The sequence below is a fragment of the Cydia amplana genome, chromosome 7 (genome assembly GCF_948474715.1).
Source record: "Cydia amplana chromosome 7, ilCydAmpl1.1, whole genome shotgun sequence".
Classification (NCBI taxonomy): Eukaryota; Metazoa; Arthropoda; class Insecta; order Lepidoptera; family Tortricidae; genus Cydia; species Cydia amplana.
Genome location: NC_086075.1, coordinates 4,246,971 through 5,257,785, shown reverse-complemented (window position 1 = coordinate 5,257,785; position 1,010,815 = coordinate 4,246,971). Strand labels below are relative to the sequence as shown.

At 39.0% G+C, this 1,010,815-nt stretch overlaps 27 protein-coding genes and 3 long non-coding RNA genes across 33 annotated transcripts; 17 read left to right on the top strand and 13 right to left on the bottom strand.

Moving 5' to 3' along the window:
* Positions 1 to 80,717: 80,717 nt before the first annotated feature.
* LOC134649367 (uncharacterized) lies at positions 80,718 to 113,608 on the top strand. Of its 2 annotated transcripts, none has more exons than XM_063504086.1 (8): positions 80,718 to 80,795; positions 80,908 to 81,192; positions 100,868 to 100,944; positions 105,507 to 111,129; positions 111,377 to 111,543; positions 111,874 to 112,085; positions 112,733 to 112,923; positions 113,224 to 113,608. In XM_063504086.1, the coding sequence occupies exons 4-8, from the start codon at positions 105,526 to 105,528 to the stop codon at positions 113,446 to 113,448; spliced, it is 6,399 nt and encodes a 2,132-aa protein (XP_063360156.1). In that variant the 5' UTR covers positions 80,718 to 80,795; positions 80,908 to 81,192; positions 100,868 to 100,944; positions 105,507 to 105,525; the 3' UTR covers positions 113,449 to 113,608. The 2 variants fall into 2 exon arrangements, with proteins under 2 accessions (XP_063360156.1, XP_063360155.1); XM_063504085.1 differs by having other exon boundaries at positions 80,720 to 80,799.
* Positions 113,609 to 116,880: 3,272 nt separating this feature from the next.
* Positions 116,881 to 122,560, top strand: LOC134649359 (contactin). Its single transcript, XM_063504074.1, has 3 exons — positions 116,881 to 120,340; positions 120,783 to 120,968; positions 122,047 to 122,560. The coding sequence occupies exons 1-3, from the start codon at positions 116,903 to 116,905 to the stop codon at positions 122,356 to 122,358; spliced, it is 3,936 nt and encodes a 1,311-aa protein (XP_063360144.1). The 5' UTR covers positions 116,881 to 116,902; the 3' UTR covers positions 122,359 to 122,560.
* Positions 122,561 to 125,472: 2,912 nt separating this feature from the next.
* LOC134649358 (uncharacterized) lies at positions 125,473 to 131,003 on the bottom strand. Its single transcript, XM_063504073.1, has 7 exons — positions 130,763 to 131,003; positions 130,364 to 130,568; positions 129,937 to 130,010; positions 129,405 to 129,479; positions 129,032 to 129,148; positions 128,084 to 128,209; positions 125,473 to 127,153 (listed from the first exon to the last, which is right to left on the bottom strand). The coding sequence occupies exons 1-7, from the start codon at positions 130,931 to 130,933 to the stop codon at positions 125,501 to 125,503; spliced, it is 2,421 nt and encodes an 806-aa protein (XP_063360143.1). The 5' UTR covers positions 130,934 to 131,003; the 3' UTR covers positions 125,473 to 125,500.
* A 4,182-nt stretch (positions 131,004 to 135,185) lies between these two features.
* LOC134649371 (uncharacterized) lies at positions 135,186 to 520,533 on the bottom strand. Its single transcript, XM_063504092.1, has 15 exons — positions 520,047 to 520,533; positions 178,530 to 178,665; positions 151,398 to 151,516; positions 143,152 to 143,943; positions 142,932 to 143,072; positions 142,431 to 142,555; positions 142,076 to 142,204; positions 141,747 to 141,915; positions 140,912 to 141,075; positions 140,431 to 140,598; positions 139,759 to 139,961; positions 139,146 to 139,311; positions 137,411 to 137,550; positions 136,854 to 136,971; positions 135,186 to 136,741 (listed from the first exon to the last, which is right to left on the bottom strand). The coding sequence occupies exons 1-15, from the start codon at positions 520,150 to 520,152 to the stop codon at positions 135,281 to 135,283; spliced, it is 4,137 nt and encodes a 1,378-aa protein (XP_063360162.1). The 5' UTR covers positions 520,153 to 520,533; the 3' UTR covers positions 135,186 to 135,280.
* LOC134649820 (uncharacterized) lies at positions 190,180 to 195,491 on the top strand. Its single transcript, XM_063504649.1, has 2 exons — positions 190,180 to 190,623; positions 195,070 to 195,491. Exons 1-2 carry the CDS (start codon positions 190,261 to 190,263, stop codon positions 195,397 to 195,399), a joined length of 693 nt encoding a protein of 230 aa, XP_063360719.1. The 5' UTR covers positions 190,180 to 190,260; the 3' UTR covers positions 195,400 to 195,491.
* On the top strand, positions 402,536 to 403,897 carry LOC134649819 (uncharacterized). Its single transcript, XR_010096992.1, has 3 exons — positions 402,536 to 402,688; positions 402,935 to 403,022; positions 403,824 to 403,897. It is a non-coding gene; the product is annotated as an uncharacterized LOC134649819 (long non-coding RNA).
* On the top strand, positions 406,775 to 409,272 carry LOC134649420 (uncharacterized). The gene is made up of 3 exons (XR_010096964.1): positions 406,775 to 406,911; positions 408,217 to 408,276; positions 408,625 to 409,272. It is a non-coding gene; the product is annotated as an uncharacterized LOC134649420 (long non-coding RNA).
* LOC134649417 (uncharacterized) lies at positions 409,281 to 412,029 on the top strand. The gene is made up of 3 exons (XR_010096961.1): positions 409,281 to 409,347; positions 409,943 to 410,065; positions 411,625 to 412,029. It is a non-coding gene; the product is annotated as an uncharacterized LOC134649417 (long non-coding RNA).
* LOC134649818 (uncharacterized) lies at positions 413,139 to 414,252 on the bottom strand. Of its 2 annotated transcripts, XM_063504648.1 has the most exons (3): positions 414,140 to 414,252; positions 413,832 to 413,885; positions 413,139 to 413,543 (listed from the first exon to the last, which is right to left on the bottom strand). In XM_063504648.1, the coding sequence occupies exons 2-3, from the start codon at positions 413,846 to 413,848 to the stop codon at positions 413,291 to 413,293; spliced, it is 270 nt and encodes an 89-aa protein (XP_063360718.1). In that variant the 5' UTR covers positions 413,849 to 413,885; positions 414,140 to 414,252; the 3' UTR covers positions 413,139 to 413,290. The 2 variants fall into 2 exon arrangements, with proteins under 2 accessions (XP_063360718.1, XP_063360717.1); XM_063504647.1 differs by having other exon boundaries at positions 413,832 to 414,246.
* A 116-nt stretch (positions 520,534 to 520,649) lies between the features above and the next one.
* Positions 520,650 to 523,085, bottom strand: LOC134649817 (putative malate dehydrogenase 1B). Its single transcript, XM_063504646.1, has 5 exons — positions 522,862 to 523,085; positions 522,222 to 522,781; positions 521,482 to 521,950; positions 521,255 to 521,375; positions 520,650 to 520,929 (listed from the first exon to the last, which is right to left on the bottom strand). The coding sequence occupies exons 1-5, from the start codon at positions 522,997 to 522,999 to the stop codon at positions 520,676 to 520,678; spliced, it is 1,542 nt and encodes a 513-aa protein (XP_063360716.1). The 5' UTR covers positions 523,000 to 523,085; the 3' UTR covers positions 520,650 to 520,675.
* A 773-nt stretch (positions 523,086 to 523,858) lies between these two features.
* On the top strand, positions 523,859 to 524,831 carry LOC134649394 (ribonuclease P protein subunit p30). The gene has a single exon (XM_063504142.1). It carries the CDS (start codon positions 523,904 to 523,906, stop codon positions 524,714 to 524,716), a length of 813 nt encoding a protein of 270 aa, XP_063360212.1. The 5' UTR covers positions 523,859 to 523,903; the 3' UTR covers positions 524,717 to 524,831.
* Positions 524,734 to 565,508, bottom strand: LOC134649407 (protein Lilipod). The gene is made up of 10 exons (XM_063504157.1): positions 565,145 to 565,508; positions 564,793 to 565,057; positions 563,069 to 563,296; positions 559,174 to 559,239; positions 541,814 to 541,966; positions 535,424 to 535,596; positions 532,168 to 532,329; positions 530,174 to 530,411; positions 529,422 to 529,578; positions 524,734 to 525,011 (listed from the first exon to the last, which is right to left on the bottom strand). Exons 1-10 carry the CDS (start codon positions 565,205 to 565,207, stop codon positions 524,882 to 524,884), a joined length of 1,635 nt encoding a protein of 544 aa, XP_063360227.1. The 5' UTR covers positions 565,208 to 565,508; the 3' UTR covers positions 524,734 to 524,881.
* On the top strand, positions 549,431 to 555,737 carry LOC134649816 (tetratricopeptide repeat protein 12-like). Its single transcript, XM_063504644.1, has 3 exons — positions 549,431 to 549,739; positions 553,139 to 553,384; positions 555,486 to 555,737. Exons 1-3 carry the CDS (start codon positions 549,464 to 549,466, stop codon positions 555,699 to 555,701), a joined length of 738 nt encoding a protein of 245 aa, XP_063360714.1. The 5' UTR covers positions 549,431 to 549,463; the 3' UTR covers positions 555,702 to 555,737.
* Positions 565,509 to 569,514: 4,006 nt separating the features above from the next.
* Positions 569,515 to 591,616, top strand: LOC134649403 (DNA polymerase zeta catalytic subunit). The gene is made up of 21 exons (XM_063504153.1): positions 569,515 to 569,583; positions 569,671 to 569,792; positions 569,960 to 570,088; positions 570,336 to 570,430; positions 570,720 to 571,498; positions 572,125 to 572,305; positions 572,376 to 572,470; positions 572,559 to 574,018; positions 574,092 to 574,211; positions 574,542 to 575,226; positions 576,291 to 576,482; positions 577,639 to 577,759; positions 579,208 to 579,452; positions 583,010 to 583,170; positions 583,827 to 583,964; positions 584,781 to 584,918; positions 586,081 to 586,271; positions 587,588 to 587,705; positions 589,506 to 589,612; positions 590,327 to 590,546; positions 591,447 to 591,616. Exons 1-21 carry the CDS (start codon positions 569,568 to 569,570, stop codon positions 591,606 to 591,608), a joined length of 5,475 nt encoding a protein of 1,824 aa, XP_063360223.1. The 5' UTR covers positions 569,515 to 569,567; the 3' UTR covers positions 591,609 to 591,616.
* Positions 591,617 to 593,513: 1,897 nt separating this feature from the next.
* LOC134649384 (uncharacterized) lies at positions 593,514 to 596,921 on the bottom strand. The gene is made up of 5 exons (XM_063504123.1): positions 596,383 to 596,921; positions 596,167 to 596,289; positions 595,665 to 595,811; positions 594,755 to 594,979; positions 593,514 to 593,853 (listed from the first exon to the last, which is right to left on the bottom strand). Exons 1-5 carry the CDS (start codon positions 596,851 to 596,853, stop codon positions 593,563 to 593,565), a joined length of 1,257 nt encoding a protein of 418 aa, XP_063360193.1. The 5' UTR covers positions 596,854 to 596,921; the 3' UTR covers positions 593,514 to 593,562.
* Positions 596,922 to 598,695: 1,774 nt separating this feature from the next.
* Positions 598,696 to 599,662, top strand: LOC134649815 (MICOS complex subunit MIC13 homolog QIL1). The gene is made up of 3 exons (XM_063504643.1): positions 598,696 to 598,854; positions 598,944 to 599,100; positions 599,404 to 599,662. The coding sequence occupies exons 1-3, from the start codon at positions 598,847 to 598,849 to the stop codon at positions 599,602 to 599,604; spliced, it is 366 nt and encodes a 121-aa protein (XP_063360713.1). The 5' UTR covers positions 598,696 to 598,846; the 3' UTR covers positions 599,605 to 599,662.
* A 10,002-nt stretch (positions 599,663 to 609,664) lies between these two features.
* LOC134649389 (proliferation-associated protein 2G4) lies at positions 609,665 to 618,265 on the bottom strand. The gene is made up of 8 exons (XM_063504129.1): positions 618,098 to 618,265; positions 617,661 to 617,895; positions 616,184 to 616,337; positions 614,998 to 615,219; positions 614,030 to 614,122; positions 613,293 to 613,406; positions 611,573 to 611,719; positions 609,665 to 610,334 (listed from the first exon to the last, which is right to left on the bottom strand). The coding sequence occupies exons 1-8, from the start codon at positions 618,180 to 618,182 to the stop codon at positions 610,248 to 610,250; spliced, it is 1,137 nt and encodes a 378-aa protein (XP_063360199.1). The 5' UTR covers positions 618,183 to 618,265; the 3' UTR covers positions 609,665 to 610,247.
* Positions 618,266 to 618,901: 636 nt separating this feature from the next.
* LOC134649357 (cytoplasmic dynein 1 intermediate chain) lies at positions 618,902 to 641,179 on the top strand. Its single transcript, XM_063504071.1, has 16 exons — positions 618,902 to 619,175; positions 619,975 to 620,105; positions 620,533 to 620,711; positions 621,194 to 621,321; positions 624,783 to 624,815; positions 626,529 to 626,549; positions 627,375 to 627,422; positions 629,741 to 629,908; positions 630,929 to 631,085; positions 631,675 to 631,929; positions 632,553 to 632,670; positions 633,026 to 633,257; positions 634,387 to 634,547; positions 637,523 to 637,660; positions 639,842 to 639,964; positions 641,024 to 641,179. Exons 2-16 carry the CDS (start codon positions 619,983 to 619,985, stop codon positions 641,174 to 641,176), a joined length of 2,037 nt encoding a protein of 678 aa, XP_063360141.1. The 5' UTR covers positions 618,902 to 619,175; positions 619,975 to 619,982; the 3' UTR covers positions 641,177 to 641,179.
* A 1,952-nt stretch (positions 641,180 to 643,131) lies between these two features.
* LOC134649814 (RWD domain-containing protein 1) lies at positions 643,132 to 647,306 on the top strand. The gene is made up of 5 exons (XM_063504642.1): positions 643,132 to 643,291; positions 643,372 to 643,574; positions 644,424 to 644,567; positions 645,190 to 645,376; positions 647,148 to 647,306. Exons 1-5 carry the CDS (start codon positions 643,222 to 643,224, stop codon positions 647,255 to 647,257), a joined length of 714 nt encoding a protein of 237 aa, XP_063360712.1. The 5' UTR covers positions 643,132 to 643,221; the 3' UTR covers positions 647,258 to 647,306.
* A 7,141-nt stretch (positions 647,307 to 654,447) lies between these two features.
* Positions 654,448 to 723,858, bottom strand: LOC134649356 (tubby-related protein 4). The gene is made up of 16 exons (XM_063504070.1): positions 723,365 to 723,858; positions 703,461 to 703,625; positions 697,335 to 697,517; positions 679,800 to 679,973; positions 677,517 to 677,637; positions 676,944 to 677,084; positions 674,100 to 674,200; positions 671,869 to 672,093; positions 668,937 to 669,203; positions 667,956 to 668,067; positions 666,456 to 666,571; positions 660,581 to 662,069; positions 659,388 to 659,553; positions 658,287 to 658,431; positions 656,601 to 656,792; positions 654,448 to 654,567 (listed from the first exon to the last, which is right to left on the bottom strand). Exons 1-16 carry the CDS (start codon positions 723,458 to 723,460, stop codon positions 654,451 to 654,453), a joined length of 3,810 nt encoding a protein of 1,269 aa, XP_063360140.1. The 5' UTR covers positions 723,461 to 723,858; the 3' UTR covers positions 654,448 to 654,450.
* Positions 723,859 to 725,559: 1,701 nt separating this feature from the next.
* LOC134649368 (DNA polymerase theta) lies at positions 725,560 to 743,716 on the bottom strand. Its single transcript, XM_063504087.1, has 10 exons — positions 741,454 to 743,716; positions 740,513 to 740,637; positions 737,641 to 739,652; positions 737,260 to 737,443; positions 736,472 to 736,653; positions 735,473 to 735,642; positions 734,979 to 735,105; positions 734,349 to 734,543; positions 726,436 to 726,700; positions 725,560 to 725,849 (listed from the first exon to the last, which is right to left on the bottom strand). The coding sequence occupies exons 1-10, from the start codon at positions 743,574 to 743,576 to the stop codon at positions 725,560 to 725,562; spliced, it is 5,673 nt and encodes a 1,890-aa protein (XP_063360157.1). The 5' UTR covers positions 743,577 to 743,716.
* A 2,559-nt stretch (positions 743,717 to 746,275) lies between these two features.
* Positions 746,276 to 748,240, top strand: LOC134649743 (zinc finger protein 726-like). Its single transcript, XM_063504573.1, has 3 exons — positions 746,276 to 746,291; positions 746,346 to 746,525; positions 747,181 to 748,240. Exons 1-3 carry the CDS (start codon positions 746,276 to 746,278, stop codon positions 748,182 to 748,184), a joined length of 1,200 nt encoding a protein of 399 aa, XP_063360643.1. The 3' UTR covers positions 748,185 to 748,240.
* Positions 748,241 to 749,234: 994 nt separating this feature from the next.
* On the bottom strand, positions 749,235 to 763,292 carry LOC134649355 (UPF0415 protein C7orf25 homolog). The gene is made up of 9 exons (XM_063504069.1): positions 762,998 to 763,292; positions 758,719 to 758,902; positions 758,280 to 758,416; positions 755,372 to 755,541; positions 754,819 to 754,957; positions 754,339 to 754,411; positions 752,926 to 753,060; positions 751,221 to 751,363; positions 749,235 to 749,345 (listed from the first exon to the last, which is right to left on the bottom strand). Exons 1-9 carry the CDS (start codon positions 763,154 to 763,156, stop codon positions 749,262 to 749,264), a joined length of 1,224 nt encoding a protein of 407 aa, XP_063360139.1. The 5' UTR covers positions 763,157 to 763,292; the 3' UTR covers positions 749,235 to 749,261.
* Positions 763,293 to 763,656: 364 nt separating this feature from the next.
* LOC134649353 (BRISC and BRCA1-A complex member 1-like) lies at positions 763,657 to 764,685 on the top strand. Its single transcript, XM_063504068.1, has 2 exons — positions 763,657 to 763,801; positions 763,883 to 764,685. The coding sequence occupies exons 1-2, from the start codon at positions 763,737 to 763,739 to the stop codon at positions 764,667 to 764,669; spliced, it is 852 nt and encodes a 283-aa protein (XP_063360138.1). The 5' UTR covers positions 763,657 to 763,736; the 3' UTR covers positions 764,670 to 764,685.
* A 15,882-nt stretch (positions 764,686 to 780,567) lies between these two features.
* LOC134649742 (PH and SEC7 domain-containing protein) lies at positions 780,568 to 847,827 on the bottom strand. The gene is made up of 20 exons (XM_063504572.1): positions 847,405 to 847,827; positions 830,453 to 830,519; positions 828,559 to 828,612; positions 826,857 to 826,938; positions 811,630 to 811,890; positions 811,035 to 811,145; positions 809,162 to 809,267; positions 801,748 to 801,881; positions 798,561 to 798,671; positions 797,994 to 798,118; positions 796,724 to 797,073; positions 795,778 to 795,953; positions 793,186 to 793,379; positions 789,985 to 790,186; positions 789,284 to 789,447; positions 787,910 to 788,036; positions 787,633 to 787,734; positions 787,081 to 787,225; positions 782,002 to 782,121; positions 780,568 to 780,690 (listed from the first exon to the last, which is right to left on the bottom strand). Exons 1-20 carry the CDS (start codon positions 847,537 to 847,539, stop codon positions 780,568 to 780,570), a joined length of 2,889 nt encoding a protein of 962 aa, XP_063360642.1. The 5' UTR covers positions 847,540 to 847,827.
* Positions 847,828 to 848,668: 841 nt separating this feature from the next.
* On the top strand, positions 848,669 to 857,272 carry LOC134649402 (CDGSH iron-sulfur domain-containing protein 2 homolog). Its single transcript, XM_063504151.1, has 3 exons — positions 848,669 to 848,840; positions 849,282 to 849,484; positions 857,021 to 857,272. The coding sequence occupies exons 1-3, from the start codon at positions 848,744 to 848,746 to the stop codon at positions 857,120 to 857,122; spliced, it is 402 nt and encodes a 133-aa protein (XP_063360221.1). The 5' UTR covers positions 848,669 to 848,743; the 3' UTR covers positions 857,123 to 857,272.
* Positions 857,273 to 858,240: 968 nt separating this feature from the next.
* LOC134649813 (CDGSH iron-sulfur domain-containing protein 2 homolog) lies at positions 858,241 to 863,706 on the top strand. Its single transcript, XM_063504641.1, has 3 exons — positions 858,241 to 858,421; positions 859,403 to 859,611; positions 863,552 to 863,706. The coding sequence occupies exons 1-3, from the start codon at positions 858,325 to 858,327 to the stop codon at positions 863,642 to 863,644; spliced, it is 399 nt and encodes a 132-aa protein (XP_063360711.1). The 5' UTR covers positions 858,241 to 858,324; the 3' UTR covers positions 863,645 to 863,706.
* A 2,850-nt stretch (positions 863,707 to 866,556) lies between these two features.
* LOC134649397 (uncharacterized) lies at positions 866,557 to 898,247 on the bottom strand. 2 transcript variants are annotated; one of them, XM_063504146.1, is made up of 7 exons: positions 898,169 to 898,247; positions 895,929 to 895,986; positions 879,720 to 879,867; positions 878,206 to 878,336; positions 870,133 to 870,283; positions 867,434 to 867,500; positions 866,557 to 866,671 (listed from the first exon to the last, which is right to left on the bottom strand). In XM_063504146.1, exons 2-7 carry the CDS (start codon positions 895,972 to 895,974, stop codon positions 866,666 to 866,668), a joined length of 549 nt encoding a protein of 182 aa, XP_063360216.1. In that variant the 5' UTR covers positions 895,975 to 895,986; positions 898,169 to 898,247; the 3' UTR covers positions 866,557 to 866,665. The 2 variants fall into 2 exon arrangements, with proteins under 2 accessions (XP_063360216.1, XP_063360215.1); XM_063504145.1 differs by having other exon boundaries at positions 898,119 to 898,242.
* A 21,066-nt stretch (positions 898,248 to 919,313) lies between these two features.
* On the top strand, positions 919,314 to 932,071 carry LOC134649385 (STAM-binding protein-like A). Its single transcript, XM_063504124.1, has 9 exons — positions 919,314 to 919,472; positions 920,143 to 920,410; positions 921,200 to 921,316; positions 925,691 to 925,824; positions 927,521 to 927,668; positions 929,236 to 929,373; positions 930,331 to 930,443; positions 931,100 to 931,202; positions 931,938 to 932,071. The coding sequence occupies exons 1-9, from the start codon at positions 919,348 to 919,350 to the stop codon at positions 931,998 to 932,000; spliced, it is 1,209 nt and encodes a 402-aa protein (XP_063360194.1). The 5' UTR covers positions 919,314 to 919,347; the 3' UTR covers positions 932,001 to 932,071.
* Positions 932,072 to 941,482: 9,411 nt separating this feature from the next.
* LOC134649740 (xaa-Pro aminopeptidase 1) lies at positions 941,483 to 999,741 on the bottom strand. The gene is made up of 12 exons (XM_063504571.1): positions 999,495 to 999,741; positions 956,285 to 956,514; positions 955,874 to 956,080; positions 946,598 to 946,814; positions 946,110 to 946,278; positions 945,733 to 945,831; positions 944,352 to 944,613; positions 943,823 to 944,027; positions 943,303 to 943,536; positions 942,842 to 942,913; positions 942,156 to 942,310; positions 941,483 to 941,707 (listed from the first exon to the last, which is right to left on the bottom strand). The coding sequence occupies exons 1-12, from the start codon at positions 999,538 to 999,540 to the stop codon at positions 941,483 to 941,485; spliced, it is 2,121 nt and encodes a 706-aa protein (XP_063360641.1). The 5' UTR covers positions 999,541 to 999,741.
* Positions 999,742 to 1,010,815: the final 11,074 nt, after the last annotated feature.

The window sequence follows — 1,010,815 nt, the reverse complement described above, 5'->3', positions numbered from 1 at the left end:
TTGTCCATTGTGGGTAAAGGGTGGTTCTCCCTTAGTATAGCGGCATTTGCTCGCCTCATGTCAACACAAAGGCGTAATTCACCGTTCTCCTTGAGGATTGGTACCATGGGAGAAACCCATCTAGATGGTTGCTTTACCTCTTCTATTATGTCGGAATCCAGCAACTCTTGTATTTTTTCGTTAACTTTCTTCTCCAGAGGTATGGGTATCCGTCGGTATGGTTGGGCGACTGGTTTTATTTTTTCGTCGATTGGAATCTCTACTACGACATCCTTGAACTTGGGAAATTCTTTGGTGTCGACTTGATTGATTCCCACTCCGACTTTTAGAACTCCTAACTCTGTTGCTGAATCTCTTCCTAATAAATCTCTCGTCCCTCCATTGATGACGTAAAATGTAGCGTGTATTTCCCTTACTCCTGCTGTAACCGCTGCCTCAAATGAACCTTCAACCTTTAGAGGTGTATCAGTTCCGTATGGAATTAGTCTTTTAGTCGGTCTCTGTACTTGCTTGTAAACCTTTGCGTTATCTTTTTTCAATTTTTCCCAAGTCTCGACAGTAATCAGGTTTGGTTTACAACCAGAGTCCACTAAAAGATCCGTATATACTCCCCCAATTTTGCACTTTATGGAAGGATCATTATCGTTATTTACGTTAAAAACGTACTCGACGTCCTCATCATCTACACAATTTATCTTCACGTCTCTCTTCGTCCTTTTATTCCCTTTGCTTTTACCTTCCTCTTTCGTTTTATCTAACGTAGCATCAATTTTCCTTTTCTGGCCTTGTTTAGTTCTGCACGATCGTACAATTGTCCTATTTTTCCACAGGAATGGCATTTTTGAGTCTTTGCTGGACAAGAACTGTCATTCGAATCATGTTTTGGGCTTCCACATCTTCCACAATAACTATTTTCTCTCTTTTTGTCTCGTACATTCTCCTTGCTCCTAATCTGATTCACCTCATTTTTTTTTGTCTTATCATCAAAACCTTCTAGTTGTTGTTTTACTATTTCCAAAGTATTCCCTTCTGTTACGATCCTTTCAAGAGTAATGTCATCTCCGATGGTCAAAATCTTTTTTCTTAGTTCCACAGAAGCACATTTCTCTGCAATCTGGTCAATAAGATGATCCTCCGTTTTGTCAAACCCACATTTGGTTGCTTGCTTCCTCAGTCTAACTAGAAACGTTTCAAATCTTTCTGTTTCCTCCTGTTTTATGAGCCGAAAAAGATGTCTTTCATAAACGCGACTTTGTTTTGGCCGGAAATAAGCATCCAATTTTTCGATTGCTATTTTAAACACATCGACACCTTCACCTGATTCTACTGATGCTCCGGGCAGATTGTAATAAATTTCTTGCAACGCGGTACCTCCTAAAAGTAATAGCGTTGCCCGTTTCTTTAGTGACGTTTGAATTTCTGCCGCTTCCATATAAATCTCCAAGGATCTCTTCCATTTTTCCCACCTTTGGCCCATTGACCCATCGCTACCTTCTAAATCTAATTTTTCTGGGGTTGGCAAGTTGTTCATGGTGGCGTACTTCGGGAGGTCAGGTGAAGCGACCTGAAAAATATACCTACATTGTAGACCTACAATTTATATTATTGAAAACTTTTTTTTTTCCGACTAACTAGCGTTTACCGACATGTACTTCAAATTCGTCTCTTTTTATGCTTCACTCCCAATTTACTGGTAGCCTAAAAAATTGCAATATATAATCCAATTTAATGGAAATTTTAAAACCTCAACAATTCCAATTTAATGGAGTTTTAAAATCACAGACACCAATTTAATGGTCGTTTTGAGACCTCGGTTATCCCAATTTAATGGGAGTCTCAAAACCACAGCTATTATATTCCAATTGAATGGATATTTCAAAACCACAACAATTCCAATTTAATGGAGGTTTGAAATCACAGACAGGCAGATACCAATTTAATGGTTGTTTTGAGACCTCAGGTATCCCAATTTAATGGGAGTCTCAAAACCACAGCTATTATATTTTAATTAAACAGGTGATTAAAACTATTATTTCATCACCACAATACTATTTCTATCAAATTAATCACCGTACCTACTTTTGTCGCAATAAGGACAAACAAAACAAACCAGCTTACGTTGCTATTCCTTCTAATTTGCATTGTCGTAACTAAACACCAGTTTTATTGAAATCACTTACATCTTTACACGTAAATTTTAGTTCCAATCGAATATCACGACATATTATGAAAAATAGTTTTTGTTTTTAGTTAATATGTAGGTACCTACTAAAATAAAACTATACGGAAGTGCAGGAAATTAAAGAAATAATGAAACAACCTATTGTTTTAGTGTAAATTTATAGCAAAGGATACAAATATCACCTATTGATTATTGAATAAAGCATAGCATAGTATATTTATGCATAGTTGTTTTTTATTCATGCATTATTTACACTCAAAAAACAGTGCCGTAGGTATCGGATTAATCAAATTAAATATTACAAATAAGCTTAAATACGTAAAAACAATCGTCCGTTATATCAAACTCTTTTGTATTTTTACTAAGTAAACTAGTACCTACCTACCCAGTATCCGATATTTTGTTTCGAAAATCAAATCTATGATTCTTTCTTAATAAAAATAAATAATTGAGCAAAATACTCGTTGCAGTCGGGTATGCAACAGTTATTATTGCCATTACAGCAATATACGAGTATGATAGGTATTTCGTTCGTCTTTTTTCCTTGTTTGTTTTATTTTTCCCTTAATTGCAACAAAGTAAACGGTGAATAAATTTACCTTTTCGCTCGTCGCCATATGTAGGACCTGCCCCGATTAGTAAACACCTGCTCGTTCACACAAACACGCACAGCAATGTCACACGTCCACCCTCGCCCTCGGCTCTCGTGTAACTGACGCGGCATCCTATGCGGTCTGCGCCCGAGACGGTGTGTATCTATTTATGTATAGATACTACCTAAACACTACAGGCGCGAAATTCAAATTTTCTCATCATCTTCCTCGCGTTGTCCCGGCATTTTGCCACGGCTCATAATCCCAGTAATTGGCGTGGGCACTAGTTTTTACGAAAGCGACTGCCATCTGACCTTCCAACCCAGAGGGTAAACTAGGCCCGTATTGGGATTAGTCCGGTTTCCTCACGATGTTTTCCTTCACCGAAAAGCGACTGGTAAATATCAAATGATATTTCGTACATAAGTTCCGAAAAACTCATTGGTACGAGCCGGGGTTCGAACCCGCGACCTCCGGATTGCAAGTCGCACGCTCTTACCGCTAGGCCACCAGCGCTTCGAAATTAAAATTTTCTATGGGACGATATCCCTTCGCGCCTACATTTTTCAAATTTGCCGCCTTTTTCTACTGACAAGATCTGCTTGACCATCTACTTATAGGTATCGAACCTGCTCACAAAATTTCTTATCTACATAAGTAGGTACAACTCTGTTCACTCTACCATCATCTAGCTCTAGAAATATCTGACACCCCTAAACTATCTGTTCATATTAATTCCCCGCGAGCGTCTCAGATTGTAAACCGCATTCGTATGAAGCTGCAGTGCTCCGTTGAACGGCCGGCCTCGGGCCACGGTACTCAGCCATCAAACCGGTCGCGCGCGATTTTTTGCCGGCGCGCGCGCACGCAATCATGTAATCGTGGGTGATCGCGGAGCCTACTTTCGTTCGTGTTACCGTTTCCACGGTAAGCTGGTAAGTGTTGAGCTTCAGAAGATGGAAGTATTACTGCAGATTATGTCTTACTTGTCTTGTTTTCGCTCCTAACTCTTATAATAATAATAAAAAAATCGCAAAATTCAATCAAAATAGCTGTGTTTAATATAAATCAATTGTGTAAAAATATGTATATGATGTAAATTTCCAGAGAGTAATATGGGGTCAACGTTTGTATGGAGAAGCGGCCGCGCGTGGTCGTCCACTTTCCTCTCAATAATAATTAGTAGAATGTTTTTGCAAAGTGTGTAGTCTCTGTCCACGTTGCTCTCATTTATATTCGTGTAATAAAGCTCAATTATTATTGTTTATAAGTTGGATGGACGAGCTAAGCCAGTTCTGTTCGAATTGTTCGAAATAGGATAGGTATAAGTACTTACCCGTCCGAAGTTAAAATTCCCCAGTAAGGTATTACTTTTATAGTCTGGCTCTGGCAATATTAGCGGGAGGAAAAGTAAAACTGTTTAAAGATTATAAAAAAGGTGTAGAATTCGCGGAATTCAAGATGAAACATGGTCGGAAATGCCGAGCTTTATTAAGTTCGAGTCTCATGTGCCGTGAGTCATTCTCACCGTTGAAGCCCTTGCAAGTCTTTCGTGACTTATTTATACCAAACTTCCTTAAATTCTCCGTGATGCTCGTGTTAACCTTCTACGAGTTTAACCTTTACCTTGAAATACGATTATACCAGTATTTTATTTGCCTCAAAACATTATAGTTTTACGAGCGTTGCTCATATTAAACTTAACAACGTGGTAGCGCTACCTAACTACGTAACTTACCTTCTATCGTGTTGTGTCCTTAATGCTTACAGTTTATCTCTTTGGTAATTACAAGCTTGAAATGAAGAAATAAAAAATACGGATAAGTTTCTCCGCAATTTCTGTAATTATTTTGACCTGTTGTGTAGAGGTACAATAACATGATTACTAATTACAAGGGTAAATGAGGATTTGTAAAGGACGCCTGAGGTACTTAATCTATTAAGATAATGCACATTACTGTTTTGTTAAAGTACACGGTAGAGACCGATCGAAGACCTTACTAAGTTACAATAGAAATCGTGTTAAAATTGCACCTACTCTTCCCTAAACTAGTTATCCATCAATCCGTTTCACAAGTCCATAAACAAGCAACGTATGGTAACGACAGGAGCAACTTTCACTGCCGGAGCTGGCTGCTCGCGTCAGTTCCTTGGCAGTACACTTGTGACAGACTTTCAATGCTGTATAATTATGTATCTCGTTATTGATGCTTCCGTGGTCGGAAAACTTGTCTCAGTCGGTTTTGATGTATGTCATCATCAGATATATCGGAGCAGCCAAGGTGCTCGCAAATCTGAACACGCCTTTATTGTCAAGGTGTTGGAGTAGGTACGTGTTCAGATATTTTTGAGCACCTCGGCCGCTCCAATGTCTCATGGCGACTGTACTTATTTTAGTTTGTTTGTACTCGTGTGTAAGCATTGGGGGTCATGAGAAATTTTTCTATTTATTCGGACCAAAATTTTCCGTCTGACCGACAGAGGTTAGGCGGTTTCTGTATTTGCCGACACTGATGCCCTACTTACATGGATGGAAATTGGTATTCTAACGGTAAAAATAAACAAATTTAACAGGAAACAGAAATTCTTTGAAGCCTATCCTTAAACATAAATAATCTTGACCTATTTTAATTAATAAGATAACGAATCCTTCAACATTCTAATACTGCTTGAGCCACTTTACTTATTTTTCTCGGTATTGAGAAAATAATGAGGATAAAATTAGCAACTTTAGAGGATCAGAAATCTTTTTAGTATGTTTACGGAATAAAAGCAAAATTCGTGCGCCATTATTCTGAGAATAAGATCAGAATAATTAAAACATTTTTTGAAAAAGGTCTCTTTTGTGAACAATATTGCACCAAACTGTTTGTCTTCGTTAAAGAGTTCGCTAAATTTTATTGTATGGAGAGTGTCATAGTAAACAGCCGCGGCGCGCCGGCTGTCTTTGATCATGATCAGTCTGTCAAGTATGGTACGGATGGTGCAATGCAACTGGCACTAAATAAAAGTTAACGACCCGGGTACATACATATCACACTTTTCTTAAGTATGTTAGTCTCAAGTACTGAAACTACCGAAAGATACCTAAGGTTGCAGCGTATACATTAACTTTTAATTCTCTTGCGATGTCTACAGGAAAGATGCGAACGAACGAGTTAACCATACAATAAAATGTATATGACCCATTATTGCCTATTTTATTTATTATTTATTGTTCTGCTGAATAAGTAGTAACAATGTAAGTTTAAGCACTAAAGTGACCTTGCCTTTTGTTTAGTGTTAGCTGGATGCATTACATAACACTGCACGTCCACGTGGAGGCATAATCGATTCCTCTTGACCCAAATCCGGCGGGTCAAAGCCGTGTCGCGGCTTCGGCAGGCATCATAATAGACCTAGCACATGTGCGAACTGCGGCGGTAGCACGGTCGCATTTTTATCGCTTGTCAGCATGCCTGTCACGTTCTAACCGGGCATAGTGACAGGCGATAAAAATGGAACCATGCTGCGCCCGCTGATGTTACGGTGGGCCGGGGCTGTTATGGGCGGCGGTGGTGTTTGATTCGGTATTGAGAACCTAGGTACTTACCTATTACACCTACCTAGGACCTGTATAACTTTTGCTTGTATAAGGATTGTATGTAATGAGAACTTGTATTTATGTTATAGTTATATTACTTACTTGTATTACAACTACGCAGCGAATATTCGTATTTACTGCGCTGCGAAAGTATACTCAAGAGACTTGTTTATATCCTAATATAAGACGATATTACGTGGGCCACGCGGGCGTGATTTTAATGTTATTTTTTACATCTCAAAATATCGCTAGTAAAAACACTGTCTACAACATTTCGTAGGTAGTTACATTAAAATGTAAAAAGAAAATGTTAATTAGGTATAAAAGTTTTCTCCTTTTAAACATTGGGCAACAAGCGCGCCAGACGCACATAATTAAAGTAATTAAGGAAGTAAGAACATCGTGGGTAATTAATGTACCTAGGTAGGTAAACTAGGTATTGTAGTAAGTAAATACTTATAAATCGTCAGGTGACAAGCAAAAGTCACTAAGTACCACCACATAAGTTCATACTGTGCATAGAGTGAACCATATTAGTACGAAAAGAAGGTTGATTTTTGTTTAAATATTTTATAGTAATTAGTGACTTTTGCTTGTGACCTGACGAAATATGTAGATTGTCGAAACTTATCGTACTACTATCGTAGAAACTTGTTCGTAGAGGGAGGGGTCAGTTATCTCTGCTGAAGAAGTTGATGCCATGTTTAGAGATTCCGTTCTTCTTGATCAGACAACAGACACCGCCATTAAAATTGACTGCCACTTCAACAGAAAGCACGAAAATGTTTCCGGTAAAATCACAAATGCTTAAATAAATTTTCATTATACGAGTAGTTAAACCCCAATTTCAGCGTAATATAGGTAGTTTAGGTCATAATTTGTCCAAGATTGCTTTTTGGATATTTAGTTATTCTTGCCCTGATATTTATAAAGGTCGTCCGACAAAATTAAGTTCATTATATGTTAGGTACATTGCCTGTTTATGAGAAATTTAAATGCGTGGGGTGTACCTACTATTCAATATACTCTATGGGTGTACCTATATATACCAGACTTCCCAATTAATATTTGTTTAGAAAATTACTATAATCTATATTTATATTTTTAATTCTAATTCTTTCTAATGACAATTATCTTGTTAATTTAATTAAAAATACCCAAACTCTTATTGATTATACGCGTTATGTTAAACATACCTACTATGTATGTCACAATCCTGAGCAGAAAACCTTCACACGTTTAGTAGGTCAAGAGCAATGTCGCGGGGAGCACGAAAGCGAATTAGTTATCGAGCATTTTGTGAAATGTTACCTGCTTTTTGAACACACGTGGATTATCGGTTTCCTTTTTGTATAAAATTGCTTGGGTTTTTTATTGACTTGCAATATTTTGTTTTGAAAAAAACGCTTAATTAAGGTGTATATCTGGAGCATTGCTTTATATGCGTGTGTGACGTGGACACTGACACAACGGGACAGAGGGCGATTGGAGGCCTTTGAAATGTGGTGTTGGCCGAGGATGCTAAGGATTAGCTGGACAAAAAGGAAGACGAACGAAGAGGTATTGAGCATGGCAGGAGAGAAGAGATGCCTGTTAGACACAATAGCTAACAGAAGGGGCAAGATGGTTGGCCACCTGATACGGCACAACATCCACCCGGTCATTGAACTCTCTCATAAATTTTCGGTATTACTTGACGACCGGTAGACGCCAACTGCAGTTCATTTTACAAATGGATATGTTTTTATTTAAATTTTATGGAGAGATGTGCTAAATTGTTAACACACCTGTTTCGGTCCAAACAAACTCACCGCACAGCCGTCGCCCGCGCCCGCGCCAAATACAAAACATATAGGTAACACGAAAAACAAAATAAGCTAGTCACTTTTATCACATTCACACAACACAACCACGGTGTTTTGCTTATTGATCTGATTTAAAAATATACAGGTTTTTGTTTTTGACTAACATTGCTACGAAAGTTCAAGGTCGTCCATAATTTAACTCGAGTCGATTTTGTAAACTTTTTCACATTCTCACGTTAAATTCATTCATTTTTAAACACCTCACAACAAACAAATTATGTGCTTTAACTGTTTAAACTCTTGTTTAATTATTTAGAATGAAAAAAAAGCCAAAATTGCATTCCCGCACATACTTTAAAATTGACTAAGGTCTGTTTAGAAACAAGTGACAACAATATCAACATGGCGCGCGGGATGCGCGCGCAGATCAACCGGGCTCGGAGCGCCGCACCGATTTTGCCTCTTCCCTCATAGAAAATATTTTGTTTCACGTGCGGAGCTATGGTGAAACTTCTCTTTCGCTCTTATTGAATTTCCTATTGATCGAATGTACTAAATCTTTTTCCATAGGAGCGCAATCCAAAGCGCTCCGCTTCGCGCGTTATCTTTGATTTCTATGAAATTATAGGAGTACGCCGTGTAGGTAGTGGTGAGCTGTCTATAAACTTATAATGAATAAAGGTTATTATTTAATTGGTATTGAGTTTTTTACGATCGATCTTAAATAGTAATATATTAAATATAGTCCGTCAACCAAATCTTGTCAGTAGCAATGTAAAGCAAACTAAAGTAGGGCAACACTCAAAGAGCAGTATTGCGCTAAGAAAAGCAGCAATGTACATCGAACCAAAAGATTTTTTTTTCCGCTGAGCGCGCCCTGCGTATTACGTAATACGTCAATTCAAATTGTCACTCGCGGTTTATTGAAAAAATTTGAAACATGGACGGACAATTTAAAAGCGATGTTAAAACAATGTTAATCAAAATGATGAACAAATTTGAAGATATCAAAAACAACTCCCTATCGTAGTGTTTATATTCTCTTTGTTCCCTATCTATGTCTTCTAAGTTTACTAAAATAAAATCATATCAAAATGCAGATAATTAGATAGTGCATATATTTGTTATTTACAATATAATATGCCACTTGTTAATGTAAATTAGTGTTCTCTTCTGGATGAATATGACATACTTACCTGTGTAATTTTTTTGATTGGTATATATTGTACAATAGGATTACATATTAAAAATAAAACAACTGATATTTGGGTGTTTATTTAATTTAAAGGTAAATAAGATAAGGGTCACTTTAGCTTACACTATAATTCAGGTCATTAATTGAAAAAATATAATGAAGTTACCAATGTTACCGGGTCACTTCAACCAAGCATAATACTCTGTAGTATTCTATTGCATCTTTGTAAATAGTCACAGCTGATTGCTGAAAATATTAGACATGTGGGCCTATGGACGGTTTCCAGGACACAATTTATGGTCTTGTTGGATAGATTTAGGCATACGTTTTAATTTTATTTATGCCTTTTAACCCTAAAACAAAAAAACTGAACATAATCTTAAAAGTTCGAAAGAGTTCTTCCAGTATGTACTTGTCATAACCTCAATTTTTAGTAATGTTTACCATCAACGAGCATGATTGTACATTGTAGGCCCCTTAGCTTTGCTTATTCTTATTTAATGTATTGGTATTTAATGGTGACAGCAGAAATATCTCTTGAAACAGAAACGATTCAGAATGAAAACCAAATGAAAACAAATAAGGTGACGGCTGTCATTCACGATCCCATCACGATCCGCATTCCACAGATAAAACACAGATGACACGCATTTTGGAATTATTCGAACACAGTGTTGCTAACCCGCGATTTTTCAAATTTGCCGCCTTTTACTACTGACAAGATTTGGTTGACGGACTTTAGGTACCATAATTTCATTTTCATTATATATGGGAGTGCACCGCACAAGCGCTCCTTAAGGCGGGCCGCGCCTGATTTTGACTAAGGTGTAGAGTTTGTGAAGTTAGGGCTTGTAGAGTTAGAAGTTTGGCTCTACAAGAGATCTGATAACTTTTTGTCAGTGCGAGCCTTATGGTTTCGTCTTGGCAACATTTTACATGAAAATGTTTTTGGTGGATTTATTTTATTACTTACCTTTATTTACCGATATTTCGACACAGGTTTCACTGGTCGTGGTCGCGGCTAATGTCCCAGCTATTGTGTAGTATGTGGTTTGAAAATGTGATATCTACCCCAAACTTTTTCTTACACTGCCGCATGTGGCTCGCGAGCCGCGGTTTGCCGACCCCTGACCTACACAATTATCTCGCTGAGTTTGGCTAAGGGTTGAAAATACACCATATAACACACAGGTAGCATCTACGCAGAACCTTAACCCTGCAGGCGCAGCTCGCAGCGTAGTCGCACGAGCAGCGTAACCCGATTGTCAACTTTCACAACGTTGCGTCACTAGGTCCCTTCCATATCACAATGCTATATGGCAATGTCGGAAGGTGATCCGAAAGTTATCATGCGGATTCATCGAAATGTTCAGGGGGTTTTAAGTTTATTACGTACAAGCATGTAGTCTTTTCATAAATATCAACAAAGTTGTAATCGTCGTCATGTTGCCATCGCAACAGGTGAACCGGTTTGAATTAAACTGTTTTTCTTTGCCGTTTAGGCTGCAGAACATGCCAAAGGAGAAATATCAAAACACGCTGGCACTCTTAAAACATTACTCTCTCTTCTCCGTCAGTCGGCGAAAGAGAGTAAAAACTTACTTGTGTGAACTTGTTTATATCCGGCTTCGATGACATCGCGGTTCTGCACGAAAGTAGGCCGCTCGCGACCAGTTTTTTTAACGAGTCATAATGTGATACTTACAGAACGAGTACTGTAAACAGGCAGCGTACCAGTCCTAATAGGTATCTAAAGTAATTCAGGAGAGAATTTTATGCCAGCCGACAGTGGATTCAGCTAAGGCAGTAAACAAACCTAGGTCGCCGTAATATTTCCCAAATTATGATTATTTTTATGATCGGACACGCATTATTAATATGTAGTCGCATTTACACATATATTAATCGTATTTCGTAATATTTATTGATCTTTTTGGCTCTTAGTAATTAAAACCTTCTTTACTATTTGTTATTATTTCTCAGTAGCTACGTCTCTCTGCCCGATTCGAACTTTAAGATACTTACGTCAATTACCTAGGTATCAGATCTAGAAACGATATGATGTGTCAGTGTCAAAAGTGACGTTCTTGTTTGAAGAAACGTCAATTTGATACTAACATATCAAATTCATATCGTTTCTAGATCTAATAATTGACGTATCTTAAAGTCTGAATCAGGCCGTTTTATTATTATTATGCGAAATATCTGCACAACAAAGCGTTAAAATATTTGCAGAAATTAGCTGACTCTGACTGAAAATTGTAAAAATTATGCTGCTAACTTGGCTTGGGTATAACTTGCAAAAGTACTGTTCTCAGCAACCTCGATTATTGCACTTCCTAGTACGGTAGTATCGACATAATAGGTTTATCGGATTAATCACATTGTCGATATGTTGCGCGAGCTGATCTATTCACAACCACGTCTACCTATATAAATATAATATAGATAACATAAACTTTAAACTATGGCGACGTAAGATATATGACGGTCACGCGCTGTTTGTCTGTTACTTAGTTTTCGAGTTGGAGTTTCTAGGGCGCAAATCCAAAACTGGAAGTTAAGAATTTATTGTGTAATAAAGTCGTTTAGGTTTAAAGTCGGATAGGTTTATAGAGCAGATTCCAGAAATGATAAGCAGTTCTGAAATTCAAGAAGGCAACTATAAAATTTTTCGTAAAGGCATCACGGGAGTAAAGGTTACTCTGAAGGTCTCAGGCGCCCCGACTGCACTCCCTAGTAAAGTTATACGCGGAAATCGATTTATTAGATTCTCATTATAGCATGCCTGCTACACTTCTTATAGGTAAGACTTAAGTATAGCCAATAAGTTGCGCGAACTGTGTAAACAATGTTGCACCGGTTTATATAATTACTATCCACCGCTCTGTCCGCGTAAAAGTTAATTATAGGACAATCTTACACAGTTTACACAAATCGACCTAAGTAGTCCCACAGTAACCTAAATAAGCCTCGTGTTGTGGGTACTAAACGATGATATATATTACCTACTATATAACTATCTATTGATAGATACTTAAATACATGGAAAAACATCAAACACATCAGTTTATTAAAGAAAAGTAAAGCAAACGTAGTTTTTCCTGGGGCGAGAACGTTAATGTATTTGTTTAGTTGTTCGAACTCGTCCGATAACCCAGTTCGCGGTTGACTCACACGACTGAATAATGCCGGGTCATTAGGAGAAATGGTAAATAAGTCACAACAACTCCAATACAATAAGGTTATTTTATTTAGTGTTAAGTATTTTTCATCACAATATGGAATCGAATCTTACTGCCATTGCCATCAATTTTTTACTTTGTCGTAGAGTCTTATTCATATCTGCGGCGATGTTTCGACGTATGAAATGTGCCGTTATCAGGATTCAGGAGTTTTTCCCAGGCTGATAATTTTCCGGTACTATGTGCTCGGTTTATTCTATAGGTATGTAAAATTGTAACAAGCTTTTTTTATTAGGTCGACCTGTAGGTATGTAACTATGTAATGGAATCTAAGGTAACTCATTTAACCATCTTCCAAGGATCGTAGCGTCATGAAAATTGGCAGCTGTATGTAGTTCTGATGACAATACAATAATATGGAACCGTCGAACTGATCTGATGATGGAGACAGGAGGTGGCCATAGGAACTCTGTGATGAAACAACGCAACTTAATTGTGTTAGGGGTTTTTAGAATTGTCTAGATGAGTATTAGTTGTCTGTCGTAAGAAAAGTACAGTCAGCGATAAAAGCTTGTACCAAAATGAAATTTTTGCTTTTATATTGGTTTTCCATGAGTTAATGTGGTATAAAATAAAAACATTAACTCAAATGTTACCCTTACAAACCGATCTCAAGGCAAGCACTCAGTATGAATGCAATGTCCTTGGGAAATATTTTCGGAAACGGGCGATTTATCCATCCGGCTAAATGGATCCTTGCCTGAGGGCCTACCGAAAACGTCGAAAATCGAATATTCATCACTCGAATATTCAAGAGCGATCTACGAGCAGATGAAGGAACGAAGTGGTTCGAGTTATAGCTGCTGTATTAAAAGGGGGTAAAGGCAAAATTGTACTTATTATGAATAGGTATTTATAGATTTTTAGAAAGGCAAATGCCATAAGACTACAACCATACACCTTACCTTACTATGTACACAGGTAAAAGTTTGCTCTATAGAAAAGTCACTTACCACAACAGTATAATATTAATATTAAAATAGCTTGTGATAGCCGAGGGACAAGACTAACAAAATTTTAAACAGGTATATTTTCAGTGTTGTCTATAACATTTATTATTAAATCATTTACATTAACTGTATCAACTGACACAATTATACCCCGTGCGCAAAGACGAATGTAAATATACTGTAACTAACCTTGTAAGTTGTATCTTGGCCTTGCCCATCAACATTATACAAATATCTACGGCAAACCAGTGATAATAGATTATAAGTACCGGTAGTATAAGTAACATCGCCTCGATTTATTTCACGGTCAATAAGCAACGATTCATGTAAACTATGTGGATAATGAGGACCAAATCATGACTACAGCTTCTGTTCACGATCTCATCTTCTGGACTTCGGAATTGCGGTCAAAAAACGGTAAGAATTCTATATGTATGGGTTATGGGTATAGGTATGGGTTATAATCTATACTCTGGCAAACTCACTTTGTCAGTAGAAAAAGGCGGCAAATATAAAAAATGTAGGTGTTCTTCACACCTTGACTGACTTCCCATTTTGATTTCGCGACTTTTTCTACTGACGCAGTGGCGGGCGTGTCTGAGTATATATTATATATGTGTGTTAAATTTATTTCGATCCATTCTGTATGTCGTTTCCTCTTTATGAAATATCAGACACTTCCTTTTTATAAAATATCACACCTTTCAGCGATAACCGCAAGGTTCTAGAGGAAAAAACTTGCTACTTAGGCGGGTAAAGCCGTGGGAATATGCTAATCTAATAAAGTAGGTATCAACGTGTTTCAGGGTCAGTCCTTGTCTACTGATCATAAAATACGATTTAACTCATGCTTTAAATTCGTTACGTAATTAAAATAAATGTTGATGAATTATACTGTATCTATGTACGAGGGGTGTTCAAAATATTCTCGGTATGAGAATGAAAACAAACAAGTACGAAAAGTTTGATATTTTTATTTTTCAATATACTCCCCCCCTATGTTCATACACTTAAAAGATCGATCAATTATTTTTTTTAATCCCTCGTAAAAATATTTTTTATCTTTCGTGTAAAAATGCTCCTCCACTGCCGCCTTCAATGCTTCATCGTCAGAAAATTTATTTCCACGCAGATCCTTTTTAAGAGCGCTCCAACAAGAAAAGTCAAAATAATGCAAAATTGATGATATTCCTCGATGACATTCAGTACTTTAGGGTCATTATTAGAAACAATGAGTACTTGTTACGGTAAAAGCGTCTTCTTATCTTTAGGAATTACTTTTTAAATATTGGAAAAAGGGCTTATTAAATTAGTAATGATTTTTTTTCTGATGGTTGTTTCCGAAAAACCACGTGAAGCACTAAATTGTGAGCTCGTATTTGTAAATGTTGAGAAGTTTACTCTGGTAAAGCTGGCTATTTTGTATTACTAATACCCTGTACATTAGGAATTACTTTTGACATTTTTCCTAAATACCTTTGAGAAAGAGAAAATCGAAGAAAAACAAACTCAATTTTCTCTCCGAAACAAGTGTCAATTCCTACGAAATTCTACTTAATATCGAAGTCATTTTCATACTCAAGCAATCTACAGCGTTTGCTTATACTGATGGTATACATTAGTGTTTGTGAAATTCTACTATAATTTTTTGGCAATTTTTTGAAAACGACTCTAATATTACCGATGACGCGCGGTCGTGAGCTCAGTGCCGCGGCAGAGCTTGTAGAGGTAGGACGTGTGTCGGTCGGCTCCGCACGTTTTCAACGGCGACGACGAGGTTTTTTATCATTGTGTGCGGCAGGCGCCGTGTAAAATGCTATACTGTGTGCGTGACAGTGCGTGTATACGGCGACTGAGAAACTTTGATCCTAGTACTGTGTATTTGGTTTTATAGTATAGTATGTAACTACCGGACAGCATTAAAGACATTTGAAATGATCTGATATTTTATAGGTACTAAATTAAAAAATGGCTGAATACAAATGCTTTTGATGACATGTCAGAATCAGAATATATAGGTCTGATGATGGAGCTGGGAGGTGGTCACCGGTACCAATCAACCATGCAACTAAACCACTTCGTGTTTCGGCTCGTTTGATTCGTCTCAACAAGATCTTTGACACAAGATAGGACTCAGGGTCTGATGATGGAGCTGGAAGGTGGTCACCAGTACCAGTCAACCATGCAACTAAACCACTTCGTGTTTGGGCTCGTTTGATTCGTCTCAACAAGATCTTTGACACAAGATAGGACTCAGGGTCTGATGATGGAGCTGGAAGGTGGTCACCGGTACCAGTCAACCACGCAACTAAACCACTTCGTGTTTGGGCTCGTTTGATTCCTCTCAACGAGATCTTTGACACAAGATAGAACTCAGGGTCTGATGATGAAGCTGGAAGGTGGTCAACGGTACCAGTCAACCATGCCACTAAACCACTTCGTGTTTCGGCTCGTTTGATTCGTCTCAACAAGATCTTTGACACAAGATAGTACTGAGGGTCTGATGATGGAGCTGGAAGGTTGGCACCGGTACCAGTCAACCACGCAACTAAACCACTTCGTGTTTGGGCTCGTTTGATTCGTCTCAACAAGATCTTTGACACAAGATAGTACTGAGGGTCTGATGATGGAGCTGGAAGGTGGTCACCAGTACCAGTCAACCATGCAACTAAACCACTTCGTGTTTGGGTTCGTTTGATTTGTCTCAACAAGATATTTGACACAAGATAGTACTGAGGGTCTGATGATGGAGCTGGAAGGTGGTCACCGGTACCAGTCAACCACGCAACTAAACCACTTCGTGTTTGGGCTCGTTTGATTCCTCTCAACGAGATCTTTGACACAAGATAGAACTCAGGGTCTGATGGTGGAGCTGGATGGTGGTCAACGGTACCAGTCAACCATGCAACTAAACCATTTCGTGTTTCGGCTCGTTTGATTCGTCTCAACAAGATCTTTGACACAAGATAGGACTCAGGGTCTGATGATGGAGCTGGAAGGTGGTCACCGGTACCAGTCAACCACGCAACTAAACCACTTCGTGTTTGGGCTCGTTTGATTCCTCTCAACGAGATCTTTGACACAAGATAGAACTCAGGGTCTGATGATGGAGCTGGAAGGTGGTCAACGGTACCAGTCAACCATGCAACTAAACCACTTCGTGTTTCGGCTCGTTTCATTCGTCTCAACAAGGTCTTTGACACAAGATAGTACTGAGGGTCTGATGATGGAGCTGGAAGGTTGGCACCGGTACCAGTCAACCACGCAACTAAACCACTTCGTGTTTGGGCTCGTTTTATTCCTCTCAACGAGATCTTTGACACAAGATAGAACTCAGGGTCTTACGATGAAGCTGGAACGTGGTCAACGGTACCAGTCAACCATGCACCTAAACCACTTCGTGTTTGGGCTCGTTTGATTCGTCTCAACAAGATCTTTGACACAAGATAGTACTGAGGGTCTGCTGATGGAGCTGGACGGTGGTCACCAGTAGCAGTCAACCATGCAACTAAACCACTTCGTGTTTGGGCTCGTTTGATTCCTCTCAACGAGATCTTTGACACAAGATAGTACTGAGGGTCTGATGATGGAGCTGGAAGGTGGTCACTGGTACCAGTCAATCATGCAACTAAACCACTTCGTGTTTGGGCTCGTTTGATTTGTCTCAACAAGATCTTTGACACAACATAGTACTCACAGGGTCTGATGTGCAGCTGGAAGGTTGTCATCCCAGACACGAAGTGGTTTAGTTGCATGGTTGACTGGTACCGGTGACCACCATTCAGCTCCATCATCAGACCCTGAGTATCACCTAGTGTCCAAGATCTTGTTGAGACGAATCAAACGAGCATAAACACGAAGTGGTTTAGTTGCATGGTTGACTGGTACCGGTGACCACCTTCCAGCTCCATCATCAGACCCTGAGTATCACCTAGTGTCAAAGATCTTGTTGAGACGAATCAAACGAGCTCAAACACGAAGTGGTTTAGTTGCACGGTTGACTGGTACCGGTGACCACCTTCCAGCTTCATCATCAGACCCTGAGTCCTATCTTGTGTCAAAGATCTTGTTGAAATGAATAAAACGAGCCCAAACACGAAGTGGTTTAGTTTCATAGTTTACTGGTACCGGTGACCACCTTCCAGCTCCATCATCAGACCCTGAATATCACCTAGTGTCCAAGATCTTGTTGAAACGAATCAAACGAGCTCAAACACGAAGTGGTTTAGTTGCATGGTTGACTGGTACCGGTGACCACCTTCCAGCTCCATCATCAGACCCTGAGTCATATCTTGTGTCAAAAATCTTGTTGAAATGAATCAAACGAGCCCAAACACGAAGTGGTTTAGTTGCATGGTTGAATGGTACCGGTGACCACCTTCCAGCTCCATCATCAGACCCTGAGTATCACCTAGTGCCAAAGATCTTGTTGAGACGAATCAAACGAGCTCAAACACGAAGTGGTTTAATTGCATAGTTGACTGGTACCAGTGGCCACCTTCCAGCTCCATTATCAGACCCTGAGTGTCACCTAGTGCCAAAGATCTTGTTGAGACGAATCATACGAGCCTAATCATGTTACTACATGGTTGATTGATTGGTATCCGTGACCACCTTCATCATCATCATGAGGCTTCATCATCAGATGCTTAGTATCAGCTCGTTTCTAAACTTAAGATACAAATTAAAGGTTTTATTATATAGCTAAAATAGTTTCACTATACAACCTATACCATATGCAATGACGAAAAATGAAAATAAGCGAGTACCTAAGTAAGTACCTAAGTTAGTCAGCGATAAAAGCTTGTACCAAAATGAAATTTTTGCTTTTATATTGGTTTTCCATGAGTTAATGTGGTATAAAATAAAAACATTAACTCAAATGTTACCCTTACAAACCGATCTCAAGGCAAGCACTCAGTATGAATGCAATGTCCTTGGGAAATATTTTCGGAAACGGGCGATTTATCCATCCGGCTAAATGGATCCTTGCCTGAGGGCCTACCGAAAACGTCGAAAATCGAATATTCATCACTCGAATATTCAAGAGCGATCTACGAGCAGATGAAGGAACGAAGTGGTTCGAGTTATAGCTGCTGTATTAAAAGGGGGTAAAGGCAAAATTGTACTTATTATGAATAGGTATTTATAGATTTTTAGAAAGGCAAATGCCATAAGACTACAACCATACACCTTACCTTACTATGTACACAGGTAAAAGTTTGCTCTATAGAAAAGTCACTTACCACAACAGTATAATATTAATATTAAAATAGCTTGTGATAGCCGAGGGACAAGACTAACAAAATTTTAAACAGGTATATTTTCAGTGTTGTCTATAACATTTATTATTAAATCATTTACATTAACTGTATCAACTGACACAATTATACCCCGTGCGCAAAGACGAATGTAAATATACTGTAACTAACCTTGTAAGTTGTATCTTGGCCTTGCCCATCAACATTATACAAATATCTACGGCAAACCAGTGATAATAGATTATAAGTACCGGTAGTATAAGTAACATCGCCTCGATTTATTTCACGGTCAATAAGCAACGATTCATGTAAACTATGTGGATAATGAGGACCAAATCATGACTACAGCTTCTGTTCACGATCTCATCTTCTGGACTTCGGAATTGCGGTCAAAAAACGGTAAGAATTCTATATGTATGGGTTATGGGTATAGGTATGGGTTATAATCTATACTCTGGCAAACTCACTTTGTCAGTAGAAAAAGGCGGCAAATATAAAAAATGTAGGTGTTCTTCACACCTTGACTGACTTCCCATTTTGATTTCGCGACTTTTTCTACTGACGCAGTGGCGGGCGTGTCTGAGTATATATTATATATGTGTGTTAAATTTATTTCGATCCATTCTGTATGTCGTTTCCTCTTTATGAAATATCAGACACTTCCTTTTTATAAAATATCACACCTTTCAGCGATAACCGCAAGGTTCTAGAGGAAAAAACTTGCTACTTAGGCGGGTAAAGCCGTGGGAATATGCTAATCTAATAAAGTAGGTATCAACGTGTTTCAGGGTCAGTCCTTGTCTACTGATCATAAAATACGATTTAACTCATGCTTTAAATTCGTTACGTAATTAAAATAAATGTTGATGAATTATACTGTATCTATGTACGAGGGGTGTTCAAAATATTCTCGGTATGAGAATGAAAACAAACAAGTACGAAAAGTTTGATATTTTTATTTTTCAATATACTCCCCCCCTATGTTCATACACTTAAAAGATCGATCAATTATTTTTTTTAATCCCTCGTAAAAATATTTTTTATCTTTCGTGTAAAAATGCTCCTCCACTGCCGCCTTCAATGCTTCATCGTCAGAAAATTTATTTCCACGCAGATCCTTTTTAAGAGCGCTCCAACAAGAAAAGTCAAAATAATGCAAAATTGATGATATTCCTCGATGACATTCAGTACTTTAGGGTCATTATTAGAAACAATGAGTACTTGTTACGGTAAAAGCGTCTTCTTATCTTTAGGAATTACTTTTTAAATATTGGAAAAAGGGCTTATTAAATTAGTAATGATTTTTTTTCTGATGGTTGTTTCCGAAAAACCACGTGAAGCACTAAATTGTGAGCTCGTATTTGTAAATGTTGAGAAGTTTACTCTGGTAAAGCTGGCTATTTTGTATTACTAATACCCTGTACATTAGGAATTACTTTTGACATTTTTCCTAAATACCTTTGAGAAAGAGAAAATCGAAGAAAAACAAACTCAATTTTCTCTCCGAAACAAGTGTCAATTCCTACGAAATTCTACTTAATATCGAAGTCATTTTCATACTCAAGCAATCTACAGCGTTTGCTTATACTGATGGTATACATTAGTGTTTGTGAAATTCTACTATAATTTTTTGGCAATTTTTTGAAAACGACTCTAATATTACCGATGACGCGCGGTCGTGAGCTCAGTGCCGCGGCAGAGCTTGTAGAGGTAGGACGTGTGTCGGTCGGCTCCGCACGTTTTCAACGGCGACGACGAGGTTTTTTATCATTGTGTGCGGCAGGCGCCGTGTAAAATGCTATACTGTGTGCGTGACAGTGCGTGTATACGGCGACTGAGAAACTTTGATCCTAGTACTGTGTATTTGGTTTTATAGTATAGTATGTAACTACCGGACAGCATTAAAGACATTTGAAATGATCTGATATTTTATAGGTACTAAATTAAAAAATGGCTGAATACAAATGCTTTTGATGACATGTCAGAATCAGAATATATAGGTCTGATGATGGAGCTGGGAGGTGGTCACCGGTACCAATCAACCATGCAACTAAACCACTTCGTGTTTCGGCTCGTTTGATTCGTCTCAACAAGATCTTTGACACAAGATAGGACTCAGGGTCTGATGATGGAGCTGGAAGGTGGTCACCAGTACCAGTCAACCATGCAACTAAACCACTTCGTGTTTGGGCTCGTTTGATTCGTCTCAACAAGATCTTTGACACAAGATAGGACTCAGGGTCTGATGATGGAGCTGGAAGGTGGTCACCGGTACCAGTCAACCACGCAACTAAACCACTTCGTGTTTGGGCTCGTTTGATTCCTCTCAACGAGATCTTTGACACAAGATAGAACTCAGGGTCTGATGATGAAGCTGGAAGGTGGTCAACGGTACCAGTCAACCATGCCACTAAACCACTTCGTGTTTCGGCTCGTTTGATTCGTCTCAACAAGATCTTTGACACAAGATAGTACTGAGGGTCTGATGATGGAGCTGGAAGGTTGGCACCGGTACCAGTCAACCACGCAACTAAACCACTTCGTGTTTGGGCTCGTTTGATTCGTCTCAACAAGATCTTTGACACAAGATAGTACTGAGGGTCTGATGATGGAGCTGGAAGGTGGTCACCAGTACCAGTCAACCATGCAACTAAACCACTTCGTGTTTGGGTTCGTTTGATTTGTCTCAACAAGATATTTGACACAAGATAGTACTGAGGGTCTGATGATGGAGCTGGAAGGTGGTCACCGGTACCAGTCAACCACGCAACTAAACCACTTCGTGTTTGGGCTCGTTTGATTCCTCTCAACGAGATCTTTGACACAAGATAGAACTCAGGGTCTGATGGTGGAGCTGGATGGTGGTCAACGGTACCAGTCAACCATGCAACTAAACCATTTCGTGTTTCGGCTCGTTTGATTCGTCTCAACAAGATCTTTGACACAAGATAGGACTCAGGGTCTGATGATGGAGCTGGAAGGTGGTCACCGGTACCAGTCAACCACGCAACTAAACCACTTCGTGTTTGGGCTCGTTTGATTCCTCTCAACGAGATCTTTGACACAAGATAGAACTCAGGGTCTGATGATGGAGCTGGAAGGTGGTCAACGGTACCAGTCAACCATGCAACTAAACCACTTCGTGTTTCGGCTCGTTTCATTCGTCTCAACAAGGTCTTTGACACAAGATAGTACTGAGGGTCTGATGATGGAGCTGGAAGGTTGGCACCGGTACCAGTCAACCACGCAACTAAACCACTTCGTGTTTGGGCTCGTTTTATTCCTCTCAACGAGATCTTTGACACAAGATAGAACTCAGGGTCTTACGATGAAGCTGGAACGTGGTCAACGGTACCAGTCAACCATGCACCTAAACCACTTCGTGTTTGGGCTCGTTTGATTCGTCTCAACAAGATCTTTGACACAAGATAGTACTGAGGGTCTGCTGATGGAGCTGGACGGTGGTCACCAGTAGCAGTCAACCATGCAACTAAACCACTTCGTGTTTGGGCTCGTTTGATTCCTCTCAACGAGATCTTTGACACAAGATAGTACTGAGGGTCTGATGATGGAGCTGGAAGGTGGTCACTGGTACCAGTCAATCATGCAACTAAACCACTTCGTGTTTGGGCTCGTTTGATTTGTCTCAACAAGATCTTTGACACAACATAGTACTCACAGGGTCTGATGTGCAGCTGGAAGGTTGTCATCCCAGACACGAAGTGGTTTAGTTGCATGGTTGACTGGTACCGGTGACCACCATTCAGCTCCATCATCAGACCCTGAGTATCACCTAGTGTCCAAGATCTTGTTGAGACGAATCAAACGAGCATAAACACGAAGTGGTTTAGTTGCATGGTTGACTGGTACCGGTGACCACCTTCCAGCTCCATCATCAGACCCTGAGTCATATCTTGTGTCAAAAATCTTGTTGAAATGAATCAAACGAGCCCAAACACGAAGTGGTTTAGTTGCATGGTTGAATGGTACCGGTGACCACCTTCCAGCTCCATCATCAGACCCTGAGTATCACCTAGTGCCAAAGATCTTGTTGAGACGAATCAAACGAGCTCAAACACGAAGTGGTTTAATTGCATAGTTGACTGGTACCAGTGGCCACCTTCCAGCTCCATTATCAGACCCTGAGTGTCACCTAGTGCCAAAGATCTTGTTGAGACGAATCATACGAGCCTAATCATGTTACTACATGGTTGATTGATTGGTATCCGTGACCACCTTCATCATCATCATGAGGCTTCATCATCAGATGCTTAGTATCAGCTCGTTTCTAAACTTAAGATACAAATTAAAGGTTTTATTATATAGCTAAAATAGTTTCACTATACAACCTATACCATATGCAATGACGAAAAATGAAAATAAGCGAGTACCTAAGTAAGTACGTATAATTTCTTTCTAGTAATAATGACCTACATAAGTATGTATATTTGCACTGGATTTAGTATTTTCGTACCAAATAACATTTTTAGGACTTTGTTATTAAAGTACAGTTAGTGTTGTTATGATTGATTTCAATATGCTTCACGATCGGATCAAGAATGTTTAATCCATCATTGTAGTGCGACCGAGGGAAAATGCGGTGGAAGGGTTCGGCGACCTGAGATCGCGGGGCCTGCCGCAGCGCGTAAAATACCTAAACTCGCTCATCCCCGAAATGTAATAGCACTCTTAAGATTGGGGAGCAAAAATAAGTCGCTGGGGGCTAAGTCCGGACTATACGGTGGGTGAGTAACAGTTTTAAACCCACATTCAACAATAGCTGCCTTGGCAATATGAGCAGTATGGACGGGGGCGTTGTCATGCAGAAGCAGAATACCTTTGGTTAACTATCCTCGCCTCTTTTCTTTAATTACATCCTTTAATTGACGTAGAATGTTAGCGTAGTACTGTCCTGTGACATTTACACCTTTTTCTTTATAATCGATTAGTAATACTCCTTCACAATCCCAAAATATCGTGGCCATGACCTTGCCAGCTGAAGGGATGACCTTGAACTTCTTGGGATGAGCTGAACCCTTAATGTGCCACTGCATGGACTCTTGTTTACTCTCTGGGTCATAATGATGAACCCAGGTTTCATCTCCAGTAACTATTCTTTGCAGCACCTCATCAGGATTTTCACCGCACAGGTCAATAAAATCGGAACAACAAGCTACACGCATGTCTTTTTGAAGCCGAGTCAGCATTCGCGGAACCCATCTTGCACTTACTTTTGACATATTAAGATGGTCATGTATAATATCATGTACGGTACCAATAGAGAGATTGGTTACTTGTGCTATAGATTTTACCTTCACTCGACCATCTTCCAATATAAGTTTTTCCACTTTATCAATATTTTCTTGTGAAGTAGCTACTACAGGCCGGCCAGGTCTAGGGTCATCTTCAATACTCTCCCTTCCGCGTTTAAACTCGCTTGACCACTTTTGAATGGTAGATAAAGAAGGAGCAGACTCACGGTAAACACAATCCATTTCCTCTTTTATGGTTTTTTGATTTTTACCCTGTTTTGTCAAGAATTTTATCACGCATCGATGTTCTAATTTAGTTAACATTGTCAATTCGCACATGATGTTCATGTTTGTTCAGCAATTGCAGAAAAACAAAAGACTATCTCGGTTCGAATTATACTTTTTTTTAATGTCAATGAATAAACCTTAGCGGCCAATAACGAAAGAAATTTTAGAAGAGGTCGTAAGATATCAATACCGAGAATATTTTGAACGCCCCTCGTACAGTCAAACTAAGTGTAAAAAAAATATGGGTGCATAATAACTTACTCAAAAATATGATATCCCTTAGTTCTTAATTCGCTGGCAAAGAGCTATGGGACATATTTTTGAGTAGGTACCTATGATGTGTGCGCCCTTATGTTTACACTTGACTGTACCTACATTTACTTCCTGCGCCAAATTCCGACAAACAATAAGATAAGTGTTAAATGAGCCATAACATAGTATATTCTCAAGTATGTATTACAATAAAATTATGGGATGATTTGGAACCGGGATATTACCAGAACAAGGAAAATATTTGTAAGTAAGGTACCTACCGTAGGGTAATAATGAATATTTCCTTTTATATTTGATGGTACGTTAACCTCGGCTATTAAGCTCTTGAAAATAATCAGTATACAAGTCCTAAAAGTTAACAAATACAAACTGTAGGTAGAGCGTTAATAATTACCCCTGTTTTATCTGTTCATCTTAATTTAGAATAGGTACTTACTCGTTTCAACCTAGACTTGCAAACATTGATGTTTATTGAAGCCAACTTTTCGTAATTGCAAAAGGTGGACTGGTGAACTTATTGCTATGGAATCTTACGTGAATCTTACCTATATAACAAGTACCAAAGTTCAGGGCAAAGTTGGTACGGAGTAAGAAATGGACGTACGAGTGTTTAACAGTAAAAGGTAAAAATGCTCTAGATAAATATTTGGATTAGTACCGATATTCCGTTACCTGTTCTAACTCGATTATTTTGTATCATAATCAGAACAGGTGGGCGGATAACGTCAGTAGCGATGTACGTCAAAATAAAGTAGGTAAAGTACATAAGGTAGGTATATAAGGAACACGCAGTCTAAATAAACTCGTTCGTCAAACGTAAACGAGCGGGGTGTACGACCGATTACGCTTGTTTAGGTGCAAACGTATTTATAGATCCGCGAACCGCCGGTCGAAACCGAGCGAGCACTTTGTAAATGAACACTGCCAAGAGTGCATCACGGACAAGAATGGAAGGATCGGCCTCGTCGGAGCTGGAAACGTTGACGCGACTTTTACGCAGCAGCATGTATATAAATATGACACGTTAGTTCATTCTTCATTGAAGAAAAATGAAACATTCACTTGTTTAACGAGTTCCGCGTTCCGCCACATGTAGGCATGTAGCATGATCGTGATTTTATAAATTACAAATATTTGAATCGTAAAATTGGTCGTACGCGTACGTAAGTCGTAACAACGACTTGTAGTATGTTTTTTCGAGTATTGTCATAATTTATTCATCCGTGGATAGTATTACTTACAGTGCGAGCTCTAGTGACCTAAATTGGTTGTTGTTGTTCTATTGTACTATTTGTAGTTGACGTTTAGTGGCATTGTGTAGGGAATGTTTGGAAAACAACCTCCACGTTTTGACAACATAGCAATCACTTGTCATAGTATCGAGCCATAAATGATACCGTGGTATGTTATAACGTTTTATGTCTCAAAAGCCTGGACGTGTCAAATGCTGGACAAAAGCCTTCATTAAAATCCATACAGTGACCAGTCCAGCCAGCGCTCGATGCTCACAGTCAAGGGTTCTATGTGATCAATTCTTTATCGAATTGTCGGTTCGTGTTATTAGCAGGCATCGGAGTTTTTTTCGCATGGTAAGACTAATAGCAAGCTATGGAGTCGACATTTGCCATAAATGTAAACTCTTATTCATACTCATACTCATGATTAATTTTATTTAATATGAGAACAAATTACTAATAAATAGTTACTACGTATATGAGTTTAATTTATTAAACCTCATTTGTTGCAATAGAGCCGAAAGTGAATGGAACTGTCACCTAAGAAAATAACCTTCCGCAATTAAAAAAGTTATGAATTAATTCTATCACTACTGTCATTGATTAGTTGTTTACTTGAAAGATATTTAACGTTTCAACATGTGTCCGTCTATACTTTCATACTTATTTAAACGAGAAATTGGAAAGATTAATCAGATGTGCGATTTGGTACAAGAACGAGAGGAACATAACAAATACTAATCAATTTTATCAGCGGTCAGTACCTACATGACATTAGGTCTTTCGCAGCGATGTAGTTTATATAGTTGTATGTTAAAATAGTTGAAGTTATGAATTCATAATATAATAGAAAAATATTTTTTTATATAATTCGACTAAGACACGACCGATCGCTCTAAAGGCATTTTAAGATAAATTAAATAAATGAGTATGAGTATGAATAAGAGTTTACATTTATGGCAAATGTCGACTCCATAGCTTGCTATTAGTCTTACCATGCGACAAAAACTCCGATGCCTGGTTATTAGGGTTATTTCCAAGCTCCGGTACTACTTATTGTATATGTATAATATATTATGCCTAAGTATGGGAATTGGGAGTCTACTACTTAGCTATTTACCTACAAAGACTGATAAGAACTCAGGACCCAGCTAACATGGCAATCGTTGATAGAAAACGTTAATCGAAATTTAAATAATATTCGGAAAAAGTGATGTGACTTTTCAAAACGTCTGTCATCCCTCCCTATACATTTCTTCTTTTCGTTTGGCGTGTGTCGATGTACTATTGTAATCTTGGCTAGGCCCTCTTGAATCAAGATTGATGATCCCAAGAAGGAATGAGAAACTATACAAAAACACAAGGTTAGAGTCTGTGCGGAAATAGAAGAGTCGTGGGATGTATGGGGCCCAATATATTTCACGACTCTTCTCTTTCCGAACAGACTATCTTGAAGGACCCACATTATTACCAGTTTATTTCCCCTCCTAGTCGTAAACTCGTAACAAGGTACATCGGATGCCAAATGCACAGGAATGTGTAAGCATATTGTTTGTTTATTTTCGTACGTGCGACCACGTGCCGCGCAAATTGTTAGCTAGTTAGGGCTTGTGCACAAATCACGCGAGGTTCGATAGGGGAAAAATCACGACAGATCACGTTGGGGGAGGGGGGGTATAAGGAGACCTCACGTGTATTTTTCTATAGTGAACGAAACTAAGAACAAATACCTACCACATCATGAGTAGATACTTTTTCTCGGTTTCGTTAAACATAAATCTCACTCCGCACTTCAAAATAGCTCGCTATTATCTTATTTTACGAAATTATGGAGCGCGTAACTTAAAATTAAGACGAATGTAAAAATCCAAAAAAATACACGTGAGGTTATGGGGGACGGGAGGGGTTTTTCCAAAAACCTCACCAAATATCACCAAGGGGGAGGGAGGGGTCAAAAAGTAGCCGAAAACACCTCGCGTGATTTGTGCACAACCCCTTTTAGCTACGACTACATGCGTATCGCTCTCGAATTAATTGTCACGTTTATGAGAAATACTGTTGTTGAGATCGGTTTATTGCAAGGTTATAAGTGTTATAACATAAACTATTCCTTAAATTACCTTATTTATTTTTGTACGACCTAAACAGGATTTTTTGCAGAAACCCAAACCAAAGGTTCGGTTTTGCTCTCGTTTCAGCCGAAACCAATCAATAGCCTTCGGCCGAAACATATTTTTATGCCGTAATTATGTAAGATCAGATAGGTAGGTCAGATATGTTATCAGAGGGCCTACCGCGAACCACGTTCGACGTGTTACCTCCCTGTCACACTTACGTACGAATTTACAAGTGCGACAGAGAGGCAATACGTCGAACGTGGTTCGCGGTAGGCGCTCTGTATTTTAGTATCTGTAGCAACGCCACACATACTGACAAATCTACTCTCTCTCTCTATGATTTCGCTTGAATCATGGCTGTGTTGTTATTCCTTGATACCTAATTAAGCGTTTAATATCCAATATAAAATATAAATCAACCAAAGCCAAGTAATTAACAATCCCACAAATAACATAACTCTTATAAAAGTTATTAATAATTAATAAAAAAAAAAACTTAACAAATGAAAACTCTTTTTATATCAAAATATTTTCTACAAAACAATATTTGTATTATATCCAGAGAGGAAAATGGGGATTACGCATTTTTCACGTTGACTTCGTCCCCTTTCATCGTATATATATATATATAGCCGTATAGCGAAAAGGCAGTCTTGATCAATACTTACGATTTTTGTTGATAGTAAATTTAGACCGGTAAGGTGAGTTCGGGTAAGTTTCGGACGTTTTTAGGTGGGTTGAGATGATGTTGGATTTTTTTTTCTCAGCTTGTGGATAGGGTACGGACATGATTCAAGTACAGAATTGATAATAATGAAATTCTCTATATGATTGAATTTTATTATCTTTATAGACGTCATAGTAAGCGTTTAATGACTGTTTAAATATAGGAAACAAAATAAATTGACAGCATTATTTTTTTGCCTGGTGGTGTAAGAACGGACGGGCATATAACTTCGGCCCTATTGCCCGTACCATAGAGTTTACTATTGCAAAATAACCGGTTTTATCCGCTGACTAATACATAGAAGAATTGGCCTAGCAGTAGCTCGGGCTATCATATCCGACCCGATTTTTATTTTTTTTGCATTTTTTCCGTCCGATCTTACACCATGCGCTCAATATTCAAGAAATTATGGTTGTCAAACTTTTAGATGTGGGGTCAATGAACCCATGTGGGGTCAATGAACCACGTGGGTTCATTGACACCATAAGCGCGGTAGGTTGAAAGAAGGTGATGAAAGAGGACATATGGATAAAATAATATGAAAATGGAGGAATTAATACGACCAAATCTTAATCAACCAAATTTTAATCAGTCTGCTATTATTAAGATAGATTAAGAAATTTTAAAATAAAGAAACTCTCATACATACATGCAACCCTGAACGTTGAAATCAATACACTCATATTTTAGGCAGTTGTATAATTAATTATGTTTCAAATTCGTTTCATAGCACTTAAACCTACTACTCATTTAAATTTGCGGTTATGTAAAAAAAACACCATTATATATACGTCTGTTAGAGAAATTTAATCAAGCATCGTGGTGACACGTATTAAAGTTTGAGTATCCCTGAGAAAATAAGATCGGATGAATTGCATCCGATCTTTGACCACTTCGAGTAAGACCGGATCTCGGCCTACAGGCATCGTATCAAAATTCCAAATATACAGATTTCTCACAAATTTAATAAAAATAACATACAATTTATAAAAGAAACAAATAATGCTCAAACTTACCAGTTATTACAAAAAAACTAGCGGAGGGTATATGCGAAATAAAAACACATTTTTTGTACTTTTTTACTTAACGGCACAATGCACGCGTCTGGTCTGTCACAGCAACAAGTGCGGACTGAAGAGGGGTGCGGAACAAAATGGCGTATCGCATCACCTTGCCAGTATTAATAAATATCCCCACAATAGGCGGAAATTTGAATCATACGATCTTACCCGATGTCCGATCTTAGTCGAACTCACTTACTTTATACATTTTACAGTGTTATATGTGTACGGTGTTGGCCACGGTACGGTGCTAAACCTACTAATAATACTTACGGAAATTATGTGTAATAAAATATGGTAATAAAGTAAGCACGTCAATAATACAGATAATACCATGGGGGCGACAATTAACCCCACACTAAAGAACTCATTACTGAAGCAAAAACTCCGGGAAACATCCCAAGGCAAAACGTCGCAATCATAAACAAGTTAGGCTCGCATGGAACACGGAACAAAAACACTTCAACTTCTTAAATAAAGGTATTAAGCACCTATAGGTTTCATATACGTATACGTCGGTCTGAGGAAACCCGTCGGAGTTTCCCAGCGGTACAATGCATCGGAAAGTTTGCGAAAATTACTCGCGCGAAGTATCTGTGAAGAAAGTAGCTCGAAATGCGAGCGGTGCACGCGTGACTGCATCGGAGCTAATAACAAAGACGTAATATAATAGTCAAATAGTGATTTAATAATAAAACTTTTGTGATTTTTCTTGCATGGTTGAAGATGTATACTTATTCACTTTTATGTTTAAAAGGTGTGAGTGTAATCAACCTTTAAGATTTGACTTATATATATGTAAGTATGTATTATAAGATAAGTACACGAGCGCCGAGCAAACTAGGACTTGAAGTGGTCGCCATGGCCGTAATCGGCCGGAAGGATCATCATCATCAGTCATCACATACCATTTTATTTATATAATAAACTTTTAATTTCTTTGTTTTGTTAGCTTACCCAGCTGTACCCAGGGCGAAAACGATAATTATGGCAGGAAACAATAGAGCGAATTTTGTATATAGTCAAATCTATATAAGTAATTAAGGAGGTAATTAATTTACGATATATAGATTGTACGATAGTTGTCTTTAATAGTAAGATAATCAATTTCATACATCGATGTAATTAATATACCTACAGAACGGAGTCATACAACCATGTGACAATAAGATAGAGCTAAGTATGTACTTTATTGCGATTACGTGTGCGCCTATCCTTTGCTTTGCGTGGCTTTGCATTAATTCATTTTGGTACGTAGAGACAGAGACATTGGTGACACATGTATAGGTTAGACTCTAACCATGATTAGATTATTTACCTGTCTGTCGAAAACAGTTAACTTTTTATTTGAATAAACTGTCCAGCTCCAGTTATCTGAACACGCTCATAGCAGCATCATGTACATTTTGTTTACATCTTCAAGAGCGCCGTACTCAATCAATATAGCTGGGTGATTGTGATATCACGCATGGCAGCGAGCTATCTGCGGCGGTGTATGCGTTGCACCGCAACTTGTAGGAGGCCAATGCCGGAGGACCGCGGCGTCGTGTCCGCGCCCGCACGTGCACGCGTCCTCCCCGCGGCTCCCGATACCGTACCGACATAGCGGGTGCTTCTCGGCCGGCTTCGGAGCCCCTCGGCCTTCTTCGCGCCCCTACTCGGACGTGATTGCGAGAGCGGAGCGCACAAACCAGACCGCCCCCCTTCACCACCCGCCCGGGCCAGTCTACTTACGACAAGAGCCGTAAGCGGACGCCCTGTCGGTTCTCCGTGCGTTCTGATCCGTCTTCAATTTCGTGGATTCTTTGCGGAAAAGCATAAGCTCTTGGAACTTTCGTGCTGATATTTGACATTTGGCCCGCCCAGGACTGTTGTGAAGTGACTAGAGAGTGATTGTGAGAAATTGGTGACAGTGAAGCAAGGCTGCTCGCGCTACGTCGCCGTGCCTGAGTTGGCGTCCTCCCTCCGATTCTCGCGAGGTAAATGAGACTCCTACGACACCAATAGCATACGTGGACGGAACCGGATTACGTTGTGCTTTATATACAATCCGCTCATTGAACTATCAGAACTTAATAGGAATAGTTTTTGTTCGTTTGCGCTCTAGTGGATCCCAAATGAATATGGTTCAAGTCAAGACTGTACCGTTAGCCAGTTAGCGGCGTCGCGGTCGGCGCTCGCTTTAAAATGTGCTCAAATCTTGTTAAGAATTTATTCTAACACTGACTAACATCTCAATAAGAATACGATTTCCTGGTCAATAACTACCTAATAAAATACGGAGTTGTTGGGACATCACTCATCAGTGCTAATAGCAGACGGCTAAGTCGATAAAGAAGTTACGTATACGGAAACGTTCAGGTCTTATTGTTTCTCAATAATGCGGCTGGTACAACTGGCTTTTGTTCTTAGTGTAAACAAAACATTGTATCACTTAGAAGAGTTGTGAGTGGGGCAATTGATTGCTTGGATTACAGCGACTACTGAACTTTAATTGCTTATCGGTAATGAGGTCCTTATATTTAATAGAGCATACATACGATCAAGTATTATGGGCGTGGCAAGCACCAAATGCTTCAAGGCTGCTACGACTGGTTTTTAAACCACGCGAGACCACTTGAGAAATTTCGACATCACCAGCGCTCGGAACTCGCAAGAACCTCTTTAATATCGACAACGATTGCCAGATGGCAAACTTGCCTTCTATATGAACTTAGAGCATGAAAATCTCACCAATCTCCGATTAGAAAGCGATTGAGGAGAATTTGACTAGGTGCCTTCAGAATTTTTGTAGCTTTCTAAACCGCCTCTTTTAGTTTCATCGCTGGGAGTTACGGTTGGCTTTCTTTGTCACAAAGAGGTCACTTCATGTGATTTTTATCTGCAGCTGCAGGTGTTTGTTGGCCTAACCTTTTCTTTGTTTCTTCCGAGTTGTCGTCAAAAAACAAACTTGATTTAGGTAGCCAATTAGCGTGCTAGCACTCCTCAACTGATGGATAATCAGTAAAATAAATATAAAACCTACACGCTTGAGTTTTTATGTCGAAGACGATTGTGTCATTATCTCACGGCACCGGTTCCGTTAGACGAAGATTTACTAATGCGCTTTGGTAAAGAATACCTTTTTTCTGCTGGTTGATTATTAACGATCTGTCAAGAATGATTTACTTAGTAATAATGGGCACCCAGTGCGAATGTGTAGGCAGTAGTTGACTTTGGGCAGAAATTACAGTGATCTTTCGATTCAAAAGCAATGATTGTTCATTCTCGGTCAAATTTCAAATGAAACGGAATGGTTTGTCTCTTTTATGGTCTTCTATTTGTCAGTTTGAAACACGAGCATTGTCTGACTTCCTAGAGGAGTACGAAAGCGACGAAACTATGGGCGATGCTGTCTGCCTAGTGCTTTCTCAACCCGGCTATTTTTAGAGCGCTATGCTCGATGCGCGCGGCGGGCGCATGTAAGTAGGTCGCGATATTTGCTCTACCTGACTACACGCCACTCAATGCCACTAAACAAATACGAAGGACAACATATTGAACATTATTTGCTCCAATTATACTGAGATAAGAGTGATTGCACTAAAAGATTTTGAAACTCGAAGTTAGTGAGTTGAAGACGTAGGACCGACATGTATTGCTACATTTTGTATTCCTATCAGATGCAACGAATTTTGTGGTTCCAATTCCAATGGAAGAACGAGCTATGCAGCGCTGTTTCATTTCAGCCTCCGAAAGGACCGCGGGTGGCATGCAAGTTAATGATCAATGTTAAAATAAGGTCCCTTTGTTTACTTAACGCGATTAGGAAATAAAAGCTAAACCAAGAAATATAAATTCAAAAACCAATAAAAAGGCATTTATAAATTAAATATTAGGCAACGCAATTATCAAGTCTCTAGTATTGTTCTGGAAGTATCTACGTAAGAAACCTTGGTAACTAAGTAAAAAAAGTCCCGGCGAAGTTTGCGTGAGTCAAGTTCTTAATGTTTCCAATCTGGGTTATCTTTCCCTTCCGCTACATTTATTGGATTGTTCTTCTTTCTGTTTGCCATTTATTATTTGCTATTACGTTGTTAAAATAGGAATTATTAATGTTTCTTTTTCTTTCAGCTGTTTCGAACATAACTGTTGTTATTATGAATTTTGATTGTTTATATTATATAGTATCATAGTATCCGACGGAAACCGACTTTTTTTGCCGAAATACGTTTATAGACGTGTTAATATCGTTGAAAGAAATGACTGTGGCCTATCTTTTTAGACCTATTAACAATGAATCATACCTATAATTCGTGCAAGTGGTATAAATAATTGGCCAAGTGCGTGTAGGACCACGCCTATTATAATTAAGAAAGAATAATGAAATTCACTTATAAAACTAGCCGATCTCGATCCGAAAGTACAATGTTGTAATTTTCGGTGAGGCCGAAAGGTTCAGCAGTTTTTTTGCCAAAACCGAAACTTCGGCTAAAACGTGATTTTTATGCCGAAACCTGCTGAAAACAAATTAAACCGAAGGCGAACTTTCGGCTCGGCACTAATTTTTATCTTCGTTAAAACGAATCTGCTTCCGTCAAGAGCCGTATTATTATCGAATAGACGATTCAATAAAGAACTAAATCATTTGAAGATGATTGATGACTGCACAGTAAACATTGAATGTTTTACAACCGGAGGCTTATGCTCCTTTGATTAATCGGCGGAGATTCGGAGAACCAAATAAAAACGGGTCAAAGCACCAGAATAACGAAGCGCCGGATGCTACTGATTCACGTTGATCGTTGCATTTCGTTTTATTGGCTTTGGTAAATATTTGAACAGCATTGCCAAAAATACGTCCGGCATTCTGATAGTGTTAGCATCGACGAGGCATTAAAAACGTGACGTAGGAACTTGAAGCGAAAATGTGTGTTCCGAAATCTCTAAGTTTGCGCGATGTTATTCGTTGTAGTGATTACTTAGTTGAAAATACGTAGGTTTTATTAGTATTAGAACAATATTATTTTATGATAGGTCAAGGTTATTCAGGAGAAGAGGGCATCCTCTTCTCCTGAATGTTTGGAAAATGTTCGAGATTATTATTGATTGGCTACAACTACTACTTCTCTTGTCGCGTTACACGCCATTTCTCTTGCCTGAAGATAAATATGTAGAGCACTTATATATTGGCAGATGTCTTGCAGTAGTTTTTACCCGGGTCATGTAGAGTTCGTTATTTCAGCAATTTAAAAAGTTATATAACAACCGCGTAGATATTTAAAATAAAATGAGATCTCTGATAATCTGATTATCAAGACTAAGGGATAGAAGCATTGTTTTGTGTATAACAGGAGACAAAACAATAAAGACGTTTCAAAACGCCTAACCGCACGAAAAATGAAATAGTTCCGAGCAATGCTCCCCATTAATATGATCGTTTCTTGAAATGCCAGTGAACGCCATGGAAAATAATGTCCCCACGGCTGGGCCGGTGTCGTCAGCTGATAGCCGGGCCGGGGCCAACGGCCTCGACTTTGTCTCGTCCGCACTTATCGTACGCCGAGGTCGATGGGTTATCGGACTATTTTTTCGGCTTGATTTGCGATTAAAAACGTCAATAAATGCTTTGTATTGTTAATATGAGTAATTGAGCAAGCTCCTTTGTATACGCGTGGGTAAATATCAACAGAGAATGTACAGTAAAATTATTCGATATACTAATCAGGGCATTGCACTGATCACACTAATAAAGATAAAAGATAGTTTATTCAAGTAGGCATAATGACAATGCGCTTATGAACGTCAAATAAAGCTGCACCGGCTCCAACCCTACACCTCTGCCCCGAGAAGATTTAAATCCCCCCTCAATAATTATTGTATTTATAAAATTGGAATCATATTCTGAACTCAGCTGTATATTTTATTATAAAATACAGGTACATACAGGCACCAATTTACTAACTTACACTTAGGTACCTTAACAAACAAATGTTATGATTGTGGACTTGTGGAGTGCATAAGTATGTAGGTAACATCATAACAGGCAGTTGGAAAATTAGGTTTATATAACAATATTACCGCAAAAAAGATTAAGGCAGTCACCTTTGATGTCGTGTGCCCTTTATCAACGGTAACTAACAAAGTTAAAGGCTACATCAAGGTCTGTGCAAAGTAATAAGATATCGAAGGCGACCTACGCAGACCTATTAATAACACATCTTATTGGGACGTAATCCCATCGCTCTGGAAAATGGAGACAATCAAAGCCAATAAATTGATAAATTCAATAAATTGCTATTTACGGAGGTCTTTCATCTATGCTTTTCGGCTTTCAGGGTATTATTCCGGGACAAATTCTGTTGTGGCATTATACTGCAAGAGACGACACATGCTATTCTAGAACATACTTAAATTTTCGTTCTAGCTAGAGTCACACTCTACCTAGAGGATTATAAGATTTATAAGTAAATATAGTTGTCATGTTAATGTAGATTAGTAACTAGAAAGGCAACGACGTTGGGTGCACAGTGAAATCCATTTTCCAAAACCTCATTGATGAGGAGCGATAGAGATGAAATGGTCATTTAATTGTTATAGATCTGTTTCACAATGTAACTATTACACTCTTTGCCTTACTTATCGCTGCCTCAGCTCTCAGGCGATTCGGCGATAGCTTTCTTCTTTCGATTCGTCCTCCTCATACATCTGCCACATGGTCCGGTGTCACTATGGAGTTTACGGTGTGATATTTATACAGTTCCGATACTTTTTGAAAATTAGCAAATGCCAAATGCAAGAGTTGGGCCAATTTCAGCTTCTAATCTTAAAGTAAATTAAAAAATCTGAATATTATAATATAAACTGATAGTTAATAAGTATATAAGTAAATATGTAGCTACACCCACTGGGTAAAATTGTATTGATTCTCACTGTATTGCATGTATACATACAATGTATGGCTTATGAATAAAAAAAAGGATAATAAGCGTCGTAAACGTAAATCCTTCAACAGACAGACGCCGATGACATCACAATAGTACGAATTCGCAAGGTTAGTTTGTAATTGGCTAAGATTGCCCACACTCGGCCGTGACGTGACTCATGGTTTTGAGCTAAGTCGGTACTTTAGACGATTTATATCTTCGAATAATAAGCGAATAAGTTGAGGTGAGTAAGTGCGAAAGATTTGCCTTTCACATCCTTCCCACACAATTCATAGCGAAGCACATCAAACCAAAAGCAACTTTTAAAAGATATTTCAACAGCCCAAGTGATTCTTTAGAAGGAGGGGATTGTCAGAAAGTGAGGTTAACTTATCTTGTCGCAATCGCCGCGATAAGCACCATAACTACCATAAGTCTGTAGGACACAAGTACGTGCTAAGTAGCTACACCACTACATAGTACACGAGTACTAATCACCTTGTGCAACGGGCTATAAAAGGTAGATGTCCCCATTTCAAAAGTGCGAATGGGATTTATTGATCCCAGGAAGAGATACGGTCAGATAAGGTTGATAAGAAAAACGTATATCTGATACTAGAAGGAAAACATCCGAGACTATCTGCTTTTAATCAGAACGCGTTTAAAGAATCTGCTACACCCATGCTAAAATTGGCTAATACACTAATTATTTCCCCCGATTGGTAACAACAAAGAAAACAACTAAACTTAAAAGCTTTTAAAATGTGTAAGTATGCATGATAGGTAGAGGTACGTATGTGCCTACATTTAAGCAAGCGGAAATTAATCTACTTATGTACACGGGTGGTTAATTCTCGAATGAAATGTGACGTATTACATTAGATACGAATCAAATCACTTGGTGGGAGGTGGGAGCCGCAGCCGACTCCGCGCGATACCTGTGCGAGTGCGAGCAGAACGCCCAGATAATCAGATTGAATTGACACTAAAATAAGATAATGTCAGAATCAGGCCCCTGGCTGCTCCCAACTTATAATTGTGTTGTCGGCATAGCAACGACGTGCCGTAGTAATTCCATTTAGGTCCCCTTTGATATCGAGACCAGTCTGCGGGGACTGAAATTGATTTTCTTTACCTACCGTTGTTACCTACACATAATTAAACTTCGTCTATGCTGTTATTAGAAAACATTAATATGCTGCCTTAAATTGCACCTTTGAAAACTTAAATTCATCCCCGATGTCATCAAATATTTGTTTCCATTCTTGATATAAAAACCGAAAGTAGCAAGAATACCAAGAGTACCAGTTCGGTGTTATGTTGTGTTTACAGTTACGGAGTTATGAACCATAACTTTTATATTCGTCTTTTTCCCTCACTAAGCCCGAAAACAATATATTTTGTGACGACTTATAAAAATTGCCTAAATATTAATAGTAAAGTATGTAGGTAATGTAAGAACATCACGAATTTCCCATTCATTCCATTTTGTGATGTTACCTTCTCAAATTCAATATAGGTAATATTAATATTGTTTGGATATAAGCAAGTTTGACATGCAGTGACATATTAACTTGACCGTGAAATATGTTAAGTATACTTACTGATGATGACCGTTCAGAACTAGCTGACCTTTGTACCGCCATAAGTTAATTGCTTTACGGAATAGGAAATAATTACACTATAACGACAATAAGGCAAGCTCACCTGAAACATATTATGTAACTTGAAATAAAACATTCCGATTGTGAAAGCTTTGCTGTTTAGCATTGCAGTCACTGCAGCAGCAGGTAAAACTACCTATATCTCTGCTTATCACGATGAAAATGACTGACCAAGATGAAGACTTTATGGTGCCCTTGCCTAGGGCACTATTTATATACCAAATAATACGCGGAGATAGAGATGATGAATATTTACATATAATGAGAGAATATTTACAGCGAATATATTACAATAGGATTAAATAAGATTTAGGCTTCCGTATCGCAGAAGGAAAATTTAGTTGTGTCGAAGTGACATGACTGACACGTTGACGTACACTTGTAGACGGGTTGTGGGCAGCCAGTATTGTGGTGCGCCACAGGACCCCCCTGGGAGAATCAGAGTCCTGCCTGAAAATGAGAAGGAAAGGTTACTTTCCGGCCAGACCGAGTGGTTCTCACCGGGACAACAGCTTGAGTAGGCTTAGCACTTGTGCCTGTAGGTGAAGCTGTATCGTTCAACATGTAGGCTGGTTTAACACGATCAATGGAGACTGTCACTGGTCCTCGTAACAAATCCAATGTGACGGTCTTGTCCGTTCTGTTTAGCACGCGATATGGGCCAGTGTATGGCGGTTCTAGTGATCCACGCAGTGCATCCTGTCTAAGGAAAACATGGCTGCATGAACTTAGGTCCTTATGAACAAATACTGATTTGTTTCCGTGCCTTGATGCGGGGACAGGTCTGAGGTGTGACATTTGGCGTTTCAAGTGAGTGACGAAATCATCAGGCTGCAGGGTGTTTGAGGTATGAGAATGAAAGAACTCACCCGGGATGCGTAAAGGCTCACCATACACCATCTCTGCAGCTGAGCATTTGATGTCTTCCTTCCACGCACTTCTTATGCCGAGTAGAACGATCGGCAGCACCTCAGTCCATCTCGTGCTGTTGTGGGCCATGATGGCTGCCTTCAGGGAGCGGTGAAGACGCTCCACCATCGAGTTGGCTTGCGGATGATAAGCCGTCGTGTGACGCAGCTGTGCACCACAAAGCTCTGCCAAGACCTTAAACATACGTGAGGTAAATTGACGTCCTTGGTCAGTAGTTACGGTTTGAGGACAACCAAAACGCGATATCCAAGTGTCGTAGAATGCATGGGCTACCGTTTCAGCCGTGATATCAGACAGTGGCTTTGCCTCGGGCCACCGTGTGTACCTGTCAATGGCTGTGAAAAGGTAACGGAATCCTGATGAAGGTGGCAATGGGCCGACCAGATCAATGTGTACATGACTAAACCTTTCTTCTGGTAATTTGAAATTTCCGAGAGGAGAGGAGGTATGACGTTGTACTTTAGCACGTTGACACGATTCGCACGCACGTACCCAGGTACCGCAATCTTTGCGTACAGATGGCCACACGAATCTCTGAGTTACAAGTTTGATTGTGGATCTCGTACCTGGATGACTCATGCCATGGATGGTGTTGAATATCTTCTGTCGATGCTGCTTGACGATAAACGGACGTGGCCTTGCTTGAGACGTGTCACAATATAAATAAACATTGGTACCTGGTACGGGTACTTTCTCAAGCTTCAATGACGAAGATTGCTTGGCAAGAAGTTCTTGTAATTCTGGGTCTTCCTGCTGAGCTTGCGCGATGGCTTCGAAGTCTGGTGGCACGGCAATGGCTTCGATACGGGAAAGCGTGTCAGCGGTGATGTTGTCTTTCCCGGAGATATGCCTGATGTCGCTTGTGAACTGCGAAATGAAATCAAGGTAATTGAATTGTCTCGGGGAACATTTCCTGTCTTTTTGCTGAAAGGCGAAGGTGATGGGTTTATGATCTGTATAAATGACAAAATGTCTGCCTTCGACCATGTAGCGGAAATGTTTGACACTTTCGTAAATAGCGAGCAACTCCCGATCGTACGCGCTGTATTGCGTCTGTTGCCGTGTCATCTTCTTTGAGAAGAAAGCAAGTGGTTGCCACTGTCCTTGTACAAATTGTTGTAAAACGCCGGCCAAGGCCGTGCTTGAAGCATCAGTAACAAGAGCAAGTTCTGCTTCCATAATGGGATGAGCCAGTAATGTAGAGTTTGCAAGACTAGACTTACAGTTCTGAAATGCCTCTAACTGTTGATCTGTCCAAGTTAGTGGAGACGAACTTTTCAGTTTAGGTCCAGTTAGCATGTCGTGAAGAGGGGCTTGGTGTTCGGCAGCGTGAGGAACGAATCTTCTATAAAAGTTCAGCATGCCGAGAAACCTGCGTAAGCCACCGACGGTCTTTGGAGGAGGATATTCCTGCATAATCTTTACCTTCTCGTCGATGGGACGCGTGCCTTCTTCAGAGACAGTAAATCCGAGAAATGTGACTTCTTTCTGACCAAAAGAACATTTGGATTCATTGATGAGCATACCGTACTCATGGAACCTATCGAAAACTTGCCGTAAATGATCTAAGTGCTGCTCGGCATCTTTAGAATAGATGAGCACGTCATCGATGTAGGAGTACACGAAGTCCAGATCTCTGAGCACCTCATCCAGGAACCGTTGAAAGGTTTGGGCAGCATTTCGGAGTCCAAATGGCATGAATGGGAAGGAGAACATTCCAAATGGGGTTGTAATTGAAGTTTTGCAAATGTCATCTTTGTATACGGGAATTTGGTTGTAAGCTTTAACTAAATCTATTTTTGAAAATATCTTACTACCAGCGAGTCGATGTGCGTAGTCCTCTATGTGGCGGACAGGGTATCTGTCGGGAATAGTGCGTGCGTTCAGCGCGCGGTAATCCCCGCACGGCCGCCAACCGTTGCCTTTCTTTGGCACCATGTGTAGCGCCGACGCCCATGGTGATTCAGCGCGTTCCGCTACACCATCGCGAAGCATCTCTTCAAACTGCTCCTTAGCAATCTTCAGGCGGTCTGGAGCTAAGCGGCGTGGTCTACAGAAGGTAGGAGGACCTGGAGTAGTTCGGATGTAGTGAACAGTGGAATGCTTTACCTTTCGTGGCAGTCCAGATGGTTTCGTTAAGCTGGGATACTCTGCTAGCAAGCGGTGGTACTCACTGTCACCCGAAATTGCCTTAACGCTGGGTTGGTTGCAGTGCTTAAGCTGTCCCGTAGTCGACAAAGTTGTTAAGCTGTCAATAAGTAGTCTTCTATTTCTGCAATCGATAATAATACCATAATGTGCAAGAAAATCTGCGCCGATTATAGGTTTGTTTACATTTGCTACGACAAAGTTCCAAATAAAATCTCTGCGTAATCCTATGTCTAATTTTTGCTTGATTATGCCGTACGTTTGTATAAGCGAACCATTAGCGGCAGTAAGTGAGTAGTTGTCAGGCGACTTGCATTTAGGCATAAAATTGCGTGGCAGGACGCAGAGGTCAGATCCGGTATCAATGAGGTATTGAATTTTAGTTACTCTATCCGTGATGAATAGGCGGCTGGTTGTAGTATGACAGTCGGCAGCCGCCACGGTAGACTGTCTTGCTAGTTTTCCGAATTAAAGTTGCACGGCGGAACGCAATTCCGTGCGTTGGTATTAAAGTTACTATGATACCAGCACATACCTGATTTGACAGCTCGATACCGACCGTGTGACTTCGATCTGCTGCGACTGCGCGACCTGTTCCTGTTAAAACGCGAACGTCGCTGACCGCTGCCGTTACCGGTGCTTAGCTGAGCAATCTGTTGCGTCATTTCGCTCTGGATGCGCGCCGTTATGGATTGCTCCATCTTCTTGAACATGTCTTCGAACGAAGTCATGCTTGCAACCTGCTTAAAAGAAGAACAAGGTGTCACGTCGATGATTTGGTCTGCAAGGATCGCGATGTCGTCTAAAGAAGCCGTCTTCTGAGACGCGATGATCGCTTGCACTTGAGTAGGTAGACGAGTCGACCACAAACTTCGGAGAAAATCGTCAGTGACACTATCGCCAGCTAATCCTCGAAGATGACGAAGGAATTGGCTTGGTTTCCTGTCTCCAAGTTCTTCAAATTGCAGCAACTGACGTCTTTTGTTTTCTTGCGACGTTGACAGTCGGTCGATCAATTGTTTTTTTCAACTTTTCGTATTTATCTGTTTCTGGGGGCTTCGTTATGATATCCCGTACTTCTCGAGCCGTTTTGGGATCTAGCTCTCTGATCACTTGAAAATATTTCGTAGAATCTGCTTTCACGCCCCAAACGGCGAACTGCGCCTCGACCTGGGCGAACCAAACTTCCGCATCTTCTGCCCAAAAAGGTGGTAATCTCATGGTGAGACGATCAACCGCAGCACTTGATCGTTCGGGCTCTATATTGCCGGTAACAGAATCTTCGACGTCGGTAATTTTTTTTAAATTTGAAAATTTTGAAAGTCGCGGGTCACCAATATGGTGCCCTTGCCTAGGGCACTATTTATATACCAAATAATACGCGGAGATAGAGATGATGAATATTTACATATAATGAGAGAATATTTACAGCGAATATATTACAATAGGATTAAATAAGATTTAGGCTTCCGTATCCCAGAAGGAAAATTTAGTTGTGTCGAAGTGACATGACTGACACGTTGACGTAGACTTGTAGACGGGTTGTGGGCAGCCAGTATTGTGGTGCGCCACAACTTCAATGGAGACTGCAATGACTCTTATTAAATTTATCAAGGATATTTCGTTATTGCAGACCCGCCTGATCGATGTGTTGTTGGTGAACACTTGTACAGTCAACAAAACTATTAGCTTAGCACTCCCACACACATGTACCCGTCGCGTTTCAATAGTTCCATCTTGTCAAACTTCGCAAGCGTATCCAAATCCAAACTTCCTAGATATCGATGAATAGTTTTCTCTCCCACTTGTCTAAATTGCCTCCGCTCGAGGAAGCGGACGTTACGTCACGAAGTTCAATCCTCGTTTACGACTTCCGGCGCAGCTAGTCACGGAAGAGTGGCCTCGATACTCGGGGCAGGGTCACCAAATTGAAGCTCACGTGTAGGTACCTACTGCGATTCTGAATTCAGCGGAAACCTACTGATACCGGATCGCCTCCTGTACTCTGATATAAACGATTTTTATTGGGATTAATCAAGATGAAGGACGATTACATACTTCTAGGGCCTACTAGGCCATGCGGAAATGTAAAGAATAACCGAAGAGGTGTAAATAAAGGTTTTAGTTTAACTCGAAAGGATGGTACCTATGACCTATGACATTTAGACCTTAGGTTTTTATGGTAGACACATGTATGTATTATTAAGTATTTTCTAGTTAAGGCAAATCTTATTTGTCTCAAACAACGAGTAAGTGGTTGCGTATGTACTGAATTGTATAAATACCTTTTTAATTATGTTACCTTTCTGGAATCTTAATTACCTAATTAAACAGTTTGGCCTCATTAATTTCAAGACACTCAAGTATGTATCGTCTACGTCTGCTTGCTTTAGTTTTCTATCTTCAATATTAATTACTTAATTCAACTTCAATTTAAACTAATTTGTGAACGAAATACCAATAATTACAAGTTACGTCAAGGGACTTATTTTGTAGCTACAGCTACTAATTGTTTATTATACATTTGGAATTGATAATAATGAAAGTCCTTAAATAAAAATCCAAAACAAATTGTCATTCCGCGCTGCGACCATGACCATGGTCTTGAATGTAGATCTAAGTTTCCGGACTCAAGAATAATTTTCCTTAAACACAAGTTTATTACACAGTAATAATACTAATAATTGCTATAACATTGTAGATGAGATAACCTACTTTCTTAATCAGTTTGTCGCACATTAAATAGGTATGTACATTGTACATGTACCTAATAAGGTTTACTCCCGGTACTGAGTTTGTATGGCTAGAACCGGGAATTCCCGGTTCTCGCCATACAATTTCAGTAGCGGGAGCAAACTCTAGTACCTAATGCATGTTCATCTCGTCTCTACAATCAAACTTGTTTTGAACCGTCGCCAAAACCCATTTGTCTCTTTTCATAAGCATGCAAATCCTTAATTACAAACTCATTAAGTAATTAGTCTTTATTAATTAAGGACGTACGGTGCTCGTTATCGCTAAAATGTCCGTTAGCCGGAGAGTGGCCACCGGCTGCGGCAGCACTGGTCACTTTCACCGCCCGCCATCTTGTGAGCGGCGGCCATGTCGTGCGTCTGCCGGCCACCGATCACTGAGTAATTGGCACGTCTATTGTTATGCCTTGCCTCGTGATATGACGTCATGTACTGGTAAATACAGGTATATTTGTTATATTCGTTCAAGATGTTTGTCGTCAAATAGAGCAATGTCGCGTTAAACCTTGCCCTTGATCGCAGTTAGATATGTTGTTACATCATCAATCAACGCAATCGTTTGTTTATTGAAGACGGGATAAATAGTGAATAATCGATCTGGCCTTTAGCCTATAGTCCACATACATGAGAATAATGTGTCCAATAAAGTGGTTTTATTTATGTTCCCTCGGGAAGAATTATAAATCCCTTTCAGAGAGTTATAAATCGTCACTAAACAGCTTCCAATAGAAGCAGTGAAGAGGAACAAAGGCAGATACCTACTCCTACTCGCCATTTAACATTACAAATTTTGGCTAGACGAATTTGTTATATCACTTCACTACATAGTATAAAACAAAGTCGCTTCCCTGTCTGTCTGTATGCTTAGATCTTTAAAACTACGAAATTGATGAGGTTTTTTTTAATAGATAGAGTGATTCATGGGGAAGATTTATGTATAATTTGTTAACCCGTGCGAAGCCGGGGCGGGTCGCTAGTGTAATATAAAACAAGTATGTAGATAGATATTACGTGAATGCATTTCGTTGGTGTATTTTCAACATGAATACGTGCGGTTTGCTTTATTTAAGGTTGTCTTCGTGTAGGTACCTTCGTATTCCTATATGTACATAATATACGAGTACCTATAGCTTCCGGTTTAGTTTAGGCCGTGTGTGTGTGTTGTGAGGAGATAGATAGAAAGCTAATAATTTTATATCGGTATAAATACTTATTTAAGTAATAAACGACACGATCATGATTAAATGAACGCCGTGCTTTCCGGCTTTCACAAGTTTGTGGCGAGCAATCTTCGCTACTACTTCCTTGACTTTGCTTTTAACTTTCCATCACTTTGCCTACATTATAAAAACTTTATAATTGTTTTGGAATCCTTTGTATTATTAGTTATTACGTTCCGAAACTGGTCCTCACTGGTACTGGGAGTGGTTTAACAAGGGATGATAGTTACAGTGTTTGTTATTTTATCTTCGTAAATTAAATCTGCCACAATATTCTTAGCTTAGATTTCTCGCCATCCCTAATGCCACACCTGGGGCCCATTTCTCGAACGGCATTAGTCTAATATTATTAGTGTGTTGCCATGGTAACCCAAACGACTTGACAGTTCGTGGACTAATAATATTATTCTAATATAGTACCTACTGTTCGAGAAATGGGCTCCAGCATAGCTGATTGGCTAGCACACCTTAACGCGACTTGCGCGACTTCCTTCCTTCCTCTTCTAATAAAATCCAACCGACGTTCACACTTGCCACATTCAACCTTGATAAAAGTTCGTTCTCATATTTATGTTCTTTTATTTCAGAAAACTGTTTGACATTTTACGACGTCCTTCAAGACATAAATACTGTAAGTATCTAAAGTATGAATCTGTGTTTTGGTTTTTACTCGTGTCAGTCAACTCGAACAATAGCCGGTCTTTTGGCCTGCTTACGAATAAGCAGCTCTGTGTCGCATTTCCGCATCGTATATCAAAAAACAACAACAAATTATGATTTTTGATTTTACTTTGTTAATATGCAAGTCTCCAATCATCATTCTTTTGCAAATTATAGGTACTGATTTAGTAGGGAGAAATGTTTGAACTTCATTAACGATGTATCAAACATAGCTTAGATCTAGGGTTGCCAGATGGTCGGGATTCGGCGGGATTCTCCCGACTTTTAGCATGTGTTCCCGATTCCCGACAAAGTGAAAATTGTGCCGAAAAACAGCATCAAGTTATAAAACAATAATTTCAAGTTCCGAACTGTCGTCGAGCGAGCGAGCGACCTGCGTCGAGCCCGTCAGCGCGCGCGCGGGGCGCGCGTGGCGAGATTGGGCAGAGCAGCTGACGTAGTGCCAATAATGTAAAATATCGTTGTTTTTAATACAATTAATTTAATTTGACTGGTTTTTTTCCCGACTTAAGGCCCAAAATCCCAAAATTTTGATATTTTTTCCCGATAATAGCGCCTTTCGATCTGGCAACCCTACTTAGATCTGGCTTAGATAAACACAGAGATAGAGAGAGAGATCTTTATTTGCATACGGTGGCAGGTGTATTTTAGATACATAGACCCTGGAAAGGATGCAAAATTGGATGTTATCACAAAGTTAACGCGTGCATTCAACTTTATAAAATTCAATGTAGGTAGGTACTGATCTACCTATTTAGATGTTAAGAACTTAAATATACGCCTTATGCTTTTTTTAGTATCTGTCTATTTGTTATTTTCGATTCACTGTGACCCGAGGAGGTCGCCGTCCAGAAATAGGCTGACATTTAGAGGCCAAAGCGTTATCAGACACCTAAATAGAATTGGTTATTGCAGCCTTGAATTTTGAAACATTTAATTACATACATACTTGCAAATTATTTGGTATTAACATTTTAAAGCCTTCCGGTAGCAGTCCAAGCTCATATTTTTTTTCTTTTCTTTGTATCCCGAGGTTCTGCCGCGAACATCGAAAATATAAAGGAGAATGGGCAGATTTGTATGGACACTGGCCTATGAACCAATAAGAATAAGCGACATACCATTGGAAAGGTTTTTTTATATACTCATTTTTTGTATGACGAGACTTGTCAAATCTCTGTTTAACCCTTAAATGTATAGTGTAGGATGCAGCGTACACAAAAAACATCTAATTTTATACATAATTAGAAAAACCTATATATGTCTATTTATATATTATTTAAATAGTAAAACTAATCCGTTTTCCGATTTTTTAGATAAACTTACGCAATATTTTAATTTAGAAAAAAAATTAATTCGTTTTTAGGCGATATGTCAGAAAATTTGAAAAAATCCAGAATTTGATGATTTTTAGTATGTGATTTTGAATGTTTTTTTTGGGGTTTTATTATTTTATATTTAAAAACTCTATCATAGGTGTATCACAATAGTGTACCTTTCTGATTATAGTAGGATTTATCATATATCTCTTACTGAAAATTATATATTTACATAAATATGATTTAGCCTATGCAACTTCTAACACTGACTTCGCAGTGAAAAATCGATGTTATAATGTTTTTACCATTTTTCCCATAATCAGTAAACAATTGCGTAACACATATATTAATTTCGGACAAAAAGAAAAAAATCATGCATTTAAGGTTAAAAAAAAAATATGACACAAAAAAACATAAGAAAACGAATAAAAAACTAAAATATCGTGACACCAAATCATCAACAATAACAAAACCTTAATGATCTGCGACACAGGAATTATCGAAAGAAACTATACAGTCACGTTTAAACTCACACTACTTTTTGCGGTTAAAACTTATTTCACACAAAGATTTGGGACTATCTGCCATAGTAAAAGTATTAGAACTTAGAATAAGCTATCCAGTGACATATTGCTTGTCCTTATTGGTCATTAGGCCAATTTGCCCACCCTCCTTTCGTCTGTGCATTCGAGCGGTAAAGAGCCAATAGACGAACGACCCAATTAAGTGGTTCCACAGTTCGCGGTAGGCCCTCTCATTTTCCAAGGTGAAAAGTAAGTAAGAAAAAACTAAAACACTTGGGAAATACCGCAGCCTTAACCAGGCCACACCAGCACGGCTAGCACATGATGGGCGCGACAGTCGACAGGCGAGAAAATGCCGCGACATAGAGCTCTCTCGCGAATCGGTAGCATAAGAGCCGCGCGACAACCCGCTGTCTCGCGGACAAATGTCAAAGCGACATAATTTTGTCTTTGACAGTTCCACGCGGGATACTCTCGAAAATCGTAGCACGAGTGTACTATGGGAGACAAAATGTCCCGCGTTTGAACGTCAAAATGAGAGAAATTGTCTTCGAGGCTAGAGGGTCGCGACAAGCGCATTTGGTCGAAGTTTTGTTGACTTTTGTTCTAAAAGAAAGATAATTTTCCATATTTTATATTTATTTCATACTACAACACTTTTTTGTTTAAGTATAATTTGAATCTTGAGTTTCATGATCATGCCATTAATATCAAAATGATTATATTTTTTCACAATGACTTGTTTGTTCTCTTAAGTTAAACGAAAATCCGATAGAAAAAAATCTAAGCCTAAGATTGTACGATCACGACCTCATCAACAAAGCAAACCGTTGGTGGCGAATTGACCGGGGGATAATTAATAGAAACATAAATAATTGATACAAAAATATTACATTGCTAATCCGCGAAACAATTACGTGCTATCAATCAGTGCTAACTCGTTATATTTACTTACACGCGTATTTTTACATGCAATTATTGTTGACAACCTATATTATGTCGCTCCTTAGGTGTTTCCATTCATTGTGGGATATAAACAACACAATCCCGACCTGAATATTGCATCAACCTTACTTATAATAAGTAAATGAAAAAGTGAATCTGTACCTATGTACAGTCAGCAGCAATAGTTGCTAAGCGGGCGAGGTGTTCAAAATGATCTTGACGCGACTTTATTGTTAAGAGAATAAGAGCGCGTCAAGGTAATTTTGAACACCTCGCCCGCTTAGCAACTATTGCTGCTGACTATATGTTACCTCTTGACGCTTAATCCGCCGAACCGATTTAGACGAAATTTTGTGAAACATCATTCCACAAAGAATGCAAATAATGAATCTGGCAGCTCAACTCAACCTCCACCTCACAGAAGACCACAGCCGTAATACTTACTTTGTAGTGTACGAGTTGGTACTAGCCTAATCCTTAAGTTACGATTCCCACCGACCGGCTGGAGTTGGGCCGCGCCGGAGTGCTTTTTCAGTGTACCTATTTACATAATGTGTGGCAGAAGCGATAGAATCCGTCCGGAGCCATCCGATCCGCAAGCAGCCGACCGGCTTTGGGCATACAAATGTGAAATGCGCTCCGACTCCGACGAATCGTACTTAAATCTGAGTACCTATCTCAAAAAGGTCAAAGTAAATAAAATCATTTAAAGTTTTTGGTAGTATTTATTTAAAAGTCACATTATTTGAGAAGTGTTATCAACACTCGACTGTCCTTGCACGGAGTAGGTTCCCAACTTGAGCCCTTCTATGTCCTCCGTGATGGCAGGAGGGCTGCGGTTAGCAGCAGCATGCTTAGGTGTAGAGAATACCTCCGTGTTTGATGACAGGCTTGTGCATGATTGTCATTCAATCTATCTTCGAAGCCAGCAATGCAGTGGCTAGCCAGCCATAACGGAGATATGTCGGGGATTAGCATAAGATATTTAGTCTGTAAATAAGATTTAAAAGGAATGTATTTTTTTTGCAAAAGACAACGGAAAAGAGCTTTATGAAGATTGAATTGTGTACTACTTACAACTTGACTTCTTCGTAAAGATGGTATTTTGTTAGCCAAAACTTTTAACAAAACGCCAATTATTCGTAAGGAGTTGTATTTTAATGAATAGGTAGGTAATCTTTAGATAATTATAATAATATATTCCAACTTGTAACGACAAAGCGAATCAATTTTTGATTGACATTATTGACACTGACATTTTCGACTTAAAAATAATATTTGCTATTTCTTACTCTTCATACTGCGAGAAAGAGACAAAGTTATCGTGACTAGGGACGCTCCGTTTCTAAGGCTGACTATTAATTACTTATCCGATTATTATTTTACCGATTCAGTGTTGCCACGAATGAAAAGTTTGTTCCATGTATAAATGGCCACATTGGCTAAGTCGCGCGCGGGATGGCTCTCTCTCGTGGAACTCTTTTCTCGATGTGCGAACTCATGCTGCCAAAATCGAGGAATTGACAGATAGAGATAGAAATTTGTGACGGGCGACTGCCGTCTCTCGCGGCGCGAGCTATCCCGCGGATAATCATGTGCTAGCCGTGCAGCTGCGTGTGCTGCGCTAACATATGTTGGAGCCGCAAGCAAGCGGTGTGTCGTCTTTCATAAGGAAATGTATATTACAACGCGCACGTGCACGTCTCCGCACACGCACCCGGTGTGCACAGGCCTTTAGAACCATTGACCGGGCTCGCGATATGCCATGTGTAACGCGATACAAACGCGTCGTGACGAGGACAACGTCCGGCCTTCGGGCAACTTAAATATTAATGACGCGTACCGCAGGAGGCTTCAGTCATTCAGTGTACAATTAGCGAGGACGGACCAAATGCGAGAAAATGCTGATTTTAAAAGATACCTACTTGTGTTAAATCTTAGGAACAGCATCTAGTAGCGATCATTAAAAATCGTAGTAGCAGATGCATTTGAGCTTGATGTCATGGCTATAACCGGGAAGTCCGGGAACCACTTCGTTCATTCGTCTATTTGCATCTCTACTCGTATTTCTCTAGAGCGATAGAGGCAGAAATTGAAATTGATATTTTTGATGTTTGCGGTAGGCCCTCAGTACATTAGGTATTAATTATAACATTTATAACTTAAAATGTTTCGCTCACATCACAGTTATAGCCATAGATCGGACAGATTGGCGTCATTGCTCGCAATAATGTGGACATGACTCCAAATTAGATTAAATAATTAAGCAGTTAATTATTTTAATTATTTTTTTACCTGAGATTTAATTTTGTTCCCTAGTCAATAAATTTTTTTTTTAAATTTACATTATAAGAAATCTTTGTGTTATTTATTGATTAGGAATCAAAGTTAAACCTTAGGTAAGAAATTAATTAAATGATTAATTATTTAATCAATTTTGGAGTCATGTCCACATTATTGCGAGAAGTGACGCAAATTTGTCCGATCTCTGGATTACCAGATTAAGCTATAAAGCTTAATTAGTTTGAAGTTGTGTTCAAAACAGTTTCTTAGCTCACAATTATTTCCGTATTTCACGTCGCAATTCGAACTTGACCTCTTTTACTCTGTTAGTAGTTAGTATTTTACTAGCAACATCTATTATAGATCTATCAAAAACACCCAACATTATCGCAGTTAAAAATATGTTGACCTACGAAGTTTGTAACTAATTCTGACAGATTTTTTTATGTGAGTTAAAATTGCTTATGAGTTTTGACAGTGACATAAATAAACAATATAATCGTCCAAACCATAGATGTATTATTTTTAAAGATGGAGCGTAAGCCACCTGTCACCGTAGCCTCACACACACAGACACATTTTATGTACGATTTACAATGAGGAACCAGAGGCATGTGGCCACGACGATAAAGTCATATCGATAAACTATACGGCCTTTTTACAATTTAAATTTTACTTGAAAGGATCTAAACTATCTAAAATGAACAGATAACTATTATAACATTAATTTAGAAGTTCTTTACTTATAAGTTGCTCTTAATTATGACCCCGTTATAATTATTTGAATTATTGTCTAAAGGAGGCATGGAACGCCACATATATGTATAAATGTTACATTAAAACCAAATAAAATATGTTTTTCGCAATAATAGAGTTTATTATTATATTATAAAATTTATAAAGTATTCATTATCCATTAGCATTTCCGGTTGTTTATTTTTAGTGAAGATATCGAAGCTTCAATTAATCGCTATTACGTTCCGCTGTGTAGAGAGTATCGATATATAACATGATTAAAATCGACAAATCTACATCCCTAGAAACGTGCAATAAACTCACACATACACATTTTAACGCACACATACACAGCTTGCCCACCACCAAAATGGCTACGGCTTGACAGATAAATTTTGTACTGAGAACCGAGAACGTTGGGGCCTTGGTCCAAACTGTCGATGACGACTGCTCACCGCCCACATATACAGTAAGGCAGTGACACGTCGTCACCTTGTGGTTATTTCTGTACCTATTATTCCTACCTGCTTCTATACGTTTTACATTGCGATTCAATATGTTACTCTAATAGGTAGTAAATTTTCAGTCAGCTCGTGACTTTAATTAACAAACGATGTCTTAGAAAAAATTAGTAGGTACACTAGTACACCTAGCACACATATACAGTGTGTAAGTCTAATACGGGCAATAAATTAAACCAGATATAGAATTTACCCGTCTTATCATTAATTAAAATGTTTTTTTAAGTTACACTTAATTATGACCCCGTGATTAATTTTTTCCACATGTACCGAGCAGCAATGTACTGCAAACATTAAGAAACAGAAGATGACATGACATTACTAGATACGAGCTTTTTATAGTAACTGCCAACAAGCGTTGACAGTTACTTTAAAAAGCTCGTATCCCGTAACTTGTGTGGTGTATTACATTGCGGGCCGAATTATTTTGTATGGTTAAAATTTTCAATGCATTTCTAAGTAAAATCTATCTCAATATACTTTTTAGGTCCTATGCTAACCACCGTTTAAATATTCGCCCGTATTGGATTTACACACTGTATAATATATACACAGTACTTTCATAATTTAAGAGCTGTTTGAAATTTTTTACATTATATACTTGGTCAACCAGATCTTGACAGTAGGCGCGAAGGAATATCGTCCCATAGAAAATTTGAATTTCGCGCCTTTTTTTACTGACAAGATTTGGTTGACCATTTAGGTACTTACTTCAAGTTGGATTTTTGACTAGTGACATTAGTCACTAGTCAAAAATAAAATGGCCGGCTCATGTTTATCAATCATTTTGTAATTAATATACATCTCGGCTCAAAAAATAACTTGAAAACGTAACACAAAAATTGGAAGCTGAACTGAAGTCGTGAAATTCAAGATTTAAATGGTTCTGCATCCGGTTGCTAGTGTTGCTAATACCATATACCTACCATAGGCATTATTTTTTGTTATCTTTAGATTTTTTCCTAAGAGATATCGTAATCGTATCGTAATGTTTATTATAATATAGAACTATGAGGGGAAGAACGTAACCATTTAGATACATATTATTATTAGTCATAAATTGTTAACGAGACTTCCTCATCCATACTTAGAAATGTATAAATATTGTTATTCATAAATTCGTAAATATTATGGGGAATATGATTCAATCGTAATGTTCGAAATGGACTTGTTTACACAGCTTGGAAAACCAGACCATTCAACCTATGACATACTCGAAACTTGAAGCTTATTCATGTAATGTGTGGTTTAATCATGCAGATTTTAGCTGTAGGTATGTACAAGATTAAGCGTTAATTCATAATTCCCGATGACATAACCGAACGTTAAATTATAAGCGGAGTCCAGACGGGATGATCAAACCGACTGATTAAATCAGAAAAAGAATTGGCGTCCATCTCCAATTTAATCACCAATTTTAGTTTTATGGTGATATTTGAGCGTTATAAATTTAAAAAAGTGCCCCCAAACGCGAATACTGGAGTCACAAATTGGTATTCTTGCATCCGCACCTCCAATTTATCGGTATTGGTCATAATCGGCGATCGAAATCAGCGAGCCAAAAAATATAAACTGGTTCGTAAACCATGCTTTTGTAGAAAAAAATGTTTTTACAGGTTCTTATTTAACCTAAAAAATATATGAGTAAAATACCATCTAACTTTCCCTGTCCCATATCTATTGCAATACCTAGTTTGATTACCTAGCGGAGTATAGGAAGATAAATCTAACCCGTATCTGAGCTAAAATGGAAATTTCTTGTAAAATCGCCTCCCTTGCTGGTAACAGGGCGCGTAAGGCAGCCTCCACGTTTTACGATTATTCCACTTTATATTTTCCCGCAATACAGCGAGGTAAAGCCTTCTCGAGTTCACTAGAAAGTCTTCGTGGTAAATCTAGAAAGTTCAAGCACTTAGGAACTCAGTTTTCAGTTATGCATCCTTATTAAAGAAATTAATATATTTATATCGACAATTACTTAGTTTATGGGTTTATAATTTACATGAAATGTTTTTGATACAGGCCAACTTACAGCAGCTAGAATAGAAGTCTATGAAAGTATTAGGGAATAATTTTAAAGTTTAGTGCTTCTAGCGGGATTTAAACCCACCACCAAAAACCAATTAACAACAATTATGATACCAGTTTCCATTAACTAAAACTAAATATGCCAAAAGTTTTGTTAAAATTTATCTCTTTCGAACAAATTTAATAGGAATATCAAAGAGACGGACAAACGATTATCAACTGTTTGTTAGATTTGACAAATGTTAACGAATAACGCCGTAATTTATGTATTAGCTTCAAACATCATCCCTATTTCACTTTAAAACGTCTTAGCTCTATATAAATTAACCACATCCCGTCGAACAGGGGAGGCTGGGGTAAAAACGCCCGACTAGTCTTCTTTAAATAATGAACTTGACCCAGTTGGGCCGAGTAGGGATAGGGCTGCTAGTCTCCGACCTTCGCTGAACTCCAGACATGTCCAATTTCAGCTTGGAGAACAAGTGTTGACATTAAAGGAGTTCTCATTAATTTTACGCGTATTAATACATATTGTACAATTCAATTTGGAAAAAAACACGTTACCTATTCGAAAAAGTGACTTTGAATTAGAAGGTGCACGATCGTTTCCGAGTGAAAAAAATGTTCAAAAATGTCCGTTCGTGCAACTTCTAAAATGATTGCATATTATTATGTATGAATAATATTACGCTAAAAATATAAAAAAAAGCATGCATGGTTGGCCTAGAAACGTTTAACCTACCAGTATACCCCATTAATCGTTCTAAAGTGTTAGCCAGGGATGATGACCTGGTTGATTTTAGGTTAATGATTGCGCCGTTTGTTGATCGAGTTAAACGTCATGAGGTTATTGGAATGTTCAGGTGTATTTAACTTCATTTCATACATATTCAGCAGTTTTCATGTGCCTATTGTTATCGTAACTTTTATGTTCGCACTTACACATCGCGCGGACACTGCGGATTTTGTAGACGTTATACTAGGTGTACCAAAAATAATGGGGATTAAAGCCCATATTTGAAGAAAAGAAAAAACATTTTGACGCGAAATTTTTGTGTGAAGAGTTGGCCAACTTGGACGACCTGCCTCATAGAAGAAAAAAAAATCTTTATTTTTAAGTGAAAACTTCTTTAGCGGCGCTGTGCACTTTTTGAGATGGGGAAAAAAATGTTAAACTCGCGACAGATTACGTGACCTGATCGAAAAACTGTTACAATGTCATTGAGTTTTTCTTTATTGATTTAAATGCCATCTAGTGCGTTTCCCTCTAACTGGTATTAATATAACTCGAGTACAAACAGTGATGTGCTTAGGGGTTTCAAGTAATGCGACGAAATAACGCTAGATGGCGTTAACCTCAATTATACATAGTGCTACAGACATTTTGCACTAGTCATTGTGATAGCTACTGGGGTGGACTGTATTATGGAGATGATGGAAACTCGTAGATTGATATGATTATGTATTTAAATAAATAAAACCAAGCACAAAGGATGATATTAGTAACGCTACGGCTTACGTAGGCGGACAACGCGCGAACGCGGCGCGGCGCGGCGCGGCGCGGCGCGGTGGCGGCGCGGCGCGGCGAGGATGAAACAAACCGTTGATACGTATAGGTAATGTCCTACTCGTACGTGAGCGATTTAGACGCGAAGCGGCGCGGCGGCCGCGCGGCGTTCGCGCGTTGTTCGCCTACGTAAGACGTAGCGTAACACGGTGACAGGCAGACTGACATCGACAAGGATTCGAATTAGAAAATACAAATTAAAAAGGTATAAAAGAGGTCGCACGCCAGCCAGTCGCCAACACATTGAGTTTTCAATTCTGCCGGCACTCCCAGAGTGCAACCCGTTTTTTTTCTTCTACTATTTCTTAAGCAATCAGAACACGATACCGAATATGCCCTTAAACGGATCCCCACTATTTTTGTTACACCATGTAATAAACGTGTAGCTCAGCGACTAAAGTTACTCTCATAAAACGCTATGTTACGTCCTGCATACGTGCAGCCTCGCTTATAGCTCTTTAAAGTTATAACTTAGTTTTCCTTCAACGAGTTCCTGTCAAACTTTCGCAAAAACATCTAACAACAAATTTGATTCGCAGTGCGATACAATGAAGTTACGGTTCGCGCGGGTGTCGCGAGTGGGGGTAGAGGGGGGCCGACAGGTCAATGACGTCCCTCCGTCTGGTCTCCCCGCTCGCCCCTTGTGAACCAGTTCCCGGCTCACCTAGGGTTACCATTTATCAGGATTTAGATTTGACAGCGAGAGACAATAACTCTTGAAGGGTACAGCGTTAATACGATCGAAAATGGATCGAAATTTACTCACTTGTGATATAGATTAGGGCACATTGATATTTGATTTTTAACTACATGATATAATAAATAAAGAACAAAACGTGAAAATGGCAATGATATGACCTTGATATGGTTCGTTTGTTATAAATAAACCATCAGAGCAAGTACAAAGCTGCATGATTCGTACCATAGCTTGAGACGAAACAGGAGATTAACATCAATATGAATACTAATTTGCATCATTCAAAGGCAACATTCGATACTTGCAAATTCCTAATGCTTCTCAACTCAAATACAACACACTAATTAAACCTTTAATAGCATGGAACATTTTTGTGGTTTCAATTTAATTAGTTAACGTTTATATTAACTTTACACCAATGTAAAAGTTGCAGAACTTGCTAACCCTAACGCAGCCAGTCTATCTAGTTTAGACTCGGGTACAGTACTCTTACCCGCTTACCTGCTGAACATTCCTGTTAGGTCACATTCTGCTTGGATGCGTATCAATAAAAAAAAAGAAATCTATTTTCAACAAACCTAAGAATAAAACTTATGATAAAACTCTTTTATACCTATAACAATTTGATGTAGTGGTTAAATGTTAGATTATAATGTAAGTAAATGTGAAGAAATTGGTATCTACAATTTATAAATAGTAGGCACAAAATGACAGCATTCATAGGAAATTAAACACAAACAACTTCGGAAAATGCTTACGAATAAGGTGTAGCTGAGAAAATGAAAAATAAACATTAGGTTAAAGCAACTCCGCCAACCGAAGCCGTAGGAATACATCGATCGAATTGGCATCTAAAACACAATATGTTTTTCGATTTCAGAAAGGGGAGAGTGGGGTAACGTCTCCCCTGCTAGGTGCGACGAATTCGCACAGATAATGCGATGTTATCGCACGAGCTGTCAGTGTCAGCAGCGCGATCATGGCGCAATGCAACGCTTTCGCAAGAGTGGCGCAACTGACTACTACCGAAAATAGTCGAAAGTTTCTTCGTAATATTTTTTGTGGCGGCTTTGCACGCTTTAGAAAGCGCGTAGGAACTATAGAGGAGGAAATTTTTATTATGTTTTATAAGTAAGACTCAGTTTTTGCTCAACAAGTACAAATATGTAAAATTGTGTCTTTAAAAGGAATTTTAACAATTCCAGGTTCTTCAAAACACTAAATTAATCTTCGATGTCTGTCCGATGTCCTGTACAGGTTAGCTGGTGGTCTAGCCTGGCAAGGCAAAACACACAACAAAGTCTCAACAAGTCACGTTTGTTACGAAAGTAACCTAGCTCCCGTCCTGTCTCCGGCGACCTTCGCTTCGCTAAAACCGTGAGATTAGCTATTTATGTAACTCCTCATAAATTCCACTTGATCGCGACGAAGGCAAAGAAAAGCTCGTAAAACGATTTAGGTCGGCCTTATGTAACCGCATTTTACGTTTTGACAGGTAACGAAGAAGAAATATATTTATTAAGGACAGAGGATTAGATATAATGACATTTTACACGAATAATTGTGTACTCCTTATATCTCCTCCGCAATCAATAACATAACAAGGAACTAATTAATTCCACAATAACTAGCACTGTTATCAACAATCCTGATTTCACGTAACGTTTCCTTCTCAAGTAAACGTACACCGTGTATTATGTCATTTTATAGCGGGAACCACAACGGTATCCTGTTTCTGATGGCTGCTCCTCTTAATGACGTACTTAGGTATAATGTTTATATCTACCGTTGTGTCGGTTTAATAACACATATATTCACCAACTTGCTCGAGACAGTAATAGATAACCACCACAGCACACCTAGTCGAGTATTTGATTTTTTGAAGTGAAAATTTCTTTAGCGGCGCTGTGCACTTTTTGAGGTGGGGAAAAAATGTTAAACTCGAGACAGGTCACGTGACCGTAAGACGGACACGTGACCTGATCGAAAAACTGTTACAATGTCATTGAGTTTTCACTTCTGCCGGCACTCCCGGAGCACTGTAGTTTTAAGTTTATCACGAATAAAATACTTGATTCTGATTCTGATTCTTATTAATGTGTGAAATAACTAGTTCTGTATTACACAGTCAACTCGCAACAATGCTCAATCAAATACATATATAGGTATATTGTAGGTATACATAGTAGGTACTATTGTGATGCAGAACGTACTACCAACATCAAAACATTGACTTGGTATCACGTGCAAGAGAATAAACGAACTTGTGCCATGAATAATCAAATTAACCGATAATACGGTTCTGAGGCATTCAACTTAAAAAATTAGCAAACTGATATTAAGTCTGACTCAATGCCAGTAACAAATCTTAAAATAAATCATAAATCTTAATGTCACAGGCTAAAGAATCTACAATTTTTTATTATCACAATCATATTCTGGAATATCTAGGTCACCTGCTAAATAAGTCAATTGGCGTCATAAATAATAAAAACGATAAAAGCATTGACCCGGGTGACTTCATTTATTAATAACACCAGATTTATTATCAATTTATTATTAACGAACGCGAAGCGAACTGCCGATGATTTGCGGATGTGATTTTTACAAGCACCTCCCACATACCAACCTCCCAAAAAGGTGACGTACATCATAGCAAGCAAAAAACTATGTTAGCACAAGATCTCCGACCCTAGAGCGCCTCTGCGTGGTGATGGAGGGTCAACGATTCGCTATGCTGGGGTGTTCACCTCTGTTTACACTTTACATACGACCATATCATGGAGAGATTTAATGACAATAAATATGAAATTAACAAGGAACCCCATGTCACATTGTGAACAATAGATTTCGCTCTCAAGGTCATTCGGGCGCCCATTTTCTAAAGTGACAAGTTTGTGTGACAAGTTGACAACGAAGAATTCTTGCGCCAATATAAAACACGAAGATGGAAACGGATCTCACAAGTTTCTCCTGAAAAATATTGTTGACATTTTGTCATGTTTATGACAAAACTTGATAGGTACGGTTTCTCCTTAAACCGCGTTAGTATAAAGACAGTATTACTAATAATATCAAATAACATGCTGCTACTCCGTGGTACGTACAACTTTTTACGCCCCGTGAATCCACGTAATTCACCCAGATAAATTACCCGGTTTGTCATGGTATTGTTTTTGCTCCTAATTACATCTCTAAACACACAGATCAATTCAACAATACAATCATTACTTGTCTTAATTTCTCAAAACTTCTAAAAATAAACTCATTATTATAATCAATAACCTCTCGACATTTTCGACGCCAATTTAATGCGCAGAATCAAGTTTTTTGCAAATTACGTTGATCACCTTGCCGCGAGTGCCTATTCTACCAATAAAGGTTATTGTAAGTCACAAAAAAGTTGAAGTGTCTCGACAATAATAAAACACACGGCAACGTACTTTCAGGGGCAAATGGACGATAAGATTTCAGAGTTCGATTCGTAGGTAATTGACAGCGTTAAATAAAATATGTGTTTAACAAGGAGTGTGTGTCTATTTTATTTAATTTTGATAGATACTTCTACTTATACATTTCAATTAATTGTGGGAGGAATTTTAAAGTCGGTCGCGTTGGCAAGGCAACCTTGCGGCGGGTGCGGCGCGGGCGCACGCAGGTCAGATTTTTCGAAGGTCGATGACTCGCCGCCTGTTATTGCTACGACTTATTATTATTAGCGCATCCCGACTAGTACGGACGAACAAAGCTTGAGCGATTCAGAATCACGCACGATTGGGTACGATCTTTTTTTTTTCTTTTTGACAGTTTCTTGCGTCCCCTTTTATCACCAAGTTACCTGCCGAAGTTACCTTGTAAATCACCTACGGGTTGAATTTAAATGGTTAACTTACTTTTACTGCGAGCAATAGGTACTTTTTTATTTCCTGTTGTATGTATACTAAAAAGTAATAAACTTTGCACCTTTGTAATATCGTTAAAACAAATAATTGTACGGTGGACGGCTGACGATTTTGTTTTTAACTTTTTTTGGACGCAGGAACCAATTGGAAACCAATAAGCTACAGCTGTACTTACATATGTTAATTCCACCGCACATCAATATCCTTTTTAAAGTGAAACATGTTACGAACGATAACAAGCTCATAAAATTAGGTTGAAAGTATTAAGTTTGATATTTATTGGTGGAATGTATCGGTTATTTTTTGCACATTGTAAAGGGAGCGAATAATGAAGCCATTGTTGCATGGCACTGCGTCGCCCCATCCTCCCCGCACATGTTGCGCAAGAGACAAGTGTCAAATAATTTACGTCCGCACAATGCAATTGTCCATCATTGTTGTGTCGCTAGGGTTGCTCATGATGCTCATTGCAGTGTTGGCCGAACGTTAATCCCAATTACCATTAAAAATTAACCATTGAAAAGGTTAATTCGAATTAACCATTAACCATTGAAGGAAAATTAATTGTCAATTCGCATTAACATCAATTTGCATTAATATTAATTTATTTCGAACCATTAAAAATTAAAAAGAATTAATGGTTAATGCTTCACAAACCATTAAAAATTAAATCAATTTTTAATGACAATTAAAAATATTATTGATAATTATCAATTAACAAAAATATATCGTAATTTTATAAAGGCGCCCGTAATTTTTATCTAGCTAGTGGACCTCAGGTTTGGTGCAACATAGACAAACGCCGTTTTGGTCATCCGACTCGTCTTGATGAGCACTTGGAGAGCAGTACCCAAGGTAGAGCTGATGCTGAACCCTGGCAGTACCTAATGGAACTCAGGTTTGGTGCAACATAGACAAACGCCGTTTTGGTCATCCGACTCGTCTTGGTGAGCACTTAGGAGAGCAGTACCCAAGATAGAGCTGATGCTGAACCCTGGCTGTACCTAGTGGAACTCAGGTTTGGTGCAACATAGACGCACGCCGTTTAGGCTATTCGACTCGTCACAATGAGCACTTGGGAGAGCAGTACCGAAGATGGAGCTGATGCTGAACCTTGGCTGTACTTAGTGGAACTCAGGTTTGGTGCAACATAGACAAACGCCGTTTTGGTCATCCGACTCGTCTTGGTGAGCACTTGGGAGAGCAGTACCCAAGATAGAGCTGATGCTGAACCCTGGCAGTACCTAATGGAACTCAGGTTTGGTGCAACATAGACACACGCCGTTTTGGTCATCCGACTCGTCTTGATGAGCACTTGGGAGAGCAGTACCCAAGATAGAGCTGATGCTGAACCCTGGCAGTACCTAATGGAACTCAGGTTTGGTGCAACATAGACAAACGCCGTTTTGGTCATCTGACTCGTCTTGATGAGCACTTGGGAGAGCAGTACCCATGTTAGAGCTGATGCTGAACCCTGGCTGTACTTAGTGGAACTCAGGCTTGGTGCAACATAGACACACGCCGTTTTGGTCATCCGACTCGTCTTGATGAGCACTTGGGAGAGCAGTACCCAAGATAGAGCTGATGCTGAACCCTGGCTGTACCTAGTGGAACTCAGGTTTGGTGCAACATAGACACCCGCCGTTTTGGTCATCCGACTTGTCTTGATGAGCACTTGGGAGACAAGTACCCAAGATAGAGCTGATGCTGAACCCTGGGTGTACCTAGTGGAATTCAGGTTTGGTGCAACATACACACACGCCGTTTTGGTCATCCGACTCGTCTTGATGAGCACTTGGGAGAGCAGTACCCAAGATAGAGCTGATGCTCGACCCTGGCAGTACCTAGTGGAACTCAGGTTTGGTGCAACATAGACAAACGCCGTTTTGATCATCCGACTCGACTTGATGAGCACTTGGGAGAGCAGTACCCAAGATAGAGCTGATGCTGAACCCTGGCAGTACCTAATGGAACACAGGTTCGGTGCAACATAGACAAACGCCGTTTTGGTCATCCGACTCGTCTTGATGAGCACTTGGGAGACCAGTACCCAAGATAGAGCTGATGCTGAATCCTGGCTGTACATAGTGGAACTCAGGTTTGGTGCAACATATACACATGCCGTTTTGGTCATCCGACTCGTCTTGATGAGCACTTGGGAGAGCAGTACCCAAGATAGAGCTGATGCTGAACCCTGGCTGTACTTAGTGGAACTCAGGTTTGGTGCAACAAAGACAAACGCCGTTTTGGTCATCCGACTCGTCTTAATGAGGACTTGGGAGAGCAGTACCCAAGATAGAGCTAATGCTGAACCCTGGCTGTACCTAGTGGAACTCAGGTTTGGTGCAACATAGACACACGCCGTTTTGGTCATCCGACTTGTCTTGATGAGCACTTGGGAGAGCAGTATCCAAGATAGAGCTGATGCTGAACAGCTGGCTGTACCTAGTGGAACTCAGGTTTGGTGCAACATAGAAACACGCCGTTTTGGTCATCTGACTCGTCTTGATGAGCACTTGGGAGACCGTACCCAAGATAGAGCTGATGCTGAACCCTGGCTATACCTAGTGGAACTCAGGTTTGGTGCAACATAGACACATGCCGTTTTAGTCATCCGACTCGTCTTGATGAGCACTTGGGAGAGCAGTACCCAAGATAGAGCTGATGCTGAACCCTGGCTGTACTTAGTGGAACTCGGGTTTGGTACAACATAGACAAACGCCGTTTTGGTCATCCGACTCGTCTTGATGAGCACTTGGGAGAGCAGTACCCAAGATAGAGCTAATGCTGAACCCTGGCTGTACCTAGTGGAACTCAGGTTTGGTGCAACATAGACACACGCCGTTTTGGTCATCCGACTCGTCTTGATGAGCACTTGGGAGACCGTACCCAAGATAGAGCTGATGCTGAACCCTGGCTATACCTAGTGGAACTCAGGTTTGGTGCAACATAGACACATGCCGTTTTAGTCATCCGACTCGGCTTGATGAGCACTTGGGAGAGCAGTACCCAAGATAGAGCTGATGCTGAACCCTAGCTGTACCTAGTGGAACTCAGGTTTGGTGCAACATAGACACACGTCGTTTTGGTCATCCGACTTGTCTTGATGAGCACTTGGGAGAGCAGTACCCAAGATAGAGCTGATGCTGAACCCTGGCAGTACCTAATGGACCTCAGGTTTGGTGCAACATAGAGAAACGCCGTTTTCGTCATCCGACTCGTCTTGATGAGCACTTGGGAGAGCAGTACCCAAGATAGAGCTGATGCTGAACCCTGGCTATACCTAGTGGAACTCAGGTTTGGTGCAACATAGGCCCACGCTATTTAGGTCATCCGTCACATCTTGAACCTGCGAGTACTGCCAGGGTTCAGCATCAGCTCTATCTTGGGTACTGCTCTCCCAAGTGCTCGTCAAGATGTGACGGATGACCAAAACGGCGTTTGTCTATGTTGCACCAAACCTGAGTTCCATTAGGTACTGCCAGGGTTCAGCATCAGCTCTATCTTGGGTACTGCTCTCCCAAGTGCTCATCAAGACGAGTTGGTTGACCAAAACGGCGTGTGTCTATGTTGCATCAAACCTGAGTTCCGTGAGGTACTGCCAGGGTTCAGCATCAGCTCTATCTTGGGTACTGCTCTCCCAAGTGCTCATCAAGACGAGTCGGATGACCAAAACGGCGTTTATTTATGTTGCACCAGACCTGAGTTCCATTAGGTACTGCCAGGGTTTAGCATCAGCTCTATCTTGGGCACTGCTCTCCCAAGTGCTCATCAAGACGAGTCGGATGACCAAAACGGCGTTTGTCTATGTTGCACCAAACCTGAGTTCCATTAGGTACTGCCAGGGTTCAGCATCAGCTCAATCTTGGGTACTGCTCTCCCAAGTGCTCATCAAGACGAGTCGGATGACCAAAACGGCGTGTGTCTATGTTGCACCAAACCTGAGTTCCACTAGGTACTGCCAGGGTTCAGCATCAGCTCTAACTTGGGTACTGCTCTCCCAAGTGCTCATCAAGACGAGTCGGATGACCAAAACGGCGTTTGTCTATGTTGCACCAAACCTGAGTTCCATTAGGTACTGCCAGGGTTCAGCATCAGCTCTATCTTGGGTACTGCTCTCCCAAGTGCTCATCAAGACGAGTCGGATGACTAAAACGGCGTTTGTCTATGTTGCACCAAACCTGAGTTCCATTAGGTACTGCCAGGGTTCAGCATCAGCTCTATCTTGGGTGCTGCTCTCCCAAGTGCTCATTAAGACGAGTTGGATGACCAAAACGGCGTGTGTCTATGTTGCACCAAACCTGAGTTCCACTAGGTACAGCCAAGGTTCAGCATCAGCTCCATCTTGGGTACTGCTCTCCCAAGTGCTCATTGTGACGAGTCGAATAGCCTAAACGGCGTGTGTCTATGTTGCACCAAACCTGAGTTCCAGTAGGTATGTCATCCGACTCGTCTTGATGAGCACTTGGGAGAGCAGTACCCAAGATAGAGCTGATGCTCGACCCTGGCAGTACCTAGTGGAACTCAGGTTTGGTGCAACATAGACAAACGCCGTTTTGATCATCCGACTCGACTTGATGAGCACTTGGGAGAGCAGTACCCAAGATAGAGCTGATGCTGAACCCTGGCAGTACCTAATGGAACACAGGTTCGGTGCAACATAGACAAACGCCGTTTTGGTCATCCGACTCGTCTTGATGAGCACTTGGGAGACCAGTACCCAAGATAGAGCTGATGCTGAATCCTGGCTGTACATAGTGGAACTCAGGTTTGGTGCAACATATACACATGCCGTTTTGGTCATCCGACTCGTCTTGATGAGCACTTGGGAGAGCAGTACCCAAGATAGAGCTGATGCTGAACCCTGGCTGTACTTAGTGGAACTCAGGTTTGGTGCAACAAAGACAAACGCCGTTTTGGTCATCCGACTCGTCTTAATGAGGACTTGGGAGAGCAGTACCCAAGATAGAGCTAATGCTGAACCCTGGCTGTACCTAGTGGAACTCAGGTTTGGTGCAACATAGACACACGCCGTTTTGGTCATCCGACTTGTCTTGATGAGCACTTGGGAGAGCAGTATCCAAGATAGAGCTGATGCTGAACAGCTGGCTGTACCTAGTGGAACTCAGGTTTGGTGCAACATAGAAACACGCCGTTTTGGTCATCTGACTCGTCTTGATGAGCACTTGGGAGACCGTACCCAAGATAGAGCTGATGCTGAACCCTGGCTATACCTAGTGGAACTCAGGTTTGGTGCAACATAGACACATGCCGTTTTAGTCATCCGACTCGTCTTGATGAGCACTTGGGAGAGCAGTACCCAAGATAGAGCTGATGCTGAACCCTGGCTGTACTTAGTGGAACTCGGGTTTGGTACAACATAGACAAACGCCGTTTTGGTCATCCGACTCGTCTTGATGAGCACTTGGGAGAGCAGTACCCAAGATAGAGCTAATGCTGAACCCTGGCTGTACCTAGTGGAACTCAGGTTTGGTGCAACATAGACACACGCCGTTTTGGTCATCCGACTCGTCTTGATGAGCACTTGGGAGACCGTACCCAAGATAGAGCTGATGCTGAACCCTGGCTATACCTAGTGGAACTCAGGTTTGGTGCAACATAGACACATGCCGTTTTAGTCATCCGACTCGGCTTGATGAGCACTTGGGAGAGCAGTACCCAAGATAGAGCTGATGCTGAACCCTAGCTGTACCTAGTGGAACTCAGGTTTGGTGCAACATAGACACACGTCGTTTTGGTCATCCGACTTGTCTTGATGAGCACTTGGGAGAGCAGTACCCAAGATAGAGCTGATGCTGAACCCTGGCAGTACCTAATGGACCTCAGGTTTGGTGCAACATAGAGAAACGCCGTTTTCGTCATCCGACTCGTCTTGATGAGCACTTGGGAGTAGTGATGGGTAGGACATCAATTTAAAATGAGTTTGTATGAGTACCTCATTTTCTAAAATGAGGTGTTACAATGTCTTACTTCAAATGAGGTGAGGTACTAGCATATTTTCACCGTCAACTATTCCATTAATTCCAACAGCGACAACTTTTTAAGTTGTATGAAAGCTTGCAGCGCTTACGCTTGTTGTCTTTCGTGTTTAATTGTTAACGTATTTTCGGTGGTGACGCGAAGCGATATTGAAGTACGTCGCGTGTCGGTCTCACTCCCTCTTTGGGTATTTCTAATTCATTGTTTCATTTTGAAAGGATGTTTGAGGGGTTCATGTCACAGAGAGGCGGTGAGTGGTACAAACTCAACGCATTTCTCGGTCGACCTTTTGTCGTTGCAATAAGGTTTGTAGTTCGGCAGTTGACAGTGTGGATTACTCGTTTTACATTACTCGTTTCTTCATTTGAGACATTTGAGTTTTGAGTGTCGGCGAGCAGGCGAGCACCTAGCGCCTCGCGCGATCCAGGGACTCTGTTGCGAGTTGTGAGGAGTGTATGAGTTTTGAGGGTCACGAGACTCGCGAGTGAATTTGAACGGATAAGAGTTTTTTTGAAATTTGAAGTGTGTAAATGATTTGTGTGGCAAGAGGTGTTTGTGATGCGCGCGAGTAAATGAGTAAAATGAATAGAGGAGTGAAGTAAGACATTTTTGCGGTACGAAGTACTGCGACAAATTAACAAAATGAGTGGTACAAATGAGGTGCCTCACGAGTGAGCGACTCAACACTACTTGGGAGAGCAGTACCCAAGATAGAGCTGATGCTGAACCCTGGCTATACCTAGTGGAACTCAGGTTTGGTGCAACATAGGCCCACGCTATTTAGGTCATCCGTCACATCTTGAACCTGCGAGTACTGCCAGGGTTCAGCATCAGCTCTATCTTGGGTACTGCTCTCCCAAGTGCTCGTCAAGATGTGACGGATGACCAAAACGGCGTTTGTCTATGTTGCACCAAACCTGAGTTCCATTAGGTACTGCCAGGGTTCAGCATCAGCTCTATCTTGGGTACTGCTCTCCCAAGTGCTCATCAAGACGAGTTGGTTGACCAAAACGGCGTGTGTCTATGTTGCATCAAACCTGAGTTCCACTAGGTACTGCCAGGGTTCAGCATCAGCTCTATCTTGGGTACTGCTCTCCCAAGTGCTCATCAAGACGAGTCGGATGACCAAAACGGCGTTTATTTATGTTGCACCAGACCTGAGTTCCATTAGGTACTGCCAGGGTTTAGCATCAGCTCTATCTTGGGCACTGCTCTCCCAAGTGCTCATCAAGACGAGTCGGATGACCAAAACGGCGTTTGTCTATGTTGCACCAAACCTGAGTTCCATTAGGTACTGCCAGGGTTCAGCATCAGCTCAATCTTGGGTACTGCTCTCCCAAGTGCTCATCAAGACGAGTCGGATGACCAAAACGGCGTGTGTCTATGTTGCACCAAACCTGAGTTCCACTAGGTACTGCCAGGGTTCAGCATCAGCTCTAACTTGGGTACTGCTCTCCCAAGTGCTCATCAAGACGAGTCGGATGACCAAAACGGCGTTTGTCTATGTTGCACCAAACCTGAGTTCCATTAGGTACTGCCAGGGTTCAGCATCAGCTCTATCTTGGGTACTGCTCTCCCAAGTGCTCATCAAGACGAGTCGGATGACTAAAACGGCGTTTGTCTATGTTGCACCAAACCTGAGTTCCATTAGGTACTGCCAGGGTTCAGCATCAGCTCTATCTTGGGTGCTGCTCTCCCAAGTGCTCATTAAGACGAGTTGGATGACCAAAACGGCGTGTGTCTATGTTGCACCAAACCTGAGTTCCACTAGGTACAGCCAAGGTTCAGCATCAGCTCCATCTTGGGTACTGCTCTCCCAAGTGCTCATTGTGACGAGTCGAATAGCCTAAACGGCGTGTGTCTATGTTGCACCAAACCTGAGTTCCAGTAGGTATCTACTGCCAGGTTTCAGGGTCATTTTGTTGTCTCATTTTAAAATATCACGACCTGATAATTCACTGAAGCTTGTATTCATATGCTTATTTTTAATTTTAATACCTAGCTCCAAGTTTCTAAGCAATAGTAACATTAATTATTAGTTTATGAAAAAATTGATTTAATTGCATTAAACGTTAATTTAGATTGACAATCAATGTAATTAAACGTCTCAAAATTCAATTCTAATTAACTTAATTTAAATTGATGCGTAATGCAATTGACTAATTGCGGATTTAATGGTTAATGGAAATGATTAATTGTTAATTAGAATTACACATTACGGCCAACACTGGCTCATTGGCATAAAAATTAAAAATACTGCAAACTTTTGAAGTAGTTTACAGTGACACTATTATTAGGCGGCCTCATTCGTACGGGTATTAAAATGCACGACAGCACGACGCAGTACACTGGGCAAAAGGGATGTTATTTTCGCGGCCCAAAAAAGGTGTAAGTAGTGAAGATACGTTTAACATTTTCCGATATAACGCCATTTATAGTAAACATGTACATATAAAATATCAACATACATATATCGAATACAGACAATGTAGGTACCTACGAGTAAATGTGTGGCTGGGACATATTATATGTGTATATGTTACTTTTTATAGGATAGATAACGGAAAGCAAAGAGGTATAGGGGTCGGATCCGATTATCGTATAATGCGAAGCCGCATTTATGATATCCTATTGCATAGCCAACCTAGATTCGCATTAAACATACGGTCACGTCGGTCACGATATTTTCCTACTGTCACACATTAAACGTGATGACCTCGAAGAACGTGTTTGTGCTAGCTTAGCTATCAGACACTTTCATTTGGGTGGTAGCCCTAGATCGGGCACGTATGTCACTAATGCACCTGAATACGTTTTTATTACCTTAAATTAGAGCCTAATTTCGAGTAATCCTTGTGCAGTGTCATATTGTTTGGGAGCCGTCTCAACATCTGGCTATCCGGTCCAGACGTACAAAAAATTAAGATAAATGGCCCACTGACGTTTACAATTGGTATTCGGAATATTGTGGACGTAGCCTATTTAGAACGTCCCCATAACGATTTTATGTGGTTTTACTAAAACATTTGGAATGTCTGAAAAGGATGTTTACGTTTTGCGAAAAAACTCATTTTCGCATTTTCTGAGGGAGTATTTAAAGGAAAATATTTACCTCATTCTTGTATTATATATAGCAGAAGGTTATTCGCGACGATAACGTTAATCATTAGTATGTACTATTTAAGTAATGTACCCAGTTTCCATTAAGAAACGTAGTAGGTATATTTTCTCATTATAAATAAACCAAATAACAGAGACGTACCAGTGTCAGGATTTAAGATGAGATGGCTCGAGCACGATATATCAAATCTTATAGGTACTTAAGCATTTTTTAAGTCTATTTACATGTATTGTGTATGTTATAATGTCACTAATCCGGAAATTAAAACATTGCTATCAGTATGATGGGTTTCACGATTAGGCACATAAAGTTAGGTCCAAAAATTTGTTTTAAATATTCAAACATTGTTCTATTATCGTACCAACATCGGATAAAGAAAATTACAACAAAATATTGTAAAATAAAGTAGGTAAGTATACCAGACAAATCTTCTTACTTCTGTACCCACAATGAATTTATAAGTACTCGTCTAAGTTTCTATGTATTAAGCTGTCTACTGCTACAAAGGACAATACACTTAAATTGTGAACAACGAGAAACATAATAATACGAAATTGAAAATGTTCTCCGATTCGATTCTTATTCTAAAAACCTAATACTTATAAGTTAAAGTTATTCGGGTGCATAAAAACCACCCCCTCAAATAAAGAGTCATCTACCTGCGAGAATTGATAATAGAACGCTCAAGGGTAGGGGACCGAATTTATGCTTCCCTTGTAAAAAAAGGGGCATGGGTCCCAGATAATCGTATGTAACGAAAAGATTGAAAAGCGAAACCAATAGATAATTTGTACGTTTAGGAATTTAAACACTGTAAACTTGGAAAGTTTGCTGAAACCGGATTTATATAGACACGGATAATCACAAGATAACCACTCATTTGTATTCTATTGAATGTTTTATTGAAAATGGCAAAAAGTTTTAGCTCATGTATGCTTGACGAAACGTTAATACTTACTACCTAGTTTTGCAGCTCATAGCGTATTTCTGCTACTGTCTAAAATTTTAATTAAGAAATAACCTCTCATCGGAACAGCAATCTTATCTTCTTAAATCCAGTTTTTTCATTTCCAGATACCTTCAATCGTTTCCTTTCATAATCGATGGAATAAAGGTCATGTTTTTAGGGTTCCGTAGCCAAATGGCAAAAAACGGAACCCTTATAGATTCGTCATGTCTGTCTGTCCGTCTGTCTGTCCGTCCGTATGTCACAGCCACTTTTCTCGGAAACTATAAGAACTATACTGTTGAAACTTGGTAAGTAGATGTATTCTGTGAACCGCATTAAGATTTTCACACAAAAATAGAAAAAAAAACAATAAATTTTTGGGGTTCCCCATACTTCGAACTGAAACTCAAAAATTTATTTTCATCAAACCCATACGTGTGGGGTATCTATGGATAGGTCTTCAAAAATGATATTGAGGTTTCTAATATCATTTTTTTCTAAACTGAATAGTTTGCGCGAGAGACACTTCCAAAGTGGTAAAATGCGTGTCCCCCCCCCCCCCCCCCTAACTTCTAAAATAAGAGAATGATAAAACTAAAAAAAATATATGATGTACATTACCATGTAAACTTCCACCGAAAATTGGTTTGAACGAGATCTAGCAAGTAGTTTTTTTTTAATACGTCATAAATCGCCTAAATACGGAACCCTTCATGGGCGAGTCCGACTCGCACTTGGCCGCTTTTTTTATAGTTTATATTATTAGAGTATTGTTTTTCCTTTTTTTATAATTACAAATTTTTCGCAAATTTCTTCAGTCTAAATTTTTCGCCATAACTTAATCTTTGTCTTTGATGCCATCTATATTTTTTCTATAAAAAATGCCAAATTCATAAAAAACCGCAAGGTTTGGCAACGAAGTACAATGTTGAGGTAAAACTGCAATGGCACCTGAACGCGCAAAAAGCGCGAAATGCCTGCCCCACTGACCCAAATGCGCCGTCCGTCCGTGGTAACGGCAAGGTCGTGCTAACTCCGTCAACGTATATCAAAATGCTATTAGATTGGGTAAAAATGGTCTTAGGAAATAATGACATGTACTTGCGCACAAGTCTCACAACTATCATATAGATAGGATAAATGGATAGGTAACATTAACATGATTTCTCTATTCGTTAGTCATTCGAAGATTCGTCCTTGAAAAAATTACGATTAATTCATTTCCTTACAAATTAGACGTAACAGTAGACCACCCTACTAAGTACTAAACACAGCTTTATGCCAAAACGTAATACAGAACGCTGCTGCTTGATGCTTTAAGATACTAACTCCTGAAAATATTGAATCTCATTTTGTCCCTGTGATTTTATAATATATTCAAGCTAGAATATGCATTTGACGTATCAATATTATATCGAAAACATGTTGGTTGCGTGCCTAGGTAGATACATTTTAAAGACAACGTGCGCTCTCAAATCGAATTACCTTCATTGGTGTTGGTTGAGCTTACATTTATAAATATGCCTTGTTACCTTTTGGCTATCTAATACATATATAAGTGCGGCAATCGAACCGACCTTCGATGTTTTATTACACTTTTATATCCGGTTTGAAGGACCATTCATGAATAGATGAACATTGTAATGTTGCATTGCACAACTATTCATCATTGCATTGCACAACTAAAGTTGTAATTCTGCGATATTAGATGACTGCAGTACATACAGCATACGTTTTGATCGTACTAATTTATGGTTAGCTATTCAAATATAATTTGCCGAACTTACTTATTGGATTGTGAATCTCACTGTTTTACAAAGTACGTTAAGGTTCAAACCTAAATTGGTAATACATATTCCCGAATGTAACAGAGCTGTCAGGGGATAGTATCTTATTACAGTGTCTGCAAAGTTTTCTCGGTTTTATGCAAGATATAAGGACCTAGGATATTTACTAGGTAAATAAAGATAGGTAGGTACCATTCTTGTAGAAATTATCTATCTTTGACGTAGCATAGACGTGTCTGGCTTTATGCCTCATTCTTAAAAAATAGCCATCCTAGATACAAGCTCGTATCAAAAAAAAAGTTAACTTCAAGTAATCCAAGTGAAAGGTACTTACCTAAACTATAGTTACGTCGTGGCATTGTCATTGAGAATGGTGATCATATTATAACTTCGCAAATAAGATTTATATTGTTATTGACGCTGAAATGTCCATGAGCATGACTCATATCTGACTAATGTCCAAGCTGCAAAACATAGGCAATTAATTAAGCTCCATTAGATTCAGTACGTAGGCGAAATTCTCGGGTTACGCTTTACGCTGCCCCAGACAGTCTGGCTCGAACAATTAGAAGTTGACTAGCTGTGTCATATGATATAACACGGGCACACTTGAATAAATAATATTGTAATGATATATGAGATGCGAACTAACGAAAGTGGAAAGTCTTGACAGCGTCGCGCGTTCACGGTGCATCGTTAGACAGAAAATACCTACGTATAATATGCTTATGCAAAAAGAAGCAGCATAAAGAGCGAATAAATGAGGCATAAACATTTACAATGTAGATACATCGTAAGTAATTAGAATACGAGGATTGGTCCTAAATTCGCTGTTCTAAAAATGATTTTACACCACCTTAATAAGTAGGTACTTACCTAATAACTGAAAGATCCCTCACAATAGTCATAATGGTAGAAATAATATTGAAATCGCATGCGTAGAACCGGAGCTGCTAACAATTTTCGGACCAACCCTCGTATGTGACGAAGACATCTTTATATTGCTATAGGTAGGTACTTCAATTCGTCAATTACCGGCTCCCTTAATTACCAACGGCATTTTGGTGGATTGCTCTCGGTATGTAACGAATGGAATTTATTCCGAGACAGTTTCATGGTCATATCCTTTAGATTGTTTCTCCTCTTCAGCCCGGACCTTCATTCTTAAGGATCGTTACTCCGTCGACGTAGCCTTGTCAATATATTCATCTCCATGCAGCTTTAATTGAGACTTCAGTCACTGCACAGAATTTACAGATTGTCAGACTCTGATCTTGGTAATCAACGATGTATCTGTTCTCAAGAATAATGCTATTTACTTTTTCGTTACTTTCCTCAAAACTATTACTTCACGCTTGGCAAATGAAATCAGAGTTTACAAATTGCCCTCGCTTTATGAAGACACATGTGACAGTAATGCAATGTTTAAATCGGAGCGGACGTAGCACTCCTTACGTACCCTGTTTCTGTACGAGTAACACACTCATATTTAGCGCGTCGGCAGCGCGTTTAGATACGCACAATACAATGTTCTAGAGATAAGGAAGTCGCTGGACGCTGGTTATTTACTTGACAGATAACTCTATTTACCGTTTGCGATATTGTTATGATAGTTAATGACGTAAACAGATAAGCTGAGTTAAATAATTGTGTTTATGGAAACACAGTCTTTATAAGTGACGGCTTAAATGAGTCTTTACGAGCACTATGTGGTACTTAACCTAAGTAAATTAATCTTAAAGAGCGTTATACTTATACCACTTTTTTAGTTTGTGATCGATCGACAGATCGTTTATTGATATTAATTTGATTTTCTACTTTGTCATAAATTCCATTATTACACATTACAAAACGTATGTACTAGTTGTAACTATAATGATACAATACTACTTAGTATTACACACACACTTACACATACACTTGTATCTAATGCCTCTTTTCAGTTTATGTTGCTGTTAAAGGTAGAACACATGTAGATAGAAAACTTGGAAAACATCTGGCAATCATAAACTAGGCACTCATTAGAAAATATTTACCTAGGTACCTATATCTTCCTCTCAAGTCTCTATGTCTCCGAAGACTAATAAAATACTCGAGTATTTCCAAAGCAATTCTTGAAGATAGATCCAAAATAATCACGATCTTCAGACATCAAAGATCTGCTTGATACTACTGTTGAAGTTATATCGCAAATTTAGCAAAAATCACGTATTCTATACTGATAGTTTAAAATTATAATTCGTGTGTTGTGGCACGTTAGTATGCGCGGGAGCGAGTAGCGGCGCCGACGTTGACCGTTCAGGTAACGGCAAACGCTCTTATTATTCTTTTATTACATTCCAGTTCCACTAATTCGGCAGCCCTGGCTTAGAGTGCTTCCTAAAGTTATTTGACCCGCAACGGTTTTGCAAACTTTTGTACAGCAATCCTCACGATTAATAACTCTAGTTCTGAATTAGCTATCTGTACTTAAATGCCTACAAAATATGATACTTAGAAATTGTAGAAAAAATAAGCATAATAGAAAGGCCGGGTTAATGTTCACTGGCATCCGATATAAATCTCTGAAACACCCACCCAGATATTTTATTCCACAATAAATAGAATAGGAAAGGTTATCATTGACTATTTATTAGGTACCGCAAAGATAACTCTTATCAGCAAATACCAAAACTGTAACCGGAACTCGCCGGTTCTAAACCAATATGCAACAATCTATTCAGTGCGCATTCCAAACATTCGTATACGCATTCTAGGGAACCTCCACAAGACGAACTTTAAATTTGAATCTTGGAAGGTGGTACTAAGGTTGGATTTGGAATTATAGAGTTGGGAGAGATATGAGGTTTTGAGCTTTGAGGGTCAAGCTCGGCGCGCGGCCGTTGCCGTGACTAGTGAACCCCTGCAGGACATTGACTCGCCCCCTGAGCCCCTGACCGGTTACCCCCCACGCCCTCTATAACAAACCGACTAACTGCGGCAAACTTGTGTCTTGCTAATTAAATACCCAATCTAGACGCAAAACAAAATAAAATTCAACGGGTTTTTATCGTTCCTCGAAGTCTAATTACCTACAGCGAAATTTTAAAATCAATTCATTCATTTTAAGAGCCAACAGGAGTGGTCATTTCTCCATACAAACGTACTCGACTGTTTCCTCCGTGGGTTTTGAAGCTAGAGGAATGATTTTTTCAACACAGATTAATATTGTCAATATCTGTGTCGGACTGTTTTGCTTTTTTTGATATTTTAGTTTTTTAAGGCGCTAGAGCCCTTCAAAAATGGCCAAAATGGCCTAATTGACTTTGCCGCAATGAGAGGCGTGCTATTCAAAACTGATATCAATTAGTCAGAAAAGCAAAACGGTCCGACACAGATAATGTCATTATCATTTAGATTTCCAAATTTGGTTACGATTGGTTAAGTTTTGGAGGAGGAAACAGTCGAGTACGAAACCTCGATTTTTGAGATTTTTACGCAGGATTTTTCGCCTTGTCCTTATCGCACTAGTTTTAGGAGCCGCTTCCGTTAGCGAGACGGGTATATTTACCTAAAATATTTAAATCTTAGCTCCTGTTGGCTCTTAAGACTTTGTATGTACGATGTTACGCTACTAATTCATTAATGGTATATTTAGAAAATATTTTTGCACGTGATCTCATTATTTTTACACGATATCTAATGTAAGTATGTACCTACATATAATTATGACTTCCTTCGTCTTCATTTCGATATCCGCCCGTCCGTTACAAAATCCCATCCGACCCTTATTATCTACTTTTATTACTAGTTATTACCGATGTCAATATAGCACTACCAATTAGTAATATCCGAGTGTTTACGACCCGATTACATAACGAGACCGTTTCCCGCCTCGGCACTAAATACAGCTTATTATTTTGTTACGTCATTCTTATTACAAATCGCTGCGTTAACATCGTTCTGCACTGTTGATTATATCCGATTACTCGGTTGACATTAATACTGTGGCTCAAAACGTGGGTGTACGGAATGCACTTTATAATGCACGAACTTATGGTCGACCTGGTTGCGCAAAGCGCACGTAACGGTAGTCCCGCGAACGCGCAGACGGAGACCCCTTGGAAAGTAATCGCAGCGGTCACTTTCTCTAGAACAGGTCCCAGTATCCAATCGACGGCGGTGTGCTGTCAGTCGCGCGCTTGAGAGTCCTACGTTATAAAATTAAGTATATGCACCTATTACAATTCACGGAGAGAAACAATCGTAGTCCAAACGAAACTTGAAGTTTTGAAATACCTCCGGTTAGGGAAGCAACGGACTAAAATCACAAAATACTCGGCGAACGTGATAAACGCTGAATGTCCAACGTGCAACCATGCCAGCGTGTTAATGTATGCGCCTGCCTTACGTGCGGTGCAGATAACCTTGCGACTGCCGATGTTGCAACAATATTGCTGACGATTTCGCTCGCGTAATGAAAAGAACTTCCATTTGCGAACTTAAAATCTAGCAAACGTTTTTCTTTTATTAAATTGAGAAATGGAACCTTGACAATCAAGTTAACTTTGCAAATAGTTACTGTGTCAGCATTTCGCAACTGGCGAATTTGATGAATTACGAGGGGTGTTCAAAATATTCTCGGTATGAGAATGAAAACAAACAAGTACGAAAAGTTTGATATTTTTATTTTTCAATATACTCCCCCCCTATGTTCATACACTTAAAAGATCGATCAATTATTTTTTTTAATCCTGCATAAAAATATTTTTTATCTTTGGTGTAAAAATGCTCCTCCACTGCCGCCTTCAATGCTTCATCATCGGAAAATTTATTTCCACGCAGATCCTTTTTAAGATTGGGGAACAAAAAGAAGTCGCTGGGGGCTAAGTCCGGACTGTGGTGGGTGAGTAACAGTTTCAAACCCACATTCAACAATAGCTGCCTTGGCAATATGAGCAGTATGGACGGGGGCGTTGTCATGCAGAAGCATAACACCTTTGGTTAACTTTCCTCGCCTCTTTTCTTTGATTGCATCCTTTAATTGACGTAGAATGTTAGCGTAGTACTGTCCTGTGATATTTACACCTTTTTCTTTATAATCGATCAGTAATACTCCTTCACAATCCCAAAATATCGTGGCCATGACCTTGCCAGCTGAAGGGATGACCTTGAACCTCTTGGGATGAGCTGAACCCTTAATGTGCCACTGCATGGACTCTTGTTTACTCTCTGGGTCATAATGATGAACCCAGGTTTCATCTCCAGTAACTATTCTTTGCAGCACCTCATCAGGATTTTCACCGCACAGGTCAATAAAATCGGAACAACAAGCTACACGCATGTCTTTTTGAAGCCGAGTCAGCATTCGCGGAACCCATCTTGCACTTACTTTTGACATATTAAGATGGTCATGGATAATATCATGTACGGTACCAATAGAGAGATTGGTTACTTGTGCTATAGATTTTACCTTCACTCGACCATCTTCCAATATAAGTTTTTCCACTTTATCAATATTTTCTTGTGAAGTAGCTACTACAGGCCGGCCAGGTCTAGGGTCGTCTTCAACACTCTCCCTTCCACGTTTAAACTCGCTTGACCACTTTTGAATGGTAGATAAAGAAGGAGCAGACTCACGGTAAACACAATCCATTTCCTCTTTTATGGTTTTTGATTTTTACCCTGTTTTGTCAAGAATTTTATCACGCATCGATGTTCTAATTTAGTTAACATTGTCAATTCCCACATGATGTTCATGTTTGTTCAGCAATTGCAGAAAAACAAAAGAACATCTCGCTTCGAATTATACTTTTTTTTAATGTCAATGAATAAACCTTAGCGGCCAGTAACGAAAGAAATTTTAGAAGAGGTTGTAAGATATCAATACCGAGAATATTTTGAACGCCCCTCGTAGAATCTAATTATTAGATGGCGGTCGTTTCTTAATGAAAGAGAAATTTAAAGATTACTCCAGAATGGTGAAAGAAACCCCAGGTTTAATCCCAACTAGGGAAATTTTAAATCATTCTTTGTTATTTGTATATGTATTAGGTATGTATTTATAATACGTTAATAATACCTAGGTACTAAGAACTTTGTAAAAGGTTTGCTAGCGGCGACACGAGACTCGACTGCGTAAAAAAAGGAATGGCAGGCAAGCCGATGACTCGGCGTAGGGAACAAAAAACCAACAAGTGCGTTACCCCCTCGAAGTTATCGTAAGTAGGTATACATAGTTATCTCGCCAACTTACACGCTCGAATAGTGAACGGGCAACGATGTTTATAACAACGACTGGGATTTCTGTTGATGATTTTCCTTAGCGAGTTCAGTTTATTTTAGGTATCGTAATTTTTGTTTACTTAGTTAACTTTGTTTCTAGTGTCTTTACACTTGTAAATTGTCTAATTTCCAGGTTAAGAGTTCATTAAACTAAATATTGTTAATAACACGTCCCGTCGGATTGTTAACACGTAAGTTTAAATTACTGCAGGCACGAAGTAATTAGTATTTTCGAATACTTTGTTAATTAGTATTTTCGAATACTTTGTTACGATAGGTAATTAGGTACCAATACCACGGTAGTTATTGAAATTACTTGTCATTATCAGTCTGTTGTATCTAAATTAAAAAACCGGCTTGTGCCTTTTCTCAAAGATATTTTGTGAACTACCTAAACCGTGTACACTATGAGTACCTATCCTTCTGACTGACGATCCTTACAAATAATGATAATAATTATTTACCTTTATGATATCAAAAAGCATAAAGAAGACCTAAGCTATATACATAGTTGACATAGATATGGACACTAACGTAATACGTCAAGGTTAACATACTTATAATACATGACATAGTAGCTATATTTAAGTAGGAAGTTGGACTAAGCATTAACTGACGAATAAAGTGTGAGATGACAATAACGATTAAGTATAAAGAATGGGAATTAAACCACAAATTTTAAAACTATTTTGAAGACGGGTTTGTGAGAGTAGTTTATTTATTAGATAAAAAAAGCGGCCAAGTGCGAGTCGGACTCGCCCATGAAGGGTTCCGTATTTAGGGGATTTATGACGTATTAAAAAACAACTACTTACTAGATCTCGTTCAAACCAATTTTCGGTGGAAGTTTGCATGGTACTGTCATCATATAATTTTTTAAGTTTTATCATTCTCTTATTATAGAAGTTACAGGGGGGACACACACACACACACATTTTACCACTTTGGGAGTGTCTCTCGCGCAAACTATTCAGTTTAGAAAAAAATTATATTAGAAACCTCAATATCATTTTTGAAGACCTATCCATAGATAGGTACCCCACACGTATGGGTTTGATGAAAAATTTTTTTTGAGTTTCAGTTTAAGTATGGCGAACCCCCAAAATTTATTGTTTTTTTTTTCTATTTTTGTGTGAAAATCTTAATGCGGTTCACAGAATACATCTTACCAAGTTTCAACAGTATAGTTCTTATAGTTTCGGAAAAAAGTGGCTGTGACATACGGACGGACAGACGGACAGACATGAAGAATCCATAAGGGTTCCGTTTTTTGCCATTTGGCTACGGAACCCTAATAACAGCATTATAAACAGAACATCTAGCTGTGCCCGTGACTCCACCTGAGAAGGGATTCGGCCTTTGTCATTTCCCAACTTTCCTCCAGTCTAGTGTATGGATTTAAAAACTACAGGTAGCTTAGATCCAGATAAAATACAACTAAGGATTCACCTTTAAAATAAATTAACAAGAAAAACGCGACCTGTCATGTTTAAAAATACATTTTATCGCATTATCGCACTTTCTCAAGTTGTTGTAGATCAGTTTTTTACTAGAATTTGTTGATTGCCTATGCCTAGCCCGGCAACAGCGAGATGACCTTTACGGACGAGCGCGTGGCAATGAGAATCTCCTGAAGGTTGCGTGTTTCTCGGATGACCGTCTAACACTGAAGCCGATATCTAACGTCCTGAATGTGCTAATAGCGTTCCTTTAAGGTCTTACTTCCTTCAAGTTATCTATGCATACGAATAATTTGTCTGGGTCTCAGGAAGACGTCTTGCTTTTGCGGCATTGTCACGCAATTATTTCGTGCTGTAAACGCGGCTTTACCGTGTTGGTGGATGCCAATAGGTCGACCAACCAGTCGGTCAGAGGCCCTCCCTCCCTCTATCTGTCCTCCCCCGTCCGTCTGCCTCTCAGCCTGCTCTCTCCCTCCCCCCGAGCCTCCCCACTGCGCTAACGACAGCCGTCCAATCCAGTCAGTCAGTGTTTGGCCGCCCGGCCGTTTGTACGTCTCCAAAATTCTACCACGGACTTTTTACGTCACAGTTTATTTTGTCCTCAATTTAAACTAACCTTAGCCAAGTACGTACGTTTATCATTCCGTTAACAGCATTCATGTATATTTACATAATCGTGAATTTAAAGATGTAGATGAAAAATCATATAACTCAACTACCGCTTTGTCTTGTTACAGGTACCTGCCTACTTGGAACTGGGCTGGGTGTGAACTCAGATACGGTGTGTGAAGTTTATGTAATCGTTTTCTTCTAATATAGAAGAAACCTAAGTGGAATTTGTGTGTGGAACATCAAACAACATTTTGGCTTTGCAGTGGATTTGTGTTTAGTATATAAAGTGAAGTGTGCGGAGCAATTAATGCCCGATTGTTATGCTCTTTAAACAAGTGATTAGTGTTATTACTCGTACATTATTGGATTGTTATCTGTTTGCTTGGACTTCTAGCAGCTCAATGGCCGCTGTAAGTATTTTAATATTTTTTTATCAGCTTCGTTACCATTTGTGACTTATTATGAGTTTAAAATTTGGGACATATCTAGTCGAATAAGTATATTTAATATAATTGTGAAGATTTAACGGCGTTTCGTCTTTCACGACAATCGCGACCTATTTAAAGCATAATCTTCAGAATATACCACTTCCGACGGCTCTATGTTAAGTTAACCTCGTTTTTCGTCTTTTTTACTACGATAACTGCAACAAAATATTTAAAATTTCCTTTATATGTAAGAAAAAAGAAGATTACCATATTCTTGAATAGGTTTGGTTGGGCTAACACTTCCGAAAAAAATGTACCCTAATGAAGTTTCAAGCAACAAAAACTTGTGAATCCAAAATCACAATCACATGTGCAGTTGCGTGAATATTCCGCGAATTCCCACGCGCTCGGGCAAAAATGCTTTGTTATTTGAGGCTATTTACTAAACCAAATCACTCATTGTGAACTAGTAAGGTTGTAAAGCTAACTAGAGTAATGAAACAATTGCAAAGGTGCTGTTGGTAATGTTGGTATACGGGCGCCATCTTCTCGCGATCGGCTGACGCGCGCGACGACCTCGTGTACAAGTTCACTAAATTTAGATCGCCAGTGACAATGTTGATAACTTGCGTGCGTTTTAAATATCGGAACATCGATTTTCGGACAATCTAAAGTAGATCGTAGTGAAAAATAAAAAATAAAACGCCTTTTCGCTGAAAGTTATAGACAACTTAATAAAACAGTAATATACAGAACGCTCAAGCTGATGAGATCTTTTGGTATTTGAAGCTCCGACATCCATTAGGAAAAGCACAGACAAATAAAAAAAGGAATATAAGTTTCAAAACAGACTATAGCCGCGAAGAGACTTCTACAGGTGATTACTTTACGCGGTAGTAAAGCCACTTTGCAAAAATGAAGATAATTACATTATGAGCAAATTATATGATGAAGAAGATATAAAAATAAAATATCGCTAATATTAAATAAAACCATTCGGGAGTGTTTCGTGTTTTTCCGATCATCAAATATCTCAAGCAATACTTTACACCGATTTCGCTAGTAGATAGATACGTGATGATCGCAGTCTAGCTTTTCGAGAGCTCGAATAAGTAAGTATGCTTGTAAGTATAGAATAGACGAAGTGGGTCAAGGCGCGAGCGGCTGCGTTTCCTACTAGCTCAGTCCGCCGCGGTGCTATGAGGAAGACACTCGTTATGCGCCTCTATCTGACTTAATGAAATAACTTAAATTTGTTGAAATAGACTGCCTGTTCCAATTAGTTGCCAGGAGAAGCGGAGATCGAGATTTCTGAATGCGTTTGTAAATATCTCAATGATGTGAAAGAAAAATTAAGGCCGTGCATCGAAAAATAACAGGATCTTAGAAACGTGGCAGTGGCTAGCCCCGGAAACAAACAGTAGTGATTTTCGGATATATGTTTCTTGACTATATGATAAGTGATTTCGTAGTAGTCGAAACACGAATGCTTAAAATTTTCTCGATAGAAAATAAATCCAAACTTACGTGTTCATTTTTCGGTTTTAGCTTCGTGCAACTAGAAAACACATCCATATCCAGCACAATCCACCTTACAGCAAAGGTTTTCATCTCGTCTTAACTTTCAAAGAACTAAATATTAACTTATTATCCTTTACCGATGGATTTATTATCGATTTTTGATTTTATGAATTCAACTGCAAACGCCCATTTTACGCAGTACGGTTTCTCTTTCTGTCATGCGTCAAAGTCATAAATGCATCCTTTATGCCAGTAATGTTAGATGGCCGTCGTGCCTCAAAGAGGTAAGACCTATGTCACTTCGCGCAGCGCTCCGAATTACGTAAAATTTTAATATCCAATAAACGTTGAGTCGTAACTCCATTGAGTAGTAACGGAATCGGAGGTAAACCTATGATGGTGCCTTCTTACAGGCCTATACGTTACGCATGTGTGCGTGTTTGCTTAGCTACGTCATGCTACTCGTACGTCGAAATCTATACTCTTTGTCAGTTACAACGGGTTAGGAAATTTCGACAGATATTGAAATGTATCGGTAGCTGTTTGGTATTTAGCCATCAGAATCTAACCGTAACTTTTTGCTTTATTTTTGTTTGAAAATAAAATATCTATAAGAATATATTTTTTGCTTTTTTCTATTGTGATGATAAAAATAAATCTAGTATGTTTCATGCTCAAATAATTTAAAATAATTGAATAAATATTAAAAACTAATTGATATTATTCGTTTTAATTATTATATTATTAAGTTTGTTTGAATAAAATATTTTATTTCAATAATACGAAAAGTTATTATATTTAAGTACCACTAAAAAAGGTCCCTACTTACAAAAACTCACTTGTACGGGCCGGGGTTCGAACCCGTGACCTCCGGTTTGAAAGTCGCACGCCACTACAATTTCACATAAGTAATTTACAATGACATGATACCGTGGAAAAAGTGAATATTACAATGTACTGTGTTACTATCATTTTATAGTTTATTTTGGCTTGACAAGGAGAAATGAGAAAAACGTGCAGAGCGAGAGGATTAAATCTCTCTGTCCCTTTCTTAAAGTAGCCAATCCTAATTATGACATCTGTTTTGATATTAATTCTTTGAACATAATTTGTCGATGTTCTTTTTTATATCATCGAGAAAGATTTTTATTAAAAAAATGTGTTGAATTTATATGTTTTATTTATGTTTTTTTGGCATAAATTTCATTACTTTTGACAAATTTTGATTGTGATGACAAACGATTTGATGTGATGTGTGAAACGAACCATGTGATCAACGATTTATCTAATAAAACTTCATTTAGTCGAAAAAAATAGTTGTCTACTACCGGGTGGAAAAAAATTATGGGCCCTGGAGGGAAAGTGCCTTAAACCTTAAGTTTGCTCATTTTACTTAAATTAAACATTATTGTTTTTTAAAGAAACAACTGCATTCAAAGATTTTTGAAGTGAAAACTTCTTTAGCGGCGCTAGGCACTTTTTGAGGTGGGGAAAAAATGATAAACTCGAGACAGCGTAAGGCGATCATATGACCGTAAGGTTTAGATGGCATTTAAATCAATAAAGAAAAACTCAATGACATTACATGAAAAAGGTTATAATCTTGTACGGGCTGAAATACGAGGATCTCACAGTATTATAACTTTATATCACTCAAATATAATTCAATAAAGCTACATCTTGATGAAATCGCTAATAAAAGTGAACTCTAGTACTGGTGAATAAAACTCAAAATATCATGACCAAATATATTTAGATGCGAGGTCTGCAAGGTAACTTTACAATTTCTATTCGAATTTTAAACAATTAACGCTATAAATTTGAATTTCGAATTTTAAACAAGCTCACTGACCAGCAATTTCGGAACCAAAAGTTTTCAATAGAAAGGAGGATGGGTCAATTATACATAGTACTGCAGACTTTTGGACTAGTCATTGAGTTTTCACTTCTGTCGGCACTCCCGGAATGCAACACGTTGTTTTTTTTTTAAATTCGCTTAGTCGCGCCCGGGAATCGAACCTACTTTTTCCACACTGTATAAAAGAACACAAATGCTTTTCTTCTGGTAACTTAAATGTTCTATCTATCTTGGTGATATGTCAATGCAATCAAATAATCTGAAAAAATAATAATAACCCAATTTATGAATTCCGTTCCTTTAGAAAAAGGCGAAATATACGTACAATTTTTAGGGATATCGTACTTTTCCCAGAGACAAATTTAGTTGGCTAAGACACATTTTCACTGATTTGGGGTCTGTACTAAAAATCTAACATAATATGATAAGGACTTAATCGTTTTAAGCTCAAGAGTGAGTTTTCCTAAAGCTTTCTCTAAAAATTATGTCTTTATTAACGTTAGGAGTGCACTGCAGCATGTCAAATGTATGCCAAAATGTCAAGGGAGAGAACAATAAATTAAGTTTAAATTCCACTTCCACTCATCAGCAAAGTGATATAAGTATATCAGCAGTTTAAAGTTATTTTATATTACAAAATTAGCGCATCAAAAAAATCAAAGTGCATAGAAAAAAAGTCTCCTGAGTCATAATAAAATTGATGTCTCTTGGGTCACCAGAAAAGTCACCAGGGAGAACGATGACCCAAATCACATTTAAAAGAAAATGTAAATTTTGTGTACTACCTACGAACATTTTTCAAAAAACTATGTTTTTATAACATATTAGACCCAGGATAGATCTAATACCTCTTTTCGTACCCCGGATAAAATGGTCGGCGACTAAAAAAGTAACTGAAACGTTACGTTATTAGGTTCACGATGCCGCGTTGTACCCTTGCCTTCGTTGCGATATGTTTGGTAAGTCAGGAGACTTAAAAAATGAGCCATGATTTTGGGACATATTAACAAAAATTTTTTTGAATATATATTAATTTTAGCGGACTTTAATAATTTACCAGTTAAATTAGATGTAAATACCTTTTTAGTTAATCGTTAATATGATATATTAGTAGCAGTAAAATACTTTATTGTACAAAAAGACACATAAAACATGAAAAAACACACATCCTTCGTATATGGTAGAATATATTTTTCACACTTATAAGTAAAAACCAAAACCGATACGCGATTGGGATACGCTCTTTTTGTATGGGATAAAAAAAAATTCTCCTGGGTCACCAAGAAAAATCGACATATTAAAATAATTCAGTTCGTTTTTAAGTTCTAGTCAGATTGACTTTTTGGTTATTTGAGATAAATTACAATAACGCTTACATTTGAAAAACATGATTTTCTATTTTGTTGCGATCGACCCTGGTAATAAAAATACGGCGAATTTGAACTTTTGTTTTTTTGTCGTTGTAAAATGTATTAAAAAATAATATAGGCACCCCTGACAATTGAAATTCAAAATTATCCTGAAAAAGCGGCCAAGTGCGAGTCGGACTCGCCCATGAAGGGTTCCGTATTTAGGGGATTTATGACGTATTAAAAAAAAACTACTTACTAGATCTTGTTCAAACCAATTTTCGGTGGAAGTTTGCATGGTAATGTACATCATATATATTTTTTTAGTTTTATCATTCTCTTATTTTAGAAGTTACAGGGGGGGGGGGGGACACACATTTTACCAATTTGGAAGTGTCTCTCGCGCAAACTATTCAGTTTAGAAAAAAATGATGTTAGAAACCTCAATATCATTTTTGAAGACCTATCCATAGATACCCCACACGTATGGGTTTGATGAAAAAAAATTTTTTGAGTTTCATTTGTTCTAAGTATGGGGAACCCCCAAAAAAAAATTTTTTTTTTCTATTGTTGTGTGAAAATATAATGCGGTTCACAGAATACATCTACTTACCAAGTTTCAACAGTACAGTTCTTATAGTTTCGGAAAAAAGTGGCTGTGACATACGGATGGACAGACGGACAGACAGACAGACAGACAGACATGACGAATCTATAAGGGTTCCGTTTTTTGCCATTTGGCTACGGAACCCTAAAAATGAGTGTTTCAAAAAGGCACCCTGTATTCCTTACATACCTAAATAATCTCTTATTCAATAAAACATATAATTACTAAACACTGTGATTTATTTCAAATAAATGCAAATCGATCGGATAAAAGATATTAATACCTACCTATACAACAATGAATACGAGTACAGTCAGCTGCAATAATATGTTACACACCGAAGGCCGTTTTGCGGTAGATCATGTTAGATCTTATTTGTAGAGCCATAAGAGCGTGTCACATATTTTTGCGGCCGTCGAAGAGTAACATATTATTGCAGGTGACTGTACCTATGAAAAATTCGAGGGTTAAAAAGCATTACAACCAAAGCATTTATAATAATAACGACTATGGACGCCTGCAACCCCAGGGGTATTGTAACCCCATAACAATAAGGTTGAAATTTACATTTAGTGACCGCAAAGTCAGGTGAGCGTAATCAAGTAAATCTGTTTTCATCATATTTTATCAAAAATAATCTCTTTTCTGTTCTTGTGCAATAGCACACATGATAAGAAAATATTCTTATTATCAATACTCTTAACTTATATGCTATATACGCTGCTGCTTCTATGCTGTTAACATCTTCCAAAACAACAATAAATATGCAGGTTTATGAATTAATTATTTTATTGTTTGCTATTATGAACAAGTAACAACGCCATCTGTTTCAATTTTTTCCGAATTTAAGTTTCTGGCCGACCGCAGCGACCGCGTATAATGGTAGTTAACTTCTGTAACGTTAGATGGTGCTAAAAGGTAACACAAACTTCACGTGCGGCGCGAAGCGTTTCCATGTGTGCGTGTTAGCGGGGAGGGAAGAACTAGCGGGCGTGGTTTACGAAGCGCCAGACGCGGCTGCAGTAGGCCCTTAATAAAACAGAGCGGCACGCGGCATATCATATAATACCTAAACGCTTCGTATAACCATATAAATATAACCTAACAGAATAAACATGCAAAGAACACTTCAGAGTAACGGAGAATGCAATGAGCTGGTTATTCAAGTTTCGAAGAATTCATCGTTTTCTTACGAGAACGTGCAAATAAATTTTACGCTTACAATCTGTACTTTTTATCAACTTTATTGTTAAAGACAATAATATGTAAAAGGTTTCTGTACTGTGCGAATACACCTCATTAAAAAATAGCAAACCTGTGTTAAGTTGTCTCTTTCTAACTAACATACAATAATCAAGGGCTTGAGATTTTTATGAATATCGCCATGGAGTTGGTTGTATGTAATACCGAAATAATAGCATTACCTATTTATAGATATTAAACAAAGACTTTTTATATGCAGGAGTATTGAAATTAATTGTGGCACCTACAGATTTCTAGTTTACAATTGCTGATACAAGTTCTTCTGAATGTGGGTCGTACGATTATCTATTTCTATTTAGGTCAAGGATTTTGTTGATAAACGTAATCATGATTGTCATTCGAATACAATTTGGACCGTGCTTCAATAACGTAATTGACGAGCTTCTTGATTTATTTACTCTTGCTAGAAGTTCTGAAATTGAGTCAATAGAGTGTGTGTTGTAAACAAAGAAAGCAAACGCACAAGATAGCAGTTCGCGCTAGATGTTGCCGGTTATGTGCCTGCACCGACCCACTAAGATACTGGGTGGTATCTCTATAACAGTTACGATAAAGACGAACCACTTTCTCTAGCACGCTCTAATTTCACAATTACAAGTACTTGCAAATCATGTGAATTGATAGATTTGACGCCGATAAATGTTACGAATGTTCTGTGACTTTTGCAACTTTCTAACTCTAGTCAAGTTATTTATAAACAACCGCTTTGCTCTGACCTTTTAGTGGGCTACATTAACGTATTTGTTATTGGCAACAGATTCAGTGGCGGCAGTACCGGCCCACCGTCTTCCTACATTTTATCGTGTGTCCACTAACATGAAACTTCGCAGTTCGCGAAATGTAAAGTCGGTCATGATGATCAGAAGTGGGATCATCGAATGTAACATTGACTTTCACATTAGTGTGGTGGGTCTGATGTAACGCCGTGGCCGCGCGCGCGCCGGGGAACGATTAGGTAAACGTTGCGCGCGCCGCTTTCACCCCACTTTCACCTCTATTTCCGCATTACTCTGCACATTGGTGCACATTTATCTATCTATAATTGCCATTAAATCGACTCATTACTAGAAATAAAAGTACAGTACGCAGCGTGTCTTTTATTACATGTATGACTTTATGTGCGTACAGTTATTGAAGTGAGATATTGCCGAGCTAGTGAATATTACGAATTACGAAGTATATTATGAGATCTTTGAAGTCACATAAACTGAGTAATGTTACGACAGTTTGAGATTCACAAACGATCAATTCTTAGAATCAGGAATCAGGTCCGTTTTGTTGACGAAGCCACATGAATCACATATTTTTTGTCGTCAGATCAGAACTGAGACGATGTAGAAAGACACGTTGATTCCGATAAGATTAAATTCCAGGTAAGATTTTTTTAGTTAGCATGTCGTATGGTCTAATATTTGAAATAGGTAGGTACATAATCGAATTGGAATTTCTAAGAAGAATTGATACGGTCTGTTTGTTGATTGATTAGTTTAATATGAGTTATCGTACTTATCGCATCGATTCGTAAATATCCGTCGAGAGAGCGGCCGGGCTGTGACAATGGCCTGGTGACCCACAAAATGAGTGTTTTGCCGGTTCACCCACTTCGCATGCACAAATTCGTCTGTATCTTGTGTTACGCGTTGCATGTGATCATCAACCTAGTTACACTTGCAGTTACGTCTTCAATGTAAGTAATAAAAGCGCTCTATTAGCGAGTTGTGTCTGTGATGTTACATCATCACTTAAGAGTTTTGAAATTGTGTATTATACGATTTTACTGACGCTTATAATGTTTGTAACATGATCACTTAGTAGGTTACTGTTTATAGAATTTTGTTTCGTATTTATTTTCCGTAATTAGTAGGACTAACCTAATCTAATGATTTGACGATGAAGTTTTTAAGTCCTAGACGGATTTTACGGTTTCAGAAAAAAAAACACGTACCGAGTTATTTAACGGAACGATATCGCTCTTTAACAATTTACAAAACTTGTTTCTCCTATAACCGTTAACTTCTGTTAAACAAACCTAACGGCTTCTAAACAATAACCTCAAAAACCTATAAAGTTTCACGGGCGAAAAAGTTTTTCCGTAACAAAAACATTTACGAAGGTTTTTCCTTCACCGTTTTCCTTCCTGCATCCGTAATGGTTGTTATGATGGGAAATATGTTAGATGTATACAAAACACGGCCAGCACCGGCGCCGCGCGATTTGCACAACGCCTGCAGCTATTGACCCACTGACACAGAAACTGCTGGCGAAGGATAACGGGTCGGTTGCATGCGACATCGACACGAGTTTCAACTCTTCGTGCAACACTACTATGGTTTTGGAAAAACGCTCTAGTAATAACAAAGATTTTAGTGTTGGTAAATACAGCTAAATTGCGTGGGAAATTAAGTATAGCTCAATCCCTCTCGTGCACCATACATACCTGGTGACCAGGTGTTTAGATTGAACTTTGATCTACAATATTTAATAGATTAGGTATGAACCACCCAGTTCTTTATGTATTTTATAGAAGGTACAAATCCATCCCCATACCGGTCCCGAAATCAAACTTTTTGTTATAATTAATGGCATTTCATCTTTAAGGAGGAAGAGGTTGTCTTGTTATCCTAGCTTCCTGTTCAACAAAAGAGCAGCTATTTTCATTCCTTGGTTATAAACTTTACACCCTAGATTAGACTATTAAATCGTAACTATAACGATACTACGTTTGAAATGCGCATTTAGATCTATGGTACGAATTCTCAGATATTTAAATTGCATCTACTCGTATTTATAATAAAACAAAAGGGTATTTAAATTCTCAAGTAAACGTTGGAATGATTCCAAATGGATATACTCTAGTTGTCACAAGTCTTTAAATAGATCGAGAAGGTATTTCATCGCATTTTATTTGCATACTAACAGCTGCTGTAACCTGCATTGGTGCATCGGGATGTCATTAGTAAAATGGGAAAAACGATAGTGACAGACGACAGAGGGGATTCCATTAGTGTAGATTAATACAATGGAATAACTAAGTACAAAATGTCGATGAAGAACTAACGAGGCTACGACATAGAGAGGACCAAAGTTTGGCTCTAGTCTCGTATCTGTATTTTGAATCGTATGACGCCGTAGGCCCGATGTGAGCTTCTCAAGACACTTAGAAACCACCAAAGAAAAACATACCATATTTGGATCGCAGAATTGAAGTCAGATCAAACCATTAGCCTATTGGAGCAAATTATGTGAACACAAAGGCAGGCTCAACGTGGAATCGGATCGAGATGATTGCGAAAGTTATTTACTATGGAAGATGGTAACGGGGGTCATACCAAGAAACTGTTCTGATAAATAACAACTTGTATTTGATTTGATCAAGTGCCCTAAACAAACATCAAAGTAAATAGGCCAATGCCCATGATTGAACTAACAGCAATAATTCAATCTATCAACGTCCTTCCATCACTGAAAGTCGGTTTAGTCCGATTGCGACATTCAGCATTCCAAATACATACAGACAAAATATACAGACAGAGGGCGCTGCTGTCAACAACATTCAAATTGAAACAGCTGTGTTATTTTTAATTTATTTTAAATATAGATAGTTATTATTTTCCAATATATAGTAGATTTCTATATTAAGTGTAAATAAACGCAACTAGTTTATCAAGACCACAAGAAAATATGGCACCTACGAAGGGAAAAACTGTATCAAATGCGGTGGCGGCGGTTGACAGGTTGGTGGAGACAGTTTCGAATTTGAAAACCGAAATCAGTGAGATGAAAGGGGAAATAAAAAGTTGTCATGAGATTATACGCGAACAACAGAAACTACTTACAAGTCAAACAAGTGTTATCCAGATGGTTTTTCGAGCGATCACCAGTAACAACGGACATGCACCACTTCACAATCACTCACTGCTAAATTTCTCACTAAATGAGTCTGGTCCAGAGGGTATAGTTCACATAGAATCTCCCACTGATGATACACCTGTTACCACTGCACCACCCTCACCCCCTGTACACTCTGCGCCAGCCCCAGCACTGCCTGCTCAACTAGAGCCCGTGACTGAGCAGCGGCGTCGCCGTAAGCGAGGGAACCCTGCTGGCACTGACAAATGTCTTCAACCTGCGGTTGCAGCTGATACACCCTCCGTCCCACCTCCCCAACAAAAAGTGAATTCAGTTCCATCTTCATCGCCAGAAGTGGCTGACACGAACACTCCGATAACCCAGTCGTCACGTTCATCGGGTCTCCGTGCTGCTGCTCCTCGTATCGTCAGTCTACACGTGTTCAATCTAAGCGACGACACCACTGCAGATGACGTCATCCACCATGTCCAGACTGAAATGAATATTTCATCCCCTGTATGTGAACAGCTTGTTGTAACTCGAGGTTCTTACACTTCATTTCGCTTGGACGTGCCTGCTAACAAGTTGAGAATTGCGAAAAACCCTCAAAATTGGCCAGCCGGAGCAGAAGTTCGATTATTTAACACTGCACTGTCGCGATCAAAAAACTCCAAAGAACGAGTCACCGGGACGGCACCGAAATAATAAATAAGTTTATAATTATACATCAAAATGTACGATCTATTTGTGGCAAAACATCATTACTAGACTTATTATGTAACACTGAAAAACCACACGTTCTAGGATTAACCGAAACATGGTGTAAAAAATCGGAAATAGAAAGAGTAAGGTTATGTGACTACTCGCTAGCTAATTATTACTGTCGTTCGCGCATTGCCCACGGCGGCTGCGCCTTATATGTATATGAGGGTATACAATATAAACAACGTAATGATTTGATTCGTTTTGCTGTTGAATATCACTTCGAGTTCACAGCTATAGAAATTGTAACTTATAATTTGATTATTATTGTATTGTATAGAACCGGAAATGGCGATTTTGACATTTATTTAACGAATTTGGAATTATTATTAGATAAGATAACTGACGAAAACAAAAAAATTCTTATAATAGGCGATCAGAATGTTGACTACCTATCGGATAATAGTTTGAAACGACGTGTTGATGACGTCATAAATAGTTTCGAATGTTTTAACACAGTCCACTTCCCAACTCGCGTGAGCGCTGAATCAGCGTCGTCCATTGACTGCGGTATAGCCAACCGAGTTCGAGATAGCCTTACCGTGGCGCCAGTGGACACGGTTATCAGTGATCACAACGCGCAACGTTTTGAGATCTCAATATTAAAGGAGCAAAGTAAACCTGACCTCCCCGAAAGACGTTTGTTTAATAATGACCGCATTCATTCATTTTATTATGACATTTTAAATTGTAATTTTAATTTTATTTATAACAATGAAATTGACATAGAAATTAAATTCATAAAATTATTTACAATATTATCACACTATATGGATATCCATTTTCCTATCAAAAAATTAAGATTAAGAAAAAAGTCTAAAATATCATGGATGACTGATGAATTGTCTCAATACTTACAAAAATACAATGACTTTCAAGAAATGAGGTTACAATACCCTAATAATACAGTGATAACAGATTGTATTTCTCACTACGCAAATCTTGTGAAAATTTCAACATTGCAAGCTCGAAGAACACATATAGAAAAACGGTTAGCAGAGAGTAGAAATCCATCCAAAGAGATTTGGAAGGTCATTAATGAGGAGGCCGGCACAAAAAGTAGGTCACATATAATCTGTGTAAAAAATCCGTTAACTAACACTAACGTCTCAAAAAAAGAAGCAGCTAATACGCTCAATGAACACTTTTTAACTGTTGCGTCAAAGTATATGGTTCAAAGTGACGAGATGTCATCTACCCGCTTCTTGAGCAATCACCTTAGTAACACCAAAATACCAAATTTCGCCCTCCCCGTCGTAACGCGCGAGCTCTTAGACAAGGTGGTACAGTCATTGTTAAAAACGCGTGCAACTGTTGATACATATGATATATCATTAAACATACTTTTATGTATCTGGCCAGTAATAGCTGATATATTATTAGCCCTTATTAACAATATGTTTGAGGTAGGTGCATATCCTCAGGTGTTGAAGAACACAAGAATATGTCCCGTATTTAAGGGGAAGGGTGATACCGATGATGTCAACAACTATAGACCGATCGCAATTGTACCAACCATCTCTAAATTGGTGGAGTCAATAATTTCATCTAGTCTAATGGACTACTTAGAATCGAATGGACTATTAACGAAGAACCAGTATGCCTACAGAAAGAAAATGTCCACCACCTCGGCAGCCATTAATATATTTGACCAAATTGTCACTGGCTTAGATGAAAAACAAAAGATGGCTGGTATATTTTGCGATCTGTCTAAGGCGTTCGACGTTATTAATCATAAACTACTTTTAACCAAATTATACCGTTATGGAATCACTAATAACACCTACAATTTAATAAAATCTTTTTTAACCAACAGAATACAAGCTGTCAAGTTAAATGCAAGTGGTAAACGATACGATTCTGACGTTGGAACTGCTGATATTGGTATCCCTCAAGGCTCATCACTCGGCAACACCTTATTTCTGCTTTTCGTTAATGACCTTCCAACTGCCATTACGACAGGCCTACCGGTGCTGTTTGCAGATGATACCACAGTTATTGCTAGTGCTCAGACATACGAAGAACTCATTGTAAGGGTGAATGAGACGTGTGTGCAGCTGCAGCAGTGGTTCTCTGCAAATGGGTTACTCTTGAACATAACTAAGTCTAACATTATGCTTTTCTCGGGACGTCATGTTGAAGTACCTCCTTGTTTTGCAAATACACCAATGACAATGTGTGACGAAAACCGGTTTCTGGGGTTCATGATAGATTCCAACTTGAACTGGAAATGTCACGTGGATAAACTCTGCGCCAGATTGAGTGGTGCCGTTTTTGCACTGCGAAAACTAAAACCCCTTATATCCCAGGACGCCTTAAGATCTGTATACTATGCACATTTCCACTCATTAATATCGTACGGTACAATAATATGGGGAAACTCGACAGATGCAAAACGAGTTTTAATTATCCAAAAACGCGCGCTACGCATTTTGGCGGGAGTGAATACTAGATACTCGTGTAGGGATCTGTTCGTAGAATATCGCATTATGACGCACTTTTCCTTATATCTTTTTGAAATCATAATGTACGTAAGAAATAATATATCCGAATTCAAACGAGTTCATGTTGAGGGTATAAACGTCCGTTCCACGGGACGGCTAAGAACGGTTCCTCGCCGTATGGCCCTGGCTCAGAAAAACCCACGTGTCATAGGACCTACCTATTATGAACGACTTCCGGCCGTTATAAGAAGTGAACTGTGTGATCAAGCATTTAAACGCCGATTAAGAGATTTTTTGTTGGATAAACCGTTGTACTCTGTTAGCGAATTTATGAATGATGTATAGATTTTGACGATCCGCCACAGGAGATACTATCTTGACATTATTTTAAAATCTTATCATTCTGTAATTATTTTATTTTTAATTTAATATTTTATTGATTATATTCTGGTGACATCCTTGTTTTGACGATCATAATATGAATTCTTGTAGATTGACATGCCTGCAATTTATAATGTAATCTGTATTATGAAATAAATAAATCTATCTATCTATCTATCAAATTTCAAAGTTCAAATCAAACTCAGCGCTATAAACATCGAAGAAAACCTTATATGATTTCAAACGAAATTACGGATATAGGACAAGTTTAGTGACATTGATATTGTCAGTGTCACTGCCAGTTTGTCGGTTGAGTTAGGTTAGGTCTGGGTCAGAAGCAGACTACAAGCTGCACTGGGTAAGCATAGGAATGCAGGCCTAGTCTTGTTAGTCAGGCCTCAGATGAGTCTTAAACTCTTAAAGCGCGCTGTTGTTTTATGCGATAAACGCAGCGTTAATGAAAAATTACAATGCGATTACCGCTACGTTTACAGCGTAAAACAATATAGTGTCATTAGATTATCTAATGTATAAAATGTCATTTTTTCGTCCATTCCGTTGATCGCATAATGTGTTCAACGCTGTGTTTGTCGCATAAAACAACCGCGCGCTTTAGTGTTAATAACCTGTTGTGGCTTCAAGACGGAAAGCCTGCAGTTGAACAAGGCTGAGTACGGAACCACAGAATTTGGCAACAAAACAGTTCCGGTCGTGAGTAGGATTTAACATAATCTTTTAAACTTTCGGGAATTATGCGGATTTTGTGAGGAAACTTGTAATTCGCTTTGTAAATACGTGAGAAAGTATGTTTTTGTACCTAGAGTTTGTACGTAATCTGTTATATAATTTATTCAAAAAACACGTATTTCATGATTACATTCGTATAAATCAGACTTAAGAATAGCGATGGTTTACATGTGCCTAAACTAGGATTTCCTGTGTTTCAAGCGAGACAGTTTCTGAAATAAACAGGCAAAAGAAAAGGTTTCTGAAGCTTCCTTCTACATATTCAACCCTTTGGTTGCGTAAGTGGATGGAATATTTACTTAATATTTAATCGTAGGCATCTTTTAAAACCTTTATCCTTTATTAAACTTCTTACTCTTCCTTTTTTTGAGTCGGATAGAAACAGCACTACATTAATGATGCCCTTGATACAATTGTGAATAGTATTCCAAGAACGCACAGTGCGAAATGTAATGTACCGATTATATTAGCGATAAACGGGAAGTAAACGTTAACTGAAACAACAGTTTGCCGATAAGTCGGTCGCGAACAACAAACAAAACTAATAATAGATGGCGTTGGCAATATGGAACGCGAAATGTGGGCCACAGCCGCTCTGGCGCATCATACCTACGAGCTTTTAAAACATCGTAACTTCTCAGCAATTCGCAGAAATTGTCTTTTATTTACTCATTCATGACAGTCAAAAAATGCTTATTTGTATATTTTTCTTGATTTATCTCGACTGTCTTGTCTGTCAATGATAGGAATAAAGATATCACGACCCATTTACTGAATTATTTATGGCCGAATCTACGAATAGAATTACATAGCGGGAGTCCGTTCACCAACTACCTACGTCTCATATAGGCTCAGAGGGGCTACCGCGAACCACGTTCGACGTGTTGCCTCTCTGTCGCACTTCTAAATTCGTACGTAAGTGTGACAGAAAGGCAACACGTCGAACGTGGTTCACGGTAGGCCTTCAGGACACACTATCTTCACTAGAGCGGTCGGAGAAATATAATTTTATTGCTGAAATAGGACACCAACCTTATCCATTCCCTAAATGAATTATTTGTGTTGATCCATTGCTTGGAAGATCTGCCTAATAGGTTTGTTTGACTTATTATTGTAACTTTCCCTCATTTTAGCGCCAATTTAGAAGGAAAACAATTAATGTACCCTCTTTTATGGTAATGGTTGTCTGAACGAGGGTATTGTTATTCGTGTTCCCCCAAACTCAGGACGAGTTGCATCTAGATGCAACGATGGTTGGCAGACAGATCGTTGGTAAACGCCTCGGTTCTTACCAAGGCCTGTTCACTTCCTAAGAAAGTTATGTCCCCTTATAATTACGCATGTGCGCCTGAAGCTTCTATGTGCTTTGACCTCAGAGAAAAAGTGCCAGTAATAAAAATAAAAACATTTTGCTGCAGCAACATTGCTCCCAACTCTGATTTAAATTTTCACGAATTTTATACATTATTAATCATAAAATGGGACTTAAAACACTAAAAACTTAATTACACGCGATTAAGTCCTGTTTTATAATGAATATTTGCTTCCAACTGTCTTTATCAAAGTTCATAAAATATATGGAGGGTAGAAGTACGTCTACCCACCATAATAAAAATATATATTTGTCAATGACTGTCCAACTGCTGTGGTTAAACTTAATAACGAAAATTTTATTTAATATATCGTTAAATAATAAATACAACGTAGCGATACTACCACTTAGACTCTAAATCTGTACCTACATGGATTACAGCAATGCACATAGAAAATGTGCTAAATGCGGAGCAACGGCTGTTGAAGATACATACATATTTGAGTGAAATTCACAGCTTTAGTAGATTCAGAAGGAACCGCGTCATAACGCACCTGGAAAGCGTATTAACCGTGAAGAAATTTATGAATACAAGTTGGAAATCTGTGTAAAACGCCGTGTGTAAAGTTTAGTGTATCTGTGTGTGTGTAAAGTGGGTTTACATTGCAAATATACGACAAATAGTGTAATAGGTAGGCATGCCTAAAGTTATTTGTATTATACTGAAAACTTTGTGAATGTGCTATATTAACGTCTATATTTTTATTAAGTTGTCAGGGTTTAGTTTTCCGTGTATATTTCTATATGTAAAACGTGTTTTAATAAATAATACAATGTTATAAACATAAATATTCCTTTTATTTAAATAAATTGATAATACCACAAACAAGGGGTAATAAATAGCAGCCTGTCCTTGAGGTACTTATTTGCATCTTTCATATATGAAACATCAACAGAATTACTACCTAGCTACCAATTACCCGCCAGGCTAAACCGGTTGTTAACTTTAGTTACATTGGTACACAACAAGGGCGCCACTAGTATAAACGGAAGGGGACATTTTTTTGTATGGAGTTACCGTTCTTCTCCTAGTGAGTATTATATTCTTTGGTTCTTACGTTATTTCTAGACTCTGGGTAAAATGTAAATCTTTACACGATATGCTTTTTAATTTTTTTTATACAAATATACATACCAAATCGAATCTGTACAACAATCGGTTGTGTATATTCAGCCCATGTTGTTGGAGGCCTTCTTCTGTTACGTGGACGTCATCGTTACCTAAAACATTTCTACCCCATCCTTTTAAGGTGTAAAAGATGCTCATCTCTATAATATACAACATGTTAAATCGTCCATATTTCGTTTCTTTTTTAGACATTAAGGTCCACCGTTAACACTTTATTGAAATGAATTACATTGATTGACAACCCTGGTTGCATTGCACTAGGTATAATTATACATATTTTGTATTAGTGCGATCCAATGCCTTTTACGAGTTTTACGTGAATGGTCTTCGATGTTGTAGTTACATTATTTTATTTGTATTTACTCACAGAATATTGACTTTGTAATGACTGACTTTGGATAAACTAAGCTAAGTTATAGCTTTGTTAGGTACTAAAGTTTCAGCCAGGTTGCACTAGCTGTGCTGTGGTGTGGTCACGGAAGACTGATGAGTGATGTCCCAGCAAAATGTAAATGGACATATTTTTAAACAACACTAAACTACCCGATATTAATTCATATGTTATGTATGGTAACCTGTTTACACCTTAATATTATGCATAAGCACAATATATTTATTACTTAAGTAACACAGTCACGAAAGCACCTCTAGACTAGAGTAAACATCACAGAGGTCTGGTGTGTAAACAAAAATAATAATAAATTCGAATTAGTTCGTTAACACGTACGTAAGCTAATGTCAATAACGTAAAATCGTAAAAACGAATATCGCTCGAACAAGGATTAAAACATTTACCAAAGTAATGAAGTAAAATATTCAAAAAGCAAGCTACCACGTATCGAACATTTATGATAATTACGATAAATTCGCGAACACAGTCGTAAAAGACGATCAATCGAAGGAAGAATAAAAACCAGACGCGCGAGTCACCTTGTTTCGCGGCTCGGGGCAATGACCTCGCACAGCTGTGGGCACGGCAACACACACTAACGCAATTAGGAATTATGTGTGCGTGGAAAAATATTTACGTGAATAGTGTAAGATCGATATACACTTTTAACAAGTGTATTGGCACTTTTTTGGAAATTAGGTAGTTGATTTATCTTATCATTGTTATCGTTCCCTCTCTATCTAACTACAATAATACACCAATCGATGGTTGAGAAATGAATACTTAGAAACAAACTACCTACCTTTTATGTATACCTACCATACCAACACATAATATGTAACAATATTTACCATTGTTAACATCGTTATTAATGTTACAACATGGAAATCTGTCTCTGTATTATTTTCTGTCTCTAAATTATGAGTAAGGTATTACAGCATATTATTTTTATTATATTAAACTAATATTTATGTAAGTAAATATAGAAAACAACTGTTTCATTGCGGCCACTTTTTTTGTTTGTCGATGTTTGACACTTTATCCGAGTCGAATTTTATACAGGTGACATCATCACTATCACTCAAGTTATCAAATTACATCGAAGTTATCGAACTAGGGTGCGATTCGACGTGTTTTTAGCAGCACGTGACATCGCAAATCAGGTAAACGGAACGGCCCTCATGTGATCACTTCAAATTTAAACCGTAATTAATTTCGAATTGCGTTTTTGACGGTTTGCAATTGACAATTCCACAAAACATGACGTGGTCGACCCGTCTTAAAGTGCAAAATGCAAACCATATCCCAAATGCACTTTGATGACCATCATCCTAAGACATGCAATTATCGGAGATAAATCAGATAAACAATGTTATTATTAGAATGATTCAAATAATGTCGTCATATAGCCTACCTACCTACAGTCGCGCCTCCATATTGGAATTATTCAGCCGTCCGTTGTCTGCTTTCTTATTCAAATACATTTCCATTTGAACGAGCGCTTTGTTTGCATGGACTCACTTTGAATTGGGTCAATGTCTGCTTAAATCATATATAAATCTAAAATTTGCATAACAGATAGATGTTAGGTTAGGTCTAGAATACAGTTTTCCGAGTCTATTTTTATGTACATAGGTATTAAGTCTGATCTCAACATTTACACCTAATCACCTAAACATGAATTACAAACACGAGACTACATCTAATTTGATTGTGTCGATTTACAAGTCGTTGCAGATAGTAGGCTGCTAATTGTGTTAGAAAGGTTGTCGAAATCTTTTAGGGTGCAACCGAGAAACCCGCATTCAATTTTAAGTACCACCTTATGAGACTAAAGGGGCCCACAGATTAAAACTTTTTATAAATAGGAGATAGGTTAGGTTACTCTGTACCTATAGTAATTAATTATACTATGGTTAAGCCTAGAATTGATCACAGTAGTATAGTTTTAGCAAATATTCACCATCCTTCTACCTTGTTTCAGATCGCATGGGAAGCAAATACATAGTCATGAACGCGATAAAGGAGCACTCACATCAAGCAGGGTAGCTGTTGACAAAGGTATTCACACAAATAATACTTACTTATTAATAGTCTAATTTACAGTAGGAATACAAAAAATATTCTAACGGAGAATAGGAATGTAGGAATGGCCTATTACTAATTTTACCATATCGTTTCGAGAACTGAATGCGAAGAGGCGGCGAAATTTTAACCTCTAGGTTCTAATTCACTGCATGTATAGGTATATGTATGATGTTAATCACAAGTAATGACACACTTATTTTGTCCTTGAGTCTTGGATGTTCTACGCATTTATCTGAAATACGTACGCACGTAAAACTTGCATAGTTTTGTGCGAGAAGATCCTTTAATAAAAACTGCCAAATGTAATGTTTTATTCAGACTGAAAGTGTTTAGAAAATGTTGCCCTGCTGAAAGTACAGAAGTAAACAAACGGAACAATGTTATCTGCCGCGGTGCGTGTATATTGTATACATCAGATCTCCATAAGTAAATATTTATAAAACTGACGTATAACTGAATCCGAAGTGACTGGACATCTAAATTTAAACCTGTTCCCTTCTCGCTTCCCGCTTGACCGACTTTACCGATAGGTACACGTATTAATGAAAGCTTATTTAGTGTTTTATACTGCCCTAATGTTCCGTAAGCAAAATTGAATTAATTATTCATATATTTTTTGCAATCCATGGCACATATTCAGCCGATATACACATACCTTATGGTATCACATTGGTCTTGAATAGGGTATAGCAAATACAAATAGAAGTGTTACGTAGATACGTAACGGAACACTGAGATTACATGTGTCACTTACAGAAGTTTTTCTCCGAAGTCAGGTTCAACTAACTGACAGGTTTTTGAACTTTAAGCCTCTTTTGGATCTATCTCTCTCAAATGATGTGACAGTAAATTATTCTGTTCACCTTATACGATCTGTCTAGACTTCTAAGTCGATTGCCAAACGACAAAGACTTTGCGGACGGGTTCACCTGTCTAGGCAAACAAACCAGACGTTATTAAGACGAAACAGGAGCTGACATTTAAATATTTTAGGTAAATATACCCGTCTCGCTAACGGAAGCGGCTCCTATAACTAGTGCGATAAGGACAAGGCGTAAAGTCCTGCGTAAAAATCTCAAAAATCGAGGTTTCGTACTCGACTGTTTCCTCCTCCAAAACTTAACCAATCGTAACCAAATTTGGAAATCTAAATGATTATAAAATTATCTGCGTCGGACCGTTTTGCTTTTTTGGCTAATTGATATCAGTTTTAAATACCACGCCTCTCATTGCGACATAGTCAATTAGGCCATTTTGGCCATTTTTGAAGGGCTCTAGCGCCTTAAAAAAGAAAAATATCAAAAAAAGCAAGAGTCCGACACAGATATTGACAATATTAATCTGTGTTGAAAAAATCATTGCTCTAGCTTCAAAACTCACGGAGGAAACAGTCGAGTACGTTTGTATGGAGAAATGACCACTCCTGTTGGCTCTTAATAATGTCTTTATGCTGACAACTCAAAGTGAGTTTGTTACCCAAGCTACGGTGGAACCAGAGATGTGAAAAATACTTTATAAAAAGTATTTAAATACAAAATACAAATACTTCCTTGATATACTATTTCAAATGCAAAATACAAAATAGTTTTTGAATTTGTATTTAAAATACAAAATACGAAATAGGTATTTTCAAAATACTTTTTAAAAATACAAATACTTTGCGATAAAAGGTACTCTGAATAGTGAATACCTAGTCTGAATTAAAAAGTATTACTCAAAATATCTTCATTCTTTGAAAACAGTGTGTCAATCAGTCCTCTAAGTGCAAATTTCTAGTTGTTCGCTCATATTAACCGGAAGGATGGATGGATGATGGTTTATAACGGACAATTTTTAAAAGCATTAATTTAGATTTGTAATGTTTTACAGCTAGTATAATGCCTCTCGTTAGTGTGATGAAAACGTCTCGTTTGTGCAGAAAAGTTTCATCAGGGCAGAAAAGTTTGTTCTCCTCACGTACCTTGAAACCCTCGCAACACTCAAGATTCCACTTTTTTAACCACTCGCTACGCTTGTGGTCATGTGCGACGTTACTAAACAGATTCAACAGTATGAGAGAGTTGCCAGGATTGTAACATCAGAAGAGATTGTAACTCCTACCTACATTACCTACTATAAAGTATTTTGTATTTTGAAAATAGAAAATAGGTCCCAAAAACTATTTCAAATAAAATACAAAATAGTTTTCTTCAAAAGGTATTTAAATACAAAATACAAAATAGGTATTTTGCATTTAGTATTTGCATTTTAAATACAAGTATTTCAAATAAGTCACATCTCTGGGTGGAACGCATATAAATACACAGACTGCTATATTAATCATTAAACTTTTGGCTTTCCTGTAGTTTTACGATAGCAATTCATATTTATACATATCTCGTAGCAGTTTTAATAACAGTGTTTCCTCTAAGAGCGGGGTGCTTAAGTGCTTGGTAAAAGTATGTTTTCCAATGGTTAAGCCTCATAACGGAAGCCGTGCAAGTGCATGCATAATTGCATCTTGCATACACGCAACCGTCTGGTATATAGCTCGCGTGCGAGACGTGTGGTTATCGATCAATCGATGCTAAATCAAACAACAATGATGAGAATGTAAAAGCTTTCTTTTTAATTAATGATTCGAGCAACCAAGAGTTAATAGCAACATAATAAGGTTAAAACTGAAAATTACAAACATTATTTTAACCTTTCATACTTCAACAAGTATTAGCAGCAGGAAAATAAACAAGTTGAAAACTGGTAGGTAACCTAATTAACATATCAAATACATATCAAATTAAACAAATTAATAGGATGGTTAAGAAACAAATGTTGTATGAGCGACTTCTAAGTTTTAACGCAATTGACTTACAAAGTCATTCAATCCAAGTTTTAACAAAGAAAAATCAAAGTTTACTTTCGTTCGGAATAGGGACTTGGACAGACAAGTCGTTTTATTTTTTACTAATAGGTAAAAAATGTTTTAGAGTAAACGAAGAAGTAATTTACTTTTACTACAGCCCGATTTATCTATCAGTTATCTGAAACATGCAAATCGTAGGTATAAGCCTTTGTTGTCCCGGGCGGGAGTCGTTCCGGTGCCCTATCGATTCGTTCAGCACAAGCGCGCCTCCATGACAACGCGAGCAAATTTTACGGCGAACCGATGTAAGTGCATTCATGAAAGGAATAAACGTTGTATGCATATGGACAAGCTAAATGTACAAGTAGCGGCGCGTCAAACATATCCATAGGCAAGCCGGGGTTTATTTGGCTTACATATTTCCTTTACAACTCTGCTCAAACGTCCAAAAACAGGCAAGCCGGTGGGAATCGGGTTTTATGGACACGCCCCACTGATGTACATCGTACTTACCTACCAATATAAAAATATTATGGCCTCACTTAACTGAAACTAACTTTAAGTTACCTACATAGGTGTCATGTTGCTGGGGGCTATGTGTAGGGTTGCCAGATCGAAGTGTGCTATTATCGGGAAAAAATATAATTTTTTCGGGATTTTGGGCCTTAAGTCGGGATAAAAACCATTCAAATTAAATTAATTGTATTAAAAACAACGATATTTTACATTATTGGCACTACGTTAGCTGCTCTACCCAATCTCGTCACGCGCGCCCCGCGCGCGCGCTGATGGGCTCGACGCGGGTCGCTCGCTCGCTCGACGACAGTTCGGTACTTGAAATTATTGTTTTATAACGTGAAGCTGTTTTTCGGGACAATTTTCACTTTGTCGGGAATCGGGAACACATGCTAAAAATCGGGAGAATCCCGCCGAATCCCGACCATCTGGCAACCCTAGCTATGTGTCTTATTTTGCTAAAATACACACACTATCTCGTAAAGAAACTAAGATTGTAGCAAACAATAAGGAATAGCCCAAATGTTAAGTAATTCGTTAATTTAATAGAGCTATGCAAGCGGCATTAAACATGTAGGTACGTGTATAAGAAATAAAGAAGAGTAGGTCGGTATAGGTATATTGCATTCAACCTATATCTATTTATTAGGTAATTAATAACTAATTAGGTCGCAGTAACAAGGCCATGGATCGTTCCTCAGAGAAACCGCAAACATTTTTGCTGTGAAAAGTTGACACGATTTAACTTTTTTCCTGTTCCGTGAAATACTAAACGTTAACAACTCCGCGATTACAAGAATAAAGTACAGTCACGTATCAAAAAGGATTTGGTTATTTATTAACACTACTTACCTACCGTTTGGAGGTCAGTAAACTTTTTCACAACTAAGTAGGTATATCGAGTCATACGGAAGTTTCTGTGCGATACAAGTGTGCGTATAAACATATATACGCGATAATTATATACGCTTGAGGGCGAAGTACGCTCAAGGGCAGCCCGCGGGTAACGACCCCATCGCACCTTCGGCAACTTGTCTTCGACATTCACGACTCGTAACGATTAATGATTTCCCTGCCATTTACAATTACTCCCCTTTTATGGATGTTTTCAATAAACTTTTTACTTTTAAGTAGATATGAGTGAGTATCGTGTATTAAAGTAGCTCTTTCGTTTCAGGTGGTGATCTAGCCGGAGTATGGACATCAATAATGTACTGGAAGGGACTCGCCAGTACTTCATGGGTTTACCCAAGCAAGCGCAGGCGGAAGGCAGCGGACAGCCAATGTGGCCCGCGGGTGCGCCGCCTCACGAAGAGGGCGCTCCAGGCCAGTCCGGCGCCCCCGCGCCTTCCTCGCGCCCGCCGTCCGCCGCGGCCGCCCCGCCTTCGACACCTGCGCCTGCCGCGACCGCTGCACCACCGCGGCCGCCTTCCGAGCCCCTGGAGCCGGAGCCCCACATAATACATAAGGCCACAGTGATGCGCGAGGCGGCCGAGAAGCGGCGCGAGCTGCCCGAGCCCGAGGACGAGGAGGAGCCGATGGACGCGCTCTCACCTCCGACACATATTATTCGCAAGCCGCCGCAGCGCACCCTGCCGTCCCCCGCCCCCGCGCCGGCGGTGCCGTGTCCGTCCCCCGCGCGGCCCCCGTCGGCCGCCCCGCTGCAGCCGCAGCCGACGCCCGAGCCGCATCCCGAGCCCAGCACGGCACAGTACCGCGCACCTTTGCATCGCGTGCAGACACCTACGGCACGACCCGTCGAGCATTCAGCTTCCGGCCGCCCTCCGGATCATTATACCGCGTCACGTCCACCTGAAGGTTACCCGCGGTACCACTATGATTCAAACATGACAGACCCTAGTAGAGGTTCCCACGGGCCATTGGTAGCGTCGCCTCAACCGTCTGCGCCGCCGCGACATAGCAGTCCTCAGCAAACCTATGCGAGGCTGTCCAGTGCGGTGCCGCAGCATGCGACGACCCGGCTGCGGGAGACGGCCACGCATAGTCCACCGGCAACACGCTACGCGCTGCCAGCCGCTCAGCCTCCCGCACCGCATCCGCATAATGACCGTGTACCGCCCATACACCACCCGCAAACACTCACAACGGGTGATAGACGGTCGCCACAAGTTTATGCAACGCTGCCGCGTCACGAATCTTCGCATTTTGCTCGGACGCCAATGCATTACGAGCGGCAGCATGCTATTCCTCCAAGAAAATACGATCCCCAACAATCATATCCTGGGTATCGACAAACACAAACTGCAGCACAAACCGTGCCGAGTCAGCGAACAGAAGTGTTTAAAGAGCATTATCAAATCCAATATAAGCATCCCTCAATGGATGCTATGAGTGCGCACTACGCAGCGAGGCCACCAGATCGCGCACCTGCACCGCACCCTCATGACTCGGCGCGTTTACCGACGCAACGGCCTGTAGATTATCCCAGCAGCAACCGAGCGGTAGACGCAAGGAGTTACCTGTACCAGAGTCCATCGACTTCTTCCGTGCGCTATCAACCGACGGTGCCGGTGCCCGTAGCTCAAAATCATCAGCAGACAAGGACTGGTCACCGACATTCAGCGGCACCTAAACCTTCGTATGAATATCCCACGTCAAATCATGTTCAATCTAGTGCTCGACCAGCAACAAAGCCTGGCTTCCCGAGCCAACAGCAACGTATGACTGTGTCAGTGACGTCGTTAGTCAATCAAATGAATCAAACAAAACAGAAAAAAGAGTCTCCTTTAGATTTATCTGTAAAAACTGTAAAAAATTCAGCAGATTCTTCTACAACCGTAGACGATGCTGTCGACTCAGCGTCGCTTGAAAATAAGAACTTGCCGTTGCAACCGCGGCAATTGCCTAACAGTCGACACGTTCCTCCTCAACACGTGCCCCCATTTGGTGCGTCTCACAAAGTCGACTTTGCGCCTGACTTTACTCAATACAGAGAAACTAACAATAACAATAGCTCCGCCGTAGCTCCTGGCCATCCACCGGTACGGTATAATGGTACACATGAAGCACCTCGGCCCATCGTAGAAGCCTATCCGCCCGATCCCCGTCACCAAAGGTATCATGATCGCACTAAATATAGTATTCCGATTGCTACTCGACCTGAATACGCAATACCTCGCATAGATCTCACCACAACGATTCCTGAAGAACGTCATCTTGAGAGTAGAATCCGCGACGACCGGCACTTTGTAATTGAGGAAAGGAAGCGGCCCGCGGGACCTATTGTTAGCAACATTCCGGAGAAAATTGTCAGGTATGAGACCTGGACAGCCGACAGTCGGATATCAGACCGGTCTAGTCGCACGGCGCGGGAACAACATGAGCTAGCTAGCCAACCTGTCTACAGTTACAGTGCTCATAAACGTTACGAGGCTTATCCGGGTGATCACAAGCGACCGGTCACGTCCAGTGTCTATCATGAACACCGTCATGTAAACCATAGGTATCCCTATCCACCCGAGGTTCTCAGCAGAGATGTCAGAGACTATCACCCACAGTATGCTCCAGACAGAAATTCGTCTAGTAATAGCCGCCAGGTTATACAAAAAATTCCGAACCATAGAGATATGCACACCCATCCATTAGATCCTCATAGTGGAGTACCAGCGGACAAACGAGTTTTAAGCATACTAAGAAATAGTTTGGAAACGAAGCATCCGGAAGTCACTAGACCGAGGACAATACCAGAACTTATAGTCATAGATGATGTAGATGACTCTGAGGTTGAAATAACAGATTTGACAAAGGAAAACGATATCGACTTGGCAGGTAAAAATGGCAATTTAGGCAAATCTAACACTAATAAAATAAATGCACCCATGGGACATCAAGTACACATGCCTAAAGCTATAGACTCAGTGTTAAAAGAATCAGATTATCAAAAAGTGGATCCAACTACTTTAGATCCGATGAGTAAATCTCCAGAAAATGATGTAGCTTCGAGGATACGAACGAAGGCAGAATTAAAAGTTATGCCTCCATCTCAAGATGGTCATTTGAAACCTGAAACAAAACTTGGTGTACCAATAGGAAATCACGAAAATCTAAAGCCTACTCCAAAATCACAAAAACAACATCTTTTCAATCAAATACGAGAAGATCTTAGGTTGGAATCTGTTATAAAGACTGAAAAGCCAATCGCGTCGTTATTATCAGATATAAAATCTGAGCCGATGAATATAGAGGAGATAGAAAAAGATGCCGTGATATCGATTAAAACTGAAAACTTTTTAGACACCGAGTGCATTTCTAATGCCCCGGAAGACTTAGATTGGGCAAGCGCCTGTGATAACTTTATGGAACAATTGAAAATAGGATGTCATAAAAAGAAGCCGCGTAGGAAACGCACTGAAACGATAGAACAAGAAATTTCAGCTAGTGGTGAGAAATCTACGACTACGATTGCAACGTCTGAAATAACTCCTAGTGAACCTACTCCCAATATTGTAATTAAACAAGAGCCCATAGATACTGATGAAATGGAAAATCAAATAGTGGCTAAAACTATAAATGATCTAAAACACCCTATCGACAATTCCTCTATACCTAAACCTCTGACCCAAAATAAACCAGACTCGAACAAAGTACCAGCTATTAGAGAACCTATTGTAAATAAAACGGAAATTAAAGAAAGTATCAGAATACAAAAACAAACTAATTTAAAAGAACCAATTGTAAATCAAAATTCAAGAAAAGATATTTTATCAAAATCATCGGTTACAAAAGATATTGCTAAGAGTGATAAATCTAAGAACAACAAAAAACATAAGGATGGCGAGAAATTCACAAGATCGCCCTTAAAGCGTAAGTCAATGTCAGATAAAAGTGAATCAACCACATCTACAAGCACTACACCTATGAAGCACGTTACAAAACAAAAAGAACCAATAAAAACCGTCATAAAAGAAGAATCAGAGTCTACTGACGATGACGAACCATTAATTAAAAGCAAGATAATAAAAGAAAAAGAACGTAATGAGCGCCTCAAATATGCTATGTTTAAAGATATGTCAGTTTATGTTAAACTAGAATGCTGTGATGTAGATGTTAGTAAATTTACAAAAAAGAACAATGATAAAACCGGAAACGATAAAGAAGAAAAACCTACTAAAGGCAAATTAATTAGAAAAAATTCAAGATTGAAAGGGAAATCGTTATCTACAGATAACACTAAAAATGATAAACGTAAGGATGATACAAGCTCTGAGAGTGAAGATGAAGACCTAACCGTAGCTAGCAGGCTGAGAGTACGTAAAACTATTAAGACAGAAGATTCCAAAACAACGCCTATTAACAATAAAACTCCCGTAAAATCGTCTCCCACGAAGAAACAAGATAATAATGTTAGCAGTAGCGCCAGTTCTACTCCAGCTCGAAAAGCAGGTTTTGGAGATGGTTCCGATTTTCATCCAGGATGGGAAGAAGAGCTGTATAGATACAAGCGCTCACTTCGCATGCCAAGCAGACTTATTGCTATTCCTCGAGGACGCTCCGGTGGACCTTTTGTTAAAGGCGCGAACACGTTATTTTCAAGGGGTTCTACTTCTTTGCCGGACTTAGACCCAGCTCCACTTTCCCCAGCGCCGTCTTCAGCCCCCTCTGCAGCAACTGATGATTTGTATGCCAGACGTCCTGATAAGTCAGCCCTAGACAGTGATCTCGATTCTAATTCTAGTTGCTCAGTTGTTCATAACAATAGACTCCATTCTGATTCTGAAGCTTCCACCTCTACAGGGTTCTCGACGAAAATCAAAAAGAAGGGAAGTTCTATAGTAGATGTCCTCATGGAAAAGTATGGCAAGAAAGATGAGAAGAAAAAATCGAAAGATAAAGAAGACAAACTCAATAATACACCTAAGATCATTCCGAAAAGTATCAACCCGACTGAATTACTACCGACACCCAGCTTAGGTCTCATGAAAAGCGGTACGAGAGGAATTTTGAGTGCAAAGAAAGAGAAATTGATGGAAGACATTTATTATTTGGGTGCATTTAGGAAAGAAACTGTGTCACAATTTAGAAATGCCTTTATCAATAACACAGATGGCCTTATGGGTGCTACAGAAGAATTTTCCCCGGTTGTATTAAAGTCTAGGACAAGAACAGAAAGTAGAGTTATAAAGCAGCGAGCAACAATTAAAGAAGTTTTTGGAGACGAAAGGCCAGCATCAGCACCACCGACCTCCTGTAGAGACGAGGAAGAAGATGACGTTAAAGTAGACAAACCAGTAGAAATTAAGAAAGAACTGGAAACTAAGGCGAAGAACAAGCCTAAGAAAATAATGAAGGACAAAATGAAACGCAGATCTAGTTCTATACGAGATGGACTTAGGAGTACAAAGTCACTAAAAAGAAACGATGCTAAAGGGCGTCTGATGCGCTTGAAGAAAAGAAACAATTTATTGAAATCTTTAGCAAACAAGAAAGTTAAAGATGTTTCCACTCCAAAGATCAAAAAAGAAAAAAGTCCATCTCCAGACGACAAGAATGATAAGGATACCTCAAAAGAAGAGGGTAGTTCTCCGGGCACAACAGAAGCAAGTAGTAAAAGGCGGTTGAAACGTTTGTTTGGGAGAAGAAAGTTCAGTTCTGGTTTTGATTACATCCGCAAGAAGAAAAAAATCATCCGAAGAGACGATTCGATCAAACAAGCGCGCCGGCCAGCGTCGAAGCCTAGTCCTGAGTCAGTCCACGACATCCAGAAAGAAATCAAAGGCTGGTTTATTAACAAGAGCATCGGAGAATCACATCTTCACCGCGCAGCGAGATTGGGTTATACGGTAAGTTTCTGTTATAAAAATAAATTAAAATGTTGTCAAATTAATATATATTACTTATTTGAAAAGAGTAGAAAGTAAAAAAGGACTGCAGTATCATAATATATTTTCTTAAGCATAAAAAGAAGAAAAATTAAATTCAAGAGAACAATATTCAACTGAAATGATGCTTCAAAATTATTCAATCCAACCGCATTAAAAGTTTTGAAAGATAATGTTCCATATTTGAATGTTTATCTTTTCATTTCAGGATTGCGTGGCGTACTGTCTGGAGAAGCTAGGGGCGGAGCCGACCGCAAAAGACAACGCGGGTTTCACGCCCTTACACGTGGCAGCGGCGAAGGGTCATGTTCGGATCGCGAGGCTGCTGTTACAATACGGGGCCAACGTCTCCGCTGCTGCGCAGGGAGGTATTAGGTAAGTAAGGCACATGATTATTTTTCTTGATGACGCCAGTAGTCGTTTTACTAATAGTTAAATCTTGACTCTTTGGCCTTAACCTTGAGCCTCTTAAGCCTCAAGCCCAAATTCAAGCCCCTTCCAAAACAAAATCCAGAATCCACCACTGGATGACGCAGTTATCTTTGAAGTTATTAAATATAGCTTTCTTGTTTAAGTTTCCGCTTAAAAGCCAACAAGTTTTTTTGGGATAAATTGTCAATTTTTGTATCGAAGCCGACTAGCTGACCACCTAATCATTATAGGTATATCAGTATTTATCTTTAAAGTTGTAATTTCTATTTGCAGACCTTTACACGAGGCATGCGAGAACAGCCGCATAGAAGTAATCCGCCTGCTGCTTTCTTACGGAGCGGACCCCCTGCTCGGAACGTATGCGGGGCAAACACCTGAAGAGCTCGCGGAGGGATCGGCGGCCAAACTTCTGCGATTGCATATCGCGGACGTGCAGGGAACGGCCGCGGAGCCGTGGGTGTTCCCGCCGCCGACGGCTATCATCGGTTAGTTACCATCATTACACATTAGTCCCTCATTTGCTCTCTTATGGAGCGGACCACCTGCTCGGAACGTATGCGGGGCGGGGTTATAATCATTAATCATCTCAGGAGCTCGCGGAGAGACCGGCGGCCAAACTAATGGGACTACTGGTGTACATGACCATCACCGGTTAGTTATTACTGAATCGCGATTAGAAAGGGATTGAGATAGCTGTCAATCCATATTGATTTTGACGTAAGTGTATGGAAATCTGTTATTTCTAATCCCTTTCTGATCGCGGCATGATAATACATCACTTCTTTTACTAGAACATGGTCATGTCAGATTCGTAAAGAGTGGGAGGTTATTTAAGGGGTAGGGTATTTAGTTTTGCCATATCCAGATTCGTAATTGGAAATGTTGAGATAACACAACATAATAAACTAGCACATCGAGCTGTAGGACTAACGCCCTTCTTCATGAAACTTAGCAACGTCTTACAAACATCTGTTAAATTTTGTCTCATTCTAACAAACACAAATGACAAATGCAGATAGGGACGAACGATTATCAACAGCTTATTAGATTTGCCAAACGTTTATGAATAGCGCCATAAGATGATAACGATTTGTGCAAGATTGTCCCATTAAATTTTAATTTATTATTGCAGACAAGGAAGAGTACGGGTGCGACGCGCTAGCGTCCCCTCCACCCGCAACGCCACCACCGCCCCCGGACGCCACAATCGAGATCCAATGCACGGAGGCGCCGTTGCCACCGTTCTACAGTCTACGGCCCGCGCCTGGCCAGCAGTCGGACGGGCTGTGGTGCTTACTACAGGACATCACCAACTTATTACAGGTGTGTATCAATGGTTATAAAATGTCATAATAAGCTAATGGGCTTGTCAGATTTACCAAAATTACCAATCCGTGACAATGCGTCAAATGTAAAAGCAAGTGCAGGTATTGGTGTAAAACGTTCTTGTGTAAAAATAAATATCTACATGTAGTTCAAAATATAACATATATTCAAAATTCAAAATTAAGGTAACTACTGGTAGTTACTTACTCCCTATATTTAGAAGTTCCTTCTCTACAGTTTTTATGCAAGTCATTGCTTCTATTCCAAAGTTGCTTATTTGCATCATATTATTTACAGATAAAATCAAAAGACAGCCTGCTGAAGCAGATCCACTGCGGCTCGGGATCGCCGAAGGAACTGCTTCGCGAGATCAGAACCCAGGAGTTTCTTGAACGGGCACAGTGCCACCAGCTATTGTGCGCGGGCGAGAAGGTGAACGTGCGAGCGAGCAAGGTGGCCCTCGTCAGGGTCACCGACAAGCTACGGCAGCTGCTCAAGGTCGAGACTGTCCTTGTTAGCTGACACCATCAGTGTTCGCAGAAGTGCAAGTGTGTAACATGAGCACAGATCTAAGATATGTAGAAAAGACAAAAGTTCAAAAGGCATGCTGGTAGTAATACGCGTAGCGGAAGCGTCGTCGTAAGGAGAGAAAACGAGGCGCATGTATGCTGCCCTCAGTATTTCACGTTAATACGTAATGGCGGGAAAACCAGCAACAAGATAAATAAGCAGGAGCAGGAAGCAAACTTCGCTATTCGCGGTCACTCACATGGCGGCCGCGCTAGCAAGGCAGGAGGTGCACGACATCTGCGTGGTTTCGTCTAAAGCACTTAAGCCATTCACGTCCTTTTACAGGCTCGAGTGGCTCAACGAGATCTTAATACTTCGACTGATTATTTTAATCTTAACAAAGCTGTATCTCATTTAAGAACAAATAATTTCATTAAATTAATGTGTAGGCAGCCATTAACTTATAGTTTGTGTTGATGTTCTAATGAACAATGTGTATATAGTGTATATAGTTTGTAGAAATTTGTAAAAAATTGGTGCTACCTACTCATAAAAACATATGTGGTGAATGGTGTATATTGGACTAGATAGATAGCAAATGAAGTGATTGAAGTGGAAGTTTGATAATAGTTAGAATAATATAATTTTAAAATAATATAATAATTGAAATAACGAAATAAAGTTACCACAGTCTAGGATCAGACTTTAGCATATATGTACCTATCTTAAATGTGTGTGCAATAATAATGCTTGATATATTATTAATATCTGTAGGCTCGAGTGAGGAGTTGGTGCAGAGGTATCAGTCACAGGGTTGGAAAAAGCCTTAGCACATGATTGCTGTACTTAAATTACAAAGGACATTAGCAAGTGCAATTCATAGGTATTGTATGCGACTAGATAGGTTGTGAGCAGCTCCTGCCCTGCAGTGTCCACTGTTCAGGGCTTCCATCACTTTACCCTTGATATTATTTAACTAATACATCACTGACACTGTTATATTTTTAAAATGTTAAAATTATAAATTAAATTCATCATTTATTATTATGAGATTATTCTATTAATTTCTTTTCAATAGTGAATACATTGTTATGTTTGCTATTATTATAATAATATTCCCAATATGTTAATTATTGTACAATTAATTTACAATTATTTGTAACAGTTATGTTTTTATTATTTATACAGTTCTGTAAGATATTAGGAAAATTTATTAAATCATATCGCAAAATATTAAGTCTGTAAATAAGATGGATTGTAAACAGAATACCTATTTTTAACTTATTTTGGAGCTCTATCTTGTCTGAATAGAACCAATGAGAGACTATTTGGTATTTATTTAGCCTGGAAATAGTATTTTGGAACATTGTATGGATGGTAGCAGTTTTTACTCTGTATTTTAAGACCGTATTCCGCCCTATCTACTTATTCCTTTGAAATAGTTGAAACGAAGAAGTACATGAATAATCTGTGATGAAACTTAGAAGGACTAGTAAACGCGGGATTTGGTATGAAAACTAAATGTAATTATTGTAACTGATTTCTACAGTGTGTATACTTTTCTGAATGGATACAATTAATACCTGTCTGTACCTACATTTAAGTATTATTGTAATTATTGACACCGTCTGGTTGATAACATAAAAAATAAATGTGAACAATTCAGAATAAAAGGTTTTTTATTTTCATAGGTCTGTTGTTTCATACTGCCGACTTAAAACAACAGAGAGATTGAAATACAAACGGAGGCTTGACATGTGGAAACCGAATTTTAATAAATTTCCCTACAAAAGTTTTAAAAAGTCCAAAAGTAAGTATATAATGATTTTCTCAAAGGTAAAGTATGGCGATGGTAAAATATTTGGGATATCGGTTTGGATTTAAACCTGAAAATTTCCTTGGCTCCCAAATATTGAAAGTCCCATGTATGCGCATCTAATAATGAAAGGAAAATTCTACTTACTGTTTACAAACATGCGAGTTTTGTCATAGAAGTTGCATTGCTTTGCGTGCCTTGACGTTATCTCGTTATCCTCGCCATGGTGGACTTAAATTCTTAATACACTTCGCGGCGATATAAAACAAATGAGTAAAAAATTAAATTAAGCAGGTCTCACATTCTAGAATATAATCATTTCATTTGCAAATTAACGATAAAACACAATTCAAACGTGTCATAGATAAATAGTGTAGTGTAGCGAAAATTGAAATTCGTAAATTTCGAGTAACAATCTCGGTCCATTTTGGGTCACTCAAAATTTCGTTATCTGCCTCGCTGTCACTCTTGCATACGCGAGCATGGCTATAACCATGCTATAACAATCAAAATATATGAAAATGAATACGCAGATTAGACTCTCGCGCGAGCCACGAGACGAGCCGCGGCTCGCGGCTCGTCTTGTGGCTCGCGCGAGAGTCTAATTTGCCTAGAAAACGTATTCTAGCTGACTCGTCTGACCCACGGTTTAAACTCTCGCGCGAGCCACGAGACGAGCCACGAGACGCGAGTCCACCGTTTACACTCGCGTTCGGTTTGTCATTCGGTTATAAACCTTATGCCGTGCCGTTAGTGTTTAAATTATATTAGCTCGACGAGCTTGCGAGCCACGAGACGAGCCGCGAGCCCACCGCTTACACTCTCGTCTCGTGGCGCGGCTCGCGGCTCGTCTCGTGGCTCGCGCGAGAGTTTAAACCGTCTATCAAATTCTCGATTACTATTCGATTCGAATCGATAACACCACGTGAATTAAATGAACGAATTCTATAAAAAAATCGGTCGCATCACTAGCGTTTCTGTCAATGTGGAATCTGTGTCAATTGAGAGATTTCTGGTTGCGAACGTCTGTAAACGATTGTAAAACTTCTTTTAAAAATATTAGTAAAAAAAAATAAACAACCTAAACTATTTACTTGTTAGGGAAACCTTCTACCAAATGAAAACTACCGATTACTCTTTAAAGAGTATATTACGGACCGGATGTCAACCAATTAACAATTTACCCTTATGGTAAAGATAATGCTGCCAGTGAAAGGACACATGGTCAGGAAGGAGGTAAAAAAAAACCTGAATATTTTGATAGACAAGACGGACTTTGCATAGAATACGTTTTTCAGAAATCATTTCTTATAAAAACCTGATAGTAAAGACGTTAATTTACGTATAACTTTACTTACTTATTTCATTGAATTGACAAATCATGTGGAGCTGAATACAGATTTTTGGCAACACTGTTCGTTACCGTTGATGACGGAATGGGCGAGGCTTGCGTTTACCTTGTTATGTTATTGTAAATTCTTTTAATTTTAACAGTTTTTCTATAAAAACATGTATAAATAAGAGTATAATATTGTTTAGAGGTTTTGAGGATTTTATTAAAAGTTAGTTCTGGTGAGAAAAGCTCGTTATTTGTGATGGGTTTATGTTGTTTCTTGTTTATTAAACCGTTGTTTTTGTTCCAGCAGGAAAATGAAGAATATATTGTTATTGTTAGCAGTAACGGGTTGCGGTTACGGGCAACTAGATCCTTATAACCAGAACTTCCCGCCGCAACAATTTCCCTCTGACAATACGCAGAACAGCACATATCGTTCTAATCCTCAAATACCGTACGGCAGTTTCCCAGTCAATCAAGATTACCAGCAGTCACAATTGTCACAAAGTACGTTTTATAACGAAGGTTTCGACTCGGACCCCTATCGCGATGGTGACAATGAAGTGGACCCGCAGAACACCGCTAGTTACTACGCAGGTTTAGACTACGAGGAAAGGTACAAATGTCCTCCCAATTGGATTCGATTTAGAGAATCTTGTTACCGCTTTACGAAGTCGCCTAATCGTCCGCGGAACGACGCCCGGAAGATCTGCCAAGCATACGAATCAGACTTGGTGGCAGTGAATACTCCAGAGGAACATGGATTTATCATTACTACTCTAATGAAAATAGATCCTCAAAAGGGTTCCTGGTACATTGGAGCGCATCAACAGTCACCTGGATACTGGTCTAACGATTTAGATGGTTCTCAGCTGTCAGGTCTTGAAAATGCGTTTTTTGAAGATGTCACATCCATTTACAACAGCTACAATTTGCTGCCCCGGGATTACTTAGTATACAAGTTCTCACAACATGATGGTCGCTGGGGCCTATCTGCTGTAGAAGGTACTCAATATTATCATTTTATTTGTGAAGGTCAGCCTCAAAGGTTAAAGTTTCTAATGGAGGATACTAGATCCTTCACCTATGGCTTAGATGTTTATGATCCAGAGAGAATTCCGAGGGGACCTTATTTTACAAAAGAGCCAGTAGACACAATATATGACCCTCTCCGCAGCCATTTTGTGCAGCTAACTTGTGTTGCGGGAGGGTATCCCACACCTGTTTATAAGTGGTTCAGAGAAGACTACCAAGTTGACAGCCCTGTATTCACTGAAATCAACCCATTGGATGATACTAGATTTATTGTAAGTGGTGGAACTTTGATGATTTATTATCCAGATGCGGATAAAGATAATGCTAAATATCATTGCACTGCTTCAAACAAATATGGTGTCATCCGCTCTGAATCAGTCCGACTCTCATTTGGATTTATTAGAGAATTTAATCAGAAAAGACCTATGGAGAGTGGGAAACAATACTGGGGCAAAGTCATGTACTGTGATCCTCCGTCTTACTATCCATCTGTGAATTTCTTATGGGCTCGTAATTATTTCCCAAACCTTGTAGAAGAGGATAAGCGAGTGTTCGTGTCTTCAGATGGCGGAGTATACTTTTCTGCCCTCGAATCGATTGATAATGGCAATTATAGTTGTAATGTGATGAGCAAAGTTTCAGACATGGGTCGCAATGGCCCATTTTTCTCACTGTCTGTTTTTCCCCATTCTGATTATCAGCAGCTTAAATTCCCCAACAATTTTCCCAAGCTGTTTCCGGATGCTCCAATTGTCGGTCAAGAAGTTAGGTTAGAATGTGTTTCATTTGGATATCCAGTGCCTTCGTACAATTGGACCAGGAAGAATAGTCCTATGCCAAGACGAGCAAGACTAAGTAATTACGATCGTGTTTTGACTATTTCCAACGTTGGCGTTGAGGATGAGGGAGAGTACATTTGTGACGTCAGCAACGATCGGGCGCGCATATCTAACAGCGTGTTCTTAAAAGTACAGGCAGAACCAAACTTTACTATACCATTGGCTGACAAGCATGTTGACAACAAGGGTGAGCTGCATTGGAATTGTGAAGCCTTTGGTATCCCAGACGTCAATTACACTTGGTGGAAAAATGGCAATAAACTTTCTATGGAAAGTTTAGAATTAGAAGACAGGGACCGATATATAATTCAGGATAATGTGTTAACTATAAAGCACTTAGATCCTGCAAGGGACCCCGGAATGTACCAGTGTGAAGCCAAGAATCAGTTGAAAGCAAGATATTCCACAGGGCAGCTGAGAGTATTATCATTGAAACCATCATTTAAGAAAAGACCCCTTGAATTAGAAACATATGGCTCAGAAGGAGGAAATGTAACTTTGAGATGTAATCCAGAAGCGGCACCCAGACCATCATTTACATGGAAGAAAGATGGAAATGTAATAGGTGCTGGTGGAAAACGATTTATCACTGAGAATGGGAATCTGATCATCAGACAAATTTCCAGAGATGATGAAGGAATATACACTTGTGTTGCCAAGAACCAGTACGGGTCTGATGAGAGTAGAGGACGACTGATCGTTTTACGCGCTCCCCGATTCCTCGTGCGTCTCCCTCCGCGCGTAACAACGCAAGTTGGCCAAGTAATCTTTTTACATTGTAGCGCTGAAGTTGACACACTCTTAGACACCGCTTACCTCTGGAATCACAACGGCATACGCATGAAGGAAGCAGCCGATCTTTATGCTGACAAAAGAATTAAAATTGATGGTGGAGAACTTACCATCTATAATGTTAGTCTTTCCGATGTCGGCGATTACGAGTGCATTGTTAAAGCAGCTATCGGTCGCATATCCAGCCACACACAACTGCGAATCGAGGGTCCGCCAGGTCCTCCGGGCGGGCTGCAAATTTTGAACGTTTTGAAAAACACTGTGACCCTCGAATGGACCGACAGTAATTCTAACGGGCGACCGATCACTGGCTACGCGATCACCGGTCGAACCAATTGGAACTCTACATGGACTACCATTGCGGAAAATATCGCCAACGTGATGGAGGTAGATCGTTACAACGGGCGCAAGCGAGCGGTCGTCCCCGTCACCCTGCATCCGTGGTCGGTTTACGAATTCAGAGTTCAAGCTATAAACTTCCTCGGAATCGGCAAACCTTCAGCACCCAGCCCACAATTTTCGACGTTAGCTGACAAACCTTATCAAGCACCCGCGAACGTCGGTGGAGGTGGTGGCAAAATTGGTGATCTTACAATCGCCTGGACTCCTCTGCCGAAGCATTTGCAGAATGGACCGGGAATACATTATAAAATATTCTGGCGTAGAAATGGATCTGAAGTCGAATTCCAGTCCCTCTTGCTAAAGGAATATGGGAATGTTGGTAGTCATGTTGTGCGTATAGTGCATGAGTATTTCTATACGCCGTACGATGTTAAAGTACAAGCTTTTAATGACTTGGGCGCGGGTCCTGAGAGCGAAATAGTAACAATATACTCTGCTGAAGATATGCCTCAGGTCGCTCCGCAGTTGGTGTCAGCACTTTCCTACAACTCTACGTCCCTCAACGTGACTTGGAGCCCGATAGACCAGTCCCGTGAGAGGCTCCGTGGCAAGCTCATCGGCCACCGCCTGAAGTATTGGAAGCAGGCCAACAAGGAGGAAGAGTGTATCTACTTCTTGTCCAGAACTACCCGCGCTTGGGCCCTCATTGTCGGGTTGCAGCCTGATACATATTACTTCGTGAAGGTATGTATATAATAAGTTAAATTCATAATTGAATTATTGGGCATTGTTTTTTTTGGAATAAAATAGAATAGAATATTATTTATTCCAGTATAAGTACACAGTTATACAATACATATACAGGAAGAATACATACTCAGTATTTGTATGTTCAATTCCCAATCCAATCCAGTTCAACAGCCCATATGTAGTTTTTATACAATATATATTTTTTAAGCGCCTTCAAAAGCGTTGGAGGCCATTAAGGCACGTGACGTGTCGTGTCGGGCCCGGGCTTCTGTAGAATTCAACGGAAAAATGATAGAATTTAGAGCAGTGTTTTGCACCCGACCCGACCCGACCCGCGCGAATAATTTTATTTTGAGCTTTCGTTACGGGTGCACCATTACACTTCTAACTTGAGAACATGGTAGTTAAGAAAGACTAATGTCTGATATTGTTTTAGGTAATGGCATTCAACTCGGCGGGCGAGGGTCCCGAGAGCGAGCGCTACCTGGAGCGCACGTACCGCAAGGCGCCGCAGAAGCCCCCGGCCTCCGTCAACGTGTGGGCCGTCAACCCGAGCACGGTGCGCGTCGTGTGGCGCTACGTGCAACCCACGGATGAGGAGGAACCGCTTATTGGCTACAAGGTCTGCTTTACATTTAATTCAAATAATCTGCCGTTCTCACAAAAGGCTCGAACTCACTCGAACTCGACTCGAAGTTCTGAGACTCGAAGAGTCGTACGATGACTTTCGAGGTGGAACCGTTGAGCTTTTGTAGCCAACAGACGTTGTGGTACGCGGTTTATTATTACATTGGTGCGGATCCTCACGCTGCAAGTAGCCGTTTTGTTTTCCATCAGGCAAGCCGTAGGTGTGCTTGTGTGCTACCATTGTAGTCAAAAAAGCTCAAGATGTTGAGAGACCGGTTATTACAAGAGAATCTTCACATTTTTGTGTTTCAATACCGCTTCGTAATATTACCGTTATTATCATCGTTACAACACCCGAAAGACGTTAACATAGGTCCCACAAGGACCGTGCGCTGCCCTCATTCCACCGTTCGCGTTCCCTGCGATATTGATATGATTATCGTATCAAGAAATGGACTGAGCTAAATTAATTGGAAGCCAAGCCCAGACGACTTATATAACCTACTTGTGGTTTTGTCAACCTCAGCTTGCGCGTCTAATGTCACTGTATCCTCATTGGCTGCAAGGTCAGTGTGATTTATTAGGCGATTAGTTACCATTGTACTCGGTAAACTGATCATTTGTAAAGTAAACTTTATGACAATGGAAAAAGGTCTAATATTGACCACTTATGGCCAGTATAGTTAAATTGAGTGAGAAGTTAGATTTCTCTTGCAAGGTGTGCGCTTAACACAGAGTGATTCTAAGTGATTCGTGCTCTCATTTAGTACGACGTGGATACAATTGCCTCTCTTCCCACTGACTGGACGTCTGTATTGGGTTTTGACTAACTGACCAAACTTATATCGACCGGGATATGAACCGTTACCCGTGAACAAGATGCATGTAACTGCGTCGAAATATCGGGAGCTCGAAAACAATACAAAAGCTAATCACGGTTCATATGCCGGTCGATATAAGTCTAGTGAAACTAAACGTGAATCATTCAAAGCTGTAATTTACTAAAGTCCACACATGAAGTATCTAAATGAATATCTGCATCCGTGTCTGATTGGTTCCTTATCATTTTACAGGTGCGAGTATGGGAGACCGACCAAGACATGAGCACGGCGAACGACACCATCATACCCGTGGAGCACAAACTCGAAGCATACGTCAACAACCTCATACCAGGCAAGACCTACAACCTCCGAGTCCTGGCCTATTCCAACGGAGGCGACGGCCGTATGTCCTCTCCCCCAATAACCTTCCAAATGGGTGACTACCACAGCGATTCTCTAGGGTACTACGTAAGGGGCAACTCAGCCCACAAAGCAAGCTTAGCTTTAGGATCTCTTTTCTCACTATTTCTAGGTCTCTCGGCCTTTAGATGGCTGCTATCGTGATGTTTATTCTGTCCTTATTTTGCGTAGCTTTAGTAACTAAGGTCTGATTATGATATTGCAATAGCTTATACCTATATTTTTACATTGAAGTTTGAAGCTATATTTTTGTACTAAAAGACGTAAATTGATAAATATTTCTTTATTTGCACAACTTGCGAGGTTGTGAATTATCCCGCCCATTTTACTCTACATTTTATATATTTTTTCAATTTCTATAATTTACTCTTTTACTGTTTTCTTAGCTTTAAATAATTTAGACTCTCATGCACTATATTTTCTATAAGTTAAGTTAGAATAACTTACTATTTTAACTAACATTCCAAGTCGATTTACTATTGACAATAAGCCAGGATAAAATCTCATCACCTAATGATCTAAGACTAATGATATATGGAAGTCCATATCACAATTTTGATTTAGATGTAAGAGATGTATGTAAATATTTTCCAATGTGTTGTTTATACATTTGTTTAAAATGAAAATTTTCGCTGCGTCAACACTGAGACTTATCGTTTTAAAATTATTATTTTTTACTTCTACAATCCGAGCCATTTTCTTCGTTTAGGATAAGCTATTTTCAGTTACACGCATAATGACAATATTTTCGCGTAACGTCACATAAAGTAGATGGCTGAGTGCTCGACACTGACCCAGAACATGCCATCCTTAACCTTTTGGACGCCAATGACCGATGTATCCGCACCGTAGGTTCAACCCCAAAAACCGACTACAGACCACAGAGCAACATCGACCTACGCGCATATACATAAAGTTCAACATCAGTTTTGACACTTCAATGATGTGGCGTCTGAGTGACAGCTTTTGTGTTTGACACGGTGTGGAAAAGGTTAAATTTTCATGTCATTAACAATAGAGGTGACCATAATTTTGCGTGTATCGTGCCGCGTGGTCAAAATATATCATTATGCGTCTAATTGCCTATTTTTTTATAATTATGGTCATATGTATAGTACAAACTACAAAGTGATTAAGTGAAGCAGTGGGGTTGTGTAGGTACAGTCGGCATCAAATGAGTGGTGATCAAATATAATGCAACACATCGTTACAATCCTTAAGGGTCTCCCCAAACTTATCGACGCGGAATCGGCAATGCCAATAGAAATGAAACTTTATGTCCACGCAATAAGAGCGAAAAAGACGCCGACGCGTCGGCCGTCGACGGCCGAACGGAGCCGAACCAAACCGCAGCCGTTTATGCTGTTTACTATCGGCTTTCGCCGAATCCGCGTCGATAAGTATGGGTCCACTAAACTCGCCGAGGCGAATCGAATCGAATAGCAATAATTCGCCTCCTATATTTTCTATGCAACTGCGTCCATTGACTAATAGCCGCGGCGCGCCGATTCGAATCTCCGCGCGTAGGTATTGCTCGTCAGGCGAATTTCTGCCGCTACGCGTTTCGAATCGACTCGGCGAGTCTAGTGGACGCCAGCCTTTATTCAGCTTATTCCTTTGGTGATAATTGTGTGTTACAACATTTTTGGCTACTTATACTTTCCATTTGACGCCTGATGTATCAGGAATTTGTTATCAAAGGTTTTTGTTATCAAGAAAAAACATCAATTTTTCATATTGCTAAAACAAAACTAAATATTCGCAACTCTAGCTGGAAAACTCCACCAAGCCCATTACAATAAAAAATGTAATTTAAAATTGCCTTAAACATGTTGAAATCTTTGTACGTAATGTTTAATATTAAAAGTTTCGTGAAATAAATGTTTTTATACTTGAAACTTACTTTGTCTTTGAAGATAAATAATATGACACCTAAATATTTAGTGCTGTTTCATATCTACTTAACGCAATTTATTAACTCCTTAACCTTTTCGCCGCTACGTCAATAAGTAATAAAGCAGTGGTTCCTAACCTGGGGGTAATTACCCCCGTGGGGGTAAAACTGGTATTTTACGGGGGTAATAAGCTAACCTAATATAACAATACAGCAAACGTACACGTTTTATTTTTTATTACCATTAGGAGGAGGGGTAAAATCAGGTTCCCTAGTTAGTCATAGGGGTGACCGAACTGAAAAGGTTATGAACCACTGTAATAAAGTGTCATTAACGCCAAGACACAAATTGCACGTAAACAACCCGTATTATACAGGGTGTTGCCTGTAACAGGAGCAATAAATTAAACTGTAGGCTGTACTCCTCAAACTGACCAACATTCGTTCAGCAACTTTTAAAAACCTGTATGTACAACCCGGATACTCCCTATGACGTGTGGTACAATTTTAACCTTTTCGCCGCTATTGCCTCGATATAAAGTCAGTACAACATGTCGTGACCCACCATTGACCCACACGCCACGACTTGATGTTTTACGGGATTTCTACGTGCAATTTTTGACATGGTGTTATTACTGCATTGACGTGGCGGCGAAAAGGTTAAAATAACTTGAATGGAAGTTTAAAACTTGGAGGATATAACCAGTTATATCCTCTAAGGCTTAAAAGTAAGCTTGGCTGAATTCGACCACTCTGCGGCACAAGCATGTTTGTACGGAATGTGCTTGTGCCGCACCCTGGTGGAATACCGCCTTCAGAATGTTTGTTCTGCTCGGAAAAGGCATGGTAACGGCACCACTATTCATTACTATCGGTTCATAAGCTGTGCACATATCACTCATATCAGCTTACATTAGAAGCGAGGTAATTAGTGATTTTGTATTTAAAATCACTAATCAGCAGTATTTGCTTGTATTTTATTATGCAATAGGCCCCTGTAATGAACTTTTAACCCTTTGGACGCCAATGACCGATATATCCGCACCGTAGAAACAACGCCAAAGACCGATTAATCGGTCACAAACCACAGAGCAACATCGACCTACGTGCATATACATAAAGTTCAACTTCAGTTTTGACACTTCAATGATGTGGCGTTTGAGTAACAGCTTTTGTGTTTGACACGGCGTGGAAAAGGTTAATTTTCCGAGATCTTACCGTAATGAATTGTTGTAAAATTTACCTATTTTAGCTTTCTTAACAGTAAGCTAATTACTGAGCAGTGGGTCCTTGTTCACTAATGCCGATACCCTATTCTATTATGTTAAATAATAAATATAAGAAAAACCTTTAATTTCAACAAATATGTATTCATCTAAAAACTAAATATAATTATTGTAGTTTCTTATATTTTACTTTACGTTTTAAACAGCTGGCATCCACATTAAGGGACAAATTTCCATCCAAAGATTTTCGTTTTAACGTGCTGTCTTCTATAGGCTGCACATGCTTCAAAGGCAGGAGACCCACAGCGTACGGAATGTCATCATCTAACGTGGAATCTATTGTAGACTCATTGCTGGGTTCATTTTCTTTATTCATGTCGATTTTATTCTTATCATCCCATTCAGATGTCGACGGTGCGGTGAGATCAATAACTGCATCATTATATCCGGATTCTGGTTCATGATTATCATTGGTTTTTGAATCGCTGTTTTTCACATCATTATTTTCAGTTTCTTGGGCATTCATATCCATATTATCGTCCCATTGTAAGCCACTTGAAGTTATACTGGCAGTAATATCATCTGGAGGCCGGCTATTTTCAACAGCCACCTCATTGTCTCTAGTTTCGTCGCCGTCAAAATCGGCTTTGTGATCTATTTCATCCCTTTCAGCTTCGTTCACGGGACCGTCATTCTTTGATGTCATGCCCATATTCTTTTCAATATTCATTAAATCGTTCATAATTTCGTCTCTCCCTGGACAAGGTTTTTCTAATTGACCGTTAATGTCGAAAGAACTATTATCCAGACTCTGTTTAGGAATAGACATTAGGCAATCTAAACCGTCATCTTTAAAGTCGTTGGCTTGAGGTAGCTGAAGACTGAAGTCGTAGCAATCTTCGTTTCTTCTTAAGTCCTCTTGCAGATTAAATTGCTGACTCATATTTTCATCCAAGTGGGAGTTTTTCGTGTCAAGCAGGGACATGCTAAAACTAGTGTCCAGAGCGGTGCTCGTAGGACACAGCTGCTCCATTGCTCTCGCTTCGTTGAGGTGTTGTTCTTGGTAATATTTCTTGACATCATCACTCATAGATTTCGTGAAGAATTGCATGTCTCCCTCGATCCCCGAAAAATCGTGTGATGGATCATGATCCATAGAATTATTATTCTGCATACGATCTAAAACTACATAATTCTGTTGGTCACCAAACGAGTCTAAATTATCGGGCAGAATTGCGTTCAGACTGTTTATAGAATCTTCGTGGTTGCTGAATTGTACGGCATCTTTGTCAAACTCGGCTCCCGAATAACTCTTATTTCCGGACATCAACTCTCCTCTTTCTATTGACTTGGACAAATCGTCAATGCTTTTGATTTCGCTCGGATCCGCAACCTTTTCAATGATGTTAGGCTGTTCGATAACTTCATATTGTATCTCGCTGCTCTGCACCATGTCAAGAAGAACTTGTTCGTTGACGTTGATATAGGACCCGTCCCCGGATTCGAAGAGTATGGGCAGATCCGTGGGAAGCCCAGCGCTTTTTAAGGCATCAACGTATTGGGACATGGCATTACTGATGTTGCTGTTGGAATCATTGGCAGCGCTTGTGGTCGTAGTGTTGACGTAGGAAGAGATTCCCTCTGACCGCATGGGGTGTTCTTCAGGGTACGAGATGGCAGGATCTAGAACGTTGGAGGAGACAGTTTGGTCCATGTACATGAGGTCGTTGTCGACGCCCATGTAGTTGTGAGCGCTGGTGGACTCAGGGCCGCAGATGCTGTTAACCGCCTGGGAAAGCGTCACCCTGTCCATGTAGTCCTGGAAATTAAACATATTAAATTATTGTTGAGGCCTAGGCTCCTTTCTAGTGGTGCAGGGATGCCTAAGTGGATCTTCAATGAAGACTTATTATTTTAACGTGTGTACAAAGATTTATTTTAAAAATTAAATTAATACAGTACAACTACAAGTACAGTTCGTCGTTCAATAGATTTTGGAAGATTGCCGTTGGCTGCTGGCGGCGGACGTTATATACGCATCCGATCGTTGACGATCTTCGAATTTCGGAGGCAATCGGCCGTCCGTGACGTCACGTAGGATGCGTTCTGAACAATTATTGTCGAAATATTTGCCGATGGAACGTAATGTAGAAACTAGTGATGAAGGAAGAAAAGCAGAGGAAGGCCATGGTGGCAGGTTAACGTTGCCGTATCCAGATACTGGCAAAAGGTGCACAATGGCAGAGAAACGATATGAACAACAGTTACTCTGCCGGATAAAAAAATATCTTGGATTTGGGTAAAAGTCGAATGTAAGCACAATCTGAAGCAGGGATGTAACGGATGTGGTTTTATCGGAACCGAAAGCGGAACCAGATGTTTTAAATTTAGTTTATCGGAACCAGAAACGGAATCGGAACCGAAAACGGAACCGGAACCAGAACCGGAGCCTGAGTCAGTACTATCAGTAGGTATACATTACACAACACAACACATACGAATAGGTACTTTAAATGTATAAACCTGTTTGTTTTTGATGTACACCGCCCATGTCCCGCTGCCGCGCTAAGCGTTGACATCCGATATAACTTCCGTTTCAAAAGTAACGGAACCAGAACAGAAACGGATGTGTAATACCAAACGGAAGTTCCGACTTAACGGAAACGGAAATGGAGCTCTGTAACATCCCTGATCTGAAGTAGCCTCAAGCAAGATGAAGTTATATAAAAGACAAGAAGAACGGTCTCACCTGCATGTGTCTCGTCTGCAAATGCTTGAGCTGGTGGATGGCTTTGCGCGAGTCCTGCTCGCGGCGCAGCAGGGCGCGCTCGGCGGCGCGGCCCAGCGGCCCGGAACTCTCCCAGCCCCCAGTGCGCTAAAATAGACAACAAAGTGTCCAAAGGCCACAACAAAACTTTCAAAACCCTACTGACGAAGTCACGTTTTTAAGGTAGGGTAATTGAAAAATATGAAAGAAAACAAATTTTCAACATGTTCCACAGTAATGTTACGTCACAGCGCACCCACCATGTTATTAAAAAGCGGCCAAGTGCAAATCGGACTCGCCCATGAAGGGTTCCGTATTTAGGGGATTTTGACGTATTAAAAATAAACTACTTACTACATTTCGTTCAAACCAATTTTCGGTGGAAGTTTGCATGGTAATGTACATCATATATTTTTTTAGTTTTATCATTCTCTTATTTTAGAAGTTACAGGGGGGGGGGGGGGACACATTTTACCACTATGGAAGTGTCTCTCGCGCAAACTATTCACTTTAGAAAAAAATGATATTAGAAACCTCAATATCATTTTTGAAGACCTATCCCTATGATACCCCACACGTATGGGTTTGATGAAAAATTTTTTTTGAGTTTCAGTTGTAAGTATGGGGTACCCCCAAAATTTATTGTTTTTTTTTTCTATTTTTGTATGAGAATCTTAATGCGGTTCACAGAATACATCTACTTACCAAGTTTCAAGTTTCTAAGTTCTTATAGTTTCGGAAAAAAGTGGCTGTGACATACGGACGGACAGACAGACGGACAGACAGACAGACAGACAGACATGACGAATCCATAAGGGTTCCGTTTTTTGCCATTTGGCTAGGGAATTATTTAGCTGTCACAGAGCAACCTGCTCCCAGCTCCTAGCCGCCTGAGAGGATATATCGTCTCCATCTGGTAAAAAAACTTACTCTCACACTGGGCCGACCTCGGCGCGGCTTGATCGAGCGCGGGGTGTCGCCATAGTCCATGCCGCCCGGGGCATTGCTGCCGTTCTCGATGTCAAACGGTATGCGAACCACCATGTCCTGATAAAATTATTTATATACTTGGTCAACCAGATCTTGACAGCAGAAAAAGGCGGCAAATTTGAAAAATGTAGGCGCGAAGGGATATCGTCCCATAGAAAATTTGAATGTCGCGCCTTTTTTTACTGACAAGATTTGGTTGACCAGCTATATCATTTATTTGATTGTAAACTGGTGTTAAAATGAACTTCAAGTGTCAAAATTAAACATTACAAAAAACAACATTATTAGGTATATACCTAATTAAAAAGCTAACCTTGTTCGGGCGTCCCATATTGTCCACTGGCTGACCGGTGTTAGGCGTAGAAAGGTGCTTGGGGTCACTGCTATCCTAAAAATATAATCAATAAAAGATCATTACAAATGTACGTCTTGCCCGCACACAACATGTACGAATGAGTACGAGCGAAATGTACAATGACTGGATGATATCAGTTAGATGTTATTTGATTGGCCTGTGTGTTCGAAACAGTGTGAATGATTCCATTTTCGTTATGTAGCGACAATGCTACGGACTACGGCGTAGCACTCGTACTCGTAGCACGTAAGCGCGCTACGCGGGATCAACATAATAATTATATGGGTTTATCGAAGAAGCTATATGTTAGTATGATGATTACATTTGTAATTGTGACAAAATGGCGAAAGGAGGAAAGGTGAAAGTTTTTATTATAATTTTCATCATCTTTACATTCAATTCAATTCAATCATCTTTACATGAAAATAGCGTAATCGCTAGGTCCCACAAAACAAACGAATTACTTTTTGAAATGAAAATTGTGAAATACCTGTGTATGCATATCTATTAGAGACTGTGGCGGGCGATTGATGACAACAGGAGGCGTGAATACCGGGAGCTCGCCTGTAAGAATAAAACTTATTTAGGTATTTATTGGAATCTGGCATTGGGACTTGTTTAGTTACCTATATTAGGCGATTGAGATCTTGTTTGCGCTATTTTTGCAATAAAAAATGTTGTGACATACATGTGGCTAATGGAAAATTGTAGTTTTTACGAGACGCACGATAACTAAAATAACATGACTCAAATATAATTCTAATATCAATACGTTCGAATTGGCCTATTAGCCTCTATGCTAAGTTTGTAACGATGTATATAGTCGTGCCATAATACCTACTTGACGTAGCTTTTGGGGTGTAGTCCTAACGTACTCTAGGTATTTAGATAATTATAACATAAAGAAAATTACTTACTATGATTATTTATGCCCAGTCCTTCTTTCGTTACCTTCGAAAGACCCTTAATTTTTAGAAATTGTGCTGCCGAAACTAGTTCATCTAAGTTTTCTTCCAAGCATTGAGTTTTTCCACAATACATAAACTCTACAAGCGATTTGAGAACGCTAAATCTCATTTTCAATATGATCAACGGCTCACCACTCTGTTTCTGCAGAACTTCCTAAAAACAACACGGTTTAAATACTGACTTAGCGTTTACGTTTATTATACTTACCTAGAATATTATATAGTCTGTGCGGAAAAAGAAGAGTCGCGGAATGTATGGGGCCCAATACATTCCACGACTCTTCTCTTTCCGAACAGACTATCTGCCTGTGCATAGGTATATCGAGAAATCGTAATAAATATAAATACCTGAAAATAAGCACTACTGGCCGCAAGAACCGCTTTGTGAACACGCAAAGTGTGTGAACTACACATTAGTGTCATGTCCACTAAGGATTGCAATTGTAGCAATTTACCAAATCTGGACATTAAGTGTTCCGAATAATCTTCATAATGAAGACTGTAACGTATTGGAGCCATTATAATTAATTTCGCTCCACTGTAAAACCGTCTCCATTGAATTCAATTTACTGTATGACAGTCTTTCGACGATCAGTTCAGAATTTGATAAGATCTTAACAAACGATAAACGAATAAAAAATAATTTGACATTATTTTAATTTAAAACGACAGCCATTTTGTAGCTGCCAGTCAGTCGGCTATACCATTGGTAAAGAGGTTAAAAGGCAAAATCTATATGGCCGAGGCCGCCACGGCGTCGACCTACCTAAGTAATTGTTGTCTATGGTAGGATTTTTATTCGATAAAAAAACAATATCTGGGTGACCGAGCTTCGCTCGGAGAACATATAAAAACTCGAAAATGCGCGTTTTCCCAGAGATAAGACCTAGCTAGATCGATTTCTCGCCCCCGAAAACCCCCATATAGTAAATTTCATCGAAATCGTTAGAGCCGTTTCCGAAATCCCCGAAATATATATATATATATACAGGGTGGATTTTCTTTTTTGGTCAGTGAGGGCAGCTACCAGATCCCGTGCTGCTACGAGAAAACGGTCTAAGAAGACCTTCCCTCGATTTCAAATTAATGAAGATTGGCTTTTACAGATTTTGGAAAAAACATACAGGGTGCGAGAAAAAGGTCATTTTTGACAAACTTTTTTTTTGATGCCAATCGATCCCATTCCTATTAAGTATCAAAAGCTTGTATGGAACCAAAAAAAAATTTCCGGCTAGAAAAGCCACTAATCGAGGAAAACTTTTCCCATACAATTTGTATGAAAATGAAAACTTTTATTTTTCACATGCTGTTTTTGTATGCCAATCGATTCCATTCCTATCCAGTATCAATAGTTTCCTAGGGGTCAACTTACGGTAATGTACTAAAAAGCCACAAATTAACAAAAACTTTTTCCATACATTTACTATGGGGAAAATGTGAAATGTTATTCTCAATTTTCTATCTCGCCCATCAGTCCTACAGCAATGTCTTCATACAGTATTATGGTCCTTAAATGTAACAGGACTGATTGGCCAGATAGAAAAATGTGAATTATATTTCACATTTTCTCCATAGTAAATGTATGGAAAAAGTTTTCTTTAATTTGTGGCTTTTTAGTACATTACCGTAAGTTGACCCCAAAGAAACTATTGATACTGGATAGGAATGGAATCGATTGGCATACAAAAATAGCATGTGAAAAATAAAAGTTTTCATTTTCATATAAATTGTATGGGAAAAGTTTTCCTCGATTTGTGGCTTTTCTAGCCGGAAATTTTTTTTTGGTTCCATACAAGCTTTTGATACTTAATAGGAATGGGATGTTTTTTCCAAAATCTGTAAAAGCCAATCTTCATTAATTTGAAATCGAGGGAAGGTCTTCTTAGACCGATTTCTCGTAGCAGCACGGGATCTGGTAGCTGCCCTCACTGACCCAAAAAGAAAATCCACCCTGTATATATATATATATATGTATATAAATAAATAATTATATAAATAAACAAGAATTGCTCGTTTAAAGGTATTAGATAGATAGATAGATAGATGGATTATCAATTTATCAGTATTATCACATGCAAACAAATCCACAGGACTTAGTCATTCAGCCATTGTATTCTTCATAGAGTAACTTATATGTATAAGGTATTCTTGGCTGAATGACCGAGTCACCTGGTTTTGTTTGTTTCCGTTTTGTTAAATGGGTCAGTGTATTTAAAATTACCTACTTCACATTATTACGTGAATTATTTATTCTCTTTTTTGACACGACTAAGGGTGGTATTCCATCTGTCCAATATGTTTGTCCAAGCTCATGGTGTCTCACTCTTTCTCAAGCAAAATGTGAGAAAAAACACACATTGGACAAAGAAATTGGACAGGTGGAATACCACTCTAAGCCACAACGGCAACAAACAAGTTTGCATTATTAAACTAAAATAAAAAAGATCATTTTGTTGTATTTTTTTAATATTTAAAAAATGCAGAAAGAAATAGTAAATACGTTAGAAAATGAATTTATTACAAATTTGTATTCATATTTCTTAATTAGAACAACAGCGAAAAGTATTAGTATCGTATTCGGCAGAAAAATAAGTGAAACTGAATATCTATCACAGACTAACGTTATTTAAGTACTGTTGGCTACAGAATATATTTAATGCTAAATATTATATTTAATTAGCATCAGACCATAGTTCCAGTTCATAAATACATTATAAATAAAATTGGAGGATAGAAGTCAAGGCAGTAAAAAAAAACTAGTTGTTTGCTCTCAGGTTGGAAATGTTGGAATGTATAGTAGGACTGCAACGATTTGTTCATAAGGCACTTGGAACAAATACAGCGAGACCGTGGTCAGATGTGTCCAATAAATCTATGATCATAACATTTAGACGTATTCTATACTTACAGTAAAATAAAAATTGTAATGAATCTTTTCGATACACATCTGAAACTACTAATAGTAATTTATATTGTATAAACAAGAAAACCATTACATAGTTCCATATAATCTAATCACATTTATCTTTTATAAAATGCACAATTAACACATATGATTATAAGGAAGAACATCAATAGAGCTACGAGTTGAAACAGAAATATAGCGACAGGCGTCGAACAAACTCTTAACACAACCTATGTGGATCATGCGGCTACAGATAACGCAACTTCCACACTGCTTCCACATCATCCACACAAGAAACATTAAAAAATACAAATTTGTAACATCTCCAATACTTTTAGTATCGTCTTAGAAATCCATTTCTACACAATAGTTTTACGTTTTACCCTTACCTTACCTCCCTACGACGAAGCTCATACACGACGGGCCGCGGCCACAAAGCTTTTGCGCCGCACCGCACGTTTCGCATATATACCGGAACACATTCTGATAAATATCTGAGATAGAAAAATGTACTTAATTGTGTACTTCTATTCGTTATTCGTGGTATTTATGTACCTACTAATAATTCCGTTTGCAAAATATATCGATTTCCATTTCATACTTTTTGGATCCTACTTTTGAGACCATAGACAAAACTTCTTATGAGAAAATGGTCTGTACATTTTAGGCGGGACCAAATTAAAAACAAAAAAAATATTGTTGTACCTAACATCTATAATAGGATAATTATCAACACTTTTTAATGTAATATACACTACAATATTGTCGTACTAATACGTTGAATTATTAAAGTGAGATTCCATCCCAGATACTGCAGAACACAATAAGTAGATAACCAACTGAAATAACAGCCATGAGTTCGCTTAATATCTAGGTATGACAATACATTTCTTTATTTGTCTGTTAGTTCGTGTTAAATCCAATATTAATAAAAAAATAATATACTTATTAATAAAACCTTTTCATTATGTGTATAATATTAGCATTTGGACGTTGATTTTGTGTAGGATTCAATAAATATCCACAAATAAATTAGGTACCTGAACTTTGTTGCGTAAGCGATTATGGTCGGTATTATTCCTAATGCGAAATAAAGCAGCAAATTTGTAGAAATTGTGAGTCTAACTTTTATCCAAAGTTATTTAATGCCTACGGCAGATCTACTTGTATTAAAAGTGGCATCATAAGAACAGCATAGTATCTATCCGAATGGACGATAAAGAATCCTACATAAATTTACGTTAAGTAAATCTTTTAGACATAAACATTTTTTATGGGAGTTGAATATCTTAATAATCTATTTTAATGTCGATTGATAGATTGACTCGTTAATTGACGGCTATATAAATTAACTGCATTGTCGCTAGAAAAACCTATAGCTGCAAGAAAAACCTATCATTGTACTAAGAATCATTTAAACTTCACAATTTTGTCGGAGATTTCTTTAAATTAATACTGCAAGTAAAATTACGCAAGGAAATTATGTAAAGTATTATAAAATATCCTTCAAATCATCGTATATGAACACTTTACATAAGTATGTGTAATTTTTTACAATACATAGCATGTAGAAAAAATAGAGATTCATTTTTAGAGATCGTCCAGTGAAACGAGACCATCGCTAGTCTACAATAATTTCAACGATGCTACGACCACGAAGTCGTCTGTTAGTATACATTCCAAGTTGTCTTCGAGTAGACTGAGTGATAATTCGTTTCAGTGGTAGGTTACATTAAATCTAATATTAAAAGCAAATTACAATATTTACACCTGCCGGCGATTATACCTAGCTAGCGGCTAACGAAACTTGAATTCACTAGATACAAGTACTTCAACACTTAATAAGTCGCATCACTTGTTAACCCGGTGAATACAACTTTCTTAGCCGGACTGCACGTCGATAGTTCGTCCGTACGTACATTTAAAAATAGCTGCACCGCGCCACAAATATTTCACTTCACTTAATTGTCAATGATTTTCAAGAAGTCCTCGTCGGAGACGTCCCCCCTGGGCTTGGCGTCGGGCACCGTGTGCTTGAGGTCGCCGAACGTGTAGCGCTTGTGCCTCGCGCGCGCGCCCGCCGCCTCGCCGTCCAGGCTGGCGCGCTTGTTCCAGCAGAACTGCGGCCGCGGCTCCGCGCCCGCCGACATGGGCATGGCGAGCTGCACGCGCGACCCGCACAGCTCGTTGGCGCTCGACTGCCGCTTCAGCTTGTCCTTGCCGACGACGAGCCGGAAGCCGCGGAGGTCGGGCCGCCCGAGCTCGTTCTCGCTCATCTGCCGCTTGAGCTTCGTCGCCTCGGGGCTCCGCTTGTCGCCTAGGCTGTTCTGGCGCTCGGTCCGGCGCCGGCTGCCGGCGGAGCTGGCGGTGTCGGTGTCGGGGCTGCGGCGGAGCGTGTCGATGGTGTTGTACAAGTGGTCGAGCTCGCCGGTGCTGTTGTGGCGGGAGGAGCTGTGCCGCTGCGGGCGGGCCAGCGGGGGCTGCACGCGCGGCAGATGGCCGTGGCTGGCCTGGCGCATGATGGCGGCGGGCTGGCGGCGCGGCATGCTGCAGCTGCGCGGCGCGAGCGCGTCGTGCGCCACGTTCTCGTACACGTGCGCGCCGTCGTCCTCGTGCGTGATGAGGTTCTGCCGGCTCTCGGTCGTCTCCTTCCGCTGCCCGACCGAGTTGCTCTTTTTGTGCCCCGGATTTTTCGCTTCGGGGCCGTTCTTCATTAGTTTGCAGTCGCTCGCGCTTCGGGGCAGTAGATTCGCGTATCCGTGACTCTCCTGTTTTTGTGGCCTATCCGCCGGTTTCGGACATGTCGGGGCGGCAGTGTCTACCTCATTTTTAGTGGAATTGGAATGTTTTAGAAGTTTACCTTGGGAAGGATTCGATTTGGCGTGGTCCGCGCCGGAAGTCGTATGTGGGGTCGCCTCCTGGCGTTTTCTGTCGAGGTCGGGTTTGGAAGATTTGTCGAGGACGACTTTGGTTTTATCGCTCTTGCAGATTTTCACGCTGAATCTGAACGGCGGTTTGAAGACGACCTGCAGGCGAGCTTTCTCGCCGGACAGCAGATTGGTGGCGCTCTTGGACGGTCTCGTTTTTCGTGTGCCCTTTTGTACTTGTCGATGCGTTCGCTCGGTGAGTCCTAGGGGTATAGACTTAGATTTAGGAATGGCAGTAGGTTGTGGCGAGCTCAGAAGCCACTTCTGAACTTTCGTTAAAGCTTCCGTATCTTTAGTGGGGGTGGATGGATGTTTCTGCATTGAACTGTAGTCGATGGTTTCTTTCTTGATTTTGGATTTTCGTTTCTTTATTTTTGCTTTATGTTTTGACAGGAGGACATGTTTCGGAGACTTCCCCTCCGCATTCGTCACCACTACGGCACTTTCCTTCTGTACTTTGGCGGGGTCGTCCGGTTTCGCTGGATGACTTGGATTCTAAAATAAAAACGAAAACGTTGTAAAGTTTTTTGTCACCTTGGAAATAAGATTCACAATGTTATTTTAATAATTTTTTGCACATTAATTGGTTGTAAAAGTGGCAACTTACCCTCTTTTTGGCGGCGTGTGCCGGAGATGCCTTATCTCCTTGCTTATTTTTATGTTCCTTTTTATTGCGGTAAGCTTTTGTGCGGAGGGCAACTTTTTTCTTTAGAGGAAGTTTTGATCTGAAAAATGAACACGTAAATTTCTGTCATTTGATGTAGATAAAGGGGATAAAGGAAAAGGAATATTTTTAATGCACAACAGTGACTTTAAATATATAAATAATTTGCGTAATTATAATGTGTTTCAATTTCAAAATAATTAGGTTCGCCTCAAAATTTCTGAATATCGGACGGATGCGATATTGTACGATTTCATACAAATGTATACATACAAAAACCTTTGGGACTTAGAGGCTTTTGCCATTTCAATTGGCTCTCTCAGGCCCACTTGCACCATTCCACAAACCCGGGGTTAACCGGTTAAACCTGGAGTTACCATGGTTACCAGTACAATTTGACAGTAGGTTAAAGGTTTAACCGCTTAACCCAGGGTTAAAGGGATCGTGCAAGTGGGCCTCAGGGGTTAAATTGAATGTGGTGAAGTAGCCATGATATTCACCTGACAGCCGTGTGGACGATCAGCCCCCCGTTAGGGTCGGCAGCATCCGGCAGACGGACGGTTTCGGTGGTGGACGAGTGGATGATGGTCACCGACTTCAGCTTCTTGCCGTGGCGGCCTAGGAAGCGCGTGCTGGCCACCTGGAATGTTGAGGTTAGCGTTAATTAATATACATATATACTTTATCTACTTATCAGAAGTAAGTTAATCTTGAAACAAATTTATTTTACTAAACTCCGAGTCGTAATTAGATTCCAAAAAAAGTAAGACAATGTTGCCACTTTTTACTAGTGCGTCTTGTATTTATGTAAAAATAAGTAAATAAAAGTACTTTTTTAAATTGTCGGAGTAAAATTACCAATAAATAAATTATCTTAGCGTGTTTATTTATACAAAGGAATTTACTATTTTACAATCAAATTATTGCAGTGGCAACATTCTCTTACTTTTTTTGGAGTCTAATTACGACTCGGAGTTTAGCGATACGAAAACAATATTAGAAAAGCTTATACGTAATACGTTGTTTTGATATGACTCGTGTATTTTGATAAATTTGTAAAAGTATTATAAATAATTTAACTTGCTTATAAGAAACTAGCCTATTCCTCTGAAAACTTGGCTGACATAAATCACAAGTAGATAACCTACTATTGGGGACGTAGCCAAAATGAAAATCGATTTCGACAAAAGCTAATCGAGAAGTAATAATGTTTGGGGATGACAGGTGCGACGAAAAGTCGCGTCTTCATTTTTTGTGTTTAGATTAGCTTTTTCGATAAAAGATTGGCTTACCTTGCAACTTAGTCTAGAGTATACAATACAGTAAAGGTAGTATCCTATTTAAATCTAGCTTTTACATTATTTTACTTAAAGTTGAAAATTATCTAGCATACAAAGTTCCTCACTCGTCTAGCGTTACAGCGTACACATAGTAGTAAGATACAACACGATACCTCGGTTGTAAGACGCTAATACTTGTTAGCGTCTATCTCGAGTTCTATTGCGGAATCTAAGATGCGGCAACATCGCTAAGGAACAATCAAATTAATATAAAAACGATAAAAATAAAATTGATTTCATTAGAATAGGTATACTGGTTTACATAAATATTATAAATAGTCGTCAACTTCAGATGCTGTGTAATTTAACGAAATCTTTTATAGATTTGTTTCGTTTCACAAGACCGCTATCCTGTCTCACTGATTAATTAATGACAACTCAGAACTAGTCGTGGAAAGCATAAGGCATGTAACATATTCGCTTGTCATAAGACCGATTCTTGCACGTATCATCTCCGTTTCTCTCTCTTCCTCACTACAGAGGCCCAATAATCTCAAAGAAGTCTTCATTAGGTTATATTCAGGCTCTAAAATTATTTTTTAAGTTGGAACATGGAGAGGATCATTCTAGGGGGGCTCGGGGACTCCACAAGGCGCTCAGCAAACGCCTAAGGGAGGCCACAGGTGACCCTCGCGCAGGTAGCTTTCTCGCGCAAAGATTGGCCATAGCAATCCAGCGCGGGAACGCTGCCTGCGTGATGGGCACCCTACTAAGGCCGCAAAATCTTTGGATAGGTATTTTAATTTTTTTTAGCACTAGTTATCTTAATAATAGTTAATTTTAGTTTTATATTCATTTTATAACACTTATTATACAATAAATGAGTTCAAGGAGTTAAGAAGTATCGAGAGGTATCTGTTCGTGACGAATAGTTCAGTTGATAATGATAACTCACCAACAAAGCGACGACTGCCAGCAGGATGAGCAGCACGGCGTACCAGTGGCGGAGCACCCAGCGCTTGAAGCCGGCGATGCTCTCATCTGACAGCAGGAGCTTCCGCAGAGTGGCCAACGGACCCGACGGGTCTACTTCGCGACAGCGTTGGAACACGTCGCAGTACCTGTATCAGCAATATATTAGTCGTAAATAAGTCATGAAGACACTTAAAAAAATACGAATGCTTTTTAACCCTGCTGGAAGGTAGATGGAAAAAAGCTTTGGCGATGGAACATTTAACTTATCGATGTTGCCACCAAAATGCTACAAGAATTACCGATGGAATACTATAAGTAGGTAGTCATAAATAATTTGGCCGGAACACACTTGAAAAGTACTCCCTAAGAAACTTATAAGGAATAGGGGAAAATATAGATATTTGTCTATGTCTTTGTCACTTAGTTTTTTTAGCATTGATAATCAAGTTAAAATTATCTTATCGCGGACCTATCTGACCTTACTTGATAGGGCATGGCTGTTACCCAGGCGGGAACCCACGAATATGTTTTAGCAAGTAGTGGTAGGTATGGTAACTGAACTATTTGTTAGTAATTACACCCAGTCGACTTACCCGTTATAGTCATTGCACGGCGTGCCCGGTTTAGCGTACATGTCGGGCACGTCGAACGGCGCCGCGTTCCAATGGAAGGACGAGATGCACGGGCCGCCGGGCTTGCGGCAGCACAGCTCGCACGCCGAGCGCGGGTCGTCTTTGCGCGGCGCGCATTGGCACGACTCCAGGCCGTAGGCCAGGCAGATAGAGCCTGTACACTCCTGGAATATACATTACAGAATGAATAAGTGGGGCAACGTATAGGTCCCCTCGTACGTCTACCCTCGATGTATGAGAGTGTAAAACATACGCATGACAAAAATTTAAGAGAAATAGATTGTTTATGCTGAAGAACCGTTGATATTAAGGATGATTATTGGGGATTGATGATTAGGGATAATGTTAAGGATGAATGTTGATGGACATAGAGCGGGCGGAAAACCTAAAAAACGATGGATGGATTGTGTGAAAGAGGATATGAGAAAGAAAGGAGTGAGTGCTGAGGTGACGCAAGATAGAGGAGAATGGAAGAGAAAATCTTGTGCCGACCCCACATAACGTGGCAAGAGGAAGAAGAAGCTGATGAACCGTTGATCGATGGACTTGTCGGTGTAAATTTTGCAGCCCAATAATAGACTGCAACAGTGGTTGATAATATAAAATGACACACAAAGGCTATGTATAAATTACCCCCATGAAGCAGACCAGCTCCTTGTCGCAGCGCGTCTTGTTCGCCTTGTGTCTGCTCGCCGGGCAGGCGGCGCGTTTCCCGTCGCAATGTGCCGCGTCGCGACACCCGTTGTCGGAGCGACATTTGTCGCCGAACTTCAGTGTGCATGAGGCCGTGCAGCATGGACCCTGAAAAAACACAAAAGATTGCAATGTTGGTCTTGCTTTACTCATTTCCTCGCTCTTTTCGGTAGCGGATAGCTAGAGTCAGAAAAAACGAGTTATAAAGACATAGAGTTTCTTTTGATTTATTCTCTTAAACACTAAATAGCTGAGGCGAATTGTAAAAGAGTCTAGTTTGTTTTGTTCCCTAAACGCGTTCGGTGCACGGCACAGCGCACATACTCTGTTTTCACTGCTCGAAAATGCGCGGGACTAGTATATATGTTTCTGTGAGTGTGTGCCCTTAGGCATGATTAAGTGGAAAGTTAATGAAGCTCACCTGACTAGGACTGCACACGCTATGCTCTGTAAGTGTGCAGGGTTTGTAATGAGGCCTGGCCGCTTGAGGCCGGCAGCACACGTCAGTACACTCCGAGGCCCAGCCGCAGTCGCACTCCTCGCCCTCTTCCACGACGCCGTTGCCGCAGATCGCTGGTTGAGGTTCTGACGAGATTTTTTTTTAACAACACATTTATCAATTAACAATCCGCCCCACTGCCAGCAGGCAGGCGTCGAGCAGAGACCAAGGTCTAAAAGAAGCTATTGCAAGATTTGTTTTGATTCGAATTATTTATTTTTGCAGCTGGAACAGCAGTGTGAAAATATATATGGCATAAATGGATACCTAGGTCTGTTCGGACATTCGGATAAATAAGATAGTAGTAGTAGTAGTAGTAGTAATCACTTTATTGTACACAACACAGGTTTACATAATGTTTACAGAAATAAAGGTACAAAGGCGAACTTATCCCTGTAAGGGATCTCTTCCAGCTAACCTTCGAGTAGATGAGGGGAGAATTCAAATTAGATAGACAAACTTACGGAATATAAAAGTAAACTAACCTAAATGTCCAAAAGTAAATAAAATACATAAATATTATTATAAAATAAAATACATGCTACATACATAAATACTAAACATATATTACATATAAAAAAAATATATATATATATATATATGTGTGTGTATATATATATACAAGTGTCAACAAAAAAAATAGACATCAGTACTTAACCAAATCACGCTTGGTTGGAAAGCATAAGTTTCTTCAAATTAGATAATAATCAAAATAGAAATAAGATATGTCCTTGTAGTAAAAATTTGATAAACTAACCTGTGAAACATCCTTTAGGCGACCGTGCCTTGTTGTTCAGCACGGGATCTATCGCCCTGAGCGAGCACGGCGAGAACTTATTGTTGTTCTTGCGGTCGCCGCTGGTCGCTCGAGCGAACATTATGTAGTTCCCGTCTTCCCCGAATGGGGTACACACCTCTGGGTCGTGCTGGAATGAAATACGTCATCTTAGTTCTACTGCCAAATCCAAACATAACCCCTGGAGGCCCTGAAGCTCCAGAGTTCATAATTTGCTAGCCAAAAATTATTTTTTGGCTTCAGTATTGAGTGTATATTTGGGTAAAATTTTAACATCTAATAGTACTCACCGGCGAACCGAAGTTGTGTCCAATCTCGTGCGCGAGCGTGACGTGCGAGACGGCCGGCGGCACGTGCTTGCCGTAGTTCAGCAATGTCACTATGCCTGTGTTTAGGGACTTCATGCTGCCCCGGTAATGCTGTAAACACATTGGTTATTAGGGAAAAACAAGTGGCGAAAGACGCTAACTATCTCTATACCATATGCTGTATAATACATGTACAGCTTAAGAAACAAATTCCGGTCTATAAATTGACGATAGTAGGTAAGACACGCATGTTTTATTACGCTAGACAAACGTACGTGTAATTCTCATCTCTTTCACACAACTATCTGCTGAATAACGAAAGAAGAAATTATCTTACCCCATTCTTTTCACAGACTCCGCCTGCGTTTTTAAGGTCACCAGTCCACGCTAGACCCAATGTACCCATTTCAAAGTCTCGGTACGTGAACATGTACGCTAAACAAAATGCGTCGTAGTCTTCCTCTGAAAATAATAGTCATAATCAACGTAATTTTTCTCCCATGGCAAGTTCTTGTGTAATTGTTTAGGAAGGTAAACAGGCATACGACTTTTTTTTTATCATTTTAGTCGATATGGATTCGAAAACGTAGAAAAATGTAGTCCAATAAATTTGCGTGGCGTGAAAGTAAAATTTGGTCCTCGTTTTTCGCCCGACTATTTAAGAAAGTATTTTCGTATTATAGACATTAGTATAGTAGTATTTTAGACATTAGTAAAATACTCCATAATAAAATCTAAACATTTTATTTAATAAAATTGAAATCCTTCAAAATATTTTATCAATATCATGTTAGAAATTTCACCGTAGACGAAGAAAAATGCAAATTGTAAAACGTACCTGAGAAAAGCTCCAAGTATTTCTCAACACCATAGTTGTTGGGAAACCTGTAGGCGGGGTCCTTCATAGCGTCTAGCGTGTGTACCTTTATCCGTTTGATCATGAACGTGATGTTGTCTGGCTTGCCATCTTGGTTGAAGTCTGTAAAAGGCAATCACATTATGTTTGTATGCTCAAGGATGTTAGTGAAAGTAACACAAAGTAAATTTCATTTTCTAACCTGTAACTTTATAAATAGCGTTGACTTTCTGTACATGGCGAGTCATGACTTCTATACAAGCTTCTTCAGATCCATATCTTTGATAGAACATGTGATCGGCTTGCAAGTAGACTAGACAGGTGGTCTTCCTCGGGTCGACGGTTGCTCTTTTGTTGACATGTCTACCGTCGTCACTTCCGTTTCCACTCAAGACTGTATATCCTACGGGCTCCTTCTTAACAATATCCTTACTAACGGTTACGACCCCGGCTTTCGTCTTTATCACTTCGACGTGCGTCTTTGGCTTCGACGGTCTCGTTTCCTCAGAATCGAGCCGGACTTTAGTAATGAGGTTACTTTTATCGATTTTAATTTTCGGCTTTCTCGTACTTAATTTTTCGAAATCGCTGTTACTAGTATAAGGAAAGTCTAAGTCTAATGGTAATTCGGGATTTTTCTTAGGTTCGTCGTCCTGCATCTCGTCTTCTGGAAGCCATCGTTTTTTGCGTCTATGTATTTCTTTGTTTAAGTCTTCTGTGTTGTTGAGTGGGTCATCTAGCGTTAGGTTGAATAGTTCCGCTTGGCTTCCGTGTAGTCTTTTGAGGTGTAGTTGGTGCGAGGCGCAGGGCGCGGGCTGGCCGTCGTTGGGGTGGTCGACGTCGGAGCGGCGGTACACCACGCTGTGCATGGAGGGGTGCGAGGCGTCGTAGCGGGAGAGAGGCTCCACATAGTACTCCTCGGTGGCCGTCCAGATGGTGCCGTCGAACAGCCCGTCCGCCGTGATCACGCCGTACACCTCCGACGTGTCATCATCTGGAATAAAACATTAAGAAATATCAGTGGATGATTTCCCACAAATTGATCTATAACATACAAGATAATCATGCAAATCCTTATCCTTACTGTAATTCAAACACGGATAGATTAGCAGGCAATTCGCTTTCACACAACACTAACTCTATCTTCCCATGATAGCTTATTGAATTATCCTCCCACACATGAGAATATACTTCAAAGATACATACAAGCTCACATAGGCGTGTAGATGTGACTGCTGTGGGTAGGCGTACTAACTCAATAGGTAACTCCAAATTATATTTAAGGGTGGTATTCCACCTGTCCAATTTCTTTGTCCAATGTCATTGCGTCTCATATTAAGCAAAATGTGATACGCAATACACATTGGACATAGAAATACCACCCTAACGTAGTTCCCAACAGTGGCGTAGCGTGAACTAATCTAGCCGTGGGCGAAATCGCATCTGCGAGGCCCTTTTCTTTCACTGTGCCCGAAGGGGCCTCGCACGAGGCCCCTCTTGGAGCGTGAGGCCGTGGGCGACGGCCCACTTCGCCCACGCCTAGCTACGCCACTGGTTCCCAAAAGGAATAGCTAAACATTATTTGTCCATGATTAATTAAATTGGTGGGAGACCGTTCACTATTCCGAAACAACCTTTGAAACACAAACGGGCCTGGGACACTTAAACAAATGGCAGGCGATATTTTATGAAAACTAATTCGAGGTGCAAAGAGCCTCGGGCATCCGAATGAATAAAATCACAGCCTGCAGTCGCAGCCGAGGGATGGAAACCGCTCATAAATAACGGTAATTACTACCGCACCTTCCTATTTCCCCTTCATTCATTCCCTGATAAAAGGAAAAAAATCAACTAAATGTTAAACAAGCTCTCTCGAAAGCCCTCGTAAGAGGCAGGATTTCTAAGAAACGGTTTTAATGAGGTTTAATGTCTTCGTGGATTTTCGGCTCTGAGCGGGCACTTCAAAGCTTCGCGGAACGCCTCGCTGAAACCAGATTAAAATAAACGGGGTCTGTAAAAGGTCATACGCAGTTTGCACAGGACAGCCTACGAGGCTCCTCAAAGAGTGAACACGTACAAAAATACGTAAATTGCGCATATTTTTATAAGTCGTTCACCGAATAAAAACAGGTCAAGTGTCTGAACAGGGTGCACATTTAAAGGCTTCGTCACACAGTCGCGTTTTCCTGGCGCAGCGTGAGCGGGGCGCGAGTATTTTATATGTAAAAGCGGCGCGCCCCGATTACGCGCCGCCCGGAAAACGTGCCTGTGTGACGAAGCCTTAAAAGGGGAACGGAAACCGAAAAGTGTTTATACGGATACGGAAAATAACCAATAAGGAACTTCAAGGAGCATTAACTCAATTAAACTTTTGAATTAATTTCATCAAATTAACTTTGTCTCCGGAAGCCAGATGGGTCTCGGCATATAATTCTGTTTTATTAAGTTAGTCACAGACTGTTGAAGTTTACTGGGATCGTGTTTAATTGGTAATTTCGGCAATTTGGGGAATTTATATAACTGACTTAAGATCGCTTATAATCCATCAATTATTTAATAAAACAGCCAAAAGTCTTCGCCTCGCAGTAGAAATTATTTATTTATTAGGCCATTAGAGTTAACAAGATGACTCATTATGAATCAATCGATTCTGTATTACCTACTGTGTTTTATTGTGCTGTTCTGTTTTGGGTAGCACAATGCGTTTTAAGGTGTAATTATAATTAACACAAGATCTTTCACAACGAATACATTTTATCAAAAATAGAGGACCAAAAGTATCTAAAAAGTATAGTGTGTAGGTAGATAATGTCGATAGAGTCTGTGGGGAAAGAGAAGAGTCGTGGAATGTATGGGGCCCAATACATTCCACGACTCTTCTCTTTCCGAACAGACTCTATTATACGTGCTCTTCAAACACTGACTGAGCAACTGTTAAAATATTTGTCTTTTATCCTATTAAATGCTATCCCTACAAATATAGCACACCTAAACAGTTTTTCTAATTTAGCAGTAGGTAGCTGAACTTTTAATTTTAATTAAAAGAAAACCCAGTTCGCGGCTATAGACCGGTTTGAGGAAACAATTTAATTTCCGAGTCCAGTCGTTCAATTTATGAAAGGCTGAAATAAAAAGCTTAATTGGAAAGTGCCATAACGGGAGTTTATGACTGATGCTCCAGATATTTTGAACGGGGTAAATTCTAGAAAGACTTAGGTACATCACGCCCCGTTAAATAAACGGTAAATTGTAAAATAAAATGAATGGCTATTAATAACAGATTTTTTTTACTGACTCGCAATCGATTCGTAAACTGACGCCAAAATAAACATAGTAAAGAAATAGAAATATTTGTAATACCATTTATGGAAATTTTTACTTGGAAGTAGTTCTCTTTCATATTTAGTACAAAATATATCTAAATTGCAGTACATACATATCTCAATATTTTATCATTATCCTTTGTGAATTTTATGCGACTGCCAAAGAAAGGTTATGTTTTTACTTTATGTCATTCTGAATAGGCACCAATTTAACTTCACTTGATGGGAAATGACGATAAAACCAAAGATTACTGGTTCGATAATATTTCAATTAATTCTTGCCTTGAAACCTACAAAGACAATGGGCGCAAATCCCATTCCTTAGCATTAGAAAATCTGAAGTAAATTGTTTAAAGCGAATAATTTTTATAATATATCATCTAAACAATGACAAATATTTTTGATTTTATTTATAAGTTTTTATTTTAAGTGTTATTTATTATGTTTTAAAAATCAAGAATTTATTTATATTAAAAAAAAAAAACAAATGACAACGTACACTAAGAACAAGTTGCTGCTAATAACGCCTTAACGTCTGATTTTACAACGGCAATTAATTCAAGCATCATTATAGGCACTTACTATATGTGAGTTTTGCAAAAAAAATAATTAAAACCATGGCTCTAGAAAAACCTTGTGATATTTAAATAACGCTGCATTGAACGTTGCCCGAGCATTATCTATGCAACATGTGTGCCTAATTGCCACCGCATTCTAGTTCTAAAAGAAAAAGTGCAAATTAATTCAAACTAGCAATTTACCCCCTTAACTAGCTTCCTCGGTATAACTTCCCCGTTTAAACCCGGCATTACAGAACAATGGATCTAATAAATAGGAGTAAGTACGGTCAACATTAAAATAACAAAGGAAAACAGTAATATTATTATTATAAATTAATGGGTACGCGGGGTATTTCCTAATAAGGAACATGATAATATCATGTTCCTTATTAGGAAATACCCCCATGATGATATGTTTTTAGTTAAATTCATCCACGATTGCGCGTAATTAGGTAGGTATCAAAACTAATCTTCTTCTTTGTGTTGCCTGGGTGTTTTCATTCTTCTATGAAGATAATTTGCCTCAGACCTGTGATATTTAAATAATTGGTCCATAGTTGGGAGGCTTTTAATAGGACTATCATTTTCTTCTATTAAAAACAATTTATGTACCAATTTATTTACTGACACCGTTTTTGGTGCCTGAATAAATAGACCGATGCGAGATTTTTGTACTACAGTTGGGACCCAGATTTGCGGTATTTTTTGTACAATAGTGTTTTACTAGTTTTACTACAACTAATACAGAGACATAGACGTAGATTTACTACCTAGTAATTGTTCTTTAGAAATAAATACTAGGTGAATATTGTAATCAATTCCTCGTGCTCGCTCTTACAGATTTCTTTAAGTACAATTGTGTACACAACACACTAAGCAAATACGTTTTGTTTTGACTACAATTCTAATATTACGGATCCATTGGATTGGACCCATCCCCAATCCCAATCAACCTGCCATCGGATCGGACGTCCCTTTCAATGTTTGAAATACCATCGACTTGGGCTTTTGCGGCTGATATTACAGTAAGTTATACACAGTTTATAATTGAAGGTCTACATTTCAATCGTGTGAAGTCGCGTCGACTCTCCATGTAAAAAAGGGCTTAAATGGCTGTGCTTTCCTATTAGGATCTTCTCTTTTAAATAAAGACTAGTGGTAGAAGGGCGCATGAATTGGCGCAAACGAGCCGCGGCGCGGGATACGTGACTGGCTTTTGTTAATAGTTCCTAACTAGGGTTGCCACAAAGAGCTTTCAGTAATGAGAAAATACTACGTAACAACGTTGGCCATTGTAAAAGCCAAGTTTAATTGGCAATCTATTAACACAATAGCCTTTTCGAAGCTGTTCTCGACGTTTGGTGGTGCTTTCTGAAGACCAAAAGGGTTAACCCGTTAACCAATTTGACGTATTTGGAATAAGAATTAATTTTAATCGAAAATGACTAGTCCAGGATTAAATGTTAATCTTAGTTGCTTGTATTGTACCTTCGTAATAACAATGTATAGGTTCGTCGTAGTGGCATGATGATGATGTTTGATAATAACTATCCCTTTGTCTTTCCTGGGGTCTGAAACTTTTCAAGATGGTGGAGCATTGGGGTTCCACTTGGTCTATAGCTCAAAGAGACCCTAGTTTATTTACAGCGACAACCCTACTCGGAGTCAGCCAAGTTGCATAACTAATGTTTATCAGATGCGGTGAAGTGATTATGTGAATTCTTTTCATTGTGTTGCTATCTTCGTGTCCGTGTATCGCTTTAATTGTGCACTTAGTGATGAGCTGCGGGAACGTTCCCGTAATGTTCCCATATAAGAGGACACTGAAGTATAACAACATAGAAACAAATTCAAATCTGTGTTTGTTTGTTATTTGTTGTTCTAATTAACAGTACGCCCAAGAGCAATGAGAACTAAACTCTGTTTACAAATTTCCATAGAAAATATATACGTATATTCCTTCTCGATATTTTTCGCTACAACAATGAATTTTTTGTGTTGTCAATGCGTCTACATCCCTGGCCTTAATTTTTTTTTAATGTTGCTTTGAAAAGTTAAATGGCGAAATTGCTATAGATTTGGCTTTTTAGAAAAACATTAGAAGAATCTTACATTAATGCACATCCCTAATTGTACTCCCTGTCCACATAATCCGACCATAATTAACGAAAGGTTACGGACGGCGGTAAACAAACCTGAAACAATAGAACCATCTTTGATTAGCATCGATGGTGTATTATTTTCAAGTAAACTGACGTTAGTCGGCCGTGGGAACTCGGCAGCTGACGTGATATGTTGCACCGATTCATTACGAATGAAAATTAGTACATTTTGCACAGAAATTATTCCAGTAACTACCAGGTATTCCTTGCTTTGTTTATATTTTCCATAATCTGCTAAAGTTTAGCAGCTAAACGCTATATTTGGAATTGTAATAAAATAACGTGTTACTATTGATTGTGTGCGCACATTGGTGATCATAAGATGGCTACGGGATATAGGATATTGATGCCTCACCGCTTTATCACCTACGAACTTTACATTTTGCCACATGGAGCGCATATTTACTTTAGTTCCCCTAGCAGTAGCACGTTCTCACTTAACCAATAAGCCAATAGTTTAAAGATGAGCTTAACCTCGTAAGCCTGCCTATGTTCAGACTGAATTATTTAGAGGCTGGGCGCGTTAAGCCTATGCGTATATCTGGTACGCGCTATGCCATCAGATATGTGAATTCGAAGTAACCTAGAACAGCACTGGCCTGAGAGGATTAGTAGGTAATCATTTTATCCCCTCCAGTAAATATAGGTAGCTCGCTAGACTGTTGAAAATTTCTTCCACTTTAATCAAATGTAGCATCCGAGCTCACATCAAAATCAAATAGATTTGAGTTTACAGAGCCTTTTTAACGGCTTCGAGAAAGTGTGCTGACAATTGACACAAACGCTATTTTTTGGATTGCGAATCAAAGGTTTCCACATTGTTTCTAAGCTACGCATTCTTAGTCATATGCTGGCCACAGGAAGCTGTAAAGTTAGCAAAGAAGCTGTAGATATTTCACAACGATCTTTCGGACACTCGCTGCATGGTCAAAGTAGCATTGTATAGACTAAGCCGGATTTGCAGAGCTCTCGTTCGCCAGTCGTTATTTAACGGACACAATAACCCTCAGACGTTCTAGTAAATACTCCGTGGAGCAGCTCCAGTTTATCAAGAGTGGCCAGGCTCGAGTGTAAATGCAATCCAATTTTGTTGGGTTGGTATTCCGCTTTGGTTGTGTACTATCTACTCCTTTGAAACACTGTGTAATCGGAAACAAGATAAACCATCGTGAACCTATTTAATTAGCAGTAGCAACACAATATTATAGTGGTCAAATATGAATTCGAAAATGGTTTAGAGCATAGAAGCGCGCGATGTCCACCTGTTATACAGGAAAATAAGAAGACGAAAGATAGCGTGGGAATGACGCCGAGACAATAACCTTCAGGTCCAAGTATATTAAAATGGGTTGAGTAGGTATATGCGATAAGCGATCGACAGCTTGCCAGTTTCCGACTAGGCATCCTTGTATAGATTCTAATTCTAACACAGTACACATCATCATCATCACCTACGATTGTATAAGAGATTGACAGCCTCCATTATCTGGCGTCTCTAGGTCCTTATTCGTCATAATGAAACTGATAACTGTTACCGATCTGGTGGCCAAATTTATACTGGTTGGATTGAGGCGAAGCGTTGAGCCGATTTGAATATCGCTCCCGGAGATGGTTGACAAACTTCCGAATGGCTCGTTCAGGACGGTCGCGTCTTTGCGCAACGGGTATTGGAGTGGTCGGACGATCAAGTATATTCAAACTTTTACTTTAACGGACTTGAGGCGTCGCCATTTCAGTTAGAGAGGAGCAAGATGGGGTTCTCTACGAGAGTTGGATAAAGTTTTCACAGGTCAATGCCCAGGCCCAGTTTAGTTTTACCTATCCTGTGATAAACATCAAAATAACATTTGTCCAATTTCCCGCCCAATGTTTTTATAGGGTGTCAATGGTACCATGCACTGCGTAATTGCGTATGCAGTCATACTGTGTCCAAAAACAAGTTTCCCCCAACGGCCGTCGCGGTTCTGTCGCATATATGGCGTGCCGACTGCCACTTGAGATTGCTAATTCGCTGAACTATTCGTCTAACCTCGTTCCAGATTCGATTCCCTGAGACAAACTCCGAGCGAGGCTCTCTCCATCGCCCGTTCGCATTTGAAAGAGCTATTTATTATGTAGGCAAGAAGAGTCTGGTCTAAGCTAAGTCTGACCTACGTGACAAGCGACATAAACGTTAAATTCCTATGACAATAAGTTTATAGTGGTTCTGCCACATTTAGTGGCATTGCTAGGCCTGGGTGAAGCGCCCGTTCGCCCACAGCCTCGCACATAAGAGGGCCCCCACATGAGCCTCCTTCCTAATACACACTGAAAGAAAACGCCTCGCAAATGCGACTTCGATGACGGCTAGATTAGTTCACGCAACACTACTGGCCGCACTTAGCAAAGTTAGTTTTCACGAACCTTCCAGCTTGCCCGTGTAGACCTGCGCCGTGTAGTCGAGCGGGCCGGCCGACGAGTGGAACTGCGCGCCCTCCGCGAACACCGAGCTCGTGTCCGGCTTCAGGAGCAGCGTGAAGTCCCTGCGAACAACAAGTCAAACAGTTCAATTAACCATTTACGAGGATGGCTAAATCCTGGTCACGGCACCAATTGAAAATACTTGAGTTTACGATTGTGTATCAGCGCGAGAAACGTTAGGGTTTGTAATTATCAGACGTGCATGTAAGGGATCACATATTCCGCCCGAATTATAATAGAAGTGGATATGTTGGTATTAGGTAATGAACATTTTTTATTATAGGACCAAACTCAAAAACTTTAACAAATAAGGTTGTTTAGACAGAGTGTCCTACAAATACATCCCTTATCATCAACATATACTCTGAAACAACAATTTCACAACTGTATAATTACTTCATAAATAGAAAAATATTACTTTTTTAAATCTATCTCCTATAAGAGGCGAAAGTTTCTATGAGAATCAGTCATTTTTGAAGTTATCCCGAACAAAACGTCACACCGACGCCCGTTTGTCTAAAATGAGTAATAGCTACTGGAAATTACGTCTGTTAATAACTTTGGAGTTGCGATCTGCAAATGAGGATGGACGGTGGATGTGGGCCAACTTGCTTTAACTTACTCAACTTAGTAATAAAACTTAAGCCGTCTGATACTTTGTTTCCATTTAAAGGGCTCCGCCTGTTAAGAGGCATCATGCGTTCCAACGACTTTGACAAGTTTTTAGTTAATATTCCCACAATAAGAATACTTACGTACTTGGGTTTAAAACGTTGTTTTATTCTCGTTACTTCTTTACTTGAATTATGGAAGACAGATAAAAAATTCCAATCTATTAGTTTGCAGAAAAGTTATGTCCAAAAACATTTTTCTTTTGCTGGAACTGTCAATGTTAATGCTATATACTCGTATCTCGAAGATAGCGAGTGTTAAAGTAAATACGAGTATAGAACATATTTAGTCAAACACCCTTATCAATATGATATGCCAAAAAAATGTGGGATACAGGTAGAACTTCTATCCATGTCGTAAAGATCATTAGGACTAGGTTGCCCCTTAACACGACGGCGTCGATCCGACCTGAATGTTCGGGCATTAAGGAGTTGAGAACTTGCAAGCGTCTCGGGGCTTTGTCCTTGTGTTAATACTTATAGACAGCGGGTTTGAAACGTTGTTTTATTCTTGTCACTTCCTGTTTTACTAACCATACGACTTAGGTATAATACCTATAGTTTGTCAAAGGACTGTCTCATTTCAAACATAGACAGATAGAATCATACTATCTTTGTCATACACTAGTACTAGCACTCAAAAGAAAAGGATGAGTATAGTTTTCCTGGTTCTTACTGACTGACAAATTGGTTTGACCAACTATAAATAGCTATTGTACCTACATGAAAAAGGCTGTAAAATTTCTATGCTTTTTATTTCAGTTTTTTTACCTGCCAGATGAAAAATGAGGAGTACTGTTTTTCTGGTGTAATATATATTATGAACTTTTTAGACACCCAATTTGCCTATACAAATTGTACAATAATCACTGTCCTAAAATTCTTAATATAGGTACAATCTCTGAAAGAAATTTTAGGTAAGTAAATCTGTCTAACATGGAGATGTCGGCGGCAGATCGTAAAATCGGCCATATCCAGATATTCCTAGGCATACGTCGCTAGGCAGATCATGAAATGCCGGCGTTTCATGATCTGCCTAGGAATATCACCCCTTGAGTTTGCACGATATGGCTGATGGTCGCGCTAGGCAGATCATGAAATGCCGGCGTTTCATGATATGCCTAGGAATATCACACCCTACTTATTTGATATGCCTAAACGTCGCTAGGCAAATCGTCAAACGTTGATGTTTGAACGATATGGCTGGTAGTGGCTAGTCAGATCATGAAATGGCGGCGTTTCATGGTATGCCTAGGAATATCTCGATATGGCCGATTTTACGATCTGCCTCCGACAGAGACAACACGAATCATGGATGAAACGAATTATAGCATAAAACGTAATCTATGGGTTTAAACGTAGTATTAAAAACCGGCTAAGTGCGAGTCGGACTCGCGCACGGAGGGTTCCGCACCATCAACAAAAAATAGAGCAACAAGCAAAAAACAAGCAAAAAAACGGTCACCCATCCAAGTACTGACCCCGCCCGACGTTGCTTAACTTCGGTCAAAAATCACGTTTGTTGTATGGGAGCCCCACTTAAATCTTTATTTTATTCTGTTTTTAGTATTTGTTGTTATAGCGGCAACAAAAATACATCATCTGTGAAAATTTCAACTGTCTAGCTATCACGGTTCGTGAGATACAGCCTGGTGACAGACGGACGGACGGACAGCGGAGTCTTAGTAATAGGGTCCCGTTTTTTTTTACCCTTTGGGTACGGAACCCTAAAAAACATCTTTGAAAGAAAACATTGGCCGATTCTGTATGAGATGTATTTACATTCGTTTTAGTTGTAGTATTTATTTAATCAGCCAGTATTCTTTTTTTACTTCACTTTTTAACAACCGACAAACTACTTATCTATAGTCCAAAACAAGTCCAAAAGCTCCGAAGTCCCAAATATGGTCCTAAATTAACTCCAATATATTCGTTCAGGAATAATTATTATTTGAAAGTCGCACTTAGTCGACAAATGATTTTTATCAATTAAAGAAAAGACTCGGACAATACCAAAAAAGAATATTGGTATCTACTGATTACGTAACGTAACGTTACGTAATTACGTGTTGAAATTATGAACCATAGTTGTAATAGGTACTGGACAGTAGTTGGGTGGTTTTCAAATCAAAATCAAAATGATTTATTTAATTTTAAACCGTTACATATTTTACAATGGCTGGTGTCTCCCTGTAAGTTATTTACAAAATAACCTGTGCTAACTATTACAGTCTAAGTACTATGTATACTTATTAGTATTATACTATTCTTATAATTATGTTCCTTAATTATTATTTGTGTGTGTGTGTGTGTGTGTGTGTGTGTGTTTTATGGAACTTATTAGGCAAGAAAACGTTTTCCGAAGTAAAGACAAGTAATTGCCTTAGATCTCGCCAACTTCCCCGGGATACGTAGTGTTTTAATTGGATTACCTTTTATTTATTATGTCGTCGCGCTACTGCCCTCATACAACTTAATAAAGTCTGGCTAACTTCGTTATATGACTCGCCCCGTCTAAATATAGCTACAATGTAGCTTCCTCGGACTTGGCTTATCCTTGCTTAAGAGAACCGCCGCCGCCATATAATGTAAGTTACACTGTAATTTTAAAACAACCTTCTGTAATAACATGAAATTTGACAAAACTAAATACATTATAAAACTTAAAATAGTCTTAGAAATAAACTTTTGAATAAAAAATGCTCCCCAGGTTGCGTGTTGACATGAACATTTAAGTAACAAATATGTCTTTGAATTATTTGTTGTTAGAAATTGTAATACAAATAAATTAGAGCGATTAGAAGTTTTAAATACAAAACTCATGTCGTCAATGTTCTATTCAGTTCGGGCCAACAACGTCGTTTATTCACAGACTGGATTTACCAACTATTGATCCGCGATTTCCGTGTTCGGTCTCCATAGTCTGTCTATACTAATAGTACCTACACCTAATTAATTCGTTAATCAAGTAAGGTATCCGATTGCCACACAATAGACGTACGAAATATCGCTGAACCAATTTCACAACAAAGTAAATAGTAGGGTTGAAATAATTATACGCTTCGTTGAGCATATTATATATCTATAGTTATTTACTATTACCTTTTCCAGAAACTGTATTGCCAATATAGACAGTCAATCTAAATTCATATAATGTTGCCTGAGGGGCTACCGCGAAAACCGAAAATCGCAAATGCGGGGATCTTTCTCTTTTACTCCAATGAAGGCGTAATTAGAGTGACAGAGAAAAAATCCTGCAATTTGCGAACTTCGATTTTTGCGGTAATAGCCCTTAGGCTGTGAGCACTGTGAGTATTAGGACTAGTATAGAGTTGTGGAGTTCTCGAGAACGTTTTCCAGTTACTATAGGATACATGCTCGAGTGAGAACGTTTTCCATACAAAAGGGAGAGCGTTCGCGAGAACGGGACAACTTTAAGACTAGTATAAATAGATCAACGTCTACTTTAAGGTTTTATGTATATTCGGACGGCTACTGCAGCAGCCTTTCTATTGCAGCGTTACTGCTGCAGTGTTGATGTTCACGATGTCACTATCTTTATTTCCTAGTTTATTGAAGGATCGAACGTTCTATAGGTACGTTACTGCAGTCGCCAATGGAATATAATCTTAACTCTAGTCTCTAATAACCTATTAGATGACGCTGCGACCCATAGACCTGAGACATTTCTAGTAGAAATGTCTCGTAGAAATTTTCTACGAGTCTAGTCAAGCACTAGAATTTGAGGCCAATTTAATTAAATAGTGACATCAAAATGATGTCTAAATGATGTGAGTCGACCGTGCATCTCGCTCGCACCAATACATGTACGGACAAGTACGAGCGAAATACACGCGCGACCGGCGCGACTGACGTTATTTTGATGTCAGAATGTAGGTAAGTTTGAATTAGCCTCCTTATGCCAGTCTTTATTATCAACTTATCTATCTATCCTTGCTGTGAAACAAACGCACGTTTCTGCTCCAAGGCAGTAATTGAGTTACTGTATTTACTGCTATTGTTTATGATACTGCCCGAACGTACTTTTATTAGATGAAATACAAAGAAAAGAAAGAGAAAATACGTGGATAGCGCACAGCCGTGGCTTCGCTCACATTGGCTTTATTTGATGGAATCCGAGCAAGTTTGCCGGTAACGAAGTTAGACCAAACAAATAAGAAGTTGTCTCTCTGTCTATGGTAGGGTTGCCATAAATATGTACGTCGGCGGGGATATTTTAGCTAAAGTAGAGTAGTTAATAAGCTAGTTTTACGGTTTAGCTCACGTATCTTTTGTCACAGACATGGGCTCCAACAGCATCCTGTAGAAAAAAAACCGGCCAAGTGCGGGTCGAACTCGCGCACGAAGGGTTCTGTACCATTACGCAAAAAACGGAAAAAAATCACGTTTGTTGTATGGGAGCCCCACTTAAATATTTATTTTATTTTGTTTTTAGTATTTGTTGTTATAGCGGCTAGCTACTTCAACTGTCTAGCTATCACGGTTCATGAGTTAGGTACAGCCTGGTGACATGCAGACGGACGGACGGTTTTTCAATCCTTCAAAAAATATCCAGTTATTACACCCAAGATTCAAACCGGAGCACGTCCGACAGGGGAAACCTAGTCTAAGAATGTAGTCGTCTGGGTAATAATTGGAAATTCTGGTATTCCATCAATGGATATGTCAATGTAAAATATTTGAAAAGTTGTGGGAAACTCGAATGGCTTTATTTGATGGAATCTGTGTAAGTTTCCCTGTAACGAAGTTAGACCAAACAAATAAGAACTTGTCTGTCTGCCGTCTAATGGCCCCTCTACACGATGGGCCAGCGCCGGCCCCTCCAAGAATGAGATAGCAATATCACTTGCTCCCTCTAACGCATAAATGCGTCCCTTGGAGTGGCCGGCGCTGGCCCATCGTGTAGAAGAGCCATAAAGATGTACCGCGATTGTTATCATTCCCGACTGGGAATGGAAAGCTATAGTTTTTCACCATATTTTTTATGGACCTTTTTATGTTATTTGCAGCAAGCAGCTTTAAATAATAGCTTAACAGAACATTATTAAGAAAACACAGTTAATTTTAACAAAAAATAAATAAACAAAAAAACTAAAAATAAGTTTTTTTTTTAATTTATGTCACTTTCTAAGCTATGTGGGAAATATTCCTAGGAACAAGAAAATCAATCTGAAAGTATTCCGCGTCACATTTACCGTCTAACAGCATTATGAACACTTGTGATGTTGATTCTTTGGGAACCGTGAAAATGTTACCCTCGTCCCATCGCATTTGGTTAATAAGATGCCATTTCGATTAGGCTTATGCAGATGTTTCGTAAACAAGAGCGAGTAAACCTTATAAATGCAAAGCTAGGTCATGGTAAACAACATTGTATTTTTAAACTGAAATATATGACATAAAGGTACTAAATATAAGTTTTTGGCAAAAATTTAATTTTTGGTACACGCTTTTATCGCTGACTGTACTTTTCTTATGACAGACAACTAATACTCATCGAGACAATTCTAAAAACCCCTAACACAATTAGGTTGCGTTGCTTCATCACAGAGTTCCTATGGCCACCTCCTGTCTCAATCATCAGATCAGCTCGGTGGTACCATAATATTGCATTGTCACCCGACTTACATGTGTATGCAAAATTTCAGCTCAATCGGAAACCGGGAAGTGGATCAAATTTAACTTGCAAGATTCCATTACATGTTAAGTTACATACAGGTCGACCTAATAAAAGCGTGTTAAAAATACCTACTCTGTAAGTATAAAGGGCTCTTTGACGAGTCAATACATTTACAGTGACATGAAAATACATACCTAGCAATATTTATAAAAACATATAGGTAGATTTTGAAAGTAGTTACTTCTATAGGTTTACTTACTCCTATTACAATAGTGCACATGTCCTTGTTTAGATTATTCAGAAAGAAAACGCCCTTTACATGAAACAAGCAGTATTAATGTTCGCGAAGCACGTAGGACGTTAATTATAATTTAGCACCTTACAGTTGAAAGTAGAGACAATAAAATAATAAAGACTGTCTAAAATTTACAAGATTGCCTCAGAATGCGGCGTCTTATCGTTGTTTATGTATGTATTATGTTTATTTGCTTTTATAGCAGTACTGATATTCCAAAATATAACCACCCACTGTATCTCCTAAATGCAGCTTTTCGTATTTTTCCAGTCCGCTAATCTAATGTTTTATACATTTAAGCCGGTCGGTCGCACTCATAAATACGTGATAACTGACCTTTTGAATCTTTATACGTAAGTGTCATTCTATTGCTACTCTCTGGCTGCCACTAGTTTGGCACTGACATAAACGCTATCGAGAACGTAACTTACTTTCTATGCACCTCACTCGTACTCGCATATTAGTGCGAGCGAGATATATGTATAGAAAGTAAATTACGTAGACGTTAGCGTATATGTAAGTTTTGACACTGTCAGTGACTCATGGTACGGATACTGTGGTCCGGCGATAGAGTTGTTAGACGATGGTGGTGCAACCATCCAGTCCATTTATACCAGTCTAGCCTTTATCAGTTATTTGTCTCTGCCTAAAGTGTATTAAAATGTAGAAGAGCAGGGCCGGCGGTCTATAAATCAGCCATAACACTGATATATGAACGCCGAGCACGTCACCACTTTATGATTTTAGTTAACTCGCGAACTAGCACCTGCTTTAAGGATAGATAAAAGTACGCAGTAAAACGGAGCAATCTCAACTTTCCACAAGCTAAGTATCTGCGAGTAAGTAAACTTGGAAAAGTTATCGACAGCTACAAACTACCGTTCATGTATCGTGTTTGATGTATTGATATCCTTACACTGCTTTTACATATAGTCGATAACTTTCGAATTCTCTGGATACGGTATGATCCGGCTAAGATAGGTAATTTAATAATGTCATAAAACAGCTCCTCTTAGGTACTAGCATGGAAAGGTTGCACAACTCTTGGAAAATGGGTTTATCTTGGGGTAAAAGATATTTCCTTAAAACGTAATACAGCTGTGCACAAGTAATTTATGTGAAAAATACCATAGTACAACGGGTTACCTACGTAATTTTGTAAAGCTACGTTTTACAAAAGTGGCCTGACACATCCTACCTATTTATAGCACTCTGGGACACTCAGAGTGAGTGTCCCCAGACTAAGTCAGTATATCGTGTATATCCATCTGCTCAGCGTCGAAAACTTGGCCTAAACTTCACAAATTGTCGGGTCTCTTTAAGCCACAACCGGGAAATACAATTAAACTTGCGGCCAGTTTTCCATCCACCTGACCCCTTTCTGACCCCCCTACCCCTCCCTGGGTCCTCATGGGTCCCTGGAGATTCCCGCTTGACCTCTTTGAGATACAATCGAATCAAAGATATATGGGCCTCGACCGCTTATTGGACACCTCCGCGATTACGAACGGTCCTCTAAACATCTTTTCAATCGGAATTAATTGGATTATATGTACGAATACAGCTACATCAAAACATACATGACACATGTATTTAACTTACCTAATTAAATTATTGTGTATTGTATTTAGTTTTAAATATCGAGTGTAAGCGCCTGGAAAATCTTATTTTTTCTGGTGAAAATTATTAAATACGAAGCAGAAAGTTCATATTACATTGAGAAACTTTACAGACCTCAACCGAATCTAGTTGAGATATTTATATAACAATTATTTCAGTATGTAAAACCAAACTTACACCACTTATCATTCTTATCGCCCTTATTTTCTATCATTTCAGCTAAAACTCGCTGTTCGTCTGAGCATTTTCACATTCTTCGCGAAATAGATGAATAGGTAGGTACATGAACGACATGTGTAGTGTGATTTTGGACAATCGGCGAACTCTTCTTTAATTTTCTAATAAGGAGCAACTTTACTCAACTCTAATAGTGCGCTTGCCTAGGTGTAAGCGCAAACCGGTAGTTATTAAATTCCGTTGTTTGTTTATATACAGTGGCTACATAACACTGTGTAATCCCGTTCACACAGGGGCACACGTAATCTCAAAAGCTCGGCTCCATGCGATTAAAATTTTAATGTAGACACGACCCGTGAATTAAACTTTTATAAAAAGGTGTGACACATTCACGAACCAATTTACTTTGAAACGCTGATGCCTCTCGCCGTTAATTAAAGCCACAAAGGATTTCAAATGTTACATGACTAATATATGTCCGGTTTTCCAGATCTTGCAGAAGCTAACAGTAGATAATGGTTTAATTTTGTGTTTTTGCAAATACATTTTTTATTTTTTTTATTTGTGTCGAAGAGAGGCCGTTATTAGGCACTAAAGACTGATTAAAGTTTAGATTATGATGATTTTGTGTAAGTACCTTTAGTACTTACTTACTTTACCTAAAAAAATCTTTTTTAGGGTTCCGTAAGTACCTCAAAAGGAAAAAACGGAACCCTAACTCGTCTGTCTGTCCGTCCGTTTGTCACAGCCTATTTTCTCCGAAATTACTGGATCAAATAAGTTGAACTTTGGCACACATATGTAAGTTTGTGACCCAAAGATGGACGTGTAACGTAAATAAATGAATTTTAAATATGGAGGCCATTTATGGGGGGTAAATGAGAAAATTAAAAAATAAAGTTTTTCAAACTATATCGTGTTATACTTATATCAAATGAAAGAGCTCATTGTAAGGATCTCAAATATATTTTTTTATAATTGTAGGATTAATAGTTTAGCAGTTATTCAATAAAATAGGCAATGACCATTCCCCCCCTTATCTCCGAAACTACTGGGTCTAAAATTTTGAAAAAAACACACAAAATAGTTCTTTACCTATAGATGACACGAAACCCTATTAGAAATGTGCAGTCAAGTGTGAGTCGGACTTAATGCACGGAACCCTTGGAACGCGAGTCCGACTCGCACTTGGCCGGTTTTTTTAATAAAAGGAATTTAACAAAGGCACATTGCAATTGCAGTGAACCTGTATCGCGGGGGTCAAGGTCATCACGAGGTACCAATATATAATATAAAGCATAATTTACATGAAGGAAAAAGGAGTGTGAACTTGTATATGTATGTGTGTAAGCTTGTTGTGAGGAGGAAGGAAATGTGAGCGAGAAATAAGAGGAAAAGTTAAAGTAATGTAAAAGTTTGTTTGGATTTACTTTTAGGTTTAACTATAACAGATAAAGCTTCTATTTTATGGTCCATGGAGCTCACAAATCAGTTTAAAATATAAAGGAAGCAGGCCTGGAGCTTTTAAATCGAGGCTAGCAGGAAGTAGAAAATGAAATGAATATATCTCTTACGTATAATGTCATGTTTTCACAAAACTGAAATAAGTTTAAGAAATAGCGTTCTTTGTATTAAAGCTGCAACAGTATTTATTATCTAGCTTACTGAACTTGTATTCATAAGATATTTACTTTAAGAAAATATTTTAACGTCCGTGTATGTGTGGTAAAAATTCCAAATAACTACCACGACACCTATTGTTGAATAATTTTACGGTTTAGACTCACTTGTTGCTAGTCACTCGCGCGACATCGACATATTGTCGCACAACAAGTGAGTCTAAACCGTAAAATTATTCAATGTTAGTATGTCTCACATCACAACAGTTTAAATTCGACACCTATAGTATTTATTTCACATCAAGCTTCTGTCCGCATCTTCGTCATGTCTGTGAAGTTGGCATATCAAAGTCTAGTAGATCATGTATTTATTCTAATAGCATGCACCATAGTTCTAGAGTACCTGATATTTTTTAGCAATAGTTCTGGCGTTTTTATTTTCTCTGCGTGGAACGACGAATGATGATTGATAAAAACTATATATCCTATGTCCTTTCCCGTGCTTTAAACTATCTCCATACCAGATCTAAATCGGTTCATCGGTTTTAGCGGAAAGACGTAACAGACGGACAGACAAAAGTTACTTTTGCATAATGTCGGCGACAAGATATTTTAAGAGCATCAGTACCGAAAATAGTTCTCTAGCCTGTAAAATATTGCGAACTCGGGAACGCTTTAAAACCACAAAAGTGGCAAGTACCCGTAAACGCTAACTTTCAAAAACTTCAGCCTGATTGTGAACTCGAAGACAAGCGAATAGCTCCAAGGGAACTTGCTAACGAAATTCCAGTGCTGCAGTGTTATTGAATGGTAAGTAGTGTAATAGTTATTTTCGATACAAGTGCGAAAAAGAGGAAATTCGAAACGAGTGGCGATAAATTAAAACACGACCGAAGGGAGTATTTTAAATCGACACGAGTTGCGAATTACCTATTCGCACGTGTATCGAACAACGTTTTACAGTACATATGGCACTTTAAAGCTTCGACATACGCACGCAAAGTGCTATTTTGCGCACTAGTGCGGAAAAGTAGCCCCATATGTACTGTAATAGTTATTTACGATACAAGGGCGAAAAATAGGAAATTGACACGAGTTGCGAATTGCCTATTCGCACGTGTATCGTTCAACGTTTCACAGTACATTATTGCCCTTTAAAATTTTCGACGTAGTAATGTGCTTATTATAGCACCTGGTGTCGTAATAGGAAAATACACAGTTTACAAGCAGCATAAGTAACAGTACCTAACACACTAGAGTCGGACTAAGTTAACTCTGCATGCTCTGGCATTTGAAATGACAACTTGTGAGATTTGTGAGAATGTTATTATTAATGTAAAAATTCTATGAAAATATGACTTTTATAATGCAACTCCCATACTTCGTTCCGTTTAAGTCGGTGCAGAGTTAGCTTAGATGGACTCTAGAAGCAAATGAATTGTTCAAAATTTACATAGAATATGTATTGAAATAAATGAGTTACTAAAAATATAAGTCTTATTCGATCGCAAACGCAACGCAACGTCTGACTTATAGCTATTTTATGTCTGTTATTTTATTAGTTGAGACACTTGAGACATCGTAAAGGAGGATAAGCAAGTATTATTTTTTTAATTATATTTACGTAAAACCGATTATGAATTATACTTGGTCAACCAGATCTTGACAGTAGAAAAAGGCGGCAAATTTGAAAAATGTAGGCGCGAAGGGATATCGTCCCATAGAAAATTTGAATTTCGCGCCTTTTTTTACTGACAAGATTTGGTTGACCAGCTATATGGACGCCGTGTAGCTGTTCTTGACATAACCTGTGGCACGCAATTTAAATTTTACCACCGGCACCGGCTTTTTATGTCTTTATTAACATTCGCGATCGGCACTTTACGCGCGTCCGGAACGTCTCGGCTTATAAACGATCTTATATGGCGCGGCATATTGAAACTATAATACGAGTTCAACAGTCCTAGTTCAAGGAATAACGATATTTTTATTTACGAGCCCACAGTGTCCCAATGCTGGGCAAAGCTCCCACTCTTTTTGTCACGTATTTGACGTATTCTGTGAAGTCTTTTTCAAAAGCTTGTAACTTGTAGTACAAGCGGATGTCACTTTTTGACAGCTTTTGTTAGATGGACTTCCACTTGTATTACAAGTTACGAGCTTTTGAGAAACCGGCCCCAGGGCTTTTGCATAGGGCTTTTGCAATATGACTTTTATCCCAATACCTGCCCAAACTTTGGGTAAATACTATGAAATATAACATAGCACTCTTGAATAATAGTATTTGACTTCTCATAATTATTCAGAAGCGTGACCTCACGACGTGGAAGTAAATAACTATCCGGTGGCGAATGCACTAGTCCCAAAACGCACTATTAGTACACTCTAATTTCGAAAGCCCCTCTTCTCATAAGAAACTAGGCCCAAAATACCATATTTCCAAAAAGGCTCATTCTCGATTTACACGAGAACCATTGAGAACTAGTCCCAAAATACACCTTTCCCAAAATACCCCAAATTGTGTTCACCTGTGCGTGGCGTAATACTTTATTCTCATAATGCGTAGGTCTCAAAACACTCTAGTTCCAAAATACCCTATTTTTTTGGAATGTCTCTTTGTGACTGCTTTCAGCCGTAATCATTACCCGTTTGATGCCTAAAATTTTTTTTTCAAAAATAGGATTTATTTAATTATTATTTTGAGCTATACAGGGTGTAATCGTTAAGTGTTGCTCGGCGATAGTTCCGTAAATATAGCAGATATCAGAAAATTTCAAATTGATATCGAAAGTGCATATAGTGAAAGTGAAGGGCAATATACACACGAGTGTTTTAATGCCTGTGTTGATAAAGCAGTGTATGGAACTATCATAATTAGGTGGGCGAGAAACTACCCTCATTTATGGCATTAAATAATTAAATAATTTTCTGATATCTGCTATATTTACGGAACTATCGCCGAGCAACACTTAACGATTACACCCTGTATAGCTCAAAATAATAATTAAATACGTAAATCCTATTTTTGAAAAAAATATTTTAGGCATCAAACGGGTAATGATTACGGCTGAAAGCAGTCACAAAGAGACATTCCAAAAAAATAGGGTATTTTGGAACTAGAGTGTTTTGAGACCTACGCATTATGAGAATAAAGTATTACGCCACGCACAGGTGAACACAATTTGGGGTATTTTGGGAAAGGTGTATTTTGGGACTAGTTCTCAATGGTTCTCGTGTAAATCGAGAATGAGCCTTTTTGGAAATATGGTATTTTGGGCCTAGTTTCTTATGAGAAGAGGGGCTTTCGAAATTAGAGTGTATTGACTAATAGTGCGTTTTGGGACTAGTGCATTCGCCACCGGATAGGTAAATAAGTATCGGTAATGTAATTTCGTAGTTAGAAAGTTTTAAAGAACATTTTATCCCGGGAAATGAGTCTGAAAATTCGGGGCAGTTGTCTCGCAGGTGCTAAGTAGCTTTCACTTCATTACTTCACAACTCGTAAGTACTTTGAAGTTGTCACAAAGTTCAGAAGTATAGCGATATTTGATTGATCTTTTGTGTATTACATAGTCAATAGTCAGATTTAACATTTTTACCACACCAGCTCGGAAAGGCTTACTTCACTTCAAAAACTGATAGCAAAGTTGCATTTCATTCACATGTGAGGCAAAGTAATCAAATGGAAATTTTGAGTTGTTTTCTTATGTTTGCTGGTAGAATTGACTTTTAAATGATGATTTTGGATGATAAATAACACATTCATTCGGATTTGATTAGATTTGATTTTGTTTGATATTTTATATTTTATATTTGCTTCGGGTTGGTGTGGTGAAAAATTTTGTGTTTCACTCGGGGGCAAATTTTGTTTAACCCTCGTGCTTTGAAACCCTCGCAAGGCTCAAGATTCCATTTTTCGAATCACTCGCTACGCTCGTGGTTTGATTTTAGAATCTTTCGCTTGCTCGAGTATCAATATTAGCACGAGCGGTTAAACAACAACTTTGCCCCCTTGTAAAACAAATAACTATTTCTTGTAAAGTCAGTTAACATCTTCGGCATTTAAATATGTAAAATATCACTGTGTTGTTCATAAAACTATGATCACCATCAAACTGACTCTAATCTTATTGAGAAAAACACAAACAACCCTGTTTGCTTTTCGATAATATTCTGGACCATTGTCTTATCTTTTACACTATGCAGCACTATTAATATGTTGCCTTTTCCCAGTCCCAATTATGTTATTTAAAACAATATTTCAAATATGTAGTTTCTATTTTTTTCTCTCTTTGGGCCAACGTCGACGTTACACTTCTACAGATGTAGGCACACCCTTCGCAGGATGAAATTTTAAATAACAAAATATTCTGCACAACATAGATTTCCCATCGGTTTCCCTCAAATATTCTGATCATATATCCCACCAATTAGAGAGTTCGTTAGAGTCTCTAGACTCTGTTCGGAAAGAGAAGAGTCGTGGAATGTATGGTGCCCAATACATTCCACTACTCTTCTCTTTCCGCACAGAGTCTAACTTAGAGATAAACCTTTTCCTACAGGTCTCAAAGGAATATCAGACAAATTAGTACAGGTATGTTATGTTGGATGCCATCCGTTATGTTGGACGCTCACTGAATGGCTCACCATTATGTTACACATTGATGTTACAGTAAAATCTCAAACGACTAAACTACCATAGAAACGAGCTAACTCTCGCGATCTAAATTTAAATAGGTACAGCGGCATGTAAGTAAAGTACGCAGTTCCCAGATTATGAAGTTTCGCCATTAGAGCTGTTGAATATGTAAGCGAATATCTGTTTGGCAGCTCCAAGTGGGCGGGCTGAATGCACAGACTACACAGTCACCGCATATGAAGCGTTTACAATACGCATTAAGGTTTACACATAGGTTCAATTTTACTTGTAAAATGCTACGATTTGAGCAGTACAATCGAGTTGAATCGTACACCACCACTATATTTGTATTTCAGGAATAAGGACATTGTATACCGTAAACCGGTTGATTGTGACACTCACTACTTAATCAATAGTTATTTGTACAACAAGAGATCAAAGTTTGATATTTCTTCGAGTGCTTATTTTGTGCAAGCGAAAGATTCTATAATAGATTCACGAGCGTAGCGAGTCACTTGAATGTCATTTTGTCTCACTCAGTATGTATGTGTCTGTATATGTATGTGAGAATGTATCTATTAAATGCCACCCCCAAAGCTATTTTTAGGGTTCCGTACCCAAAGGGTAAAAACGGGACCCTATTACTAAGACTCCGCTGTCCGTCCGTCCGTCCGTCCGTCCGTCCGTCTGTCACCAGGCTGTATCTCACGAACCGTGATAGCTAGACAGTTGAAATTTTCACAGATGATGTATTTCTGTTGCCGCTATAACAACAAATACTAAAAACAGAATAAAATAAAGATTTAAGTGGGGCTCCCATACAACAAAAGTGATTTTTGACCGAAGTTAAGTAACGTCGGGCGGGGTCAGTACTTGGATGGGTGACCGTTTTTTTGTTTGTTTTGCTCTATTTTTTGTTGATGGTGCGGAACCCTCCGTGCGCGAGTCCGACTCGCACTTGGCCGGTTTTTTTATTGTGGACGCAACTGAGATAGATATAGACCAAGCGAAGTTGGCAGCAATTTTGATAGCCCACACTGTGCAAGTGTTATTCAATCGTTATTATGTAGAAGTCTGGCGTTTAAAATAACACTTGCACACTCTGCGCTATCAAAATCGATGCCAACTTAGCTTGGTGTATCTCTAAGCGGACACGCTCCCATACTAAATTTGTATGTATTAGGAGCGCTTGTGTGTGTGTGTGTGTTGACTTAGATAGATTGTCTTTTATGTGCTCCATCTGTTAGTGTAAGGCCTGAGTGGACGCTCGAGTTGGGCGTGCAGCGGGGCGGGTCGTGCGGCGTGCACGTCAAACAAATGCAAGCGTATAGGAGCGGCCTTAGTGCACGCAGCTCAAATCACTTGTGAGCCCGACGCCACACTGCACGCCCCGCCCAACGCTCCGCTTCGAGCGTCCACTCAGGATTTGCACTTAGTTGTTGAAGTAGTCTGTGGCTGAATTCCACGGTTGCTCGACTGGACATCAATGTAGGTATTCCGTAATCTGCTTACTAAAATACAGGAATAGATCGCTTAAATATACTATTTATAAGGATTTAAACTTGGAAATGTGTGTAACGTAATTACGTATTGTCGTGAAATTACTGAGGAGATAATTAAGTAGGTATTGTGTTTACTGAATAGGAATGCTGTGCTAAAAAACTATGCCTGTTACTAAATCAAAACATTACTCTGCGAATAGGGCACAGGGGTGCACTTACAAGCGTGGTTTGCGCTGTGTATATAAATAACTTGGAATAATTTACGACAACTACGAGTATAGGTACTCGTAAAGACGGCGATAAAAGCAGTCCCTCTCAAATAAAAAATATAAAGGTACCTATTTAACCTATTATAAATTAAGTTTCTGTTAACCATTTTCTTTTGGCTGCAAGATTGAGACCTAGGAAGACCGTGACGAAAAACGAATAACTGCCCGATTCGAACTTTAAGATACGTCAAATATTACGTCTAGAATCTAGTTACGACATGGATTAGATTCGTCAGTGTCGAAAGTGACGTTTCTTCAAACAAAAACGTAATGTATCTTAAAGTTCGAATCGGGCAGTAAGACATTAGAGAGAGACAACTAACAGACTTTGACCAGAGTAGATAATGACAAAATGCGAACAATACGAATAAAGAACGAGTGACGAATACAGAATGATACGAATCCATACTAATATTATAAATGCGAAAGTGTGTCTGCCTGTTACCTCTTCACGCCTAAACTGCTAAAACGATTTGGACAAAATTAGGTATGGAGATAGTTTGGGCCCAGAGAAAGGACATAGGGTTCCGTAGCCAAATGGCAAAAAACGGAACCCTTATAGATTCGTCATGTCTGTCTGTCCGTCTGTCTGTCCGTCTGTCTGTCCGTCTGTCTGTCCGTCCGTATGTCACAGCCACTTTTCTCCGAAACTATAAGAACTATACTGTTGAAACTTGGTAAGTAGATGTATTCTGTGAACTGCATTAAGATTTTCACACAAAAATAGAAAAAAAAACAATAAATTTTTGGGGTTCCCCATACATCGAACTGAAACTCAAAAATTTTTTTTTCATCAAACCCATACGTGTGGGGTATCTATGGATAGGTCTTCAAAAATGATATTGAGGTTCCTAATATCATTTTTTTCTAAACTGAATAGTTTGCGCGAGAGACACTTCCAAAGTGGTAAAATGTGTGTCCCCCCCCCCGTAACTTCTAAAATAAGAGAATGATAAAACTAAAAAAAATATATGATGTACATTACCATGTAAACTTCCACCGAAAATTGGTTTGAACGAGATCTAGTAAGTAGTTTTTTTTTTATACGTCATAAATCGCCTAAATACGGAACCCTTCATGGGCGAGTCCGACTCGCACTTGGCCGCTTTTTATCAATCATCATCATAATCATTCTACGCAGACGAAGGCGCGGGCAATAGCTAGTAAGAAATAAAACGGAATACGAATGAGACGAGATATGATGATAGGTACCTATACTATATGAAACCATCACGCGACTTACACCAATGCTGTAACTGAACACATTTAGGTACATGAATAAATGCAAATTATTCATTGTGACCATTGCGCTCACGCAAACGCTAACAACCGAAATGCAAATACGTTCCACGAAACAATATCAATAATACTCAAACGAAATTAACTCTAGCAGCTACAATTAAATAAAACACAAACTGCCGTATTCGAACTTCAGGATATTCACAAGAGACGACACGTACTAGATCCATTCTAGATACGTTATAGTTTAGATTTCAACTAGTTCTCTTTTGCAGCGCAATTCGGGCAACCAATGTCACTTTTACGATAGATCGTGTTAGATATCTATTAGATGCGAATTAGATCTCTAAGTAATATCTTGTGGAAATCGTTCAAGAGTATCTCCAGAATCGCGTAAATGTCAAATTTGACAGGTTAGATCCTAAACATATCGTTATCGTATCTTGGCGATGTCTAAAAGATATCTAATAGATGTCTATTACAAAATCGGAATCGGGCCCAAAGCGTCCCGTAACAAGAATCGATAATAATTAGCTTAAAGTTAATCGTCCCATTTGCCTAAACGCGGGCATTTAGTAATACCCATTTAGTATTTTGTGTTTAGCCTACCCTACCCATTTACTATTTTGTGTTAAGCTGGGTGATTTTGTACTGTGCAAACCGTACTTAATTAATAATTCGATATCGGTAAAAACGTGTGACGCGAAAAAAAGCGGCTATAACTAGTATTTTATATATATTTTTGACTAAAAGCCTAGTCGTTGTAGTGACCCTTCCTACGCAGGAGGTCCCGGGTTAGAATCTTGGTAACAGCATTTATTTGTGTATTAATCACAAATATAAGAATATATGGGCCCGATTCGGATTTTGAAATAGATATCTATAAGATATCTTTTAGACATCACCAAGATACGATAACGATATGTTTAAGATCTAACCTGTCAAATTTGACATTGCTGCGATTCTGGAGATACTCCTAAACGATTTCCACAAGATATGACTTAGAGATCCAATTCACATCTAATAGATATCTAACACTATCTAACGTAAAAGTGACATTGGCTGCCGAATTGCGCTGTAAAAGAGAACTAGTTGAAATCTAAACTATAACGTATCTAAAATGGATCTAGTACGTATCGTCTCTTGTGAATATCTTGAAGTTCGAATACCGCAGTCTGATTCAAGTTGCTCGCAGATGGAAAACGTAGCTGTGCTACGAGTACAGCTACGGTTCGTAGCCACTACCACTGCAGCGTAGAACTCATTACCTGCATCCCGTAAATACTTCCAAGCTGCAGCAAGCTGGCTTAAGTAGGTATCTATTTCAACCCTGTAGGTAATTTTTAGGTTGAAAAAAAAACTCCGGAATCCAAACACAACCAAAAGAGGTAAAAAAGCCCTTGTTTTTAGGGTTCCGTACCCAATGGGTAAAAACGGGACTATATTACTAAGAATCCCCTGTCCGTCCGTCCGTCCGTCCGTCCGTCCGTCAGTCCGTCTGTCACCAAGCTGTATCTCACGAACCGTGATAGCTAGACAGTTGAAAATTTCACAGATGATGTATTTCTGTTGCCGCTATAACAACAAATACTAAAAACAGAATAAAATAAAGATTTAAGTGGGGCTCCCATACAACAAACGTGATTTTTGACCGAAGTTAAGCAACGTCGGGCGGGGTCAGTACTTGGATGGGTGACCGTTTTTTTGCTTGTTTTGCTTTATTTTTTGTTGATGGTGCGGAACCCTCCGTGCGCGAGTAGGACTAGCACTTGGCCGTTTTTTAGGGTTCCGTAGCCAAATGGCAAAAAACGGAACCCTTATAGATTCGTCATGTCTGTCTGTCCGTCTGTCTGTCCGTCTGTCTGTCCGTCCGTATGTCACAGCCACTTTTCTCCGAAACTATAAGAACTATACTGTTGAAACTTGGTAAGTAGATGTATTCTGTGAACCGCATTAAGATTTTCACACAAAAATAGAAAAAAAAACAATAAATTTTTGGGGTTCCCCATACTTTGAACTGAAACTCAAAATTTTTTTTTTCATCAAACCCATACGTGTGGGGTATCTATGGATAGGTCTTCAAAAATGATATTGAGGTTTCTAATATCATTTTTTTCTAAACTGAATAGTTTGCGCGAGAGACACTTCCAAAGTGGTAAAATGTGTGTTTCTCCCCCCGTAACTTCTAAAATAAGAGAATGATAAAACTAAAAAAAATATATGATGTACATTACCATGTAAACTTCCACCGAAAATTGGTTTGAACGAGATCTAGTAAGTAGTTTTTTTTTTATACGTCATAAATCGCCTAAATACGGAACCCTTCATGGGCGAGTCCGACTCGCACTTGGCCGCTTTTTTTAGTATTCATTCGGAATCGAGAGTAGGTACTTACACACATCAATATGTTCTAACCCCAATGCTATAATTATATTAATAGTACGATAATATAAAATAATAAAAATCTACTACTTACATAATAATATAGTACCTACCTACTCGTATAGATATTTTCAATAATCAGTTATCTTAAACTACAGTACGTTTTTGTTGCACTGAAACTACAAAAACATGTAATATATAAATAGTTTGCAGACAAAAGAATAACATAATTAATATACATAAAACGTAAACGAACGTAAACACAATTTGAAACTGGAAATAAGTTTTTAATGGAACAATTGGAACAAATATTTGATTTGATAATGTAATTTATTTATTCTTGTTAGTGCTCGCCGAAGCGGGTTTACATTCATTTAGTTTTTATAAAAAATATAAGAGTTTTCTCTTGTTCTATTTCATTAAGATTTTCTGTATGATTTTTGTTTTCGTAGGTATTCTTATTAGTTTTTCTACTTCGAGATTGAAATACTTTTTATAGAACTAACGTTTTTATTATAAAATGTTAATGCGGTAATAACATTATTTTATTATTGAGTTTATACCGATAAAAATACGACGTGGTTTTGTGACGTAGGTACATTACCGCATTAACATTATGCCGCGTTTATGTAAACGCCTATCGTTTCTTGTTACAAATTAAACTCAAATTTGAACAACTGACGGAATGTTGAGTTAGAGGAGTTGCGGTGCGCCGGGGGCATGCAGCCGCGGATCATACACACAATAACAGATACGACAGACTTTACGTACACAAGTAGTATTAATGCAGCCTTTAGTAGTTAGAGGAGTTGCGGTGCGCCGGGGACATGCAGCCGCGGATCACACACACAATAACAGATACGACAGACTTTACGTACTCAAGTAGTATTAATGCAGCCTTTAGTAGTTAGAGGAGTTGCGGTGCGCCGGGGGCATGCAGCCGCGGATCACACACACAATGACAGATATGACCCACTTTACGTACACAAGTAGTAATGCTGCCTTTCAACCGACTTTTGACCGACAACGCACAGCCTTAAAGGTAGGCATTTGAAATATTTTTGGAAGTTCAATCCCTAAGGAGGTAAAAAGGAGTTGAAACTTTTTAGCAACTTCTGCGCGGCCAAAGTAGCGGACGAAGGCTAGTCGTACCCGCATATATTTGGTTAAGGATTAAGGCCTGCCTTAATGAGCATACTTTTATGATGTTTAATTAAAAATGTATGACATTTTTTCCTCATAAATTAATTCAGCACGCAATGTTTGTTTTTATTAAAAACGTCGCTCTTACTGACGCAACGTCACAAGTGATTAATGTACCTACACAATAATTACTGCTCGTGAAATTTCCAACAACTGGTAGACAACAAGCCTCTGCCCGTGATTTCGTCTGCATATAAAGGTTTGTTATTAAGTCGTTAGATTGTCCACCACCCCCTCTTTAGTACTCTCGTGCTAAAATGAAACCTTCAATGCACTTACTACTACACTACTTACTGCTTAGGTCTACAAGTCAGTACAACATTTAAGTGGCATAAAAACATTTATATAGTCTGTCAAGCCATTTCCGTCTACTAACGAAAGCGGCAAATTAAAAAAAATTAGACGAGAAGGATATCGTCTCATAGAAAATTTGAATTTCGCGCCTTTTTCTACTGACAAAGTCGTTAGACAGACTATAAATACAGCAGCTAATACCTACTTGAGTTAACGTTATTTTATATATACTCTTAAAATAAATAGCTTTTACAATATAACAGAGATGTATTAAGTCTCTAGGGTAAATTATACATTAAATTTGGAGATGTGAAAGGTATTATAGGTATATAACTATAACTATACGAGTATTATACGACATAAATAATACATACAACAACAGATACAGTGCTAAGCTTGCTTGTTGTTAAAAACACACAGCAATTTGTCCGAGTGCAGTCCTTCGTACAAACAAACCACGAATCCTGGTTTTACGGCAGAGAGCCATAAAGTTTTCAATAGTTAATTTCCTAATCACAAAGCAGTATAAATAAGGCACGCTGGCCACCGGCTGTCCGCTGGAAAACGTTTTAATTAAGGGAATGGACCAGTAGTGTCTCATGTTCTAACCGGTAATGCCAGCAGGTAGTTGAATTGAGAGAGGACCAGAGTAATGAGACCTATAGTTTGGCAAGCCATCAACAAATGTGCGGAGATTAACCTGGATAACCTAAGACACCGACATATCTCGTATATGAACTCAGAGAGCCAGTCTGACCTGCTGGCACTAGAATCCCTTGAGTCAAACTCAAAACTAGTCCAGAACTGTAAAACAAACCTAAATGCACTGGCTAACTCCAACAAAGTCATACTTAGATAGGTACCAGGGCACTCCGACATTGAAGGTTCCGTCACACAGGCGCGTTTTCCGGGCGGGGCGCTTTTACATATAAAACGCTCACGCCCCACTCACGCCCCGCCCGGAAAACGCGCCTGTGTGACGGAACCTTAAGGAAAACGAAGAAGAGGACGAACTTGCTAGAAAGGGCGCAGACTCACCCCTGTAGTTCATTTCAGTTTGTGCGACGCAGGAAGTCCTTGCTTGGCGATGGTTTGGAATAACACCCCTGCACTCCACTCGATGGTCGATACATTTATAACCTCTTATCTATGCTACAATAAACATAGAAAATTCAACCTTGATGCGCTTAAATAAAGTTGAAAATAAAAGGGGGATAGGAAGTGCGATGTGATGTTGATGAAGGTGTGTTGGAAGTGGATTAGTTCGTACATTCCGATGAGTCGGGCAATGCTATCGGTAATAGGGTTGGTTGCTTATGAAATGCTATGCTAAGTAGTTCCTAGGGAGCCTATTTCATAGGTGAAAGGTAAAAAAGAATACGGCTACCACCAGTTTGACACTGACATATTCGCTAGCGTGTGCGTAACTATGCATCTCGCTCGTACTCGCATATAAATGCGAGTGAGATGTATAGGAAGTAAGTTACGCAGACGTTAGAGAATATGTCAATAAAACACTGCTAAGAGTGCTAAGGTACCTATAGTCAGGTAGCCACTGAAAATCAGCGTCATGGCTTGCCGTGGCATTATGCTGAGTGGGGATCCTGTTTAGCATCTAAGTTGTTTGTGTTACTTGTATTGTGTGTTACTTGTACCTGATGCTAAATAAATGTATTTCTTCTTCTTCTTCTTCTTCAAAGGACTGTCTTATTTCAAACATAGACAGAGAGAGTCATACTATCTTTGTCTTACACTAGTACTAGCACCCAAAAGAAAAGGATGAGTATAGTTTTTTTTGTTCCTATTTACTGACAAATTCGTTTGACCGTCTATAGTTGTGGAAAGGCTACTAAAGTTCGTCTATCTTAGCACTGACTTGAGCCAATAAAGTGTTTTTCATCTAATTGTAGATTATTAATAATATGGTATTTAGATGAAATGTCTGATTTGCTAGTTTATTCAGCTTGTCGACTGCATAGTACATACACATGGAAAACATTGTTTAACCAAGTTTAGATAAACGAGGAAATCTGAATACACCAACAATATATTATTAACGGCTTCGAAGGGGCTTAGGTGTGATTAGGGTTTGCACTACGGATCCGAAATGTATGGGAAGATCCGCGGATCCGGATCCAGATCCGGATAATTTCATACATTTCGGATCCGGATTGTAAACCCTAGGTGTGATAGAGAATACAGGAGGTCTATTCTAATTCAACAATTCGTTATGGGTTTGCACTGGTTTTGCTACGACCATGACGATCGACGTGTTCACTTCATTTCGCACGCACCAATGGGCGAAAGCGATTTTCAAGGTCAAATAAAAATTAGATCAAAACTGTAATAAGTTGTTAATTCTGAATAGGGCTGGATAGCTAAATTACGTAATTATTACCCGACGTATATACGCGTCAAGTCTTGGCCTAACGAGGGCTTGTTGCACAATATTCCCACCTCTACTAATTCGCAACATATAACTTATTGAAGTATATGTAGCAGATGCGCCTCATCGAGTAATAGGTATTGCATTGTATCATAAGTGCATTGTAACGTCCCTAAATTGGAAAATACCAAATTGACAAGTGTAGCGAGTGGCATATTTGGGCGTTTTCTAAAATAAATATTGAAAACCCGATTCACACAGATCCTGGTATTTTTGGGTTCTTTCAACTCAGAATCACTAGCATATTCAATCCTGATGATAAAAAAACTTGTCCCAAAAATTTGTATGAAAATTGTACATTCCACTACGTCACGTCCATACAAGTGAAAAATTTCCTCATAATAAAACATGACGTAATGGAATGGACATTTTGGGACATCTTTTTTTAATGGCGGAATGGAGAATGCTGTCGATTCTGAGTAAAATGAGCCCAAGAACGTCCAGATTTGAAAGAATCAGGTTTTCGATATTTATTTTAGAAAACGCCCATTTAAAACATTGAATACGAGTAAATTCAGTTTTTTAAATGATTTTTCAGGGAATAGTCTTTTAAGCAATTCAACTTTTTTACTCTAAGATATAAAATCTATGGTAAAAATTGGTTTGGTTATTTGCTACCACCTTATGGCTCCTCTACACGATGGGCCAACGCCGGCCACTCCAAGGAACGCATTTATGCGTTAGAGGGAGCAAGTGATATTGCTATCTCATTCTACCGCATGGCTGCGTCCCTTGGAGTGGCCGGCGTTGGCCCATCATGTAGAGGAGCCTTTATATAGATATTTAAATTACCTTAGATAAATTCATGAAATATTTAGATAAAGAAATTAAAAAAACTAACGACCCGTCCCGGCTTTGCACGGGTAAACCTTAACAAATTATATGCCTACCTTAAACCTTCCTCAAGAACCTTCTTATTGAAAAGTGAAAACGCATGAAAATCCGTTCAGTAAGTAGTTTTTAAGTTTATCGCGAACATACATACAGGCAGACATCCACAGTGGGGAACTTTGTTTTATAAGATGTTAGTGATGACTGCATAGGTGACACTCTCTGATAAATAACCTAATATCTGGGAGACCGAGCTTTGCTCGGAAAACATGTAAAAACTGAAAAATGCGCGTTTTCCCAGAGATAAGACTTAGCTAGATCGATTTTTCGCCCCCGAAACCCCCCACAAAGTAAATTTCATCGAAATCGTTAGAGCCGTTTCCGAGATCCCGAAATATAAATTTATTTTATTTGTTTATATAAATCATAGACTAGGAATCCTAGAAATAGGAAGATTCCTAGTCTATGATATAAATAAATAAACAAACAAGAATTGGTCGTTTAAAGGTATTAGATTAGATTAGATAGATAGATAGCTATATTTAGCTGAAATATCTAATAAACCCTATATTTATTATGCCGACGAGTGTGGAAGCCAAGTTATGTTTTTTTGTCGGCAGCGAAGGTTTGCCGACGGTATTGGGCCATCAATCATCGGAAAACAAATATAAACAGGCAAAAACTCAAACGTTGCAAATGATTATGACACGCTGGCGCTGTCACAGTTGCGTTATCGTGTATGTTGCTTCAGTTTAATAATTTGCTATAAGTATAGGTAATTTGTACAAACTGCACTTTATCATATTAGTTTATGTGACTGCTACATAAATGGTATTAAAATACGAGTGTGGGTTTATGAAAAGAGCTGAAAGAGAGTTTCCTAAAAACGTCACACGAGTGATTATGTACAGTTAAATTCACTGCTTTATCTACACACACATTACAATCTCTCTATAACGTGTTCAGGACCGCATGTTACGACCCCCATTTTATCACACACTCAATAAAATGTCTTCTCATGTAAAGTACCCAATATTTTTGGAAAAGTCCCTCAATTTTACGTTTTATTATTTTAATTGAAAAAAAAATTAAACGTAAAATTGATATTACCTTGCACCAACCTCCAAGTTTGGAAGCCAAGTTTCGGAGTTTGTTTGGTTTGCGGCGGTTGAACATCAATCATCGAGGAACAAATATTAACAGGCAAAACCTTAAACGTGGCGATTGATTATGACGCCGAGTTGACTGGCGAGGCGCTAATAAATCGATTTTTGTAAAATATTAGCTCGGTATAGTAAACACCCCCATGTTAGACGCCGAAGGTACCAATAATGAGACGTAACTAAACCACAAGACCATACCAAGACCAAACATCAGGAAGAATGGGACAGTCTGACGGGTCTAAAGCATGCAAAGCTCTTTATGCAAGGAGTAGACTCCGGCTGGAGCAAAAAGCTTTGGAAACTTAGCAAAAGACAACTCCAAATCATAACGGGGGTGTTTACTGGCCATTACGGGGTCAAAGGAATTCTGGCCAAGATGGGACACTCTGACAACACCGATTGTCGTATGTGTGGCGAAGAGGAAGAGACAGTGAAACACTTAATGTGTGAATGTCACGCCCTAGCCAGACAAAGAATGAAGGACTTTGGATATCTGGAACCGAAGGACTTTAAAACGCTACCCATGAGCTCCATCATCCGACACATGGATATGGTGGGAAAAGCTCTTGAGTAGTTGACGGATCTTCTCTAGGGGGTAATTGCACAAAAGATCCCTATGGGTCGAAGTCTGGTCGAAGTGTATCCGCAAGGGCCCCCGAAAACAATAAGATAAGATAAGATAACTAAACCACAAATCATGTAAAATAAAATAGTTAAGTACCTAATTATCATCAGTTTTTAAATATCAAAAAGCTCCAAATATTCTCTTAAATGTCTCCTTGGTTGGTAGCGTTACAGCTAGGTACAGGTATAAGATTTACGCCTCCCCTTCAACAAACAATAAGAATTATTATCTACTTACAGAAGATTCAGTCGCTCTAGATTCTTTCTTTAAATCAATATTTTAATAGATTAACACTACCGTAAAACCATACAACCAAAGTCCAAAATTAATTCAAATGTCTTTCATTCAGGTGTTACTATTATTTGATTGACATAGTTCTAAAGCAAAAAATTGTATGAAAGGAAGAAAAAACTCGGACAAAATCAAAAATAGCATTGGCAATGAGAATAAGGCGATTACCTGTCATGTGCGCGGAAGGAAAGGCGCAGGGTGCTGGGCAGTTTGGGCGCGTGCGCGGGCGACGCCGAGCGCCGCCGCCGCACGCGCTCGTATGCCGCCGGCTGCCAATGCCGCACGAACGGTGATAGTTTCACCCCTGTAACAAAATGTTAACTAATAAATAGAAGTATGGGAGAAATAGGTACTACCTAGACTTCTTAGTAACACCGTGTTTAACAATACAAATTTACAACACTAGAAAATTTCGCCTTTGGAACTAAATAGGTACAGTCAAAGAATTTAATTTCCGACCGAACACCAAAGTTCGATGTAGTACAAAAAATGAAACCTGAGTATAAAATATATTTGAATACGAAAATATTTCTGTATCCATCCCAAAAACTCGAATTTATCAAAACCATTTCCTTATAGACTTCGTTTGATAAAAAACAAAAAATCAAGCACCAAATCACACCAGCTCAAAGCGAATTCGTTCCCAAAACTCGTTTCAAAAGTATGTAAACTAACCATTACTGCCCAATTCAAACGAATCGTGATCAAACAGAATTCAGTTTTTACTTGTTAAATAATCCAGGAAACTATATAAAAACAAAAACAAGCTCTAATAAGTTTTTAAAAATTTTTAAACATGTAAATTTGCCCCAACAACTCTGTCAATAGAGTCGTGTTTCATTTTTCACTGGTAAATTTGCGTTGTTGGTCGTATCAATTTGGGAATTTCGAATACTTCATAAAGCCATTGCGATGCCGATATTTCTCTAAAAGTCACCTTCACCGCGAGCAAACAAGGTCGATTTTGCAACTGACGATTTAATGAGATACAAAATCAACTTCGTAAAAAGTTCGGTCTCATTTTTGTCGGTGATTGAGTGAGACTTTAATCGGTAATAATTGAATCAGCGAGAACGGAACGGCGGGACAAGTGAAATATTTAAATACATAGGTACATCGGCAAGCCGTGTTTGCCGGCGCAGTTTATTCGGTTACCGTGGAGGTAGTTTGATTAATCGGGTATGTTTCACGTGTGTTTATTTTAGGGGAAACGGAAAGGGTCGCGTTGGACGAAGTCCTCAACGTTAGGTTATGTGAGTTACTACGAATTAAAAGTTGAGGGTATAATGTTTAAGTAATTATGTACATATGGGAAGGACGTTATTCGCACAAGCAAAACTGCCTCAATGATCCGATCAAATGGTGTTTCAGCTCTAGGTCCATGGTTTCAGCAACCCTTAATCATAACATAATGAATTACCTTAAAGGCTTGGCCAGACACAGAGCGCGATTTGGCGCGACGCAGCTCCGCGTCCGCGCCGCGTGATGCGGACGCGATGACTGTTCAAACAGGGCGCGCGCGGACCGCGCTCTCAACACGCCCTCATCGCGCGCGCGAACGCGGCGCGGCCGCGCGGGAACGCGGCGCGGCCGCGCGCCACCGCTCGCTGCCTAACGTCCGATCCGACTGATGTGACCCAGCGCAACGCGGCGGCCCGCCGCGTCCCGCCGCGTCCGCGCGGCGCAGCGCTGCGCGGACGCAAGGGGCCGCGCGGCGCGGGGCGCGACAGAAGCGGGGCGTGATACCGGCGGGACGCAGTCTGTTTGACGTCGGTAACCTGTTAGCATGTGCCGCGGTCGCGCGGCGCGGACGCGTCGCTGCGTCGCGCTCTGTGTCTGGCCAAGCCTTAATACTTTAGTAGTAGTAGTAGTAGTAAATCACTTGTACAAAAATAGGTTCACATGAAATTTACATAAATTTAGGTACAAAGGCGAACTTATCCCTATAAGGGATCTCTTCCAGCTAACCTTGGAGTTAGTGAGTGGAAAATTAGAATTAGGTAGATAAACTTCTTTACATGTAGATATTGTATATGATGCAAGTGTACCATAATGTGTTTTTGTGTCTAATAACACTTCACTTCGTTTTTCTTTGAGGACCTTAACGAAGCCAATAGTTTTTGTAGGTATTAGGTACAACATACACTCATTAAGTGAAGTTTAATAAGTGAAGTATTTCCAGAATTCCAATACTTCCAGAGAAGACATAAAAACGGGAAATTACCTCGCAATACCAAGTAATTGCTAGAGCAACCGTTTATTAACTAGAACAGCGCAAGAAGCCTTATAATTTTGAAACTTAATTCATAACTTTAGTTTCCCGTGGATAGAAAATAGGAAATGTCTGTAAGTGGCAGAGAGCAGAGTGAATGATTAATTTATGAGCGGTCCCGCCGCATGTCCTTGGAATGATAGTGATGAGCCGTTAGGTACCGGAAATATTTTATGAAGCGGGAATGTTGCCGATAATATTTTCTAATTAAGTAAATAGGTATCTGGAAATCTCAAAGTGTGATAGGTCCTATGTCAGAACTCATAGGTTCAAGACATTGAACGTGGTAACGTGCAAGTTTTACCTTTTTTATTTTCAAAAATAAATTTTAACGTTACTATTTGCTTGTTGCTTTGTCATTTATTTGCGACTTGGGTTGGTGCGTGCTGCACGGTGCGATTTGTCACTTTCATAACTACCTGTCTCTCTCACCTCATATGACCTTTTTTCTGTTCATATTATCTTTCAGACATCCTCCTCTTCCTCTGTCTACCTTAATCTCTTACGGTTAATAATAGGTACCTAAATGTAGTATTGCCACGTCAAATCAAATAGGTACAGTAAAATACGCTTAATACGTCACGTTTGATAGGATTTCTCGAGTAATATACCATTTTACACTAATTCCTGCAACTTTACATCAATTTTTTCCCGCTTATGCACCGTTTTAAGCACGGTCTCTTCACTGTATTCCCACGGTACATCACTAGAAACGATCGTTAAAACGCAGCGGCCATTTTTAATTAAAAACTTCAAACGCCTAAATTCAGGTAAGTAAGATTGATGGGTATTTGAACAATGTAGATCGTATCCATTAAATGCAGATGATTACCGAGCAACAGATGAACGTAAACGGTTTTATATTTTTAATATGCCGTAATTCGTAGACCCTTGAATGAAATGATTTGCTAAGGGCATATGTACTGTGATAATCCACGTTTGTAGCGCATATGACTACGTATCTAGACTCTCTAATACTTAGTGTCCGACCGGAACCGGATTTCTTGCCGAAACCAAAACCAAAACCGAAGGTTCGGTTTTGCTCTAGTTTCGGCCGAAACCAAAACATGATTATTTCGATTTACGAAAACGAGTGATTTTTAAATGACTCCTTTGACTTCGGTGACTTTACGGGCCTGATTTAGTTAAATTATGTTATATCCCTTTCTTATTCTTATTTTATTCTTACAAATACATAAGTCAAAATGACAGATAAAGTCAAACGGTTCATAGCTAATTTAAGCCAGTAACGCGTTTATGAATAGTCATAAGTGTAAAGGCGAAAACACACTTATCCCACATACGCAACGTGCAATGCATTATGACGGAACCCTGACTATGCTTAGAAACATACTTGTCATACGCAACGCAACGCATGACAAGTATGGTTCTAAGCATACAACTTTCAGGGTTCAGATGTCATAATGCATTGCATACGTTGCGTACGTGGGATAAGTGTGTTTTCGCCTTAATCGTTATGGTTTAACTGTAGTTTTGTCCGCGTTTGCAGTGGCAAGCTAAGCATGCTGGCGATTATCGTTATAGAAGTTTAGATGATATGGAACATCGGTCGCTTCTAGGTAACTATTCACTGGAAAACGCAGCTTGGAGCTTAACGAGGTGAAGGTTTTGCCAAGACCTTAGAGAGCTGCTGGATGGAGGCAGCGCACGACCAGTCGTTGTGGAACATATTGGGGCCATCTGATGTTTTACCCCCTTATTCATAAAACTTAGCAACCTCTTTAAAATTTTTGTAAAATTTTGTCTGTTTCTAAGAAACAGAAATCAACGGTTTGTTAGAATTGACAGACGATTATGTTATGAATATTATTTGTTTATCGTAAAACCATTATAATACATCAGAGGTTTGAAGGCCTGTTTGATTCCTTCCTTCTTTCGCTCATTCCTTCTTAAACTTTCATATGCCATAGTTTGGTTAACTCCACTCTCACACTCCACTCGACCAAAAATTCAATCTTTATGGAGCTCTACAACATTTTTTAAGTATACCTATATTTAAAATTACAAGGCCTTATAATAGTTTGGGTTGTGAGTTCTATGCCAGTATCTAAGAAACGGGACGGTAGAATATATTATTTCAGATTATAGACGACAGACTGGTATCATATTCTAACCTAATTACGCCTCCATACCGGACAAATTCCTCCCTAGTTAAACAACTTCCCACACGCCGGGTAACGCGAGTCGCCCGCCGCAAAAGAAATATGAGGCCAAGTTGCAACTAATTGGGAATCGCGGCCATACGTACAGCTCCCCGGGGAGCATGGTCGAAGTCTAGAATCTGCCTGGATTAGTGAAGGATGCTATTCCCGTTCGTTTATAGGACTTAGAATAGCGAATTGATAGCCTGCCTGCCTGTCATGCAGACGAACAACATCCTCTCTCTTTAGCGTTTTGCTCATGGACCTACAATACAACGTAGTCGTAGTGTCGCTAGGATTAGTCGCTACCTCGTCGCTACACAACTAGGATTCCGTCATCTGCCAATATCCTTGTATGTACGGGCGACACAAACACATTGACAGTTATCTCTAAGCCCTGTTATGCCAATCTGCCATCAGTCGGATCGAGACGTCTGTGCAGTGAAATTGTCAGATGAAAAAAATCAATACGGCATGCGTTGTTGATATTTAAACAGTATTGGAATCATTTTAGTTAGCTGTCATTTCGCTCGGGTTAGCTGCAACTCCAGACTTAAACCTATAGCATCAGCTTAACATAGTTGGCAGCTTTGTGTAAAATTATCCCTAGACATTTAAAATTCAAAACACACAATGTGTATTCTTGTTCCCATACAACACGACGATATCACGTTTTTAGAAACAACCACTGTTGTTAGTGTTGTTACACTGGTCCATTGAGCGATCAGCTCGCCCGCATCGCACCAGCAATAGCAATACAAATCCAGGATTTATAACCGCTGAGCGTCACTTCGCTCGGATTTGTTCGTGGCCCGATCCAGTGTTTGTGCAAATACCCTGGATGCAGTTCAATCGACATCGATTAGTGAGACGTCAGCGCCATTGTGGGGGACATTTGAATTTTAAATGTCTGAGGATAATTTTACACAAAGCTGCCAACTATGTTAAGCTGATGCTATAGGTTTAAGTCTGGAGTAAAATATGCTGGGAAAAATATGTGGCTTTCCATCAAAGAAGGGTCTTTATACCTCATGTGCGATAACGGGCCAAAGTAAAGGACAATTATATTAGAATTTCTGCTGGTATTTCAGAAAAAAAAAATCCTTATTGCACTTGAAGCATAAGAACCCTTCTGTAATGGAAAGCCACATATAACGTTAATAGTAGTGTTGTCGAATTTTCAATGCACACAAATGGCGGAGAGGCTTTTATTCGATATCTGTATGGTAAAACGTAGGTTATAAAATTGGCAAAACGGCTTAAATCGAATTACATGGGCGCCCCTGGAATAACATCAATACTTCAGTGAAAATTGTACAAACCACATTAATACAGCAGTTTTTCCGCTTCCTTACTTGATAGGATCTTTGCTTTATTATTTAGGTATTAAGGTTCTAAACCGCAAGAAGTCAGAAAAAAATACATTTAACTGATTTGCAAGACCGAAGTGATCCCATAAGTGTTCCGTGAACAAAGTTTTGTACGGAACACTAAAAATGTTTGGCGGAGTCAAAGGCCATGCAAATAGAATATAGAATGTCGTGTAGAAAATACGATGGAACTATAATAAACTTTTGCAATGCAACCGTTTATTATTACAGCTTTTATTGTCTCTATCTTTATTCTGATGGCCGCCAATGTTTGCGCAACCCTTTTACCGACGGTCGTGTTTAAAGTTGGATTTAAAATAACGGTTACGTAAAATAACGAGTCAAATCAAATACATTAAAGAAGAGCCAAAGCAATTTTGTTCTATAAACACACAGCATTAAAGCTTAAAAACTAAACAAGGTTTTTCATTAAAAAGCAATAACTAATAATATAGTTAACAAAAAACTATGGTATAAACTATCTTTATTAACAAAATCTTTAATCGAGTAGGTAATAAAATGTATCAATCAATATTGTTTCTAATTTGTTTTTAAACAATGCGTTTCTAGCTAAATTATTATTTTTTGTTTTTGTAATTTTAAATAAGTACTTCTAATACGCGGACTAAGTCACAAGCAGAAGGGAGTATTATAATATCGCTTGAGGTTTTCGCGAAATTAATTATTAAATTATTCCCCCGTGTTATCGACTGAATAGGAATCTCATTACCTGCAGGTTCGACCAATAATTGAAACCATTCATATGTAAATGCCGTGTGTATAATTATTAGTTTGCATCGTTCATTTTGGAATAGCCATTATTATAAAGGCAATGTATTGTTATTGTATTATGTAATAACAATGGTGCCGGGCCTAACCTATTGGGTATAATATTTCAGCCGTTTCAGGACATGTCTCACATGTCTACTCATTACTAGACCCCGGACTTTACATACGAGTATATGTAGATAGAATTAAACGAAAACATTCGTTAGACATAATAATTGATTCGTGTAGACTGTTTATAAAGTTTATTAAAATATAACTCGACGACCGGTCTGGCCTAGTGGGTAGTGACCCTGCCTGTGAAGCCGATGGTCCTGGGTTCGAATCCCGGTAGGGGCATTTATTTGGGTGATGAGCACAGATATTTGTTCCTGAGTCATGAATGTTTTCTATGTATGTAAGTGTGTATTTATCTATATAAGTATGTATATCGTCGCCTATCATCCATAGTACAAGCTTTGCTTAATTTGGGGCTAGGTTGATCTGTGTAAGATGTCCCCTAATATTTATTTATTATTATTTATTATAACTAAAATATAAATGAAATAAAACTTATTCACATTAAAAGACTCCAAAAATATCGACGCACAATTTAAAACCTTTAAATCTAATATTAAAACGATAGTATACTAAGGCTTCTTCGAACAAACGTCGTGCCCATTTATATATTTACCATGGATTGTATATAACCATAGCTATGCCTCTTTGTTAGTCTTTTTTCGATTTTTTGATTATTATAACTAAGATGGATTTAGGAGCGAAAATCAAATGACATTATCAGCGGTCACGTGACATCGTCCCCTTTCCTCTTACCTTAAATTTAGATGACATTTCGTACTGTCTATCTAACATTACAAAAAGAACGCAATATGAACCCAGATAAGGGGGTAAAGGTTACATAAAGAACACCTTGTCCCCCCCTCCCCTAACCCCGCTACATGCCTCTAATTAACCAATTTCGTGAAGTCATGAGCAAATGTCAAAGTTATGCAAATGACACAAAGTAGGGATTTTTCGTTTAATTCTAAAGCGACGCTCATCCTTTTCCGAAAGCAAGAATCTACATAACAAGATGAGCTCGTGGAAATGCTGCTTTAAAAACAAATGTCGTATGTAGATGTCATATTATTTTTCTTTCTGCTGTTTGCGTTTGGAGGTTGATCTTCACACAGACATGATATCAAAATAGATATCGCATGTATCGCGATTTGCACGAAAAGTACATGTTAGTGGGCCGGTTTCTATTTTGTTGTAATTTTTTTATCGACAAATTTCGTGGATAGAGTTCCCTATTCTGTACAATATATACCTAAGCACAACCGTATGTCCTAAAAAACTTTCTCTGAGTTACGAAAACGCATGGAATTTTCACAGCTCAACGAAAGTTTTGATTTCGTATTTATTCCATCCAGAATGAGGAGCTCTTCAAAACAGCCAAATATTTATCCAATTTTTTTTTATTTTTATAACAGCCTATTTCGTGTCCCACTGCTGGGCAAAGGCCTCCCCTTGCATCACGGTTTGTTGCATGTTCCCACCAGTCGCATGTTTTATCCAATGCTAACAAAAAAAAAACAGAAAACCAAATAAAAATCGGCCCTAGTGACTGTTAAGTAACGTTATATTTACATTAAGTACATTATTTTATTATGTAAATGACGAATTAAAGGCACCTGCCGCGATAGCAGAGGACGCTGGTTCGTTTCCAGCCTGGGGCACTGGAGGCCTTGGTCACTTTTTCTTAGTATATGACATTTATTCAAAGTTTATAATTTATAGTAGTGTGTCTACTTGAAATAAAAACAAATTAAAATATTTTCTGAAAATAATTTAATTTGTTCTAATACATAAAGACAAAGTTTAGAGACTGTACATACTTCTCCTTCTGAGACCGTTGTGAGCTATTTGTAGGCGCCTCACAGTTTCGCTGTTACTTACTTCCAACAACCCAGACTACATGGGTGTTCTATCTATACTAGCAAACCTCTGTGCTCCCGAGTACATTACGGTGCGCTCGCTCGTGTGTGCGGAGCGTATAATTTTGCGCGCCATTTGCGAATGGACGTGCGCGGCGTCAGCCTGCCTCGACGTGACCTCCGTCTGCCGCTCCTGGAGTTGTATTACCATTGCCCGACTAGCCAGGGAAAAATAGAGCTCCCTAGCTAACCAGTGTAACGAACTTGGAGTCTCTTACAAACATACGTATAATCACGCCTATTTCCCGAAGGGGTAGGCAGAGACTACGGATTTCCACTTGGTACGATCCTGACATACCTCTTTCGCTTCCGTTACTTTCAGAACATTCCTCATACACGCTCGCCGGTTTAGTGCTCTTGACCTTGAAAGGCTTCTTCAGGATTTCCCCAATCTGATCGGAGAAAGTCCGCCGAGGTCTGCTCCTCACAAGTCTCTTACTAATAAGCACTAGTTCCACTATAATAAGCATGAACCAAATGAAGTGTCTCGATGAAGTTCTAGTCATCCTTTTCTTGTTGTTCGAGCTGGGCAAGCGTTTGGAACAACTATGGTACTTCGATAGAACACATTTTCGTATGAGGTTTCCGATATTTAGTACTCGAGTCCCGGGTTCCTTCGCTGATCTACTGGCGAATGGTAATTATGTGTAATATAATAATGTTCGGAACTGTCACCTTTTGCGTTTAACTGACAGGCTGATATCGTCCGGCGAACTGGTAATCTGTGGGCTCCTTTAAACAACGATATAAATATTTAAATTCACAAAACTATGTACTATAAGTACTAATTCAACCACCCAAACAATTCAAATTGGCCCGTACACGTATGTAATGTAAACAAAAGCCCCCCGAAGTTAAATGATTACAATGAACTCCCTCGCTAAGACAGGGTCACAGCTGCTCCTAATAAATGGCTTGCTTCATAAACGGGCTTAATGAGACAAAGTCTCATCTTGCCATGGGTGTTATACTGAGATATTACTGTTTCGCCGGCGGGACTGGAAAAACTTGAAGTAGGAGCCGAGCCGGATTAAGTTATGCGGGGTATTTTATGGAGGAATACAGTTTTATAATATAATACGGCGGGTGTCTGAGTTATAACGCAGCTTTTGTAACGGATTATACTCGTATATAATATAAGGTAGAATTAAAAAAAAGATTACGGCTTTTGTGGTGATTTAAAAAACTGTGCATTACACCTTTCCAAATGCTCCGTGCAAAGCGGGTGGTTGGGGAAGCCGAAACGATCGCAGCGCTTGATGTGGCCAATAATGACAAGATTGGTAACCGTGTTTCTGTCAATTCCCATACTTCTCAGTTATTTTAGCTTTATAATCATACTTACGATAAAAATGGGTCACGATAGCTATTGTGTGGTAAACTGCAATAATACTGGACGAAACAGTAATAGTAAATTTTATATATTTTCAACGCCGAGCTAGATATTAGCCTTTTATACCATATAGTACTATTCCAGGCCACAACGTAATGGCCCAGGGGTCGGACAAAAAGTGCGGATGACGTCAAACCACTTATAGGATGATTTCAAATAGTATTTTTGATTTTCATAAACAATTATCACTTATCATTTATCAACCTCTTTATTAAACGATATCGCCACTTGAAATGAGTAAGTACGTTTTTGACTGACACATTGTCAATCAGATGAACAATAAATTGACCTCGTTATTGTTTAGCTATTGTATCTTGACGATTATATTTAGCTAAAATGTATATTTACTAATGTATAAGAAAACGCTCTAAAATGTCATCTTTACTCGAATATTGTGGCAAGTTTCGTGAAATTTATTTTATTCACTACATCACCCTACCACCTGTATTATTAATTCCATGGATTTATTTACGATTATTTTGTTACTTCATTAATACTACTTTGTTACTACATGTCACACGGAAGTTTAAATACAAACTCAAACATCATCCTGTGTGCAAGATTACGTCATTTTTACGTCATCCGCACTTTTTGTCCGACCCCTGAATTGGCTAAACATTTTATCTAGTCTATGTCAACACAGAGTTTTTCTTGTATGTTAATAAAATAGTATGGCTGATACAGTGTACCAAAATTAAGTGATTGTAATATTAGTTATTGAAAGCCCATCAAAAGCACACTTTTGGCATGTAGGGTTATCTGTCGCCTGTCACACAAGTGTCACAACAGACATTGTGCCTATTAAGCGGGAGTGTTCAGAACGCATCCTACGTGACGTCACGGACGGCCGATTGCCTCCGAAATTCGAAGATCGTCAACGATCGGATGCGTATATAACGTCCGCCGCCAGCAGCCAACGGCAATCTTCCAAAATACGTTGAAACGACAAACTGTACTTGTAGTTGTACTACTGTATTAAAATAATTTTATTTTACAAATAAATCTCTGTACATAAGTTAAAATAACAAATCTTCATTGAAGATCCTCTTAGGCATCCCTGCACCACTAGAAAGGAGCCTAGGCCTCAACATTTGGTCCTTCACCCGTCGAAGAAGAGCGTCGAGTTCGACTTCGGTACCAGCGCCTGCGAAGAACGCGTCCGCAACGCAGCTTCATCCCGTTTCCCGGAGAGAGGAACTCCGCGAGTCGACTACAGCATCCCATATTAAGGACTGGGGCGTCTCAAGCGGGCGAACAAGCGGCGGTTTCAACTACCAACGGTTTTCGTCAAGGACATCTTCAGCAAAGGTCGTCGAAGATCCCGAGAAGTCCCGGGTTAGCTGAAGAACACCACGAGATCCCGATTCGCAGCATCGCCGTGCGCAGCGTCATCCTACTACTTCAAGGTCCAGCGAGAGTCACGCATCGGCATAGCAGCGAGAACAGGTCGAATTACGGTTCAACACAAGTAAGGTCGTTTCAATATCCTTCTATCCCTAAAAGAAGTAATTCTTCTTCCTTTCCCGTGGTTAATTACCACGCAGCTTCAATATTTCGAACTAATATTGCTCATATTTTCAACATAAATTCAAATTTTGTCAGTTATAAATCCTAACGGTCAAAGTTAAATTTAAATATATCTTTAAAATTACATAAGTTAATTTTCAGTTAAAATAATCATAAGCGCGAATATATCACCGAGCGCATATCAGCTGATCGATTTCGCTATTAGAGGTCAAGGAAACAGTGCATTTAGTATCCTCCTAGTCGCCGAGCGCATCGCATGTGTTTTCCTTATCGGTAATCGATCAATGCAATCAGTGCATACCTATTGTGCGCGTGAACATCGCCCGGTTATTTATTGCGTTTACGGTAATTATCTTCAAGTGAATTCTAATTGGAGTGCTTAAAACCTATCCTTAGTTCATTTAGTGCAAATAATGTCGTTAACGCAGTTAGTTAAACAGCGGGGAACATTAAAATGTAAACTAACCAACTTTAAGACGTTCCTAACGCCATACTTATCGATAGCGACGTTAACTGACGTACAGGCCAGTGAAATTCAGTGCCGTCTTAGTAAGATTGAGGAAATGTATGCAGTGTTTGATGAATTACAGGAGCGGATTGAAGTAGAATCGGAGACCCCCCGGGAGCAATATGTTGAGCGTATGGATTTCGAGAACCAGTACTTCGCCATCCTGGCCAGCGCTCGGGAATTACTTCGCCAGCGTGGCAAGGTGGATGCCGAAAGTAAGGTTATGTCTGAGGCGGGTTCCGGTTCGTGCCAGCATAAAAATAATCTGGTAAGGCTTCCTAAGATTGATCTACCTCACTTTAACGGCAACTATCAATATTTTTTGGAATTCAGGGATACATTTTTGTCTTTGATCCACACTAATGATTCTATAGACGATATTAACAAGTTCCATTACTTGCGTTCCTCCCTACAGGGAAGTGCCGCATTAGTAATTAGAAGTTTGGATTTTAAAGCCGAGAACTATAAGACTGCTTGGGAGCTATTGTTAGCTAGGTATGACAATAAGAGGTTATTAGTTAATAATCACGTTAAAGCTTTGTTCAGTGTCGAGCAAATTCACAAAGAATCTCACAGGGCGTTACGTCATCTTTTGGACATTACGAATAAAAACCTTAGGGCGCTTAACACTTTAGGCCAACCAACCTCTGAGTGGGATACGCTTATTATTTTTATGATGTCATCAAAATTAGATTCGGTAACCAGCCGCGAGTGGGAAGAATTTAGAAATACGTTGGATAATCCTCCGACGTTGGAACAATTTACCACGTTTATTTCGAATAGGTCTGATTTATTGGAGACGCTCGATGAGTCAAAATCGAGTTCAGTTAAGGCTAATCGCCACCCTGATAAACAAAAGAATTTTTTTGTTGTAGCTGAGACTCATAATAAGGCTAATAAACCAAAATACAGCTGTCCCATGTGTGCGCAGAATCATTTTCTGTTTTCTTGCGATTCGTTTCGCAAATTGTCAGTTGACCTTCGTCAAAAGAAAGTCAATGAATTAGACATATGCCAGCTGTGCTTAAGACCAGGTCATCAGTTGTCTAAATGCCGTCTGTCTACTTGTAAATATTGTAGTGAACGGCACAACACCTTGCTTCATACCGAAATAAATAGCGACGCGGTAGAGGTAGCTGCTCTGACCACTGAAAAAATAAATTTGACTCAGCAATCCTCTGCACTGCTTTCCACAGCTTTGGTGAGAGTCAGCGATGCCAAGGGTGCTCTGCATGTCGTCCGCATCATGCTGGACAACTGCAGCTCGACCAACTTCATCAGCGAGAGGCTGCGCAGCAAGCTGCAGCTTCCGGTTTCCTACACGGGCTCCACTGTGACAGGTATTAACAATACCTTATTATCTAAAAGTAATCAGTCTTGCAACGTCACCATAAAATCAATGACGGGAGACTTTGAGTTGGAGCTTAGCTGTCGTGTGCTTCCTCACATAAAGGATTTGTTACCAATGTCATACATAGACATTAAGAACCTGCAAATACCGTCGCATATTCAATTATGCGATCCTACTTTCAACATTCCGTCGGTCATAGACATGTTGGTAGGCGCGGAAGTATTCTGGGAAGTGCTAGGTACTAATAAAATCGATTTAGGGAAGCGTCAACCCAAGCTGTATGACTCGAAATTAGGCTGGTTAATTTCCGGTTCGGTCCTTAATAACAATCAAAATAATCACATTCTCTGTCATGCTTCAGAATTACTTGACACTGATATTGACAAGCAGCTCACGCGTTTCTGGGAGCTCGATAGTGTATCGCCAGTACATAATTTCACCCCCGAAGAGCGGATTTGCGAGGAACATTTTAATAAAACTACGACGCGGACTGACGATGGGCGGTTCGTTGTTACCATGCCACTTAAAGAATCGCCAGAGATTCTAGGCGACTCTTATGAAATGGCTAAGTGCCGTTTCTTATCTTTAGAAAAAAGGTTAAAGCATGATCACGAATTTAGGCAGAATTACAACGCGTTCATGAATGAATATCTCGAATTAGGTCACATGTCCTGCACTGCGCGCGAGTCGAGCGACAGCGGCGTAGAGTGTTTTTTGGCGCATTTTGGGGTGGTAAGGGAGAACAGTCTCACCACTAAATTAAGGGTTGTTTTTGACGCGTCAGCCCCCACCAAATCAGGGGTGTCTTTGAACGGAATACAGAGAGTCGGTCCCACCATTCAGGATGACTTAATTTCAATTTTATTAAGATATAGGCAACATAAGTATGTAATATCAGGTGACATCGAAAAGATGTACCGTCAGATGCTAATTGCACCTGAACAAAGATGCCTTCAGCAGATTTTATGGCGTTTTAATCCGACCGATCGTCTTGAGTGTTACTCTCTGAATACAGTGACATATGGCACAGCTTCGGCTGCCTTTCTGGCTTGCCGCTGCTTAAAGCAGTTAGGTTTAGAGGCGTCAGATTCAGTCATACAGCAATCGATCGTACATGACTTTTATGTCGACGATTACTTGAGCGGCAGCACGAACATCGATGATGCTATACAGTTGGGAAAGGGAGTAATCGACACATTAAAATCAGGTCAGTTAAATTTGCGAAAATTACGGTCTAATAATGTTGAAATATTGCAAGCGTTACAAGGTCACATACAAACAAATAATTGTTCGCAAAATAGTGCAAAAGATAATTTAAATATTCAAAACTTGAGCATTTCCGTGCCATCTAAAACATTAGGGCTAAATTGGCAATGTGACACCGATACCCTTTTCTTTACGATTAATTTAAAAACTTGTAACAATGTCACAAAGCGTCACGTACTTTCGTCAATCGCGCAGGTATTTGACCCGATAGGCTTAGTAGGGCCTTGCGTCTTAGAAGCAAAAATATTGCTGCAAAAATTGTGGCAGGAACGATGCTCGTGGGATCAGAAGATACCGCCCACCCTTAAAGCGCAATGGGGTAAATTCGAAACCACTTTACCATTTCTCAATGAAATTAGAGTTCCGCGCTGGGTTTTAGGCGATTCTAGTGAGGAGATAGAATTAAATATATTCGCAGATGCATCTGAGGCCGCGTACGGAGCTTGCGCCTATGTGAGGACGAAGGATAGCACAGGGACAGTTACGGTCCGTCTTTTAGCCTCTAAAAATAAAATTGCCCCAATTAAAGCCACGACCATTCCCCGGTTAGAACTATCTGGGGCGTTGCTCGGTGCAAGACTGTTTACAAAGATACTGAGCTCACTCACCATAAAATTTAATAAATGCACATTTTGGTGCGATTCAATGATAGTCCTAGGGTGGTTAGCGTCATCACCCGCCAATCTTAAACCTTTTGTACGCAACCGAGTGAGCGAGGTACAGGATGTTACTGCCGGTCACACGTGGCACTACGTGCCCTCAAAAGAAAACCCCGCTGATTTAGCGTCACGAGGCTTAAATGCTAGGCTTCTTGCGGCCTCTGACCTTTGGTGGACAGGTCCCGAATTTCTTAAGCAGGATTCACTTGCCTTGCCCAAGTCGCAGCCTGCATTGCCTACAGATTTACCTGAAATGGTTCATTGTCTGGCAACAGACATTCAAGAGTCTCCATTTTCGCTCCTCCTCGATCGAGTTTCCAAATTCTCTAAATTGGTTCGAGTCGTAGCATATGTCATGAGATTCATTAATAATTGTTCAAGAAATAAGGCTAAGATTACAGGTTTTCTACAAAGTTCAGAATTAACTTCGGCCCGAAAATCGATTATATCTCTGTCTCAAAGAGAAATGTTTGAAGAGGAATATGCCACATTAAAATCAGGCAAAAGTCTTCCTGCAAAAAATAGACTGCTTTCTCTCAGTCCGTACGTTGATACGGATCAGCTGTTAAGAGTAGGCGGGAGACTTGATAACACATATTACAGCGATGACGTCAAGCATCCAATCATATTATGTAGCAAGCATAGGCTCACAAAATTAATATTTGTATTTTTTCACTTACAATTTTTGCACGCAGGTCCTCAATTATTGCTCAATAGCGTCAAGCAGCTTTATTGGCCTCTAGGCGGTAGGAACTTGGCGCGAAAAACGGTAGATAGTTGTGTGACGTGTTGCAGGGTCAAAGGTCAAACTGTTCAACCTATAATGGGAAATTTGCCTGCAACGCGTGCCCAATTAGATCACCCGTTTTTGAACACGGGCACGGACTACGCAGGTCCAATATTGATAGCTGACCGCAAAGGTAGGGGCTGTAGATTAGTCAAAGCCTGGATATGCATTTTCGTATGCTTTGCAGTAAAGGCCGTGCATCTGGAACTTGTCTCAGACCTCACCAAAGACGCATTCATGGCTAGTTTAAACCGGTTTATTGCTCGCCGGGGTAAACCAAAAAATATTTATTGCGATAATGCCACTTATTATACTGGTACCTGTAATGAGCTGTACAGAGTACTGCAAAAATCAGATATTGCATCAAATCTTGCTCAATCTGAAATTAACTTTGTTTTTTCACCTCCCTATTCACCGCATTTCGGTGCCCTATGGGAACGATGCGTGCGCTCAGTAAAGCACCATTTGCGCCGCATTTTAAATCTAACACATTTAACGTTCGAAGGCATGAGCACGTGTTTATCGGATATTGAAGCTGTCCTGAACTCTAGACCTTTAACCCCCATGTCCAGTGACCCTTCCGATCTGACCGCTCTCACACCAGCCCACTTCCTTATTGGACGACCGCTTATGTTTGTTCCCAATTCGCAGAATCCTGTGCCAGAGGAGAAGATCAACACGCTGCAGCGGTATCGGCGCGTGGAGCAGCTCAGACTTCATTTTTGGAACAGATTTAAAGTAGAATATGTTTCACAACTACAGCAAAAAACCAAATGGTTTTCATCACATGATCAACTAGTGGAGGGAGCCCTAGTTATCATCAAGGAGAAAGGGGTGCCCCCTTTAATGTGGCTACTCGGCCGCATAGTAAAGCTTTATATGGGCAAAGATGGAATAGCCCGAGTAGCAGATATAAAAACAAAACGGGGAATAATCAAGCGGGCATTTAATAATATTTGCCCCCTGCCCACTTCCATGTAACGTGCATTGCACTCCGGATTATGCACAAGCACTCACATCCTGCTCTCAATTATAGGTTCCTTGAAGTACTTCAACGCCGGGAGCATGTTCAGAACGCATCCTACGTGACGTCACGGACGGCCGATTGCCTCCGAAATTCGAAGATCGTCAACGATCGGATGCGTATATAACGTCCGCCGCCAGCAGCCAACGGCAATCTTCCAAAATACGTTGAAACGACAAACTGTACTTGTAGTTGTACTACTGTATTAAAATAATTTTATTTTACAAATAAATCTCTGTACATAAGTTAAAATAACAAATCTTCATTGAAGATCCTCTTAGGCATCCCTGCACCACTAGAAAGGAGCCTAGGCCTCAACAGGGAGAACATACATTTTTAACATAAAATGTGTTGATTAAAACCTGTGAAAAAGGTCAAAGTTTTTATAATTGCAAGCATCGTACGTATCCCCAGGAAGAGGATCACTAAGTGAGTCATCAAAACATAGTGAAACATGCGTTTTTTCATTGAAACAACAACGAAGGAAATTGACCGAATAATATAAAATACACAGATAATTCTTACTGTTTTCACTAAAGCAAAAACCAGGTGTATTTAACATTAAATACGAATAGATTCCGCACATTGTTAAGTACATTATAGTAAATATTTTTAAGGAATAATCTTTATTTTGTTGCGCTCGCTATTTGACAGCGCCGACCACGTTGCGAACACTAGGCGGCGCTGCCATCGTGCACAGTGCCACGCGTTCAATAGTATCTATTACAGTCTTATTATTTTACATATGGAAATGTATCTCTTTTTGTTAAGCTGATAAGGAATGTAGAATACTTTTGATAGGTACGTATTCTGATCTGTTACTTTTGATGCTGCTCTACTTAACTATATGTATACCTATGTAATTCCTATAGATTATAACTGTATGGCGACCATTAGTTTGACAGAACCACATATAAAATAAGGTTGATCAAGAACAGGCTTCTTCGTGGAATTTTGAATAATTCCGTAAGTATTTTCCCACCAATTAAGTTATACCTACTCATTGCTTTATCGGGACTCGGCTACCAGATCATGAAATTAGGCTTCTTTTTGGATATTTGACTTTTTTGTTATAGTTACCTACTAAAGCTCGTGGGTTGAGAAGTCATGCAGACCTCATTACAATAGGTACGCCTACTCTAGTATAGCACCATATAGCAGTTATGTAAGTCACATAAATTTTTTATATCACCACGCGCCGTAATCTTTTCTTTAATGGCCGCTCTTGGATTCTGGTCGAGGAAGCAATGCATGTCATTCCCAAATACATTCTGCCCAAACTGATCCCTGTCTACCTAATCTTAAAATCCGTAGCAAGTATTTAAAATCGAAGACCTCATGTAACTGGTTTTTGGCAAGTTTTCAGGCAGTTGTGAATAGTAACAGGTACCGTTTGGAAGCAATCGCGGATCGTTCCGTGGCTCAAGGGGGTTCTTTCCATGCAAATTCGACCGCTGAAGCAATATCGTAGCGCTTGTGGTCTAGAATCGTAAAACAGACGGGCGCACTAATACTTTACCTTCCGTATACCTGGGATCATAGCCAAGATGAAAATCGGCTACCGCAAAACTACAATCGAATAGTTAAAAGTTGTCACTTGACTCTATGTCCTCTTGCATTCTCAAGCTGTATTAATAAATGGCATATGCTCAGATTTTTAATATTATGATGCGATTACAAATCATTTGTTTTGATAGCTAATAAAAAATTACCTAAAAATGCATGAGAACGTCACGTGATATGATGACGAATATTTATAGGGCCGAACCTAAAAGAACTGCTACGACCGAAAATTTAAAAAAGCCAGGATTTATTTTCTATTTCTTCTATTTTTCATTCGCCTACCAAATAGTACCTCTATTTGTTTATGTATTCCCTGGTATTTTTCAAAAATACTGTATGTTCGTAGATCGTTAAATGTTTTTACTATTTTTGTACAGTAACGTCATAGAGAAATATAGTAAAACAAGAGTGCTCACTCCATACATCACTTAGACTATTAATTTCAGTGTCTACATCTAGCATCGAGTAGCGGAACTATCAGTACTGCTACATCTATTGTCAAGTAGCAGTAAGTACTGATAGTTCCGCTACTCGATGCTAGATGCTAATAGTCTTTTTGGTACTAAAACTGATGTATGGAGTGAGCAATCTATGTATTTTTTTCTCTATGGTAACGTGTAAATAGCGAACACGACGTAAAATACTGACGAATACAGCTTAGAAATATGTATAAAGGTATAAATGGTTACATTATGTCATTTTAGGTAATTTTATATTAACTATTACATTAAAATATTAATAAACCATCGTTAATATAATATATTAAGTACTTGTTACCCTTTGACATTATTTATTAGTGCATACTGTAACACTCTCCCACCTCTCTCCTTAACTAACCCTACTTTACCCTACCTAGCTAGACCTAGACTATCCTAAAATACTAAAAATTCCAATAAGAAAATCTAAAATTCTAAAACCCTTTAAAATACCGCAATCCGTAAATACCTTTATTAATAAATATAAAAATAATGTTATTAACCTAAAACAATACTAATTAAATAAGTTAATATCTTGAATTGGATCAGTAAATTGGCCAAATGATCGTCTAGTGTTTATGTAGAACCCTTCGTCGTAACCGCTAATAGTAACCGAAATCCTTTTCGCATATAAGGAAAGAGTTATGAATCCTAATAATGTCAAATAATTATTAAACCGTAAATTATGACAAAGTAAAACATGTCCGAGATGTAAGAAAGAATATTGCAAATTTAGTAATGTTAAACTTAGTTTGACTAAGTCTGTAATATGATGTAAAATTAATAGTAAAATGTCATAATTAAGTCTGTCCGAGAAATGTCATAGTAAAATTGTCAGTAAAGTATGTCAAAGTAGTAAAGTCTGTCAAATGTAATAGTCAGTTGGTCAATGTCAGAATGAATTCTAATAAATGTCACAATTACAAACATTTTTGTTTTTGGGGTATAGATGTCGCTCCGCCTCCGCGACACCCGTGATCATCATCCAGTTGCAGGTCAGAATCCCCGCCCCAGTTCGGAAGGAACTATTTTGTGGTCCAGAAGGGACATCTTTTATAATGACTGGCCTACTTCACCATTTGACCAAGTCATTATTTTGTGACATTTTTCGTCAACATTGAGAGGAAATCAAAGGGACAATTTAACATAACAAAATACTGGTAGTAGAGCAGCTGTATTTGATCCACTCTAATTCCCCAGAATACTGCAATTTTGTAGTATACGTATTTCAATATTCAATGAAATGATATTATCCAAACATTAGCTGTAGTCATTTTGAATCTCACTTTCGGACCAAAATAAACTACGGTCTTGCATCTGCCTCGACCTAGCCCGGACAAACCACTCACTGATATATTTCAATAATAATATGACCTTGTATTTTTAAGGCCAAGTGTGAAAATTACAGATCTGTAGAAAACAGAATGAAATCGTCATACAGACTGCCAAGGGACAGGCAAAATAAATATTTCTCTCATAGCAAATTGACTCTACAATACTACAGTATATTGTGGTTATTAACTTTAGTTTTTCCCACAATATATTTCTACCAGTAGCGTTGCAAAGGACCAAGATATATTTAAAGTCATAAGTAAATATGTCAAGTTTGTCAACAAGTCATAAATAAGTATATGTAATAAATCCTAATATTCCCTAACCCCACACTACATCCTAGCTATAGCTATTTTTGAAATTAACCCATAAACCCATAATTATAATCGTAATATACAATAAAAATAGCCATATCAAATGTATCGAAGGGGAACCTAGCTATTTACTGTGAATATCTAATGGCTTTGCTAAATTAAAATTATAATCCTAGATTAATCCTACACTCCCTAAGCCAAACAAATATAAAACCTAGCCCTAACAGCTAAACTAACCAACTAATCTACCGATATATTTGCAAACTAGTATCCCGGGATACACATTTAATTTACTCGCGTAATTACTCGATGTGCAATGAGTAATCTCTAGTCTACAGCTAACTAAGACGAGTGAGGAAGCTCGATTTAGTCTAGATCCTATTCCTCGTGTGCTGGCCAATATATCCACACAGGGGGTTGGGACAGCGGATATATAGCCGGAAAAGGGTAATATAAAAGTGAATATATAAATACATAGATACGGGATATTTGGACTAGAACCTGGCTTTTTTAAGAAGTCTAGTTGACAACCCAAATCGTCCAGATTCCAGGGGTAAAACCTGTCTTAATAAACGCAGGAACTGCCAGGTCCCACCTGGTATTTATCAAAAATCCGCAATTAGTGAACTAGGGCTGTAGTTGACACCGTTTGGTTACCCGCCCTATCTCTCTAACCACCCAGCACTGTGCTGAATTGGAACTTGTTCTATCTACCCCATAATTTATATAAGAAAGCTATGAAATATATCGCAAAACTACTTTAAATTAATATATAAAGTCCTCCAACCAAGATCATTTCAGTGTTAAATATCACTAAAATAATCCAAGTCAAAACACTAAATATATTAAAGACAATTAAATCACAAATTAATAAATTGCACTGAAAACTAAACAAGACTTTAAAACCTTTAGTAATCTATTGATTTGTAACCTAAACTTCACCAATATATTCACATACATTAGCGCTTGTCTGAGCACAAATCAATAAATAAATAAAATAATTTAAATTCACTATGAAAGGCACTATGAACAACACAAACTTTATAATCTTATTAAGTCTATTGATCAATAGTTTAGACTTCACTTAGTACAATTTTAAATACTAGCGCTTGTCTAATCTACAAACCAATAAACAATAAAACCCTCAAAATTAACACAAATTAAATGAACTTTTCTAAAACTATCAAATAAAACCCCACAACAAGTTACGTTATATTATGCTCCAACCCAAACTCTACCAGCATCATAAGATTCTAGCAAAGTCCAGGCCAGGTCACAACATAGGTAACCTAGATTAACCTAACCACCTACACTATTGAACCAGTTCCAACGGACTGCTGAAGGCCAAGAAAATGCTTGTGCAATTCCTTATAAACATCCCTACCATGCCATAACGCTTCCCCGCTATTCCCAGTTCCTTTGCCCTCATTGGTATACCTCAAACCTATGCTGAACTTCATAATCGCATACAAATTTAACCCTATTTACTAATTAAAATAAGGTCCAACTTGACCTACTTAATGGGTGTGGTTTAAAATATTATTATGACGGCTGTGGGTTGTCATCTCAGTTTCTTTTAGGGTTCGCATCTCAAAAGGCAAAAACGGAAACCCCACAGGACCACCCGTGCGCCTGTCTATCCGTCTGTCACAATCTACCTTCTCCAAAACTACTGGATTATTTAAGTTCAAATTTGGCACACATATGTAAGTTTGTGACTCAAAGTCAGACATGTATTGTAAACAAATGAATTTTAAATATGGATGCCGTTCCTGGGGAATAAATGAGAAAATCTAAAAATAAAGTTCTTCAAACTATATCGCGCTGTATATCAAATAAAAGAGTTTATCGCAAGAATCTTAAATATATTCTTTTTTTTATAATTTTAGGATAAACAGTTCACTCACGTTTAACATAAAAATAGATTGCCAAAATCCGTGCAACTTACTGAACCCCCCGGAACGCGAACCCGACCCGCACATGGCCATTCTATTCTAATCGCCTTTGTTTTTTTATATGAGCCATTTATTGTAGAGCTCCGCCCTTTCTTAATTCTTTATAATATGGTTCAGTTTTGCATAGAATATTTTAACCAAAACAAACATATCTCATTCATTTTTATGATGACGTGCGAAGTGTTAATCGAAATTTGAAACTAGTACTTGAGCTAAGAGAACCAATCTAATTTTTAGGCAATGTTTTATAATGCAAAAGCTTTATGACATTGAAATAAAGTTCAAATTATTTTATAAACAAGTATCTTAATAAATGGTTTACTACAAATCACCAGGCCCTTCAAAACTTTATCTAGAATTTCAGTCACTTCGGCTTATTTAAGATGTGAGACGAAAAATAGCTGTTCCAATTACCGTGAGAAACAAGAATTAAATTTAGCCGATTTAAAAATAGAATAATGCTATGTTTACATATAATGATAACATGACAGATAGATTCTGGCATGTTACAATCGCCTCCCAAAATTTGCTGTAGCTTAAATATATTAACAATATATTTGCGAAAGTAAATTTTCGAACGAAACCAAAATAAGAAAATTAATCGTAATCAAAATAATGCAATTAAACTCTAATAAGAAACCTTTTTAACATTCTTCCCTTCTGTGTGTGCCTTTTTTTTTTGTTGCGGCTGTGTGTAGTGTGTGTTTAAACCAAACAGAGGAATGAACACTTCTGAGAGTATAAGTTAACAAGTCCAGTCATGTTAAAAATAAACAATTAAAAGCGCAACCAGTTAATCCTGCCTCAACAAGAGAATAGAAGTTGTGCTTGCAGAACATTTGTCCTGACCTTCTATCGATCCGAATGATACATACGCACGTTTCCGACTTAAGTCTGCATTTTGACGACCAAGAAAGGAACTGAACGTATCCCTTCGTAAGACAAGATTGAACCTTCTGCCAAGCAGCATATAATGCCACTCGACGAGTCGCTTCCCTCTTCTGCCAAGCAACATATGGAGATGTCACTCGACGGGTTTTTCTTTTTTAAAAGATTTAATTCCAACACCGTAACTCATGACTTATATCCCCAAAAAGCCTTTCCTAGTCTGGAGCATGTACATCATTAACGGGACGTTAAAATAAAAGATTAAGCTCTGCTTAACCCTTAGCTTCTACAATGAAGTGCCAAAATGTATTAATTATAAACATTATTTTGTATATAATTGAACAACTAAATAGTACTAACCAATAAAAAAGCACAACTAATCATTAACCTGATTCGAAATGAGCTAAATAATACACTTCATCTTTAAACATTTTTTAAGCTCATCTCGCATTATGCTTTTCCATATGAAGAAAGCACTATGACGTCACATTAACGATGGGTATGTGGGTTTCTATTCTGATGTTGTGTGTAGTGTAGAAATAACACGGCGGCAGTTTATAAATCTGCAAATATGCTCTTTTTTTTTTTAGCGAGCCTAACCTAACACCAAACTACCGTGTTACCTCCCTTGTATAGTGTAATGTTCCAGTCAGAATGTCAAAAAAGCGTTTTGATTATAGTCTTGCTATCTTCCCAGGGTCCTGCATATATTTTTTTTTTGTTCATCAAACATTCGTCATAGTTATGCACCTCCTTGCTCACTTTCACACACCCCTGAAAATTTAACAAAACTTCCGCTAATAAAATAATTGAAATCAAAGAAGTTTTAATGATCTGTAATCTTTTTATGAAAATTTACTGTTAGCAAACATACGATCAATACATCTATTATAAAAAACTACTATTGTTTTTATGACTCTATTACCCATTTGAAAATACCAAAAATGCAATATACTACAAAGTCAAAATTCAAAATACTATACCAACTTGTGATAGAAAAAACTACAATACTAATTCTTTTACTTGACATAAAATATAACTATGGAGAGCCCAGCAAAATATAATAAACATGTTAAACTTTGAAAATATCTAAAAATTACCAAATAAAATTAAAACGTTTTTGACATAAAAAGAAGCAATTTAATGTGACGATCAATTATATTATCAACTATAAAATTAAATCTGTTAATTGAATTGGATATTACTAGAAATTCAAACGTAAATAAATTGTTTGTAATTTGAAATTTACTATTATTTTTTTTAAACCTAACGTACTAATTATTTATTGAAATTATAAATACATATTTTATTTAAGCTCAACTCTTTTAAGTTCCCACGCAATTAGACTTAAACACCAACATAGGTTAGCTAAGCCAATCTTGTCTCTCACTGCAAAAACGCCCTTATTGTATATGACACAAGTTACAACAAATTACCTAATCATTTGAAAGTCATGGATCTGAAATTATTTAATTCAAACGCAAAAATGTGGCTTATAGAAAATGTTTTACTGTATTACTGATTATTTAAATAACTCATAAATATTCCTAGCATTTATGTAAATATGTAAATATAAATGTGACAAATGTATCTATAACTGAAAAAATAAAATCTGAAAGTAACTGAACGTGTAATTGTATAATTATTCATCCTACAATGTAACCTGATTCGTATATACCGTAAAACGTTAAACTCCAATATTGACATATTTTTAATTATTCAATATTTCAATTCTAGCTCGGAAATTGTAATATTCTTAACAAACTTTGTTTACACATAAGAACACTAAAACCAAAAACTATAAACCGCTTCAATAACCACTAAGTAAAATAAAACAATAGCTTAATTGCAACTTAGTAACTTACGCATTCCTATACCTACTCAAAGAATTCAAAAAATAAAGATAAACCCTTTCATATAACACCGAGCGAATACACGCACCAACGTAAATGCCCGATTGTATGAAGTTATCCACAAGTCAACGTACCTACGGACTTGTTAAAAAAGTTTATTGAATAACGCAATGTTAACAATATTGAGTATAAAAGACCTACAATATTTATGAAATAGGTAATTTATGGTAATGCTCAATTATGTGCCTAAATATACAATTAATTACTAAATAACCTAGATGAATTAAACTTTTTACATTATTGTATATCTATCTATTGTGTTAGTGAAAAAAACATATACCGAATTTCGCTCATACGAAACTTCATGAAATACATTAATTGTTTTCTAATTTATTTTTTTAATTATCTTCGTTGTTCTATTTAAAAACAAGCACTCAAAATGTATCTAGAAAATCCTTGATTCGTTAGTGGCACGTAATAGGAGATACACGAAAAATAAAATGACCGCTATTTCGTGAGTTGATTTATTGCAATTTTAAGGTATTTCTATGCATATATTCAATATTTTTTCTTATCAAATCAATTACTAAGGAACCCACAGAAACACTCCCAAAAACTTTTATTCGAATGGGTTTAGCTTTTCCTTCCTATAAGTTTAACAAGTGAGAGCGCGCACCTTACGCCTAAAAAAAGTGCACGCATATAACACAGCTGTTCGCGGCCGTCTGATAGTTTCGACCGTCGTATTACTCTCAGTTTAATCACTAAAATATTGGTTATTATTTTATTGAAGAGATTAAATAATACAGATTTTTTTCATATGTATAATTTAAATAAACAATACTTGAATTCCTTATTATTTACGCCAGAAACAAAACTAACGAAATAACGTACTAACACGAACTTGGGGCCCTTTACCTTAATCGAAAAAGTAATATAATATTATAATCGAAAAAGTTATTTATGTAAAACAAAACTAATAGAATAATGTATTAGAAACATGCTTGCCTGTGAGACCTGTCAACAAAGGACAAATGAAGATTGTCTTATCAAATGCATTTGATAGGAAAACGCAAATATTGCTACTGAAAGCTAGTAATAAATACGTAGGTACAGTTAGCATTAATTTTACGTATTCTTAATGTTTTAAATTTTAGTGATTCTAGTAAAATAATGTTATCCACAGCTAAGCACTAAGCATAACTTCAGCACAAAAAACGTAAGTAATCTTAATATTTATTTGACTTCACACTAAAAGTTATTCCCTACATGGTAAAATAAACAAACACATTCACACTTTAACCTCGAGCGATAACGAAAACAACACACATATTGCAGTCAAGTGGTTGGCGCGACGGTTTTTTTTAAACTTCTACGAATGACTTTAACTCTAAACAATAATAGACTCAACTTCAGTTAAAGTGGCCGTCGCGACTTGTTTTTTGTAACTAGTCTAACTAATCTCGATAACTTTTAAGTATGCCACTAGTTTCTAATTTCCAAATTCTACAACGACTGGAATATTCATATCAGAATCTAATAACAACAAAACTGCATTTTTAGACTATTTTAAGAATTACTATGTACGCCTCCCCATGTATACAACTTTAATAATCTTAGCAATCAACTATCAAATTACATTTAGAAAATTACTATATAAGTATATACATGTACGCCTCCCCATATATACAACTTTAATTATTTTAGCCAACTAAGATTTTTTTTTTAAGTTCTAATATTTAATCGCGTAAAAGTATGTAAAAGCTACGACTATCTTGGCAATTAATACATACGCCTAAAATGTATTTTCAGAATGATCATAAAAAACGTTTTCTAATTAACATAAAAACTCAGTGCCATAATATGCTATCCGTTTTCACGACAACAATTGTGTTGCTATAATCGACCGTTTTCACAAATCAACTATAACAACAACTTTGATCCAAAACAAGACATGTAATTCAAAATCAAAATGAAACTAATAACGTTGAACAAATAATAGAATCAAATTAAATAAACTTAATCTCAATATAAATTATACAATACAAAACAGTCACGGTATAATTTTATAAATGAACGAATTATTATAAAATATAAGCTATAAAAAATATGTTTAAGTTATCCGCGGTCACGGAACCAATTATACAAATTAATAAAATCAAATGATATAAACTTTATCCTGGTCTCTGGCACCAATTGTAACACTCTCCCACCTCTCTCCTTAACTAACCCTACTTTACCCTACCTAGCTAGACCTAGACTATCCTAAAATACTAAAAATTCCAATAAGAAAATCTAAAATTCTAAAACCCTTTAAAATACCGCAATCCGTAAATACCTTTATTAATAAATATAAAAATAATGTTATTAACCTAAAACAATACTAATTAAATAAGTTAATATCTTGAATTGGATCAGTAAATTGGCCAAATGATCGTCTAGTGTTTATGTAGAACCCTTCGTCGTAACCGCTAATAGTAACCGAAATCCTTTTCGCATATAAGGAAAGAGTTATGAATCCTAATAATGTCAAATAATTATTAAACCGTAAATTATGACAAAGTAAAACATGTCCGAGATGTAAGAAAGAATATTGCAAATTTAGTAATGTTAAACTTAGTTTGACTAAGTCTGTAATATGATGTAAAATTAATAGTAAAATGTCATAATTAAGTCTGTCCGAGAAATGTCATAGTAAAATTGTCAGTAAAGTATGTCAAAGTAGTAAAGTCTGTCAAATGTAATAGTCAGTTGGTCAATGTCAGAATGAATTCTAATAAATGTCACAATTACAAACATTTTTGTTTTTGGGGTATAGATGTCGCTCCGCCTCCGCGACACCCGTGATCATCATCCAGTTGCAGGTCAGAATCCCCGCCCCAGTTCGGAAGGAACTATTTTGTGGTCCAGAAGGGACATCTTTTATAATGACTGGCCTACTTCACCATTTGACCAAGTCATTATTTTGTGACATTTTTCGTCAACATTGAGAGGAAATCAAAGGGACAATTTAACATAACAAAATACTGGTAGTAGAGCAGCTGTATTTGATCCACTCTAATTCCCCAGAATACTGCAATTTTGTAGTATACGTATTTCAATATTCAATGAAATGATATTATCCAAACATTAGCTGTAGTCATTTTGAATCTCACTTTCGGACCAAAATAAACTACGGTCTTGCATCTGCCTCGACCTAGCCCGGACAAACCACTCACTGATATATTTCAATAATAATATGACCTTGTATTTTTAAGGCCAAGTGTGAAAATTACAGATCTGTAGAAAACAGAATGAAATCGTCATACAGACTGCCAAGGGACAGGCAAAATAAATATTTCTCTCATAGCAAATTGACTCTACAATACTACAGTATATTGTGGTTATTAACTTTAGTTTTTCCCACAATATATTTCTACCAGTAGCGTTGCAAAGGACCAAGATATATTTAAAGTCATAAGTAAATATGTCAAGTTTGTCAACAAGTCATAAATAAGTATATGTAATAAATCCTAATATTCCCTAACCCCACACTACATCCTAGCTATAGCTATTTTTGAAATTAACCCATAAACCCATAATTATAATCGTAATATACAATAAAAATAGCCATATCAAATGTATCGAAGGGGAACCTAGCTATTTACTGTGAATATCTAATGGCTTTGCTAAATTAAAATTATAATCCTAGATTAATCCTACACTCCCTAAGCCAAACAAATATAAAACCTAGCCCTAACAGCTAAACTAACCAACTAATCTACCGATATATTTGCAAACTAGTATCCCGGGATACACATTTAATTTACTCGCGTAATTACTCGATGTGCAATGAGTAATCTCTAGTCTACAGCTAACTAAGACGAGTGAGGAAGCTCGATTTAGTCTAGATCCTATTCCTCGTGTGCTGGCCAATATATCCACACAGGGGGTTGGGACAGCGGATATATAGCCGGAAAAGGGTAATATAAAAGTGAATATATAAATACATAGATACGGGATATTTGGACTAGAACCTGGCTTTTTTAAGAAGTCTAGTTGACAACCCAAATCGTCCAGATTCCAGGGGTAAAACCTGTCTTAATAAACGCAGGAACTGCCAGGTCCCACCTGGTATTTATCAAAAATCCGCAATTAGTGAACTAGGGCTGTAGTTGACACCGTTTGGTTACCCGCCCTATCTCTCTAACCACCCAGCACTGTGCTGAATTGGAACTTGTTCTATCTACCCCATAATTTATATAAGAAAGCTATGAAATATATCGCAAAACTACTTTAAATTAATATATAAAGTCCTCCAACCAAGATCATTTCAGTGTTAAATATCACTAAAATAATCCAAGTCAAAACACTAAATATATTAAAGACAATTAAATCACAAATTAATAAATTGCACTGAAAACTAAACAAGACTTTAAAACCTTTAGTAATCTATTGATTTGTAACCTAAACTTCACCAATATATTCACATACATTAGCGCTTGTCTGAGCACAAATCAATAAATAAATAAAATAATTTAAATTCACTATGAAAGGCACTATGAACAACACAAACTTTATAATCTTATTAAGTCTATTGATCAATAGTTTAGACTTCACTTAGTACAATTTTAAATACTAGCGCTTGTCTAATCTACAAACCAATAAACAATAAAACCCTCAAAATTAACACAAATTAAATGAACTTTTCTAAAACTATCAAATAAAACCCCACAACAAGTTACGTTATATTATGCTCCAACCCAAACTCTACCAGCATCATAAGATTCTAGCAAAGTCCAGGCCAGGTCACAACATAGGTAACCTAGATTAACCTAACCACCTACACTATTGAACCAGTTCCAACGGACTGCTGAAGGCCAAGAAAATGCTTGTGCAATTCCTTATAAACATCCCTACCATGCCATAACGCTTCCCCGCTATTCCCAGTTCCTTTGCCCTCATTGGTATACCTCAAACCTATGCTGAACTTCATAATCGCATACAAATTTAACCCTATTTACTAATTAAAATAAGGTCCAACTTGACCTACTTAATGGGTGTGGTTTAAAATATTATTATGACGGCTGTGGGTTGTCATCTCAGTTTCTTTTAGGGTTCGCATCTCAAAAGGCAAAAACGGAAACCCCACAGGACCACCCGTGCGCCTGTCTATCCGTCTGTCACAATCTACCTTCTCCAAAACTACTGGATTATTTAAGTTCAAATTTGGCACACATATGTAAGTTTGTGACTCAAAGTCAGACATGTATTGTAAACAAATGAATTTTAAATATGGATGCCGTTCCTGGGGAATAAATGAGAAAATCTAAAAATAAAGTTCTTCAAACTATATCGCGCTGTATATCAAATAAAAGAGTTTATCGCAAGAATCTTAAATATATTCTTTTTTTTATAATTTTAGGATAAACAGTTCACTCACGTTTAACATAAAAATAGATTGCCAAAATCCGTGCAACTTACTGAACCCCCCGGAACGCGAACCCGACCCGCACATGGCCATTCTATTCTAATCGCCTTTGTTTTTTTATATGAGCCATTTATTGTAGAGCTCCGCCCTTTCTTAATTCTTTATAATATGGTTCAGTTTTGCATAGAATATTTTAACCAAAACAAACATATCTCATTCATTTTTATGATGACGTGCGAAGTGTTAATCGAAATTTGAAACTAGTACTTGAGCTAAGAGAACCAATCTAATTTTTAGGCAATGTTTTATAATGCAAAAGCTTTATGACATTGAAATAAAGTTCAAATTATTTTATAAACAAGTATCTTAATAAATGGTTTACTACAAATCACCAGGCCCTTCAAAACTTTATCTAGAATTTCAGTCACTTCGGCTTATTTAAGATGTGAGACGAAAAATAGCTGTTCCAATTACCGTGAGAAACAAGAATTAAATTTAGCCGATTTAAAAATAGAATAATGCTATGTTTACATATAATGATAACATGACAGATAGATTCTGGCATGTTACAATACCAACTTAATATACAATACATACCTACTTAGAAACAAAACATAATTAAATAACTAACCTACAAAACTTAAAAACTAAATCTAAAAATAAATAAAACTAAACATAACATAAATTATTACAAACTATCCCCCTGCGGAATGGTGCCGTAGATGCTGGCAGCATTTCCTCGTTGTATCGCAATACTTATTCTTTGTGCGAGGAAGCTGCCAGCTACCCTTTGACATTGTACATTATAAACATTTAAAATTTAAACTTCTGTGCTTAAGGATCATCAAACGGTATGCATTTTAAATACCGTAAACTCGAATTATATTAGCCCTAAGGGGTAACATTACCCACTGACAAACACTTATTTTGGATAAATAATCTATTTAAAACGACATTATGTAATTACTTAATTCGTTTAGGGTAATTTTTGGGTGTCGATTTAAATAATTTATTACTTGAATAAAATGAGTATTTAGGTATAGGTTATTAATGAAAAACATAATAACACTTAATAAAATAAAAACTTATAAATAAAAAATTTGGCCTAGGTCGTGGTCGCTCGCCGGTAGGGTACCCAGAAGGCTGGCCGCATTGCCCCGCTGGATGGCAATGCTGATCCGCTGGGCAAAATATTGGCCAACCCTCTGGTCACCAGAAGCCTCTATAAGGCGCTTTGACAGCTCCTTATAGCGGCTAAGCGCGCATGGTCCCCACGGCCCCAGGGTTTCCACCCCAAACGCCGCAAATATGTAGCTACTACAAAGGTATAGGTGGGTAATGTTACCCTCTAGGGCTAATGTAACCCGAGTACCGGTAGTTCTTTACTTCCGATCATAAGTATAACGTAGTCAATATTCATAGAAAATATCCCAAGCCTCAGATCTCATAAAAATGGAAAGTGACAATTATCATGTCATGTCACAGATTAAGGCGCACGTACAATAAAATTTCCCTTCAAAAGAAACCGCTCAATGGAAAGTAAAAAGAAAGCACAATGGCGTTTAACGAATATTAATAACTGGACACTGCGGCCATTGAATAAGGACTGACGGATTGTCTCAAGTTTAAAACACAATGTATCTCATTTAACTTCGAAATAAACAAGTTAGAGTTCCCGCGGAGAGAATTGGATAAACTGGGATGGCGAGCATGTCGGGGTCTTAGTGGTCTAGTGGGATTCTTTTTGTACTCTTTTTAGATTGGGGAGTTCTAATGATGGACAAAAGCCTTTCTCCTACAGGCGTAATTATTAGTGATTTTACTCACGTGATTAAATACGTGTCACTTTTACTGCGCGATAGTAAGTAGTGCGAGTTGGGCGTGCAGCGGGGCGGGCCGTGCGGCGTGCATGTTAAACAAATGCAACGTATAGGAGCGGCCTTAGTGCACGCTGCTCACATCACTTGTGAGCCCGACGCCACGCTGCACGCCCCGCCGAACGCTCCGCTTTGAGCGTCCACTCAGGCCTTACACTAAGAGAGACACTGTCGTAGTCGTGTAGCATAACAATGGTATTTGTCTCTTCCTTTCCCTCTTTTAATGAAAAATTTGAAATTTCTCTTATCATGTTGATAATAACGGCCATCAACGGCGCCCTTTGGACTATCAGCTCCCAATCTGACCCAATGTCATTATTATTTCTATAGATAGAACAAATAACGTACTAAGAATGGATGGATAAACTCAGAAACTCATTTTGGAGCGCGGAGAAAACTTATTTTTCCGACGTAAGGGTACTCTAGCAGCGGACACCTAGCGGGTAGCGGGAATTCGATAGAAAACACAGATGGATTAGCGTTAAAGCGTTTTCACACTGTTCTACAAGATTAGACTGCGTATCACACTGTCGTATTTATGCTGGAAAAGTTCAATTCAGAAATAACTCTTCGTTATTTGTCACAGGGCATGCTATAGGGCTATGCTTGTTGGTCAAATGGAGAGTCGGAGGTAGGAAACCCACTGGTTCAATACAATTGAGGCGCTGTAAAACATATACCTACATACATAAATAACACAGTAACATAAACGCCCCTCAAATAAAAGGTTTCAATGTACTATTGAACAACTTGATTCCTGACTCACTGTGAAACCTCCTCATATTTACTACATATAGGTACATCATTGGCATTACATTGACTTAAACATTATTTTGACACATAGGTACGAGTACTGTGAACACGTTCTATAGTGTGTCACAATTCAGTTTGTTCGATTGTACCTATATGCAGAAGAATAATGTGAAAGGTCCCTAAGCAGTGCAGGCACACAGCCGCAGTATAAAATATACTTAGATACTCGCGGGCATGGTATAATAATATACTCCGCCTGGCCCCTATTTCACCAAGCTGACAGGTACGACAATTGTCAAAAAAATTATAGACCTTTGTTTCACCACGCCGACATTTGTCAGCGACATATGTGGAGTGACAATTGTCAAGTGACAGGTGACAGATGACAATTTCGTAAATTGTTTTGTATAGAACTTCATATAAACATGACAGGTAGTTTGGTACAATTGTCCATCTTAAATTTAATGACAATTATTTTGTGAAACAAGGGTAATGTTTACTAGTCGACATATTTGTCAATTCTTCACAAGAGATCGTTAATTGCTTTCGATGTGCCGTGTTGTCATCACTAACATGATATTGATTGAGATCATCTGCGTCCCGACCCCATCTAATACAGCGTATACCTACATTATTTGTTGACAAGGCGTCGAAGCATTATTTTTTTGTTTGTTTTGAGTAATTTTTTCTGCAAATGCAAAGTCAGTGACGTCAAAGTAGGAATCTATTCGTACTTTATATATTCCCTTGTATAAGAATATCACCACTATTGCTTTCGCGGAGATTCATTTACTAACTAACCAAAACCCTTGTTAGTGCCCAACTTCGCCCAAGTAAATTATTAAAAAAACAGTACCTACCTAAACATACCTAATTTTGCTACCGGCCCCCAACTTCGCGTTATAATTTTTTTAAATTATGAATACTATACTGAGACTAATTTCAAATCCTAAATGTTGAATTACTAAACGCCTTCATAGGCAACAATAACAATTTATAATGGAATTATGATTTAATGCTAGTTAAGAAGAATTTAAAAGCGATTTAAAGCGATTTTTATTTGTACCCTAAAGGTGAATTTAGGGTACACAGTTTTGCCAACGTTTATTTTCAATGAACTGCAACAATGATAACGGGGTTTGCTAACAACGAAAACACTACAATTGTCACCCAAGCCTGACACAGCTCCGATCTCATGTCAAGAATTATCGACAAATTGACAAATATGTCGACTTATAAAAACTACTGTTGTTTCACCAAATCATTGTCATTAAATGAAAGATGGACAATTGTAACTAAATGCCTGTCATGTTTATAAGCACTCCTATACAAAAACAGTTTACGAAGTTGTCACTTGTCACCTGTCACTTGACAATTGTCACTCGACACATGTCACTGACAAATGTCGGCGTGGTGAAATAGGGGCCGGTACTCTCTTCCGACTTGACCTTGACCACGTGACTGACACAAGCCTACGTCATCATGCGACAAGATATGATAATATGCGATAGCGCTATATAATGTGGCAATGTTATTGTGACGTAGGCTTGTGTCACTCTGGGAAGAGAAGACCATGTTTTATTAGACTATGCTCGCGGGGAACAAAATCGCATTGACACAAAGATGCTGACAAAAGAAATTCTATCTAAAAATATTTTAATATTGTAAACTGATCTCCGTCTTGCGATGTTTACGGAGGGATAACAAAGTCAGACATTCTCGGAATCTCAGCGTTTTCCCTGTAGCATCTATTTATTTATTAATGACATTGCTTATTTCATTTATTTACAGTGGCCCTATTGCTAAATGTCCAGAATGAGGTTACTAAATTTTAGAATTGGACTCGTATTTTTCTTTTAGATGCTTTTTACTAATCGCTGTTACCTAATTGGTATCATGTATTAAACGATTCTTAATATATGTTCATAGGAAAATGTGGAAAAGAAAAATACATGTGTTCTTAATCGGTGTACAAACTATTTTTAGAAAAAGCTCATAAATTAGGTTAAGGAAGATATGTAGTAGTTAACATAACCTACATTTATATTAAATATAGATACTTTCTTTTGCATCAGTTAGATAAAAAATAAGAAGCCTAGCTTTATCCGAAAAGGCAAAAGAAAGCAACTACTGTAGGTAGGTATCGGTGTTAAAGGGATTTTGTGGCAGTCCTTTTATAATTGCGGTCTGACTTGTCATTCCAACCGCCGAGCGAGTCGAACGGGTTCCCCAGTATAGAGCGCTCTCAGATTGCCCATAGTTCTTATGGGTCTTAAGGTCTTGTTTCACTTGCGACCAAAAATTAAATATTCCCGCGCCGCGTCCGCTCAATCAAAGAGAATACGGCAGCGACAGGACAAAGAGAGCGATAGTGAGGCTTCTTTTGAAATCCCACTGAACGGCGGTTTGAGGCAAATTTACCGTTTATTAGACGGGCTGAATAAAATCAATAGCCTTGCCTTAATTAATGCTTGAAGGCTGCTGACGGGGTAGCGGAGATGCTTTGTCAGCCTAACGAGTCGTATTCGAGATTAGTTCCAGTGCTGTTATTCTCAAAGCCGAGCGTTCTCTAGTGGCTGACTTATGAAAGTTTGATTGACTACATCAACAGCAAAACTGTTAATTAAGCGAACACACTGTCTTATCAAAATCACTAATTACTTATGTACGAGCTCCTGTCAGATAATCTATGATTATTAGGTTGTCGTGGGCATGGCACTAAGAACTATCTACAATATATCTTGGTAACGTTATTTCTTTTAAATAAGCTTTATATTTGCTAACTCGTTCTAAAGTGCTTTAATGAGTTTGTCAAATGGCGGTCAAGGTTAAGTGACCATATGAACACTGTCACTAAATTGTTGTAATTATTGAGTAGTTACAATAGTTTAAGTTTTTATATTTCAGTGGTGAAACGGTGTGAGTCTACTGCGGTATACCCACCAGCCGGTAGTTTGATCTTATTATTATTACTCATACATTGTTCTTTTAAATCCAGTGGTCACAATCCCGGGCACATTTTATTCAATCTCACGGCACGCGGTGATACTAACACAGTGACGTCACAATTTACGTCCGATACAAACATAATGTCTCGACGTCAAAGCCCCGATGAGTTTGGTAATTTCCTTTTGAGACCCGAGTTAATTTTATAATTGCGATTCGAATAAGCCGAGGAATGCGGTGTCGAGTGACACTCGTTAAAATCTGAATCGAAATCATTTGAATTTGGTTGTTTGCAAATAAAATGAGCGTATTGAATGATTTGAATGTCACGAGTTCAGAATGAAATTTCCTATTGCCTATTAATTGATTGCACACAGAAAGGATAAACAAACGGGATTTAAAATTTGTTTGAGTGAAAATACGCAACTTCGTGAAACAACGGATAAAATTACTGCTAAGTGAATAAACAGTTTTAACAAAGAAAAGTGCCAACCTTTATGTGTAAAGGAATTTTCTACCTAAGAGTGGCAGACAACAAAAGCTTCATGGAATAATACGAACGAGTCGCTCTGGGGTTTGCGGTTAGTGCGAGCATATTATTTCTTTGATAAAACACAAGTCCAACATTGAATTAAAGTCTTTATTAAAAAAAAAATATTGATGATGGGAAACAAACAGCGAAATATAACACATATAGAATTACAATTCAATACATACATAAGCCAAAACAGTTTCCACTAATGAAATTTGCTCATTATGGTTGCTCAGACAAGACTTGTTAAATTAATACAATTCAATTCAAGTTCATTCAAGAAATTACTTTCATATTACTCGATATGATAATTATGACTGTTGGACCTGACTTTAAATATGTATATATTATTCTTATTTAATTTTGTTTGACGTGATTCATTTAATTCTTAATATTTTCTTTTTCTTTTAATAGACATGTGGTCCCTGGCCTGGATAAATGAGTTTGAAGTTTGAATCATATCTAAGCTACCAATTACAAAAAATATGTTTTAAGTTGTGGGGTATACACATAGTATAATTAAATAAGCTTTAGCAGTAAATATAGACATATAAACAATTTTGCATGAAATGGGGGAATATTAAACACGTTAAACTTAAATAATCGACATATAAACTTTCGTAAGTTTCACGTCAAACGAACCTTGCGTTGCAGCAAATGCTTACAACATGTGTTGTTTAGTTTATGCTGCAAGCTAATGCGTCAATTTATGCCTCAACCCGAACCCAAAACTTTGAGTGTAACTTTTGCTACACTCTGTATAGCGTTGATGGGAGAATGTTGACGATCCCGCGCGGCGTGAACGCGACACGTCGACGCAACACGTGTTCAGCCAAACTTTGTGGACACGGCTTTATTTAATTCCCTCGCGACTGCGATACAACACGTATTAACTCTGATGCACGTCTGCATTGAAAAAGTGTACACTGTATCGTAAGTATATTGGCCGTTGTATGTGTAGCTAGATATTTGTGGGTGAATGTTGACGATCCCGGCATGAAAACGACACGTCGACACAACACGTGTTCAGCCAAACTTTGTGGACGTGTCCACAAAGTTTGGCTAAGCTTAAAGCTCGAGGGAATGAAGTAAAGCCGTGGCTTTACTTCATTCCCTCGAGACTGCGATACACATACCTGATGCACGCTGCATTGAGAACGAAGTGTGCAGTCGCCATCAAATATATATATTTTTTTTATTTATCAAACACTTACCTAATTACATCAAAGCGCCCAAGCAGGTGCTCAGAAATATCTGCAGAAAGCTTCTATTAGCAACACTTTAAAGTGCATGTTCAGTTAATAAATAGAATCAAATGTTACTTTGCGGAAATCAATACTAATTAAAACAAAAATATTACTTTGCTAAATCCGCGAAAAGATAACGTGCTAGTCAATCTGTGCTAACCCGTTATAGTTACCTACTCGCGTATTTTTACATGCAATCAATGTTTACACCCAGTCCCACCGCAAAAATAAATACCTCGAATTTGACTCGTGATATTGTACGTACCTACGCGTAGGTACTTACGTACGGAGCCGATAACTCTGGTTGTCAACATTTGACAACATTTAATGTTGATATTTGACAAAAGGGAATATTACGCGAAAGTCTGCGTAGGGGGCGCCACTCCCACTATAAGTAGGGTTGCCATACGTCCCGTATATACGGGACTGTCACCGTATTTAAGTATCACGTCCCGTATTTTTACTGGTCCCGTTTTTGTCCCGTATTTTGTCGACCGGTCTGGCCTAGGTGGGTACTGACCCTGCCTATGAAGAGTTTGAAACCGATGGTCCCGGGTTATTTGTATGGTGATACAGATATTTGTTCCTGCGTCATGGCTGTTTTCTATGTACTTATTTAAGTATTTATTATTATATATGTCGGCGACGGATGGTCCCGATGGCGGTGGGCGCGTGGGGGTAGTACCTAGATGTATTACTTCACAGCCAAAATAGTAGGTATGCTACCAACGCATGAAATAAACATTCAGACTCGTTACCCATACTAGTGCCTACTATATTTTAGTACTAAATAATCCAAAACGACCAATCACTATTCCAAAATTATTTGAATCTAAATAAAAAGAGTGATCTTTTTATTTAGATTCAAATGATGAAACCGTTCAAATCTTTATTTTACAAACGTAAGCTTCTAATGGCACATAAGAAATCAAAATAACACTTGGAATAAAACACTTAGCTAAACGGTTAAAGAACGTGAGAATCTATAAGCTTTCAGAATAATCCTTCAGGTGTAAGCCTTCAGGAACGTAGCGAATTAGGCACGAGCTTGGCTAACGTCCGATCTCTAGCGCGGTCCGATCCAGAAGAAGGAAGCCAGTTCCAGCGGCGGAGCCAACCGCTCCCGCCTCCAATTCAAGTTGGTAAACCTGCCTGACCAGTCTACCAACATAACGACAAAAATGCCTGCTCGTGCCTACGTTCACTCAAGATACCCCTCTTGACGTTCCAAAGCCTTCTACCTGTCATCTTAGTTCATCAATACGCCAATAGATGGTGGCATTACTCTCTACGCAACTTTATGATTCCGTTACAAGCAAATAATATGTAGCCAAACATTGCTAATCGACTTTTACAGGCGCCTAACTATGAACTGTAATGCTGCAATACGTCTTTCTGGTGTCTCGCTCCGACATATATATCGTTGTCCGAGTACCCATAACACAAGCCTTCTTGAGCTTACCGTGGGGCTTAGTCAATTTGTGTAAAAACGTCCTATAATATTTATTTATTTATTAATAGCGCTCTAGAACAGGCCTCTCCAAACCCCAGATCCAAACAGCAGAAACCAGATACACATATGGCCCTACAATACCACTGTCCCTTATCAGTTCCGACTAATTATGGCAACCCTAACTATAAGTCACAATCTAAGGGTCTAGCGCAAACGAGAGAGTGGAAGTTTTGTTATCTAACCTCTCTATCACTCTTGCATATTCGAGGGATAAAGAGGCAGATAGCCGAGTTTCGATTTCGCGTTTCCCGGTAGGCCCTTTGTAAACAAACCGCCTTGATGTATCATTGTCATATTTGATTGTCTGTGAAAACTTGTCAAAAAACAGTTTAAGGTACAGTATGTATAAGTTACTCTATGGTGTACTAAAGTCACTAGTGCTGCACTCTGGCGGCAAAACATTGCAGCAATACTCCCTATTCAGTGACCACTGAACAAGCCGCAGTACAGCGCCATTGGTTTCGGGTAACTATATTTATCTCTCTATTACTACAATCAATACCTATTCGGTATAATAAAGGTATATACGTTATATAACCTATATGTACTTACGTGTATGAGACGTCAAATAAAATCATATTTCTCAGTTCAGTGGGCCCTGTCGCTAGATGCTATTATGGCGAATGCATTAGACCTAAGAGGATACTAACTTCGTTTTAAAATGGAATTTATTTCACTTTGAAAGTTTGTTCGCTTCAGAAAGCTACAGAGAAGATATATATTAAACACAAATATGATTTTAATTATTACTGATCTCACCGCTGCAGCGGTAACGTCGTAACAGTAATGCTGCTGCGGTCGATATCCGAAACACACTTTTATATATGAAAATGACTATGAAATATACAAAATGTACTTTTAAAATTGACTTGATACAAAACAAAATTAAACTTCAAGCGTATTTGTACAGTATAAACAATGCTCTTGTCAGGCACACAACTATTTACCGAACTTTCTAGTCAAAGAGCCAACTTCAACTACAGGGTACTCGTAGCATATTCTGTGGGCATCATACGTCGCACACTTGTAGAATGTTGGAAAATTGTTCTAGTAAAAGCTAGGGTTCCCTAGGGAAGATTAAATTTATATGTGTTGTTTTCAGGCAAAATATAGTTACACAGTGCAGCTTATGTCTAGTTTGATATTTAATAGTTACAGTCACAGTCCCAGATATAGTTAGTCAGTTGTGAAGCATATTTCAGTGGAAATAAATTCTTTTACAGTACATATGGGGCTACTTTTCCGCACTAGTGCGTAAAATAGTACTGTTCGTGCGTATGTCGAAACTTTAAAGTGCCATATGTACTGTAAAACGTTGTTCGATACACGTGCGAATAGGTAATTCGCACCTCGTGTCGATTTAAAACACTCCCTTCGGTCGTGTTTTAATTTATCGCCACTCGTTTCGAATTTCCTCTTTTCGCACTTGTATCGAAAATAACTATTACCGTATACATTAAAAGGTTGGCTTGAGAATTGAGAAATGCAATGCAAATGAGACCAGCCGAACAGACATACGTAAGCATTTTACCCAAGCTGGGGGCCTAGCCAAGATGATAATTGTACGTCCACAAACGCCAACGAAAAGGAATTGACAGATGCTTTTTGGCGTTTACATTCAGTAATTGCCATCTTGGCTAGGACCACTAAAAAAGACGTTTCGCGCTCGCTTGGTCAACAAAGACCGAGCGATGATGTTTATTAAATAAGTTGTCAGCCATCCTTTACATCGGCAGAAAATATCTCCGTATTATTCAGCAAAAGGACTGCACAATGTTTGATGTACGAGTAAATTGGCCCGGTACAGTGGAGGGGACATGTTTGATTAAATAATAAAGATCCCCCTCACCCATTCGTCAGTCGTTAGTCCGCGTCCTGTAGTGTTATTATAGTCGCTTGCAGAACGTGTGTAAGTCTGTCGCTCGGGCTCAAACACCGCTTTCCGATAACACAGTACTGTCAGTGGTATATTATGTCACTCCGGTTTGCAACTTCTACGAGCAGTCACCATGTAAATGAGAAAAGAAAGGTGTCACGTTAGGGAGGATCAACATAGGTACGTCTCGATTATCTACTCTGTGGTACTGTGTTCAGTCAGATTCAGAGATATACACTTTTAGGAAACCAGAGAATTTGGTAGAACTTGTTAAACTTAAACTCAGACCTCATTTTGTGGCGATTGGCGGGAGCATTCAAAAAAGCCGTGAGACGAGTAGCGAATGACACAGGAGGCCTTTGTCCAGCAGTGGGACTATGAAAAGTACAATCACGTTATCCATTGTGCCGATTTGTGCGATCTCGAGGTTTAGATATATTATATTCGTTCACCAGAACCACAGAATTCTATATTCGCCGGCGCTCGCGACACTAATAAGAATACAAGACCTTTTTAAAAATAAAAGAATTAACGGGCATGTCCAATTGGACGCATAAAACAATTAATTCGTGAGGCAAACAATGGAATTACAATTAATGCCTTTCCGCTTACAAATGGTAATAATATATTCGCGTGTTTATAAAATAAATTTACGACGTGTTTAATCTTATTAATTGTTTACAATTACTGCTTTCAGTTATTTTCGGATAGGGGAGATCGAGGTGAGTTGACACAGCAGCGTCCATATCTCGCCAACCTTTTTAACGTTCGACGTTCTCCAGAATCCAGATGGGGCGAGATGCGTAATCAATTAGCGTTAGTTTGTGACTAGCCTGCTGCGGACATGTTTCCGGAGTTTATCAAAGCTGATGTTTTTGTGTGAATTCGCGGCTAGTTTATTTTATCTCTATCATATGTTAAATATCACAGTGTTATATATGTATGTAACACTATGATGTAAAACAATGCATGAGTGTCGTGGGACACTTGGTTACAACGAAATTAAGACAGGGTCGTGACGGAAACTCGTGACGGTAAACATACACTTTTTTTCACCTAGCCCCCATCCGCCAAGTCCGTAGCGTGCGATAAGGAACTTCGTTCCAACATCCTCATACTCAGTCTCATCTTCAAGTTCATGGAACACTGTTGGAAGTGGAACGAAGTTAAGAAAGGGCTGTGACGGAAACTCCCTCATAAATAATAAAAAAATGACTAAAAGAACTAGAACTTTATTATTAAAACCAGAGCCCCAGAAACCCTGTTAATGCAGAGTTAATTGCATGCATTTTAATTACAGCAATTGTCCCGAACACGTGGGGAAGACCGGGCAAGATGGATCGCCCACCGGACTAATTATAGCTGGGGCAGTGTTGCCAGAGCACTGAGAGCTAAACTAGCTAAACATTTTACCAAATTAAGTACAGTATAATTTTTTGTTAAAAAAATATTAACAGCACAAGTCTTTTAGAAATTACCAAACCAAAAAAATCGCCATTTTTTTAAATTATATGTGAACTGTTATCGTTAACAGTGGCATTTAATTGGAAAATATAATAATAAATTACACTTTAAATTGTGCTAAAAAGTACGCTCTGGCAACACGGAGCTGGGGATTCGTGGCATTAATTAAAACAGTGCACCGTCTGATTTGCGGGGGCTTAATAAAGCTGTGTAGGTATTTTGGCCGGTACGAGATATAACAAGGCACCTCGTTTATATTAACAGAGAGTTTAGGCAGGTTGTTTTTTATTTGTTTTATTAAAACAGTCAAGGCGTAACAATGGACGGTAAATTGACATTTATCTTAAGAACAGAAGCACTACCATGAGTTCCGTAAATGACAGTCGATAGTGAGAACGTTAAGGAAAATGTATGGAGTATTTGTACAGTGCCTCTACCGGTCACTTAAAGAACTAAAAATTTCAACTGGTACCATGAGTTCCTAATGTTTTTACGTAAGTTTTCTATCCATGCCTAACTTCACACCTAAAACGCTCTCTTTCTAACTATATAAAGAAAACTGAGCCAGAATTATACAAGTTAATTACTTTACGCCGTTTACGCGAATAAACGTGACAGATGTCATCGAAAAATACGTGCGTTTTCGACGTTACATTTCTGTCAACTTGTAAATACAATAAATAAACATATTTTTCACGATTATCTTTGCAATTTTCAACGTAGTATGTATTTATTTATAAGAGTTACGTGAACTCCAGGCAAAACTAATACGGAATAAATCAATTAGTAGCTCGAAAAAAGGCTGATTTGATACAAAGGTAATGAGTTATATTTACTCCTATTTCTACTGTTTAGTTAAGTACATTTGCAAAGATCACATTACTTACGAGCAGTTTTTGCTTTTAGGCATGAACCTATGATTGAAAACAACATTTCCATACAAACCCGGATGGCATCCAGCGGTACATGCGTCCAAGCAGATCGTTCATTGTTGTATGCATTGTAGAAGTGATTAGTTGGCAAGTGGCTAAATGCCGGGACAACAACTTGAGGAAGATGATGATGTCAAGGAGCGGTACATAGACATGTTGTGTTGTTGTTGCCGGGTGCACATACCACATAGTAACACAATATACATACTTACTGCAAGACCTGTTGTTTATATGTACACAGAGAGAGTTCCTACGTATTTTTTATATTATTACCTATTATTTTATATCTTAAATAAAATAAAACATACAAATGTTCTGTGAGTTTATTTATTTTTCTTTACTACCTATATATTATTTCCCGATGTTCAAGTTCAGTTCGATGTTTCATGTGTGTGGTGATGATGTTTCATGTCTCGTCAGTTTGGCAACAGGAAATATAAAACTTATCATTTTTTGCTGGTAGTTCACAATCTGAAAATTAAAATAAGGTTTAACACATTCACTGCCCAAAAACCCGCTGAGTGGGTTCATTTTGTATTGGGAAGGGGCGCTTGGCACTGAAAGTGCTAAGATCGAGATCATTTAGGTACCATAAAATTTAGATCGCTGTTAAGGCCGTATAATGTTACTTACTTGTACGCCGGCACGTACAGCAACCTACACAAAGCGAGGCCAGGGCAAGACCTAACATATATACATACCTATTTTAATACAGATTTCTTCTCACGTGTGTACTATTTTCAACATAAGTACATAATAATTTTATTTATGTAGCCAAAAGTAGCCCGTATAATTTGCTTCATATTTTTTAACACGCAAAGGTATAATTCTAACACGATTATTAATGGTGTTTACGTATTTATCATATATTATTTTGCATTTTTTTCTTGAACACAGCACTGTTTATACATTGTTTACTAACATTGATATGTTTAATATTTTCGTAACTATGGCAACGTCAAATCTTTAAAAATTGTAGAATGAATGTTGAATCTGTAAAAAGTGACAAAATAGCTCGCACAAATTCAAGAATGGCGGGTAGCGTGTCAAGCCAAGTTTAAAAGAGAACTGACGACTCAGCGGCTATGTGTTATATTAACTAGAAATAATTGTTAAAGGATCCGGTCACTTACGGCCACATTCATTCTAAGGCCAAGTATTATGAACGGCCACTTCCCCGATGGGCTATTTCCTTTAAGGGCCACTTACAAACAACATTCCCCGAAAGGCCACAATCCTCTAACGGCCTCTTCCCCTTAGGGCCACTTCCTCAAACGGCCTTTTCTCTATGGCCACTTCCTCAAACGGCCTTTTCCTCTTATGGCCACATCCTCAAACGGGAACTTCTCTATATGACAACCTTCCTCGTAAAGGCATCGTTTTGAATGAGCACAATATCAATGATGATGGTCATTCACATTCTTCTAGAGATTGTCCCGGCTTATTGCTACTGCACCATTTTAACCCTGGAGTCCGCTTGGCAACCTTATCACAATAATTGGCGTGTGCACTAGAGCTTAAGAAAGCAACTGACATCGGAACTTCCAACCGAGAGGGTAAAATAGGCTTTATTGAAAATATTGGAGCTAGGCTCATCTTCCTTAAGGATCCAATAGTTACCTTTACAATTTCAACATTAAGGTGCAGTGGGCGAAGATCGGACTATTTTTCTATTGTTTGGGAACAGGGATGTTGCGGATGCCGATTTTTTGACATCCGCGGACGCGGATCAGGATTTTTAAAGGCTCGCATCCGCGGATGCGGATGCGGATGTCAAGATAGATACATAAAAATACGTCAAATATTATATTTTAGTAATTTTTATTTCAAAAAATCGGCCATGTGCGAGTCGGACTCGCGTTCCAAGGGTTCCGTACATTAAGTCCCACTCACGCTTGACTGCTCATTTCTAATAGGTTTTTTTGGCTAATTACTAAATTACCTAGCAGTTTAGCACTTAGGTACGCCGATGCTAAGACGTTCCTGTACCGACCTGTTCCACATCCGCATCCGCATTAAACTCCGCATCGATTTTATGCGGATGCGGTTACAGATGCAGATGTTGAAAATAATGCGGAAGTTCCGCGGTTGCGGATGCGGATATTCGCAACATCCCTGATTGTGATTGGGAAGCATTCACGGTTTATTTTTTTGCTTGTATCTAGCAGGGATCGGATACCGGTATTTTTTGTATGGGAACGGAAACGGTATTTTTTCATTCTTTGCTAATTACTTCATTTCTAATTGAGCAATCTAATAATACGAAGTCGTAACCTAAAAACACAACTGAGTCCTACATTTCTAGTATAAAATAATTCGAAAAATATGCTTATTTCTAAGTTTTTGCAAAAAACCGGTTCCGATCCCTGGTATCTAGTAAGGTTTTCTTAAAATGTTAATGATTATATTAAACAAGTAAATATGAAATTTAGTTTCTACGCATATTTTTTAAAACGTCCAGCAATAATCCATTTTTGCATTAGGTACAAGTGTTCAAATTTCGAATTTAGTCGTTATTTCGCGGGAGAAGATCGGACGTTCACGGGGTAAGACCGGTAACCTATTCACTTCAGATGTATGATTCCTGGGAATTTTAGTCAGCCCTGGTTCAACTAAAGGTAACCTTTTGGTTTTTTTTAGGTACTTTTTTTATAATATAAGCGAAAAGAAGTAATTCAGGGTGTAAGTAATCGTTAATTGTAGCCCAGGCGCGATCACTCTGTAAATATAACAGATATCAGAAAACTTTAAACTGATATCGAAAGTACTAGGATTTAGTAGTGTAGTAGTAGTGGCCAATCGGGGAATTGGACAAACTAGTAAATTTTGTAGTGGCCGTTCGGGGAATTGGACAAACTAGTTATTTTAACAATGGCCGTTCAGGGAATCGGACAAACAAATAATTTTTACAGCGGCCGTTCGGGGAACTGGACATAGAAGGAATTCCAACAGTGGTCAATCGGGGAAATGGCCGGATAAGGAAACGGACGAACTAGGAAATGGACCATAAAGGAATTCGGAAGGTGGACGTTAAGGGAAGTGGCCGTAGGTGACCGGATCCTTGTTAAATAGAAATAAATGTTAGTTTCGAAATCAACTATGATGAATACTAATAATTTCTGTACAAAAAGTAATGTGGATCCGGTCACCTACGGCCACTTCCCTAAACGTCCACCTTCCAAATTCCTTTATGGTCCATTTCCTAGTTCGTCCGTTTCCTTATCCGGCCATTTCCCCGATTGACCACTGTTGGAATTCCTTCTATGTCCAGTTCCCCGAACGGCCGCTGTAAAAATTATTTTCACCTCAGCATCTCGAACAAGGGTACTTTGCTACTTAAAAACAGTGAGCAAAATCGCATTTTGCTCACTGAGTGAGACAAAATGAGCAAAATGCGATTTTGCTCACTCAGTGAGCAAAATTTGATTTTGCTCACTGTTTTTAAGTAGCAAAGTACCCTTGTTCGAAATGCTGAGATGAAAATTTAATTGTTGGTATATCTTAAGAAAACATGAGTGAATAGAGGTAAATGATGAAGAAGGAATACATTGTTCGGGTTCTCTAATATGTTCTCACTGCTGAGGTGAAAAGTTTTGTGAACTACACGAGATCAAAGTTATTTACATCTCGTGCGCTTTTGAGTCCCTTACTACGCTCAAGATTCTAAATTAGATTAGAATCTTTCGCTTGCACGGGACTCAAAATAAGCACTCGAAGAAATATCAAACTTTGATCTCTTGTTGTACAAATAACTATTGTTTGTCCGATTCCCTGAACGGCCATTGTTAAAATAACTAATTTGTCCAATTCCCCGAACGGCCACTACAAAATTTACTAGTTTGTCCAATTCCCCGATTGGCCACTACTACTACACTACTAAATCCTAGTACTTTCGATATCAGTTTAAAGTTTTCTGATATCTGTTATATTTACAGAGTGATCGCGCCTGGGCTACAATTAACGATTACTTACACCCTGAATTACTTCTTTTCGCTTATATTATAAAAAAAGTACCTAAAAAAAACCAAAAGGTTACCTTTAGTTGAACCAGGGCTGACTAAAATTCCCAGGAATCATACATCTGAAGTGAATAGGTTACCGGTCTTACCCCGTGAACGTCCGATCTTCTCCCGCGAAATAACGACTAAATTCGAAATTTGAACACTTGTACCTAATGCAAAAATGGATTATTGCTGGACGTTTTAAAAAATATGCGTAGAAACTAAATTTCATATTTACTTGTTTAATATAATCATTAACATTTTAAGAAAACCTTACTAGATACCAGGGATCGGAACCGGTTTTTTGCAAAAACTTAGAAATAAGCATATTTTTCGAATTATTTTATACTAGAAATGTAGGACTCAGTTGTGTTTTTAGGTTACGACTTCGTATTATTAGATTGCTCAATTAGAAATGAAGTAATTAGCAAAGAATGAAAAAATACCGTTTCCGTTCCCATACAAAAAATACCGGTATCCGATCCCTGCTAGATACAAGCAAAAAAATAAACCGTGAATGCTTCCCAATCACAATCAGGGATGTTGCGAATATCCGCATCCGCAACCGCGGAACTTCCGCATTATTTTCAACATCTGCATCTGTAACCGCATCCGCATAAAATCGATGCGGAGTTTAATGCGGATGCGGATGTGGAACAGGTCGGTACAGGAACGTCTTAGCATCGGCGTACCTAAGTGCTAAACTGCTAGGTAATTTAGTAATTAGCCAAAAAAACCTATTAGAAATGAGCAGTCAAGCGTGAGTGGGACTTAATGTACGGAACCCTTGGAACGCGAGTCCGACTCGCACATGGCCGATTTTTTGAAATAAAAATTACTAAAATATAATATTTGACGTATTTTTATGTATCTATCTTGACATCCGCATCCGCATCCGCGGATGCGAGCCTTTAAAAATCCTGATCCGCGTCCGCGGATGTCAAAAAATCGGCATCCGCAACATCCCTGTTCCCAAACAATAGAAAAATAGTCCGATCTTCGCCCACTGCACCTTAATGTTGAAATTGTAAAGGTAACTATTGGATCCTTAAGGAAGATGAGCCTAGCTCCAATATTTTCAATAAAGCCTATTTTACCCTCTCGGTTGGAAGTTCCGATGTCAGTTGCTTTCTTAAGCTCTAGTGTACACGCCAATTATTGTGATAAGGTTGCCAAGCGGACTCCAGGGTTAAAATGGTGCAGTAGCAATAAGCCGGGACAATCTCTAGAGGAATGTGAATGACCATCATCATTGATATTGTGCTCATTCAAAACGATGCCTTTACGAGGAAGGTTGTCATATAGAGAAGTTTCCGTTTGAGGAAGTGGCCATAAGAGGAAAAGGCCGTTTGAGGAAGTGGCCCTAAGGGGAAGAGGCCGTTAGAGGATTGTGGCCTTTCGGGGAATGTTGTTTGTAAGTGGCCCTTAAAGGAAGTAGCCCATCGGGGAAGTGGCCGTTCATAATACTTGGCCTTAGAATGAATGTGGCCGTAAGTGACCGGATCCATGCGTCGTTGTTGACTTCGCCGGAAAACGAATTGAAATCTATACCTATACGGGGTATTTTGCCAGTTACTGGCCCTAAACTAAAAATGAATTATATTCACGTATAAACAGAATTCATTTTAGTATTACGTGGCCAGTTATTGAAAGCTGACCAGTTATTGAAACTATACTAAATTGAATTCTGTTTATAGATGAATAGAATTCATCATTAGTTTAAGGTAGCCAGCTGGCCAGTCACTGGCGAATTACCCTGGGTGCAAGTCCTAGTTCGCTTGGGATGAAATTAAAGTTCAGGATTTGTCTTGTCTAGTTTTTATACCAACAAACTAAATTCTTAAAAAAGTAACATAGACAAATATAATATAGCGTATACGTAAAAACTAGTCAAGTAAAATCCTGAACTTTAATTACATCACATGCGAACTAGAACTTGGCACCCATATAGATATCAATTCTTTTTTCCGCAAAATCAATACCGAGGCATATTCTAAATATTGGACTTGGCTCTCATTTCACATTTATGTTTTTGATCACCCTATTAGAAACCATAGAAACAGCTAAAACATTTCACAGTTCGCAATATGCGGGCATGCTTCTCTTTTACTCTAATTAAGGAGTAATTAGACTGACAGAGAAAGATGCCCGCAATTTGCAAACTTCGATGTTTTCGGTAGGTTACTTTGATATTTAGTTATTTAGGTGACTCCTAGGGGCGCTGTATAATCCTCCGATATAATTCTTGCACTGTTTTTTAGTATACTTAGAAAGGGACAGCATCGTTTCTAGTGGAGTGAAGTTAGGCACATTAGACCGTAAAGAAACGTAAAACGTGACATAAGGCACGTTTATTCACATAAAGTAAGTGAGAAATACTCAGGCAACTGATGGTAGAGGCTCAGGGCGACTGATTTTTTGTGAGTGGGCTTGTCTCTAGGTACAATTTAATTCGCATAGCGCTGTTATATTTTTAATGAAGTCTTATTTTGTTAAACATAGCCAGCCTTTTTACGACTATTTATTCAACCTACTATTTTATTAACCTAGTGCCCGACGCATTAAAAACAACTCGCAATAAATGTACCATACTCGTACATATTATGTAACTTGAACCGTTATATTTTTAGTTTTCCACTTAAAATACTTATTTATTTTGAACTTCAGAATACTGTTAACTCTTTCCAAATATATGTGTATATTCCTCTTCACATCAAAAATAAGGCTCCTAGTTGGGTCGTCCCAAACATCTGCTGTTTATTCATCGAGACGACAATTTTCCTCTCCCTTTTACTTTGTATGCTAAGGGAAAGGCGAACGTAAAATGGACATGCCTTTGATACGCGTCTAATTCGACGTGAAAATGTCAGGGACAGGGCCCGTTTAAACTGAATTGTTAATATTGACGTTGATTCTGCGACGTTTAAGTTTATTGTAACCTGGGGAAAATTTAGGTATTGATGTTTAATTAGTACATTACGATACAAGTGCGAATTACCTTTTCGCACGTGTATTGTACAACGTTTTACAGTACATATCCCTTTAAATTTTCGACATACGCACGTATAGTGCTAGTTACCGCACTAGGGCGGTAAAGTAGCACCATATACTGTAAAGGAGATTTACAGAAGTAACTAACTCCTCACAGAGCTAAATTGTGGTATGAATCGTCACCCGCGGTATTTCCGGACCGATATGACCTTCAAACCTTCAAGAAAAAGCGTACTCCCATCTTAAAATACGGCCACGCACTTGCAACCCCTCCGGTATTGCAGGTGTCTATAGGCGATGGTAATTGCTTACCATCAAGTGATTATACTGCTCGTTTGCATCCTATATCATAAAAAAAACTAGTGATATGTCGCGAACTTTTGTGTTATTTGCCGAAGACGGAGATCAAACTGTTACCAAAAATAAAAAATAAAAATTAACCAGCTATCTTCTCAATACCATCTAGATCAGGGGTCACCAAATGGCGGACCGCGATCCGCATCCGGACCGCCAACCTATTTTATTTTGTGCTTATTTAATAAACTCAAGGAGAAACGGACCGCGATGGTCATTTCATTTTAAGAACCGGACCTCTGAAGAAACTAATTGGTGACCCCTGATCTAGATTGATGCAAGAGAGATTGAGATCGTTAACTAATCCGTTACGTACCTTTAGGTACCTCAATATTTGACCAATATTGTTGAAATAACAACTCCAAAACCCATTCAATGGTATAACAAATCGTAGATAGACGTGAACCGGTATTAAGAGTATTAACCCCAGGAAAATTAAACCGTTTTTTACGGTAATAAACCCGATCCGCTTTGGGATTGTGTTTAAACCGACACAAAGCGCTGTCAGTTACAGTTTTGTGACACGAAACAAATTAAATGAAAATCGCGATATGGAAATGAGAAAAAGTTACAAAAAAGTTCTCGAAAATCCGTTATTGTTTGAATTAAACCTTTTATTGTAAGATGAAAATAATGAATCTAGTATTTCTTCGATATTACATATTAGAACAAATTAAATTATTTTTAGAAAATATTTTAATTCAGTTAATTCAGTTAGACATTTATTTCAGTTAATTAATATTACTTGTATACCTATACAAGATGTTGTTTTTACTACCGGCAATATTTTGCGATGTGAATAGGCGTCGTATTCATGGGCGTTTTTTTTGTTGTTTTCTCCTATTAGGATAGACAGAGCTCGTGATTCTGAGTAGAAATAACATAAAAAATCCCAAATTTGAAAAAAAAGTGTAGGGGACAACAAAAAAAAAGACGCCCTCAATACTGAGCAACATTTACAATGAGACCAACCTCGAAAGCTGTATAACCTATATCTATAGATCGCAAAATATTGCCGCGAATAAAAATACAACCTGTATATGGAATACAGATGTATAATGCAATGTAAAATTATGAATGTGCTCTTACTGTCTTGCTCTTATAATCTACATTTGATCACAAGAGAGAAAATCTAGCGTTCGTTATAAAATTCACCTTCAATATACGGCTGATGCGAAATAGAAGCCATGTGCGTTTTCTAGTTCAACGTACCTGAAAACAAAAGAAACGTTCGTTTAGTATTATGTAGCAATTTCCATTAAATGTGAACAAAAACTCATGAAATTGTATGCTATTCAAAGGAATACATCGGCAGGTAGGAAAAAAAAAACTATGTGCCTGAGGGCCCTAAGGCACTAGGCACTAAAGACAAGATAGGTACTCAAGTATCTTCTAGTCTAGAGCCATGAAAATAACCATTATTAATAGTTCATTAATAAAAAATCTGTGGTAAAATCAAAATGTATATTCTGTAAATAGGCTAAATTTCATGCTTACTAAAGCTGCTGACTAAATAGTTGACATCCCATAGAAAACTTTCCATCTGGCCTCAAGGCACTCTTCACACTGGCGCTACAAATATAGTCGACAGTAGTGTGACAACAGCCTAAGAGAGTTTAATGCAGGGATCGGAACCGGTTTTTTGTAAAAACATCGAAATAACCATATTTTTCGAATTATTTTATACTCGAAATGTAGGACTCAGTTGTGTGTTTAGGTAACGACTTCGTATTATTAGATTGCCCAATTAGAAATGAAGTAATTAGCAAAGAACGAAAAAATACCGTTTCCGTTCCCATACAAAAAATACCGGTATCCGATCCCTGGTTTAATGGAATGTGCCCAAGATAAACCACAGGTAATCAGAATACAGATACCACAATAAACAAAAGCAGCTCGCGTAACAAACAATGGAAAAAGCGCGCTGACCCTACAGGGGTTGTGAGTGAGCTCACATTTAATAAGGTGTCCGGTTCACAGGTCCGACTGTACAGTCAGCGGCCGTTTAGGGAGAACAAACCTCAAAGTGCACGCAAAACTTAAGGGGAACACTGGAACTTGACGCTAAGTATACCCAGGACATGTTACGTAAGCGTTACGTTTCTGTCATTGCTGTGCACAAAATTGAGCAGATGTATGTCAGAGGTTGCTAAGTTTTATGAATAAAGGGGTAAGTTAGCAACTTAGCATGTCAAGATTAATGTGGATACATTCAGGTCACAGTGGCAATGTGTATTCCTGGATATCGGGTCATCGGTGTATTTTCGGGGTGACATCGACTGTCGTAGCTCTATTTATACTTATGCTCAAGGTTCAAATTTCTAGGGTCAATACAAAAAGGAAGTGTACGTTTAGGAGGGATACAGGCTATTTCATTTTTAGAAATGTATCCTTTGGGGAGCGAGGGAAAATTACATGACTTCTACGCAGGAATATCCACGGGCACACTTATCTCTCACTTTTTTATCAGCCGCGACAGCCATACGAGGACGATATGAACAATATGTGGTCTTTCGCTGGGTGCCACCTGCTTCCAGCAATGTGGTTTTTCCCTGCCCCTGCCACCTGCTTCAATCATGAACTTCGTTCAAGCAAGGGTCGCCATATATGGAGAGCCACGTGCCACGTTCTTAAGCGCTTCTATGTGAATCGCCATCCCTGTCCTTGGTCGCCACTGTAGAGTTTGAATTCACTCCTACGAGCTAAGTATATCGGTGTCTGGCTCATTTTTGACTATCCTGCAGAAAAACTCCGATATAGCATAGCTCTCACGACTTTAAAATGAAAGGTGTCTGAATTGTCTTCTTATCTATAGGGATAAGGTGATGACAAAATGGCAGTGTGAACACCAGCGGCTGACTGTACGCGTTTATAAAGAGAATAACCCCGAGATGACAGCTACAAAACAAAGCTTGACGTATTGCCGGCGAGATTACACGCCCAGGCAAATAAAAAGACGTAAACCAAATGAAAGCGAGCGCGTTTCAACTGCTTACCGAGCAAGGGTGAGGTTGTGATGTGTTGGTAGTCGGAGGGTCGAAATGGAGTTTAAGTAAAACCAAACATTACCGAAGTAGTGCATGTTGTATTCTCGGTATCCAAGTATAGAGAGAGAGAGGAGTAAGTCTAGACATAACATATTTATAGGCTATTATTGCTTACATGCTATTTATACAATTATGTGCGTCGCATATTTATGTTGCAGACAGTAACGTATAGTTACTGTTAGTATGTTAACTTAGGCATATAGTACAAGGTCGAAGGCACCGCCGAGTATGGTTTTGGTCACGTTTTGGTCTTCCACCTGAATTAGGCTATATATATTTATGTGGTTAATCACTACATAGTATAAAACAAAAGTCGCTTCCCGCCACACTTCCCGCTGTCCGTCTGTCTGTTTGTTTGTCTGTATGCTTAGATCTTTAAAACTACGCAACGGATTTTGATGCGGTTTTTCTAGATAGAGTGATTGAAGAGGAAGGTTTATGTATAATTTGTTAACCCGTGCGAAGCCGAAGCGGGTCGCTAGTATTTTTAAATCCAATCCAAAAAAAAATAATTTAATGAAAGACAATTAGGTAGGTACATAATCAGGGCCGGATTAAGCATGTCGGGGCCCCTAGGCAGTGCAATGCTCGGGGCCCCTTAGGCCCTTACAGTCAATTCTTCATACATAATGTTCATTTTTCAGTTCAGGGAAGTAAGTTTATGGTTTTAATTTCAACCTTCAGGTGTCGGTTGAGCCGATCCGAACATGCCGAGCGATGTCTTTTTCGCTCTTATTGCGTGGACATAAAGCTTTTTTCTCAATAGGTAGTTAAATATTGTGCGAGGCTGAATAGCGATTGTCCGACCATAATACCATACGCCGAGCCACATGATTAAAATTAACGTAATAATAAAGATATTCCATTCCATAAGATATTCGGTTTAAATTCCTATTCATTCACCAGTCAAGTTAGCATGTAGGTACAGGGTCAACCAGAAAAGCAGCAAAAACACGCAAGCGCAGCGAGCGCGAAATTTTTTGTTAAAAAATTGTGAAAGCGTGTTAAAAAGGCCGGGCCGGGCCTAAAAATCCGAAGTTCCCCAGTGAGCCGAGCTTTCATGCGAGGTCGAAGCCGTGCTTCAGGATAAGCTCAGCTAGAGCACAGACGCCAACCAATGTCCATTGTATTAAAAAACGAGACCGCAGGCCGAGCTTGGCGCCGCGAGGCCAAAGGCTATTAAGCTGAAGATGAGGAGATTTGGAAGACAAACCAAAAATGGAGGTGTGAGGCTGAAGGTCGAGCTCAGCAATCTCCATATTACTTAACAAGCCCGAAGCGTACTTATAACCAGCGAGGTGAGCTTTCATGCGAGGCAAAAGGCCAAGCTTCTGAAATCAATGTTTATATTTGTTAAAAAGCGACGCCGAAGGTCGAACTGTAAGAAAGCAGCGCTCTGACACGAACCAATCGTCAAATGTTACTCGACAATAATATGTCTTAAGCAAGAGTTACTCGGAGATGAGGTATTAGGCCCTCGGGAGCCTGAAAATCAAGCTCGATATTACAGACTTTAAATCTATAAAATAACATAATTGACATAATCATCTAATGATCGTGTATCTGAGAAACTGATATTGGACATTAAGTAGGTATAAATATTTAGGTACAATAAAAACAATATTTATGAATTTTGGGCATTTTATTAATTATTAAAGCTTCGTTTGTTCTACAGTCAGGTTGTTATTATTCTTGTTTTTTTAACTTTGTTTTGGGGCTGACTGCAGATCCCATTGCTGGGTGGAAGCCTCCTCACTTTTCCTCCTCTCAACCCTGTCTTGGGCTTTTGGGAGGTGTGAGGGTGGTGGTCTAATTTTGGCCATATGAAACAAATATTGTTTTTGGCGCGCGCGGGGCCGCCGGGGCCCCCTAGCCAAGGCGGGGCCCCCTAGCCGAAGCGGGGCCCATAGGCAGTTGCCTACTCTGACTTAGGGTTAATCCGGCCCTGTACATAATAAGTTTGCATTGGACAAGGATTAATTGTAGATAAATATATTTAGTACAAAATGTTGCTAATTAACATATTATTGCATGTGCCCATGTAAAATTGTGCGTGCTATTTAACTTAATGTTAAATATTAACATGTTGCTATATGTGAGATCCTATAATTGGCTCTGTATCACTACTTATGTTGTTATTAGCATAGTTATAGCCGTTGGTTCTCCATGTAAATAAAATAAATAAAATACTAATAACATCTATAAAAATCTATTGTCTCTCTTCCTGCAACGTGTCAAAAGTAGGCCCCGAAAAACCGACACCTTGTTTATCACGAATCAGGATCACATAAATTTATTTGTCATCGTATAGGTAATTCGGTCCGGTTCCGAGTCCGGGAGACATAGTTTCAGACTTTTCCTCCACCTCAAACAGTCTTCCGTATCCTCTTAAAAACACAATCATTAATGCCTTGCAAGGTTTCGATAAACTGCATGGGTCCCCCTGAAACTCGAATTCGCACAGCTATAGGAACACGCCGCTAGATAAGAGCCGGTACAATTCGGGACACTTTACAGCCAAGTGTTCTTGTTTAAACGGGGACTTTTGTGGCGTACCTATTAAAGGTCTTTGTTTAATTCTTGTTGACACAAAAACCTTAAAATAATTACGCACCTACATTTACAAGAAACATGTCCAGGGGGGACAATGATAATATTCTTTTACGACACTTAGGCAAAATTTTAAATGAAAAATGTTATGGCTACAATGTTGACATAACAACAGGAGATATTATTTAAAAAAGTCAAAATCACATTTCTAACCTTAATTTCTAATAACAGTAATGAATGGATAACCTTCTAACCACCCACAGGGCACCTTAGGCTGGTCCAGAAAATGCACTTATAGGTCTAGTGAAAATTTCGTGGTTTTCGAGATAATCGCACTTTTAGTAACTGTTAGCTATTAAAAAAGACAGAAAAGTTCGATTATCTCGAAAACCACGAAACTTTTACTAGACCTATAAGTGTATTTTCTGGGCCAGCCTAAGGTGCCCTGTTGGTGGTTAGATGGTTATCCATTAATTACTGGGCACCCTGTATATGACTAGGAACGTATCGTATCGTGGTGGACATCGATAATTCAGATAGCGGGAAACAATAAATCTTTACAAAACTAGCGCCGCTAATTTTCCCGAAAAACCGTACATTTACAAAGACATTCAGCAGCATGTCGTGTCGCCTAGATATCTCTCATCAGCCGGGCTAGCACATGATGGACGCGACATTATCTCTCCGCGAGATAGACTACCCGTCCCTCATTAATTAATACAGTTAGAAAAAGACGGGTAGTCTATCTCGCGGCGAGATACTGTCGCGCCAATCAGGTGCTAGGCCTACAGCAATTCCCTTGTTTAACTTAAAGGCTGTACACCTCGTTACCCGAGGCAGTCGGGCATAATTGACAAAGGTGACAATTCAAACTAAACCCTTGTTCTAGCCTGTAAGAGGCTATTAATCACTATCACTACATAGTATAAAACAAAGACGCTTCCCTGTCTGTCAGTATGCTTAGATCTTTAAAACTACGCAACGGATTTTGATGCGGTTTTTTTTAATAGATAGAATAATTCGAGAGGAAGGTTTATGTATAATTTGTTAACCCGGGGCGGATCGCTAGTTAAGTAATATTTTTAGGTACAAAAAGTCGAATTAGTTCCCCAAAGAAATATCCCAATTCTAAAGTGTTTTCTATAACTGGGAACTCAGTGTCGTATTGGGTCTCAACCACAAAACTCGACTCACCTTTTTCTCTGAAACACATTTAACGAAGAAATTCAGTATGTACCTATGTAGCCGACCTAGATGACGCTCTAGTTATCTCTCATCAATAATTCCCTATCTAACGGCTGTGTACACCACATTTCCCGGGGAAGCCGGCCATAATTGGCGCAGGTGCGCTCATCGGCTAGTGTCACTATTCCTATTTCCTTCCCCCCCACGTTTTTATTTGATTTCTTCGCAATATTCCTCGTTGCGTAGGGGCAGGGCCGGATTAACCCTAAGTCAGAGTAGGCAACTGCCTATGGGCCCCGCCTCGGCTAGGGGGCCCCGGCGGCCACGCGCGCGCCAAAAACAATATTTGTTTCATATGGCCAAAATTCATAAATATTGTTTTTATGGTACCTAAATATTTATACCTAATGTCCAATATCAGTTTCTCAGATACACAATCATTAGATGATTATATGAATTAAGTTATTTTATAGATTTAAAGTCTGTATTATCGAGCTCGATTTTCAGGCTCCCGAGGGCCTAATACCTCATCAATGGAACTTCGGCCCTCCCAGTAATTCTTGCTTAACACATATTATTGTCGAGTAACATTTGACGATTGGTTCGTGTCAGAGCGCTGCTTTCTTACAGTTCGACCTTCGGCGTCGCTTTTTAACAAATATAAACATTGATTTCAGAAGCTTGGCCTTTTGCCTCGCATGAAAGCTCACCTTGCTGGTTATAAGTACGTTTCGGGCTTGTTCAGTAATGTGGAGATTGCTGAGCTCGACCTTCAGCCTCACTTTTTACCTCCATTTTTGGTTTGTCTTCCAAATCTCCTCTTCTTCAGCTTAGCCTTTGTCCTCGCTGCGCCAAGCTCGGCCTGCCGTCTCGCTTTTTAATACAATGGACATTGGTTGGCGTCTGTGCTCTAGCTGAGCTTATCCTGAACCACGGTTTTGACCTCGCATGAAAGCTCGGCTCACTGGGGAACTTCGGATTTTTAGGACCGACACGGCCTTTTTAACACGCTTTCACATTTTTTTCACAAAAAATTTCGCGCTCGCTGCGCTCGCGTTTTTTTGCTGCTTTTCTGGTTGACCCTGTACCTACATGCTAGCTTAACTGGTGAATGAATAGTCATTTAAACCTATGGAATATCTATATTATTACGTTAATTTTAATCATGTGGCTCGGCGTATGGTCTTATGGTCGGACAATCGCTGTTCAGCCTCGCACAATATTTAACTACCTATTGAGAAAAAAAGGGCTCTCCCCACACTTGACGCAAAAAGGAATCGGCAAAAGCTGATAGAAAAAAGCTTTATGTCCACACAATAAGAACGAAAAAGACATCGCTCGGCAAGTTCGGATCGGCTCAACCGACACCTGAAGGTTGAAATTAAAACCACAAACTTACTTCCCTGTACTGAAAAACTGAACATTATGTATGCAGAATTGACTGTAAGGGCCTAAGGGGGCCCCGAGCATTGCACTGCCTAGGGGCCCCGACATGCTTAATGCGGCCCTGCGTAGGGGAGGAATAATTTGCACGGGACTTCGATTACGTCCGCTTCGTTTATTTTCAATTTTATTTTTATATCGATTGTTGCTTTGAAGGTGCTATGTTTATTGGAATACGTTTGGGAGAGATACTTCTTTAAGATTCCTAGCAGCAAAGTTGTATGACGGTGAACGCATATGTGCGTTGGTGGCAATGAATGTGTTAAACCGGTGAACTAAATTGAGAGTGCTTTTCTATAAAATAAATACAAATAATTTTATTCGTAAACACAAACAAGACAATTTACATATATGAGAAAAAACGTAAGACGTAAGAAATTGCGAAGAAAAGTACGAAGTCTAAAGCCCGTATAGTTACAATTTAATAGCAAATACGAAAGAAACATAAATCTTAACTGCACACGCGCCCCGAATGATAAATTAGTTGAATTTCCAATAAAGTACTGAACGGAAGGCGTATCGCCACTTTGTCTAATTGGAGGGCCGGGTTTGTCAGCGCACGCACTTTTCCGCACAAGGGAGCAAATTAAGCATTATAGCCCCGGTTCGAAGATACGTAAACCGCTTTCAGAACGATTGGTGCCTTAAATTATTCACAGTAGACATAAGGCTTTATGCCAATTATGCATAAATTTTTTTGATGCTTGGAGTTGGAATAAGTTATTTTCGATACAAGTGCGAAAAAGAGGAAACTCTAAACGAGTGGCGAATTACCTGTTCGCACGTGTATCGAACAACGTTTTACAGTACATATGGCACTTTAAAGTTTTGATATACGCACGAAAAGTGCTATTTTACGCACTAGTGCGGAAAAGTAGTCCCATATATACTGTAATGGTTATTTTCGGAATTTAATATCACAGTTGCATATAACTTTAATCTTATACCTTTAAACGAGAAATTATTATTTATTTATTTATATATTTCGGAGTTGCCAAGCGGACCCCAGGCTCCCATGAGCCGTGGCAAAATGCCGGGACAACGCGAGGAAGATGATGATATATTTCGGTGATCTAAGAAACGGCTCTAACGATTTCGATGAAATTTTCTATATGGGGGTTTACAGGTGCGAAAAAACGATCTAGCTAGGTCTTATCTCCGGGAAAACGCGCATTTTTGAGTTGTTATATGTTTTTCGAGCAAAGCTCGGTCTCACAGATATTGTTACTTATGATAGTCCTAAATAGGTACATACTTAATATTATGAAAACATTTTTATACCAGTTTACCTCTGGATAAATATTCATGTTTAGATAATGACTTTACCCTTAGTAGTTAACACGCCGGCGGGCCACGCAGCATTTTACTGTATACCTACATACAAATTACAATATGAAACATCCATGCCCGATGGTATATTAGATAGGTATATATAATATATAACTCAAGCGCTTCAAGTACGATTGATTGGTGGTATAAATGACAAGCTGTGGTTAAACGACTACATCCTACCATTAAGTTCTATGAAACATGAACAAATACTTTTTGATATAGGAAAACATTGTGTGAAAACCGAACCCAATGATATGTTTCTAGTTCTACTCAGGGCAGAGGTAAAATAGCTGAATGATTTCGTAAAATATACCATCCGGCCCATTCTTAAGAGCCTAGAGAACTACGAACTCCCTTTAGCATGCAAACGAGATCCGCCAAGATGAGGTTGACTTTACCCACATAATTAGTGTTGGTCAAAACTAGAGTCGTTTGTTGAGTAGCTCTGCTAAAGTCTATTTGTTTATTCGGTAGACGAAAATGACATTTCATAGTATGAAATGACACATGATGTTCATAATATGAAATGTCATTTTAGTCTACGGAATAAAAAAATAGACTTTAGACTCGACTCAGTTTTTAGACTAGAAGCTTCGTCACACAGGCGCGTTTTCCGGGCGGCGCGTGAGCGGGGCGTGGGCGTTTTTACGTAAAGGCGGCGCGCCCCGCTCACGCGCCGCCCGGAAAACGCGCCTGTGTGGCGAAACCTTAAGTCAAAAGCTCGAGCCCTTTTTAACCTGTTAACCTGTTAAAAAACCAAGTTTTTTGTAGAGACTTGAGTACTTTTCAGATAACACACACACAGTTCATTCAGTTCTTTGTACACAGTTAAACAATAAATCTTATTTTATCTTATAACTCCTAATTTATTTACATGTAAAAATCATGTGTAAGATACACAAATCATGCAATAACGTCCTATTTTTGACTGTTATTTAGATAAAGCTCATAAAATTATTGACGGGAGTCTTTATTCGGAGGCTCGAGTCTCTTTGAGTTGTAGGTACTTAAGAAAGACTCAATAAAGGACTCAACACAGCTGGACTTAAAAAGACTCGAAGTTTAGTGCTGTGAGCCTCGTAAAAACGGGCCGAGTTCTTAAAATTGATACTCAAAAGAATCGAGTTCTTACCAACACTACACATAACGGCATAACGTTCGAGTCACGCACTTTTCCGGTCCCGGGGAATAAAATTAAACATTACAGCATCGGAGACACATAAACCGCTTTCAGTGCGATTGGAGGCATAATTTATTCAGCCCAGGCCGGGACAGCCATACGGGCCAATCCGAACGTACACTGATATCAAAGTGACGGGGTCCCGTTGTTTCCCATAAAGTTTTAAGTCATAATGTATTGTTTGTCATATTATCATTAGTCATAAAACTGAAACCGTAAACATTTCAGAATTTTCGTTAGGTTATCCTATAGATAGGTTAGGTTAGGTTAGGTTTGTTTTATGGCAATCCTGAAAAGTGACGCGTTTCTGAACGAAAAGAATTATGACTAACGAAAATTCGGGCAAACAATACATTATGGCTTAAAACTATTTGGGAAACAATAGAGACCCCAAAATGACATATAAATAATGTCATTCAGTTATCGTGCATTCGCTCGTACTTGTCCGTACATGTATTGACGCGAGCAAGATGCACGATAACTAAATGACGTCATTCAGATATCATTCTGATGTCAGTGCACGTTCGGATTGGCCTGATAGCCACATTATTCATGGGCGGGATTATTGCTATGCTCTCTACTTCTTTGTGAGTTTTGTGACAAAGTGTAAGGCCTGAGTGGACGCTCGAAGCGGAGCGTTCGGCGGGGCGTGCGGCGTGCATATTAAACAAATGCAAACGTATAGTAGCGGCCTTAGTGCACGCTACTCAAATTACTTGTGAGTCCGACGCCACGCTGCACGCCCCGCCGAACGCTCCGCTTCGAGCGTCCACTCAGGCCTTACACTTTGTCACAAAACTCACAAAGAAGTAGAGAGCATAGCAATAATCCCGCCCATGAATAATGTGGCTATCAGGCCAATCCGAACGTGCACTGACATCAGAATGATATCTGAATGACGTCATTTAGTTATCGTGCATCTTGCTCGCGTCAATACATGTACGGACAAGTACGAGCGAATGCACGATAACTGAATGACATTATTTATATGTCATTTTGGGGTCTCTATTGTTTCCCAAATAGTTTTAAGCCATAATGTATTGTTTGCCCGAATTTTCGTTAGTCATAATTCTTTTCGTTCAGAAACGCGTCACTTTTCAGGATTGCCATAAAACAAACCTAACCTAACCTAACCTATCTATAGGATAACCTAACGAAAATTCTGAAATGTTTACGGTTTCAGTTTTATGACTAATGATAATATGACAAACAATACATTATGACTTAAAACTTTATGGGAAACAACGGGACCCCGTCACTTTGATATCAGTGTACGTTCGGATTGGCCCGTATGGCTGTCCCGGCCTGGGCTGAATAAATTATGCCTCCAATCGCACTGAAAGCGGTTTATGTGTCTCCGATGCTGTAATGTTTAATTTTATTCCCCGGGACCGGAAAAGTGCGTGACTCGAACGTTATGCCGTTATGTGTAGTGTTGGTAAGAACTCGATTCTTTTGAGTATCAATTTTAAGAACTCGGCCCGTTTTTACGAGGCTCACAGCACTAAACTTCGAGTCTTTTTAAGTCCAGCTGTGTTGAGTCCTTTATTGAGTCTTTCTTAAGTACCTACAACTCAAAGAGACTCGAGCCTCCGAATAAAGACTCCCGTCAATAATTTTATGAGCTTTATCTAAATAACAGTCAAAAATAGGACGTTATTGCATGATTTGTGTATCTTACACATGATTTTTACATGTAAATAAATTAGGAGTTATAAGATAAAATAAGATTTATTGTTTAACTGTGTACAAAGAACTGAATGAACTGTGTGTGTGTTATCTGAAAAGTACTCAAGTCTCTACAAAAAACTTGGTTTTTTAACAGGTTAACAGGTTAAAAAGGGCTCGAGCTTTTGACTTAAGGTTTCGCCACACAGGCGCGTTTTCCGGGCGGCGCGTGAGCGGGGCGCGCCGCCTTTACGTAAAAACGCCCACGCCCCGCTCACGCGCCGCCCGGAAAACGCGCCTGTGTGACGAAGCTTCTAGTCTAAAAACTGAGTCGAGTCTAAAGTCTATTTTTTTATTCCGTAGACTAAAATGACATTTCATATTATGAACATCATGTGTCATTTCATACTATGAAATGTCATTTTCGTCTACCGAATAAACAAATAGACTTTAGCAGAGCTACTCAACAAACGACTCTAGTTTTGACCAACACTAATTATGTGGGTAAAGTCAACCTCATCTTGGCGGATCTCGTTTGCATGCTAAAGGGAGTTCGTAGTTCTCTAGGCTCTTAAGAATGGGCCGGATGGTATATTTTACGAAATCATTCAGCTATTTTACCTCTGCCCTGAGTAGAACTAGAAACATATCATTGGGTTCGGTTTTCACACAATGTTTTCCTATATCAAAAAGTATTTGTTCATGTTTCATAGAACTTAATGGTAGGATGTAGTCGTTTAACCACAGCTTGTCATTTATACCACCAATCAATCGTACTTGAAGCGCTTGAGTTATATATTATATATACCTATCTAATATACCATCGGGCATGGATGTTTCATATTGTAATTTGTATGTAGGTATACAGTAAAATGCTGCGTGGCCCGCCGGCGTGTTAACTACTAAGGGTAAAGTCATTATCTAAACATGAATATTTATCCAGAGGTAAACTGGTATAAAAATGTTTTCATAATATTAAGTATGTACCTATTTAGGACTATCATAAGTAACAATATCTGTGAGACCGAGCTTTGCTCGAAAAACATATAACAACTCAAAAATGCGCGTTTTCCCGGAGATAAGACCTAGCTAGATCGTTTTTTCGCACCTGTAAACCCCCATATAGAAAATTTCATCGAAATCGTTAGAGCCGTTTCTTAGATCACCGAAATATATCATCATCTTCCTCGCGTTGTCCCGGCATTTTGCCACGGCTCATGGGAGCCTGGGGTCCGCTTGGCAACTCCGAAATATATAAATAAATAAATAATAATTTCTCGTTTAAAGGTATAAGATTAAAGTTATATGCAACTGTGATATTAAATTCCGAAAATAACCATTACAGTATATATGGGACTACTTTTCCGCACTAGTGCGTAAAATAGCACTTTTCGTGCGTATATCAAAACTTTAAAGTGCCATATGTACTGTAAAACGTTGTTCGATACACGTGCGAACAGGTAATTCGCCACTCGTTTAGAGTTTCCTCTTTTTCGCACTTGTATCGAAAATAACTTATTCCAACTCCAAGCATCAAAAAAATTTATGCATAATTGGCATAAAGCCTTATGTCTACTGTGAATAATTTAAGGCACCAATCGTTCTGAAAGCGGTTTACGTATCTTCGAACCGGGGCTATAATGCTTAATTTGCTCCCTTGTGCGGAAAAGTGCGTGCGCTGACAAACCCGGCCCTCCAATTAGACAAAGTGGCGATACGCCTTCCGTTCAGTACTTTATTGGAAATTCAACTAATTTATCATTCGGGGCGCGTGTGCAGTTAAGATTTATGTTTCTTTCGTATTTGCTATTAAATTGTAACTATACGGGCTTTAGACTTCGTACTTTTCTTCGCAATTTCTTACGTCTTACGTTTTTTCTCATATATGTAAATTGTCTTGTTTGTGTTTACGAATAAAATTATTTGTATTTATTTTATAGAAAAGCACTCTCAATTTAGTTCACCGGTTTAACACATTCATTGCCACCAACGCACATATGCGTTCACCGTCATACAACTTTGCTGCTAGGAATCTTAAAGAAGTATCTCTCCCAAACGTATTCCAATAAACATAGCACCTTCAAAGCAACAATCGATATAAAAATAAAATTGAAAATAAACGAAGCGGACGTAATCGAAGTCCCGTGCAAATTATTCCTCCCCTACGCAGGGCCGCATTAAGCATGTCGGGGCCCCTAGGCAGTGCAATGCTCGGGGCCCCCTTAGGCCCTTACAGTCAATTCTGCATACATAATGTTCAGTTTTTCAGTACAGGGAAGTAAGTTTGTGGTTTTAATTTCAACCTTCAGGTGTCGGTTGAGCCGATCCGAACTTGCCGAGCGATGTCTTTTTCGTTCTTATTGTGTGGACATAAAGCTTTTTTCTATCAGCTTTTGCCGATTCCTTTTTGCGTCAAGTGTGGGGAGAGCCCTTTTTTTCTCAATAGGTAGTTAAATATTGTGCGAGGCTGAACAGCGATTGTCCGACCATAAGACCATACGCCGAGCCACATGATTAAAATTAACGTAATAATATAGATATTCCATAGGTTTAAATGACTATTCATTCACCAGTTAAGCTAGCATGTAGGTACAGGGTCAACCAGAAAAGCAGCAAAAAAACGCGAGCGCAGCGAGCGCGAAATTTTTTGTGAAAAAAATGTGAAAGCGTGTTAAAAAGGCCGTGTCGGTCCTAAAAATCCGAAGTTCCCCAGTGAGCCGAGCTTTCATGCGAGGTCAAAACCGTGGTTCAGGATAAGCTCAGCTAGAGCACAGACGCCAACCAATGTCCATTGTATTAAAAAGCGAGACGGCAGGCCGAGCTTGGCGCAGCGAGGACAAAGGCTAAGCTGAAGAAGAGGAGATTTGGAAGACAAACCAAAAATGGAGGTAAAAAGTGAGGCTGAAGGTCGAGCTCAGCAATCTCCACATTACTGAACAAGCCCGAAACGTACTTATAACCAGCAAGGTGAGCTTTCATGCGAGGCAAAAGGCCAAGCTTCTGAAATCAATGTTTATATTTGTTAAAAAGCGACGCCGAAGGTCGAACTGTAAGAAAGCAGCGCTCTGACACGAACCAATCGTCAAATGTTACTCGACAATAATATGTGTTAAGCAAGAATTACTGGGAGGGCCGAAGTTCCATTGATGAGGTATTAGGCCCTCGGGAGCCTGAAAATCGAGCTCGATAATACAGACTTTAAATCTATAAAATAACTTAATTCATATAATCATCTAATGATTGTGTATCTGAGAAACTGATATTGGACATTAGGTATAAATATTTAGGTACCATAAAAACAATATTTATGAATTTTGGCCATATGAAACAAATATTGTTTTTGGCGCGCGCGTGGCCGCCGGGGCCCCCTAGCCGAGGCGGGGCCCATAGGCAGTTGCCTACTCTGACTTAGGGTTAATCCGGCCCTGCCCCTACTATTTGGGAAACAATAGAGACCCCAAAATGACATATAAATAATGTCATTCAGTTATCGTGCATTCGCTCGTACTTGTCCGTACATGTATTGACGCGAGCAAGATGCACGATAACTAAATGACGTCATTCAGATATCATTCTGATGTCAGTGCACGTTCGGATTGGCCTGATAGCCACATTATTCATGGGCGGGATTATTGCTATGCTCTCTACTTCTTTGTGAGTTTTGTGACAAAGTGTAAGGCCTGAGTGGACGCTCGAAGCGGAGCGTTCGGCGGGGCGTGCAGCGTGGCGTCGGACTCACAAGTAATTTGAGTAGCGTGCACTAAGGCCGCTACTATACGTTTGCATTTGTTTAATATGCACGCCGCACGCCCCGCCCCGCTGCACGCCCAACTCGAGCGTCCACTCAGGCCTTACACTTAGAAGTATGCTGGGCGGTATGAGTCCTAGTCGGGTTTTGGGAATTATTAAATAGGTAATATTAATTGGCCGCCATTGTATTCACTGACACCAGTTAAAATTAAAAGCACTATCTCTTATTTAATCGCATCGCATTTTACACAAACTAGGTAGTTATTGAGTTATTGTGCGTTTCTAATGCATATTAAAAATATTAATATCATCGTATATTGGTCAAAAATTAAAGCAAACGTATCTCTATATAATTTACTAGCGACCCGCCCCGGCTTCGCACGGGTTTACAAATTATACATAAACCTTCCTCTTGAATCACTCTATCTATTTATAAAACCGCATCAAAATCCGTTGCGTAGTTTTAAAGATCTAAGCATACATACAGCCAGACAGACAAGGAAGCGTTTGTTTTATACTATGTAGTGATGATAAATCATTTTAAAGAGTTTAATTTATACGTAACTCACCTGATGTAAGCATATGAGCGAATAATGAAAAAAACCGGCCAAGTGCGAGTCGGACTCGCGCACGGAGGGTTCCGCACCATCAACAAAAAATAGAGCAAAACAAGCAAAAAAACGGCCACCCATCCAAGTACTGACCCCGCCCGACGTTGCTTAACTTCGGTCAAAAATCACGTTTGTTGTATGGGAGCCCCACTTAAATCTTTATTTTATTCTGTTTTTAGTATTTGTTGTTATAGCGGCAACAGAAATACATCATCTGTGAAAATTTCAACTGTCTAACTATCACGGTTCGTGAGATACAGCCTGGTGACAGACGGACGGACGGACAGCGGAGTCTTAGTAATAGGGTCCCGTTTTTACCCTTTGGGTACGGAACCCTAAAAACTAACTTCGTCAAAATGGAGTCCAAAACTACAAGAACAGAGTCCTCTGCAAGTAAGTACCTAATTCTCTGAATAAACTGTAGGTACAAAATTGCCAGTAGAATTTGTTTTTCACAATCGACAGCTAGAAGATATTTGCCAAGATGGCCCAACCTAAAACGCAATTACCTGATAAAAGGTATCCGAGGTATTCCGCCACGATTACACTTTTTTAGTCTAGCAATCTATCTAGACTGATGGTTATTGTTATTGGATTGAAAAGGTAGGGATTTCCTTTGGGAAAGACTTTATTCGTTCCTCAAAAAATCAAGATACTTAGAGGATTTTTGAAGTGAAAACTTCTTTAGCGGCGCTGGGCACTTTTTGAGGTGGGGAAAAAGTGATAAAACTCGAGAGAGCGTAAGGCGATCACGTGACCGTAAGGTTTAGATGGCCACTCATTTAGATGGCATTTAAATCAATAAAGAAAAACTCAATGACATTACATGAAAAAGGTTCTAATCTTGTACGGACTGAAATACGAGGATCTCACAGTTACATTCTAACTTTATATCACTCAAATATAATTCAATAAAGCTAATAAAAGTGAACTCTAGTACTGGTGAATAAAACTCAAAATATCATGACCAAATTTACATGCGAGGTCTGCAAGGTAACTTTACAATTTCTATTCGAATTTTAAACAATTAACGCTACAAAGCTCAGTGCTGCAGACATTTTGGACTAGTCATTGAGTTTTCACTTCTGTCGGCACTCCCGGAGTGCAAGCCGTTGTTTGTTTTTTTCTTACACATTGAAATATATAGTACCTACGCGACAAAGTATTACTTTCAACGAAAAAGACAATATTGACAAACGAGTGCTTCCAGATGTTTCGTCCATTTTATTGTTTACAAAACACACTGTAAACAATAGAACATAAGGTCACTTTTCCCATAGCAGATTAGGGCAAAATACGCGGTTGCAGAATCAGTCCCAATGACCCTCAGGTGTTCTCGTCTCGACACAGTCTTTAATGTTTAATTATGAATAAAGTCGAGCCATGGAAAGCTCTTAAGCATAGAACAATATGAGGTTATTATTTTATATTAGTTCATTACATTATTATAGCTAGCTTATGCCTGGGGCTTTGAGTACGTTGGACCGTTTGCAGGAAAGTTATTACATTTGGTATTCTCTTTATATTGTTATTTAGGTCATATAGTCCGTCCTACTGGCAACATACAGGTTGTCAGCAAGATTTCAAAGGCTGACGATGATGATAGAAACGGTTAATCTACACAGCAAATGTAGCCATTGCTTGAAATATTTTATTGTACATGTATGGATACTATGGATATGATAAGTACGTTTATTTTTAACGTTTCGTAACTTTCCTAGAGTAACTAGAGATTAAGAAGCATTGGAACTCGTTTTCTTACTAAATACCTTGGTGGTCCCTATGATGACGATGAATTTTATTACACTGAATTCACTGATGTCAGATGTCAGTCATCAGGATCACCTAAATACAGTATCTAACATGGTACCCCGTATAAGATTTGTTAAAAATAAAAGATAGCTTAACCTATCCGTATACCTACGAGTATATCAATTCCTTACAACTGCCTGAAATCATAACTCTCGCCTCAATCAACATAAAACACAATTCGGCCTAACGATGTATTCACGATTCTAGTATTACCCCGTTCATAAATAATGGATGTGACCCGATTATTATGGTAACGAATGCATGGCGCCAACCTAGACGGCGTTACAGATCTGATCCAATACCGAATTGATCTCGGTTGGGCACAGTAAAGGTGACGTTTGGACTGCACTAGAAAAATCCGGACAGCAACATCGCTACAATACTGCCGCAGTAAACTGCATTACTGCAAGAAACGTCAATATGTTAATTTATCAGGAAAATACGCCGTAGCATAGCCTTCCCTTTGCTCTGTCCAAACCCAAACTTTTAGCTAGCTTCTAGAAAGAAGGTGAAGTTTTTAGAAAAAACCCTAAAAGGGCCCAGATTACCAATTCGCCGGACGATATCAGTGTGGCTACCATCAGTTTGGCACTGACATAAACGCCATCGAGAACGTAATTTACTTTCTATACATCTCGCTCGCACTAATATGCGAGTACGAGCGAAATGCATAGAAAGTAAATTACGTTCCCGATAGCGTTTATGTCAGTTTTGACACTGTCAGTTACTCATTGTACGGGCTCAGCCTGTCAGTTGTTCGGAACTGTCACCTTTTGCGTTTAACTGACAGGCTGATATCGTCTGGCGAACTGGATGGCCCCTTTACACTCGCCAAATTCCCCCGCCATCCTGACAAAGTGTAAACGCACCCTAAGCCCTCATTTCCTTTTCTTCCGTTTCGATTATGATGTTGGTAGTGTGGTATTTATTTTGCCATTGCTTCTTTTATTCATTAGCGGACTGCTTTGAAATTGAAAGTAGAAGTAAGAATAATGGCGAATTCGATAACACTATCTGAAACCAACTCCTAACCGTGTGGGGCGTGTGGTATTTACCTATATATGTGAGCTCATGTTGCAACATAACTATGATCCGCTAAAAAACTTAGGTAGGTATATAAAACAGTGCTTACTTATAATAACATAGATATAGATTTATAAAACAGCAGGTGCTTTATTAATTATGTTAGAGGCAGAGGTATTTTTATTAGCTACTAAAACAGTTCCGTTATTTTACTATCGTACGTATCCCGGATTCTTATTTATTCGAATAGGAAACTAGTTCATATAACGTGCCGCGATTGCTAAACCATGACCTTCACAATTATTCTCATTTTAGAGAAACCAGTTAACGTTTGAACTCCAAAAACGCATAGTTATTTTGACGCTGGAGTGCACATTTGTATTGGTTAGTCTCAGAAAAGGGGCCCCGGAAAAGGTACCAATAAACAACCTTACTTGGCAGCTTATTTATACAGTTTATACTGCATCATCTCGTTCCAAGTTTGAAATAGTAGGTACAAACAATAACACTCTTAACTATACATTTGTGGACCTTATTACAAAAGGCATAAGGCCCACCGATGTACAGTTAATAGTGTGGGCGTAATGAAGAAAGTTAGTGACTTACATCCTTTTTAGGGTTCCGTAGCCAAATGGCAAAAAACGGAACCCTTATAGATTCGTCATGTCTGTCTGTCTGTCCGTCTGTCTGTCCGTCCGTATGTCACAGCCACTTTTCTCCGAAACTATAAGAACTATACTGTTGAAACTTGGTAAGTAGATGTATTCTGTGAACCGCATTAAGATTTTCACACAAAAATAGAAAAAAAACAATAAATTTTTGGGGTTCCCCATACTTCGAACTGAAACTCAAAAATTCTTTTTTCATCAAACCCATACGTGTGGGGTATCTATGGATAGGTCTTCAAAAATGATATTGAGGTTTCTAATATCATTTTTTTCTAAACTGAATAGTTTGCGCGAGAGACACTTCCAAAGTGGTAAAATGTGTGTCCCCCCCCCCCCCTGTAACTTCTAAAATAAGAGAATGATAAAACTAAAAAAAATATATGATGTACATTACCATGTAAACTTTGAAACGGAACAGATGACCTCTGTGCTCGTTCATTAAAGTTATGGGCATTTATTTACATATAAAGATGTTTTTACATAGAATAGGGATGTTGGGAAAACAAATTTAGTCATAAAAATGTTCTCTGTCATCATTAAAACTAATTAATTATATGCTTGATTGTATGTTTTATATGGACTGAAACATAAATAATTTGATAGAAAGATGTATATTTTACAAAAGGCATTGTAAATATCAATTATGATTAAGAGTGAAAGCATTAGTGTTCACTTGATAAAATAAAAACTTAATTTTGTTAATTACTATAAAACTAGGGAATCCATGTACATAATTTCAATGTAAAATGAGTCATTATATGTGTCTAGTACATAGGAATTTAATAATTAATCGATCCATTAAAATAATTATTTTCAATATACATGTATGAGTTAAGCAAATAAATTGTAAAATGAGAATTCGTTCTAGTAGAAAAACTATAGAACTAGAGAAACATATTATGTATCAATTATGTAGAATGTATTTTTTAAGTAAGGCAATGAAACTGTATAATATGATTAGGTATAAGCTAAAATTTACATAGGAAAATCTTTTGATTGTATGCATAAGTTTATACCTAGGAAAAGTCTGATCTTGCTTGCAATTGAGATAAATGTAGTAAAATATTGTTGTAAAGATTAGATCATATGTCTAATAAATAGTTTTTGTCATATTTAATAGTAGAAATGTCAGGAAAAAGTAGAGAAAGGATTGCAAATAATTTGTTAGGAAAAAATTGTATATGACAAATTCAACTAGGAAAAAATCATGGAAAATTGATGATTTAGATGCAAGTCACTACTATAGAAAATTAAAATATATTATTAAAAGATAGTTTTAGTCTTTTTTAACAGTGAAAACTTTGGGAAACTCAAAGAAACTTACAAATAAAATGTTAGGTTATTTCTGTTCATAATTTTTAAATTAAGGAGTTTTCTGATGTAAAATTTATTGGAATATGTAGATAAAAAATAAATACATCCGTTTTTGCATAAAAGGACATCTAAAAACAAGTATTTTACTCAAAATTTAAGAAAAACATTTTCCATAGGAAAATTTTCAGTATATAGAGTCATTGGAAAATGGACCTTAAGTTCATATATAATAAAGTTCAAATTCGATTGCACACCATAGTCAAAAATTCGTATTCGGAACGTTAGAAGAGTACGAAGATGTTTTAGGCGACGTTTGTGACGATCGATACGATTGATACGAACAAAACAAAAATATACGAAAATATAGGGGTATAAATAGAAGAGCCAAAGTTCAAGGAGATTCATTCAATCTACGGCAGCGGAATAGAGAAGACCTCCAAAGGAAGAAGTAGAAGACCGAAGTGAAGCCTCCAGAGGAGCCCCAAGGACCGAAGTGGAGCCACCAGAGGAGCTCTACGCAGCCAAGGCGACGGAGCCCTAGGAGGGCATTCACCGAAGAAGGCGACGGAGCCTTAGGAGGGCTTTCACCGAAGAAGACTGCGGAGCCCTAAGCGGGCATTCACCATAAAAGGCTGCGGAGCCTAATCGGGCATTCTCCGAAACTCTACAGCTGAGCTACGGGCAGGTAGTTGAGAGTCCTGAGCATCCCGCTTCAAAGAATCCTTCGAGTCTCCGGGTGAGTGTTTATATATTCATAAAATTGTGATTTCAGCTAATTTGAAAAACTTATTACTAATTCATACTTTAGATTACAGTTGGCAATGCGAATTTTTATTGTTTTTTATGATCTGCTTAAAAATAGAGTGAAATAACTAGATAAGCTTCAACTTTGGTAATATGAAATTATGTGCTATTATTTTCATACAAGGAAACTCTGATTCCAAGAAGATTTGATACTGAATTATTGAGAATAAAAAATGTTTTTGCTCTAGAGGAATTGAGTGACTTATAAAATATGAATAAAATTAGAATGAAGCCTTGACTAAAAAATAAGGCCAGGTATAGAAAAGTATGCCAAAATTCTGTTCAGTTTTCATATTTGGTGGACATCGGATAGCTGAGCGATTCCGAAAGTTTACAGATGTAATAAAACCTCATCTGTACTCTGTGTACAATACCAAATAAAAGGAAATGAATCTTGAACTGAATATAAAAAAAATGTAATGTATTTATATATGGGCTTTATTCTGGTTTATGTTTGATAGGAAGAATTTATAAATAAAAGCATGTATATGTAAAAGTTTAGGGGTTTCATATCAGAATACTACTGCTTAGATAATTTACAGGGTCTGTGTCATCATGGTATCTTCACTCCTACAAGACCACTCGTCAAAGAAATTCAAATTATATGATTTTATTTTATATTCAAATTAAATAGGGACACACAGATTTGAAGCAATTGCGATTTCTATGTGCTTTAGCTTTTGATTTCAAACTCAGATTAATTTATTGAGCTTTAGATTTTCGTTCCAGTCATTCTTACTGGCAGTTTTCTTGTGGGTTCTTTCTGCCAGTCCTGTAAGTTACGAACCCATGGTAAAGACTTGATAGGGTAATTGATAGGCAGGTAAGGTTAGGGTTAAAATAAATAAACTCAAAACCAAAACTTTTCAACTAAAATTAAATTTAAAATCAACTTTTCAGTTAATAAATGTCTTAAATCTTATTCTGTTGTTTGCTTTAATAATACGCCTCTCTCTCTTTAAAGTACCTGAGTTACTATTCATCGCAATGTAGATTCCTACCACTCGATCACAAGCCTGGCCAATTTAGTTTGTAAGATAAGCCACACATGCATGGAGCTCTGGAATTGCTAGGGATAGGTTTAGTAAGCCTATAGGGTCTTCAGTTATGGTAAGTATTTGGAAATTGGTAAGTAAATGGTAAATTCTAGGTTAATTTTCAAATGTTTTTATTAAAGGGTTAAGTAAAATCTTGAATTTATATGGGGTAATCATTAGAATATAGGGCCGTGATCGTCTAGGTAAATAGAGGGGGGGTAAGGTCGTTTCAACTTCCACCGAAAATTGGTTTGAACGAGATCTAGTAAGTCGTTTTTTTTTTATACGTCATAAATCGCCTAAATACGGAACCCTTCATGGGCGAGACCGAGTCGCACTTGGCCGCTTTTTTGATAGTAGGTACCGTAGAGTTTCGTATCTTTGCCTGGGCTCCCTATTTTCGCCTACTTTGACAAAAGTTGCCATTAACAAAATGTTTCTAATGTAAGCCTTACATAAAACTACTAAATACAAAGTATTTTTTACGGGTGTCAACATTCTTCGAACAATCTGCGGCTAACTTCACACAGTTTACGTTCAGTGAGGTTTTTTCGCGACGCCGACCACACGTTTTTTTAAGCCAGTGTTTGAACTTCGGTTTTTAACAGTGATACAGACCAGGTAATGTTAAACTCTTTACATGATTATATACTATAACTATTTCTTTTTCATATGAAACTATTATTTAATGGCTAGCTTACGTTTAGAAGTCACAATTGGATAAAACATTGGTGAAGGTACTTTGCGTCCATCTTGTTGCCAAATTTCGCCTACCCCTAGGGTTGTCAAATTTGTTTTACCACATTAATAGGGTATTTGACTTAGTGATGGGTAGGACATCAATTTAAAATGAGTTTGTATGAGTACCTCATTTACTAAAATGAGGTGTTACAATGTCTTACTTCAAATGAGGTGAGGTACTAGCATATTTTCAGCGTCGACTATTCCATTAATTCCAACGGCGACAAAAATATTTAATGTATATACATATTTATGTATTGATCACTTCCTTTATAAATAAATAAATAGTAACATTTAATTGGAGTGCAATTCTGGAGGTTAAGAATAGAACTTTTAGGAGTAAGATAATTTTAGAATCAAGTAAAATGAATAGAGGAGTGAAGTAAGACATTTTTGCGGTACGAAGTACTGCGACAAATTAACAAAATGAGTGGTACAAATGAGGTGCCTCACGAGTGAGCGACTCAACACTAATTTGACTGTAAGTATTTCAAATAAATTATTTTACACCATGCATGAAATAAAGCATCATAAGGTTAAATAGAGAAACGTAGACAGCAGTTATTTTTTAGACACAATTTATATTTTAAAACCGGTATAAAACTATAAACAATAGGTAACTTGATTGTGACGTCACATGCTAATGTTACATAATAAACCCCATAGTAGCAAAATCGTTTTGACAGTTCGAAAAAAGAAACTGATTTGACTAGTAGTCAAATACCCTATTGGTGGTGGATGGCATTACTTGTTTCCAAATTTAAATATTTTTGTACAGTCAGCAACAGAAGTTGCTCAGCGAGCCAGGTGTTCAGGTGTTATTACTCTTACGGATGTTGAGTAGGCAAAAGGTATTTTTATGTGTCTGACTTTGAATAATAAGGTTGATTTGATCTCAATTAAGATAAGAATAATAAGTGAAAAAAGATACGTTTTTTGTTTAAATATTAAATATTTTTGTTAAAAATTATAATTTTTTTACTTATAAACCATTACTCCCCTTTATTTGGCATGTTGGTTAATTTTTGGCAGCCCTAGCTTCGTTATAGGAAATGTATGAAACCAACTTCAGACTGTTACCAAACTTCGCCTACTACACCGTTTTTTTAAAATATGGCTAGTCTGGTGTAATTAAGGTTCATAGTATAGTAGCACATTCCAAATAGATACGACTTAACATGTGTTAGTCACAGAAAAGTGTATTATTAGCGGTAAAGCATGCCGTAGGCGAAGATTGGGAAAAATACCCAAACATCGCCTATTGCCTTTGAGGCCATTTTTTACCAACTTAACCAATGAAATTCAAAGTTTCAATTGTGAATACTGATAGTTAGGAACACTAAAAAACGTTTTTTCGTCTTAACGGATTAAAATGCTTTCAAATTTGAGAGATTTTTTAGGAAAAGTGTCAAAACCCAGGTGAAGATAGGAAACTCTACGGTACTATCTATCATAAAAGGATGTAAGTTACTGACTTTCTTCATGAATTTGCTCCGTTATGTACCAAGAAGAAAGCATCTGCATTGTAGCAGGCGTCGGCAATGGACTTCAAGGTCGCACGTCTACACGTGCCTACGGTCCATTATTCATAAACGCGCTACAAGCCCTAATTAGATATTAATCCTTAGCTTCGTCTTAGTCTGTCATTTTGACTTAAGTAGGTGTTTGTATATAAACTAGTTTTATGAAGGGGGTAAATCTTGCCACGAACAATGCGAACATACGAAATAACTGGAACGGCTAAACCTCTCTTAATTTGTTATTCATTTGACATTATTCAGGGCATCTCGTTCATTCATATGTAGGTATATATTTGTGCGAGCGAAAAGAATTATCAAATCAATATAAGATTTCGATAGTTCGAATGCTCCAAGTATTTCATCTGCATTGTGGTGAGGTCAGCAGATGTGAGCTTGTCATGGGGCTTGCAAGGTTAATTGCCGTTTGGCGACGCGCCAACCTCGCGCTGGGGTAGCACCAATTTGTAACGCGGTAATTACTAGCCCAGTGTTATTTAGAAAACAGAAAACTAGCTGTTTGTGATACAAGGTCGAGTTATAAAACCGCTAAGGCCTGTGAAATACACGCGATAACGACACACACACAGACACAGATACAGGAGGAAAGGGACATTATTTAAGTACTTAAGTATTTACTTCGTCAAAAAGCTTTTTAGGAACCTTGAAAACACATTTTTAAAGATCTATCAAATAATGTGGCACACGTTCATATTTATTGAAAAATGTTATTGGGGATATAAAAAATTGGTTGTTAGAACAACCTAAGTTGGCAGCGATTTTGATACAACAGGCTGTGCAAGTGTTATTTAGACGTCATCATTTCATAGAAGTTTGACATTTGACTTAGCTTGGTCTAACTCTATGAAACAAAGCCACATTTCTCACAAAATCTAGCGCCCAAACTATTCCACAAAAGCACACCTGTATTACTAAGCTCACATCACTATGGACCTAACCTAGGCCCTAGGTTATGTACTGTGTCCTAGGACCTAGGTTATATACTGTGTCCCTAGGACCTAAGGTTACAAAATAAATCTACCCAGTAATTGTTTAGTTTCCCTTGGAAACTGCAGCTTCGTGCAACTCTATAAGGCCACCAACTATGACTAGAGTAAGGTCGATGCATTCTTCATTCGCAAACAGATGTATAAGATAAGAACCTACTATCGTGTTACGCCATTTTAGACCTAGGTGGCAGTTTAGTGGTAGGGGAAACTGGGGAGGGTTGATCACCCCTTTTGTTTTTAGCATACATTTTCTTAACTATTTTTAGTATTGAAAATCTTTATAGACCATACGACTCAGAATTTATCTCTTCATTAATAGTTTGAATTAGAACAGATTTGTGCAATAAATTAGATCATTATTTAATGAAAACCCATACTGTTGACTTTTACCATGTGTCCCCTATGTAAGGGAGACTTGTTTACCCCTGGTCGGGAGCCTTGATCCTAGGGGGATCAAGTGACCCTGGTTCTTGGGACACATGGTAAACATATTTTTACCATGTCTCCCCATACCAGATTCTCATTGATTATATAACTCGGATCGCTATTAGCAATGCATCTATAATTTGTAAAATACACAGCAAACATATATATATTGCATCTTCCATGCTTTGAAGTTGTATTTCCGGTAATCAGATGTCTAAGCCGAAGGGATCAAGTCTTCCAGATTTGGGGACACTTGGTAAAAAGATTTTAAGTGGCAATGTCATATTTCGAGGGTAGTATCTATATTAATTTATTCACTTTATCTACAGAAAATTAATATATGAAGATATCAAACACATATTAATCCATAATCTTATACTTTTTAAAAACAATGTAATCGTATTATCCATAAAACAACATGCAATAGGGAATCAATTTTTGTACCAAAAAAAACAAAAATCTAAGTTATTAACATAAAATTTCTTGTAACAAGCTAATTTTTTTAAAGTTCTTATGAAGGTATTTTAGCGTCAGATACCTACAGCAATTTTAATTGTTTTACCCATCACTGGTCGTTATTGTTTACTATAATAAATAAGTTTAGAAATTTACTGCTCACGTTTCGAGGACGGTGTTTGTGCTGCATAATCCTAAAATCCTTTCTATGGACCGTCGGTTCTATAGTACATAAGGTCGGAAAGCCATTGAAATAGCATTTCATCCATAAAAACAAATATCGCCGGTTGAAAACCAAATATCGTTATAAGTGTTTTTTGTCGACCGAGTAACATCCCCTGTGTGTAAAACGTTTAACTTGATAAAAAAGACCAAGTACGGGTAGTTCGTAAAATGTTGATGTCAACTTTAGTCAGTCTTTTCAAAGGCCACGGGGATAATTCCGTTTTCGGAGTCGGTTGTATAATTAAAAACTGAATTATACGCCATTAAATTCCGTTTTAATAAACAATACTGAGTCAAAAACCTTGAAAGTTTAAATCAGTTTCTCGATCTGGTCGTACTTTCGCGGCATGATTTACTAAAGAAAAGAAAATATTTATGATAGGTCTATGAATCATTTTGTAAGTAAATTTATTACAATGTATACTTGATCGCTTTGGGGGTGACATGATCCCGGAATCATATCTCCCCTGAAGAAAAAGACAAAGTCTCCCCATACATAGTAAGATTATAAAACGTGCCGTACTCGAAACATGTGTTCGCGTATATCAATGTAATCCAAGTTAATCATCACTTCAATAAACAACAAATAAAATAAGCACACTCACTAACATCATTTCCATCTCATATTATAAAATAAATCCAGTTAAAGCTTACCGAAAATTGAATATAGTACGCAGAAAATCTTTCACCGTCCGCGATTTTTGAACCACTGACTTTTCCGATACAGTGCCATGACAGAACGTGAAGTTAGGTACGAATGAATGAGTGTTACCAGCGCAAAAAAATGTATCTCGTTTGGTTTGATTAAAAATGAAGTTTACCAAGTGTCCCCTAGGGATCGACCCTCCCCACCCTCACCTATACCTCGGTCCATTTGCAGTAAACTGTGTTGGGTTAGGTTATTGTAACATAGGCTATGACTACCTATGTGTTAATCTATCTATCTAATACCTTTAAACGAGCAATTCTTGTTTATTTATTTATCTATATATATAAATGCAAGTGTCCTGACTGACTGACTGACTGACTGACTGACTGACTGACTGATTCATCAACGCAGAGCCGAAACTACAAAAGCTAGAAAGTTGAAATTTGCACACTAGGTTGCATTTATAAAGTGTACAAGAGATAAGAAGCGATTTTGAAAAATTCAACCCCTAAGGGGGTTAAAAAGGGGATGAAAGGTTGTATGGGGTACAAGTTTTATTTTAAGCTAGGAATTTAAAACTTTGTAAAAATGTATTATATTAAAAAACAAGAAAACTAATTTCAGCGTTTTTGAAAATTCATCCCCCAAGGTGGTGAAAAAGGGGTTGAAAGTTTGTATGGAGATCAAATATTTTTGTGAGTGTGGGACTTGAAACTTTGTATATGGGGATATTATTATAAGACAAGAAAAGTAATTTCAGCGTTTTTGAAAATTCATCCCCTAACAGGGTTAAAAAGGGGTTGAAAGATTGAATCCATTACAAATGCTTTGAAACTTCTTAGAAAGGCATAATAGCCGATTACAAAATAAAGTAATTGCGACGTTTTTGGAAATTCAACCCCTAAGGGGGTTAAAAAGGGGATAAAAGTTCGTCTTGGGGTGCAAATTTCATTTTAAGCTAGGAACTTGAAACTTTGCAAATAGATATTAAATTTAAATACAAGAAAACTAATTTCAGCGTTTTTGAAAATTCATCCCCTAAGGTGGTGAAAAAAGGGTTGAAAGTTTGTATGGATATCAAACATTTTTTCGAGCGCGGGACTTGAATCTTTGTATTTGGAGATATTATTAAAAGACAAGAAAAGTAATTTCAGCCTTTTGTAAAATTCATCCCCTAACATGGTTAAAAAGAGGTTGAAAATTTGTATGTGGTTCAAATTTTATTTTAAGCTAGGAACTTGAAACTTTGCAAATAGATATTAAATTTAAATACAAGAAAACTAATTTCAGCGTTTTTGAAAATTCATCCCCTAAGGTGGTGAAAAAAGGGTTGAAAGTTTGTATGGAGATCAAATATTTTTGTGAGTGTGGGACTTGAAACTTTGTATATGGGGATATTATTATAAGACAAGAAAAGTAATTTCAGCGTTTTTGAAAATTCATCCCCTAACAGGGTTAAAAAGGGGTTGAAAGATTGAATCCATTACAAATGCTTTGAAACTTCTTAGAAAGGCATAATAGCCGATTACAAAATAAAATAATTGCGACGTTTTTGGAAATTCAACCCCTAAGGGGGTTAAAAAGGGGATGAAATTTCGTCTTGGGGTGCAAATTTCATTTTAAGCTAGGAACTTGAAACTTTGCAAATAGATATTTAATTTAAATACAAGAAAACTAATTTCAGCGTTTTTGAAAATTTTGAAAAAGGTGGTGAAAAAAGGGTTGAGAGTTTGTATGGATATCAAACATTTTTTCGAGCGCGGGACTTGAATCTTTGTATTTGGGGATATTATTATAAGACAAGAAAAGTAATTTCAGCGTTTTTGAAAATTCATACCCTAACAGGGTTAAAAAGGGGTTGAAAGATTGAATCCATTACAAATGCTTTGAAACTTCTTAGAAAGGCATAATAGCCGATTACAAAATAAAGTAATTGCGACGTTTTTGGAAATTCAACCCCTAAGGGAGTTAAAAAGGGGATGAAAGTTAGTATTGGGGTGCAAATTTTATTTTAAGGTTGGAACTTGAAAATTTGCAAAAAGATATTAAATTTAAACACAAGGAAACTAATTTCAGCGTTTTTGAAAATTCATCCCCTAAGGTGACGAGAAAGGGGTTGAAAGTTTGTATGGATATCAAAAATTTTTTTGAGCGCGGGACTTGAATCTTTGTATTTGGGGATATTATTAGAAGACAATACAAGTCATTTCAGCGTTTTGTAAAATTCATCCCCTAACAGGTTTACAAAGTGGTTGAAAGTTTGTACAGGGTACAAATTTTATTTTAAGCTAGGAACTTGAAACTTCATAAAAAGGTATTATTTTAAAACGGAAAAAAAAATATTTCAGCGTTTTTGAAAATTTATATCTCAAGGTGGTGAAAAAGGGGTTGAAAGTTTGTATGGAGTTCAAACATTTTTGTGAGAACGGGCTTGAATCTTTGTACAGAGGCATATTATTAAAATACAAGAAAAGTAATTTCAGCGTTTTTTTATATTCATCCCCTAAAATGGTTTAAAAGGGGTTGAAAGTTTATATAGGGTTCAAATTTTATTTACTTCAAACTTCGTAAATAGGTAGTTAGGTAAATAGAGGACATGAAAATCTTCTAAGGGGTTTGAGAGGGATTATGTCGAGAACAATTTTATTTAGTTAGGGGCTAGAAACTTCGTATGTTGTGAAAGACAAGTCTCATGCGTTGTATAATATTAATAATTAACAAATGATTAACCGTCCTACTGCAATATTTTCTGCATAATGTTCTAAGCTAATGTAGAATATATAACCACCAATATACAAATCCACGCGTACGAAGTCGCGGGCAACAGCTAGTTTATTTATATATATATTTCGGCGACCTCGGAAACGGCTCTAACGATTTCGATGAAATTTGGTATAATGAAATTAAAATTTGGGGTAATTTGGGGTTTTCGGGGGCAAAAAATCGATCAAGCTAGGTCTTATCTCTGGGAAAACGCTCATTTTTGAGTTTTTATATGTTTACCGAGCAAAGCTCGGTCTACCAGATATTAGGTATTACATGCGTTAGCTAAGGGTTTTCAACTCGAACGTCAAGTCGGTCCTCCTGTATGGATGCGAGACATGGCCCGTCAAGCAAGACATAACCAGTAGACTACAGGTGTTTGTAAACAAGTGTCTGCGGCGAATCGTAGGAGTCTACTGGCCACGGACCATCTCCAATATTAAATTATGGGAGTTGACCGGACAAAACCCTTTAGCTAAGGAGATACTTCTGCGGAAATGGCGCTGGATAGGTCATGTTTTACGAAGGCCAAACAACCACATATCCAAGCAAGGGCTGACTTGGAAAATTCCCGGAAGAAGGGGGCCAGGTCGCCCACGTACCACCTGGAGGCGCACAGTGGAAAAGGAGGCTGCACCAGTCGGCCTCGGCTGGGCGGAGCTGGAGGAGGCCGCGCTGGACCGCGAAAAATGGAAATCCCTTCTGAGAGCCCTATGTCCCTGATGAGGGATAACAGGATACCATCATCATCATCATCATCATCACATGCGTTAGTGGTCGTTTTTAGCCGCGTAAGTTCTCAATCTTTTTAAAGTAGGTATTAGGTTTGTTATATCTGTTAAGCCCCATATAGACGGTTCAAGAACTTGCATGTGATTTTCGTTGCACTACGTTAAAAATGCAGCCAAATCTTGCAAAAAAATCCCCTAATCACAGCAAAACAAAGATTTATAGTCCTCCAATGACTCCAAATAGCATACCTAAAATCCAGCTTTAGATCACGGTTTGCATTTTTAATGTAAAATATGACTGCTTAATTATTTGGTCGATCGGTTAAATTAATAAAATTGTACTCTGAAGTTAGCAATGTATCGAATATTGGGTTTTAAGCTTTCTTCATGTCAGATTTCATCAAAATTTTGTCTGGAAAGATAATAGACACACAGACGTTATTTTCGCAGTTATACTATTATATTAGTATGGATAGTACCTACCTATAGATTATTTATTTATTTATTTATTTAAACTTTATTGCACAAAATACAAATAAAATGTACAAATGGCGGACTTAATGCCTAAAGGCATTCTCTACCAGTCAACCATAGGGCTAAACAGAGATGTAATAAAAATGGTGCGAGAAGAAAAGTAAGAGAATTTAATTAGGAACTATTGCAAACAACTGAAAACCATAATAAACTACATATACAATACACAGATAGAAATAATAAAATATATACAATGAATATACTACTACATAATTCTCACATACATATTAATATATTACGATGGATACTACCTACTCATACTCTTGTTTTAGCAGATGTTTATGCAGCATCCTCTTAAAAGCAAATTTGCTCGGGGCTTGTCTTATGTTGAGAGGGAGTGAATTCCAGAGACGACTCGCCTGGACAGCGAAGGAATTAGTCATGAAACCAGTATGGTGAGCAGGAACTGAAAGTTTGAGAATACGAGAAATTAGATACACGATAATAATATGTAGAACGGATTTGATGGATATTATACCATGTAACACGAAGGTATTAACCATTGAATTATACCATCGTTCTACCCGGATTAGGCCTAACTAACGCAATTAATCCAACTTAATGACCTAATTCCTGCATGTCTGTGCGATGCAGACGTATCGGGGCTTCAGAACTAGATTAATCATAGACAATTTAACTCAATCCCGAGCATCCCTAATATGTCTGGTTAGCTAAATGCCTAAATACATAACCAGGTTTATACTGAACTAGCTAATGGATTGTAGGTCAAGTCTAAGAAATAATCGTACCAATAGAAACGTACGTTCGTCGTGTCAAACAAGGGTTGGCGCTGTGCGCCGTACTTTTTGTGGTCACTGAATTGTCAAACATAATTAACCTTATGACAACCCAAATTACCGCATATTGTATTAAGCCGTACCCCTTCATCTGCTAACATGTCAATTTCTGAGACTATCTCCATTACAAATTTCATCTTAATTTCGTCACTACTTTGAAAAAATCTCGTATCTTGCACTGCGGACTGCTGCTCAAAGTTAAAACGCAGTAACTCTGTATGCATCCCATACATAGTAACCGCGTCAGTCACGATTTGTTCAGTGATTTTAGTGTGACGAGAATACAGGCACACTGACAGTCTTTCAAGCTCTGAGAATGGCATAGATCATACGATATGTCAATGGGTCGTATCTATATCATCTTAAAAAAGCGGCCAAGTGCGAGTCGGACTCGCCCATGAAGGGTTCCGTATTTAGGCGATTTAAGACGTATAAAAAAAAACTACTTACTAGATCTCGTTCAAACCAATTTTCGGTGGAAGTTTACATGGTAATGTACATCATATATTTTTTTTAGTTTTATCATTCTCTTATTTTAGAAGTTACAGGGGGGGGGGGGGACACATTTTACCACTTTGGAAGTGTCTCTCGCGCAAACTATTCAGTTTAGAAAAAAATGATATTAGAAACCTCAATATCATTTTTGAAGACCTATACCCCACACGTATGGGTTTGATGAAAAAAAAATTTTTGAGTTTCAGTTCGAAGTATGGGGAACCCCAAAAATTTATTGTTTTTTTCTATTTTTGTGTGAAAATCTTAATGCGGTTCACAGAATACATCTACTTACCAAGTTTCAACAGTATAGTTCTTATAGTTTCGGAGAAAAGTGGCTGTGACATACGGACGGACAGACAGACGGACAGACAGACAGACAGACAGACAGACAGACAGACATGACGAATCTATAAGGGTTCCGTTTTTTGCCATTTGGCTACGGAACCCTAAAAACGCGTTAGATAATAAATTACGATTATGTAGGCATATATATAAATCCAGCACTCATATATTTCAGGAACATGACACGTAAAAGCACTTATTTAGTACCTAGATAAACAATTTCACCAGTAGCAGTTATGTAACGCGACCTAACCTACTAAACCTGAATGAAGTGTACAACCACACGGAGTAAAGAAATGGACGGAGGTACAAATACAAATACAAAATACAAATACAAATAATTTATTGAGAAAAGTATAGTACAGTAGTTGCTATTAAAGACTAAGAATTTATAAAGACAAGTGATTTACAAATGCCTGAACTAGGATTCCCTGTGTTTCAGGCAGCAAAGGACACAATATTAATTATTTATTACTTATTCACTTAATTATAAACTATAGGTAGATTACACAATATTAGTCTTATTACCTAAACAAAAAGTGGGTTCTTAAGTCTTAAATATCAGAGTAGGTAATCATTTTACGACTATTAGTAAGTTCTCTGTATCATCGTACGTCATTTTTTTTGAAGGGCATTGCAATTAAGACGTGTCTTATTGGTGTTAAGTAAAATTGCTTGCTGGACATTTTTGGTCAAGTACAGCATACTATTTTCTGCATCAGCAGAATTATAAACGGGGCCAAAGTCAATATTGCGTAAATCATCTCCAAGTTTGTTTATATTTAAACAGCGGCGAACATGTTGTTTGCAGGTTTCGACAACGCATGCTTTAGACTCTGATACAGAGAAACTATCTAGGTCAGAAAATATGCTATTGTTCATAGGTCGGTAGTTAAACTAATGAAATAAGAAGTGCTAAAAGTATGTGAAAAGTTAGCGCTCCTAGGCGCCGTCATAATCTATAGAGTTTAAATACCTTTTTTCGGCCATTTTTCTAGCTGGGCAGTCGGCTTCGCCTGTTTGGTGGTTGCATGGTTTCTTGTAGTACGAGCATGTTGCACATTTTGGTGGTTCGTCCTTTTTTGTGCATTCCTTAAATGAGTGACCCGCTTCGCCGCAGTGGCCGCAGATGTTAGTCTCCATTTTGCAGGTCTTCGCTGCATGATTGTAAAGCTGACATTTGAAACAGCGCGTAACTAAGGTGAAATCCCTAACAGGGCACGATGATCAATTTACAAAAACTCTGTCGTTCGTAATTAAGGCCTTGCGTATCGCTCCAGAAACTTCAATTATGTAATTACAGGTACAGGTTCGGTTCGACCGACCGAGAGTTTTCCGGTAATGTACAGTCGACGTCAAATATATGTTTATATTTTGCACTTTACTCCTGTAAAAAGTACCTAAACATATCTTTGACTTCGGCTGTACCTATCACAACGAACTAGAATGACTCGAGCTCAAAAATGACCCTACGGGAATTGTGCCGCGAGCGATTCAACTGTACAATCGAGGTATTATACACGACCTTATTGCCCATACATTAAGGTAATAGTGTGTAAATATTTTTGACACATTACTGTACAGCGCGATAAGCACATATCATATCATGTGCGATAAGTTTGACCATAATGCCTATGCATGCTGGCGCCACTCGCCGTGTGTAAAACCTTATATTTATTTTTCAATACTTGTACTTTATTTTTTCTTATTTTTGGAATTCTGATAATTGACATATTTGACATATATGTAATTTAGTTAAGTTTAGTTTAATTAAGCAAACCTTCTTTGCATGCTTTGTTAAGCAGAATGTATTGGACATTTTTATATTGTAAGAACTTGTTTTGTGTACTACATTCTTGCAAATGAATAAATGATTTAGTTTTGGACTATGTTTTGGACCAGAGTTGGGTGGTTTTACGATACGTGACGATATTATCTTATGTATACTTATTTCATATTTAAAACATCATTGTTACTCTATCTTGTTCGTTTACTCATGCGCTACAACCAGTGCGTGAATCGTGTGAACGACGGAAAACTTAAACCATTATACACGTGCGCTTTAAATGATCCTCAAAACAAGGAATTAAAGTTGAAGTTGGCATACTTAGCTACGATTTCGGCCTTATCTAGTTACTACTGTTGTTTATTTTACGATTTCTGTTTTATGTACCAATTCGTATAGTTATAGGTTACTTATTAAATTATATATATGTACTATTATGCAACGTGTTACGTTGGATAGCACAACAAGTTGTCGCAGAAACTGGCAGAAAGCAAACCGGGACTGGAAGGAACTTCAGGTGGCATTAGCTTTCTCTGCCAAAAATGTGGGAAGTCGTGCCGCTCACGCATCGGCCTCCACAGCCACCAAACTCGTTGTCTAAAAACATTTTATGTGACAGCAAGTCCATATAATTTTTATAATTTTTGTATTTTTTTTTTGAAAAGATGTGTCCCGCCGAGTCTTTTGCCGATCCCATATTGGGATACCCTCCTCCAATTGAGGGGGGATTTAAATCTTCTCGGGGCAGAGGTGTAGGGTTGGAGCCGGTGTAGCTTTATTTGACGTTCATTGTAATTATGCCTACTTGAATAAACTATCTTTTATCTATATCTTTTATACCTAAAAAAGAACTGTCATGGCATGGGGAGCATAATTCGACGCGACAGGTATAGGCCATGTAGTGACTGGCGAGTCAGGATTCATTTACCAGGACATTGTATATCAGAATAAACGAAAATAAAACGTAATTTAATAAAAGGACTGAGCCGGCTACAGTTTTTGTCGAGTATTTGTACTATTTGTCCGTACATTTAACGCTGGCGGATTAAATCGCAGTCTCTCGGGCTTCGGCCGGATTTTGGCTATTTTCAATTGCAATGCCAGTCCAGAGTCATTGAATAGATTTATTTAAAAAATAAATACCGAAATCCTATATAGAGATTATTTTAATAACAAAACTTCCGTGAAACTCCGAAATTAAATGTATAAACCTAATATAATATTTAATTTAAAATGGCGCTGACTGTTACATCTACATATAGTGATTGAAAATAGACGCGGAAAAATGATTGGGCTTTAATACGGCACGACCATTTTTTTTAAATGATTCTGGATAACACACAAGCGAAGTAGAGGAAAGCCGACTAAACCCAGACATAGTTACTTAGATCAAGTAAAAGAAATAAGTAGCAGAGGCTGTGTCGTAACAAAAAGTCAAAGAGCTAGCGCAAGATATGGAAAGCTGGAAGATACTCCACCGACAAGAGAATAACTCTTAAGGTCAAGGATTATGATCGGTATACGACGTATTTTTGAATCTGTAGCCTGTAACACCTCTCCTCGGTACGTTACCTATACGACTGGCTTTGTAAATAATACGTTGTAGTTGTCGAAACAAACTACTAACTCAATTTTAATTGGAATCATGACATAACCAGGGGGCCATTTCAAACTTATTTTGACATTTAAATGATTTCATCTTGTTATCATTTGCCCATGGGTCTCGCAATACATACGGTCAAATACGAGCGAATGCACGCGCGATTGACAACTAAATGACATTATTTAGATATCAGAATATACGTTAGAATTGGCCTCCAGGTGTTCTCGTGTTCTTATATCTACTCACAATCACGCATTCCCACGCAGTTGCTTACCTAATACATGTTAAGTAACTTCGTGGGAATTTGCTTTTAAGTACATAAATAAGTATACCTATTTTACCCTGCCACGGAGTCTAGACATTATAGGTCGTCGGGTGAACCTGGATAGATTCCAAAGGTCAAACAAGTCGTCCTAAATGCAGTACACATTCCGACGAACTTTATACAGACAGGCAGCTAGCCCAAATTCTAGATCTAGACATAAGTCCGACCTTGGGCTAACGGTGCCTGGATTGGATTGCTTCCAACAGAGCCGGGAGGTCAAAATAAGTATAGGTCAATTGGAAATATACCAAATGTTTCGGCTATAACTTAACCAGCACCACTTTAACTTAACCAGGAAGCTGCGAGCCTTGGCCAACATCCCGGGGCCAAACATTGTCCTATTTCGCATGCAACGAATATAGGTTGCATTTCAAAGCCGGTTGTTTTATCTTCTGATGTTGCATCTGTCATCTCGTGACATTTTTTTTCGTTTGTTTGTCGATGTATGATTGTCATCTTAGCCCCCTACACTGTATAAAAGGAGCCGGCACGCCACGGTGCCGGCTCCTTTTATACCCGAAGCTGTACGTGTCCTTGGCACCAGGAGCGGGAAGCCGCGAGCCTTGGCCAACATCCCGGGGCCGAACATTGTCCTATTTCGCATGCAACGAATATGCAACCGCATTTCAAGGCCGGCTGTTTTATCTTCTGATGTTGCATCTGTCATATCGTGACATTTTTTTTCGTTTGACGTTTGTCGATGTATGATTGTCATCTTGGCCCCCTGTACTCGGCACGCCACAGTGCCAGCTCGTTTTTTACCCGAAGGACATCCTTTGGCACCGAGCGGGAAGCTGCAAGCCTTGGCCAACATCCCAAGGCCGAGCATTGTCCTAGTTCGTATGCAACGAATATAGGTTGCATTTCAAGGCCGGCGTGCTTTATCTTCTGTTGTACTCGAACAATTGTGTTAACACTGTTAACAGCTCTAACAAGAAATTGTCTTATTGTAGTTCTCTCTTTAAAGGGCGTTTTTTTTTTGTTGTCCCCTACACTTATTTTTTAAATTTGGGATTTTTTATGTTATTTCTACTCAGAATCACGAGCTCTTTCTAACCTAATAGGAGAAAAAAGTGTCCTAAGGTTTTTATTTCCATTCCGTCACCATTTTTCATAGACTTTGTATGGCGGTCGCGTAGGTAATGGAAAGATCGAAAAATGTATGGAAATTTTGGAACACTTTTTTTCTCCTATTAGAATAGAAAGAGCTCGTGATTCTGAGTAGAAATAACATAAAAAATCCCAACTTTGAAAAAAAGTGTAGGGGACAACAAAAAAAAAACGCCCTAAAGCGTTATGGTTTTTCCGACTAAATGTTTATGGAACAATTTCCATAACGCTGACTAAACGCCGACGCTCAAAATACGCTAGTGTGGGGTGGCCCTTAGAAAAAAACTTCGTTCAGACGAAACAGGAGCTGAGATTTAAATATTTTAGGTAAATATACCCGTCTCGCTAGCGGAAGCGGCTCCTAAAACTAGTGCGATAAGGACAAGGCGAAAAATCCTGCGTAAAAATCTCAAAAATCGAGGTTTCGTACTCGACTGTTTCCTCCTCCAAAACTTAACCAATCGTAACCAAATTTGGAAATCTAAATGATTATGAAATTATCTGTGTCGGACCGTTTTGATTTTTTGGCTAACTGATATCAGTTTTGAATATCACGCCTCTCATCGCGGCATAGTCAATTAGGCCATTTTGGCCATATTTTAAGGGCTCTAGCGCCTTAAAAAACAACAATATTAAAAAAAGCGAAACGGTCCGACACAGATATTGATAATATTAATCTGTGTTGAAAAAATCATTGCTCTAGCTTCAAAACCCACGGAGGAAACAGTCGAGTACGTTTGTATGGAGAAATGACCATTCCTGTTGGCTCTTAAACGAAATTCTCAATTCAATACAAAACTAAAGTGCTAGACTAACTATGTACGTACGTACAATTTATTTAGTTTGCCATTTTCAGTACATATCCAACCAGTTTTTCATTTGATTGGTAGGTATAATTATTGGTATATTTGGATTGGTAACTACATGCAACTATAATCATTGAATTCATTAAATGCATAAAATAGTAGGTACTTATTAGCAAATTAAAGAGAATATTCATTAAGCACAATTATACATCGGCAAAATGTTAAAATGATGGGATGTTTCCGATAATATTAAAATGATAGCTTTTAATATTAAAGCGTTGGTTGCGGTTTTATCGCATAATTTATCTGCAGCAGCGATGCTCTGATTTTCAGGGTTCGAAATTTTCCAGATAATTATAGTTTTTGATAATTATCCTATATTTATCGGATAATTATCCCAGGATTGTGCGTTTGAATTCTTTGATAGTAAAAATAATGATTGGAGCGTTTTTTATATTTTAGGGTTTAAATTTTAGGTTATTATCAAATCGATAATTATCAGGCATAAAAATCACGATAATTGTCAAGATAACTATCATTGATAATTATCCTTTCGCACCCTGCCGATTTGTAAAATAACGTAAATCTGATGCGTCGTGATTTTGTTGAAAGTCTGTAGCTTTATATATCGCTTCGTCGTAAAAATTAAATTGATGTAGGACTCACGACAGTTTAAAATTGATCAATATCTGGAGACCGAAGGTTCCCATAGGAACTCTGTAGTTAAACAATAATCTTATTGAATTTGAGTTTATTAGAATAGTCTTGATTTATATAAGACTGTCTGAGAGGTAGCGTGAACAAACGAACACTTTAAACTTATACTTATAATTTAATCTAGCGACCCGCCCCAGCTTCGCATGGGTTAACAAATTATACATAAACCTTCCTCTTGAATCACTCTATCTATTAATAAAAACAGCATCAAATCCGTTGCGTAGTTTTAAAGATCTAAGCATACATAGGGACAGACAGACAGCGGGAAGCGACTTTGTTTTATACTATGTAGTGATGTATGTACTGATAACGAGCGTATGTACTAGCGGTACCAGAGCAAACCTTTCAATCTAAGTGTAAGGCCTGAGTGGACGCTCGAGTTGGGCGTGCAGCGGGGCGGGGCGTGCGGCGTGCATGTTAAACAAATGCAAGCGTATAGGAGCGGCCTTAGTGCACGCCGCTCAAATTACTTGTGAGCCCGACGCCACGCTGCACGCTCCGCTTCGAGCGTCCACTCAGCCCTTACACTGGAAGCACAATAGCGAAAAGAATAATTGTTGGTAAGTGCCCGAGTGTTTAGTTTTTACGGCGCTGTTTCGCTGACTGAAGGCATTTGCGGAGATAGTACCAACGGCTTTAAACCAGAAGTCTTATTACACACTTTAAAAGCGAGTCCAACGACCAGGCGAACCAGAAGGCGGGTGCCACTTAAAGTATCGAGCTTCCTAGTGGTCGTAATTACCTTTGGTTCTAAAGTGATTAACAGCTTGACATCGCGATCTGTCACGTTGAGTGAAGAGACAGTTATATATAAGTAGGTCCAAAGTCATGTAGACCAGACCTCTAACATGACTTGCCTTCTCGCGTGTGACTCCATACATCTAGCGTGAGTTTTCCTCCGCAGTTTGACTTCAAACGTGAAAGTAGTTAAACGTACCTCTAAGTAATTAATAAAAATATCAATTAGGTAATGCAATCACGTTAAGAGCTAGAATCCCTTAAGTCCGATTTGTGAAATAGGTTTTTTTTTCGACAGCCGATGTATGAGAATGGTAAGGAGAAAATTCAAGAGGCTGGGATAACGGTACCACTTTTCAGCCTGACAACATCTGGTTTCTTGAAGCCTAGGAACACATTACAAGGGTCGGAAATCAAACTGCGGTCTACCAATTATGTCGGGGTGTCAAGCGAGTGAGTCGTCTTCTATCAGATGATGAACAGATGTGTTAATGTGCAAGATGAGCTTAATTTGTACTTGTTCCGCAGTATGTTCACCACATTGGTTTTCTGAAGCGTTCGACTCGCCTAAACTGGCTAACCGTTGGAGACAGAGGGGCAGTCGTTTATGGCCTAGGCCGTAAACACATGCTGCGGTCCGCCACCGATAGCGACCCTCGTAAAAGACACGCCCTGTGAAGCCGTTATTCACAACGCTGAACAGATGACTCACGCGCTTGAACGTCAACTGTGCGTCAAGTTCCAAAACTCATTGGTACGAACTGGGGTTTGAACCCGCGACCTCCAAGTTGAAAGTCCGTAGCCGCTATCAGCGTTTTTTAACTTATTTAGAATATGTATATCAAGGATGGGCGATCATTTACCTGTAACAAAGGAACTTTTGTGAGTAATCGCCATCAAAAAATATATCTGTGGGTACAAAGTTGACTTATAAACTAGTGTCTTGTCATCTAAGTAGGTACTAACAGAACTAGAATAACTACAGAAGTCTGACTAGAGGTCAAATATGACCCCACAGGAATTGTGCCACGAGCGCCGCGCATGTTGACAACGTCATGATTGTCATGAACGTCAAATATTGCAATGCTGCGCAAGAGGTTTGACATATTGAATTTTATTTGACCCAATATAAACTTTTATTGACCAATCGCAACTTTATTTCAATAGCGGGAAATGGTGTATTGGGTAATATTCAAAGCTGCTGGCGGGGTATATTTATGGAGAAGGGATAACTGTCAGTGAAATGAGTTTGTCATATCGACAGTTTCGAAGTCCAAATTACATAGAGAGCTTCGTCTATACGTGCCATTTGAGTCGTGATCAGTAATATGTTTTTCTAACTCCATAAACAATGAGCAATTTAATGCCCCCACTCTTACTAAAATCAGACAAGATTTTTTTTATTTTTTGTTTATTTTTTGTCATTTATTTTACTTGGCATAAGCTAGCAAATATAAACCGTACTGATGGAAACGTTGAAGGTTACTTTGTTGAACGTTAGCACTTAATACGCGTTTTTGGCGCCACGGGCACGACTTATGACGCCTTAAAAGGTTCTTGGAGTTCAAAGGGTTAGTATAACCCTCAGGGTTAATATCTCAAAGTATGGTAAATTTGTCAGTCATAACAAAATCACTATACTTGGAACTTGTTTGAACATAAATAAACAACATGTATGAGCAGTGAGGTCATCAAAACAATTTCGTTCACTCCCTGACATTTGAAACTCGTACGGAGCGAACAAGTTTTACCTTTTAGAGGCACACGGCGCTATTCGCAAAGATCTATTGTCGTTCAAGTGCGAAAAGTCCTTCGGGGGAAGTTACTGCTTTTCCTATTCACTGTCGGATGTATACGAGATATTTGTGGCTCGATATACCTGTGATACTTGAGGGGCTTAATCCTTTATCTGTCCCAACCCTATTCTGCGCAGAAATTGCTTTGTAAATAAGTTGAGTTCATACATTTTGGTTTATTTGCCGATTATACTTTTTTTCGGACGGTCACTGCTTATAAGATTTGTAGGCTTTGCATAGAAAAGAAAAAATTAGGTGTTTTAACCGTGGTACCACAGCTTTTGTACCACAGGGGGACCACGGGTAATTTTTTTCCCCGTAGACCCACTGCTTCAGTTTTAAGTTATCTTTTTGAATATGAAACTTTCCGTGGGCCCACGGGTCATTCCTCAGATAATTTATTTCCCCATAGACCCACTTCAATTTAAGCGTAGGTAGGTAGGTAGGTACAAGTAGGTAGGTTAGGTTCGTTAGGTAGCTTCTGATGCCCGAAGGGCAAACCGCCCAGAAATGGGAGCCCCGCGAAGCGGGGCTCCGTCTAGTTACATTGTGAAGCAAATGTTTTTGGAGAAGAAACACTAAATTTGCAATTTGCTTTCGGCAATTTACATAACGTTTCACGTTTGTAAAATGACGACGCCGTTTGTAATAATTAAATGTAAGAGAATGTAATAATTAATCCCACCTATATAACCTTTCAAATATGACAACGGTGGTCCACGGGTAAAAGACAGTTCTTTTCATTACCCGTAGTCCCATTTTGGTGCAGTGAGTCTACGGGGAAAAGAAATTACCCGTGGTCCCCTGTGGTACAAAAGCCGTGGTACCACGGTTAAAACACGGAAAATTAGCTTGTTTTATTTTTACTAAAGAAGCATGTTTTTAAAATCCGTATATGTAAAGTTACCAATGTTTTTAAATCTCTCTTTAATAGTGGTTTTCATTCCCTATAGCCCTATTGACTTTTTGAGTGGCACAATTTTATTGGCCAACAGTTAGTATTGGAAGTTTTGTGTCGCGCCTTTATGTCGGCCCGTATAAAATCCGATCCGATCGGATCCGAGTGGATTTGCCGACTAACGCGAGTCTCCACTCAGTTCTCCTGCAGTACGAGTGCATGGCGCATCTATCACAACATAGCATATAGATCACACAATTTGGATGCATAGATATTTGTGCCATCAGGGTTCTAAAGCGATCCGGTCACCTACGGCCACTTCCCTGAACGTCCAGTCGACCACCTTCCAAATTTCTTTATGGTTCATTTCCTAGCTCGTCCGTTTCCTTATCCGGCCATTTCCCCGATTGACCACTATTGGAATTCCTTCTATGTCCAGTTGTGGAACGGCCGCTGTAAAAATTCCTTGTTTGTCCGATTCCCTGAATATTCCGATAAATAGGTTATGCACCTACAATACCTTACCTACACACACTGTACAAATCACCCAAGTTTAAATAAACCAAATACCTATTCTATGCTGTGATTTAAAAAAATAAACTAGGTAAGATAAGACAATAATTACTTCGCTTAAAATAAATATTTGATGACTGTAACGCATTCACTGTCAGTGGGAACTACGCGGTACGATTGAAACGATAACACGTTTTTTTAGCTTCGTAGAGGTAGCGAATGTGTTCAAATTAAAATTGAAAATGCTTCATTGCCACACTCAGATACAAAGAAGAATCTAATTCAAATTCGACTACCTATTCTATAAATGTAACTGTCTATTTTTGAACATAAATACATATGATCAATGTACGAGTATAGGTAGCTATACAAGTGTCAGCTATTGATTTTCAAAGTTGTGAAATGTTTTATTAAACGCTGGGATTTATATTTTCCACGTGTACGCTTCTCCTGTTTTCCATTAAAACAAATTAAACAGCTTTCCAATTGCTACAGGCATTTTATTAGAGATAAATTAAAAATGGTCCACTGAAATGTTTATGTTAAAAATAAACTGTTATCATTGCCTTATCGTCTTTGTTTAATTTCGATATTAATGCGGGTATTTTGTTTCCTTCTTCAAACACTTCCGTCGCGTTCCTGCTTATTTTTCCACGTTGATTAATATTACTTCGTCGTGACAGTAGGTGAGGGTGGGGAGGGTCGATCCCTAGGGGACACTTGGTAAACTTCATTTTTAATCAAACCAAACGAGATACATTTTTTTGCGCTGGTAACACTCATTCATTCGTACCTAACTTCACGTTCTGTCATGGCACTGTATCGGAAAAGTCAGTGGTTCAAAAATCGCGGACGGTGAAAGATTTTCTGCGTACTATATTCAATTTTCGGTAAGCTTTAACTGGATTTATTTTATAATATGAGATGGAAATGATGTTAGTGAGTGTGCTTATTTTATTTGTTGTTTATTGAAGTGATGATTAACTTGGATTACATTGATATACGCGAACACATGTTTCGAGTACGGCACGTTTTATAATCTTACTATGTATGGGGAGACTTTGTCTTTTTCTTCAGGGGAGATATGATTCCGGGATCATGTCACCCCCAAAGCGATCAAGTATACATTGTAATAAATTTACTTACAAAATGATTCATAGACCTATCATAAATATTTTCTTTTCTTTAGTAAATCATGCCGCGAAAGTACGACCAGATCGAGAAACTGATTTAAACTTTCAAGGTTTTTGACTCAGTATTGTTTATTAAAACGGAATTTAATGGCGTATAATTCAGTTTTTAATTATACAACCGACTCCGAAAACGGAATTATCCCCGTGGCCTTTGAAAAGACTGACTAAAGTTGACATCAACATTTTACGAACTACCCGTACTTGGTCTTTTTTATCAAGTTAAACGTTTTACACACAGGGGATGTTACTCGGTCGACAAAAAACACTTATAACGATATTTGGTTTTCAACCGGCGATATTTGTTTTTATGGATGAAATGCTATTTCAATGGCTTTCCGACCTTATGTACTATAGAACCGACGGTCCATAGAAAGGATTTTAGGATTATGCAGCACAAACACCGTCCTCGAAACGTGAGCAGTAAATTTCTAAACTTATTTATTATAGTAAACAATAACGACCAGTGATGGGTAAAACAATTAAAATTGCTGTAGGTATCTGACGCTAAAATACCTTCATAAGAACTTTAAAAAAATTAGCTTGTTACAAGAAATTTTATGTTAATAACTTAGATTTTTGTTTTTTTTGGTACAAAAATTGATTCCCTATTGCATGTTGTTTTATGGATAATACGATTACATTGTTTTTAAAAAGTATAAGATTATGGATTAATATGTGTTTGATATCTTCATATATTAATTTTCTGTAGATAAAGTGAATAAATTAATATAGATACTACCCTCGAAATATGACATTGCCACTTAAAATCTTTTTACCAAGTGTCCCCAAATCTGGAAGACTTGATCCCTTCGGCTTAGACATCTGATTACCGGAAATACAACTTCAAAGCATGGAAGATGCAATATATATATGTTTGCTGTGTATTTTACAAATTATAGATGCATTGCTAATAGCGATCCGAGTTATATAATCAATGAGAATCTGGTATGGGGAGACATGGTAAAAATATGTTTACCATGTGTCCCAAGAACCAGGGTCACTTGATCCCCCTAGGATCAAGGCTCCCGACCAGGGGTAAACAAGTCTCCCTTACATAGGGGACACATGGTAAAAGTCAACAGTATGGGTTTTCATTAAATAATGATCTAATTTATTGCACAAATCTGTTCTAATTCAAACTATTAATGAAGAGATAAATTCTGAGTCGTATGGTCTATAAAGATTTTCAATACTAAAAATAGTTAAGAAAATGTATGCTAAAAACAAAAGGGGTGATCAACCCTCCCCAGTTTCCCCTACCTATTTGATGTCTGCCATAGGTACATTCAAGATCATAAATATGTTTACAAGTTTTCACCTTAATTCAATGGATTAAGGTGAATATGTATAAAATACGATGAACGGTATGTCACGAGATAGCCAACCGCAACTAATGGATGGATTAACGTACATATTTAAAACGTTTTCACTGAAATATGAACCTATCCTCCTATATGTATCCTATATGTACTGTAAACTGTTTAAACACACATGTGTGCGCAACGCAGTTAATTTAATATTTAACCATAATCCTGCAATCCTACCTATCTTCCACAAGTTGCACAATGCACGCCGGAATATATGACACGCTCGGCTTTACGAATAAGTTTGTGTTATATATACTTATTGTTTCGTTTATACAACAATGCACAAAGTTTCATCATATATTTACCAAAGCTGTGTTTTTATCAACGAACTAGAATAACTCGTCAGAATAGAACGACTCGTCGTGTATTCTGCCGCGAGCGATTCAACTATTTGTTAGGGAGGCGAATAGGGGAATTTTCGGCAATACTCGAGCGTGGCAGTTTAAGATATGAGAGATACCTTAGACCTATTAGAACAACCTTGTAAAGTATTTAGCTCTATATGTAGTGACGCGCGCCTAGGATAGACGATCAGATTAGTAAAAAAAAATGGATAGTCTGAAATACTCGAGCGCGTCAGATTAAGATATTGGGGGTTGATTTTAGTGTTTAAAGACTAAATTTAACTAATCTGACGATAATTCCTTGACGCCGCCGAGTTATAGGGTCGCGAACTTGTAAAAAAAAACGTTAATCCGGCATTCTCGAGCGCGATTTTTTATTTTTTTATTTTGAAGAATATAATCTAAAACTTACTAAAAATACAAAATCTGCCGGTTTCCGCATGACCGGAAGTGTGGAGGAGCCATTTCGTCTTCCTAAGAACGCGTTGCGGCATATAAGTCGCGAACGATACATTTTACAAAAAAAAAGTTTAAATAAACAAAAAAGGTAATTTTATTTTACACAAAAAAGGTCTCTTTACATTTTTGTCCAAAGTTAAAACTTTTTGACTTGAAGCATCATAAAAACTCAAACTCCCGGTCAGAATAAGAGAACCCACCAACATTTTTGTCAGATTAAAAAAATATGCTTTCAGGATACCGAGATAAACCTCCCCTATGAAAATCTGACGCGCTCGAGTATTTCAAAAAAACTTTTTTTTTTTGCATTTTCAAAAATTCTTCGTAACTTATCGTCACGCCGAAATCGTCAGTTTTTTTAAAGGAAGCTTCCTTGGGGCCTACTTAACACCCCTTCCGAAAATCTGACGCGCTCGAGTAATTTTTTTTTTTTTGCATTTTTGACTACTTTATATGCCTACCCCCACCACGCAAACCGGCAGATTAGTATACCGTTGTTATCAGAGGCACTCGGGGCATACGTAGTATGAATATCTGACGCGCTCGAGAATGCCCAAGTAACTGTTTTTTTTAACATTTTTGAAAAACCGTACACGCCAAACCCACCGCTAAAATGGTTTTTGCCATACGAGCTTTTCTTTTCGAAATTATTTTATCTTTCGATTTTGATAGGTCTCGACGGCGCCGTTGAATTACGCCATTTAGCTACCTCGCCTCCCTAACTATATACAGCGCGCAGCTTGACGAAGTCAAATATTGTAATGCTGCGCGTGTAAGGGTCGAAAGGTGAACTTACATACCTATGGTTAACAGTTTAAGAGTCCAGTCGATCAACAAGTCTTAGCCTGACTGGCTATTTATTGTATTTACCGTTTGATTTACTTTGGTAAAGCTAAAGGTAGCTTAAGTTTAAGTTGGGACTACATAAATTCTCAGCTAAATTACCTCGAGCAGGATTAAAAAGTAGGTCTTTTTACGCCCGCTCGAAGTTCGCGAAGAACGCAAAGTTTGCAGGCCTGAATCTTCGCAACTTCAGTTTGCTGAGCAAACTTAAAATATTTATCAGCCAAAGGAAAAAAATATCGTTTTATACACGGGGTAATTAAGAGCTATTGTTTAATGGATTAAATTTTATAAAGTGTATCTAGAGGAACCCGAAAACCTTAACGGTCTAATCATATTTAGAGACTATAAATGAATGAATATAATCATAAACTGCAAATTAAGTAGGTAATAAAAAATGTATTATAGAGGTAGAAGTATGTCATACAGTCAATTTATACATTTAGCGTTTGCGTCAAACCCGTTAGTTCTGATTTTTTGCAGACTTATTTATGATGCTAGAAGAATCTAAAAGAAAACCGAAATTTTCGCGGTTTTTACGATTTTTGACAAAGTTGCGTTCGGCGTTCGAGGTCACAAACTTGGATTAATTGGGCCAACATCATAAGTGCAAAAAATCAGAACTACCGGATTTGACGCAGAAGATCCACGTTACAAAATTAGACAAATTTACTGGATATGTGTTAAAAAAACAATTCTATGACAATTATTTTTGTCGACGCCCAATAGTTGTGGCAAAAAACCGATACAACGACGGAAGCTGATGAACATTTTAGTTGTAGTGATCATGTATTGTGAGTGCAAATAGGCAACAGCAGGAAGATGATGAGCATTTATTTAGGCGCGATGTGCAATGTTCATGTTAGTGTAGTTGGGCTCATTTCAAAGATCTCGAGAAGAACTTGATAGACATGCAAAGGCAATAAAAGTGTGTATCAAAAAATATTTACGACGGCTACCTACTTGTTTTCATTCCTTTCCCTTTCCATTTCCCTTTCTTTTTCATTTTCCTTTGTAAAAACGTATAACAATACAAAAATTCAATATGAAAACTACATTTTTGCGTTTGCCCCTCTTAATGACTACCCGCCTTTTGCTAGAACACGACACATTTGTGCACCACGTTCGTACAATATTCATAAGCTTGCGTTTTATTAAAAATCGGGGTCGCGACCCACTTTTACAGTTACAAAGACGATAACTCCGTTCACTGATTTGTGTTGGTAACCCCTTTCTATCCCTTTACGGGAATACGATAGGGATGTGTTCTTTGTGATGCGTTGGGACATTTTGATGTCAGTCCCGTAAGACCCTTACTGAGGTAAAATACAAACTACATATTATCGCCGCGAGGGGCCCCTTATTTGAGATTCCTGTTTATATTTCTGTATGGATGAAGTCGCGGGAAAAAGCTAGTTAAAGTTTCTGCCACATCAAATTTTCCAATTAACATATCAGAATACATAAGCATTGGAAAACAACAACATATCTAAATTAAGTAGTTCCCCTTCAATACGAAATTGAATACAAACTAGGTTATTTTCACGTCAAAACAGTTTCAATCAAAACAAAACACTCCCTTTGTTCGACATGCATTGTTTCGGGAAACAATTTCATAACTACGGTTAGTGGTGGACAGATTCGAGGTTTCCGAACATCTGTGGTACAGTAGTCGCGTCAGGAGCAGTATTTAGGGTTGAATTTTGTATTTTACAACTAGCGACCCGCCCCGGCTTCGCACGGGTTAACAGATTATAGGTACATAAACCTTCCTCTTGAATCACTATCTATTAAAAAAACCGCATAAAAATCCGTTGCTTAGTTTTAAAGATCTAAGCGTACATACAGACAGACAGACAGCGGGAAGCGACTTTGTTTTATACTAGGTATGTAGTGATTTTACCTTCGGACAATGGCCATTAGACTCGTGCGATTTACAGAACATAGAATAGTTAAATACCAAAAAGTTTAAGTAAGTACTTAACTCATAAACACTACAAATAAAGGAGATAAATAATATAAATTTATTGACCATTCTAGCGTAAAGAAGATTCCCCGTGTAGTTAGTTACAGATGTTGAGATTACTTTGAAAAATGCCTAATTTTGTGGAAAACGTGTGAAGTCACATTCGGTGTGCAACGAACATATGTAACTAAGCCATTTCCACGTTGACTTTATTACATAAATTTTTATATTAAATAAGAGTAATTCCGGGTACTATTTCAAAGCAATTGCGTCAAAAATTTGTGTAGAATCGTACCCAGTAGGTACCGGTTTACTGTAGGTGTTCCGAGGTGCGAGTCATAATTAATTTTGCGGCCGCCACCGGCCCCTATAACTTCCCGACAATTTTCCCAATTCGGATTAGTAAGTTGCTAAGTTGAATTTACTGTGACAGTGTGGGAAATATGTACTTACTAGGGCACTAGCGCTTACAACTTGTGAAGTTATAACACACGGCGGGGTAATAAGATGGCTAATTAGTTTAGGAAATGTGGATGTTGTTAGACTTGTTAGACAGTTAGAAATGCATGGTACCTACGTTGAAACATATTATACGGCGCTTAGCGGTGAAAGTTTTATTTTCAAAGTTGTATCTTTAAATAATAATAGGTACTCTGTCTGTACATGACATTTTCTCAACCCTTAGCCATATTGAGATGAGAATATGGAAGTCAGACTGAACTACTTTTCCTGCAGGACCAACCTCCAAGTCGGGATAAAATCATAAGATACAAAATAGTGAAACTGCTGGCAAATATATTAAAAGAACTGTAGCAATAATCATTTAATTGTACACAAAATATAAAAAGCGGCCAAGTGCGAGTCGGACTCGCCCATGAAGGGTTCCGTATTTAGGCGATTTATGACGTATTAAAAAAAACTACTTGCTAGATCTCGTTCAAACCAATTTTCGGTGGAAGTTTACATGGTAATGTACATCATATATTTTTTTTAGTTTTATCATTCTCTTATTTTAGAAGTTAGGGGGGGGGGGGGGCACACACATTTTACCACTTTGGAAGTGTCTCTCGCGCAAACTATTCAGTTTAGAAAAAAATGATATTAGGAACCTCAATATCATTTTTGAAGACCTATCCATAGATACCCCACACGTATGGGTTTGATGAAAAAAAAAAATTTGAGTTTCAGTTCGAAGTATGGGGAACCCCAAAAATTAATTGTTTTTTTTCTATTTTTGTGTGAAAATCTTAATGCGGTTCACAGAATACATCTACTTACCAAGTTTCAACAGTATAGTTCTTATAGTTTCGGAGAAAAGTGGCTGTGACATACGGACGGACAGACAGACGGACAGACAGACGGACAGACAGACGGACAGACAGACAGACATGACGAATCTATAAGGGTTCCGTTTTTTGCCATTTGGCTACGGAACCCTAAAAAGGGTTAAGATAAATTAAGATTTAGGAACAAAAACTAACTTATCCTTAAGGGATCTTATCCAGTTATACGCTCCTTATTATACATATTGTGTATTAGGTACCTGCAGTATGCCAAAAAATCTATTATTTGAATGCAGATTTGACGAGAACACGCGTTATATTATTTTGTCTCTGACAGCTTTAACGGTTGTTCTTCAGTTGCAATAACTCTATACTAAATATCATATCATCATAATTTTTTCAGATTTATTTACTCACACAGAACGCACGCCTTTGCGCCCAATCTCGCCCGTTGAGGAGTTGCGTTTGGTCCTAAGTAAACTGTACGGAGCTCTAAAATGCTACTATGGCTCATGTTTCAGCGTACATGAGAGGTGACAGCGGAATCGTGCACGCTGAGAGCCAATAACAAGGAAATCGACGTTTATAGAGAAACGATTTTGGTGCAGCACGCTGAAAACTTGATCCATATATCTATCTTGATCTTGATATATGTATCTTTAAGCTGCATGCAATACAGGCTTCTAAAGTAGATGGAAAAGTTGAAAGTTAAAACCCATGAGAGTCCAAATTCAACAAGTGCGAGTCGGACTCGCGCACGGAGGGTTCCGCACCATCAACAAAAAATAGATCAAAACAAGCAAAAAAACGGTCACCCATCCAAGTACTGACCCCGCCCGACGTTGCTTAACTTCGGTCAAAAATCACGTTTGTTGTATGGGAGCCCCACTTAAATCTTTATTTTATTCTGTTTTTAGTATTTGCTGTTATAGCGGCAACAGAAATACATCATCTGTGAAAATTTCAACTGTCTAGCTATCACGGTTCGTGAGATACAGCCTGACGGACGGACGAACGGACGGACGGACGGACAGACGGACAGCGGAGTCTTAGTAATAGGGTCCCGTTTTGGGTACGGAACTCTAAAAACTGCTGCGTTCGGGTAGGTACCCGCATCTGAACAACAAGACACTTGTCTACGTCGCAGTGATATTATGACATTATGACACCAATAATTATACAATTGATACATGCGGTTCTTTCGACATACGATTGAGGCACGTTCTAGTTTTTTTTAAGTCGGTATTAAACATATTAAGTAATAATAATCGAGATGGTATTCATTGATTGCCGCTGTGGAGCTATTTTGTTTTGTTTTGCCGACCCTTGGACTAAGGTATCCGCTAGGTACCTTTATATTGCCTGGTATAAATTGATTGGTAACTTGTATGAATTTCCGTCAGTGTCGCGTCGAGTAGCGGTGTTCACTCAAACGTGTAGGCTTATTGACTTGGATTCTTGAGTCGCAACTCGAGTATAATGGATTCAAAGAATCACTGATGAATACTGAACTACGTGTTCTGAAATCTGAGATTCTCTGTCCCATTTTTATTCAAGGAAAATATGAATCTAACTATACGTCTTTAGTCACACTAAACAAAATATTGTAACTTATTTTGGTGACTTTGGCCAAACCTCAACATGATTTTATTTATATATACCAAATGGAGACTGCCCAAACCCCACAAAAACCGAAGTAGCCGCCTTCCATCTATCTAACAACCTAGCACGAAGAGAAGTAGACGTCACGTTCTGCGGAAGAAGACTCCAGCATAATTTCTACCCGAAGTACCTCACCCTCGACCGGGGGGTCACCCTCGACCGATCTTTGCCTTTTTTTTTTTGACGGAGTGGGAATGCATTTACGCACGGTGAAAGTCGACGTCCAGCTCAACCGTGTTATGCGCACGATAACGGGTTGCTTATTACCAACGCCTGTACAATGGCTCCCTGTTCTATCCCATATTGCGCCGCCAGATTTACGCAGAACACACGCCGGCTCGAGGGAATGGGAGAAATCTAGAAAAGGAATGCTCCCCATTAACAAAACACTCGATAACCTCCCCAAGGCTCGCCTCAAATCTCGTAGACCTATCTGGTCAGATTCCCAAATCCAAGGTCCAGAATGTTTCTGCGTTAACCAGGAATGGACGGAAAGCTGGAACTCGAACAGTACACAAACTCAGTTTTCGAATAACATCGGCGTCAATCCAACACAAGAACCACCCGGCCTAGATGAGCCGCGAAAGATCTGGGTTACATCACTCAACAGAATAAGGGCCGACGTCAGCTGCTGTAACCACAACTTCCACAAATGGGGCTACAAGCCCTCACCAAACTGTGACTGTGGCGCGCCAGACCAAACAACTACGCACATAGTGAAAGAATGCCCCAGGAGACGTTTTTCGGGAGGCATGAAAGACCTGCATGCAATAACTACGGATGCCAGGGTTTGGCTGTCAAACCTAGATATTAAGCTATAGATAGATGTACGCATATTGTTAACCCTTGTAAATTTGATTTTATTTTTCAATAAAGCCATACAATAATAATAATAATATGATTTTATTTTATTTTATTTAATAATCGCTGTACAATTTCGGGTTAAAACTAGACTACCTTCTAGCGACAGGACACACAACTACCGATACCTGAAACTGATACTGTTTACGTGAAAGCGTTCAAAAGGGTTCTATTCCAAAATAAATCACGCCCCCAGAGACAAATGTAAACGCAGTGCAATTTACACTGTTGAAAGCGACATCGGTCACAAAGACCCTGGCTACATATTAAGGGCCCGGTTTCCATTATCCCTAGGGCTCGAAGGTCCTCGGAGATGTTGCGAGGAAAAACACGAAAAAGGAAGATCGCCTCGCCACTCGAAATGTCCTATATCCCACACTTTAGACGACACAAGTGCTGTTTCAGAATAACGCGCGAGTAGTTCCCACACACGGATTTGATAGCAAAGGGTACTTTACAAATTATTATACTTCCCAGTATAAAAGGGCCGCATTTGAATATTTTTGTAAGTTTCCGGACGTAGTTATAACGATATACGAGTACGTCTGGTAAGTTAAGTAAAACATTTACAAAGGGAGTGTAAATGGCATGACAACATGGATTTCCAAATAATTAATGATCGTTAATCGTCTCAAGTGCGTTTCTTCACAGGTATTCTTTTGATACCTACCGGGTTTGTATGATCGGTTTCTTAAAATTCACGAAAATTGTGCATAAAACCAGTAACCGGAGTAGGCTAGAGGTTACTCGTAGACTGAGCAAACGATTATCTTCGCATATTATAGTAGTAACATGTAGTTGTATAAGTACCTAAAGTACGAGTTACTCGATCGAGCCTACCCGTATACTCGGCACTGTCCCAGTACATGTAATTTTTATTAGTTACGCCATTAGCAATAGAGGCGACATCAGGTTGTCAATTAGCATGAGCATGTCGACCACTGGGAAGTTCTAGTAGTATAATATAACTATCTATATCTATCTGTGTATCTAGTTCTTCAAATCACCATATTTTATCTCTTCACAACACGATAACGGCAAATATCACATGACAAAGACGAAGGGACGACCGCGACGTCCATTAGTGTAACTCAATTTGTGGACGTCCCCCGTGACGGTTGCGAATTTAATCGGAGCACTCGAAACACGCATGAAATTAAATGATGCTTCATAACAAGCTTGTAGGGTTGCCAGATGGTCGGGATTTGGCGGGATTCTCCCGATTTTTAGCATGTGTTTCCGATTCCCGACAAAGTGAAAATTGTCCCAAAAAACAGCTTCACGTTATAAAACAATAATTTCAAGTTCCTAACTGTCGTCGAGCGAGCGAGCGACCCGCGTCGTGCCCGTCACGCTACGGCTTACGTAGGCGAACAACGCGCGAACGCGGCGCGGCGCGGTGCGGCGGCGGCGCGGCGGCGGCGCGGCGCGGCGAGGCGAGGATGAAACAAACCGTTGATACGTATAGGTATGTCCTACTCGTACGTGAGCGATTTAGACGCGAAGCGGCGCGGCGGCCGCGCCGCGTTCGCGCGTTGTTCGCCTACGTAAGACGTAGCGTCAGCGCGGCATGGCGAGATTGGGCAGAGCAGCTGACGTAGTGCCAATAATGTAAAACATCGTTGTTTTTAATATAATTACTTTAATATGAATGTTTCTTTTTTCCCGACTTAAGTCCCAAAATCCCGAAAAATTTATATTTTTTCCCGATAATAGCGCCTTTCGATCTGGCAACCCTACAAGCTTGGGATATGTCACAGTGGTGTAGACTTCAGTTCTGGGAATTTACTTTTAATGACATTGGGACTTTAGAAATACGATCTTGATTTAAAAATACGTAGCGTATCTCGTGCCCACCATTATTAAATACAAAATGTCCAGCGGCCGATTTCCGATTTCGAATTCAAATAATTTTCGAACGCGAAGAGCGAGGCAGACGCGGGAAGTGGCTATTGCGCGTAATATCAAACTAAGTTTGTATTAAATTAAGTAAATGTTAAGTCATTCTAGAATAAACTGGGCACCTATTCCTAGTTAGAAACGCAAGAGTAGACGCTAATGAACGCTAATTAGCAGCTAGAGTCTAGTCGCAAACATGGCATCTTGGAGTTGCGAGTTTAGGGCTTTACTTTGACGTCAATATACCTTATTATAGTCCCTGAAGGAGCGGACGGCTCATACATTGACAGCCATATTCGAACTTTAAGATACGTCAACTATTAGATATCTAAACGATATGGATCGGATATGTCAGTGTCAAACAAGTGTCAAAAGTGACGTTTCTTGAAACAAAAACTTCACTTTAGACACTTGTTTGACACTGACATATATCCGATCCATATCGTTTAGATATCTAATATTTGACGTATCTTAAAGTTCGAATATGGCTGTGAATATCTTCTTCTTCTTCCTCGCGTTGTCCCGGCATTTTAGCCACGGCTCATGGGAGCCTGGGGTCCGCTTGGCAACTAATCCCAGGAATTGGCGTAGGCACTAGTTTTTACGAAAGCGACTGCCATCTGACCTTCCAACCCAGAGGGTAAACTAGGCCTTATTGGGATTAGTCCGGTTTCCTCACGATGTTTTCCTTCACCGAAATATGGCTGTGAATATAATATGATATAAATACTATCTATTATTCTCTTATACCTTACAAATAATAGTAGTTTATGCAACAGTGATATAATAAGGGTTCTTAAAATTCAAGGGTCGAAGTTACAAAACGAGACGTAGTCGAGTTTTGTAAAAAAAGACCCGAGAATTTTAAGAACCAATTATGAGCTGTTGCATACATTACTTTTTCTATGACAGCTGCAGCAAAAAAAAAAAAAAAAAGAGAGTTATTATTAAAAAAAAGAGTTATTATTAAAAAAAAGAGTTATTATTAAAAAAAAGAGTTATTATTTTTAAAAAATTGAGTTATTATTTAAAAAAAAAAAGAGTTATTATTGTAAATGAAAACATACCTCTTTCAATCAAGATGATCGGAACTTGTATCTTTAAAAAAAATAAAGCAGTTGTATTATACTCATAAGATGACTGCTAGCAGTCATCTTATGAGCCTATAGACAAATCATTCAAATGACATTGCTTTAGATATCACTGTCAGTCATTTAATTGACACATTTAAGTGCTGGAGTAGAAAAAATACATAATAAAACGAAGCATCATTTATTTTTATTTTCCCGTAATTGTCTTCTCATGAAAGCCCAAGCGAATTGCTAATGGAACGCTTGGAACATAAACCGGCAAATCCATGCATAAATTCCTTTCTTTTACTACTCTTTCAATACTGCCGATGCCATAAACCCCGCCCTTTTGCGATTGAGAGATACTTACAAAAAACATTATTCCAGTAAAGAGAAAATGTGGCCTGCCTGCTTTACATACACAAGGTTTTACATATTCATTTTATTTATTATACTTTACACATAAGTTAACAGTATACATAACACCAAAGCACTTGTGTATACTTACATACATACATGTATTTATTAAAATTCAAAATCTAAACGTTTTAAGCTTTATCATAACACAGGCAAGCGGTTAAACTGTTACCTTTCCGAAAATTTAACCCATCTAAACTTATGTTGTACTTCCGTGTCGTGGTCGTGTCGGTTTAGCTAATTTACTTCATAAGTACGAGTATAATAAAATTAATAAGTTTCTACCATACATAAATACGACGTCGAGCAACCATTATTTAATAATTAAGCAACCAAGACAACGTAAACAAACGCCATATTCCCAAAAAATCCCACTAATGTTTACAAATGCCCCCAGGCGTGAACGTGAACACAGGTAATAAATAAGGAATATCAGCGGCCGAAAAAAAGGAAGCGAACGAGAGGTAATCCTGCCCTCGGCGAATCAATGGGCGACCTTGGCCGGATCTTGGCACAAGTTACGTAATGGAGATACGCCTCTCACATACGAAAACAGGAATTTGTTGTTATTGTTAGCCAACGGCACGGATACGGCATACTGGTTTACTGCTGGTAAGAAGTTATTATGGTCTGTTTGGAAGCTTGGAAGCATGGCTACATGCTGATTATTGAATTAGGTTCAACAGTCTAAATGTTATTATGAGTATACATATACTATACATTAGTTATATACCCCAAACTGAGCTATATTTTACTAGTAAATCACTACACAACTTCATCACCAACTGCCTGAGTCAAGTGGTAGACCTACACCCCAGGGTATATTTCATATTTCTTTATTTCGTATATGCACTGATACATTACACGTCAAAACATTGTAGGTACAGATAAGATTAAATTAACACTTATTCTTAATTACATTTTCACCTCAGCAGCTCGAACAAGGGTAATACTTTGCTACTTAAAAACAGTGAGCAAAATCGCATTTTGCTCACTGAGTGAGACAAAATGAGCAAAATGCGATTTTGCTCACTGTTTTTAAGTAGCAAAGTACCCTTGTTTGAGCTGCTGAGGTGAAAACTTAATTGTTGGTATATCTTAAGAAAACATGAGTGAATAGAGGTAAGTGATGAAGAAGGAATACATTTTTCGGGTTCTCTAATATGTTCTCACTGCTGAGGTGAAAAGTTTTGTGAACTACACGAGATCAAAGTTATTTACATCTCGTGCGCTTTTGAGTCCCTTACTACGCTCAAGATTCTAAATTAGAAGTATAGAATCTTTCGCTTGCGCGGGACTCAAAATAAGCACTCGAAGAAATATCAAACTTTAATCTCTTGTTGTACAAATAACTATTTCCATTTCCAGTGTGGAAACCAGCTTATAGGACAATACGCGTATTACCCGTTATGAGTCATAACTTATGACGTCCTCCCAGACGTATCCGTCGACGGCGACATAAATTTAGCTTGAAAGATTTTACCCGAACATAAATACAAGAACATTGCAAGTTAAAAGCTTGAACAAATCCGTGTCTATTCAATACGTCCGCCGCGGACCCGGACAACCGCACCGATCCCGCATTCCGCCCCGTTCCATGTACAAACGGCTCGCCTTCAATTCGCCGTCTGTCCTTCGCCGAAGCCTCACTGGGACTTACAAGGCTCAAGGCAGGTGTTATTCAATGTTATACCTAAGTTGCAGGGTAATTTTTATTAAGTTCAGGGTAAGATTTATAGAACGCAGACAAATGAAAAGCTGGATAAAAGTGGTTCGTTCGCTGTAAAAGTGTTGAACTATTTAGGACACTTTTTTAGATAAAACCTCTTACGGCCTGATTCGTACTTCATGATACGTCAAATACTAAAGATACGATACGGATCGGATAAATATGTCATATATTTTGCTTGTACCTATAACAGTAAGCTCGCTTTGTCTTCATGACCTTTCTTTCCTCTCTTTCAAGTAAAGAATGTTATTACTAGGTATACTCCCAATTGCCCGGACGCGCACCAAACTCGAATTTCCTCGCTGATTCTGCCTTTTCTTGTAACTCTCGAAGAAACGAGATTTATTGGAATTTCCAATCAAATACCTGGATTTTAATATTCTCTGCGATATTCGCGACGGATACTTATTTCAGTCACGAGCAAGACGGATTTTTCAGAAATTTTATGTGATAGACCATTTCAAAAGAGCGTCTTGATGAGCTGTCTGGCGACTAATTCCTGACAGTAACGTCGTCGAAAACTACTCAATGATTCGGACTGAAATATTGACTATGACAGGTAAAGGCACACCAAAGAGTGGAACAGCTAAACTCTAATAACGCTAATTGAAATGCCTACTTCAGAGCACATAGCACTATGTGGCTGAAATCAGGAGAATCATCGATCGTCATCAATTCATCATTACTGCCTCCAATTTTTGTACAGAACTTACAGAAGTTACCGCTGTCTGGCCGCCGTCACTGTCTTAAAATAAAGTTGAAGGTCCTCCGAAGGTCCGCCGTTAACCAAAATAATAAGTTACCCTATAACCCTACACATAGCATATCGACAGGGATAAATACGCGATGCTTTCTTGATTTATGAGCTTAGCTTAGAAGTGCAGTTGTTATTAATGTGAATTTAGTTTTTCTGTTCATTTTCGGGGGTATAGCTTCCTTATGTAATCAATTGCTTTCGACTGCCTGATGGATGATCGACGGTTTACCTGCAACAAAATAAATATTTTTTAAATAAGTTATTTAGTAAAATATATACATATCTAATGTGATCTAGATAAATACAAACGAGCATCGAGAGCTAGGTGAGTACATATACTAAAATTACCAAACCCTCAGATTCTCAAACCCGGGTTCAAAACAGCCTTCTTCATCTATTAGCTTATTTGTTTTTAAAACAATGTTGCTATTTTGATGCCTTAGTGTGCGAAAAATATAAATGAATTTCCTTCGTAAACGTATAATCTATAAACTGAAATAGATGTATAGAGTATAATCTATAAAGAAAAAGTGACGAAGCCCTCCGTAAGTGGCGAAGGCTGGGCGAATAATTAATAAAGTAATTTGATTTGTTCCCAAAGTTGTATAGAGTATAATCTGTTAAAAATGTACGGAAATAAAGAAAAGGGATGTTGTTAAGGCGAAAAAACCTCCCCGCGTTTACCTCGTGGAGTAAACATTTTCTACAGACATATACCTACAACATATCTCACCCAGTGAAGCGCGAAGATATTTGACCTGACCCCTGTGTGGAACTGTCCTAAGTACCTAATACGAACACTAATAAAACCGATATTAAACTTTCGGTATCGTCTTGGGTCGTCCCATTCGTTTTTCGTCAAGTTCCTAAAATAGTCCTATTCTGCTTTCGTCACCCATTCTACATTCGTCACAATCGTCGGTGGCTTTCAATGTAGAATGCGTGACGAAAGCAGAATAGGACTAATTTAAGAACTTGACGAAAAACGAATGGGACGACCCAAGACGATACCAAACTTCGTGAGACATATTTTAAACTGTTTAGACGACAACTGCACGAGTTGCAGCCGCCGCGAGCACTCGATCCTGAGGACCAGTACAGTCTTTACCATAAGGGCACACGGGGCCCGTGCTCAGGGCCCCCATCCTCAGGGGGCCCCGATCCTCAGGGGCCGAAGGACAGACAGTAACAGACGTAACAGTGAGCAACCGGGTTACCTACGTGCATAGAAAGTGAGATCCTACAAAACATTGACTTTGAGGATATTTTTACTTTCCTAAAGGGTCCCAAATTCTTCAGTGCCCAAGGCCCCAGCATAGTTTAAGACGGAGGGCCCGAAACATGTCGCCAATAGCGACTAAAAATTCAAGTGAGTGAAACCGTTGTCGTCTAAACAGTTTACTAATAAAACCATTTCTATAAACTTTTAATGTTATTATTCAACGCCTTGCCAGCCTTTCCTCCTTATAAACATTTATTACCTAAAGCATGGTGTACATTATATTAAATATCTTTAATTAAATCACATCAAGACGGAGAATCAAAACCACGAGAAAGTTTAAATTAAATTACATTTGGAGTCTTTTGTTTGCCACGTGCATACAAGTACGAATGTCTCTCTATGTATGTAAATGTATGTATGTATGTACCTAAGTATGAATGTGATTTACAAAGTTCCAGAAATAAGGTAGGTACTGACTCAAAATATTCACCTTTAGAAGGTTTGCTCTAAACACAATAATGTAGGTATAAACTTAGGTACAAACTTTACGAGTACCATACATGTACCATAAGCAGGTTTGTTAAAAATGTAATACATATATGTAAGTATGTATTTCCTGTTTCATATAGGTACTGAGTCACATAGACCGTGCAGCGTTAAATGGAAAATCGACTTTTACTACACATGCAAAACTAATTATGTACTACAAATTTAGGTGATAGAGATATTTTTAGACTTGATTTATTTGTAGGTAAGCATTGGCGATGGCGCGATTCTAACCACGCGAACTGATTGTTATAAATTATTTAATTTGAAAACGAATGTACCTAACCATTATGTTGTTAATGTTGTTATGTACTAACTGACAGCACATCATTTTATTCCGTTACCTATAAATAAATATACATACCCGATATTGAATTATCTGAGCTGACGTCAGTGAAAAATAGCCATGAATACTTACAACTAATTCAAGATGAAGCCATAGATTCAAGTCAAGCAAAACCTAAGCTAATAAACAATGCTTCTTTTTTAGGGTTTCGTACAAAATCCCAAGGTTTCGTGTAACTAGTGTGGTGGGAATTTATCAACTTGAAGGCGTTTAGAGTCTACATAAAATCATTAGGTACCTAACAAAAAACTTAGAAAAACTATAAACAGACTATGAACTTTTTTGGAAATCGGTTTCAGAAGTTTCGACGATAGGTAGGTACTGTGAAATATTTACTTTTTTTTTTTGTTAGCCTGGTTTAGTGTCCCACTGCTGGGCAAAGGCCTCCCCTCCCTTCCATGTGCTGTGTGCAATATTTACATGTGCTGCTAAAATGATAACCAGTTAAAAATAATCATTATCATCAGGGGTAGCTCGTGTAAAAATGGGTGGAACTCCTACTTTTATTTTTTAAACAGCTAAACTCTTTGCAAGAAAATATTCTGCTTTATTTAAATATAAAAATGCCGAACGCGTAGTCAGACAAATTACTGCACGCTCCCAAGTGCCGGGGTTGAAAATAATTAAAAACAACCCGCCATGGAAAGTGTAAAGCATTTTCAACATTTATAAAGATCGCAGCATATCACAGGCAGATCTTACAGCGCGTTGGAAGCGGCGTATCTAGGTAGTCTAGGCCAGACTATTTGCACTAAAAACCCTATGGCGATTATCACACCTTCAGGGCATCCGTAAACCGCATCAATATAATAATAATATAAGAGTAATCAAAGTGGGCAAAGGCCCATATTGCATATACCTACCGGCATCGGCAGCAACTACCTGCTCTGGAGGCTGATTCATATAATCACCACCACCCAATGGTTAATTGAGTCCCATTTATCAAATCAAATCAAATCAAATATCATTTATTATCAGGCAACTAAGGGCCATAGATACCTACGAAACGAAACGAGTAATAAAATTAGGTATACTTATTCGAATGTCTGGCTGGTAAATGCAAAGCGCCAGCAAACCAGCATTTATAGTTCTATTACGTGTATAATCGTATTGTAATCACTTAATAGAAGAGAAAACCCGCACAACGCGAATGTCGCATTTAATGTGCTCCAGGCTTTCGCTTTACACCATTCCATATAGTAATGAACGACTTAAAATAAAATATACACGTAGTTGTACAAGTCTACACTGAGACACAAAGGTAAGGTCACCTTCGAAATGTAACACATAAAATTCCCTTTTCATATCTTCATGAATAATAGGTTAGGCTCAGACTATGTAATAAACTGACATTATAATTGACATATTAAAGGTGAATAATGTTTACGCAATACTAAAGTTCAGACGATATCAAAGGGTTTTTATTTATTATTTATTAAAGCCATTATTTTGGTAAATTGAACTGTATTATGTTTTAATTGGCAAATAGAGCCGACAGAATGGAAGCTGATTTCCAGAATTGATGTCAAAGCTGGGATAATTATTGTATTAACGTGCGGTAATTTTGCGAAATAATAAATACTAGAAAGAGATGGCGGGATTGGCGGGATCTTGCTCAGCACAGGGAGGATTGGAAAAGGAGAGGGGAGGCCTTTGCCCAGCAGAGGGCTACACATAGGCTAATAAAAAATACTAGTTTTAATATTGATTACGTATTTATTATAATACTTAGAAGTCGCAATTGTTACCTCAAAGGTGCTCAAAGTGAATGTACATTCTAGGACAACAAAATGTTATCTTTATAATGTGTACCGACTGGTGTAGAAAAGAGTGTCTTGTTTTCCAGGTGGATGCGTTCATATTAATGTCACTGTGACAAAGCTCGCACTGTAATTATGATTATGAGAGATGATTATTATCCTCGCACAGAGGCATTCTCATTTAAAATAAACTAAGGGACGCAATTACTAGGCAAAATTTTAAAACAAACGCAACATCATAAAAAGCGGCCAAGTGCGAGTCGGACTCGCCCATGAAGGGTTCCGTATTTAGGCGATTTAAGACGTATAAAAAAAAACTACTTACTAGATCTCGTTCAAACCAATTTTCGGTGGAAGTTTACATGGTAATGTACATCATATATTTTTTTTAGTTTTATCATTCTCTTATTTTAGAAGTTACAGGGGGGGGGACACACATTTTACCACTTTGGAAGTGTCTCTCGCGCAAACTATTCAGTTTAGAAAAAAATGATATTAGAAACCTCAATATCATTTTTGAAGACCTATCCATAGATACCCCACACGTGGGTTTGATGAAAACAAAAATTTTGAGTTTCAGTTCGAAGTATGGGAAACCCCAAAAATTTATTGTTTTTTTTTTTCTATTTTTGTGTGAAAATCTTAATGCGGTTCACAGAATACATCTACTTACTAAGTTTCAACAGTATAGTTCTTATAGTTTCGGAGAAAAGTGGCTGTGACATACGGACGGACGGACGGACGGACGGACGGACGGACGGACGGACGGACGGACGGACGGACGGACGGACGGACGGACGGACGGACGGACGGACGGACGGACAGACAGACAGACAGACAGACAGACAGACAGACAGACAGACAGACAGACAGACAGACAGACAGACAGACAGACAGACAGACAGACAGACAGACAGACAGACAGACAGACAGACAGACAGACAGACAGACAGACAGACAGACAGACAGACAGACATGACGAATCTATAAGGGTTCCGTTTTTTGCCATTTGGCTACGGAACCCTAATAAAAACGAAACCGAGAGAAGAAATTGTGCAATTTTATTTTTTTACAATTTCAGACCAATAAAACTAAAAAAGCGATAAATAATTACCTACTATACGAGTAAACAGTGTCACAAATAACTTTGAAATAAACATAAAAAATAAATTGAAAAAATAACAAGCGGTCTTCGTGCTAAAAGTGAAGGAACCATTACCGCTGCCCTAGAATTTTTTAATTACGAAAAGACAACGAATCACTTTCGCATGGCGGTGTCGTGCTAGCCGCCAATTATCTGTGTTACTGTTACTATTAGACGTCTTTACACAGTGCCGTTATTCAACAGCATTTTAACTTTATAATAGTACTAGCGACCCGCCCCGGCTACGCATGGGTTAACAAATTATACATAAACCTTCCTCTTGAATCACTCTATCTATTAAAAAACCGCATAAATAATCCGTTGCGTAGTTTTAAAAATCTATGCATACATATAGGGATCGACAAGACAGCGGGAAGCGACTTTGTTTTATAGTATGTAGTGATATTTAATAACACACATTTGACATCTCTGTAGTTCCTCGCATCCATAGGCTACGGCAATCAGTTTCCATTACACGAGCCAAGTTCTTGTTTACTACCGCCGTCGTATATAACAAATCTCTTTCATTGAAAACAAAGACGTTTGTAAAAAACCTTTTTAAAATGCAAGAATAAATACATAATATATTAAAACAGATAACTATGTGCTTAAAACGTCTTCAACTACATTATCAGTTATCACTTATTTATAGCTGTACTGTACAAAATATTTTCTGCAGAATTTTTACATCGCTTACCTACTACACTTGACACAACTTAAAAGGACGATACGTAGGATATTTGCGAAGATTCTGGAATGAAATTCCATGTAAATGCAACAAGAATTGCATAATAAATATGCAAGATATGAGAAGCATTCGGACCCGTCCACCCGGATCCATCCATCGAAAAACGTCGCCAATTTGATATTATATTTGCTACTGCTAAAAAAATGTATTGTGGGTTCATGTCATGCAACAATCGGGCGATTATGGCAGTAAATAACTGTTATACGAATAAATAGTACAATAATTATAAGATAAATGTACGAGTTGACTTTGTTTGTACGAGTGGGTTAATGATATGACCTTATTACGGTCACAATACTCATGACACCTTTCGCATGTAATCCGCTAATAAAAAATGCAGTATTCAAAAAATAGCTCCTTTCTTGCTTCGGTGGTATGGCCTGTCCTATACTTGACGATCAAGCATTTTTGAACATTCCACTTTTACGTTATTTTGAACCGAAATTAAAGATAAACACCAAAAGCTAATTCCAGCTTTGTCATATTATGTTTTACAATTGTTCAATGCAAGCCTAACAACAGTGCAGAACTTGGAGGATATAATCAAACGGAGACGCCATGTCTGTAATTTTCTGTACAAAACAGTCTGCCGATTTTTGCGGGGGAGGGAAACGTCAAATGTATGCGTAACGTAAAAATAGCCATGTCAGATAAACGTCAGTCCATACAGTGTGTATGACCGTTGGACGCCTATTTTCGACAGAGGGGAAAGCCCGTTAATGGCTACTCCGTTTAGTTGTATCCTCCAAGGTGCAGAATCACGCGATCGTGTTGCGAAACCGCTAGGCACAGATCTTAGTAACAATAGTAGTCAATAACCGTGGAGTCGCACCCGTTCTCAACGATCACACTGGATGACTGGATACTATGTACAATACAATAACGTCTTATGCGTGTACACCTTACATAGCTTTTAGGCCGTTTATATCCCGCAGTATTAAAGAACTTAAGGTAAAATAAAGGCGTAAGATTGCATTAACTAAAGACTCACTCAAGTCGTTTTTGAATCGAGAGTTTGGTGTGCCGTTGTTGCGAGGTTCCGATAATAGTTTTTGCTTAACTATATGCGCTAAATGCTGACTATTACATATATGACGGTCTAATTGTAAATGGTGCGGTTGTTTTGCGCGATAAACGTAACGCTAAACCGAATGCTAATGGCGAAGAGCGAGCGAAATACGCATACATTTTTAAGTTGAACGCTATACGAAAATCCTTATACTCTGACTGGGAGCGCAACTGTTCTCCGTATTATTTGCATCGTGTTTCTCTAATCTTGTTAGATTTTGAACCATATCTCGGTGTTTGACTAAGCTGAAATCTAGTATTCCAGCAATTTCGACGACAATGACAATTCAGTTTCCTCTAAACCTAACATCGTGTTTAAACTCATTAGAAAGGGAGGTACCTATTTACAATAACCAGTAAGTTTAACCATGCAATAAACAAAAACACAGTAACTTGTTGATGACAAATAAGACTGTTGATAACCGAAAACTCCTAAATTCTGTTTATTAAAAAGTACCATTTCCACTCTACAGACTAAATCGCACTGTCAAATTTTGTAGAAAAATGACCCAAAAGGCTACGGCAAGATTGCCAAGTCATATAACCCTGCCCTCGCTCGGCCCATTCATTACAGTGCGCGATAAAGCTGCGAGGATTTATGACCTCGGAATTGGTATATTGGAGCGGTGACGCGCGAGTGACGTCTCGTTGCGTTGATCAATGGGCCGGTTCTTTCCGGAGCCCTTATTCAAAACGGATGAGTATAGTTTGGATCTATAGTCTGGCAAGGCGACTTGCCAGTTGAAAAAGGCGGTAAAATAGAAAAATGTAGGCGCGAGAGGTCGAGGTTCCATTTACAATTTTAATTGTGCGCCTTTTAATTGGTTTATTGTAGGGTTTGCTCCCGGGAAATACCGGTACCGAAAGTACCGGGAATTCCCGGGATTTAGAGCCAAGAAAAGAACCGGGATTTCAAAATTAAAATCCCGGTACTCCCGGGATTGTATACTAACTAGAAGCAAAAATAGAGACAATTTTGTAATTAATAAAATACTACTTTTAATTAAAATTCAAACACGGTATAAGAAACTCACATATGATAATGATATTTTAAATGAATTAATAATTCTGGATGAATAATTTCTTGATTTGTCGTATTGATAGTTCTGTTATTATATGTTCGAAGGTCCACAGCCCATTTTGAACGCATGCGAAAATTATCAATTTTTTTATCCTTTTTCACAAAACGTCTTACATATTTAAAAAATAATAATGATATTACTGAGCCACAATTCAGTTTTTGCCAATCAATCAACAAATATAGTAAAAATATCATTTAGTTTAGGAACAAAAAACAAATTATATAAATGATTGTGTGACTTAAAGACACATATTATGGTACAAAAGAAGTGTGTACCTTCACAGTACTAGTTTTTTATTGTTTTAAGAAAGATTCGTGGTCGTTTTACGCTTTTTTTTTTACTGAAAATTGATGTGAAAACTGATTTTTGAAGGCAGTCCCGAAAGTACCGAAAATACCGGGAAATCCCGGTTCCATTTTTGCCCGGTACCGAAAATCCCGGTTCTTTTAAACAGTACCGGTTCTGCAATCCCTAGTTTATTGGAGCGGTGACGCGCGAGGTTTCTCGTTGCATTGATCATCGGGCTGGCTCTTTCCGGAGCCCTTAGGCCTTATGCACAGCGGACTTATGCCTTATAAAATTCGCCTGTAATTATATCAGGAGCTTGTGACGAGACTAGCCAACTGCATAGGCAGCCAGTAACTACCTAATGCTTTTGATTTTTATTACAATTCATGTTTCAACTTTATCCGTGTTTCAAGAATTAGTTATTAGCATTTTTAGTTGGACATGGATTCGCCAAATGGTTTGTGGTTTAATTGATAGATATCCCTTACGTACGGTAGTTGTAGCAAGCCCGTGCCAGATTAAGTATTCGTTAACCATTACCGTAAGCAACACGTGCCTACCCCCACCCTTCATCTTGTGTAATAATAGTGTATGTTAAAGATGAATATTTTCGTAGGTTTTTTCCACAGTAGTGCAATGGCACTATCCACGGATATGTCATAATCATAATATATAATATTATGATGATGTAGTGTTTAATATTAACGTAAAAATTCTTACCACTAAAGAAAACGTTTATTATTTTGTTGATACTTCTTTTTCACTACAAGTTACGAGTAGTTAGGTACTACAAATTACAATCGCCATTTTGCCAAAGAGGCAAACGTCACTTCTATCCATGTGTGCTGCCTTAGAGAACCTTGTCTCAAAGGCACAATGGCTAAAGTACCACCAAGCACTGCTCGTCTTTATCACTAAGGGCCAAGGTCTGAATACAGACAAAAGCCGTTCTCGCGAGACCATGTGGGGCTTTTGAACTTTTACAAAAGAAAGAACTCTAATTATGCTACCAAGAACTACCCACGTGATGGTATATTGTTACATTACATATTGTTAGGCAGGAATGGAGTGGGTTAAATGGAAAGATAAATTAGAATTAGGTACGTCAAGTAATTCTCTGACAATTTCTTTTGCAATAATATAGCGATGTAGCTTTATTTGACGTTCATAAGCGCATTGTAATATGCCTACATGAATAAACTATCTTTTATCTTATCTTATCTTTAATAATAATTAAGTAAATAACATTTATCACCTTTTATGGTGTTCTACTTCACCAAATGCTGGGTTCCAAAATATACCCTTTAAAATCACACGTACTCACCGCATAAAAGCCGCTCCATACAGTCAAAAGTTACTAGACATATGTATGTTACTTGAATGTTTAAATTTCAAGTTATTTGAGAATGTCGATTAGCGTAGCGTAAATTCTACCTATTGTATGGGAGCGGTTAGGTTCACGTGACTCTTAATAAAAAAAACAACAACGGGTTGCACTCCGGGAGTGCCGACAGAAGTGAAAACTCAATGACTAGTCCAAAATGTCTGCAGCACTATGTATAATTGACCCATCCTCCTTTCTATTGAAAAACTTTAGTTCCGAAATTGCTGGTCAGTGAGCTTAATTAATTGTTTAAAATTCGAATAGAAATTGTCATTCATAATATTCATTTGGTCATGATATTTTGAGTTTTATTCACCAGTACTAGAGTTCACTTTTATTAGCGATTTCATCAAGATGTTACTTTATTGAATTATATTTGAGTGATATGAAGTTAGAATGTAACTGTGAGATCCTCGTATTTCAGCCCGTACAAGATAGAACCTTTTTCATGTAATGTCATTGAGTTTTTCTTTATTGATTTAAATGCCATCTAAATGAGTGGCCATCTAAATCTTACGGTCACGTGATCGCCTTACGCTGTCTCGAGTTTATCATTTTTCCCCACCTCAAAAATTGCCCAGCGCCGCTAAAGAAGTTTTCACTTCAAAAAATTCAATCGGTGCAGCTATCTTTGAGAAATCTTTTTGTTTATAAGGAATTATAGGAAGTCAGCACGTCAGCAGGTAATTAAAAGTCCCTTACACATAAGTATAATTACGTAAAGTTTGAGAGCTTTATTAGGTAGCTATATTGATTTAAAGGATATTAAGTGTACATTTATTACTCTTAATGTCTGCATTTGGCCACAAACTTAATGCGTCATGACCGCATTGTTAATTCCAATGCATATTTAATACGCAGACTTTGTGAATTGTTAATCGCTTTCATTGAAATGTTTGGAATGGCATTGGTTTAAATTAATATAATAATCATCATTCAAATATGGCTCATATATTAAATAATTCTGGTAGTGCAAACACTTAGGTCAAAACTCAAAACTAAAGGCTTCGACTAAAGGCGCGGGGCGCGCCGCTTTTACATACCTATAAAACGCTCACGCCCCGCCCGGAAAACGCGCCTGTGTGACGGAATCTTTAGAGCTTACGTATCACGATACGTAACCAAATTACAAATTAAATAAACAAAATTAATTTTAAAAAATTGAAAAAAAATCGCAAATTATTTTTAAAATCTTTACATATGAAACATTTGCAAACACAGAAGCGGCATTAGATGCATCTACGCCTAGTGTCGTTGTCATGTCTCTATGGATTATCTCGACATCTATACATACTGCCAATAATTTCGATGTAAATATAACTTTTTCACTTTATAAGTGACTCCCAATGTCATTAAACAAGACAAACAGACCATGTACATTCTTCGCTACCAGAAAAACAAAAAATTGTACCTATATAGAAAAGAATCGCTCTCTTATTTATATGCGGCCCGGTCCACAAGAATATTGAAGTGAGTAAAGTATCCGGGTGTCGTATGCATAGTTTGTGAAATCTCGCGACGACGGGCGGAATCGGTCCCGGGGGGCTCAAACTTTACTGTTTTAAGGATGAACCGTGGAGACTACGAGTAACATTCTCGTATAATATGTGATAAATTATATTGCTAGCTTCTGCCTGCGAATTTGCCTGCCTACAATGATGATTTATACAGACATTATACCTCTAAAACTATGTCCGTTTTAAGGATAAATTATGCTACGACCAAGATACGTCCATATAACATGTGTTATCAAGGGGTTTTTGCATAGCGTCATATGACATGGGACATGGAATCGTTATAGACAATCATAGACATCACATCTTACTTCGTACACATTAAATCTTGTTTAACTTAGATTATTTAATGACGAAGTCTGTTGCGGATATCATTATTGGTATGTTTGGGACGAAGCATGTTGCTGATTTGCATTTGTAGGCACCGGACGAAGCCTGCGTTGCGGATTTCTTACATCTTCTTCTTCCTCGATTCCGCATGTCTGAGGGTCACGACCTCATGAGGTCGTTATTTCGTGCACCGCGGCTCTCCTTCTGCACGATTTTCCGCCTTCCTGATAATAGGCCCCTGTGTAGATCCCTGGCAGGCGTTCTTTACCGTGTCCACCCAGCGGGTTTCTGGAGATCCACTACCCCGTCCACCATCCATCATGCCAACCCTAATGCGCTTTTCGAGGTTGTCCGGCTCCCGTCTGGCAACGTGTCCAAAGTCTTACATATAACTGGAATATTTATTAATGCAAAAAATATAGCGAGCGATGCTCATCTGACAACCGCCAAGTCAAGTTTGTTATAGGCGTATTCGGTGCGCATCTGCCAGCCACCAAGTCACAACCAGTCATTAAAACGTGTGGAACATTGCCCCAGTTTGTTATAGGCGTATTCGCGGAATGTCGCCACATTATCATACGGTTTACGACAACTTTTATAGGCCCGCGGAGCACGCAGGCAATCTTCTTAGAAGCCTGCGTTAATTTCACTTTGTAATTTGACGATAACTCGGTTTGTCTGTAGGTGACAAAAATCGGCTTTAGGAGTTACAAAGTAGATACAATACGAGTATGTGGGAAAGATATACTTTATGGCAGGAAAGACTCTTTCTCGAACCACGAAAAAAATTTATAAATTCGTCGACAAAGCAGCGATTGCTTTTAGTTTCAGCAATCAAAAGCAAATGGTTTTTTTTTCTACGATTGAAAATCAAAGAAATGTACGCTCGTGGACGGAGTAGTCCCTATGACGGAATTAGCCCCATTAACCTTATGTGTATACAACAGCAAGAGTTAAAAGCGACGAAAGAACTTGTAGACGGTCTTTTCCACATGGACCTTAAGCCAAAATATTGATTTGTTGAAGTTGCGTGTGAAATTGCGTAAAAGTAGCTAAAACTGTTTAATATTAATGAAATCAAAACAGTTCATTATGCTTTAAAAATTATTTACCTATTATAGTTTTACACTAGTAACTCCTAGAAGTATTTTAGTTCTTGTTGCATCTTCTGTATAGATATAGCCAACTCAAAATTATATACAACACAAGGAGCAATTTAATAAAACACCCTAACTGATCAAAGTGTTTCTATCTAGAGTCTGTGCGGAAAGAGAAGAGTCGTGGAATGTATGGGGCCCAATACAATCCACGACTCAATCTTCACAGCACAGACTCTAGAATAAATAGCTTCCCCCCCCCCCCGCCATGGCGTTATGTATGTTAGGACATACGGTGAAATTCCGCTTAATATTGTACAGAAGTAACTCGATCTATTCACCAAATTTCGCTTAAGTAAATACAACGAAATAAAAATCGGCCATTTTATTAAAATGCCTTCACTTCGTAATTAACACATAACAATTTATCGCCACGTGCCAAAATCATCGGCTATTAGACTCAATTATGAATATTAAAAGGAATCGTAAATCTGAAGCCATTTTTCTTAATTAACCCTATTCAAAATTCAAGGCTTTGGCAAAATAGGGTAACCATTAGTCATTCGAAATTGACGCAGCGATTACTGTCGGTTCTTCGCGTGGTGGCCGACGACGGCCGACTTAATATTGTGATCTGGTACCATCTTGACTATCTTGAGGCACCCACTCAAACAGTGTTGGGTAGGACTCGAGTCCTTTGAGTCCTCGGCCTCAAGACTCGATTCAGATTTTCACTCTTTTAATTAAGTCTAAACTAGAGTGCTTTTCAACTTGATAGAGACCGTCTTTTTTTAGAAACTTGAGTCCTTTTCAGAGGAATCCCGTTTTTTACAAACAATTTCGAAATGCAATGTCTTTATGTAACGCCTAATTTCTTTACTGTTATTTAGGAAAACCTATAAAATTGTTCACGGAGTGTTTATTCGGCGGCTAGAGTCCTTTTGAGTTGCTCTTAAAAAAGACTCAACAAAGGATTCGACTCGGGACTTAAAAGACTCAGTATTTTTTTTAGCGCAGTCTTGTAAAAACGATCCGAGTTCTTCAAATTCAGACTCAAAGGACTCGAGTTCTTACCAACACTACTCAGACTTTAAAAATAAATAGAGTTGTGAGGATCCGGGCCTAAGTGCGTTTCTTGACATTTACGTATTTTATTTCATATTTGTATTGATGAAAATACAAATAACATTATAAGTATGCCTATACGGTCTGTGGAGTTCCCTCGATTCCTCATGGATATAAAAGACTCGGAAGTGCAGCGCCCCGAGTTCTTCAAATATCGACTCAATAGACTCAAAATCCTACCGACACTCTATACGGACCTCGGATCACAGGCCGATTACTATCAACAAGGCGACGTCACCCCCAATCGCTGGCAGCCCTTAATTAGTTTCTTTGTAGGGCTGTCACTCGCTGGGCTCTAATTAAATGACTTACGGAACTTTCTGCTACAAGGGCCGGGATTAATGACAAGATGGTGACGCTGACCAATCGCAACGCAATACAGCGTGAGTATTAGAAATTAATCATATGAACAAATGCTTAGAATTGTTAGTACACAGGCCCACGTGAGACGCCCTTTATATTATGTTTTATTGGAAATTGTTTTCCTTGGTTTTCCTCATATTTTTTTTCTATTTATTATTTAGGGAGCTTAGTCCGACTGGATCCAAGTATAAAACAAGCAACAACGGTTGCACTCCGGGAGTGCCGATAGAAGTGAAAACTCACCTCACTATGTTACCGACGCCCGGTAACACGATACATACGTTTAGCGGAGGTATTCTATTTATTTATTATATATTATTATCATTCTCAAATAAGATCACACTTTTTCATTGACATGCTTATTTACATAGGTACTGCCATGACAACGTCAAATTATTTGAACATAGGTAAAGAGTCTTGAAAAGGAGTCCGCAACATAAATGTCAAATAACATTGAGTTTTTCTTTATTGATTTAAATGCCATTTAAATTATGAGTGGCCACCTTACGGAGCTTACGGTCACGTGATCGCCTTACGCTGTCTCGAGTTTATCATTTTTTCCCCACCTCAAAAAGTGCCCAGCGCCGCTAAAGAAGTTTTCACTTCAAAAAAGGTTATACAAGGTCGTAAACTGACAATCCAATAAATTTAATACCTATTAGGTAAACTAATTCTAAGTTAATTGGGTAAGAGTCACGAAGCTCACTGCCAATGTTTTTCACCGCAGACGTCAACTTTTTTGTACTATTTGTATTTGAAGGCAATTCTAAAACTTAATTATACGCGATTAAGTCCCAATTTCGTAAATCATAATGTGTAAAAATCGTGAAAGTTAATATCGATGAAATGCAAACAGTGCCAAAACAATAAACCATCATTAGTATTTAAGCCTAGTCCGCAGCTGCATTATTCCGCGTAGCCTGAATGTATGCAACAAGTTACTAATTAATTAAGGTTTACAAGCTTTAACAGGAATTACAGCTGCATAATGGAATAATAAATACATATGTATATGTATTAATTACACATACATGCTCGTGCAAACAAATTAATGCTTCCGAAAAAGCGTGAAAAAAAACTTCTATTATATTATTATTTATAATTTCCAGCTCATTTGTTATAGGTAGATCCCTACTAAACTACTAATATTATAAATTGTGAAAATCACTCTGTCTGTAACCTCTTCACGCTTAAACCGCTGAACTGATTGAGGTAAACATTTTGTATGGAGATTATTTCAGGACCGAGGAAATACAAAATAGTGTTTGTCAATCATCATCATCATTTGAATTCAGCTTCTGGATAGCTAATAAATCCGGCCACTTGGCTTGGCTTGGCTTGCGAGTCGGACTCGCGCACGGAGGGTTCCGCACCATCTACAAAAAATAGAGCAAATAATCGTGTTTGTTGTATGGGTCTTAAATATTTATTTTATTTTTAGTATTTTGTTATAGCGGCAACAGAGATACATCATTTGTGAGAATTTCAACTGTCTAAGCTATCGCGGTTCATGAGATACAGCCTGGTGACAGACGGACGGACGGACGGACGGACGGACAGCGAAGTCTTAGTAATAGGGTCCGGTTTTTTACCCTTTGGGTACAGAATCCTAAAAATCACGATTATTTTTGATAAACAAAATGAACTTGAAAAAAAATCTCTTAATACTAGGCGCTGACAGTGGATAAGACTACCGTAATGTATTCAGGGCATGAGGCACGGTACGGAATTTATAACACAGATTACTCACACGATACACAGATATGCCACTCCGAAAAATACATGTTACCTACCAAATACATTTTTACTGTGCGAAGGAGAAGCCTTTCAATTTCCATAACTCAATGTTATATAACTCCCATACAATCGAGGTTACGCTCTCATTTTCAAGCGACATGCTCTCATTTACATAACATATGCTAAGTCTGGTAGACATATACACATATACATAAAAGAGTAGAAGTTATGTAAATATGTAAAAATTACTTATACATACACACTCTAATTGCTTTGTATTACAATTACTAGCAACATAAACTTCGATTGGTATGGCAGTGGCAGGCTGGTGTGAGTCTTAATAATAATGTCTGTTTTTGGGTAAGAGTGGTAAGACTGCTCTGAGTGTGCTCTGTAGGCCTGGACAGGAGTGGCGCGACACTCTTTCGCCCGCGAGATAGACTACCCGCCTTTTAATAACTGTATTAATTAAAGATAGGGACGGGCAGGACTACTCACTCGGCTACTCCGGGCATACTGACTCGCCACTACTTTTTTTTTTTGATGACCCAGGAGGAATCCCTTATGGATCCTACTGGCCCGGGAGAAACCCAGTGGGTATGTCAGACTTCCACGGACTAAACCCCCTGGGGTGTTCGGCCACGCGCTTTGTAGGCGGGATTTCGGGAACTCGATTGTAGTCCGTGACTCGCCACTCGCCACTCCTGCGCTATCCCGACTGGCATTACGTAATCTGCGCCTCATCATCTATCACAATCTCGGCGGCTAGGAAAAAATACCTCCAAATTTATATTCACCAGCGAGATGAATCGCGGCCGAATTGCTCGGATGCTACTTTTGTCAGACCACGTAACTAAAATCTATGGAGAATATGCTCATTTTAGCTTTTAGCCTTTTTTATTATGATGTAGGAGGTAAAACAGATGATGAATCGCCTGATGGTAAGCATATACCGTCGCCCATGGACACCTGCAACGCCAAGGGGTTATAAGTGCGTTGCCGGCCTTCAAAATGTAGAGAGTAAGAGTAGTTTTAGAAACCGTATTTTATATACATATTTAATATTTACAGAATAAATAAATAAAAAACTCTATCTACTTTCTTTCTGCTTATTGACGACGGATATGTAGGTGCCTGTCATACATGATACATGTAACACCGGATTTAGGTCGTTCCAAAAATATAGTGACGCCTTAGTAAGATTCCAAGTGTTCGCGCCGACTTTATTAGATTTTTCCAGCCCCCGGTTATCAGGAATTCCCATCGTTTCCAAATAAGTAACGACATTTCTGAATTCAGCAATTTGCGTCCTTTGCCGCTCGCGATTTCCCTTCTTTTATGAATACAAAAGATCTTTATCAATACGACAAAAGGATAAATGAAAATGCAGCGAATAAAATTCGGTTTTTCTCTTTTGCGGGCAATCATTTTTGCTCCTGTTTTTTTGAGTGTCGATTCGATCAATCTAGAATTGAATTTAATCTAAGATTATGGTTTAGATCTTAAGATTTTGACGATCAGGTAAGTCTTTATTGCTGTGTGGTCAAATCGCGCGCATCTCACTGTACTATTGAGATAAAAAGAAGGATCTATTAATGAAACAAAACCATTACCACAAAAAATCAGCAGTTTGTTTGTTTGTTAGTGGCAATTAATAAATATTCCTTAATTTGTTTTTTCTATCCAATGAAATTGTTTAATATAATACTGAGTATCAAAACTACAATATAGAGTAGAAATATGTAGAGGAGGTACACAATTATTAGTGCATAATACTCCTACTAGACTTTCAAGTCCCCTTCAAAATGAAATAACTAGATAACAAGATTTCCGATCGCAACATCCATTCCTATTGAAACGGATCCACAATGTATTCATTGCAAGGATGCTTACTCTTCAGTGTGCGGGGTACCACTGAAGTGGCCGGTTAATTAGCAAGTTTCATGCAGCAGGGCACGCCGAGAGACCACTCAAACATCATGGAAGGCTCGCGGATGAAAAATATCCGTCTATTTTGTTGAAACATGATAAAATACTCAATCGGTGACGTGAATTCTTAACGAAATTGCAGCGCCAGTCGACGCCAGGGGTTGGAAGTAGACTTTTTGTAAAAAGTGGCTGAATATTTAAAAAATAAAGGAAGATTAATCAATCAACTTTGACAAAGGCAGTATTATAGTCTGTCTAGTATCTAATATACCTAATATGGACCCGACACTATCATGAATAATGACATTACTTTGAAGAAATTTCATTTTTAGTGATAGTGTAGGGATTGGCATGAAGGAATAACGGTAAGTAATGAAGTTATTTTAATATCTTGCTTCAGTATTTGAGTTATGTCAAAGTAAAGGGGGCCACTGATTAACAGTCCGCCGGACGATATCGGCCAGTCAGTTAGAACAAAAGGTTGACAGTTCCGAACAACTGACAGGCCGATACCGTCCGGCGGACTGTTAATCGGTGGGCCCCTTTATGATACTAGAAATGACATTACTATTGACAGTGAATTGATTCAATAAGTGCAATGAACGTGTCGTAGACAATTACTTTCATGCATATTTTATTTCCTACGGCCATTAGGTATTAGTCAGTACTTCATTGGCGTGATTTCATTTTGTAAAATATGCTAGTGAGTGCTAAGGAAATTAATCTATAATGTGGTTACAGTAAAGAGGTGCGTAAGAAACATTCGTGGAATTAATGAACGAATAAAGATTATAAAATAATTTACAATATGTTATATTTCGTTAATATCTATCTAATCTAATCTAATCTAATACCTTTAAACGAGCAATTCTTGTTTATTTATATATATATATATATATATATATATATATATATATATATTTCGGGGATCTCGGAAACGGCTCTAACGATTTCGATGAAATTTGCTATATGGGGGTTTTCGGGGGCGAAAAATCGATCTAGCTAGGTCTTATCTCAGGGAAAACGCGCATTTTCGAGTTTTTATATGTTTTCCGAGCGAAGCTCGGTCACCCAGATATTAGATTATAAAAGCAAACGTCATCTACCCGTTATAATTGTCAGTTTATAACCAGACCAACTCTTATTTTGAAAGCGGACCAAATTAACCATCAAAACGAACAAGGCGAAACAAAGGTTGGATGCCGTCAACTCCCGACCAATTTAAAAACGTCTTATGTCAAAGGAATCAGATACTAACTTATTCCGTTTCGGAAGAGATAAGCGTAGCTTGTTGCTTGTCAAAAAGTCGTATTATAAATGAAATCTCATGTCAGTTAAGACGTTATGGAAGAAATGCAGAATGCGTTGGCCGTGATTCGGAGAAACAGCGGGCAAAGAAACAATGCCATGAAATCACGTTTCGAATATGCAAATCAGCGTGATGCTGCGGATCACGCGGTAACTAGAAACAATCACGATTAGAGTCTGTGCGGAAAGAGAAGAGTCGTGGATTGTATTGGGCCCCATACATTCCACGACTCTTCTCTTTCCGCACAGACTCTAGCGTGAACGGCACGCTCGCGTTTTTTTTACAACAGGGGCGTCATCTTCATATAAAGTGTCATTCTATGGAACTTACCTTGGTATGTAAGTATGTACCTAAACAAACCGCCATATTGAAACTGTCAAATAATATTGACATAGTTAGCAACTAGCAAGTTCCATAGAATGACACTTTACACATTTCTAATCATTCCCTGGAATTAGTGTAAATCGTACAAAATAAAAGTCCCAATTCGTTGAATCACAGGTAAAATAATAATACCAACTGATCTCAGTCTCACGATCTGACCGCATTCAGAATCATGTCTACGACACTTGAATGTTTGAATACTCAGATCGATATACCTATAATCTGAAACTCTTAACTGCCCACTGGTCGGCTTTATGCCTTTGCAATAAGGTTCAAGTAGGTGTTGTTACTATCAGTTAACAGTTTGGAGGATAGTATTTGAATAGGTGTTAATGAATATTGGGTTTTTCGGTATTCTGGTTATTTTTACCCCTATCCAACCAATTACGATAGGTGCTATTAGGTACGTTGACGAAAATAACGGCGTACGTCATAAGTTCATTTTACACAATAGTCTGTAAGTACTTATTGTCATTACAAGTTTGGTTAACTATTATTCTCTCTGTAAGTACTGGTAAACTGGGTTAAACTGGTAAACTCGTCGATTTATCAACTATACCTAAGGAATTTCAATGTTTCCCCGCGATTCAATGTAACCCCAAATTACAGTATAAGGTAAATGAGCACATTCTGGACTACACTTGATGGTACAGTCGCCATCAGATATATCTGAGCGACCGAGGTGCTCACAAATATATGAACACGCCTCTATTGTCAAGGCGCTAAAGTGCGTGCTCAGATATTTTGAGCACATCGGCCGCTCCAATATATCTGATGGCGGCTGTACAAGTACATACTTTAAAAGCGAAAACATGAGAGCGTGAAAAAGCTTATGCACTATTAGTATGACTTTTAAATAAATAGAGCAGATAATTCTAAAATGATCCCTCCAGGTAAAAAGTATATACCGAGGTATTCAAAACCCATGATGTAAAAAGCGGCCAAGTGCGAGTCGGACTCGCCCATGAAGGGTTCCGTATTTAGGGGATTTATGACGTATTAAAAAAAACTACTTACTAGATCTCGTTCAAACCAATTTTCGGTGGAAGGTTGTAAGGTTATGTACATCAAATATTTTTATTAGTTTCATCATTCTCTTATTTTAGAAGTTACAGGGAGGGGGACACACATTTTATCACTTTGGAAGTGTCTCTCGCGCAAACTATTCAGTTTAGAAAAAAATGATATTAGAAACCTCAATACCATTTTTGAAGACCTATCCATAGATAGCCCACACGTATGGGTTTGATGAAAAAAAAATTATTGAGTTTCAGTTCTAAGTATGGGGAACCCCCAAAATTTATTATTACAGTATAGTTCTTATAGTTTCGGAAAAAAGTGGCTGTGACATACTCGGACAGACGGACGGACAGACAGACATGACGAATCCATAAGGGTTCCGTTTTTTTCCATTTGGCTACGGAATCCTAAAAAGGTCCTTCACATTGAAATGTTAGTTTAGTTTTTTTCACAGTGCGTTGCCCGCGGTTGACTCACACTCGAGTAACTTAACGCCCGCGCGTAGTTCAATGCACAGTGTAAGTTTATTCTACTCGTACTTGTCATCCGAAAAAAAAATAGTAAAAAAAACATCCAATTAATATTTTTTTCTACTCCCGTACTTTTATTTGTCATTTAAAAGGTCGTACACACACCTTTAAACCCCTATGTTATAGTTGTCAAGACAAGTCTTTAGTCTATTCTCCAAAAAAGTATTTGTGCATACACGCAGTATCTTTTTGGTACTTTTACGATACTTCGTGTAATCACCACTTAAAAAATATTGTATGAAATACAGTGTTGCCAACCTAATTTTAATTGTCATCTCTGACAGATGAGTACTAAGTGCATTGCTGCCAATTTACAAAATATTCATTAGGTTCTATAGTAGAAACAATAAAATTGCTTCAGAAGTCAGAAACGCGCATGTGACACCCGTAATATAGCAAGATCCATAGACTACGAACACCGCTTAGCGTTGCTTGTTAGTCTCCATAGGCTACTGTGGCGAAAATCGAGAAAAAAACTGTCCAAAATTGTAATTTAACTAAGAGCAAGTACCAGGGCCTCATGAGTTACAAGAAGGTGTCGCTGACCAACCGGCCGTGGGGCGCGGGGCGCGGTGGCCGGGTCGCGTATCTTAGCTGTATACTTTTGGTTTGTTTACCTACATATATGTCCTATATGATTCCACTTGTTTAAAGTATTATTTTTGTTGAATGAAAAATATTTGTTAAATTTACATTTTTTTTTTCAAAGTGCTTGGTCGTAGAAAAAGTATTATACGCAACGTTGTTTAACTGAGTCAAAAAATACTCGTGGCGTCTTTATTAACAATTTTCGGCTTCGCCCCAAATTGTTACTCACGCCACTCGCCTTTTTTGACCCCTTTTAAACCACGGTTGCATAAAATACTATAAACGTTTGACGCTCGCTTGATTTTAAATGTTAATAAACCGGAAGATACAATCGTACTTATTTGAATATTTTTACAAACGTCTGTTTGTTATAGAGTCAGACCGAGAAAAGTCTGCAGCGATTTTGATAGCCGTGTAAGTGTCATTTTAAACGTCAAACTTCTATGAATTTATGACGTGTAAATAACACTTGCACTGCGTGGGCTATCAAAATCGCTGCAGACTTTTCTTGGTCTAAGTCAGCAGCAGAAGTTGCTAAACAGGCGAGGTGTTCAAAATTACCTTGACGCGCTCTTACCTTACTTAACAATAAAGTCGCGTCAAGATCATTTTGAACACCTCGCCCGCTTAGCAACTTCTGCTGCTGACTGTACCTACTACCGACCTACCGGGAATTTTCCAATTTCAAGTGGATCAAGCGGGAATGATCGTCAGCTTACCTGCAACAAATAAAAGCTCATTAAGTAATCGTCGTATAATAGGATTAATAGGGTAACTTAAAATTATCTTATCAAATCAAATCAAAATCAAAAATATTTTATTGTCAGATATCAATAAATATACGTACCTTACAGACTAACATAAACAATAATTCTATACCCCGCAACGGAGCTAGCAAAACCGTAGATAAATTAACAGGTCAATGTCAAATTTCACGTTTTTTTTCGCATTTCTTTCAAATATTAACATGGAATTTTCATTGCATTTTCAATATTGGTGTGTTTGAAAACAAACAAGAAGATTTATAAGAAAGTTAGGTCAACGCCTACGCGAGAAAAGCGGCGACCCCAGGTCCGGCGCATTTTTAATCCAGCGTATTTCGCTAGCGGTGCAAAGAGGAAACGCCAGCAGCGTGCTAGGTACATTTAGCCGGGTACCTATGGCCTAATAGCATACAATACCCTTAATCTTTATATTTACCTAGTTATAAGTTTGTAAATTTCTGTACCTATCTAAATACCATTATTTAACAAAAAATATTTTTTGTACTTTAGTTTATGCGTAGTAGTGATAACCCTGACGTACAACTGCTACAGATTTGCTAGCTCGGTAGCGAGGTATGAATTACATACTCGTGTAACCTTAAAAAACTAAAGAACGGCCCAATCGTTTTTTGCTGTGTCACTTGTATTGTGCGCGACTTTTTGCGCGATAAGTATATATGTTTCTGTGGTTATTGACTGCGCATTGCGTGGCCCGTCCTAACATCAAACACGCTGTTTCGCAACAGCACGCAAATTAGTCTTCTCCCACGCACACAAATACTTAAAACACACCCGTCACCAAACGCGAGAACGTAATTTACTTTCCATGCATCTCACTCGTACTCGCATATTAGGGCAAGCCAGATGTATAGAAAGTAAATTACGTTCTAGAAAGCGTTTGTCAGTTTTGACACTGTCAATGACTCATGGTACGGGCTCTGAGGCACACCGCTGTACAATTACTTATTTACTTGCAGATACATATCTAGATAGATCACGGAAGCGCAGCTACACTCGGACCAAGCTAAATCTGCACACACGACTATACGAATTACCTACGTATTTTAAGAAAACAATAGTCGTACCGAATTTCTTGCTATCTTCTGGGGCCTGTGGTGTATGGAACCGGTGGTCGATTCTGACATTCATAAGTGCATTATAATATGCCTAAATTGAAGAATAAAGACTTTCACTTTCACAGTTTGCATTAACAAACTGTGTGGGAGTGTCACCATAAATATCATTTTCTACGAAAATACGACGTTCATTGAGAAATTTGAGAAACCAACACACTTTGTCACGTCAAAGTCGATGCAGAGTTAGCTTAGACGGACTACTAAACGAACAATTAAGCTCTACGGAGCTCATTTGATTCCATTCCATTGTATTCCAGCGCTGATGAATAGTTAGAAAGTGGTTTTAGATTTTAGCCTACTTACGTGTCGGTTATTATATTGTGTTGTGTTTTAAGTAGTTGCCTTATACATCTTATAAATCAATATACATATCAAATACATAATTGGTGCCTTCATATAAAAAAAAATGTATAACAAAAAAAACATTCGCAGACCGCGATAAACGAAACTCGGAATATGTCTTTTTGCGACCCAATCGATGATTCGATCTCACACAATTTGAGGTGCGCGTGCGTCTTCTGACTAAGATATATCTCTGCAAAATTACTTAATTTAATTGTTTATTTCAGTCAGACGTATCAAAAGTTGAGTCGCAGAAAAGCCTGGGATTACGTTCCGTTATAAGCTTATTGGATTTAGGGAAAAGGTTAAGTAAAACAATCAGGCCCGGTTTTTGTTTACTATAGTCCGTAAATACGCTAAAACACAAACAAACTTCAATAAAGTATTCTCGTATATTTTTTAACAATCGCCTTCGAAAATTCGAAACTCTTTTCTCCAATGTTTTCCATTTTACGCTCAAGATCAACTAAAACGGTTATTATATAGAATCTCCATGCAAATCACCCATTTCTACTCTTTATACCAATTTCATCAACATCGCCAGTGTATAGTCAGCGTCAATAGTAGCGGATGAGACAACGCGCCAAAAATTTTGGAATACTTTACCGAATAGAGACATATCTCAAACTTAAAAAATAACTCATACAGCCTAATTGTTCTACCTGTCGAAACATATACATATAAAATTGTAGATACAATTGACGCGTAGTACTTTTGATGCTGACTGTACCTAAAATACCCATAATATAGTAATTCCCGTCCCCCGTTTGTCAACACTCGGTAATCATACCCCTACAACGGGATTTCCGCTTCCTTCAAGAACGCAATATTACTAAGTGTCCCGCAACCCTTTTTGCGTGAGCTCGTATTTTGCGCGGAATGGAACGCAATTTGTATAACTCGCTGCTCGCGACGCTATTCTAAGTCAAACATGTACTTATCTATATATATAAATGCAAGTGTCCTGACTGACTGACTGACTGACTGACTGACTGACTGATTCATCAACGCAGAGCCGAAACTACAAAAGCTAGAAAGTTGAAATTTGCACACTAGGTTGCATTTATAAAGTGTACAAGAGATAAGAAGCGATTTTGAAAAATTCAACCCCTAAGGGGGTTAAAAAGGGGATGAAAGGTTGTATGGGGTACAAGTTTTATTTTAAGCTAGGAATTTAAAACTTTGTAAAAATGTATTATATTAAAAAACAAGAAAACTAATTTCAGCGTTTTTGAAAATTCATCCCCCAAGGTGGTGAAAAAGGGGTTGAAAGTTTGTATGGAGATCAAATATTTTTGTGAGTGTGGGACTTGAAACTTTGTATATAGGGATATTATTATAAGACAGGAAAAGTAATTTCAGCGTTTTTGAAAATTCATCCCCTAACAGGGTTAAAAAGGGGTTGAAAGATTGAATCCATTACAAATGCTTTGAAACTTCTTAGAAAGGCATAATAGCCGATTACAAAATAAAGTAATTGCGACGTTTTTGGAAATTCAGCCCCTAAGGGGGTTAAAAAGGGGATGAAAGTTCGTCTTGGGGTGCAAATTTCATTTTAAGCTAGGAACTTGAAACTTTGCAAATAGATATTAAATTTAAATACAAGAAAACTAATTTCAGCGTTTTTGAAAATTCATCCCCTAAGGTGGTGAAAAAAGGGTTGAAAGTTTGTATGGATATCAAACATTTTTTCGAGCGCGGGACTTGAATCTTTGTATTTGGGGATATTATTAAAAGACAAGAAAAGTAATTTCAGCCTTTTGTAAAATTCATCCCCTAACAGGGTTAAAAAGAGATTGAAAGTTTGTATGTGGTTCAAATTTTATTTTAAGCTAGGTACTTGAAAGTTCGTAAAAAGATATATTATTAAAATACAAAAAAAATACATTCAGCGTTTTTGAAAATTCATCCCCTAAGGTGGTGAAAAAAGGGTTGAAAGTTTGTATGAATATCAAACATTTTTTCGAGTGCGGGACTGGAATCTTTGTATTTGGGGATATTATTAAAAGACAAGAAAAGTAATTTCAGCGTTTTGTAAAATTCATCCCCTAACAGGGTTATAAAGAGGTTGAAAGTTTGTATGTGGTTCAAATTTTATTTTAAGCTAGGTACTTGAAAGTTCGTAAAAGAATATATTATTAAAATGCAAGAAAACTAATTTCAGCGTTTTTGAAAGTTCATCCCCTAATGTGGTGAAAAAAGGGTTGAAAGTTTGTATGGATATCAAACATTTTTTCGAGCGCGGGACTGGAATCTTTGTATTTGGAGATATAATGAAAAGACAGGAAAAGTGATTTCAGCGTTTTGTAAAATTCATCCCCTAACAGGGTTAAAAAGAGGTTGAAAGTTTATATGTGGTTCAAATTTTATTTTAAGCTAGGTACTTGAAAGTTCGTAAAAAGATATATTATTAAAATATAAGAAAACAAATTTCTGCGTTTTTGAAAATTCATCCCGTAAAGTGGTAAAAAAGGGGTTAAAAGTTTGAATCCATAACAAATGCTTTGAAACTTCTTAGAAAGGCATGATAGCCGATTACAAAATAAAGTAATTGCAACGTTTTTGGAAGTTCAAACCCCTAAGGGATTTAAAAAGGGGATGAAAGTTCGTCTTGGGGTGCAAATTTTATTTTAAGGTAGGAACTTGAAAATTTGCAAAAAGATATTAAATTTAAACACAAGAAAACTAATTTCAGTGTTTTTGAAAGTTCATCCCCTAAGGTGACGAAAAAGGGGTTGAAAGTTTGTATGGATATCAAAATTTTTTTCGAGCGCGGGACTTGAATCTTTGTATTTGAGGATATTATTAGAAGATAATACAAGTAATTTCAGCGTTTTGTAAAATTCATCCCCTAACAGGTTTAAAAAGGGGTTGAAAGTTTGTACAGGGTACAAATTTTATTTTAAGCTAGGAACTTGAAACTTCATAAAAAGGTATTATATTAAAACGAAAAAAAAAAAAACAAATTCAGCGTTTTTGAAAATTTATATCTCAAGGTGGTGAAAAAGGGGTTGAAATTTTGTATGGAGTTCAAACATTTTTGTGAGAACGGGTTGTTGAATCTTTGTACAGAGGCATATTATTAGAATACAAGAAAAGTAATTTCAGCGTTTTTAAAAATTCATCCCCTAAAATGGTTAAAAAGGGGTTGAAAGTTTATATAGGGTTCAAATTTTATTTACTTCAAACTACGTAAATAGGTAGTTAGGTAGTAGGTCTTATTAAATAGAGGACATGAAAATCTTCTAAGGGGGTTGAGGGGGATTATGTCGAGAACAGTTTTATTTAGTTAGGGGCTAGAAACTTCGTGGGTTGTGAAAGACAAATCTCATGCGTTGTATAATATTAATAATTAACAAATGATTAACCGTCCTACTGCAATATTTTGCTGCATAATGTTCTAAGCTAATGTAGAATATATAACCACCAATATACAAATCCACGCGTACGAACTACGAAGTCGCGGGCAACAGCTATCTATCTATATATATAAATGCACGTGTCCTGACTGATTGACTGACTGACTGACTGACTGACTGACTCATCAACGTAGAGCCGAAACTACAAATGCTAGAAAGTTGAAATTTGGACACTAGGTTGCATTTATAAAATGTATAAGAGCTAAGGAGCGATTTTGAGAAATTCAACCCCTAAGGGGGTTAAAAAGGGGATGAAAGTTTGTATGGGGTTCAAGTTTTATTTTAAGCTAGGAAATTGAAACTTTGTAAAAATGTACTATATTAAAAAACAAGAAAATTAATTTCTGCGTTTTCGAAAATTCATCCCCCAAGGTGGTGAAAAAGGGGTTGAAAGTTTATATGGAGATCAAATATTTTTGTGAGTGTTGGACTTGAAACTTTGTATATGGGGATATTATTATAAGACAGGAAAAGTAATTTCAGCGTTTTTGAAAATTCATCCCCTAACAGGGTTAAAAAGGGGTTGAAAGTTTGAATCCATTACAAATGCTTTGAAACTTCTTAGAAAGGCATAATAGCCGATGACAAAAAAAAGTAATTGCGACGTTTTAGGTAATTCAACCTCTAAGGGGGTAAAAAAGGGGATGAAACTTTTTCCTGGGGTGCAAATTTTATTTTAAGCTAGGACCTTGAAACTTCGTAAAAAGGTATTAAATTAAAAAACAAGAAAATTAATTTCTGCATTTTCGAAAGTTCATCCCCGAAGGTGGTGAAAAAGGGGTTGAAAGTTTGTATGGAGATCAAATATTTTTGTGAGTGTTGGACTTGAAACTTTGTATATGGGGATATTATTATAAGACAGGAAAAGTAATTTCAGCGTTTTTGAAAATTCATCCCCTAACAGGGTTAAAAAGGGGTTGAAAGTTTGAATCCATTACAAATGCTTTGAAACTTCTTAGAAAGGCATAATAGCCGATGACAAAAAAAAGTAATTGCGACGTTTTAGGTAATTCAACCTCTAAGGGGGTAAAAAAGGGGATGAAACTTTGTCCTGGGGTGCAAATTTCATTTTAAGCTAGGACCTTGAAACTTCGTAAAAAGGTATTAAATTAAAAAACAAGAAAACTAATTTCAGCGTTTTTAAAAATTCATCCCCCAAGGTGGTAAAAAAGGGGTTGAAAATTTGTACGGAGATCAAATATTTTTGAGAGTGCGGGACTTGAATCTTTGTATTTGGGGATATTATTAAAATACAGGAAAAGTAATTTCAGCGTTTTGTAAAATTCATCCCCTAACAGGGTTAAACAGGGGTTGAAAGATTGAATCCATTACAAATGCTTTGAAACTTCTTAGAAAGGCATAATAGCCGATGACAAAAAAAAGTAATTGCGACGTTTTATGTAATTCAACCTCTAAGGGGGTAAAAAAGGGGATGAAACTTTGTCCTGGGGTGCAAATTTTATTTTAAGCTAGGACCTTGAAACTTCGTAAAAAGGTATTAAATTAAAAAACAAGAAAACTAATTTCAGCGTTTTTAAAAATTCATCCCCCAAGGTGGTAAAAAAGGGGTTGAAAATTTGTACGGAGATCAAATATTTTTGAGAGTGCGGGACTTGAATCTTTGTATTTGGGGATATTATTAAAATACAGGAAAAGTAATTTCAGCGTTTTGTAAAATTCATCCCCTAACAGGGTTAAACAGGGGTTGAAAGTTTGAATCCATTACAAATGCTTTGAAACTTCTTAGAAAGGCATAATAGCCGATAACAAAAAAAAAGTAATTGCAACGTTTTTGGAAATTCAACCCCTAAGGGGGTTAAAAAGGGGATGAAAGTTCGTCTTAGGGTGCAAATTTTATTTTAAGCTACGAACTTGAAACTTTGCAAATAGGTATTAAATTAAGATACAAGAAAACAAATTTCAGCGTTTTTAAAAATTCATCCCCCAAGGTGGTAAAACATGGGGTTAAAAATTTGTACGGATATCAAATATTTTTGAGAGTGCGGGACTTGAATCGTTGTATTTGGGGATATTATTAGAAGACAGGAAAAGTTATTTCAGCGTTTGGTAAAATTCATCCCCTAACAGGGTTAAAAAGGGGTTGAAAGTTTGTATGGCGTTCAAATTTTATTTTAAGCTAGGAACTTGAAACGTCGTCAAAATATATGTTATTAAAATACAAGAAAACTAATTTCAGCGTTTTTGAATATTCATCCCCTAAAGTGGTGAAAAAGGGGTTGAAAGTTTGTATTGATATCAAACAATTTTTCGAACGCGGGACTTGAATCTTTGCATTTCGGGATATTATTAAAATACAGGAAAAGTAATTTCAGCGTTTTGTAAAATTCATCCCCTAACAGGGTTAAACAGGGGTTGAAAGTTTGAATCCATTACAAATGCTTTGAAACTTCTTAGAAAGGCATAATAGCCGATAACAAAAAAAAAGTAATTGCAACGTTTTTGGAAATTCAACCCCTAAGGGGGTTAAAAAGGGGATTAAAGTTCGTCTTAGGGTGCAAATTTTATTTTAAGCTAGGAACTTGAAACTTTGCAAAAAGGTATTGAATTAAGATACAAGAAAACAAATTTCAGCGTTTTTAAAAATTCATCCCCCAAGGTGGTAAAACATGGGGTTGAAAATTTGTACGGATATCAAATATTTTGAGAGTGCGGGACTTGAATCTTTGTATTTGGGGATATTATTAGAAGACAGGTTAAGTTATTTCAGCGTTCATCCCCTAACAGGGTTAAAAAGGGTTGAAAGTTTGTATGGAGTTCAAATTTTATTTTAAGCTAGGAACTTGATACTTCGTAAAAATATATGTTATTAAAATACAAGAAAACTAATTTCAGCGATTTGAATATTCATCCCCTAAAGTGGTGAAAAAGGGGTTGAAAGTTTGTATGGATATTAAACATTTTTTCGAACGCGGGACTTGAATCTTTGTATTTCGGGATATTATTAAAATACAGGGAAAGTAATTTCAGCGTTTTGTATAATTCATCCCCTAACAGGGTTAAACAGGGGTTGAATGTTTGAATCCATTACAAATGCTTTGAAACTTCTTAGAAAGGCATAATAGCCGATTACAAAAAAAGTAATTGCAACGTTTTTGGAAATTCAACCCCTAAGGGGGTTAAAAAGGGGATGAAAGTTCGTCTTAGGGTGCAAATTTTATTTAAAGCTAGGAACTTGAAACTTCGTAAATAGGTAGTTAGGTAGTAGGTTTTATTAAATAGAGGACATGAAAATCTTCTAAGGGGGTTTAGAGGGATTACATCGAGGACAATTTTATTCAGTTAGGGGCTTGAAACTTCGTAGGTTGTGAAAGACAAGTCTCATGCGTCGTATAATATTAATAATTAAGAAATGATTAACCGTCCTACCGCAATCTCTTGCTGCATAATGTTCTAAGCTAATGTAGAATATATAACCACCAATATACAAATCCACGCGTACGAAGTCGCGGGCAACAGCTAGTACAATATACATTCGTCTTATGACAATAGAAACGGAGTACAGTACGGCTACCATCAGTTTGGCACTGACATAAACGCCGTCGAGAACGTAATTTACTTTTTATACATTTCGCTCGTACTCGCATATTAGTGCAAACGAGATGTAAATATAGAAAGTAAAATACGTTCTCGATAGCGTAAATGTCAGTTTTCACACTGTCAGTGACTCGTGGTACGGTCTCTAGTCGTCACTTCACTTCACTTTTTGACAGCTTTTGAGAGAAAGCGACTTCCACTTGTATTACAAGTTACAAGCTTTTGAGATACGGGCCCCTGGTCTCTTAGCTTCGCCAATCTTTCCGAGCATAACTTCACGTGGCAATCTCTCAAATATAGTCATCGCAGTCGATGTATGCTCTAGTCTAGACTACCTCCTCAAAATAGCTCTTTAGTAGCTGCAACTATCATCTGCAACGATGCTGTGGCCAATGATTATTAATAGAGTAACTAAGGAGTATATGTGTAAAAAATGCTCGACGGCAACTGTATATATGTAGGGGAGACCGAGGTGAGTTGCGACAGAGGAGAGTTGTGACATCGTCGATTTTTAGTGTTCCGTATAAAACTTTCTTCACGGAACACTTATTTGGAATCCATTTGTAAAATGGTTGTTATCTATTTGCAGATGGTTATGATTATCTTTCCGAGCATAACTTCACGTGGCAATCTCTCAAATATAGTCATCGCAGTCGATGTATGCTCTAGTCTAGACTACCTCCTCAAAATAGCTCTTTAGTAGCTGCAACTATCATCTGCAACGATGCTGTGGCCAATGATTATTAATAGAGTACCTAAGGAGTATATGTGTAAAAAATGCTCGACGGCAACTGTATATATGTAGGGGAGACCGAGGTGAGTTGCGACAGAGGAGAGTTGTGACATCGTCGATTTTTAGTGTTCCGTATAAAACTTTCTTCACGGAACACTTATTTGGAATCCATTTGTAAAATGGTTGTTATCTATTTGCAGATGGTTATGATATTGTTTCATGATTTCTTTCAGAAGTAAATATGTAAAATAATTAACACATTTCGACATAATCATCAATTTAATAAATATGGCCGCGTGACATAGCAATATCTATTCACTAGCACAAAAAAAACAATGTCAATTATCTCCCCAGCCTCTCCCCAGCCCACTCGGACTGTGTTGACGTAAGTATCATAACTAACAGTTGCTGTCTTCTGTAAATCGAGTTAGGACAGTATTGATTCAATAATGGCGGCCTTAGTCGGATTTCGGACGTTACAGCTCATTCATTATTCAGCTTGTTTGTAGACTTTGGAGGGTATCAAGTTCATGATACAATTTGGACGATACTCATCTTACTTGTCAATAATGATTTTAAGCATTCACTGATAATGATAAGCATTTTTAAGGAGTTTTCGCATCATGATTTAGATTTAGATGGTAGCAGTAATTTTTTAACAATTTCTTTAAATCGGAAATAACTTCAGAGTATATAGGTAATTTGACGGGGCATCCGACAAAAACGTGTGCTTTGTCGGGGACGTGATCCGTATAGCAGCTAATCATAGTCATAGTCATAGTCATTTATTTGATAAAACCGGTTTACATGTCAAAAAATATGATAAAAATAAAACATTAGTAAAAGAGTGCAATTATACAACCATAATTTAGTCACTCCACGAATTCATCCGAATAAATTACAACACATTCCCAATAATAGTATACCTAATGTAGAAGTCTGTACCGAAATAATAAATAAATAATTACACTTAAGGATGTTGGTATATGGACTAACTGCTACCTTAATAATCTGCAAAAATGTGTATTATATACCATTAAATTTAAAGCTAAGTTATTATTTTACCTAAATTTTGTAATTAAAATTGTTTTGAGTGCACTAATCTTTCAACATTATATCGTAATTATATGTATACATAATTTAATTATAATATAAATGGTATGTTAAACTTTACTTTAGCTTAAGTTCATACATCTTCACCTAAATATTTTCTAATGATATGTTCGGTTAATAATATTTTTTATAAAACCTTAATAGCTAGTAGCGGAATCTTCTGTCACAAGTATTTACAATACTTACTAGGAGATTCCATGCATAACTAATTGTGAATTGTGAACTGTTGTAATCCAAAATAAACAATTTTCAATTTTCATTTTCATTATCAAATACTTTATCAGAAGTGTTAAAAAATAGCGTCACGTACCCGACACTTCTAGAATACCCATAACCCAGAAATCATACGCAAGTACATACCTATATACTTTATATATAAACTCCATTGCTGGCTATCATTTTGACAGATTGAAAAAAGAAGCCCTTCCCCCTCAATCCCCTTTACGAATCCACAAATATTATGATATCCGGTTTTAAAACATCGTTTCATAAACATCTATTGTCAAACACGCTGTAGCATTATGCAGCGGGTCACGGGACATAATGGCTGCCGCGAAATTGGCTCGTTATTTAATAAAAGCGGCCGGCATTATCGCGAACGGCCAGTCATTCACCTATAATACGTATAAAGGCATTGTAATCGGTAATTTATCCGTAGATTTTGATGACTACATTAATGCAGCAGTTTTGAAACAAACAATTTCTGTTTCACCTTGCTTTAACAGTTCCACACATCCAGTACATCGCTATGAAATAACTGCTTTAGTTCAGAAACTTGCCTTATGTCAAAATTGTATGACTAATTATGACAATTGAATATAGGTACTTTAAACCCAGGGACGCTTTACTAAACAAATGATAAAATAGTAGATTGTACAACAAGGGCATAAAGTGACCCATTTTTACCCGAGGCAATTTTTTGGTCTGAGGTCTGAGCGAAGCGAAGACCAAAATAGTAGACGAGGGTAAAAATTGACATTTATGCCCTTGTTGTACACTCTGCTTTTCACTTCGGAAAATATACATACAAAAATATCCAATATTTTAGGTTATTTTCCCGTATTTATTCAAGAGTTCCAAGACTCAAGAAAATTTTATTCGGGCCGGTCGGGGGCGCGAGGCACGCCGAGCGGGAGCGCGCCGGTCGGGCGCGGGCGCGCCGGCAAGGCTGGCAGTTTGTATGGCAGATTTTGGACTTTATTGCTAGGTCAATAAGGGTCGCAATAGACGATTTTACTTTATGCTCTAGAACATAATAAGCAACTTTATGTCGTCTACGCACGACATGAAGGTGCACTTTTTGAGCATGAGAAGTGAAAAATATATTTAATAATATACTAAAATATTGGATATTTATGTATGTATATTTTCGCAATCGAAGTGAAAAGCAGAGTGTGTGGCATAAATGTCCATTTTTACCCTCGTCTACTATTTTGGTCTTCGCTTCGCTCAGACCAAAAAATTGCCTCGGGTGAAAATGGGTCACTTTATGCCCTTGTTGTACAATCTACTATTTATTGGCCATGTAGATTATACTCGATTTGCCTAATTTTGACTTCAAATAGACTTATTTAGATTAATAAGATGCATCTTCGAGAGGGGGTAATTTTGAAAATTGCTGATATCCATAATCTAATAAACTCAGAAGCACTTTGTATTTGTAGTAATCAAGATACCAAGATAAGCATAGCAGTAGCGTAAGTGTTGCTAAAGTATGAATTGCATCTGCCCTAGTAGCACGGTCGCGTTTTTATCATTTATCACCATGCCTGTCACGTTCTAACAAGTATGTAAGTGCGAAAGTGACGGGCTTAGTGATAGTCGATAAAAATGGAACGGTGCTGAGCCCGCTGGTTTACTAGATGTTAATAATTTTCAAAATACCTCGTTTTCAAAGTTACCTATTAAGTTGTATTAAACTTAATAAAAGTCAATGACCCGACTTAAGTAAGGCAGTTACAAAGAGGTACCCCTAACCGTAACAATGTAAATCCCCCCACCCGAGCTGTCTTTGCATTTTCACAAAACAAAGATAAATCCCCGTTCAAGAAAATTTCAACCGTCCCGAGATTCGATACGTTCCGTTTCACTCAAAGTTGGATCGGTCTGTCGGCAGAAATAAATAGCATTTTCGCGTAATTTGGCGGGAGTATTCCACGATTGTGCTCGACGACGTCAACTCTCACAAATTGCAGGGCGCGCATAGGGTTACCTAACGGCAGATTTTAGTTCTGAAATGCCTGGAATTTCATTCTACTATTAAAAAGGAGCCCGTCAACTAGTTTATACAATAATGTGATAATGAGTGAGAATGAGTCATTCAAATCAGTTTGTTGCCATATTGGGATACCCGCCTCCAATTGAGGGGGGATTTAAATCTTCTCGAGGCAGTGGAGCCGGTATACCTTTATTTGACATTCATAAGCGCAATGTAAAATGCCTACTTGAATAAATCTTTCATCTTTATCTTATCTTATCAATTCAATGAAAATAATACACCTTTAAGTCTCATTTTCGTGTAACTCAATGGCGGTTATGATAGACTCCAAAACACGGCCCTTATGGTAGTTTCCGTGAAGTGGTTCCTAAATCGGCCCGTTATTTGATACAAAGAGGTTGAACCTATCCTTTCGCCGGGCACTTTTGCTATCTTACTGCTAAGAGGGGCTTAGCAGAAACTGTCCTGTAAAAGGATGACAAAACTCCCAACACAATACTTTTTATTGTACTAAGTACAACATCCGCTTATAATGTTATTCTTTTATTTTTGCATATTCCTTCAGACGTTTTTTTTAAGAGTCAGAAACATGTACCAATTACATTCTGGTAACCCTAGGCATTGTAAAACGAAACACAAAACTTCACTAGTCCCGTCTCGTTTACTATATTGTTAAACTTTCCAGGATGAAAGAGATGCATCAGGAGTTTCAGGTTTTGTTTTTAAGGGTAATGTAGCTAGGTTTGAAAAATGCTCTTTGCAGGTTCAACTACTTATTCAGTCGACTTTTTGCTCGTAGAAATGCCCCCCGTGAATAACACTTATTTTCTTCAAGTTGGCAGTTCGCTCCTTTGTTTGAAACGTCCGCGTAGTTGTGAAACCACTCCGAGTGAAAAATGCAGCAAATTGGCCTGGATTCTTTCTGCATTTTCGTCTAGTGCATTCGAACTTATAATTCTCAACTTGATTTTGTTAGACTCGCAGTCGATTTGGCTCGAACTTAGACCGGGCCGCGTCCGCGCCGGAGCATCCGGAGCTTCGTTTTCTATGGAAAGCATCACGCGATCACTTTTCATCTGTCATAGAAAAGTAAGCGCTGGAAGCTCCGGCCCGGACTCGGCCCGGTCGGCTGGCGCTTTACGAGTATTTTTTTTTTCATATTTAACTTTTTTTTATGGGATTAGTCGAGTTTTGTGTATTTTTCTGACCTGTTTTTTAGGGTTCCGTACCCAAAGGGTAAAAACGGGACCCTATTACTAAGACTCCGCTGTCCGTCCGTCCGTCCGTCTGTCACCAGGCTGTATCTCACGAACCGTGATAGCTAGACAGATGAAATTTTCACAGATGATGTATTTCTGTTGCCGCTATAACAACAAATACTAAAAACAGAATAAAATAAAGATTTAAGTGGGACTCCCATACAATAAACGTGATTTTTGACCGAAGTTAAGCAACGTCGGGCGGGGTCAGTACTTGGATGGGTGACCGTTTTTTTGCTTGTTTTACTCTATTTTTTGTTGATGGTGCGGAACCCTCCGTGCGCGAGTCCGACTCGCACTTGGCCGGTTTTTTTTTTGCAATTTTTTTGTGTGTTTTATACCGTGACCTCAATGAAAGAGCAGCACGAAATGACTTCAATGCGAGATCAGCGCTGGGCAATAGAATAGAATAAAAAATTAAAAAAATATATATTGAGGACGCTTAATAGGCCAAAACGATGCAGAATTAGGGACATTTTATGGGATTTATTACGTAAAATGTATTCAAAATTGAATTGAATAGGTGAATGTAACATTAATACCTATCAAATCTAGTTAAGATGTCTAAAGTTCATAGCGGGACTATTTTTCAACGTCCTGGGATGAAATGGTAACGGGTTTGACAAATTATTCTTAAAACTACTTGAACGGGAGTTGTATAATCTTTGTTGTGTACGGTAAGACTTATGCACGCTGCAATATAATTCGTATAAATCCATACTAATATTATGTATGTATATGTATTTGTATTTTGTATTTGTTAAATATTAATGCGAAAATAACTCTGATTGTCTGTCTGTTACCTCCTCATGCTTAAACCGCTGAACTAATTTAGATAAAATAGTTTCAAGTCCAAGGGACATAATATATGATCTTTATTATTAATCAACATCATCATCACACGCAGACGAAGTCACGGGCAGAAGGTAAAGCACTATAGTGAATAGCAGCGGTCGGCAACCTTTTAGCAGCCAAGGGCCACATAGTAGTTATCGAAGTTGACGCGGGTCGTACTTTGTTAATATTTATGACTTTATCAGACATTGTCGTTTGTCAATATTATATACAAAATAGCCAGGGAGGCTCGCGAGCCGCAAGTGACAGGTTCACGGGCCGCATGCGGCCCGCGGGCCGCAGGTTGCCGACCGCTGGTGTATAGCACCAAACTGCTGACTTGAGATATGTAGTAACTCCTAGAAGCTAGTGAGATTAAAATACCTCGAAAAAACCTAAACGAAATTATTTTCAACAAACGTGTAAACCTTTGGGAATTTTTTCGTAAATAAAAACTTCCAGCAAAGACATATAATGGAAACCTCAAACGCCAGAACTATCTTAAAGGATTCTAAGATATTACAATAAATAGGTACGTTCTTAAGAGCCGCAGAAAGTAGAACAAATTCTCTTCTTTTTTAAAATAACTCGCTGCTCTACTATGCAAAAGAGTTAAAAAACGTTCCTCAAGCCGTCTTAAGATGCGGCAAGCCACTTGACACAGCAGATAAATATGAAAAATCGTGGAAAATCTGCAGAAACCTAGAGCCACAGATAAACAGACTAATAACTGGATAGACTACGCAAAAGCGCTTAACCTCTTTGTCTGTGAATTTTAATTTCATTTTTTAGAACGTTATTTTCTGATATACCTACTCGTATACACCGAGGTACGAGTATGATTTAGACCACCACACATACAAAAAGTTAAATAAGTCGCGTGCGCCTGCGTGGTGAAACCGACTGAATTGTAATATTCTAACATTACTTATATAAAAACTTTTAGAACTTAATAATATAATCCAAATTATATTTTTTAAGCAAACATGTACATTTTCATAATCTAATTAGATCTGGTTTAAATCTCTTAAATTGTATTAGATACCATATTCTAGTATAACCTAAAGCTGCTACACCAAACATGCTCAAGCTTTTCATGCAAACAGTACCTAAATGTAACATCTGTTTAAATATATGTCTGCAATTGAAGCCAACGATCTTAAGAAAAACTCAGCTTCGAAGAACCTTAATTAAATAATCATTTAAAAGCTATTTACAAACCTTGTGAAGGACTCGGTCATAAGAAGGCCGAATGAAAAAAAAATATACATTCAAAACTTTGCAGACGAAATGTTCGATTAAATTACTTTAATGACATAATAGCTTACTTTCGTAATATTTTTGTATATCTTGCAGAAGTATTTATAAACGTTAATCATCAATTAGATTTCGGCTCTCTATACCTACTGAAAGCCAATATGGCGGTCATATCATGTTATATTGATTATATTATATATTATATTATGACGACCGGTCTAGCCTAGTTAGTGACCCTGCCTGTGAAGCCGATGGTCCTGGGTTCGAATCCCGGTAAGGGCATTTATTTGTGTGATGAACACAAATATTTGTTCCTGAGTCATGGATGTTTTCTAATATGTGTACTTATATAAGTATGTATATCGTCGCCTAGCACCCATAGTAATAGCTTTGCTTAGTTTGGGGCTAGGTTGATCTGTGTAAGATGGCCCTTAATATTTATTTATTTATTTAATATTAAAAACCATGAACCTATAATATTACGGACAGAGTTTCGCTTACAACACAACTGTGATTCCAACATCCACCAGTTTCTAAGTATTTACGCGTGACACACACACATTGACAGCCCTCATCCACCAGTTTGCCGTCAGACAAATCGAAACGTCATTGAAGTAAACATGTCGAAGAAAAATATAAAATATGCCGGCATGCGTAGCTAAATCCTGCTAGAATTGTACCGATCGAAAGAAAAAAAGTCACGGAATAACTTTTCATACTTAAGTTTATCAATTAGTACGTAAAATCACGATAATTTGTTGTTTATAAATTATCAAACTGCAAAACAGGAGTGTGACCAGTAACATGAATAGGGTAATTTCCCGAAAGTAGGGTAATTGATACCATTCTTATTAAATCATTATGTATTAAGATATCATTTAGGTAAATGGTTAAATGATTGATTATGCATTTCAAATTTATTATTTCAAATTAATTTCATTTTTCGGTATGGTAATTTCCCGATACTAAGGAGCGATACTTAACGTTTGTTTGTTATGTATTATAATTTTTTTGTTGAAAACCAGATATGTTTCAAGTTAAATGTATAAATTAAAAAAACATGACGAACTGATTTCATTACGATGCTAAATATCATTAGGTATTGAAAATAATGTTTGCACAAAGTAATTGTGCAATATTGCGCATTTTCAAGACCTAGAATAAAATCAGATACGTACACACCTTTTTTATTGTCTAACGTAAAACTGTCCTAATTTTTTTATTTGAAAACAAGGACGATATTAAAAATAATTGTTTGACCATTAGGGGAGAATTTGTGTTACATGGTAACACTCGTCTACACGCACACATTCAAACCGTCCGCCATTGCAGCGTCACAGTTTGTCTTAGGTGACAGTCCGTCCGTAATATTCTAGGTCCATGTTAAAAACCTTCAACTACGTTTTCATCCTTCATAGGGGTAAAATTTAAAAAAGTCTATCATCAATGTTTTTATAGTCTGTGCATTTTCTGTCAAGTGTCAGTATTTCAGTGACGAAACGATTGTATATACGGGTTATTCGTCGACCGCCATTTTGGTAACATCGCCTCTTGATTCATTTCTTTGTTTTTGCTTATTAATATTGTTTAAAGTGTAATATTGATAGCGTATTATGCAGTAAACTAATGTGGAAGTGTGCAGATAATGAAAAATTAATCATGAAACGCGTTTAACCACCATTCTGGCGTCAACGCCGGGTAGCCCACGCGGGTTCTTGTAAAGTCCAGCTATCGCCTTACAAGAACTGAGAACCCAACTACTTACCGAACAACGTCGTGCTCTAGAGCATTTATTTTGGTATTTCTACCTCTAACCGTGGCTGGCTAGAGCCCTAGAGGCCATAGTTTTATACTTTTATACCGTACACTGACTGAATTTTATTATTTACAAATAATTTTAATTCGATCCCACGTGGGATCCACTTTGACGTTGGCGAAATCATCGACAGTATCGATGGAGCCATATTACCCAAAGATTGATTGATTGTATATACAAATATACTTAAAAACGTCCTTTTAAACCTTATGTATTTACTCTTTGTTATATTATATAGAATAGCTACACAATGACAGAAATATGTACAGAGATATTTACATTTACAAAGGCGATCTTATCGTTTCCATTTAACGTTTCAACAGACCATATTACGGAACACTTTGTAAATTATAATTATATGTTCCTGTTACATATATATTATTCAAACTTTATGTAGTTGGGCGTTTTTTTTTTGTTGTCCCATACACTTTTTTTTCAAATTTGGGATTTTTTATGTTATTTCTACTCAGAATCACGAGCTCTTTCTATCCTAATAGGAGAAAAAAAGTGTCCCAGAATTTCCATACATTTTTCGATCTTTCCATTCCGCGACCGCCATACAAAGTCTATGAAAAATAGTGACGTAATGGAAAGAAAAACCTTAAGACACTTTTTTTCTCCTATTAGGATAGAAAGAGCTCGTGATTCTGAGTAGAAATAACATAAAAAATCCCAAATTACAAAAAAAAACCGCCCAGTTACCTTTTTCAGCTGTACAAAGTAAAAAAAATACACCAATAGCTTTGGAAACAATATATTAGAAGCGTAATTCAAACAAAGGAGTTACTAAATCGTATCGCGGCCGCGGCTGAAAGAGAGTATGAAATTAAAAGTCGCCTTTCTGTAAATAATAGAAACCAATTCAATAAACATGAAAGGGATTGTGTTTTTCGAATTGTTTCATGTTTCTAATGGATTTTAGAGGAAAGATTGATAAACCAAATAATAGGTAATTATTTTTGAAGTGAAAACTTCTTTAGCGGCGCTGAGCACTTTTTGAGGTGGGGAATGATAAACTCGAGACAGCGTGGCGATCACGTGACCGTAAGGTTTAGATGGCCACTCATTTAGATGGCATTTAAATCAATAAAGAAAAACTCAATGACATTACATGAAAAAGGTTCTAATCTTGTACGAGCTGAAATACGAGGATCTCACAGTTACATTCTAACTTTATATCACTCAAATAGAATTCAATAAAGCTACATCTTGATGAAATTGCTAATAAAAGTGAACTCTAGTACTGGTGAATAAAACTCACAATATCATGACCAAATATATTTAGATGCGAGGTCTGCAAGGTAACTTTACAATTTCTATTCGAATTTTGAACAATTAACGTGAGCGTCAGGATGACAGGACCATGATGGCTATTTATAACGAGTGTTACTCCAAGATTTAGTACTTATTTAGTACTATTTGGTACCTGACATCAAATATTTAGTACCTCAATAGAAATCGAGAAATATTGAAAATAAAGTGGCCAGCCATTCTGACGTCAGGTTGACAGGACCAAGTCCAGTTCCCCTATTTGTAGGCGTTATATCGAATCCATCTTTTGACAAAGATTTAGTACCTATTTAGTACTTTTCATAATTATTCTTCTTATTTAATTTCGAATTAACGTAAAAAAGTTACAGCTAGAATAAACTTTCTATGTGCACAGTGGTGCAGCCAGTCAATGTGAACCGGGCCTAAAAGTTTGTTCAAAAGTTAATATTTTTGACTACAACATTTACTTTACGTTGTTTGGCAAATCCAAAATGAACCACGAGCGTAGTGAGTGGTTTGAAAGTGGAATCTTGAGCATTGCGAGGATTTCAAGGCATGAGGATGCAAGGTTTAAACAATGTTTCTACCGAGTGACACACTACATTTTTGACCACACCAACTTGAGGGAAATACTCACTTAAAATTGAAAATCATCACTTAAAGTCAATTTGTAACGTTCCACGGGAAGAGGTACCTTATGAGGGTTTCTAGTTTCGGAGATATTAAATGTTTTGTAAAAAGAGTTGAAGTAATGCTATTTTTTTTATTCATTTAATTTCTTAGATTAGGTTATTTATAATATGAATATAAAAGTAAAATATCAAAACACTTACAAAACAATAAAAAAAACATATAAACACATTATAAAAAACCTAACCTAGGGTGCCGCCGGCAGCGGGGCAAGGCCCAAGGTACCGGTGGTCAGGGCCGCAGAGAGAGGAACCGGCGGACTATCCGCGCCGTGTCCATGATCACCACCTTCTGCATCTGTCCATTGATCCAACCACCTAGCGAGAGTCTCTCAAGATGTTGGTCGAGACTCTTCGCTATCAGACCGTTCGCTGAAACAACTATGATCGTCGAATCAACATTCCACATTTTATTATTATTATGTGATCTGAAACCTTAATGTTTAACGTTTATTCACATATTACATTTTATTTTTGTTATAAGTAAGTTATAAGCCTAGTAATGTCTTCTCAAAGTTTAGTAGAAAAGGTAGCTATGGAGGAGTGACTGAAAATTCCAAAAATACCTAGGCAATACGGGAAAAGAAGTTTGGTAAAGAACTGTATTAGCATTCTAAAAACTAATTTGATAATTTCAGTTCTGGTCGGGGGGCCTAGGCAATACCTATTAGGTATAACCGTACATCGGACCTACATTACAAATCCATGTAGCCTGCTATTATATCAAAGTTACCCTCGTCAAGTCTTTCTTGACTAGAATAATCTTCATTTGGTGCAATAAATCTGCCATTTCTTTGCTGAAAAATGCCAACATCCGACGCATTGCTATAGGTCATCCAACCTCAAAGCCGCTTGTCTTCAATGGCAACCAAAATATATTATTGATAAGAAATAGACGATATATTATACTATCTTAACTTAACCCCAAAATAAGATTAGTTTATCTTAACTGTTCCATCATCATCATGCCTCATCATGTAACTTAACCACAAGGTACCTTTTCTTTCTTTTTAATACCGTTATTGTTATGTAAGTTTAAAGTGGCATAAGAGGTTAAATATAGTATTTAGTTGCGGTTTTAGGATTTATTTCATTTGTATGATATAATTTCTTTCATATCTGCTCAGAAAAATTGATTGTGGGTAAAATTTTTGTAAAAATATTGTAACGTAGATACGTTACGTAACCTAGGTTACATTTATAAAATTAAATTAGATTTATAAATAACTTATAACACTTTAATATTATTTATACAAAACTGTTCCTTTTAATTGAGACTCACTGTACTTCGTGCAACACTCTTTTGTTCGAAGTAAACCGGCTAGCGGCGTTCCCGTCCCGCGGACCCTCTCTCCGCGCGGGCCCGCGCGCGATTCGATGAGTCAGGACAGATCTAGCTTTCGTCGCCGGCGCACGCTCGCTTGCCTTCGCGCAGCGACGTCTGTCGTGCCCGGCGAGAATTAATATGTTCGATTGTATTTATTCATTCCGTTACTGTACTCGTTTAGTGCAAATGGAATCATTTTTTAATGTTTAAAATCCCCTTTGGGTAAGTGTTGAACATTTCTTATGCTTATTCTAAGCAGGTAGATTTAAATGTTATTTGTAACGGCTATTTCGCTATGCTACTTCTTTGTGTGATTTTTCTTGCCACTTAATTCTAGTACTCTTGCATATATTTCACTCTTATTACATCTTGTTTAATTGCTAAATTGTGTTTCTTTAAAGTCTATAAGTTAATTTAATTTCCAGTAATTATTAAATTCAAAATTTGACCGTTAGATCCTATACTCAGTTTTGTTTTATAACTTGTTATTTTAAATTTAACATCAGTGCAAAGTGTAAACTCCGTCTGACTGTACCATTCCGCACATCACCAAACTTTCACCATCATCATCACGCAGTACTGCTTCTTGCTTTGTTTCTTGCCGTGCCGGGTACAGTCAGCGGAGACATATTAAGAACTTTTCTTCACACAATGGAAATAAATTCCAGGGAGCCTAGTTACGGCTAGAACCGTAGCCGAGAAGACTGGTCCGGCAGTTCCTGAGCGGCCCCAGCTGACGTTCCTCAGCTCGTCCGTCTCCGTCTCCCAACCCGCAGTGGCTCCGGCAGCTTCAGGGGAGTACTTGCGTGGTGGAACTGTCCTCGGAGCAAAATCAGTACCGGCCTAGAACGTACCCTACCCTACGACGTATTCGTGTGCTTGCGGCGGAAGTTAAGGGAGAATAAATTTAGTTCGTTATTTTAAAAACTACAGTTTCATTTATTCTTACCGTCAACCCGTAGCACTGGCGCCTCACCGTGGTTTTTTTTGTAATAGGGTCTGATTTTGCTCTGAGTGGGTACCTAACTGTAGTTTGTGTGTTTGTGTGGTGTTTTGGTTTTTTTAATTTTTTTGTGTAAAACGTTTTTTTCTTTTTGGTTGCCAGCAGCTACAGTGTACGGAGTTAGTTTTGAGTAGATTTTATTTGCATTGTAAAGTCAATACAAAGGTATCGTACGCACTGTATAGTCAGCCGCATTTGTTGGATTAATTTATACTATTTTATGTTACTTGTTTGGCATTTTTTGATTCTAACCGGTATTAGTCGTTTTTTTTGTTAGTACAGTCGGCCATATTAAATTGTGTTTTTTATTTTAACTTGTTACTTTGTTTTTTTTTTTTGGTTTTGTACATTTACGCTCCGTACGCATTAGTTGTATTTAAACGCTTGTTTTGATTTATTATTTTTGTGTTGTTTTTTTTTCTCTTTCTGCTGCTTCTGCTTCTTATTTTTTTTTTCTTTCGTGTTTTTAAGAAAAACAACCAAAAACGTTCGTAACTTATTAATTGTTATTGTAACAGACGGAGTATTTTGTTGTTTTTATGAATCTGTTCAACATTTACCCAATTTTTCTTGACGTATTAAAAAACTAATGGCTTTTACAATTAAATTCTTGTCACTTCCAAATACTGTGCGCACAGTGCAGAAATTTCGTAATTAATTGCGAAGCATGGCCTCCTTTTCCTTCTGGAGATATTCACCTGATTTAAAAATAGTACGTGATACCTCCTACTTAGCAAGTGTACTTGTAGGGTTTCAAGTTCGTGTAACGGGTTACCTCATTTTTTTTCTGTAATTATGCGTTAGTAATCTTATTCTTGATCATATTTGACAAATAGTTACTAATGTATTTTATGCAAGCGTGAAGTATGAATGAAGATTTATGGAAGCGTATTAACAAGTGCTTAGCTCTGCGGATTTTATTTCATTTAGATGAAATAAAATCCTTGACCACGCGCCGGGGTATTGTAACGTAGATACGTTACGTAACCTAGGTTACATTTATAAAATTAAATTAGATTTATAAATAACTTATAACACTTTAATATTATTTATACAAAACTGTTCCTTTTAATTGAGACTCACTGTACTTCGTGCAACACTCTTTTGTTCGAAGTAAACCGGCTAGCGGCGTTCCCGTCCCGCGGACCCTCTCTCCGCGCGGGCCCGCGCGCGATTCGATGAGTCAGGACAGATCTAGCTTTCGTCGCCGGCGCACGCTCGCTTGCCTTCGCGCAGCGACGTCTGTCGTGCCCGGCGAGAATTAATATGTTCGATTGTATTTATTCATTCCGTTACTGTACTCGTTTAGTGCAAATGGAATCTTTTTTAGTGTTTAAAATCCCCTTTGGGTAAGTGTTGAACATTTCTTATGCTTATTCTAAGCAGGTAGATTTAAATGTTATTTGTAACGGCTATTTCGCTATGCTACTTCTTTGTGTGATTTTTCTTGCCACTTAATTCTAGTACTCTTGCATACATTTCACTCTTATTACATCTTGTTTAATTGCTAAATTGTGTTTCTTTAAAGTCTATAAGTTAATTTAATTTCCAGTAATTATTAAATTCAAAATTTGACCGTTAGATCCTATACTCAGTTTTGTTTTATAACTTGTTATTTTAAATTTAACATCAGTGCAAAGTGTAAACTCCGTCTGACTGTACCATTCCGCACATCACCAAACTTTCACCATCATCATCACGCAGTACTGCTTCTTGCTTTGTTTCTTGCCGTGCCGGGTACAGTCAGCGGAGACATATTAAGAACTTTTCTTCACACAATGGAAATAAATTCCAGGGAGCCTAGTTACGGCTAGAACCGTAGCCGAGAAGACTGGTCCGGCAGTTCCTGAGCGGCCCCAGCTGACGTCCCTCAGCTCGTCCGTCTCCGTCTCCCAACCCGCAGTGGCTCCGGCAGCTTCAGGGGAGTACTTGCGTGGTGGAACTGTCCTCGGAGCAAAATCAGTACCGGCCTAGAACGTACCCTACCCTACGACGTATTCGTGTGCTTGCGGCGGAAGTTAAGGGAGAATAAATTTAGTTCGTTATTTTAAAAACTACAGTTTCATTTATTCTTACCGTCAACCCGTAGCAATATTCAATTTTGTGATTTTTCATGAAAGTGAGCGAGAGTGCACCGCACCGCGACCGTTTAATGGAAATCCGTGGTCTCTGCCTACCCCTCCGGGAAATAGGCGTGATTATATGTATGTATGTAATAAATTCGAGTTATTTCCTCATGTTGGCTGGTAAAATTGACTTCTTTTAAATTTTAAAATGTAGTGTGTCACTCGGTAGAAACATTGTTTAAACCTCATGCCTTGAAATCCTCGCAATGCTCAAGATTCCACTTTCAAACCACTCACTACGCTCGTGGTTCATTTTGGATTGGCCAAACAACGTAAAGTAAATGTTGTAGTCAAAAATATTAACTTTTGAACAAACTTTTAGGCCCGGTTCACATTGACTGGCTGCACCACTGTGCACATAGAAAGTTTATTCTAGCTGTAACTTTTTTACGTTAAGTCGAAATTAAATAAGAAGAATAATTATGAAAAGTACTAAATAGGTACTAAATCTTTGTCAAAAGATGGATTCGATATAACGCCTACAAATAGGGGACCTGGACTTGGTCCTGTCAACCTGACGTCAGAATGGCTGGCCACTTTATTTTCAATATTTCTCGATTTCTATTGAGGTACTAAATATTTGATGTCAGGTACCAAATAGTACTAAATAGGTACTAAATCTTGGAGTAACACTCGTTATAAATAGCCATCATGGTCCTGTCATCCTGACGCTCACCAATTAACGCTACAAATTTAAATTTCGAATTTTAAACAAGCTCATGCACTGACCAGCAATTTCGGAACTAAAGTTTTTCAATAGAAAGGAGGATGGGTCAATTATACATAGTGCTGCAGACATTTTGGACTAGTCATTGAGTTTTCACTTCTGTCGGCACTCCCGGAGTGCAACCCGTTGTTTTTTTACTTACTACAAGGGCCACTTGTACCATTCACAACCCGGTGTTAACCGGTTAAACCTGGAGTTACCATTTTATTACCAGTACGATTTGAAACTGGGTTAACGGTTTAACCGGTTATCCCCGGGTTAGTGGGTTGGTGCAAGTGGCTCTAAGAGACCCTGCATCTTAGTTGTCTTACTTGGTTGGCTGACAGAGAATGCTTTAAGGCATTAAGTCCGCCATTTGTTACTACATGATAATTCATGTGTAATAGTGCAATAAAGATTAAAATATCTGGGAGACCGAGTTTTGCTCGGAAAACATAAAAACTCAAAAATGAGCGTTTACCCAGAGATAAAACCTAGCTAGATCGATTTTTCGTCCCCGAAAACCCCCATATAGCAAATTTCATCGAAATCGTTAGAGCCGTTCCCGAGATCCCCGAAATATATATACATATAAATAAATAAATAAACATACAAGAATTGCTCGTTTAAAGTTATAAGCAGAGCTCGGCGGGGGTGAGCTATTTTATTTTCCTTATAATATGACGTAAGACTTGTCAAATTATAAGGTAAATAGCTCACCCCCGCCGAGCTCTGGTTATAAGATAAGATAAATAATAAACAAGTTGGCTAAGAAAATGGTTTGTTGTTGTAATGGAACAAGTCTGGTAGGAATACCGGTCAGCGCGAGGCACTAAACTTGGCATCAGTACCGATTCAGTGCTCTTTACGATCTCCCACAGTTACGTACAGGCGCACCAGTATATTGTTGATTTCGTATAGATTCACTGTACAACGTGGTGAGTAGGGTTGCCTACTATTTTTTGGTGCAATATAGTATTTTCCAGAATAAGGCATCAAAAATATAGTAATTTCAAAAAAATATAGTACTTTTAGATAAAATACTAAACATAAGTGTAAAATACGTTTAATCGGAAATATAGTATTTTAGCGTACTATACCTATATTTTTCCAAAATTATATAGTACAGAGAGCCAAAATATAGTACAATACTATATAATATAGTACGGTTGGCAACCCTAGTGGTGAGTGATATTTGTAAATAAGAGTCTAATAGAATCCTAACGCAAAGCGAAAGGATGATTCGAGTCATTGCTAACTTATACTTTAGTTTCAATACCTAGCTGATAGTTCCTTTTTCAAAATCATTTTTTAATTGAGATAGCGCTTTTCGGTTTAGGATGGCAGCGTAATAGGTATTTAATAAATCTTAAATTGTGATCATAATACTGAATTTAATGAACGATCCATTAACTGTGCCCGCGCTATCGCTACATCGACATAAACCTGCCAGTTTGTGTCATAAAAAATATCGTCGCCATTTTTATATTGCCTTTTAAATCTCGTGATTTAATTTATTTTTCGCTTCGCGAATGCATTTCTATATTCAGCACTGTTAATATATTTATGTATATCGACTAGGATGCCTAGTTTATATACAAAAATAAACTAAATGTTGTTCTAAATAAAAAGACGAACTTAATTTTTTTAATTTATTAATAATGATGTATATATAGGCTAACTATAAAGCATTACGCATAAACGCATAAATCTATAAAAAAATAAAAATAACTGCTCTTATTTTCCTAACCTGCGTACATTATTAAATTTTATGATAAGCACTTGTTTACTTTCAAACAGCTATTTAGGGTTAACTTTAAGGTTCCGTAGCAATAAATAATTCTTAAATAAACGTCGGAAAGATGGTTTTTACGGCCCCTGTTTTACGGAGCCCAACTTTTTACTTTAATTTGAGTTACCACACTGTTGTTTATCTCAGAGAATAGCTTCGAGATATTTTATGAATACTAAAATTTAGGTACAGCAAGGCATTTAAAAATGTTTAGACAAAGTACTTTTAATGTTAGCCATATTAATAAAACAGGGTCTTATATTTTATCTTAAGTTCATTGGTGGCTGTATGGTGAAATAATTTAATACTGTCTGTGATTAACTCCTTAGGCACTCCTTAACCCAAGGGAAGAATATCTATATTCTCAGCGACAGTCAGGCTGCACTCAAAGCGTTTGAAGTGCCCAGAGTGGACTCTAGACTGGTATATAATGGCGTCCAAGCTCTGAACCAGCAGGCAAAACAGAGTGCAACTGGTATGGATCCCAGGGCACGAGGGATTCATAGGCAATGAAAATGCAGATGAACTTGCCAGAACCGGATCTGTAAGTAACCTTATAGGTCCAGAAACTCCGGAACCATTCGTAGGGCTCTCACAGGGAACCATCACAACGGCTATTAAAGACCATACCAAGACCAAACATCAGGAAGAATGGGACAGTCTGACGGGTCTAAAGCATGCAAAGCTCTTCATGCAAGGAGTAGACTCCGGCTGGAGCAAAAAGCTTTGGAAACTTAGCAAAAGACAACTCCAAATCATAACGGGGGTATTTACCGGCCATTACGGGGTCAAAGGAATTCTGGCTAAGATGGGACACTGACAACACCGATTGTCGTATGCGTGGCGAAGAGGAGGAGACAGTGAAACACTTAATGTGTGAATTTATGTTATTAATTAAACTAATTTTACGGAGAGCTTAAAGTGCATGCGCAACATGTTGGGCGCGCGATGAGATATGTCTAAGTCAGCCATACTGTAAGTGTGTTCCGCGGAACCCCAGGGTTCCGCGACACCCCTGCAGGGGTTCCGCAAGAATTTAGAACACTATGCTTTAGTCGCCTCGAAAAATTTTATTATGCCGCCACCGTATTGTAGGGTTCCATCAAGTATTTCGCTTTCCAAAAGGGTTCCGTAAAAAAAAGATTGAGAACCGCTGGTCTAAGTCAAACGTTTAGTAATAAGTCAGCGTTTAGTAAAAATCCTAATTTTCGTACTTTATCCTTATATGCACGTTTAAACCCTTCTACTTAAATTTTTATAATGCTAGTTTCGTATTGGTAACTTTTGTAATGTCCATAGAAAAGACGCCGATTTTTTTAACGTTTCTGACCCATGTCATGTGTTTGTGTGTGTGTGTGTGTAGTCAATTCGGTTAAAGAAAACATTACTTATTACTTATGTTAAACTGTCACATAAATTTATAATATATGTTAAACTCTGCAATGTTTTTTGTTAGTGGAGGTTTGTTTACAAGAAGGTAAATGGAATGGAGACGTATTTTTTTAGTCTTGTTAAAATTTACCAACTTCACTTTTACTTACATTTCTGAACTTCAAAACGCACCATGTACCTATAATATCACTAATATTATTTGCATTTTCCTTACTAACACGACTTTGTGACTCAAAATATTTGGGGAAAATAACCCCGTTTTCCTAATTTGTCATCCTACGAGGAAACTCAGAAAAATCTCCCAAAGAAACCCGGCGCAAGACGATATTAATTGTTTCGTATCCAATTACGCAGGTGATCCTTTTCAAATTTAACCTACAATTAAGGGCTTTACCGAGAACGTTCGTTCGTAATCAAAGCCGTGCGGCAGCAACGTTAAACAGATACATGAGACCGCCGAGTAAACTCCATGTAATTAATAAGCCTTACGTGAGGTGTGTTGTACTACTTGTGCTGTGATTAAGAATACAACAAGAACGATGAGATTTGGAGAACTTAGGGCTGAACCATAAAGCCGTAGGGCTCGTTTAGACGGTGCGAGAACTCGCATGCGAGTTTCATTACATTACATTGCATTATTAACTAAAATGGCATGCGAGTTCGCGCGCCGTCTAAATGAGCTTACGCTTACGCTTAGCGCTTACGGTTATGCAACGGAAGCGATGTGACAGCAGATACATAATATCAAGCATTACTACCAGAACCTGCACGCGCGTGTGTACGCAGCGAGCGGAAGCCATGTTACATATTGCACACATCTGGTGAATGTTGCCCTCAATAATTAAGTCAGAATAAGAAGTGCAGCTTCGTGGTCTTCGTAACAAAACTTTTTCGTTTATTTTGCTCGTCGCCTGCAGCGTCAGTAGCGTCACGCTCAGCGTTAAGACGCTCAACGCTCGGAACGTGCGTGTTTGGATCTATCTCTGTCAATGTAATTACGCCTTCATTGGAGTAAAAGAGAAAGATCCCCGCAATCTGCGAAATTCGATTTTCGCGGTAGCCCCTCTGTTTCCATAGACAACAGTCAGCATTTTAGCGAAACTAGGAACTATTACAATGCTTAATCGCTGTAAATGTCGAATAGGACTACAACTATCCGTGCGTCATTAATGATATACCTAACCCACGCCAAAAAACATTAACAAACTACGGCAGATAAGTTTGGGAATACCTGCGCTGAAACAGAATCGATATTATTACCTAACCGCCACTTGCACCATTCCACTAACCCAGGGTTAAGCGGTTAAACCGTAAACCTAGTGCAGTGTCAAATTGTACTGATAAGTTGATAACCATGGTAACTCCAGATTTAACCGGTTAACCCCGGGTTAGTGGGATGGTGCCAGTAGCCCCAAGTGTTCCTGCGCTAAAAGGTAAACCATAGACTATTATTCACAAGTACGTGTCAGCACAACGTATCAACTTATTAACAGAATTGAAGACGCCGCTCCGAACAATTCCCTGAGTTACGTAAACTTACAGCAACTCAATTCCTCGTGAAATTCCATTAATGGAATACTCCAGTCATTTTACGGGCCGGAAGTATGTGAATTGGAAATAATTTATAATAGCTGATGTTTTCAGTTTAACGGATACATCACGATTCTAGTATTATATATGAACTAGAATCCAATACAATATCGTTATATGCTTGCGGGTACAGGTATGCATGCACTAATGTATTACAAGTGTTTTTTTTCTTCTAGGTCATTTGTTAAGCATCTAAACTAAGTACTATTTGTTTCTTTCTAGCAAATTAACACATGTATCGCACGCGCCATACATTTAGCTTTGTCATACACTTCTTTGATTCAGCTTTTTACTGTTTTTAGGCAAAAATGTCGTGAAAATGTTTGAAAAAATAACGACGTTATAATTTGTTCCTATTTATCTATTTCCGGGTAGACTGTTTAATTGTGTATAATAGTTGTATTCCTACCCACATATTTATATTTATATTATCTGTAAATATCTTATTATAATTATATTTTAAATATTTATTTAAAATATAATTATTTTATATTAATATTAATTTAATGTTTAGCCCAACCGCGTCTATACCGGGCTACAACTCAGCACCACGTGTTAGATCAGCGTGAACTTTGTCATGGCTGACGGTTAAAAAACGTATTAAAAGCATCGAACAAGTGAAATGAAAATAGGGAACTTTCGGTTCCGGCGAGAGTTTTAACGCACTTTGGGAATTCGGCAAGCAAGCTGTTTGAGTTGCGGTTCATTAAAATTCAATATTAGCGGAGGTTATCGATCGCGGCATGCGTGGCGCCTAGGGTGTTACACGTTATTGTATATTCGCAAATACTCAAGAGCATGAACATGTAATGGATTTCCTTTAATATAATGCCGCTATATCTGATACTTACATTCCCAAGTACATAATAAAGGATTGCTGTTAACGGATCTCAAAGGCACAACGAGTCTCAAGACGTTGATTCTTAGATTCCATGGAAAGTTTTTGCGAATGCCTGTATAATACTCGTGCAACGAGCTTCATTATGATTTATAAAGATTCAATAATTTTTCAATAAATAGATGATGACGCAAACGGGTCAAAATGTTCGGGAAGACGGTCATCTTTTCGTTGGACATTATTAAACTTAACGATTTGGGCACATTTTACCAAGGCCTGAAGGGCAAGGGAAGGATGAATCATATCGGTTGTAAGAATGCTCATATGGTTGTAGGCTCGAATATGCATTTAAGGGCTCAGAACGGAAATTAGGCGGACGGAAACCTTAACTCACACTAATAAAGTTTTTAACATAAAAACTAAACACTAAAATTCCCCAATCCGAATGCATAATTTCATCCCTAACGGCGACGCGACGGCGGAGAGGGCATGTAAACAACGCACCGGGCCCCGTGCATCCGGACGCTATTGCTATTGCAATCGATATTTATTAATATTTCTTAGTCGAATGTTAAGGAAGACCAGATTATGATGGCATCTGCGATCTCAATAACAAAGCACCCCTTACACTTTTTGGTCCGGTTTCTTCTATATACTGTATATATGTAGAACTATTTGACATAGCATAGCATTATGTTGATAGATAACCATAGAGGTAGGGTAGTAGAAAGATTAACTACTGGGCAATTTCATTTAAAGTTCTACAGTACACTTTTTTTCCAACTTGAGATTTTTTTATGCTATTTCTACTGAAAAACACCATTTCCATACATTACTCGTTCCTTCCCTTCCGATATCGTCATACAAAGTCTATGAAAATTGATAACGGATTGGAAATACAAACCTTGGGACACTTTTTTCTTCTAATAGGATCAAAAGAGCTCGTGATTCTGAGTAGAAACAACATAAAACAAAAAAAACATATTCCAAATTGCAAAAAAAGGTGTAGTTAAAATGGCTCAAATGTGCTCTCTCCAAATCTTAGACATTTACACTGGTTTGCGTGGTTAATTGGACTATCTTAACAATGGCACTACACGACTTGTTGGCGCCCAACGTGGGGCCGGCAGCCTACAACTAGGGCTTGCAAATATTCGAAACTTTTAGATATTCGAATATTCGACTTTTTCTGACGACGTATTCGAATATTCGAATAATTATTCGAATATTATAAAAAATAAGAAAAGGAACGAGAAATCGGTTTATTATCGTTTTATTCAATAGTTATTTGTACAACAAGAGATCAAAGTTTGATATTTCTTTGAGTGCTTATTTTGAGTCCCGTGCAAGCGAAAGATTCTATAATAGATTCACGAGCGTAGCGAGTGAATCTAATTTAGAATCTTGAGCGTAGTAAGGGACTCAAAAGCGCACGAGATGTAAATAACTTTGATCTCGTGTAGTACACAACATTTTTCACCTCAGCAGTGAGAACATATTAGAGAACCCGAAAAATGTATTCCTTCTTCATCACTTACCTCTATTCACTCATGTTTTCTTAAGATATACCAACAATTAAATTTTCACCTCAGCAGCTCGAACAAGGGTACTTTGCTACTTAAAAACCGTGAGCAAAATCGCATTTTGCTCACTGAGTGAGCAAAATCGCATTTTGCTCATTTTGTCTCACTCAGTGAGCAAAATGCTATTTTGCTCACTGTTTTTAAGTAGCAAAGTACCCTTGTTCGAGCTACTGAGGTGAAAAAGCTTTTTTCACATATTGCTAAAACTAAGGATATTTGGCAGAAATCCACTTAATTTAATAGATTTTATCATCCTACTATTTATAAGATGCCCACAGTTATAAAAACAAGTAAAACGCCAAAATTAGACGTATTTAATATTTCTAGATATAACTTATTATAAATGCGTCGTTGCGTGAAATAATATAACTTTAACCATCCAAACACCTAGGTATGTAATTTATTTAAAATTTAAATTAACTTGTAATCACTCAGAGCCCTCAGAGGCCTGTAAAAAGGCCTTTAATTTCATTGTATTTTGAATCTTTATTGACTTTATTTGTTTTGGCAAGTTATTATTCCTAATGGTCGGCTAATTATATAATATTGGAATATTTAAGGGAAAAAGTTAGTTGAGTACTGGGTGGATTATTCGTCAGCTAAAGGTGCATGGTTAGATTACCAAGTTGGGCAGGTTTGGTATGATTAAATTTGAGAATTGCGATAAGTGGCAAGGTTTAGACTTCAAAAATTCGCTTAACGTACGCTTGTACTGAATAAACAGAATGACCCTTTAACTTAAAACTTACGCACCGTAAAAATAACATACTTTTTGATTTCGTTTTCTTTTAAATTGAGTTAGGTTTCACTGAATATTCACGAAGTCTATCGAGAGGAATACAGTAAAATAGTTATTTGTACAACAAGAGATCAAAGTTTGATATTTCTTCGAGTGCTTATTTTGAGTCCCGTGCAAGCGAAAGATTCTATAATAGATTCACGAGCGTAGCGAGTGAATCTAATTTAGAATGTTGAGCGTAGTAAGGGACTCAAAAGCGCACGAGATGTAAATAACTTTGATCTTGTGTAGTACACAACATTTTTCACCTCAGCAGTGAGAACATATCAGAGAACCCGAAAAATGTATTCCTTCTTCATCACTTACCTACCTCTATTCACTCATGTTTTCTTAAGATATACCAACAATTAAATTTTCACCTCAGCAGCTCGAACAAGGGTACTTTGCTACTTAAAAACAGTGAGCAAAATCGCGTTTTGCTCACTGAGTGAGCAAATTCGCATTTTGCTCATTTTGTCTCACTCAGTGAGCAAAATGCGATTTTGCTCACTGTTTTTAAGTAGCAAAGTACCCTTGTTCGAGCTGCTGAGGTGAAAATATTATTTCCTTCGTATTTGGGTACCTACCGTTCCTCATTCACTGTAAATACCCGTAAAACACACAGAAACTGTAACTACAGCGGATGACATAGATTTTTTTATAGTAATAAAAAATATTCGAATATTCGAAACCTGAGCGGCCGAATATTCGAATATCAAAACAGGTCGAATATTCGACAAATTCGAATATTCGAATATTCGAATTGCAAGCCCTACCTACAACCGATAAACAAGGAAAACAGCTGACTCATCTATAATTGAATGCCAACTGCTAAACGCAATGCAAAGGTTATTAAGTTGAAGTTTGAAACTGTATTTACACTGGTTTGCGTGGTTAATTGGACTATCTTAACAATGGCACTACATGACTTGTTGGCGCCCAACGTGGGGCCGACAGCCTACAACTGATAAACAAGGAAAACAGCTAACTAATCTATAATTAAATGCAACCTGCAAAACGCAATGCAAAGGCTATAATATAGAAGTTAAAGCTCAAATAACATAAAAACACATTGCACTGGTTTGCGTGGTTGATTGGACTATCGTAACAATGGCAACACGCGACTTGTTGGCGCCCAACGTGGGGCCGACAGTCTACAACCGATAAACAAGGAAAACAGCTGACTCATCTACAATTGAATGTCAACTGCTAAACGCAATGCAAAGGTTATTAAGGTGAAGCTTGAAACTGTATTTACACTGGTTTGCATGGTTAATTGGAATATCTTAACAATGGCACTACATGACTTGTTGGCGCCCAACGTGGGGCCGACAGCCTACAACTGATAAACAAGGAAAACAGCTGACTAATCTATAATTAAATGCAACCTGCAAAACGCAATGCAAAGGCTATAATATAGAAGTTAAAGCTCAAATAACATAAAAACACATTGCACTGGTTTGCGTGGTTGATTGGACTATCGTAACAATGGCAACACGCGACTTGTTGGCGCCCAACGTGGGGCCGACAGCCTACAACCGATAAACAAGGAAAACAGCTGACTCATCTATAATTGAATGTCAACTGCTAAACGCAATGCAAAGGCTATTAAATTGAAGCTTGAAACGGTATTTTTAAGAAGCCTCAATATTATAAACAGATGCGTGTTTAAGGGCCTCAAATGTTCTGTGAACTTTGAAAAAAATGGGATTCCAGGTACCGCATGATCACCCAATTATGATGGAATGTTTTTTTTTTTTCGGTTTTCTCATAGTATTTTCTTTCGTTTACGAAAATACCTTAGAACTGCGTCTTTTCAATAACAGTTACACCTAAACGAAGATATTCGATCGAGTTTTAGACAGTAGTAAGGAGATATTGGACTACCAGTTGGATGGTTTCGTCTATTACCAACCTGTCAACCGGACATTTCAACTAGCGGTGCAGTAAAAGTGGGTATGCATGTTAAGGAATTGACTGTACATAAGACACGTACTTCAGCGCAACTCCACGCCCAGCGAGCACTAAAACAACAGCAATCGACAACCACTGCGACGTTCCAAGCGTCTCAAAGACCGAGTTTCATATGTAAATATATACTTAGTGCGATAACGACGGTAGTCAAAGTAAATCTCGTTATTACCTGAAAAGAGACAAAATAACATCATTAAATTAAGGTTCTCAGTAATTAATTAGGCTCGGGAAGATTATGACCCACCACAAAACATAATTAATCTAGGTGAAATGCTTATTAATAGAGATTACTTTATTCCACGATGAAGAGTGACTACATAAATATCATTTGAAAGTTAATTTAAATGGAAAGACAAAGATCTTATCAATATAAATTATAAATGTGTTACAATTTTTTATATAATTATACACATAGAAATATAATTAATATGCGCACTAGATAAATTTTATTTGTACATATGAATAAAATCCTTTGTTCAGACTGACTAATCGAAGTAGAACTGAAACTACTATTACTAGAAGGATGAATTGTACGCAACAGGTCATATGTATGAGTTATACAAACAGTAATACTCTTAATTGTCCATCGATGGACCTTATAACAAAAGGCATAAGGTCCACCGATGGACAGTTAATGAACTCAAAACAAAAACGGCCGTTTTAATTTTGGACGCATAGATTGACGAATCCAGCAACATAGAAACTAGTTTGATGTATTCATAAGGTACTTTAATACAAGATACAGTACGTAGCGGCCCCCTTTTTTAAATATCTTTCGTTAAATTTAAATAATCACGATTACTTAGCAGTGGCGCTAGTGTGCACGTTGATGGGCTCTTAACAGTGTGTGGGCGATGGTACAAGGAAACAAAGCGAATAAATACACTGGGTTAAAATGTTATGTGGAGAATGTGAAGTAAGCAACTCGAAACTTCATTCGTGAAATACCCATTTTTTATGCAATAATTTCTGCACTTGAAAAGACCCACTCGGATCTCTAGAATCTTGTGCCGGCAAAATGAGCAGCCCCGCACAATTTGGGATCCCTTTCCCAGATATATGACTTGCGAACTAGGTTCATTTTGGGCAGTAATAAACGCCATCTGGTCATAATGCCCATTAGGGCAAATGTCCGAAGATATTACACTAACTGGAACGATAGCCAACCTTGATTTTTTCACAACTCGTGTCAACGTTAATTTTCCATAAATTCGCTTTAAATTTTATGAATTTACATGTTTTAAATACATTTTGTATTATTGTTCATTCATTCTGATAATATGTTTTCTTTTTGGAGCTTTATTTCACAAGTATTTTAGAGAACGTTATTTTTTTTTTTACTTTTTGACATCGCTAATTTGCACAAAAGACGCTTTATTTTATAATATAAATAAATAAATAACTATTATAGGACATTATTACACAAATTGACTAAGCCCCACGGTAAGCTCAAGAAAGCTTGTGTTGTGGGTACTCAGACAACGATATACATATATAATATACAAATACCTACTTAATACATAGAATACAACCATGACTCAGGAACAAATATCTGTGCTCATCACACAAATAAATGCCCTTACTGGGATTCGAACCCAGGACCCCGGCTATACAGGCAGGGTCACTACCCACTAGGCCAGACCGGTCGTCACCCACCTATCAATCAAAAATTTCGCGGTAAACCCTCTGTATGTAGTCTGTTCCAGGGGTCGAAGTTATGTATGTATGTATATGTAATAAGAAACGGCTGTCGAACGTCGGTATGAATTGAATACCATACTCGTATTGGTTATCCATTTGGACTGCAGTCTGTTACAATGTGGTAGTGAAATAGCCTTTGTATATATTGATTTCTAATACACTTGCGTTGTTTCGGGGAGTCATACAATCCTGTGGCTTGTGGTTCTGCCGGGCTTACGGTCCCAAAGCGCGATTACATAATAGGTAAGTACTTTAGATACGCCACTGACGAAAAATTAAACTATTATATTTTTCTTCAATTTTCGGTGTAAAGGACTAACTTTAAAGAAATTTATATTAGAATATCAGTATTTATTGTAGGATATCAGTATTAGGGATGTAACGATACCGATACCGATACGATATATCGGCCGATATAATCGGCAGGCCGATATATCGGCATCGCCGATTTAAATACACCCGATATCATAACAAAATGTAAACAACCCACAGTAAGGGGCAAGAATATTCTTCACCTCAATTTTAACTTGATGTGTCAAAACTTAACTACGTAAGTTTTACTACGATAGATTACTTACTCAACGTAACAGTGAAGCTGCCTTAATCGTGCTATTTTGCTAATAGGAATATATTTGTCTTAATTTTTATTTTTCAGTTTTTCACACTTCTTAAAATCGAGTGTCTATTAAACATAAGTATGTTTTATGCATATAAAGGATATAATTCTTTATTTATTTGATTTATTAACTATAGATGGTCAACCAAATCTTGTCAGTAGAAAAAGGCGGCAAATTTGAAATATGTAGGCGCGAAGGGATACCGTCCCATAGAAAATTAGAATTTCGCGCCTTTTTTTACTGACAAGATTTGGTTGACCATCTATGTATAACTACCAGGCTATCGATATCGGTATCGGTATCGGTATCGCCGATTATTTACTTTAAATATCGGTATCGGTATCGTATCGGCAAAATCATGTATCGTTACATCCCTAATCAGTATCATACCCGCGCTGCTGGTTAAAAAAACAACAATCGGATCGGATTTCGGACCTGCCAACTAATTTAATACTTAGTTGGAACAAAGCTAGGTTAGTCTCGACCGGCAATTATAAAATGTAGATTCTTTTTAATGGCGCTATTCATATTCGTCTCTCAAATCTATCAAACCGTTGATAAGACGTTGCTAAGTTTCATGACTAAGCGCCACTTGCACCAACCCACTAACCCGGGGATAAGCGGTTAAACCGTTAACCCAGTGTCAAATTGCGCTGGTAACCATGCTAACCCCTGGTTTAACCGATTAACCCAGGGTTAGTGAATGTTGCAAGTGACCCTAAGGGGGTTAGAATGGCATATCTAATATATTCGTACATCTGTGTCCGAAGCAAAGCTTGGTTAGTTTCATCAGAGTGTAATTTATTTATCGGACCGCAATAACATTTGCCGGCAATAACCGTATGAAGTCGTAGAGCGGCAACGGCACGCGGCAACGGCAACGCAGTAAGCCAGTAACGTTCGATACAATAGCTGCTAGCTGCTGGAAATTGTAAAGCACAGTTCCGATATTATTGGCCATATTTTAACTTTCCAGGTTTATTTTTATCGTAGTACAGGTGGATCGCGATGCATGGCGATATTTCATTTCTTGGAGCCACTGAAGGATGTCTTATCTCGGTCGTAGATGAATACCGGGGGTATCGTATTCACTGAATGAAATGTTTGCATAGAACAAAATATTTTGTTACTATGTACTTACACAAAATTTGAGACTTGCGAACTATGTGTTACACGGGTTACACTATGTGTGTTACAGCGACAAAAAGGTCAAAAATAATTTGGTTTGTTTGCCCCACGTATGTATTTTTAAGTTAATTTTATTGACGCATTAGTAAGTATTATTATCATTTATTTTAGTTTTTTATATCTTTAAGTATCTCTGGTTATTTTCCCTACAAGTGTTTCTTTTACCCTATAGTTTCTTTTACCCCACCTAACCTTATGTAAGTAAGCTACAAATATATGGAAGTTATTTTAATCACAGTTAAAATACTGGCACATTAGTGCCGTGGAGTCGAGGCTGCTAGCGCGATTTAAAATAATTACCGACTTTGGGGTTTATTCCAGTGAAAAGGCTGCGCTAATGGACGCTCGCTCACACCGCCTGTATTGTTCTGTACTCCTGGTACTTCTCTCAAATACTACTAGTGTTTAGGTGTGGTTGGGTTCATTTTACAGGCACATTTTTTGTAAGGGACAGTAGATTTTGATGAGTTTAAGGTATCTGGTAGAAGTACAGAAATTCTAGCAAATAACTAAAAACGTCATCAAACTTTACCGCGAATTCCTCAAAAATAACTAAAATTAATGAAAATGATTTATTTGTGTTGAATACTTTTTACTTCATTCATAATATGAAGAAGAAACAAGGGATAACGAAAACTGTTGTATGAAGGGTTTGAACGTACGAGTATTTTATTTATTCAAGTAAAAGTAGCAAAGTTAAATATATTACAACGGGTCACTCATGAAGATTGCTTGACATGTTTCACTCGATTCACTCCATAACAATAACAAGGAGTTTCAACGGGAACACGCGTTGGCGGACCGACGCAGACGCGGAGATGAGTGTCCCGCGCGTAAAAGTACGTTAGTGAAACGTTTCAATATGTTTTTCATCACACTTGCTCGAAAAAGATCTTATTTCATGCAGGTGCACTGAAGGACAAAGGCAGGCCCCGTCACCGTCACTCGCTCACGGCCACGCGCTATATGCCTACCGCTCGGCGTATCGTCGACGATACAACCGACAGAGGGCCGGCGAACGCCCGCCTGAGCGCTCGCGCCGCACTGAGCCGCATGTTTCCCGCGCTTACGCTTTGAAATTCCGAAAACACGTAATTATTGTAAACCACCACCACCAAACCACGTAATTTTTAAATAATTTTGGCAACGTCATAATGAATCGGCCTGGTAGCACCGTATTACAACTTTTAAAAAACTTCGCTTTGCTCCTGTTTTCCGTATGAGTATTTATTAAAATTATTTACGCGATTTAGGATATTTTCAACTATAAAATTTAATAACAGAGAATTCCGAGAAGGGAAAAATATTATAAATCATTTTATAAAAGTAAAACATATTTCACTGACTAATAAAAAATATGGTTGATTCGCAACATTCGTTTTATTACAATAATCATCGTATTAGGTACAATAGGTACCTACAACCCTAGCGCATTCTTACGATGACGCGTTGGCACGTGACTCGCACGGCGGGCAACACAGTCTCGACTCATTGTGCGCGTACTTATGGTACATTTCTTCTCGTCCTGAGCAGCAGGTATTATTATTAAGATTTTGTAGGCTATTATAGCGTAGGTATTTTCGCTTTTGTATGGGAATGATGCATCTGTTACGTAGTAACTATTTATTAATCTGTGACAAAGGCCTATATTGTTCCCGCGAGTAGATTCTGAAAAAAAAAGAAGCTATAACTCACGAGTGAGTTATGGCTTTTTAGGGTTCCGTAGCCAAATGGCAAAAAACGGAACCCTTATAGATTCGTCATGTCTGTCTGTCTGTCCGTCTGTCCGTCCGTATGTCACAGCCACTTTTCTCCGAAACTATAAGAACTATACTGTTGAAACTTGGTAAGTAGATGTATTCTGTGAACCGCATTAAGATTTTCATACAAAAATAGAAAAAAAAACAATAAATTTTTGGGGTTCCCCATACTTCGAACTGAAACTCAAAAATTTTTTTTTCATCAAACCCATACGTGTGGGGTATCTATGGATAGGTCTTCAAAAATGATATTGAGGTTTCTAATATCATTTTTTTCTAAACTGAATAGTTTGCGCGAGAGACACTTCCAAAGTGGTAAAATGTGTGTCCGGCCCCCTGTAACTTCTAAAATAAGAGAATGATAAAACTAAAAAAAATATATGATGTACATTACCATGTAAACTTCCACCGAAAATTGGTTTGAACGAGATCTAGTAAGTAGTTTTTTTTTATACGTCATAAATCGCCTAAATACGGAACCCTTCATGGGCGAGTCCGACTCGCACTTGGCCGCTTTTTTTTAATTATGTCACTAATTCATATGAACCAAGTAGTTTTAAATGAGTTTTACATTGAAAATACTGACGTTTATAAATTATTTTTTACACAATTTTCGATTATGGCTGAATCCGGGTGGGTCTGTGCCTTCGAATCCTAACCTGCCAAAACAAGACAATATGGCGGAAAAATGTTTGAAGTTACCGTATTTAAGAATGATTTCGCTTAAAATTTAGTTTTTTCTTCGCAAGTGTGATGAAAAACATTGTGTGTAACTCCGGGGGTAAAAATAGTGTTACCTACTCGAGTCTTTAATTCACTCCAGCCTGCGGCTGTCGTGAATATATATAGACTCTCGTGCATTATTTCACTTACCCCCCACGTTGCACAATGTACCATAATTTGTATGTGTCTCACGAAAGTTTTGAGTATTAAATATTATCATTATAGCAATATTCCTAAAGTCTTCAGCCATAATGCTTGGAAGACTGGGTTTAATAGTTCCCGCTACTATAAGGCTTTTAAGTTACGAATTCCTAGTCGTTTCAAGACACAAAGTAGCACAATGGAGCCCGGAATTTTTGATCTAAACTAAGGCATTTTCTGTTTCATCGCGGCGTATACACACGTAACGTACCATTGTATACTTTTATCGACACAGTTAATTGATCATTCGACCAACCTTATTGCAATTTATTTATTTAAGAGCCAACAGGAGTGGTCATTTCTCCATACAAACATACTCGACTGTCCTCCGTGGGTTTTGAAGCTAGAGCAATGATTTTTTCAACACAGATTAATATTCTCAATATCTGTGTCGGACCGTTTTGCTTTTTTGGATATTTTTGTTTTTTAAGGCGCTAGAGCCCTTCAAAAATGGCCAAAATGGCCTAATTGACTATGCCGCAATGAGAGGCGTAGTATTCAAAACTGATATCAATTAGCAAAAAAAGAAAAACGGTCCGACGCAGATAATTTCATAATCATTTAGATTTCCAAATTTGGTTACGATTGGTTAAGTTTTGGAGGAGGAAATAGTCGAGTACAAACCTCGATTTTTGAGATTTTTACGCAGGATTTTTCGCCTTGTCCTTATCGCACTAGTTTTAGGAGCCGCTTCCTTGCTACAGGCAAGTATCGAAGAAGGCCTACATCTCTAAGAACAAGAGAGAAGACTCACTTTTGTTAGGTACCAAATCAAAAGACAGTAGGCATAAGGTACAAAGGCGAAAAGGGGGAAATTTTTGAAGGGACAACCTATACTAGCTAAAATCATTTTATTCACCATGTTCAGAACCTTTACGTATCGGCAGACCCTTCAAAAATTGCTCTCATTATTCACCCATAAGCTATTGAGCTATTTATATTGATAAATATAACCTTTCCAATTAATTTAACAATATATTCACGTTCGGCCACGTGTAACCAGGGTTTTAATGTAGGTAATTAATTGCTGTATAAGCGGATTATTTACCCGTGGAAAATAATTAAAGACAGCTTAATTAATGTTTAACAAACTGTTAATATACTTGAAGTATATACAGGGGCGATCTATTTTAAGCTCCAAGGGAGGTTTTTAAATAATAAAGCAGAAATATTTTAATATTAATTACTAACTTTTTAATTTTGCTGAAAACCAATGAAACGGATCGCTATAAATGCGGCAAAAGCGACTAAAATACTTATATTGAATCATCGAGCCTGCTCATTAAATTTCACGATATCGGTTGAGTATTGCTGTAAAAAACATCCGGACATCATCGGACATCATATGAAAGCATTTTTGCCCATCATGCTGAAAAGAAGACCTTCGCTGACGCACTGTCATGGCTCAACTAACCAACTATTCATAAAATTGATCAAACCTTTGTTAAATTTTGTCTCTTTCTAGCAAACATAAATGTCTAAGTGACGGGCATTGAGGTATATACAAGAGACGACATCTCGAACAAAATGTTTCCGCACCTCAGAGAAGTGCATGCACTTCTTTGCTTTTAGTACGTCACCGACCACTGACAATAAATTAAAAAAAATGCCTTCGTGCATGTTAAAAAGTTGCAATAATAGCACATAACATTTCACCGGTAAGCAATGGAATAACTGTTGATTTACTATTATTTAGTTTTCAAAGTAAATGTTTGGTCGTAGAAAAGGTATTGTATGCAACTTTGTTTAACTGAGTCAAAAAATACTCGTGGCGTCTTTATTAACAATTTTCGGCTTCGCATGCATGCATGCACTTCTCTGAGGTGCGGAAACATTTTTTTCGAGATGTCGTCTCTTGTATGTACCTCAATGGTGACGGGCATAATTCAGGTCGGTACATAGATATCTACTTTTATTTTATCGGGTCTATCGCTCAAGGCTCAAGATTCCACTTTTCGACCCACTCGCTACGCTTGTGGTACAATTACAATTTTGGAATCTTTTGCTTGCTCGGATACCAATATCAGCACAAGGAGTTCAACAACAACTTTTCGCCCTTGTAAAATAAATAACTATTAAACCCCTGTAGCAAGGATCTTGAAGACAAAGTAAGATAAATACTTTAAGACTAGACTGTATTGCATTTTCGTTCATCCGAAAAGGTTTATAATAGGTAGAGGTACTCGTAAATCACAAACTGCCACGTAACCACAGATAACCTTTCATAGATTTTGCATCGTGAAGCATACCTTAAGATAACCGCTTACGGGTAAGTGTGGCTGCGAAATAAGTATGGGTGACCTTCACACTGGGGCCTGTTGACACACTGATTACGAGCTCATATTACATTTACCACTTAACGCAAGTAGCAACTGTATGACCGCACCATAAACACTAATCAATGTATAAATAAACAGGCCCATAGGCATAGCATAATGCGAGCTACCTTTAAATCGTGGCGCAATAATTTATAATTTTTTTGTCTGATGATAAACGGGATCCAGCATAGACGTTAGCGACTACAGCTGAGGTACCTCTTTCACCATCATCTTTATCCTTGGAAGTCAATTGACGGTGATTTGGTCCATCTGAACGTTCTCATATTTTATTCGTAAGTTCTAGAGCAGCAGCTGTGTAGTAGTCCCTGGGCGACTTTGTCCACTGTTCTATTTCGTCACCTTTTTAAACTGTACACAGCGCCATGTCATCACTGTACAATGCCTAAATTTTCACCTTCCGACGATAGAAAACAGTGGAACATATGGCAAACAAGGTGACGAAATAGACTCATCTGTCCAGTGGCAAGAAATCTGTGCGCACAAAGCGCCTGCTTGCGCAAAGCAGATTTGATGAAATTCCTCGCGTTTTCTTCTTTATTGCATTCGTTGTACTTGAAGTACCTTTTACAGTGAAGCGATAGTGGACTCTAGTCTTTTAACTCTTTGAACTGCTATTGACTGGACGGAAAGAGGTAATTGGGGGATATTCTAACCTTATTTACCGTTTCTGAGCTCCTAGTATTACATTGTAAATATTTTCTCTTTCAATCTGAAGTAAAATGGAGAAACAATCTAGTCGATATTACTTGATTGATTTTGATGGCTCATGGGTAAAAACTAAGTCTTACTTATGTAAGACTCAGTTTCGACGACGATAGTCGACGATAACGTCGCGAATGTCGCGGTCATTTCGTTGTAATAAACCATTTAGTTTGAACTCTACATTTCGTGCGTTAAATTCTTAGGACAAATTTAATATCTCCATTTATTCATTTTCATTAGGCTTCCCGGTATTATTTTAAACCATAACATTTGCAAAACAACAAGGATCGATTCATAACAATACATTGTTTGCTTTAATGACGATATCGTGTCGCGTCGAGCATGAGAGCCGCAAATTCTTTGTCCCTAAAATAAAAGCTTTGCGGTACAAAGTTTGCGCATAAAAGTGCCATGAAGAGGCCTGAGGGAAGTTATTCTCTATATGCCTCATGAGAACCAGTATAATTGTGACCTCCGATATAAGAAAGGATGAAACCAAAAAGACAATCAAATGCCAATCGAAATTAATCGAAGCGGCTCAATATTTCTTGTTGTCGGCCAGAGGACAAAAGTAGCACGCACAGTCTTTAAGAAGAAATTTTGTAACCAAGTGAAAAACACATAAATAACATGAAACAAAACTAACATGTGGGAGAAAAGGTAACAGGTGAGTTTAAACTATAATTTAACAATAATAGTACATATTCTGTGCTTGATCAATTTGAGCAATTGGAAGGAAGAAGAAATATGTGGTTGTTATGATGGTTTGTAAAGGCGAAAGCTAGGTAAGAGATGAGAACGAAGGGGCTGTTACAAGCCGCAAGCGAGGCCGATAATGAGGCGTTACTGACTTTATTAGCCCAATATAACCTCTACACGAACATGAGGAAATATTCGTGAGCGTACCTGGTTGGTCGTGTTCACTAATATCTTTATAAGCCAACGTTGTCATCTTGGCTAGGCTCCCTGCGTTTAGCCACTTTTGCTGCTGATTATACATAATTTTCTGAAGTTCGAAAATAAGTACGGGCCACTATTACATTACCATTTTATTGTATTTAAAGAACTTTCTGAAATATTTTATAATGCGAATCACAAACCATAATATTGCCAAATTATGCCTTTCTTTGGAACAGGGACTGTCTACCAAATAGCTTTCTCTTATCTTCACTAAAGAAAATAATCACTAATTATTTAACAAAGTTTTAGAATTTCATACCTTTGTAAAAGTTATAGTCTGATGTATAATATCAAGGACTCATTTCTCAAAAGCTTGTATCTTGTATTACCTACAAGTGGAAGTACTTTTCTAACAAAAGCTGTCAAAAAGTGACATCCAGCTTTTGAGAAGCGGGCCACTTGTATTATAATGGAATTATTTGTTAGTCTATCTTCAGATTTTAGTTACCTAAATACATATATCTTTTAACTTTAAACGAGCAATTCTTGTTTGTTTATTTATTTATATATATATATATATATTTCGGCGAAAAAAGCGCTGGTGGCTTAGCGGTAAGAGCGTGCGACTTGCAATCCGGAGGTCGCGGGTTCAAACCCCGGCTCGTACCAATGAGTTTTTCGGAACTTATGTACAAAATATCATTTGATATTTACCAGTCGCTTTTCGGTGAAGGAAAACATCGTGAGGAAACCGGACTAATCCCAATAAGGGCCTAGTTTACCCTCTGGGTTGGAAGGTCAGATGGCAGTCGCTTTCGTAAAAACTAGTGCCCACGCCAATTCCTGGGATTAGTTGCCAAGCGGACCCCAGGCTCCCATGAGCTGTGGCAAAATGCCGGGACAACGCGAGGAAGATGATGATGATATATTTCGGCGATCTCGGAAACGGCTCTAACGATTTCGATGAATATTGGTATACCCATGGGGGTTTTCGGAGGCAAAAAATCGATCTAGCTAGGTCTTATCTCTGGGAAAACGCTCATTTTTGAGTTTTTATATGTTTACCGAGCAAAGCTCGGTCTCCCAGATATTTTTAGTTAATTGACTGAGTTTTGAGGGTGCCTTTTCTAACGGAACAACACAAGCTCCTCAGCGCGACAAAATCCATTATAATTAGATTTCAAAGGTTCGTAATAGGATTAAACACACCGCATATAGTAAGTTTACGGGATTTTAAGTGGGTGCCGATGGGCTCTTATACACACAAGGGTTGAAATTCGTATGATCAATATAGGAACATACGTCGTTGTCGTGCTAATGATACTGTTTTACGCTTAAAGCGATGGTAGTTTAATGAGTTATTTGGGTTAATATAAAGTGTGTTGTTGTGCTCAGTTGACGGTTGAAGCCGTGACATAGTTAGATCCGGACAGCGGATTTTAGGGAGCAAAATTAAATGACAGATAGGGAGTTCCTGTATAGATCGATGCTTTTCCCATGTACTGTGAACGCTCCAAGTTTTGCATGTAAAAATATAAAATGGTATTAAAAGTGCACTCGAGTTTATAAATGAGTACATTTCTTCACCTTAATCCTGCAGGTGAAAAAATGGATACGTATTTATGAAATCGACTGTACACTGTGAAAACATAGTTTCGACTGAAATGTCCTAGTACTAGTTTTCACCAAGGCGTTCCGGAAAACTAGTTTTAAGTAGTGAAAACGCGTTTACACCATAACGATGCGGTTAAATATTTAACTAGTTAAAACGCAAATGAGTTTTAACTAGCAAAATATAAAGCAAACGCTATCAGTTAAACTGTAAGTCTTAGCTCCATTTAAATAAGAGTCAATCATAACCGACAAAAGTTAAATGTCCCTTTATATTATTACATCTATATCGCGACTGTTTCATGTATTACCTATGTAGGTATATTTAGATTACCATATCACGTGTATGCTTCACTTAGAGCGGTTTCGCACTACGTCCGATCCGAATCCGGTCCGGACCGTATTTTCACGGATTCGGATCGGATTCGGATCGGACGTAGTGCGAAACCGCCCTAAAGTCTGACGGCCTGATTCGAACTTTAAGATACGTCAAAAATTTGCTAAAGATACGATATGGGATTAGATATCGGATATGTCAGTGTTCACAAAAACATCACTCTTGACATTGACATATCCGATCCATATCGTATTTATAGCAAATTTTTGAGGTAAGTAAATATATTAAAGTTCGAATCGGGCCGTACGTCTTGAACAAACACTTGAGATTCCATGCAGTAGTAATTATAAAACTTAAGTATCGTTTACACTTCCATTCCAATTTGCAAATGGAACACGCTCAGCGTCATCCATCACACAAATTGTTTTATAACTGAATCATCTTGGAAACTTTGACAATTCGTGTAGGTACTTGGCGGAAAAACGTGTTATGAGGATGTTTAACTCATGGCAATATACGTTAATTATACAACGTACACCTGTAATATCTTAATACAATATTATTTGTACACGCAAGAGAGAGATGTCATTATATTTTGGCGCGCCTCAAGATATTTTTGGAGGTGACATGATTAAAAGGTAAAATTGTATATGTGAATAAAAACTATTTAAAAAAAATGTTTTTAGCCAAACCTAGGGGATTCTATTCTTGGAATTTGGTAAAACGATATCTTATAATAAGACAAATAAACGCACCTAACAAAGGTACACTTCAACCAGGGGCAGTTTCACTATAGGTTTGCGGCCAGACCCTTTGTAGTCGATTTACAGGTTTTCAAACGTTTTGCTTGTTAGAGTTGGACACCGCTAAGTTTTCATGGCAAGTGCTACTTCAAGTATGGAACTTCTATAAGTTCCAAGGGCTATCCCTTATAGGGATATGTATGTGTTCTTACACTTCTTACTGCCGAGTTTGAGTAAAGTTAGCTTGGTCGGAGTTTAACGTTATAATCATTAGGTACACAATTTTCGCAAACGGCCCAGTGTAAGACTATAACAGGCAATTTATAGTCCAGATTCATCAAGATTCCGAGTAAGTGCTCTTTTGTGTCCGCGGCGCCGCCGCGATTACTTACAATTTGGCCATGATGAGGTCGCGAGTACGCGTCTGCGTTTAAAATATTATAAAAATACTGAGACATTTTGGAAATACACAGTTAGAGGTACCTAAATAAAGATATTAAAAAACCGGCCAAGTGCGAGTCGGACTCGCGCACGGAGGGTTCCGCACCATCATCAAAAAATAGAGCAAAAAAATCGTGTTTTTTGTATGGGAGCCCCCCTTAAATATTTATTTTATTTTATTTTTAGTATTTGTTGTTATAGCGGTAACTTAACGACTATTGGAAGCGCTGGTGGCCTAGCGGTAAGAGCGTGCGACTTGCAATCCGGAGGTCGCGGGTTCGAACCCCGGCTCGTACCAATGAGTTTTTTCGGAACTTATGTACGAAATATCATTTGATATTTACCAGTCGCTTTTCGGTGAAGGAAAACATCGTGAGGAAACCGGACTAATCCCAAACGGGCCTAGTTTACCCTCTGGGTTGGAAGGTCAGATGGCAGTCGCTTTCGTAAAAACTAGTGCCCACGCCAATTACTGGGATTAGTTGCCAAGCGGACCCCAGGCTCCCATGAGCCGTGGCAAAATGCCGGGACAACGCGAGGAAGGAAGTTGTTATAGCGGCAACAGAGATACATCATTTGTGAAAATTTCAACTGTCTAGCTATCGCGTTTCATGAGATACAGCCTGGTGACAGATGGACGGACGGACAGCGAAGTCTTAGTAATAGGGTCCCGTTTTTTACCCTTTGGGTACGGAACCCTAAAAACGAAATTTAATGATAAGTGTTGTGAGCACGATGCTTGTTTTATATGTATAAATATGTCTTAATTTAATACATATAGTCGTTATGTTGTATCTTCTCTTCTTGCTGTGTAACTTTTTCTTATTTAACTATTTGTTCATTGTATGTTATTTTATGTTTTTTAGGGTTCCGTACCCAAAGGGTAAAAACGGGACCCTATTACTAAGACTCCGCTGTCCGTCCGTCCGTCCGTCCATCCGTCCGTCCGTCCGTCCGTCCGTCCGTCCGTCCGTCCGTCCGTCCGTCCGTCCGTCTGTCACCAGGCTGTATCTCACGAACCGTGATAGCTAGACAGTTGAAATTTTCACAGATGATGTATTTCTGTTGCCGCTATAACAACAAATACTAAAAATAGAATAAAATAAAGCTTTAAGTGGGGCTCCCATACAACAAACGTGATTTTTGACCGAAGTTAAGCAACGTCGGGCGGGGTCTGCTCTATTTTTTGTTGATGGTGCGGAACCCTCCGTGCGCGAGTCCGACTCGCACTTGGCCGGTTTTTTTCTTCTTGTCTGTTACCCTCCGTGATTCTTCTCACTTGATGGTCCAGCAACATCCTGAGATGAGGCCTTTTCGTGACACTTTCAATCTATTTTGTGTTTTCTTTTATATTATGTATTGTCTCGTTTGTTTGTGCTTACGAATAAATTATATTCTATTCTATTCTATAATACTAAAAATAAAACTATGCATAAAAAATAGTCCCGAGCAAAATAAACTAATTCTTACCCCAGCTGCGGGCTCAGCACGGTTCCATTTTTATCGACTATCACTATGCCCGTCTCTTTCGCACTTACATACTTGTTAGAATGTGACAGGCACGGTGATAAACGATAAAAATGCGACCGTGCTACTAGGGCTGACCTTACAGAGTAAAGGAAGAAAAAATTAAAGGACGAAAATGTTTAAGGCTTGGCCAGACACAGAGCGCGACGCAGCGACGCGTCCGCGCCGCGCGACCGCGGCACATGCTAACAGGTTACCGACGTCAAACAGACTGCGTCCCGCCGGTATCACGCCCCGCTTCTGTCGCGCCCCGCGCCGCGCGGCCCCTTGCGTCCGCGCAGCGCTGCGCCGCGCGGACGCGGCGGGACGCGGCGGGCCGCCGCGTTGCGCTGGGTCTAGGGCTTGCAAATATTCGAAACTTTCAGATATTCGAATATTCGACTTTTTCTGACGACGTATTCGAATATTCGAATAATTATTCGAATATTATAAAAAATAAGAAAAGGAACGAGAAATCGGTTTTATATTGTTTTATTCAAAAGCTTTTTTCACATATTGCTAAAACTAAGGATATTTGGCAGAAATCCACTTAATTGACTAGATTTTATCATCCTACTATTTATAAGATGCCCACATTTATAAAAACAAGTAAAACGCCAAAATTAGACGTATTTAATATTTCTAGATAAAACTTATTATAAATGCGTCGTTGCGTGAAATAATATAACTTTAACCATCCAAACACCTAGGTATGTAAGATATTTTTTTAGTAGGTAATTATTTTCCGATTTAAATTAACTTGTAATCACTCAGAGGCCTGTAAATTTCAATTTCAATTCAATTATTTATTTATTTCAAATCCATACGATCCATAATTGTTAGTACAACAACAAACAAACAAACAAATCTTAAAATTAATTAAGGTTAGTGATAATTAAAATACAAAATAATAATAATAAATCCAGTAAAAAGGCCTTTAATTTAATTGTATTTTGAATCTTTATTGACTTTATTTGTTTTGGCAAGTTGTTATTCCTAATGGTCGGCTAATTATATAATATTGGAATATTTAAGGGAAAAAGTAAGTTGAGTACTGGGTGGATTATTCGTCAGCTAAAGGCTTGGCCAGACACAGAGCGCAACGCAGCGACGCGACCGCGGCACATGCTAACAGGTTACCGACGTCAAACAGACTGCGTCCCGCCGGTATCACGCCCCGCTTCTGTCGCGCCCCGCGCCGCGCGGCCCCTTGCGTCCGCGCAGCACTGCGCCGCGCTGGGTCACATCAGTCGGATCGGACGGCCGCGCCGCGTTCGCGCGCGCGATGAGGGCGTGTTGAGAGCGCGGTCCGCGCGCGCCCTGTTTGAACAGTCATCGCGTCGGCATCACGCGGCGCTGCGTCGCGCTCTGTGTCTGGCCAAGCCTTTAAGGTGCATGGTTAGATTACCAAGTTGGGCAGGTTTGGTATGATTAAATTTGAGAATTGCAATAAGTGGCAAGGTTTAGACTTCAAAAATTCGCTTAACGTACGCTTGTACTGAATAAACAGAATGACCCTTTAACTTAAAACTTACGCACCGTAAAAATAACATTCTTTTTGATTTCGTTTTCTTTTAAATTGAGTTAGGTTTCACTGTATTCACGAAGTCTATCGAGAGGAATACAGTAAAAATATTATTTCCTTCGTATTTGGGTACCTACCGTTCCTCATTCACTGTAAATACCCGTAAAACACACAGAAACTGTAACTACAGCGGATGACATAGATTTTTTTATAGTAATAAAAAATATTCGAATATTCGAAACCTGAGCGACCGAATATTCGAATATCAAAACAGGTCGAATATTCGACAAATTCGAATATTCGAATATTCGAATTGCAAGCCCTAGCTGGGTCACATCAGTCGGATCGGACGTTAGGCAGCGAGCGGTGGCGCGCGGACGCGCCGCGTTCCCGCGCGGCCGCGCCGCGTTCGCGCGCGCGATGAGGGCGTGTTGAGAGCGCGGTCCGCGCGCGGCCTGTTTGAACAGTCATCGCGTCGGCATCACGCGGCGCGGACGCGGCGCTGTGTTGCGCCAAGTCGCGCTCTGTGTCTGGCCAAGCCTTTAATTTGTACTTGGTTTGCTAAGCTTTCCGCTCAGAACTAATTTAATGATGTCTTCCTATGAAGAATAAATAAAAATAAATGCAACAAGGCATCATTAGGATCTTGACTGTGTAAAGATACATTGTACAGTCACCTGCAAAAATGGCATGCTCTTATGGTTCTACAAATAAGATCGTGTGAGATATTATTGCGGCCTTCATTATGTAACATATTATTGCCGGTCACTGTACTTACTGTCAAGATATAAAACTACGACATTTGAATTGAAACTGCTGATAAGTAAAACAAAGCCAGATCGTATTAAGCTTTTAAACAAATATGAAATCGCCCAGACAGAAAAACAAATACAGTTAATCAACTTCATTGGGTTTCTTGTTCTTGTTATTTGCCGCTACGGATAAAAGGTACTCAAGGTAAGTCTATTTCACGATACAGTACGTTCCAATCTAACTCAGTGTGTAAACATTACTTCAGAATATGAATTTAAAATTTAATAACAAGCCTATTGCGTTTTTGAGATGTGACTGATTCAGCTATTGGATATGCAAAGAGTTAGCTGCCCGGGATTTGAATAATTGCAGCAGTAATGTCGCGCTGCACTGCTGCAGGAGTACCTAATGCTGTTGCTAGTGTAGCCTGACGCCGAACGGTACCTTTTCGGAGACATAGCAATGTAAGACCCAGGGAAATTTTGGCGCTTTTGAATTTGGAACTTTCTTTTATTTCTATACGAGTATACACTCGAATTTAATTTGTATTTGTACAAGTACACGGGGTACCTACTTGTACAAGTACACTGGGACTTACGAGGTTAGGTGGTAAATGGGTTGGTTCACTAACAAACGAATCATGCCTTCTCTCAAAATCAAATTATTTTAGTACTTAGCTTGATGACATGCGGCAAAGGCGACAGAAAATCTCGTTATTACCTGAAAGGAAACAAGATTACATTTTAATTAACGTTCTAGGTAAGCACAAACATACGTTGAGAAAGATTTTTTTACTGTGCATATATTGTTGAAAATTTTAACAAATGTAAACAAATTTGCTTTTTAAAGGAGATGATTTTGCGGTTTGTTTTAATGACCTGTACCTATGAAGAAAACTAGTCCAAAAAAACAACTTATTTTTTGGTATGGCCACGTGCACGTGCACGTGGTATGGAAGGAGGTCGAACAATTTCCCAGTATTCAATAATACAAGTTATACAAGTGACATACGCACCAATATCGGATCGGATCGAAGTTTATTACGGAACTTGTGCCGTAAAGTCGGATCTCCGAGCTCATAAACCCGCGCAGGAATACAAAGTAGCAAATAAAAGAATACCCCTATTGTGTCGAACCTTTCGGGTCCTCGTTTCGGCGACCATCATTTTAATTCCAACAGTCAGATTATCAGAAATTTGGGCCATCTTAATTAAAGTTGTACACTACTCTTATTTTCCAGATTTGGGAATGTGTATGTTATTTCTACTCGGAATCACTAAATCAAAAGAATACAAAAAAAAAAACAAATAAAAAAAGTACATAAGTGTACCTGTGACAATAATTTACTCTCCGAAGGCCGCAAATATATGTGTTTCTACAAATAAGATCGTGTCAGATATTTTTGCGGCCTTCGTTGTGTCAATTTTTATCAAGGGAAGCACTTCAAAATCGTGAAAGAAAAGGAACAGGAGGAGGTTATACATTCGATTGTAGGTATCTGGTATATTTTCTTATTGCTGTTATTGTCGCCAACTGCATTAAAGCTATGTTTAATCATTCCCCTTATTTCTAAAATTAACTGGAAATCCTAACCATATTTTATTGAATCTCACGTTTAACAAACTAATGATTAACCTCAATAAAGTAAGAGTTTATAATTAATGCGCCGCACTCTTTTTGAGATTATCAAATTCAAATAAGTCGTTTGCAACCGCGAGAATAGTCCGATTGAGTTTTGGTTTGGGGTCTCTGTTGGATTGGTTCCTAATGAACAATAAAAACAGCTACATAAGAGATATTACTTCGGATTCAATCCATTTTTTTAATAGTGTATTTAGAAAACAAATAGCCATGAGCCATGTCTAAAAATACTTCTTAGAAAAATGGACAAAAATTAGGCCTAAAGTGACCCTGAATAGTCATTTATTCATCATCTTCCTCGCGTTGTCCCGGCATTTTGCCACTGCTCATGGGAGCCTGGAGTCCGCTTGGCAACTAATCCCAGTAATTGGCGTGGGCACTAGTTTTTACGAAAGCGACTGCCATCTGACCTTCCAACCCAGAGGGTAAACTAGGCCCGTATTGGGATTAGTCCGGTTTCCTCACGATGTTTTCCTTCACCGAAAAGCGACTGGTAAATATCAAATGATATTTCGTACATAAGTTCCGAAAAACTCATTGGTACGAGCCGTGGTTCGAACCCGCGACCTCTGGATTGCAAGTCGCACGCTCTTACCGCTAGGCTACCAGCGCTTCTCTGAATAGTCATTTATTAATATTTATATATCAGCATGATATGAATTAATACTTAGTCTATTTTTTTAACTAAGCCATACATTTTCTATGCAAGAAGAAGAAGTAAAGCAAAGCAGGCAAGAAAAAAATGTTGTAAAATACATCAATTCGTTAACTTTAACCAATAGCGTATAAAGCAAATGATTTTCTACTACTGTTAGGTTTATTGGTCTAAGTACTATCAATGAAGCACTATCCCAACATTTTCGGAAATATCATTGTCATTTTTAAGGCATCTTTGCAAGTATTAGGGTATTTTTGCATGCATTCTGGTAACACTGATATTTCCGGAGGTGGTAGGGATAAAGGTATAAATAGCCTGGACTACGATTATATGGTCTCTTTTGGTTGGCGATTGTGCAGATTGAAGTAAGTTGTGTACTTAGTGCTAAGTAAAATATTTCAATAAAAAAAATATTAAATGTACAAGTTGGTGTCTTTCTTTCATCTCAGAAGTGGCAAACGAACGTAAGTAATCGCCAAATTATTCTACTTATTTCATCTATTTACACATTCTTTTTGCTGCTGTGCAATTATGTTGTGGGTCGACTGCACCATATTATTCCTAACGAGCTGGTTAATATAATGCAACTTATAGCCTAAGAATTATTGGAAAAGAATAGTGATGTTGGCATCGGTTGCTATTTGAAGTACCTACTAGCGTGATCACAAAGGAATTTTTGTATTCATACCCTCTCGGTCCATTGTTACTTTTTATATGAGCCTTTGTGTTATTTTTCTTAAAACGTTATGATCATTTAAACCCTTTTCGTTACGTAATGGGCATCTGAATAATCGTTAAGTAGGCAACGCATACTTACGCATATCATTTTAATATTTAACTGAAAAAAAGGTTTTGTTTGACTACCTTCTTTTTGAAATATTTTCTAGTCTTGAATCATCTTTTTCTCGATCAAAAAAGAAAGGAGTTTCTTTATTCGAAAGTACTGTACAGGCGTGAAGTGTAGAATTAAGTGGGCACTTGCTTCCGTTTTTCCGTCGATATGAATAAGTTAAAACTGCAATTACATCTCTGACAATTAACCTGCTGTTCTATTTTATTTATGCTTAAATCTATGCTGTAAGTGCTTGTTTTTACTTTGCCTTATTAATTATGATTAATTTATTTGAAGTTTGCTTAACATTTTATTATTGTCTGTCCCCGAGGTATCTACAATGAGCAAACCAAGAGAAAGCTAAAGTCTTGACGATAATCATCGCAGGCTTGTAACGCCTACTCGTGATGACATGGAGCAAGCAAGAAGTCGAAGCCGGAGTCCATGTCTGAATCCAGTGGCCGGGTGCCACAGCCGAGAGCGCAACCGCGACGCTCGCGAAAACGGCCGCCGCAGCAGGGGACACAGCTGCCGCACACCGACGGGCTGCCGCCGCCGCGGTAGGGAGCGCAGTCGCTGCGCGCCCGATGGTAGCCCCTGGAGCAGGGGGCGAAGACATCGCGCTCCTGACAGCAGCCGGCCGAGTTGGGGGCGCAGTCGTTGCGCACCCGAGGACAGCCACCGAAGCTGCGAGCGCAATCGTTGCGTACCCGAGAGCGGCCACCGAAGCAGGGAGCGCAGTCCTTGCGCACCTGATAGCGGCCGCCACAGCAGGGAGCGCAACCGCCGCTCGCCGGAGAGCAGCCGCCACAGCAGGAAGCGCAGCCACCGCAGTCCTGAAGGCAGCCATCGCAGTCCTGAGGGCAGCCACTGCAGCCGACGACGATGAGAGCACACCCCGGACAACTCAAACCCAAGGTCACGTAGCCCTGCTTTTACTCTTGATAACGTCATTAACATTATTAATAACTTGAAACGTCAACAACCTCAGATCCAGCCATCAGCATCTACTGACTCCAGTTATAAAACAATAGATCATAAGAATATTATTCCTGATTTTGACCCCTCATCTAAAACGCAAAGAATTGACACTTGGATTAAAAAGGTTAACGAGTGTGCTGATGTTTATGGTTGGAACGAAAGGATGACGATTCATTTTGCAATGCAGAAATTAAAGGGATTGGCCAAAGTTTGGTACGAAGGACTGAATTCAATATTGTTTACTTGGAAAGAGTGGCAGACTAAATTAATTGAAGCATTTCCCTTCGAACAAAACTATGGCCAAATGTTAGATGATATGCTTAAAAGGAAGAGTAAATTTAATGAAGAGATTGAAGTGTACTATTATGAGAAATTAGCTTTACTTAACCAATGTGATATTAGCGGGAAGCGTGCCGTTGATTGCATCATACATGGGATCAGTGATAGGACGACTAGATCCAGTGCGCTGGCATTGCGCTGTTCTCACCCCGACCAGTTGTTACAATTCTTAATGAGCCACAAGAATTCGGGACATTTTGATAAGATTGGTTTTGGAAGACAGAATCATGTAAATATCAGTAATACGATGAATAATTCCAAGGTAAACACAAAATCGGCTTGTGTCGGCAATGGCATCGGCAAATGTTTCAATTGCAAGGAAAAGGGTCATCCCTACATGCAATGTCCAAAACCAATCCTTAAATGTAATAAATGTTATAAATTGGGTCACAAGACTGAAGATTGCAAAACCGTTTCAGATAACGTGGTTGTTAAAGGTGAAGATTCTAAGAAGGTACGATTAATTAAAAACACTAATTTAAACGCTAAATTTTGTAAGGACGTTATAGTCGCCGGATCGCTTGTCCCTGCCTTTGTAGATTTTGGTAGTGAGGTAACTCTCATCATGGAATCTATCGCGTCTAATCTTGGCTTGTCACATGATGGTGTCCCTTCTATGATGATAGGTTATGGTGAAGGTCGTGTTTCATCTATAGGAAATTTGGTAGTTAGGATGATTATCGATGATGTTGAGGCTGAGGTCAAGTGTAAGGTAGTTAGAGATAACTTTTTGGATAAGGCGCTGTTAGTTTGTCATACATACACTGAGCAGCCACACATTGTTGCAATAAAGGACTCTCATAATCTGCAATTTGTCGATATTAGTAATGAAATTCCATTTGCTAGTTCGGAAATAGATGACGATAACTTGTTGAAGGTCAAACTATGTACCACAGTGCAGTTGTTTGGTGCTGCAACAGTAAAAGCACAGACTGATTCAAATTTTAGCGGTAGACTCTTGTTAAACAGTAAGGTTATTTGAAGGCCGAATCAACAGTACTTGACCTGTGGCGGCGTGTATACAGTTAAGAAAGGGCATCTTAGTGTGACTTTGACGCCATGTATTACGGACCCCGTTCTTGTGTTAGAAGGTACAATCATTAGCAGAGGCGAACGGGTTAGCGTTGTCAATAGAGTTGTCGAAGGCTTGGATGAAAGTGATCTTGCTCGTTTTAGCTCTATAGATAGAAGCAAAGTTAACATAGGCGAACATGTTCTTGAAGGTGACAAACAAAAACTATATAGCTTGCTTGATCGGTTTAAGCACTGTTTCGCTTCTACACTTAAAGAAATTGGTTGCACTAACGTGACACATATGAATATAGAATTAAATAGTCAAAAACCTGTTGTATATCGCCCGTATCGTTTGTCACATCATGAACGTGAAACTGTACGTCAGATGGTTGATGAAATGTTGGAAGCAGGAATCGTTAGAGAGTCGGTGTCGGAATATTCCAGCCCAATTATACTAGTAAAAAAAAAGATGGTAAACTCAGGTTGTGTATTGACTATAGAATGCTAAATGCAATCACTGTTAAGGAAAGATACCCCATGCCAGTTATTGAGGACGAGATCGCTAGGTTGTCGGGTCAAACTTGTTTCATCACTTTAGATCTAGCATCTGGATACTATCAAGTGCCAATTGCTGAACCGAGTAAACATCTTACGTCATTCGTAACTCCAGATGGAAAATACGAATTTAATCGTATGGCTTTTGGCCTGGCCAATGCGCCGGCCGTGTTTCAGCGCATGATGAATAAAATTCTTGGATCAGCTCGGTTCAGCAAAGCCACCGTATATCTAGATGATGTTTTGATTTTCGGAAGGGACTCAGATGAATGTCTCTCCAGGTTAGAAGAAGTTTTGTGTATGTTCCAGAAGGCAAATTTAACCTTAAACTTGACAAAATGTGTTTTTCTGCAAGATAAGATTGATTACCTCGGTTATGAGATTAGCGGTGCGGGTTTTAGACCAGGTCAGAATAAAATTTTAAGTGTGCGTAATTTCCCTCGGCCCTCAAATATTCACAACGTGCGCCAGTTTCTCGGGCTAGTTAGCTATTTCAGAAAGTTCATTCAAGGTTTTGCCACAATTGCTCATCCCCTTAATAAATTGTTAAAAAAAGATATTCCTTGGGAGTGGTCCGATGCTCAAGAAGAAGCGTTTGTTAAGCTAAAAGCTTACTTGGAAGCTAGGCCGATATTAGTAATTTACAATCCAACAGCTGAGACTGAACTGCATACTGACGCTAGCAAAATAGGAATAGGAGGAATTTTGTTGCAACGTTCATCAGAAAATGAATCATTCCGCCCTGTAGCTTATTATAGTAGACAGACTTCGCCGGAGGAAAAGAATTTTCATTCGTACGAATTAGAAACTTTGGCTGTTATCTCAAGTTTGCAAAAGTTTAGGGTTTATTTGTTGGGCTTAAATTTCAAAATCGTTACGGATTGCAGCGCTTTGCGTTCGACGTTTTTAAAACGTGATCTTATACCGCGTATAGCTCGATGGTGGTTATCCTTGCAGGAATATAACTGTTCTATTGAGTACAGGCCAGGAACTAAAATGGCACATGTTGACGCTTTGTCCCGGAATCCGGCAGAGGTCGATACGCCAGTTGAGCAAAATCTTGTTCAAGCATCGTCAGTTTTGTCCATAAGTAACGAGGATTGGTTGCTCACTTTGCAGTTAGGAGACTCTGAATTGTGTAGGATTCGTGACATTTTGAATAAGGACTTGGACGCAGATGGTCTACAGTATATTAAGGACAATTACGTATTACGCGATAACAAGTTATATAGATGTTTAGGTGGTGACAAGAACGATATTCGATGGGTGGTTCCGAAGGGCGCAAGGTGGCAGATATGTAGACTTAACCACGACAACATAGGTCATTTTGGGGTGGAAAAGACACTCGAGCGGATCAAAAAAAATTATTGGTTCGCCAAGATGTCAAGATTTGTAAAGAAATACGTAAATGCTTGCCTCGAGTGCGCGTATGCAAAGAAAACTTCCACATCGCGCGAGGGTCTTTTACACCCCATACCCAAAGTAGAAGTTCCCTTCCACACGCTTCACATCGACCACCTTGGGCCTTTCGTGAAATCTAAAAGGGGCAATGCATATTTGTTAGTGGTAGTAGACTCCTTTACTAAGTTTGTGTTCATCAGGCCCGTTAGGAACACAAAGACAATAAACGTGATTCGAGTTTTAGAGGACATTTTTACTACTTTCCGAATACCTGACCGCCTAATTAGTGATCGTGGCAGTTGTTTCACTTCCCACGTGTTTAAAAGATTTTGCGCTGACAAAGGTACAAATCACATTTTAAACGCTGTTGCTAGCCCAAGATCAAATGGCCAAGTAGAAAGATATAATCGTACTATTCTGAATTCCTTGACAGCACAGAATCTACAGCAACACGAGAGGGAATGGGATAATCAGCTAGGGAAAATTCAGTGGGGTCTTAACAATACCGTACAGAAGACTACTGGTAGAACACCCGCTGAAGTTATGTTCGGTACATCCATGAATAGCGAAATAAATCCCAGTCTAAATGAAATTACTAACAACACTCGTGAACTTGTGGATCTAGCCTCATTAAGGGATGAAGTCAAGGACAAGATAGATGAGGAGCAGGAGAAACAAAAAAGGTATTACGATGCAAATAAAAAGCCTGCACGCGTTTATAGAGAAGGTGATTTAGTAAAAATTACGAAAACCTCGTTTCAAAATGACGGAAAAAGCAAAAAACTCCTGCCCTCATATATCGGTCCTTTACGTGTTGCTAAAGTGTTAGGCAATGATCGATATAGATTGACGCCAATAAAAGGTTTTAATAATAAAAAACATAAAAAGTCTACCACCGTAGCTTCTGATCGAATGCAGCCCTGGATTCACATTGCTGCATTAAATCTTAATGGAAGCGATGGTGACGAAGACACAAGTGATAGTACTCATGAAATTGATTATGATCCGTAGGTTGTTTAGATGACATAATTAATTAAATTGTTCTAGACCAATTTAGCTTCATTCACTACAGAAATACCTTGTTTTACATTTCAGGTCAAGCACGACAATTGATTGGGTTCGTCGCTTGACGATTGACAACCGATGCCAGGCGTGAGAAGATGATTGGTTCGCGTTCTGGCAGAGACTACAAGCGTCAGGTGCGAGAATCGATTGGTTCGCGTCTTGATCGTTAAGTATTGACTAGAGATATGATATTGTCATTCATTTATATTAATTCCGCAAGATTAATGAATTTTAAACCCGCGGGTTTAAAATTTATTAATTGACGAGTTTTAATGTCTTTCCCCACATTAAGTTATTTCAAATATGAAAAAAAAAGTTTTTTTTTTTTAATAAAAATGAAAAAGTCGACTAGAGAATAAAAGCGTGCATTTTATAAGAATATAAAAATTCTGGGCGTTGAGCTAATGAAATATGTATAAACACAAAAAGAATAGGGGGTGGGTAAAGGACTAAAGGCAGTAAAGTAGAGAAACACAGATTTTCTGAAAATGTTGCATTTAAAATGCAAGTGACTTTCAAGTTGCGTTGTTTCATTTTCACGTAGAATACTAGACTTTACTAGAGGTACCTATAAAGTTTTTCCATTCGAAAATCCTGTTACGTTGAATTGGTTTGATATATGAAAATTTAAAAAAAAAAACCGGCCAAGTGCGAGTCGGAATCGCGCACGGAGGGTTCCGCACCATCAACAAAAAATAGAGCAAAACAAGCAAAAAAACGGTCACCCATCCAAGTACTGACCCCGCCCGACGTTGCTTAACTTCGGTCATAAATCACGTTTGTTGTATGGGAGCCCCACTTACATAATACATCATCTGTGAAAATTTCAACTGTCTAGCTATCACGGTTCATGAGATACAGCCTGGTGACAGACGGACGGACGGACGGACGGACGGACAACGGAGTCTTAGTAATAGGGTCCCGTTTTTACCCTTTGGGTACGGAACCCTAAAAACGACCATGTTACAGACTGTGAAAACCAATCCGGTAGTGTTGTGTCAGTGTCAAAAGTGACGTTTTTGTTTGAGGAAACGTCATATTTGTCAATATCAAATCCATATCGTTACTAGATCTATTAATTAACGTATCTTAAAGTTCGAATCGGGCCGATAGACGAGACGTGTGGAGACACGTCGGCAAACTGTCCAAACATGGCGGTGCGATTGTCCACAGGCATAGACTAGGAATCCTCTAGACGGTGTTTAGAGCAATTATTTCATGAAACCGATGCTGCCAAAAATACTGGGGTGCGGGGGGCGAGGTGAGCGAATCCCGTGCCGTGACTGGTCCGTTCAAAGACACGGACCAATCACGGCAGGGGATTCTGACACTTGACTCGAAGATGGAGTAAAACTACCGTTTATTTGTGGCAGAGGGGGTAGCGTTACTATGCTCATGTCTAGAGGATGTCTTGTCTGTGTCCACAGGTCAACGTTCTACCACTACTATCCTAATAGATATCTTGGTAAGTACAAACTACGCGCTGAGCGCGGACTTTGTAACAGGTAAACTATCTTATAGTAAAACAGATAGCACCAAGTGCAAAGTATGCATGGGAAATAAAGGAAACAAAAAAAAGCGGCCAAGTGCGAGTCGGACTCGCCCATGAAGGGTTCCGTATTTAGGCGATTTATGACGTATTAAAAAAAACTACTTACTAGATCTCGTTCAAACCAATTTTCGGTGGAAGTTTACATGGTAATGTACATCATATATTTTTTTTAGTTTTATCATTCTCTTATTTTAGAAGTTACAGGGGGGGGGGGACACACATTTTACCACTTTGGAAGTGTCCCTCGCGCAAACTATTCAGTTTAGAAAAAAATGATATTAGAAACCTCAATATCATTTTTAAAGACCTATCCATAGATACCCCACACGTATGGGTCTGATGAAAAAAAAATTTTTGAGTTTCAGTTCTAAGTATGGGAAACCCCAAAAATTTATTGTTTTTTTTCTATTTTTGTGTGAAAATCTTAATGCGGTTCACAGAATACATCTACTTACCAAGTTTCAACAGTATAGTTCTTATAGTTTCGGAGAAAAGTGACTGTGACATACGGCGGACAGACGGACATACAGACAGACAGACAGACAGACAGACATGACGAATCTATAAGGGTTCCGTTTTTTGCCATTTGGCTACGGAACCCTAATAAGGTCAATGTGGCTAATGCGGAATCAGGGACTATTCCGTCCATTAGCGTTTTTCTCGAACAACGAACAAAATTGATAAATTCGTCGGCAAAGCAGCGATTACTTTTAGTTTCAGCCTCGGTTTCAGCAATCAAAAGCAAATGGGTTTTTTTTCCTACGATTGAAAATCAAAGAAATATACGCTCGTGGACGGAATTTGCCCCTATCACGGAATTTGCCACGTTGACCTTACATATTTTTCTAGTCTGTTAACAAGTAGGAGCATATAATTATAAGCAGTCTCCGTACACACACACACTAAAGGAGACAGTTAGCAACCTGAAATCCTTGCTAAGTTTCGTGGAGGAACTGGGGTGGTTAGGGTAGCGCTACCTCGTTATTTACGCAAAATAGGCACAACGGTTGCTACAACGGACGCTACCTACCCTTGTGCATGATTTGTATAGTCACCATCAAATAGATGGGGAAAACCAAACTGATCGATAATGGTAGTAGAGTAATTATTTAAGGTGACAGTCCATTTTCAACCGCAGCTGCACTACTGTTCAATTCTACTATGGAAATTGGCAGTAACACCGACGCGTTCAGTTCATAGGTACCAGTAGTGCAGCTGCGGTCAGAAATGGAATGTTACCCCTTAAGTAAGCCATTTTTTCCATCACTTTCTATAAGTTTTGCTGACTATACTCTGTGTTCTGCTGTCTTACGAATTATATTGATAACATGACTTCGACAATTCACTACAGACATGCATTAATTTCAAAAGTACTACTGCTTTTCAGAGCTCCTTTGCTCGAGACTTGTCGCTGGTTTCTCCTAGCTTCCACCACCCACCCCCTGTCGCATCATGATAGATAACTTCGACAATCCGCACGCGACACACAACAATTAATTTCAGGTAATTACGGTTTAATTACATCAGAGTAAAGGACCGATTGTAATTATTGGACATGTCGCTCCAACGTGCAGTTTGATTAGTGTTGGGTCGATCAAAGCAGATAACAGTAATGACTCGTAGGATATCTGCACTATGGAAATTAGATCAGATTAGATTAAGTATAGCTAACGCATCCCTGATCATGATGTTATAGCGGACACATTCTGGAATCAGAAAACTTTTGTAATTCGCGCGGACGCAAGTGGAACAAAATAATTCTGATTCTGACATCCTATTAATTTGTAATGCATTATTATTGTTGTGATTATTTTATTAATATCTGGGTGACCGAGCTTCGCTCGGAAAACATATAAAAACTCGAAAATGCGCGCGTTTTCCCAGAGATAAGACCTAGCTAGATCGATTTTTCGCCCCCGAAAACCCCCGTATAGCAAATTTCATCGATACCGTTAGAGCTGTTTCCAAGATCCCCGAAATATATATATAAATAAATAAATAAACAAGAATTGCTCGTTTAAAGGTATTAGATATTTTATGTTAAATTTTAATGTGCACCATATAATTGTATTTGCATGCATTTAAGTATGTTTTATTGCAAATATACTGATTGATTGATTGAATCCATCAAGCATTGACTGACAAAAAAGTAAATACAAGTAGGTAGGGCCCGTCTAAGCTAACTCTGCACCGACTTGAATAGAATAAAGTGAGGAAGTATCATTCATTGAACGTCATATTTTCATATAAGTTTGACATGGACACACTTTATCATTGCAAATGCAATGCAGAGTTAAATTGGTCCGATTTTAGGTACCTCTGCCAAGTTGATACTGAAATTAATATAAGAAATGTTACAGGGGAACCTTCCTGATGATATCACGTTTTAAAAATCGGAATACACTTCAAGAACATCCCTGTTATTAAACCCTCCACCTATTGTTTTATTTCACTTTTGCACAACCTTTTATCTCGTTATTAACACATAATCAACTCTCATTTACCTAAAATACAGTTCAAAATCCTATGTTAAGAATAATCAGAAGTTTGTAAAGCAGATATTGAAACAGAAAACATTAGAGAGGCTTCCCTTTGCACATATATTTTAGGAGAAATTTAATATCACATCTTTCTATCCGTGAGGATTACTTAAAAAAGCGGCCAAGTGCGAGTCGGACTCGCCCATGAAGGGTTCCGTATTTAGGGGATTGTTGACGTATTAAAAAAAACTACTTACTAGATCTCGTTCAAACTAGGGCTCGCGGTCGCGTCCGGGTTTCGTGCACCCGTTGCCGGGGCCCCGTTCTCGTGCTACACGAAACCGGATTTGTGGCCCGTTCGGAACGGGTAATTAGGGTCCGTGTAATTAAAGTCCGGGTACCCGTGTTACCCGTGTGTCCGGATCCACGGATATTAATTACACGCGGGTCCGGCCCGTTCTCGACGTACAGTGACGATCGGACGCGTTCTTTATAAGAGCAAAGAACGAAAATTAGTCTCAATAACGAAAAATAAATGTTTAATATAAATCTCACGGACAAATTTAGAGGCACGCAAATAAAAGGTTTTAATTACAGCATCAAAATATGTAATTTATTTATTTATTTTTAAACTTTATTACACATAAAAAAGAGTAGGTAGGTACAACAGGCCGACTTAATGCCGCTAATTGACCTAATTTCAAAATTAGTAATTAAACTTTTTTTGCAACTAGGTAAAACTATACATAAATGCAAACAACTGAATTCAGATTAGAAGCGTTGACCGGCGGTGTGGCAAACTAAAACCTTATTAATGACTAATGAGTACTTGTGAGTTCAAAAGCTGCCCCCTCTAAAACAACCGAAAAAATACCACTCTTATCTTGTTTGTAAAACAGCACGGCTAATTCTTCAACTTTCCAAACAAAAGGTAAAATACCAGTGTCAAAGGGAATCAGGGTGTCAGTGTCAATATTATCAGTAAAAATTGCCACGGCGAACCATTATTCTCTCTATCTGCACGTGCGACGTTAATCCTACTTACTTCTTTACTACAAAACAAAAGGCTGCTTCCCTAATTGATAACGAATAACTTAATAGTTCTTTCACTTAACACGACTTCAAAGACGTTTTATTTATTTTAAGTATCTCTATAAATATTTAGTACAAGTAGCTAGGTACCTAAATACCATAAAAATAAATAATAATAATTATGAAGACGATATCCAGTTGCATCTGTCTGCCTAATCCTGATTATAATAGTAGTAGCCTGTAATATACTGAGCCTTCTTAAACTTGGTAGTAGACAACCTAGAGAGGAAACCTCATATGATTAAACTAATACAAAAAAACACTGTACATAAATAATAGGCGTTAAAGCTGTAACATAATTAAAAAAAAATCTTTATCTTTATCTTTCTCTTAGGTAATCTATATATAACATTAAAAATCTATACATGATTTTTCTAAGTTGTAAGCCATAAAGTTGTATTTTTCTTAGTTTTCTTAAAATAACCAGTTTATTTTTTTTATAAAACCAGTAGTGTGCCGAATTATGGTCTTACAATACAAGAATACTGTAGGTACTAGTACCTACATACTAGTACATACTACTACATACTAGTACCTTCAATAACGCCCTTACTCGAATACTATATGTATTGTAAATGTAACCGGTGCAAAAAATATAACTCGACATTGATTTAAATATATTTAAGTACCTAACCCCTGTTCGTACGCAATATAACATAATTTTTAACATTTTATAATGAATTAATGATACCTAGGTGCTTATTTCTTTCAACTCAAAACTCAAACCGGCCCGCGTGGGTCGGTCCACTCGGTCCGTCGGCGCCGTGTATTCAATACCCGAACGGAGCCGAGATCCGGATCCGAACGCACTACACGGGGGAACGGACTACACGGGGGAACGGACTACACGGGAACGGACTTCGACGGGTTCGGGTAGTTCGGACGCTTAGCACCGCCGGGGCTAAGAACACGGACGCACGGGTTGGCGGGTAGCACGGATATCGGGAGCCCTAGTTCAAACCAATTTTCGGTGGAAGTTTGCATGGTAATGTACATCATATATTTTTTTTAGTTTAATCATTCTCTTATTTTAGAAGTTACAGGGGGGGGACACACATTTTACCACTTTGGAAGTGTCTCTCGCGCAAACTATTCAGTTTAGAAAAAAATAATATTAGACACCTCAATATCATTTTTGAAGACCTATCCATAGATACCCCAAACGTATGGGTTTGATGAAAAAAAATTTTTGATTTTCAGTTCTAAGTATGAAGAACCCCCAATAGCGGCAGCCGTACGACCCCAATTTCATAGATATACTGCAAATCGATGTACAGGTTAGCCGTTTGGCACACGCATACTAGAGGTCAAAACAAAATTTTTGACCCGCAGTTCCTAAAAAAAATTCCCTGCGGAGGGGAGTGCCAAAACATTTTTGTTTTTGTATGGAAAAAAAAAATTTTCAGAAACCTATCTTGTGTGGTATTATATGAAAGGGCTTTTTGAGGCGATTCTAAAAATATACCACATCATTACATTTCTGCCATTTTTTTTTATTTAAAACAAAAATAATTTTCAAAGCATACTAAGTTTGGGCTTCTCCAGATACGATATGGCTGATTTTTTTTGTACAATATACCACAAATAATACGTGATATCCTCATATCTAACCCCAAAAAAGCAATTTTGAAAATAATTTCATTTAGATTTTTTTTATTATTTTTCAATATTACAAAGTGATACAGTTCTACTTCAGTACCTATTTTACGAGACTTATGGAACTGTACTGCAGATACGGTGCATATTAATCATAAAATGATACGTAATATCCATATATCCAACGGGGAATATCTTTTTAACCCTTTTACTGCGCCTTTTCATCAGTTGGTATAGTTTGTTTAGTTTTTCACACAAAATATCAAGAGCCCAAACTAGGTAGAAGTATGTTATATACGGTATACCTAACAGATTTTTTTGTACAATATACCAAAAATGATACACCATAAATATTTGTTATGTGTATAATTTTTCAATATTACAAATTGATACAATTCTAATGGAACTGTATTGAACTGTGCTGTTTATTTTCTCAATTTACGGCTTTTATTTTATGTACATAATTGGATTAATTTATACCTACCTACCACTTTTTTATTTGCAGCATAAAGTATATAGAAGACAGAGAGGAAGAAATATAAAGCAAGAAGAAATATATATTTTAAAAGTAAGTATGTAAAAAGCATAATCCATAGTAAATATTAAATAAAAACTACAGGAATAAACATCTTTCTTTCAACTTTCAGTCACTTTTTTAAGTCAGTATCTTCCAGAAAAACTAAACAACCTATACCAGGTGATGAAAAGGCGCAGTAAAAGGGTTAAAGGGTATTACCCGTTGGATATATGGATATTACGTATCATTTTTTGATTAATATGCACCGTATGTGCAGTACAGTTCCATAAGTCTCGTAAAATAGGTACTGAAGTAGAACTGTATCACTTTGTAATATTGAAAAAAAAAAAAATCTAAATGAAATTATTTTCAAAATTGCTTTTTTGGGGTTAGATATGAGGATATCACGTATTATTTGTGGTATATTGTACAACAAAAAATCAGCCATATCGTCTCTGGAGGAGCCCAAACTTGGTATGTTTTGAAAATTATTTTTGATTTAATAAAAAAAAAATGGCTGAAATGTAATGATGTGATATATTTTTAGAATCGCCTCAAAAAGCCCTTTCATATGATACCACACACGATGGGTCTCTGAAAAAAACATTTTTTTTTTTCCATACAAAAAAAAAATGTTTCGGCACGCCCCTCCTCAGGGAATTTTTTTTAGGAACTGCGGGTCAAACATTTTGTTTTGACCTCTAGTATGCGTGTGCCAAACGGCTAACCTGTACATCGATTTGCAGTAGGTATCTTAAAGTGAACAGGCTAGACCACAAAAAAAAAACTACTTACTAGATCTCGTTCAAACCAATTTTCGGTGGAAGTTTGCATGCAATGTACATCATATTTTTTTTTTAAATTTTATAATTCTCTTATTTTAGAAGTTACAGGGGGGGGGGGGACACATTTTACCACTTTGGAAGTGTCTCTCGCGGAAACTATTCAGTTTAGAAAAAAGTGATATTAGAAACCTCAATATCATTTTTGAAGACCTATCCATAGATACCCCACACGTATGGGTTTGATGAAAAAAATATATTTGAGTTTCAGTTCTAAGTATGGGGAACCCCCAAAAAAAATTTTTTTTTTCTATTATTGTGTGAAAATCTTAATGCGGTTCACAGAATACATCTACGTACCAAGTTTCAACATTATAGTTCTTATAGTTTCGGAAAAAAGTGGCTGTGACATACGGACGGACAGACAGACAGACAGACATGACGAATCCATAAGGACTTAATCGCGTATCTAAGTTTTAAGATTTACCTCCAACGTTTCGAGGACGGCGTGGGAATAATGTGTAAAAATCGTTAAAGTTTAAATCAGTGAAATCCATAAGGGTTCCGTTTTTTGCCATTTGGCTACGGAACCCCAAAAAAGTTTCATTATTAACCTGGCTAGTTACGTTTAAAACATGCATTTATAATATACTTCTATAAAACTCGTTTCACTTGATTTTATGGCGGTTTTAATAATGAGCCTCCATAAATAAAGGTAAATGGTCTAGGAATCAAAGTCTACTGTGACAGTATAAGTTATTTTATAAACCTCGAAAAACAATTTTGTTTTTACTGTTTAATTTTCACGATAACAGTTGCAACAGTAGACGGCGCAGCGACTAAGAATAACAAAACTGAATTCCTAATTTAATAAATCTACGTTGAATTTGTATACAAACAGAAACTAATAAATGGAATAACGGATGAGACAAGTTTCAGAATAATATAATCCGCAGATTACTTACGACTTTAGACCGTGGCCAAATACTAGGTACTTAAAATTCAGTTCAGCAGAATTTGTCCTCCTAGACTTGAACAATGTTCTAAAAACAAATGATCATCATCATTCGCTGGCCCTTTTCCTTCGGGGTCGGCGCAACCAACATGTCTCTTTCATGTCTCTTTCCTCCATACAGAAGCTGTCATTCGTCATCTCATCTCTCACCTTTTCATCTCTCTCACACAGTCCATTCACCTTTTCCTTTATTTTCCTTTCTTCTTATGTCCCTCTACATCCATACTCGTAGCTCCTGCGTCACATGACTTTCATGCCTCCGCATCACACTAACAACAGTCAACAACAAACAATTTTTGAATTTAAAGTATATATGTTCTCATCATGGATGTAAGTAAAAAAAACCGGCCAAGTGCGAGTCGGACTCGCGCACGGAGGGTTCCGCACCATCAACAAAACATAGAGCAAAACAAGCAAAAAAAACACAAGCAAAAAAACGGTCACCCATCCAAGTACTGACCCCGCCCGACGTTGCTTAACTTCGGTCAAAAATCACGTTTGTTGTATGGGAGCCCCACTTAAATCTTTATTTTATTCTGTTTTTAGTATTTGTTGTTATAGCGGCAACAGAAATACATCATCTGTGAAAATTTCAACTGTCTAGCTACCACGGTCCACGGTTCGTGAGATACAGCCTGGTGACAGACGGACGGACGGACGGACGAACAGCGGCGTCTTAGTAATAGGGTCCCGTTTTTACCCTTTGGGTACGGAACCCTAAAAAAGGTCATTGGTTCTCATTCTATACGCCCATGAGTGTCGTATTTTATCTAGCAGAATGTACGTAATGAACATCCTTAGTCCTTGTTATATGTATAAATACTGTCATATCCTCATAACATTGTATATAGTGCGTGCTGCGCTGCTGCGTGAGGGTAACGTTTCTGCTACTCTCATTCACAATTCTATCTAAACTATGTTTCCCAGCGTAACCTGACCCTAGGATTCATAAAAACTATACGTAATATGAGACTACATTTATTCTGGTTTGTTGAAGATGGTTGTTGAAACTGGCTTATTACGGAGGCCTAATGAGACCACTTGGCGCCTCGGGTCGCTCTTGTAAAATAACGTATTCATTTGTATTCATACTTATTACTTTAATATTTTTATAAAATAAATGTACCTATTCATGTTTGTATTCATGCATATTATTTAATTATTCTGTTTTGGTCCTGTCTTACATTAGTTTAAACTAAAAGCAGTCCCAAGTCGCAAATAAAGAGCACGTTATTTCTTTTGAATTATCCAAGTTACTACTACATAGTGTGGCAATGTCATCATTATTGTCAAATTTCTATGATAATGTGCCGTTTACACTAACACACTCACACTTTGTTTTGCTCAAACCGGTGAAAAGTTAGCTTAGCCGGACTCTAAGGTTTTTTTGGCTTTTTAGTACCTTTGCGTTAGTTGCCAAGCGGACCCCAGGCTCCCATGAGCCGTGGCAAAACGCCGGGACAACGCGAAGAAGAAGAGAGTACCTTTGCGTGAATATTAGGTATAGTTTATTTCTGGAATACAAATAAAGATGATATACGAAAGTATGATTGTTATGACGTTTAGGAATAAAATAAAATGTACAGCGAGTTGCAAAATTCCATGGACACATTATGAATGATTGAATGAAATCTTTATTTCAGGCAACTGGTAGCCCATACATAAATACCTTAAAACTAGCATAGGTACACATTATAAAAATTTAACTAGGTAAACACTAAAAATCACATTATGATTGCGAATCACATTATGATTAAGAATGGAATTCATGAAAGTGGCCATGTACTTATGAGATTGGGTTACTATCGTTAAAAACACCATGTACAGCCAGATGCAAAAGTACATACCCACTTTATGAATGGACTTCATTCATATTTTTTAGCCCGATACATTTTAGTTTTTATATACCTTCCCAATTTAATCCCGTAAAAACTAGTGCCCACGCCAATTACTGGGATTAGTTGCCAGGCGGACCCCAGGCTCCCATGAGCCGTGGCAAAATGCCGGGACAACGCGAGGAAGATGATGATGATACCTTCCCAATTTCACACGAGTATAATAAGTTATAACAGACTGATACAACTATGACTAGATATAAGACGTTTAGATTAAAATGCTAAAAATATTTTTGGATTTAATTCTATTCTAAGACAAAAATTGACAATCATTATTTCTCAATTTGGTCTAAATAAAGCATTTTCTTATTTACTTGACAATTATATTCTTAATTTTGTTCGCATTGTTTTAATTAATGAAACAAATGCCACAGACCCCGTCGCCACAGCTGTTCATATCGTTTCTGATAGTTTTAATTAAGTCTTTGTATTATCATGTAAATTGTAAGTTCATTGCCTCATTAAGCGAGGCTACACTATTTCATTGTTAGCAGTAAAATAGCTTATATTGGCGGTGAATATAAATTGGTTAATTAATGTAAATAAGTAATGTTAATTATGATGTATATTATATACATCGTTGTCTGAGTACCCACAATACAAGCCTTCTTGAGCTTACTATGGGACTTAGTCAATCTGTGTAAGAATGTCCTATTTCTTTATTTACTTTGATGTCAGTCAACAAGAATATTTTGCAACCTGCATGTCCTACCGATGCCTTCACCTTATAGTAAATACATTATGAGAATAAAAATACATCTAGGGTAAATACTCAAGTCTCAATTAACATAGTCCAGAATTTAAACAAAAAAAACATGGTCCAGGATTTTAAAGTCTTGAGTTTTGCAACCCTGTTGCCGCCATTTACTCTTGGATGAGAGTCCGCAAGCGAAAAACTTAAATTATGTACTCTTCCTTGAATTTTTACTGAACTGGCGCTGTCATATTTCAACGGAGTGGACTTCGAGACCTCCCAATGCGAAAATTATGCGGGCCGGGACGCCCATGAACCAGACTACCTAGCGTTCGGCATAATGCGCCACTTGCCACTACTCTACCATCCTGCTGAGGAAAATCCGCACTTAGTGCATATGAACTCATAAAATCACCGACTTTTCCTTAGTAGATTGTTTCCTAAGATGAAGCGGAACGACCGCTTCTTCATATTTAAAACAAATAGGCCACCAGACCGCTAGAGGTATAATTTATACTCGCGTGACAGCGTGACACGCGTCAAAACTCAATTATACACTTCCGACTACGAGCGTTTCCCTCCCCGCTCATTCACACAAGATGTTTACGCTGTCAACTGCCAAGTGCCTTTTTAACGATTCAAACACGTAAAGTAAATACACGGTGGCATGCCTAATAACATAAATATAGGTATATGCAGTGAAAAATGTCACAATGAGCGACATTTGACGTTCAAACACGGATTTCTGCTTATTACTCTTTTTTTATTTGTTTGATAGGATTTTTAATAATGTTGTAGAACAGTATCCCACTCGTATAGGATAATATACGGATTTAACATGGTCGCGCTTATGATCTATGTCATTTCATTCATCAATTTCGCACTTACATACTTGTTAGAAAATAATGACCTCGGTGCCAGACTGTAAAAGCGCGACCATTAGGTACGCTAATGAATTTACCTATTAAGATAACTTTTTTGTCTTACTCCTACCGTCACGTAAGATTGTAGTCAAATGCTCTCCAATTAAATATCTATAAAAAATAAACTAAAAATAACAGCCTGTATACCAACGTTACGAAACTCTCGAGTTATGTTATACCCCTCGGTTGTCAAATGTTTTGAGAGTCGCACAGAGATACTAAGGACTATTTTCTCCCGCAATAACCGCTCGCTGACCCCAAAGGGGCTTCCCAGAGGACCGTGGCTTAATTCGGACCCCAGGAATATTCAGACCCTGCCTAAATTACTCGCGACACGTACGAAATGAGGTCACCTCCCGCTGAATAGTTAAATTCAGGTTAACGGTCAAATCCTTAAAGTTTGAGAACACATTGTCAGTAATTTTAATGGGACGAAGTTTGCGGTTAGGCTGACAGCGGATTTGAGGTTTAGCCGTGATAGTTATCTTTATGATATAAACGCAAACTGTTCTTTGGCAAATTTTAGGGATTCGGGATGGAAGTTCTAAGGAGATATTAGCACGTTTTTATTGGAAAAAGGGAAAAGGACGTGAGAATAATGACATATGGACAGGAAGACTTTTACAAGTGACAAAAAATTGTATAAGTATGTCGGAAAAAATCTGACTGTTCTTACCGTACCGACTTGGACGAGACGACACTCCTTAATGCCCTAGCTTTCACATAAAAATAAAGTTAGTAAAAAGTTACACATGCGACGTTTTATTGACAATTTTTTTTTTGGAAAGCGTTGATTTTGGATCAAATTTATTGTTAGTTATTACTTATGATTTTTTTTTCATATCTTAATAAACGTTACATCCATTATGTATTATTATCATTTTTACTTTTAACTATCGAAAAATAATGTGGAATCCCAAAAAAGACATAAACGAATAAATCATAAATGTGTGGACTTTTTACTGGACTAAAAAAAAAGCGGGGATTTTAAAAATTTAGGGGATTTAAGACTTATTAAAAAAAAACTACTTACTAGATCTTGTTCAAACCAATTTTCGGTGAAAGATTGCATAGTAATGTACATCATATATTTTTTTTAGTTTTATCATTCTCTTATTTTAGAAGTTACAGGGGGGGGGGGACACATTTTACCACTTTGGAAGTGTCTCTCGCAAACTATTCAGTTTAGAAAAAAATGATATTAGAAACCTCAATATCATTTTTGAAGACCTATCCATAGATACCCCACACGTATGGGTTTGATGAAAAAAAATTTTTTAGAATTTTAGTTCTAAGTATGGGGAACCCCCAAAAAAAATTTTTTTTTTCTATTTTTGTGTGAAAATCTTAATGCGGTTCACAGAATACATCTACTTACCAAGTTTCAACAGTATAGTTCTTATAGTTTCGGAAAAAAGTGGCTGTGACATACGGACGGACAGACGGACAGACGGACAGACAGACAGACAGACAGACATGACGAATCTATAAGGGTTCCGTTTTTTGCCATTTGGCTACGGAACCCTAAAAACCAGCACCTGTATAAAAAATCTACTTATCGTTTCCTACTCTATAAAAGTAGAAAAACAAAGTCTTGAAAGGTATAAGACGGGACCTCTAATAATTTCTGAGAAACAAGATACCTATTTTTGGGTCCCATACAAAAAAACAGACTTTATTTTTTTCTGCTGTCAATATGCCTTATTTCGAAAAAATGTATACCACATTTATTGTTCCTGATATAATTCTCTTTCGGATAGCATTTTTCAAAAAATGATTTCCTGAAAAAAGTGCGAATGTCCTCTTTTCGAGCCATCCGGCCCACCGTGTAGCGTGAGTTTTGTTTTATAATCTATAGGGTCAATAGTCAGTAAACTAGAGCCAATGAGTGCTGAGTCAGTGACTCGCGCGCACTGGTCAGGAACGGGAGAAAGTCCGGCTTGTAAACAACGACGGGAATGCGCTGGTTTCATTTTCTAAACAATTTAGGTTGCGAGGTTAACTGATAAGCGTTGTGATTATTAGTTTTCATTATGCGGCTGTTAAGTTCATACGTATCTAATGCCTTTAAACGAGCAATTCTTGTATATTTATTTATTTATATGTATATATATTTTGAGGATCTCGGAAACGGTTCTAACGATTTTGATGAAATTTGCTATATGGGGGTTTTCGGGGGCGAAAAGTTGGTCTAGGTCTTATCTCTGGGAAAACGCGGATTTTTGAGTTTTTTTATGTTCAGAATCACACCAATCCAGGTTCTAACATTTATTTAAATGCACCAGATCTGCTAGCATGAGTTGCGTTCTCGCGCGCGACTCCATACATCTAGAGCGCGACTTCAAGTATGGGCTCGCGCGCGAGAACGCAACTCATGCTAGCAGATCTGGTCCTTATTTCATCACCAAAGTGGATAATGAACATGTATCATGAAGCCTAGTGAACATCACTTGCCGCCTTGTTGGGTTAACAAACTGTCTTCAACAAATTCTATAATTGGGTAAATCAACTCTTTTGTGTTCCTCGTTGCCATGGATACGTTGCCCTGAACAACTCTTTTATGGTATTTAAATTTACCAAACATTCATTTTTGTGGTAGTTTACAGGTAAGCCACCCTATAGGTACTATGCATGTTGGTAGAACTTGATACATTTCCTCTAACAATTGTACCATTATTGTCCCTCGGACAACGGAAAAAAAATAACGACACAAAAAGACGATCCTCCCAATTATACTCTTTCTCGCTAAACAAAAGTCACAGTATAAAGCTATAAATAGTCTCTGTATCGTATATTCATAACCTCATAAATAACAAATACGTTATGATGAATAGCAGCAGAATATTTTTGCAATGAAATACGAGATATGATCACGTGAAAACACGTGTCAATGATTTATCGCAGAGTTCGAAATTGAAAGTGACGGATAGGTGCGGGCGCGGTGTTTGCGAATACAATCAGCCATATTCGAACTTTAAGATACGTCAAATACTAGAGATTGAAATGATATGGATTGGATATGTCAGTGTCAAGTGATGTCAAAAGTGACGCGTTTGTTTGATGAAACGTCACTTTTGACACTTGTTTGACACTGACATATCCACTCCATATCGTTTCAATCTCTAGTATTTGACGTATCTTAAAGTTCGAATATGGCCCAATGTACAAATCGTGGGCATGCAAGGAATACATTTTTCATTAACGTTGACACTTACGTGGTTCAGGAAAACTTTACATTCCTGGCGTGCTGTATAAGGAAGTTTTTGCTTTATGTTAACGATTAAATATGAATGATGGATTGATAAAAAAATACACAAAGGACTTTTATTTCATTCGTATGTTTTTCGTTACAAAATGAATCAATATGCAGACGAGTTAAAGCCAAGTTAAGCACTTAATGAAGTACATCTGTATATATTTTTTTAATTTTGTTCAATAAATCTTAAATAAATATAACCTTCGCAGATAAAAAATATCTACGTTACTTATTAAGGTTTATTATATATACATTGTAATAAACAAAGGGAAACATGTTAGTTAGGTAATTACCAAATGTTACAAACTTTCCTTTATTACTTTTGCAAGATTTTAAAGAATAAGAATCCAATATGTATTTCCCACACAGCATTAACAATACCCTGGGCACTCACGAGATCCAAGATCACATTAATAAACACATAGGAAGGTCAGAGATTGAATATAGATAGAATATGAGTCAACCTCACCTTGACCCGACAAGCAAGCGTCACATTGATGTTATCGACAGTACAAATCTACTGAAAAGGGCAGATTCCGTTTTACGTTTGCACGCGTTTTGACTTAACGTAGCTTTAAGGATTTTTACGTCCTGGATAAAAAGGGATTCGACGCTTATACGTTACATTATTTGTTTCTGTGCGTCATTGCTGGCCTACTTTTATTTTATTGTCGATTTTTTAAGAGAAGGGCGGAAAAAATATGCAAAAAAATTACGAAAATCCCATATTTATTTCGTAACTCAGTGGAAGATACACACACACATACATATACGATACAATAGCGCTCAGAATAGCGTCTATTTTTGTCGATCTTTATACGAATGACCTTTTTTAAAGCGTCCTTATGGCAGGCGACAAAGTGGTACCTTTTGATTAAAATTGATACTTATTTGTTGTTGTTATTCTGTCCCGTAAACCAGGGGACACTAAATATTAGCATGTTGTGTTAATTTAAATAACATAAAGCCCGGGTTTTAAGAGTGACCCAGGGGAACGTAACCGTGGCAATAAATGACAAGAAAAAGTTTATTAACCATTACAATTAAGATGTTCTATGTTGAACGGTTAAGGTGACAGTCCATTTCCAACCGCAGCTGTACTACTGTTCATTTTACTATGGAAATTGACAGTAACAGCGACGCGTTCAGTATCAGTAGTGCAGCGGCGGTCAGAAATGGAGTGTTACCATTAAAAAACCGTTTGACAGATCACAACTTGCGTTCAAAAAGCCCCTAGTTATCCCAATAGATGCGTAGGTGTAGTACCTACCAGTCTGGCGAAAGTCTCCTTATAAAAATCGTTGTATGAAGTTTAAGCTAGCTGGTATGGCGGATATATATATCTTGCTCTAACAGCGGCATCCCTTTCTCACTTACCTTCACATCCGCCATTGTCCGCCATGATTTATGTTTACTGTTCGCCGGGCTTTTTGAATCGTGCATTTTTGTGTTTAAAATCTGTTGATATTAACTGATTTGACGTAACAGTTACGACCATAACTTGGTTTGAGCCCGTGAATGTGTACCTATTATGTGATCTAAAGCAAATATGCACTACAAAACGTGTGAGATTTGCGGTTTAAAGGCCGGTCGTGTTGGTGGTTGGTGGTCAAAAACGAACATTTATGGCTAAATTTCCATTGGATGAAGATAGGTAAGTTCAAAAATCTATTTGTTTTTCTACATAAAACACATAACGCATGTTTCTTTAGAAATTAAAAGAAATTCTGGAATAAAATAATATCATTGTAAAAGTTAGTGCGGTAAGTACCCAGATAATATCGATATTTTTTCTGACCAGTTCTTCCATGTTATTGAAAAATGTTTTGGTTTCCCTTGCCATGGGTATATATAAATAGAAAGAGACGAGCAAAAACACTACTTGACTAAAATAACCCGAGTATAATATCTTTCTATTAATATCGAAAAAAATTGCTCCTTTCCAGGTGTAAAAGATGGGTTCAAGTGACGAGTAATGAAGATTTAGCCTATGTGCCTATTGAAAATCAAGCAACCATGACTGACCAACTGCTGAGGCGACTAAGCCTCTTATTAATCAGAAACGAATGCCGAATTAAAAATAGATCTTTCGCGGAATTAGAAGACCCCTTAGTAGACACTGTAAAAAAAGGTCAACAACAGGGTATATCAAAGTAGTAAATATTATTTTAAAAGATCTAATAAAATTAATTAATTAAAAAGAAAACTGTTGTTATCATTTATTACAATCATACTTTTCGTAACTTCTAAGTAAAAAAAGCGGCCAAGTGCGAGTCGGACTCGCCCATGAAGGGTTCCGTATTTAGGCGATTTATGACGTATTAAAAAAAAACTACTTGCTAGATCTCGTTCAAACCAATTTTCGGTGGAAGTTTACATGGTAATGTACATCAATGCTCGTGAAGTTGACCGCCCCACATCGAGCGCCCGCAAATGGCATATCTATATCGTTAGTTCATCGTTAGTTCACGTTAGTTCAGTATATTAAATCGTTAGGATCCGACTACAACATCGATTTTTTTAAAAAACAAAAGTGGGGAGGTCAACTTCACGCAACCGCCCCAAAATCGATTTTATGGTTTTTATCAATTAGAATCGATAGATAATCGTTAGTTCACGTTAGTTCAGTATATTAAATCGTTAGGATCCGATTCTAAGTATTTTTTTTTTTTCAATTTTGTGGGGCGGTCAGCTTCACGTGAAGTTGACCGCCCCATATCGAGCGCCCGCAAATGGCATATCAATATCGTTAGTTCATCGTTAGTTCACGTTAGTTCAGTATATCAAATCGTTAGGATCCGACGCATAACTTGTGTGCGAATTTTTTAAAGTAGGGGATAGCGCCAGCACCGTCTTCCACTCTAAAACCGTATTTATGGTTCCTATCAATTGGAATCGATATGTAGTCGTTAGTTCATCGTTAGTTCACGTTAGTTCAGTATATTAAATCGTTAGGATCCGACTACAAAATCGATTTTTTTTAAAAACAAAAGTGGGGAGGTCAACTTCACGCAACCGCCCCAAAATCGATTTTATGGTTTTTATCAATTAGAATCGATAGATAATCGTTAGTTCACGTTAGTTCAGTATATTAAATCGTTAGGATCCGATTCTAAGTATTTTTTTTTTTCAATTTTGTGGGGCGGTCAGCTTCACGTGAAGTTGACCGCCCCATATCGAGCGCCCGCAAATGGCATATCAATATCGTTAGTTCATCGTTAGTTCACGTTAGTTCAGTATATCAAATCGTTAGGATCCGACGCATAACTTGTGTGCGAATTTTTTAAAGTAGGGGATAGCGCCAGCACCGTCTTCCACTCTAAAACCGTATTTATGGTTCCTATCAATTGGAATCGATATGTAGTCGTTAGTTCATCGTTAGTTCACGTTAGTTCAGTATATTAAATCGTTAGGATCCGACTACAACATCGATTTTTTTTTTAAACAAAAGTGGGGAGGTCAACTTCACGCTACCGCCCCAAAATCGATTTTATGGTTTTTATCAATTAGAATCGATAGATAATCGTTAGTTCACGTTAGTTCAGTATATTAAATCGTTAGGATCCGATTCTAAGTATTTTTTTTTTCAATTTTGTGGGGCGGTCAGCTTCACGTGAAGTTGACCGCCCCATATCGAGCGCCCGCAAATGGCATATCAATATCGTTAGTTCATCGTTAGTTCACGTTAGTTCAGTATATCAAATCGTTAGGATCCGACGCATAACTTGTGTGCGAATTTTTTAAAGTAGGGGATAGCGCCAGTACAGTCTTCCACTCTAAACCCGTATTTATGGTTCCTATCAATTGGAATCGATATGTAGTCGTTAGTTCATCGTTAGTTCACGTTAGTTCAGTATATTAAATCGTTAGGATCCGACTACAACATCGATTTTTTTTTTTTAACAAAAGTGGGGAGGTCAACTTCACGCTACCGCCCCAAACTCGATTTTATGGTTTTTATCAATTAGAATCGATAGATAATCGTTAGGTCACGTTAGTTCAGTATATTAAATCGTTAGGATCCGATTCTAAGTATTTTTTTTTTTCGATTTTGTGGGGCGGTCAGCTTCACGTGAAGTTGACCGCCCCATATCGAGCGCCCGCAAATGGCATATCAATATCGTTAGTTCATCGTTAGTTCACGTTAGTTCAGTATATCAAATCGTTAGGATCCGACGCATAACTTGTGTGCGAATTTTTTAAAGTAGGGGATAGCGCCAGCACCGTCTTCCACTCTAAAACCGTATTTATGGTTCCTATCAATTGGAATCGATATGTAGTCGTTAGTTCATCGTTAGTTCACGTTAGTTCAGTATATTAAATCGTTAGGATCCGACTACAACATCGATTTTTTTTAAAAACAAAAGTGGGGAGGTCAACTTCACGCAACCGCCCCAAAATCGATTTTATGGTTTTTATAAATTAGAATCGATAGATAATCGTTAGTTCACGTTAGTTCAGTATATTAAATCGTTAGGATCCGATTCTATGTATTTTTTTTTTCAATTTTGTGGGGCGGTCAGCTTCACGTGAAGTTGACCGCCCCATATCGAGCGCCCGCAAATGGCATATCAATATCGTTAGTTCATCGTTAGTTCACGTTAGTTCAGTATATCAAATCGTTAGGATCCGACGCATAACTTGTGTGCGAATTTTTTAAAGTAGGGGATAGCGCCAGCACCGTCTTCCACTCTAAAACCGTATTTATGGTTCCTATCAATTGGAATCGATATGTAGTCGTTAGTTCATCGTTAGTTCACGTTAGTTCAGTATATTAAATCGTTAGGATCCGACTACAACATCGATTTTTTTTTTTAAACAAAAGTGGGGAGGTCAACTTCACGCTACCGCCCCAAAATCGATTTTATGGTTTTTATCAATTAGAATCGATAGATAATCGTTAGTTCACGTTAGTTCAGTATATTAAATCGTTAGGATCAGATTCTAAGTATTTTTTTTTTTTCAATTTTGTGGGGCGGTCAGCTTCACGTGAAGTTGACCGCCCCATATCGAGCGCCCGCAAATGGCATATCAATATCGTTAGTTCATCGTTAGTTCACGTTAGTTCAGTATATCAAATCGTTAGGATCCGACGCATAACTTGTGTGCGAATTTTTTAAAGTAGGGGATAGCGCCAGTACAGTCTTCCACTCTAAACCCGTATTTATGGTTCCTATCAATTGGAATCGATATGTAGTCGTTAGTTCATCGTTAGTTCACGTTAGTTCAGTATATTAAATCGTTAGGATCCGACTACAACATCGATTTTTTTTTTTTAACAAAAGTGGGGAGGTCAACTTCACGCTACCGCCCCAAACTCGATTTTATGGTTTTTATCAATTAGAATCGATAGATAATCGTTAGGTCACGTTAGTTCAGTATATTAAATCGTTAGGATCCGATTCTAAGTATTTTTTTTTTTCGATTTTGTGGGGCGGTCAGCTTCACGTGAAGTTGACCGCCCCATATCGAGCGCCCGCAAATGGCATATCAATATCGTTAGTTCATCGTTAGTTCACGTTAGTTCAGTATATCAAATCGTTAGGATCCGACGCATAACTTGTGTGCGAATTTTTTAAAGTAGGGGATAGCGCCAGCACAGTCTTCGACTCTAAAACCGTATTTATGGTTCCTATCAATTGGAATCGATACGTAGTCGTTAGTTCATCGTTAGTTCACGTTAGTTCAGTATATTAAATCGTTAGGATCCGACTACAACATCGATTTTTTTTTTAAACATAAGTGGGGAGGTCAACTTCACGCTACCGCCCCAAAATCGATTTTATGGTTTTTATCAATTAGAATCGATAGATAATCGTTAGTTCACGTTAGTTCAGTATATTAAATCGTTAGGATCCGATTCTAAGTATTTTTTTTTTTTAATTTTGTGGGGCGGTCAGCTTCACGTGAAGTTGACCGCCCCATATCGAGCGCCCGCAAATGGCATATCAATATCGTTAGTTCATCGTTAGTTCACGTTAGTTCAGTATATCAAATCGTTAGGATCCGACGCATAACTTGTGTGCGAATTTTTTAAAGTAGGGGATAGCGCCAGCACCGTCTTCCACTCTAAAACCGTATTTATGGTTCCTATCAATTGGAATCGATATGTAGTCGTTAGTTCATCGTTAGTTCACGTTAGTTCAGTATATTAAATCGTTAGGATCCGACTACAACATCGATTTTTTTTTTTAAACAAAAGTGGGGAGGTCAACTTCACGCTACCGCCCCAAAATCGATTTTATGGTTTTTATCAATTAGAATCGATAGATAATCGTTAGTTCACGTTAGTTCAGTATATTAAATCGTTAGGATCCGATTCTAAGTATTTTTTTTTTTCAATTTTGTGGGGCGGTCAGCTTCACGTGAAGTTGACCGCCCCATATCGAGCGCCCGCAAATGGCATATCAATATCGCTAGTTCATCGTTAGTTCACGTTAGTTCAGTATATCAAATCGTTAGGATCCGACGCATAACTTGTGTGCGAATTTTTTAAAGTAGGGGATAGCGCCAGCACAGTCTTCCACTCTAAAACCGTATTTATGGTTCCTATCAATTGGAATCGATATGTAGTCGTTAGTTCATCGTTAGTTCACGTTAGTTCAGTATATTAAATCGTTAGGATCCGACTACAACATCGATTTTTTTTTTAAACAAAAGTGGGGAGGTCAACTTCACGCTACCGCCCCAAAATCGATTTTATGGTTTTTATCAATTAGAATCGATAGATAATCGTTAGTTCACGTTAGTTCAGTATATTAAATCGTTAGGATCCGATTCTAAGTATTTTTTTTTTCAATTTTGTGGGGCGGTCAGCTTCACGTGAAGTTGACCGCCCCATATCGAGCGCCCGCAAATGGCATATCAATATCGTTAGTTCATCGTTAGTTCACGTTAGTTCAGTATATCAAATCGTTAGGATCCGACGCATAACTTGTGTGCGAATTTTTTAAAGTAGGGGATAGCGCCAGCACAGTCTTCCACTCTAAAACCGTATTTATGGTTCCTATCAATTGGAATCGATATGTAGTCGTTAGTTCATCGTTAGTTCACGTTAGTTCAGTATATTAAATCGTTAGGATCCGACTACAACATCGATTTTTTTTTTAAAACATAAGTGGGGAGGTCAACTTCACGCTACCGCCCCAAAATCGATTTTATGGTTTTTATCAATTAGAATCGATAGATAATCGTTAGTTCACGTTAGTTCAGTATATTAAATCGTTAGGATCCGATTCTAAGTTTTTTTTTTTTTCAATTTTGTGGGGCGGTCAGCTTCACGTGAAGTTGACCGCCCCATATCGAGCGCCCGCAAATGGCATATCAATATCGTTAGTTCATCGTTAGTTCACGTTAGTTCAGTATATCAAATCGTTAGGATCCGACGCATAACTTGTGTGCGAATTTTTTAAAGTAGGGGATAGCGCCAGCACAGTCTTCGACTCTAAAACCGTATTTATGGTTCCTATCAATTGGAATCGATACGTAGTCGTTAGTTCATCGTTAGTTCACGTTAGTTCAGTATATTAAATCGTTAGGATCCGACTACAACATCGATTTTTTTTTTAAACTTAAGTGGGGAGGTCAACTTCACGCTACCGCCCCAAAATCGATTTTATGGTTTTTATCAATTAGAATCGATAGATAATCGTTAGTTCACGTTAGTTCAGTATATTAAATCGTTAGGATCCGATTCTAAGTATTTTTTTTTTCAATTTTGTGGGGCGGTCAGCTTCACGTGAAGTTGACCGCCCCATATCGAGCGCCCGCAAATGGCATATCAATATCGTTAGTTCATCGTTAGTTCACGTTAGTTCAGTATATCAAATCGTTAGGATCCGACGCATAACTTGTGTGCGAATTTTTTAAAGTAGGGGATAGCGCCAGCACCGTCTTCCACTCTAAAACCGTATTTATGGTTCCTATCAATTGGAATCGATATGTAGTCGTTAGTTCATCGTTAGTTCACGTTAGTTCAGTATATTAAATCGTTAGGATCCGACTACAACATCGATTTTTTTTTTTAAACAAAAGTGGGGAGGTCAACTTCACGCTACCGCCCCAAAATCGATTTTATGGTTTTTATCAATTAGAATCGATAGATAATCGTTAGTTCACGTTAGTTCAGTATATTAAATCGTTAGGATCCGATTCTAAGTATTTTTTTTTTTTCAATTTTGTGGGGCGGTCAGCTTCACGTGAAGTTGACCGCCCCATATCGAGCGCCCGCAAATGGCATATCAATATCGCTAGTTCATCGTTAGTTCACGTTAGTTCAGTATATCAAATCGTTAGGATCCGACGCATAACTTGTGTGCGAATTTTTTAAAGTAGGGGATAGCGCCAGCACAGTCTTCCACTCTAAAACCGTATTTATGGTTCCTATCAATTGGAATCGATATGTAGTCGTTAGTTCATCGTTAGTTCACGTTAGTTCAGTATATTAAATCGTTAGGATCCGACTACAACATCGATTTTTTTTTTTTAAACAAAAGTGGGGAGGTCAACTTCACGCTACCGCGCCAAAATAGATTTTATGGTTTTTATCAATTAGAATCGATAGATAATCGTTAGTTCACGTTAGTTCAGTATATTAAATCGTTAGGATCCGATTCTAAGTATTTTTTTTTTCAATTTTGTGGGGCGGTCAGCTTCACGTGAAGTTGACCGCCCCATATCGAGCGCCCGCAAATGGCATATCAGTATCGTTAGTTCATCGTTAGTTCACGTTAGTTCAGTATATTAAATCGTTAGGATCCGACACATAACTTGTGTGCGAATTTTTTAAAGTAGGGGATAGCGCCAACACCGTCTTCCGCTCCAAAACTTTATTTATGGTTCCTATCAATTGGAATCGATATGTAGTCGTTAGTTCATGTTAGTTCAGTATGTGAAATCGTTAGGATCCGACTACATTACGTATTAAAAAAAAATAACATAAGTGGGGCGGTCAACTTCACGCTACCGCCCCATAATCGATTTTATGGTTTCTTTCAATTAGAATCGATAGATATTCGTTAGTTCACGTTAGTTCAGTATATCAAATCGTTAGGATCCGACGCGTAACTTGTTTGCGAATTTTTTAAAAAGTGTGTACCAAAAACGGTCACCCATCCAAGTACTGACCCCGCCCGACGTTGCTTAACTTCGGTCAAGAATCACGTTTGTTTTGTTGTATTGGAGCCCCACTTAAATCTTTATTTTATTGTGTTTTTAGTATTTGTTGTTATAGCGGCAACAGAAATACATCATCTGTGAAAATTTCAGCTGTCTAGCTATCACAGATCACGAGATACAGCCTGGTGACAGACGGACGGACAGCGGAGGCTTAGTAATAGTTGGTATTAGGCTCCCGTTTTACCCTTTGGGTACGGAACCAATACCAATATGATCGGATCAAGCGATACCAATATGTACAATGACAGCATTATTCTAGACACCTATGATTACGACTTTCCACTGCCGTGTTGCTTTGGGCTTTGTACTAACAAATTTTGACTAAAGCTTAAAACTACTGGGTCTATACAAAATAGTTCGTTACCTATAGATGGCAAGAAAACCTATTAGAAATGTGCAGTCAAGCGTGAGTCGGACTAATTACGTACATTTTGAATCCCTACGGGGTTTTAAACGGCAATTCTCTCGCGTTTCATAAAAAGAATACATTGTTAAAAATTGGGTAATGTACCCCTTGGAACGCGAGTCCGACTCGCACTTGGCCGGTTTTTTTCAACACAGTTTAATATTGTCAATATCTGTGTCCGATTGTTTTCCTTTTTAGAGCATAGAGGGCTATTGCCATAGTAAATTTTGTAGTCACGGTACATTTACTGCCATCTATCGACACACGATTAAAACTTAAAATAAAATTGAAAATGTATAAATTAATCAAAATATGTATACGGATAAATGATTTTTAATTTTTATTGTTCCATACTGACCCATGTTCTTTCACTGATATGTGTTCAAATTTTTAAATATCAAACGGTGTCGTCAACGCCTTCTAGCCGAGAATAGGCCTAAGGTATGGCGCCATCTATTCGAGAATGACTTTTCTTGATTTCGGAGGCACGTTTTTTTCTTAGACTTTATTTATTCTTATACGGAGTTACATATATCTTTGCTAGAGCCGAAGGGCTGTTTAAAACGATACGCTTATGCGATTTATGCATACAATTCCGATCGAACACAGCACAGCGCCATCTGTTGTATACTGCTCTAACTACGTGGCCGGCCACGTAGTTAAAGCTGAAGTATACAACAGATGGCGCTGTGCTGTGTTGCTAAGCTTTTGTCGCCAAAATTTGGGCCATACTATCTTATTACAAAAGAGATTATGAGCAATCACCCGTCCCGATCGTTTGAACTTTATGAACAAAGAAACTTTGTCGACATTGCCTTACACACTTTGATTTTTTGAAAATAGCGCCATCTAGCATCGAATAGTTAAACTACACACACGGTGTAGTTCCACTTCTCCACTAAAGATGTCACTACCAACGCCTATGCCCTCCTGTAAATATTAATTGGATTGCAGATTTTATTTTTATTTTATTATTAAGGTTCACCAACAGTGACAACAACAACTTATGCACTAAGACACTTGCGTACTATTCAATTGTGATTGCCCCACCAATTACAGGCGAACACAGCACGCATATTACTCTAAACATTTTAATATGATAAGAAGAAGGAATAAGGATATTGATTGATTGAGTTCAGTTACCTAAAATCAAGGAGTACAAGATGTGCAATCGTCACTTAAGTGTTTGCAGTAGGTACAGTTTTAAGTCGCTTTTAAACTTATTCTTATTTGGCTCATGCCGAATGTTCTCGGTTAGACTATTCAGGTAATACGAAATTGAATTTTGCTAATAGTTCTGTCACCATAATAGTTACTAACCCGGGGGACTTCAAATTTTCGCGCGGTTACTGCCCTTGTTTTATGTTATGAGCCCTTATTCTTTAGAGCGAGCGTTCACCGATTGTGCGAAATAACACTCTCGATAGATGGCGTTAGCGCTCGGTACGCGGTTTCCGATTGAGCTGAAATTTTGCATGCATGTATAAATCGGATGCCAATGCAATATTATGGTACCATCGAGCTCATCTGACGATGGAAGTGGCCATAGGAACTCAGTGATGAAACAACGCAACCTAATTGTGTTAGGGGTTTGTAGAATTGTCTCGATGAGTTGTTTGTCGTAAGAAAAGTTCAGTCAGCGATAAAAGCTTGTACCAAAAATGAAATTTTTGCCAAAAACTTATTTTATTTTATAAGCATGGCAGTAGTCAATAGAGTGTATGTGTTGAGATAATATACATGTCGGCGGCTGATCGTAAGATCAGGCATATCGCGGTGTGGTGCGATAGTGTGTTACGTTACGGCATTTAATTAAACAGAGAATTGCAGATTACATTGTCATAATGTCGCATCGCTATTTTAAAGCTGCCGCCCGTGTAGTTTTCATGGCTCCTCTACACGATGGGCCAGCGCTGGGCCAATGAGTTGGCCATACCGCCATACGATGGTTTGAATGGCTCCTCTACACGATGGGCCAGCGCCAGCCACTCCAAGGGACGCATTTATGCGTTAGAGGGAGCAAGTGATATTGCTATCTCATTCTACCGCATGGCTGCGTCCCTTGAAGTGGCCGGCGCTGGCCCATCGTGTAGAGGAGCCATTATGAACAAAGAAACTTTGTCTACATCGGGGTATAACAGTTTAACTCCCAAAACGGCCGTTGCGGCGCTAGCATCGCGTCTCCCAACGCCCCGCCCCCCAGCCCCCCACCTATGCAGCCGCCATTATACATTTGAAAAGTTTTGACCAGCGTTGCCAGATGGGTACGCCATAGTACGCCTTACGTACTATTTTATGGTCTTGCGTACTCGCGTACTCATCCGGCGATTTGCGTACTATTTTTATATTTTATCACCTGACAGCCTGTTAGAGTCGGACCAAAAAAAGTCTGCAGCGGATTTGATAGCCCACGCAGTGCAAGTGTCATTTATACGTCATAATTTAATAGAAGTTTGACGTTTAAAATAACACTTGCACTGCGTGGGCTATCAAATCCGCTGCAGACTATTCTTGGTCTGACTCTACTCCACTTGAACAGAATAAATATGTCGGAGCCGGTAGGTCTATGAAGGCATCAGGGGACCAGGCATCGGCTCCATGGTGGGCGGAAACAGTGGGCATATCTCGCACACAAGTCCAATACAATGTTAATGCAATAAACTCACTGACACTAGTAATTAGTGTAACTACGTATAGGTGCCGAATGTCACTAAATCACAATGACAATAAATTAAGTTCCAAATCACAAAGAAATCACACCAAGTTAATCAAAGCTTACACTACAAAGTTATCAAGAAACGGAAACGAATCCGTGGGTCAAGTGGTACAAGTAAGTACTTAAAGCGCACACGAAATCGCACGGCGCGGTTACGGGCTTACGGGACAGCACGCGTCCCAACTCAACCATGGCCCAAATCTTAATGCCCGCTCGGCATTTCATAGCTAAGCTCAGAACAAAGAACTAATATCAAATTTCATTCAAATACCAGACCCACGGCTACGTTCGGCAGTGTTTACAATAACCGCCCCGCTTCAAGGAACAACGACGTACTCTGTGACAATCACGCCTAATGCTGTTAATGTAAACAATTGACCAAGAATGCGGGCCACCTTCACGGGCCTCAGCCACTATAAGCTTACAGGTGCCCCGCGCCGACAAATATTTGTTAGGTTTTCCGATTAATATTATTTAGGAACGCACCCAAAAAATTTTTACTACTCAAACATACTTCTATAGATTATCTGTGCCTGTCGCACGCACGACAAGCAAGTGACACTGCCAATGGTCAAACTAATGACATTAGCACCATCAACATCATAGTCAAGGCAAAATCGAACATGTTACCTGTGCATTACAGTTTGATTTAGTTTAGTTTAACTCATCAACGGTACCTGTCATTCCCATACATTTTTTATTGATTCGTTAGCGATATCGTTTTTCGAAACGCGTTTTGGCTAGGCCCCCTGTATGTTTTGTTTTGGTTAATTTGGTTTGCGCTATGCTCTGCTGTTGTTGTGTTGGCGCTTTGGTTTGTCGTTTTCTAAGTTTTCTTTGGCGGTTTAATTTTCAATATTTTCATGTTTGTTGTTTATAATAGTTGTTATATCGATCAAAAAAGGATCAAATTGTGAGTTAGTATTACTATACATTCTTTTCTTTAATTGGATCGGATGTTAACCATATGTTAACAGGTGAATTATAGACATAATACATACAGTTTAAAACGATAATACAATTTTCCGCGTAATACTCCATTTTACATTTGTACCTGTAACTTGGTTTCATACCTCTTTTCACCCTACAGAAAACGAAGTTTTACTGTATTTCTTCAAGCAAATCTTGTCAGTAAAACAAGGCGCGAAATTCAAATATTGTATGGGATGATAATATATCCCTTCGCGTCTACATTTTTGAAATTTGCCGCCTTTTTCAGCCATGCGGTAGAATGAGATAGCAATATCACTTGCTCCCTCTAACGCATAAATGCGTCCCTTGGAGTGGCCGGCGATGGCCCATGGGGCCTTAACAATAACTAGTGAGTTTTGGTTGTCACTGTTGTCAGCTGACGAAATGATAAAGCTGTGTCCAGACGATATTTACCAAAGCTAGTTTACTGAACTTATTTAAAGCCCCTCCACACTCGCGCGTGAATCGCGGCACGAAGCGCGAACGCGAGTGTGGAATTGATTTTCGAACTTCGCGCCGCGATTCACGCACATGGTCTGGAGGGGGCTCTAGAGTAAGTACTTTTAATATGTGTGTATATAAGGAATTGTATGCAACTGTACATATAGCTGGTTAAGCAGATCTTGTCAGTAGAAAAAGGCGGCAAATTTTAAAAATGTAGGCGCGAAGGGATATCGTCTCATAGAGAATTTGAATTTCGCGCCTTTTTTACTGTCAAGATTTGCTTGAACAGCTATAATTCTCGTTTCATAAAACCACTTTCGAATTTTAAGGCCTCTCATTATGCACCAGTTGCACAAATTACTATTTTACAGTAAATTTTATACTGCGTACTCAAACTTGAATTTGCGTACTATTTTTAAGAGGCGCGCCGGAACGTAAAACCCATCTGGCAACACTGGTTTTGACGACTTTATTGTGACGAAAGAGCAACTGCAAAGGAAACGCGTGTGTGAAAAACATTTCGACAAACTTCAGTTTGAAAAGTTTGAAGGCAAAAGGCTTCGGTTTTCGTATCCTTGCCTATTTACGGATGATGAAATAACACACGGTGAACCCCTTGCAGCAGTTGGAACCGGTGAGTACACACATTTGTTATAAATACGTAAATAAATATTAATTAAATACCACGTGACTTGACATTATTAACTAATTTTTTTCCTATCGATATCGATATTGAAAACACATAGCATTACTTTTTGTCAGGATAATTTTATTACGATAAGTACTTATTTGACTGTTGAATTAAAGCCAAGTGTATATTTCGTCTCAGGGATTATAATATTTTGATCTACCTAATACTTAAACTTTAATTTTGTTCCAGTCTCACATGCTCTGAGTGACCACAATTATTTTAAAGATCAAAATGATGAGGAAGACAATGGAACAAACACTTGTCATTGGAAGGTCAGGTATGTGCTATCACTTACTACTAATTTATCATTTATAAATGCGAAAGTATTGAAAGTGACTCTGATCTATCTAATTTATATAAAGTTTGGTATGGAGATGGTATCTCGCCTGAGGAAGGACATAGTTTTCACCAATCGTCATTGTGATATTCATCATCCCACATAGACGAGGTAGCGAGCATAAGCTAGTTTCTTATACATAGACTTGACATAGACAATAAACATCACTTTGTGAATTTTATTAATATAAGTAAGTTGATGTTTACAATTTCATCTGAGTGGTCTTTTTATTTTACCATAGGAAATACATATCTGCCCATTTTTAATATTATTTATAGCTCATGCTACCAATTATACAAATGTGTCATGGTATTTTAAGCATGGGAAATAAAACTGCCCACTTTTAATATTATTTATAGAGTAGGTACCTATGCTTAAATACAATTGTGCAAATGTCTGCATGGTACTTTTATTATGGGAAATAACAACTGCCTATTTTCAAATAGGCTATGATGTTTCTGGTATGAGTTGACTTGACATATGTCGATGACCAGTTTGGCCTAGAAGATTGTGCCCTGCCTATGAAGCTGATGGTACTGGGTTCGAATCCCCGCAAGAGCATTTATTTGTGTGATGATCACAGACATTTGTTCCCATGGATCCAATTTTTATTTATATGAATACAGAAGAGAATAGTTTTGTTCATACTAGATCTTTATGATGATGATATATTCCTGTTATCCCACATTAGGGATACTGAATCTTAATAGATATTAAATATATTACATGTAACAATTTCAGGTGAAGACTTCCATGAACATCCGTCATGCTCATATTCTCAAGTTGAGGCCCTCGTCCCACAGAATAAAGGTATGTTAGAATATTACTACATATTTTAGAAACTTTTGAGTAAAAAGAGAGAGTGGTAATAATTCTTGGTTTTTTCATCTTATTCACTGCCAATAATTAGTACTCTCAGTCATGTTATTTTTAAACAAGCCTAGTACAGGACACAGATTAATAATAGGATGGGCTAGCCATAGTCACAGTGCAAGAAGTGGCTTGTAATTGTAACAGTTGTAACCAGGTGGAATTCAAGTCCCTTTGATATTGAAAACTAAGAGCGTCCGCTAGCGAGGGCCCTGGCATTCGCATCGCGCCAGTTAGCGTCGCTCATCCGCCAGCTAGCGGACTTATTTAAGTCCTATAATTTAAATTACCGATACCGGCATACCTAACTATAGTTGGTCAAGCAGATCTTGTCAGTAGAAAAAGGCGGCAAATTTGAAAAATGTAGGCGCAAAGGGATATCGTCACATAGAAAATTTGAATTTCGCGCCTTTTTCTACTGACAAGATTTGCTTGACCATCCATCTATAGTTCACGGATTTAGAGTTAATAAACTGGATCGAGTACATTGACCAAAAAGTGTGTCCACATGAGAAGTCAAACTAGAGCCCTGCATCTCGTTCTAATTAGGGTGACCATAAGACATCTGTATGTGGGATATTAGGATAACATGGAATATATCAGTAGGGTGTGTCATTTTCTAAATAAAGTGAAATTTTAAGTGGTCAGGTTTTTTTTTCATTTGTAGTCGGCCTCTTTCGCACTCACTCATGGTATGTTCATAAAGGTAGGCTACCCTTTTGTCCACTTCAGTTTTTTTTTAAGTATAAGCGTCATTGAAGATCTGTTTAGCAAATATGACGTTTTTTTTAAAGTTGGTGCCTTTTTTCTATTGACGGAAATGTGTCCTACCTATAAAGAATCGATGTCATATATAAACAGTTTAACACACCTAACAAAATATTATGTATAAATGAGAGTCTGTAATGTTTAAGGAGTTAAGCACTTTGGTTTTAAATTTTGGCAATTGAAGGGATGTTTACAAAAACAACATACCTGACTACACTGGTTGACACCTGAAACGATTAACAATGTATGTTCTTAAAAAAGTGTCAACCGGTCTAAGCAGTTATGTTGTTTTTGTAAACATCCCTTCAATTGTTCTACAACAAATCTTAAATTAAACATGCCGAAATAAAGACATAAGGTACCTATTATGTTAAACTTACTTTTACATTACCTATGTTAATAATAACTAATAAGAATTCTGTGAGACCGATTCAAAACGTGCCGACATCATAGTCACCCTAATGAGTTTGACAATGTTGTCTTGTATTTTTATAGTAAAATGTAATAATTGTGGCTTTCTTGTGAAACAATATTCCACAATTAGCAATTATTTCACTCCAACAACCTTTAACACAACATTTCTTCACAATTTTTAAGAAATTTCGCATTCACGTGTTTTGAAGAAATGTCATCAAGTTGGGGATACCAATTAATATTTAAAGTTACTACAACTTCTACCATACTAAAATTTAGTTTTTTTTTTGCTGTGTATGCGCTTGGTTTAATCAGTTAATAATATTGGCATCATAATTATTTACAAATTACTTAAAAGATATCAGAACTGTAGTCTGAATATAGCACTAAAATTGTATAAGAAGGTAATTAAATTCAGTAGTTTATTGATATAATTTCTACCATAATGGTATCTTTTTAACATTGGCAACATGTGCGAGTGAGACACAGGGCTCGGGTTTTTCTATCTCAAGTGGACCGTTTTCTCTAGTCTGGTACGAACAACTTTCTGTCTCGGTGATAAGGTTCAAATTAGTATGGCAAAAAAAGTGACAACTCGCTCCAGTTTAAAAAATATAACTTCATGCTATAGTTATAGTCTGACAAGAAATTGTAGAAAATTATTGAGGGCGCCACTTCCTATGTAACTGTCATATTTATGACGTAAAATGCTCAAACATAGCAACAATTTAGTATGGAATTTTTTTAGTTCCGTTTTATTTAATTTCTACTATTTTATTTCTACTGTAGTAAGTTAGTAAAAATTATTTGAGAGCTACCTAAGCTGCTACCAATTTTCATAAGCTTTTATGTCCTTTTATGACCTGTCCCGTAATCAGTGTCTGTATTCAAAAATTGCAAATTTAATTTGACCCACTTCCCGGTTTCAGATTGAACTGAAATTTTGCATACATATGTAAGTCGGGTTACACTGTACGGTTACCATCAGTTTGTCACTGACATAAACGCCGTCGAGAACGTAATTTACTTTCTAATCTTTCTATACATCCCGTTTGCACTAATATGCGAGTGCGAGCGAGATGTATAGAAAGTAAATTACTTATTAAAAGTCATTGAAGAAGCCGTTCTGGAAATCTCCCCGGCACATACAGGTTTGTATCTCAAGTCAATTTATTATTTTACGAGTAGATGTGGTTAATAATGTAATCAGGGCCGGATTTAGGGTAGAGCGAGTGGAGCGGCCGCTCTAGGTGCCGGATGGCAAGGGGGGCGCCAAAATGGCAAATGAGAAAAAAAAAGTTTTACAAGACGCGAGTCTGGGGTGGGGGGGAGTGGAAAATACGCTTGAAAACTTCAACGAAGGGCGCCAAAACCCGACTTCGCTCTACCCTGATCAAGGGCTCGGGCCGGCACTGAATGTAATTATTTGTTTATGTTAATAGAGTTAGACCAAAATTTATCTGTTACGATTTTGATAGCACACGCAGTGCAAGTGTTATTTTAAACGTCAAACTTCTATGAAATTATGCCTCTGTCTAACTCTATACTATACGTTTTTAAAATGAGTCGTCTTAATGAGATTTTTTTGTACTTAAAGCTATATAATTTTTGCATCTCAAGAAAGCACAAGTAAATTTTTATACCTTAAATATAATTAATGCGTCATTGGTGGCTAACATTTACTTTTTTCTTGTTCAGGTGTGGTAGCAGTAAATGAAGGCTCATCATCTTTACCAAAAGTAGTTGAAGAAGCTAGAAGTCTCCCCGGCACATACAGGTATGTGATTCAAGTTTTTTTTCTTTTATATATGGTTAATAATGTAATTATTTGTTTATGTTAATATACCTCATCGAACGAGCGAGCGATGCGAAATTCTTAATCTGTATTGTGACTTAAATCTATCAATTAAGGGTTCCGCAGACATTGCAATAAATCGCACGTGGTTTTCTATCCATTGCTGACTTATGTACAGGCATCGGAGTTTTTATCGCATGGTAAGACTAATAGCAAGCTATGGAGTCGACATTTGCCATAAATGTAAACTCTTATTCATACTCATACTCATTTACATATTTCATTTATCTTAAAATGCCTTTAGAGCGGTCGGTCGTGTATATTATCTTAGTCGAATTATATATAAAAATAATTTTTCTATTACATTATGAATTCATAACTTCAATTATTTTAACATACAACTACTTATACAAACTACATCGCTGCGAAAGACCTAATGTCATGTAGGTACTGACCGCTGATAAAATTGATTAGTATTTGTCATGTGTCAATCACTGGTGATTGCAAACGTAGTAGTTATTTATATCTGTAAGTGGTAAATACGTTGTGGAATATTCCATAATTAATTATTATGCCTAACCCAGAAATAGCTGCAATTTTGGCATGGATAGAGCCATACAACGATTTACAATATGACTATGAAAAATCTGCTATAGTGTGCTTGAGTTGTGAAGTACAACTCACCCAATTAAAACATACATTTATTTTAAAACATATCTGTGTCATATCATCATTAAACTCATATACGTAGTAACTATTTAGTAATCGAGAACAGATTACTAAATAGTTACTACATATTAAATAAAATTAATCATGAGTATGAGTATGAATAAGAGTTTACATTTATGGCAAATGTCGACTCCATAGCTTGCTATTAGTCTTACCATGCGATAAAAACTCCGATGCCTGCTTATGTAGGTACGATTCCCATCGAACGGGCGGAGTCGGCGCGCATTTCAAGTTTGTGCGGCCGCAAGCTGGTCAACTGCTCGCGGACGCGGACGACTCTGGACCGGGCGCCATCGCTTCTACCATACATCATACATGATAATATATATAGGCACATAGAAAATGCGCTCCGGAGCGGCCCGACTCCAGCCGGTCGGAGGGAATCGTACATTACAGATGGAACAAATTCAATCGCTCTATATCTTTTTTGGCAAACCGCGAGTTCTCAGATAAATTGAGAATTTAATGGTAACATAATTGTGTTTAGCATTATTTGTTTGTGTTTGTTTAAATCTTTGGTTGCCGACTTGGTTCGTTATTTAGTTTATTCTGTTTCAGATATCAAACCTACGCCGTCCAATTCCACCCAGGAGGTGGAACAAACACAGAAGCGTAAAGGTTTTTCATTTAAATGTGCGTGTGCGTTGTCTCTCTCTTTTGCAAGTATGAGTAATCATTTGCATGTTATTTATTTCTTTACCTCCCTGAGACATTTTTGTACGCAAATAGGACGTACAAGGCTACTCCAATTAGTGTATACTCCTAGAAACGTAACTAAATACAATTAATTCATTAAGTCCATAAGTGTATAAAAATATTTATCTACACACATATAATAATATCTATGATACCTTCAAAATCCGTAAATAATTGCCAACATTAATATAAACTGTTTTGTTACAGGAAATTTCCTATCTGTGAAAATGTATGTATATGTGTATTTAAACTTATTATTATTCATTACAGGTTCGATTATGAAGCAATTAAGTTCAAAGGGAAGGAAATTCGTTAAGAACGTGATGAATATTGCGTCATCAAGTTTGGGTCAGACAAGTGAAGAAAGACTTTCACAAACTAAATCCTATGGAAGTAACGAGCAGTTGATTAAGAATTTCGACCTGCTTAACAAACGGGCACAGACTGTGCTAATGCAATTAAAGCAATGCCGCAACAACAAAATGGCCAGAAGGTTCACGATGAAGGAAAAACTTATGGCTCTAATGCTGATGAAGCAAAGCCCAAAGGCATAGAAACTCCTGGAAAACATAAGAGGACATTACATAGACTTTCTGAAAAAATATGTATGAAACCAGGAGTTAACGCACAGATATTTTCTCATATTCGAAATACCGTGAAACACTGGGGACAACAGCAAAAGTTATGCTCAATAGTATTTGATGAAATTGCATTGACACCGTACTTAACATACAATGAAAGTAACGATCTAATTCATGGTTTTGTGGATGTGGCTGGCGAAAGGAATATGAAGTTTTGTGATCATGCCATGGTCTTTATGGTAAGAGGCATATGTTTTTCATGGCGACAATGTATATCATACCACTTCTGCGAAGGAACAACATCTACAGCCGAAATGCAGGAAATTTTAAAGCAAATTGTCTCTCACTGCGATCAAAAGGTTCCGAGAGGAAACAGTACGTGACTGTAATGACGAAGCCAATTCGAAAGATGGTAAATATAAATATTATATTTTTTAAGCTCTAACCCCCTTATTCATAAAACTTTACGGGCCTGATTTACTTAAATTATGTTTTATTCCTTTCTTACAAATACATAAGTTAAAATGACAAACAAAGACAAACGATTCATAGCTTATTCAGGCCAGTAACGCGTTTATGAATAACGCCATAAGTGGGTATAGTATAGTTAACTTATCCCAGTGTAGAACCCGTAAATCTGTACGGGTTTTTGTGGTTTCCGCTTTATGGCACAAATCAAATTCAAAATTAAGAGTCCGCAGCAAGCTCTGTTCTCCATACTAACATTCGTAAACGACTAGCCAGATTGCAACTTAAGTAGGGTACTTTTTATCAATCATCATCATTCTACACATACGAAGTCTCAAGCAGAAGCTAGTAATTACATAAATTAAGAGTTGAAAAATATGGCACGCATGAATACATAGTGAGTCGACTTATAGATTTGTTGACACTTTGTAATAAGGCGATGTACGCAAGTAGGTACATAATATGTATCTTTGACGTCGACACCATTGTTAAATATAGCTATAAAATGATACTGTATTAATATTGCTTAATTGTTTCAGATAGCACAATCAACATTGCTGGGCATCATTGAAGTATATTTTTTGATCCGCCTCATCTTCTCAAAGGGTTAGCGTAGCGGCGCAAGTTTTTAGCGGCCATGCTAAACTACACAGCTGCGCTTAGTAAGTTCCTATATTTAAATTTAACTATTTACATCGTTCTGGCGTCATGTCACCGACAAGAGCCATTACTCTTAGGTAAATTATTATGATGATGGCGTCATATGTTAACGGTCTCCTAGCCTAGCCTATAGTTCGTTTTTTTAGCATTAGAAAGAAGGTAAGCAATCTTGACGTGTCTTTTAATTGATTTTTTTTTAATTTGTAACTTTTACTTATGAAAACAAAAGAATGTAAATAATCGTATATGATTCATAATTGTTACGTATTTGCCGTGACTTGACTACAATAAAAAGACACGTCGAGATTGTTTACCTTTTTTCTAATGCTCAAAAAACGAACTATAGCGCCAACAGTCTCCTAGCCACAGTAGCAGACAGGATAGATGGCGCTTTCTGGGAGTACTGGAGTAGCCTATAGTTCGTTTTTTTTTAGCATTAGAAAGAACTTCGCAGAAGTAAGCTTGTAGTTCCAAATCCGGCACTTTTAGCGGTAATAATTTGAAGTAAATTATATGTATTCACCATGCTTCATTAGATAATTCAATAATTATTAACAATTAAAGAGCCTGATAAAAACTGCACGCTTGCTTCTGTGGAGTTCTTTCTAAATTAATACTAAAAAAAACGAACTATACATGTTTATAAAAGTTAAATAAAGTACATAACATACATAGATAGTCACTAACATAGGTTAAGAGTAATAATAAGCTACAGCCACTGGGTAGAAAGCGGCGCACAACTCTCGACACCCCTGAGCCGCTCACACCGGGGTTGCCCTTGAGCCATCCTAGATGTCGCTTTTTGTGGGGGCCCATCTTGTGGCCCCCACTCTCAATAGCCCTTACACCCTGGCGGGTGCTGCCTCTGCGTGCGTCCCATGACACGGGAAAGGGCAGCATCCGCTCGCACCCCTTACATTTCATTAGTGTCAAAAGGGCCTCTACGTGTTGGCTTCGGCTCCGCGCACGCCTCCCAAAGGTCCGGAACACCATTGTTCCGTGATGGGAAAGAGCTACTAATATATTATGGAAATTTAATTCTGAAATAAATAATTAATCAATTTATAGTCAGTAGTGACCCTGCTTACGTAAGCAGGAGGTCCCAGGTTCAAATCCTGTTGAAGGCATTTATTTGTGTGTTTATGACAAATATTTGTACCTGAGTTTTGGATGTTTTCTATGGATATAAGTATTTGTATATAACTATATATTATACATATATGTATATCGTCGCCTAGTACCCACAACACAAGGCTTATTTGAGCTTAGGTACTGTGGGACTAGGTTGATCTGTGTAAAACTTGTCCTATGATATTTATGTTGCCATGAAAGTATGAAACCATTCATATTGTAGGTGGCGACGCAATAGTTAAAAAACAAAACATGTCATCAATTAAGTATGCCAAATCTAGAAAAAACAAACTAATTACAACACACACAAAATACTTTTTTGCGACTGGACATAAAGAACCAGTATAATTTGCGGGTATTTAAGCTCATCAGAGACCTTTTAAAACGAAACTTGCATAGTAACTTAATAATGATTTATTTTTACTTTCAGATAAGCTTCACACTGGTTCAGTCTCAAATGACACCATGGAAGCTACAGCTGAAATTATCGAATTTTTCGACACCCTGTTCGACAGTGTCAACGGCTCCCCCTGGCGGCACCACAAAAGGGAAACTGAGAAAAGCAGTAAAACAAAACTCAGCACATAATCATTTCTGGTTAGAAGCAATTGAAAAATTAAATAAATTGCAATATGAAGACACCAGTAGCAAATTGGCTGTAAGGCAAAGAAATCCTCGATTGGTTCGAGTACCGTCTCTGGAAGGATGGATTGTAACATTATCAAGTTTCAGTAGGTATATTGTTTGACAAATATGGCGTGGAATATTATTACCCTCGAAATATTAACCAAGACCCACTGGAAACCTTTTTTGTGAGGGCTCTCAATTACAGAAATGTAAAATCATTGCTGCTGTCCAATTTGCTGAGCCCTCACTCAAAATTTGCTAACTATGAAGTGGATAACAGAGAGACAATATTAGACGCAAGTTTTCTCTTCGTGTTAGATGATGAAAACAAAGAAAATAATAGTCCCGACATTAATTCTCTCCCATCCACTTCACAGGATCGTCCAAGTGGGCCTAAATTACTATGCAAGCAAGTACTATGATGCATAATTTCTTAACCTTTTGACTGCCAAAGACGGCAAATCACGTCGTCGACATTTTGTGCCACTCACGCCACCTACGTCATTTGCCGTCCAAACTTAATTTATCAAAAACTCTTGAATAAATAATTGTATTTCTTTGTTTGTATTTGCATTATTTTATTTTGCCCTTCTACTTTATTGTATGTCTATATTATAATTCAACTATGAATAGCAGGAACCGTCCGACGATAGCATAGTATCCGAAAAAAATATGCTCTTAACACGTTCAATGTCAAGAACGCCCCTAGGGAGTTCTAAGTAACTTTGCTCACATGTCACCCGACTCCCGAGGGGAGTTCGTACTATATAATTATAGATGGCCAATGGCAATGTCATCCGACTCCTCTAGCGAGTTCTTACGAAACAGTCGATTTTTTAGGGTTGTCACTATATCTCGTTTTTTGAGGATTATTAATCTTTTATTCTGTTTGTATTAGTAACATATAAAAATGGTAAAACTAGTTACTTTAACTTCAGAGAAGCCGTTATTACAAGTTTGCTGCCACCGCCACCTTTGAGTATACCTGGCGAAATTAATAATAATCAGGGTATTCACTATCCCTCGCACCTGCCTAAACCTGAGGGTGGCCGTACTAAAAGAAAAAGGTGCAAGCAATGCTGGGATACATCAAAAGTTAGAAAACAAACTTTGTGTCACCAGTGTGTCAAGTGCCCATCTTCACCCGGTTTTTGTCTGGAATGTTTTCCTTCATTTCACAAATACAATTAATGTACAATATGTAAATAAATAATTGCAACTGACAAGTATTTTTATTGCCTCCCTCTCAAGGATTTACATCTTCACCATAATCATTTCATTTTTAGACTGGATGTATGTTTGTAGGATTATTTCAAAAGTTAATAATAATATCATAAGCTATATGATTCCAGGCTTTTAGTAGTTTGATGTAATAGATTGTAATGAAACTCAAATTTAAAAATCGATAATTTTAATTCATTTATATTAGGGAGCCCTATACACACCAAATTAATAATGCATAGGGCTCCCTATTTGAAGCAGCGTTCCTGCGCAGCTTTTACAGCTGCCCGCCACCGCTGTTGAGCAGCCAGGAGCTCCGACGGGTCAAGCGGCTGCCTGGGTTCTTCGGGCAGGAGCAGCGCCCTGTACAGCCTGAGTTGTAGCCAAAGCCTGTGGTCGGAAAGGCTACAACGCTGCTCTGGGGGCTGCTCTGGCAGCGGCTCCGGCAGCAGCTCCGCCAGTGGCTCCTGCTGGCTCAGCAGCGGTGTTTGCTCATTGTTTCTGTGAATATATCAATCATTAATGTTTGAGCTCCCAGTATGAATAAAAATAAAACTATAAATACATGTTATGACAAGCTAGGTGTTAGGCACTTAATATTTGCTAAACTTTGTTAAATGACTTGTCTACTAATTACATAAACAAACAGTATCATAAATTAATTAAACTAAGTAGAATTCTATAACTTCGGACAAATTTATCACCTTATTTCAAAGAGACTTGTGTGTCAACCTTATTTTTAGAACGTAGTAACAGTGCAAATGATATAAAAGCTTGTAAGAAACTTACATTTTGGTACACGGCATAAGCCATTCCAGGCATCCGCATGGGGTCCTCTGAATGCTGCAAGTCATAATTAAGTATTAAACCATTAAGTAGTCAGTAACATTAGTATCAGTTATCAACGTAAAACTGATTCAACCATTCCAAATGCATCCCCACAAGTATTTCAGAGGTTAGTTGGACAACACACGCTGTAAGGCAATGTTAATTTAAGCCAGCACAAACAATATCGGCAGCATTACACATCCCAAGTGCAGTATGATATTAAAATAAGTAGGTATAGGTGCCAAATCGAACCACACGACAATAAATACCTTTAAAACCATCGTGTTTACGTCAGCTATAAAAAAAGAAGTACATTATATTAATTTTAATGACAATTATATTACTACAACAAGAAAACTAATAGTGAATTGTTAATTACCAGTTGCCCATAGTGCGCACGATTCGTTATTTTATTTGAGTAAGGGAAATGTCACATTTGACGTTTGGTTCACGATGCCGATATTAGGCTGGGCACAGACGCACAAAATTCTCATTCGGAAACCGAATAAAATGTTGCATAACGTTGTTCAATGAATAGCATGTATTATTATTTGTTTGCAAAAAACAACATCATTTATTTTCTCTGAGATTTTCCCTAATAAATTACTAAGATTTCGTAAAAAGAAATGTCCTCGACTCATTATCAAATCGCGTGCGCCACAAAAAAGTCACGCGACTAATTTGACAGCTGATGTCTCATTCTAACATTGTTATTTCTCACTCTTAATCGCGCCCGTGTAGCGGCCACATTACGCTGGCCGCAGACGCGATATGTATAATCAATATAATCATCATCCTGTCAGCCTATATACGTCCCACTGCTGAGCACACTACACTAGACCGCCCGCCCGCCCGCGACGCCATCAAGGCCAATAGAACGGCGAGCTTCTTTCTGAACGCAGCCTGAATGTATTGTGTTATAAATTTAAAAATGCTTGGTCTCTGCAATTTTGGTCTGTGACAGCCCTGGACTCCTTAGCGGAGTCGACGACATACGGTAAAGAAACAAATGAACTCCCGAGCGGAGTTCTTGACATGCAGCGTTGTTTATTTGTCAAGTGCGCGATTGGACTCCACGGGGGAGTCTTATATAGTTGTTTGTTTTAACGCCGACATGTAGCGAATGGCATGGATTTTGGCCTGACAGTGAACGTGTTAACCGTCCGCGGGAACCTTACTATCCAAAGGGGTGGAAGAAAGGATTGATTTCATAGCCATCTAAATAGAAACTTATTTCTAAAGCCCTTGCTACACGGTCGCCGACAAGCCCCTCAGACCGCGTGGCCTTGGTCTGGACGGACCGTGTAGACAGTTGTTTCCAACAAAATTTGACCAAAACTGACCAAGGACAGACCAAGGTCAGACGGTTAGAAGGCTTGTCGGCGACCGTGTAGCAAGGGCTTTATGCTAAAAAAAACGAACTATAGCCAGGGGGGTGTCACTCCGCAGTTTAGGTACATTTGGCCGGCGCGCCCATCAGACAGGCGTATAGCAGTGGGCTGCCGCTCGGCGTGCACGATAGTCGTGTCACGTGGCGCTCGCGCAAAATTGAAAATACACAATGGCTTCGAAACTTACTCCGCGAGAATCAGACATGCTATTTTCGGATAAAACATGTATGTTTACGTAATCAACGTTTGTAATTCCTACATATTTATCTTAAAAACAATAAATCAGTGGGTATAGGTATAAAAACTTGTCAAGTGATAACCCCGTGCCGACACTCACAGCTCTGTCATAAAACTGCGGCGCGCAAAGGAGATTCACGGTTCGTGCGCGGTTATAAGTTTCAATTTTGCTTGCAGGCGGCGATATAGGTGTAATTTTATACCTAAACCTGACTTTTGTGAAGGGGTGAATTTTCTGTACGGTAGTACTATTAGTTATTCTGTGCTATAGCTTCACTAGGTAAATAATTGTGATTATTAAAATTTTACGATAGATAATTAAAAAGTTTTCCGTGAACAAAGTTTTGTACGGAACACTAAAAAGTAGCTACATACTGTATTTTGTATTTAAGTACCTTTTGAATCCATAAAACTAGTTTTTATGTATCTGGATTCGTCGATCTATGAACTCAAAACAAAAACGGTCGTTTTAACTTTGGACGCATTTATTTTGTAGTAACGACACTGCAGTTCGCTGATTAGTAGGTAATAATAATCGACAACAGCTTTGCACATCTCTGGGTAACGTGCGCTTATCAGTGTCCCGTGCGCCATTGACCGGAAACAACGCTAAGTTTAAACATAGGTAAATCTTTATTTTCTGATGAGGTTGCAGAGTTCGTGCCGCAAGAAATTGAAGGAGATTTTGAGGAGAGTCTTACTTACTTTTTTTAAAAGCGCTGGTGGCCTAGCGGTAAGAGCGTGCGACTTGTAATCCGGAGGTCGCGGGTTCAAACTCCGGCTCGTACCAATGAGTTTTTCGGAACTTATGTACGAAATATCATTTGATATTTAAGTACTAGTCGCTTTTCGGTGAAGGAAAACATCGTGAGGAAACCGGACTAATCCCAATAAGGCCTAGTTTCCCCTCTGGGTTGGAAGGTCAGATGGCTGTCGCTTTCGTAAAAACTAGTGCCTACGTCAAATCATGAGATTAGTTGTCAAGCGGACCCCAGGCTCCTATGTGAGCCGTGGCAAAATGCGGGGATAACGCGAGGAAGAAGAGAAGATCTTACTTACTTTAAAGTTTAGAATGTGTTCACGATTCCCGACCAAGTGAAAATTGTCCCGAAAATCAGCTTCACGTTATAAAACAGTAATTTCAAGTTCCGAACTATCGTCCAGGGATGTTGCGAATATCCGCATCCGCAACCGCGGAACTTCCGCATTATTTTCAACATCCGCATCCGCATAAAATCGATGCGGATTTAATGCGGATGCGGATGTGGAACAGGGGGCCGATTTTTGAATTTCGACCACTCGATTTCGTGTATTTCGTTAATTAATATCTCCACTACTAGGCATTTAAATTCTACTAATAGATCAATACCAATAGATTCCAAATTTCGATCGCTCGTATTTCAAAAATTATAGCATTTCGCCGTTTTCCACCGATTTTCGAGTGACGAAATCGAGCGATCGAAATTCAAAAATCGGCCCCCAGGTCGCTACAGGAACGTCTTAGCATCGGCGTAAGTGCTAGACTGCTAGGTAATTTAGTCATTAGCCAAAAAACCTATTAGAAATTAGCAGTCAAGCGTAAGTGGGACTTAATGTACGGAACCCTTGGAACGCGAGTCCGACTCGCACTTGGCCGGTTTTTTGAAATAAAAATTACTAAAATGTAATATTTGACGTTTTTTGTACCTATCTTGACATCCGCATCCGCGGATGTGGTAAGTAATAGAACGTATACAAACCTATAATATATTGCTCAGAATATATAAATTCAATTAGTATAATTTTGAATGGCATAACGTGCAATAAGTATAACGTGCGATACGTATAACAATGAATTCTATAATTTTATTATGTATAATGAACTTTACATATAATATCGTTTATGATAAGTATAAAAAGGTATAACGTTGAAATAATATACAAAACAAATTTCAGATTGAAGTTTCTTTTTCTTTGGGGGGGTTACAGTTCTAACCTAACCCACTTTTCTGGTAGCAGTTTCTTCTTATTTCTACCATGGGTCTCACCGCACTGTTTAAAAAAAAAACATTTGCTTCACAACTAAACTAGACGGAGCCCCGCTTCGCGGGGCTCCTATTTCTGGGCTGTTTGCCCTTCGGGCACCTCAAGCTACCTAACGAACGTAACCTACCTATTGATTTAGTGTGACCTCCGTGAAAACCTCGGGGAAAAAGCGTAGGTAGGTACTTATATGAGATGTTATTTTATTTTAATTTTTATGCGTAATGAAAGTTACATTAAATGTTATTCGTTTATTTGTATGTTATACCAAACAGCGATATGTATATTGTATGTTATATTATTTTTATGTTATACTAATTGAAAATATAGATTTAGTGCATTATACATAAGATTAGTATACGTTTTGAACGTTTGTAAACTGAAATTATACCAAAAGTGCGTATTCATTATGATACGCACCCCCGCGGATGTGAGCCTTTAAAAATCCGCATCCGTGGATGTCAAAAAATCGGCATCCGCACCATCCCTGCTATATATCGTCGGACGAGCGAGCGACCCGCGTCGAGCCCGTCAGCGCGCGCGCGTGGCGAGATTGGGCAGAGCAGCTGACGTGGTGCCAATAATGTAAAATATCGTTGTTTTTTATTCAATTACTTTAATTTGAATGTTTTTTTTTCCGACTTAAGTCCCAAAATCCCGAATAAATTATATTGTTTCCCGCCTTATTTTTAGCGCCTTTCGATCTGGCAACCCTAGGTTCAATTTACAATGAGCGCCATGAGCGGTGATTAAAGGCCAAGCCACACCGGATGCGTGTGCGTGACGTGCAACGTACACGTACGCGTCCCGCTGCGTTGTAGAATACGAAAACACATAAGAGAGGACACACCGCTTGCGTGACGTGTGCGTGACGTGCGCGTACGCGTGACTTGCACGCAACGCAGCTCCGACGAGACAAACCGGCTGCGTACTCAGCGTACTGCGTGCACGCGTCCACGCAGCGGAGCGGCAACGTCGCTTCGTTGCGTGCAGTGATGACGTTGTGTTTAACTGCGATCCCTATGAGAGGGCGAACCGAGCAGGTTCGGACACGCACAGCTCGGTGCTGAATAGGTGCTGTGCGTGTACACGCGCAGCTCGCTTGTATTTATTTACAACTCGGTCGGTGCGCGTGCTGGTTTTTAATATGGATTCAGTGATAAAAGAAAAACTAATTAAAATCTTTCGTCAATACGAATGTATATTTACAACATAGCACAAAGATTACAAAAAAATACGTCTTATATAAATAATTTGGCCTGTGGGAACAAATCGATGTTAGGTATTAACCAGGCATGTTATATGTGTAATAATTGCAATGGCGGCATTAGGTTAGCTGCTTCCATTTGCAACGGGAGTCACATGATGTAGGTACTGTCGCAGGAGTATTTTATTTTACTGCACGCAGTGGCGGATTTGCAGTCTTTGCCGCCCTAGGCTCAGACCCTGTAGCCGCCCCTTCAGCATCAGCACCCATCATATTGACTACATTTAGGTCAGGCAACGAAAAGGTATAGAGGGAAATGCTTGGGACACATTTTTTACTTAGTAACTTTGTTTGGACTCGTTAGGAGGTGAAAATATCAAAAGTCCCCGGCCATAGCCCTTGAGCGGGGGTAGGGGGGTTTGATTTGAAGGTTCCATTTTTCGGTTTTTTGCTTATAATATCTTAGAAAGCTGATTAAATTTGCTACACGTTTTATACAGTCGAGTTTTTCGATAGGTATCTTGTTTAGTTTTTGAGATAGCCGCTCTTGAATGTCTATAATTTTGCATTAAATTTACATCAATAATATTCACGCTGCTCACGAGAAAAGGAACCCGAAAGATTTTAACAGTGTAGCAGATCTGCGAAATCGACTCCACACTCGCGTTCGCGGCGATTCGCGCACGAGTGTGGAGGGCCCTATACAAACCCCCCTCCAGACTATTGTGCGTGAATCGCGGCGCGACTTCGCCGAGCGAACATATCGCGACGTTGACGTATGACTCCACACTCGCAAACTTCTCGGTGATTTCGCAGTTTAGTTCGGGCCAAGATGGCTGAAAAGCATCAGCTTATCGAGTTTAACTGTCATTTATCTAAGGCATCATACTTGCTGTAGCTATTTTTCCATTTTGTTTTGTTGTAAAACCGTAAAATATAGCCGCTATGTATAATAGAATTAATATTTATCTTGCAACTGATGAGCCAAAATAGTGTGTATTATGGAGTTTTACAAGTTCGCGCTTCGCGCCTCCTTTGACGCTGGCCGAAAAACCGACAAAAAACGGGGAACAAAGCGAGAAGGCGTGAACAATCTGTGAAATCGACGCCACACGCGTTCGCGGCTTCGCGCCGTGATTCGCGTACAACTGTGGAGGGCCCTCAAGATATCTAAAAACTGTACTAAATAAAACTTGTAGCAAATTTAATCAGCTTTCATTTTGTACAATGATGAATCGTTAGAACGCATAGTTTCCGAGGGTTGTCTATTGTTTGTCCGAAAATTGTATAAAATAATACTCATATGCCCGAATTGTATTTGCCCGAATTGTTTGTTTACCATAAAAATAATGTGACATACTCTTTGTTTACCCGATTATTAGATTTCAGAACGTACGAGTGCCATACGTGTTGTTGTCCATATTATTAATTGTAATAATACTATTTAATAGAATATTTAAACGCCATACTAAATAATGGTTTTTCCCCGAATCTATCTAGTCACTATAATTCTGGCATACGATTACGATTACGCAGTTCGCCCTAAGAGCCGGAGCAAGGCTCGCAAAAAAAGCGGCCAAGTGCGAGTCGGACTCGCCCATGAAGGGTTCCGTATTTAGGCGATTTATGACGTATAAAAAAAAACTACTTACTAGATCTCGTTCAAACCAATTTTCGGTGGAAGTAATGGTAATGTACATCATATATTTTTTTTAGTTTTATCATTCTCTTATTTTAGAAGTTACAGGGGGGGGGGGGACACACACATTTTACCACTTTGGAAGTGTCTCTCGCGCAAACTATTCAGTTTAGAAAAAAATGATATTAGAAACCTCAATATCATTTTTGAAGACCTATCCATAGATACCCCACACGTATGGGTTTGATGAAAAAAAAATTTTTTTGAGTTTCAGTTCGAAGTATGGGGAACCCCAAAAATTTATTGTTTTTTTTTTTCTATTTTTGTGTGAAAATCTTAATGCGGTTCACAGAATACATCTACTTACCAAGTTTCAACAGTATAGTTCTTATAGTTTCGGAGAAAAGTGGCTGTGACATACGGACGGACAGACAGACGGACAGACGGACAGACAGACAGACATGACGAATCTATAAGGGTTCCGTTTTTTGCCATTTGGCTACGGAACCCTAAAAAAGACCTAACATCGACTTCTGAACCTAACCTATCCGAGTCGGAGTGCCCCGGAAAGTCTTGCTCGCTCCCTTCGCTCGCTCACTTCGCTCGCTCACTTGTTCGCAGTTCTAACCTTTATACATGCATGCAAAATTTCAGCTCAATCGGAAACCGGGAAGTGGTGATCCACTTTGAAATTTAACTTGCAAGATTTGATTACAGACAACGGGACAGGTGAAACTAAATAAAAGCTTGTAATAATAAAGAGTGCCAATATAACGTTAAAATGAATTTACTTGCAATTAAGTTGAAAAGTATCAAAATTATACTTGTCTGCGTTGTCGCGTACCGAGCGCTAACGCAATCTATCGAGAGTGTTATTTCGCACAATCGGTGAACGCTCGCTCTAAAGAATAAGGGCTCATAACATAAAACAAGGGCAGTAACCGCGCGAAAATTTGAAGTCCCCCGGGTTAGTAACTATTATGGTGACAGAACTATTAGCAAAATTCAATTTCGTATTACCTGAATAGTCTAACCGAGAACATTCGGCATGAGCCAAATAAGAATAAGTTTAAAAGCGACTTAAAACTGTACCTACTGCAAACACTTAAGTGACGATTGCACATCTTGTACTCCTTGATTTTAGGTAACTGAACTCAATCAATCAATATCCTTATTCCTTCTTCTTATCATATTAAAATGTTTAGAGTAATATGCGTGCTGTGTTCGCCTGTAATTGGTGGGGCAATCACAATTGAATAGTACGCAAGTGTCTTAGTGCATAAGTTGTTGTTGTCACTGTTGGTGAACCTTAATAATAAAATAAAAATAAAATCTGCAATCCAATTAATATTTACAGGAGGGCATAGGCGTTGGTAGTGACATCTTTAGTGGAGAAGTGGAACTACACCGTGTGTGTAGTTTAACTATTCGATGCTAGATGGCGCTATTTTCAAAAAATCAAAGTGTGTAAGGCAATGTCGACAAAGTTTCTTTGTTCATAAAGTTCAAACGATCGGGACGGGTGATTGCTCATAATCTCTTTTGTAATAAGATAGTATGGCCCAAATTTTGGCGACAAAAGCTTAGCAACACAGCACAGCGCCATCTGTTGTATACTTCAGCTTTAACTACGTGGCCGGCCACGTAGTTAGAGCAGTATACAACAGATGGCGCTGTGCTGTGTTCGATCGGAATTGTATGCATAAATCGCATAAGCGTATCGTTTTAAACAGCCCTTCGGCTCTAGCAAAGATATATGTAACTCCGTATAAGAATAAATAAAGTCTAAGAAAAAAACGTGCCTCCGAAATCAAGAAAAGTCATTCTCGAATAGATGGCGCCATACCTTAGGCCTATTCTCGGCTAGAAGGCGTTGACGACACCGTTTGATATTTAAAAATTTGAACACATATCAGTGAAAGAACGTGGGTCAGTATGGAACAATAAAAATTAAAAATCATTTATCCGTATACATATTTTGATTAATTTATACATTTTCAATTTTATTTTAAGTTTTAATCGTGTGTCGATAGATGGCAGTAAATGTACCGTGACTACAAAATTTACTATGGCAATAGCCCTCTATGCTCTAAAAAGGAAAACAATCGGACACAGATATTGACAATATTAAACTGTGTTGAAAAAAACCGGCCAAGTGCGAGTCGGACTCGCGTTCCAAGGGGTACATTACCCAATTTTTAACAATGTATTCTTTTTATGAAACGCGAGAGAATTGCCGTTTAAAACCCCGTAGGGATTCAAAATGTACGTAATTAGTCCGACTCACGCTTGACTGCACATTTCTAATAGGTTTTCTTGCCATCTATAGGTAACGAACTATTTTGTATAGACCCAGTAGTTTTAAGCTTTAGTCAAAATTTGTTAGTACAAAGCCCAAAGCAACACGGCAGTGGAAAGTCGTAATCATAGGTGTCTAGAATAATGCTGTCATTGTACATATTGGTATCGCTTGATCCGATCATATTGGTATTGGTTCCGTACCCAAAGGGTAAAACGGGAGCCTAATACCAACTATTACTAAGCCTCCGCTGTCCGTCCGTCTGTCACCAGGCTGTATCTCGTGATCTGTGATAGCTAGACAGCTGAAATTTTCACAGATGATGTATTTCTGTTGCCGCTATAACAACAAATACTAAAAACACAATAAAATAAAGATTTAAGTGGGGCTCCAATACAACAAAACAAACGTGATTCTTGACCGAAGTTAAGCAACGTCGGGCGGGGTCAGTACTTGGATGGGTGACCGTTTTTGGTACACACTTTTTAAAAAATTCGCAAACAAGTTACGCGTCGGATCCTAACGATTTGATATACTGAACTAACGTGAACTAACGAATATCTATCGATTCTAATTGAAAGAAACCATAAAATCGATTATGGGGCGGTAGCGTGAAGTTGACCGCCCCACTTATGTTATTTTTTTTTAATACGTAATGTAGTCGGATCCTAACGATTTCACATACTGAACTAACATGAACTAACGACTACATATCGATTCCAATTGATAGGAACCATAAATAAAGTTTTGGAGCGGAAGACGGTGTTGGCGCTATCCCCTACTTTAAAAAATTCGCACACAAGTTATGTGTCGGATCCTAACGATTTAATATACTGAACTAACGTGAACTAACGATGAACTAACGATACTGATATGCCATTTGCGGGCGCTCGATATGGGGCGGTCAACTTCACGTGAAGCTGACCGCCCCACAAAATTGAAAAAAAAAATACTTAGAATCGGATCCTAACGATTTAATATACTGAACTAACGTGAACTAACGATTATCTATCGATTCTAATTGATAAAAACCATAAAATCTATTTTGGCGCGGTAGCGTGAAGTTGACCTCCCCACTTTTGTTTAAAAAAAAAAAATCGATGTTGTAGTCGGATCCTAACGATTTAATATACTGAACTAACGTGAACTAACGATGAACTAACGACTACATATCGATTCCAATTGATAGGAACCATAAATACGGTTTTAGAGTGGAAGACTGTGCTGGCGCTATCCCCTACTTTAAAAAATTCGCACACAAGTTATGCGTCGGATCCTAACGATTTGATATACTGAACTAACGTGAACTAACGATGAACTAGCGATATTGATATGCCATTTGCGGGCGCTCGATATGGGGCGGTCAACTTCACGTGAAGCTGACCGCCCCACAAAATTGAAAAAAAAAAAAATACTTAGAATCGGATCCTAACGATTTAATATACTGAACTAACGTGAACTAACGATTATCTATCGATTCTAATTGATAAAAACCATAAAATCGATTTTGGGGCGGTAGCGTGAAGTTGACCTCCCCACTTTTGTTTAAAAAAAAAATCGATGTTGTAGTCGGATCCTAACGATTTAATATACTGAACTAACGTGAACTAACGATGAACTAACGACTACATATCGATTCCAATTGATAGGAACCATAAATACGGTTTTAGAGTGGAAGACGGTGCTGGCGCTATCCCCTACTTTAAAAAATTCGCACACAAGTTATGCGTCGGATCCTAACGATTTGATATACTGAACTAACGTGAACTAACGATGAACTAACGATATTGATATGCCATTTGCGGGCGCTCGATATGGGGCGGTCAACTTCACGTGAAGCTGACCGCCCCACAAAATTGAAAAAAAAAAATACTTAGAATCGGATCCTAACGATTTAATATACTGAACTAACGTGAACTAACGATTATCTATCGATTCTAATTGATAAAAACCATAAAATCGATTTTGGGGCGGTAGCGTGAAGTTGACCTCCCCACTTAAGTTTAAAAAAAAAATCGATGTTGTAGTCGGATCCTAACGATTTAATATACTGAACTAACGTGAACTAACGATGAACTAACGACTACGTATCGATTCCAATTGATAGGAACCATAAATACGGTTTTAGAGTCGAAGACTGTGCTGGCGCTATCCCCTACTTTAAAAAATTCGCACACAAGTTATGCGTCGGATCCTAACGATTTGATATACTGAACTAACGTGAACTAACGATGAACTAACGATATTGATATGCCATTTGCGGGCGCTCGATATGGGGCGGTCAACTTCACGTGAAGCTGACCGCCCCACAAAATTGAAAAAAAAAAAAACTTAGAATCGGATCCTAACGATTTAATATACTGAACTAACGTGAACTAACGATTATCTATCGATTCTAATTGATAAAAACCATAAAATCGATTTTGGGGCGGTAGCGTGAAGTTGACCTCCCCACTTATGTTTAAAAAAAAAATCGATGTTGTAGTCGGATCCTAACGATTTAATATACTGAACTAACGTGAACTAACGATGAACTAACGACTACATATCGATTCCAATTGATAGGAACCATAAATACGGTTTTAGAGTGGAAGACGGTGCTGGCGCTATCCCCTACTTTAAAAAATTCGCACACAAGTTATGCGTCGGATCCTAACGATTTGATATACTGAACTAACGTGAACTAACGATGAACTAACGATATTGATATGCCATTTGCGGGCGCTCGATATGGGGCGGTCAACTTCACGTGAAGCTGACCGCCCCACAAAATTAAAAAAAAAAAATACTTAGAATCGGATCCTAACGATTTAATATACTGAACTAACGTGAACTAACGATTATCTATCGATTCTAATTGATAAAAACCATAAAATCGATTTTGGGGCGGTAGCGTGAAGTTGACCTCCCCACTTATGTTTAAAAAAAAAATCGATGTTGTAGTCGGATCCTAACGATTTAATATACTGAACTAACGTGAACTAACGATGAACTAACGACTACGTATCGATTCCAATTGATAGGAACCATAAATACGGTTTTAGAGTCGAAGACTGTGCTGGCGCTATCCCCTACTTTAAAAAATTCGCACACAAGTTATGCGTCGGATCCTAACGATTTGATATACTGAACTAACGTGAACTAACGATGAACTAACGATATTGATATGCCATTTGCGGGCGCTCGATATGGGGCGGTCAACTTCACGTGAAGCTGACCGCCCCACAAAATCGAAAAAAAAAAATACTTAGAATCGGATCCTAACGATTTAATATACTGAACTAACGTGACCTAACGATTATCTATCGATTCTAATTGATAAAAACCATAAAATCGAGTTTGGGGCGGTAGCGTGAAGTTGACCTCCCCACTTTTGTTAAAAAAAAAAAATCGATGTTGTAGTCGGATCCTAACGATTTAATATACTGAACTAACGTGAACTAACGATGAACTAACGACTACATATCGATTCCAATTGATAGGAACCATAAATACGGGTTTAGAGTGGAAGACTGTACTGGCGCTATCCCCTACTTTAAAAAATTCGCACACAAGTTATGCGTCGGATCCTAACGATTTGATATACTGAACTAACGTGAACTAACGATGAACTAACGATATTGATATGCCATTTGCGGGCGCTCGATATGGGGCGGTCAACTTCACGTGAAGCTGACCGCCCCACAAAATTGAAAAAAAAAAAAATACTTAGAATCTGATCCTAACGATTTAATATACTGAACTAACGTGAACTAACGATTATCTATCGATTCTAATTGATAAAAACCATAAAATCGATTTTGGGGCGGTAGCGTGAAGTTGACCTCCCCACTTTTGTTTAAAAAAAAAAATCGATGTTGTAGTCGGATCCTAACGATTTAATATACTGAACTAACGTGAACTAACGATGAACTAACGACTACATATCGATTCCAATTGATAGGAACCATAAATACGGTTTTAGAGTGGAAGGTTGTGCTGGCGCTATCCCCTACTTTAAAAAATTCGCACACAAGTTATGCGTCGGATCCTAACGATTTGATATACTGAACTAACGTGAACTAACGATGAACTAACGATATTGATATGCCATTTGCGGGCGCTCGATATGGGGCGGTCAACTTCACGTGAAGCTGACCGCCCCACAAAATCGAAAAAAAAAAAATACTTAGAATCGGATCCTAACGATTTAATATACTGAACTAACGTGACCTAACGATTATCTATCGATTCTAATTGATAAAAACCATAAAATCGAGTTTGGGGCGGTAGCGTGAAGTTGACCTCCCCACTTTTGTTAAAAAAAAAAAAATCGATGTTGTAGTCGGATCCTAACGATTTAATATACTGAACTAACGTGAACTAACGATGAACTAACGACTACATATCGATTCCAATTGATAGGAACCATAAATACGGGTTTAGAGTGGAAGACTGTACTGGCGCTATCCCCTACTTTAAAAAATTCGCACACAAGTTATGCGTCGGATCCTAACGATTTGATATACTGAACTAACGTGAACTAACGATGAACTAACGATATTGATATGCCATTTGCGGGCGCTCGATATGGGGCGGTCAACTTCACGTGAAGCTGACCGCCCCACAAAATTGAAAAAAAAAATACTTAGAATCGGATCCTAACGATTTAATATACTGAACTAACGTGAACTAACGATTATCTATCGATTCTAATTGATAAAAACCATAAAATCGATTTTGGGGCGGTAGCGTGAAGTTGACCTCCCCACTTTTGTTTAAAAAAAAAATCGATGTTGTAGTCGGATCCTAACGATTTAATATACTGAACTAACGTGAACTAACGATGAACTAACGACTACATATCGATTCCAATTGATAGGAACCATAAATACGGTTTTAGAGTGGAAGACGGTGCTGGCGCTATCCCCTACTTTAAAAAATTCGCACACAAGTTATGCGTCGGATCCTAACGATTTGATATACTGAACTAACGTGAACTAACGATGAACTAACGATATTGATATGCCATTTGCGGGCGCTCGATATGGGGCGGTCAACTTCACGTGAAGCTGACCGCCCCACAAAATTGAAAAAAAAAAAATACTTAGAATCGGATCCTAACGATTTAATATACTGAACTAACGTGAACTAACGATTATCTATCGATTCTAATTGATAAAAACCATAAAATCGATTTTGGGGCGGTTGCGTGAAGTTGACCTCCCCACTTTTGTTTTTAAAAAAAATCGATTTTGTAGTCGGATCCTAACGATTTAATATACTGAACTAACGTGAACTAACGATGAACTAACGACTACATATCGATTCCAATTGATAGGAACCATAAATACGGTTTTAGAGTGGAAGACGGTGCTGGCGCTATCCCCTACTTTAAAAAATTCGCACACAAGTTATGCGTCGGATCCTAACGATTTGATATACTGAACTAACGTGAACTAACGATGAACTAACGATATTGATATGCCATTTGCGGGCGCTCGATATGGGGCGGTCAACTTCACGTGAAGCTGACCGCCCCACAAAATTGAAAAAAAAAAATACTTAGAATCGGATCCTAACGATTTAATATACTGAACTAACGTGAACTAACGATTATCTATAGATTCTAATTGATAAAAACCATAAAATCGATTTTGGGGCGGTTGCGTGAAGTTGACCTCCCCACTTTTGTTTTTTAAAAAAATCGATGTTGTAGTCGGATCCTAACGATTTAATATACTGAACTAACGTGAACTAACGATGAACTAACGATATAGATATGCCATTTGCGGGCGCTCGATGTGGGGCGGTCAACTTCACGAACATTGTACATCATATATTTTTTTTAGTTTTATCATTCTCTTATTTTAGAAGTTAGGGGGGGGGGACACACATTTTACCACGTTGGAAGTGTCTCTCGCGCAAACTATTCAGTTTAGAAAAAAATGATATTAGGAACCTCAATATCATTTTTGAAGACCTATCCATAGATAGCCCACACGTATGGGTTTGATGAAATAAAAAATTTGAGTTTCAGTTCGAAGTATGGGGAACCCCAAAAATTAATTGTTTTTTTTCTATTTTTGTGTGAAAATCTTAATGCGGTTCACAGAATACATCTACTTACCAAGTTTCAACAGTATAGTTCTTATAGTTTCGGAGAAAAGTGGCTGTGACATACGGACGGACAGACAGACGGACAGACAGACAGACATGACGGATCTATAAGGGTTCCGTTTTTTGCCATTTGGCTACGGAACCCTAAAAAGCGGCCAAGTGCGAGTCGGACTCGCCCATGAAGGGTTCCGTATTTAGGCGATTTATGACGTATTAAAAAAAAAACTACTTGCTAGATCTCGTTCAAACCAATTTTCGGTGGAAGTTTACATGGTAATGTACATCATATATTTTTTTTAGTTTTATCATTCTCTTATTTTAGAAGTTAGGGGGGGGGGGACACACATTTTACCACGTTGGAAGTGTCTCTCGCGCAAACTATTCAGTTTAGAAAAAAATGATATTAGGAACCTCAATATCATTTTTGAAGACCTATCCATAGATAGCCCACACGTATGGGTTTGATGAAAAAAAAAAATTGAGTTTCAGTTCGAAGTATGGGGAACCCCAAAAATTAATTGTTTTTTTTCTATTTTTGTGTGAAAATCTTAATGCGGTTCACAGAATACATCTACTTACCAAGTTTCAACAGTATAGTTCTTATAGTTTCGGAGAAAAGTGGCTGTGACATACGGACGGACAGACAGACGGACAGACAGACGGACAGACGGACAGACATGACGGATCTATAAGGGTTCCGTTTTTTGCCATTTGGCTACGGAACCCTAAAAAGCGGCCAAGTGCGAGTCGGACTCGCCCATGAAGGGTTCCGTATTCAGGGGATTTATGACGTATTAAAAAAAACTACTTACTAGATCTCGTTCAAACCAATTTTCGGTGGAAGTTTGCATGGTAATGTACATCATATATTTTTTTTAGTTATTTATTTTAGAAGTTACAGGGGGGGGGACACATTTTACCACTTTGGAAGTGTCTCTCACGCAAACTATTCAGTTTAGAAAAAAATGATATTAGAAACCTCAATATCATTTTTGAAGACCTATCCATATACCACACACGTATGGGTTTGATGAAAAAAAAATTTGAGTTTCAGTTCACAGTATGGGGAACCCCAAAATTTATTGTTTTTTTCTATTTTTGTGTGAAAATCTTAATGCGGTACACAGAATACATCTACTTACCAAGTTTCAACAATATAGTTCTTATAGTTTCGGAAAAAAGTGGCTGTGACATACGGACGGACAGACAGACGGACAGACGGACGGACAGACAGACAGACAGACAGACATGACGAATCTATAAGGGTTCCGTTTTTTGCCATTTGGCTACGGAACCCTAAAAAATAGTAGTTACGAAAAGTACTTATTGCGAAAGTTTAATAATTAGTCTAAAAGCAACGCATTTTTTTTTTCAAATTATCGATATCGATAAAAATATCTAACAGTGTGTGAAGCACATCCCTTTTTGTTGCTCATGTTGGCAGCAGTGCCGTCCACATCTGCTGTCATCAAGCTGTCATAATTTCTGTCCTATTATTGGTACAGGATGAGGATTCTAGCATACGCTTCATACTACTCAGAATTTCAGGTGGCTAGTATGGAAGTCCCGTCTCTTAAAACGTAGTGATTATATTCTCTTTGGTACCTACTTGACCGCCGTGAAGATAGTCGCACAAATCAATGCTAACTTCGTCGAGGACCGATGTTCCAAGCGCTTTCGTGCACTGGCAAGGCAAAGGCTCTAAGCAAACTACATGATGGTTTACTATATTTATTTACTAGCCTCTAAGAGTGTCCTACTGGGCAAAGGCCTCCCCTGTTTCCTGCCATTTGGTCCTATCCATACACACTCCCGCCACTCTTTACAAAATGTATCAAGTCGTCTTACTATCTCCATTTTGGTTTTCCTCTGCCCCGAGTTTACTGTACATTGAGAATATTTGAGATAGAAAGACTACCAAGAACCTGGTGGCGTACCCGCAATTTGCATTGCCCGCGAACTCCGAAAACTGCCGCACAAAATTTGATGAGTTTTCGTATATTTTTATTTTGCATAATCTTAGCTGTATGCGCGGTACCGCGCGATCACATGAAGTATAAAATTTTACGCGAAGAATTCCTGGATAGAAATACCACTAAAGCACTAAAAATTCTCTTACGTAGCCACTCAAGTTGATATCGTTACATTGTTTTTGCGCCAGTTACGCAATTAAGCTAAAATTATCAACAGATTTTTAAATTTCTGTACTTTTATATGCTGGTTTGGCTATATTTATATGATTGAATAAATTCTGAATCTCGCAGTCAGATAAAACCGGTTCACCCGTCTCCGCCCGCGCTTAGCCGCTATTAGAACTGGCATCTCGGAGGACCGCTCTAACCCAATTTGCACGAGGACTTCAAGTATCCGATAGTGCTCCGAAACGTATATCAAATCCGATTGGGGGATATTTGCGGAAGGTAAAGGTTTATTTTGTGTCGATACACAAATTATGTAAACTTTTGCCTGTGATTTTGACCGTGTAAAAATCGTTGATCGTTTCCATACAAACTTTAAACTATTCGGAATTAATTAAAGGGGGTTTATTAATACTCAAATTCAAACTTTATAACAATAACATAGGTTAGAGTGAAGTGACGTTATAATAACAGTAATTTGCGTATCAGAAGACGATAACTTAAATAGCCACATGCCACATCACATAACTAGGTATAACTTGTGTCAAAACTTGGCTTCGCGTGTCTAGATTTAGCCACGCTTTCTTAAATATATGACGTGTCATAATACATAATCTTGGACATAGTGCTTTTGTGTTTGTTGAATAATCTGTGCTAAGGAATATGTCCGTCCGCATAACTAAAGTATTTCATTATGCTACAGAAAACTTGCATTTGTATATGTTATGAAAAATCCCGCATGACAATGCGAAACTATGGGCCCGATTCGGATTTTGTAATAGACATCTATTAGACATCGCCAAGATACGATAACGATATCTTTAAGATCTAACCTGTCAAATTTGACATTTCCGCGATTCTGGAGATACTCTTGAACGATTTCCACATGATATTACTTAGAGATCTAATTCACATCTAACAGATATCTAACACGATCTATTATAAAAGTGACATTGGTTGCCCGAATTGCGGTGCAAAAGAGAACTAGTTGAAATCTAAACTATAACGTATCTGGAATGGATCTAGTAGTAAGGTAGGTGTCGTCTTGTGAATATCTTGAAGTTCGAATACGGCAGTATGCGTAGGTATTCTTATTATTCGTCCTTTTTCATCTACTAGGATTACTAAGCGACGAAATAAGATTAAGTATAAGTGAAGTGGTCAAACTTAAAGAGGAAAATATTAAATATTATCAAAAACAAATGAATAAACTTGAGAAAACATGAAAGATCTTCACTCTCACATTAAACGAGCATTTTCTAATCATAGTCCCCCTTCTTTCTTCTACCTAGAAGAAAGAAGGGGGACTTCTACCTAAGCCTTTTCCCATTATCTGGGGTCGGCTCTCCTTGTCCTCTTTCTCCACACAGGACGATTTTGTGCAGTTCCGGCATCAATATTTGTGTTTTTCAGGTCATTTTGGACCGTTGTCAGCCAAGTAGCAGGGCGTCTTCCACGGCCCCGTTTCGTCATTGGTAGATCCAATGCCACTCGCACCATGTGATCAGAAGGCCGTCTGAGTACGTGGCCGTACCAGCGTAGTCGCTTTTCCTTTAGCTTTTCTTCAATAGGAGCGATTTTAAAACTGCCTCTCACGTATTCGTTGCGGATCCTATCCCTCCGGGTGACTCCAGCTGACCAGCGAAGTATGCGCATCTCTGTTGTATGCAGTTTTTGAACGTGTTGTTTTGTTGATGCCCAGCATTCAGTTCCATAAAGTATGGCGGGTCGTACTGCGGTTTTATATAATTTACCCTTTATTTTTAAAGGCATTCTGTTATCACACATAACACCGGTCAACTGCCTCCACTTCATCCAGCCTACTGTGGTTCTATGGGTTACGTCTCTATCAATTTTACCATCGTTGCTGATTATCGACCCCAAGTATTTAAATTCTTTCACTGTAGATAGTGGGACATCATTTATGTAGAGCTTGATTGAGTTGGGATCTGTTGTACCGTTAAATAAACATGACATGTGTTCTGTTTTCTTACGGCTTACTCTCAAACCATTTTCCTCTAATGATTTAGTCCAAAGGTCTAGTTGATTTTGGAGGTCTTTGACACTATCTGATATTAGGGCGACGTCATCCGCATACAAGATGTTCCATGGCACTGGTTTTTGGTGAGCTCTTGTTAGGTAATCTATGGTGACGTTAAATAATAAAGGACTTAATATTGACCCTTGGTGCACTCCGTTGCATATTTCAAACTTTTCACAAGTTCCCGCTGGGCAAACTATCTGGGTGGTGACATTGGTATACATATCTTGAATTAATGCTATAGAACTAGTTGAAATCTAAACTATAACGTATCTGGAATGGATCTAGTAGTAAGGTAGGTGTCGTCTTGTGAATATCTTGAAGTTCGAATACGGCAGTATGCGTAGGTATTCTTATTATTCGTCCTTTTTCATCTACTAGGATTACTAAGCGACGAAATAAGATTAAGTATAAGTGAAGTGGTCAAACTTAAAGAGGAAAATATTAAATATTATCAAAAACAAATGAATAAACTTGAGAAAACATGAAAGATCTTCACTCTCACATTAAACGAGCATTTTCTAATCATAGTCCCCCAATATCAAAGAAAACGAAATCGAAATGATCCAGGACCGACATGTTTTCGTCTAATGTAATTTTTTGAAGATATCAAAGCAAATTTCACATTTACGTAAGAAAAACCAGTCGAGCAAGAAAAGCGTCTGATTGCACAAAAGGACACATTCTCTATGTTTTATTTTACTTAAAATGTGCCTATTTTGTTCCAGAATTTGCTCCAAATTTCAAAGTTTAGAACATAAAATTGTTATGTTGTGGTATGTTGATATATATGCTGATTTAAATTAGACAATCGCTGCTATCATGTTGTAACACTTAAGTAAATGAGATTGTGATAAAGTTATATGGCGTTATTCATAAACGGCTGCTAACTTAGGGCCCGATTCCGAGTTTGAACTAGATATCTATTAGACATCACCAAGATGTGAAACGATAGATAGACATCACCAAGATGTGAAACGAGAAAACGAAGATAAAACAAGTGTCAAAAGTGACGTGTTTGTTTGAAGAAACATCACTATTGACACTTGTTTGACACTGACATATCCAATCCATATCGTTTCAATATCTAGTATTTGACGTATCTTAAAGTTCTAATATGGCTGTTAATCAGTTGATGATCGTCGTTTGTCCCTATCTGTCGTTATGCCATAGAGAGGGACAAACGATGATCATCAGCTGATTAACTTAAGCCGGGTTCACATTTGTCTGTCGTGTTGTGTTGTGATGCATCAGAACGGTATCGGTTTCATACATTTAATATGGTTGCGTTCACATTTCTCTGATGCCGTGTGTTGTGACGGCTTGTGTTGTGTCGCATCACAAGTGATCCCGGTCTGCGTCAGGACGGGTGAGGTGCGGGGGGCGGTGCAGCGACACGACACAGCGCATCAGACTAGTGTGCACGCGCCAGTGTTGTGTTGTGACTAGGGTTTGTACGACGGATCCGAAATGTATGGGAAGATCCGCGGATCCGGATCCAGATCCGGATAATTTCATACATTGCGGATCCGGATTGCAAACCCTAGTTGTGACGCGTCAGAGCCGTATCAAGTATGGACGAGGAGCTGCTGATTGAATGAGAGCCAAGACGGAACTGATAAAAAATGCGTCTTAATGCGTCATAACACGTCATATAGATGTGAACAGTATGCCATCACGACAGAGAGCATCACAACACAACACGACAGACAAATGTGAACCCGGCTTTAGCAGACGTTTATGAATAACGCCGTTAATGTATAAAAACCTGTAAGAGCACAACTACCCAGTGGGGATTACGGCTAAGTGAACCTGAGAACTTCCAAACAGGCAGGAACCGCGACATTACCTGGAAAAAATAAAAACACTAGGTTAAAACAAGCTTTTAATTATTAATTAAGTCATGTCCAACCACAAACATAACTAATGTGTGTGGTATTTTATAGTTTCCTCGTTAAATATATCAGTATATTATAAACTGCCATTAGATTTCCCTACCCAAAGGAAAATTACATCTACTAGGAATTACATCGGTTTCCCCGTTTATCATTTTATCTTAAACCTATGGCCTTAATTTTATTTCCTTTTTTCGTGAATAATTACGAATGCAATTAAGTACAAAGTTCTCTGTACAAATGTTGACGACACAGGATTGCCTGCCTCGTAGTACTAGCCGCCCTATTTACGCTCGCCCGTTTATACCACACTCAGCCAGCAATCTCTATTTTCCCGGCTGTTTAAGACGTGCTGTTATTAAAAACTACACAAATAGGTATTATAGATAGGTAGGTAATAACATTACACTTTTCGAACAAGTCGGCGCTCTAAGAAACTTATATTAATATCGCAAACATCTGTAACAGATACTGTACACTTGTACAGAAAAGTTATTGGGTAAGTGTTTGGGCAAATAAATCCGAGTCTTGGCACTTAATGTGCCCCGCGGATCACTACTACTAGACGGGGCATATAAGACGAGCCACGATTATTATTTATATAAACGTGGACTGTAACTCTGGTCTGTCTATCTGTCAGTCAAACTGATGAACCGATTAAAATAAAATTTGGTATGGAATGGAGATAGTTTGAGGCCCGGACAAGGACAAAGGGTAGTTTTTAATTATCATCATCATTCTACACAGATGAAGTCGCAGACCAAAACTAACTAAACTATAAATTACTACGTCTAAAGGAGTTCCATTTAGCATTCAAAACTATTGTGTAGTCCATATATAAACAATTTTGGTAGTCCCGTTTGCCATAACTTTCCCGCGCCTGAATTTTCACCGCGGAAAACGAAAACCAACGTTTCTGTATCTGCCTATTTATCGTTTGAATATGCAAAGCGATAGAGAGGCAGATAACGACATTTCGATATTATAGTTTTTCGCGGTAGGCCCTCTGATAATCAACAGCGCTTACTTGGACTCTGAACCCACGGTTTCGGAGTTTGATATGAACACGCCACTCCAGGTTCTGCCTCAGTAACTATGTTCAATATGTAGTCGCCCCTCCACCTTTCTACAGCTTGATTCACGAAACTGGCACTAACGGAATGAATGAATGAAACTTTTATTGTATAGTATACCTGTACGGATATGATGGTCGTTCTTGTCTACGTGACAGCGTGATAAAACGGTGTCCGTCACTTTCTTTCCCACGGTGTTAAACAGTGACAGTTATTTTATCACGTGGATAAAGATGGATAAAGCTATCCATAATAGGCTGGCTGTATCGGTCGGTATACACGGTCAGATCCACAATTTTATTCGTTAATGTAATACACAAAAATATATTTTCATTCATTCATTCATTCCATTCGTGCCAGCCCTTGTGAATCGAACTGTACCTCAGTGGCCATCGTATGTGCGATCTAGTGTGCGGTAATCAGCGGTGCAAACATGACGCGTTCGCTAGTCCTAACGAGTTGGCGCCCAGCACTTCGCGTTCCATTGTGACGACTAGCGACTGCGAGAAACGAACCGTACATGAATAGGCCAGGAGCCAACTACAAATAGAATAAAGTTTTACGGCGTTATTCATAAACGGCTGCTAACTTAATCAGTTGATGATCGTCGTTTGCCTCTATCTGTCGCTATGCCATAGAGCCCTCTCAAACAAACGATGATCATCAGCTGATTAACTTAGCAGACGTTTATGAATAAGGGGGTTAAATACGATCCTAACTACAAAGTTAAGTTGCCAACAAACCCCGTTATTAATCTTGCAGTTCATTGAAAGGTTGGCAAAAAGGGTTCCCTATGCTTTGTCAATCCTGATTTTAAATTATCATTGATAATGGGGTTTGATTACAGAAGACCCACCATTGGGTCATAACCGCAGGGCCTTAGTTGTTATCTTGCAAATCATTGCATTGTATGTATATCCGCAATCCGCACTCCAGGAGACATGATGCCTTCAATCTACGTAGTTTAACTTAATATGAAGACTGACTTTGATGTGTGACGACTCGAAAATGTCTCATTGTTTAAGTGAGAGTGTATTATAGTGCTAATACAGTATGATTACTGTATTAGCACTATATTAGCAGTAAAGAAGAAAACCTACGAGCTGGTAAGTCTCTTTGGGAAATAAGTATGCAAGAATACACTCTCACTTAAACAATGAGACATTTTCGAGTCGTCACACATCAAAGTCAGTCTTCATATTAAGTTAAACTACGTAGATTGAAGGCATCATGTCTCCTGGAGTGCGGATTGCGGATTGTATATATGCTGATGACGTAAATTTTTTTTTACCATTTTACCGCCAAAAACGTCTAATAACGTACGCGACTACAGCCCAATATCAACCTTCGTGCGTTCCGACATGGTTCAAGATGACGCGCCAGCGGGCCACGTACGATAGACATGGCTTCAAAGGGTTAACAAACATTTTTAAAATAGGTACAACTAGCTAACTAGGAGGAAGAAGTCGCGGACTACGTGAAACAGAAGTCTGAATTAGATGTAACGGTGGTAAAAATTAATATGAGAAAAACAAAAGAATATAATGCTTTCAAAATATTTGTGCCAAAACATAAAATGGAAATATTTATGAGGGATGATTTCTGGCCCGAGGGCATATTGTTTCGGCAATTTTACGATTTCAGAGAGAGGCAAGCGATAGATGTGGCTAAATAAATCTAATAATAATAATAATAAGTGAAGGCGGTGATCTTGGACACGGCGCGGATAGTCCGCCGGTTCCTCTCTCTGCAGCCCTGACCACCGGCAGCTTGGGCCTTGCCCCGCTGCTGGCGGCACCCTAGGTTAGGTTTTTTATAATATGTTTATACGTATTTTGTATTGTTTTGTAAGTGTTTTTGTATTTTATTTTTATATCCATATTATAAAATAACCTAGCCTAAGAGTTCAAATAAATAAAGATAATACATAATAAGTATGGCAAGTATCACAAAACTAGTTAGTTTTAATTGCAGAAGTATTACACGATCTGTTGAATGTGTGAGAAAGCTCTGTTGTAAGGCAGCTATTATCGCACTGCAGGAAACATGGCTCCTGCCGCATGATATACCATACCTGGGAAGTATAAACTCAAACTTCGGATACACCGGCGTTTCGGCAGTCGACACATCGATCAGGGTACTGAGGGGCAGGCCTTATGGCGGAGTGGCCCTGCTATGGAATAAAACTATATTTCCCTGTGTTTCGGTAATAGTGTGTAATAGTGCGCGACTCGCGGCGATTAAAGTCGCGCTTAGTGACCGTGCGTTGCTAATAATATCAGCCTACATGCCTACTGCCTCGGCCGACAACTTAACGGAGTTTATTGATTGTCTCAGTGAAATTAGTGCGATAATCGAGAGTAGTGATGTGGAAACCGTTTTTATACTCGGGGATTTTAATTCACATCCAGGTGAGCAGTTTTACACTGAACTAATGAATTTCAGCTATGAACAGAATTGGTCGTGCGTAGATATAGATTTGTTACCGGCAAGTACCTACACTTTTGTAAGTGAGGCGCACGGCTGCCGACGATGGCTGGATCACTGCATAGTGACTAGTGCCGCGCGGCAAGCAGTTGTGAATACCTATGTTTTAGATAAGAATTTTTATTGGTCTGATCACTTGCCATTGTTAGTTGAATGTAATATTACAAACATTGTCCCTAAAATTATAACTTCTCCTGTAGCCTGTAACAAAGTAGTCTGGGGTGAAAGGGATAGTAAACAAATAGAACAGTTTCATGAATATTGCAATTCAAAATTTAGAGACTTTAATTTTCCTTCCGTGTTTACGGGTTGCGCAGATAAATTATGTATTGATCAACATCATAGATCACTTTTGGATACCATGTACTCAAATATAACATGTAATATACTTACGGAGGGCGCGCGACTTTGCCATAATGCGCCTAAAAGTAGGAAACATAAGTACATACCCGGATGGAACAAGCACGTCAGCTGTGCTCACAGGGAGGCGCGGCGATGTTATCTAATGTGGTTATCGTGCGGTAAACCGGTTTCGGGAGTTGTTTACGCTAAAATGTACGAATCTAAAAGAATCTTCAAATCAAGTAATAAGACCTATAATGTGCCCCCTGTGAGTCTTTGTGGCACTCCTTTAGCACAAGTGAAGCATTTTAAGTATTTGGGCCACTGGGTCACTGATGACATGTGCGACAATATGGACATTGAGAGGGAACGCAGAGCGCTGGCTGTGCGCTGCAATATGCTTGCCCGTAGGTTTGCACGATGTACAGAGAAGGTGAAGGCTACGCTTTTTAAAGCATATTGCCAGTCCTTCTACACGTGCAGCCTATGGATCAGCTATACGCGGCGAGCATACAGCGCTCTGCGGGTCCAGTACAACAATGCGTACAGGGTGGTATTCGGGCTGCCGCGACACTGTAGCGCCTCGGGTATGTTCACGGAGGGACGGATCGATGGTTTCCACGCGATCATCAGGAAGCGGTGTAGCTCGCTATTGAGGCGGTGGCGCGTCAGCTCCAATACCATCCTGTGCACGTTGGCCGACCGGTGGGACTCACCGTGGCTGAAGCACTGGGTGCAGCTACATGCCCCAGTGTGTCAGAATTTGTTTTAAGATTATGTTTGTACTAACCCTAGCTTTAAGAATTAGTATTTATGTTACTAACACATTATGGACTTTTGTTCGAAATAAATGATTTCAATTTCAATTTCAACAACTAGCGACCCGTCCCGGCTTTGCACGGGTTAACAAATTATACATAAACCTTCCTATTGAATCACTCTATCTATTAAAAAAAAAACCGCATCAAAATCCGTTGCGTAGTTTTAAAGATCTAAGCATACATAGGGACAGACAGACAGCGGGAAGCAACTTTGTTTTATACTATGTAGTGATGATAATATTATTGTTTTGTCCCCAGCTCTTAGTCTATTTTAACCTACGTCACGGAACAAATAGGGGCTTGTCGATAGACACGAGTTTTGTTATTCATTATTCGTTACTTTTCTACACAAAAAACGCTCTCTAGATCATATTTTTCGTACCTTCCTAATGTAAACTAGCGACCCGCCCCGGCTTCGCACGGGTAGTTCAACGAATTTACACAAAACCTTTACAAATTAAAAACCTTCCTCAAGAATCACTATAAGTATTAATAGGTGAAAACCGCATGAAAATCCGTACTGTAGTTTTTGAGTTTATCGCGAATATACAGACAGATAGACGCGGCAGGGGACTTTGTTGGGTTATTCCCACTAGTTACCACCAAGTTGTTACCAGTGGTAACTACTGGGATTTTTTTTCCCACCTTTTACCACTGGTAACTACTAGGAAAAAAAAATCCCAGTAGTTACCACCAACTCGGTTTAGTGGTAACTACTGGGAATTTTTATTCCCAGTAGTTACCACCAAAACTTTGTTAGAGTTAAATACTAATAAAAACAGTATAAATAGTATAGTATAAATATCGAGTGATTTAATAAATAATTGTTAGTCGATTACTGTTTTAGTAAACTGCCTTAAAAGTGACCAAAAATATAGAAACAGTTTAACCGGTACTAGTACAAAAACTATGATATATGTAAGAATAAATTTAATAATCCGTTTAGATTATTTTTCAAGTCATTTTATTAGGTAATTCAGAATCACTCTGTATTTATACTCTTACTATTTATACTGTTTTTATTAGTATTTAACTATAACATAATTTTGGTGGTAACTACTGGGAATAAAAATTCCCAGTAGTTACCACTAAACCGAGTTGGTGGTAACTACTGGGAATAATTTTTCCTAGTAGTTACCAGTGGTAAAAGGTGGGAAAAATATTCCCAGTAGTTACCACTGGTAACAACTTGGTGGTAACTAGTGGGAATAACCCACTTTGTTTTATACATAATATGTATGTATTGATATTGTGTGATATTGATTTTGAAGATTTGGTCACAGTTGCCATTACATATATCGTGCCCAAAGTGTTCACAAATATCTGAACAAAGCCTCTATTATCAAGACGTTAAACGGAATGTTCAGATTTTATTTTAGCTTGGTCGATTCGATATATCTGACGCGGTGTCCTACGTCACAGGGCGGACACGCCATACATCAAAAATGATTTGCGTTTATTATGTGTGCGCGGCACGTCTGTACACGCGTCATTGAGTTTCTGACGGAATCCTGACGGAATCTCAGTAGAGCGACTTACGCACACATTCATGTCGCGGCCTGTCGCGGGCGAGGTAATCCGAGTCGGGGCGGGGCGGTGCGTGTCCGTTCTGTATGATAATACTATTACTTATTCTGTGCCTACGTGTACCTTTTTAGTACCGGCAGATTCAGGGTTTACATTAAAAACGGAACTAGATCGTATTTAAATACTTCCGGCGCCTCGCCGGCGAAAAATACATTCGCAAACGAAACACTGTTTGCGTATTAAAATAGCAAAGAAAATGTACCGTTTACTAATCCGCCGCGGCCTATAAGTTACCAGGGGCAAAAATGGAAATTGCGTCTCCAAATATTATTTCAGTTAAATTATTCTTGCGCCAAAAACTGGAGCGGCGTTCGAAAAAAAATAGGAGCCCGGTTCTGATTTAACAACTTGTTGTTGAGATCTTATTTTGATACGACCTTGAAAATCGCTCACGCCGATTAGTGCATGTGAAAGTGAAAGTCAATGTCAATATCAATGTTTGTCTTCTGAATAGTTGACACCTACCGCTGCAATACTGGAATCGCGGTCGCTATTGGAATGACCTATTGTTTGTAAATTATAAGGATCCTTAGAATAAATTTAAAAAACCGGCCAAGTGCGAGTCGGACTCGCGCACGGAGGGTTCCGCACCATCAACAAAAAATAAAGCAAAACAAGCAAAAAAACGGTCACCCATCCAAGTACTGACCCCGCCCGACGTTGCTTAACTTCGGTCAAAAATCACGTTTGTTGTATGGGAGCCCCACTTAAATCTTTATTTTATTCTGTTTTTAGTATTTGTTGTTATAGCGGCAACAGAAATACATCATCTGTGAAAATTTCAACTGTCTAGCTATCACGGTTCGTGAGATACAGCCTGGTGACAGACGGACGGATGGACGGACGGACGGACAGCGGAGTCTTAGTAATAGGGTCCCGTTTTTACCCTTTGGGTACGGAACCCTAAAAATGGAAAAACTACTGTCTTGGGTGAGACTTGAACTCACGGCCTCTGGATTGATACTCCAGCGCTCTGCCATCTGAGTCAACAACCCAAGCCAAGTCCATAGCCAGCAAAAAAAAAAACTAAATTTGTAAGGATCCTGACGGAATTTTCAGTCACTTTAAAATTTTTTTTAGAAAACGAAATTTCTGCTTCCTTGGGCACGACTGATTTTTGACCTACGTACAAAAATATATTGTGCGCCAAAACCGTTGCGAGTAATATCAAAACAAGATCAGATTTTCAAAGTTTAATATCGGTCAAAGAGTTTTAGCTCGATGTTAAAAATGTATGGTTAAGTTTATAAGTTTTGCAAATGGCGGCCCGACTGACGGCCATTTTGGGAGCAATCAGGTTGAGTAGAATCGGGAATGAGCCACGAAGAGCCTTTTTAACGGCCTCCTGGCCTAGTTTGACTGCCTGCGCAGCAAGAGGTCCCGGGTTCGGATCCCGGTAAGGGCGTTTATTTATGTGTTTTTGAATGTTTATGGATATCGAATTTTAGAGCGCAAAATTTCATGGCAGCTTAGGAGTTAGTAGTAGTAGTAGTAGTAAACACTTTATTGCACAAAACAAGTACATAACACAGAGATAATCCAGTAAATGTGTACAAAGGCGAACTTATCCCGTTAAGGGATCTCTTCCAGCTAACCTTTAAGTAACTGAGAGATACATTATGAAATGGTAGTCAAACTAAGATAAACTGTACATGACGGCGAGACTTAAAAGAAGTAGCTAACCCTAGAAACATAACTAAATACGATGCGATGCATTAGGTGCAAAGGCATATACATGTATAAATATACGAAACAATTATATATCCATAAAAATATTAATACATACATTTAAATAAATATATATATATATATATATTAGATTATTATAGTTCCTATAATTATTAAAAAATATCTATTAAGTAACACGTTAGTAACATATATTAATTTCCGGAACCTCAACATTCTATCTAAAATTCAACCACTAAATTACATGAGCCTGTGGACCACAAACATGTCGTTTATTATCGTAAATTGAAACATGGGCGGAGGTGTATTCAAGTTTTTAAAATACGATTTTAATTCTATATTATATGGGTCTCTATTGTTTCCCAAATAGTTTTAAGCCATAATGTATTGTTTGTCCGCGTTTTCGTTAGTCAGAATTTATTTGTTTCAGAAACGCGTCACTTTTCAAGATTACCATAAAACAAACCTAACCTAACCTATCTATAGGATAACCTAACGAAAATCCTGAAATGTTAACGGTTTCAGTTTTATGACTAATGATAATATGACAAACAATACATTATGACATGACTTACAACTTTATGGGAAACAACGGGACCCCTGCTTTGATATTATATTTATTTTACATGGAGAACGCTCGTCGTGTCCCTTACATTTCATTTAAGTCTCAAAAGGGGCGCGACATTTTAGCTTCGGCTCTGCGCACGCCCGTGATGGGTAAAGCAAAAAAAAAATCAAATTAAAATCACATTTTCAAAACTCGAACACGCCTCCTATCCATCATCGGCACTCGTCGCATGTCGTTTAAAATCCCCGCATTGATTTACGTCATCGTGACTGGTGAAGCAAAGCACTATTTCCTCACGTTGCCAACGTGTCATTGGCAAAATGTAATTTATAAGTTATAACCTGTAAAGCCCGTGATACACTTTGGTGTATATACAAATATTCAATTAAATATTTTGTCCGTTGTTTAGTCACAGGGCGGACACGCCATACATCAAAAATAATTTGCGTTTATATGTGTGCACGGCACGTCTGTACACGCATCATTGTGTATGTGTGGGTAAGTCGCTTTACTGAGAGCACGCCAGAATTCCGTCAGATTCATGTCGCGGGGCGAGGTGTTGCGAGTCGGGGCGGGGCGGTGCGTGGCCGTTCTGTATGATAATACTATTACTTATTCTGTCAATTCTGTGGTTTAGTTGCTTTGAGTGTCAGGTCAGCGGGTTCTCTGTTCGTAGACGTTCATCTACAAAGGGAAAACGCTGAGATCGGCTACGAGCGTATCTCAAATACATTTAAAATAAAATGATAGAGCAAAAATTTCAAGTTCACACTCTACGCTTAGTGCGCGTTGGAATCAAATGTGGAAAGAGCCACACGTAGAGCTGTGCTACGCTTTGTAGCGCTACGAAACATCTACGCGTCTACGGTTTAAGCAGCTGAAAAACAGTGGCTACCGAAAGCCGATTTTAATTATTTTCTTAAGGTTTTTGATGTTTTAATATTTTTGATGTTTTAATTAAGTAGCTATTTGTAGTTTGTACTGTGAAGGAATAGTATTTTATACAATCGTGATATAATGGAGAGGTTTTCAGTCGAGTACCGTGTTTAGGCAACGAAGCTTGCTGAGTTGCCTAAGGAAGGTACGAGATTGAAAAGCTTGATTATATCACTATTGTATACAATGCTTTTTCTACGAGTCAACAAAAAAAATACTTAAAACTAGTAGAAGAATTATATATGTAGGTAAAAAGACCAAAAGTATACAGCTAAGATGCGCGAGCAGCCGCGATACCTTCATACTCGTACGCGACCCGGCCCCCGCGCCCCGCGCCCCCGGCCGGTTGGTCAACGACACCTTCTCGTAACTCATGAGGCCCTGGTAGCTCCGCGCTTTCGATTGGTCAATATATCATTATAGTTGACTAAACTGTATCGAAATGAATATTATAGTTGCCTAAACAGTATCGAAATTAATATTATAGTTGAGTTGGGGTCCCATAGTGAAAAAGTATGCGATTTCACTTTGGTATACGAAGTCTTAATTCAAGCATTGCAGTCGACGAGTATAAAAAATGGTTTTTGTATTGTATTGTAGGGAATGATCCGTTAAATTCAACTTTTCAGTATTAAATCGTCAAACAAAAGCGGACATGTTTTACTGAAAACTTTTTTAAACAAAAGGCTGATATTCTAATATTCTCTGCAGCTTTGTCACACCGAGACAAAGCCTATGTCCGTTGTTCGGTCGCGTGTTTCGTTTCACGCACCGGTCTGTGACAAAAGTTTTTTTTAATACCTGTGCATCATCCATTTCGATTCACCACGGACATAATTTGGAAATAATATAGATACTAGAAAATACTTTGACAAATAATTTATAGAACCTTTTTTCTTACACGTCATTTACAAAACGCTATTTAAATTAAAATAACAATCATTTATTTTGACTAAAACAATCCCCCTATAGGAAATATTTGTTTAAATTTATTGATTAAAATGTCGGAAAATCACTACACCCTAATAAAACAAAGTCTCCTGCCGCGTCTGTCTGTTTGTGTGTATGTATGTTCGCGATATACTCGAAAACTACTGAACGGATTTTCACGCGATTTTCACCTATCAATAGAGTGATTCTCGAGGAAGGTTTAGGTGTATAATTTGTTAAGGTTTTGTGTAACCCGTGCGAAGCCGGGACGGGTCGCTAGGTGAATATAAAACTACAATTTAGCGTTAGCAAACATATTAAAACTACAATTTAGCGTTAGCAAACATATTAAAACTACAATTCAGCGTTAGCAAACATATTAAAACGTCCGCCGGTCTGCGGCCGTGCGGGGCGTTTTTTTTTAAGTTGTCCCCTACACTTTTTTTACAAATTTGGGATTTTTTATGTTATTTCTACTCAGAATCACGAGCTCTTTCTATCCTAATAGGAGAAAAAAAATGTCCTAAGGATTTTATTTCCATTCCGTCACCATTTTTCATAGACTTTGTAATATGGCGGTCGCGGAATGGATAGACCGAAAAATTTATGGAAATTTTGGGACACTTTTTTTCTCCTATTAGTATAGAAAGAGCTCGTGATTCTGAGTAGAAATAACATAAAAAATCCCAAATTTGAAAAAAAAGTGTAGGGGACAACAAAAAAAACCGCCCATTACCATAATTCCCTTGTCACTGTGTCAACATAAGATAACACAAGACATAACACACACAACATAAGATACATAAGATCGTCACGTGGTGGGAGAACGTGAAACACTTTTTTCGTAGAAAATATCTATTACAAACCTTACAGAAAAATCCAAAACTATAATGAAAAGACAAAAAACATTATAGTTTTATTATTCGGCACTGTAACAAAAACCGGCCAAGTTCGAGTCGCACGGAGGGTTCCGCACCATCAACAAAAAAGCGGCCAAGTGCGAGTCGGACTCGCCCATGAAGGGTTCCGTATTTAGGCGATTTATGACGTATAAAAAAAACTACTTACTAGATCTCGTTCAAACCAATTTTCGGTGGAAGTTTACATGGTAATGTACATCATATATTTTTTTTAGTTTTATCATTCTCTTATTTTAGAAGTTACAGGGGGGGGGGCACACATTTTACCACTTTGGAAGTGTCTCTCGCGCAAACTATTCAGTTTAGAAAAAAATGATATTAGAAACCTCAATATCATTTTTGAAGACCTATCCATAGATACCCCACGCGTATGGGTTTGATGAAAAAAAAAATTTTGAGTTTCAGTTCGAAGTATGGGGAACCCCAAAAATTTATTGTTTTTTTTTCTATTTTTGTGTGAAAATCTTAATGCGGTTCACAGAATACATCTACTTACCAAGTTTCAACAGTATAGTTCTTATAGTTTCGGAGAAAAGTGGCTGTGACATACGGACGGACAGACAGACGGACAGACGGACAGACGGACAGACAGACAGACAGACAGACAGACAGACAGACATGACGAATCTATAAGGGTTCCGTTTTTTGCCATTTGGCAACGGAACCCTAAAAAGAGAGCAAAAATCGTGTTTGTTGTATGGGAGCCCCCCTTAAATATTTATTTTATTTTATTTTTAGTATTTTTTGTTATAGCGGCAACAGAGATACATCATTTGTGAAAATTTCAACTGTCTAGCTATCGCGGTTCATGAGATACAGCCTGGTGACAGACGGACGGACGGACGGACAGCGAAGTCTTAGTAATAGGGTCCCGTTTTTTACCGTTTGGGTGCGGAACCCTAAAAAAAGGTAGAATTAAAACTAATTTAGGATTGTTGTACAATAAAAATTATTTTAGTAATTTAGTTGTAAAAAAAATATTAGGATTTAAAAATATTATGGAGTAGAATCGCTGAATTATTGAGCATAGTTGGAAGTTTGAATGCACACTAGAAAGCCTAGCCGCTTTTCGCAGGCTTTATACATCCTAAACCCACCGCGGACAGGTTTTCAGAAGCGCGGAGCTAAATAAACCTGAGCTAAAAAAGATTTCAAAACATTATTTTCTGTTTGTTTCACGATTCGTCGATTAAGTACTGCGAAATGTCTACAAGGGTCAAATAATGAGGCATTACAAAAGAGTAACCATTTTAGTGGATTTAGTTTTAAAACGGAGTCTCCAGAAAAAATCACGTACCAACTAAAGCGTATCCTAAACGCAAAAGTAATTGAAACATTTAACTTATTAAATTTTAAATCACCCCGAAGAGACAATCAAAGTCGCCATTACTCCCAAAAATGGCAACGTTTCCCGAAATGCGAGGTTTCTGGTCACGCGGCGCACGGTGAATTATTGGCCCATTTGTCTTTCAGGCTAGTGGCGCCGTCTGGTGGTGAAGACGATGCGTCACCAAACCGCGTCTTGTGCCAAAAAATGTTTTCACTATGATTAATTTTAGACCTTTTCGTATTTCATATTTGATAGTCGTTTTGACAGTTCGAAAAAAGAAAGTGATTTGACTAGTCAATCCGATACTCTTTTTCTTTGATTGACAAGCTAAAGGCCAGACCACCTGTTGCCATACTTTACAATTATGTCGGGGCCACCCTGCAGCGAGTGTGATCGCACATTTGCTGCAAAAATTGGCAATGTCAGTCACCTGAGAGCGCACGCGACGCTCTCAGCGGTAGAACGCAGTCGCTGTGGCCAAAATCGGCTAGGAGGACATGATCACGATGATGATGATTATAATGATGATGATGATAATGATGATGATGATAATGATGATGATGATGATAATGATGATGATGATGACTTTCATTATGTCGCAGCGCTGTGTAGCGTGCCGTTGATCGGTTTTATCAGAACAATGCCAAACTAAGTACAATAGTTTGTTGCAAATAATGATGAAGCATTCACAGTACAAAATTATCATTTTCAAGTTTTCCAACCAAACATGTTGTCGGTAAAGCAAATTATGTAAAGTAACCAGAAGTAAGGTAAACATTAAACTAAAGTAGGGTAAACATAAACAACGCACAAACAGGTAAACTAGCTTGTTGTAGTCTAAATAAATATTTGGAATAACATTCAGATTTGATTCAGATGATTTCAAACGCAAATTATTTATACAATCCACGTCAAGTATAATCTGCATACATTTGTTGCCTTTAGTACGATAAAATAACCGGTAGTAACAAAAATGATAAAGGACGTATTTCTAACACTTAACCACACTCTGTGAGGTCAGTAGATGAGACCTATATCTATATACCTACTCGATTCCAAAATATATATGTATATTACATTTTTTGTCTAAATATGATCAGAAATCACTCGCTGTCCCAGAGAAAACATTGCCATCATCAATCAAAATATGTTTAGTATCGTCAGGCGACAAGCAAAACTCACTAATTACCACCACAAGTTCATGGCCATAGTAGACCATATTAGTACTAAAAGAAGGTTGATTGTTGTTTAAATATTTTTTAGTAATTAGTGAGTTTTGCTTGTCACCTGACGATATTACCTACATAAAATGAAAGAAATGAAATACGCATTGAAAAGTTGATCAGTATTTCATACAAACCTCGCAGAGTTTGGCTAATTATTGAAAAAATAGTATATTTGACGTTAATTGTACCTATTTAAAGAGTTTAGTCAAGTGTAAAAAATATGGGTGCATCCAAGCAGCTAATATATTTCCCTTGCATACATTAAATACAATGATTACAGTTGCAAATTACTACCTTGGTTATTGTACCCGCTAGGTGCACTGGTGTATGACATACAGCAAAAAAAACTACGACGTATATGTATCTCAATAACGATTATCTTTTAAACGGATTAAAAATGTACTTATTAAATCAAAATACTCCCTACAGACGCAAAAAAAATATATAATGAGTACAGCGCGATGCACTTTATAACATACAATTTGCAAGAACATTTTTAGCACCAAATTGGGTACGGTAAGCTTCCTTTTTTTGAAACCACAAAGAGCAACATTTTTTGCGACACGCTTTTCCTTATAGCAATATATGAAAATATGTCAAATTTTTCTCAATTTGGGAGCAGTGTCCATTTGTCCGCCACGACCATGGCCAACATACACTGAATTTTCAATACGTAATGTACTATACAAGCTTTATAAGTCTTAGAAAAGGAAATAGGTTACAATCTCTACACTGAAAGTAACCTAATGTACTTCAGTTTAACCTTAAACATTAGCATGAAAACTGAAGCTTAGCAATTAAGATGAATAATATTGTCTTCGGTTACCGCGATAGTTACTCATGAAATAAAACTATTAAAACGGATTCCATTGAATTTATGCGATAAAATCCGTTTTAACCTGTCAAATCCCACGATATGACGTCACCATAAGCGTTCTGGCTCATATATGAGCCATGGGAGCTGACAGATTAATAGTTTTATTTCATAATTAAGATGAATTTTAGACGAAAATCCGTTTAGAAAAAGCGTTTTATTGCGGTGGTTAATTAAGGCGATGCCCGTCCCCGGAATCCGTTGTGTCGTAGGGTTGTCGGTCTTCAGAAATTGTCAGACATTGTCAGACATTGTCAATTGACATGTTAAAGAGCACAGGAGATAGCAATAGCATTGAGTGAAGAAGGAGGACAAGTAGGCTGAGAAGATGATATGACCCCGTAGTCTCGGCGGCCGATTCACAAATACAGACAGGAACGGAACCTACACCAAATCGATGGTCTTTCACTCATATATTATTTAGAAGTTTTTTGTAAAATAAAACAACGGGTTGCACTGCGGGAGTGCCGACAGAAGTGAAAACTCAATGACTAGTCCAAAATGTCTGCAGCACTATGTATAATTGACCCATCCTCCTTTCTATTGAAAAACTTTAGTTCCGAAATTGCTGGTCAGTGAGCATGTTTAAAATTCAACATTCAAATTTGTAGCGTTAATTGTTAAAATTCGAATAGAAATTGTAGTTACCTTGCAGACCTCGCATCTAAATATATTTGGTCATGATATTTTGAGTTTTATTCACCAGTACTAGAGTTCACTTTTATTAGCGATTTCATCAAGATGTAACTTTATTGAATTATATTTGAGTGATATAAAATTAGAATGTAACTGTGAGATCCTCGTATTTCAGCCCGTACAAGATTAGAACATTGAGCTTTATTGCTTAATATAAAAGTCCAGTTTTAAATAATTGACCTAATTATGATACGTTATAACTAAAGTTCTTTGGTGAATAAAAACGAAACAGCAGGCTCAGGCATACATTTTCGCCGCGCGGTAGAAAGAGAGGGTTACGCCTGACGCCTTACGCCTTACGCCTTACGCCTTACGCTGTCTCGAGTTTATAATTTTTTCCCCACCTCAAAAAGTGCACAGCGCCGCTAAAGAAGTTTTCACTTCAAAAATCATTATTGATACAAGCTTTAATCGCTTACTGTCCTTTTTTTTTCAACCGACTACTGTTCGAGAACCCCAATTAAAATAAAGGATTTGATATTTTATCACAAAGTTCCTATGGCTACCTCCTGTCTCCATCATCAGATTAGCTCGATGGTATCATCATGCATTGTCACTCAACTTACATACTCGTATGTATGTGAAATCTCAGCTTAATCAAACATTCATCATCATCATTATCATCATCAGCCTACTCTCGTCCACTGCTGGACATAGGCTTCTCCTATTGCACGCCATTGAGCACGATTTGCGGCAACTCTGATCCAGCTCTTGCCACAGCCGCCTTGCAAAATCAAACATTTGAAACCAGTAGGTAATCGGTGGTAACCCTAGTCCGGACTCCAGATCCCGGATCAGTATTCGCGGAGGCTGCGTTAATCACGTCTCCGGACACTTTAATGAGATTTCTTTTCGGATCGAGGCTTTTGTTAGGTTCCTGTCGGATCTATTTAGAGTTTACTTGTAAAACTAGTCAATGACACGACGTGTTTATTCCTGATTACTTTCGGGGATTCTTTAAGACTTTTAGGTTAGCGGAATCCAAATTTTCCTTAATTCTGTGCCACGATTACAAATTAAACAAACTATCCACGTTGTATCTATCAAATGTTTTTGTTTTTTTATTTGTTAGTGTAGGAAATAGGGGTTTCTTTATTGTGTATTATGTATGCAGCTTTATATTAGCTTTCGCTGTTATATTTATAATCAATGGCAAATTTAAAATTTTAACTCGCTGTTATGATGGAATAAACCGTCTTACAATCGGCTAGGCTATGGACTGGTGTCCCAGAGCTGAAATTTGAGTATGGCTTTAGACGGTGAATATTTACATTGCTCCTTGCTCCTTCAAAATAGTATTTTATACAATCGTGATATAATGGAGAGCTTTTCAGTCGAGTAACCGTGTTTAGGCAACGAAGCTTGAGTTGCCTAAGTAAGGTACGAGATTGAAAAGCTTGATTATATCACTATTGTATACAATACTTTTTCTACGAGTCAACAAAAAAATACTTAAAACTAGTAGAAGAATCATATATGTAGGTAAAAAAACCAAAAGTATACAGCTAAGATGCGCGAGCAGCCGCGATACCTTCATACTCGTACGCGACCCGGCCCCCGCGCCCCGCGCCCCCGGCCGGTTGGTCAACGACACCTTCTCGTAACTCATGAGGCCCTGGTACTTGCTCCGCGCTTTCGATTGGTCAATTTCATTATAGATGACTAAATTGTATCGAAATGAATATTATAGTTGACTAAACTGTATCGAAATGAATATAATAGTTGACTAAACTGTATCGAAAGAATATTATAGTTGAGTTGGGGTCCCATAGTGAAAAAAGTATGCGATTTCACTTTAGTATACGAAGTCTTAATTCAAGCATTGCAGTCGACGAGTAGAAAAATTACAATTTACTTAATAGACGGCTTTGCTAAGTACAAAAATGTATTATTTCATTTACCTTCAGCATTTACCCCGGACCATTAAATTTAATCCCACCAATTCCATTAAGGGGTATAATTTTGATGGGAAGCTTAAATTAAACTAATCACGAAGTCGTAAAGGTCATATTTCCCGGTGTTTAACTTTATTATCGCGCCGAACGGCGGCGCCGCGAATCTGAGTGTTCGGCCTAATCCCGCTTAGCCAAATTCACTCGCCAGCCTGCTGAAACTTTGATTTGTTGACTTTATAAGACTAGGTACAGACACAGACAAGTAAATAAATATACCTATTATTATAGGACAATCGTACATAAACCGACCTAGTCCCACAAAGAGCTCGATAAGGGTTATGTTGTAGGCACTAGATGACATCAATAACTCGGGAACAAATATCCGCGATAAATACACAAATAAATATCCTTACCAGAATTTGAACCCCTGCTGGTCCGACCAGACCAAATGTTTGTTAGAGAAATTGTATCCTGAATAATAATACTATCGATTAGTATAATAAAATAGGGAGTGTTTGTTTTTTTAATTTTAGTTGGTTCGAGTCCCGGGCGAGGCAAGCGAGTTTTAGAAAATCTTTGAATGCAGTTTTATTTCTTTTTAAAAATAAAGGAATGTCTCCTTTAAGTAAAATGAGCCAGCTTAAGGATTTAAGGTAGTTTCCCTCCAGGGCCCGACTTATCTTTCCACACTGTATATAACCTTGGAAAATTAATAAGAACCACTTGAGCCGCAACCGTGGGGGATTATTTGAAGAACTTTGCTGGTTATTCGTTTCGTATTTTTTTCTTTTATTCCCAACGATAGGTATGCGAATACTTGAAAATATATATTGTAACTTAGCAAAATCTGTTTTTAGATTATACTCATGATTTAAGAAGTTGTTTTTAAGACGATGAATCAGGACTTATTACACGACTGCCCAAACAAAAAGAGTGTATTGTGTCAATACATATTTTGACATGAAAAAATAGGCTACGAGTAGCGTTGTGAATGTTGTCATGGTCTGTCAATCACAATATACAATAAAGGTTCTTAATTCAGTTTTATTAGACTAGATTGAGACATTTGAGACAGGCCTTAGAGAATATCTATCCCTGGTATGCTATAATATAAGTCTTACATATAGCTAATTATTATATTATATTAGAAACAGTGTTCAAAATTAAGCCGTATTTTAAATCAGTTATCTCAATTATCACCACCACACTTCACATGGCAACCCCGCCACTCCGGTAATCTGCTCAAAGCAAAAGCTCTATTACTAAGTTGATACATGAGTTGTAAAAGTAATATCATACACGGAAAGTGTCTCTTTGCAGCAAACAGACCTGGGCACTCGGGTTTGAATAAACAGCAATATGCATTAGCATCCAATTTAACGGTTGGGCGTCCGCTTGCTGAGTAGAGAGGAGCACTTTCCGCAACTGATTGTGAATAACAGAAAAACCGTTTTGTTAATAAAAAGATAAGGTTTTTTGGTAAAAACTAATTCATGGCTAAACCGATCATATTCAAATTCATTTTCGTGGAAACTATTTGTCAAGTTTTACTTTCTGCGGTTTTGGCAAATTGTATATAAATGTCAACATGTAAACTGTCCCAAAACACACCTTCGTTTTAAATTGCATTAAAATATATCTAATAGCTTCCGAATAAAATGGCTATGACATACACACAGACAGACGGACGGACTGACAGATATGACAAAGCTATAAGGGTTCCGTTTTTGCCGGTTTGAATACGGAATAAAAATGGTTTTCCCAAAACAATTTTCGCATAAATTAAATAACGGTTACGTTTGAAACGTTTCATTGCTTGGAAAGCTCGAAACGCCCAACTCTAGCGTTTCACCGCGGTGCATTGCTGGGAATTAATCCTTTTTACAACTTGACACAAATGTATGGCTGCTGTGTTGTGATGACGTGTATTGATGTAGAAGGTTAGGCTTTAAGGCAAAGAGATAGAGCTCTTTATCCGTTGCACGTTTATTTTAGTGCTGGTGTAGAATTAGAGCAATTACGTTTATCTAATGTATTTAACTTTAGGAAAATTCGTTATTAGATAATTAAATAAGTCAACTGATGAATGTAGTATTGTTAATTAGTTAGCCCTGCTATTTGAGGAATCTGTTATCTTAGTGTAAAGTAATAAGGAGGAAGGAGGCTAACACTTGTGTTGTATAGTTTGAAAATCTGGATACTACTCAAGTAGGTATATTATCTCACAGGTGAAACAAGCGGAAGCACGAACACTATTGTATATAAAGTAGTAGTTCATCATCAGCGGGCGCAATATGGTTCCATTTTTATCGCCTTTCACTATACCCGTCACTGTCGCACTTACGAACGTGACAGGCATCGTGACAAGATAAAAATGGGATCAACTATAGTAGAGTCTGTGCCGAAAGAGATGACTCGTGGAATGTATGGGGCCCAGCAATACATTCCACGACTCTTCTCTCTCCGAACTGACTTTACCATAATATATGCAATGTTATCACCCAATTTAAATATCAAAAATAATACGTATAAATTCAGCTCAATCGAATAATGGGAAGTGAGTCTAATTTAGCTTGCAAGCTTTGACCCGGACCCGGACGTACATCAAAACATTGCAAGTTAAATAAAAGCTTTTAAAAAAAGATTACAAGATAAGACTAAGAATACAGGCTAAGTGGGCACAGCGTAAACGAGCATTTAGGTCATGTCTTGCAGGTGCAGAGATATTTTTTAATTCGAGACGACGTAATCCCTGAAAGTGTTACAAAGTCGACGGTAAACGCGGGTCTCAGTCAGAAGGGATTTGGGAACGCCTCTCGAGACTTTCATTAAGTCCTCGCTTAAGAGGCGTTGCGTCTGAACAGTGACATGGTCGGGTGCGCGACTGGAGAAATTGAAATTATATATTTATTTCGTATAAAGAATTATGGAAAAGTTATATAATACTGAATTTATTCAACAGATTGTTTAATTTCGGAAGATCTGTCCTGTCAAGCTGGTGAAGTTGTCAGATTTGAAGAGGTGAGATTACTACTGATTGAATATAAACAATCGTCATACCTATAACTCAATAGTGGGACCGGATTTTCCCCCTAAAAGTTTTGATAATTCTAAAGATTCTAAAGACTACTCAAATCGGTTCGTTTATTTCAAAGCACATTGTGCATATAGGTATGTTAGCTCCTCGTACAAGATATGGTGAATTGAATTGTAATCATTCTTGTACCAAATGATTTTTGTTTACTACAAAATCTAGAACCGAAACGACAGTTCTCACTGCAAATTTTGAAAAAGACTCCCAAGAAAACTCATTTATTTTAGGTTTAAAAAAAGATAATGTCAATTTGAACGGCGTTAGCCCCTGGTTTAAGAAATGATTATTTAAGTACGTTATTAGTTTTTGAATGAATACTAATAGTTACGTCGTAATCTTGAATAAAAAAGGCAGCAGATTGCAAAAAAACGCTCGCTTGTAGGAGTAAGGACTCTTAAGAATGAATATCATCGCCTAGTAACCATTGCTTAGTTTATTTTAGCTCTTTTTTAAAGTATTCTGGAGCCGCGCCATGTTCCCCCTTAAGGCCTCACTTAATAAAAGCGACAAAGCTCGCCGGCACACTTTTATACGCCGTGAGTAAGGGCTTATTTAGACGGCGCGCGAACTCGCATGCTATTTTAGTTACATTGCGGACCATTGAGGTTACATCAATTCAGCCGACCAATCAAACGACGCAATGTAATCAAATTCGCATACGAGTTCTCGCCCCTACTAAATGAGCCCTTAACGTGACGTTCAGAAGTAAAGGTGTAAGTCAGCTCAAGAATATTTTCAACATATTTGGAATTAAATTGCTATCAAATTGCATACACAAACTACATTTAACGAAATATAATTTGTACAGATCTCTACATTATCGGCCACCGGTGATAAAGAAAGGGATTCAACAGTAATCAAACTGCGAACCGAAGCTTATCAGCCAGCAATCACGTTCCACCACAGATTAAATATTAATATTAGGTACATAGTTCCACACAGGGCTATTACGGAATGAAGCCTACTGGTTCCCCTTACACCCCGACTACTGTTTTATAATGCTAATACTTTATTTACAAACAAAGCACTTAGCGTGACCTTGAACTGTCCCCAACGTTTCAACTCAAATAAAATCAACGAGAAATAGCTAAAACGGCGCCTAGACTGAGCACGCTAACGTTGCACAAACTTGGCAGTAAGCATACCTACATATCCCTATAAGCTCCACACTTAACGTAATAACACACTTGGCATGAAATGTTACGGCTCGGCCACGACTTTGCGCGACCGGCGGCGATGGCAACTATAGGAAATGGTGGAAGAGATGGTCCCGATCCGAAAATGGGGACCATTGTCAGTACTGGGACCTCAATACTGCAGGAAAATAGTCAGAGGACTGTCCCGAGTAATGATGTCACTAAAATGGCTGCCTCGATACGAAAGTTAGAATTGCATAACAAAGAGTGTATTGTATATCGTGTGGACTCCTACCAAATTACCAATGTTTGAGCTAGATCCGCGTAAAGATCTCTCTACCTATCTACCAAAATGTATGCGCGTAATCTGTAGTAGATAAAAAAGCGGCCAAGTGCGAGTCGGACTCGCCCATGAAGGGTTCCGTATTTAGGCGATTTATGACGTATAAAAAAAAACTACTTACTAGATCTCGTTCAAACCAATTTTCGGTGGAAGTTTACATGGTAATGTACATCATATATTTTTTTTAGTTTTATCATTCTCTTATTTTAGAAGTTACAGGGGGGGGGACACACATTTTACCACTTTGGAAGTGTCTCTCGCGCAAACTATTCAGTTTAGAAAAAAATGATATTAGAAACCTCAATATCATTTTTAAAGACCTATCCATAGATACCCCACACGTATGGGTTTGATGAAAAAAAATTTTTTGAGTTTCAGTTCGAAGTATGGGGAACCCCAAAAATTTATTGTTTTTTTTCTATTTTTGTGTGAAAATCTTAATGCGGTTCACAGAATACATCTACTTACCAAGTTTCAACAGTATAGTTCTTATAGTTTCGGAGAAAAGTGGCTGTGACATACGGACGGACAGACAGACGGACAGACAGACAGACAGACAGACATGACGAATCTATAAGGGTTCCGTTTTTTGCCATTTGGCTACGGAACCCTAAAAATCCAAATATACTTTCAACCCGTATTTAACAACTGTTAAAAATAGCCCAGTTTTATTAAAATTCCGTCCAAACCATCTGTCTGGTCCGGTCTAGAAGTAATTTGGGACGCCTGGAGAAAAACGTTCAACAAACATAATTAGTTCTGGAAAAAGTAGTAGCAAGTTCAAAATGTTTACAAAAAGCTTTTGTTTCTCTAGACTAGCCAGATATGACTCGTAAGTGCAAACAACTCACTTTTATGTGAACGACTGTCATGTTTCTAAACTTTGTATTGGCATGCGATTAAAGATTACCATCTTTAATCGCATGCCAACACCACATATTACCATATGTGCAAGTCAAAGGTAGGGTTTGTAATGCTAAGGGCCACCCCACATCTATTAGCGTCTTTCGAGCGTCGGCGTCTCGTCGGCGTCTACAACTCTATGGCCCTGCTCGACGCAACGTCGTCGCAACGTCGACGCAACTGCGCAGCGACGTCATTTTCCATAGCGCTGACCGACGCCGACGCTCGAAAGACGCTAGATGTGGGGTGGCCCTAAAATCAAGGATAACTTATGTTTCAAAAAGAACTCATGGCTTCTCTATCGGAATTTATAAGAGTACTGTAGTTATAGAAAAAATGTGTGTGGGTGTGATGGGAATGTATTCTACGATCCCTGAAAGTTCCTGAACTAAAAATATTTTAATAATATTTTTGTTTAACCTGAGCCGTGTTCGACCTGGTTGTGGGCGGTTCGCAAAACTCGTCATATGTTTTTTCTGTGTAAACGTAACCTTTTGCGAACTTTACCAAGTAACAGTTTTGGCAAAAGGGCCTTCATGCCCTTGGTAACCCTACTGTCGCAATTGTTTGTTGATTCCGACCCAGGCAAGTTAAACCAGACAAAGAATTACTTTTAAACAAGAAAATAGTTGTAACAATTGGCCGCCATGTTATGCCACAATAGTTCCCTTTGATGGCAGAAAGAGTTGGAACTATATACAACCCCTGTGCGTCTTGGAATGACTTCTTTTGATGTTTAAGTAGCTACTGTACTGAATACTGTTTCTTTTAACGTTTTAGGCAATTTTCTTTATATGAAATAGAATTTTGTTGGAATGTTATTACCTACAATGGAGTTAGGGATCACAATAAAACTTTTTCTTCCCGGAGGCTGATTCAAACTTACACATTGACATCCTCTCGCTCATCATCATTCGCGCGTGGATTTCAAAGATATGTTTACAATTTTCGCCTTATTACAAAAGAGAAAGGTGCAAAAGTGTAAACATATCTTTGACGCACGGGTGAATGAAGATCACTTTTATGTCAAAGTGTACCAATAAATTGGCCTCTAGAATAAAAATGAAAACCATTTTAACAATACTTGGCACATTCATACCAACTTTGGTTAATGAAATGGACATTAACTGTTACTTCACCTTATTAACACTGTGGTGGGCAAGATTGTAATAGGTAGGTACTCAGGAACTTCGTAGAGTTGTGATAAATCTTGACACGCAGTATTTACGTATTTTGTATCCTTACCTGGAAAGAAGACAAAGAATATTAGTTAGTAAATGAAATTGTTAAATTCGGAAGAAACTGAATAATCAAGAGAAAATGCGTCATTAAGCGTCGAATGTTATTGAATTTCCCTTATTATTCTGTTATTAATCTGATATCGGATCCGAAAATGTAAAAACGCTGTAATTATTAATTCCTGGTATAATTTACGTTTTAGGACTTCTAGGTAGTCAGATCCAGTTTTGCTATCCAGACTTCTGTGAATGTAAAGTAAACTAGGAAAACTACAACATTTACAATTAATATGTTATGATACAAGTGAACGAATATTTAAAAGGCAGTCAGCGACGTACTATCTGTTGCAGTTGACATCACAATTATTTTATAAATATGTAACATAAAACTCTAGGCAAACCGTGAGCATTCGTTAAATATTTCAAGCTTCTGAAACTTTAAAGGAAATGTAACTTGTAGCAATTGTAACTAACATAAGGCGTTCAAGTAAGATTGTCTCTTTTGGTAGCTACATTTATTTAAGGATTAATCACACCACTGCTCAAAAAACCTTGGCCTTGACGCACCGTTTCCGCAGCAAAATATACGACTACTCGTAAAACAACTAAGATACTTTACTGCATTTACGCTGCGTAGAATTCTGGTGTGGTCAGTCCTTTATTTATTTACCTAAGCAACAATTCTTTTCCACAATATTTATCATGTGATAAAAACAAGGAGGCCTATCAAATAGTCCGAAATCCGATAGTTTCCGGGAACGAATGAATGAATGGTTTGGGGAATGTTTCGGACAGTTTCGCGTGTTCCGAGCGCTAATCCCCTTCTTTTTATTTAGGGCACGATGTGGATATTGGGACTGTTGGGTGCGGATAAAGGACCATACATTCATATAAAGGACTTAAATAGTTCTTTGACCTTGGAAATCAAATAATAGTGAAATGTATGTGTTTTCTTTGTGGAGTCCAATTCGAGCGTACATTTTTACGAGTAGGTACATGATATCTAAATGATGTCGGCGTCTAGTCAGCGCTATGGAAAATGGCGTCAGTGCGCAGTTGCGCCAACGTTGCGTCGAGCAGCGGTCATACGGCCATATTCGAACTTTAAGATACGTCAAATATTAGATATGAATCGGATATGTCAAAGTCAAACAAGTGTCACAAGTGACGTTTCTTCAAACATAAACTTCACTTTTGACACCGACATATCCGGTCCATATCGTTTACATATCTAATATTTGACGTATCTTAAAGTTCGAATATGGCTGACAGAGTTAACTAGACGCCGACGCTCAGGAGACGCTAGTGTGAGGTGGCTCTTAAGTTCATTCGCACGTGCATTTCGCTCGTAATTTTCATCTCATTTAGATTTCATTTTTATGTCAGAATGTAAGCTTGAATTGATCTCCGGGAGCCTACACACCCGAGAGCCTACAATCCGCGTTAAATCATTTTTCGAAAGCTTTCAACCCTATCTCACCCCGACCAGGGGTTTTTTAAAAGTCCTACGTTCAACGGTCTTACTTTTGCTGTGCTCAGTATATACTGTTCAATAGATGATATGAATTAGTGCTGGGATTGCTGGGTGTGTAATCCGAAAAAAAAGGATTGAAAAAACAAACACACGAACGAGTGTATAAAAAAACATATTACTAGAATTATTAAACATATAGTGCCCTAATACTAAACCCAAGGACTTGTCCTGAATATAAGCAGAGTAAAAATTACAAAATAAATTTCAGTCTTAAATATCAAAATGTTTAGAGTTAGACCAAGAAAAGTCTGCAGCGATTTTGATAGCCCACGCAGTGCAAGTGTTATTTACACGTCATAAATTCATAGAAGTTTGACGTTTAAAATGACACTTGCACTGCGTGGGCTATCAAAATCGCTGCAGACTTTTCTCGGTCTGACTCTAAAAATTTGAACTGCGTCGGTTACTTATTATTATTAAACAGTATAATCTTATAGTAGTTTATGCAACAGTGATATAATAAGGGTTCTTAAAAATCAAGGGTCGAAGTTACAAAACGAGACGTAGTCGAGTTTTGTAAAAAAAGACCCGAGAATTTTAAGAACCAATTATAAGCTGTTGCATACATTACTTTTTCTATGACAGCTGCAGCAAAAAAAAAAAAAAAAAAAAAAAAAAAAACTGCTAGCAGTCATCTTATGAGCCTATAGACAAATCATTCAAATGACATTGCTTTAGATATCACTGTCAGTCATTTAATTGACACATTTAAGTGCTGGAGTAGAAAAAGATATTAACCAAGCAGGCATTACGTAAAAAATACAAATTTCCGGTAAAATACCGGTAAATAATTAAGATAAAGTATCATATAAATTAAGATAAGGTCAATTAATTATGTTTGAAAAATTAATATCCGTCCACATTTAATTAAGGCTTGCATACATTACTTTTTCTATGACAGCTGCAGCAAAAAAAAAAAAAAAAAAAAAAAAAAAAACTGCTAGCAGTCATCTTATGAGCCTATAGACAAATCATTCAAATGACATTGCTTTAGATATCACTGTCAGTCATTTAATTGACACATTTAAGTGCTGGAGTAGAAAAAGATATTAACCAAGCAGGCATTACGTAAAAAATACAAATTTCCGGTAAAATACCGGTAAATAATTAAGATAAAGTATCATATAAATTAAGATAAGGTCAATTAATTATGTTTGAAAAATTAATATCCGTCCACATTTAATTAAGGCTTCAGGATTCGAATCGCCACGTTCTTAATATATTTAAAAGTAATAAAACCTGTGATTAAGGAAATTTCTTATTTTAGTCATAAAAAGTAAAATTAATTTGATGAATTCTCTAGTAAGTACAGCTCATTTGCTGTCTTTCAAAAGTTAATTGGCTAATATATTTAATATATACATACATGCCTGTAATATAACTTTAGAATTTCATTTATTTTTTGAGATATAATATACTAGCTGTTGCCCGCGACTTCGTACGCGTGGATTTGTATATTGGTGGTTATACATTCTACATTAGTTTAGAACAGCGGTCGGCAACCTTTTAGCAGCCAAGGGCCACATAGTAGTTAACGAAGTTGACGCGGGCCGCACTTTGTTAATATTTATGACTTTATCAGACATTGTCGTTTGTCAATATTACATACAAAATAGCCAGGGAGGCTCGCGGGCCGCAAGTGACAGGCTCACGGGCCGCATGCGGCCCGCGGGCCGCGGGTTGCCGACCGCTGGTTTAGAACATTATGCAGCAAAAGATAGCGAGGTAGGGACGGTTAATCATTTGTTAATTAATACAACGCATGAGATTTGTCTTTCACAACCTGGCTACGAAGTTTCAAGCCCCTAACTGAATAAAATTGTTCTCGATATAATCTCTCTCAACCCCCAGAAGATTTCCAAGTCCACTATTTAATAAAACCTACTACCTAACTACCTATTTACGAAGTTTGAAGTTCCTAGCTTTAAATAAAATTTGAACCCTTTACCAACTCTCAACCCCTGTTTAAACTTTTAGGGGATGAATTTTTAAAAACGCTGAAATTACTTTTCTTGTATTGTAATAATATGCCTTTATACAACGATTCAAGTCCCGCACTCAAATAAATATTTGGGTTCCATACAAATTTTTGACCACCTTCACCACCTTGGGGGATGAATTATCAAAGAATCTGAAATTTGTTTTCTTTACCTTTACCTTTTTACAAAGCTTCAAGTTCCTAGCTTTAAATAAAATTATAACCTATACAATCTTTCTACCCCTTTTTAACCCTGAATTGGGATGAATTTTTAAAAACGCTGAAATTAGTTTTCTTGTGTCCTAATAATATGGCTTTATACAAAGATTTAAGTCCCGCACTCTCAAAAATATTTAATCTCCATACAAACTTTCAACCCCTTTTTTACCTCCTCGGGGGATGAATTTTTAAAATCGCTGAATAGGGTTTTTTGTTTTTTAATAAAATACCTTTGTACGAAGTTTCAAGTTCCTAGCTTTAAATAAAATTTGAACCCTATACAGACTTTCAACCCCTTTTGGACCCTTATAGGGGATGAATTTTTAAAAACTTCTCTTTTAATGAAATAACTTTTTACGAAGACAAATTCGTAGCTTAAAAAAAAATTAAACCCTATACAATCTTTCAACCCCTTTTTAACCCTTTAAAGGGATGAATTTTTGAAAACGCTGAAATTACTTTTCTTGAGATCTAATAATATGGCTTTATACAAAGATTGAAGTCCCGCACTCTAAAAAATATTTGATCTCCGTACAAACTTTCAACCCCTATTTCACCACCTCGGGGGAAATTTTTTTAAAAACACTGAAATAAGTTTTGTTGTTTTTTAATTTCATACCTTTTTGCGAAGTTTCAAAGTCCTAGCTTAAAATAAAATTTGCACCCCAAGACAAAGTTTACTCCCCTTTTTTACCCCCTTAGGGGTGGAATTTCCTAAAACGTTGCAATTCCTTTATTTTGCAATCGGCTATTATGCCTTTCTAAAAAGTTTCAAAGCATTTGTAATGGATTCAAACTTTCAACCTCTTTTTAACCCTGTTAGGGGATGAATTTTTAAAAACGCTGAAATTACTTTTTCTGTCTTAAATAATATACCCATATACAAAGTTTCAAGTCCCACACTCACAAAAATATTTGATCTCCATACAAACTTTCAAGCCCTTTTTCACCACCTTCGGGGATGAATTTTCGAAAACGCTGAAATTAGTTTTCTTGTTTTTTAATATAATACATTTTCACAAAGTTTCAAATTCCTAGCTTAAACTAAAGCTTGAACCCCATACAATCTTTCAACCCCTTTTTAACCCTTTTAAAGGATGAATTTTTGAAAACGCTGAAATTACTTTTCTTGAGATCTAATAATATGGCTTTATACAAAGATTGAAGTCCCGCACTCTAAAAAATATTTGATCTCCGTACAAACTTTCAACCCCTTTTTCACCACCTCGGGGGATGAATTTTTAAAAACACTGAAATAAGTTTTGTTGTTTTTTAATTTCATACCTTTTTGCGAAGTTTCAAGGTCCTAGCTTAAAATAAAATTTGCACCCCAAGACAAAGTTTCATCCCCTTTTTTACCCCCTTAGGAGTTGAATTTCCTAAAACGTCGCAATTCCTTTTTTTGCAATCGGCTATTATGCCTTTCTAAGAAGTTTCAAAGCATTTGTAATGGATTCAAACTTTCAACCCCTTTTTAACCCTGTTAGGGGATGAATTTTCAAAAACGCTGAAATTACTTTTACTGTCTTATAATAACATACCCATATACAAAGTTTCACGTCCCACACTCACAAAAATATTTGATCTCCATACAAACTTTCAACCCCTTTTTCACCACCTTGGGGGATGAATTTTCGAAAACGCTGAAATTACTTTTCTTGTTTTTTAATATAATACATTTTCACAAAGTTTCAAATTCCTAGCTTAAACTAAAACTTGAACCCCATACAACCTTTCATCCCCTTTTTAACCCCCTTAGGGGTTGAATTTTTCAAAATCGCTTCTTATCTCTTGTACACTTTACAAATGCAACCTATTGTGCAAATTTCAACTTTCTAGCTTTTGTAGTTTCGGCTCTGCGTTGATGAATCAGTCAGTCAGTCAGTCAGTCAGTCAGTCAGTCAGGACACTTGCATTTATATATATAGACTAGCTGATGCCCGCGACTTCGTACGCGTGGATTTGTATATTGGTGGTTGTATATTCTACATTAGCTTAGAACATTATGCAGCAAGAGATTGCGGTAGGACGGTTAATCATTTGTTAATTATTAATATTATACAACGCATGAGACTTTGTCTTTCACAACCTACGAAGTTTCAAGCCCCTAACTGAATAAAATTGTCCTCGATATAATCCCTCTAAACCCCCTTAGAAGATTTTCATGTCCTCTATTTAATAAAAACTACTACCTAACTACCTATTTACGAAGTTTGAAGTTCCTAGCTTTAAATAAAATTTGAACCCTATACAAACTTTCAACCCCTTTTTAACCATTTTAGGGGATGATTTTTTTAAAAGCTGAAATTATTTTTCTTGTATTCTAATAATATGCCTTTATACAACGATTCAAGTCCCGCACTCAAAAAAATGTTTGCCCTCCATACAAATTTTCAACCCCTTTTTCACCACCTCGTGGGACGAATTATCAAAATCTCTGACATTAGTTTTCTTCTCTTTTGATAAAATACATTTTTACGAAGTATCAAGTTTGTAGCTTTAAATAAAATTTGAACCCTATACAAACTTTCAACCCCCTTTTTAACCCTGTTAGGGGTTGAATTTAACAAAACGCTAAAATAACTTTTCCTGTCTTCTAATAATATCCCCAAATAGAAAGATTCAAGTCGCGCGTTTGAAAAAATGTTTGATATCCATACAAACTTCCAACCCCTTTTTCACCACCTTAGGGGATGAATTTTCAAAAACGCTGAAATTAGTTTTCTTGTATCTTAATTTAATACCTTTTTGCAAAGTTTCAAGTTCCTAGCTTAAAATAAATTTGCACCCTAAGACGAACTTTCATCCTCTTTTTATCCCCCTTAGGGGTTGAATTTCCAAAAACGTAGCAATTACTTTTTTTGTAATCGGCTATTATGCCTTTCTAAGAAGTTTCAAAGCATTTGTAATGGATTAAAACTTTTAACCCCTTTTTAAACCTGTTGAGGGATGAATTTTACAAAACGCTGTAATTATTTTTCCTGTATTTTCATAATATCCCGAAATACAAAGATTCAAGTCCCGCGTTCGAAAAAATGTTTGATATCCATACAAACTTTCAACCCCTTTTTCACCACCTTAGGGGATGATAATTCAAAAACGCTGAAATTAGTTTTCTTGTATTTTAATAACATATATTTTTACGAAGTTTCAAGTTCCTAACTTAAAATAAAATTTGAACTCCATACAAACTTTCAACCCCTTTTTAACCCTGTTAGGGGATGAATTTTACAAAACGCTGAAATAACTTTTCCTGTCTTCTAATAATATCCCCAAATACAAAGATTCAAGTCCCGCACTCTCAAAAATATTTGATCGCCGTACAAACTTTCAACCCCTTTTTTACCACCTCGAGGGATGAAGTTTTAAAAACGCTGAAATTAGTTTTCATGTTTTTTAATTTAATACCTTTTTACGAAGTTTCAGGGTCCTAGCTTAAAATAAAATTTGCACCCCAGGACAAAGTTTCATTCCCCTTTTTTACCCCCTTAGGGGTTGAATTACCTAAAACGTCGCAATTCCTGTTTTTTGTCATCGGCTATTATGTCTTTCTAAGAAGTTTCAAAGCATTTGTAATGGATCTAACTTTCAACCCCTTTTTAACCCTGTTAGGGGATGAATTTTGAAAAACGCTTAAAGTACTTTTCCCGTCTTATAATAATATCCCCATATACAAAGTTTCAAGTCCAACACTCACAAAAATATTTGATCTCCATACAAACTTTCAACCCCTTTTTCACCACTTTGGGGGATGAATTTTCGAAAACGCAGAAATTAGTTTTCTTGTTTTTTGATTTAATACCCTTTTACGAAGTTTCAAGGTCCTAGCTTAAAATAAAATTTGCACCCCAGGACAAAGTTTCATCCCATTTTTTACCCCCTTAGGGGTTGAATTACCTAAAATGTCGCAATTCCTTTTTTTTGTCATCGGCTATTATGTCTTTCTAAGAAGTTTCAAAGCATTTGTAATGGATTCAAACTTTCAACCCCTTTTTAACCCTGTTAGGGGATGAATTTTGAAAAACGCTGAAATTACTTTTCCCGTCTTATAATAATATCCCCATATACAAAGTTTCAAGTCCAACACTCACAAAAATATTTGATCTCCATACAAACTTTCAACCCCTTTTTCACCACCTTGGGGGATGAATTTTCGAAAACGCAGAAATTAGTTTTCTTGTTTTTTGATTTAATACCCTTTTACGAAGTTTCAAGGTCCTAGCTTAAAATAAAATTTGCACCCCAGGACAAAGTTTCATCCCCTTTTTTACCCCCTTAGGGGTTGAATTACCTAAAATGTCGCAATTCCTTTTTTTTTGTCATCGGCTATTATGTCTTTCTAAGAAGTTTCAAAGCATTTGTAATGGATTCAAACTTTCAACCCCTTTTTAACCCTGTTAGGGGATGAATTTTGAAAAACGCTGAAATTACTTTTCCTGTCTTATAATAATATCCCCATATACAAAGTTTCAAGTCCAACACTCACAAAAATAATTGATCTCCATACAAACTTTCAACCCCTTTTTCACCACCCTGGGGGATGAATTTTCGAAAACGCAGAAATTAGTTTTCTTGTTTTTTAATATAGTACATTTTTACAAAGTTTCAAATTCCTAGCTTAAAATAAAACTTGCACCCCATACAACCTTTCATCCCCTTTTCAACCCCCTTAGGGGTTGAATTTTTCAAAATCGCTTCTTATCTCTTGTACACTTTATAAATTCAACCTAGTGTGCAAATTTCAACTTTCTAGCTTTTGTAGTTTCGGCTCTGCGTTGATAACTTTTCCTGTCTTCTAATAATATCCCCAAATAGAAAGATTCAAGTCGCGCGTTTGAAAAAATGTTTGATATCCATACAAACTTCCAACCCCTTTTTCACCACCTTAGGGGATGAATTTTCAAAAACGCTGAAATTAGTTTTCTTGTATCTTAATTTAATACCTTTTTGCAAAGTTTCAAGTTCCTAGCTTAAAATAAATTTGCACCCTAAGACGAACTTTCATCCTCTTTTTATCCCCCTTAGGGGTTGAATTTCCAAAAACGTAGCAATTACTTTTTTTGTAATCGGCTATTATGCCTTTCTAAGAAGTTTCAAAGCATTTGTAATGGATTAAAACTTTTAACCCCTTTTTAAACCTGTTGAGGGATGAATTTTACAAAACGCTGTAATTATTTTTCCTGTATTTTCATAATATCCCGAAATACAAAGATTCAAGTCCCGCGTTCGAAAAAATGTTTGATATCCATACAAACTTTCAACCCCTTTTTCACCACCTTAGGGGATGATAATTCAAAAACGCTGAAATTAGTTTTCTTGTATTTTAATAACATATATTTTTACGAAGTTTCAAGTTCCTAACTTAAAATAAAATTTGAACTCCATACAAACTTTCAACCCCTTTTTAACCCTGTTAGGGGATGAATTTTACAAAACGCTGAAATAACTTTTCCTGTCTTCTAATAATATCCCCAAATACAAAGATTCAAGTCCCGCACTCTCAAAAATATTTGATCGCCGTACAAACTTTCAACCCCTTTTTTACCACCTCGAGGGATGAAGTTTTAAAAACGCTGAAATTAGTTTTCATGTTTTTTAATTTAATACCTTTTTACGAAGTTTCAGGGTCCTAGCTTAAAATAAAATTTGCACCCCAGGACAAAGTTTCATTCCCCTTTTTTACCCCCTTAGGGGTTGAATTACCTAAAACGTCGCAATTCCTGTTTTTTGTCATCGGCTATTATGTCTTTCTAAGAAGTTTCAAAGCATTTGTAATGGATCTAACTTTCAACCCCTTTTTAACCCTGTTAGGGGATGAATTTTGAAAAACGCTTAAAGTACTTTTCCCGTCTTATAATAATATCCCCATATACAAAGTTTCAAGTCCAACACTCACAAAAATATTTGATCTCCATACAAACTTTCAACCCCTTTTTCACCACTTTGGGGGATGAATTTTCGAAAACGCAGAAATTAGTTTTCTTGTTTTTTGATTTAATACCCTTTTACGAAGTTTCAAGGTCCTAGCTTAAAATAAAATTTGCACCCCAGGACAAAGTTTCATCCCATTTTTTACCCCCTTAGGGGTTGAATTACCTAAAATGTCGCAATTCCTTTTTTTTGTCATCGGCTATTATGTCTTTCTAAGAAGTTTCAAAGCATTTGTAATGGATTCAAACTTTCAACCCCTTTTTAACCCTGTTAGGGGATGAATTTTGAAAAACGCTGAAATTACTTTTCCCGTCTTATAATAATATCCCCATATACAAAGTTTCAAGTCCAACACTCACAAAAATATTTGATCTCCATACAAACTTTCAACCCCTTTTTCACCACCTTGGGGGATGAATTTTCGAAAACGCAGAAATTAGTTTTCTTGTTTTTTGATTTAATACCCTTTTACGAAGTTTCAAGGTCCTAGCTTAAAATAAAATTTGCACCCCAGGACAAAGTTTCATCCCCTTTTTTACCCCCTTAGGGGTTGAATTACCTAAAATGTCGCAATTCCTTTTTTTTTGTCATCGGCTATTATGTCTTTCTAAGAAGTTTCAAAGCATTTGTAATGGATTCAAACTTTCAACCCCTTTTTAACCCTGTTAGGGGATGAATTTTGAAAAACGCTGAAATTACTTTTCCTGTCTTATAATAATATCCCCATATACAAAGTTTCAAGTCCAACACTCACAAAAATAATTGATCTCCATACAAACTTTCAACCCCTTTTTCACCACCCTGGGGGATGAATTTTCGAAAACGCAGAAATTAGTTTTCTTGTTTTTTAATATAGTACATTTTTACAAAGTTTCAAATTCCTAGCTTAAAATAAAACTTGCACCCCATACAACCTTTCATCCCCTTTTCAACCCCCTTAGGGGTTGAATTTTTCAAAATCGCTTCTTATCTCTTGTACACTTTATAAATTCAACCTAGTGTGCAAATTTCAACTTTCTAGCTTTTGTAGTTTCGGCTCTGCGTTGATGAATCAGTCAGTCAGTCAGTCAGTCAGTCAGTCAGTCAGGACACTTGCATTTATATATATAGATTACCTAACTAATATTGTATGAACCTAAAGTTGTTTGGAATAAACGGTTTTATAGCACGCCTAAAACTATTTGAATTATAGAACTATTGCAAGCAGAACATAAAAAGCTTTATAAAATCACAAATAAATTACTTATTGCACGTTCTATTCATTTATCAGGCGTTCAGTCAGGCCTCAAAATTCGATTGACCCGTGACAGATTACCGTGGAAACCCGTTCAAAAAGTACAAAAAACCGGCCAAGTGCGAGTCGGACTCGCGCACGGAGGGTTCCGCACCATCAACAAAAAATAGAGCAAAACAAGCAAAAAAACGGTCACCCATCCAAGTACTGACCCCGCCCGACGTTGCTTAACTTCGGTCAAAAATCACGTTTGTTGTATGGGAGCCCCACTTAAATCTTTATTTTATTCTGTTTTTAGTGTTTGTTGTTATAGCGGCAACAGAAATACATCATCTGTGAAAATTTCAACTGTCTAGCTATCACGGTTCGTGAGATACAGCCTGGTGACAGACGGACGGACGGACGGACGGACGGACGGACGGACGGACAGCGGAGTCTTAGTAATAGGGGCCCGTTTTTAGGGTTCCGTACCCAAAGGATAAAAACGGGACCCTATTACTAAGACTCCGCTGTCCGTCCGTCCGTCTGTCACCAGGCTGTATCTCACGAACCGTGATAGCTAGACAGTTGAAATTTTCACAGATGATGTATTTCTGATGCCGCTATAACAACAAATACTAAAAACAGAATAAAATAAAGATTTAAGTGGGGCTCCCATACAACAAACGCGATTTTTGACCGAAGTTAAGCAACGTCGGGCGGGGTCAGTACTTGGATGGGTGACCGTTTTTTTGCTTGTTTTGCTCTATTTTTTGTTGATGGTGCGGAACCCTCCGTGCGCGAGTCCGACTCGCACTTGGCCGGTTTTTCTTATTACCCTTTGGGTACGGAACCCTAAAAACGAATCAAAAACGGCAAATGTTACTGAAAGTTCAGCAATTAACGTGTGTTGGACCCTCGTCCCACCAGCTGAAAACTTTTACTCTTAAAATATTCGCGTGTTAATGAAATGCTAATGGTTATCCCTAATACCATAGATGTCTCCAACAGATTCGGTATTATGAAGCTTTTATTAGGTCGCGAGTTCAAATTGTTTAAAACTCGGCGCTCAATAGATGACCAGAATCATTACTCTGGTTATAAAAAAAGGGATTAAGGTTTATGTCCAATATTTTGGATGTTGTGGACTTACCTAAGGGTCCTAAGGGATAAACGCTCTATCTAGTATGTAAGTGATCTGTACTAAATACCTTTGAAAGGAGTGAAATTACATGAAACTCGCTCATCCAAATACCTAAACCGGCAGGTACGCCAGTTAAAGGATATTATAAAATTGTTTGAGGTTTACGTATCTGCTGAAACATTGAAATTTTCGACCAAAAGTTTCCAAAACAATTAGGTTTAGGCTTTAGGTACTTGTCTTTAATATAATGGAATATGATTTTGGTAGGCCGGGTATATTTAATGATGTAGGGCCCGATTCGGATTTTGTAATATATGTTTAAGATCTAACCTGTCAAATTTGACATTTCCGCGATTCTGGAGATACTCTTGAACGATTTCCACAAGATATTACTTAGAGATCTAATTCACATCTAATATATCTAACACGATCTATCGTAAAAGTGACATTGGTTGCCCGAATTGCGCTGCAAAAGAGAACTAGTTGAAATTTAAACTATAACGTATCTAGAATGGATCTAGTACGTGTCGTCTCTTGTGAATATGTTGAAGTTCGAATACGGCAGGTGGTATCTTTAAAAGTTGGTATAAAGTTCTTTATCCCGCAAATTAGGTTTGGAAATTGATGGGAACTTTACACATGGCCGCTTTATTTGTTACTTTATTCACCTACCCTACCTCCTTGCCTAGTCGGTAGTGACCTAGCGTACTAAGCAATGAGGGTTCGAATCCTAGCAAGAGCATTTATTTGTGTGTTTATCACAGATATTTTGTTCCCAGGTGTTTTCTGTGTAATAGTAGGTTTCGAGGACCCAAGGACGGTAGTGACCTAGCGTACTAAGCAATGAGGGTTCGAATCCTAGCAAGAGCATTTATTTGTGTGTTTATCACAGATATTTTGTTCCCAGGTGTTTTCTGTGTAATAGTAGGTTTCGAGGACCCAAGGACTCAAGCTCTTATCAAAATGAGATTAAAACCACACCTCATTGGTAAAATAGAATCGTCCTCCATGTAATTTTCGAATCAGTCCATAAACATCTAGAAGTCTGAGCTCAAAAATGACCCCATGTGTACTGTGACGCGAGCGACTCAACTGTAACAGCGCGAAATTTGACAACGTCAAGTATCCGTTATTTTAGCCAATCAATACTTTTATTGACCAACCACAATATTTTTTTACCAGTGGGAAATTATAAATAAATATTATAGGACATTCTTACACAAATTGAATAAGTCCCACAGTAAGCTCAAGAAGGCTTGTGTTGTGGGTACTCAGACAACGATATATATAATATACAACTACACAAATACATAGAAAACACCCAAGACTCAGGAACGAATATCTGTGCTCATCAGCTCAATCACACAAATAAATGCCCTTACTGGGATTCGAACCCAGGACCGCAACTTCACAGGCAGAGTCACTACCCACTAGGCCAGACCAGTCGTCAAAATTATGTATTGGGTAATGATCAAAGCGGCGGGCGGGGTAAAGGTACCTATTTATGGAAAAGGGGTGACTGACAGTGACATGTGTCAGATAAGTGCCAGACATATGGAATGTTATTCGAAGTCGAAAATGTACTTTAAGCTTCGTCTACACTCTACATTATATTCCGTCGCTGGTCCTAATGCGCCTTGAATCGTGCATTTTCACTTTATCTGTTCCCTTTGTGCGCGCATTTTGTGTATTCAGCATTTTGCTTCAAGGAATCGTATAGGTATATTTGCTTGTCCTGATTTCGACGCCATTTATGCGATTGGTAAATAATTGTACAAAGAACTGTTGACAATAATTTTTGACCTGGGATTGTTTGTTGTCACTTTGTTACGCTTTCTTTGGAGTTTTATATTTTTACCCGCCAGTTTGACCTCACAGAAACAGTTGAACGCAGTTTGAATAGGACAAACTACCCCACCGGTTTACACCTTAACACATTCAGTTCCGAAAACCCGACTATCGGGTATTTTATTATTTCGTTCTCAGGCCGGACGACCCGATAGTCGGGATCGTGGTACTACAGCTTTATTTATATGATGAGGTTTTTGTGGCCTGGCACGGATGTCTTGTTTGGGAGGCAATGAATGTGTTAAGGGCACAGACAAGATATCCTCTAGACTGAGCATAGTAACGCTACCGCCTCTGCCACTATATACGGTAGTTTTACTCCATCTTCGAGTCAAAAGTGTCAGAATCCCGTGCCGTGATTGGTCCGTGTCTTTGAACGGACCAATCACGGCACGGGATTCGCTCATCTCGTCCCCCCGCACCCCCTGTATTTTTGGCAGCATCGGTTTCATGAAATAATTGCTCTAAACTCCGTCTAGAGGATTCCTAGTCTATGGTTAAGGGATTGACCCTTAGGAAATAACCACCATCGCGTCGCGACCATCGCGAGCACGGACTTCTAGCCAAAGGGTGGTGGTATTTCAGCGGTATTGTGGGCATCTGCCGAATCCTATACGTATACGAGAACAGGTGACGTCAGCACAGCAAAAATCTGTTGTGTCGCCAAAATAATTAGTATTTTTAGATTATAATTATTGTATGTATGACTGTATAGAGTATGTATTCATGAGCTTTTGTTGCCTAACAAAAAATTATATTTGATTTGATTTGGTAAGGTCATTTTGTATGGATATTCCCTTAAAACATAACTCATTTGCCCTTGAGTGTATTTCTCGCTAGTTGTACAATAATATTAACCTCAGACATAAAGCCTTTGACAGTCTCGTCGCTAAGGAAGTTGATGAAATGCAATATTCCACTTACAGCGCCCGGTTTACACTGAGAGTGGATATTGCAGGGAATGCAATAAACAGGACCTTTAGATGCACTTTAATGACACTACGAGTGCATCATACATATCGGAGACATTTACGTGGAATAATACTTACTGAAGCTTTGAGTATCAATTCTATTTTCATTCAGATTGAATCTGATATCAAAACTATATTGTATACGTTTTTCACCTAACTTACGTAAAAGGAGAGTAATGTTCGAATTCATGAACGAAATCGAGAATAACTTAAAATACATAAAGATGAAGATAAACATACAAATTAAAAATAATAATTTACGAAAATGTACCTACGGACAAAAGTTAAATAAAAATTAAAAAAATGTGATATTTAAAACCTTCGCGTTTTCGCGAATAAATTTCGCGTTAGACCCGTCTATAAATGTGAGTTAATATGTGTAAAAAAATGTGCCTCACGAGATAAATCCAACTTAGCATAAAAGGTACTAGCTTTGAAGCCAGCGCTGGTTTTCCTATTCGTATGGTCCATTCGGTGATGTCACGACAGATAACAAAAGTACCTACCTACAAAGGAAAACAATACCTACAAAAATAAATATCCAAAATAAAAAATCACATATAATAAATACATGTTCAGTCATATGCTTTCGCATTTATATTTTACGCTATCACCAGTAAATGTGCTTATTATACATTTTAATACGAACAATACAACACGAATAGGGTATGAGAATGAAAAGGGAAATTGTGCTTTATTTCAGAGCTACACCAGTGATTTTCCAATGAGCATATAATCGTGTCACTCAGTCAGATTCAAACTAGCTATGATATTAGCACAGTGCGTGCTTCAGTGGGCAGATGGGTGACCGCACGTTCTATATATGCACTCGGTTCACTGTGTAACGTGTTTTCTCGGTAGAGGTGAGATGTACTAGGCAAAATGAGTACTGTGTCTTGCGCGTACGCGTCCACGAAAATACTAGATCCAAAAACCTGTTCCACGAATACCTACGAGTACGGCACAACTTGTACCTATAGTTGGTGATGTGCGTATTGCGAATACGGGCTAGATGTGAGAGTATCGAGTACTTGAGTCTTATTACTTGAATGTAAAAGCTACGAGGAAGATTCTTTACGCATGATAATAATAATATAGATGAATATTATCTACAATTTACATACACACTCGTACTCGTAACACTGTCTCTATAAGATAAACCTAAGTCTATTATTCAAGTGGTCATTATGTCCATCATATTGTCCATATTCTACAATAATTAGTTGCCACAAGCAATCACAAGCATAATCCACATAAGTACTGCCTTCAGTTCCAAAATAAAAAAGCATTGGCCACTCAAGATACACAAAGACTTACGTCCTTTATCTTCGGACTCGTTTGGCATCTAGGCATGCGATATGCGACCTCATCTGCAGTCCATATGAGTAATTAGCAGAAAATGCTAATGGACGTGATGGCAGCAACCGGCTTTGCACATCTGCATAACAGCCGTAATGGCGGAGATTACGCTTTGCCGGTGGGCTGGGCAATCTGTTTACTTTTGTGCATTAAATTACTGTATAATTTAATATTAATGCAGTAAATAAAACTTTATATGATTTTTCAATGATTAGACAAAGATCACGATTTTCTACTGTTTATAATTTTGAAGATGACGCGACATAGATTGTTCAGAGAAAGAGTTCTGAGCTGCTGATGAAAGATAGTGAACAGTTCACACCACAGTTAAGCTGGTGAAACTCACAGTAGAGGACTGCCAACCATCTAAAGATGGATATGTTGTCGCGGAAAGAACATTTATTGAATGACCAAAAAACCTTGAAATTGTTATCTAAACCATATATTTACTTGTGTAAAGGAAGGTTTGTCCCCTGACACAGTTTCGTTGTCTATTCAATGCCACGGTTACACCCATCCTAATCACTGCGTACAACTTCCAGTGGCCTTGATAAAGATAAGATAAAAAAGATAGTTTATTCAAGTAGGCATAATTACAATGCGCTTATGAACGTCAAATAAAGCTTTATCAAGCCGGTTAGCTAACCGGCTCCAACCCTACACCTCTGCCCCGAGAAGATTTAAGTAATCAGTAATCACACTGATGACAACTATTTGTACCCGTGTTACTTTTTTTCATGAACCTACATGCCTCACCCAAATATACCCCCTTATGCCTTATTTATACATTTTTACATTAAAGCCGTCTGTGGCAATTCCCCAAATTCTAATTAGTTCAGTCATTATAGATTTTGACCTCTGAATAATCAGTTCTTGGATTTTTTTTTCGTAGGTCCCTCGGGGGGTCACTGGGAGTGTAAATTCAAAAAGTAGACTGAATCAGGCTCCTGTGTATATTCAAAAAACGGTTTTTCTTGAATAAATCGGCCATTTTTGATTTTACAGTAAAACCGTGAGAACAAAAATTGTAGGAAATTTAATTCTCTACAAGTTTGGTCCTCACAATTCTTCTTCTAAATAGGATCGATATTTTGGAAATTAAAGGTGGGAACCAAAATTGTTCAGAATTTGATTCTCTACAAGTTTAGTCCTCTTCATTTATGCCGTAAAGTTGAAAATAAACGAGACGATGAAAATATTTTAAATTTGTCGCTTTTTCCAAATTTAATTTCCAAAATATCGATCCTAGAAGAAAAATTGTGAGGACCAAACTTGTAGAGAATCAAATTTCCTACAATTTTTGTCCTCACGGTTTTACTAAAAAAACAAAAATGGCTGAGTTATTCAAGAAAAACCGTTTATGAATATACACAGGAGCCTGATTCAATCTACTTTTTAGGGTTCCGTAGCCAAATGGCAAAAAACTGAACCCTTATGGATTCGTCATGTCTGTCTGTCCGTCTGTCTGTCCGTCCGTATGTCACAGCCACTTTATTCCGAAACTATAAGAACTATACTGTTGAAACTTGGTAAGTAGATGTATTCTGTGAACCGCATTAAGATTTTTACACAAAAATAGAAAAAAAAAACAATAAATTTTTGGAGTTCCCCATACTTAGAACTGAAACTCAAAAAAATTTTTTTCATCAAACCCATACGTGTGGGGGTGGGGTATCTTCAAAAATGATATTGAGGTTTCTAATACATATATTTTTTTTCTAAAGTGAATAGTTTGCGCGAGAGACACTTCCAAAGTGGTAAAATGTGTCCCCCCCCCCCCCCTCCTGTAACTTCTAAAATAAGAGAATGATAAAACTAAAAAAAATATATGATGTACATTACCATGCAAACTTTCACCGAAAATTGGTTTGAACGAGATCTAGTAAGTAGTTTTTTTTATACGTCATAAATCCCCTAAATACGGAACCCTTCATGGGCGAGTCCGACTCGCACTTGGCCGCTTTTTGAATTTATACTCCCAGTGACCCCCCCGAGGGACCTACGAAAAAAAAATCCAAGAACTGATTATTCACGGGTAGGGTCGGTTTTTTGGATATAATGACTGGACTAAATGTGTTAAAAACGTTCGAGAAAACCGGCATCTTTTCTGAGGACATTACAAAAATTAATGATTTTGATTATATTTAAATTATTAAAACTTTCAAAATCTAGCTTCAAAGAACCAGACGAAATGACACATAGCACCCATTCTAAATATGGAATCACCTTGGCATTATCTCCGATGCTTTTTGCTCCATCCTCGCGTCCGCTAGAGAGCTGCGGTTCAAGTCGTGACTGTGTCTATTTATTTAAGGAAAGGTTAAACGTAACGTAATGTAATCATAACATGTGCACGAATCGGGTAAAGGAAGAATGATTGACCCAATTTTCGCTGGGCAAGTACGTTGACTATTTTAACGATGGAGATTTTCATTTGGTGAAAGCAATAAAAGTGTAAAATCACCCAAATATGGTCCAAAGGTTAAATACCTGATTACCGTATCAATGTTTTTTTCGATTTACGAGTATCTGAGATTTTCCTTCCATCATACCAGTTAGTTTTGGTCTTGGACTTTGGACTATAGATAAGTGGTTTTAAAATTATTAAAAAAAAGGCGTTATTTATGTGTCTGTCAAATATAATAAACCGTTGATAATGATAATCGTTTATCCCTGTTTATCATTTTGATAGTTTGTTTTCTAGAAAAGGATTTGGTATGTTTTGCGTTTATAACAGACTAGCTTTTGCCCGCGACTTCATCCGCGTGGAGTTAGTAATTTGGGTAGCTTATTTTTACCCAATCTGCTTTTTAACGATTCCCCATACAAACTTCCACCCCCCTTTTCACCCCCTTAAAGGGATATTTTTGGGATAAAAACTACCCTATGTCCTTCCCCGGGCCTCAAACTATTTCCATACCAAATTTCAACTAAATCGGTTCAGCGGTTATTGATTGTCCATACAAATTTCCACCCCCCATTTCACCCCCTTAAGGGGTGACGTCTGAGATAAAAAGTATCCTATGTCCTTCCCCGGAACTCAAACTATCTTCATACCAAATTTCAACTAAATCGGTTCAGCGGTTTAAGCGTGAAGAGTTAACAGACAGACAGACACACTTTCGCATTTATAATATTAATTAGTATGGAATGGATATATAAGTATGGATTTCAACGTAATAGTAGGTTAGTTTGTAGCCAATAATATTTACAACTCTTTACTTATAAATGCTTTTTGAAAGTCCCTTTTGATTGCCAAGTCAATCTACTTTGTTGCTTATCAATAAATTTGATAAAATATTCGAGTAGGACTTCGTAACGTCCCAAACAACCCCTTTCATTTGATTTCCAACGTAACTCATCATAAATGCTACTCAAGGATAACTTCAATGGGACACATTAAATACATATCACGTCATAAGTCCCCGGAGACACGAGAATCAAATAAATGAGAATCGTCGTGCTTCAATCAAGTTATTTATATGTAAGAGGTTCATTTAAATTATAGAAACGTAACCCGGGACCGTGACCTAACATACGTATAATAGACATGTATTTATACCATGTCAATATGTCACGATCTCACGATAATATGTGTACGGTTTACTACACTACTAACACTATTAACTCACATTTATAGACGGGTCTAACGCGAAATTTATTCAATTACCTTTATATGTGTTCAAAACGAGAAAGTTTTAAATATTAATTTAACACTAAGTTACAAACAAATGTACCTACTTACTACAAAGAAATAAGACCAAGTATAATTTTTACATACAAAACTTCTATACACGCTCTAATTTATTTGTATAACAATTATCAGCAACGAAAACTAGCACCAGACATATGGATACCAATATCCAATATGTATATAATATGTTACGTAAATGTTCATTGAATGTTTCACGGTTCAGCAGCAGAAGTTACTAAGCGGGCGAGATGTTCAAAATTACCTTGACACACTCTTATTCTCTTAACAATAAAGTCGCGTCAGGATCATTTTGAACACCTCGCCCGCTTAGCAACTTCTACTGCTGACTGTAATTTAAGCATGTCGTTTTAAAATGAGAGCGAAACTATAACGATTGTATGGGAGCGGTTTATTGGTAGGTCACGTTTTGATAACCCTGACTAAAATTGTGACGTTTCATGGGAAAAGGTACCTTTGGCGGCTAGCGCTTACGTCGCATTAGCACCGCAATATTATTGGAGCGGCGTTAATAATAGCGTAAGCGCCAACCGCCATAAGGTACCTTTACCCGTAGGACGTCACAAATGTAAATGAAATCTCTACTTAATCCTAAGGATCCTTAAGGACAAGTGGGGTCGGCTCTAGACACCTCGCTCCATCGAGCCTTAAGTAGCTTTCTCAAAACACTTGAGATAACTGAAGCGGTACTGATACATAAGTTTGGGTTACCTAAAGATTGATTAAGATTTTCATACCTTTTACCAGGACAGTATTCCGATTATCCGACAGCCTTATTTTAGAAGCAATGCTACTGAATTACGAATCTACCACACCGGAACTTAACACTAGGTTTACGTACACAATGATAAGTCTTACGTTGCTTTTTTTCATACATTTTGCTTCATAAACGGTGCGTAAATGTACAGCGGTGTGGGCGATCCTTTAGGGCAGCAGTCGGCAACCCGCGGCCCGCGGGCTGCATGCTGCCCGTGAACCTATCACTTGCGGCCCGCGAGCCTCCCTGGCTATTTTGTATGTAATATTGACAAACGACAAAATCTGACAAAGTCATAAAAATTAACAAAGTGCCGCCCGCGTCACCTACGTTAGCTATTAAGTGGCCCTTGGCTGCTAAAAGGTTGCCAACCGCTGCTTTAGGGCTAAGTAGATTTTTTTGGAACTTTACTTAATATCATCACACCATTGACACAACTACTACATAATCCAGTGGAAGACCACTGTGATACTACTAAACTAAGTAGAGCAATTAATAGATGCCCTTCTTCTCTCGAAAAAAAGTACCTACAGAGAGCCTAGCCAATATGCCAATCGTTTGCACCGTAGCGAACGAAACGGTAATCTCTCTGAGTGATAACTCTTCCATATTAGTACGGCGCAAACGATTGGCATCTTGGCTAGTCACCCAGGAAAGAACACCTTTAGGTACTTACCTTAATACTACAGGGTCACTTGCTCAATGCTCATATTAATTTAGGTACCTAAAAGGTACCTACCTCACGAAGGTACCGATCACCCTGATTCGGCCAACAAAGGTAGCTCTGATTCATTTTATGAAGGACCTTAGCTTATTTGTATGTTTAATACATTAAAGTCCGATTTGGTAAACCCACTTAGCATGTACATGTACATGTTTGAACACGTTCACACGCCGCATTATAACATCCACAGAACAAGTTAGAATGGCGATGCGAGCAGGGTACGTGTCGCCGACGGTTATGAGCAAACGCTCGCATGCTAATTCTCGCCCGCGCTGACCGAAAAACGTAAACATGCCTTTTGCGCCACAATAACGTTCAGATTAAGAAGCCAGACATCAAATCTGTCTAAAGGAGGCGTATCCATTCACCAGGCACACAAGTTTTTACTACCGTTGCGCGAGTGTTAGTAAATGTGGAGAGGAACGAGCGGCGATACCGGTTTCGATACTTTCGATACTAACTGCGCGCGATAGCCGTTCTAACCTCTTTAATATGTTCTGTGATAACATCAGTGAGAACGAGAACATAAGTAACATAACGAATGTATTAATAAGTAATAACCATAATAACATACCGACATTACCGACAACCATGATTTTATTGCAACACTGACAGTTATTTTTCTTCCGTCATATCATATATGCAAAGAGAATATACTTAAGACATATACTGGGTCAACCAAATCTTGTCAGTAAATAGGAACAAAAAAAACTATACTCATCCTTTTCTTTAAGTGTAAGACAAAGATAGTATGATTCTCTCTGTCTATGTTTGAAATCAAACGGACCTTTGACACACTTTAAATGATTAATATCTGGGAGACCGAGCTTTGCTCGGAAAACATATAAAAACTCAAATTTGCGCGTTTTGCCAGAGATAAAACCTAGCTAGATCAATTTTTCGCCCCCAAAAACCCCCATGTAGCAAATTTCATCGAAATCGTTAGAGCCGTTCTCGAGATCCCCGAAATATATATACATATAAATAAATAAATATGCAAGAATTGCTCGTTTAAAGGTATTAGATAGATAGATATTACTCTTTGCTTCAGATGGAATCGTCTTTGAAAAGTCTTTGAATCTTAACGAGATCGTTTGCAGATTACAGATGCAATCTATTAATGAACGATTTAAAAATAAATATCTGGGAGACGAGCTTTGCTCGGAAAACATAATATATAATAACTCAGAAATGCGCGTTTTCCCAGAGATAAAACCTAGCTAGATCGATTTTTCGCCCCCGAAAACCCCCATATAGCAAATTTCATCGAAATCGTTAGAGCCGTTCCCGAGATCCCCGAAATATATATACATATAAATAAATATACAAGAATTGCTCGTTTAAAGTTACAAGATAAGATATGGCAGTTCATAAAGTGTGTCAAAGGTCTGTTTGATTTCAAACATAGACAGAGAGAATCATACTATATTTGTCTTACACTAGTACTAGCACTAGAGATGCAACGGATAGTTGTTTGGCCGGATACCGGATACCGGATATCCGGCCTGGACACTGGCCTGGGCCTAGAAGTCCAGTTGTACAATTTAATAATGTGTAAAAATTGTGAAAGTTTAAATCAGTGTTATCCGGTACCCGGCCGCCGGATATTCGGCCGGCGGAACTATACTTATATTTTGAGTTTTGCAGGTGCGCGTCGTGCAAGTTTCGTTCGACCTGTTTCGTAGTGAACGTTCGCGCTGCTGACACATTTCTAGGAGCGTAACGAGTTTTATCATGTTAGTAAGTTCGTTTATAGTTACAAGTGCGCGCGCGTATTTTTGTGTAAACAAATAAGTGTATTGTGTGACATTGGTTACGTATTCATTTCAATCTACTGTGTCGTTAGCATTATGACCGTGATTGTTTTTAGATTCCATTTTTTACCCCAGAATGTGTTAATTTTACTATCCGGTATCCGGCCGGATAGTAGCCCACTATCCGGTATCCAGCCGGATACTAAAATAACGGCCGGTTAGGCCGGATACCGGATAGTAACCGGATATCCGGTGCATCTCTACTAGCACCCAAAAGAAAAGGATGAGTATAGTTTTTTTGTTCCTATTTACTGACAAGATTTGGTTGACCCAGTATATATTGGTTTTAATAAAAAGCAATGGTTTGCAAAATAACTGGAAGTTATAACGTGACAGGCAATGTCATATATTATGCTACATACAGTTGTTAATGTTGTGCTCTAAATACCTTTAATATACCTAATAAATGACAATGTTTGCATGATAGGCGACACGAAGGACACGACAGTACTATTTAAAAGGTGAAAAATAGTTAAATACCAAGTAACTTTGAGAAGTAAATTCAAGCCATATTTTAATCACATTGCGCCACTGGCAGCGACCCCAAACCACTAGACATAGCATAGTCGCGCTACCCCCTCTGCCACACATACGGTAGCGTTACTCCATCTTCGAGTCACGCCTACACCGCTTACTTTAGTCGGCGGACCGGGCTCGGTCTAGAAACTTCGGTAGCTCGAAGAAGTTTTTGCTATCAAAAATGCATTATTGTTGTGTCAAATTGTGTGGCAAGAACACTAAAAACTCTGGTGTACAAAAAAATGGCATTTCATTTCACAGGTAAGCCGATTTTTTAGAGATTTGGATAAAAAAATATTTTAATTTAAGCGTCTCATCAAATTTGACAGCGCTTGAAACTCGATGACGTCTTTTAAGAAAGTCTCTTTCTATCGCGCTGCATCCGTATACATCCTTTCTTGTCTTTTATTACGTGACATTCCTAAGCCCAAACTAGTGATGTCCATATCCATAGAATGTGATTGTTTACTATTGATAAGGTAATTCAATTCAAATCGCATAGGTATTTGCGAAAAATTCACTATAAAACAAATAAATAATATGAGAATTACACTTACGGTCAGGTACCAATTTTCCCTTGAACATAACCGATATTGTCAATTCAGCACTACATAGGTACTCGTATTACTTTTAGCGATTATAAAAACATTGCAAAAATTAATCACAAGCCCAATTTTATACAAAAACACACGGTTGCAATTTAAAATGCATTATATTGATTCCATTTTTGTTGAGAATAGTGGGCGCCGGTTTAACTTTTTAATGTTTGCTTTTTTTCTGTGTACGACTGCCAACATGGCAATGATACTTGAACATTCGGCCAAATAATTTAAACCTCATTTAGTTAGATTGTGTTAAATAACATTTCATTTACATAATAACAAATCAATATTTGATTTAAACCATGTAATAACTCTTAATAGAATTATACAGGCTGTTTTTAATGGGTGGGTATAGTAGGATACCGCGAATACAGGGTGGATTTTCTTTTTGGCTCAGTGAGGGCAGCTACCAGATCCCGTACTGCTACGAGAAAACGGTCTTAAGAGACCTTCCCTCGATTTTAAATTAATGAAGATTGGCATTTACAGATTTTGGAAAAAACATACAGGATACGAGAAAAAGGTCATTTTTGACAAACTTTTTTTTATGCCAATCGATCCCATTCCTATTGAGGATCAAAAGCTTGTATGGGAGCAAAAAAATATTTCATGCTAGAAAAGCCACAAATCGAGGAAAACTTTTCCCATAATATTTGAATGAAAATGAAAACTTTTATTTTTACATGCTACTTTTGTATGCCAATCGATTCCATTCCTATCCAGTATCAATAGTTTCCTAGGGGTCGACTTACGGTAATGTACTAAAAAGCCACAAATTGAAGAAAACTTATCCATACATTTACTATGGAGAAAACGTGAAATTTAATTCACAGTTTTCTATCTGGCCAATCAGTCCTGTCCTGTTACATTTAAGAACCATAATACTGTATGAAGACATTGCTGTACGAATGATGGGCGAGGTAGAAAATTGTGAATAAAATTTCACATTTTCTCCATAGTAAATGTATGGAAAAAGTTTTTATTAATTTGTGGCTTTTTAGTACATTGCCGTAAGTCGACCCCTAGGAAACTATTGATACTGGATAGGAATGGAATCGATTGGCATACAAAAGTAGCATGTGAAAAATAAAAGTTTTCATTTTCATTCAAATATTATGGGAAAAGTTTTCCTCGATTTGTGGCTTTTCTAGCCGGATTTTTTTTTTGCTTCCATACAAGCTTTTGATCCTCAATAGGAATGGGATCTAATTTGAAATCGAGGGAAGGTCTCCTAAGACCGTTTTCTCGTAGCAGTACGGGATCGGGTAGCTGCCCTCACTGAGCCAAAAAGAAAATCCACCCTGTATATAAAGCCGCAACCCGACTGATTAATTGACATAATTGCTCTCCCAGAAGGGGGTTCCTGGGGTATTTGACTTTGATACGGTCGTATAGAGGGGGTGGTTTGGTGACTTCCAGAAAAATCCGACTTTTGGTCTACCGGATTATCCGACTTTTGGTCACTAAACGGTGACAGATACGGATACGGGGAGATGCTCGACCAAATGTCATAGAGGGACGCTGACAGTTTCTGAAGCCGCCATTATTTTTTCAAAATGGCGGATTCAAAATGCCGATCATTTTTCAAAATGCTCCCAGCGCGCTAAAATTTTGGTCACGAAAACTCGGGGTCACCTAGCTGTATTCCTATGGATTTTTTTTTAATAAAACCAATATGGCGGTAAAAATGGCCACTTATTTTTTATGAAAAGCTTCAAAGGTGAGAGATAGGTGGGGTGCTCGACCAAATGCCATAGAGGGCCCGAGACAGCACAAATTGCATTTAAAAAGTTTCAAAATGTACTAACTAACATAAAAACACCTTGTAATACCATGGGTGCAATAAAGAATTATGATTATGATTATGAAAATGGCCGTCTTTTTTTTTTCAAGTTGGTCTGAGCGCGTTGAGATTTGGCATGCGGCGAGCTTGGGGGCCCAAGATTAGTATGTGAATTATTTTTTGAAAACACTCAAAATGGCGGCGGACACGGGCAAAGGAAAATTTCCAAGTAGGTTAAGCGAACCCGAAGGGCGAATATCAGGCTGGGAGGCCGAAGGCTGACCCGCCGAAGGCCCGAAGCCTTCACCCCGACTCCCAAGCGTGCAACCCTCAGTAATTTAAAGCGAGGCCGAAGGGCGAGCTGCGTGAAGAAGTGCTTCCAAGCAGGGATGTTGCGAATATCCGCATCCGCATCTCGTCTCGTCTCGCGCTTCTCTAAATCCCATAAGACGCCTTTTTACCAATAGTTTATTTTTAAATTAATTATATAAAGCAGATACACCTGCTAACGAAACCACAACGTTATGGGTTAATGTTTTCGAACGAACGAATCAACATAGCATTCAAAACATGCTTGCATATTATTACTGTTATTACATTATTGACCGTGATTGACCATGTTATTATTCAACGTGTCACATCACTAGCGCCCGGCAGATATTACTGTCTGACGCCCACGTGTGTTTGAACGGACCAATCACGGCACGGGACTCGCTCACCTCGTCCCCCGCACCCCTGTATTTTTGGCAGCATCGGTTTCATGAAAGAATTGGCCTAAGTTGAGTCTAGAGGCTGGATGGTCAGTGCCCCAAACATAATCGCAATTCAGGTGAGTTTTCTTCTCATAATTTGAGTAAAATATACACAATATGGAGGTATTATATTATTTTTTTATTATTAATACCACAAAAACGGTTACAGTGTAGGTGCCAATTACACTTGCTACTATACAATTATATCAATAGAATTATAGTTTTTCAACCACATCATAAAATCATTAAAAATTATACAATTACATATAACAATATAATCTGTCATATTACAAGTATTACATTCATCATCTATATATGTTGTATGTAGCATTAGAATAGTTATTTACGATACAAGTGCGGAAAAGAGGAAATTCGAAACGAGTGGCGATACATTAAAACTTACTTTCGACATATACGCAGGGATAGTGCTCTTTCCCGCAATAGTTCGGGAAAGTAGCACCATATGTACTGTAAAATATTATTACAGTACATATGGGGCACATATTCCGCACTAGTGCGTAAAATAGCACTTTTCGTGCGTATGTCGAAACTTTAAAGTGCCATATGTGTAAAACGTTGTTCGATACACGTGCGAATAGGTAATTCGCAACTCGTGTCGATTTAAAACACTCCCTTCGGTCGTGTTTTAATTTATCGCCACTCGTTTCGAATTTCCTCTTTTTCGCACTTGTATCGAAAATAACTATTTTATACCTGTATATTGAAATCATATGACTCTAACCTTTACCCTAACAAACCACTATATGATGTTTCTACCCATTTATTGTAGACTATCAATTAGTGTCGACTTCAGACTTTAGTACTATCTAGAATATTCATATCCAATTACCTGACAAGTTGAAGCACTAGACAGGGAATACAATAACCATTAGAAACTAACAAGGCAGATAATAATAAATATGTATAGGTATATATGAGGAGTATCTTCAAAAGAGTATGATTTTCATAGCAAAATAAGCCCTTTTGAAAAGACACTCCTCATATATATATTTGACGACAGCAAACGAGCAGACGAGCCGCCTGATGGGAGACGGTCACCGTCGCCCATGGACATAAGCAACATCGCAGGAGCCACGTTTGCGTTGCCAACCCTTGAGAACCCAGAACACCCGGTTCTTGTAGAACCCCATGTCGTAGCGCAAAGGAAATACCTCGGGAGGTAACTCATTCCGAATTCTGCACGTTCTGGGAAGAAATGAGTGAGATGCCCGCTTATTCTTGATGTACCATCTATATAAAGTGCCAATGAGATTTAGTATGGTTACTAAATAGTTGCCATGCCTTTATGTACTCGTATTATACTCGAATGTAGGTAGACTATAATAAAAAAATTGAAACTAGTTATTTATGTCCGAGGCTGGCAAAACATCCTGCTTTGTCGCTTGCCATAAAGACGCTTTGACATGTTATTCGTATAAAGATACAAGCAAATCACGTCCTTATAGTCAGCCACAAAGTGGGGCCTTTGGCTTTGGCTAGACTTCACACAATTAGCTTTAGATCTCGACTTGTTACATGTAATTAAATTCCAAACCTTTTCAAACGCACTCATAATTCGGTATTCAACAGAATTTACGTAATTGCTCGAACCGAGTGTTTAAATTCGGTTGGTAAAGCATTTTTTTAATTAAACGCGGTTTGAGCCAACTTTTACGCGGACCTTTCCGTTTCATCGATGTCAATTATTTTCAGGGATATAGTTGCCATCACTTGCCGAACAATCGTTATTGAGTCGGACCACGCTAAGCTTACAAGCAAGTGACGTTAACTATGGAGCTTTATATGTTCAGTCACCACACGGGATTGTTATGCCGTTTAGGCGATTTAGAGTTCTTGCTAAATTGGAAATTCTTAGCGTAAGTATTGAACAACCAATTTAGCTTGGACCATAAATGTCGCAACAATCGCGGAGCGTAATGGTAGGTACATGTGTGCATGGACCTAAATAGGTTCATGCATGTGTGCATTCTTTCTGCCAAGTTTGTGCAAAGTTAGCGTCGTCGAAGTCTAAGGGAATCGTTAGCCAAGGCAGTCTAGCCAAATGATAGGACAGTCGTTCACTGACTTAATATAAAAGAAATAGACACACAAAGCAGAACAAAAACGTCAAGAAATGTGGATCCCAATGACGTTTCGCACCATTTGCATTGATGATAAAAACGCTTACGTAAATTTTGAGTCAAGATAAAAATGTTTCGTACAGAAAAGAGCTTAATGTCGTAAGCATTAAGTGTCAAATTTGCATACATAAGTACCAACACTGTTAAAAAATTTAGTCCGATGGCACTAAACGTAACGTATTTACGTCAAGCAACGTCAAACGAGAATAATGAACGAATGGAGTCACTTTGGTACACTTGAATAGATATTACTGTACAGAAAAACCAATTGAAGTAATAAATAAAACAAATTTAATTTAATCGGGAGTTTAAATAAAATTAATTCGTGGTTCAAATTCAAACAAATTAAATTTTTTATAAGTAAGTATACGTCTTTAAATACTAATTTCCTTGAAATAAATTCAACTTATTAAATAAAATAACTGTGTATTTTAGATCTACATTTACTCATCGCACGGGTGCACGGGGACATTTAGGTACTAGTGTTGAGTCGCTCACTCGTGAGGCACCTCATTTGTACCACTCATTTTGTTAATTTGTCGCAGTACTTCGTACCGCAAAAATGTCTTACTTCACTCCTCTATTCATTTTACTCATTTACTCGCGCGCATCACAAACACCTCTTGCCACACAAATCATTCACACACTTCAAATTTCAAAAAAACTCTTATCCGTTCAAATTCACTCGCGAGTCTCGCGACCCTCAAAACTCAAATGTCTCAAATGAAGAAACGAGTAATAATCCACACTGTCAACTACCGAACTACAAACCTTATTGCAACGACAAAAAGTCCACCGAGAAATGCGTTGAGTTTGTACCACTCACCGCCTCTCTGACATGAACCCCTCAAAAATCCTTTCAAAATGAAACAATGAATTAGAAATACCCAAAGAGGGAGTGAGACCGACACGCGACGTCCTTCAATATCGCTTCGCGTCACCACCGAAAATACGTTAACAATTAAACACGAAAGACAACAAGCGTAAGCGCTGCAAGCTTTCATACATCTTTAAAAAATTGTCGCTGTTGGAATTAACGGAATAGTTGACGCTGAAAATATGCTAGTACCTCACCTCATTTGAAGTAAGACATTGTAACACCTCATTTTAGAAAATGAGGTACCTCATACAAACTCATTTTAAATTGATGTCCTACCCATCACTATTAGGTACTGATTGGATTTTTTTTTATAAAGTCCATACTTTATAAATAAATCGGGTTGTTCCCACTAGTTACCACCAAGTTGATATCAGTGGTAACTACTAGGATTTATTTTTCCCACCTTTTACCACTGGTAACTACTGGGAAAAATAATTCCCACTAATTACCACCAAAGCGAGTTGATGGAAATAACCCAAAAAAATCCTGTGGTTGTCACTGTGTTCAGACAGGTTTAGCATTTACAGTTAGTCGATATAAGCCCTTATTGGTTGTCGGAAACAGGGAAATGGGCCGATCACACAAGTGCCGTTTTGCTTTGTTTAAAACTGCATCACCCCTATCTCTTGCTATAATTAAATAGCAGTCCACTTTGCACGTCGCATAGGTTTTCTTGGAAATCTTGAATTTAAACATAATATTATTCCTTACGAATTCCATATAAAAATAAAAATAAATATTGACCTCACATCGACTCATTAGATTTTTGTTCCCTTCTTTGGTACTAACAAATTAATTTATTCAAAACCATAAAATTACCACCAAATTACATAAATTATGTAATGCTATCCAAAGAACTAACCGAAAGAAATACATTCCATCCTTTTTCCTTGTTTTATCATTGTTATTTTTACATATTTTAACGGCACATTACGTAATTGTTGACAACTTCACATTTGAGCGTTTCAAACAAGACTAAACGAAAAAGTAACGCGTGATCTGTTTCAACGTTACTTTTGTGGGGCCATTTTTTGCGGCTGATCGGGTATCCAGTTCTTTATTCTATATCAATGCAGTCGTTTATAGAAAAGGCCGATCGATACGTAAATAATATATGGAAATTATTATTACGTGAGTTTTCGTCGCATCTGTTATCCCTATCTATACTTTTCGCTTAGCGTTTGTGGATAAACGATAATCATTTTGGTTACGGCCCCCGATCAAAAAAGTAAAAGTATAAAATATATCGGATTTAGAAGCGAACGAAAAGTGAAGTGGTAACTTCCATTAAATTATTTGCATTTCGTAACAAATTCAATTTGAGATGAGTTTTTTTTAAGGAAATATAACAGGTTTATAGGTAAATGTAACAGGGTTGGCCATATTTATTCTTAATGTTATATGATGAAATATTTGTGACCGAAATTTCGTAGGTAATTGTATAGATAGACGAAAAGGCTAATTCAAACGAAGCGCATGGTACGTGCGAATTGACCTGTACGGCTACCATCAGTTTGGCCCTGACATAAACGCCATCGAGAACGTAATTTACTTCCTTTCCTATACATCTCGCTCGCACTAATATGCGAGTACGAGCGAGACGTATAGAAAGTAAATTACGTTCTCGATGTCGTTTATGTCAGTGCCAACCTGATGGTAGCCGTACTGGAACCCAAATTCACGTTTCCTATATTACATACGTACCTATTGCGCAATTATAACTTACATTTCTTGTACTGGATCACCCAAGTTTTTTTTGCTGTTGGGAATATGGGAATAACATTCCACCAGCCTGCCCACTACGTTTAAACAAAGAACGAGTGAATAATTTTCTGTGCAGAGTACGCATGAAAAGAGTTGTAATCAAATTTTGTGATGAACAAAGTAAAAGTTGGATAGGAAGTTTCATAATTATAAAATGTTCTAGCCAAAGTGTTTTTCACTGAAAACGGACATCCCTATATTAGGAAAACTTAAAACACTCAAGGAGGCCTTTTCTCGTCTCATTATACAACTAGCGACCCGCCCCGGCTTCGCACAGGATAACAAACTATACACACACACACAATCCTTCCTCAAGAATCACTCTATCGATAGGTGAAAACCGCATAAAAATCCGTTCAGTAGTTTTTGAGTTTATCGCAAACATCCAAACACACAAGCATACAAACAGACAGACGCGGCAATGGACTTTGTTTTATAAGGTGTAGTGATATTATTGATGTCAATTGGCATCTCATGTGTAATAATCCGTCAGTTCATATAATTAACTCAACTTCTAATAACACAGCTTTGAAAAAACCGGCCAAGTGCGAGTCGGACTCGCGCACGGAGGGTTCCGCACCATCAACAAAAAATAGAGCTAAACAAGCAAAAAACGGTCACCCATCCAAGTACTGACCCCGCCCGACGTTGCTTAACTTCGGTCAAAAATCACGTTTGTTGTATGGGAGCCCCACTTAAATCTTTATTTTATTCTGTTTTTAGTATTTGTTGTTATAGCGACAACAGAAATACATCATCTGTGAAAATTTCAACTGTCTAGCTATCACGGTTCGTGAGATACAGCCTGGTGACAGACGGACGGACGGACGGACGGACGGACAGCGGAGTCTTAGTAATAGGATCCCGTTTTTACCCTTTGGGTACGGAACCCTAAAAATATATCTTTACCACGTTGTAGAAGGAACACTTGAAATCCGAAATCTCAAAACCCGTAGACAGATTTGTGTGTACACACGCACAGTCGCACACCGACAACAAGCATGAATAGAGATATCTCTCGGGTGAAACATCACCACACGGTCCACACGTGTCTAAGATACAAACGTGATAAATGGGACGTCGGCGAGACAATTCATCCCGTCCGGACAGTCGGGAATCGTCGGCACACGTCCGGACAGGGATCACTGTCGCTATGACGTGTCATGAGGGACAGTGTGCAGTGCCAACACACCATAAGTTTAATCCGTATAGCCATATTTTGTGAGGTAAATTTATAGGTCGTACTTTTACTATGGGACGAACGCAAAAATAAATACATACAATTAATTAATACATATTATAGACAAAAACATTGATTAATATTTTAGAACTTATACTAAAAAGTACGGAACCCAAGATAAGCGAGTCCGACTCGCACTTGTCCGGTTTTTTAAGCTTCCTTACAGCGTCTCTACTTTGCTTTATAAACTTGGCCCTGCTAGACAGACTACGTCACAAGTTTACGGTAAATGTGACGTTTCCGAACGTGTCCATAGATTACCGGGAGAGGCATGGTCCGCGACACGTGCCGGATGCTGCTAACTATCAATCCTGTCCCAGTCTGCAGCTACTAATGCTACTCCTCCATACCTACTACCTATTTACTTCATAAACTATAATAATAATGTGAGCCTATATACGTCCCACTGCTGGGCACAGGCCTCCTCTCATGCGCGAGAGGGCTTGGGCTATAGTCCCCACGCTAGCCCAATGCGGATTGGGGACTTCACATACACCTTTGAATTTCTTCGCAGATGTATGCAGGTTTCCTCACGATGTTTTCCTTCACCGAAAAGCTAAACATAAACTATAGTAAATAATAATTCTGCAACGACTTTGGCAGAACAAAGTCTGGCAGTGCCGATGTAAACGACAAATATTCATATGAATTTTGACGTTTTTGCTGGCACTTCCGTAGTTTGTCACTGTAAATTAAGTGCAAAGTTAGCTTGGTTTGACTCTACGGCTACCGGTTACTTATTAAAAATTGCGCGTAATAATAACATAAAAACCAATAAAAGTCATCTCGATGAAGGTTAAAAGCCGCTATTATTTATATTAGAACATTTAGAGCCAACTTTACCGTTCGACAAAATGTTTTGTGATTTAGATAGGCTGGATAGATATCACGGATAACGGAGTCTTCACTAAACTCGGAGTAAATCCCGCCTCAGGCTAACCTAACGTAGGTACGTTGATCTTTGCTGATGAACTTTTTCGGGCACAGTTCATTATCCTGCCGCTTATTCATCAGTCGATCAAGCGACAATAGACTTTGTTCCATGGCCTTAAGAACTTTGAAATTTCAACGCTGTAACGGTACGCTTACTTAATTATTATCTCCTAAAAAGGCTGAACAGGTTGTCAAACTTGTGTGTTTAGTCCTTTTGTCTCGATCGGGACCAACTGAATCATCGAATATCGACCTACTTACGCCCACATGCGTAAGCTGTGTTAATATTATGTAAATATTTTTGTGAAATGTCTTTACTTTATGAGCATAATTGTTTGGGAGTAGTAATGATTATAATGCCTTTTAGAATAGACTCAGTTTATGTGAAGTTACTTACCCGTGAACATAGGGGTCAGTGACCTTTTCGGATGTCACTGAAGTGTAAAAAGGGTAGACGATATCCTTCGCAGGTTCACAAAGGAACTATTACTTGAACTGGGATAAAAATAAACGAGATACGTTTACTTATTCTCAGGGATCTAGACTGGTAAATGTTATTTGATCTGCTGAGGCGTGTCATGTCTTTGATCTGAGTAATGCTATTGGTAGAAAATGCTAAGAGTAACTGAGGCGTTAAACATTTACCTATTTCAATTAGTTCACGATGATTGGATGGCTTAGGGCGTCCGCTGGCGTGGGCGGCATTTTCGCGGTAGACCCTCTGAATTACAACATGTTACAAACGGATTATTCTTGACTTGGACATCTTACATACCTCCTCTTCATCGACATGTTACATATGTAGGTCCGTAGCGATATCGTCTTACTCGTAGTAGATAGATAAGTCTGAACGATTTTCTAACTTCTATATGAACTTTTGACGTTTGTCTGTATTATACTTTTGAGTTTATGCAAAAAGAGAAGAGTTGTAGAATGTATTGGATTCCATACATTTCACGTCTCTTCTCTTTCCGCACAGACTCTATAAATAAGTTAAATAACACTTGCACTGTGCTATCAAAATCATTGCCGACTTAACTTGGTTTAACTTTACCTACTTAATACATACATACCATGGCACTATCTTCCCTCGCTTCGCCACTTTCAAACTTCCAAACTCATAGTATATTCCGGTGTTAATAAGTTAATTTTTAGTGTGAGTTGCATCGTGGCGCGGTAAAGTACCCGCAACGACACGTTGTTTATTCAAGGGTGTTACTGCAATCGCTTACCTAGCACGGGTGTGCCTCTGATAAACCAGTATGAGCGCTCTATGGTTACGGTTTTTAAGAGGATTTCGACTTTTACAGAATTTGAAACGTCAGGCGATGTTAATAGGAATGCAAAGGTCGGAGCTTTGTTCCTAAACTTTAGGTATTGGTTACCAAAGAAAAAAATGTGATGTCAAAAGTGTGATCTGCGTTACACTAAGTATATAAAGTACAGGATGTGCAAGCTAATTAACATAAGGCCATCAAGACCAAGGCGCAAACTTATAGCACAACGGCGTCGCAAACTATGACCCTACCCTAATGCAGTGGTTCTCAATCTATAATACTGGTATGCTTATTTCATCAGCTCTAGATCAGCTACGCGCGGTATGTTCATTTATAAGGGAATAGAACTTGTAAAGTGAGTCATTTCATAAAAGTTTTGGAACCCCTGCTCTAATAACCATAATCAATGAAAAAGAACTGTACGAGTAGTAGCCTAATCTGTAGTAAGTATGTCGTCCATTTCCCATAACTACGGGGCATCTGATGACAAAGCGACATCCACTTACAAGCCGCTGGTGGTAGTGATGGTATCATTAGCAGTCATCCATCAAGATGGGTTAAAGCAGCGGTCGGCAACCCGCGGCCCGTGAACCTGTCACTTGCGGCCCGCGAGCCTCCCTGGCTATTTTGTATGTAATATTGACAAACGACAATGTCTGATAAAGTCATAAATATTAACAAAGTACGGCCCGGGTCAACTTCGATAACTACTATGTGGCACTTGTCTGCTAAAAGGTTGCCGACCCCTGGGTTAAAGGACAGGTAAAGGGGAATCTTTGACAAACTATTCCGATTTCTATAGAAATTAGAGCGAATTGTAAGAAAAATGATATCTTTTTCCCAGATTAAATGTTGAATGCTTCTGATTGGATAAATTAACTTGCTTATTACATTGGAAGTTAACTTAGCCTATTGGTAAATTAGGGCTCATTTAGACGGCGCGCAAACTCGTATACGATTTTGATTTTAGTTACATTGCGGACCATTGAGGTTACATCAATTCAGGCGACCGATCAAACGACGCAATGTAATCAAACTCGCATGCGAGTTCTCGCCCCGTCTAAATGAGCCCTTATTCTATATTGTACAAAGAATGGCAATTTTTTTCGTTATCACGGCCTCTAGCTGTTATACGCAATCCCGTCTTCCTTATCAACAAATTTTCAGACAAATTGGATAGACGTGTCCTTCCAAGATGTCCTCCCGCAAGAAGCCTCGTATTTACCGTATATTACCGCCGGAGCTTGTTAGGCGTGTCCCGACGTCAATTCTACCGTACTTCCAAATGGTCGTATCTCCATATTCATTTCAATGACTGTATGCCCTTTCGGGTTAGAGTGGGGTGATTCTGGGCTTCATTGAGTCAGTGAGCTAATCTTGCTGCCGTACTTAGCTAAGTTAACTTGGCCTGCGGTCATACAGCGTTGCAGGTCGTTTCCCGATGTCCTGAATAATAATTTAAGTTATGTCATAGAGAAATAAGTGAACTTTGTGAACACAAGGTGAACACCTCTCTCTCTTATCATCAAAATGACGAATCGTTTTCGCGGTAGGCCCTCAGAACAGAATCGGCTTCCCAGCCTGCAGTGAAACATGACAGCCAAATGGGCTTCGGCTATAAATGAAGCAACCCCGAACGATACAATTACAAAGCCAAATTAATAGCCCTTTAACTAGACAACTCTAATGGTAGGGCTAAGATGGCTCGCTCTTTGTCATTTGTCACCATGGCTGTCACATTCTAACAAATATGTAAGTGCGAAAGTGACGCATGGCATGACATGTGATAAAAATGCGACCATGATAGCTGGTGTGAACCGCAAGGGCTAAGTCGACTCGTCTTAAATTCGATATGGCAGTTACAAATTGGATTTTGTGAAAAAAAAAATGATACCTTCGGACGTCAGGCGACAGACCGGTAGCGGGGATTATATGGCAATCATTTGGAATTTAATTGATTGTAAACTTTTGCAAAATGTCTGTTATTGATAAACTAAAATATCGTGTGAGGATATGGCCAATTTAATCCTGAATAACTGAATATGTATATACGCTCTTAATAATACTGTATAATTATGTACAACACAGTACAAAATAAAAGAATGGTCGAAAGATAAGCTAGTACTTAAAACTATCAAATTAATAGTCATTAATTTGATAGTTTTAAGCAATGCAACGACTAGTCAGTCGTTCTGTCCGTTTTAAGCATTGCTCATTTTGTAGTTAGACACCTACAATTAACGTTTTTCGAGCTCGGACGCAAAGCGGGCCATTACTTACCGGGACCGGGAAACAATTAGGACAGTCCGTTGATGTTAATGCGCTGCCACAATTTTACACAATTTGCTGAACATAGGAATAATTACGGTGAAGGATGGGTACAGTTTGGGAAACTTCATTTATTTGGGTTTAATATTTTAGGTTGTACCTTTAAAGCTAAGACTAGTTACCAACCCCGACACAGGCGCGTTTTCCGGGCGCGGCGTGAGTGGGGCGCGCCGCTTTTACATATAAAATGCTCACGCCCCGCTCACGCCGCGCCCGGAAAACGCGCCTGTGTGACGAAGCCTTAATAGTCTCATGTAAACGTTTTGGTGTCATACTGTAAGTTTATATTGAAATAAATGAAATGAAATACTGAGTACTGTAACTATCACAAGCTAACAAAAGTTCGTGCAAGTCCAAAAATGGAATGGAACGCATTAGATAGGTACTTAATTTTGAGTTATTATTTGGAATTTTTTCCTCATAATTTGGAAGCGGATTTTAATATTGTTTCCGGATGAGCTGATCTTCTACTAAATAACCGGAATCATAATTAACGGTTCGTCAAAAGAGTCCACAAAAAAACCGGCCAAGTGCGAGTCGGACTCGCGCACGGAGGGTTCCGCACCATCAACAAAAAATAGAGCAAAACAAGCAAAAAAACGGTCACCCATCCAAGTACTGACCCCGCCCGACGTTGCTTAACCTCGGTCAAAAATCACGTTTGTTGTATGGGAGCCCCACTTAAATCTTTATTTTATTCTGTTTTTAGTATTTGTTGTTATAGCGGCAACAGAAATACATCATCTGTGAAAATTTCAACTGTCTAGCTATCACGGTTCGTGAGATACAGCCTGGTGACAGACGGACGGACGGACGGACAGCGGAGTCTTAGTAATAAGGTCCCGTTTTTACCCTTTGGGTACGGAACCCTAAAAATGAGCTTAGTTTAAGTCATCCAATGACAGTCACAGGCTGATATCGTCCGGCGAACTGGTAATCAGTGGGCCCCGTTACACTCTAACTAAAAGACTGACAACATTCTACATGAATAATAACAATCGAAAGGGGATATTTTTTTACATTTATTTATACAACCTTTTCACAGAAATACGAGTGATTGTTTTGCCTCATGAAAAAGTGGTCGCCAACAATTTGGTTGAGCAATTGCCGCGCAACTCAAATGTGTGTTTTATATAAAAATGCCACAATTGTTCCGGTACCCGCCGCGCCGCGCCACAGAATAGCGCTCAGAGCCCTCAGAGGAGCTACTCGACCACTTGAGAAAAACAGCTGCTGGAAAATGCCCTATGGCATCAATTTCTTTATATTTGCATTGAAATATTATTAAATAACAAACAATAATTAAATGTATAAAAGTATAAAAAGCACTTATTTACTTTTTTTGTAGTCTTACCCGACATCCGATATAGGGACATTCGGGATCGGACATTGTGCATTGTTGCATAATTATTTGATGACTTGATTAATTGCTTATCATCAAGTTTTCGTCACCTTATTAAAAAATTAAAAGAAATACTAAATGTAAATATTTTCAAATTTGCTTTATTAGGATTAGATATGAGGATGTTAGGTCACAGAGTAATATTATAATAGGTTAGGTATAATTTGAGGTATATTTTACAAAAAAAAATTGAACGGTATTATATCTGGAGAAGCCGTGAAAATTATTTTTATTATAATTAAAAAAATGACTGAAATGTAATGATGTGATATATTTTTGGAATTGGCTCAGAAAGCCCTTTCGTTTAATATCACATAAGGTCAAGTGAGGTAAATGCAACTATGGGGTTATTGCGTCTCTCCGTTCTTTCTCAAATACGATTGGTCGAAACGCCCTCTACTATGCAAGTTATGCAACGTTTCATGCCTGCGGGCTCAGCACGATTCCATTTTTATCGCCTATCACTATGCTCGTCACTTTCGCACTTACATACTTGTTAGAACGTGACAAGCATGGTGATAAATGATAAAAATGCGACCGTGCTACTAGGGCTGAGCTACTTGGATTTTTTTTTAACCATACAAAAAAAGATGACGTCATAACTCCTCTCTCTTTTTTTTATTTATTTGTTGGTGCTTCGGGTCAAATTGTTTCAAATGTCCTAAAGATCAATCGTACCGATTTTCATACCTTTAACATCATTTGCAGCATTTTACTGAATTTCTCGGTGTACCGCCAGCGCTAAGAATATATCAGTGCCATGTCAATGACAAGCTCGTCGTAGGGCTACATATCGTCAGTGCACCTTGTGCTTCTCTTGCTGCGTGAATCTCTTATCGACAATGTCTTGCTATAATACTGGCGTTAAAACTATACTATACTAGGCGTGTAGGCGTTATAACTATAAACATATCAAAAGCAAAATGAACTATCTTCCTACCACACCTCTATAAGTAGGTAAGTCAGTTATTGTAAACGTGAGAACGCACTGGAAACAAGAGCAACAATAACCGGTTACGCAACGCGACGCGAACCGTACGCGATTGACTAATTACGGTTTTACGGTTCCCACCGGTTTTTCACCGATACCGCGCGATTCGAACCAATTTGAGGGTAATTTTCTTTAATTTGGGCCTTGCATTCGCAAACGGATGTTCGTTAGGTTCGGATTTCGTCGAAATTGGATTTGGGTAATTTAATCACTAGTTAGCTTCGTCACACAGGCGCGTTTTCCGGGCGGGGCGTGAGCGTTTTGTAAGTAAAAGCGGCGTGCCCCGCTCACGCGCCGCCCAGAAAACGCGCCTGTGGATGAAGCCTTTTGGTACGTTAGATGTTATTCTTTCATTTTATTATTTTATTCATCTAAATATTTCATAGACAGATACAGTTACTTACGGAAAAAGACGTGCTTTTATGGCAGCAATAAGTTTTAATAAAGATATTTCGAATTTACTGTCGGAAGTGTCGGAGTCATTGTTTGTAGAGTGTTGTTGTTTATCTGTATTCTGTACATACCTGAAACAAAAATAAGTCGATATTAATTCCATAACATTTAATCTAGCAGTTAATGGATATTACTTCACTTATATCCTTTTACATATAAAAACTTCAATGAGCTTTTAAGCTTACGTACCTTATAATATTTAAGTTTGCTTCACTACCTACCTATTAAAGATTTACCATACAACCTATTAATAGTCCAAAAGCTTCATTCATAGGTTAGCAGTCCGTTAGTTACATTTTGCTTTAAACTACCTTTACCTACCTTTAAAAACCTGTACAGTCCTTTTTTGAAGATCTCCATACTGTTGCCTTTCGAGAAAACCTCTGCAAGGAGCTCATTCCACAACCGAAGCTATACTTAAACATAATCCATAGCGAAGCCCCACAATGCCTTATCCAATAAGTTACGTAGCTAAAGCCTCACACAGTCGGTTTACTTACGTAACTGTTACACTTTAAACTACAAGCAATCATGCCGAGAAAAAAGCATAATTATACACCAAGATTAAAACTAAAGTCGGCGCAAAACGACCGCAACTTAAAATGTACGAGGCACTAGTAAAAACATTTCGTAACGGCGAAGGTGGAGATATAAATAAAACTACATTCTTATAGGTGTGTACTTGGATCCATGTAACTGTGTAATAAATAGTTGTTATGTTTTAAAACTTTTAAAGTGAATAAGGCCCGTAACGTGTTAGTTATAAAAGTATGAGTGAGAATCGTGTTAGTTTAAATCAATATATGTTTTAAAATGTCCGAATGTATTGAAAGCTTTTTACGTTTCGGACATCATAATCAAAATCGAACTATCTGTTGTACGTAACGAACATACTGTCTGTCTATCTGTTACAATATATAAATCTCTAAATTGCGTTCGCAATATGCAAATTAATGCACATTGATTTGAAGTAAACAAGGTCTGCAGGTATCTACGTATCTGTGTGCATTAATATCAAACGAATGACGAAGATAGGACTCGACTCGAGAGATGACCTCATGGTGAGTCACATTTAAAACATGTTTAAAATACTGGACCTGCATTCAGCTAAATACAATCAATTCAATGTAATTAATCAATATTTTAGATCTTAAATGAATTATGCTCTCATTTTTTACGGGCTACGAATGCGTACGAATAAATGTGTCTGTTTAATGAGAATAATTCGTTATAGTATGAAATCTTATACTATTTGTAAATTAAAGTTACCTACGTTTATTTTCAAGGCTCTATTTTTTCATACTTGTACTTGTACCAGTATTTATAAAAATGCCTGGAATGAAATATATTTTTAAACAAGTTCCTTCAGCTGAATATTACTTTAATAAGCGTAGGTGGTTTTCTTTTTTTGTAAAAACATATCATAATAATTTACCTCAATGTGTAATTAAATTTTATTTGGAACCCCGACAGTAATATTTAAGCCACGGGCTTAACTAATACTGTTGACCAACGCTTTGTTTGTAGAGCCGTTATTTTAATACATTAACGAATTAAAGGCATATGAGGCAAAGGTAAATACTGTTCCTGGACTATTAAGTCGTACAATGAATACATGTAAACTCATGTCAAACAAGCGAAAATAGACCTTAGCGCAAAGGCGCTTATATGTCGTGAAGCGTCGAATTTGTATGCGCTATTGGTTGAAAACGGCATAAGTGCGTGTGTCACTAATGTTCAATTTTGTTAACAACATGCATGTACATATGTATATTGTATACGACATTGGGGTATTCCCATCACTTTTAATGCCCGTTGCGCGTTTTCAAGATGGATCTTACGTAATGGTAATATGAGCGTTCAGGTGCGATAGGAAAACCTCATTATAACAGAGTGTAGATATTACGGAGTGCGCTGGTGATAATATGATCGATCACATGTCTACGTGGCTTCCTGTAATACCGCCTACTTGATTGCATTCCAGGTTTTACACGTTAAACCCTTTGGGTGACAAGAACCTGTATTAAAGGTGTCGTAAGTTAACTTTATATTAAGCAAAAATGTTGCAAACGATTTCACAATGCTTAGAAATAACAGAAAAGTGGATAAACTCATTGTCAGTCTCAGGCGAGATTCGAACGCGCAAATCCAGAAGGATATGATAGAAATATTTGCTGTCAACAGGTAAGTCACATGGGATTTCTATTGAAAACAAAACCAAAACGTACGTATAAAACCAAAGTCACGGACCAAAATCTCACACAAATTGCCAATGAGCATGCAAGCGCACGTAGACTTGTCGAGCGAGTCAAAAGGCCAACACAATAATAGTTAAAGATTTAGCAATACCAAGATATTGAGCATTAAAGTACCTATCTAATGAAGCGAAGACTTCTCAAGCTATAGAAAAGGTGCTAATACAACACAATTACTATTCAAGGTAAGATAAGTGACTACCCACACAATAACCAGTCTTAACTCCTCTAAATAAGGTCGTGATTGCAAACTACATATAACATTGTAGAGATGCGCGAAACCGGCGAAACATTTGGTAATTCCCGGTTCGACGTTCGACATTCTGCAAATTCGTCGTTTTATTATGTTGGTGTTGGTGTATTTGAATCGGAGGTACTTTTACGCTCTTACTGTGCGAAATGTAGTAACTTACTGAATAAGGTAAAGTTTTAGAAATATTTGTGTCTGAAAACAACTTTCCGTGCATTCAAAAATTTGATCAGATACCGCAATGTGTAGCTAGTGTAAACCTCGCTTTACAGAAGTCAAAGACAGCATTAACAGGTGAAGCACATTCAGCCATTTTCAATTTAGAGCATTTCGAAGTCAACTGTGAATTGTGAAAATTTTGAACGTTTTCTAATAATTAGTTAGACCAAGTATTTAAAATGGTACAGTATATTTGTGATCTACTCATAAAGCCCTTTCATTTGGTACCCCACATGGTATGTTTAAAAGAAAATTCGATTTCTAGAAGACTTTTCTTTCGTTAGACACTCTACTATTTAGTTAAAGCCAGCCTTAATTGGCTTGTGTCGAAATAATTAGACGTAGGGCACCGGCATTGAATGCGGCCTTGTCTTCAAATGTAGCAGGTTCTAATCTCGTCAGAATTAATCCTATTTAGGTGCTGCTATGGTAACTCATGTTCTCATATATCGTGCAATTCAGTACTCGTAGTCGTGGAATGAAGAATCTTGCAACATTTGGGTTCGAATAGATAGAATAAATGAGGATTTGAAGGCAATTTTCCTCATGTTTTCTTTACGGGTTAATATTATAATTTCGATTATTGATACTACATCTAACAACTCTTTTAACTCTTTATGAGATATGACGAGATGATACAAATTGTACGATATGTAGTGTCTACAAGTTTTCAACCTAATTAAGTTAAACTGATTTTCAATCCTTAGTGTTTTAATAAACAGGTAGTAGTTGCATTGCTAATTAGAGGAAATAAAAATAAGGTTGGCAACGCGCATGTGGTACGTATAAAAAAAGAATGATTGACCTCTTCAATCAAAGGCTGCACACCTACACACCTCCAACTGCCGTGAAACAGGAAACACTAGCTAACAACTGGATTTCAATTTGAGGTGTAATTTAACCGCCAAAAGCGGAGGAGACAAACGCGTCGCACAAAAAATAAATTGCCCCTCTAATAGCTGTTCATTTTTTTAAATAACCGAATAACCGGCAGACAAAGGCCGCGGCTTGATGCCAGAAACAACAGAATCCTCGCCTTTTTAAACCGGTGAGTGCTTTAGTGAGCGAGGCTGCGAGGCCTGTGATAAAAGGCAACTATCAAAATGACATTCCCAACTTAGGTCACTTGCAAACCAAATCAATCCAGAAAATCCACAAAATATTTTGATGTAAATAAAGTCAACCGAAACTGTTCCCTAAAGTCGCGGCAGATTCATCTGCTGAAGAATTTAATCAAGATTATAACTTACAGTAGCACCGCGTAGCACGCTGGAAACTAAAATAGTAAAATTTCACGAGTGCCTGAAATTCCGGTAACGTCATGAATAGACTCAATTAATTCATGAATTCATTACTGGCTGTGGAGGAATTTAATAAAAAAGCAATGAATGTTGAGCAATTGACTTTCAAACGCGCCCGCCCTTTGTCGCCGGGCTGATTGAGCTTGGAGCCAGACGGGTCGCGGATTACGATCTTTGCTACTGTCTTCGAGGTATTTACTGACCACTAGTCCCTTCCGCGATTATACGGATGTCGGATGGCATCTATAAGAAAAACGGCTCAATATAGCAGCTTGTGGCGAGCTCTTGGGGAGTAACTACCCCACGAACCCGAGTGCTCCGAGAGTCGCTCAGGGTCTCCGTCTCCGGCGTGTCTTCGTCGGTCGGAGCGGACCCCAAGAAGACCCGCAGGACTCTCAGCTCTGGCTTGCCTTCATTGACCGTCCAGAGAGGAGTCGTTAGAGCTATATGCTCCAGTCCAGGGGTGGAAGTGAAAGATGCAAAGACGCGAGTTGGCACAATGGCTGTTAACAGCCACTATTATCTTATGATACATGTTTCAGCGTGCCGCAGTCTGAACGCCATCAGCCACACAATAACCGAGGCCATACAATCCTCTGGCTGCATTCACACTATTCTCGATTGTCCTTACATAATAATATATTGCCGTTTTCTACTTTAATATGGCTATTGTAAGGTTGCCTTACACAATAACCTAGTTAGAGTTTCTTAATCATTACGAGCGTGCGTCAATTGAGCATTAACAGTTACTAAATACTTACTACTCGTATTAGGGACAAATAAATACCTAATTAAACAAAAAAACTATCGGAGAATCTTCCACAAACCGACCCTGTCACAAAGCAATGAGTAGAAACGTCTGCAAACGATGACTTACTTTAATTTGTAATAGGTAAATGTTACAAAAAAGCGGCCAAGTGCGAGTCGGACTCGCCCATGAAGGGTTCCGTATTTAGGCGATCTATGACGTATAAAAAAAAACTACTTACTAGATCTCGTTCAAACTAATTTTCGGTGGAAGTTTACATGGTAATGTACATCATATATTTTTTTTAGTTTTATCATTCTCTTATTTTAGAAGTTACAGGGGGGACACACACATTTTACCACTTTGGAAGTGTCTATCGCGCAAACTATTCAGTTTCGAAAAAAATGGTATTAGAAACTTCAATATCATTTTTGAAGACCTATCCATAGATACCCCACACGTATGGGTTTGATGAAAAAAAAATTTTTGAGTTTCAGTTCGAAGTATGGGGAACCCCAAAAATTTACTGTTTTTTTTCTATTTTTGTGTGAAAATCTTAATGCGGTTTACAGAATACATCTACTTACCAAGTTTCAACAGTATAGTTCTTATAGTTTCGGAGAAAAGTGGCTGTGACATACGGACGGACAGACAGACAGACAGACATGACGAATCTATAAGGGTTCCGTTTTTTGCCATTTGGCTACGGAACCCTAAAAAGGATCCCTTAATTTAGTCAGTAGATCTCATCATGCAGTAAAATCCGGCGTGAGATTGAATATAATTTGGCTATCTATTAAAACGGTTACAAAGTTCCTTTTTAAGTTTTGTTTGATTTTATACCATACAGTACCAAATTACCAATGTAAAAGCGGGCGGGGCGGCAAAAAGCGCCGAAATTTTACAACGTAGTAAATATAAGAGCCTCGGTAGAGAGTACCATTTTGTACCATTTGGAGTTGAAACTCTAGGTCCATGGGGTCCCAGCGCGCATAAGTTGTTCGCAGAAATCGCGAAGCGTCTGGTTGACGTAACTGATGACCGAAGAGCTGGCGGCTACCTCGCACAACGTATCAGCATTGCGATACAGCGAGGAAATGTCGCCAGCATCCTTGGTACAATGCCTCAAGGGCCTATTTTAGATTTAAGCTAGTTTTTAATTTCTTTTAGTAATACACTGTATATATCTTGTTTGTAAATAAATGATTATATATAAAAAACGATTTGATTTGTGATGATGAGAAATGTTTGATCGCCAAATTACATTTTAAACGTCAATTGCTTTGTTTAAATTAATAAATCTAAAGCTTCACCATGACAATACCCAACCTTATTATCCTATTATTCCGGCCGTCCAGACAGCCTAATCCAGAGCACTGTTAGGACCTAGGTATCCTATTGTTGCCTACGGATACTATGAGCTACGTTACCTAGCTTCCTAACGGAAGGCGCCATCCGTTCTAGCTCCTAGCAAAGGCTGAACAAGTACCTATATAACTATTATAGGTATAACGTAGAGATTGCCTGCACCTACTATTTATTAGGTAGAGCATAACTCATGGACGCGTTTGCGCTCTAGTATAATACATATACATATGTACATATATAAACCGCAATACTCTATATTAGACACCTCAAAAAACCCCTGACGGGTGTCAGGAAAGGCCAATTCTTACAGAAACTTTGTCAAGAACAAATGACTAAAAACCTGACATGTCAGGGAAAGGAAAATCCTGACATATGGCAACCCTAGGTGAGCGAAACTAATGGGAGTCATCGATTATGCTTCATGCTATCATATTGCATTATCTTATTGGAGGTAATCTCGTTACAAGTACAAGCGGGTACAAGTTCAGTGTCTTCCTGTCTTGCGAGTAGGGCTTGCAAATATTCGAAACTTTCAGATATTCGAATATTCGACTTTTTCTGACGACGTATTCGAATATTCGAATAATTATTCGAATATTATAAAAAATAAGAAAAGGAACGAGAAATCGGTTTATTATCGTTTTATTCAAAAGCTTTTTTCACATATTGCTAAAACTAAGGATATTTGGCAGAAATACACTTAATTGACTAGATTTTATCATCCTACTATTTATAAGATGCTCACATTTATAAAAATAAGTAAAACGCCAAAATTAGACGTATTTAATATTTCTAGATAAAACTTATTATAAATGCGTCGTTGCGTGAAATATTAACTTTAACCATCCAAACACCTAGGTATGTAAGATATTTTTTTTAGTAGGTAATTATTTTCCGATTTAAATTAACTTGTAATCACTCAGAGGCCTGTAAAAAGGCCTTTAATTTCATTGTATTTTGAATCTTTATTGACTTTATTTGTTTTGGCAAGTTATTATTCCTAATGGTCGGCTAATTATATAATATTGGAATATTTAAGGGAAAAAGTTAGTTGAGTACTGGGTGAATTATTCGTCAGCTAAAGGTGCATGGTTAGATTACCAAGTTGGGCAGGGTTGGTATGATTAAATTTTAGAATTGCAATAAGTGGCAAGGTTTAGACTTCAAAAATTCGCTTAACGTACGCTTGTACTGAATAAACAGAATGACCCTTTAACTTAAAACTTACGCACCGTAAAAATAACATACTTTTTGATTTCGTTTTCTTTTAAATTGAGTTAGGTTTCACTGTATTAACGAAGTCTATCGAGAGGAATACAGTAAAAATATTATTTCTTTCGTATTTGGGTACCTACCGTTCCTCATTCACTGTAAATACCCGTAAAACACACAGAAATTGTAACTACAGCGGATGACATAGATTTTTTTAGTAATAAAAAATATTCGAATATTCGAAACCTGAGCGGCCGAATATTCGAATACCAAAACAGGTCGAATATTCGACAAATTCGAATATTCGAATTGCAAGCCCTACTTGCCAGATCACAGCGTCGAAACTACCTTCTATATAAACTTACGGGGATGCGTATCAAGCGGTCGGAGCTTTATTGGGTATGGTATGTGGCAAGAGCTCTATATGTAGATCTAACGTTTAACTGACTCCATTTAACTGCGATCCGTGAGCAGTTTCCATTTCAACACTTTTTTCATTTCTCCCACAGGACACATTGCCTAGTGTGTGTGGGAGTCAGCATAAATGTAAGAGTGTTATTTTGTATTTAAGAAATAAAGAATTTGTATTTTGTATTTGTACTTACCTTTTTTTACCACTTTTTTCGTTACCAAGTTATAATCTGGGATATCGGCTTGGTCAGTAGAAAAAAGCGGCAAGTTTAAAAAGTCTAAGCGCGAAGAGACTCATAGAAAATTTGATTTTTGCGCCTTTTTCTACTGACAAACTGGGTGTGTTGTGTTTGAGTATATATATATTTAACTAACGCTTATGTAGATATATAAGCAACTCCGGAATGTTGTTCAAACCGCGTACTGGCAACCTTTACAGGAACTTTGTTCAGAGGAACGACGGCATTATTTAATCTGCGCTATTCAGTTTAAAGTTAGTACTCCAGTTAATTACGCTGATAGTGGCTATGACGGCGAGGCAAACCGGAATGAATTGCTAGTTAAACACGGGCGCCATTTTTAATATTTTACGTTGGCAACACAAATCTCACATTTATATTCATAAATTCAATAGTACTATAGGTATAGCAAGATTAGAGTCTGTTCGGAAAGAGAAGAGTCGTGGAATGTATTAGGCCTAGGGTTTGCACGACGGATCCGAAATGTATGGGAAGATCCGCGGATCCGGATCCAGATCCGGATAATTTCATACATTCCGGATCCGGATTGCAAACCCTAATTAGGCCCCATACATTCCACGACTCTTCTCTTTCCGCACAGACACTAGCAATTGAGAAGCTGGGAAAAGTATATGTGCATGACAACAGTATGTCGCTACAAAAAAACAGATCCGTCAACAAGTTGTCCAAATTGAGTTCAGCCAGACCGGTCGCCCGACTCGCCGGCCAAGTGTAAACACATAACGGCACTCCCATGCACTGACCCGCCTCAAACTGAGTTGAGATGCCTTTAATTAAGGAAAATACCCGTTTAGATTACAGTTTTACTTTTCCTAATCGGCATATTTTAATGACGTCGTGGCTTAGGTGCTCTATCGTCTGGTAATAAACATCAGCATTTAAGAATTAGGAATGTAGGTAGGCAAGTGCCTATTTATGTAGGTACCTAATAGGTACCTACAGTCAGCAATCATTTCGACTATTATGTATAATTTGCTAAATAATATTCATGAATGTAGGTATGAATTGTATTGCAGGTAGATCGTTGTTAGTGTTAGTGTTAGAACCAGTTATCTCATGAGCAGACAGACACCTGCATTCAGACTTTAAGAATCTTAACTTGATTTGATTCTCGCTCGACTTATACTCCACGAGAATGTCACTTACGAAATGCTTTTGCCTTGTATGTCAACATTGTCAACTACCTCAAAATATCGCTTTCTCATAATTTTTGCAAAAGCCGCAAAATTGCATGGCGACTTTATCAATGAATTCATTCATAATTCCTCTTTTCTCCGTGCAATTTCGCAGCTCACTATACCTATTAGAAGAATGGCATTTCGTAAGCGACGTTCTTGTGGAAAGCCTCTATATCGCACATCGCACGTGTGTGCGAAATATAAAATCAAAATAAGATTTTCAAAGTGAGAATTCCTCTCACGGACAGGGACAGGAACCGCGCTCGGCGCTCCGCACTTGAATATGAATCAATTATGGCCACGTAACAATGGCGTACGGGCAATTGGTCGCCGCACGCCACTGCACTACATCACACTACCTACATGACTTACTATGGAAAATGCCTAGGAAATGCTAGTTTGGTTCCAACTTGCTTGTTGCCAGCAGAGACAAGTATGAAATGAAAGTTCCCATGTGAATCATAACATAAGAATATTAAGATTGTTATTAGTTATTAGTCTGTGCCGAAAGAGAAGAGTCGTGAAATGTATGGGATCCAATTATCCAATACATTCTACGACTCTTCTCTTTCCGCAGATTCTACATAGAGGCGGTTTGGTGCAACCGGCTCATAGAAAAAACTCTTCAGAATCTAGTGTAGGAATGAAAAAAAGGTTTAATATTAAGTTCAGAGTTTAGAACAAGAAATTTTATTTCATTTATTCAGTCACAATTGAACAAACAAACAATTAGTCAAACCAAATAGTCGAAAACCGGAAGTCAAAACCAAAAAAAGCATGTTAATCTATCTGATAGAAATTCGAGTATCCTACCAGGGAATTTCTAAAATATAGATTGAAAGGATTGTACATGAGAGCGGCTTTTTGGCGGTTGTTTCGTGTAATTTTTAACTTGCTTTACCGATGGTTTTATTAGATAAGCTAATTCTAAGTAGACTAAGTTAAATCGGATTTTCTAGATATTGTTGATTAATTCTAGAAAGACCAACGCTAGCGGCCATATTGTCTTAACGACAGTTTTAGTTCGAAACTTGTTTAACTTAACGGTCGAAAGGACAGCACAGGATAATGCCGGCGAGTTTAGTTTAAACTTTTATTTTCAGTGTTTATCCAAGTTTAGTAATAAAAATTGAAGTGTTGAGAACTAATCAATAGAGGAAAGTTTTTAATTAGGCTTACGTACGTATTATAGCAGGCGAATGAGTTTAATAACGGTCATTATCGATTTTGACTTCAAATGTTTCTGAACCCCTAGTGTAAATTTCATGTGATAGCGTGACGAGCGTTCGCGTTTGCGTTATGCTTATGTCTACTTTTGTATGAGATAATGAACAGCACGCCGAGCGGGACGTTCTGGAAACTCAAAATCCCATACAAAATAACACTTAACGCAAACGCGTACGTCACGTCACGCTATCGTATGAAAACACTACAGTACAGATAGATGATGTGACGGGTAAATCATGATGATTATTCTAATAAAGTTTTGCATGATAGATTTCCAGATATACACAGTTTTTCATTTAAGTAACCTTTTTTGCTATCGTTTTTTGGCTTTTACAAACGTTTTGTAATTTACTATGAAATGTGTCTCCTAATCGAATTCGTGACTGTTCACTTGCGATGCAACCTTTCGTGAGTTTGTTGATTAGTGTCCAATCACCACCGGTAAAAAATAGACCGAGGATGCTTATTGTCTTCAAACGTATTGAAAATTTTGTAGTAAATAATCAATATCATTTGTACTAACATTAAGAATTACTTCTTCGATGTCGGAACTCATGTTTGAGGACTCTGAGGGTCGTGGCCACACTACATATAAGTCGATCTAGGTTGTAGTGCTTTTCACCCCGGGCAACTTTTGGCCTTCCTAAAACAACCTGGATTATTCCATAACGGTACAAGCAAATATCAGCGAAAGTAATAATAGTATATTTAATATGATAACTGACAATACAAACACGCTTGTATGCATATACAAAAAATAGAAATTGAAACATTCAAAAACAGAAGGTATCGCTGCATCTCATTTCACAAAGAAAGCGCTCAGATCACTATTTGGCTAGTCGCAATTTCAGTCTTACAACATAAGCCATAGAGTTCAAATTCCCCGTGTACCTTGAATGTAGTTGATACCTTTTTTTATGGTTAGGTGATGATCTGTCAAGGGCATTGTGTCTGATCCGTCACGGTGTCGGCGCGGTGCACGAATGATTACAACGACCCGGAACTTTGAAAAATATACAGACCTATGACTTCCGTAGCGGCAAAATAATACTTAGCTTTTTAATGGTAGTTTATGTGACTGCTGCTTGATGCCAAAGCGCTAATAAATTAAGTCTTCTTATGCCAGAATTAGGGAACTATTGCATGGTGGAAACATACCACACACAACAACAGTCTTGTATAGGAAACTTTGCGACTGTTATTTTAAATTTGCAATTCTTTATCTCCATACTGTTTTACTTGTGTGTCTGGCATTTCCTATCACATTTCACACAGAGTTTTATGCAGATACTCCAGATCTAGTGAATGCGCTGCAAATGCACACTGGGCACCGGTCTGCGCGCTTTATGCGAGCCTTGCATGAGTTGCGCTAATAAGACGTGCAACCTGAAGAAAAAAAGGCGCGAACTCACGGCGCATCCACTGTGCAGACGTAGTGAACAATCATATGCCATCGTATTTTCTCGGAAACGTGCTATTCTATTTGTCATGCTACTGCAGTCAACCTCTGTACTTTTTATACTGAGACTAACTGAAATAGCATAACACGTTCGTGCGTTTCCGTGAAAATACGATGGTAAAGGATTATTCACTCCATCTGCCCCTTAACTTGTAAAGACAGTAAAGTTCTGTACCATCGTTCTCTGCGCATTCATGTTTTAGTCATGTTTCGTGACGACGAGTGATGAAATAAGGCAGAGCCGTGAGATACTGCGTTATCTGTGCTGTTAAATTGAAAAGGCGTTTACAAAGTAAGCTTCGTTTACATTCTTGCAGACTTCTTCATTTGGTTAGCGTTCGCATGTTGAGAAGGTACTCTTATAAAAAAAAATACTAATGCATTATCTTTATTTATTACCCGATTTCGGCAGGTAGGGTTATGATTTTGATCGGTATGTATAGGTAGATGTATCATCTATTTCTGTGTTCTGATTTTAGTGAAATGTATTCTTCTAATAGTTGTTCAAGACTCGAGTTTTTACGACTGTAATTTGCATTCTCTCTCTCAGAGAGGAAAAAAAAATTGCGGCGTGTTAAGTTATAAATACTACATGCGCTCCCAAGTACAGTAGTAGCTACAGATATAATGGCTAAACGTTTATCATCTATATATAGTGACTTTTAACTAGTATATATCTCGTTACATTACACCTATACTAGTTAAAAGTCCCAAAAAGCGCGTCCATTAGGTAACTACTTACTTGAAATGTTAAAAAGAATAACAACACGAATCATCTACATATTCTTACATTTTCAGTTGACGGCATGGTGTCAAGTTCCCAGCATATCATTACTAGTTCCCTTAGAAACCTTTGAATTCTCGGGGATTGGATTACGCCCGTTAGAGCTCGCACAAAGGCAAGATAACGATGATTACTGGAGCGTAAGGATGTCAGAATGCTGACAAAGGTAGGTTTACTAGGAGAACCTAATTACCTGCCATTAAACCGAGACCGTCGCTATGATATAACAATTTGCCTCTAAGATTATTCGTAGAATTTTACAACCAAACATAGCTAAAGCGGAAGAAGTTTGAGTTTACCGCTCAAGAAGTAATTTCTAAACAGTGCGTCATGGTAAACATCAAACTGAAATCTATAGGGAATTAATCTGGGAAAAAAACTAATGTAGGTACCTACATACATATGTACAGTACCTACATACGTGTGTATGTATTTCTTTGGGCCTGCTAGCCAAAGAGCGACGTGTTTTGATTTCGTAGTGTTCAATCTTTTTTGCGTATTTCGGCTCAATCAATCGATAACTCATTTTATTTCGTCATTAGGTACACAAGCGTAGGACTCCACAATATGCAATGGTAAAGTCACTAACCTCAGGTGAATAGGTAGCGTTAAAAATAGAAATCTGATTTTTGCTTGTTAATAATATTGTTTAAAAAAAAACCCTATATGCATGACGTGTGTACCTAAAACTTAGTAATTTAAGAGATTTTGCAATGCCCTGACAGGGTATCATGTACCATCTACTTTACAAATAACACCTGTGTATTTGTAATGTACCTGATTATGCAAATAAATGAAATAAATAAATAAATACATTCTACTAAGTGGAATATTTTTTAACTCCATCGAAGGTAACTCTGCAGCGACTTTGACGTGGCATTATGTGGAAGAGCCACAATCGTAATATTTTTATACAAATTTGACGTTCATGTTGACTCCCACACTCTGATTTAACTTGATTTGATTGTATTATGTTTACAGGGGGCCTAGCCAAGATGCCAAACGTATATCAACAAACGCTAATCAAAACGTCATATCGGGATGACAGATGCGAACGAAGTCGCGTGATCATTTCCATACATACATTAGTGGCGTTTCGATTGACGTTATCTCATTGAAATATAAAGGTATATCTCAGGACTAGCCTTACGGGCAATAAGAATGGAGCATAAATGTGGCCAGTACAGCGGTGTGAAAACGCTGCAACGCGATTGGTTGAACCGCGCGATTGGTCGCAACTAGTTGTTTAAGTTAGCCGCGACCATGACCAGTGAAACCTGTGTCGAAACGTCGGTAAATAAAGGTAATTGAATAAATTTCGCGTTAGACCCGTCTATAAATGTGAGTTAATATGTAGTTGCGTTAGACTATACGATTGGCTCGAATTCGTGAGTGACACCGCTGAACTAGTACCATTTTTAGTGTACTTAAGGCCAGTCCTGAGGCCTCCTGAGATATAAGTCAATGCATTAGTGGCGTTTCGATTGACGTTATCTATTAACGATTGTCACTTGGCCTCCAGGGGCCCGTTTCTCAAAAGCTTGTAACTTGTAATACAAGCGGATGTCACTTTTTGACAGCTTTTGTTAGAAAGGGACTTCCACTTGTATTATAAGTTACAAGCTTTTGAGAAACGGACCCCTGATGTGCGATTTGCAGAAAGTTTTATATCATGAAGATTTCACAAGGAATTAAAATAGGAAAGTTTTCGAAATGGAAAAACTCATATCCAATAGAAAATTGTGAGAAGCTTCCGAAATGTTTCCATGTTGATATTTCTCAGTTTCAGAAAAGTTCCGACGGCACATCAATAATAATGTTCAGTACAATTGGTTAGTTTATAATAAAGTATGAACGCACGTTCGACAGTGTCGGTCCCGTTAGCCGGATGCCGCTTGTTATGCAACCTCTGCGCGGCTTTGCGTCCGTCACGTAACAACTGTATGAGCAGGAAACCTTATTAAACAGTCTAGAGCCTATTGTGGCCGCTGCCAGTCTTTTAACCTTTTAACCGCCATAGAATACGTCGTCGAGCGTGTTCGTGTCGCCGGGGGGTACGAAGTTACACGAAGTTTTGTCTTATTTATCAGACAACGGCGAAATGAGCCCGATTTTGTTTTCTTATATATCAGTCTACGGCGGTTAAAAGGTTAAAGATACATTAATTAAGTAATAGATTATGTTATGTTTCAGAGCGATACGACCTGCAAACCTTCAAGAAAATAGCGTCCCATCTAAAACGCCGGCAACGCACTTACAACCCCTCTGCTATGGCAGAGGGGTTGTAAGTGCGTTGCGTTTTAGAGAATACCATTGTACCATTGTATTGCAGGTATCTATCATCAAGCGATTCGTCTGCTCGTTTGCCACCTATAAAAGAAATGAGATGACAACTGAAGGCCTAGCAAGATGACAATCGTTGATAGGAAACGCTAATCGAAACCAAATAATTTATGGAAATAGTCTCGTGACTTTTCGAAGCATATGTCATCTCGATACATTTGTTATTTTCGTTTGGCGTATGATTGTCATCTTTGCTAGGCCCCTGATAACAAAACCAAGGGCCAAGTTACAATGGTAAAGTATAAGAGCTGGCGCGAGATTTCTCAGTGAACAGTCAATATTTTCAAATAAAATCCGCGGCAGCTTTCGTAAATTAACCTGTATCTAGAATTAGTAAACTGGCAATAATAATAAAAAAATGTAAAAATGTAATTGAACTCTTATCCAGTATTAAGTACTTTACCATAGTGTATAAATCAGTGTCTAAATAATTTCTAAACCTATACCCTAAAATACTTGGAGCATTAGGACCCTTTATACATGGAACGACACATATTCATTTACATCCTAGAATATTTGTCTTTATTCTGAGATTTACAGAACAAGCGGCGTACCAAGAATAGCATAGCATGTATATACATAGACATACTTTTTATTTTTCTACGTGAAAATGACAATAAAGAAATGTGCCGCGTATTCAATATTTTCGCGATAAGATTTAGAAGGCCCTCCAAAATGTATTTTAGCAAACACGGAGTAAACTCAGATAAGGTAAAGCACTTTAAACATAAAAGGTTACTCAGCTAAGAAGCGCTTAACGTTGTTCACATCACACAATTTGTTTTCGAAAAAATAACAGAGATAAATACACCTACAAGAATCTTTTTCATACTAATGAAGAATGAACATTTCATTAACTAAGAGCTTACTGTAATGAAATTATTAAGATTCCTGCCGAGCATATAAAAAAGTAGACCATACAAGAAAAAAACACATTCCCGTTTTAAGCTTAACTAACCGTTTATGTCTAGACTAGGTAGCGATAAGACCTAAGCAAAAATGGAGTAAATACTGGTTCGCAAGCATCCGGTATGCAGCACAGGTGGTGCGAGCCAAAATAGGAGAAACGAGTACCTTATTAGCCAACAAACCTGTCCGCCAAGCTGAGCTGCGATACCGTATATGATATGCAAAAACATATCATATAAAACTAGAAATATATCCTCATTTAAAAAGGTTCACGATAAGAATAAATAATGAAATACCGTTGCAGACTAGTCTGTCCTACCCAACACGTTTTTATGTAGCTTTTCGAGCCTCAACCTAGGTTCCCCACTTTGAAGGCCAAAAACTCGGTTAAGTAGGTAAATACTCGTATCTACCAAAATACTCGTGTTGCATCTCGACGCCGCGTTGCAGAGCAAAGTGGAAGGAGAAGACAAGGACGGCAGACCCCACCATCAGATGGGAATAATAAATGCCAAAAAGAGAGAGACTCGTGTAACATTTGAAATTGCGGCAACTAGCCTTGAACTAAACAAGACGATACAATCTCATAATAAATAATATCTGTTCCGCAGGTCAAGTATATCGATCATATCCAGCCCAGTGACAACGTGCCCTCTGATCCTAACCGACACAAAGATTAATTACACCCGCATGTCTCCACTCCACGCCATCCATCCTGGGAACGACCTGCGTTATTCATTAGTAAAATCTCACCACGGAACACGTCCTTTCAGGCAGTGACACGCGATGTATGAGAATATGAAAATTTTATGAGCGAACCGATTCGACACACGTACGCGCCACGCAAATTGTCTATGTACCGGTATTGTTATACGTTAAAGTTCTACGTAAAAAAACCTTTGACGAATCTTTGCAGTAAACTATGTTCATCGCTTGGCATCTTAAGTGTGTTAATAGTTTTAAGAGCAGTGCGGTTACGAGAAAACACGGTAATTCCGTGATGAGTAGTAATTTGTTGGAGCCATCACTTACGAAGCTATGGCCTGGCACGTCACGCATACTGATCAGACGTCCTGAGTCCGGGACTAAAATTGAGTCACGCAACAAATTGTTCATGGATCACCCAGAAAAACAAACTTCATAAACATTGGATACAGTTTACGAACTTTGAAATCCGCCAACGCGTGACTGTGCTAGCAAAATTTTCGGGTTAAAAGTTCCCGCGACATTTTTCAAAGGTTAGCTCTCCGAGTTGAATAATGTTGCTCAATGAGTTACATAAGAACGTCGTTTGGTATGCATTAGCTGCTATCGGTTTCAAAGGCCTCTGCGTAAAAAAACATTCAAGGAGGATAACTAATTCGGGGAGTGTTTTAAACCCAAAGTGGAATGCCATGGTGCGAAACCAATCGGCATCAATCGGTATCCCGAATGAATTACCATCTGCGCCTTTATTCTCCAACAAATTATATTGAGCCGCGCCGCAATGCGAAGAGATTTCCTTAACGAGACCGTAACAAATTGAAATCCGAGACCCGAAAATACTACCCAATGTAGATTAGAGAAGAAAATGAGAACATTCCTTAGCGTAGCGAGAACTAATGTGCGCGCTAAATCGTAGAAGGCTGGACCGATAGCTGCCAGATTATCGTCTCTGGGAGCAATTTGTGGGGATTTGTGGCCGACCTCGGCCAAATAAAGCGATCGTCCGTCATTAGGCCTCCCGCTAGACCAATTTGAGATGTCTCACCACGTCTGTTAGGTCCAGGTAAGCTTGTGCCGCCATTCCGTGAACCGAGACGGCTAAAGGCGGATTGGCAAAATTAAGTTTCTTGTAAGCTCCTGTGAGGCTAGCGAAATTGGATGCGACTTTTATTATCGAGTAAGACATTATTATTTACATAAATGGGATGAAACGGGTCGTAGTCGTACCGTAATTCAGCTTTAAAATTATTCCTCCGTCCTCATGGTCTCGAAGAAAGACTGGCTAGATTTGACATCAGCCAGCCTATTATGGATAGCCTTATCCATCTTTATCCACGTGATAAAATAACTGTCACTGTTTAACACCGTGGGAAAGAAAGTGACGGACACCGTTTTATCACGTTGTCACGTAGACAAGAACGACCATCATATCCGTACTGTACGGATATGATGGTCGTTCTTGTCTACGTGACAGCGTGATAAAACGGTGTCCGTCACTTTCTTTCCCACGGTGTTAAACAGTGACAGTTTTTTTATCACGTGGATAAAGATGGATAAAGCTATCCATAATAGGCTGGCTGGGCCATCTTATTTAAAGTGGTCCCCTACACTTTTTTTTTTAATTAGTGAATTTCTAATTATGTTATTTCTACTCAGAATCACGAGCTCTTTCTATCCTAATTGGAGAAAAAAAAGGGTCCCAAGGTTTTTATTTCCATTCCGTTACCATTTTTCATAGACTTTGTATGGAGATCACGGAATGGAAAGATCGAAAAATGTATGGAAATTTTGGGAACATTTTTTATCCTATTAGGATCAAAAGAGCTCGTGATTCTGAGTAGAAATAAAATAAAAATCCCAAATTTGAAAAAAAATGTGTAGGGGACAATTTTAAATAAAATGGCCCATCAAAATCTTCTAAATAATAATGTGTAAAAATCGTAAAAGTTTAAAGCTATATGTATAAAGTTTCTCAAAACACCGTCGTTGTTTGACTTTATTTGCATTAGCATCAGCATAACTTAATAAAGAAGAGTGTAATTAAACACCGCGATAAAAATTAATGGGTATTATTATTGGATATCGTCAAATTTAGTCATAACAAAAACTACGTGGTTAATTGTACCTATATTCGTCAATTAGATAGGTTATACTCATACTTGAGGAGCACAAAAAATACTTCCATATTTATTTCTATGCCTACAAAGAAATCTGTTATTTTTGATTAGTTTTCTCATTACATCCATCTTTGTCACACTCGTTGTTAAACATAAGGTCGTCTCTTTCTCTTTCGGTGTGCGGGAGCTCGTTAGCACGTGCACATTTCTCGCTTGTCCAGCCGCGTCTAAAGGAAACTTGTCCAATTTGTCACAAGTTAAGCGCTTCAATTTTGGAACGCCTATAACCTATCTTGAGTTATAAATCATTGATATTCGTAGTGAACTTAATATGTATGTGACCTAGCTAAAACACTTATCTATAAATAATGTTCCATCCAGTTCACTCAACTCAACTGTGTGTTTAATAATATTTGCTTGTGACTAGCATTTTTGCGATTTTATTTTTTATCCAAATAACTGTCAATATAACACTCTATAAATGTGTTGAATATTTTATAACTGTTTGGCTTTGGCAGTAATAATGAGTGTAAACCCTTTTTAAGGTGTACTCCTCAGAGCTTTTATGCCCACATTTAATGTAATCTTATAAATGCAAAACAGAAACGCATCAATAGTATAGTACTGATACAACCAATAAACTCATTAGAGAGAGAAAATCATTCTCATTTTTGTTACCTATATTGTCCATTGTCCATCTAAGTTAACTTTGTACTGACTTGAACAGAAACCTGATTTTTCAAGACAGTTGTTGTCAGCAATGTCACATTCTCTCTTTGGTAATTACAGGTCACAGGAGCAGCAGGTTAAGGGTATAGGATAGGAGCACATGTATAACAAAAAAAATTTAGCAATACTTTTGTTCGTCCAAACCAAGGCTCGGAACCGGTTTTTTCTTCATACAAAAAATACCGGTATTATTTCGTTCTTTTTCGTTCTTTGATTTATTAATTCATTTTTAATGGGACAATCTAATAATACGGTGTTACCTAAATACATAATTCATGCCTACGTAAAGAGCATAAAATAATTAAAAATACTGGGCTATTTTGGGTTTTACAAAAAAACCGGTTCCGAGCCCTGGTCCAAACATAACTGATAATTGACATGTAGTTGATAGCAATCTGGCCTTACAAAATGCTACTTATTTAAGAGTCCGCAGCAAGCTCGGTTCTCCATACCAAACATTTACTCTCATTTTAAAACAACTAGCTAGATTGCTCAGAAACTTTGTATTTACAATAGGATAAAGTATATTATGCCTATAATTAGTTTATATAACTTCAGATACCATTGTTTAAAAAAAAACAGTCAATTTAAGTTTTTCATTTTTTGCTCTATTTAATTTGTTTTATAAGCTGAAGCTATATAATCTAATTACAGGCATAGATATACCTCAAGTGCAAAGTTTCATCAAAATCCAAAACATAGTTTTAAAATGAAAACAAAACTCAGTTCTCAGTTTGTATGGGAAGGTGAAATTCGGGCGAGCTTGCTTATCAAGATGATAGTCAAGGTATTCAATATTGACACGGATAAAGTGCCAAAACTATATACACACTACCCTAATGTAGGGGCAAAAAGGTTACTTGGGTGTATACATATTTTGTCACTTTATCTGTTTTAGTATCACCTACATCACCTTGGCTGTATTCAAAATATTTTTTTTCGTAAATATTGTTTTAAAACTAATAAATAAATACTCCAAGCACCATGTACCTTGCTGATCTTATTATTAAGACAATTCAATAGTGAATTTAATTGAATGAAATGAAAGTTAATAGCCATTGCAATATGAACCATTGAGTCCTTGACCCCTGAATTGTTGATCTGGCACAGACATGCCTGTTTCCACAACCTGATTAGTAATCATTTTAGCTTTCCTAGCTGTTAATACACATACAACTACAAAATAAGGCACATGCGTTCAAGCGTACAAGTTTATTAAAACATAAACAAAACTTCCATAACATAAAAGTTCCACGAAATCACTTTCAATGACAGAAAAAGTATTGTGTGACTTGTGCAGTAGCGCATGCAATGTTAACGAGAAGCATGTACGGGGCAGGCTCGGAGGTAAGCGTAGGTGGCAAGGTTCTTCCTCTCACCTCGCGGGACGGGCAACTCGGGCTCCAGGGGAGTCGCGGCCACTGCTGCCACCGCCGCGGCCACCCACGCCATCCACACAACCCCCCGCATGTCCCCGAACCACATCACAACACTCCACTATCTCATTATTGGCACAACATTCACACAACTTAACCAATACGAATTCCTAACTATGCTAATAACTCCTATTGGCACGGTCATGCTTTGGGAAAATTCATGTCGCAATACCACGGCGTATCACATCATACTAAATACGATCTATCACAACATTTTAACTAACAATCTTCTCGAAAACTATACGAATGTTGTTGAAACAAAGACAGTTGCTGCACGTCATAACATCTCCCCGCAGAACATGAGACCCGTCATATTCTAGCAACGTTTCGTTTTGCACTAGTGTTGTAAAGCTAGGCTAGGAGTGCTTCGATGCGAAACGAAGTGACCCGACTTGTTTGTGATAACGTTCAGAAACTTGAATCATCATTTTAAATCGATTGTTATAATTCGCATCGAAAATATAAAAGCATCGAATATAAACGGATATTAACTAAATTGTAAAAAGATAGAATTTTCAAAGAAAAAATCTAAATTGATTATATTCTGCATACATTTGCCAATAAAATAGAAACTATTTGTAAAATCTGGTACTTCGACATACTTTCGCGGATAACTTAAGCCATTTACAAATACAAGGAGTATAAGATGCAACTTTTGGTAACTGTCCATGTTGCATATTCATGCACAATCGTGCCATTTCTTCTAAATATGGTAATTTCATTTCTGGATCTCTTGGCATTAAATAATTATCTGCTGGTAACCACTTTCCATTAACGTAATGCGCCGGTTGTGAAAAAGCACCATCGAAATGTAAACCAAACGATCCTGAAAACACAATATAGGTAAGTACAGTTTGTGCGGAAAGAGAAGAGTCGTAGAATGTATTGGATACCATACATTTCACGACTCTTCTCTTTCCGCACAGACTCTAGGCCTTATACCTATGCCATTACTTCAAGTAATATATAGTCCTCCTTATACCATAACGCTTATGAGGGATTTGAAGATCAGAGAACTTGGAGAGATCTTATAAAACCTTATAGTCAGGGGAAACCCGTTATAATGAAAAAATTGCAAAAATAAAAATACCGAAATACGAATGGACGCACTGGAATTCACACATATGGACATAAGTAGGTACCATATTTACCGTTACATTTGATACCGAGACAAATGATCTCGTCAGGCTGAGCACCAAATAGCCAAAGTTTAACCACATTAACAAGACTGATGACTTTATTAATGGGAAGTTGTGAAAAACTTGCTTGTTTCTGAAATAATATATAAGTAAATTAAATATTATGAGTCTGGTTACATGTTACTTTCAGAAAGAAAGAAAGAGACAAATTATGAACAAAGCTAAATTCATACACTTACTCTTCTCTCCAAGACCTTTGTCCACAAAGTATTATCAAATATCATTAAATATTCCATTGGTCGCATTTTTGGAGTAATGGAACCTATACTTAAGGTTGAATTTCTCACTCTCATGTATCTCTTGTATGGCTCGAAGGTATTATATTTATGTATTGTAGTTCTTATATCCACTAAATGATTAACTCCTACAAATCCCCACACGGGAGGACAGAACATGTTTCTCATAGCCACTTCAGCAATTTCTGCTGCTACTGGAGCTACCTCCAAACCTAAATCCGATGTAGCTACTACTATGTTATGTTTTTCAATGTTCGCCGCTTTCATCAGAATTGTTGCATTGTAACATGCTGGGCCAAGATTAGGTAATAGGATACGGATATCTCGCTTTGCTGATGCATTTAGCATTAAAGCTATTTCTTCCATTGTATGTTTGTTAGCTTCCAACCAATCCCCAATGGGTAAATCCATGCTGAAAACACAACATGTTATGTTATGTTAAGTATCTTAACATAACATTAACAAAAACATGAAACTACAAGCACGAACTAGAACTTTTAGGGCTCTCTTTTAAATTCTTTTTAGATAAATATATAGATAAACCATTTATTAGTTTGTCACAACATTACTTTTGGTTTTGATCTATACATGGCGGACCACGTATTTCGCTGACCACAGCTGCCTTTACTTTTCATACCTATTCAACCTTAAGTTAATAGTTTGGCACATTCCGAAATACTTACTGAAAAGGTACGTGATCCAATACTATCAATAGATCACAATACGTCAGAGCAATACCAATTTTTTCAACATATTTCACTACTTTCCCCGAATAGTTAGTTTCGATGCAACTACATTCATGTTCTATCTTGTCTATCGGTGGGGTAGGGCATTCACTATCATAGATAAATATTTTGGCTATAGTTTTAGTGCCAACCGATAGTTCTAGTAATTGTGATATTAGGTGTTCCGTCAACTGATATCCAGCACCTGATATGCATACAACATAATCATTTTTCGGTAGACTTTCGGCTATCTTATGTTCAGTAGAAAATTTCAACTGTATCTCATGATTATCCTTTTTAAGTTTTGTTCGATATTGATTACAGTTTTCAGTTAAACCTTTAAATTTAGAATCTGCCATAAAATAATCAAATTGGTAATACGAGTGGCAATAATCTAAAAATTCTGCGAGGCCGCCAATATAATAGGGTTTACTTCCTTTCATTAGGAGTTCTTTCCAAACTAAAGGCGATCCTATGTGATGCCATTTATATTTCTGATTTATCTTGGAAAGCCATGTCTGAAAAAAAATATGGTAATGTAAAAAAGTTAGTCTCAGTAACATGTAACTGCAATTAATTGCTGAAGTAGACTAATTACTTTCCATTCCGGAATACTTTTTTCTATGCGTTCGTAACAAAAGTTGGGTAGATTTTGAGAGAGATGATCCACCACCAAGTTAACTTGCGCAAACTTTTCGCATTGGGATTCACCCGCAATAATTATGCGGACAACCATATTCTTTTTGTACTAACACCGAATATTGCATTACACTCCTAAGTAGCAAAAATAGTACTTTTGTCCTGATTTAAATAAATCTCACAAAATACAATGATATGACATAACAACAGGACGTGAGTGGAGTCCAAGGAGTCTTTAGAAAAAAAGGTTGAATGACTTAGGTAAAATTACTATACTTGGTCAACCAGATCTTGACAGTAGAAAAGGCGGCAAATTTGAAAAATGTAGGCGCGAACGGATATCGTCCCATAGAAAATTTGAATTTCGTGCCTTTTTTTACTGACAAGATTTGGTTGACCAGCTATAGTAAAAAAACTATAGCTGGTCAAGCAGATCTTGTCAGTAGAAAAAGGTGGCATTTGAAAAATGTAGGCGCGAAGGGATATCGAAAATTTAAATTTCGCGCCTTTTTTTACTGACAAGATTTGCTTGACCAGCTATATATTAAATTTATCGATTCGACGTATCGATTATTAGTGTAGGTGAAATTCCATACGATTTCTGAACGAATGTTGCAGCTGATACGATGACACTTCGATGACATTTGTTTGACAATGATTTGACATTCATAGCAACACTCCATTTGAAGCAAAATTTGGAAGAAAAGTTAAACTATATTAAACATTTTGTTAGTGCTTTATTCAGTTTTATAATGTATTAGATAAATTTTTTGCTCAATTTAACAATAATATAATGTATGCAATCTTGACAGTATTATTGAGCACTATTGTTAAGGGTGAACACACAGCAATTACAAATTTGCTTGAATTGGAACGTTAGCTTATAACCTAAAAAACCAAACCTAATAACGTAGTCGTAGTGTGGTCATATGGTTTGTTGTTTTCATTTCTTAATATTATAATAAATACCAATATTTTGAAATAAGTACACTTGGAAAACAATGGCATCAACAAAAAACTGGGGTTTCTGTGATCTATCCCTCAGTAGAAATTACGACGTCAACAAGTTATATTTTTTAGAGAGACTTGGTTACAACACAATTGCTATGAATACACATGTTGAAGAACCCAGTGAAGAACCAAAAAAGAAGAAGAAAAAAGGTGAAGTTAGAGAACCTCAAGACTATATACCTGCTCCGGTAGAAATTCGTAAAGACTTAACAGAAAATTTAAAACTTAGTATTCTTCAACGAGTAACAATAGAGTTCTCAGAGTCAAGCATTGCCCATAAAATTAACCGTTCTGAAAATATCAAAAAGTATGATTTTGTCGCTGTAGTGCCGAAAACGTTGCAAGCTTTTCAATACGCCTGTGGCACTTTAGATATTGATATAATCAGTTTCGAACCTGAGACTAGAATACCTTTCAAAGTTAGCCGTAAGCTTTACCGACAAGCAGTAGATCGAGGGATTTTCTTTGAGCTCATGTACTCACCAGCTATCAGAGATACAACTGCGAGGAAAAACATTATAAGCACAGCACACATGTACCATGCAGTTGGCAAGTCTAAGAACATTATTGTTACCAGTGGAGCGCAGGACTCCACACAAGTCCGCGACGTGCACGACGTCATCAACTTGGGCTTCATTCTAGGACTGAACAGCAACCAGAGTCTCGACGTTATCCGAAGCAACACTAGAAAGCTTATCGTGAAGGCTGAGGGAAGAAAGTGTGGGAAATTGTATATGACTGTTAGAACTCTAACTGAAAATGATGAGAATAAAACACCTGCCTCCTACACTCGTTTTTTATAAAATTATGTAGTCCAATGACCTTTTAAAAATTTATCAAAATTTATTTCATTAAAACCTTATTTTTCTACAAATACAAATAGCATCACAGTTAGGAAACATTTGTACACATTTATAATTATTAGAGGTCCCACTCTTGATCTAAGAATGTTGTCCGACATTGTTCAATCATTCTGACTTGTTTGCTTCAATCTTCTCGGTAATAGTTAAATCTGCTGATGCGCGTGGATTCATCGCAGTCAACTCTATTGACGGGTCATCTTCAGGGATTGTAAATAACTCTGCTACCCATTTGAATCTGGACAATAAAACATAAAGGTTTGAAAATAGCCAATTGGGAACCTAATGAGACTGAATAAGATATAGCGGCAATACTTAGATAGATAAACCGTTTGTGTTGCCACAATACACACATTAACAAAAAAAAAAATAGAAACAATACCAAAATAAAAATAAAGAACAAGAAGCATCAATAAAAGGTAGGTTTACTGTGTGTTGCAGCAAAACAGGGTTCTGGCTCAGTAATACGCTCCACTCTTTCGGGTGAAGCACTGATAATTCTGCTAGAATCCAGAACTTAGGTGGTTATCACACTGGCACTGCTTCTAGAAACTGTATCTGTGTAATAACAGTCTTAAAGTACAACTTGTGTTTAACCCTTTGATCGCCAGACTTCAACTGCCGCTCGCCAACAGCCCAATATTACCTTTGTACATTATGAGAAGGTCCACGATGACGTACCACCGCGCACGATAGGCGTGGCGTTCAAAGGGTTAAACTGCATACCAACTGCAAGATTGCACCTGACATCCTAGCATGACTTGCGTTGCCGCGCGCAACGCTCGCGACAACACAGGTCATGCTAGGTGGTCTGGGATGCAGTCTATAAAGAAATTAGCAAATGATTTTTAGTCGTGTTATTTTGTCATATTACAATTGTATTTAGTTATATGGGTGAAGCATAGTGAATGAGTGCTCGTCCTAGTAGCTGAGTTGGTTGGGTAAAATAAAAACATAACTAAATTTTCATTAATGTATTATTTTCAAATGCAATCTCAACGTTTGGTACAGGTAATACAAAATGTATAAAATATGCACACATTAGAATTTTAAAAATAATATTCACAACACAATTTTCACACACAAAACTTACATAAGCAACATCCTATTGGCTGTTATATTTAAGAATATAATAACTTGTATTTTGAATGCTTACACTACTTTCAAGAAATACTTAGTTGGTAGCACCACTGGCTTTATTTGCTGACTACATTGTAACTTCTAACAATAGAAGATATTTTTACAACAAATTTACTTTATATAATTCATAGTTGCTTATAATATTTCATTGTGATATACTCGTAGATATTTAACAATTAGTTAAATTATGATATTATTGCCGAGTTAAAAAATTACATTATCTCAGGCGATCTCGAAAGTACAATGCCTAGAGATTTACAGCTACAATGTCTTATGTTAACGTGAATACATGTGTTAGTAATGACAGCAATGAAAAGCTTGTTAATCCACAAAAAACGTCAAGTTTCGCTTCAAGTAACCCCCCCCCCCCCCCCCACTCTGAAAGGAGATTCAACTTGACTAGATAACAAATTAGCCTCCAAATAAAAACCTTCTATCATTGAGCAAACTGAGAACAGTCTTGTAATGTCTTTTTTATGTTTCATAATAATCATAATATTTGCCAGATGTTGCTTAATGCAAACACTTAATAATACTATACAAGTAAATTTGTGGCATTCGTTTGCGTCAAATATATATTTAAATTCATTCATAATTAAAATACCACAAGATAATGTCATGGCAGAAATTAGTAACTCATGTTCATAATACAATTAAAACTAAATTTCATTACAGCAAACAATCTGCACAATGTTGAATACATTTAGACATACCTACTAATAACAAAATAAATAATCTCCACAAAATTAATCACACCTATTTAACAAAATTCAGTCTCATTGGTCATAAAAACAATTTATTACCTAATGTGTCTTTCCTCAATAACTTAAAATATAATAAAATACATGCGAGTTAATAAAATAAAATTAGTAATCGTGGAATAGGAATCAAAATTAAGAGATCCCACACTAGCGTCTACCGAGGCTGCCTAGACAACGACCCTCAAAAGACGCTGGTGTGAGGTGGCCCTAAAGATTAAATGCGTGGGTCTAAACATTACAGCATCTACATTAAATACTATATAGCAACCGATTGGTTTCACTAATTATTTTGACGATATTTTTTCGCACATATCAAATGCATTCGTTTTCGTATAATTTGAACAATGATTACACAAAGAAGAGTAAATAATAAAGACTTCTATCCCCATACAATGTCACGTTCCTCCAATATCTCACGTCAGGTCCCATGTATTTTTTATGGTGCTGGGACCTCGCTTCATTTAAAACCATTGACTTATATACTTCGTAAAGACGGCCCGTCTTTACGAAGTACGGACACCGAGAATGAGACCAGCATGCAGCACACTGGTGAGCACACGGATGCGAGCCAATCGTGCAGTCCAACGCAACTAGTTGCGACCAATCACACGCGTGATGCGACCCATCAACCAATCGCGTTGTGCCATTCAACTGGTGCGCACCAAACGAGAATGTTCGGTCTGAACTCTGAATTATATTAACGGGCCTATCTTTACTTTTGAAATCGTTATTTAATCTGAAAACTCCTTTGATTTTTGCAACTTTGTATGGACAATACATAGTCTTATTATTAACTCCCCTCTTTTTATATATATAAATATCAAAGCTGCCCAAAGTGTAAAATAACAAGGTCAGGTGGGGTAAGATTAAGACAATATATTCTCATAACCAACTGTTTCCACAAGGGCCGCCTCACACTGGCGTCTCAAAGCGTCGGCGTCTAGTCAACTCTATGGCTGCTGCTCGACGCAACGTTGCCGCGCAGCGACGCCATTTTTCATAGCGCTAACTAGACGCCGACGCTCTAAAGACGCTAGTATGGGGTGGCCCTAAAGATCGGTTTTCCTAGGATAGCGGTGCCGTCATATAGCGGCCGTCTCCATACTAAATAATACGGCTAAATATGGATGTCGTAGTATTTGTATGGAGACGGCCGCTATATGACGGCACCGCTATCGGAGGAAACCAAAGCTTAACACTCGCACACGTTAGGCCTTTCAGTCTCATACTAGCTACTCAGTTCGATTCATTGTTCTTAGTTTACTGATACGTTTTCCATCTACCACTTAGCATCACACTACGTACCTAATATCACGCGTTGGAACCAACAACAGTCCTTTACATTAGGTCTCAGATACACTTGTAAGGGACAAAGCTATTTGTTAAAATGAGATAACGATATTCATCTTTCATTCTATAGTATAGCTGTGTCCCTACTTACATAAGTAAAACTTACAAGTGTATCTTGGGCCTTACAATATGCCTCAACTTTTGGCTTGGGCGGCCAAGCCTTTAAGGCTTAAACCATTAAGGCTAAAGTGGTTTTTGTAACCTAAGCCTTAACGATTTGAGCCATTAAGGTCAACCCGACTCTAACTCAAAACGCTACCGCTTCTTAGCACGCTTAAGACCGGTTTTCCTAGGATAGCGGTGCCGTCATATAGCGGCCGTCTCCATACTAAATAATACGGCTAAATATGGATGTCGTAGTATTTGTATGGAGACGGCGGCTATATGACGGCACCGCTATCGGAGGAAACCAAAGCTTTACATTACAATCATAGTTAGAAAACTGACGCATCTTAAATTATACGCATTATATTAAAAATGCCTAGTGACATCTCAATTATTATGTTAGTATGAGTTCTATGATAATTTTGATATAGCGGCAAATGGCTAGCAAATGTGCCAACCGTTTTTCACGTTTTAGCAGTGTTATAAGACTTATAAGAAAAGATGGGTATAATAAATCTTAAGCCAGACTATTGAAGCACACAGACACACGACCGAGAAAGCGGCTTGGTGCATAAGTGCCGCTGGCCGCTCGCTTCTAAAAATTTCATTCGTGAATAGCTATATAAAACCCGTACCTACAGTCAGAATCAAATAGATAGTGACGAAAAGTGTCCAAATATATAATCAGATGTGTCCCGATATAATTGGCCACTTTGGTCTTCACTGTCTATTTGAAGCTGACTACACTACTGAAGTAAGGACTAGCGTCCTACACGATAGCGATAGCACGATTAATTTCATATATTGACGCATATAATTACTGTCCCGCTCGCACAGTGCCATTGATCGCCAGCATCGACAGCAATATAATCAAGCGCGTGCGATAGAGATAGGTACGGTTTCCCATTAGTGTAAGGCCTGAGTGGACGCTCGATGCGGAGCGTTCGGCGGGGCGTGCAGCGTGGCGTCGGGCTCACAAGTGATTTGAGCAGCGTGCACTAAGGCCGCTCCTATACGCTTGCATTTGTACTAAGTGTAAGGCCTGAGTGGACGCTCGAGTTGGGCGTGCAGCGGGGCGGGGCGTGCGGCGTGCATGTCAAACAAATGCAAGCGTATAGAAGCGGCCTTAGTGCACGCTGCTCAAATCACTTGTGAGCCCGACGCCACGCTGCACGTCCCGCCGAACGCTCCGCTTCGAGCGTCCACTCAGGCCTTAGAGATGTCACTAGCCACAAAGTCAGTTGTTGAGAAAAGACACGCAATGCGCGACCGTGTTCACGTTCTCCACCAACCTGTTGTACAGCTCCCTCCTCACGGAGGCCGTGAACTTGGACACGAGGCACAGGGTCGCGATGCCCGCGAATATGGCGTTGTACAACATCACCAGCTTGAAGTTGCCCAGCCATTCGATGCGGCCGAACTCGCCGAGGAGGTCGAAGTTTGTTATACCTGGAACGGGCACATGGTTATATGAAAACTTTACGCATTGGCAACAAATATATAGAGTGCTCACACCATACATCAGTTTTGGTACCAAAAAGACTATTATTTTCATTTTTTCATAGTCGACACTTAGCATCGAGTAGCGGAATTATCAGTAGATCAGTACTGCTGAATGGAGTATGGAGGAAAGCTGATGTATAGAGTGAGCACTCTATTCTTACTATATTTCTCTATGGTATTAGGGAATTTAGACACACCCGCTCCCATATCCCCGCTCCTCATAGGACTACTCTCTAATACCTACTAATAACAAAATAAGAGGTTTAAATTGAAGGATTAAAAAACCGGACAAGTGCGAGTAGTACTCGCCCACCGAGGGTTCCGTACTTTTTAGTATTTGTTGTTATAGCGGCAACAGAAATACATCATCTGTGAAAATTTCAACTGTCTAGCTATCACGGTTCATGAGATACAGCCTGTTGACAGACAGACAGACGGACGGTAAGCAATGTAAATTTGAGCGCGCGCTCTTGCGTGCTTGTGTTGAGGCAGAGGTGTCCAACCGGCAGTAGGTACCCACGTTTCAAATCGGCTGTCTCACCTAGTATCTTAGCCAGCAGCGGCATAGCAGTAGATATGGCCAGCGACACGCCGCACAGCGCGATGATCCTCGGCAGCGGAGTGCGTCCCGCTCGCGGCGTCACGCCCAGCGCGCGCAGCCCGAGACTGAGCCCCGTCACAGACGAAACGTAGAGGTACAGGATGAGGAATGTGTCCAGCGTCGCGCCCGCCCAGCCCAGCTTCGAGAGCGAGGCTATGCCTAGTGTGAATTGTTCCAACTGGAATAAAAACAGTAATGTTAGTATGTAAGTTTAAATTTTCCGGTTCATTCGGCACTATACTAAAGACAGTCTATTTAATCACTACACCTTATAAAACAAAGTCCCCCGCCGCGTCTGTCTTTGTGTGTTTGTATGTTCGCGATAAACTCAAAACTACTGAACGGATTTTCATGCGATAGAGTGAGTCTTGAGGAAGGTTTGTGTATAATTCGTTAACCGCGGGTCGGTAGTGAACTCGTATTTCTACAGAACCTCTTTTTCATAAGGCGAAAGACAAAAATTACCACATTCCCAAAATCAACTATTCTGAATGCTAAAAACTATAATTTGGGACGAAGTTTTCTAAGTGGTCGTTTTCTATGATTTATTATGAGATGAACTAAAGTTTTAGCTAAGTTTTCGAAATTTCATTTTCTTATGGAACCATTACTAAAACGAATTTGGATGTAGTAGCTACGGCTGTGAAAGAGAAATGCCTATTGTTATCTATACCCATTAGCCTAAATGCCCTAAATAGCTTGTGGATTAGATAGGTTATCTAGATTGGATCCGCCGGCTTGGCTTCGACAATTCTTCTATTCTAGTCTAGCTAGACCATATTCACTTAGATGACCTTTAGGATAAATTAAGTTTATTTTGGTATAAATATAATATCTTTATCACCGTTTGGTGGCCAGCCGTGCCTAGGTCAAACAAGATAATATACCTAATATTAAAGACTCGCGCGCACAAGCAATTAAAGTCAGTTATTTCTGCTTGGTTTCGTGCGTTGCGTTTATAAGATTAGATGTAGATTTGTACGCTGACAATTTCATGCATATAATTATATTAGGGTACTTCAAGCTCAACACAGCTAAACGTTCGGCTATCCGGCTTCATTTTTTCGTGTTAAAAATAAGTACTCCCAGGCGGTATTCAGATTGTTGTGTAGGTATATCCCGTCACCAAGCAGTATCTATAGCATGTGGAACTACGCACAACCGTATGCCAGAGGTCTCCAAACTTTTTACCCGAGGACCCTCGGCTTCCATTTCACGGGCTGGATTACGCGGGTCGTAGTTTAGAGATCGTCGCAGTAGACCAAAGCCTACGAAGTAACTCACCCGTGTACTCAGCGGCAGCGCCTTGATCCCGATGAGCAGCTCGAGGGTGTTCTGTATGACCATGAGCACGGTGATGGCCGTCAGCGCCAGCAGCAGCAACATCGCCAGTGGGTACACCACGTTGACTCACCCGTGTACTCAGCGGCAGCGCCTTGATCCCGATGAGCAGCTCGAGGGTGTTCTGTATGACCATGAGCACGGTGATGGCCGTCAGCGCCAGCAGCAGCAACATCGCCAGTGGGTACACCACGTTGACTCACCCGTGTACTCAGCGGCAGCGCCTTGATCCCGATGAGCAGCTCGAGGGTGTTCTGTATGACCATGAGCACGGTGATGGCCGTCAGCGCCAGCAGCAGCAACATCGCCAGTGGGTACACCACGTTGACTCACCCGTGTACTCAGCGGCAGCGCCTTGATCCCGATGAGCAGCTCGAGGGTGTTCTGTATGACCATGAGCACGGTGATGGCCGTCAGCGCCAGCAGCAGCAACATCGCCAGTGGGTACACCACGTTGACTCACCCGTGTACTCAGCGGCAGCGCCTTGATCCCGATGAGCAGCTCGAGGGTGTTCTGTATGACCATGAGCACGGTGATGGCCGTCAGCGCCAGCAGCAGCAACATCGCCAGTGGGTACACCACGTTGACTCACCCGTGTACTCAGCGGCAGCGCCTTGATCCCGATGAGCAGCTCGAGGGTGTTCTGTATGACCATGAGCACGGTGATGGCCGTCAGCGCCAGCAGCAGCAACATCGCCAGTGGGTACACCACGTTGCGTTGAAACGACGACGTCTTGCGTTTGTTCTCCACTTCCTGAGGAATTGGTAACAATGATTAAAAATGAAAATGCATAGCAAGTCAAGGTTTATGGAACGGTAATAGACATTTACCCCCGTAGGTATACATATGCTGTCATAGCCTTGGAATCTCGGAGGTAACGAGTATTTGGAATATGGATATTTCTCATGGATTCTGAGTTCTGAGGTTCCACTCTGTACACAACCATGATCGTATTGTCGTAGGTTTCTCTCAATCTAAATAACTACGCTCGACTATCGGATATATTCTTAATTTTGGGACACGGATCGGATCGGAAATACTCTTTTGTAACGATTTTCATGTAGAATAGAAAAGTTGCGTCATGTTTGTCAATAGCGATGGAACACCACATTCGTTTGTCTTCAGATAACGACATTCGCAACAAATGCAGGGCCTGCACCTTTTACGAAATCCGTATCATACCTACCTATTCACCATCATATTCTGTGAAAATTACTCTCCCAATTTGAAACCGAATCGACAATGTCCTTAGTTACGATAGCTTACTCGTCTAAATGTAAACTTAATTTAAGCGTTACAGCAGCTTATATAAATGTTTAAGATATGAGAGTAATATTTTCATAATATTCATCATGTGTTATGTCATGGAATGCCCAGAGGCATTATTTTCCTACAGAATGGCGAATAGCCTTTGTAACATAGACAGAGGAATGGGTATTGTAAGTACTTTAAGGATATTAGGAAGAATGTAATAAACAACTGACGCTAGTTGTGCATGTTTATATTGTTTTGTGTATACCTATTTTATTCAACAGTTTTAATTTAATAAAAAAATATATACAGGTTATTGCGCCAACTGGGAATGCTGAAGACGCTGGTTCGATTCCGGTCTCGACCACTGGAGGCTTCGTCACTTTTTCTTTAGTATATGACATCTATTTTCCCTACTAAAATTATAAAATAACTGTGAAAGTAACTTAAACCACCGAACCGATTTAGAAGAAATTGGTATCCTGGATTCCTGGAGATAGTTTGAGGCCCCGGGAAAATATAGGTTAGTTTTTATCAATCGCCATCATTCCACGGACAGAAGCTAGTAATTTATTTAAAAATACTTGTTTACAAAATAACCTTGACTCGAACCCAGCATTTAGCCAGTACCTAAGTAATTACTGTGAGCGTAAACAATCTGTTTATCCGTCTATAGGTATTTTTCATGTCACTCGAGTCTCAAAGAAAGAGAAGTCCACAATATAAAATAGAAACCTACAAAACTGCTCAAGGGTTGACTGGAAGAGATCCCTTATAGGGATAAGTTCGCCGTTGTACATTTTATATATTTTGTTTCATTGTATTTTAACCTGTCTTATGTACAATAAAATGTTTACCTACAAATCCAGGACGCGTTAGTCGTATGTATATGCACACTGAGTTATCAGTATCACATTCGCAATGGTCGGTGCACGCTTTGACTTGATAACTGTCTTGTTGTACTACAAACGAAAACGCGCCGCATATTAAACCTTAGCTGAAAGCATTAAGGTTTATAATAGATTGGTTGTGTTGCAGGTGGCACTTAGATCTAATTATAGTGCAAGTCAGTGCTAGCTAACCATAGGTTACCGACCTCGATGTTTTCACTCGGGTTAGTTGACAAGTTGTTACGTTTTATGGACTTGGACATAGCAGACCAGCGTTTCTCGGCAGTGTCGTTGCGACGGTTAAAAAAAAAATTCATCGATCATCATAGAGCCAGTCCAGGTAAACGACAGTCTGGCAGTATTACCATAAATTCAAATTCCTAACGTTTATATTTGGACCGTTTTTGCAGTGATAAAGTGTCACTAAAGTAGAGAGTTAGCTTAGCTTAGACAGACTACTTTTTATCGTTTCCGCAATAATCGAATAACAGCGAAGGAGATAGGATAGACGAATTTCAAAGTACAGTTTTAGTAGTTGAATGTCAAACAATAGTAGTCCAAGGGCAATGTCAGTGATATAATGACCCAATTCTGTGATTAGAGTCCTTAATTCTAAATCGACCTATGTCTCAATGAAATGATACTGATTATCAATGATCGGAATAGGTAGTGCCATTTGGGGTCAATGACCTCAAACATTGTACTTAACATGGATAAGACTCGGGATTCCAAGACTCTTATTTTTTCACGAAAATATTTATTGGCATGTCTTTAATAGGCTACATGACTAATTTTCATTTATGGTATCAATCGATCGGGTTTGTTTTTAGGATCAAATGTCTATATGGGACATGGGACCTATTGCATTAAAGCAACACAAAAGTCAGAAATTATAGTCAAAGTCCGACAGTCGCACTTCACTCGCGAAACGCCCCTCACAAAAGGATAAGTGAACGTGACGTCAAGGTCATTGAGATCCCATCTTGAAGTATGGACAAAACAAGAAAATTGCGTTTTTGTCCGTGAAATATTGCGTTTATGTATTTGCTATACAATATTTTTTTGGATAAAATGTAAGGAATCGAATGGTACCCTTACTTTTAACGTTTTTGGAAGTTAAAAAAAACTTAAATTTTGAAACTTTCAGGTCCTGTATTTTTGTAACATTTCCGTATTTTAATATCCAGATTATTATGATAAATGCTCATTTGCTATCTATTTTACTAGATTTTGTTATAAAGTTCAACATGTGTCATCATCCCTATTGAAGTAGGTAATATGAAAACCCGGGGTGAAAAGGTATATCCATACTAAGCTTCCGCACCGAAGTCCCGTGAAATGGCACTACCAATTCCGATCACTGCTGATTATGGTCATTTTAAAATCAACAGAGTCAATTAAAAGTCACGTGCGAGATACTGGTTTCGGCTCTATAATTAGGAACATATTGTATCAATTACTCACTGGATTTGTCTAAGGTTTTGCCCCCATAAAATATTCTGAAAGCACTAAAACTAAGAAATACATGCCTGATTCTAATATCATCAATTTAATTAAGACACAAGATCCACCGTTCTAGTTGAGACCAGCCTGTAAGGCTCCGTTCCGCAGCCGAAGCAGCGGGGTGTCTTGGGAGTCTTTCTTTACAGTCGATGCTCGATGACACGTTGCAGTATTGAACCTTAAGTCTTAGGAATAAAGCCTGCCTTTCTCATAGCGACGATTTTCTTGAGCCTCTCGTTGAGGCCAGCCTGCAAGGCTCCGTTCCGCAGCCGCAGCAGCGGGGTGTCTTGGGAGTCCTTCTTCACAGAGTCGATGCTCGATGAAGACACGTCGCCGCGGTCTGGGTACATCGGCTCGGGTGATATATAGCCGATTCCTGTGGATACAAAATATATTAAATTAGTATAAACTTCACTTCACAATACAACAATTTTAAGACTAATTTGACTTGAAATCTCAGAAGAACCTTATTAGGGGTCATCCATTAATTACGTCACACGTTTAGGGGGAGGGAGGGGGTCAAGAAAATGTGACATGTTGTGATATGGGGGAGGGGGGAGTCACAAACATTGTGATGTCACTTTAACTTCATCAGTAACCGAAAATTAATTTATATTTTGTACAGTTAAATAAAGAGATTTTGGATGTAACTTTCGTTGTGTTATAAAATTACTAATATTTATATATCAAAAATATGTTTTTTTTTTAATAATACCGAGTTAATATTGTCGATTTCGTTGAAAACAAAATTGCCTAAAATGTGACGTTCACAACGGGGGGGAGGGGTTTGCAAAATGTGACCAAGTGTGATAAGGAGGGGGGAGGGGTAAAAAAACCCAGAAATTCATGTGACGTAATTAATGGATGATCCCTTATATTATAAAGACTCAATAAGTTGGAATAAAATCAGGATAAAATGATTGGAAATTTTCATACAACGTCAACAATCTACATTGCTCTGGAGTCTTCGAGTATTATCAGGAATCACTAAAATTTAGATTGATATTGGTTCATTTATTTTAAATCTGAATATGTCTTCAAGTGCATTGAACTGAATAATCTTGTATTGTGTTCAATCAAACTGGTTTCAAATGTATATTTTTTGACTCAATAACAATATTATTAATTTTAGAAGCTCCTTAAGGCTTGGCCAGACACAGAGCGCGACTTGGCGCGACGCAGCGCCGCGTGATGCCGACGCGATGACTGTTCAAACAGGGCGCGCGCGGACCGCGCTCTCAACACGCCCTCATCGCGCGCGCGAACGCGGCGCGGCCGCGCGGAAACGCGGCGCGGCCGCGCGCCACCGCTCGCTGCCTAACGTCCGATCCGACTGATGTGACCCAGCGCAACGCGGCGGCCCGCCGCGTCCCGCCGCGTCCGCGCGGCGCAGCGCTGCGCGGACGCAAGGGGCCGCGCGGCGCGAGGCGCGACAGAAGCGGGGCGTGATACCGGCGGAACGCAGTCTGTTCGACGTCGGTAACCTGTTAGCATGTGCCGCGGTCGCGCGGCGCGGACGCGTCGCTGCGTCGCGCTCTGTGTCTGGCCAAGCCTTTAACCTGTTCGGGTAAGGGAACCCATCCGAGTACGACTATGGTGGAACCAAAATAAAACACTCATTGCTACTGCTTCATAGTGGGAGTAACGTAAGAATTGTTTTTTGAGAGGTATGCCGTATGAATTGACCCTTGTACAGTCGCCATCAGATATATCGGAGCGGCCAAGGTGTTCACAATATCTGAACACGCACTCTAACGCCTTGACAATAGAGGCGTGTTCAGATATTTGTGAGCGCCTTGACCGCTCCGATATATCTGATGGCGACTGTACCTATACATATATGAAGCTATCAGTCAAACAGTAGGTCTTAGCTTCATTTATGTAAGTGTCAATTCATACCTGTCAAAAATCAATTGTTATGCGGGCTGTACACACTCGTCCAGAGACCCCGAGACAGGCCGAGAACGAGTGTGTACATGCTGTTCCCTTCTCGTCTCGCGCTTCTCCGATAGAATCAGAGCGGTGCCGAGACTCTCGGCGAAAGGCTCTCGACGAGTGTGTAAGCCGACATTACGTTACTCCGACTATACGACTTGTTTACGCGTGTGGTACCTAGTCCAATCAACAGCGCCTACATGCCTACAAACATGTACACACAACGGACACCGTATATAACGTAAAGCTCAAAACAAACAACGCGTTTCCCATTGTTTGTAACGTGGCTATTGTTCGCAAGTGTAATCGGCCGTTGTAATCCTGGCGTACAACTGCCTTTGTTTGTATATTCAGCTGTTGAAAATCTAAAACTTCACTCCATACAAAAATGGATCTCCCTAATGAAGTTCAGATTTATCTGCAGCTGACTGTACGTCCATTGAAATACAGAACAAGGTTCTCAAAAATATTTTACAAAACTCTATAATTGTGTAAGTAGAGCCACTAATTTAAACTTAAAACATGTAATATCACATAAATATTTATCCTGGCGAAATATTTTATTTCTAACTAATAAATAAATGTCGATGTCGATATCCTTCAAGTTTAACAGTTTAATTTTCTTATAAAGATGTGAAAAGTGTTTCAGTATTATAATTACTATTTGTTTCGCGTATTCGCTGACAGCTAAAGTACCTTTGTGTATTTGTATTTTCAGATAGTATCAAGATAACATCAAGCAACATTGTAGGTACCATTCTCTTACCTATATTTTGACATATTTTGATTGGCTATCTAGATCTAACACACATTATAAAAACATGTTTATTGCACTCAGTGCAAATATCAAAACGCATCAACGATATGACGTGGAAGCCGTGTTAGTTATAACAACAGATTTAGGCGGGTCAATATATGAAGGTCAAGTGCGAAGGTCGCAGCGATCACGCGTATGAGCAGAAAAACTGCGGATATCATGCCGTGTATATGTACTATGTATATCGTGTATATCCCATTCATTGCTTTTATTCAGGGATCATACAAATGCAGTGTTGCCAACTTGGCATAAATGATGCCAGATCTGGCATATTTTCACTCGCTTTGGCTTCAAAATTTTCCATTTAGCATCTGGCATGTTTTTTAGCATAATTTAGTCTAAGCCAAGTTTGCACCAACTTCGCAGCAACAATATGCGCCATCGCCTTATGTGGTTCATATTTTCATATGAATTTTGACTTTTGTGGGCGGATAGACGTCGAAGGACTATATTTTTTTTATGTCAACTAAATTCAGTTAAATTGACCTCTGATTTTTTCGTGGATCAATGACATATTTGAGTTCCATTTTGCAGATTTGATCAGACAATTTAATCAGGTTGGGCGAAAATTGTCCTATCTGGAATTGTCCTATCTTGTAGGTATTTAGGTACTTGTATAAATTTAGCAAAATCTCTGTTTTGCTATTTTGCTGGGATGGGACAGCAGTCGGCATTTTAGTCAATATTTTTAGACACCATATTATTTTAAGTGTCTATTTTAGCATTTTTTTTAGCATATTTCAATAAACGTTGGCATAATTTTGGCATAAACTAGACATTCGTCTAGCATTTTTTCAAAGCCCGAGTTGGCAACACTGTACAAATGTACAAGACAGCTAGCGATCACCACACATAGGCGCAACAGGATTAGTATGGGATTTGTATTACATACTTGCGTCCACGTTTACTACCTGGGTGCCTAGCCAAGATGCCAATTGTTTGCATCGTAGCGAACGAAACACTAATGTGTCTCTGTCGCACCAATATGGAGATTTTGAGAGAGATGACCGTTTCGTTCGCTACGGCGCAAACGATTGGCTAGGCCTTTTGTTCTCATGTAAAATAAAATAAAAATATCTACGATTCTAGGGATAAAAGCTGTTGCAGTTCCCCCAATCTCACTAGTGCTGTTCGCAATGTAGCGTTATAAAAGTAAATTTGGAACTATTACCATTAGCCTAACCTCGCGCTCTTTCGAAAAAATGCGGTGTCTTTTTAGTCTGTGGCCAAAAAGCCACCTTAAACCACTCCGGTTTCCATTCATTTCAATTAGACCGGTCTTAATTCTGGTTGACCTGAACATTCTATTCACTGAGCTGGTTGAGTGAAAAGAATAAACCACAGTTCCGGCGTTTGTCTTTTAACTATTTACAAAACATTGAATAGATTAGAATAAATAGATAGAAAATTTCTCTATCCATACCCACAACATACATGGCATAGACAACATACAGACAGAATTCTTTTCTAGGAAACGTAAACAAAGGACCCCAACATTCATAATGCAACGCCCTTCGGCTGGAAACTTTTAATCGTAATTAAATAATTAAGTTTAGATAGCAGAAATGAACCTATATCGTAACAACACCCTCCAATCGATGCCGTAACGAATGCGTTGTTGAAAAGGGTTGTGTCCAACTCTTGGTACATGCCACTGTAGTTTACATACCTATGTAATTCGTTCCACCTACCTACTCTTGATTCTGAATAAAAACTATTTTAATATTTCCAGCTACATGTGATGTACTCGTACGTACGTAGGTACCATGTTATGTGCATTGTAATTTGGTAATCTATTTTTAGCGCATGTGGATTGGTATATTTCAGCTGCCACGCCGCTAATATTATTCAATCAAGTGCGGTGTGCCCCTCCAGAGCTAACTCCTAAAAATGCAAACCATTTTGAATCTTATTTATCGGACTTAAGTGTTTATTATTAGATGTTACTGCTCTGTACATTATGCAGTGCGTGTTCTACCTGGTGTTCAATAGATAAACTGCACAAAGTACCCATGTGCAATGTTACTAGCTCTTCCTTAAACTAGCGCATCTGCGTAATAAAAATTTTGCACTCGCACTCGTGCTATTTAATCGACTTTTTTACTTTAATCTATAATCGATATTTAGCATCAAAAGGATTGATTGATTAGTTATCAAAGTTCAAAGTTAATAATTAATTGATTATCGAAGGTTGCAGCGACATAGACTCCGACCACGTTAAGTTTGCACCACAGAACATATTAAAGAGGTTAGAATGGCTATCGCGCGCAGTTAGTATCGGAACCGGTGTCGCCGCTCGTTCCTCTCCACATTTACTAACACTCGCGCAACGGTAGTAAAAACTTGTGTGCGTGGTGAATGGATACGCCTCCTTTAGACAGATTTGATGTCTGGCTTCTTAATCTGAACGTTATTGTGGCGCAAAAGGCATGTTTACTTCGTTTTTCGGTCAGCGCGGGCGAGTAGCATGCGAGCGTTTGCTCAAAACCGGCGGCGACACGTACCCTGTTCGCATCGCCATTCTACTTGTTCTGTGGTTTGCACAGACTTGACAGTGAGAATGAGAACTCATACATAATGCTCGCTCGCTCCTCTACGCAGACTTGTCTATACTTACAATAAAAAATTTAATCACGTAGATATTTTTGGTTGTAGTTTAAGTGTTTATAAAAAACGTATTATTGATGTTTTAACAAACCCTACAATTTAAGTAGGTACTTCTTCTAGTTTCTTACTTATAATGTATTTCCAGTACCTACCAAATATATAAATATAACTAACCATTCTATGTTGTTGTTGACACCGGAAGCCCTTAAGACTAACGGTGATTAGTTTAGCTCTGAATGAACATTATTCATATTAATTAGTGGTAAGCGCCGTGGGCCACACATATGGTAGGTAATTAGTGTAATAAGTATAACTTGTAGTGGCTGTTTGTTTACCTAAATAAATGAAAAAAAAAAATGCATATCCCGTAGGAGCGCCGTACTGGGCGTAGCATATATGGCATGATAATGATAAGTAACCGACTCTATCACTACACTTTTTGGGTGCGTTCCGCACGCAGACTGTTCCAAGCAGTTATTGAGTATTGAGGCACAGTCTAAAGAGCGAGGAACGAACATGTCATGTTTTAGAAAGAAACTAGATCATCGTGTTATTCCGCGGTCAAATATAGGTTAAGTTAGACAATGAAAATTCTTCGTTCTGTTTATTAACCCTTATTTAGTGTCCCACTGCCATGCAACGGCCTCCCCTCGACTCTGTTGTTTGTACTTTCCCCCCAGTCTGGATTGAAATAATTCAAATCATCCCACCATCTTTTCTTCGGTCTGCCTGCACCATCTATGGTGTGCCGTGGATCCCACTCAGTTTTTTAATTCTGTGCCATAACATAATCCTAAAATTAGTCTTTAGAATGCCGGAACTCATAAGCTGTCAATATTTTAATAAAGTCACTAATGCACATTAGTTATGCATCAGCATCCATGAGCTATTAATAATCACGAATGCAATTACTTGCAAGATTTATGGAGTGCGTGCATTTGTTCGGATTAGCGTGACGTGTACCGGTTCTCGTCACAGGTAGTTTTGATACATCGAAATTGTATAGTATAAAGGAAGTATAAATCGATAGGTTAAGTAACTATATCTTGGCCTTCGACTGTCTAAATTATGTTTAAATGCAAACGGTATAATTATTACTATTAAGTATAAAATATTGTTAAGAGTCAGTTTTGTTACGTTGCACATTGATAATTGGTGTATTGTGATAGGTACCTATGTGATATTTTGGTCCACCTGCCATCACTCTGCCTGCTCTATTTTACCGTACACATACCTGATGAAACAGCGTTGTTCATCCTTCGCCTGACGGTCTCCTCCTCGAAGGAGTATACGTAGTACTCCTCATTGAGGTCTTGGAGGAACTGCGGCTTCACCAGCACTCCGCCCACCACGCCGAATAGATGTACGAAGCCCAGGGGAGTAAATACTGAAAACAAAACACTGGGTTATATTGCGGTTTTTAAGAGGAAGCTGTGGAAGGGGAAAAAATCTGCTGATACCACGAATTAATTACGGTCCTCCTGACGGTAAGCTAATCGGTTATCGTAGCCTATGGACACTTGCATCTAGAGAAGTTTCACTTGTGCGTTGCCGACAGTGTAAAACTCAATGAAGCGGACTAGCGGTTCTTTTTATATAGGAACCCATTATGTAGTTTTTTTTTACCTTATTATTAGCTATTTGATATAATCAATCAAACTGTTTACGCTTAAGGACAGAATATCAAAATATTCGACATTACCGTGCTTTCTACTACAAAAGGGAAACAACAGTAGAGTATGTTTGGGATACAATTAAAGTTTAATAGATGTCTTTTGCTCATATAATACATTATTGTAGATTTATTCGATAACTTTTATGCAACATTAGTAAATACTCGTCGTGCTTACATTTTTTAAACTATTTAAAGTAATTCCTATGAATTATTGTTTTATACGAATCTTCACGTGTATAGATTGACGTTGATTAATTATCTATACTTATAAAATAAAATCTAGTCACGTTTTCATCGGTTACGACACTTACGACACATCATGCACTTATCGGTTGTATCTGTATCCTTTTATGGTTAATTGATATGTCCTTTGTCGGTACTTAGGTAGGTTTCGCTTTCAATGACCCACTGTGGTGTTGATAAACTATTACAGAATTTACAGAAATAGTATATAGAGTGACGAGCGCATATAGTTATGTACTGTAAGGGTAAAAACACCAGAGCACCATTTTAAACAATATTTATTAGGGAATCACAATAATAATCAGAGTTTTGGACTTAGGTAATACGCGACGCTGATCACGCGCAAAAACCGATCTCTAGATGACAGACGTCATCATGCTGCTCCCAGTGTTGCCGGTTCTCGTAGTGATGTCAAGACCGCTGTTTGACGATGCCGCCTTTTAGCTCGGCCATCGCCTGACCCGACCAGCGCCCCGCAGGTCACTGTCATCAGTGCAGCCACTGAAGTCTGCCACAGCCAACGCAGTCGCAGCAAGCTGGGTCTTCACCAGGTGGATGTAGCCTCCACCAGTTCAATATTCTGCGAATTGAACAAGCACCTTTTACGCTCAGCCGATATACAAGCCTTGGTCCTTTTGAATAATTCGACTCGAGTTCCGTTGAAACGGTCTATTTCGTTATTGTCAACTTACACCAAGATATTTAGTTCTATTTCAGTCGAATTGGAGTAAGGGCTTAAGCCGACTGAACCAAATGTAAGAAAGCATGACCAGGCTAGGTACCAAATAATCCGTGGTATGAGAGGTGTTAGGATATGCAAGTCTGCTCAGCACTTGCTTGAAATACACAAAAGGCTTAATTCACGTGCATATGACACCAAGAGGATATAAATACCAATTAATTAATTATGCAAAATAATAAAATATTGCGATGAGCGTGACATCTAGCGGCAGGTAGATAAACCACCCCCTTTTTTTGTAACACCATCTAACATTAATTATTTTCTTGTGAATAACGTCATATAACTTTGAAGGATTTATTAGATTTTGATAAATTTCTAGCATGTATACCCATGCAGCTAACCCAAACCTTCCATTGAGCGGTGCGTTCATACTGACCGCTTAACGTAACAATGACTATTTGTGTCGTTTTAAAAGCAAAGACTTGGAACAAACTCACAATTGGCTTCTCCGTTGTAGGATGTAAGACTCCCTCGCATGCACGCACAAAAATGCGTACAACTCGTGAGAGGCTAACATGGGACACGTCTCATGCATGTGCGGAGCTGCCTAGGCTAGGACACCACTGCCCTTGTAGGCGCAACGACCGTAGAAGTCGGCCCTTCACGATAAGGTTGTCACGGAGCCCGGTGCACGCACTCGCTCCAACTGGGTATTTCGAACAGGCACTCCCTCCAACTCTACTGGATCCGGTACTTCGCCAGCGATCCCTAGAAGGTATAAGTGCAAGCAACCCTTTCAAGGTAACCTTGAGATCATCAGTCTTAAGGTCATTAAAATATCCTTTTGTAAACAAGGTCTCAAGCCAACCTCTCAAGGTCAACAACAAATAGTACGATACGATATAGATAAAACATTCATCGGTAGTAGAAATAATGGTCCTCTTAAGGATAATATCATATCACATGCAATGGTCCGCCTCTTAAGGCCTACACTGCAAACACCAGTAACAACCATCCTCTTAAAGATAGTCTTATATGACATGCAATGGTCCGCCTCTTAAAGCCTACACTGCAAATACCAGTAAACAACCATCCTCTTAAGGAATGCAATGGTCCGCCTCTTAAAGCCTACACTGCAAATACCAGTAAACAACCATCCTCTTAAGGATAGTCTTATATCACATGCAATGGTCCGCCTCTTAAAGCCTACACTGCAAATACCAGTAACAACCATCCTCCCAAGGATAGTCTATATCACATGCAATGGTCCGCCTCTTAAAGCCTACACTGCAAATACCAGTAACAACCATCCTCTTAAGGAAAGTCTTATATCACATGCAATGGTCCGCCTCTTAAGGCCTACACTGCAAATACCTGTAACAACCATCCTCTGAAGGATAGTCTTATATCACATGCAATGGTCCGCTTCTTAAAGCCTACACTGCAAATACCAGTAACAACCATCCTCCCAAGGATAGTCTATATCACATGCAATGGTCCGCCTCTTAAGGCCTACACCGCAAATACCAGTAACAACCATCCCCTGAAGGATAGTCTTATATCACATGCAATGGTCCACCTCTTAAGGCCTACACTGCAAATACCAGTAACAACCATCCTCTTAAGGATGTCTTATATCACATGCAATGGTCCGCCTCTTAAGGCCTACACCGCAAATACCAGTAACAACCATCCCCTGAAGGATAGTCTTATATCACATGCAATGGTCCACCTCTTAAGGCCTACACTGCAAATATCAGCAACAACCACCCTCTCAAGGATAGTGACAAGCAACAGGCCGCTCCTTAAAGCCTCTGTTGCGATTACCGGCGCCAGGAAGTAGCCTATTAAGGATAGCATCCCTTGCCAAGACTAAAGTAACAGCCCTTCTTAAAGAGCACATAATAATTAAAGCTCTATAGCAGACATTGAAGAGAGTAAGTAATATAAATAAAATAATCACTCAGTTCTCAATCCGAGTGTCTAATAAAATTAATCAAGCACAATGTGTTTATTTTAGTCGGCAAACCCGTTAACAAAACACATAAGTATGACAACAGTAACCCAGTTCTAAATCTGGGATAAAACAAAATCACAACTCGATTCCAAACTCGAGAGTAAGTAATATAAATAAAATAATCACTCAGTTCTCAATCCGAGTGTCTAATAAAATTAATCAAGCACAATGTGTTTATTTTAGTCGCCAAACCTGTTAACAAAACACATAAGTATGACAACAGTACCCCAGTTCTAAATCTGGGATAAAACAAAATCACAACTCGATTCCAAACTCGAGAGTAAGTAATATAAATAAAATAATCACTCAGTTCTCAATCAGAGTGTCTAATAAAATTAATCAAGCACAACGTGTTTATTTTAGTCGCCAAACCTGTTAACAAAACACATAAGTATGACAACAGTAACCCAGTTCTAAATCTGGGATAAACAAAATCACAACTCGATTCCAAACTCGAGAGTAAGTAATATAAATAAAATAATCACTCAGTTCTCAATCCGAGTGTCTAATAAAATTAATCAAGCACAATGTGTTTATTTTAGTCGGCAAACCTGTTAACAAAACACATAAGTATGACAACAGTAACCCAGTTCTAAATCTGGGATAAAACAAAATCACAACTCGATTCCGAACTCGAGAGTAAGTAATATAAATAAAATAATCACTCAGTTCTCAATCCGAGTGTCTCATAAAATTATATCTCAGTTCCTAACCTGAGAATATACTCGTAGTCAGTTCTTAATCTGAAAACGGTACCTGAAATAACAGCATTTGCCCTTAACATGGGAAATATAAAATAATAAGCAGTTGCTACTATGCAACCAATTGTAAATGATCATGTGCAACTTGGCTTGCCTCTTCCGTGCCCCTAAATAAAGGCAACACTCTTACTATACCAACATTGAACTACAGTAGAGCCTGAACAGAAGTTCATGTTATCGAGGTTCCTCTCTTACCCAGGTTCGCCTTATCGAGGTTTCACAAATTGTATTTTTCAACCATCATGAAGTGTATATTGATAATGATCAATCAGTCAAATCATGGCACATATGCTTAAACCATAAAGCTTCCAATCCCAAGACACACATGGTTGATTTTCTCCAGCTGTGCATGTGCATTTTATGTGTAGATAACTCAACACATCATCATCCAGGTTAACTTATACCTGCACAAAACTAAATAATTTTGTTAAATGCCATGCAAGCACACATTGTAAGATAAATGAGTTCATAACATAATAAACCACAATTTATGCATTTTTCAAAACAATGAAATACATACTTAGTGAACCCACAAAATTTGTGAAACATATTATTATTTATAACTTCTGATTTATGAAACCCAGAAGTAATAAAAGTGTACTGTTTATTAATGCAAACGGTACCATAACACACTACAAGTTCAGACGAAAACCGTCAATAACTTCAAACAGTAGCTCATGACATGATATTCTTCGGTCAATGTTCATTAGCAGTGAATGGGTTAAAATAGTTATTTGGAAAGCTTTAACCAAGCTATTTACCTTCGTTTAATATTCACCCATAAAACACTTATCGGACTGGAACGTTTAGAGTCCAGTCGCACTTGTATGTAAAAGACATGTATCATGTAGACCGTCAATATCCATATTGACTCCTGAAAGTATTTACCTCGCTTACCATTAGCAACAACCTGCTTTACCAGTGTCATACTCAGCTCAGTAAATATCTTGTTCAATATGTCCATCTCTTTGACAAGATTTTAACCTTGGAAATTCATCAAACTTCATCAGTAATAAAGTTTTGTTATAATGAAATGCATCTGAAACATACTGTTAGAACACAAATGATTATCATTGTCAATAACTCAAACACTTGACAATGTCATGCCAATAAAACTTTCATTAGTTTGGTAAGTCTGTTTAAATATATGTCTTTGGTTCATTTTATAACATGACATTTTGTGAAAAATATTTGCAATGCAAACTTTAACCAACATCCCAATGAACAAAACAACAACCACAACATACTATAAGCTGTATGCAATTAATTTGTATAAACATTCATAAGATTTTTCATACATAGAACCAATCAATAATATGTACAGACAGAAATTTTCTCAACATCTCAAATGATTTACTGCCTTATTTATCAGTATGTCTGCAGCTTAATGTTAATTGCAAAGATGCAGGAGGTTATATGTGAAATGAACTGTCTTTTAAAATATTCAGTCCGAGGAGGCTCCAGAAACATGGAGTGACTACATTTGTCACAGACACTACTAACCAGCTTGAAATAAATGTCACCTTTCGCTTATTCACAAAGCACATTTTACCAACCACACACAGTCAATGTAACACATACTGACCGTTAGTATACATGTACAACATGAACAAACATTTTATTTCTAAATAAATACCTCATTTTCCATGACATCGGAGATTAGCCACTTATCAACATATTTTCTCCATATATGAATTATGAGCACTAGGACATAATATACCTGGCATCCATAACCAACTAATTTTGAAATATTAGCCATGTCCATCCGGGTTCATTATAGAGGCCTGACCCGATAGCCACTCTAGTGTCTTCAACGACGGTATGGTCGTTCAATTCAAGAATCATTGCTGTCAAATTTCTGGAAATTACACAAACCAAAAACACACCAACAAAGCATTATGTCAGTTGCAATAAGCATGTGTAATATCATACACACACACATATGAAACAACAAGTAATTTCTCCTTATTGTTGTTGTAACCAATATTCCAGTGTTTTTGAAACCATGAAATCTATTTTAATTTGACTGAAAGGATAAAGTATTAAATAGCACTCATTGTTAATCATGAAAACATAATACCACCATACATATAGCATCAAACAAGGCTAAATTTACATTACCAAACTTGTTTTATATGCTTTTACTTGAATGTAAATTTCACCACGACACAAACTTTAGAAAATGTTCATAGCATTTTGTTAATATGTCATGTAGACATACTTAATCACATTATGTTATGTATCTGAAAGCACATGAATTACCAAAATAACACAACATATAAGTGAGGCAGTGAATATTTACCACTATGGCCCCGGAGCACTGTTAGGTGTTGGATCGACAGACTTCTTACCTGAGTTAACTTTTACCTGAGTTACTCTATAATCCCAAGGATTTATTTCATTCATACCAATATCAAAATTCAATTGTACCTAATGGTATCTGTCAGCTTATGTCTTGTGATCTTCTGCTGTGAATATTGTAATACATACATGCCAGCAGCTTTATTACACTGTCAATATGTTTTATTTTTGACAGTCATGATCATTGATGTACATAAACTGAAATAGGTCTCTGAAATCAAACACAAAACACACAAAACACACGGCAAAGGTACGATACGCCAGCCAATAGCCGGCACAGGTTAGTTTTGTAGGCTATTCTTGTAGGTATGATTTTGACACCAATCTTGGACTTTGTATATTTAAATCCCTAACTGATGAGTGGTGTTGGTGCATTTACTCATTACAATCAGATTAACGATCAGAACAATGAAATAAGGAAGGACTACGCGCGGTAAATTTCGTAATGTCAATTTCGACAAATTATATCGTAGTAGGCGGGAATCCACTATCGCACTTCTGAAGCTGTAAGGGTAAAAACACCAGAGCACCATTTTAAACAATATTTATTAGGGAATCACAATAATAATCAGAGTTTTGGACTTAGGTAATACGCGACGCTGATCACGCGCAAAAACCGATCTCTAGATGACAGACGTCATCATGCTGCTCCCAGTGTTGCCGGTTCTCGTAGTGATGTCAAGACCGCTGTTTGACGATGCCGCCTTTTAGTACCTATACATATGAATGTTGTATGCCAGTCGGGTTTCACACTGATGCCGCTTCCGAAAACAGTACAGAGTGAGGATACGCCACCATAATCGTAAATTTTTCAAAATGTTTAGTAGTTAAGTCTGTTCACAAAATTCCAAACAGGCAATTCAAAACCAACAAGATTGTGTGGTATAAAAACTCGTATTAAATCACCAGTAGAAAGTATTGTATTGTTTGATCACCAGTAAATATAATAATAACCTTATCGATTATCGACTTTTCGCTAGCAAATTAATAATCGGATCCGGTTACTAAAACCTTTTAACATACTTCACTAGTTTTCTTCGATAAAAAAGTTATCTTGACAACCGTTGCCAAGCGCTGTTTTGTCAGCAACATTGAGCTATCAACGAATTTATAAAAAAACAGAAATACATTTCAATTCCTCAATCATGAGTTTAAATACCATATTATCGAATCCAGCCTTGAAAGATAAGAAGGAAATGGAGTTAAACGAAGAATGGAACAATTTCGTGAAGAGAATAGGGGAGGTGTCAGGTCTAGTGAAGGATATGGCGAGCGGAGACAAGGCGAAAGCTGATGCTGCGGCCGCGTTTGCCGACCGGTATCTTCAGGGGAAGGTTATTGCTGATGAAGACGTGGAAATGAAGGTCAAGTGTGATCGTACTGTGATTAATAAAAAGGCGTTCCGGAGTATGGAGAATGAGGTGTGTTGTTTATGAAGTGGTTGTATGCAAACATAGGTAGGTAAGGAGATAACTGAGGCCCAGTTTAGACTTATCGAGTGATATTTTATTATTTATTTATTTTAAGAAGTCCATAGTAAAAACATGAGCACGAGCACGCGTGTACTTCATTTTAAGACTTTTATATTAAATAGGTAAGTCATTTTTCACCACACTAGCTCGTAAAGGCTCTCTTTTTAGGTACTTCAGAAACTTATATGTTGCATTTTATCCACATGCTGATGCAATTTTACCCCCTTGTATAACAAATAACTAATTACAAACGCTGTTTAGAAACGCATGCACTAAGCGTGGTATAAAGTTCTAAAAATATCTGCATACACGGAAAGTTATTCGCAGGGCTGCCAGTACATACTTTTTGATTATACGATCCAGTGCCTGCAATTATACGAAATTCGATTGCATTATACGAGAACACAATTAAAAAAAAAACGTTTAATATTAAATCGATATTTTAAAAATTGGGGTCTTACCGCGAAGACCGAAATTTACAAATTGTGGGGGTCTTTCTCTTTTACTCCAATGAAGGCGTCTTGTAATCTTCGATTTTTGCAATTATAGCCCTGACGTTGACGTACGGTTCCATTAAATTGTATAACAGTATCGACACACTGTTTTTTGAAGTATTGTCAGTAGTTTGACATCGGTGTTTTTTTTTCGTATACAATTATACCGATTGACCCTATACGAATTATACCTATACGTGATGTATACGAAAAAAATTCCATTATACGAATTTCGTATCCAATTCTACGATCTGGCAGCCCTGGTTATTCGTGACTTACGATTATTTACGACGTAAAGTAAATGTGTTTTAGCGTGACGATTTCTAGATGCTAAAAATATGCACCTTATGCACTGCATTTGTACATACATCAACAGATTAGGTAAATAATATGCATGAATTTTATTTACTACAATCACGAGCAATGAAACTGGTTATTTTTAAATCAATTGTAACAAATATTATAGAGAAATATGAATAGGTAACCAACGATAGGTCCGAATTATGTAAGTTACAATTGCTCTTTAGAATTTTTAGATAAGTCCTCTTAATTTTCGAAGAAAAAGCCACCGATATTTTCAAAAAGGTGCGCATAAAATTACCCTTATCTACACCCGTTTTCAGTGTCGATATTTTCACAGACATTCGGTGTGAATCGACCTGGAGGACCTACTGGCTTAGTACATTTTTGTTTGTCGTCTCTTGAACAACAGAAGTAGCTAAGCGGGTGAGGTATTCCAAATGAATCACTTCATTTACCTATCCTCGCTCAGCGCAGCTCTAGTATTTGTTCTAACCAAACACATTTCTCGCACAGCTCTGGTGGAAACGCAGTCTATTCTCTTAATAAAAAGTCGTGAAAAGTAATTCTGAACACCTCAGCTACTGCTGACTGTCATAAACCTTCACGAACAATTGAATAACCCAAGTTATTTATTAGTGAAAGCGATTTGGCACGTGCAAAGTACATAAATAAACAACCAGATCGCCCTCGACTATCGTCCATCTATTTGCAGTACACAATTAAACAAAGCTAATGTTCGACACAGGTGCAGGTTCAAAATTACGACATCATAATTTTGTACATTGAAGTCCATTCGTCCGTTATACTTTTAAACGTTATAGGACTTACAACGTTTAGGTTCTGAGATTGCTTAATATTCTTGGCACTGCTTATCATAATCGACGTTAAGATTAAAACCTTATCATACGTTAAATTCTTGATATATTATTTAATAACATTACAGGTGTGCAGACGTTGAAAGATGCGCTGCATTAAAGATCAGAACAGACTATTATGAGAGGTCTATTTTCGAGCGTTACGCAAGATCTATAAAGGCATCTCGGGCATCTGATATCAAGACACTCTTTGTTAGTGTTCAATTAGCCAGATCGAATGTACTCGTATTATACGATACGATGTGCTCTGATGAACACGAAATATCTCGATAATACTAACTTAGGAGCTTAGTGATGTCATATTAGTAATAGACGGATGGATGCAAATTACGTTATAATGTTGTCAAAGTTTGACATAGCCGCCCGTTAATTATGAGCAAAGAATCCTGACCTCATCACGATAGGGATTCTTAGAAAGACATGTAATGTCACCATAGATAGAGGCAATCAATCTAAGGGCTCATTTTAGACGGTGCAAGAACTCGCATGCAAGTTTCATTACATTGCGTCATTTGAATGGTTGGCTGAATTGATGGCCTCAATGGTCCGCAATGTAACTAAAATCGTATACGAGTTCGCGCGCCGTCTAAATGATCCCTAAGAAAACTTTCTTTTAACTGGTCTGCCCATTAGGGAATTCTAACGTGTATGGAAAGCCCCGAGAACAGGTTTAATCTTTTTTTATTTGCCACTAAATCGTACTAATTATGGAGTCTTTGATAGCAGAACTAAATCAATTTTAGCATTAATTCATCAACATCGTGGACATAGTTAAGTAACCAAACTTAGTACATATTGCAACGAGAAAAAGCTATCAATGGTAGGTTAAGTCAGTCTCGTTAGCTGTCAGGATTGCCAGGTCACCTAAAAAAGCTTAGAAAACAACAGTTAGCCGAGTCGAGACTCCCTTATGAAAGATATTTTATATACATATAGTCTGTCAAGCCATTTCCGTCAGTAGAGAAAAGAGGTAAATTTAAAAAATGTAGGCGCGAAGGGTTATCGACATTATTGTCCCATACAAAATTTGAATTTCGCGTCTTTTTCTACTGACAAAGTTGTTTGACCGGCTATATATAGGTAATTCTTGTATAGATACATAAAAATGCACTGTTGTATATCGATCATTGTAACATTATTCTCGCTCTCATATATCAACTCATCACAGGCACGCTTGACATTTCTATGATGACACACAGATCAGCACGTGTATTGTCCACATTCCCAATCTATAATTAAATACAGAATCTACCCAAATCAATAACCACCTTGTTCGCAACATAACAACTGCGTCCATTCATATTGGCATTTGGCACAACTTTCTGTTGACTTGAATAATACATCTTGTATTTACGAAGCAATGCATTTAGTGTTTTGTGAAATGTATGATAAATTCATAAGTAGGTACACTCGAATGTAGCACATATTATTTACAATATTTACATGTCATCTAAAATACCTCTGGACAAGCAGGACAAGCCGTGGTGAAGTACAGGCTTATTTGTCTTTAAAAGTTATAAAGGGCTAGTTAGTTTCCAAGCGCTGTAGACATTTTCTTCAAATAAGCAGTCTATTAGGCAATTAATTAAATGCTATTCCACTGCATGGAAACGTCATCAACTATGTCATTTTCGGTTTGTGACGTTAAAGATCTTAATCCATTCTCTTTCTTTCAGGGTGAAATGGACAAAGACGCATGGATGGCAGAAGTGAGCAAGGATGCAGAGATGCGTTTCCAAGACAGAAAAGTACGCCGCGAACGCGCCGATACCCTCAAGACTCAAGCCGTAAAGGCTTTCAACCGAGGAGAGTACGAGAAAGCCCTATCTTGCTACAATCGGGCTTTGGAGCAAGTTAGAGACAACCCTATGCTGTATTGTGACCGCGCGCTTACTAATATCAAGCTTGGGAACTTTCAAAAGGTAAATAAAGACTGATTATCTATCTACCTAGGGTATAAACAGACTGAAGGCTCGAGCAATGAAGGCGTTCAAAGGTGATCTTACAAGGGAAAACTTTATCTTAGTTAGACAAGTTACGGCTAAGGCTGGGGTACATTAAAAAGGTAAGTAATGACACTCTAACGACTTGTGATCAGATAAGGTGGGCAGCTTAAGACAAAGGTACCTACGACACGATCAGTCAAAGAGAATTAGAGAGAGAAGGCATTGTCCTATCGAAGGACAAATGACAAGAGTACGGCCAGTCCAATCGCAGCAAATTGCAAACAAAATAAAACAATTCATCGGTAGTGCTTTAATCAAGTGACGTCGGATTTTCTTTTTTAAATTGAGTTTCCACCTGGAATTATTTCGGAATAAAACAACATTGCAAACGGCAACAAAATTGAAAACTATTTCTTGTGAAAAATTCACGAAATTTCCGAGATGGTATTAAAGTTTTTGGAAACTTTCCGCAACTTGCACATCTGTAGTCATGCTAATGATGTCGCTATCCAACAAAGCCACAACACCTTAGCCTAATCTACGATGTAAAATCTACAAAAATATGACTCCGTCTATGTAATTTTAATTAGGGGTCAAGATCACTTCTAAGTCGTACAATATGTACCTCTACAATATCAAACTTAGAAACTTCCAGAAGGTAAAGTGGATTAAAACCGTCACCTGTCACCCGTAATCAACTGAGTACTTAGCTAAGTAATAAGTCTACTAAATTATGCATAAGATAACCAATGCGTCAATATTTTTATTTGAAGGTCAAAAGCAACTTTCTAAGTGACATGAAAATAGAGGATCGATCGATTTATGATAATAGGTCTATCCTACCTAATTACAAAATTAGCGGTTGCCCAATTTAACTAATGAATAAAGGAAATAAGTATTTACTACAGGAAATACATACCTACTAAAGTGTAGTTCCTGTAAGTAGTAAATATTATGCCTCGTCCGACTTTCTTCGAGATAAACAAATGTAAAGTCATTATTAGCATTTACTAGATGCAAGCGGTTGTGGTAGGTTAGAAGCCGCATTGAATACTATTTCTTCACTATCTAGTGTTTGTGTGTCAGTCACCGACAGTTTCTACTATTTGTGACGTTTTCAGACGAAAGTTACAACTGTATTAAGTGTAGATAAAGACGATTTCTAATTGCATCTTTACGAAAAAGCGCCCTTTTGTTAACGGACCCTTTGGCTGAGTACTACACATTTTATAGGTCGATCTGTTAGGCAATTGAACTTCGGACCGAATATAATTATAATTATGTTCACATTGACATTATAATATATTTAGACCAATGAATGCTCGAACGTGTTACAACACTTTAATAGATCAATACTACTATAGTATGTACATATATGATACCTAAGTGTGCGTAATTTAATTTACTATTCTTATTATCCTAACATTTTGTAACTTTCTCGCAGTTGCGTCTATGAAGCAATCGTTGTCATGATAACGATAAAAAATAATCACGACCAGCGGAACATACTAGACAAAAAACAGATTAATTTATTAAGTATGAGACCAGTCACGCACGTTAGCACCAAATCCCTAGGAAAAACTTAGGTGATGTACAGTCGAGGAATAGGTACAACGGTTGACCAGTTAATTCTTCACGGTAATAAAATAGAGTCTTAAATTGGCAAGTATATCGGTACGGTTGACACCTGAGTCTCTTGTCAATGTAGAGAGATTAGCACCTAGTAATTTTTTAGGATTCTTTAAGTTTGTAAACTGACTTCGTAGCTATTGTGACTCAAGGTACCCTGATTCCCAATCTTTGGGGCGGGGCGCAGCGAAATGGCGAAGAGGGCGTTATTACACCTGACACATAAAATAGATAGCTTACTTAGATCGATAAATAGGGGGTGTCAAACATGTAGGTAAGCCCCTGGTGCCAACAGCGTAAATTGTTTACCAATTTAGCGAAAAACTCGCGCATTTTGTCGTTATAACTACATATTTACATAAACGAAACGAAGTTATTTCGATATATTATGCTCTGAAGTTGCGTGTTACCTAACTACGTGTACACTAATCATGACTTTTGTTCAAAGGTATTCAAAGACTGCGAATGGGCCCTGAAGCTGAACGAGAACAGTTTCAAGGCGCGTCTCTACACCGCTAAAGCCCACAAAGAGTTAGAAGAGACAGACAAACTGGAGGAATGCCTGGTAGAGCTGAGAGAGAAGTTCCCGCAGCATGAGGAACTGGTGCAGTACTTCTTGGAGAAGAAGGAAGGTAAACAGGAGGAAGAAGATGATGATCAGTAATTTTGTTTGGAGATAGGCCGTTAACCGTTAAGGCTAAGGAATGTTCTGTAGTAAGAAAGGAAAGGTTATTTTAGCCTTCAAGGTTTGGGTCTTTAAGGTTCGGCATTGTTCTACATAAACATGAATCTATTTATTTCCAATACGAACTATCGCAAGAATATAATATCCCACCAAAAACATTTTCATGTAAAATGTTGCCAAGACAAAACCATAAGGCTCGCACTGACAAAAAATTATCAGATATCTTGTAGAGCCAAGCTTCTAACTCTACAGGCCCTACCTTCACAGACTCTACACCTTAGTCAAAATATGTGGCATGGCCGTTTCGTGACATGGGCGTAAGGTGAAAAATGTATTCACTATTCATTATTTTTTATTATAAAATAGTTCTTGTAATGAAACGGCCAAGCCACATATTTTGACTAAGGTGTAGAGTCTGTGAAGGTAGGGCCTGTAGAGTTAGAAGCTTGGCTCTACAAGATATCTGATAACTTTTTGTCAGTGCGAGCCTTATGGTTTCGTCTTGGCAACATTTTACATGAAAATGTTTTTGGTGGGATTTCACATCTTTTTGTAAGTCGCTTATGACAATCTTCCGATTTAAAGGATTGCGGATGATTTACTATTAAAAATCCTGAAATACGTGCTTGGGGGGTATCTTTTATATACAATCTGCTTTTTTACTGATTCCCTATACAAACTTCAACCCCCTTTTTCCCCTAACGCCTTTTTCCACCCCTTTTCACCCTTACGGGGTGATTTTGGGGTTGGAACTGTTTTATATCCTTCCCCATAACAATAACTATCTACATACCAAATTTCAACGAAATCGGTTCCGCGGTTATCGATTTCCCATACAAAATTCCACCCCCCTTTGCACCCTCTTAGGGGCTAAAAATTTCAAGCTTTCGAATTATTTTGTTCCTTGTGGACTAATACTATCTCACATACCAAATTTCAGCTTCCTAGGACTTCAGGAAGTACCCTAGAGGTTTTGATGATCAACAGTGAGTGAATGAGTCAGTGACGAAATCGGGGTTTTTTAGATATTAATAAAATCCAAAGTATAAGAGCTATGCAATTGAAAATTTTTATGCTTAATAAGTCCACTATTGACATCATATCCCGATTGTTTTGTTTATCTGGTATAATCCAAACCCAAGTTAAGAGGGTTCAAAAAACGACGAAGCGCTTCGAAAAAAGGTAGGTAGTGCCCTTGCGCTTCGCTTTGCTCGTCTTGGCGGGGGCACTACCGTGCCCCCAGATGCTATCTCACTTAATAATGTGAATGGCTTTATACGTATGTACTACCACATTTTTTTCGAAAAGTACCTAAAGATACTCAAAACGGTCTATTTAATTATATTTAATTTAATTATGTTTAAAACCTAAATAAAATTGACCTATTAAAAACATTTTCACATGAAAGAATTCAGAAGATAGTTATTTTTTATTAGATAAAATTTAGTATTTTTATTACTTTTATTAATTAATGACTAATGTTAATAAATTATTTGACTTGTGTTCGTATGCATATTTTTTATTTAAATACATTGCCTAATTTGCACAGGATCCTCATATCGAGGTAATTACCTTTTGACAATGTTATTAAGCTATCGTTAATTAAGTAGATAACGATAAAGGTGTTCAATTTTAAGGCGTATCGGTTCCGGTAATAAATATAAATGCACGACAAATATACAAGTAAAGAAATTAGTCTATAATTGTAAATTGATAGTCAAAATGGACACCACATTCGCCTCGATTTTAGCGCCGGCAACAGTACAGTTAGCAAAATAAATTGCAACCCAAACGCGGTCATCGACATCCAAAATCAGGGTCAACGTGTCGCCATGCGCCGGCACAGTGACAGTGTCACACTGACCCACGAATCGCGATTAAATTTATCGACCCTATGACATGTGAATAAATGAAATGAAACGTCGCGCGAGATAAATACTAGCATTTTAGGATACATGACGCGCGCTGTAATAGTAGTTTATGCAACAGTGATATAATAAGGGTTCTTAAAATTCAAGGGTCGAAGTTACAAAACGAGACGTAGTCGAGTTTTGTAAAAAAAGACCCGAGAATTTTAAGAACCAATTATGAGCTGTTGCATACATTACTTTTTCTATGACAGCTGCAGCAAAAAAAAAAAAGAGTTATTATTAAAAAAAAAGAGTTATTATTAAAAAAAAAAAAGAGTTATTATTTAAAAAAAATTGAGTTATTATTAAAAAAAAAAAGAGTTATTATTGTAAATGAAAACATACCTCTTTCAATCAAGATGATCGGAAATTGTATCTTTAAAAAAAATAAAGCAGTTGTATTATACTCATAAGATGACTGCTAGCAGTCATCTTATGAGCCTATAGACAAATCATTCAAATGACATTGCTTTAGATATCACTGTCAGTCATTTAATTGACACATTTAAGTGCTGGAGTAGAAAAAGATATTTTATTACTCATACACAACCTAAAGTAGGCACGTATAGACAGTTTACATACATATAAGCAACTTTCACACATTGGAAGTATTGTGGAACATATCGATTAGTGGAGACTTGGAGACATGTTTATTTTACAATAGGTTTTACTCTGTGTTTCTCTTGTTAATCCTTTGAACGCCATTGTACAGCTTTACCTTACTTATATGTATTTTCGCCCAGCAATATTATATTACTTTATCACAGTAAGACAGCAAAAGGAAAATGAATTGAACTTTATCAACAATACGCACATACGCAGCGGTGACCTCATTAAAAATGGCTTAAGATTTCCGTCCAGCCAAACATCAATATTCGATGGTGGTGAGTTTTTGAATATTGACTGCTTATAATTTCTAACTTTCATCAGTTAAATAAAAGATTGAGGCTTTCTTAAAAGCAGCCACGATATGCAAATAGAAAGTGTTACGTTAGCGAAGAGTGCGAATACTATAATTTACTTTGTTACAAAGAGGTAAGCTTAAGCTTAACCTTTTGGACGCCAATGACCGATATATCCGCACCGTAGGTTCAACGCCAAAGACCGATTAATCGGTCACATATCACCTACGAGCAACATAGACCTACGTGCATATGCATAAAGTTCAATTTCAGTTTTGACACTCCGGTGACGTGGCGTCAGCGTGACAGCTTTTGTGTTTGACACGGCGTCGAAAAGGTTAATAAATGAAGAGATTTTAGAGTAATGCTGGTGAGGCTAAGAAATCTATGATATTTTGCTATAATTAATTTTAAAATTGAGTATGTTGTCATATATGTAACTATAGTAGATATCCCTTCCTTCGCAAAAATAAATAGGTTTCAGACCCCAGCGCCCGTTATATGGCACAGAAAAACAGATTCATAAGTTTTGAGATTTTACCTTGTATTTGTATCATTGACTATGTGCGAAATTTGGTGTGTTACCAAATTTTATAGTATTTTACAAATTTCAAAGCAGATAAATCAAAGTGTACTCACCCAGTAGCATCATAACACCGACGAAAGACACGCAGGAGTACAAGAATGGTAGATAAGTCCATAGATCTGCGAACAAAAAAAATCGTCAAATCAAGATGCAATGTTCATTAAAAACACTAAATTTACTTTAGATGACGAGTTTTTTTTAATAATAATGGTGGAATGCCGGAAAGAAAAGTAACTCAGCAACTTGTTAAATAATAGTTCAAACTTCTTTACAAACTTTACTCGTTTATCGCACTGATGCGGTCCGTCAGCAAAACGATTAGTTTAGCACCCCGGCATACAATTGTGTATACTGTATGTACCAAAGGTTTGTAGCCATTACTGTCTTAGCATTTATTTATTTTTAAATTGTATTTGTATTTGTGTGGTGCTGACGTTTCTGCACTATACATAAAGACAAGAAGACGCGGTAACAGGGACAATGACCGATATAATGACATTCGCTTGTCGAATGTCGAACCGAGTTATTTTGGAGCCGCAATGAAAGCGATAAACGGTAAAAAAATTAAAATAGTCTGCGATAGTCGTCGGGACGTCGGAGATTGTAAAGTGAAATAATAGACAAAATAATACCGGTTATTTTATTATAGGTACCTACAGGAATCCGGAAAATACTACATAAGGAAAAGACTTCAGGGTTCAGCAAACTGTGATTGATTATAGTACAAATCCAACGCAAATACCTCTCAACATACATACTCGTATATCTAACATTTAAATGTATGATAGCACGCAAATTTACACAAATTAGATAAGGTTCGCAAGACGAATTGTCCAAATGTATACTACGTATTTATTTTTTACCTACAGGTAAGTCTCATTATTTACATATGATTTTAAGGGGTGCGTATCATAATGAATACGCACTTTTGGTATAATTTCAGTTTACAAACGTTCAAAACGTATACTAATCTTATGTATAATGCACTAAATCTATATTTTCAATAAGTATAACATAAAAATAATATAACATACAATATACATACCGCCGTTTGGTATAACATACATATAAACTAATTACATTTAATATAACATTCATTATGCATATAAATTAAAATAATGACTAATATCTCATATAAGTATATGAACAAAGCATCAGTAAAATAATTTGGATAGCTCAGTATTTCAGAGGTCATCGAAACTAATTACTGTCAGAAAAGTAGGTTAGGTTAGAACTGTGACTCCCCAGAAAAAGTAACTGCTACCAGAAAAGTAGGTTAGGTTAGAACTGTGACTCCCCAGAAAAAGAAACTGCTACCAGAAAAGTAGGTTAGGTTAGGTTAGAACTGTGACTCCGGAGAAAAAGAAACTGCTACCAGAAAAGTAGGTTAGGTTAGAACTGTGACCCCTCAGAGAAAGAAACTGCTACCAGAAATTAGGTTAGGTTAGAACTGTAACTCCCCCCCCCCTGAAAAATAAAAGGTTGTGTGGTATTGGTTTAGTATATTATATTATTTCAACGTTATACCTTTTTATACTTATTATAAACGATATTATATGTAAAGTTCATTATACATTATAAAATTATAGAATTCAATGTTATACGTATCGCATGTTATACTTACTGCACGTTATGCCATTCAATTTTATACTAATTGAATTTATACATTCTGAGCAATATATTATAGGTTTGTATACGTTCTATTACTTACCCGATTTTAAGATTTCAACTACATATGTCGCGAACATAGGATGCGAATTAAATTTAATATGTAGAACATGGATGTTATCTATTTTCTTATCATGTGGCTATATTTAGCTTTCATTTACTTAAATACAAGTATTGTTTTCTTTCGTACAGAAATTAGTTTATTGGTCGTTTTAAAAAAAATATTACCAACTGAAATAGAGACTGAAACTAAGTTTATTACCATTTCATCTCTAGTTAAAATCGCGTTGTTTCCAGGAAGCAATATTTTTGCTGTCTTTATCGAAGGATATAACTCTTTATTTCCACCCTTATGCAATGGAGAACAATTTATTTTATAAATCCAACCGAAAGCAAAAACTAAACCAACATCAAAATGTTATATTACGGCAAATTCGCATAAACTTTGAAGGCTGTAGGTATAAATATTTCCTTTGTTTCAGAGACAAAGCAATTATAAAGTTTGCCATACAAATAGTGACATAGTGCACAAGTGTTGAATATTAAGTTAAGCGCAGTTTGGTACAGTCAGCAGCAGAAGTTGCTAAGCGGACGAGGTGTTCAAAATGACCTTGACACGCTCTTATTCTCTTAGCAATAACGTCGCGTCAAGATCATTTTGAACACCTCGCCCGCTTAGCAACTTCTGCTGCTGACTGTACTACGACTTCGCTTAGACTAGACTTGTTAGGTTTTATTTATGAGGCAGGCCAGCTGTGTCGTGTACATATGGGCGGACAAAACAGTTATTCACATTTGCAAAATTCAATTTTGATTTGCAAAATGTTGAAATTTCATTTTTTAATCAAGCTTTTATCCAGGGTTTGTACTTTTCTTTCAACAATCGTGTATACTCATCGAGACTATCCTAACGACCTCAAACTCAACGAAGTTGTTGTTTTATCACCTAGTTCCTATAGCCATCGTCGTCTTCCATCATCAAATCAGCTCGACGATCATATTGTTGTCACTGTCACTGGGTTTTGATCTGAACTGGACAGTACCGAAAATTTAACTCATAACCGAGTACATTACTAGAAAAGCACATAGCGGTCGCACGCGAGCAGTCAAACATAATGCGTTTGCGCCCAATCAACATAACAATCTTTCCGTTTGGAATTGTCTGCTGTGAGGCGGCATCTATTATTCGTGGTTAATTGTGTGTGAAGAACGACGAGTCTCGCTGAACGTTTTATACCGGTTTATGGGCTTTATCAACATTTATAGGTAAAGTATCATTCTATGGAACTTGCTAATTATGTAAACAAAAGTCACTAGTAAATTGACATTCAGAGACAATTTCAGTATGGCGGTTTGTTTACATAGTTAGCAATTTCCATTGAATAACACTTTATGAACAAAGGGTTCCATAATGCCGTCTGCCGTGCTAACAGCAAGACTCAACGTCAACTGACCATCGGTGAACCAGAGCGTTATCGATTCGATATCGGAATCGGATGACCTTCGGAGACAGACAGCTGCTAGAAAATGCCCTATGGGATCAAGTTCTTTTATTTTTTGCATTAACGTTTTCTTTTGAACAACAAACAAACATTAAAAAATAGAAAAAGGCACTTTTTTTCTTTTTCCTTCTTTGTAGTCCGATATCGAATCGTACAATATGAACGCTCTTATTCCTTATATCCTGCGAGACGTGCCCTACAAAATGTACCCACGCATTAGTTTAGAATATACAATCCCTGAATCCTACGCTAGCTTGAATAGGTATCTTGCGGAATGCCGTCAGACTGGCTAGACCTGGTGTTACGGCAATAAATATATCGAATGCAATTATTTGCTGTTTGAAGGATGTGTTAAGCTCATATTTACATACTTGTTAAAATATTATGACACACGTGTGTGTCACACACGTGGCTATGTAGCCACGGACATTTTGGTCCACCTGCCATCACTCTGTCTGGCAACATGTCCCGCCCAATTCCATTTTATCGGCGTTTGATCAAGACATTGCTCACTGGATCATGAAGTTTAATGCTGAGTATGGCTCTATGTGCCACTCGTATTTTATGAGCGTCCAGTCATGTCTCGTCACCGTATGTTAGGTGGACAGGTACCATCACGCTCCGCGATTGTTACGCCATTTAGGGCTAGAACCCTAAATTGGAACTTCCATAGCGTAAGTATGAAACAACCAATTTAGCTAGGACCCTAAATGGGATAATAATCCTGTGTGCTGTACTGTACCAAAATAAAAATACAAAACTAACGTAAAATACTCACTAAGCAAAGCATCAATACTGGACCGGTCCCCCTCCAGCCACGCTGATATGACGTACGCTAACCCCAGCATGCCGACTCCAAGTAACGCAAGCACCAAAAAGGTTTCATACACGCGCCCTCTTAGGCCTCTGTAGCCGGGGAACCCAGAGGACTCGGAGAAGAGGTAGGCGAACGGTAGGAATACGAAGAGCGAGAGGTTTGAGAAGAGGAATACATGGTTCCATAGACCTGTAACAAAAGAGATTACAGTTTAGACATTATAATGAAACTGGAGATAGTTAATACCAGGGGGGGGGGGGTCTCCAATGTTTTTAGCGCTCGGATAGTGTTCTAAGGCTTTCTTCCTATGGGCAGACTGTATGGAATTTGGGTTTTTGAGCCTCATAGTGTGAAGACCCAGGGGTCTTCCCACTATGATTACTACCCATAAAATATAAACATATGGCAGGCCATATGTTTATATTTTATGGGTAATAATCATGGAGCTGACAATATTTCTATTAAGCATAATAGAAATATTGTCAGCTCCATGATTATTACCCATAGCAATCCACCAAGTGATTTTGACACCACAAAATAGATATTGTGTATCCAAATCTTTCAGTGTTTCAGCTCACATATGCTCACTGATATATATGACGAAAATAGAGATACTCAACATCAATAAAATTGCTTGCTATTGCATCATTATTATTAAAATTACTTGGTTTGTATGGTACAAGCTGAAAATAGTCCCCAAAAGGCAAAATCAGTGAAACTACTGGTCCAAAAAAATGGTAATTATTGTGTGGGATGAAAGCAAAAATATCTAGATCTGTGTGATGGCTCCTCTACATGATGGGCCAGCGCCGGCCACTCCAAGGGATGCAGCCATGCGGTAGAATGAGATAGCAATATCACTTGCTCCCACTAACGCATAAATGCGTCCCTTGGAGTGGCCAGTGCTGGCCCATTGTGTAGAAAGGAGCCGTGAAAAACGTTTCCAATATTTTCACCATCAAACTAATTCTCAATGCCACTATACAAAGTACACACCTTAACCCAATTCTCATTGTTTTTTAATGACTAAAATTCATAAGCTTTTGGGTTTGATGAATGGCAATAGCATTAAAAATGAGGGTTGTGTTGTAAACTGTGCCAAGTTTACATCAGCAAGACAATTGTTGCAACAAGGTCAGTAACCAGAATAGATAATTAACTATGTTACTAGTTACTAGAGTATGTGCGGAAAGAGAAGTCGTAGAATGTATTGGATCCCATACATGTTACGACTCTTTTCTTTCCGCACAGACTCTATGTGTCAATGTAATGCCAAGATTTAATAATGTTTCGAGAGTTTTTCAGTTTGTAATCAGGCCGATAGCTTAAATTTTAACTCATAAGCAGCCAGCATACACACTTAAGTACCTACTGTTAATTGTAGCCAAATAAGTAAATTTGTTGCTAATGAGTTACTAGGCAAGCACATTATTTTTTGAACACCTCAAGTCCTGAACACAAGCTAAGTTTGAAATTTATAATGGATTTTGGTTTCATTGGCCTATCCCATTACGTATGTGAGACCCAACCCAACATTATGGTTTTGAGAAAAGCCAAGTAAATGTGGGTTTATGGATCTTTTGAGCAGCAGTTGCTACTTAGCACCTAGTAACTTTTCTAAATACATAATGCTGCTAGATATTAGAGTGTACTACTTACATTAGTATTATTCAATGTCCACTCACCTTGTATTAAAGAACTGTTCAGCCATTTCACATAATAACTTTTTGGGTACAGTATGAGCACCTCGTTGCTGACTATAGACACAGGCAGCAGAAGTAGCGACCCCAGGGAAACGGCCAGTGCGAATGTGCACAGCCATAGACTAATGCGGTACACTTTAACCTCATCCTCGTCGGCTGACAGGAAGTCCTCATGGTCTCGGCGACGGAACTTCTCGATCAGCATAAACGAGAACAGGTAAAGCAGGATAAACAGTAACAGGAATATCTACAACAAAAAGGGACAGATTTGATTTTTTTTTTTCTAAATTACGTGACGTGAAAGCTCATTGTTTTGAAGAATACATGAACTCACTATCTGTTCCCTGACATTATTATGGAATATCTGTTCACGCAAGTCCGCTTCTTCATCATCCATCGTCCATCCGTTTAGCACTTATCTTTTGTTTTTAATTTCAACGAGATATTTCACGAAATACCACTTCATTTTCACTGTTCTAGTGTTCACAACATTCTTTTTGTGGCACAATTCGGAACACTGTATTTTTTCTTTGTCACTTCATAATACCAAATATACACAGAAACGCGAAGTCATTATTTTAACAGAAGCGCATAAAATTAGATAAAACACTTGGATAATTTTGATTAGACTTAACGTGACATATTTATTTTATTTGACACTGAACGACGGCAATCCATCGCATTTTACAATGTTCATTTCACTCACTCGCACATAGGACAACTCACAGACGCGATTGACGGCGATTGACGGCATACGGCATTGACGCGTGACGCGACGAACGAATGAATGAGTTCAATGAATGTTGAGGAACATGAACGACGTGAACGCAGTGGCGGATTTCCCATAAAGCTTTGGATTCCTCCGAAAACGGTGCCGTCATATGACGGCCGTCATATAGCGGCCGCAAAAGACGGCCGTCTTTACGGTGGCGACATGTGGAAAGTACCACGGCGTCATAACACACCGTCATCCACCAAGGTCAAAGCGGCAAATTTGAAAAATGTAGGCGCGATGGGATAACGTCCCATAGAAAATTTGAATTTCGCGCCTTTTCCTACTGACAAGATTTGCTTGATCATCTATAATTTACTTGGAGGATGAAATATCATCAGAAGAGGAAAATAATCGTAGTACGGAATCATTTATTCAAATCTCGTGTCATTTATTCAAAATGGCGTCACCGCTATCTAATAAAACGTTCACGAAACTATCGACACCGTCATGACGGCCGTCATCTTACGTTACGTTGACAACCAACGTAACGTAACGCCGTCTAGGAAACCGCGCCATCTTGTTTACATAGACAACGTTCTAGTGACGTCAGTCAACGCTATATAGCGGCCGTAATATGACGGCACCGTTTTCGGAGGAATCCAAAGCTTAAGGCACAGTACAGTAGGCACGTGCCTAGGGCGGCAAATTGTGACAAAAAAATCGCTGAGAAATAACAAAATTATAGCCCAGGCAACGAATTCTCAAAAAAATTGAGAGAGGCTGTGTCAGGGATACAGCCGCAATGGTTGACGTGAAACGTTGGTGTGGATAGCTAATGAGAAAGCCGAAGGCCGAGCTCTGTGTAGGGCCGAAGGCCCGAAGCATCCAGGATACGTGCTTAAACACAGAACAATAGTATAAGTGCGAAGGCCGAAGGCCGACCGAGTGCCGCTGGCACATGAACATTATTAGTCACACTTAAAGAATGCGGCACCCTTCACACTTAAAGGTCGGGCGAAGCCCGACATTCAGCGCGCTTCACGCGCTCTTTCGTACAGGGCGCCTGCGGCGCCGTTCACACTTAAAGGTCGGGCGAAGCCCGACATTCAGCGCGCTTCGGGCGCTCTTACATACAGGGCGCCCGCGGCACCCTTCACACTTAAAGTTCGGGCGAAGCCCGACATTCAGCGCGCGCGTACATACAGGGCGCCGCAGGCGCCCTTCACACTTGAAGGTCGGGCGAAGCGTCACACCTGTTTAATTATAAATGATCAATTCATTTTGGAGTAGTGAATGTAATAATTAGGTAACTTTTTTTGTAAATTACACACAAAAATTACGAGAATAGATATTTTATACGGGTAATACACGTTTTATAGCAATCTCGTTCGCGTCTTTCCTGTAGACATCGCAAATTTAAGGGAATCTAAAATCATTTTTTTACGCAGCACCTTTACAGGCGGAATACATGTTTTCAGTTCTTGAGACTCAAATGAGAAAAACGGGATATAAACGTACCAGAGTCGTTACCTTTTAATGTATTGTCCACAGAAGTGACCTTTTCTAAAATTTGTTTGACCCATACAGCAGAAAGTACTCAACTAAGATAGTAATTAGGAATAGGAAATTGAGATTGTCAAGCAGCCGCCATACGTTCGTTCTACGTGTTCTTACTAACTCGCGCCGCCGCGCCGCCATAGATTCTAATGAACTATTTGAGGAGATTAACAGGTTTCACTAGAGTAAAAGTGGTATGTAAAGAACCGTATTTGCATTATCTTACTACTTCAGATAATTTGCGTCAATTTTCGCACACAGTGGCCTCAAACAAGAGCAGTGATAAAATTTCTGTAAAAACTGTCACTCTTTTACCTTTTTGCAGCTTATTATAATTTCGCGTGTTTTATTTTTCTCCTATTTCGTTAAAATGGAATAAGACCTATCAAATGACTCCAATTTTACCGAAATCGGTTAATGGGCTGATGAGTAATTACTAAATGAACACTGAAAATAGGGGTCATTTTAGCTCCTATTGCGTCGTTTCTAGCGTAGAATCAGCGCCATCTATGTCAGCTGAACATGCATTTCCGAGTAATGGCTACTTTCCTCTATACACTGATGTTATAACTATACATATAGGTATTACAGTTACAGAGATATAAGCCACCGCGCCATAACACTTTTCGTTACACTTGGTTTTTGGTCCGGCACCTCTACTACGGGTTTTTAAAGACGTTTCACGTCAAAAGGTATAGAGGGAAATGCTTGGAACACAATTTTTGACTTCGTAACTTTGTTTGAACTAGTTAGGAGGTGAACATATCAAAAGTCCCCGGCCGTAGCCCTTGAGCCGGGGGAAGAGGGAGGTTTGAAGGTCCTATTTTTCGGTTTTTCGCTTATATCTCGGAAACTATGCGTTCTAACGACTGATCATTGTACAAAATGAAAGCTGATTAAATTTGCTACAAGTTTTATTTAGTACAGTTTTTCGATATCTTGAGGGCCCCTACAGTTGTAGGCGAATCGCGGCGCGAAGCCGCGAACGCTTGTGTGGCGTCGATTTCACAGATTGTTCACGCCTTCGCGCCTTGTTCCCCGTTTTTTGTCGGTTTTTCGGCCAGCGTCAAAGGAGGCGCGAAGCGCGAACTTGCAAGACTCCACAATACACACTATTTTGGCTCATCAGTTGCAAGATAAATATTAATTCTATTATATATAGCGGCTATATTTTACGGTTTTACAACAAAACAAAATGGAAAAATAGCTACAGCAAGTATGATGCCTTAGATAAATGACGGTTAAACTCGATCAGCTGATGCTTTTCAGCCATCTTGGCCCGAACTAAACTGCGAAATCACCGAGAAGTTTGCGAGTGTGGAGTCATACGTCAACGTCGCGATGTGTTCGCTCGGCGAAGTCGCGCCGCGATTCACGCACAATAGTCTGGTCTGGAGGGGGGCTTGTATAGGGCCCTCCACACTCGTGCGGGAATCGCGGCGCGAAGCCGCGAGTGTGGAGTCGATTTCGCAGATCTGCTACACTGTTAAAATCTTTCGGGTTCCTTTCCTCGTGAGCACCGTGAATATTATTGATGGAAATTTAATGCAAAATTATAGACATTCAAGAGCGGCTATCTCAAAAACTAAACAAGATACCTATCGATAAACTCGACTGTATAAAACTTGTAGCACATTTAATCAGCTTTCATTTTGTATAATGATCATGTCACAACGACGCATAGTTTCTAAAATATTATAAGCGAAAAACCGAAAATGGAACCTTCAAATCAAACCCCCCTACCCCCGCTCAAGGGCTACGGCCGGGGATTTTTGATATTTTCACCTCCTAACGAGTCCAAACAAAGTTACTAAGTTAAAAATGTGTCCCAAGCATTTCCCTCTATACCTTTTCTTTACCTGACCTAAATGTAGTCAATATGATGGGTGTGATGCTGAAGGGGCGGCGACAGGGTCTGAGCCTAGGGCGGCAAAGACTGCAAATCCGCCACTGCGTGAACGTACATACAATGAAAATGGCAGTCAGTGGCACCAACACAAAAAAAATTAATGACGCAATGAACGAAATGAATGTACACGTTTCGTTGTACGGAGTTGCACTGTAGATTTTGGTCCATTTAAATCAAATTTAAATTCCTTCATTAATCTAAATGGATCTAAACCAAATCTAAACTATTTAAATATTATAGCAGTTAAAGCCGAATAATAAGACGTCACAACAACGCGTCAATTATCTCTCAATTTGGTCTCAACGTACAATTGTCGATGAGACTGTGTCTGTGTGAACTATGCTTTATTTATAGTGACAATGCAATTGACAATGACATTTAGCTGACTTGTCACGACGGGACGAGTTTGAAGTTTGAATTGAAAATTGAAAATGAAAACAAATCCAATGGCGCAAATACGAAATGGAGCAAAAGGAAATTTAACTTGTTAATCTTGTTATATTATAAAACAGTTCAGCAATATGCAATATTGAACCTGTTATACAATCTTTTTCAATTGTGTGACTGTTCACAATTATGAATTCTACTAACTGTAAGTAGTACTTAAAATATATGAAACAAAGATCAAATAACCTATCAAATCATGGTATATATTCCTCAATAACCGGCATGTTTTCAGCATTTTGCCAAACAAAACCTGAGTTTTCTGTGAGGATCGTTGTCTGCGATCACTACCTAACCAAGCCCATACCAGGAATAGACGTAATCTATTCAGACTTCAGAGGGTCTGATATTAAACAGGTGAGTTTTCCTCGTATCTCATTTCCATGTAATTTAAGGTCCAGAACGGATTTATTAATGATATTAATGCATCATGATTAGGAATCAAAGGTAAGTTGACTTGAATTACACCTGCACCTATTTTTTTTTTACTTTTTTAAATAATTTTTTTTTCTAATTTTTGGCAGGTTCCGGTACTGCGTATATTCGGCCCTGCGTCCGATGGCCGTAAGGCCTGTGTTCACGTTCATGGGGTTTTCCCATACTTTTACATACCATGCCCGGCACAGAACCCTGAACCCCAGTTTCTATATCAAGTATGTTTACAATTCTGGGATATTATTATCATATATCTTTAAATATTTAATTTCCCCTCTAATTATTACACATGATAATACTGTTAATTGTGTCTTCTTAGAAATACCTAAAACTGGAAATGAAAGACGCCAATTCCTTGTATGATGATGATGTATCTTCTTATAAAATATGTTGTAATATACGCACCAGCATCAGCTGTCTGTCTAAAACGAAATAATAATCATAATAATATCATGTATATTTTAGATTGCGGCAAGTTTGGATAAAGCCCTGAACATAGCCTTGAAACAGGCCTCATCAGCAAACCAGCATGTCTATAAGATTTCACTGGTCAAGGGATTGTAAGTTTCCACAAAGAATTACTTTTTATAATGAGTTTAACTTTGGGGTAATTTTATTTTTATTGTCATAGTCGTATAGTTTTTGTAAATCCTAACAAATCTGCAAATTCATTACTTACTTGCTGAGGGCGGCAGTAGAAATAGGGGTAGGGTTTTTTTAATACAGATATTATTAAACCAATTTGCTACACAAGTAAATTGATTGACACCATCATAATATTTTGCAAAACATAATACTTAATATGTATCTTATATTTTTTGTAAAATAAAATTATTTTCTAATTTTTAGGCCCTTTTATGGATTTCATGACAAGGATCATTTATACTTAAAGGTTTTCCTTTACAATCCCGGCCTAATCAAACAAGCGGTAGAACTCTGCAGCAATGGAGCCATTCTCGGACAGACATTTCAACCACATGAATCTCACCTCAACTTCACACTACAATTCTTTATTGATTTCAATTTATTTGGAATGAGCAACATAGATCTACAAGCAATAAAATTCAGAAGAACTGGCATTTCACAAAATAGTGATGATCCTATTGAAAACAGTCATGATTGCCTTAAATCTGAAAGTGTTTGTTACTATGAAGGTGATTGCGTAGCGTCTCACATTATAAACAGACAAAGAATAGGAAGAGGTGACGGAATTGAAAATCCGGGTCTAGAAGAAGTGTGGAATCAAGAGATGGAAAGAAGAAAGCAACTCAACATGTCTATAGCTAGCAAATCACTGTCACAGGGAAGGATCAAGAGTCAGGAAACGGACACTCACTACAAATTTGAACAGATGTATTTACTAAAAATGTCAGATTTGATAAACAAGCCAGCTGATCTTAACATTAATAAAGTATTAGAAGAAGTATATTATCCAGCAGAAAGTATGGAAGGCTCTCAATTTTTTAATGCAGTAGATGTCAGTATACATTTACCTGATCGATCACATAATGCTAGTCTAAATCAAACATTGAGGCCAATCAATGAGAGTTTGAGTGAAGACCTTGATGAAACCCTTGTGGATGAAAGTGTGGCACTAAACAGTAGCCTGCATTACAGTCAAATATTGTGTAGGTAATGCCACAACTAATATGCATGCTATACTGGTTGGCAAACTTTGCTGTGTGTCATAAAATGTTAGGCTTATAGCTAAATGGCGACAATGCTACGCTTACGAGTTAAGCAAACTAATTCTTCACTAAATTTAATTATTGCTTTGCTAGCATAGTCTTACTCAGGGGCTCTCAACTTTTTTTGTAGTGTGACTCCCTAAATAAAAGTACATGTTATACCTGTACCACAATTTGGGAACCCCTGCTATAACATTAACCCACAGCACCAGCAGAATTAGCGAAAGGTATACAATTTGAAATAGATTATAATAAGAGCTCGGATTTTTCACGGCAAAACAAAACATCGATATCGAGTATTACTAGAGTATATGACAGGTATTGCCTCAATACATTTTTAGGGTTCCGTAGTCAACTAGGAACCCTTATAGTTTCGCCATGTCTGTCCGTCCGTCCGTCCGTCCGTCCGTCCGTCCGTCCGCGGATAATCTCAGTGACCGTTAGTGCTACAACGCTGAAATTTGGTATGAGTATGTATATTTTCCACGCCGAAAAAGTGGTACAATAAAATCGAAAAAAAATGTTTTTTTGGGGTACCTCCCATACAAATAAGCTGTTTTTTTTAGTGGACAGTGAAGATTTGGAATTAATAGGCATGCTGCAAGATATGGAAGACACTGAAAGGCCTGAAGAGGACAGTGTTATGGCCACTCCTGGTATAGAGCAAGATGAAGATGTAGATTCTGATGATGCTGAATACTCACAAGTGTTCAATGAAGATACTATACTTCTGGAACCATTTAAAAGGTAACTTACAGAATATATTAAAAGTTAACAATGTGTTTACGAATAAGGCAAATGTATGTTTTATTTCTAGTGAAATGGATTCAAACGACAATACACCATCTTGGCATGACTCATTTTGGGATGGAGCCAACATACCACAGCTTGATGGGACTTTCGATGATGATCGTAAGTATATCTTGTAATATATCTTTCTTCATTGGTAACTATAAATATTACAAATGTTTATTGATTCGTTTTTTTTTTCATTTGCCAGATGTTAAAAAAGTAAGAAAAAGAAAAATGAGACCATTCAAATTAGGATTATCGCGACCTAAGAATAAGAAACATGTACCTGAAAACAACACACAAACTGATAGAACATCTGATGTAAGTGATATTGATGAGGTAGACGTTTCTCAAGAAACAGTAGATAGTATTTCAAATGTGTACATACAAGGAGCTGTAAAAAAAGAAGTACATAGTAGTTTAAATAGTTCTTTAGAACTAACTTCAGATGCTGAAGATACGCATGAAGTAATCATTAAAAAAGAAAATATTACAGATCTGGTTGAAAAAGTAACTAGTAAACTTGAAAGTACTATTAGGAAAAGTCCGGCCACTAGTGGTTTCGTTAGTGTAAAGAATGAAACAAAAAGTAATATATTTGAAGATAATATTGCCAACAGAGTACATGTAGAAATAGAAAATATTACAGATCTGGTAGAAAAAGTAACTACAAAACATAAAAGATCTCAGACACTGGGCGCAGGTGGTATTGTCAATGTAAAAAAAGAAGTACGTTTATTTGACGATAGTACAACTAGCAAAACAGTTGTAAAAAAAGAAAATGTCACAGATCTGGATTTAAGTAATGGACATGTAGGAGTAGCAGAAAAATATGACATTGAGAAGCATTACGAGCCTGTAGCGGGTTGCTCCACGATTGTAAAACCAGCTAATAATTCGCAACAATCGGACAACGAATCATTCTTATCATCACCAGAAGAAGACGAATATGGAATACAAAGTTTCTACAACAAGTCTAGATTTTTTGATATGTCTGTAGAAGAGCATAAACCCATCGATAGTTATATTGAAGATACTCAAACAAAAAGTGAAGAAATGAAACCACATGTCACAAATACTCGTGTCAAAACAGAAATGAAGGTTTTGGATACTACAGCAAAGTCATTAAACAATTCGTCTATTAATGTTGTGATCACTCCTAAAATTAGACCACCAACTAAGAGCTATATAATTTCCAGTTTAAAAAACTACAAGATACCCAAAGTAAAAAATCCCGAACCGTTCTTTTCCGATCATAAGGACTCCGGTGATAAAGTGGAGATCGGTCTTATGGTGTTAAGGACACATAGCAAATCTGCCAAGGACCAAAAACCTTTCGAGAAAGTTCTAGACGTCACGAGTCTAGACGAATGGCGACAGCTACTATTTCTTCAGACCAATGAAATTACTGAAGAGACTTCCAAACCAGAAGCTTTGCAATCACTTCTAGCAGGAAATAAACAATATGTTCTAGAACCGATTAGAAAGCCGCCAACTAAAAAACAGGTTGAAAAATGGGTTAAAGATCAACAAAATCATGATAAAGAGGAATCTAAGGTGGAAGTAAAAGAAACAACTAAAATATTAGATGATCTTGAAAATTCGCAAGCCATTGGTTTGAATGAAGATGAATTTAATCGCAGTATTAGCTTAGAAAGTAATGATAAGGTAATGTATTTTAATGATGTAATATTTTTATATTATAATGCCAATAAATTTTAAATTGTATGTTGTTCAACAGGACAAATCATCATTGAATAATAGTCTGCAAGTGACTATGCATCCAGATGGATCATTTTTGTGTTTTGGTGGAAGTGAGAATCATGTAGACAGCATATCAAACGATACACCAGCATTAGAGGTAATTAAACACATACTTTGATTTATTCTTGTAATAAGAGTACATATTTATTGATGACATTGACATAGATATCTAGGGACTGGCTTTACGGGCAATAATAATGAGGCATGACAGGGGCCAGTACAGCGGTGTGAAATCGCTACAACGCGATTGGTTGATGAGTTCGCATCACGCGCGCGATTGGTTGACGAGTTCGCATTACGCGCGCAACTAGTTGCGTTAGACTGCACGATTGCCTGGAATTCGTGAGTTGAACTAGTACCATTTTTAGTGCCCCATTAGCCCGTCCTTAGATATTATACGTCAATGATTGATGATCTGTATTTGCAGGTGGATTTTCTTACAATAATGCTAATAGAGATCCATGCATCAGTAAGAGGAGATCTCAACCCTGATCCATTAGTAGATCCTATCCAAGTTGCTTTCATAAAGATTTCAAACGACTGCCCATCAGCACACTTCTTACAAAAAAACTTAACTGAAATTATATGCGTCGATGGCAATCTTGAGCTTAAAGTACTTGACAGATGTATTTTCGATCAGAAAATTACATACGTAAATGCAGAATCTGATCTTCTAGAAAAAGTGATTGAACTAGTTAAAAGTCACGATCCTGACATAATAACAGGTTACGAAATAGAAATGGGTTCATGGGGCTACTTGTTGGAAAGAGCACAAATATTGGGATTGGAAGTGGTGAAAGAGATGTCTAGAATTACGGAGAAGAATCGACAGAAACGTTGGCGGAGTGAGGAGAACGATTTTGAAGGGAGGATTATCGGTAGGATCATGTTTAATGTGTGGCGTTTGCTGCGACACGAGCTAGCGTTGTCCGATTACAGTTTTGAGAACTGTATGTATGAGATCTTGAAGGAGCGGGTGCCGTCGTATAGCGCGGCTCAGTTGGCGGCCTGGTGGGACAATCCGTCGAGGATTTTGAGATGGATCACTGTGGAGCATTACCTCACTCGGCTATCAGGGACTTTGAGGATGATGGAGAAACTAGACATGATTAGTAAGTAGTAATTTCGTGCCTATTTATCTTGAAAGGAAGACACTTGGATGTATTGAAAGATGGGTCAGTTAATATATCTCTGTCTACGAGTATTGTATTGCAAAAATATACCAGCCTTCGCCTTTCAAAGAATAGATTTTATAGAGAGTTACTGTCATGGTAAATTATGCAGCTACGGTAAATTTACCGCCATATTTTGACAGAAGAATAAAACTGTTAGTACGCCATTTGACTTTGATCCTTATTCTTTCACTGACATGTGTTAATTTGTAAATATTGAAATTAACGCCATCTAGCCGAGCATAGGCCAAAGGTATGGTGCAATCTTTTCGAACGATGTGGCTACGTAATTTACCATGACAGTAACTCACTGTACCTAAAATCTATTCTCTTTGGTCCTATTATTGAATACTGGTCTCCTCTCTTCTCAATGTGGTACATGACGATTTTCAGGGTTTTGGAGAAATTTGTGCTTAAAAATAACATGAGCGTGCTTGGGATTTTCTTCTCATTAGGACCTATCTTTTCGAAAAATATTGATGGTTTTTTTCGCACTTGTTATTATCAGGGATGTTGCGGATGCAGATTTTTTGACATCCGCGGATACGGATGCGGATGCGGATATTTAAAGGCTCATATCCGCGGATGCGGATGTCAAGATTAGGTACTTAGAAAACGTCAAATATTACATTTTTAGTATTTTTTTACGAAACCTTTAGTATTTGAGCAAGATTATAGGTGCGTTATATATTTAATAAACAGTAACTTCGCCGACTTTTCTGGATCTAGACGATTTCGTTATAGGTAATGATGAAATTACCTAGCACTTACGCCGCCGCTAAGACGTTCCTGTACCGACTTGTTCGACATCCGCATCCGGATAAGCTCCGCATCGATTTCATGCGGATGCGGATGCAGATGCGGATGTTGAAAATAATGCGGAAGTTCCGCGGATGCGGATGCGGATGTTCGCAACATCCCTGGTTATTATGACATGACGGTCTTCTAAATGTCCGTGCAGACTTAAAAGTCTACCGGCAAAAATGGTAAAAATGGTCTTTCAGACCGCACATCCGAGCTGGCCCGGCTTTTCGGCCTGCAATGGTGGGAGGTGCTGTCCCGGGGCTCCCAGTTCCGCGTGGAGTCCCTGATGCTGCGCGCCGCCAGGCCTCTCAACCTGATCGCCTTGTCTCCGAGCGTGCGGCAGCGGGCCGCTATGAGGGCCCCGGAAATACTGCCACTTATTTTTGAACCAGGTATAGTACATTACTGCAGACGCCGGGAAAGAAGGGCTTGCCGGGTGAGTAGGTATAGACGGCCGACCGTAGGGAGGCCGGATAGTGATACGAAGTCGGCAAGACCTTTCCACGGCTAGGCATGTATAGTGCTTTTCTTAAACATATGCAATGAAATAAAAAAATTCACCACTCAAAAAAACAAATTATAAATATCAACCACAAATTTTAGCGTGTAGTGTACGACAAAAGTTTTTTAATTTTCCTTCCAATCCTGCCATAATGACTTTTTTTTTTACGGAAGTCGTCCGTATTTCGCGTGTGTAGTGTTCGAATAGACCATATTAGGGCCATTATACACAACCTGATAATAAGAATCTCAATTTCAATAAATAAAATAAATGCAGAGGATTTTAAATATTGTCTATGGTCTCTGGTGACTTACGTATAGACAAGATTTTAAATTTATTCATCAACACATTGAATCATACAGATTCGTATTCTTAATATCAGTACGTTCGTGTATAACAGGCGTTAACACGGATATTTTGGTCCGATAACCATTCATTCACAAAAAAAAAATATATATAATTCGGCTGTTTAGCCTGTTCATGGACACAGACCCCATGTTTACATTAGAATTTAAAAAAAATTACTTCCCGGCCTAGGCCTTCAATTTCGTATGAAATTCCTTTACAGTTCTCTGGAGTTGCTCCGCCCTAAACGTGATACTTCGAAGCCTGATATAACGCCCGGAGCGACGACATTTCATTGCATGTTTGAGAAAAATAACATGAAACACGTATAATCAGATTATAGAAACATAAATGGTATTAATATTCTGCCGCCAGAGTGCAGCACTAAACCCCAACGTAAACCATAGAGTAACTTATACATACTGTGCCTTAAAATGTTTTTTGACAAATTTTCACAGACTAAAATATGACATTGATAATGCGGCAGGTTGTTTACAAAGGGCCTACCAGCTATCTGCCTCTTTATCGCTCGAATATGCAAGAGTGATAGAGAGGTTAGATAACAAAATTTCGACTCTCCTGTTTGCGGTAGACCCTTATATTGTGACTTATCGCGGGAGTGGCGCCCCCTACGCAGACTTTCGCGTAATATTCCCTATTTATTAACATATCAAAAAAAAAACTCATTTTTTTTCTTTCAGAATCTCGATTTTACGCCGATCCGGTCATCGTGTTGGATTTCCAAAGCCTGTATCCATCCATGATGATTGCTTACAACTATTGTTTCTCCACGTGCATTGGACGGGTGCAAAACATCAACGGGTCAGTATAGATTATTGCTATGAATAATAGATGCATACCAAACGATTGTCTCCATTGTTGAAATATAATTCATAACTATTTTAATATTATAATTATTTATAATTTAAATGTGATAACTAGGTATGTGCGTGCCGCATACAGCAACACATTCTTAAAAATGCAAATTGGGGGACTAAAAGACTAAAAATACGGGTAGGGTAAACAACAGACAAAATTCACTCCATAAAAATTGCAAATCAAATGGACATAAGTTTATGGAGTAAGATACGTTTTTAATAGTGAATATAGTGATGTACCGACTAGGTATTGATTTGACCGACTAATCGGCGCTCGGATAGCCGATTAGTCGGCCGACTAGTCGGCTAGTTGGCGAGATGACTAGTTTCGTCTAAGTTCGGTTCAGATGCATTTAAAACAATCGTTTTACCCCTTTCGTCGCGCTATTCATCATATTATAGTAACGCTATAAATAAAAAATAAATCCTAAGGCTATATTTTATACGACAACCGGACATAAGCTTGTAGAGTTTGTAGAATATCTGGTAGTAAAAGTGTCCTGCTTGTACATTAACAGTGATCGGCACGACCCGTGACGCACCGCGGGATTGCGAGCAGAAATCATAATATGGACATGATTAGATTATAAGATAACTCCGTGATTTTGTTAAATAGAATAATTTTATTGTATGATATATATTTGCAAATATACGATAAAGTGTTAAATAAGCTTATAAAATGTATAATTAATTATTAAATAAAAAAATGATATATTACCTACTATGTGATTATATACCTATTTTGAACTTTATGTCGTTTTATTTAATGGTAAAAATCATTCATCTTCCTGTCTGGAATATCTTTATGTACTACAATCGGAAATACTGACTTCCTAAAAAGACCGAAATCTCGGGGCATATCTATGTTAACATAATGATTGAGGTCATTGACACCGTGCGACACGGGTCGTGCCGATCACTGTACATTAATCAAAGGACCATGGGCAACTTTGTATGAAGCCTGGACCCAACGCCAACAGAAATGAGAGTAAGGTCATTAAGATAGGTATTTCTATATACTTAATTTTGTTCTATGGGCACCAAGCGGAATTCCATTGCAGAACTGAGATATTGGTATTTTAGCCAAAATGTCGTCACCCTTATTACTTAGGCAATAGAGTCCAAGTAAGTAAATTAATTGCTGCAGGGTAGATGTTCGCGCACCGCCGGGCGAGCACACCGAATGATTTGCCGCGCTCGCCCGGCGGTGGACTCTATTGCCTAGGTAATAAGGGTGACGACATTTTGACTAAAATACCAATATCTCAGTTCTGCAATGGAATTCCGCTTGGTGCCCATATAACGAAATGAAGTACAGAGAAATACCTATCTAATGACCTAACTCTCAACTCTGTTGGTTTTGGGACCATTTTGACGCATAGTCCTTTGCAGCGAATCAGCCTACGAATTCGGCGCCTGGCGGCTCCGTATACCCCGAGCCAAGCTCGAGGCCTTAGTGAAGAACGGCCTCGTCCACTGGTCGCCCGTGGGCGTGGGTTTCGTGAAGCCGGCAGTAAGACGAGGAGTGTTACCGGCGTTGCTGAGGAGGATACTTGCCGCGAGGCAGGCTGTGAAGAAGAGTATGAAGCAACAGACGGATGAGGCTGTGAAGAAGGCGATGCATTCGCGACAGTTAGGTATGTGACTCTTCAGTCTTAAGCCATTTCCATAGTATTATCAGTCAGCCAAGGAGAAAACAATGCGTTGGCGACGATTGGGTATGTTATGTGTCACTTAACAAAATGAAAAGCGGCCTCGTCCACTGGTCGCCCGTGGGCGTGGGTTTCGTGAAGCCGTCAGTACGACGGGGGGTGTTACCGGCGTTGCTGAGGAGGATCCTCGCCGCGAGGCAGGCTGTGAAGAAGAGTATGAAGCAACAGACGGATGAGGCTGTGAAGAAAGCGATACATTCGCGACAGTTAGGTATGTGACTCTTCAATCTAAGCCATTTCCTTAATATTGTCAGTCAGCCAAGGAGAAAACAATGCGTTGGCGAAGATTGGCTATGTTATGTGTCACTTAACAAAATGAAAAGCGGCCTCGTCCACTGGTTGCCCGTGGGCGTGGGTTTCGTGAAGCCGTCAGTAAGACGAGGGGTGTTACCGGCGTTGCTGAGGAGGATACTTGCCGCGAGGCAGGCTGTGAAGAAGAGTATGAAGCAACAGACGGATGAGGTTGTGAAGAAGGCGATGCATTCGCGACAGTTAGGTATGTGACTCTTCAGTCTTAAGCCATTTCCATAGTATTATCAGTCAGCCAAGGAGAAAACAATGCGTTGGCGACGATTGGGTATGTTATGTGTCACTTAACAAAATGAAACGGCCTCGTCCACTGGTTGCCCGTGGGCGTGGGTTTCGTGAAGCCGGCAGTAAGACGAGGAGTGTTACCGGCGTTGCTGAGGAGGATACTTGCCGCGAGGCAGGCTGTGAAGAAGAGTATGAAGCAACAGACGGATGAAGCTGTGAAGAAGGCGATGCATTCGCGACAGTTAGGTATGTGACTCTTCAGTCTAAGCCATTTCCATAGTATTATCAGTCAGCCAAGGAGAAAACAATGCGTTGGCGAAGATTGGGTATGTTATGTGTCACTTAACAAAATGAAAAACTGCCTCGTCCACTGGTCGCCCGTGGGCGTGGGTTTCGTGAAGCCGTCAGTACGACGGGGGGTGTTACCGGCGTTGCTGAGGAGGATCCTCGCCGCGAGGCAGGCTGTGAAGAAGAGTATGAAGCAACAGACGGATGAGGCTGTGAAGAAGGCGATGCATTCGCGACAGTTAGGTATGTGACTCTTCAGTCTTAAGCCATTTCCATAGTATTATCAGTCAGCCAAGGAGAAAACAATGCGTTGGCGACGATTGGGTATGTTATGTGTCACTTAACAAAATGAAAAGCGGCCTCGTCCACTGGTCGCCCGTGGGCGTGGGTTTCGTGAAGCCGTCAGTACGACGGGGGGTGTTACCGGCGTTGCTGAGGAGGATCCTCGCCGCGAGGCAGGCTGTGAAGAAGAGTATGAAGCAACAGACGGATGAGGCTGTGAAGAAAGCGATACATTCGCGACAGTTAGGTATGTGACTCTTCAATCTAAGCCATTTCCTTAATATTGTCAGTCAGCCAAGGAGAAAACAATGCGTTGGCGAAGATTGGCTATGTTATGTGTCACTTAACAAAATGAAAAGCGGCCTCGTCCACTGGTTGCCCGTGGGCGTGGGTTTCGTGAAGCCGTCAGTAAGACGAGGGGTGTTACCGGCGTTGCTGAGGAGGATACTTGCCGCGAGGCAGGCTGTGAAGAAGAGTATGAAGCAACAGACGGATGAGGTTGTGAAGAAGGCGATGCATTCGCGACAGTTAGGTATGTGACTCTTCAGTCTTAAGCCATTTCCATAGTATTATCAGTCAGCCAAGGAGAAAACAATGCGTTGGCGACGATTGGGTATGTTATGTGTCACTTAACAAAATGAAACGGCCTCGTCCACTGGTTGCCCGTGGGCGTGGGTTTCGTGAAGCCGGCAGTAAGACGAGGAGTGTTACCGGCGTTGCTGAGGAGGATACTTGCCGCGAGGCAGGCTGTGAAGAAGAGTATGAAGCAACAGACGGATGAAGCTGTGAAGAAGGCGATGCATTCGCGACAGTTAGGTATGTGACTCTTCAGTCTAAGCCATTTCCATAGTATTATCAGTCAGCCAAGGAGAAAACAATGCGTTGGCGAAGATTGGGTATGTTATGTGTCACTTAACAAAATGAAAAACTGCCTCGTCCACTGGTCGCCCGTGGGCGTGGGTTTCGTGAAGCCGTCAGTACGACGGGGGGTGTTACCGGCGTTGCTGAGGAGGATACTTGCCGCGAGGCAGGCTGTGAAGAAGAGTATGAAGCAACAGACGGATGAGGCTGTGAAGAAGGCGATGCATTCGCGACAGTTAGGTATGTGACTCTTCAGTCTTAAGCCATTTCCATAGTATTATCAGTCAGCCAAGGAGAAAACAATGCGTTGGCGACGATTGGGTATGTTATGTGTCACTTAACAAAATGAAAAGCGGCCTCGTCCACTGGTCGCCCGTGGGCGTGGGTTTCGTGAAGCCGGCAGTAAGACGAGGGGTGTTACCGGCGTTGCTGAGGAGGATACTTGCCGCGAGGCAGGCTGTGAAGAAGAGTATGAAGCAACAGACGGATGAAGCTGTGAAGAAGGCGATGCATTCGCGACAGTTAGGTATGTGACTCTTCAGTCTAAGCCATTTCCATAGTATTATCAGTCAGCCAAGGAGAAAACAATGCGTTGGCGATGATTGGGTATGTTATGTGTCACTTAACAAAATGAAAAGCGGCCTCGTCCACTGGTTGCCCGTGGGCGTGGGTTTCGTGAAGCCGTCAGTACGACGGGGGGTGTTACCGGCGTTGCTGAGGAGGATCCTCGCCGCGAGGCAGGCTGTGAAGAAGAGTATGAAGCAACAGACGGATGAGGCTGTGAAGAAGGCGATGCATTCGCGACAGTTAGGTATGTGATTTTTCTTATATACTACCTAATATATGTAGCTATAGTTGGTCAAACCAAATTGTCAGTAAATAAGAACAAAAAAAACTATACTCATCGTTTTCTTTTGGGTGCTAGGTACTAGTATAAGACAAAGATAGTATGATTATCTCTGTCTGTTTGAAATGAGACAGTCCTTTGACAAACTATATATATCAGGATATTCAGGATTATTCCGTGGCATTCCCTCTACACCACAGCATATGTAACTCAGGAGGGTGGTGGGGATGAAAACATTTAACTTTAAGGTCGGCCTTTTAAGGCTATCATCAGTCCATAGAGATTTGTAATTTATGTATTAATAATTATGTAGATGCCAAACCGGTTTTAACGACATCCTGATATCCGGATATGAACATACCAAGTGAATATAGATACTATAGATAGATATATAGAACATTTATTGATAAAAATATAAAAAATTAAGACGTTTACAGCTCCTACTACATTGCATTAATTTTCTAATATAAATAAAAAGCTTCACCTCATAAAATTAAATATAGACGACGTTCCAACTGTACAATTAGATTTACGAGTACTTTGTGCATTATACTGACAAGTGACATCATCTTCATCGCGTCCAAGAGTATTAAGGTACAGACATCCTTCTTTCTGATTTAAAATTCTGGAAACATTGCCGATATCAACATCTTTCAAATTTCTTCCACAGGTCTAAAGCTGATAGCGAACGTGACATACGGATACACGGCAGCTAATTTCAGCGGCCGCATGCCGTGCGTGGAAGTTGGTGACAGTGTTGTCGCCAAGGGCCGTGAAACGCTCGAAAGAGCAATCAAGATGGTACGAGACAATACGGAGTGGAACGCTAAGGTACGTTTAAAGATATAGCTGGTCAAGCAAATCTTGTCAGTAAAAACAGGCGCGAAATTAAAATTTTCTATGCGACGATATCCCTTCGCGCCTACATTTTTCAAATTTGCCGCCTTTTTCTACTGATAAAATCTGCTTGACCAAGTATAGCTACAGAGTTGTAAAATCGCCCATACTGTTTATTGTACATCGGTGGACCTTATACCTTTTGTAATTCCACCGATGTACAGTTAGGAGTGTTGCTGTTTATACAGAAAGTAAGTAACGTTTTTAGGGTTCCGTACCCAAAGGGTAAAAACGGGACCCTATTACTAAGACTCCGCCGCTGTCCGTCCGTCCGTCCGTCCGTCCGTCCGTCCGTCCGTCCGTCACCAGGCTGTATCTCACGAACCGTGATAGCTAGACAATTGAAATTTTCACAGATGATGTATTTCTGTTGCCGCTATAACAACAAATACTAAAAACAGAATAGAATAAAGATTTAAGTGGGGCTCCCATACAACAAACGTGATTTTTGACCGAAGTTAAGCAACGCCGGGCGGGGTCAGTACTTGGATGGGTGACCGTTTTTTTGCTTGTTTTGCTCTATTTTTTGTTGATGGTGCGGAACCCTCCGTGCGCGAGTCCGACTCGCACTTGGCCGGTTTTTTCCACAGGTAGTATACGGGGACACTGACTCGATGTTCGTCCAAGTGCCGGGCGGTACGAGGCAGGAAGCTTTCCGGATCGGGCAGCTGATAGCCGACGCTGTCACTGCAGACAATCCGTCGCCAGTCGCACTAAAACTAGAGAAGGTAGCCCCATTTAATGAATTAACATACATAAACACAAACACACAGTTAACATAAATGACTTTTTTTTTTTTTTTTTTAATTATCTGCTCTGTGTTGTTTCTTCTTTTTTTAGGGTTCCGTACCTCAAAAGGAAAAACCGGAACCCTTATAGGATCACTCGTGCGTCTGTCTGTCTGTCCGACCTTTCCCCCCCTTTGTCTCCGAAACTACGGGGTCTAAATTTCGAAAAAAATACACAAAATAGCTCTATAGATGACAGAAACACCTATTAGAAATGTGCAGTCAAGCGTGAGTCGGACTTAATTTACGGAACCCTTGGAACGCGAGTCCGACTCGCACTTGGCCGGTTTTTTTTTTCGATTTATATCTGTTACGTTATTCGATAGCTTTAACCCAGATCCCCAATGAAAACCAATGCCTCGGCGAATTTCCTTCGCATTATGCTTTAAGTGCCACTAGCACCATCCCACTAACCTGGGGTTAACTGCCTAAACCGTAAACCCAGTGTCAAATTGTACTGGTAACCATGGTAACTCCAGGTTTACCCGGTTAAAAGTACTCTGAAATCGTCCCCTCAAATCGGTAAGTCCACTATCCAATACTGAACGGCATAGGTCGATTTTTTCTAAGTATATGCACTTCTTACTGAAGGCTTAGGCTTTTTTTGGATGGGTGTTTCTACTTGAAATAAAAACAAATTAAAATATTTTCAGAAAATAATGTAATTTGTTCTAATACTTCTAGCAGTTTTTTTTTCCTTATGATTAGACGTTACCACTCTGCTAGTTCGAGTAACAGCTGTCCTTTGTCCAACAGGTGTACCAACCATGTATCCTACAAACTAAGAAGCGTTACGTTGGCTACATGTACGAAGGCCCGGACCAAGAGCATCCCGTATACGAGGCCAAAGGCATCGAAACGGTGCGCCGCGATGGTTGCCCGGCACAAGTTAAGGTAATAGCAAAGATACATTGAGTAACCGCCACTTGCACCAACCCGGGGTTAACCGGTTAAACCGTTAATCCAGTGTCTAATTGTACTGGTAACTCCAGGTTTAACCGGTTAACCCCGGGTTAGTGAATGGTGCAAGTGCAGGCCCTAAGATGCGTAAAATCTAAGACAATTTCGTGCTTCGAATTTGTCAGGTAAACGAGATGGCGCTGAACAGTATACAGCTCTATACATTTTGCGGTGACTATGATTGTCAAAAGTTGGCGTTTGACAATTCAGTGACCGCAAAACATATGGCGCAATACAGCGCCATCTGTTTTGGATGTCAAACTAAAGGGTACGTTTTTAGGGTTCCGTACCCAAAGGGTAAAAACGGGACCCTATTACTAAGACTCCGCTGTCCGTCCGTCCGTTCGTCCGTCTATCACCAGGCTGTATCTCACGAACCCTGATAGCTAGACAGTTGAAATTTTTACAGATGATGTATTTCTGTTGCCGCTATAACAACAAATACTAAAAACAGAATAAAATAAAGATTTAAGTTGGGCTCCCATACAACAAACGTGATTTTTGACCGAGGTTAAGCAACGTCGGGCGGGGTCAGTACTTGGATGGGTGACCGTTTTTTTTGCTTGTTTTGCTCTATTTTTTGTTGATGGTGCGGAACCCTCCGTGGCGAGTCCGACTCGCACTTGGCCGGTTTTTTTCTTACACTTTACCTCTAGCTACTTATTTAAAACTTCTTGAATATTGTTCAATAGGCTAAATGACAAATTTTCATTTATGGTATCAATCGATCAGGTTTGTTTTAAGGATCAAATGTCTATATGGGACCCATTGCATTACAGCAATACAAAAGACAGAAATGATAGTCAAAGTCCGACAGTCGTACTTCACTCGCGAAACGCCCATAACAAATCGCTATGTACATATATAGTTGCTATACAATATTTTTTTGGATAAAATGTGAGGAATCAAATGGTATTCTTACTTATTTCGTTTTTTAAAGTTAAAAAAAAACTAAAATTTTGAAACTATCGGGTGCTGTATTTCTGTATTATTTCCATTTTTTTTCCACAATATTGTGATAAATTGCTCATTTGCTATCTATTTTACCAGATTTTGTTATAAAATTCAACATGTGTCATCATCCCTATTGTTCCAGCTCCTCCATAAATCCCTGTGCGAGTTGTTTTCGTCCGGCGACATGTCGCGCGTCAAACGGCTCGTCACGTCTACCCTCACCCGATTGGTCGACGGTACGATTCCTCCTCAGGAGTTATTTTTCACGCGGGAATATCACGGCGTGAGTGGATACCGACCGGCGGCCGCGGCGCCCCCCAATGAAATCGCCAAGTTAGTAGAATGTTAGTCCTATATCACAGCTAGATACTAAAATTACAGTTTGATTGACTAATTTGCCTCCAAATCAAATTGCTTATCCACCTAAGGCAGGGGTTCCCAAAGTGGGGGGTGCCATTGACGTATAATACCTAAGGACGGGCTAATGGGGCACTAAAAATGGTACTAGTTCAGCGGTGCTACTCACGAATTCCAGCCAATCGTGCAGTCTAACGCAACTAGTTGCGACCAATAGCACGCGTAATGCGAACTCGTCAACCAATCGCGCGCGTGATGCGAACTCATCAACCAATCGCGTTGTAGCGATTTCACACCGCTGTACTGGCCCCTGTCATGCCTCATTATTATTGCCCGTAAAGCCAGTTCCTAGGTATCTATGTCAATGGGGGGTGCACATTTTCAGGGGGGCGCGGGGCCTCGGGAAATTTGAACACGATTGCCTAATAGTTCTCCGTTTCCTTGCATCGAAGCGAAAAGGGGGCATGGGATCTTCATTTTAGGCAGCAGGGGGGCGTGCCTTAAAAAAGTTTGGGGACTGCAAGTTCTAAGGTCCTAGCTATAGTACCTATTCAGTTCGATGTAATTTAAACCATATTCAATTGGAACGGGGTCGCTTTTGCTTTGTTTAGTTCAATTATCAAACAACGCAAAATCAACTCTATTTCCTACAATTTAGGTTCAAATTTCAGTGGAAAAATTTGGGTTTCGTTTGTACGGCTGGGCCTTAGGAGGTTAAGACAAATTGGGACAATATAAAATATTTTAGTATCTGGAATGCAAAAAAAGGTTATTAAATCGAATCATTATACATGCATTAATAGAAAATAACTTAACTCAAACAACTCAAGGTCTTTTTATCACAGTTATATTAGGTATTTATTTTACTATTCTTCAAGCTTATGAATATATTGAAGCACCTTTTACTATTGCAGATAGAATTTTTGGACGGACATTTCACGCAATGTAACGACAATCGTATACGAGTTCTCCCGTTGTCTAAGGGCTCATTTAGACGGTGCGAGAACTCGCATGCGAGTTTCATTACATTGCGTCATTTGATCGGTCGGCCGTATTGACATAACCTCAATGGTCCGCAATGTAACTAATTAACTATAGACGGTCAACCAAATCTTGTCAGTAGAAAAAGGCGCGAAACTCAAATTTTCTATGAGACGATATCCCTTGGCGCCTACATTTTTCAAATTTGCCGCCTTTTTCTACTGACAAGATCTGTTTGACCAAGTATAAAATCGTATGTTACGAGTTCGCGCGCCGTGTAAATGGGGTTTAAATGAGCCCTAACTTTTCAGGAGACTAGTAGGGCGGGACCGCCGCGCGCTGCCCCGCACGGGCTGGCGCGTGTCGTGGCTCGTGTGCGCCGGCGCGCCCAACACGCCGCTCGTCAAGCTCGCACGGACCCCCCTAGAGGTATTATAGCCATTAAGCTTTGGATTCCTCCGAAAACGGTGCCGTCATATTACGGCCGCTATATAGCGTTGACTGACGTCACTAGAACGTTGTCTGTGTAAGCAAGATGGCGCGGTTTCCTAGACGGCGTTACGTTACGTTGATTGTCACTGTAACGTAAGATGACGGCCGTCATGACGGTGTCGATAGTTTCGTGAACGTTTTATTAGATAGCGGTGACGCCATTTTGAATAAATGACACGAGATTTGAATAAATGATTCCGTACTACGATTATTTTCCTCTTCTGATGATATTTCATCCTCCAAGTAAATTATAGATGATCAAGCAAATCTTGTCAGTAGGAAAAGGCGCGAAATTCAAATTTTCTATGGGACGTTATCCCATCGCGTCTACATTTTTCAAATTTGCCGCTTTGACCTTGGTGGATGACGGTGTGTTATGACGCCGTGGTACTTTCCACATGTCTCCACCGTAAAGACGGCCGTCTTTTGCGGCCGCTATATGACGGCCGTCATATGACGGCACCGTTTTCGGAGGAATCCAAAGCTTTAGCGTGCCAAAAAAGAGTAGTCATTAAAAGTGGCTACACTGTTGTGTCGTTCCTTTCAAATCTATAGCTGGTCAAGCAAATCCAGTCTGTAAAAAAAGGCGCGAAATTCAAATTTTCTATGGGACGATATCCCTTCGCGCCTACATTTTTCAAATTTGCGGCCTTATTCTACTGACAAGATCTGCTTGACCAAGTATACGGGACGACCCTACAGTGTAGCCACTTTTTAATTTCTACTCTTTTTTGCCAGGCTGTATGTTGTTTCATTATTAACCTTTTGACCGCCAAAGATGTCAACTGACACGAGCGGCTACAGCACGATACTAACCAGCCAGCCTATTATGGATAGCTTTATCCATCTTTATCCACGTGATAAAATAACTGTCACTGTTTAACACCGTGGGAAAGAAAGTGACGGACACCGTTTTATCACGCTGTCACGTAGACAAGAACGACCATCATATCCGTACTGGGCCGGATCTAGGGTAGAGCGAGTGGAGCGGCCGCTTTAGGCGCCGGATGGCAAAAGGGACGCCAAAATGGCAAATGAAAAAAAAAGTTTTAAAAGACGCGAGTGTGGCGAGGGGCAGGGGTGGAAAATACGCTTGAAAACTTTAACGAAGGGCGCCAAAATCCGATTTCGCTCTACCCTGATCAAGGGCTCGGGCCGGCACTGATACTAACCTTCGTACATTCCGACAAGGTTCACTATGACATGCCGCAAAAGATAGGCCACGCAAAGCGGAAGACGATAGTCGACGATTATGGAATAGTTATTTGTACAACAAGAGATCAAAGTTTGATATTTCTTCGAGTGCTTATTTTGAGTCCCGTGCAAGCGAAAGATTCTATAATCTTGAGCGTAGTAAGGGACTCAAAAGCGCACGAGATGTAAATAACTTTGATCTCGTGTAGTACACAACATTTTTCACCTCAGCAGTGAGAACATATTACAGAACCCGAAAAATGTATTCCTTCATCACTTACCTCTATCACTCATGTTTTCTTAAGATATACCAACAATTAAATTTTCACCTCAGCAGGTCGAACAAGGGTACTTTGCTACTTAAAAACAGTGAGCAAAATCGCATTTTGCTCATTTTGTCTCACTAAGTGAGCAAAATGCGATTTTGCTCACTGTTTTTAAGTAGCAAACTACCCTTGTTCGAGCTGCTGAGGTGAAAAATACTTTTACGAAAATGTATATTATCGTGTTATTGCAAATAAATAACTTTATGTTAACTTTGAGGTGTCACGGGACGGCGTTGTTCCCCACGTGGCGTACTACGCGGCGCGCGTGCTGCTGCCGCCGCTGCACCGCTGCCTGTCGCTGCTCGGCCTCGACGTGTTCAAGTGGTGAGTCACTGGCTACCTCAGGTTCTAATTAAATGGAAGTAAGGTCAACAGAGGTAAAGGCGTCTCTTGTGGTATATAAGATAAAGTCGTTTGTTCTTATTTACTGACAATTTGGTCTGAAGCGTTTCCGTCTAAAGAACTTCCTCACCCGACCGCAACGCAATACCTGTGTAAAGCTTTGGATTCCTCCGAAAGCGGTGCCGTCATATAGCGGCCGCAAAAGATGGCCGTCTTTACGGTGACGACGTGTGGAAAGTACCACGGCGTCATAACACACCGTCAGCCACCAAGGTCAAAGCGGCAAATTTGAAAAGTGTAGGCGCGGGATATCGTCCCATAGAAAATTTGAATTTTGCGCCTTTTTCTACTGACAAGATTTGCATGACCATCTATAATTTACTTGGAGGATGAAATATCATCAGAAGAGGAAAATAAACGTAGTACGGAAGATCATTTATTCAAATCTCGTGTCATTCACGTTCACGAAACTATCGACACCGTCATGACGGCCGTCATCCAAATGACGGCACCGCTTTTTTACGTTACGTTGACAATCAACGCCGTCTAGGAAACCGCGCCATCTTGTTTACATAGACAACGTTCTAGTGACGTCATTCACCGCTATATAGCGGCCGCTATATGACGGCACCGCTTTCGGAGGAATCCAAAGCTTAACCGCCGTGTAACTTTTAGCATCATTTTGTTTTTTCGCAGGTGGAAAGAGCTCGGTTTCCACCGAGCAGACATGGCCACACCCCGTGCGCCCCTGTTGGGCAGCATCGCGCGCTACATGTGGCGCTCGGCGTGTGCGGCGTGCGGCGTGCGCGGCGTGCGCGCCGTGTGCGGGAGCTGTGCGCGCCGCCCGCACTCTACTGCGGCGCTGCTGGCGCACAGGGGGGCGCAGGCAAGGCAGCGGTGTCTAGATTGCCAACAGGTCTGTATCAAAGATAATGGGGTTGGCAACTGTCAAAGGTTTGCATAGATGGCGCCATCATTGAATTGAATTGATTTTTTTATTTCAGACATAATATCGTCCATATCATTGGTTAGTAACAAAAATAAAAACAAAACAAAGGACTTAAAACTAATGTTAGTATTACTTACGGCTAAAATACAAATCATTGCTTGCCCCTTTTTCTATAAGATTTGGCTTAAAAAGCTGGCGTCCGGGGCATTAAAAAAAACAAAAATTTGACACAATTCTAGGAATTGACAGGGCAAGCTATGATGGTGCTACACTTCGACGAGCTGACCCCATTTGAAATAGAGGCGGATTGCCAAAGTGAATTATATAGCCCCAGTAAATTTACAGCCATCTTTCGACAGAAGATTAAAACGCCATTTGACTTTGATCCTTATTCGTTCACTGATATGTGTCAATTAGTTCAATGTCAAAAATTAACGCCATCTACTCGAGACTAGGCAAAAGGTATGGTACAATATTTTCAAGCGATGACGCCAAACTTTTGGCCTAATGTCGAGTAGATGGCGTTAATTTTCGACATTTAGCAAATTGACACATATCAGTGTAAGAATAAGGATCAAAGTCAAATGGCGTTCTAACAGTTTTAATCTTCTGTCGAAAAATGGCAATAAATGTACTGTGACTATATTATTTTATTTACCATAACAGTAACTCTCTATTCTCTTTGTCTGTATACTACTGATCGTGAATAATAATCTACTAAATGATAACTCTATCATTACACGCAAACTTGCCGAAGGTAGGTTGTCAGAGTAGATCATCAGCGTAAAGTTGGTTGTCAAGTGAAATCCGGACGAAGAAAGTTCGTTAAACTGCAGAACCTTAAATAGAATGTGCATATTGTTCCAGATATGCGAGTCATGCTGCGGGCACGCTCAATCCGTGCACTGCAGAAACACGACGTGCGCCGTCTTGTGGGCGAGGATCAGCGCGCAGTCCAAACTAGACGAGTTACAAGACATCGTTGTACATTTGCCTGAGCAGTTCAAGACTGAAGTTATCGAATTTTAAATTGTTGAAGTAGATAGTGAAATAATGTATAATTATTTATTTATTTATTTGGAAATTTAATTCAGGCAACAAGGCCCATATTACAAATACCTTACAGACTAACATACATATGTATTTTATAAACTTAAAACTAAACACTAGCTATTTAGTCGATAAAACGGCGTGGCTCCGTTGCATCGGATGCTCCTGTGTCGGATTCGGCAGTTTTCCCCGGAACCTCCGAAACACGACACCCTTATGAAATTGTCAAAGGAAATTGAGCTATATCTTTTTACGATATGGTTTAACTTGTATTATTAAGGATTTATAATTATGATGTAATAAAATATTTATTTGTAATACACACTCTTTTTGTGGACATCCTATTCCGACTGCAAAACATTCGTCATGTCTTAATATCACAACTTCAGCTCCCCCAAGACAAGAGTTAGGTACCATCCATAAGGGTGGTATTCCACCTGTACAATGTCATTGCATCTCACTCTCTCATTAAGCAAAATGTGAGACAACATACACATTGGACCAAGATATTGGACAGATGGAATACCTCCCTAGCACAAGCTAAGAAATCAGTGTCATGGGTCGGTACTTCGTCATATTGAAGTTTTAAGGTTAAATAAACTCTTAAATATGATTGTATGCGTTTATTTAACTACAACACTGGTTAAGCAACACATTTCATAAACAATCGGCAAATATAGTATAGGAGGAACGGTAACATTTTTACCCGAGATTTTGTTTGTTGTTGTTTATTGTATTTATCTATGAGCCACTAGATGCCTAAGCCCCGTCTCCATATCGCGCGGCAAGCTATCGAACATTGTCTCGCGCGGCAGCCGCGCGCAATGGATACCGGGCTGGCTCGCGAGCCAACTCGATCATTGGCTCGCTCGAACGCGGCTCGTGACGAACCATTCATTGTCGGTGTTTCGACGCGCGGCAAAGGAATGTCCGCGCGCAGTTGGGACGGATGTGTATATATTTCAGTTGGCTCGCGCGGCCGCATACATGGATAATGAAAAGTGTCGTACTTTAATTAAATTATACGGCACTAAACAGTTTCTATGGAACAATAAATCACTGTAAATGTAGTGATTATCGCAACAGATCATTTTTCTATTTGGCTATACTTCGTTCCGAATAATTAATTTTTGTGATATAATGTGGTGGTCGATCGTCGGATCGCCTGCCGCGCGCGGCGGCCACGCTATAGTTCAAGATGGCGCCTAAATTGGCTCGCGAGCCAAAATACAGGTTTGCCGCGGTCGAACAATGCTCGCGCGGCCGCCGCGCATAATGGAGACGCGGCTTAATATAAAAAAAAATATTTCGTTTCATTTCATTTGGTAAATCCAGATAGGGGGTTACAATCAGATCTTTAATTTTATTATTGATAAGTGCTATCTACTAACGTCCAGATAAGGTACGCTAAATAGTTACATTTGGTTACTCTAATTTTATAATTATGAATACATTTAAAGAGTAATTTAGATTACAATGACCTAGTTAGATCGATTTTTTGTTCCGAAAACCCGCATATAGCAAATTTCATCGTAATCGTTAGAACCGTTTCCGAGATCCCCGAAATATATAAATAAATAAATACACATACAAATAAATAAAATAGACATACAAGAATTGCTCGTATAAAGGTATTAGATATTATTGCATTGAATACCATATTAAATCATAATAAGTCATCTCTATGAGGGAACCCACTGTAACACTTTCTATCCCACGAACGTTGTATGAGACGTGTGTAGCGACTGGGATTCTTTGTTTTGTCTACTGCGAGGCTAGCACGTCTGCCTTCCAAGTTGTAAGTCATGCGAGACAGCATCTTCCATATCTTTGCCGCAGGACATTTAGATGTGGATAATCTTTCAAACCCGCAATGCCCGCGCAGTCAGTGCTAGAGGTACAGAATTCGCGCTTTGCCAAAGATTAACTTCACTTACGGTCGATTTGCAAAAGTTCTAGCCTCATTTCTGGTCGCTTCGAGTCTCCTCAAGAACTCCTGGCTCGTCAATTGCCTCCTTGCCTCCAAACTTCCCAATATCTGCTGCTGATCTTCCTTAGTAGAAATGCAAATGAGCGTTTCTATTATTTCCTGTAGTTTTTTGGATAGTTGCTCGTCGTGGATGTTGATGTACATGACTTTTAGGAGCAGGGAGAGGAGATGCTGGTCGGATGGCAGACGAACGTTCCATACGCACCAACAGTGCTTTATCCATTCTTCGAAACACTGAAAAAAAAATGATAATGGGGTTGGCAACTGTCAAAGGTTTGCATAGATGGCGGCATCATAGCTTGCCCCTTTTCTATGAGATTTGGCTTAAAGGGCTGGCATCCAGGGCATTAAAAAAACAATAATTTGCCACAATTCTAGGGATTGACAGGGCAAGCTATGATGACGCCATCTGCTAAATACTTCGACCGGCCAACCCTATTGTTCCGTGATGGGAAAGACATACAATATTACGTAAAGCAACCTAATTATATTAACACATTCAGCGTCGAAAACCCGGCTATCGGGTATTTTATGATTTAGTTCCCAGGCCAGACGACCCGATAGTCGGAATCATGGTACTACACCTTTATATGAAGAAATTTTTGTGGCCTGGCGCGAATGTTTTGTTTGGCTGAGTGACAATGAATGTGTTAAATGACTTTGCTATGAATGAGCTTTATAGCTAAGACTACCTACTCTAAGAACAACAGTCGCAAGCTCTTGATGCAAAAAGAAGCTAAACGGTTCATCAGCTTTTATGTTCCCATAATTTTAACCCTTTAGATGCAAGCACGCGTAACTTCGTCGGGAGTAGCCCACGGTAATGCTTTCATGGGAGACATGTATGATGTTAGCTTGCTTGTGCTAAGACGTTGGCGTGTGAGTGATGGTTTCAATTTAAACGTGTGACATTTAACACATTCATTGCCACCCAGCCATACAAGACATCCGCGCCAGGCCACAAAAATCTCGTCATATAAAGCTGTAGTACCACGATCCCGACTATCGGGTCGTCCGGCCTGGGAACGAAATCATAAAATACCCGATAGTCGGGTTTTCGGCACTGAATGCGTTATATGTTAAACCGAACCTGAAATAACCTATAATTTTATTTAGAAATTATGTATGTATTTACCTCTAAAATAGACATAAGCAGCATTTGCGCCACGTCCACATTGGAGCACGTGTCCAGGTTGTCGCAGACGATGGTGCAAAACGCCTTCTTCCTGTTCACGCAGTTCACGCCGTTGATCGCGATCAGCCTCTTGCTGAACCGGAAGTTGTTGGCCTTTCTGAGCAGGTTGGACTCTTGGTACAACTGCTCCAAGGTGACTGCGAAGAGGTCACCTGACTTTACTGTCTGCAATCGAAATTATAAATTAAGTTACATGGTGAGATAATACAACAGGGCCTATGGTAAGGTGAGGCTGTGGAAAAGTGAACGACCTACAGTGACGCAATAAAAAAAAACTATTACCTATGGATGCATTCATGACCTTCTTATCGTCATCATATAACATCACAAGTTGTATGAAAAAGGAGTAGGATAGGCTTGTAAACATATAAAGAGAAAAAAATGAGTTACAAGGGGGGAATAGTGCAAACATAAGTTTATCTGAGGGCCTAGCCAAGATGACAATCATACAACCACAAATGGCAAGTGAATATTCTGGTGACAGATGGTACAAAAGTCACATGACTATTTCCATACATGATTCAAGTTTTGATTCATGTTTTCTATCAATGATTGCAATCTGTGCTAGGCCTCCTGATCTGAGTTTAGATAGTTGTTACCTACTAACAAAAAATAGGTTAGCCAAAAAAGCTAGAGCCTCTAGCTTTCTATTGGGATTTACTTTCTAGACTTGTCCTAGTTATATTGCTTTGATCAGTTTGATCATTCAAACAATGGTCCTCTGTCCTAAATTTCCTCAACTATTAATACAAACTCTGGTAATAAACACATTTAAACAATGATCTAAATAATCCCTTATTTCTAATAAGTATAAGGTATAAATTTGCGTGCAAGATTTAAGTTTCCATACCTTTTCCTGAGCAGGCAGAAGCCTTATCAATTCCATGAGGCAGATGTGAGAGAGCTTGTTCACATCAACATACTGCACCTGAAGGGAGTTCTTAAGGCTCGTGTACACAACTTCATAGTAGTTGCCGTTGTGGAACCCGCTTGATGCCTGGACAAGTTTGGGATAAACAACTTTTTAGTGTTATTTAATTGTCATGGTTATACATGTTGTTTTGACAAGAGATGTTCGCAGCAATAGATCTATAGTAACACTCTTACTAACCCATTTATGAAATGCAGCCTGTATTTATTTCAGTTTCATACTAGTCTGAAACTATACATTAACCTTTCTACCGCCACAATGTCATATAACATGCAATAACAAATATTATTTGAAAGTATTAAGGTTCATAACCCTGTAAAAGTAAAGTGTAAACCTTGTTAAATGGCCGACTGTGGCATTCAAAGGGTAATAAAAGGGTTCCGCTAACTCAGATAAACTGTTTCTACTTGAAAGTTCTCACCATGCTCTGTAAAATAGCAGCACAACTCTTCAAACCTTTGGTCTTGTGGACTGTCATGTAATCATCAATGAGGAGCAGGGATGCTGGCAATGTCTGTTGTGGAATCACTGCTATTCTGTAGTCCTAAAAATATATAAAAACAGATATTTTAAAATCTGCTTTAAGGCACAACAGTCAGATATGTATTACAAATTAATTAGGGATTTACACACTTACTTTTATATCTTGAATAAGTTTGCAATACACATCAATAGTTGCCGGATATCTTTTAAAGTTCTCAGGTGTCAGTCTCCGATGTATCTTTTCCATGCAGCAGTCGAATACCTCCTGCGGTTCATAGAAAGGTCTCTCTACCTTCAACATGTTATCAAATGTAATGTCACATGACAATTCCAGATAATTATTTAGTTGTTTCGCGTATTCTTTAGAAACCTCTGGATTCCATACTGCATCTAATCGTAGCTCTTCGTACATTATTAGCAGAGAAGATAGGACGTCTGCGGCAGATGGAACATGTCTCAGTTCCACCTCTCCGAGGAGGTTAAATGCGATTGGAAATTCTGCAATTAATATGTCTTTTCGCAAAGTGTATTCATTATGATGTTTACATTCTTCACAATTCCTTTTAAGTTTGGCTAGTAAACACGTATCTATGTTTTGCATAAGCCTGGAAATTATATCCTCCATTTTTACTGGCTCGGCTTAATTAACCACGTTATTTATTTTCCTATCTTGTCTTGGAAATAAACTTATAAAAATCGATTTTTGCAGTTCAATTCAATGCACTCAAAAGTCAAAATGAAATGTATCCTCCACCTGACAGTACTTAAGGGATTAATGCACGTGCCGTGCCTATAGTTTGTCAAAGGACTATCTCATTTCAAACATATACTTGGTCAACCAGATCTTGACAGTAGAAAAACGCGGCAAATTTGAAAAATGTAGGCGCGAGGGGATATCGTCCCATAGAAAATTTTAATTTCGCGCAATTTTTTACTGACAAGATTTGGTTGACCAGCTATAACAGAGAGAATCATATTATAGTCCGTCAACCAAATCTTGTCAGTAGCAATGTAAAGCAAACTAAAGTAGGGCAACACTCAAAGAGCAGTATTGCGCTAAGAAAAGCAGCAATGTACATCGAACCAAAAGATTTTTTTTCCGCTGAGCGCGCCCTGCGTACGTCAATTCAAATTGTCACTCGCGGTTTATTGAAAAAAATTGAAACATAAAAGCGATGTTAAAACAATGTTAATCAAAATGATGAACAAATTTGAGGATATCAAACACAACTCTATCAAAGAAACTATGTCTTCTAAGTTTACTAAAATAAAATCATATCAAAATGCAGATAATTAGATAGTGCATATATTTGTTATTTACAATATAATATGCCACTTGTTAATGTAAATTAGTGTACTCTTCTGGATGAATATGACATACCTGTGTAATTTTTTTGATTGGTATATATTGTAAAATAGGATTACATATTAAAAATAAAACAACTGATATTTGGGTGTTTATTTAATTTAAAGGTAAATAAGATAAGGGTCACTTTAGCTTACACTATAATTCAGGTCATTAATTGAAAAAATATAATGAAGTTACCAATGTTACCGGGTCACTTCAACCAAGCATAATACTCTGTAGTATTCTATTGCATCTTTGTAAATAGTCACAACTGATTGCTGAAAATATTAGACATGTGGGCCTATGGACGGTTTCCAGGACACAATTTATGGTCTTGTTGGATAGATTTAGGCATACGTTTTAATTTTATTTATGCCTTTTAACCCTAAAACAAAAAAACTGAACATAATCTTAAAAGTTCGAAAGAGTTCTTCCAGTATGTACTTGTCATAACCTCAATTTTTAGTAATGTTTACCATCAACGAGCATGATTGTACATTGTAGGCCCCTTAGCTTTGCTTATTCTTATTTAATGTATTGGTATTTAATGGTGACAGCAGAAATATCTCTTGAAACAGAAACGATTCAGAATGAAAACCAAATGAAAACAAATAAGGTGACGGCTGTCGTTCACGATCCACATTCCACAGATAAAACACAGATGACACGCATTTTGGAATTATTCGAACACAGTGTTGCTAACCCGCGATTTTTCAAATTTGCCGCCTTTTACTACTGACAAGATTTGGTTGACGGACTTTATCTTTGTCTTCAACTACTAGCACCCAAAAGAAAAGGATGAGTATAGTTTTTTTTGTTCTTATTTACTGACAAATTGGTTTGACCAACAATATTTCTCCTGACCACTTAAGGCGCAGGTTAGACTTTTAAACCTTTTGAGTTTTGACCTTTGCATATATTATATCTTCTAAAAATGAATGTTTTGTCTTTGTCTAATTTTATAATGTTTATTGTTGTTGGCGTTATGTAATGGATCAAAAATTGTTCACTTCAATTAAACACTGCTCGTTGTTTGCCCCATTCCGCTCATGAACACAAAGGCTAATAGTAGCAATTGTTTTCGAACAAATAATTATGCAGTATTCAAACGCAACTTTGACATGTGTCATCTTAACCGAGATCAAGCCACTGAAAAAAATAGAATTATAGGTTAAACAGAATTACATAATTTCAAAGACATTCCTGGAAGAAACAAACATTTGTTATTATTTATTAAATATCATACTTTAATGTTTGTAGAACAATCATAATGCTGAAGTACGTACCTGGCTTAAATGATGCTTGCTAAACCTAACTAAGAAGCTTGCTCGAAGATTTGTTCTATTCGCTCTTACTCCTGTTTTTAGGTTTGGAATCAAATCTGCTATCTTCGGCACAGCAGTTTATTACACGATCGACAAAGGTGTATGGAAGGACAGTAGCACCACTGCTGCATTATACGAAGATCTTGAAAACGGGGCATCACCTTATGTTGGGGAACTCAAGAAACAAATACCTTATGAGGTAAATATAATGTATACCATTTGTACCAAATAAACACAAGAGTAAGAAAAACTATAGTAAAATTGAATGTGTGGCTAGATTTTTAATATAAAGCTAAGGATTTTATCAAATGTCCTTTCTACCTAATTCTAGTTTTAGATTATTATATTTTTGGAGACTCTTTAAACTGAGTATTTTGTTGCCATGACTTGATGTTCATTAAATTTAAATACATTATATATTTTTTTATTGGATTCCTAAATCATAGTGATTATATTCCCTTTGCCGAAAATATTAATGTACTAATTATGGTTATGTTTTCAGTTACCTCCCCTTCCATCCAATGATAGATTGTCATATCTATTTAAATATTACTGGAATAGTGGAGTAAAAGCGACATTCAGGTTTCTTGTGGATCTTCCGGAGCATGTTTCTGATTTAACGGTGAAGACAATTGACATGGTGTCCGCCTCTTTAGATTCAGCAGAACCAACCGCAAACCTTACTCAAGCAAAAGATAAATGAAAATGTTTGTAGGCCACAGTAAAGCAATATCTATTATTTATTAAACATGTAATATATACAGTTTTTTTTTCTGGCCAATACCTATTACATCTTCATTAAACTAAAAAAATTGCAAGTTTCTATTGGTTATTTCTTAAGATACTCTTGTAGTCACCTTTCAGCAACTTCCAGTTCCTGCACTTCCAGCACTGGTAGCATGATACTGGTGGTATGATAAGTAATTACAGTACAATCCCATCCCATTACAAGCAAGCACAAGTAATTTATATTATTAGCAGGGATAGCGGGCATAAATTAGGACCTAGTTATGCAAAAACGTTCCAACACATCGCCCCCATTACTATTATCACTATTATTGAAACGTTTTTCTGTAACTACATCCTTAAACTGATCACGCTAGTTAGAGCAGTAAGGCCCTATTCGCACGAGCGCTTTTAAAAAAGCGTTTGAATGACACAAATGGATATGTCGGCGGCCGATCGTAAGATCAGGCAGATCGTAATGTTTTGACGATAGTGACATTAAAAAACCAATATATAGGTAGGATAGGTCCGTTAGGTTGCTTTAGATGCCCGAAGGGCAAACTGCCCAGAAATAGGAGCCCCGCGTAGCGGGGCTCCGTCGACTCGGGGAACGGATCAATGGTTTTCACGTTTCACGATATGCCTAGGAATTTCACGATATGCCTGATCTTACAATCGGCCGCCGACATATACATGTGTATCACAGATATAGGAAGGAAGGAGATCGGACATGCACGGCGATTTGTATTGAATACGTCTGTCGCAAGTTCTTGAACCCACGCAAAGCACGTAATTATAAAGACAACGCACGCACACACCTAAAGTACGCACCCACCTAAAGTACGCACACTTGTAGATGGACGCTCCTATTGCACAATACACGCGCATCATTTCAATGATCTACATGCGAACGACCAGTGAGTCGTGTCATCACGCACGCAACAACGATAATTACGGGATAATTACGGGCGATTGGCGTCTTGGCTACGCGGCCAGGCCGCGTAGCCAAGACGCCAATCGCTTACGCTTCGTAGCGATCGAAACGCAACTGTCACTGTCGCACTAATATGGAAGAGTGATAGAGAGACACAAAGCGTTTCGTTGTCGAAGCGATAGCGATTGTAACCTTGGCTAGGCCGGCTGAGTCGAGACACCGTGATATCGATATTTGATTGACTGTCGGAAAAGACTGTGTGTCGATAACTTCATGAATACTATTCAAATATAAATATTCGGAATCATTGTTCTTAATTGCCTAAAATTTATGGAATAAATTTACTTGTTAAAACAAGACATTTGATTTAAGTAGATAATTAGATATTAGTAGTTTATCAAAAAATAAGGAATGTACAGTTACATAAACTTTACGTAACTGTAAATTATTATGCTTAATAATGTACAGTTGTATATATTACTTTATCTACACACATACGAGGGCTGTTTGATAAGTACCCGTTTTCCAAATGTATTAATATCACGGGCCGAAAATATGTATACAATCGTTTTAAGCCATTTTTCAGAGGTGGGAAAATTTAAAAAAAAACAGCATTCTTTTGTTTTTTTCTCATTTGACAGCGATTCAGTGAAAGCGTGAACTTAAAATTGTGAAAATGGAGAAAGAGCAGTATCGGTCTGTAATTAGATTCTTGTTTTTGGAAGGAAAAACATGTGATGAAATAAAAGTAAGAATGCAAGCGGTTTACCATGAATGTGCTCCTTCTATGACAACCGTCAGATACTGGTTTAACGAGTTTAAGCGGGGGAGAACAACCGTCTTTGATGAGGATCGCCCAGGCCGCCCAATTGAGGTGACTACAGACGATATGGTTAAGAAAATTGAAAATATCGTTTTAGCCGACCGCCGAATTGAACTTCGAGAAATCGTTGATGCTGTAAATGTTCCAATCGAGCGGGTACAAAACATATTAGAAGAAAAATTGGGTATGAAGACAGTATCGGCGAGGTGGGTGCCGCGTTTACTCACGGAGGAGCAAAAACGGAACCGACTGACTACTTCGGAGCAGTGTTTGGCCGTGTTCAAACGTAACCCGAAGGAGTTTCTGCGTCGTTTCGTGACCGTAGACGAAACGTGGGTCACCACTACCCCCCGGAAATGAAAGGGCAGTCGAAGCAGTGGATTTTACCGGGTGAACCTGCGCGAAAGATAGCAAAAATCGTTCCATCGGCTGGAAAGGTCATGGCGACCGTTTTTTGGGATTCGCAGGGTATTATACATATTGAGTTCTTAGAAAAGGGGAAAACGATAACAGGGCAGTACTATGCCAATTTATTGGATGAATTTGACGCTGGGTTGAAGGACAAACGACCCCATTTAAAAAATAAAAAAGTACTGTCTCATCACGACAACGCACCAGCTCATTCGTCTAGAGTTGTGATGGCTAAATTAACACAATTACGCTACGCCCTATTGCCTTACCCCCCGTATTCTCCAGATTTGACCCCATGCGATTTATTTTTGTTTCCCAACCTGAAAAAATGGCTCGGTGGTAAGCGATTTGGATCAAATGACGAAGTCATTGCCGCCACAGAGGCCTATTTTAATGACTTTCCGAAATCATACTTTTTGGATGGTTTATTGAAACTTGAATATAGGTGGAACAAGTGTATAGAGTTAAAAGGAGACTATGAAGAAAAATAAATGCATATAAACAAAAACAACTGATTATTTTTTTCATAAACGGGTACTTATCAAACAGCCCTCGTATTAAAAAATGTCGAAGCGCTGGTGGCCTAGCGGTAAGAGCGTGCGACTTGCAATCCGGAGGTCACAGGTTCGAACCCCGGCTCGTACCAATGAGTTTTTCGGAACTTATGTACGAAATATCATTTGATATTTACCAGTCGCTTTTCGGTGAAGGAAAACATCGTGAGGAAACCGGACTAATCCCAATACGGGCCTAGTTTACCCTCTGGGTTGGAAGGTCAGATGGCAGTCGCTTTCGTAAAAACTAGTGCCCACGCCAATTACTGGGATTAGTTGTCAAGCGGACCCCAGGCTCCCATGAGCCGTGGCAAAATGCCGGGATAACGCGAGGAAGATGATGATATTAAAAATGTCATATGATGTGTTCAGAAAAAAGGTATTCGAAATTTGATTGCAATAATTTAATTTAACATCGAATTTTCGATTATTAATTTATTATAGAGCAATAAAAAACAATAATTTTCTTATCTGTGCAATATCTTTTCATACCGCTCCAAAAGATCAGTTACTCCCAAATTTTCCAAATGTGCAACTTGATCAGAATTCACTAATTTTTTTTCTCGCAATTCTTTCATGACGTCTTTTAGATCGGCAATTTTTTTGCGATACCGACTGGTTTGTTTTTGCAAATTTCTTATTTTCCTATTTTTCTGTTGGATCACTGCTTTGTAACTTTCTAATTGAACACGCATCTTGCGCTTGCGCGGTGTTTCATCGAGTCTTGCACTTTTCGTTTCCTTGTCCTAAAATAATGAAATATTATCAATTCAATTCAAAATATACTTTATTCATGTAGGCCTAGCAACAAGCACTTATGAATCGTAACATATACTTAAAAACATTGTAAATTTTAGAAAAAATTGTGAAATTTTTAATATTAATACTAGAAATAAACAAAAGCTCGCAGTGCCCTTCACTCGGCTCCATAAAATTAAAAAATCATTCATGGGATAAACTTCCAGACCATATTACGGAATTATCTATTAATAATTTAAGAATTATGTAAAGCGTAAACTTATTTCTAAAGCTTATTATACCACACAAGACTACATGAATGATAAAACAACGTGGGATTAATTGTTATTCGAAATGATTATTTATTTATTAGGTATATTTGATTAATGATGAGGAAATTGATATTCTGATATATGTACTTCTTTTGTTTTTTTTTATTTATTTATTTGACACTCAGATTTTATTCTAGAAACATTCTAGACTAGTATTTTTTTTTATACACATTTTTTTCATGTTTGACGATCCTTTTGTGAAATTCTTAATTTTGTGTTAAATTTATCTTAAGCTAATTATCAGAGCAATTTATTGATGTTATTATTCCATAATAATATTGGATTATTATACAAATCAAATTTAACACAAAATTAAGAATTTCACAAAAGTATCGTCAAACATGAAAAAAAAATGTATAAAAAAATACTAGTCTAGAATGTTTCTAGAATAAAATCTGAATGTCAAGTAAATAAAAAAAAACAAAAGAAGTACATACATCAGAATATCAATTTCCTCATCATTAATCAAATATACCTAATAAATAAATAATCATTTCGAATAACAATTAATTTCACGTTGTTTTATCATTCATGTAGTCTTGTGTGGTATAATAAGCTTTAGAAATAAGTTTACGCTTTACATAATTCTTAAATTATTAATAGATAATTCAGTAATATGGTCTGGAAGTTTATTATAAAATCTTACACAATTACCCATGAATGATTTTTTAATTTTATGGAGCCGAGTGAAGGGCACTGCGAGCTTTTGTTTATTTCTAGTATTAATATTAAAAATTTCACATTTTTTTCTAAAATTTACAATGTTTTTATGTACATACAAAATATTTTCATAAATTTTATGTATTGACAGTGCACTGTCATTATGTCAATTATCTTAAATTTATCTGTAAGTGAGTCTCTATGGTTCATTTTGTATATTGCTCGAATAGCCCTCTCCTGCAGAATCAATGTTGATATCCAAAACTACGATCTTATTCTAACGATATTATACGATAACGATATTCTAACCAAATCTATCTTCGCTGGGAGATTCACCGTACCACTATTGTTTTGTTAGAGTCGATTTCCCCAGGTAAAATCGGTTGGTCGACATCGGATGGTTCTGTTAAGCTTAAGGCGTCTATGAGTACATCTTTGGTTTCCGAATATATTTGGTGTTTTGGAGATGACTGAAAAGAAATGGCTATGGTTAAGACAAATGAAGTTTGGTGTACTTATCGTAATTGAACTCAATTACATATTTGAAAGATTAGTACGTAGTATAAATTAACTATATTCTCACCAAATCTATCTTCGCTGGGGGATTCACCGTACCACTGACTATTGTTTTGTTAGAGTCGATCTCCATAGGCAAAATCGGTTGGTCGACATCAAATGGTTTTTTTAAGGCATCTATGGGTACGTCTTTAGTTTCCGAATCCATTTCATGTTTCGGAGATGACTGAAAAGAAATGGTTATGGTTAAGGCATTTGAAGTTTGGTGTACTTATCGTATTTAAATTCAATTACATATTTTTAACATACGGTTGGCTTTTGTGGCAATTTCAGCGTCGGCACTGCCCATTCAAAAAGCCTGCGACTTTTTGGCATCGGTCGAAATTGATTTTCTGTAAAGTGTATGGAGCATATTGTGCTTCTTTTTGATGGCCACCAAACAGGTCCTCTGCATGTGGCTGCTATCCAGTTTTCTTTAATTTTGGGATCACTTGGAAATCTACGAATATATATAAAGTAACATTATTATTAGTTAAGATTACTCTCGATCCACGATATCGAGTTAGTACTAGATATTGGACATTATTGTTACGTGGCATTTTTGCACCTGGTCCAACCCAAACAATGCAATTATTACTTTATTATTTACTCTTATCTGCATTTTTACTTGCAGGTAAAGGCAAGCGGCTAATTGTCATTAAACAGAGAGAACGCTATACTAACTCGACGTCATGGGTCCTATTGGCTATCCAACTTAACCTTATCGATCTACTGTTCAAATTTTAAATGTGCAGCATTTAATTTTTTTTATTAACACAGGATACTTTTTGTTCCGGTAAAAAATACGTTTCCTGAGGGATATGCGAAATACGATTTCTACGCGGGAAAATATATACATTCCATTCAATTCATATATACATACCCTTGGTAACCTTAGGCATACGATATAAATAAAAATAAAAGACTAAAGACATAAAAATAACTCCACAATTGAGATTAGAGAACGATGCATTTTCTGTACGTTCAATCAACGGTTAAAATAGCAATAAATAAATATCATGGGACATTTCTTACACAAATTGACCTATAGTTCGTTTTTTTAGCATTAGAAAGAACTTGCAAGATGGTAAGCGATCTTGACATGTCTTTTATATGAAAAACGATTTTTAAAAATCAGTAACTATTTCTTACGAAAGCAGAAGAATATAAATGATCGTATTAGATTCATAATTGTTACATATTTGCCGTGACTTATTTTTAAAACGTGTATTTCAATTAAAAGACACATCAAGATTGTTTACCTTATTTCAATGCTAAAAAAAACGAAGTATAGTCCCACAGTAAGCTCAGAAAGGCTTGTGTTATGGGTACTAAACAACCAGAGCTGGGCACCGTTAATCAAATAGTTAACTTCGTTAATCGTTAATCCGTTAAATAAAAAGTCAACTTCGTTAAACGTTACTTTTCAAAACTTTTAACGGAAGTTAAAGTTAATCGTTAACTCGAAATCGTAAACATACGCAATAGGAAATAAAACTAGTAGAAATAATCATATCGTCGTGTCGTGTGACCGCTCGGTCTCGAATAGTAAGCAAGTTGTTATATTTGTCTCGCTGGCACCCGTGTATCTTAGGGGTTGTGCACAAATCACGCGAGGTTTTTTCGGCTACTTTTTGACCCCTCCCTCCCCCTTGGTGACATTTGGTGAGGTTTTTGGTTAACCCCCCCCCCCATAACCTCACGTGTACTTTTTTGAATTTTTACATTCGACCTAATTTACGTTACGCTCTCCAAAATTTCGTAAAATAAGATAATAGCAAGCTATTTTGAAGTGCGGAGTGAGATTTATGTTTGACGAAACCGAGAAAAAGTATCTACTCATGATGTGGTAGGTATTTTTTCTTAGTTTCGTTCACTGTAGAAAAATACACGTGAGGTCTCCTTATACCCCCCCCCCCCTCCCCCAAACGTGATCTGTCGTGATTTTTTCGTGACTCCCCCCTCCCCTATCAAACCTCGAATGATTTGTGTACAAGCTCTTATATGGCAACTGCACAGGTTGCCGCGATCGACTCTGTCATACTCTCGTAATAACAAAATTAATACGGCGCACGGGGTAAGCAATATTAGACTCTTAGTCAGTAGTACAAGCGCGCGACGATTCGCGCTATGTAAAGTTGCACTGCATACAAAGTACAAACCTAACGCAAACTAGTCGGAACGTGATCGGCGCGGCGCGGCCTTGGTGTGAGGAGGTATTTAGGTATTAACGATTAACGGACTTAAGGAAAGTTAACGGAAATTAACAAGTCCGTTACAGGTTTTTCAAGTTAACTTAAAAGTTAATCCGTTACTCGAAAACTTAACTTCGTTAATTAACGATTAACGGACTTCTGCCCAACTATGTAAACAACGATATACTTAATACCTAGTGTTCGGTATTAAAACCTTTTAGTTATATTGATTTTCTACATTTAAACGTTGACATATTAAAAGAATGTGACTTTTCTATTTAGATTTGCACAAAAAACATGTATTCTTTATTAATAAATAAGAAACAACTATAATACGTGTTTAAATATGCAATACATAATTACATAATACATAATCCACTTCACCTAGATAAATATAAATAAAACATCCATGACTCAGGAACAAATATTCGTGCTCGTCACACAAATAAATGCCCAACCTTACCAGGATTCGAACCCGAGACCTCGTGCAGGTAGGCAGATACTGTACCACTGCGCCAAACCCATGGTATAATAATATACTCCGCCTGGTACTCTCTTCCGAGATTCGCGAATGACCTAACTGTCACTTGCCTACGTCATCATGCTGTTTACAGGTTCTCAAACTTTAAAATGTGGGAGAATTTTAACCAACGGTGAAAATATTTTAACGCCATTCATTTTAAGTTATTCATGTAGAAACGTAGTAAAATAAAACAAATCTATACTGCCCTTTTCACTCCTACTCTTACAGTTCCGAATAGAACAGCCAACCATTTTCGTAACAAAACATTAATTACCAAGCTTACGACGTGAAAAGTTTGGAAAACACTGCGACTGCTGACACTGAGCGAGAAGGAAATAACAATTAACACGCGTTCGACAAGGATGTCGGTCAGGGACAAAATGGCGGATTGTCAAATGTGACAGCGCTATCCTGTGTTGCCAGTAGTGTAAACAGAATTACCCGAACGTCTGAAATTTCTTTCGTGAATCGGAAGATATTGCTAACGAATAATTAAAAATGACGTGTTATTGTAAAATTTAAGATAAAATACATATAAATGAAAATTATAAAATTATAAAGAAATATTTTACCTTATTAACCATAGATATAATGTACCCATGTAACATGTTATGTTGAAATAAAGTGGCAATGTTATTGTGACGTAGGCAAGTGACACTCTGGGAAGAGAAGACCATGTTTTATTAGACCATGGCCAAACCGGTCGTCACAATAGATAGGTATTATACTAAATTAAAGTACGTTGCTATAGAAAAGGAATAATTTCGCACTAAAAACTATTTTAAAATATCGAAATTCACTCGGAAGTTTTTTATCACTATTAGCACATGTGTAGGTACATTTTGTACAAACCATAATGGTAAACAATTACACAAAATTTATACTAAATAATATTATAATAATATATTATATTCAAGACAGTAACCATCTTTACATTTTTAAATTATTTTTAGCGTCAACTATAACTGGGCTGGTTTTATCGATACGATAGGTTCCGCACAGCGCTATCCAAGCGGAGCACATCGCTGCTGCACTATGAGAAAATTTCTCATTGAGTGAATCGTTTTTACTCAGTTCATTGCGGCGTAAACACTGTACTTCGCAATCATGTTACTTTTACAGCAGCAATGTATAATGAAACATATTAAATGACAAGCAAGTGTAAGCTTACATGGATACAAGTCGAATATTACGTTGAATTCGTGCTTTTATTTGAAATAAGTAGTATTTACCTGTGAAAAGTGATCCCATTGGTGTGGAAATTAATCAAATCACTGCGGTGTTTACAAGTAATTATTGCACAACTCGGCATTTTGGAAAAAAACAGAACTTTTACGGTGAACAGCGCGCGTGCACACTCGGTAACAACGGACGGCGAACTGGCGGCGTTGTATGCTTAATGAGCTAACAACTGCGACACGGCCGCCGGGAGAAGTGTATTTATTCACACGATAGCGCTTTTTACCAAGCGGTGTTGGATTTTCGACTTTAAGCCTTGGTCATTAAATTGAATTTAGCGTGCAGACAGATTCAAGCGGTTTTTAATGCGCGTTGAAAAAGCGCTCGTGTGGTGGGGCACTTAAGCCATTATTTCACCGATGCGAATCTGCATGCCACTATGGTGTGTGAGCGAGATACCGTTACGCATGTATGCAGTGATTTGATACATACCTACACCAGACTGACGTACATATCCGCATGGAATGTGCAGCTGAAACTTCCTAAAACTGGATGGAACATTATAGTCACTCGTTTTTGTATCATGAGGACAATGGTGCTTTGTCAGATAAATTCATCATATTCGGGTGTATTTTCATATTTGTTCCCGCCTCATTTATGGCTACGTGGGTCTTGCGTGGGAGGGACATAATACGGGTTTTAGGCAAATGTCTTAGTTAAAACTAAATAGGTACCTACCCTTCTTTGCGTAGGAAACTCCGCAGGAGGAATTTCTATTTGAAATTGAAACAAAGTAAAAATTCCAAGAACTCTAAAATTATGTATGCCACCTGAAGCGACATTCTTGCCTAATAAGAGAATTTGAATGCCACACCTATTGTGTGCGGGCGTCATCGTGAATCTCTGTGAATGTCTTTGGCGCTCAAAGTTTAACCTTTCAACGCCAAAGACAGATTAATCGGTCATAGACCACAGAGCAACATTGACCTACGTGCATATATATAAAGTTCAACTTCAGTTTTGACACCAATGATGTGGCGTCTGAGTGACAGCTTTTGTGTTTGACACGGCGTGGAAAAGGTTAAAAGGTGGTACCTACCTAGGGTTTGATAAATAAATAAAAAACGTTGATTAAAAAACAGCCCACATTGTGGCACAGTTTGATTTATTCCTTTCTCACAAGTGTCGCAAAACCGGATAACTTAACATTCCTAGCAGCAACAGCCGGTCACAAAACACGAACATCGAAATTGAACAAGTCAACAATTTATTCATACATAGTGAGAACGGATTTGTGCACAAAAAGTGAATCAAATAACATCACTAAGGAATGGTTGTCAAATGTACGTAGTCTGTTTTCACATTATGCTTCGTTTTTATTATGTAGGTGTTTAGTATGTACAAAGTATTCGTCTATCAAAGACGTCACAAAATCGTAGCTACAAAAAAATATATGACCGAAATACAAAACGAGTGCTCTATTGTCTTGTACGATATGATCATTAGTTTCTTAGAGAAAACACCTAGATGAACAATAATTACGATAACAATTTCATACACACATTTATAATTTCATTAACATCAATCTGTGGAGGGGTTTACGATGATAGTCTCAATTTGAGAAATCTAAGCTTGAATGAAGTTGGTAGAGTCCTTAGAGGGTAATGCGATAGCTGTTGAGTTCAAATAGATTTCTTCAAGAGATTTAGACGGTTGCTAGGCAACGGTTTCGACTTCCATAGGTTCCTCGGCGGTCTTCTTTTTCTTCTTCTTGTTGGCTTTCGCAGAGGAGTTCAAGAGGGACTGTTGACAAAAAAGTTTTAGACAAAAGGCCATTTGAATTTTATAATTTACAACAATAAAATAAGAGAGGGAATGTCCTAATGTTACGAAACAACGTGTTAATGAATAACAAATTGGCTCAAGTATTACATTATAATATACCCCGGGCTTGTACCAAACGCACAGATTTACTATGTGGTCTGGAAAGATTTCAGGGAACAGAAAATAAATGATGTGAATAGACTCCGTTCGGTTCAGCATTGCTCCAAACAATTATTAGGGTTGACACAACTTGACATCCCGTTTAATGACTTCAATTTTGACAACCCTAAATAGCCGAGACGGATAGTGCCATAAGTTAGAAAGGGATATCATGATTCGACCCTGAATCACTGTCAAACTTTTGTAGGAAGTGTCCTTTCTGTATGGTAGTACTATTACTTATTCTGTGGTAGTATCCCTTATTATCTCATGTCTCCATCTGTCAGACACTTGGCCTTCACCCTAAGAGGCGTCCTTACATAATTTAGATTAATAGATAATAGTAAATAAATTTTTAATTTAATTTTCATTATATTAACAAACGATATACCTAAGTGATAATTTAACTGTTGATAAAATAACTAATAATGAATGCATGCAAAATTATGTACTTCAAATAAGGAAGTAAAAGGCTTTTTTAGGGTTCCGTAGCCAAATGGCAAAAAACGGAACCCTTATAGATTCGTCATGTCTGTCTGTCTGTCCGTCTGTCTGTCCGTCCGTATGTCACAGCCACTTTTCTCCGAAACTATAAGAACTATACTGTTGAAACTTGGTAAGTAGATGTATTCTGTGAACCGCATTAAGATTTTCACACAAAAATAGAAAAAAAACAATAATTTTTTGGGGTTCCCCATACTTCGAACTGAAACTCAAAAATTTTTTTTTCATCAAACCCATACGTGTCCCTATCTATGGATAGGTCTTCAAAAATGATATTGAGGTTTCTAATATCATTTTTTTCTAAACTGAATAGTTTGCGCGCGAGACACTTCCAAAGTGGTAAAATGTCCCCCCCCCCCTGTAACTTCTAAAATAAGAGAATGATAAAACTAAAAAAAAAATATGATGTACATTTAAACCATGTACCATGTAAACTTCCACCGAAAATTGGTTTGAACGAGATCTAGTAAGTAGTTCTTTTTTTTTTATTATTTATCCCTTATTATCAGTCGACAAGGTTTAGTTTAGCTTATGCCTCGCAGGGGCACACTCACAGTGAGCTCGGGGTCCTTGACGGAGCGCTCGCTATTGCAGGTGGTCTTGTCGAAGGGCAGCCCGGTGATGCGGTGCGTGCCGCTCGGCAGCAGCAGCGCCGTGAACTTGAACTGCGCTACCAATTCTCCAGGCCGCTCGTACAGGACCTAATACATAATAAGCAGTGATCGGGGATTTCTATGCCACACCGCGGGATATCAAGTCGAAATGGTCATGAACTATGTACCTGATATTCATTAATTATCATAGCTGTAAGTAGGATTAGATTATTACTCGTACTCGGTGAGCATGATAGTTTAGTTGCTAGTATTAAGTTCAATGTTTTTGTACGCCGTTTGGCAAAATATAGTGAAACTGTACATATTATAAACTGACCACCACTGTAATTCTACCTATATTTACAAATAAAACACTTACTTACTTACTTATGGTAATATGGATACACCACTTGGCCCGCGATAGGAACAAAACTGTTCGAAAAGTAAACGCTATTTCGGTGTTGGTAATTCGTTTATAAAATGAAGGACTGTGAAAAAACAGTGTTGGTTATGATTTAAAGAAAAAATATTATTCAAAAAATTATTAAGCTTTCAATTTTTCAATTTCAAATTTTCAATTATTAATATTAATAATATATGCAATGCATGATTAATTGATTAACAATAACATGCCAAAACACTCTCCTATATCGCACACGACACGAATCCCAGAAACCCGCGGCATATCCATACTAGCATAATGATTGAGGTCATTCACCCCAAGTGGCATAGAAATCCCCGATCACTGATAATAAGTCTTAGACAAAAATTTCATTTTTGGTACAAGCTTTTATCAGTGACTGTACTTTTCTTTCCACAGGCAACTAATACTCATCGAGACAATTTTTAAAACCCCGAACACAGGTTGCCTTGTTTTATCACAGAGTTTCTATGGCCACCTCCTGTCTCCATCATCAGATCAGCTCGATGGTACCATAATATTGAAAAATGAATGAAATATGGCTTTGTGAAGTGGCCCATCTTTATTGCACTAAACATGAGTGTCGTAATGTTACGAAACAACGTGTTAATAAATAACAAATTGGCTCAAGTATTACTTTATAATATACCCTGGGCTTGTACCAAACGCACAGATTTACTATGTGGTCTGGAAAGATTTCAGGGACATGGGTTCACACAGGACCAGCCGCCTCGCGAGGAATGCCGCGCGAAGCAACTCTGTCTGTGTTGACGTGCCAGATAATTGTTAGAAAAACGTAGATAGCAGTTATTTTTAAGCACAAGTCTTATTTAATAAATCGGATAGAAATATAAAAAGCAGGGATCGGAACCGGTTTTTTGCAAAAACTTAGAAATAGCCATATTTTTCGAATTATTTTATACTTGAAATGTAGGACTCAGTTGTGTTTTTAGGTTACGACTTCGTATTATTAGATTGCTCAATTAGAAATGAAGTAATTAGCAAAGAACGAAAAAATACCGTTTCCGTTCCCATACAAAAAATACCGGTATCCGATCCCTGATAAAAAGTAGGTGAGTTGACCGTGACGTCACAATGTAATGTTTCACATAAATTCCATTTGCTAAATCGTTTTGACAGTTTTAAAAAAGATACTGATTTGACTAGTAGGAAAATACCCTATAGAACTAGATGAAAACTGTTGGTTTATGAAAACTTCATTTCATTTAAACATAATATAACAACAAATGTAATATTCACCTGGAAAGGCTCGATGAGTTTGTGGTTGACGCACTCGACGACGCCTAATCTCGCGCTGGTCTCCTTGTCGAAGCTCCTGAGGTTGAACGGCATGGACCCGTGCTTATTGCGTACCTACAAATAAACAATACTGTTATATTCTTCCTTAATCATTCTGATAAATCCAAGGTATTGAACGTAGTTTAGAGAAAAAGGCTCCAAACCTCACTACACCATTCAAACTTGACCCTTCTATAAAAAATAAAGGCATTTATTTCAATGAAAACTATTTATGCTGAATTCTTTTTCGCCCGTAATTTTGATTTTTAAAGAAGAGAAACGTTGCTAATAGTATAAATACACATTTAAAATAACAAATCAAATTAAAAACTACAGACAAAATTGGTCACCTATAGAATTTGTTAAAATATAGCCTTCATAGTTCAATAGCGACCCTTTTAATGATCTCTATACAATGACTTTTGACAGTGTTAACGCGCACACAAATACCTATCATCATACCTAGTGACAGCATTATACATGCATTTCTTATTTGGTCGCATTACAAAAATCATAGCAACAGGACGCGTTTTAATTTCCCACTCAATAATTAACCTTACTGCATTCATCAGACAGATAGAAATTTTTAAAGAACATCTGTGCTCACTTTTTTGTAAGGAACGGAACGCGAATGCTATTACGATACAAAGTGTAATTACTCATAGCACCTATAATATAAAAAACAACAGATCACTAACCTCACTGTAGAACATTCTAGATGCCTTCAGCTTCAACTGATATATCTCCTCGGTCTTCTTGTATATCGTACACCGCGTGTCCATTTCACGACCCTGTAAAAAAAGAACCGCACCATTTTCGGAATAACTAACTATAAATAAACCTATAAGGTCTACCAAGGGTCTCTTAGGGCCCATTTAAATGGCGCGCGAGCTCGGATGAGATTTTTGTTACTTAGCGGAATATTGAGGTTACAACAAATTCAGCGACCAACCAAATACGGCAATGTAATGAAACCCGCACGCATGCGAGTTCTCGCACCGTCTAAATGAGCCCTTAAGTTTGTTGCTTGACATTTTATCTAAGATCTATTAATAACTACCGTTGTATTGTATTTGTATGTATAAGTAAACCAAGAAACAATAAGTATTTCCCGGTAGAAATTATACAGTTATTTTGCCCTGAGAACTGCCAAGCAAATCATTGTTGACATACTTGGAAAGAATTCAGGGACTAACTACTTATTTTTAGTAATGACAATAGTGACTTTACTATATATTGCCAATTTTTTCTATGCCACTATAATTTGTACCTTACTAACTAACTTAGTGTGTTTAATATTATGTTTTAATCTACACTTCTACAGCAATACAAATAATAATTTTAAATTGCCGCGCGAAGCAGTTCGGTTTGTGGAGACGTGCCTCGCCCGAGGCATTGTAGCCTCGAGTGCGTTTGCTTAGCCCGAGGCACGTCTACGTTAGGCGCGTGCTCTAACTAATGTTTAGTTATCAACATGCGTCGATTCGATGATAATTATGAAGCTGGTGCATAAACAATTGCCATCAATGTTACAGTAGAGTGTTTTTTAACTTCTATATCAATATGGTATCATATTCCTCTACCTTACACTAATCCTGACAAATGACAATAAAAAGATCCTCAAAGAATCAAATCTCGAAGAAAGATGACAATGATTATAACTTACAACTCCCTCTCCCGTGGAAACCAGGACATCCATGGCGTACACCTCATAGGTCTCAAGTGTGCACTTCTCATGCTCCTTGCGCTGCGCTTCCGAGGGGTTCTGGATGATGCTCTTCTCTCCGTCGATCCGGAACTGTTTCAGCTGGTGGGACAGCATGCCCTCCACGGGCTTGCAGCCGAACTCTGCTGATATCTTCTGTACAGCATCGGTTACTGCATAGTTCTGGAAAGATAGTTCATTGTTAAGTTTAACCCTTTGACTATCAAAGACGTCGCTTGACGCGCGTGGCTACAGCCCAAAAACAACCTTCATGCATTCCAACAAGGTTCATGATGAGATGCCGCACACGATAGGCATGACGTTCAAAGAATTAATGGTGTGTTTTAGATTTGATTAATATGTATCTGCACAACGCTATACATTGTTTTATTATATGGCTCATTTAAAATTCTTTATTATTATCTTTTTTTACTGTAGGAATCTGAACTTTATTATGTGTAAAGGAAACATTTGGTATGTTTTCATCTGCATAATACATAGGATTTTGATCAAGATAATTAATCTTTTAAATGAGATCCCATTGAGACCAATTAATACTTGTATGTATAAGTATAAACTATATATTTGCATAAAACCTAAACGAGAAACTATAGGTACAACTGAACTAACAATTCATGTAGAGCATGACTTATCTGCAAGTGCTGCATAAATTTGAAACATCAAAATGAATCTCCAAGATCACGTTCAATCGTACATTACGCGTCGGTATTGCGTAATAAACGCTTCGTAATTAATTTCCGAGTAGGTATTTATAAAATTTACAATGTATGTGGTTCAACTATTTACTAAAAAATTAAAATGACGTTTTATTTCATATAAAATCCACTTGCTATGCAAATAACGCGTTAGTCATTGCGTGAAAGGCTTTCATTCAAAATCTACAATAAAAATAAAATATGTTAAAATATAAAGACCACCAGCTGTGTACACAAAAACTCATTATGGACTACACACACATCTGCCTACATGTCAGTTCATTGACCTGAATCAGAGTATAAAGATTTAAAGTTAGCCTATTTTAGTAGCTGATTTATTTGAGTCTCGGAATTTAAAAATATTACTTAAGACTTTCTCAAACTTGCCTACTATGCCAATGCTAGGCAGGAAAGATATTTGAAAATATTACCTCATTGTCTGGCCGGAGCAATCTCAAAGCAGCTTCACTCGCATAATGGGCAGCTAGGAGGACATCCGCGGCACGGCCGGTCACCTCGCCGACTCCCACGCAGACGGTGTGTGCCACTACTGCGATGAAGCCCTCTATGTGTGCACCCAAATCTCTGCAAGTTTAATGGCAACCATGCAGACCTGCTCGCGATTAGTGAAGACGGAGCCCTATGACCAAGAGACTGGATATAGCTCTTTAATTTTTTTTAAGTGACTTGAATCTCGTTTGACATACAATTTTTTTTTAATTTTTTTTTTAGGAAACAAACAGTCACATACAAATATGTTTAAACTTGTAGATATACAATAAGACCTATATAGTTCCATTAAGTATAAAATAATGATATTGGTAATAAGTAGAAACAGGGCAAGTTCAGTTATGCCTACACATAGTTAGTTATGTTAGGAAGATACACAAAAGTAGCAATTGGATAAACAACTTATAAAGTATCTAAGTATCGATCATGCTTACAAACATACATACATTTCATAAGACTGTGAAACAATGACTTTTTTTTTAACAAAGTAAGTACATAATAACATTACACTGCTATGGGAATATTTGGCTCCGCAGACCACTGCTATATTTACCGAAAGACAATGAAAAGATATCTAGATTTATGAAGTTAACTTTATAATTTTGACAGGCTCGTCTAAAGAAAGAATTAAATAAAAAAATCTCTGTAAAAGAATGAGTGTTATTCAATTACATTTTATTTACCAAGTTTATGAACTAGCAACAATATTGTTAACAATATTGTGTAATAATTATTTCCCCAAATTTTAAGCCCTCAAATCCCATCATAAACAATGTCAAATCTTTACTTTTCATACATTTTGCATGCATGTTCAATATGGCTTCAGTGGGACTCTAGGGGGTAAGATAATTTTCTGTTATGTGGTTAAATTCTTACATAAAGTTTACTAGATAGAAGAATTAGACATAGGTATCATCTCAAAGGTGTTGTGAACCAGGGTCACACACCTTTGAGTAGCACCATAAGTTCCATCATGGAAGTTGAAGAGTTCCATTTACGTATATTCTGGTGGACTTTAATGTCATGTCACATCTGATCTTATTATTACCTACTTGAATTTATCTATGCCTTGGGTAACGATAACAATGTCTATACCATGCAAAAGTATGGTGGGTTTGAGATTTGCATTAAGGTTTATTTTGATTCAACTTTGTTATAATATGTACTATGTAATGTACCATTCTGTAGTAACAGAAGATGGCACGGAACAAATATAAATGTAAATTAAACTAAGATATTTGTGTAGATAGCCACAACTTAGTTGTATTCTTAAAATAAAGTTGTTTGTTATCCGAATATTTCATAATCACACTGGTAAATTGTAATTAAGCAATATGATTAGAAATCCTTACTGAAGCAATTATTATTAATATAGGTTATAAAAAGAAGGCAACTTACACTTTCACCAAATCACCCTGTTTCAGGATGTAGTCAGTTTCACTAGGGATGGGTGAGAAGTGACATATACAGTTGTTTACCGACACGCATGTTGGGAATGCGATGCCTTTTTTGGAGTCTTTCTCCTTCTTGAACACCTTGGAGGTCTCATCAAGGATAGTCTTGTCTCCGTACTCGCAAATCTCTCGCGCAGACGCGTCCGGCACGCATTTTGCAAGCACTTGCTCTAGAACACCTGCAAGAGACCGAATGGGCTTAGTACTAATAAGAGATTAAGTCAGGAATGTGCCAAGAACCTCAACCATCTCGACGGACTCGGCACATTGCCCGCATGGCGATGACATGACACGCGTCGGTTTCAACCACTCGAGCACCCATAGCACAATCGAGGGTCCCGGTACCATTTCACAGAAAACTTCACTGCACGGTCAACTTACGGTTCACAATTTGTCCGGCAAGTTTGTACTTGGTCACAACCAAGTCCTCTGCGATCGTTTTTTCCACTTCTTTATCGTCAGCCATTTCCCAAAACTGTGGTTAGGTTTGTGGTTTTGGTTTGTGTGGATGTCAGTCACGTGACTCGGATATGAAATCAAATCACAATGGCGGGTAAAATCCGGAATAAAAATAAACCAAATACCTGCCAGATATATGTACTAATAAACCACTGTGAATGAATTAATATATTTTAAGTGGATTTATGTACCACGGAAAACTTGACAAAGTTTTTGGAATTGCCAAAAACCAATAAATAAATATTAAAGAAGTTGAATTTGATATTAGTATTACGGACAGTTCAAATACCTTACCATATGTTTTATTCAGAATGTCAACACCTGTCTATCAATATTTTTAATATTATAAAGCTCAAAAAAATACTGACGATTTATTGAATTACAGAATACACACAATTACATTTTGTGTCAATATAATTCTTTACTTGTTATTACTTATATTTATTTAAAGAAAATACATATTTTCAGCACACGATTTGATTTCAAAACGCATGCTATTTATTTTTTAATAATATTACCATTAAGAAAAACAATGACGAACTGTAATTTTATGCAAGGCATTTTAGTAAATTGACGAACATAATTTGTTCAAAATGAATCATTATCTTAATAAACGTACATAAACTTTGGCAGGGGTAGCTTATAATCCATAATTAGGAACGTTAATAATTGAACATGAAATTGTTATTTATTATAGTGGTAACATTCAAGTCTTCTCCCAAAATATGTCGTACCACTACGGCCGATTGATTTTTCGCATATTTTGATCCACATTTTGAAAATAACATAGCGATAACTTAAGATTTTATTGCAACATAGAGCAACTTATTATCCTAACTCAATTCTGAAATACCGGAGAAGTTTATTTGTCGTAATCGTCGATTGTTTTCTACACTTTTCTCAATCCCGTTATTGGTTTTGTGCCACGTTCTTGTGGCTATTTATTGAATAAGTTGGTTTAAAATGGTGCGCATTTTCTAATCTACGGATAACAAATAAGGTAAGGCATCGACATTGATATTCTTATAGGCTTGCAATGAATCACTGGAGTCCCATCATTTAAGTTATGCGGGTGGTGACATCAGAGGTGGAACTGTCAATAGGATTGATATTTATGAAAGCCGCTCTAAGTGGTTTAAATTTAACAGTTGTTACTGCTAAGTTTATTCCAACATTCCAGTTTTAGTTTGTTCATTAAAAACTTGTACATGAAGAGAAAATTGAATTATTTTATTGAAAATTTGCATACATTTTGTAAGTATGATTCCAGAGAATCCAGAGCTACCTTTGTAGTTTGTGTACATTATGTACATATTAGTTTTTTTAAAGATTTGAGAAGGTCAGCCCTGGATATTGCAACTATTGGACAACTGCAACTACAAGGCAGTAGTATAAATACAAGGAGTATAAAGCTAGAGCTTGTATTCATGTCACACTTTCGCCTGTCATAAAAGAGAGTCGCCTGTGGCTCTAGGCTTACTTGTATTTTTATGTAAAGCATGGCCAGTAATATATGATCATTGTCAAGAGGGCGCTGTTATTCTCATGTATGGGGTGACAGTTCAATATAGTATGAAAAAAATAGTTCCAGTGAAATTCCGCAACATGGCGCGTGACCATATATTCCTGGTCAGGCTTTACTGAGCCATGAACCCTTATTTGCTACTGCACATTAACACACTGAGGAATAACTTGTAATTTTTTCTTTTATCTAATCTTACAAATTGCTATATTTAAATATATGTATTACTATTGTACTAATAAGTTATATTGTGTATGTTGAATCATGACATTTACAGAAGCAGCCATGTCGAGCATGTCAGACCGCAAGGCGGAGCTGGAGCGCAAGAAAGCAAAGCTCCAAGCTTTGAGAGAAGAAAAGGATCGTCGGCGTCGCGAGAAAGAACAAAAAGATGCAGAGGAAGCACTGGTAAATTCATAAACTGTTAATAGGCAGTTTGTCTTTTACATATCTGTTTAAAAAAATGAAATGAAAATATAAATGTATTTAATGCAGAATATATTCTCCAAACCGGTGGTCTGATATATTTAATTTTACATTCATTCATTTACAAGGGGTCTAACGCGATATATTTTCATTGTTCTGGTGTATTAGTTATTTAAAAGAATGTAAACAAACACTACAATTTTACAATCTAAAAAAACAAAACATACAGCATACAGCTGGGAAACTAGTTCTCTACTTTGAGTACTCAACACAAGCTTTAACTTATTTATGTTTGTAGTAATATGAAAATAGATGCTTCATACTGAATAGAAGGTTCAAATTCCTTTGGTAAAAAGCATTACAACTTCATAGCCGCATACTGATGGTTTGATGTAATCATTTCACATAGGCCAGAGCGTCTACTACGTCCAGCCTGGACAGCCGTCGCGACCTGGACGAAATGCTGTCATCGCTCGGAGTAGCTCCTGTGAAGGATGTGCTGTCGTCGTTATCCTCCATGCAGTCGCTCACACCCCCGCAGACCGCCTCGCCGGAAACCAGCCTGCACACACACAGCCCTCCACAGGGGTCAGTAAAAACCGGCCAAGTGCGAGTCGTACTCGCGCACGCACGCGCACCATCAACAAAAAATAGAGCAAGAAATCGTGTTTGTTGTATGGGAGCCCCCCTTAAATATTTATTTTATTTTTAGTATTTGTTGTTATAGTAGCAACAGAGATACATCATTTGAGAAAATTTCAACTGTCTAGCTATCGCGGTTCATGAGATACAGCCTGATGACAGACGGACGGACGGACAGACGGACGGACAGCGAAGTCTTAGTAATAGGGTTCCGTTTTTTACCCTTTGGGTACGGAACCCTAAAACAGTCTATTTTGGTTGATTGACTTCTTACCAACCCCTTGACGCCTATAGCCGCAATATCTTTCCAGCAATGACAGTCTAAACTCAACACTAATGTTATAATCTCAAGGTCAGTTTGTGGCTGGCTATTTTAGATCTCTGGGACTCGAGGGGTTAAACGTTGAAATGATTGCTCTTGGTTACAGGGGACCTAAGAAAGCAGCTCAGCTGCAAATCATATCGGTGCAGTCTACTGACATTCCGCCAAAAGAGAACGTCACCTACGCTAAGCAGACTCAGACAACCACCTCGGGGATAACTGAGATCAGAGATGGTAAGTTTCCCGAACTATTTAAACAGTCAGTTTCTTGGGTATAAAGTGTTATGAAAAATATTCTTAATATTTGGGCTAAAAGGAGAACAATAAAGTTATAATAGTAATGCTGGATCTAGTTAGTTAGCAGACTGAAAAAAGGACACTGAATTTGACGACTTTGTTTTTGGGTAGATTAGGTATAATTATAGTGGGTTTTAGGTGAAAGGACCATCTAAACTCAACCATCCAAGTCAACTATATTAGCAAAGTTTTAAAATAATCATTTATTAAGGGCCCTACACATTTACGTAAAGCCATGAACGTCAAGTGTGGATTAGATTAAAAGGTGTCCCCGATTTTTTTCGATGTTATGCCCCGCGATAAAGATAGCAGAAACTCTACTAATTCATTTTAGTCTGTCCACGACTTTGACGCCTATTATACTTCCTAAATGTGGAGGGCCCTTTAAAAAATATAACAACATTTTGGGGAGGTGTATACTGAAACTTATTTTGATTATCGTATAAAAATGAAAATGTATGGGTTGTACTGTGAAGTTTATCAAAACGTTAATCCCATTGTGAATTTTTGTACATTTATGGTTTTGTTGCGCTTACCAAACCTGAAGGGGTTTTGTCTTATACGAGGGGCGTTCAAAATATTCTCGGTATTGATATCTTACAACCTCTTCTAAAATTTCTTTCGTTACTGGCCGCTAAGGTTTATTCATTGACATTTAAAAAAAGTATAATTCGAAGCGAGATGTTCTTTTGTTTTTCTGCAATTGCTGAACAAACATGAACATCATGTGGGAATTGACAATGTTAACTAAATTAGAACATCGATGCGTGATAAAATTCTTGACAAAACAGGGTAAAAATCAAAAAACCATAAAAGAGGAAATGGATTGTGTTTACCGTGAGTCTGCTCCTTCTTTATCTACCATTCAAAAGTGGTCAAGCGAGTTTAAACGTGGAAGGGAGAGTGTTGAAGACGACCCTAGACCTGGCCGGCCTGTAGTAGCTACTTCACAAGAAAATATTGATAAAGTGGAAAAACTTATATTGGAAGATGGTCGAGTGAAGGTAAAATCTATAGCACAAGTAACCAATCTCTCTATTGGTACCATACATGATATTATCCATGACCATCTTAATATGTCAAAAGTAAGTGCAAGATGGGTTCCGCGAATGCTGACTCGGCTTCAAAAAGGCATGCGTGTAGCTTGTTGTTCCGATTTTATTGACCTGTGCGGTGAAAATCCTGATGAGGTGCTGCAAAGAATAGTTACTGGAGATGAAACCTGGGTTCATCATTATGACCCAGAGAGTAAACAAGAGTCCATGCAGTGGCACATTAAGGGTTCAGCTCATCCCAAGAAGTTCAAGGTCATCCCTTCAGCTGGCAAGGTCATGGCCACGATATTTTGGGATTGTGAAGGAGTATTACAGATCGATTATAAAGAAAAAGGTGTAAATATCACAGGACAGTACTACGCTAACATTCTACGTCAATTAAAGGATGCAATCAAAGAAAAGAGGCGAGGAAAGTTAACCAAAGGTGTTATGCTTCTGCATGACAACGCCCCCGTCCATACTGCTCATATTGCCAAGGCAGCTATTGTTGAATGTGGGTTTGAAACTGTTACTCACCCACCGTATAGTCCGGACTTAGCCCCCAGCGACTTCTTTTTGTTCCCCAATCTTAAAAAGGATCTGCGTGGAAATAAATTTTCCGATGATGAAGCATTGAAGGCGGCAGTGGAGGAGCATTTTTACACCAAAGATAAAAAATATTTTTATGCAGGATTAATAAAAATAATTGATCGATCTTTTAAGTGTATGAACATAGGGGGGGAGTATATTGAAAAATAAAAATATCAAACTTTTCGTACTTGTTTGTTTTCATTCTCATACCGAGAATATTTTGAATACCCCTCGTACGTAAATTATATTATTCAACTTACTCTATGTCCTGTTAAGCCTTTCTCCCTACGACTCATTGAAAGAGAAATTGGTTGGTTTTGGTAAGAGCAACATGATTTTGATGATTTTATTTTGCTCTTTTTTAAGAACTGTATACAAGTGAAGTTTTATTAACAGCGATGTCGGGTGCTGGTATTAACTAGGCCATTTGCAAATATTTTAACTTTAATTTTTAACCCACTCATCTTTTTGTGTTCTAATTCTAACCCCCCTAAATGTTAACACATTTGCATGCATTACCATGATTTTTAAATGTTATTTGTCAATAATATCGTAAATCTGAACCACAGATCTTATTAGATTAGAACTTCACACCATCTGTATATACCTATGTGTAGAACTATTTAGCCTTTGAAATCAACACGTACGTTTTTACGTACAAACTTGGTGTATTATAGACTAAAATTTCCTCTTTGCATTATTATTTGTATAAAAAGTATTCCCTATTAGTTTAATTAGTTAGAGAAAAGATGTTGTTAGAATAAAATTTAATTTAATTAGATTTAATTTTAGTAACGAGACAAACTACGTATTTAGAAGGAGTTAAGCGGTTTTCACACTGATGTAGAATATGTCGATAGATCTGCTCGCCGCTCCGGTGTATGAGCGAGACAGTACAATGTACAGCAAGCTGCAAAAATGCATATCCACTATGCACTTTTGCAGCTGGGTGGATGCTTATAGCGGTGTCCCCCTCCCACACCAGAACGGCGTTATTAGGGTCCGCATCTAATGTGAATACCGGCTTAGTATATCATCATTTACAGCCAGAGTCAAAACTTTGCGGCAAATTCATTTAAAACTCTAGGTTTACCTGCAAGTGCGTTATAATTAACCCCAATATTTTGTAACGTTCATTAATCAATTTTTATTTGCAAGTGACGCCTCTCATAACCGATGGCATCTGTAGTCCGACAGTATTTACTTTTCGCTCCTTCTATTTGTTTTGGCATTTCATCTTGCTGTCTGAATTAAACTATTTTTGGTAATTTTATAAAGCCAAGCTATTTGCACCGACTTGGCAGCGGCAAAGTATGGCAGTGGCACTATAGGCTTCACTTTGCAGCTGCCAAATTGATACAGACTGCGTAGACGCACTATATAGTTATTCGCTGGTTAAAATGTCATAAGAGGAAAGTGGACGACCACTATACCACAGAATAAGTAATAGTATTACTATACATACAAACGTAGTTACGCCCCATTTTCCTTTCTGAATATTTTAACATTATAAAAAATATTTTTACTTCATTTAATAAAAAAAAAACATTGAAAATAAGACGATATTGGAAAATAGAGGATTTTTGTATATTTATCATGTTTTATTCAGACCACAAGTATCATTCAAAATTCAGTTCGTACAAACAATTTATGTTTCGTGACGTCCTATGTGTTGTGAATCGACCAAAAGTAAATACTGTATGAATGTTTGGTGCAATGTTTGTGTTTGTGCTGACATAAAACAAGGCTCTTCCAATGCGTCACCGCTTGCAGGATACATGGAGGACTGGTGGAGGCCGCGCAAAGGTAAACAATACTTTATAACGTTGGGTTAGAGTACATTTTTCCATTACTTAAAGTTATATGAACATTTCTTCAGATGTTTAAGTTTAGAAAAAAAAATTGCAAGGTGATTTAGTCTATTTCAAATGAAGTAATTCTGGAAAACTACTGCGTAAACCTTAAGTTTTAAAGCAGGTTACATTCGGAATTATTTCATTTTCGAAATTATACCAAAGCATCTAATCAAAGAGTTCATTAAATAGTAAAAGAGGTATAAAGTGTAAGAAAAACTCGTACCTCTAATTTGTTAACTGCTGAAATAGATGTCGCTGTACAGTCCCGTAAATTATGCGGTAGCTGGTTGCCAAAACTTTTACAATTAAGTTACCGATCACAAATCAGGGCGCCGTGGCCGTATAGCGCCATCTAGTTCGCCTCTCAAACTCGGAGGCACATTTTTTCTTACACCTCTTCTACAATATATTTTGATCTATATTAAAACTTTTAATTTGATTATAGTTACTATTCAATATATTAGTATTCAATACAACCTTGGAAAATTGTAATATTTTTTTTTCCTTTTGTTTTTGGACTTAAAAAAATGATTATAAAATACATGAAAATGGGTTGATTTTCTAACTTTTCCAAAGATATAAAATTCATATTTTTATATTGAACATTGCATGAATTTGTGATATTTTTTGTGACTGAATTATTTTTGCCATTTCAACTCGGGATGAAAACATGTGTCACGCATGTCTCACTGCATGGGGTCCATCCATAACATGATTAACAAATTAATGAACACCCTACTCGAATTCTTGCGGTTAGTTAAAAAAAGTTAGATTGTAAGATACCCAAAAATAGGTCGACAACAAATTCTATATAATTATCAAATATGCTCACAAAATTCACGACAGTCAGTGGAGTAATGCGACCTGTAGACGAGATTAGTCGGACATACAAAATCATTTATGTCCAAGTTGAAACGTCAATAATCCTTGGCGTCCATTTAAATTTATTGTATAATCCACAGAATTGAAAGATAGGTCAAATGTATGGTCACTAAGACAAAATGATTGCATAACGGGACAATTTCCTCGTGTTTACGCTTGACACGCACACATTCACAATTTAAGGAGCTCCCTACTAAGTGAGCTCCCGATAAGTGAGTATGTGTGTGTGCGAAATGGGGTTGGCCGGTCGAAGTATTTAGCAGATGGCGCCATCATAGCTTGCCCTGTCAATCCCTAGAATGGTGTCAATTTTTTGTTTTTTTTTTAATGCCTTGGATGCCAGCTTTTAAGCCGTATCTCATAGAAAAAGGGGCAAACTATGATGGCGCCATCTATGCAAACCTTTGACAGTTGCCAACCCCATTGGCTTGTCGTGAAGTCACACTTTGTACAAAACGACCCTACTTCTCAGTGGTGTCATATCGTTGCTAAGATCTTAATGCTTTATCTAACTTTTATTTGTCACTAAAATGTGAAATTTCTGAGACTGACTCGGTTACTTGAATATTTAACGTTAATTATTGGATTCACATGAAATATGAATTGACTGAATGATTTTTTTTGACTGGCCGCAATAATGTCATTTGTGAATATCATCCACATTATACGGAAGGTTATATGTAAATATAATCGGGGCGCAATATATAGACACGTAGATATATCAAGTTTCGCCACACGCTATATTGACTGACGAAAGTGTTTATTTTTTGTCTCGTTCTAGCACACGCAACCGACTACTACGGTAAGTCATTATTCCTCCCGTTTGTTTAACCGTTAATGTTTTATCTCTGTCCCATAACTTGGTGTCGGTTGTAATATATCTAATAGTTTTCATCTCGATAGTTGTAAATAGACTATCCACGCTTCTAGTTATTTCCTACTAACACGGTTTAGGCGATAATTTCAGATTACTCGATATAATGGGGTTGGCAACTGTCAAAGGTTTGTACAGATGGCGCCACCATGCTCTAGTTTTATTCTCTGAGATTAGGCTTAAGAACCACCCCACACTGGCGTCTTTTGAGTGTCGGCGGCGTCTAGTCAGCGCTATGGAAAAGGCGTCGCTGCGCAGTTGCGTCAACGTTGCGTCGAGCAGCAGCCATATAATTGACTCACTTGACTAGACGTTCGGGAGACGCTAGCTTAGGAGCTAGCATCCGGGCCATAAAAAAACAAGGATTAGACACTTCGTAGTATTGCCAGGTAAATGTGCTGTCGCCACCTGTAAAACACTTCATCCGGCCAATCCCATGCGATCATACTAGCTATTATTTTATTTTTTATCAAGAAATCTGAAATATCTAAGGGTGGGGTATCGAGACGAGTGAAGTGTAAGTTCAGATGTCCGTCGTGTCAGATGTGGCCTTCCAGAGTTCTCCACACGGCGCAGTATATGTGTATCTCTATGGTGGAAGTATGGGGCGCCGTATCATATCACGCTCTCGAACTAACAAGCACCGATCTAACGTCATGCTGTACATTAAAGCACTGTTTGCTAAATCTATGTATAGTGTTTTTTTTATATAAAAAGATACTGACATTTTTTGTTTTTCCTCCCTTTTTCAAGATGAGTACAATCTAAACCCGGGTTTAGAGTGGGAGGACGAGTTTACAGGTAGGTTTCAAATCGGAACATGTCTTTGTGATTAACTTGCCCTTGGTAGCGCCTGTCACAGCATGTTTGTGTTGTAACATACATCATATCTATATATTTAACGCTATTTATATTACCTTAGATGCTAACAACAACATTTAACGGCACATAGCTGATATTAATTCATATGTAGGTTGTATACTGGATATATTTTGAAATGGTAGCTTTTAGTTTTGATTTAGTGCTTACGAAATTTAAAATACCTACCGTGAATTTATACAAGTAACTACAAATATCCTGTATGCATGCACATTGACAAGAATTCAATTTTTTTCGAAGTGATCTTGTCACCGCGTTTTTTTTAATTGTTACAAGCCAGATACAAAATATTTTGCATGTAACAGAACATCTGTGTGAATGCATGACACAAATCATCGTATATCTAGTAAGATATGATTTTATTTATATTTTTATACGTATATAAATCATGTATCTCTCTAGTGGAGAGCTCAGGAAGTTTGTTTGTGCATTCTAGTTTAATTAAGCCATCACAGTGTTGCTTTTTAATGATAAGATTTTTATAGTCGCACATCTAGTTTTTTTGCGCTTATACATTCCGTTAAGTTTTTCCGTAAATAAATAAACTACGCGCTTAATATAGAATTAATGCAACACTACTGCTTGGCCATTCTAAATAACTAACTAAAGTCATAAAATTTATTTACTTATAAGTTATAATATTAATATGTTATATTTTGACTGTAAATAATGATTACTTTGCAATTCACATATTTATAGAGTGGTTTATTTAATGGACATACTTACCGGAATCGTATAAGTTAAATTCGACGATAGAATGAAAAGATGTTCGCTTCATTTGATATTTCAAACGGAAATATAGCTAGTATCCTTCCTGCTTTCAAGTAGATTCTAAACTCTGACAAATTTTAAGTACACAATTTACACATGGGTTCCTGTTTGTCACAACGAAATTTAATTACGACGAGTTTCACATATATTCTATTACATTATGAACCTGTACAAACCTAAATAAGAAATATATTCTTGTTGTGACAAATATGAAACGTCTCACATTTCGGGAATAGCTACAGTAATTTGTAACTTCTATATTACGATTTATTTTAATTTTCCATTTGTAGATCAATAATAACTTGAATCGCCCATATTGATACTCTAATTCACACTCGTACTAAATACCCGGAAAACTTGGTTGTAATTGAGACTGTTTTTGTGCACTAAGGTACTATACAATGGGGTTGGCAACTGTCAAAGGTTTGCATAGATGGCGCCATCATAGCTTGCCCCTTTTTCTATGAGATTTGCCTTAAAGGGCTGGCATAGAGGGCATTAAAAGAACAAAAATTTGGCACTATTCTAGGAATTGACAGGGCAAGCTATGATGGCGCCATCTGCTAAATACTTCGACCGGCCAAACCCATTACAACAACATTTTCTCCGTAGGTAAGTAGTACGAGTGTGAACTAGGGTATCGATATAAATTAGGGCAAAAGTCTACCTAACCCGATTAGATGGCGATCTCTTCAACTTGATTTATTTTATTGTAAATAAAAACACCTTTGCAAATTGCTGTAGCTATTCTTTTTCAAACATGATTTCTAGGATTTCATTCTCATACATAATTTCTGTCATTTTCACCGTAGCTCAGTAATGTAGTACGTGGTTCACATTGTGCTAACATTCCTCAGTAATATTATACATTCAGTTTAACACATTTTTCATCATTATATTAGATCCATGTACTAGCTACCATTATACCTAGAGGTGTGTATGTAGCATTGACATAGTATTGTACCTACCTATAATATTCATTCATTGCATTATTAGGACAGTAATTTTCGATACGTTGAAAAACCAACAGATAATGTTCAATTTTTCAGTTAAAAACGCATTTTCATAATTAATTTTTGTATGCTGCGTACATATTTCTATTGGTCTGTTTCAAGAGTAAATATTTCCGTTCACCGTAGCTCCATCACACGTAGACTCACAAAAAACTACACAAACAACACTAAACAAATATTTTTGTGAAGTTTTATGAACATAAGTTATTAACTGATCATGAAACAATTTCTTAATTCGAGTCGTAACAAACTGCTTTATTAAAACTTCACGAATCTATTATCGTAATAAAAAACCGGCTGATTTATTATTCGAACAAACGTTTTTATTTTTACCTACATAAATTATACACTTTGAACCTTAAATGCGAAGCCTTAAGGCTCTCTTTCCCGTGGCAATAAATCAGCCGAAGTACACACCTACCCCCCCGGGAAGGGCCATTCTTATTCACCGTCCAGTGCTTACATTCGACGGCGACGGCGCTCGGCAAGGCGAAGACGAGGATGCGTTCCACGGCAAGCTCCCCCCCGGCATCCTGCCCCACGGCCTGCCGACGGTCAAGGAAGTCCAGCCCGCGGTCACTGCTGCCCCACCTGAGAAGAAGGAAGAGGAAAAGGAAAAGAAAGGTGAGATATAACGTTTTTTCGAAATCTCTCGATGCTCGACTTGCTTTAAGAGTGAGACTGTAGGTTAAAGTTGCTCCCGGCATCTTATCGCACGGGCTGTCGACGCGACGGTTAAAAAAGTCCAGCCTGCGGTGACTGCTGCCCCGCTGGAAAAGAAAGAAAACGAGAAAGAGAAAAAGCGGCCAAGTGCGAGTCGGACTCGCCCATGAAGGGTTCCGTATTTAGGCGATTTATGACGTATTAAAAAAAACTACTTACTAGATCTCGTTCAAACCAATTTTCGGTGGAAGTTTACATGGTAATGTACATCATATATTTTTTTTAGTTTTATCATTCTCTTATTTTAGAAGTTACAGGGGGGGGGGGGGGGCACACATTTTACTACTTTGGAAGTGTCTCTCGCGCAAACTATTCAGTTTAGAAAAAAATGATATTAGAAACCTCAATATCATTTTTGAAGACCTATCCATAAATACCCCACACGTATGGGTTTGATGAAAAAAAAAATTGAGTTTCAGTTCGAAGTATGGGGAACCCCAAAAATTTATTGTTTTTTTTTCTATTTTTGTGTGAAAATCTTAATGAATACACACTTCACAGAATACATCTACTTATCAAGTTTCAACAGTATAGTTCTTATAGTTTCGGAGAAAAAGATGACGAATCTATAAAGGTTCCGTTTTTTGCCATTTGGCTACGGAACCCTAAAAAGGTGAGCATTGCAATACATTTACTTGTCGATATTTCTACGAAATTGGCTACGTCTGGCTGTTACTTGGATTGGAAGATGGTTATGCTTATGTTGTACTGTAACTCCCTTGCGGCAGACAGTAATTATTGAATGAAGACCAAAAAAGTAATCAGAGGACGAGATTCCTTAGTTATAGAAAATAAACTTGCGTACTTATACTTACTCGCACTTTAGAAGTGGATCCCTTCAATTTACGTTTTTTTCATATTTATGACTACGACATAACTCCATGCCTACCAGGCTACCATAAAAACCAAGGTCACTTCCAGTTCGCGAGCTGAGCGCCGACGAGAAGCACACGATCATGCTGTCGGCGGAGTTCCAGCGCTTCATCACCAAGGCCGGGCGTGTCATCGAACGCGCGCTCGGCGAGTCCGTGGATATCTACACCGATTACACCGGCGGCGGCGACGGCGATACAGCGCAGTGAGTAACACAACAGACAGTTCCAGGTTTCCCTCCTAAGGCCCAGCCATACAAACGAAACATCCAAAATGTATCGCAGAAATATGAACCTAAATTGTAAGAAATAGAGTTGAAATTGAACGAAACAAAGCAAAAGCGACTCTGTTCCAATTGAACATGGTTTAAATTACATCGAACTGAATAGGCACCAAAGGACCTTGGGCCTTAGGAGGCTATCACTGTCAAGCCAAGGTCTCCTTCAAACTACGCCGCTTAGGTAGAAATCCAAGGCGGTTTTCACATTGCGTGCAAATACGCACGCCGCTCTGGTGTCGCTCTATAAGTGCCTTGTGGGTAACTTCACACACATGGAAGATGCAGCTTGGGAAAACCCCAAAACGCTTAGTAGACCGACGATGGCGACGATCTAGTGACTATTCTATTAGATGATAAAGATAAGTTATTTTGACACAATTGACATTAAATAATTTTTCAAGCGATATGCAATGGTATGAAATCCTATGTGCACGAATCTAACTCGCACTTATCGATGTACTAATTACTTGATTTCAAAATTGTCATCAAACTCAAACTAGGATTACCTCCGCAGGGACGACAAATCCGACGCGCGTTTGTCCCTCGTCCGCACGTTTTACGATGAGCGCTGGTCGCGCGGCCGCTGCGTCACCTGCCTGGACTGGTCCGCGGCCCACCCTGAGCTACTCCTGGCCTCGTACCATAACAGCGATGACGCGCCACATGACCCAGACGGCGTGTGTCTGGTGTGGAACACCAAGTTTAAGAAGACGACGCCGGAAGATGTGTTCCATTGCCAGTCGCCAGTTATGAGCGCAACATTCGCCAGGTTAGTCGAGATCAGTTAAGAAACTCTCTGTGGTCCACCCTGAGTTACTCCTGGCTTCGTACCATAACAGTGATGACGGCGTGTGTCTGGTGTGGAACACCAAGTTTAAGAAGACTACGCCGGAAGATGTGTTCCATTGCCAGTCGCCAGTTATGAGCGCAACATTCGCCAGGTTAGTCGAGATCAGTTAAGAAACTCTCTGTGGTCCTGAGTTACTCCTGGCCTCGTACCATACTCGTAACAGTGAGAACGGCGTGTGTCTGGTGTGGAACACCAAGTTTAAGCAGACGACGCCGTAAGATGTGTTTCATTGCCAGTCGCCAGTTATGAGCGCAACATTCGCCAAGTTAGTCGAGATCAGTTAAGAAACTCTCTGTGGTCCTGAGTTACTCCTGGCCTCGTACCGTAACAGTGATAACAGCGTGTGTCTGGTGTGGAACACCAAGTTTAAGAAGACGACGCCGGAAGATATGTTCCATTGCCAATCTGTCACGTCAGTTTTAATCGCCACATTTGCCAGGACAGTCAAAATATTATTTATTATTATTATAGATGTCTATTCTAGTCAGCAACATACAATGACACTGATGATAAAAAATACTGAAATTCTTTTCTTGTGTCAGGTTCCATCCTAACCTGATCCTTGGCGGCACGTACTCAGGCCAGATTGTGCTGTGGGACAACCGCGTGCCAAAACGCACGCCCGTACAACGCACCCCGCTTTCATCGCTCGCACACACGGTAAGCAAACATTCACTTTGACCAAGGGAGTCAAGGGCGTTATAGATATACAATTTAAAATTACCCTGACTTAAAACATTCCTACCTTTTCCTTGAACGTCTATCCCAAGAAAGTCCTTAAAATTTAGTTCCTTAAACTTTATTTATACAAAACCTCTAGATTTATAAAAAAGTAGTTTAAATTAGGTTTATGTTTAGACTTTTACATACTCCAAACCTGCTAGCATGAGTTGCGTTCTCGAGCGCGACTTCAAGTATGGACTCGGGCGCGAGAACGCAGCTCTAATGAGTAGATAACAAATTAACAAGCTACAAATATCAATCCCTACTATCAAACATTGTCTTTTCCATCCAGCATCCAGTGTACTGCCTATCAGTAGTAGGCAGCCAGAACGCCCACAACCTGATCTCCGTCTCATCAGACGGGCGCATGTGCTCCTGGTCGCTCGACATGCTCTCCCAGCCTCAGGAGACCTTGGAGCTGCAGCATCGTCAGAGCAAGGCAGTTGCCGTCACCGCTATGGCGTTCCCTCACGCCGATGTCAACAACTTTATCTTGGGGAGCGAAGATGGAAACATCTACACTGGTTAGTCAGATAAGATACCTATTGACTTATGCGCTCCTAGTTTCTCGAAGCAGCATACAGCAGTTCCAGCCTCGGGAGGCCCGAGTTTTCTTTGCAACTGCCGAAAGACCAGGAATAAATGGTCTTTCGGCATACTGTCTCAGCCACAAGAGACCTTGGAGCTGCAGCACCGTCAGAGCAAGGCCGTTGCCGTCACCGCTATGGCCTTCCCTCATGCTGATGTCAACAACTTTATCTTGGGGAGCGAGGATGGAAACATCTACACTGGTTAGTAAGACTTTACCTGTTGAGTCATGTGCTCCTGGTTTTTCAAAGCAGCAGACAGCAGTCCCAGCCTCGGGAGACCTGAGTTTTCTTTGCAACTTGTATGGTTTATTCCTGGTCTTTCGGCATGCTGACCTGAGTCACGATGCTGCAGCTCCAAGGTCTCTTGAGGCTGACCTCAAGAGACCTTGGAGCTGCAGCATCGTCAGATCAAGACGTTGCTGTCACCGCTATGCTATTCCCTGACGGCGATGTCAAAAATTTTGTCTTGGATGGACATTGGTTTAGTGAGAATAAAAAATTATTTCCTATCTTTAGTGAAGCCACTTGACATGTTTTCGCAGCCCTGGGAGATCCCTAGAATTACAGTTATTTCTAATGATGACAACACATACGTGTTTAGGGACACAGCCTCAAAACTAGAAGGTAAATGTTGTGTTTATGAAATGAAATGAGATTTTAGGACCGTTTTTAGGGTTCCGTACCCAAAGGGTAAAAACGGGACCCGATTACTAAGACTCCGCTGTCCGTCCGTCCGTCCGTCTGTCACCAGGCTGTATTTCACGAACCGTGATAGCTAGACAGTTGAAATTTTCACAGATGATGTATTTCTGTTGCCGCTATAACAACAAATACTAAAAACAGAATAAAATAAAGATTTAAGTGGGGCTCCCATACAACAAACGTGATTTTTGACCGAAGTTAAGCAACGTCGGGCGGGGTCAGTACTTGGATTGACCGTTTTTTTGCTTGTTTTGCTCTATTTTTTGTTGATGGTGCGGAACCCTCCGTGCGCGAGTCCGACTCGCACTTGGCCGGTTTTTTTCTACTTGATCTTCAATATCTCATTACATAATTTCCCCAGGTTGCCGTCACGGCCAACGAGCCGGTGTAACCGACATGGTGGAAGGCCACGCAGGCCCCATCACCGGGGTGGCGGCGCACCAGGCAGGCGGGGCCGTGGACCTGAGCCACCTGTTCCTCACGTCAAGCATGGACTGGAGCGTCAAGTTGTGGAGCCTTAAGGTTGGATATTTATAACATGTGCTTTTAGGGTTCCGTAGCCAAATGGCAAAAAACGGAACCCTTATAGATTCGTCATTCGTCTGTCTGTCTGTCCGCCGTACGTCACAGTCACTTTTCTCCGAAACTATAAGAACTATACTGTTGAAACTTGGTAAGTAGATGTATTCTGTGAACCGCATTAAGATTTTCACACAAAAATAGAAAAAAAAAACAATAAGTTTTTGGGGTTCCCCATACTTAGAACTGAAACTCAAAAATTTTTTTTTCATCAGACCCATACGTGTGGGGTATCTATGGATAGGTCTTTAAAAATGATATTGAGGTTTCTAATATATGATGTACATTACCATGTAAACTTCCACCGAAAATTGGTTTGAACGAGATCTAGTAAGTAGTTTTTTTTAATACGTCATAAATCGCCTAAATACGGAACCCTTCATGGGCGAGTCCGACTCGCACTTGGCCGCTTTTTTTACAAGATACTTAATAACCGCGCGATGTTCAAATTTGTCAAAATTTCCGCATTCAACAGACATTGTTAAGTATATCCGCGCACAGAACGAAAAACGAATATTTTTTTTTAAATGGCGGCAATATTTAAACTCCCAAAGAGGCGGGGGAAAAAGTAGCATAGTTTTTTTTTTAATCTTTCTTTTTTTTCTAGCTTAGGCCGCGAATATTTCAGCCGCCCCTCGTATAACATGTGTTTTTATTGATGTCCACTACTCTTGTTCAGATCATCAGTCCACCTTTAGGCTGGGGACAGGACGCACGCTCGCGGCGGCGTGGCAAGCGGGGCGGCGCCGTCGCTATCGTCCAAAACTGATGAACTCAAGTCTCTGCATTTTGATCCACCCAATCCACATTATAGACAGAAATAAATAGTAATTTTCTCAAAAATAGACGGCAAAGTCGACGTTGCCGGTTGAAGAATAGGTCCCGAAGTGCATAGTTTATGGTCATTCAAAAAATTAAAAAGTTAAAAACATTGCAGTCTCGATTTCGGGACTGCAATGTTGCATACAAATTCCATTATTTAACGAGTTCCAAACTTTTTAAAACTTTAAATGGCCATATCAAATTAAGGCATAGGTCCCTTAAACAGCCAAACAGATGATCAGCATTAAGCCTATAACAGACTATCGCACCGCACCGCGACCTTGGAGCGTCGCACCCATAAGTGAGAGCGTGAAACAGATTATCTCTTTCTCGCTCTCACTTATGGGTGCGACGCTCCAAGGTCGCGGTGCGGTGCGATAGTCTGTTACAGGCTTAATGTGGGTACCGCGACTATTTAGGTGTCTCAAATAGGTTTATCAAGGTCGTCCGTTTAAAACGAATCCTCAGCCTGCAAGTAGCTACTTCCGAACCTCGACAATAATGTACTATTATTGATGTCCACTACTGGACAGTGGACATAGCCTGCTGTCGTGCGGTCTCCTGCCATCTTGTTCAGATCATCAGTCCACCTTTAGGCTGGGGACAGGACGCACGCTCGCGGCGGCGTGGCAAGCGGGGCGAGGCTGTCGCTATCGTCCAAAACAGATCACAGACAAGACATCCTCTAGACTGAGCATAGTAACGCTACCCCCTCTGCCACTTATACGGTAGTTTTACTCCATCTTCGAGTCAATCCCGTGCCGTGATTGGTCCGTGTCTTTGAACGGACCAATCACGGCACGGGATTCGCTCACCTCGTCCCCCCGCACCCCCGTATTTTTGGCAGCATCGATTTCATGAAATAATTGCTCTAAACTCAGTCTAGAGGATTCCTAGTCTATGAAACAGATGAACTCAAGTCTCTGCATTTTGATCGAGTCGCGCGATCCACCCAATCCGCATTCATCATCTTCCTTGCGTTGTCCCGGCATTTTGCCACGGCTCATGGGAGCCTGGGGTCCGCTTGGCAACTAATCCCAGGAATTGGCGTAGGCACTGGTTTTTACGAAAGCGACTGCCATCTGACCTTCCAACCCAGAGGGTAAACTAAGCCTTATTGGGATTAGTCCGGTTTCCTCACGATGTTTTCCTTCACCGAAAAGCGACTGGTAAATATCAAATGATATTTCGTACGTAAGTTCCGAAAAACTCATTGGTACGAGCCGGGGTTCGAACCCGCGACCTCCGGATTGCAAGTCGCACGCTCTTACCGCTAGGCCACCAGCGCTCTTTTCCACCCAATCCGCATTATAGACAGAAATAAATAGTAATCCGTTTCGCCACGACCACTACTTGAGAACCTTCCTATCGAATGTCAACTCTTATCAGCTGTTTGTTAAGAGCCAACAGGAGTGGTCATTTCTCCATACAAACGTACTCGACTGTTTCCTCCGTGGGTTTTGAAGCTAGAGCAATGATTTTTTCAACACAGATTAATATTGTCAATATCTGTGTCGGACCGTTTTGCTTTTTTTGATATTTTCGTTTTTTAAGGCGCTAGAGCCCTTCAAAAATGGCCAAAATGGCCTAATTGACTATGCCGCAATGAGAGGCGTACTATTCAAAACTGACATCAATTAGTCAAAAAAGCAAAACGGTCCGACACAGATAATGTCATAATCATTTAGATTTCCAAATATGGTTACGATTGGTTAAGTTTTGGAGGAGGAAACAGTCGAGTACGAAACCTCGATTTTTGATATTTTTACGCAGGATGTTTCGCCTTGTCCTTATCGCACTAGTGTTAGGAGCCGCTTCCGTTAGCGAGACGGGTATATTTACCTAAAATATTTAAATCTTAGCTCCTGTTGGCTCTTAAACAGACAGGTGTTCACGGAAGACCAGCGTCAGGTACTACTCCAGTAGGACCCGGCATCATGCTGAGTGTTCACCTTTTTCAGTGTAGTGACAGTGTACAAGTTAGTTATAAGTTTTTTTTTTCTTTCTTCCTGTGTATGTACTGTATAACTGTGTACCTATACTGAAATAAATCATATTCTATTCTATTCTATTCTAAAGCTCAAATGTTGTTGCAGGAGAACAAGGCCCTGTACTCGTTCGAGAACAGTGGCGACTACGTGGTGGACGTGCGCTGGTCGCCGACGCACCCGGCGCTGTTTGCGGCGGCCGACGCGCTGCGCCTCGACCTGTGGAACCTGAACCAAGACACAGAGGTACAATTTGTAGCTTTCTAAGGGTCTCCCCAGATATATCGACGCGCATTCGGCAAAAGCCGATAGGAAAAAGCTTTATGTCCGCGCAATAAGAGCGAAAAAGTCGTCGTTCGGGTCGGCTCGCATCGGCCGGCGCCTGCCGACGCGTCGACGGCTTTTTCGCTCTTATTGCGCGGACATAAAGCTTTTTCCTATCGGCTTTTGCCGAATGCGCGTCGATATATCTGGGGAGACCCTAATAGACCCCGAAGGCTAATCCTATTGTCTATTGTTCAGTAAAACCGCACGTGCTACTTACCTGCAAAAAAGGGTCCTAATTATTCTATTTGGCACCTGAGCGCGGACTAGTCCGACGCTTAAAAAACCAGTGTAGGTGCGCTCTCCGATAACGCGCCTTTGTTACGCATCTCGATGACACATTTTAGACTGGTTCTGTAGCGTTCGACTCGCCGGCACTCAGTAACCGAAGTACCGATTTTTTATACAGGTGGTTGTGGCACGTGGCACGAGCGGTTTTTCTTAACAATAGACAATAGGATTAGCCTTCGGGGTCTATTAGAAAGCTACAAACTATACACGCTTAAACCCCTGGATAGGGTTTGCAATCCGGATCCGGAATGTATGAAACTATCCGGATCTGGATCCGGATTCGCGGATCTTCCCATACATTTCGGATCCGTCATGCAAACCCTACCCCTGGATCAACATGCTTTTAAGATGTTTTCATTTTATCGTCAACTGTACTTTTTTCAACAGTTATCCTAGTACAGTCAGCAGCAGAAGTTGCTAAGAGGGTGAGGTGTTCAAATTACCTTGACGCGCTCTTATTCTCTGAAAAATAAAGTCGCGTCAAGATCATTTTGAACACCTCGCCCGCTGCTCACTTTACTCATTGAGACGATTCTAACCCTCTCAAGAAGTATCGATCTGCCGTCTTCCGAGTTAAAGTTTCTTCGATGACTAAACTTAGACTAAGATAACTGTGCGACGATTTTGACAGCACAGACTATGCAAGTGTTATTTATACGTCATAATTACATAGAAGTTTAACGTTTAAAAGAACACTTGCACAGTCTGGGCTATCTAAATCGTTGTATACTTATCTTCTTGGAGGATACAACTAAACGGAGTAGCCATTAACAGGCTTTCCCCTCTGTCGAAAATAGGCGGCCAACGGTCATACACAATGTATGGACTGACGTTTATCTGACATGGCTATTTTTACGTTACGCATACATTTGACGTTCCCCACCCCCGCAAAAATCGGCAGACTGTTTTGTACAGAAAATTACAGACATGTCGTCTCCGTTTGATTATATCCTCCAAGCTTATCTTGGTATAACTAGTAGTGAATGTACCGAGAGTGTAGATTACGCGCTGTGCATGAACTAGCCTTTAGGCGCGCAAGCAATAATGATCTGGACACGCCTCAATAGAGCTCAGGACAGGCCCTTATATTCCTGTCCCATTTGCAGTTTACTTGTCTCTAATAGTACGCTATCAGATTGTATTGTCTGGGAGGCTTATAAACTTATATTTTTCTGTCTGTAGTTATGTCCCATGAGCCAACCATTTCTGCGCTATATTTTGTCACTTTATTTTCATTATTGTTAGTCATTTCCAAAAAAATAATTTAGGTTATAGTTTGGTTTGTTAAAAACTTTTACGGCTGGAAGTTTTTAAGTTTTCTGCACAAAATGTACACGTGGCTTGCTGTGTCATAGCACAAATATGGCCGTTCTGTACCATGCTGTGTGACGTGGCCGTGACGTGTGGCCAGCTGACAGCTGTCAACGCCAAGTGACAGCTGTCAGGGCTGTTGTAGATACGGCAATTGCCGCAATGTTGCAGTGTATTAATAGTTTAGTTTAATTTTTATGTAATAGTTTAGTTTAATTTTTATGTTTTAGGTATAGTTATATGTTTTTAATTAGTTAATTAAAGCATAGCCGCCTCGTCGTCGAACGGCGTACGCCTGGGTCACAACGGAAGAACAGCGCCGGCTTGCCAGCTACATGCTGAGTTGTGACCCTTTTATGGCATTTGCTCTATAGGTTATATATACATTGTATATTTGTCAACAAGTTTTTGTCATCTGTGTTTGTCATAAATAAATGTATTTTCTTTCTTTCTTTCTTTCTTATATCGGCTGTGTGAATACACTGTGATGTTTATGTTCAGGTGCCGGTAGCTTCGATACAATCAGAAGGCGGCGCGTTCAACCGCGTGTCATGGACGCCGAGCGGCGCGCACCTCACGGCGGGCGATGACGCTGGCAAGATCTCCGTGTACGAGCTGGCCGAGGTACGTACCAGGCGTCAGTAGCGATGTACGGATACATAGAACCGGAGTCACTTATTTGCATACCCCGGCCGGCGAGAGCAAAAATGCGTTGACAGCTTAATAGTGCGAGGACACACACTTTGGTCGATGTCGATAAAAACAACACGATGTACTGGACCGCCGTTATGATATGCAGAAGTATTAATTATTGTTGTAAACAAAATTAAAACCAAGCGTTTGTATTTATTCAGTTTAACATTGTTTTAGGGTTATTCTTAGAAACGCGTGGAGGTATCAAGTTGAAATAAATAACAAATACTAATGGCTCAGTTTAAAAACAAAAAAAATTGTGCTTAATTAAAAGTCGACTATTCTATCGACATCCATATGTCGATAGAATAGTCGATATTTAATTAAGCACTAGGAGCAGACGCATTTTTGCTCTCGCCGGCCGGGGTATGCTTATTTGCTAATCAGAATTGAACCTTATCACCAAGATAGACAGTTGATTATAGGAGACTGAAGAAAACAGTCCGAAAGAGAGGAGGAAACCAGTGGTCTGTGTCTCACTCGCACTAGTTACAGTATTGTCATATTGGCTCATTGTAACGTTGGCATTATTGTGTAATGACGTTTGATAAAACGAGATGCGATTCCCTAGTTAATTTCTCTTGATCACACTTTTGTTGAAGTACTCAGTCCGAACTATATACAGGTCAGTGGTAACGACGATTCAGACAAAGGAACGCACAATTTTAAAAGCCCACATAATGTGAAAAGAGGGAACGTTACCCTAGTTATAGGTAAAATTCTACCGCCGTAGCAACGGGACATAATTTCTCGCGATTCATTGCTGTATTAAATTTTCTGTTATGCTTTGGTTTCCTCCGATAGCGGTGCCGTCATATAGCGGCCGTCTCCATACAAATACTACGACACCCATATTTAGCCGTATTATTTAGTATGGAGACGGCCGCTATATGACGGCACCGCTATCGGAGGAAACCAAAGCTTTACTACCAATCTAGTTCTCATAATCCTGATTGTTCCTTATTGTATCTACTATTATTTATGTTGCAGAGCGAATATCAGCCGCGGCACGACGAATGGACCAAGTTCGTGTACACTCTGCAAGAGTTGCGCAACAACCAGGCGGACGAGGAAACAGACCGCCTCAGTCTGGCCAGCGGGCCCCCCAGCCTCACCAGTCTGGCTAGCAACCCGCTCCGATAAACACTACTTACTTTTTACATTTACATAACCAATAATGGCATTTACCTGCTGTCTTGTTGCGTCAACCTCTTAAAAAATAAATATCAATTATTCAGCGTAATTCATGTAATAAGCCTTTTTAAACTGTTTCTTAAGAAGAAGAATTATGCGCAATGCAATTACTCTAAGGGCCACCCCACATCTAGCGTCTTTCGAGCGTCGGCGTCTACAACTCTATGGCCGAACGTCGACGCGACGTCGACGCAACGTCATTTTCCATAGCGCTGACCAGACGCCGACGCTCGAAAGACGCTAGATGTGGGGTGGCCCTAAAGGTAAACCTAGTGTGAAAAGAGGGAATAACTTTTTTTTAACCCTTTGATCGCCAAAGACGTTAAATGACGCGCGCGGCAACAGCCCATATATAAGGCCCTTCGTGCCTTCCGAAAAGGTTCACGAGGACGCGCTGCACTCTATAGCCATGACGTTCACAGGGTTAAATAGAAATCGTAAGATTCGTAAGGTAAGAAAAGTAAGTAAGGGTTGACGAGGACTGATAGATTATTTTGATATGATGATGGCAGAGCTTGTTGCGTTAAGAAGGAAAGTAAATTATTATCCAAAGTTTCTTGTAGATTAGGGGCTTTGAAATCTAATATTATGAAAGCAGCTACACTTAACACTATTATACCTACTGTAGTTAGTTATAAATTATCTACATTTTGAACATCCATCGTTGTTATTGATTTGGTTATGATGTAGTATTGAATATCAAAAATATACTTAGATATGGTGCAATGTTGTAAATAACTTGTTTCAATATTAATTTTGCTACTTTGAAGGAAAAACTTTAATGTAGCATTTTTATGAATTGGAAGATGTAATTATTTATTTTTTGAATACAATCATAGTTGTTTCGTCAGTATATTTAGCAGTAAGCATAATATAACCTAGATTTACGAGTATATTATTACTACTAAAAGACAAGCTTAGATTTAGTGGTAATCTTTCCTTTGAAGCAGGTACTTGTATTACGCTTTATAACATTTTATTGTATAAAATAAATAATAAAAACATATTATTATAACAAGTTTTTTATTATTACCTATCCCTAAAATGAAAAATATTTACAAAAAACGTTGGAAATCGCCACGAGCGATGGTGGTGCATGCAGCTTGCGCATGTTGTTCATGCATGTAGCCTGCACGGCACCTCGTGCTGCGTCTGAGACATTCGTGTCTGAAATGGTTGGCTGCAATCTTGCACTAGAGCGTTACTGGTTACTAGATATGACCACCGTAAATACCGTCAACCTTGATGAATAGGGATGGCGGGGTGAATAGGAATAGGAATAAGCATAGAATTAGATGAGCGGATTCTAGGTCTGTGGGAATAAGAATCGGGATGACATTTATAGATGGTCAAACAAATCTTGTCAGTAGAAAAAGGCGGCAAATTTGAAAAATTTAGGCGCGAAGGGATATCGTCCCATAGAAAATTTGAATTTCGCGCCTTTTTCTACTGACAAGATTTGCTTGACCATCTATACCTGATAATACCGTCAACCTTGATATACTGGGTCAACCAAATCTTGTCAGTAAATAGGAACAAAAAAAACTATACTCATCCTTTTCTTTTGGGTGCTAGTACTAGTGTTAGACAAGGATGGTATGATTCTCTCTGTCTATGTTTGAAATCAAACAGACCTTTGACACACTATAAATAGGGATGGCGGGGTGAATAGGAATAAAAAGAAAAACCGGGATGACATCAACCATGCATCAATTATGCAAAACCTACTAGTTAAAAAAAAAAATGGTCCGCCATCCCTTTCATCACGGTTAACGGTATGCTTCAAAAGGGATCCGTTACCAAAAAAAACTGAGAAGTGTTTCTTGACATAGAAAAATACCACTCTCGTGTGTCATTCTTGACATTGACAACCACATGAACGTGACAATATGTCAACTGTCCACTTTTGTTGAAAATCGTGTGAAAATCAGTAGCGGTGGCTTATATCCATGAAGTTAAATTAGATTTTATGGTTAATTACTCAAGATATAACGATGGATTACCATTATGAACAGACTAGTGAAGTAGAAGCTTTAGATTCAATCTACTATGGCGATATGCAAAGTACGTTTCTGTAAAATAGTTGAAGTAAAGCATGCAGTAATGTTTGATATAGGCTAGTTTACTTATTTGATGTGTTTCAGTTATAGAAACTGAGCCGTTCCATAAGTTCTCGATACCGATAAAGTCAGAAGGCTACGACGACGGCGAAGGTCTGGCATGTCAGCTGGTTTTCACTTACACGGCAAAATATCCGGATGAGGTGCCTCTTATAGAAATTGAGGATGAAGAGAATTTCGATGATATAGTAGACAAACAGGAATTACTGACACATTTAACAGAACAGGTATGTGAGATAAGTACATAATATGTGAATTTAATTGAGAGTTAAATGTGGTAAAAATAGGAACAAGTATTTTCTAACCTCTTGGTAACTATCAGCATACAACAAATCCATAGACTTCTTTTTTATGAATAAATTGTTAATTGGGTAAATTGTTTAACATGCTCACTGTAGTATGGAGTTCAACCCCATATTTTTGGTATAGTTCATTATGAGTTAAGCTAATTGCCACTGTTAAAAAGTGTTTTTGTTCATTTTATTTATTTATGAACTACCTTACATTGACAGTTAAACAAAGCATCGGTTAAAAAGATACCTTAAACTTATTAAAATATAAGCTTATTGCTAAATTTAATTAATATTAACAGTTGTGGATGTAGATATTGCCTCTAGGTAGCGGGCTGCTGTGGCTAGGAATTTCATTCTGTTTTTGAGAATATGTCAAGAGTGGGATTATGTAAAATAATGTTATTAATATCGTTAAATGCAACATATAGAGGACTACTGACTAGTGTGATATATTTTATTGTGTTACAAAATTTAAAAATGAGCATGCTTTATTGGGTATGCATTTAAAAGTCTTTTTAAAATTCCTAAATCTGTCACTGTTTTCATTGCTACTTAAACATTTCTGTTGGCAGTACACTTTTTTACTTATTTAATAAACTCAAGCAGAAACGGACCGTGATGGTCATTTTATTTTAAAAACCGGACCCCTGATGAAACTAATCGGTTAGCGGGCTGGGCCGAATTAAACAGATCAAAGGACAAGGGCTTCGAAAAGATCTGCCACCCGGAGCCTTAATATCGTTAGGCTGCCAATGAGTATCTACACTATCAAAATAATTTCAGGCAAAAGAAAACGTAGGCATGGTGATGGTGTTCACATTGGTGTCAGCGGGGCAGGAATGGCTGAGTGACCACTGGGACAGAGTCAAGAAAGAAAGAGAGGAGCAGGTGCTGGCGAAGATTAAGGCTGACGAGGAAGCTGAACAGGTATGCTATGCGTTCTTGATATTTATTGTTATCACAGTTATGAGAAAAATGTACAGTATGATATAAAAAATGTGTCATCATTTAGATATTCGTTCATATTCTTAAAATATGTACACAACAATATAATATTATGGTGTAAAGATTGCGCCAAGCGTGATATGGTTGCCTTGGACATACCATGCACCCAATGGCAGAAAATGGCCGAAGACCGACCTGTGTGGCATCATGCTATTCATGATGGTCAATCCAAGCACGACAATGCGTGGTTTATCTGTTTAAAAGACAAACGCATTGAGGCGCCATGAGCAGGCCTCCAACCCTCGCCAACTGCTATACATTTATTTCAACCAATCACGCTAGACGCTGACGCCTTTTTATAGCCGTACTTATACGTTTTATACTAGTAACGTATCGAATCGCGGGGAAACATTGATCATCAATTTTAAACTATAAGGAATTAGTTTGATTCTGAACTTTGTCATCATGTATTTCTGTTCAGGTTCCCAACCACATCGTAAAATTCTTAAGCTTGCATTCAAAATCAACTCACTATTTCTCAGATTAGATTCCCGCTTTTTTCAAGTGGCTGCCTCAACCTAACATAACCTATTTTCGATTACAGAAAAGGTTCGAAGGCACGCGGGTTACGGTAGAATCGTTCCTGGCGTGGCGGAAACAGTTTGAGATGGACATGGGCATCCCGCAGAAGCGGGAGAGAGAAGCCAAGGGCACCAACAAGCTGACCGGCAAGGAGCTCTTCCTGAGGGACACCACGCTCAATGAGTCCGACTTGAAGTTCTTGGATGATGGTAAGTTGGTCGAGATTATCATGGGCATAATTCATAATAATCATAATTCTTTACAGCAACCATGGTACAGTTTAGATGTCAAATATATTATTATTATTATTCTATAAGCAGGCAGGCAGTTGTGACAACTGATATTGCCTGTATCCAGTAATCATTGACAGTTATCATTGACAAGTAGATGTATAGTAGGGTGGAGCGAAATCCAAAATTCTTGAATATAGCAATGGAACCCCTCTAAAAGGATGTCTAATTTTTTATTATTTAAGGGAAAAATAATAAAAAAAATATTGGTATATACTTTTAGCCCTCTACTATTCGATTATATATAGCAATATATGTATATTTTTAATTAATTTAGTTTATGCTTATTTTTTTTATAACAAGTTTTATTCATTAAATAACATCTTTTTGTTACAGATATACTCGATTCCTATACTTGTTTTTGTTTATAACGTATATTTTTATGACATGGTAAAACCACGTAAATCGAGGTTTTATGGAAAAGGCCCTTTAACCCGGATACTGTGCACAAATTGGAGTTTACAACTAATTACAGAACCGTGAAAACTATTTTGAACGTGATAAGATAATAAAAATACTACTAGTAAAAGTAAATATATGCCTAACATACGTGTGAACATGACCCAAAAAGGGCGTAAGCGACGCCGAAGGGCAAAATTTGACGCTCATTTAAACATATAAATAACCCATTTTTTGCAGTAAAATGATACTTTTCATAATCAATAACACCGTTACTTTGCCACAAGAACGTCTAAAAAAAAATAACTCATATATTTTTTTTACACTGGAGCATTTTTGTTGTTTTGCATGAAATTGCTGTTTAATATGAAAGTTTGAAATTTTATTATTTCATAAATATTGAAAAAGGCACAAAAATTTTGGTAATAACTTATTACACGCTTATTAAGTATTATATAATTTCAATAAAATGTACATATATTAGTGAAATAGTATATTTAAATAATTGATGAAAATTTACCTTTATTAATTTCTTTAGCGGCTGGGTAGAGGGCTAAAAGTAGTGTTTATTTTGAAACTTGATATAATCACTATAGTCTACATGACAAACTGCAACTTTTTGTACCGGTTCCACATTGATAATCAAATTTTTATTTTTTCCCATACAACGACGCTCCACCCTAATGTATAGGTGTGATTGTCTAGTTTATTCTTAAATTGGTTCACATTTTGTGCTGAAACCACATCTTCAGGGAGTTTGTTCCAAGCCTGTGGGTAGGTTACAGTAACAATGTCTCATATGGACCGTGTAAGGGCATCCCGTAAGCGATGCGAGAGGCAAAAACCATGTTGAATGAGTCCGACTTGAATTGAGATTGACATAGTGGTAGCTACCTCAGAGGCTACAAGAAACTAACGTGCAAGCTCTTCCTGAGGAAAACCATATTGAATGAGTCCGATTTGAAGTTCTTGAATGGCGGTAAGATGTCCTTGCCTTATAAAAAAGTACAAATATGTCCCGTCTAGAATAATAGCTGTATAAAAAAAAATTGAGGCATACTTATGCCATGGGGGTCAAACAAGTTCGGAAAACATTTTTACGTTTGGTTTTTGTCGATATACTGAGATATAAAAATAAGGTTTACTTAACACATTCACTGCCCCCGACGCACATGTGCGTTCACCGTCATACAAGTTTGTTCCTAGGCCACGCCCCCTGGCAGTGAATGCGTTAACAAATCTTAGGTAGTAAGTACTTGACAAATCTTATCTATATTGTTAACTGTTCCAGGCGACGCGGTGAAGGTGGACGAGTCCCTGTTCCAAGACCTGGAGGACCTGGACATCTCGGACGAGGACGACGAGGACTACGTGCCCGGACAGAGCAGCGACAGCGACTAGCGACACAAGAGCGACACATGAGCGACACATGAACGACAGATGAGCGACACATGAGCGACAGACATAGACTAGGAATCCTCTAGACGGAGTTTAGACCAATTATTTCATGAAACCGATGCTGCCAAAAATACTGGGGTGCGGGGCACGAGGTGAGCAAGTCCCGTGCCGTGATTGGTCCGTTCAAAGACACGGACGTCACACAAACACACTTTGACTCGAAAATGGAGTAAAACTACCGTACATTTGTGGCAGAGGGGGTAGCGCTACTATGCTCAGTCTGGAGGATGTCTTGTCTGTGGCGACAGATGAGCGACGGTGGATAATATCAGTAGCAGAAAGCATAATGTAAGTCGCGATTTCACTGCGTGTTTTTTATTAATAATGCAAATTTAAGTGATATAGTGATGAATAATTTGTCTAGAGATAAATAAACGATAAATTTGCGTCATTGAATGAAAGATACACGCAATGCTATCGTGACGAAAGAAAGAACACTTCGCACGAGGTATTGTACATTGACCCGCATGTACTTATCTCTATTTTGATAGCACACGCAGTGTAAGTGTTAGTGTAAGGCCTGAGTGGACGCTCGAAGCGGAGCGTTCGGCGGGGCGTGCAGCGTGGCGTCGGGCTCACAAGTGATGTGAGCAGCGTGCACTAAGGCCGCTCCTATACGCTTGCATTTATTTGACATGCACGCCGCACGCCCCGCCCCGCTGCACGCCCAACTCGAGCGTCCACTCAGGCCTTCCTTATACGTTCATAATTTCATACAAGTTTTACGTTTAAAATAACACTTGCCGTGTGCTATCAAAATCGCTGCAGACTTATCTTGGTCTAACTCTAGACAACTTCATGGAATGATCGAATCACTGGTACTTTCCAGTGACAAAGGGTAGTTTACCCTTTATACGGACCTGGGCGACAAGCCAACATGCCAATCGTTTACGCGCCGTAGCGAACGAAACGCAACTGTTACTGTCGCACTAATATGGAAGTGATAGAGAGACAAAGCGTTTCGTTGTCGTAGCGCAAGCGATTGTCACCTTGGCTAGGCACCCTGATATTCTCTATTGTGTCAGTAGCTGAAATCTGGGGCCCATTTCTCGAACGGTATTAGTCTAATATTATTAATGTGTTGCCATGGTAACCCGACTTGCGACGACATGGTAACCCCATGGCCCATGGTAATACGACTTGACAGGGGCCCATTTCTCGAACGATATTAGACTAATATTATTACCGTACTAGGCAGGAAGAAGTTGATAACTCGAGATATTTTATTGAATAAATTAGAACTTAAAATAAAATTACATAAGGTTCAAATTTCTTCTATTTTTTCCCGCCAGTTATCAACTTCTTCCCGCCGTCCACGTCCACGAACTGTCAAATCGTATGGGTTGTCATGACAACACACTAATAATATTAGACTAATATCGTTCTAGAGATGGGGCCCAGCCAGCCTATTATGGATAGCTTTATCCATCTTTATCCACGTGATAAAATAACTGTCACTGTTTAACACCGTGGGAAAGAAAGTGACGGACACCGTTTTATCACGCTGTCACGTAGACAAGAACGACCATCATATCCGTACAGGGGCCCATTTCTCGAACGATATTAGACTAATATTATTAGTCCACGAACTGTCAAATCGTATGGGTTGCCATGACAACACACTAATAATATTAGACTAATGTCGTTTGAGAAATAGGCCCCTGTTCGTGGTCTAATAATATTAGACTAATACCGTTCGAGAAATGGGCCCCTGACAGTGTAAGTACCCCGTAAAGTACGGCCTTGTCGCTGCAGTTATTTATTATAAGAAATCGTTTTAAATAAAACACAGATTTGTCTGGAGAATATTTTTTATTTACACTTTGTCACTATAGTAGGTACATATATACAGATGACAAGTGAAACACCAAATAAAAAGCGACTGGGGACAACTAACACGTCAACATTCAACGAAACAAAACAACTAATGGTCGCCTGAAGTGATGTGTTTGAAACATAAAAGCTAAGGAACTAAATAAAGTTTTTCATTCATACATTCATTCATTAAGGAACTAAATGCCTCCAAATATTTTTTTCTCACCTCAGATACCATGGTGTAAACACAGTGTAAAAAGTATACAGTGGACCGACGACTTTGACGTGTACCGAGCTACTAACAATGGCGAATGTATGCAGATCGGGTGCGCGGGGTACACCCCACGGCCCCGCACGATTGCCCTGTCTACACGGCTTCGTTGAATGACTATTGTTTTATATACTGTGACGTAGGTGACCCTATGGGGCATGTCACACTGCGTCCAATTCGCACGTCGCTCCGAAGTTTGAGCGAGACAACTCTATGCGCGTATTAAAGCGACATCCCGCTCGCACGTTGGCGCCATGTGCGAATCATGCGAACCATGTGCAGTGTGCCATGCCCTATATCATTAGTACAATCACTACCAGATACATCGGAGCTGCCAAGGTTTTACAAGGTTTTAAAATACACATCTGAACAAAGCCGCTATTATCAAAACGGTAAAGTGCACATACAGATATTTTTGAGCACCTTGGCCGCTCCAATATACATAATCTAATGGCGACTATACTGTACCTACTATTTTTGGTTTTAATCCGTTTGAATAACAAGACTACGGATGCCAACGACAATGTTTTTGGCAACGCCTTCTAAAAAGCTATTTTTAAATTGGGTTAAATAATCGACCGAGCGAAGTGAGGTCTTAGTGGTCTTACGGTCAACTAGGTGACACTTTTCATATTTATTTCATGTGCGAGTGTAAGCATAATAATGTTTCACACATATCACTCCAGGCATTTACAACATGCAAACAAAACAAATCCAACTCGGCCTATACACCTAGAATACCGTGACTTAACTATAATTACTTCTTAGAAAAACAATAAAATGAGTATCACAAAATATATGTTCCTATGTGCAGTCTTAAACCAATGAGCGGAAAGGAAACCGTCTCGATCGTAATTAACCAGAGATATGTATTGTTTGTTTACTGATGTGCCCACGCAGTTTCCAAAATTTCGAAACTTAAATGGAAATATCTCGGAAATTTCCTATGGACAGCTTTCCATAATAAGTAGTATCTTACTTGAATATGTGAAATTTCATAAGTTTCCGGAAATTTTGGAAACTTTTTACAACTCGCAAATCTGTATGTATGTTCGACCGAAGACCGGCGTTAGAACGAATTACACAATCACATAATTAATATAAATATCTATGTTCTACTATAATGATAATCAAACGTGCTGAACTAAAGCTTTAATAACAGATCTTTCGGTTAACTCTTGAGTTATAGCCGTATTATCCAGTTAACCCATTGAACGCCACGCCTCACGCCCCTCGTATGCGGCGCGTCATCGTGAACGTTGTCGGAATGCACGAAGGTGGATCAGTTGATTTCTTTGGCGACAAAAGGGTTAAATAAACGTAAATATGGTAATAGACTACGCTGAAGTTTTGTGGACATTTTAATCCGATTCAACATTTTATAATCAAGCCATTTTATAATTAACCAATGTAAAATTGAAATAAATATCACGTATTAATGCTAAATGTCCTGCAAATTAGGTTTAGGTTTAGAGATTGTTACTCATAAGAACAATACATAACAGTTCACTAAAAAAAGGAAAGTTCGAGTGAAGTCCCTCATAATATCTCAAATACATTGATGTGACTGTCATTCTGAATGAGTATTTCTTATACAAACAAGAGTCAAATAACATAAGACTTCGCCATAAAAAACTAAGGCAACTTTGTTATAAGCGTCAACACTTGAGTCACACATTTCAAGTGTTCGCCGTTGCTCGATCGCTTCGGGTCGGATTTCAATATGGGTTAGGTAGGTACGATACTCACGTTTTTTGCTGGGTTCGAGTGACAAAACAATTACCTGGCGAACTGTAACCTTTCAGTTGTAAACAAGAGCTACAGTTACAGGAATCCAAAGTAATGTATAACGGGACAATGTGGTCAGGTTAGTCTCAAACTAAAATCGTTAAAATACGTTAATACCTTTGAGATTCTTCGCCAAAGTTCTTTAGTTTGAGTATATGGCAGAATAACAAAAACATCAGTTTGTAACCAGCGATGACATCCCGCAACTTGAACACAGTTACGTAAATACATTTCCCCAATCTAAAACCCATAGTTCTCTGGGCTTAGCTTATTAGCATTGAGCCATAATTAGCACATAAACAGGATAATAGATAATATCAAGGAGAGGCAACAGATTTAGTTCATTCCGACTAGAAAATAGGTACAGTCGTTTTGCCTATGGCACGGGCTAGGCCGAACTTCATCAACAAATAATTGAAAACTACAAACAAAATAACAAATGAAAACAATAAAACAAAATAATACTGAGGTACCTAATTACTTTTACAATTTAATAGGAAACAATGAACATTGTGTATATGAAAAATTCAGTGCAATAACATCTATATACTAACCAAATAATTTAAAATATTACAGAGTATTCTGAAATAAGTACATAAAATTCTGTTCGAAAGGAGCGCATTGAGAATCGTAAAATAAGACTAATAATTTGATTTCAAGATCTGTGCACGACGCCGACGTATGTGCGAGCGAATACAAATGGTATATAATTATGTTTTACGTTTCTCAATACGCCCCAAAGTATGAGTACCTTTGCGATTGTGATCTTTCAAGATGAAGACACTAAAGGTCATTTTAAAATGGACCAACAACATTGACTTAATGTAAATTACGTTATCTATAGGCCAATATACAGTTTTCACAATGACCGGTGGCATACCGTCTATTGTGACAAAATATTTAACAATTGTACCTAAATATTGTTTACTCTCGTCCTTCGGGTACAGTTTACCGTTACAAGTTACAACAGTCTTTGTATACAAGAGACGCAATATTTTGTCTAACTTTTATTACCTAAGGTTCTTTTTCAGACAATTCTTTCCCGGTTCCAAAATAATGTAGGTACCTATACGAAATAAATGTTTACTTGAAAACAAATATGCCGTAGCAATATGTTTATCATGGTATACAGTCAGCAGCAGAAGTTGCTAAGCGGGCGAGGTGATCAAAATTACCTTGACACGGTCTTATTCTCTTAACAATAAAGTTGCGTCAAGATCATTTTGAACACCTCACCCGCTCAGCAACTTCTGCTGCTGACTGTACTACTCTACTACTTGTTATTGTTAGAGTTCTCCTTTTTCTTTCTTGGTACTTGAGATGGTACAGCACTCGGCATCAAATAGATAGTGATGGCCAAAGTAGCCGAATATATCGTAACACAACTTTGTTTCCATAGAAATAAGGACGTGTTCCTATTTAGCAATTTTGGCTGTCACTATAATTATATTTGTTGCTGTCTGTACCATCGTTCACAACAAGTGACTTGGTAAACCTTATTGTAAAGGCATAAGGTTCACCTATGTTCAGAGTTAATACAATAAGTAAGTTAATTTGTTATGTTTACAGCGCGTTCACTTCGAGTTGGTCGTCGGCGACCGTTACATGATTACATTAATTACGTCACAGGTACAAATACTAGTACTGCCGACAAAAAATAATTTCGTACTTTATTTTTTGATGCTTAATTTTTGTGATCGTTTAAAATGTAAGCCATGCCGAGTGAGTAAGGCGTCATAGGGCGTGGGGAGGGGAAGCGGGCCGGGAGGTAACGGCCAACTTGAAGCGAACGGGTAGTATAGGTAATAATAGGTACTATTATCAACAACCGTCAAATGGAAATTTCTCAATATTTTTAATGAGTTGTGTTTTTGAATTAAAACATTGCGTTTCTGTTGCTACTGTTCATAGATACTGTAAGGGCGCAAATTGTACCATACCGCGGCCGCGGCGAATGGAAATACTTCGAAGCTACCTATCTAAGCATGTGTACAAAATATCTGTATATGTCCTACGCTATGGGGCCGATGCAAGCGGGCCTATCGTACAGTCGCCATCAGATATATCGGAGCAGCCGAGGTGCTCAAAAAATCTAAACACGCACTCTAACGCCTTGACAATAAAGGCGTGTTTAGATATATGTGGGCACCTTGGCCGCTCCGATATATCTGATGGCGATTGTACATACAACATCAAAATAACAAAATACTGATGATAATTGTATATTCTAACATACAACTACCTACCTATACAGATGTACACACTGTGTACACATGTATAGTTCATAAATTTTTTTCATCGTATTTTCTCGAACGGGTCTTGCTATTTCAGTCAGTCTCGGTACAAAAAGCACTGACGTTGACTGAAGTAGCATGACAAATACGAATGTTTCCGAAAAAATACAATGGAAAACAATTATGCGCTACATCTGTACTATACTTAAATCGATGCTGTTTGTATTGACACTAAGCGAGCAAATTAGTCCCAAAAAGTTCAATTCTCAAAGTCCACAGCAGACGGTGCTATGGCACATATTATCGAAGGTTGATAAAGCAGCATAGCTAGCAAGTCACGACCATAATTTCACTTATTCGGTATCCAGTGTTAACTACCAAAACTCGCTGAATACTGAATTTATAGGTTTTTGTCGGAACGATTAGCAAATACAGCGCCAAATTTAACTATATTTTCCACTTGGAGGTCACGCTTATAGTCCATACATCGCTCGTCACATTTGTATTTCATGACTGAAATAATAACTCTAGCCGGTATTTTAAAATACAATGAAAAGTACTTTTGATGAAAAATATGGATATTCAGGAAGTGCCGCGCGGCGCAGCGGTGCTACGCTACATGCTGGGTTCTTCCCCAAAGCATCTTCAGAAGTTCCCATTAGTCCCATCCCACACTTCTATAATATACCAATGGAAAGAAAGCCAAATAGCGGGCGGATTCTTAGGGCTTATTTAGACGGCGCACGAACTCGTATACGATTTTAGTTACCTTGCGGACCATTGAGGTTACATCAATTCAGCCGACCGATCAAATGACGCAATGTAATGAAACTCGCATGCGAGTTCTCGCACCGTCTAAATGAGCCCTTAGTGACTGGTTAAAATGTTGTTAATGTATGTGAAATGTGTTATAAGTATTTTGATACACCAAAAGATAAGCATATCAAAATGATGAAAGATTGCTTAGACAACGTGGCGAGGACGCATGACCATGACGTGTAATGTGGGTGGCGTTGGCATGTTGGCGTTTACTTGAGCCTCTGCGTAACATTGGCTAGGGCTACAGCGAAAGCCTGCAGCGCCGAGAACGGGTACTGGAAGTCCAGCGTGTACGCGTTGCCGTCGATTCGCCCAAACTGCATTACCTGCAGAAATTATTGAAAACGTGAGAATGTCTACAAGATGAAAATGTTACCGCTTTATCATATCACACCGTTTCCTTGGGATAGTACCGCTCCCAATAATATTTCTATAGCATCGGTAGCACTACCACCGAAATGACCAATGGATGCCAGCAGGGGAAAGGGAAGTAGGTAGCTCTAAGTTCTATAAGGCGTTCTATAATTTACTATAAGGCGAGCGCAGTTTTATAGGATTATAATTTACGAGTATAGGTAATGATGAATGAACCTGTTTCCCGTGGTACTCGATCTGAAAGTTCTTGGCGGACTCCTGCGTGACGCGGCCGCCGAAGTCGAGCTGGTACACCTGGCTGTTCTCGTTCCACACGGGCTTGTTGCGACGAGCTCTAGTGACATGTCCTCACCTGTTTCCCGTGGTACTCGATCTGGAAGTTCTTGGCGGACTCCTGCGTGACGCGGCCGCCGAAGTCGAGCTGGTACACCTGGCTGTTCTCGTTCCACACGGGCTTGTTGCGACGAGCTCTAGTGACATGTCCTCACCTGTTTCCCGTGGTACTCGATCTGGAAGTTCTTGGCGGACTCCTGCGTGACGCGGCCGCCGAAGTCGAGCTGGTACACCTGGCTGTTCTCGTTCCACACGGGCTTGTTGCGACGAGCTCTAGTGACATGTCCTCACCTGTTTCCCGTGGTACTCGATCTGGAAGTTCTTGGCGGACTCCTGCGTGACGCGGCCGCCGAAGTCGAGCTGGTACACCTGGCTGTTCTCGTTCCACACGGGCTTGTTGCGACGAGCTCTAGTGACATGTCCTCACCTGTTTCCCGTGGTACTCGATCTGGAAGTTCTTGGCGGACTCCTGCGTGACGCGGCCGCCGAAGTCGAGCTGGTACACCTGGCTGTTCTCGTTCCACACGGGCTTGTTGCGACGAGCTCTAGTGACATGTCCTCACCTGTTTCCCGTGGTACTCGATCTGGAAGTTCTTGGCGGACTCCTGCGTGACGCGGCCGCCGAAGTCGAGCTGGTACACCTGGCTGTTCTCGTTCCACACGGGCTTGTTGCGACGAGCTCTAGTGACATGTCCTCACCTGTTTCCCGTGGTACTCTATCTGGAAGTTCTTGGCGGACTCCTGCGTGACGCGGCCCCCGAAGTCGAGCTGGTACACCTGGCTGTTCTCGTTCCACACGGGCTTGTTGTGACGAGCTCTAGCGACATGTCCTCACCTGTTTCCCGTGGTACTCTATCTGGAAGTTCTTGGCGGACTCCTGCGTGACGCGGCCCCCGAAGTCGAGCTGGTACACCTGGCTGTTCTCGTTCCACACGGGCTTGTTGTGACGAGCTCTAGCGACATGTCCTCACCTGTTTCCCGTGGTACTCTATCTGGAAGTTCTTGGCGGACTCCTGCGTGACGCGGCCCCCGAAGTCGAGCTGGTACACCTGGCTGTTCTCGTTCCACACGGGCTTGTTGTGACGAGCTCTAGCGACATGTCCTCACCTGTTTCCCGTGGTACTCTATCTGGAAGTTCTTGGCGGACTCCTGCGTGACGCGGCCGCCGAAGTCGAGCTGGTACACCTGGCTGTTCTCGTTCCACACGGGCTTGTTGTGACGAGCTCTAGCGACATGTCCTCACCTGTTTCCCGTGGTACTCTATCTGGAAGTTCTTGGCGGACTCCTGCGTGACGCGGCCCCCGAAGTCGAGCTGGTACACCTGGCTGTTCTCGTTCCACACGGGCTTGTTGTGACGAGCTCTAGCGACATGTCCTCACCTGTTTCCCGTGGTACTCTATCTGGAAGTTCTTGGCGGACTCCTGCGTGACGCGGCCGCCGAAGTCGAGCTGGTACACCTGGCTGTTCTCGTTCCACACGGGCTTGTTGTGACGAGCTCTAGCGACATGTCCTCACCTGTTTCCCGTGGTACTCTATCTGGAAGTTCTTGGCGGACTCCTGCGTGACGCGGCCGCCGAAGTCGAGCTGGTACACCTGGCTGTTCTCGTTCCACACGGGCTTGTTGTGACGAGCTCTAGCGACATGTCCTCACCTGTTTCCCGTGGTACTCTATCTGGAAGTTCTTGGCGGACTCCTGCGTGACGCGGCCGCCGAAGTCGAGCTGGTACACCTGGCTGTTCTCGTTCCACATGGGCGCCTTGTTGTGCATGACGAGCTGCCGCCGCGACCCGGCTCGAGGTTCGGCAGTCGCAGCTGCCGCCACCGTGCCGCCGGCACGTTTTAACTGGGAATGAGAACATATGCATATTTTTGAAGGTAGGCAGAGGCTAAGCCTGGCGCAGAGGCTAAGCCTGGCGGTGCAGAGGGGCAACGCCGCTAGCGTTTTTGCGACCATGCCGGAAGGGAGTGATTTGGGGGAAGTTTTTTATATTTAGTTTTTAGTTTTAGTTTTGTGTTAGCATAGGTTTAATTTACTTTCTTTTTTGTTTGTGATTTGACATGTAATATGAATTATTAAATAAAATTATAGAGGTGTATTGGAAATAATAAAGAAGAAAAAAAAAACGAATAAAAAAAAAGAATATATAATTTTAAAAAAAAAGGTAGTAGTAAAGTTGTTGATACCTACTTTTTTGAGTCATACCTAACTCTCATAAGAAGTGGATTGATACGGCGGTCAATAGTGCTAGCTATTGCTAATGCCCATTAGATAGAAAAGGAAGGGACGATCTGCGCTGACTTTAAGTACCTACTGACAAGGACCATAACCAATATTATATTAGTGGTTATTATATTGGTTATGGTCCTTGGTACTGATAAAGGTATATTTTGTTCATATTTAGGTACTTACAAGTATGTTCATTAGAACGATATATGAATTACAGTAGTTGCAAATACGTATATAGCATTCGTTTGACACCCACACCCCCCAAAATTATGTTTATTACCTATGTATTAACCTGTCGAATCCCACGATATGACGTCACCATAAGCGTTCTGGCTCATATATGAGCCGTGGGAGCTGACAGATCTTCTTACGACAGCAGTAGGATCAGCACTGTATGGCAGTTACCTTGTTCCTGAGCTGACCCTTCTGGAAGCTCTCGAGGTCGCGGTAGTTGCGGCCGTTGACCTCGCTGTAGCCCGAGCACTCGTCTGAACTCTCTGCCGGCTTCTTACGACAGCAGTAGGATCAGCACTGTATGGCAGTTACCTTGTTCCTGAGCTGACCCTTCTGGAAGCTCTCGAGGTCGCGGTAGTTGCGGCCGTTGACCTCGCTGTAGCCCGAGCACTCGTCTGAACTCTCTGCCGGCTTCTTACGACAGCAGTAGGATCAGCACTGTATGGCAGTTACCTTGTTCCTGAGCTGACCCTTCTGGAAGCTCTCGAGGTCGCGGTAGTTGCGGCCGTTGACCTCGCTGTAGCCCGAGCACTCGTCTGAACTCTCTGCCGGCTTCTTACGACAGCAGTAGGATCAGCACTGTATGGCAGTTACCTTGTTCCTGAGCTGAGCCTCCTGGAAGCTCTCGAGGTCGCGGTAGTTGCGGCCGTTGACCTCGTTGTAGCCCGAGCACTCGTCTGAACTCTCTGCCGGCTTCTTACGACAGCAGTAGGATCAGCACTGTATGGCAGTTACCTTGTTCCTGAGCTGACCCTTCTGGAAGCTCTCGAGGTCGCGGTAGTTGCGGCCGTTGACCTCGCTGTAGCCCGAGCACTCGTCTGAACTCTCTGCCGGCTTCTTACGACAGCAGTAGGATCAGCACTGTATGGCAGTTACCTTGTTCCTGAGCTGAGCCTTCTGGAAGCTCTCGAGGTCGCGGTAGTTGCGGCCGTTGACCTCGCTGTAGCCCGAGCCCTCGTCGTCTGAACTCTCGGACGGCTTCTTACGCCGCCGCGATAGGAGCGGTGAATTCAGTAGTTGTCTGTCAAGGTAAGGAACAAATATCTTTGAACAATCCGTATAACATATTTAATTACACAAACGGGTCTACCGCGATATAATTTAATTGTTTTTACCTTTAATTCCGACGTTTCAGCTGAGTTGCACCAGCTGTGGTCACGGAAACACTGACGTCCCAACAAATGTCAACGGAGATATTAATAAAACACCACTAAACTACCCGAAATTAGTTAATAAACTAAAAAATAAAAAAATTAGGTAGCTGCAATTTCTTTGTCTACCCCGAACATTTTTATTAACTAATTTCGGGTAGTTTAGTGGTGTTTTATTAATATCTCCGTTGACATTTGTTGGGACGTCAGTCTTTCCGTGACCACAGCTGGTGCAACTCAGCTGAAACGTCGGAATTAAAGGTAAAAACAATTAAATTATATCGCGGTAGACCCGTTTGTGTAATTAAATATGTGTGCAAAACGGGAGAGTTTAAAATCCGTATAACGTCAGTCTCATCTAAGCCTAGCTTGGGCAAACCTATAACACAAAAGACTATAAATGGAATATTATAGTTCTAGTGAAATATATTTACTTGACCCATTTTTTAAGCACAGCATTTTTGAAGTGCACGTTATTTAAATAGATGTTTTTATGTGTTTCAAAAGAGTGATTCAGTTCCACTGGTTGCTTAAATGTAGTCTAGAAACTGACTGAATGGCATACATAAGACTGTTAGGGTCGCCATGTGTTGTTTTGTGTTGGAATAAAAATATAATTATTCCGTATCTGAGAACCACAAATCATACGGGCTTATAATATGAGTGTTGAAGTAGTGAGTGGCACTAAAGACCAATTAAGAGCGGTTAGTACCGATACCGATAAATCTTAATTATTATTTAGGCTGGTTAATTTAGGTAAGTAAATACATGACTTATTATGGCAGCCTGACGTTAAGTTTATTAATGATGATTTTTTTGCTATTACCTAATAGGCGAGGCCGAAGAGTATCTTATGCGGCGCGGCGCGGGCGCGGGGGAGGCGGGCGTGGAGCGCGCGGGGCGGGGCGACGCCGGCGCTGAGCTGCTCTCTCTCTCTCGCGAACTGCGAGAGCGAGACGCCAACAGCCGCAGCGCTAGCTGCTCCAGTGAACCTGCTCACATAGGGATTTTAATAAATGTAATGGTTACGGGTCTTTGCGTTTTGGCTAATCCAGGTAGAAAATAATGGCACTGAATAGTTGACCGCAAAATATCTACGTTATAAAAAATCTTGAAACTTCAACAGGTATTGACTGTAGGTATCTTTATGAATACCTGCCTGGACTAGACAAAATGTAAAACAAAATATGTATGTACTGCCACAACAATAAATCGATCAAATTAAATTGATCGACCGATTGGTGACATTATAGGATGATTCACAAAAGCTAGCGCGGATTTTATACGAGAATTATACATATAAATATCGCGCCAACTTGTGATGTGATAGTGAAATGGTAGACTGCCCGACCAAAGTGCTAGGCGGGAGTCCTCGGTGCGCGAGTCTAACAGCCGTTTCAAGGATAACTACATGCAGCTCGTGCTCAAGAATTCGAAAAGCTTTCATCTGAAAAGCGCAGTTCTAAGGCTCGATACTAATTTGAGGAACAAATGGCCAGGAGGTATAAGGGCCCTTTTTCATCAATTTGACTTTTATCTGACACTAACAATTCATCGTGAATTATAGGTCAATCAAAAACTTACGATGTGTCCTAGAGACTACAGAAATTGAAATGTCAGGTTATAATAGACAAGTCGATGGAATAGGGTTATTATAAATTTACTGGGGCGGTAAAGTCTATTTTTTTATTCTGTAGACTGAAATGACAGTTCATAGTATGAACATAAAATGTCATTTCATACTATGAAATGTCATTTTAGTCTACCGAATAAAAAAATAGACTTTAGAGATTATAGCTCATTAAATAGCTCAAAAGAAGCGTTTATTCCATTTTATCGGGTGCATTTGTGTGTGAAAGGAACGACGTTTCATTTGAGCCTAACGCGGGCCGTACCAGGAGGTCGGTTATCTTGCACCGTCTACACGGGTGCTCTACACCTACAGGGTAAGCTACCACTTTGGTCCCGGGTACGTTACCGTCGTATGGCGGGGCGGTAAAGCAACTACGTCATACTAACTATAATACTTGCTGTAGTCGGAGTCGCTGTCGGTGTTGGGCGCGCGCGGGTCGGGCGGCGCGGGCCGGGGCGGCGGCGGCGCGCGCGGCTCGCACGCCACGCACACGTACGTGGCGGCGTCCACGTCGCGCCGGTCGTACGGCGACACGAGCCGGCACGCCGTGCACACCGGGTAGTCGCGCCGCTGTTCCCTCTCCAAGCGCGGCTCCAGCGTGTCCAGGCGGGACTGCCGAGTCTGCTTCTTCTCTAGCGACAGCTCGCTCGAGTCGAGGCTTCGAGATTTGCCGCATCTCTTTAGAGTCGGTCTGTTGGCGTCCTGCGGGCGCTCGCGGCGGCGGCGGCGGCGCCGGCCCGAGTCGCCGACGAGCACGAGGCGGCGCGGCGGCTCCCGCAGCGCCGCGACCGACACCCGCGAGTGGAGCACCGCCGGATCCACCATGTCCAGGTAGCCGACGCTGCAGCTGCGCGTCATGGTGTCGTAGACGGGGACGCTGCCGCACACGGGACTGATCGGCACGACGGTGGTGGTCCGCTGCACGCGCGGCTCCCTCGCGCTCGCGCCGCCGGGTTCCACCGGAGTTTCCTCGTCGATAAACTTCAAGTCCTCGCCCTTCTGTAGACTCCTGAGCGTCTCGCGTCTGCCCATCGCGTCCGGGTGGACCTCGTGCTCGTAGTTCTTGTTGCAGAGCGACTTGAGTATCCTAGTGTTCACTTCGTAGGAGGCGGACTCGCCGCGCGCGCAAATGTTTTTGCGGAGTTTCGAGAGGCAGTTGTCGGTGACGTGGCTGTCGCATTTCTTTATTGTGACCTGCCGGCTGGGTTCCAAACTTAGATTGAGGCTGAACTGCTGATCTATGTTGGATAGATTCCCTTTCAAGGAAACATTGTCGCCGCGGACGGTGTAGTCGGTCCGTCCGCCGCAGAAGTCGCCGCGGCCGCCGCCGCACGTGACGGTCTGAGGGGAGGGTCGCTCGAAGATGATGTCAGTCGGGGCGACGGCATTCTTGGGAGATTGGAGCGTCGGGACGGAGCCCTCGCAGCGCAGCGGGGAGATGGCGTGGCGGCTGGGGACGGGCGGGGTGCCGACGCGGCGCACGGGCGCGGGCTCGGCCGTGTCGATGTACGGGAACTCGTCGTAGGATTCGGCGCGCGCTAGCGACGCGTGAGCGTTGTTATTATGGTTGGTGGTTGTGACCTCGGCCGGGGCGGGCACGTTGGAGTTGGCGCGGTCCGCGAGCGCCTTGCGCCTGTCGGGGAACACCTCCTCTTCGTCCTCTGAGAATATGTTAGGGTTGAAATTGGGATCGGGAGCTGGCGCCTGGTCGTCGCGCAGCTCGGCGATGGTGAGCGTCATCTGCCGCGGCTGCAGGTGCAGGAGCGACGTCTTGTAGGTCACCTGCCCGAGGTTGGCGGGCACGTTCTTGACTAGACCGTGCATTTTGAACTTTGTGCCCCAGATATTAGAGGTTACTTCCACTAATCGCACATCCTGGAACAAATAAATAAAGATTTAATTACCTACTAGGCAAATGGTTACATACCTGATTGCCTGAACGAAAAAGAAATAATAAAAAAACTAGATCACAGCTAGGTTACGAGCCTTTATAACTCGTGACCGTATAAAAAATGGCAGGTACCTAAGATGGGTGCATTACTCAAGCACTGAAGACAATGTTTTTCACGATTACCGAATTTGCCACATGTTAAAAGTTGTTCACTAGGACCTACAGAAGAACCTAACCACCTCGTATGATTATCTATACATATAATAAAGCTGAAGAGGGTCGAAAGTCTGTACATGGAAGATATTCGAAAAAAAGTTGGCTGGGGATACTTAGAATCGATAACAGAACACGGTCCAACAGTTTTTAGAATTTTCGTCTGTTTGTCTGTTTATCTGTTTGTCTGTTTATTTGACCGCGCATCACGTGAAAACGGCTGAACGGATTTTCATGAAAACTTTACTAATCTGTCAAGAAAATCCCTGGCCATATTTTAGGCTAGAAAAATTCAACCCCTAAAAGGGGGGTGGAGGGCGGTGGCCACTACACTCAATTAAGTTATGTTTGCACCTGAATCTTATGGCGCTAACTTAAGAAAGTGGTGCAAACTTTTTTTTGTGTAGGTATTTTGTAACAAAAAAAACAACATTTTTCTTAGTCAATGTCAAACGTCTTTGCAAATACATATTAAATCACATTTATAGACGGGTCTATCGCGGGTCTATTGACAATAATTAACATTATGTGAAGTGGGTGGTTTGAAAATATGATGTCTACCCCAAACTTGCACAAATCTCTGTTTTGACATTTTGTTGGGACATCAGTTAGCCGCGACCACGACCAGTGAAACCTGTGTCGAAACGTCGGTAAATAAAGGTAATAAAATAAATTTCGAGATAGGCCCGTCTATAAATGTGAGTTAATATGTGTTCAAAACGCGAAAGTTTTTAAATATTATGTCTTTGTAAATGTCAAACAATTGGGGACTTGCAATTTATACTATTGTTCCGTGTTTATTGTTTAAGCACTGACAGCCTGGACGCTTCGGGCCTTCGGCCCTACATGGAGCTCGGCCTTCGGCTTTCGCATTAGATATCCACACCAAAATTTCACGTAAACCATTGCGGCTGTGTCACTGACATAGCCTCTTTAAATTTTTTTCTATCAAAAAAATTTCGCGCTCGCTACGCTCGCGTTTTAATACGCTTTTAAAGGTTAAGCCTAATTTGATAAAGGTGGCATTCTGGGCTTCCTACCGAGCGACTACTACTACGACTTAAGCACTGACATCCTGGACGCTTCGGGCCTTCGGCCCTACGCGGAGCTCGGCCTTCGGCCTTCGCATTTAAACACTGCAGATACCATATATTGTTCTGTGATTAAGCACTGAGGGCCTACCGCGAACCACGTTCGACGTGTTACCTCCCTGTCACACTTACGTTCGTATTTACAAGTGCGACAAAGAGGCAACACGTCGAACGTGGTTCGCGGTAGGCCCTCTGACATCCTGGACGCTTCGGGCCTTCGACTTTACGTGAAGCTCGGCCTTCGGCCTTCGCATTTAGACACTTATACTATTGTTCTGTGTTTAAGCACTGACAGCCTGTACGCTTTGGGCCTTCGGCCCTACATGGAGCTCGGCCTTCGGCTTTCGTATTAGATATCCACACCAAAATTTAACGTAAACCATTGCGGCTGTGTCCGTGACATAGCCTCTCTCAATTATTTTCTATCAAAAAAATTCGCGCTCATTACGCTCGCGTTTTTAACTTTAGAAATTAAGCCTACTTTGATAAAGGTGGCATTCTGGGCACCCTACCGAGCGACTACTACTACGACTTAAGAACTGACATCCTGGACGCTTCGGGACTTCGGCCCTACGCGGAGTTCGGCCTTCGGCCTTCGCATTTAGTCACTTATAAAATTGTTCTGTGATTAAGTTTTAAGTCTTTAGTGTTAGATAGATAGATTTATATACACAAACATATTGGTTTAAACCCTGCATTTGTCTGGAAGAGCGGGGTTTTCTGTCACAAGCATATCTGTTGTTTATAAAAAATAAGTTCAATAACTAAAACCCGACTACTGAAAAATTGCGCTCTTAAAAGTATGAAACAAGAAAACATTTCATTTTAAAATCGCATTTAGAAAATATTTTATATTTATTATCTTTTAAATAAGAGATATTCAGAGGATAGCCGTGGTCGTATGCCACTATACTTTACAGTTTATGATATAGCTTAGTTATTTACTGTATTGTGTTGTTTAATGGGTAGGTACCTAAGTGGCATACGACCACGGCTTATCCTCTGAATATCTCTTATTTAAAAGATAATAAACATAAAATATTTTCTAAATGCGATTTTGAGATGAAATGTTTTCTTGTTTCATACTTTTAAGAGCGCAATTTTTCAGTAGTCGGGTTTTAGTTTTTGAACTTATTTTTTATTTAATTCATTTTGGGGTTATACTTTCGTAATTTAATATCTGAAGTCAGATTACATTATTTTTGTGTGGGAACGGCTTGAGCACAGGATCGCAGGAAGTTAGTATGGGCAGGTGAGCACCCGGCATTAGAGCCAGCCCCGTACGTTGCATGGGCTACGCCCGACTCTTTTAGTATGGAGGCACCTTCGGTGCCCGGAATTATACCGTGCTTCGTCGGGCTACGTCCGACGCATTTAGTATGAGAGTCCACCTTAGTGCCCGGCATTGTAGTGCGCCCCGTACGTCGGGCTACGTCCGACGCATTTAGTATGAGAGAGGGCACCTACGGTGCCCGGTATTGTAGTGCGCCACGTACGTCGGGCTGCGACCGACGCATTTAGTATGAGGATACCTGCGGTGCCCGGCATTGTAGTGCGCCCCGTACGTCGGGCTACGTCCGACGCATTTAGTATGAGAGGCCACCTTAGTGCCCGGCATTGTAGTGCGCCCCGTACGTCGGGCTACGTCCGACGCATTTAGTATGAGAGAGGGCACCTACGGTGCCCGGTATTGTAGTGCGCCACGTACGTCGGGCTGCGACCGACGCATTTAGTATGAGGATACCTGCGGTGCCCGGCATTGTAGTGCGCCCCGTACGTCGGGCTACGTCCGACGCATTTAGTATGAGAGGCCACCTTAGTGCCCGGTATTGTAGTGCGCCACGTACGTCGGGCTACGCCCGACGCATTTAATATGAGAGAGGGCACCTATGGTGCCCGGTATTGTAGTGCGCCACGTACGTCGGGCTACGTCCGACGCATTTAGTATGAGAGGCCACCTTTAGTGCCCGGCATTGTAGTACGCCCCGTACGTCGGGCTACGCATTTAGTATGAGGGCACCTTCGGTGCCCAGCATTGTAGTGCGCCACGTACGTCGGGCTAGGCCCGACGCATTTAATATGAGAGAGGGCACCTACGGCGCCCGGTATTGTAGTGCGCCACGTACGTCGGGCTGCGACCGACGCATTTAGTATGAAGGCACCTGCGGTGCCCGGTATTGTAGTGCGCCCCGTACGTCGGGCTACGCCCGACGCATTTAGTATGAGAGACCACCTTAGTGCCCGGCATTGTAGTCCGCCCCGTATGTCGGGCTGCGACCGACGCATTTAGTATGAGAGGCCACCTTAGTGCCCGGCATTGTAGTGCGCCCCGTACGTCGGGCTACGCCCGACGCATTTAGTATGAGAGAGGGCACCTACGGTGCCCGGTATTGTAGTGCGCCACGTACGTCGGGCTGCGACCGACGCATTTTGTATGAGAGGCCACCTTAGTGCCCGGTATTGTAGTGCGCCACGTACGTCGGCGAAAACCGATACCGAAGCCAAAAACGATAAAAGTAAGGGTACCATTCGATTCCTTACATTTCACCAAAAAAAAATATTGTATAGCAATTATATACATAAACGCAATATTTCACCGACAAAAACGCAATTTTCTTGTTTTGTCCATACTACAACGTGGGCGATGACGTCACGGCCTCTGGCCGTTTTGTATAGGGCGTTTCGCGAGTGAAGTGCGACTGTCGGACTTTGACTACAATTTCTGACAAAACTTCCGTGAGACAAAGACATATTAAATATATTAGAAACGGGTCACTCACGTATTTTAAGTCGAAAAACCCGCCGCCGCCGCCGCCGTAAACGCAAGCTCCTGATGACACTTCTCTGTACGAAGTGAAACATGTCGAGCGTTTTTCGACTTAAAATACGTGAGTGACCCGTTTCTAATATATTTAATATACAATTTCTGACTTTTGTGTTACTTTAATGCAATGGGTCCCATATAGACATTTGATCCTAAAAACAAACCCGATCGACTGATACCATAAAAAAAATTAGTCATGTAGCCTATTGTTGTGACAATGGTCTAATGGCGTAGATACCCACCTCGGGCAGCGAGTCGATGTAGGCGAGCTCGTCGGGCGCGTCGTCGCGCTCGGCGCGCAGCTTGCGGCGCGTGCGCGCGCGCCGCCGCCGCTGCACGCGCGGGGACCCGCTACAGCCTGCGACCAACATACACGCTTCACGTTTAAGAAGTGTAACGCACTTACGGTAGATGTCGCTAGTCGCCTTACCTAACGCGTATAATGTAGGTTATGGTGGAAATAATACTGTGATAGGTACTCTTATATTTTAGTTTTATTATTATTTTTCTCTTAGTTTATTGTTGTATGCACAAATAGCTCTGTTTTTACTCTGTAGAAAACAATTTGAATTAACATGATGTTAAAATATTTTCATTAAGGAAACTGTAAGTCTAGTTTTAAGAAAATTTCCAGTGTTATATATAACTATAAAAGACTGTTTGTTTCTTAAATAAATAAATAAATAAAATAAAATAACGGGTAAATCTCTATAGCTTGGTAGTGGTAGAGCATATATAAATTGAATTACGAGTTGTTTTGGGCCATGCCACACCTATTTGGTTTGGTTTAGAATCTTAAAAAACACTTTGTATTAAAGGTTTAATCTGAATGTGTGGTCATCGTCAGAGTAGGTATGTACCATCACGCTCCGTGATTGTTGCGCCATTTAGAGTCCTATCTAAATTGATTGTTCAATACTTACGCTATAGAATTTCCAATTTAGGAAAAACCCTAAATGGCATAACAATCCCGTACATGGGTTGGTTGTAAAATAGAATGGCCTGATTTGATTCTGACCTTTTCCTAGGTTTGAAACAATATAAGCAATAGCTTAATTAAATGGAATACATTCCAAGAGAATAATAGGTAAGGTTATAAATAAGTTGTGGCTGGTCCGGCTGCTGGCACTACTGGACATGCTGCAAGCTACTTTGAAATCAGTGCGGATTGGAGTAAATAAGCTGTATAGGATTGTGTAATTGTGTACCTTCCTCCCGGTCACTATCGGAGGTGTCCGAGTGTTTCATCGGCGAGGCGCGGCCGGCGCCGCTGCCGGCGCTGCTGGACGAGCTGCCGGCGCCGCTGCTGCTGCTGCTGCTCTCACGGACACACGCGTTGCGGATCGCGATCTCTGTAATAAGCTGTAGGGTTGTGTAATTGTGTACCTTCCTCCCGGTCACTGTCGGAGGTATCCGAGTGTTTCATCGGCGAGGCGCGGCCGGCGCCGCTGCCGGCGCTGCTGGACGAGCTGCCGGCGCCGCTGCTGCTGCTGCTGCTCTCACGGACACACGCGTTGCGGATCGCGCTCTCTGTAATAAGCTGTAGGGTTGTGTATTTGTGTACCTTCCTCCCGGTCACTATCGGAGGTGTCCGAGTGTTTCATCGGCGAGGCGCGGCCGGCGCCGCTGCCGGCGCTGCTGGACGAGCTGTCGGCGCCGCTGCTGCTGCTGCTGCTCTCACGGACACACGCGTTGCGGATCGCGCTCTCTGTAATAAGCTGTAGGGTTGTGTAATTGTGTACCTTCCTCCCGGTCACTGTCGGAGGTATCCGAGTGTTTCATCGGCGAGGCGCGGCCGGCGCCGCTGCCGGCGCTGCTGGACGAGCTGCCGGCGCCGCTGCTGCTGCTGCTGCTCTCACGGACACACGCGTTGCGGATCGCGCTCTCTGTAATAAGCTGTAGGGTTGTGTAATTGTGTACCTTCCTCCCGGTCACTGTCGGAGGTATCCGAGTGTTTCATCGGCGAGGCGCGGCCGGCGCCGCTGCCGGCGCTGCTGGACGAGCTGTCGGCGCCGCTGCTGCTGCTGCTGCTCTCACGGACACACGCGTTGCGGATCGCGCTCTCTGTAATAAGCTGTAGGGTTGTGTAATTGTGTACCTTCCTCCCGGTCACTGTCGGAGGTATCCGAGTGTTTCATCGGCGAGGCGCGGCCGGCGCTGCTGGACGAGCTGTCGGCGCCGCTGCTGCTGCTGCTGCTCTCACGGACACACGCGTTGCGGATCGCGCTCTCTGTAATAAGCTGTTGTAGGGTTGTGTAATTGTGTACCTTCCTCCCGGTCACTGTCGGAGGTATCCGAGTGTTTCATCGGCGAGGCGCGGCCGGCGCCGCTGCCGGCGCTGCTGGACGAGCTGCCGGCGCCGCTGCTGCTGCTGCTGCTTTCACGGACACAAGCGTTGCGGATCGCGCTCTCTGTAATAAATTAAAGTGAGTTTTATTATTATTGTAAACGAAATCACTCATAATTTTAGTCATATTCAAATATGAAAATTTTGCAATCTTGCCAAAAGAGATCAGAATAATTAATATGAACACACATACACACACACAGACAGACACAGATTTACGTATTGCCCTGCTTGCACTGGCCCGCCGCCCCTTCAGCAAAGGCACTAGACCGCCCAGATGCCCCTAGTACAGGGTGTATCCGCGCGGTCTCTTCATCTTCATAGCTTAACATGATGCAGTGTAGTTCTTAACCTTAACCAGTTATGGAAATAAGACATTTTTAATAGGTTTAAATGAGGACTTTTCAATCATACCTTCGCCCTGAGGATCAAATATGACAAACTCCGGCCTAATCTTGCTGGTCCTCCGGCCCTTCAACAGGGGCACTAAACCACCTAGATGCTCAAGGTACAGGGTGTAGCCAGCTTCCTCATCGTCATGCCTCAGCATGGTGCAGTGCAGGCGGGTGCCGCCACCGCCGCTAGCGCCCCCTGGTGGCCGGGACACGAAGCGACGGAGCTCGAGCGATTCTGGCACGTTGCACTGAAATGGTTTAAGGTTATTTAATGGTTAAAGGCATAGTGTAGTGACTCTGCCTGTGAAGCCGATGGTCCTGGGTTCGAAGCCTGGTAAGGGCATTTATTTGTGTTATGAGCGTAGATATTTGTTCCTGAGTCTTGGGTGTTTTCTGAGTGAGTACCTATAACACAAGCCTTTTTAAGCTTAGGTACTGTTAGTCAATCTGTGTAAGAATGTCCTATAATTTTATTTAGGTATTTATTATTTATTTATTTCAATATACAGTTAAATTAAAAGTTTTCTTTCCCAAAATTTGATAGGGCACAAACAACCAAATTTTTTTCCACTGTAACTTTACGGCGCTATAATATTTAAATAAGTTAGGGCCACTTGCACTTCACTAACCCGGAGTTAACCGATTAAACCTGGAGGTACCATGGTTACCGGTACAATTTGACAGTGGGTTAACGGTTTAACGCGTTAACCCCAGGTTAGTGAGGTGGTGCAAGTGGCGCTTGCTTACCCGTATAGTGTGCGCGAAGAGGTTAGCCAGCGCGGGCTGCAGCCGGGGCGGGATGGGCAGGCTGCTGGCGGCGCCGGGGTCCCGGAGCGCCTGCGCCGCGCGCACTCGCGCCAGCAGCTGCAGCGGCGCCACCACGCGCCACACGCGCGCCGTGCACACCGCGCCGCCCACGCCCACGAACAGTGGCGCTTGCTTACCCGTATAGTGTGCGCGAAGAGGTTAGCCAGCGCGGGCTGCAGCCGGGGCGGGATGGGCAGGCTGCTGGCGGCGCCGGGGTCCCGGAGCGCCTGCGCCGCGCGCACTCGCGCCAGCAGCTGCAGCGGCGCCACCACGCGCCACACGCGCGCCGTGCACACCGCGCCGCCCACGCCCACGAACAGTGGCGCTTGCTTACCCGTATAGTGTGCGCGAAGAGGTTAGCCAGCGCGGGCTGCAGCCGGGGCGGGATGGGCAGGCTGCTGGCGGCGCCGGGGTTCCGGAGCGCCTGCGCCGCGCGCACTCGCGCCAGCAGCTGCAGCGCCGCCACCACGCGCCACACGCGCGCCGTGCACACCGCGCCGCCCACGCCCACGAACAGTGGCGCTTGCTTACCCGTATAGTGTGCGCGAAGAGGTTAGCCAGCGCGGGCTGCAGCCGGGGCGGGATGGGCAGGCTGCTGGCGGCGCCGGGGTCCCGGAGCGCCTGCGCCGCGCGCACTCGCGCCAGCAGCTGCAGCGGCGCCACCACGCGCCACACGCGCGCCGTGCACACCGCGCCGCCCACGCCCACGAACAGTGGCGCTTGCTTACCCGTATAGTGTGCGCGAAGAGGTTAGCCAGCGCGGGCTGCAGCCGGGGCGGGATGGGCAGGCTGCTGGCGGCGCCGGGGTCCCGGAGCGCCTGCGCCGCGCGCATCGCGCCAGCAGCTGCAGCGGCGCCACCACGCGCCACACGCGCGCCGTGCACACCGCGCCGCCCACGCCCACGAACAGTGGCGCTTGCTTACCCGTATAGTGTGCGCGAAGAGGTTAGCCAGCGCGGGCTGCAGCCGGGGCGGGATGGGCAGGCTGCTGGCGGCGCCGGGGTCCCGGAGCGCCTGCGCCGCGCGCACTCGCGCCAGCAGCTGCAGCGGCGCCACCACGCGCCACACGCGCGCCGTGCACACCGCGCCGCCCACGCCCACGAACAGTGGCGCTTGCTTACCCGTATAGTGTGCGCGAAGAGGTTAGCCAGCGCGGGCTGCAGCCGGGGCGGGATGGGCAGGCTGCTGGCGGCGCCGGGGTCCCGGAGCGCCTGCGCCGCGCGCACTCGCGCCAGCAGCTGCAGCGGCGCCACCACGCGCCACACGCGCGCCGTGCACACCGCGCCGCCCACGCCCACGAACAGTGGCGCTTGCTTACCCGTATAGTGTGCGCGAAGAGGTTAGCCAGCGCGGGCTGCAGCCGGGGCGGGATGGGCAGGCTGCTGGCGGCGCCGGGGTCCCGGAGCGCCTGCGCCGCGCGCACTCGCGCCAGCAGCTGCAGCGGCGCCACCACGCGCCACACGCGCGCCGTGCACACCGCGCCGCCCACGCCCACGAACAGTGGCGCTTGCTTACCCGTATAGTGTGCGCGAAGAGGTTAGCCAGCGCGGGCTGCAGCCGGGGCGGGATGGGCAGGCTGCTGGCGGCGCCGGGGTCCCGGAGCGCCTGCGCCGCGCGCACTCGCGCCAGCAGCTGCAGCGGCGCCACCACGCGCCACACGCGCGCCGTGCACACCGCGCCGCCCACGCCCACGAACAGTGGCGCTTGCTTACCCGTATAGTGTGCGCGAAGAGGTTAGCCAGCGCGGGCTGCAGCCGGGGCGGGATGGGCAGGCTGCTGGCGGCGCCGGGGTCCCGGAGCGCCTGCGCCGCGCGCACTCGCGCCAGCAGCTGCAGCGGCGCCACCACGCGCCACACGCGCGCCGTGCACACCGCGCCGCCCACGCCCACGAACAGTGGCGCTTGCTTACCCGTATAGTGTGCGCGAAGAGGTTAGCCAGCGCGGGCTGCAGCCGGGGCGGGATGGGCAGGCTGCTGGCGGCGCCGGGGTCCCGGAGCGCCTGCGCCGCGCGCACTCGCGCCAGCAGCTGCAGCGGCGCCACCACGCGCCACACGCGCGCCGTGCACACCGCGCCGCCCACGCCCACGAACAGTGGCGCTTGCTTACCCGTATAGTGTGCGCGAAGAGGTTAGCCAGCGCGGGCTGCAGCCGGGGCGGGATGGGCAGGCTGCTGGCGGCGCCGGGGTCCCGGAGCGCCTGCGCCGCGCGCACTCGCGCCAGCAGCTGCAGCGGCGCCACCACGCGCCACACGCGCGCCGTGCACACCGCGCCGCCCACGCCCACGAACAGGCGCCGCGCCGCGTGGCCCCACGTCAGCGCCGTCACGCGAGCCTGCCGGTCAACTCGCCGTTCTTAAACTTTGTCAAAGGACTGTCTGCCGTATTCGAACTTCAAGATATTCCCAAGAGACGACACGTACTAGATCCATTCTAGATACGTTATAGTTTAGATTTCAACTAGTTCTCTTTTGCAGCGCAATTCGGGCAACCAATGTCACTTTTACGATAGATCGTGTTAGATATATATTAGATGTGAATTAGATCTCTAAGTAATATCTTGTGGAAATCGTTCAAAAGTATCTCCAGAATCGCGGAAATGTCAAATTTGACAGGTTAGATCTTAAACATATCGTTATCGTATCTTGGCGATGTCGAATAGATATCTATTACAAAATCCGAATCGGGCCCTGTCTCATTTCAAACTTAGACAGAGAGAAATGAGAATCATACTATCTTTGTCTTACACTAGTACCATCAGCAGCAATAGTTGCTAAGCGGCCGAGATGTTCAAAATGATCTTGATGCGACTTTATTGTTAAGAGGATAAGAGCGCGTCAAGATAATTTTGATCACCCCGCCCGCTTAGCAACTTCTGCTGCTGACTGTACATACTAGCACCCAAAAGAAAAGGATGAGTATAGTTTTTTTGTTCTTATTTACTGACAAATTGGTTTGACCGACTATATTTAATTTAGGATTGTAGTTTGGGTATTGTAAATGGGAACTGTCGTTTTTCTTCTTACCAGTCCTCAGTTGAAAGAAGAAGTACATATCCAATATATACCTACCTACCTACCTGTGTGGGTACAAGGGTAAAACCAGTCCAATAATGTTCAATAATTATAACATGCTACTAGGTACATTACGTAAATACCAATATGTAGTGATAAATACTTAAATTAAGTACGTGCTTACTGAATCGATCGGGTATAGGAAATGAGTACTTAATTAAAATAGAATAAAAGATTCGTTTCAATTCTAAAAACAAAGTTAACTTAAAAGTCTTATTTGTTAACCTCGTCCAACATTTCAACCCTGCTTTACTATCGAAACTAAACTTCGCGTAACTTGCATCCGTAAAATCAAATGGCTTCTATAAAATACTTAGTGTGGAAGCGAGAAATCAAGTTAGAGCAACATTGTTCCATTGAGCACTAAGAACTTTATGGCCGCTCTTACTTCCACCAAAGAGAATAGAGTGTATCAGAGAGTTACTGTCAGGGTTATTCCCACTAGTTACCACCAAGTTCTTACCAGTGGTAACTACTGGGAATTTTTTTCCCATCTTTTACCACTGGTAACTACTGGGAAAAATAATTCCCAGTAGTTACCACCAACTCGGTTTGGTGGTAACTAGTGGGAATTTTTATTCCCAGTGGGTACCACCAAAATTTTGTTAGAGTTAAATACATTAAAATCAGTATAAAAAAATAAAAAATAATATAGAGTGATTTAATAAATCATTATTAAGTCGATTAGTGTTTTAGCAAACTGCCTTAAAAGTGACGAAAAAATATTGAAACAGTTTAACCGGTACTAGTACTAAAACTATAATATATACAAGGATAAATGTAATAATCCATTTAGATTATTTTAAGTGATTTTATTCGGTAATTCAAAATCACTCTATATTTATACTAATACTATTTTATACTGTTATTATTAGTATTTAACTCTAACAAAATTTTGGTGGTAACTACTGGGAATAAAAATTATAACTATAACAAGATTATGTAAAACCGAATTTAAACTGTTGTGAGACATATTAACATTTAATAATTTTACGGTTTACTTAGACTCACTTGTTTTTAGTCACTCGCGACACACGGCCATCGTGAACGCTGCTCGCACTTGTGCTTGAAAAAGGAGACCTAGGCTCTCCGAAACATGTCGCGCGAGTGACTAAAAACAAGTGAGTCTAAACCGTAAAATTATTCAAGATTAAAACCGTAACAAAATGTTAATTTAGAATCAGCCTCCTGACGATCGGAGCACCTAGGGTTTTTTGATAAGGTTTCAGAATTGTCAGTTAACAATGAGGATGATGATGGCACATACCTGGTTGTAAGGTATGGGCACGGTGTAGATGAGAACGCCGGTGTCGGAGTAGAATTTCACTACGTTCTTGAACGGCGGTGCGTCCGCGGGCTCAGACCCCTCTGGAAATAAATATTTTTCACCTCAGCAGCTCGAACAAGGGTACTTTGCTACTTAAAAACAGTGAGCAAAATCGCATTTTGCTCACTGAGTGAGACAAAATGAGCAAAATGCGATTTTGATCACTGTTTTTAAGTAGCAAAGTACCCTTGTTCGTGCTGCTGGGGTGAAAACTTAATTGTTGGTATATCTTAAGAAAACCTGAGTGAATAGAGGTAAGTGATGAAGAAGGAATACATTTTTCGGGTTCACTAATATGTTCTCACTGCTGAGGCGAAAAGTTTTGTGAACTACACGAGATCAAAGTTATTTATATCTCGTGCGCTTTTGAGTCCCTTACTACGCTCAAGATTCTAAATTAGATTCACTCGCTACGCTCGTGAATCTACTATAGAATCTTTCGCTTGCACGGGACTCAAAATAAGCACTCGAAGAAATATCAAACTTTGATCTCTTGTTGTACAAATAACTATTCTAGTGAGTTTTTGATGAACTCAATCTCACAGCGGGCCCGAAATGGAGAAGAGTGGCCCACGACAGACCCCAATGGAAAGAGCTAGAGAAGGCCTTTGCCAAGCGGCACACTGAGCTTAAAGACATACTCTAACTCAGAACAAAAGGGCTTAATAGATAGATAGATAGATAGTGAGTTTTTAAATATTTATGAACTGGTTAGGGCATTAGATCAACTTAGTGTGATCCAAGGAACAATTGTGTCAAGCGGCGTAGCCTGGGACAAAAGTGCATACTGCTCAACACATTTCTTCACATACTTCCCCCACTAATGCGCTGCCTACTAGGTATCCCTATCTCATTGTATAAGAAGTCAGTAGTATTTCCTCAGAGCGTCAGGCTGTGCTGCGTACGTTGTCAAACGGGGATCAAGGCCTTAGTAAAGGTGGAATTCCACCAGCGTGCACCACCACTGTGCGGCACACGATTCAGTACAAAAATGCCTGTACTGTACCGCACATTGTCGCACACTGGTGGAATCCCTCCTTAATTAGTTCCTCCACTATTAGTTCAAAGCAGACGTGATTACAAGATCCATCCCGCCCATAATTCATAGTCCTGTTTATAACTTAACTTTGTAAGAAGCAGTTAATCGGAGAATACCTATTCTACTAGATAAACAGTTTTATATGGAGCTAATAAAAATAAGAAACTATCTTACGAATAAACATAAACCTTATTTTATATTGGTAATAATAATTGGTAATAACTAATAATGTACAATAAATTCATCCATTATGTTTTGTGTTAGGTCATTATTAGTTTCTATATACTTAATAAATAGAATAAGGTACTTATTATTTGCAGCAAGTGGTGTTCGCGTGAAGGATTCTCGTAACGTAACGAAATATGTCGAGTGAAATTCAATCTGAATTAAAAAGTACATGTGGGTGATCTAGAATTATGTACCTATAAATTAGTTTAACATGTCTGTCTTTCAAGGAAGTCTCGAGTTAATCATTTTTGATACAAGCTTTTATCGCTGACTGCTTTTTTCAACAGGCAACTATAATAATAAGTATTCATCAAGACAATTCTAACAAACCCAAACCCAATTAGGTTGCTTTGTTTTATCGCAGAGTTCCTATGGCCACCTCCTGTGCCCATCATCAGGTCAGCTCGATGGTACCTTAATATTGCATTGTCACAAATTACATATGTATGTGAAGTTTCAGTTAAATCCAATAATGGGAAGAGGGTCTAAATTAGCAAGATTTGACCCGAACATACGAGCACATAACTACATAGTACCTATGTAGTACAAGTACAGTCAAGTGTAAAAATATGGCTGCATACAACTTATTCAAAAATATGTCCCATAGTTCTTAATTCGCTGACATAAGAACTATGGGATATATTTTTTTTTATTTTTTATATGGGATATATGATGAGTGCACCCATACACTTGACTATGTAGGATGTAGGTAACCAGGTAATCTAGGTATCCGTATTTTCCATTACCTAGCACATAAAGCAAGCACAGTCTGAAATGAAATGGAACACCGTTGTGCCACGTCGCGTCAACGGTACCGTAAACTTGGATAGTGCTCGTAAATTGCGTTACGAGTGTAGGTTGCGGAGTGGAACGGAGCCTTGTTGTGTATCATGTATCTAGAGTCAAAGTTTAAGATATCGATGCGACCAATTTAACATTGATGTTACGTAGAATTTTAAAAGTAGTACTATCAAAGAAAATAGAGTGTCAATCCACCTCTATTTCAATTTCTCTTTGTTACTAGTAAAATGGTAGGCCTATCCTCCAGATGATATACTTTGTGTATCATCTGGAGGTCCACACTCCACCTGTGCCCGCAGACCGATGAATATCATTTTTGGCTACACAGTTTTCTATTGCGTCACCTGTTCCGGTGCATGATACCGCAGGTTCCCACGTAACTGCTGAAATGCCACACCCTCCGGCTATAAGTCTGCGGTCGTAATGGTTTCCAGCGATCGCAGCTGGAACACTTTCAGCTCGTAATCGATTTTCATGTGAACATATTCCACCACATCACATCGTCTGTCGTTATAATGACGCGGGCTTGACAGTGACAGAGAGGGATAACAGGCAAGGTGTCTCACCGGGCATCAGGGTGCCGGCGACAGCGAGGAGTTTGCGTGAGTTCTCACCAGGTCGGAGGGTGCCAACAGCGAGCAGCAAGTTGGCCCATTCCTTGGCTAGCTTGATTCCTGCTGGGCTCACTATGGGGAGTGAAGGGCAAAATGGCTCACCGGGCAACAGGGTCCCGGCTACGGCGAGGAGTTCGCGCGAGTTGGCCCACTCCATGGCGAGCGTGGTCCCGCGCATGCCGGTGCGCATGCGTGCTGGGCTCACGTCATCGTGTCCGCGGAGTAACACTATTTCGCCGTTGCCTGTAACAAAATATAAGCGAGTATAAGGTCGGGATAGTGTAAAGAGAACCACCTAGAATATTCCCTTTGGTATCGAGATTCATAAGTACTTTGAGGTAGGTTGTTCTCTAGATATTTTTCTTGGTCTCTAGTAGATATTAACATTTTTTTAGAGTAAAAGAGCTCAAGGACATCTGGATGAGCGTAGTCTGTTCCATCCTACCATATAAAATTTACAGTCTTTGCCATCTTTTACCTGCGACTAAAGTAAAACCTACTCGCTTCCCAATTTAATGATGATTAGAAGCAACAAGCGCAAGGACGTGGGCAAAACCGGAGCTCGAGTACAGAGACATAGGCGCGATCAACAAAAATCGAAAATATTGGAATCTGCATTTCAATCTCTCTTGCATATTCGAGCGATACAGAGTAGAGAGGGTGACTGATACTAACCTAAAGCAACAGCCAGCACGTGCCCGCCGTTAGTTTCTCCCCCCTCTTCCCCCTCCTCCATCTTGAACTTCTCGCATGACCACGCCATCGCAGTTATACCCCCTTCTGCTACTAGCTGGACCTGCACAAACAACATATATAACGTTTCGCGTTCTGTGAGTGTGAAAATAAAAATAACTTTTTTTTGTATGGACTATGGACTTGAGGGTGTCACTAACAATAATGCATGATATGAGAGCATGCTTATATCGGTTTGGTAACCTTGAATATATTCAAATGGATCATTAAATTTTGTTTGCATGCAGTTATTTTCAAACGGCGATATTAAGTTTTGATCAGCTCCGATTGGGCTACTTATACAATATGATATTGGATATTGTCAATATCCAATTCCATTTGATTTGAATTTCTCGTTCAATATAGTTAAGGTGTTTACGATTTAGTGGCAAGCCTGTCAAAGTAAATATTAGGGAAACACAAATTTGCTTTCGGGCGAAAAAGTCAATTCCCGTAAAACTGTTTGCGGACGTTCGTAGATTGATTTGTTCGGCCTACGCAAACTGCCACTTGCAGCGGAAATACTGGGACACATTTTTGTTCATAAGACCCAGAGGGACGTAAATAGAATGATGAATTGATGATCCAATAGGTAGCTTCATTAAGACCTAGAGTTAGTACCTCTATGTTTGTTCTCTATCAAATATTAGACCCCATCCACGTTAAACCTGTTTTACACACTTGATAGTGACAAAGTGTGGCCGCGCCATAATTAGAAAACTAACTTTCCGAATTCGCCAATGTTTCTTTATTTACCTACCTATTTCAGTTACTACCTGGAAATATTGATAAAAGAAAGCAAAAGATAAACTGAAGTACCTATTTGTCAAATTTGTAATCGTTTTCTTAAAAATAGTGCGGTGATTTATTTTTACTTTATTTAGTGTAGATGGACTCTAAATTAGTCTAGATGGATGTTCCTAACTCCATAAATACGTGACGCCCTAGATTCATTTTAGGAATTTGAAACAGGCTAATTATTCTACAGCGAGCTAATGTCGAAAATGTGGAAATATCAAAGCATTCAATTCGCAAATTAAGTTCTGTGACCCGGATTCGAGTTATTTGGATAGTGGATGTCACCGATGTTCGAAATAGAAACCTAATCGTAGTTAACGTCCTAATAAAATTATGAGGTTAAATAAATATTGCTGTCGCTACCGACACTATTGAAAATGACTTAAGTTGCTCTTAGATTTGCTTCTTAAGTAGTTACCTATCACTAATTACTTTTTAGTTAATTGTTATTGACTAAATAGCTCCAGTCAGCAATATCATCTGCGTTGAAGACGATCATACAAAAGTGCAAACCCTAATGCCTCTCTTGAATTCCGGAGAAAAAAATTCCACCAACATCTTTTTCGTGTCAAATTGAAATAGGTACGTTAAGTCGTTTCTGCGTAAACGAGAAGACATCAAAATATCCATGTATCGATGTACAACTTCCCGTCGGCAAGCATCCAGTATATCCAGCATGATCCAGCTCACCTGCGACACCATAGCGCCGTGCACGTCCATGATGACGACCAGCTGCGCGGACGCCGTCCTAAGACACACCTGCCCGTCGTCCAGTATATCCAGCATGATCCAGCTCACCTGCGACACCATAGCGCCGTGCACGTCCATGACGACCAGCTGCGCGGACGCCGTCCCAAGATACACCTGCCCGTCGTCCAGTATATCCAGCATGATCCAGCTCACCTGCGACACCATAGCGCCGTGCACGTCCATGACGACCAGCTGCGCGGACGCCGTCCCAAGATACACCTGCCCGTCGTCCAGTATATCCAGCATGATCCAGCTCACCTTCGACACCATAGCGCCGTGCACGTCCATGACGACCAGCTGCGCGGACGCCGTCCCAAGATACACCTGCCCGTCGTCCAGTATATCCAGCATGATCCAGCTCACCTGCGACACCATAGCGCCGTGCACGTCCATGACGACCAGCTGCGCGGACGCCGTCCCAAGATACACCTGCCCGTCGTCCAGTATATCCAGCATGATCCAGCTCACCTGCGACACCATAGCGCCGTGCACGTCCATGACGACCAGCTGCGCGGACGCCGTCCCAAGATACACCTGCCCGTCGTCCAGTATATCCAGCATGATCCAGCTCACCTGCGACACCATAGCGCCGTGCACGTCCATGACGACCAGCTGCGCGGACGCCGTCCCAAGATACACCTGCCCGTCGTCCAGTATATCCAGCATGATCCAGCTCACCTGCGACACCATAGCGCCGTGCACGTCCATGACGACCAGCTGCGCGGACGCCGTCCCAAGATACACCTGCCCGTCGTCCGGCGTCCAGCAGCCGCAGGTGATGCGGGCGTCCAGCGAGAGCATGGACGACCAGTAGCGCTGGCCCGCCACAGAGCCCACGAGCACGAAGCCGTCCTGAAGACGAAACCATAGTTTAGAAACGAAAGGGACAAAAACTTTTTGTTTTAGTACGAGTTAGGGCTCATTTAAACTCGTATAGTATACGATTAGTTACATTGCTGCGGACCATTGAGGTGAGGTGACATCAATCCAGCCGACAAATGACGCAATGTAATGAAACTCGCATGCAAGTTCTCGCACCATATAAATGAGCCCTTAAGGTTACGCGACTTTCCCGACATCATTAAAATAAACAGACTTTACAGCCTAATTTTCGTAGAGGTAGGTACTTTATCCTTACCTACCTCATAATCATACCTTTGCAACATGAAGAAAATCTCCTGAATAATAATCATCTCCATTCAACAAGTTTGCTTTCACTGAACGTGCACAGCTCCGCCCGGTACGGAGTTTACCCTATTTCTGGAGCATTTTGCATATTATAGCAATGCATAAGTAGATAGGGTCTGTAATTTGTTACAAAGGTTGAGAATATAAAATACATCTCAATGTATTATGTCACCGGTACCTACCCAAATAGAGAAAGCGGGGTAGAGTCGGACCAAGAATGTTAAATTTCTGCGAAAATACGACGTTTATAATGACTCTCTCTTACTTTGTTATATTTAAATCGGTGCAAAGTTAGCTTAGATGGACTCTAACATTGAATACCTATGGCTTGCCTGTTAGGTAACTCATGGGCAAGGTGTAAGAAAATGGTGGGATTGTATTTTTAAATATCTCTCTTGCATTAGTTAACTTAAGAGAAAAGTTTATCTTGTAAGATTCCTACAACATGACATACCTACAAATCATACAACAGCAGAATTTGGTGAGAATAACCACAGATGTAGGTACAAGTTACGGAAACTTTCCAAAGGGTTGGTAAAATCTCGAATATTGGGGAAAATTTCACAGGAAACAAATATTTCATTTTGAAAAAGAGAAATTTCGATTTCTATACAAAAATATGAAATGTTACCGATTTTTTTTCAAGTGGAAATTTCGCACTTTTGAAAACTTTCCGACGGAAAATGTTAAATATTTTTTTCCTTTTTTATTGTGGGACGTACCACGTATTTTCCGACGGCACACCAGCAACAATAACCCAATCCAGACTTAGTGACGCAAACAGACGAATTGATCTGTCACGTGTCACGTGCCCACGTGTCTGATAATGTGAATATGTTCTCATTACGTAGAAGACATGCAGTCCCTCCCACGCGCCGCTACAAACAGTTTGATATAGGATAAACTGGGGAGAGAGGGTTGTTGCGAATTGAATTAACAAAATTTTGACCACGACAAATTTGATGGGATTTCGCTGTATAGTTTCCAGACATTAGAACGATTAAGGTGAGGTTGAGTGAGGCCGATATGTCTAAACACCGGTTAATATTTCGATCGAACGAAGCGAGGTGTTCAGTTCATACACTTTTACATGTTTGTTAGACGACATCTTGAGTATTATTTATTCAACATTCATGAACGCAGGAACGCAAGCTTCGATAGGGCTTCGGGTCGGTCTTTAGGTTGAATGAATTGTAGGAATTAAAATGCATGTACATACCTACCTCTATGACCTCTATCTGTCGCGAAGCCTCGAGCTGTTCCTTGCTTAAATTTTTTATAAGTCCTCCAACTCGAATTCAAAATCCTGATTCAAACAGTAAAGAAAATTTACAAACTAAAGGTTTTCGTTACTTAAAGTTACACCGACCCCTAAAACAGCGTTTTTAATTAAATGGAGTTCGGTATTAGGTACGTGCAAGTTACTAAGCTCTTTGCAGTTAAGTAATAGACTTTCCAGACAGGAGCTGTCTGCAGGATGTTTTTCTTGCATTCCTATATTGCATCCAAGGGAACATTTATTTTTGTTTAAACCAAATTACTTAATTTTTTTTTATTAATACATTGTTAGCAAGGCTTCTTTGCTATGGATGGTAAACTTCCCATTTTTGGTCGTCTCAATAGTCCGTCTATCAAATAAATCGATAGACGAGTCCAATTACTTACAAATTTTTTGTCAGTATTACGTACCTACGTAACCACGTGACAAATACTTATGTAAGTAAAAGTATAACCGTCCTACCTCAGCCATGTCATGGGAAAGCAGCCTTATTCAAAGCGACGGCCGAACCGCACATCATCTTGGGAGTGTTTACGTTAAGACGTGATACTTCAACTATCCTAGCACGTGTAAGACGGCTCATAGTATTACCAAAACCAGTATAAACGCGCTCTCCGGTTACTCATAGCTGGGAAGGATCTCGAGGTCAGATATCATTGGACGTATAGCCTGTTCTGAGATGGGAATATTAAAAGCAGAGGTGTCACGTAGTGTTCTCCGCTCCGGCTCAACGTAAGGCCTTTTAGCAAATTGGAACGACACTTTGATTCGCCCCGGGTCGCTAGGGCAACCAGACGCTGGGATTTCTCATAACAACTCAGGGAAAACTTTGAAGTGTCATTTCATTAGTCTGGACTAAGGCCGAGTATCGGCTAGAGGTCAGGTTTGTAAACCTTGTTGTTTATAAAATACAAGTTGAAATATATTACAACTATCCTTGTCTCAGTATAAAATAAAAAAACTGCCTTTTTAATTACTTATAATAATTTGTCAAAAGTTGTACCTACATATTTTTCATTTAATTTAAAGATCAATTTTATGGAAAAGTAAGTGTGTCAAATGCTCTATACTTAAGTCAGAAAATTCTGTTGTCTAAACTGGTTTCGAACCTTTGGTTTCGAAAACGGCCGAAGTCCCGAAATCTCGTGTATAAATCTGAACCCTTCTAGGGACTTCAGAAATTGTTACCTATTTGGTAACCCTAGGGGCAAGACACGTCACGTGTGCGCCGTAAGCACAGTGTGAACATATTTTTAGGTACACATCCAACTTTAAGTGCTGCCAAATTTAAAGAGCCCTCTGGGGAAAGGAGGAGCTGAATGGCACGTATAAGTTATGTAAGAAATAGGTGGATGAATTTTGATCATAATGGGCTAATGATGATGATGATGATGACGAAAAATTTGGGCATAGATATGAGCGTTTTAATCAATAATAGAGACCATATTAAGATGTGTATACAGCAAACTGTAGGATGTACCCTGGATGTAACTAGTAGAGATTCGGTTTCTGAACTACATCAGAAACCTTATCTATCTATCTATCTAATACCTTTAAACGAGCAATTCTTGTTTATTTATTTATTTATTTATTTATATATATATATATATATATATATATATATATATATATACAGGGTGGAAAGATAAGTCGGGCCCTGGAGGGAAACTACCTTAAATCCTTAAGCTGGCTCATTTTTCTTAAAGGAGACATTCCTTTATTTTTAAAAAGAAACAAAACTGCATTCAAAGTATTTTTCTTTTTTTCTTCAATTTGGCTTGCCTAAAAAAATATTGAGTACTAAAATATTAGATTTTATGGCTATTTTGTACGACAGACGAGTGTAAGAACTAATGTTTCTTGGAGAAATGTTATCTTTAACATTAACTGTATCGACTTGTAGAATAAAATTGCGAGTTTTTATTTTTTGGAATTTTTAGTCGGTTCGAGTCCCGGGCGAGGCAAGCGAGTTTTAGAAAATCTTTAAATGCAGTTTTGTTTCTTTTTAAAAATAAAGGAATGTCTCCTTTAAGTAAAATGAGCCAGCTTAAGGATTTAAGGTAGTTTCCCTCCAGGGCCCGACTTATCTTTCCACCCTGTATATATATATATATATATATTTCGGGGATCTCGGAAACGGCTCTAACGATTTCGATGAAATTTGCTATACGAGGGTTTTCGGGGGCGAAAAATCGATCTAGCTAGGTCTTATCTCTGGGATAACGCGCATTTTCGAGTTTTAAATGTTTTCCGAGCGAAGCTCGGTCACCCAGATATTTTTTAATTAAGAGATTATTTTAGGCTTAGTGTAGGTTAAGTTTTATTGGAATTATTTATAGATTTTTTGTATTTTTATGTATAATAAAATAGATTAATAATAAATTTTGAAAATAATTAGTAAAAAAATTAAAATAATGAACTCAAAAAATACACAGATCATCACGCAAAATTAATTATTTTACTTTTAAGAATTTCTACCATAGACACCATAGTTGACAAATAGTACGTAATCCGCAATTCGGACCGTATCTTACAAAAGATTTTTTTACAAAAAAAAAGTTGTCGATTGAAGTGTCAGTTGATGTTTGTTATTTCCATATTATTTTACTGAAATTTATTATTACGTTTTGTTTTTGTGTTCCATTGCGGTAATTAAACTGAATTGTTTGTATATCTTAAGAAAACATGAGTGCAGGTATTAAGTGATGAAGAAGGATTACATTTTTCAAGTTGTCTAATAGGTATGTTCTCACTGCTCAGGTGAAAAATGTTGTGTACTACACGAGATCAAAGTTATTTACATCTCGTGCGCTTTTGAGTCCCTTACTACGCTCAAGATTCTAAATAGAATAGAAAAAAATAGAATCTTTCGCTTGCACGGGACTCAAAATAAGCACTCGAAGAAATATCAAACTTTGATCTCTTGTTGTACAAATAACTATTGTTAGCCGTAGAAGTAACGTGCAGTGCAGATATAAAATTTATCCGTGTACATCAAAAAAAAAAAAATTAAGAGTCTACTTATATAATTGGAATAATCACGTATAATTAAGAACTATTACACTTGCTTTGAAATTATTTTGATATGGTCGAAGCCGATCCTTGCTAACTGTTAGATATAGATATATCTACCGTAGGTACGGATTTCATCCATCAGTCTAAGGATAAACATTGTGTCGCGTGTTTTCATGATTGCATTGCGCACCTACGATGCGATGAAAAGTCCATTTGTGAAATTAATTGAAACAAAACATGGCTACACTACGCAGAATACACACACACACACACACACACATACGCGAGCGATACAGCATCGCGGGACACAAATGCCACAATTTTATTATTTATCTACGGCGGGTAACGGAAAATCGGTATGGCGACGTAAAAATAGAAGTCCGTACTCAATTTATTTAGATTATTCCGAAAAAATACAAGAGTCTCTTTCAAAACGTGAATGGTGTTTCCACCACGCATACCGCCATGGAGCGCTTGTAGGTTCCGCGCCTTTCTCGGAAGAGGCTTTCATCTAATGATAAGTCGAGGCAAAGGGCGACAGGTGCTTTTACTTAATATTCCATATTAACCTTGGGTAAAGGCTACAACATACAAGGAATTACTCGACGTTTTAATACCTTATTCAAAGAGGCTACACGTACGTATAGCTTGTACGATTCTTGCCATTAATTATTATGATATACATCACATTCAGAGATTTTCTTTTCAGTGTAACTCTATTTCATGTATTAAAATAATTAGTAAAAGCTCAGGTACATATCTATCAAGCCAAGTTCTTACATTTTGTAGAATACATAATTAATAATACTGATGATATTACTGATATGTACAGTGAAAAAAACATTAACTTAAGGTTTACTTTCTCCTGACGTGTGGTGTTTTTCCACTTGACCTATATATCGGTAGCGTTACTGAAAACATGAGCCCAATTCAGATTTAACAAATAGTTAAGGGTTTAACTGGTTTTGACACGAATTATCTGGTTGACCGAGCTTTGCTCGGAAAACGTATAAAAACTCGAAAATGCGCGTTTTCTCAGAGGTAAGACCTAGCTAGATCGATTTTTTGCTGCCGAAAACCGCCATATAGCAAATTTCATCGAAATCGTTAGAGCCGTTTCCGAGATCCCCGAAATAAGTATATATATATATATATAAATAAATATACAAGAATTGCTCGTTTAAAGATATTAGATTTCGCATTCACCAATCAGCGTGAGCGATCTTCAAGATTGTATCAGAATAAGATGAAAACTATAAGAATAAGATCAAAACCATAAAAAGTTCCTAAATCTGAATCGGGCTCCATGGCTTTCTTTTTGTAGTGTAATATAAATGATTCCATACACATCTAGGAAAATTACATTTTGCACTCCAAAGCTCTTTGTATTCTCCGTTATTTTCCATTTTATAGTCACAGCGTGGCTTTATGCAACGTTTTTAATATGTCACCTGCACTAATGGACGTCACATGATATTACATATTTATAGAAAGCTGTTTTCTTCTCCTTTATCACATATGCAATTTTATTATGCACGCTTTAATGCACGGGTGACGTTACAAAAGGCGCGTAGGTGTATTTAATAATAGCTTTATTTTTATCACCATTTCTTTATGTACGAGTTATTATAATATGAACAGTTAATTAAATTGCAAAATCACGCTTATCTATACAGAGGAGTCAGAGACCACATTTTGAAAATTACATTAAACTCCCTATCCCTGAGTTTGAGATGCACCGTCGAGACTCGAGACCGAAACATGCGTCAAATTTTCTATCCATTTTTTTATGGATATTATGTAATCGTGTCACCATATTAAGTATAGCAATTAAGCAATAAACGAACTTAGCGACATTGGTATATGGGCGTTAATATCTTTGGATTTAAAGTTAAATTACCCTGACTTCAAAGATAACTAATATAACTATGTAAAATAGTATCCTACCCCAATATTTGTTGAAGTCAGGTTAGAAAGCCGCAATCTGCGCCGATTGTGGAAGTTCAAGTGCAGGCGAAGTATAATTTAATCCAGCGAAGTTAGCTCCATGTTGATTCCGCCTTATCGGATTAGATGCGGTGACTGTCGGATTACCGATGGATGGCTGAAGGTTTTAGCGACGTTTGAGGATGACAGTTTTGAGGTAAGTAAGGTACGGGATGGTTAAGTAGAATGAAAAGTTTAAGGTATATACAGGCTGCTTCCTAACAGGAGCAATAAATTAAACTAAAGGCTATACTCCTCAAACTGACCAACATTTGTTCAGCAACTTTTAAAAATTATGAATCCTTTAGACTTCCTCTTTTTCATACAAAATAAATATTGCCTTCAATGTACGCTGACATCAGTGTGTTTGACGTTGCTTGTCACACTTTAAACATAACAAAATTTCATTGCGTCTTAGAATAAACTTTAAAGTGTAATAAAAATCAAAACATGAGTTATTTTCAAAAGTTGCTGAACAAATGTAGGTCAGTCTGAGGAGTACAGCCTACAGTTTAATTTAATGCTCCTGTTACAGGAAGCACCCTGTATAATAAGAATTTTTGAAGGTGTCCGAATGTTACTTAAGATTTCACAATGCATAAGAATTCCAACTGTAAAGTGTCGATATTTTTAGTACAGAAACTATCATACAATGGAGTTCATTGATCAGACGGATCTATTAATGGGAAGGACATGTTGGATTGGTCGGCAATAGAGCTTATTACAGTCAGCAGCTATAATTATAGTTGCTAAGCGGGCGAGGTGTTCAAAATGATCTTGACGCGACTTTATTGTTAAGAGAATAAGAGCGCGTCAAGGTAATTTTGAACATTGTAATAAATGGTTTATAACATGAAAACATTAGCAAATTATTAAATTGGCTGACCTGGCCCTAAGATAAAGGAATGCAGGTCGTAACCCGCAATTAGTCAGCACGTGTCAGCTCCGACTGTTACACAATGCCGCCATTGTCGGAGTTTGGGGCTGACGCGTGTATTGTATTGTAGGTATGTTCGTCATGGCGAACATGTGTTTGTGGAGAGGATTATAGACGGAGAGCATCGAAAATAGTACATAATAAGGTTTCCTATACTATCCTTGCTACTGGATCCAGGCGGCTGGCAGCTGTTCATCGGTGGAGGTCAGTGAATGCATGCCTATTGAAGGATTGTCCGGTATTGTTTAACTAGTAACAAAACAAAAATAAATGTCTTTTTATTAGTGGTCTTTTTAATATAAGTATTCAGGCAGGCACTACTACACTAGGGGCTTAGCTAACGTGCCAATCGTTTACGCACCGTAGTAAACGAAACGCGTCTGTCAGCGCAAGTGATTGAGACTACGATACGCTTACGCTACGGACAGCTTCTATTCATAGGTAAACGATTGGCACGTTGGCTAGGCACCCAGTTACCTCCACCCCCACTATAAAGTGGTTTATAAAAACGTTATCATAAGATAACATTTTCCATTTCTTCACCCACAAAGATATTAAATAACCCTTACCATTAATCATAGGGGTAACCGCCCGTTGTACGCTCGCCCTTGTGGTGAGTGCGGCGTGTAATAGTTTCACGTAGGAAGGGTGTGATATACGCTTGTTTAACAACTTTAAGGTAGTCTCCCCTGCTACTGAAGCTACTTACTTTTTATGTTTATAATCCAATTATACTTATTAACTAAGGTTAATAAGGTTTGTACAGTCACCTGCAATAATATGTTACTCTTCGAAGCCCGCAAAAAATGTGACACGCTCTTATGGCTCTACAAATAAGATCGTGTCAGATATTTTTGCGGCCTTCGTTGTGTAACATATTATTGCAGGTGACTGTACCTAAATAGTAAGGTTAAGTAGCGTAGGTATTCAAAAACGTACACGTGCATAAATGTTAGCGCGACGCAGTAATCGCCGTGTTTACTGATGTGCCTAGGGTTGCCAGATCGAAAGGCGCTGTTATCGGGAAAAAATATAAATTTTTCGGGATTTTGGGCCTTAAGTCGGGAAAATGAACCATTCAAATTAAATTAATTGTATTAAAAACAACTATATTTTACATTATTGGCACTAAGTCAGCTGCTCTGCCCAATCTCGCCACGCGCGCCCCGTGTGCGCGCTGACGGGCTCGACGCGGGTCGCTGGTTCGCTCGACGACAGTTCAGAACTTGAAATTATTGTTTTATAACGTGATGCTGTTTTTCGGGACAATCTTCACTTTGTCGGGAATCGAGAACACATGCTAAAAATCGGGAGAATCCCGCCGAATCCCGACCATCTGGCAACCCTAGATGTGCCGTCGGAAAGTGTCCAAAATTTTTGTACGCGTTTCCTGAAAATTTTCAGTATGAGGGAGATGCATTGTGAGTTAGTTTACGCAGTCGCTAGCTACGCCAGTGTCAAACTTGTGGTAAGGATACTGCTGATAAGTTAGCCAAATGGCCCACTCCACTTGACATACGCTCCGTACCTACAGACAGCGTCACATTCTATAGAAATGCTGCTAGTCTGTGCGGAAAGAGAAGAGTCGTAGAATGTATTGGGTTCCATTCCATACATTTCACTACTCTTCACTTTCCGCACAGACTCTATGTGACGATGTACGTAGTGTGTGGCGTCCCCCGTAGAACGTGAGCCATAGTCAAGATAAACGTATATCGCTATATATCGATAACGCTAATCAAAAAGTAAAAATGTATCGGGATGACAGAGGTGACGAAAAGTCTGGTCATCATTTAAATACAATATTATTTAAGTTTCGTTTGGCGCCGTTTATAAACGACTGTCACATACTGTGCCCTAGAAATTGTATAACTACACGTGACTAACTGAGGATTAACCTGGCCTTCGCCGTAACAAGTTTAATCGACTTACTATGTTTTTAGGCTTTGTAGGTGGCCTTGTATAGGACGGCCGTATGTGTCAACGTGCAACGTGAGGATAAGGTGAGGCGCTGAGGTAGAACATTTTGATTTTTAACCCCTGATGCAAAAGGAGTTTAACCGTTATCTGTATGTATCTGCCTGCACCGTATAAAATATAAAAGCTAATAAAAATGTAATGAGATTTGATTTCATAAATTGTACATTTTGTATAAGACAATAAATCCACAATGTTCGAATGAAAAGCAAACAATGTAGGTACAAAATGAAATTAGCTTTCATTGAAATGTTATTCGAGACGCAGAGCGAAATTTAAGTACAAAGTAGAAACAGTATTGTAAACTTGCAGCTGATTATATTCCTCAACCTATCACTAAATAAACACATTACACCAACGAAACAATAGAAATGAAAGAACATTAAATTCGATGCTTGCTTTTTCCTTAAATTTTTGTCTTTCTTTTGCTAAGAGTCTTGTCAGAAAGAGAGAGTGAGATAGAGATAATCATACTGTATTTTCCTGATGTGGGGGATGAGTATAGTTTTTTATCGTACTGTCAATAAGAAAATTGGTTCGCCAGACTATACTATAGAGTTTAGTCTCATCGTGTACATTTGTTTGCTACGAATGCTACGCCGTAGCAGTTTTCCGCTGTAGCAAAGTTGATCGTAGCAAAACTGCCAACGTTTTTGTACCGCTACGCTCGAAGCGGATCCCAGCGTTTTCCCGCTTTGTAGTGAGTTCCCGGCACTCAATGTGGTAACAGAGTAATGAAAGTACTACTTGTTATTTATTCTTCAATAATTTTGTAACACGTGTAACTGCAGGTATAGAACAAGTATACATGCTGCAGACGCTCGAATCAATTAACAGTAGGCGCTCGGTAATCCGGCACCTGAAATTTTCCCATATGCCAGATTTTCGGAACTGCGGGATCATTGGATTTGCATGGGAAGAAAATTTGTACGCAGGGTCTTAGGAGGATAGACGAGGCACACAGACAGTCGAGGCAAATTGTTTTGTGACAGGACTGGAGTGTGGGACGGTTCGTTTTGTCAGACCGGGCGAGGGTCGGGTCCAATCACGTAGGGTTAGGACATCTGTGTCGGTATCGTGTCACAAAGCGGGTTAAAAATAGCGCTGGGTGCCACAATCAAATAGATACCTACATGTTGCTAGAGTCTGTGCGGAAAGAGAAGAGTCGTGGAATGTAAGGGATCCCATTAGGGTTGCCAGATCGAAAGGCGCTATTATCGGGAAAAAATAAAAAAAAATCGGGATTTTGAGACTTAAGTCGGGAAAAAACAACAAGCAAATTAAAGTAATTGTATATTAAAAACAACGATATTTTACATTATTGACACTACGTCAGCTGCTCTGCCCATAGACGTTTTTATAACGCTGACGCGCTCGATACGGGTCGCTCGCTCGCTCGACGACAGTTCGGAACTTGAAATTATTGTATTACTAGCTGTTGCCCGCGACTTCGTACGCGTGGATTTGTATATTGGTGGTTATATATTCTACATTAGCTTAGAATATTATGCAGCAAAAGATAGCAGTAGGGACTGTTAATCATTTGTTAATTATTATACACAACCTGGCTACGAAGTTTAATGCCCCTAACTGAATAAAATTGTTCTCGATATAATCCCTCTCAACCTCCAGTATATTTTCAAGTCCACTATTTAGTAAAACCTACTATCTAACTACCTATTTACGAAGTTTGAAGTTCCTAGCTTTAAATAAAATTTGAACTCTCTATCAACTTTCAACCCCTTCTTAAACCTTTTAGGGGATGATTTTTTTAAAAAGCTGTAATTACTTTTCATGTATTCTAATAATATGCCTTAACACAACGATTCAAGTCCCGCAGTCAAATAAACGTTTGACCTCCATACAAATTTTCAACCCCTTTTTTACCAACTTGAGGGATGAATTTTCAAAAATGCCGAAATTACTTTTCTTGTATTCTAATAATAATTATGCCTTTATACAAAGATTCAAGTCCCGCACACAAAAAAATGTTTTATCTCCATACAAACTTTCAACCCCTATTTAATCCGTTTAAGGGATGAATTTTAAAAAAAACACTGAAATCTCTTTTCTTGTATTCTTATAATATGTCCTTATACAAAGATTCAAGTCCCGCACTCAAAAAAATATTTGATGTGCATACAAATTTTCAACCCCTTTTTCACCACCTTGTGGGATGAATTTTCAAAAACGCTTAAATTACTTTTCTTGTATTCTAATAATATGTCTTTCTGCAAAGATTCAAGTCCCGCACTCAAAAAAATGTTTGATCTCCATACAAATTTTCAACCGCTATTTCACCACCTTGGGGGATGAATTTTCAAAAACGCTGAAATTACTTTTCTTGTATTCTAATAATATATCTTTATGCAAAGATTAAAGTCCCGCACTCAAAAAAATGTTTGATCTCCATACAAACTTTCAACCGCTATTTCACCACCTTGGGGGATGAATTTTCCAAAACGCTGAAATTACTTTTCTTGTATTCTTATAATATGACTTTATACAATGATTCAAGTCCCGCACTCAAAAAAATGTTTGATCTCCATACAAACTTTCAACCGCTATTTCACCACCTTGGGGGATGAATTTTCCAAAACGCTGAAATTACTTTTCTTGTATTCTTATAATATGACTTTATACAATGATTCAAGTCCCGCACTCAAAAAAATATTTGATGTGCATACAAACTTTCAACCTCTTTTTCACCACCTTAGGAGATGAATTTTCAAAAACGCTGAAATTACTTTTCTTATAATATGCCCTTATACAAAAAGATTCAAGTTCCGCACTCCAAAAAATATTTGATGTACGAACTTTCACCCTCTTTTTCACCACCTTGGGGGATGAATTTTCAAAAACGCTGAAATTTGTTTTCTTCTGTTTTATTATAATACCTTTTTACGAAGTTTCAAGTTCCTAGCTTACAATAAAATTTGAACCCCAAGACGAACTTTCATCCCCTTTTTTACCCCCTTAGGGGTTGAATTTCCAAAATAGTTGCAATTACTTTTTTTGTAGTCGGCTATTATGCCTTTCTAAGAAGTTTCAAAGCATTAGTAATGGATTCAAACTTACAACCCCTTTTTAACCCTGTTAGGGGATGAATATTACAAAACGCTGAAATTACTTTTCCTGTCTTTTAATAATATTCCCAAATACAAAGATTCAAGTCCCGCGTTCGAAAAAATGTTTGATATCCATAAAAACTTTCAACCCTCTTTTCACCACCTTAGGGGATGAATTTTCAAAAACGCTGAATTTAGTTTTCTTGTATCTTAATTTAATACCTTTTTGCAAAGTTTCAAGTTCCTAGCTTAAAATAAAATTTGCACCCTAAGACGAATTTTCATCCCCTTTTTAACCCTCTTAGGGGTTGAATTTCCAAAAACGTTGCAATTACTTTTTTTTTATAATCGGCTATTATGCCTTTCTAAGAAGTTTCAAAGCATTTGTAATGGATTCAAACTTTCAACCCCTTTTTAACCCTGTTAGAGGATGAATTTTCAAAAACGCTGAAATTACTTTTCCCGTCTTATAATAATATCTCCATATACAAAGTTTCAAGTCCAACACTCACAAAAATATTTGATTTCCATACAAACTTTCAACCCCTTTTTCACCACCTTGGGGGATGAATTTTCGAAAACGCAGAAATTAGTTTTTTTGTCTTTTAATATAGTACATTTTTACAAAGTTTCAAATTCCTAGCTTAAAATAAAACTTTCACCCCATACAACCTTTCATCCCCTTTTTAACCCCCTTAGGGGTTGAATTTTTCAAAATCGCTTCTTATCTCTTGTACACTTTATAAATTCAACCTAGTGTGCAAATTTCAACTTTCTAGCTTTTGTAGTTTCGGCTCTGCGTTGATGAATCAGTCAGTCAGTCAGTCAGTCAGTCAGTCAGTCAGGACACTTGCATTTATATATATAGATAACGTGCAGCTGTTTTTCGGGACAGTTTCCACTTTGTCGGGAATCGGGAACACATGCTAAAAATCGGGAGAATCCCGCCAAATCCCGACCATCTGGCAACCCTAGATCCCATACATTTCACGACTCTTCTCTTTCCGCATAGTCATTAGGGAACAATCATAATCAAAGTATTTTATAAGATAATCCGATTTGTATTTTTTTCCTTACGTATAGGTATTGTATAGAATTATGTTATGTATTTCATTTTCTCATTTCGGTTTAAAAAAAATGTTTATTCCCAGTGGATTTAATTTTAAAAACAATCGTTTTTTAGCAGTGTGGTACACCGATGCTGTACAAGTGTACCTACATGTGACTTTAGGGCGGTCGTTTTTCGACGAGGGGCCTCAATTAGATGGTTTGGTATAAAATTAGTTTCGCTCCTTCGCAACCGCAGTTGACATCCCAGAATTGTCATCTACGCAACCCTAAATGCATGTTACATCATCAAAAATGACCTGTAAACGACTTATTAAACGTAAAGTCAGAACTTTAAAAAGTGCTCCAACTCCCATCATTCAATATAAAACTGTCAAAGTTCGTAATATCAGATTTTCACTGACGCAGCGCGCGATTGATTACAGATTGTTGAAAGTAGGCTCCAAATCTGAAATGGAGTTCCAAACGGTTTGACGGCTTAGCAAAGTTCTCCAGAAATTCTCGCGATAAATGTGGAGGATTAGACGTTCAGTAAACTAGTAACGCTTTTCCAGTGGCATAGACAAAAGAAGTCCCCAATCCGCATTGGGCTAGCGTGGGGACTATAGCCCAAGCCCTCTCGCGCATGAGAGCAGGCCTGTGCCCAGCAGTGGGACGTATATAGGCTGAATTATTAATTATTATAGACAAAAGATCTCTTCTTAGAAGAATATCTTCAGCTTACCCATCCTCTCAAATTTCCCCCTAAAATAAGAAATGAGCGGTTTTGACTTATTTATAACATTAGCGGTGATAATGGCTACAACTGTTCCAAATTGTATGTATCTACGTCAAACGGTCTCTGAGAAAACATAAGTGTTCCGTGAACAAAGTTTTGTACGGGACACAAAATTAAAGAAAATGTATAGAGTCGGACCAAGCTAGCTAATAAAAATATAATAGGTATTTATAATGACACCATCTCACTTCAAAATTAGCTTAGACGGATTTTAAAGTAAAAAAAAGTGTAAAATTTTATAGCCCAGATTCAATAGCGAAATACCTAGAGGGTAATAGATTCCAAATATAAATAATTAGGTATACCTATTACTGTAAAACAATGACCTTCCTATCCAAGTATAAAGCAAATTGCTTAGTCGTCTATTCTTACGTCTTTTGGTCCTTGTGTTCTGTGTATATTGTTTCTCTTTACCGATCGCAATACCCGATAGTATTGTATACGCGACCCAACCCGTGTCCGAGGTCAAATGTCGAATCACCCGGCTGTTATTCACAACAAGAGGGCAGGACAAACCAGTTAAATTTAGATATCTTGCTACGCATTGTTGTTACTGATCTTGAGATCAAGTTATACTAGTATGGTTCACGGATAAATTGTTTTGTCTATTGGGACAGGGGCATGGCATTCCAATCGTTGAACGATCTAGAGGGAGAGTTGACGGCTCACCAGCGTGTATTTTTACACGACTGCCCAAAAAAAAAGAGTGTATTGTTTTTGATACAACATATTCTAACAGGCTAATTCGAACGTGCACGATGTTTTAAACCGATATTCGAAGCATATTGGAATCATAACAGTTTGCTGATCATATCAGTTTGCAGATACAATATTCTCCCAGCTACATTTTGAGGCCTAGCCAAGATGACAATCGTTGATAGAATACGCTAATCGAAACTTATTGTTCTATTCGTTTGACGTTTGTCGATAACCGATTGCCATCTTGGCTAGGTCCCCATTGGACCTATTAGGTATGGGCGCGATATTGGAGCTAACGCATTCACTGTCAACGTTTTCGTAGCGCTATTACGCTCGTAGCCAATCTCGGCTTAAGCGACACAAACACAGAACCCGCCGAGCGGGTTCCCGGCACTCAATGTCAAAAATTATAACAAATTGTAATATCTGAATTCCGCTCCAGGCATTACATACAGAATTACTGGACATTATGTATTATTAATAAGGTTTTTCTTTTAATAAATATTATTCTTATTCTTATTCTTCATTTCTGGAGTTCACAGCATACTGGTTTCCTGGAAAAATGAGTTCTCCCGCGCTCGTTTAATGCATAAGAACGTATGTATATAGCCAGTTTGAGACGTTTGAGTTATTGCACGCCTGTCCACATCGTTTATTATTGTCAAATAAAGGTTCGCTTGCCAAAAAGTCTGTTTTGACACTCGTGTTACCCTCAGTTTTTACATCGACAGTATTTCCTCTGGCTATAAGTTGAGAAGCACTTGGTTTGAGGGAACCAATAACCATAAAATGTAAGTAGGTTAAGGAGGATAAGTCGAAATATGTTTTGATGGGCTATAGAATATACTTTGGGTCCGCTATAACAAGTTATAGTTAGCATAAACTACATTAATAAAGGCCAGCAACGCCGTTATTAATGAGTAATAATTTTTACAAATATTCGAGACGACTTCGACATTTTGAAGTTCAACCAAAAATCCATACAAAGTAATTGACCTAAGGTACCTATGTCCGCGTAAACGTAACGTGACAGACTGACAGTATCAAACGAAAGGACGTCTAAATATAACACCAACCAAAATATTTATCAAGAGATTCTGATAGGCTTTAAATAAGTAGTAATGCCATGCCATTGACGTGAAGTGAAACATGACCTGCTTGCTTTGCGTGATCGCTGAGCGTAAACATCTTACATTGTCGAGCCTTGGCCACAGAATAAATAAGTAAGATTAAGTGTATAAGTAAGTAGTAAGTACTAATAGCAAAAGCGACCATTAGTACACCTTATCCCGTTGCAAATACGGTTTACCTGCGGTTGATCAGTTAATTGTGTCACCGGTGGTGAAGCTCGGGAAGCTATCGTACCTACCAGCGAAGGGTGAATGGCGTCTTTCAATTATTGATTCCTTTTTATTAATTAGGTACTGAATCGATGGTAGAATGGTAGATGGCATGATCGTGCCAACTAATATATATATATACTAACTACTACTAATATATAGGCTGTGTAAAAATACCTACGAACGTTCTTGTTTTCTAACAATATTTTTATTAATTTACGACCTATTTTCTTTCATGTGGCAGATGTAGGGCGCGTTAGGTTTCATGTTGCTTATAACGTTATAGGTACACATTTACCTAGATAATTTTACCTAAAGTGTCATTCTATGTAAACAAACCGCCATATTGAAATTGAATGTAAATAAGTTCCATAGAATGACACTTTATACTAGATTGTACCGCAATCGCAATAGTATCGATGCTGCAGTTGCCATCTAAGGGCTCAATTAGACGATGCGAGAACTCGCATGCGAGTTTCATTACATTGCGGGTTTTGATCGGTCGGTTCAATTGGACGTAACCAACAGTCCGCAATGTAACTATAGCTGGTCAACCAAATCTTGACAGTAAAAAAAGGCGCGAAATTCAAATTTTGTATGGGACGAGGGATATCGCCTAAATTTTTCAAATTTGCCGCCTTTTTCTACTGTCAAGATCTGGTTGACCAAGTATAAAATCGCATGCGAGTTCGCGCGCCGTCTAAATCAGCCTTAAATGTCACCTTTTAATGTGCGTTGATACAATAATGTAATCGACCGTATGTACGCCATCTCAACATTTGCAAAGATCACCTGTGGTACCTTGGCTGTCGTAAGTTTAAAACCGTCTACCTTGCCAAGCTATATTGTTATAGTACTCAAGACTAGTCTAGACTGACCTGGTAACAGATGAGCGCCATGCGGCCGTCATGCGACCAGGAGAAGTGTGTGACGGGCGTGCTTCTATCATTGATCAGCTCTATGCTCCAGCGGCCTTCGTACTTGATCCAAACAAAGATCACACCGGAACTGTCGCATGAAGCTAGCTTTTGGTAGGGCTCGTTCCATTTCACTAGGATCACCTGGAACAATGGAACTCTATTAGGGCTCATATAGACGGCCCGCGAACTCGCATGCGATTTTAGTTACATTGCGGACCATTGAGGTTACATCAATTTAGTCGACCGATCAAATAACGAAATGTAATAAAATTCGCATCCGAGTTTTCGCACCGTCTAAATGAGCCCTTAGTTTGCGAAACGTTTGGTTTAGTGGTACAGTCACACGGGATTGTTACGCCATTTAGGGTCCTAGCTAAATTGGTTGTTCCATACTTACGCTATGTTATGTCCAATTTAGCTAGAACCCTAAATGGCGTAACAATCACAGAGCGTGGCTGTATATGTTATTTACGTGAGGACATAATTAATGTCCATATACCAGAATAGCATATCTTGCATACAACTAATACAAACTATGTTTGTGTCAGTCTTATTGTAAAATCCTTTATTTAGAGGTGTATGTTGCTTTTAAGACTCACGCTAGAACGGTCTGGGCCCGGGCAGGCTTTCGACTCTTCGTTTTCTATGACTTTTGATGTTGAAAACTGAAGTGTCCGACGCTTCGGCCCGGACCCGTACCATTCTAGTTCTAGCGTACCTAAATCATCCTTAAGTCTAACGTAAAGAATTTTCCAAGGGACAGTTATGTTATTACAATAACCTACCCACATACTCAAATATTTATTTAATATTTAAATAAAACATTAAGTGATGTAAGTTAAAAAAATATGGGATCGTCTAACAGAAAGTTGTCCGCATTGGCCGTATTATGTGATATTCCCCAACGTCTAAAATTATTATTTATCGTTGAACTCTCATAAAATGACCAGTATTTAATATTATGTTTCAGATTTTATCAAGTATTTATTCTATCTGAAATCGGAGAGAAAACCGGATCTTTCTACATGGACTGGTCCATATGAAATTACCAGGCAACCGCAAAGCGAATACCTAAATGTACGCACACGGCTAAATAAATAAGATCGACAGAAGAAATATAGGTCGGGCCGTAATTCATCCGTTCTGAATAATAGGCCAGCTCCCGAATAAATAAAAAGTAATCATACATCATTTACGAAATGGAGTAAATGTTATCGCGGACGGGACAATAAACGAGAGGAGGTATTTCGTGCCTGGCGGACGTGCCGGCATTCCCGTATTTCTAGGGCCAACGGGCCGTCTATAGAACACGATTTTGCCGCTTTCACTGCCTGGGCTAAATTGAAAAGTGCCTCAGGGTCCGGCATAAGTACTAGTGGATCTATAGTGAGCGCTCGCCTAGGGAGTGCTACGGCATCACAACAATACCCGTAGATACTCTTAAACTATTAGGCGGCCGCTCTGCACGGAATGTGTTAAGGGTACAGGGCGTTCTGTGAGTGATGAATGAGTGAGATCAATTTAGAAAGGTTGAGCACACGAACTGGTGCGGGGTCGTCGTCGTGCGATCTATTTCAATAACTTTGTATGAAAATTGCTTGAGATCGTCGCACGTGCACCAAATTCTAGTTAGGTTAAGTTCAAAAACCTTTGCTACACATGCCAGGAGTATCCTTACGTCAATTGCCTACCTTATCTATCTACCTTAGAAATACGATTTTATGCTAAGAAAAACTTTTCTCACGATACCTTTCCTATTTAGTCCATTCTGTGGCGGTACGCTGTATTTATGTTTAGTCTTAAGCTGGTTTGATTTTAAGACAATAAGGCGCACCACCGCACAGGGATATTTCGTAGGTAACCATAGAGATTCCGGTGCTGAACTCCTACTAATATAATAAAGTAATTCTGTCTTAATGTCTGTCTGCCTGAAGGACATAGGATAGTTATAGTTTTCATTAATCATCGTCATCATTTCACGCAGACGAAGTCGCAGGCAGAAACTAGTTCCTGAGCTATAACCGCGAACATCGAAGTTCGCAAATTGCGGGCATTTTTCTCTGTCACTCTAATTACGCCTTCATTGGAGTAAAAGAGAAAGATCCCCGCAATTTGCGAATTTCGGTTTTCGCGGCAGCCCCTCTGACCATTTCAGCTCATGTGCGTCGCCTAGGTGTAGGTGTGTACAATGCAGTATGTAGGTATACTAATCGTACATGTTTTCGTAACAGCAACATAAAGGGCCATTCGCATATATAATTCAACAAGCCGGCATTGCGACAACATGCCTTGTATCAGGAATTCTCTTATTGCCATGAAAACGGTGCATGCATACGAATGAGAGATGATTTAGAGCTCAGACCCATGAAAACATATTTACATTATGCGAATGCCTACAATTTTAATGTGATGTTGCTGTTGGCTTAATAAGTGGGGGTAATTAGTTAAAAAGATAAGAAAACAGTTTGCTAATTTAACAATTAAGTTGCCCACTTACTTGGCAAGGCATGGGAGAATTTGTACCCGCGTAAGTTTTTGCTACTTCTAGAGCAATTATTGTTTGTATTGGCTATGTTATCAACACACCTAACACATATAGGTTAGGTGTGTTGATAACATAGCTAATACTAGATCTCCGCTACACCCACGTCCTCATGAAAGAAAGACTGTCCGTTACCTACTGCATCACTTCATAAAACAAAGCAGTTCTATTTGTTATGTCTGCCTAAGTCACAGCTATTTATTCACAATACCTGCTGCATCTCCGCAAGCACACCAGTATAAATTTAACCCTTGCTGAAACTAAAAGCAATCGCTGCTATTGTCGATGAAGTTATAAATGATCAATTTTGTTCGAGGTAAATGCTAGTAGACGGTACGGTATAGCCCCTATGACGGAATTATCCACATTGACCTTATTGGTTTTATGAAATCTAAAAGGATACGCGCGTCAGCAAGGAAAGAGCTAATCTGGGGGCACGGCAGTGCCCCCGCCAAGTCGAGCGCGAAGCAAACACTGCCGTACCATCCTTTACTGGAACCATTTCACCGCATTTTCAGGCCCCTATTTGAGAACCTCTGAATAAGACCAGAACGCAGAAATTTTCGTCATCCAGTAAGCTATAATCACATACTTAAAATCCAAAATTTCAAGTCTGTAGGTCATTTAGTTCCGAAGTTAAGCGAAAGCAAAGTTTCGCATTTATGACACTCATTCATTCACTCATGATCATCAGAATAGAATTAGTACTTCCCATAAACTCAGAGAGCTGAAATTTGGTACAGAGTTAGGGTTTAATGGCCACATAAAGGGTAAACCTAAAAATATTGCAATATCAGTCACGTTTTAAAGATCTAAGAACTGCATAAGTAAGTTTGTAATCCCATATAAATATATGATATTACAAAGTTACTGTTGCAGTTCCTACAAATAGTAGGTAAAGTAAAGGTACACTACGATGTACGATGTGAGTATGAATGAAGATATGTTTAGTTATGAATTATGATATGTGTATACATAGTATGGGTATGAGTACCCGAAAAGAAGGACTGCCTACAAAAAGAGATGAGATCCCATCAAAAACATTACATGTAAAAAGGTGCAAGTCTCGCAACGCTTTTACTACAAAAAAGTTTTGAAATGTAATGTGAAACCAAGTCGGTTATTTTAATCAGTGCAGAGGGTGTTAAAACCGTATCAATAAGATATCTTTAATTTGTAATACATATAATGACTTGGCAATCGCACATAATGCTTTACTCGTATCATACTCGTAAATATGTGTAATGCTCAAACTGCAATTAGGGCTAGCGTTATGTTCTATTAGAATTATTTTTAATAGGTGACGATGATCCTTTTGTCATTATGCAGCCGTGCGATGGCCAAGTCATTATCTTCATCTTCTTCCTCGATTCCTCATGACTGAGGGTCGCGACCACATGAGGTCGTTGTTTTGCGCACCAAAGCTCTCCATTCTGCACGATTTTCCGCCTTCCTAATAATAGGCGCCTGTGTAGATCCCTGGCAGGCCTTCTTTACAGTGTCCACCCAGCGGGTCGGTGGATGTCCACTACCCCGTCCTCCATCCACCATGCCAATCATAATACGCTTTTCAAAGTTGTCCGGCTCCCGCCTGGCCACGTGTCCAAAGTAGTTGAGGATCCGCTGGCGGCAAATGGCTGATAAACGGCACTTAATTTTCAATTCCGTCAGGATTGACGCATTAGTGCGGCGCGCCGTCCAAGGAATGCCCAACATCTTGCGCCAACACCACATCTCGAATGCGTCAATTCTACTCCGAGTACTGGCTTTCAGAGTCCAGGTTTCCGAACCATACAGGAATATAGAGAAGACCAGGGTGCGCATTAGCTTGGTTTCGGTTGCTTTGCTGATTCCTCTGTTCCTCCAGATCTTCTCTAACCGCATAACCGCAGATTTTGCGATCTGAGCTCTTCTGATCACCTCTCGCTCACAATCGTCCGCCCGCCCGCGGTGATCAGTGAACCGAGGTAGATGAAGTCCTGTACGGTGTCCAGGTCTGACAGTTCTCCAGTTCGGATTAACGGGCCTGTCCTTTGCACAAACATCAGCTCAACCCCACGGGGGACAAGTCATTATACGTATTACAAATTAAAGATATCTTATTGATACGGTTTTAACACCCCCTGGCACTGATTAAAATAACCGACTTGGTTTCACATTACATCTCAAAACTTTTTTGTAGTAAAAGCGTTGCGAGACTTGCACCTTTTTACATGTAATGTTTTTGATGGGAAAAAGTTTATCGTAGTGGCATTGTGTGTGCGTACATAGAAGAATAATTATTTTGAAAAGCTCTATTATACTAGTCTGCCTGCCTGAGACTTCCACTAGCCTAATCCTTATAAGCAACATTTGCATTGCTAAGATGAGGCAATTTCGTGGCACTTTATTCTTTCTACGTTTTTGTAATACATTTTGTAAATTGTCTCGTTTGTGTTTACGATTAAGAACGTCTAGGTATTCTATTCTATTCATATCTTCGCTAAAGGCTTCGTCACACAGGCGCGTTTTCCGGGCGAGGTGTGAGCGTTTTATATGTAAAAGCGGCGCGCCTCGCTCACGCGCCGCCCGGAAAACGCGCCTGTGTGACGAAGCCTTAAGCGTCTGGAATGCTACATAGGTACCATACCCATGCTATAACGTGCCGCAACGGGCGACAACTTACAACAAGTGTTTAATAAAGGTGCCTCACTTTTCCCGCTTTCCTCTACAATTAAGCGTACTTTATGGTACTCATAATGAGTTTTCCAGCGAAGTTTTTCTGCCTTCCTGGAATGTACACGATATTTCTTGAGCGATAAATTACTTGGTAGAGGTTTTTGTTAATAAACAATTTTGGAGATAATTTAATGTTATGTGAGCGAGAGAAATGTAATTTAATTATCTCTTTGGGTACTTTATTATTACATTTCAGTTAACATCATGGTACGTGGAAATATTGTATGACATATTTAATCTCAAATTTTCGTCGTAGGTAATTCATTTGTCAACCTTTCTTAGAGTGAGTCTGTTTTGAACTACGCAATTATTTCAAATCGAACCAATTCAGGTGGACTAAATAACCGGACGTTGCGTTGTGGATGACAAAAACAAGCGAAAGTTGAAGTATATAAAGCACTATTTATAGCAACACCGGAAAGCCGACAAAATAATGGAGTATGCGTATTGAACGCTCGACATTTTCCGTATGGGGGCCCTACAGACGCCCGGCACTGGAGCGCGCGCAGGGCGTCCCCAACCTCTGGCTTCGCTCAACTTTTCAGATTGAGGACGCAACGGGTGCCCGGCACTGAAGCGCGCATAGCCCGCCCCGTACGTTACGGGTTTCACCGGACTTTTCAGCTTAAGGGCGCCTCAGGCGCCCGGCCCTGGAGCGCGACCCGAACGTCGTATGGTATGATTTTTTATACCTTATTTTCTATGTGTTGGTATTATTCCTAAATGATTTGTATTTTTGCCTGTTCCCTCGAGTACACCTCCCGCTGTGACGCCCCCAAAAATGTAAATCAGCCTGCAATGCGCCTTTCTAAGCTAAAACTTACATCGGATCTGTGGCCGCGCAAGTTGTAGTTCGTGCGCGCTGGCAGCTCATGCGGGCGGCGCGCGTGCGATGACGTGAACGTCACGCCAACGACGCCGCGCACGTTGCCCGTCGCCAGCCAGCCTTCCTGGTAGTAGTTGTTGCGGTTTAGCTTCCATCCTTCCTCCTGTGGGAAAATAAATCTTAAGTTTCTGCTCGGGGTCTAGCCAACATGACAACCGTTAATAGAAAGCGCCAACGAAATAACGTACGGAAATAGTCACATGAATTTTCGTAGCATCTGTCATCCCAATACATTTTTCCTTTTTGTTTGACGTGTGTGTGACAGGAAAGAAGTTAAATGGTCGATTTAACCTACTGTGCAGCAAAGGGGTTTTAGAAGCTTTTGACACCTATTTATACATACGTATAAGCAGTTTCATGACTTAGTTTTTCATGAAGGGACCATCTAAGATAGCTGGTGTAAGTAATTACTGTCTAGCTAGAACGTTATCTTATATTTAAATACTACTTACAAACTTGAAAAACATTACGGGAATTTCCTCAAATTCCAAACTCTCTCATGACACATGAAGTTTTCGAGCCATAGTGTTAACCTAAGTCCTAAGATAGCTACATTTTCCATCTCTCCCCTACATGAAAGTTTCGAGTAGATTGCACTCGTAGGTAGGAATGATTCCCGCTAGTACAATAAAAAAAAATAATGATACCCCGGAGACTCCTAACCCGGTGGTGTAGCGAAAATCGACATTCAAAGAAATTCTATCTACACCCATCTCTATCGCTCTTGCATTCGAGCGACAGGGACGCAGATAGACAATTTCAGGATTTCGATGTTCGCGGAACTCCCTGTAACTCCCCAAACAGTACTTTACAAAACGTCAGTGCAGGTAGACCCGTAAAGTCGTAACAGCTATACGGAATGGAGGGTCAGAATTAAACTGGTTCACTTGCAGCGCCAGGTCGTTTTGTAAATTGGTGAACGCTCACTGCTGTGTAGGGAATGCAAAATAACCGATAATCGAGTATCGGTTTTGCTTCGGTTAAACTCGTACTCGAAACCGAAAATCGGTTAAAAACCGAGTAATCGCTAGGGTCCTAGCTAAACTGGTTGTTAATACTTACGCTATGGAAAGTCCAATTTAGCTAGAACCACTAACCAAATAGCTCAACAACCACGAAGCGTGACTGTACGTGTACATTGGTGACACTGAACTATTACAGAAATACATTTAATAGTAGTTTATGTGACTGCTATACATAATTAAAGGCATTCAAATACGAGTTTAGGTTTATGAAATGAACGAAGTGAGTTCCTGAAAAAGATCACACGAGTGTTTATTCGCTTATTATATATACAGTTACATATACTATTTGTGTCGTTCTCAAGTAAAAGGTACCACATCCTCGCTTACCATAAGGGTGAAATTTGCTTGCACCTCTATACTAATAACGACAATGTGGTATATTTTACTTGAGAACGACACATTTTATCTAGGTATAATACATATTATAAGCTCTCTACGATGTATTCACTAACCATTCCTGAAGCCGTTCCCGAAGCCTTCCAAATAAGAGAACAACTCCTTCATTTCGCCAAAGAAAGGCTTAAAAACCTATCAGCTCATGTGTCCCTTACTGTGTTACGGTCCTGCTTCGCCGTTCCCAGACTAACATATTTTCTCCGTACTAACCTGGCTATACCCCGAACATATCGCCTCCTTCGACTCGGCGAATCGGCTGAGTGTCTGCTTAACGTATCCCTTAACACAGACCAATGGGATTTGGCATCGTTGCCTATTCGGAATGGTGGCCTAGGATTACGCCGCGCTCGTGACGTGAGTCTTCCGGCCTTCTTGGCGTCGGCGGCAGGGGTTGTAGAACTTGAACTTAAAATTTTATTTTTGGATGGAGACAGGACTACCATACCCTATGCCTCTGACACTCAGTTGGCCTGGATGGCTCTCAACTCGGGTGCGTCCGTACCCGAAAAACCGTTCCTCCAACGTTGTTGGGACGTCGTGGGCATCAAGCGGATCGTCGATTCCCTAATGACAAACGCTCTTGGTGCAGATAGGGCCAGACTAAACGCAGCTTCGAGGCCTGAAAGTGGTGCTTGGTTACACGCCCTCCCATCTCCAAATCTTGGCACTCTGCTCGACAACGACTCACTGCGGGTGGCCGTTGCTCTTCGTCTGGGCTGCGATGTATGTCAACCTCATTTGTGCATCTGCGGCTCTATGGTGGAGAGTAATGGTCATCACGCACTGAGCTGTTGCCGCTGCGCCGGTAGGTTCCCACGACACCATGCCTTGAACGACATCATCCGCAGGGCATTAGTATCGGCAAACATCCCCTCCACGCTAGAACCGCCAGGCCTCAGCCGGTCGGATGGTAAAAGGCCTGACGGCCTGACACTGGTGCCATGGGAAAAAGGCAAGTGTCTACTATGGGACGCTACGTGTGTAACTGTAAGCACTTTTGCCCCCTCACACCTTTGTCGCACCATCCGGACGGCGGGCGCCGCTGAGGTGGCGGCCCTACATAAACATCAAAAGTACTCAGCACTCACTAATTACCTTTTCGTCCCAGTAGCCGTAGAGACGTCCGGTTGGTGCGCAGAGGCAAAAACCTTCCTTAGGGAAGTAGGTCGCTGCCTGCAAGAAAGGGGCCTTGACCCGCGCTCCGGGTTTATTCCTGGTGCAAAGGGTGTCCATCGCAATTCAATGCGGTAACGCAGCGAGTGTGATGGGCACCTTTGCGCCAGGGGTAGCGCGGGGAGGCCTCTTTCAGTAGTTTTTATATTCCTTGTTTTATTTTAGATATATTTAGGACTGTTACTTTTAATTTAGTATTATTCATAAATGTATTTAGTTCATAAGTTATTTATTTGTCTTTTTACTAATAAATTGTAACTATATCTTACGGCTGACATTAGAATTTGAGCCCGGGCCCTTCTACATAGTAGGCAGGGTCAATATCGACCAGGCTAAAGAAAAACAATTTCAACATCATCATTTTTAGTATCTCTTTCTAGAATCAGGTAACCACATATACACTTAAAGATATCGCAAATTATTGATTTTGACACCTAGATTCAAAGAAAAGTTCGATTTTCGATGAAATATTAAAAACTCGAACTCGCGGTTTTTAACCAAAACCGACCCCGGTTTTGCATCGGTTAAAAACCGACGGTTAAACTCGATACTCGGTTTTTTCATTACTCGGTTGCATTCCCTACTGCTGTGCCCCATCACGCATTAACCAAAGAGGATATAACACTACGTTAAGACACATAACGGCCGTAACAACCATTGAACACTGGCTTGTTTGAATTTGGAATTTGGCGCATGTGAATACGGTACACATTTAAATGAAAATATCTGGGTGAAAACATATAAAAACTCGAAAATGCGCGTTTCCCAGAGATAAGACCTAGCTAGATCGATTTTTCGCCCCCGAAAACCCCCGTATAGCAAATTTCATCGAAATCGTTAGAGCCGTTTCCGAGATCCCCGAAATATATATATATATAAATAAATAAAAAAACAAGAATTGCTCGTTTAAAGGTATTACATAGATTTATAATGTTGTTATTAGTTACCTATGTATTGTATAGGTAGTGACTAGTGAGCAAAAGTCGATTTTTAAAATTTTATATTTATTATTAGACTTAAAAGCTTCCAAAAACGTATAGTTTCGTTTGTTTTTCGCTTCTCTTATAATAATCAAAGAATAAGAAAAAGTTTAACGACCCCTTCGTTATAGATTGGTATATTATTAGCCACATACTGTGTTAACTGTTAATATATTTTCTCGTGTAAAAATATTTTCCGCAATATCAATATCCAGAGAGTAAGATCCCCAGTTATATGGAGAATCGGTCGTCCACTACTTATCCTCTTAACTTAATGCCTATACATATACCTACCTACTATAATTTTTTGCTCATATAGCCGTATGGAGATTACCAAGAGGAAGTAAGGGCAATTAGCAAACGTATGAAGCGTCCTGCGAGCGCCGGAGATCGAAGCGAAATTGCCAATTAGTCAGATATTACGTGATCCCATCCCCGAGTAGTGATGTGCCGAGCATTCCACGTTCCCGAAATTGTGGTAAAAGGTAATAGATAATATTATGTTAACAATAGCGTAGAGAGATAAATAAGCTTAGAGTGACTCCATAAATTAAACGAGCTTTCAAGCTAGTATAAAACGTGTAAATAATACGTTTTAGGTATAATATTGGTATATACCATCATATACCATGGTATTGGGAGGTATGGGACTTATGGGACGCCATACAACTTATTATTTATTAAATAAGGAAACTGATTGTATGGAGTGATCACTCTGATCTTTGACTCTGATGATTACTTATTTTTCTATGACAGTACGTTTAACACTGGGACTTGGAAACAAATTAAATTTAATTTACCTCCCCTCACCGTCCTCGTTACCTAATGAAAATTTGTTTGATTTTGCATTTTATTTTATTTTAAATGATAGAGTGCGGAAAGAGAAGAGTCGTGGAATGTATGACGCTCAATACATTCCGAATCCGAACAGATTCTATTAGATTTTTTTGTATTTGATAGTGTGGTTTTAAGAACCCTGTAGCTGATGATCCACATATGTAGTTTAAAATTCCCCGATGTAAATAGGTAGGTACATCCGGTGAATATTCCCGAAATGTTCCAATGTTCCCTTTACATTACAAGCACAACACTACCCTCAACGTTACGACACACCCGCCCAATTAACGCCAATTTCTAAACTCATTACCTTTCACAAGTCCCGCGAGATTAACAAACAACCATATCAAAGCAACAGGTTACGACGAAGCAATCACGAAAACGGAATACACTAACACGTTTTATAGTTTTTATTAATACATAGTTAAAGTATTAGTTACTATTCAAATTTGCTTAACGACGAAAGGAATTTAGTACCTAGTGTTGGTAGGTACACTAGGAACTCGAGGTGTTTGTGTCTAAATTTGAAGAACTCGTTTTTACGAGACCCTACACACAGGGGCAAGAAGGGACCTCTACAACAGGGTCGTTTCCTATTAGATAATAAAATTGTTCACAACCATCATAGAAACTTACACAGATTTTTTTTATGATAATTTTAAAATTAACCACTTCGTTTGCATGACAACTTTGAACTTTTTTATTCCCTTTGAAACGAACAAAATATCTTTTCGATTATTGGAGATAAAATAACTAAAGAAATAAATATCGAAATACGTCACGCATGTCAATGTCAGTACAGGGTTCTTTGGTACAGGAAACGTTATCCATACTAAGCAGGCAAGGGCTTCTCAGATAACAAATGACTCGTATATTAATTTCAAAGAAAAAGAAACGTACAACCAATTTCGTTTTGCAGGGTTATTGCTATTACCAAAAACAGGCGAGTCTTCGCCTAGTCAAATGTGATCCAATGAATACGTACGAGGGCTGTTTGATAAGTACCCGTTTATGAAAAAAATAATCAGTTGTTTTTGTTTATATGCATTTATTTTTCTTCATAGTCTCCTTTTAACTCTATACACTTGTTCCACCTATATTCAAGCTTCAATAAACCATCCAAAAAGTATGATTTCGGAAAGTCATTAAAATAGGCCTCTGTGGCGGCAATGACTTCGTCATTTGATCCAAATCGCTTACCACCGAGCCATTTTTTCAGGTTGGGAAACAAAAATAAATCGCATGGGGTCAAATCTGGAGAATACGGGGGGTAAGGCAATAGGGCGTAGCGTAATTGTGTTAATTTAGCCATCACAACTCTAGACGAATGAGCTGGTGCGTTGTCGTGATGAGACAGTACTTTTTTATTTTTTAAATGGGGTCGTTTGTCCTTCAACCCAGCGTCAAATTCATCCAATAAATTGGCATAGTACTGCCCTGTTATCGTTTTCCCCTTTTCTAAGAACTCAACCTTGCTTTTCCACTTTCAGATGATACCTAACCAACATACCCACCAGGTCAACGCTATAGTCCGGCACGAATATTGATTATGAGGCGAATAATAGACGAAACAAATGACTATCACCTTGGCTGACCCCTGACCATATGGTTGTACACAGTCGGAGAATGATTGTACTGCATGGGCACACTGGGATATACCCAACTCGTAAGTACCTAGTACAGATGTTTAAGAGCCAACAGGAGCTAAGATTTAAATATTTTAGGTAAATATACCCGTCTCGCTAACGGAAGCGGCTCCTAAAACTTGTGCGATAAGGACAAGGCGAAAAATCCTGCGTAAAAATCTCAAAAATCGAGGTTTCGTACTCGACTGTTTCCTCCTCCAAAACTTAACCAATCGTAACCAAATTTGGAAATCTAAATGATAATGACATTATCTGTGTCGGACCGTTTTGATTTTTTGACTAATTGATATCAGTTTTAAATAGCACGCCTCTCATTGCGGCACAGTCAATTAGGCCATTTTGGCCATTTTTGAAGGGCTCTAGCGCCTTAAAAAACAAAAATATCAAAAAAATCAAAACGGTCCGACACAGATATTGACAATATTAATCTGTGTTAAAAAAATCATTGCTCTAGCTTCAAAACCCACGGAGGAAACAGTCGAGTACGTTTGTATGGAGAAATGACCACTCCAGTTGGCTCTTAAAGTCTCCAAAAAGCTGGAAAGTGCTCGGATATTTCAGGAAATTTTCACAGGAAACAAAATAAACTTTCATTTTAGAAATGGAAAGTTCGATTCACATACAAAAATATTAGAAGTTTCCGAAATTTCTCCATGTGGAAATTTCGCAATTTTGGAAACTTTCCGACGGCACATCTGTACCTAATCGTGAGCGTTTGGAACAACTCACTTGTGCCAGTATACTACAGCCATGGCATATTAAACGACAAGATGAAACTCTTTGAGTTTGCAGATATGAAAGTACAAAGAAAAACTGGCGCAAGAATTACTGTTCTTGTTACGAAGCCGGCGCGCTTAGGAAGGATTTTTAATTTTTTATGCGGAAGCCTGCTTAGAAACAGTAAGGTATGGAATTTAGCAAAAAGCGGCTAAGTGCGAGTCGGACTCACCCATGAAGGGTTCCGTATTTAGGGGATTTATGATACATAAAAAAAAACTGCTAACTAGATCTCATTCAAACCAATTTGCATGGAAGTTTGCATGGTAATGTACATCATATATTTTTTTAGTTTTATCATTCTCTTATTTTAGAAGTTACAGGGGGGGACACACACATTTTACCACTTTGGAAGTGTCTCTCGCGCAAACTGTTCAGTTTAGAAAAAAATGATATTAGAAACCTCAATATCATTTTTGAAGACCTATCCATAGATACCCCACACGTATGATGGATTTCATGAAAAAAAAATTTTTGAGTTTCAGTTCTAAGTATGGGGAACCCCCAAAACTTATTCTATTTTTTCTATTTTTGTGTGAAAATCTTAATGCGGTTCACAGAATACATCTACTTACCAAGTTTCAACAGTATAGTTCTTATAGTTTCGGAAAAAAGTGGCTGTGACATACGGACGGACAGACAGACGGACAGACAGACATGACGAATCCATAAGGGTTCCGTTTTTTGCCATTTGGCCACGGAACCCTAAACAATAGCCAAATTGGTCTCGAAAAGTAGAAACATGCATTAAGTAGGTATTTGATTACATACTTATAGGTGCCGAAGACGATAAACTATAATCGATAATGATAAAGTATTAAAGCATTGATATTTGCAATCATAATAGGTACTCATAATCCACTTGCTAAAATATCACGGCAAAAGTATTATAAAATATGATCCTAGTTGACGAGCGAGGATTAAAGTTGACGCAGCTTTATTAAATAATTCAAAGCAAATTCTCTAAAACCTGTTATTCATTTTCTTGAAGTAAAAAAACTATGTAGGTATAATGGCGTAGGTAAAAGTATCCATGCACCTAATCCAAGTAAATAGAAACAGTAGCGTCGGTTCAGCCGCACAGGGCCCGCGGGACAGATTTTCATCCGATATTGCGCTACAAGAAAAACAAACCTACCACACACAGGTCACCTCTACTACTTACTAATTAAGTTTGTGTCAGGACCAGACAGAACACACCGAGAGGATAGCGCTGCGAGCTACATTCACATTTATAATAACAAATTTATTATTATACCCTAGAACTAATGAACAATAATGCTAATGCGATTCACCTATATCAAATCAATGTCATATTATTAAAATCTATACGACCGCGTGCTATTTAATAACGGTGAATAAAGTAGGTATTAAAACTGATTTGATATCATCCGCATCTTGCCGTTAACTCATTCAGAATGTTTGTTACTTATAGGTACACACAGATATTTTATATCCTAGATAAACCTATACTTTATATCCTAGATAAACCTATACTTATTAAGTAAGTGATTTTTACTTAGATTTTAATTTAACCCAGATATCATCGTTTAAAGAGTGTTATTGTGTACTAACTATGAGTGTACTATGCTATATACAACAATACTCTTAACTGATCACCGGACGGTTATATATAGTATGTCCTTGCAATAATGATTATGAATTCTACGCTGACAATGCCGAAAGCAAATGCTAGTTGTTTATCAGACATGTTGATCCAAATAGTAAGATTATTTTCCAATACTTTCGTTAGGAATAACAATATCCATTGCCGGCGTAACATGCTCATTCCAATATCCATCACAAAACCCCTTTTAGGTCCTTCACAATTACCCTCCCCTGACCCTAATCCGTAATGGCGCGATAGTGGGATAAGTAAGTGTAATTTTGGCCTTAAATGTCAGACCCTTGGATTGCAGGTAACGATGACTGGTAACTTTGCCCCCGCTCATAAATTGCTTAGACAATAAGTTAACTCGGTAACATTTGAGCAAGATTTTTTGTGCCGATTCTCTCTCAGATTTTTCTAAGCCGTTATAAAATTGCTACCCGACCCAAATACCTTAGGGAGTATTTATGTATGTAGATTTGAGGCTTAGTTAAAAATACAAGTAAGTAATATCTTTTCAATCTTTTGGGTGGGTTTGGCCGTTAGGTTCTTTCCTTTTATCCTTGATTTGTGTAACAAACAATACGAACATCGATTCGTCACTTATCAGTTATCTCCAAGAACGATGGACTAATTTTTTGGTTACAGGTTAGAGTTTCAGTAAAAGGTTAACGGAAGTTTTGCAAAAAATCAGCCCATGATTGATCCTGACAATCAGCCAATGACAGAAGGGGTGAGATAATTTAGTAACGTAGCAACTACTAATTTATTCATACCAAAATAGATCTCAATTAAGTCACATTACAGATAATTTACAATAAATACCTATAAACTAACTTATATACTAAAACTACAAATAAATACAGCACAAAACATCAATTATTATTTTAATATGATTAAAAAATCTAAAATAAACCACCCTGAATCGTACCTGGCTCAAAGGTCCCCATTATTCCTGCTGCGTTCCCCCGCTGAACTGCAATGGAAACCTGCTGAACCAGATACGACCCAGAGCGAGGATCGCAGCCCCTCTCGCGCAAACGACGCCCCAAATCCCTAAAGAAAGCGCGAGCCTCTGACCCCCAAGGCTCTGCCGTCTCGATAGCCACCTGCACAAAGTCGTACGAGGATTCCAGCGCGGAATACTTCGCGTGCTTAGCCCTTGCCGCGGACTCCGCTGCTGAGCCAGCACAACTTGTGGTCTGCCTCAAATGAGATGCAGCATAAGTGCTAACACAAGTTGCATCCCACAAAAGGCAGCGCCCCCTCCGCCACGGAATCAAGGTAAGTCCATCTGGCCTCTTACTGTCTGTGCGACTCAACCCCGGTGACTCCAAAACGCACGGCACGTTAGCCGACACTAAAGCCCGCCGCACGATCTCATTAATTGCCCCCAACCTGAGAGCCGCTGAAATTCTCAAAGAATCGTTGTCTAAGAGCGTCCCAAGCTGCGGCGAAGGCAAGGCATGTAACCATCACGCTCCCGACTCTGGTCGCTCAAGGGCTTTAAGGCGAGCCACGTTAGCACCCGAGGCAACACCCAACAGTGAGTCGAAGACGTGCTTGCTCCACAAGTCATCCCATTGCTTCTGAACAGCGGGATTGTCAGGCCGCTTAGCGCCGGGGATAGCATCCGACCATCTCGCTAGAGCATCAGAAACTAACGGGACCGGAAAATTACCACCATGTAAAGGGAAAATGCGAGTGGCAAGATCCGCAGCCCCGTGAGCCGACGCAAGAAACGCGACAAGCCCTAACCCCTCAACCGCGCATATCCCTAAACCACCATACCGTATGGGAAGAGCAGCCTGAACCCACTGTGTGTTGCTAAGCTCCACATTCAAAACCATCTCCAAAGTCGCCCTGAGCTCACGGAGATAATTTATATTATTTAGGCATAAAGTTAACTATAAGTTCGGACAAACTAAATATGGATGTAACACCATTACATCAGTTGAGAAACGTTGAATGCGGAACCCTAAAAATAAATTATCTTTTACACAAAAAATAATACAGGTAAGTAGATGCCCGCCAGCAAACCAAGAAAAATAATGAAATTTTGTTTTGATTGTTTTAGCCGTTCCCAGAAATATATGCCTACCTACGCGTAGAACTAGGTAATAAAAACATTTATTTTCGTTGTGTGCTTATAAAATTAACTTTTAATGAAGTATACGAGGGCTGTTTGATAAGTACCCGTTTATGAAAAAAATAATCAGTTGTTTTTGTTTATATGCATTTATTTTTCTTCATAGTCTCCTTTTAACTCTATACACTTGTTCCACCTATATTGAAGCTTCAATAAACCATCCAAAAAGTATGATTTCGGAAAGTCATTAAAATAGGCCTCTGTGGCGGCAATGACTTCGTCATTTGATCCAAATCGCTTACCACCGAGCCATTTTTTCAGGTTGGGAAACAAAAATAAATCGCATGGGGTCAAATCTGGAGAATACGGGGGGTGAGGCAATAGGGCATAGCGTAATTGTGTTAATTTAGCCATCACAACTCTAGACGAATGAGCTGGTGCGTTGTCGTGATGAAACAGTACTTTTTTATTTTTTAAATGGGGTCGTTTGTCCTTCAACACAGCGTCAAATTCATCCAATAAATCGGCATAGTACTGCCCTGTTATCGTTTTCCCCTTTTCTAAGAACTCAATATGTATAATACCCTGCGAATCCCAAAAAACGATCGCCATGACCTTTCCAGCCGATGGAACGATTTTTGCTATCTTTTGCGCAGGTTCACCCGGTAAAATCCACTGCTTCGACTGCCCTTTTATTTCCGGGGTATAGTGGTGACCCACGTTTCGTCCACGGTCACGAAACGACGCAGAAACTCCTTCGGGTTACGTTTGAACACGGCCAAACACTGCTCCGAAGTAGTCAGTCGGTTCCGTTTTTGCTCCTCCGTGAGTAAACGCGGCACCCACCTCGCCGATACTGTCTTCATACCCAATTTTTCTTCTAATATGTTTTGTACCCGCTTGATTGGAACATTTACAGCATCAACGATTTCTCGAAGTTCAATTCGGCGGTCGGCTAAAACGATATTTTCAATTTTCTTAACCATAACGTCTGTAGTCACCTCAATTGGGCGGCCTGGGCGATCCTCATCAAAGACGGTTGTTCTCCCCCGCTTAAACTCGTTAAACCAGTATCTGACGGTTGTCATAGAAGGAGCACATTCATGGTAAACCGCTTGCATTCTTACTTTTATTTCATCACATGTTTTTCCTTCCAAAAACAAGAATCTAATTACAGACCGATACTGCTCTTTCTCCATTTTCACAATTCTAAGTTCACGCTTTCACTGAATCGCTGTCAAATGAGAAAAAACAAAAGAATGCTGTTTTTTTAAAAAAATTCCCACCTCTGAAAAATGGCTTAAAACGATTGTATACATATTTTCGGCCCGTGATATGAATACATTTGGAAAACGGGTACTTATCAAACAGCCCTCGTACAACTATACTTACATGTAAATATTTTTGAAGTGAAAACTTCTTTAGCGGCGCTGTGCAGTTTTTGTGATGGGGAAAAAAATGTTAAATTCGTAACAGGTGTCACGTGATTGTAAGACGTAAGACGGACACGTGACCTGATCGAAAAACTGTTCAATGTCATTGAGTTTTTCTTTATTGATTTAAATGCCATCTAGTGAGTTTCGCTCTAACTGGTATTAATATAACTCGAGCACTAACAGTGATGTGCTTAGGGGTTTCAAGTAATGCGACGAAATAACGCTAGATGGCGTTAATCTCAATTATACATAGTGCTGCAGACATTTTGCAGTAGTGATTGAGTTTTCACTTCTGCCGGCACTCCCTGAGTGCGACCCGTTGTTTTTTTATGTTTACATTACATGTCAATAAGAATATTTTCGCTAAACAAGTTTGGCAATTACTTTTTGTTTAGACATAACTAAAACAATAACTTTCAGTATAATTATTTCGTAGATTAATATTGTTCTAGTGTTTTTAATTACGGTCATGACTTAAACGTCTTTCAAATTATTTAGGTGTACGAGTACCCTACCTACATATGTTGAAACTATTGTAATGAGTCTGGATCAAAGTTTCACTAGCACCCTAATGTCTAACACTAATTTATTTTAAGTAAAGGCTTGAAAGGGTTTGGATTACAAGCATTAATCCGTACAAATAGACGCGTTATTAGACTTGGCTAGACAAGGGTTTATACTTTATACTAACGTGCAATTTATAAAATACGGCCGCTAAAAGCGTTATTTTAAGGAAAGCTATTTCAACGCCACATGTACCTACCTATACTCGTATTACCTAGGTTTACCTACTTATAAACGTGTCTACCTTAATATGTGCCTACCTATCTAAATAGTTTTGGTTGGTGCGTACACACAAGCAAACTAATAAGTTACCTATCAATCTAAACTCATAATATATATATACAGACATACCTTCATCCCGTCGTAGTTAAAACGCTCCTAGATACATAATATCGCATTAGTTGAAATCCGAATGTTCCACAATTCGCTCACAACTATTAGATGAAGCTTATAATATAAGACAACCTGCGGTCACCAGACATTGGTACTCCCGTACTAAATTAGTATAGGAATGCGATTGCTTATTTCAGTTGCGTCCACTCTTATTATCGTACAGATATTATGTAAATAAATTTGTACAAAAAATGGGTTCTACGGGTGAACATGGGCCGCTGTAGATTAAAACTGTGAAGGCTGTGTAAGTGTGTAACGCGGTGTTCGCGGTGTACCATTATTACAAGTAAAAATGCACCTGGTGGTTTAACACTCCTACTAAACACGCTTTATGTATATTGTATTTTCTGTTTTTATCTAAACCATAAACCTGTACTACCTCGGACCAACCTACTCCCCCTAACTTACTCTACATAATTACACAAACAATCCTTAACATTTCCGCCTCTCCCACAAACTGAAATACGTATTATGTACTTACTTACTCGTAATAGTAGGGGAGCCCAAGGGGGGATTTTTATGTTTACTCGAGCGCGTCAGATTAAGATTATATTATGATTGATATCTTGCTACCCCGTGTAGTCTACCTTTACCCCTTTTAGCCATCTATGTTGAGCCCTTGGTTGGTGGGAAATTCAACAAATTGTTAAGCAGATTGTGGACTTGGTCATATATATTAGTCCAAATTAACGCTATAATTGTGCTATTACTAAATCTGATAATTATTTGCACGCATTTCCTTAATCTGACGGTTACAATGTAAAAATTAATCGTCAAACTTGTGTTCGTCAGATTAAGAAAATTCCTATAAATAAGTGTTATATTAAGTTATAGAAAAAATATAGCATTAACGTGGACAAAAACGACCAAACCCACAAACTGCTTAACGATTTTTTAACCCTCCACCAACCTCCCGATTCCCGAAATTAAAAAAAAATTGTAGACGCTTTCCGGCTCGCTGGAAAAAAAACTTTATATAACTTTTTTTTCTTCTCATCATCTAATATTTAGATTCCAATAGGTCTGTACGACGCTCGAGTAAATACACATTTAGCATCGTCGGCTCCCCAACTATAATGTGTTCTAATATACCCCGTGGCCCGCCACCTTTGCTTTCTATATAGAACTGTAATGTTATTGTTACAGCTTTCGCACCCTGCCTTACCTATTAGCGCGTAGCGCAGACCTTGAAATAACTAGAAAGAACTACTTATCAAGAGAGATTTATCAAGTTATACTTAAAGATGTATAGGGTCTCCAAGAGTTAGTCCTATATAATTAAATTAAAAGATTTATTAAGTACAAGACAAATAACAAAATCAGACAAACAAACAAGAAACAAATGAGGTGTCTCAGTCACGTGATGGTGCCAGCAGTGTTTATCGAATATAAAAACAGCTAGAGGTTCTTTTAAAATTACTATAAATCTACCTAACCCCTTATTCCTTAAGCAGATGGACCTACAACTAAATAAATATCTACCCTAATGGCCAGGGCATTCTGTAAACGCGCGAAGCTTAAAATTCACCCCTTAAACAATTATTCAAATTTGCTGAAATAATTAAGATTGAGGAAAATTTTGATGTTTTTTTAGGTAAAAGCGTTTGTTTGCGCTACGTAACGGCCTTTAATAGGTTTAATAATCCTTAGAGCCTGCGGCATTTATATATTAGTACTAGGGGCTGTTCATAAATTACGTCATCTATTTTTGACGATTTTTGACCCCCTAAAATCATCCAAAAATCATGCTTCGTATGACCCCGTTTTCTCCTACGTCATGCTACTATCATCCGTTGTCCAGACCCCCCCAATTAGAAATGACGTAATTTATGAATAGCCCCCTAGAGGAAGTTTACTCTACCTTGCTTTTGACCTACCTATATTTTCTACCCACAAATAGTATATTTCCAGCCGTAGCTCCAAAAGAATTTTAAATATTCAAAATCTGCCCGAAACCCTTTTATCCCCCAGCCACGAAAAGTATTTTCACTTGTCCGTTATAAACTAAAGCGGATCTTGTAATGCTGAGGATGTCACTTTCTGACACGGTAGCGGTAGTAGTACAATCGAATCCCTATCTTGTAACAATATAATAAAACTGTATAGTAGTGTATAATTAATTCTATATGACTACCTAGACTCCTTAACTCAAAAAATCTTTTTAATTTAAGATTAGTAGTTAAGTTTTGTAAATATGCATGCTTATTTTATGAAATAAACAGATTAAATTTTAAACATTTAAATTTTTTTTAGTAGTAGACCACGTAAAAACGGTTAGAGGTAGAGAATACCAATACAATCAATCACTGACATGTTACTTCGACAGGCTAGGTGACATAACAAACTGACATTGACATTAAAATCGGCACAACTATAACTAGACGCACAACTACTAATAATAGAGTTGTCGTTGACGAAGCGTGTCCGTCCCACTCACACGGTTTCCAGGTTTACCGTGGTAAAAATAAAATGGACGTTGCAGTCCCGAACTACTCATGGTCAAAGGTGCCTATATGTCTAATAGGTACTACACTATTGTGCTCGAAATCAACCATCCCACGACTATATTATCTACTAGGAAACAAATCAATTTATTGTATGAAAATATTAAGTAGAAGCCATATGTGATAGAAAAAAGCTTCAGTGCCCCGTGCTGGGAACAAACCAGCGTGCTTTGCACTTTGCCACTCGAGACACGGCAGTATGGGTCGAATATCCTCGAAAATATGCAATTTATTAAAGGCTTCCGGCGTCCTTTGGCCATATCTAACAGCATGATAGCATCGGGAACTTTTTTAGAGACAGACTATGGGCAGGGGCACTTCTAAAAGTTTTACGCACAACGATTTATCTAACGTTTGCAATTAGCACGGGCAGATATTACTGACACAACGGTGCTAGGCGCTGAATAGAAATGTAACTAAATAGGTCAAAAGCCGTGGAGAAAGAAAGGTTAATTGAATGGGAGCCCTCACGCCGTGCAACGGGGCTCGTTCCCATTGCTTACTGGATACTCGTCTCAGTGAATAAGTATAAAGTGACTTCCTCCATAAATGCGTTGTATGCGACTGGGATCATATTGAGGGCAGAGAGCTCCGACTGTCGACGGACTGATCAAAGTAACGCAGTTACAGGCAAAATCAGATATATCGGAGCGACCGAGGTGCTCAAAAGTATTTGAACAAGCATTCTAACATTTAGACAACAGAAGGGTGTTCAATAGGGTGGAGGGAATCCAAAATTCTTGAATATAGCTATGGAACCCCTCTAAAAGGATGTCTAATTTTTTATTATTTAAGGGAAAAATAATAAAAAAAATATTGGTATATACTTTTAGCCCTCTACTATTCGATTATATATAGTAATATATGCATATTTTTAATAAATTTAATTTATGCTTATTTTTTTTATAACAAGTTTTATTCATTAAATAACATCTTTTTGTTACAGATATACTCGATTCCTATACTTATTTTTGTTTGTAACGTATATTTTTATGACACCGTAAAACCACGTAAATAGAGGTTTTATGGAAAAGTCCCTTTAACCCGGATATTGTGCACAAATTGGAGTTTACAACTTATTACAGAACCGTGAAAACTATTTTGAACGTGATAAGATAATAAAAATACTACTAGTAAAAGTAAATATATGCCTAACATACGCGTGAACATGACCCAAAAAGGGCGTAAGCGACGCCGAAGGACATAATTTGACGCTCATTTAAACATATAAGTAACCCATTTTTTGCAGTAAAATGATACTTTTCGTAATAAATAACACCGTTACTTTGGCACAAGAACGTCTAAAAAAAATAACTCATATAATTTTTTTACACTGTACCATTTTCCATGTTTTACATGAAATTGCGGTTTAATATGAAAGTTTGAAATTTTATTATTTCATAAATATTGAAAAAGGCACAAAAATTTTGGCAATAACTTATTGTACGCTTATTAAGTATTATATAATTTCAATAAAATGTACACATATTAGTGAAATAGTATATTTAAATAATTGATGAAAATTTACCTTTATTAATATCTTTAGCGGCTGGGTAGAGGGCTAAAAGTAGTGTTTATTTTGAAACTTGATATAATCACTATAATCTACATGAGAAACTGCAACTTTTTGTACCGGTTCCACATTGATAATCAAATTTTTATTTTTTCCCATACAACGACGCTCCACCCTAGTGTTCAATGTTTGTGAGCACCTTGGCCGCTCCGATATACCTATTTGATGGCGACTGTAGGTACCGTCAAATACTAGTGAGTAGTCAAACCTTGCTTTGTCTTACAAGAAATAAAATTTTAATTAAATTAATTACATTTACTAATACCGAGGTTTAGTGCAAACGGTCCTAAGTGAGATCTAGATCAATAAGTATGTAAAAACTATGCATATTTTAGTCGTTCCATTTAAGTAAATAAGTAATTAAAAAGAAAAAATATTGTCGCTACTGAATGATTGTCTTTATGTAAAAAAACGGTTTATAAAATGTTGTTACAATTTTTTTGTTATACATAGAGCACTCTAGAGACAAAACGGGCCAGTCTCCGTTTTTTCCAAATTCAAAAGAATTTAAACTTGAAGTAAATATGATGAAAATGCAAAAAATATTAACACAATTCACACTGATTCGGCTAAACCAAACGCTCGAAGCGGCAGGAATGACTAGCCAGAAAGCCAGATTACTATTCCTCCAACTTTCCTGCCAAACTACCGTTGCTACAGCAAATCGCTTTCAATCTACATTCTAACAAATGGAAATTTAATTTAGCTGGCCGGGTAGCAATCATCCCTAGGCCAATTCTGTTTTAAGGTTTTGATCTTATTTTGATACGAGATTGATTCATGTCATTAGACCTCTCACGCACAACAATAAATACGAACATAATGCCTTCTGAGACGATTCCTAGGGCCTCACAAGATACAACCGTTGAAAGAAAACACCAATGGAAACTTGAATAATGTATGGAAATAGTCACCGACTTTTCGTAGCACCATACCGATGCATTTTTTCTTTTCGTTTGGCTTTTGTCGATGTACTTACGATTGTCATCTTGGCTAGGCCCCCCGGCCCCGTAGACAACATGCCAATCGCTAACGCTCCGTAGCGAACGAAACGCAACTGTCACTGTCACGGAAGAGTGATAGAGAGACAGGAAGCGATTCGATGGCGAAGCGATAGCGATTGCCACCTCGGCTAGGCCGCCTTATTGCAATTCGTGAGGACCAACTAGCTGCTCACACTGATTGGTGCAGCGGGTCGTGTCAAAATAAGATGAACCCCATTTCGAATAGTTAATACAGAATCGGCCACTTGGTAATCTATTTGGCAATCTGCAGCTATTATTTGGGGATAAATACGTTTGCCCGTTTGCGGGTAATCGTTTTGTTTATTACAGCAATATCGAGGTCTGCAGCTCACACTTACATATGATTTCAGGCAAATGTTACCTAGGATATATACCAGATCCAGGGAGGTAACTATTTAATATTATACATTTTAACTCTGTCTCTCTGTTGTGTTTTCACGGTTAAACCGCTGAAGGAACCGATTTAGATGAAATTTTGTATGGATATGACTCCCGGGTAGTGATGTGCCGTCGGAAAGTTCCCCAAAACTGCGCAATTTCCACATAGAAAAATTTCGAAACCTCATATTTTTGCATGGGTAGCAAAATTTTGCCGTGTCCAAAAATTAAAGTTTTTTTTCCTATAAAATGTTTCTGACATTTCCAAGATTTTTTTTTACTTTTTTAAAAATTTCCAGAACTTGCACATATATCTCTCGGAAAAGGACAACATAGGACATTCTTTTCAGGGAACTCATTTCATCATTATCATACGTTCATAAGGTGTAACTAAATATGGAAGTACGAATTCTACGCAGACGAAGCGCGGGCAGAAGCCAGTTGTCAGTAAGGTTGATTTCTAAATGGAACTTTATGCTAAAAGCGCCTTATGAACAACCGATGTACCTTTTAGTACACGTATCGCCGTAATAGCTCACTAATTAAAGTAGTTCCGATGGCGCTTCTAATTAAGTAATTAGTTGAAAAGAATGCCGTAAGAGTCTGTACTCTAACTACTCTCTATATACCTACGATATATGTGCCGATATCGCTCAATTTTTTAAAAGTTTTTTCAATAAGTAAGAGGACTTTTATAAGCATATTATGGAAGTTAGAGAATTTGAACCGAATAAATGGTTTTTCGATGGTATTATTAATTTCATTCCAACCAAACAACCGTTTTGGTATTTTTGCAGGAAGAGATAAAGAAAATTAGCTTATTAATAATTTAAATAATTTGTACTTATTGAGTTTTACTTATTTGTTTATGCTTGGGAGTATTTCATAAAAAAATGGCCGTATTTTTCTTTTTTTGTAGTAAAACGAAAATGTGGCTTACGATAATAAAGATAAAGAATTTAGCATCACTTTAAGTTCTAATTATGTTTATTTTTGTGAATAAATAGACTACAAGTGCTACAAGGATATAACTACTTACTTAATATACCTATATTATACGACGATCTAATAGAGCTCTACGAGTATAAGAATTGAATATAAGAAAGTAATATAAGAAGTATAAGAAAGAATAAGAATAAATATCAATAAATTAATGCATGTTATTTAATTATCCGTTATTTTCTATTTAAATCCGTACACGGACTTTTATAGGTCGAGGAAGACGAGAAAATAAACGACTTTTTTTGTCATAAAGTGTGCGTCATATTTAGCAACTTACCGCAATGCAATTCAAATGCAGATGCCCGTGCAGGCAGTCATCTATGTCGTGTTTAATTTCGCGAGTCCACTCGCCTTGACCATTGACCATGAGCTATTTCTACCACAGCGTGCGCGTAAACTCACAGCCAAGAAACTCAGGAGCGGAAAGACACTCACCTCAGGCAGCTCATCAGGTACCTTGCCCATCCATGATAAAGATAGTATGGTGCAATCACATTTAGCGTTCACGTTTCTCTCGAAATGGAGATGCATTTTTGATAATTAACACTTAACAATCACTAAGAGTTTAAACAGATTTGTGTTTGTAACTTAGCTAGACGGTTCGGGCGCATTTTAGTGTGAGTTTTAGTTTATTTTGGTGAGGATTAATCATGAATGCCGGATTGTTTGCTCGGGCCGCTGGTGACGTGACGGCGGCGGCGGTGACAGCGAGCACTGGGGTAGTCGAGCCTCGGAGACGCGAGGCGCAGGTATTGATTGATGGCCACCGGCGCCCTCTGTCGCGCGCGCCCCGCACCGGGGGAAAGCGGGAAAACCCGTGGAAAGCGCGGAGAGGGCGCTGACTTGCGGTACACGTGCCCGATTTCCACGAACGTTGAAATAACAATAACAACGAGTACCTAAATAATTGGAGAGTAATAAAAGAAAGTGGTTTAGATCCACTTTGAAATTAATTACAGATTATTCTTCGCAAACTGTTACTAAGGAAGTATTATTTAAGGCGTAGCAGTCTCGGACTTCTTTTATTCGCCCGGTATGAGTACATGATTAATTTTAATAATAATTATGTAGGTATACTGGGTCAACCAAATCTTGTCAGTAAATATTAGGAACAAAAAAACTATACTCATCCTTTTCTTTTGGGTGCTAGTACTAGTGTTAAGACAAAGATAGTATGATTCTCTCTGTCTATGTTTGAAATCAAACAGACCTTTGACACACTATACTTGATGTTTTCCCCTCTGGCCAAAAACTATCATTGTGAGAGGCATTAGTATGGCCCTGGTTTTTTTTTACTTTTCTTTAAAACACGCGTAGACCAATTATTACGCAAAGACGATTATTTTCGTGATCCAGCACATTATATGAATAATTGCTCTATAGTTCCGATCCCAAAACTATTCCCAAACAGACCACAACTCGTAGCGGTAATATTTCATACAGCGCTATTTACTTACGAACTCGGCTTTTACCTTGGTTCAGGCCTTTGTGCTGACCTGTCACGGGATATTTCGAGAATATTTCCCGACTCCTATTATGACAAAATTTCCCGTTTTCGAAATTTTTTCTTTGAGAAATTCAGTTTTAATAAAACAAAGAAAAGAAATGGGTATAAATATTTATTTTATGTTTTGTTTTTCTTTTTAGTGTTAGAGTATTATTTGAGTATTTAACTCGACATTTTAATATGGAAAAATATTATCTGATCTTAACAGTTTGTTAGAAAAATGTTGTAACGTCACTATCACAAATAATGATTCAGGAGATTTAACCATAACAATAAGTGACAAAAAAGTTTAAGTCCATCATGGGTAAGGAAAATATTTGTAATATATTTTTACTTTAACGTTAGAATAAACAAAATCCCCCTATATTCCCTCTAGTTGAGAATATTTCTACCTAGGAAAACTCCCGAGAACGGTACCTCACTACTCTCCACGAGTTCAGACGAACTTTAGGGTCGGGGAATAATCAAAACAACCGACAACTTATATCATCAATACATAAATTTATAGACACAATCAATAGGTAAATATCACTCTATTAGGCACTATTAGACACAGTATGCTGCCGCTTAGAGAAGATGAAAATGTCACTTACCTGAAGGATAATGCGACAAGACTGCGACAAATAAATACATATATCACATTTTCAGCACTTACATTATTTGTCTATTCACGTTGAGTGAGGCTATCTGCGCTCGACTTTTAGTTACATAGTTATACTAAACTTCACGCACAACCGCCGGTAGAGAGATCTTTTTCTACATTTTCTCTTCTGAATCTAGATCTCTGGGACTTCTAGGTATGAGTTTGACGTGCATTCGTATCATTAGACGTAGTTTTGAAGGTCTGTTAATGTTTTACCTTAGGATTGTCTTGTAAAACCCGTGGGAATTGGGTTCCACAAGTGTACCCAGTACCCACCCTTCATTTTAACATTTAATAGTCAATGGCACTAACGTCACACTGTGCTCCATAACCTCTTTCAAAACCTTAACAAATGATGCTTTGTCTTTAGGTACTTCGTATATTGAGTTCATCGTGCACTATAGTATAAAGTACTAAACTATCTGTAGTTAATAACAGAGCTTATGAGAATTGATTCGATATTAGTCACGTTAGTGATGTTCATAGTTTAATTTCTTGTAAAGTGCCCCAAGTATATCCACTTTTGACTTTGACAGGGAGCGGTACTCTTAACTTCACACTATGTTCCATAACTTCCTTCAAAACCTTAACAAATGAATCTTTACTAGTTTCAGGTACTTCGTACACGAGTTCGTCGTGCATTTGAAGTATTAGTCGTGGTTTGTGCGTTTGGGAGGATATCTTGGTGTCGATGGCACACATGGCGGCTTTTGCTATGTCGGCTGCTGAGCCTTGGATGGTGGTGTTGATGGCTTGGCGTTCGGCCGCACCTGGTGACAAGAGGCAATTTTAGTGTGTTCGAAAATTATGTCGAATGGAACCTATTTGGATACTTGTAATGTTACTGCTACACGGTTCCCAGCCAGTTTACATCATATTTAGGATAAAATTACGATCTTAGCCTACTTGTTACAAATGTTTTATAATATAACATTTCATAGGTATTTACCTGTGTAAAGTGTCATTCTATGGAACTTGCTAAATATGTAAACAAACCGACATATTAAAATTGTGTCTCTAAAGATCGGTTTTCCTAGGATAGCGGTGCCGTCATATAGCGGCCGTCTCCATACTAAATAATACGGCTAAATATGGATGTCGTAGTATTTGTATGGAGACGGCCGCCATATGACGGCACCGCTATCGGAGGAAACCAAAGCTTAAATGTCAATTTACTATAGTGACTTTGGTTTACATAGTTAGCAAGTTCCATATAGAATGATACTTTATGTATAATTGTGTTTAAGCATGTTGGGAAAACACAATGTGCATTCTAGCACTTTTTGCTTTGCAATAGTCGCGATTTGCAAATTTGTATCCCAACTTTCCTTATGGATGACAACAATGAAGACTTACTCCTCTTATGCGCCACGCCGCTGTTTATATCGGGCAGGTATCTCCTCCTCTTCATGAGCGTCTCTATGTATCCAATCCTCCTGCAGTCTTCTACAACTCTCTGTGTGTACACCTTTATAGCGGGGTAAGTTTTGTGGAAAGAGTCCATGAACACGGCCGCTTCCATCTCGCTCACGTCCAGCGTTTGCGACAGTGTTTTGTTACCCATGCCGTAGATAATGCCGTAGCAGAGCTGCTTGGCTTTTTGGCGAAGATCGTCGTCCACCTGAATAAGAACACAGGTTAGCACATTCAGTGCCGAAAATCCGACTATCGGGTATTTTATGATTTCGTTCCCAGGCCAGACGACCCGATAGTCGGGATCGTGGTACTATAGCTTTATATGACGAAATGTATGTAGCCTGGCGCGGATGTCTTGTTTGGCTGGGTGGCAATGAATGTGTTAGGCAACGTTCAAGCAAGAAATGGTAAACGAATATTGTTTATAGCCTACCAATTTTGTCAGTAACAGTAGAAAAACGTTTAAAAAAATGGTAAGCAATTTTAATTATATCTGACAAAGTCAGTTGATGCTAATTTTTAGTTCTTTCCTCATGCTGGCCAGTAGGTAGTGTTGACCACCAAATTATGATTTTGAAAAAACATAAAAATTAAAAAAATATATATTTTAGATTTTATTTGTAACATTTTCCAGTCAGTAAATTTCCTCGCGTTTGCCCTGATTATGTATATAAAAACGTTTTTCATAATGTCAATATCCAAGAGGAAAATAGTCCTTTGTATGGAAAAGCGGCCGCCCACTTTCCTCCTAATCTCATATTCTGAACACGCCTCTGCGAAATAAAGCGGCCAATCAGCAAAACAAAAGAATATCAATATAGCTTCTTAATTAATTGGATCAGTAGGAGCCTCTTTTGATGTTAACGCAAAGCCTAGCGGTGGTTTCCGCTGTTTACTGGGAAGTGAAATACAATGATTTGCCAATGAACCGCATTTTTAGGGTTTCGTAGTCAACATGGTACCGAAAAACGAATTTTACTCAACACCTATCAGCAATGATGAAGTTTCGAATATATGTCAATAGGTACCACTGTAGTGTCCGACCGAAGGTTCGGTTTCGGTTTCGGTTTCGGCCAGTTTCGGCCAAAAAATCATGTTTCGGCCGTAGTTTCGGTTTCGGCCAAAAAACGGCCGAACCTTTCGGCCAGGCCGAAACATTTATTTATTTATTTATTTATTTATGTTAAGGAGAACCAACAGCTACAAACTTTAAATAGATAGTAATATTAAAAACAGGAAGCCAATTACAGGAACTCACAGGTAGTTACAAAGTATTAAATTTAAAACTAATGCTAGCACCTACGCACACACACATGCGTACAAAAAGAGAAGGAAAAAAAGAGAAAAAAAACATAATTGAAAATGGCAATAGAAGCCTTACAATAGATCCTAAGTTTAATAAGTTTAATACCTACTTAGTACATTAGCGCCTGGAATGTCAGAGGTCTCAAAATTCGAGCGATGAAAACAAAATAAAGTAAAATTATCATAACGGTATACAGTTAAATAATACATAATTATGTAATGTCGCTATCAAGGCGCCAATACACTTAGTTGAATAAATTAATTTTAATGCATTTTGCTCGCCTAATTAGAAAAAAAAACAAAAAGTATACAAAAAGTATACAACATACGCAATGGTACTTCATTCTATGATACTAAACTAAGTGACAAAGACCAAAAGTTGTGGAACAAGTAGGACAACAATATTAATACATATATGTACTGATTTATGTATACAGAAATTAATCGGTTTATTATTAAACACAATTCCACTAATGATGGGCCCACTGAACGGTCGACGCAGTCTTAAGAGGCTGTCAATACCTAAAACGCGCACACTGTCTAATTGTATCGTAATAGTAAATGAGATAGCACTGTCGCATGTTACTGGGCCTGGGCAAGGGAATAATAAGAAAACTCATCATCTTCCTCGCGTTATCCCAGCATTTTGGCCACGGATCATGGGAGCATGGGGTCCACTTGACAACTAATCCCAAGAATTGGCGTCGGCACTAGTTTTTACGAAAGCGACTGACATCAGACTGACCTTCCAATCCAGAGGGTAAACTAAGCTTTATCGGGCTAGTCCGGCTTCCTCAATGGTAAATATCAAATGATATTTCGTACATAAGTTCCGAAAAACTCATTGGTACAAGCCGGGGTTTGTAGTGTTTGTACCTGCGACCTTTGGATTGAAAGTCGCACGCTCTTACTCACCGCTAGGCCACCAGCGCTCAAGGGAATAATAAGAAAACTATTTAAATAAAAATAAATGTGGATTATTTGTGTAATATTACTCGTTATTGGTTTAGGTATATAAAGTAAATGTTTTGACAAATTGATTTTAATTTCAGACACATAAGTCAAGAAATAAAGACATTAGAACCGTTTAATGGTGATTTTAAGACCAATCTTTGCAATTATTTTCTATCGAGCCGATGTCGTTCAATCATGTATCGAGTGCGGCCACGGTCTTAAAATATAATAAATATTAACATAGGTAGGTATTAAATATATTTTTTGCTTTACTAAATCAAATAGTTTTTCTAAAAAGGGGCTACCTGCGGTTTTCATCGATTTTTGACAAGTTTTGAATCGTATCTCCTACTTTTGCACTACAGATAGATTTTTATAAGACAAACGGCTATCGGTTCTTCAATATTTATCTCCATTATTGTCTACCGGATTTTGAAAGAAATTCATACTATTTTATAATATTTTTAAACATTGCCTAAAAGAAAACTTTTTTTGTATCTATAAGATTGTTGTGAAGGATATTACTTATACGAAATCTACATATTTGGATTCGTCTTTGACGTGTCGTAAAACGTGTCTAGGGTTTTAATTTTAAACGAATTAACACAAAAGTTATGGCCAGAAAAGCAGTTTTTTGGCCTTAAATTGTTCAACTTTGATGCCAAATATCTCGAAGACAATGAACTTTGAAGTAAATATGGAATACTATATTGCTTAAAGCCGTTGCTGTTAATATGATAAACTACAAAAAACATAAGAAAACTAAGGGATTCAGATCGAAGGTTATTAGCGTGGCGGAGCCCCTTAAGTAACATCAATTTCAAGGACATTGGGTGTTGACAGCCCCTTAATATGAGTTTTAAAGCGGTTTTATGACATTTTTTCAACGATTTTAAAAAGTCTTCAAAAGTTTCGGTTTCGGTTTCGGTTTCGGCCGAAACTAGAGCCAGAGCCGAACATTCGGTTTCGGTTTCGGTTTCGGCAAAAAAACATGTTTCGGTCGGACACTAGGTACCAGTGACCGACAGGAAACCTGGCGCGTAGCCAACGTGCCAATCGCTTACGCTCCGAAGCGATCGAAGCGCAGCAGTCACAGTCGCACTCGCACTAATATGTAAGAGTGATAGAGAGACACAAAGCGTTTTGTTGTCGAAGCGATAGCGATTGTCAGCTTGGCTATTTAGGCCGGCAGTACCTGACACTTTTATTTTCTATCAAATAAGGATAGGAAGCCGATCTCTTAATGTGGCGACACTATGCAGAAGTTGCACTTTTTCCCTTCCCTACGTTATACTGGTTCTTTCTTGAGTGATCGACACTCTCGCGCTCTGCGAACGGTTAGAATGGCGCCCAACTTGTATCTGCTTGGCGAACAACTTGCAAAAGGCGGGCTTTAAAACTAAGAAACCCATTTAAAATGCTAAACCAGAGCCGCAAAAACTTTAAAACCTTAATCTATAGGCGCACATTTGCATGGCAACATTGAGATAACTTTTATTATTCTTACGTTCAACGTTGTTTATTATTTCGATAAACAGCGTGATGAAGAAAGATTCTGTTTAACTTGAGATTCATTTGATATAATATGGATTATATAGTAGGGAATAGGGATAACTGGGATAAAGATTACAACCCTTATTTATATCCTTATAACATCGTAGCTATAAACGTGCGTAAATAACTTGCCCGTTTTCAGGCCCTCCAATAGCAGCATTCGCTTGTTATTTATGTTTTGCGGCAGTCATTTTACATTCAAACATATTAGGTAATTAGGCTAATCTGGGGTCATTAGTCGACAACTAACTACACTGCAGATCGGCTGTGAATTATTTTGGATAATTAAGAGATACCGACGTCGATAAATAACTAGTCTGGGTGGGAGGTGTTAAACAATAGTTAGGTATTTGTTTTACAAGGGGAAAAAGTTGCTGTATAACTCCTCGTGCTAATATTGATACCTGAGCGAGTGGAAGATTCCAGATTCTAGGGTTCCAGAAACGAGTGTTTATAAGGGCGTTATGACGACGCTTTTAAATTATGTTACTCGTAGCAAACCTGGCGGGGAAATCGATCGAAAAAAGGAAATTGTTTGTTAAGTCGTTAAGTGCTTGGGCGGATAGATAGTTGGGCGTTACTTACTAAAAGCTATTAGGTATTATAATACGTATTACTTTTCTGTGGAGTGCACAGTAGCTAGAAATTGAAATGAGTTGTTTTTGCAAACATTAAATATCAAAATAGGAGTAAAACCCGTTATTAAACTGTCATTTTTGATAAAGGTTCTCGCACTCACACATTGTACCAAATTTTTCAATATTCATATTTCCAATGGCTACGATCAGCTCGATGTCATCATAATATTACATTGTCATTGTTCTTCCATAAGTATACCTATACCTATCAAATTTGAGCAAATCCAAACCTCAGGTAGTCGTTCGTATTTAGTTCCCATGACCCAAACTAACATACTAATTAACAGGGCAGGTTAAATAAAAGCTTTACCACTTAGCTCCACTTGTGCCATTCCATTATCCCGGGGTTAACCGATTAAACTATTAACCCAGTGTCAAATTGTAATGGTAACCATGGTAACTCCAAGTTTAATCGGTTAACCCTTAGTATACCTAGGGCTTAGAGGTAGCGCAGATAGAATGACAGGAAAGCACTAACCCACAAACAAAGCTGGCACAGCCCCAAATTAACCCGCGAACTTTCTTTATCAAGCAGCGACATTCGGAGCACGACGCTACACAAACAATAGGCTATATCCAAGATGGCGAAGTGGCGAACCTTTATTGTTTAAAGTGTAATTTATTTTCAAACACCAATTATTTAATTTAATCGTATGGCAGTATTTGAGTCGCTTAGAATATAAAGAATAAAAATTAAAGAGCTATATCCAATGTCTTGGCCCATAGGGCTGCGTCTTCACTAGGCGCGAGCAGATCTGTATGGTTGTCAATTGTGGCGGATAGTCTGCTTTGGGGCTCCGCAGTCACACTCTGGCGAATCTCGCCAAACATTATTGCCATATACTAGTGACTCTGTGAGCTGTAGGTAGACCTTTCAAGCTCCGCCATATAAAAATACACATTTAACCGACCTGTAAGACCGAAGTGATCCCATAAGTGTTCCGTGAACAAAGTTTTGTACGGCACACTAAAAACCGGCCAGGTGCGAGTCGGACTCGCCCACCGTGGGTTCCGTACATAACAATTTTTTATTTTATTTATTTTTATAAATTTACAACTTTCAGATTTTTTTTCTGTATTTGTAGTGTAAGACGATATTACTTGCCAACTTTCATAGTTCTAGGTCAACAGGAAGTATATACAGGGTCTTGACAGACAGACAGACAGACGGACGGACAGACAAAGTGATCCTATATGGGTTCCGTTTTTTGAGGTACGAAACCCTAAAAATTAATGAAACGATGCGCTCGTTGAGCCATGGGAACACAGCCATGAGCGAGTGAAAGAGGCGATTATGTGGGAGTTAGCACGGCTGCTGTGCAATAGCGATAGAAAGCCTCGTTCAAATAGTCTCAGCCTGAAATAGGCTGCCTTCTGTCTGTGTACTAACCGTAATCCTAATGCAAGAAACCTTTTTATCGGAATGTAGACGACTTAAGCAGCGGAATTCATTGTACATAATACACTCTAGAGGTCACTTTTTTATTTTCATTCAAAGTGACTCCGTTTTTATTGTTGTCTAATGTCTATGCACTTGTATATATGTGTAGGTATGTATTTAGATTAGAAACACGTCTGTGAGAAAATTTTAGTTGGTGGTATTATTAAGTACTTACTTGTTCCTCCTGCACTTGTCTCCAGCTGGCCGCGACGGCCTTGAACACGTCTACGCCGGACCTCATGATGCCGATGAGCACCTCATCCTGGCAGTAGTGCAGGATCCTGAGCTGGCAGTAGTATACAATATACTCGAATGACTCTTACTTGTTCCTCCGGCACTTGTCCCCAGCTGGCCGCGACGGCCTTGAACACGTCTACGCCGGACCTCATGATGCCGATGAGCACCTCATCCTGGCAGTAGTGCAGGATCCTGAGCTGGCAGTAGTATACAATATACTCGAATGACTCTTACTTGTTCCTCCGGCACTTGTCCCCAGCTGGCCGCGACGGCCTTGAACACGTCTACGCCGGACCTCATGATGCCGATGAGCACCTCATCCTGGCAGTAGTGCAGGATCCTGAGCTGGCAGTAGTATACAATATACTCGAATGACTCTTACTTGTTCCTCCGGCACTTGTCCCCAGCTGGCCGCGACGGCCTTGAACACGTCTACGCCGGACCTCATGATGCCGATGAGCACCTCATCCTGGCAGTAGAGCAGGATCCTGAGCTGGCAGTAGTATACAATATACTCGAATGACTCTTACTTGTTCCTCCGGCACTTGTCCCCAGCTGGCCGCGACGGCCTTGAACACGTCTACGCCGGACCTCATGATGCCGATGAGCACCTCATCCTGGCAGTAGTGCAGGATCCTGAGCTGGCAGTAGTATACAATATACTCGAATGACTCTTACTTGTTCCTCCGGCACTTGTCCCCAGCTGGCCGCGACGGCCCTGAACACGTCTACGCCGGACCTCATGATGCCGATGAGCACCTCATCCTGGCAGTAGTGCAGGATCCTGAGCTGGCAGTATTATACAATATACTCGAATGACTCTTACTTGTTCCTCCGGCATGGCACTTGTCTCCAGCTGGCCGCGACGGCCTTGAACACGTCCACGCCGGACCTCATGATGCCGATGAGCACCTCATCCTGGCAGTAGTGCAGGATCCTGAGCTGGCAGTATTATACAATATACTCGAATGACTCTTACTTGTTCCTCCGGCACTTGTCCCCAGCTGGCCGCGACGGCCTTGAACACGTCTACGCCGGACCTCATGATGCCGATGAGCACCTCATCCTGGCAGTAGTGCAGGATCCTGAGCTGGCAGTAGTATACAATATACTCGAATGACTCTTACTTGTTCCTCCGGCACTTGTCCCCAGCTGGCCGCGACGGCCCTGAACACGTCTACGCCGGACCTCATGATGCCGATGAGCACCTCATCCTGGCAGTAGTGCAGGATCCTGAGCTGGCAGTATTATACAATATACTCGAATGACTCTTACTTGTTCCTCCGGCATGGCACTTGTCTCCAGCTGGCCGCGACGGCCTTGAACACGTCCACGCCGGACCTCATGATGCCGATGAGCACCTCATCCTGGCAGTAGTGCAGGATCCTGAGCTGGCAGTATTATACAATATACTCGAATGACTCTTACTTGTTCCTCCGGCACTTGTCCCCAGCTGGCCGCGACGGCCTTGAACACGTCTACGCCGGACCTCATGATGCCGATGAGCACCTCATCCTGGCAGTAGTGCAGGATCCTGAGCTGGCAGTAGTATACAATATACTCGAATGACTCTTACTTGTTCCTCCGGCACTTGTCCCCAGCTGGCCGCGACGGCCCTGAACACGTCTACGCCGGACCTCATGATGCCGATGAGCACCTCATCCTGGCAGTAGTGCAGGATCCTGAGCTGGCAGTATTATACAATATACTCGAATGACTCTTACTTGTTCCTCCGGCACTTGTCCCCAGCTGGCCGCGACGGCCTTGAACACGTCCACGCCGGACCTCATGATGCCGATGAGCACCTCATCCCGGCAGTAGTGCGTCAGGATCCTGAGTTCCAGCTGGCAATAGTCAGCTGACACCAGCACGAGGCCAGGCGAGGCGCGGAATATGTTGCGGCAGTTGAACTCCACTACCTACAAGTCAAAAACTAGTAGTTCCTTGTCCTCTACATACCGTTGTCCATTACCTACACAAAATAGGGCACTTTATAGTAGGTGACTAGTACTTTAACCCTAAACTCCCAGGGAAGCGATATTCATCAACATTCCGGACATCAAGCTGAGTTTTTAATTATTACCATTAAATATTAGTTTGTATACTTTAACGTTCATATACTAATAAATATTTCTTATCTTATATTTATTCACTTGACAGCATGGGAAATATTTATAAATCAGAAACCACTGGGATTGCAAGGTTTTTCTTATTTCAAAGTGGATTCGAGAAGTTTATGCCCGATTTAATTTTACAAGCCTATTAATTTTGAATTGGCGACGAAGCATTTGGCATTGACGGCGTTTAGGATAGAGGTCCTGTATAAATAATACATGACTATTAAAAATAGGTACCTCTTCGGTCGCCTCGTCGGAGAGGTATGACATCGGGATCGTGAAGGTCCTCGGGACACTTTGGAGGTTTGGTTCGTGCATGCTGATTCGCCCCGAGCAAGTATGCATAGTGTATGACGGAGTTATCCTGCATACATTATTTATTTTAAGAATAAAGATCAGCGGCGTACGAATATTTGGGATGTAGTTTTGGAGAAGGATAAGTAATATTTTTTAAGACAGGTTTTTAAAAAGAGAAAACACGACAGTAGGTACACAACTACCTAATATACAGTAGCATACAGTAGCCACAATACCAACTGGCGACTAATGTCATAATGCCACCTCTTTCATTCTTGCCGAAAGTAAGCGTAAAGTAAATATAGCTTTATTTATGGTATGACCTCAGCCGCCAATTTTATTGCAGTGAGTATTAGGGTTTTTATGGATGTTATTCACATTATTTTTGCTGAAAGTGTGAGCCACGTGATATTCATATCATACAGCCATCTCACCTGTTCCCGTCGCTGTAAATGCAAGCTCGCTCCGTAAGAGGATACAAGGTCTTAGTTAGGATACTATTCAGCTTTCTCCAATAGATGACGATACTCGAAACGGGGCTGTTATGCGAACATAGCACGCTCTTTTTCGTACTGACTTTCCGCCCTCTGTATATACCTAGGATCTGCAAAAAACATATCCTTTAACAGTGGGATTTAAATCTTCAAAATTTCATTTTGAACTGCTTTTGACTCGTGCTATTCGATATTTCGACGCATGCTACTAATTATTATACCAGAATAAGCTATTTACAAATCTCGCGTTTTACCTGGGGCCCGTTTCTCAAAAGCTTGTAACTTGTAATACAAGTGGAAGTCCCTTTCTAACAAAAGCTGTCAAAAAGTGACATTCGCTTGTATTACAAGTTACAAGCTTTTGAGAAACGGGCCCCTGTACGTATAATTTTTTAGGGATTGAACTTTTATGGACTTTATGATACGCGGCATTTCACTTGCAGTCCTTTATACAATGATGCCAGAAGGACTCACTGTGACTCGTATATTTTAACGCATCGTGGAGCTTACCACCACAACACGGAAGCACGGAACAAACGAAACATTAACTAAACAAAAGGCTCAAACTCATTCGACTCGGAGAACAACGGACTACAGAGCTCGATCATTTTAGTTGGGTTATGCAATGAAAACAAAAGCAGTTTGTTTAGAATTACTAAAACAGCTGAAGTACCTATGTAGTAGTTTTTCATATCAAATTTCGAATCAAACTGGCCCGTGGCACTTGCTCAGGGTCATATAGATCATACCCAGAAAATAGCTGATGATCGTCAAACAACTTAACCGATTTTCACAAACTAATTAACTTCTAGTACCTTTCAAACCAAAACTACTATTTCACAGACACACAAATACACACTTTAAACATTTCACACCTCTCATTTCACCAAGAGGTAAACATAGGTATACATACATACGAGTACAATTACCTATACCTACCTTTGCGACATCCTTCGACGAGTTGAAATTGAAATGATATCCGCATAATTTATAAGCCTTCTTCTGCAGGGCGTCTTGCGAATTTTTCACATCGATCAAAAGCCGTGACGCGAGCTCTTTATCCACAGTCACCCCGTAATGCTCGCAGCTCGCCAGGATCTTAGCTATTTGAATTTCGATGTCTGAGAAATAATCCCATGTGATGAGAAAATGCACCAATACCCAATACGTAGATATGTAACTATTCATACACAGACTTCAAGTTGCCGTGATTTTAAACAAAGTTCTCTACCTGTTCCGTTTTGCCAAACATTTACAAAATTTCAGTAAATATGTAGGTACCTAAGTGATGGGATACCGCATAATATAAGTATGTAAAAAGCAATTTTGGGGCCTTTTTAAATTCCGCGGGCAATCCTGCCGTTTGTCATTCTAAGTAAATCGTTTAATGAGGAAACTACGATCCGTTTTTGGTATTCTAGGTAAGGCGCTTTTAAAAAGCTTAGTGGATGCAATACTAATGGCATTTGATAAGACAATTAAGTACGTGAAATTTACCGTTCACAGAATTCACAACGAGCCTACCTACCGACAACGACAGTAAATTATATTGGGGTCAATGCAGACATACAACTTACTGTCTAGCATTAGGAGGCGAAGCTATGTATCGTAAGAAATGTATTGCTTAATTTATTTCATTGTGACTAATCAATCTGTGTGTGTGTGTGTGTGTGAAGATTTGAAATAATATAGGTAGAGTATTAGAAAAGAATGGTAAACGTACTTACTTATAACATTTTGTATATTCTGATACAATTTTAGCAAATGTGAACTTTGAACGCAGGCGATCTTCCGCATGCACCACGCTTTGACACACAACTCTTCGGTCGCGTCCAAATTTTTGAATTTCTTTACTCTATTGCCAATCCTAAAGGATGTCGTTGACAAATCTAGTTCACAGTATTTTTTCATCTATAAAAAAAAAACAAAAAAAACTTACAAAATTGTTGATTTTTTTATCTTGATGCATGCAAAGCAAAAAGCAACCTGCGAAAATACCTATGTCAGATCTTCACAAGAATGAGTCGAAATATTTATGCAAGAAAACGTATCCATTTAGGATCGAAACAGGAAATTTCAAAACAAATAAAAGATAAATAGATTCTTACCAAAAATACGATGCTTGGGATCTTTTCGTCACTGTCGATCAACCATTCGGCTAAAGAAACATCCGTACACGACCCTGATATGATATCCGTGTCGAAAAACTGCTTCACATATTTATAAGTGGTTTTCAAACATAACATCTTCAAATCTAACTCGCTATTGACAAACCAACTACGTAATTTATTCTTCAAAAGCAAATAATCGCCATTCAAAGAGTTTACATCTATAAATATACAATTGTCTTCATCCGTACATATGGCGATACTTTTTATTATTGGTATTTCTGCTTGTTTGTCTTCTGTATGTTTGATTGTTAGTTTAGGCTGATTTCTAACTATATTGCTTCCTATTAGTTCATTTGATGGTAATGTTCTGTTATTGATGTCGAAAAATATAGCTGCATTTGCTACTTTTTCAATGATACGAAGGTTCAAGTTAATGTTTTTCCCTTTCAAGACAGCGCACTTTAAACTAGTGTCTTTGATTTGTATGCTAAACTTATTTAGACAAATGCAGGACTGGTTCTGCTTTTGTTCCATTGTCGAGGTCTCTTCTAATGGATGGCCTAGTTTAAATTTTTTGGCAGGCAGACGACTACAATCCTTCTTGTTAACGTTATCGGCACTGCGTTTCAAAGGGCTGATGAAATGAGTATTAACACACGTTTCTTCAATATTCTGCGTATTTCCAATTACGTCGTCGTTCAAATCGTAACACATTTTATCTTCTTCGTAAATTAACTTTATATTTTCGTCATCTTCAACGTCTATTATAGTAGACTTAAACGCATTTAACATTGATTCTGTATTTATTTCAACATTATTTGAAGTTTTATCTTGGAAGTCTGTTTTGGGTGTTTGATCCACCACATCGCCGTCTTCAATTAATTTTGTTGGTATTGTATCAAGTGGTAAACTCTCTTCAAAGAGATTTGAATTATCTCCGTCAGAAAACATGCTATTATTTTTAGAGGTTGCTTTACTTGATGATAATTCGGCATTTATTTTCCCTATTTTATCTTCAGCCTCTCCAAAACTTATGTCTGGAGAAAACATTTTCTCAGACGTACGTAATTTTGTAATATTTTCAATTGGGATATCAGTAAAATTCATTGTATCCCAAATAATATCATCATCTTGATTTATTTTATAACTATTGACTAGATCATTAACAATTGGACTAGAATTGACTATAGCATTTTCATTTTTCGCAATATTTACGTTGTAATTTAATTTATTTTGCGTATTAATTGTAGAATTTATATTATTCTTCGATTTATTAATACTAGTCAGATTGTTTTTATTTCCTGTGCTATCCGATTTACTACTTTTAGCTGACAAATATAAATTTCCACTCGCTGGGCTGTCAAGTAAACAATCACTATCAATATCGTCATCTGTTATCTTAGTCGAAGTATCTGATTTGGATTTATTGATTGCACGTGCGTTTTCATTTCCGACAGTGGTCTCATTTTTATTGACATTCATGTGCAAGCTAGTATCTGAAGCGGTCGATTTATTTGTTTCAAGTTCTTTGTTTACGATTGGATCCTTTGTCGAACTTTTATTATGATCCGTATTTGTGTTAGCATTTTTATTTTCCCATTTAATTTCTCCCCCTATGTCATGTTCTAAAAATCTTCTAGCTTCTGTAATAAGGTTTTCAGCTGCTTCCATTGTCGTCATACCACAACAGCCAGTTATCCAAATATTCTTCATTTTATTGCGTTTTCTTGTATCATCGCTGTCATCGCCTTCCCTCTCCTTCTCACTTTGAAACGGCAGAGCTTTATAAAGTGCATTTTCTATAACATTAGGTTCTGCTGTAGCGACGCTGGATATGGTTTCAAAGCCAGCGTTGAAGAGACTCCTAGCTCGCATGCCGTTTAAGGAAGGTAATTTCATTAGCTCCAATAACTCTGAGTGGATACCAAAATGTAAGCGATCTTGGAATTGTGAAATGAGCATTTCCATGTTTTTCCACCCCAGTTGATGACTAAACGCTGTTACCATTCCTAAAGTACAAAAATAAACGAATTAGTGTACCTATCTAAGAACAAAACACAAATCTTATAAACCTACTCTAAAACTCAAAAACTACTTACTGAACGGATTTTCACACGATTTTCATCTATCAAAAGAGTGATTCATAAGGAAGGTTTAGGTATATAACTTAAGGTATTGTTTAAAAATTGTGGAAATATGACGATGTCGTCGGAAAAAAACAGGCTGGCTAGGAGCTTTAATCGAAAACGCTGCCTAATCCGTTTGAGCTATAACAATACGATGTATGGTGGGGTTGTCTCTCTTTCATGGGTCTACAAAAAAGTCCGCGATGGTGTATGTCTATCTTTTAAGGATTCTATACAAATTCTTAACTTTTAGTAAAAGATCACATAATATGTGGCATTTGCAAAGATTTTTACACGGATACAGCATCAATTATTATCAAAATAATTACGTTAGTTTATATTGAGCATTTCATATATGTAGATTACAATGGTCCATTATACTATACAATTGAAATGAATCTCTCAGGAGTAATCGTAAATTATAGTTCCAGTTCGAGCCATATAACTTGTATCTATCCTTTTTTAGTTCCAATTTTCACCACCGCATGCGCTGCGATCGCTTAACTTACCCCCACCACGTACTTCGCACGTGGCCAATACTTCATATGAATCATATGTCTAAGGAAGGGCCTTACGGGCAATAAGAGTGGGGCTAGCAGCGGTGTCACGCACACGAATTCGAGCCCATCGTGCAGTCTAATGCCACAACGAGTTACGTTAGCTCGCACTGCACGATTTGCTCGAATTCGTGAGTAGATATATCTCAATGACTTCATCATATTTCTTAAAGTTTGTTTAGGTACCTGCAAACGTAGCGGCCGATTGTTGAAGACTCTGCAAGAATCCCCGCGCGCATTGGAACTTGCTGGCGACTTCGGACAACGGCACCTCGTTCACCAAGTCTTGCAATGCCAAGGCCGTGTAGAACCTTTTGAAACATAAAACTAAATTAGCCCTTGATTACGTATTAAATGAGGGTCAGCAACTACAAAAATCTTCAAAGTAATGGTAGCACTACACTTTATAATTCAAAGTCCCCCGCCGCGCCTGTCTGTGTGTATGTTCGCGATAAATTCAAAATCTACTTAACGGATTTTCACGCGGTTTTCACCTAAACTTAGATAAGGTAGTCATGCCCTAAAAAGGGGGTAAATTACTCTGTAATAAACTTTAGTTCTAACTAGATTTAAGAATATTTGCAATTCCCTTTTTAGGGTATACTATGTGATAATATGTTCGCAATAAATGATTTATGATTTTAATATGAATTTCTGCCAAAAACTTCATTTTTCAAAATCCAGGTTAATAGGCTACATTCCTACTAGTCAAATCAGCTTCTTTTTTAGAACTGTCAAAACGATTTTTAGTATGGAATTTATATGAAAACAAATATAGTGACGTCACGGTAAACTCACCTACTTTTTATATTTCAATCCGATTTATTAAATACAAATTGTGTTTAAAAATAGCTGCTATCTATGTTTTTCTAATAATTATCTGGTGCTTTATTTCGTGCACGGTTTGAAATAATTTATTTTAAGTACAGGAAACATCCCTATTATTTATTGCTGACTGTACTTGGCACCAGATAATTATATGTTTATCTGTATTATGTATCCTCGTAAGACTCGGAAGCTATAAACTGAATACAAGGATGGCGTAAGGGTAAGAGAAGAACCCCCTTTCGCAATTAATCCACAACCCTTTTTTTAAATGATTACATATAACACAAACAGAATCTTACCTTTTATGAATATTTAATTTATTGTAAGCATTGTTGAATTTATTAGCTCCTCTCAAACATCTAATGATAAAGCTTTCCTGCACGCCCACCAGCTCTCCCACTCTCTTCATGGCTTTTGTTAAAGATTCCCACAGTGTAAGCAAATGCAACCAATCTATATCTGCCCATTGGCTGCTGACACTGTACGGAGTCACCAAGTAGATTAGGTGCAAGTCAGTTTCCAAAACAAGGCATTGCCGGGCCTTCTGCAGCTCACAGAACAATGATAAACCATCATTAGGAGCCATTGATGACGATAAACAAGCTTTCCCTAATGGTGTAGCTACATACTGAATGTCATCTCCTTCATTTTGAAGTCGTACAAGTTCAAACTTCTTTAATTCCTCTAAAGTGTTTTGTAGAAGTATGTTTTGTGAGGGTGTTATTTTCTGTTGAGTATAGAGCAAAGTACATTGTGAATATAAATCTAGTTCAGCTTTTGTACAAGCAACTTGACTCGCTATCATTTCTAATATGGCTCTCATGTATTTGTCTTCACTTTCAATACAACTCTCCACTGGGTCTAAAGCTCCCATCATCAATTCAAAACCAATTTTCTTCTCATTCTCAGTGCATACCAATATACTCTCTCCTTTGGTGTCTCTACCCATTCTACCAGCTCTCCCAATCATTTGTTTATATGTCAATATATTAATGGGCTGCCTTTGGAATACTGGTGTTCTTATAATAACTTTCCTAGCAGGTAAGTTGACTCCTGAACTTAAAGTAGAAGTAGCCACCAAGACCCGTATCGCCCCAGACTTGAATGCTCCTTCTATTATGTCTCTCTCATCAAAAGTTAGTCCCGCATGGTGATATGCAACACCAAATGATATTGTATTCTTAAGTACTTGATCTAGTCCTACAGGGCAATTTTTCAGCTGTTCTAATACTTCAGCAATATTTTCAGTCTTCAATTGTTGTCTCAATACAACACCCATTTCATTCCCTGAACAACCAAGTTTGAAGAAGGATGAGGCAATATTTTGAGCCAAATTCTCACACCTGTTCTTGGTCATGCAAAAAATTAGGATAGAACATCCTTCTTTAATTGTTTCCAGACAAATTTTCAAGACATTGTCTGATTCAGCAATTGAGGTAGAATCTTTTATAGTGCTTACAAAATTGCCCTGTTTATCATAATACTTATTATTGACTAGACAAAATTCATCTAATGGAATTGGTCTGAATTGAGTGACAAATAATTCTGCATCAAGCCAGGTCGCCAGCACTTCTAGGTTGGGCAATGTAGCGGACATGCCAACAATTTGAATCTGGACACCTTCCATCTTGGATGTAACATATTTGACTTTGGTCAGAAGAAGCTCCAATATATAGCCTCTGTGAGGATCTCCTAACAAATGCAGTTCATCAACAATCACAGCACCCAGGTCTGAAATGTTGCCGTCATCTAGCAACCTGTTGATCAAACTGTTTGCTTTCTCTATAGTACAAATAGCAACATGGACTGCTTGAAGCCCGCCTGGAGGCGACTGCGAGCCCATAAAGCCTTCCACCCTTATCCCAGAGCTGGATAATATGTCTTGTAGATAAAACATTTTTTCTCTCACTATGGATACAAATGGTAGAATAATGATTACCTTCTTTTGTCTCTCCAGAACAGTTTTGATGGTCAGTATCTCCGCCACGAGAGTCTTCCCCGCCGACGTCGGCGCTGAATACACCAGGTTACAACAATCCAAAAGAACTTTAGCGTTACCTAAACATGTTACCTGCCATTCAAACATCTCAGTGATACCTTTTTGCTCATATTTCTTAGCTATTTCTGACGGCAAACCCCAATCCTTCAGATTTCTGTTCATCAGCTCCTTTTGCGAAGATTGTGTTATCTTAGTTTCACTGTATAAACTAATATCGACGATAACCGAAGAATTGCGCACGGTATTGTTTCCCTTCTTGTTAAAATTATCTCGTATATGCGTTGGCTTCTTTTCCTCCTCTGAAACATACTCTTTGACCACTTCTAAAGTGTTCTGAATTTGGAACGAGAAATCAAAACAATTGTCCAAGAAGCCTACATTTTCTACAATTATTTGCGAGTCCGCAAACTCTGTCTCGGCCATAGTCACGCATTCGTTGACGTAAATACTTTTAAACCAAGACACTTAGATTTCACAATTATATACATCATTTCAATTTAATATTAATCGGAACAAATTAATTCATTCTCAGTTTTGTTTTACTAAATCAAAAACAACCGACACGATGCAGCTATAAACAAAGAGCATATAATCATAACGTTTCTGTGAGCTGACATAAATATGAATTGACATTGACGTTTCTAATAGTCATAACCCTTATACCCAATACTTACTTTACTCTTTGGTCATAACCACACGTCATAACACACTATCGCACCGCACCGTGACCTTGGTGCGTCGCACCCATAAGTGAGAGCGAGAAAGAGATATCTGTTTTTTGATTTTGGCCCTTTGACTAGACCGAGGACGCGGTCCTGAGCGCCTACCGCGAACCACCTTCGACGTGTTGCCTCTCTGTCGCACTTGTAAATTCGTACGTAAGTGTGACAGGGAGGTAACACGTCTAGTCGAACGTGGTTCGCGGCAGGCCCTCTGTACGTACGCCCGTCTGTTAAAGCTTTTATTGTTTTTTGCTACGATTGAGTTTGTTGAGAGTATTGAGGTTATGTTTAGGTCGGCTTGTTTTTTTTTTTTTTTTGTTTACGATCTGTGTTTCTTGTGTTCTATGCAAGTTGTATGAGCGCGTCCGCTATTTCTCAGTGTTTATTACATGAATCTAGTATAACTGGATTGGGCATGAGTGGTGGGGATAACTGACAGAACGGGATAGTCTTATGTATCTTTCAGTAGGAGTAGCAGCGAAAGCGCTATTATTGTTTGTCCTTGTCACAGTCTCGCATCTTGTTTTATTCCCCACCGTAAATTGACCACCGTGATTGGTCGAATTCATTTGTTGCCCACCATAACAAATAAATTCGACCAATCATAGCGGCGCAATGCGACGCTATGATTGGTCGAATTTATATGTTTTGTCCCTCACGGAGGCACGCGTAGACCACTTCTATAGGATGCTACCTTCTATGGTTTATTAGTTATTGTTGTTAATTACATGGAAGAACCTAAAAAAACATATACTTCTTATAGGTATTGTTCAGTACCAAAGTGTAAAAACACTACCTACCATAAGTGCGCCCGTGAAATTGTTTTTTGACGTGCCAAGACATGTGAAAGTACTTACGCAAACGATGGTCCAAAGTGTCCAAACTTATGAAGAGGAAAATTTAATCCCTCAACCATTTATCATTGTTGTGAAGATCACTTTAACGTAAGTATTTAATCTTGTATGTATAAAGTAGTGTCGCTTCGACAAGATAGACTTTAGATGTGGGCGTGGGTCCTATGGGTAGGGGCGCAAACACAAACGCACAAATATTTTGATCCTAGGCCTGATGTCAAGTTAGTTATTTGCACTGCATATAAAATCTGAATATATAACGGTGTCTATTTAATCTAATAATTGAATAACACTGCTTCTGACCACATGACTAGATGTTTGTGTGGGTAGGTACACTTACATTATATTCCCTGCACATTCTCCAGTTTACTATTAGGTAAAGTAGAAGTTTGCCTTCTGTACCTGTTATGTTACTACTTAACTACCACCTTACCCAAGTATCTTGTTGTTTTAAGAATAGGAATAACCGCTGAAGTAATAATGATGATTTTTATCAGATGCCAACTTTATGTGGATTTATAATTCAACAATCTCAAAAAGGCCAAATCACTTTTTATTTGTAAATTTAACCACATAGTTTTTAGGGTTCCGTACCCAAAGGGTAAAAACGGGACCCTATTACTAAGACTCCGCTGTCCGTCCGTCCGTCTGTCACCAGGCTGTATCTCACGAACCGTGATAGCTAGACAGTTGAAATTTTCACAGATGATGTATTTCTGTTGCCGCTATAACAACAAATACTAAAAACAGAATAAAATAAAGATTTAAGTGGGGCTCCCATACAACAAACGTGATTTTTGACCGAAGTTAAGCAACGTCGGGCGGGGTCAGTACTTGGATGGGTAACTGTTTTTTTGCTTGTTTTGCTCTATTTTTATTTGATGGTGCGGAACCCTCCGTGCGCGAGTCCGACTCGCACTTGGCCGGTTTTTTTATTTAGTCCTCCCTGCTTCCTTGAGCAGTTCTATAATTCTAAAATGAGATTACAAGATTGCCTTATGCTGTGAAGTCAGAATGAACTTGGCATGTGAACATTTCTGATTTGATTACCAATATTGTTTTGATTTCAGGTTGAAGAGGATACAGAAAATTATATCCAATATAGCATAATGAAAGAACAAGGGGTAAAAGTTCACCTAAGATTAAAGAAAGGAATTGTACCTCATAAATTTAAATGCCAACAAAACCGTTCACCCCCATTAAACCAAGCGTATTCTGTTAAGAGACAAAGATTAGCTTTGATAAATGAAGATCTTTCAGAGTCAGCTGTTAAAAATAGGAATATTTCTGAACCTCCACATGCAAGCAACTATGAAGCAGAGCCCAGCACTTCCGTTATCGAGTGTCATGACAATGAACCGGAAGGCAGTACTGATGTTACGGAATGTATGAGTTCATGGCCACTAAGTATGATTTATTTTATAATGTATATAATGTTATCTAATTTGAATAATAATCAGAATTATTTACAACAATTTCCTCTTAGTTCAGTTTTAAAAGTTGATTACTATAATTCATCATTGCTTATTTATGATTCAAATGTAATATGAATTTTTGCAAAAGTAATTAGGTTTGTTAGCTATTAATTCATATTCATTTACTATCCATTGTTTTAGTATTTATAAAAGAGGAAGCTGAATTTCTGGATGAAGAGGTGCGTGTGAAGGAGGAACCAGAATGCCAGGAAACTGCAGGCTTGTGTGGAGTGAGTGAGGCAGCCGAGCTAGCTGGCCTGTACTCTGACCACATTGTCAAGGATGAGCTTGTGCTGGGGCCGGAGCTGCCACACCAGCCTGGTGAGTGCATTACGACAAGAGGTGGAAATAAGTCATTTAAATGCTATTACTATGATTACACATGCCCACAATTGTACATTTTTAAGTTTGCAGTACATAGCATATATTAATGTGGTTTAACATTTTTAACTTCAACTAGTCCTTTGACGTAGGTGTCCTTCATAGCTTTCCATTTTTTTCTTTCCTTTGCTGTTTGCATCCATTTACCTCCTCCGATACCTTCGACCATCTAAACTTATGTGGACCACTCTTTCTTTTATTATACATGCTCGCAATTATACTTATCCACCCAGTCAGTTAAAAGCAAGGGCTTACTGGCCAAATCGCGAGTCCTTGAGCGAATCATGTTTATGTTACATAAAGTGCGTCACAATCCTATAACCCAGCGGTCGGCAACATGCAACCCGCGAACCTCTCACTTGCGGCCCGTGAGCTTCCCTGGCTATTTTGTATGTAATATTGACAAACGACAATGTCTGATAAAGTCATAAATATTAACAAAGTATGGCCCGCGTCAACTTCGTTAACTACTGTGCCCTTGGCCGCTAAAAGGTTGCCGACCGCTGCTATAACCTAATACCTAACACCACTTAACTTACTCTATATTAACACCATTAACTTAACTTAGGTACTCTAATATCTGTGTTTGCTGCAGATTTGGAGTGTATCAAGACTGAGGTGTCAGGTAAAGAGTGGATTTTTGTGGAGGTCTGCAAGGAAATGCGCGACAATAATACCGGGCTCGGCGACGAGGAAAAAAGAATCCACATCGGCGAGAAACCCTTTAATTGTGATATATGTGACAAACAATTTACACAAAAAGGACATTTAACAGTACACAAACGCGCACACACCGGCGTCAAACCTTATAGCTGTGAAATGTGTAACAAGCAATTTGCAAGAAGCGACCATTTAGTAGAACACAAACGCGTACACATCGGCGACAAACCATTTATCTGTGAGATATGTAACAAACAGTTTACACGAAAAGTACATTTAACAGTACACAAACGCGTACACACCGGTGTCAAACCTTATAGCTGTGATATGTGTGACAAGCAATTTGCAAGAAAGGTTCATTTATCAGAACACAAACGCGTACACACGGGCGACAAACCTTATAGCTGTGATATGTGTGACAGGCAATTTGCAAGAAGCGGTCATTTATCAGAACACAAACGCGTACACACGGGCGACAAACCTTTTCTCTGTGATATATGTAACAAACAATTCACACGAAAAACACGCTTAACAGATCACAAACGCGTACACAACTCCACTTTAACACAACAAAAACTCGTACACACCAGGGACAAAACCTTTAGCTGTGGTATGTGTGATAAACAGTTTAGTAGTAAGCACACCTTGACACTACACAAAGTGGTACACACCGATGAGAAACCTTTTAGCTGTGAAATATGTAACAAGGAATTTAGACATAAATGTACATTATTAAGACACAAACGCATACACACCGGTGAGAAACCTTTTAGCTGTGAAATATGTAACAAGGTATTTAGATATACTAGTACATTATTAGAACACAAACGCCTACATACCGACTATAAACCTTTCAGCTGTAACATGTGCGACAAACAATTCAGCCATAAGAGCAATTTAGCACGGCACAAACTGATACATACCGGTGACAAACATTAGCTGTGAAAATTGTAACTAGAAATTTAGACAGCACCGTCACTCAAAAAGTCACAAACAAACACTCGGAAGTAACAAAAAAAACCGGCCAAGTGCGCGTCAGACTCGCGCACGGAGGGTTCCGCACCATCAACAAAAAATAGAGCAAAAAAATCGTGTTAGTTGTATGGGAGCCCCCCTTAAATATTTATTTTATTTTTAGTATTTGTTGTTATAGCGGCAACAGAGATACATCATTTGTGAAAATTTCAACTGTCTAGCTATCGCGGTTCATGAGATACAGCCTGGTGACAGACGGACGGACGGACAGCGAAGTCTTAGTAATAGGGTCCCGTTTTTTACCCTTTGGGTACGGAACCCTAAAAAATTGATTTCTTTCCTAGTAAATCTTTTTGTTCTTATTTTTTTCCAGTGGAATTTCTTCGCTTTATTTTATTTTACGTAGACATTTTTTCATAAACTAAATTTTCCCTTTCCCCATTATTTTCCCGATAGGTTTTCTAACCATTCGCATAATTTGGATGTTTTCTTGTTATAATAAACGACTAACTTTCTTTTGTAAATCAATATCTTACAATAAATTAAGTCGGTTTGGTGAGCTACGAGCGGTCGGCTTGAGCTGGAGCGAGGGGTTTGTTCCTGGTTCGTCGTATTCCTGTTTCGTCGGATTCCTGATTCGTCGTATTCTTGTTTCGTGGGAATTATACACATATAATTAAATATGTCGTGCAGTAAACCAGTATTTACTACCTAAATATGAAGATTTAATGTAATCACCAGTGATCGTCCTTTTTCTAGCATTTTTAGCACATTTCAACGAATCAGGAATCCGACGAAACAGGAATACGACGAAACAGGAATACGACGAACCAGGAACAAACCCATAGGACAACAACAACACACATATGAAAGGTTAAAGAATACACCTTTTTCTAGCATTTTTAGCACATTTCAACGAATCAGGAATCCGACGAAACAGGAATACGACGAACCAGGAACAAACCCATAGGACAACAACAATACACATATGAAAGGTTAAAGAATACACAAGGCTCTGCTAAAACCGTTTAATATTAAAGATCATGAGGGTAACTTGGTGGCGGTCGGCTCCTTGCCTTCGGTCAGCGCTCGCGACTCGTGGATAAATGCTGCGTATGTCACGCCCTGAAACAACGCACATATTTGTTATGTTGTCTTCGGTCAAAGATCCTTTGATTGAGTAATATGTGTAAAATGTATGAAAATTCCAAGCTTCGACTGTGACAGTTAAACGAGAAGGCGCTGTACGGCTCCATACATATGCGGTAAATCTGAATGCCAAAAGTTAACGTTTGTCAATTCATGCAGTGACCACCAAACCCACCACACAATGTCGCAGTAGGTACAATCGCCATCAGATTTATCGGAGCGGCCAAGGCGCTCACAAATATCTGAACACACCTCTATTGTCAAGGCTAAGAGTGCGTGTTCAGATGTTGTGAACGCCTTGGCCACTCCGATATATCTGATGGCGACTGTACACCGCCATCCCTTTCGGCTAGCTTACTAGAGGCATAGAGAAAAAAATACATAGAGTGCTCACTCCATACATCAGTTCAGACTATTAATTTCAGTGTCTACATCTAGCATCGAGTAGCGGAACTATCAGTACTGCTACTTGACAATAGATGTAGCACCGACCGGAAAGTCTTATCTCAACAGCATAAGACTTTCCGGTCGGTGCTACATCTATTGTCAAGTAGCAGTACTGATAGTTCCGCTACTCAATGCTAGATGCTAATAGTCTTTTTGGTACTAAAACTGATGTATGGAGTGAGCACTCTATGTATTTTTTTCTCTATGCTAGAGGACATGTTTTTTCTTAGATTATCTCTCTACTACAATCAATCATAGCTTTTGTATTATAAATTAGTTAAAGTACCTTAAAGTTAGCTAACGTAACGATATAAATAATGTAAACACCTCAGGGAATCAAAATATATACCACGAAGAAAATATAAAGCAGGCCACTGACGAGCCTTCCAAATGGATTCCGTTACAATGGATTCATCCAAATGGACGGCATCCAATTATTTAGTACACTGACGATTGATCCATTTCATACGCCCATGCTTCGTACCATAATTCGTTGTCGTGTCGTTTCTTGGTGGCAGCGCCATTTTAGTTTAGTTTAGTTTCTTTATTGGTAAAAAGTATTTTACAGGTCACACAGGTACAATTGAAATAAGATAGTTATTTACAATTCTAGATGAAAATAATACATTGGTCAAAGTTTACAAATCTCTAAATAATGAATAATAATTGTTAATATAGTAAAATTTACATATTCTCTTTCATAAAGTCATCAACAGAATAACATGCTTGGTCTAAAAGTAGACATTTGAGTTTTTTATTGAATATTGAATATTGCCATGCAGACTGAATAAAAATGGACGTAGTTATGCACATTCACGGAGCGTTTGCAGTGCGTCCAGATGGCGAGGCGCACGTTTGGTGTACGTTTCTTGCATTGAGTCAGTCTAAAGTCGCCACGCCGATACGTCCAAATGGAGTGGCGTGCTGGATTTAAATCCAAATGGAAATCCACGATTAGGATGCCGTTTAAAAAACATTGTACGTTTTTGACATTCACGGACCGATTTTGGAGTGCAGCCACGCTATTTGGACTGTTGGAAGGCTCGTCAGTGGCCACCTTAAAACTTTACTGTCACGAACACGCCAATCGCTAAACAATAAATGGCCTAAATATTTAAAAACGTTTCGAAACACGGGCGACTTTCCGATGGCCATTATGGACTTCCATTGGGTGCTGCTGGTAAGCTTGACTGGGTACATTTTACTAAGACCCTTAAGGTTCCGTCACACAGGCGCGTTTTCCGGTCGGGGCGTGAGCGTTTTATATGTAAAAGCAGCGCGCCCCGCTCATGCCCCGCCCGGAAAACGCGCCTGTGTGACGAAACCTTTATCGTGCAATTTATAAGAACTAGAAGATTCGAATCGGTCAAACCGTATGATAATATGTAAAAATAAGCCAGGTACCTGTTGATGGGCTGCCCTGACAAACCCCTCATTCGCCGACACGGTGATAGCTTTTATTCGATGCCCGAAGTTGAATATAATTCGCGACCTCAGACGGACATGTCCGCGCACTTTTAGTTTTTGTCTCGGAAGGTCGTCCTCCCCTGTAACAGATGAATCAAAATTGTCGTGGGATTGTTAAAATTGTCTCCTTCTCATAGTTTAGTTTATTTATTTCATAATGATAAATTACAGTATAAATTATTCTTGCGCTAATCTATATGAATTTACATTATGGTCGTCCATAATTTAGCATGAAAACATATAATTATAAAATGTCAACAATGATAATCAAAAAACAATACAAACTATTAACACTAACAATTTATAAGTTAAATTCAGAATCTCAGAATAAATAAATAACGGAATACATGTCAAACAAAATATATACAAGTAGGTATCTCATAATGATCGTCATACTAATACTAAGAGCGGTAAGAATAATAAATCGGAACGAATGTCAATAGATTGTACTATATGCCTAAGTTAACATATTAACAGTAACTATACGTTACTGCTTGCGACATAAATATGCGACGCACGTAATTGTATAATAGCCTATAAATATGTTATGTTTAGATTTAGTTGCTCTCTCTAATACTTGGATACTGAGAATATATGTAACACATCTTCGGTAATGTCTGGTTTTACTTAATCTCCATTCGAATCTCCGACTACCAAGTACTACCAACTCATCTCAAGATGACTGTTGTATGAAAATAAGTTTTTGGCAAAAAATTCATTTTTGGTACATGCTTTTAACGCTGACTGTACTTTTCTTACGACAGACAACTAATACTCATCGAGACAATTCTAAAAACCCCTAACACAATTAGGTTGCGTTGTTTCATCACAGAGTTCCTATGGCCACCTCCTGTCTCCATCATTAGATCAGCTCGATGGTACCATAATATTGCATTGTCACCCGACTTACATGTGTATGCAAAATTTCAGCTCAATCGGAAACCGGGAAGTGGATCAAATATAACTTGCAAGATTCCATTACAAGTTAGTTACATACAGGTCGACCTAATAAAAGCGTGTTAATTAGTAGTCTCAGTCGGCGAAAAAGTCTTTTAAACTCTAAGGTGCGTTCAAAAAACAACAAATTATGGCCAGTGTAAAGATAAACTATTTTTCACCTCAGCAGCTCGAACAAGGGTACTTTGCTACTTAAAAACAGTGAGCAAAATCGCATTTTGCTCACTGAGTGAGACAAAATGAGCAAAATGCGATTTTGCTCACTCAGTGAGCAAAATTCGATTTTGCTCACTGTTTTTAAGTAGCAAAGTACCCTTGTTCGAGCTGCTGACGTGAAAACTTAATTGTTGGTAGGTATATCTTAAAAAAACATGAGTGAATAGAGTAAGTGATGAAGAAGGAATACATTTTTCGGGTTCTCTAATATGTTCTCACTGCTGAGGTGAAAAGTTTTGTGAACTACACGAGATCAAAGTTATTTACATCTCGTGCGCTTTTGAGCCCCTTACTACGCTCAAGATTCTAAATTAGATTCACTCGCTACGCTCGTGAATCTACTATAGAATCTTTCGCTTGCACGGGACTCAAAATAAGCACTCGAAGAAATATCAAACTTTGATCTCTTGTTGTACAAATAACTATTGTTTTACCTTTATTTTGGTGTACTTAAGATAATGTTATTAACCTGCGTAATCGTCAGGGTACACCGTGACCCTTTCCTTGAGGTCGGCGGTCCGTCGCCTCTCCATGTCGCCGCCGAGCGTCTCCACTATCTTCGCGAAGTCGTCCCAGGCGGTTCTGCAGCAGACCAGTCTCTTCCCTGATTAAGGTCATTAGGGCATTCTTAACATTATTTTGTTATAAAGTTATTTTGAACCGCAGACAATCCAACCTCTAGACAGCATAGTCGCGCTACCCCCTCTGCCACACATACGGTAGCGTTACTCCATCTTCGAGTCAATCCCGTGCCGTGATTGGTCCGTGTCTTTGAACGGACCAATCACGGCACGGGATTCGCTCACCTCGTCCCCCCGCACCCCCGTATTTTTGGCAGCATCGGTTTCATGAAAGAATTGGCCTAAGCTCAGTCTAGAGGTTGGATTGTCAGTGTTTTGAACACTATTAAAAAAAACCGGCCAAGTGCGAGTCGGACTCGCGCACGGAGGGTTCCGCAACATCAACAAAAAATAGAGCAAAACAAGCAAAAAAACGGTCACCCATCCAAGTACTGACCCCGCCCGACGTTGCTTAACTTCGGTCAAAAATCACGTTTGTTGTATGGGAGCCCCACTTAAATCTTTATTTTATTCTGTTTTTAGTATTTGTTGTTATAGCGGCAACAGAAATACATCATCTGTGAAAATTTCAACTGTCTAGCTATCACGGTTCGTGAGATACAGCCTGGTGACAGACGGACGGACGGACCGACAGCGGAGTCTTAGTAATAGGGTCCCGTTTTTACCCTTTGGGTACGGAACCCTAAAAAGGGTCTTTCTACACAGTTGCGACGCCATCTTCTGACACATAAATATTGCCTTTACGTAAAAATGGTGAACGGGGTGTCAGTTGTTATAATGTAAATGACGATTTTATCTTGAAATCGTAAAGAGAAACAGTTAAATGTACAAAAATTGTGCCACCAACCGCTCTACATGTTATCTGCAGCTTTAAATTCAAGGTACGATTTTCTCTTAGACTTTTAGACACCTCTTATACAATGAAAAACTCTTTGAGATTTGTGACTGCAGTATGAGTATTTTACTTATTATTAAATTGTACAACGGGACTAAATCGCGTATTTAAGCTTTAAGCTTTACCTCCGACGTTTCGAGGAAGGCGTTGTCCCCGTGGCCTCGGGAAGACTGGCTAAAGTTGATATCAATATCTTCTAACCGTGCGAGGTTTTCAAACTACCCACACTTCACCACGACCACGGGGACAACGCCGTCCTCGAAACGTCGGAGGTAAATCTTAAAACTTAAATACGCGATTAAGTCCCGTTGCACATTTAACACATTTTAAACATGTGTAAAAATCACGAAAGTTTAAATCAGCGTATTTTACGTAGGTATATTTATAATTAATACAAAAAACTTACCCTCAAATATCTTCTCCAAGATAGGTTTCACGGGCCTCTCCGCCTCCCAAGCGCACTGTTGAGTTAGCACTTCCTGTAATAAGAATTTAAATTTTTAAGCCAATTTATTCTCAACTAACCTTTCAATTCAACATTCAAAAGTGGTTGTGGTCGCGGCTGTATGCTCTAATAGCTGATGTCAAAAAAGAGATTTGTGTAACTGCGTAATGAAGTCAATGAATGTATGTTACACATATGTTATCTGTTATGTATTATAATTCGTCACAATTAAAAAACCGATAGGAAAAAAGTTTTTTAAACCTATCTGCGTGTACACAGATTTTTTTAACAGGAGAAATGAAAGTCAGTGGTTGCTGACATAAGCCATCATGACAGTGACATCCAGGTTCAGAATGATTTTGGGGTGTTCTTCGATGCATTTGGATATTTGTTAGTGTTTTTTGCTTTGCTGCTTTGCGAACAGAAGAAATTTACATTTACCTGTTTAAACTGGTAGTGGCAGTGGCCGTTGGTCATGTTGCTGACATAAGCCATCATGGCAGTGACATCCAGGTTCAGGGTGGTGATCTCGGGGTGCTCCACGATGCATTGGGACATTTCTTGCAGTGTTTTTGGTTTACTGAAAAATGTTGGATAAATGGGTGGTTTTTTTATGTTGTCCCATTAGCCAGTCTGTTAGAAATGATTTTAACCCTTCAACGGGCATAAGGAAGTCAGAAAATAAGCAAAATTGGACCCTAAAAACTCTTTGGAAAAGGTTCTAAATCATTATGAGAAATAACAAGCTCCATACCAAATTTCATCTCAATTAGTTTAAAATATCAAACATAAAACTGTAACAGATAGAGTCAGACAGGTCTAAGTTGGCAGCGATTTTGATAGCCTAGCTAGACGGTGCAAGTGTTATTTTAAATGTCAAACTTCTATGTAATTATTATGTTTACTTATCACCCGTCTGGGCTGTCAAAATCGCTGCCATTTTAGCTTGGTCTAACTCTAGACAGTTATGTTTATAAAATAAGTAGAGAATTACCTGTCTTCAAGCATTTCATCTTCATCATCACTAGACTGAGACGGGCAGGAGTCGTCATACTCTTCAGCATGACTGGAATCTGGTAATATATCTCCTTTAACTATCACACCTATTGCTTTTAATTTCTTTGCTAAACTCTCTTCAATGCCACTGACAAATTCGAATATCACCTGTAAAGACGTGTTTAATTATAATATAACTATAGTTTGTCAAAGGACTGTCTCATTTCAAACACAGACAGAGAGAATCATACTGTCTTCGTCTTACACTAGTACTCGCACCCAAAAGAAAAGGATGAATGAGTATAGTTTTTTTTTGTTCTTATTTACTAGTTTGACCAACTATATCCTAATTCTTTATTAGATATGAGCGCCGATTGGCATTTAGTCGGCGGCGGCGCGCCGGTCAAAATTGGTCGGCGGCGGCGGCGAATCGGCGGCGTGGCCTTGAAACACCTTCGATTAAATGAAAAAAGAATTCAAATCAAACTTTTACCAAAAAAACATGTTTTTGCTGTAAGAAAGTTATGAAATAAATGCATTTTTTATTTTCAAGGATAATTTATTGAATAATGGTACGAAAAAAATGATATCGTATAAACTGTGGATAAGCGGTATCGCGCGGCATCAGAGGCGGTCTTAATCTTGGCAAGGCTCTGGCTGGAAGATCTTAACGATGCCCTTATCTTTTGTGCTAAGTTAAAAATTGCGGATTGACTGTATCAGGGAAACGTCTTGTCGACAGTCCAAAGAAAATCGAGCTTCGTCATTAACCAATATCGATTCAACAAAACCGATTTGTGTCAAAAAGTGAGGCCCAACGCCGAGCTCCATGTAACACCGAAGACTTGATTTCGACGCCTCCCAATGCGAGGCCAGAGGAAGAGTTGCAGGTAAGCATACAGCTAAGAATCGAACGCCAAGTGTAAGCTTGGCTGACGGCCGAACGCCTGGAGCGCCGATTGCGGCGCGCTTCTGTGCAAGGCCGAGCTGCAAAAGAGCAGAGCGAGGGCGCAGGCTGATAAAGACTGAAGCCATAGTGTTAAAGATCTGGAGCTTTCCTGCGGGCGCATTCGTGCGACGCCAAAGGCCGAGCTACAATGGAGCTAAGATCGGATAAGGAGCAATGCTCAAGCGTTTTAAAACAGGTCGAAAGTTGAGCTCCAAACAGGGCCAAAAACTTGCAGGTTCAGATAGCGGCTTAATTCCATGCGAGCGATGCAAGGCCAAAGATTGAGCTGCGAGAGAGCAAAGCTTGAAATTTGAACAGTGGCCAAGTTTAATTGAGACCCGATTCCGACACCCTTCCGTGCGAAGCCAACGGCCGGACATTTGGACGTGGAAACGCTTAATATCTCAAAATTAACCCCATTTTATACCCTTTAAAGACGTTTAACCATGCTTGCAATGGTTAAATTCGCGGTAAATGACGGACGGTTAGCTGGCAAAATTAGTTATGCATTGGATCGGTAATCCAAAGATGTGGGTTCGAGTCTCACGTTAGCCAGAGTTGATCACAGTTAATTTTTTCATTGTGATTGACATATGTCTAGTGTATACATATATACAAATTGTAATGTGGAACGTTCCACAATAAAAATGGAAGGGAATCAGTATGTTTATTACAAGCATATTAATTTCGTTTCCCCAAGACTAGTAGCGCGGTTACTAGACAGATAAGTTTGCATTTGCCTTCGATATTTTTGAATTATATTTTGAATTATATGGGCCTAAAATACCTTTTGAATGTCTATAAACTATTCGAAGTGGCGCCGTTAATGATCTAAACTCGATTAAAAATATATTATCTGATTCCGAAAGTAGTAGTAACTACCAAGGTCACGCCGATGCCACGCCGATAGCGCAGCATCGGCGGCGGCGGCGCGAAAATTTTGTCGGCGGCGGCGGCGCGCCGGCGCGGCGCTCATATCTATTCTTTATACAGGCAGGATGTTCATAAAAAGAAAATGATATACATGAGAGTTTACTTTTGGGATAATAGTTATTTGTACAACAAGAGATCAAAGTTTGATATTTCTTCGAGTGCTTATTTTGAGTCCCGTCTCGTGTAGTTCACAAAACTTTTCACCTCAGCAGTGAGAACATATTAGAGAACCCGAAAAATGTATTCCTTCTTCATCACTTACCTCTATTCACTCATGTTTTCTTAAGATATACCAACAATTAAATTTTCACCTCAGCATTTCGAACAAGGGTACTTTGCTACTTAAAAACAGTGAGCAAAATCGCATTTTGCTGATTTTGTTTCACTCAGTGAGCAAAATCGTATTTTGCTCACTGTTTTTAAGTAGCAAACTACCCTTGTTCGAGCTGCTGAGGTGAAAAAGAATTTTAATACATTCTGTATAAATACTTTCTAGTTATATTATAAATGTGATGTAAATATAATCACATAGGAGACATTTTACACGTAAAGAGGGTCATCAAGAGGTGAAACAGAGAAAAACAAATTAAATTAGATCAGTGGTTCCCAAAGTTGACTGGGCTCTGACCCACCTGACAAAAACTGCCTAATTCGGGACACACCTCTTGTCAGTTTTAAAAATGGGGAGGTAAATATTATCAATAACGCTCAGATGCCCTAGTATTTTCAGGGCTCACTCAATTGTTGCGACCCATAGTTTGGGAAAACTAAATTAGATAGTTAATTAGGATTAGGAGTTCTATATCTTGCTTTTTCATGGCGCCGTTGCAGCTCGTGCGTAAGGCTGAGGCTGTAGTATGTAGAATAAGTTAATTTTAAGAATATATATAAATGTGTGATTTTCTATGGATCAACATGCTGACTTCTGTGGCAAGCTCAAATAAAGAGAAAAAAATGCTTTTAATTTTAAGATGACTATTTAACTATGACTATTTAACTCCATAGTAATATTAGTAATTCATACCTTCGGAGGCTGGTACATGCAAGGGTACAACTTGGCACACTCCAAGTAGTCCTCTGCCTGGTCTAGAATGGACCGAGCCCCGTATGATGCATTTCCGGAACTCAGAGCAGAAAGGGATTTGGGATTTCTTGCTATTACTGTAATTATAAAGTGACCAATGAATTAAATTAAATATAAATTACTATTACCCCTTTCTATCTCAAAATTGCAAGTGCCGGTCAAAACATTTAGATGATCATTTAGAATAGTAGGAATCTGAACAGCATAATTATAACAACATAAACTCAGTAGTCAAACAAAATCATCTGTTTAGTTTTTACTTTATTCAAAAACATTGAATAATAGTTAGAAAAAAAATTTACTCTGTGAAGTTTTAAATTACTTTATTCAGATAGTTTATACTGTAAATATGTTGACTAACTCAACAGGTCTTAATTACCTTTGGTCCACGTTTTTCCTTGATCGCTGATTACATCAATAACTAGTTTGCTTTCATCATCAATATGAAATATTTTACACACTGCCACCACACCAGGTCTTAAGGCACAGTCCACCATTGCACCCAAATGTCGTAAGTTTGAACAGGATAGCTGCTCAAGTTTCACTTTCCTAGTTTTTTGTAGCTAAAATAAAGAAAATTGGTACAAACAATTCTTAACCACAAATATAAATAATCATGGCAGATATATATATATATATATGTCGGCGAACAGATGGTCCCGATGGCGGTGGGCGCGTGGGGGTAGTACCTAGATGTATTACTTCACAGCCAAAATAGTAGGTATGCTACCCACGCATGAAATAAACATTCAGACTTGTTAACCATACTAGTGCCTACTATATTTCAGTACTAAATTATCAAAACGACCAATCACTATTCTAAAATGATTTTATTTAAAATAAAAAGATCACTTGAAATCGTTCAAATCTTTATTTTACAAAAGTAAGCTTCTAATGGCACATAAGAAATCAAAATAACACTTGGAATAAAACACTTAGCTAAACGGTTAAAGAACGTGAGAATCTATAAGCTTTCAGAATAATCCTTCAGGTGTAAGCCTTCAGGAACGTAGCGAATTAGGCACGAGCTTGGCTAACGTCCGATCTCTAGCGCGGTCCGATCAAGAAGAACGAAGCCAGTTCCAGCGGCGGAGCCAACCGCTCCCGCCTCCAATTCAAGTTGGTAAACCTGCCTGACCAGTCTACCAACATAACGACAAAAATGCCTGCTCGTGCCTACGTTCACTCAAGATACTCCTCTTGACGTTCCAAAGCCTTCTACCTGTCATTTTAGTTCAATAATACGCCAATAGATGGTGGCGTTACTCACTACGCAGCTTCATTATTTCGTTACAAGCAAATAATACATAGTCAAACATTGCTAATCGACTTTTACAGGCGTCTAACTATGAACTGTAATGCTGCAATACGTCTTTCTGGTGTCTCGCTCCGACACGGCCGTCCTGCGCTACACACGTCCTCGTGTGTGGGTGTATGCATTTGATTCTGTAACAAAATACTCAGCACAGTATCTCATCGCTCGGTCATTCCTGACCAACAATTTGGGTCTCACTCAAATTACTATTAAAATCAAACTTTGTTATCAATCAAACCAGAAAAAATAATTGTTCAAAATTACTTTAACAATCCTCAATTCTCTAGTCAAAAATAGTCCATCGAGCAACGACTAAATAAAAATAATCATCAGTAATCATCGCCGCTATCTAACGGATACACTCCAATAATCATCGCCTCCATCTGGCGGATACTCTCAAATTTATGTGAAAACAGAACAATCCCAAACATCAAAAACACAAATCACAACAGCTCTAATTCATTGCTCGACAGTATCACTACTATTGTCGTCAATATCAATTTACGGGGAAATTATCTGGCATTAAAAAAAAAATTGGTCATATGTGATCTAAATTTTTGTAAGACATCTTAGAATAAATAACATTCTGAATTGATAGTTCAAATTTTACTCATATGAACACAGTAAATAAACGGGAATTAATTTTTAACAAAACAACACCAGTCCTTCGGTGCATTGCCAGTCCTTCGGCAGATACCAGACCCTCGTCAGAAGTAACCATCTCAGCCGCGTAAGTGCTACTCCTCGCAAAGAGCATTCTGCACATAAAAAGCAGACCACGTGCACCTCTTACATGCTCCGGCACTTCTGATGCGGTCACTAAACAATACCCAGTCCATCGAAAGCAAAACACTAGTGCCCAGTCCATCGGGCGTACTTTCAGTCCATCGAAAGCAAAACAGTATTGCCCAGTCCATCGGGCGTGCCTTCAGTCTATTGAAAGCAAAACAGTAGTGCCCAGTCCATCGGGCATAATTTCAGTCCTACGAAAGTACAAGCTTTCAGTCCGTCGAAAGCAAAACAATGTTAACAGTGAATTCCAAAAAAAAAGAAAATCACAACAGGTCTTTAAATTATGTTACTCAGAACCATTGGTACTATCAGCGTCAACTGATCAACTGAAACTGAACATTACTGATCAAAATCACTAAAGATAGCTTTCTTCTTTAGCTTTAACAACAGAAACTCGCTCAAGACTTCTATGCAGAAGTAAAACATCTCAAAATAATCCCAACGAAATGGGAACTGCTCACCAGCTTAATAAAGTATGATGCACGCGACCAAGTCAAAGGTGGTGGTGGTGAGGTCCAACCCAAGCACGGAGGCTAATCCTTTCCGCTTGCCGTTGCCGTTGCTGTGGCAGATTGCGAGAGACACGATGTGGTTCAACATAGCTGGCTGTTACTGAAATCATCATTTGCACGGTATCAGGTTCATCATGTATGCAGGCTAAACTCAAAAGGTTTATGAAATGCAAGGTAGCGGACACAAAAAACATGTTTCCAATGTATACGGGACTTCAAAAATCTCAGAGTTAAATTTAAACTTTAATGAGTGCGTTTTATTTCATTCTATGAACAAACAAACACGTGTTCCAATAATAAGTAACAAGGTAAAATGGGCCAATACGAAAAGTGACAGCTTATTAGTTACGTTCGACTGTTATGCTTCGCCATTACACTCAAAATAAAATTCACTAATAAACAATTAGAACGAAACCTGTCCTTTTATTTCCAAATCTCCAGCACAGAAGATACTGCATAGCCGCCTCTGTATCACGGGCGCAATGGCGTCCGCAAGCTCGCTCGGCTCCGGCTGCAGGACACTGTAACATTAATTTTCATATGCGTAGCTCATGTTTCCATAGTATGCACGATTTGTGATCTATCACGGCATTACGAGCAATAATTTGTCGCAATTTTATTAATTACTAAACGTTACAGGGTAAAGATTACATAATCCTTGCATTGGCAAATCAGCAGGATCAATTTCTAACGGTGCATTGTATTTTAATGAAAAAAATATTTTTTGAGGGTAGATGCACAAGTGAGCGATGAAATAATATCACGTTGCGACAGCCAATATTTGATTTTAATTAACAATATGGATTTCACATCAAAATAACTTAAGATCACTTAGATTTCAACGGATTTTAAAAATTAATTGTATTTTCAAATCAATTATTGAGGGTAGATTCACAAGTGAGCGATGAAATAATATCACGTCGTGATAGCTAATACTTGGTTTTAATTAACAGTATGGATTTCAAATCAAAATAACTCGAGATCGCCTCGATCTAAATGGATTACAAAAATTAATTGTAAAGAAACGCGGCGATACCAGAGATGACGTCACGTAACGACCGCTATGCTCGACTGCCTCAATCATAATTCACAATTTCACAATAATTCTCACCAAATAACAATGAATTACACTCACCATTCAATCAAGGTTAGACACGTGAGCTTACCATTACAAAGTGTCCAGATTATGGAATGTAGGTCACCAGAAATACACCACGCTCCCAGGTGGCTGTGTAAGCAATACATGAAACTCCGCATCTATCCCACTTGCTGATGTCGGCGAACAGATGGTCCCGATGGCGGTGGGCGCGTGGGGGTAGTACCTAGATGTATTACTTCACAGCCAAAATAGTAGGTATGCTACCCACGCATGAAATAAACATTCAGACTTGTTAACCATACTAGTGCCTACTATATTTCAGTACTAAATTATCAAAACGACCAATCACTATTCTAAAATGATTTTATTTAAAATAAAAAGATCACTTGAAATCGTTCAAATCTTTATTTTACAAAAGTAAGCTTCTAATGGCACATAAGAAATCAAAATAACACTTGGAATAAAACACTTAGCTAAACGGTTAAAGAACGTGAGAATCTATAAGCTTTCAGAATAATCCTTCAGGTGTAAGCCTTCAGGAACGTAGCGAATTAGGCACGAGCTTGGCTAACGTCCGATCTCTAGCGCGGTCCGATCAAGAAGAACGAAGCCAGTTCCAGCGGCGGAGCCAACCGCTCCCGCCTCCAATTCAAGTTGGTAAACCTGCCTGACCAGTCTACCAACATAACGACAAAAATGCCTGCTCGTGCCTACGTTCACTCAAGATACTCCTCTTGACGTTCCAAAGCCTTCTACCTGTCATTTTAGTTCAATAATACGCCAATAGATGGTGGCGTTACTCACTACGCAGCTTCATTATTTCGTTACAAGCAAATAATACATAGTCAAACATTGCTAATCGACTTTTACAGGCGTCTAACTATGAACTGTAATGCTGCAATACGTCTTTCTGGTGTCTCGCTCCGACATATATATATACCTTTTTGAGAAACACCATCTCTTGACGAATCTTTCTTTGTAACTTCATGACCCCATCGATATTTTGTATAGGTTGCAACAATAACACAAGTTCTTTGCCATATTTGATTTTTTCATCAACTAGGAGCAGAAGCTCTTCGATGGAATTAAGCTTTTCCATTTTGTGGTTACTCAATTATTGTCATAATATAACACCGTTTTTATAGATACTATATAATTATTTTTGTATGACTAGAACAATTGTAAATAAATAATTAACAGATAATTTCAAGATATAAAATAAAAATCACTTTTCTATTGCTTACGTTACGAAACGCGTCAAGACTGACTGAACTGTCACTGTCAGGGGTGGTCATTCAATTTTGAAATTGTGCAATTTACGGCTATATATACACAATCAAAACAATAGACATGGACTAGATATTGCAGATAAAAATGTTACTTTAATAGTAAATCGTCTATACAATTTGTTTAAAATTTATAGAAATGTTATTTTTCTTCTCTTACCGAGAAGTTGAAATGCCATACTTATATTTGTAAAAATAGTTCAGTGTACTAACGACCTAATAAAATTGGCTCGTTTTAGAGCGTATACCTATTGCTAAAGTTTTGTTTGTCAGTGTCAGATTGATTTGATTGCCACTGACTGACGCCACTTGCCACTTTATTGTTCAACTCTATATATTTTAATTTCTTGCATTTTAATTACTATTGCGTTCGTAAAGTCATCTACATCACATATGGATTCTCCTGAAATTATATCGTCCAGTAATTCTCACACAGCTGAACATTCCAACGACTTAGGGTAAGATTTCCAAACAAAACCCAAAGACAGGTAATCCGTTAACAAAACACTTGGACTTTTATAGCTTATCTTATATTTCAGAAATGCCGACAGTATCAACAAGCTCTCGAGCGATCATATTACGGAGTTGCAGCAGCAAGTAATTGCGAATTTTCAAAAACCAAACTTGCCCAATGTAAATGTACCGGAGAGGATCATTATATGCCTCGACGTTTGCTACGATGACAACAACTCCCTGTACCGGCTGGGAGACGGCACTACCTTCTCGCCGATCAACATGATGAAGCGGATCCTGGACTTCTTTTTACATTCTAAGCATGCAATCAACAAACGAACTGAATTTGCTCTTTTGATTATGAAGGACACCGAGCCACTTTGGGTGCAAAACTTTACAAACAACTTAAAAGACGTTTTTAATGCGATTGATTACATAAACGCTGAGGGATGTACATCTGAAACATTTGATTTTAAGAAGGTATTTCAAATCATTAAGCAGAAAGTGGAAATACCAGAGTATAAGCAAGAAGAGTGCATTTTACCACCACCGTTTGTGGTTCGCATGCTAGTTTTGTACGGGAGATCCTACTGCATACCACTCATACCTCAAGACGATCCATATTTCATATTTCTCAAGAAACAATTTTATTTCTACATTGACATATTGCTAGCGCATGAAGAAGATTGCAGGGAAAACAAATGTGAAGAGATATATGATGCGCTTCAGGACTTGGACGATGGTTATTCATATGTGTATGAGGTGTCGAGGAATGCAACCAAGATCCATGACTGCATAGCCAAGCTGCTGGCACACCCGCTCCAGAGACCCCTGCAGCGGCTCGCCAACTACACTTTTGGAGTTAGGCAATAAACTATAAGAAAGATGATTCCATCGTTTCTTTTTATCATAAGCTTTAGAGTTTTTTATTTTTTTATTATTATAAATGGGCTTACTCATGGCCTCATTACATTAGCCGAGTATTGAGTCAATCAAAGCATACACAAAAAACAGTGCTTTTAGTAGTTTCTAGTAAACTGTCAAACATAATTTTCCATTTTGTAAGTATTATTAAACCCAATGTCTATTCTATACCTAGATATAGGAAGGGATCTGTTTAGCAAGAGTTACTAATGGATTATTCATTTTACCAGACGTCTATTTTATTTTAACCCTTTGATCACAGTTGGTACATTAGCCGGGGTCCACACAGAACGAGCATACGCGTGAGGCAATTTCCTCGCGCACAAAATGCCCAGTGTAGACGTGCCTCGCGCGCGCCGCCTCGGGCGAGGCACGTCTACACTGGCCGTTTTGTGCGCGAGGAAATTGCCTCGCGCGTATGCTCGTTCTGTGTGGACCCCGGCTATTCGTGTGTATCAGGATGGCGGGTGTACATCAACAAATGGAGCTGCGGTATACGTCAGGAGTTAGTGCTAGCAATGTGCCAAATGTGCGCCAAAATTGGAGCAATGTGCTCTTTAAACTCCAGAGATATTTAAGAAATAGATGACGCCCGCCATCCTGACGTCAGGTTGGCGGGTGCATTTCCAGATCCAGCCAACGGCTGCCTACTCAAGGGTGAAAGTACTGCCTAAGGTTAGTGCTCGCAATGTGCTTCCACATGTATGAAGCACAATCAAATTCAGAGAGCGGTTAAAGAGAAATATGGAATTGAATAAAAATATATATAGACGCCTGCTCATTTTAAATAGCAATATTACATCTTCATTGCGGGCAGTTCATCAGGCGCACACAAAACATGCAGGCGCTTTACACAAAAAGTTTTTTATTTTATTTTTCCAATAGACGTGTTACTTATTGAACTTGTGAGAAACACACAAAAAACTCGTTTAGGTACCGTAAAAACGAACACTCGGTAAAATATTTATATTACTCTACGACCAACTATTACGTAAACACTACACACATTAAGTGTTACTATTGCTTGAAGCTACAACATTTTCTACAAATGCGTCTACGTTAACCCATTCCAAGCCAGCGACTCTGCGTGTGTGGGTATTAGTCGAGTGTGCTCAGAGCATAAAAAGGTCAATAGCGCTGGAGGTACACCGCGAAAATCAGTAAAATCCTGCAAATGGTGTTAAAGGTATGAAAATCGGTACGATTGATCTTTAGGACATTTGAAACAATTTGACCCGAAGCACCAACAAATAAAAAAAACGAGAGGAGTTATGACGTCATCTTTTTTTGTATGGAATTAAAAAAAAATTGTTCAGAAACCTTTCGTGTGTGGTATTAACCCTAAACTTGGCAGGATTTTTTTTACTCGAATTTAGTGTTTTTATCCTAATAAAGGGATATTAAGGGTTGGTATAAAGGGTACAAAAAAAAATAAAAAAAATCTTAGTCTTTTAGTTTTTTATTTATACAACGTATCTTTAAATGCACTCTGCCAAGTATGCACAAATTAACATTTAATGAGGTATGTATCCTAGGAGAGATGTCGTAGTCAGATCGTATAATCCGCCGTATTACATTACGGCTAGCCGTTTTACAAAACAGGGGCGTTTTGAAATGCGGCGGTTCGACGATTAGCCGGATTGTCATTGCGATACGTTCTTCAATAAGGCGGCCTACGTTTAGCCGCATCGTATCTACTATTTAGATTGTAGAGTGACCAGTTCTTTCGGTCGCCTACGTAACCGGAGTTTGACAATGTTTGCAATTTAATTTATTTTTACCATGGTCCCACCGCACTACATCTGTTTCTTTTCCAAAACATTTCCTTCACAACTTAAATAGACGGAGCCCCGCAAGCGGGGCTTTTATTTCTGGGCGGTTTGTCCTTCGGGCATCTGAAGCTACCTAACGAACCTAACCTACTTACCTACCTACGCTTTTTTCCCCAAAGTGTAATGTTTTCACGGACGTCTCACTAAATCAATAGGTAGGTAGGTTAGGTTCGTTAGGTAGCTTCATCTGAAGCCCGAAGGGCAAACCGCTCAGAAATAGGAGCCCCGCTTCGGGGCTCCGTCTAGTTAAGTTGCGAAGGAAATGTTTTTTGAAAAGAAACAGTCCGACGAACTCCAGATTTGATGGACACCCCAGCGTTTTTCATAGTTTGTTGTTGTTATGTCAGGCAGCGCCACGAGTGTTAAAAATAGGAACTAAAAACTGTCAAAGCGGCGGCTAATGACTCGCTGTATTACATTACGGCTAGCTAAGAACTTATGGCGTATGGCGCCGAATACATTCCGGCGGATTTTCATTCAGCCGCATTCAATCCGGCTAATCGTCGAACCGCCGCATTTCAAAACGCCCCTGTTTTGTAAAACGGCTAGCCGTAATGTAATACGGCGGATTATACGATCTGACTACGACATCTCTCCTAGGATACATACCTCATTAAATGTTAATTTGTGCATACTTGGCAGAGTGCATTTAAAGATACGTTGTATAAATAAAAAATTATACAATCCGACTGCGACAGAGACACTGCCAGGTTCACTGTAAGGTGAGTTATGTATCTTTAAAGATTCATTGCCAGGTTGAGGTTGCAGAATATTTACTGTCTTACTAAGAAATTAGTAGGATTTTAGGACAAATTACGGTATTCTATTTATTAAAACTAACTATATTACTCAAGTGCCACAGATATTACAGATAAGGCTACATCAACAAAATAGAGCTCGCAATCTGGTTGCTCTTGTTCCTCACCCCGGGGTCAGATCAGAAATAGACAGCAGCAGTTGCCTTCATCTTTACCATCTTCTCTAGAGAACCTAGACTTGTTATCAGACAGCGATCATGAAACAACAGATAGCGACCCCAGCCCAGCGACCACTGCTATCTATGACCAGCATGCCACCATCACCTTCGCCAAATCAGGTAACATTGCTAGTACATCTTCAGAGTGAGTCTTCTACTACAAGACAAACAGTAAGCCTGTCTGAAGTAGTCTGAACAAGCAAATGCGAATGCCACAACACCATCCCATAATCCTATACCATCGCCATTTTCAGGTTTATCATTCAGCTTCAGTGCTCCTTCCCCTGCAACAGCTACTTTTTATTTGGCTTATTTTTTACATATGTTCTGTGACTACAGTAGTCAGGTCACTAACTGACCTTTCGAAAACTTCTGCTCAATTTTGACTGGCGCAATTCCGGTAAATCGCTACATTTCCAATACAGTGTGAGAGGTTTTGATTGGACTGGCTTCTTTTTAGTCACAATTATAGTTTTAGTTTTTTTGATCGAGTAGCTACTGCAAGTAAAGGAACACTGAATCTGTAGAGTAGGATGAAGGATGATAAACCTGAAAATGGCGATGGTGTAGGATATAGGATTATGGGATGATGTTGGAGCATTTGCTTGTTCAGAGCGGCTTACTGTTTGTCTCGTAGTTGGAGACTCACTCTGAATGTACTAGCAATGTTATCTGATTTGGCGATGGTGGTGGTGGCATGCTGGTCATGGCTAGCAGTGGTCGCTGGGCTGAGGTCGATATCTGTTGTTTCATGATCGCTGTTTGATAAAAGGTGTAGGTGCTCTAGAGAAGATGGTAAAGATGAAGGCAACTGCTGCTGTTTATTTCTGATCTGACCCAGGGGTGAGGAACAAGAGCAACCAGATTGCGAGCTCTATTTTGTTGATGTAGCCTCATCTGTAATATTTGTGGCACTTGAGTAATATAGTTAAATACTTTTAATAAATAGAATATCGTAATTTGTCCTAAAATCCTAATAATTTCTTAGTAAGACAGTAAATATTCTGCAACCTCAACCTGGCAGTGTTCCTTTAAAGATACATTTAAAAAAGCATGTTGTTAGTAGAGAAGCTGGCGGTGTGCATTTGTAGATACATACAATAAAACGAGTTCATGCTATCTATAACAATAATGCAATGACTAATAAAAATACGTAATTGTATAGAATATATATTCCGTTTTTATGTAACAATCATAAATAGACCGAAATCTAAAAGGAAAACACTAAAAAGTACCACTTTTCCCATACGATGCGTAGACGCAGCTTTGCGGCCTGCCATTTTGCGTGCTACACTGAAAATCAGTGATGCACGCGACATAAAACATTTTTTTACCAATTAAGTATATTATTAAAATAAAAAATAAAAAAATTAAGTCGAAAAATATGCGTCAAAAAATAGTATGAAGCAGTTAACTTTTTGCGTAGATTTTTAAAAAGTGTATCGTGCATAAGAATGCACAGTGTCAAGTTTAGGGTACGAAAGGGCTTACTGAGCCAATTCTAAAAATATATCACATCATTACATTTCAGTAATTTTTATTTAATTATAATAAAAATAATTTTCAAAACATACCAAGTTTGGGCTTCTCCAGATACAATACCGTTCCATATTTTTTGTAAAATATACCTCAAATTATAGCTAATAGCTAAGATATATTTTTAGAATTGGCTCAGAAAGCCCTTTCGTTTAATACCACACACGATAGGTTTCTAAACATTTTTTTTTAATTCCATACAAAAATCGTACCGTTTTTCATACCTTTAACACCATTTGCAGCATTTTTTGGTGAACCGCCAGCGCTACAACTACAGCGTTGCGTGAACAAGAGATGTCCTTTGGCAGGATTGGTCCTTAGGACCCAAGGATGGATTTAAAAAATGGAGCCACCCAGATTTTTGGTGTAAAATTTTAGGGGGGGGGGGGCTCAAAATGTATCTAGTTATCTATATTATTTAAGCTACTAGGTTTGGTATCGTTTTCTATAAATCGGGGATGCGGAATTCATTTATGATATCATATTTCTACCATTCCGTAGTAAAAACACATAAAATATATATGAAGAATTTTTATTTAAATTCCTCTTGACGTTTAAACCGCTGAACCAATGTACTTAGTTGAAATTTGGTATAGACATGACTTGAGTCCCAGGGAAGAACAAAGATACTTTTAATCTCAAAAATAATCCCTTAAGGGTGTGAAAAGGGAGGTGGAAATTTGTATGGGGATTCAATAACCGCTGAACCGATTTAGATAAAATTTGGTATAGAGATAGTTTGAGTCTCGTGGAAAAGAATAGGATAGTTTTTATCCCGAAAAAATCCCTTAAAATGAAAGGTAAGGTGTAGGGTTGTATGGGGAATCAATAAATGTCTACAACTTTGATTTAGTTGAAAATGATACTAAACTTGACTTAGAACCTAAACTTATTAACCTCAGACGTCGCAGACGCTTAAAACCCCCCCACCCCCCACTTGCATCAAAAATCTGGGTGGCTCCTCTTCTTAAATCCATCCTTGGGTCCTAAGGACCAATCCTGCCAAAGGAAATCTCTTGTTCACGCAACGTCGTAGTTGACCTTTTTATGCTCTGAGCACACTTGACTAATACCTACATACGCAGAGTCGCTGGCCTTGAATGGGTTAACGTAGACACATTTGTAGAAAATGTTGTAGCTTCAAGCAATAGTAATACTTAATGTGTGTAATAGTTGGTCGTAGAGTAATATAAATATTTTACCGAGTGTTCGTTTTCACGGTACCTAAACGAGTTTTTTGCGTGTTTCTCACAAGTTCAATAAGTAACAAGTCTATTAAAAAATAATAATAAAAAAATCGACTTAAGACGGGTTTAGTATCCAGTATCATGTTATTAATCACTTTTTGTGTAAAACGCCTGCATGATTTGTGTGCGCCTGAACTGCCTGCAATGAAGATGTAATATTGCTATTTAAAATGAGCAGGCGTCTATATATATTTTTATTCAATTCCATATTTCTCTTTAACCGCTCTCTGAATTTGATTGTGCTTCATACATGTGGAAGCACATTGCGAGCACTAACCTTAGGCAGTACTTTCACCCTTGAGTAGGCAGCCGTTGGCTGGATCTGGAAATGCACCCGCCAACCTGACGTCAGGATGGCGGGCGTCATCTATTTCTTAAATATCTCTGGAGTTTAAAGAGCACATTGCTCCAATTTTGGCGCACATTTGGCACATTGCTAGCACTAACTCCTAACGTATACCGCAGCTCCATTTGTTGATGTACACCCGCCATCCTGATACACACGGCTATTCAAATCCATTTGCATAATAGCACTTTACATTGGCCATATAATATTACTCTGACATTGGCTGTGTCCGAGATTGTAGGATACTATTGAAATAATAACGAGACGACACCATGTCCGAATGGGATGGTAACAAAAGAACGACACTACGTTATAATGGTAACTTTCAATTGGTATATTGGAGGAAGCAGTATTATCGTTTGTCCTTATCAGTCTTCCATTTTACTACTAAAGTCCTACTGCTATCGCGCCACGTTAAAACGGGAGATGTCTTGTTGTTTCCTTTCTAAACTTTGTAGGCAACTTAGAACCTGACAAAATTACGTAGATTTGGAATGTCAGCCATGTTAATATGCGTTTTTAAAAGGTTTTGCCCTTAAGGGGATCATTTTGCACACATCTCCCCTACATGTTAATTTTGGATTGTGTCATCGGAAATAACAGACAACTATTCTTTTGACATATTTATTTCAGCTCTTCAAGGGATTACGAATATTACGATGGTATAAAAAAAATCTAGGGCTATTACACAACAGTTTCGAACACTTCCACACATACTTGCAAATAGATACACTACTGTTTCGCCATAAGCACTACAATCTTGTTAACCCCAGTAGTTACCACTGCTGTTAGGTAGCCGAGCGGAGCTCAGGCTCCTTTATGATGCAACCGGGAAAGCATTTCAAGGCGCTGTCGCCATATAATAATTGTAATTGTCATTAGGGCATTCCACAAAAAGGTCTTTGTACCCACGTGACGCGAATGGTATGGCAGCTACTAATAACCTGCAGAAATCTGTATTATATACCGTTGAATTTAAGGCTAAGTTATCAAATATCGGCTTCTTACCTTTATAGGTTAGCTAATAGCGTCACGTACCCGAAACTTCTGGAATGCCCCCCATTGGCAAGCCATAGGAAGTTAATTAGTTAACTACTGGGAATACCTAGTCGTCGGCTCTTAAAACGCCAACTTATTGTTAACATTCCATAAATGTTGTAATTCTATTAAACCTGATGTCCATATCTTAATTTCTTACTTGATGAAAGTATTAAATTCTAATTTCCAGCACAGCCAGTTTAATTCCCTTCCATACTTACCGATATACATACACTAACAGCTGTAGAACTAACATGTTCATTAATGACAAGTATAGTATGTTTGATACTGAATGTGTCTGGGAAATGCCAAAACTATCAACTCTAGGGTACAAACTAGACTTGAGCAGAGATGACAAAAGAATCACAAAAATTATATGAAAAATATCTCTATCTAAATGTATCTAGAAAGAGCATTCCATTATAAATGTATCTGAAAGGCAACTTCAGATGTTACTTTTATCTATAATCAGAATATTCAGTGATACTTATTGAAAATCAAACAAACGCGGCGGCAAATCAGTTTCAACAAGCAAACTGCAAAAACGATTACATTTTATTTAAAACAAACTTATGAAGACATACATTTGAGTAAATGATATAAAAATAAAAGTAGCATATAAATGATGCGTATAAAATAAACTGCATATTTACATTTTTAGATTCTTACAGATTTCAAACAATTAAAACGTTAGATTATTAAATTAGATGTTAATAAGCTTGAAATCGCACGCTGCATACGAGTAACAAAACTGTTAAAACACAATCATTATGTACAAACGAAAGTCACTAATATCACTTCACTATGCTAATTTTAAAGCAACTCGTTTACAAACATACGTAGAATTTAAGGAAAGTATATAATAAATAAAGCTTGTTTCATAATCATCGTAATTTTTAATCGCAAACTATACCGAAACATTCTAGAGCTACAATATTTTACATCTGAGATCCTAGGATATAACGATACTATCGATGCCTAAGATTTGACACTGTTTGATTTACAAACAAATAAATAACTTCACTTATCAGTCTCACCACGTTTAAATCTATGTACAATGTCGTAATGAACCTGTCGGCGCCAACTAAACATATAATAATACAATAATATAAAATATATATGTACTAACAGGCGGGTCCACACAGTACGATCCGCCTCGCGAGGAAATTGCCGAGCGAAGCAGCTCTGTGTAGATGTGCCTCGGCGAGGCACGTCTCCACTGCCTCCGACCGAGCTGCCTCGCGCGGCAATTTCCCCACGAGGCGACTCGTTTTGTGTGGACCCGTCTAATCAGCTACTTTGAGAGCAGAGTGACCGCGGGAGCGGTGTTACAAGTGAGAGTATAGTTACAAAAGAGAAATGGAATGACAACGATCTTAAAGTACACAAACAAGCCAATGTTTATACAGGGACGAGTGAATAATATAGACAGGCAGTTTCCATTATTCCTCCACGTCACCTAAGTAAGAGTAGCGACCGCCGTTAACCAAGTTTACACGCGGCGGTTACGAATACGCATTTTATACAATAAGTATACATATATCAATAACCGATCTCAATCTTTTTTACCAAATACGAAGTACAATCTTACTTTGTAGGGGCCTTGTTTATATATGCCAATAAGGAATTTAACATTTTCTTATCTTTTAAGTATGACCGAATGTTATATCAGGTAAATGTACTCATATCTGTCATTTTATTAAAGAAAGAAAATGTGCAAGTTCCGAGATGTAAGCTAGCATAAATTAATATCATGAATTATGAGATTGAAATCGCAATTAAAAATAAGTAAATTACATTATACTCGAAGTATGATGATACACATAAGGAGGCCAATACGAACTTAAATCCAGACATCAAAATGATTTCATTTTCGCTCGTACTTCTGTCGCCAGCGAAACGCATGGTCGAATGATAGCAAAATGACATCACTCCAACATCGCAATGCAAGTTCGAATTGGCATCAAGGGTTACACTCAAAAGCAATCAATTGCCAGGAAGACAGGACTAGATGATTCGATGTTACCATAGACAAATTGAAACGTACGCAGTTGAGCAGTATAAAATGGAGTGATTTGATCGCCTTTGAAGGATTATAATCGGCGCAACGTCAGAATTGATAGTTACAAGCAGAACCGAACATTAGAATATAATGCTCAACTTCGAGCGTCTTAAAAGTATATTTGATCCATGATATTACATATTTTAAAATGTTTAAACCTGTATAATGTATATAACTCCGCCGCCTTCCCCCTTGGGAGCCCCGATTGAATGTTGTCTGCAATGGAATGTCGTTTGATATCAGTCTTATCGGCGATGTGTGACGGTTAAGGTGTGATCCCAATTCCAACTTCGAACCGTAGCAGTCCGCGGTACTCTAAATTAAACTATAATAACAGACTATTCACCCCGTATGACCTGGCGACACGAACTTAGGCACATTTTGATCCATTTAACTTGACCTTTATGGCACCTATACCTCATGATCAAATTTAAAAATTTTATTTATTTGAACTACGTCCCTGCCAAATTCTATGACTATTAGATAAAGAATATTCAAGCAATTGTCTAACAAATTTCGCTTTATTAACGAGTAAGGTACAAAATTATAAACACATCTTTGACGTCGACTTTACATAGGTACAAATATGACATAGTGCATTATCTAGTTGATCTTAAAATCTCACTTTGCTTAGTTGATAATTGCTTGTTTGGTTCAAAGTGACACTCGCGACACTTTCCCATTCACTTCAAACTGGATTGTATAGCTGTTCCATTACGGTTCATTTTAGAGTACTACCGTGCCGCTACAGCTTGCAGTCAGAATTTGAATGATACCTTTAAAGCAGGTTGAAGTTCGGGGGCTCCCGATACCGACCGCCCACTAAAGCTACATTAACAATAGACCGATAGCGATAATTCTAGAGTTAGATATGACCTAGTATAAGTTTTTGTAAAGCCGTGGTTTGGTGAAGTAAACGCTCACAGCAGCAGTGCGTCGCCAACAAAGGCATTTTCATCAAATGATAATCAAATCAAATCTAAAACCTAAGATCTAATTCTAAATGTAAAACCGTAAGGTCGTGTTTTGACTGGCAACTTAGATTGTCAGTTATGGACGTTACCAATCAATTAACGCAGACCGTTAGTAATGAGTTAAATGTTCAGTCGTCAAGAAATATATACGTAGTAATAGTCAAAAATGCCAAAAACATCGCAACATTTGTTTTGACCATTACCTTATTGGTAGTATGGCAGTGGCTTTATTCCTAAATAAAGATGTGGTGCAATGTATGGCCATTTTGGCTAGGCACACTATTTGATACTGTTAACATACAATTCGTAAACCCTAATACAAATGTTTCTTATTGGCCGCGCACCGTAGCTGTATACGTTTCACTAAAACAACAACTTTACCAATACACACCGCGATGCCCGGTAACTTGTGTGTTAGTTTACTAGCTATACTATTATTTTACATATAAAAACTGGACTGGCTTCTTATAGGTTACAAGACTTCTGAGTGCATAATCAGCATAGTAGTTAACACATTCATTGCCACCCAGCCAAACAAGACATCCACCAGGCCACAAAAATTTCGTCATATAAAGCTGTAGTACCACGATCCCGACTATCGGGTCGTCCGGCCTGGGAACGAAATCATAAAATACCCGATAGTCGGGTTTTCGGCACTGAATGTGTTAAGCGAGCTAAGTGTCTATAACCATCTGAACGCTTTCGTATTATGTATTAACTATTTGAACGCCACGTCTACCGTGTGCGGCGCGTCATTGTGAACCTTGTCGGAATGCACGAAGGTTGATATTGGATTGTAGCCGCTCGCGTCTTTGGCGGTCAAAGGTACAACAACTGTTCAGATAATTTTGTACACCTCGCCCGCTCAGCTACTTCCGATTGCACTTAGCTACATGTGCGACTAGAATGGACTGGCCGGGCATGCGGTGTGAGTGTTGCTAACATACAGTTTACATACATATAAGACCTATAATAGGCATTATAAAATGCTATATTAGCCTTCCTGTGCTTTGTATTAGGTCACTTAACTTTTTCTTTGTTTCTCAGATAACTGTTGAAATATTGCTTTCATCAATACCAAACGTAAAATTTTACTGGGTTGATCACGTATGCCTAATATGTCCGTCCAATTTACTTTCGGTGACCAACTCAGTGTAACAACACCATTATTTTTTACAGTACATGTGGTGATACTTTAATTTACACTATACATGCCTGTGTCGAAAATATATAAAGTTTTACTGTATCGACAATCGTAAATGGATTTGGCTAGATTGACGTATAACACAGGGCTGCCAGATCGTAGAATTGGATACGAAATTCGTATAATGGAATTGTTATTCGTATTGGTGGTCAATCGGTATAATTGGATACGAAAAAAACACCGATGTCAAACTACTGACAATACTTCAAAAACAGTGTGTCTATACTGTTATAAAATTTAATGGAACCGTACGTCAACGTTAGGGCTATAATTGCAAAAATCGAAGATCACAAATTGCGAGCATCCCTCTCTGTCACTCTTATTACGCCTTCATAGGAGTAAAAGAGAAAGACCCCCGCAATTTGCGAATTTCGGCCTTTGCGGTAAGACCCCAGTTTTTCAAAATATCGATTTAATATTAATCGTTTTTTTTTAATTGTGTTCTCGTATAATGCAATCGAATTTCGTATAATTGCAGGCACTGGATCGTATAATCAAAAATTATTATACTGGCAGCCCTGGTATAACATAATTACATAACCTAATGGTTGGCCTGACTTGGCTGGTATATAATAATTTTTTTCTACTCCAGCACTTAAATGTGTCAATTAAATGACTGACAGTGATATCTAAAGCAATGTCATTTGAATGATTTGTCTATAGGCTCATAAGATGACTGCTAGCAGTCATCTTATGAGTATAATACAACTGCTTTATTTTTTTTAAAGATACAAGTTCCGATCATCTTGATTGAAAGAGGTATGTTTTCATTTACAATAATAACTCTTTTTTTTTTAAATAATAACTCTTTTTTTTAATAATAACTTTTTTTTTTTTTTTTTTTGCTGCAGCTGTCATAGAAAAAGTAATGTATGCAACAGCTCATAATTGGTTCTTAAAATTCTCGGGTCTTTTTTTACAAAACTCGACTACGTCTCGTTTTGTAACTTCGACCCTTGAATTTTAAGAACCCTTATTATATCACTGTTGCATAAACTACTATTAAAACACTATGCCACAGTTTTCTGAATTCTGATTAAGAAAAGCCAAGTGATCCTATAAATCTCGCAAAGTGAAATGTTTGTTTCGAAGTAATTTGTATGTTAGCAATTACAAAAGGTCTTAGGGCTCCTATTTTAACTAGATCTAGCTAAGCTAGTATCTATTGAATTCGCTGTCATAAACTAAATGCTTAACGCCTAGGTCGCTAGAATAGAAGGTCGCGTTCGGGTCGCATATTGTTCGTTATTTCTATTTTTGGTCAATATCCAATTAGGTGGGATGAATTTGAACCTTCCATACGGATAAATCGATCGATTGTATAGGTCTGTAAAATTGACTCGGGCTCTACGGTAATATTCATACAAATCGCTACATATTATAAAACAAAGTCCCCCGCCGCGTCTGTCTGTCTGTATTTGTATATGATCACAATAAACTCACAAACTGCTGAACGGATTTTCATGCGGTTTTCACCTATCAATAGATTGATTCTAGAGGAAGGTTTAGGCGTATAATTTGAAAGGTTTCACGTAAACCGTGCGAAGCCGGGGCTGGTCGCTAGTGGTTTTTATAGAACATTCGATACAACGTGGTATAAAATCGTATCTCAACTTATTGCCAGAGTAATTGCGCTCAGACCAATCATGATTTAAATATAAATCACCGGTGATCGCAACAATACGTCCTCACAACTTCAATTGTAATGGCACAGGAGAGAATTGTTTTCACTTAAGATTTGTTACATTACATTGTCCCAGAATGTTCACAGATCACAGATATGAGTATCGCTGTAAACAAAGTTTAATCACTACATACCTAGTATAAAAACAAAGTCGCTTCCCGCTGTCTTTTTGTCCTTATGTATGCTTAGATCTTTAAAACTATGCAACGGATTTTTTTTTAAATAGATAGAGTGATTCAAGATGAAGGTTTATGTATAATTAGTTAACCCGTGCGAAGCTCGGGCGGGTCGCTAGTAACAATTTATTAAACAATGAATGAGAAAGTAATAGAAAAGAAGGAACGATAAAAAATTCGTTAATTTCGCGTGTCTTTATTGGTTACTTAGAACTTCCGTAGATACTCTTTAAAATAATTAAAATTCGTGTGTAAATAGGTTAGTTTCGACTTTTTGGGTTAATTTTTGTCCCGTTACTCCTTTCTTCAAAGGTTTAAAAAAAGATGAAAATCGGGAAACGCCCCGTCAATATTACAAGACCTTTACAATCCTTCGTGTGTACTGGCGTACGGGAGGGGGCCTACCAATGGTGTGTTGTTAGAGCAGGACGTCGGCGCCGCAGAACAGGTTCCCGAGGGAAGCGAACAGGCCCCGCGGGGCGGGGGCGGGGGGAGGCGCGGGTCACAGCACGCAGGCAGCGAACACCTGCAACGATACACCCTATTATAGTGCGTCAAGCAAATCTTGTCAGTAGCAATGTACTGCAAATTAAAGTAGGGTAACACAATGTAACACTCAAAGAGCAGAATTGCGCTAAGAAAAGCAGCAATGTACATCGAACCAAAACGTGTTTATTTTTCCGCCCTTCATACGTCAGTTCGAGTGAATTGTCATAACCTCAAATTTTACTAATGTTTACCGTCAACGAGCATGATTCTACATTGTAGGCACCTTAGCTTTGCTTGAGGTCATGCATAATCTTGGTATTTAATGTGACAGCAGAAATTTCTCTTGAAATAGAAACGATTCAGAATGTAAACAATAAGATGATGGCTGTCATTCACGATCCACATTCCACAGATAACACACAGATGACACGCGATTTTGGAATTATTCGAACACAGTGTTGCTAACCCGCGTTTTTCAAATTTGCCGCCTTTTACTACTGACAAGATTTGGTTGATCCAGTATATTCATCAAATTTAGCAACCTCTTACTAATCTGTGCGCACACTGGGTGTGTGTGCGTAGCGTGTTAGAGATGCGAAAGCATTTTGCGCACCGAGTTGAAAAGAGTGATTTATATCTTTCGTTCGCGGTGATATGTTATATATCACTCATTTCGCTCAGTGGATCTGTAGACTATATTGTTCATGAGTGAGTAGAGAGAGAGAGATGTCAATCAGTCAGATACATACAGCCATAAGTACGACCAAGATGGCGTATCATGCGATACATGTTTTCTTGACACCCTCCGAATTCTTCCGAACCGGTCCGAAACCTATTCGCATAGGCTCACTCGCTCCTTATGCTCGGCCGGCTCATTCGAATTATGAGTGGGAATTTGGGAAAGAGCGCGCAAGGAACACTGAGCAACTGAGTTAAGCTTTGGATTCCTCCGAAAACGGTGCCGTCATATGACGGCCGCTATATAGCGTTGACTGACGTCACTAGAACGTTGTCTATATAAACAAGATGGCGCGGTTTCCTAGACAGCGTTACGTTACGTTGATTGTCAACGTAACGTAAGATGACGGCCGTCATGACGGTGTCGATAGCTTCGTGAACGTTTTATTTTATTAGATAGCGGTGACACCATTTTGAATAAATGACACGAGATTTGAATAAATGATTCCGTACTACGATTATTTTCCTCTTCTGATGATATTTCATCCTCCAAGTAAATTATAGATGATCAAGCAAATCTTGTCAGTAGGAAAAGCCGCGAAATTCAAATTTTCTATGGGACGTTATCCCATCGCGCCTACATTTTTCAAATTTGCCGCTTTGACCTTGGTGGATGACGGTGTGTTATGACGCCGTGGTACTTTCCACATGTCGCCACCGTAAAGACAGCCGTCTTTTGCGGCCGCTATATGACGGCACCGTTTTCGGAGGAATCCAAAGCTTTACTGAGCGAGTTAAATCATCAGGGAGTCGAAGAGTGAGCGAGTTCAATCAAAAGATATACTTCATCTGAATCACTCACTCGTGAACGACATATATCTAGTAGCATTATTATATACAGCTCCTTACGAGAGGCGGCACACCGCTTGCGTGTCTCGTGCTCGTACATTTAGATGCCCCGGTGTGGTTTGGCCTTGAGTACAGGGTGGCCAAATTAGAGGTATACAAGTTTTTTTTGCCGCCATTTTATTTTGGCGGTAAATATGACAGTTATTGCATGAAAATTAGTTTGTGTAGATACGGCAAATTTATTATGGAGCGTTTTACGACGGAACAACGTGTTTTAATCATTAAAAACAATAGAAACATTAAAAATAACGTTTCCCGGTCGATTAATTTCGAGAAACGGTGACATTGACTGGCCCCCAAGATCGCCTGATTTAACAGCTCCTGACTTTTTTCTGTGGGGCTATCTAAAGGGACGTGTCTATGCTAATAGACCAACGAACCTTCAGCAATTAAAACAAAATATTCGAAACACTGTCGCTGAGATAACGCCAGAAATGTGTGAAAAAGTGATGAAAAACGCGATGAAAAGGGTTCGCATCTGCCATGCTGCTAGAGGTGGACATTTGTCTGACATTATTTTCCATGTGTAATTGCTGACCCTACATATTATATTTAACAAGGAATATTTAATATTTTTTATGTTTTATAGAATAAAATTTCAAAAATAAAGTGTATACCTAAGAATCTTATCAAATAAGAATTTGGCCACCCTGTATAAGAACAATAACAGCAGGGGGTAGTTACCGCCATGGCGCGTCAGGGCGGCGGCGCGCGCTCGGGCGGCGGCGCGCGCGCGGGCAGCGCGGGCGCAGCGGCTTCTGCCCCGGCTCCGCCCGCGCGCGCGCGCATCACGCCCGCGTACGTGCGGTACCGCTTCACCTACAAACATACAACCTGGTATAGTTATTTGTACAACAAGAGATCAAAGTTTGATATTTCTTCGAGTGCTTATTTTGAGTCCCGTGCAAGCGAAAGATTCTATACTAGATTCACGAGCGTAGCGAGTGAATCTAATTTAGAATCTTGAGCGTAGTAAGGGACTCAAAAGCGCACGAGATGTAAATAACTTTGATCTCGTGTAGTACACAACATTTTTCACCTCAGCAGTGAGAACATATTAGAGAACCCGAAAAATGTATTCCTTCTTCATCACTTACCTCTATTCACTCATGTTTTCTTAAGATATACCAACAATTAAATGTTCACCTCAGCAGCTCGAACAAGGGTACTTTGCTACTTAAAAACAATGAGCAAAATGCGATTTTGCTCATTTGGTCTAAAGCAATATCGCATTTTGCTCACTGTTTTTAAGTAGCAAAGTACACTTGTTCGAGCTGCTGAGGTGAAAAAAATATTGCGCATATGACTCACCCGCAGAGAATCATATTCAAACTTTTTGTAGCACCGATATATTTAAAAGGGTGACACGAACACGCCCTATTATTTTTTGACACGGAACTCTAAATATGAAACTTCCGATCGAACGGTACTTATCCTCCTGAGATCCCACCTGAAGTACTTCTTCGGTTTGATGAGATTTAAACCATAATAGACTATATGACTATTTTTTTTTATGGTATCAATCGATCGGGTTTGTTTTTAGGATCAAATGTCTATATGGGACCCATTGCATTACAAAAGTCAGAAATTGTAGTCAAAGGCCGACAGTCGCACTTCACTCGCGAAACGCCCTATACAAAACGGCCAGAGGCCGTGATGTCATCACCCATCTTGTAGTATGGACAAAACAAGAAAAATGCGCTTTTGTCGGTGAAATATTGCGTTTATGTATATAGTTGCTATACAATATTTTTTTGGATGAAATGTAAGGAATCGAATGGTACCCTTACTTTTATCGTTTTTGAAAGTTAAAAAAAACTTAAATTTTGAAACTTTCAGGTCCTGTAATTTTGTAATTATTCAATATTTTATTTTAATATCCACACTATTGTGATAAATTGCTCGTTTGCTATCTATTTTACTATATTTTGTTATAAAATTCAACATGTGTCATCATCCCTATTCAATTGGAGCGGAGTCGTTTTTGCTTTGTTTCGTTCAATGTTCAAACGCTGCAAAGTCAACTCTATTTCCTACACCATAGGTTCAAATTTCAGTGGCAAATTTTCATTTGTATTGCTGGACCTTAGGAGGTTTAGCTGTCATTTCACTTATTTCACATTCACAGACCTCGTACTGCAAGTAGAGGTCCTTGTCCCTGTTAGAGGGACCGTCGCGCGCTTGCCTGAGCGCCGCCAACTCTTCTTCTAACCGCGCCGCTCGCTCCTCGTGTTCTGCTAGTTGCTCACGCTGAAACCAAATTACACACGTTAGCCTTGTCTGAAACACACTTTTAACCCGTGAGTTCCCACGCGTGTGACGTCACCATAAGCGTTCTGGCTCAAATTTGAGCCCTTGGGAGCTGACAGGTTAATGTAAAAAATTGCAACACCCAGAGAGTGAGAGAGGTGTACACATTACCATGGAGAGCCTGGGGTGCGAGCAGGGCAGCAGCGGGCGCTGGAACTTGCGCTGGGAGCCCACGGCGCCGGCCAGCGGCGGCGCGGAGTACGCGGCGCACATGAAGAGAGAGTGAGAGGGGTGCACACATTACCATGGAGAGCCTGGTGTGCGAGCAGGGCAGCAGCGGGCGCTGGAACTTGCGCTGGGAGCCCACGGCGCCGGCCAGCGGCGGCGCGGAGTACGCGGCGCACACGAAGAGAGAGTGAGAGAGGTGCACACATTACCATGGAGAGCCTGGTGTGCGAGCAGGGCAGCAGCGGGCGCTGGAACTTGCGCTGGGAGCCCACGGCGCCGGCCAGCGGCAGCGCGGAGTACGCGGCGCACACGAAGAGAGAGTGAGAGAGGTGCACACATTACCATGGAGAGCCTGGTGTGCGAGCAGGGCAGCAGCGGGCGCTGGAACTTGCGCTGGGAGCCCACGGCGCCGGCCAGCGGCGGCGCGGAGTACGCGGCGCACACGAAGAGAGAGTGAGAGAGGTGCACACATTACCATGGAGAGCCTGGTGTGCGAGCAGGGCAGCAGCGGGCGCTGGAACTTGCGCTGGGAGCCCACGGCGCCGGCCAGCGGCAGCGCGGAGTACGCGGCGCACACGAAGAGAGAGTGAGAGAGGTGCACACATTACCATGGAGAGCCTGGTGTGCGAGCAGGGCAGCAGCGGGCGCTGGAACTTGCGCTGGGAGCCCACGGCGCCGGCCAGCGGCGGCGCGGAGTACGCGGCGCACACGAAGAGAGAGTGAGAGAGGTGCACACATTACCATGGAGAGCCTGGTGTGCGAGCAGGGCAGCAGCGGGCGCTGGAACTTGCGCTGGGAGCCCACGGCGCCGGCCAGCGGCGGCGCGGAGTACGCGGCGCACACGAAGAGAGAGTGAGAGAGGTGCACACATTACCATGGAGAGCCTGGTGTGCGAGCAGGGCAGCAGCGGGCGCTGGAACTTGCGCTGGGAGCCCACGGCGCCGGCCAGCGGCGGCGCGGAGTACGCGGCGCACACGAAGAGAGAGTGAGAGAGGTGCACACATTACCATGGAGAGCCTGGTGTGCGAGCAGGGCAGCAGCGGGCGCTGGAACTTGCGCTGGGAGCCCACGGCGCCGGCCAGCGGCGGCGCGGAGCACGCGGCGCACATGAAGAGAGAGTGAGAGGGGTGTACACATTACCATGGAGAGCCTGGTGTGCGAGCAGGGCAGCAGCGGGCGCTGGAACTTGCGCTGGGAGCCCACGGCGCCGGCCAGCGGCGGCGCGGAGCACGCGGCGCACATGAAGAGAGAGTGAGAGGGGTGTACACATTACCATGGAGAGCCTGGTGTGCGAGCAGGGCAGCAGCGGGCGCTGGAACTTGCGCTGGGAGCCCACGGCGCCGGCCAGCGGCGGCGCGGAGCACGCGGCGCACACGAAGAGAGAGTGAGAGGGGTGTACACATTACCATGGAGAGCCTGGTGTGCGAGCAGGGCAGCAGCGGGCGCTGGAACTTGCGCTGGGAGCCCACGGCGCCGGCCAGCGGCGGCGCGGAGCACGCGGCGCACACGAAGAGAGAGTGAGAGGGGTGTACACATTACCATGGAGAGCCTGGTGTGCGAGCAGGGCAGCAGCGGGCGCTGGAACTTGCGCTGGGAGCCCACGGCGCCGGCCAGCGGCGGCGCGGAGCACGCGGCGCACACGAAGAGAGAGTGAGAGGGGTGTACACATTACCATGGAGAGCCTGGTGTGCGAGCAGGGCAGCAGCGGGCGCTGGAACTTGCGCTGGGAGCCCACGGCGCCGGCCAGCGGCGGCGCGGAGCACGCGGCGCACACGAAGAGAGAGTGAGAGGGGTGTACACATTACCATGGAGAGCCTGGTGTGCGAGCAGGGCAGCAGCGGGCGCTGGAACTTGCGCTGGGAGCCCACGGCGCCGGCCAGCGGCGGCGCGGAGCACGCGGCGCACACGAAGAGAGAGTGAGAGGGGTGTACACATTACCATGGAGAGCCTGGTGTGCGAGCAGGGCAGCAGCGGGCGCTGGAACTTGCGCTGGGAGCCCACGGCGCCGGCCAGCGGCGGCGCGGAGCACGCGGCGCACACGAAGAGAGAGTGAGAGGGGTGTACACATTACCATGGAGAGCCTGGTGTGCGAGCAGGGCAGCAGCGGGCGCTGGAACTTGCGCTGGGAGCCCACGGCGCCGGCCAGCGGCGGCGCGGAGCACGCGGCGCACACGAAGAGAGAGTGAGAGGGGTGTACACATTACCATGGAGAGCCTGGTGTGCGAGCAGGGCAGCAGCGGGCGCTGGAACTTGCGCTGGGAGCCCACGGCGCCGGCCAGCGGCGGCGCGGAGCACGCGGCGCACACGAAGAGAGAGTGAGAGGGGTGTACACATTACCATGGAGAGCCTGGTGTGCGAGCAGGGCAGCAGCGGGCGCTGGAACTTGCGCTGGGAGCCCACGGCGCCGGCCAGCGGCGGCGCGGAGCACGCGGCGCACACGAAGAGAGAGTGAGAGGGGTGTACACATTACCATGGAGAGCCTGGTGTGCGAGCAGGGCAGCAGCGGGCGCTGGAACTTGCGCTGGGAGCCCACGGCGCCGGCCAGCGGCGGCGCGGAGCACGCGGCGCACACGAAGAGAGAGTGAGAGGGGTGTACACATTACCATGGAGAGCCTGGTGTGCGAGCAGGGCAGCAGCGGGCGCTGGAACTTGCGCTGGGAGCCCACGGCGCCGGCCAGCGGCGGCGCGGAGCACGCGGCGCACACGAAGAGAGAGTGAGAGGGGTGTACACATTACCATGGAGAGCCTGGTGTGCGAGCAGGGCAGCAGCGGGCGCTGGAACTTGCGCTGGGAGCCCACGGCGCCGGCCAGCGGCGGCGCGGAGCACGCGGCGCACACGAAGAGAGAGTGAGAGGGGTGTACACATTACCATGGAGAGCCTGGTGTGCGAGCAGGGCAGCAGCGGGCGCTGGAACTTGCGCTGGGAGCCCACGGCGCCGGCCAGCGGCGGCGCGGAGCACGCGGCGCACACGAAGAGAGAGTGAGAGGGGTGTACACATTACCATGGAGAGCCTGGTGTGCGAGCAGGGCAGCAGCGGGCGCTGGAACTTGCGCTGGGAGCCCACGGCGCCGGCCAGCGGCGGCGCGGAGCACGCGGCGCACACGAAGAGAGAGTGAGAGGGGTGTACACATTACCATGGAGAGCCTGGTGTGCGAGCAGGGCAGCAGCGGGCGCTGGAACTTGCGCTGGGAGCCCACGGCGCCGGCCAGCGGCGGCGCGGAGCACGCGGCGCACACGAAGAGAGAGTGAGAGGGGTGTACACATTACCATGGAGAGCCTGGTGTGCGAGCAGGGCAGCAGCGGGCGCTGGAACTTGCGCTGGGAGCCCACGGCGCCGGCCAGCGGCGGCGCGGAGCACGCGGCGCACACGAAGAGAGAGTGAGAGGGGTGTACACATTACCATGGAGAGCCTGGTGTGCGAGCAGGGCAGCAGCGGGCGCTGGAACTTGCGCTGGGAGCCCACGGCGCCGGCCAGCGGCGGCGCGGAGCACGCGGCGCACACGAAGAGAGAGTGAGAGGGGTGTACACATTACCATGGAGAGCCTGGTGTGCGAGCAGGGCAGCAGCGGGCGCTGGAACTTGCGCTGGGAGCCCACGGCGCCGGCCAGCGGCGGCGCGGAGCACGCGGCGCACACGAAGAGAGAGTGAGAGGGGTGTACACATTACCATGGAGAGCCTGGTGTGCGAGCAGGGCAGCAGCGGGCGCTGGAACTTGCGCTGGGAGCCCACGGCGCCGGCCAGCGGCGGCGCGGAGTACGCGGCGCACACGAAGAGAGAGTGAGAGGGGTGTACACATTACCATGGAGAGCCTGGTGTGCGAGCAGGGCAGCAGCGGGCGCTGGAACTTGCGCTGGGAGCCCACGGCGCCGGCCTGCGGCGGCGCGGAGCACGCGGCGCACACGAAGAGAGAGTGAGAGGGGTGTACACATTACCATGGAGAGCCTGGTGTGCGAGCAGGGCAGCAGCGGGCGCTGGAACTTGCGCTGGGAGCCCACGGCGCCGGCCAGCGGCGGCGCGGAGCACGCGGCGCACACGAAGAGAGAGTGAGAGGGGTGTACACATTACCATGGAGAGCCTGGTGTGCGAGCAGGGCAGCAGCGGGCGCTGGAACTTGCGCTGGGAGCCCACGGCGCCGGCCAGCGGCGGCGCGGAGTACGCGGCGCACACGAAGAGAGAGTGAGAGGGGTGTACACATTACCATGGAGAGCCTGGTGTGCGAGCAGGGCAGCAGCGGGCGCTGGAACTTGCGCTGGGAGCCCACGGCGCCGGCCTGCGGCGGCGCGGAGCACGCGGCGCACACGAAGAGAGAGTGAGAGGGGTGTACACATTACCATGGAGAGCCTGGTGTGCGAGCAGGGCAGCAGCGGGCGCTGGAACTTGCGCTGGGAGCCCACGGCGCCGGCCTGCGGCGGCGCGGAGCACGCGGCGCACACGAAGAGAGAGTGAGAGGGGTGTACACATTACCATGGAGAGCCTGGTGTGCGAGCAGGGCAGCAGCGGGCGCTGGAACTTGCGCTGGGAGCCCACGGCGCCGGCCAGCGGCGGCGCGGAGCACGCGGCGCACACGAAGAGAGAGTGAGAGGGGTGTACACATTACCATGGAGAGCCTGGTGTGCGAGCAGGGCAGCAGCGGGCGCTGGAACTTGCGCTGGGAGCCCACGGCGCCGGCCAGCGGCGGCGCGGAGCACGCGGCGCACACGAAGAGAGAGTGAGAGGGGTGTACACATTACCATGGAGAGCCTGGTGTGCGAGCAGGGCAGCAGCGGGCGCTGGAACTTGCGCTGGGAGCCCACGGCGCCGGCCAGCGGCGGCGCGGAGTACGCGGCGCACACGAAGTTGATCGTCTCCACCCACGAACACAGCTCCTTAGAGTCGCTGCGAACAACCACAAGGAACTTGGTTTTTTTCTTCAACCCAATCAATCAAACTCAGAGACAAGGTTACAAAAACCCGGCCGAGTGCGAGTCGGACTCACGTTCCTAGGATTTCATACATTAAGTCCGACTCACGCTTGACTGCACATTTCTAATAGGTTTTCCTGTCATCTACAGGTAAAGAACTATTGTGTGTATTTTTTCATAATGTAGACCCAGTAGTTTCGGATCGGCCCATCTCTAATTAACACTTTCGGTTCCGGGCGCCCCGTTTCCGGTACAGAATGAGCACAGTACATATATGTACGTGTTCTCGGCAGTGAATGTGTAAATGTGTTAAGTCATATTTGTGATCGTCAACCATGTAACTGAAACCTGTAATAACTAAAACTAGACCAAGAAAGTTACCTCGTCTGGAAGAGATATTCGGCCTGGTCCGCCGTTTGCAATCTGAAAACGTGCTGCTTTTTCGTGTAGTCCGTCGCTTTCGTCGCTAGGGCGTGGTGTATTCTGCATTAATAGAAACACTTATTGTTTATTATTGGAACAAATTATTCAATAATAGGCGGAAAATAAAACGTGGTCAATGCCTGCGAGTTAGATTTTTGTGTTAGAAATTAAGCAAAATTGAACCTTATCACTTTGAAATAAAGTTCAAAATCATTGTAAGAACTTTGAAACATACCTAATAGCATTGTGTAGGTTGTCGGACATCTGTCCGCGTCGGAACCCGTGCTCGTCTTTATGTAGGAACAGCACGAGATCTCGTAGCGTGCAATAGAACATCTTCCAACCCCGCCGACCGAACGGAGCTGAAAATAAAACAAAAATGTTGAATGTGCTCATCAAACATCAACATTTATTCAGCAAATCAGCCACAAGGGCACTTTGACACGTAGGGTACACGTGCTCATAGGGTATTTGACTACTAGTCAAATCAGTTTCTTTTTTCGAACTGTCAAAGCGATTTTCCTACTATTGAATTTATATCAAACACTAGCATGTGGCGTCACAATCAAATTGCCTACTCTTTCTAGTTTTTTGCGGGTTTTAAAATATAAATTTTGTCTGAAAAAAACCTGCTGTCTACGTTTCCTCTATTAATCTTCTGGTGCATGATGTAAAATAATTTATTTTAAATACGGTCAAATACCTAATTGCATTATCATTACTGAAGTATGTTTAGCATTGTCCAGTATTATACATTCATTTATCGGTAAAGCTTTTGTTTCCTCCGAAAGCGGTGCCGTCATATAGCGGCCGTCTCCATACAAATACTACGACATCCATATTTAGCCGTATTATTTAGTATGGAGACGGCCGCTATATGACGGCACCGCTATCCTAGGAAAACCGATCTTTAAGCTTTGGTTTCCTCCGATAGCGGTGCCGTCATATAGCGGCCGTCTCCATACAAATACTACGACATCCATATTTAGCCGTATTATTTAGTATGGAGACGGCCGCTATATGACGGCACCGCTATCCTAGGAAAACCGATCTTAAGGCATATCAAATGGTCAATCATCAAACCGTCTGCCACGGAACGTCTAAAAATTAGGGTAGACGCAGCATTTCCTCATGACGTATCCCTTCTTGTATTCAACCGCTCTTGATTGGTCGGGCACGTCTAGGAACGGGTTGGCGCCGGCGCGAGTCGCTTCCGCGCCCGCTCCCGCTATCGCTGCCGCCACAGGCGTCTGTGTTGCATACTCACTTTTCTTGCCATTAGGGTCGACGCAGCACTTCCTCATGACGTATCCCTTCTTGTATTCAACAGCACGTGACTGGTCAGGCCCGTCTAGGAACGGGTTGGCGCCGGCGCGAGTCGCTTCCGCGCCCGCTCTCGCTATCGCTGCCGCCACAGGCGTCTGTGTCGCATACTCACTTTTCTTGCCATTAGGGTCGACGCAGCATTTCCTCATGACGTATCCCTTCTTGTATTCAACCGCTCTTGATTGGTCGGGCACGTCTAGGAACGGGTTGGCGCCGGCGCGAGTCGCTTCCGCGCCCGCTCCCGCTATCGCTGCCGCCACAGGCGTCTGTGTTGCATACTCACTTTTCTTGCCATTAGGGTCGACGCAGCATTTCCTCATGACGTATCCCTTCTTGTATTCAACCGCTCTTGATTGGTCGGGCACGTCTAGGAACGGGTTGGCGCCGGCGCGAGTCGCTTCCGCGCCCGCTCCCGCCGTCGCTGCCGCCGCTGGCGTGTCTGTGTCGCTGCGAACGAAATGCAAGTTTAGATTTTTTTTAGTGCCAATTTACAATTTTATATATTTTTTTTAATTTCAATGTATTTTCGGATACCATTTGATCGTATTATCTGCCAAAATATCACTTTTATGATAAACATAATCGGTTCAGGAAACTAAAACGTACGTGGTGTTGAGTCTTATAGATTAGATATCTTAGAAGGTTATTTTTAGTAAATAAAATAGCATTAGTTATTTACAAAGTCACTTTGAGGAGTCACAATCGTGTCTGTGTCTGGTCAGCCTTTTATGACAGTAGCTGGAAATATATACCTATTCAATTGTAAGAAAGAAATGGCACGATTGCTCTTAGTTACTCACAGTGCCCACTGCAGCGGCTGTGTCCGGATGGCGTGGTAGAGGTGCTTGAGGGTGTCGCGCGGGAAGTTCTCGCCGTCGTTGAGGCGCGGGGTTGTCCATGAACGAGGACATCCGCCCCAAGTGAGCCCGTACGAGACAGAGATACAGCGACAAGCCCGTGGGAGAAAGAGACAGCGTTACTCACAGCGCCCACTGCAGCGGCTGTGTCCGGATGGCGTGGTATAGGTGTTTCAGGGTGTCGCGCGGGAAGTTTTCGCCGTCGTTAAGTTCGGCGAGGTTGTCCACAAACTCGGCGCAGGACATCCGCCGGAACGCGCCGCCGGACGCGAGACCGTGCAGGTCCGTGTTGAGGAGCATTATCGCGCATGTTAGGGTGTGCACCGCGTCTGAAAACAGAAAAAATTACTCAGCATTAAAATAAGAAACTGTATTACCGAAACTCGCATAACTGAACTTACGCTAGTAACAACTAAAAATTTGAAAATTAAATCCAATAGAAACCAGCACGGCTAGCACATGATGGGCGCGACAGTCGACAGGCGAGAAAATGCCGCGACATAGAGCTCTCTCGCGAATCGGTAGCATAAGAGCCGCGCGACAACCCGCTGTCTCGCGGACAAATGTCAAAGCGACATAATTTTGTCGTTTGACAGTTCCACGCGGGATACTCTCGAAAATCGTAGCACGAGTGTACTATGGGAGACAAAATGTCCCGCGTTTGAACGTCAAAATGAGAGAAATTGTCTTCGAGGCTAGAGGGTCGCGACTAGGGTTTGCTCCCGGTACTGAGTTTGGCGACAAGCGCATTTGGTCGAAGTTTTGTTGACTTTTGTTCTAAAAGAAAGATAATTTTCCATATTTTATATTTATTTCATACTACAACACTTTTTTGTTTAAGTATAATTTGAATCTTGAGTTTCATGATCATACCAATAATATCAAAATTGTTATATTTTTTCACAATGACTTGTTTGTTCTCTTAAGTTAAACGAAAATCCGACAGAAAAAAATCTAAGCCTAAGATTGTACGATCACGACCACATCAACAAAGCAAACCTTTGGTGGCGAATTGACTGGGGGATAATTAATAGAAACATAAATAATTGATACAAAAATATTACATTGCTAATCCGGGAAACAATTACGTGCTATCAGTCAGTGCTAACCCGTTATATTTACACGCGTATTTTTACATGCAATTATTGTTGACAACCTATATTATGTCGCTCCTTAGGTGTTTCCATTCATTGTGGGATATAAACAACACAATCCCGACCTGAATATTGCGATCAACCTCACTTAATAATAAGTAAATGCAAAAGTAAATCTGTACCTATGTACAGTCAGCAGCAATAACTATTGCTCGCCCGCTTAGCAACTGCTAAGCGGGCGAGGTGTTCAAAATGATCTTGACGCGACTTTATTGTTAAGAGAATAAGAGCGCGTCAAGGTAATTTTGAACACCTCGCCCGCTTAGCAACTATTGCTGCTGACTATATGTTACCTCTTGACGCTTAATCCGCCGAACCGATTTAGACGAAATTTTGTGAAACAACATTCCACAAAGAATGCAAATAATGAATCTGGCAGCTTAACTCAAACTCCACCTCACAGAAGACCACAGCCGTAATACTTACTTTGTAGTGTACGAGTTGGTACTAGCCTAATCCTTAAGTTACGATTCCCACCGACCGGCTGGAGTTGGGCCGCGCCGGAATGCTTTTTCAGTGTACCTATTTACATAATGTGTGGCAGAAGCGATAGAATCCGTCCGGAGCCATCCGATCCGCAAGCAGCCGACCGGCTTTGGGCATACAAATGTGAAATGCGCTCCGACTCCGACGAATCGTACTTAAATCTGAGTACCTATCTCAAAAAGGTCAAAGTAAATAAAATCATTTAAAGTTTTTGGTAGTATTTATTTAAAAGTCACATTATTTGAGAAGTGTTATCAACACTCGACTGTCCTTGCACGGAGTAGGTTCCCAACTTGAGCCCTTCTATGTCCTCCGTGATGGCAGGAGGGCTGCGGTTAGCAGCAGCATGCTTAGGTGTAGAGAATACCTCCGTGTTTGATGATATGCTTGTGCATGATTGTCATCCAATCTATCTTCGAAGCCAGCAATGCAGCGGCTAGCCAGCCATAAGGGAGATATGTCGGGGATTAGCATAAGATATTTAGTCTGTAAATAAGATTTAAAAGGAATGTAATTTTTTTGCAAAAGACAACGGAAAAGAGCTTTATGAAGATTGAATTGTGTACGTAAGTACTTACAACTTGACTTCTTCGTAAAGATGGTATTTTGTTAGCCAAAACTTTTAACAAAACGCCAATTATTCGTAAGGAGTTGTATTTTAATGATTAGGTAGGTAATCTTTAGATAATTATAATAATATATTCCAACTTGTAACGACAAAGCGAATCAAATTTTGATTGACAGTATTGACACTGACATTTTCGACTTAAAAATAATATTTGCTATTTCTTATTCTTCATACTGCGAGAAAGAGACAAAGTTATCGTGACTAGGGACGCTCCGTTTCTAAGGCTGACTATTCATTACTTATCCGATTATTATTTTACCGATTCAGTGTTGCCACGAATGAAAAGTTTGTTCCATGTATAAATGGCCACATTGGCTAAGTCGCGCGCGGGATGGCTCTCTCTCGTGGAACTCTTTTCTCGATGTGCGAACTCATGCTGCCAAAATCGAGGAATTGACAGATAGAGATAGAAATTTGTGACGGGCGACTGCCGTCTCTCGCGGCGCGAGCTATCCCGCGGGTAATCATGTGCTAGCCGTGCAGAGCATTTATAAAGCTTTAGTGGTTGCCACACAACTTGAAGTAACAGGTTACACTCGAGATACTGCACCGAGAAGGTAATATTTGGAAATAATCCTGCAAGGATTTACCCCGTCCCAAGATTGTTCCCCCTCATGGGCCACCAAATGTCAATCTACTATAAAAGTTAAATAACTCTTATTGTCCTGTGGGACACTCTTAAAAAACAGTATTTCATAGCATAAAAACTAATCGAAAATGTATTTATTTGTAGTTGCAACTTGTAAGGTAACATTTACCAGGAATGTAAGTAGAATGAGGAAGAAGGTAAGAAAATACATTTATTTATGACAAACACAGATGACAAAAAACTTGTTGACAAATATACAAAGTATAACATTAAGAGCAAATGCCATAAAAGGGTCACAACTCAGCATGTAGCTGGCACAGCCAGCGCTGTTCTTCCGTTGTGAAGAGTAACTGTCTCCGTAATACGTAAGTAGGTCTCCAGTCAACTGTTGACCTGACCTGGCTGAAGGGACAAAATAACAAGAAGTATGTAGTTGAACTACCCAAATAATAGAGGAGTTTGTCGACTGACCTTGCGAGTTGAACGAGCCCGGGTTGCACTCGAGATAACGCCGCGAGAAGTGCACGAGAACGCGCTCGCGCTCCTGCGTCTCGCCGCTGAGCGCGAATCTCGCGAGAAATTCTCGCAGCGCCGCGTCGAGCGTCGCACCCGCGAAGTCGAAGTGCTTCACGTACTCCTCGGCCACGGCGCGAGAAAACTCGTTGCTGAAAGATATAGCCAGTACGGTTACCATCAGTTTGTCACTGACATAAACGCCGTCGAGAACGTAATTTGCTTTCTATACATTCCGTTTGTCGAATGATTACGTCGTGCACTCTGTAAATAATGTATATAATGTTTGTTTGTATTTCTCTATGTAAGTGAATGTAATATTCTTTTGGAGAAATAAATTCTTAAACCATAACCATATTTAAGGAATCGGATGTATCCAGGCATTTGAGCAAAAAGTGAGGTGATACCTACCACTTACCTTGCACTGCTTGTAAAATCCACGTAATTTACTTTCTATACATCCCGTTTGCACGAATATGCGAGTGCGAGCGAGAATTACAGAAAGTAAATTACGTTCTCGACGGCGTTTCTGTCAGTGACAAACTGATGGTAACCGTACTGGTTAAACGTTTATTCATGCCATATTTATTTTACTGGTAATATTTCATTCTTCCAATGCCATCTGTCTCCTACCGGAGGTCGGCTATTATGAGGGCTATACGAACTTTAGACACAGCTGCACGGAATAATGAGCACAATATTTAATTAGGAGTCAAAATTATTTATAGACGTCTTACAAAAGTTACAACTACTACTAGAGAATAACTCTCTATTTACCTGCTTGCCATACTTGGATTTTACAAGTAAAAGTCAACGCAACAGTAGCAAAGCAACTGGTAGGATTCCCTTTTTGCTCAAATGCCTGGATACATCCGATTCCTTAAATCATTCGACAAACGGAATGTCGACATCCTTATCTATTAGATACTTAGTGCCAGTTGCACCATCCGTATTTGACAGACTCATCAACGTCACACGCCGCGGCGGCTTACTATGAAACATTCCATACAATAAAATTTAGCGAACTCTTTAACGATGACAAACAGTTTGGTGCAACCGGCCCTTTACTCATCTATTCCTAAACGCCTGGATATGTCGTAATTCTTGAAGCCATCGAGCTGAGACAGTCGTTTTGCGAGGCGTTCAACAGAGGGGGTACTCGTCATCCTTGGGTATTAGTTATCACTCACTTTTTGCTCAAATGTCTCGACACGTCGTAATTCATGAAGCCACCGAGCTGAGACAGTCGCTTTGCGAGGCGTCCAACACAGGGGTAGTCGTCATCCTCGGCTATTAACCAGTGTAGCGCCCTAGTATCACACGTGTGATACTAACTCCATACTAATGTGATACTGGGGCGCTCCACGGGTTAATTATCAACTCACTTTTTGCTCAAATGTCTGGACACGTCTGACTTCTTGAAGCCACCGAGCTGAGACAGTCGTTTTGCGAGGCGTTCAACAGAGGGGGTAAGCTTTGGATTCCTCCGAAAACGGTGCCGTCATATTACGGCCGCTATATAGTGTTGACTGACGTCACTAGAACGTTGTCTATGTAAACAAGATGGCGCGGTTTCCTAGACGGCGTTACGTTACGTTGATTGTCAACGTAACGTGAGATGACGGCCGTCATGACCTTGTCGATAATTTCGTGAACGTTTTATTAGATAGCGGTGACGCCATTTTGAATAAATGACACGAGATTTGAATAAATGATTCCGTACTACGATTATTTTCCTCTTCTGATGATATTTCATCCTCCAAGTAAATTATAGATGATCAAGCAAATCTTGTCAGTAGGAAAAGGCGCGAAATTCAAATTTTCTATGGGACGTTATCCCATCGCGCCTACATTTTTCAAATTTGCCGCTTTGACCTTGGTGGATGACGGTGTGTTATGACGCCGTGGTACTTTCCACATGTCGCCACCGTAAAGACGGCCGTCTTTTGCGGCCGCTATGTGACGGCCGTCATATTACGGCACCGTTTTCGGAGGAATCCAAAGCTGTACTCGTCATCCTTGGGTATTAGTTATCACTCACTTTTTGCTCAAATGTCTCGACACGTCGTAATTCATGAAGCCATCGAGCTGAGACAGTCGCTTTGCGAGGCGTCCAACACAGGGGTAGTCGTCATCCTCGGCTATTAACCAGTGTAGCGCCCTAGTATCACACGTGTGATACTAACTCCATACTAATGTGATACTGGGGCGCTCCACGGGTTAATTATCAACTCACTTTTTGTTCAAATGTCTGGACACGTCTGACTTCTTGAAGCCACCGAGCTGAGACAGTCGTTTTGCGAGGCGTTCAACAGAGGGGGTACTCGTCATCCTTGGGTATTAGTTATCACTCACTTTTTGCTCAAATGTCTCGACACGTCGTAATTCATGAAGCCACCGAGCTGAGACAGTCGTTTTGCGAGGCGTTCAACAGAGGGGTAGTCGTCATCCTCGGCTATTAACCAGTGTAGCGCCCTAGTATCACACGTGTGATACTAAGTCCATACTAATGTGATACTGGGGCGCTCCACGGGTTAATTATCAACTCACTTTTTGCTCAAATGTCTGGACACGTCAGACTTCTTGAAGCCGTCGAGATGATACAGCCGCTTGGCGAGGCGCTCGGCGGAGGGTATGTCGACGGCCTTGGGGCTGTAGTGGAAGGAATGCAGCGAGTCCACGTCCGACCCCTCGTCTGACCCCACGTCCGAGCCGCTACAGAGTTCCTGCACACAAACAAGCAATCAATATCGGAACCAAAAGGGTTTAAATTATTTATTTATTTATTATTTATAAAGCAGGCAGGCAGTTGAAATAACTGATAATGCCTGTATCCAGAGTCATCAACAGAGATTTTCCGTGCTGAGTAGAATTTGCGTTGCGCTTATCTAATTTGTTCTTGAACTCATTGACACTTTGGGCCGATACTACGTCTTCTGGGACAATCTGGGAATTATTGGTCAAAAGCATAAAGAAACATCTATAAATATCATTTGATATTTACCAGTCGCTTTTCGGTGAAGGAAAACATCGTGAGGAAACCGGAATAAGGCCTAGTTTCTCCTCTGGGTTGGAAGGTCAGATGGCAGTCGCTTTCGTAAAAACTAGTGGCCACGCCAATTCTTGGGATTCGTTGCCAAGCAGACCCCAAGCTCCCACGAGCCGTGGCAAAATGCCGGGACAACGCGAGGAAGATGATGAATGTGGACACGAGTCTTAGGACTCAGAAACACATATCTGTGCTCATCACACAAAATAAATGCTCTTTCCGGGATTCGAACCCCTGGACCATCGGCTTCACAAGCAGGGTCACTATCGACTATGCCAGACCGGTCGTAGATGGCTTTTCAGCCACTATACAAAAGTTATTATGTATCTGTATTCAATGTCAAATAATGTCCATAATAGTTCGAGAATGAGTTGGATATTATGTCAATGATTCAGAGACTAGTAAAGAACGATATGGAAAAGCTAAAAAAACAAAAACATATCTCACCTGATACCCCTGATTCTCCGGTAAGTGTCCATTCTCCTTCCCATTCGCGTAACTATTATTATTATTTACATTCTCCGCATTGACCCCTTTATCCGGCCCCTTGACCTGTATTACTATTCTATAATCGTTGTTATCCCCGTTCAGCGTGACGTCGCTTCCGTGCTCGTTCGAGAACGAGTTAGATTTGGCTCGCTTATGGCAGGGTTCGGAGACTAGTATGGTTGAGTCGGAGTCTGAAGGGTCTGAAAGCTCCATTTTGGGGCACTCTCGGCCTGTTTCGAACATGTCGTCTTGGTCTTGGTAGTCGGGGCTGGAGATGTTTGAGACGGCTTCGGAAAGACTCATGTCGCCTGAAATTACGACACGCGTTAGATATAGGATAAGTCACTGTCTTTATAAGTCGAAAATTGCTGAGTGAAAATTGTAAATAAAATGGTTTTGTTTTTTCAATACCGTGAAGTGAGGTCGGACGCTACATGCGACGTTTCGAGAACCGACAAAGTACTGTTTTGGTTGAAAATGGCACATATGTTCTGTATTCATCAAGCCAGTGGGGAGACACTCCTGACTTCGGGCAAACTCGGCTCCGTTCAGCTCAGCATTGCTCCAAACAATTATTAGGGATGACACAACTTGACGTCCCTTTGCATGCACAACCACAGATAAGATAATGACTTGAATTTTGACAACCCTAAATAGCCGAAAGGGATAGTGCCATAAGTTAGAAAGGGATATCATGATTCGACTGAATCGCTGTCAAACTTCGGTTTTGTAGGAAGTGTCCTTTCTGTACAGTAGTACTATTACTTATTCTGTGACCTAGCCGCAAAAGCACACGGCCGCTTTATGAATGAATACCATTCATAATGTGTCCATGTTATTTTGCAGCTCGCTGTAGGGCGTACGGCGTAAACCAGGGGTCTCAAAACCCCGGCACGCGAGGCGTTTCAATCCGGCCCGCGGACCCCACTGTGGTCAACAGTGGCCTTTCGCCTTAAGATCGGTTTTCCTAGGATAGCGGTGCCGTCATATAGCGGCCGTCTCCATACTAAATTATACGGCTAAATATGGATGTCGTAGTATTTGTATGGAGACGGCCGCTATATGACGGCACCGCTTTCGGAGGAAACCAAAGCTTTAGGATAGCCGATTTTCCCAGTGCAAAAATAAAACCGATGGTGGCCCGCGTGAAAGTTTGTGGAGGTGCAGTATGGCCCCCAGGTAAAAAAATTTGGAGACCCCTGGCGTAAACCAGCAAGTGCGGGCTTACCGTTGAGCGGGCGGTGGTTGATGTTGTGCGGCGCGTGCTGGTGCGCGTGCGCGCGGTGCGGCGGCGTGGCGCGCGACGACATGACGGACGACGAGGCCGACGTCGGCGACGCGGGCGACGACGACCTGCGCGGGACAGTGAACCTTATTACAATCATGTAAGGTCGCTAGTTGATCGTAGTCTGACAAACTTTGTGTCGTTGCTCTCAATATCGTGCAGCGACGAGTGAAAGTTTTAACCACAGAACAAGTTAGAATGGCGTTCCGAGCAGGGTACGTGTCGCCGCCGGTTTTGAGCAAACGCTCGCATGCTACTCGCCCGCGTTTACCGAAAAACGAAGTAAACATGCCTTTTGCGCCACAATAACCTTCAGATTAAGAAGCCAGACATCAAATCTGTCTAAAGGAGGCCTATTCATTCACCACGCACACAAGTTTTTACTACCGTTGCGCGAGTGTTAGTAAATGTGGAGAGGAACGAGCGGCGACACAGGTTCCGATACTAACTGCGCGCGATAGCCATTCTAACCTCTTTAATATGTTCTGTGGTTTTAACACTAACGTATACCTCTGCGACATTCCGTCGGAGATGGATGTGGAGTTTGAAGTGTGTCCGGATCCGTTGCAGTGTGTCCGCTCGGACGCCGATGAGACAGGCGCGTTGTAGGTCCACACGATCCTGCTGGTTAGGTAAATCTATATATATAAATGCAAGTGTCCTGACTGACTGACTGACTGACTGACTGACTGACTGATTCATCAACGCAGAGCCGAAACTACAAAAGCTAGAAAGTTGAAATTTGCACACTAGGTTGAATTTATAAAGTGTACAAGAGATAAGAAACGATTTTGAAAAATTCAACCCCTAAGGGGGCTAAAAAGGGGATGAAAGGTTGTATGGGGTGCAAGTTTTATTTTAAGCGAGGAATTTGAAACTTCGTAAAAAGGTATTAAATTAAAAAACAAGAAAACTAATTTCAGCGTTTTTAAAAATTCATCCCCCAAGGTGGTAAAAAAGGGGTTGAAAATTTGTACGGAGATCAAATATTTTTGAGAGTGCGGGACTTGAATCTTTGTATTTGGGGATATTATTAAAATACAGGAAAAGTAATTTCAGCGTTTTGTAAAATTCATCCCCTAACAGGGTTAAACAGGGGTTGAAAATTTGAATCCATTACAAATGCTTTGAAACTTCTTAGAAAGGCATAATAGCCGATAACAAAAAAAAGTAATTGCAACGTTTTTGGAAATTCAACCCCTAAGGGGGTTAAAAAGGGGATAAAAGTTCGTCTTAGGGTGCAAATTTTATTTTAAGCTAGGAACTTGAAACTTTGGAAATAGGTATTAAATTAAGATACAAGAAAACAAATTTCAGCGTTTTTAAAAATTCATCCCCCAAGGTGGTAAAACATGGGGTTAAAAATTTGTACGAATATGAAATATTTTTGAGAATGCGGGACTTGAATCTTTGTATTTGGGGATATTATTAGAAGACAGGAAAAGTTATTTTAGCGTTTGGTAAAATTCATCCCCTAACAGGGTTAAAAAGGGGTTGAAAGTTTGTATGGCGTTCAAATTTTATTTTAAGCTAAGAACTTGAAACTTCGTAAAAATATATGTTATTAAAATACAAGAAAACTAATTTCAGCGTTTTTGAATATTCATCCCCTAAAGTGGTGAAAAAGGGGTTGAAAGTTTGTATGGATATCAAACATTTTTTCGAACGCGGGACTTGAATCTTTGTATTTCGGGATATTATTAAAATACAGGAAAAGTAATTTCAGCGTTTTGTAAAATTCATCCCCTAACAGGGTTAAACAAGGGTTGAAAGTTTGAATCCATTACAAATGCTTTGAAACTTCTTAGAAAGGCATAATAAATCAATTTTTTAAACATGCAGATTACGTCTGCGAGCGATATTCCAAATTTTATATTAAAGGAAAAAATGGAAAAATTACGCTTCCGGCTGGACCTGTCGGAAGCGTAATTTTTCCATTTTTTCCTTTAATATAAAAGGCATAATAGCCGATTACAAAAAAAAGTAATTGCAACGTTTTTGGAAATTTAACCCCTAAGGGGGTTAAAAAGGGGATGAAAGTTCGTCTTAGGGTGCAAATTTTATTTTAAGCTAGGAACTTGAAACTTTGCAAAAAGGTATTGAATTAAGATACAAGAAAACAAATTTCAGCGTTTTTAAAAATTCATCCCCCAAGGTGGTAAAACATGGGGTTGAAAATTTGTACGGATATCAAATATTTTTGAGAGCGCGGGACTTGAATCTTTGTATTTGGGGATATTATTAGAAGACAGGAAAAGTTATTTCAGCGTTTTGTAAATCCCCTAACAGGGTTAAAAAGGGGTTGAAATTTTGTATGGAGTTCAAATTTTATTTTAAGCTAGGAACTTGAAACTTCGTAAATGTCTTGTCTTCGTAAACGGAAGGTAGTTAGGTAGTAGGTTTTATTAAATAGAGGACAGGAAAATCTTCTAAGGGGGTAAGAGGTATTACATCGAGGACAATTTTATTCAGTTAGGGGCTTGAAACTTCGTAGGTTGTGAAAGACAAGTCTTATGCGTTGTATAATATTAATAATTAAGAAATGATTAACCGTCCTACCGCAATCTCTTGCTGCATAATGTTCTAAGCTAATGTAGAATATATAACCACCAATATACAAATCCACGCGTACGAAGTCGCGGGCAACAGCTAGTAGTTTAATATTTTGACCAACAAATTAGAATAACCACAGAAGTCTGATTAGAGCTCAAAAATAGGCTGTGACAGACGGACGGACAGACAGACCCACGAGTGATCCTATAAGGGTTCCGTTTTTTCCTTTTGAGGTACGGAACCCTAAAAATGATTCCCCGTGTATTGTGCCGCGAGCGACACAACTTTCAAATATTGTAAAACAGCGCAAGATTGTTGACATAAATAGTAAATACCTATAGAATTTTATATTAGCCAGTCAGAACTTTTAGTGACGAATTACAACTTAATGGAATAGCGGGAAATGTTTTATTGGGTAGGTAAAGCTGCGGGCTAATATAATTATCGTATTTTAAAGTAAAAAAATTACCAAGAGCTTTCCATATACCATCTATATACCATCGTTGACGTATGATATGAGTTATGACTGTCATGACTCATGGACTTATGGGGTCCGATTCTGAACGAGGGCCGGGCGTGGCAGAGTCGGCAACGAACGAACGAGCAACGTGTTGTTTAGGACGGCCACCTTCGAAACAGCGCTTTATGTAGAAGTATTAAAGGTGAAATTAGTATACCTTCCCGTACGGGGTCCGATTCTGAACGAAGGCCGGGCGTTGCCGAGTTGTGCCGCGCGTCGGGTAACGTGTTGAGTGATGACGTCACGTCTTCTAGGACGGCCACCTTCGAAACAGCGCCTTATGTGAAAGTATTAAAGTTGAAATTAGTATACCTGTCCCGTACGGGGTCCGATTCTGAACGAGGGCCGGGAGTGGCCGAGTCGGGCCGCGCGTCGAGCAACGTGTTGAGTGATGACGTCACGTCTTCTAGGACGGCCACCTTCGAAACAGCGCCTTATGTGTAAGTATTAAAGTTGAAATTAGTATACCTGTCCCGTACGGGGTCCGATTCTGAACGAGGGCCGGGAGTGGCCGAGTCGGGCCGCGCGTCGAGCAACGTGTTGAGTGATGACGTCACGTCTTCTAGGACGGCCACCTTAGAAACAGCGCCTTATGTGTAAGTATTAAAGTTGAAATTAGTATACCTGTCCCGTACGGGGTCCGATTCTGAACGAGGGCCGGGAGTGGCCGAGTCGGGCCGCGCGTCGAGCAACGTGTTGAGTGATGACGTCACGTCTTCTTCCATATCTACTGCTACCGCGCTCAGAGAAGACTCCTTCTGAAACAATCCGTTCGTTAGGGGTCGATGAGATTACAAATTCCCATAGAAAATACACTCGGAATACCCAACTGGCGTGAAGTGGCGCAGGATAGGGCAGAGTGGCGCTCTCTTGTGTCGAAGACCAAGATCCTTTTTGGGTCACTGAGCTAGTGATTATGTATGTACGTATGTATGTATGTATGTATGTATAGAAAATCAAGTCAAGTTTGAATAATTTAACGGTTTAGACTCACTTGTTTTAAATTGTACAACGGGACTTAATCGCGCATCTAAGTTTTAAGATTTACCTCAGACGTTTCGAGGACGGCGTTGTCCCCGTGGTCTCGGAGAAGACTGGCTTAAGTTGACATCAGCATCTTCTAACCGCGCGAGTTTTTCGAACTACCCGCACTTGGTCTTGTTTATCCGCTTGAACGTTTTGCCAAGTGCGGGTAGTTCGAAAAACTACAATTTAATAATGTGTAAAAATCGTGAAAGTTTAAATCAGTCTCACTTGTTTTAAGTCACTCGCGCGACATGTTTCGGAGAGCCTAGGTCTCCATATTATTATTCAATGTTAGTATGTCTCACAACAGTTTAAAATCGACTATCAATAGTACTAGATCTAAGATCCCGTTTTCTAAGGGGACCTTGCATTTTGGAGACAAAGCAAACCGCTTGGAACAGGTGTTCCTGGGGGTGATCTGAGCTAATTTCACCCGGTTGCCGAGAGGTCCCCCCCAGCAGGTGGGCAGGGGAGGGGGGGGGGGGGGGGGGGAAAGTGCCTCCGGCGCGCCTCACTCTAAATTTTATATCTGCATACATCTAGCAACTATATCAAGTTTGGTGTCTTTTTCGTATAATTTGAGGATGGAGAATTCATTTCTGTGACTAAACTTTCACTCACCCATACAAAAAAATCAAGAAATTCAAAATTCAAAAGAAACCTTTACACTTTTTTTTTTTAAATCCTCTACATAATTAAAACTATGAGGATCTGCTCTAAAAAAAATACATGTGAATAGCCCAGTTATTCTACTATATAGAATAATAAACTTATCAACCATTTTTAACTAATAATTGTATTTAAAAAAATGTTTTGTGTCGCACGGCGGACCGTGCTGAAGTAGGTATACCTACACGCATTTAGTTTAGACACGCATTTACTTCAAAACATTATTCAGCATAACGCAAGTAGGTACAGAAAGTAAATATTTAAAACAATATAGGAATTTACAATAAGTACGATATAACTGAATATTGGATTATCCTATGCAGAATGAGTTGTCTACCTACTGGGTAGTTTCACGACAGATCAATTTTTTATTTAGTTATTGTGACCTTTTATCTTCTACGTCTTTTGAGATACTTATCTATGTATACATAAAAATTATACCAAATTTGCGTGTAGTGTAGGCACGGAAGAAAGAAAGAGCGCGCCGCGCTCTAAGGGGAAACGCCATGTGCCTGGATTAGTATGGGAACCTATGTCGCCAACACGCTGTCACAAAAATTGGCCATATTTTCTTATTTCGAAAGGAATTATGAACCCTCACCCATCACAATAATTTGAACCTTACAGTAAAGAAAATTATGTCGAAATTGCACTACGATTTTTATTTATTGTAAATAGTCATTTATGCTCTATCCCTTTTACACTTGCATGGCTTTTCCAAGAGTGAATGCGATAGGATAAAATATTCGACTATGACGTTGACATATGCGATAGGGATGTGCATGATTCGGTGTGATATCGATAAACGCTTATTAATAATTAGTTTAAGTACACGTAAACTACTCAGTTTTTTATACATATGTATATTATATTTTCTGGCGAAGATTAGGTTACCTACTTACTTTTTAATAAAAAGCGGCCAAGTGCGAGTCGGACTCGCCCGTGAAGGGTTCCGTATTTAGGGGATTTATGACGTATTAAAAAAAAACTACTTACTAGATCTCGTTCAAACCAATTTTCGGTAGAAGTTTGCATGGTAATGTACATCATATATTATTTTTAGTTTTATCATTCTCTTATTTTAGAAGTTACAGGGGGAAAAAATTATATTAGAAACCTCAATATCATTTTTGAAGACCTATCCCCCATATATACCCCACACGTGGGTTTGACGAAAAAATTTTTTTTGACTTTCAGTTCTAAGTATGGGGCACCCTCAAAATTTATTGTGTTTTTTCTATTTTTGTACCATGCACGCAAGTAAGTGTAATTAATATGTATATAAGTGTAGTTAATAAGTGTTCACAATACTTATTAACTAGCACGTTATTATGTTAAGGCATAACAAAGCAATAATGTTGTGTCATCCATCAATATGAATCTCCGATATAAACTCGTATGCAAAATTATTAAAAAACGCTAATTAAAAACAATGGAAATATAGCTGGTCAAGCAGATCTTGTCAGTAGAAAAAGGCGGCAAATTTAAAAAATGTACGCGCGAAGGGATATCGTCCCATAGAAAATTTGAATTTCGCACCTTTTTTTACTGACAAGAATTTGCTTGACCAGCTATATCAGGGCTCTCCAAACCCCGGCCCGCGGGCCAAAATGTATGGGTAGTTGGGTACAATACTATAAGAAAAACTTTAAATCAAATAATCCATTGAATAGCAATAACAAAGTAAGAACATATTTTGTACATAATATAAAATGTGCATAAGCGACGACTTTTTCGATATGATCATCTAGCTAGAGGAAAAACAAAAATAAATTATCAAGAACATGTATGAACCTAAACAAAACTAATTGTGTATTTATACAAACATCGACATCGATAACTTTTTTGATATGGTCCTCGCACTGTGGCCGAATAGCGCACCCGTACATGACTTTTACGCTAAGTAGATTATCAACCTTATCTCATTTACATAAATTTGATTTTTGTACTAAACAATCCAAAAATCCTTGCGGAAACCGAAAATGTAAAAAATATTGAAATATTACATGAAATAATACTTACCGATGATATGAAATGCCTCCATGTCTAATATTTTTTGTCCGGCTAGTGTTTTTACACTCCAAAATGGAGCAGCACGGCATATTTGTAATTATTTGTAATTTTAACTGGAATCGTTTTCACATCTGACATTTCATAAGCGCCATACTGAACTGACAACGACTGACAGTAGCCCGTGGTGAAAGTGTGATCAGCTAATCATAATGCTGCCACACGCTATACACCTACGTTTCGCTTCTATTACTTCTTTGTTTTGTGAGTGTAGGTATCTAAACGGAGGTGAATGCGGTGCAGTGCAGCGGCGCTCGCGCTCAGGGACCGTTGGTATTAGTTCCCAACATCTTTATTTAACTTCCGTTAACTTGAATCTTTTCCGCCGTCTCACTATCTGAAGGTTGTCTGGAAGAGATCGCTATTTAGCGATAAGTCCGCCTGTTGTTACCTACATTTTTGTACCTGTTCATACTTTTGTAACATTTCTTTTGTAGTGTGCAATAAAGCATTTTATTATTATTCACTTTATTTATCTTTCATCTTAAGTTAGGTTTTTTATAATATGAATATAAAAGTAAAATATAAAAACACTTACAAAACAATAAAAAATACATATAAACACATTATAAAAAACCTAACCTAGGGTGCCGCCAGCAGCGGGGCAAGGCCCAAGCTGCCGGTGGTCAGGGCCGCAGAGAGAGGAACTGGCGGACTATCCGCGCCGTTTCCAAGATCACCGCCTTCTGCATCTGGCGCCTTCTGGCCCTTGATCCAACCACCTAGCGAGAGTCTCTCAAGATGTTGGTCGAGACTCTTCGCTATTAGACCGTTCACGAGATTCTCATCATGGGGGATGGTGATGTCAACGAGCACGGCCCGACATTGCGATCGATCTATTATCACAATGTCAGGCTTATTGGCTACAATAGTCCTGTCAGTGATGATAGATCGATCCCAATAGAGCGTGGCACGACCATTCTCGACAACAGGCGCAGGTAAATACTTGTAGTATGGTACTTCGCGGTCCACAAGACCATATAGAAGAGCAAGTTGCTGGTGAATAATCCTGGCTACGAGCTTGCACAGATTATGTCTGTGCAAGTACTCGCCGTTAGCAAGATGAGAACAACCGGAAATGATATGCCTGAGTGACTCTCCGGGACGGCGGCATGCCCCACAAATGTCGACCGTACCGTCCTTCAGGATATATTTCCGATAGTTGTTCGTCATCATTACTTCGTCCGCAATTGCACAGGCAAAACCCTCGGTTTCTCCGAAGAGGTCCCCGAATCGTAACCAGTTCACCGACCCGAGCAGGTCCACATCGGGTCCCGTGAGGGCCTTGTAGAACCGCCCGTGTAGCACCTTACTCTCCCATGCCGCCTTGCGATCCGCAGTACTTAGTACCACAGGTTTGCGCCAGTTCTCGTTTGCCAAGGAGAGCGGCGTGAGGTTCCTGTCTACTGCCACCACAACACGATGCATCCCACACTCGTTGTTAAGGAAATAATTCCTGAGATTGTACACCTGGCGGTTGTGGAGATCCTTGGCGTTTAGGAAGCCTCGGCCTCCACACTTCCGTGGGATGTACAATCTCATAACTGACGAGCGTGGGTGTAGCATGCGATGCATGGTGAGCAGTGATCGGACCCTCCGATCTAGGGCGTCCAGTTCGGTCTGAGTCCACCTTAGTATGCCAAAGGAGTATGTGAGTAGGGGCATTACCCAGGCGTTGAAGGCACGCACTTTGTTGCCTCCTGACAAAAGACTGTTAAGGACTTTTGTGAGCCGACTGAAAAAGCGCTCCTTCACCGACCGTCTAATACCCTCGTCCTCAATACCCAGAAACTGTGACATACCAAGGTATTTATAGGTTTCTGATTCAGAGATAGATCTGAAAGCCATTGTCTCAGAGAGTTGTAAATTTGTTGAATTTACAACCCTCCCCCGCTCTACATGTATAACCGCACATTTATCGACACCAAACTCCATGTTGATGGCACTACTGAAGACTTCGGTAGTTTTCAGTAGGTCCAACAAGTCTTGGCTATTTTGTGCAAATAATTTGAGGTCATCCATGTACAAAAGGTGAGAAATGACTTCACCCTCTCTCCGAAGCCGGCAACCTAGTCCCAAATCTTTCAGCAGGGTGAGGTTCATGAGGAGATTCAGAGCTAGGCAGAACCACAGGGGACTCAGACTATCACCCTGAAAGATTCCTCGCTCAATCCTTATAAAATCCTGCGGGCCAGAGCGGTCATCCCCGCCTCCTGGTTGACGAAGGACTGTAGTCCACTGCCTCATACACGCGCTTAGGAAGGCTCTCAAAGCTGCATCAACTTTATACAGCTCTAAGTCCCTCCCCAGCCATGAATGAGGCACCGAATCATAGGCCTTCTTATAGTCAATCCAAGCGGCTGAGAGGGCCCCCTTGTTCCGCCGGATTTGTTGGCATATGGTCATGTCTATGAGGAGGAGCTCTTTAGTACCACGGGACCCAACCCTACATCCATTTTGAGCGGAAGCCAAAATATTGTTTGCGACAATGTGCGCATTGATTTTTGCTCTCAAAATGGATGTAAGGAGCTTGTAGAGTGTAGGCAAGCATGTGATGGGTCTGTAGTTTTTTGCTTCCGTGGTACTACCGGACTTGAAGAGCAGGAAGGTGACACCAGTTGTTAAGGAAGGTGGGAGAGAACCAAGCTCGAGGGCTTGTTGGAATTGTGCTGCCACTTATTATTATTATTTATATATTTCATTTATATTTGCATATATATCACGTCCAGAAGTAATATATTAATGTAATCTACAAAAAGAAGCATAATAACTTATAAGAAACCATCAAAACATACTTAAAAATCCTAAAAGCTGCATACTGCTCTTACAATGCAGGTACGCCGCGCGACATAAATATTTTTTTTACAGAGTTATAAAAGAAAAATGATTGAGAAGTTTACTATTCTATATATAAGGATAACTAGGCTATTGACAGGTATTTTTTTTGTAGAGCAAATCCTCGTAGTTTTAATTTTGTAGAGGATTTAAAAAAAAAAGGGTAAAGTTTTTTTTTGAATTTTGAATTTCTCGATTTTTTTGTATGGGTGAGTGAAACTAAACAGTCACAGAAATGAATTCTCCATCCTCGAATTATACGAAAAAGACACCAAACTTGATATAGTTGCTAGATGTATGCAGATATAAAATTTAGAGTGATGCGCGCCGGAGGCATTTTGCCCCCCCTCCCCTGCCCACCTGCTGGGGGGGACCTCTCGGCAACCGGGGTAAATCAGCTCAGATCACCCCCAGGAACACCTGTTCCAAGCGGTTTGCTTTGTCTCCAAAATGCAAGGTGGTGGACCTTAGATCTCTTGCTACAAGTCCGGATTATCAATTTAGACCACAAGGTGGCATGGCAATGGCCTCTCAAACGCGCATTGGAGACTGCGTGAACTGTGAAGCAGGCCCGTCTACGTCGTAGGGCCTAAGAGTAAGTAAAGATACTCGTATGTGTCTAAAATGTTAACAGAAATTCTGATACACACGTCCTTATTGCAGCATAAGGACCCTTCTCTATGGAAAGCCACATATTACTACATAGTATAAAACAAAGTCGCTTCACGCTGACTGTCTGTATGTATTCTTAGATCTTTAAAACTACGCAACGGATTTTGATGCGGTTTTTTTTTAAATAGATTTTTTTTTTATTAAAAATGGGCTTACTCATGGCCACTGACTAGCCGAGGCGAAGACGTGGCCTACGATGGAGCGAGTCTGCCCAGAAGGTGCCTGTTCACCCTTGATTTGAAGGTTGCCGGGTTATATGAGCTCGGAAATATAGACGCCGGCAAGGAATATAGGATAGAGTGATTCAAGAGGAAGGTTTATGTATAATTTGTTAACCCGTGCGAAGCCGGGGCGGGTCGCTAGTATAGTTTGTAGCTTTCTAGTAGACCCCGAAGGCTTATCCTATTGTCTATTGTTCAGTAAAACCGCACGTGCTACTTACCTGCAAAAAAGGGTCCTAATTATTCTATTTGGCACCTGAGCGCGGGCTAGTCCAACGCTCAAAAAACCAGTGTAGGTGCGCTCTCCGATAACGCGCCTTTGTTACGCATCTCGACGACACATTTTAGACTGGTTCTGTAGCGTCCGACTCGCCGGCACTCAGTAACCGAAGTACCGATTTTTTATGCAGGTGGTTGTGGCACGTGGCACGAGCGGTTTTTCTTAACAATAGACAATAGGATTAGCCTTCGGGGTCTATTAGAAAGCTACAAACTATAACTCATACAAGTGAGCACGGTAGAAAGAGTCAGTATAAGTGGTATACCTGGAGGTGGTCCTCGGAGCGTGAGGTGCGCACGACGAGCGGCGCGCGCGCCGGCAGCTCGGCGCCGGTCGTGCCGCTAGCCGGTGACGCGGGTTGGGAACTATATCTGAAATACATTCTAAATTTTACATTCATTCTTCAACTATAAAAACGTATGTAGGTGCGCCGTTTCAAATTGTGCAGACCGCTTTATTGATTTTTTTTAAATGATGTTCTTACTCAGAATTAGGAGTTCTTCCAATCCAAATACGAGTAGACAAATCGGTGTCACATAATTTTCATACATTTTTCGTTCTTTCCATTCATACAAATACAAAGTGATACTATGAAAAATATCAGAATACTTTTTTATCTCCTATTAGAATCGAAAGAGATCGTGATACTGATTATAAATAATATTAAAACCTCCCAGGTTCACACGTCAGGGGCCTTACCATGATGTCCTTATTGCGATTCTGTTTAGGACCTAAACTGAATCGTTAAAGGACGAAGCTATAATATAAGTAGCATAACTCCGGGCCGTCCCTTAGCAATTCTGTTTAGGTCCTAAACAGAACTGCTAACGGCCCCTGCCCCTGTTTTAAAAATACTCGAAATCATACTAAATTATATCTCTCGCGTCAAACGATGGTCCCTATGACACTTCATTTTTATATGGACTAGCTGTCACGTAAAATGTTTGTAGACATTTTCTGGAAGTAAAGCACATTAATTTATTTAGAAATGGAACACATAACTAACGAAATACGGTAAAAACATATTCGTTTGAATTATTTTTTTAAAGAAACCATAGCAACGTGAGAGGTATAGTATCAATTGAGACTCCATCGACATGACATGCAAATGATCTGTGATTTAAAGTTAGACATATAGAAAACACATGAGGAAAACGACACTTTGGGGCCAGGGTCAGCATTATCTTTATCGGCCATAAACACATGCAAATGTGTAATAGCGACATCGTATTCCGAGAATAATTTGTACTTAAACGGCAAAACATGTTTGTATTTATTTAAAATAATTTGTTTACTGACATTCCAGATGTATCTGAACGATCAAGGCGCTCACAAACATCTGAACGTATACATATAGGGATTGTTTTGCATAACTGCATAAAATCTAGTCACTAATATGTTCTTGCTAGAGTCAAAGCAATGTATACCTTCTATACAGTAAGTTACATAACTATTTAGATGATAGTGTTAATTGTCGCTAAGGCTGTCATGGCAGCTGCCACTTAAATTTAAAATCTATTTGTTATACTCAGAAGGTTGAAATTATTTTATCACTAATAAAGCGAGTGACACAATCTCATCTGAATCTGATGTGAATCGTACTAGCAGCAACACTAGTAGACGTTACTGACTTTATTTCTGTACAATAAGGGTTTAGATGGGAGCGCCGCTGATGGCCTAGCGGTAAGAGCGTGCTACTTTCAATCCAGTGGTCGCGGGTTCAAACCCCGGCTCGTACCAATGAGTTTTTCGAAACTCATGTAGTCATGTACGATGTACGAAATATCATATATACCAGTTGCTTTTTGGACCGAAACCGGACTAATCCCAATAAGGCCTAGTTTCCCCTCTGGGTTGGAAGGTCAGATGGCAGTCGCTTTCGTAAAAAGTAGTGCCTACGTCAATTCTTGGGATTAGTTGTCAAGCGGACCCCAGGCTCCCAGGATAACGCGAAGAAGGATAAGGGTTTAGATTGGTCAATTCTACCTGCAGGCCTAGCACATGATTGGCGCGACAGTATCTCGCGGCGTGATAGACTACCCGTCTTTTTCTGTGTTAATTAAGGAGGGACGGGTAGTCTATCTCGACGTAAGATACTGTCGCGCCAATCATGTGCTAGCCCGGCTGGAACAACTTACAACTTGTTGGAGTGGTCTCCCAGCAGGCCGGTATCGGGCGAAGAGTTGTGCCGCTGTGTGACCTCCCGCCCTAACCGGCTTTCTATCGGTGACGCTGGCGTTGAATTGTACCTGTAACGATGTCATTTACGATTCTTTAGGCCTTGCTCTTTTCAAGGTAGTTGTCTTTTTGAGACCGTGGTCTCTGGTTGACGGTGAGCGCCATGAGTATCACGTCGTATGGGAAGACTTTTTTTATAGAACGTGTTGTACGCAGCGTATACAGATGTAGGGCATAATTGTTTTCCATGGTATTTTCTCGGAAACGTTCGTATTTGTGATGCTACTTCAGTCAACTTCAGTACTTTTTGTACCGGGACTGACTGAAATAGCAAGACACGTTCGTACGTTTCCGTGAAAATACGATGGAAATTTGACAGCAACGCCGGTGCAAGACCACACTTAAACGATTTTAGGCCTCGTTAACCGTTATCATGTAGGCCTCGAATATGGTCTGTTTGCCCCGAGGCCGCTGGCCTACGCGATCTTCAGTTATTCTGATTTACAACCTTACAACTCTTTCCCGTTAAGTTTCTAGATGTGTTGATATATTTACCTATGGTAATGTGTCCGGTGCATAGGCACGTGGTTGTTGTGGTGTGGATGCTCAACCCTCGACAGGTTGAGCATGAGATCCCCCGTCATCATGTAGGCCTCGAACTTGGGCTGGTTAGCCCGAGGCCGCCGGTCCACGCGGTCCTCAGTTAGGAGGGCCTCGCAACTATCGCCCGATTGCACGGCCGACCCGTTGCTTGAGGAGTTGCTCGATGAGTTGCTGTTGGAGGATTTGCTTGATTTACTGGAGGGTGGTGAGTTTCTGGAAGTAACAATATTGGTAGTCAGGATAGGAAAAGTTTACGGATTGCCAATATAATGCACTGATTATATCCCTTAAATAAAATATGAATCACTTTTTGAGAGGCATTAGTCAAAAACCAGTTCTTAGTTGATTCATCTTCATCTTCCTCGCGTTGTCCCGGCATTTTGCCACGGCTCATGGGAGCCTGGGGTCCGCTTGGCAACTAATCCCAGTAATTGGCGTGGACACTAGTTTTACGAAAGCGACTGCCATCTGACCTTCCAACCCAGAGGGTAAACTAGGCCCGTAGTTCTTAGTTGATTATTACATTAATAGTATAAAGTAATAAAATTGTTTAAACGAATGAAACACTGTTTACTTCAGCCTGATGCAACTGTATTGTCGAACCGCTAGACCGTGAAAACGAAACACATACTTGCACAAGTATAATATTGGTTATTAGTCTATGAAGTATGGATCGCCGGTTAGCATTCGTCACAAGACTGATGGTCAACGTCAAACAACACACGTTTCGTCACAAAACGATAGTTAAACTTGGCATAACACTATAAACATAACTTAAGTTTGGTTTTCAATTGCCCACAACTCAAAAAGAAAATTATTCAAATATAAACGACATATTTTTTAACTACATATAAATCTGACGTAGGGGGTGACTTTAGGTAAAATACCTAATAAATGCCTCTAATAATCTTTCTAAAAAAGAGTGCAAAAACTGATCGCAACTTATGCAGTAGAGTGTAATACGTTGAGTCCCTTATACCGTATACTTCAAGGCAGGGATGTTGCGGATGCCGATTTTTTGACATCCGCGGATGCGGATGCGGATCTTTAAAGGCTCACATCCGCGGATGCGGATGTCAAGATAGTACCATAAAAAACGTCAAATATTACATTTTAGTAATTTTTTTTTCAAAAAACCGGCCAAGTGCGAGTCGGACTCGCATTCCAAGGGCTCCGTACAATAAGTCCCACTCACGCTTGACTGCTCATTTCTAATAGGTTTTTTGGTTAATGACTAAATTACCTAGCAGTCTAGCACTTACGCCGATGCTAAGACGTTCCTGTACCGACCTGTTCCACATCCGCATCCGCATTACATCCGCATCGATTTTATGCGGATGCGGATGTTGAAAATAATGCGGAAGTTCCGCGGTTGCGGATGCGGATATTCGCAACATCCCTGCTTCAAGGTATGTAGTTCTAATCGATTTCATTACCTACTCTCTTACTCTTACCTAAGGGAATAGAGCTGATTAGATAAATAATCGATAAAGTTTAATAAGGCGGCGTCCCAGCGAAGTTCAATCAAATCATACAGTATCGAGTGATTTATTATTTACCTCCTATCGACGTTGTTTACCCAACTTTATTAGTATGTTGACATTTTAAGGTTCAGTCAGCAGCAAAAGTTACTAAGCGGGCGAGGTGTTCAATATTACATATTACCTTTGACACGCTCTTATTCTCTTAACAATAAAGTCCTGTCAAGATCATTTTGAACTCCTGGCCCGCTTAGCTACTTCTGCTGCTGACTGTTCATTTCATTGGTTACGTTTCAACTACTGCGATAATAATATTAATCTGCTGCTGCTGTCATATTACAAATTCGAAAGTAACTGTTTGTCTGTTAACTTTTCACACTTAAACAGCTGAACCGATAGAGATAAAATTTTGTATGGTGATCGTTTGAAGCCCAAAGATGGATATAGGATAGTTTTATCAATTTTCATCGTCATTCCACGCAGCGGAAGTTGCGGGCATATGCTAGTATTTTTTATGGCAGTAATATTACAATATTTCAACTACATGTAACTTTTTACAATAAATTTAGAGTAAAATAATACGCATGGACTGTCTCGTAACCTGTCAACTCGTAAGAAAAAGAAAAAAAAAAATGTAAGTATTCGATATTGGCACCACACTGGCTACTTGAATTTTCGACAACCCCGAAACATCGTCATGTCATTACATTCGTACCTATATATCTACTAGCTGTTGCCCGCGACTTCGTACGCGTGGATTTGTATATTGGTGGTTATATATTACTACATTAGCTTAGAACATTGTGCAGCAAGTGATTGCGGTAGGACGGTTAATCATTTGTTAATTATTAATATTATACAACGCATGAGACTTTGTCTTTCACAACCTACGAAGTTTCAAGCCCCTAACTGAATAAAATTGTCCTCGATATAATCCCTCTAAACCCCCTTAGAAGATTTTCATGTCCTCTATTTAATAAAACCTACTACCTAACTACCTATTTACGAAGTTTGAAGTTCCTAGCTTTAAATAAAATTTGAACCCTATACAAACTTTCAACCCCTTTTTAATCATTTTAGGGGATGATTTTTTAAAAGCTGAAATTATTTTTCTTGTATTCTAATAATATGCCTTTATACAACGATTCAAGTCCCGCACTCAAAAAAATGTTTGGCCTCCAAACAAATTTTCAACCCCTTTTTCACCACCTCGGCGGATGAATTATCAAAATCTCTGAAATTAGTTTTCTTCTCTTTTGATAAAATACATTTTTACAAAGTTTCAAGTTTGTAGCTTTAAATAAAATTTGAACCCTATACAAACTTTCAACCCCCTGTTTTAACCCTGTTAGGGGATTAATTTTACAAAACGCTAAAATAACTTTTCCTGTCTTCTAATAATATCCCCAAATAGAAAGATTCAAGTCGAGCGTTCGAAAAAATGTTTGATATCCATACAAACTTCCAACCCCTTTTTCACCACCTTAGGGGATGAATTTTCAAAAACGCTGAAATTAGTTTTCTTGTATCTTAATTTAATACCTTTTTGCAAAGTTTCAAGTTCCTAGCTTAAAATAAAATTTGCACCCTAAGACGAACTTTCATCCTCTTTTTATCCCCCTTAGGGGTTGAATTTCCAAAAAATAGCAATTACTTTCTTGTAATCGGCTATTCTGCCTTTCTAAGAAGTTTCAAAGCATTTGTAATGGATTAAAACTTTCAACCCCTTTTTAATCCTGTTGGGGGATGAATTTTACAAAACGCTGAAATTATTTTTCCTGTATTTTAATAATATCCCGAAATACAAAGATTCAAGTCCCGCGTTCGAAAAAATGTTTGATATCCATACAAACTTTTAACCCCCTTTTTACCACCTTAGGGGATGATAATTCAAAAACGCTGAAATTAGTTTTCTTGTATTTTAATAACATATATTTTTACGAAGTTTCAAGTTCCTAACTTAAAATAAAATTTGAACTCCATACAAACTTTCATCCCCCTTTTAACCCTGTTAGGGGATGAATTTTACAAAACCCTGAAATAACTTTTCCTGTCTTCTAATAATATCCCCAAATACAAAGATTCAAGCCCCGTACTCTCAAAAATATTTGATCTCCGTACAAACTTTCAACCCCGTTTTTACCACCTCGGGGGAAGAAGTTTTAAAAACGCTGAAATTAGTTTTCTTGTTTTTTTAATTAATTACCTTTTTACGAAGTTTTAAGGTCCTAGCTTAAAATAAAATTTGCACCCCAGGACAAAGTTTTATCTCCTTTTTTACCCCCTTAGGGGTTGAATTACCTAAAACGTCGCAATTCCTGTTTTTTGTCATCGGCTATTATGTCTTTCTAAGAAGTTTCAAAGCATTTTTAATGGATTCAAACTTTCAACCCCTTTTTAACCCTGTTAGGGGATGAATTTTCAAAAACGCTGAAATTACTTTTCCCATCTTATAATAATATCCCCATATACAAAGTTTCAAGTCCAACACTCACAAAAATATTTGATCTCCATACAAACTTTCAACCCCTTTTTCACCACCTTGGGGGATGAATTTTCAAAAACGCTGAAATTACTTTTCCCGTCTTATAATAATATCCCCATATACAAAGTTTCAAGTCCAACACTCACAAAAATATTTGATCTCCATACAAACTTTCAACCCCTTTTTCACCACCTTGGGGGATGAATTTTCGAAAACGCAGAAATTAGTTTTCTTGTTTTTTAATTTAATACCTTTTTACGAAGTTTCAAGGTCCTAGCTTAAAATAAAATTTGCACCCCAGGACAAAGTTTCATCCCCTTTTTTACCCCCTTAGGGGTTGTATTACCTAAAACGTCGCAATTCCTTTTTTTTTGTCATCGACTATTATGTCTTTCTAAGAAGTTTCAAAGCATTTGTAATGGGTTCAAACTTTCAACCCCTTTTTAACCCTGTTAGGGGATGAATTTTCAAAAACGCTGAAATTACTTTTCCCGTCTTATAATAATATCCCCATATACAAAGTTTCAAGTCCAACACTCACAAAAATATTTGATCTCCATACAAACTTTCAACCCCTTTTTCACCACCTTGGGGGATGAATTTTCGAAAACGCAGAAATTTGTTTTCTTGTTTTTTAATTTAATACCTTTTTACGAAGTTTCAAGGTCCTAGCTTAAAATAAAATTTGCACCCCAGGACAAAGTTTCATCCCCTTTTTTACCCCCTTAGGGGTTGTATTACCTAAAACGTCGCAATTCCTTTTTTTTTGTCATCGACTATTATGTCTTTCTAAGAAGTTTCAAAGCATTTGTAATGGGTTCAAACTTTCAACCCCTTTTTAACCCTGTTAGGGGATGAATTTTCAAAAACGCTGAAATTACTTTTCCCGTCTTATAATAATATCCCCATATACAAAGTTTCAAGTCCAACACTCACAAAAATATTTGATCTCCATACAAACTTTCAACCCCTTTTTCACCACCTTGGGGGATGAATTTTCGAAAACGCAGAAATTAGTTTTCTTGTTTTTTAATATAGTACATTTTTACAAAGTTTCAAATTCCTAGCTTAAAATAAAACTTGCACCCCATACAACCTTTCATCCCCTTTTTAACCCCCTTAGGGGTTGAATTTCTCAAAATCGCTTCTTAGCTCTTATACATTTTATAAATGCAACCTAGTGTCCAAATTTCAACTTTCTAGCGTTTGTAGTTTCGGCTCTGCGTTGATGAGTCAGTCAGTCAGTCAGTCAGTCAGTCAATCAGTCAGGACACGTGCATTTATATATATCTATGAACGAGTTCGGCCAATAAGGTAATGGCCCGCTCGCGTGCGACCCGCGCTTTTGAACACCTTACATAACTCAATTACAGTTGCCGATCAAGATGGGACAAATTGATATAAATAATCTCACACTAATTCGTAATAACAGGGTGCCAGAATGGTGGTTGACTTTGGAATGAACGGCGAGACTGGCGAGAGTGACATTTCTAAACTGGAAAGGGGGTTACAAGATGATATACTGATGTATGTGTCATTATATATGGCAACTGGTTGTCAAAAGTTGATGTTTGACTATCTAGTATGCTTAGCACGAGTGTACCGCGATTACATCTTGCGCGCGAGATAAGCTATCCGTCATTTTCTAATTAATACAGCTATAAAAAGCGGCCAAGTGCGAGTCGGACTCGCCCATGAAGGGTTCCGTATTTAGGCGATTTATGTCGTATTAAAAAAAAACTACTTACTAGATCTCGTTCAAACCAATTTTCGGTGGAAGTTTACATGGTAATGTACATCATATATTTTTTTTAGTTTTATCATTCTCTTATTTTAGAAGTTACAGGGGGGGGGACACACATTTTACCACTTTGGAAGTGTCTCTCGCGCAAACTATTCAGTTTAGAAAAAAATGATATTAGAAACCTCAATATCATTTTTGAAGACCTATCCATAGATACCCCACACGTATGGGTTTGATGAAAAAAAAATTTTTGAGTTTCAGTTCGAAGTATGGGGAACCCCAAAAATTTATTGTATTTTTTCTATTTTTGTCTGAAAATCTTAATGCAGTTCACAGAATACATCTACTTACCAAGTTTCAACAGTATAGTTCTTATAGTTTCGGAGAAAAGTGGCTGTGACATACGGACGGACAGACAGACGGACAGACGGACAGACAGACAGACAGACATGACGAATCTATAAGGGTTCCGTTTTTTGCCATTTGGCTACGGAACCCTAAAAAGTCGGGTAGTCTATCTTGCACGCGAGAGACTGTCGCTATGTCGCTATGCCTACAGTTATCAATCACAAAATCATCTGACGCCGTAAAGTTCTGCTGTCAAACTCGTCGTCGGTCGTTCTTGTCAACTTGACAGCGTGATAAAACGGTGTCCGTCACTTTTTACCCCTCGGTTTTAAAAAGTGACCGTTATTTTATCATGTGGATAAATCCATCCACAATACGCCTGCAGGCTACGATTTTTTCAGCCTTTGCAACTCTTCGACAGTCAATAACTCTTTGGTATTACCTACTTACAGTAGTAAGACTGGTATAAATAAAACCCAATTTTGGTCATATGGGGCTAGATATGAGCGCCGCGCCGGCGCGCCGCCGCCGCCGACAAAATTTTCGCGCCGCCGCCGCCGACGCTGCGCTATCGGCGTGGCATCGGCGTGACCTTGGTAGCTAGTACTACTTTCAGAATCAGATAATATGTTTTTAATCGAGTTTAGATCATTAACGGCGCCACTTCAAATAGTTTATAGCCATTCAAAAGGTATTTTAGGCCCAATATAATTCAAAAATATCGAAGGCAAATGCAAACTTATCTGTCTAGTAATCGCGCTACTAGTCTTGGGAAAACGAAATTATTTAATATCAATTTTAACATCAATATGCTTGTAAACAAACTGATTTCCTTCCATTTTTATTGTGGGACATTCCACATTACAATTTATAGATTGTATATATACGATAGTCAATAGACATATGTCAATCACAATGAAAAAATTAACTGTGATCAACTCTGGCTAACGTGAGACTCGAACCCACATCTTTGGATTACCGATCCAATGCATAACTAATTTTGCCAGCTAACCATCATCATTTACCGCGAATTTAACCATTGCAAGCATGGTTAAACGTCTTTAAAAGGTATAAAATTAGGTTAATTTTGAGATATTAAGCGTTTCCACGTCCAAACGTCCGGCCGTTGGCTTCGCACGGAAGGGCGTCGGAATCGGGTCTCAATTAAACTTGGCCACTGTTCAAATTTCAAGCTTTGCTCTCTCACAGCTCAATCTTTGGCTGTGCATCGCTCGCATGGAATTAAACCGCTATCTGAACCTGCAAGTTTTTGGCCCTGGTTGGAGCTCAACTTTCGGCCTGTTTTAAAATGCTTGAGCATTGGTCCTTATCCGATCTTAGCTCCATTGCAGCTCGGCCTTTGGCGTCGCACGAATGCGCCCGCAGGAAAGCTCCAGATCTCTTTAACACTATGGCTTCAGTCTTTATCGGCCTGTACCCTCGCTCTGCTCTCTAGCAGCTCGGCCTCGCACTGAAGCGCGCCGCAATCGGCGCTCCAGGCGTTCGGCCGTCAGCCATGCTTACACTTGGCTTTCGAACTTAGCTGTATGCTTACCTGCAGCTCTTCCTCTGGCCTCGCATTGGGAGGCGTCGAAATCAAGTCTTCGGTGTTACATGGAGCTCGGAGTTGGGCCTCACTTTTTGATATAAATCGGTTTTATTGGGTCGATATTGGTTAATGACGGAGCTCAATTTTCTTTGGACTGTCGACAAGACGTTTCCCTGATCATAGAGAAATATAGTAAGACAAGAGTGCTCACTCCATACATCAGTTCAGACTATTAATTTCAGTGTCTACATCTAGCATCGAGTAGCGGAACTATCAGTACTGCTACTTGACAATAGATGTAGCACCGTCCGGAAAGTCTTATCTCAACAGCATAAGACTTTCCGGTCGGTGCTACATCTATTGTCAAGTAGCAGTACTGATAGTTCCACTACTCGATGCTAGATGCTAATAGTCTTTTTGGTACTAAAACTGATGTATGGAGTGAACACTCTATGTATTTTTTTCTATATGCCCTGATACAGCCAAACCGCAATTTTTAAGTTAGCACAAAAGATAAGGGCCTCGCTAAGATCTTCCGGCCAGAGCCTCGCCAAGATTAAGACCGCTTCTGATGCCGCGCAATACCGCTTATCCACAGTTTATATGATATCAATTTTTTTCGTAATATTATTCAATAAATTATCCTTGAAAATAAAAGATGCATTTATTTCATAACTTTCTTACAGCAAAAACATGTTTTTTCGGTAAAATTTTGGTTTGAATTATTTTTTCATTAATCGAAGGTGTTTCAAGGCCACGCCGCCGATTCGCCGCCGCCGCCGACCTATTTTGACCGGCGCGCCGCCGCCGGCTATATGCATATTGGCGCTCATATCTATATGGGGCAACTGTAACTGTACAGTCTAGTTCGCAGTGGTATTTGGATTATTTTAAGTTGCTGAGTAGTCTCTTATGACTTGCAATTGCGCACTAACCTATAATTTGAGGTCACATTATTCACTTCTGATTATTTAGGTCTACTAAAAACTTCTAGGAATTGTATGAACACTATGATTTCCAATGAGAAACTAAATAACAAATGTACTATTGCACGTACACACTGAATCCAAGCGCAAGCTAAGTCACAACTGTTTTTATTGTGTATTTATTAGATATAATTTACCTTATTATTTTTACCTTATATATGTACAAGACGTCAACAGAATCCCATTATTGACGTAGCGTCAGGCTTCAATGAGCTGTTACGCCTGAATTCACGTTTCCCTGGGTGTATTAAGAGTCACAGGAACCATACCATCGAGGTGAAGTTTAAAACTTTCGCGTTTTGAACACATTAAATCACACTTACAAGCGGGTTTATCGCGAATTTATTTTATTTTACTACCTTTATTTGCCGACGTTTCGACACTGGTTTCACTGATCGTCGTCGCGGCTACGGGTTAACTGATGTCTCAGCTAATTGTCAAAACAAAATCAGTCGGTAAATGAAGGTAATAGAATAAATTCGCGATAATGTTATTTAATATGCGAATCGAAGTTACGCTCTCATTTTACAAAATACTATACCATTTTTCAGCAACGAAAACTAGTACCAGGGGCCCGTTTCTTAAAAGCTTGTAAGTTGTAATACAAGTGGAAATCCCTTTCTAACAAATGATGTCAAAAGGTGACATCCGCTTGTATTACAAGTTACAAGCTTTTGAGAAACGAGCCCCAGATATAGATAATGTGACGTAAATGTACATGCCAAGTTTACTGGCGGCGGCGGCCAGCACGGCTAGAGTCTGGCTAATGAAAGTTGAGCCTGAGATTTATTTAAAACTTTTTATATGGCAACTTTTTTCCTATCAAATAAGCTGTCAGTTTCAAGCTGTCATTTAATTTCATAGTAATTTTATTGCCAGGTGCGGTTTTTATTGAAATTCCCGCGTTATCTCAGGCTCAACTTTCATTAGCCAGACTCTACCATCAGTTTGGCACTGACATAAATATATAACTGACTAATACTTTCTATACATCTCGCTCGTACTCGCATATTAGTGCAAACGAGATGTATACAAAGTAAATTACGTTCTGGATAGCGTAAATGTCAGTTTTGACACTGTCAGTGACTTATGGTACGGGCTCAGGTCCGTGTGACTCTTAAGTGCAGTCAATACCTTGAATAACCATATTTATACTCCGTTAACGTTGGTTAAGTTATTAAGACGAAACAGGAGCTGAGATTTAAATATTTTAGGTAAATATACCTGTCTCGCTAACGGAAGCGGCTCTTAAAACTAGTGCAATAAGGACAAGGCGAAAAATCCTGCGTAAAAATCTTAGAAATCGAGGTTTCGTACTCGACTGTTTCCTCCTCCAAAACTTAACCAATCGTAACCAAATTTGGAAATCTAAATGATTATGAAATTATCTGTGTCGGACCGTTTTGCTTTTTTGGCTAATTGATATCAGTTTTGAATACCACGCCTCTCATTGCGGCATAGTCAATTAGGCCATTTTGGCCATTTTTGAAGGGCTCTAGCGCCTTAAAAAACCAAAAATATCAAAAAAAGCAAAACGGTCCGACACAGATATTGACAATATTAATCTGTGTTGAAAAAATCATTGCTCTAGCTTCAAAACCCACGGAGGAAACAGTCGAGTACCTTTGTATGGAGAAATGACCACTCCTGTTGCCTCTTAATTAGATGGTTACATTTCAATTGCTATGCTTAATAACCGTGTCCGTAAATAGTAATATCAATTAATTAATTTGATCTATAACAATCAATCGTGTATTCCGATTTTATGAGAATTTATTAGGTAATGAAATATACACGTTAGTTTGTTCTACCGTTGTGTTACTTTTAAAGCTGGTTCACTCTCAGTTAAAACTCGTCATGGGTTAAAAACGTTAGTACGTACTATACGTAGGTTAGTACGTTCCTATTTTTTAAGTGTGGCGAGTTGACTGTAGACATCCACAGTGTGAACTAACAGTTTACCAGTTCGTTCGCTTTGACTCATTGGCACTCATACTAAACGTCATTTTTGACACGTCATCACGGGTAAATTAACACTACAGAACGAAACATCTGCTCGCGAATGTCCGTGTTAACCCTAATAAAGTTAGGGTTGACACGCTTGGTTGATCTCCATGACAAGATAGAATCCGATAGTAAACGCACGCCAGACTATAAGCGTCTAAAAAGTGACAGTTGTAAAAGAGCTTGCTTTTTGCGATTCTATACAACTGATACTAACGCATAAAGGCTTGGCCAGACACAGAGCGCGACTTGGCGCGACGCAGCGCCGCGTCCGCGCCGCGTGATGCCGACGCGATGACTGTTCAAACAGGGCGCGCGCGGACCGCGCTTTCAACACGCCCTCATCGCGCGCGCGAACGCGGCGCGGCCGCGCGGGAACGCGGCGCGGCCGCGCGCCACCGCTCGCTGCCTAACGTCCGATCCGACTGATGTGACCCAGCGCAACGCGGCGGCCCGCCGCGTCCCGCCGCGTCCGCGCGGCGCAGCGCTGCGCGGACGCAAGGGGCCGCGCGGCGCGGGGCGCGACAGAAGCGGGGCGTGATACCGGCGGGACGCAGTCTGTTTGACGTCGGTAACCTGTTAGCATGTGCCGCGGTCGCGCGGCGCGGACGCGTCGCTGCGTCGCGCTCTGTGTCTGGGCAAGCCTTAACGCATCGTGACAATATGTAGGATGATAATGTTGCATATACATATACATAAGTCTAAATACACTTGTTTTACGACAGCACTCTCTATTTGGTCCGAGATATTTCTTTTAGGTCCCTTTTAAGTTACATATTACTACTTATAAGACTCGTAATAAGTACGGTGGAATGAGTTTGACACGTCATATGCATTATCGTAACTGACCCGCGGCGAGTTAGTGCCAGTACCAGTAGATTTACATTAGGGTTGCTACGCCGATTTCTAGGACTACTGATTATTTGATATGACTAACTGCATGTAAGTTATTATTGTCATCAAGTCGCATTACTTAAATTACTTATGTACTAAGAGCTAACGAAAGCCCTCTAGTTATTAGTACGACATACTATCCTTATTACCTACTAGATCCAAATATTAGTAGAAGAACTGCAAAATTACCCATCCCTCTTTAATTAACATAGTTATAAAAAGACGGGTAGTCTATCTCGCCACGAGATAGTGTCGCGCCAATCATGTGCTAGGCATACAGGAAAGATTTCCGCGTTGAAAGTATCCCATGTGTTAATTGTCCCAAACTGTCTAAGTGTCTATGTCGGCGCCCCTGAGATTGTTAAATAGAATGTCTAAATTAGAATTTGCAAGGATTCTCGTTTTCAAAATGGCGCCCCGCAATTTCAACCCTATCATAAACATGTCTGAAGCCATACAGGTACCTATTTTAAACGGAAATTCTAAATTTTCTCCCAGTCCCAGGGAAACCTTTTCAAGGAAACAGGATATATTCTAGCAAAGTGCAGTTCTCTATAAGAGGAAACGCCTTAGATATTTCTATATTTCTGCCTTGATGAAAATAGAGTGTCACCCAGTTCAATCTAGGAATCTAGGTCGACATCATATACTGTGTGAGTTGTTGGTATTATTAGGCTGAAATTATTTTATAATATTTATGATTGCGACGTGCTACGAGTTACTATGAAATTTATATCTGCAATTTTATCATATAATACATTGCCTACGCAATGATGATAATATACTATGTCCAAATGGATTTATTTAAGGACAACATTTATTAAAATAGGTCATTCAGGGCTATCGCAATAATGGGGCAAATGCTGCAAAACGCAAGCTTATAGCGGTGGGTTATAAGGCGTTTGCTTTTAGGTAAAATACCTAAACTAAGTATATTCCTCTTTTCCAGAGGCCGTGAGTTCAAGTCTCACCCAAGACAGTAATTTTTCCAACTTTTAAATGTATTCTAAGCTATATATTCCTCTTACCCCCAGTTGATCATTTTAGGTTATAAAATGACGCAATACTTATCTATAAATATACAGTCTTTAGTAAACGAGGGATAACTTTATCGCCACAGATAAAACACAACCCTATCGGGGCATGGGGGCGCGCCACATGGTCCTAATGCATTGCATATCGCAGGAAATCAGCTGGCGTCCGGTTGGGGGAAGGGAATTATGGAAACTAATTCGTCTTCTATGTTTGCTTGCTGTAATTGACAATAAGTGATCCTTATTGCAAAGACGTAAGGTTTAATGATGGTCAGTGTTGCTGTTAGTACCTACGAATTAATCAGACAGATATTCACTAGGGGTGCCTTGGTGTGATGACTGACAGGGCCGAAATTTTATTTGAGTTTCCGTATGTCAATAATTTTAATGTTGACTAAATTCGTTCCCAATAGCGACATATTACAGTCTTTTTACACGACTGCCCCAAAAAAGGAGTGTATTGTTTTTACTTATTTGACATGATACTGACAGTGTAATCGTCAAAGACGAGTTGTATTACCTAAGATAACATTGTAGAGTCGCATCTTTAACCTAATCTAAGGTAGGTAGGTATCTTAATGTATTTAAGTAAAGTTATAGGTTTATTTAGAAATAAGGCAACTACCACAATATATCCGTCTCGAAATGGCACTGATCTATGCTATCCGTTCCACTCAAAGACAGCATTCTTTGCAAACAATGTGTTATGTATGTCTATAAAAATATTTAATAATTTACCTGTAGAAATAAGAAACTCTGACATGCCTGAATTTAAATACAAATTATATAGATTTTGTTTGGATAAGTGTTATTATAGAATCGACGAATATTTGACATGTGTAAATAATGAATATGTATGATAAGTATAATGGAAAATAATGAATGATGATGGATAATAATGATTATAATATATTGTTTATCTTAGATAGAAATTAATTAGTATGTGTGCTCTTAATATTGTTCTATAACTTTTTATATGTATATACTTAGTTATAGTACCTAGTTAATAAGAAAAGTTTGCATGCTTCTTTAAGTAAATGTACGCACTTAATTGTCTACTGTCCAACTATGTTTACCACTACATTTTGCAAATAAATATCTTTATCTTTATCTTTAATTACGAATGTACATTAATTTAAGTTTAAAGAAGAATCTCTAAAGTAGATATAAATACAAACCGCAGCATTGCACAATATCCGGATCTCGACTATCCCGACAGTGCATATTCAAGTAAAATTGGGCTAGACAGCACCATCTACTCGCATTACTAATTTAGAGCAAGCGAGACGAGCACTAAGACGAACCAGTACATATAGGACCACGAGATTTTGAAACCTGCGGCGTGTGCGTCGCGAACGCGTCATTTTCGAATTGCACTGTATGCACGCAGTGGTAGTAGATTATAACACGAGGGCCATGGAACGCACGCTCCGAACGGACACGCTGACGCTGACGCCCTTTGCCGTACCTACATTTGTTGTAAACAATTTAACCTCCTAAGGCCCAAGGTCCTACCTATAGTACCTATTCAGTTCGATGTAAGTTAAACCATGTTCAATTGGAACAGAGTCGCTTTTGCTTTGTTTCGTTCAATTTTTAAACAACGCATAATCAACTCTATTTCCTATTGTTTAGGTTCAAATTTCAGTGGCAAATTTAAGATGTTTCGTTTGTATGGCTGGGCCTTAGGAGGGTATGGCGGTCGGCGTCAGCGTAGAACGTGCGTTTCGTGGCTGAGGCGTAGATATTTGCGTGCCCAATTAGTGCTCTCGGGTAAGGCTCGCATAGTGGTTAAATTGAACAGGCTGGAGGTGCGAGTTGGAAGAAAAAGGCATGCGCGTATTGTATGCAGACAGTGCTAGCGCAGTATACGTACGCGTAGGTGGCACTGGCATAGGAACGGGAACTAGTTTTACATTATACTCTTAGCGAGCCTTTCGTAAATTGATGCGTTTTCCAGATGAGAACAACCAAATGTACCTAATCGGAGAGCGAACTTATACCTATGCCTAAAGAGCTCGGTAAGCTGTTGGAATAACGCTCGAGCATACCGCGGCTGAGACCCGCGGCAGACGGATAGTCTTTCACATTACACAATGAAATGGCAACTGATGCAGTGCAGACTAACTACAGCGACTTACTGACACTTAAATATGATGGTACGTAGCTAGGCTAGGTGGGACGCAAGCGATGCGGGGCCCTTGCGCCCAGTCCAGTCCGCACAATATAATTATGTAGACATATTCTGTCTAACTGGCGTCAGTCACAATGAGTTAATATTCTCTCAGCGTTAGCGACGGCATATTCCAAATCAACTTATATGTATTCTGTGAAATAAGTGTTCGCTATTGTGTGCTAAACGAGAAGGCAACAAACAAAAAAGAACGAATTAGCTGACGCTGCCGATCCTCATTTGTTTTTCACGGCGAACGTTAGCCGCCAAACCTCGTGTTTCGTGGCCCAGCCATTATAAAAACTTATATAATAAATAAACTATACTCGGTCAACCAGATCTTGACAGTAGAAAAAGGCGGCAAATTTGAAAAATGTAGGCGCGAAGGGATATCGTCCCATAGAAAATTTGAATTTCGCGCCTTTTTTTACTGACAAGATTTGGTTGACCAGCTATATCTAGGTATAATATAAAAACTTACTTATCGTGGTTTGTTCGCGGTCCGCTCGTCCGCCGCTCGCCGGACGACAAGTACCGCCTCACGTTCGCTTTGATCTGTGGGTCTGCAACATTAATACACTTATTCGCAAAGTTCGTAATACTAAGACTTTAATATGGTTGACGCTGTACGCTGCGTGTAGCGTCACACGATATTCTGACGGTGTACGTAGCGTCTAACGTCAACCGGAGACCAAGACCTCTAAATTTATATCATGAAATTCGAAACATTACACACTGCATGTGCACGCTTATCTTCGCGAGCTGAATTTATCTAGTGTAGGTAGTTCGGCCTTATAGTCGTTGTCAATGCGAACATTACGTTCAAAGTTTGTCATGAGAACGTGATTTAAAATTAAATATCGACTCTAGGTTAGCACATAAGCAAAGCAAATCATATCAGGCAACAGCATCGGAAAATTACATTATTAAAGGGAACAAAGCCACTGTGAACGAGTGTTATCCCGTGTCTGTAGGGTTACCAGACATTGGGGTTTACCGAGACATTTTGGGGATTTAGATCTTCGGTCACGATTGCGATAAGACTATAGTAATATCACAATATTTAATGATTATAGAAATATTTTTTGGCCAGATTTGGCTTCTGTAATTTTAGAGAAGGCTCTTTGAGGTTAAAATGTGGATGCTTTATTTTAGCCAGTGTTTTAGTTGGAACGCGCGAAACATCGTATTCGCTCTTCTGAATCACAAGTTTTGGTTGTAAAACTTTATGATTCAGTTCCAGGAGCTCGTTTATTAAACGGTATTACATTCATATTATTAGTCTAAGAATAGCCGATTGTACTTTTCCATGACAGCGCCCGTCTAATACCGTTGGTTAAATGGGATCTGGCATTGTGCGTGATCTTCACACAAAGAAACAAGCGTGTTTTAGGAATGCACCGTATTCTTTTTAAGATGCGTCCAGATTAAGCGAAAGCGGCGCGCGTTTGCTACATATTGCCCGCCTAATAAATGCAACTCAAGCAAATCGCGCAATCTACAGCAATCTGAGCACGGCTTTACGCGTCGGGAAATTAAGCATGCAATCCTAGTGTTTTTTAAGAAGGACGTTGTAAGGATTCGTCATGTTTTTCATCTGGTAACCCCACATGTCGGGATCCCGCGAGCCACATAAACTAGTCCACATATCGCATTATTTGTTGCGGCTTACTACGACCACTGGGGAATACTGTAGGAATTTTATTACCCAATGCCGGCTTGGATGCCTACGAGACGAGTAGATAATAAAGACTGCTAAGTATCTTAATAACAATGTAATGTTCGTGTCTAAAACTACATTCGTCTTTATGGTATCTCTATTACGTGATAAAAGCAGCCAAACAAGACATGCTGAATTGAGTTATTAAGTGACACACTGCTTTTTTGGCCTTTTAAACCTTTCTTTAGTGCATACGAAGCACTAAAGCAGTAAGCAAAATAACAATAGTACATCGACAGACGCCAAATGAATAAAAAAATGTACCGGTATTGCAGATGCTACGAGAATCACGTGACCATACATTATTTAAGTTTTGTCACCTTAGCCATGGAACTTAAACGTTTTCAGACGAATGCAACTTCGTCTCCAATGAAGTCTCACTTATTTACTCGTCTCTGGTCCGCCGTATGTCATAGGCCACCCACCCCCACCAAGTAATACATTATTCTTGTTATTAACTCACCCTTTTTCAGTCTTAAAGTGACGGGATCCGACGAAAGACGCAAACATTTTAAAACTGCAACAATCAATTTGTTTAATATTGTCTTCGGTTACCGCGATAGTTACTCATGAAATAAAACTATTAAAACGGATTATATCGCGTATATTGAATCCCATCAAAAACATTACATGTAAAAAGGTGCAAGTCACGCAACGCTTCTACTACAAAAAAGTTTTGAGATGTAATGTGAAACCAAGTCGGTTATTTTAATCAGTGCCAGGGGGTGTTAAAACCGTATCAATAAGATATCTTTAATTTGTAATACGTATAATGACTTTGCCATCGCATCACTCATATCTTAATCTGACGCGCTCGAGTAAACACAAAAATCCCCTCTTGGGCTCCCCTACTATAAGGGTTAACCCCCTTATTCATAAAACTTTACGCGCCTGATTTAGTTAAATTATGTTTTATCCCTTTCATACAAATACATAAGTCAAAATGACAGATAAGGACAAACGATTATTAGCTAATTGAGGTTTGTAGCGCGTTTATGAATAAGGAGGTAAGTCTATACCTTTTTTAAACAGATTAAATTTATGTTAGTGACTCTTTGATGCACATGAAACGTATAAATTGTACTGTGGTTAGATACTTCTTCTGAAGAGTTTGTCGGCTGCAGGCCGAACCCACAAGGAACCAAACATTTAACGATGGCTACTTTTATCTGTGGACTGGCTTTCATTCAGTGCGAAGCTCGAGAAAATGGAATAAAATCGAGTTAACAATCGAGTTAGTATCCTCGCATGTCAGGATCTTGATAAGATAAGAGGAGGAAATCAATTTCTCAAGAGGTCAGACTGTAAATGAGTTGTTGTTAAAAATAGGTTAGGACGTGCCTGTTTTGTCTTAGCTTATTAGTAGGCGCCTCTGGCGAACTAATTTAAATGTGAGATCGAGAGAAATAAACCCCAACTTTTAGAGTATGTGCGGAAAGAGAAGTGTCGTGGAATGTATGGGACCCAATACATACCACGACTCTTCTCTTTCCGCACAGACTCTACTAAATATACAGGGACGGTGAGTTGCACTGAGAGCTTTGTCTTCCGGCACCTGCAAATAGAGGGTATAGCAACATTTTGCAAGTGATGGCAATAACAGGAGCCCTATGAAATGTGAATGAGGCGCTCGCGTGAGCCAATTCCGGCCATGCGATCGTAACAACCAATCCACAGATAACGCTAACATTGGATGTTTTATTCACTAAGCCATTCGAGACAGTTAATTACACTTCACGTTTGGATCAATGATAACGAAAGTAAATAAAATTTACGAACTGACCAGCGCGGCTGACGTCCTAAAAGGGAGTAGAGCGCATTCTGTTTGCACATATTTCGTGATTGAGATATTTCTATCATACCGTGATATACCTATACACATCCTAAATTCATTTTTTAAATTTAGATCTTTAACGAAGGTGTTTAAGGGTGACAGTGTTACAGTAGAGTTAACCCAACCATAAATTTAACATCCCTTCGTCAGTATTTTTAAGCTCAAATCTAAATGTGTTGATTAGTAGAGTGGAGGGATGTGACGATTTTAAGGTTGGTTTTACTCTACATATAATCAAATAGTTTGCTTTACCAACTTTTAAACTAACTTAACTTTTTAAACCTTATATCAACCTAGATTTTAATTTCGATGTTAGACACTAAGAGCGGAGCTTTTTGGATATGTTAAATCGGTTATTCTATTACAAATTCTTAGTACTTTTGTCACAGTGGCCGTTCATGAAACAATAAACATCGACAATCGAACGTACCATCACAATTGACCATTCGTAAGCCGTATGTCAAGGGCACAAGGTCTACAAACGGTCAAGGCACTTGTGGGTGCGTGGTCGCGAATTCCGTACCTTCTCGTGTGGTGAACCGGTTCACGTCAGTCCCATTGACCTTGAGCAATACGTCTCCAGCCTCCACCTGTAAATAAAACGTTTCGATCTTACTACCGCGTCTTATTGTTATTCCCTCCTAATAGTATTAATGCGAAAGTAATGATGTCTGATAAGATAAGATAAAAGATAGTTTATTCAAGTAGGCATAATTACAATGCGCTTACGAACGCCTGAAAATTTCTCTGATCCCGAACACGTCTACATTTATTTCTAACCCCGTACAGAAGGCTACAATATATGTTAATTAATCTTTTTTTCCGATGGGGCACAGAACAATTAAATACCCAAAATGTTGATGCATGCCAAAACTACGTCAGGTGCGCTGCGCAATAAGATAAAACGGATACGAAATACGACATTTTGCCCTCATGTCCTCATGTAAAGTATCAATTTACCGATCGTTTACTAAAGCAATTAAAAAAAGCGGCCAAGTGCGAGTCGGACTCGCCCATGAACGGTTCCGTATTTAGGAGATTTTGACGTATTAAAAAAAACTACTAACTAGATCTCGTGCAAACCAATTTTCGGTGGAAGTTTACATGGTAATGTACATCATATATTTTTTTTTGTTTTATCATTCTCTTATTTTAGAAGTTACAGGGGGGGGGGGGACACACACATTTTACCACTTTGGAAGTGTCTCTCGCGCAAACCATTCAGTTTAGAAAAAAATTAGATTAGAAACCTCAATATCATTATTGAAGACCTATCCATCTACCCCACACGTATGGGTTTGATGAAAAAAAAATTTTTTGCGTTTCAGTTCTAAGTATGGGGAACCCCAAAAAATTATTGTTTTTTTTTTCTATTTTTGTGTAAAAATCTTAATGCGATTCACACAATACATCTGCTTACCAAGTTTCAACAGTATAGTTCTTATAGTTTCGGAATAAAGTGGCTGTGACATACGGACGGACAGACAGACGGACAGACGGACAGACGGACAGACAGACAGACAGACAGACAGACATGACGAATCCATAAGGGTTCCGTTTTTAGGGTTCCGTAGCCAAATGGCAAAAAACGGAACCCTTATAGATTCGTCACGTCTGTCTGTCTGTCCGTCCGTATGTCACAGCCACTTTTCTCCGAAACTATAAGAACTATACTCTTCAAACTTGGTAAGTAGATGTATTCTGTGAACCGCATTAAGATTTTCACACAAAAATAGAAAAAAAAACAATAAATTTTTGGGGTTCCCCATACTTCGAACTGAAACTCAAAAAATTTTTTTCATCAAACCCATACGTGTGGGGTATCTATGGATAGGTCTTCAAAAATGATATTGAGGTTTCTAATATCATTTTTTTCTAAACTGAATAGTTTGCGCGAGAGACACTTCCAAAGTGGTAAAATGTGTGTCCCCCCCCCCCTGTAACTTCTAAAATAAGAGAATGATAAAACAAAAAAAAAATATATGATGTACATTACCATGTAAACTTCCACCGAAAATTGGTTTGAACGAGATCTAGTAAGTAGTTTTTTTTTAAACGTCATAAATCGCCTAAATACGGAACCCTTCATGGGCGAGTCCGACTCGCACTTGGCCGCTTTTTTGCCATTTGGCTACGGAACCCTAAAAAGGGTGCAATTATTTGGACGCCAAGAGTACATAGCTAACCAAAATAAAGGAGCTTTATATTGGCGATACGCCTTTCTATAAATAGGTGCCTGTGTCCAGTGGGCGCGAACTGCGTTTAGCACATAATGGCGTTCCAGTGTCCGATGATCAATAATGGTCCATTAGCTGAGTTCGGAACATGACTACATGAGTGTAACAGCGGCGTGAGGTCAGTTGGGTTATTTACAAGCACAGGACAAAGTGAAATCCACGTAGATTTAACGAACTCGAAATACAAGTAGCGGGTAATGATAATAGACATGCAGTTAAGGAATTTGACTTCTGTCTTCATCCTCGCGTTATCCCGGCATTTTGCCATGGCTCATGGGAGCCTGGGGTCCCCGCTTGACAACTTGACTTCTGTGGCTTTCTGGCTTATGATATGGGGCTATTCATAAATTACGTCATTTCGAATGGGGGGGTGTCTGGACATCGGATGATGGTAGCATGACGTAGGAGGAAACGGGGTCATTCAAAGCATGATTTTTGGATGATTTTAGGGGGGGGGGGCAAAAATCGTCAAAAATAGATGACGTAATTTATGAACAGCCCCTATCCAGTAGTGTCACATGAGTGGATTTTACCTAGGTGATTGTATTTGGCGAAAATGACATTAGATAATGCCCAGGTGATCGAAATAGACCCTATGCCTGAATTACCTGGGTGATCTATGTGGAAAATATGTCCACTTTAATCACCTGAGATGAATTTATTTATACATTTTGGTATAGGTTATCAGCTGGACTATCTGTATCATGTTAACTAAAATAACCCTGGAGATTCAGCTGGGCATCAACTTATTACGCTACGGCTTACGTAGGCGGTCAACGCGCGAACGCGGCGCGGCGCAGCGCGGCACGGCGAGGCGGCGGCGAGGCGGCGGCGCGGCGCGGCGAGGATGAAACAAACCGTTGATACGTATAGGTATGTCCTACTCGTACGTGAGCGATTTAGACGCAAAGCGGCGCGGCGGCCGCGCGGCGTTCGTTCGCCTACGTAAGACGTAGCGTTAGACTATTAAGTACATAAGGCTAGGAAGCTCCTATGACAATTTCACCCAATATACCTAATGAGAATGAGTCGGGTTATCAGGTTATCAAGGACCTCACTTGGATTGTGTAAACATAGTTCAACTGTCACGTCTATGTATATTTGTATATTGTGTTTGTGTAAGTATCTAGGAGCCGATAGTAGCTAAGGACTTCTACTTTCGTTCGTCACATCAAAACACAGGATGCCATAGATATAAATGTGATGTTCTTGGCCAAATAATTCCACATTACGGCGTACTATTATTAACAAAAACAACTCCACCACTACCTACTCGTAGACCACACGTAAATTCTTAATGCAGTCCTCAGTAGATTCTTATTTGGACACACGCGTGTAAGCGGCTTTGCCAAAACATTTAAAATTCGAAAACTTATAGTACGTGTTTTAGAGTTCACAGAAGAACATTAAAACGTGTGCCAGTGCGAGCTAGATCTAGCTGGTTAAGGAAATAATAGCATGCATTAAGTTCCTAATGTCTGTAAAAAGGTTTTACCTTTATACATTTACATGTTTGTTCTCCTTAAAGTAATAACAAATCCATAATATTTGTTTACACACTACACATTGCACATCAGCCGATTACACTAATCTCTAATGTATCCTTCCTCATATCACTGTCAGTAAACGGCACTGTTTCACAAACACGATAATTGCTATAATTGATTTGTTTCCAATTTTGTAATTGGTCGTAAAATTGAAGGAAACACGATATTGTAATAAAGTTAAAAGTTTACATGAAATAGCTCTGGCAATGCCCCCAGATTTTATTATATCACAGCACACTAATATATTGTACCACGTACACCATATCAATTGGGAGAATTACACAGTCAGAATTATCAGAAACTCGTTTAGTTTGAACTAAAACTACACCCATTAATTTTACGATTGCGTCGGTTATAAACATAAACGCTCTAAACACGACCGGACGCGGTCGGAGCGATCCGCGACTGACTGGTGACTCTTATCAGAGGGTCTCCTAATGGATGAGCTTAGATGAATTAGATCAGAAGGGCGAAGCGGAAGGATGAATTAGTCGGCGGGCTTGTTATAGTTGTCCTCTTGTCCGAGGGCTATGTTATTGATGTGTTTATACTTCCCTGAGGAAAGTTTCCTCAACCGTTTGAAAGTGTATAAGTAGTTAAAATTTGTATTTGTAATGAATGATTAAAGTTTCATGCAGTATTGTCCAGGGTCTCTAATCTAAAAGATTGAGCATAGAGATGAAGTCGATCAGAAGGGCGATCTAGTTGAAGTATTAGGTTATTGATAACAAGAGAACAACAATATTTAATTATATTTAAATTCAATAACGGCAGAAATAATATGGGTCACTTTTGTCAAAGTAAAAGAACTCTATTTTCAGCTAAACCTATATAAACATTACCAATTAGTTTTTTTAGAAACAGTTAATTAAATTTCAGCGTTAATTAAACAACCGCTAAAGTAAGACTGTTTTGAATGAATTCGGCCAGTTTTTTGACAATAGCCAACCAGATGTCGCTGGTTTTGCCGCCTAATTCGTAAATGACTAATCACAGTAACAGAAATAGCGCGCTGTTGATGACGGTAACGGTTGAACATAACTTATTTTATACAAGTTCCGTACGGATATGATGATGATGGTCGCACTAGTCTACGTACAGCGTGAAAAAGAGAGTGTATGTCTCTTTCAATTGCACGGTTATAAAAGTGACATATAGTTTATTACTTGGATAATATCATCCATCATAATATGAGGCATATTAGGCCTGCTGAATAAACTCGTTATTAACTTCACAAGTTTCTTATCTACGCCCATACCAGTATATCCACTGTTAAAACTGGAAACAAACAACAATTGCCTCCCTGTGAAAAATACAACAGTTTCGATCATTTGTAGATAACTGAAGCAATTCAATTACAATCAATTTGCGCCTAATTATACTTAACATCGTAGAAAATTAAGTCATCCGGTATGATTTCATACTTTGTTTTGTAAGCAAAGGCAAGTTCACGTGTCGAGCTCAAGAAATTACGTAAGTAAATTATTACATACTGGCACTTTCATCCAAACGCTTGCATGTTTTTGCGTATTTTATATAGCTGGTCAAGCAGATCTTGTCAGTAGAATTTTTTTTTAAATGTAGGCGAGCGTTTTCCAAAAAAAGTGTACATTTCATTCATGTCTTCAAAATCTATCCGGTGGCGAATGCACTAGTCCCAAAACGCACTATTAGTCAATACACTCTAATTTCGAAAGCCCCTCTTCTCATAAGAAACTAGGCCCAAAATACCATATTTCCAAAAAGGCTCATTCTCGATTTACACGAGAACCATTGAGAACTAGTCCCAAAATACACCTTTCCCAAAATACCCCAAATTGTGTTCACCTGTGCGTGGCGTAATACTTTATTCTCATAATGCGTAGGTCTCAAAACACTCTAGTTCCAAAATACCCTATTTTTTTGGAATGTCTCTTTGTGACTGCTTTCAGCCGTAATCATTACCCGTTTGATGCCTAAAATATTTTTTTCAAAAATAGGATTTACGTATTTAATTATTATTTTGAGCTATACAGGGTGTAATCGTTAAGTGTTGCTCGGCGATAGTTCCGTAAATATAGCAGATATCAGAAAATTTCAAATTGATATCGAAAGTGCATATAGTGAAAGTGAAGGGCAATATACACACGAGTGTTTTAATGCCTGTGTTGATAAAGCAGTGTATGAAACTATCATAATTAGGTGGGCGAGAAACTACCCTCATTTATGGCATTATTTAATTATTTAATGCCATAAATGAGGGTAGTTTCTCGCCCACCTAATTATGATAGTTCCATACACTGCTTTATCAACACAGGCATTAAAACACTCGTGTGTATATTGCCCTTCACTTTCACTATATGCACTTTCGATATCAATTTGAAATTTTCTGATATCTGCTATATTTACGGAACTATCGCCGAGCAACACTTAACGATTACACCCTGTATAGCTCAAAATAATAATTAAATAAATCCTATTTTTGAAAAAAAAAATTTAGGCATCTAACGGGTAATGATTACGGCTGAAAGCAGTCACAAAGAGACATTCCAAAAAAATAGGGTATTTTGGAACTAGAGTGTTTTGAGACCTACGCATTATGAGAATAAAGTATTACGCCACGCACAGGTGAACACAATTTGGGGTATTTTGGGAAAGGTGTATTTTGGGACTAGTTCTCAATGGTTCTCGTGTAAATCGAGAATGAGCCTTTTTGGAAATATGGTATTTTGGGCCTAGTTTCTTATGAGAAGAGGGGCTTTCGAAATTAGAGTGTATTGACTAATAGTGCGTTTTGGGACTAGTGCATTCGCCACCGGATAGTTCAAAATATTGACTTCTTGGGTTCATTTTACTCAGAATCATTTGTACATTCACGCCTCATACATAAAAAAATGTGTCCAAAAATTTCCTTTCCTGATCGTCACATTCTTGTATGAAAATTTTTTTTATTTGTATGAACGTGACGCACTGGAAAAATTTTTTTTCATACAAAATTTTGGGACACATTTTTTCATGTATGAGGCGTGAATGTACAAATGATTCTGAGTAAAATGAGCCCAAGAAGTCAATATTTTGAAGACATTAATGAAATGTACACTTTTTTTGGAAAACGCTCAGGCGCGAAGGGATATAGCCCCTTTTTTACTGACAAGATTTGCTTGACCAGCTATATATTCCACTATAATATTATGTGACTGAAACTATTACCCAATAGTTTTAGTCACCATTCTACGCATATGAAGTCGCGGGCAGGAGCCAGTTTAATTACGAACTAGACACCTTTGAGTTGTTTCAGTACAGAACTCTAAAAATTCTTGTCACTGAAAGCCTTAAGTTATGCCTGTTTATAGCCTAAAGTCTAGACCGAAGTAGCGAACCTAAGTAACTGACACTCTACCCACGTCCGTCGTAGCAATTAAGATCGAGCTACAGGCACCCTAAAATAAACCCTAGACGTCACTGCAAAAACCACGTTTAATTAATAAAACCTTATGAATTCCTGGGGGCCTATTCAACTTTAGAATGATAGGTCGTGACACTCGTGACGTGGTCCATAGTTTTATGAGAATAGTACAGTCAGCGTCACATATATAGTGACGGCCAAAGTGGTCAAATATATCGTAACACACCTGTTAGCATAGAAATAAGGATGTGTTACGATATATGGCCACTTTGACAGTCACTATCTATTTGATGCTGAATTGTAGGTAGCTAATACAATTATGGTGGCCACGTCATAACATAAGCTGTCACGTTATCGAATAATAAGACACCTAAATTAAAGAAGTTTTTAACGCCTACATTAGTTTACGTTATAAACCATTGACATAGATATCTAGGGACTGGCTTTACGGGCAATAATAATGAATGAGGCATGACAGGGGCCAGTACAGCGGTGTGAAATCGCTACAACGCGATTGGTTGATGAGTTCACATCACGCGCGCAATTGGTTGACGAGTTCGCATTACGCGCGCTATTGGTCGCAATATCTTCACAGTTCGGGTTCAAAATTTTCTGTCACAGTCACAGTCTAATTGTTCTACATAGAGAGGCATATCTCATTTTGTTAAGTTATTAGAGGAGATTAGATACTCTTGACGCGTAGTCTGACCCGTTACTTTTAACTGACTATGACTGTACAAGCGGTCTTAGTTTCGCCAGTATTCGCTATGCGGTTGGACTAACAACTTTACCTTTCAATCTATACCTTAGTGTCACAAAGCGACCCACGCCTAGACTTTCTTCCTACACGCTTTGTGCAGGAAATAAGTTAAAGCTCAATAAGCACTGTACCTGAGATGTTATTCCTAAAGTTATACGAGCACAGTCAAACGGACCGATAAAGCTGCAAAACTACAGCAGTAAAGGCGACTTGAGTATTTAAGACCTTATCTTTAGGACTTTAATGGAAGCTTGAGTTCTGTAGAAGTATACCTTCTGCTGAAACCCGAGTGCTTTCTATTCTAGATCATGTCGTGGTCAACACTTTAGCACTTTCAGTGCGAAGCGCCCCATTTCCAATACAAAATGAACCCGACTAGCGGGTTCTTGGCACTGAAAGTGTTAAGAACAGCGGCAGATAAGTAAAAGTATTACCTTTCTGGATCAGCGCGTGCGCTAACTTATGTCTAGTTACCGTGATACCGCCACGCACTGATAATATTCTGCTGACCGGCAAAGCCTCAAAAATTGTATGTTTCCACGTTGGCAAAGTCCAAACGTTGGTCATTATTTGTTCAAATAGACCCAGCGGCAAGCACTGTGGAAACTTCGTTTTCATATACCTACAATTCATATGTAGTTGAAAATAATCAGTAAGGTATTTCCATTCCATTTAAATAGAACATTATTATATACCATAAGGCTAATCTGCGTATGCGTGCGAAGTGTTGGTAGCCTAGCGGTAAGGGCGTGCGATTCAATCCGGAGGTCGCGTCGCGGGCTTAAGCCCCAGCTCGTACCAATGAGTTTTACGGAACTTATGTATAGTTCTAAACATTTGATATTTACCAGTCGCTTTTAGGTGAAGGAAAACATAGTGAGAAAACCGGAGTAATCCCAGTAATGCCGAGTTTCCCCTCTGGATCGGAAGGTCATATGGCACGCAGTCGTAGAAACTTGCGCCTACGCCAATTCTTTCCGGTAAAAACGCCCGTAATCGTAGACCTAAGTTGTATTGGTTGGCTAAGGCGCAGCGCTCGGTAAACGTAATGAACAACCACTGCTCAGTGAAGTTTAGCTCGAGCGGGTACAAAATAACGAAGTTTCCAGGTCAAGAAGTGAACATTAAGCTGGTTTTCCACCACAGTGTGCAGTACCAGCGGTTTTCGCGGAACTGCCGCAGCGCGGAAATACAGCGACAAAATGGCCGCCAATAGCACGAAATTGTTTGCTAGTTCACTGTTCATCACAATAATTTTTATGTGTGCAAAATCTAACGGGTCTCTACAAATGAAGTGTTCTTCTTTGCTGAAAGACGCAACGGCTGTGGAACTGCACCAATGATCTCCAAGCCACATGCTAAACATTTTTTAAGGATTAAGTAACGAAGTAAAAATAGGTACTTGGAAAAAAGCGCTCTGAATCTCAAAAGTCGCAAGAAATTTTGGTTTGTAGCTTTAACCTCGCGAACTTTGGTGGAAGCACGCCCTAATGCACAGACTGAGTGGTCGAAGGAAACCTAAAGAAAGCGCTAACTTTACATTTATAACTTTTATAACTTCGCCTTGGACTATAAATAGTAGAGTGCCTTAATGCCTTTTTGCTTCCCTATTTTTTATGCTGATGGTTGTCAAATCGAATCTCAATTATTTCGTGCAAGGTGAAATCTAGGATTTGCATAATTTACCTAGAACTTTAGTATAGGTACTTATAAGTAAAAGATTGCACTTTTGTGCAGACAAACAAATTGCAATGAAGTAAGAGCTTCTCAAATTAGTCACATTACCAATTAATTAATTGGTGACAGCATTTAGTATAAGTTCAAAAATACTTTTGGACTTCAGTATATGAACTATAGGAATTTATAAATTGGAGGTGATTAGTGATTATAACTTATTAATCTTATTATCCTTATTAATGTACCTAATTAATAAGAAAAAAAATTGCTAAGGGGAGTTAACTGTACCTGAGTTGCTTCGAGAAACCTACTTGGCAAGGACATCAAGGTACTTCCCTTGCGTTGAGGGATAAACAAAAATAGGTGTCCTAGCATTTAGTGCAGCGTTTCGCAATTAATATTCACGTAAATGGCATCATCATCGAGAAAAATATTCTCTTAGATTTGCTTTGATATACGGGAACACCGAACCGACAGCATAAGTGTATTGAGCGCACTCTTCCGCACACGCATGGCTAGGAGAGCTAACGATTAATTGGAAAAAGGAAAGTGTCAGGGCGATAATCGATGGCATAGCGGTGATGCTTGCGCATCAATCGTCCAGTTAACTGGACCGAACCTAAACCTTATTGCGAAGATATACGAGGGGCGTTCAAAATATTCTCGGTATTGATATCTTACGACCTCTTCTAAAATTTCTTTCGTTACTGGCCGCTAAGGTTTATTCATTGACATTAAAAAAAAGTATAATTCGAACCGAGATAGTCTTTTGTTTTTCTGCAAGTGCTGAACAAACATGAACATCCTGTGCGAATTGACAATGTTAACTAAATTAGAACATCGATGCGTGATAAAATTCTTGACAAAACAGGGTAAAAATCAAAAAACCATAAAAGAGGAAATGGATTGTGTTTACCGTGAGTCTGCTCCTTCTTTATCTACCATTCAAAAGTGGTCAAGCGAGTTTAAACGCGGAAGGGAGAGTATTGAAGATGACCCTAGACCTGGCCGGCCTGTAGTAGCTACTTCACAAGAAAATATTGATAAAGTGGAAAAACTTATATTGGAAGATGGTCGAGTGAAGGTAAAATCTATAGCACAAGTAACCAATCTCTCTATTGGTACCGTACATGATATTATACATGACCATCTTAATATGTCAAAAGTAAGTGCAAGATGGGTTCCGCGAATGCTGACTCGGCTTCAAAAAGACATGCGTGTAGCTTGTTGTTCCGATTTTATTGACCTGTGCGGTGAAAATCCTGATGAGGTGCTGCAAAGAATAGTTACTGGAGATGAAACCTGGGTTCATCATTATGACCCAGAGAGTAAACAAGAGTCCATGCAGTGGCACATTAAGGGTTCAGCTCATCCCAAGAAGTTGAAGGTCATCCCTTCAGCTGGCAAGGTCATGGCCACGATATTTTGGGATTGTGAAGGAGTATTACTAATCGATTATAAAGAAAAAGGTGTAAATATCACAGGACAGTACTACGCTAACATTCTACGTCAATTAAAGGATGTAATTAAAGAAAAGAGGCGAGGAAAGTTAACCAAAGGTATTCTGCTTCTGCATGACAACGCCCCCGTCCATACTGCTCATATTGCCAAGGCAGCTATTGTTGAACGTGGGTTTAAAACTGTTACTCACCCACCGTATAGTCCGGACTTAGCCCCCAGCGACTTCTTTTTGCTCCCCAATCTTAAAAAGGATCTGCGTGGAAATAAATTTTCTGACGATGAAGCATTGAAGGCGGCAGTGGAGGAGCATTTTTACACGAAAGATAAAAAATATTTTTACGAGGGATTAAAAAAAATAATTGATCGATCTTTTAAGTGTATGAACATAGGGGGGGAGTATATTGAAAAATAAAAATATCAAACTTTTCGTACTTGTTTGTTTTCATTCTCATACCGAGAATATTTTGAATACCCCTCGTAAAGTCCACCGATGCTCATCTTGCCTGCTGTATCTTGCCTATTTCTGAGATATCGCTCCGATCGCGAGTGCAAGTTCGCTCAGAAGTCTCAGAACCAGTATAAAAATACTATGGATACTGATGTGCCGTCGGAAAAAAGTTTCCATAGGTAATTAATTGTAAAATGTGTAAAAATTACGGGGATCTCAATTTTTCATTTCCAAAATGAAAGTTTCCTTTAGTTCCTGCGAAATATACCTGAAACTTTCGAAATGTCTTTCAAGTTTTTGGAAACATTTCGCAACTTGCAAATATTTAGATTATGGATCACAATTGGTATAAACGGATCTCTTAATTTCTCTATTTTCTCTTCAAGTGCTTCTACATTATTGAAGCAAAAGTCTGTCTAGTTTCTTGAAAATATTCGGTTTAATCGATAAATCGAGTCAGAGCCAATACATATTTGCATATAGAGATCGTTTGTTTAGTGATAAGACAGCCTGTTGTTTACCTCTTCTTGAGTTGCTGGAATTTAGATTAGGTATTGCGGAGCCTGGGGGCGTACCGCGAAAACTGAAATTCACAAATTGCGGGGAACTTTCTCTTTTACTCCAATCAAGGCGTAATTAGAGTCATAGAGGAAGATGCCCGCAATTTGCGAACTTCGATTTTCACGGTTATAGCCCTGGTTCACAATTCGATGAATAGTTGTCGGGTCTGGAATTCTGGATCACCTTCCTTACACTGCGTAGCGTGAGAGTTAAGCTAGACTCGCACAAGCCGGCTGGTGGACCGTGACGGACATAGGAAATGAAGCGTATCCAGGTACGTCTAGACTGGCGAATGAGCCGCTGCGCGCGCGCTGCTCATCATACAACATAACGTAATGCACGGTTGCACGCACAATCGCAACACGTTTATCAGATCTGGACGCACCTTATTGTTCGAATATGGCAATAAAAACTACTTATTCGCAATCTCTAATCGGATCTGAGATATCGTTTACGATAACGGATTGAGCGATTGACGGTTTAATGATTTCTTTATTTCTTTAGTAAGGCAAACTTTATTGCACATAACACAGAAATCTACAAATACCGGTACCTACTAATCAAAACATTCTGTATCTTGCCGCTATATCAATTTAACCAGATGTGTCTTTCTTCGGAACCACGAGCACAAAATCGTCGCAAAAAGCTTAAGACGTCGGAAGTAGAGTCAGACCAAGACAACTCTGCAGCGATTTTTATAGCACAGCCGTGCAAGATTTTTTTGCGTTCCTCTAAATTTGTCCATGAATAGACATATCTACGTTTTTAACTGACTTCGAAGAATTTTTTAAGAATAAAAAAAATATCTAATTCACACTTTTTACTTGCCAACTTTTAGAATGACGTGTCTCAAAATTGACTTGTAAACGGCGGGCAACTCACATTTCTTGTTTATTGCGAGTTGTTTTCAGCACTCCAGCTACTTAATATTTAACAAGCAATTTCGTAAACGCAATGAAATCACCTTGTCCATAAAGTGGAAGCCCTTTGGAGTGCAAAAAGGCGTGCAGTGCAAAGTTAAACGAAGTTTGAGATTTCCTTTACTCTAATAACGAGAAATTGTTTTGGTCGCCGTTTTATGAAAATACATTTTATTTTTTTACTCAGACTAGTTTTACCTTTTATTTCTTTTTCTTACAATCGTTTTAATCCGACGAAGTATAACATTCGAAAAAGTTTTACCTTTTATTTCTTTTTCTTACAATCGTTTTAATCCGACGAAGTATAACATTCGAAAATGTATTAGAAGTTTTAACTGTTTGTGGCATGGTAGCGTCCAAATATATAAGATTATATAGACAAAAAAGACGTACCTAAGTCTACTGATGTACTGACATGATCCATACTAATATAATAAATACGACAGTAACTCTGGTAAGTCTGTCTGTTACCTCTTCACACTTTAACCGCTGAACCGATTTAGATGAAACGTGGTTCGGAGATATGTAGTCCCGACTCCCGAAAAAGGACCAGGGTAGTTTTTATCGCCGAAATCATTTCTTAAGGGGGTGAGAAGGGGGAATTTACTTATGGAACTGGAATACAAAAAGTACTCTTAGGTATTCTAGGCAGACATAGCCGCGGGCGAGGGCCACAGCAGACATGTGACCTAAAATGGAAGTTGAATTTGCAATAAAAATAATAATATTATTAAAAGGTTTAATAAAATAATTGAACTCAAATTAAAAGGCTATAAAATATGAATATTACTATTCCACTGCATCATCGGCCTTGCCATAATTTGACTACATTAATTGTTAATCGTCTCAAGACGTCTGGCTACGTGCGTGCTATTTAGTTTCGGCAATAATGGACTTTAATACCAAAGGTACAGGTGTGAAAATTAACTGATAGGAAAAATATAAAGCAGTATTGAAATTTGCGAAGGGTACTTGATTGAAGGGCTATTGGTTAGTAATTAATAGGGGACTGCTCATAATGTGCAAAGACTGCAAAGTAAGCTTTGTCTAAGTATAAAGCCCCATTTACACGGCGCGAAACTTGCATTCAATATTCGATACATTGCCAAAGAGAATTAAGAAGACATAGAGTGCTCACTCCATACATCAAGTAGCGGAACTATCAGTTGCTGCTCGAAACTGGATGTCACACGTGTCGCGACTGGTGAATAGTGTATTGCTCCACAATTTAACTAATATTATAAGCAGAAGACGTTGAAAATAGAGTTCTGGTTAATCCGGTTATAATATTAGCTGAAAATCGTTGAGCATTAGACTTTCCGTTCGTTGCAAAATCTATTGTCGAGTAGCAGTACTGATAATTCCGCTACTTAACGCTAGATGCCGCCTACGAAAATAATAGTCGTTTTGGTAACAAAACTGATGTATGGAGTGAGCACTCTATGTCTTCTTAATTCTCTTTGACATTGCAAAGTTCGATACATTACCAATTAATTATAGTTAGTGCAATTGACATGGTAAAGCAGGATTAATGCGTAACCCATACCAGCTGACATTTAAAGGCTCCATGGTAAACAAGAGGCTTTAAAAAAGGGCATTCAAGTGTGGTGAATATAAAAGCACATGAGAGACAACTGAATAAAAAAGACTGTTAATCTCGAAACGTCGGAGGTACATTTTAAACTTAATTCTACGCGATTAAATCCCGTTGTTAATCATAATAAGCTAATCTAATATCCTAGCCACAAGATTAACTCTTGGCTACCGCTTAAAAAAGTAGGGGGGAAAGGGGGCTTTGGGGGTCCAGTTACCGCTCTATTTCTACATAGCGAAAACTGTCCTGCGATCAAAAAGATGACGTTTCAAACGTCAGTACTAAAAGGATAATTATGTAAGTTTACGCGATGAGGTTCCGGTTTGTGCATAAAATATTAGGAATCTACAGAGTATTTAAATAGGTGACACAATTAGAACAAAAAAATTGAGAAATGTCGAAAATTAGTTTTGCATTTCATGAAGATTGCAAGTCTTTATATTAACTGGTCTCTGGTAGCATGTGTGGAATAGCTAGGACACTATGTGGGACAAGGGTGCATAGCGAGATGTTAGATTAAATAATAGTTACAAGATCTAGACATACTTTTAACTAAATTATATATACAAACTTCATTTTGCACAAGTAAGTAACCTCGAAGTAGTAGCCTGTAGCTGTTTGATATGCATGCATGAATCATCATGGTGATATGCGCGACTGGGGCGCCCGCCTGGCGCTTGTGCGCATTAGCCCTATGCCAATAGGTCCTAATCCCTAGACTACATACCAATACTAAAACAACAGTTTTTTTATTATTCTGAGTTTTTACAACTTAACACAATAACCCCACTTTACCCATACTACAACCAGGGTAACTTCTACCACCTATGATATCCATACCTATATGACTACCTTTACCTTTTATATAAGAACAAGACGGTGTAAACATACCAATCTGTACAATTAATAAAACTGTCACATCTCATAAAAACTTTATTATAGAGATTGTGTGAATAATCGACAAAATTGAAGCACTTGACCCTTAAAAGAAAATATTGTTAGTATCCAACCGAAACCGGAATTTATGCCAAAACCTTTTTTTAGTTTCGGCCGAAACCGAACCTTTGACCGAAACATGTTTATATGCCGAAACGAAACTTCGGTCAGACACTAGAAAATAAGCCGCACGCCGCGCAGCCGAAAAGTTCGGTAGTTTTTTGGCCGAAATCAAACCAGCGGCTGAAACAAGATTTTTATGCTGAAATCTGCTGAAACCGAAACTTCGGTCAAACACCAACCAAAATACAGTTTCGGCGCGGACGAAATGCACGTTAGTTTTCTGGCCGAAATCGAACCATCGGCCGAAATATGATTTATATGCTGAAACCATAACTTCGGTCAGACACTTTAGAAAATACAGTTTCGGCGCGGCCAACACGCTCGGCAGTTTTTTTGGCTGAAGCCGAAACCATCTGCTTCAACATGATATTTATGAAACCTGCCGCAACCGCAACTTCAGTCGGCCACTATATTTTACCTGGTAAATTGACAAAATTTAAGCACTTGACCCTGGGGCCCTGTAAGAGTATATTATACAGTTGAGAACCTTCTCATTGCATACAAGTCAAGGCGAGTTCCAAGGGCAACTTAGATATGCACTGTGCATTACTCACATGTCACAGATACTCAATAATGTAATTACTGGAATACATGTATAAGTTAAGTTTAAAGTGATAACATAAACAGAGGAGGCCATATCAGCAGTAAATTTATTTATTTGTTTATACTTTATTGCACAATATATTATAATTAAGAGGGAATTAATGCCTTAAATATTAAACTGACATCAATTCCATATGCGGACTCGACATTCTTTATCAGTTGACCATAGGGCAAAACAGAAATTCTTTGATGTGGGTGCAGTGAGCAAAACATTTCAGAAAACATAGAAACTACCTGTACGTATTAACAATTTTGGACCTTTTTTTACCATGTGTAATTGTATATTTATCAACAAAATAGTAGTAATAGTAATAATTTTAGTATATCAATTAAATAAAAGAAAACGTTCAGGTTGGGTCATACCAGAAGGTAAAAGAGTTGGCAGAGGACCAGACGAGTTGGAGATTGCTTCACCGACAAGAGCTAAGCTCTTAAATATTAAAGAAGGTATTCTTATTCTTATTTTCACCACACCAGAGGGCCTACCGCGAACCACGTTTGACGTCTTGCCTCTCTGTCGCACTTGTAAATTCGTACAGTATATGTGTGACAAGGAGGCAACAAGTTGAACGTGCTTCGCAGTAGGCAATCAGCTCGGAAAGGCTTACTTTGCACTTCAAAAACGGATAGCAAAGTTGCACTTTGCTATCCGTTTCAACTACTTTTTTGTTCTCTTCCAATTCTACAGAAAGCACAATATTGGGAGTTGTAGAGATCAAAAGGAGATGCCTTTGCCCAGCAGTGGAAAATAAGAACAAGTTAGGAAAATAAACTCTTACAAGGAAAGTAAATTAAGTTTATAAAAGAACTAAAAAGTTCAGAAAGGTTATTGGCCCTAATTTCTGATTATCATTATTGCATAGATCCATACCAATTTACTTAAAATTTGTAAACATGGTAACTAATAAGAATTTTATAAACAAACTATATATTTTCAAAGAGAAATGTAAGTTATAGGTATGTAATGACAACTATGTATGCTTATGGGTATGAGCATTAGTTGTTTGTGTGTGTAACATATGATTCATTGTATATGAGCGTAATCTTGTACGACTGTAATCATAATTACATCTGAACTTTCGCAGTTAATGAGCGTTTGGGGGGAGTAACTATGCACTGGAAAACATATACGATCAAAATCCAGCAACGATAGGCAACATCTGTTTTATGCGTAAATATTGAACAGTATTCGAGTACCATATACAAAGAAACAAGTATCTTACCTCGCCACTACGAGCTGCAGGAGAGTTTTCTTCGATTTCGTATATAATGTGTGGCAAACCGGCTTCGCCGAGCAGTGAGAATCCAAATCCCAAATTATCACTACGGTTTAGGACCACTAGTCTTTCGTCAGCCATATTCAGTACACAGCAGCATTGATTACCATGCACAGTAAAATATCACTATGAATACATATAACAAACCGAGCAGAATTACGGGTAAGGATATTATAATTGATTAACGAAAAATCTTTATAAAATCATGAAGCACGATAAACGGCAGCGCACCCAACCAACCAAAGCGAAGGAGACAGATAGATTACAATATTTCATTCACTCTCAACTAAACATTCTTCATCACATTTTTTTTTACAAACGGAGCGTTCTTTTATGATCCTCGAACAGCTTGGAATTATTTTTTAATTGTTGCCAGTTCTTTTCGTCATTGGTCATTTTGAAGATCATAAAATGTCCTTTTTCTACTCCAGCACTTAAATGTGTCAATTAAATGACTGACAGTGATATCTAAAGCAATGTCATTTGAATGCTTTGTCTATAGGCTCATAAGATGACTGCTAGCAGTCATCTTATGAGTATAATACAACTGCTTTATTTTTTGTAAAGATACAAGTTCCGATCATCTTGATTGAAAGAGGTATGTTTTCATTTACAATAATAACTCTTTTTTTTTTAAATAATAACTCTTTTTTTTTAAATAATAACTCTTTTTTTTTAAATAATAACTCTTTTTGTTTTAAATAATAACTCAATTTTTTTTAAATAATAACTCTTTTTTTTAATAATCTCTTTTTTTTATAATAACTTTTTTTTTTTTTTTTTGCTGCAGCTGTCATAGAAAAAGTAATGTATGCAACAGCTCATAATTGGTTCTTAAAATTCTCGGGTCTTTTTTTACAAAACTCGACTACGTCTCGTTTTGTAACTTCGACCCTTGAATTTTAAGAACCCTTATTATATCACTGTTGCATAAACTACTATTTAAAAATTACTTTTACATGTTTAATTTTTTATGTAGTGAAGTAACTTTGTGCAATAATTTTGAAATAAATTTACGACATTTATAAAAAAATATTATACATTATATGTACATTCGATAACGATTTTTTCAACAAAAGTATCGATTGAAGTGTCAAAGGAAAACCTTGTGCTTGCGAGCTGTCAAATCAAATCGATAAGTCGGTTCGTTTGACTTTGACACTGACTCGTTCACTCAGTACTTTGTGCGCCTGCGCTTGCTAAGTGTTCACTTTGGTTAGACTTGTGAAAACTGTGGGGTGAAGTTTAAGTTTTAAACTTTTTTTTATACCTTCAGTCTGTAAAAATGTATATCGTATCAAATTTTGTGAAAGTTACTGTACCTAACTATTTAGCTGGACTACCTATACCAGATTCATTTGGCGGGTGGTTCCGTTTAGGAGGTGAGACAAAGTGTTTTTTTCCTTATTCGTAGAAGCAATTTATCTCATGACTAACGGTATATCAACAGTCATGACAATTTATGCCTAACATTGTAATTGTCCCAGTTGTAGTTGCTGACCTTGATTGAACTAATAAGATAACATAGATAGGGCACTGATCCCTGTATGTCCCTGTTAACTAAACTTTTAAAATGAATTTTCAACATGCTTTAAAAATAAGATGTCTCTATTATTGCTGCCTTTATTAGATAAAGTTAATAAAATTATAATGCATTTGCTACTTACCTATTTGACTTTAAGCTAGTCTAGCTAGTAAAAATACCAATATTTGTAATAATACTATCCCTATCCCGAACTTTTTTTTTTATTGTCTTAAAATAAGAAAGAAGTAATGTGCATAATTAGGAGTTTATATTGATTGAAATAATGTTTTTATTCCAGTAAAGGATTGGCTTGCTTTGATTCCACCTACAATTGTGATTGGTGGCATAAGTTATTACTCCTATCAAACTATAAAGCAAGCAAGAGGCATGGGACGGATCAACCCAATGATAAGATTACATGATAAGAAAGTTGTAGATTTTATTGAAATTGAGGACATTGGTGAAAAAATGTCATTATGCAGATGCTGGAAGAGTAAAAAAGTAAGTTTAAGATTATTGTAACTAAATTTTTTTTTTTTTAATTTAAAGTAGAGAAACATTTTTTTTCTATTTAATTTTTGTCACAAAACCAACCATATAAACTAATCATGTGAGGTGTGACCCAATTATATTATTATTATTTTTCCCTTTATTTATTTTTCCTCTTACGTTAGGTTATTTATAATATGAATATAAAAGTAAAATATAAAAACACTTACAAAACAATAAAAAATACATATAAACACATTATAAAAAACCTAACCTAGGATGCCGCCGGCAGCGGGGCAGGGCCCAAGCTACCGGTGGTCAGGGCCGCAGAGAGAGGAACCGGCGGACTATCCGCGCCGTGTCCAAGATCACCGCCTTCTGCATCTGGCCCTTGATCCAACCACCTAGCGAGAGTCTCTCAAGATGTTGGTCGAGACTCTTCGCTATTAGACCGTTATTATTTTATTATTATTTAAGCTTCATTTGTTCTACAGTCAGGATTGTTATATTATTTTATTTTATTTTTTTAACTTTGTTTTGGGGCTGACTGCAGATCCCATCTGCTGGGTGAAAGCCTCCTCACTTTTTCTCCACTCATCCCTGTCTTGGGCTTTTTGGAGCCAGTCTTTTCCTGCGACGGAGGAGATGTCGTCTATCCACTTCTTTTTGGGTTTTCCTTGGCGCCTCCGTCCTACAGGTCCGGTCCATTTTGTTGCTTCTATTGTCCATCTTTTGTCCTTATATCTGGATACATGACCTACCCATTGCCATTTTAGATGAAGAGCTTGTTGAAGAGCATCTGTAAGTTTGGTCTTTTGCGTATTATTTCACTTCTAATTTTCTGTATTTTCCTTATATTTAATATACTTCTCTCCATAGATCGTTGACAGGTCGTTATAGCTTTACGTATTTTATTTGTGTATGTCCAAGTTTGGCTTCCGTAAGTTAGACTGGGCAGGATACAGGTGTCCATTACGATTTTCTTATGGCCTATGCTGTATTCGCCTTTCAAGATTTCCTTCTGGGACCAAAACTTTTTCCAGGCTGTGTTTATGCGTCTGTCCACTTCTTCCTTGTTGTTAGATGGGCTAAAAGATATGTGTTTTCCCAAGTATATGTATTCGTTAACATAATCAATTTCAGTCCCTGCCACATTAATTAATCTTCTTCGACTGTTGGCTTTTGTCTTAGATGTGTTCATGTGCAGTCCTACTTTCTTGCTCTCCTTGTCAAGGGTGTTCATCATGTCTTCTAGTTGGGTCGCAGATTCTGCAAAGATTATAATATCATCTGCAAAGCGTAGATGGGTCAGACGTTTATCAAGTATACTGATTCCTTTTTTCTTCCATTGTATGTTCTTAAAAACTTCTTCTAGTACTGCTATAAACAATTTCGGCGAGAGTGGATCTCCTTGTCGGACACCTTTGCCTATATCTATCTCCTCTCCTTTTCTTTCCATTTTCACTCGGCTTTTTTTATAAAAGTAGAGAAACATTTTTTTTCTATTGCATTTTTGTCACAAAACCAACCATAGTAATCATGTGAGGTGTGACCCAATTATATGAGTTATCCAAATATTACATAACAAAACAATAACAATGTGTAATGCAAAGCGCTGGTGGCCTAGCGGTAAGAGCGTGCGACTTGCAATCCGGAGGTCGCGGGTTCGAACCCTGGCTCGTACCAATGAGTTTTTCGGACCTTATGTACGAAGTATCATTTGATATTTACCAGTCGCTTTTCGGTGAAGGAAAACATCGTGAGGAAACCGGACTAATCCAAATACGGGCCTAGTTTACCCTCTGGGTTGGAAGGTCAGATCAGATGGCAGTCGCTTTCGTAAAAACTAGTGCCCACGCCAATTACTGGGATTAGTTGCCAAGCGGACCCCAGGCTCCCATGAGCCGTGGCAAAATGCCGGGACAACGCGAGGAAGATGAAGATGATCAACAAAACAATAACAATGCTTTGTCAAACTAGGGTTTGCTCCCGGGAAATACCGGTACCGAAAGTACCGGGAATTCCCGGGATTTAGAGCCAAGCAAAGAACCGGGATTTTAAAATTAAAATCCCGGTACTCCCGGGATTTTCGGGACTGAAATGTCCGGCACAATATTTGACTGTTTTCTGTTACTTAGCATGAAATATCATGTTTTATAAAGAAAATAAATATATTTTGTCAATCTAAGGCCGATGGTAATACTTTTACGGCTGATCACTACATTAAAATAAATTTAAAAAAGTCAATGGGTTTGACAATGCCGACAATATAAAATTGCGTAATTTGATACTTTAAGGGCATACGAGGGGCGTTCAAAATATTCTCGGTATTGATATCTTACGACCTCTTCTAAAATTTCTTTCGTTACTGGCCGCTAAGGTTTATTCATTGACATTAAAAAAAAGTATAATTCGAACCGAGATAGTCTTTTGTTTTTCTGCAATTGCTGAACAAACATGAACATCCTGTGCGAATTGACAATGTTAACTAAATTAGAACATCGATGCGTGATAAAATTCTTGACAAAACAGGGTAAAAATAAAAAAACCATAAAAGAGGAAATGGATTGTGTTTACCGTGAGTCTGCTCCTTCTTTATCTACCATTCAAAAGTGGTCAAGCGAGTTTAAACGCGGAAGGGAGAGTATTGAAGATGACCCTAGACCTGGCCGGCCTGTAGTAGCTACTTCACAAGAAAATATTGATAAAGTGGAAAAACTTATATTGGAAGATGGTCGAGTGAAGGTAAAATCTATAGCACAAGTAACCAATCTCTCTATTGGTACCGTACATGATATTATACATGACCATCTTAATATGTCAAAAGTAAGTGCAAGATGGGTTCCGCGAATGCTGACTCGGCTTCAAAAAGACATGCGTGTAGCTTGTTGTTCCGATTTTATTGACCTGTGCGGTGAAAATCCTGATGAGGTGCTGCAAAGAATAGTTACTGGAGATGAAACCTGGGTTCATCATTATGACCCAGAGAGTAAACAAGAGTCCATGCAGTGGCACATTAAGGGTTCAGCTCATCCCAAGAAGTTCAAGGTCATCCCTTCAGCTGGCAAGGTCATGGCCACGATATTTTGGGATTGTGAAGGAGTATTACTAATCGATTATAAAGAAAAAGGTGTAAATATCACAGGACAGTACTACGCTAACATTCTACGTCAATTAAAGGATGTAATTAAAGAAAAGAGGCGAGGAAAGTTAACCAAAGGTATTCTGCTTCTGCATGACAACGCCCCCGTCCATACTGCTCATATTGCCAAGGCAGCTATTGTTGAATGTGGGTTTAAAACTGTTACTCACCCACCGTATAGTCCGGACTTAGCCCCCAGCGACTTCTTTTTGCTCCCCAATCTTAAAAAGGATCTGCGTGGAAATAAATTTTCTGACGATGAAGCATTGAAGGCGGCAGTGGAGGAGCATTTTTACACGAAAGATAAAAAATATTTTTACGAGGGATTAAAAAAAATAATTGATCGATCTTTTAAGTGTATGAACATAGGGGGGGAGTATATTGAAAAATAAAAATATCAAACTTTTCGTACTTGTTTGTTTTCATTCTCATACCGAGAATATTTTGAATACCCCTCGTAAATGTTTGTACGATAAATCATTTTATACGAACAATTAGTTATTTCATATTTGTATACTAACTAGAAGCAAAAATAGAGACAATTTTGTAATTAATAAAATACTACTTTTAATTCAAATTCAAACACGGTATAAGAAATTCACATTATGATAATGATATTTAAAAAAAATTAAATGAATTAATAATTTTGGCTGAATAATTTCTTAATTTGTCGTATTGATAGTTATTATATGTTCGAAGGTCCACAGCCCATTTTGAACGCATGCGAGAATTATCATTTTGTTTATCCTTTTTCACAAAACGTCTTCAGCCACGAGCCACAATTCAGTTTTTGCCAATCAAATCAACAAATATAGTAAAAATATCATGTAAACTGTCATTAAGGTGGTTCGACTAGGTTACTCAAAGCTTAACCCTCGCTAGATGGTGCCACTTTCGCAAAATTTCATGTTTAATTTTTTTATGGAATGGTCTTGGTATTTGTATACTTAAAACTATGTTTAGCGAACTCTTTAAGTAAATATTGAACTATTAATATAAACATTGAATACTTCATTGTGCAAAAACCACCCTTTAAAGTCGACGGAGTATTGCTGTCATGCTTTTTCCTACTATAACTCACACATGCAAGCAGTGTTTCCGTGATGCTTATAGTAGACAATTTCACACAACGTAAGTATACTGCAATAGCGTTACGGTATGTTCGTGGAAATACGTGCAAGAGGATTGGGGTTCAAGACTGGTGCGAGTAGGTAATTTCTTTTTGTTTATTTTTGTCCTTTTTGTGTTATCTTACCTTTAAACGAGCAATTATTATATATATATTTATTTATGTATTTGGATGATATCAGAAACGGCTCTAACGATTTCGATGAAATTTGCTATAAGGGGTTTGATCTCTTAGCTAGGTCTGATCTGTGAAAAAACGCGCATTTTTGGGTTTTTATATAATCTCTTCTTCCTCGCATGGGGTCCGCTTGGCAACTAATCCCAGAATTGGCATGGGCACTAGTTTTTACGAAAGCGACTGCCCTGACCTTTCAACCCAGAGAGTAAACTTATTGGGATTAGTCCGGTTTCCTCACATTGGTTTCTTTCACCGAAAAATAGGTATCGGTATATAAATAGGTTCCGGTAAATAGGTATCAAATGATATTTCGTACAAAAGTTCCGAAAAATCATTGGTACGACGGTACGAGCCGGGGTTAGAACCCGCGACCTCCGGATTGCAAGTCGCACGCTCTTTCCGCTAGGCCACCAGCGCTTCCCCCAGATATTCAGTATCATCATCATCACTATCACTACATAGTATAAAACAAAGTCGCTTTTCTGTCTGTCTGTCTGTATGCTTAGATCTTTAAAAGTACGCAACGGATTTTGATGCGGTTTTTTTCAATAGATAGAGTGATTCAAGAGGAAGGTTTATGTATAATTGGTTAACCCGTGCGAAGCCGGGGCGGGTAGCTATTATCAATAAATTACATTATCAACGTTTTCAAAAAAAAAATCAATACCTGATTTTCACAGATTATGATCTTTTTGGGTTCTTCCAACTCAGAATCACTAGCATATTCTTGTTGAATCCTGAAGCTAATATAAAAACTATGTCCCAAATATTTGTATAGAAGTTTTAGTTTCCGCTACGCACGCAGGCTGGGAAACATTATTGATACTAAAACCTGACGTGATGACCGACATTTTAGGATATCTTTTTATGCTAGGATGGAGAATACCTACTGACGATTCTTAGTAGAAAAGCCCAAGGAAGTCCAGTTTGTAAGTGTCAGGTATCAGTTTTTTTTAAAGCGCTAATAGTTTGTTCTACAAGTAAAGCAATCCCTTACTGCCCAGCCTCTAATAAAGTAGTAGGTAATTGTAAAATAAAATAAAAGGAAATCATTTTTTTTTTAATTCAAGTACCTACAGTACATTTTTTTATATTTGTTATCCGTAGTAGTCCCTGTACCTGAAAGAAATATAATATCATGAATCATGATAGAAAAAAATATTAGGAAGAAAGATGATGCAACAATATGGATTCTAATAAAGTTATAATCAAGTTATAATTTACATACCTGGTAGTAACTAGTAATAATTGTGTTTTTCATTCATAGACAAAATTCCATTATTTTCAACCACAGGAAATTTTATACATTTCTTTTTTATTGCTGTGAGGATGTCCTGATTGTAAAAATCAAAAAGATTAGGTAGAGTATAATTTCTAATTATCTTTGTAAAAATTAAACGAATACGCTTAGCCCATACTTAATCCATCGATTTTTGAAAATAAGAAAAATTAAATAAAAATAAAAAACACAACACGAAATTTAGGTGTAAAAAAAAAATACAAAAAGTTATGTCCCAGCATACAATGACTGGGGTTTGAACCGGGAACCTTCCGTTTGTAAGCAAAAAAGCGACTGTTTACAAAACGCGCCATGATAGTTCTTAGCTAAGCTGACGAACTTCGGGTACTTATTCAACAAAATCGGGTAGTGCAACAAAATTGCGCTAAACATGACGGCACTTCAAATTCACGCTGTGGTCAGCCCGGCAACGTCGGAAATGGTATGGCAACGTCGCAAATGTATCCATACACGACATTTGTGACGCACACATACGTAAAATTGATGAAAAGTTAACTATGATTTTTGCATGATTTCTGTATGAAACATTGTTTTCCTATTCATTTAGCGAAAATGAATATTCGAAAGAAGATAAATGCGGAAATATTTATGTAGTAATAGTGTGTAGTTACTTAATGAAAGTCGATTGAATTTTGTATGAAAATCGAACCACCTTAAATAGAACTTGCTAACTATGTAAACAAACCGCCATACTAAAATTGACACTGAATGTCAATTCACTAGTAACTTTTGTTTAGATAGTTGGCAAGTTCTATTGAATGACACTTTAGTTTAGGAAAAAAAAAACAAATTATATTAATGATTGTGTGACACATATTATGGTACAAAAGAATTGTGTACATTCATTGTGCTACTTTTTTATTGTTTTAAGAAAGATTCGTGGTCGTTTTACGCTTTTTTTTACTGAAAATTGATGTGAAAACTGATTTTTGAAGGCAGTCCCGAAAGTACCGAAAATACCGGGAAATCCCGGTTCCATTTTTGCCCGGTACCGAAAATCCCGGTTCTTTTAAACAGTACCGGTTCTGCAATCCCTATGTCAAACTTTGGGGAAACAGCTTCAAATACAATATAAATAGAGCCATTGTAGTACAAAAAAGAGCAATTCGAACAATAATGCGCATACCACAATGGGTATCTTGCCGTGATCACTTCTCAAGGTTGGGTATCTTGACAGCTCCTTCATTATACGTGCTCGTTTTATTAACTGACTTTGTGAAAAATATTGTTAACTTTGAGTCAACTGCGGAGCAGGAGTTGCGCCTTCAATCACGAACTAAAAACATAAAGCACTCTTTCTGTCCTAAACAACAAGTAGCAAGGCATAGTGTAAGGTATCAAGCTGTCCGGATTTTTAACCAACTACCTACAAATCTAAAACTTATTACTGATTATAAAATATTTAGTAAGCACCTGAAGACATTTTTATTGAAGGGGTGTTTTTACAGTATTGACGAGATCTTTGAAAATTAAACTGATTTTGTACAAAATTATCATGCATGTAACTTTACACTTCTATGATGACATTTTTATTATCTACTTTATCTGATGTACGTTTTTTTTGTGATTGAAGTTTTGGAATTTTATTTATTTGTTGACATGTCCCGCTGTTATTTTATAATTTTATTATGTGCATGTTTAGTTTGTAAGATTTTTCTAACACAATATCATATTGTTATAGAAATAAATAAATGAAAAATGAAAATGAAATGTGACAAAGTTATCCTTATCAGATTGCATTATTTTGTAGAACTATAAATTGTACATACCCACCTAATGCAATTAAATTATTTTATACAGTGGCCCCTCTGTGATGGTGCTCATGGCCCTCACAACCGTGCTACCGGAGACAACACTGGTCCAGTCGTTATCCGCAGAGTTAAACCAGAGGAAAACAAGTAATTTTGTATTGATACAAGCGAGGCCTGTATTGATACGAAACCTTTTAATGCAGGGTGATATGTAATGAATGGGATTACTTAATATACATATAATGTATGTTACTTAGTAAAAATTTGTTACCATTTATTATCATTTTAATAGAGATAAGGTTATGCATACACAATTGTTGCTTGTAATTTTATGGTCATTGTGGTCATTAGTTTACTATTTGTAATATTTTGTAATAGTACAAATTGCCTTTAAAAAAAAGTATTACTTGCCAATATTTAATGATAGATAAAATATTTAATGTGAAACATTTTTAAGTATGATTCAAAGTATGATATGTGTGGAGGCTTGACCAATTTCAATTTATTCATGTAAGTTTTATGTGATATAATTTGGTGCAAATAATTACGATTACATTCCTATATTATTTACTATTTTTATTGTTTATTTTTGTATTAATATGAATTAAAATAGTAATATTTATGGCGTTCAGTTTTATTTACGTCTTGAAGTCACTAATCTATCACAGTATTTGGCAAGAACAATAAAAAATTTATTTTATTTTTCAAAATGTTTTTCTACTTAGGTATATATACAAGTAAACTTTTACTTTGCCATTTCCGCCAGTAGAAGATTTTAATAATGTAGGCGCGAAGGGTTATCGTCCCATAGAAAATTTGAATATCGCGCCTTTTTCCACTGGCAAAGTTATTTGACCGACTGATGCAAATAAAGATCTCTATCTCTACTGATACTACTTTACAAAGGGAAGTAAACTTTAACTTAATTATTTTATTTTTTATACTTCTACTACTTTACAAAGGGAATATATTAAGAAGATTTTAAATAGCTCATTCAATTAACTCGTAAATAGGGTTTCGTATATAATTTCATACATTTCGGATCCGGATTGCAAACCCTACTCGTGAAGTTAATCATTTATTTTCGTAGAATTACTTGTAGCTGGAGGGGCGAACCCAGGAGGTATTATATTCTTTGCCCTGGTGTCAATTTGTTTGCCACTTTGCTCATCACTAGGAACAAGACGTCATTTGTGACGTATGTCAACATTGACGTCTGTCACCAGCGTTATCATCCCAATCTTGTCTGTTTCGACCCTTACATACACCTAAAAATTCGTTTGCGTAATAATACTAATAATTTACATCCAAAGTATCTCAAATTGAAAGATAATTAAAATAACATAATTAAAAATGTATTTAGTGTCGAATTTGGTCAAAGTTACTATTCCTAACTACTTAGCAGGATTGCCGATTCCTGACTCTGTTGGTGGATGGTTTCGTCTCGGAGGTAAGTCCTCGTTTTAATTGTATTTGTACTATTTGAAAACGTTAATCCCGTTATAGCCTTACGTATCTTGATTACAACTCGAACGCGTGATAACTTCAAACAAAATAAAATAAAGAATCATCGTGCTTTTAGTTCTGAAGATGACACACTTTCAAAACGTTTATGTTTGAGTCCTAGATATAACAAGAATCACTGCACGCTATCTAGAAATTAACAATCCAGCCAATTAACAAGACTAACAATTAGTAATAAAAAGTGTTAAACTCATTAATCACACCAAAATGAAAATTTAAATTGAAAAACTAATTGAGATACTGTGTTTTAGCAGTTAATTAATTTGTACAGCCATTATGTAATCACTTATGTTCTCATTTTGTTACTAAGTAACATTACATTCATCACCACCAAATTAGAGTTCTAAAGTGGGTCAACATTGTATTTCAAATAATCACTTGTTAAGCAATGTGTCATGTAATTTTGCTACATGATGTTGATGTGTAACAGATTAACACCTTAGCAGGCTTGCACAAGTCCAGTTCTGCATGTGCATGTAGCGAAAGTTTCAATAAATTCTCAGAAATTTCAAATTAAATTAAGGAAACATTCATTTTGGAACAGAATATAATCAATCCCCATACAAGAATATTAGTAGTAGTAGTAGTAGTAAAACACTTTACTGTACAAAAAGAAACAAAACATGGAAATACACACATCATTTGTACAAAGGCAAACTTATCCCTTTCAGGGATATTAGAAGTTTCTGAAATTTTTCAATGTGGAATTTTTGCAGTTTTGGACACTCCAATATAATTATGCACTAGTAACTATGTAGTCTGTAAACTGATACTTATTCACAATTAAACTGACTTTACCAATAGGTTATTTTACAATAGACCAGGAGTTATATTGTGGCAACTACTGATTTTTATTGTGTTATCCTTTGTTAAGCCCATTTTTGAATGACTATTTCATTTTTTGTAGTGAAAGATTGGCTAGCCCTAGTCCCTCCAACGCTTGTAATCGGAGGCATCTCGTACTACTCGTACCAGACCATCAAGAAAGCGCAGGCTGGCGGCAACGGGCATGTGAACAACTGCGTGAGGAAGGACATTGACAAGGTTGTGGACTTCATTGATATTGAGGATATCACGGAGAAGGCTGTGCTGTGCCGATGCTGGAAGACTAAGAATGTAAGGAAACAAATATTCATTATGTATATATATGATTGTATTTTTAACCTCCTAAGGACTATGGTTCTATTCTACCCTTTCGAAATAAGTACGAGGGGCGTTCAAAATATTCTCGGTATTGATATCTTACGACCTCTTCTAAAATTTCTTTCGTTACTGGCCGCTAAGGTTTATTCATTGACATTAAAAAAAAGTATAATTCGAACCGAGATAGTCTTTTGTTTTTCTGCAATTGCTGAACAAACATGAACATCCTGTGCGAATTGACAATGTTAACTAAATTAGAACATCGATGCGTGATAAAATTCTTGACAAAACAGGGTAAAAATCAAAAAACCATAAAAGAGGAAATGGATTGTGTTTACCGTGAGTCTGCTCCTTCTTTATCTACCATTCAAAAGTGGTCAAGCGAGTTTAAACGCGGAAGGGAGAGTATTGAAGATGACCCTAGACCTGGCCGGCCTGTAGTAGCTACTTCACAAGAAAATATTGATAAAGTGGAAAAACTTATATTGGAAGATGGTCGAGTGAAGGTAAAATCTATAGCACAAGTAACCAATCTCTCTATTGGTACCGTACATGATATTATACATGACCATCTTAATATGTCAAAAGTAAGTGCAAGATGGGTTCCGCGAATGCTGACTCGGCTTCAAAAAGACATGCGTGTAGCTTGTTGTTCCGATTTTATTGACCTGTGCGGTGAAAATCCTGATGAGGTGCTGCAAAGAATAGTTACTGGAGATGAAACCTGGGTTCATCATTATGACCCAGAGAGTAAACAAGAGTCCATGCAGTGGCACATTAAGGGTTCAGCTCATCCCAAGAAGTTGAAGGTCATCCCTTCAGCTGGCAAGGTCATGGCCACGATATTTTGGGATTGTGAAGGAGTATTACTAATCGATTATAAAGAAAAAGGTGTAAATATCACAGGACAGTACTACGCTAACATTCTACGTCAATTAAAGGATGTAATTAAAGAAAAGAGGCGAGGAAAGTTAACCAAAGGTATTCTGCTTCTGCATGACAACGCCCCCGTCCATACTGCTCATATTGCCAAGGCAGCTATTGTTGAACGTGGGTTTAAAACTGTTACTCACCCACCGTATAGTCCGGACTTAGCCCCCAGCGACTTCTTTTTGCTCCCCAATCTTAAAAAGGATCTGCGTGGAAATAAATTTTCTGACGATGAAGCATTGAAGGCGGCAGTGGAGGAGCATTTTTACACGAAAGATAAAAAATATTTTTACGAGGGATTAAAAAAAATAATTGATCGATCTTTTAAGTGTATGAACATAGGGGGGGAGTATATTGAAAAATAAAAATATCAAACTTTTCGTACTTGTTTGTTTTCATTCTCATACCGAGAATATTTTGAATACCCCTCGTAACAAAAGAAATTCAACCATATTTTCTGCTCTATTTATTTAAAATTAATCTGGGTGAATCAACTTTTAGAACACTGATTTCGTGTCCCTAGACTTCCTAGCAAAAAAACGATTTTTCAAAAACCATGTTGATTTTTTTACTCTTTTGTTTATGCGGGCATTGTTTTAGATACGTAAATATTTAATTAACACAATAAATTAACAACTTGATGAAATAAAACTTGCATTTTGTACAGTAACGCAGTAGAATCAAGTTGTTAATTTTAATGTGTTCTTAAATACTTATGGATCTAATAACGCCCGTGTGAACAAAAAAGTAAAAATATTGACATGGTTTTTGAAAAATCAATTTTTCTTTGGTCTAGGAGTCTAGGGACACGAAATTAAGTGTTCTAAAAGTTGATTCACCCATCGGCCTATTATTTGGCAGTATTTGGCTTTAGGAGGATACTGAAACTGATTCTCAAACACTTTATTAAAATCAATTTTTACGGGCAGGTGAGCCTATTACCCATTAAGTAGGTATGATAACCACCACACTTGCATGATAATCGCCTAACTGTCAATGCTGGTCTTTTAGCCTGTACCATCACTGGCAAACTACTGACTGGGGTTTCGTGTACCCCAGTTTGAGAAACCCTGTGTTATTTTCCATTATAACTGTATACCATAGAGTGATCTGATATTTTCATTTTGAAATTCAATTTTGAGAGTCGTTTGCCTCGCTCTTTTAGTTCCCTACGTAATTCACTTCAAAAAAATACTTTGTAGGACTGTGGTTGTACGTTTAAAGTGTAATTATGATCAGTGGCGGATTTGCAGTCTTTGCCGCCCTAGGCTCAGACCCTGTATCCGCCCCTTTCTCAGTATCAGCACCCATCATACTGACTGCATTTAGGTCAGGCAACGAAAAGGTATAGAGGGAAGTGCTTGGACACATTTTTTACTAAGTAACTTTGTTTGGACTCGTTAGGAGGTGAAAATATCAAAAGTCGCCGGCCGTAACCCTTTAGCGGGGGTGGGGGGTTTGATTTAAAGGTCCCATTTTTCGGTTTTTCGCTTATAATATCTTAGAAACTATGCGTCCTTGTGACATGATCATTATACAAAATGAAAGCTGATTAAATTTGCTACAAGTTTTATACAGTCGAGTTTTTCGATAGGTATCTTGTTTAGTTTTTGAGAAAGCCGCTCTTGAATGTCTATAATTTTGCATTAAATTTCCATCAATAATATTCACAGTGCTCACGAGGAAAGGAACCCGAAAGATTTTAACAGTGTAGCAGATCTGCGAAATTGACTCCACACTCGCGTTCGCGGCTTCGTGCACGAGTGTGGAGGGCCCTATACAAGCCCCCCTTCAGACTATTGCGCGTGAATCGCGGCTCGACTTCGCGGAGCGAATATATCGCGACGTTGACGTATGACTCCACACTCGCAAAGTTCTCGGTGATTTCGCAGTTTAGTTCGCGCCAAGATGGCTGAAAAGCATCAGCTGATCGACTTAACTGTAATCTATCTACGGCAATGATTGCTGATGCTTATGATATCGAAAAACTGTACTAAATAAAACTTGTAGCAAATTTAATCAGCTTTCATTTTGTACAATGATCAGTCGTTAGAACGCATAGTTTCCGAGATAAGTATAAGCGAAAAACCGAAAAATGGGACCTTCAAATCTCCCTCTTTCCCCGGCTCATTAGCTACGGCCGGGGACTTTTGATATGTTCACCTCCTAAATAGTTCAAACAAAGTTACGAAATCAAAAATTGTGTTCCAAGCATTTCTCTCTATACCTTTTTTGAGAATTCGTTGCCTATATATGAATAATTTTGTGTTATTTCTTGTTATCATCAGCGATTTTTTGCCACAATTTGCCGCCCCTAATATCTCGCCGCCCTAGGCTCGAGCCTACTGTGCCTTATGGGAAATCCGCCACTGATTATGATACTTCCGGAATTTTCCAGTCCAGTGATTATCTGGAGCATCAAATTCAGTCAAGGTTTTTTATATTAATTATGTATGAAGTTCATATGGCAGGTGTGAAAATACTTATTTTCTATCAACATTGTTAAAGTAAAAATTACAATTTCATGTTTTTTTCAGTCAGGAATGCTTCTATTGAGTACTTAACAGAAACAAGAAAGGCACACGTACAGAACTAAGAAATGTTAATATTAGTAATTTGCTTTGGGGTCCTGGATGGTCGTTATTTTATGTAAAAACTAGTCAATTGCCCCAAAACGTTTATAGTCTCAACTTTAATGCTAGAATTATTTGTGTAGGTACCACCGATTTTTATTTCGTTGTCGATTTTTTGCCGTTACATTTCGATAAAATTTGGCGAATAAATAGAGTTCCCTATTCTGTACACAATTAAGCGCAATTTTACCGTTATAGGTATGTCTTTAAAAATCTTTCTCTGAGTTACGAAAGAGTATGATATTCTTTGTGTACGGTATTCTTATGGGCCTTATGGCTTTTATGAAACTTAAGTAGGTTTAAAATGATTTCCAAAAACTAGTGACTAAAAATGATGTAATCTGTTCCAGTGGCCATACTGCGACGGGACGCACGCCTCCCACAACAAGGCGACAGGTGACAACGTAGGCCCCGCCATCGTCCGGCACAAGGCGACCAAGTAAACGACACGTGGACATATATCTGGGATCAGTGCTATTCAAACAGCCGGTTACGTTTCCTATGGACATAAAGTCAGGTACAGTCACATTTAGGGTCCTAGCTAAATTGGTTGTACCATACTTACGCTATGGAATGTCCAATTTAGCTAGAACCCTAAGTGGCGTAACAATCGTGGAGCGTGATGGTACATACACGCCACAGACGGCCGTTAGTGTAATTTTGCACTGATACAATTTAAGGTTAGGGTAAATTGAGTTGAGTATCAATAGTAGCGAACGAAATTACGTGCCAATACTTAGGTGCCAATCTCTAATAGCTAAACGGAAAGAATGTCTCTGTTAAACTATTAGAGGATGGCAGATACTTTTGGCACATTGTTCTATACTTTACCTACCTAAAGTGTCATTCTATGGAACTTGCTAACTATGTAAACAAAAGTCACTAGTAAATTCATCATTCAGAGACAATTTCAATATGGCGGTTTGTTTACATAGTTAGCAAGTTCCATAGAATGACACTTGACTATTGGTGCTTACTGTCCATTTTCAAAATCAGTCATTTTATGTGCATTATCTATTAGGCGCAGCAAAATCTTTACCGTGTAATAATCTTAGCCCTGATAAAGTACTTGTATTGGTAAATATTGATTAGATATTACCCGAATGCGTGCAAAAAGATACGGTAGGTACAGATTTTAGAAAAATATACGAAAAGCCAAAAGCCAAGTCACGATGTAACTACTGATGTGCCTAAGGAAACTTTCTAAAATTGCGAAATGTTTCGAAAATTTAACGTAGGAAAAATTTCTTAAATTTTTGTATGAGAATTGAAACTTTCCAATTTTAAATTTAAATTTCCCTTATTTTCTAGTGAAAGTTTCATGAAATTTCCGAGAATTTATAGAATTTTATGGAAACTTTCCGCAACTTGCACATCTATAGATGTAACATACATCAAACAGTCAAAAAAAATGTTCTTCAGGTTTCTTCTAAAGCACATATGATCCAGATATATGTCTATGTTATTTTATAAAACAATGATTGGATTATTTAGTAAGTATAATTGGTACATATATGAGCATCTAATGGTAGCTTGGAAATTGTACAAACATTTAGGTATCATTGTCCGTATATGTACCTATCGCTTAGATGTCTTAGATGATAAGTAGAAAGTGTATTTTTTCGAGCTTAATCATTACGACAATAATGTCTCGCTTCTCGCAAAAAGTTTACCATGCATAATAAGTTTGTTTCTATGTGATTCCTAGTAATAATTCTATCATTTTGTAATGCGAGAAAATTTCGAATATTTTAGTTTGTATTGACTCTCTGATCTGACTATTGAAATGGTTAAACCGAAAGTTTATTGCGACATTTTTTTCTTGCATTTTAAGATATTTTTTTAACTTTTTTTACTCTTGTTTTTGAAACTGTTTACTTTGAAAATAAAGTACGGATTGTTATTGCTCTTAATATATCGTTTCATTCAAAAATAACTCCTAGGGGTGTTGAAATAAGACACATATTCTTAATAAATACGTTTAATAGGCTCCCGAATGCTGGCTCCTTACATTAATCACATCACAGACATGTATTGACTTTATATTACAAATAAATAACATTCCTCGTATGCCAATCTAATAAAGACTCACTCCAAATACAATAAGTTATCGAAACCTATGGCACAACACACTGTCGAGGTCACAATGCCATAGTTATTTAAATACATACAGGACAAAACCTTACTTTTATTAAAAAAATCTTACTAGGAAGTATCTACCTGGGACTTAGTATAGTGTAATTTTGTCTTCGGCGACGCGAAAGACGCCCCTTTTCACAATTTTTGGTTAAACTAAGTCGATTAAGCCCCCTGCAACGCAGTCAACCCTTGAGAGTCCGCGAGTAGGTCGGTATTTAACGCATTCATTGCCACCCAGCCAAACAAGACATCCGCGCCAGGCCACAACAATATCGTCATATAAGTATAAGGCCTGTACCACGATCCCGACTATCGGGTCGTCCGGTCTGGGAACGAAATCATAAGATACCCGATAGTCGGGTTTTCGGCACTGAATGTGTTAATATTTATTTCATTCATTAGTACAATAAAATGTTGACCTAGGGCATTCTAGAAAAGTGTCGGGTACGTGACGTTATTTTTTAACACTTCTGAAGTGCTTCTGATAAAGCTAAGACGCCGATATTTGACATGATAACGTGTGATAACTTATCTTTAAATTTAGCGGAATATAATACAGATTTCTGCAGGTTATTAAGGTAGCTGCCATACGAGTCTCGTCCCCGACAAAGTAGACCTTTTTGGAGACATTTTAAAGGTAGAAATAGAGCGTAGACCCTCCGGAGCTGTATTGTTTTGGAGACTTAGAAAAACTTAGTTTGACCACAGATTATATAATAGTTCTTACGTTTCACTCAGAGAAAAACAATTATACAATTATACAATCAATACTCTTTGACTTTGAGAAAAAAATATTGACAGCCCCCACTAGATGTATTCAGATTTACTATCGAACAACTTGATTCTTGATGCACTGTGAAACCCTTTCACATTTAATAAGTCATCATATGTCGCGTCGCTAGTATTGACTATTACTGGCGTCTATTGTTTAAAAAAAAACTTATATTATGCTCTTTCTATCTAAACTAATGCAAGATCCTGGGCTTAATGTGATTCTTAACTAGCTTAGTTCGGCCACGATAAATTTGATCAAAAACAATCTTAATTAAATGAGTAGACCTAACTTTTGAAAAAAACCTGTGTACAGTCACCTGCAATAATATGTTACACAAGAAGGCCGCAAGAATATCTGACACGATCTTATTAGTAAAGCCATAAGAGCGTGTCACATATTTTTGTGACCTTCGAAGAGTAACATATTATTGCAGGTGACTACGTTCCTCGTTGCAAAAGTTAACAATAATGTTGCTTGTGTTTTAGACTATACTAAAAAAATTCAGTCTTGAAGTAAATTCTTGTAGAAAATGTTGCCACCCATCAAGTCTTCACAGCTGTAAGAAGAAGGTACACATTATTACACAGTCATATTCTTTCACTTGTAGACTATATCGTGTGATGAAAAGGTGGCTTAAAACTGCAGCGCCTACACATTTAAAATAGCAAATTGTGGCTCTTGATACTATCTATGTTCACAAAGGCGTGAGCAAAAATTAACAGATGCTACTGCGAGAATGCGATCTATGATGATAAGTTAGGCCAAAGATCTATGACGCGTATAATGGCTCCTCTACACGATGGGCCAACGCCGCGCCGGCCACTCCAAGGGACGCAGCCATGCTGTAGAATGAGATAGCAATATCACTTGCTCCCTCTAACGCATAAATGCGTCCCTTGGAGTGGCCGGCGCGGCGTTGGCCCATCGTGTAGAGGAGCCATAATAAAAAAGTCTAAGAAGAAAACGTGATTCCGAAAATTATAAAAATAAAGATGGCGCCATACATTTGGCTTATACTCGTGTAGATGGCGACACCGTTTGATATTTAACAATGTTAAAACATATCAGTGAAAGAACAAGGATCAAAGTCAAATGGCGTTCTAAAAGTTTTAATCCTGTGTCGAAAGATGGCAGTAAATTTACTGTGACTACAAAATTTACTAAGACAATAAGCCTCTATAAACTCAATTCTCTTTGGTTAGGCTTTACTTTTCACTCTGTGTAACAAAGTAGGTACTAATGTACTTATTTGAGTACCTATAAAAGAGCTGATTTCTACATATTATTGAAGGTTAAATACCCATTATATTCTTCTTACCTCTATCCTTGTTTCTGCAATATTTTCTTCATTTCTAAGTAGTTCGTGCTTCAAGCCGTTTCTCTTCCTGAAATAATAAATCAAAGATAAATACCATTGTCTTTTGTAATATTTACTTAGTGAGCTAAATAAATAATGAGTTAGGCAATTATTTGGATGAACCACTTTTCTAATTTACATACATAAAGATAAGAAGGCCAGTGACTAATGTTAAGTATTGGAATGTAGTGCTTAACGCACTAAACGTCATCGTTATCGTTCAATGTGTTGTTAGTTTAATTTACTGTTTTATGTCATAGTGTAGCAAACGAGCACATAGCCTGTTTCTCAAAAAGGTGACATTCTAACTAGTTTTTAGGGTTCCGTATTTCAAGAAAAGGTGATCAAGGCCTCCAAGGTTGGAACGGACCAGGCCGCGTAGCCAAAATGCCAATCGCTAACGCTCCGTAGCGAATGAAACGCAACTGTCACTGTCACACTAATGTGGAAGAGTGATAGAGAGACACACAAATTGATTCGATAGCGAAGCGCAAGCGATTGTCACCTTGGCTAGGCCAGCAGCGTCCTCACCTGAGTCACGGCCTCACGGGTCACGGCGGCATGGCTCATGCCATTTATTTCAGTTTATAATTTGATATACTTAGTACTGTTTGTACTTCAATAACAGAAATTAAATTTGGCCGTTCGATTGAATACGTTGTACCTCAGTAGTCTGCAGTGTCTGAAGAGGCCTTAAGGCTGTATTTGGAAAGTGGAGACCTAACACACGAAAATATATATACGATGTTAAATAGCTGCGCTATAGATTTCGTGATCGTAACACGCTAATTCGCAGCCATTTTCCCCTATCTTAGACCCTGGCCCTTGTAAGCATGTAAGCGTATGTGTTGTTGCGCACGTTGTAGGTTCTATATTTATACATCTACCCGTACCCGGGCACGAAACAGGCTTCTTTGTGCGACCCTCGCCACGGCTCGCTTCCGTCACAACTGACCGCTTCCTACGTACTACAGGAACTCTTAACTGACCTTAAGTAGACCCTATAATCTTTGCAATAAGGATTATTAAGTGTCAAGTTACAAGTAACAGCGTGGACGTCGCTACAGTATATCGAGTTTCGAGTCCTTTACCATTTCAATTTTAAAACATCCGAACTACACTTTAAATCATAGCGTTTACGTCCTTTTTTCTATCGAAGAAATGGCCATAACAATGCCTGTATAAATAAAACTTTTCAAGCCATTTTATGACCATACGTATTTTGTTTTGGCAATTGCGACTTTAAGCTCTAGGTTTTAAGGAGCTTGATTTTCGGTGGAACGGTATGATGGGACAAGATACCAAGATAACATCCTGCTTATGTCAGGCTTCGCTTTTTACTTGAGTGGGAAGTATGTACTTAACTATAATGGTTATTAACGTATCAGATTCGTAAAATTGTGAGTTAGGTAACTTTTGTTTCCGGTAAGGTAATTTGACTACCTCCTTAACTAATTGAAACAAATATTAGCAATACATTAAACTAGGTACCTAGTTAACAGAGTTCTAAACAATGGTTTTCACTGTCCAAGTGTCAAGATAAGTACTAAAGTATGAAATAGGTACTAAGAATGTGTCAGAGATATTATGCCTATTTGTCTAGGTAGGTTGCTTTTGTTTTAAGTATGCATCTTTGTATGAAATGAAATAACGAGTAGGTAGATACTGAAATTACGCGAACGTATTAGCTCTTAGATAATCTCTTTTTTTAGCTCTACTTGCGAACAAAGTTAGTACCTATTATAGTGAATCACTGAGTGCAATATAGAAGAACAAACTATGTATCTAAGTCGTGAGTAACTTTCAATATGAAGGTTGTTTTGTAGCTTCTGGAATCATCTTGAACCCCAATTATCACTTACAATACTTGTATTGTGATTCTTGATGTGAGGCAGAAACAGGCGACCAAGACGAATTATATTGTTTGCGGTGCCAATCGGCATCACCATCACTACATAGCTTGACAGTATAGTTGGCACAAGTAAGTATATCCTTCAGCTTCCAGGCCACCAGCGAGATGAACGCCGCAGTGCCGAGTACCGTCTTTACCATAAGGGCATACTATCAGGGGGCCCCCAAGGACAGACAGTAACATCAGTATATTTGATTACCCATAATAAATAGAAGATCATAGTAGATTTTTTTTATTTTAATTAGCTTTCTTTACTTTCCGCATAGTTTAAGACGGCTGAGTGCCGATTGGCCTCACAATACATTAAGTAATAGTCGGCAGTCACAAGTATAATATATCCTCCTCTAGACTATGAGCGAGGTGTACCTATGCGAGGCAGGCGATATTACTGCATGTGACCATTAGGACTAGATACGATGATGGCTTCCCTGTGTAGTGGGTATTGGGTACTTTGTGGGTATATCCTCCTCCACACCACCAGCGAGGTGTACGCGAGGCAGGCGATGCTGCATGTAACCAACACCATGATGCCTGCTGCGGTGCCGATAGGCATCTCTACATTACATGGCTTCCCTGAGCCGTGGGTATTGGGTACTCACAAGTATATCCTCCTCCACTCCACATCATCAGCGAGGTATACGCGAGGCAGGCGATGCTGTATGTAACCAACACCATGATGCCTGCTGCGGTGCCGATAGGCATCTCTACATTACATGGCTTCCCTGAGCCGTGGGTATTGGATACTCACAAGTATATCCTCCTCCACACCACCAGCGAGGTGTACGCGAGGCAGGCGATGCTGCATGTAACCAACAACATGATGCCAGCTGCGGTGCCGATCGGCTCACCCCGCGACGTGAATCGCTCCTTTGAATCCTTGCGGACTGTGTCGCTTGGCCCTGCAATGAAGAACAGAGGGTATTATAGGAGCGTAAGGCCTATTTAGACGGGGCGAAAACTCGCATGCGAGTTTGATTACATTGCGTAGTTTGATCGGTCGGCTGAATTGATGTAACCTCATTGGTCCGCAATGTAACTGAAATCGTAAACGAGTTCGCGCGCCGTCTAAATGAACCAAGGTAGGTAAGGTAGGGGTTAGCGCTGGGGAATGTAAACCGGTTTTTATTTGTATGAAATTTCGGTTAATAACCGGGTTTTCCATACAATTGAAAACCGGTTTACATTACCTAGTTAGAGCCCTTACGCTATACATACCTACTTGAATTCATTAGAGCCTCCAGTTACCCCATATCCCTTCCCATGGACTTTCACTTTCCCGAACCGACACAGTTGGGATATAAGTAGTCCGGTTGGGTACCTACTTAGGGTTAGGTGCTTAGGTATATTTGATTCTAATACAAGTTTAACTTATAGCAAAGAGTAGTATAATCGAACGAGCGAGCGAAGCGAAGCGAAATTCTTACATTCGACTTTGAACACGCGGCTGGCTAGCGGCACGTCTCGGCATTTCGATGTTTTTAAGCTGAACTGTCAGAAGATAGTTTGATACTCAATAACTTAAGTAAATTTGTTCTAATTTAAATGAAATTGGGTAAACGTGTAGTCGAGGGCATTATATTTTAGTCATTAAATTATGAGCAGGCCCGATCAAGAGGTTATTGAGCTAGAAGAGCTTAGAAGGCAAAAAAGCTGTTTGTGAGAGGTCTTGCTATTCTGGTCATTTTTTTGCAAGAAACATGGTCGAGTTTAGTATCAAATGAAAGTGCTCGACTTACACTTTTATAATATCGTTTTTAAATTTACCATTTTGAAATAATTAGCAAGATAGAAATAAAATAGAATAAACATAATATATGTATTTGACATTTGACAGGAAATATTTCGGCTTAGCACAGATACAGTTTATTTTAATCTCTATGGTGGTGACTTAAATCCAGGGGAGGGACAGCCGTATACGAAGCCCTTTATTCGAAAAAATAGCGCCATCTATATTGCTTAACGCTAAACTTGTAAATGGCGCTTCAAAATTGATGTAAAAAAGCAAATCTTGTCAGTAGAAAAAAGGCGCGAAACTCAAATTTTCTATGAGACCATATCCCTTCGCGCCTACATTTTTTCTACTGACAAGATCTGCTTGGCCAACTATATTATACATACTACTCTTTGCTTAAATCAATCAGTTAAGGGCTCCACAGACCTTGCAATAAATCCACGCGATCTTTGATCCATTGCCGCCTATAGAGCGACATAAAATAGTAGAAATTAAATAAAATGGAACTCAAAAATGTTCATACTAAATTGTTGCCATGTGTAAGCATTTTACGTCAAAAATGTGACAGTTACGTAGAAAGTGGCGCCCTCATTTATTTTCTATTATTTTATGTCGCACTATACGAGTACCTAAGTAGGTGCAACAAAGTCAATCGCTATATAATTTTTGGTTACCCGCGAGTTCTCAGTTCGGGGCGAACTACTAGTATATAGGACACATTATAGACAGTTGTATGCATTAAAAAGCTTGGGACTATGTCCACAATATGAGTAGGTGACTAATTAACATTCTCACTATAGTCACAATTACAAAAGCTTTCTAACGAAACGGTTTCGAAATGTTCCTTCAATTGGGTGGTCGTGTTGTTAAAATCCGTCTAAACTACACCGATTTTAATACTTAGAACAAAGTGGGGAACTGTCATTACAATGATTATAAACCTCATATTTTCACAAAAATCACTTTGTCGTTAGAAATGCCAACCAAGTTATCTTGATTCGACTGTATAAAGTTTGGTTTCGTAGTCCTATCGTCACATAGGATTAATTAAATGTAAAGATTTCGTAAATACGCTTTTCTTCGTACTTGAATTCTGTGGTAGATTTCATACTAATCTAATTAATTCCACAGCATCAGCCCTTGTCAAAACGTAGGCGGAGTGCCGCCGTTATACTTAGAAAGCGTAGGTGTTCGCTCCGCGTGTTTATATCAATGACGTCTCATTATTTGTAAGGTACAATAAACATAAAGCTTTACATCGACCGGGTTTTATGTGAAACTGTTCTTTATTGAAATGTAAACAAGGTTGATAATAGCACAAGCGCTTGCAGCTGTAATGCCCACTTGAATTGTAAGTGCATTTTACTAAAGATTCACACGACAGGTAACTTTGCGTAGGCGTTACGTGTTAAATATAACTGAATGCAAGCATCATAAGTTGATGCTTAACTTTCATAATAGCGTGACATGTTTGAAAGATGGCTAAAGTGGAGAAAAGTGTAAATACGGAGGCTACTGAATAGCGGTAATAAAATACTTTAATGGGTATTTTATGAGCGTCATCCATGTTAATTTAAGAGTTAGTAATTGTTGAAGCTATACAATGTAATAGTTAATGGAGAGGCATTACATGTTATTGTAATTTTATTTCTTACATGAATGTTTGATTTGGTGTTTATATTTGATTTTCAGTAAAACCAGCGATAACATCACACTGATCCATAGGTAACAGACCCATAGCCTGTCCTTATATCCACCACCATAAAAAAGTACGTCATCATCATCACGGCTACTGCATCTAGGGTTACCAGATCGAAAGGCGCTATTATTATTATTTTTTTTTTTTTTTTTTTTTTTTTTTATTATGGCAACAAACAGTCATTACATCAAAAGATACAAAGGATGGATTACAGAGAAGACAACCAGTGCCGAAATTTACAAGCGTTATTGTAGAAACATAGGAGTTGATACTGAGTGGTAGAGAGAGATCCATCGTACTACCCAACAGACAGGCTCACAACATTACAACTGACAATTTATTACTTTGTATACGTATATGTATATATATAATATATTTTGGAAACCTGTCAGTTAAGTTGTCGACGAAATCCAGCTAACAATTTAAATGACAATGACTAGGAAATATTAAATGGTAAATATTAACAAAGGTTCTTAAGATCTATCTATGATATATCATTTAGGTTTTACATTATTCAGAGTTCCAATTATCAAGAGTTATTGCGTGGGATGTAATAAACAATTAGATATTTTATTTTTAAAAGATGAAATGGATACATTAAAGGGGTTTATATGCAAAAATTTATTGTTATACATTTGAGGCGCACGGGAGAGAAAACAATTTTTTGTATATTTTTTCTTAAAGTGGAGAGGTGAAAATAGATATTTTTTTACGTGAGGAGCGAGCTGGACGATTACTACACGAGAGCCTTATTTTAGATAACAAAGTAGGAGAATCGATTAAATTATTTATAATTTTAAATAAAATTGTCGCGTCAGTTAAATTGCGTCTATTTTCTAAAGATAGAAGTCGGTAGTGTTGTAGAGATTCCTGGTAACTTGAGTTAATACGAAAATTGCGATAGTTGAGTATTTTAATAAAAATTTTTTGGACTTTTTCTATTCTAGATTTATGGCACTGGAAGTAAGGGCTCCATACAACACTACCGAAGTCTAATATGGATCTTACAAACGAGAAGTAAAGAATTTTTATTGTTTTGTTGGTTTTAAAGGGTTTACTGAGTCTATTGATGAGGCCTAAATTTCTAAATGCTCTTTTAACTATTTTGTCTATATGTGCATTAAATGATACCTTATCATCCATTATAATACCTAAATCTCTAATATTAGTAGCACGTTTAAGTGTATTATCACAAAGGTTATAGTTGAATATTATTGGATTTTTTTTACGGGTATAACTTATGACAGAGCACTTATCAGCATTTAAGAATAATTGATTTTGTAAACAGTATGACGACAATGTTCTAAGATCATCCTGCAAGTCCCAACAATCTTTGATTGAGGTAACTATTTTAAATAGTTTCATGTCGTCAGCATATAACAAGTGATTGGAGTTATTAAGTGTTGTGCCAATATCATTTATATAAACTGTAAATAAAAGGGGCCCCAAATGGGATCCCTGAGGAATACCAGAAGGCACGCTAAGAAAATTAGAACGGTACCCTTTAACACATACGGCTTGACTACGGTTACGTATATATGAGTCGATCCATCTCAGAAGGTTGCCGTGCACACCGGCGTTCAAAAGCTTGTTTATGAGCAGATCATGATTAATTTTATCGAAAGCTTTTGAAAAGTCGGTGTACACGACGTCCACCTGTTGGTTTCTGTCCATAGCTTGAAGTATAACGTCTGTAAAAGTTAACATGTTGGATTCGACACTCCTACATTTAAAGAAACCATGTTGATGTTCAGATATGTGGTGTTTCAATGCTGAAAATAATTCAGTAGTAACGATTTTTTCAAAAACCTTCCCTAGTACGCACAGTTTAGAGATCGGTCTATACTGGTCAATATGTGCCTTACCCTCTGTTGTTTTGGGTATGGGTGTTATTAAAGAGGATTTCCATATGCATGGAAATATTCCTGACTTTAGAGAGAAACGGAATATATACGTAATAGGTTCAGTAAGTTCAGCTGCACAGTTTGAGATTAAGAGTGGATGTATTCCATCTGGGCCAGCACCTTTATGAACATTAACATCGCGCAACTCTCGGAGGATTATATCTTTATGCAAATCAATGGAATCTATATCTACGGTTGTTTGAGATGTACTTGAAAAGTCTAACATACTATTTGAATTGTTATCTATAAACACGGAATTAAAATATTGGTTAAATGCGTTGCATATATCAATACCATCAGTTAGAAAATTATTTTTGTAACACATTTTGTCAGGCATGTCATTATTCATCGTTTTATTTTTGACAAAAGCCCAAAAGTATTTAGGATGCTTATTTATTTTTTCCTCGCTAAAATCAATGTAATTGTTGTAGCAGTCACGTTCCATTTTTTTAAATCTCTTTCTTAAGGTGGCATAGGTTAGATAGTCTTTTCTATTACCGTATATTTTCCATTTTTTATGCATTTTTTGTTTTTCTTTATTTAACTTAATAAGGGACTTTGTGAACCAGGGGGGGAGTTTATTACTATTATTGGATATAAATTTACACGGAACATGTTTCTCTATAAGTTCGTTGAGAGTATTATAAAAATAGGTAGTCATGTCTTCGACTAGTGACATAGACGAAAAGACGTTTAACCAATCAACAGTCGACAGGCCGGAACGTATAGCTTCATAGTCGGCTTTAAAAAACATTTTTTTACTGATTTTATTATTCATAAGTGAGGTTGGTAAACACAAGGATAAGTCTATGTCCAGGGCTTTATGGTGAGGATCCTCAGAAACCAGAGGTAACTCGCATGTCAACACATTACAGAATCTATTACATAACACTAAGTCCAATAATTTATCATTAGCATTAAACGATAAGTTATATTGAGACAGTAGGGATAAACTCATAAAATCAGCTAATAGAGAGCTGTGGTAATCATTGTTAGTATTTATGTCAATTGAGTCATTATCTTCATCGCGAAACCAAATTGCGTTCGAAATGTTAAAATCACCTAGTATAAGACATAGATCGTTAGAATGCGTATACAGTAATTGTTCAGCCCTAGATAAAAATGAGCTAAGTTGTCGGTCGTAGTTTTCACCGTGCGGAATGTACGTGCATATTATATGTAGATGCGTAGGAGCGAGCGAGTCGCGCGAGCCAAAGCCGGCGCGCGGCGAGGTCGCCGCGAGCGGCAAGCTGATCCACAGCTCGTCCGCCGGCGGCGGCGCACGCCACTCGGCTCGCTCAGACGCGCACAGCTCGCGGCGCACCGCAACAGCCACACCACCACCCCGACGGCACCCGCTAGCCCCGGGATCACGGTCACATCTAAACACCACATAGCGGTTATCGAAGTATTCAGAGCTATAAAAAGAGTCATTAAGCCATGTCTCAGTAATACACAGTATGTCATAGTCGTTGTTTATTAAGTTGCATAGAAAATCATGTGACTTCGTGCGCAAACCCCTCACGTTTTGATAATAAATAGAAATATGGTCAAGACTTTTCACTTTGATAGAATAAGTATAATATTATAATGCCTATTTGTTTCACTCCCGCGCAGAGTATATAGTAATTGTTATGTAATATTATTGCAACTGTATGGTTGTTTACATTAAGCAATTTCATTATAACTATTATAAGTTTAACATGCGCGCAATAATTTATTACAGAATAAGTAGATTTAAACACAAATCTCAATAATAAGATGCAAAACATTCCCAAAGTTTTATATATTATGATTAGTTCGATTACACAACTGTGAATCCTGTTTTCGACGATATAAGCATAATATTTAATTATGTGTAGTAACAAATTGACAATAATGAACGCGCTAACGAGTAGTCATACAATTTTTTTAAGGTCTTTTTCGGACGATATATGGATTGATTTGGAGTTGTCGTTTTTCCTTATGAAGATTTTACAATCGTTGAGCCAGATATATTTATAATTGCGGTCCTTGCCGAGTTCACGAACTGATTTGTATAACAATTTATTATGAGGAGCTAAATGATCGTTAACGAAAACAGGTTTCGATGCGCCGTCCATGCCCAGATCAGCTGTTGTCAGGCCGCGCCGCGCCCGCACCGCCGCAATCATTTCATTTTTGCGTTTTCTTTGGGTGAATTTCACTATTATGTTTGGGGGCATTGTAGACCCACTTGCTGTGATGTTTTTAGGGTTAAAGCGCTGCACACGATGAATATGATCTATATCAGTCGGGGTTAATGTGAGGCCGACCTTAGTGGCAATACTACGTATTATTACGTCTAAATTTTCACCCTTTGAGAACGGTATGCCTGAAATTTCAAGGTTGTTGATACGACATTGTTGTTCCTTGATAAGTAGATCCGATGATAATGAGGTAATTGTATTTTTCGCTTCGCAAAGATCCTTTTCCAATGTGTTTATTTTATTTGTTGTGGCATCATTGGAGGTTTTGATGTCATTTACTTCTGCCTTAAGCACGCTTTGTTCGCGTAGAAGTTGCTCATTCGTTGATTTGAGATCACTTATTTCTGTTCGTATGCCACTTAGGTCATTCCGTAAATCGGTGAAGTAGTTCTTGAAAGATATATCGAGTTCGATTATTATCGGGAAAAAATAAAAAAAAATCGGGATTTTGAGACTTAAGTCGGGAAAAAGAAAACATTCAAATTAAAGTACCTAATTGTATTAAAAACAACGATATTTTACATTATTGGCACTACGTAAACTGCTCTGCCCATAGACGTTTTTATAACGCTGATGCGCTCGACACGGATCGCTCGCTCGCTCGACGACAGTTTGGAATTTGAAATTATTGTTTTATAACGTGCAGCTGTTTTTCGGGACATTAATTTCCACTTTGTCGGGAATCGGGAACACATGCTAAAAATCGGGAGAATCCCGCCAAATCCCGACCATCTGGCAACCCTAACTGCATCCCTGACGGATTATTGTTGCAACACTGTGTCAAAAGCAGTTGAAACGACCGGTGCATGATGATAATTGCTGTGTGATCTATATTAAGAACGTGGTCGAAATTGAGAGGGGTGGTCGATATTAGGGCAGGTTACTTTATTACGTTCTCTGGGGTTGTAACGTGCGCGTGGATCCAATGTGGCGACTAGGCGATTATTATAACTACAAGTAGGGATTATTACATTCATTACAACGTGTGTTCTTAGCAGGCGCAGCGGAGTTTTATCACCCCGTTTGGGGTACCTACTACTACTGTGACATCTTGGAAAAACTAGCTTGGCCTCAAGACGACGACATACTACTCGTACCTATCATGCTAGAACTCTACCTGCGAGTCAGGCGGGCCGTCGGCGCGCGTGATTCTGATCTGATTAATTTGTCTTCCTCCAGACAGGAAGGTAAGCCGATGTGTTTTTCGTTATCGAGTGTATGTCGAACTGGGACCCCGAGCTTGTCACCAGAGACGTACCTTGCAAGAACTCTGCCTGCGAATCCGGCGGGCCGTCTGCTCGCGTGATTTCTTCGTCCTCAGGAAACGAAGGCAGGTCGATGTGTTGCTCGTTGTCGTCGCGCGAGTGCAGCATATCGAACACCTCGGACCTGGAGAAAAGGTTAGTGAATGCTTGTGGTCGCGTTCTCTCATTGGTAAAACGAGACTACGCGGATCCGGATAGGTACTTATTTCGTGTCTTATTATGTCTACTACCTAAGTAGGTACCTAAAGTTTTATCATCAACTGTACGAAATTTAAATTTCAAATCATCCATCACCTCACCAAAGTACTTTTTGGCACGCGCTTTGCTTGTCCAGATTTGTATAAAAAGCTTCTCTTTCAATAAGTGCCGTCCACAGGCAAAAAATGCCATAAAAACCATTGAAAAAATCTAAATAATATTTTTATTTACTACAATGTGAAATAGGTACCTACGTATTTAGTACGTACACCTAACACCATGTATGTAACATGGGTATTTGTTAATAAAGAATGTGTTAAGTACCTTATAGGAAATTAGTAGGTATAATCAAAATCTAAATTAGTTCTTTAACATTTAAATCCAACCAAAAAAGCCGATCGCTTTATCCGCTGACCACACAATCCATACATACCGGTTCAGCTACTTAAAACAATGTAGGTACCGCTAACAATAGTTCATTAATAATTAACACTTATCTATTAGAAAAACAATCGCCGCCTAACAAGAAGCGTGCAAGCGCACATTTCGAAAGCCTGATCATTGTAATCAATTCAATTAAGTGCGTAAGACACGTTCCCGTTCTGAGATGCCGTTATGTCAGGGACGGGAGAAAGGAATCTCGTGAGCTTAATACCTAACAATGTGCTCTGAGAGCTCAGTTAAATGCCTTTATATAGTCATCAGTGTGTTGTTTAATTCAAATCCTTCGGATTTGCGGCCATTGAGAGCGTTATGTATGTTAATCTTCGAATGGCAAGCGCCTATACAAGTAAATCATGTATTAATGGATAGGCGCAAGTAGCTGTGTAACTGAAAACGGAGGACTGCTGCTGCTCTCCTGTATGCCTTTGGACAGTCTTAAGTGTGTTTAAGTAAGCTGGGCTATAACCGCGAAAATCGAAGTTCGCAAATTGCGGGCATTTTTCTCTGTCATTCTAATTACGCCTTCATTGGAGTAAAAGAGAAAGATCCCCGCAATTTGCGAATTTCGGTTTTCGCGATTGCCCCTCAGGAGTGAGGTCAAGTTTTGCTGCAGATAGGAAAACGTGGCGTGAGCTTATGAAAACCCTCTGCTTTTATAAGAGCACCAACAATTCTATTGTCTTCTTCTTGACGTACGTTAGATAGTGAGCTATCCTGCCCTAGTAGCACGGTCGCATTTTTATCCTTTATCACCATGCCTGTCACGTATTCTAACAAGTATGTAAGTGCGAAAGTGACGGGCATAACGATAGTCGATAAAAATGGAACCGTGCTGAGCCCGGTCTAAACATAGTGACCTACTCACTTGCTGACTCCATCCTTGTCGTTAACCAGCAGTTTGAGCAGGGTGGCGTTAGCTTCTAGAGTCTTGTAGCGGCTATTATCTTCTTCCTCTTGAGGCAAGTTGGGCAACGTACTGTCTTGGAGGGCTGATGCAGCCAAGGTCAAGGGAGCTGTAACAATAGAAAAATCTAATAAATAAACAATTTGACTATTATGAAATCAAGTTCGTGAACAGTTTTGAATGATTCGTACGGTTAGTTTCACTAGACTTAATATCGACCGGTTAACATCAAGATGCATGAAATTGCGTCGAAATATCGGGAGCTCGAAAACAAAAGGTAATCACGGTTCATATAACGGTCGATATAAGTCAAGTTCGTGAAACCCATTTCTAATTAAGCAGCCTTATTTTCAGGGTGCCTGTGAAGTGTGACAATCGCTTGCGCTACGACAATGAAACGCCGTGTGTCTCTATCACTCTTCCATATTAGTGCGACAGTGACAGTTGCGTTTCATTCGCTACGGAGCGTAATCGATTTGCATGTTGTCTACACGCGCACGCCGGAACCCCTAAGGGGGTGAAAGTTTCGATTCTTACGGGAATGAGATCGCGGTTATCCTCGTAGTCACCACACGGGATTGTTATGCCATTTAAAGTCTATTTTTTTATTCGGTAGACTGAAATGACAGTTAATAGTATGAAATGACATTTCATGTCCATACAATTAACTGTCATTTCAGTCTACCGAATAAAAAAATAGACTTTAGGGTTCTTGCTAAATTGGAAATTCTATAGCGTAAGTATTGAACAACCAATTTAGCCAGGACCCTGAACGGCGCAACGATCGCGGAGCGTGATGGTACATTACAAATAATAACCCCGAATGAAGGGACTCTTTCCTAACTACTACGATTTGAGAACATACGTAGTAATTAGGTACCTACCTACACTTACCTACGTTTTTTGTACGATTTCTTGCCGTCTGCACTGTTACTAGACAATTGGTAAACCTTATTCCAAAGACATAAGGTTCACTGGTGTTAAGAGTATTGCTGTTATTACTTTTGTACACCTTTTGTATTACAAAGGTAGTACAGTCAGCATCAAAAGGTCATTGTAAAATAGCATAGCAAAAAAAGATGTCTTTATACCTATATATTAGAACAGTTAGATTATAACATACTTTTGAACGCGAACTGTAGAAATCTAACTCGTCTAGATTTGGAAGCGCGTTGTTTCATCCGCTACTGTTGATTGTGACTGTACTTACAGTACACAACAAACGTTAAATTGTGAGTTGTGATTGTGACTGTACTTACAGTACACAACAAACGTTAAATTGTGAGTTGTGAAGTCACTATCTATTGTACCTTTACCATATATTATGCCTACGGTAAAGTACACGATTTTATAGTCGTCTCTGGGAAGTAGTTAAACATAACTTTACGTAGGGAAGTTATTTCTAGGTACGATCCTTCTAAGATAGTTTACGGAACTAAGTTATAATACCTACTTACTTCCTTGATACATTTGTAAAATTGGCCGTCATTCAAACATGAAGGCCAACGGAGACGGGTAATACATCATTTTAATTTAACTAGGTACTTATGTATATATATTATGTAGGTAAATAAAAACGTAATAACATTCGATGAGGGAAGCGGGTAAAAAAACAGTTTGATATAAATACTAAATAAGTACAAAAACAGTAGGTAAGTTTAAAGATACTATAACTAACTAAATTAGTAAACTTCTTTAAGTATTTTCAATATTAATTACAAATAATGAGTCTTTCAAACAAAAGTTACTGGATGCATCAAAAAACTACCGTTAACATTTTTTGCATTCACACTCGAGGGCCACGGCCTTCTTTCCTTTATGGCCTTACGTTTTCTCTTTAATAAAATAAGTACCTATACTCTTAATTAATTCAGCATAATAATTATGTAAAACTGCAAATTATTTCGGGGCTACAACATCACTGTAAAAGTACATAAGCATTTTGAAAATATGTAATTTTATTTCTTAACTTATACATTATCGTCTAAAATATTTGGTGCAAGTAAACATTACTCGCAATACTATTGTATTTTAGTTTAGAATCAAGTATTCAAAATCCGACTCTATTTGTTAAAGAATAAGATTCAATGTCAAGTACAAGAAACGAAACCGAAAGCAGTTACAAACACCTTATTACTTTTGATATTTACATAGACTGCTTAGACAGTAGACAGACACATACGGTCGTGTTGAGTCAAATATGGCCTTTTTACTGGTAAATATGGTATTTAGGTTCATTGGGATAAGTTCGGAAAGAGAAGAGTCGTGGAATGTATGGGGTACAACATATATTCCACGACTCTTCTCTTTCCGAACAGACTCTATTACAACTGGCCGCTGACTCTTTATGGAAATAGTAGAAGGAGTCCGGTGCGTTTTAAGGCTTGTGTTAAGGATTTTGTAGAGTCCAGCGCGGTTTAAGGCCTATATCTATTAGTATTATGCTTAAATAGTAACTAAAAAGCATATTAAACTGTTTATAAATACGACAACGGTTTCACTCACTTGAATTTTTAGTCGCTATTGGCCCCGAAGGGCCCGAAACATGAAAAAACAAACATTAAAATAGTTATTTGTACAACAAGAGATCAAAGTTTGATATTTCTTCGAGTGCTTATTTTGAGTCCCGTGCAAGCGAAAGATTCTATAATAGAATATAAAAAGAATAGAATCTAATTTAGAATCTTGAGCGTAGTAAGGGACCCAAAAGCGCACGAGATGTAAATAACTTTGATCTCGTGTAGTACACAACATTTTTCACCTAAGCAGTGAGAACATACCTATTAGACAACTTGAAAAATGTAATCCTTCTTCATCACTTAATACCTGCACTCATGTTTTCTTAAGATATACAAACAATTAAGTTTAATTACCGCAATGTAACAGAAAAACAAAACGTAATAATAAATTTCAGTAAAATAATATGGAAATAACAAACATCAACCGACACTTCAATCGACAACTTTTTTTGTAAAAAAAATCTTTGTAAGATACAGTCCGAATTGCGGATACGTACTATATGTCAACTATGGTAGATTATTCTTAAAAGTAAAATAATTAATTTTGCGTGATGATCTGTGTATTTTTTGAGTTCATTATTTTAATTGTACAATAAAATACCTAAAATATTGTATTTTATCAGTTTGTATCAAATCTTAAACATTATTTTTATTAATTAATTACATTCGGGGGTCTATTATAAACCGTGAATATACCGTTGAATGTCGTTTTTACTTTTTTTTATCTGTTTCTTTTTGCTGACAGTGTGAAAGGGACAGAGATAATAGAACCCAAGTATTTCGAACTTGTATTAGATCCCGCATGTTGAAATGACATTTTACTATAAAGGTCAATTGAATATCATTTTGTCTCACTCAGTGAGACAAAATGACACTTATCACAGGACATAACACACTAAACAAACACCTACACAATATGGGTAAAACGGACAGCCCCTTGTGCAGAGCATGCATGGAAGAAGAGGAAACAACAAAACACATACTCCTAGACTGCAAACAGGTAGAAACATACAGGAACAAATACCTAGGAACTCCGAGCACACTAAAAGAGGCAGTCAGCAACCTGAAAACACTGCTAGGTTTCATGGAGGAGCTGGGGTGGTTACAGTAGCGCCACCTCGTTTCACGCAAAATAGGCACAATGGTTGTCGATTTGCGGAAAATGCCCAGAAACACTAACTAACTAACTAAGAATCAAAGTACCCTTGTTCGAGCTGCTGAGGTGAAAAGTATATTGTAACTTATTAGCTTCTGCCTGTGACTTTATTTAAGAGTGAAAAGGTGACAGATAGAGTTACTTTCACATTTATATAAATACATATCGCCGCTATACTTACTCAACCTCGTATCTGCAACACTCATTTGATGACAAAAACACCCGTATTCCGAATGAAAGTGACATTTCCATCAAATGATTGTTGCAGATATGAGGTTGAGTAAGTATAGCGACGATATTAGTAGGTAGGGACTAGATTTTAGTTCTACCTAAATTACCTTCTACTTGAAAACCACCGCGCTGATCGGCAGGGCTTATAGCATTCGTACTATATTTTGGAATTATTGAATTTAATTCATTTTCAAATTCACCCCAACGCACCTACTTATTGTTAGTGCTACAAGTTATCAGCAAGCAAACAATCCCGATACCCCAATCAGGTCGTTAGCTTAACGGTTCTTAAATCCGGTTACATTTAATGTACCTACCTAACCCATGGTTCACGTATGACATGTGTGAATTGGTAATGTGATGTATGAATCATCCTTTGACACTGTTGAATTATAGCTGGGGGCCGATTCGACCGGTTTTCTTGACGGCTTGTGACATGGCGAACATATGTATGGCCAGTTGTGAAAATTGAGTACTTATACCTATTAAAGCTTATTTTTCGAGAAATTGTGTTGCCAATGGAAGTGTTTTCTGGGTAAGAAAATATAAGTATGAAAACATCTTGCGTCTGTTCAGTATTTCCAATAGGTACTTTATTTATTCTATACTAAGTACCTCCCAGTACCAACTGCCAAGAGTGTCAAGCAGTCTACTTAGAAGATACCTACCTTAGTGGAAAAGAGTCTCTATCATTATCTATGTCAATGTATTAAATATAAAATATATTATGTAATAAAGTATACCTAAGCAAATCGTAAATTTATTTTACCTAACTTTTTATACCACGACGGTAAAAACAATTGAAAACGTAAACGGTTGCCGTTGCCGGTCCCTAAGCCACAGACAGCAGCATCAGATTCGATCGTTTAAAAACCTATATATATCCATACTAGCTGTTGCCCGCGACTTCGTACGCGTGGATTTGTATATTGGTGGTTATATATTCTACATTAGCTTAGAACATTATGCAGCAAGAGATTGCGGTAGGACGGTTAATCATTTCTTAATTATTAATATTATACGACGCATGAGACTTGTCTTTCACAACCTACGAAGTTTCAAGCCCCTAACTGAATAAAATTGTCCTCGATGTAATCCCTCTAAACCCCCTTAGAAGATTTTCATGTCCTTTTAATAAAACCTACTACCTAACTACCTATTTACGAAGTTTCAAGTTCCTAGCTTTAAATAAAATTTGCACCCTAAGACGAACTTTAATCCCTTTTTAACCCCCTTAGGGGTTGAATTTCCAAAAAACGTTGCAATTACTTTTTTTTGTTATCGGCTATTATGCCTTTCTAAGAAGTTTCAAAGCATTTGTAATGGATTCAAACTTTCAACCCCTGTTTAACCCTGTTAGGGGATGAATTTTACAAAACGGTGAAATTACTTTTCCTGTATTTTAATAATATCCCCAAATACAAAGATTCAAGTCCCGCACTCTCAAAAATATTTGATCTCCGTACAAATTTTCAACCCCTTTTTTACCACCTTGGGGGATGAGTTTTTAAAAACGCTGAAATTAGTTTTCTTGTTTTTTAATTTAATACCTTTTTTCGAAGTTTCAAGGTCCTAGCTTAAAATAAAATTTGCACCACAGGACAAAGTTTCATCCCCTTTTTTACCCCCTTAGAGGTTGAATTAACTAAAACGTCGCAATTACTTTTTTTTGTCATCGGCTATTATGCCTTTCTAAGAAGTTTCAAAGCATTTGTAATGGATTCAAACTTTCAACCCCTTTTTAACCCTGTTAGGGGATGAATTTTCAAAAACGCTGAAATTACTTTTCCTGTCTTATAATAATATCCCCATATACAAAGTTTCAAGTCCAACACTCACAAAAATATTTGATCTCCATACAAACTTTCAACCCCTTTTTCACCACCTTGGGGGATGAATTTTCGAAAACGCAGAAATTAATTTTCTTGTTTTTTAATTTAATACCTTTTTACGAAGTTTCAAGGTCCTAGCTTAAAATAAAATTTGCACCCCAGGACAAAGTTTCATCCCCTTCTTTACCCCCTTAGAGGTTGAATTACCTAAAACGTCGCAATTACTTTTTTTTGTCATCGGCTATTATGCCTTTCTAAGAAGTTTCAAAGCATTTGTAATGGATTCAATCTTTCAACCCCTGTTTAACCCTGTTAGGGGATGAATTTTACAAAACGCTGAAATCACTTTTCCTGTATTTTAATAATATCCCCAAATACAAAGATTCAAGTCCCGCACTCTCAAAAATATTTGATCTCCGTACAAATTTACAACCCCTTTTTTACCACCTTGGGGGATGAATTTTTAAAAACGCTGAAATTAGTTTTCCCGTCTTATAATAATATCCCCATATACAAAGTTTCAAGTCCAACACTCACAAAAATATTTGATCTCCATATAAACTTTCATCCCCTTTTTCACCACCTTGGGGGATGAATTTACGAAAACGCAGAAATTAATTTTCTTGTTTTTTAATATAGTACATTTTTACAAAGTTTCAATTTCCTAGCTCAAAATAAAACTTGAACCCCATACAAACTTTCATCCCCTTTTTAACCCTCTTAGGGGTTGAATTTCTCAAAATCGCTCCTTAGCTCTTATACGTTTTATAAATGCAACCTAGTGTCCAAATTTCAACTTTCTAGCATTTGTAGTTTCGGCTCTACGTTGATGAGTCAGTCAGTCAGTCAGTCAGTCAGTCAATCAGTCAGGACACGTGCATTTATATATATAGATTTGAACTTCATATGTGTTGTACTACCTATACAATGTCTTGAAAAAACCTTAGCGGAAAGTTAATTCCACAACCATTGACGGCAACGTATAGTTATCAGGATTCTTTATTCGAAAGTAAAACGAGACTCGTTTTCAAGTTTACGACTTTACTCACTTATCGCGAGCTATTACATGTAATTGGTTTAGTGGAGCCTTATCCGTAATGGTCGCCATTAGGCTGTCACTGCTTCCTTCAGGATTCAATCACTTAGTTTAGAAACATATTCGGAGTTTGAAAATCTCAACTTGGATTGACACCAGTGGCTCTGTTAGCTGCAAAACTCGCGAACCCCCATGGCTCCGCTATTTTGAAGTTTATATACTATTTCCATAAAATTGAATAGACAAAAATATCCGTCAGTAGAATTATAGAACCTGCTCAAGTAATTCACTACAATCGTTGTGAAATGCGAAATGTAAAGAAGCATAACGTTAGCATTTATGCCCAAGCTGAAATGGAATCGGTTTTCGGTCGATGAGTAGATTAAGTAGTGTCAAATCAAATCAGGATGTTATAAGGCCGAATAGGCTTCCCGTCCGTTTACTTATTCTTATTGGACGATTCTTTAGTTTTCTTGCAAGGTATTGCGGAAATGTATTTCGTATTGCGATACACTTTTTACGCGATTGCGCCGCGGGAAAATGTACGGGACTTTATTGTTTAACAATAACGTGTAGTGCAGTTGTTACAACATTGTAAATTTCTGTGTGTTCTCTTTGCTTACCGAGCTTAGGTGGATGCAATGCAAGTGCAAGAAATGTAACATCGAATCCTATAAATTACCGTTTTTCTTCCCTGATTGTGTCTTTAGTGTTTAGGTACTAGTTTAGTTGTAAGTTAAACCCCCTTAAGGTCCAATATCAAGGTTTAGGTTCCAAAGAGCTAGCTAATAGCTACTAGCTATCTAGCTTAATGGCGGGTAGATAGGTATATTAGTATTACTTCCGATAGTGATTGGCTGGACCGACTCAAAGGGAAAAATATATAGACTTTCTTTCATTCATTCATTTGCCCCAAAAGGTACAAAAAAGCCGTTAAATGTAATTGGAACTTTACACTCACTAGGTATTGTTCACCCCAGCGATGTGAATAACACTTTATCTGAGCGATCAATTGTCATTGTCTATTTTCAAGGTGGTTGCAATCCAATCAGTTCGTTAATCTGATAATTTGTGCGAGCTATCGAGACTCGAGTAATTGACCTGTAACCCGAGAATCGATTTATAAATCGATTTAGATTAATCGCGATAGGAAAGTCTTGTCGTATTGCACAGGGTCTACCTACGTTCTGCTTTGGCAACGTACCTTGTTATTGCATAAGAGATCCTGATATTATAATCCACGTTCACTTTAACGCAGGAGCTTTATCTAGTACGAGGTTAGATCAGTGATCAATTCAAAACTTTCTTGTTGCGTTCAAGAAGAGGAATCTTGAAAGATGAGAGGGGGCCTGCACCCAGCAGTAATTGAAGTTGACGGTTAAAAATATACCCCCCTTATGACACCCGACCCACAAAAACGATTTGATAGACTCTATATTATGAAAATCGGCTAAATACGGTATTAGTATCGGCTGTAGAGTCGGACCACGCTAAGTTTTCCACGCCAAGTACTACTTGAATAGGTATGCATTCTTATAAGTGCCAAGTTTCAGCAAAGTTAGCGTGGCCAGAGTCTTAGTAATTAGAGCCCGTACCATGAGTCATTGACACTGTCAAAACTGACATATACGCTATCGAGAACGTAATTTACGTTCATTAAATCTCGCTCGCACTAGTATGCGAGTACGAGCGAGATGCATCGACAGTAAATTACGTTCTCGATGGCGTTTATGTCAGTGCCAAACTGGTGGTAGCCACATAGGTTACACTAATAACCTCCCCCCACTCCTTCTCCCTTAGCTTCGTCGTATTCGACTAAAATGGGCATTTCTCGCTATAAAAAAGATAAATGTAATCCAGATTGCCAGAGCCATTGTGCGATGGCGACGCGAGCGCCACCTGCCGGAAGACGGCCGTTTCCGCGTGCAGGCAAACCTGATTCATGAGAGGATTTTTCAACTGCCAAGGACATATTAAGGACTTTATGTAGCCAAAGTATTGGGCATTTGTGTCTTAAGTATATGTATAAAATAATATACCCAATAATTATGGTCTGTATTTTCTACAAGCCTAAACTGCGTCAGGAACTCAGGACTTTAGGAGTCAATTACAGAAAAAAAAAAACACTGGTTGATTAGAAATTTCAAGCGTGCAATGATGATGACAATAAAGAGTCCCCTCAGGACTCAGGGCGGGTATTTTTCTGTCACTCCAATTACGCCTTCATTGGAGTAAAAGAGAAAGATCTGCGCAATTTGCGAATTTCGGTTTTCGCGGTAGCCCCTGTCCTTTAGTCCAGAGATCTGTATTACATTTAGACTCTACTAGTAATAAAGAAATTCGAGTTTGTGAGTGACAAATAACAAGTAAAACCTTTGAGAAACTATAACTTGACTACGGATTAGGTACTTATATTTTGAAACTTCTTTTTTTTGCCATTCGAGTTTAGCTTTTTAGGGTTCCGTAGCCAAATGGCAAAAAACGGAACCCTTATAGATTCGTCATGTCTGTCTGTCTGTCTGTCCGTCTGTCTGTCCGTCTGTCTGTCCGTCCGTATGTCACAGCCACTTTTCTCCGAAACTATAAGAACTGTTGAAACTTGGTAAGTAGATGTATTCTGTGAACCGCATTAAGATTTTCACACAAAAATAGAAAAAAAAAAACAATACATTTTTGGGGTTCCCCATACTTCGAACTGAAACTCAAAAATTTTTTTTTTCATCAAACCCATACGTGTGGGTTATCTATGGATAGGTCTTCAAAAATGATATTGAGGTTTCTAATATCATTTTTTTCTAAACTGAATAGTTTGCGCGAGAGACACTTCCAAAGTGGTAAAATGTGTGTCCCCCCCCTGTAACTTCTAAAATAAGAGAATGATAAAACTAAAAAAAATATATGATGTACATTAACATGTAAACTTCCACCGAAAATTGGTTTGAACGAGATCTAGTAAGTAGTTTTTTTTTATACGTCATAAATCGCCTAAATACGGAACCCTTCATGGGCGAGTCCGACTCGCACTTGGCCGCTTTTTTGATTGCCGGAAAATCATATAACGACCAGCACCGCTAAGCTAAACCCATGTGTTTTGGCTATTACAAAATAATGGTCATACAATGGCCTCAGGCCTCTCTATCGCTAGAATATGCAAGTGCGATAGAGACAGATAAAAAGTCATATTTCGATGTTCGCGGCAAACCCTCAGATGAGATTCTCTCAAAATTGCTTGTGTTGAATGGTTTACAATCCCACGAAATCTTACTAATCGGTTTGAAGAGATGTTATCTTCAATTTAATTCTTTGGTAACGAGGCAGAACGAATGTCAGTTTGTACGCTCACAAGTTCTCGATTTTTCTCTAAATTTCGGCAAGACGGGTTACCTGAGTATCCATTATATTAAGCTCGCTAGCATAAATTCTATAAGGCAGATTAAGAGTCATTATGACATTGCAAGAAACGAGAGAAATGGTAAAATACAATAGACGTTTTCAACAAAAATATTAAAGGAAACAATGGAAAGTAAACCTACAATTGTGCAAGTTTCGAAAGATTTTTTATTGGTTCCAAAAAAGTGGTACATTTTTCATAAATAGGAAATTTAATTCCTCGTAGGAATTTTTTGGAGATATATTCAAGTAGGTAGTACCTAGATTTCAAAAGTTTGGAAGTTTTCCGTCGACTTATATGAGCACTTAATCAACATCGTAATAGTAATTACTAAAAAATACTAACGGAAAATTCGTAACTATTGTTTAAATAAATATTTACCGCTATAAGTCAAATAAGCAACGTGATAAATGACATTAATTTTTCCATCCCGGTAAACGAGTTCCACCAATTGTCAAGGCTAACTATGTTAATTTAATTCTTACTTCGCCATTGAGCGTAAATAAAACATCCGACTATCGGTATATGTAAATACAGCTAGAGCCTCTTACATACCAAGTTATGAATAAAGAACCAACAGTTTTAATGGAACTTAAGAGAAACTTTGACGACCAGTTCCCCAGACAAACGTGGTTCCCATTTTCCTCTGGATATTGACATTATGGAAAATACATTACCCCCTAAGTTACCACCCATATGCCCCTTAGTTTTTTTATGTATTAATTATGAGGTAGGAGCAAAAAAATGTGAATATAGGATCTTTGGAAGCCTTCATAATTTAAAAAATCGACAATCAAATTGTGTGAAAATATTGTGGGAGGAAAATAAGGATTACGTTTATATGGAGAAGCATCCACTTTCCTCTTAATGTATATTATTATTTACAGAGATAATATTGAGATACCAGAAATAGGAGGTAAATTTACTCGACTTAAGTGGGTCAGACGAGTGGGTGCGACCGTGTGAGGGAGAAAGCCATTCTTTTTTTTCGATAAGCATTTAGTAACGTTTCACTTGAAGTGTTGGATTTATTTTTAACGTTAATCCACTGACCTAGAGCTCCCGTTTAAGCACAGACTACCGATGAGTAAAAGTAGTGAGTAGGTGCGAATATAAGTAATACGCTAAGTGCTGTTAAGAGTGGTAGGTAATACCGGTTACTTAGGTATATATATATATATATACATAATATTTGGTAGGTATTATACTTATAAGGATTCTCTACCAGTGTTCATTTTGCCCCAATGTTTATCTTACCCCATTGTTTTCTGTAGGTAATCGGTTGCCATCAGGCGATTCGTCAGCTCGTTTGCTTCCTAAGTAGGTAATGCCTATCATAAAAAATAGTAAATGGTACCTATTACATCTGTTTTTTTTAAAGAATTAATCACGGGTTTATTTACACACGATGGGTTTATTTTCCGATTGCCGGTGATATCATCGTAAAATAAGTCAAAGAACCAAGATGTGATTAATGAATAATGAAACGCGCATGTATACATGCTAACAACTAACATATAAGAAACAAGTTATAATTTTAGCCGAAATTCTGTTGCCCATGCATGCCCAGCCAAACGGATAACTAACTATAGGTTCTACCTTGCGGGTTAGTATGGCATGACCCCCCCAGTAGTAGAAAAAAATAGAAAAGAAAGTAATACATCAACCTTCATACGCTACTTATCCCAAAACATCTCCAACGATAGGTAAGTCCATTAAAATATCGTAGTATGTTTTATAATTATACACTATTCTCTATTATACTCGCTTATTATTATTTTACTCGCTCAAAAGGTTAAAGCTAAATATTACGGCCGGGTAATGGTTTATTCCGAACATGCTAATATCCTGATCTCGGACAAAACGGACAGCCGTGAATAATTTCTGTCTGTCGTAGTAGAGTAGAACATAATGGTATGAGTCAGCCGTGAATGAGGATTGCTTCACTTATTTTGCGTCACCGAGTGTATGTAAATTTGACTATTATACTTACCTAGTAGATATAGTGATAATGATATATTGTACGGTGGATGTATGATTCATTACATTAGGTACACCTACTTATTCAGCTCCCATGAACATGAAATAGTGAAGATATACCATATAGCCTACTATACCTACTTATATTATGTGAATTATGTTTGTGTAAGTTACTTAAGTAAGTGCCCCAACTTACGAGTAAGTATACCCACGTAGCTGTCAGGTAGGGTAGACCGAGGCGAATCGGGTCACAGGGCGAATGGGGTCAAAATGAAAAATCCGTTGATATTTGAAATATTGCATTGGTATGAGCGCACTAAAATTGCACTGTATGTGTCTCCTCTATGTTAGCGAACTGCCTGTGTACCTACTTAGTAAATATAATGTATTTTTATTTTCCATCGCCGCTTCGCATGTTAAATCCGTACGTGTACGTTCATACATACGTGTTTAACACGCGCTATCTTTATACCCCATGGGGTTAGAGCAGCAACTGAAGGCTTTAAAATATTAATGTGACATTTACGAGCGGGTATAACTTCATGTAAGGGACTTGTTACTGATGTCATATGTAAATATATATACCTACAGTTAAGTATTCCGGCCACCTTTCATTCATAGATATAATATATGGCGACTGTACCTATAGCTGGTCAACCAAATCTTGTCAGTAAAAAAAGGCGCGAAATTCAAATTTTCTATGGGACGACATCCCTTCGCGCCTACATTTTTCAAATTTGCCGCCATTTTCTACTGTCAAGATCTGGTTGACCAAGTATAGTAATTTATTTTACGTAAACCTAATCATTAGTTTGACGTTGACTCAGTTTAGTTTACAATTACAAGTATTACAACTATTGTTTTATGGCGAAATGTTGAGCCGTGATGTTAGTGATGTACCTAATAAATTCTGATTGGAAAAAAATAAAGTGAGTACCTATTCATCGATAGATTATTCGTTATTTAAATTAAATAATTATTGTAATTTCGTGAAATCAAACGCCCTATAATCATTAGTATTTAGTCCGCTTTTGATTTCAATTTATCAGAACATGTTCATTGTAGTTCGAGTCCAGAGTATAAGAAATTGATCTTGATTAGAGATCATGGTTAGAATAGACATCTCAATAAAATTCAAAACAAAACTAAGGAAAGTGTACAATGTATATGTTAAAGGAATAAAAGGCAAAATGTATTTACCTGAAGTTTATTACCTACACAACATAGTATATTGATCCCGCCCGTATACGCTCTGTAATTTATGTCTAATACAATGTAAGAATGTAACTTTACCTACTAGCATCAACGTTCTAAACTGACCATCGGTAGACTTTAGATCTTTGCGATAAGGTTCAAGATCAATTAACAGTATTGGCGTCGTACATGGTAGTAAATAAACATAACTAGTTGACTGAAGCCTGACCTCTATGGCGACATCGCACGAAGGGTTATTTTATATTACTATTACTAAAACATTTTATAAGACTAAGTAATTAACAGTCCGCCAGTTAAGTATTATATAATGAGCGCCAGTGTGACCTAATTTCTCGTTAACTTTACTTCATTCTAGATTCTAGAATGCAGGTCCATCGTGAGTGCCAGAGATAAAGGTACCACCACCAGTAAACAGCTTAAAAGTGCGGACCTTGGAGGATATAACCAAATGGAGACGCGTTGTCCGTAAATTTCTGTACAAAACAGTCTGCCGATTTTTGCGGGGGAGGGGCACGTCAAATGTATACTTAAAAATAGCAATGTCAGATTTACATCAGTCCATACAATGTGTATGACCATTAATCATAGAGTTTCGACAGAGAGGAACGCGTTAATGGGTACTCCGTTGGTTATATCCTCCAAGGTAGGGACAGGGACATACACGAGTGTCGTGCCTCGGACATTTGTCGTTGCCCAGGGGAAACGTGATCCGTCCATGATCGTTTCCGTAAAAGGGCATTGGCTGAGGCTAATAAACGACTCGTGGTTAAAGCACAAGCGCATATACATTTATACATCGCCTACAAATACAATTTATGGAAGAAAACATTAAAACATTTTCCGAAAGCCAATGTAAGGTATTATATTATTTATATTGAATACGCCACTGCAACGCTTACATGGCATCTTGCGTACTGTTGCTACAGTAGAAAGTGTTTCTGGTTTAGTAGATATTTGCCATTTTCAAAATTACCCCGGCTTCGGATAAACCCCAATGCACCCTAATTGTAATGAAAATCTAGTTATTCTTGGCATTGGTCATCGCTATGGCACACAATTCGCGATAATTTTTCCCTAGTGGTACACGAGTTAGTAAAACTATAAGGGGTAACACACACGCACAAAAACAGAAGCTGTCTTTCCCAAAAGTTAATCATAAATTGGCAAGCAAAATAGGGTTGTTCTAGGTCCGTGAGTGACTTTTATTTTAAGGGTCCAAATAAAATGTAATTTTGGGCTGTATCAAAATGTTTCATCATTTGTTTTGCATACGTGCCTTAGGTTAGAACCTTGTGTATAATATGAACAGCCTGTAATTTATCGGTAGTGGCTTGCCCAATATGCCAGTGGGGGGCACAGACTACTGTGACCGATCTCAAACAGGAAACGGCGGCTGTATGAATCACGCCCACGTTCTCAGAAGATACCGATAATCGAGTCATTAGAGTTGCGGAGCCGCTTTACCAGATCGAAGTGACGTAAAGGGGCGTTTTTTTTAAAGTAGTCCCCTACACTTTTTTTTCAAATTTGGGATTTTTTATGTTATTTCTACTGAGAATCACGAGCTCTTTCTATCCTAATAGGAGAAAAAAAGTGTCCCAAAATTTTCATACATTTTTCGATCTTTCCATTCCGCGACCGCCATACAAAGTCTATGAAAAATGGTGACGGAATGGAAATAAAATCCTTAGGACACTTTTTTTCTCCTATTAGTACGGTTACCATCAGTTTGTCACTGACATAAACGCCGTCGAGAACGTAATATACTTTCTATACATCTCGCTCGCACTCGCATATTCGTGCAAACGGGATGTATAGAAAGTAAATTACGTTCTCGACTGCGTTTATGTCAGTGACAAACTGATGGTAAACGTATAGGATAGAAAGAGCTCGTGATACTGAGTATAAATAACATAAAAAATCCCAAATTTGAAAAAAAAGTGTATGGGACAACTTAAAAAAATAACGCCCAAAGACGTATCTCTCCTATTCTCTAAAGCGCGAAACGGTCGTAAAGAGCCAGTAGAATTCTGTTTGAATTTGAAATTTGGAAATATGAGACAAAAACTGATGAGATGCATCTATCCAATTTGATGCTACGAGTAAATGCAATGCAACCATTGCATTAGAGCACCGCTTGGATGCCCACCAATGAGTGTAAGTATTGTCGTCCACATTGGGTTGGTATTATATTGGTAAAGAATTTTTGTTTCCGAAGGTAAACAGAGCAGAGACCGCGGATAATTTGTTCTAATATTCTGTTCTCTGATTAGATTACTACGAGCTTTACATTTTCTTTAAGTCTATGAATAGGAATGTATGAATAACATTTAAGATTTAAAATAGCGATTAAGATGGGGCGAGGTAGAGTGGTCGATTCATCGCCATTAGTATACCTACACTTTTTCTGCGACGAGCACCTTGTAACTTTAGAGATAAAGATAGAGGAGAGAGCTTTATTTGTATACAAGTATAGGTACCTACTTTTACATTACATGGTAACATTTAGGGCTTAGGCCCATGAACCCTGGTAGGGTATCGCAAAATATTCTTAACACTAAAACAGATCAATCAGATCAATTAGAAATTTAAAAAGGTAAACACTTAAATGTTAAAATATATATATCTACACATAAAATTATGTATAGGTAAGGTATACTTAAATGAAACAAAGTTATTATCCTATTGTCTGAAAATTTATAGACTTGTCCGCTGACTGGTTTAGATAACCATAAAAGTTGAACAGCAGCATACGTGCCTTATGTTATGATAAATGATCTGTAGCATTTATAGAAACAACAAAAACTCACCGAATGCAGCTGCTGCGATTAAACAAAGAAACTGGTACCGCGCCATCTCATCAGGATACTAAAACAAATGAAAAAAACATTATGTAGGTACAGTCAGAAGCAATAGTTGCTAAGGCAGTGGTTCCTAACCTTTTCAGTCCGGTCACCCCTATGACTAACTAGGGAACCTGATTTTACCCCTCCTCCCAATGGTAATAAAAAATAAAACGTTTACGTTTGTTGTATTGTTATATTAGGTTAGCTTATTACCCCCGTAAAATACCAGTTTTACCCCCACGGGGGTAATTACCCCCAGGTTAGGAATCACTGTGCTAAGGTGTTCAAAATGATCTTGACGCGACGTTATTGTTAAGAGAATAAGAGCGCGTCAAGGTAATTTTGAACACCTCACCCGCCTAGCAACTTATGCTGCTGACTTTTTTATTTTTTTATTTATCACAAAGTACACAACAATTTTAACAATTTAGGTATATTCCTCGCCAAACTGCGATTGCAGTTTGTTGGCGAGATCACGCTCATTTTTACGTTCTAAACATACATATTACCTATGCTATGCACTAATGCACTAAATACTAAACTTAAATACATACGTACTATCCGAAAAGCGGACATGCATGGCGATTATGATGACGACTCAAAAATGACAAGTAGACTGTACTCGCATTTATGGGCTCTACAGACATCACCGATAATTCCATGCGATTTTCGATACCTACATTGTCTGCAGATGTGCAAATTGAGGAAATTTTCCAAAAAGTTGGAAAAGTTCTCGGAAATTTCAGAAAAAAATCACAGCAAGTAAAGGAAACTTTCATTTTTTAACGAAAACTTTCAAAAATATATAAAGTTTCTATAAGTATTATGTTTCCACCTTAATGTGGAAACTTGACTCGATGGCACGACGACAGTATTGAACTATTGATGACTAATGAGGTGCAACGAATCCATAAAATGTCACTAATATGCATCAAAAATTGCGATATCGGCGAGGTACTTACGGAGGTATCTACCTACGGAAATCTTGCACACACATTGAATTCGACATTCCACAATTTTAATACATCAAGATAATTGTACTCAATGTTTATGGACACTTTTAAATAAACTGGAGGAGTAAAGTTTGCCTTTTTCTTAAATTGCAGAATTTGCAGATACAGGTAGTGCTTTAAGATAACTTTAAAGACTTTTGGACTCTTAATTGTTTTTTTCTGGACTCCAATACAAATGATATGATACAAATTACACTTGTTATTATGTGTCATTTATCTATTAATAATTAACTAGATAAAGTCACTATCCGATAATTTCAGTCAGTATTAGTCAGTTATTGACCTGTCATAAATTGTAAAGGAAGACAAACTGACAATTAAAATATCAATTAAGTAATCGGTCATTAACTTGTAATTGGGTTAATTTTTATTGATAAATAATAGAGATCATTTGTCATATGAGTTAATAGATCTATGACTAAACTATAAGGGTTGTTTTGTTACGAAGGCGTAGGTATAGTCAGCAGCAGAATTTGCTAAGCGGGCCAGGTGTTCAAAATGATCTTGACGCGACTTTATTGTTAAGAGAATAAGAGCGTGTCAAGGTAATTTTGAGCATCTCGCCCGCTTAGCTATAGCAACTTCTGCTAGATTTTTTATCTTAATTCTTGGTAAGGTGGAAACCTCGGTTGGTTAAACCGATAGGTTGAGATGTAGGTACAAGAGCAAAAAACATCGTTCTCGAAGAGAATGCAAAAAGATAACTAAAAATTTGGCAGGATCCTCATCATACACAGACAAGAGGTTAATAAATAATTGTTTCGCTTTTGTTTATTGTTATTTACATTCAGGAATATTGTTTTTTTAATTAACCAATATATACAGTACCTACTTTAAAATAAATCACCAAATGAGCTACTTGAAGAAGAGGCGGTATGATGCCGGAAAAGCCGATTAAAACATTAGGACCGCGAAAACTGCAAACTAATGCTAACTAAGTATGCCCAGCAAAAAACTTGTTCATTTTAACTTAAGTGCTTCAAGAGTTTATTGACTTCACTTAACAAATGTTAATTTTACTTGCCCTTAATTCCCTTAAACAACTTTTACACGCTAAAATAAAACCGGTCGATGCGCCTGCAAACTTTACACATTTGCAAATTGTTTCTAAAAGTCGTTCTAGATAATAATTTGTACTAACCGGTATCACTTTCGCGAAGAACCTGTTTGGAGGCGTTGATCTAAAAATACCTGGGAGATGGGAGCTGTCACTGATCAAGTTAATTCAACGCGCACTGTGTTTTGTTTTAGAGCGCGATACGTGCGCGCGCGGCTACGGCGGGTCATACTCTGCGCAAGACCTAACTTCGAGCTGCTAAAGCCAGTTTTCCGATCATACGTATACCATTATAAGCTACCTCCCGATCACGCTTGCTTTCTGCAAATGTAAAGGCCTAGTAATACTAGTCGGTGAAATGGTTTCTGAATAAGTTTGTGGCAACCATGGTCTAGCGTCAAGCGTGAGCGCAATGCCGCTGACCTCCGATCGATCCAGGAAATGTATGGATGCGGTAACAGCTTCGATAAATTTTGTTTTACTGCAATTTTATGCATGCTGGCATTGAGATGCAATTTTTGTCTGTTGGCTTCTCGAATTATTGCACATCAAATTGGAAACATCTGTTGGTTTTCGCATTATGAATGGTGTTCCTTATTGCAAAAAGTCTTGCATTCAAGGGTTGACACACTCGGATTTCAAGGTATTTTACTCGAAACTCCGCATCTCCTGCTGCCTTCAGAGAGTTTGGACAAAGTCGTTACAGCGTTGATTTACCTATTTTTGTTATAGAGTTAGACTTTTGTCTTACACTAGTGCTAGCACCCAAAAGAAAAGGATGAGTATAGTTTTCCTGGTTTTTACTGACTGACAAATTGGTTTGACCAACTATACTTACATCACTTTTTAAGGTAGGTAAACCAAAGACATGCGCTAATTACTTTATTTACATAGGTAATATTAATATATACCTTCATAAATACTTTTCAATGAATGAACAGAGCATGACCTCCATAATTTATACACCTATTTATTTTACTTTTAAATATATATCTGTTATTTTCAGTTCAGTGAAATCAACTTGAAAAAAAACACTTGGACGCCTAATCATATTTTCTACTGAACTCTATTTAGTTAATGAAAACACAGGCTATAGACGTATCCAAGCAAAGCAAGACTTCCCACATCCTGGCTTTTGCGAAGCTACAGCCAATATAGATATTCCCTGCCCCCTGACCCGTTGCCGCGGGTGCCTGGGAACCTACCTCCCTGCAGCCATTTGTGAGGACCCACGTACGAGCACTTAACTTTTTACAAAACATAAACCAAGGTACAGAGGGACTACCGCGAAAACCGAAATTCGCAAATTGCGGGAATCTTTCCCTTTTACTCCAATGAAGGCGTAATTAGAGTGACAAAGAAAAATGCTCGCAATGTGCGAATTTCGATTTTCGCGGTTAACGGTTCGCGGTTCGCGGATAACCCTACAGTATAAGGTAACCCTACAGTACACTACAGTATAAGGTCAACGTCACTTAACTCTTGCGTATGTACACATAGTCCACTTACAGAAGTTCGGTAGAGCAGGAGCGAAGCTCTACCTTTCTGTGTCTGAGCTACATTTTTTTTCTTAGCCTATTTGCGTGTCCCACTGCTGGGCAAAGGGCTCTCCACGGGCTCAGGACCGCTTCGGCCTCAGTTTCATTTCGGCAACTTCTTAAGTAGTTCTCATTCGCATTTGGTCTACTGTTCCGATTCGCCAGCATTCCTATATCGTCACTTTCTTATCTCGCCCGCTTTCTTACGTGGGCCACTGTAGTAACTTGGTTATATTCCTAATTAGACTACAGTGCCGATTCGTCAACACTCCTAATTCGTCCATAGTGCTTACTCGTCAACATTCCTATTTAGACCACAGTGCCAACTCGTCAACTACATAGCAGCCCTAATAGTACATCATCATTATCATCAAAGTTATCTTTATGGTTAAGGACAAGTGTGACAACAGCAAATAATACTAATACTAATACTAGCTGGAAAATAGCACTTAAGAAGATATGAAGTGCACATTGACATTAATTTTATCTATGATTCAATGACACACATAAGTCAATTCAGTCAGTCGCTGAATCAAAAACTTCCAACAGTAAAATGTCGAATTTATATATTACTAAATCTCAGAGAGGCCGTGATTTGCTTGTTGTAGGCAATAAATACACGTACACTAAAAGTTCAAATAAAAGAACGCGGACGAGTTGGCACTTTGGTCGAAATAGGAACGTAGACAAAAATGGTATATTGACGATATCAGATATTGGACGAGTTGGCACTATGGTCAAAATAGGAATTTAGACAAAATGGGGTATTGACGATATCAGAAAGTAGGCAAGTTAGGAAGGTGACGATTTAGGAATTGTAGGCTGACGACATGGCACTGTGGACGATTTATGGAGATGACGAAATGAAACTGAGGCCGAAGCGGTCCTGAGCCTCTCCACGGGTTCTCCTCCTTGACACCCGATTTAGCGCTTCTCCGGCCAGTTGTTAAGGAAGGCGTCAAAGTCGTCCCGCCATATCTGTGGGCCACATAAGATAGAAAAATTGAGAGGCTGTGTCAGGGACACAGCCGCAATGGTTGACGCGAAACGTTGGTGTAGATACTTAGATAGCTAATGCGAAAGCCGAAGGCCGAAGGCCGAGCTCCGCGTAGGGCCGAAACCAACAAGGAAGGCCGAACGTTTCCTGAAATTTCCTGACGACCTGGTACCTTTTTTAAGTAATCGCTTGCCTTGCTCGTAGGCTCGAAGTTGGGGTTTGTGGTGGTTCCTCTACAATACAATACCTACCTCGGAATTCGTGAGAAACCTTTTCTTTGTCGCTTGCTTGCTATTCGATGCGTAATTGACAGGTATGTCTTTGAAGTACAACTACTTTATTATAATAATATGGAGTGTAGCTGTAGAGGTACTAGTGACCACTCCATACTTTATTATACGTGTTGAGTTTATGTTTGTCAAAGGACTGTCTCATTTCAAACATAAACAGAGAGAATAATACTGTCTTTGTTTTACACTAGTACTAGCACCCAAAAGAAAAGGATGAGTAAAATTTTTTTGTTCTTATTATTTACTGACAGTTTGGTTTGACCAACTATAACTTATAAGTGTTATACGATTCATTTTAAAATATTCTCTATGGATAAAAAAATCTGAATGCCAAAGTAGCATTGTCAAAAATAACCAAGTATAATGTAACAAAAAAATCTTAAAAAACAAGCGTTTCTATTACGTAACAAATAATGCCCATAGTAGCTCAGACTTGCTGCTGCAGGGGTGATAAACCCGACAAATTTTGCTATGGCTGCTATCCTAATCAAACAGTCAGTCCTATTACGGTAAAGATAGAGAAGAAGCCTAAATATCCCCCATATAAAAGGCCGACTTATAAACCGATTACCTTTGAACATCTTTTTCCTTCTGGTCCTAGTTCGCTAGGCCAAAGTGCAGGCAGGGCAGCGACACCATGTGAAAGATGCGCTAAAATACTTCAAGAGAAAGAAATTCAACTAATAAGGAAAGATCAAGAACTGCTTCAACTCCAAAGGCACCTACGAAAACATGGCGGACGGAAACACGATTACGGATCCGTCCGCGAGGTCGAATTCCAGCTCAGAAAGAGAGAACATGAACTAGCAAAACTGAACATGGAGATGGCAAGACATGATACAACCAAAATATGGCCTACAGAAACATTTAATTGTCCAACGTGCTCCAAATATCTCCGTTGTAGAGAGGAAAATTTAAAAAAGTTAGAACAAGAAGTGGTAAAGCAAATGGCTAGTCCGTACATAAAAGTAAGCCCGAACCCCTGTAGTTGTTGCTCAAACCTTACTAGACCACAGACTGATGAAAAGAAAAGGAAAAAGAACAAAAAGAACTGTTTTAACGAACTTAATAAGAAAGAAAAGAAATTGTTAAAGAAAGAGAGAGAAATTGATAAGAAAATTAGACAGTTCAGAAAACAGAATCTCAAAGAAGCGAAGGAGGATATGAAAAAGACACCAAATTCGTTTATAAAAGAAGTATATTTGAACTGCAAGTGTGCGTGTAAAAGGGCTATTGTGAACAAGAAGTTTGTAGACCCTTGTGCTTTTAATCCTAGTGCTAATGCTTTTGCCTGCACCATGCCTTTCCCTATGTGGAACGGCACACGCATGGGTCCTAACATGCACGCCTGCTCGACTAAATGTTGCGTGATGAAGTTACTCGAGAGTGTGGCTACTTGCTACTTCTGTCCCGTAACCTGTGGGAAGAAGAAACCTGAGACATGTTGTATCCCCATGAGATTGTTGAGATGGTGGGTGTACAGGAAGAAGAAACTAAAGAAACGAAGGTGCTTTTAGATTAACTTCAGGAGCAAAGTTTTTGTACCGATTGTAAAAAAGTATAGGTACCTACTTTACCTATTTGTGAACTAGTAATGTGTTTTGAATATAAAAACCTTTCCTATCGAGAAAGTGTACAAAACTTCAACATCAAGATGAAGAAGAAGACGGTTAAAATCATAGTACATAACTGTTTAATGACCGTTTTTTATTTTTTCGTAATTATTATTATAAAAACAAGAAAAAAAACCAACTGCTTTAAAAAAGTTACTGAAAAGGGAAAAACAAGTATCACAATTACTTATTTAAAATTTTGTTGAGTGTTTTTTTCAGACTTTAGTGGTAGTTAACCTACCTACATATACTGGGTCAACCAAATCTTGTCAGTAAATAGGAAAAAAAAACTATACTCATCCTTTTCTTTTGGGTGCTAGTACTAGTGTAAGACAAAGATAGTATGATTCTCTCTGTCTATGTTTGAAATCAAACAGACCATTGACACACTATATATTTTTGAAATGGTTTTTTCACTAGCTTTCATTTTGATACTCATATTGGCCATATTGCTATGGTAACATTGGTAAGATACCCCCTCCCTTTTTTTTCATTTTCGGGTGCTTTTTTCAAAGCCCCCTCCAGACTATGTGCGCGAATCTCGGCGAATATATCGCGACGTTGGCGTATGACTCCACAGCCACACTCGCACACTTCACGGCCCACGGTAAATTCGCAGTTTGGTTCGCGCCAAGATGGCGGAAAAGCATCAGTGATGAATCCAACGACATCTCATATTGTCATATTAACATAAACCGTCCAGCCGTTTGGGCTGTAGGGAGTGCCAAAGAATTAGACATACACGCAGACGAGTAAAAATAAGTTACTATAGGTACCCCATTCTATAATATGGTTACATATGTAGCCGGCATTGTAAACCTCATAGATAAACTATAAAAGACGTCATGTCCAAGTCATGTCTTTTATTGTCAAAATAACTTGAAAATTTTAGTTACAAATTCCAAACAAAATAACGTTAAAATAAAAAAGCTACCTATATAGAAAAGAAAACTAAGTGATGAAATATTATTAATATTATTTAAATTAGTAAAGAAGTTGGATAGATAAATAGACTATCACCATGTCAAAGAGGAAGAAGCCGTGTGATAGGTGTTGTATGACAAGAAATAAATTACCTATCCTGGTAAAAGTTACGAGGCTTGAAAACGATGAAGGATCACCGTGTGGTAAGCCATGCCATGTGCACACAATAGATCGTTTCCCAACAGTATCCAGCGATCCTCCAGCCAAAAAGGAATATCCAACGGATTGTGAAAATTGTTTGAAAATTATTCACGAAAGAGATCGTCAGATATATGACAAGGAACACGAAATGGTTAAATTGATGACAAATTTATTAACTCTCCCAAAGAGTGAAGATAAGTATGACGATGATGGTGAGATTATTCATAACTACAAAGGGCTTAAAGATATCGAAAATGAACTCTTTAAGAGAGACCAGGAATTAGCGAGAATGAGATTTGAGGCATGCGACGATATTTGCTACAATGCTCTCCGACAAAAACAATTGGAATTACGATGGAAAGATTTCGAACTAGAAAGGCGGCGTTCGAATATATTTGCAAGAAATCTGACAAACTTAAAAAATAAAGTTGACAAGATAAAAGAACATAATTGCTTTAAAAAACTTCAGAAGAAAGAACGCGAATTGAAGAAAAAAGAGGAAAAAATTGATGAAGCGCTTGAGAAACTTAGGGAAAAGAAATTTAATGAAGAGATGGCTATGTTAAATGAAGAACTAGAATTTAGACGAAGACCGCTCATATTTGATGTCGATACAGATTGTTCGTGTGATTGCTCACGAATAAATGAAATACAAGAGATTGAAAAGAAAAGGCAACAAAAGATGCTGTATGATGCTTGTATCTTTCTCCCTGTTGGGGCCTACGTTCCGTTCTGGACTTTTGATACTATGGAACAAATAAATAAGGCTAGATATTGTCTGGCAGAAGAATTTGAAAAGGCCCGTTAGCCCGTTACAGGCGTCGATAGTTGATTGGATATGGATGATGACAATACACATTTTATAATTAAGCCCGACTAAGGTTTTTTTAAACGTAACTACTAAACCTCATTCATTATCTATACTTAAGGTAAGGCAGCTTTTTCAGTAGAAAAAAAAGCAAATTTACAATTTGGCCCCATTTTCTACTGACAAAGTTGGCTTGCCAGAGTATCTAAGAGCATTTACATTACTGAATGACTTACTCTGGAGACCTTTCTACTGGCTAGGTGCGTGACTGTACAAGTGTACACATCTATAGAATTTAAAATTATAATTCGACGACCAAGTTCCTTTACAATAGTACATTATTGTCGAGGTTCGGAAGTAGCTACTTGCAGGCTGAGGATTCGTTTTAAACGGACGACCTTGGGAGTCCGTTTAATTGAATCCGAAGCCAGCAAGTAGCCTTCCAGCCGAGTCATATATAGTGCTTTTCTCAAAAATGGTGCAAGAAATAGAAATATTTTACAGAACTTACAGAAGCAACGTTCTAATTTTCCATTTTCACAGAAAAAATACAACCATTAAAAAAATTAGCTTGCCGCCTTTAAAAAAAAAAAGAAGTGTATTTTTCTGCTGAAAATACGCCAACCTATTTGAGACACCTAAATAGTCGCGGTACCAACATTAAGCCTGTAACAGACTATCGCACCGCACCGCGACCTTGGAGCGTCGCACCCATAAGTGAGAGCGAGAAAGAAATATCTGTTTCTCGCTCTCACTTATGGGTGCGACGCTCCAAGGACGCGGTGCGGTGCGATAGTCTGTTATAGGCTTTATAATAATAAGTGCTGATCATCTGTTTGGCTGTTTAAGGGACCTATGCCTTCATTTGATATGGCCATTTGAAGTTTTAAAAAGTTTGGAACTCGTTAAATAATGGAATTTGTATGCGACATTGCAGTCCCGAAATCGAGACTGCAATGTTTTTAACTTTTTAATTTTTTGAATGACCATAAACTACGCACTTCGCGACCTATTTTTTAACCGGCAACGTCGACTTTGCCGTCCATTTTTGAGAAAAAGTATTTAGCTTCTGTTTCCCAGGGTCACGCAATCTCCACGGCCGCACTGGAACAAAATCCGTTGCCGTGGAATCAATGTGAGCCCGTCCGGCCTTTTGCCATCTAAGGCATAGTAAGGGACGTTTGCTAACACTAGAGCCCCAATCACATCATTGATTGTATGATGTCTCGAAAAACAGCCTACGCATATCTTTGAGAACTTAGTAAATGGCTAAATGGTGGCCATCCTCATCGACCATGGTCCAATGATGCCACAAACGTACCGGTGCACCGTGCGGTGTGGCTATTCTTAGAGAGCAGGGTGCCTAGCTGGTATGGTATCATAATATTTAATTGTCACCCGGGTGACTTACATATGTATGCAAATTTTCAGGAAGTAGGTAGGCCAAACAGGCCAGCATTTGCAAGATTTGATTACAGACATACACAAAAGACAACGACACTATCAAGGACTATCTGCCGTATTCGAACTTCAAGATATTCACAAGAGACGACACGTACTAGATCCATTCTAGATACGTTATAGTTTAGATTTCAACTAGTTCTCTTTTGCAGCGCAATTCGGGCAACCAATGTCACTTTTACGATAGATCGTGTTAGATATCTATTAGATGTGAATTAGATCTCTAAGTAATATCTTGCGGAAATCGTTCAAGAGTATCTCCAGAATCGCGGAAATGTCAAATTTGACAGGTTAGATCTTAAACATATCGTTATCGTATCTTGGCGATGTCTAAAAGATATCTAACAGATGTCTATTACAAAATCCGAATCGGGCCGTGACTCATTTCACACATACTTAGACAAAGAGAACCATACTATCTTTGTCTTACACTAGTACTATCACCCAAAGAAAAGGACGGGTATAGTTTTTTTTGTTCTTATTTACTGACAAATTTGGTTTGACCAACTATAGTAGGATACGCTACAGCTATACCTACATTATACGCTGTATATTATACTACTCTGAGCTACAGCCGCCTTACAGCCGCTATGTAGGTGACAGTCTCCTTGGCAGATTTCTCCATGCTGTGCTGTTTGTATTTAATATTCCTCTCCTTTCTCTATGAGTCTAAGTATGAAAAATAAAAATGTCAATGATTGTCAACATTCCAAATTAGACCAAATTTCAATGTTTAATTAACATTTCATTAATAATAAAATCTCAGAGTACCATGCCAATGCTAAATTCATAGAGTCAATCAAAATGTTTTTTATAACTTAATATTATAAAGGGCAAAAAAATGGTAAAAGCTCATAAGTACATATAAAAAAATTGTGCACTTTTTAATAAGTGCATAGAATATTGTAATACCAGAAAACAGGAACACCAATATTCACCATGCCTTACGTACCCGGTGGAGACTGCGATGTGGGACCAAAAGAAAAGATATGTGATGGATGTTTCCCAAGTAATTCCAAAAGTCCAATCGTGGTTAAGATACTAAGACCAATAAATCATAATGCTAACAGAATCGGCAATCGCTTTCCATCAAACCGAGGAGACTGCTGCAAATGGTGTGCACACAAAGGGTATGCTAACCAAATGGTATTTAATCAAAATAAAATAGCTAACTTCGATCTAATTAATCGCGTAAATGACGCAAGTGGAATGAGTCCAATGCTAACATATACGGCAACTCCTCCTGGAGGACCGCCAGATAAAAGGAAGTGTGATAATTGCATAAACATACTACGTGACAAAGAGCTCCAATTATTAAAGAAAGAACAAGAAATATTAAAAATTAAGACACATTTCACAAATCTTCCAAAGAGTGGCGGTCAAGAAGGACTGGGAACAAACTGTGAGCACTGTTTTAAAGCTCTTCGTGAAAAGGAATTCGAGTTATTTAGAAAAGAGCAAGAAATAGCAAAGATGAAGATGGCTGCTGCTGCAAAGAGTCCTTTAAATACTCAGGCAAAAGTAGACAGGGCAAGATGTGCCAACTGTTTCAAGGCACTTCGTCAGAAAGAATTAGAACTAATTAAAAAAGAACACGCACTAATGAAGAATATGACTCGCCCGAATATAAATGTGAAAAACATGAATTTCTGCAGTTGCTGTAGAGATAAGAAAAAAACATCAATGCAGAAACAAGACGAATTAAGGAAAAAGAATCGTGACAATTGCTTTAAACAACTTCGCATGAAAGAAATCCGACTTTTAGCGAAAGAGAGAGAAATTGATAAAAAGATCCAGAAGTTTAGAGAGGAAAGTATTGCCAAAGCCAAGATGGATCTGGAAAAAACGCCGGATCCAAGACTTATAAAACCAACGACACAAGAGGTTTTAAAATGCGCGTGTAGCTGTACAGGTTTACCAAAACCCATTGAAGAAAAAGAGAAACCGAAAGGTATTTGTAAATACTTATATAAAAAATTCCCTGCAACCCCCGGAGGTCAGCGTGGTCAGGCGATGCCAGGTAGTCAGGTGAAATCACAAGACACAAAACTTTCCGCCAAAGCACTCAAAGAACGCAAGTGTTCACGTCCTTGTTGTTTTATAAAATTGGCATCCAATACGGTCGCAGCGTTCTTAACACCACCGGAAGCCAAGAAACCAAAAGAACTTCCAGAAAAATGTAGGTTTTTGAAAATGCTACCTTGGTGTAGCCCATGTCTACCCACGACGGACATAAAATGTTGTATTGTGCCAACTAAGCTCGAACCACCGCCGCCAATCAAAGAACAAATAAGAATTGACGAAAGGATTAAAAAGCAAAAGGCTATAGCAATCAAGGCTGCGAAGGCTGCCGCCAAGTCTGCTTCGCCGTACAGAGTCGATACGATCGGTCAGATAAGACCAGGCAAGATTAGGCCTTCGTCCAAGGAAAAGCTGAACGTTTTGGAGGCTGAAGTGCTCAGATCATATGGGCCTAAGGGCCTTGAAGCGTACAAGACTAAGATGGCTGAACTTAAGATTGACACTGAAGTAGCTCATGCTAAACTTCCTAAAACAATACAGCCCAGGGAGGAACGACTCGAGACTAAAATGCCAAGAAAGTATGCGTTTAAAGAAGCTAAGCATTTCATCTCTAAGATGGGCGTCCCAGGCCGTCCCAGTGTCCAGGTCCCCGGCGGTCCCAGTGTCCAGGTCCCCGGCGGTCCCAGTGTCCAGGTCCCCGGCGGTCCCAGTGTCCATCAGGTCCCCGGCGGTCCCAGTGTCCAGGTCCCCGGCGGTCCCAGTTTAAAGGTCCCGGGAGAATCCCGAGGCCAGGATTCACCGGCCAGGCTCGGTGCTGATCAGGAAATCAAAGTGCCTGGTTCTAAATTTACAAGTGTAAGGGGAACTTTCAAGACCAAAGTCTATGATCGGGCGACCAAAGCAGCCAAGCAATTTAGAACGAAGGTCGGACCAGGTTATCTTAAAACGCCTGGAGAATATATTGAGGGAGGCGGTGGTTTTAAGCCAAACGCCGCTTACAGCGAAACCAAAGGGCCAATAACATCCAAAACCATCGTTGATGAACGCCGAGAAGACCGAATGGGAGTAGCAAAACAATCAAAGCCAATGTTTGGTGATGAAAAGAGTAAAGGGTTTGAGGTGCCTCAAAAATATAAAACCACATTTGGAGACGTTAAGACCGCAGTGTCAAGAAAATTTAAGAGTAAAAGTCCCAATAAAGACCAAACATATGCGAAAGAATATGGTTACGAAAAAAGGCGGGAGGTTGAACATGAATCGCCTAGAAAATACAAAATATTCTATAAGGATGAGGTTGAATTGCCTAGAAAATACAGAAAAGGAAGGGAGGATTACGAACGTGCGTTACCCAAACGATACAGAACAAACGTGGACGATGAAGGTTACGAAGTGCCCAGAAGATACGGGAGTAGACAAGGGTCGGGAGATTACTACGATGGAGAATATGGTTCCAGGGAGAAAATGAGAGGTCCTATACCTTGGTATCCTTATGTCCCAGATTCATTCCCTAAGTATTTTAAGTTGTTTGGTCGCACGATAGTGTATTGTGCAGGGTGCTTCATTGGTATTCCGTGTATTTTGTTTTTGTGCCTATGTTTCTTTTTGACTACTTGTTCTGATTAGACTTGCTAAATTAAAGTACAATTGCTTTCACATCCTCTTATCAATTTAAATATAAAAACCATCTGCAATCTGCAGGCGTGTTATAAATGCGAAAGTAATGTCTACTGTTTCACACTTTATTAAATTGTACAACGGTATTTAATCGCGTAGCTATTTAAGTAAGTTTTAAGATTTACCTCCGACGTTTCGTGACGGGGACAACACCGTCCTCGAACTTCTTAACCTTTTCGACGCCGTGTCAAACACAAAAGCTGTCACTCAGTCGCCACGTCACCGAAGTGTCAAAACTGAAATTGAACTTTATGCATATGCACCTAGGTCTGTGTTGCTCTGTGGTCTATGACCGATTAATACGTCTTTGGCGTTGGACCTGCGGTGCGTATATATCGGTCATTGGCGTCCAAAAGGTTAAAGGGGCCCACTGATTAGGTACCAGTCCGCCGGACGTTATCGGCCTGTCAGTTGTTCGGAGCTGTCAACTTTTTGTTTTAACTGACAGGACGATATCGTCCGGCGGACTGGTAATCAGTGGGCCCCTTAAATAGGAACCTACATCATAGGAACACAAAGATTAATTCTGCCAAAGGAAATCTTTGTTTAAAATTAAAAGAAAGCCGTATTTGGCCTTTTTATGTCGATGTCGTGTGGAAATGCTCTTAGTTTGGCCACAGAATAAGTAATAGTATTAGGTATCATACAGAACGGACACGCACCGCCCCGCCCCGATTCGGATTACCTCGCCCGCGACAGGCCGCGACATGAATGTGTGCGTAAGTCGCTCTACTGAGAACATGTCAGGATTCCGTCAGAAACTCAATGACGCGTGTACAGACGTGCCGCGCACACATATAAACGCAAATCATTTTTGATGTAAGTATAGCGTGTTCGCTCTGTGGTTTGGCTCGATTCTATTATGATTCTATTAGTCTTTGATAGACATTTGATAGACCTAGTCCACAGAAAACCTAGTCCCAGGCAGGGCCGGATTAAGCATGTCGGGGCCCCTAGGCAGTGCAATGCTCGGGGCCCCCTTAGGCCCTTACAGTCAATTCTGCATACATAATGTTCATTTTTCAGTTCAGGGAAGTAAGTTTGTGGTTTTAATTTCAACCTTCAGGTATGTCGGTTGAGCCGATCCGAACATGCCGAGCGATGTCTTTTTCGATCTTATTGCGTGGACATAAAGCTTTTTTCTATCAGTTTTTGCCGATTCCTTTTTGCGTCAAGTGTGGGGCGAGCCCTTTTTTTCTCAATAGGTAGTTAAATATTGTGCGAGGCTGAACAGCGATTGTCCGACCATAATACCATACGCCGAGCCACATGATTAAAATTAACGTAATAATAAAGATATTCCATAGGTTTAAATTCCTATTCATTCACCAGTCAAGTTAGCATGTAGGTACAGGGTCAACCAGAAAAGCAGCAACAAAACGCGAGCGCAGCGAGCGCGAATTTTTTTGTAAAAAAAATTGTGAAAGCGTGTTAAAAAGGCCGGGCCGGGCCTAAAAATCCGAAGTTCCCCAGTGAGCCGAGCTTTCATGCGAGGTCGAAGCCGTGCTTCAGGATAAGCTCAGCTTGAGCACAGACGCCAACCAATGTTCATTGTATTATAAAGCGAGACCGCAGGCCGAGCTTGGCGCAGCTAGGCCAAAGGCTAAGCTGAAGAAGAGGAGATTTGGAAGACAAACCAAAAATGGAGGTGTGAGGCTGAAGGTCGAGCTCAGCAATCTCCACATTACTTAACAAGCCCGAAGCATACTTATAACCAGCGAAGTGAGCTTTCATGCGAGGCAAAAGGCCAAGCTTCTGAAATCAATGTTTATATTTGTTAAAAAGCGACGCCGAAGGTCGAACTGTACGAAAACAGCGCTCTGACACGAACCAATCGTCAAATGTTACTCGACAATAATATGTCTTAAGCAAGAGTTACTCGGAGATGAGGTATTAGGCCCTCGGGAGCCTGAAAATCGAGCTCGATATTACAGACTTTAAATCTATAAAATAACATAATAACATAATGATCGTGTATCTGAGAAACTGATATTGGACCTTAAGTAGGTATAAATGTTTAGGTACAATAATAACAATATTTATGAATTTTGGCCATATGAAACAAATATTGTTTTTGGCGCGCGCGGGGCCGCCGGGGCCCCCTATCCGAGGCGGGGCCCCCTAGCCGAAGCGGGGCCCATAGGCAGTTGCCTACTCTGACTTAGGGTTAATCCGGCCCTGGTCCCAGGGAACGTGCATGAACTAAAGGCGCAGCAGCACAGGCAGAAGCCGTCAGATTTTTGGCGCGAGGCATAAATGTGAGGTTTATGCTTCCTATGTAGCCCACAAGATGGCAGAACTACTATGCACAAGAAAACGTACGAGAACGGTACCTAGATGGCAGCACTTGCTTTGGCAATGTATAGCTTTTTATGTTTCCGATTAAGGCACAAAACGGCAGACCCTCCAACGCGCACGGTCCCTAAAGGTAGTTCTAGTTTACACTTTGCCCATCATTAGATTCTTAGATTCATGTTGCCCATAAAGTTTGCATTTTCCATAAAGTTATTCTCTTTGTTACTGCTGTCACTCACGTCAGAAATGACAGAAGTGTCACAACATCATGAAACTTGATATTGTTTACGTTATTTTTATAATAAGGAACATTTTATTTAATACGTCATGTATATAGTTTTAAATGAAATAAACGGCATTCACAAATGCATAACGCTTTATAATCACTTTGGTACATGAGACCGTCTATATGAAGAACAATCAACCTACGAAACACAACTGCGAACGGTATCGCGTCATAACCTTCGATAATGGCCATAAGGAGTACAGAAATCCATCTTTAATAGGATATCTTAGCTCTGTAAAGAAGTGGTTTAAAGGCTCATCAGATCAGTCTTTGTCAAGGAAAGATGTAGCGACTACAGTCACGTTTTCAAAGGGAGTACAAAAGAGTAGATCTGGCAGCGCAATAGCTCTGAAATCTATCAGCAGTACGTATTGTTCATGTTAACATTTTGTCAGGCAATAAGGATGTAGTACCTACATAATTCTTTTCCATCGTATTTTCTCGCAAATGTTCATGTTTGTCATGCTACTTCAGTCATCCTCAGTTTTTTTTGTACCGAGACTGAGTGAAATAGCAAGAGACGTGTGTACGTTTCCGTTAAAATACGATGGCAAATAATTAGGCACTACATCTGTAGGTAGGTAGCGCAGGAGAAAACGTGCGGGAATCATCCAGTAGCAATGCTTGTAATCTCGTGGAGCGGATAAGAAATGAAGATTTACCCTGGCCGCACATGCATGGAATTTTCATTCGGTTTCCGTGTTTAATTGGCCTTTATATTTATACCTAGTTGTGTAACGAACCGAGAAACAGCGACATTCTTACCTAACTGACCATTGGTCTTGGCGGTTGACCTTATCACAATGCAGTAGGGTTTGTTGTAGCTTGTAACCAAATTAATTGTAATAGTACCTATTCTAATCAGGAGTAGTATCATCGACAGCACAGCTAGTGTGACAATATGGACAAATTCATAGAGCTCTGCCGTTCTCGAGATCATTTTCCGTTCACTATGGGAGTTATTCTCGACATAGAACGTTTCCCATACAAAATGGATAACTTGCTCGAGAACGGCAGAGTTCTACTCTAATTCGTCCACATTGTACCTAACACTAGCTGTGTTTGCGACTTCGCCCGCACAGAGCTCTTTCAGTTTAGTAATTCCACCTCCCTTTCTTCCAGGGAGTGGTTAAACCAATAGCGGTGGTTAAACATAGCTCCCAAATATCATTTATTTTCGTTGTGTTGGTTTGTTTTTTGCGTTTTATAATTTTAGTAAGTACCTTTAGAGTCTTTAGACGTATGACTTTAGACACCAAATAAAGAATAACTATGCATATATTTTTAGGTAATATTTTAAGAAGATACACACGCAGCAAAACACTTAGTCTGGAGGATATAAAACGAAAGTTCATGAAAAATAATAGCGCTTTTGAAAACGGCCACTCTAGTAAAAAAAGAAGTTCCAGGACGAAAGTTAAGAACGAAGAACATTGTAACAACTATAATAGAGACTTACAAGTCTTATACAGTTGTGATACACATAAGTTATCTCAAAAAGTACCTCAGTACATACCCACAAATGCTAGCAAAAGCAGCTTAGAATCTTCAGTTAATAGGGGCCGTGAAGTAAAACTGGTAAATACATGGAGTTGTGGTAGAAAAGTGTGTATACCACCCGATCGTCTAAAGCTTCATTGTGATTATCGCTCTAAGTATTGTAATAGCAAAAGAACCTGTCCGTATAATTTGGAGAGATATCCACGCGAGAACAAATCCTCTCAATATCGCGATGCAAAGATGTTTGCTGATCGAGCTTGTTCGGTCGTATCTGCTTGCATATTATGCTGCCCTTGTGGAGGGAAACTGGCGCGTAAACCAGGTCGCTACACCCACACGCTCACAAAGACCTGTCGATGTGGTCCTCCTAAGCAACATGCGGCAGACAGAGGCAGGGAGGCAGGGCCAAAAACTGATTATCCCAACGCTCAGACATATAACAAGAATAACTTATTTACACCTAAAGAAACCGGTCAAACAATTATATTAACTGATTGTACCAATGCTCAGTCATCCAATAATATTCGTAGTTGTTGTTGCTCCAAGGACAAGGAACGTAGCCCTAAATTTGATCACGACAATGCATACAACATAGATGTCGGTCTAATAACAGATTTCACCAATGCTTATTCTAATAAAAAGCGTAAATGTAAATGTGCAGCTTGTTGCGCACATACAGAAAAACTCTACAGACCACACCACATATCTGCTAGCTGCTATACCTTAAATAGACAACAAAAGCTACAACAAACGGATCTAAACACTTACGCCACAACTCAGACATTTAGTAACATATGTTCTTGTTGTGATTCTCCCCTACAGAAAATAGATCTCAAATCTGATTACGCTATCACCCAGACGTCCAATATAAATTGTTTGAGCGGTGAGCCTTTCCGAAACGATGTTGTCGATAATCAAACGTCATACAACAAAATGTTTACATGTTGTTTCCCGATACGGAACCAAGGCGGTCCAAAAATGGAGAGTACGAGCATCCAAACTTCATACAAACATTTGTGTACTACATGTTGTTGTCTTCACCGAACGGATGATAGTCCAAGATATAATAACGCCAAAATTCAGCGGAAATTGAAGTGTGCTAAAAAGAAAAAGAAATTAAGGTGTTACTGTATATGTCCAAAAAAGTGTGTATTCCACAAACTTTATTCTCTATTATAGGTAAGTTACTGTTTTTTTAAACATACACGGTTAATATGTTGCAGGTCTAGATCTCAAAAGAAACATAACAAAAAATCACAAACATATTTTAGTAAGTTACAACGAAGAAATCTCAGCGTGCAAACTCAGATTTGTCGGCGGCACACTGAAAGGTTGTGTAAATGCTGTGCTGGAAAAAATGGACAAAAAGTAGAGTCAACTGCTCCGAAGTCATCAGCACGGGCTCGAATCTTGCGGAAACCAGTTAAGAGAAGTTGCCGTTGTTTCCAGACTCAGACTCTCCCAGAGTATCACGTCTGCTCTTGTCAGGTCAACTGTGGATCACACCTACTGAGAGAGACCGCACTTCGTACTTCGCCCATCATCAATCAAATTCAACCTCTGTTACAAGGAGCCAGTAAAGTAAAAGAAAATATTGCATCGCAAACTTCAAAACGAATGTCCATAAGAGAATGTACTTGTCTACAAAAAATAATAAATAAACAGGACATTGTGCCTGACCAAAAAAAACCATATATACTTTACCATGACAGTGCACGGGGATGGTTGGTAAAACCCCTGCGCAAGCGAGAGTGCGCTGAAGATGACGTAATAAAACTGGGTCTCACTGCAGAAGAACTACTCCAAGTAGATTTGACGACAGTAAATGATAATAAACATGATAAATCAAGCAGTGAACTTAAATGTAATAGAAATAGCTCTAGATATGTCCATGGCTGTACTTGTTCCAAAGGGTTAATCGAAAAAAGTCGAACTTTACTCAGAAATGAATTAGATATAAATTGTTGTAGAAATCATGAGAAATCATGCAGAGATAGTCATGACAACAATGCATTTAGTCACGCACTTGAAAACAGTTCAAGCAGCAGTGAACATAAATATAAACGTTGTAAATGTAATTTTAAAAGAAATTTTCAGGCTTATTTTTGCTCTTCTAAACGTGATCGAAAGGGGAAGACGTGTTCACTTTGCGATAGAGGGTGTTCACCGCAAGGAACATCGTGTTTACACAGTGAAACAAATTGCTCTCGCCTTGAGAAAGCCTGTTCAACGCATGGTAACATGTGTACACGACCAGAGTGTTTACGCAGAGGGCCTGAGTGTCCAAGCAGACAACTAGAATGTTCATGCAGAAAATCAAAGTGTTCACGCACAGGACCAGAGTGTTTACGCAGAGGGCCGGAGTGTCGAAGCAGACAACCAGAATGGTCATGCAGAAGATCAAAGTGTTCACGCACAGAATCAGAGTGTTTACGAACAGGACCAGAGTGTTTACGCACAGGACCAGAGTGTTTACGCAGAGGGCCAGAGTGTCCAAGCAGACAACCAGAATGGTCATGGAGAAGATCAAAGTGTTCACGCACAGGATCAGAGTGTTTACGCACAGGACCAGAGTGTTTACACAGAGGACCAGAGTGTCCAAGCAGGCAACCAGAATGGTCATGGAAAAGATCAAAGTGTTCACGCACAGGATCAGAGTGTTTACGCACAGGACCAGAGTGTTTACGCAGAGGGCCAGAGTGTCCGCGTAATGGACCAGCTTGTTCACGCCGTAATAAAGCATGTTCTCCGTGCAAAAGGCTTGGAAAGTATGATTGCGATTACTACCCATATGGATGGTGTGATGCTGGAATATTTGAGTGTTCTCGTTGTAGAGGTAAAACGTGTAAATTAAGGAGAAGAAATAAAACTCATAAGTGTTTCTGTTGCCCGGCACCTCGTTATTTCGCAGATGGTTGTGAATGGTTGTTTTGTAATTGTAACTTTCCTGTAAATCGCAGTAAAACCTGCTGCTGCGGTTGTGTTAGGTGTTGCAAGTGCTTTATGCTCTGCATAACCGCTGTTTTTTGGGTCCCCATCGTGATAATTGTGTATATCTTGCAGGATGTATTCTTGAATTCGTGTTTTTGAAGAATTATTATTTAGAAAGTATCTTGGTCCAAAAATGTTTTTACTGTATAAGTAGGTACCTAGGCACTTAATTGAATATTCGTACTTGATTAAACTGTATAACATAACAAGGTATTGCGTAGGTAGACCATCAGATGTAATTAAATATTAAATATATGTTTATTTTTATTACAAAAATAAAAATCGTTTGTGATATACATTACGCACAAACTGTATTTGCCCATTAAGTACAATATAAGAATATCTACCGTTCATAAAAGTCATTCATTATTATGAATAATAATTATATATTATGTACCTATAGAATAAATAGAGTATGGGGCCCAATGGGCGTTTTTTTTTAAGTTGTCCCCGACACCTTTTTTTCAAATTTGGGATTTTTTATGTTATTTCTACTCGGAATCACGAGCTCTTTCTATCCTAATAGGAAAAAAAAAGTGTCCTAAGGTTCTTATTTCCATTCCGTCACCATTTTTCATAGACTTTGTATGGCGGTCGCGGAATGGAAAGACCGAAAAATGTATGGAAATTTTGGCACACTTTTTTTCTCCTATTATGATAGAAAGAGCTCGTGATTCTGAGTAGAAATAACATTAAAAAATCCCAAATTTGAAAAAAACTGTAGGGGACAACTTAAAAAAAAACGCCCCAATACATTCCACGGCTCTTCTCTTTCCGCAGAGACTATACTATGTATAGCCTGACCAGTAATATATGATAATTGTCAAGAGGGCGCTGTTATTCTCATGTATAGGGTGACAATTCAGTGTAGTATGAAAAAATTAGTTCCAGTGAAATTCCGCAACATGGCGCACCCTCAATAGAGGATCTTCTTCACCTATAGTGTATAATATCACAGATTAAATATAGTGTGTCAAAGTACTGTCTTATTTCAAACATAGACGGAGAGAGTCATACTATCTTTGTCTTACACTAGTACTAGCACCCAAAAGGAAAGGATGAGTATAATTTTTTTTGTTCCTATTTACTGACAAATTGGATTGACCATCTATAATATAGCTGGTCAAGCTAATCTTGTCAGTAAAAAAAGGCGCGAAATTCAATTTTTCTATATATCGATATCCCTTCGCGCCTACATTTTTCAAATTTGCCGCCTTTTTCTACTGACAAGATCTGCTTGACCAGCTATAGTTTTAATATGAAAATGGTCTAATAAAAGCGGCAAATTAAAAAAAACAACGGGTTGCACTCCGGGAGTGCCGGCAGAAGTGAAAACTCAATTACTACCTACTGCAAAATGTCTGCAGAACTATGTATAATTGAGGTTAACGCCATCTAGCGTTATTTGGTCGCATTACTTAAAACCCCTAAGCACATCACTGTTAGTACTCGAGTTATGTTAATGGGCGTTTTTGTTGTTGTCCTCTACACTTTTTTTTCAATTTTGGGATTTTTTATGTTATTTCTACTCAGAATCACGAGCTCTTTCATCCTAATAGGAGAAAAAAAGTACATTTTTCGATCTTTCCATTCCGCGACCGCCATACAAAGTCTATGAAAAATGGTGACGTAATGGAAATAAAAACCTTAGGACACTTTTTTCTCCTATTAGGATAGAAAGAGCTCGTGATTCTGAGTAGAAATAACATAAAAAATCCCAAATTTGAAAAAAAAGTGTAGGGGACAACAAAAAAAAACGCCCTAATACCAGTTAGACGGAAACTCACTAGATGGCATTTAAATCAATAAAGAAAAACTCAATGACATTGTAACATTTTTTTCGATCAGGTCACGTGTCCGTCTTACGGTCACGTGATCTGTCGCGAGTTTTACATTTTTTCTCCGCCTCAAAAAGTGCACAGCGCCGCTAAAGAAGTTTTCACTTCAAAAATGTAGGCGCGAAGGGTTATCGTCCCATAGAAAATTTGAATTTTGCTCCTATTTCAACTGACAAAGTTGTTTGACAGACTATGTAAATTCAAAAATATTTTTACAGTACATATGGCCTTATTTTCTCGCACTAGGGCGTAAAATAGCACTTTTCGTGTGTATGTCAAAAGTTTAAAGGGCCATATGTACTGTAAAACGTATGATACACGTGCGAATAGGTATACTTGGTCAACCAGATCTTGACAGTAGAAAAAGGCGGCAAATTTGAAAAATGTAGCCGCGAAGGGATATCGTCCCATAGAAAATTTGAATTTCGCGCCTTTTTTTACTGACAAGATTTGGTTGATCAGCTATATTTTTCACTATGATTTACCATATGCTCAGGGCAGATATCAGAACGCACTGTCAAATCTGACACTTCTGATTATTGTGACATAACACATAGACTAATGTAATGTAACTTTTAAATTCATATCACATTGTACTGTGTATAAGCTGGAATTGTAATTTGTTTCGTTTTATGTTTGAGCTGATGGCCAAGTTGCCAATGCTCGTAATAAATTAAAAAAAAAAAAAAAAAATTATTGTGACATAAGTGACATGAGTGACAGTCTGACCTGACAACTCTGACAGTACGGAATGAAAACTTTTAGGAGTGCTAACGCAAGTCGGAATTTCCACCGATTATTCTCAATTTTCCCTTACTCAAATATAAACTGTAATTATTAATCGCTTGGGGTGCTGACTGCTGTCGTTTAACACAATGCAGTCGCAGGACAAGCGTCCTAGGCAGGTGGACTTGGCCTCTTTAGATCCCTCGGCGCGAGTCAAACAACTAGCTAACTATGGAGCCATGGTGGAGGTGGACCCTAACGTGCCTCCGAGGAGGTAAGTTATAGTGCCGAAATTATAGTGTCGTGACCGGTAGAGTTAGGACCAGCAAAAATAGTCCTTGAGTTGCATCATATTGTGAGTCATACTCTGTTGATGTTTATTACTAGTTTGTGCTGTATCGTGGCTGTATCCATCCTATTCAAATTTATTTCATTTAATAGTAGCGCTGTGTATTTCATTATCAATCATTTAATATTTATTTTACTTTCTGAAAATTTGTTACAATATTCTGGGACTTCTGGGGCCACACTGAGTTATAAAATAAAATACCTAACAATTTTTGAGATTAGCACATTGTTGTCTTAAATTTCATCCCGAATTGTCTTTTCATCTTATCAAGTGTCATATCACAAAAAACCGAAGCATAACAATCATATATATCATTGTATGGAAATCACTACCACCTTAACGTAAATCCTAGCGGAGTAAACTTGAGGTTTATTCCAATTTTATCAGTAGAATCTTTATTAGCACCACATATGGCACTTTTTAAAATTTTGTCAAACTATTCATTATTATATGTAGTTAATTAGCTGACAAGATAGAAACCACTATACTTTGTATGGTGGGACTTACAACGCTATCTTTAATCAATTGTTTTCTTAAAGCTCTATCTTTTACTGAGGTGCCAATAAAGAGTATTCTGTCTATCTTTTTATTTCAGATACTACCGGTCAGGCTTGGAAATGGTCCGTATGGCAAACGTATACCTAGCAGAGGGCAGCCTCGAGAACGCATACATCTTATACATGAAGTTCATGACGCTGTTCCTTGAGAAGATGCGGAAGCACCCGGAGTACGCATCGGTGCCGGCGCAGGTGAAGAGTGTGAACCAGGCCAAGCTGAAGGAGGTGATGCCTAAAGCAGAGAAGCTTAAGCAGAAACTATTGGAGCAGTTTGCTAAAGAACATAAGCTGTATCAGGATAATGAGGTTTGTCTTTACTTTGAAGTTAACCTCTTTGTAATGTCCACCATGGAAACCTTTTTTATTTTGAATTTGAACCTTGATATATAGTAAATTGGGTTCAATTTTGGTTATTAGAGAAAACAATGATACAAAAGAAATGCTACTTTACTTGGTTTATGGAAGATTCTAATTCAATTGAAATAGAGTGTACATTGTAATTAATGTACATTGAGCCTTACAATAAGGCTACAATTGATTATTTTTAGAAAAAAATGATTAAATACTTTTAAAGTAATGCAAACCATTACACAACCACATAATACCGACCGACGACCGGTCTGGCCTAGTGGGTAGTGACCCTGCCTGCTAAGCCGATGGTCCTGGGTTCGAATCCCGGTAAGGGCATTTATTTGTGTTGTGTGATGAACACTAATATTTGTTCTGGAGTCGTGGATGTTTTCTATGTATATAAGTATGTATTTATCTATATAAGTATGTATATCGTCGCCTAGTACCCATAGTACAAGCTTTGCTTAGTTTGGGGCTAGGTTGATCTGTGTAAGATGTCCCCCAATATTAATTTTTTTATTTTATTTATTTAATGTAATACCTAAGTATAATAAGCCAAAAAATACAATATTTGTTATTTATTTGAGTTTTAGTAAACTTTTAGGAAGATCTTCCCATAGCATTTTTATGACAATGAATATTTACCAATGAGATTTATTGGAAAAATAATATCATTTTCAGTAAAACAAATTTGTTTTTAAAAATATTTACCTAATATGATTTTTAAATTGATAATTGTTTTAGGTGAAGAGGCGTTTAGCAGAGGAACAGAGGAAAAAGCAAGAACAAGATGATGCCAGGTTAGCGGAGAGACTGCAGGCCGACGAAGATGGACGGGATCACCCGCATTTGAAGGATGCAGTATGTAGCATTTTATGGTTTAAGACATTTATTCTCATAAGAATATACATTATTCACTTAAAATGAGAATTAAAATTTAACTTAATGCTATACAATAACTTGGTGTAGGTATTATTATGTTTTTGCATCTCAATTTTAAAACATCAAACATCAACATATATTCAGCAAATAGGCCACAAGGGCACTTTTACACGTCAACATGGAATTTACATGCAAGCAAAAAAAAAAACACATCAACAATTATGAAATACATCTAACCGCAAATATCAACTCAAACTAAAGTATTATAATTACATAGAGATGTATATAGTCTTTAAATATCGAGCTACAAAAACAAACTTAAATAAAAAAACAACAAACATACAAAAAGAAAAATCTAAAATTATTTAGAGGTGTAAATGTCTCTAAGTGTCAGAACTAAAAGATTATAATATATTGTTAATCAAATTATCCTTAGAGATGTATAGGGTCTCCAAGAGTCAAAATCCTGTATACCTAATTAAAATATTAATTAAGAGGAAAAATAAAATAAATAGCATACGAGAACCGAATGTGATGTATCAATGTAATTGTACTCAAAACAAAGTTACTGAATATAATAGCTCGTGTTAGCTTAAATAGACCAGTCTCCACAAATAGTTTAATATTAGTTATGCTAATTGTCCTAAAATCTAGACATTGGATCAAGCGAGGTAAGATAGGAGTACTGTACTGACGCAGCCACAGATTTTATTACATTAACCATTTATAGGTATGTATACTTACTTTTGGGATGTTTGAGTCCTTCAAAACTATTAACATGTAGTATCTACAGAAAAACAAAAAAAAACAACAAATCAAGTCTTGAGCTTAAATTGATCCTAAGGGGTCATCCATTAATTACATCACACGTTCAGGGGGAGGGAGGGGGTCAAGAAAATGTGACATATTGTGACATGGGGGAGGGGGGAGACACAAACTTTGTGACGTCACTTTAACTTCATCAGTAACCGAAAATTTATATAAATTATTTTATTCGCTGTATATTTAAATAACAAGTTTTTAAAACGATAATCGTTTTTATTCGTTTAATTTTCTTTCCTAAGCAGTTTTGGGTTATAAAATTACTAATATTTATATCGTCAAAAATATTTTGATAAAATATTAATAATACTTAGGTACTTACTTAATTCGATTTGGCGATTTCGTTAAAAAAATGTGACGTAGGGGGGAGGGGTTTGCCAAATGTGACCAAGTGTGACAAGGAGGGGGGAGGGGTCAAAAAACTTAGAAATTCGTGTGACGTAATTAATGGATGACCCCTAAGTGGATTTTCTAAAGATTATGTAACCCATTTGGATCTTAATTTTTTTGTTCGTGAAGCTGTCAACAATGGTTTTCTTATTATTAACGCATTCACTGCCAGCGCGCGGTACGGGTTATGAGCGTAGCTGATCACTTGCCTTATCTCGATAGCGAACAGCGTTTACTAACAAAGAACCCTCCTAGCGGGTAGTAGTGAATGTGTTAAACTTGGCTTGTTATACATTTCAGGTTCCATCATGCCCTGCTAAGCCGAATAGCGCTATCTCAAAAGAAAATGCATTGCTAACTTATACTAGTATAGCTGAGAATTCCATTTTCAAAATCATTTGTTTTTGAAATAGCGCTATTTGGTTTACGCCCACTTGCACCATCCCACTAATTTCATTTCATTTCATTTCATTTTTTATTCAGTCACAATTTACATTGTATATGAATATAAATTATAATTAAAATTAAAAATTTAAATTAAAAATAAATAAAAAATAAAAATAAAACTTAAATAATATCATGCAACTATAACAATTATTTACAAACTTAATAATATTTACAAATTTGGTATGTAGGTTGTAGGTTTAGTCAATAAAGATTATTATCATTAATAAAATCCTGGACAGAATAATAGGACTTCCTTAAAAGAAACGCTTTAAGCCTTGCATTAAAAATACAATGATCTACTATGGATTTCAACTCGATCGGTAATTTATTAAATAATTGAATAGCCTGGACACAAGCAGCATGCTTCGGTATATTGAACTTGGCTATAATCTTATTGGGGATGTCTTTTCTTCTAGACAAGAGCCTGCTCTCTCTTTCGCTCTGGTTTTCAACCTGATGTAAATGTTTTATTAGATCAGAGAGCAGGACAAGAATATACAGGGACGGCACTGGCAAGATTTTAAGTTCGGTGAAGTGATCCACGCAAGAATCTCTTTGCGAGATTCTAACTATGGTACGAATAGCCCTTTTTTGCATCTTGAATGCAGAGTCTGCATTGTATTTATAACCATTGCCCCATAGTTTAATGCTGTACCGAAGCTTTGACTCTACTAACGAATGATATACCATCTTCAAGTGTTTTATTGTAAGTTCGTCTCTCAAACTACGGAGCGCATAGCAAGCAGAACTCATCGACATGTTTACATGATGCACTTCGTGTTTCCAGTTTAATTGTGAGTCTATATGTATGCCCAAAAATTTAACCACATCTACTTGATTTATACTGACTCCATTTAACTTAACATCTAAAATATCTGACTGTCTCGTTGTCGCTGAAAAAAGTATTGCGCTTGTCTTTTTGGTATTTAATGTCAAATTGTTTATTCCGAACCACGTATTGAAACCCATAAGAACCGCGTTTACTGCTTCATTGAGTTGTTTTATACTACTTGCCGAAATTACTGCATTTGTGTCATCGGCGAAAACAACAACCTTTACATGCGGCATTTGCTTATTTATATAAGATATTAAATCGTTTATAAATGCAACGAAGAATAATGGACCCAAAATCGAACCTTGCGGTACTCCACGTCTTATGTTGATCATATCGGACTTGTACGCTTTCTCGGTGCCGCATTCAATAGCCTTAAGTTCGACATACTGTTTCCTGTTAGTGAGATAGGATTCATACAGTTTTAAAACCTGTCCCCGAACTCCATAGTGCTCCAATTTTTTTAATAGTATTTTATGATCGACCGTGTCGAAAGCGGAGCTTAGGTCAAGGAACAGTCCAGCTACTTTATCTTTATTATTTATTGCGTGTACCACATCTTCGATTAAGGCGTCCGTAGCTTCACGAGTGCCAACGCCTCTACGATACCCAAATTGTCTGTCTTGTAACGCATCACAGCGGTTGAGGTGATTTTGCAGGCGCGATTTCATAGTTTTTTCTAATATTTTAGACAGAGTTGGTAAAAGTGATATGGGTCTGTAATTCTTTGGATCACTTTTTATTCCCTTTTTGTAGATTGGCAGCACTTTTGCTATCTTTAATTGCTCGGGAAATCTACCTAGCTCAAAACATTTATTAAATATCTCCGCAAGTGGCTCGGCCAGTAAGTCCACGTTGTCTTTTATAACTGTTATGGGAATTTCGTCATATCCAACAGAAGATTTGGGAGCCATTTCCTTTACCAGTTTCCAAACTTCATAGGGAGTAACTATGTCAAATTCCATGTTGTGTTCGATTCTTTTAGTGCAGTCTTTAAGCAAATCTACTGCCTGTAGAGAACACTAACCCGGGGTTGAGCGGTTAAACCGTTAACCCAGTGTCAAATTGTACTGGTTACCATGGTAACTCCAGGTTTGGCCTAGTGGGGTTCGAATCCCGGTAAGGGCATTTATTTGTGTGATAAACACTAATATTTGTTCCGGAGTCATGGATGTTTTCTATGTATATAAGTATTAGAGATGCAACGGATAGTTGTTTGGCCGGATACCGGATATCCGGCCTGGACACTGGCCGAATATCCGGTATCCGGCCGCCGGATATTCGGCCGGCGGAACTGTACTTATATTTTGAGTTTAGCAGGTGCGCGTCGTGCAGGTTTCGACCTGTTTCGTAGTGAACGTTCGCGCGGACACATTTCTAGGATCGTAACGAGTTTTATCATGTCATTACGTAGTAAGTTCGTTTATATTTACAAGTGCGCGCGCGTATTTTTGTGTAAACAAATAAGTGTATTGTGTGACATTGGTTACGTATTCATTTCTATCTACTGTGTCGTTAGCATTATGACCGTGACTGTTTTTTAGATTCCATTTTTTACCCTAAAATGTGTTAATTTTACTATCCGGTATCCGGCCGGATAGTAGGTCACTATCCGGTATCCGGCCGGATACTAATATAACGGCCGGATAGGCCGGATACCGGATAGTAACCGGATATCCGGTGCATCTCTAATAAGTATGTATTTATCTATCTATATAAGTATGTATATCGTCGCCTAGCACCCATAGTACAAGCTTTGCTTAGTTTTAGGGCTAGGTTGATCTGTGTAAGATGTCCCCCAATATTTATTTTATTTATTTACTTATTCTATTCTATTCTATATGTAATATCTGTGTCCCCAGGACAAATGGGCGGTGTCCCCGTCCGCGCCGCCCGTGGACGGCGTGCTGTACCCGGACGACTTCGCGGCCACGCCGCCGCGCGCGCCGCCGCACCACTACGACCCCGCGTCGCCACTTATCCCGCCTTCGCACCAGTTAGTACTGTCCTATTCGAATACACCACATTCCTATCTGTATAGATATATACCAGCCAATATTATTCGCATCCATAATACAGACTGGCCAATATTATTCTTCTCCATATTAATAATAATATCTGGGAGACCGAGCTTTGCTCGGTAAACATATAAAACCTCAAAAATGAGCGTTTTCCCAGAGATAAGACCTAGCTAGATCGATTTTTTGTCCCCGAAAACCCCCATATACCAAATTTCATCGAAATCGTTAGAGCCGTTTCCGAGATCGCCGAAATATATATACATATAAATAAATAAATAAACAAGAATTGCTCGTTTAAAGGTATTAGATTAATCCATATATATCAGCCAATACTTTTCTCATACTTTTCCTCGCGTTGTCCCGGCATTTTGCCACGGCTCATGGGAGCCTGGGGTCCGCTTGACAACGAATCCCAAGCATTGACATAGGCACTAGTTTTTACGAAAGCGACTGCCATCTGACCTTCCAACCCAGAGGGGAACCTAGGCCTTATTGGGATTAGTCAGGTTGCCTCACGGTGTTTTCCTTCATCGAAAAGCGACTGGTAAATATCAAATGGTATTTCGTACATAAGTTCCGAAAAACTCATTGGTACGAGCCGGGGTTTGAACCCGCGACCTCGGGATTTTAAGTCACACGCTCTCACCGCTAAAGATCGGTTTTCCTAGGATAGCGGTGCCGTCATATAGCGGCCGTCTCCATACTAAATAATACGGCTAAATATGAATGTCGTAGTCGAAGGAAACCAAAGCTTTAGCCACCAGCCCTTAAAATACTTTTCTCATGGTAAACCAGAACTTTGGGAGTATTGTCAAGAGGGCGCTCGTTTTGAATTTTATATAGCAACAATTTGTATAGTGGGGACAATGGAAATTGGCAGATGATTTTTGTTTTATTCCGACAACTTTAATAGGTGCGAAGTTTGATGTTTGGATATTTCTTCAGTTTTTACGCTTAAATGGCTGACTCGATTTAGATAAAATGAATAGCGTAAAGTCAATAAGTAACGCAAGAGTTATAAGTAAGAATTTATATAGATAATTTTTCTTTTTTTGTTTTCTTTTTTTAGGTTTGGTCATTTAATTACGCCCTTACGCCCTTCGCTAGCAATCCGTGATACCGATGCATGCGATACACCTAATACACAAATCAAATTATTACAAGACATCAACCAAATCGTGACGACCTGACTATAGTGACATTTGTCCATAAGTTTGAAACTTACCCGTCAATTCAGATGCTTATTTCGTTATGTTTTCTAATGGAAGAAATTTCTCTCCCGCTAGTTTTTTTTTTTCAATAAATAACTATATAGACTATTTACAACTTTTTTCTCTGTAAAATCTAAAACTTTCGGCATGATTATTGCAGTCTAATAATAATTCACACGAAACTAGACAAAGCAATGTTTACATTGTCAATATTGACAACTATCATAGAGGGTAGATGTTGTCTATTATTAAAATTGTTGCCACTGCTAGAAATTAGTACCAACAAATTTCCGTAACATGGCGCACCCTCAATAGATCCTGGTTCACCTATATATATATAATATTTAGTAAGTAATAAACAAATTTTAAGAAAATACTGGTTGGTGTTTTTTTACGCATGAAAATATCTGTGTTAAAGAACATAACTCTTTTATAATTGACAACATAATATTATTTGCAGAGACAGCACCACAACAGGTCTTGTGCCAGGCCTGTGGGGCCTACGCGCCGTGGTGGTCCCCGCGGGCCTGATGGCGCAGTTCCTCCGGCTTGCCCAGCCCAACACTCGCAAGGACGTCGAGACCTGTGGCATTCTGGCTGGCAAACTGGTAAGTCCACATTTCAGGTCTGGTCTGGTGCCAGGTCGGTGGCACAAAATAGATACAGTACAGAAATCAATCTACATACAAAGTGCGCTCGAGCAACGCACACATAGACACTGCTCACGGACACGATATCTCGGACCGGTTGGGACCAGTGCGAGCGCGAGTGCCATCCGCTTGAGACACGCGTCTGTGAGCTTTTTTGTGCAATAATGGAGAAACAAAAAAAAGTTATTATAACTGTTCAGTGGACGGTTGTTTGAATTGAACATAAAACGATGAATTGTCGTTTTTTAAGCTACCAGTGGTTTCAGAGAGGTAAGTAAGTATTTCGATGGTTCGTTTTAACGTTAAACAGAACAGTTAGGTAGGTAGGTACCTATGCACCCCGCCCCGGCCACTACTAGATACGAGTGCCACTATCACGTTACTACGATAGTTTTTTGTGCATAAATCATAGTTGACAACCCTAGAGCGACCGCCGAGCGTAGGTATGAAAAGTGAAGTACATACATGTGATTGACTTCTGTACTGTATCTATTTTGTGTCGGTGGGGCCTGCGCGCCGTGTGGCCAAAGGCTCGATGCATCCGAAAGATTCGCACTTTCACGCGAGGCCTAAGGCCAAGCTGCGGGAGTTAAGTGCTCAAACACAGAACAATAGTACAGTCAAAGAATTTAATTCCCTACCCATTTTGTATTTTGTCATTGTCACAGTGACAATAGTATGAGGTCTCTAGCAACTTGCATATTGATTGTCACTGACAAGGTACGAAATGGGTAGGAAATTAACTTATTTGACTGTAGGGCCAAAAACCCAGTGCGTCCGACAGTTGAGCGTTTTCCGCAATCTTAATTGCGAAAAGCTTAACGCATTTACTGCCTGCCAACCTGTCAGGCGGGTGCTCTATCCGTAGTCGCTTTTCGTTACATACGGTTTTTCCCATGTTATCGGCTACGCTCGTAGCGCGTAGCAAGCGCTGGCATTGAATGTGTTAATTGTTCTATGTTTGAGCCTTCGGCCTCGCGTGGCGGCGCGCCGCGTTTTTTAATATTTTCAACGTGCCTAATGCATAATAGGGATGTTGACACATGTTGAATTTTATAACAAAATCTAGTAAAATAGATAGCAAACGAGCAATTTATCACAATAATGTGGATATTAAAATAAAATATTGAAAAATTACAAAAATACAGGACCTGAAAGTTTCAAAATTTAAGTTTTTTTTTAACTTCCAAAACCGATAAAAGTAAGGGTACCATTCGATTCCTTACATTTCACCAAAAAAAATATTGTATAGCAACTATATACATAAACGCAATATTTCACCGACAAAAACGCAATTTTCTTGTTTTGTCCATACTACAACGTGGGCGATGACCTCACGGCCTCTGGCCGTTTTGTATAGGGCGTTTCGCGAGTGAAGTGCGACTGTCGGACTTTGACTACAATTTCTGACTTTTGTGTTACTTTAATGCAATGGGTCCCATATAGACATTTGATCCTAAAAACAAACCCGATCGATTGATACCATAAAAAAAATTAGTCATGTAGCCTATTGTAATGAATACAGGAGCGTGATCAGCTGAAGATCACGCACGTGATCGTCCCGCAGCAGACGGGCACCGCGGACTCGTGCAGCACCAACAACGAGGAAGACATCTTCCTGTACCAGGACCAGAACAACCTCATCACGCTGGGCTGGATACATGTAACAACTATCCCTTTGTCCCTTTCTTCTCCTTCCTCGCGTTATCCCGGCATTTTTGCCACGGCTCATGGGAGGCTGGGGTCCGCTTGACAACTAATCCCATGATTTGACGTAGGCACTAGTTTTTACGAAAGCGACTGCCATCTGACCTTCCAACCCAAAGGGGAAACTAGGCCTTATTGGGATTAGTCCGGTTTCCTCACGATGTTTTCCTTCACCGAAAAGCGACTGGTAAATATCAAATGATATTTCGTACATAAGTTCCGAAAAACCCTTTGTCCCTTTCTTACAAATACATAAGTTAAAATGACAGATAAGGACAAACAATTATTAGCTATTTAGGTAACTGAGGTTTGTTAGCGCGTTTATGAATAAGGGGGTGTTTGCTAGTGGCAATGATATATATAACTGCGTATAAAATAAAAACGAAGAAAAAAACGTGACTCCGAAAATCAAGAAAAAAATATGTTGAAAAAAATGGAGCCATACCTTTGTCCTATACTTGTGTAGATGGCGACACCGTTTGATATTTAACAAATTTAACACATCTCTGTGAAAGGACAAGGATCAAAGTCAAATGGCGTTCTAAAAGTTTTAAGCCTGTGTCGAAAGATTAGACTACAAAATTTACTTTGACAATAATGTGATTTAATATGTGTTCAAAACGCGAAAGTTTTAAATCTTATAATCTATATTGTTTCCCAAAAATGTATAAGTCATAATGTATATTGTGCTCGCATGCATTTTCGTTAGTCAAACCTAACCTCACCTATATATAGGATAACCTTACGAAAATCCTGAAAAGTTAACGGTTTTAGCTTTATGACTAAATGATAATCTGACTAACAATTCATTATGACTTAAAACTTTATGGGAAACAAAGGGACCCCCCATGCGATGACCAATAATACAAAACTGTGATCATGATATGTTATTCTTAGTTTTGAAACGTTACAGACGCACCCGACTCAGACTGCGTTCCTCTCATCGGTGGACCTGCACACGCAGTGCTCCTACCAGCTCATGATGCCCGAGGCCATCGCCATCGTGTGTGCGCCCAAATACAACGAGTAAGCATTCACACACACACACACACACACGCACACACACACACACACACACACACACACACACACACACACACACACACACACACACACACACACACACATCTCACATATCACGTTCACATTCGCGTAGTTACTTATGAATCTCGGATCCATCTCCTTAGATTCACTGCAGGGTTCGAAAGGATAATTATCAATGATAGTTATCCTGATTTTTATGTTTGATAATTATCAATTTGATAATAAACTAATAAAATTTGTATTTTTTATTATCAAAGAATTCAAAGAAAATAAATATAGCACCATTCATGCCTGGGATAAGTATCCTATCTTTATCGGATAATCTCATCATCTAAGCTCTGATTTGGAATTTTTAGGGTTCCGTATCTCGAAAGGAAATACGGAACCCTTATAGTAACTCGTGCCTCTGTCGACCATTCCCCCCCCCCCCCCCCCTTTATCTCCGAAACTACTAGGTCTAAAGTTTTGAAAAAAATACACAAAATAGTTCTTTACCTATAGATGACAGGAAAATTTTTAGAAATGTGCAGTCAAGCGTGAGTCGGACTTAATGTACGGAACCCTTGGAACCCGAGTCCGACTCGCACCTGGCCGGTTTTTTTTTGGCCTAAAAATGTAAAGCATTGCATTATTCGTAGGACTGGATTCTTCGCCCTAACCCCAAACCACGGTATGCAGTACATCACAAACTGCCGACAGGTCGGTTTTCACCCGCACGCGGAAGACCCGCCGCTATTCTATGTGAGTTATACTATTTTAACTAGCCTCTACTTGCGACATCGTCTTATAAACTGAAATAAATGTCATATACCAAGAAAAGGTGACCAAGGGCTTTAGTGCCCAAGGCTGGAATCGAACCAGCGTCCTCTGCTATCGCGGCAGGTGCCTGTGCCATTCGGCCACCGGGCCACAGCGGCATAGTTCGATATCTTACTGAAGGCTTATGGCGCCGCGATAGCAGAGGACGCTGGTTCGATTCCAGCCTAGGGCACTGAGGCCTTGGTCACTCTTTCTTGGTATATGACATTAATGTCAGTTTATAATTTATATAGTAGTGTTTCTACTTGAAATAAAAACAAATTAAAAAAAAAAATTCTGGAAATAATTAAATTTGTTCTAATACTTCTAATAGGACATCGTCGTATTTTTTGTGTGTATTAATAATGAGTAGGATAACTGGGTACAAGTTCGCTGCAAGTATCTCTCTTTCTAACAAATACGGTTGCTAGAGTGGGACCAAACTTACTCTGCACAACTTTACACTTGCAAAATGAAAGTGGAAGCATACTTTAATAATGAAACTTCCTTCAAGGCTTCGTCACAAAGGCGCGTTTTCCGGGCGGGGCGTGAGCGGAGCGCGCCGCTTTTACATATAAAATCGCCCACGCCCCGCTCACGCGCCGCCCGCAAATCGCTGTGTGACGGAGCCTTTAGAGTTGCTTCCTTAGAGATAGCTACAAATGACCTGTTTTTCAGACGGTCGACCACATTCGCATCGACCAGTCGGCGTCCGTAGAAATGGTGGATCTCCGGAGATGAACGGACTGACACTTAGATTTATGTACCCGTAGGTATATGCCTGATTGGGAAACTAATCCGTCATCGATCTAAGGCCGTAGCTAAAATGACAAACTTTTGTCAAGAGGGAGTATTACTCCTAGGGATGTAACGATACATGATTTTGCCGATACGATACCGATATTTAAAGTAAATAATCGGCGATACCGATGCCGATACCGATATCGATAGCCTGGTAGTTACTTAATAAATCAAATAAATAAAGAATTATATCCTTTATATGCATAAAACATACTTATGTTTAATAGACACTCGATTTTAAGTGTGAAAAACTGAAAAATAAAAATAATGAAAAATATATTCCTATTAGCAAAATAGCACGATTATAGCTGCTTCACTGTTACGTTGGGTAAGTAATATATCGTAGTAAAACTTACGTAAATTTTGACACATCAAGTTAAAATTGAGGTGAAGAATATTATTGCCCAATAAAATACCTTACTGTGAGTTGTTTACATTTTGTTGTGATATCGGGTGTATTTAAATCGGCGATGCCGATATATCGGCCTGCCGATTATATCGGCCGATATATCGTATCGGTATCGGTATCGTTACATCCCTAATTACTGCAATGCATAGACTAGGAGTCCTCTAGACGGAGTTTAGAGCAATTATATCATGAAACCGATGCTGCCAAACATACTGGGGTGCGGGGGACGAGGTGAGCGAATCCTGTGCCGTGATTGGTCCGTTCAAAGACACGGGCCAATCACGGCACGGGATTGACTCGAAGATGGAGTAAAACTACCGTATGAGTGGCAGAGGGGGTAGCGTTACTATGCTCAGTCTAGAGGATGTCTTGTCTGTGACTGAACCCTAAACTGTTTTTTGACAAGTTTTCACAGACAGTCAAATATGACATTGATACATCAAGGCGGTTTGTTTACAAAGGGCCTACCGGGAAACGCGAAATCGAAACTCAGCTGTCTGCCTCTTTATCGCTCGAATATACAAGAGTGGTAGAGAGGTTAGATAAGAAAATTTCGACTCTCTCGTTTGCGGTAGCGAGTAGACCATTAGATTGTGACTTATTGTGGGAGTGGCGCCCCCTACGCAGAGTTCCGCGTTAATATTCCCTATTGAACAGTTAAGATCCCAAAATATACCGGGATGACAAATGCGACGAAAAGTCACGCCATAATTGGGCGTTTTTTTTTGTTGTCCCAAACACTTTTTTTTTCAAATTTGATATTTTTTATGTTATTTCTACTCAGAATCACGAGCTCTTTCTATCCTAATAGGAGAAAAAAAGTGTCCCAAAATTTCCATACATTTTACGATCTTTCCATTACGCGACCGCCATACAAAGTCTATGAAAAATGGTGACGGAATGGAAAAAAAAACCTTAGGACACTTTTTTTCTCCTATTAGGATAGAAAGAGCTCGTTATTCTGAGTAGAAATAACATAAAAAATCCCAATTTAAAAAAAAAAGTGTTTGGGACAACAAAAAAAAAACGCCCAATTTCCTTACATTATTATAGTTTTTTCTATAAAAGATTGTCATTTGGCTAGGCTTGTTTTATTTAACCTCAAACTATCGAAAGAGACCGACGGTCGTTAAAATAATTTCGTAGATAGGCTGTATTGTTATAAGTTTAACTATGGGTGAGCTTTGCAAATGCGAGTAGATAACTAGTGAGCAGCAATAGTTGTTAAGCGGGCGAGGTGTTCAAAATTATCTTGACGCGACTTTATTGTTAAGAGAATAAAGGCTTCGGCACACAGGCGCGTTTTCCGGGCGGGGCGTGAGCGGAGCGTGAGCGTTTTGTATGTAAAAGCGGCGCGCCCCGCTCACGCGCCAGGAAAACGCGCCTGTGTGACGAAGCCTTAAGAGCGCGCCAAGGTCATTTTGAACACCTCGCCCGCTTAGTAACTATTGCTGCTGAATGTACAGTCACGCTCCGTGATTGTTACGCCATTTAGGGTTCTAGTTACACTGGACTATCCATAGCGTAAGTATGGAACATCCAATTTAGCTAGGACCCTAAATGGCTTAACAATCCCGTGTGGTGACTGTACCTACATTGCGTCATAAAGACGTTAAAATTTTCATCAACATTAAAGTACAGTCAGCAGCAGAAGTTGCTAAGCGGGCGAGGTGTTCAAAATTACCTTGGCACGCGCTTATTCTCTTAACAATAAAGTCGCGTCAAGATCATTTTGAATACCTCGCCCGCTTAGCAACTTCTGATGCTGACTGTACTGACAGTTGTTTTATGAAAACCTTTGTTTGCATCCACGCGAGCTTCCTTTTGCACTTTAGTTAAGGTGCCATATTTAGAAGTGTCCATAGGTTTTGACTCAGACCAAGATAAGTCTGCAACGATTTTGATGCAGTGCAAGTGTTATTTTAAACGTCAAACTTCTATGAAATTATGACGTATAAATAACACATGCACTAAAAAATTCTCACTAGATCCATCTTGGATCTACTGGTTGGATCTATAGAGAATAATTGCTGCGTGTGCTATCAAAATCGTTGCAGACTTCTCATGGTCTAACTACCTCGTAAGAACTGTTATTTTTCGTATATTTTCGATTTTACGCAAGCTAAAAAAACCTTGAAGTTGACTGATATTTGACAGTATTGTTCCAATTAACTCACGCAATTCATACACTTGATACACTAACACGGCAAAGGGCTTTTTTGTGACTAATTATTATAATCAACTAGAACTTTATATTATGGGCTTGCATTTTTGAAGTGAAAACTTCTTTAGCGGCGCTGTGCACTTTTTGAGGTGGGGAAAAAATGTTAAACTCGCGACAGATCACGTGACCTGATCGAAAAACTTACAATGTCATTGAGTTTTTATTTATTGATTTAAATGCCATCTAGTGAGTTTCCCTCTAACTGGTATTAATATAACTCGAGTACTAACAGCTAGATGGCGTTAACCTCAATTATACATAGTGTTGCAGACATTTTGCACTAGTCATTGAGTTTTCACTTCTGCCGGCACTCCCGGAGTGCAACCCGTTGTTTTTTTTGTACAATGACAAAGCAAAACAGACAAATATAACACTTCCGTGAGACAGACATATTAAATATTTATTAAAACGGGTCACTCACGTATTTTAAGGGCTCATTTAGACGGGGCGAGAACTCGCATGCGAGTGTCATTACATTGCGTCATTTGATCGGTCGGCTGAATTGATATAGCCTCAATGGTCCGCAATGTAACTAAAATCGTATACGAGTTCGCGCGCCGTCTAAATGAGCCCGAAGTCTAAAACCGTTCCACATATTATTTCACTCTATACCGAGGACTCTGCTCTCTGCGCCCGATGACTCATGCGTGATACGTGAGTGACCCGTTTAACCTTTTGAACGCCATTGACCGATATATCCGCACCGTAGACCGTTCAATCGGTCACATATCACAGAGCAACATAGACCTACCCTACGTGCATATGCATAAAGTTCAATTTCAGTTTTGACGCTTCGGTGACGTGGCGTCAGCGTGACAGCTTTTGTGTTTGACACGGCGTCGAAAAGGTTAATATATGTATATTTAATACTGAATAAATCTACATGTATTTCTATGTAAGGAATTAGTCAGGATTTATTAATGTAAATAGAGGTTTAGCCTTAAGACTGAAGCTTAAAGTAGAAATGAAATAGTGAGATGTATTTGTGAGGATTTTTGCTGTAAAAGACAAACATTATAAATAATATCCATATTTATAATCACAAAACACGATGCTATTTAATGTTAAGGGTGGCTAAGTTATAAAAATGTGTGGTTTTTCAAAAGGGTTGAATTATATATGTATTTTTGAAAATAGACCTTATTATGATATTCAAAAGGTCAGATTGTGAAGTGAATTACTGAAAAGTAATTCACAGTAAGTATCTTTAAAATTAAAATTATTTGAGAAAACGAAGTTTGCGGTTAATTAGATAATAAGGTTGATTTCGGATTATTTTATTAAAAGTTTATCACAAATAACTAAAATTCTACTCGTTATTCTAATAAATGTTGCATTTTCTGTTATAAATCGCACTGAGTGTTAACTATTGTTATTTAATTATTAATTTCTCACTATATTGCTTTATGCTACATAGCACTATTTTATGTAAATATTTAATTATAGAGGTTATTTAAGAGTGATGCATTTAATGAGTGCAATGTTAAGGTCCGGTCACACTTACCAAGTAAGCGAGGAAATTACCTACCGTTTAACTGAGGCTGTTGGTAAGAAGTTACGTTACTATGGTCAGTTACGGACTGTTCGGTTTTCCTAGGATAGCGGTGCCGTTATATAGCGGCCGTCTCCATACTAAATAATACGGCTAAATATGGATGTCGTAGTATTTGTATGGAGACGGCCGCTATATGACGGCACCGCTATCCTAGGAAACCAGAGCATTAGGGCTTATTTAGACGGGGCGTTTGATTACATTACCACAGAATAAATAATAGTACTAAGTACAGAAGACTCACTCTCTAACAAAACGCGTCTGTTACGATCAGCACAGATATGGCCGCTAGGTGGCGACAGCGCCACGCGCGGCTTATGTCTTTCCCCAAAATTGGGGCCGAACGGATGTACTTTTAGCTACCTGTAGCAAAGCGACGAAATCGCGGAGTGAGACACGCCTGACATTGCGTCGTTTGATCGGTCGGCTGAATTGATGTAGGTAACCTTAATGGTCCGCAATGTAACTAAAATCGTATACGAGTTCGAGCGCCGTCTAAATGAGGCCTTGGCTGCATGAAGCTGATGTTTTGTGTTAAAGTACAGTCAGCAGCAGAAGGTGCTAAGTGGGCGAGGTGTTCAAAATGATCTTGACGCGACTTTATTAAGAGTGTGTCAAGGTAATTTTGAACACCTCGCACGTTTAGCAACTTTGCTGCTGACTGTACTTAATAAAAATGTATCCCAGATGTTTATTTCCATTCCGTTACCATTTTTCAAAGACATTGTATGACGGTAACGGTATGGAAGGAACGATACTTTTGTATGGAAATTTTGGGACACTTTGTTCTATTATTACGATCGAAAGAGCTAATAATTGTGAGTAATTATCATTAAAATCCCAAATTTAAGCGTTAGGAATAGGAAGTGTCCAACTTTAAATACTACGGCCCAACTAAGCGGGCGAGGTGTCCAAAATAATCACTTAGACAACTTTGTTGTCATTTTAATAAGAGTGTGCGTAGATATTTTTGGACACCTATCCCTATTAGTTATAAAAGTTTAGAGTACTTGGTAAATGTGACCAAATAATTAGTATTATAACAATTGAATGTGATTCACAATTCGTATGGACCAATGTGAATAAAACTGCTATCAAATTATCTTACTTTTATTATTATGACCCTTTAGACCTTACCCATTAGAAATTCACATTTTACCAAAATATAAAATTTTTCATTAACCTCCTAAGGCCCAGCCCTACAAGAAATAAATCCCAATATTGCCAGTGAAATATATTGTATACTCTATACTGTAGGCAATAGCGTTGAAAGTTGAAACTGCTTTGTTTAAATTATTAAAATTTCATCGAATCTGCTCACTGTAGGTAGAACATAACCCACGATTTTTGTGCCACACATACAATGAAAGGTTAATTGAGATCGAAGTTAAATAATACGCAATTTTCAATTGAACATTTATTTTCATAACTGCAATATAATACAAGCGATTATTTCGCTCTCGGCGAGCAACGATGCATTCAAATAATCTACGTAGCCGCACATATCATATTTTGCGTATAACTACAAACAAATACAAATGACATATTTATGAGTCTTTATATTTCGTTATAAATGATATATACTTAATATTAACCTTTTGGGTGATCAACTTTTTCTTGTCACTCGTTGCCATGGTTACGTTCTCCTGGGTCACTCTTTAAAACCTGATTTTTAAGCATTTAAATTCACCAAACACGCTTTTTTGTGATACTTATAAACCCTTTCCATTGAGGGTCGTCTACCAAGCGTGTCAGAAGAAGGTGGTGGACAATGTCTTCTAACAAACTATGCTACTATTGTCTCTTGGCTGACCGGACAGAATAACAACAAGAAATAGTTGATCCACCCTTTTCCACGCCGTGTCAAACACATAAGATTCACTCAGACGCCACATCATTGAAGTGTCAAAACTGAAGTTGAACTTTGTGTATACATATGCACGTAGGACGATGTTGCTCTGTGGTCTGTGACCGATTAATCGGTCTTTGGCGTTGAACCTACGGTGCGGATATACCGGTAATTGGCGTCCAAAAGGTTAATAAAGTACATTTCAAATACAAGATTTAGGTAGGTACTTAGTTACTTACGTATAGACTAACTTAACCAAAAGTCGGTGACAATACTTTACCATACATATAATTTTCGATAATTAATATTAAAATCATCATCTTCCTTGCGTATCCCTGCTTTTTGCCACGGCTCATCGGAATCTTCTGCCTGGGGTCCGCTTGGCAACCTATCCCAACAGATAATTAATAAAATATTGCTTGCATTCTAAATATTTGCCAAGTAGTACCTACCTATTTACCATAGGTACCATTGATATTGGTATCGATATGTTTTTATATTGCTTTCAAGACATAAAACACGAACAGTATAGGTATTTTAAATGCAACTATACATAGGACACGTAAAATACATACAATCATTTAATTATAAGTGCAAAACACCTGAAAAATTATAGGACACTTTATCGAGGTGGCAACCTAAAAACAGTGCCTACGCCAATGATAATATACGAATACGAGTAAATATACCAATATCTACAAGCAAGCGAGGTATTAATCAATCATTTATTTATTTCAAGTTATCAAAACGTATGAAAAAATATTAAAATTAAACGAGCATTATTTTAACGATATGTTGTCATATTAAATAATATTAAAATTAACGCTAACTTATTCTAAAAGCGTTTTATACAGACTACATGATCAGTAAGGCACTCGGTGCATATAGCTTATTCTTACCTATACTTAGGTATTTATTTAGTCAGGTAAGTAATTAACACACAATATCTAAACTTAATTATCAAAATATCGTTAAACCAGCAATTTATAAACCATATTGGGTCTTATGAGGTTACTAGCGACCCTCCCCGGCTTTGCACGGGTAAGCATTACAAATTAAAATTATACATCTAAACCTTCCTCAAGAATCACTCTATTGATAGGTGAAAACCACATGAAACCACGTCCGTTTAATAGTTTTTGAGTTTATCGCGAACGTACAGACAGACAGACGCGGTGTGGGAGGGTTTGTTTTATAAGATGTAGTAATATTCAATTTAATTGTATAATAACGATAGCATTTACATAACTTAATAGTAACTATTGATAATAGATAGAATATACAAAAATACTGCACTAATAGAGGTAGGTACTTACCGTTTAATAATGCCACAAAACAATGAATTACGTTTTTAAAATATTTATTTACAGATACATGACGATATATAATGGTGTTGACCACAATTACCACTATTTTAGTAGTACAGAACTATTATACCTTAATATAATCTGTGGTACTACTGAAGGTTTTTGATAAAAATACTGTAAACTGTATAAAAAAAAGTCCTAGTCCTATTTAGTTTTATATTCCTATTTACTTAAATATGTTGTATGCAAGGCTTCAGTAAGGCACTGTATATCATCGAGGCAATAAGTTACGTAACTTCTCCTCGTCCTATCTCTCCATATATTTGTAGGTACATATTTATGTATTGCTTGAATGAAATATTTTTTGTATCATGTACCTACTTACTTTACTTTTTATGTTACTAACTAACACCGTATGGAACGGCCTTGGCCATGGTCAGGTGGAGTAGAGTGGACTGTATATATTTTAAAAGATGTTTTTATAGGAAAAATGAGAATTCTTTGGAAAACTCGATAAATTGTATAAAAGGTAAAATTGCAGGGATTTATCTTTATCGGCACTTTTAATCGGAAAAAGGTACGTTGAAAAAAAATTTAAATTAACTGAAACATACGAAAATATTGCTAATATAATTGCGTTTCGAAGAAAAACTTAACCTATCAATATATTATATTAAGTATAAGTTAAAATTATAAGTTTCGCTAATATCTTAATTATTGGAAATATTTAAGTTTTTAGATATGCCTATAGTGCGTAAGTTTTCGTTGGTGATATTAATATTGATTTCTTAAATATGAATATAGGTTAATTTTGCACAAAGGGCTTCAAAAATAACACTTGGTCACAAACGAACACCATACTTACTAATATCTGAATCATCCAAATAGGTACATAATCTAGCTGTATTACTAAAACTCTTAAGGAAAACTAAGACACGTAAAATAGAGCAAAATACTGTATCAAATATTTTGCACTAAGTACAGACAGTCGACGTCAAAGATATGTTAACACTTTTGCACCTTACTCCATTGTAATAAAGCGAAAAATGTAAACATATATTTGACGTCGACTGTACCTACTTTACGTGTAGGTAATAGGTATGTTACAACCTTAAATATGGCCACTCATTCGTTATCCCTCTCCCTAAAAAAAATTATGTTAATGATGTGAAAAATCTATGAAAAAAAGGAGCTACCAACATTTGATGTAGGTAGATCTTGACTTTTTGACTTTTCGTAATCTTGGGGCACGGTAGTGCTTCCGCCAAGACATGCATATTCGGTTTTCGCCATTACCAATTTTATGGGCAAAGAAGCAAGAATCCTGTTTGCTAGCAAAACTATTAGAGTTAGACCAAGATAAGTCTGCAACGATTTTGATAACACACGCAGTGCAACGGGACTTAATCGCGTATCTAAGTTTTAAGATTTACCTCCGACGTTTCGAGGACGGCGTTGTCCCCGTGGTCTCGGAGAAGACTGGCTTAAGTTGACATCAGCATCGTCTAACCGCGCGAGTTTTTCGAACTACCCGCACTTGGTCTTGTTTATCCGCTTGAACGTTTTGCGCACTAGGGATGTCACTCTGTCGACACACAACACTAACGATATTCGATTTATCGACTGTCGATATTCGTTTACGCTTACATTTACTAATGACTAGAAATGACGATCCGTGGACAGGATTTTAGGGTTATCCAGACCAGTCTTCTCCGAGACCACGGGGACAACGCCGTCCTCGAAACGTCGGAGGTAAATCTTAAAACTTAGATACGCGATTAAGTCCCGTTGTATAATTTAATAATGTGTAAAAATCGTGAAAGTTTAAATCAGTGTTCGTCATTTGAAGTTTAAAATAACACTTGCACTGCGTGTGCTATCAAAATTGTTGCAGACTTATCTTGCTCTAACTCTAGAAATAATTTGATTACCATATTTATTTTATAGTTCCTTTTTATAGCATTAGAAGTAATCATTGGGGTTTTGTATACGGTAATATACTCGAATAGCATGCTTTACGCCCTAATTACTTCTTGCACTGTAAAATCGGTTTAAAGTCTCATAATCTTAAAGACATATGCTTATAAAATTCTACTAACAACACAGACAATCCCCCCTATGACAAGAGAGAGCCCAGGCTTTTCCCAATCCGCAGAGCTGGTTTTACACTTGGTCTGTTTAGAGGGCAGTGGGTAGGGGACGGTCTTGTTCATCATCCAGTAGTAGACGTCGGTGAGGCCCTGCGCCTTCAGCTCGGGACCGACCACGTCGCGGATCCGCTTGTTGTAGTTGTTTAACCAGGTTAGCTGGACAAATGGACACATTGGTAAAAAAAACCAACACTTATTTAAAAAAAAAATAAACCTAATGATTTTTTTTTTGAGGTTCAGCTTTAAAGGTTTACTCCATTCAAGAGTAATCTTCATGAATGGAGAAAAGTGCCTAATGTAGACTTTGTGTTGACTGCTGAGATACTGGATTTAGCAAAAAAAAAATATTTCGATGATTTCACCGCATCTGCAATCTGCATATATCCCACCATCAGGGGCCCGTTTCTCAAAATCTTGTAACTTGTAATATAAGCGGATATCACTTTTTGACAGCTTTTGTTGTGTTTTGTTGTTTTGTTGTATTACAAGTTACAAGCTTTTGAGAAACGGACCCCAGATATTCCGTTAAAGAATTATTCAAAGATAATATTTTTATTTATTTTATAAATTGTTCATCGAATCATATGAAATAGCCTGTACTAACCTCATACTCAGTGAGCATGGACGTCTCGATAAGTTTCCGCTCAAACGGCACCAAGGTAGCCTCAGTGAAGTACAAGTATTCGTTGGACTTGGCTCCCACTTCCAGTATGTTCCCCAGACTGATCCCGAACTTGCCCGGCTCGTACCATGCGGGCTCTGGAAGCATTCAATACAAGGTTTATCCAAGGAATAAACAAAGGAACTTTAGAAAACGTACACAGTTGAAGAATAAATCAAATCAAAAATCATTTAGGTATTGTCAGGAAACCAATAGCCACACCACCCACCAATAGGGGCAATAGGTACATATGTATATCATATTGCAGTCTTGACAGCCAGCTGCTACAAACGTACTAGTGCTCGACATACTAATGCCCAATAGATGACACCCTGCTGTCACCTCTATTGACAATGACTTAAGTTTCAAGATGATGACTTATGACATGTACTGGGACCGCATCGAGCACCAGTACGTTTACCTTAGTAAAATCCCACACTTTTCTTATAGTAGGGGAGCCCAAGAGGGGATTTTTATGTTTACTCAAGCGCGTCAGATTAAGATATGAGTGATATCTTGCTACCCCGTGTAGTCTATCTAACCCCGTGTAGGCGAAATAGGCATTGTGGGGGCTTAGCTGTCGATTTGCTGAAAATGCTCAGAATAAGTAACTATAACTAGATACTAACCGACTGTGACAAAATATCCTTCCGCCAATGTATACAGGTTCTTGTCTTGTCTGTAGTCGATGACCACGGGGTCTGTAATAAGACAAAACTAAAAATGTGTAAGTTCAAAAACTAAATCCCGACCCGACTCCCGAAATCTTGCGCTCAAAAATGAAAGAAAATTTTCTTATCTGAAATTGACATGTAGAAAACATTATACATAACATATAATTAACGATACCTACATGTTGCGCACCTCGTACGTGCTTCGCTCTATTTTATTAGTAAGTGGGCGCCATGCAGGCATTGGAGCGCACACAGCGGGTCTCGTACCTTGGGCTTCGCCCGATATTTTTATGAAATGGTCGCCCGGCATTGGAGCGTGCATAGCCCGCCCCGTACGTCGGGCATCGCCCGATTTTATGACTTGAGTTGAGAAGGTCGATCTCACTTAATTGAAGCGCCAAACTAGCTCAGTCTACCTTCTTTTCGATGATTGGCTGCACCAACGCCGTAGCCCGTGGGCCGCAGGTAGTCCTGCCTCGCGGCCCACAGCGGCGCGCGCGCGACGGGGTCGGCGTGCGCCGCCGGCAGCGCCGCCGGCGGTTGCAGGGTTGATAAAGCCGCGAGCGAGCGGAGAACTGTTGTGTAGGCGCGTCTTTCGCTTAGCTTGGGGTCGCCGTAGTGGAGTGTGCGGGTCACTAAGGTTGTGCCCTCTGGAAATAAAATTACTTGTTTATTTTGTAGTTTACCTTAAGTGCTATATATTTATTTGAATTTTCAATCGTATTTTGTCGACAATAACGTTGAGTTTGTTTGTACACACAGGTTGGGTAGTCAAATTACGTGGGAATCGAAAAACAAATTATTAGCTATAATTTGGTCAGTGGACTATTGTGAAAATGTGAATGGTATAGGTAAAACATTAAAAACAGGGACAAAAGACAACTAAGTACCTATTGTAATAATTGAGGCAGTTGATAATACTCGTAGTGTTATTACCTATGTACTGTCCCCCAGACTGTATCACAAGCGTAGTATTGCTGAACACCTGTCTATTCAACTGCACCGTGGCGCGGTAGTCAGGGTCGGCGGCGCTCGCGCCGAACGCCACGCGCGTGCGCATCGCCGGCCCCACGTAGTTGGCCTGCGTGGCGCGCGTGACATCCACCTTCATGGCTACGGAGATCTCCGATTGGCCCTTTACCTTTAAAAATAAAGGATAGTTGAGTTTGAGCATAAATTACCAAAGCCAGTGCAGTAAGGAAAACGTGACACCCTGGTGTCACCTCTATCGCTAGTGAGGTAGGTAAGCTTAAAGACGACATGAACTGGGAAGGTAAGCACTCGAACGTCTATGCTATCTTCAGAAATCGACATTCCGTGAAGTGGAACTGGTAATAAAGATCATAATAATATACTGAAAAGGACAGCATACTGTTTTGTGAAGCCGGTTCTGTGTTTTGTAAAATTTTAAGGATAGCTGCATACAACAAGCAAGAGAATGATGATGTATTTGGTATAACCGTACCATTCCCTGCAGATAACTGATCAGCGTGCACATCGCAACAGCATCCCTCAGATGCGCCTTCCTCATACACTTCACTTCGGCGTTAGTCTTCTGAGCCTTGAGGTACATAATTGGCGACAGCACGTAGAAGCCTCGCGCCCGCGGCACGCTCTGTGCTATGGCGGCCGAGGCGCCTTTCTGGAACGTTCCTCCGGAGGGGATGAGGACCTTGGCGTCGGTGATGCGGCGGAGGTCCGTGTAGATCATGGAGTAGTCTTTTATGCTGAAAAGACGTGATGCTTCAATTCGTTACAAAATAGTTATTTTGTTTTACAGGGGGGGGCAAAGTTATTGTTTAACTTCTAGTATTGATACCCAAGCAAGTGCAAAACTTCCAAAATGGACTACGAGCATAGCAGTGGAATCTTGCACGTTGCGAGGGTTTCAAGGCATTAGGGTGTTAAACAAACTTTGCTACCAAGTGAAACACAACAATTTTCACCACACCAACAACGCGAGGAAGGTACTATACCTATAGGTAGGTAAGTACATACTAACATTACAAATCAAATCGAAATGAACTTTTTTAAATATTTATCATTCAAATAATTAAGTACCTACTTACAAATCAATTTCACCAGCCACCATGAGGAAACAACTAAAAATCTGCATCAATTTACTTTGAAATTTTGGTGAATATTGCATCTCTCTCATCAATTTAAAGAAAATAAAAAACCCTTACGAGCTGGTGTGGAGAATTTTTTTATTTTTATTTTTCAGTAAAGCACGAGTATAAGCTTGTTACAGATAAATATGATGTCTTGGCTGTGAAATTAGATTTTACAACAAAACCGCTTAATCCTTGTAGTCACAATGCACAAATTGCACAACACTTCGTTTAAAACATTCACATATTTAACATTCATTTCAGCAAATAGCAGACACGGTGCAGTTTTTGGCACATGAAACATTTAGCGTATAAATATTGGATCACGACGATTATTATTATCGACATGTTGTTCGAGCTCAACCATTGAACAGACATTGTGCACAGTACAGCCGTTCCGTTATTTTGGACGGTATTGGTATAACATTAAGACATATATTCCATCGAATTTATAGTGTTACGAACTTTGTATGGCAGCCGTTTCTTACACACTCGTTCACTGTCCAATATGAATCCCAGGCGTACGTCCTGAGTAATAGTAAGAAGAAGTTAATTTTTAATTTTTTGGGATCAACTTTTCGCGTCACCATTTCAATTGAAATTATTGAGTAGGTCTTTGGTAAAAAGCAATAATCAAATCCGTTGCATTTGAATCGTCAACCCAGGAAACCGGAGGCATCGTACCAATGTTAGCTTGGCACTTACCTATTGCAAAGTACAAGTGAAGAGACAAACCTGGTACAGTTGTTGTTATGAACCGGACAGTTGTAGACCGCCAGCGCCTCGCGCACCGGCATGGACAGTTTGCCTTGTGGCACGTACACTTTCAGGTCCCTGTTGATGGAGGAAAAAATATTTATTATAAAAATATGAATTTAACTTTATTTTCAGGCAACTATTGTCTCGAAATCCTCGATTACACGTTACGTAGGTACCTACTAGCCACAAAAGTAGGTACCTATATGTCAATGCCATTCACAAGTGGCACAAGCTCAGCACAGCTACATTTACCAGGCAAGTTGCGCTCTTGAGACTAATTTATATTCCCGATACATCAAACATATCGCGGACAAAATTGCTACTGCCAGTACCAAAGTCAGCAGTGAACCCACCTCGTGCTAACAACGACGAAAGCCTTCAGCAGCGGTGCGTACGGCAAATCTCTTCCACGGACGTTCAACAGCCAAGCTACCTCGTCGAGAGCGGTCACCACCATGGCGTCGGCCCCGAGCACGCGGAGCTCGTTGCGCACGAACGATACTTTGTCTCGCCAACTTAGGCCTGGAGAAAAAAAAGAAGTAGGTGACTTCACAGAAACTATAACAAACAATTTTATGACAAGGGATAGTAAGATTCAGATCACGGTTAGTCGCTCACAAAGTTTTACGTGAAGACGTGAAGTATGGTGTGGCCATACTTTGTCACTGCCAAGAACTTAGCAGCATCGGACTTTAATTAGGTTCTAATTGATATAAAGCTTCTGGAAAATTTCACAAGAAAATTAACCTCCTTAAATTAATTTTCTTAAATTTAGAAAGTTCAGAAATGTCCGTCGGTACATAATATTTATAGAGGTATTATCAAGGTGTTAATAGTAAACCTGTGCAATCGCTCTGATGCAAGCTAGCCACGATCCTCGAAGGCTCAGGTCGTCGTCGTTCCGGGTCCGTCTCCTCGTTCCACAGCTGGTCCAGCAACGTCGGCACGTGGACCAGAGATATGCCGCTTGGTTGCAAGCCCGTGGCCAACGCTGACCACTCGGATATGGAGATCAGACGCGCGTCGGCGCCGACGCGACCGGTGTGGCCGATTCGGGTCTGTAAAGTAAGATTTGTGTAAATTTTCAGTAGATAGGTTGACCAGAAAGTGGCCACGAGTGAGATATCGTATAAGTGAAGGCCGGATTCGTTCTGAGGGTCGTGAGGTAGTGTCACTAGTGTGAATTTTAGGTAGGTAATTATGGAGGTGATAGTTCCACTTGAAATCAATGCACTTTATCCAAGCAAATAATTTGATAGAGGATCTTAAGTTATGGGCTACGGATTTAACCCCCAAGTATGTTCAGCCAATATCAGACTATTCATTGTTTCGGAACGGTTGAATGAGACCATTATTACCAGTGCTATTTTTATTAACCGACTTCCAAATCTAAAAGGAGGAGGTTATCAATTCGGTTGTATGTTTTTTTTTATTTTTTTTTTTATTTTTTTTTTATGTTTGTTACTCCATATCTCCGTCATTACTGGACCGATTTTGAAAATTCTTTTTTTGATTGTATGTATATGCATACAGATTGGTCCCGTTTTTGTCAAAACCCAGTTCTGATGATGGGATCCATGAGGAATCGAGGGAACTCCTCAAATATTAAAGGCATACATATAGTGATTTTTGTGTTTTTATCAACAAATCAAGCATATACATTCAGAAACGTGACATTTGATGAAGTGGAACTGCTGATGATGATCAGAACAGAACTCTTCAACGACGCATAGTTCACGTTTGGCGATTTGTCCTCTTCGTTATGTTTGTTAAGCAAGTTAAGTTTTTAAGTCACATTTTTGTCAAGCTCGAGTTCTGATGATGGGATCCATGAGGAATCGAGGTAACTCCTCAAATCTTAAAGGTGTGCGTATAGAGATTTTTGTATTTTCATCAGAAAATCAAGCATTTTTATTCAAAACTGTCGCATTTGATGAAGTGGAACTGCTGATGATATCAGAACAGAACTCTTCAACGACCCATAGTTCACGTTTGGCGATTTGTCCTCTTCGTTATGTTTGTTAAGCAAGTTTAGTTTTTAAGCCACATTTCTGTCAAGCTCGAGTTCTGATGATGAGATCCATAAGGAATCGAGGGAACTCCTCAAATCTTAAAGGCATACATATAGTGATTGTTGTGTTTTAATCAACAAATCATGCATATACATTTAAAAAGTAACATTTTCGTTATGTTTGTTAAGCAAGTTAGGTTTTTAAGCCATATTTATGTCAAGCTCAAGTTCTGAACATGGGATCCATGAGAAATCGAGGGAACTCCTCAAATCTTAAAGGCACACGTATAGAATTTTCTGTATTTTCATCATAAAATAAAGCATTAACATTAAAAACTGTCGCATTTGATGAACTGGAACTGCTGATGATGATCAGAACAGAACTCTTCAACGACGCATAGTACATGTTTGGTGATTTCGAATTTCGACTTTGACTTGGACTGGGACCCGGACTCGGATCCGGTTCGGACCCGGACCCGGACCTGGACTCGGACTCGGACCTGGACTAGACCCGGACTCGGACCCGGACTCGGACACAGACCCGGACCTTGACCCGGAAAATCACTATGATACCTAAACTAAATAAACCACTATGATTACCTACCATAAAATGTAGGTATAAAGTATGATGAGGCCAAACCCCTCCCGCTCAAACCCCCGTACACCGCACCGCATGCGCCGTTAAGTGGGTTAGGTTAGGTTTGAACTGCTATCCCCCTCGAAGTGCTGCCACCTTGCCGTGGTGGGGGGGCTTGCGTGTCTCAATGATCCTCGGGGCTACGCCGGACAGGGCTACCCATACCAGACAGGCCTGGGGTGAGAGACCAGACAAAGAGCGGCACATGACGGTTCTCCCCGCGTCCCTCTGACGGAGCAGAGGGCGCAGGGGAAGTACATAGGGTGGGCGGGCCTGGCCTGAGATGTGTGTGGATCTCACGAGGCCAGGTACCCGCGACGGAGGCACGCACGGTGGTGGTGCGCGTGCACCGTGTTTGAAGGAGCCCTAATATTGGGCAGCGGCCGCCTTCGAGCGGCGTGGGATGGCGGGCCTTCAAGGCTCGCGGCGCGACGGGTCTGGCAGTTGCAGTCATGCGACTGCTGGGTGAGTTTCGGCTCCCCGTCGGGCAACCCGTAACCCGCACTGAGCCGGCCGGGGGTGCTGCTCATTGAGAGTAGCACCGCGTGGAAGAAAACCACTATAATAAATTACCCCAATCCCAAGGTGAGCAATCGCGCCGATGGGATGCGTGGCTGGAGGGAGTCCAGTCCCGAGCGTGCGGGGGAGCCCACCCCTTAAAAAAAGCTAATCATGGAGTTCAGCAACTTTAAAATTCTCCGGGCGGGTAACCAATCCCGTTCACTCGCTTCGGCGGGTGAGAGCCCCGTCGTATACGGAGGGGGCAAAAGTTGCTTCGTGGGCCGGCGGGATGCCGGCTCTCGTGAACACGACATTGGCTATGAACAAACGGAACTCGATTACGCAAGCGATATGGATATTTTGCGGATGAGGGGAGGAAACTCTGAGGACGAGGAGGAAAGGGTCTTCTTCCCGCGAAGCTCCTTGGCGCGTTCGCCCGTGCAGGGGCCTGTCCCTGCACAGGCGAACGTGTCACAGCACAGTCAATGTGTGGACTATCCAAGCCCACGCATTGACCTCAGCTTGCCCGAGCTGCAGATTCCTCCGTTTGGAGGGGTTGACGTCCTAACAGAGGCAAGGGACAGGCAGGGCCGCTTTATACGGCGTGCGCCAGGTGCAACTCCGAGCACCGCCACAGAAGTAGGGGCAAGACAGGAGGAGCCACGCGCACTACTGGCGCTCGAGGGAGGCCGTGAGGCCAGGTTCGAGAGGGTCGCCAAAGTCCTCCTGACCCGAATAGACCCAGGGATCCTAGCGGGAGGGGGGGGTGACTCGGACGGCACCAGGTACACGGTGCGGTCCAGCCCGTCGCCGATGACTCCCCCCCCCCCTAGTCGCCATGGGAGCCCGACCACGGAACGTCAAGGAACCTTGGAGGGGAAGGCTCCAACGGGCAACCCCAGAAACCGGGGAAAGGGAAAGGTGCGCCCACGGATGCCGACCCCACTCAAACCCGCGGGCCCAGTGCCAATTTCGGACGTGGAGACAACGGAGGGTGAAGAGTACGGTAGGATGTGGCAGGACCGCCCAGATAAAAGACCTCGACCATCCGACTCGGACTCTATGCCAGGCTCCAGCGGAGATGAGGGGCGCCGTTCAACCGGCAGCGGGGGCTCATCCCAAGCCTCTAAACGCCGGGGCCGCCCCCCCACGACTGGGAATTACATGGGCATGGCTAAGGCAAGAGAAGCTTATAACCGTGCCCTCCGGGAAGAGGCTCGCCTCGAGGCGGAGAAAGAGCTGGAACAAATGGAAATCCGAACGCGGCAAGGGTTCCGCAAAGACACCATTCCTCGGCCTGGGGCGAACCCCGAAGAAGAGCCCGGCATACGGGACCTGAGACGACAGGTCGCGGATAGTGTGGCTGTCATCGAAAGGGTGGCAGCCACATCAAAGAATCTGAAGGGCCCGTACATCCGCCGCCTAAAAGACGCCTCGTCGGCAATCACGGATGCGTTTGCTGAACTCAGTCAACGCACAGCCACCGAGGAAACGACGCGGCTTCAGGCCGACAACGACCGGCTGAGGGGGGAGATGGCCAGTCTCCGAAAAGAAATGGCCGAAATTAAGGCCCAAATGGAGGCGATGCGTCAGCAGGGCAGTGCTGCATCCTCCCTACCCGGACAGGATAGGAGTTCGAAGACGGTGGCCGAACAGAGCAAAACCTCGGCGCCTCTGACGAAGGAGATCTGTCGCGTGGTCATGGCCCAGGTGACGTCGTACCTGGACGCCCACATGACCACAATCAAAGACAGACTCCTCCCTCCGTCCGGCGGAGAGACTACTCACAAGGAAAAAAGGCTCGCGGGCGCTTCCTCGAAGGCCCTGGTCTCGCCTATGGTGCCTGCAAAGGGACCTTCCTCCTCAGGCTCTGTGGGGAGGGAGAAGAAGAAGAAGCCCCGGAAGGGAAGCTCCGCCCAGGAAATCCCGGCCCCGGTAATGCCAGGCTCCGCCGCTGCTGCGCTGGCGCCTGCACCTGCCACGTCAACCTGGTCCGAGGTAGTAAAGAAGGGGAAAAAGGGAAAGCCCAAGGGTGCAAAAAAAGGAGGTGAACCTTACGAACAAGGCTCCACCAAAGAAAGCCCGGAAGCTTCGCCTTCCTAACACATCAGCGGTGGTGCTGACACTGATACCCCAGGCCGATAGCAGCACGAGCTACGCCGCCGTACTCAACGAGGCTAAAAGCAAGGTCGACATTGACTCGATGGGGATCGCGGGTGTTCGGATCCGAAGGACCGCCACGGATGCCCGCGCCTTCGAGATCCCCGGAGCGGCGAGCGGCCAAAAGGCAGATGATCTGGCCGCCAAACTGCGGGAGGTGCTGGACCCTGCCCTGGTCCGTATATCTAGGCCCACCAAATGCGCGGAGATGCGCATCTCGGGCCTGGACGACTCCGTGCTTTCCTCGGAAGTGGTGGCGGCGGTAGCAAAGGAAGGTGGCTGCGCAGAGGAGGACATCAAGTCCGGGGAGGTCACGCTCGGCCCTTCGGGGTTGGGTACGGTGTGGCTGCGGTGTCCTATCGCAGCTGCCAAAAAGGTGGCGCAGGGCGGACGGGTCCGCGTGGGGTGGGTGTCGGCGCAGGTCAGACTGCTCGACAGTCGGCCCACGCGATGCTTCCGATGCTTGGAAGTGGGACACGTGCGTGCGAAGTGCAAGTCGGAGGTGGATCGGAGCCTTATATGTTACCGTTGCAGTGGGACGGGCCATATCGCGCGTGACTGCAATGCCACCGCGCATTGCTCATTGTGCGCCGCTGCGGGCATCCGTGCAGACCATAGGGTGGGAAGCAAAACATGCAACCCACCCAAACGGAAGAAAACTGCTGCAGGTGGCCCCGGAGCCTCTACGCAGCCAAGTCCCCCACGAAGGCCTGAGCCTGGGGTCGAGGAGGATCGGACAGCCAATGGTTAGGAATGGCCGTCCGGTATCTGCAGGCGAATATCAACCATTCCGCCAGAGCTCAAGACCTCCTGCTCCAAAGCATGGCGGAGTGGTTGATACATGTCGCGGTGGTGGCAGAGCCCTACTCTGTGCCCCCGAGGGACAACTGGGCTGGTGACAGGGATGGCCTAGTAGCGGTTGTCACGCAGGCCCAAGCTAATGCGCCGCGTCACCAAAACGTCACCAGAGGCCACGGCTTTGTCGCCACACTATTAGGAGACACGATGGTGGTTGGGGCGTATTTCTCGCCAAACAGGAGATTGGCCGAGTTCGAGTCATTCCTGGATGAGGTGGGCTCTCTGATCGGCAGCAGTCGCCCGGGGCTGGTGCTCGTCGCTGGAGACTTTAACGCCAAGTCCACGACATGGGGATCCCCAGCGACGGACGCGAGAGGGCAGGCCATGGAAGAATGGGCGGTCGAAGTGGGGTTGCAGATCCTCAACAGGGGGTCGACACACACGTGCGTGCGACAGCGGGGCGGGTCAATTGTGGATCTAACAATGGCCAGCCCTGCTCTCGCACGGCGCGTAATGGGGTGGGGAGTGAGGGTAGACGTGGAGACGCTGTCGGATCATCGCTACATTCGATTCGATGTCTCCACGTTCCCTGCCACTCCAAGGGGTGTCGGTCGACCCACTGCGGGGGAAGGGCCGCGCTGGAAACTGCGCAAACTCGACCGAGAAATGGCCAAAGAGGCAGCGATTGTCGAGGGGTGGCAGGCCGGGCCTAGGCCCATCGGTGAAGTCGACGCCGAGGCGGAGCGGCAGGTTGCTGCTCTCCAGCGCATATGCGATGCAGCAATGCCCCGAGCAAAGGCGACTCCGCCGCGGCGCCGGCTTTACTGGTGGCGCGAGGAGCTTCGTGAGGCACGAAGCGGATGCACAGCTGCGCGCCGCCAATACACCAGGAGCAGACGGAGAAGGATACGCGATCCGGCCAGGGAGGATGAGCTCTACGCCGCCTACCGAGTCAAATGCCACACCCTGCAGGCAGGCATCGCACAGGCTAGGGAAGCGGCGTGGAAGGAGTGGCTGGAGACGCTGGACCGGGACCCATGGGGACGCCCTTACAAAACTGTAAGGGCAAAACTCCGGCCTTGGGCCCCTCCGCTAACCAGCAGCCTTGAGCCGGACCTCTTAGGACGAATCCTTACTGGTCTGTTCCCTGAACGAGGTGTATGGCATCCGCCAGCGATGGGTGGGAACGCTACCAGCACTGCGGTAGAGGAGGACATACCTCCTGTCACAGAGGGGGAACTCGGGGCAGCGGTGTTAAGGCTCCGGCTGAAAGACAGCGCCCCCGGACTTGACGGTGTGCCCGGACGTGTCGTGGTGCTCGCGCTTGGTGAGCTGGAGGAGAGAGTGAGGGCCCTTTTCCGCGCATGTCTCCAACAAGGTCGGTTCCCGCGAAGCTGGAAGACCGGTAAGCTCGTCCTTCTTCAGAAGGACGGGCGCCCGGCTGAGTCGCCGTCGGCCTATCGCCCCATAGTCTTGCTTGACGAGATGGGCAAGCTCCTTGAGCGAGTGCTCGCGGCCCGTCTCGTCAGACACCTCGGGGAGGTAGGACCCGACTTGCACGAGTGCCAGTACGGCTTTCGGCGGGAAAGGTCGACCATTGATGCCATAGCGCGGTTGAGGGTCCTCGCCGATGGGGCAGTCTCACGGGGTGGAGTGCTGTTGGCAGTGTCGCTAGACATAGCGAATGCCTTCAACACTTTGCCCTTTGAGACTGTCAAGGAGGCACTGAAGTACCACGGTGTGCCCCACTATCTCAGAATAGTAGTCGAGGACTACTTCAGAGACCGGGCCATCACATACCCGACTCAAGCTGGATGGGCAAGCAGGACGGTCACGTGCGGTGTCCCACAGGGGTCAGTCCTCGGACCACTCCTGTGGAACATCGGGTACGACTGGGTGCTTCGCGGTACCAACCTGCGGGGCGTCAACGTACTGTGTTACGCTGACGACACTCTCGTCACCGCAAAGGGGAGCACCCACAGGCAGGCCGTCCTGCTCGGCACAGCAGGGGTAGCTCACGTGGTGAGTCGCATTAGGGCCTTGGGACTCGAAGTGGCCCTCAACAAGTCCGAGGCTCTCTGTTTTCACGGGCCTCGAAACGCACCGCCTCCTGGGCTGGAAATAGTGGTCGGGGGAACCTCCATCGCCGTCGAGTCGACGATGCGGTACCTAGGCATTGTCCTCGACGGTCGGTGGAGCTTCACTGAGCACTTTGCGCGGAAGGCGCCAAAATTGCTGGCCGCAGCCGGAGCACTCGGGGGACTGCTCCCGAACACCGGGGGACCGGGCAGCACATGCCGCCGCCTTTACCAGGGTGTTGTGCGCTCCATGGCACTCTATGGGGCCCCAATATGGGCAGAATCCCTGAACGCTCGGAACGTGGCCCTGTTGCGCAGACCCCAACGGGTTATAGCCACAAGAGCGATACGAGCGTACAGGACGGTCTCCTTTGAGGCGGCGACGTTGCTGGCCGGCAGCCCACCATGGGACCTGGAGGCTGGGGTCCTGGCGGCGGTATATTGGCAAGTTGCGGAAGAGCGGGCGGCGGGAAATCGTCCACTTCCGGAGGAGATCAAGCTTTGGAGGGAGGAGGCCAAGGATGACCTTCTCCGGAGGTGGGATGAAAGGCTAGAAGCCCCGAGCGCAAGCCGCGAGGTGGTGGGCGCAGTACGCCCAGTCCTTAGGGACTGGTTGAAGCGCGACTTCGGGCCAATGACGTACCACTTGACACAGGTACTTACTGGGCACGGTTGCTTTGGTAGGTACCTGTGGCGAGTGGCACGACGAGAGGACACAGCGGTGTGCAAGCACTGTGACAGAGGTGAGGAGGACACGGCGCATCACACCCGCGCCGTATGCCCTGCGTGGGATGAACCGAGATCGGAGATGGCTGCGGTTCTTGGAGCGGACCTATCGCTGCCGGCAATAGCCAGTGCGATGGTCCGTAACAGAGGCACCTGGGAGGCGGTCGTCGCGTTCTGCGACGCTGTCATGTCCCTAAAGGAGGCGGCGGAGAGAGAGCGAGAGGACGATCCCCTCTCGCTCCCTATCCGCCGAAAAAGGACCGGGCGGAGGCGGGCCGCGTATGACCGCCGCTTGCCGCCCTAACTGGGACCTCGGGCAGGAGATCGGGGGGTCTCCTGCCTGACGAGAGTGTCCCGAGGCGGATAAGGCGCAAAAAGTGCACTCCTAGGAGGGACAGTGGCAAAAGCCGCAATAGCCGAGCCCGCAAGGGCGACACGCACATGGCAGGGCCGAGGTAAGCGCCAAGCGTTCCCTTAGCCCTACCTCAGGCGGAGCGAGGGTACACCGAGGGGTTTTAGTGGGTAGGCCTCCCCCTATGGGAGGAGAGTCCCACATAACTCCCGACCCCCCCCGGGGGCGGGAGTATGCGCAACGCATTTCCCCTCGTAAAAAAAAAAAAAAAAAAAAAAAAAAAAAAAAAGGTTTGAACTGCTATCCTCACAGAACCGAACAAAAGTGGGTTAGGTTAGGTTAGAACTGCGAGCCTTACAGAAACGAAATGCTTCCTTTTCTACATAGCGCACCATCTACAATAATCTTTCACCGGGCCGCATAGAAGTCGGTTTTTTTTTCTTAAAAATTATGCTATAGCACTTAGTTGCCTGATAATAATAGTTTAATTTCACACCCCCTTATCAGCAACTGACTATTAGTACATGATATTAGGGAAAGTAAAACAATAAAGTCTGACATGGGGTTAATGGGGTGGCCATGGCCCAAGCGCAACAGTGACCCATTTAAATTGGCAATCAAGATTTAGCGCGACCCTTTTCCGGATATAAAAAAAGATGGAGTTAAACGTCACCCATCATATCAATTTAGTGCAGTAGAGATGGTCCTGCGTTTATCATGTTTAACAAAGTTGTACCTAGGTGTGAGACTGTCGCCTGATACGATAGACGATAAAAGTGAACGTACAGACAGACCAATTAGAATTAAATATATTTTATCATCCACGTTCTTCCAAACAGCGGGAAGGAACTCACCGCAATCCACTCAGCGATACTAGGCTGGCCGGAGTCATCAGCATCTATAACCAGCCACGAGCAGGACAGCGAAGCCCTTGCTCTTCCCACGTCGCCACTTGACACCCAGACGGCCGCCTCTCCTTGTGCAAGGACTACGGCCGTGCCTGCTCCGTCCCATCCGCTGATATATTGGAGGCGCCGTTCGTCCGCTGGCGGTTCCTCGCTCTGCGAAACATAAGCGAGTATAAAACTTGAGAATAGTTTGATTTGGTGTTTACAACTTTTACAAGGTTTGATTTTAGGGCGTTTACGATAAATGTCAGGCTTGGGACTTCTATGCCGCCGTCAGATTAAACATGGAATAGTGAGCATGGATTCAGAATTAGACAAAATAATTAGGCAGTAGAAAAAAAGAAAAACAACACGTACCAAATGCTCATCGCTGTAGAACACCAGGAAGGCATCAAAGAAGTTGCTCATCTGCGTATACATTGTATCCCGCATGGCTCTCCTCAGCCGCTGCAGGGGACTCGTGCTGACGTCATCAGGGCACGTGATGGAGGGTTGCTGGTTCTCGGTAGGGGCGGGGAGTAGGGTGGGCAGCGTTGGCGCGGGGGTCGTGCTCGTCACGTTGGGGGTACGGAGCGCGCCGTGACATGCTGAAAAATAAATAAATATATGTAAAAAATATAGTGTAGTAGTAGGCCAATCTTATGTTATGGTGCGGAATTCGGCGAAGATCATTCGTGATGTATGGCGTCTTTTTCATTTTCCCTGGGTAGCGAGAGACGCCATCACGAATATTCGCCCCTTACACAAACCTAGTTCATAGTAGGTAATTACTTATTATTTGTGTAAAAAATAACGTAACGAGGAACTTTGTTTCTGTAATCAAGAGAATTCTGCCGTCATTCGAATTGAGTTAGGAATTGGTTAGAAATTTGCTAATTTAAATTAGCTGTGCCCATTATAAATAAATAAATACTTACTCGTATTTATTATATAGTCGCTATCAAACATATTGAACTAAAAAATATAGACCGGTATGAACAAGCACTCGCGCGTGCAGAGTAGGTATAGTTACAAAGTGCATGGTAAATACTTTTGGCACGTTTTAACATAGTATCCGATATTATTCATGACTGATTGTACATTGATAAAAACAAAATAACAATATAATTATGGATGTAAATGTGGCTTGCAGTTAGCAGTTCATTTCATGCCGCACGCGCGGCCTGAACCTGTGTTTGCTTATTCCCGTCGTCCTTTTTTACAAACCGCCTTCGGCCCTATATATATGCCTTTGTAAAGTAAACACCATGCGTATTTGCTACACAAGTACACAACCAATACAATACGTGGGGGTCTCGCTTCGAATACGCGAGATTGCCGTCCCCCTCGTTAATTCTATAAAAGCCCCTCAAGAAGGAGAAAGCGGCTAGCGACAGCGGCGATCCCGGCGCGGGAATCTACCAGGGTAACATAAAACAAGCGGAGCGCGCCAAGACGAAAGCTCCCCAAAGCTCCACGAACGACAAGGATAACAACGGGCGTGGCTTTCCCTCTCGTTCTCGCTGTGAGTGATCCTTTTTTTACTCCCCTTGCGTTATGCCGGGTTTTCCTAGGATAGCGGTGCCGTCATATAGCGGCCGTCTCCATACTAAATAATACGGTTAAATATGGATGTCGTAGTATTTGTATGGAGACGGCCGCTATATGACGGCACCGTTTTCGGAGGAAACCAAAGCTTTAGGGGCGTAGCCGTAGCCACGTCAATCGACGGATAATTCCAAAACAAATTAAATTTTATGAGGCTTTCTTCTGAGTTTTTATTCGATGTATAGGTAGCCACAGATGATATCCTTGCCTTAACAATAAATAAATAAAATGTATACAATCATAAATATGATCCTTCACCAATCAAATGCAATGGGATGAAAGTTCATTGCCCGATGAGGTACCCAAGGGATGTGAATTCTATTGGAATGACGTCAACAAGTAGTAGGACTTCAGAGGGAGTAAGGAGTCCTTTCTTCCTTACATCGTAAGTTTAGTAAGGGGCAATCCTCCCACGCGCCTTGAAACCATCGAAGTGACGTCGGCATACACTAAGGCAACATAAAACGAAAGATACCATTTTGGATCTTTAACAAAGGATATTTTTTCACATGCAATTTGTCGCATTTATCAATATCAATATGTAAAGACCGTATATAACATAAGAATGCAACATAAATGATAAAATAACATGTAACTTTATCATAATAAAAATACCCTACACTGCGTCATTTAAAACAACAATAACCGAAAAAAAAAATTAAAGAATTCTGTGGGCCCTCAGGTCCGACGGTATTCCCAAAGGGACGAAATATCCTGCGAGTTACCAAGGCATCATATTAATGTAAGAGGCTGTTAGTCCTGCCTCAAGGATACTCAAGGATACGGCCAACGACCGCCGACCGCCCCTTCGACATTGCAATGCACGCACAATACCTACAATAAAAACACAAAGGCCGTAAGTACATACATCTGGTACGGAGATAAGACGTTTTGAAGGGTAGAGTGCAGTGAGTCATGAGAGTGAGACAGAGAATGTTGCAAATACGCGAGCAGATAAATTATGTGACAGCGACCGCTGATTAACACATTAACATTAACACAGACAAATGCGTAATGCAAGTATATTGCATTTATACGCTCCCAGGCTTGCAGCTGCTTTATTTATATCTTTTGCGTAGTTTTTTTATTAATTATATATTTATTATTTTCTATATAAACAACACATTTACGGGAGAGACACGAATATTAACTTAATTACAATCCATTTGTTTTATTTATTCTATTTTACACCAGTAGATTTCTCTACCACCGAATTCTACCAAGTATTCTCTATCTATACGAATGATTATGAATTATGAAGAAGAAATAGATAGCAAAGGTTCAAAACAAATAACACCTATTATTATTATGTAATAAAAGTAAGTACTAGAGTAAATTAAAGTATGTAAGTATGCAAAATGCATAGGTATGTCAATTCCTCGCATACTTGTTATAGCTTTTCACCGTAGCATCCTAAATTATAGGTACGAAAATTTTACTTATCCTAACACATTCTCGATGAATCCTAATGTTTCCGCGTCCAAGATTAGCTTTCGGCTATATGTAGCTCATTCGCTAAAAGCGTTAGAAAAAGATTACGCGGTCTTGACTTGACGTGTATTTAAATTGAAAAAACGCTTTTTAAAAATCAGTAACTATAACTTATGAAAGTGATTTATCATTTAATGTAAATAATCGTATATTATTAATAATTGCCGTGACTTATTTTTCAAAAGTGTTTTTCAATAAAAAGACACGTCAAGTTGTTTATTATTTTTCTAATGCAAAACGAACTATTTAATGAGCAGTGATCGTTAATTTTCCAGCAATTTTGGTGCAGCAAAATAAAGGATTTTCTTCATTTTTTTTTCTAGGGAGAGGATTGGTTAAGGTTAATATTACTGTTATTAACCCTAATTATCTATTCCACCTAGAGTAGGGCATACAGATGCTTTTAATTTAACCAACAATGCTGCACCAAAATTGCTGGAAAATTAATGATCACTGGTAATGAGGTATATACGACCGTATACGACCCGAGGTATACGACCGTTCGTTACGGCAGTACGAGCTTATACACGCCCGTTAAATTTTCCTACATGTCATTTATACGAGCTTTCGCGCGCGTACGCCTACGCTCGTATAAAACGCCAGTCTAAAAAACCGCACTTAGACCAGTGCCGTGTTATCAAAAGCTTAATGTAACTTATAATACAAGTGGAAGTCCCTTTTTGACAGCTTTTGTTAGAAAGGGACTTCCACTTGTATTACAAGTTACAAGATTTTGATAAACAGGGCACAGAGATACACTTGTAAGTTTTACTTACGTAAGTAGGGACAAAGCTATTTATTAGAATGAGATAACGATATTCATCTCTCATTCTGTAATTTCTGTAGTATAGCTGTGTCCCTACTTACGTAAGTAAAACCTACAAGTGTATCTTGTGCCTTAGCATTAGACACTCTACATTAGTAAGGTAGGTACAGAGAGCTACAAAAGTGCAAGGACATTATGAATGGAATTTATTCATAAAGTGGTCATGCAATTTTGTATCTGGATGTAATTATAGGTAACTATGTAAACTAAAAAAACGATCCCTTATCCTCTTAAGGCCCATCAAACAAGAGAAATTGGCACAGAGGCATTCATAATTCATAATAAATTTATATTCTACTATAAAGACTATTCTAACCAATAGTGTAAGAAATTATAAAGTCAAATACTTTTTCACCACACCAGCTAAAGGCTTAATTGATTGTTCAAAAACGAATGAGAAAGTTGCATTTTGTTCACATGTGAGACAAAGTAATCAAATGCAAATTTTGAGTTGTTTTGTTATGTTTGCTGGTAGAATTGACCTTTAAATGATGATTTTGAATGATAAATATCTAATATCTATTATTTCTTTCCTAATGAACATATATTAAAACTGGTGTTTTGTACAATAAAGTGTAACCACTCCTAAAAACTCCATAAAAGCAGCGGGCGGGCGAAAGTCGAAGCTTTTCATCGAGCTTACGATCCAAAATGGCGTCGTCTACACGAATAGGTACGATCGGACTTTCGTTTTGTAACTTTCCCGACTTTGCCACCAGGATCACATGACCCACAGGATCCTGCATTACAAGCTAGTCCCTAAGCTTTACAAAGGGATGAACAGTAGAACCACAAAGTCAATAAAACCTTCTGTATCTTCGCCCTTAAGCACTTTAAAATAAAGATTACATTAGCGTAAAAGCATTCATGCGTAACGTTAGCTACACTGTATTCCCTTTATCTAAAATTGAATTGCAACGTATCGACGTCCCTTTCAGTCTCACGTGTTTTAAATTGTTACAACAAAACATAGGTGTCTCTTCAGTCTCTTTCACGCACTTTTATACATCATTAGATTAGTAACATAAGCTTAGAACTTTTTACTACAGAACTGTACCTAAGCAATTTTGTTAACCTGTAGGTTAAATACAATTGATTCTTAATTAGTACTTTTTAAACAGATAATTTACCTAACCTATCTTATTTTTGCCTAGGATCCTAGATTAAACTCAGGTTGTAAGTACCTAAAATGAACCAATAGAAAGTCACAAAGACTACCAAAACGATGGGTAAATAAAAAAAAGTGCGTGTGCGTGAGAACAATGGTTTGCCCCCTTTTTCTACCAGGATATTATGAGCTCTGCGGAGGTTCCGGGGACAAACAATGCGGGGGTAAGGGTAACATTGTAGGCGGGACGCGTCACGGGATGCGTCACTAAAAAAGGTAAGAAGTAGGTAGCGTCAAGTATTCATTCATATCTATAATCCTCGTAAATACCGGCGTACTTGTACAAGTACACATTAAATTCGAGTTTTGAACTTTTATACAGCGTGTTTATTTAGTCACCTGCAATAATTTACTTGCTGAATGTAGGTAGCCAAAATGTATGAAACGGTAAAATTTTCCGCGATTTCGGGGTTGGTCCCCATAGTAAAAGTTGCTCAGTATGATCTATATATTCACTCTGTAAATTAGGCGACTAAATAAACAGCCTGTAGAAATTTAAGAAAGCTCCAAATTCAAAACCTCAAAAATAGCACTGGTGACTGGATCAAGTAATTACTAATTATAGTGATTGGGTTTTTATAGGTAACTTAAATTTTGTATTTTTAGGTAGGTACTTCCTGTTAGATTGCTAAAACGAATTTAATTTTTGGGTTTAACTTTAGTTTTAATTTTACGTGTCACATATCAACATTGTATTTACAATTTTACATATTTACTATGCAAGAAAAAAATAGACATCATGGTTTCAGCAGGTATAATTAAAGCCTGATCAGTAATATATGATCACGCGCCAACGCCATTTTGCGGAATTTCATTGGAACTATTTTTTTCATTCAACTAATTTTACATGAGAATAACAGCGCCCTCTTGACAATGATCATATATTATGCTGTCTGTATCTGTCTATTTATTTGTCTTGTTACATCTTTGACTATTGATTCTAGAAAGTAGCAATTATGTATAGATGCGAGTAATCGGAGTAATAGAGCTTTTATATCAGGTCCAAGTTGCCCAATTAAAAAAATCCTTTAGCATTTGTTATTTTTATCTACACACATAATTATTCTATCTACACCCTTTATGATGCGTTCAAAAACTGCAAATTACTGCCAGCCTAAAAATAAACTATTTTTCACCACACCAGCTCGAAAAGGCTTACTTTGCACTTCAAAAACGGATAGCAAAGTTGCACTTTGCTATCAATAATTCACATGTGAGGCAAAGTAATCAAATGCAAATTTTGAGTTGATTTCTTATGTTTGCTGGTAAAATTTACTTTTAAATGATGATTTTGGATGATAAATATTTAATAACATTCATTTGAATTTGATTTGGTTTGATTTTGTTTGATATTTTACATTTAATATTTGCTTCGGGTTGGTGTGGTGAAATTTTTTGTGTTTCACTCGGGGGAAAATTTTGTTTAACCGCTCGTGCTAATATTGATACCCGAGCAAGCGAAAGATTCCAAAATTGAACCACGAGCGTAGCGAGTGGTTCGAAAAATGGAATCTTAAGCGTTGCGAGGGTTTCAAAGCAACTTTGCCCCCTTGTAAAACAAATAACTATTGTTACATAAGATTTCTTATCTGTGGAAATGTCTTGCATAATAATAACATTAACGCCGAAATCTATCGATTTAATATTGACATTCAAATTTCGAACAGGAGGTAAACAGGAGGAAAGTTAGACAACTCGCTTTCTGCTCGTTTTATAAACCCTCGTATTTTAATGCCTATCAGTATGTAGCAGTCACATATTAGTTACATATTTAAATACAATACAAGTGCGATAAATAGGAAATCTCAACTCGGTGTCGATTTAAATTCGCCACTCGTTGCGAATTACGTATATCGTACGTTCTGCAGTACATATTAAGGCCTGTGCACACCGGCTGCGTGTGCGTGACGTGCACGTGCGCGTGCAGCGTTGTAGTATATAGATCCTTATGAGGGACGGCACACCGCATGCGTGACGTGTGCGTGTGCGGCTCCAACATTTTAGCGCACGCGCACGTGCACGTCACGCACACGCAAGCCGGTGTGCACAGGCCTTTATGGTTCTTTAAAGGCCATGGCAGGATAAGCTAAGTGAATCTGCCCCCAGCGAGTTTCGGGTTGATTTTTTTTTGATGATGTGGCTTTGTATTGGTAACAAGTATGCAAAATTTGAGCCCCCAAAAGTTTATAGTTTTAAAATAAAAAATAAAAAACGAAATATGATCTTTTTTCAATATTTTTTTTTCTAGTTAGACGATTTTGACGTGCGTCACGTATAATGTGCATATAGTAAAGACAATTATATGACATTAATTATAGGATATATTGCCATACAAAAAAGAAAAATAAAACAATTACTTTAAAAAAAAAATATTACTTTCACGTCAGCGACACCTGCAAATTTTTCACCAAAGCTAGCCTCTTTAATAAGTTACAAAATAAATGCATTTACTTAATTTTATCTGTGGTAGAACAAGGTGTTTTTTTTAATTGAAAATACATCACTACATTACATTTTCTTATAATAATTGAACACCACATATAAAATAAAAGTTAAAAAAAATTAATTAATTGAACAAATTGGATTGCTTTCCTGTAATCCAATTAATTATTATATCCGATAAATATTCGAAGTTCATGTGAATAACCGGCACAGAGGGACATTTTTATTAATTTTTATTTTATAAGTGGCCAGTGTTCATCATTATAAGCATGCACGTTTCTATAAAGATTTTTTAATCGAGTAGTTTTGACGAGCGGGTATAGAAAATGTATAGTGATGTATTTTCAATTAAAAAAAAAACACCGTGTTCTACCACAGATAAAATTAAGTAAATGCATTTATAGCTGGTCAACCAAATCTTGTCAGTAAAAAAAGGCGCGATATTCAAATTTTCTATGGGACGATATCCCTTCGCGCCTACATTTTTCAAATTTGCCGCCTTTTTCTACTGTCAAGATCTGGTTGACCAAGTATATTTTGTAACTTATTAAAGAGGCTAGCATTGGTGAAAAATTTGGAGGTGTCGCTGACATGAAAGTAATTTTTTTTTTCTTAAGTAATTGTATTTTTTTTTTCTATTTTGTACGGCAATAATTAATGTCATATATGTAATTGTCTTTACTATATTCACATTATACGTGACGCACGTCAAAATCGGCTGGCTAGAAAAAAAAATTGAAAAAAGATTATATTTCGTTTTTTATTTTTTATTTTAAAACTATGTATACATTTTTGAGGGCTTAAATTTTGCATACTTTTTACCAATACAAAGCCACATCATCGAAAAAAATTACAAGTCAAAACTCGCAGATTCACTTATTTTGTCCTGCCATATGGCCTTTCCGACGTAGTACGCGTAATGTGCTTATTATATCACAAGATGTCGTAATGGAGCACAAGATGTACTACACTACTAATTATGTACCAGATCATAACTTGTCACAGTGCCAATGTTACTGAAACCAGTGACACACCGAAATAATGATACAGAAAACAAATTCCTTCCTACAACATAAAAAAAGTTCTATCCCGTTTTGTGCCTTAAGCGTTACCGATGAAGCCCCTGCAGAAGGTGTTGCGTCATGTGACGTCAATTGTCACCAGGACTTCATGGCACTGAGGCGTTATTCGCGAGGGTGAATCTCGCCATGCGCTACACATATCTCAAGTGTAGGTATGTGTTTTGTGTCCCGAGTCCCGAATAGGGGACGTTAGTGCTATGGATCTTTCCGCGTGGGGCACCGCGTTTGTATTGGAAATTTTAATATCATATATTATAGTATGAAATAATAAGGTTCAATTTTAGTTGTACTTTGATCCTGTTTATGTATAATTTCGGAAGACATATTAAATATATTAAAAAAACGGGTCACTCACGTATTTTTAAGTCGAAAACGCTCGACATGTTTCACTCCGTACCGAGGACTCCGAGGAGCGTCATCATGAAGAGTAAGGGAAACAGTTTTTTAACATCCTGTAGATAGGGATTTATGTATGTATGTATGTATGTATAAACTCTTTATTGTACAAAACACATAACACAAATTTATGGCAGGATAGGATTTATCTGATGCAAACGCTATTTTTTACTCCTTAATGGAACGAAACAACTTGGTGTCCTGACTGAGCCCATAACCTGTACAGGACATTTTTTTTGTAGACAGCTGTTGAAGACAAGCAAAAAAATCTGTCACCACATTTAAAGATTACTACTGATTTTTTATTACTGATATAGAATACAATGCACAGCAAGTGTAAAGGTTGAAAAGATCTGCACTAAGTTTTTTTTTAATTCGAGTTCAAAGGGGGAGGAAAGCGAAAGTAAGTCACGAAAATCGGTAAGGTACACACCGTACACATTTAGGATCTTAAATTAAGTAGGTACCCAAGATGTGTAAAGCGCTTAAGTAGCAACCACCTAAGAACAATCAACAGACTTGATGAAGTTTTCCCAATTTACACACTTTGCGTCTGTATGGCAGTCTACACATTGGATGCGAATCCTTACACCACTGCGGCGTGGGACATCGCTACATACATGTATAAAACTGTCTCTTTCACACACTTAAGCAACGTGCGCCGTAGCAGTGTGATAACCGCGTATGAGCTTAGTACGCGTGTGTTATAAAATATAGGAAGATTCTAAACTCATGATAGACCTTCTTGCTTTACAATAAAGCTTATAAGTTCTTAGTTAAACTGTGTGGGTACGTAGAACCCACGTAACCCGTTCAAAGCACCCGGTCTCCACGTACCAGGAGCACCTAACTTGCAGAAGGTGGACGAACGGCGAACTAAGTAATAGGTGGTTAGTCGCCGTGAGAAGATATCTATACGCACACTTGCATCGTTGCAAGTGTGTGTTTACTCGTACATACTGGTGCAGATTACAACTACTTTTACCTGTGTAACTACATAACATAAATCGATAAATATTACATAACAGCAGTACACAAAGATTTTGCCGAACGTCATGGCGTTACATCGGTTACATGGATACACATATATGTTAGAGTATGTGCGGAAAGAGAAGAGTCGTGGAATGTTTGGGGCCCAATACATTCCACGACTCTTATCTTTCCACACAGACTCTAGCCGCGAAAACTGAAGACGCCCGAACGGTTCGAATCCGGTCTCAGAGTATTCTATACGGTTTGGTCATTTTCTCATTGACTTTCAGTTTAAAACAAAGATTTTCTCGAGAATTTTTACCAATTCTGAAAATATATGTACCTATAGAAAAAAAAGAGGTACGAGTAAATTAAACGTCGAATGTTAAAAAAAATATCTATACATAATTTGCCTTATTACAATGGAATAAGATACCAAATTGTATACATGACAATCATGACATCGACCGCATTGTCATTTAGGTCAATTGTAAATTCGTCGAAGGTAACGGTTACAATTTCCCAATCACACCTACCGAAGACCATTTTACCATGATCTACTAAATCATAGAAACTGTACAGTTTTTCTACGACGCTGCTGCACGAAGGGCTCGGAATAGAGAGTTCTTTTTATGTTGTTTGTGTAAATAACTGCATTGCCTCACGCCGCTGCGGGCCTGGTGCAGCGGGCGGCGTTGACGCATGTCACTGCGTCATGGCCGTGTGCCGCCTGTGTAAATATGTAAACAGATAAACATTCATTTACTACACAACTACACTAGGTTTAGCTGGTGTGTGCAGGCAGACATGTTGTAATTAATTACACTTTATAAGTGTAATGTAGGTATGTGTGATGTAGTGTAGGTATGTATGATGTAGTGTAGGTATAATTTAGATTTAGATACACATGGATACACATATTACACATACACCTGACACATGCGTCGCGTACACATAAGCCACGTGTCAGAAAAGGGTTGCACATGTGGGCTACAGGTACCAGAGCCGCATGGGGGTCGCGGAGGTCGAATGTCACATATGCTTCGAGTGTGTGATCCCCTTGCGTATGCGTAGGTCAGGGGTGCGTTCGTATGTGCGTTCGTCTGTGTGCGTGTGTACAAAATGGTTGAGACAAGTTTTTTTGTATGGACTGTGTGTATGGGTTACGTTACGTCGCGTCGTAGCGATTTGCTACGATACTCGTGTTATGTCTATTTTGATATTTTCCAATCCTTAATCATTGGCACTAGTGCTAGTGGCAGTTGTGTTCATTTACTTCATTTTCATCTATTATTAAATTTGTCAAGAGGCTACACAAGTAAATCGCATTAGTAAGACGATTTTGTTGCAATTTTTGACCAAGTTTGATGACTAATGTTCGATGATCGATAGGTATTGTGCCGCATGCAATAGAAATTCGACAACAAATTAAAATTGGCCGTTGTCCCTCGTATGATTTTTCCTTTGTCCGAAGAAACTAACTTAACTGAATTCGTAAACCTTATTGCAACGTGTTAAGGTCTATATTATCATTTTTAAATAAAATACAAACACACCTTAATTTCCAAACCATAAGTGCATATATATGGGACTTTCTCTTTCTACTAATTGCACTGCGTGCTATCTTTCTCTTGCAGAAGAAAGCAATAGCTTTCATTGAGAACATTCCATTGAGCCTCTGTGGCTTCATGGGCGCCTGGTGCGCGAGATTCAAGTGAGGCCATCTTTGTTGGGCTCTTGTTTTTTTTATTCGCCATTTTCCAAGATGGCGGCTCTGTGGATTGCGTGAGGCAAAGGGACGGTGCTTTTGAATGCATTTGACACGAACTCGCTACGTTTACGCTCACGCTTGTGTCTAAAATAGAATCTTGAGCGTAGCAAGGGAACCAAAAGCACGAGATGTAAATAACTTTGATCTCGTGTAATACGAGTACATATACAAATTTTCATCTCAGCAGTGCAGTGAAGTGAGAACCTAACATAAATTTGAGGTAAAAAATACAAATTGAAACATGTAGGTAGGTTAGGTACTACCTACTCCTACTTCATCACTTCTAACAATTAAGTTTAAAATTTAAATATACTTAATCCTGAGCGTAGTAGTGAGAGATTGAAGTGTTAACGCCCAAGATGAAATTAATTTGGTACTTATGTAAATAGCCAACTAAGGGCTGATTTGAGTGATTTAGACGGCGCGCGAAGTCGCATGCGATTTTAGTTACATTGCGGACTCTTGGTTACGTCCAATTCGACCGACCGATCAAAACCCGCAATGTAATGAAATTCGCATGCAAGTTCTAGCATCGTCTAAATGAGCCCTACCTACGTAGTTGCTTTTCATATCACCTATGAGGAAATTATGATAGGTATTTAAAAAAATATTAAATGTCTAAATAACATAATTCAAATATCGTTGTGATGTCAGTGTGCGTTCGAATTGCCTTGTCAGCTAACCCAAGACCCCAACCCGACCCGACCCTCAAATAGGGCTGGGGACAGTAAGTACAGCTCTAGCGGTCCATTCTGCAACTCAATATCATTATCGTAAGACTGAAAAACGAGGGCTTCATTTATGAAATAATTGTAACTTTTAAAAATAATTTTAAGGGACCACGTGAAAAACCACATGCTACTCGGCAAAATGTATGAAAATAAGGCCACGTAGCGATGCATATGAAAAATGAACACAAGTGTATGTTTAAGTCATTTTTGGTCTTCAGAAATCAGAACCTACTACCTACCTACGATGTATTTACCTACGTGTAACTAGGTGCAAATGATTAGACTTTATCTAATAAATAAATAAGATATAAAATAAAAATTGCTTCTTTCTGAAATAATGCTTACATGGGTTGGTTTTTCTGACCTCTCTAATAATCATTCTACCTACACAAATTTCAACCAAAATGATGTGATCAAAATCTGCAAATTACGACGAATAGAAATTGTTTTGTTACAACTAATTTCTTATCTGTGAACATGTTATGGTTGCTACATTACCAGTGATCGTTAATTTTCCAGCAATTTTGGTGCAGCATTGTTGGTTAAAAGCATCTGTTTGCCCTACTCTAGGCGCCACTTGCACCATTCCACTAACCCGGGGTTAACCGATTAAACCTGGAGTTACCACGGTCACCAGTACATTTTGACACTGGGTTAACGGTTTAACCGCTTAACCCCGGGTTAGATGGATGGTGCAAGTGGCGCTAGGTGGAATAGATAATTAGGGTTAATAACAGAAATATTAACCTTAAACAATCCTCTCCCTAGAATTTTTTAAAGAAAACCCTTTATTTTTACTGTGCTGCACCAAAATTGCTGGAAAATTAACGATCACTGATTATTACAACACTTATTAAAGTGTTGTAATATGTACTAGTTATGTATGTACTAGTTATGTAGTATATTATGTAATGTAGTATTCGCCTCCCGAAAGGGCTTCGTCGCGTCGCTGCGGTGCACTCTCATCGTATCTCGGCGTAGTACCACCGTGCGTAGGCATTTACAAAAAAAAACCTCAGCAGTCTTCGAAGTGCGTCGAAAACGCCCTTTCTTTGGAAGTATTCTTCCATCCCATGTGTCCCTGGTACCCAAAGTCATTGGGAGTGACATGCCCATTATTTCTTGCTCAAACTAAGCCCTACGAATTCATTTACACCTTCATCAAGGCGCCCGAGTACATCCAAGCCCTTCCTCATTTACATTTATAACTGTTAATTTGTTGTATTAAAAACAAAGGGCCTAAGAAATCTATAAGAATAGTTGATAGATGGCGTATGGATGGAGTCATACCCAGCAAAGATTTTATCAAAATGTCTTGCAAGTGGCAAGTTTTCCATAATGGCAATGACCTTATAATGATAATAAAATGTTGTTTTGTCAAATAATATTATTGGCGAGCCCTTAAATTATTTATAATATAACACAGTTTACTAGGAGAGCAAAGCGCGTGAGGAGATAAAAAGGGCAGTGTAAGGGCCTGTCCAAATTCAAGGTTTGGCTACGCACAGGGCGTGGTTTCTTTGGCCAATGAGCGCGGAGTTACGCAAGATACGCACCGTCGCGGGCCCTTTACTCTCCGAACGAGGTCGCTTTCGTAATTCCGTGGAACGTAGGTACTACGTGTAGGTATGAAATTAAAATGTGTACTCGTTAATAAAAATATCTGGGAGAAAGAGCTTTGCTCGGAAAACGTATAAAAACTCAAAAATTTGCGTTTTCCCAGAGATAAGACTAGATCGATTTTTCGCCCCCGAAAACCTATAGCAAAATTCGACGAAATCGTTAGAGCCGTTTCCGACTTTTCCGAGATCCCCGAAATACATATACAGGGAGTTTCCTGTAACAGGAGCAATAAATTAAAATATAGGCCATACTCCTCAAACTGACCAACTTTTGTTAAACAACTTTTAAAAATTATTAATCCTTTAGACTTCCTCTTTTTCATACAAAATAAATATTGCCTTAAATGTACGCTGACATCAGTGTGTTTGACGTTGCTTGTCACGCTTTAAACATAACAAAATTTGCTAGGTATACATTGCGTCTTAGAATAAACTTTAAAGTGTAATAAAAATCAAAACAAGTTATTTTTAAAACTTGCTTAACATATGTTGGTCAGTTTCAGGAGTAGATATAGCCTACAGTTTAATTTATTGCTCCTGTTACAGGAAACACCCTGTATATATAAATAAATAAACAAGAATAAATAAGATATATTTTTATAGAAAAATTTTAAACTAGACACGCGGCAGCGTGCCAAGCTAAGTTCAAAAGAAGAGAACTGGCGACGCAGCGGCCTTGTGTTATATTACACGAACCATTATTTGGAGCCTCTTTTGACCTGTACATAACTCAAAATCTACTGAACATAAACATCTGAAATTTGGTTCACTTATAACCCTACAGGTGAACTTATAACCCCAAATTTCGTGAACACCTATAGCTCAATTGGTTTTTAAGATACAATACAAACATCTAAAAATCGGGTTTTTTTTCACTGACTGACCTACTGACCTAACATCAAAAACATAAATTAACCCACTTCCAGATGGCGTAGCAAGTTGAAATTTTGCATCCAGCTAGAGCTAGGCAATTGTGTGGTTAGTGGTTACCGTGGAATGGGGTTACTTTGATCAATTTCAAAATTAATATTTATTTATCTCCCCGAATATGGAATCTGAAAATAAATTAAAAACATGACAATATCGATTTTAACTCCTCTATCGATTTCACCAATAATATATTTTTAAATACTAATATGTCCTTTAAAAAAAAAATCTAAAGTGGTGATCAACTTTAAACTTTATTTGGGGTTACTTTGATACCCCCCCTTTTTTTCGACGGAATTCGATAGTAACCCCTATAGGGACTAAAAATTCAAAACATTACAAAAAAATCCGTTCGCAGGTTTAGGATTTATAAGGATTTTATTGCCTTCGGGGTTACTTTGACAAAGAGAAAAAAGGTTAGCTTAGAAAAAATCAACTTTATTGCAAAACAGTCTCATATTTTACTTATTTAAGGTAAGAAGCATAATTGAACAATAAAAACCTATCAAAATTTATTAACAATATGTAATAACAATACGATGATGTACGGATGCTTGGCGTATCGACGGCCTGCCTTCGACCACTTCTGTCACAGCCCGGTTTAAAACTTTTTCAGAGTAGTTCCTATATGCTCAGGCATTATTCTAAAACAATAATACAAAAATCAGTTAAAAAACCTTCAATATCTAAATAATCTAAAAAAACTATATGTCGTCAAAGTAAACCCTTATAGGCGATCAATGACACCCCATGCCACAAAAACCGAGATACTAAAAAGGCCGGCCGCCATGATTATGATTTGCAACAAGAATCGATGTTATAGGCCGAATGCCTGATTCAATGGATTACATCAAATTTATGTATTTGCTATATAGCACATTGTACATTAGAAGTTATACAGGCTATTAAAAGTACACAAAACTGATACTTGCATATTTTAATTTTTTTCCCATCGATCGACATGCTTGATCCCACGGACACAAATCACTAACTGACAGTGACGTTCAATCTTGCCAACCGTAAAAAAACAATCCACAGGGTGCGTTCAGAAAGCGTAATATTCGAGTTTGAACACGATGTAAAGTTTTTATTAAAGTAAACCCAGGATTCAAAGTACCATTCCACGGTATTTGTATTTAGGTAGAATTTTCCAAAAAAAAAACAGTTTTTATTTACACACTTAGGCCCGCTTGCACCATCCCACTAACCCGGGTTTAAGCGGTTAAACCGTTAACCTAGTGTCAAACTGTACTGGTAACCATGGTAAGTCCAGGTTTGACCGGTTAACCCCGGGTTAGTAAATGGTGCAAGGTGCAAGTTGGCCTGAAGCGCCTATCGTAAGTAAATATGTACCAGGGATGTTGCGAATATCCGCATCCGCATCCGCAACCGCGGAACTTCCGCATTATTTTCAACATCCGCATCCGCATCCGCATCCGCATAAAATCGATGCGGATTTAATGCGGATGCGGATGTGGAACAGAGGGCCTACCGCGAACCACGTTCGACATGTTGCCTCCATGTCACACTTACGTATGAATTTACAAGTGCGACAGAGAGGCAATACGTCGAACGTGGTTCGCGGTAGGCCCTCAGGTCGGTACAGGAACGTCTTAGCATCGGCGTAAGTGCTAGACTGCTAGGTAATTTAGTCATTAACCAAAAAACCCTATTAGAAATGAGCAGTCAAGCGTGAGTGGGACTTAATGTACGGAACCCTTGGAACGCGAGTCCGACTCGCACTTGGCCGGTTTTTTGAAAAAAAAAAAATACTAAAATGTAATATTTGACGTTTTTTATGGTACTATCTTGACATCCGCATCCGCATCCGCATCCGCGGATGTGAGCGTTTAAAAATCCGCATCCGCGGATGTCAAAAAATCGGCATCCGCAATATCCCTGAAATAAATTTAAGTTTCAAAATCAGCTATGAGTAATGACGAATACCTACTACTTATCTACTAATATTTTCGGTACAAAAAGTAATGATATCTCATCAATAAGGGTTCCGTTTTTAGGGTTCCGTACTCAAAGGGTAAAAACGGGACCCTATTACTAAGACTCCGCTGTCCGTCCGTCCGTCCGTCCGTCTGTCATCAGGCTGTATCTCACGAACCGTGATAGCCAGACAGTTGAAATTTTCACAGATGATGTATTTCTGTTGCCGCTATAACAACAAATACTAAAAACAGAATAAAATAAAGATTTAAGTGGGGCTCCCATACAACAAACGTGATTTATGACCGAAGTTAAGCAACGTCGGGCGGGGTCAGTACTTGGATGGGTGACCGTTTTTTTTTGCTTGTTTTGCTCTATTTTTTGTTGATGGTGCGGAACCCTCCGTGCGCGAGTCCGACTTGCACTTGGCCGGTTTTTCCTTTTGATTTTGAGGTACGGAACCCTAAAAACATAAAAGTGAAATGATTAAGACTATGCGTCGTTGTTGACTTCGCCGGCAAAAGAATTAAGATTATAAAAGGGTGTCAAATTCTAATTCAGAGGGTCTACCGCGAACCACATTCGACGTGTTGCCTCTCTGTCACACTTACGTACGAATTTACAAGTGCGACAGAGACGCAACACGTCGAAAGTGGTTCGCGATAGGCCCTCTGGAATTGTAATTAAAGTTCCATCAGGATTTGTTTCTAAAAATGTTTCGATGATAGGACTTTAGGAGATTGTGGAGGGTAAGTAAATAAATTACTGGATCAATCCAGTGAATTTTTTACTCCAGATTTGCATCGTTTTTATTTCGACTTTGAACACTGCGCCAAGCGGGACGTTTTGGAAACTCAAAATCCCATACAAATTACAAAATGAGACGTAACGCAAACGCGCACGTCACGTCACGCTATCGAATGAAATTTACACTGGGGTACAATTACTCCATACATTTTCCTTAACGTTCTCACTATCGAAGTATCGACTCTCATTTGCGGATCTCATGGTAGAGCTTCTGAACTTTAACTCTTTCCCCTATAGTGTACCTACTTGGAAATATCCATTGTATGTAGGTATGTATAATATTCCACAGGGACAGCGTTCACCAATTCTATAAACCCCGTCCTTATTAAAACCTATAATCCGGCACAGCCGAACGTCGGATTATAGACCAATTGCATTGGATATGTACTTAGGTAGAATTTATTTTCCATGTAAAGCTTTTTCCTAACAAATCTAATAATTCGGCAGTTCCAACAATCCGCCAGGGGAAACTGTTTCACTTTTTCTTTTGACACAATTCTAGGGATTGACAGGGCAAGCTATGATGGCGCCGTCTGCTAAATACTTCGAGCGACCAACCCCATTCTTCCCTGAATGAGTTGAAGGTTTCATATTTCTTGTTCCGCTTGATATGACCAAAGTATTGCGTCTTTGCGCATGAAAGCGTATACTTGATTTTCACGCCTTTTACAAGTACCATTTTTTTTTATTTCTGTGTAAAAATTCCATATCAATTATCATTTTCTTATCAAAAACCTATCTTGTTGGCTGTTAAACGAACCACCGCCTATCGCATACCATTCAATGTCCTCCGCTCCATGCGGCCCTGGTAGCATTGTGTGCGATGTTGCTGCGGATCCGCCTCCCGGCAACCGGCGCCACCGCCGCTCCCGTCCGGTGCAACTCCATTCCCCCATTTCCCCACTTTCCCCTAACAACCACTATTTAAAACGCTTTACCCGTTGCCACAGAAGCCAAAACATTTTTTTACCTGTAAATTTTCCGGGAAACCCGGATGTGAAAAGCTCAAAACCGGAAATGCTTTCAGCCGATGCCAGGAAAACAGGAACGTGAAACGGTGTACGAATTTTCCTGAGTAAAATCAATATCCGGTCCGGAAAAGCCCTACCCTCTTACGGTGTAGAATGTAGATATCGGGTAGATATGTAGGAAGATATAGGTAACCGTTTATTTTTGAATCATCGAAGACCGATCAAAATTACCTTGTATGATTAATGAAGAAATAATGATAGAAAAGAATGAAAGAAATATTAATTGAAAAAGTGAAAATGAAAACTTGAAAATTTTTGATCGACAGATTTTCATCTAGGCGAAATCTAAACAAATTAATAAGCAAATTAAGGGTGTACCTCCAAAGTACGATTGTCGATAAGTTCAATTCGGTACAGCATCGAAGCTATCAGAAATGTATCGGCGATTGCCGATAATGTCGAACCGTTCGGAAAGCACCAAGGCTACATGAGTTCGCAGGAGCCAAGTTGACCAGAAATCGATATCCCACTAATACGTTCGAAGTTATAGGGCATGGTATATCGGACAGGTGAACGGGATTTTGAAGGGATGCAACGCAACGAGGGGGCGTGCTGCGGAAACGCGCTTGCGCTGTACTTGGTCGTTATGGTATGATCGTGAAGTGATTTATGGAATGCATAAAATCATCTGAGTACACCTACCGACCAACTGTGCTTATGTGCTTTTAATTCGTCGTTATTTTGTATTATTAAGTCGTTGGTGTTTATTTTTGTCTTTGAGGTTTCGAGTCGTTAAGTCTACTCAGGGATTCTGATTATTTCTAAATTTTACAAAAACAATTCTCTTTCTAAATAATCAAAGTACCTGCTTGGTGCTTAAAGCAAAAGATAATAGTAGTTTATGTGACTGCTACATAGTCATAACGTTACATAAAATCTGTAACGTTACAACTACTTATAACATTAAAGTACAGATTTTACCTACTACCACAGATAAGAAAGTTCTCATAGTAAAATAGGTTTTAATAAAGCTTGTCCAGTGAGCTTGTCATTTCCTACAGTTTCTGAACCTGAACGCATTATAGAGAGCACTAATGACATGTGTGTAGATAGTTTTTTATTTCCTCATATCTTGTTGATCTGAATAAAAATAAATGTGGGGAACCAAATTGACAAACGACCCCACTTCCGACGACGGTAATGATATGCGTAATTAGATTGGAGAAGTATCAGGAGATCATATTCGAAAGAAGACAGCGCGCTGGGAACGAAGTCAACGAAGGACCATGTGGGGGATCGCGATATCGCGAAGCACAAAAATATGCGCCACGGACTGCGCACGAATTCCCTTCCTGAAAGCTTACAATCTGCTTGTACCAGGAGCACATGGGTTAGTCAGGGGTGTCGCATAGTTGTGGAGCGTTCCTCCCCAGTCCGGGGCTCCGGGGTAGGCGGAGAGATTGCCGCGCGTGGGTGTCGTTATGGAAACGGCGTTGCCCATTTACTAGCGCATGATAAGTTCGAGAAGGTCGAAGGAAGAAAGTTCCAATATTGTGTTCCCTCCTCTCCCGGATTTGGTTTTGCTGTCATTGAGGATGAGATCGTAGGTTCTTAACTCTTGACAAGTGTAAGTAGGGTTTTTGATGTCACACGACGCAAAAATGGTATCATATTGAGTCGTTCCACTCGTTTTTCGTACATTCGACACAATCGTTAGTGGCTTTCAATGTAGAATGGGTGACGAAAGCAGAATAGGACTAATTTAAGAACTTGACGAAAAACGAATGGGACGACCAAAGACGATACCGCAAAAATGTCAATAGCAAGCAATTGCATTTTCCCGTCCTTTACGACTTGTAGGTACGAGTAACTGTAGCAAGCTTCTTCCTTAGTTTACTTCATACATTACTAGCGACCCGCCGCGGCTTCGCACGGGTTAACAAACCTTCCTCTTGAATCACTCTAGGTATCTACTAAAAAGAAACCGCATCAAAATCCGTTGCATAGTTTTAAAGATCTAAGCATACAGACAGACAGCGGGAAGCGACTTTGTTTTATACTATGTTGTGATAGTATTTCATGAATTATTGATATTCATGAAGCAACTAATTAAATGTATGAATATTTCTAGATCTAGCAGATAACTACGAGTCGGAGTATTTTATTTTTCGTAATAAAATCTAAATTCTAAACAAAAGAGTGAAGATAGCAAATTACCTAAAATATCTATCTATCTGATACCTTTAAACGAGCAATTCTTGTTTATTTATTTATTTATATTTACATATATATCGGGGATCTCGGAAACGGCTCTAACGATTTCGATGAAATTTGCTATATGGGGGTTTTCGGGGGCGATAAATTGATCTAGCCATGGAACCGTGCTGCGCTCGCAGATCTTATCTCTGGGAAAACGCGCATTTTTGAGTTTTTATTAAGTTTTCCGAGCAAAGCTCAGTATCTCAGATATAAAAATGAATGCAATTCTGTTTTATTGACCGAAGCGTAGCGAAGGTCTACGTTTTGACTCGGGCATTTTGCTTTTGTATGTCCGGATGTTCTCCTCTACCGGTCGCAATTCTTAACCGATTTTCGTGAAATTTTGTGACCGAATTCTATGACTAAATTTTTTTTTGTCGATCCGGTTTTTGGAAATTTTTCAAAATGGCGGAGTCGTGATAGCTCCCGCCTAAACAAATAGTCGTATCGGTATCATAAGAGTTTTTTCTTTTTGAGATATGTTTATAGATTAAATGGCCAAAAATTCAGAAAATTTGTATCGCTGGTTTTGGCGGTATTTAGATATTTAGTTTTTACTTGAGAATGAGTAGCTAAATTTCGTCAGCTTTAGTAAGAACTATAATGGCGTATTCTGCAAACGTTCGCTTTTTTTGTTTGCATCGGCAGGTCCCTGGTTCCGTCCCCAGTAATTGTATACTGCTACATAACTTTTTGTATTTTTTTATACTTAAATTTCGTATAGTTGTTTTGTTTTTTTTTTAATGAAAAATGTCGTATTTTTTATTTATCAAGCGCGGGTTAAGCGTATTCTTTTAATTTTTGTTTGTAGCTTTATGTAGTTTTTAATTTTTTGCTTATATTACATGTACTATACCTATTTTTAATAAATATTTTTGCCATACATTTATTCAGTTTTAAGCTCTGCTCGCGAGGTCTACAGCTCACAGAGCCACTAGTTCTTAGATTTTTACACGACTGGCCAAATAAAGGTACATGTGTATTGTTTTATCTCAGTTTTTTTCTGGAGCAACAACAACTTCGGATCCGACAGTTGCCCTTCACATTATCTGATATCGCCTAGCTAGGTATATTCCATGGAACTGATACATTTTTTCGGAATGCAAGGATCTCTTTGGCCCTACTTTACCACAGATGGGCCTCATTCAAACATGTTTGTTTGTCTGTCGTTGCCAAGTGGCCATCCCGTCGGCCCGAGGTGCGTGGCCGCGGCACCAGGCGCACATAATCGCTGACAGATGCACCGAGTGCATTCACTTTACACCGCAGTGCCTAGACTGCACGCTCGCTTGGCGGTCGTTGCTTTAGATAACTTTCACAAGCTCTTGTTGCGGTTTGTGGTAGTTAGGGAATAGAGGCTTTAAGTTGGCGGAATAGAGTTCAGTTTTAAATGAGGTTATTCGTTGAGAGGGAATTACTACATTCTACAATAAATGAGGGATAACTTTCACAAGCTCTCGTAGCGTTGTTAGCTAGTTAGAAAATTGTAGATTTAAACTATGATAATAGAGTTCAGTTTGCAGTGAGATTGTTCATTGAGAAAGACGTTTGCGGAATTTACATTATAAAAGATAACTTTCAAAAGCTCTCATAGTGGTCTGTGTTGGTTAAGGGAGTTGAAGATTTAAAATAAGGGAATAGAGTTCAGTTTTCAATGAGATTATTCTTTGAAACAGAGGAGCTTGAAAATGTTTTGCAATTATTTTGTCTTTTGGATACCTCACTGGGCTAGAGTGGGGACTATAGCCCAAGCCCTCTCGCGCATGAGAGGAAGCCTGTGCCCAGCAGTGGGACGTATATAGGCTGAAATATAATATCATATTGGATACCTTAACGCTGGTCTTCCGTGGAAATCCACTCAAAAGTGCGCGACTAAAGATATACAAAAAAAAGTTTTTAATCATTGAATAATTTAACTGTTTCGACTCACTTTAAAATTATTTAATGTTAGTATGTCTCACAACAGTTTAAATTCTATTATTATATCATACTAAACCTATAAAGTAACGTGCCGTGGTCGGCTAGCCGCACCAAATCGAGACTTTACATGACATGGTAGGTTAATAGACAGGTTAACAGACCGATAGACTAGCTAAATCTGACAGGTGAGTTAGACAGATAGCCTAGATGCCCTAGGTGAACCTGACCGGCGGTTAAACCAATAAACTAAGGTTATCTACTGTATGGGCGCGGTCTGAGGCCGCACCTCACTCTCCTGACTGTATTAGTTTACTTACAAGTCAATCGTGGAAAATCAGCCTAAAGGGTGAGTCAAAGTAGAGAGAACTAGTTTCTGCCCGCGACTTTGTCTGAGTGGATTCATGATGATTGATTAAAACCAGGGATCGGAACCGGTTTTTTGCAAAAACTTAGAAATAACCATATTTTTCGAATTATTTTATACCCGAAATGTAGGACTCAGTTGGGTTTTCAGGTTACGACTTCGTATTATTAGATTGCCCAATTAGAAATGAAGTAATTAGCAAAGAACGAAAAAATACCGTTTCCGTTCCCATACAAAAAAATACCGGTATCCGATCCCTGATTAAAACTACCCTGTGTCCTTCCTTGGGCCTCAAACTATGTCCATACCAAATTTCAGCTAAAGCGGTTCAGCGGTTTAAGCTTAAAGAGGTAACACACAGACAGACAGTTACTTTCGCATTTATAATACATATTAATAAAATAAAGTAGGGATAAATATTGGTGTATCATTTAATATTTGTTGATATGTAACGTTGAAACGTTTATATATTTTTTTGGTATGCAGGGTAACGGTGGTAACGTTATAGAACCGAAAATAAATGAATACTTATTAGACATGTTTTTGTGTTTTTTTCCATCCAGTCTACCTTTTAAGGTTTTGGTTGAAGTCGCCTTTGCAAGTATTCGTTTTTAGGGTTCCGTAGCCAAATGGCAAAAAACGGAACCCTTATAGATTCGTCATGTCTGTCTGTCTGTCTGTCTGTCTGTCCGTCTGTCCGCCGTATGTCACAGTCACTTTTCTCCGAAACTATAAGAACTATACTGTTGAAACTTGGTAAGTAGATGTATTCTGTGAACCGCATTAAGATTTTCACACAAAAATAGAAAAAAAACAATAAATTTTTGGGGTTCCCCATACTTAGAACTGAAACTCAAAAATTTTTTTTTCATCAGACCCATACGTGTGGGGTATCTATGGATAGGTCTTTAAAAATGATATTGAGGTTTCTAATATATTTTTTTTCTAAACTGAATAGTTTGCGCGAGAGACACTTCCAAAGTGGTAAAATGTGTCCCCCCCCCCTGTAACTTCTAAAATAACAGAATGATAAAACTAAAAAAAATATATGATTTTTTTTAATACGTCATAAATCGCCTAAATACGGAACCGACTCGCACTTGGCCGCTTTTTTTATGGTAATTGCTCTCAATTTTAAACCATGCAAACATTCAATACCTACCTATCAAATAGTACATTACTGCAGAAGACCGCGGCCGCGAAGTAAGGGATTGCAGGACGAGATTGCGGTAGACGGCCGAGTCCGACGAGTCGCACGAGGCCGGCTAAAGCGAAAGTCTTGCAATCCCTGGGCCCTGTTCCGCCCAAGGATTGTATAGTGCTTTTCTCAAACATTGTAAGAAAATAAAAATGTAAATTGCCGCCTTTTTTATTTTTTTAAACTTGACATTTGAAAAAGCTATTCGAGCACCATGTTTAACCGCTTATAAAGTAGTAGTATAGTACTTTAGTTTTTTTTTGACACGTTACATACAACTTCTATTCGACAAAGAGCAACCGGCCGCCCGTATTTCTAGCGAGGACCGATTGACTCAACAAATGATACAACATAATAAAAAAAAACAAGCAACAACGGTTGCACTCCGGGAGTGCCGATAGAAGTGAAAACTCACCTCACTATGTTACCGACGCCCGGTAACACGATACATACGTTTAGCGGAGGTATTCTATTTATTTATTATATATTATTATCATTCTCAAATAAGATCACACTTTTTCATTGACATGTTTATTTACATACTGCCATGACAACGTCAAATTATTTTACCCTATTTTATGTATTTTATGATTTTATATACAAATATATAATAACGAAAATAAAATATGTTTTTCATCAATTTCAAATCTTGCGTCCTTTTTGGGACATCCGGTATATATAGGTATTATTCCCAGTAAAGGGCCTCAAGATTCAATACAATAATAAGGGCCCGCCAAAGATCCTTCGTCCTTACCCACCTCCTGGTAGTTCATGCCGCCCTAATGAACAAGGAGCACCCTCATCCCGTTTTCTCACGCTCGCACCAACGATCCCGGGACTCCGTCTTTCATCCCTTTTTTGTTCCGCTCGCACGGCCCTTGTGATTCCCATTTAGTAGTAACCAGTTTAAGGATGAACTTAAGGTGTAAAGGAAGTACAAATAATCAGAGATCTAGTTATGAAGGTTTACGAGCTTTCTCTTGTAGTTTACGCTATGAGAACGTAGTCTAGCACGAAATGAATCTTTCTTTCGTTTCGTGAGCTAAGATAGGGACGGTTTATTTTATGTGTCCTTGTCGAATATGATGCTTGTCATTGGCCTTTGCGTATATTGCAGACGATTTATGGTGTAACATTGGAGAGACACCGTTTTTGATGGCTGAACAGGCCGATGCGAGACTGACATGTGCCCTGTTTATCAAAAGCTTGTAACTTGTAATACAAGTAGGTACAGTGTAAACTCTATCCCATCAAAAACATTAATGTAAAAAGGCGCAAGTCTCGCAACGTTTTTACTACAAAAAAGTTTTGAGATGTACCTAATGTGAAACCAAGTCGGTTATTTTAATCAGTGCCAGGGGGTGTTAAAACCGTGTCAATAAGATATCTTTAATTTGTAATACGTATAATGACTTGGCCTCGCACGGCTGCATAATGACATGATCCTTTTTACACGACTGCCCAAAAAAAAGAGTGTATTGTTTTCAGCGTTCATGTTTGTATGTATATATGTATGTGAGTTTCTTTATTCCACGATAACTTCAGAATGCCTTCACCGATTTAGATGTATGATATATCATTAGAATCCTTACGTCATCCCGGGTGACATAGGCTATGTGACGTCATTACAAAATCAATATGGCGGACTTAATACGCCAAATTACGCAACCTTAAGAAAAAAATATCTTGCAAACCTATCGAGTAGGGTATCAAAATGTAGAGCTTTGAAAGGCGAGTAATAATATATATGCAACATGTTGGTTTAAGTCTAATTTTGAGAAAGTAAGAATTTTCAAAATATGTTAAGAAATGCAAATCCCATGAAACCAAATATTATTATTGAATCGGATATTAAAAGGAAGGTTTTGACCGCCGATCATAAAAAAACATATATATAGTACATATTACATTATACTACTTAAAGTTTGAAACACATGTTTTAAAAGCCGCCAATACCTATGTTCCAAATTGCGCTAATGGAATCGAAATGTGTACAAATAACTTATATTTATTAATCAATACGATTGTAGAGTCCGTCTAAGCTAACTCTGTACCGACTTTGACAGAAAAAAGTGTGAAAGTGTCATTAATAACGTATTTTTTTGTAAAATCTACATTTTTTCAAAGGCCAAAGGCCGAGCTGCATACCCTACACGAAGGCCCGGAGCGTAAGACAGACCCGGTGCGCGCTTTATACAAAATCCCCAAGTATTCTAATTGCAAAAGCCGAAAGCCGAGCTCCTCGCAGGGCCGAAGGACTGGAGCGTAAGGCAGGTGCGTGCTTTTTGTATCTTCCCCAAGTTCCTTAATTGCGAAGGCCGAAGGCCGAGCTCCGCGTAGGGCCGCAGGCCCTTAGTCAGGCTCAGTGCGCGCTTCCAACTTCCCCAAGCATCTTAATTCCGAAGGCCGAGCTCCGCGTAGGGCCGTAAGGCCCGGAGCGTAAGCCAGGTGCGTGCTTTTTGTAAGTTCCCTAAGTTTCTTAATTGCGAAGGCCGAAGGCCGAGCTCCGCGTAGGGCCGAAGGCCTGGAGCCAGGCTCGGTGCGTGCTTCCAACTTCCCCAAGCATAATCATACCGAAGGCCGAACTCCGCGTAGGGCCCGGAGCGTAAGTCAGGTGCGTGCTTTTTTTATCTTCCCCAAGTTTCTTAATTGCGAAGACCGAACACCTATTAAAAATAAATTAATTAAAAATTAAAAAACACGACTGCAGTTTAAAAGCGAACTGAAAAGCTAGAAATAATTTTTAGTTATGTTAGGTACTCAACTTAATGAATGTAAAATAGAATATAAGTGTTCAGTCAGGGTAATAAACAGCAATCGGAAAAGTTTAGGCTCATTTAGGATCGTGATTGTACCTGCATATTTTATTTCGATTGCAGTCGGGGACCTGTGAATGAGAAAATTTCAATATATCAAGGTCCCCGACTGCAATCGAAATAAAATATGCAGGTACAGTCACGATCCTAAATGAGCCTAAACTTTTCCGATTGCTGTTTATTACCCTGACTGAACACTTATATTCTATTTTACATTCATTAAGTTGAGTACCTAACATAACTAAAAATTATTTCTAGCTTTTCAGTTCGCTTTTAAACTGCAGTCGTGTTTTTTAATTTTTAATTAATTTATTTTATTTTATACATTTTAGTGACCATACAGCCAATTTTTTTATGATTTAAGACAATTTAGTTTCTTCAAGGAGATTTCATCACGTTGATCTTTGATATGTTAGCATAAAACGTGCTTAAAAACCTAACTAGGTCTGACCCAAAAACCAGACGTATTGTAAAGTGCTATATGGCTTAATATCTCTGCAACTACATAATTATTTCCTATTAGTTGGCTTTCGGCCTTCGCAATTAAGATACTTGGGGAAGCTGCAGAAAGCTTGCACCTTTCTTACGCTCCGGGCCTTCGGCCCTACGCGAAGTTCGGCCTTCGGCCTTCGCAGTTAAGATACTTGGGGAAGCTGCAGAAAGCGTGCACCTTTCTTACGCTCCGGGCCTTCGGCCCTACGCGAAGCTCGGCCTTCGGCTTTCGTAATTAAGAAACTTGAGGAAGTTGCAGAGAGCGTGCACCTTTCTTACGGTCCGGGCCTTTGGCCCTACGCGAAGCTCGGCCTTCGGCCTTCGCAATTAAGATACTTTAGGAAGCTGCAGAAAGCGTGCAGCTTTCTTACGCTCCGGGCCTTCGGCCCTACGCGAAGCTCGGCCTTCGGCCTTAGCAATTAAGATACTTGGGGAAGCTGCAGAAAGCATGCAGCTTTCTTACGCCCCGGGCCTTCGGCCCTACGCGAAGCTCGGCCTTCGGCCTTCGCAATTAAGAAATTTGGGGAAGCTGCAGAAAGCGTGCACCTTTCTTACGCTCCGGGCCTTCGGCCCTACGCGAAGCTCGGCCTTCGACCATCGCAATTAAGATACATTGGGGAAGCTGCAGAAAGCGTGCAGCTTTCCTACGCTCCGGGCCTTCGGCCCTACGCGAAGCTCGGCCTTCGGCTTTCGTAATTAAGAAACTTGAGGAAGCTGCAGAGAGCGTACACCTTTCTTACGGTCCAGGCCTTCGGCCCTACGCGAAGCTCGGCCTTCGGCCTTCGCAATTAAGATACTTGGGGAACCTGCAGAAAGCATGCACCTTTCTTACGCTCCGAGCCTTCGGCCCTACGCGAAGCTCGGCCTTCGACCTTCGCAAATAAAAGACTTGGGGAAGCTGCAGAATGCGTGGTGCTTTCTTACGCTTCGGGCCTTCCGCCCTACGCGAAGCTCGGCCTTCGGCCTTCGCAATTAAGATACTTGGGGAAGCTAAAGAAAGCATGCACCTTTCTTACGCTCCAGGCCTTCGGCCCTACGCGAAGCTTGGCCTTCGGCCTTCGCAATTAAGATACTTGGGGAAGCTGCAGAAAGCGTGCACCTTTCTTACGCTCCGGGCCTTCGGCCCTACGCAAAGCTCGGCCTTCGGCCTTCGCAATTAGGATACTTGGGGAAGTTACAGGAAGCACGCACCTGCCTTACGCTTCGGACCGTCGGCCCTATGCGGAGTTCGGCCTTCGGCCTTCGTAATTAAAATACTCAGGGAAGTTGCAGGAAGAGCCCATCTGTCTTAAGTTTTACTTACGTACGTACTACGTACGGACACAGACTACAGAATGAGAGATGAATATCATTATCTCATTCTAACAAATAGCTTTGTCCCTACTTACGTAAGTAAAACTTACAAGTGTATCTCGGGGCTTTATATAAAAAATACGTATAAAAATATACGGTTATAATGACACTTTCACACTTTGTTCCGTCAAAGTCGCTGCAGAATTGTATCTGAAGACGGACTCTACAATCTCAGACTCTCTACAAAGAACTTATTTATACTTTTCTATTCCCTTAGCGCAATTTAGAACATATTGGCTTGGTTTCAAAACAAGTAAAATATTATTAATATAATACCTATGTATAATTTTTTTTTATGATCAGCGGTCAAACCACTTCCTTTTAATATCCCAACAATAGGATAATATTTGGTTGTATGAGATTAGCTTTTCTTAATAAATTTTGTAAATTCTTACTTTCTTAAAATTGGACTTAAACCCTCATATTGTATATATATTATTGATCGTCTTTCAAAGCGCTTCATTTTGATGCCCTACTCGATGGGTTTGCAAGATATTTTTTTCTTAAGGTTGCGTAATATGGCGTATTAAGTCCGCCATATTGATTTTGTAATGACGTCACATAGCCTATGTCACCCGGGATGACGTAAGGATTCTAATGATATATCATACATCTAAATCGGTTAAGGCATTCTGAAGTTATCGTGGAATAAAGAAACTCACATACATATATACATACAAACATGAACGCTGAAAACAATACACTCTTTTTTTTGGGCAGTCGTGTAATAATTCTAATTGAACATAACGCTAGCGCCAGTTTGAGCATTACACATATTTACGAGTACGGTACGAGTAAAGCATTATGTGCGATTGCCAAGTCATTATATGTGTTACAAATTAAAGATATCTTATTGATACGGTTTTAACACCCCCTGGCACTGATTAAAATAACCGACTTGGTTTCACATCACCGACATCTCAAAACTTTTTTGTAGTAAAAGCGTTGCGAGACTTGCGCCTTTTTACATTAATGTTTTTGATGGGATGATATTTATGATTCGGTCATCCATTATAGTTCGTTTTTTTAGCATTAGAAAGAACTTGAAAGAAGGTAAGCGATTTTGACATGTCTTTTAATTGAAAAACACTTTTTAAGAACCAAATAAAAGATCGTATTAGATTCATAATTGTTACATATTTACCGTAACTTATTTTTAAAATGTGTTTTTCAATTAAAAGACACATCAAGATTGTTTACCTTATTTCTAATGCTAAAAAAAACGAACTATAGTGAGTATTATTATTGCTTATCGCATGTTTTGGTCAATATTTTCGTTTATCTCTCGGACCAAACATAACTTGCCGCCTGGAGCCTGGATAGGGCTAAGATGGCCGGCTCTTTATCATTTGTCACCATGGCTGTCACGTTCTAACAAATATGTAAGTGCGAAAGTGACGTATAGCATGACAAGTGATAAAAATGCGGCCATGATACGCTGCCTGGATATCGCATTTTGTTTCAATATACAAATGTGTAGGTTCCGTCCTTCCATTGTCAATGTAATATAAATAGTCTTGAAAACAAAATGATGAAATCGAATTTAAACTGTTGTGAGACATACTAACATTGAAAAAGCTTGAGAAAGGAGACCTAGGCTCTCCGAAACATGTCGCGCGAGTGACTTAAAACAAGTGAGTCTAAAGATTATAATGTGTCACTAACGAAATTGATCCTTTGTTGGTCTTAAATAAATTTAATTTAATTTAAACCGTAAATAAATATTAATACGTAGTTTATGTGCTGGTCTAAGCTAACTCAGTTTGCATTGACATTAATAAAGTGATTCTTGAGGAAGGTTTTGGTGTGTAATTTGTAAAGGTTTTGCGTAAATTCGTTGAATCAATACATATTATAAAACAAAGTCCCCCTGCCGCGTCTGTCTGTCTGTATGTTCGCGATAAACGCAAAAACAACTGTACGGATTTTCATGCGGTTTTTCAACTATTAATAAAGCGATTCTTGAGGAAGGTTTTGGTGTGTAATTTGTAAAGGTTTTGCGTAAATTCGTTGAACTACCCGTGCGAAGCCGGGGCGGGTCGCTAGTTATATTATAAACGTCATAATTTCATCACAAATTTGACATTTAATGATTACATCGCCACACTTTGGCGCCACACAGCTTGATAAGACTCTGTCAAATTAAATTGCCTGCGAACTGTCAATTTTAACACTTCGTGTTGAAGTAGACATACAACGAAAAACGTGACATTGCCAAATCAGTATTAAAACAGAACACTGCTGCGACCCTCAGGTATTTATAGCAACCCTTCACTCCCTTCAGCTATAAAGACAACGGGCATCATTTGTCACCCCCCCCCCCTCCCGCCTCCCCACCCTGACCCCGTTACCTTTGCCTGACTGACCGCTTGACATCATCACTCTTGCTTTGCAAATCTGTTCGGTCATTTTGTGAGGTTTTAATGTAGACATTATTTCAAAAAGAAGCTTTATAAAAAAATAATTAATTAACAATTAAAAAAACACGACTGCAGTTTAAAAGCGAACTGAAAAGCCAAAAATAATTTTAGTTATGTTAGTTACTCAACTTAATTAATGTAAATTAGAATATAAGTGTTCAGGCAGGGTCATAATCAGCAAATGCAAAAGCTTAGGCTCATTTAAGATCGTGACTGTACCTGCATATTTTATTTCAATTGCAGTCGGGGACCTTGATGTATTAAAATTTTCCCATTTAAAAGGTCCCCGACTGCAATCAAAATAAAATATACAGGTACAGTCACGATCCTAAATGAGCCTAAACTTTTGCATTTGCTGTTTATGACCCTGCCTGAACACTTATATTCTAATTTACATTAATTAAGTTGAGTAACTAACATAACTAAAATTATTTTTGGCTTTTCAGTTCGCTTTTAAACTGCAGTCGTGTTTTTTTAATTGTTAATTAATTATTTTTATTTTATACATTTTAGTGATCATATAAACTAACCATATTTTTTATGATTTAAGGCAATGTAGTTCCTTCAAGGAGCTTTCATCATGCTGATTTTTGATATGTTACCATGAAACGTGCTTGAAAACCTAAATAGGTCGGACCCAAAAACCAGACGTATTGAAAAGTGCTGGAGCTTACTATCTCTGCAACTACATATTTCCTATAATATCTTTAATAGCGCATAATTATAATACCGATATTTAGATAATAATATATGTAGGTACATGGTAGCCATTACTCAGAATTGCATGTACCTAATGCTGATACAGATGGCGCTGATTTATTCGGATCTAAAGTAACACTCGTGGAGGTTTATTTACGTGATTACCTCCTCATCAGTTAATCAACGGATTTGAGCAAAAGTTGTGGCGTCTGATAGATATTACTGCGATTTAGGTTAATAGTACAAGCATAAAATATGTGGGCTTATAGCGAGCTGTAAAAGTTCCTTCGACCCTTTGTGGAGCTTGGTCTTCGGCCTTTATCATTTAGATACTTGTATAATATTGTTTCTGTGTTTGAAGAACTAGTAAGCATGGACGCGAGCTTGCGTGGAAACGATCCTCTCTTGGACGCTTCGAGCCATCGGCCTCTAATTGGAGCTTTGGCCTTCGGCCTTTGCAATTAAGAAACTTGGGGAAGTTCCAAAAAGCACGCACCTGGCTTACGCTCCGGGCCTTACGGCCCTACGCGGAGCTCGACCTTCGGAATTGAGGTGCTTGGGGAAGTTGGAAGCGCGCACCGAGCCTGGCTCCGGGCCTTCGGCCCTACTCGGAGCTCGGCCTTCGGTCTTCGCAATTAAGAAACTTGGGGAAGATAAAAAAAGCACGCACCTGACTTACGCTCCGGGCCCTACGCGGAGTTCGGCCTTCGGTATGATTATGCTTGGGGAAGTTGGAAGCACGCACCGAGCCTGGCTCCAGGCCTTCGGCCCTACGCGGAGCTCGGCCTTCGGCCTTCGCAATTAAGAAACTTAGGGAACTTACAAAAAGCACGCACCTGGCTTACGCTCCGGGCCTTACGGCCCTACGCGGAGCTCGGCCTTCGGAATTAAGATGCTTGGGGAAGTTGGAAGCGCGCACTGAGCCTGACTAAGGGCCTGCGGCCCTACGCGGAGCTCGGCCTTCGGCCTTCGCAATTAAGGAACTTGGGGAAGATACAAAAAGCACGCACCTGCCTTACGCTCCAGTCCTTCGGCCCTGCGAGGAGCTCGGCTTTCGGCTTTTGCAATTAGAATACTTGGGGATTTTGTATAAAGCGCGCACCGGGTCTGTCTTACGCTCCGGGCCTTCGTGTAGGGTATGCAGCTCGGCCTTTGGCCTTTGAAAAAATGTAGATTTTACAAAAAAATACGTTATTAATGACACTTTCACACTTTTTTCTGTCAAAGTCGGTACAGAGTTAGCTTAGACGGACTCTACAATCGTATTGATTAATAAATATAAGTTATTTGTACACATTTCGATTCCATTAGCGCAATTTGGAACATAGGTATTGGCGGCTTTTAAAACATGTGTTTCAAACTTTAAGTAGTATAATGTAATATGTACTATATATATATGTTTTTTTATGATCGGCGGTCAAAACCTTCCTTTTAATATCCGATTCAATAATAATATTTGGTTTCATGGGATTTGCATTTCTTAACATATTTTGAAAATTCTTACTTTCTCAAAATTAGACTTAAACCAACATGTTGCATATATATTATTACTCGCCTTTCAAAGCTCTACATTTTGATACCCTACTCGATAGGTTTGCAAGATATTTTATTCTTAAGGTTGCGTAATTTGGCGTATTAAGTCCGCCATATTGATTTTGTAATGACGTCACATAGCCTATGTCACCCGGGATGACGTAAGGATTCTAATGATATATCATACATCTAAATCGGTGAAGGCATTCTGAAGTTATCGTGGAATAAAGAAACTCACATACATATATACATACAAACATGAACGCTGAAAACAATACACTCTTTTTTTTGGGCAGTCGTGTAAAAAGTACGAAGTTAAGTTTAAGTACCTATAGTTTATGTGACTAATAATGAAAGACGTTATAGTATTTCTTCTACTCCCGTACTTTTATTTGTCATTTAAAATTTAAAGGGTCGTGCACACACCTTTCAATTAGAAAAATCAAACCAAAAAAGGCCCCCGGACATGACCAAATTACCAATATGAGTCTAAAACACCTGCCTATCAACACAATAACGGCCATCACAAGATTATACAATGGAATTCTAAGATCAGGACATTTCCCAAACACATGGAAAGTAGGAAGAGTAATAGTAATACTAAAGCCTGGAAAAAGTCCACAAAAAGCCGATAGCTATAGACCGATAACACTCCTGCCGACCCTTTCGAAAATCTTTGAAAAGCTCCTGCTGAGTAAATTAGTTCCACACATAACTCCCAGAAAAGAACAATATGGATTTAGACAAGGCCACTCCACCACACTACAACTCACCAGAATTATCCATCACATGACGTTTGCGCAAAATAAAAAAGAATACACGGTGGCAGTGCTGCTGGATATGGAGAAGGCCTTTGACAGGGTGTGGCACGATGGCCTTCTCCATAAAATAGCTCAAGCAGGTGCACCCAGAAGAATAGTGGGAGTACTTATGTCATTTCTAACAAACAGAAAATTCGCAGTAGCAGTAGAAAACGAAGTATCCACAAGCAGACCAATAGAAGCGGGCGTCCCGCAAGGCAGTTGCTTATCGCCGGTGTGTTATGCTAAATATACTGATGACATACCGGTGATAAAGGGGGTAGAATTAGGTCTATACGCGGACGACGCAGCCTTTTTCTCCACCTCTATAAAACCCAATCATGCAGTGGAAAAAATGCAACGCCTATTAAACATCCTGCCTAAGTGGCTAAATGACTGGAGACTCAAAGTAAACATCCAAAAGACACAAGCCATGTTAACCGGACAGAGTAAACTACCAGAAAAGATGTCACTACTTGGGGAAAAAATTAACTGGTCCCCCAAAATAAAGTATCTAGGAGTGGTGATAGACAGGAGATTATCCATGAAACATCAAATAACGGAAGTAATTAACAGATCAAAAGCAGCCAGATGCAAATTGTACCCCGTATTTAAAAGTAGATTACCAATAAAAACAAAATTGAACATATACAAAACATATGTACGATCAAGGCTGACATACGCGGCACCAGCCTGGTACGCACTAACATCGAAAACAAACAGAAGACGATTAAAAGCACAGGAAAACCAAGTACTCAGAACCATAGTAGCCGCCCCTAGATACGTCAGGAACAACCTTATACAAAGAGACCTAGAATGGGAAAACCTCGAAGACTTCATAAGAAAGACTGCCAAAAACATGTATGAAAGAGCCGACAAGTCACAGTATGAACATCTCAACCAGATAGCCCCCCACTACACCAGACCTCCAGATGTGCGCCATAAGCCGCTGCCCAGAGAGCTAGCACCAGTAGCACCTAAAGAAGCAGGCACAGCAGCAACAATAATAGGAGAACCAGAAATATAAACAAATAAAAATAAAACAAAACAAGAGTGCACTTCCAAAACACCGAGCCCGACTCCAAGCAGAGCCGAGGAGAACACCGCCAAAGTGAGCCCAGCTCAGAAATGGCACCACACACTTTCGGCCGAAGGCCGAAAGTGTGCGAAGACCCGAGACCGACTTTAAAACCCTACCTTATAGTTGTCAAGACAAGTCTTTAGTCTATTCCACAAAAAAGAATTTGTGCGTACACGCAGTATCTTTTTGGCGATTTTACGATACTTCGTGTAAACACATGTCCATGGTTCACTTATTTGTCAGAGATGACATTTAAAATAAGGTTGGCAACACTGTATGTCATTCAATATTTTTTTAGTGGTACACGAAGTATCGTAAAATCGCCAAAAAGATACTGCGTTGACAACTATAAAGTAGGGTTTTAAAGGTGTGTGCACGACCCTTTAAATGACAAATAAAAGTACGGGAGTAGAAAAAAATACAAACTCGCTTTCAGCTCGTTACATAAAAACGTGTGTTTTAATGCCTAATTATGTGCAGTTACATTCACTGTTTTATCTACACACATAAATATTTATTACAGTACAAATGGGGCTACTTTTCCGCACTAGTGCGTAAAATAGCATTTTTAGTGCGTATGTCGAAACTTTAAAGTGCCATATGTACTGTAAAACGTTGTTCGATACACGTGCGAATAGGTAATTCGCAACTCGTGTCGATTTAAAACACTCCCTTCGATCGTGTTTTAATTTATCGCCACTCGTTTCGAATTTCCTCTTTTTCGCACTTGTATCGAAAATAACTATTATAAGCTCGTTGTTCAGGAACCGCATATTACGAGTTTACGACCGCCATTGCGGCATTTGATCACACTGCTTGTATTTAATTAAATTTCGAATAAAACGTCAAAATGAGGTCAAATCAAATTCCTTTGTTTTTCAGAGATGTTCGAAATTTGATTGTCATTAATCAATATCGAAGTCACGCAATAATAAAATTTTCACTGCTCTCAAGTCCATACAAAAACAAAACATTTTCACGGATAAGAAATTAATTATAACAAAACATTTGACTTTATGCTGGCCGTAATTTGCGGTTTTTGAATGCATCATATGAGGTTTATGATATTATGTGTGTAGATGCGGTAGGTAATTATTGTATTCCTTATGTGTATTCACAAAATTGCATTGCGTGTGTGTAATCGTGCAGAAAAATGACAAGGGTTGCACCAATGCAGGTCAGTAGGCCGTCTCCCAGGGCGCGGCTATGGCGCCTCGGCGGCTCTGCTGCCCTGGTGGGTGTTTCTTTTTATGGGCTACGGATAAATGTCAGGGGAGCGCCGGGCGCCGCGGGCGCGCCGCGTTATGACTGGCTTTATGATGCGGTGTGTGATTTTGCAGAGTGTGCAAAGTTCGGCCTTGAAGTAGGGGCATTTTGGGATTCAGTATATATACTTACTTACTTATGATATATCATCAAAGCCATGCAGAGTTATTATATTGTGTCACAAGGGAGCAAAACGTACATTGGATCCTAAACGAAGCGAAGGATTCTAAAGTAGTCCTGAGCGTTGTGAGGAATTCAAGTACCTATGTTACGCCCACATGTGCAAAAAATTTAAAAATAGTGTCCAAGAACAGTAAAGTGTTACTTTGATCCCTCCTGGCAATGAAGAAAAGTGCCACTTTGATCCCTCTTAGCAGGAAAGAAAAAGCCCTTTTTCGAATTGGTGATGTGCAGGGGTCGGACAAAAAGTGCGGATGACGTCAAACCACTTATAGGATGATTTCAAATAGTATTTTTGATTTTCATAAACAATTATCACTTATCATTTATCAACCTCTTTATTAAACGATATCGCCACTTGAAATGAGTAAGTACGTTTTTGACTGACACATTGTCAATCAGATGAACAATAAATTGACTTCGTTATTGTTTAGCTATTGTATCTTCACGATTATATTTAGCTAAAATTTATATTTACTAATGTATAAGAAAACGCTCTAAAATGTCATCTTTACTCGAATATTGTGGCAAGTTTCGTGAAATTTATTTTATTCACTACATCACCCTACCACCTGTATTATTAATTCCATGGATTTATTTACGATTATTTTGTTACTTCATTAATACTACTTTGTTACTACATGTCACACGGAAGTTTAAATACAAACTCAAACATCATCCTGTGTGCAAGATTACGTCATTTTTACGTCATCCGCACTTTTTGTCCGACCCCTGGTGATGTGAAAATAGTTATTTGTTTTGCAAGGGGGCAAAGTTGTTGTTTAACCGCTCGTGCTAATACCCGATACCTGATTGATACCCGAGCAAGCGAAAGATTCCAAAATTGGACCACGAGCGTAGCGAGTGGTTCGAAAAATGGAATCTTGAGCGTTGCGAGGGTTTCAAAGCACGAGGGTTAAACAAAATTTGCCCCCGAGTGAAACACAAAATTTTTCACACCAACCCGAAGCAAATATTAAATGTAAAATATATATATTTTTTTATATTTACCTAAGTATATTAAGTTTGTAAATTTCTGTACCTAATAAATAACAATCCATTTGATACTAAATATATATCATATAAAATCAAACCAAATCAAATCCAAATGAATGTTATTGAATATTTATCATCCAAGATCATCATTTAAAAGCCAATTCTACCAGAAAACATAAGTAAACAACTCAAAATTTGCATTTGATTACTTTGCCTCACATGTGAATAAAATGCAACTTTGCTATCAGTTTTTGAAGTGCAAAGTAAGCCTTTTCGAGCTGGTGTGGTGAAAATAACAGTTTTGAATGATTCACGTTTAGTTTCACTAGACTTATATCGACCGGGATATGAACCGTGATTACGTTTTGTATTGTTTTCGAGCTCCCGATACTTCGACGCAGTTACATGCATCTTGACTTGTCGAAATATCGGGAGCTGGTAAACAATACAAAAGGTAATCAAGGTCCATATCCCGGTATCCCGGTCGATATACTTAAGTCTGATGTGAAAAATACCTATTTTGGCCCGAATGCACCTTCGAATTTGGACTACATGACTAGTTACATGAATGAATCTCTTTTCTCTCACTCTTTTCTGTGTTCTCTCTTGTACTCGTACATACGAGAGAGAACAACGTAACAATTGTATCAAGGACCTTGAATCCGAACACGCCCAAGAAAGGAGAATCCTTACATTCCTCACACCTCCTGGTTATCCCTGTTTCCCTAATGACCAAGGAACCGCGGCGTCCCGTTTTTCTCACGCTCGGCCCGGGATGCCTTCGCTGTCCCTCTCTTATCCCTGGGTCGAACGTGTCACACGTGTTGGCTGAATGGTGAGAACCTTCAACGGCTTAGTCGACATTTTAACCGGTCCAATTATAAATAGTTTACCTGCTGTTAAAATGTCAATGCAACACTGATCAGAGGAAGGATCGAATGAATAGTTAATAAAAGTTATTTTAAATTAGATTGATAAGAATATCTTTTGAAGTTTCGTATACAAGTTTATAATATTAACTAACCTTCCTTTGTACCTAGTACCTTAACGCATAACTATGTGGAATTTGATTGAACATATTTCGTCGTATATTTATGGTAGGCTTTATCAACGTGATAAAACGAGTGTCACTTTTTACCACCACGCGATTGCAAAAGACGGATACCTATATGTCTTTATCACGTTGGCACTTAGACAAATACGACCACCATAGATTAGATCTCAACATTTTCAATGAATATATTTTTAATTTATTTGGCAATTTCAACATTTTGTTAAAGTCGTGCGCGTTATGTATGAGTACCTAGATATGGGACCTGACGCGCCAGAAAATTGTATTGGTCTACTTATTATAGGTTTTTATACAGAGTGTTTATAACGTCGGTTTTGGCGAGCACTAGACATTTAAAACCAGCCTGTACATTGGCCAACATTGAATTGACGATTTTCAAAGAACATAAGGTTTTGATATCAAAATGAAATATTTCACGTTATACATAATATCGAAACATTTATATTGTATCGATATAGTAATCTTTTGGTTTTTTTCTAGAAGCAATTTTACGTCTATAACTAGTGTTTTTTCAGGTCTATTCTTTATATTGATCGATACGATTTACTTTCATATAGTGCGACATAAAATAGTAGAAATTGAATAAAATGGAACTCAAAAAATTCCATAAGTACCTACTAAATAGTTGCCATGTTTAAGCATTTTACATCAAAAATACGCCGTACGGCGTAGGAAGTAGCGCCCTCTATAATTTTCTAGAATTTCTTGTCGGACTATAATGTAGACCTGTTCGGTGTAAATGAGCCATCGGAAGTGACCCAAAAGCTCGCGTCGACCCCGCTCAGCTTTATTTCTCTTCATTACTCGTTTACATCACTGAAAGCCTAGTAAAAGCTTCAAATCACTGGGGAGGTGTCCAGTTCACCCCCTAAAATGTATCGGATAGAACACCTTTTGAGTTCTTTAACCTATTGACCGTCAATAACGGCCGAAGACGCGTACGGTTACAGTTTAACGTTAACCTTGATATATTCCAATAGTATGTATTGTATGTATTCTAAACGACCACATGATTTCTGGACGACCCCTGACTAGTGATGACAACACTCCCTGTAAAAGCCCGCAGCGGCGCATACGCCAAACCAACTTAATTGGTTCAACATTTGTTGGAAACAAATTGATGATTATGCAGTGCTCCCATGACGACACACGGCCCACGCACGAAACTAAAAGACTACTGCGCAGTATTGCAGCGCGTCATTACTACAGCAGTAATGTTGCAAGTGGCTTAGTCTGAATCCGAGCTGTACCTTAACAAAACTCGCGTTCGTAGCGTGCGTGATGCGTATGTGGGCGTCGCCATACGCCACCGCAAAAAAAAAAAAAAAAAAAATGAAGTAAGAACCTAAGATTTAGGGTACCTATTCAAATACTAAAAATATTAGCTACACACAAGTATAATACGGAATATTAACGTAAAAGGCCGTACGTAGTCGTGTCGTAACGTGTAAGTGTGTCACCATTGAGATACCCAGGTAATGGTTTTTCAAATCTCGCGTTTCGATAACAAGTACAAGTAGATAAGCACTTCAAAAAATTCAGATCGTATTTATATTAGGTATATACTCATGGATAAGTTTAGAGGAACGCAAAAAAAGGTTTGATTGCTTACTGGATTATATACAGCACCTAAAGCAGTAGTTCCTAAACCTTTTCAGTCCGGTCAACCCTATGACTATGACTAACTAGGGAACCTGATTTTACCCCTCCTCCCAATGGTAATAAAAAATAAAACGTGTACGTTTGTTGTATTGTTTATATTAGGTTAGCTTATTTACCCCCGTAAAATACCAGTTTTACCCCCACGGGGGTAATTACCCCCAGGTTAGGAACCACTGACCTAAAGTAATTTCAAAATTAGTACTAGTAACTAGTAACTAATTAAACTTTTTTGCGTTGCTCTAAATTTGTCCATTCATGAGTGTGTTTATCTTTTCTGGCAACATTATTTACCCTCGAAAGTCCCCGCGCATACTTATACGCGCGTGACTTTTTAGATCATCAAACCCTCTTTCAGAGTATATGAAATTGAAAAAACACTATCGTTTATCGATAAAAGCCGTAAAAAATTACGTAACATATGTTAGGTAACATGGACATGGATATATGTATATCCATGTTTGGTGGGTACCTACTAGTTTTCGTTGCTAAAATTTATTATGGTACAAACAAATAGAGCGAGTTAAAGTTTTGCAGAAAACTTCTACTCACTTTAATTTCTTTGTAGGTAGGGTAACGGCACCAGTGGCCAGCCAGGTACCAGTGGTCAGCCTTTTGAGTCGTTTATTGGTCATAAATATCTGGTATATTCGTTTAAACAAATCGCGAGTACTCAAATAGGAGCTTTGATTCCTTATTGGTTAATACGTCACACGACAGGTGCGGTGAGGGAACGGGGGGAAGAAATATACTCGTTCATACAGGTGCTTTTTGTCGACGAGTGCAATAGTGTCATATCCGCCATATTTTTTACTGCACGTGGTGTTTTCTTAACAGGCAAGAAAAACTATGTTTTAATGTTAAAAGTTTGTTGTTTTTGTTAATGATTGGTTTATTTATTAGTTTATCTATTAAATTGCATTATATTTGAATGAAAATATCAATATTTCACTTATAAATTGAGGGGGCTGGCTACTGGATAACACTTTTTTCCAAAGAATCCAGTGCCCAGCCCCCCACGGCTGACCTTTGGGTTATTCGTTTATTTTATTATTTTCGAGCCAATGCGACCGCTAGGACCGTTAAATTTAGATTTTCAAATTTAGTTAGGCATGCCCTAGTCAATTTAAAGTAAAACCCAGTAGTCAGCCGCATTTGAAATAACGTTTTAATGCGGCTGAGCACTGGGTTTCGCGGATCCAGTACTCAGCCATTGACCTTGCTTGGTACGTCGCCGCCAAAAATATGTCCACATTTTTAAACCCTATCTCATTGAAATAAGGTTCAAAAGTGTATACATATTTTTGACGTTAACTATTCATAACTATCATTTTGCTTTTTCCTGTTCGGTATATGACTTTTTTTATTCATGATAATTAGATCTGCATAGACTCGATTAATTATTTTTTACCGAATACCTACTAGGAACATAATTATATATTACCTGATTTACCTCGTTAATTTTTGACGGATTAATTATTAGAAAATAAATATTGCGATTCTTAGTTTGCAAGAATAGTGTTAGTTAATTAAGTACCTATGGCCAACAAATTTCAAATTTTATTAAATAAGTAAACAAGTAGGTAAGTAATACATATATGCAAAAAAATTATAAATAAAATTAAAAACTACAACTAACTACAATAACAATAACTAAGATTATTAATAAAAAATAGATATTTGTATAACATCGTTGATTTTGATATATGCAAAAAATTATAAACTAAAATTAAAATCTACAACTAACTACAATAACTATAACAAAAATTATAAAGAAAAAATAAATATTATAATATCGTTGATTTTGATATAAATATTAGTGATTTTGATCTAATTATTATGAATAGTTTATAATAAACTATATATAACTTATATAGGCTGAGTACTGGGTACACAGAGGCTGCTTACTGGATTTTGGAGGCTGACTACTGGAGAAAAGTGCCACTTTTTGTTTAAACTTAATTAGAGATATTATAAAGAGGATTGTTATTTTTTTAAATGTTTTGTTTTAAAACTATGATAAACAATTGATCTAACCATGTCATTTGTTTAATTATCCGACTAATCCTGTAGAAATGCCGAACGTTCAAACTTAAAAAAGTCGTTATAAGGCTGACTACTGGTGCCTTTACCCTACTTATTACAGTTTCTTATAGCAATAATAACGAGTACCTACCAATATAATGTTACTTGAACGTGCATGTTAGGTACATGTTATTTCAGAATGTTGTTTTTAAATGAGAGCGTAAATTCGATGTATGTTTCGATGGTCGTTTTCTATATACGGCTGACGCTTGATTGACTCGTAGGACGACTGGTCGAAGTGGGTACAATTAGGTAATGACTTGAAATGAGATAAATAAATGAGATAAAAACTAAAAGGTGCGGCGCTGGCACAGTGGCGCCACACATCAATGAAGTACCATTGATTCCTAAATAGGTACCGTAAAATATAAAACTTTGCCCTTTAACATAACTTTGCCCACCGCGTCACAGTTCAGTAAAAGCTAAATAACATAAAAGTTGTTACAGATACACTTGAAGAAAGTGAAGAAAGATACAGCCTGCGCCATTTGGGACTGATGGGGATTTAAATTGTAAAATCTAATTTACGTTAAGTTCAATCTGTTATGTCAATTTGTAAAAACGTTTGGGAAATAAATGATTTGTATTTGTAAAAAGTAATATCTGTAACTACTTTCTTCTGAAGAAAGTGATGATCACTTACCTGCCAGGCAGATGATGAACAAAAACTGTATCTTCCAGAGATCCATCTCGCGTTGACCGACACGTTTAACTGAATCACTCGGTCATCGTTATCCAAACTATACCTAAAGTCAACGAGGTCACTATCGTTATGAGTTACAGCGGGATAAACTAGTGGATTTAATTTTGGTGGGAATGGTGTGAAGCCCAGAGGTGGTGGTTTGAAAGTGAGCGCGGATGGCGTTTCAGCAGGGACGCTTCAGTCCCAACGCTAGGGTTGGCCAAAATGTCCACAGGGTTTATTTATTGATATAAATGAGTTGTTGGTAACAGGCGTAGTGTAAGAAAAAAATGGCTAATAGCTGAAGTAGATTGCGGTGTAGGGCTCAATAATGTTTTGTCTTCTCTCTGTCTCTGAACCTTTACCAATCAAATTTACCTACCTATGACAAAATAGTTAGGTATGGTAATAAATACGTTTGGAACAAAAGTTTTAATGAAAAACAAGGTGACGGTAAAGAAAATTAAGAGTTATGATCATAATGATAATAATGCTTAGAAAAAATTAATGTTTATTTATTTATTTATCTAACACTTTAAACTCTAAACATAAACGAATCTACCCCGCCGGGCCGGGGGGTAATATAGGTAATCGGTCATTTGGTTAGATGCCCATTGGGACAAAACGGTTACGGCAAGTGATTTTAGGACAAAAGGTAAGTTTTTTAAAACCAAATTGGGATTTCGTATAATTTCTTCCAGTTTGTTCCAGTAAGTAAGGAGCTCTTCAAACTTAGTTTTATCCAAACTTAGCGAAAAAAATCGACAAAATAAAAATCGGTCCTTTTCTTTTATACAAGAAAAAATTGTGGGTAGTGGTCAACCCTGGCAGTCCCAACCCCACCACCCTTTGGCAGTGGTGCGCGAAATGGGGACAGGGCGCGTCCCGGCCCGTAAAGAAAATTGTCTTCACTCCGCTGATTGGAACGATGTTTGCTTGCTGGGAATTACTGGCACGGGATGCCGGATTTATCTACCTGCCGGCCTAGCCAAGGTGACAAATCGCTATCGCTTCGACAACGAAACGCTTGGTGTCTCTCTATCACTCTTCCATATTAGTGCGACAGTGACAGTTGCGTTTCGATCGCTACGGAGCGTAAGCGATTGGCATGTTGGCTACGCGGCCAGGGATGGCCCAAGACCAATTGACCATGGCTCTACTCATTAGTGTATATGGTGTTTTTCCACAGGGTTTTTCTGTTCCGAAGATCAAATATATCGTTATTCTCTTAGGTATTGATATGTAGAGAGCGACCGAGCACACAGTACCAACTGTAAGTACTGTAACAGATAGGTAAACAGTTTTATAGTTGATTTCAGATAAATCATGTAAGTAGGTAGTTGGTAGGTAGGTACTTTTTTTTAGGTCTCTTCCCAGTTATAACCATCCTCACTACTCTCATAAATCACTACGAGTGCTAACATTTTTAAAGCCGCTTCAACACAAATTAATAAAATCATTCCGTAATGTCATATCTATCCGCCACCGAGCCAAGGCCTCGCCCTAATTGGATGGCAGCAAATGTTAGCCCGAGACAATCGCCGCGGCATTTGGCTGGTTATGGCCTTCGTTACCTTTCCTCCCCTTTATAGGCCGAACTACCCCAGAGGAAAAAGGACCCTTGGGACTCAATAATCTTCGGCACTTACGATGTTTTCGCGTCTCCTTTATAGGCCGACATACCCTAGAGGAAAAATGAAGCTTGGAAATATATTATCTTGGGCACTGACGACGTTTCGTGTGGAGACAGGGAAATAACGGACAGATTGATGAAGTAGACAGATAATAATGAAAAGCGTTGTGGCATTCGGTGTTTGACGATGTATGAATTGAAAACGGAAAGTCCATCGAGTCCTTTCATATTTTTCTATTTTGCTCTTGGCACTGAATTCATAAGTCCATGGCCTTAAAAGGGGTTGTTATTTTTATAATTAGCGACCCGCCCCGCCCTGTTTCGCACGGGTTAACAAATTATACACTTAAACCTTCCTCAAGAATCACTCTATCGATAGGTGAATACCGCATTAAAATCCGTTTAGTAGTTTTTGAGTTTATCGCGAACATACAAACACACAAACAGACAGACGCGGCGGGAGACTTTGTTTTATAAGATGTAGTGATAAGTATAATATGCCACAAAAAGAATGTTATGGTTTAAGTTAACCCTTCTTGTTTTGAAGTAAGGTTTATAGGTACCTCCCTATTTGTTATTTGATATTGATACCAATGATGTTGGCGTGTGCGTAACATTTGTATAACATTATCTAAAGTCTAAACTGCATGTAGTGGGTGCGCTACGCGTACACTCACACTCCCTTGGTTTAGCCCTATATAAGCTTTTACATGACGTTATTCAAGACATTATAGATCGATACTCCAAGCAAGTTGTTTCATTCAACGTCCCACATCACATGGCGATCCTGCCAGTGCGGCCTTGCGCTGCACTGGCGGCGCGCCGCGCCAGGCAGAGAACCAAAAGCAAAATTCATCTTTAAATTAAATATGATAAATAATTTATGGACAATTGTGATAACTATAAACAATAGTGAAATTGACAGTGGACAAATTTAAATACTGCGAAGTGGAATTAACTATTAACTACTATTAAAATCCGTGGAACTGTTTGAACACTTATAGTGAATTGGTTGCTGGAACTTTACTTCATCAATTTGTGCTTTGATAAACTAGTGACAATGGACAGTTGGACACATTTCATTAAGTTATTACTAGATTTACAGTCATAAAAAGACGAAGTGCGTGAACAGTGACTCTCCTTCGATCGTGAAATAAATTTGTTATTTTGAGAAAGTGTAAAATCTTAACTACTGGTGACTTATGGACAAAAATTTGGATGGACAGAAAATAACGGTTAAAGATGGTCTATTTCAAAGTTATGTAATAAAAAGGCGGGATTTGTAGTGATGGTGTTGGTATGCTGCTGGGCGTTGTTCGTGTCGTGAGGCCGAAGGATGGGTGCTAAATAGAAATAAAAAGGATCGGCACAGACGACGAGAAATCCATCATGTTAAAATGAAAGAGTGCTTTATTGATATAGTTATAATTTCGTAGATTTTTTTTCCTGTTCTGAAGTTGTATTCCTAAAATGTGTAATACCCAAAGTTATGTAGTTAGTTGTTATGTAGTAAAAAAAAAAAATAGGTATTCTAGCAAGTTATTTGGCTTAAGGGTATAGGTAGGTACATGACATACTTTCATCCTTGACAAATATGGCACATGACGGCGGCGCGTGCACTCCATACAAGGATTCGCAGGCGTCGTCTGTTATTTCATCTCAAGTTTCATAGTCTTCGTACACAGATTTAGATCATTTAAAATTTATTGTAATAAAATTAAATTTAAAGATTAATAAGTAACACTTAAATTATATGTTTCAAGTTTCAGATTTAAAAATATGACAGTAGGTATGTCACGTAATATGTTACGACTTTATCCATATACATTTAATGTTTAACTTTCATAGATTATGTTTATTTTTACTTCGAATTTTAAATGTTTTTTTTAATGATGTTGTTTAATATTGTATCAGTCTAGACATTTTTTTTTATACACGGATTTGACATAAGAAACAAACAAAATAATGACTTTTATATTAATGGATATGACTTTTAAAATAAAATGAGGTATTATAAAGAATAATATTGAATTGAATTAGGATTAGGAACAGAGTTTGCGGGTATTCGGTATGTTTAAAGTAAAGTTTAATGTTGGATTTCAAGGGTTGAATTAAAAGGTCTGTAAATATGTTTGTAACTGTGTGTATGGAAAGTCCTAAAGAAAGTTTGGTTTTTGATTGTTTTATGAGTAAAATGGAATTTGTTTGTTATTAGAAAAGTGCGTTAGCAAAATGATTGGGAAAACTAAAACAGATAAGTTTTTCAAAGGACGATTAGCCTGATCAACTAAGAGTTGCTGAAACTCTTATATGTTGCAGTTTTCATGGTGTATGTGGTTGATTTTTGAATGTGTTTCTTTTTGTCACAGTGAAATATGAAAGAAAATGAATAGAAATAAGTATATATACCTATCGCATCTTCGGTGGCCCGAGAGGCGGCCTTGAGCGGTTAGGTTAGCAAGGGTACGCCAGGATACAAGGCAGGCACGGAATCCTTGGAGGTCTGACCATGATTCGATCGAGCATCAATCGTGGAGACTCCTTGGACACATGGAAGGATATGATGTAAGGAAGTGTTAAAAGAACTGCCTGAATGTGAATATAAATAAATAGTATGTGTGCGCGCTTAAAAATAAAATTTCCTTGTATCCTGAGTAAATAAATAGATATATTATTGTAAGGTCGGCCGACCACAAATGTAAATGCGTTGTGTACCCTTGCCGTAAAAGAGATGCACGCTTTAGATGCACACTTTATGAAATAATTTAGTAAAAATATGTAAATGATGGGAGTACTGACGTGTTAAACTAGTGAGTAGGTAGGTATACCTAAATGAAATGAACTTAAAAATAAATGCTTGCAAGAACCATGATATGACAAAATAAATTAATGAAAAAGAAACTACGTACGTAAAATAACAAGCATGGACAATTTTTTTTATTGTATTTTTTAGTGTATTTTTTTTTATATTGATTTTTGAACTTTTACTTGATATAAAAATGTTTTCTTATTACTATTATGAAATTTATGAACTTTCTTTGTGTGAATTTAAAATTATTTTATCGAATATAATTATGCTAAAAATAAGCGATACATATTATGTGAAAGTTTCGTTTCGTCATCAAGGCACGAATTTGTAATTAAGTGATTATATTATAAAATTAAGCACTTATATGCATGCTTAAATTGTAATCATCATGTTTACGCGTTATAGAAATAGCTATTCCAGAGTAGCTTACATAAACATAAGATATTTCTTTTATTGATTTTACATAAGTACCTACCTAAAAAAAAATGTTTATATTGAGAATTTCAAAATTAGAAACTTTTCGTTTGTGTTACTTATCTTAATGTCATTTTAATTTTTTTATCATATAAAATTACAACCATGAATTATTGAACCATAAATGTAACAGGTTAAATAAAAAAAAAAAAATAGATTATAGAGTTTAATATATTATATTACGGTAATCTATTTTTTTTTTCTCAAGGAATGGAGATGTAGTGGGTGCGCTACGCGTACACTCACACTCCCTTGGTTTAGCCCTATATAAGCTTTTACATGACGTTATTCAAGACATTATAGATCGATACTCCAAGCAAGTTGTTTCATTCAACGTCCCACATCACATGCATTTTTATATCCCAGATACCTACTCAAATGACAAATGGAACGATAATTAAACGATATAATTTGTAAACATGTTTTTATTAATAAACGAAAATGTACAATATTATTTTAAACACTACAACTTCATACCTACATAAATTACACGATAACAGGCAGTATATTATATTCATCCCGTATAGAACAGCCGAGTGTTGAATTTTGCATTGCATTAATCGCCTCACATTATCGTCGTACTATTCTACGCATTTTTGCGTGACGCGTGGCAGCTACCTTAACCTTTTGGACGCCAATGACCGATATATACGCACCGCAGGTCCAACGCCAAAGACGTATTAATCGGTCATAGACCACAGACCAACATAGATGCATAAATGCATAGTTCAATTTCAGTTATGACACTTCGGTGACGTGGCGTCTGAGAGACAGCTTTTGTGTTTGACACGGCGTCGAAAAGGTTAAGAACCGAAATCTGTATTATACACCGTTGAATTTGAAGCTAAGTTATCAAACGTTATCATGCCAAATATCGGCTACTTAGTTTTTTCAGAAGTTAAAAAAAAAAATCGTTAGGTATCCGACGCTTTTCTGGAATGCCCCTTCACCTAATGAGTAGGTACAGTGGCCCGACTGGCCAGTCAGTGCTCTCGGCCGAGCGCTAGTAATGTCCAAACCAGGGATCGGAACCGGTTTTTTGCAAAAACTTAGAAATAACCATTTTTCGAATTATTTTATACTCGAAATGTAGGACTCAGTTGTGTTTTTATGTTACGACTTCGTATTATTAGATTGCCCAATTAGAAATGAAGTAATTAGCAAATAACGAAATATACCGTTTCCGTTCCCATACAAAAAATACCGGTATCCGATCCCTGGTCCAAACTCATCGCCGAGAAAATGACCTAGACACTCGGTCCTCAAAAGAGCATTCTAGTTTGGGCGAGACGAATAATGCAAATACAAAATATGTACATTATAAAAGCGGTTACAGACGGGCCTGATCCGAAAACAAGGAAATACAACGAAAATTGGATAATGTCCAGATGAACTTCCACACCTTTATGTTTACTAGATGAATGTCATTGGACTGGTAATAAGTACTGTATGACTATTTAGCATCAGACATTTTCGGATACGCCTTTTTATGAGTTTTATGTTATTATATTATATGTCAAAGTTAAGAAATTAAAAGAAAATATTACACTGATGTTTCAAGTTAATCTACGGTTACCTACTGCTTTTCATCAGATTGGCCCGTAGATATAGGTAGGTACATGGCTTACTTCAACGTATAAAGAAAGGAATAGTAAAACGGAAACTAGCAGAAAATACATAGAAATTATTAAATTAAATAAATAAACAAAATATACACTCACATTCGCACACATTCGCTTTAAGTTAAAAAATACCAACAGTATACCTAAACACCAAACGTCTATACCTAGGATTCCGTCTATGACTATTATATACATATTGTACACATATTACCTAGTTGTCTGTATCTCTGTGAGTACATACCTTACAAACCTTTATCAAATATTTTATATAATTAATTTGCATTAAGTAGGTATTATTATAGCATAAACATTTAAGGAAAGAAAATGCACTAATAAAGTAACTAAATTAACAATGATGGAAAAACATGGACATGCTATATTAACAGGTGCAGAAAAATATATTAAAAACATATAACTTTCCTTTTTCCTTATAACTCAATATTTGTAGGACAGTAAAAATATTATAAGATCATAGACAGTATTTTGACTTAAGCGAAACTCTCGCATTTCATACTAATAATTTTAGTTTTACGTACATACAAAGGTATTAACTAAACACCAATTTTAACGATTTATACGATTTTTTTAGACAATGCATATTGATTCGACAAAGCTATAGTGTGTATGAACTACAAAATGTTTTTGTGTGTATACATCAGAATGCTTATCTGTAAAAGTTGCTCACATCTTCACTCATAAAATGATCATTTAATCGTTTAGTTCATTTGATCCACACCAGCTTTGATAAACCTATCTGTAAGATACTCGTATTGCATCAATTAAACGGCCAGAAATAAAATTACATAAACACTTTTTCTTGTTTTAAAGACTGCTCATTAAATAGTATTATATTAAATATTAGTAAATAGAAAAATATGCATAATGAATTAAAAAAAAAGTTAACTATATAGAGTCACCGAACTGTCGATAGACCTGGACGCAACGGCTCGGGTCCAACCAAGCCTCATTTAGGCCGAAGGGTCCTACATTTTATATTAATTCATCTACTAATATATTAATTAAATGTAATTCACAGATATGTTTGGTATATACCTAATATCGAATTATTATGAAAAAATAAACAATCTCAAAGTTCTTAAGCACGAGATCTGGCATATTCATAAATAAAATAAATATAATAAGTGAGTAAAAATAACTTAAATAAATAAATCAAGCCCTAACGTTATGTTTAAATATCAGTAAAATTGAATTACATAGTTTAGTTTTATTCTACTATAATTAAGAGTGATCATTAATTTATATATTACATTTTAATTGTTATCGTATATATCTGATTAAAATACAAAGTATTCAAAAATCACAAATGTAAGTGTTTGTGCTTGGAGTTGTAAATAATGCCCGGTAAAGGCCATTGGCACGACAAAAATATTGTTTTTATAAACAATATTTATGTATGTTTATACATACGTGTGCTAACTCGCAACACAAACATGAAAGTTATGTATATTATTATGGTCGATATTAGACATGATATCGAACCTCTTTAAAGTAATAATAATAATAATAATGTGAGCCTATATACGTCCCACTGCTGGGCACAGGCCTCCTCTCATGCACGAGAGGGCTTGGGCTATAAGCCCCCACGCTAGCCCAATGCGGATTGGGGACTTCACATACACCTTTGAATTTCTTCGCAGATGTATGCAGGTTTCCTCACGATGTTTTTCCTTCACCGAAAAGCTAGTGGTAAATATATCAAATGATATTTCGTACATAAGTTCCGAAAAACTCATTGGTACGAGCCAGGATTTGAACCCGCGACCCCCAGATTGAAAGTCGGACGTCATATCCCCTCGGCCACCACCGCTTCCTTAAAGTAATAGAAGATTTTCAATAATAAACATCACTTTTTGTATTCGACCCACGAGTTAGCACATGTATGTTTAATTGATTTTGACTGGCGCTTACAATAACAATAATTAACACTTTCACTCAGGAAATTAGTGTATAACTTATATAACTCGTAATTAACCATACTTTGTATGGGGTCTTTCGACCCCCTATCGCAGTGAACGTAAAGTAACTTATTATAGGTATCTGATTTCCAAGATGGGAGTATCAAGTTAAAATACTGGTTTGTAATATTTTTATCGTGTTATTGGCCGCATGTAGTCACTACTGAGCATTCTATGGCCTCTTGCGAGGGCTGCTAGAATAGCTCAACTTTGAATAATTGAATCGGAAAAGGGCTATTTGATTCTAATTGACTTGAGCAACACTGCCTATGTATAAATAATACAGAGTGTTCTTTAACTGTGATAGTAGAGAAAATTCTAAAGTATGGACGATACAGGAAAAGTTAGGAAAGAGTATTTTTTTGTGTAAAGTAATATATTTTTTTTAGTTTTTCCCCACACTGTCAAAGTTAAAAAAACACTCTGTATATCCATACTATCCATAGTACAATAATACTATCAGAGACTTTAACTCAAAGTTAACTAATTATTTAACTCAAAAGTTAGTCACCTTAAAACTGTAGCTAGAGTCGGACCAAGTTAACTCTGCATGGCATTTGTAATGACAGTGTGGCAATGTCATGATTAGTGTCAAATTTCCATGAAAATATGACATTTATAAAAACACTCCCTTATTTCTTCTGTTCATCACTGCAGAGATAGCTTAGACGGACTCTGTGTATTTTGAAAATTGACTTGAACTGACAGTTATGGTCAAAAATAAGTATACATACACTTTCCACCTTATGATAACCTCCTTGATACTTTTCCTAATAACGAGCTTCAAGTGTCAAATATTATTATTCATGTATAGAAAATTGTAACTAATGTCTTAGTATAATTTTCTAAACTACATTTTATAAGGTAGGTATAGGTGTAAATACAAAATCATTGCTAGTATGAAGAGTGAATAAGTATACCTATTACGAAGTAAGTTTGATTGTAATGTGTATTAGTTTGAGTAGGTAGTGTATAATAATTTTATATTATTTCGTGGGAAGAAAAAAATACCACTAGTTAGGTAGGTAAACGTACACGTGCGCTAAACATTGTAGCCGTGCACGCACACGTCACGCAAGCAATGTGTCGTCTCTCATAAAGATCTGAATATTACAACGCGCAAGTGCACATCTACCCAGACGCGTCCGTTGTGCACAGGCCTTAAACTATAACCAGGGATCGGATATTCGGATTGATATTTACCTAAACTTTGGCGGCGTGAACGGTATGGAGACGGACTCAACTTTATTTTCGTAATAAATTTCCCGGGATTTCCCGGGATTTGTTAACTATGTAACAAGGCAATCTAAACTCATATTTGAACATTTTAATATGCTTATTTATTATGTATTTAATGTAATTTACTATGGAGAAATATTAAATTCAATGTACCTGAGATTTATTCAACTAGCGAAGTATCATTATCATAACTTAGTTTAACGGAACTTGTCGTGAGTACTAGTACTTTTAAAACTACGAGTACTTTAGAAATTGTTTTCCTTCGACGTTTCAAGGACGACATTATGCCCGTGGTCTCAAATTTTTGCCCTTCCGCTATCTCTGCTACCGCCATTGTCTTACGCATAGCAGGTAAAAAAAGACGGGCAATACAAAGAAAATTCGTCACCACGTGTACTTTAGGTATGTACGTGGGCTTTATCTTAGAGATTAAGTGGGGTGTTGAGAGTAATATTAATACTATTCATTTAATAGTTTTCGAAAGTGCATAGATCATTCGTTGCTGTACTGTACATGCATTCGGGTGTATTATTTCCTTTGGTTTTACGTTTCTACTCGGCTATTCAACAACGGTTTCGGCTTTGCTTTGTGATTTGGATTTTGGATTCTTTTTCAACACCGACTTGTGCTTTGGGTTCCCGGACCTTTGTGTTTCCTGTGACCTGGACCGGATTATCTTCTCTGTTTAAACGGTAAGTTGTACCAATGATATTCAAAGTTAAGTAATAAAAAAATAAGTAATTATGTTACTGTTGCTAAAATACTCGTAAGATTATTTCCAAAATGTACCAAAAAAATAGTGTGTCTATAGAATAACAATTGGTAATTTGCACGTCAAATTAAAGCAATCACGAGCTAATGTTTCGTTTACATATACTTTTAGTGAAGCACAACATTTTTATTCGTATGAAAAAAATATTTATATCGTTCTTAATCCTTTTTTTTCTTAGCTAACAAGCTACAACTCTTTACATATAATACGAAATTAAGTTTTGGAAAATATTTTATACAAATTAATGCATTCCAATGTTAAAATTTAATAATTACTTCTGTATGAGGCTAGAGCTATGTGTTATACAAAAAAAAAATGTTTTATTATTCTCTTATATTACAGAACCCTTGAATCTACTATAATAAGTAGTAAATAGTTATGTAAGATATGTATAGAGAAATGCTTACATTATTTTGCCAATTCACGCTGCGGCTACACTACATACACTGTTCTTGTTAGATCTATATAACAACATATTTCCTTACAAAAATTGTCAAAAATAGCCATAAACTAAACATGTAGGTAAATTTGTACCATCTTATGTCATTTCGTGCGATCCCGGAGTCCCGGAGCATATTTATTAAACTTATAATAAAAAAGAAGCCGACTCCATATTTTCCCAACAATTTCCGGAATTTTGCCAAGTTTAGGTAAATATCGATCCGAATATCCGATCCCTGACTATAACCCCCTTACTTCATAAAACTTTAAAGCCCTGCGGGCTCAGCACGGTTCCATTTTTATCGACTATCACTAA

What these genes read in the sequence shown, in the direction of transcription:
- LOC134649817 (XM_063504646.1), bottom strand. Translation starts at nt 522,999, where the DNA reads ATGGTTGTCCGCATAATTATTGCGGGTGAATCCCAATGCGAAAAGTTT. An exon ending in AAAGTATTCCGGAATGGAAA is followed by an intron (nt 522,782 to 522,861) that starts GTAATTAGTCTA and finishes ATTTTTTTTCAG; the next exon opens with ACATGGCTTTCCAAGATAAA. An exon ending in TTGGATCACGTACCTTTTCA is followed by an intron (nt 521,951 to 522,221) that starts GTAAGTATTTCG and finishes TTGTGTTTTCAG; the next exon opens with CATGGATTTACCCATTGGGG.
- LOC134649814 (XM_063504642.1), top strand. Translation starts at nt 643,222, where the DNA reads ATGGATTACCATTATGAACAGACTAGTGAAGTAGAAGCTTTAGATTCA. An exon ending in CTGACGAGGAAGCTGAACAG is followed by an intron (nt 644,568 to 645,189) that starts GTATGCTATGCG and finishes TTTCGATTACAG; the next exon opens with AAAAGGTTCGAAGGCACGCG. An exon ending in CTTGAAGTTCTTGGATGATG is followed by an intron (nt 645,377 to 647,147) that starts GTAAGTTGGTCG and finishes TAACTGTTCCAG; the next exon opens with GCGACGCGGTGAAGGTGGAC.
- LOC134649407 (XM_063504157.1), bottom strand. Translation starts at nt 565,207, where the DNA reads ATGGATGATGAAGAAGCGGACTTGCGTGAACAGATATTCCATAATAAT. An exon ending in AAATCGTCGCTATGAGAAAG is followed by an intron (nt 532,330 to 535,423) that starts GCAGGCTTTATT and finishes CCAATTCCTCAG; the next exon opens with GAAGTGGAGAACAAACGCAA. An exon ending in CGCTGCCGCTGAGTACACGG is followed by an intron (nt 530,412 to 532,167) that starts GTGAGTCAACGT and finishes TTTTTATTCCAG; the next exon opens with TTGGAACAATTCACACTAGG.
- LOC134649394 (XM_063504142.1), top strand. Translation starts at nt 523,904, where the DNA reads ATGGCATCAACAAAAAACTGGGGTTTCTGTGATCTATCCCTCAGTAGA.
- LOC134649813 (XM_063504641.1), top strand. Translation starts at nt 858,325, where the DNA reads ATGTATTTAGTGTCGAATTTGGTCAAAGTTACTATTCCTAACTACTTA. An exon ending in TGGATGGTTTCGTCTCGGAG is followed by an intron (nt 858,422 to 859,402) that starts GTAAGTCCTCGT and finishes CATTTTTTGTAG; the next exon opens with TGAAAGATTGGCTAGCCCTA. An exon ending in GATGCTGGAAGACTAAGAAT is followed by an intron (nt 859,612 to 863,551) that starts GTAAGGAAACAA and finishes AATCTGTTCCAG; the next exon opens with TGGCCATACTGCGACGGGAC.
- LOC134649358 (XM_063504073.1), bottom strand. Translation starts at nt 130,933, where the DNA reads ATGGCTCCAATACGTTACAGTCTTCATTATGAAGATTATTCGGAACAC. An exon ending in ACTGGGCATAAATAATCATA is followed by an intron (nt 130,011 to 130,363) that starts GTAAGTAATTTT and finishes TTATTCTTACAG; the next exon opens with GCGAGCTCCCGGTATTCACG. An exon ending in GAGGTCGGCCCAGTGTGAGA is followed by an intron (nt 128,210 to 129,031) that starts GTAAGTTTTTTT and finishes TGTCTATTTTAG; the next exon opens with CGCACTGGGGGCTGGGAGAG.
- LOC134649356 (XM_063504070.1), bottom strand. Translation starts at nt 723,460, where the DNA reads ATGCATCTCCATTTCGAGAGAAACGTGAACGCTAAATGTGATTGCACC. An exon ending in TGCGCGGCCACAGATCCGAT is followed by an intron (nt 697,518 to 703,460) that starts GTAAGTTTTAGC and finishes CCATTGTTCCAG; the next exon opens with GTGATCCTAGTGAAATGGAA. An exon ending in CGACTACAGCAAGTATTATA is followed by an intron (nt 659,554 to 660,580) that starts GTTAGTATGACG and finishes CTATGTGAGCAG; the next exon opens with GTTCACTGGAGCAGCTAGCG.
- LOC134649816 (XM_063504644.1), top strand. Translation starts at nt 549,464, where the DNA reads ATGAGTTTAAATACCATATTATCGAATCCAGCCTTGAAAGATAAGAAG. An exon ending in TCCGGAGTATGGAGAATGAG is followed by an intron (nt 549,740 to 553,138) that starts GTGTGTTGTTTA and finishes TCTTTCTTTCAG; the next exon opens with GGTGAAATGGACAAAGACGC. An exon ending in AGCTTGGGAACTTTCAAAAG is followed by an intron (nt 553,385 to 555,485) that starts GTAAATAAAGAC and finishes TTTTGTTCAAAG; the next exon opens with GTATTCAAAGACTGCGAATG.
- LOC134649815 (XM_063504643.1), top strand. An exon ending in AGAAACAAATACCTTATGAG is followed by an intron (nt 599,101 to 599,403) that starts GTAAATATAATG and finishes TTATGTTTTCAG; the next exon opens with TTACCTCCCCTTCCATCCAA.
- LOC134649368 (XM_063504087.1), bottom strand. Translation starts at nt 743,576, where the DNA reads ATGGCCGAGACAGAGTTTGCGGACTCGCAAATAATTGTAGAAAATGTA. An exon ending in TCCCAAGCATCGTATTTTTG is followed by an intron (nt 737,444 to 737,640) that starts GTAAGAATCTAT and finishes TTTTTTTTATAG; the next exon opens with ATGAAAAAATACTGTGAACT. An exon ending in CGGCGTGGCGCATAAGAGGA is followed by an intron (nt 725,850 to 726,435) that starts GTAAGTCTTCAT and finishes TCTTGTCACCAG; the next exon opens with GTGCGGCCGAACGCCAAGCC.
- LOC134649818 (XM_063504647.1), bottom strand. Translation starts at nt 413,896, where the DNA reads ATGACTTGCAGCATTCAGAGGACCCCATGCGGATGCCTGGAATGGCTT. An exon ending in CTTATGCCGTGTACCAAAAT is followed by an intron (nt 413,544 to 413,831) that starts GTAAGTTTCTTA and finishes ATATATTCACAG; the next exon opens with AAACAATGAGCAAACACCGC.
- LOC134649820 (XM_063504649.1), top strand. Translation starts at nt 190,261, where the DNA reads ATGTCGTTAACGCAGTTAGTTAAACAGCGGGGAACATTAAAATGTAAA. An exon ending in GCCAGCATAAAAATAATCTG is followed by an intron (nt 190,624 to 195,069) that starts GTAAGGCTTCCT and finishes CCCAATTCGCAG; the next exon opens with AATCCTGTGCCAGAGGAGAA.
- LOC134649359 (XM_063504074.1), top strand. Translation starts at nt 116,903, where the DNA reads ATGAAGAATATATTGTTATTGTTAGCAGTAACGGGTTGCGGTTACGGG. An exon ending in ATACATATTACTTCGTGAAG is followed by an intron (nt 120,341 to 120,782) that starts GTATGTATATAA and finishes ATATTGTTTTAG; the next exon opens with GTAATGGCATTCAACTCGGC. An exon ending in AACCGCTTATTGGCTACAAG is followed by an intron (nt 120,969 to 122,046) that starts GTCTGCTTTACA and finishes ATCATTTTACAG; the next exon opens with GTGCGAGTATGGGAGACCGA.
- LOC134649385 (XM_063504124.1), top strand. Translation starts at nt 919,348, where the DNA reads ATGCAGTCGCAGGACAAGCGTCCTAGGCAGGTGGACTTGGCCTCTTTA. An exon ending in GCATTCTGGCTGGCAAACTG is followed by an intron (nt 927,669 to 929,235) that starts GTAAGTCCACAT and finishes TAATGAATACAG; the next exon opens with GAGCGTGATCAGCTGAAGAT. An exon ending in AAGACCCGCCGCTATTCTAT is followed by an intron (nt 931,203 to 931,937) that starts GTGAGTTATACT and finishes CCTGTTTTTCAG; the next exon opens with ACGGTCGACCACATTCGCAT.
- LOC134649402 (XM_063504151.1), top strand. Translation starts at nt 848,744, where the DNA reads ATGTATATCGTATCAAATTTTGTGAAAGTTACTGTACCTAACTATTTA. An exon ending in CGGGTGGTTCCGTTTAGGAG is followed by an intron (nt 848,841 to 849,281) that starts GTGAGACAAAGT and finishes TTTTTATTCCAG; the next exon opens with TAAAGGATTGGCTTGCTTTG. An exon ending in GATGCTGGAAGAGTAAAAAA is followed by an intron (nt 849,485 to 857,020) that starts GTAAGTTTAAGA and finishes TATTTTATACAG; the next exon opens with TGGCCCCTCTGTGATGGTGC.
- LOC134649743 (XM_063504573.1), top strand. An exon ending in GGAGCTGCCACACCAGCCTG is followed by an intron (nt 746,526 to 747,180) that starts GTGAGTGCATTA and finishes TGTTTGCTGCAG; the next exon opens with ATTTGGAGTGTATCAAGACT.
- LOC134649367 (XM_063504086.1), top strand. Translation starts at nt 105,526, where the DNA reads ATGGACATCAATAATGTACTGGAAGGGACTCGCCAGTACTTCATGGGT. An exon ending in GCTGCGCAGGGAGGTATTAG is followed by an intron (nt 111,544 to 111,873) that starts GTAAGTAAGGCA and finishes TTCTATTTGCAG; the next exon opens with ACCTTTACACGAGGCATGCG. An exon ending in ACATCACCAACTTATTACAG is followed by an intron (nt 112,924 to 113,223) that starts GTGTGTATCAAT and finishes TATTATTTACAG; the next exon opens with ATAAAATCAAAAGACAGCCT.
- LOC134649403 (XM_063504153.1), top strand. An exon ending in GCTTAGAAAGTAATGATAAG is followed by an intron (nt 574,019 to 574,091) that starts GTAATGTATTTT and finishes GTTGTTCAACAG; the next exon opens with GACAAATCATCATTGAATAA. An exon ending in TCGCACGGACCCCCCTAGAG is followed by an intron (nt 587,706 to 589,505) that starts GTATTATAGCCA and finishes GTTAACTTTGAG; the next exon opens with GTGTCACGGGACGGCGTTGT.
- LOC134649355 (XM_063504069.1), bottom strand. Translation starts at nt 763,156, where the DNA reads ATGGAAAAGCTTAATTCCATCGAAGAGCTTCTGCTCCTAGTTGATGAA. An exon ending in AGATGGTGTTTCTCAAAAAG is followed by an intron (nt 758,903 to 762,997) that starts GTATATATATAT and finishes TCTTTATTTTAG; the next exon opens with CTACAAAAAACTAGGAAAGT. An exon ending in CTTGGAGAAGATATTTGAGG is followed by an intron (nt 753,061 to 754,338) that starts GTAAGTTTTTTG and finishes GACCTTAATCAG; the next exon opens with GGAAGAGACTGGTCTGCTGC.
- LOC134649742 (XM_063504572.1), bottom strand. Translation starts at nt 847,539, where the DNA reads ATGGCTGACGAAAGACTAGTGGTCCTAAACCGTAGTGATAATTTGGGA. An exon ending in TCCGACGGAATGTCGCAGAG is followed by an intron (nt 798,119 to 798,560) that starts GTATACGTTAGT and finishes TGTCCCGCGCAG; the next exon opens with GTCGTCGTCGCCCGCGTCGC. An exon ending in CGGAGAATCAGGGGTATCAG is followed by an intron (nt 795,954 to 796,723) that starts GTGAGATATGTT and finishes GTTTGTGTGCAG; the next exon opens with GAACTCTGTAGCGGCTCGGA.
- LOC134649357 (XM_063504071.1), top strand. Translation starts at nt 619,983, where the DNA reads ATGTCGAGCATGTCAGACCGCAAGGCGGAGCTGGAGCGCAAGAAAGCA. An exon ending in ACACACAGCCCTCCACAGGG is followed by an intron (nt 620,712 to 621,193) that starts GTCAGTAAAAAC and finishes TCTTGGTTACAG; the next exon opens with GGGACCTAAGAAAGCAGCTC. An exon ending in AGAGGAAAAGGAAAAGAAAG is followed by an intron (nt 629,909 to 630,928) that starts GTGAGATATAAC and finishes GGTCACTTCCAG; the next exon opens with TTCGCGAGCTGAGCGCCGAC.
- LOC134649353 (XM_063504068.1), top strand. Translation starts at nt 763,737, where the DNA reads ATGGATTCTCCTGAAATTATATCGTCCAGTAATTCTCACACAGCTGAA. An exon ending in GAACATTCCAACGACTTAGG is followed by an intron (nt 763,802 to 763,882) that starts GTAAGATTTCCA and finishes CTTATATTTCAG; the next exon opens with AAATGCCGACAGTATCAACA.
- LOC134649371 (XM_063504092.1), bottom strand. Translation starts at nt 520,152, where the DNA reads ATGTGGTTCGGGGACATGCGGGGGGTTGTGTGGATGGCGTGGGTGGCC. An exon ending in TGGCAGTCGTCGCTTTGTTG is followed by an intron (nt 137,551 to 139,145) that starts GTGAGTTATCAT and finishes TCAACATTCCAG; the next exon opens with GTGGCCAGCACGCGCTTCCT. An exon ending in CACACGCCGCCAAAAAGAGG is followed by an intron (nt 136,742 to 136,853) that starts GTAAGTTGCCAC and finishes TTTTTATTTTAG; the next exon opens with AATCCAAGTCATCCAGCGAA.
- LOC134649389 (XM_063504129.1), bottom strand. Translation starts at nt 618,182, where the DNA reads ATGGCTGACGATAAAGAAGTGGAAAAAACGATCGCAGAGGACTTGGTT. An exon ending in TGCTCCGGCCAGACAATGAG is followed by an intron (nt 615,220 to 616,183) that starts GTAATATTTTCA and finishes CTATCTTTCCAG; the next exon opens with AACTATGCAGTAACCGATGC. An exon ending in TTTCCACGGGAGAGGGAGTT is followed by an intron (nt 614,123 to 614,997) that starts GTAAGTTATAAT and finishes CTTTTTTTACAG; the next exon opens with GGTCGTGAAATGGACACGCG.
- LOC134649740 (XM_063504571.1), bottom strand. Translation starts at nt 999,540, where the DNA reads ATGGATCTCTGGAAGATACAGTTTTTGTTCATCATCTGCCTGGCAG. An exon ending in GCATCAGAGCGATTGCACAG is followed by an intron (nt 946,279 to 946,597) that starts GTTTACTATTAA and finishes TTTTTTCTCCAG; the next exon opens with GCCTAAGTTGGCGAGACAAA. An exon ending in AGGATATTTTGTCACAGTCG is followed by an intron (nt 942,311 to 942,841) that starts GTTAGTATCTAG and finishes GAATGCTTCCAG; the next exon opens with AGCCCGCATGGTACGAGCCG.
- LOC134649397 (XM_063504146.1), bottom strand. Translation starts at nt 895,974, where the DNA reads ATGGCGCGGTACCAGTTTCTTTGTTTAATCGCAGCAGCTGCATTCG. An exon ending in GCAGGCAGAGTTCTTGCAAG is followed by an intron (nt 870,284 to 878,205) that starts GTACGTCTCTGG and finishes TCTTCATTGCAG; the next exon opens with GGCCAAGCGACACAGTCCGC. An exon ending in GTGTGGAGGAGGATATACTT is followed by an intron (nt 867,501 to 870,132) that starts GTGAGTATCCAA and finishes TTATTATTTCAG; the next exon opens with GAAGAGAAACGGCTTGAAGC.
- LOC134649384 (XM_063504123.1), bottom strand. Translation starts at nt 596,853, where the DNA reads ATGGAGGATATAATTTCCAGGCTTATGCAAAACATAGATACGTGTTTA. An exon ending in CTGCTATTTTACAGAGCATG is followed by an intron (nt 595,812 to 596,166) that starts GTGAGAACTTTC and finishes AAACTTGTCCAG; the next exon opens with GCATCAAGCGGGTTCCACAA. An exon ending in TTCTGCCTGCTCAGGAAAAG is followed by an intron (nt 594,980 to 595,664) that starts GTATGGAAACTT and finishes TTTCGATTGCAG; the next exon opens with ACAGTAAAGTCAGGTGACCT.